This window comes from Myotis myotis, unplaced genomic scaffold, assembly GCF_014108235.1.
Source record: "Myotis myotis isolate mMyoMyo1 unplaced genomic scaffold, mMyoMyo1.p scaffold_m19_p_1, whole genome shotgun sequence".
Taxonomy (NCBI): domain Eukaryota; kingdom Metazoa; phylum Chordata; class Mammalia; order Chiroptera; family Vespertilionidae; genus Myotis; species Myotis myotis.
Genome location: NW_023416313.1, coordinates 107,812,410 through 108,965,842, shown reverse-complemented (window position 1 = coordinate 108,965,842; position 1,153,433 = coordinate 107,812,410). Strand labels below are relative to the sequence as shown.

The window sequence follows — 1,153,433 nt, the reverse complement described above, 5'->3', positions numbered from 1 at the left end:
TTGTAACCTTGGGTGGAGGGGTCATAGTTTTCTTTGACAGACCACAAATATCACTAATAACTAAGAAAAATTCCACAGTACATAGAGAATTCTTGCAGTTCACTAATAAAAAAGCAAATCCAATTAAAATAAATGGCCAAAGCTTCAAGTGGACAAGTCAAAAAGAATATACTTAAAAAGGCCTGTAAGAATATGAAATATAATCAACATTATTAGTAATCAGGGAAATCAGTTAAAACTACAAAGAGATTCTACTATGGATCCAGTAGAATGGATAAAATTAAAAAGACTAATAACAACAACTGTTGGCAAGGATTTGGAGCAACCAGATTCTGAAATTGCTATTAGCCATGCAATTTAAAACCACTTTGTAAAATTCTTTGGTAGCTAGACACCTATCATTGTATCACTAGATATTTATGAAAAGGAAATGAAAGCATATGTCAAAAGAAGACTTCAAAAAAATATTAATAGTGGCTTTATTGACATTTCCTCAAACTAAAAGTAGTCCAAATATCTATCAACAGAAAAATGGATAAGCAAGTTGTTGTATATCTATGTCATAAAAATTATTCAGTATTAAATGAACAAATTACTAGCAAAAATATAGATTATTCTAAAAAATAAAAAGACATACAATAAAGAACATACTGTGTAATATCTCTTTTTTGTTACTGAATCAAATGGCAGCAACTTCAGACAAGGCAGGGGCAACTTTATCAGACAAGAAAGGGCTGTAAGAAAGGCTCAGTGGAATTTAGATTTAAGGTACTAAGAAGTATCTGACTCTACCAAAGAACCGCCTTTTAATATTTAGAGTCCCATTCTTTTCTAATAAATTCCTAAATTTAAATAAGATATTTAGGGAGGCTATGAATTCAACTTACTTTGTAATTCAGCAACCCATCAGATCAGATTCTGTTTCTCATTTTTGTATGCTAAAATTATGCCTTCAAAAAGTAGGAAGCACAAGGAGATCTCTCATCTTCTGATTATTCAATGAGCAATAATTTTAAAGCTCTAAGCTTATCTTTTTTCTTCAAGTCCTCAAACGAAGCTAAAAATATCCATCTCAACACATAGTCTTTATATTACTTAACCAGCACTCTATTCTAGGTGATTTCAGGCAATAATATTAGTAGATTATTCACAATGACATACCATGACTAACATTGCATCATTCTTTGATCTTAAGTTCTAAAATCTAGAAGGATATTTACTATTTTTAAACCCTACCAGATCAGTTTAGCAAGCTCAACCTTCTCTTTTCTTGAGAGGTTCTGACTTTCAGTATAATATTTATGTACTGGTCTGTATTCAATATGTTTAAAAACTACATTCTAGCTAATTAAACAGAAAGGAACTTATGGTATGGTATTAAGTGGCTTAGAATTTTCAGAATGGCTGATGAGACAGACTAGCCTGAGCTGGTAGAAGTGGGCCTAAAGCAACCACAAAGAATTAGGTATCCATTTGCTACACTAGCCATGATCAGGTGGCTGCCTGTCAAACTGGGAAGCGCCACCAAAGTATCCTCTGCTATCATGAGTGTTTTCATTACATGATTTTAGCTTGTATATGAGAAGTGCAATAAGAAGGGTATTGCATAAAAATGCATTGGTTTATAATCCCCCTCCAGTTTGCTATATTTTTTTTTCTTTTTTTAAAATATATTTTATTGGTTTTTTACAGAGAGGAAGGGAGAGGGATAGAGAGTCAGAAACATCGATGAGAGCGAAACATCAATCAGCTGCCTCCTGCACATCCCCCACTGAGGATGTTTTCCCCTCAACCAAGGTACATGCCCTTGACTGGAATCAAACCCGGGACCCTTCAGTCTGCAGGGCCGACGCTCTATCCTCTGAGCCAAACCGGCTATGGCAAGTTTGCTATATTTTTATACCAAATAACATCTGAAGGCAAAGTACACTAGTACGGTCTAATGCAGCAAGCACCAATAGGTGGCACTCTCTTCCTGAACATAATACCATGTCCTGCCCCCACATCCCCCAGCAATGGTCTTTCTCTTGGGCTCAGTTTACCTGGTATTCTTGGAAGGACTTAATGTGTAGTTTTGCCTATCTTTGTATATGTCACCCTTACCTCAATAACAACATTAGGCAAGGATTTTGAGGCACACATAGATCACCTTATGTCAGAAAATTCTATTCAACAGCCTCTGTTAGAAAATGCATTATTAAAATGGATGTCACTAGACCTACCATTCGATTCATGTTTTGCATGATATGCTTCTGATTGCTTGACCTAAATCATATCCAGAGCATCAGAAGCAAGACAGCTGGGCTGAAGTAGTTTCAGCTTTTTCTAGTTTTCTTTTGTTCATATAGGAAAGCCCTGGGAATAGTTGTTGAGTCACCTAATCTAAAATATCTATCAAAGAAGATGCTCTTGGCAGCTGGAACCAAAGAATTATAGAGAAAGTCTTAAAGAGGGAACTCTCCAAACCAAACACTAAATGCTTTACAATAAAAAAGAGCAGGAAATTCTGTATTTTCCTCACAAAGAATCCAATGCCATATTACTACTCTACTGGTCATTTAAGATGGTTTCTGGCCATTTTTATCCTTTATTACTTTCTTCAATCCTGAAAGAGCACCCCCATCCCCCACCCCCACCCCCCAAAAAAAGCAGTTAATAGGTAAGAGAGCAAATGGGGAAAGAAAGAGAAAAAAAAAGTCAAACATTAATTCCTCTCTTTATTACACATCTAAGTCCAAAAGAGGCTTTCCTCTGGAAAGAAGGAGAAAGCTTTGAATTACATGAAGGTTTAAGTTTCTCATATTATTATCTCAGGTTGACCAAAAACGTATGATATATGTGCAATATTTTATCCAACAAGGTTTCCACATGGGGAAATCACAAGAGTTGAAGTGAGAAAAAAAATTCTCTTTTGCTGGAATCCTGCTGTGTATACTCATTCAACAAACCACTTAGCTTACTTAGATGATACTTATCTTAGATGATAGACTGTTTCCAAATCTTCACGTTTCTGTGATATTATTATACAACTATGGCCATGGCAGAGCTTCATTATGAGTAAAGTATACTTACCCTAATCTTCACAAAGGACCTGGGCATGAAATTTCTTTGGCCAATGGGATATTAGTGGAATGTGGTTATGGAGTTTGACTTGCCTTCTTTAGTCTTGATGATTCTCCATGAGAAGAAAATGCCTTTAACAAAGTCACTGCCTTTCAAGCTGGATCAAGCAGAATAAGATATGCAGAGAGGGCCACATGCACCGGGCAATTGCTGGACCCAGAGATTGAGCATCATAGGAGCAGACCTACACCCATCTGCAGTCTAGAGTTGGGAGGTCGGAGCCTAGTTCCTGGAGTGTAGCCTAGAACAGCCACGATGAAGTTGCTCCATGACTCATGAGTATGAAAATTATTTTTTTAAAAATTAAACCACTGTATTTGCAAATATTTTTATACAGCATTATTGCAGCATTATTTTATTGACTGATACACATCAGTGTTTCAATTATGTATTTTTATTCCAAACAATAGTACATTGTTCTGACTTATCTAACTTAGCCAAATTAACATAAATATTTTGGGTGAGGAGTGGCCAAAAGCTACTATAAGAGAAATAACTAGAAAGTGACAATTTTTCATAGTTAAAATAAAATATGGAGTAAGATTTTAGCATACCTGACAATACATTTCTAACCTTGCACAAATATTTCTTCCTTTTGAAGAGTATTTTCCTTTTCGGTTAATTTAAAGACTTAGTGAAAATGTCTTCATGGTTGAAAACTTAAACTAATAGCAGTAAGTTTATAGGGGGTTTCATTATTTTGTGGGATGAATATTATCAAAAAAGTTTTAATTATATCTATCATTGGAAATATTTATGAAATAAAAATATGTGTAAATTTCATGTACACAAACTAAATTCTACATATTATCTCATTTGATTCTTATTACAAGGCTGTGAAATTCCTATTTTAAGAATTATTCCTTTTATACAGATAAAAAGATAGGTTCAGTTCCTTGGTAAAAATGTAATAAAATTTATTTTTTTATTATTTAAAATAAAATGGCTTTAATATGTTTAATAGATGTAATTGAAAATGTGTAAAAATTGCAGAATTGCTAATACCATTTTCTCTCACCATTTTATAACCAGCTATTTCAGCCACTTTCCTAAAAGTCAGTACTCTACATGTATCAAGGTGATAATGAGTAAAATGTCCCCTAAAGTGTACATCAAACAATTCCTTAGAAAAATCCTTCAAAGTAAGAGTATCATTCCTATCCTTTAAAAAAAGAGAACAAGAAAAGCAGCCTGTTAAATTGGTCCCCTCAAAAGCATGAGTGCCCCCTAATGTACAGAAAGCATATTTTAAGGAAAAAAAATTTGCTGACATCTTTACTTCTCTCAATGCAAACTGAACCAAGCGATCTATAGGGGGGAAATTAACCTTAGACGTTCAGGAGCAGGTTGTAAGACCTAACAGGCAAAGGATTCCATATCCTGAGAGCAAAGCAACAGCAAAGTGAAACAAGGGCAAGTTATGTAGGACCAGTGTCTGCAGTGTGTGTGATCTGAGAATAGCGAAGTCCTTTGCCTTTGAAATGTAACTGCAGCCCTGTCATGCTCGGATACTCCACAAGGCAGCAGAATGATTGGAGCCAATATTAACTCGGACAGTTCTGGGGAGTCTATTTAGCAACAGTTATATGACTAACACAAACCTAATATTGTAGAACAGGACAGATAGCGAAACAGCACATAATATTTTGGTCATGGGACACGCTTACATAAATGCATCTGTGCTGTTCATTTGAGGACTGCGAGCAATGGTTTATTAGATTAAAACAAAAGGACTGAAGTAAAAACTACACAACCTGCAATTGTATTAATCTTCCCTTGCACGCTATACAGTTGTGTCCTTATGAAGCATCCATCCATTTGGTAATAGCCTGTATCTACTGTATTTCCTTATGAGCAGTGTATCACACCACTTAGGATCAAAGAATAGGGTAATGAAGTTCTTAATGCGATTATCAGCTCCACTGCTTAGTACTTATCGGACCTAAGGCAAATACAACTTCCTCAATTGTAAAAGAAAGAAACAATTGTACATTCTTCAAAGAGCGCATTGAGATATGTCAACTAATATATGTTAAGCTCTTAAGACAGTAACTGAGACATGGTAAATACTTGAATATATTTTGCCTTATTTTTTTATTAGTATTATAATTAATCCATTTTCTTTTTTTAATTTTTTTATTGATTAAGTTATTACATATGTGTCCTTATCCCCACATTACCCCCCATCTCCCCCACTCATGCCCTCACCCCCCTATTGTCTGTGTCCATTGGTTAGGTCTATATGCTAGCATATAAGTCCTTTGGTTCATCTCTCCCCCTTACCCCCACCCTCCCCTGCCTTCTCTCTGAGGTTTGACAGTTTGATTGATGATTCTCTGTCTCTGGGTCTGTTTTTGTTCATCAGTTTATGTTGTGCATTATATTCAACAAATGAGTGAGATCATGTGATGTTTATCTTTCTCTGACTGGCTTATTTCACTTAGCATAATGCTTTCCAGTTCCATCCATGCTGTTGCAAATGGTAAGAACTCCTTCATTTTTACCACAGCATAGTATTCCATTGTGTAGCTGTACCACAGTTTTCTAATCCACTCATCTGCTGATGGGCACTTAGGCTGTTTCCAAATCTTAGCTATGGTGAATTGTGCTGCTAAGAACATAAGGGTGCATATATCCTTTCTAACTGGTGTTTCTAGTTTCTTGGGATATATTCCTAGAAGTGGGATCACTGGGTCAAATGTGAGTTCCATTTTTAACTTTTTGAGGAAACTCCATACTGTCTTCCATAGTGGCTGCACCAGTCTGCATTCCCACCAGCAGTGCATGAGTGTTCCTTTTTCTCCACATCCTTGCCAGCACTTTTCATTTGTTGATTTGTTGATGATAACCATTCTCACCAGTGTGAGATGATACCGCATTGTCGTTTTGATTTGCATCTCTCAGATAATTAGTGGCTTTGAGCATGTTTTCATGTGTCTCTTGGCCTTCCTTATGTCTTCTTTCGAAAAGTATCTATTTAGGTATGTAGCCCATTTTTTGATTGGGTTGTTTATCTTCCTTTTGTTAAGTTGTATGAGTTCCCGGTAAATGCTGGAGATTAAACCCTTATCAGTGATAACATTTGCAAATATGTTCTCCCATGCAGTGGGCTTTCTTGTTTTGTTGATGGTTTCCTTTGCTGTGCAAAAGCTTTTTATTTTGACGCAGTCCCATTTGTTTATTTTCTCTTTAGTTTCCATTGCCCTAGGAGCAGTATCAGTGAAGAAATTGCTTTGGCATATGTCTGAGATTTTGCTTCCTGTGGATTCCTCTAGTATTTTTATGGTTTCCCATCTTATGTATAAGTCCTTAATCCATTTTGAGTTTATTTTTGTGTATGGTGTAAGTTGGTGGTCTAGTTTCATTTTTTTGCATGTGTCTGTCCAATTTTCCCAACACCATTTATTGAAGAGACTGTCTTGACTCCATTGTATGTTCTTGCCTCCTTTGTCAAATATTAATTGAGCATAGTGGTTTGGGTAGATTTCTGGATTCTCTAATCTATTCCATTGGTCTATCTGTCTTTTCTTGTGCCAATACCAGGCAATTTTAGAACAGTGGCTTTGTAATATAGTTTGATATCTGGTATTAAAATCCCTCCTACTTTGTTCTTCTTTCTCAGGATTGCTGCAGCTATTCAAGGTCATTTTTTATTCCAGTTGAATATTTGGAGAGTTCACTCTAGGTCTGTGAAATATGCTGTTGTTATTTTAATGAGGAGTGCATTGAATCTATAGATTGCCTTGGGTACTATGGACATTTTAATGATGTTGATTCTACCAATCCATGAACATGGTATGTTCTTCCATCTATTTATTTGTTCCTCTATCTCTTTTTTCAGTGTCCTGTAGTTTTCTGAGTATAGGTCTTTTACCGCCTTAGTTAAGTTTATTCCTAGTTATCTTACTTTTTTGGTGCAATGGTAAATGGGATTTTTTTTTTTTTTAAATCTCTCTTTCTAAGTTCATTTTTGGTGTATAAAAATACCATAGATTTCTTGGCATTAATTTTTTATTCAGCTACTTTGCTGAATTCATTTATTAAGTCTAATAATTTTTTATGGAGTCTTTAGGGTTTTCTATGTACAGTTTCATGTCTTCTGTGAATAATGACTTTCTTACTTCATCTTTTCCTATTTTGCATACTTATTATTTCTTCTTCTTGTCTAACTGGTATGGCTAACATTTCCAGAACTATGTAAAACAGGAGTGGTGAAATTAGGCATCCCTATCTCCTTCCTGATCGTAGGTGAAATGGTTTTAGTTTTTGCCCATTGAGTATGATGGTGGCTGTAGGCTTGTCATATAAGGCTTTTATTATGATGAGGTATGATCCCTCTATTCCCATTTTGCTGAGGGTTTTTATCAAGAATCGTTGTTGGATTTTTGTCAAAAGCTTTTTCTACACCAATTGTTATGAGTATGTGATTTTTATCTCTCAGTTTGTTTATGTGATGTATCATGTTTATTGATTTGCGGATATTGTACCAGCCTTGCATCCCTGGGATAAATCTTACTTGGTCATGGTGTATGATCTTTCTGATGTAATGCTGGATCCGATTTGCTAGCATTGTGTTGAGGATTTTGGCATCTATGTTCATGAGGGATATTGGTCTGTAATTCTCTTTCATACTGTTGTTTTTATCTGGTTTTGATATTAGGGCAATGATGGCGAACCTTTTGAGCTCGGTGTGTCAGCATTTTGAAAAACCCTAACTTAACTCTGGTGCCGTGTCACATATAGAAATTTTTTGATATTTGCAACCATATTAAAACAAAGATTTATATTTTTGATATTTATTTTACATATTTAAATGCCATTTAACAAAGAAAAATCAACCAAAAAAATGAGTTCCCGTGTCGCCTCTGACACGCGTGTCATAGGTTCGCCATCACTGTATTAGGGTAATGCTGGCTTGATAGAATGAGCTTGGAAGTATTTCTTCCTCTTGAATTTTTTGGGATAGTCTGAGGAGGATAGGTTTTAGATCTTTTTTGAATATTTGGTAAAACTCCTCTGTGAAGGTGTCGGGCCCCAGGAATTTGTTTGCTGGAAACTTTTTGATGACTGCTTCAAATTCCTCCATAGTGAATAGCCTATTGAGATTTTTAGATTCTTCCTGATTGAGTTTTGGGAGGTTTTATTTTTCTAGGAATATGTCTATTTCCTCTAGGTTGTCTAGTTTGTTGGAATACAGTTGTTCATAGTATTTTTTTTTTTAACAATCCTTTGTATTTCTGTGGGATCTATTGTTATTTCTCCTCTTTCATTTCTGATTTTGTTTATTTGGGTCCTCTCTCTTTACTTCTTGGTAAGCCTGGCTGAAGGTTAATCAACCTTGTTTATCCTTTCAAAAAACCAGCTCTTGGTTTCATTGATCTTTTGTATTGTTTTTGTTTTGTTTTGTTTTGTTGTGTTTTGTTTTGTTTTGTCTTGATGTCATTTATTTCTGCTCTGATCTTTATTATCTCCTTCCTTCTGCTCACTCTGGGATTTTCTTATTTCTCTCTTCTAATTCTTTAATTTGCAAGGTTAGATGAGGGCTGGTTTAAGATCCCACTCTTCTGTACTGTCTGCCGCTTCTCAGTTTCCTATTGCTGGGACTGAAATCCTCTCTCTAGGCCAGTTCCTGTGGACTCTCAGGGACTATTCAGATTTTTTTTGTATCCTTTGTGCCACTCAGGGTGTAGTCTGGGTGTGGCTGTATTGGTTGCCTGCATGGAGAGGCTATCTCTTCAGGACAAAATGGCTGTGTAGGTCCTGCACATTAGGTATGACTCAACATCAGACTCGTGGCCACCTCTTCCTTACCCTCTCCTCTCCCCAGCCTCTCCCCAGACTCCACAAGTCTGCACCTCCACCTGCACCTCAGCCAAGGGTAAGTGTCTGTATTTGAAAGGTCCTATAAACTAGGTTCAGTGAACAAAAGCAAAGACCAAAAAGAGGGGAAAGAGCTGCGCCACTGTGAGCCCCTCTCCCCCCCGACACAGCGTGGCCTGGGCAGCCATCAGGGCTGCTCCCTCTGGGCTCAGTCTCTCTTGGCTGTGGACCCAGATCTAGAATCCCCTGCCACCAGCAGTCCTGCAGACCTCCTTTCCAGTCAGAGCTGTGCCTTCCCAAGCAACGCAGCCTCTGTGCCGTGCAGTTTCCCTCTGACCTCTGGGCTCGGAGGTCATGCAGCTCTCTCCAGCCCAGATCCCCAATTTTATCATTCTCCAGGCGTTCTCTGCCCCTCCAGGCTGAAAATTGTCTCACCAGCTGTGTCTACTTCATCAATTTGCCAATTCGGGGTGGATATTATTCGATTTAGTTGCTCTTTCTATCTGCTCCAGGACAAGGCTCAGGACACATCCGTCTATTCCCCTGCCATTTTGTCTCCCTTTTAATTATTTTGAATAATAAGATGTTTAAACTGTCCATTGAAAATTCACATTACTTCCAATTTCAAACTCTTTTTATTACCACTACATAGTTTCCTCTTATTTTTATTAGCAATACCAGATATAACATGTATTGATTTTGTAGTATTTTTTAACATACCTGGTGTCAGTAAATAATATAATGAATTTTGAAAGCACATGCCCCGCAGGGGGGAATTTGATTTTTAGGGGAGGCTATTTGAGAATGAGGTATTAACAGTGAATTTTTTGAATTTCTTATGGTTCTAGAGGCCTCATATATAATACATAAATATATATTGTGACATATTTATGCATTTCAATTCTCTATTATCTGTTTTGAAAATTTATTTGCTATTTTTTCATATCACTTCATATTATTGTTATTTTTTAAACAATTTCTTCGTGAATTGTTCTTCAGTACTTCAACTGTCCTTTCATTCTTTTACTTTTCTCTTTCATGGATGCCATGTTCTTTGGAAGCTTGTTTAGATCAAGTTAATGGCCTTTTAGGCTTCCTCCATGTGCATAGGCATTCACTTTTTGAATAAAACAATTATATGTCACAGAATAGGCATCAGGACTTTAGAGATGCTTAGGTGGGGCGTGGCCCAAAAAAGGTTGGGAGCCATTGACCTAGAGCTACTAATGTGAGCTCTAAACTCCCTTTGTAGAGCCATCATAGTTGTTATAAAAGCCCTGATGTTTGGGAAGTGATTATATTTTTACATGAGGTATTTTAAGGTCTTTGTGAATCTCTTTGTATCCAGTCTCAGCAATTTTGAAAGTAACATTCCGTTCATGATTTCTAAAATCTTTATGAAACTTACGTATATATGAGCATTAATGTTGCTTTTTAAAATGGATTGCTATCAACTTTGCAGGAAAATGTGCTTGACAGAAGTTCATTACAAAGCTAATCTTCAACATTTTTTCATGATCTCATCAAGCTTCTCTCTCTCTTTTTTTTTTTTAAGAAAACCCTTTATATTTAAAACATGTTGTTATTTATTTCAGAGAGAGGAAGGAAGAGGGATAGCTAGAAACATCAATGATGAGAGAGAATCATCAGTCAACTGCCTCTTGCATGGCCCTCCTGGAGATTGATCCCACAACCCAGGCATGTGCCCTGACTGGGAATTGAACTGTGACCTCCTGGTGTACGTGGTTCATGGGTCAATGCTCAACCACTGCAGAACACTGGCCAACCCATCAAGCTTTCTTGATACAATATCGTTGCTCAGTGAAACACAAGAATATATATTTTTTTAATTTGAACTTTCTATAAATGAAAATAACCTCTCAAACAGCTAGAAAGATTGATTTTCTTTAATATTTTTTGGTCTTAAACATCTTGTATTACATTGTGCTATTCTGTAAGAAATAATGGGACCTTTATTCTTCTGATTAGGATATATTTGAAACAGTCCAGTGAAAGTAATCCTATAAATTTCGGAAATCTGCTATGTCCTCGTTAATTTAATCAACGTGTTTGTAAAATTTGCACTAAATTTCTCTAGTTTTTGTTCATTCTAAAATGTGAAGACAGAATAGGAATATACAAATTGTTCAATTGTTGAACAAATTATAAAATGCAATGTTATATAGCCAGCTGAATACCATATATTTTCTTCATATTTGATTTTTTAAAATCAAAGACCATCCTTTATTACACTGTTAGCTTATGGTAATTGCATGGATATTCATTCCAGCTTAAAGAACTCAGACCTTTGCCCAATATAACAAATGCAATTTTAAAATGTACAGAATCTCCTATTGAGCAACGGACAATACTAGAAAACTCATGAATTTAATGACACCAAAATACTTGTCCTTCAAAAAGTTTGCCAAATCCATTTATTGGCTCTATCACTAGTAAGAATGGCCTCTCTGATCCTTAGCACAAGGTGAAAATGTTTCTACACCAAATGTTGGAGCCTAGGTTTTCTGAGTCCAAATTGACGATGGCTAGCGGTCCTTGGGACTTCAAATTCTGCCTCTGCTGCAGCATGACTGACCATCTTCCGGAAAAATAACCTCTTCCCTGAGTGAGCTGCTGCCACTGCTGCTGCCACCACCAGCTTTAAAACTGCGCAGCTGATCGCCACTCTTCAGCACTCCAAACCTCAGGGTGGGCCATGCACCTGGCTCCAATACGCAGCTCTTACTCTCCCCTCATTCATTTGCCACCTCAGGGTGGGATGTGCTCCTTCCTGTCACCCAGACCTCTCAGATATGCCCACTCCCAATTGGGAGCCTATGGTCAGCAGTCTCAGCCTTCGGGGACCTCAGGCTCTTGGGATGGTGGCGGGCCTCAATAACAGCTACAGTGAAAAACTATATTTGATATTTTAAACAAAGATTTTCAAAATATATTTATATAATTTTCATGAATGTAATAATTATAAATACAAACGGACACAAGTATGTTACATTGGTGATTAAACTATCACAAGCAACATTACCAACTGTAACCTAATTTTCCCAAATAGAGTGACTTTTGGCAAAATTTGAAAAACAGTGGACAATGTCCCTTTGATTTATAGATAAATTCCAAGAAAATTTGGTGCATATTACAACCATGAAAAATATTTTGTATATACATAAAACTGAATTAGTTTCTAGGCTTAGATCATTTAAATGGCAATGAGGGAAATTCAAAATATGCCTTAAGGTAGAGAGATTTGCTCTGCCAGTGTGGCTCAGTGGTTGAACATCAACCTATGAAGTAGGAGGTCAAAGCTTGATTCCCAGTCAGGACACATTCAATCAGTGATTCTCTCTCATCATTGATGTTTCTATCTCTCCCTCTCCCTTCCTCTCTGAAATCTATAAAACATGTTTTTTTTTTAAAAAAAAGATAGTTTTTTGTTTTGTTTTTTTTTAATATACAGGACTTCGCCATGCTTTACAACGTATATAGTATTCTTGGTCTCTACCCAGTAATGCAGCAGTACCTCCTAATAATTTAGCAATAGAAGAAATGCCTCCTATAAATTTTCAGAATGACTAGAGGGAGTGTGCTCTGTCCCCAAGGAGTGCACTGACTAGGCTATAAAACAGCGAATCCAGCTACGCACGTGAAAGCTATTGCAGATCATGCCACTTCGGCCTCTCATCTGATACGCAGTGTCCTTTTTACATTCAATGAATAATTTTGCTATAGCTCAATCCCTTTCTTAAAAGCAGGTGTTACTAAAAATTTGGCCTTTGAAAGAGACTTTTGGGTTTATCACAAAAAGATGGTGTTGGGGAACGTTTTAGCAAGTTCATGAGAATAAATTGTTTTTCTTAGATTTATTACATGAAATCTCTATAATGCCAGCTTCATATTTTGTTCTATAAAACATAATATATAGAGTCATCTTTACATATATATAATACAGACTATAAATTTTAGCAAATGTTACAATGTCCACTATACTGTATATTTTAGCATGAAAAATCAACAGAGCCTTCTCTAGGACATACCAGTACATGTAAAAAGAAATCATTGCCTTGCTTCTGCAGCCAATATTTGTGTCCTTGCTTCAAATGGAAGTAGGAAGCTAACATTTAATATATACCTAATATTAGCAACATATTAAAATACCCATAGATCATCTACGTCATTCACAGTAGTCTCACTGAAAGGCAGCATTTATGATGGGGTCATTTGGAAAGCTATGTATGATCTTCCTGTGTCCACTCAGGCTTTCCCCCTCTCTTACTTGAAGTCACATTCTTCTCACCTTTAAAGAGAGTTCCAGCCCAACCAGACTACTCTTTGACATAAACAGGTTTTTAAGTACTTGCTCCTGTGAAGATTTGTACAGCTTTCTTGCAGTTTTAGTTTGCTAATTGGTCCAGTCAGTGTTTTTCACACAGCTTCTTTGCCAATTATCTTCCCTTAAATTTCCCACCACAGAGCAGGTTTCCAGTACTGAAGAATAAGCAAATCACCCTGATTCTGCTGTGGGCTCCCTAGTACATAAAATACTCCATATTATATTACTGGGAAAAGTTCTTATCCTTCAAAACAATAGGGGACATCTGTAATAGCGTTAACAATAAAAATAAACTTAAGAAAAACAGTTGAGGAAGTTGGAGGTTAAAGAAAAGCCCATGGACACAGACAATAGTGCAATGAAGGCTTCGGGAGGAGGAGAGAGTGGGGAAGAGGGTAGCCAGTGGGGAAAAAAAATAAAAGGGGACATCTGTAATACTGTCACAATAAAGATAAATTTTAAAATTAAGTATTAAAATGTATTACAGATTTTTAAAATAAACAAACAAATGGAGAAAAAAAACCACAGTAGACCTAGGTCCATTTATGGAGAAGAAAAGAAAAAAGGTAAAATAAATATCCCTGGCTGGGCATGTTGTGGCAAATACTGGCTGTAGGTAAGAGTTTCCTAGTAAGAGTGTCTTCAAGACAGCTGGTTACCTTCATCATCATGTTCTCTGATTTCTCATTTCCCTTTCCTCCACAAACTCAACATTTCACCGCTCTCTCAAAGCCACTGTACAATTAAAGGCTTCTAATATTGAGGTGGGAAAAACCACATAAAATTATAATATTCTTCATTCTTTATATTGATGTCTTTTAACTTTCTATTTGAGTATGTGAACATCGTGAGGCCAGATATTGACTTTGTAGACTCTTGATTTCTGTAAAATTCTTTCACTCACTGGATACTTCATAAATGTTTTTTTTATTAATAATTAATTTGAAAAACTTGAAAAAAACTGCTATTATTTTCCACCTTGAAATACATAAGTACTTATAAATTGGATGTTGTATGTATATTTTGGTTTATGTGATGCTGACAGTGATGAGAGGTGAGGTAGAAATTATAGGAAATGAAAGGGCGAGGGCTATGCCCTCCATCTTGCCCCGTACCGTCCATGTTGGGGCAGCCGCCATGTGCTCAGGAGAGTACCTTCTTCCCGGAAGCCCAGGCCCCTGCTGGCCACACCCGGGATTTCTTTAAACTAACCAATGACAATCAAGGGACGTGCGCGCCATAGAGATGACCACATCCTGTGTAAGAAGGCACGACTGGCGCCTGGCCAATCGGCAGGTCCCACAGTCAGTTCCCCTCCCCTCACTCCACCCCTTATTAAAATCCTGTTTCTCTCACAGTGGGGGCACTCTGCTTCCGGTCGCTGCATCGGCCAGGAGGCAGGGTCGAGTTAGCTAGCTCAATAAAGGACCCTCTGCTTTTGCATCAAACTGGCTAGTTCCCTGGTGTGGTTTCCTTGGGGATCTTGAAATCTGGGCATAACATTTGGGGAGCTCGTCCAGGATCCCCAACACCATCGAGGGACCCCCAGTCTGGAGGGCCTGACTGACCGTGGTAGGTGTTGTTTGTGTCGTTGTGTGTTTTGTATCTGTCCTGTGTGAGCTCACTTCTGAAATCTGTAATCGTAATTTGCCCGCATGATCTAACGTGGACGCACAGGGGGATCAAGGGCAGGAGGAGTCGGGGGAACGCCTCGATCCTCCATCTGGAGGGGTATAGCTTTGCTTCCGCGGAGTCGGAAGGTCTGTAGAAACCCCCTCAATCTGAGACAGGCGGGAGGAGTCGGGGGACGTCTCGATCCTCCATCTGAAGAGGGGAAATTTTGCTTCCGCGGAGTCGGAAGGTCTGTAGGAACACCCCAGTCTGAGAAAAGGCGGGTCGCTCCCGCTGGTTGGCGCTCAGCCATCGTCTAGCTTTCGGTTTTTGCTTCCATGGAGTTGGAAGGCTGTACTTTTTGGGCCCTTTAGTTGTTTGTGCTTCCGTTTTATTTTGTGGACTTGCTGGATGGACATTATGATGGACTCAGACTGCTCCTTTGGGTATTGTGATGGATCATTTCAAGAAGCTTGGGAGAGGCTGTAGAGCTCCCTCAGGAGTTGGAAAGTTGTTAGAAATTGAATGGATTGTTTAAACTCTGAATGAATGTCTGGTGAAAGTGTATGAATGTGGAGGGAGGGGGCCTGCCTTCTCCCCTCCTTTGTGTGGCTATCTGAATATGCCTAGTATGAAGTCTAGATGATAGAAGTTAATCTATTAATTGAAAATGCCTTATATTTTATTTGAAATGTATCCTTAAATGTAAAAGTATTAATTTGAAAAATGCTAAGTATTTAATTTGCTACCTAAGATTTAAAGCTCTGAAAGTTTAAGGTCTTTTTTCTTGCCGTTAAAAAGTTTAAAGCTACACCTTTTTAGTGGAGGGAGGGGTAGACACACCCTTCCCCTAGCAGGAAGGTAATTCAATTCCCACCAGTAGTCATCTTTTGGAATGTTAGTTTGCATTTCAATGGCTACACCTTTTGCTAGCCGACCTTCTCAGAAAAGGTCAAGCGGCCAAAAGGTGGCTCCTTTGAAATCAGCTTTCCACCAATAGTCCCTAGACAGAAAAAACATGGTTTAAAGTTCTGCAATATAATGTTGGCCATCTATCTTTTAGGGATTTTGGTTTGCTCTTCCCTTGTTTATTGTGAGAATGAGGAAATCATCTTTTCTGTTAGAGAACAGTTTAGACGGCCACAATGTTGAGCTGCCTGACTTGGCAGCCGCCATGTTGGCCGCATGGCATGCCGTGCCCCTGGGGGCCGCCATCTTGGAACAACAAAGGCCCCTCCCTCTGTCTTAGTTAATCACAAAAGGAATGTCTGCTCACTGAGGCAGGATGGGATTTCAGGGGTGGAGTTTTAAGGTGGAGTTTTACTAAGGAAATGCAGATGGGGCAGAAAGTGTGCCTGCCTCTCAGATTTATTTAGTACTATTTTTAAGAAGATATCTTTAATGCTTAATAAATTAGCAATCACAGTCTTAATAAAAAAGAGTGCCATGGTCACCTCAATGTGGTTTCTTGTTCAAATTAATATAAGAAATGAAATCCCACTGCCGAATCCGCCTCTGGTGTGGAGAGATTCAAAGGTGGCAGGAGAGGGCAGAGCTATAAGCTCTCCCACAATGAGATTACTTAATGTTTTGTTTAAAAATTACCGGAGAACATGTTTGGAACATCAAACTTTGGCTAAGATAACCTTGGGTGCTAGCCATTGCTTTAAAAAGCGAAATAGGGAAAACCTTAAAATGTCTTTTTCTATTAAGCATGACTTCGGGATAAATACCCCATCTGAGTCATTTGCTGAAACTTCCCCCAAAAGCAGGATGTGGGGAAGGGAAGAAGGAGCTCGTGGCGATCCAGTGTGGATGCCCCCTCCCCAAGTATTCTAAAATTAAAGTCCTTCTTGTAATTGAAAAGCTTTTACAAATTCATAAATGCATCCGGGATTTCTGTGCACATGTGAAGGGAAAAGGCCAGTTTAAAGATGAGTGCGCATAGTTTTGAGCTGAACTTGACCTTTTGCTGTGTACAGAATAAAAACCAGAGACTGTTTTGGCCTTAAAAATGGTGGAGATGAACCTGACAAAGAAATACAGGCTGGTTTCCCAAGGCGATTTAAAGTAGCTCTTTTGAAATTTCCCGCCCTGAGGCAAGTACCACCAGGAAGTTGATAGTCAAGTTTACATGTGAATAGCTATGGATTGCTTCAGGTCGCTGCGTCAGCCAGGAGGCAGGGTCGAGTTAGCTAGCTCAATAAAGGACCCTCTGCTTTTGCATCGGACTGGCTAGTTCCCTGGTGTGGTTTCCTTGGGGATCTTGAAATCTGGGCATAACAGGAAATAAGGCAATATCTATGATTTTTAGATATAAGAGGAGAAACTAATTGAAAAGAAAATTGATACTGCCTAGTTTTTCCATATTGCAAAATAATTAGCTTAATTAAAAAGTTAAAAATGCAAAGTTAAAAGTAAGAAGTAAATAAGATTACTGAACTTATAAATTACCTTATAATTAATTTGATACAAATATCAAGTTATTTAATAGGAACAAGGAGTTTCATGCAGTTATGTATAGCAGAAAGCAGTTATAACATTCTGAAAATTAAACTCACATTTATAATTATAATGTAAGGGAATTAAAAGCAAGAATCTGGGAAATAAGTTATCTATCCATATTCTACAGAGTAAAAAATTCTTAAAAGAAAAAAATCTTAAATGTTAATTCACTTTACTTTGCAAATGAAACAGGAATTTTATGGGTGAGATATTACATTTTTAGGAAATATTATAAATTTTGGAAATTAGGGGGACCATGAAGGAAGCGCAGGGCTGCAGAGCAGCAGAAGGTATATTTCCATAGAATAGGGGAGTTGAAAAGCTGCAATAGGTACATTTCCATAGGATGAGGGATCTGGAAACAGCAAAAGGTCAATATTTACAAAATAAAGGGAAGGAAGCCCTTCATCCAGAAGGAGAGGAAGAAAGCCCGAAAGGAAGAGAAAAACAATAAGGAAGGAGCGAGAGCAGGGAGAACCTCACCTGTCCCATGTGAGGTTCACCTTTGAGCCCAGGAGTTACTACAGTAACCAGCTTAATGGAATAGTGACCAATCAGAGGGGATATCAAGACACCAGGATCTGCAGCCATTATAAGCCATAGGGAAAAGAAACTCAGTGGGACCCTTTCCCCCTCACTACTTGGGAGTCCATTCTGTGGGACTCTTTCCCTCTCCCTACGTGAGAGTCTGTACTTGTTCTTCAACAAATCTCCACCTTTGCTATACCACTTTCTGTCCGTGGATTCATTCTTCGATTCTGGTGGACAAAGAACCCAGGTGCCAGTCCAAAAATTTCGTATCACAAATATGTACATTGACACACTTGCTTTTATATAATTAAAAATAATGACTGAGCCTGGCCGGTGTTCAGCTCAGTGCTTGAACCTGGCCAGAGCACAAACCTGGGTTCTGGGCTTGATTCCTAGTGTGGGGTATGCAATCAATGATTCTTATCATTGATGTTTCTATCTCTCTCTCTCTCCCTCTCCCTACCTCTCTGGAATCAATAAAAATGTATTTTAAAAATAATAATGATAGAGCAATTTTAATCATTTTATAGTGCAAACAAAGGGCTGCTCATTAAAAGTGATACAAAGGGACACAAACATTCCAGAAAAAACCTTCCACAAACATAAATTTTAATAAATCACTCCAACCCTTGCATTCACTTCCTGCAGTTTTGTTGATTATGGAACAGAGAAACCACGTATCTGTCTGTTAAGGTACAACTTCTTACAATGACTTCTGGAAAGTAATGTGTCTGAACAACTCGGGGAGAAGAGGGCTAATTCGAATCCAACACTGGTCTGGTGAGAGAAGGAAACATAAAGCCTTTCCTGGTGATAATATAAACAAAGGATAATTGAAATTCCCAGTGGAATATAAGTAAATATGTATATTTTTCATTCCCAGGAGTCAAAAGCAGGTAGGAAAGCTGGAAGATGGAAACAATAGACTAAAAACAGAAACATATATATCTCCAGCTATCCTGCAGCTAAGGCCTATTGCAATCAAGGCCCTTCTTAAAAATGACTGCCCACGGAGAGCGAAGTGGGCTATGGGGGCATGTGGAGAGCTGGCTCCTCAGTCACACAATGCAGAAGTGATTGTTTTCCCAGGATGTTTCCGATCTAACTCTCACCACAGCATAACCCAGGGTGGTGCCAGATGCTGTGACAAAATCGTTTGACATTAAACTCCTGGAACATGGAGCAGACTTTTAAGAGACAACACACTGACATCTAGAACTGCACACTTTTATAATGAAAAGGAAGAAAAAAAAACAGCAAAAATTGTGACTTTTGTGATTCTCCCTTTAAGGGATCCCATTTGAAATCTGAGGAGTGTTTTGTAGAAGTGAAATCAGACCAGTTAGAATAATGTGAGAATTTAAATGACTTAGTAGGAAAAGGGAGCATTAGTTTGTCACATACAGACTACATGACATGGATTATTGAAAATTCAGTCAAAAATGGGAAAAGTGTGAGAGAAAGAGCAAAGTAGTTTGGATACTTTGAGTTTGTTATAAAGCAACTGTCCAGTGGATTGAGACTTCTATAGAGTGAGCTCAATGGCAAGCAATTTGTTAGGAAAGCGTTTATTAGGAAAAACTGAAAAATGTTTAGAGATTATAAATGGACCAATTAGAATTTCTTCAACTACCTTTCATTTCTCACAAAGCACTCCTGCTGGCTCACCCCTGAGGTCCAGAAGGTTATTGTTTAGTTTCATTGAGATTTTGAAGTCATGCTAAATGATGAAAGAGAATTGGTTTCATTTTATCCAGTAATGTGTTAAAATTGCATGCCAAGTAAAACATTGATTTGTTACAATAATTACAAAGCTGCCCCTTTTCAAATACAGGCAGTATTTTAAGCATTATATAGTAACCCTTTGTGATACTCAGTTTATTTTTCTAAAAGATAGAAAATTACTAAATAATGCTTCCTTTTTGCAAAAACCTCTGGTCAAATAACTAATTACAAATATGTTCTAATCTGGTAAAAGTATAGATTAGAATTACATTAAAAAGTATTGTTCTGTCCATTCTCTCAGACTTTTGAGGAGAAGAAAATAGACAAAGGCAGGGATAAAACAATGATTCTTCACAACATATAAACTATGAGTTATAGAACAATATCATTGTGTAAGAATCAAGGCCATGTTAATAATTTCTACTTATTGAGAACTTAGTAAGCATATGAAAGCTGCTAGTTCTTATTATATACCAAATGCTGTGGTTAATGCTTTCAAATTGTATTTCATTCAATCCCAGTGACAACTCTAGGGCAGTGGTCGGCAAACTCATTAGTCAACAGAGCCAAATATCAACAGTACAAAGATGGAAATTTCTTTTGAGAGCCAAATTTTTTAAACTTAAACTGTATAGGTAGGTACATTGTTATTAACTTAATTAGGGTACTCCTAAGCTGGCCTTTGCTAGAAACGTCCTCAATCTGACTGAGGTACGTTCGCTGAGGTTGACCCCTTCCAACTCTCCCATCCACACTCGTCTTGTATACTTGTCTCGTCTATCTCCTTTCGTTCATCCTCTCTATATGTCCAAACCATCTCAACATACCTTTCTCAATCCGCGACATTACATCTTCTTTTTTTTTTATTGCTTAAAGTATTTCAAAGAGTATTACATATTTCTCCTTTTTTCCCCCCCTTGACATTCCCCCGGCCCGCCTACCCGCCAGTGTCTTGTGTCCATTGGTTATGCTTATATGCATGCATACAAGTCCTAATAAACTTTACAAAGTTTTAAGTCAACTTCGCACTGTACGTGCCCGCCTGCACGTGGTATTTTGTGGAGGAGCCACACTCAAGGGGCCAAAGAGCCGCATGTGGCTTGCAAGCCGCGGTTTGCCAACCACTGCTCTAGGGGAACAAATATGCTTATCCCCATTTTTCAGATGAGTAAACTGGGGCTGCAAACATTTAATAAGTGGTTCAGGTTTACACAGCCAGTAAATGGTGAGAAAAGTATTCGAGTTTAGATTTGCTTGACTCCAAAATTCATTCTCCCATCTACTCAGCTATACTTTTTTTCATTATACTAATACTCATTTTCTTCAGGCTCAGAGAAGGATGTAGTTCTTAGGTTGTTTCTTCCTATGGGCCTATTAAGTAGTGGGAACCTGAAACCAAGATTTAATCAAACACCTAAAATTGTGTCTATCTGTAACTCTTTGGAACTATGAATGAACAAAATAAGAGATGAATTTCTACATGAATAAAGTACCAGTGAAGCAAAACAATGACATATTCTGGTTTCATTATTCAAATTAAGAATGAAAAAAATTATTGAAATCATTTGGTAGCTGGGGAGAATTATCAGTGGAAAAAATAGGTGATATGATTTCAAAAACTTTATCAGGACACACATGATAAGAAAATAACAATATTTCTAAAGTTGGTAGCATTTTCAAATGTTGAGTGGGTTATGTCAAGCCCAATAAATCAAATAAATATTAAACCTGGAAGTATTTCAAAATCTCCTGTGTAACAGCTTTGTCTTGGTGTGCTATGAATGGTAAAGGAGATAAAACATTGTTTCTATCAGAAAGCTCATATTGCAACTGAAAAGGTGAAAGACATGAAAATAAAGGCTTTGCAAGCAGCACATGCTCAATACTCCCAGATGTGTATGAATATGCTACTGGAGATAATAGAAATCAGTATTTTGAATAAAGGTGTTTGGTATTTCATTAGTTAGAAATAAGTAGAATACTTATATGAAGATAAGAGTTTGTAGACTTATTTCTTTTCCTTCTCTAAGTTTAGAAGCAAAGCTTACCATAATGGCATTATTGATTTGTTACCAGTCCCAGGTAAGTCTGAGACTGCCAAACTGTAGCCCTGAAACAAATCCACAGAGCAGCATATGTGTCCATATATTTAGTCGCAACCATGGCAATGAACTGAGATCCTGAGATCTATTCCAGCAGAGTACTCCAGGAGTCAGCATGCCAGCAAGCCAAAATTTGTCTCATCACACAAAGATATTTTTCTTAGAGATTTTAATGGAAATGCAGGCTTTGTTTACCATAGACATAGCTTATACATTTTTATTATGGGCTTATTTTACTTCAATTTGCAATAGACTTGTGGAAAATGCACTAGAATAGAAGAGAGGACTGAATTATAATGTTAGCTCTTTCATTGACTAGTTGTTTGAATTTCTAAAAGTCATTTAACCTCTGTGAGACTCAGTTTATTTTCCTAAAAGATAGAAAGTTTCTCAGGGTGTAATGATAAACATGTGAAAGCAACCATATGTTCAGAATGCTCAGCATACCTCAAAAATATCTATTTTAAAAATATTTTTGTTGATTTCAAGAGGAAAAAAGAGCGAGAGATAGAAACATCAATGAGAGAAAGTTATTGATTAGTTGCCTCCTGCATACCCCGCACTGGGGATCCAGCCCACAACCCAGGCAGGTGCCCTTGACTGGAATTGCACCCGGAACCACTCAGTCCACAGACCGACGCTCTGTCCACTGAGACAAACCATCCAGGACATCAAAAATATTTCTTGATTGCAATTTAATTTAGGCCATTGAGAGGTTACCTCAAGGATGCATTATAATCTTGTTTGCTGTGTCATCTGTAAAGCAAGCAAAATTAAGCACAGCATTTCATGTATAATGAGAGCTAGCAGCTTTAATGTGCCTACTAAGCTCTCAATGAACAGAATTTTTTAACATCGCCTTGATTCTTACACAGTGATATTGTTCTATAACTCATAGCTAATATGTTGTAAAGAATTATTATTTTATTCCTTCAAACATACAAATTTAAAAAATAAGTATATATTTCTTTTCATATAAAAGTTCACATAAAAAATCTGAAGCAAATTTCACAAAAATTGAAAACACAGAAAAATGGGTGATGAAATTCATTTCATTATTCAGTCCAGTACTGTCTATGCATGTAAAATCAGAGCTGAATTTTCTTAGTTTGAAAAACCCCATCACCAATTTTCACACATCACACTAAGCCACCATAAGTCAAAACCTGCATCTGCATGTCCAATACTGTTTTATTCTTTAGTCGAGTGCCTATTTATTATTTTTTCCCCAAATCCCATGGAACAAGTTAATATGTAAATAAGTCATTTGCCAAAGGGAAAGGGATATAAAAATTCCCCAGACTTGGCACTAATAAAATCTTTCACAGGCTCCTAGTAATAAGCATATGAAAATGATAGATATATTTCCTACTTCCTCAGGGAGCTTCTCTCTGACCTAGTTGCAGTGCCACATTGTTGAGTGTGTTTTCTACACACAAGTCTTATAAAAATGTTAAGGGAGATTTGAGAAGTTTTGTGATTTCTAAGTCTAGTAAAAGAGAAACGAACAACCAACATGTACAATATATTCAAAATTTTAATGTCACTAAAAATAATGAAAAAAGATTTATTATCACTAAATATAAAAATAAAAATTTAAATGTTACAGGACAAACAAATATATGCATACTAGAGGCCCGGTGCACAAAAATTTGTGCACTCGGGGGCGGGGGGGTCCCTCAGCCCAGCCTGTGCCCTCTCACAGTCTGGGACCCCTCGGGAGAAAATGACCTGTTGGCTTAGGCCTGCTCCCGGGTGGCAGAGGGCAGGCCCAATCCCTAGGTGCAGCCCCTGGTCGGGCTCAGAGCAGGGCTGATTGGGGAGTTGGGGTGCTGCCCCCTGTCATGCACAGAGCAGGGCCCATCAGGGGGGTTGGGGCTCCATACCCTGTCACGCACAGAGCAGGGTCGATCAGGGGGTTGGGGAACTCCGCCCTGTCACGCACAGAGCAGGGCCGATCAGGGGGTTGAGGAGCTCCCCCCGTCACTCACAGAGTAGGGCCAATAGGGGAGTTAGGGCACTGCCCCCTGTCACACACAGAGCAGTGCGGATCAGGGGGTTGGGGCGCAACACCCTGTCACACTCAGGGCAGGGCCGATGGGGAGGTTTATGGTTCTACCCCGTCACACACAGAGCAGGGCCCGTGGGGGGTGGTTGGGGCACTGTCCTCTATCACCCACAGAGCAGGGCAGATCAGGGAGTTGAGGTGCCACCACTGTCACACTCAGGGCAGGGCCGATGGGGAGGTTATGGCTCTACCCCATCACACACAGAGCAGAGCCTGTGGGGGGGGGGGTTGTTGGGGCGCTTCACCCTGTCACACACAGAGCAGGGCTGATCAGGGGGTTGGGTAGCTCCCCCCTATCAGGCGCAGAGCAGGGCTGATCAGGGGGTTGGGGTGTCTTCCCCTGTCACGAACAGAGCAGGGTGGATAGGAAGGGTGTCCAGGATCAGGGTTGGAGTCCCGCTGGGGTGCTGGCCAGCCTGGGTGAGGGGCTGAGGGCCGTTTTCAGACTGACCACACCTCCTTCAGGGTGAGGGTCCCCGCTGGAGTGCCTGGCCAGTCTGGGTGAGGAGCTGAGGGCCGTTTTCAGGTTGGCCACACCCCCTTCAGGGTTGGGGTTCCTGCTGGGGTTCCTGGCCAGTCTGGGTGAGGTGCTGATGGCTGTTTTCAAGCTGGCCAAGCCCCTCAGTGGGAACCCTCACCCCATGAGGGTGTGGCCATCCTGGGTGAGGTGCTGATGGCTGTTTACAGGCTGGCCATGGCCCCCAGACATCCAAGCTCCCAGTGGAGGCTGGCTGGAAGCAGGTATTTGGGATTTATTTATCTTCTATAATTGAAAATTTGTTGCTTTGAGCGGAGGCCACAGCCGGCAAGGGCAGGCGGGAAGCTTGGCTTCCTCCATCACCGGGGAAACCAAGCCTTTTGCTTGCTCCAGCTCCGTGGCTGCCAGCCGCCATCTTGGTGGGTTAATTTACATATAGTTGCTCTGATTGGCTGGTGGGCGTGGCTTGGGGTGTAGTGGAGGTGCAGTCAATTTGCATGTTTCTCTTTTATTAGATTAGATGAATGGCATCATAAGATTATCTCATCTGACCCTAATTATCTCCCAAAGGCCCCACCCCTGAATACCATCACACTGGGATATTTGGATCTTCAACATGAATTTTAGAAACACAAATATTCAGTCCATGATAATGAGGGTGATGCTGAGTATCAGTTGAAACTTCAAGCTCTGCTGCAAAATTGATGACTATGCTTCCTTCCTCTCAAGAGTTACCAACAGGAATAAAAAAGCCCATCGGCTCTCTGCTCCTCCTGTTCGTCAGACAGCCTTTCCTCCTGCGGTGTGCCAGCCACAACCCTGAGATACAATGGTGAAGGTCAGAGTGAACCAATTTGGCCGCATTGGGCACCTGATTGCCAGAGCTGCTTTTAACTCTGGCAAAGTTGATATTGTTGCCATCAGTGACCCCTTCATTGACCTCAACTACATGGCCTACATGTTCCAGTAAGATTCTACTCATGGCAAGTTCAAAGGCACATTCAAGGCTGAGAACAGGAAGCTTGTCATCAATGGAAAGTCCATCTCCATCTTCCAGGAGTGAGATCCCGCCAACATCAAATGGGGTGATGCTGTGCTGAGTATGTTGTGGAGCCCACCGGTGTCTTCACTACCAGGGAGAAGGCAGGGGCTCATTTGAAGGGTGGAGCCAAGAAGGTCATCATTTCTACCCCTTCTACAGATGCCCACATGTTTGTGATGGGTGTGAACCATGACAAGAATGACAACTCCCTCGAGATTGTCAACAATGCCTCCTGTATCACCAACTGCTTGGCCCCCCTGGCCAAGGTCATCCATGACAACTTTGGCATCGTGGAGGGACTCATGACCACAGTCCATGCCATCACTGCCACCCAGAAGACCGTGGATGGCCCCTCTGGGAAGCTGTGGTGTGATGGCCGAGGGGCTGCCCAGAACATCATCCCTGCTTCTACTGGCACTGCCAAGGCTGTGGGCAAGGTCATCCCTGAGCTGAATGGGAAGCTCACTGGCATGGCCTTCCATGTCCCCACCCCCAATGTGTCGATTGTGGATCTAACCTGCCGCCTGGAGAAAGCTGCCAAATACGATGATATCAAGAAGGTAGTGAAGCAGGCATCAGAAGGCCCCCTCAAGTGTATCCTGGGCTATACTGAGGACCAGGTGGTCTCCTGCGACTTTAACATGACACCCACTCCTCCGCCTTTGATGTTGGGGCTGGCATTGCCCTCAATGACCACTCTGTCAAGCTTGTTTCCTGGTATGACAATGAATTCAGCTACAGCAACAGGGTGGTGGACCTCATGGTCCACATGGCCTCCAAGGAGTAAGAGTCCCCTGAACCACCAGCCCCAGCAAGAGGAAGAGAGGCCCTCTGCTGCTGAGGAGTCCCTGCCCCAGATCGATCCCCTGACACACGGAGACTCTCCTGACCACCGTTTCTATCCCAGACCCCCTGGAGAAGGGGAGGGGCCTAGGGAGCCGTTTTGTCGTGCACCATCAATAAAGTTCACTGTACCCAGCCAAGAAAAGAAAAAAGAAAGCCCATCAGAATCATAAAGAAGCTGCTGCTTTCAACACATATGTGGAGGTTGACTCAAGTAGAATGAATCTTAAAAGCAGATATTCTAAGTTCTAAATTGGATGTTGTGTTTCACCCCTTTATTAAACTAATCATTCTGTGAGCTGCTGGAGTGCTGCTGGGTGGTAGAACAGTCTCACTAGAGGTCTCCCTCCACCCTTCCCTGAAGCATCCAACAATGTGGATCCAGGGCTATGAAGTCCTGGCCCAATCACATCAACTCATAACTCTGAAAAGCCATCCCAGTTTCAGAGCTCTGTGGGACTGATTGAAGCCTTTGTCGTGAAAGAACCAGAACCCAATTTCTTTGTCTCCCAATCCTTTCCCTGTAGGTGTTAATTCCAAGAACACTACCTAATCAACCTAAGGTGCCAAATTCACTTGGAGTCTACTTCCCAGGGAGCATGATCTGCAACATCAAAAACTTGAAAACAAACAAAAGAGAAGTAACAAAGCAAAAATTCTTTCTTTGAAATGATGAACCAAAGTGATAGACTAGAAAAACTAATCAACAAATGCAGAAAGCACAATCTTTAAATATCAGGGATGAAAAATGGACATCTTATAGATCCTAAAAGTTAAAATTATAGTAAGAGGATATTATGGACAACTTTATCCCAATAAAATCATAAATTTTGCTAAGGACTTTTTTTTTAAAGAGTACAACTTAACAAAAACAGTCAGAAGAAATAGAATCATGAAAAACATTACTAAAAAATTCAAAACAGAAAAAAAATGAACAAATACATAAATAAACACAACTAACCAAAATTTACAAAGAATTCAAATATATAAGTCATAGAGCCAGAATTTAAAGATCTGCCCAGTAAAAAAAAACACAAGAGGTTCAATGGTTTTACAGTGAAGTCTACCAAAATTTTAAGGAATAAATCACTTAAGTTCTATACAAAATTCTTGAGGGTGGAAAATGAAAGAATGCTTTCCAAGTCCTTTTGAATCTAGTATAACATTTGAATAAATATTACATGATAATATAAGAAAAAAATAACAAGTGATTAGAAGGAAAAATCCTGAGTAAAATAAAGGAAAATGTAATCAGCAGTAATCCAAAAAAAAATAAGTGTTGCTTGTGGAATTGGGGTCCTTGAGGTGTCTTGATAAAAGCATTTTGTTGACCATGCATGGGAGCATAAGGTCTGGTGGTAAGATTTATTGAAGCTGAAGCAAACAAAAAGAACTGTCCTGGGTTCAGCTCTGTCCCATTATGGAAGAAGTCCAGTCTTGTCTTCAATACCAGAAGAAAGACCAGGAAGCAGAAATTCTGTGCCATTGAGTCAGTCTAGTTCAGACTCTGTCCCCATCTGGCTAGCTTGGTCTTGTTCCCTGAAGCACTACGGTTGGCACTGTGTTGCTCTACCCAGGCTTGCACTTGGAGCTTCTGCTTGGGGCCCACCTGGCTACTAGGCCCACATGGCTTCTATGGAGAAAGAATGCGTGAAACGATGGACAAACCAATATGTCTTACCAGGAGAGAAAGAGAGAGAGAGAGAGAGAGAGAGAGAGAGAGAGAGAGAGAGAGAGAGAGAGACTTTGATATCTTGGGCTTGGGATGGAACAGGTACTCTTTCAAACAAATCAATCAATTTCCCAATCCTTCATGAGCTTGTGCTGGGCCCTCCCCTAACCAATGAATCTCCTAGATCTTCTGGGTTCTGGGTCCCTTTACTAATCTGATATTTTTCCCAGGATAGACACTTTTCCCTTATGGTTGGCATCTTGGCTTCTATTGCACATGGCTCAACAGGAATTTCTTCTGCTGTTTTTATTCCTCCCTGAGTAATCCCAGCTAATTACCTGTGACATCCTTCCTGGCCACTTCAGGGATTAGGTCCTGAGGGTGGAGGCTGCAGTGGTCTCCTGAGAAGCCTATGAATGCTTCAACTTCCTAGGGAAGCAGACTTATTCTTCAATTCAGCTACCTAGTTTATTATACTTAATGTCTGATTCCTTTTGTTCCCTCTCTTTATTAACACTAACTAGATACTGTTAACATAAAAAAACCATTGGAACCTGTAAAGAATTTTTGTGAGTTTATTTGAGCCAAACTGTTCACATATGCCAGGAAGCAGAACCTTAACAAATTGAGATAATGCTCCAGAGAATGGCAGGGTTACATCTGTATTTATACATTGCAATCAAAGGAGGGTCGTAGGTAGGTTACATGAAATTCATTGGTGATAGATTAAGGAGAAGGGATAGAGCAAAGCAGGGCAAACCCCTGAGATTGGATAAAAAGTAAAATGATGGACACACACTTAGGTGGGTGCAGGATCAATTAGCATGATAATGAAGGAATTTGTTGTATCTGTCCTGGTGCCCAGCACATTTGGTTGTGCCCTAGGGGCTCCAGAAAAAGGGAAGTTACAAGTTACCCAGACATTTCAAGGGTATGTTATCATAGATGCAAAAAGACAGATAGGCTCAGTTAAGGTAAAGGTTGACCTTGTCAGTGAAGATACTGGCCAAGGATGTAACTGCCCATCATAAATGCTTTTAAAGTTTAATTTCAGACCATCCTTTGGGTTACTTTAAGTCTCTGAGTTTGCAAGACTGCCATGCAGGCCTCCCCTGAGCTTGTCAGATCAGCATGTGGCCCCTTTCATCCACAATACCTATGCTAAAAATAGGATATTCGAACATAACAAAATCAATTCATGTAATTTATCTATATAATAAAAGCCTAAGTGACCATTACGGCTTTTAGCTCAACTAAAATACTAAATATTAAACCTCAAGTATTAGCCAGTAGGTGAACAAATGAAGCCTTACTACTACCCTTTAAAATTTTGTAACAGTTACCTCTTCTTGAACTAGAAATAAAGCCAGTTTTAGAATATAACACCCTAAAAAACATAACTTTTTCCCAAAAGGCTGTAGAAGAGAAAAATTATTTTCCCTTTTAGCCTTCTAGGTTTTCTAACTGGGATCCTGTATTTGGATTAAAGACATAGAAACCAGAGAAAAATGAACAACTTATTAGCATGTGTGTCATGCATACATGTGATAATACCCAGAGATGAATAACTCTAAGAGGTGATTTGAATCGGGGTTTAATAGTGAAACAGGAATTTTTAGGGGTGGAAAAGACAGGTTTTAGAAAATTTTAGAAATAAAGGGGACCATGGAAGAAGCACAGGGCTACAGAAAAGCAGAAGGTACATTTCCATAGAATAGGGAAGCCTAAAAGCTGTAACAGGTACATTTCCATAGAATGAGGGAGCTGTGAACAGCAAAAGGTTTATATTTACAAAATAAAGAGAAGGAAGCCCTTCATCCAGAAGGAGAAGAAGAAAACTCAAAGGGAATAGGAGAACAATAAGGAAGGAGGGAGGGGGAGAACCTCATATGTCCCATGTGAGGTTTGAACCTTTGAGTCCAGGTGTTACTATTAGTAACCAGGCTAAGGGACTAGTGACCAATCAGAGGGGATATCAAGGCACAAGGATCTGTAGTCTTATAAGTACCGCGCGCTAACCGATTGCGCCACTGGAGCTCCGGCCGGATCTGTAGTCTTTATAAACCATAAGGAAAAGGAACTCAGTGGGACCCTTTCCCCTCACTACGTGAGAGTCCATTCTGTGGGACTCTTTCCCTCTCTCCATGTGGGAATCTGTACTTATTCTTCAATAAATTTTCACCTTTGCTATACCACCTTTGTTACAGAATTTACCAGGAGACAAAAAATACACAGGAGTACTTGGAGGTTCAGGATAGACCCATTTATTTTCAGATGCTTCACATGTTCTAGTACAGTGACTCAGGGGGTCAGTTCTCCAAATCCTGAGTCAGCCAATATGGGGAAGCTTTCTCTTTATACCCTTCAGTTTCGTTGTTTTCTATCCGTTTCCTAACTACCAGGCTTTTGTGGTGGGCTTCCACAGCCCCTCCTGAGTCAGTTAGAATGGAAAAGTTAGATTGTATCTGTTATAAGGAGAAAGTACCCGCGAGACAGGAAACTACGGCAAACCAAGAATTTGGTGAAACAGATCCTCTCCCTTGCCAATCTGGAGAGGGAGTTTCTTTATTAACAGATTCGAATCCGGGCTGCCGCCGCGGCAGGACGCGCACAGGAAGCAGCCGAGAGCGGTTACAGTTACAGCTTTTTATACACAACTCAAAATAGGGGTGGGGGTAACGAGGACAAAGAGGGTTCACGCATCGGGCAGGGGCTTCCTGGGACATTTGTTATTACCTGACAAGACATCCTGCTCGTTAGGTCAGTTTGACCTGCCAGCCAAGACCCCGGGCCAGATGGCCAGACTATAAATTTTCTCACTCAGGAGGGAGTAAAAGGGGAACAAAGAAATTCCAAAGGGGTCTGTGCTGTGTCCTAACGGCATGGGAGTTTATCACTCCTGCCTGGTACTCTCACATCCAGCTTATCCTAACAATTAATCAGAGCCTAACTCCCTCATCCGGTTCTCAGCGTCCGGGGCTATAAATCCCTGGTGAATGCTTCGAGGTCTGCACTTCCCCGTGCAGGGCTGGTAATTTTCTACTGCCCTACAGTATCTAAATGCCTGTCTGGGTGATGTCAGTTACTCCCCTGTAGCTAAGCTGTTACATTCTTCATTTATGGCCCCTCTGTAAATTGGAAGTAATTAGGTAAGCAGGTCTTGCTAGACCAGATTGTGGAGAAAGGGACAGTGACTTAATTATAGGCCACCAAGAATGTACATTAGATTACTGGCAAGGATTCAGATTGCTAGGCCCCCCAAAATGTCTTATTTTCCCCATCACATTCTGTCCATGGATTCATTCTTTGACTCTGGTGGACAAAGAATCCGGGTTCCAGTCCAAAAATTCCTTATCAATAGCACCTTACCAAAAGAATAGTGAATTTCTAGAGAAGTGAGAAGATAAAGAAAAGGCTTTGAATTTCTTAGGTGGTGAATTGTGGAAAGGAAAATATAGGAAAAAGGAAAATTAGTGATAGATAAGGGCTAGTTTTAGCAAGGTTTGTTATGGAAATTCCCCTGGTGCAGCTGAGACAGAGGGAAGCTAGGTAGGCAAGAATCAGGACTTTGGGAGCAAGGAAATAAAACCTGAGATCCCAGTGAGGTGAAGTTACTCAGGCACCCAACTGGGTGGAAAAGGAAGTGTGTGCACATGAACTTTAAAATGTATTGATATTGCTAAGACAGGCAATGTGCAGATAATCAATAACAAGGCAGTAAGGCATATAAACCAATCCCAAGGATGTTGCTAAGGCAGAATTCTTTGAAAAGGCCAATCAGGACCTAGCAAGGCTGTATCTACCCCCTATATTAAAAAGGGTATGCTTTCTCCCCATCTCCTCCCCAGCAAACTTGCGGCTCCTATGGCTGTCCAGAGAATGGGGGAACTCGGGATCCCCTGTGCCCACATGGCTTCTGTCCATGTAGGGCTCTACACAAGGACTAGTAGACTTTTTTAAAAAATATATTTTTTTATTGATTTTTTACAGAGAGGAAGGGAGAGGGATAGAGAATTAGAAACATCGATGAGAGAGAAACATTGATCAGCTGCCTCCTGCACACCCCCTACTGGGGATGCGCCCGCAGAAAAGGTACATGCTCTTGCCTGGAATCAAACCCAGGACCCTTCAGCTTGCAGGCTGATGCTCTATCCACTGAGCCAAACCGGTTATGGCAAGACTAGTAGACTTTAAAACCTGACTATAACATGAAAAGGAAGCTCTGGACACTGGGCTGCTCCTGGAACCCCAGCTGCACCTTTTCCAGTGAAATGGGAATTTTTAGGGGTGAAATAGGCAGATTTAGGGAATTTATTAAATTAAGAGGGTCCATGGAAAAAAATAGAGGGCTACAGAGTTGGAAAAGGTTACAATTCCATAAGACAGAGAAGTTGGGAGAGGCAGCAGTTACATTTCCATAAGACAAGGGAACTGGAAGTAACAAAAGGTCTGTATTTACAAAATAAAGGAGGAAGAAAGCCCAGAGGGAATGGGGGAACAATTAGGGAGGAGGGCCTCACACATCCCAAGTGAGCTTTGACCTTTGAGCTCAGGAGTTGCTACAGTGGCCAGATCAAAGGGAATATTGACCAATCAGAGAGTATATCAGGCACAAAGATCTGCAGCCTTTATAAATCATGAAAAAAGGAACTTGGTGGGAACTCTTTCCCCCTCCGCACGTGGGAGTCTGTACTTATCCTATCTAATAATAGACAAACATGGTAATTAACCATACCTCCGACACGCTTACCATGCACATTAACTGCCAACCAAGATAGGGGCTGGCAGCAAGGCAGCTGAAGCAAACATGAGGCTTGCTTGCTCCAGTGATGGAGGAAGCCAAGGTTCCCCACCTGCCGCTGCCTGCCTCTGAGCATTACTCTAAGAAACAATGTTGGAATTATAGAAGCTAAACAAACCCCATAAACCTGCTTTCAGCCAGCCGGCCACAGAGCTGGAGCTGCAAAAGTATTTCAATCATAGAAGTCAAACAAACCCAGATACCTGCTTTCAGCAGCTGAGGTCTCGGAGCTGGGGCCGAGCCTCAGAGCTAAATCCGGCTCTCAGTACCAGTGACAGCCATACAAGGTAAATAAATCCCAGAATAAAAAAAAAAAAAGGAAAAAAGGAGAGGTTGAGAGCTTCAGTTGCAGGCTTGGCCTGCCTGAAAATGGCCCTTAGTCCCTCACCCAGACTGGCCAGGCACCCCAGTGGGGACCCCCAACCTGAGGGGGTGTGACCAGCTGAAAACAACCATCAGCCCCTCACCCAGGCTGGCCAGGAACCCAAGTGGGACCCCCACCCTGATCTGAGACACCCTTCAGGGCAAACCAGCTGGCCCCCACCCATGCACCAGGCCTCTATCCTATATAGTAAAAGGGTTATATGTAAACTGACCCTAACAGCAGAATGACTGGGAATGACTGGTCACTATGACACACACTGACCACCAGGGGGCAGACGCTCAATGCAGGAGGTGCCCTCTGGTGGTCAGGGCGCTCTCACATGGGAAGGGCTCTGCTCAGCCACAAGCCAGGCTGATGGCTGCCAGTACAGTGGTGGTGGTGGGAGCCTCTCCTACCTCCTCAGCAGCGCTAAGGATGTCCGACTGCAGTTTAGGCCTGCTCCCCGCTGGCAAGAGGACATCCCCCAAGGGCTGCCGGGCTGCCAGAGGGATGTCTGATTGCCATCTTAGGCCCAATCCCCCGGGGAGCGGGTCTAAGCCAACAGGTGATCATCCCCTGAGGGGTCCCAGACTGCAAGAGGGCACAGGCTGGGCTGAGGGACCCCCATCCCCCCCCCCTGAGTGCACAAATTTTTGTGCCCCGGGCCTCTAGTCCTATCTAATAATAGACAAACATGGTAATTAACCATACCTCCGCTATGCTTCCCATTGGCTAATCAGGGTGATATGCAAATTAACTGCCAACCAAGATGGCGGCCGGCAGCCAAGCAGCTGAAGCGAACATGAGGCTTGCTTGCTCCAGTGATGGAGGAAGCCAAGGTTCCCCTCCTGCCGCAGCCCAGCTCTGAGCTCCAGTCTAAGCAACAATGTTGCAATTATAGAAGCTAAACAAACCCCAGATACCTGCTTTCAGCCAGCAATGGCCTCAGAGCTGGACCCGGCTCTCAGCTCCAGTGACAGCTATAGAAGGTAAATCAATCCCAGAATAATAATAAAAAAAAGAGGCTGGGACCTTCGGTTGCCTGCCAGCCTGAAAACGGCCCTCAGTCCCTCACCCAGACTGGCCAGGCACCCAAGCGGGACCCCACCCTGATCTGAGATACCCTTCAGGGCAAACCAGTCGGCCCCTACCCATGCACTAGGCCTCTATCCTATATAGTAAAAAGGTTATGTGCAAACTGACCCTAACAGCAGAAAGACTGGGAATGACTGGTCACTATGACACACACTGACCACCAGGGGGCAGACGCTCAATGCAGTAGCTGCCCCCTGGTGGTCAGGGCGCTCTCACAGGGGGGAGCTCTGCTCAGCCATAAGCCAGGCTGACGGCTTCCAGTATAGCAGTGGTGGTGGGAGCCTCTCCTGCCTCCTCAGCAGTGCAAGGATGTCTGACTGCAGCTTAGGTCTGCTCCCCGCTGGCAAATGGACATCCCCCAAGGGCTGCTGGGCTGCCAGAAGGATGTCTGATTACCATCTTAGACCCAATCCCCCGGGGAGCAGGCCTAAGCCAGCAAGTGGTCACCCCTGAGGGGTCCCAGACTGCGAGAAGGCACAGGCCAGGCTGAGGGACCTCCTTCCCCCGAGTGCACAAACTTTTGTGCACCAGGCCTCTAGTTCTTCAATAAATTTCCACCTTTGCTATACCATCTTCCATTTGTCGTGTCATTCTTTGACTCCTATATACAAAGAATCTAGGGAAGCCAGTCATCCTGCCCAGGAGAACACCGCGTGTTCCAGTCCAAAAATCCCTGATCACCAGGACTGACTTCTCTCAATAAACTTTGGTCCCACTAACCGTTTTTTGTCCATGACTTCATTCTTTGATTTTAGGAGACAATGAGAACTCAGACTCAAACCCCACATTTTGGTTTCACAGTCTCCAGGTTGATAAAATATAAAGTTCTCTTATAATTAACTCCTGTCCTCCCTGGTAAAGAGGGCAGAGGGGATCCCTTTGCAAACTTTTTCCTGCTTTTATGCATTTAGGGGTAGGCAGTTTTTCTTTTATCTGCTTCTTTTCAATTGCATTCAGCTCAAAATACTCTTAATGGTAAAGTGGCATATTTTTGGAATGGCATATTCTGCTACCCTACAAGGCCACTAATTTTATTTATAAACATAATGTATCTGGATGTGGACACTAAGAAGACTACTTCTAAGGAAATTAAATATTTAAATTCTTAATTAAATCTAAAATAGAAAATGTCTGCCAACACTACAAAAGACTTCAAAAGTCTCTTCATCTGCCAAATGTTTCCTAATTTGAGCAGGAAATTTATTTCTCTCATGAATAGTATTTTATGCTCCCTTGAAACCTGCAAGATTGTCATTAAGGAGCTCTAGCTGGTTCGGCTCAGTGGATACAGTTTCTGCCTGTGGACTGAAGGGTCCCGGATTCAATTCTGTTCAGTGGCATGTACCTTGGTTGCAGGCTTGATTAAGGGCATGTGTGGGAGGCAACCAAACCATGTGTATCTCTCACATCTATGTGAAGTATGGTAGCAATCATCTCAGGTAGAAACTATAGTTTAACTTTAACCCTGCTGTTTGGCTTCTGTACTTATTTGTTTTGTTTAATAATAGAAAAGTTATTTTGATTTTCTGAATTATATAAATCATCCCATTCGATTAAATACCCTATTGATTGTAATGCGAATATCCCATTGGTTGTTGTCATACTGGTCTTAGAAAGCACATTCTTCTGTACCTGGGAAGGACAGCACAATTATCCCAAGGTCAGAGGGCTCCAGATAATGTGTCCTTATTGACTCAGTGGTCCCAAGACCCAAGGGCTCTAGATAATGTGTTTTTGTCAACTCAGTGATCCAGAGACCCAAAACTATAATTTAGATAACATGCTAATTCTGCTTCTGTAAACTGCTTTTTGAAAACCAGGTTCCTCATTCCAAACCCTGGGATGTAATCAATACCTTTGTGACCTTTGCCTATATAAGTCTGGTGTTGGGGCTCGGGAGGACACTATGAGATCTGGGAGAGGGAAATGCCCCCTCAGAGTCCCAGATTTGCAATAAATATGACTCTTTAATAAAACTTCTTGAGGCATCCTTGTGTGATTCGAGGGGTACATTACAACAAATGTTTCTCTCTGTCTCTTCCCTCCCTTCCAATCTCTCTAAAAATCAATGGAAAAATATCCTTGAGTAAGAATTAAAAAAAAAAAAAAATAGAAGGAAATAGGCTGCCTGGTAATATATGCAAATATATGAACATCACAACAAAAAGATTTTATTGAACATAATGGACATTTTCTAGTGACTAAATCTCTAGAATGAAGGTGACTAGATTTATAATTTGGATAAGTTAGTAGTTTTTAGTGACTGGGAGTCATACATTCATATGAATTGGCCAAGTTCACACAGCTCTACATGGAAAGAATCCAGTCACATATACATACCCACCTGGGGAAAAGGCTTGACATATCACATTCCTAGCATATTCTTTTAAATCCTTGACTCACCATCACCAAGCCATAGTTTACAATTATTTCTATTTCATTAACTCATCACTTTTTCATGACTTGGAAAGCAGAACTCTTATGTCACACTAGAGGCCCGGTGCATGAAATTTGTGCACTGGGGGGCAGGTGTCCCTCAGCCCAGCCTGCACCCTCTCCAATCTGGGACCCCTCGGGGGATGTCTGACTGCTGGTTTAGGCCCAATCTTACAGGGCAGTCAGACATCCCTCTCACAATCCGAGACTGCTGGCTCCCAACTGCTCACCTGCTTGCCTGCCTGCCTGCCTTATCACCTCCTAACCACTCCCCTGTCAGCCCGGTCTCCTCCAGCTGCCCTCCCCTGCTGGCCATCTTGTGGTGGCCATCTTTGTCCACATAGGGGTGGTCAATTTGCATATTACCTCTTTATTATATAGGATAATATCAATCTGCATTTCTTTTTTTAAAAAAATATATTTCATTTATTTTTTACAGAGAGGAGGGGAGCGGGATAGAGAGCTAGAAACATCGCTGAGAGAGAAACATCAGTTCAGCTGCCTCCTGCACATCCCCTACTGAGGATGTGCCCGCAACCAAGGTACATGCCCTTGACCGGAATCAAACCTGGGACTCTTGAGTCTGCAAGCCCTTGCTCTGTCCACTGAGCCAAACTGGTTAGGGCTCAATCTGCATTTCTTAAAAAAGTATTGAATATATTGATATGTCACATAAACCTCAGTAAAATGAGTACCTAAATGAATTATACAGATCTCTGATCAATCTCAAGGGATTCTTCTTTTCTACCTGTTATAACTTGGATGCTTTATCAGCCTACTTAAACGTGAAGAAAAAACTCTTGCTCCTCTTTTCCACTAAGCAGAGCAAACAGCAGGCAAAAAACAAAAACAGCTGCCGAAACCGGTTTGGCTCAGTGGATAGAGCGTCGGCTTGCGGACTGAAGGGTCCCAGGTTCGATTCCGGTCAAGGGCATGTACCTGGGTTGCGGGCACATCCCCAGTGGGGGATGTGCAGGAGGCAGCTGATCGATGTTTCTCTCTAATCGATGTTTCTAACTCTCTATCTCTCTCCCTTCCTCTCTGTAAAAAATCAATAAAATATATTTAAAAAAAAGTATTAAAAAACAAAACAAAAACAGATCATTAAAGTAACAATTGCAACTGAACAATTTAAAACAATTCTTTGAAAGTTCTTTTTTTTCCTTTTTTACTATTTACAACAATGTTCACCCAAACATCATGCTTACACAGAGCAAATTTTGTTAAATACAATACATTAAGTAACACAAGCGTTGTCCACTATGATAAAATGAAACAAAGCATCAAAAGCATAATATTCATAAAACACTTGGAACCTACTGCCCACTAAAATTCAGACTATCAGCCAAATACTACAACAGCTTCAAACATCAGGTAACTGAAGCATATGATTTGAAACTGATAATGCTTTCCAAGAGATCTAGCTAGGTAAACAGTGATGATGCAATGAGCTATTTGTGCCATTTCTTTGCTATTTGTGCCATTTGTGCCTATCATTGCTCCAACTCCCCAGAGGTTAGGAGTCTATCACCTGAGCTGTTTCTCAACTGCTAAGATCAGAGACTATACACAGATGGAGTGCCTATGTTCTCAGGGCTGCTGCTTCACAGAGATAAGGCTGCTTGGAGAAGTGCTCAGAGTTGCCTCCCTGGGAAAGAGCTGGAACAGCAATCAATAATAAAGTTACTTCTCCACTGTTATGTTAAACAACACTGTCAAGCATACACAGGGGAAGTTTGATGAAAAGAGCTATTTAAATCACTTGAAATGCCTATAGCTTTATTATTTTTGGTCTCTGTGTTCTCTGATTTTTTCTTCTCCTCTCCCTCCCATCCCCATCCTCCACCACCACAATCTACTGACAAAATGCAATGATTTAAGAACCTTTTGGAAATATTGGATCATATTTCTTCACCCATTGGTTGCTTTGAATGTTTTTGGTGAGCTATTTTTTAGCCATCCTTGTCATTCTACAGTCATTCATAGTATTATATCTCTAAGCATGAGAACATTGCAAAAATCTACCCTGTCCATTCAGAGATATGTTTTATGCCAGGTTATGACCTTGAAATTCAAATAAGCCAACTTCAAGAGGTCACAGAAAGGTAGCTGCAATCTCCAACAACATTGGAATTTACACAACTCTTAATGTATCAAAGACAAAGATAATTTTTCTTGGAAGCTCCTAAATATGCAAATACAAACTCTTCTCCCCACCCTCTTCCTGCCATTGGAGAGTGATAGAAAAAGTCAGATTATACCACTAAATAGTGCTTCATAGTCAAGTATAATTGACAACAGCTTTCTTTTTCTGTGAAGTAGCAAATGGAATGTGTTAGTGAAATGGAATATTTGGACTGGAACCCAGATTCTTGTCCACCAGAGTTGAAGAATAAATCCACCGACAGAAGATGGTATAGCAAAGGTGGAGATTTATTTAAGAACAAGTACAGACTCCCACATGGGAAGGGGGAAAGAGTTCCACCAACTTCCTGTTTCTATGGTTTATAAAGGCTGCAGTTCCTGTGTCCTGATATCCCCTCTGATTGGTCGATATTTCCTTTTGAATTGGTTACTATAGTAACTCCTGAGGCCCGCCTCCCTCATCATCCTCCTATTCCCTCTGGGCTTTCTTCCTCCTTCTGTATTCTGTAATAGACCTCTTGGCTACTCCCAGTTCCCTTATGTTGTGGAAATGTAGCTGTAGCCTCTCCCTCATGTTATGAAGATGTACCTATTGCTGCTCCTCTGTCTTATGGAAATGTACCTTCTCCCAATCTGTAGCCTTGTGTTTTTTCCATGGATCCCAATTCTAAAAATTCCCTAAGCCTGCCTGTATCCCCCTAAAATTCCTGTTTCAGTCCCTTCTCTGATTAGAAAACACCAACTGTCATTGGGGACAGGGGTCACCCCAACTTTCTGGCTGCTTCCTACTGGCAAAGGGGCCATAGTTTGGGGTGGCAGTCAGGGTCCCATCAGAAGTGGGTGGTCTAAGGGTCCATGGAAGATAAATGTAATGGCCTCCATTTGCTGTTCCATGTGGAGGACCAGCTAGAGCTTTAGGGCTTCTAAATGGGAGGATATGATAATAGGGATGGCATTATATCTTTAATTGGTACCCACACTTCTGGGGTGAGAGGCCTTCTTTTTAGCTAAGCTGCTTGCAGCAAGAACTGTTATTCATGGCACAGACTTTGCCCTGCTCAATCAAGGGCTTCTCTGTGAATAAAAATCTGTAGATGCTCGAAAAGTGGTTCTGGTCTGGTTGGTGGTCGTGGTAGTGGTAGTGGTAGTGGTTGTAAGGTCTGGGGCTGGGAAAATAGGGACTTTCCTGATCCCACCCGCTGAGTTGCACAAACAACCCAGAATGACCAAGCACAGTTGTGCTAACATCCTGTTGTGCTAACATTCTGCTGGACAATAGCGGCCACCCTGGGACCCACCAGAGCAACCAAGTCACAGTTGTGCTGTGAAGGAAAACCCCTATTCTGTAAAACTACTGTTTGGAATTCTCTGCTATTCTTTGGATGGCCTCTTATTCTGAAAAAGTAACTTTGCTTTCTAGCCTGCTTGAATAGTGGGGGAGATAAACTTAGCTCTCTGACCTTGTAGGCCAGAGACTACATACGCCCAATGCCATGCCAGGTGCATTTTTTTAATTGGATAGAATTGTATAGTTTTCAAGGCTGCCGCCAGCAAGCACACAAAGGGCTGGCTCTTCTATAAAAAGGTAAGTTCTGCTTGTAGCTTTGCTTAGATTTTGGATTCACTTCCCTAAGTCCGCCGTGGTGAATAAAGTGTAACTCCAAACTCTCAGAGCGCTGTTTGCATCTGGTCTGGTTTTCCTGTAACATAATTGGTTCCCTTCCATTTCAGGAAGACTGAGGAACCACCCATTGTGGCCTCTTGGCCTCCGGTGTGGACTGGGTTTGGGGACCGGGGGAGCCGGATAGGCCCCCGGGAAGCCTCGCTCTACTGATTTAGCAGAATTGAACCAGGGGACTCCGGGCGCTCCCGGACCTCAACCCAGGACCCGGCTGGCATCTGGAGAGCATGGATGGACACACCCTGGGACCTGTCGACAGAATTGATAACGTAGGGCCCCAATCCCCTACCATTTGGCCCACTCGGAATGAGTGGAAGGGGAGCTTGATCACCTTCCGGGAAGCCACAGAGCTCCCTTAGGAATTGGGGATTTGTTTGGAATTTGTAATTTGTTTGGAATTTGGAATTTGTTTTTTGTTTGGAATTTGGAATTTGTTTTGGAATTTGGAATTTGTTTTGGAATTTGGAATTTGTTAGAATTTGGAATTTGTTTGGAATTTGGAATTTATTTGAATTTGGATTTGGATTTGTTTAGAATTTGGGAATTTGTTTAAACTCTGAGTGAACAGCTGATTGTTTGTGTGGGACTAGCCAATTTGCTACCGAGAAGGGGGACTGGACGCAGTCTTAACTCCTCCGGTAGGTTCTCACCAAGATATTGGTCGAGAATTCTGTTCTGGGACATGGGTGCCAGGAGTGCTCCCACACCCATTTGGGGAGTTGGGCATTGTTTTGTTTATCTGCTCAGCTCCAGTCTGGGCTAGTCTACTGAGAAAGTGTGAATACAAGTGTTTGTCTATTTTGGCTGCTCATTAACTGGTCTGTGTAAAGTGAAAGCTACTTTAATTTATTTTGCATTTCTGTTAATTCATCTGGCTGAACGTTTGGACTGGACCCGCAATGGGCTGTAAGAGTTTCTATCAGTTCTCAGAGTCTTTTGCTCGCCATTACAGAAGGAATCAGCCTACTTCGCTAATAAAAATTTCTGTCTATCAGTTGCTCTTACCTGGGTTGTAAATTCACTGTATTAAATTGAAATTTTGAAGTGCTAGGGGAGATTTAAAGGCTAAAATAAAGGCTGGCTAGGTACCAAGATTGCTTAGTTCTGAAATTGCTTATAAAAAAAAAGCACGAGAGAAGTCTTTTCAAGTTAACTATTTGCTTAGCAAATTAACAAAGTAATAAATTTCAAAGAACTTGTTATTTATGGTTTTCTTATCTCTTTGGTAGACACAAAGGGCTTACAGCTCTGCAGGGTGGAGAGATTTACTGTCCCTGAGCTTGCCTGTGACATCATAGTCCAACATGAGCCACCTAAGGCTGAAGTTATTATTAACTGTCTATAGACCCCGTTACCCCTGATTGTGAGTCTCGTGTGGTCTGTTGTCTTTGTCTTTGTGGTTATATGTTTTATTTGACTTGCTGTTTTCAGTTATTTATTAGAAACCTCATAGAGGACATAACCTGGTCTTTCCCTTCCTCCCTCATCCTGATTCTGAAAGCATCTGTAACTGGATTTCAGGTTGCCTCCAGGCTTTCTGTCTGCAAGAAATCTCCCTATGCACCTGTTATCTTTCCAGGCTGACTAGGAGTCATGCTTCCCCACAGGTCAGACCCCAGCCTCAGGGAGGGAGGACTCTATAGGAGCAGTCTATAGTTTTCTTCGAAATTCCCACTGTTTAAAGGGAGACAAACAACTGGACTGGGGGACAGCGGAATTGGTCGGAGAGATCAAAAGTAAAAAGAGGGAAAGAAACGGGCTTGGGCTGGGACAAAGAGGGGGAGTATTGCCAGTTATGTTGCTGGCTGCAGACTGCTAGCAGGTGCATTATCAACTAACTTCAAGGTCACAACAAGTTTTCTGTAAGCACAGTCTTTCTCTGCCCTGGTTTATTCTTTTAACACTTCCAATGATAAATTAAACCGATACCTGTTCTTAGTTTTATCACAAAAGGTTTAGATAAATCTTAAGAGTAAAAGTACTTTAAAATGTGTTCATAAATATTAATCTAAAATTGCTGACTGTTCACTTTTGGTAATCATTAAAAGATTAAGGTTTCTAAGAATAAAAGAATTCTAATACATTAAAAACAACTAAACTCCCAGGAGAAAAGTGGAGGAGAAACAGAGCTGAAGTCTGCAGCTGCCCTGGTGATTTAGAACTGTTTGCCAGGCAGATGCAGTCCCTGAGAACCAGGTCAAAAAGGGGGGTTGGATGCCTGAGCTGCCCGCTGCGGCCCTGAGGGAAGGAGCAGCAGCAAGAGAAGTGGGGAAAGCAGAAATTTACCTACCACTAAAGCTGCCTCTCTGTTACCCAGAGAGTAAGGAGTACTTACAACAAGCAATACAAGTCTTAGGCCTTTGGCTTGCTGGCTACAGCAGTTAAAAAAGAAGCTAGTGACTGCCCAGGATCTATAAAAGCTGCAGATAGAGCTAACGAAGGCTCCCTTTTTGCAAATGTACTGAAAGGGTTTAGTAACTGTTGCTGCTGGGAGAGGAGGGGCTGATATCCCCTTCCATTGCACTCCCTTGGAAGAGGCCTGGTTACTGCTCTACCACAAAGGGGACTGGTGGGAAGTCAAGGGTAGCAGGGCCCTGTAACTAATAAACAGGGTTAACAAAAGGGCAAAGAAAAGAGCACGCTCCCTGAACCTGGGAGTCATCAGGACTTTGAAATTCTCCAAGAGAGGAGGAGTCTGACTCAGAGACTGGCCGAAACCTCGTCGGGTTAGGAGAACCAGAGGCTGCATATTGAACTTATAGACTGCAGTTTGCTAGGCAAAGGTCCAAGCCCAGTTGTATAGGGGTTAAGCTACCTGTATAGAGCAAAACAACCTTCTCCTGTGCCAGAATACATTTTAAGAAAATTGGACAGACTGTGTTTATAGCTAAAAAGAACTGGCCACAATGCACAACTCTGACAGTGGCCTGCAGAAAATTGTATAATAAACTTAGATGATGCCTGCATCTTCATGGACATGGCTCCAAAGAGACAAGGACAATTTTGCCTTATATAGGAAGGTCAAGAGTAGACTTTAATCACCTCCCTAAGATGTTTATATAGCCCTACCATATCTCATGTGTAGTAACAGAAGATTTACCTGCCTGAAGCGGCCATGGTGCCAATATTATGTTTCATTGTATTAATATGTTATATTAACCTTTGATTCTCTTACAGGTTTGAATGTAGCTGTAGCTGCCGAGAGGGCAGGTGCCCAACTGGGCAAAGAAGAATACCCATCAGATTTTGGTCTCTATTGAGAGACAATTGACAGTTGGCAGCCTGTATACCGTCTTGCAGGCCTGTGTGACCATGCCCATGTCAGGGGTGGTACAAACCTCAACTGTAGAAAACTGGGGAAGGCCTGTTTGGAACAGAAGGAAGTAGTAAAGGGGTAAATAGTAGCCCTCTATTACAGGAATTACAGACCCTGTGAGGTCCTATGACATGTGAGACCCTGTAAGGAAATAAAGCTCCTTTAGTCTGTTCTTAGAGAACAAGTCAAGTAAGGGGAGCCTTACTACAGGGACAGCTGTAACTGTCTATTTATATATAAACATATTGTAAATTTCTTCTGGCCATTTGAAGACAGTTATATTACTCTGAAGAGTCCATGAAAAGAGACTGGCAAGGAAAATCAGGAAATCTTGGAGCAGGTCAGGTCAATATGTTTTTATCCTTATATAATTCTTCTGAAATTTGGCAATGCTTAATAAATCATGGCAATACATTTCTTTGCATATATTCAATAAAACTAGTTCCTAATAGTGGTTTTATTAACAGAAAGCTTTGACTGGAGTATCATGTTTTAAAGAGACCTGTCTGGACTCTGAAGACTTTAAGCCAATAAGAGTTCCACGGGAAAAGCCTGGTATCCTGCTTGGGATCCCTGAAGATGGCTGGTGCTGGAGCGTCAGGCCCATGCCCTACCATCACTGGGAGTTGGTCAGAGTAAAGGGGAGCAATAAGGATACCTCTGCATCCCCGCAGAACCCCCACTCACTCTGGGCTGCAACAAGTAGGAGGGCTACTGAGATTGGCCTTAAAGTCTAGAGCGTGGGCCCAGGTAGAGTTGCTACAGGTGACGGATTCACATAACTCAGCAGATACTGCAGGCAGGCCTGATGGCAGCTGGATGGCTTGGCTTCCTGGCCGTACGGGGCACATTAAGATTCAATCATGAAATTCCGGCAAAGGTAGTCAGTTACCATTCTTCTTGTGTTTATGAAATCATCAGGCCAAATTGAATACAGTAGATAAATTAGTCTTGATTTGGCTTTTTGATAACCATAGAGGAATTTTAAGGAGAAAAATCCTATTTCAATAGAGGTTGTTGAAACTGAAATGTTTTCTTTCCCTTCCAGCGAACCATTTGTTATAGTTTGTCTCTGCCAGGTCACAAGCCCAACTCCTTCTGTGCCCAGGACAGCAAGGGGCCTAACTGGAAGGTAACCTCTGACCAGACACACCTGCTGCAGATCACCGTCAAGAAGACAACGGACCTGGCCAATCAACCTGCTCCAAAGGATTCAGAGAACACCCTGCTGAATTCTTCCTAACACTTTGTTTCTTATTTTCTCTTAAAGGCAAAATGTTCTGGTATTTCTGGATAATCATTGTTTTTATCTTTCTAGTAATTCTCATTTTGTCTTTCTATGAGTGCTGCAGGAACCCGAGGCTAGTCCCAGAAGGAGAACTCTTCTGCCCTTCCTGGAATACAGAAGCACCATAAAATTACTGCTTCCTACATAAAAAAGAAACAAGATGAATAAAACAGGAGTTATCTGAGACCTCGGCTGCATGGGGGGGGGGGGAGAATCTGGACATAGCTCCTTCCATTGACAGGACAACTGTTAATGTTACTCATGGCCATAATCCTAGGACCATGTCTTCTAATTCTGTTAACTCATTTTATCTCATCCCATTTAGATGCCTTTAAACTTCAAATGGTCCTACAAGCCAGAAGAATTCCCTACAAACCTCTCTAAGAGGAAGAAACAGGATGTTAACCCCTTGGACGTCACCCTTTTTCAGCAGCAAGTAGTAAAAGATTGGTCAAAGCCCCTGTTCACCTTAACATCCTGTGGTTGTTGTACCACAAGGCTGGAAAGCTTGTGGGACGAGGGGGAGGAATGTGAAGGAAAACCCCTATTCTGTAAAACTACTGTTTGGAATTCTCTGCTGTTCTCTGGATGGCCTCTTATTCTGAAAAAAATAACTTTGCTTTCTAGCCTGCTTGAATAGTGGGGGAGATGAACTTAGCTATCCAACCTTATAGGCCAGAGACTACATGCGCCCAATGCCATGCCAGGTGCATTTTTTAATTGGATAGAACTGTATAGTTTTCAAGGCTGCTGCCAGCAAGCACACAAAGGGCTGGCTCTTCTATAAAAAGGTAAGTTCTGCTTGTAATTTTTCTTAGATTTTGGATCCATTTCCCTAAGCCCCCCACAGTGAATAAAGTGTAACTCCAAACTCTCAGAGCGCTGTTTGCATCTGGTCCAGTTTTCCTATAATAGTGCTAACATCCTGCTGTGCTAACATCCTGATGGACAATAAATGATCACCCGAGACTTCTCAGGATGGCCGGGATGCAGCTGTACAAACTTCCCGCTCATAAATCACCCACCACAAGCTACCTCAGATAAACCTGATTGGTCCAACAGCAGCATAAAGAAGCTCTATCAGGCATAGGTGGGTGTGACTCCCCAGGCCTGTGCTCCCGGACCATGGGACCTCACCCGAGAGCTTTCAATAAACGCGATCTTTCACTCTTACCCTGCTTGTCTTGGTCAATTTATTGGTTTCGGTCAGATTAAATCTTACATCTCAGATTAACATTACAGTGGTAGTATAAGTTGTCCTATAGACTAAATTTGGCACATTTTAGTCTTAGAGAGATGTTGGAGATATATATCTAATTGAGATTATTTGACCCTGAATTAGGCTGCTTATAACATACTTAGTAGTTAGGGATTTGGGAAGCCAGTATAGCTGAAAAATTTACTACATCAGGAATACAACAAGGAGCTATAAGTAGGAGCATCTTATGGTGTTTCTGGATCCCAGCAAGGGCAGAGAAGGGCTCCTCCAGGTACCAGCCTAGGCTTCAGATGACACTTACAAAAAGACAGAATAAGAATTGTTAACAAGAGGACGGAAGATGGCGGTGGTATAGGCAGACGCGTCCCAGGTCCTGTCCCTGAGCAAATGGAGTGAGCAGCTGAAACTAGTAACATCCACCCCGAATTGGCGAAACTGCTCAGCTGGTGAGACGGTTTGCAGCCAGGAAGAGCAGAACTCCCCTGGAAAGGTAAAAAAACCAGGGATTTGGGCAGGAAAGTTTGCCAGACCTCTGAGCCCAGAGAGTCGGAGGGAGACCGCGTGGCAGACAGCCGCTTCCCTTGGGACAGGCACAGCCTCTGACAGGGGAAAGGAGAACCGCGGGATTCCTGGAGCCACCAGGGGAATTAAGAGCTGGGTTCTGTGATCACGGAGGACTGAGCCTAAAGGGGGCAGCCTGAAGAGCTGACCAGACCATGTAGTCCCGGTAAGAGAAGAAGCTTACAGAAACCAAGCCTTTCCCGTTTCCGCGGCCGGCGTTTGTTTGTTTGTTTTCACTGAATCCTGTTCATGGGACATTTCGGATATAGACACTCACCTGTGCTGAAGAGAGGGAGAGGGTGCGGAGGAGTGGAATCTGGGGAGAGACTGAGGAGATAAGGGGGGCTGGGAGAGGTGGCAGCAAATTGAGTGCTGAGACACCCCTGAGCCCAGGACTGGGGCAGCCATTCTCTCTGGAGAGTGAGACTCCTCCCCCCAGCCCCCAGGCAAGGAGCACAGCCACACTCAGATTCCACCCTGTAGGAGATCAAGGATTAAAATAACCTGATCAGTCCCTGGGAGTTAACAGGGTCTGGCCTATAGAGTTAACAGGGTCTGGCCAATAGAGGGATTTTCAATCCCAGCAACAACACAGCGCCAGTAACTATTACGCAGCCAGCTCTGGGCAGTGAACTTCCATTGGACAGAGAGGCCCTATAGCCTCAGAGGCCAACCCCAGAACACTGCAATCCAGAGGCTGACCCACAAACTGACTCTTTGCTAAACACAAAATAAGGCAGTCTGGGAAACAAATGCGGCTTGCTTTAAAATAAGGACTGTGGTTTACACACAGAGGAACAGTGTATCGCAGGGAAACTCAACACTCTCCTGAATACCTGGCAAGTCTAAGGCGAGCCACACTGAAAAATAGAAGAACCGAAGCACCTTCACTACTGCAATTTTTTTTTTCTTTTTTCACCTTTTAACTAAGAAACCAATTTTTTTTTCTTTTTTTTTTTCTTCTTTTTCCATCACCTGATTTTACCCTTTTAATTACTACCTTCTTATTTTTAACCAGTATTATTACTGCTACCATTTTACCATTTTTTTTAAAGTGCCATTTTATTTTCTCTTTATTTTATTTTGGGATTAGTGTTCTCCATTCTATTTTCATCATTATATTATTGGTTGTTTCTAGTTTGCATTCATCTCCAGGGAGCTGTTGCTGGAATTTGTTGGGATTAATGGCTGTTCTATAGGAGTATTCTCCTCATATAAAAAAGTCTCTTCCCCTCTTCCACTTCAATCTCTCTTTTCGCTCTTTTTTTTTCTTTTCTTTTCTTTTCTCGCTTTTATTTTCCCCCCTCCTTTTTCCCAATTTCGTTTTTGCACTCCTTTTTTTGGTCCCTACTTTTCTTTTCTTTTTTCTCTTTTATCTTTTTCCCTTCCTTCCTCCTTATCCCCTAATTCTCTTAATTCAGGTGGTCACCTTTATTTGGGGTTATTAATATCGTGAATATATTGTGTATAGTGCCTGGTACGTGGTGCCTTGTTGTGTTGTATTTTGTGCCTTTAAATCAACGCAGCAGATCCAAGCAACAGCAACCTCCCGAGCACCACACCCTCTGCTGAGGAACAGCAGCTGTACGTGAAACCTCGCCCCACCAGCCAGAAGCGCCACCACAGCTGTGAACAGCACCCACCAGAGGAGCTGCTGCCAACTGAAGAGCAGATGCTACCGCAACCGCCTGAAGAGCAACCACAGACCAAGGAGTCACTGCCACCAAGGGAGCAACCACTGAATGACTCAACGTCTAGATATGTCAGTGAGATCAAACATGGGTAGACAAAGAAACCCCCAAAGTAAAGAGAAGGAGGACTCTCTGGAAAAGCAGCTAAGTAATAAAGAGGCATGCAACATGACAGAAAAAGAATTCAGAATAAGGGTCCTAGAGTGCATAAACCAGATGGAGGAAAAAATCGACAACCTCTGCAAGAAGCAAGAAGAAACAGATGAAAAAATCGATAACATATGGAAGAAGCTAGAAGAAACAGATGAAAAAATCAACAACTTAAGTAAGACCCAAGAAGAAATGAAGAGTGATATAGCTGCAATGAAAAACTCCATTGAAAGTATCAACAGTAGACTAGGAGAAGCGGAGGACTGAATTAGTGAATTAGAAGACAAGGAAGCAAAACACACCCAAAATGTACTGCAATTGGAGAAAAAAATTAAAAGACAGGAGGAGAGCCTAAGAGAGCTTTGGGACAACATGAAACGAAACAACATAAGAATAATAGGGGTACCAGAACAACAGAAGGATGAACAAGGATTAGAAAACCTATTAGAAGAAATAATATCAGAAAACTTCCCTGAGGTGGGGAAGAAAAAAGTCACACAAGCCCAGAGAGTCCCAAACAAGGTGAACCCAAAAAGACCCACACCAAGACACATCATAATTACCATGGCAAATGTTCAGGACAAAGAGAGAATCTTACAGGCTGCAAGAGAGAGACGGAAAGTTACATACAAGGGATCTCCCAATAGATTGTCAAATGATTTCTCAACAGAAACACATCAGGCCAGAAAAGAATGGACAGAAATTTACAAAGTGATGCAAAGCAAAGGACTGAAGCCAAGAATACTCTATCCAGCAAGGCTATCATTCAAACTTGAAGGGGAAATAAGAAGCTTCACAGACAAAAAAAGGCTAAGGGAGTTTATCACCACCAAGCCAGCAATGCAAGGAATGCTAAAGGGACTGGTATAAAAATAAGAAATAAAAAGCTCAGAAAGAAAACAGCCACACAAAAACAAAAATGGCTACAAACAAGTACCTTTCAATAATAACTTTAAACGTAAACGGACTAAATGCTCCAACCAAAAGACATCGAGTGGCTGAATGGATAAAAAAAACATGACCCATACATCTGCTGTCTACAAGAAACCCACCTCATTAGAAGGGACTCACACAGATTGAAAGTGAAGGGATGGAAAAATATCTTTAAGGCAAATGGAAAGGAAAAGAAAGCTGGGGTAGCAATACTTATATCGGACAAAATAGACCTCAAAGTGAAGGCCATAACAAAAGATAAGGAAGGCCACTTCATAATACTAAAGGGATCAATACAACAAGAGGATATAACTCTGGTAAACATATATGCACCCAATGCAGGAGCACCCAAATTCATAAAAAAACTCCTGGAAGATATCAAAGGAGAGATCGACAACAATACAATCATAGTAGGGGACTTTAATACACCACTGACAACACTGGATAAGCCCTCTAGACAAACAATCAGCAAAGATACAGCAATCCTAAATGACTCACTAGATCAGATGGACTTAATAGACATCTTCAGAACACTTCACCCCAAAGCCAGGGAATATACATTCTACTCAAATGCTCATAAGACATATTCAAAAATAGACCATATATTGGGTCACAAGCAAAGTATCCCCAAATTCAAGAAGATTGAAATCATAAAAAGCGTCTTCGCAGACCACGATGGCATAATATTAGAAATAAACTACAATAAAAACAACCCAAAATACTCAAACACCTGGAAGCTGAATAGCATGCTATTAAATATTGATTGGGTTACCAATGAAATCAAAGAAGAAATTCGAAACATCCTGGAAACTAATGACAATGAAAACACAACAATCCAAAACCTTTGGGACACAATGAAAGCAGTCCTGAGAGGGAAGTTTATAGCTCTACAGGCCTATCTCAACAAACAAGAAAAAATGGTAGTAAATCATCTAACTCTACAACTCAAAGAATTAGAAAGAGAGCAACAAGAAAACCCCAGAGTGAGCAGAAGGAAGGAGATAATAAAGATTAGAGCAGAAATAAATGACATAGAGACCGAAAAAACAATACAGAAAATCAATGAAACCAAGAGCTGGTTCTTTGAAAGGATAAACAAGATTGACAAGCCTCTAGCCAGACTCACCAAGAAGCAAAGAGAGAGGACCCAAATAAACAAAATCAGAAACGATAGAGGCGAAATAACAACAGACCCCACAGAAATACAAATGATTGTTAAAAAATACTATGGACAGCTCTACTCCAACAAACTAGACAACCTGGAGGAAATGGACAAATTCCTAGAAAAATACAACATTCCAAAACTCAATCAGGAAGAATCTAATAACCTCAACAGGCCAATAACTATGGAAGAAATTGAAGCAGTCATCAAAAAGCTTCCAGCAAACAAAAGCCCAGGACCAGACGGCTTCACAGGGGAGTTTTACCAAACATTCAAGGAAGAACTAAAACCTATCCTCCTCAGACTACTACAAAAAATTCAAGAGGAAGGAACACTTCCAAGCTCATTCTATGAAGCCAGCATCACCCTAATACCAAAACCAGGCAAAGACAACACAATGAAAGAGAATTACAGGCCAATATCCCTCATGAACATAGATGCCAAAATCCTCAACAAAATCTTAGCAAATCGGATCCAGCAGTACATCAGAAAGATCATACACCATGACCAAGTAGGATTTATCCAAGGGATGCAAGGATGGTACAATATCCGCAAATCAATAAACGTGATACATCACATAAACAAATTGAAAGAAAAAAACCACATGGTCATATAAATTGATGCAGAAAAAGCATTTGACAAAATCCAACACCCATTTTTGATAAAAGCTCTCAGCAAGGTGGGAGTAGAAGGATCATACCTCAACATAATAAAAGCCATATATGACAGGCCCACAGCCAACATCATACTCAATGGACAAAAACTAACACCATTTCCCCTAAGAACAGGAACAAGACAGGGATGCCCCCTCTCACCACTCCTGTTCAACATAGTACGGGAAGTGTTAGCCATCGCAATTAGGCAAGAAGAAGAAATAAAAGGCATCCAAATTGGAAAAGAGGAAGTAAAACTGTCCTTATTTGCAGACAACATGATATTATACATACAAAACCCTAGAGACTCCATCAAAAAGCTACTAGACTTAATACATGAATTTGGCAATGTAGCAGGATACAAAATTAACCCCAAGAAATCTGAGGCATTTCTATACACCAATAGTGAACTTTCAGAAAGAGAGATTATAAAAACAATCCCGTTTACCATCGCACCAAAAAAATTAAGCTACCTAGGAATAAACTTTACTAAAGAGGTAAAAGACCTCTACCCAGAAAACTACAGGATGTTGAAAAAAGGTATAGAGGAAGACATAAACAGATGGAAGAACATACCGTGTTCATGGATTGGTAGAATCAACATCATTAAAATGTCCATACTACCCAAAGCAATCTATAAATTCAACGCACTTCCCATTAAAATACCAACGGCATACTTCAGAGATCTAGAACGAACTCTCCAAAAATTCATTTGGAATAAAAAAAGACCCCGAATAGCTGCAGCAATCCTGAAAAAGACCAAAGTAGGTGGGATCTCAATACCAGATATCAAGTTGTATTACAAAGCCACTGTTCTCAAAACTGCCTGGTACTGGCACAAGAATAGGCATATAGATCAATGGAATAGAATAGAGAGCCCAGAAATCGGCCCGAACCAATATGCTCAATTAATATTTGACAAAGGAGGCAAGAACATACAATGGAGCCAACATAGTCTCTTCAATAAATGGTGCTGGGAAAATTGGACAGATATATGCAAGAAAATGAAACTAGACCACCAACTTACACCATACACAAAAATAAACTCAGAATGGATAAAGGACTTAAATGTACGACAGGAAACCATAAAAATTCTAGAAGAATCCAAAGGCAACAAAATCTCAGACATATGCCGAAGCAATTTCTTCACTGAAACAGCTCCTAGGGCACTTGAAACTAAAGAGAAAATGAATACATGGGACTACATCAAAATAAAAAGCTTCTGCACAGCAAAAGAAACCATCAACAAAACAATGAGAAAACCCACTGTGTGGGAAAACATATTTGCCAATGTCATATCTGATAAGGGCCTAATCTCCAAAATTTATAGGGAACTCATACAACTTAACAAAAAGAAGATAAACAATCCAATCAAAAAATGGGCAAAGGACCTAAATAGACACCTTTCAAAAGAGGACATTCAGAAAGCCAAGAGACATATGAAAACATGCTCAAAGTCACTAATCATCCGAGAGATGCAAATCAAAACAACAATGAGGTACCATCTCACACCTGTCAGACTGGCTATCATCAACAAATCAACAAACGACAAGTGCTGGAGAGGATGTGGAGAGAAAGGAACACTTGTGCACTGCTGGTGGGAATGCAGACTGGTGCAGCCACTATGGAAGACAGTATGGAGTTTCCTTAAAAAACTGGAAATGGAACTCCCATTTGACCCTGTGATCACACTTCTAAGAATATATCCCAAGAAACCAGAAACACCAATCAGAAAGGATATATGCACCCCTATGTTCATAGCAGCACAATTCACCATAGCTAAGATCTGGAAACAGCCTAAGTGCCCATCAGTAGATGAATGGATTAGAAAACTGTGGTACATCTACACGATGGAATACTATGCTGCTCTAAAAAGGAAGGAACTCTTACCATTTGCAACGTCATGGATGGAACTGGAGAGCATTATGCTAAGTGAAATAAGCCAGTCAGTGAAGGAAAAATACCACATGATCTCACTCATTCATGGATAATAGAGACCATTATAAACTTTTGAACAATAATAGATACAGAGGCAGAGCTGCCTCAAACAGATTGTCAAACTGCAGCTGGAAGGCCGGGGAGGGTTGGGGGGCAGGAGGTAGGGGGGTAAGAGATCAACTAAAGGACTTGTATGCATGCATATAAGCATAACCAATGGACATAAGACACTGGGGGATAGGGGAGGCTAGGGGACTGTCATGTTGGGGGGATAAAATGGACACATATGTAATACCCTTTGTAATACTTTAAGCAATAAATTAAAAATAAAATAAAATAAAATAAAATATTTATAAAGCACCAGGAAATAAATAAAAAAAAAAAGAATTGTTAACAAATGAAAACACTGTTTATCTAGGAATACCAGAGTATGTTACTTATCTGGCACTCACTAACTCTTCAGGATCCCTTCAAAAGAGCAATTTCATGTCCTCTAGAACACTGGTTCTCAACCTTGGCTGCACATTAGAATCACCTGGGAATTCTTTTTTTTTTCTTTCTTTTTTTATTGTTTTATTGCTTAAAGTATTACAAAGAGTATTATATATGTCTCTTTTTTTTTTCTCCCCTTGACCTTCCCCTAGCCTCCCATAGACTCCAGTGTCTTGTGTACATTGCTTATGCTTATACGCATGCATACAACTCTTTGGTTGATCTCTTACCCACACCCCAATCCTCCCCAGCCTTCCCGCTGTAGTTTGACAGTCTGTTTGATGTTGCTCTGCCTCTGCTCTGTATCTCTTTTTGTTCATCAGTTTATAATGTTCTTTATTATCCATAAATGAGTGAGATCATGAGGTATTTTTCTTTCACTTACTGGATTATTTTACTTAGCATAATGCTCTCCAGTTCCATCCATGCCGTTGCAAATGGTAAGAATTCCTTCTTTTTTACAGCAGCATAGTATTCCATCGTGTAGATGTACCACAGTTTTCTAATCCACTCATCTGCACTGGGCACTTAGGCTGTTTCCAGATCTTACCTATGATGAATTGTGCTGCTTGGGAATCTTTTTAAAATCCTGATTTCAAGGCCTCATCCTCCAGAAATTCTGTTTCTTTGTTATGGGGTGGGGCCACTACATTAGTAACCAAGAAACAGAATTTCCAGAAGATGAGGCCCAGAAATCAGGAGTTTAAAAAGATTCCCAGGGCGACCAGCAGGAAGGTGAAAGGGCGAGTCGTTGCGGGGCCTGACCACGCTGCTGGCGGCCTTGGGCACCGACTCCCCAGCCCATGGTGGGAGCCCGGCGCAGGCTGCCACACGCCTGCCGCCCCCGGACCGGACCCACGCGGCAGTAGCGGCAGCAGGGCGGGGCGCGTGCCCTCGCCAGAGGAGATGGAGGATGAGGCGATCGCCAGTGCCCCCGGAACGAGATGGAGGACGTAGACTTCCTGTCTGGGCTGGAACTGGTCGATCTGCTGGACCCCCAGCAACCGGACTGGCCCCTGGAGCCTGGGCTCAGCTCCCCCTGGGGGGGTGCTAGGACTGCGCCCTCCATCTTGCCCTGGGTCCTCCAGTTTTGGGGCGGCCGCCATGTGACAATCAAGGGACGTGCGCGCCATAGAGATGACCACATCCTGTGTAAGAAGACCTGACTGGCGCCTGGCCAATCGGCGGGGCCCACGGTCCCCTCCCCTGCCCTTACTATAAAACCCACAATCCCATCAGGCCTCGCTCTCTCGGCCACTGGGCTACTGTTGCATCGGTGAGTGTGGTCAGGGAGCCGAACTAGTTCGAAATGAATGACTCTTTGCTTTTGCATCGGACTGAAGGGCTCCCTGGGGGTCCTGGGAACCTTGAAATCTGGGCACAACAGAAGGGAGGGAGGGAGAGAGTATGAGAGCGCAAGGAAGTGATAGAGGAGTGTGTGGATGCGTGTGGTGTGTGTGTACGAGCTAGGGACAGTTAGATTCTGCAGGTCTTCTAAGGGGCTGCTAAACCGGGCAGTCTTAGGCAGCGGAGTCCCGCTCCCTGAGCGGACACTCCTGGGCGGCCAGCACAGGCATGGCGACCACGCCATCTTGGGAAACGGAGCTGCTTGAGACTAGGATCCTGGCCTCAGCACCACCCAGTCTGATCTCAGACACATACCAGGACCCTGCAGCCACTGGGGACAGAGACCTGTGACCACAGCTACAGACCTGCGACATCAAAAGTTCAGAAATCCCCACGGCATATCCGTGAGTAACAGAGCCCATCCCCCATTCCGGCAGGCTTGCCGGCAGCACCAGAGTAACTAACTGATAGACCCACCCCTTGCCGGGGCCTCAGCGCTCCAGGAACTTTAACTTGGAAGTGCGGGAGCACCTTGGAACTGATCCTACGTGCACTGCCAGCTTCTGAGCCCTGGGCTGGAAGTAAACGCGCGAACCCCAGGAACTGAGCCTACACGCACTGCCGGCTTCTGAACCCTGGGCTGGGAGCAATCGCACGAACACCGGGAATTGGTCCCACGCATCACAGGCCCAGGGACCCCGATTCTCTGGGCAGGTGGCAGCACCAAGCACCAGTGACTTGACTGTGTTTCTTTTCACCTGCGCCTGAGATCCTGATTTCCTGTGCATTCATACTAAGAGCAAGTGACTCCAATTCCTGGTGGAAGAGCACACAGGGACCCTGATTCTCAAGGCAAGGTCACACGAAGCAACAGAGACTCTGATACTGGATTCTTGGGGAACTCTGACTCCTGGCGCATGCTAGGGGGCTCTGGTTTTCAACACGCTTCAGGGGGGTCTCTGTTTCAGCACGGTGCAGGCAGGGTACCTGATTCTAAGGGCGCGCACGAGGCCACATTGAGCGCTGACAACACTGACTCTGAGTGAGCCTGGTTCCCACCAACCCACAACAACCACACATCTTAGTGTCAGAGCTCTTCAATGACACTAGGGTAGTGGGAGGCTCCCACTGCACACGGCCCAGGCCCATGCAATTCGACGTTTGAACCATCGGGAGATAATCAGAATGAAGAGACAAAACAACACCCAGAGGAAAGACAATGAGGAGTCACCAATAAAGGACATTAATGAAGTTGAAGCATGCAACATGACAGAAAAAGAATTCAGAATAATGGTTGTACAATTCATTCACCGGATGGATGAGAAAATCAACAACCTATGCAAGAATCAGGAAGAAATGAAAAGTGATATAGCTACAATCAAAAACACCATGGAAAGTTTCAACAGCAGACTAGAAGAAGCAGAGGACCGAATTAGGGAATTAGAAGATAAGGAGAGAAACAAGCTCAATCTGAACAGCAACTGGAGAAAAAAATTAAAAAGCAGGAGGAGAGCCTAAGGGAGCTTCGGGACAACATGAAACGAAGTAACATACGCATAATAAGGCTGCAAGAAGGACAAGAAGAGCAGCAAGGATTAGAAAATCTAGTTGAAGAAATAATGTTAGAAAACTTCCCAGATATGGGGAAGAAAAAAGTTACACAAGTACAGAGAGTCCCAGGCAAGATGAACCCCAAAAGACCCAAAACCAAGACACGTCATAATAACAATCGCAAATGTACAAGACAAAGACAGAATCTTAAAGGCTGCAAGAGAGAAACAGAGAGTTACCTACAAATGATCCCCCATCAGATTATCAAATGATTTCTCAACAGAAACACATCAGGCCAGAAAAGAATGGATGGAAATTTACAAAGAGATGCAAAGCAAAGGACTGAAGCCAAGAATACTCTATCCGGCAAGGCTATCATTCAGAATTGAAGGGGAAATAAGAAGCTTCACAGACAAAAAAAGGCTAAGGGAGTTTATCACCACCAAGCCAGCAATGCAAGAAATGCTAAAGGGACTGGTGTAAAAAGAAGATATAAAAAGCTCAGAAAGAAAAAAAGCCACACAAAAAAAGAAATGGCTACAAACAAGTACCTTTCAATAATAACTTTAAACGTAAATGGACTAAATGCTCCAACCAAAAGACATTGAGTGGCTGAATGGATAAAAAAAACATGACCCATACATCTGCTGTCTACAAGAGACCCATCTCATTAGAAGGGACTCACACAGATTGAAAGTGAAGGGATGGAAAAATATCTTTCAGGCAAATGGAAAGGAAAAGAAAGCTGGGGTAGCAATACTTTTATCGGACAAAGTAGACCTCAAAGTGAAGGCCATAACAAGAGATAAGGAAGGCCACTTCATAATACTAAAGGGATCGATACAACAAGAAGATATAACTCTGGTAAACATATATGCACCCAATGCAGGAGCACCCAAATTCATAAAAAAAACTCCTGGAAGATATCAAAGGAGAGATCGACAACAATACAATCATAGTAGGGGACTTTAATACACCACTGACATCACTGGATAAGTCCTCTAGAAAAACAATCAGCAAAGAAACAGCAATCCTAAATGACTCACTAGATCAGATGGACTTAATAGACATCTTCAGAACACTACACCCCAAAGCCACGGAATATACATTCCACTCTGATGCTCATGGGACATATTCAAAAATAGACCACATATTGGGTCACAAGCAAAATCTCCCCAAAATCAAGAAGATTGAAATCATAAAAAGCATCTTCTCAGACCACGATGGCATAATATTAGTAATAAACTACAATAAAAACAACCCCAAATACTCAAACACTTGGTAGCTGAATAGCATGCTATTAAATATTGATTGGGTTAAGAATGAGATCAAAGAAGAAATCAAAAACATCCTGGAAACTAATGACAATGAAAACACAACAATCCAAAACCTATGGGACACAATGAAAGCAGTCCTGAGAGGGAAGGACCTACAGGCCTATCTCAAAAAATAAGAAAAAATGGTGGTAAATCATCTAACTCTACAACTCAAAGAATTAGACAGACAGCAACAAGAAAACCCCAGAGTGAGCAGAAGGAAGGAGATAATAAAGATTAGAGCAGAAATAAATGACATAGAGACCGAAAAAACAATACAGAAAATCAATGAAACCAAGAGCTGGTTCTTTGAAAGGATAAACAATATTGACAAACCTCTAGCCAGACTCACCAAGAAGCAAAGAGAGAGGACCCAAATAAACAAAATCAGAAACGATAGAGGCGAAATAACAACAGACCCCACAGAAATACAAATGATTATTAAAAAATACTATGGACAGCTCTACTCCAACAAACTAGACAACCTGGAGGAAATGGACAAATTCCTAGAAAAATACAACATTCCAAAACTCAATCAGGAAGAATCTAATAACCTCAACAGGCCAATAACTATGGAAGAAATTGAAGCAGTCATCAAAAAGCTTCCAGCAAACAAAAGCCCAGGACCAGATGGCTTCACAGGGGAGTTTTACCAAACATTCAAGGAAGAACTAAAACCTATCCTCCTCAGACTACTACAAAAAATTCAAGAGGAAGGAACACTTCCAAGCTCATTCTATGAAGCCAGCATCACCCTAATACCAAAACCAGGCAAAGACAACACAATGAAAGAGAATTACAGGCCAATATCCCTCATGAACATAGATGCCAAAATCCTCAACAAAATCTTAGCAAATCGGATCCAGCAGTACATCAGAAAGATCATACACCATGACCAAGTAGGATTTATCCCAGGGATGCAAGGATGGTACAATATCCGCAAATCAATAAACGTGATACATCACATAAACAAATTGAAAGAAAAAAACCACATGGTCATATAAATTGATGCAGAAAAAGCATTTGACAAAATCCAACACCCATTTTTGATAAAAACTCTCAGCAAGGCGGGAGAAGAAGGATCAACCTCAACATAATAAAAGCCATATATGACGGGCCCACAGCCAACATCATACTCAATGGACAAAAACTAACACCATTTCCCCTAAGAACAGGAACAAGACAGGGATGCCCCCTCTCACCACTCCTGTTCAACATAGTACTGGAAGTGTTAGCCATTGCAATTAGGCAAGAAGAAATAAAAGGCATCCAAATTGGAAAAGAGGAAGAACAATAATAGATACAGAGGCAGAGCTGCCTCAAACAGATTGTTAAACTGCAGCGGGAAGGCCGGGGAGGGGTGGGGGGTAGGAGGGAGGGGGGTAAGAGATCAACCAAAGGACTTGTATGCATGCATATAAGCCTAACCAATGGACATAAGACACTGGGGGGTAGGGGAGGCCAGGGGATTGTCAAGGGCGGGGGGAAAAAAGGGACACATATGTAATACCCTTTGTAATACTGTAAGCAATAAAAAAAAATAAAATTAAAAAATAAAAATAAAAAAGAATAAAAAGATTCTCAGGTGATTCTAATGTGCAGCCAAGGTTGAGAACCACTGCTCTAGAAGCTCACACAGATAGGAATCCGGTGATTCCATTGATGGTATTGATGGTGAATACAGTTGATTCATCCTTCTCCTGTATTGGCATTTAAGAATTACTCGAGACAGATGGATCTAGGAGTCAATGCTGTTGACCTGTTGGGAGACTTAAAGCTGGTGCCTGCAAAAAGGGCTTTATGAGCTGCTTAAAGGCTCTCCCAAATAAATGAGGGCTATTCCTGAATATTCTGGGGCAGCACTGTCCATGTTAGCTTACTCCTTTAATTATTGGGAACTTTTAAAGGCAAATAGGGACTGTGAGTTAGGAGACAGGAGTATACAGAAAAGGCATCCTTTAGATCTAGTGTTATAAACCACTCTCTGTCCTCTGGAATGTGGTCAAGTAAAGCATAAGGATTAGGGACAGTTGGTTGGACAGGAATCATTGCTTTATTTACTAGTTATAAGTCCTGAACTAGTCCTCCCCTTCTTTTTTTTTTTTTTAATGTTCTTCATGACCTACCCCTGCTTCTTTTATTTATTTATTTTTTAAATTAAATCTTTATTGTTCATATTATTACAGTTGTTCCTCTCCCCCCCACCATAGCTCCTCTCCACCTGGTTCCCACCACCCCCCTGCCCTTACCCCCTCCCCCAACACTGTCCTCATCCATAGGTGTACAATTTTTGTCCAGTCTCTTCCCTCACCCCCCACACCCTTTTCCCCCTGAGAAGTGTCAGTCCACTCCCTTTCTATGCCCCTGATTATATTATATTCACTAGTTTATTCCGTTCATCAGATTTTTTATTCACTTGATTTTTAGATTCACTTGTAGATAGATATCTATTTGTTGTTCATATTTTTTATCTTTACCTTTTTCTTCTTCTTCCTCTTCTTAAAGAATACCTTTCAACTTTTCATATAATACTGGTTTGGTGGTGATGAACTCTTTTACCTTTTTTTTAAATCTGTGAAGCTCTTTATTTGACCTTTAATTCTGAATGATAGCTTTGCTGGGTAAAGTAATCTTGGTTGTAGGTTCTTGCTATTCATCACTTTGAATATTTCTTGCCAGTCCCTTCTGGCCTGCATAGTTTCTGTTGAGAAATCAGCTGACAATCATATGGGTACTCCCTGTTTTTCTCTTGCTGCCTTTAAGATTCTTTCTTTGTCTTTTGTGCTTGGCATTTTAATTATGATGTGTCTTGGTGTGGTCCTCTTTGGATTCCTTTTGTTTGGGGTTCTCTGTGCTCCCTGGACTTGTAAGACTATTTTTTTTTCACTAGGTAGGGGAAGTTTTTTGTTATTATTTCTCTAAATAGGTTTTCAATATCTTGCTCTCTCTCTCTTCTTCTGGCACCCCCATAATTTGGATGTTGGTACGCTTGAGGTTGTCCCAGAGGCTCCTTACACTATCTTCATATTTTTGGATTCTTTTTTCTTTTTGCTTTTCCAGTTGGGTGTTTTTTGCTTCTTTGTATTTCAAATCTTTGACTTGATTCTTGGGATCCTCTAGTCTGCTGTTGGATCTCTGTATAATATTCTTTATTTCAGTCAGTGTATGCTTAACACATTTTGCACAGCCCAGGAGTTTTCTCGTGTTTCGCGTGCCATCTGTTAAGGACCGTTCACAAGTGTTCTCGTTTTTCACGCCCATGGAAAAAGAAGCGAATATAGATACTTATGTAAATTTTGTTTGGTCCCTCTTCATAAAGGAAAATGTTTTACACAGTACCATACGTTAAAAAAGTACTAGGAACTTTAATTGTTTAATTGTTTAATTTTTTTTGTAAATAAAAATGTTATAATTATTGAAAAACAACACCTAAAGTGCATTATGATGATTTAAATAACGTACAGTTTTCCCCAAAACGTGCAGTCCCTGGCGTATGTCTTAGAAATTTCTATGTGGTACGCAATGTGTTAATTTCTAGTTGGTCCTTTTTCATATCCTCGAGGGTCTCACTAGATTTATTGAGGGTCTCACTAAATTTATTGGCAGTTTCTAGAAAATTCTTGAAAAACCTTATAAATGTGGTTTTGAACTTTATATCCAGTAGTTTGCTTTCCTCCATTTCTGTCATTTGTGATCTGTTTCTTTGTCTCCACATTTTTTACGCTTCCCTGTGTTGATAGAGTGGCTTTCTGTGCTAGGTGTCCTAGAGGACCCATTAGCTCAGCCTCCCCAATTTCCTGAGGTGGACACTCTTGGTGCACCCCTTTGTGGGCTTTGTGCACAGTCTTGTTGTACTTAAACCTTGATTGTTGTTGGTATCTGTGGGAGGAATTCACCTTCAGGCCAATTGGCTGTGAGATTCAGCTGTGTCTATGGTGGGAGAACTTCTGTGCTGGAGACACCCTTCTGGGGCAAGACTTGCTTCAGTGGGGCTTTGGTGATCACTGAGTCTGCCCCCTGTGTGTGTCCCTTATGGATCTGAGGAGTTGTAATCTGGATGGTCCCACTCTGACCACTGAGCACACTGGCTCTTGGATCTCTAAGGAGGTGCTAATTTAGCCTCTGCCTGAGGCTACCCAGCAGGAGCTATGGAGAGATCTGCAGATTCCTCTTCTTTGTTTGGGGTTTGGAGGTGCCCAGATGAGGCCCAGCTGTGAAGCAATGCAAGCTGCTGTGGGGCCTTAGGCCTTCTTTTGGAAGTTCTGGGTCTCTCTGATCCAGCTGCAGTTTGTTAGGTAATTTTAGATTACAAAAGGCCAGGCCATTCTTATGCAAAAGCCTCTGAACACAGCTTGGGTGGGGCAGGTCTCAGGGAATCAACAGGGCAGAGCAAACAGCTATGGCTGATCCTCAGCCCTGCCCTAAGAGGCCCTGGGTCTCAGTGTGTCACGGTAATCCCTGCAAGCACCTGACAGAAAGCTGCCCTCAAGTTTCGCCTGATGCCAGATAGTCTAATTTCTCCCTGTATGAGTCTGGGTCCCCAGAGACTCGCCTGGAACTGGACTTCAGAGCATTTGGGAGCTTGTGATTCCCTCCTGATTGAAAAAGACAACCGCGTCCTCAGTTGCCAACGCTTTCCATGTGTGCCTCCGTACCTCTTCACTTTACTTCGTACCTCCTCTGAGTCTCAGTGTGCTTTTCTCTTTCCTTGTATTTGTAGAATCTCCACTCAGCCAGCCTTCCTGTGGTTCTGGATGATATCTGTTTTGACTTTTAGTTGTATTTTTGAAGTGGTTGTGTGAGGCAGCAGTTTCAGGTGTTTAGTTATGCTGCCATCTTGGTTTCTCTCTCTAGTTCTCCCCTTCTATTAGGCTCTTATACCCGTAAGATGGGGGTATTGTAAGGACTATGACAAGGTTTCAATAAACCTTGGGCTCGAAAATAGATGGCCTATTAGAATATTGAGTCCTTCTGGAGCCTCAGGGTTGAGAGGATACTTTCTGATGTGTATGAGGCTTTTTTCAGGATCAGGAAGGCATGGGAAAGGAACAACTTACCCCAGCTATGCCCTAAAGGCTGAGAAAAAGATTTCTTTCTTGTCTTCCCAGACATGCCTGTAATGGCTACATCCTCTGAGGATGATTTTCCAGGCTTTGGGAGAAGTACAGAGAAGTTGGCTCCAGCATCAGGGAGGAAATTCATTTCCTTGCCCCCCACTGTCAGGCTTACCTGCGGCTCCTGGGTGGAGGTGGCAGTCCTCTGAGGAGCCAGGTTGAGAGACCCTTGAACCCATCAGTCTTATTCGGCCTGCTGGGTCGCCAGCCCTGTCCCCAGGGACCTCCGACTCCGGGGGCAGTCCAACTTCCAGTGGTTTCCTTGGCAGACAGGACAAGGATTCGGTGGTCTAATATGTCTCTTGCGGCAATTCCTACCTGTCTACAATTGTACCAGTGACTGGGACTGACCGTTTGCCTCCAGGCTCTGACTGGGGGCTTCTGTTTTCCTGAAGCGCAGCTACTATGATTTTCTCTATTTCTGTTGCCTTAGCCTGGTCTCTCTTGTTTCTGCTTTTTCCTTCTCCTGGTCTCTATTATGAACACAGAGGTGGCAATCTTCAGGAGATTTTCTAAAGTATTCTCGGAACTAATAGCCAATTTCTGCAATTTTCTCCCGATGTCTGGGACAGCCCGAGTGATAAATTTGTTCTTTAAAATTATTTGAATCTGGAGTAATGTTGGCATGCTTATCCAACACCTCCCTGAGCCTTTCTACAAAAGCCAAGGGGTTTTCGTCAGCCCCTTGATTAAGGGTGCTTAATTTAGAGTAGTTGACAGGCTTTATTTTACTACGTCTGAGGCCTTCTATACTACAAAACTGACTTTATTTTCCACCACTCAGTTTCAGGATTCCATTGAGGGTCCATGGGAGGAACTGCCTCTTGTCCTGTTAAGAAATCCCTGTTTCTTTCCTCAGAGTCCTCTATTCCTCCAGCATAAGTAAGAAAATGGTCATCCACAAATTCTCTTGCTTTTTCTAGTATATTTTTCTTTCCAGTGACTGAGAGGGTCAGGTTAATATGAGCATGATATCTCTATGTGAGAGATCAAATACTTGAATGAGGTTTTGGAAGGCCTCAATATATTTGTCAAGGTCTTCTGAGAACTTTCTTAGGTCACTTTTAACTTGTTTCTTGTCCCAGGGTAAGGAGGGGATCTGTGCTAAAGAATGGCCAGATCCTTCATCTATCTTGGGGCAAGCTAAGGTTGGCTCAGCCCTGAGCGGGGGGGGGGGGGGGGGGGGGTCCCTCAGTAGACTTTGGGTTGTTATTGCCAGGATCGAGGGATTTACTTTACATTTCTTATATAAATCTGGCCTGTCCCTTAAGGTAAAGAAAGTTTGGACATATGGGACTTATGACCATTTCCTATTTTTTCTACAAAAAAGATCTAACTGTAGGATGGTGTTATACTTGAGGCTTCCTGAGGGCCAAATCTCCCCATTCAATAGTTGGTATTGAGGCCAAACCTGAGTGCAGAAAAAATCAGGTGCTTTTTCTTTAAGGTCTGTGGGTCAAACTTATCTCAATTCTTGAGTATACATCCTAATGGACTGTCTTTATGTAGTGTAGAGAACACGCTTCCCATCTGAAAGAAAGAAGAAAAAAGAAAAAGAAGCACACAGGATTGTTTCCCATATTCATTGTGCTTAAAAAGACATCCTTGCTAGTGGGGCGTCCCCCACCTGGCCAAGGCTGAAGAGAGTCCCCACACTCAAACTAGGAGTGAGGGGTTCCTGGCCCACGTATGATGGCAAACAAGGTTGCCGGGTGGACTAACTGCACTGACCACCATGGTTTCAACCCGAGTTCACACAGAGGCCGTCGCTTGCCTCCCTATCTCACAGGGTAAGCGTGCAGACCCCGTGTCTTGCTCTCAGGTTCCTCGCCTGTGATTGAAAAGGGCCCGAGTGGCTGTAATGTTTTGAAGTACCCACTGAACTGGATGGGTTGGAGTGCCTGCTGAACTGAATTTCTGAGGGGTTTACTCTAGGATGAGGACTTAAGAGAGTTTACACAGTGCCCTGAACCCTGGTTTGGCCAATATCCAGGGATCCGAGGAAAAGTATAAACAGCTCTTGTCCTACCCTTTGTATGCCCTCGTCATTAAAGGATTTATCCTCTGCCTGATTTTTGGAAAAAGGATGGAATCTATTTCTGGCCTGTATTATACTTTAAGCTTCCTGTTCATTGGCTTCACTTTTAGTTTTACTGACCCTTAATTTCTGTTGTTTTATTTCCAAACCATAAAAAAATGCCATTTAAAGATTTGTCTTCTTTAAACCAACTTGGTTGCTCCCCTGAAAAATACCTGGGAAAGGGACATGCTAGTTGACTCTGTAGAAAACAGCTTAGATAAAAGGCACACCTTCTTATTTTTTATTAATAATGGTTATTGGTGGAAGATATTTTCATTTCCCCCATTTTTTAAGCTTAAAGTTACCCCTGAATATCTAGTGCTCATCTGTATATTTCACTCAGGTATGCTGGAAGGGGGTACCACCTTCTATATATACGTTAAAATTCCCTGAAGTTCTACAAACCCCTTTTAGTTCAAAGATATCACCTGCTTATTAGCCTGCAATTTAGAGTAAGTCAGAGTCCTTTCCATGGGTTTTTCTAAAGACTTAAATGCACCAAAGTAAGGCAATGGCTGTCCAATGACAAAATTCCAATGTGGCATGGTTATAGATTTGTTTAAAATGTAATTGGTAAAACCTTTACTTTATAATATCCCGAGACAACAATCTTCTAGTACAACAAACAATTTGTATATAAAGGGGGACATGTGGCATATGGCTTATTGCAGACAGTGTATTAAGCATTGAAAATAATTTATAAATCCCAATAAATGAAATATAAACCCCCCAGAGTGTCGCTGGCAGACACAGAATTATCATGCTTGCCCTTTTTCCCTGACTGAAAGTTTCCTGTTTGAACTTGGCTTTGAATTTGTGTAAGTTTTTTCCTGAAGCAGACTGAAATTTCTATAACTTCAGAGTATATGCATTTTAAATAGAATACTGCTATTAATTTTTTATTTGGCAGAATTTCCTTATGCAATTTCAAGTATATTTAATTAATCTAATCTATTTCAAAAATATTTCTTTTTAGGGAGAGAGAGTAAATCTTTACATCTCCTCGGGGCCCTTGAGATGTCACAAAGTTATCTCTCAATTAAATCCTTGAAATATTACACTCAGAAAAAGCTGCCAAATATACCCAATTTAAAGATTATCAAAGCTTAAACAGGTTTTAACATGAAAAATTTGGTCTTGACCACAGAATTAATCCTTTTCAACCTGGCAAATAAATTGGCATATTCTAGTAATGCCACAGAAGTACAGAATATACTTTGAATGTTTTAGAGAAAACGCTGGGAGGACATGCCTACCGCTTGCTCATTCCCTTGCTGCCTTGCCCCCAAGGGGACAGAAGCAGCAAAGCTGTGGCTGCCCATTAGCCAGCCTTGGCTCCAATTCAGCAGCTTACGCAGGTTTGTCATGTTACAGGCACCAACCACCCTGTCTTGTTTGACAGGAGCGCTTCGGGGCAGGGCTCTGCAAATTTCTCCACCCTGCCCCTTCCAGAGTGCCTGTGCAAGCTTGGCAAGTGCTGCCTCTTGAATTCTGCGGCTTTAAATTCCTTTCCCCTCCTGCTTTTCCTCAGGGAGGGAAGGTAATGGTTTGTGAATTACAGGCAGCCTTGAAATTAGCTATTGTTCTGGCCTTTGTTTAAACTTCCCTGGGTTAACATATATATAACCTTTACAAATTTTACACTTTCTAATTAGTCTTAGAATCTTAAAATCTTAACCCAGCACAACAAAATAAGCTTTGGTTCTGAGTGACACAAAGCCTACACAGAGGGTTCCCTATGTTCATAAAAACAGCAAAGAGCAAACTAAGCTAGCAAAGAATATCAGTAACCAAGGAACATTACAGACAAAAAGTCTCTCCAAATTCAAACCCTGCCACATATTCAGCCTGTCCACAAGCAGCTGGGCCCCCAGGAAATTGGGATGTGCCCTATCTTTAAACAGACTGATTCAAACAGCAACAGAAAACATCAATAGAAACACTTTCATGCACAATATGTACAAGTGCGCACAACCCACAGACACTACAGAAAGTGTTATGGGTTAGCTCAGCGAGATAGACCACCGACTCAGAATTTAAATTTTAAGAGCCTTTATTAAGCTGACCAGCTGACTGCTAGCCGTGTCCTTCCCGTAAGAGCCCACAGCTTGCAGTCCAGACCAAGAGTACAGCAAGACCTTTTATCTGCAACACTACAAAGTATTTTTTTTTTTTTAAAGAAAAAAACTGCAAAGTGGGTCATTAGCCGTTCCTGGTAGTGGCAGGGTAAAAAGTTTACATAAAATTTACGAGCAGGGTCGCACCTGGCTGGGTTCAATCATAACACATTGCTTTTCTAGCGAGATAATTAGCCATTTTTCTCTCCCATGGTCCCTGCCCCTCAGCCTACTTAGTAATTCTTTTTTGTCAGGCCCCTGCCCCTAGCACAAAAGTACTCCATTAAAAAAAGCAATGTCTCTTGTCCCTGGTTTGGGGACTGACCCTCCCCAGAACCTCAGCCTTCTTCCAATGGACCATTTTGGCCATGTGGCTTGCCTGGTTGCTTCGCATTCCCCTTGTGTCATTTTTGCTATCTTCCAAAGAAAAACAGTTTTGGGCTATTCTATAGCATCCGTGAAGAGATGGGGCTCAGGCCAAGAGGCCACCTAAAATCGGGTGGGGCACCTCCCCTTAAACCAGTGTTTCCCTCTACAAGGGTATAGAATCCTGGAAACGTCCCAAATTGTGAGAAATGGCTCACCTATCCAAATTTCAAGTGACAGACTATGAAATAAAAACATGGCTAAAATGAGACTTTTAAGAACACTCCCAAGAGCGGGTGCCCATTTTACAGAATCACAATACAGGTAAGAGGCAAGTGACCTAGTAATTAATGGGCTAACTTAACAGCTATGTCTGGCTGTACTGCTGAATTCTCTGAAAGGCTAAAACTTCCATAGGGGTGGTGGCAGAAGTAACTAAGGACTGTGATTAACTCCTGTTACTCCTGATGGGAAGATCTAGGGCCATGCTCATATGCTAGGAGTGGAAAACAGTTATCTGCCCCCACTCCCTTTCTTAACTCTTGCCTAGAAGTTTTTCCTTAGGACCCTTACTAGAAAGGTCTGTACAAATGGAGGCTGAGGAGTTAAGCTTAGTTGGATCTGGACCATGGAGGCAGTGGTCTTGGCTGGCTACTATTTGACCTGACAGATAGAGAGCAGAAGAAAAAGGCAGATGATTCTCCAATTAAAACCTGCTTGGGACCTGGGCCAGGGGAGTCGACATATGTAGTGGGTCAGAAATGTGCTGTGCGTTTTTTTAACTGTGTCTCAGTTTCTCTCCCAGCTGTCTAAGACAGCTGGGCTCAAAATGCTGGGTGACCAACCCTTATTTGCATCTCCTGGACAGGTCAGAATTTAATTACATGTGTTGTTAAAACCCTGTGAGGCAGTCTTCACACACAGATTCTCTCCTAGCACCCCCGCTGTGGCTCTTACTCACATAAGAATGTCTGAAAGTCCCGGACTGGGGGCAAGAATTGCCTCTTTGATCTTCAGAGTTGGGCAGAGACCCAAGCACTCATTTAGTCAATGGCTGGGCTTTGATTTGTGACTGGCAGAAGACTAACACTCTAACCCAGGGGTCCTCAAACTTTTTAAACAGGGGGCCAGTTCACTGTCCCTCAGACCGCTGGAGGGCCGGACTATAGTTTAAAAAAAAACTATGAACAAATTCCTATGCACACTGCACATATCTTATTTTGAAGTAAAAAAACAAAATGGGAACAAGTACAATATTTGTATTTACATGTGGCCTATGGGCCGTAGTTTGAGGACCCCTGCTCTAACCTGACCTGGCACCAGTTTATCTTTCCATGGGAGACTTCTTTTTCTTCTAGTGGTACTCGCCCTGGAGGCCTTTACTTAACTGACCCATGCTCGCCCTGGAGAATACATCCAGAAAGGAACATTAAGAGAGAGAGCGAGAGAGAGAGAGAGAGAGAGGGAGAGAGCTGGTTTTTAGACAGGAACCAATTTTAAGTGGCTGGTGGGCATCCATCAGCCTCCGAAATCATACAGGAGACAGAAAAGGGACAGAGGACAGACTCCGTGGCTACTCACCATTCGATGTGAAGAGGGTTTACTGACTTATGAAGAAATTCTCAGCCAAAGCACCAATTTAAAATGGAATTTTTGGACTAGAACCCAGATTCTTTGTCCGCCAGAGTCGAAGAATGAATCCACAGACCAAAGATGGTATAGCAAAGGTGGAGATTTATTGAAGAACAAGTACAGACTCCCATGTAGGGCGAGGGAAAGAGTCCCAGAGAAAGATGCCCCCTTAAGGAGGGGGAAAAGGTCCCCCCAACTTCCTGTTTCTATGGTTTATAAAGGCTGCAGTTCCTGTGTCCTGATATTTCCTCTGATTGGTCAATATTCCCTTTCAATTTGGTTACTATAGTAACTGCTGAAGCCCTCCTTCCTCATTGTCCTCCTAGTGCAGTGATGGCGAACCTTTTGATCTTGGCGTGTCAAAATTTTGAAAAACCCTAACTTAACTCTGGTGCCATGTCACATATAGAAATATTCATATATATATATATATATATATATATATATATATATATATATATATAATATTTGCAACCATAGTAAAAAAGGATTTATATTTTTGATATTTATTTTATATATTTAAATGCCACTTAACAAAGAAAAATCAACCAAAAATATGTATAAAATGAACAAAAACAGAAAAACAATGTACATTTAGGAAAAAATAATAATAAAACAATGATAATCAAATGGTATGAAAACTAGAAATTAGTGACTTTTTTGGTGCTGAAGTTTGTCTGCTAATTCTTCGATTGCAGGTTCACACTTGGTGCACTTCAAGGCCAAGCAAGCACCACTAACTTCATCTGTTAGCCGGTTTCTTTTGTTCATTTTAATACTATTTAATGCTGAGAACAAAGTCTCACAAAAATATGTTGATGAAAAAATTGTTAGCAAAGCCATCGCTAGATTTTTTTATGTCGCTAAAAGTGTCAGGTACTCTGTTCCAAGCACTCAAAATTTCTTGTTTGTAGTTGCACTCTTCTTCATTATTCAAACGATTTCGTTCCAGATTTTCAAGTTTCGACCTTAAGTCAACAAACACGTGAGTCCAAATGCTACCTTGAAAATCTGCAAGTTGCATCTCTAAATCGTCAATTTGCATCCATTGGAAATTCTTTAATTCCAAAGTACTGTAAACAACTACATCCAGATACTTAATTATTTTAATAGTCTGTTCTAGGTTTCTAAATTGGTCGAATCTTTTCGCTGAACTGTTCAAATAACAAGTTTACTATATTCTGGTACATAAGTATGGACTCCATGACACTCGTTGTAGTGGCCTTCTCAAAATACTTTTTTATCTGAGGAAAATACTTAAAAGTTTTAGTTTCAATATCTCGCTTGAAAATTTTAAGTTTACTTTCAAAAGATTTGATGTATCCAAACATAATGTCAATACTTTTGCCAAAACCTTGTAATTTTAAGTTGAGTTCATTCATATGAACAGAGAGATCTGTAAAAAACATCAAATTGCTGACCCACTTATGATCATTGATCTGAGGAAAGTTTGCCAGATCCTTCTTCTCAATAAATACCGTAATTTCTTCAAAGCTCTCCACAAATCGCTCAAGTACTTTACCTCGACTCAGCCATCTCACATTATTGAACACCAGTAGTCCACTGTAGGTTGAATCAACTTCCTGTAAAAGTGCAGAAAATTCTCGCTTGTGAAGGGGTCGAGAAGCTATAAAATTCACAATTTTTGTTACAACTGACATTAAATCATTCAATTCTGAGAATCCCGATTTGGCACACATACCTCCTGATGGATAATGCAATGAAAAGGTACAAGTGGATGTCTAATAGCTTCCATAAACAATTTCAGGAATCCCACATTTTTCCCCACCATATTTGGTGCCCCATCTGTCATGACTGACACAACTTTAGAGATATCAATGTTTAGGTCACTGAATATTTTTATAACAACCTTACATATTTCGTTTCCTGATGTACTTATCGGCACTGATTCTAACTTTATCAACTCTTCTCTCATTGTGAGACTATCAGAATATCTAGCAATAATGGCCAACCGAGCATTTGATGTGACATCAGTAGTTTCATCAAGAGAAATCAAAAAATATTTACAACTATTTAAGTCTTTTTTTAATTGATGTTGTACGTTTTTGTTACGATCTATTATTCTGTCTTTGATAGTAGTTCTACTGAGTGGTAACGCAGAAATTCTTTTAATAATATCATCTTTATTTTTTCATATCATGAAATAGAGCTGGTGCACATCTTAGAAATGTTTCCTTAATAAATTCTCCGTCATTGAGGGCTTTCCCATGCTGAGCTATGGAGTGAGCAATACAGTAACTTGCTGATATTAAATTTGTAGAGCATCTTACAAATTTAATGATGGAATTTGATTGACTTTTATAGAGGTGTAGCTGCCTAGATGTATTCCTTCCTTTCATCGATAATTTTTTTTAAGAGCTGACAATGATTAGTTTCAAAATGCCTCTTTACATTCCACGTTCTGCTTACTACCATTTCATTACACAGTATGCACAATGATCTATTGTTTCTGTCGACAATCCCGTACATCTCGGTCCATATGTCTTGAAAGGGTCGGCTACTGCTTCTTCCACTTCCTTTATCATTCAATCTTGCTTTTTTATTTTTTTGATTCTCCATCACAAGGCTGCAAAAATAAATAAATATAAATCATGGCGTTTTTTATAAAAGGTTGATAGGTTTCTTACCTATTAACTTTTTGCAGTGTTGTTGCACTGACTCCTGGTGCAAAACAATTCGAAGATAGTATGTATAAGCAACAAATATATGGTGCTGTAATCAATTATCTGACACGCAGAATGTCTCGTAGAGCACTGTTGCACTGTATATCTTTTTCTTCTAACCCTCCCACTCTTGTCTCCTAACGAACATGGTGATCAAGTGCGTCCGTTTGTCGAATGCACCCGAACGCACGGGAAGCTTACCCGAGGCACATGTTGACAATAATGAGGCCGTTTCCAGAACTGGGCATTTTGTCACTCGAGTAAAAATAAAATGTCATGAGTAAAGATTAGTCTATTTATAGTGAAATTCTTAACCTTTTCATATTAATGTCAATATTGGAACAGTGTATCTTGGATGTTTTCACTATGTATCTTTGCCACACAACACCGATATACATGTTTACATCCGGTTTTAGAATTGCATTATTGATCATGAGTAACGTGAGTAATAATATTACTCGAGTGATGCCCAACTCTGGCCTTTGCGAGAGACAAATATTTGAATTATGCAATTTTTTGTCTCTTTTGATGCGTGTCACCCAAAATGAGTTCTCGTGTCACCTCTGATATGCGTGTCATAGGTTTGCCATCACTGTCCTAGTCCCTCTGGGCTTTCTTCCTCCTTTTTTAGTTTGTAAACATAGACATCTTGGCTACTCCCAGTTCCCTTATCTTATGTAAATGTAGCTGTTGCCTCTACCTTGTGTTATGGAGATGTACCTGTTGCTGCTTCCTTATGTTATGGAAACATAACTGCCCCTGTATTCCTCCTGTTATGGAAATGTACCTTCTCCCAGTCTGTAGCCCTGTGTTTTTTCCATGGATCCCAATTCTAAAAATTCCCTAAGCCTGCCTATATTCCCGTAAACTTCCTCTTTCATTAGGGTTTTGGCTGGTGATATGGGCTGTGAAAGATTCACAACTAAAAGAAGAGATACAGAGAGGAAGTTTATTGTGCTTTTCCTGAAGGGAAAGGGCCTGTGAATTGCTAATCAATACAAGGGCAAGAAATAAACAGCAGCCTGCTCTTTGAAAGGGTAAGGGGCTACTGTTGCTAGGTGACAAGGAAGGGAGAAGGATTTGGGGACCGAAATTGAGCAGACATCAGTAGAGTTGTCTTTGAAAAGTTTATTTGCTTTTTTTTAGGAGATAGTCTAGGCAGATGTCCCAGGGAGGTGTCTTATCATTATGTTTTTACCAAGTCTGTAAAACATTTCTAGAGTAAAAGTTATCAAGAGTTCAAAAGAGGCTTCTTTGAAGAGGAGGGGGGAAGGAAACTTTCTACTAACTAGAGACTTCTTGATGCAAATTATCCCTGAGTTGTAAAAATAGCAGGGAGAAGGGGTATTCAAGAATGTGGTCTTGAGAGTAACTTACCTTGTATTGCAGTTTGAACAGAGGGGCTGGTGAATCAGAGGAGCTAACAATCTTGGAGCTTAATTAGCACGTGCTTCTCATAAATTGTGGAAGGCTACTGCAAAGACAAAGAAAGGCTTTGTTTCCATCCCAGAATGTATTTAGCTTACAATCAGAGGTTAATTATGGCTCAATGGTACCAATGTCTAACAGGTCCTTGGGTACCATGTTCAGTGGCTAATATTATTCCTTCAGCCCAGGTACTCTGGGGATTCCTGGGTAATAACCTAAGATAAGACTTTCTTCTGTATGCCTACACACTTTATCAAGGACACTGGGTACCAATGTTCCCTATTATATACAAACAATGATCAGAAATTCACTGTCACAGGATTTTCAAACAGTAAAATGATTAAATGTGCATTGACTAAATTAATATTACATATTTAAAATTCACATATTTCAATAAATATTTCTCCCATTATTTCCTTAACTTCTCTTACCGTGCTAAAGCCCTATCCTTTATTGTTGATACAGCATTTTGATTCTCCTTTAAGCCCAAAGTAAACTTCTTACTGAAAACCAATATCATTGTATATACAGTAAACATGACTCACTGAAGATAGTGCTGTGTGTTCACATTTTTCATGCAAGCATTGTTAGGTCGGAGAGAGCCCAGGATCGGATACATGCAGACATGTGACGAGATAATGGACTACCCCTGGCATTTCTAACAGATCAGCATGCCAGACACAGATACAGGCTTCTCCACGACCCCACACAGATACTGACTCATTCCTGAATACCTTGCTGAGCCCCTGCAGCTGAAACTTCCTCAACTGAATACCTCAGCTCATGTTCCTGCTCCTCACCCAACCGCAGTATAAAGGGAGCGCACCCCTCCCTGTTGGCGTGAATCCACGTGCCCTGTCTTTTGGGGGACTTGGGTCTCTTGGGAACGCAGAAATAAACCTTTCCTTTCTTTTTTTTCTGATTCACTCGACTCTTTATTTCTTATGCCGCCTCCTGAGCCACCTAACCTAACAAGCATGCCTATTTAAATAAAATTTAGTTTTGTTTCTTTTCTTTTATTTTTTATTTTTTGGTAAGCTTATGTTGATTTACCTAGATTTTTAAACCACTTTGCCAAATGTAAATTACTGTTCGTATTTTAAATTAAATATCATTATTAATTTATTACAATTATTTCCAAACATTTGTGTATTCATATGTGTATATATAAATGTTGAACTTTAACTTAATTATAAGGTGTTAAGTGCTTTTTACTTCTTAAGAGGAAATTATTTTCCAGATGAACACATTTATAATTTTATATAAAATCCAATTAGAAAATAGCATTACAGGGCTCTTTTAGCAGACTATAGCTTCTATTGAAAACACAAATTCTAGGCTACAACCTCATGTTTCTGTGATTTTCTACAATACTTCCAAGCCCATTGGGCTTATGGAGGGTCAATCAGGTTTTCCTCTGTGAAGCAACATTTTAAAGCCTAAGCATTTTCACCCTTTTTTTCAGATATTAATTGTTTTACACCAGTCTTCTCCAGCCTATAATGCCTCTTCAGTGTGACATCTTCCCAGTGGATGCCTCAGTCTCTAACAGCACTGGTAATAGCAAGAATTGCCAGTAGTGCCCTAGCTGGTTTGGCTCAGTGGATAGAGCATCTGTAAGGCCGCTGAGAAACGCCCCCTTCCCCCTGGACCAGCTTTTCCAGTAAGCTCTGGTTAATGTAAAGATTAAAGAGAACTTCCCCCTCCTGACCTTTCCCGTAAAGCTCTGGCGCCCTGATCTGGTCATAGCATAGTTATCTTATCACTCCTCGGGATCGGCCTGCGCATACCAGACCACCCTGGCCCCTTGGGAAATGAGTCAACTAATAACAAAGACCTGTCCCTGTAAAAGATGAGTTATGAGTTAACTGGTAACCCAGTTCCCTGTTTTCCGGCCACCTGCGTGTGGTTTTTGCCTTTATAAACCCGTGTTCTGCAATTGCTCGGGGCTCCAGTCAGCAGCACTTCCTTTGTGTTGTTGCCTGCCTGCCTGAGAGCCCCTGCGCTGCGCTTGTAATAAAAATCCTCTTGCTCTTGCATCAAGCCTCGGTCTCTGCGTTTGACTTGGGGTCGTCGCCTCCTCTGCTGGACTCTCCGGGGGTCTTAGGGCCCAACATTTGGGGGCTCGTCCGGGATTAGGCGACCCCCTTCAAGCGCTGGGATCGGTCTTGGAGGTAAGCAGACTCCGGAGTCATTCAGTGTTTGTCTTGTCCTTTGTTCGTTCTTAGTTTCGGTTTTTCAGGAAGACAGGGTGTCGGCTCCGTAAGGAGTCGGCTCCTCTGGTCGTAGGGGCTTCGGCCAGAAAAACTGTCACCCTGGGGGACGCCCCAGGATCGGGCGGTGACCAAGAGGTCTTGGTCACTTCAGGTTCTGGCTGTCCGGCAACGGGCACTCGCGTGTCCGGCCGGACTAGCATTAGGGAGGGATATCATCCCTCAGCGGCCGTTCTGTATCTGGGTAAATTCTTGTGGATCCGGTGTCTTGTCGCGTCATTGTTTGTTCTTTGTTTTTGTCTTTTACTCCTCTTCTCCCATCCAGGTAACATGGGCCACGGAAGCAGCACCCCTCTTTCTCTTACAGTAGCACACTGGACGGACGTCCGGAGTCGGGGACTCAATCTTTCCGTCAGTGTCAAGAAGGGTCCTTGGCAGACTTTCTGTTCATCCGACTGGCCAGCCCTAGGCGTGGGATGGCCAGCGGACGGGACTTTTGACCTGTCTATTATTTTTGCAGTAAAGAATAAGGTGTTCCAATCAGGCCCGGCGGGCCATCCAGACCAGCAGCCGTATATTGTCGTCTGGCAGGACCTGGTCCAGAACCCTCCCTCTTGGCTGAAACCCTGGCTGCCATCCGGAACCTCCCGGGTTCTCGTGGCCCAGGCCCCTCCCGCCGCAGATCAGACGAAACGTCCCCTGGCAGATTCTCAAACCGATCTTCTCCTCTTGGACTCTCCACCCCCTTACCCCTCTCCTCTCCAGCCAGAGCCGCCGGGGAGACCGGAGCCTTCAGCACCTCCTCCCGCCCCTCCAACAGAGGGACCGGCCCAGGGAACCCGGAGTCAGAGGAGACATCCCGCGTCTCCAGATTCGACCGTAGCCTGCCCTCTCCGACCATACGGGCCTCCACCCCCCCGCGGAGACGATAATGAAACGGCTCCGCTTCAGCCACTCCAATACTGGCCCTTCTCCTCGGCAGACCTCTATAACTGGAAAACTAACCACCCTCCCTTTTCAGAGGATCCCCAGCGTCTAACGGGGCTGGTTGAGTCCCTTATGTTCTCTCACCAGCCCACTTGGGACGATTGTCAACAGCTTCTTCAGACTCTCTTTACTACAGAGGAAAGGGAGCGGATCCTCTTGGAGGCCCGGAAGAACGCCCCTGGCCCCGACGGCCGGCCGACTCTACTCCCTCATTTGGTGGATGCGGCCTTTCCTCTGGCCAGGCCGGACTGGGACTTCAACACGGCAGAAGGTAGGGAGCACCTGAAGGTCTACCGCCAGACACTAGTGGCCGGCCTCAGAGGGGCAGCTCGGCGCCCCACGAATTTGGCTAAGGTAAGAGAGGTCATACAGGGGCCCACTGAACCGCCTTCTGTTTTTCTCGAGCGATTAATGGAGGCGTTCAGACGGTACACCCCGTTTGACCCCACCTCGGAGGGGCAGAGGGCCTCAGTAGCTATGGCTTTCATAGGGCAGTCAGCATTAGATATTAAGAAAAAGCTGCAGAGACTTGAGGGATTGCAGGACTTTACCCTCCAAGATTTAGTTAAGGAAGCAGAGAAAGTGTACCATAAGAGGGAGACCGAGGAGGAAAAGGAGCAGCGGAAGGAGAGAGAGAGAGAGGAGAAGGAGGAGAAAAAGGAAAAAAGGGAAGAGCAGAGACTAACCCGTATCTTGGCCGCAGCAATAGAAGGGAGTAAGCCACAGGAGAGAGGAAAAGGAAGACAGGCAGGGGCCCTGGGCAACAGGCCACCGTTAAGGAAGAATCAATGTGCTTATTGCAAGGAAGAAGGACATTGGAAGCGGGAGTGCCCAAAGAGACTAGCAAAGAAGGCGCTGGCACTCCAGGAAGATAGTGATTGAAGAAGTCGGGGCTCGGATCCCCTCCCCGAGCCTAGGGTAACTCTTAAGGTGGAGGGGAAGCCTGTTAACTTTCTGGTAGACACAGGGGCCCAATATTCAGTTCTTAAGAAACCACTAGGACCAGTCTCCCAGAAGACCTCCTGGGTGATAGGGGCAACGGGAAATGAGCAATATTCCTGGACCACCACCCGGACAGTTGATCTAGGCACGGGAAGAGTGACTCATTCCTTCTTAGTAATACCCGAGTGTCCAGCCCCCCTTCTGGGAAGAGACTTGCTAACTAAAATGGGGGCTCAGATCACTTTCACCCCACGGGGGCCGACCCTGACCCAACATGGAGAGCCAATTACTCTCTTGACACTCCAGCTCGAAGACGAGCATCGGCTGTTTGAGAGTAATGTCCGAAAGGACGAGAGGATAGCGGGATGGTTACAGCAATACCCCAAAGCTTGGGCTGAAACCGCAGGGATGGGCTTAGCTACCGAACGGCCCCCCGTGATAGTAGAGCTTAAGTCCACTGCAACCCCGATTGCAGTACGACAGTACCCCATGGCAAAAGAAGCCTGGAGGGGGATCAAGGTTCATGTCCAACGCCTCCTACACCTTGGAGTCCTCGTTAAGTGCCACTCCCCGTGGAACACCCCACTCCTCCCGGTAAAAAAGCCCGGAACTGATGACTACCGACCGGTGCAGGATTTAAGAGAAGTCAACAAGAGGGTACAGGATATTCATCCCACGGTCCCCAATCCTTACAATCTCTTAAGCTCTATCCCTCCGTCCCATGTGTGGTATTCAGTCCTAGACTTAAAAGATGCCTTCTTCTGCTTGAGACTGCATCCTGCCAGCCAGAATATTTTCGCCTTCGAGTGGAGAGACCCAGATTCGGGAATAACGGGGCAGCTGACTTGGACCCGACTTCCGCAAGGATTCAAAAATTCCCCCACTATCTTCGATGAGGCTCTTCATCAAGACCTGGCTGCTTTCCGTGCTGACCACCCGCAAGTCACCCTTCTCCAGTACGTGGATGACCTTCTCCTCGCCGGAGCTACTAAGGAGGACTGTGAAACAGGTACCGGGGCCTTGCTTTTAGAGCTCTCCCGCCTAGGATACCGGGTCTCGGCCAAGAAGGCCCAGATATGTCAGCGGAGAGTGACCTATTTAGGATACGCACTAGAAGGGGGAAAGAGGTGGCTCACTGAAGCCCGAAAAAGCACAGTCACCCAGATTCCCAGACCACAGACCCCCCGGCAGGTACGCGAGTTCCTGGGAACAGCTGGATTCTGCCGCCTCTGGATTCCAGGTTTTGCAACCCTAGCGGAGCCCCTATACCCGCTGACAAAACAAGGGAACCCCTTCGAGTGGGGGGAGACTCATCAGAAAGCCTTTGACGACATTAAAAAGGCTCTTCTCTCGGCACCAGCATTGGCCTTACCAGATGTGGCCAAGCCCTTCACTCTGTTCATAGATGAAAGAAAGGGAGTAGCCAGGGGGGTCCTAACTCAAACCTTAGGCCCCTGGAAGAGGCCGGTAGCCTATTTATCCAAGAGACTAGACCCAGTGGCTAGGGGGTGGCCAGGCTGTCTAAGAGCAATTGCAGCTACTGCCCTGCTTGTAAGAGATGCGGACAAACTTACCTTGGGGCAGAAACTAACTGTGGTGGCCCCACACACTCTCGAGAGTGTTATCCGGCAGCCACCGGACCGGTGGCTATCCAACGCCCGGATGACTCACTACCAGAGTCTCCTGCTAAGTGAAGATCGAATCCGCTTCGGGGCTCCGGTAGCTCTCAACCCAGCAACCTTACTACCGGAAGTAAATCCTGAGAGCAAAGAAGTCCTACACTCATGCCGTGACATTCTGGCAGAGGAAACAGGGCCGAGGAGAGACCTCAAAGATTCCCCCTTGCCAGAGCCTCAACTCACCTGGTACACGGATGGAAGCAGCTACCTCTATGAAGGTAAGAGGGTGGCGGGAGCGGCTGTGGTCAGCAAGGACCGGACTATCTGGGCTAGTAGCTTGCCCGAAGGGACTTCGGCCCAGAAGGCTGAATTAATTGCTCTGACACGGGCTCTCAGGCTGGCAGAGAACAGCCGGGCTAATATTTATACTGACAGTCGTTATGCTTTTGCCACTGCTCATGTGCACGGGGCTATATACCGTCAGAGAGGTCTCCTCACCTCAGCAGGAAAGGAAATTAAAAATAAAAAGGAAATCCTCGACCTCCTAGAAGCCATTCATGCCCCCCAGGAGGTAGCTATCATCCATTGTCCCGGCCACCAGAAAGGGACCTCGGAAACAGCTATAGGAAACAGGAAAGCGGATGCCGAGGCAAGGCAGGCCGCTCTAGGGCCCCGGCTACTCGCCCTCGCTGTTGGCCCCGCAGCACCACAGCCAGAGACCCTCCACTACACCCTAGAGGAGGAAAAAGACCTGCTTAAAAGGCCAGAAAAATACCATAAGGACAAACTAGGAGTGTGGAGAACTGCAGGGGAAAAAATGGTAGTACCAAGGGCGGCAGCCACTGCCTACCTCCAACAACTGCATCGCCTTACCCACCTGGGGGCCAAACACCTCAGCTCCACCAGCCGGGCAACGGGACACTATGTCAAAGGACTCGATCGCCTTTCAGAAGAAGTAGTTAAGCAATGCAAGGCGTGTCAGCTGGTAAATGTACATTCATCCCAGGTCGGGACCGGACACAGGCTCAGGGGAGACCGGCCCGGGAGTTACTGGGAGGTGGATTTTACAGAAGTGAAGCCCGCCCGATACGGTTATAAATATCTTTTAGTTTTCATAGATACCTTCTCAGGTTGGGTAGAAGCCTTCCCTACCAAAAGAGAAACTGCAACTGTGGTCGCCAAGAAGATCTTAGAAGACATCTTTCCACGGTTTGGAATTCCTAAGGTAATTGGATCAGACAACGGTCCAGCTTTTGTTGCCCAGGTAAGTCAGGGAATGGCCAAGATACTAGGGGCGGATTGGAAATTGCATTGTGCTTACAGGCCCCAGAGTTCAGGTCAGGTAGAAAGAATGAATAGAACATTAAAAGAGGCTATGACTAAATTGTCCTTAGAGACTGGCGTGGCAGACTGGACGGTCCTCCTTCCCTTTGCCCTTTTCCGCGCGCGAAACACCCCAGGCCCCTTGGGGGTGACACCGTTCGAGGTTTTGTTTGGGGCCCCTCCGCCCCTAGCCGCTGACCCTTGGTCCGTGCCCACAGACACTCACACCCCTCAATCCCTGCTTGCCAGGCTGAAGGCCCTCGAGACTGTCCAGAAGGAGGTGTGGACTCCCCTGGCCGCCCTCTACCAACCAGGAGAACTGCAAGTCCCCCACCAGTTCCAGGTCGGAGACTTTGTGTACATCAGACGCCATCGGGCCGCTAATCTCGAGCCGAGGTGGAAGGGACCCCACCTGGTATTGCTGACAACCCCAACAGCGGTCAAGGTAGATGGTGTAGCTGCTTGGATCCACGCCTCCCACGTCAAGCGGGCACCCCCATCAGACGACACCGATCATGGATGGACTATGGAGAAGACAGACAACCCTCTCAAGCTACGGATTTGCCGCCGCCCTCTTCCTGCTGAGCCTGCCGCTGATAAGTAGCAACCCCCATGCCCCAAAGAGACTAACTTGGAGGGTAATGTCCCCCCACACCGGACAGACGGCCTGGTCGGTCACCAATATAGCACCTAAAGGGACATGGTGGCCAGACTTAACGCCAGACCTCTGCGCTATGGCAGCAGGATACAGACTATGGGACCTCCCTGAGAGAACAGTAGAAGAGACTAAAGCAGGTATAGAGACCCGAGCTTACATAGGAAAAGGAAGAGATTTGCAATTTGGAGTTCACTGTAGTTATCTGGGGGCCCGTGAGCGTCTTACGATGACCCAATTCTATGTGTGCCCCAAAGACAGGCAGGGACATAGAAAGAATTGTGGATCTGAACGAGAGTATTTCTGTGCAGAATGGGGATGTGAGACAACTGGTACTGGATATTGGATCAGAGGGCCCCCCGAGTGGGACCTCATCCAGGTTCGGAGAAATGAGAGCCAAACCTCCGGACATAGGGGTTGGGTTAACGCCCTGAATATCTCCTTCACCTCAGCTGGGCGGTCATACGACCTAAACAAGTGGCGCTGGGGAGTGACATGGGGGATCCGGCTGTATAAGGACCAACATGATGATGGCCTCCTTTTTAAGATAAGATTAGATGTACAGGATTACAGGCCACCAGTTGCAGTAGGACCCAACACCGTCTTGTCCAGCCGGCAGCTCCCCACGAAAGAAAGGCCTCTTGCCACCACCACCGTGGCAGGAACTAGCCCAGCCTCCAGGGAGGAACAGGCCAACCCCATAGAACTAGAGACAAACTCAGGTCAGAGGCTATTAGGCTTGGTAGAGGGGGCCTTTAGTTCTTTAAACATGTCCAAGTCTAACCTAACTGAGTCTTGCTGGCTCTGCCTAACTACAGGGCCCCCCTACTATGAGGGCATAGCCTTCCAGGGAAACTATACCAACACCACCAGCCATGACCACTGTTCGTGGGGACAGCAGGGGAAGTTGACCCTTACTGAGGTCTCAGGGCAAGGCACATGTATAGGACAAGTGCCAAAGGACCGCCAGCATCTCTGCAAGGAGAACCTGGCATATCCCTCCTCTGCAAGCTATTACTTAGTGCCCCCAACAGGGGGATGGTGGGCCTGTAGTACGGGACTTACTCCATGTTTAGCAGCCCAGGCCTTTAACCGTTCTCAAGATTATTGTATCCTTGTCCAACTAGTCCCCAGGATCATGTATTATCAAGCTAATGCATTTGAAAAAGAATTTGACTCCTATTCTCCTTCCCATCGGGATAAACGGGAACTTGTTTCACTGACCTTGGCTGCTCTCCTAGGTCTAGGGGTCGCGGCAGGAGTAGGAACCGGGACAACAGCCCTCATTAAAGGCCCCACCTATACTGAGGAGCTCAGAGCTGCTATAGATGAAGACCTCAAACATATAGAGCACTCCATAACTAAACTTGAGGAGTCTCTAACCTCTTTGTCTGAAGTAGTCCTACAAAATAGGAGAGGACTAGATCTCCTATTCTTAAAGGAGGGAGGGCTGTGTGCAGCTCTCAGGGAACAATGCTGTTTCTACGCTGATCATTCAGGGGTGATAAAGGATTCCATGTCAAAACTTAGGGAGAGATTAGAAACTCGCAAAAGAGAGCGAGAGGCCAAGCAAGGCTGGTTTGAAAGTTGGTTTAACAGCTCACCGTGGTTCACAACCCTGATATCCTCTCTCGTGGGACCCCTGATCATTTTACTCCTCCTTTTGACATTCGGGCCATGCATAGTAAACCGCTTAATCGCCTTCATCCAGGACCGGATTAGTGCAGTTCAGGTAATGGTCCTCCAACAGCGGTATCAGCCTGTACCCTCAAACATTAGCCTGTAGTTCCATGATTGGAACTTCCCACAAGAAAAGGGGGGAATGTAAGGCCGCTGAGAAACCCCCCCTTCCCCCTGGACCAGCTTTTCCAGTAAGCTCTGGTTAATGTAAAGATTAAAGAGAACTTCCCCCTCCTGACCTTTCCCGTAAAGCTCTGGCGCCCTGATCTGGTCATAGCATAGTTATCTTATCACTCCTCGGGATCGGCCTGCGCATACCAGACCACCCTGGCCCCTTGGGAAATGAGTCAACTAATAACAAAGACCTGTCCCTGTAAAAGATGAGTTATGAGTTAACTGGTAACCCAGTTCCCTGTTTTCCGGCCACCTGCGTGTGGTTTTTGCCTTTATAAACCCGTGTTCTGCAATTGCTCGGGGCTCCAGTCAGCAGCACTTCCTTTGTGTTGTTGCCTGCCTGCCTGAGAGCCCCTGCGCTGCGCTTGTAATAAAAATCCTCTTGCTCTTGCATCAAGCCTCGGTCTCTGCGTTTGACTTGGGGTCGTCGCCTCCTCTGCTGGACTCTCCGGGGGTCTTAGGGCCCAACACATCAATCTGTGATCTGAAGGGTCCCTGGTTCGATTCCAGTCTAGGGCACCTGCCTGGGTTGTGGAATCCATCCCCATTAGGGAACGTGCAGAAGGCAGCCACTCAGTGATTCTCTCTCATCATTGATTGTTTATATTTCTCTCTCCCTCTCCCTTCCTCTCTGAAATCAATAATAATAAAAAAAAAGAATTGCCAGCAGTATCCTCTCTGACCCAGTGTTTCCTCTTTTCTCCAGTAACTAGTATCATTGGGAACAATAGCTCTAAGAAAAATCTCCTTATGTCCTGTGGTCTCTCAGTAGCTTGACAGCTCATTATTACTCTCTTAACTTCATGTTAAGGATCCACGTTAGGCATGATTTTACATGCATTTAATGTCCTGTATGTGGTACAATGTCTCTGAAGGGAGTGCCTCTAAGGGAAAATATGTGAGATATTTCTGTGAAGTTAGGAAGCACAGTCTACACACTGTCCTTATTTCTAATATCAATTGAAAGTTAGGGGTTTCCCAAGACCACCTCAGGTTTGATAAATCACTAGAAGGCCCCACAGCACTTACTGAAAGCTGTCATACTCACAGCATCGTTTATTACTGGTGAAGAATACAGATTAAAATCAGCCAAGGAAAAAGACATATCTGGAAGTTAGGTAGGGTTCCAAACATAAAGTTGTCATTCTCTTTAGGATACATTACCCTCCTGGCATTGATATGTGATTTTAGACTGGAAAATGAGGTGTTCCCCTGGACAGGATAGTTCCCTGGATTCTTTTTTTTTTTTTTAATATATTTTATTGATTTTTTACAGAGAGGAAGGGAGAGGGATAAAGAGTTAGAAACATCGATGAGAGAGAAACATCGATCAGCTGCCTCCTGCACACCTACCACTGAGGATGTGCCCGCAACCAAGGTACATGCCCTTGACCGGAATCAAACCTGGGACCTTTCAGTTTGCAGGCCGACGCTCTATCCACTGAGCCAAACCAGTTAGGGCTCCCCGGATTCTTTGTACGCTGGAGTTGAAGAATGAATCCACAGGATGAAGATGGTATAGCAAATGGGAGATTTATTGAAAAACAAGTACAGACTCCCACATGGGGAAGGGGAAATAATCTCACAGCACAGGCTCCCAAGTGGGGAGGGGTAAGGAGTCCCACTGACTTCCTGGTTCCAAGGTTTATAAAGGCTGCAAGTCCTTGTGTCCTGATAGCCCTTCTAACTAGGCAATATTCCCTTTTGAATTGGTTACTATAGTGACTCCCAACCTCAAAAGTCAAACATGGAGAAGAAAATGGCGGAGGTATAGATGGACGTGTCCCATGCCTTGTCCTGGAGCAGATAAGGGTGAGCAGCTGAAACAGGTTACATACAGCCTGAATAAGCAGAAGATATTCAGCTGAGAGACAGTTTGCAGCCAGGAAAGACAGAGGACTCCCAGAGAAAGGGGATGGTTGGAGATTGTGGCTGAAATCTCTCCCGGAGCGCCAGCTCAGCTGCAGTGAATGCTCCATCATGAGTGACTGTTATTGGAAGCGTATACATCCAAAGACCCGGCATCCAGAGATCGGTTACTAACCCAGAAGTAATGGATCTCAAACAGTGCGACTATGTGAACTCAGACGAGCCCTGCTTCTCCTCACGGAAAGGTAAGATTTCACCTAACAGTGCGGTTTGCAATTCAGGTTGGAGAGAGGAATGCATGGGGGAAATCTGCGCCCCACAAACTGGGCGGCCGTTGGGGCCAGCGTGATCTGCGAGTGTGGAAGGGCTGCTGGCAGAGGTGAACGCTAAAAATAAGCCCATAGCTGGACTGGATGCAAAAAAACAGCATCGGATTTTGCCAGTGTGCCAGCTGCTTGGTGCCAGGGTAGAGAGGACGCACGGAAGAGACTCTGCACAGAGCTGGAAGGTGGAGGGTTGTGAATTTGGGCAACTTCTCAGGCTCTTTTTTTTTCTCTTCCCCTTAAATCTTTGAGTTTGATTATTAAACCCAGTGCATGGGATTGCCCAGTTGGGGTCACTCCCAGAGACTGCAGGGGAAAGTTGTTTTTGTGGAACCTTGGAAACAGAGTGGGAGTAACGATTAGAGAATGGACTCTAGGGCAGTCGACTCTCCCAAACCAGTTTTAAGTGTGATAGGGAAAATAAACCCTAACTGCTGGATAGAGAGGACTTATAGCCTCAGAGGTCAATCCAGAAACACTGTCACCCAGGTGCTGATCCATGAACTGACTCTTCTATAAATACAAATAAAGGCAGTCTGGGAAACAAATACGGCCTGCCTTAAAATCAGGACTGTGGTTTACAACATGGAGGAACAGTGTATCACAGGGAAATTCCACACTCTCCTGAATACCTGACAGGACTAAGGCGTGCCAGAAAGAAGAGTAGAGGACCTAAAGCACCTTCACTACTGCACATTTTTATTTTTATTTTTAATTCTTTTTTCATCTATTAATTAAGAAACTATTTTTTTTTCTTTTTTCATCACCTGATTTTACCTTTTTAATTACTACATTTTTATTTTTAACCAGTATTATTACTACTACCATTTTACCATTTTTTAAAGTGTCATTTTATTTTCTCTTTATTTTATTTTGGGATTAGTGTTCTACATTCTATTTTCATCGTTCCTTTAGCATCATTTTTCTCTACCTCAACTTTACCTTTATGCCAAAACCCTCTCCCTCACTTTTCCCCTTTGGTTGTCCTGTTTCTCTTACCCATTCCTGCTTTAGATTTTCCCTATTCCTTCTTTTTACACCCTGTCTAAATTTCACCCTACTTATATGTCTAATTTCAAATCCCCTGCTCTAAATCCATATACACCTCTCTCATCTTTCTTCACTATCCAATTTTTTTTTCCTGTCATTTTGTTATTATTTGCTTGATTGTTGAATATATTGGGTTTTTTAATGCTTGTTTATGAGATTGTTTTGCTTTTTCTTTTTATTTTTTTGTTGGTTTTTTTTTTCCTATGGTTATTTTTGTGCTTCTGTTTTCCCTCGCCTCGCTTGATATTAGTGGTTGTTTATAGTTTGCATTCATTTCCAGGAATCTGTTGCTGGAATTGGTTGGGATTAGTAGCAGTTATATTGGAGTTTTCTCCCCATATAAATAGTCTCTGCCCCTCTTCTATTTCATTCTCTCTCTTTTCTCTCTTACTTTTTTTTTCTCCCTTTTTACAATTTCATTTTTGCACTCCTTCTTGTTTCTTTTTCTCTTTTACCTTTTTCTCTTCTTTCTTCCTTATCCCCTAATTCTCTTTGCTCGAGTGGTCACCTTTATTTGGGGTTATTAATATCGTAAATACATTTGTGTTCAGTGCCTTGTACATTTTTCCTTGTTGTGTTTTATTTTGTGCCTTTAAATCAACACAACAGAGAGAGAACTACATAACCAAACACCTGGAGAAGAGAGAGCATGGTGAAACAAAGAGCCACCCCGTGTATGAAAGAAAAACAGGCATCACCAAAAAGGAAGTAAACAAAATGGAGGCAACCTGTAAGAAAGAATTCAGAGAAATGGCTATAAGGTGGATGAAAAGAATAGAAGACAAATTCAACAATATGTGTAAGAACCAAGAGGAAATGAAGAAAAACCAAGATGAAATGAAAAATGACATCACTGCTATAAAGAACTCAATAGATTGCATCAACAGTAAACTAGAAGAAGCAGAGGACCGCATCAGTGAGCTAGAAGACAAGGTAGGAAAAAATACCCAAGCAGAGCAGCTTCTAGAAAAAAAAAATTAAAAAGCAGGAGAGCCTAAGAGAACTCTGGGACAACACAAAAAGAAACAACATCCGAATAATAGGGGTGCCAGAAGGAAAGGAAACTGAGCAAGCAATAGAAAACCTGTTTGAAAAAATAATGACAGAAAACTTCCTTGATATAGGGAAGAAAAAATTCACACAAATTCAAGAAGCTCACAGAGTCCCAAACAAAATGAACCCCAAAAGACCGACGCCAAGGCACATTATAATTAAATTGGCAAACACCAATGACAAAGCAAGAATCTTAAAAGCAGCCAGAGAGAGACAGAAAGTTACCTACAAAGGATCCCCCATCAGACTAGTGACTGATTTCTCAACAGAAACACATCAGGCAAGAAGGGAATGGAATGAAATATACAAAGTCATGCAAAAGAAGGGTCTGAATCCGAGAATACTGTACCCAGCAAGGCTATCAATTAAAATTGAGGGTGAAATCAGGAGCTTCACAGACAAAAAAGGACTACAGAAGTTTTTTTTTTTTTTTTTTACCACCAAATCAGCAATGCAAGAAATGCTAAAGGGTCTGATGTAAAAAGAAAAATTAGGAAACAAAGAAGGAACACAGGGGTAAAGAATAAAAATGGTGACAAACAAGTATCTATCAATAATAACTTTAAACGTAAATGGACTAAATGCCCCAATCAAAAGACATATGGTAATTGAATGGATAAGAAAACATGACCCATATATCTGCTGTCTACAGTAAACCCACCTCAGGAAAAAAGACGCACACAGACTGATGGTGAAGGGATGGAAATAGATTTTTCAGGTGAATGGAAGTGAAAAAAAAGCTGGGGTAGCAATACTTATATCTGACAAATTAAATCTCAAAGTGAAGGACATAAAAAGAGATAAGGAAAGTCACTTCATAATACTAAAGGGAACAATCCAACAAGAAGAAATAACTCTGGTAAACATATACACACCCAATATAGGAGCAACCAAATACAAAATAATCTTCTGGAGGAGATCAAGGGAGAGATTGAGAGCAACACAATCACAGTAGGGGACTTTAAAACCCCACTATCACCATTGGACAAATTCTCTAAACAAAAAATCAGCAAAGAAACATCAATCCTAAATGACTCACTAGATCAGATGGAATTAATTGACATTTTCATAACATTTCACCCCGAAGCCACAGAATATACATTCTTCTCAAGTGCACATGGGTCATTTTCAAGGATAGACCATATATTGGGTCACAGGCAAAGTCTCTTCAAATTCAAGAAGATTGAAATCATATCAAGCATCTTCTCAGACCACAATGGCATAAAACTGGAAATCAACTACAATAAAAACAATCCAAAAAAGTCAAACACATGGAGACTAAATAGCATGCTATTAAACAATAACTGGGTTACCAGAGAGATCAAAGAAGAAATAAAAAACATCATGACAGCAAACAAAAATGAAAACACAACAATCCAAAACCTATGGGACACAGTGAAAGCAGTCTTGAGAGGGAAGTTCATAGCTCTACAAGCCTCCTGCAAGAAACAAGAAACAATGAGAATAAATTACCTAACCCTACAACTCAAAGAGTTAGAAAGAGAGCAACAAGAAAAGCCCAGTGTAAGCAGAAGGAAGGAAATAATAAAGATTAGAACGGAGATAAACAACATAGAGACCAAAAAAATAATACAAAAGATCAACAAAACCAAGAGCTGGTTCTTTGAAAGGATAAACCAGACTGATGAACCTCTAGCCAGGCTCACCAAGAAACAAAGAGAGAGAACCCAAATAAACAAAATCAGAAATGAAAGAGGAGAAATAACAACAGACCCCACAGAAATACAAAGGATTGTTAGAAAATACTATGAACAACTCTATTCCAACAAACTAGACAACCTGGAGGAAATGGACATATTCCTAGAAAAATGCAACCTTCCAAAACTTAATTAGGAAGAAGCTAAAAATCTCAATAGGCCAATAACTATGTTGGAAATTGAAGCAGTCATCAAAAAGCTTACAGCAAACAAAAGCCTGGGGCCAGACAGCTTCACAGGGGAGTTTTACCAAACATTCAAGGAAGTACAAATCCTATCCTCCTCAGACTATCCAAAAAATTCAAGAGGAAGGAACACTTCCAAGCTCATTCTATGAAGCCAGCACCACCCTAATACCAAAACCAGATAAAGACAACACAATAAAAGAGAATTACAGGCCAATATCCCTCATGAACATAGATGCCAAAATCCTCAACAAAATCCTAGCAAATCTGATCCAGCAGTACATCAGAAAGATCATACACCATGACCAAGTAGGATTTATCCCAAGGATGCAAGGATGGTACAATATCCGCAAATCAATAAACGTGATACATCACATAAACAAATTGAGAGAAAAAAACACATAATCATATAAATTGATGCAGAAAAAGCATTTGACAAAATTCAACACCTTTTCTTGATAAAATCTTTCAGCAAGGTAGGAATAGAAGGATCAACCTCAACATAATAAAATCCATATATGACAAACCCACAGCCAACATCATAATCAATGGGTGAAAACTAAAACCATTCCCCCTAAGAACAGGAAGGAGACAGGGATGCCCACTTTCACCACTCCTGTTCAACATTGTACTAGAAGTACAGTGGGGCCTTTACTAACGAGTGTCCCAACTAACGAGTTTTTTGAGATATGAGCCATCTCTCAGCCGATTTTTTGCTTTGAGTTGCAAGCTAAAATTCAGGTTATGAGCCAGCTTCAGATACCCCACTTCTAGTTAGCGCAGCGAACGTCACAGTGAACACCACAACATCAGCTCGGCATCACATGTCTCACTCGTTCACTTTTTGATTTGACATACGAGTAATTTGAGTTACGAGTTCCATCACGGAACAAATTGAACTCGTAAGTCAAGGCCCCTGTGTACTAGCCAATGTGATCAGACAAGTAGAAGAAATAAAAGGCATCCAAATTGGAAAAGAAGAAGTAAAACTGTCCTTATTTGCAGATGACATGATATTGTACATAGAGAACCCTAAAGACTCCATCAAAAAATTATTAGTCTTAATAAATGAATTTGGCAATGTAGCAGGATACAAAATTAATGCTAAGAAATCCATGGTATTTCTTTACACCAATAGTGAACTTACAGAAAGTGAGATTAAAAAAGCAATCTTATTTACCATCACACAAAAATAATTAAGATACCTACGAATAAACTTAACTAAGGAGATAAAAGACTTATATGCGAAAAACTACAGGACACTGAAAAAAGAGATAGAGCAAGACATAAACAGATGGAAGAATATACTGTGTTCATGGATTGGTAGAATCAACATCATAAAAATGTCCATACTACCCAAAGCAATCTATAGATTCAATGCAATCCCTATTAAATTACCAATGGCATATTTCATAGATCTAGAACAAACGTTCCAAAAATTCATCTGGAATAAAAAAAGACCTCGAATAGCTGCAGCAATCCTGAGAAAGAAGAACAAAGTAGGTGGGATCTCAATACCGTATATCAAACTGTATTACAACGCCACTGTTCTCAAAACAGCTTGGTACTGGCACAAGAACAGACATATAGATCAGTGGAATAGAATAGAGACCACAGAAATCTACCCAAACCACTATGCCCAATTAATATTCGACAAAGGAGGAAAGAACATATAATGGAGTCAAGACAGTCTCTTCAATAAATGGTGTTGGGAAAATTGGACAGATACATGCAAAAATATGAAACTAGACCACCAACTCACACCATACACAAAAATAAACTCAAAATGGATAAAAGACTTAAATGTAAGATGGGAAACCATAAAAATACTAGAGGAATCCATAGGCAGTGAAATCGCAAACACATGCCAAAGGAATTTCTTCTCTGATAATACTCCTAGGGCAATGGAAACTAAAGAGAAAATAAACAAATGGGACTACATCAAAATAAAAAGCTTTTGCACAGCAAAGGAAACCATCAACAAAACAACAAGAAAACCCACTACATGGGAGAACATATTTGCCAAAGATATCACCGATAAGGGTTTAATCTCCAACATTTATAGGGAACTCATGAAACTTAACAATAGGAAGATAAACAATCCAATTAAAAAATGGGCAATGGACCTAGATAGACACTTGTCGAAAGAGGACATACAGAAGGCCGAAAGACATATGAAAACATGCTCAAAGTCACTAATTATATGAGAGATGCAAATCAAAACGACAATGCGGTATCATCTCACACCTGTCAGAATGGCTATCATCAACAAATCAACAAACAACAAGTGTTGGAGAGGATGTGGAGAAAAAGGAACCCTCATGCACTGCTGGTAGGAATGCAGACTGGTGCAGCCACTGTGGAGAACAGTATGGAGCTTTCTCAAAAAAACTAAAAATGGAACTCCCATTTGACCCAGTGTTCCCACTTCTAGGAATATATCTCAAGAAACCAGAAACACCAATCAGAAAGGATATATGCACCCCTATGTCCATAGCAGCACAATTCACCATAGCTAAGATTTGGAAACAGCCTAAGTGCCCATCAGCAGATGAGTGGATTAGAAAACTGTGGTACAGCTACACAATTGAATACTATGCTGCGGTAAAAAAGACGGAACTCTTGCCTTTTGCAACAGCATGGATGGAACTGGAGACCATTATGCTAAGTGAAATAAGCCAGTCAGAGAAGGATAAATACCACATGATCTCACTCATTTGTGGATTATAGCGAACAACATAGACTGATGAACAGGGACAGATCCAAAGACAGAGAAATAGCGATCAGACTACCAATTCCCAGAAGGAAAGTAGGGGAGGGAGGGGGTAAGGGGAAGAGATCAACCAAAGGACTTGTATGCATGCATATAAGCCAAACCAATGGACATGGACAATAGGGGGATGAGAGCATGAGTGTGTGTGTGTGTGTGGTGGTGGGGGCAGGGGGTGGGGGTTAATGGGGGGGGGTAAGGACACATTTGTAATACCTTAACTAATAAAGAATTTTAAAAAAAGTCAAACATTACATGGGACATATGAGGCCCTCCTCTCTCATTGTCCTCCTATTCCTTCTGGTCTTTCTTCCTCCTTTATTTTGTAAATATAGACCTCTTGGCTACTCCCAGTTCCCATGTCTTATGGAAATGTAACTTCTCCCAGTCTGTAGCCCTGTGTTTTTTTTCATGGACCCTAATTCTAAAAATTCCCTAAACCTGCCTATATTCCCCTAAAATTCCCATTTCAGCATCAACATGCAACAGTATATGCAGAATATTACCAACCAGGCAATCTCTTCTGAACTTTTGTATCCAGAGTTGACTTCCCACATGGCTTACTTTTGTCTCTAGCTTATTGCAGGTAGAGTGGATATCATGTGTCCCAAAGTACTCATCACCATTAACATTATAGACATCCAGTGGCAAAGACCTCCAGTAATTAAAGACACTCTCATCTGGGAGGACATTCTAAGGGCTGGAGATCACCTCCCATCGCCCAGTAGCTGAGGGCAGAAGGCAGACCTCTCCTTGGTTAAGGTTAAATCTTTATTGCACACTTTTCAAATGTGATCTGGCAAGATGGTTTTAAGAAAATGAACTTTTAGATCTTTGAGGTATTTTAACCATAAAAATGTGTTATTTATTACCTTGAGAATATCAAACCAAAGCAACTTTTTAATGATTTAATTAATGTACCCTAAATCCATAAGGCTTACTGTCTGCTTCTATCAAAAATATGCCTTTTAATAATGAAGTATATGAAGCATACAAAACATCCTCATTGAAAGGAGACATTTGACTTCTGACATAATATAATGAATCTGATATATGGCAGCGGGGGTGGGTAGGATGATAAATTGCCTTTCATGATATCACCTCCTCTAGCCCCTGGCTACTAGTAAGATATACATCACACTTGTGAGAGAGTTCCAGGAGCTAAAGAAAAAGCATAAAGAAATTATTGAATGCTAACAACATCTTCCATCTCTCTGACTCTAAGAAAATATGATCATCCTACCTAATAAAAGAGAAACATGGAAATTGGCATACGACTGCTACCCTTCCCATTGGCTAATCAGGGCAATATGCAAATTAACTGCCAGCCAAGATGGCGGCCGGCAGCCAGGAAGCTTGAAACTAACATGAGGCTTGCTTGCTTCAGTGACAGAGGACTCCAACATTCCCCGACTGCCGCTGCAGGCCTCTGAGCTGCAACTCTAAGCAACTATGTAACAAATATAGAAGCTAAACAAAACCCCAGAAACCTGCTTTAGTCGCCAGGCTTCAGCCAGCAGGATCGCAACATTGTAAGCAAAGGCCAGAAACCTACTTTCAGCAGGGGAGGCCTAAGAGCTGGAGCCAAGCCTCAAAGCTAAAGCTGGCCCAGCATAAAAAAAAAATAAAGGAAAAAAGGAGCGGTTGGGAGCTTCAGTCACCCCCAGCCTGAAAACAGCCCTCAGCCCCTCACCCAGACTGGCCAGGCACCCCAGTGGGGACCCCCACCTTGAAGGGTGTGTGACCAGCTGCAAACAGCCATCATCCCCTCACCCAGGCTGGCCAGGCACCCCAGTGGGGACCCCCACCCTGATCCAGGACACCCTTCAGGGAAAACCAGCCGGCACCCACCCATGCACCAGGCCTCTACCCTATATAGTAAAAGGATAATATGCCTCCCAGGACCGGGATCAGCGGAGCCGAGAGGCCTCCTGGCACCGGGATCAGCATGACAGGGGGCAGCACCCAAACCCCTTGATCGGCCCTGCCGCTCTGTGTGTGACAGGGGGCGGGGCCACAACCTCCCTATCCACCCTGCTCTGTTTGTGACAGGGTGCGGCGCCCCAACCCCCTGATGGGCCCTGCTCTGTGTGTGACTGGGGGGAGCTCCCCAACCCCCTGATGGGCCCTGCTCTGTGTGTGACAGGGGGGAGCTCCCCAACCCCCTGATTGGCCCTGCTCTGTGTGTGACAGGGTGCGCCCCCCCCCCCCCCGCCACGGGCCCTGCTCTGTGTGTGATGGGGTAGAGCCATAACCTCCCCATCGGCCCTGCCCTGAGTGTGAGAGTGGCAGCGCCCCAACCCCCTGATGGGCCCTGCTCTGTGCGTGACAGGGGGTGGCGCCGCAACCTCCCCATCGACCCTGCCTTAAGTGTGACAGGGGACAGTGCCCCAACCCTCCAATCGGCCCTACCCTCAGCATGCCTGAGGGTGGTGTCACAACCTCCCGATCCCCCTGCTCTGTGCATGACAGGGGACAGTGCCCCAACTCCCTAATCGGCCCTGCTCTGAGCCCGACCAGGGGCTGCACCTAGGGATTGGGCCTGCCCTCTGCCACCGGGAGCAGGCCTAAGCCAGCAGGTCATTATCTCCCGAGGGGTCCCAGACTGCGAGAGGGCACAGGCCCAGCTGAGGGGACCCCCTCCCTCCTGAGTGCACAAATTTTTGTGCACCGGGCCTCTAGTAATTTATATAAAACAAATAAAAGGATTTATTTCTGACTTTTAAAAAAATATATTTTTATCGATTTCATAGAGGAAGGGAGAGGGAGAGAGAGAAACATCAATGATGAAAGAGAATCATTGATAGGCTGCCTCCTGCACACCCGCTACTGGGGATAGAACTGGGAACCTGGGTTTGTGCCCTTACTGGGAATGGACCCGTGACATCCTGGTTCATAGATTTATGTTCAAGCACTGAGCCATGCTGGCTGGTACATTTATTTCTTGTTTTTATTTTTGATTGTTATTTAATCATTTTGAAAGGCAAAAATGCATGCACTCATCATACAAGCTTATCAAAAGAACATTATGTATTTAATCATTAGTTTTCATAAATGATAAATTTTAACTACACACAATGCATGGTTTATTATAAGAAAAATGAAACATAACATATTGATATATTATCTAATTCTTATAACTTAATATGGATAAACTCATTATGTCAGATGTATAACACTTCAATCTTGGGTGCACTGCACTTATTAACCTATCTTTAAGATATGTTCCAGTATTTTTTCTCAATCTTTTTAAAATATTCTCTGAAACATAAAGCACTTTTATGGAAAGTGGTAAATGAAATGAACTTTATGTGACAAAGAAAAAAAACTGAATGTTTGGCTTGTAAATGAGAATTAACTTTGCTAATCGGGTTGTATGCAGATATTTTTTATAAATCAAAATTTCATAAATCATTAATTTATAGTTCAAAAATCTCTAACAAAAATATCTTTGAAGTTCAAGATAAAAATATTTAAAATATTAAATCAATAAAATTTTAACTATTAAAATATATTCATTATTGAAACTCTGTATAAGTCAAGATTCAACAGATAACATACTAAAATTAGGATTCTTGAGGATGATTTATTTACAAAGGGACTAATTAAAGGGGAATGGTGATGTTATAGAGCAGTGATTCTCAACCTTCCTAATGCCACGACCCTTTAATACGGTTCCTCATGTTGTGGTGACCCCCAACCATAAAATTATTTTCGTTGCTACTTCATAACTGTAATTTTGCTACTGTTATGAATCGTAATGTAAATATCTGATATGCAGGATGTATTTTCATTGTTACAAATTGAACATAATTAAAGCATAGTGATTAATCACTAAAACAATATGTAATTATATATGTATTTTCCGATGGTCTTAGGCAACCCCTGTGAAAGGGTCGTTCGACCCCCAAAAGGGTCGCGACCCACAGGTTGAGAACCGCTGTTATAGAGGAACCACAAGGGCTAAAATGAAAACTTTGCATGCCCCCTTCTGGGAATCAAGCCCCCAACCTGGGCATGTACCCTGATTGAGAATGGAACCAGCAACCTTTCAGTACATGGGGCAATACCCAACCAACTGAGCCACACTGGGCAGCACTCTCTTTCTCTTTCTTATTCCATTAATACCACTTTCCAAAACTCATCATATGTGCTAAATATTCTTATTTTTGTCTGTATTATATTATATAATTTTAACAGAACATCCAAAACTTTGTTATAATGGCAAACAGTGTTGCTTCCAATCTTGCTTTACTAACAAAATCCTATCTTTGTTTTGATCCCAGTGTTCCCAGTCCTGATCATTAAAGTCAATCTCATTCTTTTGGAAAAACCTGGTATTCACAACTGTACTTGTGCATATGTGATCTAGTTTTGTCCAAAAAGTTGTAACTTTAGATCTCCTGAGGAAGCACTAGGAAAGGAATTTCCTCTTAGATAATAGGGAGATAGGCATGTGAAGGTAACTCTTGGCTCTCCTGCCATCTGCAATTGAATACAATCTTCTGTATATGTGACTACTGCAGCCGTGGCAATCATTTGATATTTCATGGAATACCAAGGAAATAGCAGGAATATTGTAGGAGCATTAGGTATTACACACTTTTTTTTTTATAATAGGCTTTCTGAATTTTAGCTGTGCTTATGGTTGCTGGAATAAAGCCAATACGTACCAACTTTTCTTGATGTTAATTGCTGTCAGGGTATTAAGTTCTGATCATGGACATAAAACTTCTGATTGTTTCTTTCTCTACCTGTTCTCATATTGTTGTCTAGAATGAATATAACATGACTCTAACAATCATTTTATACTATAAAGTGAGTTGGGAATGGAAGCCATAAAAAAGATGGAAGGAGGCTAGATCTCCAATTCTATGGAGAACGTTTAAGGCCATGACCATGTACCTGATCTTTTATATAATAAAGAATTAAATTTCTATGTTTTAAACTTCATTTTAATTTTGGACTCTTTGTTCTTTAATTCCAAAACTAATCTAAACTAATACTGATTCTGATTCCTGATTTTTGAGTTACATATGGAAAGATTAACTACTCTAATTTTAGGTTATCATTAAATGAAATAAAAATATTTCCCTTATTCTTGTTTGGTTTCTCTGTTACTTGCAGAGAAAACATTCAACAGGATTAAAAAATAAAAACTTCATAGATATATTAATAGACTTTTATAATTAGTATTATGTGTACTAACAAGTTTTTATGTGAGATAAAAAAATGAGCCAATAATTTATTAGATCTAATTTTGCTAGGGTACATTTTTGAAGCAACATTATACTTGAAAACACACTTACTGACCTCTATTGCTAATTTTCATAGGCAAAGCTTTTAAAAAGAATAATCTTTCTTATAAGATAGTATTTAAACTTCTATATTTCATAGTTATATTACAAATATTTCAGCATCATGGAACAATTTCCATTTAATATTATACTTTATTTCACATATGTATTCGTATGTTTATATGTATAGATAAATATGTTTGAGTTCTAATATTAAAAATTGTATTTCCAATCAGTTATCTTTTGTCATATGATATAGTCCAGATTAAAAAGCTCTTGATTTTTCTCATTCAAACAACTATGTTTAAATGGCATAAGTAAAGCTGTTTTTCAAATGTAGAGCTTCTTTTTATCCACTATGTATTATGAATATTATGACTAATGGACTGAGTTTAGAAAGTTAACATTCATAAAGTTAATTCTTATTTAATTTCATAAAGAATGTTCAGGGTCAATAAGTAGCATGAAGAAGACAATTATTCAGAAAAGTAGAAGGTAATTTCCTTCTGCAGCTGACTTGTATTTCAGGGTTATTCTATGTCTTTACATTGCCAGCCTTCCTACTTCTTGAATATTTTGGAGACGTCAGGATAGTCAAGATATGAACACAGTCAACTCCCTCATTGCCTTGAGCATTGCTAAAGGATAGTCAAGCTATTTACTGATCTCTAGCTATATTTTAACCAAACTGTATTTTATAAAGAGTCCCTAGGCTCAACCATGAGACATTGTTATGCCTCATTTGATTGATGCTTCCAACCATAGCCATCAGTGATTTGGTAATATTTTAAATCCCTGCCCAAGTTTTTTCTCTACTAGATAACCAGTGGGTAGAGCTGCCAGAATATTTGTATTCCTTTCTTTGTGGCCAAGAACTGACTTAATGGTTCCTGGGAGAGTGTTATTATTTGATCGCTCTCCCCATTCTACTGTCTACTTTGTGTAGTTTCACAGAAAACTATTACCTTTGAAATTAGGCCTCCCCTGCTTTTCCTTCTGATCCTATCATCTCCATGTTTTCCCCTCAGAATATGGAGTTAAAAGTCAACCACAACTGCTTCTGAAACTAAGCCCTACTAGTGTTTGACTTAGGCCAGGATACTGACCTCGGAGTCATCAGTTCTGTAAAATACACACTGAGATGAGCAAATAAAGTTGTAATATAACAGCGACAAGCACATAGTAAATACTTTAAGTAAAATTCAGTTTCTCTACTTCCCTTTTATCCTTATTACAGTTATAACTAGCCCTTTTGTATTGAAGAACTAACTCATCAGGGACTTTTAATTCAAATGTAGTTTTCAGTAAACATTTATTGTATATCTATACCTACATTTAATCAAGTATTTGTTTCTCTTCCCTTTGTTTATAAATTACATGGTTGTTAATTTGTACATCAGAACTTTAATTGGACAATTATGTATTTTTTAAACTAGAAATATTTCATTGAAATACAATAATATCAATTTGTTATTATATTGGGAAGATTCCGTGCATTTTGGAATTTACTGAATAATATCTATTTTGATATTACTACCATTTACTAGTAATTTTATCAATTTGAAGTTTTCAAGCTTACTGGTTTTTTCAAGGTGATTATATCTCCAAATGCAGATAATACTTTATATCCAGGTTATGTCAAGCATACTTTTTGCTCCCTTCAAAAGTATAAGAAAGTACAAGAAATGGACTCTTTATTATTTCAATGAATGGCACTAATTTTCTATTATCCTGTCTAATAATAGAGAAACATGGTAATTAACCGTAACTTCGCTACTCTTCCCATAGGCTAATCAGCGAGATATGCAAATTAACTGCCAGCCAAGATGGTGGCCGGCAGCCAGGCAGCTGAAGCGAACAGGAGGCTTGCTTGCTCCAGTGATGGAGGAAGCCAAGGTTCCCCGCCTGTCGCAGCCCAGCTCTGACCTCCAGATGCAACAATGTTGCAATTATAGAAGCTAAACAAACTCCAGGTGCCTGCTTTCAGCCAGTGCGACCTTAGAGCGGCCAGTGATGGCAACAGAGTTTCAATTATAGAATCTAAACAAACCCAGATACCTGCTTTCAGCCAGCACCGGCCTTAGATCTAGAGCCGGCTCTCAGCTCCAGTGACAGCTATAGAAGGTAAATAAATCCCAGAATAAAAAAAAAAGAAAAAAGGAGAGGCTGGGAGCTTCAGTTGCCCACCAGCCTGAAAACTGCCCTCAGCTCCTCACCCAGACTGGCCAGGCATCCCAGTGGGGACCCCCACCCTGAAGGAGGTGTGACCAGCTGCAAACAGCCATCATCCCCTCATCCAGGCTGGCCAGTCACCCCAGTGGGGACCCCCACCCTGAAGGGAGTATGACCAGCTGCAAACAGCCATCATCCCCTCATCCAGGCTGGCCAGGTATCCAAGCGGGACTCCCACCTTGATCCCGGACACCCTTCAGGGCAAACCAGCTGGCCCCCGCCCATGCACCAGGCCTCTATCCTATATAGTAAATGGGTAATATGCAAACTTGACCCTAACAACAGAAGGACTGGGAATGACTGATCACTATGACACACACTGACCACCAGGGGGCAGACTCTCAATGCAGGAGCTGCCCCCTGGTGGTCAGGTCGCTCTCACATGGGAGGAACTCTGCTCAGCCACAAGCCAGGCTGATGGCTGCCAGTACAGCCTTGGTGGTGAGAGCCTCTCCTGCCTACTCAGCAGCGCTAAGGATGTCTGACTGCAGTTTAGGCCTGCTCCCCGCTGGCAAGTGGACATCCCCCAAGGGCTGCAGGGCTGCCAGAGAGATGTTTGATTGCCATCTTAGGCCCAATCCCCTGGGGAGCAGGCCTAAGCCAGCAGGTGATCATCCCCTGAGGGGTCCCAGACTGCGAGAGGGCACAGGCCAGGCTGAGGGACCCCCTCTCCCCCACCGAGTGCACAATTTTTTGTGCACCAGGCCTCTAGTTATAAATATTAGACTTAAGCAATGAATCTTTGTATTGAACAATATATTTTATATTTCCACAATTACCTTAATCTCATGTGGACTTTTGTACTTCCTTTTCAGAATTTATAATTTTCTCTTAGTTCCTTACAAATATTGTTCTAGTTTTACATGTAGGGAAATATCCCATGTAATTCTAATGGGAAACCAGAATATTTTCTTAGTGGTTGTATTCTTGATTCATGACTTGAGGCTTAATACACCCAGGACCTAGAAATTGTCTATTGTTTTGAGAAATCCCAATGATGGGCATTGAAATATTCTCTCTCTCTCTCTCCCTCTCCCTTCCTCTCCGAAATCAATTTTAAAAATTTAATAAAAAAGACCCTTAAGGACATCATTTCTTAAGCTCATCAGAGATATGAGCATGCAAAGAAACCTACTGAATTATAGCCTACAAAATGATTAGCCAGTCCTAGAAGAGAAGTGATCCACGGCTACTTTTATATCTCACAGATATAAAAGCAGACAGAGGAAGAAGCCATCATAGCTGTGACTAAGGAGAAAACAGGTATACTTTTAATAAGTTGTTAAAGAATATTAATGGGTTGATATGACATTTTAGAATCCTAGGGAGGAAGAAAATCTGAAACTACCTGCCAACTCTTTTCCACAAGCTTTATTGAGCATTCATGAGAAAAATTGTGAGCAGCACAGGAGAGCTGAGACAGATTCCACATAAGATTCAGGTGTGCACGGGCTGCTGCAGTCTGAGGGCAAGGCAGTAGAACTGAGAGAAACCCCTGGTCACTTCAGGTACTCATGTGGTGGTGGTATGATGGGTCTGCTAAAATGTGAAAGCTTTCTGTTCCTGCTTTCACGTTTTTGTTTTTTGTTTTTGTTTTTTTTTTCTCACTTGAGGATATTTTTTTCATTGATATTTTTAGAGAGAGACACATTGATTGGTGATTGGTTTTCTCCCATACCTACCCTGACCAGGGCCAGGATTGAGCCTGAAACCGAGGTACCTGCCCTTGTCCAGGAACTGAACCCATAACCTCTGACTCCGAGGACCAAAGTTTTAACTGCTGAGACAAATCATCCAGGGCTAAAGAACATATTTTTTAAAAGATTTCTAAATATCTACATTGATGTTCATGTCTTAATATCATTATCTATCTATCTATCTATCTATCTATCTATCTATCTATCTATCTATCTATCATCTATCTCTTTAAACATCTTTAAGACACTACTGACTTTAAATTAAAATAACAACAATGGATTGGGAGATTTATAGCCTATGTACAATTAAATATATAATGAGGGCAAAAAGGATAGGCCTGTGGTAATTTGAAATATAATTTTGTAAGATTCTTGCTTTGTTTATAAAATAGTAGATCATTTTTAAGGTAGACTTGATAAATTAAAAATGCATAAGAGAAACCTCAAAATAAATAACACAAAGAGATATAACTAAGGAGTCAACAGGAAATAAAATGGAATACTACAAAAATATCAGTTCACTCTAGAGATGGGAGAAGATGAACAGAGTAAGAAAGAGCAGACAGGCAAGTAAAAACCAATACCATTTTAGTAGCCTTAAACACAAATATATCAGTTATTACATTCAATGTAAATACTATTTGGTTCTTCCAGAAAATTTACCCACGACAAAGTGAGAAGCTCAAATAGCTACACATGGTAACACCTGTGACTAATAAAAAGGAGAACCATTAAGAGTAAGTGAGCGAAGCCTTCATGTTGCCAATGTAGATTTAATACTAATAACACTAGGGATAAAAGAAAAATGGATTGTGCAAAAATAACTTCAGATTGTGAAGTACCATTTTCTCCACATTGTAACAAGGGCACATGCACCACGACTTATAGTTGATAATGTTGACTTTAATCAACTGACCAAGGTAGTGTTTGACAATGAAGGCTCTCCTCTCTCTCCGATACTCTACTTACTTTACAGCAAGTCACCATTTGGAGGAGTGAAGCTCTATCTCCTGAAGGACAAACATCTACACAAATTATTTGAAAATTTTAGGTAAAGCGAAGTTGTCTCTTTTCCCTCCTTCATTCATTCAATTATATGTTTATCTTACTATGAACTAATCAGAGTATGTTCTATGAGCACATGGAAATTAAAATAGAAATTAATAACAGAAAGATATTTTGAAAAACCCCAAATGAGGAAGAATTAGTCAAAGCACTCTAAATGACCCATAAAATCTATAATAATGAAAGCATAATATGCAAATCAACCAAACAGCTGAACAGTGGAACAACTGTCCGGACATCCTTCTGGACAACCTTCTGGACAAAGCCAGGGCTGTGAGGGCTGAGGTAGCCAGGGCTGTGAAGGCCTACTTTTGCACGAATTTCATGCATAGGGCCTCTAGTCTATAATAAAAGAAAAATTGCAAGGGAAATTAGAAAATATTTACATATGAATAATAGTAAAATCATAAAATATCAAAATTTTGGGGACACAGTTATTCATCATAAAGATAATTTCAAACTTAATTATGTTTAAAAATTAAAAACATAACATTTATAAATTATGCTTCTAACTTAAAAACTATAAAAATTAAGGTAAGAGTGGAAGTCATTAAAACTAAAAATGAACACACAGAAGAGAATATAAACAAGGTGAGAACAAGATTATTGAGCAATTTAATAAAATTTATAATATCTTGGACATAAATTATCCAAGATAAGGAATGAAACTATGGCTATAAACAGACTAAACATACTAACAAAATAGTAAGAAAATGTAATAAACTGTGAATAAACTCAACAATATGAATGAAGTGGAATAATTCTTGAAAGACAATTAGCATAACAAAAATGAATATTTTACATATATTACATATATTAAAGTATTTGAATTTTTACTTATGAAAGCTTGTCACATAGATAACTACAGACCCATTTTGTTTCATTAGTAAATTCCAAACATTTAAGGAAGTGAAAATAATAATGTACAAATAATTTTAGAAAATGAAGGAAGGATGGTATTTTTAATACATTTTATTAGGTAAGTATAGCTTTGATTCCCAAACTAGACAAAGATATACAAGAAACGAAAATTAAACACAAAATCTCTCCTGAATAAGGTGCAAACATTCTTTAAAAAGTTAGCAAATTATATGCAATTTATAAAATTACTAGAAAATGTGGTTTAGCTCAAGAATGTAAGAATAATCTAATATACAAAAGAATTCAAAGATTAAGTTAATATAATGTGTTCATTTTTTTAAAATGACAAAATTCAATATCTGCTCATGGAAAAACCATTCATCAAATAATATAAGAAATTATCTTAAATACATAAAATGACTTAAAGATTATGTGGCTAATATCATACTTAATGTAAAATAGTGAATGCTTTCTTCCTGAAGCTAGGAACATAACAAATAACTTTTCCCTCACATTATAAGTAGGTACTGAATATTATAAGGCAAGGAAAAGAAATAAGTGACATGGAAATTAGAGAGACAATATAAACTGTCTTACATGACCTATTGTATATGTAGGAAATCCTGAAAAAAATTACCAGAAGAATACCTATAGAATTAAAAGTGAATTTACTAATGTTTTAGGACACAATATTAATACACAAACAATTACACTACTCTTAATGCTATCAGTTAATTGGAAAATAAAATAATAAGTCCTATAAAACAGTTAAGAATATTAAATAAATCCACAAAAATCTGGTCAATGAGTTAATATTCAAAAATAAATTGAATTTCCTATACTAGTAAGTGATTCATTTGGCAAAAAAATTTAAAGTACCATTTACAGTATCATTCAAGAATATAAAATACTTCCTGGTAATTTAATAAAATATATGCAAGACTTCTCTGAAAACTTATTGTTTAGATTCTAATAAGAGTATTTTAGGGATGGGGAAAAGTGAAAGAGGACCTAATAAAATAAAAGTTATACTTTGTAAATGGTTGAGAGGACTTTATATTATTAACATTTCAAATTTTCCCCAAATTGATATATAGATTTAATATAATTTTAATAAATATCCAGGCAAGCATTTTTAAAGAAGTTGATTTGCTATTTCTAAAACTTATAAAAAGAGGCCAAATAATTTTGAGAAAGACTTACTCTAATTGACCTTAAAATTAATTATAGGACCTCCATCCAGTCAAGAAGGTGGTATAGGTAATCTCGGTATTCACATCTCCCACAACCACATCAAAATGACAACTAGACTATAGAAAAACCATAATTGAGGACCCCTTGAAATCTAGCTGAACAGAAGTTCTGAAACAGGATATAAAGAAGGAGCCATTCAAGATTGTTAGGAGGGGCAGAGACACAGTACTGACTGGTCCCACATCCACTTGTAGCTGTTAAGGAAAGAAGTTGAGAAATGCTTTTCCTAGCTTGAATCTTTCATTGATTGAGGATTGTCCAACAGGTGCTATGGGCTTCAGAGAGAAGCTGAGGGTAGGATAGGCAGTTACTTTGGTCTAGATAGAGCTGAAATTGATGGTTTACCTGGAGCATGTACTATAAAGCCTCAGTAGCATCTACTACACATGGTTTCAAATTCTAAGAGGGGCATTTTTTTACTTATCACTCAGAGTTCAAGCCACAATAAAAAAAAAAAAAAAAAAGTGTTTGGCTCGTCTTTCTGTGCCAGTGGAAAGATTGTGTTGGTTTTTAAAATTTAATTTAATTTAAATTTTTTCTATTTAAATTCTTTGTTGTTGAAAGTATTACATATGTCTGCTTTTTCCCCCATTGACCTCTCTCTGCCTGCTCCCATTCCCCAACACATGCCCTCACCCCCTTACTCTCTGTGTCCATTGGTTATGCTCATGTGCATGTACACAAGTCTTTTGGTTGATCTCTTACCTTCCCCCCCCCCACTCCCCTGCCTTCCCCCTGAGGTTTGATGGTCTGTTCAATGCTTCTATGTCTCTGGAGCTATTTTTGCTCATCAGTTTATGTTTTCGTTATATTCCATAAATGAGTGAGATGATGTGATATTTATCTTTCTCAGACTGGCTTATTTCTCTTAGCATAATGCTCTCCAGGTCCATCCATGCTGTTGCAAATGGTAAGGGTTCTTTCTTTTTTACAACAACATAGTACATGGTAGATGTACCAAAGTTGTTTTAATCTACTCATCTGCTGATGGGCATTTAGGCTGTTCCCAAATCATAGCTATTGTGAATTGCACTGCTATGAACATAGGAGTGCATATGTCCTTTCTAACTGATATTTATGATTTCTTGGGATATATTCCTAGAAGTGGGATCACTGGGTCAAATGGGAGTTCCATTTTTAATTTTTTGAGGAAACTCCATACTGTCTTCCATAGTGGCTGCACCAGTCTGCATTCCCACCAGCAGTGCAGGAGGGTTCCTTTTTCTCCACATCCTCTCCAGCACTTATCTGTTTGTTGATTTGTTGATGATAGCCATTCTGACAGGTGTGAGATGGTACCTCATTTTCATTTAGATTTGCATCTCTTGGATGATTAGTGACTTTGAGCATGTTTTCATATGTCTCTTGGCTTTCTGTATGTCAACTTTCAAAAAGTGTATGTTTAGGTCCTTTGATCATTTTTTGATCGGATTGTTTATTTCCCTTTTGTTAAATTGAATGAGTTCCCTATAAATTTTGGAGATTAATCCCTTATCAGATGTAACACTGGCAAATATGTTCTGCCATGCAGTGGGCTCTCTTGTTGTTTTGTTGATGGTTTCTTTTGTGGTGCAGAAGCTTTTTATAATCCATAGGCAGCAAAATATCAAACATATTTCTTAGCAATATCTTTACTGACACATGTCCAGGGACAATAGAAATTAAGGAGGAAATAAACAAATGGAAAGATTGCTTTTCAAAGGTTTAGCACTTTGCAGATCTCAACTTTACAAGGAAGACAGTTAAACTCACTAAGGCCATCCCTGCTTATCTTCTGTGCTGATGTGGACACGGGAACCAAGCTACTAAGTGCAGTTCCCTTCTGCCCTGGCAGGAAAGCTCTAGCAGCAGGTTATAAATTCACCACTCTAACATTCCATCCTATCGTCATTCCGAACCATACATATGTTCTTTACTGAATGGTCTACTAACATTTATATATATTTGTTTTTTATTTGCTTTTCTGTGTTTTTCTATTCAGTATTCCTAGTATCACCCTAGGAAGATATTCAGCATGTCTAGTCAAAACCCATGGTCTTCTCACTTGATTGTAGTATGGAAGTTGAGGAAAGGAATGCCAGCCTGTCTGTCATTAAATTCTATCTGTCTCAATGTTGGGGAAGGCATTTTGGATATTTTAGATATAAAGATCCTAATGCATCCCTAAAATATAATTTTAGAAGTAATGAGTCAGGAGGTGGGAGGGAAGTGGAGAGGATATACAGGATAAAGCTGTTTGTTTTGGCTGCAAAAGTAATTTCTTAATGTTTAGCCTAATATTGAAACCATACGTAATTTCAAGCTAACTGAAGTAGAGCATTTCAGTGATTGTCTAAATAATTCAGGTGAAAATAAGACATAAACATGTTTTGCATATATTACGCAGCTATTTCAGGATGCTATTTATTTTTAAGAAGTAAAGGCACAGGGGTAAAAGTGTCATATCACCTTAAATTTATACAATTATAGTCTAAATATATTTATTTATTTATATTTTTATTGATTTCAGAGAGGAAGGGAAAGGAAGAGAGAGATAGAAACATCAATGATGAGAGGGAATCATTGATCAGCTGCCTCCTGCACACCCCCTGCTGGGGATCGAGCCCCCCACCCGGGCATGTGCTCTTGACCGGAATCGAACCCGGGACCCTTGAGTCCACAGGTCGATGCTCTATCCACTGAGCCAAACCAGCCAGGGCTTGATTTATTTTTTATGTTACTATCAGAATATAAGCTAAAGAAGCATTTACTCTTCCCTTCATTTTATACCTTCAGGGTTCTTAGTAAGTCTCCAGCTTCCCTTTTTTCTTCAGTAGCTAAGTAAGCTTAGGTCTCTCTACCATATTGAGAAGTTATCTCATCTCAATTGTTAATCACAGCAGAGGCTCTCCTTTGTGGAAATGTATACATATCATCTTGATGCTATAAGTTAATGAACATCCACTTATCAAGATTTTTCTACTTTTTTAAAATATATTTTTTAAATTGATTTCAGAGAACTAGGGAGAGGGAGAAAGAGATAGAAACATCAATGATGAGAGGATATTGAGCAGCTGTCTCCTACACACCCCCTACTAGGAATCTAGCTGGCAACCCTGGCATATGCCTTGCCCAGGAATCGAACCTCTACTTCCTGGTTCATGGATCTATGCTCAACCACCAAGCCACACTGTCTGGGCAAGATTTTTCTGCTTCTTACTGCTTCTAAAGTAGTACTAATGTTTTATAATGGTCAGTGGTTCTTAAGACTGGCCATGCATTAAATATCAGCTCAGGAGGGCTTTAAAAAAATAAAAATTCCACACCCCTGACAGGAATTAGCATTTACAAGGCTGTGCATCAAATACTGATAATTTTAACAAACCTTTCCAAATGGTACATATAAATTTAGCTTAGTCCTAAACCTCAGATTAACTGTGAGAATCACTGAATTAGAACAGGTGACCTATTGCCCTGGATGATTTAGATAAAATCAGGTAGGCATTCTAAAATTAGAGAACTTCCATGGACTTAATGCATTCTGGTATAATGTATTCTTGAATGAATATGTGAACTATGACTTAGAGGAAAGGAATAAAAATTACTACTGTCAAAAAAGGGCCCCATAACTAAAGAAAAGTAAATCATTCAAAAGAGAAAAATTAAGGGCATTTTTAGACAGAAGAGCTAATTAACTGTTATATTTATCTCTATAGTGGTGAGACTTTAAAAAAACTTATTTTAATTAAACAAAAACATAAGGAAATACTTGCCCAGAGTAAGAGTTTTGGGTTAATGTTCAATCATTTTTATATGATCAAACTGGATTTATGTATGTGCACAACATATGCATTTTATTTTCTAATTAAATGTCATCATATTTATCTTCATTTTTAATTGAGATATAATAGAAATATACCAACTGCACATATTTAGTTAGCATTTTCTAATTTTTTATCAGCAGCATGTGCAGTTTCCAGATCCTACACATTCTCACTCTTTACATAGTTAATCTTTAATTTTAGATATCTAATCTTTAATTTTAGATATCTAATAGGAACAACATGTGGCTTTCATTTGTATTCCACTAATGACTAATGATATTGATTGTCTTTTCATGTGTCATCTATGTATCTTCTTTGATAAAGGGTCTATTCAAATCCTTTGCTTTTTATTTTTTACTAGAGGCCCGATGTATGAAATTGGTGCATGGGTAGGGCCCCTAGGCCTGGCTGGCGATCAGGGCCAGTTGGGGCCTTCCTTCTCCCAGCTGCCAGTTGCCGGCTGGGGCCTTCCTTTGTTCCGCACCACCCGCTGGTGGTCAGTGTACATCATAGCGAGTGGTAGAACTCCTGAGGGAACAATTTGCATGTTAGCCTCTTATTATATAAGATTGTTTTCTTTGGTAAAGGGTATGTTCAAATCCTTTGCTTTTTATTGTTTACTTTTATTGTTTTCTTATTGATATTTATTGTTTGATTTTCACTTTTGTATTGTTTTCTTATTATTGAATTTTTAAGAGTTCTTTATATTTTCTTATATATTCTGAATACAAGTACTTTACAGCTTTGCTATTCATTCTCTAAATAGTGACCTTCAAAGTACATAAGATTTAATTTAGAATTCAAATGTATCAATTTTTTTGTGGATTATTCTTTTGATATTATATATAACCAGAAGTCACAAAAATTATTTTATGCTTTCTTTTAGAAGTTTTATATTTTACCTGTAAATGTGACATATACTTTGTGTCAATTTTGTATGGCGCCACATGTAGATAGAAATTCTTTTGGGTACGGGTGGGGATTGTGTAGAATTCCAATTTTTCCAACACTAGTTGTTGAAGTAACTACATTTTTCTTCACTGATAAAAAGTCTTTCAACATTTGTCTCAAAAATTGGTTGTTTATTTCTGGACTCTGATCTGATCTGGTCTATCTTTATGCAAACATCACATTTCTTAAATAGTTTAGCTTTATGTTTTGAAATAAAGTAGTGTGAGTGCTTCTACTTTGTTCCTTTTCATATTTGTTTTGATTATTCTAGGTTCTTTACATTTCCATGTGAATCTTAGAAATAACTTATTAACTTCTACTAAAAAGATTGGGATAATTTAAAAATCTATAGATCTATTTTTGGGAAACATATAATGATATTAACTAACCAAGTAAATTAAATATCCTGACCCATTAGCAAAATATGTTACTCCATTTATTAAGGTCTTCTTTAATTTCTCTCAGCAATATTTGGGGGTTTTGTTGTTTAGTTTTCAGTATCAAGTTATTGTACAGTTTTTGTTAGATTTACTCCTAAGCATTCAGTATTTTGGTACATTTAATGCTGTTGAAAATTGTATTTTTAAACATTTCACTTTCCTATTTTCACTATAGGAATATAGTAACATTCTTGATATATATTAAATCAGTCATTTATCCTGCAACCTTGCTTTACTTACTTATTTTTAGATTTATTGTACATTTCATCAGATTTACTAGTTGGTGATCAAGTATCTGCTAATAAAGATAGATTAACATCATTATTTTCCATTGGATGCCTTTAATTTCATTTTTTTATTGTTACTGTACTGGCCAGAATGTTTAGTACAATGTTAAAAAAAAAAAAAGTGGTGAGGCTGAACATTCTTGTCTTTCTCCTGATAATAGAGGGAAATCATTCAGTCTTTAATAATTATTATTTTAGCTGTAGGTTTTTTATAGATTCCCTTTATGAGGTTGAGAAAGTTCCTTTCAATTCCTATTTTGCTGAGAGTTTTTATCAGGAATGATATTAGATTTTTTCCCCAATTTTTTCCATATATATTGAGATGAACATATAATTTTTCTTTTTCTTTTGGAAATATGGTAGGTTTCAATAACTGATTTTCAATGTTAAAACAACCATGCAAATATGGATAAACCTTACTTGCTCATGATGTAGCCCACTTTTTTATGTATTGTTTGGTGTGATTTGCTGAAATATTATTTAAAATTTTTGCAACTATGTTTATAATGGATATATGCTTACATGACTATAAGTCTGTGGGTTTTAAAAAAAAATGTTTGTCACTTTTGGTTAGGATAATGTTGACCTACAGAATGAGTTGAGAACTATTCCCTCCTCTGCAATTTTATGAAATATTTTGTATAGAATTAGTATTATTTCTTCCTTAAATGTTTGGTAGAATTCACTAGTGAAAGCATCAAGGCCTAGAATTTTATCTGTGTTAAGCTTTTCAACAGCAAATTTAAATTTAATTTTTTTAGTAGATAAAGGGCTATTCAGGGTATTTATTTCTTGTTCACTGACCTTTGGCAGTTTGTGGCTATGAAGGAATTTTCTCATGTCATTGAAATTATTGAATTTATTGATAGAAAGTTGTTCTTAATAGTCCCTTATTATCCTTTAATATATAGAGAATTAATAATCATGCCACATCTCAATTACTCATCTTGTTAATTTGTACCCCCCCCCCATTACTCTGGGTGGAGCTTAGTCTGACTAATATCCAATCAATGTGATATGATTGAATTATCAAACTGGTTTTACATGTGAGTACAACATAAGTATTATATTTTAGAATTAAAAAATTTCAGACCCGAGTCTGTGGCAGAATGGCCACTATGCTTCCTCACTAATGGAATATCTGAGGCTTGGTATGAAGTAGCTTATTAATGCTGGTCTCTCATCTTTCTGTCCTATCTAGTTTTCAGGCCTTCCTCAGTTGTGTGCTAAAGGGTATTCAGTTTTTGGAAATTAGAGATGGACTGGTTCCTCATCTGGGATTCAGGGCAGCAGTGTCTAAGCTTAAGTCTGGGGCCATGATTCACTTCCATGAGTAAGATTAATCAAATATAGATAGAGTTTAGTATAGATAAGTATTGAGATATTTGTATAAAAAGGAGTGTCAGAATTTACAAGTATGTCCCGAAGCAAAAACCTAGTGCTTAGGAACAATTCAAGTAGTAATACAATGGGGAAAGATATATTTATTACTAGAAACTAACAAGCAATTTGGAGGGTAGGGCTGAGGTATTAAAAGAAGAAGGTGGTGAGAAACAGGTCTGAGATTGACTGGCAGGAGAGTAAAGTCAAGAAAAAAGATGAAGCTCTAGTAAGTGGGGTTTAGACCCCTAGAGACCAGGAAATCTCACTTAACATGTGCCTTAATATGTTTAAAAGGGAAACAGTAAAGGCTAACAGTATTAGACTATTACTGCTTTGGCAATTATCTACACTAATAAAAGAGAAACATGCAGCCGAAACCGGTTTGGCTCAGTGGATAGAGCGTTGGCCTGCGGACTGAAGGGTCCCAGGTTTGATTCCGGTCAAGGGCATGTACCTGGGTTGCGGGCACATCCCCAGTGGGAGATGTGCAGGAGGCAGCTGATCGGTGTACCTCTCACATCGATGTTTCTAACTCTCTATCTCTCTCCCTTCCTCTCTGTAAAAAATCAATAAAATATATTTAAAAAAAAAAAAAAGAGAAACATGCAAATTGGTGTCACCCCCTACACCCACAAGCCACCCCCACCAGCCAATCAGGAGTGAGTATGCAAATTAACCCAACCAAGATGGTGGCGGCCACAGAGCTGGAGAGAGCAGGAGGCTTAGGTTGCCCCCAGCGATGGAGGAAGCCAAGCTTCCCGCCCACCCTGGCCAGACCTCGACTTTGCTCAAGGCTACAAAGTTTCAATTATAGAAGATAAATAAATCCCAGATACCTGCTTCCCTATGCTCAAGGAGGTGCTGAAAAAAAAAAAAAAACAAAGGAGTGGCTGGGAGCTTAGGTCACTGGGGGCCATGGCCAGCCTGCAAACAGCCTTCAGCCCCTCACCCAGGCTGGCCACACACCCTCAGCGGGGACCCTCACCCCATGGGGGCATGGCTGGCCAGCAAACCACAACAGGCCCCTCGCCCAGGGTGCCCCACACCCCAAGGGAGCCCCCACCCTGATCCGGGACACCCTTCAGGGAAAACCAGTTGGCCCCCACCTGTGCACCAGGCCTCTATTTATACTAATAAAAGGGTAATATGCTAATTAGACTCGGAGACCTTCCAGGAGACCTTCTGGACGTTCTTCTGGATAAAGCCATGGTGGCAGAGCCGAGGTAGAGGTGGTTAGAGGCCAAGAGGGGAGGGCAGTTGTGGGTGATCAGGCTGGTGGGGGACAGGGCTGTTGAGGGTAAGCAGATCAGCAGGGGGGCCAGTTGGGAGCAAGCAGGCCATCAGTGGGGGTCAGTTGGAGGTGATCAGGACAGTGGAGGGGGGGGAACTTTGGAGTGAGCAGGCCAACAGGGAGGCAGTTGGGGGCGACCAGGCCAGTGGGGAGGGAAGGTGACGGTGAGCAGACCAGCAGGGGGGACAGTTTGGGGTGAGAAGGCTGGCAGGGGAGGCAGTTGGGGATGAGCACATGGCATGGGGGGCAGTTGGGGGTGATCAGGCTGGCGGGGGTCATTTGGGGGCGAGCAGACTGGCAGGCAGAGTGGTTAGGGGCAATCAGGCAGGCAGGTGAGCAGTTAGGAGCCAGCAGTCCCGGATTGCGAGAGGGATGTCCTACAGTCGGTTTGGGCACGATCCCTGTAAACTGGCAGTAGGACATCCTTCGAGGGGTCCCAGATTGGAGAGGGTGCAGGCCAGGCTGAGGAACACCGCCTCCCCTGTGCATGAATTGTGTGCATTGGGTCACTAGTTGCTTTAATAACTGGATAAGAATTTAGGAGCATCCATATAAAATTAAGCCACAAGAAAACTCTGGGAAAGCAAGGCAGGGAAATGTGGAAGGGCTGACAGAAGTGAATTTTTAAAGATTTGAAAGAACATTATAGTATTTTAAAAGGGTTGTTACCGTTTTTGGTACTGTCCTTTCCTAGTAAAGTGTGAGGAGAAAAATTGGGTGATCCTCAGATGACCCTCATAGTCAAATTATCCAAACAGTGTTATTTACAAAACTGCACAGACATGTCCAACTCCATGAGTAATTTACAAAATATTAAATCATAACCTTACTTTCTGTTAGGCATCACAAGATTATTTTGATCTGGGGATATTCAAAACTATGAATATCTCATTAATTATAGATTCCCATATCTACCTGATATTATGTTTCAACCCTACACAGACACATTTTATTATTAGTATTTTTAAAAGTTTAAAGCAGCTATATAATCATGAAACTAAGATAAAAATGAACATTATTTTTTAAAATTTAATTTAATTTTTCATCACCATTTACCCCTCTATGCCTTCTTCCACCTGTACCCACCCCCCTCAATCACCAAACTACACAGATACATTTTAGAAATAGAATATTGTTTTTATTTAAACAAATTCTGAGCTGATTGAATCAAAAGGAAAAAAATGTCTTCATTGGCTTAATTATTTGATCTACAATTATCTCCCATTAAGTGAAAAAGAGGCTGTATAATATGATTGAGCCACTCTAACTAAACTTTTTATATAGCATATAATCACTATCTTCATTCCATTAAATATATTCATTGTCTTTAATTTTTCCTTGTCTTTTATTCCATATATTTACTTTAAAAATGATTTTTCCTTTTTTTCTTTATTGTTGAAAGTATTAAATATGCCCCCTTTGTTGCCCATTGACTTCCTCCACTCAATATTTTTCTCATTTTTCAATATTTTCAATATTTTTCTCACTAAAAATGTAATCGTATAGAAATGCAAACAGTACTGAGAATATAAGGAAGAATATTAAATAAAAAAATGAAGAATAATGTTAAACCACCTCCAATCTCACAAAGCAAAAGAGTAGGTTTTAAATAATCATATATATATATATATATATATATATATATATATATCCCACGTTCAAAGGCTGTTAAATCACGTTGTTTACCCATATCTTCAGAAAAAAATCACTTCTACTGTCGTGGTAAAGAACCTGTTTCCCTATTTATAATGGTCTGGCCCTCTAGCAACTTCAGCGCAAAATTATAGCTAATTTGCCTACAAACTTTGGGTGGTCATAATAATCTGGCCACTCCGTGTGTGTGTGTGTGTGTGTGTGTGTGTGTGTGTGTGTGTGTGTGTACAACTTGGCTTTACTAGTAGTACAAGTCTAGTTAAAAATGCAGATGTCTTCCTTTATAGTATTTTCTTCTTAGGGGCCTCTATTGAGTTTCTCTGTAATCAAGAATATGTCAATAGAACTCTAAATATCAAACCTCATTTGATATATTTGAACTTCTTTTGAGATACAATGGAATGTCAATTTCTTAGTACAGAAGTCTTTTGGCCTTCACAGATGCAGAGAGACTGAGAAGAACACTGACATCATACTTCACTTAGCAGACCAAAGTCACCTAATCCCACCTATTAGAGCACGTCCAAACCGTGAGTTGCCAGCGGTGGGGAGTGGGCTAGCGGGGAGAGGCGGACACTGGAATCATTATCCTTTCCTCCCTAATCCAACACAAGTAAAAATCTCTGAATTTAATTTTCTTGAGCATCTTTAATGACTTTGAAAGTCAAATACATTCACAGTTTGCAAGTTTGAATTTTACATTTGAACAGGCATTTTCCTGAAAGACATCACAGTGTGACAATCTTCACTTTCTTGGACTATTTTTGAATGGTATTTTTGAACACCAAAACAAATAAGTTTTCTGTTTTGTTCTCTAATTATAACCTCAAGGTCTGGCCAATTTTCCCTAAAGCTGTTTATTTTCTTGGGAAAATAAAATGAAGGGGTCTTTCTCTTTAGCTATACACATAAAATCTGTTATTTAAGTTGAAGGTAATGAGGAATTAGCCAATGTGTTATAACATAGTCCTCTTTTAATAGGGAATGACAATTCTGTTTAATGACTATTAAATAGCTTTATTGCCAAAATGCATCATTAATACACATTGGCATGCAATCTGAAACACAAACAGCATTAATAGTTTTCCTTTCATCTTCCCCATATTTTCCCTCTGCCCCATTGCACACAAGGGACACCTACAGGGAGCTGGTTGCAAAGTCACTAACTTCTTGAAGCAAACATCCACCACAGCTTGGTGAACACAGCATCACTCAGTTTTCCTCACTTTTGAGATTCCAGAAATTAATCACAGAGGATGAGAAAGCTGATTATATGGCTTGTTTTTTCCTCCCTGGAAATTTTAAGTTCAAAAGAGAGCCAATGCCAAAATTGTGCCCCATCCTCCCAAACTAAGAGGGAAAGCTAATAACTAAATAGATTTTTTAAAGTGAGTTGATTCTGCCCTGCAGCAAACTACTACCAACTTGCAGGAAACGATTTCCAAAATATGAAAGTCAGAACAAAATGAGGTTGAAATACTAATTTATTTCTTCTTCCTATTGCATTATGGGTGCTCTGCTAGATTTCTCAGTATTTTTCCCAGGGCTGTCATACTTCTGTAAAATGAAAGCAACTATGATTCAATCACAATAGAAAAAGCACACTACAGAAGCTAGCTAAAATGATGTATCAAGAGTGACATGGAGATGTGATATAAGAAAAAAAATAACTTTCTTGCTTTTAAGCTATCATTGCAGAATGTATTAGCAAATAATAACAGCTTTCTAATCCTTTTCATGACTCCCATTTAAACTTTATCTGAGCTCACCAATGTTCTTAGTAGTTCTTCCCAGTTATTGTTACTCAATGTATTTCCATATAAAGGGACAGAGGTTTGAATATAGATCAGTCCTTTTTTACAGATATAAAGTTCAATTATAAAGTTATTTTATAATTCCTTTAAAGAAAATAATATATATATAAAAGTTTAGAAACATTTTTTTTTTTTTTTTTTTTAGGATATGGACTTGAAATCTAGGCAGGACTAAAAAATCACGCTAAAACTTTCATTGCCAGATAATGATAAATTATGAGATACTTCTGTGTATGCAATGTATAATATTGTTTATAACTCTGCTTTCTTTTCATTTCCATATTTCCATTAAAATGAAGTTCTATTTTCCCAGAAGATGCTGTAGTTTGCTAGGAACTCATAAAATTAGAGGGTAGAAAAACTGAAAAAGAAATGAAGAGAAGCAAATTTAGTTCCTCTTTATTGCCTATAACAGCATCACATAATAGCATTGATGAAACAGCAGCTCTCATTTTAATCTTTTGGAGTGCTATATTTGTACTGTATCTCAGTTTTAGTAATCATAGGTCTGTTGGCTAAAGTGCATTATGTTATTTTGATGAAATAAATACTATAATTTTACCAAAAATATTATTTTATTATTTTCAGTGATATTCTATACCCAAAATGGAAAGCATATCTCTAGGTCAACTGATGCTGAAATAATAGTATAAAATGTATTAGGCTCATTTGGACATGAGGTATAGCTCAGTGATTATTATTGATCTCAGATTACATTACACTGTTATGTACATAAGGCAACTTATAACTTATCAATTTGAGTACTATTATTTTTATACTGAGGTAGCTTAACCAATTGCCATTTTAGACTATGGATACACAGGGACACATTTCTATCAAAAAAACTAAAATTTGTCTGCTGAATAACAATTTGCTACCATAAAATAATAGACAAAAATGAAAATGTTCCTTATGATTAATATGATAGATAAATTATATATATATATATATATATATATATATATATATATATATATATATATATATATATACTAGAGGGGGGTCTATATATATACTATATATATATATACTGGGGGTCCCTCAGCCCAGCCTGTGCCCTCTCACAGTCTGGGAACCCTCAGGAGATGTCCACCTGCTGGCTTAGGCCCATTCCCCAGGGGACTGGGCCTAAGCTGGCAGTCAGATATCCCTCTGGAAACCCAGGAGCCCTCGGAGGATGTCCACTTGCCAGCGGAAAGCAGGCCTAAGCTGCAGTCGAACATTCTTAGCTCTGCTGAAGAGGCGGGAGAGGCTCCCACCACCACCGCTGTACTGGCAGCCATCAGCCTGGCTTGTGGCTGAACAGAACTCCCCTTGTGGGAGAGCACTGACCACCAGGAGGCAGCTCCTGAAATGAGCATCTGCCCCTGGTGGTCAGTGTGTGTCATAGTGACCAGTCACTCCCAGTCTTTCTGCTGTTAGGGTCAGTTTGCATATTACCCTTTTATTATATAGGACAGAGGCCTGGTGAATGGGTGGGGGCCGGCTGGTTTGCCCTGAAGGGTGTCCTGGACAGGGTGGGGGTCCCATTGGGGTGCCTGGCCACCCTGGGTGAGTGGCTGATGGCTGTTTTCAGACTGGCCACACCCCCTTTAGGGTGGGGGTCCCCCCTGGGGTGCCAGGCCAGCCTGGGTGAGGGGCTGATGTCTGTTTGCAGGCTAGCCACAGCCCCCAGCCACTCAAGCTCCCAATGGAGGCTGGCTAGAAGCAGGTATCTGGGATTTATTTATCTTCTATAATTGAAACTTTGTTGCCTTGAGTGGAGGACACAGCCAGCCAGGGCAGGCGGGAAGCTTGGCTTCCTCCATCACCTGGGCAACCAAGCCTCCTGCTTGCTCCAGCTCCATGGCTGCCAGCCGCCATCTTGGTTGTATTAATTTGCATATAGTCACTCTGATTGGCTGGTGGGCGTGGCTTGGGGCGTAGCAGAGGTGTGGTCAATTTGCATGTTTCTCTTTTATTAGATGAGATATATTTTTAATTCATTCTCTCAGTTTGGTCACTCTAGAGTTGCTTTATAACCTTCTACCTGAATTTAAGTAATTGAGCACTATACTGAGATGAATTGCAATCCAGTAACCAGATACCTCTTATTTGCAACCTCAGCTTTGTTTCTTCCTGGTACCCATAGAGTGTGATCTTGCCTTGGCCCCAAGTACTAAATACTGTCTTGAAAGCATAATATCCATAAATGAGTATCCCAGAGCTTAGTGCAAAATCTCTCCTGTTTAACAAGTGTTTTTCTGTTGTCAGGTTCTGCTATTCTTTTCTTATTTTAGGAACACGTTATTGTCTATTGATTGCTTTGGCTAACACTGATAGCTGAGATTCCACTAGGAGCTTATGTCTTTCTTACCTCAGAGACATGCTCTACACTCCTATGTGATTCATATCACCTTTCCTAATTAACTGCCCTAGAGGTGATGAGCATTCTGTTCAGACTGCGTTTCAGTGATTTTTAGTCTATACCTTTTACTCAGTTGTCAGTTGAGCCTCACTTCTGAAAGCATGTTTGTTTGTTGAGCTGTGCCTATGTTTATCATTATAATCTCTTATATTACAAAGATGTTTCCCTGAACAGAAAAAATGATAATGAGTATTCCTGTTAGTAATTTTGTTTTAAGATATAATCTATTGTGGAAAGAATGCTTTTTTTAAGGTATAATCCCATTGCAGAAACGCTTATAATTTTGTTATGCTTTGTCTCCAAGCAGTATTTACTCAATTTAAATATATACACCTTGAAAGAAGAGAGCATCGCAGATAAACATGGAAAAGTGCATAGGTCTTGAGTTGAGTCATATGGAAATGCAGATTTCAACTCACATAAGGAGGCAATTGTAATAGAGCTACTCCAAATAAAATAACTCAAGAACAAGGAGTGAGTTTGAAAATATTAAAATAATAATTAGCGAACCACTGGATGTGAGTCTTCAAATATCAGCACTAGAATGGCTTAGGATATAATGTCTATGATAAAATTGCCTACTCTATGATTGTATAATATCATATAACGGTAAAAGTATAACAAGGTAAGAAATTCAGCTTTTTCTACATGTCATTGACTCTTCCCCAATCTGCTAAACTTTTGTGGGCTTCACTTCTCTCATGTGGAACAATAATAATGCTTCTTTTTGGCGGGAGGGAGATGGAGGGTGGGGCTGTGTGAGTATTAAAGATAGAGTTTATAAACTTCTTGAAGAGTTTACTTGTAGGCAATGTAATAAACCTATCTAATAAAAGAGAAACATGGTAATTGGTGTACGACCGCTACCCTTCCCATTGTCTAATCAGGGTGATATGCAAATTAGCTGCCAGCCAAGATGGTGGACAGCAGCCAGGCAGCTGGAAGCGAACATGAGGCTTGCTTGCTTCCGTGATGGAGGAGTCCAACGTTCCCCGCCTGCGCTGCCAGCCTCTGAGCCTGCAGTTTAAGAAACATTATAACAAATATAGAAGCTAAACAAAACCCCAGAAACCTGCTTTCAGCCAGCCGGGATCTCAGAGCTGGAGTTATACAGTGTTTCGATTATAGAACCAAAACAAACCAGATACCTGCTTTCAGGAGCGGAGGCCTAAGAGCTGGAGCCTCAGAGCTAAAGCTGGCCCAGAATAAAAAAAGAAAAAAGAAAAAAAGGAGCGGTTGGGAGCTTCAGTCACCCGCCAGCCTGAAAACAGCCCTCAGCCCCTCACCCAGATTGGCCAGGCACCCCAGTGGGGACCCCCACCCTGAACCAGGACACCCTTCAGGGCAAACCAGCTGGCCCCGACCCGTACACCAGGCCTCTACCCTATATAGTAAAAGGGTAATATGCCTCCCAGTATCGGGATCAGCGGAGCCGCAAGGCCTCCTGGCACCGGGATCAGCGTTACAGGGGGCAGCGCCCCAACCCCCCCCCCCCATGGGCCCTGATCTGTGTGTGACGGGGTGTGGCGCCCCAACCCCCCCCCCATGGGCCCTGCTCTGTGTGTGACGGGGTAGAGCCATAACCTCCCCATTGGCCCTGCCCTGAGTGTGACAGTGGCTTCGCCCCAACCCCCTGATCGGCCCTGCTCTGTTGGTGATAGAGGGAAGCACCCCAACCCCCTGATCTGCCCTGCTCTTTGCGTGACAGGGGGCGGCCCCCCCAACTCCCCAATCGGCCCTGCTCTGAGCCCGACCAGGGTCTGCACCTAGGGGTTGGGCCTGCCCTCTGCCACCCGGAAGCAGGCCTAAGCCAGCAGGGCATTATCTCCCAAGGGGTCCCAGACTGCGAGAGGGCACAGGCCGGGCTGAGGGATCCCCCCTTCCCCCCAAGTGCACAAATTTTTGTGCACCGGGCCTCTAGTTTCATTATAAGTGTTCTTAAAACAGTGTTTGATTAGACTTCAAAGGCCACCTCATTAAACACTCCTCCAAGTGCTTACATTTTCTTTACAGAGCTACTGCCAGATGGTTATGTAATTCGGTGGTAGTGCAGTTTTAAAACACTTTACAGTAAAAAACAAAATAAAAGTTTTTTTTCTTTCAATTTTACAAAAGCTGGATAGAAGTGGGGTATTTATTTTATTAAGAGGTGGAGGTCCCTTATTCTACCAATTTGCCTCCTTAGCCCTGGAACATCCTCTGAGCTTGAGAATCACAGATTATTAATATATTTTCACAGTAGCATAAATATCACCATTTTTCAAGATAGTTATCAGTATTAGAAAGCTCTTTCTTATGGTGAAAAAAAAATCTGCCTCTCTGATGGTTCAACAATTCATGGCCAGACATGCAACAAGTCTGCATGTTCCACCAATAAGCATTCTCAAGCATTTGAAAAGTCAGTTTTCCCCAAAGGCTATATTTCAAAGGTAAAATTTCCCAATCCTAAGGAACATATTTAATGTACATTTTCAAATGTCCCTAAATCTCTTATTTCCTTTTTTAAATGTTAATACTAGAGGCCCAGTGAATGAAATTCATGCACTGAGGGGTATCCCTCAGCACAGCCTGCACCTTCTTCCAATCCAGTATCCCTCTTGCAGTCCGGGACCCCGTGGTCTTTACTGCCTGCCTGCTCGCTGCTCCTTAGCACTGCCACGGAGGTGGGAGAGGCTCCTGCCATGGCCTCTATGCTCGCCAGCCATGAGCCCTACTGCTGGTTGAGAGTGCATGCATTGAGTGTCTGCACCCTGGTGGTCAGTGCACATCATAGCAACCAGTTGTTCCACTGGTTGTTCTGCTATTCGGTCAATTTGCATATTAGGGTTTTATTATATAGGACTAGAGACTCGGTGCACAAAAATTTGTGCACTCGGGGTGGAAGGGGGTTCTCTCAGCCTGGCCTGTGCCTTCTCACAGTCTGGGACCCCTCAGGAGATAACACCCTGCTGGCTTAGGCCTGCTCCCGGGTGGCAGAAGGCAGGCCCAATCCCTAGGTGCAGCTCTTGGTCGGGCTCAGAGCAGGGCCGATTGGGGAGTTGGGGTGCCACCCCCTGTCATGCACAGAGCAGGGCGGATTGGGAGGTTGCGATGCCACCCTCAGTCATGCTCAGGGTAGGGCCGATTGGGGGGTTGGGGCACCTCCCCCTGTCACACTCAAAGCAGGGTCGATGGGGAGGTTGCGGCGCCACCCCCTGTCATGCACAGAGCAGGGCCAATCAGGGGGTTGGGGCGCTGCCCCCTGTCACGCACAGAGCAGGGCCGATAGGGGAGTTGGGGCACCCCCCCCGTCACACATAGCAGGGCGGTTCAGGGGGTTGGGGTGCTGCACCCTGTCATACTCAGGGCAGGGCTGATGGGGAGGTTATGGCTCTACCCTGTCACACACAGACCAGGGCCCGTGGGGGGGGGGGGGTTGGGGCGCTGCACCCTGTCACACACAGAGCAGGGCTGATCAGGGGGTTGGGGCGCCGCACCCTGTCACACACAGAGCCGCAGGGCGATCAGGGGGTTTGGGCGCTGCCCCCTGTAATGCTGATCCCGGTGCCGGGAGGCCTCGCAGACCCGCTGTTTCCGGTGCTGGGAGGCATATTACCCTTTTACTATATAGGGTAGAGGCCTGGTGCATGGGTGGGGCCGGCTGGTTTGCTCTGAAGGGTGTCCTGGATCAGGGTGGGGGTCCCCACTGAGGTGCCTGGCCAGCCTGGGTGAGGGGATGATGGTTGTTTCCAGCTGGGCACACACCCTCCAGGGTGGGGGACCCCACTGGGGTGCCTGGCCCTCTGGGTGAGGGGCTGAGGGCTGTTTTCAGGCTGGCGGGTGACTGAAGCTCCCAACCGCTCCTTTTTTTCTTTTTTTTTTTTTTTATTCTGGGCCAGCTTTAGCTCTGAGGCTCCAGCTCTTAGGCCTCCGCTCCTGAAAGCAGGTATCTGGTTTGTTTCGGTTCGAAACAATGTATAACTCCAGCTCTGAGATCCCGGCTGGTGAAAGCAGGTTTCTGGGGTTTTGTTTAGCTTCTATATTTGTTACAATGTTTCTTAAACTGCAGGCTCAGAGGCCGGCAAGGTAGGCGGGGAATGGGGAACGTTGGTTTCCTCCGTCACTGAAGCAAGCAAGCCTCATGTTAGTTTCAAGCTGCCTGGCTGCCGGCTGCCATGTTGGCTGACAGTTAATTTACATATCATTCTGATTAGCCAATGGGAAGGGTAGCAGTTGTATGCTAATTACCATATTTCTCTTTTATTAGATAGGATTGTCACTCTAAATAACATACCATGTTATTATGAAACAAAGTATAAGACTATATCCTCCCTTATTCTAAAAAATGTGTATTTTTTTATCAACCAATTATCACTATTGACTAATTTTGAGATTTCCACCATGTAAAAGTTCTAAGAATTTTGTAATACACTATGCTGCTAAAATCCAGCTGTTTCATCCTAAATAGGCAGGTTATTTTTTTTTCCTTTTGACCCAAACTCATTTGATTTTTGCTTAGTAAATCTGTAACTAGTGTAATAAATATGAAAAATTATTAATCAACATTGTTTCTTAAAAGTATTGAACAAAATAGCTATAATACAAGTGGTGGCAACCTTTCTTCTGGTTGACAATAAATGATTCATAAAATGTCTTTGAAAACTGTTATTTCAGCCAGTCCAAATCTATTATGAGCATTCAAATTCTATTTCTTTATCTTATGCACAAAGCTAACATAGATAACAAAGCTAACATGTTCACAAGTTGATAAAAAATGTTCATGCATTAAATTTTTTTGGGGGGGGCTGGCCGGGCAGCCTATACTACTGTTGAAATGTTTCCCAGGGTGGCAGGCTCTGCCACAGAGAACATGCAATTTTTAAAGGGAGAGCGGGTGTGATTGGAAGCCCAGCCTTACCGACCCCTGGGGAGACCTCGGACACTACTGGGACCCTACAACCACATCACCCAGGGACCAGTTGTCTCAGCTACGAATTTAGGAACACCAAGACTCCAGCCTCCCTGGCCACTGGTGCCAAAAATGTTTGTCCAGGGGAGACAAAATTGTGGCCAAATAGGCGGACGGGTCCTGCGCCTTCTCACAGAGCAGATAGAAGAAACAACTAAATCAAATAATATCCACCCGGAATTGGAGAATTAAACACAGCTGGTGAAGCAATCCATAGCCAGAAAGGACAGGGAATACCTGGAGAACAGTAGGATCAGGGATCTGGGCTGGAGAAAGAGATGCGCCCAAAAGGGACACAGTGGTTCTCAACCTTCTGGCCCTTTAAAAACAGTTCCTCATGTTGTGACCCAACCATAAAATTATTTTCACTGCTACTTCATAGCTGTAATGTTGCTACTGTTATGAATCGTAATGTAAATATCTGATATGCAGGATGGTCTTAGGCGACCCCTGTGAACGGGGTCGTTCGACCGCCAAAGAGGTCGCGACAAACAGGTTGAGAACCGCTGGACTAGAGGGTCAGAAGGAAACTGCACTGCACCAAGCCTGCATCCCGTGGGGACACATGTAGCACTCGACTGTGGCACAGTCCAGTCGCTACAGGGCTGCTGGCAGTGGGGGACTCTAGATCTAAGCCCACAGCCGTTGAAGGCTGCGCCCAGAAAGGCAGCCTGAAGTTTTGCACCGACCGTGCAGTGCCAGTGGGAGAGAGACGCGGAGTGGAGTGGTTGCTGTGTCTTTATAATCTCCTTGCTTTTACTCACTAAACCAAGTGCATAGGCTGTTTCAATTACAAACACTCACCAATGCTGGGGTGCAGGTAGAGGTGGTTTTGTGGAGGCTGGGGAGCAAAATAGGGAGAAAGACCAGGAAGCCAACTCTGGGACAGTCTGGTCCCTCCAACACTAAATAGACATTTTTCTCCTGAAGACCGGATTCCTCTTAGCAGCACAGTCACACTCAGCCTTGATCTCAGCAGGGAAACAAGGTTTCTAAATACCCCCAGGGAGTCCTCAGGGACTGGATTAAGGGGCCATTTGCTCCAGAAACTAATACAGCAACACCACCACCTAGAGCCCATGTCAGAAATAGATGCTTGTGTAAATACAACTGAAAGCAGGCAGACAAACAAAGCAGGCAGATTGATCCCACCTGCCTAAAACCAAGGCAGTGGAGTCTGACACAGAGGAGCAGTGGATCACTGGGAACTTCAACATGGTGCTGGCTGCCTAACAGGAAACTGAGACGTGGCAGACAGAACAGTAGAGAGGGGTCTTAAGCCAGCCCCCATGGGACATTAAAACTCAGCTGAAGTGAATGACACTTCACTACTTAACTTTTTTAGTTTTTAACTTTTACTTAAGAAATTAAATGTTTTTCTACTTTCTTTATTGTATTTTATTATTTTATTTATTATTTATTATTATTTTTAACCTTTTATTTCTTTGGACTAGTGCTCTACATTCTATTTTTATTTTTTATCATCTTACTTTTCCTCGTTTTTTTCTTTTTGTCAACCTTTTCTTTCTCACTTCTACCTTTTCCATTCTGTTTCTTCTCTTCTCATGTTCCTCCTTTAGTTTTTCTCTTCCGTTTCTTTCTACTCCTTGTTAAAAATTGATCTTCTTTATCTGCTTTATTGAGGCATTACTGTTATAGTAGTCTCTGTTGGCTTAGTACTCATATATATAATTTCCTCTCCACTGCTCCAAGTTCATTCACCCTTCTCTTTTCTCTTTCTACGCCAGCCAATTTTTTTCTTCTTGTATATTGTTTGTTTTTGTTTTTAATTTATGCTTTTGTTTTTTTCCTCCTAGCTTGCTTTCTTCTACTAATAGCTTAATTAGTTTCACTCACCAAACTCAAGACTATCTGCTCTCTAGTCTCTTTTTACAAAAATAGAGGAATAGATAGATAGATAAAGAAAGGAAACATTATACATATATATATATATAATATATATCAATTTTAATTTTTTAATTATGTTTTTAAAATTTATTTATTTTATTGACTATTTTGGTTTTTTTTTACTTTTCTTCTTATACACTCATTCTCTTTCTACTTCCTCTATTGAATCGTGGCCATTCCCCCATTTATCAATTCCTTTATCTTACTTTCTGGAAAAAAGCTCTGCCTCTTCAAATTCAGCCCCCTGCCCCCTTTTATCTGGGTGTTTGTTGTTCGCATTTTTTGGTTCATTTGTTGGTTTTGTGGAGTTTTCTCCCCATAAAGGTATTTTTTTCTTCCCATTATTTTCTTCTTTTCCTTTTCTCTCTTTTTTTCCCCCTTTTCTCAATATCATTTTTGCACTCTTTTCTCTCCCCTAATTCTCTTTGGTGGTCACCTTTATTTGGGATTATTGGTGTCATGACTACATCCATGTTTTTTTTTCCTCTGTGTTGTGTCTTGTCAAGTTGTATTTTGCACCTTTTGGTCAACATGGTAAAGAGTGAACCACATAACCAGACACACTGAGAAGAGCAAAAATGGGGAGAAAAAGAAACAGCCCCCATAAAAAAGGAAAAGGAAGAATCACCAGAAAAATAAGTAAATGAAATGGAGGCAAGCAATTTGCCAGAGAAAGATTTCAAAGCAATGATCATAAGGATGCTGAAAAGAATGGAAGACAAATTCAACAACAGGTGTAAGAAATAAGAGGAAATTAATAAGAACCAAGAAGAAATGAAAAATGATATAGCTACAGTAAAGAACACAATAGAAAGCATCAATAGTAGACTAGAAGAAGATGAGGACCACATCAGTGAGCCAGAAGACAAGGTAGGAAAAAAACTCAAGCAGAGCCGAAACTGGAAAACAACTTAAAAAGCAGGAGGAGCACTGTAACCGGTTTGGCTCAGTGGATAGAGTGTCGGCCTGCGAACTGAAAGGTCTCAGGTTCGATTCCGGTCAAGGGCATGTACCTTGGTTGCAGGCACATCCCCAGTGGGGAGTGTGCAGGAGGCAGCTGGTTGATGTTTCTCTCTCATCGATGTTTCTGACTCTCTATCCCTATCCCTTCCTCTCTGTAAAAAATCAAAAAATCAAAAAAAAAAATAATAATAATAAAAAAGCAGGAGAGCCAAAAAACAAAGAGAGAGGACCTAAATAAATAAAATGAGAAATGAAAGAGGTGAAGTAACAACCAACCACACAGAAATGCAAAGGACTATGAAAAAATACTATGAACAACTCTATTCCCACAAACTGGACAACCTAGATGAAATGAACATATTCTTAGAAAAATACAAGCTCCCAAAATATCAGAAAGAATAAAAAAACCTGAATAGCCCAATAACTACCATAGACATTGAAGCAGTAATCAAAAATTTTCCAACAAACAAAAACTCTGGTATGGATGGCTTTAAAGGGGAGTTCTATGAAGCATTCAAAGAAGAACTAAAACTTATCCTCCCCAGACTATTCCAAAAATTTCAAGAGGAAGACACACTTCCAAGCTCTTTCTATGAAGCCAGCATTACCCTAATCCCAAAACCAGATAAAGACACCACAAAGAAAGAGAACTACAGGCCAATATCCTGGATGAACATCGATGCTAAAATCCTCAACAGAATTCTAACAAACTGGTTCCAGCAATACATTGGAAAGATCATACACCATGACCAAGTGGGATTTATTCCAGGGATGCAAGGATGGTATAATATCTGCAAATCAATAAACATGATACATCACATAAACAAATTGAGAGAAAAAAAATCACATAATCATATCAATTGATGCAGAAAAGGCATTTGACAAAGTCCAACATCCTTTTCTGATAAACACTCTCAGCAAAGTAGGAACAGAGGGATCATACCTCAACATAATAAGAGCCCTATATGACAAACCTACAGCCAACATCATACTCAATGGGCAAAATCTAAAACCATTTCCCCTAAGAACAGGAACAAAACAGTGATGCCCACTTTCACCACTCCTATTCAAAATAGTACTGGAAGTGCTAGCCGCAGCGAACAGACAAGAAGAAGAAATAAAAAAAAACATCCAAATTGGAAAAGAAGAAGTAAAATTGTCATTATTCACAAATGACATGATACTGTACATAGAAAACCCTAAAGACTCCATCAAAAAAGTACTAGACTTAATAAATAAATTCGGTAATGTAGTAGTATACAAAATTAACACCCACAAATCTATGGATTTTTTATACATCAATAATGAACTCACAGAAAGAGAAACTAAAAAAAAAAAATCCCATTTACCATTGCAACAAAAATTAAGATACCTAGGAATAAACTTAACCAAGGAAGTAAAGGACCTATACTCAGAAAATTACAGGACACTGAAAAAGAGATAGAGAAAGACATAAACAAATGGTAGAATATACTGTGCTCATGGATTGGTAGAATCAACATTATTATTTTTTTAAATATATATTTTATTGATTTTTTACAGAGAGGAAGGGAGAGGGACAGAGAGTTAGAAACATCGATGAGAGAGAAACATCGATCAGCTGCCTCCTGCACTCCCCCTACTGGGGATGTGCCCACAACCAAGGTACATGCCCTTGACTGGAATCGAACCTGGGACCCTTGAGCCCGATGCTCTATCCACTGAGCCAAACTGGTTAGGGCGAATCAACATTATTAAAATGTCCATACTACCCTAAGCAATCTATAGATTCAATGCAGTCCCCATTAAAATACCAATGGCATATTTCAAAGGCCTAGAACAGGGGTGGGCAAACTTTTTGACTCGAGGACCACAATGGGTTCTTAAACTGGACCGGAGGGCCGGAACAAAAGCATGGATGGAGTGTTTGTGTGAACTAATATAAATTCAAAGTAAACATCATTACATAAAAGGGTACGGTCTTTTTTTTTCAATAGTTTTACTCATTTCAAACTGGCTGGATCCAGCCCGCGGGTCATAGTTTGCCCACGACTGGCCTAGTACAAACCTCTCCAAAAGTTCATATGGAATAAAAAGAGACTCTGATTAGCTGCAACAATCTTGAGTAAGAAGAACAAAGTAGGAGAGATCACAATACCAGATATCAAGCTATACTACAAAGCCACTGTTCTCAAAACTGCCTGGCACTGACACAAGAAGAGACATACTAATATAGACCAATGGATCCAAACAGAGAACCCAGAAATCGACCCAAGCCTTTACGCTCAATTAATATTTGACAAAAGAAGCAAGATCATACTAGTACAATAAAGTCAAGACAGTATCTTCAACAAATGGTGTTGGGAAAATTGGACAGATACATGCAAAAAAATGAAACTAGTCCACCAACTTACACCATACACAAAAATAAACTCAAAATGGATAAAGGACTTAAATGTAAGATGGGAAACCATAAAAATCTTAGAAGAATCCATAGGCAGCAAAATAGCAGACATTTGTCCTAATATCTTTACCGATACAGCTCCTAGGGCAATGGAAACTAAGGAGAAAATAAACAAATGGGACTACATCAAAATAAAAAGCTTCTGCACAGCAAAAGAAACAATCAACAAAATAATAAGAAAGCCCACTGCATGGGAGAACATATTTGCCAGTGTTATCTCCGATAAGAATTTAATCTCCAAAATTTATAGGGAACTCATACAATTCAACAAAAGAAAAACAATCCAATCAAAAAAATGGGCAAAGGACCTAAATAGACACTTTTCAAAAAAGAACATACAGAAGGCCAAGAGACATATGAATACATGCTCAAAGTCACTAATCATCTGAGAGATGCAAATCAAAATGGCAATGTGGTACCATCTCACACCTGTCAGAATGGCAATCATCAACAAATCATCAAACAAGTGCTGGCGAGGATGTGGAGAAAAAGGTGCATTGCTGGTGGGAATGCAGACTGGTGCAGCCACTGTGGAAAACAGTATGGAGTTTTCTCAAAAATTAAAAATAGAACTCCCATTTGACCCAGTAATCCCATTTCTAGGACTATATCCCAAGAAAACAGAAACACCAATAAGAAAGGTTATAGCACCTCTATGTTCATAGCAGCACAATTTACAATCGATATGATTTGGAAACAGCTTAAGTGCCCATCAGTAGATGAGTGGATTGGAAAAACTGTGGTACATCTACACAATGGAATACTATGCTGCTATGAAAAAGAAGGAATTCTTACCATTTGCAACAGCATGGATGGAACTGGAGAGCATTATGCTAAGCAAAATAAGCCAGTCAGAGAAAGATAAATATCACATGATCTCACTCATTTCTTGAATATAATGAACAACATAAACTGATGAACAAAAATAGAAACAGAGACATAGAAGGATCAAACAGACTGTCCAACCCATGAGGGAAGGCGAGGGGTCGGGGTAAGGGATCAACCAAAGGACTTGTATGCATGCATATAAGCATAGTCAATGGCACCAACAGTAGGGGTGTGAGGGAAAGTGCTGGGGGGGTGCGGGTGGGAGCCACCAGGGAGAAGTCAGTGAGGGAAAAAAGACCCATGTAATACTTTACCAGGGGTCCTCAAACTACAGTCCGCGGGCCACATGCGGCCCGCCGAAAACATTTATCCGACCCGCCGGGTGTTTTTGCCGCCACTGCCTATTGCTGAATTTGTTCATAGTTTTTTTTAAACTATAGTCGGGCCTTCCAACGGTCTGAGGGACAATGACCTGGCCCCCTGTTTAAAAAGTTTGAGGACCCCTGCTTTAAACAATAAAGACTTTAAATTAAAAAATAATAAAAAAACAACCTTCAAGTTAACTCTAGTAGTGTTGAAAATATTAGAACTGACAGATCTTCATTCTTGAGTAATCTAATCATCTGTGAGTACAATGGTCAGACCACTTCTGAAAACATCATGAACATGTAGGCTATTTCTACAGAACATCACGCTTTACATTTTGAATAATATACATACATTTTCTTCTTCTAAGGGAAATAAAGTGAAGCATTTCTAAGGAAAATAATTATCGAGATGAAAATATTGGTGTCTAGATTTATGCAAAAATGTATGTAAAAAAAAATTGAAGACGTCTGATGTCTGAAAAGATGTATTCTTTAAAATCACTGGCGAAACCAATGGAATTTATTTCCTCTGCATTAATGATCATTTTTATGCATAATTCATTCCAAAATGTCAATCAAGCGTAGTATGTAGAAACACTCCATTAATTCTAAAATTCTTTACTATCTTTGAATCTGTTTTTGAAAAAAAATATGTCACAGGTTCTGAATATAATTTTAAGGAAAACATTTAAAATGGTGATACAAACATCATTCCAAAAATGTGTTCATGTATAAATACATATATTTTATTCTTGTTTCCTTTTCCAAAAAGGCTTTGTATGCCAAAGCAGCATATTTTGAAATGAATAAACTCTCAAAGTGACTGATACCTTGGAAAATAGTCATTTTTTTTTTTTTTATGGTACAAGCTCAGGAAAGCTTATTTAAAAAAATAATTGCCATTTAATGAAAGTATATGAATTACTTTAAATGCAATTTTAAAATAATAAACATAATAATAAGAGAAAAATTTTATGGCTGAAATACTAAAGAGCCATTATTTTGTCATATTATATGCATCAATTTAAATTATCAGTAATTTTACTTGCTCTTATATTATTATGAAATTTTAAAAATAGTTTATAACATTTTAAAATTATAGGATTTTCATAACTGTTTATATTTATTTAAAAGTTCTATAATTGAATTAATTAACTCTCTTAATAAAAAGCTGTAAAATTCACTTTTCGTTATCTAATTTTTAGTTATAACTAGAAAGGTTTTATTTTTCATTTTATTTTTTAACAATCCACAAAACAAAGTTTCAAATAGTAATTACTCATCTGGCATTTCACTATAAAATCAATTTTATAAGAACCGATCATTTAATTTTTATTAACTATTAACATTAGGTCAGATAAATTGAGTGTTACTAATAAATGTATATATTTTCAGAAAATAAGGTGAATGAAGGAAAAAATGTTATGACATGAATATTTGATATTTGTATGGAATAGTTCCAAGTAAACTATTTTACAGGCAAAACGTTTTAAACTGCTCCATTTTCTGGTTTGTCTTTTATTAACCCTATAATTATGATATAGTATAATGGGACATAGAAAAATATTTAAATACCAGATTTCACTTGTCTTGAAATCATATTGTGCTAATTGTTTAATTTTAATAATCAACAAAATTAGAGTTTTATTTTATTCAACAAATCATATTACTATCTTCTATATTGCAGACAATGTTTTACGATCTGGAGATATCTTAGTGAAGAGAACATATAAAAACATTTCAGTCCTCAATCTTGCGTTCTAGTGTGTATGTTTGAATAAATAGGCAGGAAGTGGATGTCAACTTCCTGTGCACAGTAAATGTTTTCATACAATTGATAACTCTGCCTTCGTGGCTCTACTTCTTTGCCAAACTCCTGGTTCTTCTTTTGTACTTACTCCATATCAGTCTCCTTTGCTAGCCCTACTTTCAGCACTTTAATTATTGATGTTTCTAAAATGATGTGTCTGGTTCTCTGCCCCTTTATACTGTTGCCCTGAATATCTTCACTTACTGCCAAAGATTCATATTTATGTGATATCCAATGCTAATATCTGCCCTTGCTCATGCCTTTGAATCTATGATCACTTTTTTTTTTTTAATCCTCCGCCAAGGATATGTTTTCATTGACTTTAGAGAGAGAGGAAGAGAGAGAATAAGAAAGAGAGAAACATCAATCAGTTGCCTCCTGGAAGCATCCCAACCAGGGATCTAACCCACATCCCAGGTAGGTCCCCTAACCTGGAATCCAACTGCAACCTTTTTTGGTATACAGGAGGACACTCAGACAACTGAACCACCAGGCCAAGGCTCAAGATCATTATTTTAACGGCTTCCTGATCATATTCCCCTAAGTACTACAAAGTAAAATTCAAGGCAAAAACATATGAAGCAGATAGGATAATTTTATTTGATGAACATTAAAAATAATAAAACATTAGGTACCAAATAACATAGTTTCAAATGTAAAATTTAAGAATAGTTAGCACTACATACATATATTTATAAGCAGCAGTACAGATAGCATTTATCACACCCCTCAATCTGTTTTAGAGGAGGTTGATAAATTATCAATACAATTATAAAGTATAAGAATACATTGATTATTGAAAATATACATTTATCAGATAGTTAATCAAAAAAGTCTAGATTTTTTCAATAATCCAGTGTTATTAGAAAATTTTAAATGTAAAAAGTGCATTCAGGTATAAATTTCTAACTACAACACCAGAACAAATTATAATGGAAATTAATTTAAATATTCTTTTATTTAGAAAGTTCTACATATTCTCCTAAGTGACATCAAAATCATGATTAAGAAATCAAAACCATTAATAACTATTAATATACAGTTAAAATTAAATGCTAGTGAATTTTACTCAATAATAACTTAAAATATTAAGATAACATTACTAATTAGAGTTCATTACTGAAGTCAGGCAAGTATATTATTAATCATTTATGGTGAAAGAATATAGGGTGTCCTAAAAAATGTAAACACACACTTTGAAGAATTATAGAGGCAGTGTTTATTAAAATACATTTCATTTTCAAAAAAGAGCTATCACATATTAAAATGTGTATACATTTGTGGGGCATATTCTGTATATAGTGAAATTAGAATAATTATATATTTTTTTTCTAATTCTAAAAATATTTGATCAAATTTATCTTTTATTGCTGATAATACTCTTGATCAACTTAGAGTGGAAGGATACTTTCATAACATAATAATGAATAACATTTAAGACAAATTATTAACATAATATATAATAGCAAAAACTTTAAATTATTTTCATTAAAATTAAGAGAAAATAGAACTACTAAAGTTCTATTTAAAATGTAAGGCATACAACTAATACAATTAGAAATAGAAATAAAGATAGCTTTCTCTTTTCTCTCTTTTTTTCTCCTTTTTGTTTTTCTCTCTCTCCTTTCCTTTTTTCCGTCCTTCCTTCCTTCCTTCCTTCCTTTTCTTCCTTTCTTTCGTTTTTTCTTTATTTCTTCATTATTCTGAAGAGGACAGTGAATTATCTCCTATATCTTTACTCCGCTTCTGTACAAAAGAGCTTCAAATTAATACAGGGTTTTGGGACTTGGCTCTTTCAAAATTTCACACAGTGCTTTATCCCCACAGCATATATCTGCTTTCAGAAAGTCTAGGTCAGTGGCCGGCAAACCGCGGCTCTCAAGCCACATGCGGCTTTTTGGCCCCTTGAGTGTGGCTCTCCCACAAAATACCACGTGCGGGTGCGCACATACAGTGCGATTGAAACTTCATGGCCCATGCGCAGAAGTCAGTTTTCGGCCTGGGAGAGTCTATTTTGAAGAAGTGGCGTTAGAAGAAGTGGGGGGTGGACATATAGAGAGGATGAACGAAAGGAGATAGACGAAACAAGTATACAAGACGGGTGGATGGAAGAGTTGGAAGGGGTCGACCTCAGCGAACGTACCTCAATCAGATTGAGGATGTTTCTAGCAAAGGCCAGCTTAGGAGTACCCTAATTAAGTTAATAACAATGTACCTACCTATATAGTTTAAGTTTAAAAAATTTGGCTCTCAAAAGAAATTTCCATCGTTCTACTATTGATATTTGGCTCTGTTGACTAATGAGTTTGCCGACCACTGGTCTAGGTCAAGGTTACCATACAGTACCAGGAACCTCGGGCCTGTTGTTAAGGCACCTTCGTGCCATGCATCACAATTTTCAAGGTAGGTTTTTTCTGAAAACTCAATCTCTCCAACTATCATCATTCTCATATTCATTTCTATTTCAACTTCCATGTAAATCAGAAGATACACATGAACTAGGTATCAGGGGTATAGGGAAGAGAAGGCATTACCTATTTCTATAAGCCATGTTTAACATTCAGCTACACCAGATATAAAAATACTTATTTGCTACACTGTAAAGATAATTACAAATAAATAAGTGACATCAACTTGACCAAGTCTAAGTTTTTATATATACAATTTTATAATATCTAATGAAAAAATATATTTATGTTTATCAAAAGTTAACCTGAAGCTCTGGCCAGATGGCTCAGTTGGTTGGAATGTTGTTCCTACATCAAAAGGTTGTGGGTTTGATTCCCAGACAAGGCACATACCTAGTCTGCTGGTTCAATCCTAGTGGGGGCACCTTTGGGAGACAACTGATGAATTTCCACTCTCACATCTCTCTCTCTCTCTCTCTCTCTCCCTCCCTCCCTCCTTCCCTCTCTCTTTCTAAACATACTTGAGTGAGGAATTTAAAAAATTAACCTAAAAAATAAATTAATTAATCTGGATATGATTTTTGTGGTTCATTGATTTTGATCTTTCTTTCCAACAACAGCATCAATAAGAATTTTAAAAAGCTCTCAGTTGTTCCTTCTACCCTGTTTGTTTCCTCGATGTACTAACATTTCACATGTATTTCATAGTTGCCAGGATGCTCTGCTGTATTCAACATTACAGCTTCAGGTGCTAGGAACATATCTGGAGTAGAGTGGATATTTGTTGTAAATATGTGTTAAATAAATAAATAAATAAATAAATAAATAAATAAATAAACCCCATTAGTGTACTAGGGCTGCCATAACAGCAGAAATATACACTAAGTGGCCAGATTATTATGAGCACCCCATCAGTACTTCGTTGGGCCACCGCTAGCTCCTAACCACTCGCCTGTCTGCCTGATCGCTCCTAACCATTCTGGCTGCCTGCCTTATCCCCCTTAATCACTTGCCTGCCTGCCTGGTCACCCCTAACTGCCTCTGCCTGCCTGCCTGATTACCCCTAACCACTCGCCTGCCTTCCTGATTGCCCCTAATGACTTTGCCTGCCTGCTTGCCTGATCTCCCCTAACCACTCGCCTGCCTGCCTGATCACCCCTAACTGCTCTCCTGCCTGCCTTATCACCCCTAACTGCCTCTGCCTCAGCCCCCGCCTCTGCAGCTTCATCCAAGAGGATGTCTGGAATAACATCTGGAAGGTCATTTGGCTGTTCGTTCTAATTAGCATATTATGCTTTTCAGGACCCCCGTGTGCCACCTAAGCCCCGTGCGCCTAAGCCCTGCTCCCAGTCGGGACACCCTGTATGCCACCTGAGCCCCACACCGCTTAAGCCCCACCCCCAGCCGGGACCCCCGTGGGCAGCCTAAGCCCCGCTGCCAGCTGGGACCCCATGGCAATCCCAGAGCCCGCAAGTGCGGAGGGCGGGCGGCCCCCATGGTGATCCCAGAGCAGGAAAGTTCCCCACAGGCAGCACCAGCAGGGCCTGCCCCTGGTCTCTGCAGTGATCCAGTGATCCATGAGCAGGAAAGAGCAGCCTGCAGGCAGCACCCCACCCCGGCCACAGCTCAAGGGAGACAAAAACATGCAGTGGAGGCCAGGAGCCAGAGAGATCAACACAGAGGGGCGCCTGCTCCAAGCCTCCACGGTGCGGCTGGGGGCAGGCCCCCAGCAGACACACACACACACACACACACACACACACAGGATGCCTACTCTGAGCCTCTGCTACCAGGCTGTGGCTGTCAGTAAGACATCCACTGATGACTCCCAGACTGTGAGAGGGGCAGGCTGGGCTGAGGGAACTCCACCCCCCAGTGCACGAATTTTGTGCACTGGGCCTCTAGTAGATTTTATAAAGAAGACATAACTGCCAAGTAGAGAAACTGACGTTGGATATCTACTAAGGAAGGTAACTAATCTATAGGTCCCTTCACTTAATTGGTGTGGACCGTGGGATGATCCTTCCAAAGTAATTGCTTTGCTGTTACCCTTGAAAAGAACCTTTGCACTGATAGAGTTCACTGAAGGGAACCTCTGCCCTTTCTTCTTGCCTTTGTCACTGATGTGGAAAGACAGGGCGCCCGGAGCTGCATGATTGATCTTGTCACTGTAACACTAAAGCCAAGAGACTCTTAGTGATGTTGAATTTAACAACTCTGGAGCCACAGAAAGTAAAGCTTCTTGTTATAATTCTTGAATTTATTGTTCTTATTATTTAAGCCACATTTATTTGAGCTTTCTCTTACAGAGAGCTGACAGCCTCTCTAAATGATCTAAGCTTGCTTCTCTGTGCAAAAATCTTGAAAAATCAAATATTAATTTACTGGGATAACTCTCTATATTCATTGATTTCTCCAGTCCACATACAAGCTTACTATATTCCTTCCTGATGAAAAGAATAGATCATAATTTTAGAATAGAGAATATGAAAAGTTGTTCTTACACAAAAATATTTTTATGTATGATTAAATTAACAAAAAGGCCCTAGGCAAAAAATGAAAATTTCCAGCTAAAAATAATTTCACGGATGATGTGAAAATTTTCCATGCAGCTCTAATTATGATTATATTGCCCATAAAACAATTGTAATTTTCCATTTTCAGATCAATATTATGCTAAAAATATACAAAACAAAGAATGCTTCTAACCATAATTTAAAAGAAATTCATTTGCATTTTGTGTATTCTCTTTCATAAATAATATAAGCACTCACTCTATGTTTCTGCAATAAATTGTCACACAATAAATTTTCAATGTAGACTATTCAAAATTTGGAAACTTGGTTGCCTGTGCACCATATGTAATTCTGTTGCTGATATTCTCCCTGGTACTTTTTATCCCTGAAGCAGTTTCTGAAGTTTTCAAGCTAACATCACAAGAATCACTCATCACTATGGCTTACAGTCATTTGTACCATCATTGATATTTCCTTTAAGGGCAATAAAAAGAACAAGAAATAACATTCAGAAGACAAAAAAGACAGTCCTTTTCTCCTAAGAGGTTTGTATCACAAGATAATCAAGCAAAACTGGGCAGATACACAAATACTTAAGCTCTGAAATGCATCACAGATCTGATGTTACCTGCACCACAAACTAAGTAAATAATTAGTATTTAATGTAAGCAATTAACATAGACTAGACATCCATGAGAATATGCATGATTTATCACTTTTTAAAATGGTAGACTTCCTTCTTTCCTCTCAAACCCTTCATAAAACATACCATGGTATATTGTAATGTCCTTGAAGGTAGGTAATGTGTGTAATATAAAATAAAATATCATGTGTTAACCAGTATACATAGCTGTTTTAAGCATTTAGGAAATATATTTTTTAATATATTTTATTGATTTTTTACAGAGAGGAAGGGAGAGGGATAGAGAGTTAAAAACATTGATGAGAAACATTGATCAGCTGCCTCCTGCACACCCCCTACTGGGGATGTGCCCGCAAACCAAGGTACATGCCCTTGACCGGAATCGAACCTGGGACCCTTTAGTCTGCAGGCTGACGCTCTATCCACTGAGCCAAACCGGTTAGGGCAGAAAATATATTTTTATATGTCTTTAAATTTCACAACTTAATTAGGAGGAATTTTTCTTTAGTCTATTATTATATTTTTTCTACTATGTATTCAAACATAATCTCTTTTATGTTAACAATGGCAATGCTAAATGGTAATTTGAGTGAACCTGAAAGCTGATCCATCAGCCCTAGTCAAGCCTTGAGATGACTGCTGATCCAGCTGACAGCTTCACTACTGAGAGACCCTGAGCTGGAGTCACTTGGCTACATTGCTCGAGCACCCTGGAACTTTAAAATCTGTGTAAGAAAATAAATACATTCAACCTGCTACGTTTTGAGGAATTTGTTGCACAGCAGTAAGTAACTTAAACAGATACAGAATGAACAAGAACTATTTCATTGGACATACTAGTTAAGGGTAAAATAAAAAAAAAAGGACTTGAAGACTGTAAGCAGATTGTAGCATTTGCTATTCATGGTCCATGGGTATTGGCAAAAAGTGCTTATCTCATACTTTAGGTTTTATCATTATCAATATGTGTGTTTTTTTTTACTTTTGTGCAAGATTTTCCAAGTTAATGAAGCCTTATCTGTTGGCTTATCCATCTAATTAATTGTTTGTCTATTTAGCTACCAATCTATCCATCCAGAATATATATATATATATATATATATATATATATATATATATATATATATCCATTCATTGACTTATTTTTCTATCTAGGTATTTAGACCAAGCACACTCCACCTGAATATGAGCAGTCAAGATTATTGGGTCTAGAGGGTGCAAAATCTTTTTGCATGACTGATTTTATCTTCAAGAGTTTAATTTCTTTCTTAATGTACTATTCATTGTATAATGTTACCTTATGGTGTTAAGTGGTAAAATCATAGCATAGAATCTTAGGCAGAGAAAATGAAAAAAATACAGTCAAAAGCAGAAAAAAAATCTAAGAATAAAAGCATGGCAATACAATTTAATCAATCTCTATTGAGATAGGTATAGTGGGAAACTTTTTGCTAAATCAGGAGGTGTTACTTTATCCAAATCATATATTATTAAAACTTTTCCTGTTTGGACAATGTAAAATGATAATTTTAGATTTATTAACATTAGAAGTGAAAAAAATTCTGAAATTTTTTTTTATTATTAACATATTAACTCTTTCTGTTAGATATTGTTGCACAGTAAACCAACCCAAAACTTAATAACAATGCATATATTGTTTCTCATGGTTCTGAAACTAAGTCTGGACACATCTGGGTGTTTTGATTAGTTAGTTTACTAGTTAGTTAGCTTGGCTTTGGTCCATATAGTCTTCAATGATGGCTTTATCATTTATGATGGGAGGAAAAACAGAGAATTGATGGGTGTCTCTCTTTTATTTTTTTTTTTAAGTTTTCAGAGAGAGGAAGAGGAGGAATAGAAGCATCAAAGATATGAGAGAATCATCAATCGACTGCCTTCTGCATGCCCTCTACTGGAGATTGAGCCGCAGCATGGGCATGTGCCCTGATAAGGAACCAAACCACAACCTCCTGGTTCGTGGGTCGACACTGAGTCACACCAGCCAGTGTTTAGTGTCTTTGAATACTGTAATATTTCTTCTTAATTTCATCTTTCTCCTGCAATATGTTATTATAGGCTGCTAAACACAACTAAATTTAGTTGTCAAATTCTGCCTGGAAACATATGTGTCCAGATTCACAGTTTCATTAGGTCCAATTTTTGTTTTCCATGTCACTGAAAGTGACAGTCTCACCAACTGTTTCAAAAAGATATAGCACAGGTGACCTGTGCTTCATTCATTTATCCCCTCCCACTCCCCACAGACAGTCTCCTTTGCTGCTTTTCAGGTCTCAGTCTGGTTCCAAAACATATATTTTAGGGTTGTTTTTTTTTTTGTCATGGCAGTATCTTACTTCTAGGTACGAATTTCTATTCCAATTATTTATTACTAGAGAAATGACCCAAAATGTGAGATGTACATGTGAGAAACAAGCCCAAAACTTATTTTTTTTAAAGCAAAAGTTATTATTTTTCATGATTCTGCAATCTGAGATAGGCTCAGTGTGCAGTTGGTCTGTTCTACATGATACCGTCTGGGGCTGGATCAACAAGATGGCTTCTTTGTTCCCAAGTACAGTGACTCAACTAGAAAAGATGATACAGTTTGTGGTTGATCAGTCATCTTTTTCTCTCCACCTGAGCTCTTCAATGGCTAGCTTAGTCTTCCTTACAGTATGGTGGGATCAGACTTCTCATATGGTGGTTGACTTCAAATATTGCAGAAATTGAAGCAGCCAGTATTTTTAAAGAGTCAGCCCGGAACTGGCACAGTGTCACTTTCATTTCATTTGATTTCTCAAAAGAGTCAAAGGGCAACTTAGATTCAAGGAGAAGGAAAGTAGACTCAATCATTATTTGTTTTGAGGTCCAACATGCACATATGGGGGAAGGAAAGAATTTATGATTGCCATCTTTGGAAACTAGCATATCCATTTACATTTTGCCTGTTAGCTCTGTAATTTCATAATGGAAAATACTTAAAATCATCACAACTTCATAACATGGCAATAATTTTATAGACTTTATTGGGTTTATTTTTTATTGATTTAGAGAGAGAGAGAGAGAGAGAGAGAGAGAGAGAGAGAGAAACATCAATGGGAGAGAGAAACATGAATCAGCTGTCTCCTGCATGCCTCCTATTGGGGATCAAGTCCACAACACCTGCATGTGCCCTGACAGGTAATGCAACCAGCAAACTTTCAGTGCATGGGAAACCATCCAACCAACTGAGCCACACCAGCCAGGGCTATAGGCTTAATTTTTTAGAGCAATTTTAGATTTAGAGAAATAGTGAGCAGAAAGTACAATGATTTCCCATATATTCCCTGTCCCCATACATGCATAACCTCTCCCATTATCAACATCTAGAGTGGTACAGTTCTTACAAATTATGAACATACACAGATACATCTTAATTACTCAAAATCCATAGTGTGCATTAGGGTTCACTTTCAGTGTTATATATTCTGTGGATTTGGATAAATTCTTAATGATATATATCCACCATTTTAGTATCATACTGAGTATTTTTACTATCCTAAATATTCTTTCTGCTCAATAGGAGTAATTTTTTCAGTGTTCAAAACCTTGAGGTTATAATTTACATCTAAAAAATATTTGACTATAAAAAGCTTCTTTGGGTTAGTTGTTAGATTCTGAAATTGTAATAAACCATATAAAATCAAATTATACAAAATATATTTTAAATTATTACTTTAGTAAATAATCTTTATTTTATCTGGACCTAGAATATGTGATCCTCTAGTTTCCATAGCTTCTAACTTCCTCACACTTTATTTAAGAGAAATATATATGCTATGTGACCAAAACCAGAGAACTAACCATAAAATCCAATCCACTAACGGTGACAAAGTTGTTTTAAGGAAAGTAACATTTGTCATCATGCTCTCTGTTTCACATAATTGATTAAGAGGATCACTTTAATAGCTGCCAGGTGGCATTTTTTTAAATCTAGCTAGAGTCCTGGAGTGCATAGGGCACAGATGTTGAAAACAAAGCTGAGAGATTGTATTTCTCTATAATGTGAATTTTATTTTTTTTTAAAGTTAAGCAACATTTGGACAGTCACCTATTTTGGGTGAGTTTTCATGAGAAATGGGGACTATGACCAATCAGAAGTTTCTATCTGGGAGTTTGAGTCTTGAAATTGTAAACCATAATCTCAGAAATGGTAAGGATAAAGTCTCCAGTGGTGGCCATTATGATGTTAATTCAAGGACAGCATGATGGGTTTAATGGTTATCAGTGCAGGAGCAATGTTTTAACCAAATTATTTCTGTGACAAGGCATTAAGCATGACCTCTGCTGTGAGTAGTATTCTTTGGTCTTGACTTTCTGAACTTAACTCGTGTGGACCCTCAGAAAGAGCATACCTACTAGGAAGGGCTCCTTGTGGCAAAGTGGGCCCAAATTTGTATAAAAACAGTGCTTAGCAGCTATTCTGGCAGAGAGCGCTATCACGCAGGCCAGAGTTAAGGGAGAAGTCTTCTCTCAACTGCCTGCCTCCTGCTCTGAACTGCCTGCATGCACTGTATTCCAGCCATCTAAGCCAGCCCTTATAAAGGAGTTTCTGGAATCTTACTTCAACCAAGAAGACTGAGATTTTCCCCATCCAATTGAAGCTGCACAGCTATAACCCCATCAGCAACTTCACTGACCAATCAAAATGGCCAAGTTCTGACTGATCAGAACAGTGATTTTGGGACCAATTGAACTGCAAAGACTTGGAGTCTTCATTTGCATGAGGATGGACCAATAAGGGATGGGGTTGGGTTCATCTCTATATATGTCAGATCCCTTCTCATCCGGAGAGCACATTTCCCTTTCCGCTGAACACTGTGTCTCCTTGCTGAATCACCTAAGATGTCTAGCTGGTGCAGGGTCACACTTGGGTGAACCAGAGCGGGTGGAGCAGAACTGCGCAGATGGAACAGAATAGAGCCGTCTAGCTAGAGAAGTGCCTCGCAGGAGTGCTATGCCACAGTTAAGTATTTCATAATTGAGCCATAGCACTATTGAGCTATTTCACAACGTTGCTGCATCTCAATTGAGCTATTTGCACTGAATAAAGTTTCCTTCTTCACTGTACCCCAAATTGGGGCTTTCAATTGGCATTGAATTGGCATCAATGAACATTGGTTGACATTCTTCAAGTATTTTTTTTTTCAATTTTGCTAAAATAGCCAATATTCTTTCAATAAAAAAATTTTCTCCTTCAGTTAGAAAAGATCAGACTTTTTAGCTTGCAACCAAGAAGCCTGACTAAGAAACATGGTTAATCACAACATAACCAATTTTTTTGTATAAATACATAACCCGAGTACACCCAAGATATTATGTTCATACACATCATTCTCCAAATATTGTTAATATGATCTTCAACAGGGCATATTGCGTCAGCAGAATCATTGCTAAACTCAGATAAAGTTTTTTTTTAAGATCTTAATGATATTTATTTTACAATGTTCTTAAATGAAAAAACCTCAATTATTTGAATAAACTAGTGATCAAGAACCAGATTCAAAGTAGAAGCTATCCTTTGGCAAGTCATATATATTCAAAAACAATTTTTTAAAAACTTCGTTTATTTAAATATTTAGGAAATTGTTCAAATTAGTAGTGATTTCTACAAAGCTGTGTACTCATCCTTTCAAAAGCAAAAAATATTATTTCATTATTATTACTAGTGGTCCAGTGCATGAAATTTGTGCACATTGAAAGGGAATTAATTAGAGGAAATATTTTAATATTGCTATTTGCCCTTTCTCTATAATAAAAGTGTGAGAAATAAAAGGAAATGAGTACAATGTATATGAAAATAATATGTAATTTTATTAATAAATTAAAATAATAAAATGATATAACAACAATAAACTCATGATATAAAAACAACACTGATGCAAATAATGACTGATAAAATGATTAAACTTATTCTAATATCTCCCTGTACACCACATTAAGAGTAAAAACACTTTCAGAGTGCTTGACTAATTTCTCTTGGGATTAAGTATTTACAACTTTAACTTTAATGTCACACACTCTTTGAACTTGAGAGAAAGCAACATATAACTGACCATGTGCGAAAACGGGTTCAGGTAGGAGTATTCCTACTCTGTCTAGAGTTTGTCCTTGTGATTTATTAATAGTCATTGCAAATGCTGGCATCACAGGAAACTGTCTTTGAATTAATTTAAATGGGAGGCCAGTGTCAGATGGGGACAAATCAATTCTTGGAATCAGAACAACCTCTCCCTCTGCAGATCCAGTTAATACTTCAGCTTCAATTATGTTAGGTCGTAATCTTTTGATAACAAATCTGGTACCATTACAAAGACCCCCATTACTATTAAGATTTCTCAATAGCATGATGATTTCACCTACTTTCAATTTTAATTTATGACATGGCATTCCTGAAGGAGTAATACTATTAAGAAATTCGATGGGAAAATTTTCCTTTTCAGCATCATCTGTTGAGTCAACTCAAATATGTGTGAAAATCTCCATCAAGTATATCCAAAATTTCCTCATTTAATTTTTGAACATGCTCATTTTTTGGACAAAAAATTGCACGTTTAGATGTATTTTTAATATTATCTATAGATATAGTATTTCCAAAGGTGGCTTCAATAATAGATCCATTACAAATCATTTCATGGGGGATTTCAATAATATCCATTCCTAAATGAAAACTGTTATCAAGTTTGCCATCTCCAAGTTTGACTAACCATTCACTATAAGCAGAATCCTCTGATCTCATATGTGTTTTAAGAGACAACTTTCTGAAACATCCCAAACATCATAGTACTTTAAACTTGTGTGTCCTATGGCTGATAGCATAGCATGTGGTACAATACTGAGACATTGTCAAAAATCCCCTCCAAGAAGGAGAACTTTCCCACCAAATGCAACATTCAAATTCATAATTTCTCTAATAATCTGTCTATGGCATTTATAGCATGACTGGATGCCATGGTGCATTCATCAATAATAAGAAGTTGAGCCTTTTTAATGATTTTTGCAACTTCGCTCTTTATATCGACTCTAGAAATTGAAGTTTAATTTAATGGAATTGGTAATTTATATTGGGAATGAAAGGTTCTTCCACCGAGAAGTAAATTTGCAGCAATTCCTGTAGACGCTGTGGGTAAAACAGTACCACCACGACCTCTAATATAATGTGTTAAAACTTTATACATATATATTTTTCCACTACCACCTGGACCATCCAAGAAAAAGCATTTGTGGTGTAAAGTTTGATCTTCGATGGCTGAAGTTATAGTCTGAAAGGCTGCCAACTGTTCATCATTCAGAGAATTTATCAAAACCTCTGCCCGTAGTTGCTCGTACAATTGATCACATGTATTTGCATTTGTTAATAAAGGATAGTCCGGAAGTTTAAAATGTGAACATTTCATTCCATGCAATGTGAATACCTCCTGAATTTCATTAAGGGCATGCATTTCACAGTTTACACAGGCACCTTCTCTTTGGTGTAATTTCCAATAGAAATCTTCAATAAAATGAGATTTATTCTCATCCCATAATTTGTCTGCAGCAGAACATCCAAACACACACATATATATGCAAAAAGTTGCTGTAGTTGTTTGGGCATATTAAGGATGATTGCATCATCAATCGTATCTTTCCAGATAGTGTTGTCAAGTAATAATCCTCAGTGTTTAGCAGCTTCATGAAATGTATCATAAGTTACACCTCCTACAGTTCGCAGATCCTCAAAACTTATCGCACATTTTACATGTGGAAGCAAAAGTCTAAGGTAATATCGTTCTGGTTCTCTAAAGCTCACAGTGAACAGCCTACCTAATACTTTATTCCCACCCTTTCGGCGTTTTGTTCACAAAGAATGATTAAACACATATTGCTGTAGAATCTCCCAATAATAATAATTACGTGCATCAGAGTCTTCTCTATTCAATAAGAACCAAGCCATCAAAGTCGAGTTATGCCTTTTAGCCCTATATAAAACTTCAGCAAAATCATTTGCATGAAAATATAAATTCTGATCATTTGGCAAATGAATAGCTCATCTTGTGATTGCATGAGATTGGTCATGCATTCACATTCCAAAATGTCTCCAAACAGCCTCAGGAGCGCTCACATACCTGGAGTCAATGAAGTCCTGTACTTCGTCATGATTGATAATATTTTCTTCAGAAATTTGAATATTTCACAATCGTGCCCTTTATAGATGTATTTAAACAAATATTTGACACTTTTAATTGATGCACAAACTTCAGCATTTATATGACAGTTATATTTAAGGCACAAATACGGGTTATAAGGGACAATCCAAGTATTATTGACAATTTTATTTCCAATAGAAATGGTGCTACCAGATCTTCGTTTGTATTTGGGATATCCATCAATATTTCCAATGGTCGCATTTTGAAATTCTTTTGGATATCCCTTTGAACATGTTCCATACATGGACTATTTGGATTTTGCATTCCACATGGTCCATGTACCATATTTGATTTTACAATTTGAAAAAGTCGAGGACACTGGTCCTCATCTGGAATTTCTGCTTTAACTATACAGTCAGTGTCATCTTCTGAACGTAATTTGGACTCACTATCGAATATCAATAATATGTGAGCGTGAGGCAGTCCGCATTTCTGAAATTCAATGACATGAATCTTAGCTATTACTTTGCCAAATAAATGGAATTTACAGATATCATTTAAAAGAGCATTCAGCTTAATATTAAAAACTCTGGCTACCAAGTCAGGTCTGTTTTCAACATTTTGCCAGTATTGTATATTGTTTGTAATATCTGCCTATTTGGGGTTGCATGTCATAGCTATAAACAAATCGAGCTTGCCATACTTCGTTACAATTGCCATAGCATCCTGATATCGCTGCTGCATATTTCTGGGCCTACCCTCAAAAGATGATGGAAGTATTATCATTTTACCAATCGGCACATTGTCATTTTCAGATCTAGATTTGAGATAATCCATCAAACCACTATATTTTTCAACTCTCAACTTAGATTGGTTTGCTTTGATGAAATTTATCCAATTGGCCTCCATTTTTTAATATGAACCCACAATAAACTGTTGAGTTAATTTTCCTGCATTTAAAATAGGATTGAACGTGTCCCGCACAGAGAGATGAAATCCATAATACTGCATTTGTGTGACTTGTGTCCTTACACTTTGTCTAGTATTATTGTCTATTACACTGTTGTTTCTGAGTCTTAATGCAATATCTGTTCCCCAGCCTTTTTCAACATGTGGAAAAAGAATAGGATATGTCATTACATCTAATGTAGAAAACAGGATACTGATTTGTTTCATTTTAGTGGCACTTGGATTATTAGGATCTGGTTTACAATGAATGAGCAAGTCCCTTTCAAAAGGAGGTTCTCCATCTTCGTTTCTGAATATGACAGCAACTTCGGTTACACGGGGAGAATTATATCTACCTGGGTCACTGTTACGATCGTATTTAATTGCCATTGTAACCTCTGTGGGAGCAATACATTTGCTGCTGCTTTAGATTGGACTTCCTTTTCTACCTCATGTAGCATCTTGTACGATTTTGTTAATTCATTTATTTCATGCATGAGGTTGTTGATGTTGATCATGAGTCTTTCTGAGCAGCCCTGGTTTTCTGGCATTGCTAATCTTTTACTTGTAGCTTCGGCTGTATCCAAAATATAGAGTTGAGCAAACTTCTGAGAAATACCATCCGAAGGGTGTAAAGTTCCAGTACGGTGATAAACTTGTCCATGTATTCTAAAACAGTATGGCCCATACCCTGATGGCGATGCAATATTAGCACCCATGGAAGCAAAAGCAAAAGAACTATTTATGGATTGAATATTTTCCATGAAATTGTTACTGTCAGAATCTTCGTTTGTCATTAATCTTTTTAAATATGCCGGGTAATCTGGAAAATGCATATCATTTGGACAGACTTTCGCTTTGCTACAACATCGAGTAAATTTCCCATCGGATGGTTTTTCATCAGAGAAATTTAGAGATAGGCAAAATTCACATCGAATAGTCATTCCACCACAATTATGTTGGAGGATTGTATCCTCATGTATTCAATTTTCACTGAGAAGGCAGTTCCTACCAGTATTGGTAGGACTTGTTGATGACTGTTCTCTAGACATATTCTGTCGTCGTCACCGCCTTCTTTCAACTTCAAAGGCACGTTGGTCTTTAGACATTTTCTGTCGATGACGCTGCTGTTTTTCGGCTTCAGAGCAATGTTTTTCCAGTAGCTGCTCTTCAGATACATTCTGTTGCAGGCGCTGCCTTCTTTCAAGATCAGACTCACATTGCTCTGCAGACATTTTCTGTTGATAACACTGGCATCTTTTGGCTGCAGAGCTACGTTGTATCAACAGTTGTTCTTTAGACATAGTCCCATCTCTCTACTGTCACGGTCTGAGATGCAGGTGAATGAGAGTCCTGGCTGTCAGGCCACTGAGAGCTGTGTGACCAACAGCTGATTCTCGATTCTGTGGGGGTGGGACTTCCTCCTCTCTGCCTTCAGTTTCCACAGCTGCCATGAGGAAGCTGGGGTGACAGAGGAACCATGCCCTCCAAGCCACCAGCTTTCTTGCTCTGCTGGACCCCACAGCAGCATCTGGAGCTGCCTGCCTCCCCCATCCCCAATCTGTTGCCTGGACCTTGCCCGGAGCGTCGCGCGCTGCCGGCCCTGCCTCACCGGGTCACGGATCAGAGGCCCGGATCCCGGGGCAGCGTCTGGTACTGCCTGCCCCACCTGCAGTATGCAAATTTAACAGCCATCTTTGTTGGGTTAATTTGCATGCTCTTCTGATTGGCTGATGGGCGTAGCGAAGGTACGGTAAATTAGCATCTTTGTCTTTTATTAGTGTAGATTTGTTTGCAAGTTTTTACTTAAAATGAATGTCTAGGTGAGTAAATTTTCACAAAATGATTCAATCTGTGTAATCAGCATTAAAAAAAATAATATTACACCATATAGTACCTTCATGTAATCCTTATTTACCTCCATGTGTGTAGTTTTATTTCTGTGGTCACATATTGAATTTGTATTGTTTTCTTTCCTGCTTAGTTTTAATATATGTGAGAAAAGTGACATTTTGCTTCATCAATGTTTTTTTTTCAGATTGTCAAATAGGAAATCTATATATATAAAACCCTAATATGCAAATAGACCAAACAGCAGAACAACTGAACAACCAAACAACTAAACAACTGGTTGTTATGACATGCGCTGACCACCAGGGGGGCATGCGGAACATGTCAAGGGTAGGCAGCAGGCCGCAGAGTGCGTAACATGGCAGGCATCAGCTACAGCAGGATTGTGGAGGAGGTGAGCAGGGGTGCCAGACCAAGATGGGGTGCCAGTCGCTGTCATGGGGGCCAGCCTCTGGTGATTACTGAAATTTTTTTGCTTCCACGCACTCCAGTCCTGCCCAGCGCTCGCACCTGCTGCTAGCACCTGGCTCCAGCCTCTATCACTCGGTGTCATCAGCTAGTTCGAACGGCAGCTGTGGGCCCCAATTGCCCCTGAGGGCTTCTCTACCTGCTCCTGAGGGGCAATCAGGGCAGCAGTTGCCACTTGCACCCACTGACGGTGCTGACCCTGCCTGCATCCTCTGCTGGTGCCAACCCCAATCGCTCTGCACTGTCAGTGGGTGCAAGTGGGGCTGGTTCTGTCAGTTCATGGGAGTGGTGGCAGTGGGAGTGGGGCTGCCAGCAGACAGGGGACCCAGGGGCTGCGGTGAAAGGGGCTGAGCCTTGGCATGGGTGATGGACCGAGACATGCCCCTGTGCCCACCGCAGCCTCGCAGCCCACAGTTCCTTTCAAAGTGCACAAATTCGTGCACTGGGCACCTAGTGTTTAATAAAAGATTAACAACTCAGTAAAATAATAGATAAATTAATGAATGGATGGAAATTTTAAGAACATTATAAAAACTATTACTGTTCAAAGAATATTGATTCCAAATTTTTACCTGAGTACCTAATATCTAATTGCTATTTCAGTGTTTTATATATTGGTAACCATATTTCTCTAGTCAGTTTATAATATCAGTTGTTTTCTGTAGACAGGTTTACATGGTGTATGAACCTATTCTCTCTTGGCCTATTGAGATAATTTTCTTTTTCTCCAGCCATTCACAGTAGGTATATTTCAAGTAGAGTTTTTAACCTTCCCCCAGAAAGTCAACATTTTCTTCAACTTTTAAGAAGTAGCTATTTTCTCCAAAGATTTTTTAAATCCCTAAACTTTAAGTTGAGGAAAATAGAATGTAAGTTAGAAAACATGCTTTATAGGAAACTCTCATTGTAATTAATAGCTAAATAACAAAACCTGTTATCACTATTGTGATGTATTTTATATTATCCGATTTTATCTCTTCTGAATTTTTCCAACACAAATATATTTCATATTGGTAACAGCAGATATATATATATATATATATATATATATATATATATATATATATATATGTATGTGTATATATATGTATGTATATATATGTATATATACATATGTATATATACATATGTATATATAATCAGTCATAATTTTACATTGTACACAAAAAATCAATTGATTTCCCTGAGAAAAAATTATTATAACGTATCACCCTAAATAATTTAGAATTATGTTATGTGATTAATTGTTTATCTATTCTCTTTGGTAACTGAAACAGGCAATTGAAACTGAAATAATATTATGTAGTGGGTAAGCTACACTCGTGTGAATAACTGTGTCTAACAGTTGTTTCATACTTTGTTATTTGCCTAATAAGCCCATTTCTTAGAGAATTGAATAGAATTTGTTCAATATTTCTGCAAAAATTTTCCAAGACAAATACAGGGTGGGACAAAAGTAGGTTTACAGTTTCGAGTACATGAAACAAAGAGTTTAATCTTGTATAATTATTTATTAATTATTGTATTATTTTTAATACGAACAACTATAAACCTACTTTGCCCTACCCTGTATATTATGTGCACAGCAGACATTTCAGTATTTGGAGAGCTGCTTTGTATCTGAATCCTCTTTCTACGTTTGGAGAATTCTCCACTTTATGAATCTTGACTGGAAGTAAATTCTTACTCCAATTTTATGGATGTTGAATGTATTCAACTTACACATTTCTTCTGACAGCTTGGATTCAGGACTATGATCTATATTTGGCCAAGTTTATGAAGCTCCTTAGTGTATGAGTTTTGAACTAATAACACAAGGACATGAGCCTACGGGAGAATTCTTTATAACGCAGGCAGCTGATCTAAGTTACTAAGGGCCACAGTGTTCAATGTTTCTCTCATAAAAACATGAATTGTAGACTGGTGTTATTAACCAGTAAAAGTTGTAATTTTGTTAGGAAAGAATTTAGAGTGTGGGTGTTGCTTCTCTTCTTTCCTACATATTTTAGGAGTATAGGCCACCCCTTTCCTGGTATTCTGTAAGCAAATTGATATCAATAAATTTATTTTCATTTAAAATGCCAATATCAGACTATGATAGTTCTACATAGGGAAACTAACTATTAAATTAGTACCTAAATTGGCAACAGAACTCCCGGAAAATGAGAGCTTATGGAAATAATTATTTGGCTGGACTGTAGTAAAATATGATAGAAGTAACTGTTTTTAGGCATAGCTCTTAAATAACTGACTTGGTATCTTTATTTAATTTCCTCTGGAACTTTTGCTTTTAGGATATTTCTGCTAGGAACCCGCCTTCCATGCTGGGACAAACTGAAGACCCATAAGATGGTCATAATTAGATGCTGCATTTGAGAGCCCTATGTATCAACTATTAGCCATGGGATGAATGTTCAGCCACAGTAAAGCCTTCACATAACTGCAGCCCCACCTGACATATTGCTACCACATCCAGCTGATCTCTTCAAACAACTGAACCATCACAGATAGTTACACATTTTTGTTTTAAGGTACTAAGTTTTAGAGTGACATCAGAGGAATGATGACATAAGAGAGGCCCTTGGCCTCTCCTCCTGAAACTTCAGTAAGTTAACCAACTATAATTCAACAAAGAATTCCCTGCTCAATTCTGAGGCACACCTGAGAGACACACACATTGGAACATCTAAAGGTAGGCAATTAGGCATAAACACGGAGACAAGAATGGAGGAAAGAGTAGATGGGCCTGCCGATGCAGCCCTGCAGCCAGGAGAACTTGGTTTGGTCTGAAAGGGGAGGAAGCCCGCAGTAATAGGCAGTTCCTTCATCCAGGAATAACAGAAAACTGTTGGGGGCAGACTATCAAGGCCAGCTAAGTGAACAGTGTCTGAGCCAGCACATGTCTGGCAGAGCATGGGATTCTGCCATGTGACTCTCCACTGCTGGGATGAGTGGCAGTGTTTTAGACAAAGATACAGAACCACCGAGCCCTGCTGCTTCTTGGTCTCCCATTGCCCTCGGAGTCAGGTCAAGGAACATGGTATCTGTAAACCAAGAGCTATTGTAGCAGATCCACTGACTCTATGTGGGGTGCTTATGGCAGGACCCACAAGGAGGGCAGGAGTCACCATTACTTTGAGAGCAAACAAATCTCACCCTCAAGCAGCACAGCTATACTGTCTTGTGGAAGCCTTGGAGGTTAAGACTGAGAGATCACAGAGCTAAAAAATCTTGCGATTCAGTGATATCTACAAGAAAATAGTATAAAGATCTCCATAGGAAGCTTCTATTTAGAAGGCCATTAATATAGACAAGTATACATGCCTAGGCAAAAGACAACAGCAAATACCATGAATAACCATGAAATGAAGATGATCAGAGAGAAAATAAAAAAGCCATAGAAAGCAAACACATGGAAATATGTGATATAATTGACAGAGGTTTTTAAGATTGCAGTCCTGCAAAGACTCACTGAAATGTGAGAAAATACAGACAGGCAATTCAATGCACTCAGAAGACAAATTAATGAACAAAATGACTACTTTACCAAAGAGACTGAACTTTAAAGAAACAACCAATCAGAAATCCTGAAAATGAAGCATGAAATTAAGAGTGAACTCAGGGAGAAACCAAGATGGCGGCATAGGTAAACACTGGAAATTGCTGTCTTGCACAACCACTTCAAACATACAACTAAAAGACAAAACTGACACCATCCAGAACCACAGGAAAGCTGGCTGAGTGGAAATTCTACAACTAGAAGGAAAGAGAAAAGCACACTGAGACTCAGAGGAGGTGTGGAAGTAAAGTGCAGACGTGGGGGGGCGCACGTGGAAAGGGTTGGCAACTGAGGACATGTTTGTCGTTTTCAATCAGGAGGGAGTCTCAAGCACCCGACTGCTCTGAACTCCCGTTCTGGGCAAGTCTCTGGGGACCCAGACACATACGGGGAGAAAGTAGACTGTCTGGCAGCGGATGGAACTCGCGGGCAACTTTCTCTCAGGGGTGCTTGCAGCGATTACCAGGACACCTCTTACGGTAGGACTGAGGATCAGCCATAGCTGTTTGCTCTGCCCTGTCGATTCCCTGAGACTCCGCCCTACCCAAGCTGTGAGCAAAGGCTTTTGCATATGAAAGGCCTGGCCTTTTGCAATCTGAAATTTACCTAACAAACTGCAGCTAGGTCAGAGAGACCCAGAACTTCCAAAAGAAGGCCCAAGGCCCACAGCACCTTGCATTGTTTCACAGCTGGGCCTCATCTAGGCACCTCCAAACCCCAAACAAAGAAGAGAAATCTGCAGATCTCTCCATAGCTCCTGCTGGGTAGCCTTAGGAAGAGGCTAACTTAGCACCTCCTTAGAGATCCAAGAGCCAGTGTACCCCATGGTCAGAGTGGGACCAACCAGATTACAACTCCTCAGATCCATAAGGGAAACACTCAGGGTGCAGACTCAGTGAGCACCAAAGCCCCACTGAAGCAAGTCTTGTCCCAATAGGGTGTCTCCAACACAGAAGTTCTCCCACAGTAGACATAGCTGATTCTCACAGCCAATTGGCCTGGAGGTCAATTCCTCGCAGTGATACCTACAACAATCAAAGCTTAACTACAACAAGACTGTGCACAAAGCCCACAAAGGGGTGCACCAAGAGTGTCCACCTCAGGTAATTGGGGAGGCTGAGCTGCTGGGCCCTATAGGACACCTAGCACAGAAAGCCACTCTATCAACACAGGGAAGCATAAAAAATGAGGAGACAAAGAAACAGGTCACAAATGACAGAAATGGAGGAAAGCAAACTACAGGATCTAGAGTTCAAAACCATGGTTATAAGGTTTTTCAAGAATTTTCTAGAAACTGCCAATAAATTTAGTGAGGCCCTCAAGAAATCTAGTGAGACCCTCGAGGATATGAAAAAGGACCAACTAGAAATTAAGCATACACTTACTGAAATTAGGAATATTACACAGAGTTCCAACAGCAGACTAGAGGATCACAAGAATCAAGTCAAAGATTTGAAATACGAAGAAGCAAAAAACACCGAACTGGAAAAACAAAAAGAAAAAAGAATCCAAAAATATGAAGATAGTGTAAGGAGCCTCTGGGAAAACTTCAAGCATACCAACATCCGAATTATGGGGGTGCCAGAAGAAGAGAGAGAACAAGATATTGAAAACCTATTTGAAGAAATAATGACAGAAAACTTCCCCTACCTGGTGAAAGAAATAGACTTACAAGTTCAGGAAGCACAGAGAACCCCAAACAAAAGGAATCCAACACTGGGGGGTAGGGGATTGTCAAGGGCGGGGGAAAAAAAGGACACATATGTAATACCCTTTGTAATACTTTAAGCAATAAAAAAAAAAAAGGAATCCAAAGAGGACGACACCAAGACACATTATAATTAAAATGCCAAGAGCAAAAGACAAAGAGAGAATCTTAAAAGCAGCAAGAGAAAAAGTCAGTTACCTACAAGGGAGTACCCATATGACTGTCAGCTGATTTCTCAACAGAAACTATGCAGGCCAGAAGGGAGTGGCAAGAAATATTCAAAGTGATGAATAGCAAGAACGTACAACCAAGATTACTTTATCCAGCAAAGCTATCATTCAGAATTGAAGGTCAGATAAAGAGCTTCACAGAAAAGAAAAAGCTAAAGGAGTTCATCACCACCAAACCAGTATTATATGAAATGCTGAAAGGTATTCTTTAAGAAGAGGAAGAGGAAAAAGGTAAAGATACAAATTATGAACGACAAATACACGTCTATCAACAAGTGAATCTAAAAATCAAGTGAATAAATAATCTGATAACAGAATAAACTGGTGAATATAATAGAATCAGGGGCATAGAAAGGGAACGGACTGCCTATTCTCTGGGGGAAAGGGGTGTGGGGGTGCAGGAAGAGACTGGACAAAAATCGTACACCTATGGATGAGGACAGTGGGGGGCGGTAAGGGCAGAGGGTGGGGTGCGAACCGGGTGGAGGGGAGCTATGGGGGGAAAAAGGAGGAACAACGGTAATAATCCGAACAATAAAGATTTAATTAAAAAAAAAAAGAGTGAACTCAGGAGCACAGAAAACAGACAACCAGATGGAGGAAAAAAAATTAGTGATATTGAACATAGGAATCTAGAAATGACACAGAAAGAGGAAGAGAGAGACCTGAGCATAAAGGAAAACAAAAGAGCTCTATGAGAACTACCTGACTCCCTCAGAAAAAGCTACTTAGAATACTAGGCATTCCAGAGGAGAATAAAGGGAGAAAGGAACAAAAGTCTATTCAAACAAATAGTAGGTGAAAACTTCCCAAATCTATGGAAAGAAGAAGATCCTCAAATCCAAGAAGCAAACAGAACACTTAGTTACCTCAGTCCAAAGACATATATTGTATTAAAACTGTCAAAAATTAATGGCAAAGAAAAAATTCTCAAAACATTCAGGGAAAAGAAGGAAGTGACCTACAAGGAAAACCCATAAGAATTTCATCCAACTTCTCAGCAGAAACTCTACAAGCCAAAAGAGGGTGAAAGCAAATATTCAAACATCTGTAAGAGAGAAATTACCAGCTATAAATAATACATCCAGCAAAATTATCCTTTAAATATGAAGGAGAAATAAAAATGTTCCTGAAATACAGAAGCTGGGGAATTTTATTACCAGAAAACCTCCATTGCATAAAATACTCAAGGGAGTTATTCTACCTGAAACAAAGAACATAAGGTTACAACACTATGAGTAAGATCACCAAAAAGCTTACAGCACAAACAGGGATAATTTGTGACAACACCAAACAATGCAATCAAAAAGTGGGCAGAGGGGCTGAAAATACACCTCTCCCAGAAAGACATGCAACAGCCAATAGATATATGAAAAGATGTTCAATCTCACTAGCAATTAGGGAAATGCAAGTCAAAACTACAATGAAATATCACCTCACATCTGTTAGAGTGCCCATTATCAACAAAACAAACAATAACAAGTGCTGGAGAGGTAGTAGAACAAAGGAAACCCTCATTCGCTGCTGGAGGGAATGTAGACTGGTACTACCACCTTGGAAAGCAATCTGGCGATTCTTCAAAAAATTAAGAATACAGCTACCATACAACCCAGCAATCTTTATTTGGGGCAAACCATTTATTTGCAAAGATACATGCACCCCATATTCATTGCAGCATTATTTATGGTGGCCAAGACATGAAAATGATCAAAGTGATCTACAATAGAGGGCTGATAAAGAAGATGTGGTGCATATACACAATGGAATACTACTCAGCCATAAGAAAGGATGAAATACTGCCGTTTGCAACAACACGGACCTTGAGAATATTATGCTAAGTGAAATAAGTCAGTCAGAAAAAGCTAAGAACCATATGACTTCACTCATATGTGGGATATAAAACTGAAACTCATGAACACAAACAGCAGCGTGGTGCTTGCCAGAGGAAAAGGGGTGGAAGGTGAAGGGTGTCCTAATATATGGTGACAGGAGAAGATTTGACTTCAGGTGGTGGGCACACTGTACAATATATAGATCTTGTAATATAGAAATCCAATCCTGAAAGCTATATGATATCAACCAATGTCACCCTAATAAATTTAATTAAAAATAAACAAATATGTACAAGTAAACCCTGAAAGAAAATGTGTAAATGTCCAACAAAGCATATAATTTTTAAAATAGGCAAACTCTTCAATAACTTTATAAATGCAATTTAAAAAGGTATTACATTTTGAGATGTATTGTTATAGAGTAATATTTACTTGAAAGAAATGTTGTATTAATCAGGGTGCAGTAGGAGATGGAAATCACAACAGCAAGTCGAACAGGGAAAAAATACAATGTAAAGATCTGTTAACTACTAAAAAGTGGTTAATTGCCAAAAATTAACCATGAACTCAAAGAACTACAGAAAGTTTGTCCCTATGCTAGGACTGAGGAAGGGTGAATAAAATAACACTATATTTCCACTAACAAGATGCAGCCAGACTTTGTGCAAGTCAAAAAGCTCTCACTCTCTCTTCTCAAAATGAGGAGACATCCAGTCCCAACAGTCCTTGTATCTATTGTTGGTTATATAAATTAATTCTCAGATTCATTCACAGTCCCATTGGATTTACCTTAAATATTTATGTATGTATGTATATGTATATACATATACACATATTATCTTTCCTTATATATGTATGCATGTTTATATATACATATTATCTTTATGCATCATATATATGTATGTATATGTATGTACATCTATACATATTATCTTTATATATATAAAATATCCTTATATATATAAAATATTTTTCATTATATTCCTTGTTGGTCTATACAATTTTGTTGGAGATTAACTTTACTAATTTTTTTTTTTTTTTTTTATTGCTTAAAGTATTACAAAGGGTATTACATATGTGTCCATTTTATAACTTTACTAATTTTTAAGGTACACATATTATATATTATTATTTCTGTAACTGGTCATGAAGAAATATTCATAATTTCTTTCTCTGATATTATTTTATATTTTAAATTTTCTTTGTAAGCTCAGGTGGTTGTGGTACTTTACATAGTAGGGCAAATCAAATGATCATTTTTGAAGGGTCTGAGTCCTTACCTTAATGGTTTGACTTTTGTCATTGTCATTTTCCAGAGGTCATGGAAGCTCTTAAAGCAACCTTAGTGAATTTCCTGAGTTCCAGATATGATCCTCTTTGCCCTATTGTGTAGCAGCAAATCAATTTCTCCTTAATAGTTAGCATCAATTGAATCACTTCTCTCAGTGACCCCAAAATAACATTCTTCTCTTCAAAGTGAATAGAAGCATTATTGTGTTCGCTAGTGGAAACATTTTCTCCTTGGGAACTAAGACTCTAGACCATAAGTCCTAAAGGTTTTCAGGATGCAAAGCAAACATCCTGTGATTGGGTTAACAGGTAAAATAGTGAGAGAAGGCCCTGCCTACCCTTGATTCTTGGACCCATGTATTCTGACTAGAGGGGAAACACAGCCATCTATCTATAATAATAAAAGAGTAATATGCTAATTAGACCAGATGAACTTCCAGACAAAGCTGGTCCCAGGTGTCTGCCGGCTGCCAGAGGGAAGCCCAGGTCCCAGGTGCCAGAGGGAAGCTGGTGCTAGCAGCAAGGGGAAGGAGTTCCTACTCTTGCACAAATTTCGTGCATCGGGCCTCTAGTATAATATAATTTCCAATTCAAAGTACATACTACATCTTGTGAGAGCACATCATTTCAGTGTGGTCTTCACAACTGCCACCATAAATGACTCTTCAGTAAGGCATCCCATCTTTGTGTTCGGCCAACTGCTTCTGGGTAAGAGAGTAAGTAGTAAGACCAATGAACTCCATAACACCATTGCAGCTCATGCTGAGAAAGTAGTTTCTTGATCAGAATCAATGCTGTGTAAAATCACATGAGAGTGATTGAAGTACTCTGTGTGTCTACAGATGATGGTGCTAGAAAAGAAGCATCATGGGTCTTGAAGACAAATTCATATTCTGAATATATTTCTATTTCAGTGAAGTTGTATCTCTAACTGCTTCCTCATGGCAAAGGTTCAATGCACTCAATCTGCTTCCAAATGGCAGGCTCCCCATAAGGAATGGTGCCATATAGAAAACTCAGGGTTGCCCTATGCTATTGGCAGATTGGGCACTCAGCAGTAGCATTATCAGCGTGAATCTTCGTAAAAGGAGGTCCATATTGTTGTAATTCATATATCATGCCCATAGTATATGTAATCAGTTCCTATTTATGTATATGTTTGTTGTATTCTACTCTTCTGCTACTACAAACAGCACTGCTATAGATTTTGTTGTTTTATATCTTTTTATATATTTTGTCAGTATGTATTTAAGATAAATTCCTAGAAGAATTGCTGGATAAAAGAGGAAATGAATATGTAATTTTTCCAAATTTTCCAATTTCTCTCCATAGTTTTTGAGTAATTTTTGTAGTATATGAGAGCTTATTTCCTAAGTCTTGCTAACATAAAATTTTCAAACTTCAGTGTTTGCCACTCTGATCAATGAAAAATGACATTTTAATGCAGTTTTATTTTGCAGTTTTTGTAAGAGTAAACATTTTTCCTTATTGTCAAGACTTTTTCATTTCATTTTAGAAGAATATTTTCTCTGGGTATAGTGTTTAACTCCCTTTAATAACTTGAAGGTATTATTCCATTGTCATATGGCTTCAAATTTGTTTTTCTATTTTAGGAATCAGGCCTCAATCTTCCCAGGACTTCTTTATAAGAAATTCTTCCTTTTTCCCTAGATGCTTTTGTTATATCTCTTTGTCATTCCTTTACTTGCTTCCAGCACATTTATCTTGTTATGTTTAGATATATTTCCTTCATTTGCTTCTTAGTCTGAGGTTTTATATCATCATCAGTTTTTAAAATTGTCAGCTATTTATATATTTAAATCTTTAATATTTTTCTCTTTTCCTCCTTGTAAGTCCAAATATTTGCATAGACTTTTTTAAAGTCTCTTGTCTCATATGCTCTTTCTTGTGTTTTCCATCCTTTTGAATTTTCACACTTCAATTGTGACAATTTTCTTCGGACTTTTCATCCAGTTCAATATGTTCAATATTCTTTCTTCATCTCCATCAAATATAGTATTTTTAAATTTAATTTTAAATTATAGTTTACATTTAATATGATTTTGTATTAGTTTCAGGTGTATTGCACAGTGGTAGACAGTCTATAAAATATATTATTAAAGCCATCTTTGACATTTTTATTTCAGTTCTGAATTTTTTAGTTGTAGAAATTCCATTTAGTTTATTATAATACTTTTTATTTCTGTGTCAATTCTATCTTTTATTTCCTTGCACATATTAACCATAAGCTTTTTTATTTATTTGTTTGTTTAGGTCAGTTGTTGACACCTCTACTTTCTGGATTCCCTGTAGATGTTTCTATTTTACGTTGTTTCTCTCAGACTGTGATCACTGTATTAGTGTGCTAGGTCTGCCATCACAAAGTATCACAGACTGGGTGGCTTAAAGTACAGAAATTTATCATTTCATAGTCTTGGAGGCTAGAAGTCCAAGATCAAGGTGTTGACAGGTTTGGTTTATTTTAAAGCATTTCTTCTTGTTTTGTCAATGGCCATCTTTTACTGGTGTTTTCACATGGTCTTCCCTCTGTATATGTCTTTGTCCTAATCTCCTCTTCTTGTAAGGACATTACTCATATTGGATTAGGGCCAATCCATATGACCTCATTTTACCTTAATTACCTCTTTATAAATCCTATCCCCAAACACAGTTACATACTGAAGTACTGATATTAAGACTTCAACGTATAAATTTGTGGAGGACACAGTTCAGTCCATAGCAATCACTTTGTCTTATTTTTCATATCTTTGGGTTGTTTGGATTGAGTGATCAATGATGTTTATAATAACTGTAGGACTTATTGGAAACCTAAGATTACATTGCCTTTCTCTAGAGAGGATTTACAGTTGCTTCTGGCATGGGGCCTGTGCATTAGCAATTCTAGATCTCTTTAATCCAATATGTGCTGGAGCTGATTCAAAGCTGTAATTCAGAGCCACTGAGGGCTGGTCTATTTGAATTTCATCCTTATTCCTAATTTGCATTCCTTTTGGATTCCAGCTGAAACTTGCTACTTTACCAGATTCTATTTTTGTGGGGCCCTATATCACAAATTCTGCCCCTCTAAGTCCTTGAATATGTCGAAAGTTTTGTTTTTCAAATCCTCAGCCACTTCGACAGGAATATGCTAATTCTTCTTGAGGAAAAGTGGCTACAAATGCTGGGCCTGCTACAGTGAGTTGCCATCTTCTCTGAGAACTTGACCCAGAAATTATCACTGCTCTATTATTTCTGTTGTCTGAAAGACAACAGTATAGATATGCCTAAATTCATATTTGAACTTCCTGATTGTGTTTTCAATGGACGTGATGATCAAAATTACCTACACTGCTATTACCAGGAACAAATCTCCACAACATTCTTGTTTCTTAACAGCCTCAAACTGGCCATGCCAACAATGATATCTGAGTAAAAAGAATTTTTTCTCAGTTTTAATTTTTCATTGATTTGTAATTCAATGAAATGATTACTTGAGAGCTAGAAGATTAATTCAATAAACTTTTACTATATTACCCCTTTTTGTAACATCCCTGGAAATGTCTGCAATTTAAATATTTTCTTCAAAGATAGATTTTGGCAGTATTTTTAAGAAATAAGCAAAAATTTTAAACACATATATTTTAAATGCTTGATAAGTTAGAAAAATAAGTGACAAGTATATGCTATCTGCATAATAAACAAAGTAGACAAAAGAATTTTCAATTCTGCATGCTCAAAGTCAGTGTTTCTGAAAATAGTCTTTTGGTAGCTTGAAATTTAATGATAAACACTATCAATTATTTTCAATAACTTAAAACAACTTTAAGGTTCTTGTCTGTAATTTTTTTTTGACTTACTATTTTTTTTTAACAATTGGTGAGAAATCAATATTACTTGATTACTTGAATATTTTATTAAACAAATGTGATTAGGTTATTATTTGAACTGTCAAAGTATATACTTGCTTCATATCATTAAAGGAGGAAAAACATGAAAATTTTATTATGGACCTCAAATTTATTAAAGAGTGACGATTAACAAGATAAATTTTATTAATTTTCTATTTCCTATTTAATTTTTTAAAAATATTAACTCAAGATGGAGAATGAACATAAAAGCCAGGCATTATTCTGAAATGCAAATAAGTAGCTTGATGAAGTTCACTATCAGCTCTTTATTTCCGTTTTAACAAGAAGAGGGCTGCATTTTAGCTGAATAGATAGTACACTGCCTCAGACACTGCAATAATTGTTCCTTCAGGCATTTGTCTGTCATATAAGGAAGTATCTAATGAATATGGAATTGCTCTGTATTGTAGGCAAAGACTGTTCCAGAAATACATTACATTATGTCACCTTAAAATTACTTTGAGCACTTTGTGAATTCAAAACTAGTTTTTTTTAATCAAAAGATGTACCTAATAAAAAGAATTATTATTCTGAAATATATCTATTCATCTGAAAATAAAACTTTCAACATAGATTATGACTTAAATAGAAATAAAACAATTACTTGTAAACTTAGGTTAAATAGAATGTAATATTTTAATATTATTAATGGAATTACAGTGTTTTTTTTTAGCAAAATAAACCAGTTAATGGTAGGAAGGGGTAGTGACTAAAAAATTCAATATGCTTCTTATGTGATCTTTGAACATAGGATACTATTTTTCCACTTAGTTTTAAACCAGTATCGTGAAAAATATGCCTTTTACTCCTTTGTTATATACATTCTGTTCAATTGACTAATCCATGTTTTAGTTCATATTTACTTGAGGAAAGAATTTTCTAACAAAAAAATTTGGAAAATGTTTTTTGTATTTGTATGTAAAATATGGTGAGATTAAGAAATGGTTTTGTCTTTAGATTAGACTTAATAATGTTCAATAAAAGAGGATATATGTAGGAATGAAATGATAGGGATGTGTGTCATTTGTTTAAAAGACTCATGCAAGCTAGAATGGTGTTAGATATGGTAGTGTGAGCGGTAGCGGAAAAGGCCTGTCTGTGGCAGGAGGACTTAGGAGAGCTGGTCATGTTCTATTTGTTTTGCCTTGGTGCTGGTTACAGTGTGTTCAGCTTGAGAAAATTCATTTTGCTATATACTTACAATATGTGCACTCTTCTGTATGTACAATTCCATGAAGATTTAAAAATAAATAGAATATGTAAAATAAGTACAATAAATACGGATATTTATTGAAATTTTATGATAATTACAGCTTTATTCACAATAGCCAAGATATGGAAACAACCTAAGTGTCAGTCAACAGATGAATGGATAAAAATATTATGGTACACATATATTATAATATTATAAAATAATAAAATATTATTCAGTCTTTAAAAAAATGGAGATTCTAACTTCTGTGATGTCCACTGGGGATCAGACTTGCTGACTATTTGCTGAAGACATTTTCCCATCAAGGGGTGTGGAAACTGAAATATTCCTCTACCAACAAATGTTTGAAGGTTGCTTTTGTGGACATTAACTCCCCCACATATCTGACCTCCTCCTTTAGTAGACTTAATGTTTTTCTGCAACTAGAGAAAGCCCCTAAGCTGAGGTGTTTGAGGAAGGAAGCCATTCATTCATTTGATAAATTCTTCATTAAAACTACAAGTGACCTCCAGGGTGGACCAAGAAGTTTAAGGTCAGAGCCTTATACAAATGTGACACTTTCTTGTACAGGGATTTAACAAATGTTTGAAATAAATTAATATTACAATCCATTAATAGCTTTTCATTCACACTTTGTGGTTTTGATTTCTTTCATATGAAGTTGATAATAAATGAAATAGGAGTACATAATATCTTGGGTACAGGGATTCTGTATTCTCTTATGATTCTGAATATTTTCTCCAAAGTTTGAAACAAGAATTATCCTACTTTAAAATTTTTACAATGTGTTGAATTCATCTCAGTTTCATTTCTGTTGCTCTAGGCTGAAAATTATATCATAAAATATTTTATTTGTGATTCCATTATTCTCTTTACAGGTCTCTTGTAAGCAATAAGGACAGCTTAACTAACAGAATTCAAAATAACCGAAAGAATACAGCCAAGAAAAATTTTTCTGACTACCAGCTAACATGCTACTCATTTGTGTAGCTTACAAAATAGAAGTAGAAAGATAATTTAAACTGAAATAAGTTTAGAATATAAAATGTGATAATCCCTATTTAAAATGCATGTGACTAATAGGTCATTAAGACAACATTAAGAATGCAACCACTAATAATTCACTAATACAACATTAAGAAATACATGACTCACTATGATATAGATTGAATAGGCTAGCAGGATTGCCCTTTAAAAAACATGCAGATCCAGATAACTATCAAGTGAACTCTTTTGAACTTTTGTGTAATAATTTCTGTGATACTCTGGAGCTTACAAAAGTTACAAGCTTTCCTGTTAACCTAATGATTATGGCACAAAAAATAAAATTCAGACTAATTTTAAATAAGAATGTAAATACAAGAAAATTCTAAATAAATTTATTATTATTATTATTATTTTAAATATATTTTTATTGATTTTTTACAGAGAGGAAGGGAGAGAGATAGAGAGTCAGAAACATCGATGAGAGAGAAACATCGACCAGCCGCCTCCTGCACATCCCCCACCGGGTATGTGCCCGCAACCCAGGTACATGCCCTTGACCGGAATGGAACCTGGGACCTTTCAGTCCGCAGGCCGACGCTCTATCCACTGAGCCAAACCGGTTTTGGCAATAAATTTATTATTAAATTGAGTACTTATTAAAGCCATAACACAGTATTAAAGGTGTGTTTTTGTGAAATACAAAGATATTTCACCATAATAAGGCCTCTGGGACTCAGTTTCCTCATCTATAAAATGAATATTGGTAGGTTTCACCTCACATGATTATTTCAAAGGTTGAATGTGTTAATAAATTTCAATGGCTTAGATATTTTGTTATATAATTTCTCAACAAACATCAGCTATCCATACTAATAGTAATAGCAATTAAATGACTAAATATATTAAAATCCATCAAAGTAGTTTTGGTTAGGATAGATTTATATTTAGAAATCTGTGGTCAGTCTGCTCCGCACTCGGAACCGCCACCATGGCTGCCTACAAGCTGGTGCTGATCAGGCATGGCGAGAGCGCGTGGAACCCGGAGAACTGCTTCAGCGGCTGGTACGATGCGGACCCGAGCCCGACTGGGCACGAGGAGGTGAAGCGCGGCGGGCAGGCGCTGCGAGATGCCGGCTATGAGTTTGACATCTGCTTCACCTCAGTGCAGAAGAGAGCAATTCGGACGCTCTGGACTGTGCTGGATGCCATTGACCAGATGTGGCTGCCTGTAGTGAGGACCTGGCGTCTCAATGAGCGGCACGATGGGGGTGTGACTGGTCTTAACAAAGCAGAAACTGCTGCCAAGCATGGCGAGGCCCAGGTAAAGATCTGGAGGCGCTCTTACCATATCCCACCACCACCGATGGAGCCCGACCATCCCTTCTACAGCAACATCAGTAAGGATCTCAGGTATGCAGACCTCACTGAAGATCAGCTACCCTCCTGTGAGAGTCTGAAGGACACTATTGCCAGAGCTCTGCCCTTTTGGAATGAAGAAATAGTGCCCCAGATTAAGGAGGGGAAACGGGTATCAATTGCAGCCCATGGCAACAGCCTTCGGGGCCTTGTCAAACATCTGGAAGGTCCTTCTGAAGAGGCTAGCCTGGAGCTGAACCTGCCGACTGGTATTCCCATTGTCTATGAATTAGACAAGAACTTGAAGCCCATCAAGCCCATGCAGTTCCTGGGGGATGAAGAGACCGTGCGCAAAGCCATGGAGGCTGTGGCTGCCCAGGGCAAGGCCAAGAAGTGAAAGCCAGCAGGCAGACGACTTTCCCAAGGATACCCTCCCTCCCATCCCATTCCTCTGCATCTCTCCTGTGCACATGTCACACTGACCACATCTGTGGGCATCTTAGGTTGTAGCTGCGGATGGGGACTGGTGGTTCCCACTTTTGTGTTAGCCATTTTGTCTCCCACACCCACTCCCTTCATGCAGTCTAGTCAGAATGGCCCTTCTGGGTCACGGGTCCTCAGTCTAAGCCAAGGGAGACTCTTATCTAAGAGTCCAGAGGCAATAACTCTTGTTTTTTTTTTTGCTATTGTTTTGTTTATTACTAAGGACCTGCTTGAAAGTAGGGGAGTAAGGAGGAGCCATGTTAAGGCGTGACCAATGAGAGGCAAGAGAACCTCTGTGTTCCTGAGAGCAGTGCTGTGCTATTCTGCAGTCAGATGAACTGACTGGGGGCTCCAGTCATTCTAGTGGAAGATGAATGCCTGGTGATTCAAACAAACATTTCCTCCTTGACCCCAGAAAAGCTGGCTCTAGAAGATCGGGATCAATCCTGAATGTTTACATGTTGCATTTACTTTAAAAAAAAAAAAAAGCCTATCTATATAAAATAATACAAAACAAAAACCCTTCTGGGGTTTTCAGTGGCGGTTGAACTATTCCCACATGTGGCCATCACAAAATAAGCCATTCCTCACACCAAGGTGGGATGAGCTCCTTGACTTGTAGGAGTTATCCTGCTGTGTTTTAGAATCCCTCCCCGGCATTGGCATTATTGTCTCTTGGCAGTGAAATGTCTCTTGATCATGTCCAGGTGTGTCTTTTACTGTGTGAGTTCTGAATCATGTTCCAGTTGCTTGGCCCTGCCACATGGGCCCATTTTGAGCATAACTACTAAGTCTTTTTCAGATCAGTATAATAAAGGAGTGATGTGCAATTAAAAAAAAAAAAAGAAAGAAAGAAATCTGTGTCTACCAATGAGCTTAACCTCTATAGATCTCAGCTTTTTCCAAATGCAAGGCATAATGATATCTTTCTCCTAGCTTTAGTGAGATGATTAAATGACATAATACTTAGCATGTTGCCTAGTACATTATATGTTTTCATGGTTATTGTCATTGTCATTTGTAATTTTATGTGTCAATTCAACTGGGCTATGATATTCATTTCTGAGTGTGTCCGTGAGGGTGCTTGTGGAAGAGATTAGTATTGAACCTGCAACTGAGTAAAGAAGATGCCCTCACCAATGTAGGCGGGCATCATCCAATCCACTGAGGATCTAGACAGAACAGAGGTAGAGGAAGGGTGCATTTGCTTTCTTTCTTTGAGCTGGTACATCCATCTTCTCCTGTCCTTGGACACTAGAGCTCCTGCTTCTGGAGCCTTAGAACTTGAACTGAGACTTACACCATCAAATTCCCTGGTTCTTAGGTCTTCAGACTTGGACTGAAGTATACCACTGTCATTCCTGGTTCTCCAGCTTATAGTTATTAGATTGTGAGACTTCTTGATCTGCATAATCATATGAACCAATGCCTAAAATAGTCATCTTCTCAAGTATACCCATATATATCTTAGTGGTTCTGTTTCTCTGGAGAACCTTAATATAAAAACTAAACTAATTTTAAAAATAATTATAAAATTAGTATAATTTATGCCCTAAAGGCATTTTGCTAAACTCATTAGTCATGCAGAATTTGTGAATTAGGGGGGAGAAAAACCAAGAAAAACATCAAAAATAAGAAACAACACAAACAAACCTTTTATTAAAATAGGAATTGAATATTCACTTGTAAACAACACACAATGGCATTTGGAACTGTGAAATACTAAAAACTTTTCAATTTAAATCTTCCAATTATAATGGAAGTTTCAGCCATTGAAATCTCACAAATAGGGAGAAGTGGAGACTCATAGCACTGGAAAGAAGCAATCAAAATTATCATCACTAGCAGATTATATGATTGCTCACTCACTGATAATCTCAAGACAATCAAACAAAGAGAAAAACAGACCTATTATGCAATTTCTTCTGCTTATGAAATGAGTACACCAAAATTAAATCACTTTCCTACATACCAACAAAAATCAATTAAAAAATATAATTTTTCAAAATGTCTCATTCTAGTAATGAGGTATAATTTTACAAAAGTGTACCTGATATACACAACTATGAAATGAACTTGAAAAAAAAAACCTAAATAAATTCAGAAACAATCCATGTTCCTTAGTGTATGTAAATTGTTTTCTTAACTGAATTCATTGCCATACCCAATAGATCTCCTGACTATAGCCTCTTCTCCCCTGGGATAGTCATTCTCTCTCTCTCTCTCCCTCTTCCTCTAATATTTCTCTATTACTCTGAGTTTTCTAGGGTTTTCCCCTTGCACTGAGAATAAAATACTGGCCTACATAGGGTTTTCTCATGAGTTGGTCTCTAACTACTTCTCATAATTCCTTCTTCTTGTTCCTTTAATGCATTATATTTCAAGAACCCCTGTTTTTCCCTTTGCCTGTAGTTCTCTCCTCACCTCTTTACCTGGTGGACCTTTTATCCTTCAAGTCTATCTGAAAATCAATTTCCTGATGATATTATCTAATCTAATTACCAAGCCTTTTATATTCTATCACATCACTTTTTTAAGGAACTTATTGAAATCTGAAAGTATCCTTATTGTTTGCTTATGTGTTTATTGTTCATTATTCTGTCTCCTGTCATTAAAATGTAAACTTTTGAAATAAAGCCAGTGCCCCCAAAAGGGAGCTTGGTTAAATGATTACATTGCATCAACACTGGGGTGCTATTCAATTATTTTAAAATGTTGTTGAAGATGATCACTCAATACCATGGAAAGATGGCACACTATATTGAATGAAGTAAAGGAGGATACAAAACAGGTAAAGAAACATGCCATTCAAAATGTCTTTAATAGTTATCTCTAGGCCTAACTAAGAGATTTATTGTCTCAAGGCAAGAGAGTTAGGGTACATGCTTGCTTTAGGCTTTTTAGATAGAGAAAATATTTGCTTATTATTTTTAGCAATACTTCTGCATGTCAAAAGCCAGGCTTTTGCATTTAATATGATGCTTGGCCCATTAAAGAGTTATGGAATAAACTTACTATGGTCAGACCATAATTTTTGCAAATAAAATAATATGAAAGAGCCCAGCTAGGCATGGCTCAATGGTTGAGCATCAACCTATGAACCAGGAGGTCAGGGTTTGATTCCTGGTCAGGGCACCAGTCAGGCTCCATCCCCAGTGTGGGGCAAGCAAGAGGCAGCTGGTTGATGCTTCTCTCTCATCATTGGTGTTTCTACTTTTCTCTCCTTTTTTCTTCCTCTCTGAAATCAATAAAAATATATCTATAAAAATAATAATATGGAAAATAATGGACTGGAATAGAAAAGAACACATTAAAAATTTATGTGTGTAAAGATCTTTATTTATAAAAAAAGTGTTCTGAAAATAAAGTTTGAAAACTGTTGCTCTACTTAAAGGGGGCATGCAGGAAAAAGAGGCAAATTCCCCTCTTCTGATCATAGGAGAGTTTAAAATAAAGAAGAAGAAAGAAAGAAAGGCAAGAGGAAAAGTGAGACGTTGCCTGTTTTCCTTTTTTAGGCTTGTGCTAAATAAAGGCCTGTTCATCAGATACAGGCAGGAGAACACTGAGAACAGAAAACTTCTTTGATTCTTCTCTTGGACATCCCAGGCTTCCCATGTCTACATGAGCATGAGGATTCGCTGCATCAAGTCTAGTTTTCCTGATTCTTTCTGGTTTCCTGAGAAAGGGCACCATCACCTATATTTTAACAAACAATATTCCATTTAACTTGCACAATATTCTGCTGAGTAAGTAGTATATTGCACAGATGTGGAAAGTCACACACTACTGAGGTTATTTGATTTATCCAAGCTCTCGGGAAGTGTGATTCCATATATTGAGAAAACTTCCTAAAGGCTAATGGATAGGGGTTTCATAGGCCTCAGTTAAATGGCCTTTGTATAGACTTTTGTCCAAGGGACAAGTGTGAGTTCTTCCACTTGCTTCTTAGGACTGCTGTAACAAAGTACCACAACTGGGTGGCTTATAACAAGATACATTTATTCTCTTACACTTACGGAAACTGGAAGTCCGAAAGGAAGTTGTCAGCAGGGCCGTGCTCCCTCTGAAGGCATTAGGAGAGAATCTGTCCCTTGCCTTTCTCTTGGCCCTTGGTATTGGCAGCAATCCCTGGTGTTCTTTAACTTGTAGAGGAGTGTTTCCAGTCTCTGCCTGTTGGCACAGGGTGCCTTCTCCTTTTCTTCTAAGGACATCAGTCATATTGAATTAAGGGCCCACCTTACTCCAATATAATCTCTTCTTAACTAATAACATCTGCTATTTCCAAACAAAGCCAAGTTCTGAGACTCACAGAAGGACATGAATTGGGAAGGGGTTGAGAGACATTACCCAACCCAGTACAGCTCCCTGTATTTCTCTCCTCTTAGCTCGTCTGTCACGTTATAATAATTTTGCTTGTTAACCCACATCAGATGACTCAGCCCCACAGTATATTTTTGTATGGCTGCTCTTATTTTACTTGCCAGTTTGATGACACACTAGGATACTTGCCTCTTCATAATTTCCTGCCTACAATATATTTTCTCTCTCTTTTAAGGTGTTTCTCATTTATTCCCTCTGAACCCCCATCCCACACAACTGCGCCCCATCCCCACCAAACCAAGCATTCCTTTGGATCTTCTCTGGAGCTTTCAATATCTGTAGAATGTTTTGCTCTCTGGGTAACCCCCAAAAAGGCAGAACCTGGTCCTTCCCTCTTACTAACTTATTTATAGAGGGTTGGGCTATGCAGCTCTAACTTATATTTGAAATATGATCTTATTCAGTGTTCCTGATTTCCTGTAATTCTTGCTGCTCTGGGGTTCTACACATACGAAAGTTGAACATCTCTTCTGGGAAAGGGCGTAAGATGGGAAAAAAGAGGCGTCAGGCATTTGAGAAAATAAAGGTTTCTGGGGAATTCCCAGACGCAGGCTTTAAATTATCAAGCTTTAGCTTGGAGGATTCAAACCACAGCAGTCTTTCTAAATCCAGAGAGAGGGAGAATGCAAATTGAAGTGAATTTCATTTTTTTTTTTAGAAGTAAGGTGACACCACCCCCCCCCCCCCCCCCCCCCACCACACACACACACCTCTGGCCTGGTAGGGGATTTGTTGTAGAGGAGACAGGTGGGACCTACAGAGAGAGAGTGGAGAAGGAAAAAGAGACAACAGAGTTGGAAGATAGTGTTATGCATGTCCTGAAGGGGGACTCCCCTGTCCTATCTGTGGTTGCATGGGGAATAGCAACCGTCTTAAACTTTAAGAATTCTGTGGTACAGAAAGTTTGTTTTTGAATCTTGACTTAAGTCATGGATAAAAATACCTCTTTGAGTGTGGATCAGGGATTCTAAAAAGGAGTAGAAATATCAACACATGGTAGATTCAGATAAAGGTAGAATGAAAAATATTGCTATTTGGTTTTCCAAGTACATGGTGTGCAGGAGATTCAGGCTTTCCTGGTGGTCCCAGAGGATAGTGGAAAAGTGTTTCAATGGCTAAAAGTCTGGGAAAAGCCCATGTTTGGAATGGGGTGGGATCTGAATCCTTATTACTTGAAGCCAATGATTAAAGATGTGAGCAATGGGTTCAGCAGGGTATATGGCAGACACCAAAAATCAAGTGGTGGATAGCAATGCTGGATGGAAGAAGAGGATACCTCTCTCCCTATTATCAGGATAAAACATGAACCAAACACAAATGGGGTGAGGACAAAGAAAACATATGAGAGAAACCCTGAAAAACTGGGTAATTGCATAAAGAAGACTAAGTATTAAAACAAAAAGAGACTGCTTCCTTGAGTTTTCCCACACACTAGCTGATATGACTAGCTTATTAGTAGGCTGAGTTTAATGACAGAGAATGTAAAAAGTTCCTTTTGTATTGCATTATGTTTTGTTTATATTATATTACATTTATTATATACTAGAGGCCCGGTGCACAAAAATTTGTGCACTCAGGGGGAAAGGGGGGTCCCTCAGCCTGGCCTGTGCCCTCTCACAGTCTGGGACCCCTCAGGAGATAACGACCTGCTGGCTTAGGCCTGCTCCTGGGTGGCAGAGGGCAGGCCCAATCCCTAGGTGCAGCCCCTGGTCGGGCTCAGAGCAGGGCTAATTGGGGAGTTGGGGTGCCGCCCCTGTCATGCACAGAGCAGGGCGGATTGGGAGGTTGTGATGCCACCCTCAGTCACGCTCAGGGTAGGGCTGATTGGGGGGTTGGGGCACCACCCCCTGTCACACTCAAGGCAGGGTCCATGGGGAGGTTGTGGCGCCACCCCCTGTCACGCGCAGAGCAGGGCGGATCAGGGGGTTGGGGCGCCGCCCTCTATCATCCACAGAGCAGGGCCGATCAGGGGGTTGGGGCGACGCCACTGTCACACTCAGGGCAGGGCCGATGGGGAGGTTATGGCTCTACCCCGTCACACACAGAGCAGGGCCGATCAGGGGGTTGGGGCGCTGCACCCTGTCACACACAGAGCCGCAGGGCGATCAGGGGGTTGGGGAGCTCCCCCCTATCACGCACAGAGCAGGGCCCATCAGGGGGTTGGGGAGCTCCCCCCTGTCACTCACAGAGTAGGGCCAATAGGGGAGTTGGGGCACTGCCCCCTGTCACACACAGAGCAGGGCGGATCAGGGGGTTGGGGTGCCACACCCTGTCACACTCAGGGCAGGGCCGATGGGGAGGTTATGGCTCTATCCTGTCACACACAGAGCAGGGCCCATGGGGGGGTGGGGGGGTTGGGGCGCCGCACCCTGTCACACACAGATCCACAGGGCAATCAGGGGGTTGGGGAGCTCCCCCCTATCAGGCACAGAGCTGGGCTGATCAGGGGGTTGGGGCGCCTTCCCCTGTCACGAACAGAGCAGGGCCGATAGGGAGGTTGTGGCCCCGCCCCCTGTCACACACAGAGCCCACAGAGCCACAGGGTGATCAGGGGGTTTGGGCGCTGCCCCCTGTCACGCTGATCCCGGTGCTGGGAGGCATATTACCCTTTTACTATATAGAGGCCTGGTGCACGGTTGGGGGCCGGCTGGTTTGCCCTGAAGGGTGTCCTGGATCAAGGTGGGGGTCCCCACTGGGGTGCCTGGGCAGCCTGGGTGAGGGGCTGAGGGCTGTTTTCAGGCTGGCGGGTGACGGAAGCTCCCAACCGCTCCTTTTTTTTTCTTTTTCTTTTTTTTCTGGGCCAGCTTTAGCTCTTAGGCCTCCACTGCTGAAAGCAGGTTTCTGGCATTTGTTTACCTTCTGTATTTGAAACAATGTTGCGATCCTGCTGGCTGAAGCCCAACAGGCTAAAGCAGGTTTCTGGGGTTTTGTTTAGCTTCTATATTTGTAACATAGTTGCTTAGAGTTGCAGCTCAGAGGCCGACAGCGGCAGGCAGGGAACGTTGGAGTCCTCTGTCACTGAAGCAAGCAAGCTTCATGTTAGTTTCAAGCTGCCTGGCTGCCGGCCGCCATCTTGGCTGGCAGTTAATTTGCATATCGCCCTGATTAACCAATGGGAAGGGTGGCAGTCGTACGCTAATTACCATGTTTCTCTTTTATTAGATAGGATTATATTATATTATATTATATTATATTATATTATATTATATTATACTAGAGGCCCGGTGCACGGAATTCATGCTTGGGGTGGGGGGTCCCTCAGCTAATCCAGTACCCTCTCCAATCCAGTACCCCTTGGGGGATGTCCAACAGTCAGACATCCCTCTTGCAATCTGGGACTGCTGGCTTCTAACTGTTCACCTGCCTGCCAGCCTGAGCTCCCTAACTGCTCTGCCCTGCCAGTCTGATCCCCCTAACTGCTCTCCCCTGCCGGCTTGATCACCCCTAACTGCCTCTGCCTTGGCCCTGCCACCATGGTTTTGTCCGAAAGGACATCCAGAAGGTTGTCCAGAAGATGTTTGGTCTAATTAGCATATTACCCTTTTATTAGTATAGATTGACTTCAGAGAGGGAGGGAGATAGAAAAGTCAATGATGAGAGAGAATCTTTGATTGCCTGTCTCCTGCATGCCCCACACTTGGGATCAAGCCCAGGCATGTGCCCTGACCAGGAATTGAACTCCGGGGCCTTCAGTCCTCAGGCGGAGGCTGTATTCACTGAGCAACACCAGCCAGGGCTACACTTTCCCTTTATGCTGGGACGTGTTCTGTCTGCTGGAGCTGAAACACTGAAGCTGTCTCACTGGGGCAGAGTGGGGTGCACTGGGCAGCTCAGGGCAGAGTGGGGTGCATTGGGTTGGAGCAGGTGGAACCCCCTGAAAGCTAAAGAGGGGCCTTGTTTAACAGCCGCACTGTTTCATGGCTGTGCTGCCTCGCAGTTGAGCAGCCAGATTGTTGGGCTGTGCCACAGTTAGCAGGAGTGTACATAACTGAGCTGTCTGCATGGATAGCTTCCTCCTCACCACACCCCCAAGCTGGGTTGAAGTGACACCGACCACCCTTGGTTGGTAGCTCAATTGACCACCTTGGAAAGAGAAGTGGGGAATCCTGATTTTACATGAACGCTCCAATTTCTTAAGTTGGCAACTAATGTGAACTTCCGACGTGTGGCAGTCAGACCTCGTGTCCAGGCCACTGGGTGGCACTGGGCTCTTCTGCAACAGCTTGGTGGCGGGGCCAACCAAGACTCTCCACCTCCTGGCTGTGGCCTCCACCCAGGGCACAGGCCACAGCCCCCACCACCATCCAAGCTGCCATCCAGGGGCACCCGTGCTGGACCAAATCATTGCCTAGCATGGGGCGGGGGCATGCCGCTGTTGGACGGAGCCATCGCTGAGTGAGCGGGGAAGCTCTTGGCACAAGCACCCCTCCCCATGGAGCCATCCGTTGCCTTGGAGCTGCCGCTCCAAACCATGCTACGGGCTTCAGGGAAAGCCACACAGGGGGAGCCAGTGCTGCACTGCCGTGGAGGAGGGACTGGAGGGGAGAACCCCGTCGTGAGGTGCCGCCATTGGGGTGTCTCTGCACAGAGCCCATGACACCTGGACCCCAGGCTGGTCGGCGGAGAGGTGGGTCTGTTTACCTGGAGCCTGGGGCTGGGCACTGGGGTGGGACCGACGCCTTTGTGGGTGGTTTGTGGGAGCCCGGGCTTAGCGCAGAGATGTGTGTTGTCACTGCATATTTTTGAGCAGAGCTCAGCCCAGCTGTAAGGGGACCCTAGGCGTCTGAGCAGGTGAAGGGGGTGGGGGCCTGCTTGGGTAATTCCAACGTCATCCCACTTGGTTTTTAACGCAAACCCGCCTTGGGGCGTGGACAGGCCTTGAAGGTCTTGTTTTCTTCTATCTGCTCACATTCAAGTGCCTAGCACTATGTAAGTGGACACAGTGCGCGTGGTGTTCGGTCATCCCTCTGGTCGCTTGGTCATCGGTTTTTATTTTTTTTACTACATTCCTTCCATGTGCAGTGACCACACTTCATCTGAAGCGGGGTGGGCTTGAGTGACCTGGAGGAAGCACAGGGAGAGCAGTCACCGCTGGTCACCCCTGGTGCAGCTGGCAGTATTCTTTCTTCCTTGTGGAGTGTCTAGGGAGGGGAAGCGGTCACAGTGCCTGAGGCCAAGATCCAGGAGGCTGGAAGCACTGTCGGGTTCATGCCGGCAGTGCTGGTCCATTAGTGCCTGGCCTGTCGTCTTCAGATTTAACGTGCAGGACTACTAAGGGAGCCAGTCTCCAGTTCCGCCCCACCTCTGCCACCAATTGATTGGAGTCTGAGGGCTGGGAGGAGGAACCAAGAGGTTTGCCTTCCAGCTGCTCGCCAGGCATCGCTGCCACCTATTGATCAGCTCCCGCTCCCTCAGCTCCCTAGCCTGGTGTTCAGACATCTCTCTGGTTGTTTAGGACATGACAGACCCTGGGTTTTTATATATTAGGGTTATATTATTATATTATATTATATATTATATTATATTATATTATATTATATTATATTATATTATATTATACTAGAGGCCCAGTGCACAAAAATTTGTGCACTCAGGAGGGTCCCTAGCCTGGCCTGTGCCCTCTGGCAGCCCGGGAGCCCTTGGGGGATGTCCACTTGCCAGTGGGGAGCAGGCCTAAGATGCAGTCGGACATCCTTAGTGCTGCTAAGGAGGCGGGAGAGTCTCCTGCCACCACTGCTGTGCTGGCAGCTGGAAGCCTGGCTTGTGGCTGAGCAGAGCTCTCCAAACACTAGCTGTGGGAGCGCACTGACCACCAGGGGGCAGCTCCTGAATTGAGCGTCTGCCCCCTGGTGGTCAGTGTGTGTCATAGTGACCAGTCATTCCCAGTCGTTCTGCTATTAGGGTCAATTTGCATATTGCCCTTTTATTATATAGGATAGAGGCCTGGTGCACGGGTGGGGGCCAGCTGGTTTGCCCTGAAGGGTGTCCAGGATCAGGGTGTGCCTGGCCGCTGGAGTGCCTGGCCAGCCTGGGTGAGGGGCTGATGGCTGTTTGTAGGCTGGTCAAGCCTCACAGTGGGCCCTCTCACCCCATGGGGGTGTGGCCAGCCTGGGTGAGGGGCTGAGGGCTGTTTGAAGGCTGGCCACAGCCCCTTCAGGGTGGGGGGGTCCTGCTGGGGTGCCTGGCCAGCCTGGGTGAGGAGCTGATAACCATTTGCAGGCTGGCCACAGCCCCTTCAGGGTGGGGGGCCCTACTGGCCGTTTTCAGGATGGCCAGGCCTGCGGGCTGGAAGCAGGTACCTGGGATTTATTTATCTTCTATAATTGAAACTTTGTAGCCCTGAGCAGAGCTCAGGGCTGGCCAGGGCAGGTGGGAAGCTTGGCTTCCTCCATCGCCAGGGGCAGTGCAAGCCTCCTACTCACTCCAGTTCCGTGGCCACAGCCATCTTTGTGATGGACTGATGTAGTGAGGAGTGATGGTTAATTTGCATATTACTCTTTTATTAGATAGGATTACATTATATTATACTAGAGGCCTGATACACAAAAATTAGTACAAGAGTAGGCCTTCCAGGAGAGGAAGATGGCGGCTGGCAGGATGGAGGTGAGGTATAGGGTGTGAGTGAGTGAGGGGGTGAAAGGAGAGCATGTGGATGTATGTGGTGTGTGTGAGTGAGTGAGGGACAGTTAAATTTGGCAGGAGTAGCAGCTGCTGGCAGACCAGGCTCTCCTGGACAGAGAGCACCTACCACTGCTATGGGCACTGCCTGGACTGTGGGTCTTGGGCATGGAGCCCACACCATCTTGAAGAGGAGAGTGGCCTCTTCTAGAAACTCATCAGCACCACCACCCAGACTGGCCTTGGACACTGCCTGTGACCCTGCAGCCACTTCAGCCAAAATCCTGCTGCCCCACCCGCAGAACTGCAGACCCTAGGACCTCCACCTCCAAGGGTGCATGACTCTGCAATAATAAGTGTGACTTCCCCCTCCCCAGCTGCAGACATCCTGACACTGTAGTCGCGCTTTTCCAGCGTGCAGGCCTCCTGAGCCCACTGCTCCACAGGGCACTCTTGGGTGCCACTGTGGGTCCCTGCTGGGTATACTACACTGGCAGTAGAAATTCTGAATTCCCCCTTCCTGGATACTTGCCCACAGACACCTCAGTCACACAGCTTCAATACAAGGGCCTCTCTGAGTGTACCGCCCTGGCAAACGGCCCCAGGGTACTTCTGTGAGCTGCCACTGGGCATGCGCAAAGCCAACCAAGGACACAGCAGCAAAACCTGAGTCTTTCCACACCACAGGTGCTGACCTCTGGACACCATAGTCGTGCTTTTCCAGTGCACAGGCCTCCTGAGCCTAAGGCCGCAAAGGTGGCTCTTGGGTGCCTACATGAGGCGCTGCTGGGTGCACTCTTATCTAAACAAGGATGCATTGCCCTGACAATAGAAATTCAGACTTCCCCCACTCCTGGGTGCCTGCCCACAGACACCACGGTTCCGTGGTTTCAGCACACAGGCCCCTTGAGGCCACTGCCACATCAGGCGAATCCTGGGTCCTCTGTGAGCTGCCACTAGGCACACTCGAATCCAACCAAGGGCTCAAGGCCCCACAGAAGAAACTTGGACTTTCCTCTCCTCAGCTACCAACCTCTGGTCACTGCAGTTGCACCAACCCAGTGTGCAAGCCCCCTGAGCCTGCTACCCTGGTAGGCGGGATCTGGGTGCTTCTCTGAGCCACCGCAAGGCACAACCCTGGCTGCTGGTATCCAGTCCCCATGGTAGCACTGCTCCAGGACAAGGGTCCCCTGAGCCCACTGCCCCAGCAGACGGCTCCTGGGTGCCTCTGTAAGCAGTCATTGGGCATGCATATCCAACCAAGGTCGCACAACCTCCGAAGCAGAAACTTGGAATTCCCCCTCCACAGCGCTGGTGGCACACCAAAATCGTTCTGATCCAGCTTGGGGGACCCCACAAGCACACACCCCTTGCAGACGGCTCCTGGGCCCCTCTCTGTGCTGCCACTAGGCATGTGCCTCTCCAACCAAGGGCACATGGCTCCCTCAGTAGGAGTCACGACATCCCCCTCCCAGCTACCTACCTTGGGACAGGTTGGTGAATTACTGACGAATTTCCTCCCTGGACAAGGTCACATTGTTTTAGCCACAGACCCTGAGATTCCCACATCTCCAGCTGCTAGATCCTGAACCCTTCGTGATTCAGAAAGGGAAATAACTTTGGCCAGAGTCCCACTGCCTCAACCACAGACTATGAGACACCCGCCCACCACTGTCACAGTCTCCAGGCCCCTCATAGTGAGTTTCAGAGTGACATTAATCCAGCAAGAGTCACACCACACCAGCCAAGGTCACAGTACCTGAGCCTCAGGCCCGCCCCAAGACTCCTTCCTCCCAGGCCATGGACTCTGGGAACGCACAGTGAGCACATACCAGTGAGACCTCAGACAACCTTTTCCATGAGAACCGGAACCAAAATCACATCCAAAACAGCTTGCACAATGAAGCCGGGGGTGAGTCACATTGTCAACCTGTGATGAGACTTCATCCATGAATAAGAAACTAACATTTAAGACCCAACTACAACAAGAGAACCCAAATAGCTCAAGTAGGGAGCTCTACTAGATCACCAAGCCCAGGATACATGAGAGACCACACTTCTAGCACTACCCCCAAAAGAACCTGGGTAGCAAAGCAGTTGGATCTAAGACACAGAAAGAATTAAAATGTTACAGCAAAAAATGGGGAGACAAAAAAAAAAATCCCCAAAGGAAAGAAAAAAAGAAATCACCAGAAAGGGAATTAAGTGAAATGGAGGCAAGCAACATGTCAGAGAAAGAATTCAGAGCAATGCTCAAACAGCTGTATGACAAACACACAACTCAGTGAGAATTATAAGGAGCTATATGAGAATGTCACCAACATGAAAAGGAACCAAGAGGAAATGAAGAATGACATAGCTGCAATAAAGAACACAATGGAAGGCTTAAACAGCAGACTAGAAGAGGCTGAGGACTGCATCAGTGAATTAGAAGATAAGGTAGGAAAAAACGCACAAACATAGGAGCAACTGGAAAAAAAACTTAAAACGCAAGAGGAGAGCCTAAGGGAGCTTTGGGACAACGCAAAATGAAACAACATTCGCTTAATAGGGGTACCAGAAGGAGAGGAGGAGAAGCAAGGAATAGAAAACCTGTTTGAAGAAATAATGACAGAAAACTTCCCTGATACTGGCAAGAAAAGAACCATGCAAGTCCAAGAAGCACATAGAGTCCCAAATGAGATGAACCTCAAAAGACCAACACCAAGACACATCATAATTAAATTGGCAAACACCAACGACAAAGTAAGAATCTTAAAGGCTGCCAGAGACAGACAGAAAGTTACCTACAAGGGATCTCCCATTAGAATATCAACTGATTTCACAACAGAAACACACCAGGCCAGAAGGGAATGGAATGAAATATACAAAGTGATGCAAAGCAAGGGAATGAATCCAAGAATACTATACCTAGCAAGGCTATCATTCAAAATTGAAGGTGGAATCATGAGCTTCACAGACAAAAATGGGCTAAGAGAGTTATTACCACCAAGCCAGCAATGCAAGAAATGCTAAAGGGACTGCTGTAAAAAGAAGAAACAGAAAGGCAAGAAGGAACACAAACATTAAGAATAAAAATGATGACAAACAAGTACTTATCAATAATAACATTAAATATAAATGGATTAAAAGCTCCAGTCAAAAGACATAGGGTAGCTAAGTGGATAAGAAAACATGACACATATATTTGCTGTCTGAAAGAGAACCACTTCAGAACAAAGGATTTACACAGACTGATAGTGAAAGAATAGAAATTTTTTTTTCTGGCAAATAGAAATGAGAAGAAAGCTGGGGTAGCAATACTTATATTTGACAAAATAGACCTCAAAGTAAAGGCCATACAAGAGATAAGGAAGGCCACTTCATAATACTAAAGGGAGCAATTCAACAAGGGGATATAACTCTGGTAAACATATATGCAACCAATACAGGAGCACCCAAATACATAAAACAACTTCTGGAAGATATAAAGGGAGAGATCAATAGTGATAGAATCATAGTAGGGAACTTTAAAACCTCACTGATACCACTGGATAAATCCTCTAAACAAAAATTCAGCAAAGAAACAGCAATCCTAAATGACTCACAGGATCAGATGGACTTAATTGACATCTTCAGAACATTTCATCCCAAAGCTATAGAATATACATTCTTCTCAAGTGCACATGGGATATTTTCAAAGATAGACCACATATTAGGACACAGGCAAAGTCTCTTCAAATTCAAGAAGATAGAAATCATAACAAGCGTCTTCTCAGATCACAATGGCATAAAAGTGGAAATCAACTACAATAAAAACAATAAAAAATCAAATACTTGGAGGCTAAATAGCATGTTATTAAACAATGATTGGGTTACCAAAAGAGATCAAAGAAGAAATAAAAAGCATCCTGGAAACAAATGACAATGAAAACACAACAATCCAAAATCTATGGGACACAATGAAAGCAGTCCTGAGAGGGAAGTTCATAGCTCTACAGGCCTACCTCAAAAAACAAGAAAACAATGGTAATAAATTATCTAACCTTGCAACTTAAAGAATTAGAAGGAGAGAAACAAGAAAAGCCCACAGTAACCAGAAGGAAGAAAATAATAAAGATCAGAGCAGAAATAAATGACATAGAGACCTCCACAAAAAAAAAAAAACCCAAAAACAAAACACAAACAAACAAACAAAAATACAAAAGATCAATGAAACCAAGAGCTGGTTCTTTGAAAGGATAAACAAGATTGATGAACCTCTAGCCAGGCTCACCAGAAACAAAGAGAGAGAACCCCAAATAAACAAAATCAGAAATGAAAGAGATGAAGTAACAACTGACCCCACAGATATACAAAGGATTGTAAAAAAAAAAAAATACTATGAACAATTCTACTCCAATAAACTGGACAACCTCTATGAAATGGACACATTCCTAGAAAAATATAAGCTTCCAAAACTCAATCAGGAAATTTAAAAAACCTGAATAGGCCGATAACTACTGATGAAATTGAAACAGGAATCAAAAAGCTTCCAGCAAACAAAAGCCCTAGACCACATGGCTTCACAGGGGAGTTTTACCAAACATTCAAAGAAGAACTAAAACCAATCCTTCTCAGACTATTCCAAAAAATTCAAGAGGAAGGAACAATTCCCAGCTCTTTCTATGAAGCCAGCATTACCCTAATCCCAAAACCAGATACAGACACCACAAAGAAAGAGAATTACAAGCCAATATCCCTGATGAACATAGATGCTAAGATCCTCAACAAAATTCTATCAAAGCGGATCTAGCAATACATTAGAAAGATCATACACCATGACCAAGTGGGATTTATTCCGGGGATGCAAGGATGGTATAATAGCTGCAAATCGATAAACATGATATATCACATAAACAAATTGAGAGGAAAAAATAACATAATCATTTGACAAAGTCCAACACTCTTTTCTGATAAACACTCTCAGCAAAGTAAGAATAGAGGTATCATACCTCAACATAATAAAAGCCCTATATGACAAACCTACAGCCAGCATCATACTCAATGGGCAAAATCTAAAACCATTTCCCCTAAGAACAGGAATAAGACAGTAATGCCCGCTTTCACCACTCCTATTCAACATAGTGCTAGAAGTCGTAGCCACAGCGAACAGACAAGAAAAAGAAATAAAAGGCATCCAAATTGGAAAAGAAGAAGTAAAATTGTCATTATTCACAGATGACATGATACTGTACATAGAAAACCCTAAAGACTCCATAAATAATTATTAGTCTTAATAAATGAATTTGGCAATGTAGCAGGGTACAAAATTAATGCCAAGAAATCTATGGCATTTTTATATACCAATAGTGAACTTACAGAAAGAGAGATTAAAAAACAATTCCATTTACCATTGCACCCCCCAAAATTAAGATATCTAGGAATAAACTTAACTAAGGAGGTAAAAGACCTCTACTCAGAAAACTTCAGGACGTTGAAAAAAGAGAGAGAGGAAGATATAAACAGATGGAAGATCATACCATGTTTATGGATTGGTAGAATCAACATTATTAAAATGTCCATACTACCCAAAGTAATCTATAGATTCATTGCACTCCCCATTAAAATACCAATGGCATATTTCACAGACCTAGAACCAACTCTCCAAAAATTCATCTGAAATTAAAAAGACCCCGAATAGCTGCAGCAATCCTGAGAAAGAAGAACAAAGTTGGAGGGATCTCAATACCAGATATCAAGCTGTATTATAAAGGCACTGTTCTCAAAACTGCCTGGTACTGGCACAAGAACAGACATAGACCAATGGGATAGAATAGAGTACCCAGAAATTGACCCAAATCACTATGCTCAATTAATATTTGACAAAGGAAGCAAGAGCATACAATGGAGTCAAGAAAGTCTCTTCAATAAATGGTGTTGGGAAAATTGGACAGATACATGCAAAAAAATGAAACTAGACCACCAACTTACACCATACACAAAAATAAGCTCAAAATGGATAAAGGACTTAAACGTAAGACAGGAAGCCATAAAAATATTAGAGGAATCCACAGGCAACAAAATCTCAGACATATGCCAAAGCAATTTCTTCACTGATACTGCTCCTAGGGCAATGGAAACTAAAGAGAAAATAAAAAAAAATGGGGCTACATCAAAATAAAAAGCTTCTGTACAGCAAAAGAAACCATCAACAAAACAACAGGAAAACCCACTGCATGGGAGAACATATTTTCCAATGTTATCACCAATAAGGGTCTAATCTCCAACATTTACAGAGAACTCATGCAACTTAACAAAAGGAAGATAAACAACCCAATTTAAAAAAAAATGGGCAAAGGACCTAAATAGATACTTTTTGAAAGAGGACATAAGGAAGGCCAAGAGACATATGAAAACATGTTCAAAGCCACTGATCATTCAAGAGATGCAAATCAAAACAACAATGAGGTACCATCTCACACCTTTCAGAATGGCTATCATCAACAAATCAACAAATGAAAAGTGCTGGTGAGGATGTGGAGAAAAAGGAACCCTCACCCTCGTGCACTGCTGGAGGGAATGCAGACTGGTGCAGTCACTCTGGAGAATAGTATGGAGTTTCCTCAAAAAACTAAAAATGGAACTCCCATTTGACCCAGTGATCCCACTTCTAGGAATGTAACCCAAAAAAGTAGAAACACTAATCAGAAAGGACATATGCACCCTATGTTTATAGCAGCACAATTTACAATAGCTAAGTTTGGAAACAGCCTATGTGCCCATCAGCAGATGGGTGGATTAAAAAACTTTTGTATAACTACACAATGGAATACTATGCTGCTGTAAAAGGGAATTCCTACCATTTGCAACAGCATGGATGGAGCTGAAGAGCATTATGCTAAGTGAAATAAGTCAGTCAGAGAAAGATAAATATCACATGATCTCACTCATTTGTGGATTATAATGAACAACATAAACTGATGAACAAAAACAGATCCAGAGACAGAGCAACATTGATCAGATGCTCAAACCTCAGAGGGAAGGTAAGGGAGGGAGAGGGTAAGGGGGAGATATGAACCAAAAGACTTGTATGCCTGCATATAAGCATAACCAATGAACACGGACACCAGGGGGGGTGAGGGCATGAATGGGAGTAGGGTGGGGGGATAAAGACACATATGTAATACCTTAATCAATAAAGGAAAAAAACAGAGTAGGCCTTCCTTCCCCTGGCTGCTGGCCCAGCTTCCCTCCGGCACCCGGGACCTAGGCTTCCCTACTCCAGCCTCCAGCAGGCATCCAGGACCTGGGCTGGCTTCCCTCCAGCCGCCCTCAGGCACCCGGTACCCTGGCTGGCTTCCCCTGGGCCTCCTGCAGGCACCAGGGACCCAGCTGGTTTCCCTCTGGCCCCAGCTTCATCAGGAAGGATGTCCGGAATGACGTCCGGTCTAATTACCCTTTTTTTATTAGAGATTATATTATATTACATTAATTATATTATGTTTAGTGTTATAATGATAGATTTTTGCACCCACTGCATGATTATGACCAAAATTTTCTTTCTTTTATTTCCTATAATAGGAATAATAACTACATGCACAGCTGTAATTGGTCCAAAAAAAATCTGGAGGAAAATTTTTGTTCAACTCTCTTCTGGTCCTTCATATGTTATCTGTGGCTTAATCAAATCACTTCTTTGTCAGAAACAGAGTTTCTTTGTATTTCCACCACAAGATTTCTATTCCAACTTTGAGGTGGATCTTTTTAATCTGTTCTGTGGATGACCTTAGAAGTGTAAGGATCCCTTCATACTCATCTGGTTTTAAAAGATAGTAAATCAGCATAGTGATAAGCAGAAACTTCTCTGTTAATAGTTAAGCTCTGGCTTTGTCCAAGGATACACCCGGGGATGTACCACCTTCAAAAATAATCTTGCAGCAGATCTATACTCTCACTCATATTTTCAAGTTTTTAGAAGATATTAAGCTATTCCTAAGTACTGAAATGCCAAACCATCTCAGATAAACTGAAGAACTCAGAATTCAATGTGACTGGACAGAAATGGGGCAGATGAACTTCCATTGAAAGCAAGTGCAGTAACGAGTCCAGAGAAAAACACTTCATCATACTTATAAAACTAAAGGTTCTGAGCTGTCAGCTAACCTCAAAATGGAAATCATTCAAGCTTAGCCCCATAAACTAATGCTCTCCAACAACTAACAAGAAAAACATTGAATAAAAATAATTATTGAGCACTATGCACCAGGTGCTGAGCTACATATCTTATGTGTATTACTTTATATAAAGCTGCCAGTAACTTCTTGCTCTTTTCATTTTATGGGATAAGGGAAACATCAAGGTCACATTGACATCAGCAATTCAAGCTCAAGGCAGTTTGTGGTCAAAGCTCAGACATTCACCTACTGTGTTACACTGTCCTGCACTGAACATCTTCTATTCTCTAACAAATCAGCATTGGGCTTGTTCCTGAATCAGTGTCAGAATTATAATAAGAGTTCAAGGGAGACATGCAAAATAAGAATAAATCTAGGGCAGACCTACTAAAATTACCAAAGCTATAGCATATGAGCATAGCCTTTTTAAAATTATTATGTGTTCGAGATACAAAGTGTATAGAGAACATGAGTGGTTCACGAAATCCTGGAAGTCCAGAACTACAGAATAGCATGCCTGTCTTGAAAGGAGAAACTATGAGAGGAAGAATTCTTTATCACAGAGGAAAAACTCAGAAATTTGCTGTTTTTAAGCTGAAGATAGAGTATCAAGAATAACAAAGCCTGTGTCTCAGTTTTTTGCCTCCATCTCTACTTTTCTTGGTTTTTCAGATACTCCTCACTGGCAGCCACATTATGTCTGAGACCTTAGCCCCATCATCTGGTAACAAATTATCTTGCCTTCCTTTCATGCATATCCATATATGAAGCCTCTAGTCAGTAGTGAGACCCTCCTTCATTATTTGGAGGTAGCTGGATTTGCTACCTCCAGGCATTATTCTTTGGGTATTTTGTTGCTTCCTCAAGTCTTGTGTCTCTTCTTGACATCCCTCAGTCCATGCAATGGGGATTTGATGTGCTTCCTTATTTATATTATTAGCAGTTGCCTTTCTCATTGTCCTTTTTCTTCCTCCCCAAAGCCCTGTTGAGGGAAAATCCTGTTTCCCAAAACCTATGTCTCCTACTTACCAGTGTCTGAGTTCTGCTGCCTCCGAGCAATTGCCCATTGCCCACCTGCATCCTAAAAATGACCAGCACCTGGAATTCCGTAGTGCTCTGCTCTGTTTCTCTGATTGGAAGTTATGTCTCTTTATCCTCCGAAACAGCCGGTTCTGTGTGATCCTGCTTAGACTTCTAAGCTTGCATGCTGGAAGCTATTACTAAGAAGTAGGAAATAAAACTAGGTGACAGGCATTTGGCTAGAGAAAATTTACCAGGACAGGAGATTGTGTACCCAATAGGAATGGTTCCATTTAGAGTTTAATCAAACCATATTATAATCTTGGTAAGCTTTAAAGAGATCTGGTCCTTTGGGCAGAGGTTAAGGGAGTAATAGTTTGGGGTCTCAGGTGCATGTCTGAGCCATAGAATAATGAAGCTTGCCTTAACAGATTTTGGAAATATTAGAAGTAGATTTATCCTGAGGATAAACGAGGTAGGCTGGGGGTCCAGATATGCAGCCAGCTAAGCATTCAGGGTGGGCCATATATAGTCCCAGTAAGCTATGATGTGAGCCAGAAATCTAAGACCAAGAATAGAGCAAGCAAAGGAAGTATGTGGCAACCATTAGGGTGTACAATTCCTGAGACATCTCTTGTTCACCACTGATGATTTTTACATTCTTGTTTGGCTTTATAAACTGGAAAGTGAGTAGTGTGTATGAGAGTCAGTGTGATTTAAAGGGCCAGCAGGGGAACAGGTAGTAGCCATAAGTAATATATAAGACCCGGTATTGCTTTGTGGGAAGAGGCTAGATTGGAAAGAAAGGACAGATCTGCCACCTATATTCTGATTTTGCCTACTCAATTTTATCTCCAGAGTTACTATCTTATCACCTTGGGGGAATCTTGCACTAGCCGTGATTCCCTCCATGATATTGTCTCTCGCATGCTACCTAGGGTGGAACATCATGCTCCTACTGAAAGATAGAGATAGAAATTTAAAGTGAAACCGTAGTCAATATAACTATCACAGATTATTAAGGTAATTAGGGCTGTCAGAGGAGAGCCCCTACATTTTCACAATCCTAGTGTAAAATGCCCATTGCTGCTCTCATCAGAGACAGAAGAATACTCTTGAGTGGACCCTGACAGTAATGGAATGCAGAGTTCCTTTGGATTCCATGCAACATCCATATTCACTATACAAAATCCAAGAAGCTGGTGATCCTTACAGTTATTTACACTGCTCCTGTGGGAAACTGCTCTAATTGGGCCACACAGAATGTCCTGGGTCTGATTTCATTACAGCATTTGGACCTGCTTTCTAGAGCTCCTCCCCTTCTCTCTACTAAAGCATCTCTCTGCCTGTCCTTAAGCTTTAGCTCAGGCTCACCACCTGGAGGCCTTCACTAGCTAGTGCTAAGGTGTGGCTGTATATATCATGGTTTTTGGTCAGGACAGCCTTAAAAATGTTGAATTTCAAGGCAAACCAAATAAAAGAAAAACATTGGGTAGACTGAACTGGCCAATTGTTTCTGTAAGTAATCTACCCAATATTTTTATAGGAAGAAAAAAAAAGATATTAAATGCAATGCAATTTTTATCCTTACTGCCCTATAACCCAATTAACGATTGCATGAAAATGTTGCCTTCTTGTGCCTGGGACTTAATTTATATAGCAATTATAGTGTCAATAGATGCAGTGGTGCATGTGTTGACCAACATCCCCTAGATTGTGTGTTTCCTAAAAGAAGGGATTCTATCCTATATATGTCTTTAAATGTCCAATATCTAGGCTAAGGTCTGATCCAGAGTAGATACACCTGGCTGTTTTATCACTGAAATAAATTGTAAAATGATTGGGTTGTCTAAGTTCTATACAGCTCTAGATTGCTCACTCAGGAACTGCTGAGGGCTTCATGGGTGTATGGTCTTTTCCAGGACAGGAATGTGCATTACATGGAAAAGAAAGGCCCTGCGTTCCTAAAGCTTATGTCCTAATGTTGAAGGTTAAGAAAAGCAATCACCATTATGGACTCTCATTTAGTCTGGGTTCCTCTGTCAAAGTAATGCACTGCTTTTTTAAAATAATAAAAGACTTTAATTTAGAGTCCTGAAGTCACTGAAACACACACACACACACACACACACACACACACACCCCTGATTCCATCTATAAAATGAAAAGAAAAATAAAAGACAGTACACACATGGAGGTGAAGTGTTATTTCAGAACATGAACAGCTAAAATCTGCACGTAAGGGCCTGGTGGACAAGATTCATTCTGAGCCATGAGCTGAGAGCGAAGTTGCAGTTTACTGCCCCTTGAAGCTGCTGCGCTGCAGCATTCAGGAATGATCTGCTTTTAAAAGACAGATTTCCAGAAACATGACAATTCCCTCCCCCCTCCCCCAACAGAGGTGCCAATGAGTGAGCTTCACTCACTCACCTTCAGAAAAGCCATGCATTGGGTTTTGCTCCTAGAGTGACACTTAATTCCATCTACTTGAAAGTGGCATTTCATAAAGAAGGGGATGGGGTCTCAACACTATGTGACGCGTCCTTCGGGACCCTCACCATGCTTCGCTCCTCTTATCTTGTAAACGCAGAGGGTAAACACTAGATCATACCCAATAACTGTAATATGCTTAAGTGGGGGAAAAGGCCCTTAGAGGGGACCGTGGGGGCTATTCATTTTCTAGTGCTTGGAGACCCCTCCCCCCAGCAAAAGTAGGAGGAGAGGGACCTGCAGTGTTGTCAATATGGAAGCAGATAAATGAATATTATACGCCAGGTTTTCCATAGCAACTATTTTAGTAACACATGTATAAATACACGTTTGTAGCTATTTTAATCACCTCCCTATCCAGTTCTGTCTGAATTAGTAAGGAATAGAGTATATTCAACAAAGTGGATTGCGCACAGGTAGCACTAATTACTGTGGCTACAGAAACAAATCACAAACCACTACTCTATTTCCAGTTTTTCCCTGTTAATTTTTGGTGAAGTATTTCTACATTAGTTCCTTTTAAAATTAAAGATGCGTTACATTTTCTAATCCCTTTGTAACTATGAGTTTCTTAAGCTCCTCTGCCCCAATGAGACTGTTTTTCACAAGAGAGAAAAGATTTTCAAAGCAGTTAACTTTAGTACGAGACGGTGCATATTAAACCAAGCTCAGCATTCCCATGTTTTCTGCCCTGGAGCTTTCAACGCTGTGATGACCGTATTTTCATTTAGAAATGACAGAAATGGGAAAGAAACCAAGCCGCTACCTAGTGCTGTGGCCTGTTCTGCTCTCTAGTCCAGCAGAACGGGCCCGGGAAGACCTTGGGCGGCGGGGAAGCGACAGTGTGCCCCGTAATGACCCGGGACCTGGGTGGTCGCCGGCCCGCCGCGAGCAAACGCCCACAGAGGCTCAGAAATCAGCTCGGGCGTCCCCGCCGCGAAGCTCGCGGGGAGCCGGGGGAGGGCCCGGCGGGGACGGCTGGAGGCCGGACGCCGCCGCCCGCGGAGCCTCTCGGCGCTGTCCACACTGACGAGCGCCCGGCGGACACCGGGAGGCAGAGCGAAGGGGGAGCAGAGCCGCGGGGACGGCGACCGAGCCGCGCGCCCCGGCTTTGACGTCGCCCGGCTGCGGCGAGCAGCTCGCGCTCCCAGCACGTAGCGCACAACGTGACCGCACACAGCCTTCCCCTCCGGCGCCCGGCCGCCGGCTCCCGGCGTCACCCTCCTCCTGCCCTCGCCTCCGAGGCGCTCAGCCCCGCGTCCACCCAGGGATCCCAGCCGGCGTCGAGCCCAGGGCGCTCCGCCGCCCGGCCCGGAGCCTCTGCCGCAGCGGGGGCCCGAGCAGCGGCCGCGAAGCCGGGTGTCCTCCTCGGGGGCCGCTCCCGCGTTCACCTCCGGGCGCCAGCTCTACGCCAGCCCAGGCGGGGAACCCCTTCTGCGGCTCCCTCCTCTAAACTCCCGCGGGTCCCGGCCGCCCCCACCCTCCACCTGGCGGGGGCGGCGCGGCAGCGGAGAGGACGCGCGCGGTGCGGGTGAGCACGCGTGGACGTGTGTGCGGATCCGGTCTCTGCTTCTCCCTCTCGCAAGTGGCGGCGGCTGGACTCTGCTCGCGGCTCCCGGAATTGGCGCGGCCGGCGGAGGCCCCTCTTCGCGGGCGGGTGCTGAAGGCTATTTTGGAGATCGGTGGCGGCGGCGGCGGCTGAGGCTGAGGCTGGTGCCCAAGAGAGCTCCAGACGCACACTCTGCTCCATCGGTCCCTCTCTGCCTCCCCCTCCTCCTTCCCCTTCTTCCCCACCCCAGCCCCCCTAGTCCCACTCCTCCTCCTCCTCCTCCTCCTCCTCCTCCTCCTCCTCCTCCTCCTCCTCCTCCTCCTCCTCCTCCTCCTCCTCCTCTTCCTCCTCCTCCTCCTCTTCCTCCTCTCCCAGCTCAGCGATGCGAGCCTGTATCGTGTAAGCGGATTGGCGTTGCAATGGCAACTGATGGAATGGGGGAAGGCAAGACAGCAGGGCTGGGGGCTCCGGACTGCGGGCGGGCGGGCCGCTGCCGCTGCTTGATGCTCCTCCGGGGACCTTCGCGACTTACTTTGTAAAGACGAACCCAGGCGACGAAACCTCTGCTCGGTGCCCCGAGTCAGAAGCCACTTCCTGTTCCTTGGCCGCCCGCGCCAGGCTCGCAGCGCTCCGCACCCGGCCCCTGGCCCGCGCCCGCCGCCCGCCGCCCGCCCAGCGCGCCGCCGCGGCTGCGGAGACCGAGCCCGCTCCGCCGGAGAACACTTCGCCTCTGGCTCCCCTTCCCTGCACGCCCCCCGCTCCTCCTCGGCGCCTGCGATTTTCCCAGGCGCCCCGCGTGAGAGAGGCGTGCATGTGAGTGTGTGTCAGGTTATTGTGCTGTGGGAGTGTGTGTCTCTGTGTCTGTGCGTGCATGAGTGTGGGGTGTGTGGGGCTGCTGCGCTCCGCTCACGGCCGCCGCCGGGGAAGGACAGACGGACGGCGCTGCCTTGGGCGACCGGTCCCCGGGCACGTCGGCGCAGCCCGGGAGCGAAAGGAGCGCACTCGCCTGGCCGCCGGCCTCCGGAGGGTCCCGCTGCTTCCCCCCTGGGCTGGATATGTCCATGTTCACGTGAAGATGGATTTAGTGTACGGTCTCGTGTGGCTGCTGACAGTCCTCCTGGAGGGGATCTCCGGCCAAGGAGTGTACGGTGAGTGAAATCGCGACGTTATCGTGACCTTGTGGTTCTTAGGCAAGAGAGGCTGGTGAGCGAAAATGCACGACTCGCGCGCTCCGCGGCCCCTCCCGGCGTGGCATTTGATTTACACTTCATCACGGTATCGGGAGCGACGAGGAGGCGGCGAGCGCGCTGCGGATTGGGCTGCGAGCCGCGGCCACGGCACCTCGGCTCCTGTTCCGAGTTGAGTGGAGCCCGCAGCATCGCACTTCTGCGAACCAGGGGCTGTGCGCTTGATTTATGCCTGCTGGGGACCCGCGCTCTAGCAGTCTCTGATTTAATAAAGATTGGACCTCGCTTGCCGCCTCGGCAGTGCCGCGATTTCCCCCAAATGGAGGCTCCGAATGTGACCCCAGTGAGCTCCCCATCCCTTTCCGCTCCCCTTCTCCTCCCCGTGTGTGTGTGTGTGTGTGTGTGTGTGTGTGTGTGTGAGAGTGAGAGTGTGTGAGTGAGAGTGAGTGTGAGAGAGAGAGAGAGAGAGAGAGAGAGAGAGTGAGAGAGAGAGAGAGAGAGAGAGAGAGAGAGAGAGAGAGAGAGAATATGCCTACAAGACTTGATTTTCCAGTTTAGGAAGTGGGGTGACTGTTGAGTTGCATTATGCACCAGCCATTGCCTGGAGCACTGACTTGGGGAGGAGGAAATAGCAGGCAAGATTCTCGGTGCCAGACACAATTAAGGGACATGTTTGTGTGAATGGATGAGCAAATGCATGAATGAACGGACCGCCAAGTCCGCGCGTCTGGGTTCCGGGGCAGGACACCAGCTCACTGCAACTAGAACACAGTCTCAGTTCTCTGAACAGCCCAGGTCTGGGCGGATAAGGACTGGGGAGAAGGGCGAGCTTGTTGATGAGGAGGTTTTTAAGTCCTCAAGAGCAAATCCAGGTTCCCTTGCCTGTCAGCAGTTGGCACCCTTGGCTTTCAGGACAGAAAGATACACTCACAGCCCCTCGCTCTGGCAGAAGTGGGCATCTCCTGGGACAAGCAGGCAGTGCCACAAAGGAAAAATAACTTCTGTGATCTCCAGGTATGGGGGGTGCGGGGAGGAGGTTGGGAGAACAGCCCCTGAGGGACAGCAGGCCAAACCTCACCCACGGTTCCCCTCCCGCCAATATCCAGAGACTGCGTGTTGGAAATCCAGCCCAGTACCCACTGTCTCACTCTGGGGTTTGGATTTTTGCACTGCAGTGCTAGGTCAATGAATGCGCCCCCCCCCCCCCTACACACACTCCCCCCCCCCCAACCCACAAAGGGCATAAGTGTTTGAGCTGACTGAGGACTGAGGAGTGGGTGTGGGTACAAGAGGACGTTGGGTCCTCAAACTCTCTGAGAAACCACTGAGTGTGCCATGGGTAGGTGTTTGCGAAAGTATGAGGGCGATCAGACCTTTACCATCTTCATTGTGTATTGCCCAGGGCTGAGCAGTGCTGGGAGGTGGCCAGAACAGCCCTCCCCAACTCTAAGCCTCTTAAATTTCCCTTCTTTTCCCACTCCCTCTTTCCTAAATGGAAGAGAGCTTGCTTGATGGTGATTATGATGGTGGTGGTGTGTGTGTATGTATGAAAGAGATGCTGAGACTACAGGCACATATTACCTCTTGGCTTATGTAGGAGGTGTGGCCTCAAGCAGAGCAGCAGTTCATTTAGTGCTCTTTTGCCTTCAGCCACACTCTGGTGTTTGGAGCAGCTGAGAGTGTCCAAGATTCTAGGGATGGAGGAATGCTGGAGTTAGAGCCTTCTCAAGGAGCTGTTCCTTAGTGTGGGAGAATTTGAATTCCTTTCATCCCATGTCCAAGTCTTCATTTCTCTTCCACTGGCTCAGATCATCCCAACAAAAGGAGTTTTTATTTTTTTATTGTGTGTGTATAGGGAATAATAGTAAATGAGAAAGATTGGGGCTGGCGGGGGCGGGGAGGAGTAATAGGGCTGGAACTGTCTGGATTAGAAAGACATAGTTCCAATTTCCTGTTACTTTTTGTAATTCAGATTATTTGTCCTGGAAGGTCTCATGTTGGGTAGTGGAAAAGGGTAAGATATAGGAATGAAGACAATAAGAAAATTGCATTTGAGTATTCTTATGCCCATGTTGCTTAACAATAAGGAAGGAGGTAGTTCTGCTACTGAACTGGTCCTTGTGATGGATGCGGTGGTGTTTTTTTGGTTTGTTTTATTTTAATATTGATGTGGTTATTAGTAACTTAGGTAAGAATAGAATCAGCTTTGTGTGAAAAGTAATCAGCATCCCTGGTTATAAATGTCACAGCTATGAGGTGGGCGAAAAAATATACTTATATATAACTTTTCAAATATGTCTTATGTATCACAGAAATTAGGTTCTCAAAGTGGAAACCCCTAACCCTCAGCATCATCCTCACCTGGGAAATCTCAGTGTCCTGGACTTTCTAAATCAGAAATGCAGAGGGTGTGACCCAGCATTTGTTACTCAGGTCCTGATTTCAATGCCGGCTGAAATCCGAGAACCACAAGTGTATACTTCAAATTTCATTGCTTTGACTTTGTAAACCATGACCTTTCTTAGCCTAAAGTAGTTTTATTTTTATTTGTAGAAGAATTTATGGGGAAAAGAACACTTTATTTTTGTTTAGTTATAAAACATTGATAAGTTGTAAAAGAGATAGACATAAGAGTTAGTGTAAGATTATAAAGTGTGTTTTGAACATTTTACATGAAGAGAATTGGAAATGATATGTACATATTTTAAAGCAGGGCAATTATAAGTGGAGACTTCAAAGACCAAATGGGAACTTGGCTAGCATAAAAGTCTATATCCCTTTATTTGCTTATATTTCCAGAGGTAAAACCATTCATACTGCACACAAATTAGTATTCTTTATTAATACTGTTTTCTTAGCTAAGTTCAAGAGGAAATAAAAATTGTGTTATAGGCAACTCAGGAAATCACTTCATTGCAACCTAATATTTACATGATTTAGACATATGTCATTGTAACCTTTCTTTTTTGAAGTATTTAGTCAACCCCTTCACTCTTCTACTTCTTGGCTGGAAAACTGAGTATGAAATTCAGATTTTTTTTGTAATTGAGAATATTTGTTTTAATGTATGGATTATGTTGTCTAGAGTTACTATAATCTCCTTCCTTTTGTGCTCAATCAGCTTGGCACTCGTGTGCAGTACTTAAGTGTAAAAGTTTCTGCTATAGACCTAGGAACTAATTGCCATTTATCTTGGGGTATTGCTCAGCAAACTAACTCCATAATTGCTAAAATTTGTGTATGTGGGGGAGTTGAGTAAGGGAGATTATCCTTTAATTTATATCTGCTTGTCTACCCTCTGTCAGTAATTCTAATGTTATTAAAATATTTTAAAAATGAAAATTTCCCTGTATGTTTCTTACATATTCCATATCAGAGATGGCATTACAGTAATGTAAATTATTTGAAAACACTTCTGAAAGAATGACTGAAAAATTTTTTTCATAATACAGCAGCATCAAAAAATAAAAAAATGTGTACTTCCTTAGGCAACTATGTCACCTATTTTGATGGATAATATACATTTGGAGATATCTATATTTTTGAAGTTTTAAAATCCATTTTATTAATGAGTTTTAAAAAGTTATCTATATTCACACTTTTTCTTCAAAATACTCTTTGAATTTTAAAATTTTATCTTACATTTATTTTTACTCAATTAAGCATCACTGAAAACCAAAAGTCAGTAGATGAACATCAACTGGTATCCATTTGTGGCATTATTAATTTTGTTGCACTCCTATCCCATAAGGTTTAGGGTAACTGATTAAACATAGCATCAAGGATCACAATGAAAACCCTAGATAATGTGTATACTTATGGAAATACCTAGAGCTGAGTGATCCAAAGCATTTTTCTAGTTTGGGGAATTTTATTTGTGAGTCATTCTGTGATAGCAAATTGTTTGGGCTGTTTAACTGTGTTTTCTAGAGATACTGTTGGTAATGACAACATTGAGAATCGTATCTACTATAAACTTCTCAGTTGTCTTGTTAAAACAGAAAACATTGCCCCATTGCAACAAACTGTATTTTTACATTTGGCCCATCATAACCTTAGTTTCCAAGGAGGCTAATAAAAATATTATAACTGTATTAACACAGGACAAATCCCGACTGCAAATGAAAAAAAAAATAAAGTTTATGTCTGAATAATTTTGATTTTTAAAAAAAATCCTCACTAGAGAATATATTTATTGATTTTTAGAGAGAAAGGAAGAGTGACGGGAGAGAGAAAGAGAGAGAAGAGAGAGAAAGAGAAAGAAAGAAACATAGATCGGTTGCCTTCTGTTTGCTCCCTGACCAGGCATTGAACCCACAACATAGGTATGTGTGCTGACTGGGAATTGAACTCTCTACCTTTTGGTGTATGGGATGATGCTACAACCAACTGAGCCACCCGGCCAGGACAAATATCTTAATAGTTTTTATGGGAGCCAAATAAACCTATGATGTGGTGTCTTGAAATAGTTAATGCACTCACTAAATAACTTCCAGGATGCATTGGAAGCAATAAATAAATTTATCAAATACATGTGTTTGACAAATTAGCAAACTATATTCACTCAATTCAAGTTATATCGATATCATACAACTGACACCCAGGCAGTAGCTGGTTAGAAAAGGCTTAGTGGAATTGATAACCAGAGATAAGTTGGAAAAGGGAAGTATCTGGAAGATATTTCAGACTGTCAGTTGACTGAATGTAGACGGACAGATTGACCTAAAAAGATAAGAATACTCTGGAAGGTCAGTTGAATATTACATCAGTCTCAGGATGTTGCCACCCTCACAGCAGTGGTATCCCAAGTGCACTGAGTTGTGATTTTTGCCCAGTTTGAGTTTGGAGAGACCCTGTGGTCAGATATTGCTTTTGATTGAACACATATTTAGGGTGTCAGCCTGTGGAAGGAGAGGAGGAGATGACTTTAATAAATGTTGCTGAAAAAAAATCAATCTGAATCTTTACCAAATACAATCATTTCTAATCTTCTCTCTTCCCACTCCTCATCCAACTGTTCCTACATGCACAAGCTCCCTCCCCCACCATCACACACACACACACACACAAACACACAAACTCTTATATCATTGCCACCTTAGCTACCATCACAAGGAACAATGGGCAGTCCTTTGTATCTTAGGATTCTTTTTATCCATTCAGGGTTGTCCTTGCTGGTCATATGACTGAGAATTCACATGCCAAATGGGAAGATTATTTCATACATTATGACTTGCTCATGTCCTGTATGTCTTACATGGGGAAAGCTATTAGGTATTTTATTATATTTTTAATTTATTTTATTTTTGTTAATCCTCACCCAAGTATATTTTTTCCCCATTGATTTACAGAGAAAGTGGAAGGGAGTGAGGAGAAACATGATGTGAGAGAGATGTATCCATTGGTTGCCTCCCACATGCGCCCAGACTAGGGGTAGGGGTCAACCCTGCAACCCAAATAAGCGCCTTTGACTGGGAATGAAACTCTTGACCAGGGATCAAACCCACAACCAGATACATGCCCTTACCAGGAATCAAACTGGTGATCTTTTAGTGATAGTATGACACTCAACCAATAGAGCCACACCAGCCAGGGAAAATTATTTTAGTGTTTATTTTATAAGGTGAATCACCTTAAGCCTTTTGAGGAAGCAGGGTATGTGCAAACTTTTCTGAAAAAAATGTGATCTGTATTCTTTTAAATCTTACTATTTTAATGTGATTGGGATAGGGCTCATGGGCATGTGATTAACAGCATGAACATTATGGGGTCATTTTACATGATTAAGACAGTGTTAGAAACTGTCTTGGTTTGCTTTCCAGCTGTAGAGGTGATTCATCACTCACGTTGTCTGCCCTGGTCCTCATGCTCTGGGAAGAGTCTTGAAAGAGTTGGGCTTTGCAGCCTTGCAACCCTCATAGGCAAACAGCTAGATAGACATATCTGCCTAGTCCTGGAACTGAGCTGTAGAGCTGGTGCTCTTCGCGGCTACAATAAACTAAAGGAATATGCTGTCAGTTCCCAGTTAAATTGAGGAGGACCTTACTCTTCTTTCTGGCTATTTTGGAAGGACAAGCAAAGTGTTATATTTGATGTACTTTAAGTATGAATAGGTGAACATTTTTAGCTTCATTGTAATTGCTACTAGTAACTGGGGTCCCACAAAAATGAAATTTCATTTTTTTGCTTCAGTGACTGTCAATATAAATATATTACTTAGAGCAGACTGAATAAATGATTTAATTCATAGAAAACTGTATCCTATTTTTATTTCCAAATTCAGTTAATAAACGTTTGGCCCTGTAAAACCATGAAGTTATAAATGAGAAGAGACTTTAAAGTGTCAGTAAATCATCCCACTAATTTAAGACATAATGGTTTTATATTATGCCAGTCAGGTGGTGGGCCTATGCTGTTTGTGAGATTTCTTTACAGAAAAAAATGTCACACCTTTTCCCAGAGTCTAGGCACTTTCATTGGGTGGATATGTTTTTGCCAACTTACTAAATTCCTTCATGCTGCATTATTGGGGTATGTACTAAGTTACTGCCTATTTTATACCAGTACGATTTTATTTTCTTTCTTAACTATACTACCTTGTATTGATCCCAGTTAAGCTCTTTGGTTTCCTACTACTTGTCCAAGATATTATGACATTTCTAATCTTAGTTTAAATAACACTTTAAAGATGATTTAGATTTTATAATCCAAATCATACAGTTTACAGGAATTTACAGACATAGAAGAGGATTTAAATATTAGGAACAATTTTTTATCTATTGGACACTTACAATAAATTTGTCAGTTAAAAATATTTTGGTAGGAGCAAAGGTAGGACTTTATGCTTTATGATATAACATCTTTTTTAGTGGCTATTTCTACAACCTCTTATAAAATAGGAGACACAAGTTTCTTGCCATCCGTAGTCAAAACTATACTAAGGACTGTTTTGTGGTTGACAGATGGGGTCAAGTATGTGACATGTTACTATAGCTGCAAGTAGCATATTTCATTACTTATTTTGTTTTAATGAGAATGGGAGGAATGAAAGTAATTGAGTGATTCTGTGGAAAGAGATACATGACTGTCTGAAAGAGGCAGGGTTGGTTCATAGCTAGGCCTCCCAGATTCTGTAAGGACAGCACAGAAGGTAGCTGATCTCTCATAGAGGTGAGTTAGAAAGATGCTAGCCTGAAAATGCTACTGGAGATACATATCTTCCCTTTAAATAATGCCAAAGCTGCAATTTATTTTTCTGAAGTAATTAGAACTTTTCTCATGTGCCTCAAACTGAGGAAGAAAGAAAAATGCTGTTTGACTGAAGGCCGTCTTCAGGGGGATTTTTTCTGGTCTCTTAGAAAGGAAAGATGAGGGGATATAGGAACTCTCTTAAGTAGAGCATGTGATCCCTGTGGACCAGCTGATCCTTCGTGCTAGTTAATTGTGTGGCTTAGGCACATTAGGAGGGATCTCACGGAATAAGCTTCGGGGCATTCTCTCTGTTATTTCTGAGTGGAGCTGAGAATTGGGTCCCTGCCTCACCTCAGGTAGACTTGCTACTAAGGAAGCAGAGGTTCTCATACGATCCTGAGACAGATAGGAAGATCTGTAAAAGGTATGCTACTTTTCAGGAATTATGGCCTGTGAGAATACTATACAGATTCTGGGCAGTTAGGTTGAATTCTGGTAACTCAGTCAACATATTAATGGATAGCTGTTATGGATAACACCTGTGATAGCTATGTAGTAAGGTGATGAACTCAAGAGTTTTACAACTTAATTGAGGAGATAAAGCCAAATGTAAAAACAAAATAAATAAGGCTCTGAGAAATCTACAGATGTTTGTGCCTAAACAAAAGAGAACAATTATATTTGGTGTCATTGTTGGAGGACACTTGAAAAAACTGGTACATCACGAGTTGAGCCTTGAGAGAGGGTTGGCATAACATAGGTAAAGAAGGAGGAAAGGATATTGCTACCTACCGAATGGATCCCAGCTGTGGGCGTGGTGCCACAGAAAGAACAATAATGCTGGAATGTGTGTTTAATTGTCTTAGCAGTTTTTCCAAAGTTTACCATAACTAGAAAGGTGTATCTGTCCTTTAACCTATGCAAACCCCCCCCACAAAAAAGTCTGTAAGTCTGAAAAATAGATATCACGGTGTGATATCTGGAAGTTGCCCAAATATTTATGTCCACCAAAGTTCTGGGTTTGTGTGTATTCAATTTGAAGCCAACTGACCTGCTCACCAGAAGATAAGACTGTTGTCTGTAACGTTTCTAGGGATTATTGAGCCCTCCCCAATTCTTGGCAAAGTTGGGAAACTTTGAACCTTCATAGCAGCTGCTTTTGGAGTTAAAGTCAGACACTTCATAGCATTTTTAGAGTGCCTATGACTTCAAAGCAGTGGACTATGGGTCTAGAATAACTTAAAACATCATGTTGCTTTTTGCAAATGTACAAATAGTGGGATGAATGAACTGCTTGTGTGAAAAGAGAGTTACGTGCTTTCATTATTTCATTGTTATCATTTTTAATTCTCACCCGAGGATATGTTTCCTGATTTTAGAGAGAGAGGAAGGGAGAAAGAGAGAAACATCAATGTGAGAGAGAAACATTGATCGGTTGCTTCCTGTAGGCTCCCAGACTGAGGATCGAACCACAAACTGAGTATGTGCCCTGACCAGGAATACAACCTGCAACCTTCGGTTTATCGGCTGACACTTCAACCAACTTAGCCATCCACTTAGGGCTGTGCTTTTATTATTGTTTTTTTATTCTTGTGCAAGGCAGCGTGATATGGTTGAAAACTGTTGGGAAAGTTGGGGTTTTCTTCTTGTTCTGCTGTGACCACAGGCAGAAATGTTAACCTCTCTCTCCCTTTATATCTACATCTAATAAACCCTTAGAAAAGTGGGCTGTTACATAGAGGAAATGTAAGTAACATCAAGAATGAAAAAATATGATTGCATTTTTATACCTGGAGTAGAGGGAGAGTTCATGGAGAGTTTCCTTTATCTTCTTAAAAATGTCTAGCTTTTTTGCAATTGTAGCTCATAATAAAACTGGCATTAAGTCTTAGAACAGAGTAAGGGGCTAGAAAGTAAAAGAGAGCAAGTAATTTTTTTTTTCTAGAACAAATATTCCAGTGTGTCAGTGTAGCAGAAAATAACTCCAGTGGTGTATTTTTGAACAGTATTTGTAATATTAATATGTGCATGAAAATGTTATTTGATACTGCATCTTGTATGCACATGTAACTGTTCTTGTCTCAGGCTAGCCTCCTCTCAATCCACCTAATCCTGGAGTTTCTCCTTTTGCTCCTTAATGATGAGGCTAGTGATGGGGAGCTGGAACACCCTCATTTAAGAGCTCCAAAAGAATATTAGGGTACACTAAACAGAATGGTCATTAGTATATTTACATATGTGTGTGTTCAAATATATGTATACATCTTATTTTTTTTAAATATATTTTATTGATTTTTTTTACAGAGAGGAAGGGAGAGGGGTAGAGAGTTAGAAACATCAATGAGAGGGAAACATCGATCAGCTGCCTCTTGCACACCCCCTACTGGGGATGTGCCTGCAACCAAGGTACATGCCCTTGACCGGAATCGAATCTGGGACCTTTCAGTCCGCAGGCCGACGCTCTATCCATTTACATCTTATTTTTGTATCAAGAAGCAAGAGTAGTCTCAATACCCTGCCATTTTGAGACTAATTGAAAAATAGCTGCATGTAAAACATCCATCCAAATGAAATAACTTAGAGATACATTTGTAAGAATACTTATATAATATTGACTTTGCTAAGCAAGTCTCCTTGAGCATATACACACAGTAAACTGGGAAAGGACTTAAATGATATGTGGTTTTGGAGTTATCGGTCTTACCTCAGTATCTCAGAATTGGTGAAGTTATTATCAAGATTATGAATTTTTAAAAATATTTATCCTGATTCTGAACTTGTTTCTTGTTTTTCATGGTTTATTCTACTACTATACCATTATTATAATTCTCCCTTGTCCTATTATTCACTTTTATTTAAAATATATATTTTTATTGATTTTAAGGAAGAAGGGATAGGAAGGGAAATATCAATGATGAGAGAGAACCATTAATCGGCTGCCTCCTGCATGCCTCCCTACTGGGTATCAAGCCCACTACCTGGACATGTGCCCTGATCTGGAATTGAACCGTGACCTCCTTATTCATAGAACGATTAAGGAAGAAAGTGGAGAAGTGGTTAGAAATAAAGAATTTTGTATAAGCTTAGAGAGTTAAGGGATCAACAAGTGAGTTGTCAATTATGTTAAAAAATGAACAATTTAAATGTGGTGTTTTGTTTGTTTGTTTGTTTTTACATTAGCCCGGCCTGCATGGCTCAGTGGTTGAGGTAGATCTATAAACCAGGAGGTCAGGGCTCAATTTCCCATCAGGCCACATGCCCAGGTTTCAGATTCCATCCCCAGTGAGGGGCATGCAGGAGGCAGCCGATCAATGATTCTTTCTCATCATTGATGTCTCTCTCCCTCTCTCTCTCCCTCTTTTCCTCCCTCCTTCCCTCCATCACTCCCTCCCTCTCCCTCTCCCTTCCTCTCTGAAATCAATAAAAAATCCTATATAATAAAGAGCTAATATGCAAATGGTCATCATACCCTCATGCCATCACGTCGTAACGGCTCAGACACTCAACACTGGGGAGAGAGGAATGGGGACCAGCCAGACACAAATGAGCTTGTGAGAGAGGAATGGGGACCAGCCAGGCTGTGGCCCAGGAGAGGGACAAGCCATCTGCCCCGCGGTCCTGGGCGCCTGCGGCTGTGGCCCAGGCGAAGCTGCCCACCCACAGTCCCCTGCGGCTCTGGCCGGCCCGGGTGAAGCCGGCTTGGGTCCTGGGTGCCTGCAACTGGCCGGAGGAGGGAATCCTGTGTCCCGGGTGTGGGTGGGGCAGAGGCGGTTGGGGGAATCAGGCCAGCAGGGAAGCAGTTAGGGGCGATTAGGCCAGTAGGGGAGCAGTTAGGGGCGATCAGACAGGCAGGCAGAGGTGGTTAGGGGTGATCAGGCAGGCAGGCAGGTGAGTGGTTAGGAGCCAGTGGTCCTGGATTGCGAAAGGCAGTTGGACATCCCCCTAGGGGTCCCGGATTGGAGAGGGTGCAGGATGGGTTGAGGGACCCCCCCCCCACCATCCATGAATTTTGTGCACCAGGCTTCTAGTGTATATATATATTTTAAAAAGACACATTAGACCAGATGGATTTAATTGATATCTTCAGATCACTTTCCTCAAAGAACCATAATATACATTCTTTTCAAGTGCACATAGAACACTTTCTAGAATAGACCACGTTAGGACACAAAATAAGTCTCAATAAATTTGAGAAGATGGAAAGCATATCAAGCATATTTTCCATCCACAATGGTATGAAACTAGAAATCAATCACAAAACTGAAAAAAAAAAAAAAAAAAGAATGGGAATTTTCTAAACCCTAGTCTTCAGAGAGATGATGTTATTATGTAACTTATGAAAGACCTCCTTAGGCAATCCTATATAATAAAAGCCTAATATGCTAAGTGTCCAGTCATTCGGTCATCTGTTCAACCAATCAAAGCTAATGGTATGCTAAGGCCGCTCAACCACTTGTGACCCTCCCCGGGCCCGATCGTGCACCGGTGGGGGTCCTTGGCCTGGCCTATGCCCTCTTGCAACCCAGGACCCCTCAGGGGATGTTGGAGATCCGGTTTCAGCCCAATCCTGCAGGCCAGGCCAAGGGACCCCACTGGTTCATGAATTTGTGCACTGGGCCTCTAGTTATATATACACAAACATGCACATATACACATGCTTAAATAGAGTCAATAGATATATGAATATATATTTTAGAGTATATACATATTCTCTATATACAAGTCAGCATTTATGTATGTACACTCATAGAGTGGATCTCATGGGCAGTAGCTGAACTTTAGGGTAAACTCCAGGAATTGGATGGCTTTCCCCCTTCCCTTAAAGCTGACTGATTTAGTGTTGACAGCAGGACATGTGATCTCTCACCTAACATTCATTTTGTTTTTATTTTTTTATCATTTTATTATTTTTTTAAAATATATTTTATTGATTTTTTACAGAGAGGGAGAGGGATAGAGAGTTAGAAACATCGATGAGAGAGAAGCATTGATCAGCTGCCTCCTGCACACCCCCTACTGGGGATGTGCCCTCAACCAAGGTACATGCCCTTGACTGGAATCGAACCCAGGACTCTTCAGTCCCCAGGCCGACGCTCTATCCACTGAACCAAACCGGCTAGGGCTCATTTTGTTTTTAAATATCTCTTGTGATACCTTCATGCTTATATTCACCAGTTTACATTACCTTTAGAAACTCACGTAACTTCTGTTTTCTTCTATTATTTTCTTAGTTGAAAGAAGAGAAATGTTTCTAGCTGCATAATAGTGATACCTGTGCAGTTTATTTTACCTGCACTACAGTGATGTGGACACTTGAAGCCTGGAATATACACTTGTATTTTCCAAAGAACATCCCTCCTCCCTCCTGCTCTATTAGTTAGGCCTTTTCTCCTTTGTAAAAGTGAGCTTTCAGTGAATCAAAAATACCTATATTCAAGGGTGGATAATAAAATATGTCCACAAACCAAATTCAAGTAACTTGGATCTTCTACCTTTTTAATTACTGAAAAATAAACAAAGGTATAGTATTTTTTCATAAAATAATTGCTGTATATCATGTGCTTAGTATATGCCACACCTTGTATTAGGAGTTTTATTTATTTATTTTTGTTAATCTTCACCCAAGGATATATTCCCATTGATTTTTATTTTTTATTTTATTTATTTGTTTTAATAATTCTTTATTGTTGAAAGTATTACATATGTTCCTCCTCCCTCCTCCGCCCTGCCATTAACCCCTTCCAGACCCTCTCCCCCGCCCTGCCCCTTGCCCCAGGCCGTCAGCACCCCATTGTCTGTGTTCATGGGTTATGAATATATGCATACATGGTCTTTGGTTGATCACCTTCCACCCACCCCCGCCTTTCCTCTGAGTTTCTGCTTCCATGTCTCTGGATCCATTCGGTTCATCATTTTACTTTTTTACTTAGATTCCACATATGAGTGCGATTTTTCCCATTGATTTTTAGAGAGAGTGGAAAGAAGGGGAGAGACAGAGAGAAAGAAACATTGATGTGAGAGAAACATCGATTGTTTGCCTCCTGGATGTGCCCCAACCAGGGCTGGGATTGAGCCTAGGTACATGCCCTTGACTAGAATCAAATCTGGGACCCTTCAGTCCACGGGCTGATCCTCTATCCACTGAGCCAAACTGGTTAGGGTATAATAGGAGTTTTAAATACATTATACCATAGTCTAATCTTTGAATGAGGTAGATGAGAAATCTGAAACTTATGAAGTTTAAATAACTCCCATATAGTTACTGGTGGCTGACTTTGGAATCAAATGTGAAATGGATGTAAAAATAAATATTTGTATATATTCCTATTTGTATTATTAATTATATTCATATATTTGTGTGTTTGTACTTAATGTGATTAAAACATGCAAGTTAGCTAGCTCACATAATGCCATCAATGAAACTTATCTCAAATAGTGTATATTTGAAGTGCAAATTGGGTGATAAATTTCAGTAAAAAAATTTAGGCTTTTATTATATAAGATTTTCTTTCTTAGGAAAAAAGTTATGGTTTATAATTTGTTGTTGTTTTTTAATTGAAATGCCCATACTGAGGGTTCTCTCTGGTATAATTTATTTTTGGACTGATAGGCTATTTTAAGCTTGTTCATAATTAGTGACCTGTAAAAAATGAAGACATGGCTCTTCTAGATATTCTGCAAAGTAGTTATATTCCTCCATTTAAAATAGTAGGCTGTGCTTATAAAAAATCACCACTATCATGTGTACTACTGATTTCCCCCAGGCTGATTAACAATCACTGGCCTTGGTAAGATTGATAGTTAAATGTCATATTTGGCCTGATTTTTGCCTTTGGTTCCCTCAGGGCATTGCTTGGGCATTTCTCGCACAGAGTTAATTGAAGAGACTATTTCTGCGGGTTTCTTTTCTTGAAAATCTTGTGCTCAAGAGGACAGTTGATTGCAAGCTCTGCTCTTAGCTGACAGTGAGTTCCTCAAAATGCAAAGCTTACAAATGAGTGTAGTTTAGTGATTTGTTTTAAACTTTTAGTTAGAGCATTCTCTACTGTAAAAGTCATTTTTTCTATGCTTTTTGAATGCAGTTACTGTATTATAAAGTATAAGCCTGTACCATTCTGGCTATTATGTGATTGATGCAGAAACTGCTTCGATAGGAAACCATTTCAAGAGAGAACAGGAAAGGTATTATTTTCAGCTGTGGTGCCCTGCATTTCTAAGCAGCTGATGTTTCCCCTCCCCGCCAGCCCCTCAAGTGTCAGAGGCAATCTAGCCTTTTGAAATTTAACTCTTGATTTTGCCTGGCTGAAAAATCAGTGCCCTGAAATTCATTACACATTCACATTTCAAAATTGAGAATTCATTAATTTTTTAGTGTAACTGTGTTGTTATTGTTGTATTTTAAAGTCAGACTTTTTATTCTAAGAACATGGAGAAACATCTGTTTTGTGAATTTTTCTCTAAACAGGGACTTCTTCATACCCAAGCCAGTTACTTGAAATTAGTGGGATATGAATTTTTGCATACTGAAAATTGTGATAATATTGTCAAGTGAAGTGGGTCATAATATATTTTGTAATTTTAGAATTTCAAATTGCAAGGCTTTGTAAAGGAATAGGGAAAAGATGAATCAAATCAAAATTTAAAAGTGTTTAATCATAGATTTTATGTTTTTACTACCTCATACACTGAAAGCTATATTTGGGAGTACTTACAGAATATAGTAAACCTGGGTTTTGTTTTTCTCCACTTTCAACTTTTGTATTTTATGATACCTTAGATGCATACTCTTATTTTGGATGAAGTTGGATAATGTTTTAATAATCAAGGAATAACTATAATTATATACTTAAGATTTTTGTGCATATGTATCTTATGGTTTATCATTTAACTGAATATTGTATAATCCTATATAATAAAAACCTAATATGCAAATTGTCCCCTTAGCGGAGAGTTTGACTGGGAGTTCAACTGCTTGCTAAGATGTGCACTGACAACCAGGGGGCGGTGGGCATCGGCGACCAAGTGCTAAGGTGCTGGCAGCGGGCAACAGTGGAGGTGCTGCGGCCCCAATGGGCCCCGACGAGAGCAGGACCACAGCGGGATGGTGGAGCAGGTGAGCGGGCAGCACCAGGCCACCTGGCAGGCTACCCCGAAGGATCCCACCTGTGCATGAATTCATGCACCAGGCCTCTAGTATTAACAATAATAATTCAATGGAATGACTAAAAAAGCTGGAATAGAGATCTTAAGCAAAATAAAGGGTGTAATGTCTTAGGAATCTGAAAATACCATTTAAATATCTTTAGTTGTGACAAAAAGTTAAAGTGCATATTTTTAAAGACTATTCAAAAATAGCTCTAAGTATATTTTCTGGTGGCTTAACTATTGACTGCTTCTCACTCATTGTATATAACTGTCATCTTCCAAATAATTATTATGACATTACAGAGTTTTCCTGTCATTAATGAAAAACTCAGCATTTTTACAGATGGGAAGTTATTAATAAAGCAAATAAGTAAACATCAGAAAAGCAAGTTTTCAACATGCTCTGCTCTGGAGGACTGGATTTGCAGTTTCTTGGGAAGGAGCAGGTGAGTTAGCCTGGTCATAGCATTGGGTTAGAATAGCGGTTCTCAACCTGTGGGTCGCGACCCCTTTGGGGGTCAAACGACCCTTTCACAGGGGTCGCCTAAGACCATCGGAAAACACATATATAATTACATATTGTTTTTGTGATTAATCACTATGCTTTAATTATGTTCAATTTGTAACAATGAAATTGGGGGTCACCACAACATGAGGAACTGTATTAAAGGGTCGTGGCATTAGGAAGGTTGAGAACCACTGGGTTAGAATGCAGAATCAGCTGGAATAGATTTATTATTACAGGCAGACAGTTGGGTCACATCGTGGGAATTAGGCTGGATCGAGGCAGGACGAAGTACCTGCATGTCAGAGATTGGCTTCAGGAAACTGACACAGGGAAGATTTACATGCAAGTGGTTGTTGGGGAGTGCTCTTGGGAATAACACCTGGACGGGAGGAAGGGAGCTGGATTGAGCAGAGGGAGAAGTTGAACTGTGATTCAGTTGTGACAGAGTTTCACACTGAGGCTGGGCTACTGGGAAGCTGGGGTGGACCTTCAGAGACGCCAGGCAGTCTGGTGAGCCCTGTTTTCCAGAGAGCCCAGATGTAATGAAGCAGTATTTACACCCTGTCTTTCCCTCCTCCAAGTAACCAGTTGTTTTGGTAAAATTTTAAAATCCCTCATTATCTTACACTATATTTATACATTTGACCAATCGTATATTTGGTTTCAAGGAGTTATAGACTAAATTGTGTCCCCAGAATTCATATGTTGAGGTGCTGAACCTTAGTGTAACTGTATTGTAAGGTAGGCCTTTAAGGAGGTAAAGTTACATGAGGTTATCAGGGTGGGACTCTAGTCCAAAAGGGTTGATATCCTTATGAGAAGAGGAAGAGACACTAGGAGAAAAGGCACACAAAAGTGACAACACAGCAAGAAGGTGGCTATTGCAGGCCAAGGAGAGAGGCCTCTGGAGAAACCAGTCCTCCAGCACCTTGATCATGGACTTCCAGCTCCCATAAGTGCGAGAAAATAGATTTGGTTGTTTGAGCTGCCCAGTCTGAGGAATTTTGTTATGGCAGCTCTAGCCAACTAACACAGGTGTCCGTGAAAGAAAATGAACACAAAAGCACAAATCTGCCCTTCTTCCCCTTTACTAGGCATACAACACAGCTGTTCTTTTACCCTTTTCTATTATATTTCTGGCAGCTCTATATCATCTAGTAAGGGGTGCTATAGGCATGACAAGTTTGCAAGTTGGTCCAAGCAGTACTATTTCATCTTTCCTGGGTGATAATAACTCCTTTATCACAAAGGGTGCACCCATATAAAAAAAACCCTCCCTTATGCAACTTTATATCCTTGGCCATCCTAATCCAGTACCCTTGGAATCTATTCCCCTACATCAGCGGTCCTCAAACTGTGGGTCACGACCCCTTTCACAGGGGTCGCCTAAGACCATCGGAAAACACATATATAATTACATATTGTTTTTGTGATTAATCACTATGCTTTAATTATGTTCAATTTGTAACAATGAAAATACATCCTGCATATCAGATATTTACATTACGATCCATAACTAGCAAATTTACAGTTATGAAGTACCAATGAAAATAATTTTATGGCTGGGGGCCACCACAACATGAGGAACTATATTAAAGGGTCGCGGCATTAGGAAGGTTGAGAAGCACTGCCCTACATGCTCTTCCAACTCTTGCTAGTATTATTGGCTAAGTCGACTTCCTTCAGTGAGTAGTGTCTTTTTTTTTCTTGGTAATTTTAACACCTCCATGTCTGGATCATTAACTTAACCCTGATTATTGGATTGGCTATCAGTAAGGGGTTTAGGGGTAGATTTTAAGGGAGAAAAGTGATATCTTGCCACACAGAGGTCTCTGTGTCATTGTGTCAATGAACTCTCAGTTACCTAACTTTATGTCCCATTCCCTGTTGACCCAGAAGCCTTAGACTCAGTTCCAAAGCTACTGTACTGACCCTGCTGGCAATGTTAGTATGTCCTATGGGCCACTGTGCCTTTCCTCTCTTGTCAGGCTCAGCAGCTCCCCAGCCAGTTATTACTTATACCTAGTTATTGGTCTCTTAGGCAAGAGAGGATATGGTGGCAAATCCTGAGTGGGCCTCTTGTCCTCTTGCAAAGAATTGTCATCTGAATTGTCCTCAAGCAAGGAGGAAGCAGGAAGCACCAATCTCTAATGGATCGTGTGCCACTTGTGTAGGTCTATAGAGTCCAGGGGAACCTGATGATCAACATTGTTGAGTGACCCGATGTTCATTTCCCAAATCTCCAGAGCTCCCCATTTTCCCAAACGAGACCCTTACTTTTATGTAGGAAACTTTTTGGATGAATTCAATTGTCCCCAGAACTCCTAACCTTGTAATTAAGCTCTGGACCTGACCCTCAGGATTTTTTTACCTTCTTTTTTCTAGGAGATGAAATTGTTTTAAGTTACTGACAAGAAGGCTTTCTGGATTTCACACTTCACCTTAAATTTGGTAAATGTATTAGTTTTTATTGCTATTGTAATGAATCACTACAATCAGTGGTTTAAAGCAATAAAAATTATCTTATAGAAGTGGGATCACCAGGCCAAATGGCAGTTCCATTTTTAATTTTGTAAGGAAACTTCATACTGTTTTCCACAGTGGCTGCACCAGTCTACCTCCCCACTAGCAGTGTACTAGGGTTCCCTTTTCTCCACATTCTAACCAACACTTGTTGTTTGTTGATTTGTTGATGATAGCCATACTCATAGGTGTATGGTCATAGATACCTCATTGTCATTTTTGATTTGCATCTGTCTAATGATTAGTGAGTTTGAGCACTTTTTCTTTTGTCTCTTGGCCTTCCATATGTCCGCTTTGGAGAAGTGTCTATTTAGTTCCTTTGCCCATACAAATATATTTTTATTGATTTCAGAGAAAAAGGGAGAGGGGGAGAGATAGAAACATCAATGATGTGAGAGAATCATTAGTGAGCTGCCTCCTGCATACCCCACACCGGGGATCCAGCCCTCAATCTGGGCATGTGCCCTGACTGGGAATCAAACCATGTCCTCCTGGTTCATAGGTTGATGCTCAACCACTAAGCCGTGCCTGCTGGGCCTTTGCCCATTTTTTAATTTGATTGTTTGTCTTCCTTTTATTAAGTTATATGGGTTCTCCTACCATTTGAAACAGCCTGGAGGGTCCTGGAGAGTATTATGCTAAGTGAAATAAGCCAGTCAGAGAAAGACAAGTATCACATGATCTCACTCATATGTGGAATCTAATGAACAAAATAAATTTATGAACAAAATAGACCCAGAGACATAGAAGCGTGGAACAGACAGAGGAATTTCAGAAGGCAGGTAGGGGTTGTGGAGTGGGTGGGGAGAGATTAACCAAATAATTTAAATGCATATATGTGTAGCCCATAGACAGAGACAATAGTGGGGTGAAGGCCTGGGAGAGGCGGGTGTGAGATAGATGGGGGTCAATGGCAAGACAAGGGGACATCTGTAATACTTTCAATAAAGAAGATACATTAAAACAATTCTTTTATAGCACTGTAGTTCAGAAGCTTGACATGGGTCTCACTAGGCTACAATCAGGGGTCAGCAGGGCTGTGTTAATTTCTGCAGGCTCTCAGGGAGAATCCATTTCCTTGTTCTTAGTTACTAGAGGCTCCCCACATATATTGACTCATGGCCCATTTTTTTCATCTCCAAAGCTAGCAAGGTTGCATTCCTCTGTGCCTTCTGCACTCACATCTCCCTCTGACTCTCCTCCACTGCTGCCCTCTTCCACTGTCAAGGACCTTATGAATACAGCAGACCCATCCTGATAATCCAGGATATTCTCTTCTTTAAGGTCAGCTAATTAGCAACCTTGGAACATCTGCAAACTTAGTTCCTCTTTGCCATGCAACCTATTATATTCACAGTTTCTGGGGACTAGGATGTGGGCATCTGTGGGGGGAGGTTGATATTCTGCCAACTACAGTAATAAATTGATGTTAACCTTCCACTTTCTTTCTCAAGTGCATGGATAGTCCCCAGTAATAATCATCTAATTCTATACTACTTGTAATCATTATTTAACCCAAGTTCTCAAGCACTTGAGGCCTTGCATACAGCTTCCTCTGGTATATCATTTCAGTTCATCTGGGGAAGACAGATAAAATTATGTGAAGCTCAAGCAATATCAGGCACTCATCTCAGCAAATCTAAGCAAAGAACTGTTGCCTCCAGAGTATTTCTTTGATAAAGTCTATTCTCTTTGGAAATATGTTGCTACTGTCTTGCTTGTATTTATTGTATTACTCATGTTCTATAGAAAATGATTTTTTTTTTGAAGGAACTTAACTGTGGCAATTTCAATCTCCTAAAGGTGAAAGGTTTTTTGTTTGTTTGTCTGTTTTTGTCCATCTAAGATTCTTGCTAGATATTGAAGATCTGCCAGGATCTGGCTCGTACCCACCAGTGGCTCCATGAATTGGTTATTGAAAGAAAATGGGGAGAAGATGATTTGTGAGGCAGTACCTCCTGCAGGCTAAATCTGGCTCAGACTTCCAATTACTCCATGTGGTATGATAAGATTTTTTTGCCACACATGCCATATCTTTGGGGATTTGGAGATCCTGATTTCTGAGTCTGAGTTATAGTCCTTATTCATTTCTCCTTTTTTGAAAAAAAAATTAAAGATGTTATCTTTCTACTATCAGTGGTCAATTACTGGAGAATTGCAGTTTACATTCAATATTATTTTGTAATAGTTTCAGGTGTATATAAGGTACTATTTTCTAACTCATCCTCCATTAGCCTAGTTTGCTGATGTTTTATAGGACTTGTTTTCCCCCAAGAAATAATTACATAATCTAAAAACAATTTTAATGTAATTTTATAAGTTTATTACACATGAATACAATTATAATTATTTTTTAAATATTTCAAATATTAAATAAATATTTGCAGATAAAGCAAAATTACTTTGTGAGTTTTCCACCATTGGAATGCATCTTGTTTATATAAAATTTAAAAACATTTATGTGTCATCTGATACTTTTATTAGTTTATATATATATTATTAAAGTTCAGGTTTTCTGTGAATAATTTATTATGTTTATATAGAACTTTTGTTCTTAGAAATAATATATGAGAAAAATATTGGCCATATTTAAGTTTTCAGTTTATGATCTTCCTTATTCCAGAAGAAATTGAGATGCTCCAATAGTACCTTATTGTAAAGGAAAAAAAAACAAAGAAATTTATTTCATAGATAACACTTCTCTGTATCTTTTGCTAGTTCTCCATTTTCTCCTTAATCACCAGATAGTTGAGATTCTCAGGTTCTATCCTTGTCCCTCTTTTTTTTTTTTTTTTTTTTTTTTTGCTTACTCTGAACCCTCTGGCCTTAGGCAGTTTGAGCTTCATCTCTATATGATGACTTTGAAACTTGTGCTCCTTACCAGATCTTTGTTCTGAGCTCCAAAATAATATATATATGTAATCTGTCTCTTTCACGTTTCCCCTTAGATTGCTCAAAGATATCAAAATTAATATGTCAAAAGCTGGACTTGTTCATTGCCTAAATCTTTCTCTTTGCCGTCCCCTTCTCATTAAGGGTCACAGCTGTTCCTATCATCCACCTGGAAGCCATATGTGACCCGGCTTTCTCTTTTATGCCCGTATAGCCTGTGTATTGTGTTTATTGTGGACCAGTCCTGAAAAGCATGTCTCCGATGTACTACTGCCACCACCTGGTCCATGCCATTTTTATATTTTGTCTATAAGTTGCAGTAGTTGCTTAACTAGTTGCTTAACTAGTTTCCCCACTTCCTCTCTGACAAAGTCCTTCACCTGCTTCATATCCCTCCATACACACATCCATACATCAAGCCTGCATAACTTTTTAAATATACTTTTTATTGTTGATAGTATTACAGATATCTCCCTTCTCCCCTTTACTCCAATCCTCCAAACCCCTACAGCCCTCCTCCTTTTCTTCATTATGCTGTTGCCCATGTCCATGGGCTGTGCCTATCCTCTATAATAAAAGCCTAATATACTAAGTGTCTGGTCGTCCAGTTGGCCATTCAACCAATCAAAGTGTAATATGCTAATGATATGCTAAGGCCATTCAACTGCTCGCTATGATGTGCACTGACCATCAGGGGATAGACAGTCGACCGGTCGACCAGTCACTATGATGTGCACTGACCACCAAGGGGCAGATGCTTCTACTGGTAGGTTGGCTTGCTGCTGGAATCCAGCTGATTGGGAGTGAGTGAGATGGGCTGGACACACTCTGGAACACTCCCACAGCCCCTCCCCACTGGCCAGCCTCCCACATCCCTCCCTGACCCTGATCGTGCACCAGTGGGGTCCCTTGGCCTGGCCTGTGCCCTCTCTCAATCTGAGACCCCTCAGGGGATGTCAGAGAGCTGGTTTCAGCCTGATGGTGGAATGATTGGTCACTATGACGTGCACTAACCACCAGGGGGCAGACGCTCAACATAAAATCTGCCCCCTGGTAGTCAGTGTGCTCCCACAGGGAGAGCGCTGCTCACCAGAAGCCGGGCACATGCTGGCAAGCGCAGCAGCGGTTGTGGGAGCCTCTCCTGCCTCCACAGTAGTTCTAAGGATGTCCAGCTGACGGGCCTAAGCCATCAGTCAGACATGCCCGAGGGCTCCCGGAATGTGAGAGGGTGCAGGTCAGGCTGAGGCTCCCCCGCCCCCCTGAGTGCACAAATTTCGTGCACCGGGCCTCTAGTAAGTATATAAGTTCTTTGGTTTATCCCTTCTCATCCCCCCAACCCCACATTGAGGTATGTCAGTCTGTTCCATGTATCCATGCTTCGGGTCTTATTTTATTGGTCAATTTATTCTGCTCATTAAATTCCACAAATAAATGAGATCATGTGATATTTGTCTTTCTCAGATTAAGTCTGCATAATTTTATTTATTTTTTTAATATATTTTTATTGATTTCAGAGAGGAAAGGAGAGGGAGAGAGAGATAGAAACATCACTGATGAAAGAGAATCATTGATTGGTTGCCTCCTACATGCCCCCCACTGAGGATAAATCCTGCAACCCGGGCCTGTGCCCTGACCTGGGATTGATCCCGATCTCTTAGTTCATCGGTCCATGCTCCACCACTGAGTCACACCTGCCAGGCAAGCCTGCATGGTTTTTAAAAGCATAAATTGGATTATATTACTTATCCTAATTAAAAAATATATTTTTATTGATTTCAGAGTAGAAGGGAGAGGGAGAAAGAGAATCATTGATCGGCTGCCTCCTGCATGCTCCACACTGGGGATCAAGCCTCAAAATCAATGGGCTAAAATCAATTTAAGTATCTATAGGCTGAATTCTTTCTGGAGCCTGTAGGGGAGAATCTGTTGCCTTGCTTTTCCAGCTTCTAGAGGCCACCTATATTTTTTGGCTCATGGTCCCTTTCACCACCTTTGAAATCAGGATAGTATATCTTCAAGTCATCTTCTACTCTGACAGTCTCCTGCTTCCATCTTATCAGAGCCCTTATGATTTCATGGGATCCCTCCAATGGAAAATAATCTAGGATATTCTTTATATCTCAAGATATTTCAATTAATTATATGGTCAAAAGTTCCTTTTGTTATGTATAGTAAGATTCACAAGTTTTAGGGATTAGAATGTGGACATCTTTGGGGAGAGACATTATGCGCCCACTGCAGCCAGATTCTATAGTCTAGAGACTAAAATGATTGTTTTCATATTCAAACACCACTATAATTTTTATTGAATGTGTATAGATGCTCTAATAAAGTAATTTAAAATTGGCTATGAGAAAACTGGCCTGCTTTATACTATGATCCACTGAATAACCTTTTAATGGCTCATTTTCTCTTTTTCACTACAGAAATTACGCCCAACAAGGACAGTGCCTGGTAATGAACTTTAGCAATTACTCTATTTAAAAAAAAGACTCTTTAATCAGTTTCCCTCACAACTTCTTTTTTTCCACTTAAATAATGAAAAGTAGAGAATCTAACCATTTCATTTTCATTTTAGCACTGCTTTTCCTCAAGTTTATCTTTGTGGGTAAAACAGAAAGTAAAAACATTTTTGTTATCCTAATAAAAAAAGATTATTCTTTTATAAAGAAACTGCCAGTCAAATTGTGAATTCCTGATTTTTTATGTACACGGCAGAGCTTTTAAAGAGAGATTAAGAGCTTCCATCAGGTATGCTAACAGTTGGTACCTGTTTGCTTTCCCATATTTTGAATGGCTGCTGATAAAGAGATGCAAGGTTTTATTTCAATAACTATGATTCTAATCCCTTGCATAATAAACTACTTCTAAGAGGTGAGTATTGTGGAATTATTGGGAAGAAATTGCTATTTCATATTTACATCATCAGTCTCCCTACAGCATAGCTAAATCAGTGGTTTGCATATGCATATCTAAAAGTGGTGAATGTTAGTGATTTCCGCGTCATTTTTATAATGATTGACAAGAAGTACCCGAGATGCTAAAATAGTCTGCTCATTAAATATCTTTTCAACTTTTGATAGACATATGATTAAAATGGTATAATGTAGTACTTTAAAATATTTTCCTTTTTTTTCTTCATGAACAGAATTTAAAATAAAAGAACATGCAGAGAATTCACTATATATTTGGTTATTTCTTTAAGAATAGAGTATGATTTCTCATCAGCAAAGGGAAGGAATATAGTCATTGTGCTTCATCTGAATATAGTGAAAGTTCACATAGTGCTTACTATTTGCCAGGAAAATTCCAAGGAACATATTGTTATCCTTGTTTTATATATGAGGAAATGAGGGAAAGACAGGTTAAGTCCAAGTTCCATAACTAGTAAATAATAGCTGGGCTTTGAAACCAGACAGTCTGTCTCAACAGTCTGAACTCATAACAAAATAAACCATTATTGTATTTTTAAATATATTATTAAGAAGTAATCTGATGAATATGCAAATAATTGACCCCAAATAGAAGTCTTCTGGAGGTTAAATTTACAAAGCTATTTTAGTTAACAAAATTGGGAGTATGTAATACAATGTCTATGATATAATGTAGATATTTAGGAATTGTGTATGATGTGGGCTTAGGAACACCATTTTTTGGAAAGAAGGCTATGAAGCTGTGTTTGCCTGGCAATGTGTGGGAGGTTGAGAATATGTTGATTTTTACTCAGATATGTGTGGTGGTGAAAAAATGAGAGCTAACGCTCTCTCCAAGCCTTCCTTTGGAATGGCTGCTAGATGTAGGTTCTCAACTATTTCTCATCTGTTGGAAAGTTGTGCTTTTGTGCTCATATCCTATATAATAAAGAGCTAATATGCAAATTAACCCTCACGCCCTCAAAAGATGGCAGCCTACAACCAGGCCGGCAGGGGGGTTAGTGAGAGACGACCAAATGACTGAACAAGCAGGCTGTGTGGGGCAACCAGGCCAGCAGGGGGTTTAGTGAGGGACGACCAAATGACTGAACAAACAGGCTCTGTGGGGTGACCAGGCTGGCAGGGGTTTAGTGAAGGACGACCACATGACTGAACAGCAGGCTGTGTGGGGTGACCAGGCAGGCAGGGGGTAGGCTGTGAGGGGTGACCAGGCTAGAAAGAGGGGCAGTTGGGGGTGACCAGGCCAGCAGGCGGAGAAAGTTAGAGGTGACCAGGCTGGCAGAGGGGGGCAGTTGGGGGTGACCAGGCTGGCAGGGGGGCAGTTAGGGACAACCAGGCCAGCAGGGGGGTGCAGTTGGGGGCAACCAGGCCGGCAGGGGGGACAGTTGGGGGCGATTAGGCTGGCAGGGGAGGCAGTAAAGGGTGACCAAGCTGGTGGTGGTGGTGGTGGGGGGAAGTTAAGAGCTACCAGTCAGGCAGGCAGGTGAGCAATTAGGAGCCAGCGGTCCAGGATTGTGAGAGGGATGTCCGTCTGCTGGTTTAGGCCCGTTCCCCAGGATCAGTTTAGACCTGGCAGTCAGACATCCCCCAATGGTTCCTGGATTGGAGAGGGTGCAGGCTGGGCTAAGGGGACCCCCCATGCACGAATTTCATGCACCAGGCCTCTATTCTATATATATAAAAGCCTAAGCGACCATAACGACGGAATGACCAGTTGCTATGATGCACACTGACCACCAGGGGACAGATGATCAATGCAGGAATGATGGTCAGTGAGCTCCCACAGCCAACTTCCCCTGTCTGGCCAACCTCTTGTGATCCCTCCCTCCAGCCGGTAGGCCCTGATCGCCTGACTGGGGCTGGACCCCAGGCTGGGATGGGAAACTGGGAGTGGGTGGCGGCAGACACAGCCTCTTTCCCAGGGGGGCCGAGGGCTGGCTCCCTCCTTGGGGTCACTGGCCAACCTCCTGTGTCCTGTCCCTCCCCCTAGCCAGCAGGCCCCAATCAGCCTGCTGCCCACTGATGCGGTGTTGGCGTGGCGAGGGAAGGAGGAGGTGGGGAGGCAGGGAACCGGCGTCTGTTCCTTCTGTGCCCAGCCCAGTCCTGATCGGCCTGGCTCCAATTGGCCCTGATTGCCGGTAAGCCTAGAGACCCCACCCATGCATGAATTTTGGGCACCGGGCCTCTAGTTCTTATATAAAAATGCATACATGTTTATTTAACACATGTAGTTATACTGTACTTACTGATTTATTTAATTCTCAGGGTATTCTAATAATATAAGTGCCACAATATCCCCACTTCACTGGTGAGGGAACTGAGTAGGGAGAAATGAACAAACTGTCTAAGGTCCCTGAGATATTTAAGTGGCAGACCCAAGGTTCTGTCTCCAGAGTCCATTCTCTGTTCATAAAACAGTTCAAATCTGTGAGAACAAGTTCCTCTTAGGAGAGGAGCTGGGGGCCTCTTGATTTTCTCCCAGTTCACACTTTTTCCTACTTTCCAGTAATGGTTGGAATAAGAATTAAATGTGTGACACCCTACCTCCATTCTTTACCCTTTGGGCTCTAGCTTGTTCTCAACCACAATTTGTACTGATTGTTTTCTCTCTCTTCTCTCTTCCCTCTTGTCCTTGCTTCTCCTTTCTTTCAAATAAGTTGGGTAGACTAATGGATTGGTAAATGAATTTATATACTTCTGAAATGGTATTTTGTGTATAAAACATTTGTGAGCCTTAGCTAAAGTTGTTACATGGGAATGAAATATTACACTAAAGCTTTATAATTAATTCATATCAGTTTATAGGGTTATCACAATGTTCAGCTTAGATTGTTTTGCAAGAAGTTTAAATCCTTATGATGACAAATAACAACTCATTAGAGGATAGTTACTGCTTATCAATCTTTTTATTGATCTATTGTTATCTTTGGTCGGGACCTCTGAACTCTTAGTCATCATTCAGCTCTATATTCAAATAATACTTTATTTTGGAACTGCTTTCCTCCACTCAAGTTTCTCTTCCCCTTTTCTCTAATACTTGGCCCCTCATTATATTATTTTCATTAGACTACTTTTCATATTCATAATTGCATTTAGAATCAAGTAAGTAGAAATGGTGACACATCTTTAGAAGCATTCATTGAAACAGAGATTTCAAACCCCCAGAGTTGTCTGAGTTGATAATATAAGTAAAGAAGTAATTGATCGTGCTTTGGAATCAGACTTGGCATATATTTGGTGAAGGGACCTGTTTTATTCTTTAGACCAGGTAATGATTTATATTTCTGATTAAACTATGGACTTCTTGGCTAGACTCCGAGTATTTCAAGATTAGACATACTTAATTTGCATTGGATACATACATATGTATAGGTGCTAAATATATTTGTAATTTTTTGTTGAATTAAAACCAAAAAAAAAATGAATGCCTGCTATGCTTCATTCCTCAGGAATCATAAGATGCCTTGAATAAGAGAAACAGAAAAGTAAATAAATAATTGCAAAGTTGTTTATTTAATAAGTATGTGATATGTACTTTCTAGATGCAGGTTATATTCAGTTCTGTATATGTACCTGTAAACCAGAGAAGTGGTGCTCCTGCCACTGTTGGGTGTATGCTGTGATCTTATGTGATATGTGCAGTGGAAGAAATGCACAGAAAGGCTTCTTAGAAGAAATGATGTTTGAGCAAGTCTTCATAAAAGCATCAGGAATACTGAGGGGGGAGAGTATATGTCAGGCAGAGGGATGAGCATGTGCACTAAGTCAGCCCTTAGAGAACTATAAGTGGAATAACTACTGGAGAGTAGATAGACCAGTGATGGCAAACTCATTTTTTGGTTGATTTTTCTTTGTTAAATGGCATTTAAATATATAAAATAAATATCAAAAATTTAAGTCTTTGTTTTACTATGGTTGCAAATATCAAAAAGTTTCTATATGTGACATGGCACCAGAGTTAAGTTAGGGTTTTTCTTTTTTTTTTTTCTTTTTTTTTTTATTGCTTAAAGTATTACAAAGGGTATTACATATGTGTCCATTTTATCCCCCCGCCCTAGACAGTCCCCTAGCCTCCCAAGTTAGGGTTTTTCAAAATGCTGACACGCTGAGCTCAAAAGGTTCGCCATCACTGAGATAGATGTAGGTGGGTAAGAGAGCAGGCAAGGGGTATAAAATTAGGGTGGGGACTTTATGATGTGGGGCTTTATATGATATTAGAGGCCTGGTGCACAAAAATTTGTGCACTTGCGGGGGTCCCTCAGCCCAGCCTGTGCCCTCTCGCAGTCTGGGACCCCTCGGGGGATGACCACCTGCTGGCTTAGGCCTGCTCCCTGGGGGATTGGGCCTAAGCTGGCAGTCAGACATCCCTCTGGCAGCCTGGGAGCCCTTGGGAGATGTCCACTTGCCAGTGGGGAGCAGGCCTAAACTGCAGTCGGATATCCTTAGCACTGCTGAGGAGGTGGGAGAGGCTCCCACCACCACCGCTGTGCTGGCAGCCGTCAGCCTGGCTTGTGGCTGAGCAGAGCTCCCCCTGTGGGAGTTCACTGACCACCAGGGGGCAGTTCCTGCACTGAGCTTCTGCTCCCTGGTGGTCAGTGTGTGTCTAATGTTCAGTCACTCCCAGTCGTTCTGCTGTTAGGATCAATTTTCATATTACCCTTTTATTATATAGGATAGAGGCCTGGTGCATGGGTGGGGGCCAGCTGGTTTGCCCTGAAGGATGTCCCGGATCATGGTTGGGGTCCCGCTGGGGTGCCTGGCCATCCTGGGTGAGGGGCTGACAGTGGTTTTCAGATTGGCCCCACCTCCTTCAGGGTGGGGGTTCCCGCTGGAGTGCCTGGCCAGCCTGGGTGAGGGGCTGATGGCTGTTTGCAGGCTGGCCACACACCCTTCAGGGTGGGGGGTCCTGCTGGGGTGCCTGGCCAGTCTGGGTGAGGGGCTGATGGCTGTTTGCAGGCTGGCCACAGCCCCCAGCCACCCAAGCTCCCAGTGGAGGCTGGCTGGAAGCAGGTATCTGGGATTTATTTATCTTTTATAATTGAAACTTTGTAGCCTTGAGCAGAGCCCAGGGCCGGCCAGAGCAGGTGGGAAGCTTGGCTTCCTCCATTGCTGGGGCAACCAAGCCTCCTGCTTGCTCCAGCTCTGTGGCTGCTGGTCGCCATCTTGGTTGGGTTAATTTGCATGTAGTCACTCTGATTGGCTGGTGGGCATGCATGGCTTGGGGTGTAGCAGAGGTGAGGTCAATATGCATGTTTCTCTTTTATTAGATTAGATGCTAAAAATTGATCTACAAGCATTCTGGAAGGGCATAGGAAGTCTTTTTCAGATTTTTAGCAAGTAATATGACAGAGTTAGTTTTATCTTAACACGATAGCAGCTACAATAACATAAAAGGCAGCCATATGGAAGACTATTAGGGTATAACTGGAGACAAGAAGGACACAAATTTAAATAAACCTGGTAAGAAATAATAAGGACATGAATGTTCATATTTGTGCCAATGTTAAATTAGGGAGGACTCATTGAAGAGGCAATTAGAAGAAATGACCTATAGCAGTTAAAAACTAGATATGCATGGTTAGGAAGAAGTGACTCCCAAGTGGTTGGCTTCTAGGGGTTTCACTTCTCAAGGAGTCAGAATAGAAGAGTCAATTAAGGGTGTTTGGGAGTCAAAGCTATGTAGGTATCAGATTGTGTAGGCACAGTGTTTCTACTGAGAAAAAAAGTTACATGGAGTCTTAATGGATTGGTGATGGTGGAGGGGTCCTTGAATGGGACAGAGAAACAGCAGTGACAATGGTAGGAGTTGAACTGGAAAAGGCACAAGAAAACAAAACAGTAAGCAATGCAAAATACCATAAAAGTTTTAAATAGAAGAACAAAAAATGAAATTTTAATTCAAAATTAAAGAGGTTATGTATGACCCTAATGAGAGGAGGCACAATATAGTTGAGTAGGATTCAAATTTGCAGTGGTTTGAGGTGAAAAATACAAAATAGGCTGGAGACCATGAATAATTTTAAAAGGAAATCTTCAAGCAATTTTTGTTATTCTGTTAAAGTTATAAAATGCATTTACATAAACCTAGATGGTAAAGTCTGTTACACATCGAGGCTACATGGTATAAACTACTGCTCATAGGCTCCAATCTTTATAGCATGTTACTGTGCCGAATACTGTGGTCAAGTGTTCTACAATGGTCAGCATTTGTGTCTAAACATTTCCACAGAAAGGAAAGATACAGTAAAAATACAGTATTAAAGATAAAAAAGACCCCTGGCCAGTGGGACTCAGTGGGTTGGAACATTGTCCCGTACATGAAAAGGTGGTAGGTTCAATCCCTGGTCAGGGTACATACTTAGGTTGTGGGTTCAATCCCTGGTTGGGGCTTGTTTGGGGGAGGAAGAGAAACTGATCAATGTTTCTCTCTTGCATCGATGTTTCTCCCTCTAAAAAAAGAAAAAGATAAAAAAGGATATATCTGTGTAGGAATTGGAAGTTGCTCTGGATGAGTGGTGAGTGAATGTGAAGGCCTAGGACATTCCTGTACACTACTGTAGACTTTATAAACACTTAGGCTACACCAAATTTATAAAACAGCCCAGATTAAATCAAGCACAAGAGAAGTGATGCAATCAAGACACATAGGCTAAGTAGACAAAAGGCTAATGAGGCTGCAGCCTGCATAGCGTGATACATTGTTTTGCAGCAAATTGTCACAATGGCTAGGATGTCACAGGCAGTAAGAATTTTTCATCTCCATAAACTTATGGGAACACCAAGTTTTATGCAGTCTGTTGTTGACTGAAGAGGCATATGACTGTATGTATTATATTTGGTGGTAACAGTGCTACAAAGAATATAAATTAAGATTTGAAGATAAAGTACAATGGCATGGGGATACTATCTAAAGTACAATAACCAGAGAAGACTTTCCTATCCTGACATTTCATCCGAATCCTTAATTATGTCAGGAAGCTAAGACATAGCATTCCAGGCTGAAGGAACTCTGAGTGCCATGACCCTGATACGGAATTGTCCCTAGTATGTTAAAGGAATACCAAGAAACTCCAAGTAATAGAGAAAGTAATAGAAGGTAAGAACAGAGAGTTAACCAGGCACTGATCATGTAAGCACTGGAGATTATTAAATGCACTAAAGACATACTAAAGAGTCTTTAGTAAACACCATTAAATATATTTGAATATATTCTGACTGAATGTAGTGGGGACCAGAGGGTCTGAATAAAGATGTGAGATCATCTGTCATAGACTTTATTTATTTGTTTATTTATTTTTGTTAATCTTTACCGGATGATGTTTTTCCATGGACTTTTAGAGAAAGTGGAAGGGAGGGGGAGAGACAGAGAGAGAAACATCAATGTGAGAGAGAGACATTGGTTGGTTGCCTCCCACATATACTCCATCCGGCACCAGAGATCAAGCCTGCAACCAAGGTCTGTGCCCTTGACTGAAATCGACCCTTCTGTCTGTGGGCTGACACTCTAACCACTGAGAAAAACCGGCTATGGCATCTGTCATAGGTTTTAAAAGGATCAGTCTACTTGCTGGGTGTAGAGTAGACTAGAAAGGATTGAAGTTGGCTGACAGAGGCTCATTGGAAGGCATTTGCCACAGTTTAAAAGAGAAAGATGGTGTGTTTTGGACTAGAATAAAGATGATGAGAATATTCATGATTCTATTATCTGTTTTGAAAGTATGGGGTAACAGGATTGGTTATTCAGCTGGTTTTAGTTGTGAGAGAAAAAATGGAGACCAAGCCTACCTTACTAATTTTAGCCTGAGTGATTTTGCAGTATTAGGCTAAATAAATCTGAGGGTAAAATAGTTCGGCAGATCTTTTATTCCTACACCTTTATCTAGCATTGGGGATGCAGGTACCCAAGAGCTTCACACGTGGTAGGCATTTGATAAATGTTTGTTTTAGACTCAATTCCATCTTCAAGAAAGCACAGAAAGTTTCGTTTAAGGTGCTAAGAATCATTTTAGGTACTTTTTGTTACTAAGCTCTCTCAGACCACAATTGGATTTTTAATTATCTTCCTATGAATCTTCTCTGCTCCTCACTCCTATTGCTCAATATAAATGTATTGTGAATTATTTTATCTGCAAAATGGATTCTACTTTAATGTCTGTAAATTATGTGTCTGCACACACATCCATAAGCAGAGGCGTACTTTGTGGATACAAACAGATCTATTGGCACTAACACTACTGAATATTTCTGTCTCTGGATGCCAGGGCTTCATTTGAATTCTTTGTGCTAGGCATCATTAGGCCAGGTTCTTTAACTGTGTTACAACAGTTTCAAGACCATAATCACATGTTCAAAGCCTGGCAAGATTTGATTGAGAATAATGATGACAAAAGAGATAGTAAGCAAAAGAATCAGTTGTGTCATTCCATCTCCGTGGGTAACCACATGGACATTTAATCTGAGCACGTTGCTGTTTGCCTCGCCAAAGGCAGTGAGGGAACAGAGCTTTGCAATTAGCATGATATTTCACTCAGGAAGAACGATGAAATGAGAACAGCTAGTATTTATTATATATATATCACATCAGAACTCTGACATTCTGCCCTATCCAAAACTCCCAGTCAAATTTGGATAACATTTTTTGTGATGACTTCACACGGGTTTATATTTCACATAGTATACTACAGGAGAAAATTTTTGTGCAGTGCTACAGACATTTAAAATATACAGAATTTTTCTTTCTTAGAGGTAAGAGTGGTGTGATCATTCTTGGGAATTCTTAACCTTCAAAAATTCTTCTTTTAAGGTCTTTACAGGGATATTAATATTGTTTAAAATTAAGCTTTATACTAGTTATTTTAGGTGACCATTTGTCTGAATTATTCCAGAGGTACTTTTCTCTCTCTCTCTCTCTCTCTCTCTCTCTCTCTCTCTCTCTCTCTCTCTCCCCCCCCCTCCTGTTCCCTCTTCCTCCCTCCATTCCACTCTCTCTAAAAGTCAATGACAACGTAATCTTGAGTTGAGGATTAACAAAAAAAATATTTTGATATTTCAAATTCCTTTTATTTACATTTATGAGAGCTAGTTATTTTAAATAATTTATTGCCAAATTTAAATTGTGTATTCATAAAATTAAAATGCTGTATACCAAATTTTAAACTATAGGCATCTTAATCACAGACAGAACTGGATGGAGTTAGAAGTTTTAGATTAATTTTACTTGGATTTGAATCCAGTTTGTACCCCTACCCAGCTGGGTGATCTTGGGCAAGTCATTCAACTCTGCACAGTAAGTCCTCATTTAATGTCATCTATACATTCTTTGAAACCAAGACTTTAAACAAAGAAACGTATAATGAAAACCAATTTTACTGTAGGTTAATTGATAATTGGCCTATAAAGTAAAGGGTTAAGTTCCTATGATATATTTCCAGTCACAAAAACATCACCAAACTTAGAAGACCGCAAAGACTTCTCATACTAAACATTAAAATGAAGTGAACAATACATACATTTGGGAAATATTGATAAAAACTAGAAAGATTATTTTTCAACTCCCTTATTCCAATTCAGGGTCTTGGGTGGCCTGAGCCTGTCCCAGCAGCTCAGGCTCAAGGTGAGAACTCACCCTGGACAGGATGCCCTTCCATCACAGGGACACATGCCAATTCACCTCGAGTGCACATCTTTGCGATGTGGGAGGAAGCTGGATTCCCTGGAAAAAACCCACACATGGGAGAGCATGCATTTCACAGACAGTTGGCATCTGCTGGGAATCAATACTTTTTTTCCTCAGAAAGGATGTGAAATCAAATGGTGTTATTCAAGGACTTGCTTTATACACATTTATATGTATAGGTAGGTTTAATGAGGCACTGTTCACTTAAGTATAAAGTGCAGATATAATACTAGATTCCATAAAGTTGTTTTGTAGATTGAAATAAGAAAATGCATGTGCAACACATAGGATGCTTTATACCTTGTAAATACTTAAACTTATAAAAATTGTTTGTAGTTGTGGGTTTCCACATGTATATATTTATTTATTAATGTTTATTCCTGGACATTAGATTTCTTCAATTGATGTAGCTATCTCTAGCTTTGTAACAGGTTTAGCAGATTTTGCTCTGATGATTGATACAAACCCTGAAACCCACACAAGCTATCTTCTTTATTTGTATTCAGTGAGGTCAAATTAGACTGCTTTGTGGTTTCATATATTTTCTTTCCAGTTATGCTTATATATTGCTGCTTTTAATAATATGTTTAATGTTTCATTATCTTTTTGCTAAAATTCAAGTTATATCATTAGGAGGATATTTTTGTTTCAGGAGTTTTTGAGTCTGGGAGGAACAAAGTACTTGAAAATACGATATTACCATGAAAAGATCAGATGTAGTAATAAGACACCATGTTGTAAGAAATTATCCTCCTTTACTGGCAATCCTTATTCCCTCAGCAGCTTGAAAATGCTCCCATTTATCCTGCTTCCTCTTACTTGCTCAGTGAGAATTTAAAAATAGGCAATTTTTTAAATGAAGATTTGCTATCATCTGTATTTTTTGTCAGTAGGTTTGGTGTTGGCACTTTATTCTCTTAGGTTATGTCTTGAATAAGGTGCCTATTTATCCTTTTAAAATGAGTACTTTCCATGGTATTGGATATTACCCATACTACATTAGATAAAACCTACCTCTGGAAGGTAATAAAAGACATGGCTATTTTCTTGACAGAAAATCAGCACTTATGGGCATTTTTGTTTCTGAAATTTTGAGTTGCAGGATTATAAAAATTAACACTTCTGATTTCAAGGACCATTATTTTTGGGAGTTAGTTGTTTTCTGTGAAGACAGATTTTAGTTAATGACCACAGTGCTCTCTAGGATATTTTTTTATATTCTTGTAGAAAGGAGTTTGCACTCTGGCATCAGAATAGATTTAATATGTAAACGACTAGAGGCCTGGTGCACAGATTCATGAACATTGAAAGGAAATTAATTAGAAGAAATATTTTAGAGGCTGGGGAGGGACTGCAAGAAATTGTCCGGTCTGGGAGGAACCGTGGGAGGATAATGACAACTCATGAAATTTGGTCTGTTGAGGTTATTTTTAGAAATTAAATTCATGTCCCCTTCAGAAACTATTTTTGCATAATTAGACCTGCTTTAAAATTTTTTTATTATCTGTAAACTATCTGTTCTGTGTTAGATACTGTGCCAAGTCATATAAAATTTAGGTGAGATCTTAGCTATTGTAAATCATGCTACTATGAACATAGGGGTGCATATATTACTTATGATTGGTATTTCAGGCTTCTTAGAATATATTCTTAGAAGTGGGATCACTGGGTTAAATGTAAGTTCCATTTTTAATTTTTTGAGGATACTCAATACTATTTTCTACAGTGGCTACACCAGTCTGCATTCCCACCAGCAGTGCACAAGGGTTCCCTTTTTTCCACATCCTCGCCAGCACTTGTCATTTGTTGATGGTAGCCATTCTGACAGGTGTGAGATGGTACCTCATTTTCATTTTGATTTGCATCTCTCTGCTGATTAGTAACATTGAGCATTTTTTCATATGTTTCTTGGCCTTCTGTATGCCTGCTTTGGACAAGTGTCTGTTTAGGTCCCTTGCCTATTCATTAATTAGATTATTTGTCTTCCTTTTGTTAAGTTGTATGAGTTCCTTATATATTTTGCATGTTATTCCCTTATCAGATGTATTATTGGAAGCCCAAGTGCCCATAAGTAGGTGAGTGGATAAAAACACTGTGGTTTTTTTACACCATGGAATGCTATGCAGCTGAGAGAGCATAGAGGGACCTGGAGAGTATTATGCTAAGTGAAATAAGCCAGTCAAAGAAAGACAAGTATCACATGATCTCACTTATGTGTGGAATCTAATGAACAAAATAAACTCATGAACAAAATAGATCCAGAGATACAGAAGCATGGAGCAGACTGATGAATCTCAGAAGGAAGGCAGGGTGGGGAAGTGATTAACGAGGGAACGTATATGCATACTAGAGGCCCGATGTACAAAAATTTGTGCAAGAGTAGGCCTTCCTTCCCCCGGCTGCTGGCACTGGCTTCCCTCCGGCAACCGGGACCCTGGCTGACTTCCTTCCAGCCCCGGCTTCATCAGAAAGGACATCCAGAATGATGTCCGGATACATTTGGTCTAATTAGCATATTACCCTTTTATTATTATAGATCTGCATAGCCCATGGACACAGACAATAGTGTGGTGAAGGCCTGGAGGGGAAATACAGGGGGACATCTGGAATACTTTTAACAATAAAGATAAATTTAAAAATGTGTAAAATAAACTTTAGGCGATAATAAATTTATCATATTGCATTGAATTCTGTTATGTGTATCATTTAGTTCTATCTAAAATTTATCATGTAGGTATCCATCCCATTTTTAAAAAAATCCTCCTCCAAGGATTTGTTTATTGATTTTACAGAGAGGAAGGGAAAGAGAGTCAGGCACATCTATGTGAGAGAGAGCCATCGAGAGGCTGCCTCCTGGATGCACCCCGACTGGGGATGGAACCAGCAGTCAGGGTATGTGCCCAGACCAGGAATTGAACATGTAACCTTTTTGTTCTATGGGACTACACTCCTACCAACTGAGCCACACAGCCAGTGCCCCATCTCATTTTTTAAATTACATTTACTGGGGTGACATTGGTTAATAAGATTGTAGTATATAGGTTTCAAGTATATAATTTTATGATACATTATCTGTATATTTCATTGTGTGCCCAGCACCCAAAGTTAAATCTTCTTCCATCACCACATACTTAACTGTCCCCTGCGCCTTTTCCTTCTGGTAACCACCATTCTGTAGTCTGTGTCTATGAGTTTTAGGTTTTCTTGTTTGTTCATTTGTTGCTATGGTTTCACATATTAGTGAAATCATATAGTTCTTAACTTTTTCTGTCTGACTTATTTGGCTTAGTATGATATTCTGAAGATCCATCCATGTTGTTGCAAAGGACCATATTTTATCTTTTCTCATGGCTAAGTAGTATTTCATTGTATATATGTACCACATCTTCTTTATCCAATCATCTATTGAAGGTCACTTTGTTTTGACACCATGATAAATTTTATGCTGTTTTCATAAAAAAAAAAGGCCTAGAATACTTGGTCATGGTGTATGATCTTTCTGATGTACTGCTGGATCCGATTTGCTAAGATTTTGTTGAGGATTTTGGCATCTATGTTCATGAGGGATATTGGCCTGTAATTCTCTTTCATTGTGTTGTCTTTACCTGGATTTGGTATTAGGGTGATGCTGGCTTCATAGAATGAGCTTGGAAGTGTTCCTTCCTCTTGAATTTTTTGTAGTAGTCTGAGGAGGATAGGTTTTAGTTCTTCCTTGAATGTTTGGTAAAACTCCCCTGTGAAGCCGTCTGGTCCTGGGCTTTTGTTTGCTGGAAGCTTTTTGATGACTGCTTCAATTTCTTCCATAGTTATTGGCCTGTTGAGATTTTTAGATTCTTCCTGATTGAGTTTTGGAATGTTGTATTTTTCTAGGAATTTGTCCATTTCCTCCAGGTTGTCTAGTTTGTTGGAGTAGAGCTGTCCATAGTATTTTTTAACAATCATTTGTATTTCTGTGGGGTCTGTTGTTATTTCGCCTCTATTGTTTCTGATTTTGTTTATTTGGGTCCTCTCTCTTTGCTTCTTGATGAGCCTGGCTAGAGGTTTGTCAATCTTGTTTATCCTTTCAAAGAACCAGTTCTTGGTTTCATTGATTTTCTGTATTGTTTTTTTGGTCTCTATGTCATTTATTTCTGCTCTAATCTTTATTATCTCCTTCCTTCTGCTCACTCTGGGGTTTTTCTTGTTGCTCTCTTTCTAATTCTTTGAGTTGTAGAGTTAGATGATTTACTACCATTTTTTCTTGTTTTTTGAGATAGGCCTGTAGAGCTATAAACTTCCCTCTCAGGACTGCTTTCATTGTGTCCCATAGGTTTTGGATTGTTGTGTTTTCATTGTCATTAGTTTCCAGGATCTTTCGAATTTCTTCTTTGATTTCATTGGTAACCCAATCAATATTTAATAGCATGCTATTCAGCTTCCAGGTGTTTGAGTATTTTGGGTTGTTTTTATTGTAGTTTATTTCTAATATTATGCCATCGTGGTCTGCGAAGACGCTTTTTATGATTTCAATTTTCTTGAATTTGGGGATACTTTGCTTGTGACCCAATATATGGTCTATTTTTGAATATGTCCTATGAGCATTTGAGTAGAATGTATATTCCCTGGCTTTCGGGTGAAGTGTTCTGAAGATGTCTATTAAGTCCATCTGATCTAGTGAGTCATTTAGGATTGCTGTATCTTTGCTGATTATTTGTCTAGAGGACTTATCCAGTGCGGTCAGTGGTGTATTAAAGTCCCCTACTATGATTGTATTGTTGTCGATCTCTCCTTTGATATCTTCCAGGAGTTTTTTTATGAATTTGGGTGCTCCTGCATTGGGTGCATATATGTTTACCAGGGTTATATCTTCTTGTTGTATTGATCCCTTTAGTATTATGAAGTGGCCTTCAGCTTTATTCTAGGACTTTTTATTAAGAAAGCAGCATAGAATTGATCTCTTTTTATGTATGTTGTTTTATATATATACTTGAGGCCCGATGCACGAAATTCATGCAAGAGTAGGCCTTCCTTCCTCCAGCTGTTGGCACCGGCTTCTTTCTGGCACCCAGGGCTTCCCTTGCAGCCCGGCTTTGTCCAGAAGGTCACCCAGAAGGACATCTGGTCTAATTAGCATATTATGCTTTTAATATATATATATATATATATGTGTGTGTGTGTGTGTGTGTGTGTGTGTGTGTGTGTGTATTTCAAAGAAAGAGGGAGAAGGAGAGAGAAATAGAAACATCAATGAGAAGAGAGAATCTTTGATTGATCAGCTACCTCCTGTACTCCCCACACTGGAGATTGAGCCCGCAACCCAGGCTTGTGCCCTGACTGGGAATCAAACCTTGACCTCCTGGTTCACAGGTCAATGCTCAACCACTGAGCCATGCTGGCCGGGCTGTTGTAATATTTTGAATAAGAAAAAGGTTTGTGTAAATCCAGGTTGTGATTAAATTTGAGTGATAATAATAATATATTTATGTTATTTACTCTGTGTCTGTTACTGTTCTAAATGCTTTTCATCTCTAAACACATTTAATGCTTACAACCACTCTCTTAAGTAGACATTATTATAACCCATAATAATAATCCAGAAGAGCAATTTTGAGCACAGAGAAGTTAAATAACTTGCCCAGGGTCACATGGTTTAGTAAATGAAGAGCTGTGATATGGCTTCAGAGTCTGTCTTTAAATTCAAGCTTCATTCATATTAATGGCCTCTTTTAAAAATGATTCCATTAGGAGAAACCAAGATGGCGGCATAGGTAAACACTGGAAATTGCTGCCTCCCACAACAACTTCAAAAATACAACTAAATGACAAAACGGACATCATCCAGAACCACAGGAAGGCTGGCTGAGTGGAAATTCTACAACTAGAAGGAAAGAGAAAAGCACACTGAGACTCAGAAGAGGTGCGGAAGTAAAGTACAGAGGTACGGAGGTGCACTCGGCAAGGGCTGGCAACTGAGGATGTGTCTGTCTTTTTGAATCAGGAGGGAGTCACAAGCCCCCGACTGCTCTGAATTCCAGTTCCAGGAAGTCTCTGGGGACCCAGACTCATACGAGGAGAAACCGGACTGTCTGGCAGCGGGCAGAACTCGGAACTCGAGGGCGGCTTTCTATCAGAGGTGCTTGCAGCGATTACTGGGACACTGAGATTCAGGGCCTCTTAGGGCAGGGCCGAGGATCAGCCATAGTTGCTTGCTCCGCCCTGTTGATTCCCTGAGGCCCCTCCCCACCCAGGCTGCAGCAGAGGTTTTTGCATATGAATGCCCTGGCCCTTTGCAATCTGAAAATTATCTAATAAACTGCAGCTGGGCCAGACAGACCCAAGATTTCCAAGAGAAGGCCCAAGGCCCCACAGCAGCTTGCATTGCTTCATAGCTGGGCCTCATCTGGGCACCTCCAAACCCCAAACAAAGAAGAGGAATCTGCAGATCTCTCCATAGCTCCTGCTGGGTAGCCTCAGGCAGAGGCTAAATTAGCACCTCCTTAGATACAAGACCCAGTATACCCAGTGGTCAGAGTGGGACCATCCAGATTACAACTCCTCAGATCCATAAGGGACACACTCAGGGCGCAGACTCAGTGAGCACCAAAGCCCCACTGAAGCAAGTCTTGCTCCATAAGGGTGTCTTCAGCACGGAAGTTCTCCCACCATAGACACAGCTGATTCTCACAGCCAATTGGCCTGGAGGTCAATTCCTCCCAGTGATACCTACAACAATCAAGGCTTAACTACAACAAGACTGTGCACAAAGCCCACAAAGGGGTGCACCAAGAGTGTCCACCTCAGGTAACTGGGGAGGCTGAGCCACTGGGCCCTATAGGACACCTAGCACACAAAGCCACTCTACCAACACAGAGAAGTATAAAAAATGCGGAGACAAAGAAACAGATCACAAATGACAGAAATGGAGGAAAGCAAACGACTGGATATAGAGTTCAAAACCACGGTTATAAGGTTTTTCAAGAATTTTCTAGAAACCGCTAATAAATTTAGTGAGACCTTGGAGGATATGAAAAAAGACCAACTTGAAATTAAGCATACACTGACTGAAATAAAGAATAATATACAGAGATCCAACAGCAGACAAGAGGATCCCAAGAATCAAGTCAAAGATTTGAAATACAAAGAAACAAAAAATACCCAACCAAAAAAGAAAAAAGAAAAAAGAATCCAAAAATATGAAGATAGTGTAAGGAGCCTCTGGGACAACTTCAAGCGCACCAACATCTGAATTATAGGGGTGCCAAAAGAAGAGAGAGAGTGAGATATTGAAAACCTATTTGAAGAAATAATGACAGAAAACTTCCCCTACCTGGTGAAAGAAATAGACTTACAAGTCTAGGATGCACAGAGAACCCCAAACAAAAGGAATCCAAAGAGGACCACACCAAGACACATCATAATTAAAATGCCAAGAGCAAAAGACAAAGAGAGAATCTTAAAAGCAGCAAGAGAAAAACAGTCAGTTACCTACAAGGGAGTACCCATACGACTGTCAGCTGATTTCTCAACAGAAACTATGCAGGCCAGAAGAGAGTGGCAAGAAATATTCAAAGTGATGAATAGCAAGAACCTACAACCAAGATTACTTTATCCAGCAAAGCTATCATTCAGAATTGAAGGTCAGATAAAGAGCTTCACAGATAAGGAAAAGCTAAAGGAGTTCATCACCACCAAACCAGTATTATATGAAATGCTGAAAGGTATTCTTTAAGAAGAGGAAGAAGAAAAAGGTAAAGATAAAAATTTTGAACAGCAAATACATATCTATCAACAAGTGAATCTAAAAGTCAAGTGAATAAAAAATCTGATGAACAGAGTAAACTGGTGAATAAAATAGAACCAGGGGCATAGAAAGGGAGTGGACTGACAATTCTTGGGGAAGGGGGTGTGGGGGTGCAGGAAGAGACTGGACAAAAATTGTACACCTATGGATGAGGACAGTGGGAGGGGTAAGGGCAGAGGGTGGGGTGGGAACTGGGTGGAGGAGAGCTATGGGGGTTAAAAAAGAGGAAAAGGTGTAATAATCTGAACAATAAAAATTTAATTTAAAAAATAAATAAAAAATAAAAAAATAAAAATGATTCCATTAAATGAACTGTGTATAATAATGACTGAGATGGAAGAAACTAAGAACACTGTGCCTTTTACCTACTGTCCTACAGATTCTTCCTTTTTCACAAAATCAGAAAACAAAAATAGTTCTCAAGCCCTATAAAAACCTGTGGCTGAATAATTCACAAGGTAAAGTGAACTGGAATTGAAATCAGTCTTTCTAACTAAAGTCTATGGTTTAAACATGAGATGCAGAGATGATTATTTGATTTAAAAATAGTTCAAAATGTGGTTTATAAAACCCCCCAAAACTTCTTTTTTTTTCTACTGGACACCAGGTTTACAAGCAATTTTTTTCAAGGACACAAAACTTGTAAGAATGAATTTTTTATACTTGGGGAACTTAAAAAAATGGATGTATAAAATGTGTATAACAAAAATGTGTATTTCACAGAATTTATTAAAAAGTGACTATTTAATAACATGGATGGACCTGGAGAGCATTATGCTAAGTGAAATAAGTCAGTCAGAGAAAGATAAATATCATATGCTCTCACCATTTGTGGATTATAATGAACAACATAAACGGATGAACAAAAACAGATGTAGAGACAGAGAAGCATCGATCAGATGCTCAAAACTCAGAGGGAAGATAGGGGAGGGGAGGGTTGACGGGGAGAGATCAACCAAAGGACTTGTATGCATGCAGATAAGCATAAGCGATTGATGTGGACAACAGGGGGTGAGGGTGAGGGCAGGATTGGGTGGATGAGGGGACATTGGGGGATTAAGGATACATCTGTAATATCTTAATAAAGGGAAAAATAAAAAAGTGACTATTTATAATTATGCGACTAATAAATTATTGCTTATCCACATTCTCATCTATTCCTTAATATGAATTTATTGCTTCCACATAATTGAAATCAGTATATCTAAAATATGCTTTTTATTTGATATTTTTAGCAACATAAAATGCTTATATAGGCATAATGTTAATTTTAAGGGCTATGCATGATCTGTGATAATACACTCAACTGCTTTTTCATTTTGAATGCACTTTCTAGTTTTTTCCCCCTCTATTTTTCCTTCTATTTTCAGACGTACTTCAGTGAATATCTTGATTTGTTTGACTTTTTTCCTTTTTGAGAATATTTCTTAAAGTGAATTCTCAGAGGTATGAATACAAGGTCAAACTATACAAACATTTTCCAAATTACAATCCAAAAGACATGCAGCTTATTTATTTGTTATAGGGTCCATTGACTGTTTAGGTACACAGTGCTCTATACTTCATCTGAGAAAAGGGCAATCTGTTTTTCAAACCTTTAACCTTCACAGTATTTCAAGATACAGACATTCTTATTTAAGCAACTTTTACCCTGTTAATACAGTTGGCATCAGCCCTCAGATTACAAAAAGCTTCCTGATGATCTTGTAGTCAACCAACAGGTTGCACTTTAGAAAGTGATTTGGTTAAGAGATAGATGTAAGATACTTATATGTGGAATGTAAAGAACAAAACAAATGAACAAACAAAACAAAACAGACTCATAGATACAGAGAATAGACTGGTGGTTGACAGAGGGGAAGGGGGTTGGGGGACTGGGTGAAAGAGGTGAAGGGATTAAGAAGTTCAAATTGGAAGTTACCTAATAGTTACAAGGAAATAAAGTACAGCATAGGGAATATAGTCAATAATATTGTAATAACTATGTATGGTGCCAGATGGGCACTAGACTTATCAGGGGAAATCACTTTGTAAACCACTATGCTGTACACCTGAAACTAATAAAATAACTAGAAGCCTGGTGCACAAATTCATGCATGGGTGGGATCCCTCAATCTGGCCGATGATCTAGGCCTATCGAGAACCAGCCAGCCAGGGGGAGGGACCCCAGGAGGTTGGCCAGCTGGCAGGAAGGGCCACAAGAAGTTGGCTGCGGGAGTGCACTGACCACCAGGGGTCAGCTCCTGCATTGAGCATCTGCCCAGTGGTGATCAGTGTGCATCACAGCGATTGGTCAACCGGTCATTTGGTTGTAACGGTCACTTAAGCTTTTATATATATATATATATGTATATATATAGATATTTAATGTCAACTGTAATTGAAAAAGTAAAGTAAAGATGAAAAGACCCCCCCCCCCCAAATAGATTTAAGTAAAAGGATCTGTGTTATATTTAAGGTGGATTGCAAACCAAAATTTGTGATGACTTTATAGCTGGATCAGTAAGCTTCTGCAATTTTCACAAAGCAAAGTGGGCAGTATAGATCACTGTTGAAATTATTGATATGAGACCAATATTTGAGAATATATCAGAATTCTTCAAATAAAAATATTTAGTGTTCCAAATATTTATCTATGGAATTATTTATCCTTCACATTTTCTAAAATGCTCATGATATACACTAGCATCTCAAATTAAAAAAAAAAATTAAAATTAATTTTAAAGATTATTCCTGAGTGGTTAATTCACACTCACACATAATGGTTTTCATTTTTGCAGGAAGTAGCATGGTGCTTTGGAAAGCACACAGCTCATGCAGTTGGGAGGCTTTCTTCCTAATTCTGATGACCTTGCTCCTTTATTGAACTATCTGGTGCTATTAAGAGGCTCATCTCAGTGCCAGATGTCAGAAATTCAATATTAAACAAAATGGACATGGTTCTGACCCTCATTGAACTTCCATATAGTGGAGGATACAGAAAAAAATAAAAAACTCAGTCATTCCATGCAATGGGGACAATGACAGGGGCAGTAGAGGGCATGTTGAGAGCCCTTTGAATACTGAACAAAAACATTTCTGGGGTTAGTGAAGGCTTCTAGGAGCATGTGAATAATGCTATTATGATTAATACTAGGGGCCCAGTGCACGAATTCATGTACCTTGAAAAGAACTGTGGGCCACGAGGCTGCGGTGGGCACAAGGGCAGGCCTTGGCCCATGCTCCATTCTCCCACCCGGCCCCTCCCACCGTGGTCCCCAGTCCCCTGTCTGCCAGCAGCCGGGCTCTTGCTGCCACCACTCCCACATGCTGACAGCATCGACCCCGCTTGCACTTGCTGATGGTGCGGAGCAATTGAGGCTGCCGTCAGCAGCGAGTACAAGCAGGGCCAGTGCCATCAGCGGGTGTGAGGGGTGGCTGCTGTCCCAATTGTCCCTCAGGAGCAAGGGAAGGTGGAGAAGCTCTCAGGGCAATCGAGGCCAGCAGCCACCACTTGCATCCACTGATGGTGCCGAGTGATCGGGACCGGCACTGGGTGCTGGCAGCAGTGCGAGCAGTGGCTCAGGTGCCAGCTGCAGGTGTGAGCAGGGCCGGCACCGGCAGTGGGTGCAAGTGGCAGCTCTGATGCCAGCAATGGGTGCGAACAAGGCCGTCACTGGCAGCAGGTGCGAGAGTCAGCTGCAGGCCCTGATCACCCCTCAGGAGCAGGGGGGAGGTGGAGAAGCTCTGAGGGGCAATTGGGTCTGGAAGCTGCCGCTTGCACCTCCTGACAATGTTGAGTGATCAGGGCTGGTGTTGAGCGCCGGCAGCGGGTGTGAGCACTGGGCAGGACTGCAGCATATGGGATCAAAGAATTTTCAGTAACCACCAGATGCTTGCCCCGATGACAGTGACTGGTGCTTCTCCTTGGTCTGGCGCCCCCGCTCATCTGCTCAACCATCCTGCTGTGGCCGACACCTGCCATGTTCCACACTCCTTCACCTGCTGCCGATGCTCGCCATGTTCCGCGGGCACCTAGTGGTCAGCGCATGTCATAGTGACCGGTTGTTCGGTTGTTTGGTTGTTCGGTTGTTCCGCCGTTCAGCCTTTTATTATATAGGATGTGCCAGGCAGTGTGCCAACCACTTTACAGGAATTATTTTATTTTATGTTTAGATAGTTTATGAGATGAATATTTCTGTTTTGAATATGAGGTGAATTAGCGAGGTTTAACTGTATTAGGTTTACACTAAGAAATGATGGAGACCTGATTCAAACAGGGGATGAGTCCAAAGTCTGAGACCTGCTGTTGCACTGTCACCTGAAAGATGAGTGTTGTCTATATGGGGAAAGAGTTTGGGGAAGGGAGGAAAGAGAGAGCATTCTAGGCAGAGAAAAGATCCCGGGTCAAGCTATATAAGCTAGAAAAAGAAAAAAAAAGCATGATAAGTTCAAGGAACTTTAAGAAGTTTATTATGGAAGTTTCTTTGAATGTGAAGAAAAAAATTACACAAAATGATTCTAGAAGGGGGTAATCAGTCCATGAAAAGACCTTCTAAGCTAAATAGGTAACATTGAACTTTATTCTGAGGCAGAGTGGAGTTATTGGAGGATTTTATTAAGGAAACCTGCCATGACTGCCATATGTAAACTCTTGTAGAGGGAACAAAATCAGAAACAGAGGGAACAGTTAGGAGTGGTAATCTAGATACTAGATAATGGTAGCCAGACTAGAGGCGTGACAGTGAGGACGATGCCGGGAGAATTAAGAGGATTTAATATTTGGTTTATTTTCTTAAAGGGGTAGAGAGGCTTCACGAATGTAGTTATATTTCTGATATGGAGCTAAAGGATGACACCTTTCATTGCCATGGGGAACAATGGATGATAAGAAAGTTCATGAGGAAGACTGTGAGTTCATTTTTGGACATAAGTTTAGATAGCTTTGGAAATATGTAATACAGTGGGGCCTTGACTTATGAGTGTCCCGACTAACGAGTTTTTTGAGATACGAGCCGTCTCTCGGCCAATTTTTTGCTTTGAGTTGCGAGCTAAAATTCGGGTTATGAGCCAGCTTCAGATACCCCACCATAGTTGGAGCAGCGAACGTCACAGTGAACGCCACAACATCAGCCCAGCATCACGTGTCTCACTCATTCACTTTTTGATTTGACATATGGGTAATTTGAGTTACAAGCTCCGTCATGGAACGAATTAAACTCGTAAGTCAAGGCCCCACTGTATATGATAGGATATATAAATCCACAGTTCAGAGAAATTAAAACAGGGCATTATGTGGTAGGAAAATTATTTGCCCTCTACCCTTCTAGATTCTTGGCTGAGACATCCCTATAATAAAAAGACAGACTAACAGGAGAACAACATACAAGTTTAATAACATGTATACCTCCTGTATACATGGGAGATACCCAATAAAACTGAGTAACTCCCCCAAATAAGTGAAGCCATCACCTTAAATACCATCTTTTCCTTCAGTATCATCTTTAGCTAAAGACAAAAGAAGATGTTGGGGGTGGGGAGTCCATTATGGGAGGTAACCAGAAAAAGCACAGTACAAGGGTAAAGTTGCTATATAGCCTTAAGTCACTGCTTCCTCCACTGATAAACGTTTCTAGAAACTTAGAGTCATCATTCTCTTCCTGGTATAGACAGGAAGGCACACTCTCAAATGATGAAGCATCCTATAAAAGTAAAAGGGTGACTTCTACTGGTTTTCAGAGCTTCTAATGTGTGTGCAGTTTCTTCAAAACAAACAGCTCAAGATAATCCTTATACCAAGAGATATTTTGGGATGGCAAGATTCTTTCCCCCTCAGCACCAAAATTTGTGATTTACTTCCCATAATGGTGTGGATGTGGGATTCAGGTCCATGTAATACACAGAGTGAGAGAAGCACAAGGCCCTGCACAGCACCAGAGGAACAGCAATGTGTGAGACCGGAAGCCTGCAATGTGAGTGAAAAGGACCCTGCGATTAGAGGAGGAAATCCCACAAAAGTGCAGTGTTGCAGAGAAGGAAAGAAATCAATTGAAAAAAAATATTAAGGGTCAAATGCTGGTAAGAGATGTGAGGCATCGAATGAAAAGTGACATTTATGATTTGAGTGAGAGTAGCTTTTATTGAGTGTTGGGGTAGAAATCAGACTAAGACATGAATGGGAGAAAATGTTACCATTCATTATGGTTAACTTGGTGAAGAAGTTTGGCTGTGATGGGTATAGATAGAATAGCCTAAAGGCATATGTGGATCAAAGAAAAGGTCTTTTGATTTTGTTTTAAAAGATAGGAGAAATCTGAGCATTAAATGTGTTAATGGGAATGAGTTGACAGGGAGGGGACAGGTGGAAATAGGGAATAAAGAGATGATGATATCCTATATAATAAAAGGCTAATATGCAAATTGACCAAATGGTGGAACAACCGGTCACTATGATGCATACTGACCACCGGAGGCAGATGCTCAATGCAGGAGCTGCCCCTTGGTGGTCAGTGCGCTCCCACAGTGGGAGCACTGCTCACCCAAAAGCCGGGTTCATGGCTGGCAAGTGCAGTGGTGGTGGTGGGAGCCTCTCCCGCCTCCGCAGCAATGCTAAGGACCCTTCAGGGGATGTTCACCTGCCGGCTTAGGCCTGCTTCCTGGGCTTAGGCTGGCTTAGGCCCACTACCTCCTTATGTCTCCTCCTTTGATTCTAATGTGTAAAATAAGCTGCAAGACTGTCATCCTCCAAGAGCAAAACCTTAATCCGTTGAGATTTTGCTTCCTGGCAGTTGTCATCAGTTTGGCTCAAATAAACTCACAAAAATTCTCTACCTTTCTTAAGTCGTTGACAATGGACATATGGATAAAGCTAAGTATCTAGGTCTTCTTGGTGACAGGTTCAGGAAGTGCCTATTTGATGGCTTCTACTTTCCTTGTGAAATGAGAAAGCTCATCTGCTCTGACTGAGGGGGAGTGTGTGAGAACAGCTACTGAGATGCTCCAGAACAGTCACACATTAGAATCACCTACAGAAAGAACTTTTAAACTCTATATATGAAGATCCAACACTATTTAAGTTAGAGTCTTTAAGAGGTGAGGTCCAATAGTTATCATTTTTAAAAGATCTTGAGGTCATTCTATTGTATACTCTTGGTTGGGAGCTATTAAAAGGATTTTTACCTATTTTGACAAAAGACAATAAGAGTTGTCTTGCTCTGTGACCAGAAACAGTTACTTAATATTTCTGTTTCATTTGTCAAATGGGGATAATAGAACCTACCTGGCAAGTTGCTCTGTGGAATAGACAAACAAAGGGATAAATCAACTAGCTTAGTCCCTAGAACATGGTAAATTCTGAGTAAATATTGGTTTTGTCCTTTGCATCCAAATAGAAAATAATATTAGAAATGTGTTTTATTTCTAATACTGGGCTGTCCCATGTACTTAGGACATGAAGATAGCCACATTGACTTCGCTGCAATAAAGGGGACAGATGTTCTGGATGTCCCCAATTTCTTTAGTGCTATCACAGTAATTTATTTTCAGACTTATACAGAGCAGAGGTGCATATGGCTTGTTTTGATGTTTGGCTCTCTTTTTAATATTCAGACATCTGACAGTATAGATTTCTTTCCAGAAAGTATATGTATTTTATCTATAATTCCATTTCATCTTGCTTTTTACCTACCCTTCCTTATTCTGAAACTAGTTACATCTTGATCCTACAACATTTACTGTCTGAAGCAATGACTTTATAAGGATGACCTTCCATTTTTTGGAAAGGTAAACACAAATCACTTTGGTTTGGCACAAATATGGCATATTTACTCTCTATCATTTCCTCCCTTGTCATAAAACCATTTTCAACAAAGTATTTGTTCTCCAAGAAAATACAGACCTATGCTCAATCTATCTACCTATCTGTATAAAAGGCTAATATGCAAAGTTTCCCCTGGGGAGTTCGACCAGGAGACTGGGAGTTCAATCGCTCGCTATAACATGCACTGACCACCACAGGGCAGCATGGAATGAAGGAAGGCCTTGGCTGGCAGCTGGTAGTGGGGAAGGAAGGCACCAATCAGCCCTGATCGCCTGCCAGGCCAGGGACCCTACCAGTGCACAAATTTTGTGTATTGGACCTCTAGTATTAAATAAAAAGAAACCTGGACAATAATACCAATATATCTGTTAACATTCACTCAGCTCAAACTAATCAAGAATGGTATTAATATAATGCTATTGAAAGAATCACCTGGTACTCTTCTAATATTCTTTAATAATAATATTATATATACGTTTCCATAATAATGATGTGCCACATGTTCTTTATCTACCACTTTTATCCACAGAGATTGCTAATGTTTTTTCTTGTCTCAGATGGGTTTACTGTGAAGCAGACTCTGAGATGGAGTTCAGCATGTAGGGTATTTGTTAGAGATGACTCTTGAGATCAGTGCCTATAGAAGTGAAGGATTGGGTAGAGGGAGAAGTTAAGTGATTATCCAGACTCTGTGGACCCTATGGAGCGCTCTGGAAGTAGGATGGGTCTTCAATGTTGTCCCAAGCTGGGGTGAAGGGCATGAACCTTTAGACAAATGAATGCTAACTGTGTGTGGAAAGAGGTGAGCCCTGAACACAGTGGTTTTCTTCAGCTGAGGCAATCCCCAAAGGGAGCTCACAAGGTTGGTCATCTTGCAACACTGTCACCAGTAGGGGAATGAGTCTTCATTCCTGAAGGGAATATGACAGCATGATCATATATCTCCTTACAATGTAAGTCTAAAGACATACAAGGTCCTTCAGGATGCCTAGGTAATCAAAGAAAGGTAATGCTGTTCATCATAATTTAATACTATGGTTTTTGATTCATCTTTAAAAATTGCCCCATTCTTTGATATAATATTTAGTGAGAAACCACTTTCAACAGTTCTGAACTATACAATTCTTTGGTGTTACAAAGTCAGATAAAATCTTGATTTCTCAAGATTAGTGATGCTTAGTAAAAGAGGCTTTAAACTCAACAATTATTTCTGAACCCCGCTCTCTATCATTCACTGTGCAAGTCTAGAGTATTGGACAAAACCAACATAGCCTCGGATCCTATGGAGTTTATGGAGCACGTAGAGACAGGCATTAAACAAATAGTCATGTAAATAAGTACATGATTATAAATTGTGATAAATGCTATGAAAGAAAAGCAAAATATGCTGTGAGAGGGAATCAGAGGTGAAATTTCTTAAAAATAGGTGAGGGGAATGACTCTCTGAAGAAGTGTCATATAAGATGAGACCTGGAGGTGAACCAGGTGGGGACAAGGGCACTTGAGACAGAAGGGAGAGAATATGTTAAAGCTGAGAAAGAGCTCAGGTTTTCTGTCCTTGCCCCCAAATTATGGCAGGCGTCATCGTGGGCAGGAAGAAGAATGTTGCCAGGTAGATAAGGCTGGAGACTTGGTCTGGGCAAGCTCAGGTCGAGTCTAGAACTCGGGGGCAAGCATGGACTGTTTTTATATGCCAGGTGCCATGCAGAATATGGATTTCAGCATAGATAATGATTGATAGAATGTGACTAGTCTGTGGATGTAGAGAGAACACACAGGACAGCATCTAATCAGATGAGGGACGGAGTAACGCTTGAGCAAAGCTTTGAGTATGAGTGTGCTCAGTTGTACCAGTAAGGGGCAGGAGGGGTTCCTAAGGCGAGCCAGTCCTGGGGTCCTATAATTAGTTTTATAAATATAGCAGAGGAACCTGGGGTTATAGAAAGTACAGAGGCTTAGAAGTTGAGGCTGAGGGGCTTTTTCTTTATTTAGAAAACTGTGAACACTAGTAAAGGCTATAAAGCAGAAAAATGACAGTCTAATGAGAGCATGTGGAGTAAAGATTTGAGAGTGATAAGGTTAGTGATACAGATAATAAGTGAAGACGGCTTATTTTAAGGCATTGGAGCTGAAGAGTAAGGAACACAACCTAGAAATATTAAGTATGAATATATATATATATATATATATATGTTTTCAATTACCATTTTGATTTAATATTAGAAATCATTGAGCAATTTTGATAGTTGGAAATGACAGTTACCCTCTTTGAGTTCTGAAAAGACAATATAAATTTTGCATAACATTTCTCTTAGGGGCATAATATGAATATTGACACTGGTATGTGATTAGGAGGTATAATGTAACCTAAGTTTTAATAAAAGACCAAGCTGATATATGTTTTAGTAAGAGACTAAGTAAAACATTATAATACAAGTCTTTTCATGGAGCAGAGAATTTTGTACTCTGAAGTTAAATTATTGTTAAACACTTATACATTGTTTAGGATCACCTGTGTTCTTTGTGTCTACTGTAGCTGCTGATATAAAAAGTTTGACCTTTCTATTTCCTTAATCCTCAGCCAAGGATATGTTTAGAGAGAGGAACGAAGATGAAAGAAAGAAACAGAGAGAGAAAGATATTGATGTGAGAAGCACATCCATCAGTTGCCTCCTGTACACACCCCAAGTGGGATCAAACCCACATGCTAGGTATGTGTCCTGACTAGGAATCAAACCTGCAACCTTTTGGTGTATGGATGCCACTCCAATAAACTAAGCCACACAGCCAGGGCTTGACCAAGTATTAATAGAGACTATTCTTGTGCTCCAGAATAAATCATTCCAACGTGAACAAAAAATGGTTGCAGAAACAACTATACTGTAAACCTCTACTGTTTTTGTAATAGGAGCCATGGATTTCAAGAGATATGGGTTAAAGTTTTTATCTGTCACTTACTAGCAACAAAATCTTGGGTAAATTACTTAATTTTAGGACTTATCAGTTGGACAGAACAAGGAAATTACACTTACTTTACATATATTTGACCCAGGTCTAAATGAAGGTTCTATTTAATTATGACTCTAATTGAAATGCCTATCTGGGCAAAGGAAAAGTAAATCTACACAAAGTCAACTTAGAGCTGCATTTAAAAAGTTTCATATGGTGCCTGCCATACTATCCCCCTAATTTCTATGAGGTATAGACTTTGTTTTATCTGAAAAGCACTTATCTATACTAATAAAAGGGTAATATGATAATTAGACCAGGAGACCTTCCAGACAACCTTCTGGGGATTAATGGCGGAGCGCACACAGGCCGGCTGGGAAACACCTGCCTCTGCTCTGCCACTGATCCCAGCAGGGTCAGCAGGGCCTCTGTGTGGGTGGGGATCAATGGTGAGCCCAGGCCTGGTGGGAAGGGCCTCCTTGTGGGTGGGGATTAAGGGCGAGCCCAGGCCGGGTGGGAAATGCCTGCCTCTGCTCTGCCATTGATCCCAGAGCCCCAGCCAGATGGCCAGGGCCTTCCTCTGCCCAGCAGGGTGGGCAGGGCTTCCATGTGGGCGGGGATCAATGGTGAGCCCAGGCCTGGTGGGAAAGCTTGCCTCTGTTCTGCCATTGATCCCAGAGTCCCAGGTGGGTGGCCAGGGCCTCCCTGTGGGCGGGGATTAATAGCAGAGTCCAGGCCAGATGGGAAACGCCTGCCTTTGCTCTGCCATTGATCCCAGAGCCCCAGCTGGGTGGCCAGGGCCTCCCTTTGTGCAGCATTGATCACAGAGCCCTGGCAGGGTGGGAAGGAAGGCAGGGGAGGCAGTTGGGGACGAGCAGGCTGGCAGGGTGTGGACATTTGGGGGTGATCAGGTCAGCGGAGGGGGTGGGGGCAGTTGGGGGCGTGCAGGCTGGTGGGGGGCAGTTGGGGGTGATCAGGTTGGCGGGGGGGGTGGGGGCAGTTGGGAATGAGCAGGCCAGCGGGGCAGGGGGACAGAGACGAGCAGGCTGGCAGGGTGGGGGCAGTTGGGGGCAATCAGGTTGGTGGGGGGGGCAGTTGGGGGCAAGCAGGCTGGCAAGGGGTGGCAGTTGGGGGTACAGGCAAGCAGGGGTGGCATTTGGTGGTGAGCAGGCTGGCAAGGAGGGGCAGTTGGGGGTGAGAAGGCTGGTGGGGGGTGGCAGTTGGGGGAGAGCAGGCTGGCAGGCAGAGTGGTTAGGGTCAATCAGGCAGGCAGGCAGGTGAGCACTTAGGAGCCAGTGGTCCTGGATTGCAAGAGGAATGCCCTAAACTGGCATTCAGACATCCCCCAAGGGGTCCCAGATAGGAGAGGTGCAGACCAGGCTGAGGGACACCACCTCCCCGTGCACGAATTTCATACACCGGGCCACTAGTCCTATATAATAAAACCCTAATATGCAAATCAATCAAACTGTGGAATGACCGGTCATTATGACGCACACTGACCACTAGAGGGCAGCTGCCCCCAGCCTGCAGACCCCTGGCCAGCCAAGGCAGGTGCCAGTAGACCCCCCCCTCTATTGCCCTGCCATTTGTCCGGCAGATCGGCCCTGATTGCCTGCCAAGCCTAGGGACCCTACCCATGTACAAATTTCATGCACTGGGCCTCTAGTCTTATCTAATAAAGTGGGAATATGCACATTGACTGTCACTCCGTAACAGTCAAGATGGCTGCACCCACAGCAGAGGCAGGGGTTCCATAACACAAGATGGCTGCGCCCACAGTTGAGGGCCAAGTTCTCATAATGAGCCTTCATGAGCAATCAGCAGAGTCCTGAGGCTGCACCCCCCTACCTGGTGGGGCTTGACAGGGGACCTCAGACCATGTCCCCTACCCTGGCACCAGTCTGGGGGACCTCAGGCCATGCCCCCCACCTGAGGCCATGCCCTCCACCCCATGCCAGGCCGGGGAACTCAGGCCATACCCCCTGCCCTGGCATCAGGCCGTGGGACCTGAGGCCGCAACCCCTGTCCAACGAGGCTTGACAGGGGACCTCAGGCCACGCCCTCCACCTGCAGGCTTGATGGAGGACCTCAAGGCACGCCCCCGCCTGGCCGGGCTGGGCGACCTGAGGCTATGTCTCCCGCCCTGGTGCTGGGCCGGAGGACCTAAGGCTGCACCTTCCCTACCTGGCAGGGCTTGACAGGGGACCTCAGTCTCTGGCCCAGGCATGCCCCCCTGGCCTAGGCCAGGGGACCTCAGACTGCGCCACCTGCCCCGGCGCTGGGCCAGGGGACCTGAGTGTGCACTGGGGGACCTGAGGCTGTGCCCCCTGCCCAGTGGGGCTTGACAAGGGCTTTGCCAGCCAGGTCTGGATCTCGCCCAATGGGAGTGGGGCCAGTTGGGTCTGGGTCTCACGTGATTTTGAGTTGCCGCGGGTGTGCGGGGACTTGACTCTGGGTCCCACAGTGCACCCTAGACTCTGACAGGAGGAAAATTTTCATACACATTTTACTAATTTTCTTTCATCTCTGACACTTTTATTATAGAGAAAGGGCAAATAGCAATATTAAAATATTTTTTCTAATTAATCCCCTTTTAATGTGCACAGATTTTGGTGCACCAGGTCACTAGTTTAGTATAAAGAAGATGAGCATAACTTTACATTTCCCAGTTTGAGATCAATAGAACTGAATTGGTTTTGACTTCCACCAGTTCAGGGTGACCTTGGTTTTAATTAAAAATTAGAAGCATATAGAAAAATTGCTTACCATCTATATCATAATCTGGAACCTTTTCAACTGATTGGACATAAGAATATTCATTTATTTTCAAGTCCTGGGACCAACCCATTGGTTCTATTTATATCCTTATAATATGATGAAATGTATAGATTTTTTTCTTAAGGGTGATGAAAAAGATTTTCCAAACAAAAGGAATAAGGAATGTCAACCTTACCAGGTTATAGACCAGTGATGGTGAACCTATGACACGCGTGTCAGAGGGGACATGTGAACTCATTTTTTTGGTTGATTTTTCTTTGTTAAAAATGGCATTTAAATATATAAAATAAATATCAAAAATATAAATCATTGTTTTACTATGGTTGCAAAGATTAAAAAATTTCTATATGTGACATGACACCAGAGTTAAGTTAGGGTTTTTCAAAATGCTGACATGCCAAGCTCAAAAGGTTCACCATCACTGTTATAGACACATCCTTTGAAATTTACAATGATAGCCTGGCCAGAGAGGCTCAGTGGTTGAGCATAGACCTATGATCCAAGAAGTCATGGTTCAGTGCCTCAGTAGAAGGCTTGATCCCCAGTAGGGAGCGTGCAGGAAGCAGCCCATCAATGAATTTCTCTCTTCATTAATGTTTCTATCTCTCTTTCTCTCTCCCTTCCTCTCTGAAGTCAATAAAAAATATATTAAAAAAGGTTTACAATGATAAAATTAAGGCAATATATCATAACAGTAGATATTAAAGCAAAATCAATACCTCAAAAAGGGGGAAGTAAGGCTGACATAGATTAATAACTTTCTGAAAATATAATGTGAATAGAACACATTTCTCCCTGGAATGACCAGCATAGACTAACTTTGGCCAATGGGTTTGGGAATCACACAAATGAATTTGTTTGGGGAGATAGGAAATTTCAATGTATACTAGGGTTTTGCCATGTGGATAATTTACTTTTACTTCTGGGTTTTCTACATAGATTGCCTATGAGGCACGTACAAAGGAGTAATAAGCTGGGTTCTATTTTATTCCATTAGAGTACTTGCTTTAGGACAACAGGCAAGTTCCAAAGTTTGCTCAAACCTCAACTTTTTTCCCAATAATAAATATGAATACTGATTTTTCATTATCTACAACATTGTAATGGCAGTCAAGTGGGATGTTTTTAATGAATGTAAAAACACTTGAAACTAAGGGAAGTGCTTGCAAAATTAATAATAGTCTTAGATCACTTAGGTCATGCCTGTATTTGGTGGTTCACATAGAGAAGTGTTTAACGTATACTCTGACACTGGTAAACAGCAATGCCATCAGATATTGTATGGAACCCAAAATAACAACAACAAAAACACCACACCACCAAACCCATGCTTTAATGTCACTGGGACTCCAGTGAGTGCCTTGAAACTTCTGCTTTTGTCATATTTATCAGTAGAAGCTCCTACTACCATGCTTTTATTTTCCCAACGTAAACATCAGAGTCCACAGCAGCTGCATCCCAGCCATAGTCACAGTTCCAGTTCCTGGTTGGCTTTAGTGCAGCCATCTGGCATCAGAAGCTACTCTGTCTCAAGCACCTGCCCACTTCCCTGTGACTATAACCAGTCTGAGTGCCAATGTAGCAAAGCAGCCTGTCCTGAAGGTTGATGCCACCCTGCGGCTATGCTTTCCAGTAAGCCAGCACCAATGCCTAGAAAACTGTCTCCATCTCCAGGCAGCTTCCTGACTGGTCTGTAATGGGACAGCAGATCTTACCTAACTTCCTAAAGAACAGTTTTACTTCCTCCCTTTCAGTGACAACAGATAGCGTGTGTGTTTTCCCTGAGAAATAACCATTAGCTCTTTGCTCTGTCTAAAGCATTCTTTCCATCTCCACATTTCCTTTCCTGAAGATTCCTGCCATCCATTTATTTTTTTATTTAAATTACATTTTATTTTTATTTTTGACATTGTTAGAGATGTCCCCCTCACATTTATACTTGAGGCCACAACCTATAGAAAACTTCCTTGACCCCTTCTTTGTGTTTTTAAGTCACTGTGCTTTTCCACTTGGGAGGACAAATATCACTGTTGCTTACTTTTAATTATTTCTCCATTTCAATACAGGCAGAATTGCCTCATTAACAGTTGTCTGCTTAAGGCTTATCACTGTGTCTGACTCATAGTTAAGTGTTCAATAAGTATTGAATAAAAAGTGATGTCATCATTCTTTCTTTCCTTCTCCTTCCAAACCTTTATTCTTTTCCCTACTCTGGCTCTCTTCAGGTTACCTTTTCCTTTGACTTTATTTAATACATATTTATTAGCTACCTGTCACTCTTCTAGGCATATCAGGAATTACAAGTTAGAAAACACATAGTTCTGTTCTTTGAAGAATCCAAGAAGTAAAAGAGATATCTGTGAAATGATGCTGACTAGATAATAGCTTACATGTATTCAATAATTCCTTTTTCACCACATTATCTTATTTAGTTATCACTATAAACCTATAAAAAATGTACTAGTTTTCTCTAGGTTATGCTGTGGTAACAGATAATCCCAGAGTTTCAGTGGTTTACAACAATACTAGCTTATTTCTCATAATACATGTTGACTATGGTTCAGTTGTGTCCTCCTCTTTTTTTTTTTTTTTTTTTTTTTTTTTTTTTTTTACAATCCTCACTTGAGGATGTTTACCCATTGATTTTTTTTTTTTTTTTTTTTTGAGAATGAGGGGTGGGGGGGAAGGGAAGAGAGAGAAACACTGATGTGTCTGGTTGCCTCCTGTTTGCATCCAGGGCCGAGGATCCAGCCTGCAACCAAGGTACATGCCCTGGACTGGGAGTCGAAACCTCGACCCTTCAGTTTGAGGGCCAGTGCTCTAATCACTGAACAACTGGCCAGGGTCGGACACACTAATTCTTGAACTTACATTTTACTAGTCAGTGCAAGTCACATAGCCAAGCCTGATGGCCAGGTTTTGATGTGTTCTATATATAAATAAATGCTGTTGGCTAAGGTTACACAATCAAGAAAATAATGTGTAAAGAGGCAAAAACTTGTGATTAGTTAGGGATGGGCAGGAGCTCTGCTTAGTGTTTGAGTATTGAGAAAATCAAGATGGAAGGAAGAAGGGAGAAAAATAATTCTTAAGAACTAGATTTTTAATTTATTAATGAAGAGTTGAAGGATCAGTGAACACTGTCATTAGGGACTGTGAAAAAAAAGGAAAATAAAATTCTAATAACGTGAGGGTATGAATAGCAGGAGAATGGGTTGTGTGTTAGAGTGGTTGGTTATGCTCTGTAACAGGTGAGTGAGACCATTTTTGGTAGTGGACACATGTGAGTCCTCATATCCAGAAGGAGTATATGAATCCCTCAGTTTGAGCCCAAGCTTGTAGAGAGTTGGCCATGCCTCTCCACATTGGCCTAGGGCCTGCACTCATACCCAACAAGAGTGATTGTAGGGGTTATTAGCTAGTAACTTGACAGCAGCCTGAAGGTTTTTAATAAAATGTGAGGTATTGGTTGTGGGTTTAAGACAGCGTCACAGGGAGAAGATAGTTCATGGAATTATCTTGTTGAGAAGTCCTGTCATTATTCAGATTATGTAATCAAGGTTTACAAAAGAAATACTTCCACCCAGAAGAAAGTGAACAAGTCCTCATGCATAGGCCTAGTATTATAAAGAAAATCCAAAGGAGGATAATAAGATAATTTTAAGACACTGTTACCAATTATTACTTATCTAGAGTTCTTAAAGAGAAGCCAGAGGTTTTTTATGGGTTTGCAGATCCAGTTGTTGTCCCTTGTTCAGTTGGATCATAATGTTTCACACTAGAACAGCAGTTCTCAACCTGTGGGTCGCGACACCTCCGGGGGTCGAACGACCCTTTCACAGGGGTCACCTAAGACCATCGGAAAACACATATACAATTACATATTGTTTTTGTGATTAATCACTATGCTTTAATTATGTTCAATTTGTAACAATGATAATACATCCTGCATGTCATATATTTACATTAAGATTCATAACAGTAGCAAAATTACAGTTATGAAGTAGCAACGAAAATAATTTTATGATTGGGGGTCACCACAACATGAGGCACTGTATTAAAGGGTCACGGCATTAGGAAGTTTGAGAACCACTGAACTAGAATAATGAATCCAACTGACTATTCCTGTTACTTAACTGCCATGGGGGTGGGGAAGAAAACTAGATAGGATCCTTTCCAGACAGGGGTGAGCTGGGCTACAGGGGATCCCTCTTTCCAGTTTTTATCAGAATTGGGGTTCCTGGTATAAAGGGGTTGTGATGGTTGGAGGTACCGATTCTAATCCACATTTTTGAATAGCTGTTTGGAAATTAGCCAAGGAGGTGACAAATTTTACATCCAGATTCAGTTCTACATCTAATAAGAGATCTGCACTAAGAAAGGGCCTTCCATATAGGGTCTTGTATGGACTTATTCCTAAAAGTGGAGATGGACTTATGCTCATTCTCAGTAGTGCGATTGGGAGCATTTGAAGCCAGTTTTGATGGGTCTTCTGGCACAGTTTTTTTTCTTTTTCTTTTTCCTGGCACAGTTTTGCTGTTGCTCTCTTTAGAGTCTGCTTTACGCTTTTAACCTTGCTGATGACTGAGACCTCCAGATGGAGTAGAAATGCCAGGTGATGCCTAGAGACTCACTGACCCTTTGGCTTATAAACCAAGTGAAAGCTGGACCATTGTCACTTTGCAAAGATCAAGGAAGCCCAAATCATGGCAAAAGCTCTTTAACAATATTTTAGCTTCTTCCTGTGCCTTTTCTGACCTAGTGGCAAACTCATCAACCCACCCTGTAAAGGTGCCTATAAAGACCAAGAGATATTTGAATTCTTGACATAAAGGCATTTGAGAGAAGTCCAGCTGCCAGTCCTCCCCTGGGTAAGCCCTTCTCCTTTGTATGAATTCAACTAAGGGAGGAGGTTGTCTTGACTCCTGAGGATTTTTTTATAGCACAAAGAGGACAGCCTCCACTTATATGTCTGACAGTTTTCTGTATCCCTTTCCCAGTAAATAGGTATGAACATAATTGCATTATTTGTTTTTACCGAAATGGCAGGAGTCATGTAAGTCACAATTTTCCATCAAATATTTTGGGGCAGGTGTATGAGGTCCTCCTTCTGATACCACCCCCTTTTGTCTTTAGTATATTCATGTTGTCAGCCCAGTCTATCTCCTCCTTTGTGTATTGAGGGAGAAGGTTGTACAAGTTTCTTGAGGTTATCTAGACTCCCAATATGGGGATTTTCATTGTGGCTGCAGTCTTAGCAGTGCGATTGGCAAAGTTATTTCCTATGGTAATCTCATCTGTGCCCTTTTGAAGCCCCCGACAGTGTATTACTGCTATTTCCTTCCTTCAAGGAGCTGCAAGATACATCTCCCATATTTTATGTGGCTTTGTTTGGCATTTAAATATCCCTTTTCCTTCCAAATAGCTGCATGGGCATGCAGTACAAAGGATGCCTATTTAGAGTTAGTATATATGTCCAGTCTTTTTTATTTCCCTAATTCTAAGGCTCTTGTGAGAGCTATTAATTCTGCCAGTTGTGCTGAGGTTACAGGTGGTAAAGCTTGGACCTCTATTATTTTATGTGAGGAGACAATGGCATATCCAGCATAGCATATCTCTCCTCTCATAAAACTACCTCCATCCAAAAACCCAACCTCATCCCGATTGAGAAGAGGTTGGTCTTTGAGGTCTGATCTGCTTACATAGACTTGATCTATGACTTCACAGCAGTTATATTCTATTTTTGAATTGGATGCAGGCATTAGGGTAGCTGGATTCAGGACAGTGCAATTCTCTATTTTCACTTGAGGATTTTCAATCTGGATGACCTAATATAACATGTGATTGTTAGTAAGCCAGTGGGGCCATTTGGTATTTAAAAAGGGTTCTATTTGATGAGAGGTATATAGAGTAATTTCTTGTAATACGGGTATTTTAAAAGCTTCCTCTAAGAGCAGAGCAGCTGCTGTGACCACCCTGAGACAGTGAGGCTAGACCTTGGGCTACTGTATCCAATTCTTTTGAGGAATAGCCAATTGGTCTCTTGGTTGGAGAGGTGCAGACCGGGCTGAGGGACACCACCTCCCTGTGCACGAATTTCATGCACCGGGCCACTAGTCCTATATAATAAAACCCTAATATGCAAATCAATCAAACTGTGGATCAAACTTTGTTAAAACCCCTAATATAATCCCCTGTAATTTAGTGACATATAATTGGAAGGGTCTTTCAAAGTCTGGCAAACTCATAGCAGGAGCTTGAGTCAAGACCTTCAAAAGCCTTCCGAGGCCCTTTGTTCATCTTTTTGCCATTGTAAATTAGCTGTTTCCTGCCCATTGCTTTCTTTTAAGGTCTCATAAAGGGATCTGGATTTTTCTCCATATCTTGGGATCCATAGTCTAAAGTATCCTATTAGCCCTAGAAAGGCCTATAACTATCTTTGGGTGGTAGGTTCCGGAATATGCAGGATAGCCTGGATTCATTCTGAAAACCGCATTCTTTTCCCAGGAGTTAGCACAAGGCCCAGATATTCTACTCTTTGTTGAAGGATTTGAGCTTGAGCTTTATTTTTAGAAACCTTATATAATCTCTCAGCGTGAAACTTAGGGCTTATATTACATGTTTGTATCTCAATTCTTCAGTAGGAGAACAGATTAGTAAGTCATTTACATATTGGATGACTTGTCTGCCCCCCACAAGTGATAGGTCTCTTAAATCCTCTGCCAATGCCTGTCCAAATAAGTGTGGGCCATCTCTGAATGCTTGGAGAAGAACTGTCCATGTAAGCTGTTGTTTGTGTCCTGGGCTTCTGTCCATTCAAAGTCAAGCAAGAATTGGTAATTTGGTTCTAATGGGATACAAAAGAAAGTCTCTTTTAAGTCCAATATTGAGAAGCATTGAGTTTGAGAGGGAAATTTTCCCAAAATTGTATATGGATTTGGTACTACAGGGTATATAGGAATTAGAGCCCCATTGATAACTTGTAAATCTTGGACCAGCTTATATGTTCCTAACAGGTAGGATAGGGGTGTTGCCAGGGGAAATACAAGGAACCAGCGGCTCGTGACCAAGGAATATTGTAATAAGCTTTTGTAGGTCTTCCCTTGCTTTGGGATTTATAGGCTATTGCCCTCTATTTGGAAATTTGTTAGAATCCTTCAGCCTTATCATGGCAGCTTTGACCTATGGGCTCAGCCTGGCATTCCATGGCCCAGACATGGTGGTTAAGCTCCTGTTCTATGTCTGTTTATTTCATCTGCTCTTCATTTAACAAGTAAGGTCATAATTGGAATGGGACTCTTGGTGTCTGTTGAAAAAAATCACTAAGGTTTTAACTTTGCTTAAAATATCTTTCCCTGACAATGGAGTGGGATATTCTGTCGTTACTGGGAACTGGTGCACAAAGTAGTCACTCCCCATTGGCAATTTAAAGATAGTGTAAATTATTTCCCTTGGGTTTTCTTTCTACCACTGCTCGTATAATGCTGCCTACAGAAGAGAGAGGTCCCTGATAGGAGGTCTGCACAGAGAAGCCAGCTTCTGTGTCCAAAAGGAGCCTTCTTGCCACTTTAAGGGTTACTCTTGGCTCTGTCCCTTTAATCATGATGTTCTCAGTGAGAGTCGACTGGAGCATAGGGCCCCTTCAGTGCAAGGCTATTGTGTGAGTAAATTCTGGTCCAGGGACCCTCCAGCCTCAGGGACAATCCCTTTTCCAGTGGCCAACCATGCAGCAGAGGGCGCATGGATTTTGAGGAAGCCCTTTCCTAGGGCACATCTTTTCTAACATCTGGGCTGCCCGCATTTATGGCATTTGCCAAAGGAGCACTTTTGGGCTTCTCTTTCTGTGGAATTATTGGCCTCTGCCCTTGTTGGGTGGCAAGAAGCTGGGCATACCTTTTCTTTTTGCATTCTTCCTTTTCTAAAAGCCTCTCTCCTCTTGATCCCTTGTAAAATATCGAAGATGTTACTTTCAACATCTCTTCCATGGGGGTAGCTGGTCCCATTCCTAATTTTGCAGTTCTTCCTAATATCTGGGGCCAATCAGGTCATGAATTTGTCTTTCAGCACGTTTGCTTCAGTTGTATCATTAGAATCCAGATTAGTCTATTTAATTAAAGCTTCCCTTAGCCTTCCTATGAAGGAGGTGGGATTTTGGGGGGAACCTTGGTCAATGGCTGCCAGTTTGTTATAATTAACAGGTTTCTTTTGAAAGGCTTTCATTCCCTGCAAGAGGTAAAAGAGCATGTGATCTCTGGCCCATCTCACACCATTAGGATTAGAATAGGGGATGACCTCTGTTCCTGGTGGATAGTTATTATTTTGCATACGGACCTCATTTGCATAGGCAATTGCCTTTCCCTTAATGCTATAATTTTCTGTCCTGGTCAGGGCTTCTTGGAGGATTAGATTAACATTCCTCTAAGATAAATCATGCTTTAAGGTAAGCTTTTTCCATTCTTGGATAATTTTGCCAGGGTCATCTGTAGAACTCTCCCACCTGTCCTTTATGCCCATTAGTTAAGTCTTGTATGATAAATAAAACCTGAATTGTTCTTACCACCCCCCTGTCCTGGGGCTTCCCTTAAAGGGAACAGTTGAGGTGGCATTCTTTGTTTTTCTTTGGTATTTATTGTTTTATTGCCCGCCCCACCCCCCCCACCCCCCGCCCCCCCACACACTGTTTGATTTTGTATAAGGTTTTGCTAGTTTTGGGACAGTGGTTGTTGAGGTGCCATCAGTGGAAATAGGCATTCACCTTCAAGATTTAGTTCTTTCTTTGCTATAGCTGCTACTAGTAAAAATGCATGATTTATCTTATAGTTTTAGCACATTTTGGAGTTATTCCTCAGGGCCATGAAGACCTGCGTATATGATATTTTAGTCCATTTTCCCTGTCTTCAACAAAATAAGTCTAAGCCATGCAAGATTGTATTATAATTTAGGCTTCCATTTCCAGGCCAAACTTCCTCATCTCCTAATTTATATTGGGTCTTAGCTGTATTACAAAAGAAAACAAATATTTTTCTTTTTAAGGTCTAAGGTTCAAAAATTTTCCAATTCTTTAGGATACATCCCAGAGGTGAATCTTGTGCTATTGAATTTTGGTTTCCCATCTGAAGGGAAATAGAGGAAATCATAGGAGAGAATGGATGTCCCCAATCCTTCTCCTATGTTGCTTTCCACTGCCTAGAGAAGACTCCCTTCTTAGGCATGGGCTTCTAGAATTTACTAGTTTTACTGTGTAATCCAATTCCTGGCTCAGTTACCCATGTATTTCTTTACCCCATGCCCTGAGGGTGGCCTTACCAGTGACCAGGGCACTAGCCAGATACCCTGGGGATGGATTTTACCCCACTCAGACAGGGGACTCAACTCCATACTTGTCTCCTGAGACTCTCCTTACATCTCTTCTCATTTAACTTAAAACCTCCTTTGCCTCTGACCCCTTTTTCCCTGTACTATGGAGAGAGGTCTTATACCTTTGGGGTGCACTCCTATTCTATTTAAGTGACAATGCCACCAGTTACTGGCCTGTTTTTCCTGCCAAAGACTGTACTAGAACAAGATTGTAGTATTTCTAGTCCCACCAGCCATTGTAAAGATGAGATCCTTCTAGGTTCTTGCAATATTCTCATTCCCTCAAAAAATTTGCTATCCAATGTATTTGTCCACTGAATTCCTGCCATTCTGCCTACTGACCCAGTCTCGTGGGTCCTATGGGACCATGTATAACAGATACCTCAATAGAGTGGGTAACCCTTTCTTTGGCCTTATCCAAGTAGGTAAATTACTGTTATTCCCTAAATTTTGGTTATGTTCAGTAGGACAAAGCCAACATTCCCTGCTGTGCCTGTCAGTCTTCTCAAGCTATTTAACAAATTGTCTTTGGGTCTTAAAGTTAAGTATTAGAACCCAGAGTATGTACATGAAGAAGGTCCCTTATCCTATTTATTCTATATTTGGCACAGAACCAGTCTCCCAGTTAATGAGGGCCCTTATCATTCTGGCAAATAACCTTAAGAGCTTAGCTTCAATTTGTTCAACTGGTGTGTCTTGCCTGTGCCTCTGTTCACACAGTAATAGTTGTCAGTTAATAGCTTCTGGCCAGTCTTCCCTTACAATGTTCATATACACAATCATGTAAGGGACCTCCTCCTCCAACCTAGGGCAATATCTTGCAAATTGTGGGACCCCAGTTAAGTCTATACTGTGCAGCCCTGCAAACAGAGCAGGTTTATCCCCTGCAAGCCCTATAAAGAGAGTATAAATTCAGATACAGAGGCCAAAACTCTGATGGAGCAGAGAGGTGCAGCAGGTTAGCGGCCACACAGTGGCTTAAACTTATTTTTTTAGTAGTCATGTTCTCAAACAGATGGGATGGTGATTAGATATAGTGGGTATCTGTGTGCTTTGTGAAGTGGGCTCCCAGAAGCTGTTACACTTCTGGTCATCCCACACTCTCTTATGTTCCTCAGTTTCTTTCCCCAGAAATCTAAAACAACTGGGAGGGTTTAGAGTGCTGGGTGACCAACCTTTATGTGTGCATCCCCGGACCAGTAAGTCAGTTAATTACAAGTGAAATGGAAGTCCCTATGAGGCCCCTGCACATTTTAGCATTCAATCCCAGACACCTCCACAGGCCCTTACTTGCATAAAGATATTCAAGACTCAAACTGGAGGAAGGAATTGCCTTTTTCCTTTGAACCCTAGGCAAGCCTAGGGACTTATCTTTCTCCTTTACATCTATCAATAGACATAACTTTATTCCAATTGCCTAATTCCTTATGCCACTGCTCCCCCACTTTCCCCAAGAAAACTAATACTCATACATAATCAGTTCCCTGGCTAGGGACACAACTTACTGCATTCCCACATCACCATCAAAGTGAAAGCAGGCAACTCAGCAATCTGCGTCACAGTACCAGAAAGGTTACTGGAGAGCACCTGAGTTGGAGGGGATTTTCCTCTCCTTGGCTCTTGTCACTGTCATGAGAAAGAATTCAGGTGAGTGACAGAAAGCAGTGTTGAAGCAAAGCAAGCAAATTTATTAAGAATAGGCATAAAGCACAAGCAGGTAACTCAGCTAGTGTGAGCACCCCTCCTGATGGAGGTTCAAGAGTTTTATACTTTGCCCCTATAGGTTTTAAGGTTCCCCTGCCAGATATCTTGAGCAACAGATTAGATTTTAAGGTCCCCCCTTTATATTTTTATGGCTTTTCCCAGAATTTATAAGAACATCTAGTGATTTTTATCTTGGCAAGTCCCAAGACTGCTGACTACTTTGTTCATTGGAGGAGATAAACTACCCTATTCTCTCCTTCCCCTTCTCCTATACTAGCAGCTATCTATCCTGCCTAACACAGTGTCTTGATTAGAATGAAGATTCACCTCAGCCAGCCTGACTCAGTCATGTATTCTGGGAGAAGTTCACAGTTGCTGTTCTAAAAGATTGAAAGCCACTGCCTTTAATGGTTTTATTCTCCCCTCAAAGATTTTTACTGCATGCAAATCATAACATGGCAGTCAGATTCTTATTTTCTTATCAGATTTTCTTTGACATTCTGAAGAGTCAAGTGTGTATACTAATATAAGAATATACAAAATTGTTGTGAAAGTTTATGGCACATTTGGGCAGGAAACATTTATATTCTGCCCTCTCATTATTATTTGAAGGAGAAAAAACACTTATAAGCACATACCTGTGTTTAAATGTAATGTACTTACATGTAATTGGATCTTTATGATTTAAGAATTTAGAAGTCAATTGAAGAGATTTAAAGTTTTAAATAGAATGTGGAATCTATTCGTGTAGAATCTGTTTCTTTGGGGAAAGAAATATACCATGTTGATTTATTATGATACTAGAGGCCCAGTGCATGGATTCATGTACCGGTGGGGCCCCTCAGCCTGGCCTGTGCCCTCTCGCAATCCAGGACCACTTGGGGGATGTTGGGCTGCCAGTTTCAGCCCAATCAGGCCAAAGCTGGCAGTCCGACATCCCCCAAGAGATGTAGTAGTGCGCAAAACTGCTGGGGAGGAGCCCGAGCCTGGGCCAGGCGCTGCGGTGCTCTCTCTCATCCCAGCCCTGCTGCACCTACTGCTGCAGCCCAGTAGCACTGCCGCAGAGGTGGGAGAGGTCGCCGCAGCCGCATTCGCCAGCCATGAGCCCGGCATCTGGCGCCCTTTGATCAGCTGAGTGGCGCTCCCACTGTGGGAGCGCACTGACCACCAGGGGGCAGCTCCTGTGTTGAGCGTTTGCCCCCTGGTGGTCAGTGCATGTCATAGTGACCGGTCGACCGGTCATTAGGTAGTTCAGTCGTTCGGTCATTCAGTTGCTTAGGCTTTTAGATATTGGGAAAATAAGAACTAAATGTGTTAATTTTAAAATTTAGAGACATTAACTTCATAGAATAATTTAAGTTGCATTTGCCAAACATTTTCCTGAAATAAATGGTTTTTCTTTTGGGATTTTTATATGTGTTAACAACATCACAGTGCAGTCTACCAAACATGTATCTCCTGCTTTTCAAAAGTTTTAGTTATGTCACTTTGCTTTTATAAAAGATCTGCATCAGTACCTGTGCTTGCTAACTGAAAGAAATACAAAGGGAATTTTTGCTTTTATTCAAAAAGGGAAAATAAGGTTGAGTTGTTCCCCCCCCAAACTGTTAAAGAATCAACATGCACCTGAGCAGTGAGTGGCACCTCCAAGCTCCTACCCCAGCAACTACACTCAGAATCTCTGCATCAAGCCTCCAGAGCTTTTGAGGTGTCTGGGAGTATCTGTACTTTATCAATTTGCTCTGTGCATCTCTTAGCAATATGTGTCTTCAGGTATCAGCAAGGCCTAAGAGAGCTCATAAGTGTGTTATGCTTAGTGTAATTAAGAGTTGTGATCATGGTGAATACAATAAAGTCACTGTGCTTAAGCTGAATTTTGGGTCTGGGATCACTCAAAAAATTTTCCATATAAATTAGTAATTGCCCTTTCTTCTTTATGCCATTTCTGTTGACAAAAGGTTTCATAGGCATGTTCTACTTTATGATAGCCGGGAAAACCTGCATATTATTTTGTTTCACTTGCTCTTGAATAGATCACAGTATCTTGACTGCTAGTTATTGTTCTAACTTTAAAATTCAGTTTTGTTAATATTTATCTATTGAATCAGAAATAATAATAATTTTATAAGCAGTTTATTTCTAAAATTGACATCTATTTGGTGGTTTCATTTTCTGTTAGATCTAGCTGCATTGTGTTCTTCAATATTTAACTATAAATCGCAAATCAGCAGTAAGCCAGTTGTTGTATGTGATTCCAGTCTGGGCTTTCTGTGAGTCATTCATAGTCAAGATATGAAGGAAGGTTTGCTCCAGCAGCACCAAGTAGATGGCTGTGATTGTGCTGAGGACAGCAATGAATCAATCTCTGGGTCAATCGTGTTCCACTGTTGAGAGTGGAACAGCTGTGGCTAAAAAAAAGTAATAATTTAAATTGCAGTCACATTTATGAGCATTGTGGAAAACCGGTTCACATATTGACTATGAGGGGAAAAGTGTCCCATCAGATGACTAAACTTGTCAAAGGAAACAAAACATAAAATCGACAGCATTTTTAAATGTCAGTACCGGGCTTGAAAAAGGCAGTATTACTTCTTATGCTTGACCTGTGAGCACAGGAAAGTACCTACTGGCCTGTGAATTGTGCTATGTGGTCTCTTGAGACCCTTCCCAGCTCTGTCATTCTGAGATTCCAGCTCTGCTAGCTGAAAGCTAGAATGGTGTTTCACTGTGCTCTTTACCCACCTCGTCCTATATGGTCTGACTGAATACATAGTCCTGACTCATGCTACTTCCACCCTTCACTTGATGTGTGGTTTTAGGAAAGCCTTCAGAATTACCTCTGAAATTATTAGTACAGTATTAGCAGCAATGCATTTAAAGCTCTTTGGTTACTCATTCAAAAAATATCGATTAGCTAGTCCTCTACTAGCAGCTTATGTCATAGCAATGATGTTGTACCTGATCACTGTTCTATGAAGAGTACAGTTTTTATTCATTTGACATATTTTGATTGTTACTATTAGTCACTAGAATTACTAGGTACTATTTATGAGTGTCTACTAGTGTCTAACCCAATGCTAGCTAGGTATTTTGCTTACATTGTTTCCAATCATCTCAGTAGGTTAGCAGAAAAAGTATTGATTATATATATATATATATATATATATATATATATATATATATATATAATTTATTGGAGTGGCATTGGTTAATAAAATTATACAGATTTTAGGTATACAATTCTACAATACATCATCTGTATATTGTATCGTGTGTTTATCAACCCAAGTCACGTCTTCTTATATCACCATTTATTCCCCCCTTTACCTTCTTTTATCTCCCCCTAACCCCCTTTCACTCTGACAGTCACCATACTGTTGTCTGCTACATATATTTAAAAAATAAGAAACAGGCTTAAAGATGCTATTATTTCAATGTATCAAAAGTAATATAACCCAGAGATTTTCTCTGTAGAATTGTGTGCCAAGATCTTGATGCTTTGAGCCTTTGGCCATGCAAAGAGGAACCTAGAGCAGCTAGAGCCCCTGGATGGGTCTCATCAGACCACCATGAAAGCAAATTTTGTTCCTTCTAGTGTGCTTTACAGATGTATTCCTTTTATTAGTGCCATCAATAGAAAGGTCGGAAAGCCCCAAAGCCTACTAAATTGTGCTACTTGCAATTTCAACACAAGCCTGCCTGAATTGTATTATTTTACCTCGTGATGGCTGACTTTGTATTTTAAATCAAGCTAACTTTGTTCATGCTCTGAATTTAAGGCTCTTTCTTTCTTTTATTTTTTGTTAATCCTCAACTGAAGATTTTTTCCCATTGATTTTTATAGAGAGTGGAAGGGAGGGGGGAGGGGAGACAGATTGATGTTAGAAATACACATTGATTGATTGCCTCCTACATGCACCCCCCACCAGAGCCAGGAATGAGGCTGCAACTGAGATAAATGCCCTTGACTGGAATTGAACCCGAGATCCTTCAGTCCATGGGCCAATGCTCTATCCACTGAGCCAAACCAGCTAGGGCAAGGCTCTTTTTAGTTGTATGGCTGGTTAAAAGTACTGGAGAGCAGATAGCAATTGTATCAAAGCAAATGAAAAGAGGAAACCCCAAGTAAATAAAATAGAATACTGTTCTAGGCATTTAGAGAGGTTCCAAAAAGGAACAAGCTAGTGTACTTACTAGCAACAAACAGACTCTGAGTCTTTAATATAGCAGATATCACAGCAAGAAAGGTAAAAAATGAGATTTTTTAGAGTCTTGAGAAAGGATGCATCACTTCCAGGGAGAAGGTTATTGATGGAAACGTCCTGATAGATATCTATACATGAATGGATGAATGGGTAGGCTATTGATAGAGGGGGGATTCATATGGACAGTTGGAAAAGCATTGGGGTAGCACAAATAGAGGCACAGAGCTGGGAGTGCCTATTAACTTTGGTGGAATCCACTTATCTTGCATTTTGAATTGTGTCTGCAAAAGAACACACAAAATGGTCCTTACTGTTTTATAGGCATCATGATGATATTTAAGAATTACTGTGATAATGTTTATGAATGGAGCATTTTCATTGATTTGAAGAAACATATGGTACTTTTATATGTGTTTATCCTTGTCTTCTTTTGGCTACAACATTAATAATTAGTTTATGTTTTTTTTTAATTACTCATGGTTTTGCCATTTTCACACTTATTGAAGATTGATTGGATTTAGCAAAAAAAAAAAAAAATTAAAAACGTATGAATATTCTAAGTTGAATTAAATATAAGATTGTCTTATATTAGAAACTTTTTATATTTAATGCCATTGGCCTCTCCAAATGCTGGCATTGTTTTTATTTAAATCTTGTGCTATCTGCTCATTTGTGTGCAATGACTATAAAATTACCTGCTGCCCTCTAATTATATTGTTCCTCTTTATGCTGTCCACACAATCTTCATGTTTGTCTATGTTTAGTATTTGGTGTGCGCATAATATGTTGAATGAAAATATAGAAATAGTATACACTTGACCTAAGAAAAAAATAATTACAAGTTACTTTGCACCAAGAAATTCAGTAATATTTACATGTTTACAAGTTACCTATAAGAAATCGTTTTAGGAGAGAGTCAACAAATAAACTAAATATATGTATGGTCTTTATTTTTTATAAGATCTAAGAACTGTAGCGAGTCTGTAAATTTAGTGCAGAAATCCAATTTTAAGACTTTAGTGATTATTGATAGCAACATGGAAATTCACCATTTCCTTGTTTATAAAACACTGATATTTAATTTTAGAAGTGCTATATTATTGCTCTAGCTGGTTTAGCTCAGTGGATACAGCATCACCTGTGGACTGAATTGTGGGTACATTTTCGGTCAAGGGCACATGCTGGGGTTGCAGACTCACTTGATCCCCAGTATGGGGCATGTGGGAGGCAGCCAATCAATGATTCTTTCTCATCATTGATGTTTTTATCTCTCTCTCTCTCTCTCTCTCTCTCTCTCTCTCTCTCTCTCGCTGCCTCTCTGAAATCAATAAAAATCAATTTAAAAAGTGTTATATTATTCACCTAGATTACCAGATTATATCTACTCTTCACTATATATAAGAATCTTAGATCATTTGGAAGTATATGAGTTGAGCTCCTTCAAGTCTGTCATTTAACAATGAGGTTATTCCAACTCTGACTTTGATGATGGATATGTTCTCATCTATGCTATCCAGTGGGGTAGTAGCTAACCACATTTGGCTTTTGGGCACTTAAAATGAGGCTAGAGGTCAGTGGGAGGAAAAAGAGGACATCTGTAATACTTTCAATAATAAAGATAAATGAGGCTACTGCAGCTGATGAAGTAACTTTTAATTTTGTTTAATTTTCATTAACTTAAATTATCACATGTACTTGGTGACTACCTAGTGGATAGCACAGCTTTATATGAGAGATCCGGTCATATTTCTGATGTTTTAGGACAATTGTGTTACATGTACATTCCATATATGAGCTCATATAAATATGGACACAAACTTACATTGGCAGCCTATTTGATCTCTTTAAAAGTTGCTGTTTTAGCCAGATGGTATGGCTCAGTCATTGAGCATCAACCCATGAACCAAGAAATCAGGGTTCAATTCTCTGTCAGGGCACATGCCTGTGTTGCGGGTTCGATCCCCTATAGGGGGCATGCAGGAGACAACTGATCAATGATTCTCTCTCATCATTGATGTTTCTATTTCTCTCCCCTTCTCCATTCATCTCTCTGAAATCAATAGAAATATATTTTAAAAATGAAAAAAATAAAAGTTTTTATATTATGGTTACTTAGGTACATATTTCAGAAATCAATGTGTTTGTGTGACCGCCTCCAAAGTAACAGAAGTCACTGGTTGGCCCATTACATTATGCTTAAAGAAGACCCAGTAATTAGCAGGAGAAATATTTTGGAAACTCAAATATGCCTCAAGCAAAAGTTTCTGAGCTAAAGAAGTACTTGCCTCAAAACTGCAAGTGTAGTTTTGCTTAGTGTAGACTTGCACAGGCTACTACTATACATTGGTAGGTGAAGAATGGGTAAGCAAGAGTTAACCTCATCATAAAACTTAGATTTTTTTTTGGTCAGGTTAGCCCCAAATCTAGAGCAATAATAATTCACCTGTTTTCTCACAAATTATATGAATGGTATAAATGCATAAGCACACACTTTTAAAATAAGCTCTCTGGCTAATTCAGAGTTTACTGCCAAGAACAAAGTAATCTGGGAATTTTAGCAGTACATCAAAGGAGAATCAGGCAATGTACAGACATTCGCTTAGATTCTTCTGTTATAATTGACAGTAATGCCCCATCATATTTTACTGTCTGCTTCAAGTCAGAGTCAAATGTATTTTATTTATAACATTTAAACTCATAGTCCTTATTGGTTTTATGCTAGGTTTTAGAGGTCCTGATCACTCCTCTTCACTTCCTGTCACTCCTCCCTGGGGAGGCAGAGTAGCTTTACTGCTTGATGAGACTGGAAAGAGAAAAAAGGGTAACTCTTTAGTGTTTTTAGCCCCAGTGATGGTAGAGCCAAAAACCCCTCACAAGGCAGAGCTCAGATGGTTCCAGTGCTTTCATTTCAGAGATGGTCAGTGCATTCAGTTCTGGGGTCAGTAGCAGGAAGCCTAGCTGGTCACAGATACCAGCCACATTACACTTTTAGTTTAATCAATTGTAAAGGTGAGTTTGGTCTTTTTCACCAGGTCAGAACTCAGGTGAGGAAGAGAGGTGATATTTATTAGACTCCTTTGAAATGGAAGGGAGAAATGAGGTTGATGGTTTGAGATTGTCCATTAGAATCACTGAAGTAGCTTTTTCCAAATGCATTTGTCCTTTTCTTCTCTCCAACTGACCTCACTCCACCTAAACTCCTGTTAATCTCCCCCACTGAGACCTGGCCTGATATTAGAAAGACCCAGAAATGATTTTGCTTAGTGTAGACTTGCACAGGCTACCATACCATGAAATGTTGTCCTATCTGTTGGCTTAGGCTAGTGTCATACACTTTACGGTTATCTTGGGAAGTCCTTCAATGTTTAATGTAGCCATTGATCCTAATAACTGGAATTATTCTTAAAATGTTCATGAATTTAAAATGCTATATTAATTTTTAATAAAAGTACATTATTACAAAATGGTTACAATAGTTATTTTAGTAGGAATTAAAACCACCAGTAAGTCAAAAGTTATTTTTTAATATACTGAATCCTTTTTTATAGTAATTCAGCATCTATTCTTAAAGAGATCAAGACAAATACAATAAAAGTGCTTGTTTTTTTAATGGTCATGCATCTATGAAAGAGAATTTAAAAAAATAAAAGGTAACAGAAACATCCAACAATGAACCAGGAAGATGGATCAGCCTCACTGGAGGGATCGAGCAAAAAATAATAAAAAAGAGAAAAAACTCATGGACAGGACCAACAGTGTGATGATTACTGGAGGTAGACGGGGGAGGGAGGTAGGTGGAGGAGGGTATAGGGAGGATAAAGGTTATGGACAGAGACTTGACTTGAGGTGGTGAACACACAATACAGTGTACTGATAATGTGTTGTACAGTTGTGTACCTGAAACCTGTATAATTTTGTCAATCATTGTCACCTCACTAAATTCAATAAAAAGGAAATAAAAAATGCAAATGTCATTTTTCCTAAGGTAAATGTTAATCAGCCCACCAATTGGAGAAGCTAGTTTATGACTGCTAAATAATAATAGTAATGATAATAATAATAATGCTAAACTTATAAAACACCTACTATGTACCAGATGTAGACCTAAACCCTTAATAGATATGTTTTTAAAATCCAAACCCCAGTTGATGGGCACTATTATTGGCACTAATTTATGGAAGAGGGACAGAAGAACTATGTTACTACTAAGTCATAGAGACATAGATCTTAGCATCTGTTTAATGTTCTGGATGAATTAGTTGATATTTGAGATACATTTTGAAAAATTATCTTTTCTTATTTTACCCAGTTAAAACTATGAACTAGTAGAGGTTTGAAATAATCAAGTAATATTTTTATTTATTTTTTTGTTTATTATTTTTTAAAATACAATTTATTGATTTCTTGCAATCAAATAGTACCAATTAACATTACTTCCACTTCTGCATCATTAAAAACAAAATGATTATATCCTTGGTATTTTCAAATGATGCATTATCTATAATAATAAAAGCATAATATGCTAATTAGACCGGACAGCTGAACAACTTTCTAGACATCATTCTGGATGTCCTTCTGTATGAAGCCGCCGCCGCAGTGGGGGCTGAGGCAGAGGTGGTTAGGGGCAATCAGGCAGGCAGAGTGGTTAGGGGCAATCGGCAGGCAGGCGAGTGGTTAGGGGTGATCAGGCAGGCAGGCAGAGGGGTTAGGGGCAATCAGGCACGCAGGCAGGGTGATTCGGAGCGATTAGGCAGGCGGGCAGGTGAGCGGTTAGGAGCCAGCGGACCTGGATTGTGAGGGGGATGTCCTGAGTTGTGAGAGGGTGCAGGCCTGGCTGAGGGATCTCTCCCCCACCCCCCACACACAAACTTCGTGCACTGGGCCTCTAGTACAATAAATAAAAAAGTTAGAACTTAAAATGCACCCTGATTATGTAAACTGGTAACTTTTTTAAAAAGCAGACTTTAGTTTGTCATAAAATGAAAATTTAACTGTTTCTCCTTATAGTCTTGAGGTTATCATTATGTTATGAGTAGTGCAAAATAAAGGTGTCTTGTGCACCTTAATAAACAAATGAAATGTGCATGACAAAATGCATATAGTCAATGCATGAAAGAAAGCATGTTTCACATACAGGGCACTACTCAGGCTACCATATTATTTAGATTTTGCATGATTATTTATGGCATTATAGATTAGAGGCCAGGTGCATGAAATTCATGCACTCAGGGGAGGGGTCCCTCAGCCCGGCCTGCACCCTCTCACAGTCTGGGAGCCCTCAGGGGCTGTCCAACTGAGGGCTTAGGCCTGCTTCCCACAGGAGCCGACAGTCGGACATCCTCAGCACTGCTGCAGAGGCAGGAGAGGCTCCTGCCACTGCCACTGCACTTGCTAGCCATCAGCCTGGCTTCTGGCTGAGTGGTGCTCCCCTTGTGGGAGTGCACTGCATTGAGCGTCTGCCCCTGGTGGTTAGTGCATGTCATAGGGACCAGTTGTTCTGCCATTAAGTAGATTTGCATATTAGCCTTTTATTATATCGGATTACACATAACATATTTTATACATTTTATCCTTGAATATAAGAAAAATAATTGTTGCTTGAAAAATTATCCCAAATAGCCATTTGGTTTGTAACAGGAGAAAGTGAAGCTCCGAGAGTTTAGTGTCTACCAAGTCTGGAATCTTTAGCTCAAGTCAGTAAATCAGAGGCGACATAGTTCAGAGTGGCCGTTTCCCGAGTCCTGGCAATGCCTCCTCCCCTGCAGTGGGCCAGAGCAGGAAGTACCTTGTGCTTTCCCCTCTATTTTGTTTATTTTGGATTAACTGAATTATTTTCTCTTCTCACCTCTTCTATGGCCTTCCATTTAATCACTAAAGTCCTCTCACAGTATCTTCAGAGAGTTCTGTAAGGGGAAGTTCTGGAGATGGAAAACCCAAGGGAGGAAGACTGGGTGTTGGAGTATAGTTGGCTTCCCCAGTTTTGCTGCAAACTTCTGCCAGGTTGAAGAGGCTGTAGGAGTTTCCGAATGTGGCGGCAAGCTCCGTAACTCTGACTTTTCTACCAAATCAGGATCTAAATTTAGCTCCTTTTCTATTGGGCCTTTTAGAAGTCTTGCCTTTTCAGCCTTTAGTCGTTTATTTTCTTTCTTTAATCTTTCATTCTCATTTTAGACCTTTGCTCTACTGGAGTGCTTTTTCACCTGTAGCCATTGCTGAGGATTCACTTAATAGTGAACTCTTCTAATTAATTTGGATTCATGAAATAATATTACATTAGAACTAATCTGTGATTACTCTTTTGGTTAGCACAATAAGTATTGATCAAAGTTTATCAAAACTTTCGGGTAAGTAAAGGAATGGAGAAACAAGGACTTACTTCCCATTGTTCTTCATGTAGGGACATTCATTTACCCACTTCACAGCCTTTGTATTTGTTCTTCACTTTGTTTGGAATGTTCTTTTTTAGCAGTCCCACTGCTTATGTACTCATCTCTTCAAGTCTGTATGTCAAGGTCTTTCCTGACACTTTAGAAGTGCAAGCCCCTCTATACCCACCAATGTAACCAACATTCCCTTCACTTCGTACCTTGTCATATTTACTGACATCGGATGTATTATATTAGCCCATTTATGTTTCTTAGCAGATATTTTTCTATGTTCTGTTCACTGTCTACATTGCCTGTCATTTTATTGGAATATTATATGTTCTCTGTTAATTACTTTTGCAAGAATGCATGGATTTGGTGGGATCGACTAGTAAACAAACATTGTCGTAACCTGTCATGCTGCCATGTGAGGATAATGCTATGTAATTAAGAAGATTAATTTATCAGAGCTTTGTATAGGAGAGGGGGAGAGGTCTTATTAAATGAACTATGCTCTGATTCACTGGGCACTACTAGTATCTATAAGCTATTCCTGAGGCAGTTTCTATGAAGAGTGATATATTCTGTGCCTTCCAAACCACAGGGTATAGATATTACTAGATGGACATAAAATGTTTATTTTATTGGGTTCACATTGAATCTCTCAAATCATCATCAGTGTCCTGACATCATGGGACTATAAAAAATTCGGTAATTTTTGGCATGTCTTTTAGATTTTTGTATTTTTTCACATTGGGGAAAAGCAATCAGTGCAGTAAGTGTCAGACAACAAACAAACAAACAAACAAACACATTGTAGTGTCCAATCCAAAGTCTTTCTTCAATACTTGATCTTATCACATTATAAACAGTTTTCCCATAGGATCAGGTTATACCCCAGACCATTAACCTGTTTTAAGTAATTGAATAACTATTGGCTACTTATTGGAAATACTGAATTAAGTTGGGTTATTAACCAATCTTTTAAAATACAATTCCCAAATACCTTCTGGCCTAAATGATGAAGTAAAAATCATTGAGTTTGAATATAAGGCCCTCTTTCTGTGTCTGCTGGTCCTGATGACCTTGCTAGCCTGTAACTTGGAAGGAACCCCAACATCCAGACCCTTTTCATTTGGTTCCTAGATTTACATGTTACCACAACTATTGCAACTGACCTTTGCTACCCCACCATAAAGTAACTCCAACCATTTCCTGGCTAAAAATGTTTGCCTTAAAATAAGGGCATAGAAGATTGTATATAAAGCTTTATTTTGCTTGAGCACTAGTTCTGTTTATGTTTAGCAACTAAAATTACATTACTTTTCCCTCTTAATTACAGTAAAATTTGAGAAAGATGAAAAATAAGTGGTGAATAAGGTTCACATATCATTAATTGTACTGTCCCCTTATTTCATAAAGAACACTGAAATACAGATTTCCTCCATTATCCAAGGGGGATACATTCCAAGACCCTCAGTGGTGGCCTGAAATCTCGGATAGTACAGAACCCTCCATGGGCTATGTTTTTTTTTCTGTACATACATACCTATGATTAAGTTCAATTTACAAATTAGGCACAGTAAGAGATTAACAACAATAACTAGTAATAAAATAGAACGTTATAAAAATTTACTGTAATAAAAGTTATGTGTATATGGTTTCTCTCTCTGATAATCAAGAAGGCTACTAATTGACTATCTGGCTTATACAGCATGGATACAGTGGACAAAGGGGCCCACAATTTAAAACTTGTAAATTATTCATTTTTGAAAATTTCCATTTAATATTTTCACACTGTGTTTGACCTCAGGTAACTGAAACTTTGGAAAGTGAAATCACGGATTATAGGGGATAATTATAACTACCCTCCGAAAAATAAAGATGAAGATAAAATACCTATTTAGCCCTGGCTGGTTTGGCTCAGTGGATAAAGAGTCGGCCTAATTCAGGTCGGGGTACATACTGGAGGCAACCAATTGATTTATCTCTCTCACATCCATATTTTTTTTTCTCTCTCTCCCTTCCACTGTCTCTAAAAATCAATGGAAAAATATCCTCAGGTGAAGATTATCAACAACAAAATGTACCTATTTATATGTGCTTTATTTTCCCCAATCTCATCTCTATTATAGGATAGTAAAGAAGCTACCCAAATTTAGAGGCAACATATATCTGGAGACAAATGTCCAGCAATTTGTTTTCTACTGAAATATGCATTAAGTAGAGATGTACTAGTATATATTACTTCTCTTGGGCATGTATTCTTATAGGAAACCTTAGATTTAAAAATAATTTCATTCTTGCTAGTCATTACCCAAATAATATTTAGCAAACAATAAGAAAAAAAATGAAAATTATTCTATTCTTCCTATGCCAATTAAAATTTAAGACAATTTGGGTATGCTAGTGCATATATATTTTTTCTTTATTCAGGCTTCCTAGTGTTACAACTTTTCCCAATACATGATATTATTTTTATTCATTAAACTCTTACAAAAACTCTGAAGTTTAAGCAGTAGGGAAATTGATGAATTATTAATAAACTCAAAACAAAATAAAATAAAAACCAATTCCCTGTGGTTCATGAAGTGAAGCATTTCTGTTTTGCAAAAGATTCATGCTTAATGATTCACTCACAGCAGCTCTTTTTGTCCTATAAATCATTTCTTCTCAGTGAGAAACAAATATCCATCTTTATAAGTGTACTGTGTGCTGTAGGGAAGGATGGTGCATTTTCAAAGTGGTGTGAGTGGATCTGCTGACACAAGGCAAACAGTACAGTTAGTACTTAGTCTCAGAGATAAGGTTTGAGGTGGAAGCCAGGATTCCAACATTGCTATACACATTTAGATCAATTTAGGTGTCCCCTTGCTCTGACATGCTCATTACTAAACTACATTTTAAATATATAGAATAAGCTTGTCCAAGGAGCATCAGCCCCGTGAGCAGCCTGCCTCGAGCCTAAGAGCAGTAGCCTCATGTGGCCTGCCCCTGCAGAAGGAGCAGCAGCTGTGTGAGCAGCCCGCTTCTCCATCTGAAGAGCAGCAACCACACGAGCAGTCCAACCTGTCCGAGGAGCAGCAGACACACGAGCAGTCTTCCTACATCTGAGGAGAGGCAGCCCTGCGCATCCCGCCCCCATCTGAGGAGCTGCAGCTGCGCACAGCCAGCACCCTGCACTAGTCCGAGGAGCAGCAGCTGCACAAGCATCTTGCCCTCACCCAAGCAGCAGCAGCCGCATGAGCAGCCTGCCCAATCCGAGGAACTGCAGCTGTGTGAGCATCCCGCCCCCATCCAAGGAGCAGCAGTAATGCGAGCTGCCCGGCCCCATTCGAGGAGCAGTGGCAGCCCACCCCGGTCTGAGAAACAGCAACCACACAAGCAGACCACCCACATCCGAGGAGTGGCAGCTCTATGCAGCACGCACCGGTCGGAGGAACAGAGCCACAACAGCCTGCACCTGTCCGATGAGCAGCAGCCAGTCCTAGGAGCAGTAGCCCCACAAGCAGCCCACCACATCAGAGGAACAACAGCAGCATGCAGCCAGCCCCCATTCAAGGATCAGCAGCCACGTGAGCAGTCCACCCCAGTTCAAGGAGTAGCAGCTGCGTGTGTAGCCCGCCCCATCCAAGGAACAGCGGCCTTGTGATCAGCACATCCTCTGTCTGAGGAACAGCAGTTGTGTGTGAAGCCTCCGCCCACCAGCCAGAGGAGCCACCACAGCGGTGAACAGCACCCACCACAGGAGCTCCTGCCAACTGAGGAGCAGCTGCTACAACAACCGCCAGAGGAGCAACCACAGCCCGAGGAGCCACTGCCACCCAAGGAGCAGCCTTTGAATGACTCAACATCTAGATATGTCGGTGAGATCAAACATGGGTAGACAAAGAAACCCCAAAGGAAAGAAAAGGAGGACTCGCCAGAAAAGCAGCTAAGTGAAACCGAGGCATGCAGCATGACAGATAAAGAATTCAGATTAAGGGTCCTAGAGTGCATAAACCAGATGGAGGAAAAAATCGACAACCTCTGCAAGAAGCAAGAAGAAACAGATGAAAAAATCGATAACATATGGAAGAAGCAAGAAGAAACAGATGAAAAAATCAATAAATTATGTAAGAACCAAGAAGAAATGAAGAGTGATATAGCTGTAATAAAAAACACCATTGAAAGTTTCAACAGTAGACTAGGAGAAGTGGAGGACCAAATTAGAGAATTAGAAGACAGGGAAACAAAACACACCCAAACTGAACTGCAACTGGAGAAAAAATTAAAAGACAGGAGGAGAGCCTAAAGAAGCTATGGGACAACATGAAACGAAACAACATACGAATAATAGGGGTGCCAGAACAACAGAAAGAGGAACAAGACTTAGAAAACCTATTTGAAGAAATAATATCAGAAAACTTCCCTGAGGTGGGGAAGAAAAAAGTCACACAAGCACAGAGAGTCCCAAACAAGGTGAACCTGAAAAGACCCACACCAAGACACATCACAATTACCATGGCAAATGTTCAGGACAAAGAGAGAATCTTAAAGGCTGCAAGAGAGAGACAGAAAGTTACAGTCTGGGATCTCCCATTAGATTATCAAATGATTTCTCAACAGAAACACATCAGGCCAGAAAAGAATGGACAGAAATTTACAAAGTGATGCAAAGCAAAGGACTGAATCCAAGAATACTTTATCCAGCAAGGCTATCATTCAAAATTGAAGGGGAAATAAGAAGCTTCACAGACAAAAAAATGGCTAAGGGAGTTTATCACCACCAAGCCAGCAATGCAAGAAATGCTAAAGGGACTATGTAAAAAGAAGAAATAAAAAGCTCAGAAAGAAAACAGCCACAAAAAATAGAAATGGCTACAAACAAGTACCTTTCAATAATAACTCTAAATGTAAATTGACTAAATGCTCCAATCAAAAGACATCGAGTGGCTGAATGGATAAAAAAACATGACCCATACATTTGCTGTCTACAAGAGACCCACCTCAGAAGAAGGGACTCACACAGACTGAAAGTGAAGGGATGGAAAGATATCTTTCAGGCAAATGGAAATGAAAAAAAAAAAAGCTGGGGTAGCAATACTTATATCAGACAAAGTAGACCTCAAAGTGAAGGCCATAACAAGAGATAAGGGAGGCCACTTCATAATACTAAAGGGATCAATACAACAAGAGAATATAACCCTGATAAACATATATGCACCCAATGCAGGAGCACCCAAATACATAAAAAAACTCCTGGAAGATATCAAGGAAGAGATCAACAACAGTACAATCATAGTAAGGGACTTTAGTACAGCACTGACATCACTGGATAAATCCTCTAGACAAAAAATCGGCAAAGAAACAGCAATCCTAAATGACTCACTAGATCAGATGGACCGAATTGACATCTTCAGAACATTTCACCCCAAAGCCACGAAATATACATTCTTCTCAAATGCTCATGGGACATATTAAAAAATAAATATATAGAATGTGTATTTAGGTTCTGGATTAAATTATGTTTCTTTCATAGATACTATTTAAAAATAATTTTATGGTCATATCAAAATTTAGCTTTCTTTTCTGGGTACTGGTTTCATAGAAAAGGGAAATGATTCCGAATTGGGTTTGTGGCAGGAAGAAACTACATGAGATCAATTTTAGCCTGGCTGGGCAGTTAACTGTATTTTCTACCTAATTAATTTGTCCATTCATTCAATAAATTCATTTATTCTGTGTGCTAAGAACATAGTAACAAGCAAGAATTTCATAGACTGCATACCTTATTTGGGTAAATAAATAAAATAACAAAATATAAAATAATTTTAGTTAGTTGTGCTATGTAAAATTTTATAACCAGATTAATACATAGAATGAACTGGGGAAGGGGCACCATTAGATGAGAGATAGGCTCTCTGAGACAGCCACATGAAGGAAGAGACTTGGATGTGAGTAGGAAGCAGTCTTGTGAGTGGGCTGGGCATATCTGAGAAAAACCAAGGCCTCATAAATGGGAAAGTTGAAGGAGATGAGGAGAGATGGGGAGCTAGATTACTTAGGGTGTTACATTACAAAATACACATATACCATATAATCAAAGAACAATAGGGGTATGGGAACCTACTGTAAAATCAATTTTTCCTTTTGTGGGGGCTAGTTAATCCTCAATCTGTGAGAAGGAACTTCACAAACCTCACTCAGAACTCATGTTTAAGTTATTTTGGGGAAATCTGAGATTCATTTCTTTCATTGTAATCATTGCAAAGCTTACCTGTAGGAGTATGGGAACATTGAGTAGTATCTTAATTTTGTTCCCTTGAGTATTTATTGGGCCGATTTGAGAGAGTTTCCCCCATTTTTGTAAATTATGTTGTTCTATCTGTAATGTCTTATAGAAATATATGAAGGATACAGAAGTTTCTCATTTCCTCCCTGTCTACCATCTGAGTTATCCATCTCTGTGGGTCCATGTGCCCCTCCTATAATTAAATTTTCTATATTTTAGTACATAAAATCCCTGTAACTGTAATCAAAAGTGTGCGTGTGTGTACACAGACCAAACATGCATGTATTGCCTTCAACTATTTTGCTTTTTATCTGCAACTGGAAAAATAATGGTTGACTTCATTTTGTCTCAGTAAATTTAAATAAATTATTGGGTTTATGGTTGAAAGCTGTTTTAATAATTAAAAATGATTTCTCAAATACAAAGAAATAAACCAAAGGAAACTCTTATTACTAGACTAATGGCAATCGCAATAACATTGGTAGCATAAGATATTTTAAATTGTAGGGGAAAAATAGGAAGAGTGAAAGAAAATGAGAGACTAAAATCAGAGTGTTATCAGTTGTATGTTTCTCCATTACAAACCACCCACCAATAAAAAAAAAAATCTGTTATCACTAGTGAAATTTGTGGATAGTGTGATGGTTCTACTGCTGGTCTTGCCTGCACTCTGTCATGTAGATTCTGCACTAGTGGGTCCCTTGAGATGGCTGGGGCTCTCTGCTTGTGGTCTTTCAGCCTCAAGGAAGCCAGACAAGGATCTCAAGGTTGTAAGAGTGTGCGATTAAGGCTTTCTGGGAAATTGCAGGATATTATTTTCAGGAAAAATCACAAGACTGGCCCAAATTCAAGGGTTAGGGGAATAGACTCCACTGCTTGATGGAAGGAGCTACAAATAATGTGTGGCCATTTTTAAATTCTGAGAGAGCTAGCATGAGATCAAGATTAAAGAAGGAGCAGGGGTGAGAGTGGTGGAGGTGAGATGGAAAAGGGAAGAAGAAAGTGAGAAAAAAGTGAGAAAAGTGACATCTGAAATACCAAAGGGAAAGTTACATGTATTCCTTCCATGTTTTATCCTGATGTGCTCAGGGACTGTCAATCAATACAATATGTTCATCACAGTTTTCCAAAGTTTTGGAGACAATGGGTTGAAGCAGAGAGAAGGGAAGAGAGGGAGAATACAGGGAGACAGAGTGACTGTGAGAGATGAGTGGTGGTACTGGAAATAAACCCACATCTATTTTAGCTCAGTCATTTAAAGAAAATAAAGTTTTTGCTGACCAGCATATTGCAAATATAGGCTTCTTGTGAATTCAGAGGAACAACCTTGTTAATACATGGGGGCATTTTTCAGTGTGACATCAAATAGTGCCTTTTTGAAGCACTATTTCTTTGAGCAGTGATGATATGTCTTTCCACATAATTTGAGGATGTACAGTATTTATCAGGGATATGTCCTAAGACCCCTAGTATATGTCTGAAACTGCAGCTAGTACTAAACCTACATATACTATACTTTTTTCCTATCCTTTCATACCTGTGCTAAAATCTAATTTATAAATTAGGCACAGTAAAATGTAACAACAATCTTATATAATAAACGCCTAATATGCTAAGTGTCTGGTTGACTGGTCGGCCATTCAACCAATCAAAGTGTAATATGATAATGACATTCTAAGGCCGCTCAACCACTCACTATGATGTGCACTGACCACCAAGGGGCAGACGCTCAGACCTGTAGGTTAGCTTACTGTTGGGGTCTGGTCGATTGGAGAGTGAGACAGGACAGACATGCCCTGGAGCCTTCCCACAGTCCCTCCCCGACTGGCTAACTTCCTGTGTCTCTCCTTGGCCCTGATTGTACACCAGTGGGGTCCTCAGCCTGGCCTGCACCCTCTCACAATCCAGGAACCCTCGGGGGATGTCAGAGAGCCAGTTTTGGCCTGTTCCCACAGGGGAGGGCACCAATCAGCCAGAAGCTGGACTCACGGCTGGCAAATGCAGTGGCAGTGGTGGGAGCCTCTCCTTGCCTCTGCTGCAGTTGGACATCCCCTTAAAGCTCCCAGACTGCAAGAGGGCATAGGCTGGGCTGAGGGCCCCCCCCCCCCACCGAGTGCATGAATTTTGTGCACCGGGTGTCTAGTATCTAATAATAAGTAGAACAATTATAACAATCCACTACAATAAAAGTCATGTGAATGTGGTCTCTCTCTTTCTCTGTCCAGTAATTTTTGTATTTTTCAGTCTAAATCTATTTCTGAATCTGCGTACCACCCCTTACTTGTAGTAAATGGTTTGGTGTCACTCTTTTTAGGGGATCCCTTGCTGAAGTCTTTATATAGACTCAGTGCTTTCTGCTGTAATTAATGGCCATCAATGGGAACAGGTTTTCTTTTTCTATCTTCTACCCACAAATTTTGCTTTACCAACTTTTTTTTTAGATTTTTCTAAAATTGATTTTTAGAGAGAAAGAAAGGGAAGGGGAGAGAGAAAAACATTGATGTGAGAATGAAACATTGATCAGCTGCCTCCTGAACCCAGGGATCAAGCATGTAACCTTGTCATGTGTCCTGACTAGAATATAACTGTCAACCTTTTGGTGCACTGGCCAGGGCCTTTAAAAATTTTTTTTTTTATTTTGCTTTTTCCATGTTAACTAAGCACTTATCATGCACTGTGGCTGTAACTTTTGCAGTTTAAGGCGCCACAACAGAACTAACACAATGTTATTTTTCTTCCTTCAGAGTTTTAAAGATTTGTTCTTCCCATAGATCTTAGCAAATTTAGCATATGATTTTTTTTCTTTCCTGATTGAGTCAAGAACTTCCATTTTTCACTTAAAGGAAGCACTTTAGAACTTCTGTTTGGCATTTCTGAATTACCACCATCACTACTCTTGAACTTAGGGGCCATTATTAAGTAAAATAAGGGTTATTTGAACACAAGCCCTGAGATAGCTCAACAGTCAACCTGATAATGGGGACAGCTTCTGAGTGACTAAATGGTGGCTAGGGTACACAGGGTTGGTAAGCTGGACAAGGGACAGTTTATGTCCCTTGCTCAGGACTAAGCAAGATGGCGTAAGATTTTATCACGCTACCCAGAATAATATGCAATTTAAAACTTGTGAAATGTTTATTTCTGGAATTATCCATTTAAAAATTTTGGACCATGGGTGACCACAGGTAACTGAAACTGAGGAAAGTAAAACTGCATATAAGGGGACTATTATACTCGGATGCTTTGGACTAATACATCACTGTGGGTCTGGTACAGAGTGATTTATTAGTTTAATAAAGCATTCAAATTAAATCTGATAGTTTCCTTAATGGCTGGGAAAGGATTGTAAAAGCAAAATCAATTAGTAGTGAGACAGAGGAAAAAGTAGGAACTCTTTATTTAAATCATTGAAGGTGGAAAGAGTAAAATTATTGCTTGTCTCTGCATCTGGCAGACAGACTATGTTGTTGCTTAGAGAGCGATGGTCCTAATTTTTGTTGGGGTAGATTATATATACTAGTAGACTCATTAATCTAAACCACTAACTTGACCAGATGAACTTGTAAGGATAAGCAGGCTCCTGTGGGTTTTCTGTGGGCATAATTGGGTGAAAGGTCTATCTGGGCTCTATTTAATTATGACTGTGGCCCATGTTTTTCTTTCTCATTGATAACTTTAAGCTTTCAGACTTACTAAGTATCTCACTTGGACTCCAGTGATATATTTAATCAGAACAAAGTTCAAAAGTGTTATGCAATATTCAACCTAACCTTCTGTGCTCTGGGACCACTTCTCTCCAGTACAACATATTTCACAGTCCCTGAGCCCAGCAGAAGGGAGGCGTGGGTGTTGGGCTAGTTTCTTTTTCTCCAAGCTCTATCTTTCATCAAGTTTGCATGCTACAGACAAACTAATGGGACATTATCCCACCATTGGAAACCTTCAGAGGAAAGAGTCCAAGGGCTTCATCTATCACTTTTATCCTCAAAGGAGGAAAAAGGAAATTCCTATTTAAAATCTTCTTTACTGGAAATAGTTTCCATAGAGACAAGGAAGGACACCAAACATATGCAGAATAGCAACCTAGTAAGAGATGAAACATAGGTGGTCTTTTTCCTGCCGCTTTTAGAAGAATTGTAATTGTATTCTATAGTGCTTTGGAGCTCTGTAAACACCCTTGAAAAATAAACTGGAATTATTCTGTGGTTTTAATGAGTGATTCATCTGATAAAAGTAATGCTGCTCATCCCTTTTGGTACTGTCTGATCTGAAAGCAGGGACTAATAATGCTGTTACTGCCCTTACTCTGTGCTCAGCCTCTCGGTCTCGACTATATTTTTGGATTAAGAATAACTGGTATCCTCAGGATACTTCTGTGATTGGGCCTGTTAGTTGGTTAGTTGTTTAACTTGGTAATTTCATAAAAACAGTAAGTTGCTGGAATAAGATAGAAATAAAGCATGTGCCACTTATTAAAAAAATTACCTTCTATTTAGATTTAAAATAGTTGTAGTCCTGAGAGGAGCGTTTGTAGATTAAATATGGAGCATAGGCTGTAGCATTTCTAGCCTTTCTAAATGAGTGAAGTTCCTCTAGTGGTATACCTAAACAGTGCAGAGTGACTCCAGGAAAATAAACCTAAACCAAAACTCCAAAGGTAGGGGAGAGAATATAATTGTTCTGCTTGCATGGATTCAAGAGACTTCCTTGAAGTTAATCAAATTCAACTTTTAATAAAGAATATCCATTAGTATGTGTCCAGAAATACACATCTTGCTTTCTTTCCCAGAGCTACATATGCACTGGGCTAACACATCTAAGCACTTGTCACTGATGTGGCTGGATCATGACCTTTGACCTTGTCTCAGGTGCCACTGAAACCAGAACAAAAATACTTATCTAATATTTCTTAAGAACAAAATTTGAGTTTTATCTCAACTATGCTTGTAACATTGACATAGTAGTCTTTTTATGTTTAAAAGAATTTTTTATAAAATAATTTAGTTTCAATGTTAAATAATGAAAAAGAAAATGAAAATTTTTATCCTAGGCTGGTAGGCTAGTAATAGAAAATATATTACATGTAAGCATTTTTTATAGTTTAAGGGCTATGCTCTCTAACTTTTAATAATCTCCCAGAAAAATAGCTGCCCTGGGTCAAAACTTGTGTTGTTTTTTTCTTCTTCTATATTCAGGCTGCAGAGGAGTGTTGGAGAAAGTCTCTAGTGCCATAGACACATGGCCTGTCACCATGATGGGTCCCTGATCTTGCTCTGTAACCAAAGCTTTTCCAAAAGCCCCTCCTGATTACTTTTTGCAGGCATGAGAGCCCTTCACTGCTTTCTTTATGCCTCTGTCAGACTCCTCAGATCTAGCTGATGGCATTGGCTAGTGATTATTCTGCAGAGTAAGGATAGGTCAACAGTATACAAAATGGTTGGGGCTCAAAAATACTTGTTGAATTAAATGCTTAGTATTCCTGTTTGAGTTGACATCAAATATTCTGTCAAACTGTACTCTCTCTGAAAATCTTGTGAAGACAGACTTGTACTGTTACTCTAAAGGGTAGATATTTTGTGGCACATCTGTCTGCATGTTGTGAGAAAGTGCTAGTAATAACAGCATATAATTTGGGTATCACTAATTTAAAATTTCATATTAAAGTTGCCCATCAAGTCACAGAAAACTTACTGGCTAATATGACTTTTGTCAATGTTTGTAAATGGCTTTTATTCAGCCATCAGGAAGACACTCAATTTAAAGCTGCCTTTTTGCAGCAGTAATGGATTTACACCAATGTAAGTGCACTCTTTCCTGCTCCCTTTTGTGATCTGACACAGACATACATCTCTAATGTAGTTTACAAGGATAAGGATGACCAAGGCTGTGGCTGTGGACCATAAGCATCCCCACCTACAGGTTTTAGTGTATTTCTTTAGTCTCAACAGCCTGAGCCTCTAATGAATCAATACTACTGAAAGCCCTAAGGAAGATGTAGACAAATTCCTCTTACATTCCACAGCTGCCATGTAGTCATTAATTCAAGAAAAGTTAAACTATTATACTATCCTCTTGGGACACCTAAATACAGTATTAAAGAGGAGAAATCTCATCTCACTAAAGCCATGTAGCCTATAGGGCTACAAACCAAATATATCTCATTTCCTTGTAAATTTCAATTACAGTTCTTTATACTCTATGATATGAACTAAAAACTAAATCAGTTTTTACTTTCCCTCTCTTGTAGTGATATTACTAAGGATATATAGAACATACAATGGCTTATCCCACTAAATCTATAGCAAATCTTTACTTTCATTTATTTGTATATATCTTATATATACATTTCAAAAAGCTTTCATCTTTATTTGAAAACACAGTCATTGTAGGGCTACAATGCCACAACAACTCTGGTGGCTGTGCTGTTTAGACCTGGCTCTGTCCTGAACCAGCTAGGCCATTTTTCAGAATGTAGTTAACCCTCTCCTGGCTTCATTTATCTGTGAAAGAAGGGGTTGAGAGAAAGCTTATTCATAAAAAATTGTTGGAATCATAAATTAATATAATTTTAGAACATAAGCTTTCAAAGTGGAGGCATTTATTGTACTCTCCAGATAGGAAAATTGAGGCAAACAAAATCAGATACCCCTATTCTGTTGTATGGTGTTGAAGACATTGATGGAGCCAAATGACTCCTTTTTCCAAGCACTTGCCACTTTCCACTACTTCAAAGAAATATTGAAAGCAGCTATGTCTAAGTGTTTGCATTTCATACATTGCCTTTACTTTTCATGCCTACATATACATCAGTAATTACTTTAATTGGATTTGTTGTCATTTGAATAAAATGTCTTAATTTCCAGATTCATTTTTTTTTTTCTGTTAGCAGATTCTTTGTTGACTTGTGTTTCAGGTGGAATGACTTGACAGATTCTTTTTAAGTTAAAATCATTGATTCGGTTATGGAGTGTTTTCCTCATGCATGATGATATTGTGAAGCATCCTAGAGGACAGACATGATGTCTTTTCAAAATGATCTTATTATCTAGTTTAGGAGAGTAAATCAACTGATGGGAAACAAGTAGAAAATGTCACACTATTGATGTAGTGCCTGTTTTGTCATTTGAACTTAGATTCCTTCTACTAAACTGTATTCTGTCTAGATACTTAAAGTAACCCTTATTATGTATCTGACATGTAATTCTCCTAGTTAACTGGCTCCATGGAGAATGGCCCTGAACCACATTTGAGTGGAGAAGAGTCTAGAGATGATTGCAGCATTTTTTTAAATTATTGTTGTAAAATATACATAACATTCTATTTGTCATTTTAACCATTTGTAAATGTACAAATTCAATGGCATTAAATACACTCAGAATGGTGCATTACCATCACCACTATGCATAATCAAAACTTTTTATCATTCCCAACATAATCTCTGTACCTTTTAATCAGTAACTTCCCCTTCACCTCTCCCCCCAGCCTCTGGTAACTTCAATTCTACTTTCTGTCTCTGAATTTGTCTCTTCTAGGTACCATATTTTTTTCTCTTTGCCTGATTTATTTCACTAAGTATGTTTTAATATCTACCCATGCTGTAGAATACTGTATATCAAAATTTGGTTAATTCACTCATCTGTATGCTGATGCTTGGGTTGTTTCCACCTTTTGGCTATTGTAAATAATGCTGTTATGAACATCGGTGTACAAATATCTGCTTGAGTTTCTCCTTTCAATTATTTTGGATATATACCAAGGAGTAGATTTTCTGTGTCATTTAGTTTTTTATGTTTAACCTTTAGAGGAACTACCAAACTGTTTTCTAGAGGGACAGCACCACTGTACATCCCCACCGGAAATGTGTGAGCATTGAGGTTTCTTAATATCCTTGCCAATACTGTTATTTTCAGATTGTATTTATTTATTGTTATTATTTTTATATCCTTCCTAGAGGATGTAAAGTAGTATCTCATTGTGGTTTAGATAAAGTACATTTTTCTAATGACTAGTGATGTTGAGAGCTTTTTCATATGCTTATTAAAACTTCTTTTGCTTCATGTATACTAAAACATACTTTGTGTCTTTATCTTATAGATACATTATCTGATAAGCTTTTGTGTTCACCCATGATTCCCTAACCAATCTATCTCTGCCTTTCCTGGGTTTGGACAATTATATCTGGAGGTAACAAGTCCAGACTTTATATATTTTTCTTTTTAAGGAAGATTCCATATATTTAACTTTCTCTTTGACTGTAGTCTACATTTTATTTTTAAAAAAAGAAGGCATTGTAGTAGCTGTTGAACCCAGCCAAAGATATGTGAAAATGTTCTGAAGTTGTTATAGATGATTCGGGAGGAGGGTGTTGAGCAAAAGTTGAACTTTTTACATATATGCTTATAAAAAATCTATTTGAAAGGGAAATTATAAAGTTATATTGTAAATTTTTCAGTGTCTGAGATGTAAAAATTTAAAGTTATGGGACATAATGAATTAGAAGAAATCCCTAAGAGTAGTCATATTATACTTGGAATATTTAATCAACATTATTATTTTTAATTTATTGTTGGAAAAGAGTGTTGGTGAATTTTCTAGAAAAACAGAATGTGGGAAAGTGTCATCTAGGATTTTTTTTTTCTATTAATTTGGGTTTTACTGAAGAGAAAAATATTTTATTTAATTAAAATATTTAGTTTCTTTAAAAATATGACAGACTGTTGATACTACTACTATACTTCTTGATGTGGAAACAGACAATCTTGGTAAATCTGTAAAAAATAGTCTTAGTGAATATATAATGCCGGACATTGGGTGACATTTAATGCCGGTGGGTCTTGGTCCGGCATCTAGAAGGGTTCTGGAATCTGGAGAAGGCTGTGCATAGATTAAATAGGAGTCCAAAGATGAAATATAATTTGGAAAGGCATTTGGGGGTCAGAGGAGCCTAGTTTAAAAGAAACTAAGATCTCCTAGTCTCAGGACCCCATGCTTTTTATTAACACAAATTGTCCTGAGGCGAGACAGAGATATATACTTCAAAGGGTCAGGGTTTCATATACAGAGTCCATTGTCAGAATGGGGGAATTACCCTCCAGCTGTTCAGGGGTTTGGCCAATAGGAGGCAATTACATGTAGATTAAGATGCCCTGAGCTGCCTGGCAGCCAGCAATCCATCCCTTTTCAGGTTTGGGGAAATGTCCTCAGCCATTCCCAGATTCAGCCTTGCTGTCATGCTGGAACTGGCTTCTGGCAAATATATTTTGATGATTCCTTTAGATTTTTCTTAACTGCCTACCTAGAAAATTTCCATGATCTCAATTTCCATGATCTTAATTTAGTAATGAAAATGTCTCTTTATTACTTGAGCACACCCATCTTCCACAGATAATTTCAGTCTTCTATAGGAAGAAAACCTGATGGGATTTTAAATGTGTCTCGAAACTGCGTCTCGCAAGCCACATGCAGCTCTTTGGCCCCTTGAGTGTGGCTCTTCCACAAAATACCACGTGCGGATGCAGGTGCAGTGTGATTGAAACTTTGTGGCACATGCGCAGAAGTTGGTTTTCGGCCTGGGCGAGTCTATTTTGAAGTACTGTTGATATTTGGCTCTGTTGACTAATGAGTTTGCCAACCACTGGCCTGGACCAGTGATGGCGAACCTTTTGAGCTTGGCGTGTCAGCATTTTGAAAAACCCTAACTTAACTCTGGTGCCGTGCCACATATATAAATTTTTTGATATTTGCAACCATAATAAAACAAAGACTTATATTTTTGATATTTATTTTATATATTTAAATGCAATTTAACAAAGAAAAATCAACCAAAAAAATGAGTTCACGTGGCACCTCTGACACGCGTGTCATAGGTTTGTCATCACTGGCCTAGACCATCGGAAAACACATATATAATTACATATTGTTGTTGTGATTAATCACTATGCTTTAATTATGTTCAATTTGTAACAATGAAATTGGGGGTCACCACAACATGAGGAACTATATTAAAGGGTCGCGGCATTAGGAAGGTTGAGAACCACTGCTCTAGCATATTAGTGTGAATGCTTTATTTGATGTAAATACCATTTAATGCAGAGCAGGGCTCTTGGACTTAGGCACAAGAACATATTGGATTTCAATCAAGGTTCCACGATTTTCGAAGGAAGTTCGGGAAGTTGCATAATCTTATGGAACTAGTTTCTTCATCTGTAAAAATGGGTATAACAAAATACTAGTTTCAGAGGAATATTCTGAATATGGAATAATGAATCCAAGTAGCAGAATGCCTGGAAAATATTATGTGTTAAGGGAGTATTAGCTGTTAATAATGTAAATAATTTTGGTAGGAGAATAAGGAGAAGAAAAAAGAAAAAAGTGCAATTTCTAGGCATTTGCTATTCCTTCATTCCAGATGCAGCCTGCAAGCCAGCCAGAGGACAGAATTGGCCTCCTGGGAGGAGACAGAGTGGGAAAGTTGAGCTGGATAGTGGCCAGAAGCAGACTTCACCAGCTTAATAATTTTATTATGGACCTGAACATATGAAACATCAACAAAAAGATAAATAAAGAAAAAAGCCACAAAATGACTTCCAAGAATGAGTCAGAAATACTTTTGAAGATCATGAATAGTTGAGTCCATGTGTTTTTAGATTTCAGTTCTTGGGGTGAATCAATTACATTAATTTAATTCTTATCAAGCCTTACTTACTGACTCAAGAATTACTAGTACAAAACTGGAGGCCTTTTGGATTTCTTTTTTAAAACTTTAATTTTTTTAAAAAAATATATTTTATTGATTTTTTACAGAGAGGAAGGGAGAGAGATAGAGAGTTAGAAACATCGATGAGAGAGAAACATCGATCAGCTGCCTCCTGCACATCTCCTACTGGGGATATGCCCGCAACCCAGGTACATGCCCTTGACCGGAATCGAACCTGGGACCTTTCAGTCCGCAGGCCGACGCTCTATCCACTGAGCCAAACCGGTTACGGCTAAATTTTATTAAGGTATAATTAACATAAAATGTACTCACCTTAAGTATACATCTCAATGCATATTATATATACATGTGCAACCACTGCTAAAATGAAGATGTGGAATACCTCCATTACTCCCTTCCCAAATTGTCTGACTTTCTTTTCAGCTATTTCTCCGCTATAGTTTCAAACAGCAACTGATGTACTTTTTTGAATTCCAGATTAGGATGGTTTTTTGTTGTCGTTCTAGAATTTTATGTACATTTGGAGTCAAATAGAATATACTCATATATTTGGCTTATTTCATTCAGCATATGGGCCCTTTAAAGTCAGATTTGTTTCTATAGAAAAGGCTTTATACCTTATGCAGACGGTCAATTTCTTTAGTTAGGACTTTGGGAACTACCAAACCATATAGGAAAATAGAATTAAGCGATAGAGATCACTATATGCCTATGTGCTCCTGCCTAGCTTGGGCACAGCCTTGGTGACTCATTCCAGATGATGAGCATTTAAGATGCATGGCTGAGGGTGGCTCTGTCAGAGAGTGTAAGTAATGCCTCTCACTCCATTAAGCTGTAATGTCCTTGAGTGAATTCTTCACTTGGATTCAACTCAAAGCATAGTAGGATGTGTTTTTTGTGGGTTGCTTCTTTTTGTTTTTATTTCGTAGAGTATATCCATTTTAAAATTTTCCTTCAGTGTTGGGGATCAGCAAAGATCCATAATCTCTAATGGATCTTCTTTTGAACTTCCCAATTACTATATTGGGTTATGTCTAAAATTAGGGATTTAGTTAGACCTTGAAAATGGGTAATGTTTTAATTATGAGGAGGAAAAATATCATAAATGCCAAAAGTTTGGAAGGACACAGAGGTAACTGTTGAGACAGGTAATATAATATACCATATAATCTCTTGTATTCATTGTACCAGAAGCCACTTGAGAACAGAGATGCTGCCTTGAACCACTCTATTCTTAACATCAAGCACAGTGCTAGGTGTGCAGTAGATGATGAATATGGATTGCACAATGAAGGGTGCATGGACCTTCATGGTGAGCCCTGGGCCAGTGGTGAGTGGCTCTGTCTCTGCTGTACCTACACAGTGAAGAACCAACGCCGAGTACTCATTTAAGGAAGGAGCACAACTGTGTCTGACTCTGGAGAATACAAAGGCCACTTAAGAAGCAGTACTTCCCCCTCTAAGCTCCTGGAAACGCTGAACCTAAAAAGCTTATTTGAAAAAAATTGACAGAGATTCACTTTTGCTCAATTTGAAATTTAATGTTTCTATTAATTTGTACTTTTCAATTAAAACAACTTTATGGGTCCTTCAGAGGAATCTCTGGATCAATTTATCCTCTTATGGGAAAGATGAATTTACTTACAAGCTCTCAAAACATTTTACTTTCTAACATTTTAAGGTAAAAATCAGAATATTATAAGTCATCAAAACCAGTAAGCTATTGTAGAGATACGGGAGGAAATAAGGTAAAATAGAGAAAGATATCTATATGTGTGTTCTCAGCATGCCCCAACAAACTGGCTCTTTAAAAATATGACCTCTTAATGTAATATTGATCTTAGTCAAAACCATGAATTCCTTGAAAGGGAGCAAACCTTAATTTAGGAGTTAATTATATTATTATTCAAGGATTATTGTTCCCTGTCCACACTAATTCTGAATTCCTTACTGAGGGAGAGAAGTGCAGTGATTGATATACTTTGAAAAATTCGTGAGTTTTATTAAAAAAAAACTCTTGGCATTTTTATAATTTCACTATTGTTCTTAATTACATTTTAAATGTCATTTAAAATGTGCATGTCACTAATAAAATTTCTTCCTAATAAACTATTTGGAATAACTAAACACAAATAATCAAGCAGGGTCTTAACTGAATGGCTGCTTTTTACATGGCACTGAGCTTTTCAAATTGTCTGAATTGGAGCCAAACTTTAACAAATAACTGAGCGAGTGAATGGCAGATGTCCAATCCCAGCAGTCATATCTGTGAATTTTCACATCAGAGGTTAGCAGTTTTTCTTTGCCATAAGTTGAGCAGAGACAGAATTTTTCTTTTGTAAAACTGACCTAAAATTTAATAAGATTCCATAGAAAGGAGTAATTTCTTATGACATATCAGAGTTCTGTCTATTGCCAGTATAAAGATGAAATGTCCTGTCCTATTCCAAAATTAGGCTGAAATTGGGTTAAATTGACATTTTCACACAGTTTATCATCATTTGTTGATTAATCATTACATTAAAAAATATTACTTTGTAAAGTCAATGGAGAATGTCCCTGTTCTACCTATGAACATTTTGTAAAATATCAATCAATGCAGTCTATATAATAAAAAGCCAGGGTCATAAGGAAGGAAGGCTCAACCAGACCAGAAGTCAGACCTGGGTTGCCGTGGCTGGGACCGCTAAGGGCGCCCCGACCCAGCACTGACTGCCTAGGCAGCGGTTCTCAACCTATGGGTCGCGACCATCAGAAAACACATATAGCATATCAGATATTTACATTATGATTCATAACAGTAGCAAAATTACAGTTATGAAGTAGCAACAACAATAATTTTATGTTTGGGGGTCACCACAACATGAGGAACTGTATTAAAGGGTCGCGGCATTAGGAAGGTTGAGAACCACTGAGAGGACAACAAGTCCCGGAGAGAGGCCTGCAGAGAGAGAGGCAGGTTCTGATCCGTAGTCTCTGTGGCAGCCATTGATCAGAACTTGCCTCTCTTTCTCTCCTGGCCTGGCCAACAGCCATGCCTCCATTTCTCTCCAGGCCTCCCCCGGAGCTGCTAATCAGCCCCACCTTTCTGATTAGGCCCCGTTGATAGGCCCAGAGATGCTGACTGGCATAGAAAGTGACCAATCAGAACCAAATCTGGGTGAATGTAAGGAGCCAATGGCTGCCTAGGAGGCAGAGCTTTTGATGCTGACTAGCATAGAAACTGACCAATCAGAACCAAATTGGCCAGCAGAGGAGGGCTATTGGGGGCAACATCAGGCCTGCAGGGGAGGACAGTTGGGAATGAGATCAGGCCGGCAGGAGAGGGCAGTTAGGGGCAATCAGGCAGGCAGAGGCAGTTAAGGGCGATCACACAGGCAGGCAGAGAGATTAGGGGCAATCAGGCAGGCAGGCAGAGGGGTTAGTGGCAATCAAACAGGCATGCAGGTGAGTATTTAGGAGCCAGCAGTCCCAGATTGTGAGAGGGTTGTCTGATTAGAGTGGGTGAAGGCTGGGCTGAGGGAACACCCCCCCCTCTGTGCACAAATTTTGTGCACCGGGCCTCTAGCATTAGTATAATTGTCCTAAGATACTAAATATGAAAATTTCTTGGGTGAGCTGATCTGTATTATCTCTTGGTATTTTAATAACTAAATTTACAATAATGAGGATTGAGCTTCATTTTCTGTGTTCTGTAAAAATTCAGTCATATCTACTGCTCATAATCATACCCCATGCCTTTTTCTCTCTCTGTCTTTGTTCACATTTTTTCCTCTGCCTAGAATATATCTTACCTTCTTAAAATATAACTCCTCCTTCAAGATCAAGTCCATATTCCTTCATTTCTACTAAAAATGAAAACTACATCTTATGAAACTTATATTTTTATTTAAAAGTAGAGGCCCAGTGCACGAATTCATGCACCAGTGGGGCCCCTCAGTCTGACCTGTGGGATTGGGCTGAAACTGGCTCTTCTACATCCTCCAAAGGGTTCTGGATGCGAGAGGGCCCAGGTCAGCCCGAGGGACCACACTAGTGCATGATTGGGGCTTGGGAGTGATGCAGGAAGTTGGCCAGTTAGGGAGGGACTGCAGTAGGGATCCAGGGCATGTCTAGCACATCTCACTCAGTCCCCATCGTCTGGACCCCAGCGGCAAGCTAACCTACCAATCAGAGCATCTGCCCCCTGGTGGTCAGTGCACATCAGTGACTGGTGACCAGTCCACTGCCTGCTCCCTGGTGGTCAATGCATGTCATAGTGAGTGGTTGAGCAGCCTTAGCATATCATTAACATACTAGAGACCTGGTGCATGAAAATTTATGCACTGGAGGAGGGGTCCCTCAGCACAGCCTGCCCCCTCTCAGAGTTCGGGAGCCCTCAGGGGTGGGAGGTGACCCGAAGATCAGGGGAAGGAGGTGATGCCCGCATCACACCTCTGCTGCTGCCACTGCTGGCAGCACAAGCCTTGGCCAGCCCTGGTTACCTGAGCCTTGGGCAGCCCTGGGCGGCTGGGCAGTCGCCATCTGAGCTTGTCTGTGCCCAAGCCACCATCCTAGGCTTGCCTGTGTCTCGGGCCAGCCCTGGGCAGCTGGGCAGCTGATGTCCAAGGCTTGCATACGCCATCCAAGACTTGCCTTGCCATGAGCCTGCTGCCCTGACTGGGCTGAGGGGCCTGGGTGCCACCATCTTGTGGCTGGGGCGCCGCCATCTTTGAGGGCGTGGCAGTCATTAACATATTCCCTCCTTTTTGGCTATGGGCGCAACCATCTTTGTGACGGTGTGAGGGTTAATTAGCATATTCCTTCTTTATTGATCAGGATTACACTTTGATTGATTGAACGGACAACTGGATGACCGGGCACTTAGCATAGTAGGCTTTTATTATATAGGATATTTGTATTGAACATCAACTACATACTGTACTATGAACCTGGCACTGCCGAGCTTCTATTATGATAGGGAAGAAAGATAATTAAGCATACTATTAAAATAAAAGATGATATCTGCTCTCACCAGTTCTTTTCAACAGTATGATCTAGTCTAGCCAAAGCAATTAGGCAGAGAAAGAAATAAAAGGCATCCAGATTGGAAATGAAAGAGTAAAACTATCTCTATTTGCAAATGATTTGATTTTGTTTATAGGAAACTCTAAGGAATTCATACATAAAACCTATTAAAATTGAATTCACCAATGTTCAAGATACAAGATTTACATACAAAATTCAATTGCATTTCTATGCACTGGCAATAAATAGTCTGAAAATGAAATTAGGAAAGCAATTCCATTTACATACCATCAAAAAGAGTAAAATACTAACTGAAGAAGCATAAGACTAGTACATTGAAAATGACAAAATATTATGTAAATACTAGAGGCCCAGTGCACAAAAATTTGTGCACTCCGGGGGGGGGGCTCCGGGGGGGGGGATCCCTCAGCCCAGCCTATGCCCTCTTGCAGTCTGGGACCCCTCAGAGGATGTCCACCTGCTGGCTTAGGCCTGCTCCCTGGGGTATTGGGCCCAAGCTGGCAGTCAGACATCCCTCTGGGAGCATGGCAGCCCTTGGGAGATGTCTACTTGCCAGCGGGGAGCAGGCCTAAGCTGCAGTTGGACATCCTTAGCAGTGCTGAGGAGGCGGGAGAGGCTCCCACCATCACCACTGTACTGGCGGCCATCAGCCTGACTTGTGGCTGAGCAGGGCTACCCCTGTGGGAGCGCACTGACCACCAGGGGGCAGTTCCTGCATTGAGAATCTGCCCCCTGGTGGTCAGTGTGTGTCATAGTGACCAGTCATTCCCAGTCATTCTGCTGTTAGGATCAATTTGCATATTACCCTTTTATTGTATAGAATAGAGGCCTGGTGCACAGGTGGGCGCTGACTGGTTTGCCCTGAAGGGTGTCCTGGATGAAGGTATGGGTCTCGCTGGGGTGCCCAGCCAGCCTGGTTGAGGGGCTGATGGCTGTTTGCAGGCTGGTCAAGTCCCCCAGTGGGGACCCTCATCCCATGTGGGTTTGTCCAGCTTGGGTGAGGGGCTGATGGCTGTTTGCAGCTGGTCACACTCCCTTCAGGGTGGGGGTCCCCACTGGGGTGCCTGGCCAGCCTGGGTGAGGGGCTGATGGCTGTTTTCAGACTGACCACGCCCCCTGGCGACTGAAGTTCCCAGCCTTTCCTATTTTTGTTTTTTGTTTTGTTTTATTCGCTCCAGCTCCGTGGCCATAGCGACTGGAAGCAGGTATCTGGGGTTTTTTCACCTTCTATAATTGAAACTTTGTTGCCTTGAGAGGAGGCAGCAGCCGCCGGGAAGCTTGGCTTCTTGTATCGCAGGGGCAAGCAAGCCTCCTGATCGCTCCAGCTCCATGGCCACAGCTGGACTGCTGAAAGCAGGTATCTGGCGTTTATTTACCTTCTATAATTGAAACTTTGTTGCTGTCAGTGGAGCCGCAGGAGGCGGGGAACCTTGGCTTCCTCCATCACTGGAGCAAGCAAGCCTCCTGCTCACTCCAGCTCCATGGCTGCTGGCCGCCATCTTGGTTGGGTTAATTTGCATATAGTCGCTCTGATTGGCTGGTGGGTGTGGCTTAAGGCATAGCAAAAATATGGTCAATTTGCATGTTTGTCTTTTATTAGTATAGTATTAAAGAAGACCTAAATAGATGGGAAAATGTCTCATATTCTTGGACTAGAAGATTTACTGTTGTTAATGTGAAAATAATTGTCAAAATGATTTACATATTCATCACAATCCATATCAAAATTCACAATGTTTTTTAGAAATTGATAAGCCAATTCAAACCTCATTTAGATAGCCAAAGGACCCAGAATAGCCAAAACAATCCTAAAATTGGAGAACAAAGTTGAAGGACTCAAACTACCTGATATCAAAACTCACTATTAAATTATAGTAATCAAGACAGTGTGGTATGATTTACTGCCATAGATCATGGAATAGTGTCTGCAATAAATCCTTGTGTTTTTGGTAAATTGATTTTCTACACAGGTTTAAAGGCAATTCTATGAGAAAAGAATAGTCTTTTGAAATAATGGTGCTGGAACATCGGTATATCTGCATGCAAAAGAATGATATTGAAACTCTTCTTCATTCCAAATTAATATAGAAAAATTGGTGTTAATTTAGAAAATTTGGTGTTAACACCAAATGAATTATATATTTAAAGGTAAGATTTTCAACTATAAATATCTTAGGAGAAAACGTAAGCCTAAATCTTCATGACCTTGTGTTGGGCAATGATTTCTCACAAATTACACCAAAAGCACAAGTGACAAAAGAAAATAAATTGTGGTAGACAGAATAAAAGCTCCACAGAGACGTCCACATTCAAATCTTGTAACCTATGTTACCTTATATGCAAAAGAGATTCTGCACATGTGATTAAGTTAAGGATCTCAACATGGGAAAGTTATGCTGAATTATCTGGGTGGCCCAGATGTTTTACAAGGGTCCTGGTAAGTGAAAAAAGGTCCTAGGAAAGTCAGTCAGAGGAGGAAATGTGACAGAAGCTAAGTTCAGAGTGAGGTGGGACCATGATGCAATAAGCGCATGCATCATGTAGAAGCTGGGGTAGGGAAGCAAACAGATTCTCTCCTAGAACTTCCAGAAGCAATACAGCCCTGCCAACACCTTGATTTTTTTCCAGTGAGACCCATTTTGGTCTTTTGATGTCTAGAACTTCAATATTATGATTTTATGTTGGGTTAAGGTATTAAGTTTGTGGTAATTTGTTAGAGCAGCAGTAGAAACCTAATACATAGATAAAGGTACTTAGCTATGTATTAGGACTTCCTTAAAATTAAATCTTTTGTGCTTCAAAGGACAATATCAAATAAGTGAAAAGATAACTTCTAAAATGGGAGAAAGTATTTGCATATCATATATTTGACAAATTGTATCCAGGAAATATGAACAACTTCACATTTAATAGTAATGTCAAAAAGACAACCAAAATGAGAAAAGAATTTGAATGCACATTTCTCCAAGGAAAATATAAAAATGGGTGATAACCACATGAAAGGCTTCTCATCATTATAATTAAGGAAATGCAAAGGCAAACCACAATGAGCTACAGTAACACTTCACAACCACTATGATACCTGTGTTAAAAAAAGATGGACAGTAATAAGTGTTGAGAAGGATGTAAGATATTAGAACTCTCATACATTGTTGGTGGAAATGACAAATGAGTCAGCTATTTTGGAAAACAGTTTTTGGTTACTCAATATGTTAAACACAAAATTACTTTATATTCCACCAATTCCATTATTTGGTATATACTCAAGAACATTTGAAAGATTTGTACACATCATTTGTGCATGAATGTTAGCATTATTCACAATACCATCCTATCTAATAAAGAGGGAATATGCTAATTGACTGCCATGCCCTCAAATATGGCAGCACCCACAGCCCCAAGATGATGGCGCCCAGTCCCCTTAGCCCCTCTGGGGCGGCAGGCGTGTGGAGTCCCCCAAGTCCCCTCAGTCTCCCAGACACCCAGGGCTGGCCGGAGGCTCAGGTAACCAGGGCCAGCAGAGGCTTGCACTGCCGGCAGTGGCAGCAGCAGAGGTGTGATGGGACATCACCTTCCCCTGATCGCCGTGTTGCCTCCCACCCCTGAGGGCTCCCAGACTGTGAGGAGGGGGCAGGCTGGGCTGAGTGATCCCAGGCCTCTAATCATTTATAATACTACAAAAGTGGAAACAACCCACATGTTTATCAACTTGTGAATGGATAAAAAAAAGTGGAATAACTATTAATATATTATTCAATAATAAAAAGAAATGAAGTAATGATACATGCTACAACATGGATGAACCTAAGTGAAAGAAGCCAGGCACAAAAGGCCACATACTTTATGATTCCATTTATAAGAAATGTCCTGACCAGATGAATCCAAAGAAAGAGAAAGCAGATTAGGAATACCAGCTCTAGGGAGTGTGTGGTAGGGAATAGGGAGTGAGTGTTACTAAGCATGGGCTTTCTTTTGGAAATAATGAAAATGTTCTAGAATTAGTGGTTATGGATGCAGAATTCTATGAATATACTGAAAACTACTGAATTGTGCACAATAAAAAGATGAAGTTTATGGTGTGTGAATTATATCTCAATAAAGCTGTTACTAAATTATGAAAAATAAAGTGCAATAAGTGCTCTGAGAAATAAAGTGCAGGGTGCTGCAAGAACCTAGGAGTGCCATTCCAGCATGACTCATAGTGTTATGGAAGGCTTCTTTATAGAGGAGATGTGAAAGTTGGAAAATACAGTAATTTGCTTACTCATCTTTTATTGTAGTGTAGACATTGATTACCAAGGAAGCTGGAACATGATTAGGGATCAGGGACAAGGCACATTCAGAAGGTGTTATTGGACAGAGCAAATCAGGTTGCAGTCCTATAAAGTATATGAAAGGCCAGTTATAGAATACTCTGTGCGATGCTCAGCCCAGGTCCCTTCAGCACTCACCATCCTCATATTGATATCCTTCTTCAAGCCTCTGTGACTTTTGCATTAAAGAACTTTTTTTCAGCCCTCATGGGGGGGATGTCAGGAAATGCCTGAGGATAGACATACCCTGGAGCTGACCTCAGCTGCTAACAAATGGATATTGGAAGATAAATATTCTAAATCCCTCATTCCTTGGGAGAAAGAACTCTGAGAAGCATGAGAAGTATCTCAGACTATCTTCCAGAGGTACTCAGTGGAGCTAAATTTTTGATCTCTGCAGGAATAACCTGTTCATTAATGCATATACTGTACTTACTTGCTTCAGTTCTTTGCCTTTGTTTCTTATTTCATACTGATGCCTCCTAGGGTCATCTTACAGAAAACTTAGTTATACTCAAATCTGTATATTTTGTCACCTGGATAAACCATTTCAGATGCCACTAAAGCAGGGACTATGAGTTAAGACATTAGAGAATAGGGAGAATGGTACATTCAATCTTGTTGATTAACATAGGTGGCTAGGGTAGAGTATGGAGACATTTTGTTTTTCATCAGAGTTGTGGCAAAAAGTGGTAAGTATAGTCTGATGCCACTTCTTTAGGAAGTAGTCAATTAAAAGGGAAAATTAAAACAGGCTTAATTTTTTGAATTAGTGTTTTAGATTTCTTTGGAAAAATATCCAGAGTGAAATTACTGGATAATATGGTAGTTCTATTTTTAATTTTTTGAGAAACTTCCACACTGTTTTCCATAGTAGCTGCACCAATTTTCAATTCCACCAGCAGTGAACTAGTGTTCCCTTTTCTCTACATCTTGAACATCATTTGTTGTTTGTTGATTTATTGATGATAGCCATTCTGACAGGTGTGAGGTAACATCTCATAATGGTTTTAATTTTCATTTCTCTGATGATTAGTGATGTTGAGAATATTTTCATATGTCTATTAACCATCTGCATGTCTTCTTTGGAGAAATATCTATTCAGGTCCTCTGCCCATTTTTTAATCTACTGTTTGTTTTTGTTTTTGGTGTTAAATTGAATGAGTTCCTCATATATTTTGGGTATTATCCTTTATTAGATGTATCATTGGAAAATATATTTTCCCTTGTAGTGGACTGTCTTTTCATTTTGCTCCTGTGTACATTGCAGCATTATTTACATAGCCAAGATATGGAAGCAACATCAATGTCTATTGATAGACAAAGGAATAAAAAAGATGTGGTACATACATACAATGGGATATTCCTCAGTCATACAAAAGAATGAAATCTTGCCATTTGAGACAACATGGATGGACCTGGAGGATATTATGCTAAATGAAATAAGTCAGACAGAGAAAGACAAATATTATATGATTTCCCTTATGTATAGAATCTAAAAAACAAAATATAGAAATAAGCAGAACAGAAACAGAATCATCAATACAGAGAATACACTGATAGTTTTCAGATGGGAGGTGAGCTGGAGAAATGGGTGAAAAGGTGAAGGGATTAAGAAGTACAATTTGCCAGTTATAAAAACAGTCATGGGAATCTGAAGTACAGCATAGGGAATATAGTCAATAATAACTATGCATGGTGTCAGATGGATCACTTATTGGTGCGATCACTTCATAAAATGCATATATTTCTAATCACTGTGTTGTATACCTGACACTAATATAAAATTTTATATCAACTACTAGAGGCCCGATGCACGAAATTCATGCATGGGTTGAGTCCCTAGACCTGGCCGGTGATCAGGGCTGATCTGTGAGGTGACTTGCAGGACAATCGGGGTCCCCGCTGGTACCCGCCTGGGCTGGCCTGGTGCCACCTACTCTCTGGCCTTGCCCTCCTCCCCCCCCCCCCCCCCCCCCCACCCCGCTGCCAGTCACTTCCCTCTCAGGAGGCAGACACTCAATGCAGGAGCTGCCCCAACTACATTGAGTGTCTGCCCCCTGGTGGTCAGTGCACATCATAGCAACCGGTAGTTCTGTGGTCGTTTCACCATTTGGTCGATTTGCATATTAGGGTTTTATTATATAGGATAATTAAAAAGATCTAAACTCAACAGAAAAAAGTTTAATTTTTATAAGATCAACTAGAAGATGGAACTATTATTAAAAGAGTTAATATAATAGCTATGGTTTTCATCTGTTAATCTACCCCTTCCACATTTTCATACAAAGAACTTTCCTCCCCCCCCCCCCCCCAACTGAGCTTAGGAGTAAACATGTAGAATAGGCTGGAACAGATCTAATAATTTCCCTCCACCTTCAGCAGTTGGTTCTAAGCTGACTATCTTAGTCTGTTCAGGCTGCGATAACAAAATACCGTAAACTAAGGTGGCCTATAAACCACCAACATCTGGAAGATGGGAAGTCCAAGATGGCAGATTTGGTGTCTGATGAGAGCTCCCTTACTGGCTCAAGGACGGCCATCTTTTCACTGTGTCCTCACATGGCAGAGATGGCAAAGGAGATTTCTGGGAGCTCTAATTAAGGATGCTAATATCATTCAAAGAGTCCTGTTCTCATGAACAGCGAGAACACAGCCTATTGCATTGATTAATGGAAGCCTCCCAGGAATTGTATAAACTGCAGTTAAGAAAAAGAATGTTTCTTGCCTCTTACTTTGCTGATTGGTTGCCAAAATTGAATGATGCAAGCCTGGAGCTAGGATGGACAAAGGTCATATATAGTGGAAAAGAATTAGAACAACATACATAAGGATATAATAAAGAATAAAGGGTAGTTTGAGGTGGGAGAGGGAAACTGAATCTGAAAAGGAAAAGGAATTAATGAATTATGAAAACCTATTAGGTACTCTGTACTTCTTAGTTATGGAAAATCATGATCAATCACCTTTGAGGGCTTCAGTTGGCTTGCATTGGGTCTATCAGAGAGCTATCTTTCCTGAGCACTTAGTGTGCTCCAGACTCTGTTCTAAGTGCTGTATCTATATTCTCATTTAATCCTTAAAACAACTGTGTGTGTGATATGTTTATTATCATTTCACGTTTGTGCCCTCAGTGCCAGCATCTTCTCTGGAAAATATAAGCTGCACAATAAATGTTTGTTCAATGAATGAGAGATGAACAAATTTCATGGAATTGCTGTATTAGAAAAATGTGAAAACTTTTATTTAAAAAGAATGATTTTATCATTTAAATAAATATCTGTAGGTTCCTCAAATGTCCAAGCTCTTGACATCAGGAAGATAACTAGCTAAGACTGTTCCTTTTTATCCAGATACTTTGAATCCTGAAAATATAGACTATAGAATAATCAAGAATAAGTAACTTAATTGGCAAGTGCCTCAGTTTACTCATTAGCATAGTTGTTTTCCCTCTACATTACTAAAATGTGTTGAGGATTATGTGGGATTAAAGTAATTAAAAGTAAATCTGAATGGAACAGGAAGCTTTTCAGAGAATATGCTATTTATACACAAGATAATCATTTCAACTTTTAAAGGTGGCTAAGAAAGAATTTGTCTTGGAAAGTAATCACATGTTATCTAGGGATTATATTTTGGCTTGAAGACAGATGCTATTTTATATTATTTTAATCCAAGTTCCAAATACAGGGATTTAAATAAAGAACAGGTAATGATTAATAAACAGGTATATTTATTCTCTTCTCCTCCTAAGCATTAAAGGCAGATGTTTTAGTTGCTGAGACCTAAAATTTCTATCAATTTTTCAAGGTAAAGAGAACTCAATATATGTATTTGAAATATAAATACATTTTCAAAATCTTAATCATTCAACACCCCAAAGTCTGGTACCCTAAAGTTTCTGAAAATGAATTAGAAATCAATTACATAGTTTTAAAGAGAACTGTCAAGATAAATCAAAGGCTCTAATTCACATTAAACGAAGAGTTGCAAAGCTCTCTGTTCCCACTGGAAAGCTGCTTCTTGTCATTCAGAGCTCAGTGTAACTCTCACCTCCTGAGAGAGATGTTTCCACTGGCCATCAATCTAATCTAACTTCCTGCTCTCACAGCTCTCAGTCCTTGTTCTTTCTAAGGTCTCTGCATTACACCACATTTATTCATTTATTTACTTGCACATTATCTGTTTCCCCTCAGGCTCTGAGACTGGAGATCTTGTCTGTCTTCCTTACCTCTCCCTCTCTCTCCAGTACTCACCACAACACATTATGGGTTCTCACTGAAGGTTTATTGAACTAATGAGTTATGAATGAAAACCACAATTTGGATTTTTTCTTTAAAATAAAGATCTTAAGTTTTCACAAGATGGTGTTATTTACCCATCAAAGGGGGTGATGTGAACACAATATTTGCTCACTCACCAGAGTTAGAAGATTATGAGAGTGAGATACCTAATTGAACATGACAAAGAGGGTTGAACTGGTAACTAATCCTGAATTAAGATAAAATGTTTTGAACAATGTTATAACATCAAAGGGTACTGATAACCAAAATATGATCTTATTAAGAATATAGAAGAACTTCAAAGAAGAAGTTATTATTTTTTTCATCATTTGATTTACTACTTTGTTTGGGTGGAGCACTGGTCATGTAGCACAAGCCTAGCAACTATACATTCTAACTTAAACAAAACAAAGGAAAATATGACATATATATATATATTACCTTTAGGTTGTAGTGTTTGTCCTGTAATTGGTACTGATACCTGATACCTCCAATTTATATTAAAAATACAGAGTATTATAATTACTAAAAATCAATAAGAAACCAAACAGAGTCATGGAAAATGATTAAAAACTCAGAACCCACTTACAGAGGAGGGAGGTTTAGTATACAATTTAAAAACATTTCCACCAAAAGGATTTAAAATAATTTCAATGTGAATGATTTTATATTTGGTCACATGTAAAGGTAATCAACATCCCATTTCTAAAACACAGATTTTTAAAGATTTCCCTTTTACTGCTGCATTTTTTAATGGAAAATTTTAAATGTATTGGGGTTTATTTTCCCTACACTAACATGGAAGACTGGCCATTGGAAGAATGTCCTATCTCTTTCTTCCTCCTACTTTCACAAGCATTTTCTACCTAGGTCTTCAATTGCAGCCTGTGGCATTGTTGCCATGTAACTAGCTAGTTATTAATATTTTTAAAAATATTTTTATCGATTTCAGAGAGGAAGGGAGAGGGAGAAAGAGATAGAAACATCAATGATAAGAAAGAATCATTGATCGGCTGCCTCTTGTGTGCTCCCTACTGGGGACTGAGCCCGCAACCCAGGCATGTGCCCTTGACTGAATCAAACCCTGGACTCGTCAGTCTGCAGGTGGATGTTCTTCCCACTGAGCTAAACCAGCTAGGGCATGTTATTAATATTAATAGTAGGAAGAAAGCAAAGGGAAGGCCAGACATTGTAAGCATGGTCATCTGGGAAGCTTCACCAGGAAGCTGCAACTAACTTTACACTCTCCAGGGAACCACTATTTCCCACCGATCCGGGTGTGAGGGGTGGGGGGTCCAACAAAGGGAACATGGGTGCATGCCCACTGAAGTCAGGGTGATGTAGGGAAGGTGCTTACTGTCAATTTAACCTGGCTAGGGGGTGGAACCAAGGCAAGTGCCTGAAATCTTGGAAGGGTAAAACTCTAAGACAAATAATTCTCTCTCCCTTGTTCCCCTCACTTTGCTCCTGTTTTCTTGCAGCCAAGCTAACCTGACATGTGGCTCTAGAAGCCACATGGTCCAGGGCCATGCAGACCCCACATGCAATGGACTACAGCTGAGAACACTAGCTAACCTAGCCAGGACTGTGCAAATATAGAGCAGAAACTCTGAGTAATGCCTTCGATCTTAGCTCTGCTGAAGACAAAATGGGACTTTTTTCAAGGCAGGATGGAAGAAGATGGGACCTTGGAAACCTAGGGGTTTAATTCCACAGAAATAAAAGTCTCCATGATACCTCATCCTCCCAGGTGGGGCCTCAGGAACTTCTACTTTCTGTGCCACACCAAGAGCTCCACTTCCGTTAGCAACAGGTGGGGACCCTGTTGCTGATGGAAGTGAATAAAAAGAAAGCACCCCACCGATAACAGCATGACATTGTATCAATAATTAAGACATAAATAATGAAAATATAATAATACTATAGCTTAGTGGATGCTTACTGTACACAAGCCCTGTTACTAGGACTTCACATCTATTATCTTTTTTAGTCTTCAGAATAACAATATGAGATAATACTATTATTATGGCAATTTTATAATTGAATAACTAGTTTGATGAAGTTAGCTTAGTGAATGAAGGTCCATCTTATTTCAGAGCTTACATGCTTAACTGCCATTATTTTGCCTACAGCAATGAATACACCTGTAGGGGAGGGGAATCAATATGAAAAATAATTTTTTTTAATATATTTTATTGATTTTTTACAGAGAGGAAGGGAGAGAGATAGAGAGTTAGAAACATCGATGAGAGAGAAACATCGATCAGCTGCCTCCTGCACACTCCATACTGGGGATGTGCCCGCAACCCAGGTACATGCCCTTGGCCGGAATCGAACCTGGGACGTTTTAGTCCGCAGGCCGACGCTCTATCCATTGAGCCAAACCGGTTTTGGCGAAAAATAATTTTTGAAATGCAATGTGTTTGTCAAGTTTATATATTAATGGGCCCTAACTAACAATTTCACAATTTCAGGGACTTATAATAGCAAACATTTATTTTCCCTCTTAGGTTCAGGTCACTCCCTATTTTCATTTTGGGACCAGTGGCTCCTAGGGCATACTCTTCACATGGAAAAGTAAAAGAGCAGAAGAATTTTATACCAACTACTAGAGGCCCAGTGTGTGAAATTTGTGCATGGGGGGTGGGGGGGGGCTCAGCCCAGCCTGCACCTTCTCCAATCTGGGACCTCCCAAGGGATCTCCAACTGCCGGTTTAGGCCCGATTCCGGGGATTGGACCTAAGCCGGCAGTTGGACATCTCTCTCACAATCCTGGACTGCTGGCTCCTAATGGTTCACCTGCCTGCCTGCCTGGTTGTCCCTAACTGCCCATCCTGCTGGCCTGATCACCCCTCATTGCCTCTGTGTGCCGGCCTGATCACCCTTAACTGCCCCCCGCTGCCAGCCAGGTTGCCCACAATTACCCCCTCCCTGCCAGCCTGGTCGCTCCTAACTGTCCCCCCTCCACTGGCCTGATCACCCCTTACTGCTCCCCTGCCGGCTGGATTGTCCCACGTAGCCTGCTTGTTCACTCGTTTGGTTGTCCCTCACTAACTTCCCTGCTGGCCTGGTCACCCACGCAGCCTGCTTGTTCAGTCATTTGGTCGTTTCTCAATAACCCCCCTGCTGACCTAGTTGTAAGCAGCCATCTTGTGAGGGCATGATGGTCAATTTGCATATTACCTCTTTATTATATAGGATAAGCCTAGATAAACTGTCACTTCTGCTCATGTTCCAGTGATCAATACAAGTCATGTGATCAAGCATAAAGATCACTGAGAGAAGAAAGTGCTCGCCCCCTACAGAGTGAGATGTGGGAGTGTATGTGCTACATATGGTGGAACATATGTAATACACTGTGCTCTTCCCTCATTACTCACCTAAGCTAAGTGGATCCCATAGAGTTGATGATTCTTTTGAAAAGACTCTATTTGAACATACTACCATAGAAACTTGATTTTTCACAATCCTCAATTCTCATATCCTCAAATAATCAAAACAGTGGTCCTCACTTACTGGAAACTTGAGGTTTGGGTAAAATTAGGAGGCAGACATCATGTGGAAATGCCGCCTCCACATCCTACTCCCAACCCCAAATGCTGCTGAGAGCTACAGGTGAATATTTCTAAAAATGTCTTCCTGCCAGGAAGTTGGCCTCAGTGAAGAAAGTAACATAGAGAGAATTCCCTTTCCTAGGATGTTTGTGAAGATACATGTTTTAGGGCTTTCATTAGCTTAAAAGCTGATTTAAGGGACAATGGCTTTTAAACGCAAATTGCTGACAAAAGGTAAGATATTGTGATAACTTAAAAAAAAAAAAAGATATTGTGATAACTTGTAAGTGCTTCCTGATTTCAGATTATTAAAATCTTGTTTTACCCAGTGATGGCTTTAAATTTATTAGGAATAATATTTTTTTTCTTTTCTAAAACAAGACAAGTTAGAGAAGTCTGCTAAGCTAAGCAACCACTGCTGATGTGCCTCTTTGATGTGTGAGAGCCATTGTCACCAAGTCGGCTGACAGGCAACAGACAGACTGCCTATTATGTGGCAGAAGCATTATCTATAATAATAAAAGTGCAATATGCTAATTAGACCAGACAGCCAAACAACCTTCTGGACCTCATTCTGACATCCTTCTGGATGAAGCCGTGGTGGCAGGGGCTGAGGCAGAGGCAGTTAGGGGTGATCAGGCAGGCAGGTGAGTGGTTAGGGGAGATCAGGCAGGCAAGCAGGCCAGCAATTAGGAGCCAGCAGTCCCGGATTGCGAGAGGGATGTCCAACTGCCGGTCAGTGATGTCCGACCCCAAGGGGTCCCGGATTGCAAGAGGGTGCAGGCCAGGCTGAGAGACCCCCCCACCCCCACCCCCGTGCACGAATTTTGTGCACCAGGCCTTTAGTTTCACATAATTTCAAAACATGGAGTAGGAAAACCAGTGCTTTCTCCTGAGGTAAAATCACAGGGACATATAAGTCCATATTGTTTCAAAGAAAAATAATTACTTCCAAGAGACATGCTGGCATTTTTTGTTGTTGAGCTTTTATATATGTCTAAACCCCATATATTCTTCTCTTTTTAGGCATCCTTGGCAGGTGAATATTTCCTCTACATACCTTTCCACAATTTTTTATTATCTCCCGATATGTTTTATAGCAGTAAATTGAGTGGAATTCTATTTATATAATTACATTTTGTGAAGACTCACATGGGGAGGCTTGAGCTTTGCAGAATAAAATAAAATATATAAAATAAATAAATGTGAATACAAATAAGATGGAGTAACAAAATAAACATAAATGAAAATAAAATAAATAAAAATAAAATAGAGTTGCATTTAAATACTTGCTCTACCATTTAATTGTGATGTTAATTTAACAGAGAAAAGCAGTCTCTTTGGAACTGCTTTCTCATTTGTATTATGGGAATTATTGTTCCTCCCTCTTGGATCTACCTTATAAATTAAATAATAGTGTAATGGCTTATATGTAGTAACATGCCCAGTATTTTTCAGTGATTTCTGTTCCTTTTAAAAAAAACTGTTTTAACTAGAAAGTGGGCATGTAGAAAAAGTACTCCTCTCTTTGTATCACCAGGGTCATTGGATCCAATTTTAGATTTTAGTGTCTTTTGAGAGCAATTCTAACTCTTTATAAAGAATAATATATCATAAATTTCATTGTTTCTTAGAGGTCTTCCAAAGAACAAAGAGAAGATTTACTTTTAAAAAAATCTGATTATTATTCATCCTATCTTGTAATTATATGGGCCCAGTGGGCCCTTTTATAAATCTAAGTTATGTTGTGGGGCTTTGTGATATTATTTTCCCATATCTTGAAATGTTTTTCTATTTCATCATCCTAGGAATTAATTTCTTTTTCATCTTTTTCTGCAGCTATCTAAAAAAAGACAAAAAAATAATTCAAATGAAAAGGGAAGATGTTTCACAATTATTAAATGAATCAGACAATGGATGAAAAGAGATAGCAGTGCTCTAAATTTTAATGATGTTGCTGAAATTTATTATGTAAGTGAAATCTCAGACCATGAGTGTTCAGGTTAAATTATTCTAGATGAATATTACCAAAATCAAGATAAGTAGATGAATAATACATTTTTAAGGACAAAAAGAAATATCACATTCTCACCCCATTTGTCATTCAACTAGAAGGACTTAATCATATAATACTTTATTACAAAAACCTGATTTTTCCCATTTTGAAAAAGTTGATCTTTTATATTTGTAGCCAAAATTCATTCAAAAAAGAGGTTAATATATTTAAATTCTTATTACAACTAATAAAGTTTTTATTAGCTCTTACACTGCAGTAAATTATTCATAAAATATATGTATATTAAAATATTTATATTTTTTTAAAATTTGACACAGTTGGTAAATGGTGATCATTACTTTTTGTGGTATCGTGAGTTTAAATTTTCATATACTTTGACCTAATATTGTACTCCCAGAAATCTGTCTGAAAATATTTCAGCCCACACCAAAAGAAATTCATTGTAGCACAAAAGTGAAACAAGCTACATGAATAAAATATAGAGGGTGGGGCAAAAGTAGGTTAACAGCTATGAGGATGTTAAATACAATTTATTCTAGTAGTGTTATTTATTATTTTATTATTTTTCATTCAAATAACTGGAAACCTGTTTTTGTGCCACCTTGTAAAATGCTTTAATAAATTATGGTGTATCAACAGGGTGGCGTATCATGTAGCGTCTAACAATGACAGTTATGAAACCACAGATATGTAGAATTTATTACAAAGAATTTATTAATGTGCTGAATTAAAACAACAGCATATTAATGAATACATGATTATAGATAAATTTAAAAAATTATTAACTGTACTTTCCTTCAATTATAAGAAAGAAAGCAAATTATCAAAATTAGCTAAGCTTAATTTTGCCCCACCTTTGTCATGTCTTATCATTGCTTGGTTGGAGAATTACACTCAGATTTTAATAATTTCCACAGAGTAAGGTGGAAATTCACCAGGTTTTGGGGTTTTTATGAAGCTACTTTGTTTGAACTTATTATTTCTACTCTCCATTTTTGTCTTGTTTCATTTAACTTTCTCTTTTCCAGAAATATGTTAATAGCATGAGTAACTAACCATACAGTCTTTCTTTAATAATAATCTGGGTAAGTGGGAAAGTGGACTTTTAAAAGAAGGCCAAAATATTAGTTCTAAATTTGAGAACCCCACCTGGCCAGTGTGACTCAGTTGGTTGAGCTCAGTCCCATGCACCAGGAGGTCACATGTTTAATTCCAAGTCAGGGCACATGCCTGGGTTGCAGGTTCAATCCCCAATACAGCCAATCGATGTCTCAATGATGTTTCTATTTTTCTCTCCCTTCCTCTTTCTAAAATAAATAAAAAACATATTTAAAATTAAGTAAATAAAATAAAGTATAGTGAGTTATATCTTGTTTTAAAATAAGTAAATTTGAGAACCCCCAAAATTTCATTTGAAGGTTGATTTTATATTCTGGCCTATTTTTCCCCTTCCTAACTAGGTTATAAGCTTTCTGAAGGCAGGGATGAGTTTTCTGTTTATATATGACCTATGGTAAAAACATGGAAAATCTTTCTTAGATTAAATGAATTTAAATGCCTCTGAAAACAAACCAAGTACAGTGAGAACTATACATCTTGAGAAAGGGGAAGTGATTGAAGAAAACAGATTTCTTGAGTAACTGAAATGTTAAAATTTCCCATCTCTTCTTATTGCAATTTCAGCTAAAACTTGTAAAATATTTATTATTTTGATATTTTTAATAGATGATAAAATTAGTCTCAAAAATGGTGTAAGTTCAAGATCATAGTGTTGGTAAGTTTCTGAGACAAAATTCTAATAGTTGTTTACATGCTCCACACAAAGTGTGCATTCTATTCACTACTCCATACTGTGAAGAGAGAAACAGAAAAATATCCCCTACTAAAAAAGCCTTCCTCAAAGAATGGGAACACATGTAATTATCTGTTTAGTTGGCTGCCATTTTTTACTAATGATAAAATCTAAAAAAATATGCAATTATTTGACTAGTCCAATATTGTGCAACAGGCCATTGGGTAAAGAGGAATGAGCCCTGAGCAGAGTTTAATCTCCAGTTTGGGCCTATGAAATAGTCTGTCTGTTTGTCCTGGTTGGTTTGGCTCAGTTGTTAGAGTGTCAGCCTGTGGACCAAAGCGTCACAGGTTCTATTCCTAGTCAAGGGCATGTACCTCAGTTGCAATTTCCATCCTGGTCCTGGTTGGGCGCATGCAGGAGGCAGCCAATCACCAATCCATGTGTTCTCTCTCTCTCTCTCTCTCTCTCTCTCTCTCTCTCTCTCTCCCTCCCTCCCCTCACTCCTTCTCTCCCCTCCTCCCTTCCTTCCACACTCTCTCTAAATATCAATGGAAAAAATATCCACAGTTGAGGATTTAAAAAATAGTCTATTTGGCTTTATTAAACACACACACACACACACACACACACACACACACACACACACACACACCTATGATGTCTTAACAGTGAACCACCTTGTTATTACTTGAAGCTGTTTGCTCTGTGATAAAGTTCAAGTAAGTGGAATGAAAATAAAGTTGTAACTAGATTACTATGACAAATATTTCAGGGCTTTATTTATTTTTTCTTCTTCTATTTTTATTTGAAAAAGGTATAGCAGGTCATGGGGCTGTGTTAGTATTTTTACAATCTGCACTCCCAAGAAACCAATCACAAGTTTACAATAAAACTGACCTTGCAATGGGGGGTTGGGAATATATTTGTGGAATTTCACTTATAAGAAAAGGAAAAGTATTTATGACTTGAAACAACTGAAGATTGGGAAATATAATTCTCAAATTAGTGTGCTATCCTTATTAGGGTGCATTATAACAGCAGTTTTTAAAATACCGATCTATACTGTGGAAAGATAAACTATTTTAGGGTAAGCTGCTTTTTGCATTTACTATTTGTGTATATAGCATTAACTGTTTTATGAAAGCTTTGGGACTGATTTATAAAGATAGGGGTCAGTCATGAAGTAGTAAAAAAGAGAAGTTGCATTAGAAAATCTGTTTCAAATATAAAAATGCCCAATTATAAGCATATAGATAAACAGACTGTGATTGACACTCCAATTTGGTGCTCAGTTCCAGAAAACTGGAATTGAGGTTCTGGAAAAAGCAAATATGCTATTACTATATAGTTCATAATACTGAACAGACATACATATACCAGTTTTTAGAGGAAATACAGATTTCTTTAGCCCTAAGTTCTAAAATGTATCATGTGGGTTTTTACATATTGGGTATTAATTTATATGCTAGAAAGAGTCCTAAATTACAATTTTCACATACTATACAGTATTAAATTCCGTAAGTATTTTTATATGAAATTCAAACCCCCTGATAGGGGCACAATATTAAAATGTCTTTCAGCAAAGTTGATTCTGTGAGAGGCAAAATGATTGCAATTCAAATGCATATGCTTATAGTAGCTGACTTTGATCTCTAATAAAAGGCAAAGTACTGAGAACATGATGACATATACATGTTTTCCCTAAACACACTTCTTGTCTTTGACCAGTAAGATGGCAGAACATCCACATTTTTCTTTTCTGATGACCTGTGGTGATGGCATGACAGAAGTAATTTGTACCTGGAAATATTGAAAGGCCTAATTAATAGTCACCATCTTCAGCCAGTTGATCAGTGGTTCCAAGTGACAGGGTGGACTTTCTCTGGGAGTCTATGTGGTGTTTAACATAGACAAATGATTTTAATTATTTACCTAAAATAATGTTTTTGTTTTTCATGGAATTAATGTTGAGCTCTTATTTTTTCAACTATTTAGATATTAAGACCATGTTGGTTTCCCCTCTTATTTTATTTGAAATCTATCCATTATGATAGTAAAAATCATATTATCAGTATTTAAAAGTATAACTTTTGATTTTTATTATCTTTTTCAGTTTCCTATTAAAATGTTCTCTCCATCCTTTTATATATTAAAGTGGTGTCCTGTACAAAGTTAGTATACTGGTTGCATTTTGCACAATGGATATGATGATTAATACTTATCTTACTCTATTTACTCATAAAGATACTTGGAATGGTAAACTCTGAAGCCACTCTTACTGAACTAAATAGCTATGGTGTTCTAACAATAGAAGACTTTTAGCCTTACACACAGACACACATATACACCCACTCACCTGTGCCTATAGTGAAGTGACATACCCCCAGCTGCAGTATTGGCAAAGAGGGTGTGGGTAGCCCAGTGCACATAGCAGCTGGAAGGGCATGGTGAAAAGCACAGAATCGAGAGCCAGACTTGTGATGTTCAAATTCATCTCTACCTTTTGGTTGTGTGACTTCGGCAGATTTTTTTACTCTTCAGTGCTTCTGTTTCCTCATCTGTAAAAGGCAATATAAATAGCAGCTACCGTAAGAATGAATGTCCAGATTAAATATTCAGTGTATGTAAACTACTTAAAAATGTTTGATCCATAGTGAACACTAATCAAATGTTAGCAATTATTTATGGTGGTAGTAGCAGTAATAGCAGTAGTACTAGAAATGAAGGAAAAGATCATCCCTATTTTAAGGGAAGAATTTAGATATTACAGTGGAAGTTGTCATTGTTAGATTAACTGAGGTTGGATTACAATTCAAGGTTAATAAAATAAAATAAATTATTTAATAAAAAATAATTGTAAATTGTCCTCAGGTAATCAAATTGGAGTCAGAAATACAGAGTTGGGATTTGGGGTGGATGAAGTAGGCAGAGCGGTCAGACACAAAACAGATACAAGTCCTATTACTGAGCTAAGGACCGGACCCCAGGGAGTGAAGAGGCACTTACAAAGCTAGTTTATGTATGGGATGCAGGCATAGGGATCATAGCAAGGAACCTGGGAAGTGAGAGTATGAAGCAATAGGGAAGCATCTTTAGGCTCTGGGTATTTGTAAGGCCACAGATACTGATCTTCAGTATGAACAACAGTCCCTGAGCCCCCTAATATCTGCTAATATTTAATCCACTTTCTTCCTCAGTCTGACTCTAACTTGCTCAAAAACCACAGTGCATAGAACCATTTCCTAAAATCTTGCTACTGATAAGCCAGTGTTTTTGCTTGTATGTGTGTAGGTCATCTGAGTTTTATTATCAGCAGAACAAAGAGAAAGGAGAATGGTGAAAAAAAGGCGAACAATGTCAATTTGGGTTCATAAACCCTTTTGGAGCAGTCCATAAAATTCAAAGTATTTTCATCCTGTTCATTTAAAAGCTTTACTATCTACAGTTACACCTTTCTGGGTTTTTTAAAAGACAGCAACATCCTAAAATGAAACCACTTCCTAATTTTTAAAACACTTTAACAAATTCATAAGTCATAAACTGTCCTTCCATGTCATTTCTTCCATTCAGCTCTCCATACACCTTCAGCTGATTTTATACTGCTTATTAAGAGCAGCTGTGTAAGCAGCTGGAGCACAAGTTGGCTAGTGAATGCATGCCATACAGATATTTAATCCCCCCCAGTGCTTTATCAGGCTTTACAACCTCTCATTGGTTAAACCACAGAGCACCCAAGCACATTCGATAATTATTACTTTCCCCCCCATTTCACAGAAAAGGAAACTGAGCATGAGAATGATTTTCTACTGGATTCTAATGGTGAAATGAAGATGTGTATAAGCTGGACATTGGGTTTGTGGAAAATGTGCTATCTGGTGAGATGGTAACTCCTGAGGGCTCTGGCAATAAGAAGTATGATAACATATCTGCCTGTATTAGCCAAGGATTATAATATGACCAACAACATGCTACTTTTTTCAGGGTTAGAAACAGTCTGTGTCTATTATGTACAGGATTCTCTCTACCCAACAGTTCCTGCTCAACTGCTTGGAAAACACTCCCCAAAAGAATAATGATCAGTTAGTTGTTCAGTGTCATTATCTTAATCAAGTCTCATTGTACTTCATATTTTCATTGAAAATTTGATGGAATTTATGTCTATTAGTGTTTCCAGAGATGTAAAATAGGCAGAGAAGCAAATTCCTTAATGAATATATTTCATTACAGAATTATGTGTTAAATTAGAGAAATAATCAGTTGCAGAGGGATTGGTCATTGATCACTGTTTCAGGGGACCTGTTCAAGTAATCAAAAGACCATGGTAAATACGTTAATATTTGATCCTTAGCATAATTTCTGCCCTTAATTATAGCTTTGCAAGGAAAAACTATGGAAATAATCAGAAGAGAAAGAGCATTTGTATCAAAATACTTATCAAAGTAGAGTAAACTTGTTTCTTATATGAAATTTAAAGGAACCTGCTGGTCTGGTTGATTTAAACTCTTGAATGGTGTTGCTAAAGCCACAATTTCATGTTCCATTTATATATGGGCTGGTTAATTTCCCCTGGGGAAAAATCCAACACACTTTTCTGCTTATGTAGTCTGTATCTCCAATCCCAGTTAGTCCTCTTCCCAGGAGTTAGGCTGGCAATCTTGTATGGAGGTGGTGAGATCTCCCTACTAAGAGATATAAAGAGATGATATGGTTCCTGTTAGAGGTATTGGTGGAATTTCTACCTGAAGGATTTGATATTGGGTCATTTCTAAGCCAATTCAACAAAAATCTAAGCATTAACTGAGGAATACTACAGGTTCATTAGGTGGACATCTTTAGTGACTGAGTCCAATGTCTTAATCAGGTCAGATTTTTTTAAAAAGTCATTGTTATGATTAATAACATGGTCACAAATATTTCTAATTCTAGCAAGATATTAAATGGTTAGGGATTATGAGGATTTCAATGCATAAAATATGACATAGGATTTATAAAGTTCATATGGGGATGTTTATATATATATATGATTTTTGTAAAGTAATAAGAGTAGCATACAGAGGTCAGAACTATTATTCAAGTGATTTCTGCTCATACACATGCCTTGTATTTAGTAAAGAAGAAAATGAGCTAATCAATAAGTCATAAATATTAGAGGCAGTGCCAAGAGTTTGGAGGAGCAAGTTTGGATTGGCTAACGGAGGATTCTAGTGAAAACTTTCGAAAGTAGGATAAAAGTGAAAGATGTGTTATGCAGAGAGAATGTGGCTAATACATGGTGGAAGTTAAAAACCAGATTCTGTATTATTGTTCCATTTACTTTTTAAATTTGGCACATAAGAAAAGTGTGTATGCATGTGCAGAGAACGTGCTGTGTGGCTGTGTATGTGCTGATGCATGCTGTACATTTTGGAGAGATCTGCCTTCATTTGGAAGTTTGAAATAGAAATGCAGAAAAATACACTTTGTCCCTTACAGTGTGATATGTGATTTAATCTTCTAAAAGCTCCATAAAAGAGATATTATTATTCAGAAGATGTAGTGTGTGCCAGTATCCCTTGTTTTCTTAACATAAAAAAACATTCCCCTTTTTAAAAAGGGATAAAACAAACTTTTCCTTTTTTTTTTTACTAAATTCCATCAGCTTACAGAGTTAAACTTAATTCCATTTTAAACATTCTCCATCTTTATCAATAATGTGATTTGTTTTACCCAAGCAGTTTATTTAACACTTTATTAAAGTTCTTGCTTTGTGGATATAACCATAAATTTTTGAAATCCACCTGTAGTTTCCCCTGCTTACGATAAACCTTTTCTTTAAAATTATCTTTTTGAAATTAAGACATCAGGAGGCATTACTTGTACATCAGTGGGATAGTAGGCCACAAGGGCGAGATTGGTATCTGAAATATACTTAAGTTTGAATTCTCACCTGGATTATTCTTAAAGTATATTGAATCAGTTAGGCTGCTGTAAACTGTTAGTAATGTAAATTCTGATAAAAACGACAGAAGCAGTTAGAGTATGTCTTATCTCAAAAAATTTTCACTGCTCAAAAATTGATTGTTAAATAACACTGTATTGAACACAGGGGTGCATATATGTTTTCAGATTAGTGTTTTGGGTTACTTCAGATATATTCCCGGAAGTGGAATCGCTGCTGTTATCTACAATAGCCAAGATCTGGAAGCATCCCAAGTGCACATCAGCAGAGGAGTGGATAAAAAAGTGTGGTACAGACCTGACCGGTTTGGCTCAGTGGATGGAGCGTCGGCCTGCGGACTGAGTGGTCCCAGGTTCAATTCCAGTCAAGGGCATGTACCTTGGTTGGGGGCACATCCCCAGTGGGAGGTGTGCAGGAGGTGGCTGATCGATGTTTCTCTCTCATCGATGTTTCTAACTCTCTATCCCTCTCCCTTCCTCTCTGTAAAAAATCAATAAAATATATTTTAAAAAAAGTGTGAAAAAAAAGGAAAAAAAAAGAAAACGTAAAATCTAGACAAAAAACAAAAAACTGAACAGTAAAAAAAAACAAAACCCAATTTAAGAATTGACGGGGAAAAAAAAAAAAAAAGTGTGGTACATTTACACAATGGAATACTAATCGGCCATACAAAAGAAGGAAATCTTAACTTTTGGGACAGCACGGAGGGACCTGGAAAATATTATACTAATTGAAATAAACTAGTCAGAGAAATTCAAGTACTGTATCACATGTTTTCATTTATATGTGGAATTTAAAGAACAAAATAAACCACACATACACACAAAAGGAAACAGAATCCTCGATACATAGAATAGATTGACAGCTGCCAGAGGGGTGGGGAGTTGGGAGGTTGGGTGGAAAAGTTGAAGGGATTAAAAACACACATACAGACAAGACAACAGCATGGGGAGTAGGGAAGGTATAAGAGGGCAAAGGGGGGATAAATTGGGCCAGAAGGAGACTTGACTTTAGGGGGTGAGCAGACAGTGCAGTGTGCCGATGATGTGTTATTGAGTTGTACACTTGAAACCTGTATGGCTGTATTAATGTCACCCCAGTAAACTAAATTATAAAAAAGAGAACAAAAACATTATGCAACTAACAAACGATTGTTGATGGAACCATATCCCTGATGCCTTTCTACCTCTGCTCTGCCATCTTTGGTGTATTAGCTTTTCCCTCAGGTGGTTTTCCATCATGGTTGCAGGAAGGCCGACAGTGTGACCTAAAGCTATGTGTTTTGTTTTGTTTTGCACATATCCAATGACAGATAGATAGACCTATTCCTAATGATGAAATATAAACCCTGTCTGTTATTGGACTGGGCCAGATTAATAGCAGTTGTTAATGCCATACACTGGATAGATCAGAGTAATCAAGATCTGTTCTCTGGAAGGAGTGATGGGAAAGATATGTGAACAAGTTGTGTGTTGAAAAGAGGAAAAAATTATTTGATTTTGTCTGTAAACATATATGCATTTTTAAAAAATCAAGTATCAGTGTTACTGTGATATCAATTCTAGGTTTCCTATAAGATCTTTGAGTATGAGAGGAAGTTATATTAAAAGGCAAATAAAGGCATTAACAATGAAAGGAATATAGGTGAGGTTTTTATTTTATTTTTATTGTTTTCAGAGAGGAAAGGAGAGAGAGAGTTAGAAACATCAATGACAAGAAAAAATCATTGATCAGCTGCCTCCTGCAGGCCCTCCTCCTTCCCCTCCCCACTGGGCCTGCAACTCAGACATGTGCCCTGACCTGGAATTGAACTGTGATCTCCTGGTTCATCGGTCGACTCTGAACTGCTGAGCCATGCCAATCAGGCATTTATTTTATTTTTTTCTTGTGAAAGGAAACAAGCAGTTGAAAGCCTCAGTCCTAGCTGTGAAAAATTTCAGTCATCAGCCACATTTATATTAATGATAGTAGCTGTATGTTCTAGTTAAGTGTTAAAGAAACTTATGTACCAAAGAAAGTAATAATCTCCAAATAGTTACTTAGTTAATGAACATCAGTTATAACTTTTTTAAAAAACTAAAAGAACATATTTTAAAAGTGATCACATCTAAAATTGATCACACAAAAATTCTGCATTTAAAACAAATAATTTCAATTCTAGCAACAATTTAAAATATTTCCTGTACCCATTGATAGAAAGATAATTTTACCAGTCTATAAAGATTTCTTAACAGCAGTTATCTAAACCTTCATCTTTATTCTCCCCAGAGAAAATAAGTTGAATAGATTTCCATAACATAGAAATTGGAATAAGTGATCATATAAATAGACTTTCAGTGGTCTGAGTAATCTATGCTACCTTCTCCAAATACATATTTTGGAGGTTTTTTGAAATGTGAAGAAACTGTTTTTTTTGTTGTTGTTGTTTATTTGTTTTTAGTGGTGACTTGCTTTTGCTAAAATTTATTATTAATCCATATCCCGTAATGTCATATTCAGTATTTACATGTGGTTGTTGCAAAAATAATCCACAAATAACTGCATATTTTTAATTGAAATTGGTTTCAGTTTTACGTTTAATTTAAAATTAAAAAAAAAAATGATGGATGGCGAATGCTTTCAGTGGTTCTCAACCTTCTGGCCCTTTAAATACAGTTCCTCATATTGTGACCCAACCATAAAATTATTTTCGTTGCTACTTCATAACTGTAATGTTGCTACTGTTATGAATCGTAATGTAAATATCTGATAAGCAGGATGGTCTTACGCGACCCCTGTGAAAGGGTCTTTCGACCACCAAAGGGGTCGCGACCCACAGGTTGAGAACCACTGCTTTAAGTGGATGGAAATAAAGAAAGCTGAATAGCCTTGACACCCTGATTTGCAGTACAGGAGTACAATTCCCGGAACAGCAGTTGGTTGATAACTTTAGTCTATATAGACAGCATGAAGTCCATAAAATCCACATGTGATTTTAAAACTTTTAACTTTAATGACCTTCCTGTGTCATAACTCAGGCAGGCTGGAACATAATCTGTACCATTAAGGACCCAGCAGTACTGATGGGTAAAGAAAACAAGGAAGGTAGGATACTGTGGAAGCAAGGGAGCAAGCCCAGGGAAACTGTAAGGCTGGCTCCTTATTGGGGAGCTAGTATGGGGTTACCCAGGAGAGTACAAAACGAGTAGCCAGGTATTTGGAACATGCCAGCAAGCAGAGGGACAGGAGGTTTTAGAGAATCTGACAATTTATAACAGAATTTTAGCCAGGCCTGGGAGTAAAACAAAAAATATTCTTCACCAACAAAAGAGACAAGATTTTATTTGTGCATGCATATAACACACACACACACACACACACACACACACACACACACCACAGTGTTAAGTGGACTGCACTCAAATCAAGCCTCATGGATGCAAGGTGTTAGGATGTGAAATCAGAAGCCTAGGCAACCTCTAGATCAAGCAAATGAAGATGGTAGCTGCTGCCTTAAGGGCATGTCCCGACCATCCACTAATGCAAATGCTTAGGGCACTGGATCTCATAAAGAAAACTCTTAACCTCACCTTACCCACCAGTGTTTTGTCCATAAAGATACTCCCTGCAGTGTTTGGGATGAGGTAAAAATGATGAGATTGAGCTTCTAGATGAGGAGTATTGCTGCTTGGACAAGTAAATGTTGAGGGGCTGTTAAAGTTTATGTCACACCATTTGGCATCTCTATGATAATGTATGATATGTGTTTGACCTTCAGTTGGTATGGACCTCATTTTAGCTGGTCGTAAAAGAATGGTAAAGCTCTCTATCTCATTCAATTACAGACACTTGTTTGGAACAGGTTCTCTAATACGAATCCTTTGCAAATACTTGTAAGTGATGGATGTCTAAAATTTTTTAAAAATATATTAAAATCATATTTTATTTTAAACTTTCATTATCTTATTAACATTTAAAGTACTTATTACTTGAGAAATCTGCATAGAAATTTGAATAATTTTATGGAAAGCTCTTTTGCAAAACCATATGTGTGTCTGTGTGTGTGTGTGTGTGTGTATTTTTAAAGGAAATCAAGTAAAATTTACAGATTATAATGCCTATTTTACTCTCTTGAAAAGGATAATATCTCTTACAGGAAATTTTCTAATTAGGGTTCTTTGAGAAGTTCTCTTTTTTAAAATAACCATTTATCAGCATAAATTACCCCTATGTTTTATTATAACAGTTATACAATGTACATTTACTATCTGCTCTTAGGGAAAGAGTTAAATTTATATGCCCTTATAAAAGTGCAAGCATATTATTATTGACTGGCAGGCAGCACTTACTGTAACAGAGGCAGGAAACTCATCAAAATGGACAAAGAGGGTGTGCATGTATATGTTCTCCCTGAAGACCGAGACTAATTATAAAATTCACTACTTAGTGCCTGCTTTCTTTTGTTAATTCACATAATTTATTCCTGAAATCCAGAAATATTTATTCATTATTTTTGGAATCTTGGCAGTTGTTCTTCATTTGGTTTAGGTACCAATAATGTACTCCCCCAGAAAACTGCTTGATGAGTCAGTCATTTTCAGTAAACATTACTTCTCAATTGAAAATATAACTTCCTGCAGATGCTTGGTTCAAATAAAAACTGGCATCATACTAGTCTAGGCGTACATTTTGAGGATATCAAAGTGGACTTATTGGAAGTCCTTTGATGAATAATGTTATTTTTAGCAAGCTTTACACTTTTAAACTCAGGCATGGATGGGAATAGTCCGACTCTTCACCCAACCATACATCTTGTTTGCTAGGGGTGCAGAAAGGTATGACTGGTAACATACAAGATTGGGAAGACATGGTCCTCCCTTCCCAAGGAAGCTGTGCCCTTGTGCAGTTTGTTGAGCCTGGTGTCAGAGCATGTGGCATTTACTGGGCATATGTGTCTTTGGATCAACCACTTGATCTCTCAGTCTTAGTTTTTCTTGTTGGTGAAATGGAGATAATTTTGAGATCAAAGTTATTATGTGCATAAAACGTTTTTATATGGAAATGTTAAAAACTATAAAACACCACATAAAGATATTAAATGTTCCAGAAAATCTTAGAAAAGGAAAGAAGTTATTATATACTCATAAAGTGCTTTAGTTTTTGTTATTGTTAAAGTATCTTAGAGATGCAGTTATTACCAATAGCAACTATTTATTGGGCATGTATTATATGCCAGGCGCTTTTCATTTTCAATTTAGATAACAACTTCAAAACTCTGTAAAGTTGGGATTGTGATTATCTGTACCCTGAAAATTAGGACCAGAGACTGCAAAAACTTAACGAAGGGATTCAGGCTGAAGTGCTGGTGGAGAAGTGAGGATTCAAACCTAGGCAGTCTAGTTTCACTGCTGTTTTGTTCAAGGTGACAGGATTTTGGAATATGAGAGTACATCTGGCTGTACTCTGGAAATGTGGCCTTTTAAAATCCAGCCTTGGAAAATGTGTAGAATTCTAACAGGGGAGATGGAATTCTGACAAGGGCTTTTCTGACTCTGGGAATTATGTGAAGGAAGCTTCAGAGGTGGGAAAGCTTTGGGCAGGGTTTGAAATGACTGGTGCAGTTGTCTGGTGAGAAGTGAAAAGGGAATGAATTATAGGTTCTGATAGTTGGATTAGATCAGATTGTAGAGTCTTAAATAACAGTGAATGGAGTTCGTGTTTGATTTAGTGGGCAACAGAGTCCTATAATCTGTGCTATATGTCACTTGCAATGAGAGAACCAACTTCAAAGCCAGAGATAGGGCACAACCTAAGGACCAATGCTGGCAGACATGTGTGAGTCTGCTCATCTGAGTGCAGTCAGAGGGAAAGCAGAGCTGGGAGTTAGGGAGCAGGTATCTGCAAGGAAATCACCCAACAAGAGTAATTGTAAGAACCTGAGCCCCAGAGAGGCTCTAAATTCAGAAATATCAAGATGCCAAGCAAAGGAAAACATCAAGCTCAAACCTTCAACATTTGCAGTCTGTAGAATTACTGCTTGCTCTCAGGAAGGGAGGGGTACTGGAATTTACAAATGGTGCTGACATGGAAGGGGAGCAAATGATAGAGTTGTGTGTGTAGAAAAATTAATGTGAACATAGGATGTGAGATGGACAGAAGACATTGGAGTTAGAAGGAGTAGTTTAAGAAGAAATCTAGCCATGTTTTGGCAACTGAGTTATTTCATCTTGAGAGGTGGAGATAGTGACTCACATTCTAACTGGCTCACTATTCTATTTTCTTTTTAGAAAAAAGTCTCTTATAATGGAGAAATAATAATTAAAAATTTTCTTAAAACATTCTTATGATAGATTATTACTTACCCTCTGACTTTCAAGTCTTTTTTTTCTGAGGACAATAGCATCAGTGTCAAATGTCTGACATATTGGTCAGAATAAAAATGCTATGTCTTTCCCATGTGTAACGGTATATAATCTAGCTTCATTTCCTGCCCAGTTCCATCAATTTCTTACATACAACTCACAAACTCTCCACAACCCTACACCCCCAGTTTTCATGAGCCTGAGACTTCAGTGACAATGTTGCAGCACTGATGAGTGAAAGGTATTGGGAAGTCAATGTTTTTGGGTTCCAATTTGGGGGCTAGTGCTAGGTAGCGCTATGGCTTTGGTTAAAAATATAAGGGAGAAAAAAATATATAAGGGAGGTATTTGCCTTCAATTCTCCAATTTAAGCCAGGGAAAGCATTGCCCATCCTTTCTTTTAAGTCAGTGAGAGCATACACAACATTGAGTCTATCTCCTATTGCCAGCCTGTACTTTAACAAAGGCAACAGTTCTGTTGCAATAATCTGCCGCCTATAATATTCTTAGGACATAACTCTGAATTCAGAATGTTGAGCTTATTTGTGTAGATTTGGCCCTTTTCAAAAATTTTAGTGGAGGAAATTAGAAAAGAGAAATATGAGAACAAAGAAAAGAGAGTTAAAATAGATACTGCCATAGCAGCTGGTGGCAGATAAGTTTTGGCCTCAGTTTCTACATCAATAAAAGGAAGGAACTGAAGTAAGTGATTGCCAATGCCACTTCTAAATGTAAACTTCTAAAATTATGTATTTGACTACAATCAAAGTGTCCTGAGGTAGTGGATTAGGATAGAAAGATTCCAATTTTAACCAATAACTTGTAGGTGAAATGAAGAAAATTTTAAACTTTAATATTGGAAGATTGAATGAGCTCTTTATTAACACAGCCACTGTATAAGAGAATACATTTGTCAGTGATACATTTCATAAGTATTTAATTTCCAAAATATGTAAGGTATTCATACAACTCAACACCAGGAAGACAAACAATCCAATTAAAAAATTGGCAAAGGACCTGAAAAGACGCTCCTCCAAAGAGGACATACAGATGGCCAAGAGACATATGAAAAAATGTCTAATATCAGTAATCATTGGAGAGATGCAAATTAACACTGCATGTGATATCACCTCACACCTGTCATAATGGCTATCATCAATAAATCAAGAAACAAGTGCTGGTGAAGATGTGGAGAAAAGGCAACCCTTGTGCACTGTTGATGGGAATGCAAACTGGTGCGGCCACTATGGAAAACAGCATTCAGTTACCTCAAAAAATTAAAAATGGAACTGCCTTTTGACCCAGTGAGGCCCTTCTGAGAATATATTCTTAGAATCCCAAAACATCAATCAGAAATAATATGTGCACCCTTGTGTTCATAGCAGCATTGTTTACAATAGCCAATATCTGGAGGCAGCCCAAGTGCCAATCAGTAGATGAATGGATGAAAAAGCTGTGGTACATTTATACAATGAAATACTACAGGGCCATAAAAAAGAAGGGCCTCTTACTTTTTTGTGAGAGCATGAATGGACGTGGAGATTATTATGCTAAATGAAGTAAAAACAGTCTGAGAAAGACATATACTATATGATCTCACTTATATATGTAATCTAATGAACAAAAGAATCTGAGGAGCAAAATAGGACCAGAGGCATGAATACATGGAACAGACTGACAACTGTCAGAGGGGAGAGGAGAGAGGGGACTGGATGAAAGAAGATGAAAATATTAGCCAAAGAACATATATGCATAACCCATGGACACAGACAACAGTGAGGTGATGGCCAGAGGGAAGGTGAGGCAGAGGCTGGGTGGAGGTGGACAAACAGGGAGGAAAGGGGAGTGCCTGTAATAGTGGCAACAATAAAAATAAAATAAAGTTAGAAAAAATCTATCATGAATACAGTTAGAGAAACAAAGATCTATCTTAAAAAATACTACTAACAGAATTTACCTGTTCCTTGGAAAATTTTCTACAGCATCATTATTAACCCCACAACCATCTGGTACACCTACCTGTGTATGCACATCTGCATTCATCTGAGGTAGTTTAGTTTTCATGTTGCTAAGGTGGTCCATGAAGACAATGAGTTTTCAAGGTTTTCCCCTATTCCTTTGAAGGGTATGTTTGTGTCCTTCACTAACATAGGGTAAAAAACATACAAACATACATTTCAAAAAATAGTCTTCAAAGTTATTTTTTCCTAGCAGCAAAATTTCCATCTATATCTCTGTTTTCCTGTGAAATAAAACACAAACTACTAGGTGTGCAATATACTCATCATCAGTCAGATGGCAAATGTAGAGAGCAGCTCAGAGAAAGGAACTTGGCCCAAATCAATACCACCTGTAATGGAACTCCCACGCCGAAACCAGGACACAGGCATCCAGGAATCAAATGCTCTTCTATAATGGAGAGTGATTTCAGCAACTGAACACTCATCAAAAGTAAATGGGTTTCTTGAGTGGTAACAGAAAATAAAGAAAAAACAATAGAAGGAAGGGTTAAAATAGCAAGACCCAAACTAAAGTATATACAACTGCCACATCCCCACATGAAAATGAACAGAATGCTTGACTTCACCTCATCTGTGCTTTGCTATTAGGAAAGTACAGAGTATTTGTGTATTATCTTTACTATTAATAAATATTTATCTAACACCTCATGTAGAAAACATTGGAAAGCTTTATAAATGCAATAAAGTATAAGAAAACATGTATCCTCGTATGCCATGAAGAAGTAAATGACAATCTGGGAATCTTTAATGAATAATCCTGGGTAAGTGCATATCAGTGTGGAGTGGGATAGTTAGCAAAATTATGTGGAAGATATTGGACTTGAAATGGTTCTTCAGATAACTGAAATTCCAGTAATAGTAAATTGCCAAAATAGATTAATTAATACATATTCAATGGACTATAAAGATACAATTAATTATTGAATTATAATTATTGAGTTAATAAAATTATTGAATCCCTAGCAGGAGTTCCAAGTGGCTGACCATAATATTAGACTTTCAGACATTTCTATCAGTCATCACCATAGTTAAAAAATATTTATTAGACATATCTTCTGTCAACCACTTTTCTTGTTACAAGGGAGCATTGGACAAAATAGAAAAAAAACCTGTAGCCATCTGAGAATTCACATTCTAATAGGAAGAGTTAGGTAATGATAATAAAAACCACACACACAAAAGTATGTGAGATGATAGTATATAGACAAACTAAAGCAATGAAGTGGCATAAAGAGTGCCAGGGAAGATTTTAGCACTGCATTTTAAAATAAGATGATAAGGGAAGATCTCAGTGAGAGGGTAGTATTTGAGCAAAGATGTGACTTGGTGAGAGAGCCAACCAGCACATATCTAGGGGGAGAGAAATCAACAGGGAAGGAAATTAAGAGCAAGGAACTGAGTTGAGTTTGAGATATAGAAAGCAGTAACATCCAAAGTGAAAAAGTCAGGATTGAGAGTGGTTAAGAAACTCTATAGGTTTGTTTTATAGGTCATTATAAAGAATTTGACTGTTTTCTGAGTGAAAAAAGAAGGCATTGGTGTATTTTGACCAAACTAGTATCTGACTTCTTTTTTCTCATTTTTTAAAGGGGCAGGATGAAGGCAGCATAGACCCATGCAGATGCAATCAAAATTATGAGATGTGCTTAGTTTCTTAATATATTTTGTAATAGCGCATATAATTGCTGAAGGTTTGGATGCTGTGGTATGAGAGGAAATGTGGAATTGGCATTATCCCAATATATTTGATTTGAACAGAAAGGATGTAGTTGCAATTTACTTAGGCAGTTGAGACTATGGAAGAGTGCTTTAAAAATTTTTTTGAGGGATATATCATGAACCCAGTTTTAGAAATACTGATTTGGAAGTTCCTTTCACTATCCAGGTGGAGTGGTTTAGTAGATAGTTGGATAGTCAAGTCTATAATTGAAGGGAGAGGTCCAGGCTAGAGAAATACATTTAGGAGCAATCAGTCAGAGATGGTATTTAAGGCTATGGATCTAGATAAGGTCTCTGGTAGAGTGGGTGCTTCTCCAGTGGAAAAAGTCAAGGGCTGATCCTGGAAGCACTAACCATATATAGGGTCACTGAAATGAGACAAAAGCAAAGGTGACTAAGATGGAATGACCAGGTAGGAAGGAAGACAGCTAGGAGAATTAAAGTCTTGAAATATTATTTTTAGTATAATTTAAAAATATAATCCAAACTACCATAAATCTTATAAAAACAGAGTATGCTTTCTTGTAATAGTAAAAATAGACTATAGTGGTCAACTGTGAATGGAAGTTAATGTGTGCATTATAAGCTTTCCATAAAAGTGTAGAAACTTTTAGAAATTTGCTTCCAACTTCTTTTGAGCTTTTTGTTTTGTTTTTCAATATGTCAAGGAGTACATATAAACATGTGATGTTAAGGTTTTAGGAAACTTTGATTTGATTCTATTTCTATTGCTTCTATTTTATGTCTCAATTCTGTGTCTCAATATTTTGATAACTATAGAAAACATCTAATATCAGAAGCCTCTTCATTGTAGATTAATAAGAGATCAGATTGGCGGAAGGATTAGAACTATTATAATAGGATGCCAAGAACTCTCTTTGTGTAAATACAATGCCCTCAAGGTGTTTCATGAAAACGCCAAGGAGCAGTTTGTATGTATTTGAGTGGGTGTGACCAAGTGAAAAAGAATATCACTTCATTTAGCTTGAGCTGCAGTTCCCTGCAATAGAAATGTTTTGAGAGAAACAGAAAAGCATAGAAAGCAAAAATGTTTATCCCTGGGCAAAGAGCAGGCTCGGTGATTTCTGAGCTAGCAATCAGAAAACAGTGTAATAAATTGAAGGCTGATCTGTGATAAAATACAAAAGGTAAAACCGCCTACCTAAGCTGTCTGGAGGCAGAATTGAGAGCTATGTATGTTTTGAAAGAGTTTTTAAATCGAAACCAAACATTTGCCTCTGAAGTATATTAAATAATTATCAATCATATAGTTTTAGTTCAGTTTCAAAAAATGTTATAGTGTGCCTAATTTCTTTATAAACTGGTTTTGATTTTTATCTTTACTTAAAATTTTATGTTTTAATAAGTTAATACTTAACATGCATGTTTCTCATTTCATCATGACTCCAAGAGCAAATATGAATGAGACTCTTATCTGTGCTTTAATAAAACAGGGTTGGTTTGCCGCTTTGATACTCCATAGGGAACCATTCAGCAGAGTGGCCAAGACTTGGCTTGAAAAGGGTAAGGATGCTGAGAGAGAATCTACCCCTCTCAGTGTGCACCTTGGGTCAATCTCTGGGATTTAAATTCATTGAGGGAGTGTTTTCTTCATATGTTATCTGGATATCAAAAATGAGATCATCCTAGGCAAAATTGGATATAACTTATAACAGAGAAAAACCATTGCCCCTTCTGGTTATGCTCACATAATTCCATGGATTCTGCTTCACTCCTAAATGCAGGGCCAGTGTCTGTTTACAAAAATACAGTCTCATGAAGAGTAAGGTGAGGCAGGAATTTGGTCATATTTGTTTGTTTTCAAAAGAAAATTAGTGAATGAATCATATATTTATTTATGTGACATCTGAGAATTGCTGTGATTTTATTTTTTCTTCACCAAATTGTGACTTTCACTTGTGGTCTCTTTGGAGGTGCTATATCACAGATTACTGCCAAGTCCCCATTCCCTGAAATATCAGTGGCTGTGATAGCAGTTTTTCTATTTATAGCACATGACCTTTGTATGTTTGATGCTCTTGATTCTGAAGTGATGGAAATATCAACATATTGAGGTGGTTTGCCCAGTACAATGTAGCATATTTTATAGCCACCAATATGGGGAAAGTATAATCATTTTCTTTATTAAGAAGTCACAAATTCCATGTAGCCTTTAATTCCTTGTTTATAAATGATCACTAAATAGATTTGAAAACATTTAATAAATACAACTCGGAGAAACCAAGATGGCGGCATAGGTAAATACCGGAAATTGCTGCCTCGCACAACTACTACAAAAATACAACTAAAAGACAAAACTGACATCATCCAGAACCACAGGAAGGCTGGCTGAGTGGAAATTCTACAACTAGAAGGAAAGAGAACAGCACACTGAGACCCAGAGAAGCTGCGGAAGTAAAGTGCACAGGTATGGAGGAGTGAGCGCAAGTGAGCGTGCGGGGAAAGGGGCTGGCACCTGAGGATGCGGCTGTCTTTTTGAATTGGGAGGGAGTCGCAAGCTCCCGACTGCTCTGAACTCCATTTCCGGAAAGTCTCTGGGGACCCAGGACTCATACGGGGAGAAACTGGACTGTCTGGCAGCAGGCAGAACTCAGAACTTGAGGGCGGCTTTCCCGCAGAGGTGTTTGCAGTAATTACCGGGACACTGAGACACGGGGCCCCTTAGGGCAGGGCTGACAATCAGCCATAGCTGCTTGCTCCGCCTTGTTGATTCCCTGAGACCCTGCCCCACCCAGGCTGCAACAGAGGCTTTTGCATATGAATGCCCTGGCCCTTTGCAATCTGAAAATTATCTAACAAACTGCAGCTGGGCCAGACAGACCCAGGATTTCCAAGAGAAGGCCCAAGGCCCCACAGCAGCTTGCATTGCTTTATAGCTGGGCCTCATCTGGGCACCTCCAAACCTCAAACAAAGAAGAGGAATCTGCAGATCTCTCCATAGCTCCTGCTGGCTAGCCTCAGGCAGAGGCTAAATAAGCACCTCCTTAGATCCAAGAGCCAGTATACCCAGTGGTCAGAGTGGGACCATCCAGATTACAACTCCTCAGATCCATAAGGGACACACTCAGGGTGCAGACTCAGTGAGCACCAAAGCCCCACTGAAGCAAGTCTTGCCCCATAAGGGTGTCTTCAGCACAGAAGTTCTCCCACTGCAGACACAGCTGATTCTCACTGCCAATTGGCCTGGAGGTCAATTCCTCCCAGTGATACCTACAACAATCAAGGTTTAACTACAACAAGACTGTGCACAAAGCCCACAAGGCGGTGCACCAAGAGTGTCCACCTCAGGTAACTGGGGAGGCTGAGCCACTGGGCCCTATAGGACACCTAGCACACAAAGCCACTCTACCAACATAGGGAAGCATAAAAAATGCGGAGACAAAGAAACAGGTCACAAATGACAGAAGTGGAGGAATGCAAACGACTGGATATAGAGTTCAAAACCACGGTTATAAGGTTTTTCAAGAATTTCATGGAAACCACCAATAAATTTAGTGAGACCCTGGAGGATATGAAAAAAGACCAACTAGAAATTAAGCATACACTGACTGAAATAAAGAATAATATACAGAGATCCAACAGCAGACAAGAGGATCCCAAGAATCAAGTCAAAGATTTGAAATACGGAGAAACAAAAAATACCCAACCGAAAAAGAAAAACGAAAAAAGATTCCAAAAATATGAAGATAGTGTAAGGAGCCTCTGGGACAACTTCAAGCGTACCAACATCAGAATTATAGGGGTACCAGAAGAAGAGAGAGGGCAAGATATTGAAAACCTATTTGAAGAAATAATGACAGAAAACTTCCCCTACCTGGTGAAAGAAATAGACTTACAAGTCCAGGAAGCGCAGAGAACCCCAAACAAAAGGAACCCAAAGAGGACCACACCAAGACACATCATAATTAAAATGCCAAGAGCAAAAGACAAAGAGAGAATCTTAAAAGCAGCAAGAGAAAGATAGTCAGTTACCTACAAGGGAGTACCCATACGACTGTCAGCTGATTTCTCAACAGAAACCATGCAGGCCAGAAGTTTGTGGCAAGAAATATTCAAAGTGATGAATAGCAAGAACCTACAACCAAGATTACTTTATCCAGCAAAGCTATCATTCAGAATAGAAAGTCAGATAAAGACCTTCACAGATAAGAAAAAGCTAAAGGAGTTCATCACCACCAAGCCAGCATTATATGAAATGCTGAAAGGTATTCTTTAAGAAGAGGAAGAAGAAAAAGGAACTCTTACCATTTGCCACAGCATGGATGGAACTGGAGAGCATTATGCTAAGTGAAATAAGCCAGTCAGAGAAGGATACATACCACATGATCTCACTCATTTGTGGAATATAATGCACAACATAAACTGATGAACAAGGACTGATCCAGAGATGGAGAGGTATTGATTGGACTGTCGGGCCTTGGAGGGAAGGTAGGGGAGGGTAGAGGTAAGGGGGAAAGATCAACCAAAGGACTTATATGCAAGCATATAGGCCTAACCAATTGACATGGACAGTGAGGGTAGGGGGGTGAGGGCATGAGTGGGGGGGTGGGTAGGGGGTAACGTGGGGATAAGGACACATATGTAATATCTTAATCAATAAAAAATATATTTTAAAAAAATAAATAAATAAATACAACTCTACTATACTATGAGTCTGGGCAGCTGGGAATGGGAAACAGTCAAATTAGGAAGGCAGGAAGAGTTTCTGATTTACACTTATTGGTTCTAATTAGAATATCTTGAGATTATGAGGCTGGAAAGAAATCAATGAAATGATACCCAGCAAGAAGTTAAAAATATATGCTGATAATTTACAAGGGAGTTTAGGAGTTGAGAAATAGATTGGGAGATGGCAGTTATATTCATCAGGTAGGACTGCCATAACAAAATACCACAGACTGGGTCCGCAGATTGGGTGACTTATTTTATCACTGTTCTGGAGTTTGGAGTTCTGAGACCAAGGTGTCAGGATTGTCTGTTTCTGGGTGAGCTCTTTTCCTAGTTTGTAGATGGCTGCCTTCTCACTGTGTGCTCACATGGTATTTCCTCAATACTTAACGTGTGGAGAGAAAGAGCTCTCTGGTGTCCCTTCCTATAAGGGCACTATTGGATCAGAGCTCCCCCCGTATGTCCTCATCTTAACTACATCTGGCTAGGCCCTATCTCCAAAGACAGTCACACTGGGAGTTAGGGTTCCAACATAAGAATTTGTTAGGATACAATTCAGTTTATAACAGTAGCCAAAGCCAAGGAGTAGGTGGAATCACTGACACTTTAAAGAAAGAGAATGAATAGAGCACAGAGGATTTTTAGGGAAGCGAATATGTTCTGTATGAAAATGTAATGATAAATACATGGCATTATACATGTGTGCAAACCTATTCAAAGGCTTCACAGCCTGAAGTTAAGGCAGGCAGCAATTGTTGACTGCAGTTCTGTTTCTGTTAGAGATGACTGTTGTTGCACCCCTGCACCTCTTCTTCCCTAACTTGCCTAGAGTATACTGAAACCAACTTCCCTCTAATGGCTGTGTTAATTTATTTTCTATTGTACAAAGTCCCACTGTAAGAATTTGTGTATTATTTAGCTTTCACTATCTTATCAATAAAGAAAAAAATAAGTTAGGAATAAAATGGAGCTGCTTTGTGCTAGATTTCCTGTTTGTAATTCATTAAAATCTTAAGGGCCTAAGTATATAGTTCAGGAAAATATAACTTGGGGATAATTTGCAAAATCAATCAATGCAGTTCCTTGTGAGTCATGGAGGATAAATAATCTTATTTGAGATGAAGTTTGAAATAAAACTGAGGACTGTATCATTAATCTATTCAATGTACTTTATGTCTAGAATAAATTAGGTACTGTTCTAGGCACTAGGCCTTAAAGTGAACAAGGTTAAAGGCCCTGATGTAAAGTAACAGTATAGGGAATATAGTCAATAATCTATAATGATAAAAGTATACTATGCTAATTATACCAGACGTCCTTCCGTCCTTCTGAATGAAGCCGGGGTTGTGAGGGAAGCCTGGGTCCGGGGTGCTAGAGAAAGCCGGTGCCAGCATCTGGGGTAAGGAAGGCCTACTCTTGCACTCTTGAATTTCGTGCATCGGACCTCTAGTAATGTATTAGTAATAACCATGTATGGTGTCCTATGGGTACTAGACTTATTAGGGGGATCACTTCATAAGTTATATAAATGTCTAATGATTGAATCATTATGTGGTACACCTGAAACTCATGTAACATGACATGTCAAATGTATTGAGATCTCAAAATAAATAAAAATAAAAGATGAAAGGCCCTGATTACATAGAGGCCCACTGGAGAAACAAAAGAGGATAACCCAGGAACTGCAGGAACCAAGGAATACTTTTTAGGTTGTAAAGGAATGTGAACCCAGACACTCAGCCCCAGTCCTGGAGCTCTCCCCGCTCCCATCTTCTCTTCTGGGATGTCCAGATCCTTTGTCCAAACTCAAGATGTTTCATATGTGGTTTCCTTTCCCATTTCTAATGTTCTTAGGTGGAATTGCAGACAAAGGAAATGTTATTCATTTGTATGGAATAAACTCTTGATGGTCTAACTAAGGGTCTTGAATTTGTTTTCCCATAGAAATATGATGGTTCTCTTCTTATTCAATATTCAATGAATATTTCAATCTGCTTCAATAGTAACTGCAGATTAAGTAGATTCTGTGAGTAAACTGATATCTGTGTATCTAAGATCATCTCTTCAGAAACAAATATTACATAAAAGAGTCCACATCACTGATTGCTGAATAATCCCATTTTCCAAGCCTTCACCATTGTGACCACCTGACACCCTTGCTTTCTTCCAGGACTCTTTGCAGCTTACCCAGTTACCTGCTGCTCTCAGACTGTACCTTGTTAGTTTCCATTTCTTGTTTTTTTCAGACTGTTCTCACTGTTAAGTTCTTATCATTTTGTATAAACCATGTTTTCCAAGTTCATATTAAAAGGAACTTTCTACACAAGTGTTTCCTCCCAATATCTGTCATCTCTCTTTTTTAAGAATAATTATAAAATTCTGTTGTATTCATGTCAGGACTCTAATATACCATTTGGAGTGATAGTTTAATTGTTTCCTGAACCCAGTATCTTCTCCATTTAACCATCATACTGATCATTTAAAAAGCAGGGATTATGTTTGGAACATCTAAATATCCTCCCAAAGTGCCTTGCACAGCGCTGCAAATTTAGGCGAACACTGGGTTACATTAATTCCAGAAAAACATCTCAGTGAACTCACACAGATTTTTAAATCATTCACAGTTTACTTGATAGACATGGTTTTCAAGCCCTCCCTCTCTCCTTTTCTTTATTTTCCTTTGTAGTTCACTGCTGTACCTGGGACTACTTCTGTTTCTTTGTTATAATTATTAGATAGTCAATGTAAGAATTCAAGCAGGTTTTCTTTTTATCTTTGACCATGAAAGAGTTGTTAAATGTCATTGATTGACACCACATATTTGAAATGCATTTTAGGGAAGAAATCCTTGTTGGCAGAAAGTTGCCTGTGTAAATAATGCATCATAAGAAGCACCCTACATAGTTTTGGTTGGGTTTAGCTGTACACAAACCTTTAATCTATGACTTTCATTCTTGTTTATGATGTATACCAATTGCAAACATATTCATTTTTGAAAGATAAAACATACCCAGCACATGGTCTTTGCCCCTTTCTCTAATCTTTTCTAAGCTATAAAAACATGAGATGTTTTCAAACCAAATATTGAGCCTATCTGACCACAAAATGGAGATCCCCCTTTAAATAAAAGTGTGTTGATGGATTTTATGGTGTGCTGTTTAAACTGCTTTTCAACCATTAAATGTAGACACTTAAATACACTTAGAACTTAAAAATCAGTTTTTGTGGCATCAACTGTTCTATTTTGTTCTTTTATTTGCACAAGTATTATTAAACAGAGCCAAAGATAACTTAGACTTAATTAATGGATAAGAAACTCATTTGTCAGTGACAGATTTTTACAACACCAGTACAAAGCCAAAATTTTTCATTTAAAAAATGAACCTTATTTTCTGAAAATAAAGTGAAAATATATTTTAGTTTGCACAGACCAGACAGATAACTATTTTATATGCACCTCTCTTAGTACCATTGTGTTTGTAAAGCATATTAAATTTAGAAAAGGATGCTTTACCTTTAAAAATAAACCCGGCTGGAAAGCTTCTGCACAGCAGAAGAAATCATCAACAAAATAAAAAAGGAGATCCCTATATAAGAGAACATATTTGCCAATGATACATGTGATAGGGGGTTTATATCCAAAATATATAGGGAATTCACAACTTAACTAAAGGAAGACAAAGAATCCAATTTAAAAATGGGCAAAGGCCCTAATAGACACTTCTCCAAAGTGGACATACAGATGACCAAAAGACATATGAAAAAATGCTCAAAGTCACTAATCATCAGAGAGATCCAAATTAAAATGACAATGAGGAACCACCTCACACCTGTCAAGGCTACCACCAACAAATGAACAAACGACAAGTGCTGCTGAGGATGTGGAGAAAAGGGAACCCTAGTACACTGCTGGTGGGGATGCAGACTGGTGTAGCCACTGTGGAAAGCAGTATGAAGTTTCCTAAAAAAATTAAAAATCAAATTGCCAATTGACCCAGTGACCCCACTTCTAGGAATATATCCTAAGAAACTTTCAGAGAGAATTCACAACAGCACATTTTACAATAACTAAGACCTGGAAATAACCCAAATGCCCATTAATAAGTGAATGGATAAAAAAAGCTGTGGTATATTTGCATAATGGAATAGTATGCAGCTATGAAAAATAAGGACCTCTTACCTTTGAGACAGCATGGTTGGACTGGACAGCATTATACTAAGTGAAATAAGTCAGTTAGAGAAATATAAGTTTTACATCATTTCACTCATAAATGGAATCTAATGAACAAAATAAACTGATGAACAAAATAGATCCAGAGACATAGAAGCATCAAACAGGATGTGAAGGTGGGGGTCAGTGTGTGAGTGGGAAGAGATTAACCAAAGAATTTATATGTCCATGCATGCATAACCCATAGACACAGACGATAAGGTGGTGAAGGCCTGGAGTGGGGAATGGGTGCAGGCAAAGGGGTCAGTAGGGGAAAAAAGGGGACATCTCTAATATTTTAAACAATAAAGATTAAATAAATAAATAAATAAATAAATAAATAAATAAATAGATAGATAAATAGATAGATAAATCCAGCCTGAACCTGTAGATCGCTGGTGAGCTAAAGTAGTTATAGGAACCAGTTTTTTCACACTGGCCTTGTGATGTCACTCTCATGGTATCTTTATTTCTCTGTACATGTTTGATCCCATTAGATAAACTTTATATTCTTTAGTACAGATTTGGTGGGAGAACTGTTCCGATTGGCTGATTTAGGATTACTGTGTACACCTCTGGACCAATCAGTGACCACCTCTCTGTACAACAGACAAACCAATAGCATGAACAACAAAGCAAACACAAAGAAAACAAATAGCTTAGCACTAGATGTACAAGTAGGCATCTTAGCTCCAGAGATATTACTCGACAGGCATGATTGGCATATCCTGTGATCGATTCATTCATAATTAAATTTGAAAGTTGAAGCAATTATTTCTCATTGATCTTTTGGACAATTAAAAACATGCCATTTATGAAGCATATTTTTATTACAGTAGTTAGCCCATGACTACACATTTGAAATATGCAAATTATACATTTTAATCTGGATAGAAAGTCAGTAAAGGCCACTCTAAACTGCTAATAGTTTTGAAAAAATTGAAGGTGCTTAAACTCATAGTCTTACAACTAGTTTTCTCACTGGTGGTATTAACCCCATCCAGCATTTAGTCCATGCCATGCTTTCTATAATTTTATATTTCAAATGTGTGGACATTATCTTTAGTTCTTTTGAATGTATTTGGTATTATACCTTTACATAACCTGATCTCAAACTTCAAGCTATTCCTGAGGAGCAGTGAAGAAGTTTGGCTAAATGTTTCATGGTAAATATAATTAAAAGACTCTGGATTCAACAAAGTTAATTAATTGGTTTGTTTACCACAAGTCTTCTCAGAATCTTATATGTTAATGTAATTTGAGACTTGAAGAGAGGGTTAACCAACTGCCCTCCCCCTTTTTCTCTGAGAAAATCTCACTGGATTAGTGCTATGGAGTATTCACTTTGCCAAATGATATTTTTGTGCTTAATACCTTACATCTTTCAAACACATCTCCCTTGATGATTATAGATTTTTATGGAGTCTGGTGGCTAGATTAGATGATTTATGACTATAACTGGCAGAGCACATGAGTGAACTCAAGATATTTTTTGAATTATCTGAGTAAATTCATATGAGGTGGCAAGGATAAGGGTCATTAACTTATTAACCAGGGGGGAAAATTGGAAAATTGATGGTGTCACTTGCTCAGGAGTTACAGTCCATTCACTGTTTTGGGCCATGCTTATGTCCTTAACTCTTTTAAATCAGAGTATTAACACTTTAACCAACTTTCTTCTTATAGTGTAAGGCTTAGTGATACTCTCTACCTGACCATCAAAAGGCATATTAAGAGTTAATTATAATCATCCATGAAATAGTAAGTTTTGTGTCTGAGGTGATTTGTTATAGTTTCATAATTAAAATTATCAAGTATATAATTTTCTGCATCTTTTTATATATTTGAACATGATTTTAAAAAGTATGTATGCATTACCTTTTTAATCTGAAAAATAAAATAATTTTATCTATTTTCTGATTCAGGGCAAAGCATACCACATCTTTGCATTAGCTAGTTATCAATATTCAGGAATTAGTTGGTAATACGAACTATAAGGAAAAAAATAGCAATTTTATAACAGCATTTCAGAAATTTTGTCTCAAAATTATTTTTAATCTAATTTAATTAATTTATTTTTATTCCAGGTGATATGTGGATAAATAACATTTTTTCTTAAACTTTTTTCATCAACACAAATTTACTGTTTTAAAAGCTAAATGATTTTATTATGTCTACTTAAAGATAATTTTAAATGTTGTTCCTCTTTAAACTATTTTATAGTCTAAAAGCTAAAATAAGTGTGGACTCTGCATTTACCAGTGTTTCTGAACTAAAGGGGTTCATTTGCATGCAAACATCAAAGCCCAATCAAATGTGAACAGAAATTTGCAGCCAAGAATGTAAAGGTTTATTAATTAAGAAATGGCATCATGTGGGGTGTCACATGTGAGCTTGTGATCAAAGACCTGGCTCTCTGATGGTTTCTGGGGGATGCTTTATATAGGAGACTAGGGGAGTTAGAGTCATGGTTAGGGTTTTGGTCTCTACTGGCTTGGTCAGAGCCAGGTTAGCCAGCAGTTGATCAGTGCATCTGGTCTTGGTGTCAGTCTTGGCATACTTCTGTCAGGTTTCCCAAGCGTGTGATTGGTGGGGTCATTCTACTTTTCTGGGTCTGGAGATGGAACACAACTGAGGCCTAAATGCTATCTTTACTTTGACCAAAACTATGTTTTTTCTTGTTCCTAAGATTATTTGATGCTGACAAGAGCCTCATTACCTTGAGAACTTAATTATTAAGACATGGACCTGTAAGGAAGGAGGAGGCGGGTTAGTCGGGGTGCTGGATGAGGCCAGTTTGAATCAAAAAGAAAGAAAAGATAAAAGGTCATATTAAAGAAATGAAGTTTCTTTGTGGCTTTACCAGAAAGAACATGAAATATCACCAAGGTTAAAGGAATGATTAAAGAATGTCAACTAGACCAGTTGTAATCAAACTCTGACTTCCCTTGTGTGCTAGGGACTAATCAAATTTCCTTCCAAGAAGTTTTTACAAATGCCATGGAAACATTGCTACCTGCACATTGTTTTAGAAATAAACATGAGTTTTTAAATATGTAAAGGCCTAGTATGAAGAGATTTTTATTAAGTTTTAAGGAGAAGTAACTATTTTGTTGAAAATAAATATATTAGATCTGTAAAATACTCTTTCCTCTCAATTATTTAGACCATGTAATCACATAAGCATATAACTCAAGTAGTGCCGTAAGACCATCAAATCCATTCTTTGACAGATACCTTGTAACAAAATAATTACCTGGTCCTTAGTTCTTCTCCTCCTTCACCCTCCCTTCCTTTCTCCCTTCCTCTAGCTCCCTCCCTTCTCTCTCTTCACCCCCCACTCCTTAGACAGAGGAATGTGGATGATAATGATATAATAGCTCAATAATAGTATGAAGTAAAATGAAGTTAAACTATGCGTTATTTTACTTTTTTAGGAAGACAAGCCTTGTGTTACTCTCCCTGTTATCCAGAGATGTTTTCAGGCTCCTCAGGCAAAGAGCTGCCAGAGCCTGGGGAATAACTCAGGGAAAGTATTAAGAAGTGATGGAAAGCTTGAGAACAAAATAGTGTGGTTGCCAAGGGAACTCAAACACTATAAGAAAATTAGAGATTGGAGATGTAGAAATTTTTTCAAGTTCTAATACCAAACAATAGGTAGAACTATAATTCAACTTAAAAAAAAATCCATAGCAGATGTTCCTTCTGAAATTTTACTATATGTGGGCTATTGGCAGAAAAGACTGAAAAAACACAAGATAGAAAGAGGACAAAGATCAGAGAAAATTAAGACTTTATGGGTTCAAAGCTTATTTGATACAAGGTTTGAAACATTAAGAGTTTGAGCATTGCCGACACCGGTTTGGCTCAGTGGATAGAGCGTTGGCCTGCGGACTGGAGGGTCCCAGGTTCGATTCCGGTCAAGGGCATGTACCTGGGTTGCGGGCATATCCCCAGTAGGAGATGTGCAGGAGGCAGCTGATCGATGTTTCTCTCTCATCAATGTTTCTAACTCTCTATCTCTCTCCCTTCCTCTCTGTAAAAAATCAATAAAATATATTTTTAAAAAAAAGAGTTTGAGCATTAAGTACAGGAAGCACAAATTTAGAAATCAAACATGGAATTTCTATTTTATACCAGTGAGGGAATGTCATGTGGCCTCCTGGCTACTGTAGCCACATTCTGTTTCCAGAATATTTTATTTGTTTTGCAAAGTGTTTTGGTTTCTTATAGTTCTTAAATTGAATTAGTTTTTACATTTACAAACTAGAAGATTATAACCAAAAGTTTTTTTCCTACCTCTTTTGAAGTCTGAAAATAGCAAGGTTTGGTTCTTACTCCTCGGTGTAGCTCCAGTTTTCCACAGATAATGACTAGCCACTACCTGCAACAGGACAAGCATTCTTCACTGTACCTGGGGCCTCCCCTCACTTACTGCAGTCATTTACACCGGCGTGGCACATGTAGGCTTTTGAGGTTTCAACTTCTAAAGAGTAACAAACAATCAGACCTTAGATTATGGAATAAAAGTCACTCCACGTATATTTGTTGATAATCAAACATGTGCCAGGTACTGGTCACAGACCCAAAATATCCTGCAGTGAAGAAACCAGAAAAGTTCCTTCATGGAGATTACACTCTAATATGGTTGGCAGGCAAAACACACAGTGCCTTGGTGATAAATGCTAAGGAGAAAAATAAAGCAGGGAAGGGGACAGGAAGTACCACTGGACTGCTATTTTAAATAGGATAGCTAGAGTTTTATTGAGAAGGTGGTGTTTACATAACAACGTGAAGAAAATGATCGGACAATCCTATGGCTCTTTGCGGAAAGAGTATTCCAGGCAGAGGGGAAAATCAGGGCAGATGCCCTAAATGGATGGACTTGCTGATGGGTTAAAGGATCCTTAAAGAGGCGGGAGGTGGGGGGTTTGAGGCACATGGAGTGGGACCTAAGGGAAAGATAACAAGGGTTTGAATCTGAAATGCCTTGTACATTGTTAGCACCCCAACGTTCACTCTGAGTATTAACTGTATGACCATACATATTAGGCCTTAAAAGTAGTGCTCTCAGCTTCACCATGAAGCTGGATGTGATTTACCTTATTCAAATATGTCCCAATTCTCTGAAGTACAAGTGCCCTTTAAATAAACTAGATATTCCATCGCAATAGATTGGTTAGAAGAAAGGGTGCAGCTAGGACCAAAAGTTAAACAAATCAGAATGATCAGATGTTATTAGGAGGTCCTTGTAGATAATAATTCCTCTTTAGATTGTTGAGTTATGCTCTGGTTATTGGTTCATTGCTTCTTGACTCCAAATGTACCTTTCATTGCCTGCTCTGCCACAGTGAAGTTAGACCCTTTAAGCCAGTGGTTCTCAACCCGTGGCTCGCGACCCCTTTGGGGGTTGAACAACCCTTTCACAGGGGTCGCCTAAGACCATCGGAAAACGCATATATAATTACATATTGTTTTTGTGATTAATCACTATGCTTTAATTATGTTCAATTTGTAACAGTGAAATTGGGGGTCACCACAACATGAGGAACTGTATTAAAGGGTGGCTGGCATTAGGAAGGTTGAGAACCACTGCTTTAAGCACTTTCCCCTTGCAGTAAGCTCAAAACTAAGCTTTGTCAGTAGAGGGCTCTAAAGTAACATTGCCAGAGGAAGAGTATTTCCCTTACTGGTTCCAGTGTGAATCTGCTTTGCTTCTATTACAAGAATGTCGGTGGGCCCTAACCGGTTTGGCTCAGTGGATAGAGCATCGGTCTGCGGACTGAAAGGTCCCAGGTTCGATTCCGGCCAAGGGCATGTACCTAGGTTGCAGGCACATCTCTAATAGGAGGTGTGCAGGAGGCAGCTGATTGATGTTTCTCTCTCATCTATGTTTCTAACTCTCTATCCCTCTCCTTTCCTCTCTGTGAAAAATCAATAAAACATATTAAAAAAAAAGAATGTTGGTGGGTGTGTGGGAATATCCAGTGGTACCCTGCTTCAACCACATACCCAGACCATGCAGTCTGATGAGCCACCTTGCTGCTGCTCTCCCAGTGGGTTACCCTGTACAGCAGGTTTCCTGCTGCAATGCTGGTAAGAAGGCTCCAATGCCTTGACTCCATTGTGTGCTTATCTGCCAGCCTTGATATGCCCACAACCCAAATCATATTTCTTGCTTGCCTAGCAGCTGTGGACCAGCTCTGGTCTGGACAACTTAATGGACTTTTCCAATGAGACCGGAGTTCCAGACTTGGAGAGGTCTTCTTACCTAAGTTGTGCCTTCCTTGGGTACTCTTTTGTCAGTTATAGAGTTTGCTCTAGCGTTCTTGCTATATTTTTGCAGTTAATTTATATTTTATAATTCTTTTTTATTTAATAATTTAAATATTATTTATTTTTTTATTTGCTCTGCATAATAATTATTGGTCTTCAACTTTGCCTGTTCAAATTATGGTGTTGTTTTGGGTTCCTGGTTGTATCCTGAGTTCTATAGGAAGTAAGAGCAAAAAAATTCATTTTGAAACTCATAAGCACATGGTTATTTTTTTTTTTCAATATTCTCGAGGACACATCAGTTTGAAGAACGCAGCCAAAGCATTGAGTTGCAGTTTTTAGAGAACTCAAGAGTGGACTAAGATGATAGGTAGAGTAAGAGAGGTAACTGACATAAATGCAAAGTACTCTTGACTAACAAAAGTGGACTTAATAAGGAATAGAAAGATATGATTTCATTTAGGGCCATGCATATTTATTGAGCAATTTTTGCATGCATGCAAAGCAACTGTGTCACTTGCTCTGAAATTTATGCTCATCCATTTCATAAATTAAGTACTGGCACCAGATAAAAAATGGGTAATTTCTGTAATAATCACATAGAGTAGACAGGGAATTTTTAACCTTTTAAATACTTTAGAGTTCTAGGGCCAGGGGATGGAGGCGATAGAGAAAGAGAGAAAGAGAGAGAGAGAGGAAAAGAAACATACACACAATCATATCATGATGGGATAAGACCTATGATGGAGATGACAGAGTAGAAATGTAATAGAAAGGTCAAGTACTAGTATGCCTGCCATGGAGAGGCGGCTATGTTCTGAGTGTGAGCAACCCTTTCATTAAAGATCCTGGTCTAAAGATACTGAATTGTTATCTTTATGTATAACACTAACCTCAATAAGAAAGGTAGTTTCTGAGATCACTTAGTCTTTTTACAATACTTAGACACTTTGACCTACCATTACTGCTCTAGAAAAATAATGTACTGAATTACTTAGTAATTGAATGATAAAGTCATCTTCTTAGATACTACTAAATGTTCATGGAACAACTTACTGACCAGATTCTTCTAATTGGGAAAAAGTTTAAATCACAAATTTGAAATTCCATGCCAATCAATAAGTCCCATTTTAATAAAAGCTCTGAATAATTCTATTTCATTAATAAACCATACATACCCAGGGCATACACTTTGATATGGTTAAAATATGCTAACACAGATTCAAAATACCACACTTTTATTTAACTGCTGTCTTGGAAAAATAATTAAGACTTAAAACACACTAACAGAATCTAAATGGCAAGTAGAAAAACACAGAGGACCTATTTATCTGAATCTATGTTGTCTTAAAATTAGTAGTGGTAACAGGGCTTCTTATTTAACATTATTTTTCCTTTCATAAATAATACATGAGGATATAAAACTGTCCACCTGTGCTGTACATGGTTATTATTCATTATGTTGTCCTTGGGAAGTCTGGTTCTACAGTATTTATTAGTATGAACTCATAGAGTTGTTTTCATCTTTGAGGAGTATGTTGAAATCTTTTGTTTTTTACATTTTATTGTTGACAGTATTACAGATGACTTCCTTTTTCTCCCTTTTTGCCTCCCTCCACCCACCTCAGGCCTTCCCTATGCTATTGTCTGTGTTCATGGTTTATGCATATATGCATCTACATTCTTTGGTTAATCTCTTGGAGTTTTAATCCTGTTCTTTGGAGATTTAGTGAACTCTGTAGCAGCTGAAATAGGGGGAAGTAGAAACCATAATTCTTTGGCACAGGACGAGTGGATTTGTTCCATTGTAAACAAAGGTTGGTTTAGTCAAATTAGCCATCTGTCTGTGATAATTTAAATAGTAATGTGACACATTTTACTACTGTAACAGCTTTTGCTTCTTTTTAAGATTTTTACAGAAAGGAGGTATCAGTGAATAAGAGCAGGTCTCAGGTTTCCTCTTCAGATTAATTTTGAATTGCATAGTAGCATCTCTCTTCCATGTCAACAGCTGGTGCAATTTGCTATGGTTACCGTTTGAGGAAACTTCCATTTCTGGATCCCATAGTCTTTAAATTCTTTCACAGTCACTTGACCTCTGTTCAAAGTCTTTTTCTTCGTGGATTAACCAATTAAGCCTGCCATTCTTTCAGGAGTGGTCTGTGAGCTTTAGTTATAGGCTTAGAGTTAGTCCCATATTTAACATTCGAATAGACAGCAAGAAGGTGTGTACTTCTTTCATGTGATTAACTTTGGGGCAAGATCACATATTTAGGGAATTTAGACCATTGATCTTGAAGACCAAGCTATATGGACTATATATGCTAATTTATATGTGCTAGTCAATATTGGTGATTTAAAGAAAAGCCTTTTACTATTTGCTTTGTTTGTTGATTGGTTTTTAAATTTGTTTATTTAATTACAGTTGAACATTCAATATTATTTCTATTAGTTTCATAGCAAGCTTTTTACTAACTGCAAAGAAGTTATTGGTAGTTCTAGATTGTCTTGCTGGAGAATTTTTACTTTATTCTAAACTCAAATATGTCCCACAGTGGATATGGATATATTCTGGTATTTATTCTTCTCCTCTCTTTCAACTGGTATGGTTATTGACTAGTATGATTAACTAATAAAGAGTAGTTGTGAACTCTCACTCTGAGTAATAGGAAACTCCCTTCTGCTCTAGCAATTAAGGCTCACAAGAACCTTCACAATTCATACCACACATAATGTAGGACAATTATTCCTTTTTGTGTGGGCTAATGTTTATATCACTTTTGTACACAAAATGTCTAAGGTTCTGGCTAACTTAGCTTGTGTTCCTAGCTGCAGTCTAGACTGCTCAATAAATATTGGACCCCCAGTTGGAGGGGAAATATTTTTTAGTCCATTTGGGCTGCTATAACAAAATACCATATGTTGGATTAATTATAAACAATAGAAATTTATTTCTCACAGTATTGGAGGCTGGAAAGTCCAAGCTCAAGGGACAAGCCTATGTCCTGATACACAGCCATCTTTTACTGTGCCCTCATAGGGCAGAAGCGGCAAGGTTGCTCTCTGGGGTCTTTATTGTAAGAGCACCAATAACATTTATGAGAACTCTATACTCATTTATTTCCTAGTCACCTCCCAAAGACCCTGCCTCCAAACACCATGCTACTGGGGATTAATTTTTAACATGACATTTTCAGGGTATACAAACTTTTAAGTTGTGTGTGTGTGTGTGTGTGTGTGTGTGTGTGTGTGTGTGTGTGTGTGTTGTTGCTGTTTTAATAATGCATTTGTACATATTGGTTTTGGTAATTTTCATTTGCTTGACTGTGTCTTTGTGGTAGGTTAAATTACTGGCTCTAATTCTTAACCCTGTCATATGTCCATGCCCTTTGTCTTGTATATTTTAATTCTTCGGACTAGACGGGGAAATCCCATTTCTTGATTTGGGTTTAGACATATTTCTTACTTGGATCAATGGGGTGTTAATGGACGTGGCAGTATCTTGCAGGGTATAGTGGGGCTTCCCTTCTTGTCCTTTGCCACTGCAATTAGAAGAGAGCCCAGTTGCCTCATACTCAAGAAGCCAGAGGGACATGTGGGATCAGCTTTCAAGTCAAGCCCCACTGAGAGTAGTTTAGACCAGCCCACCCTGCAGCCAGTCCTCAGACATGGAGTGAAAATAAATTGTTGTTTTAAACCCCCAAGTTGGTGGGAGGGAGGGGGGTAAGGAGTGTTATTATGCATTATTGTTTTGTGGCTAAAATTTTGACTGATACAGTAGCTTTTATAGGTATACATGTTGACTTTAGAACTATTGTCCTGAAAGTTAAAAAAGAAAAAAAAAATTACTCTGGATTTATTTCATGTTTATTTTGTGCTGTCTTTATTTTGTCTATAACTTATTTATATAGGACATCACCATTTCTAAGACCCATTATCTGCCTCTGTTATTCAGCCTGTCACTATGTTATCTATGGGCTACCCTCTGTGTCCCCACCTATTGCCATTGGGAGTGGAGTTCTTGGGGTGCCTCTGGAACAAGAATTTCCTGAGGCTCTGATGGGAGGATGGACTTTCATGGAAACCTTTATTGATGATGTAAAATTAAGGGAGTTTTCCTCCAAGGTCCCATCTCCCTCCGTCTCACCATGGAAGAAGTCCAGCCTTGTCTTCAATAGAACTAGAATTAAAGCCACTGCCCAGAGTTTGTACTCCATATCAAAGCGCAGTCCAGTCCAGCATCTGGCTAACTTAGCTTGTGTTCCCAGCTGCAGTCTATTTCGTGTGGGGTCTGCAGGGCCATAGGCCAGTGATGGCGAACCTTTTGAGCTCGGCATGTCAGCATTTTGAAAAACCCTCACTTAACTCTGGTGCCGTTAGACACCAGAAAAAATATAGACATTTTTTTGATATTTGCAACCATAGTAAAACAAAGACTTATATTTTTGATATTTATTTTATATATTTAAATGCTATTCAACAAAGAAAAATCAACCAAAAAAATGAGTTTGCGTGTCACCTCTGACACGCGTGTCATAGGTTCGCCATCACTGCCATAGGCCATGCAGCTGCAAAGGCCACGTGGTTATGGAGGGAGGATGGGCGAGTGCAGGTCAAGGAGAAAAAGAAGTGCAAGAGAAAGAGGAATGTGGGATAGCAAACAAGCAAGAGAGAGAGAACTCCTTTGTGGATTATAACTAAGAGCTTAGCCAATTAACACTTCAGGATCTCATGCACGTGCAGTGGCTCTGTCCCTCTAGCCAATTATCTTTTCCCAGGTTGGACTGACAGACAAGAACTTTTCCAATGTCACCACCCTCTCTTCCCAGTGATCTGTAAGGAATGGACTGGTGTCCTGGGGAGAGTGAAACTGCAGCTTCATAGTGAAGCTGCCCAGATCACCATGCTTATAATCTCTGGCCTCCCCTTTGCTCCTTTTCTATTATTAATATTAACTAGCTAATTGTGATAGTAACAACTACTTTACTGAAATCCATTCCTCTCCATCTCAGAGCTACTTCTTTCACATTCTTCCTAACACAGGGCTGACTAGACCTTGCGCTATAGTCTCAAGGATAACTGCAAACTCCTCACAATGACGGCCAATCCCCTCACTTCAGAACAGTCCTTTCCCCCTGCCTGCTGAGGTAAAATGGCATCATTTCCATTTCAGTTAAACTATTTGTGTTCGACTTAAATTAACAAAGTTAGGAGTTAACCTAGAGAAACTCATAAGTAGAAGATTTACATTAGCATACCCAAGGGAGGTGGGGGAAAGACTCCTTCCAGAACCAAGAATCTGCCCTGCAAGGGAAATTCTGTTTCTACTACTAGAACCACCAAAAGCAAATAACTATCAGTTTTTGACATAGAAGGTTTATCTTCGTGTCTAGTTGTTGGGTACTGTATTCTTTTATGGGTTGGTCCATCATGTGTTGCCACTAAAAGAGACAGAGGAGAGGCTCTGAAAAAAATAAAAGTTTGTTATACTCACAGGTCCTGCAGAAAGGCTGCCATGCAATGCCTTGTGAGCAAACACCCGGGTGGTCAGAGGTGAGAAGACAGCACTGAGAGTTCTGTGGCCACAGCCATTAATGGGGTTTCTGCAGAGAAAGGTGGGGCAGGGTGAACAGTTTAGAACTGGGCTAGTTTGAGTGTTTGGGTGCCTTGGCATTGTAAGAGTGGTTTCTAGTTGATTGGTAGCAGCCCTGGGACGATTGAGGCAGAGGAGTCTTGCCTCAAAGGCTAGCTACTGGACAGATGGACCTGGGTTGCTTAGCTTGCATATTCAAAGACATGCTCCTGGCTGGGCCCTTTGCTAGTGTTTAAGAATTGGCTATTTCAGGGAGGAGCTTTCTCTCCCCAGCCAGAAAGCTTTTAAAAGATGTTAAAATATCACAATATACAGAAAATTTTAAAAATCTACACACATTATACTAGTTGTCAAGTCTTTAGGGGAATAAGAACTGTCTTTCATGTATTCTATTACAAGAAAGAATTGTGAACGTGATATAAATAGAAATTATGTGACTGCTTTTTAATTGTTTCATTTTGCTAGACAGGAACTAAAATATAACCTGAATCAATACTCAACACCTGGTAATCCTAATGAGGACTAATAGATTCTGAAGAAACAAAAATGAAAACCATGTTGGCATATCAATATGGTTATCTGGCAGATAACTTTTCACAACTCCATTTCTAATTTTGAGACACAATCTGTTTCCCTAGGCCTAACCTGAGTGGCATTCACAAAGGGCTGCAGCAAGAGTAGCAATGTTGTGTTCCTTGAGCTCTGTCCAGATTGGTTGGTGAGACCAAACATTCAGGGGGTTTCTTTCCAGATAGCCTGGGAGCTCCGGGGGAGATTTGTGTACTTCAATGTACTCCTCTAATCTATCACAGTTGTCTGACATTTTCTACCTTTCCTGCTGGTGGTGCCAATACATTGTCCAGAAGTCCCCACACCTGCTTGAGAGAGCCAATGTTCTCATCAGGACAGCCTGTGCTTACGAAGCTGCTCTATTTGTTGGTGTCAAAACTGTAAAATTCAAAGGCAGCCCTTGTTTGTTGTTGTTGTGTTATTGTTTTTGGGGTGGTTTTTTTTTTGTTGTTATTGGCTTTTTTATTGAAGCCACCAGCCTCCCACTCACCCTCACCTCCATTCTGGGATTTATGTTTGAATTCATGAAGATTGGACTATAGATCAACCAGAGTGACAGATGTTCTCCCCGCTCTAAAGCACTCTTACCTCTTTAGCACGAGCACGCTGCCCTTTACAACTCTGTTGAGCCTCACATCTTATCCATAAGATTGACCCCAGAAGTTTTCTCAGTTATATACAGGGATGAGCAAAATTAAGTTTACAGTTGTAAGTTCGTGAAACACAGACTTTATTATTTTATTATGATCTATTAATTATTGTATCTATTTGTATTATAATTGTAAACCTACTTGTGTGTGTAGCTACCCACCCACTACCCTCTTTCCTTTTAAAAGCTTTTAAAGGTAGTATCACTGAAAAGCACAAATTAACTTTAATGGGAGGTGTGTGATGGATACATACTAGAATAAATATGCTCTGTCAGTCTCTGTAAATATAGAACTGGCGTGGGGTAATGGCAGGGCCAGAAATTAGCATGCTGCTTAAATTCATTAGAAATGAGCTCATAGAAAATAAACATAGTAATATTCAGTGTACTTAGAGAGGAAACTTCACTGCTAAGGCAAAATTGGAGGATGAGAAGACCATGAAGAAAGAAGGAAATAAGAAGGTCCAGAACTGTCAAGGTTATCCTGTATAATCCTATATAATAAAAGCTTAATATGCAAATTGACCAAACAGCAGAACCACAGGTTGGCGGGTGGTGGGGCTAGCAAGCGGGTGGTTCAAGGCCAGCCAAGGCAGGTGCCCGTGGGCAGAGGGAGGGGGTGGCAATCAGGGGGTTGCGGCAACCGGTGATGGTGGAGGAGTGATCAGGGGGCGTGGCTGGGCACTCGCTGGCCAGCGCCATCCCCCAATCAGCCCACTGGTTGCCTCCCACAGGGCTCCCAGACTGCGAGAAGGCACAGGCTGGGCTGAGGGACTCCCCTTATTGCACAAATGTTCATGCACTGGGCCTCTAGTAAAATACAAGGAAGTAGGTATTCATTTCATGGTAAAATCACACACCTATAATGCCAATTAAAAGGAATAGCCTAATTCATTTCTTTATTATTAATTATAATAGTATTAACTTGTGGGTTAAAATCTGGAGATTTTTCTCTCCTTTTAAATTAGCACGAAAGGCTTGGCAATTAATCATAAGTTCATAGGTGTCAAAGACTATTGCCTGATGCACAGTTATATGCTCCTGGAGCTCTTCTCAAAACTCTGTGCACAGTCATCCTCAAACTACCTGGAAGGCTCTGCAGCCTTGCAGCCACCAGCCCCACTCCTCTCCAACCCCCTATGCTAGAGACTCCTGAAATGGTGATCTGTATTAAATAACCCATAAAATGCTAAATTTCTACATTTTTAATGCATTTGTTGGCCTTTTCTTCTTTAAATAATTTTTAGGACATATCCTGCTTTATTTTGCAGACTTCTGAATATATATGCATACAAGTTCCCTGAACCCGCTAGAATACTTAATTTCAAGCTTTGATAGCTTTTATTTGGACAGTGGTAAGTGCCACAAATAGGAAAGCTTAATTTCAAAGGGTAAATATATGTTGCTATCAACATTTAACAAGTATTTGACAGCCTGCTTTATGTTTAAGGAAGAGCTTTCCCCAAACCCAACAAGCTTAGTTTAATGCTTTGGAATAATAATAGTCATACTATTATTATAGTATAATAGTACTCAGTACTATTATAAATACTTTCTATGAATTAATTTACCAATTATATGAAATGGTATTATAATTTACAATTAATTGATAAGCAGGAGACCTTGAGGCTGCAATAGGGTGTGACACAACCTAATATCGTATTCACCTAGTGGCTGCCCAAAACTACTTCCCTTTCCCTTTTAATATTGGTCTTTGTTAGTACTGCCTTTTTATTTGTATCTTTTTTTTCAATCACAGTTGACATTCAATTTTATAGAGTTTCAGGTATACAGACAGTGGTTAGTCATTTATATAATTTACAAAATGATCCCCTCAATAAATCTTGTATCCACATCACACTATATATAGTTCACTTGGGGGGAGGGGAGTTCCTCAGCCCAGATTGTGAGAGGGTGCAGACCAAGCTGAGGGACCCTACCTGTGCACAATCAGGGCCTGTGAGGATCGCAGGAGTTTGACCAGCCAGGGAGGAACCATGGGAGGGCTCCAGGGAGTGTCCTGTTCGTCTCACTCAGTCCCGATCTGCCAGACCCCAGCAGCAAGCTAACCTACTGGTCAGAACATCTGCACCTGGTGGTCAGTGCACGTCATAGCAACTTGTCGAACAGTTGACTGTCTGCCCCATGGTGGTCAGTGCACATTTTAGCGAGTGGTTGAGCTGCCTTAGCATATCATTAGCATATTATGTTTTGATTGGTTGAACGGATGACCAGACAACCAGACACTTAGCATATTAGGCTTTTATTATATAGGATTATTGACTACATTCCATAAACTGTAGTTTACATCCCAATGACTATTTTGAAATTGCTAATTTGTGCTTCTTAATCCCTTTACCACTTTTACCCAGCCTCCCAATCCTCCCCTCTGGCAACCATCAGGTTCATTTATTTATTTTTTAATTACACATATAAAGGAAGTCATATGTATTTATCTTTCTCTGACTGAATTATTTCACTTAGCATAATATTCTCTAAGTCCATCCATGTTGTTGTATTAGGTAAGATTTCATTCTTATTTATAAATGAGTAATAGTCTATCTAATAAAGAGGGAATATGCTAATTGACCCTCACACCGTCGCAGCCAATAAGGAGAGAATACACTAATTGATTGCTCTGCCATCAAAGATGGTAGCCCCCAAAGCCAATAAGGAGGGAATATGCTAATTGATTGCCAAACCCTCAAAGATGGCAGTGCCAACAGCCACAAGACGGTGGTGCCCAGTCCCCTCAGCCCCACCAGGACACCTGCCTCTGGAGTCCCCCAGTCCCCTCAGCCCCCAGCTGCCCAGGGCCAGCTCCAGGCAAGACAAACCTCGGATGGTGGCTTCCCAGCTGCCCAGGCCAGCCTGAGGTTTAGCCAAGCCTCAGATGGCGGCCGCCCTGCAGGTAACCAGGGCTGGCTGAGGCTTGAGCTGCCGGCAGTGGCAGCAGCAGAGGTGTGAGGGGGCATCACCTTCCCCTGATTGCCGGGTTGCTTTCTGTCCCTGAGGGCTCTCGAACTGTGAGAGGGGCAGACCAGGTTGAGGGAACATTTGGGCCTGGTGTGTGAATTGGGTGGGGCCAGTATCAGAGAATCACCAGTGTGGGGTAAGAACTATGGAAGCCAGGTTAACGGAAAGCTCAGATTAGGCATCTGCAGTCTTGCGTGTGGGAGCAGTAAGGACATGGATGCCTGCCAGCACTTTCAGGTGTGTTTGTGAGTGAATGAGTCTATACCCTGTCCCTTTAAGAGGATTGCTAGGGCTATAGAAGTCCTCATCTCAGCCAGCTGTTGTATAGACTCCTCTCCCAGCGCTGCACAGCCTGGTATGGGGCTGGGACCCTTCACTCCTCAGGGGGGACGTCTGCAGCTGAGATATCCCTCCTGATTTTTAACTGCTGAAAGTGGGTGTGAGCTAGCCCATTTTGCCTCTCTGCTCCCCTTCCACTCTCTATGTGACTTTTTCTTTATATCCTTATTCATGGGAATTCTATTCAGCTAGTCCTCAGTTGGTTCTCAGTGTGGCTGTTCTATAATTTAGTTGTGATTTTGATATGGTTGAGGGAGGAGGCGAGCACAGTGTTTACCTACTCTGTTATCTTGACTGAAAGTCTCTTAGTATTGGCTTTTGAAGGACAAAACAACACATGCATTGAAAGTGATCATATTTGAAGTTTGCTGAAAGAGAGGCACCAAATCCCTAATTGTTGCATCTTTTACCCCTGACTGAATTTAATGTTAATCAAATTTCCTGGGCATTTTTTAACCACCTTTGGAAAATTAATTTTAGCTTGGCAACTTAATGGAATCTGGATTATATGGCCTTAATTAAGTTATAATTTGGAAACTTTTAAGGGGCATGCCAGAAGAAAATTATTTTCATTTTATTTTACCTATCACTTTGACTACTGCTCCCTCATGTTTCCACATAACAAAAATTCAAACCAAGGAAAATACGATTCGTGTAACATCTATAGAAAATGCTTGGAATTATATAAATGTCAGCCTTACATACCCTGCAACCTATTCTGTGCAATTGTACTATTGCTTTGAATGACAAGATTTCCAAGCTAGAAAAGTCTCCAGCTGTGACATGCATAATTACATTATTCAAACAGATGACATTCTACCCACCAAAACAGACTGTCCTTCCAAGTACAGTTCTACTTTGCCATTCACTGTATTTTTTCATGAAAGAATAGAATTCAGAGATTCAGGTAAGGAGTTCAGAATGATGGAATAGCAATCTCTGTTAAAGGTCAGTAAGAGTGGAGAAATTATTTAAAAAGAGAGAATTTTCCATTTAAAGTTTACAAAAATATTTCTTTTTTATTAATGAAATTTCTATAAAGTGCAAATAATAAGCCGCTATGGTAAATTTCCTAAAAAGCATAAGGTTAATATATTGTAGAAGTTTTTCCAGGATGGTTATCCAGAAAGGGACTCGCAAAGGCCATACATATTGTATATGTAGCTTATAAAAAAGTTAAAATATTTTTCATTGATATTTGCCTCTTGCCCAGAACACTTTCTGAAACTGTTTCATAGAATCTATATTGTTTGTATCCAAGACTAGATGTGTAGGTCGATTATTTTCTGTGTAGTAAATGGATTTTATTTTTAAAAAGTAAAAAGTAATAACCCTTACTCAGGAGTTTCCCAATTAAATGCAAAAAGAGCACTTATTTCAGGCTGGGTAAAAATATAGGATAATTATTTTATTTGGTCAATTTTAAAATTTAATGCATTGGAGAGAAAATAAATATTAATCAAACTGATTATTTCTAATACATAGATTATTTAAAAACTTGGTTAAATGTAACATTTAAAGCATTTGTTTTAATGATTTTTTTTTTACCATAATGTAGCTATGATTTTAGTAAATGTTTACTTTCTAATCTTATCTGAAAATCTGCTGGAAACCTACTCTTCAGAAGTAACAGAAGAGACATGACTTCTGTCTTTAATTGGAAGATGAGGTTCCCTAGTTACTGACCAAAGAACTGCCATATTTTGGACCTTTATCAATATGGTTGCTGGATGTGACCATACATCATCCTGTAAACAGCTAGAGTGTAAGCTCCAGGTGGACGGGGGCAGTGTCTTTTTGTTCACTACTATAGTCTGCATGCTAAGCATCATGTGTAAGCACTCATAAAATATTTATTGAATGAAAGCATTGGAAGGCAGAGATGGAATTTAGCAGTGCTATGCCTGGGTATAGCCCACTTGGGCACAAGCATAAGAATATGGCTGACTTAGCAGCCAAACTTGTGAGATAGATATGGTGGGTTATTTTGGCCTGAAATTTAATGTGCATCTGCTGTGTCTGAAATGTGGATACCAAAACAAAGAAGGAGGAGAAGGAGATGAATAAAGTAAGAAATGAAGATAAAAGAGAAGAGAAAATGAAAAGTTCATGGATAATCTTATTCTATATTAGAACATCCAAGAACAGGGCATTGTTTTGTTAGCTACATATTTTCTCTAGCCTGCATTTTTAATTTCTACCCTCTGATTGTTCCTTGTCTTTAGTCTCTAAAGTTTGTTAAATCTCCCCAGAGTTAAATCTAAAGAGCTGCTTTGGCTCTTACCCATTTTTATTTGTTTCCTTTCTCTCATGCCCAAATTATTAAGGGGAATAATTGATAGTTGATGTCTGCCACTTCTCTTGCCTCATTTCTTCTTACCGCTTTCTACAATCTGGCTTTGCCGCCACTACTCTGCTCAAAATATTTTCATTTAAACCACTTACTCGTATTTTTAGGGTCAAATGCAGAGTGTATTGGTAAGAAATCTTTGCTATGCTTCAGTCTTTTGCTCATGTCTTTCTTCTTGAAATCCTGCTCTCTTGCTCATGGGGGGTCCTCACAGTTTTTATTTTCCTATTTACCACAACCTCATTTCTCCACAGTTTTATACTTTACCTTTCTCCAAGGCTCTTCCCTCAGTCTTTAGTCTGCTGCTTTTCTCATGCTACATCTTCACAGATCACCCTTTTAACTGTGGGCATTTTTAACACACCCTGTTTGCTGTAGACTGCCCTTTTCTTTCTTTTCTGCCTCCTACCCTTCCTTTCTCTCTTTCTTCCATTCTTCTTTCTTTTCTTCCTTCCACTCATTCTATATAATTAAAGGCTAATAATATGTTCAACCAGGAGTTTGACTGGGAATTCAACCAGGGGGTGGGGATGGCTGGCCAACTGCCCATGGCCAACTCCCCCTGATGGGCCCAGCCGGCCAGACCCCACCCATGCATGAATTCGTCCACCAGGCCTTAGTTCATCCATAATTGTCTTGATGGGTAGACAATAGAACATTAGCTATCTCTTTGTGGGAATCAAGAGGTAGTTTCTAGTTTCTTCTTCATAGTTCTGTTCATTTTCTGATTTATTACAATGAATGTGAATACTGTTTCAATCAAAAGTAAAAAAGAATTCCAATTAGTAACAAACAAAACAGTGAATCTATTCAAGAATAAATGCTTTCCTCAACTCATCCACTATCACCTCACACACTTAACCTTACTCTCTGTGTTAAACAAAGGGTGCAAATCATATTTTAATCATCTTTATAGGTTGTTTACTGCATTGCTTAAGAATCAGTATATATTCAATAAACATTTTTGAACTATGATACTTTCACTGCACTCTGCAGAATTAAAATCACATGTTAAAATCTTGAAGCCATAGGTGAAAACCCACAGCAGACAGGTCTTGGGCCAGCATTCTAAAGAAAAGAAATAACCGCAATGATCTCAAGAATTGTTCTACTTTTCCCCCTCAGAACCTGTCAATTTTTAGCAAAGGTAAGAGTGACTGAGGGAAAGTATCTGCCAGAGGCTTGGAACAGAGTTGCTGGACTGGAGAGAGAGAATTTATCATTCGGGGCTTCCAAGTTGTAGATCAGGATGTGAGAGTGAGGAAGCAATGTCCAAGAACTGAACCAGAAATGGTACATGTCATTCCCTCTGAAAGTATCTGCCAGTTTTTAAGCTACACATGTGCAGGATGAAACTCCTAAAAATCAAGTAGAAAGCTATTCCCAGGATACCAAAGAGATTAGCAAATATATCAACAGTCTGGTGATTAAATGGAGAGAGAAGTTAGAATTTATAGTCCATGAAGTGGAGTGGTTCTCATATATTTCAGTCTTTCAGTCTTGATTCCAGAAGCTCTATGATCTAGGAATTAAGGAAAACTGGAAAAAAGACCAGCCCTAAAGAAATACAAATTCCAAACTTAATTGAATATGCCAGTATTCTACCTGCCTTCCAGAATAAAATATAATGTTGTTTGAAAGTAACATCAAAAGAGCCTTTGCAATATTTTATATATAACTAGAGGCCCAGTGCATGAAATTCGTGCATTGAGGGGGGGTGTTCCTCAGCCCAGCCTACACCCTCCCAATCTGGGACATTCCTCTCACAATCCGGGACTGCTGGCTCCCAACCGCTTGCCTGCTTGCCTGCCTTATTGACGCCTAACTGCTCCCCTGCCAGCCTGATCGCCCACAACTGCCCTCCTCTGCTGGCCTGTTTGCCCCCAACTGCCCTCTCCTGCCGGCCATCTTGTGACGGCCATCTTGTGATGACATGGGGGCAGCCATCTTGTGACCACATGGGGGCAGCTGTCTTGCGTGAGGGCATGATGGTCAATTTGCATATTACCTCTTTATCATATAGGATATCTAGTAGTCATTTAAAATTACCTAGCATGCACAAAACAATTCAAATGACTAAAAATTAAAACAAAATTCTATACAGAGACTCACGGGATTATATAGATATTGGAGTTAAAAGTCTGTGATTAATATTTTCAAGACAATAGAGAGGAAAATGGAGAATTGTTCCAGAGAAATGGAATCTGAAAAATGCAGTGACTGAAAAATAAAGACTCAATGGATAGATTAATCACAGACTTGACATGCCAGAAGAGAGGATTAGTGAAATGGAAGATAAATCACTAGAAATATCTAGAGCAAGTGATTTTCAGCCTGCGTGCCACAAGAAGTTTAAAACATGCAATACCTGACTACTTAGTCTGGTGCACTGACCTCTTTTCCCTTAGATTGTCAAATAAAAAGTGACAACAGCCAACACAACAGTAGCCATTTGGTGTGAATGCCCTGTCTTGAACTATAAATATATAGGTTATATAATAGAGTTGCATCTTGTTTGTCATGTGTCATAATTAGGTTGTGTCTGATTGGCTAATATTTGGTACCAGAAATCCTTATATACAAGTATAGGCACCTGCTTTTTAAAAAAAGTCACACTGGAACATAGGCAATTATTTTTTTAAATCAATCAAAATTATAACCATTTTTTGTCAAATTGGAAAAAATATAATATAGTTTTTGGTGTGCCACAGAATTTTAATAATTAGTTTATGTGAACCATGAGATGAAAAAGGTTGAAAATTGCTGATGTAGGCTAAAGATCAGTGAGGGGAAAGGCTGGGAAATGAAGAAGAGTATAAAAAATGTGAAACAAGCCTGACATAGATATAATTTAATGTTCTATAAAGTGAGGAGCAAAAAATATAGGACAGAATGAATGAAAAAATTTAAAAACTGGCAATTAAGCCATAGATCCCAAAATCTTTAGATGCCAGGGAAGTAAATACAATGAAAAACCACACCTGGGTGCATACCATAAAAATGCTGCAAGCACAAGTTGAAGAGAAAATCTCAGATACAGTGAAACTGCATTTTAACTGTTTATTTTTGAGTTCCATATTTATAGAAGGTGATTGGAAAACTAGAGCCTATCCGGTGGAAAGGGTTCAGAGATCATAAAAGACCTAGTGACCAGAAATATTAAAAGGTGAGCTAAGTTGAAATATTAAGCTAGAAAAGAGGGATTATTATAATAATCTTAAAAATTTTGAATTGTTGTCAGGATGAAAAGGCAATTTAGTTGTTCTTGTTAGCCAGGAGACAGTGCTAGGATGCAAATAGAAAGGAAGCAATTTGTAAGTCAACATAGGAAAGCTTAACAAATGAACCTAAATAAAATGGAAGAGTGAACTCCCAATTACTGCGATTTCTAAACTGGGATTTAGATGACTAAGCTGCAGATAGGTAGAAGGTATTCTTAAATTGAATATGACTTTAATGAGCTCTCTTTTAAGACTCTTTGTAACTCTAAGGTTAGATAATTCTATAATGTGCATTCGAGTGAATGATTGTTGTCTTTGCATGACCACAACTGACTTGAGAAGTCATTCATTTGATGAATAACTCAGCAAATGGTATTGAGTACCCAATTCAGGGAAGGCCCCCACACAGGCAGGAGGACTACTAGAAGACATAAGACACAGTCCCTGACATCATCTGGATGATGCACATGAGAAAAGCCTGTTCTGGAGAATCTGTAACTTATTTGGGTCACTATAACTTAGTACAAGGAGAACCAGGGCATATATTATCAAAATGAGCTGAATAATGTAGAAGAATAATTCATCTCCACTATATGGGTATTTTATTCCTTTTCACAGTAGAGATTGCACACTGTTGTCAAATTGAACATAACTGCTATAAATATAACCCTTTTCAGGACAAACATGATCTTAGCATGCTATTGCTTCAGTGCTCTAGAAGGTATGCCTGGAGCCTCAGTGTTTTAGTTAAGTTATCTATGTTTCTTCAACAATCTCTATTTTCTGTATTCTTTTTATTTAATGTAATGATTACAATTCTATATCAGGAAATGGTCAAATGAATTTTTATATAGCTGCAGAAGAAGGTGTTACTAATGGTAATTTTTAAATGCCTTTTTTATGCCATTAAATAAAATTCCTCTAATTATTTCCTACACAAACATTTTCTCTGAGTTTTAGATCCCATTATTTTAATAACCCACACTGAGGGGTTGACCCACACTAACCTGAAATGATAATCACACATATCTTCAAAAATGACATACTTTTCATACCAAATTCTATTTTTAAAAACTATCTTAATAGTAGAAAAGATGTTTTACAGTTTTGAAACATCCTTTTAACTGAAGGAGGGGAAAAGAAATACTACAGATTTCACTTTTTTTTTCTGTCCTTGATTTGGCCTCAAACATTACTGAAAAATTGTGTCAATTCCACTGCTTGAAGGTTATTTTCCTGGGAAAATAAATGTTTCAACTGTGACTTGTGTTCCCATTTGATACACCTTTCAGCTTGTAAGCTGCTGAAGAAAGAATAGGGGTATTTTGTTTCAGTTGCACACTAAGGCAAAGCAGCTTCTAACATGATGAACAGCAACATAAGGAGATGCCCTTTGTTGGGACCATATACTGGAGGCTTAATGAACTCGGGCATAGTCAAGCTACAAGTCTGGAACCGCCGTGGGACAGAGTCCCACTGACGGGGCACCTGGAGATCAGAGCAGAGCTCAGGAGCCCATGTCTTTCCCCCTTCCCTGACGTGGTGCTTCCCTGTAGACATCCCTCCAACTTCATGTGTGAAAAGTCAGACAGAGGCCGAAAACCAGGACTACAGGCTTCATTAGAGGAGAAGCACCTGCCGGGCTGTCTCGCAAGGGGAGGACAGCAGCACTTGCAGGAGTGGGCACGCCTTTTGAGGGGCGGAATGGGAAGGGGCGGGGGCTTAGTGTACTCGGCGCACACTGATTGGTGGCTTACTGCATTGTCCATATAGGACAAGGGCTTAGGGTGTTTGGCAGGTGTGGATTGGTGGTCCAATGTATAGTCCATATAAGGTACCTGGTTAGTCACTTGGGTATTTCTGGGCTGCAGGTTATGTCATACTCCACCCACCAGTTGGGGGAAGGGAGGATCTATCAATGTGAACTTAGGTCCAGGGAATCTGCAGATTCCATGGGCCCATTACAGATGTAACCTCCACGTATTCCACATTTCAGTCTTTGTCGCTCCCCTCGCCCCCCTCAAACAACAGATGATGCTAAAAGTGTCCTGATCTAAGGGCTTTCCCTAATTGCTTTAATTTTTAAAAACTTAAATGAAAGCCAATAATTTTGGTTCAGTATGAATTAAATTATATTCACCCCCTATTGTTTCTGTTACACTGGTATTGTATATCCAAAACGATCTTGTTGCTTTTGATTAATGTAGGTTTTAAGTTAATACAATACTGTACTATGGAGTGCTTTGTCATTTGAAAAATGAATGAGCAAGATAAATGGACCCGATTGTATTTTCATTATTTTCTTTTGTCCTTCTTGGCCTTTGCTTAATTGGCATGCCCAGATAGGAGGACAGGCTGTTTCCTATTTCAGGAGCATGTTGTTAGTGTTTGATAACTATATAAATGTACACAACAATACTGATGAGCCAATGAAGTTAAGTTTTACAAAGGGCAGCTTTAATTTGTACATTCAGAGCTTGAAAAATGTAGGTTATTTTGTGATTGAGTAACATTCTTGAATATTTAATGCAGGGCTCCATTTACCTTGATTAGCTCAGCAATTCACTACACATTATTTCCAAAGATACTAATCAATTTTAAATCAAAATAGATTGAATTGCCACTGAAATTGTGAAGATTGCCTGAAAGTGTCAATCTCTTTGGGAAATTGAAATTCTGGCATCTTAATGAATACAACCTAGTTATGGCAGTACTGTTTAGAAATAATGGGATTTGGAAATACTATAAGCTAGCTATGAATTTATGAACATAATAGTTATTTTTAAATTAATTTAACACCATAACTATTGTATCAATTTCATTCCATTTGGAAGAAATCCCTGTGGAATTATTGTAGACCCTATTCTATCTAATTGATAACTTTTGAAATTTAGAAATGCCACCTCACTGGTTTTTTGTTACCTCATTCACTTCTTCTGGACTGTTTAAACTTGACACTTTGAAATATGCTCCCTGATCAAATGGCAATGACACTGTTCAAAACTAAAAGTATACAATTTAAAGCAGAAAGAGAAGACAATATCTTTATTGAAAATATCCAACTGAATATAGCATTTCTAGTTATCTTTAATTAAGTATATCTATTTTATCTACCTATTTATCTACCTATGTAAACAAATACATTAACATATTTTAGAAATTCAAATGTGGGAAGACAACATTACACTGTTTTTTATTAAAGGCAGACATTTATACTGAGAGAGAAAATGATTGGCTTGCTTATAGAAAGAAACTGAAATAAATGCAAAGGATTCTAACCAGTTCCTGTGTTTACTATATTTAGTTCAGTGGAGTTTTTAAAGAAAAGGGGAATAAGAAGTGAAAGTGTATCCCCACTAAAGATTCATTCTGGTGCTAAGATATTAAGAAGTGGAAGATGTTTACTTATCCAAAGGGAATATAAACATGCATAGGGAGATAAAGTCCCAATTTTTGTTGTTGTTGTTGTTGTTAATCCTCACTGGAGGACATTTTTTTCACCATTAATATTTACAGAGAGAGTGGAAGGGAGTGAGAAAGGGAGGGAGAGGGGAGAGAGAGACAGAGAGGGAAAGAAAGAGAGAAACATCCCTATGAGACAGACACATCAAATGTTTGCCTCCTGAAGGCCCTCAACCTGCAACCAAAGTGTGTTCCGTTGACCAGGATTTGAACCTGAGATCCTTCCATGTGTGGGCCAATGTTTTAACCATTGAGAAACACAGGGCAAAGTCCTAATTTTTTAAAACATTGAGATATTCTGAAGAATGGTTATAGCATTTGGAAGGGCCTAGCTAGGTCCAGCCGTGGGCAAACTACGCCCGCAGGCCGGATCCGGCCCATTTGAAATGAATAAAACTAAAAAAAAAAAAAAAAAAAAAGACCTTACCCTTTTATGTAATGATGTTTACTTTGAATTTATATTAGTTCACACAAACACTCCCTCGAGTCAAAAAGTTTGCCCACCCCTGGCCTAGGATCTCATTTCAAACTTGAGCTTGCCTCATCTGTAAAACAAGACCAATTACAGCTTCTGTTTAGTCTTTTATTTTTTTTTTGAGTTTTTTCTTTTTAAGAGAAGGGTAGTGGCAAGATCAGGACTTAATACAATCTATTCAAAAAATTTAGCATGGCCAGACCTGTTTGGCTTAGTGGATAGAGCATCAGCCTGCGGACTGAAGGGTCCCAGGTTCGATTCTGGTCAAGGGCATGTACCTTGGTTGCGGGCACATCCGCAGTAGGAGGTGTGCAGGAGGCGGCTGGTCAATGTTTCTCTCTCATCGATGTTTCTGATTCTATGTCCCTCTCCCTTCCTCTCTGTAAAAAATCAATAAAATATATTTTAAAAAAATTAGCATGGTACTTTTTCTAGATATTCTTTTATACCTGCCCTTAATGCATGAGTAATGTCAGGGAACTTTGCAAAGTGTACTGAATAAGGTTGAAAAGAGGACATGTGAGAGGATGCAAAAAATGATTCTTCCAATCCAGTTTCTATTGCTTTACTCAACAATTGCATATTAAGAATGACAATTATTGACCCAATGATTAAGATGCCCTGGAAGGAGCAAGCAAGTGATTTCATGAAAAGGTTGAGACTAGATTTGAGGGAGGTGAGACATCAATTTTAGTTTTTGCATATGTATGTGCCTGCAAGGTGGAAGTTGTTTTTGTTAATTATTATACTCATGACAGGTTTTGTTATCCTTGAATTTAAATCAATGACAAAGCATCAATGTTAGTCAATAAATATTAGAAAAGAAGTGAAGCTCTAATGTTGAAATTTATTTTGTATTAAGCCTGTTTTACAAATTATTTTCCCTTAATTCTGGATGACACCATTCCTATACTTCAGTAGTGGCCAATATTAATTTTAATTTGGTTTCATTTTAACTTGAAAGAAAAGTATTGGACTTGTCATATAATGAATTCAATAGTTCTGAATCATATTTCAAGGAATGGCCACTGATTCTTTCCGTGTTCTGAAGTATACATTTGATACCAAAGTTTTGGACTGGAACCAGGATCCTTTGTCCGCCGGAATCGAAGAATGAATCCAGGGACAGAAAGTGGTATAGCAAAGCTGGAAATTTATTGAAGAATAGATACAGACTCCCACATGGGGAGAGGGAAGAGTCCCACAGAATGAACTCCCACATAGGGAGGGGAAAGGGTCCCACAGAATGAATCCCATGTAGGGAGGGGGAAGAGTTCCACTGGGTTCCTTTTCCCTATGGTTTATAAAGGCTGCAGTTCCTGTGTCCTGATATCCCCTCTGTTTGGTCAGTATTCCCCTTCAAAGTGGTTACTATAGTGATTCTTAAGGCCCTCCTTCCTTATAGTCCTTCCATTCCTCTTGGCTTTCTTCTTTTCTATCTGAATGAAGATCTTTCTTCTCTTTATTTTGTAAATCTAGACCTTTCCTGGCTACTTCCAGTTTCCTTGTCTTATATAAATGCAACTGTTGCTGCTCCCTTGTCTTATGGAGATGCCACTGCCCCTGGCTTCCTGGTGTTATGGGAATGTACCTTCTCCCAGTCTGCAGCCCCGTGCTTTTCCATGGACCTCAATTCTAAAAAATCCCTAAGCCTGCCTATGTTCCCCCAAATTCCTGCTTCACATTCATTTTGAACATGTCAAATACTTAATTTAAAACACTTACTGATTTTTGATTTTTTTTCTTGGTTGTGAGCTCATTTATTTTAATGTAGTTGTTAATAAAATGTCAACTTTCTCCTGTGTTCTGTTTCTATTTTCTGACTACACTTATTTAATCTGTCATGAAAAAAATCACTGATATAATTTATTGGGTCTTGCAAACTACTTACACTTTAATGCCCATCTTATGGATTTTTACATTACAAAATTCGCATGGATTTATAATATGCAGCTTTACTTATCATTGACATCAGCCTCTTCTGGGAAATTAATCCCATGAGTTGAGTCTAGTGTGCTAATAACCACAATGCTTTTAAACAATCATTTTCAGTGTTTTAAGATTTTAGGCAATGTGTTTATTTTTGTTTGTGCAGATACCTTTGAGTGCCTATGTTTATCTGGTTTCTGAAAGGTTAAATTCATTTATCTGAAACATGTGGTAACTTAGAAAAGAAAGGAAAGTATCATAAAATAGTCCACAGTGAATGCAAACCTTTAGGGAGCTCTTAGTTACTGCCAAGAGTAAGTGAAATAGGGTGATTTAATGGGGTGGTGCCTCATAGAGAGCCTGACTTAGAGGTCTACACTTCATGGTATCTGAGATCCTGAAAGAGTATAGCTACCAAGCCAAGTACATAGACATGGAGATAGCATTTTCCAAATCAGAAATGAATTAAAAATATAAATGAGTTGCCCTAGCCAGTTTGGCTCAGTGGATAGAGCATCAGCCTGGGGATCAAAAGGTCCTGGGTTTGATTCCAGTCAAGGGCACGTACCTTGGGTGCAGACCCTCGTTGGGTGCGTGCAGGAGGCAACCAATAGATGTGTTTTTCTCACATTGATGTTTCTCTCTGTTTTTCCCTTCTCTTCCACTCTCCCTAAAAATAAATGGAAAAATATCCATGGGGAGGGTCAACAAACTAACAAAAAAACCCCAAAATATATATATATATATGTGTGTGTTAGTTCCAGTATAGTTTTAATTGTTCTTAAGCAGTAAGCTTAACTGATTTATTAGTAACTGACTTCATGGAGAGAGGGTTTATTATCAAAATGACTAATGATCTTCAAACTCAATGTACTGATTTACCTGGGGGTGGGGGAATTGGAGATTAAGGGGACCAATTGTACTCTTGTTTCTCTTTTAATTCCAGAAAACAGGGGGAAATGGTTCCTATTGAGTTGGAAATCATTATCTCACAAAGTATAGCTGATTAGATTCAGAAGGTAAGAATATCAGTATATTGTGTAAACTCCTCATTTGTATCCAGCTGACTGGATGACTCTGGAAGAAGATTGAGACAAAGGGATATGTAAAGTTATTAGGAAGAGTAATGAGGGTAGAATGTATCCACTCCTCTTCTCAGAAAAACATCCAATTATATCTTAGCAGAACATAACCATTGCCATTTCTTGTAATTTCTTTTACCCCTAATTTTTCAAAGAAAACAAAGCATAAAGGCAGATGTAAAATAACAATGTGCTCTCTTGGCAATTGCACCATTACAAATTATGTACATACTAGAGGCCCGGTGCACAAAAAGTTTTGCACTTTGGGGGTCCCTCAGCCCAGCCTATGTGATCTTGCGGTGTGGGACCCCTTGGAGGATGTCCACCCCAGTGGGGACCCTCACCCCATGGAGGTTTGGCCGGCCTGGGTGAGGGGCTGATGGCTGTTTTCAGGCTGACCACACACCCTTTAGGGTGGGAGGTCCCCACTGGGGTGCCTGGCCAGTCTGGGTGAGGGGCTGAGGTCCATTTTCAGGCTGGCCAAGCACCCTGGTGACATAAGCTCCCAGCCTCTCCTTTTTTTCTTTTTCTTTTTATTCTGGGCTTTATTTACCTTCTATAATTGCAACTTTTTTTGCCTTTAGCGGAGGCCTGCAGAAAGCTTGGCTTCCTCCATCGCCAGGGGTAACCCACTCCTGCTCGCTCCAGCTCTGTGGCCACAGCAGCTGAAAGCAGGTATCTGGGGTTTGTTTACCTTCTATAATTGAAACTTTGTTGCTTTCAGTGGAGCTCAGAGCTGGGCCGCTGCAGGTGGGGAACCTTGGCTTCCTCCATCACTGCAGCAAGCAAGCCTCCTGCTCGCTCCAGCTTAGTGGCTGCCGGCTGCCATCTTGGTTGGGCTAATTTGCATATAGTTGCTCTGATTGGCTGGTGGGCGTGGCTTACTGCGTAGCCAAGGTACGGTAAATTTGCATGTTTGTCTTTTATTAGTATAGGATTGTTATCTGTTTTAATGTGTGATGAGCAGATCAATAATAGAAAACCTAAATAGTGTTTGTTTTTTAACAATTAGCATAATGTACTTTTTACCAGTTTTTATACATACATAAACTTATCTGTGCATATATCTAATTTTTAAAATATTTTTTATTGATTTCAGAGAGGAAGGGAGAGGGAAAGAGAGACAGAAATGTCAACAATGATGAGAGAGAATCATTGATGAGCTGCCTCCTCCACGCCTCCCACTGGTGATCGAGCCCACAATCCTGGCCTGTGCCCTGACCAGAAATCGAACCATAACCTCCTGGTTCATAGGTCAGCACTCAAACACTGAGCCACGCTGGCCAGGCTGGAATGGGCTAATTTTATACTGACTCATCTAACATATAGTTTGGATATAATATAAATTTACATAATTTTTATTCTCTATCATAGGCATACTGCATTTTAAAATTAAGAGTTAATAAAAGTTCATATTTTTGCTCTAAATATCCTGTTTTCTAAATATTTTTCTCTAAATATTCTGTTTTCTTTTCTCTTTTGTACTTTCAGAATGAGTGTACATATTTTGACACTAATATCCCTGCATTAACTTTTGCTGAAGGATATGTTTTGACATCATAATTTCCATACAAAGCTCAAGGTGTTTTAAGCTTGACTACCTTGATTTTAGTTCTTGAAAGTCTCCCACTTATAGTCAGAGTTAAACTAAAAGAGTCAGGTATAGGCATTGGAGGCAAGCATAATTTTTTCTCCATATGCTTGTGGGGGGAAAAAATAAATCTAAGATACCTTTTATCTCACTGGCATTTTCTTTTTAAAAAAAAAAATATTTATTGATTTTTTACAGAGAGGAAGTGAGAGGGATAGAGAGTTAGAAACATCGATGAGAGAGAAACATAGATTCAGTTGCCTCCTGCACGCTCCCCACTGGGGATGTGCCCGCAACCGGAATCGAATCTGGAACCCTTTAGTCTGCAGGCCGATGCTCTATCCACTGAGCCAAACGGGTTAGGGCTCACTGGCATTTTCAATCTGAAAGGAAGATAAGTAATCATATATGAAAATATTTGTTGATATTTATAAACTATTTGTTAATATCACCAGTACTGAGTCTCTGCAATCCTTTGTGATTCAAATTCTGATTGTGTCTCTAATGAATGTATTATACTAGGCATTTTTTATTAATAAAATGCCTTTTTATTGTTCTTATGTGAAAAAATGTATTTTCTAATCATGTTCTAGTTTGCTTTTGAATTAAGAATCTTTTGGAGGCATATGGTAGAAAACCCAACCCAAATTGGCTTAAGAATACAAAATAATTTGAATTATGTACCTATAAAATGAGAAATTTTACTGATTTCAGGCACAGTTTGATCTACATGTTAATGATAGATTTTGGTTTTGTTTATCTGTAATTCTCTAGCTGTGGGTAGGCATAAGTCTCAGGTCAGCTTCCCACAGGGTGACCATGGAGGGTAAAACCTTATAACTTCACATCATGATGTCCAAAGGAAGAGAAGGCATCTATTCCTGAACTGCAGTCTGCAGCTCAAAGTGTGGAATTTACTATCCGGTTTAAGGCATGTAGGTTCCTGAGACTGGAAAGGCTGGGAATAAGATCAAGGGAATTGGCCAAAGGAAAATCGGTATTGTTGGTGAGAGAAGTAGGCATGAGATATTGAGGGGGCAACCAACAAATGTCAGTTACAAATCTATATATAAAGACCATTTTTCAACACTCGATTTGTTCTTAATTTCCTGTATGCTCTTGATTTTACTTGGTAATGTGTAACACTGAGGGATGATATGATTTTGGTGTAGGCATTATAAAGAATTGGTGACTATGCAAATGGGGATCCACTACAGACATAGCATTACCTGCAGGACAGGGCTCATTGCCAGAAAAGTCTGCATAAATGCAGTCAATGGGTAAGAAAATGTACTGAATGTTTTGAATTGGGGTTAATTGATTGACCTATGCTTATATTCCATTAACTCTAAAAATGAAGGGTCTCTGTCTGCATGTCAGAGAATTATCTTTAAGTTCCTAACATTGGGATTCATACAGTCTTCAACTTAGTAACTGGCTATCATTCCAAAATTTATTTGATGGTTCAAACTTGGAACAAACACATGGATATTGATAATGTACTATTTTCAGATGATAAGACTGAAGTGCAGAAAACTTTGTGAATTTGTCCAGGGCCACACAGCCAACAAGTGGCAGAACGGGTTTTAACAGCTCTGCAGTCTGTGCTTTTAATCCCTGCAGTCACTGGCCTTACACTTGGTGCACTTTACTCCTAAAACATGCATGGCACTCGATGATGCATGTTTCCAGACTAGCCCACCGTGGCTTATTTACCTCTCTATCTGCCGAAGCATAATATTCTAAGATTTGGAATTAACCTTTCAAAAGTAGATGTCTTTCTCTGTCTGAAGTCCTTGCTGATGTTTGGCATCCAGCTACAGAATACTCATTCTAACCTTTCTCAGTGCACGGGGATTCCAACAGCATCAGGAAACAATGCCCCACTGACCTCTATGCAAATAAAGACAGCAGATATTCCATCTCCCTGTTCTTCGTCTGCAGAGGTGTCCTATGGTGCACACTTGGCCCATCAGATGTGAACCTTACATCTCAATGTATGCAGGGTATTCGCAGGTTACCCACAGTAGTGCTAACCAAATTGGGAGTCTAGAAGTTCTGCTGAAAACTACTGGTGATGGCAGGGGCAACACAATAGATATCTGTTCTTATGGCATCATCTTTCTGTATGTAATCATCTACCTAGCCCCTCATTCTGGTCTCATTCTTTAGCCTTGTACACACATCTATGAGCCACCCTAAATCCTAAATTAATTTTCTCTTTAAGCTCTACACCATTACTTTCTTTTTTAAAATTAAAATTTATTGGGCTGATATTTGATAATAGAATCATATAGGATTCAAGTGTAAATTTCTATGCTACAAGATCTGTAGTTTGCACTGTGTTTCTACCAATCAAAGTCAAATCACCTTCTGTCGCCATATATAAGGCCCTCTTCATGCCCTGCTCCTCACCCCCTTCCCTTTGGCACTATTCCTTTCTGACGGGCAAAACCACTTTTTCTACTCCCTGTTCTTCAACTAAACTATTTACTCAATACATTTTGTAAGGAAATAGAAAATGAACCCAGGTACAAAGGTAGAACTTGGCAAATGTGAAGAGATAAAATATAGGTAATATATATTTCAGAGAATATCTAGAGGAGATCATAATAGGAGGTGGCCTCAGAATAACTAGAGAGGTGGGAAAAAAGAAAGAACTGGGAGAAAATTTATAACATTGCTGTGATCTCTTGTAATTAAGAGTTTTCATTGAGAAAGGGTATCTGAGAGGAGCAGAGAAAGAAATGGGGAGGAGAGACTAGCTAAGAGAAGGGAGAGAAAGATTCCTTAGTTAGTTAGTACTCTTACCCATAGGTGGTCATTCAATTACAAGGGGAAATTTATCTCACACAAGTATACATTAAGTACTGCCTGTATTAAATGTACTACAAGAAATGAGATATAATGGAATTACACTGAGGATAAAATTACAATGTATTGTTTAAGATTCAGGCCTAACTGCCCTGGCCAGGTGCCTCAGTTGATTGGAGTGTCATCCTGAACACCAAAAGTTCAAGGACAACAAACTGGTCAGGGCACATATCCAGGTTGCAGGTTTGATCCCTGGTCCTGGTGCATATGGGAGGCAGCTGATCATGTTTCTCATTGATATTTCTCTCTCTCCCCCTTCCTTTCTCTCTCAAATCAATAGAAATATATTGGTTGAGGCTTTAAAAAAAAGATACAGGACTGGTATTAATAGGCTAGTGATCTTAAGGAAACACCTCAATAGTTTTCCATGTTCTCATTTGTAAAACAAAGAGTAGAGGCCCCCAAAGATCCCTCCTCTCCAATCATCCTGGAAAGCCCAGCAGGAAGACAGAATTCCAGAAGATAAGTTTAGCCGAGTTAGGCTTTTTGATCTAATTGTACTTCTTTCCTGAGGCCACTAGTAGCTCTTAAATGAAGGATGGTTTGTATGTATCACATTCTTTCAGGGGTGGGCAAACTTTTTGACTCAAGGGCCACAATGGGTTCTTAAACTGGACCGGAGGGCCGGAACAAAAGCATGGATGGAGTGTTTGTGTGAACTAATATAAATTCAAAGTAAACATCATTACATAAAAGGGTACAGTCTTTTTTTTTTTTTTTTTTTTTTTTTTAGTTTTATTCATTTCAAACGGGCTGGCCGTGGGCCATAGTTTGCCCATGGCTGGAAGTCTGAACAAGGAGGCTCCACATTTAAAGGTGGGGGAGGGGCTGTGTCAGGTGGAATTTTCTGTTAACCCAGGGTTAGTAATTGTAACAAGTAGCCCCCAGCCTTTCTGAAATACCAAACAAACAAAATGAAAAATGGGTAAAAGTCTTTTAAGGTGTCTGATTGAAATCAGAACTGCTTACCTGTGGTTGGTGCTTTGTAGAACTCCCCACTGCAGTGTCAATATATTTTGCATGGTGTTCTAGCCCAGTAAGTAGGCTGTTCCTAGAAATCGACAAGATTTGTTGAGCATTTACTATATTTCACATATTGCACATTGTTTCAGTACTCCCCTTAGCATCTCAGAATGCTTCAAAAGAAGAGGGAAGGTGCATAACGAATGCATGGAAATTGATTTATGGGTTACTGCCTTAATTTGGACAAATCATTAAACACAAAGGTCAATTAATTTGTAAATTAGAACATAGAGAATACTAACTTAATGTTCTTTTTACTTCTTTGAATTTCAAAGATTCTGAAGCTATCACATGTTTGGTTATTAGCCTTAGGGACAATATGTATCATAATTTACATGCTAGGAAGTGATTATGTTGTAATTGATTCTATTCTATATTACTGATGAAATGCTCATTTTCCCATTCATATTTTTGACCCAAAATTATTTCTCAATGTGGGAAGAAAAAGGATCCCTGAAAATACTATGTAGGAAAGGGTATAATGATACATTTTCATATCAGGAACTCTATCACTAAAATATTAAATTATCCCATAAGTTTATAATAATAATTGTTTTAGGCTATTTCCTTCATTGTAATTTCCATTTAGGACATAAGCTATACTATAACTGTTTTGTTCACTGCTCTTTGGGGCACTTAGAAGCTTCTCAATAAATATTTGAAGAATTTGAGCAAATACTTTTCATATTATGTTATGTTTTCTATTTTCAACTAGCTAGCATATTCTCTCATCACACACTTTACTTCAGTAACACCGCTATTTAAGCAATATTGTTTTTGTAAAATTCTTACATTTTAATAGATTTGTATACAAGAAATGCATAAACTATAAATATTAAGTGCCTGGACACAATTAGACAAGATAACACAGTTCTTATAAAATGTACATGAAATAAATTATATAATAATTTTGGAGGAATGTACAATATTTTAAAATTTTTCCTTGAATGCCATTGAGACATTTATTTTTATTGCATTATACAGAAGTATAGCAGCATTGCAAAGTTCAGCTCTGAATTGTGGTGAAATTTAGAAAAGAAGATATGTTAAATGAATATAATAACATGAATCATATTTTCTTCCCATTCTTTCATCCAACTCAAAAATGGCTGCCCCTCACAGCAAGAGAAAGCCAGGGAATCTGCTGTGTAAGAGACTGACATCAATAATTTCAACATTATGCTGTCATCTCTTAACAAAATCATTGTACTGTGGATTTAAATTAGCATTTCACAGTTGAAGTGCAGTTAAGTATGGACCTTGGCATAGATCCGACAGATTTATGATGTCTGTAGAACAAGGCATCTCTTCATAAGTCATTCAAATATTTGGCACTTGAAAGGTTGATGCCATTTCAGTAAGTAAGTAGAGAATTTGATTTAAGATTTTATAGTCCTCCAATTTGGGGATCTATTTGAATCTTTATGAGTGATTTTGAACTATAGTTAGATTGAGATCATATTAGATGTTCTTTGAATTACTATACACACCAAAATTTTTAGTGACTTTCTTATGCAGGAAAATCAGAAGAAAAAAATTACAATGGTTAAATGGTTACAATGGTCTACTTTTTTTTTAATCTGAATTTTATTTGTTGTTGGAGGTCAAAGTCATTTATAAAAAGAAAATCTTTTACAACTTAATATTTTTATGTATATAAGTATGTAACCTGAACTTAGAAAGAAAACCAAATATTAAATCAATCAGCCTGCCTGTGTTCATGGGGAAATTTTCAGTAGCTCTCATGATGTCCCATGAAACAGTAGCACATACCAGCTCTACAAATCTTGTCAAAGACTTCATTTTACTGAGCCAAAGTTTTATTATTTGTGAATTGTTGTTCTTATTATGTATTCAAGATGCTATAACAATTTGGGGCAAGTGTTCATCATAAAATAAAAAAGAGACTGTTTCTTTGAGGGGTAGGCTTGATTATGTGTAGTCATAACTTGCTTAGCTGCAGAGTTGTTCTTCATTCCTTTTTTACTACTTTCATGCTCTTCCTACATATGCAATATAATGAAGATAGACTTCATGCTTAAACTGGCTGCTTTATCAGTAGCATTGATATTTCCAGTTTAAAAGCATGTTTGTGTGTCTGTGGTCTGTGTTTACTTCCTCTATCTCTTACATATGTGTAGTACTCAACAATTTTATATAATAAGTTGGTGGAAATATTTTTATTCTTAAGAAAATACATGCCATGTTTAGGTCTATTAGAACTGAAACAATAAAAAATGACAAAAACAAAAACATTTTACCTATTAACTGCACATAATCATATTTTTAAAAATATTTAATAACTAGAGGCCCGATGCCCGAAATTCGTGCAAGGAGCTCGGCCCTCACAGCTGTGGCTTCACCTGGAAGGTCGTCTGGAAGGATGCCTGGAAGTTGGTCGTTCAGCTGTCTGGTCTAATTAGCATATTATGCTTTTATTCTTATAGATTTCTATATTGTAAATAGTTATATTTTTTTCTATAAACATATTTGACACTCATTTTATAGTACAGTTTTTCAAAATTCACTCATTAATTTGTTTAATGAGATTTGTTTACTGACGGTCTTCTTCCTGCTTGGTCAAGATCTAAAGATGCACTGAGTGACACATGGTCTTTGCCTTCAAGGAGTTAATGTGTATAGGTGGATTGGTAGAGACAAAGCAAACCAATAAAAATAAGAAAACTATAGATAATGATATCTGTCATAAAGATACTCAGACTGGGCAGTGGAATAGACAGTGATAACTTGTAGGGGGCTGGCTGTTTACTTTAGCTAAGATAGGGGTGTCTGTACCAAGAAAAGAACATTTGAGCTGAAGTGCAAATCCCTCAGGTAGGAATGTGTTGGAGGATGTTAGAGATGAAGGAAACCATACCTAATGGACGGTAAAATGTGATGAGGTCAGAGAGGCAGGAGCCAGATCAGGTAAACATGGAGTATTTTGCCTCGTCTGTCTTTATCACTATCTGCCGCTCACTCCCATGTTTCACTGCCTCCAGCTCTGGAAATACAGGTGCTCCCTGAATTTCCCTTCTCTGGGTGAAACACAGCTCTCTTTGAGTGATCTTATCCACTCTCAGGAGTCACCACTGTGTTTATGATCCCCAAACTGATATCTGTAACTCATTCTCCTTGGTTCTAGATTAAATATTCTAAGGGTTTTACTGGGTATATTCACACCCAGTCCCACCCTGCCCAGCAGAGCCTCCTCTATCTTTTCTGTATGATAGTTTACCCAGTTATTCAAAGTAGACTAAATTTTTTCTCATCTATACATTTCTGTTTTTCTCTGCCCTTTTGTACAAGCGGCAACCACTCTCTTACTTTCTCTCTCTCTCTCTTTGTCTTGCCCTCAATAACTCAGCTTCTGTTACAGAAACTTATCTAAGTATGCAATCATCTTAACTGCTTCCCCAAAGTCCTGAAGGAAGCTGTGTTCCTTGAAGCTAAAGATTACTATTTGTATATATCTGTATTTATCTTATTTCCCCCTCTATTGTGCCATCACATCTAAGTTACCCACCAGAACTCAAAAATTCAAATAAAAATTATCACCAAAAACAATGAAACAACAACAAATTAACCTTCCTTAACTCACTCATACCTTGAGACTTTGTTTTTATACAAAAACACATAAAGGATTAGTGTCTTTCCTTTTTCTTTTTTCCATTCTATTCCTAATTCATATTAAAAAAATCAGAAAATTTATTGGTAAAAAAGAAAATTGAGGTAACTGATAAATTAGGATATACTTAGCTGGCACTAATTAACTTTACATTACTGAGGTATTTTTAAGGACGTTACTAAACCATTGGAGATGCACTAGATAATTTTGTATTTGTATTAAAAAACAACAACAACAAAAAGTGTAGTCCAACAATAATGATACTTACGTTAGATACCATCACTGATATTAGAGTTGCTATTATTGCTTAAGAATTGATTTATTTATTGTACTTTAAGAGATTCAACACCTGGAACAGCATATATGCACTAAGAATAAGTCATGCATCAATACCTCAATTTCTTATGTTGTTATTGTTTTATTTTGTTTCTTTGTATTTTTATTTTAACTAGACTTGAAATTCTGAAGATTTCCCCCCCCCAATAATGTTATATGTGATATATTTCTATATAAGAACATTATGTAACAAAATGACTTTTTAAATAATTTTGACTAATGTGGTGAAATAATGTCAAAATATATAAGTTAATCTTATAAATAGGTTAAATGACTGTACATGAGATGTTATTAATTGATACAGATCACTCTTGAGGGAGGTCTGTACTAGCATTCTTCTGGTTTAAATTTCAATTTTGTCTTTTTATAAATTCTTGTTTATTATTTTAAAGGGAGATTGGCAGCATAAATAAAATTTACAGATAAAGCAGTGATGAATAATCTTGGTATAGGAGTGGGATGCACTTATTTCCTCAGATTGGAATAATAGAATGAATCAATCAAGGTGAAATTGAATAAAAATTAATATGAAATATTTTGCTTAGATAAAAATTTAACGGCATACATACCAACTAGTAGCATTATGTTGTTAAAGACCTTATAATTTTAAATTACTAATTTTCTTGTGTTGTCATTGTGCTTTGTTATAAAGGAAGGGTCCATAGTAAGATTTGAGGACATCAAAATATTGAACTAGTTTTAACATAGTGATTTGATAATAAAGTGACAGTTCCTAACTCTTCTGTACTGATCAAACTCTCTTTGAACTTTGTAAACCTCAGCGTGTGCAAAACATGAGCATACAGATGAATGCTTCATAATGAATGATAAAAGTATGACAGACAGACAGTTATACAAGAGATGGTTTAAGGATGGAAATGTTTAGTCTGAAAAGAAGACTTATACAAGACACAGCTGAGTATTTGTAGTCATATTGTAAAGGAATTATCTTTATATTGGGAGCCTTCCCAATGATTATATGAACATATCAGGAAGACTTCCCCATAGAGCCATTCAAAAATAGGAATCTGTTTCACTGATATCAAGAAGTACCTGGTGTTATTTAGACAAAGGCAAGTCTTATCAAGAGAGGTGTAGAAGCATTCAAGCATGATGATGAGTTGGATTACCCTAGACTTACAATCACTGTTTCAGTCCTCTGATTCTGTGTTGTAATGGAGCAAAGAGCAACCTAGGCCATAAACTTAGAGAGCTTAAGCCTAAATTTAATTGTATTCAGTTACTGATGGAATTTCGGCAGCAACAAAATTTTGGTATGAATTATTTACACAGTTCTGACACTGAAGATAAGACTAATGTGAGTTTTATCTGGGAAAAAAATCCTTTGGGAATAAAGAAAAACACTAAGAGAATAACTTATCACTAGGGAAAAGTTGAAGTCACTATTCAAACCTTTCTTCTAGTGTCTGATAATCTATAGCTAACATGTTATAGAAACTTGAAAGAAACTTCAAGTGAGAGGTATATCAGCTCTTTTTTATTTAGGATATCAAACATGGATATGTGAAATTCTCTCCTCTTCCCTTGCTGATCTAGCCTGTTTTGCACACTCTTTACAATTGGTGTCACACTGAGCTTATTTTTCTCAATGTATTTTTATGCAAATTCTTTCTAAATTGAAGTTTCATTCCTGCTTTCTTGCTCGGTCCTCTTCTAAAATTTTAACTCATTATTGAATATATTTTTTCACAAACTGTTTTCATAATTTTCTCTCTAGATTCTTTTCTTTATTCTGTGTTATCTAATTCAAAAGTAGCCCAATATCCATTTTTTCCCTAGGCTAATATTACAAATACATAATCTATTATAACCATAATTCCGCATTCTTTACAGTTTCCCTTTCTGTTTCCTTTTTTACATTCTCAGTTATGATTTGATCTTGTTATCATCCCTTACTTAATTCACTAAATACATGACTGTCAACAAATTACTCTCCTCAATTACAATGAAATAACTTAGAAGAGCACAGTTTTGGCACAGGGTAAGTGTGACCCCCCCCCCCAAAAAAAAATAATAATTAACTACTTTATCTTTTCTCTAACTACTGAAGACTGCAAAAACAAGCAAACAAAATCTCTAAACTCAGCTGGGCATCCAAGGTGGTAGCCTAAAATCTGGACATTAGAGGCTTGAACTGGTTCTGCTCCAGGAAATCATCCAAGGACTTGTGTTCCATCCTTCTCATGGCTCCATATTTTAGAGCATTTTCTTCATATGTGTTATTGAGGCCTATTCAAATGTCATAACTTCCAGCACATGGAAAATATAAATGGAGAAAAACAAAGAAAATCAATCAGGGCAAGAATTTCATTTAAAGCATCAAAGAGGGATTTGCACATAGCATCTGTATTTATGTGTCATGGAAAGAAATTGGACACATGGCAACATTTAGCTGCAAAGGAGTTTGGGAAATACAGTTTCTAGATGGGTGGCCAAGAGTAAAATAAATTTTTGAGCGAACAATTAGCTGTGTCCTTCATCAATTTTCCATATTTCTTTTATTCTATATCTTATGCATCAGCCCCACCCCTATGCCTTTGCTCATGCTGGTCAGCCTATTTGGATGTCTTCTCTGACATCCGAACTCCAGTTGCCCAATCACTTAATGCAGAAATTCTATTTATCAGAGAATAATGTTGATTATTCCAGGTAATCATAATCTACTGAACTCCCATTACTAAAAATTCTCATCACTAAAACTTTATACATTTTATTAGTTATTTAAGTGCATGTCTTATCTCTCCTATAAGCCATTTGGTCAATGATAACAGAACATTTGACTTAATAATTTTGTCCCACTCCACTGAGAACAGTTTGCTTTGTGTAGCATTTCTGTTCAGTAGTCATTCAATAATTATATGAGTAAAGGGATTGTTATTTTTCTAAACTTAGGTTCAACAAAAATAAAATCAGTAGACAGGACACATAATGGAAATACAGAGAATAAGTGAAGGCCTTGTTAGGAATTAAGAATTAGTCCATTGTAAATGACTGGATTTGAATTCAAATTACATTCCTCCATTAATTGTTTTATTGTCATAAGAGACTGTAACATAGGTTGAAATGTGGAGTTTATTTTTAAATAAGGGTGTGATTATTCTGCATATTTAAAATAAAGGTACTTAGTACTTTTACTTTACTAGAATGACTTTTAATAACCTAAATAATTAACTTACACATTAATTTATTCACTCAAGAAACATTTATTGAGTGCTGAGGCAACAGTCATTATTCTAGGTCTTCAGATATAGCATGACCAAGACAAATGCCATTCTTTTTTAAAAAATATATTTTATTGATTTTTTACAGAGAGGAAGGGAGAGGGACAGAGGGACAGAGAGTTAGAAACATCGACGAGAGAGAAACATCGATCAGCTGCCTCCTGCACACCCCCCACTGGGGATGTGCCCTCAGCCAAGGTACATGCCCTTGACCAGAATCGAACCTGGGACCCTTCAGTCTGCAGGCCGATGCTCTATCCACTGAGCCAAACCGGTTAGGATGACAAATGTCATTCTTACATTTCACCACATTATATTATAAGAGGCCCGGTGCATTAAATTTGTGCATGGGGCCGGGGGCCCCCTCAGCCCAGCCTGCACCCTCTCCAATCCAGGACCCCTCAGGGCAGTGGTTCTCAACCTTCCTAATGCCGCGACCTTTTAATACAGTTCCTCATGTTGTGGTGACCCGCAGCCATGAAATTATTTTCGTTGCTACTTCATAACTGTAATTTTGCTACTGTTATGAATCGTAATGTAAATATCTGATATGCAGGATGTATTTTCATTGTTACAAATTGAACATAATTAAAGCATAGTGACTAATCACAAAAACAATATGTAATTATGTATGTGTTTTCCGATGGTCTTAGGCGACCCCTGTGAAAGGGTCGTTCCACCCCCAAAGGGGTCGCGACCCACAGATTGAGAACTGCTGCCTCAGGGGATGTCCGACTACCAGTTTAAGCCCGATCCTTGGGTCTAAACTGGTAGTCAGACATCCCTCTCACAATCCGGGACTGCTGGCTCCTAACTGCTCACCTGCCTGCCTGATCCCCTGTAACTTCCCCCCCTGCCAGCCTGATCTCCCCCAACTGCCCCCCACCCCCACCAGCCTGGTCGCTCCCTACTGCCCCCTTGCCAGCCTGGTTGCCCCCAACTGCCCCCCCTGCCAGCCTGGTCGCCCCATGCAGCCTGCTGTTCAGTCATTTGGTCATCCCTCACTAACCCCCCTGCCGGCCTGGTCACCCCATGCACCCTGCTCTTTGTTCGTCCTTCCGGTTGTTTCTGTCGTGATGGCCCCTGGCTTTTTATATATTAGGATGTGATATATGTGGTATTATATGGTATAATATGATGGAGGATGAAGATGTGCATTGGATATATATATATATAACAGGAGAATGGATCAAAAGTAAGTTTATAGTTGTGAGTATGTGAAACAGTTTATTCTTATATTATTTACTATTTATTAATCATTGTATTATATTCCATATGAATAACTGTAAACCTACTTTTGCCCCACCCTGTATATTTCACTACCTTATGTTGTGAATGTTATCAGAACCAGTGAGCTTTAGCAGTTTCCTAATCAAGAATTCAGTACTCAAAAACAATTTATATGTCCAAAGAATAATTTTGGGACTACTTATTTCAAAAATAAATTTCAGGTAGAGATTGCAAAATAATGAATCACTAACCACTTAACACACCAAACTCTTGAAAGAGGTTGTTTAGTTTTTTTTTTTGTTTGTTTTTTGTTTTTGTTTTTTGTTTTTTTTCAGAGTAATTTGATCCTTGATCTCTTAATTTTTAACCTCAGATATGTTAGTTTTATTATAGAATAATCATTAAACATTGTGTCACTCATACATTTTCCATGTACATTAACATATTAAGAAGATCTTAGGGTTCCACATTTTATGCTTCTCTTTTTAGTGCTAGGCTCTATAAGAGGGTAGGAAGCCTTACTTGGAGACAAAACCTGAAACTAAGTATTCACAAACTGGGTACAAGCTGAGTGCATTCTAAGATGGAGTCAGGGTGAGTAGTGGAAAAGGAGGTAAATAGAGCATCGAATAGCAGTATTACTCAGCCATGTTCCAGAGAACAGGTATTAGTTAGTATTGGCAGGCAGAGACAAAATGACGGAATAAGAATTTAGCATCAGGTTGAGATAGTATAGTAGGAAGTGATGACGATTTTATTAATAATATTCCTTTTATAGGACTATTTTTAATAAGTTCCCTAAATGTGGCTTTAAAAAAAAGAAGTATCGAAGGATTATCTTTCTCTTTGACCCATTGTTTTTTCCTGAAACTAATTTTGGATATGGAACCTACCTATCTACTGTGTTGATTATCAATAAATTTTAAAACAACTTTATATTTCACATATAAAGAAAGAAGGATTGGTCTACCTGTTCTCTTTGTAGCCCTTTATTATAATGTGGAGAAATAGCTAAGTGTTACTTTGGAGGATGAATTAGAATCTCTATATTTTAAAGGGGGCTTATGTTTCCTTTTTCCCCTGAAGCACTCAGGAATGCTTTTAATAAAATAACATGTATATACAAGTGTCTTTTATATTTAATATTTTATAATGGATTTATAATATATTTAATTTTTTATGGGTCATGGATTTTTAAATAGGAAAAAATAACCAAGCTTAATTATATATGTATATATTAGGGTTCCATAAGAATATGGGGCCTAAAATCAGGCAGCTGAGGCTTCTCTGCCATCTTTTTAAATTTTTAAAAATTACACTTTGCACAACTCAACCACAATAAGCAGTAATCCATTTAACACCATTATTACACTGTATTATTTTGTATTAGTTTCAGTTACACAGCACAGTGGTCAGACACTCATATATTCAGAGGAGATAAATAAAGAGGTTGTGGGGAGGTGCTGGCTGAAAACGTTGAAGGGATTAAGAAGTACAAATTGATAATTACAGAATAGTCACATGGGTGAAAGTACAGCATAGAGGATATAGTCTATAATATTGTAATAGCTATGTAGGTGTTGGTTGGGAGCTTGAAATATCGGAGGAACATTTTGTAAAGTATATGAGTGTTTAAATTTTTACACTGTTTTTGTACAAATTTTCAAAAATTATTATTAAATGAAGCTTATCAACATTATAAAAGGCATGGATTTGGATATAAGTTGCCATTATTTTTTCAGGCTAGAGTCTTTGGTTTTGCTCTTTGAGGCTATATACACGAGTTCAAATGGAGTTCTGGGAAGCAGCCTTAATTTCAACTCTATGTTCATGTGTAATCTTAACATTGACTTTATACTTTTTCCCTCCTTTTAAAATCTTTCTTCTGGACTTTTAAATCAAACCAAATAAAGAAATATAGAATGATTAACTCTATGTATCCTTAGCATCCTTTAATAGTTAAGAAATTGTCTAATCTTATTTCCTGAGTAGTTTTCTCTAAACACACATTTTTTGGAAATTTTAATAAAAATCTCACACATCATGCCATCTCGTGTATATGTTTCATAATGAATTTCCAACTAATAAAGAAATTTACATGGTATATTACTTTTTTAGAGCTGCCATAACAAAGTATAACAAATTGGGTGACTTAACAGAAATTTATTGTCTCATAATTCTGGAGATTGGATATTTGCAATCAAGGTTCCAGCAGGGCCATGTGCCTAATGAAGGCAGTAAGGAAGTAACTGTTCCATGTCTCTCCTGGCTTATAAATGACCAACTTCTCCTTGTGTCTTTTACATCACTTTTCTCTATGTCTGTCAGTCTCTGTGTCCAAATTCCCCCTTTTTATTGGATTAAGGCCCACATACTAATCTTATTTTAACTTGAGTTTCTCTATAAATACTCTCTCAAAATAAGATGACATTATGAGTATTTGGATTAGGACTCCAATTTATCATTTGAGAGCTGAGAGGACACAAATCAACCATAATAAGCAGTAATCCATTAAACACCATTATTACACTAACAAAATACTTAATAATGTCTAATACCAGTTTCCTATTCAGGTTCTCCTATTTAAATCTCAAATATCTTTTTAGAGTTGATTTGTTCAAATCAGGAGCCAATGTACACACATTTTTATTTATGTTGTCTTTTTTATTCTGTAATTGACCATATCCACCGTGTGTGTGCCTGTGTGTGTGTGTGTGTGTGTGTGTGTGTGTGTGTGTGTGTAAATGTCATTGATTTGTCAAGTGATTCATTTGTTCTGTAGAATGTTGCACATCTTGGATGACTGAGTCATTTCTCCTGGTGTCATGTAACTTATTCTGCTGTTACTTATTATGCATACACTGACAATTATATCCAGAGGATCGATCATATTCAAGTTCAGATTTTTTATTCTGGATCATATCAGGAAGTCACTTTTAATGATGCTCAAATTCACCCTTATTTCTGCATTATAAATTTCCCATCAATATTTAATCCAGTAAAATTCACTGATAATCATTACCTAAATCTCTAAATCTATAATTTTATAAGGATTACAAAACAGCAATATTCTAATTTTATTTCTTCTTTCATATTTTTAGCAGGAATCCTTACTAAAGAACTCTGCCTCATTATCCAGAATAGCATGATATGTTTCCTGTATTTACTAACTTTCAATATAAAAAGTTGGTTCTAAGTAACTTAAATTTTAGTTGGTTCTAGTAACTTATGTTAACATCATTGTGAATATATGGATTTTAAAATATTTATTGTATTTTGATCAATAGTAGCCATGATTCCTTTTGATGCTAAAATTACCCCACCTTGGACCAGATGCAGCCCTATCTGCCTGGTTCTGGCAACTTACATGCTTGCTAGCATATGTCCCAGGCTCATCTTTTATGTATGTATGTTTTCCTAATCCAGACAGAAATAGACTATTTCTCATTTCATGCTTTCTAGCTCAAATAGCTAAATCAGTATATATTTTCAGTTACCAGTTTTGATCTATTTTCTTTTGTAGTCTTAATTTTCTTATCTCAATGAATAGCAAAGACTCCTAGTTAAAATTGTAATATCCAACAAAATCTACATAGGGAAGGAATTCCTATTACTAATTTAGGCCTTTAAATAGTCCTTCAATTACAGGATTAATTTAACTTTTGATAGAACTTTCAGAATAACTAAGGAGATAACTCACTATGAGGGAATTTGTACAACATAGTTTTTGCCCTAAATTCAAAACGGTTTGAGCCTCAGACTTACGTGTGATTTCATGTTTTCATATATATTTTCTCATGCTGTTTAATGAACATCTGCAAATGACTTTTCAGTGGAAGTAGACTCATAGATTTTAAAAAAACACACAAAACTTTAAACACTTCAAGTGTTGGTATACTTTTCAACAATATCTGCCAATAAATTTTACATTTTCTTTCATTTTTGAGTTCAATATAGTCACATATGTCCTGTGGGTATCAAGGAAAAGATAAGTGCCAGGATACAAAACCAGAGAATGCACAGTTTTACGAGACTAAATTAGATCTGGTTAAAGAAGAACATCTACTTATAAATTCTCAAGCATGGCATTGCAGTGCATGTGAACTTGCTTTTTCAAAAGGCAGATTCTGGATGTCCTGATTTAGTAAGTACAAAACCTCATCAGATGACGAGTATGTTTTCTGCTTCTGTTATGCCTTTTATTCCTCTCATTATCTTTTGGACTTAGCCAATCTATGCTCTTCTCTGCTGCCGGAAGCTATCGGTGTAGAGGCTGACAGTTGTAGGGAGCTGCAGTTCAACTGCACTGTTAAGATTCTAGCAATGCACATTTAAATAAGTTAGTTACCTGCCCTAGATGGCTTGGCTCAGTGGATAGAGTGGATGGACTGAGGGATCCAGGGTTTGATTCCAGTCAAGAGCATATGTCTTAGTTGTGGGCTCAATCCCAGCCATGGTTGAGGTATGTGGGAAGCAACCAATGTTTCTTTCTCTCTGTCTCTCCTCATCCCTTCCACTTTCTCTAAAAATCAATGGAAAAATATCCCTGGGTGAGGATTAACAACAACAACAAAATAATAATTACCCGCTTAACGTTTGTAAAATACTTTCTTGGTCTAAAATAAGAATGGAATTTATGTATCTAGTGGCTTTAAGTAGAAGGGCATTAATCTGATTGAATGGTTATGATTCTGCATAAATAGGAGACAAAACTATATTTGCATATTGGACCAGAAATGTAAAATATTTTAATTATTTTCCAGGAATATAAATAGATATGCAAGATGCCTATATTACAGACTGAGCTCCCCTTGATATTGCCAATACTCCAGGAGTTTCTGTAAACCTCAGGTATCGCAATCTAGCAAAGACCAGTCCATAGGAGGAGAGCCAGTCACATTTTATGCAACTTTGTTGTTCCATTACATTATGGACCAGCTCCAGCTGGAATGATTAGGGAGAAATATGCCTAATTAATGAACATACACTATTAGTTTTAAAAATGGATTAGGATTAGTTGTCCTGGAGAAATATGAACATATTAGCACATGTTACAGTGAAAAAAAAATCCTACAAAAGGGGAATAATGCCAAACTGTTATAAATTAAAACTAGAGGCCTATGCACTGGTGGGGTCGGGCTGGCCCACCCCAACCGGGATTGTGGGGGGTAATCAGGGGTGGGGCTGGCTAGAGGGTGGGCCAGAGGAATTGGCTGGCTGGCCTCGCCCCCTGGTCGAACTCCTGGTTGAGGGGACAATTTGCATATTGGCCTTTTATTATATAGGATTCTGGATGGCTACTTCCCTGTTGCATGATTCATAAACTATGGTTTTATAAATTGTTAATGGTTGTGTCATGACAATGAATAAGTAAACTTTATTTTATTTTTAAGTTTCAAATTATGTAATGATACACAGGATATTTATATGCTGAAAACTATCACTATATTTTTCTATAGTGAATGTGTTGACATGTTTGTTTCTTATTATTTTTATTTTGCTAAGTGAAGGGCACCTTTATTTCATATATTTCACTACTGTGGTAATACTAGTTCCAGTGCAGTTAATAATAATTTAAATAATTCCATTGTGTTTTCCTGACTTTAAGAGTGTATCGTAAACAGATGCTTTATTGGTGGGCTCTTGAAGGCAAGTTTTCTTGTGTTCCCTTTATGAAACACCATTTATCTTACATCTATTGTGGTGAAAGACATCCTGAGCACACATATTTACTAACGCTAGATTATAAGGATGAAGATTCTTCATCATAGCAGAAGTGTGACTTGATTTAAGAAATCAAAGTCTTTTATGTCTGTATTGTTCCAGTAACAACTGCATGATAAAAATATATGTTTGCCTTCTCTGCTCAGCATTTATAGTGGGACATTAGCTCAGTTAACAAGTTAGTAACACATGTAATTAGAATTGATAAAAATGAAACACTGCTGCAGAATATTTCATGGAAATGAAGAGCATGACATACAACAAAGGAAAGTACATGTAGGAGATGCTGGCAGCTGGTTGTTGATAGAAAAGTCAGTGGTGCCCAAGCCATTTTGGCTCAGTGGATGGGGCGTCGGCCTGCGGACTGAAGGGTCCCAGGTTCGATTCGGGTCAACAGCATGTGCTTGGTTGTGGGCACATCCCCAGTGGGGGGTGTGCAGGAGGCAGCTGATCTCTCATCGATGTTTCTAACTTTCTATCTCTCTCCCTTCCTCTCTGTAAAAAGTCAATAAAATATATTAAAAAAAAGAAAGAAAAGTCAGTGGTTAATAATTACTCTATCAGGTTGTGGTCGGATTCCCAGTGGTTAGAGCATCGTCCCAATATGCTATGGTTGTGGGTTTGTTCCCTGGTCAGGTACATTCAAGATGCAACAGTAAATCCATAAATAAGTGGAACAACAAATCGATGCTTCACTCTCTCTCTAAAAATCAAACAAAGACACAAACAAAAACATTGAAAAAAAAAGTCCTGTCAGGTGTGTCTCAGCTGGTTGAGCATAGTCCTCAGGTACACCAAAAGGTCTTCAGTTTGATTCCCGGTCAGGACTCATCCCGGGTTGAGGGTTTGGTCCCTGGTCGGGGTGCATACAGGAAAAAACTGATGAATGTTTCTCTCTCTCTTCCTTCTTCTCTCTCTAAAATCAACAAAAGCATATTAAGCAGCAAACAAACACATAATTACTCTGTCAGGTTTCCTGGTCCTTGGTTGTTTTCATCTGTGCTCCTTCTGTTTGTTTGTTCTGTCTCCCAAGGGGAGCTTGTTGAATAATTACTTAACTTTTGCAAATAGCACTCAAAAGAATATTATAGTGGATTCTTCCTTAAAGGAATATTTACTATAAAAATAACACACAAAATTAATCATTGTGTATTACCTTGTTTTTTTTTTCCTATTGATATATACCATCAGATTAAACATACTTGTCAGTATTTTTGGTTTATCTTGTTTCAATGCTCCTGATTCTGTAACATTTATAGGTATCCCAAAATTGCATACATCAGAATTAACGATAAAAGGATACCTCTTAGTTTATAAATAAATCACAATTTAAATTGTAAATGTTTTGATAAAGTAATTACAAAAGGAAAAGCACTCTAATAAACACTAGTAATTTTGCACTAATATCTTTGTTTTTACTTGTAATTTGAATTTTAATATCCTGTTGTTTTAACTGGAGTATATCTTATTTGTAGAACATAAAGTTAATTTTTAACTCTCTATTAAACAGAAGCATAGGCAGATTCAATGAATAATCCAAAATTCCTCACCAACCCAATGAGCCATAATGAGTGACTTGGTTTATAACTGAATTTGTGTATTTGAAAGACTTGATATTTTAAATCTCACAATTAGTCAAATTTCATTCTCAATGAACAGTTTTTAGGGTTGCTGAATTTGTAAGACAAAAATGACCTATGGAAAATTTTTTGATGTGAACTTCAAGCCCTTCATGTTACTGAAATTATTATAATCAATGTATTTAATTTTAAATGCAAATCAAATGTCCTTTTAAAATGTGTTACATAACTTTTCTATCTTTATGTTTTAGAACTAAATTTTAAAATTTTGTAAAAAATAAATATGTAATATAGATAGGTTTTGTTTGACCTTTTGTGATGTTAAATATTCATTTATTCATTTAGTTGTTTCAAAACTTTTGACCCAATTATAAAAAATTGACAAACAAGTTATTAATATATTGAATGCACAAATATAAAAATGTATTACAATTAGTAAATATACCAAATATGTGAAGAAATAATTTACTCCAAATAATACTTAATGAGCTTTTGAAAAATTATGTTATCTCACTAATTTTGAAAGAAAAATTTTAACCACCAAATCAACAAATGCTTTTTAAATAATATTTTTATTGATTTTAGAGAAGAAAAGAAAGGGGGAGAGAGCGTAACATCAATGATGAGAGATAATTATGGATCTGCTGCCTCCTGCACATCCACTACTGGGGATGTGCCCTGACGAATCAGACTGATGCCTAACCACTGAACAATTGCCCAGGCAACAAATGTTTTGAAAATTATGTAGCTCAATGATTTGAAAATGGACACAATAAAATGGACATTTATATATACTGCCACTGAGAATGCAAATTTGTCTATTCTTTGAAAAGTGACCTGGAAATATGGATCTGAAGCAATGATAATTTCTATTTCTCCTAGTGAATGATCACCATCCTCATTACATGTACTTAAGTACTACTCAAATGGTTATTCTCCTACATTAAACATAAAAATAACATTTAATCATTACAAATACCATTACATGACAATCGAGATAGTAGTTCTATTCCATTTTAGAGATAGAAAATGAAGGCCATGAAGAAAAATAAAATTACTCAAAACCATGAAGATGGTAAACAGGGGTCTTGAAAATAGGGCTGTCTGGTTTCAACCTTTCACCAGGCAATTATCTGTGGAGGATATTTAAAGTCAAATATCCATTTTACCATAGCTATATTGCCAAATGTCTTTCTCAAAACTTTGTCCTGGATCTTCTGAGGGAATATAGCATTGGTCATTAACTACAGTTTTAAAATAGTAGGGTAATCACCCAACTATGGTCATTATGGAATAAGTTACAAAAAAAATCTAAATTTATTATAACACACTTACACAGAATTCTAGGAAATTGAATTACATATCTTACACAGTGATCTATGTCTTTCTCATAAGTGGCTGCTTGGTGTCTTCTTTCCAGAGGCTTGTAGATTATATTAAAAATGTTTAAATTGTAAGTGCCATTGTATATATCATATGTATTTATAATGACAAAAAACAAAGTACTTTAAGAGTTATCATTAATTATCTATGGGATAGGAAAATATTCCCAGGTAGAATTTTAAAAACATTTGTGAGTTACTTGGTTAGATATAATATTAAACAACTAAATACTTAAAATCTATTTTAGATTATTTTAATATATCAGAGTTCAAGATGCATTTTAATGTAAAAATATTATACTCAGAGAAACATTTTATTAAAAACTTTCTGAGAGGGAGAAATAATGGGTAAGTCATAAGTATTCTATATTTGGCTTTCCATTAGAAATCCTACCTGAAAATATTGAGGCAATTATATTAAACTAGAGGCCCAGTGCATAAATTCATGCCTGGGTGGGGTCCCTCGGCCTGGCCAGCAATCGGGGCTGGCTGGCCGGGGGAGGGACCATGGGAGGTTGGCTGTGGGAGTGCACTGACCACCACGGGGCAGCTCCTGCATTAAGCGTCTGCCCCCTGGTGGTCAGTGCGTGTCATAGCTACTGGTCAGCTGTCTGGTCGTAATAGTCGCTTAGGCTTTTATATATATGGATACCTCATAGAAAGTTTAAAATGTTCAATTAACAAACGCTAGTAAGCCATATTTATGAGACCTATCACCGTATTATATTTGTCTGGTAATAAAATATTATTAAAGCTATAGTGTTTTCAAAATTGTCTTAAGAGTGTAAAAAAACAGTTTTGGAGAAAATGAGGAGGTTAAACAAAATTCTCTATATTCATGTAAAATAAGTATTCAGGTTTTTTATTTGATTCTTTTAGGTAGCTGACTCATGATTTATGAACTAAAAGATTATATATGTTACAATCTTTTATTATATATATATAATCTGTTACTCTATTATATATGTAAGATAAATTTAATATCATGACAATTATTGTTCATATAATTTAGTAGGGCCTTGAGTGGGGTTTGATAACATGTTTTAAAAGTTTCCCATATATAAAAAAAGTGTCCCATATGTTTTTGACCATGTTACTTATAGAAGGAGTTATATTCAATATTAAAAATAAGCTCAGGCAATGTGGTCTGAAGTTGACTATATTTTAACTTACTTATTGTGATAAAAAAAATCATTTATAAGGCAACCTTTACTGAATTAAATGAATGAATCCAACCAGCCATAAATGATCTTCCCTTCCACTGAAGTACCAAATATTTTCTCTATATTTCTTTTTAAAATTTTCTGTACCGCATCATATTTTTGGACATAAATATTGTGATGACTCATATTGTAAGCTCATTGAGAACATGATTTCTGTCTAGTTAATTAATGCTTATATTGTCTGAAGAACCAAGCTTGAACATTGTGCTAAAATGTGACTAGGGGGTTCTAGTACCCTTTTCCAATATGTGGAAGAGTGTAGGGTTTCTATAACAACAAGCAAGCACTTCTAGACCAGCTGTGAGTCCTATGCAGTTATAAAAAAGAAGGATCTCTTATCCTTTGAGGCAGTATGGAAGGACCTGGAGAGTATTATGCTAAGAAAAATAAGCCAGTCAGAGAAAGATATGTATCACTCATGTGTGGAATCTAATGAACAAAATAAAACTGATGCACAAAATAGATCCAGAAACAGAAGCATGGAACAGACTGATGAAATTCAGGGGGAAGGTGGTGGAGAGGTTGGCGGGGAGAGATTATCCTGGGAACTTATGTGCATATACGCAGAGCCCATGGACACAGAGAATAGTGTGGTGAAGGCCTGGGAGGGGGAGGTGTGGGATGGAGGGGGTCAATGGGAATAAAAGGGCACATCTGTAATACTTTCAACAATAAATATAAATTTTAAAAAATGATATTTCTCTTTAAATCAGATGACTACCATAACAATTATAACACATAAAATAATAATTGCCCAAAGTTATTATTTATTGATAATAGACATTTATCAACCTGGTAGTATTCCTGGGAAGAAAATACATCTTTTTTTTTTTTTTTTAACCAAGTCACCAGTTCAACTTAAAAAAACAAAACAACTACACCTTTTTAGGACCCGATTTGAACTCCATGTTGGTCATGGCTAACTCTGTTTATTTAGGCTAATCAGCAAGTCTTGCAGAGATTCTGGGTGCTGAGCAGTAGCCTCTTCTTCCTGTTGGCACCTTTAATCTTCATGATGGATTAATTGGTGACCTTTCATCATGTAAGGGAAAGGTCATCTATCTCTTACTTCCCTGAGAGAAAAGAGATTCCTTCTCACTGTGAAATCTGCATTTCTCAGAAGACCTTTGTGGAACCCAGGAAGAAAGATTCATTTGATGTGCACCCTGAGAAGAAATGCATCTGCTGAGATAGACTCCCCATGGCCAACTGAAGGCTCAAGTTTTATAAATAATAAGAATCTAGCGACCATTTACTTACAAAAGCTTCTCCTGTGCTCTGTAGACCAGGAAAAACCTCACACTGAACCCTCAGCTTCTCTCACATGCCCCACGTATTTATGCTGTTGGAGTCAACCACTGCAGGAAAACTCTGCTTTTGTCTTTCTAACAACAGAATGAGACCAGCCCCACCCAATCAGAACGGTACAGCTTGGACACCGTGCTTACACGAAGTGGGCCTAATTGAGAAATTCTGGGGAGGAGTTAGGTATTGATATTAGGTGGCAGTGGGGCCAGCTGTGCCCTACTTACTAAATATTGGTCCTGACTCTTTGAATTCTTGCACCTCTTTAGAATGTAGGCTAGTATGTGAATTTTATTTTCAGCTATGGACCTTAGTCATAATTCTAGGATAACAGAAAAAAAATTCACTTAACATCCTGTTATAATTATTTCCTAAAAAAATATTTATCTTTAGAAAGTGATTGGATTTGTTTATTTAGCTATTGTAGAGATAAAAAAAAAATCCTGCTTTTCTTCTAGGTTCTTTGGCTGCTTAATAATTAAATTGATACAAGAAAGATTAACAGGAGAAAAACAAATTTAATTTTGTACATATGGCAGCCCAAAGATGCAAGGGCAAGTTGGGCAATTGAAGCTTATATGCCATCCTGAACTAAGGAATGGGATTGTGATCGGGGCTTAAAAGGGCAGGGGAGGGTAATTCACCAGATAACAAAAGGAACAGATGTTTGGTAATTAGAAGTTTCTCCTGCCATGTAGATAGGTCTTTCATATAAAAAAAGTTATCACTGGTCATAGCTCTTTCTGGCACAGGCCCCTGTCTAAATTATTTAAGGAAGTTCAGGGCGAGATAAACGTTCTTCTAGAGTCTGTTGGGTCTTATCTGCCTTAAGTTCACAATAACCCACATGCCAGGGTGGCACATCTCAGGGAGGCATATTCTCTCTTCTTCACTATCCATCTATCTCAGTGGTTCTCAACCTTCCTAATGCTGCGACCCTTTAATACAGTTCCTCATGTTGTGGTGACCCCCAACCCTAAAATTATTTTCATTGCTACTTCATAACTGTAATTTTGCTACTGTTATGAATCGTAATGTAAATATCTGATATGCAGGATGTATTTTCATTGCTACAAATTGAACATAATTAAAGCATAGTGATTAATCACAAAAACAATATGTAATTATATATGTGTTTACCGATGGTCTTAGGCACCCCTGTGAAAGGGTCGTTCAACCCCCAAAGGGGTCGCGACCCACAGGTTGAGAACCGCTGATCTATCTATACATCTACTTGCTACCAGAATATCAAGGGCCAATTATCCCAGTTCTTTAATGGACAAATAAGGCAGGTAATGAATAATTCCTAAACAAGGTCTTTTAACAGGAATCTTGTTACAGTTCCTGTGAAATGTTCTTCTTCCATACTGCACATGTGTAGCAGAGCTCTGAAGAAACGCCTGCCCTACGCCTAACCACCTGATTCCCGAAAGAAGGGGCTATAAGAATAGCAATGAATCATGGGACCCTTGGACAGAATTCTCCAGAGTTCCCAGTAACAAGGTGATGTTTACTCATTACATCTAATCTAATATTCTTCATTATCACTTAACTCATGTTTTTAGATTTTCAAAGTTTTCTCCTTTATAAATTATTCCAGATTTCCTTTCACTTAGAATTTTACAATTTAACATTTCCAATGTTGCTTCTATTACAGCCTTTTAGTACCTCTTTTTATCCCACAAATACATGTAATGTGAAAGTGATATTTGACAATTTTTGAGTTAATGTATAGAGGAGACTACAACATCTGAGTTGGGTTTCAAAATAAAGCTTCATTTAGTCCTCAAAGAGGCATTGCATGATGCTGTCAGTCACTAGTTAGTGAACAGCAGCTTTTTTTCTTGAAATGTATTCAGAATAGTATTCATTTCTGCATCTCTTCCATTTTTTTAGCTTCCCTGATGGTGTTTGCTACAAATCAAATGTTTAACAGTACTGCCTCCTCTCTGCATGCACATTATTGTTAGGACAGTCAGTAAAGTTCAAGTTTTCTATAAAAGTGATTTTATAGAACAATCACTAAGAAAATAATTTTGTATAAATAACAGTAACAAGCATCAAAAACTAAATTCAAAAACATTTCATACTAGCTAACCCCAAGAGTTACAATTTCTACATAGTTGGTGAGCAAAAGGACGCACTATTCTCATTGTAGGCATTCATTTGGGAATAGATTTTATCCTGCTGTTAACAATGTTATCTCTCATTAAAGCAGCCTGCAGTGGCTCGTTTTTATTTTCTAAATAGGTGCATATAATCATTCGTTGTTAGAATCCCTGTAGAAAAAAAAACAAACAAAAAACTTTTCACAAAAGTGTATGGGTGTGAAAACTGCTAAGCAATTTCTGAGCTTAAAAAAAGTGTAGTTTTCAGAAAGTAACCCACTAAATTGCCAAGGAATGCTGATGATTAGCTTATGTAAGAAAGAAAAACCTATCACAGGGAGAAAAAGAGAGCTGAAGATATATTGAAACTTGACAAGATGTGGACAGAACCAGTGCTGCCCAGATCCTTCATTGAATGACTTTATTTGCTGCCTCTGTTTTTTCTTTATAAGATGGAGACGGTAGCTGTTGGAATGCTTACATAATTTTTATTAGATAAATAACATTAACAAAGCTTTAACAATTAATATTACATTATGCAGATGTTATATATGGAAAATGCTGTTTGGATTAAGAGTGATTTTGTCTTTCTTCTTCCACCTGTTTGGGCATTTCACTGACAATTCTTATTAATTTGGTTAGCCATCAGTTTTGGGGATAAGATGTTCAGGGATAAAGGCAAACCTAAAAGGCTTGTTCAATTTAGTAAATATGCCAAGAAAAAATAATTATGAAGAGAGTATAAAATTATTATTTTATGAACTCCATTTATAATTTGGAGAGAAAAACATTTAACATGTGTTAAGGTTTCTAAATGCTAGTTCTTGTTAAAGTTTTCATCCTAAGTTTGTTTGTTTTTAGCATTACAGTACTAGTTCCTCTTAAACCATTTATATTGTTAAATTCTATCAGTTCTCAAAATCATTATAACACAACAAGAAACTTCAGTTGTCCACACCTCTAGATATAATTTTAGCTAAACCTACATCAGAATAAGTACCAGGACTGGGGAGCATAACAGAGAGTATTCAGAATGATGCACGAGAAGAAACGTATGTCCTAATTGTATTGTTTGGTCAATTATCAGACCATAGCTTTGTCCTACCCTTTATATGAAGGACACCTCTTATTAGCTAAGAGGAAACACTCCTGTCATTTGTTTATTGTAGCTAGTTATGAAATTTGTTTCTCATGTCACATTTTTTCTTTATTTTTATCAGTCAACCCATGCAACTCTGTCAATTTTGTTTTATAATTTTGTTTCATGGTGAGGAAACTATGCCTCAGAAATATTTAGTAACCTACTCAAGGGGTAAGTTTTGATAATACATTGCCCATATTCTTCATTATTGAAAAATACTAAATCTCCTGAAAGTCTTACCTAGATGGTCTAGCCTTGTTACTGATTGAATACAATCTACTAGATCTCTCTTGGAACCACCCAGAGTAGTTGCCATGTCTGAACATCTCTCATGAGAATTTGGATGAAGCGGTGTTACATACGGCACCTCTATCCCTTGTATTGAACAACACACTGTGACGCTGTTTGCCTTCTCAAGGTTTGCTTTAGGAAGAGATGATTGAGATGAAATCAGCAGTCATTCAAAGTAGGCAATGATATTACTTGGTGGATTGTAAACACAGAGAGTTTTGTGTTTTTAATGTGAATTGGTGAATGCATAAGCCTTCTCAAACACTTTTACACAAAGTGATAAAGGAAAAAAATAACCTTCAGTGTTCAGTTGATATCCCCATGTCAACTACATGTTCAACTACAGAAATCTCCATGAATTTAATACAAGCAGAAGAGAAAAATTAACAAATAATATTGCATCCATTGGCAATATGAGGAAAACTTTGTTATTAAACCTTCCTTAAAAATATCTCTGCAACTTTTTGAAGACTCTCTCCTTTGTTCATTGCACCTTAATTTATGAATTATTCTTTTTTATTAACCAGTTGCCATCAAAAGCTGCTCTACTGGATGGACTAAAATATTGTACTTTGTTTTGCAAGTATATGAAATATACTCCTCAGTGCATGAAAACTGAAAACCAGCATGAATTGTTCACATCTAATTGTGTTTTTGAATGTAGATTTTTTGTATTTTTAATTCCTGGTCTATATTTTTGTATTAAATTATGCTATGGTTTGATATGATAAAGGTGAAACTTTGTTAAACAATAGTTAACTCAAAAAATATTGTTGGAACTGGAGAGCATTATGCTAAGCACAATAAGCCAATCGGAGAAAGATAAATATCACATGATCTCACTCTTATGTGGGATATAATGAGCAACATAATTTGATGAACAAGAATAGATCCAGAGACAAAGGCAGGGGAGGGAGGTTAGAGAGCAACTAAAGAATTTGTATACATGCATATTAGCATAACCAATGGATACAGGCTTGCCCAGGGTAGGAATGGCTGGGGGGGGGGGGGCAGGGGGGGGGGAGCGGGGGGTGGTCAAGTGGAGAAAAAAGAGAAATATGTAAAACTTTAGACAATAAAAAAATAAAAAATATTGTAGAGTGATGCATATATGTATCCTTACACACTTCATTTTTATTTTTCCCCATTTATCTATCCTTGAATGTATTTCGTTAAAATAATTAGACAAAAATTATTTTTTAAACTATGAAAACAAGGATAATATAGCTGCTGTTAGAGAAAATTTGTATCTCAAGAGTTTTGACACCAACAGACACTTGTCACCAATATGAGCAGTTAAACTAAAAATTGCTGAAGGTGGGAAGACTCAAAAGCTTCTTGGGGGCTAGAATCTGCCCTTGGCAATTGTCTTTGTAATGTCATGCTGTTTAGAAAATGGAGACTCAAGAGCTACTACAAGATGAAAATGGATGCCAACCACTCACGCCTGCTGAGATTTGCCAGTGTGAGTGGAAAGTAAAGAGAAGCACTTGTGGGAAAATGAGGTAAATACGAACATGTTAACAGATGGGAAGCCACAGTTATTTTGGCTCCCATGATGTACTCACAAGCTTTCAGCTTTGTCTGTCACCATCCGTACGTCTCTGTGCATTCACCCTGGGCTTGGTGCTCTGTGAGATAAGTTTTAGAGCACCTCTGTTGTGAATGTTGAAATGTGGGGGTCTCAGATAATTAGGAAAATTCTTCAAATTGAAGCCTCTGAAAGCTGAAGGTCAGCTTTGGAGATGAGAATGATGGGATAGGAAGAGTGAAAAGAAATGAAAAAAGCGGTTCTCATCATAATTATGATGATTGTGTGTGTCTGTGTGAGGCAGGCTCTTACTCACCAAGGTTTCTGATTGAAAGTTTGACACAGGCAGGACAATGGGTGTAAAGGAAGGAGGAAAACAACATGGAATATATAGAATATGTGGTCACTGACAGTAAATGTAACATGGAATAGCAGCAACACAAGTTACCAAGTTTAAAAAGACTTGACATGTTTAAAATTGAGAGAGAAAGATGGAATCAATTAAAGGCACATAAAATCATGTTCATCGTTAGGAATGCCATGATCAAAAATTATATAAGGGAAAACCTTGTTTTAAAAAAAAATGTAACCTGAAAGTATGCTATGGAACATCAGTTTAATATTATAAAAGAAAAAAAAAGAAAAGAAAAGAAAGAAAGAAAAAGAAAAAAAAAAAAACAAGACAAACTGTCATTATATTGTAACCCTGAAAAGGAAAAATAAATATATATTAAGATGGAGGAGGGCTGGGGTTGTAGAAAGGGAAATTATACTAATATTCTTTTCTTTCCTCTTCCTTCTTTCCTTCCTTCCCTCCTTCTTTCCTCTCCCTCCCTTTTTTTCCTTCCACCTTTCCTTCTTCTTTTCTTCCTTCTTTCCTGTTTTTCTTTCTTATTACACCACATTCAATCCTTCAGTCCATCTTCGTGGCTGTATCTTAGAATTGATCTAGAATCTGACCACTTTACACCACCTCTATTACCAACATCCCGGTATAAGCCAAGAGGATAGCTACAGCCTCCTGTTGGTCTCTCTGATTCCACTTTGCATCCTATAGTTTATCAACACAGAAATTAGAATGATCATTAACAGGTGGTCAATAATATTGAATGAATGAATAAATGAAAAGAGAATGAAGGGAGATATGATATAATATGTTTCTCAACCTAAAAACTTAGATTCAAATTAAAGTTTATAAAACAAATGAGCATTAGTTTACATTTAAAAATTAGAGATATGTTGATTTTTTTTTTTTAAGTTGGAATGAACTCTAAACCAATGTACTCTGTGTCAAATGAGGAAGGTAGGCCCAGTGAAAGATATAGGTAATATGCTCTGTGTCATAATTTTATTTATACCTGGGACTATTTTCCAGCCCAGTATTCCTTCTAATATACCATACCACTCTCAATATAAAAATGAAAACTGTTGGTAAAAAAATTGATGTCATGTGTCATGCAAATGCTGTTCCATGAACTGTTCTATGGCCAAAACCTGGTAGTTCTGTGTAGCCTTTACTCTCTTAGGGAAACTTCCCTCTCTTCCCCTTATCCTAAACTTCTGTCATTCCTGAGACCCTATAATGGTCCTACCTATCTGGTTCAAAACTTCCAGAGCTAAAGGCTTCTTTTGTGGGGTTTTTTTTCCACCTAGAAATTATAATGTCTTTAAGAACTAACTGTGGAACTACACTTCACTCACTATTATAAACTGAAAATGAATTGTAGCTAGAAAATCTAGGTTCAACCTACAGAATTTGATAATTAATTATAGTATATTACTGAAATTATGCCATAGAAGGCCCACTTCTATATTATAGTTTCTGTATATCTTTAAAATTATGAAAATGTGTGGTAACAATATCATCTTTATAATTTTAAATGGTTCATTTCTAATAATTTATATTATCTCTCAAATGGAGTACACATTGGATAGTGTTTCTTTTTCTTTTTCAGAAATAATTTATGGTGCTTCTCACAAAAGCTCTATACTTTTTGTGCAATTTTAATTTTCACCAATGGAAAAGTAAGCCTGGTGTATTATGTTTGTTGCAGAATTTCCAAGTTAAAATAAATCATTTTCTGAAACATAAACATTTCTCTATCTTTGAAGACATTCTACTTAGGATGGAGAAACTCAACAAGGCATAATTTCTCTCATGTACTTTAATTTATCTGATAATCAAAAGGACTTAGCCATTTGGTCTCTAATAAGTGATTATATGACTTTCGGATAGTTTGTTTACGTTTGTCTGTAGGTAGAGACTGGGTAATTTTGAAGAAGAGCTATTATTCATACACTCTGTATCAACTCACAGTGGAAACACTATACTGGCATTTCAGGATATTAGTGTCTGTTAGAACCTACTCGTTTGCTATTAATATGTTGGATGAAATACCTTACATCTGTGAATCTTATTTTGTGTTATGGGCAGCCACGTCATTAGCAAATTTCATTTCCTATAAACTGGTGCATCACATAAACGTTGTCAAACAAAACTCTGATAGTCTACTCAATTGGATAGAGTTTTTAAAGTTTCTAAATTAAAACTATTTTTCTGCATCCTGGAAATTATACTGGTTCTTTGCCAAGTCAGATCCCTTTCTCCACTTATCACTTTATATGTCACAAAGTATCATTTCATATGCAAATAATGACAGTTTTACTTCTTTCTTTCCAGTTTGGGTTCCTTTTATATCTTCTTCTTGTCTGATCACTGTGGCTAGAACTTCCAGTACTATATTGAATAAGAGTGGTGAAAGCAAACAACCTGTCTTGTTACTGATCTTAAGAGAAATGCTTATAGTTTTTGCCCATTGTGTATGATGTTGTCTGTGTGTTTGTTATATATTGGTTTTATTATATTGAGGTATGTTCCCTCTATTCCTACTTTGCTGAGTTTTTTTTTTAAATCATAAATGGGTTTTATTAAATGCCTTTTCTGCATCTATTGATTTGATCATGTGATTTTTATCCTTCATTTTGGTTATGTGATGTATCATGTTTATTGATTTGCAGATATTATGCCAATCTTGTATGCCTGGAATAAAGCCCACTTGATTATGGTGTATGATATTTTTAGTGTATTGCTAGCTCTGGTTTGTTAATATTTTGTTGATAATTTTAGCATTAATTGAAGATATTGGCCTATAATTTTATTTATTTGTACTGTTCTTATCTGGTTTTGAAATTAGGATAATACTGGCTTCATAAAAAAGATTGGGAGTGTTCTCTCTTCTCAAATATTTTGGAATAGCTTGAGAAGGATAGGTGTTAGTTCTTTTTTAAATGTTTGGAAATGTTTGCCTATGAGCCATTGGTCCAGAATTTCTGTTTTTGGGGGAGTTTTTATTATTATTATCACTGCTTCAATTTCATTGGCTATACAGTAGGGCCTTGACTTACGAGTTTAATTCGTTCCATGACGGGAGCTCGTAACTCAAATTACTCATATGTCAAATCAACAATGAACGAGTGAGACACTGATCCTGGGCTGATGTTGTGGCATTCACTGTGACGTTCACTGCACCAACTAGCGGTGGGGTATCTGAAGCTGGCTCGTAACCAGAATTTTAGCTCGCAACTCAAAGCAAAAAATCGGCCGAGAGACTGCTCGTATCTCGAAAAACTCGTTAGTCGGGACACTCGTAATTCAAAGCCCCACTGTAATTGGTTTATTCAGATTTTCTGTTTCTTCCTGATTCAGTTTTGGAAGATTGTATATTTCTAGGAATTTGTCCATTTTGTCCAGATTCTACAATCTGTTGGCATAGAGTTATTCGTAACATTTTTATATAATACCTTGTATTTCTATAGAGTCCATTTTTACTTCTCTTTCATTTTCTTTCTTATTTTTTTTTTAATTTAGCTCCTATCTCTTTTTTTAAAGTTAAAAGTTTGTCAATCTTGTTTATCTTTTCAAAGATCCAGCTATTGGTTTTACTGGTCTTCTGTATTATTTTTAATCTCTATGTCATTTATTTCTGCTCTGATCTTTATTATTTATTCTTATACTCATTTAGGACATTGTTTGTTATTGTTTTCCTAGTTCTTTTAAGTGCAAAGTTGGATTGTTTTTTTGAGATTTGTCTTGTTTTTAAAGGTAAGTCAGTAATGCTATATACAGGGTGTCCCCCAAAGATGTATACATACTTTGAATGATTATAAAGTCAGTGTTTATTAACATACAGTTGATTTTTAAAACTAAGTGAATTACCAGCTGTTAAAGTGTATATACAGGGTGTCCCCAAAAAGATAGACACACTTTAACAGCTGATAACTCACTTAATTTTCACTCCTTTTCAGGTTTAACTGATTTGAAATAATGAGTGAAGCCAGACTAAAATTAAGCTTTGAACAAAGAAAATTTATCCTAACGTGACACTAGACATTTTTATGGGGATACATAAAAGATACATTTTACTCTACAAAACCAGCAACAGTCAATGAATTTGGGGGGCTCAAATAGCAAATGAAATGTTTTTTGATGTTTGTGATTCCATTGCCTTGAGTTGTTAGCAGTGCTTGGACCAGAACGGCCATCAGTTTGAAAATGGGCATTGACAAAAATGTATTCATTTCTGTAGATTTTTTTAAGTTTTGAAAATGAACTGTATGTTAATGAACATTGACTTTATAATCATTCAATGTGTGTATATATTTTGGGACACCTTGTATTTCCCTCTTAGGACTGCTTTTGCTGAATGCCATACATTTTGGGTTTTGGTGTTCCCATATTAATTTGTTTCAAGGTGTCTTTTTTTTCAATATATTTTTATTGATATCAAAGAGGAAGGGAGAGGGAGAGAGAGAGATAGAAACATCAATGATAAGAGAAGATCATTGATTGGTTGCCCCCTGCACACCCCACACTGGGGATCAAGCCCACAACACAGGCATTTGCCCTTGACTGGGAATCGAACTTGGGACCTTTCGGTCCACAGGCCCACACTCTATCCACTGAGCCAAGCCAGCTAGGGCTCAAGGTACCTTTTGATTTCTTTCTTGATCTCATTTTTAACCCATTCACTGTTGAGTAACATGTTATTTAGCCTCCATGTCTTTGTGTGTTTTTCAGATTTTTTTATTGTAATTAATTTCTGGTTTTATACCATTATGATCAGAGAAGTTAGTTGATATGATTTCAATCTTCTCGAATTTATTGAAACTTGTTTTGTGTCATTGCATGTTGTTTTTCCTAGAAAATGTTCCACATACACTTGAAAAGAATATATATTCTGCTACTTTGGAGTGAAATGCTCTGAAGCTATCAATTACATCTGATCTAATGTGTAATTTAAGGCCATTGTTTTCTTATTAATTTTCTTTCTGGAATATCTACCCTTTGATATCAATGGGGTGCTAAAATCCCCTACAATGACTGTATTACTGTTGATCTCTTTATTTATGTTTATCAAGATTTGCTATTTATATTTAGATGTTCTTATGTTGGGTGCATAAATGATTACAAGGGTTATATCCTCCAATGTTTATGAGGGTTATATCCTCTTGCTGGATTACTCCCTTTATCAATTTTAAATGCTAGTCTTTCTGGGTAAAATAGTCTTGGTTACATGCCCTTACTTTTCATCACTTTAAATATTTCATGCCAATCCTTACTGGCCTGAAATGCTCCTGTTGAGAAATCAGCTGACAGTCTTATGGGAGCTCCCTTTTAGGTAACTGTCTTTCTCTTGCTGCTTTTAAAACTCTCTCTTTGTCTTTAACCTTTACCATTTTAATTATGATGTGTCTTGATGTGGGTCTTTTTGGGTTCGTCTTGCTTGGGATTCTCTATGCTTCCTGGACTTGTGTGTCTTTTTCCTTCTCTAAATTAGGGAATTTTTGGTCATTATTTCAAATAAGTTCTTGATCCCTTGGTCTCTTTCATCTACTTCTGGTATACCTGTGTTGGGAATGTTGTTATCCTTTATGTCAGTGGTTCTCAACCTTCCTAATGCCGTGACCCTTTAATACAGTTCCTCACGTTGTGGTGACCCCCAACCCTAAAATTATTTTCATTGCTACTTCATAACTGTAATTTTGCTACTGTTATGAATCATAATGTAAATATCTGAGATGCAGGATGTATTTTTGTTGTTACAAATTGAACATAATTAAAGCATAGTGATTAATCACAAAAACAATATGTAATTATATGTTCTTTTTAATGCTTGTTATCTCTTTGTTGAAGTTCTTACTAAGTTCCTTGAACATCCTATAATTATTTATTTGAACTCAGTATATGCTAAATTGCTTGCCTACATTTCATTTAGCTCTTTCTCTGCAGATTTGTTGGATACATGGGGTCATGTATCTTTTTCTTCCCACTTTTTCTGCCTCTCTGTATTAGTTTCTATGCATTGGGTAGATCTTCTATGACTCCTAGTCTCAATAGGTTGACCTTATGTAATAGGGATTCTGTGGGACCCATTGGATCTACTCTTCGTGATTATCTTATCTGTGTGCTCCAGGAATGTCCCTGTGTGGGTTATGTGAGCCCTCTTGTTGTAATTGAGCCTTGATTGCTATTGGCCTGTTTGAACTTGGGGTTGACCATCAGGCTGGTTGACTGTGAGGATCAATCCCTACCACAGTGTATGAATTGTTATATAGGTGCTGAATTTGCCTAAACATGATCTGGTGCCTGCCACAATTTCCCTTTTAATATGCCACCTTTTAAAAGCTAATTGGATGATGCTTTGTTGTTATTCAAATTGGCCACTGGATATGTTGCTTCTGGGTCCTCTTGAGAGGGAACCTGGTGTAGGCCAATTTCCTGAGAAAACTGCTTGGAACTACAAAGTGATCCACAGTTTGTGGCTCCCTCTGATAGGCCTTAGTTTGGCTAAATTTTAAAGAGCTGTTCATCAGAAATTTTAAAATAAATATTAAGAATGGAAATACATGAGGCATGAAATAGTTTCTAAATAAGTAAAATATTTAAGCCCCTTTCTTTCTGTAAGGAAACCACATTACTTAGAATTTTTATGTCTATTTTACCATTATCAACTTGAAAGGGATGAACCTAGAGGGAGAGCAAACAGAAAGGATGTTATTGTGTAACCTTTGGAAGATAAGATGTGAACCTGAACATTGGAAAGGACAGTAGAAATGAATCAGACGTGATTTGATTTAAGAGATTTTGTAGGAACTAGAAGCTATAAACTGGTAGTGTAAGAATGACTCTGAGATTTTTGTATGGCTAGCTTGTGGTGTGACACAATCACTGAGGTAAGGAATATAGGACATGTTACATATATACTCTCTGGAATAATTTTGTTTTTATACTATATGAATATGTTTCCTTACTTGTGAGATAGTGAATTTTAGTTAGAAAAACATTTTATGAAAGGTAATGTTTATATCATTAAATTGTTATGTCGGGTATAGCATATTAATTGCTTATAATTGAAATTACATGCCAAGATGAGGCAGGGTATTCTTCAATAGATTGCACAGTGTGCAGCTTTGGGTTTATAGTCTATAGCGTTAAAAGTGTTGTCAATGTGCTCCTTATTATAAAACATAGCTTTTGAGTTGATTAAAATCTCATTTGCAAATAAAAGAATTATGTTCTGCATTAAATATTATCATTTGAAATGACATCATTCTACTATATATGTCAACATGGAAGATGTTATTGATTTCAAGATATTCCTGAATTTATCTTAAGATCTAGTGTTCATCTATTTGACTTATAATTCAGATAGATAATTATTATGACTATATATAGTGCTCCTTGAAAACTCAGTTTAATTGAGAAAAAATATTGTCATGTTTATAGGATTGTTACCATAAAAAAAGCCTTTACTTTTATTCTCAGAAATAATGGTTTAAAGTGAGCATTGTGTTTTGCTCTGGCTGGTGTTTCTCAGTGGTTAGTGTCAGCCCAAGTACTAAAGGGCTATGGGTTAGATTCCTGGTCAAGGGCAGGTACCTGGGTTGCAGGTTTGCTCCCTGGAGCCCCAGTTGGGGCATATGCAGGAGGCAGCCATTCAATGAATCTCTCTCATGTCAATATTTCTCTCTCCCCCTCCCTCCCTCCTTTTCACTCTCTCTGAAAAAGCAATGCAAAAAATAACCTCAGATGAGGATTGACAAAAATAAGTAAATAAATAAATAATGAAATTGAGCATTGTGGATATTTTCTTTTGATGGAGCAGAGTATAGTAAACTCTTGTCAAATTTGACTTGCCTATAAAGAGCCAAAGAGGAAGCTCTATAAGAATTAGCTGCCATTTCAAATGCATCAAGACATAAGAAGATCTCCAACACTTCAAAGTCATGTCATTTCCTCATATATTCAACATGATCTGTCATTCACTGGTGAAATATTCTCTACTGAATTTCTAACTCGTAAGAGGTTTTTCCCCCCAATATATTCTTCTCTGTCGGAGAGGGGTCATTTGAGCTCATTGTTGCTGGAGACATACTGCTTTTGGATATGAACACATATATAAAATAATATTTGTAAATATAATTGGATTTCAATAAATGTATCACTGAGATGGCATAATTATCTTTGTTTTGAACATCAATGTGTCCATCTAGAATACATGCATTTTATCTGTGTTTGAAAGATATGCTTCCCACAAGAAGTTCAGCACTGAAATTTGGTTGATTTAGCATATGGAAGACAACATTTTTACCCAGTCAACTGCAAGTTTTTAAAGCTGAACTACATTTTATTTTCTTCAGAAGAAATATGTAGGGTTGAATTTTGCCTTAGGCATTATGATCTGGAATACCAGAAGTCTTGTTTTTAAAAATCAATGATGTTTCAGCATCATTGAATCTATTTTTAAGTTCCTCAAAAGCAGCAAGATATTGTGAGAAGGGCAATGACTTGGGAATAAGAAGGTTTGAGCTCAGTTCTCTTACTAATTAACTATTTAATCAAGGAGAGATAGATGCCTTCACTTTCAGGGGCAATGTTTCATCCTCTGTGAAAGAAAGAGGTTGTGCTGGACGGTGTGTCAGGTTCCTGGTGCTGCGTGTGTGCATGGCTACCTGTGGGCTGTCATGGATTTTTATTTTGATTAGTGTTAGGTAGGAAGGATCCTTCTGACACAGAGTCTATTAGTATTTCTCTCTCTTATGAATGAATACATTTTATTCTCATATCTCTGACAGAAAAACAAAAGTTGTAGTAATGGAAGGACATTAGTCAAATATAATTTGACAAAAAACAAAGTCCAAGGTAGAAATCAAAGTTGAGAGCCAATAATTACTTGAATCAGATAAAGACAAAAACACCATGGAGCAAAAAGTAAGAGTTAGAGTCATAAACGAAAACTTGGATAAGGGCCTGCAAAACCAAAGGATCTGCATATGGACTCTTTGTAAGATGTTAAATTAACAAGAGCATACTTTTCATATCATGCATTCATGCTTCCTTCAATTTCATAATCAATTACTCTGTACTTGATACTACTTTAGGTTCCAGGAATATGAAGATTAAAAACATGTTTCCTAATATTCAGAAGTTTAAAGCTCTTACAAATCAAATGTCTACAAAGTCAACCATCAAATATTTATTGAATACTAGAGGCCTGGTGCATGACATTTGTGCATGGGGTGAGGGGGAGGAGGGTGTCCCTCAACCTGGCCTTCACCCTCTCCAATATGGGACCCCTGCAGGGATCGGGCCTAAACCAGCAATCGGACATCCCTTTCATAATCCGGGACTGCTGGCTCCTAACTGTTCACCTGCCTGACTGCCTGATTGCCCCTAATCATTTCTGCCTGCCAGCCTGGTCACCCCCTAACTGCTTCCATACCGGCCTGATTGACACCTAACTGCTCCCCTGCTGGCCCGGTTGCCCCCAACTGCCCTCCCCTGCTGTGACCCATCTCCTCCGCCGGGACCTGCCTCCTCCACGCGAGGTGCGGAGATGCCAAGACCGGCCTCCTTCGTGCTATGCGGAGCTGCATGACCCCAGGCCTCACTGCACAGAGCGGCCACCGGGTCCCACCTCCACTGTGCGTGTGGCCATCTTGTGGCAGCCATCTGTGGTGGCCATCTTGTGATGACATCGCGAGAGGGAGTGACGCCACCTAGGCTTTTATTACATAGGATTCACCATGTGCCAATCATTGTCTCAAGGACTTTACATGCATTATCTCATTTGATATATATGATTCTATAATGTGAATGCTATTAGATATATTAAAACACTGAGAATTAAAGAGATTAAGAAGTTTCATAATGGTAGAATTAGTTCTCAATACCTGATTTTACTGTGCCCAAATGTAATGCTATTGCACCTTAATTATATTCCCTCTCTCTCTCTCTCTCTCTCTCTCTCTCTCTATATATATATATATATATATATATATATACACACATCTTTGTCATTGAGAACAAAATGTGAATTAAGTAAAAGGTTAACTTTAAAATCTATAATCTCATGCTAAATTATGTCTTTCAGATTTTTCTAGGCACTCATTTACACAGAATTTATCCATAAAAAACAAGTCTTACTTTCTTGGGTCTTCAATTTTTTTTCTTCACTTGAAAATATTTTTATATCTTTATATGTCAATAAATACTTATAAGATCAAATCTAATGACTATATATACTATTTTTTTAATTAATCCATTTTCAGTAAGCATTTACATCTTTACATTTTTCCAGTGTGAAAAATTCTGAGATTACCTTTGCACTTAAATCTTCCTGAATATCCTTATTTATTGTTTAATATATTATAGATTATATTTTATAGATATTTTAAGAGCTTTGTTACATTTTTATCAAATTGTGCTCCAGAATATTATTTAATATTTTACTCTCCTAGCAAGTATTACTGTTCCTTTCCCCATGTCCAACACTAGATTTTATATACACGTGCATATTTCTATACTTTTGATAATTTGAAAGTCTTTATATTCATGGGTCTTTGACAATTGCTCAGGTTGAACAATTTTGTCTATGCTTTTTAGCCATTCAAATTTTTAAAAAATTAATTTTGTCCTTGAAGTTTATCCATTTTTTATTGGGTTATTTATTTTAGAAATCTTTTTTGTAAGTCTTTTTACATATGATATTAACCCTTTAACCCTTTATATTACAATGCCCTCCCCCAGTTTGTCCTTTGTCTTTTATATTTTTCATGATGTTTTCCCATATTTAAAAAAGATTAATATTAATGTAGTCAAGTCTGTTTATACCTTTCTTTTTTATTTCTGCCTTTGGCTTCAAAGAGTTTTGTGTGTTTTTTTAATATGAAAGGTCTTGCTCTCAAAAGTTTTTATAGAGTATGTATATATTTTGTGTAGGGACCAATAAGGCTATTATAAATCCAAAGATTTATTTTAAACATTAGTGTTTACAAAACAAGAGAGACTTGTTACAGACATGGTGTATTGTTAGAACTGTCCCACTCCATGATTTGGAGAGTGTCTCTGGTGCCTTATCTCAAAATGAGCAGATTCGGAAGCACAGAGCATGGCTGCCAGCTGGCAGAACTGGTTGGGCCTCTGCCCCTGTGACCTGTTCCTCGCTCTCCTACTTGTTACTGCTTTGTCAGCACACCTTGCTTCCTCTATTATGAGTGGCCTTTTCTCTCTTGGGGCATGCCTATGCTTCTCCTCACATGTCCTTCAAAGGACCTGCTGGTTTCTGATGGTCAGTGTACAACCCCAGACTTGGCTCTTGAATTGCCTAAAGAAAACGATCAGCATTAATAACAATGAACATTTTGACATGTTTTTTATAATAAGTTAGAGACTCCAGTAAGCACCCTTCATGTGTAAAATCATTGAATCTAGTAACCATGAAGTGAAGTAGCTATTATTAAAAAGATTTCCAGCTGAGAAAATGGAGTCATAGTCTTTTAAAGTTGCCCAGCTGGTAGATAAGGCACCTTCTCTCCAGCTTCTTGCCCTGAACATCCTCAACTCCTTTCTTTTACTTCTCCGTGATGATCAAGCTCCCTGAACCATGTCTTGTCCTTTGCTTCTACCATTTCTAGGCATGGCCTACTAATGCACTAACTACTCTAACCACCCCATCCTCAACCTGAACTTAGCCTGACTCATCATAGCTGCAGAACTAATGGTCCACTCCCTTACTTTTGTAGAATAAATTACTTATATATAATGAGCAGAGTTTTTGTTTTACAAATAATTTTGTTATCCAGTGAATAGCACACCAAGTCTCCATGTTCTAAAATTTAGCTCTACCTCTTATTTCCTGGACCATATAAGAAATAATTTAAGCTCTGTGCTTTTATTATCCCTAAAATCAAGTATATGCATTATATATATATATATCAGGATAAAAGGATGGAAATCTGAGCAAATAACAGCCACAAGAATGTGAATGATACCATATTGTGATATATAGTTAGAAATTTCAAGGAACTGCAGTTGCATACATACTATTATAAATCATCATTCCACTTTTTAAAAATCTAAAAAATTATAGACTAGTTTTTGATAGATAGGATGCAGTCATTACTAATGGCATTAGAACATAGAAAGCAGGTGAGATAAATAGTAGGTGAAAAAGAATGCAAATCTAAATTGTATATATACTGCTATTATGACTACATATTTTACAGTTAAAATATACATATAGGCACAGTTCAAAACTGAGAAAGCAACAATAAATTCATTGTGCTGGGATAATGGGAGTATAGGCTTTTTTTCTCCTGTTTTCTGTATTACTATTAGTGTTGATATATTTAACAATTTAAAAGAAAAAATTTATCACATTTTTAACCTATTTTCTGTTTTTCAATATAATTTATTGCATTACCTTGAATAAAAAGCATATTCGATATTCACTGATAATATTTAGGAATGTCATATATTTAGAATCATACATTACATCTAACCTTTTCAGATGGGATTCTTTCACGTAATGATATGCATTTCAGGTTCCTCCATGTTTTTTTCATGGCTTGATAGCTCATTTCTTAGTAGTGCTGAACAATATTCCATTGTATGATGTTCCACAGTTTATCTATTTGCTTATTAAAAGACAACTTGGTTGCTTCCAGTTTTGAAATTATGAATAAAGCTGCTATAAATTTCAAAAAGAAAGAAGAAAGAAGAAAGAAAGAAAGAGAGAAAGAAAGAAAGAAAGAAAGAAAGAAAGAAAGAAAGAAAGAAAGAAAGAAAATATTTTATTTCTGGAAGTCTGATCTTGTGACAAGCTAAAAGTTTTTTGAAGAAAAGTATGAATAACTTTTTAGGTAAAATCTTCCAATTTAGTAAATTATTGTTCTAATACAGTTGGTTGGGCATGGTCCTGTGCACCTGGGAGTTAATTGTTGGGGATTTCTGGTCAGGGCACATGCCAGGGTTGTAAACTCGATCACTGGGAGGGAGGTGTGCAGGAGGCAGCTGGTCAATATTAAATTTTCACTCTCACATGGAAGTTTCTCTCTCTCTCCATTCTCTAAAAGAACAACAACAAAACAATCAATAAAAAAACAAAGTTAGAACACTTATGTAATAACTAGAGGCCCAGTGCATGAAATTGGTGCATGGGGGTAGGGGGTCCCTCAGCCCTGCCTGCACCTTCTCCAATCTGGGACCTCTTGGGGGATCAGGCCTAAACCGGCAGTTGGACATTCCTCTTGCAATCCAGGACCGCTGGCTCCTAACCGCTCACCTGCTTACCTGCCTGATCGCCCCTAACTGTGCTCCCCTGTCCACGTGGTTGTCCCTAACCACCTCCCCTGCCAGCTTGATCGTCCCTAACTGCTCTCCTGCCAGCCTGATTGCCCCTAACCACCTCTGCCTCGGCCCCCGCCACCATGGCTTTGTCCAGAAGGAGAACTGGATGACTGGAAAATGTCTGGTCCACCCAGTCTAATTAGTATATTACCCTTTTATTAGTATAGATATAATTATTGTACTTGCCAAGCTTTTTATGTTTTCTGCATTTATACAATTTATTACTAAGTTTGTTCCCAAGGAGTAAATGTGCCACTAAAATGATTGAGGCAACTTAAAAACTTGGAATTATGTGAAAATTAACTGAGCAAAATTACCTATTACTAGTTATTTTATTTGACTTGAATAGAACAATTTAATCAAGATTAGGTGTTTCTAAATGAAAAACAGAAAGCATTTTGCCAGAGAAGATTAATTCTAAAAAGAAGAACAAATCTGCCATGATATAATTGTGTTTTAAATAAATAAGCATTTTGCTAAATTATACTCTTTAGGCTTGCTCATATAATAATTTTTCCTCCTTATTTTGTTTTAGTTGATTTTAAGATTATTTAACTATTTTAATCTGAAGCTGAAATAAGGTGTTACATTTTTTAATGACAAGATAATTTTACACCTTTTTCACTACTAAGTGATATAGCAAAGACTTTGTTAAAATGGTAATGTGACAACATGTAGAATCTGTTACTAAAAAGAACAAAAACAAAAAACCCACCATCAGTGTCATTAGTTGCAGAAAATAGAAGAACGATCAAGAATATTTCTCCTTCCCCTCTAGTTGTATTCTCAGAGTCATCTGCCTTTTACCTGGCAAGATATAAAAGAAGAAAAAATTCTCTTGTTTCTTGTACCGCCAATCTATAATATTTTGGGATACTAATACAATGACAAGAGTGATTTAGAACCTGCTCCCTAATACCACTCCAGTTAGAGAAGCACAACCATCTTCCTTCACTCACTCAGCTTACCAACCTTGATATAAGACTTATTTAGACAAACCCACTATTGCTGGTAAGTGAAATTTATGAATTGACTCCTTGAAAATTCCCAGTATAAACTATAGGGAAAAAATGCTATCTTCTTAACTAAGTATAAAATCAACCTCATTTCCATGTTTTCATTGAGTGATGCCAATTTGGCCACTAGCGAAAGCTACTCCTGGGCGAAATTTTTATTCTTAATCTTCACAGACCTGGGGGGTGATTCTTTAGTAAAAGTCCCATTAAACTGGAGAAAACAATCCCTTGGTAAGCTTTATAATACCTGGCGCCGAACCTTCACAGTGAGCCTGGCTGAGGTGTCACTGGCTGTTTTAATTTCCTTCTCACATAGGAGAGACAATGGGAGTAGGAGGGAAGACCTACTTTATATACCTTTATAGACATTGGCTTTCAAGTTGCCCTTCTTATATAATAAGTTTCCAATTTCTTTTAAATCTAATCCAAATAAAGCTAAATAAGTCTGCTGAGGAAGCAGTTTTTAAGTGTTTATATCATGTTATCAAATAGGTCATTATATGTGAATTTCATATTTTTCTGGGGTATTTTATATAGGAATAGCAATCAAATAGAATGCAATCATATTTATTTCCAGTGCCTTCTTATGGATGTAAAACCTGGTTTCTTTTTCAAATTTCCAGTCCTCAGTGCAAAGCAGATTTGACATTTCCAAGGCAATTTTAAGTGATTATTATTTGTGTAGTAAATTCTCAAGATTCCTTCTTTGCTCACACACTTTGCAATGAGCTGAAGCATTTGGAAAGAAATGCACCTGACCTGTATATCTGAAGCAGGCGTCAAAGTCAACTAAAATATACTTTAAAAATTTCTCTATTGGTTTAAGCTAGGTTTTAATGCTATTTTAACTCTTTAGTTAAGGGGAAACTAATTCTGAGTAATTACATTTTTATGTCAGGAGAAACTCTGCTGGGCACAGCCAAGGATTCCAGTCCACCTTTGTTTTAGCTGATATATTAAGTATCATTTAGAATTGGATTAATTTTGGCCTTAGCTGCCAACCCTCACACAATCAGAGTTGCTATCCACATAAGCCTTTCCTTGAATTAGCTTCAGAAAGAAAAACTACTTATTCCACTCAGTTCTGATTAAAAGTTTTCTAGTGTATAGTGACAAATAATTGGTGTCAAGCTTTTCAGCTTAGATATAAAATGAAGGGCAAAAAAATCAACATGAGTGTCCATCTGCTTTGAAGCTGCAATAATTATATTCAGTTTGTAATTCCTATAAAGAACAAATTCTCCTCATCTCTTCTGCCTTCCTTCTTTGAGACATCTTTGAAAGATTACGGAGAGGCAGTATTTCAGAAAATTGAACTCATGAGGTTAGTTTGAGACCATCAGAAGACTGCTTTTGTCACTGTCACCCACCTAGAAATGCTTGGATTTGAGAGCTTTTGCAATGCTCTCTCCCAATTGCCCTCACTCCTCAGCTATTTTTCTCTCCTGTTCTTACCTGATCACAATACAAAACCAACACTGCTTTCTCTGTCACTGCTGTAAGTTACCACCCTTCATGGCTCTGCATTATTGTAGGAACTGCTCCAGTTTCCTTAGCCTATCCTCCAGTGTTTCCCACTATACAAAGATTTTATTACATGAGAGACACTGCTTTAATACAGTTAATTTTACTAATGTTTTAAGTATGGAGTTAAAGTTTATTTTATCTGTGTTGTATATAAAACAATTTAACCAGATTAAAATAATAATAGTAATACTAAATGATAGATGGCATTTAATATGTGTTAGCATCTGTTCTACACACACACAGACACACACACACACACACACACACACACACACACACATGCATGCCCCCACAAACATTTAAGTATCAAAACCTCACTATCTCCCTTTTCTCAGATGAGAAAACTGAGACACAAGGGCTAAATGCCTGGTCCAAGGTCAAAGAGCAGGTAAGCAGGAGAGTGAGGTATATACGCAGGCGGTGTGGCTCTGAGACTATCCTTTTGCCCATACACTGTGCTGCTCTTCACTACTTCCCAATATTCACAATGATTTCAAGCTACCAAAACCCTCGTTCCTGCCATCGGAAGGCGTCTTCATGGAGGGAGGAGAATGAAAGTTGCCAGTTTCCTTCCCCAGAGCCCTTCTCCAGATCCTTATGCATCTCACACTGGAAGATTCATGTCTCTCCACGTCCAGATTTCCTATTGCTTGAAACACTATTGTGTTGCTTTTGCATTCCTGCAACACATGCACTTTGTATGTCATTGTTTCAATCAGTTAGCCATTGATATACACTAATGCTTAGTCTTTGAGAAAAGTAAAGGAAACCTTTCTCACATACTAAGAAGCTCCTTTTTTCCCTCTCTAACTGCCAGCCCTATTTTGGCTTCTCTTTTTTACCATGTTGGCAGGCATTTATCATAAATCTTTACAGCTTTTTGTTGAGAAAGTAGTAACTTATGATCTTTGTGTCATTTTAAAGAATAGAGTTAGTTCCTTAGTGGCACCTCCACTATCCCTTTTCAGTTATAATTGCTCCTTTTCACACTTTGAGATGCTGGTGTGTCTCAGAAAGTTGGCCTTGTTCCTTCTAGAAGTGATTCAGTTGCCCTCCTTCCACGCAGTCTCCCTATGACTTATGTTGTGCACAGTAGAACACAAGCTCCAAAAGCAAACTGAAGACACCTAGGAAATGAAGGGATAAACACACACACACATACACACACACACACACACACACACACACACAGTTCACAGGAGAGTTTTGAAGACTTCACTTTGAAGTAACAGTCATCTTGAAAAGGTATCCCTGTTCTCCAAAGAGCAGGAACTTACTCACTCTAACATAAGTTGAAAGGTGACAGCAAGCTATTTCATGGACATCCAAGTCCTGTAAATGAGGCACAGCCTTTTCACAGAGATACTGAAACTGGAAAATTAGAAAAGTGGACTCATCTCTACCGCACAAGGATAATATTCTCTCTCTCTCTCTCTCTCTCTCTCTCTCTCTCTCTCTCTCTCCTCTCTCTCTCTCTCTCTCTCTCTCTCTCTCTCTCTCTCCCTCTCCCTCTCCCATCTGTCTTATCTCTCTCCATCCTTCAATCTCTGCTTCCTCATAATCTCAAATGACTATGTAAATCTAAGTCAGTATCTAACAAGAATTACTGTCAGTTTATTAAAATATTTGCAAGAAAGAGAACTGGATTGTTTTTCCTAGCCTATGGATTGTTTTCTCTTGGATCTCATATCCACCTCTTGTCCATCTGCAGTCCAATCGGCTGTGTTTTGGCCATTAAATTGAACTATCAAGTGCACTATTGTACTTTAATTAAACCCATTATCCTATCTAATAATAGACAAACATGGTAATTAAACTGTAACTTCACTACCCTTCCCATTGGTTAATCAGGGCGATATGCAAATTAACTGCCAACTAAGATGGCGGCTAACTTGCATACTGCAGGCAGATCCCGCTGCGCCGCCCAAGGCGAGATCCTGCCCTGCCGAGTCTTGAGCAGGATGGGCAGGGCGGGCAGCAGCAGATCTGAGCTGGGCGGGATCTGGGCCTGCCGTGTCTTGGGTGGGGCAGGCAGGGTGTTTGGCAGTATGTCCCAGCTGCTGTCCACCCCAGCGTGGATCCAGGCCTGCCGTGTCTTGGGCGGGGAGGGCAGGGCGGGCCGCAGTAGGATCTGAGTTGCCACTCACCCCAGCGCGGGATCCAGGCCTGCTGTGTCTTGGGTGGGGTGGGAGGGGAGGAACGGCAGCGTGCTCAGAGCTGCTGTCGGCCCCAGCACAGGATCCAGGCCTGCCATGTCTTGAGCTGGGTGGGTGGCAGCAGATCTGAGCAGCCGCTCCCCCCAGCGTGGGATCCAGGCCTGTGGTTTCTTGGGCAGGGTGGGTGGGGCTGGCAAGGAGGGCAGGGCGAGCGGCAGTGTGATCCGTGAGAGGGCACAGGTTGGGCTGAGGGACACCCCTTCCCTGCCAGTGCACAAATTTTTGTGCACAGGCCTTCTAGTCCTATATAATAAAAGGGTAATATGCAAATTGACCCTAACAGCAGAAGGACTGGTCACTATGACATACACTGACCACCATGGGACAGATGCTCAATGCAGGAGCTTACCCCTGGTGGTCAGTGCGCTCCCACAGGGGGAGCTCTGCTCAGCCACAAGCCAGGCTGGTGGCTTCCAGCACAGCAGTGGTGGTGGGAGCCTCTCCCTCCCCCTCAGCAGCGCTAAGGATGTCTGACTGCAGCTTAGGCCTGCTCCCCTGCTGGCAAGTGGACATCTCCTAAGGGCTCCCAGGCTTCCAGAGGGATGTCTGACTGCCAGCTTTGGCCCAATCCCCTGGGGAGCAGGCCTAAGCCAGCAGGTGGTCATACCCCGAGGGGTTCTAGACTGTGAGAAGGCACAGGCCGGGCTGAGGGACCCCCCAAGTGCACAAATTTTTGTGTACTGGGCCTCTAGTAGACTAAATAAATGTCATTAAATGAGGAGCAATATCATTAAATAAGGATATATATCTATACATATATCTATATATCTATATATCTATACATCTATATATATATATATATATATATATATATATATATATATATATACACACACACACTAGAGGCCTGAGGCTTGAATTCGTGCACTGGTGGAGTCCCTCAGCCTGGCCTGTGCCCTCTCACAATCCAGCCTGAGAGGGACTGCTGGAGGTAGGCCAGCCAGGGAGGGACTGAGGGAGGGCTCCAGGGCAGGTCTGGCCCACCTTGCCCAGTCCAAATCAGCTGGACCCCAGTAGCAAACTAACCTACTGGTAGGATCATCTGCCCCTGGTAGTCAGTGCGCATCATAGCGACTGGTGGAAAGGTTGAGGGAACAGTCGCATGAACAGACACTTAGTATATTACACTTTTATTTTATAGAATTCCCCAGAAGTTTGTTTGGAATTAAGAACTTTTACTTCCAGAGACCCCCTATTCATCTCTTTATCTCTTTGTCTATATTAATTTCTCTATTTTCAAAGTGCACCTCAGTCTTTACTTCCAATGTGAAGACTTTGCTAATCAATTAGGCTCACATACATGAAACCCTAAATACTTTATTTTTCATTAGGTGCCTCATTTGGATGATACACAATATTTGTATGTTGGATCATGGACAATTATTGGACTCCTACATTGTTGACTGTTACTGTTATTCAGTTTTGGTATATCTGTGACCCTTTTTTTCTTCACATCAATTATGAACATTCTGAAAAGCTAAGACATATAATCCATACAATATCTACCATTAATTGCACTGCATGCTTGGGACAAGCATTCATATGATTTCTGTTAAGAATTTATGCATAAATAATCCTCAAAGAAATGTTTTTTTTCAGTTAAATGAGACAATAAAATATGAAAATAATTTTAATAGAAGTTCAGATTAAGATGTAAACTTCCTGAAAATTAATACTTAGGACATAATGATATTTTACCTTGGTTCTATATTTAGTTTCTTAGAAATTGTGGGATTACTGAATATTCCTGTTCTTTCCTATGTCTTAGAGTTTAATTTCTCTCTCTCTCTCTCTCTCTCACACACACACACACACACACACACACACACACACACACACGTAGAGATTTACTTTCTGAAACTATCATTAACTCCTCTAAAAGAGAAATAACTTGTGGACAGGGACAACAGTATGGTGATGTGGCAGTGAGGAGGGGGATGGAGGTAGAAGAGGGTATAGGAGAGATAAATGGTGATGGAAATAATTTGCATTTAATAAAAAAAAATGACTATCATTAACGTCTCTAGAATTCTTTTGTAGCAAACCAGAACTATACAGAAATACTTTTGCTAGTAAAGTCCAGGTTAGAAATTTTGCTCTGTGAACTAATAAATTTAGTATTGAAACCTTCAAGGCAAAGTTATAACTTATTTCAGTCAAATATGTCCATTTTATAAATGCTCCATATTGGTTTAAGGTAAGTATTTCCAAAGCTTACACATTGAGAATAATTGCTTGAGGCACTGAACATGCAGCTTCTTGTCCCTTCTTGGGGAACTCTGAGTTAGTATCTCATAAGTAGAAGTTGAATTTTCACAGAAATTTGTATTTTTAACCATAATGTCTATTCGGGCAGAATTTTTTTTTTAAAATATATTTTATTGATTTTTTACAGAGAGGAAGGGAGAGAGATAGAGAGTTAGAAACATCGATGAGAGAGAAACATCGATCAGCTGCCCCCTGCACATCTCCCACTAGGGATGTGCCAGCAACCAAGGTACATGCCCCTGACCGGAATCGAACCTGGGACCCTTTAGTCCGCAGGCCGACGCTCTATCCACTGAGCCAAACCGGTTTCGGCTATTCTGGCAGAATTTTATGTTTTTAAAAAATTACCTCAGGCAATTCTTAACATCCAGAAGTTTGGAAAACATCTGTATGAAAAAGCTAGTCTACTTGTCTGCTCCCCTCATTCCTATTTACAAATATTTGGGATATAACCTACCACAATCACTTGTTTTATTGGGAACCTCTCCTGTGAATTGGATTTAAGGATGGCAAAGTGATTAGAGTTTAGTAAGCTTCTTTTAAGGACAAAGACCTACAAATGCCTTTAGCAGGTGATCTTTATCACTTATAAGATATTTTTAATTAGAGCAATTTGCTGTCCTTAGTTAAATAGGTAGGGGTCCCACAGACTTGAATTTGGAGACTGTTACTAAAAGCACATTACTCACCTATGAATTTCTGTGTTTTCTTTTCAATCTTCACCTGAGAATAACATTATTTGAGAGAGGGAGCGAGAGAAACATCTACATGAGAGAGAAACATTGATAGAGTGCCTCCCATTCATGCCCTTATTAGGGGGCGGTGGGTTGGGGGGGACTGAACCCCAAACCTAGGTATGTGACTTGACCGGGAATCAAACTAGAAACCTTTTCATGTACGGGACACAACACTCCAACCAACTGAGCCACCTGGCCAAGGTAAATTTCTGTTGTTCTTGTTGGTGTTTCTGGCCTTTCAAAGTGTCTCTTTGAAATAACTTGAAATTGGGTTTCCAGGGAAAGTGAATAGCTTTAAATTTCACTAATATCATTCACTTCAAATGTAAATAAGGAAACTAGAATCATATGTTATTCAAATCTTTTTCATTATGCATCTATCTTTGGTCTTTTTTTTTTTTTTTTTTTTTTTTTTTTTTTTTTTTTTTTTTTTTTTTTTACGTCTTATTGTGGTTTAGTCTGTAGTCTGCAATAATTATCCGTTTTTCTGGGGCTTGAATATATCTGAGCCGCTGACCACAGTCTGTGAAGGAGCGAATGCTCTCAGTGGGAAGCCACTTTCCTGAAAAATAAATATACCACAGAAAATTTAAATCACTTCTTTTTTTTTTTTTTACAGTACTATTCTGTTTATAAATTAAAACATGCTCTGCATTGTTATTTCCGGGTCTGAATTTCCTCTGTTCTAAGAGCTTCAGAATTCTCTTTCTTATTCCTCTTTGAGTAAAAGCTTTGACCAAATGTTCTTCCTGGACCCTGCTGGTTTAGTGCTTCCATCTCACAGTGTATACATATATTTTTATCTTTAACTGCATGGAAATATAGATGTACTTAATGTTGACTCTTTCATGAAAGAATTCGGAAACTCTGGGGGATGCTGAGCAGAATCTGTAGTCAGCCCCTCCTGCCTTCCTCATAGTTGGAAACTGGCAGCCACGGCCCTCTCTGCAGGGAGAGTGCCTAACACAGAGTTGAAACTGATCAGCAGCTTTGCATTTGCATGGCTTAACTTTATTCCCTAGGATTTGGAAAACAGGATCCCAAGGTTTTCCTTTTCTTTTAAAAACTCAAAAGTTAGAATCAGTTCCCTTGTACAATGTGAAGCTGTGAAAAGAGTAACATTCTTTCTTACTTAAATGTTTATAACTAATGTTTACGTAACTACATATAATGATTGCATGCTCTTACTAATATATTTCTGGGCTGCCTACATTTCTAATGATGGGACTTGGGGACCCCTACACTTAGCTTGAAAGATGTTTGAAGGCTAGATATATGGACCAGGAATACTTACATTACCCTTTGTTCCGGTCTGTTTTACAGTCCCCCAGGGAGGATCAGGAGCCTCCTGGGTGGAGTCTTCTGTGCCCTGTGGTGTTCTATTATGTAACATCTCATCTTCTGAGGTGGGCATCCTTGGATGAGCTGCATGATGAGTCCCGGGTTGCCAAAATGTTATTGCTGTATAAAATTTTATTTATCATCCATTACCAATACATAATTTTCTTTTCTGTCTTTTATTATGAAATTTTCAGGGTGGGTAGCTCTTTCCTCTTGTATAGTAATTCTTTCCTGTCTTTTCTCTCTGTATCTCATCTTGAAAACTGTAATCTATTTGTTCCTAAAAATAGAAAAGTATAGTAAAATGTAAACTTTGTAATGTAGTGTTTATTCAGTTATATATCTCCTTTTCATTTTTAGTATATTTCTGTTATTCCTCTTTCATTTTCAAAGTATTTAAATATCATTTCCAATCTTTCAATTACTCTTTGTATTTTTCTAGGCACATTTTCAGGCAAAGCAAGAAAATATATGTATTGCATATGATTTATGATCACTTAAAATATCAAAGGTTATAACATTGAAAATGGGAGTAACACACTTTTAGAACATGTTCTGCATTAGTATTAAATATCTTAGAATCCATTTTAATACTGACTGTGGGTGAGAATGAAGGAAATGGTATTACCTTATTTTTTCATAAAAGATCAGAATTGGATCATGTGAAAATATTTTATTTCGTGCCTTTGAAGTTCAAAATAAGATATTAAATTTAATGTACACAGCCACTACCATAATTAAAACTCCACTCTAAATCATACAATAATAAATTACCAGGTTTGTAAATTATGAACATACTCTTCTCCTTTATCACTATTAAAATAATTGTGCTTTAGCATCTTTAACAGAACTTGGCTGAAGTACCTACCATAACACTTAAATTATTAATTTTGGTATTATCTCATCAAATGTTGGTAAGAGCAATAATGTTTGAGACATACAAAATTATGAAATGATAGAGGCCCAGTGCATGAAATTTGTGCACAGGAGTGTGGAGGGGGTCCCCTCAGCCCAGCCTGCACCCTCTCCAATCTGGGACCCCTCAGGGGATGTATGACTGCCGGTTTAGGCCCAATCCCGGGGATAGGGCCTTAAACTGGCAGTCGGACATCCTTCTCACAATCCAGGGCCGCTGGCTCCTAACTGCTCACCTGCCTGCCTGATCACTCCTAACAGCCTCTGCCTGCTGGCCTGATTGGCCCTAACTACCCCCTCACCCCCGCCAGCCTGGTCACCCCTAACTGCCTCCCCCCACCAGCCTGTTTGCCCCATGCTCTCCCCCCGCCAGCCTGGGTGCTCCCAACTGCCTCCCTCTGCCAGCCTGGTCACCCCCAACTGCCCCCACCCCCCCGCCGTGCCAGCCTGGTCACCCCACACAGCCTGCTGTTTGGTGTTAGTGTTACTGTGATGGTGTCCTGGACAATTTGCATATCCCTCTATTATTAGTATAAATATAGATTTAAATTTCTTGGAATTTTAAAAAAATACATCTTTTCACTTTTTAGGTTTGATGTTCATTTTCTAACAACTTTCTTCTGTTGAAACAAACACACCTACACACACTGAAAAAGAAAGAAAAGAGGAAAATAAATGAAAAGAAGTGGTAGGTAGGTAGGTAATTAGATACATAGACATCATGATTTTTTTTTTATGAGGTCACAGAGTTTTTAATAAATAATTTTTAAATAAGAAAAAGGCAATTAATTACTCCTTGAGTATGGCAAGAAATCCAACCATAATAGCATGATGTGGTTTTCAAATAATCTAGATTTATAGTTGGGCTCAGAAAACAGAAAGACAGACCAGTGATGCGGGCCTTAACTTGCCTCTCCTTAAAATAAATGTTATATCCTAGCTGAAAGCCAAGTCACACAAAGACACAGACAGACATCAAAATATCAAGGAGTTGGACTTTAGAGGAATGGCTCACACACAACTTCCCGTTGAGTCCACAGAAAGAACATTTCTTTGCCTCGAGCAATTATTTTTAAAATTTGTGCTCATTATTCTTTTTTTTAATTGTTAAAATATTACATATGTCTCCTTTTTCCTCCATTGACCCAACCTAGCCACTCCCACCCCCCAGGACAAGCCCCCACTGCCCCAATGTCCATGTCCATTGGTTATGCTAATATGCATGCATACAAGTCCTTTGGTTGATCTCTTACACCTCCCCCTACCCCCACTCCCACCCTCCCCTGCCTTCCCTCAGGTTTGACAGTCGTTCAGTGTTTCTCTGTCTCTGGATCTATTTTTGTTCATCAGTTTATGTTGTTCATTATATTCCACAAATGAGTGAGATCATGTGATATTTATCTTCTCTGACTGGCTTATTTTGCTTAGCATAATGCTCTCCAGGTCCATCCAAGCAGTTGCAAATGGTAAAAGTTTCTTTTTTTATGGCAGTGTAGTATTCCATTCAGCGGTTCTCAACCTGTGGGTCGCGACCCCTTTGGCGGTTGAACGACCCTTTTACAGGGGTCGCCTAAGACCTTCCTGCATATCAGATATTTACATTACGATTCATAACAGTAGCAACATTACAGTTATGAAGTAGCAACGAAAATAATTTTATGGTTGGGTCACAACATGAGGAACTGTATTTAAAGGGCCAGAAGGTTGAGAACCACTGGTAGATGTACCTCAGTTTTTTAATCCCATCAATCTGCTGATGGGCACTTAGGCTGTTTCCAACTCTTAGTTATTGTAAACTGTGCTGCTATGAACACAGGGGTGCATATGTCCTTTCTGATTGGTGTCTCTGATTTCTTGGGGTATATTCCTAGAAGTGTGATTACTGGGTCCAATGGGAGTTCTATTTTTAACTTTTTGAGGAAAATCCATAGTTTTCCACAGTGACTTCACCAGTCTGCATTCCCACCAGCAGTGAATGAGGGTTCCTTTTTCTCCACATCTTTCTATGAAGACATCATGACTCTTTAAAAAATATGAAATTAACCATTAAACAATAGCACACTTTAAAGGGAGCTATCACCTTTCTGAATGATCCAGCCCTGCCACATTTATTCTTGAGGATGCATGACCTGTGCTATGGCGTAAACCAGGCCACTGTGTAGCATCCCTAACTCCCAACATCTGCAATTCTTCTTGGAAAAGCCAGAGTCACTTCCCTTATACCCCCTCAGCAGTCAGTCAATAATTCAATGATATCAAGGAGAATAATAGAAGGGGGGATTGATGGCATCACATTGCCATTTGGGGGTATATTTCCAGCACACAATATTCTGCAGAACATTGGAAGTAGCCTGAGCTATGATGATTTAGAGATTTTTCTGGTAAAATAATATAGAGTGCTTCACATTCACTAGGACATAAATACTTCTCCTCTTAGATAAAGAACCATTGTAGGGAAGAATAAAATATACTTTCCTCTTACAAAACCATACTAGATAAATTTCGGGCCATTACTGGAAATTGAACTGGAAGCTCTGCATATCAACCCTGCCAAAGAGTGGAATATTCTTTCAGACATGGAGGACAATGGGAGTGCAAAGATTAATTCACACATCCTCTCCTTCTGTTAGAAAGCTTTCCTGAATATGTCATTAACCCTGGGTCTCAGAGCAGGATAACAAAAGTGCAGGGTTGAGGGAAGGTCTTATGGAAAAGATAAGAAATTTAAAAACGTAACTGAATAAAAATTGGTAATATCTTCTTAACCATTTAGAAGATATAATTTACTTGTAAAAATAATTTACTATGGTAACAGTGGATTAATTTAGAAAATATCTACAATTGTTATTTAGATAAAAAATGAAAATTAAAGAAAAAACAAATAAAACAATAAAAATGACAATATCTCCTGAAACTAGGAAGCCACAATAAAAGATCAAAATTATGCTTAAAAAATGTAGACTGACTCAAACTAAGATGAAAAAGGGAAATAAATTAACTTTTTTTTTAAGTAGCAGAAAAATAAAATAGGATAACTAACTACAAATATGAAGTGATGAACAGCAGAGTTAACAGTATAGAAAATCAAATAAGAAATATAGAGGCATATTGTTAGACACTATCTCAGTTTTCCTTAGACAAAATTCTCTCCTCTCTTTGAATTTTTTTCTCAGTTATTATTTATACCATTATGAAACCACTTATCACATGGCAACTGGAGTTGCTTGTCTTCATGTATTAATTCTCAATTGTATTTTAACCCTACCAGACCACTGTACTGATTTTTTGGTAATTTCCAAATCTGCCGCTATACCGCTGTACCTAATTTTCGGTACTTTGCCTAGACCTATTTTCTACAATGTCTCCAAGTTCCATCTTATTCTAACCACTTGTTTGCATGTAACTAACATTTTCCTATATCATGCTGGCTTTTTCTCTTTAATGCTCAGGAGCCCAGGTGTAGGGGACAGTTAGGTTCAGGGCCTCAGGTCTGGTAGGGTTAATTTATTGGAGATAATGAGTTTTCATTATTGTAGTTCTCATTGCATTTATCAAATATTTGCAGAAAACATACCTTCTAAAATGCATGCTGATTGCTCATGTCTGATTGATATTTCCTCCTCAGGGAAACCACATGTCAACAACAAATACAAAACAAAATCACTCCAAACTGGTAATATATATGTTAAAACATTTACAATCAGTACAATTCATCTAACTCCACTAAGTAATCCAGTCCCTTTGACTGTACACCCCTTATTAATTCACATGTGCTTTATCAGAATATTCCTTAATTCATCCCTCCAACCATTGTATTCAACCCATCATTGCTGTATGTCAGCTTTGGTCTTAAATATCTCATTATACTCACTAATCTAGAACATCTGTATGCTGAAGTTTTGTAATCCAGAGTCTACATATTGCATGACATTTAAAAATACTAGTATGATTTAAGTACTTTCCTTAGCTATACTTCTCAGTAAAGCCTAGTGCTGCTTTTAGCCAGAACACAGTCACAAAATGAGAGTCACTATATTTTTATTCCTCCTTCATAAAACATTAGTGAAAGAACGCCCTTGAACTTTCCAGACATCATATTTCTTTCTTAAAAGAGGTTACTCCATTTAATTATTTGAATGTATTTATCTCTTACAGAGGACATTCTGACTTGTATTTGTCTTCTGATTCATCCCTCACCCTATGGTTTCACATCTGTCTCTTTTAAAATGTACACAACTTTCTTGCTAGCACTGATTCAGTTATCTATTTTAGTATACTTCATAATCTGTTCTTGAAAACTTTTCTATGATCTCTTAATATTCTAAAATGTCATATCTTTTAAAGCCTTATAAAAAGTCTCCTTTCCTCCTCACCTTCCTTTCAGTTACAACATCTAATACAAATTCATTCAAGCAATTTAACATTTCATTTTCAACAGCCCATTCTCATTTATATTCTAATATTTGACCAGCAATTCAATTTCACCTTTAAATTTTAAAAGCAAAACAAAACAGAAACTATTATGTTTCTGTGGCTTATATTCAAGATTTTGAGCATCAAAGTTCTTCAGTAAGTCACTTTATATTATATTATTTAATGTTTCCGCAGACCTTTTTTTTCCCTAATCATAACCTGAGGATATGTGTGTGTGTTTTTTAATTGATTTTTAGAGAGAGGGGGAAGGGGGCAGAGAAAGAGAGAGACAGAGACAGAGAGAGAGAGAGAGAGAGAGAGAGAGAGAGAATCATCAACCGGTTGCCTCCCCTATGTGCCCAACCAGGAACTGAACCCCCAACCTAAGCATGTGCCCTGTGGATTGAACCTGCAACCTTTTGGTGTATGGGATAACTATTCAATCAACTGGGCAACCCAGCCAGGACCCTCACAACTTTCTAGATAAATCTATCTGTTTACCCTTCTTTAACATACTTCTATTTTTATGTATTCTCAAAAGAATATATATTTATAAACATCTTAATACATATTCTTTTTTGGTTCAGTATTTTATATAACAGACTTGAGGCCCAGTGCACGAACTCGTGCACCGGTGGGGTCCCTTGGCCTGGTCTGCAGCTCTCCAACATCCCCCGAGGGTTCCCAGATTGTAAGAGGGTGCAGGTCAGGCTAAGGGACCCCACTAGTGCACAATCGGGGCCAGGGAGGGACCACGGGAGGGCTCCAGGGCATGTCTGGCCCATCTCACCCAGTCCTGATAGGCTGGACCCCAGCAGCAAGGTAACCTACCAGTTGGAGCATCTGCCCCTGGTGCTCAGTGTGTGTCATAGCTACCAGTCAAAAGGTCAAATGGTTGCTTAGGCTTTTATATATAACTAGTGCCCTGGTGCACAGATTTATGCACATTGAAAGAAAATTAATTAGAAGGTGGCTGGTGGGGTAGGATTGGGCGAGACAGGCCAGACACCCCCTAGAGCCAACCTCCCATTGTCCTTCCCTGGCCAGCAGCACCTGGGGTGGTTCCGTGGCTTGAAGGGTGTCTGCAGAGTGAGTGGGGTCCCTCTTGCAGATGGGGTCCCTCGGCCTGGCCTGTGGGAATCGGGCCGGCTCTCTGACAACCCCTGAGGGGTCGCTGATTGCGAGAGGGCAGTTCTCGAGTGATGCACCTCAGAATCAGGCTCCCTCTTCTCTGGTTCTGGGTGTGTCACCCAAGAACTGCAGCTGCCAAGTCACCACAGCTTGGCAGCTCCTGCATTGTGCATCTGCCCCCTGGTGGTCAGTGTGCATCATAGCTACCAGTCGGACAGTCAAATGGTCTGCCTGTTGGCTGGTTGATTAGGTTTTTATATATATAGACCAGAGACATGGTGCACAAATTCATGCACAGGTGGGGTCCCTTGGCCTGGCAGTCATGGGCCTGATTGGGGCTGTCTCTCTCGCCCAGTCCCAATCAGGCAGCTGGCTGGGGGAAGGGACCGGGGTAGGTTGGCTGTGGGAGTGCACTGACCACCAGGGGGCAGCTCCTGTGTTGTGTGTCTGCCCCCTGGTGGTCAGTGCACATCATAGCAACTGGTCGTAATGGTTGCTTAGGTTTTTATATATATAGAATACAGATAGATATGTTACAACTTGCTTTATCGTTCTTGTACATGCTGTATATAATCTAATGTTTATATTTTTGAAAAGGTGTTACAATATATTAGTTTGTTCATCTTTTTAGATTATTGAACATAGCTGAAAGAAATGTTATATGTATGTCTTTTCAATCACATTATTATATCCACTTGTCTACTGTCATTATTAGTGTTCATTTGTCAGTACTATCTTCCCGACAGTCTCCATTTTCAGTTGTTAATATTTTCTGATTCCTCACATTTTATTTTTTCTCAAAATCATCTTTGCTTGGAGAGTGCAAAATTATCTTACTCAGAAGAGTGAATTCTGGATCTGAGGAGATCTTGAAAAATAAACCTTTTTATCATTCATTCCTTCAGGCAGTCATTCAACACACTTCCAGACCCTCTAATTCCAGGCATCATAATAGTTGCTCACTAGCCTCTCAGTTGGAATATTTATATATAGATACCACTATGGAGACTGGGAAATTATTGTAGCGCTCAGAGAACCAGCTACATAAGTAAAAACTTATTCTTACTGAGTGTGAAGGTTATACAGAAAGTATTAAAAATGGGAAAATGATAATAATTTTCAATGATCTCTTAAGGAATTTAAATATTTTAGAGTTACCTTTTATATTATTTTGGTCCCACATTGTATGTATTTTATGTACCAAAGAAATACTGGGGTTATAAATATTCCACAGACGGGGCATTCCTCTTTCTAAAAAGCAGAATATAAAATTTCATGATTTATGGTAATCAATACTGCCTTTTTTCACCCAAACTCCCCTTCATCATAAATAAATGTTGATGCAATTAGGAGTAGAAAAAAGTCTGTCACAAGAATTTTATTTGTTCTGTCAGACATCAACATTTACAGAGTGCTGCCTATGACATTCCCTGACTTCCCTGGGTGAAACAGAAGCTTCCACCAAGCACATGAATCAGCAATCTGAGGAACAAAGCAGCCTCATTTATTAAGCAAAACCCCCTATTGGGGCCAATTTCAGAATTCTAGTAGCAAAGGGAGTACATAGGCTATAACAGGACAAATCAAATATTTCCGTTTACTGTATGCTATAAATTTAGCATGACATTTAGCATCTGTTACTTCATCTTTGTAAATGTCTGTCTGTGTGGCTTGAATTTTCCGTGGGATTAGAAGACTCGCAGAAGCAGAGACTCACCTTTATCATCAGCCAGTATCACAAGTTTCTGGAACTCACTGCCCCTGACCTACATCAACTCTCAACTGAGTCAGATCATGACAGATACTTCCAACTTTTGTAAGCTGTTTGGCTTCTTTCATAAATTGGCATTAGCCAATTATTTAGTGTCTACTACAGTATTTCAAATATACTATAATTCTATGAATAAAAGCATTCATCAGAATTGCTGTTTTAAAACTTAGTTAACTAATATTCTGAAGATCTTTACTTTTTTGGCTACTTGAAATTGTATGGGATTTCAAAAATACTATAATTCTATGAATAAAACATCTCTTATCAGAATTGCTGTTTTAAAATTTAGTTAACTAATATTCTGAAGATCTTTACTTTTTTTGGCTACTGAAATTGTATAGGATTTCAAATATAATTCTATGAATAAAACATCTCTTATCAGAATTGCTGTTTTAAAATTTAGTTAACTAATATTCTGAAGATCTTTACTTTTTTTGGCTACTTGAAATTGTATGGGATTTCAAACCCTGTGCTTTTTTTTTATTTGGCCCATAGGGGAACCTGATGGGCCCTGATTGCCGGCCAGGCCTAGGGACCCTACCTGTGCAATAATAACCAGTCCTCTAGTGTCATAATAAATGCTGAAAGATAAAATAAGTATAATAAAAAAGGACAGGAGATATAAAAAACAGGTAGTATAATTTAACGTTATTATTCTTTTAAATTTTACCCTGACTTTTGTTCTGTAGATTCTCTTCAGTTGCTTTAATGGGAGTAAACATGTCAGTGTAGAAATAGTCCAGTTGGGAAGTTACTTCCCAGTCTTTGACCAGCAGCTGCCCTATGCAATTTACTTTAGGCTGTAAATAGATGATGGCCCTTAAGTCTGATCTGTGAGATAAACCTTTTCTCCAACTGCCTTGGGTTAGGAAAAGTTAGTGTGTGTGTTAAAGACCTTTGCTCAGCAAAGGTAAAATGAGAAAACTGATAGATTCACAAAGCTGTGTTTGAACACATTGGGAATCTAATATTTGCTACCAGATATTAAGAAGTTCATATTTAAATAAGGTGTGAGTAAACCTAAAAAAAAGCTATTTATTCTCAGATCTTCAAAGGAAGATATGAATTAACATACAGATTGTCTGTCATGAGGACTGAAAAATAATATGAGACAATTTGAATTTATGAAATCCTGTTTAGGCTAGGTAATTTTTCACATTTTAGATATTCCTTTGTTGTTTTCTTCATAAGAAAAACAAAAGCAAAAATTCTGACTTCAATCTTCACAAAAAAAATAAAGGAGTCGGTGTCAGTATTGGCCTTGGTAGCTTTGCTCCTTCTGTTCTGCATACTCATGTGTATTTAGAAATTCTGAAACCATAAAAATACTTTCTTCCATATTTCTTTTGCCTGTGTGATTATTAATTACAAAGTAATGTTGGTGACCTTTCAAGTATGTTTAATTCTCTCAGCTAAATCTAAATTACTAAAGAAGATTAACCAGATGATTTCTAAATTCCCTTTTATTTCTAAAAAAAAGTTTGCTCCTTTAAGATAGCATACCCACCATGGGTCTCCACTAATTTGTTTCTACTTTATGAAAAGACTGCTAGGCACAAAAAATTAGTTAAGAGCCTGTCATAAAGTATTTCCTAATAAGGATAAGTCTAACTGTGTCTTTATAGCAAAGGTCTCATCTGTTTCTGCTTGAGACCATATATAGCCTGCATTTAAAATAAGAAATACTCTTTTGTGGGTCTAATAGAGTATTTAAATGGAAATTGACTATTTTGTCACAGATAAGGCTGGGTTTTCCAATTAAAGAACAAAATGAGTGCCAAGTGCCTCCACATTTTTAGGAACAGTGCTGGACTACTGTTTCAGGGCAGGCAAGTCGATGGCAAAATGCCATTTTAGTGTGTCTCAGCTGCTCATCCAGTTCCAGGGATAAAAATCAGAGTTAAGTATTAGCTGGTTTGCTCAGTGGATAGTGTCGGCCTGCAGACTGAAAGGTCCCAGGTTTGATTCCAGTCAGGGGCACATGTCCAGATTGCAGCTCCATCCCCAGTAGGGGGTGTGCAGAAGGCAGCCAATCAATGAGTCTCATCATTGATGTTTCTAATTATCTCTCCCCCTTCCTCTCTGAAATCAATAAAAAAAATATTTCTAAAAAATCAGAGTTAAGATTTCTCTAGGAAAACTGGGGCAATGCTTTCTTTTTACTCAAGTCCAATGAGAAGATTTTAAAGATCCACAGTTCTTGTCTTAGTCACCTCGAGTTTAGAAGAGCCAAAGCTCTGACATTCTGTTTCTGCCTGAGCAATTTATGGGCAATAGATTTTGACTGGAGCTGTTGGCTTGACTGTCTACCAGAGAGGTTAGTTACTGCATTGGAAATAAAATCACTGCTCCTGTTGGTGGGAGGAAACCTCATTTCACTTGAACCATAATGTAACATTGCAGAGGGAGCCCAACCAGGTGAATTTGAAGAGAATCTTTCTAGGAGCTCTAGCTGGAGGCACAGAGACGGTGGAGCAGACTGCTGTATGCCCTGGCAGAGTGGTGACTGACATCACAAATGGCGAACTGGAGCAGCGCATTGCCATATCTCCGTCCCTGTGGGGGATTTCCTGTAACTCAGTGGGGAACTAGTTTCTCACTACCTTAGCAGGAGCCCCATTGCCAGATGGTATCTAAGGCAATCAAAGAAGGCCTCTCCTCTCACTTCCCTTGTGCCCATCCTTCCTCTGATCTAACTCCCCAAATGGATTTAGAAACTGACCAGGGAGCAGAGGCAGGTAGTGGGGGTAGGTACAAGATAACATTCTGGCTTTTCCTTTGTCCTCAACAAAAAAAAAACGTTCCCAAGCTGTGCAGTAGCAAGCTGAGGCAAGGTATGGGGAAAGTTTAAATTCTTAAAAGTTAGGAGTTCCCTGGAATGGACACTTTTATCACTAACCATTAATACAGGAGTAAGGAAGCTTGAGTCTGTGGGTCAGGTTTAGGAGACCAATGTGAAAAAATAAATTGTTTTCTGATTTCATGCCATGGAGTCTACCTCATACACTATAATTTCTAAAGTCACTACAAAGATCCCTGAAATTCATTTGCAGTATATGAATAGAATTCTGGCCAGTCACTCTTCTGTTTAGAATAGAGAGTAAACATGATGGATATTAACATCACCTATTTAAATTTGACTTTGGAAAATGGCTACCCTCCAATCTGTCACCCAAATCTTCTTTTACTTTTTTCTTTTGTACACCCAAATACCTGGCGTAGGCTTTTTAATTTAACTTTTTAGTGTGGCAGATGAGATACAAAAGCAGAGAGCGGGTGATCATATTAACAAGTGGGGACAAACTATTTTTGAATGTTATATTAACTTCATTCACTTCAGTCTTTGAAGTATCCCCGAAGCTAGAATATTCTCTTTCTTTTTTCCAATCCCCAACCGCACTCCCTATTTTTTGTTTTACAAAGAATTATCATATAGAAAAAAAAATCAACCAAAACACTTCTAATTCTATATCTTTCACAAGGAGCCACATCTGAAAGGGACGGGAGATAGGTAATTTCTGCTTCAGCCACAGCTTTCTTTATGTGTTTTAAGACATATAGAACCAGCATAAATTCCTGATCACAGACATGTTATCATGTTTGCTAATAGCCACCGACTGCACCATATTTCACTCAGATTTCTTGTATAACCTGCTCACACATATTTACCTAGGTCTTTTTGCTTTGTTACAACAAACCAAGTGTCCATACATATCTTCATGTAATATGTCTATTGGCAAACTGTTTCTCTTAAAAATTCCACATTGGGCTGACTCTGGTGTAAGTTCTTTTTTTCCTCTCTCTCTCTCAAGGCAATATGTATAAAATTGTGGACAATTATTTTTATATGTTACTAATAAAATTTTTTAAAAACTACTTATGATAAGTAATTATTTCCCCTTTTGTTAGCACATAGAGACAACTTCTAAGGTGGGTAGGCTTGTGAGCATTTCTTGAAAAAAATTGCTAAATGATTTTCAGGCTAACGCTACAAAGATATTCACTTTTCAGATGAACAAAGTATTGACCCAGATTGCTTTCTGTGTCCTTACAAGAGTTATGGAAATAAATTATATTTCATTCCATTGTGTTCCTTGCTTTTCTATTTTTCAGTCACCATACCCTCTACTATTGTGGTATCAAGAAATTGAATTCCATTTCTGACTCATTATTTTGCTTTTCCTATTTGTGCTTATCATTGTCCCAGACCATTTACAAAGGAATCATGTGGCATCCAATAAAGCTGGTGTGCAGTGATTTTGCTCTTTTCCCCTCCCCCAATATTTTCTTAGTTTTTCTATTTCTTAGTGCCATCTCCCTCTAGATTTTTTTGCTTATGTTTTGTGATATCTGAGGTTGGGAATGAATGGCTAAGAATTCAGGCTGAGAAATTAAGTTCTTTATTATTAGTATTATTGTCTAAAGTTTTACTTATGTCTCCTTTTTCCTCAATTGCCCTCCCACCCTGCTTCAGCCATTCCCACCCCAGGCAAGCCCTTACCACTCCAGTGTCTGTGTCCATTGCTTATGCTAATATGCATGCATACAAGTCCTTTGGTTGCTCTCTAACCCTCCACCTCCCCTGCCATTTGTCTCTGACTGGAGAGCATTATGCTAAACGAAATAAGCCAGTCAGAGAAAGATAAATATCACATGATCTCACTCATATGTGGGATATAATGATCAACATAAACTGATGAACAAAAATAGACCCAGAGATAAAGTTCCTTTTTAAATAATATTTTTCCATGATGTCTTTCCTTACCATCTAATAAGTAAAAAATAAATAAAGTTGGTGAAAATGAACTCCGATAATTAAAAATAAAACCCCTGGTGTTATAATTTTAATATAATTAGAATATGCTAGGTGCAATTTCCAACTTTAATAGTTACACTTGCTGTTCTTTCAAATTTTGGTGGACATATGAGAGAAAAAAATATTTTCAGGAAACATGGATGTTTATGCTCTGAACAACATGTGTAAACATAAAAGGTAGCTACAGTTCAGTGATGGAGGTAACCAAAGACAACTATTATTACAAGACCTTGCTGCTGTTTCAAACATTTTATTCCTTCTTTTTCTTTCCCTGCCCTTCTTATCATCAATACTGATATTGGATGGGTACTAAATACCCCAGTCCTGAACTTCACCTAACCTCTAAAGGGAGAAAGCATAGCAGTAGGGTGAAGAGGTAACCAGCTCTTTGCCTGTTCCCTTTAATTTCGTCCATCTGTACCCCAGATCCAGTATTTACCATCGTTCCCACTTTCTTTCTCCATGCCCAGCCCATAGAGACCTCACTGTTATGGAGGCTATTTTTATTTTTGAAGTATTCATCTTCTGGTAGGCAAAAGAGGCATTATAACAATGTTCAATATAAATTATAATATATAGTAATTTCAGTGTGTGACTCATACTTTAAATATAAGAAAACTGAGGTTTAGCTAATAGGTCTAGTTTCATTGACCCCTTATGCAATGCATGATTGCACTGCTGTTTCAAGCTAAGATTATGGAGGCTGAGTGTCCTGTGTATCTAAACACCTGTCGCACCAAATTTGCCCTCCCTTCCCCTAACCAGTCTGGTAAATAACCCAGGCTCCACAAGATGATGTTTTAGAAAACTCAGGAAATCTTACATGCATGCTTACATGAGCAGTAGCTAATAAGTTTTCATCTTCAGCAGGGAGCCTGCAGGAAGAGAAATCATCATCAGAAGCAAGATAATCTGTCATTTAGCAGGTGTCCTATGTGCTGGAGCTTGTGGTATGGGCGGAAAACAAGACCAGCCCTCACTGAGGTTGTAATCTAGTTAATATGTAATATAAACTGAGCACAAAGGGTAACCCCAGAACAGAGTTATGGCATAAATAAAAGTAAGACTGCCAGGCACGGCCTGGGATTGAAGAATATTCTCAGGAGCTTCCACAGCAGCAGGTCTCGGACTTTCTCCTTCCATGTGGATACCAAACCTCCAATACTGGGATCTTCCTTGGAGACCTTCACTGGGGGAATCCTTCATCAGTTTGCAGGTGAAAGATGTCTTCCCTTGCTGGGGGTAGTTTCCTGGTATCTCATTTTTTATCCTGGATTTATTCTTCATTGTTGAAGAAGTTGATAATTTCTATATAGTTGCAAAACCATGAAATAGTGAAATTCAGAATAATGAATATTATATATAATATATTAAATATTATCTATATATATAAAACCCTAATATGCAAATATACTAAACGGTGGAACAACAAACCGATCAACCAAATCACTGGTTGCTATGATGTGCACTGAACGCTAGGGGGCATGTGCAGAACATGGCAGGCATCGGTCATGGTGGGATGGTGGAGCATGTGAGCGGGGGTGCCAGACCAAGGTGGGGCGCCAGTCGTTGTCATCGGGGCAAGCCTCTGGTGGTTACTGAAAATTCTTTGCTCCTGCATGCCACAGTCCCACCTGGCGCTTGGACCTGCTGCCAGCACCAGCCCCGCTCGAACCCGCTGCCCGCGCCCGGAGCCAGCCCTGATTGCTCAGCACTTTCAATGGGTGCAAGCAGTGGCTGCCAGACCTGATTGCCCCTGAGGGCTTTTCTACCTCCCCCTGCTCCTGAGGGATGATCGGGGAAACAGCCACCTCTTGCACCCACTGATGGCACCAGCCCCACTGGCACCTGCTCCTGGTGCCGGACCCAATTGCTCCACACCATAAGCAGATGCGAGCGGGGCCGGCGCTGTCAGCACATGGGAGAAGTAATGGCTGGAGTGGGGCTGCCGGTAGAGTGAACTGGGACTATAGCTGGAGGGGCCTAGCGTCGGCACAAAGGATGGGCCAAGACCTGCCCCTGTGCCCACCACAGCTTCGCGGCCTACAGTTCCTTTCAAGGTGCATGGATTCATGCACCACCAGGCCCCTATTATATATATAATGTATATGTTACACTTTATACATTATGTATATAATAGGGGCCCGGTGCATGAAATTTCATTGCACTCGAGGGGGGAGTCCCTCAGCCCAGCCTGCCCCCTCTCACAGTCTGGGAGCCCTCAGGGTGGGAGGTGACCCGGTGATCAGGGGAAGACGATGCCTCCATCACACCTCTGCTGCTGCCACTACCAGCAGTGCAAACCTTGACCAGCCCTGGTTACCTGAGCCTCAGGAGGCCCTGGGCGGCTGGGCAGCTAACATCTGAGGCTTGCCTGCACTTTGGGCCAGCCCTGGGTGGCTGGGGGCTGAGGGCAGGTCTGGCTGCACTGTGAACCTGCTGCCTCCCTCCACCACCACCCCCCTGGAGGGCCAAAAGGACTGGGGGACTCCGGCAGGGCTGGGGGGACTGCGTGCTGCCATCTTGTGGCTATGGGCACCATCATCTTTGTGATGGTGTGATGGTCAGTTTGCATATTCTCTCTTTATTAGATAGGCTATTGAGAGAGAGAGATGCAATTTCATGAGCCTCCTAATCTATTTGGAGACTAGAGATCTCCTAATACTTTATACGCATACAAAAGGCCCAGTGCACAAAATTCATGCACTGGGGATGGTCCCTCAGCCTAGCCTGCCCCCTCTCACAATCCAGGAGCCCTCCACGGGATGTCCTACTGACAGCTTAGACCCGCTTCCCGAAGGGAGTGGGCCTAAGCCGCAGTTTGGCCTCCCTCTGTGGGAAGCAACCAGGCTGATCAGGGGAAGGTGCCACCCCCATCACCCTGCTGCTACTGCCACTGCTGGCAACTGCAGCTGCCAAGGTGTTTTCATCAACACAGACTCCACTCCCTTCACCACAAAAAAAAAGAATGACAACTTTCTTTAGGCATTTTCAAGATGTCTCTTTCATAGGATATGACATTTCTTTCTTTTTTTTTTTTTTAATCCTCACCTGAGGACATTTTTCCATTGATTTTTAGAGAGCATGGAAGAGAGAGGGAAAGACATAGAGAAACACCAATGTGAGAGGGACACTTTGATTGGTTGCCTCCTGCATGAGTCCTAACCTGGGCCCCAGCCAGGGAGGAGCTTGCAACCTAGGTACATGCCCTTGGTCAGAAATGAACTCAGACCCTGCCATCGGCAGGCCAAGGCATTATCCACTGAGCCAAACCGGCTAGGGAAGGATATGACATTTCTTAGCCCCTCCAGCAGCAGACCTTTGTTTTTCCCACCAGGAGTGAGGTGGAAAAACCCTAGATCACCTTCTTGGATTCTTATTACCCAAGTTACCGAGAACACTGAGAGTGGTGTACCCGGGACTTAGCCAATGAGTGGTCATAAAAGGTGTTTCTTCTGCAGCTCACGCACAGCAGTAGGACTGCTGGTGCGAGGAGGTTGGCAGGCCCTCCTGTCTGTGTTCCTGGCCTGCTCAAGCTGCCGCGGCATCCGTAGCTTGCCTCATATCCCACACAATCCCCTCCCATCCACCTGCATGCGCAGCCTCCTCCTGAGTGGTCATGACGTTACGGTGTACTAGACAATTTGCATATTACCTCTTTATATATATAGATGTGGTATCTGCAGGGAGATGGTAAGTGTGGAGTTAGGGCCCATGTTCCGCATGCCATTTACTATCTCAATCACTTAATGCCTTTAAGTTTTTATTTGCCCAAGTGGAAAATGAAGGATATAATATAATAATACCTACTATGTGGAATCATTGTGTGGATAAATATATTAGATTCTCAGTTCCCACCTTAACTTCTTGCTCACACCACCCCTGTACGCTGGCCTTTATGGGGTCTCTGCCAGGTCAAGTGTGCCTCTTATTCCAGGCTCACCTCTTCCTGTTCTTGCTGCCACAAACTCTGAGCCTCCAGAGCTGCCTCTCTCTTCTCTCATTCTGGTATCGCCTCATATCATCGGAGGGGCTTTTCTTGACCAGCTTGGCTAACTGTTGACTCATTCTCCTCTTAATCCTGCTTGCTACTACTGTTAGTGCTTATGAATCCCTCAACAGACAGCTTTCTTATAATAAGACCTCAAATTATGTTACCCATTGCTTTTACTATCAGTGTGATTGTTGCAAATTGATTCCAACCTATGATAAATCATAAAATGATAGTGTGTGATTGATTCTCAGCTACTTCTATACCATAGTTCTGCACTAGGTTTTTGTTTTTGATTTTTTTTTTTTCTAAATAGAATCTTGAAGCAATGTATTTGACTGGTTTATCTATTTTCTGAAATCAAATAGGAAAAAATTTGTTCTGTTGAACAGAATGTGCATCTGACAGTTATTTTCTCCCAGGATATGTTGTGGCAGTGGTTTTTTGGTCATTCTCAGCTTCACACCCATGACATTGTTTCTAATTAACAAGCTTCATTTAAACTTCAGGTACTCAATTATATTTTGTTAACATTATGCAACCTATTGGCATAATAACCTATGTCCATTTATATAGTTTATCCACCAATGATTTCTTTAGCTGCTGTGCTAATTGTTCTGTGTTGTACCCATCATTAACCTGATTTTCACAAAACTGTAATTTCCATGATAAAAGAGAGTCTATCTGTTTCAACACTGCCAACCTAGTGCTTACAGATGTTTGATATATGTTTATGTTTTTTTAAAATACATATTTTAATAATTTCAGAGAGAGGAAGGGAGAGGGAGATAGAAACATCATTGATAAGAGAGAATCATTGATTGGTTGCTTCCTGCATACCCCCCCGTGGGGATCAAACCTGTAACCTGGGCATGTGCCCTGACCAGAAATTGAACCATGACCTCCTAGTTCATAGGTCATCATTCAACCACTGAGACACACTGGCCAGGCTGATATATGTTTGTTGGCAAAATATTTATATACTTACTTTGGTAGTTAAAATTAGATTACCCCTTAATTTTTCTAACAGGTCCTTCAATATGACCTCAGAAAGTGCCTTTCTTCAGTCACTTATTTGAATTTTTAAAAAATTTACATTATCAAATGATATTGTGAGATTTATGCAACTTTATTTTTCTCATATCTAGATTAGCTATTAAACTATTAGAGCATTGTTTCGAATTATAATTTCTCATCAAGTTCATTGTTTAAAATTGCCATAATTCATAACTGATAAATTATTTTATTATACCCAAGGGTTTTTCAGTCTGAGAATTATTAACATAAGTTTTTAATATTTGTCATTCATATGTTTTGTTTTGCTATTCAATTACAGTTTGTGACTATTACAACTGCTTGGATAATACTTTCAAAGTTTTAAGTGGGCAAAAATTGTTTTAGATTTTTCTTACTCTGTTGGTTGCCTCCCCTGGCCTAAGGAAGCAGTGACTTCATTCTACCTTTTCTTTATGAAAACAGCTGTGAATGAAAATATTTCAGAAATATTTTTTTAAATTAAATCTTTATTGTTCAGATTATTACATTTGTTCCTCTTTTTTTCCCCCCATAACTCCCCTCCTCCCAGTTCCCGCCCCACCCTCCGCCCTCACTCCCCACCCACTGTCCTCATCCATAGGTGTACGATTTTTGTCCAGTCTCTTCCAGCATCTCCCACACCCCTTTCCCCCCCAAGAATAGTCAGTCCATTCCCTTTCTATGTCCCTGATTCTATTATGATCACCAGATTATTTGTTCACTTGATTCTTAGATTCACTTGTTGATAGATACATGTTTGTTGTTCATAATTTGTATCTTAACCTTTTTCTTCTTCTTCCTCTTCTTAAAGGATACCTTTCAGCATTTCATATAATACTGGTTTGGTGGTGATGAATTCCTTTAGCTTTTCCTTATCTGTGAAGCTCTTTATCTGACCTTCAGTTCTGAATGATAGCTTTGCTGGATAAAGTAATCTTGGTTGTAGGTTCTTGGTATTCATCACTTTGATTATTTCTTGCCACTCCCTTCCGGCCTGCAAAGTTTCTGTTGAGAAATCAGCTGACAGTCGTATGGGTATTCCCTTGTAGGTAACTGAGTTTCTTTCTCTTGCTGCTTTTAAGATTCTCTCTTTGTCTTTTGCTCTTGGCATTTTAATTATGATGTGTCTTGGTGCGGTCCTCTTTGGATTCCTTTTGTTTGGGGTTCTCTGTGCTTCTTGGACCTGTAAGTCTATTTCTTTCATCAGGTGGGGAAAGTTTTCTGTCATTATTTCTTCAAATAGGTTTTCAATATCTTGCTCTCTCTCATCTCTGGCACCCCTATAATTCGGATGTTGGTACGCTTGAAGCTGTCCCAGAGGCTCCTTACACTACCTTCGTATTTTCGGATTCTTTTTTCATTTTGCTTTTCCCGTTGGGTGTTTTTTGCTTCTTCGCATTTCAAATCTTTGACTTGATTCTTGCACTCCTCTGGTCTGCTATTGGGCGTCTGTATAATATTCTTTATTTCAGTCACTGTATGCTTAATTTCTAGTTGGTTCTTTATCACAACATCGAGGGTCTCATTAGATTTCTTGAGGATCTCACTACATTTATCGGCAGTTTCTAGAAAATTATTGAAAGACCTTAAAAGTGTGGTTTTGAGCTCTATATCTTCCATTTCTGACATTTGCGTCCTGTTTCTTTGTCTCCGCATTTTTTTATGTTTTCTTGGTGCACCCCCTAGTGGTCTTTGTGCGCGGTCTTGTTGTAGTTAAGCCTTGATTATTGTAGGTAATACTAGGGGGGATTTGACTTCCAGGCCAAGTGGCTGTGAGAATCAGCTGTGTCTGCAGTGAGAAAACTTCTGTCCTCTAAGGAGGTGCTAATCTAGCCTTTGCCTGAGGCTATCCGGCAAATGCCTCTGTCCAGGGCTTGGGTGGGGCGGGTCCCAGGGGATCCGGAGTGAGCAGTTATGACTGCTCTCAGTCCCATCCCCAGAGGCTCTGTCTCTCAGAGTCCCAGCAACTGCTGCAAACCTCGGAGAGAAAGCTGCCCTCGTGTTCCGACCAATGCCAGACAGTCCTGCTTCTCCAGTTTGAGTCTGGGTCCCCAGAGACTCGCCCAGAACTGGAGCTCAGAGCCTGAGCCTCCCTCCCGATTGAAAACGACAACCCCGCCCTCAGCCACCAGCCCACTCCACGCGCACCTCCGCACCTTTGTATTTTTCGCACTGCTCCTCCTCGGAGTCTCAGTATGCTATTCTCTTTCCTCCTAGTTGTAGAACTTCCACCCAGCCAGCCTTCCTGTGGTTCTGGATGATGGCCGTTTCATCTTTTAGTTGTATTTTTGAAGTGGTTGTTCGAGGCAGCAAACTCCAGCGTTAACCTATGCCGCCATCTTGGTTTCTCTTTAGAAATATTTTACTCCAAGGTAAAAAAGACAGCAATGCTAAAATTATATGTCTTTGCAAATTTGCATTTTTTTAAAAAAATATATTTCATTGATTTTTTTACAGAGAGGAAGGGAGAGGGATAGAGAGTTAGAAACATCAATGAGCGAGAAACATCGATCAGCTGCCTCCTGCACGCCCCCTACTGGGGATGTGCCCGCAGCCAACGTACATGCCCTTGACCTGAATCGAACCTGGGACCCTTGAGTCTGCAGGCCGACACTCTATCCATTGAGCCAAACCGGTTAGGGCGCAAATTTGCATTTTTAACAACCTAAGGTCAGTGGCATTTCAATCACAGTGAAATTCAGCCATCGATGCTTCATTGCATTCCCCAAGGGTTAGTATGCTTCCTGCCCTACTCCAGTGTTGCTTAAACATGATCAGCTAATGCCACCCACATGTGTGCCTATTCTGTCTGCTCTGGGATTTGCCTTTCTGACTGACCCTAGTCTGGGGGCATCACAGGATCATGGTGTTGTCAACTTGAAAGGCCTGCTTTTGGCTCCACTTGAGCAAATCCCTCCCATTAAAGGATCTTATCAACAGCACCTCCCATGCTGCTTTGCCTGACCACCCAGCTCAGAGTTCACCACTCCCTTTCAGCTCCCTTAAGCCTTATTTATGGCTTTCTCTGAGGCATACACTTTCTTCCTGGCTTTATGGTTGCTATGTGCAGATCTGTTTGTCCTATCATGCTGCAATGCTGAAGGTAGGGGATGTTTTAGGATGTGAATATCCAGTCCCCAAGCGGAATCAGGGCTTGCCTTATATCCCGTCATTAACTGGGACTTTGAATTTAATTCTGCCTTTGGAAGGGATAAGGGCCTGAATGAAACAAGAGAAGTGAAAATTTTCTTTATAACTAGAGAACTGGTTCAAGGAATATGTGCATTGGGGCGGGAAGGGGGGCGGGGGTCCCTCAGCCAGGCCTGCATCCTCTCGCAGTCTGGGATCCCTCTCACAGTCAGGGGTTCTCACAATCCTGGACCCTTCACTCCTTATTGCTCACCTGCAGTGGATGTGGGAGAGGCTCCTGCCACTGCTGCTGCACTCACCAGCCATGAGCCAGGCTTCTGCCTGAGAGGCATTCCCCCTGTGGTCATTCTTCTGTTGGGTCGATTTGCATATTAGCGTTTTATTATATAGGACTAGTGGCCCAGTGCACGAAATTCAAGCAAGGGGGAGGAGGTGTTCCTCAGCCTGGCCTGCACCCTCTCCAATCTGGGACCCCTCAAAGGATGTCCTACTGCCAGTTTACAGGAATTGGGCCTAAACTGGCAGTTGGACGTCCCTCTCACAATCCGGGACTGCTGGCTCCTAACCACTCACCTGCCTGCCTGCCTGCCTGCCTGATTGCCCCTAACCCCTCTGCCTGCTTGCCTGCTCTCCCCCACCTTCCTTCCCCACTGGCTTGCTCGACCCCCTGCTGGCTTGCTCACTCCAAACTGCTCCCCCCCATCCTGATCACCTCCAACTGACCCCCACTGATGGGCTTCTCACTCCCAACTGGCCCCCTGTTGATCTGCTTACCCCCAACGGCCTGCTCCCCACCAGCCTGATCACCCACAATTGCCTCCGCTCTTGGCCTCTAACCGCCTCTACCTTGGCCCACCACCATGGCTTTGTCCAGAAGAATGTCCAGAAGGTCTCCTGGAAGGTCTCCCAGTCTAATTAGCATGTTACCCTTTTATTAGTATAGATAGAAGCCTGGTACACAGGTGGGGGCCGGCTGGTTTGCCCTAAAGGGTGTCCCAGATCAGGGTGGGGATTCCCGTGGGGTGTGAGGCGGCCTGGGCGAGGGGCCTATGGTGGTTTGCAGGCCAGCCACGCCCCCATGAGGTGAGGGACCTTGCTGGGGGGTCATGGCCAGCCTGGGTGAGGGGCTGAGGGCTGTTTTCAAGCTGACCATACCCCCTTCAGGGTGGGGGTCCTACTGGGATGCCTGGCCAGCCTGGGTGAGGGGTTGATGGCTGTTTGCAGGCTGGCCACACCCTGTTCAGAGTGGGGTCCACGCTGAGGTGCCTGGCCAGCCTGGGTGAGGGGCTGAGGGCTGTTTGCAGGCTGGCCACATGCCCTTCAGGGTGGGGGTCCCCACTGGGGTGCCTGGCCAGCCTGGGTGAGGGGCTGATGGCTTTTTTGTAGGCTGGCCATGACCCTGGGCAACCTAGGCTCCCAGACCCTCTTTAAGCGGAGGCCACAGCTGCTGGAAGCAGGTATCTAGGAGTTATTTATCTTCTATAATTGAAACTTTGTAGCCTTAAGCGGAGCCCACAGCTGGCCAGGGCAGGCAGGAAGCTTGGCTTCCTCCATCGCCAGGAGCAACCCAAGCTTCCTGTTTGCTCCAGCTCCATGGCTGCCACCACCTTGGTTGGGTTTATTTGCATACTCGCTCCTGATGGGCTGATGGGCGTGGCTTGTGGGCGTGGCTTGTGGGTGTAGTGGAGGTACCATCAATTTGCATGTTTCTCTTTTATTAGATAAGTTAATATCTTTAATCCAGAGAAAGCAATCACATATTTACCTCATCAATGCATAAATATGGAGACAAAGGGCAACCTTACAGTACAAGGAAAGTCTTTTTGTTTTTTTGACATTTATTTTCCCAGGGAATCTCTGAAAACTTACAGAAAGGGTAGAATCATGTTGAATTAGATTAGATGGGGTTTATATTAGCTCAAATTTTATGAATTTGGAGCTACCAAGATACAAACTAGAATAATCTTTTTTTTTATTCTTCTCTAGAAGAGTGGGGGTACAAAAATGCCAGTGATTTTCAGTTCTCCCAATTCTAGGCTTAGCAATCACTTGTGTCAAAGGTTTCCCTCACTCTCCCCAGAAGCAGACCCCAAGAAAAAATTCCTGAGAATGTGATTCATTAGAACGTGTCCTCAGGAGTGAGGAAATGGCGCAGGGAAGGGAAGGATAAGAAATAAGGATGTGAGATCAGAATCCCATGGAAAGTACCTTGAGCTCAGTCCCTCAGAGGGCTCTGGAGATAGAGAAGGTCACCTTCAGAGTTGCCCCATCAGGACATGGTATTTATAGTCCTCACTAAGGTCTGCCCCCAAGTGAGCATTTCTTCCTGGGAACTGAGGTGCTGTTTTTTGGGAGTGAGAACCCCTAGGAGCCAGTGCACAGATGGGGAAGGAATTAGTAGGGGTGTTGGGAAGCAGTGGCATTGTCGGTGATGCCTGGCCCACACTCCTGCCATAGGCTTCTGCTGAAAGGCCTGGCCCAGCAGTGCACTCCAAGTGCAAGCAATAGGGAGAAGCATTGTCTGTTAAGAATTTGCAAACAAAAATAAAATAAAACTGGCTAAAAGTCAGTCTACTCTTTATTATCACCATGCACCAGTGATTCTTAATACTGTCACTCATAAAATACTCCAGATCTACTCTCTTCTCCATCCTACCCTGATTCTCTTTGTGTGCCACTGTCTTGGCCCAGGCCGAGGTAGTCAAGTAAATAACATTTATTCTCTGCCATGCATAAAAATAATACTATTGGACAAGATAGATCTTTTTAAAAATGCCAAACATTATCCCTATAGTTACAAATTATTTGGTGTTTTTTTTAAACCACATTTTTACTCCCCCCCCAAAAAAAAACAACACACAAGAAAATACATTACTGTATCTATGAAGTATGTATGTGTCTTCCCACTACTGAACCATCACAGACATTCAGGAGGTGCAGCAGCAGAGTGGGAGGACATGGGACAAAAGGGGAATGTTCAACTAGCATTTCAACTCATCCATTTCGCAAATGTTACCTGCAGAAGTGCTGAGGGCACATTTTATTATAAAGGGTTATGTAAGCCTAATCTATTGTATCAATAGGTGTAGAATGCCCATTTATATGCACACACTGACTATGCACATACCTATCGGAACTGTACTTCATATCCTTGTTTGAGGGAAGTCACTGCCGTGCCTCTCAATATAGACTGCTATATTTATCTCCTTCATACTGAACTCTGCTAAAGAAAGACTATTCTTGCCTTTGGAACAACTTTTCTTCCTTTTTTATTAACCAGAGCACTACTGCAGTTCATTTCAGCATCCTGATCAAGACAAAGGGACCTAATTCACTACAGAAGCCTAATGCATAGTTAAATTCTGCAGATTATTTGCTAGTGAGTCAGCCTATTTACCAAGATAATTCAACTTGCAAATTAGTCATGTAGAAAGATTTAGTTGGCAAAGATAGAGTAGGCACATTTGCCCTAAAAATAGACACACTATGCTTGTTCCTAAGCAGTACAGTAGCACCACACATTAGAGACACAGTGAGGCAGAGAGAGACTTTTTTTCTCTTCTCCAAATGATCAGTTCCTTTCCCTGATAGAGCTTGGAGCACATTGCCAAGCATTTTTGCCAGCTTTTTTCTTCACTGGAAAATAAACTGTGGCCCATGCTAATGAATCAGGCACCAGCAGCACCAATTGGCCCGGTTCTTCCTTTGCTTTTTGCATTGCTGACATTTCCTCCTTCCAGCTTGGGAGTTGCAGCTGCAGGGATAGAGCCCCGGCATATTTTTGGCTCCTGTCTCTTGAAAACAGTATCATGGAGCTAGAAGAGTGAAGTAGCCATACCGGCTTGCATGTATGAGGAGTGGAAGCAGTTTAGAGTCTGATTAGAAATACTTGAAATATTTTGTAAAAATGTAATGCGTTGGACTATAAGGTTGGAACACAGTGTCCCCTTTTTGGGCATATGCAATGCCATTTTTTCAGGGTTGTGGGGTGAATCTGAAACTTGATGGACATATTTGCTAACCTTTCTGGAGAGAGACATGTGCTCTTATGCTCTTAGCTATCCTCCCACTGTATCACTGCAAAAACCTTACCTTTCTCTCTCTTGGAAATGAGCTAAAGTGTTTGCAATGTAGTAGGAAGTTAAATTAATGCACAAATAGCTAATAACAGAATGCAATTTATAAATGGATAGGTTATAACTGACTCATCTACTGGTGATTCCCAAGCACATCCTAAGGTAGAATAAAATGTAACAATTCATTCTAGCATGCGTCAGGATGATGAGTTGAGAAATATATGGCCCCGTGTGTACATGACAAACCCTCTACAGTAAGAGAAGGTTCTTGACTAAAATACTGCTATTTTTTTGAGAAAGGTACCATACTTAAGACATGACCTTGTGTAATACTCAGAAAAATGTTGCCTTTATTAGAGCACTACATAGCTGCTCAGAATAAATCAGTGCTAGGTCTCATTAATGAGGCTTCTTCATCAAATTACTCCTACTGTGGATATGCTTGATATTGTTGGACTGAAATGCCAAACTATGCATGTGTTTTTCCAGCTGTGCTTGTTTGTTTTATTTAAAAGATCAGCTGCAAAAGAAATTCTGATCATATTCTTAAATTATGTGAATGGACCCAGTTCGCTGATAACATTTGAAGGCTGATTTGTTTCACACAGTAGCTTTCTGTTATTTGTTGTCTCCAGTTTGCCCAGTCTCCAGTTTGAAATTTGGTGAACCCATTCTATGTACAAACTGTGGGTGAATTTAAGTACATGGCATAAGGAAATACAATAGGCACTAAAGAAATGGAAGCATAGTCATGTCCTTTTTCCCCCATTGTCTTTAAGAAACTTGCAATTTTTCTAGAGTGGCAACATATAATATGTATAATATGGTTTGAAAAGTTGAAAGCATATCATAACTATGAAATAGAATACAAATAATAGCTAATGTTTGCATTACCATATGTTCAAAATAGGCTATGGTTAAGTGCATTATCACATATAATCATCTACACCAGTGATTTTCAACCTGTGTGCCACAGGAATTTTTAAAACATGCAGTACCTGACTAGTTAGGGGCACTGACCTCTTTTCCCTTAGACTGTCAAATTAAAAAAAATGACAGTAACTAACATAGCAATGGCCATCCAGTGTGAATCAAAATTAAATATATTTTTATCAGATTTTTTAGTAATTACTTTATGTGTGCCATGAAATGGAAAGGGTTGAAAATCACTGTTCTAACCCAGTTGAGATATTTGAAGCACAAAGGGACTAAAAATGTTGCTTTAAGATTCCAATGTTGGTGGTCCATATACTTATCCACTCTCCAGTGAGGTTATGTCCCTATTTAACTGCTTTGGAATAGAGAGAAATTAATCTGAGGCTATTGATCATACAGGTAAGGTTAGAGGAACTGGGAAAAGGCATACTTCTAGGCACTAAAAATAGCAAAATGATTCAGTGATGAGTGGCCTCTGTGAGCAGTCTTCCATGTGGTGGGGCATACACACAAATCATCCGTCATTGCACCCTGTAACTCACATTGGAGAATGAGAAGGGCTGTGGGAGGGGTCTGTGTGCATGACCACAGTGAACACACAGATAGCACACAAAATCCAGGGCAGGTGCTGCTCTTCTGCCAGCAGGCACAGAGGCAGTGATATCGGATCAAGGACTCAGATCCCAAGCCAGAGTTTTCTTCAATAAATGAGGAAACTTTCTATTGAGATATCATAAGAAAATATGTTTGACCCTGAAATTCTGGTGCACTGTAGCAGGTGAATGTGTGCATTTCCCTGACTTTCTCCTTTCCACTCTACCTATGAACTCAACTTGCGGTCCCCTCTTTATAGATACATATAGATAATTATATATAGAACTAGAGGCCTGGTGCATGGATTCATGCACCAGTGTGGTCCCTCGGTGTGGCCTGCAGGAATCTGGCCAAAACCAGCAGTCTAACGCTGCCTGCCATTCCTGCCTGCCACTCCTGCTCATCCTGGCCCTGCTGTGCCTGCCGCCTTTGCTCGGTAGGCTCGCTGCCACTCCGCTGCAGTCTCTGGGCAGCGGTGGCCAACCGTGAGCCCTGCGTCTGGCGCCTGTCACTCAGTTAGCAGCACTCCTGCTGTGGGAGCACACTGACCACCGGGGCAGGGGACGGGGTGCAGCTCCTGTGTTGAGCATCTGCCTCCTAGTGGTCAGTGCTCATCATAGTGACCAGTCGACAGGTTGTTCTGTAGTTTGGTCATGTAGGCTTTTATATATATATAGATTATATATATTTATAGAATTAGTTTATATAGTATTATATATAGGATGGAGCAAAAATAAGTTTACAATTGTTCATATAGAAATACTGTAATTAATAAATAATCATACAAGAATAAACTGTTTCACATATAACTGTGATCTTACTTTTTACACACCTTTTATATAATATATAGTATACTGCAACATATAGTATATTATAAATAGTATTATATATACTTTATATAAAAAGAAAATTCCACCTGCTGCTCCACATGTCTGGACTGCTAGAAATGGGCTGTGACATGTATGTGTGGTGGAGGGGAGATTTCTCCCTCTTTTCCTTTTAATTTTTCTGGCTGGTCTAATAATCAAATTGACATGAGACAAAGTAACAGGAGAAAATAAAGGAGCTTAATTGCATATGCATATATGGGGGTTCCATAAGAATGCAGGGCCCTAGGAATCCTGAGGTGAAGCATATATGCCGCTTTGAGGGGACTGGGGGAGGGTTGTGGTTTGGGACTGCAAAGGGGAGGAAGACAGTTCACATGGAGATGGAAAAGAAAATGTTCCGTTAACAAATGTTTGCTGGGCCATTTTGTCAATGGGACACAGAGAGGACTTTGATCAAAAGGGCTTTGCTCGCTGCTCCCTATCACCCTGGTTCCTATTACACTCTAGTTACCTATGAGGAACACTCCCGTCCTGGAGCAGGTCCTCTATCTAATTTTATTGCACAGGTAGAAAGAAGGTCAAAGAGTCTTTTGGACTCTTTTATTTCTTATAACTAATCAGCTTAAGATAATATCCCGAAGAGGCCTATTTTGGGGGTGACAAACTTCTCCATCGCATATGAAGTTTACACACAAGGGTGAAACACATAAGAGCTTAACAGTAAACCTATTCCTAACCCCTATTCCTCTGCCTGAAGGATTTATTCATGACTAAAAACTTCTGCCATTTTTAAAAACTATGCCTCTTACCAGTTTCCATTTATCTCTCTCAGAAGAGCAACCTCTGAAGTAGAGAAAGGAGAAGGTTGGAGTGTATCAGAGATGTATTCGTGGAACCATGCATGAGTTTTCTAAGACATGTCCCCGTTTGAAGAACATCTTGATCTTTATCCTAACTGTGGGAGAATGCAGATTCAAGCTTGGGGAGGGCTTTTCTGACAAGGATGAGCTTTCCTGGAAACTCCTTTCTCCAAAAAAGGGAGAAGAGTCCTAGAAACGGCTGAAGGTTTTAGATACGTCAGGTGGGAACACTGTAGGTTTTCTAGAAGATGCAAACTGAATGATGCAAATAATGTCTGATGGGCCATGTTCTTCCAAATTCATAAGGAATGGACTTGAGAAGAGTGAATCCAAAGCAGAAACTCCAGGAGGTTTTTAAAGTAATTTTGTCGTGAGGGAATGTGGTCCTCCATCACCGCATTGGTGGCAGGGACATAAAGTCATTCACTCCTCAGTACAAGAAAGTCTTGGAGGACAAGTGTTTTTCCATAAATCTTTAATACTTTCCAGTTGTTGCAATGAAAGAAAAGAACAATTCATGCTTACCTTACAAAGTTTTACAAAACAAGTTAAAGGCTGTTAGGAAGGCAACAGCAGCTGCACTTTATAGGTCAGAAAATGCAAAGCCAGGTTGTTAAGCTGTGAGTAAAGGGTTTTGTGAGTGAAAACAACTTGATTCTCAAGAAAGCTGATTTCCACATTTTGTGAAAATATGCTGCTCTGATGCACACTCGAGAGTGCAAACTTTCACTAAAATGTGGGTCCAATGAGGTAAAAATATGCATAATTCCACATTCAGAAAAGGATGGAAAATCTGGGAAAGATATACAGCAGCCAAAAATACTTCATTGCAGAAATGCATTCAAGAAATGTCTTGCAAAACTCAAAGAAAATTTGCCTTATCTAAAAATTAAGAGAATCTGATATTTTTAGGAAAAAGGTGCGGCCACTTTTCCTCACGAGTGGCTCTTTCATTAGAGTTATGCATAATAACTGACTGTACTGATCACATAGAGTACAGTTTTATTTTGTGGGATTGGTTTTAATTAAAGCATTGCATCCCCACCCTGGCTCTTGAAGTATTGGGGTCCAGGGTAACCATACCAAAATTTATGTGCTCCCCACTCAGATGTTACTCTTCAAACACATATATATCTATGTACATGCCAGAGATAAGTAGATGGGTAGATAGATTGATGGATGATAGATTTTTAATTATAATTAAAACTTGGTGATTACCTTGTCTTCTTTTTACTACTCATAATTAAATAGCTAGTTATCTCTTTTATGTATGGGAAGTATATTTTTTATGATTGGGCAATTTTTATTTCAGTATTTAGATACGTAAGATCCTTGTGTTCTCTACTTTTTTCCTTCAATTGAATTACACATATATTTGTCTGTACTTATATATTAATACAATTTATCCCCTTCAATAAGCCATGAACTGTATTTGACAATAATCACTTTTACTTGTTACCGTGCAGTGTAGAGCTACTGACTCTTACACAGGAGTAATACATATCTCTGTGACTTGGGTAACTGTGTCTCTGTTTTTATAACTTCATTTCATTCATTTCATGATTTCATAGACTAATATGTAAACTACCATCTTCCACCTGTCTTCCCATCACCCAGTTAACAATAATTCAAAGCAAACAGCAACTATGAGCCTAATAATTTTAGTTTTTGTAACTTTAAAAGAAACAGATGAGAAAAGGCATCTTATGTTGGTAAATTCCAGGATAAGTCAACCCAGAATGTGGAGAGAGAGATCGGCTATATGGATAAAGACAGTTCGGAGCATCCAGCAAAGAAATAGCCTGACTGGGATGGGAGTTACAGCAGTTTCCCAAGCCAGGCCTTCAAACAGAAATGCTCATTTAGAGTTTCCAGGCAACTTAAATTTAGCTTTCCTGATAAATCTTTTAATCCCTTGTGTATTTTCATTTTGCAAAAACCTTGTCCTTGAAATATATGGTTCAATACTAATGCCTAAAATTGCAGCGATTTTCAATCGTTGTGCCATGGCACACTGGTGTGCCACAGAATTTCTAAAACATGCAATACTTGACCCTTTAGTCAGGGACACTGACCTCTTTCCCCTTAGACTGTTAAAAAAAAATGACAGCAGCCAACACAACAATAGCAGTTCAGTGTGAATGAATCAGAATTATATTTTTTTGTCAGATCAACAAAAATGTAATGTTTTTGGTGTGTCACCGAATTTTAGTTAGTAGTTTATATGTGCCATAAAATGAAACACGTTGAGAATTGCTGCCTTATTGGGCAGAGGGTGCACCAACATTGACATTCACATTGCAAACTTCAGATCTGGAAATATCAGTTTTTAGTACAACTGGAAAAACTGATTACAAATAGCAATGCACAAATCCATCTAGACAATAAAATAAAACCAGATAAATAAACCCTCATTTAATATTACTAGGACATAAATGTAGGAAAACTCACCTAAATGTACAAAATAATATACATTACTGTAAAACCTTAAGAAGACTTTCTAATGGGAACCCTTCAGAATTAGTCAATATTATGTCAATGAAATATCTAGGAATATGGCAAACGAGAGAGAGAGAGAGAGAGAGAGAGAGAGAGAGAGAGACCCTATATAGGCTAGAAACCTCTATGAATAGGAAGTAAAAACTATTTTCTATTGAGGGTTGTTTAAACATTTTCACTAATGTGTAATTTAAAAAGTCCACTTTTTCTGGGAGTTTAAGAAAAAAATGTTCATTTTAGTGCAATTTTTATATGCTATTTTGAGTCACTATATATATGCATGTGTGTGTGAATATGTGTGTGTGTGTGTGTGTGTGTGTGTGTGTATGTTTTGACATAATGTTTGACTTAGAGAAGTCATATCCCCTCCACCCAGCTTCCCCATATGCCAACATCTTACAGTCACAAAATAGTTATCAAAACGAAGACACTAACTATTGTGCAACACTAAATTAACAAAAGTATAGAAGTTTTAAAGATGTCACCATTAAAAAAAAAAGATCTTTTTCTGCTCTAGGATTCCATCCAGGATCCCACACTGGTTTTATACTGTGTCATCACAGGTTACCACGGTCATTTACAAACAATGCCGTGGCCCCAGCTGTCACCCTTTGTCAGTGGATGATGGAAAAGTGGGACCTCTCTCTTCAATCACTTGGCTTTGCAATTGCTAAAATATTGGAGAGCATTTGTACTTGGATTTCATGTCCAATTAAAAAAAATATTTACATATGAAAATAAAAGGAATTTAAACCAAATCAAAGCATTGCAAATTTTATCTTGCAGATAATCTTTCACTTTACTAGCTTTTACTTATATACTTAATCCTTGGACTTTTTTTTTTTTTTTTTTTTTGCACTTGTGTGAATCTTTAAACATTACAAGCTTGTAAACTGTGTTTTATTAGTTCTCACATTTTAATTTTTCTGAAATTGAGATGCATCTCACCAATACTGTCAACCAGGCAAATAGTTGATGTAATTATCCTAGCCTGTGCGTGTGAGCTCACAGCTTGTATTAACGTCATCACTGTGTCATTGCTATCAAATGTTTCAGATTTAATTGACATTTAAAAATGTCTCCTAAGGATTACACTATGATTCAGCACTGAAGCTAAGTTGTTGTGCATGCAGAAAAGCATGAACAGAGCAGTGGGGAGGAAATACATCTGATATCAGCGAAGCAAATATCCGTCACTGGAGGAATGACCATAATTCTATATTTTCTTGTAAAGCAACACCAAAAAGTTTTACAGGCCCTGAGAAGGGAAGATACCCACAAGCAGATAAAACTGTACATGTGTCACTGAGACACATGCAAAAGAACTGCCTGTCACAATTTAAGCGATGCAGGGAAGGAGGGAGAAATTGCCAAAACCTTGGAATAGATGAAACACGACTCAAAGCAATGAGACTGGTGCGATCGATTCTTGTGCCCAGCAGGACTGCAGTTAAGGTATCAAACATGTTTGTCCAAAGCTTCCTGCTGATATTAAGCAGAAGACAGTGATAGAGCACTCTTTCTAGAAATGCTCTTGATGACAGCAAGGGTGTCATTGTGTAGAGAATGCAGGTATTGCTGAACTGATGTTAGAAGTGATTCAGAGGAGCTGCACTGGGAATGTGAAGTTATAGTTATAACTTAACCAGTTATTTCATAGCAGTTTTGCATGCACAAGACTGTGATAAAAATCTGTCAACTTGAAAAGCTCCATTTCAGTAAATTTAAAATCAACATTCTGCCTGATATGGAAAAATAAAACAATACATTTATTTACATTTAATACATTTATTATCCTACAGTCTGTATTATCAGACACAAGATTCAAATAAAATCAAGATGTCAGTAGGACTAATTCATTTTTTGTAGGCTGCCGGAGACACTGATTGCTTGCCTTCTATAGGTTCTATAAGTCTCTCTCATTCCATGGCTCATGGTCCCTTCTTTTATCTTCAAAGTTGACAATGGTGGATCAAGTCTTTTCACGTTGCATCACTCTAACCTCTTCTTCAATTTTTAAGGACCTTTGTGACTACATTGGAGCCTACCCAGAGAGTCCAAGATAATTTCCCTATTTTAAGGTCAGCTGATTAGCAACTTTTATTTCATCTGCATTCTAATTCTCTTTGCCATGTAAAATAACAGATTCACAGGTATTGTGGATTAGGACTTGGACAATTTTGGTAGGACATTATTCCGCCTATTACATAAAAATTTTTTAAGATATCCTATTTCTGCTATTAATTCTACACACTAAAGTTTTGCTCACTAATTTAACTTCCATCAAAGATCCTGGCTTATGGTGATGAAATGCTGATTTTAAATGATCTCATGTCTTCTACATTTTACAAATTGATCTTTTAATTTAAGAAGTGTTATTTCTCCCCACTTATTTATTTATTCACATATGTATATAATCATGGATATTAATTAAACTCTTTTGGTTATAATCTAAAACTATTATTATTTATTTTGTTGATAAAAATGGTATAAATTTGGTCCTTGAGGTTTATTTCAGGTGGCTACTATGACCTTTGGATATGACCCCACTTTTTCTTTTGAGCATGTTTTTGTTTTGTTTTTATTGACCACTTTCTTACTTTCTGGATACCACAAAATGATCTAATAATGATGTCCTTTTAACAGAATTATAATGGCCCTTGAATTATGCAATATAAACATTTTTACAATTAAAATATATAACCTAAAATTATTTTCTATAAAAGCAGTAAATTTATATTTTGGAAAAAAATAATTCTTTGAAAAGCATCCAATAATAGTAGACAATGGCTGGTGAATTTCAGGTGTCTTTAAAGCCCTATAATATTTCAATAAAAAACACTAAATTTGATTTTTTTCTAGATTGGAAGTATTTAAATAAATTTGCTCAACTTTAACAAACATAAACTTTCCATAGTTGCCATCATGCCACCTTTGACAACATAATAAACTGGTCTAAAAGGCCACTCCTTTTTTTGCACTTTAAAAAATGACTTCAGCCCTAACCGGTTTGGCTCAGTGGATAGAGCATTGGTCTGCGGACTGAAGGATCTAGGTTCGATTCAAGTCAAGGGCATGTACCTTGGTTGTGGGCACATCCCCCATAGGGGGTGTGCAGGAGGCAGCTGATGGATGTTTCTCTCTCATCGATGTTTCCAACTCTCTACCCTCTCTCCTCCTCTCTGTAAAAAATCAATAAAATATATAAAAAATATTTTTTAAAAAATGCCTTGAATGTATTCTTGAATATAAGAAGAAAATATTTACTATTTCCCCCCTCCCCCAACCTGAAACTAATTAGACTACAGAGAAGGATTTCATGAAAATGATTTTTGTGTTTTTGTTTATTTAATATATTTTTATTGATTTCAGAGAGGAAGGGAGAGGGAAGGAGAGATAGACACATCAGTGATGAGAGAGAATCATTGATTGGCTGCCTCCTGCATGCGCCACACTGGGGACTGAGCCGTAGCCCAGGCATGTGCCCCGCCTGACCGGAATCAAACCATGACCTCCTCGTTTATAGGTCAATGCTTAACCACTCTACCATGCCAGCCTGGCGATATGATTTTTTATTATAAAATAGCAAGAGAGAAATGAGAGATGGTAGGTAAAGGGAAGTGAGGGATAACCATAATTTTCAGATGTTAGAGTTTGCAAATACTATTCTAAAAAATCCTAGCACTCACCAATTTGTTCAGGTATTAAGGAAAAAAAGATCCTTGAACCAGGTTCTTCTTGTCATTTTAGTATTATTCATCCAAATATAAATACAAACACAGAATCTCATTCTCGGATGTCCTCTTTTTGCAACATTCACAGTGGAAGTAAGAGTTAACTTCACCTGAGTATTTGTCACTAGGCAAGGTGGTGAGAGCCAAGAGACAGGGTCAGAAAGGCAGAACTATTTTTCTCTTTCCTGGGACTTTATGTGATGCCAGATACTTCCTCAAGTGGTGAATTTGTTTCAATTGTCTAGTAATTCTTTCTCTCGTAGAAAGTGCCGATGGGCAGTGAGTTAGGAGAAGCTTCACAAGGTCCTGCTAAACATTTGATTCAGTGCAGATTGTATGAGAGATGTGCTTCTCATTATTAAGAGATCTATTGCTGGAACATCCCAAGATTAAAATTTATCATGCAGTTAGCCTAGATCTATGGATTAGCTGCACCTACAAAAGAAATAAACTGGTGCTAAACTCCTAAGAAAGATAAATTATTCCTTGATTTCCCACTAAAGTACTTTTATTGATCTTGCCATATTTTCTTTCCTTTTTTTTTTTTGAATCGTTATTTTAATTTGATGAGTAATTCACTGAGAAGCTTTCCCAGGGACACACTACATAGAAAATATATCATTCTTTTTGTATGCCTATTCAAACTCAATGCATAACTGAAAACTGAGGAGGAGAATTTAAAGAAAATTTTTTTTTCTCACTTTGTTGTCTGTATTATTATGAGTAAAGAATATTAATTTGGAGAATTTCATAGCAGTATCATTCAATCATTCTCACAGTTAAAAAGATTAATGTGCAACTCAACGGTTTAATTGCATTTCACTGAGATTGTTGTTATGGATTGTTTCAAGGTTTCAATGTGCTATTTTCTAGATTAGCAAAGCACAGACCTTTTCATGATGAGTTATCATTCAGTCTCACCAGAAAATAAGGGCAGACTGGTTAGTCTATGTAAAGATTAATTTTCAGAATCAAGTTTGTATTTGGTTCTTAATATTTGGAATGCTCTGCTATTTCAAACTGAAAATTTTTCACTTTAAAAAGAATATAGTTTCAAGAATCTTGGTCCAAAACTCTCATACGTACATGTTTGTATTCTGATCCCCAGTCAAACCCAAATAATAGATCCTGCTGGGACAGCTTTCCTAAGTTTTCCCCTATTCTCTCTCTCTCTCTCTCTCTCTCTCTCTCTCTCTCTCTCTCTCTATATATATATATATATATATATATATATATGTATATACTAAATTCTACAACTTAATAACATTTTTGGAATGAATATTTATACAAAATAATAAAAGATTTTTAAGTAATATTAAAATCACAAACTTAAATAGAACCATCCATATATTATTGTACAAGAAAATAGAGGAAACCATATAAACATAAAATATAAGGATAGCTGTATGTGTATGTGTATATATATATATATACATATATATATATACATACACTAGTACACATATATTTACATATATATCTATACATAATATATATATACTAGTACACATATATTTACATATATATTTATACATAGCTGTATGTGTATGTATATATATACACTAGTACACATATATTTACATATATATCTATACATAATATATATACTAGTACACATATATTTACATATATATCTATACATAAACAAACACACACATACGTATGATACTAAAGGGTTTTGATATTCACTTCTAGTTCTTTCTCACTAAGAAAATTATAAGCATTCCTTGCAACTATGGTCTTACATCGTCTAGATTCTCTTTTATTTTGTCATGTTCATCATAGTCTCTGCTCTGGCGTTTTTATCCTTTAGCATTCTGCTTTAGGATAATCTTGCTCTTGTTATAAAGTATGAGCCATCATCTGCATTTCTACATTGTGCATTATCAAATGCTCAAAATTATCTTTTGGTATAATCTCTTAAATTAGTTTATGCATACTTGCTTTTCCATCCAAAATGCTTAATGCTAATTTCCTTTATTACTCACAACATGGTATATTTATTCATTCATTGTTAAGGATTTTTATTGGTTTCTACCATGTCCCAGGCAATATTCTTGATACTTAGGATAAATCAATAAATAAAATAAATAATATTTATTCCCTGGTCGGTGTGGCTCCATTGGTGGGGTGTCATACTGTGCACCAAAAAGTTGCTGGTTTGATTCCTGGTCAGGGCACATGCCCAGGTTGCAGCCTCAACACTCTCATGGCATGCACGAGGCAACCGATCCATGTTTTACTCTCACATTGATCTTTCTCTCTCTCTCTTCCTTACTCTCTAAAATTCAATAAAAATATATTTTAAAAATATATAATATTTACATCTAATGGTAAAATGGATCATTAACAAGTAATTTCATGTAGTGATGAATTCTAGGAAGAAAGTGAAATAATGAGATAGAATGATTATGCAATGGGAAAACAAAAGGTGGGAATACAACAGCACTATATAGCCTGAGACCTGAAGATTAAAAGGACAATGACAATGACAAGAAAGAACATTCTAGGGGAAAAGCAAGCACAAGTCCCCGAGATGGGAAAGCAACATGATAGTGTTTCTAGAGTGCAGTGAATGGAGTCGAACCAGAGGGGTGGGCAGAGTATTGACTCTGTAGTGCCTTGTTGACTCTACTAAAAACTAGGGATTTAATTCTAAAAATATTGGGAAGAGTTTTAAGGGAGGCAATGGAATTTTCTGTGATATATTTGTAAAAGACCATTTTATAGTGAGAAGCAATTAGTATACTGTTGCAGAAGTTTGGTAGAAAATTCAGAAATATAGAATGATACAGAATATATTTGGAAGTAAAGTTAAAACACATTGATTCACTGATCAATAACCATAAACTAAGAAAGGAGTTGAAGATAATTTCTAATACCTTTTCTTTTTGTCTGAGCAAATGAGATTGCAGTGCCACTTACTATGACGGTGAAGGCAAAGTATCAAGCTTACAGCTTTGTCCTTAGCCAAGTAGCTTTCTGTGACTAGTTTTGTCTTCTTATTACTTAAAACCTTTCTTCCATCATGTGTGTTTTTATGTTATACTGAAGAAAGTGCATATTTAATTAATTTTTATGAAAATAAATATTTTATTGGGGTTAGAAATTTAAAATATATAAATAAAAATATTTGCTCCGTGGAGAAGAAGAAAAAAAAGAGGGTATCATTATTTTATGGAATCAGGATTAAGATTCCTGTTCCAATCTACTCACTTCTACAAATATATCCTAAGAAGCCAGAGGCACCAATCAGAAAGAATGTATGCACCCCTATGTTCTTAGGGGTACATTTACACAATGAAATACTATGCAGCAGTAAAAAAAAAAAAAAGGAGCTCTTACCCTTTGAGACAGCATGGAGAATCTAGGGAGTATTATGCTAAGCAAAATAAGCAAGTCAGAGAGACAAGTATCACATGATATCACTCATATGTGGAATCTAATGAACAAAATAAACTGGTGAACAAATAAGATCCAGAGACATTGAAACATGCAACAGACTGACATATTTCAGAGGGAAGTGGGAGAAGGGGGAGAAGAAGAAATTAACCAATAAAGTTATATACATATATGCATGCATAGCCTATGGACAAAAAAATTGTTCTTAGAAGGCCTGAAGAGGGGACAGGAGCAGGGTGGAGGGGGTCAGTAGGGAAAAAGGGGACATCTGTAATACTTTCAACATATAAGATCCTATATCACATAAGCACTGTGAATTGCATTCCTCATTAAAGTTGAAAATCATATTAAAATGATTTCATCCCATTTATTTAAGTGATGGCAGCACACAAAGTAATCAAGTGTAAGGTTATCTAAGTTCAAAAGCTAGTAGTACAATTCTCACTGTTTGACCTTGGACAAGTTAATTCTTTTTCATTTTAATCACCTGTAAAGTGATGTTTAACTCATTGGGTAGTTTTGTTAATAGAATGAGTGTATAAATGTGAAGAACTTACAGTTGTTGATAGAGTAGGAACTCATCAAGTATTTGCTGTTACTATTGTTTTTTATGTTATCTGCTTTGATTTGGAACTCTGTATAATATATACAGTCATGTGCTGCCTAACAGAGGGAGATATGTTCTGAGAAAATGTGTCATTAGGTGATTTTGTCATTATGCAAAACAGTATAGGGCAGTGATGGCGAACCTATGACACGCGTGTCAGAGGTGACATGCAAACTCATTTTTTTTGGTTGATTTTTCTTTCTTAAATGGCATTTAAATATATAAAATAAATATAAAAAAATATAAGTCTTTGTTTTACTATGGTTGCAAATAAAAAATTTCTATATGTGGCACTACACCAGAGTTATGTTAGGGTTTTTCAAAATACTGACACACCCAGCTCAAAAGGTTCGCCAACACTGGTATAAGGTGTACCAACACAAACCTAGATGGTATAGCTTACTATTTTTTTTTAATATATTTTTTATTGATTAAGATATTACATATGTGTCCTTGTCCCCACGTTACCCTCTACCCCCCCCCCCCGCTCATGCCCTCACCCCCCCGTTGTCCATGTCCATTGATTAGGCCTATATGCTTGCATATAAGTCCTTTGGTTGATCTTTCCCCCTTACCCCCCACCCTCCCCTACCTTCCCTCCAAGTCCCGACAGTCTAATCAATGCCTCTCCGTCTCTGGATCAGTCCTTGTTCATCAGCTTATGTTGTTCATTATATTCCACAAATGAGTGAGATCATCTGGTATTTATCCGCTCTCCAGTTCCATCCATGCTGTGGCAAATGGTAAGAGTTCCTTTTTCTTCTTCCTCTTCTTAAAGAATACCTTTCAGCATTTCATATAATGCTGGTTTGGTGGTGATGAACTCCTTTAGCTTTTTCTTATCCGTGAAGCTCTTTATCTGACCTTCTATTCTGAATGATAGCTTTGCTGGATAAAGTAATCTTGGTTGCAGGTTCTTGCTATTCATCACTTTGAATATTTCTTGCCACTCTCTTCTGGCCTGCATGGTTTCTGTTGAGAAATCAGCTGACAGTCGTATGGGTACTCCCTTGTAGGTAACTGACTGTCTTTCTCTTGCTGCTTTTAAGATTCTCTCTTTATCTTTTGCTCTTGACATTTTAATTATGATGTGTCTTGGTGTGGTCCTCTTTGGATTCCTTTTGTTTGGAGTTCTCTGCGCTTCCTGGACTTGTAAGTCCATTTCTTTCACCAGGTAGGGGAAGTTTTCTGTCATTATATCTTCAAAAAGGTTTTCAATATCTTGCCCTCTCTCTCCTTCTAGTACCCCTATAATTCTGATGTTGGTACGCTTGAAGTTGTCCCAGAGGTTCCTTACACTATCTTCATATTTTTGGAATCTCTTTTCTTTTTTCTTTTTCGGTTGGGTATTTTTTGTTTCTTTGTATTTCAAATCTTTGACTTGATTCTTGGGATCCTCTTGTCTGCTGCTGGATCTCTGTAAATTATTCTTTATTTCAGTCAGTGTATGCTTAATTTCTAGTTGGTCCTTTTTCATGTCCTCCATGGTCTCACTATACTTATTGAGGGATTCATTAAATTTATCGGCGGTTTCCATAAAATTCTTTAAAAACCTTATAAACGTGGCCTTGAACTCTATATCCAATCGTTTGCTTTCCTCCATTTCTGCCATTTGTGACCTGTTTCTTTGTCTCCGCATTTTGGCAGCTTCCCTGTGTTGATAGAGTGGCCCTGTGCGCCAGGTGTCCTGTAGGGCCCAGTAGCTCAGCCTCCCCAGTTACCTGGGGTGGACACTCTTGGTGCACTCTTGGTGCCTTGGTTGTTGTAGAATCACTGGGAGGAATTGACCTCCAGGCCAATTGGCTGTGAGAATCAGCTGTGTCTAAAGTGGGAGAACTTCTGTGCTGAAGACATCCTTCTGGGGCAAGACTTGCTTCAGTGGGGCTTTGGTGCTCACTGAGTCTGCTCCCTGAGTGTGTCCCTTATGGATCTGAGGAGTTGCAGTCTGGATGGTCCCCCTCTGACCACTGGGTACAGTGGCTCCTGGATCTAAGGAGGTGCTAATTCAGCTTCTGCCTGAGGCCACACAGCAGGAGCCACGAAGAGGCTCAGCTGTGAAGCAATGCAAGACGCTGCGGGGCCTTGGGCCTTCTCTTGGAAGTTCCGGGTCTGCCTGGTTCGGCTGCAGTTAGGTACATTCACATGCAAAAGCCTCTGCCACAGCCTGGGTGGGGCGGGGTCTCAGGGAGTCAAAGGGCGGAGAAAGCAGCTATGGCCGATTCTCCGCCCGGAGTCGCGCGTCTCAGTGTCCCGGTAACGGCTGCAAGCACCTCTGAGGGAAAGCCGCCCTCAAGTTTGCCCGCTGCCGGACAGACCAGCCTCTCCCCGTATGAGTCCTGGGTCCCCAGAGACTTCCCGGAACCGGAGTTCAGAGCAGTCGGGAGCTTGTGATTCAAAAAGACAGCCGCGTCCTCAGGCGCCACCCCCTTTCCTCGTGCGCGCGAGCCGCCGTACCTCTGCACTTCACCTCCGCAGCGCCTCTGGCTCTCAGCGTGCTTTTCTTTCCTTCTAGTTGTAGAATTTACACTCAGCCAGCCTTCCTGTTGTTCTGGATGATGTTTGCTCAGTCCTTTGCGGTAATTTTCAATTGTTGTGTGAGGCGACAATTTCCCGGTGTTTACCTATGTCGCCATCTTAGTTGCCTCTGGTATAGCTTACTATTGCAATTATTTGCACTCTCCTATATAATAAAGCCTAATATGCTAAGTGTCCAGTCATCCGGTTGTCCATTCAACCAAAGTGTAATATGCTAATGATATGCTAAGGCCCCTCAACCACTTGCTATGATGTGCACTGACCACCAAAGGGCAGATAGTTGACCGGTTGACTAGTTGCTATGACGTGCACTGACCACCAGAGGGCAGACGCTCCACCTGGTAGGTTAGCTTGCTGCTGGGGTCTAACTGATCGGGACTGAGCAAGATGGGCCAGGCATGCCCCCCTGCATTCCTCCCTGGCCCCAATCATGCACTCTTGGGGTCCCTCAGCCTGGTCTGAGTGCTCTTGCAATCTGGGACCCCACAGGGATGGTGGAGAGCCAATTTCAGCCTGATCACGCTCAATACAGGAGCTTCCCCCTGGTGGTCAGTGCGCTCCCACAGGGGGAGCACCGTTCAGCCAGAAGGCAGGTTCATGGCTGGCAAGCACAGCAGTGGTGGCAGGAGCAGGCCTAAGCCATCACTCGGACATCCCCCGAGGGCTCCCAGACTGCAACAGGGTGCAGGCCGGGCTGAGGGACACCCTCCCTGAATGCATGGATTTCATGCACTGGTTCTCTAGTATATTTATAAAACTGGTAGCACAATAGGATTGTTTACACCAGTATCACAACAAACACATGAGTAATGTGTTACACTTTGATGTTAGGACAACTGCAATGTCACTCAGGGATAGGATAGTTTCAGCTCCATTATAATTTTATGGAACCACCTTTATATATGTGCTCCATCATTCACCAGAACTTTATGCTGCACTTGGCTGTACATACATATGTAATACACACACTGAGAATCTCTAGTAAGAATAATCATTAAATAATGAATTAGAGATTTCAAATACCAATGTAGGGAATTGCAACTCCCTCAGACTTGGGTAACTGATTCACAATGTTAAGTTGTTGTTTTAAATAAACATTCTTTTTTTATAGAAAATGTAATGAAAGGCAACAAAATGGAAGTTTTAATATCAGGTTTAAGGCAGTGGGGGGTATATCATGTAAAATTTTCTAAATGTAGTGATAAAAATTGCTTAAAAGTCATTTATATTTGCTCAAAAGTTCTGTGTAGAAATAGAGTTGTAGTATCAATACATAGGAATATTGTAATAAATTAACAAAATAAATATTAATCTTGTTGCCCTTTATGTAGAAATAACTCTATATGTTATGTTTTTGTTATTGTTATTATGGAACTTATCAGAGGTAAATTCAAGTGCTGGTTTTACCACTAATTATCTTTTGAATACATTTGATCATGTTTCAAATGTTTCTTGGTGCTGTTTTATTCTCTGCTCAATTGAGGATTTCTCGAGTAATAATATCATATCATTAAAAATGAGTTATCTTTTACTGTGTAAATTTTTGAAATTTCATGGTGAAAAGTAAACTAAGAAAGATAAAAATAAGCAGAGAATTAGTAAAAAGAAATTCAGATTTGTCTATATTCCACTTTTTATGGCAATTTATGATACACATCAGTAAACTAAAGGCTCTGAAAGTCCTGCAGAAAATAAACCCCTTTAAAGTTACCTAATGCGGTTTTTAAAACACATTTGACTCAACTCCTCTGTTTCAAATAGCCTTCTTAACTTTCTGAAGCATTACTACTTCAAGGAACAAAGTTAAGGAGATATGAATGTAGGTAGTACACTCTTTATATCAACTTTTTTATCCAATGAAGATTAACATAAACAATCAACTCTTTTTTAAAAAATACATTTTATTGATTTTTTACAGAGAGGAAGGGAGAGAGATAGAGAGTTAGAAACATCGATGAGAGAGAAACATCGATCAGCTGCCTCCTGCACATCCCCCACTGAGGAAGTGCCTGCAACCCAGGTACATGCCCTTGACCGGAATCGAACCCGGGACCCTTCAGTCCGCAGGCCGACACTCTATCCGCTGAGCCAAACCGGCTTTGGCAACAATCAACTCTTGATAAAGAATGCCCATTTAGGTTTAAACACTAAATAACTTGGTCAAATTACTCCTAATAATTTTGTCAAGCTATATGTGCTAGTGCATGTGTCTATATTGGACTATTTAAACTAAGATTTTATGGGATAATTGAGATTTGTATGGTAATTTTTACTTCATGGTTTTGTGTTAAAAAAATAAATAAAAATCTATTACACATGGTTTTGTGGTAAAAAAATTAAAAATCTATTATACAAGATAAAAATTTAATCTTCAGATTTAAACAGATATTATTTTTTAATTTTTCAATCACAGTTTACTTTCAATATTATTTTGTATTGGTTTCAGGTGTATAGCATACTGGTTAGACAATCACATAATTTACAAAATGTTCCCCCAATATTTACAAGTACCCAGCTGGCACCATATATAGTAATTAAAATATTAATGACTATACTAGAGGCCTGGTGCACAAATTCGTGCATGGGTGGGGTCCCTTGGCCTGGCTGGCAATCAGGGCCAATCAGGACTGTCTCAGCAAGTCCCAATTGGGGCTGATTGTGGCTGGCCAGCTGTGGGGAGGGACTGCGGGATGTTGGCCAGGCACAGGAGGTTGGCTGTAGGAGCACACTGGCCACGATGGGGGCAGCTCCTGCATTGAGCATCTGCCTTTTGGTAGTCAGTGCACATCATAGCGACTTGTGGACCGGTCCTTTGGTCGACCAGTCTTAACAGTCGCTTAGGCTTTTATATATATACAGATTCCCCATACTGTATTAGACATTCCCATGACTTTTGTAACTGCCAATTTGTAATTCATAATCCCTTCACCTTCTTTATCCAGTCCCTGAACCCCCTTACCTCTGACAACCATCAGTCATTTCTCTGTTTGTGAGTCTTAAGCAGATATTCTGGAATTAACTTCAGTTTGTGATGATTGAGGAAATTTCACATGTACACATAAGGTCACAGGTCTGCTCACATGTTGTCCAGCAGCTGAAATTCTCATATTGTGTTGTCATATATGTATCTGCTAAATTAGATTTATACATCTTTAGAATCTATAAAGATTTATACATCTTTAGAATGTAGAATAAGAATCTCTACAATCAAGTTTTTAAATATGTATTTTCTGGTTTCTATTCTATCTTTATCACAGATGGAAGGGATCTATCCATGGTTAATTGAACTGAAAATACATGCTAAAAGAATGATGGGATCTCAGTCTACAATGTACTTATGTGTTCGTTTATATGCACAAAGGCCTTATGAGATACCTGACTCTGTGTTATCTTGAAAAAAAGAAAAAAAAAAGAATGCTGTCTCAAATAAGGAACTTGAAAAGAAAGTATAAGTATGAAAATTTTGAAAATAGTCCTCTAAGTCTCAATATCACTAATAAATTCAACATAGTTTTTAAAAAAATTGTCAATGATGAATTTTTGAAGAAAGACATTTTAGAAACTCTATCTTAAAATTATTATCCTTATTTTATTTTATTGTATTACCTAAGTAGATGCAAATATGAATATTGAAGATTAATGAGTATTGTGGAGGTTGTGTGCAGATCAGGACCCATGGATTAATATAATTTTATTCACTCATTTCTTCCATATTTATTGGGGACCTACAGCATTCCAGGTGCTGGGCCAGGTCCTATGATACAGAGATGAAGAGGAATGACCTATTTTCCATTTTCTCAGGGAGCTGCCCTCATGGTCACATGAAGAAGGCATGTACTAAACTAGTAAATCTATATAATAATAGACAAACATGGTAATTAACCATAGCTCTGACATGCTTCCCATTGGCTAATCAGGGCGATATGCAAATTAACTGCCAACCAAGATGGCGGCTGGGAGCCAGGCAGCTGAAGCGAACAGGAGGCTTGCTTGCTCCAGTGATGGAGGAAGCCAAGGTTCCCCGTCTGCCTCTGAGCTGCACTCTAAGTTGCAATTATAGAAGCTAAAAAAAAACCAGAAACCTGCTTTCAGCCAGCCAGGCCTCAGAACTGGAGCAGAAACAGTGTTTCAATTATAGAAGCCAAACAAACCCAGATACCTGCTTTCAGCAACTGAGGTCCAGAGCTGGAGCCTAGAGGCAGAGCTAAAGCCGGCTCTCAGTTCCAGTGACAACCATAGAAGGTAAATAAATCCCAGAATTAAAAAAAAAAAAAAGAAAAAAAGGAGAGGTTGGGAGCTTCAGTCACCCGCCAGCCTGAAAACGGCCCTCAGCCCCTCACCCAGAATGGCCAGTCACCCCAGTGGGGATGCCCACCCTGAAGGGGGTGTGACCAGCTGCAAACAGCCATCATCCCCTCATCCAGGCTGGCAAGGCACCAAAGTGGGACCCCCACCCTGATCTGGGACACCCTTCAGGGCAAACCAGCCGGCCCCCACCGGTGCACCAGGCCTCTACCCTATATAATAAAAGGGTAATATGCAAACTGACCCTAACAGCAGAAAGACTGGGAATTACTGGTCACTATGACACACACTGACCACCAGGGGGCAGACGCTCAATGCAGGAGCTGCCCTCTGGTGGTCAGGGAGCTCTCACATGGGAGGAGCTCTGCTCAGCCACAAGCCAGGCTGATGGCTGCCAGTACAGCAGTGGTGGTGGGAGCCTCTCCTGCCTCCTCAGCAGTGCTAAGGATGTCCTACTGCAGTTTAGACCTGCTCCCCGCTGGCAAGTGAATATCCCCCGAGGGCTGCCAGGCTGCCAGAGGGATGTCTGATTGCCATCTTAGGCCCAATCCCCCAGGGAGCGGGCCTAAACCAGCAGGTGATCATCCCCTGAGGGGTCCGAGACTGCGAGAGGGCACAGGCTGGGCTGAGCAACCCCCCTTCCCCTCCGAGTGCACAAATTTTTGTGCACCGGGACTCGAGTCCTATATAATAAAAGCCTAATATGCTAACTTCCGGTCATCCAATCGGCCACTCAACCAATCAAAGCGTAATATGCTAATTATATGCTAAGGCTACTCAATCACTTGCTATGATGTACACTAACCATCAGGGGGCAGACAGTTGACCAGTTAACCAGTCACTATGATGTTCACTGACCAACAGTAGGTTAGCTTGCTGCTGGGGTCTGGCCCATTGGGATTGAGTGAGATGGGCTTGACATGCCCTGTAGCCCTCCCGTGGTCCCTCCCCAGCTGGCCAACCTCCTGCATCCCTTCTTGGCCCCCATCATGCACCAGTGAGTTCCCTCGGCCTGGCCTGCACCCTCTCACAATCTGGGACTCGTTGGAGGATGTTGGAGAGGTGGTTTCGGCTCGACAGTAGAATGACCGGTTGCTATGATGCACACAGACCACCAGGGGGCAGACGCTCAATGCAGGAGCTGCCCCGTTGGTCAGTGTAGCTCCCACAGCAGGCGCGAAGCTCAGCCAGAAGCCAGGCTCATGGCTGGTGAGCACAGCTGCAGTGGCAGGAGCCTCTCCCACTTCAGTGGCAGTGCTAAAGATGTCCAAATGCCCGCTTAGGCTCACTCTAAGTCGTCAGTTGGACATCCTACAAGGGCTTTCAGACTGCAAGAGGGTGCAGGCCATGCTTAGAGACCTCGCCCCCACCCCTGAGTGCATGAATTTTGTGTACCGGACCTCTAGTTATAAAATAATCAACTTGACTATTATCAGTTTTGAAGTAAGGAACCTGATGTGTTAATCTTAATTCCCTAAAGCTTTATAAAACCTAACTCGGGACTGAAGAGACATTTGGAGTTATTCACTAGACAAAATTAGAAATTCTGAATTGAGGACACCAGGGAATTGAAGTGTTATGGGGCTGGTGCTGCCATTTACATTGTTATTCCATGAAAATGGAGTAAAGCTGTAGACTTGAATTGTAAGCGCAGTGAGAAAAATGAATTTATCTTTTTGTTATTCAAAGCAGACAGAGCATTCTCTGCTCTTTAACTAGCTCATCTAGTTGCCCAGAGAACAAATGCATGTGCTAATTCAGGAATGTGTTGAAGCCTTACACAACATAGCCTGAGATGTGGTCAATCAAATAGTTATCAGGGACTGCTGAAATTTTCCGTGTGTTTGAGAATTGTGGTGGGCATATCTGATATTAGTGTACATACCCATGATTATTATTTTCAAATTAATGTTGTACCTTTGCTAAATAAAAAACACCATAAGGTAAAATATCTCTTAAAGGATTAAAAAAAAAAAGCCTTTCACATCTGAAGAGGAATCATGACATTAAAAAGCCACTTTGCTGGCAAAATAAATGAGACCTTTGGAAATAATCATTTAATAACAACCTATTAATTATTAAATAGATAACCTTTGGTATTCTTTCTAAAGGACTCCAGTTTTTTGTGATATTTTAAAATTTGACCAAAGTTCAACTGTCATAATAATACTCAGAAACAGGCTGTCTTGAAATTGATTTGTTGGTTGTAGATGTTTTATGCCACTGGTACTACCATTGTTACCCTTTAATTTGTTCAAAAATAGACTACACACACTACATTTTATAAAACTGAGAATATTTGTAGGTTTATGAAACTGTCTTTTGAGTTCAGAACTTACCAATTGACTTTTCAGTTGCAAAATTAATGTATGCCTTGGTCAAATGGTTTTACTAATTCTATACGATATCTGTGAAGTTAAAGAAGGTAGAATGTATTCTCAGTGTTCCCATCCGCATTTTTATATTCATTGCTTAAAACAATGGATTTCACAGGTAATGAAAGGATGGCCTAAGGATCACAGGGATTTTTAACACACCACAAAAATATACAAGGAATGGAAACACAGCTACTGTGTTGAATGTGCGGATGCTGTTTCTACCTTCTTGGTCTTTTTCTCACATCTATTCAAACGCACTCCTATAAATAACCTACATACAGAATAGATGTGCACTGTGGCTTTCATGTTGGTGGATCTTGGAAAACAAATCAAACTTATTTTTTATGTAAAAGTTTAGCTGTGTGTGTGTGTGTGTGTGTGTGTGTGTTAATTTTGTGTTGTGACCAGCTGAATGGATACCTAGCAATATGAAAGGAATAGAGACAGAGAGAGATGAAAAAAATCCTATATAATAAAAGAGAAACATGATAATTAACCGTACCTCCGACCCGCTTCCCATTGGCTAATCAGGGCGATATGCAAATTAACTGCCAACCAAGATGGCGGCCGGGAGCCAGGCAGCTGAAGCGAACAGGAGGCTTGCTTGCTCCAGTGATGGAGGAAGCCAAGGTTCCCCGCCTGCCGCTACGGGCCTCTGAGCTTGCACTCAAAGAAAAAATGTTGCAAATATAGAAGCTAAACAATCCCCAGAAACCTACTTTCAGCCAGCCAGGCCTTGGTGCTGGAGCTGAAACAGTGTTTCAGTTATAGAATCCAAACAAACCCAGATCAGAAGCCAAGGTCTCAGAGCTGGAGCCGAGCCTCAGAGCTAAAGCCAGCTCTCACTTCCAGTGACAACCAAAGAAGGTAAATAAATCCCAGAATAAAAAAAAAAAAAAAAAGAAGAAGAAAAGGAGAGGTTGGGAGCTTCAGTCACCTGCCAGCCTGAAAATGGCCCTCAGCCCCTCACCCAGACTGGCCAGGCACCCAAGTGGGGACGCCCACCCTGAAGGGGGTGTGACCAGCTGCAAACAGCCATCATCCCCTTATCCAGGCTGACCAGGCCCCGAAGCGGGACCCCCACCCTGATCCGGGACACCCTTCAGGGCAAACCAGCCTGCCCCCACCCATGCACCAGGCCTTTATCCTATATAGTAAAAGGCTAATATGCCTCCCAGCACCAGGATCAGTGGAGCCGCGAGGCCTCATGCCCCAGGATCAGTGGAGCTGCGAGGCCTCCTGGCCCCTGGAGCAGCATGACAGGAGGCAGCGCCCAAACCCCCTGATCGCCCTGAGGCTCTGTGTGTGACATGGGGCGGGGCCACAACCTCCCTATCCGCCCTGCTCTGTTCGTGACAGGGGAAGGCGCCCCAACCCCCTGATCGGCCCTGCTCTGTGTGTGACAGGGTGCAGTGCCCCAACCCTCCCATGGGCCCTGCTCTGTGTGTGACTGGGTAGAGCCACAACCTCCCCATCGGCCCTGCCCTGAGTGTGACGGGGGGAGTGCCCCAAACCCCTTATAGGCCCTGCTCTGTGCATGACAGGGAGCAGCACCCTAAACCCCTGATCGGCAATGCTCTGTGTGTGACAGGGGGTGGCGCCCCAACCTTCCCATCAACCCTGCCTTGAGTGTGCCAGGGTGTGGTGCCCCAACCCCCCAATCGGCCCTACCCTGAGCGTGACTGAGGGTGGTATTGCAACCTCCCGATCCGCCCTGCTCTGTGCATGACAGGGGGTGGTGCCCCAACTCCCCAGTTGGCCCTGCTCTGAGCCCGACCAGGGGCTGCACCTAGGGATTGGGCCTGCCCTCTGCCACCCGGGAGCAGGCCTAAGCCAGCAGGTCATTATCTCGTGAGGGGTCCCAGACTGTGAGAGTGCACAGGCCGGGCTGAGGGACACCCCTCCCGCCAGTGCACAGATTTTTGTGCACCGGGCCTCTAGTGTATATAATAAAAGCCTAAGCGACTGTTATGGCAGAATGACCAGAACGACCCTTCACTATGATGGGCCCTGACCACCAGGGGGCAGACGCAGGAGCTGCCCTCTGGTGGTCAGTGCACTCCCACAGGGGAAGCACTGCTCAGCCAGAGTCGAGCATCGCGGCAGTGGTGGGAGCCTTTCCCACCTCTGGGGTAGCACTAAGGAGAAGCGAGCCAAGCAATAAGGAGCAGTGAGCAGGTTGGTGGTACAGAGTGAGGGGTCCTGGAGTGTGAGAGGGTGCAGGGCGAGCTTAGGGACCGCCCCCCCAGTACACCAATTCTGTGCACTGGGCCTCTAGTACGTATTAATAGAGGTTATTATGTGAAAGTCAAAATGAACTTCAGAAATATCCCAGCAGTTCTCTCATTCTTGGGAGACATGTTTTGTTAAATCATATTACTTTTTTAAATTGGAGTCTGGAGAAGGGAGGTGGGGGTGGCTGGGAAACAGAAAAGGTCATTTGCCTTGCTAATCAAAACCAACAAAAAACTCAGGCTTTAAACTAATTGGAAGGTCAGTGTTCATATTTCCTTTTTATCTGTAGAAATTTTGCTCATGAGTAAACTCAGATATGTGCTTTATTCTTTTTCAAAATGCTGAAAATGCTTTACTGAGGGATAGAGTAGAAAATTTACAAGTTTAGAGATAAAAATCAGAAAATGCAAGTCTGGCAATTTGGTAAACAGAAGAGAGGGTGAACATCTGTGCCATAGCTTATGGACGGCAACTTCTAGGTTTCATGAAGAGATGGATATTCTGCTTAGCGACACTAAAACTATAAAGGGTAATGTAAAAGTTATAAAATACTTTATTAGAGTCATCATACCTCCAAAATTGTCAATTACATGATTTCTTCAACTTTGAAAAAAATAAATTTAGAAATGAATACAATTAGCAGAAAATTGAACACCAAAGCAAACACAAAACAAAACAACATGTACAATTAAATTTTTTAAAAATTTAGGACATTTAGGAAACATAAAATCTGGTTATTGCAATAAGAGCATTGTGTAATTCTATTTAGATTTGCCAGTTAATAACTAAACAGTTTTAGCCATTATCAGAGAGAGGCTTCTCTTAAAATTTGGTATTTTTCCTCACAAACTTCAGTTAGTATATATTTGATATCCACTAGTAGTTCAATGATGTATCAGGGGTACTACTTACCGCTCTACTTATATGCAATTATATAAAATATATATTTTCTGTAAATATCAATACGATATGATTATACACATTCCATCCTTTAAAAAAAAAAAAAGATACAAACAAAGAATTTGCTGCCCAGTGTGGTTTTGTTTTCTTACTTTGCAGCTTGGCCACATAGTAATGGATAAAAGTTAATGAAATACGCTGTCCATCTTTTTCTGAAAACACAAGTCATAGTGTTCAAAGTTGTTTGCTTTATTTGACTATCCTTTTTTTTAAATATATTTTATTGATTTTTTACAGAGAGGAAGGGAGAGAGATAGAGAGTTAGAAACATCGATGAGAGAGAAACATCAATCAGCTGCCTCCTGCACATCTCCTACTGGGGATGTGCCCGCAACCCAGGTACATGCCCTTGACCGGAATCGAACCTGGACCCTCAGTCCGCAGGCCAATGCTCTATCCACTGAGCCAAACCGGTTTCGGCATATTTGACTATCCTTTAAGCCAACCAGAAAAGGAAGAATTCTTCCACTCAGTTTGCAGTTTTGATCTATTTTCTGACTCTTTAACCTAATTTAAAATGCCTCAGAAGACTCAGTTTTTAATCCTCTAATCCCTTTGAATAACAGAATTTGTGAATGTAAATATTACAGAAACACAAGAATACAGATTTTAAGAATAAAGTTCTCCAGATCTGTAGCATAACACTAATACAGAATATAGGTGTTCTGATTGCACAAGGGGTTATTGGCTATCTGGGTGTAATGTAACGTTTTGATATAATGCGAGTTCTCTGGAAAGAACAAAGGATCTTTCTATCTTGTTCTCAGCCCTGCAATCTTCACTTTGCTTCACTCCATTTCTCAATTAGGTTTTATTTATTTAATTGGTATGTTTCCTTTGCACATAGGTGCATATAAAACAACAGTAACCAAAATGGTCTCCAGAAAGGGAGCGCCACACATATTTCATTTTAAAAATTAATTAATTAAATATACATTTCACATTAAAGAAAAATGGAAATTTTTATAAAATTAGCACCTGATATTAAAAGTAAGGGTCCTTTTAACCTCTCAAAGCCTATGATATCTATGGTTTCAAACAAATGGCCATGAAAAAAACTATTCTTGCTATGATGTTCAGAGTTTTACATGTAATTGAACCCATCTGGTTAAATGTTTACCTTTTCATCTGCTTTAAAATTTAGTGTGGCATGGCCAGGGTTGCTCAGTTGGTTGTGCATCATCCCAGGCACCTAAAGGTCACTGGTTCGATTCCCAGGGTATGGGTATGTGTGTGTATATATATATATATATATATATATATATATATATATATATATATAAATTTAGTGTATGTGTTTGACATCACTAAGAAGAAAATGTTGATATAAATTTAGATAACTCTTCTCCAGTCCTCTCCCTTCCCATATCGTCTCCCCTTTTTTTCTCACTTCTACTACCCTTACTTAAGGTTAAAAGACCTAAAGCACCCTTCATACTGCTAGGAGCTGTCTTAGACTTAGTTTGTTTCTTTGCTTTTACACTTGAACTCTTTATCATTCATCTTTATCTTGTTCTATGGGCATATTACTTTAACAGAATTATTTTTGAAAAGATTCATGTGAATTAATGACTTATCAGTTATCAAACTTAAATTATTTATGTGATTTCTAATTTAAAATAATTATTCTGAAAGTAAATTTTAAATATTGTTACTAGTTTTGTTGCATGCAAGTGTGATATCCATATCTGGTACCTTTTTATTTTTCTTTCTTCCATGCATACCTCACACAATAATTTTCCCAGTAATATTTCTTATAATCAGAGTCGTCATCCTTTTCATATTTGGATCATTCCTTATTACTAGCTTTTATTCACACTAGAAGGCTATGTCTTATGAGCTTTGTATAATTTTGGATTATCCTTCTTCACATTTCGATAGTCCATTCTCTCCTTTAAAGCAGTCTAAGCTTCTGGAGAGTATACCTAACCCAATAGGAAAGGCCCCTGAACCCCTCAAAAATGGTCCTTATGGAAAATATTTCTTATCCCTGTTGAATTATCAACCCAAAGCTGTACTTATCAATTTAAATTTAAATATTCATATATTTTGCTGAATAATAGACTTGATCTTTTGTGCATATTTAAAGATATGTCATACTTTCTTTATATAATTTCAAAAATTGAATTTAAACAAATTAATAATAATACTAAGCATATGTTAATGAGTAGCAAACTTGTGTAAGGAATGTATAAGAAAAAGCCATGACTGGTGAGTACAAGAATATAAGAGTATTGAATCCAAGTAATGAAATTCATTCTTCTGTGCCCAGGCTTGCTACTTAGAAGAACGCTTCTTTAAAGAAAGATCTTACATATATTTTGATGATTACTAGAAACATGTAAGGACCTTGACTATCTTACATTCATTGGGTCATGCATGGCCTTTGACTTCTTAGTTTTGGTATTTTAATATCTAAATCTTTTATAGAACCAAGGGAAAGCTTTCTTTTGCTAAGTTCTTTTCTCAAGTGAGCAGTATTGATAACATGGGGCAATGCATTTATGTCCCTGTGCCTCTGTATTTAATACCAGCTCAGCCTCGAATCCTCTTTCTCTTACTAATACCCTTTTGCCAAACCCCAAAGTCTTTCATAACATGTGAGTACCATCATAAAAACCAATTTCAATACTGGGGGATAGGTAATTGCTATACCTGTAGGAAGTGAATGACTTGTTCAAATTATACTTCTTAAAAATTAATTGGAACTATTTAGTTATATGTCTTTTTAATATTTTTATCTACAATCTATAGAGCAGGAAGTGCATATTATTCAACTTTTGTCACCAGAATATATAGACTATAGTAGCATAATGTTTATTGGACAAATAAATCCTCCTCAGGGAGCTTATTTCCTTTACAGCACTTTCCTTTACAGCTCTAATGTCCTTCCTGTTCCCACAGACTTAGGTTTCATTCCTCTCATATCAATAGATATAATGTGTGGAAAGCAAGATAAGAAAGTAAACATGTTAATAAGTGATGTCTGAATATGTGCGTGTGTGTATTTTTATTAAAACCATGTTGGCTTGTTTTACTTTTAATGAGTCAGATAGAAACTGGGTTTTATAATTACATGGAAGTAAATCTTTGCTGGTGAAATTTAAGATAGTCTGATAAACTCGCCTAGAAGATATTTTAATTAAATGAGTCTTTCAACCTGGAACCCTTTCATTCCATCAAATTCAACCATGGCAGGAACTGCTTACTTCTTTGGACACAGTAGTTTTTGGACCTTATAATTTATGAAGGAAGTTCAAGTTGTACAATGCCTTGATTGCATTATATTAAGATTTATACAATAATTCTATAGGATTAGCAGGATTGGCACATATGCAATGAAAGAGGAGGCTTACTGGATTGGAATAAAAGTTGAAAATGAATCTTGAATAATGAAATATTTAAATTTACTCTATCTGTTGAGTATTCATATATGTACATATGTAGATATTAAAATTATATAAATATGTATATTAAATACATTTTAAATAAGGGATGATGATTAAATTGTTTAAATTATAGAATAATTTCATTTTTTTTTACTATCTGTGACTATGAGGCAAACATATATATTATTGAGTTTGTCACTCAGAAAGCAACTATATTGATTAATCCAGGTTTCTGCTTAATATGTTAATAACAAAATTATATATCCTCCAAAAGTGTTTTTGATGTGGAGCTTGCTTAGCACTTGGGTTCACTTAGGTTTATCCATCAAGATTTTCCAAAATAGGCCTTCATCTGTCAGAATAGTCACATTAGTTCACTGGTTTTAAATGTCATCCTAAAGAAAATAAATACATTTATATGTAAATAAATACAAACATTTAGCCAAAGATTCTTTGAACAAAAGCAAATTCCTATGCTTTTTTTAAATTTGCCAGTAGAATTAAATCTGAATTCTTACAATGTTAGTAAAAATGACAATAGTGTTAATCTTAGTAATTATTCTTTCTACTTGCTATTATCACTTTTTCAACATCTGTTTTGTTGTGTTTAAATTTTTGTTGAGTCCTTGGTTACATGATGTGAATTTAAATCAGGACAGAACGTGCTAAATCTTAATAATGGTCAAATGTTCAACATAATAGTGATATACACAATGAAATATGAATCAAATAAAGTAATTTTGAAAACCCCAAGCTTGGCAGGTTTTATATCCACAAGCACAATGTGCATTAGCATTTTTGTAGAGTTCTAGCAACTCAATGCCATTTTTTAGTTTTTACTTAAATTAATGAATCAGCAAGTATTTATTCTGAATCTATCTAGTTCCATTTTCTTGTGTATGTGAATATAGCAATACTTTCTTCCTAAGCACTTATTTGTAATTTAACAAACAACGTTCTTGCCATTTAGCCAGGCTGGTGTGGCTCAGTGGTTGAGCATGGACCCTACAACCAAGAGGTCACCTGTTCAATTCCTGGTGAGGTCACATGCCTGGGTTGAGGGCTCGATCCCCAGTGGGGGACATGCAGGAGGCAGCCAATGAATGAGGTTTCTCTCTCATAGATGTATCTATCTCTTTATCCCTCCTCCTTCTTCTCTCTCTCTAAAAATCAATAAAAACATGTTAAAAAAAGAATATTCTTGCCATTAGTAGCTAAAATTTATTAAGTACATTGGTGTATGCTAGGGACTTTTAATGAATATATATATATACACACACACACATACACATAAGCCTAAGTGACCATTATGGCGGAACAACTCGAATGACCTGAATGACTGGTTGCTATGATGCGCACTGAACAGGCAGGCAGATGAGAGGTTAGGGGCAAGCAGTCCCAGATTGTGAGAGACATGTCCGGCTGCTGGTTTAGGTCCGATCCCTAATTGTGAGAGGGCGCAGGCTGGGCTGAGCCCCCACCCCACGCATGAATTTTGTGTACTGGGCCTCTAGTTTAACTGTAAAAACTAACCTATAAAGTATATATTTCATTATTCTCATACTGTGTGGGAGATACTTAGTCTTAGAATAGTTAACTTATATGATCAAGGACACATGACTCATAAAAAAATGGATCTTGGGTTATACAACCAGTTACTGTTTGTTTCTAGTCAATGTTTTGATTACTGTGTTCATGGAGTTTATGGAGATGAAGAAATTTGATTCAGGATAAGCAACTGAATAATACCATACGACTCTAACTCCATTTCACAGAAGTCTTTTCACACTACTTTATTCCACTGGGATTTCACTCTTCTCTTTATTCTTGTAGGGCAGTTTATCATTTTTATTCTTTTGGCCTTTAATAAATGCTCCTTATCTTCTTATAAACACTCTTTCCTGGATAGCCTAACTAGCTGCATATATTATTCTTCTCTTCTTAGAACTTAAGTGAGTCTGGAACTATGCAGTATTAATGACATGGATGAGAGAACTAAAGCTTAATTTCTCTCTTTTCCCCAAATTTTAATATATGTCTAAACTTTATGTTGCCACAACCAATTCACTCATTTCCACTCTTTCCCTTGTTTGCTTCATGTCCTTTTGCAGCATATGTATCTTTTCATATAGAACAGGTCATTTTGTTTTTATTCCAATCCCTATAAGTTAATAAGATTTTTTGCTTTCTCAATTTTTGTTTATTTTTGACTATTGCTTGTATTGAATATACCAGCAAGCAGGCTGGTCAATCTATATTACCTTGTGTTTGGTTTCCTTGGAAGAGTTTAATTTCTTCCAATTAGTTTGTAGACTTTTGTAGTCTTCCTCTCATAGAATCATTGAGTACATAGACAATGCCTTTAGTTATTTTTTTCATTCCCCCCTTTCATGTAACTTCTATTGTTCAAAGTACTGCCCCCCTTCAAAGGAGAAATGAAGTACTTTCCATCTTTAGAAGCTTAAACACCTAGTGCAATGCATGTTACACAGTAAGGGCTTAATAATAAGCCCCTGAGGTTAGTTTTGTTAAAGGACATATGTACAACCTCAGAAATCAGGCACCAGTTCTAGCCTATGTATCAGGGATTTAAGAAGGTGCTTTCCTTGATGTCTAATGTATTGCAATCTAGTGAAAACTTACAGATGTTTAATATTGATAGGCAGGTTTAATATCAGCTTGCAATACTGAAATATTGCCCAAATGTTTATTGAACCTGTTGGAATGATATGATTCACCTAGAATAAAAAGGTTTTGACATTATACTATTTTCTGGACTAATGCTAAAATAGTTCTGAAGAATATTAAATGAAATTATAATTAAATCTTGATAGTTTATAGAAGCACATTAATGAGTCTCCGAGAGACATCAGTTTCCTTTATTTTTACTCATCCTTCAAAAATCACATGGATTAAAATATTTGACTGGTGATTAAGGATGAATGCAAAACTGCTTAGCTCAAAAGGCCTTTTCCCAAAATCTCACCTTGGAATTGCATGGGCAATATGTGGTTTATTTATGGGTGCATATCAGTAGCATCTAAAAACCTTAGGGCTTCTTTGCTAGGGAAATTTAGAAATCTGATGTGATAGCCTAGAGCACTACATTCATACCAACCTATCTCTACTGTCAAAATATTTCAGTTTACTGCATAATTTATACATTATCAGCAATGTATAACATTTCAAAAATATTTTTACAACTTGAGCTATTTCCATTTTTATTTTGTTATTCTTCTAAATAATTGTCTTTAGAGTTTCCCATCTCATGCTTTTCCCTGCCTCACATTATTTATCATTCACCTTTCTTGCAAAAATTGACAGATACTTTCAAGCAGACAAACCAGAGATAGTTGTGAGGACTTTGAGGGTTGTATTTTCCTTCTTCCTTCCAGAAAACATTACCAAACAAAATGAGAACTAGACTGCATTGGGTTACTAGCTGTGGGACTTTAAGTAAGTTGATTAATTTAGCTTTGAGTTTCAGTCCCTTAATAGGTAAAATGGTAATAATAAGAGTACCTACTTCTTAGTGTTATTGTGAGGAAAAGTTAATGCATGCAGAAGCTGACACATGGCACTCCACAGCAACCTGCCAGGCCTTGGGAGTTTTATCAAATGCCTGAATATGATCAGGGCTCTGGTTCAAAGATGCTCTATGATCTATCCTAGAGTATGAATTAATAAGCAAAATGCATGAAATAGACAGAGCAATAGAGCAGATGGCTGTGCTCTTGTTGCTTTCCAAATAGACTACTACACACATTTTTTTTTTTTTTTTTTAGATAACGACTAGGAAATCTATCTTAAATTTTATTTAATTTTTTTTTTAAAAATTATTGTTTAAAGTATTACAAATGGTAGTACATATGTCTCCTTTTCCCCCCAATGACCTCCCCCTGGCCTTCCCTACTCTCCCGCACATGCTTTCCCTCCACCCCCCATGTCGGTATCCATTGGTTATCCTTATATGCATGCATACAAGTCCTTCAGTTGATCTCTTACTCCCCCCAACCCTCCCCTGCCTTCCCACTGTAGTTTGAAAGTCTGTTCCATTCTTGTTTGTCTCTATCTATTTCTGTTCATCAGTTTATTTGCCCCTTCATTGGCCTACTGTCAGTTAACATTTTTCATTTCCATACGCGTTATTTTCCTATCTCCTGGCCTTACATAAGTTTTTCAATTTATACTTGCTTTTTAGTTCCCAAGACCAACTCTTACAGTCCTGGAAATGTTATTAAATTTAAATGATGGATATCAAAACTTTAAATAAACTTGTACTTAATCATTTTGGGGCATGCAAGATTTGGCCACCATCTCCCATCCAGCCTTAGAAGTAAATAATCTTAATTCTATCCATGATGATTTCGTCCAAAGTTTCAGGATATTCTGGAATGTTTCAAACCCACCACACAAGCCACATTTATATTTAACTTAGCTTTCCCAACACCATTGCATCTGTAGTGTACTTTCACGGCTCCAGAGTGGTTTTTTTTGACTGTCTGACAACCACTCTTCCCTCATTAGGGAGGGAGGAAAGAGACTTTTATAGTATTTTTATTATAATTACTAGAGGCCCGGTGCACAAAAATTTGTGCACTCGGGGGGGTAGGGGGGTCCCTCAGCCCGGCCTGTGCCCTCTCGCAGTCTGGGACCCCTCAGGAGATAACGACCTGCTGGCTTAGGCCTGCTCCCGGGTGGCAGAGGGCAGGCCCAATCCCTAGGTGCAGCCCCTGGTTGGGCTCAGAGCAGGGCCGATTGGGGAGTTGGGGCGCCACCCCCTGTCATGCACAGAGCAGGGCGGATTGGGAGGCTGTGATGCCACCCTCAATCACGCTCAGGGTAGGGCCAATTGGGGGGTTGGGGCACTGTCCCCTGTCACACTCAAGGCAGGGTCGATGGGGAGGTTGAGGCGCCACCCCCTGTCACGCACAGAGCAGGGCCAATCAGGGGGTTGGGGCACCTCCCTCTATCACCCACAGAGCAGGGCCGATCAGGGGGTTGGGGCGCTGCCACTCTCACACTCAGGGCAGGGCCGATGGGGAGGTTATGGCTCTACCCCATCACACACAGAGCAGGGCCCGTGTGGGGGGGTAGGGGAGCTCCCCCCTATCAGGCACAGAGCAGGGCTGCTCAGAGGGTTGGGGCCCCACCCCCTGTCACACACAGAGCTGCAGGGAGATCAGGGGGTTTGGGTGCTGCCCCCTGTCACGCTGATCCCGGTGCCAGGAGGCATATTACCCTTTTACTATATAGGGTAGAGGTCTGGTGCATGGGTGGGGCCGGCTGGTTTGCCCTGAAGGATGTCCTGGATCAGGGTGGGGGTCCCCACTGTGGTGCCTGGCCAGTCTGGGTGAGGGGCTGAGGGCTGTTTTCAGGCTGGGAGTGACTGAAGTTCCCAACCGCTCCTTTTTTCTTTTTTTTTTTTCTTTTTATTCTGGGCCAGCTTTACCTTGAGGCTTGGCTCCAGCTCTTAGGCCTCCGCAGCTGAAAGTAGGTTTCTGGCCTTTGCTTACAATGTTGCGATCCTGCTGGCTGAAGTCCGGCAGTATATGTTACAATGTTTCTTAAACTGCCTGCTCAGAGGCCTGCAGTAGCAGGCGGGGAACGTTGGTTTCCTCCAACGATACTCCGTCACTGAGGCAAGCAAGCCTCATGTTAGTTTCAAGCTGCCTGGCTGCAGGCCGCCATCTTGGCTGACAGTTAATTTGCATATCTCGCTGATTAGCCAATGAAAAGGGCAGCGGTCGTACACCAATTACCATGTTTCTCTTTTATTAGTGTAGATATAGAGATCATTCACATTATCTTACCTTTCTCTTTGCAACTAACAAATGTCCCTTTTCTGATTACCTCATCCTAAAAGAGATTCACCTTATCTCCCTCAGAAACTGTGCTATGTCTCTCTCCAGGAAACACATTGATTCCCCACACACGAAAGAGCCCTACACTGAGTTAGTCAATGGTCAGCAAAATGCAATATAATAAACTTCAAGCCCCCAAAACATGGTTTCACCCAGAGTTGAAAGCCTATTCAATTATTAAAATTAGAACTGTTTATGATATCTGATCCTCAAAGGCAAGACCTGTGTCTTAAACATCTTTTACTTATAATAACTGGCATTATGCTAGGGGAATGGTAGCCATTGCATACTTATTGGTTCAATGAAAATAAAATAAGTAATTCATCATTTGATTAATTTTGTACAGCATACAATACTATCAGTTTTACTTCTGAGAGAATTTCTGTTTTTTTTACATAGATAGAAAAGTTAGGAATGGAGACATTACAATTATTTTTAGAATAATATGGTCTTGAAAGTTGTTGTAGTTGGTATGTCATTTTTTGCCTGAAATTACTTCTTATAAGCTGGTTACAAAGATAAACTTTAAGAAGATTGAGGATGTGAACCACAAATATATAAAAACAAAAAAAAAAGGGTAAATTCCAGTATCAAATTAGTACAACAAGAATGAAAGGAAAGGAACTAAATGAAGTTTAATGAACTTGAACGAGCCTTAATATTCTTGTTTATAAAATTTCCAAAGAATAAAAAGTAGTGATAATTTTCTCATAATTTTTCTTTATTTCATATTTTATCTTTTTCTTTAGTAGGCTTAAAAAAACAAAAGCTCACTTCAAATTAATTATGTTTATCTGTGATGGTTAAAGCTGTTAGAGATTAATTTATAGGTGTGGGTCTTCTAACCAGTGATTAGAATGCAAAGTGGCTCTGGCTCCCGGAGTAGCCCTGTTTAAAGACTGCAACTATTAATTGGCCCTGTTATTGTTGGAATGTATTTTAAACAGCATGAAACACATAGCCTGTAATGACTATGCTGCTTACTATTGAACAGAAATCAGTTGTTACCCATACTAAACAAGATTTGGAAGGTTTTTGTACCATACTCCTCAGTGATATGTAAACATTGTGCCACTGACCACTTTTTGTATTGGTTTGTTCTGGCTTTTTTTCTGTAGAATACTCCAATCTAAGGGAGTGGGTGGAAACAAACAGTGAATTAAAATCCGAGAAACTATATTCTGTGTGGACTTTCTACTGATGATTATACTATTTCTTTCTACTAAAGAGCAAATAAAAATAATATGAACCTAATTTTCACATCTAGGTGTCATCTAAGTTGTTTGTAATTGTATAGCTTCTGAGAGAAGTGGCCTGGAGGACTCTGGTGTGTCATAAGAGGTAACTTTCTAGGAGATTACACCGTTCTTGTAGCACGGCTTAGAAATTGGGATGGCAGCATGTGCCTTTTTATTAGGCTTACCTGAAAATATACATTTACATTTCTAAAGCTCCAAATTGAAGTTTAGGAGAGAAAGAAGAAACAGTGCATTTCAGCCCAGTGTGATAAGTGCTATGATAATAGTGGGATGGGCTATGATGTGAATTACAGCTGTCTAGGAGGGTCATGAAGGTTTTCCTGGAAAAAGAGTCCCTTAAATTTTATGTGTAAATTTAAAATATTATTTCTTGAACAGGATCCCATCTCATCCTCTCCATTTTTGATACCTTAGTTTAAGACATTATTAACTTTTGTGTAGATTAGTGAAGTGACATCTGAGCAAATCTCTTGGTTTCTAATCCTGTTTCCCTAAAAGCTTTTTTTCAAAGCAGCAACCAAATTGGTCTAGAAACATTTAAATCAGATCAGATCACTCACCCACTCAAAATGTTTCAGTGGTTTCATATTTCACTCAGAGTAAAATCTAAAGTTTCCAAGGCTGAGATGGTGTATTTTCTGGGTCCTCATACTTCTCCTATCTCATCTCCACCTCCCCTGTCCAGCCTTGACTCACTGACTCCATCACAAAAGACCCTTTGCTGCTCCTCGGAGACTGCAGGTGTGGGTTAGAGTCTTTCCTCTACCTGGTTCCTTTGCCTGGAGAGACCACCCTCAGATCTCTCTTGGCATACATTCTTTCCATCTCTTCTCAAATCTTACCTTCCTGATGAGACCCAACCTGGTCATCTGTTTGATGCTTCATCTGCCCGGTTTCCTCACACAAGCATTCCTGAACCCTCTGATCTTGCTTTTGTTTTAATTGTTCTTAGAACATTTCATAACATCCAATATATTACCTAATATATGACTTATTTATTATATATTTTGTGTTAATTTCCTATTGCTATCAGGAAAAATGACCACAGATGTACTGGTGGTTTCCAACAATACAAAGTGATTATATCACTATTTTATAGGTCAGAAGTATAGGTTGGCATTGGCTTATCTGTTCTGGGTTTCACAAGGCTGAAATCAAAGTGTTCATGACCTGAGTTTTTCTCAGAAGGCTCTGGGAAAAGCAGGCTTCTTACCTCATTCAATGTCTTGGCAGAATCCATTCCATGTGTTGATGAATGAGTTTCTTTGACATCACTGGCTGTTACCTGGGGACCACCTTAGCTCCTAAAGCCCATTCTCCAGTTCTTGCATATCATTTTCTACATCTCAGAGCCAGCAATAGCTCATCAAATTCTTCTAAGGTGTGGGATATCTCTGACTATCCTTTCTGACTAAACTCTCTTCCACTTCCATCCAACAGCAATACTCTCTTAAAGGCTCATCTGATTAGGTAGGTCCTCCAAACAAATCAAGGTAAACTTCCTATTTTAGCCTTAATTATATCTGCATAGTCCCTTTGTCATGTAAAATAACATTTTCATAGGTTCTGGGAATTAGAGTATAGACATCTCTGAGGAGCCATTATTCTGCCTACCACATGTGTTTTTTGTTTTCTATATCTCCCTACTAGAATTAAGCAAAAATTCATGCAGGCAAGAATCTCTATCTGTTTTGTTTACTGATGTATTCAAAATACCTGGAAGGAAGCCTTTTGGCTAGTAAAGTTCAATAAATATTATTCAATTCTTGCATAAATAAATTAGCAACTCTCATTTTAACTCTAATTCTAACTTATTATTCAGTTTATTAATGGCGAATCGATTAATGGTTAAAAAGAAATTTCTTTTATTTATTTATTTTATTTTATTTTTTAAAATATATTTTATTGATTTTCCACAGAGAGGAAGGGAGAGGGACAGAGTCAGAAACATCGATGAGAGAGAAGCACTGATCAGCCGCCTCCTGCACACCCCCTACTGGGGATGTGCCCGCAACCAAGGTACATGCCCTTGATCGGAATCGAACCTGGGACCCTTCAGTCCCCAGGCCAACGCTCTATCCACTGAGCCAAACAAGTTAGGGCAGAAATTTCAATCAGCATATAGAACATCTAACCTTACCTTGTATATACGTACATCCTCAGTTAAAATGTGGTTACATAAATGCACTCCCATAATTTCCTTTAAGAATATACTGTATAGGAAAATATAGTAAAAGCCAAAAAGGAAACTAGATTTTTAAAGGTAAAATTTCTATTTTTGTAACATTTAGATATATCTGGTAATAGATAAAGAACTCACAAACATTTCAGTTGAAAAACACAGCAACATATATGAATACATAATCACAGAATAAAAAGTAAGCTATTTAATAGCAAAATCATTACCTGCATTATTAATCAAATGATTGAAAGTAAAATTTAACAGTCCATTTTAAGTGCCAAAGTACTAAAGAGCTTTTAAATAATTAAACTTAATGTTGGTTAGAGTGCAATGAAATGGACATACATATATACAACACAAGTAGAAGTATAAATTGCTGCATTCTGAAAAGAAAAAGAAGGAGGTGGGGGTAAGGAGGGTAGAGCTGGGGTGGAAATGAATACATTGTGAACCTTTAAAGAGCTCCTAAATTTTAACCTGTAATGCACAATGGAGAAATCATGCCTGATGGGACTGTAACTTGGGCCATAATTAATATGCAGACCTCTTCACTGCAATGTTACAAAAAATTAAAAACAACTTATATAATGTTCTAATAAGTAAAATGCATGGCATATTGCAAATAATACAGTAATTTTAAGTTATTTTAGAAAATTTTCACAATATAATGTTAATTAAAAATAAAATTAAAAGTCTCTCTATCTATCCATCTATCTATTTATATAATATAGCATATGTTCCCACATTTGAACATCTTATAGAACTAAGGGAAAACATCAAAATGTTGAACGTTATGTGAAAAAGATTGTGAATGATTCTTATATTTTTATACCTTTATAGTTCTCTTCAGTCAATAAGTATTACCTTAGTAATCATGGGGAAATTATTTAAAATATTACAAAAGAGTACATCTTACGTTCAACAAAGGATGAAAAGTTCATTCATTCAACCAAACCTGTTTGATCAGCATCCACTAAGTGCAAAAAATGAAGAGGAAACAACCTAATTATTAAACTGAAATATTTCATAAATATTTTAACCTATTCTCTTTGACTGATATGTGGAAGAGGAGAAAATGGAAATGTTCCCAGATAAGATTAGAATATGTCATGTTTTACCTTTCTTTCAACCTTTCCCAGGTAAATTCTGTTCCTCAGGCCTTTAATTTTCTATGTTTCTATACTTACATCTATTTTAGTGGTCACTTAATAAACCACCCCAAGTTTGTGCCACAATTATTTAAACACTTACCATTAGTATGTTAATTATTTGTAACATATATCGTAAACACTGTCATAATTTCAGAACTTTGTATTGTGTTCATAATTTTGCTATTTTAATGAATGCAGCAATGAACTACATAATTTTAACATAAGTTTTTAACATTTCCTGAGGGCCTATTTCTGACTTAATGGTAACATTTATTTAGGTTTACTGAAAATTATTTCTAAATTTGAAACACTAGTTTGCTCTCTTCCCAGCAGTGGGGAAAATATAACTTTTTAAAATATATGTTAATTCTTATAACTGGGATCAACTTCCTCTTGCTCTTTTCCTTGTCTTATATTAAACCATCTGCATAGAATTTCCACAAAAAGAGATCAATGGATTTCTGTTTCTGTGCATCATTACCCAAGCTTGAAAATTTATACTCAATAGGAAAATGTTAGTTGTACTAAAAACTACTGAAAAGCTTATACCCAAGTTTGACGTTCTTAATTGCTTCTTTTTTATTTAACTATTGATTCTACAGATGCCGGTAATAATGTTGAATCATGCATGAACATAGATACTTTTTCCGAAAGATTCTTTGTGGAGGTAAAGCTGTTGATTGAGTTTATGTGATTGTTTCATGTGCCATTTATAGTCTACAATTCAGGCAAGTTAAATCTCCCTCTTATTCTCTTCATGCTTCAACTGCTTATAAAATTATGCAAAATTCTGTGACAAAAGGCACAGATGTCAAAAATAGAATCTGTAACTGTCAAAGTGATTTTTCAGTTCATAATTCAAGAAAGGTGTTTGGAAGAAACTCTGAAATTGGGAAAATTATTGCACTTCCAAAGTCAAGTGTGTAGCTTTGTTTGGGGATTGATAGTTGCGTTTTCTTCCACTGCTGAGGACAGTAATGTTGCTTAACGCTACTACTCCCTTATCTTTGAAAAACATGCAAAGCATAAAAGACATGTGGGGAAAGGGAAATAAAATGATTAATTCTCAGACATTTTTAAAAAACAGCATGTAACCATCTTTTTCATGGCTTACGAGTTTGTGGAATTTACAGATATGACAGAATATTATACTCTAGCAGTAATGTGTTATATTTCATATTCATCAGGAGAGAGTCAAGTGGAAAACACAAGATGAGGATATGACTTAAATTTTATTTAGGAATTCAGTTAAGAATCACAAAATAAAGAACATATTACAGTTCCCTGATTTAAAAGGCAGTTTAATGAATTATTTTGTACTTGTGATAAAGCTGAGTTAAGGTACAGTTGCTGTTAATCATTTTGATGTATGCATAATGCATGTATCCATCAGAGAAAAAATATATAAAAGAAAATGTTTTTTGAGATATTGATTAGGAAGCACTGGTTAATTAATAATTGCTACAAATATTCATTGCTTCGGATTCCAAAGCTTAGAAATTACTTTTAATGTGTACAGAAACTGAGTTGCAGTGTTTTGCTTTTTTTCCCATTATTGCTGTCTTGAGTAAAGGCTTTATTATATAAACAGATAGCTTATAATTAATTCATTTTGGGCTAAGATAAGATGTTTGTTTAATATTTTAAAAAGATATATGACATAATTGCTTTCATTACAATTTGTAGGGAACCAACAATCACATAATAGCTTAAAAATGCCAAGTATGGAAGAAAGCTAAAGGACCCGAACCAAAATTCAATTTAGAAAGTGTTGTGAAGGCTTTGATAAGAAAATGAATGTTAAGCATAGGTCCTTGAAGACAAGCAGTGGAGAGAGCTTTTCTAGGGAGAAGAAATTATGTCTCCGCAGGATTGAAGATGAGTGAGCAGCACAACCACACATTTGTCTGGGCTGGAGCTAAGAACCATGTTGAAGACTCACACTAGATTAAACTCATAAGGAAGGCGGGATAATACCTTACAAAATGTGCCTGCAGTTTTGAAGAACTGTACGTTGATTGCCAAGTAAAGTTGGGAAGTGATCATTTTATTTGGATCTGTATAGAGAATGAGTGACTGGTTGTGGTGGTGGTTGGTGATGTTCCTGGTGATAGAGATGGTTGAGAAAAATTAGGAAGAACTGTTAGCAAAATACATAGTGGTTCAAGTGATAGAGGGTGTGGAACTGAGTGAAGGTTATGGCAGTGGAAATGGAAAGGAAAAATTAGAATTTCAAGTGATCAGTTGGTTGCAGTGGGCAATATTGCCCATGAATGTGATCAACTAACATTCACATGTCACAGCAGAGAACAGGGAATTCGCAAAAGAGACTGATGAGGAATGGCCAGAACGGAAAGGGAAGAGAGTGCTTTCCAGATTCCAGAATGGCAAATGGAGAAGAGCTTTAAGGAGGAAGAGGACAATGTTACATGAAGAATAGATATCAACTTGGATAAGTAACGACAATGCCCAATTGAATTAGCAGTTAGGGAACCCTCATTCAGGACGTAGCGAGCTTGCTCTTATATAGTTGGGGAGAATTAAACTATGTTGGCGGCAAATGTGTTAGTCACTGGAGATTAATTTCAAAAAGTTACGAAAAGAAGAATGGAGCATAGAGTGGTAGCTAGAAAGAGACAATGCTGAGAAAATAGCTGTTATATTTTAACATGGGAAAGAGCTTATGGGTGATTTTTTATAGAAGGGCAAAAGCTAGACAAGAGGAAAAAATATATAGGGAAGAGAGTTAAATGATGCTGCCGAATACCTAAAGAAATAAAAAGGTGAAGAATATTCACCCACAGAATTAGAAATTACATGTGAATGGAACAGAAGAAACGACCTTTAAAATTAGCTATCATTCTTAATGGACACATATTCAAATTTCTTTGTGTTCTAATCTTATTTGTAATTTTCTTATTACGTACAGTTTTTAAGGCAAAGTGAAACATGTGTACATAATATTTTATAAACTACATAATGCTGTACAAATGCAAAGGACTATTTTAAAGGGAAATGATTCATACTTTTTTCTCCTTCTGTTTTTTCCTTTCTTTTTTTACATTCTCCTTTGCTACTTTCTTTTCCCATATTGTTCCAGCAATATTACAGAGTAAACATACTTAGTAAGCTAGAAAGAGAACTTTTGTACCAATTATAGAATTGCACTGGCAGGGTAATGTACCTGTTGGTGAGACAGAAATGTGGTCACTCATTTGTGGATTATAGAGAACAACATAGACTGATGAAAAGGGACAGACCCAAAGACTGAGAAACAGCGATCAGGCTATCAATCCCCAGAAGGAAAGTAGGGGAGGGCGGGGGTAAGGGGAAGAGATCAACCGAAGGACTTGTGTACATGTATATAAGCCAAACCAATGGACATGGACAACAGGGGGATGGGAGCATGAGTGTGCGGGGCGGGGGGGGGGGGGGGGGGGGAGGGGGGGGTTGGGGGTTAATGGGGGGGATGAGGACACATTTGTAATACCTTAACTAATAATAAAAAATAAATAAATAAATAAATAAATAAATAAAAAACAAACAAACAAACAAAAAATATTCTCGGGTGAGGGTTAAAAAATATATTTTTAAAGGGTGAAGTAAAAAAAAAAAAAGAAAAGAAATGTGGCACCTAAGGACACCTTTAAGCCTCTGCTTGTAACAAAAAGGTTAGGATAGCCGGAACGGGTTTGGCTCAGTGGATAGAGCGTCGGCCTGCGGACTGGAGGGTCCCAGGTTCGATTCCGGTCGGGGGCATGTACCTGGGTTGCGGGCACATCCCCAGTAGGAGATGTGCGGGAGGCAGCTGATCGATGTTTCTCTCTATCTCTCTCCCTTCCTCTCTGTAAAAAATCAATAAAATATATTTAACAACAACAAAAAAAAAAGGTTAGGATAGTCTGCCTGTTTTTGTTTGTTGCGTTGTGTTGTTTGTTTGCTTGGTTGTTTTTCTGTAGGGTGTGTATCCTAGTATAAACCAGTCATCTATTTTTGGGTTTGTGGAAACCTAAATCTGGTTTGTGGAAACCTAGTGGCAACAACACCACTTAGTTTGTGAATTAATTTTCTCCTTGCCTTCCAAATATACTGGAAGCTCCCTGATGTCTGGAAATCTGTCTTGAATGCCGTTTAAAGATGCACTGATGCTGCCTGTGGCAGATCTAGAAACATGGGCATAGAATAAATTTTATTTGCTGAATGAGAAACCGTGAAAAAGTCTTTCACACGTCTGCTAACTCATATAAGGTAGACAGTCATTACCCTGTCACTCCTTGGAGAGCCATTGCATTACGTTTGCTTCACAATAAAGGCAACTTGCTTTTCACAGACTTCATAATTTATCACTTAATGAAGTTACCAAAAGGTATGCAATCAGAGGCCCAGCCAGACCTGATATTGGCTGTCATGGGTTTCCAGGAACAGTCTCAGATGACGGTGCCTAGCTCCTGGCTGGGGAAGATGAACCTGAGTTCCGAGTGAAGGATCTGATAATAGGGATAGAGGGATACACAGAGCTGTGGATCATGGCCTGGCCAATCATTTGCTATCAAATAGCCTGGTACCAACACGATCATGACTCAAACTCATAAGTTTGATTCCGTTTCATCAATAAATGTTGACATATAAACATAGCCAAACTATATGGGAATTTGTTGGTAAAAATTCAAGCAATTTAGTGAGCAGCTAACACTGAGGTTAATCAGGCTGGTTGTACATAACTAGATTATGTTATCAGCTTCCCCTGGTAAGCAGAAGAAAGTGTGGTTTGGTCTCCATCTCTGCTTAATTCCCATCAGTTCATTGCACTGAGTCTTATTTTACAGCACCCCAAACTTCCAATGTTAGTTTTAATCATAAATATTCCTTCCATCTTTCCTAATAGACTGTTACTGCTTCTAAGGGTGGCATTTCATTCTTTTTATCCTCATAGTGTCTTTTGAATTAAATGGATAAAAGAATTAATGGCTAATTTGATAGGTAAAACACAAAAATAAGCAATTGTTTTGTTATTGTATTTGGTAGTGTATTCATTTATTTGGCATGTTTTTGTTGAGGTTCTACTACTATTAATTAGTCTAAGAAAGTACCTGAAACAGTACTGGGAACATAGAGGGAAACATTGTCTCGCCATCAAAGATTTTAAAAGTGATGTGTTGTTTTCCTTCCAATTTTGTTTTTTGTTTTGTTCATTGTTGGTGTCACCAATATAAACTCTACAAAGTACATTTTATTGTTGGCTAAACAAATTTTACTTTCAAATTCCAGTCAGAGCCAGATATAAATGTACAAATACAGAGGGATAGAGAAGGCAACCTGAAAGTCTATTCTGCAGAAATGGCAATTGGAAAAAGTTAAGTTGCAGAAAGTAATTTTTAAATAATGATAATCTTGAGAACAGAATTAAACAATGAATATAAAGTTGGGTGAGTTTGGAGATGATTCAGATTACATGGTGCCTCTGGTAGCTTGCAACCAGGAGGATACAGGATGGGGCAAGAGTAGGGTTACAGTTGTTTGTATGGAAAATAATACAACAACTAATTAATAATAACACAAGAATAAATTGTGTTTTGTGTACTCACAGCTGTAAACCTACTTTTGCCTTGCCCTGTATATGCTGGAAAATAAGGATATTAACTTTAAATTGTAAAGGAAACAAAAATATAACATAGTATAGAAATATGAGTGTTTTAATAGATTTCATTCATGATAAAGAGACATTTAAAAGTGTTCTAGACTGAATTATTTTCTCTATATGATTGTTCTGTGAACAAGATTATTTTTACCAGAACGTTATGTATTCAAAGTGGCAGAACACTGTCAGGAAAAAAAGGAAGTAAATTGGAGATACATGCTTTTCTTGTGCCGAGGGTCAGCCTTTTAGGTGTCACTTCTTAATTATATTGCTCTGCACCACACTAAGAGAATTGGGTGGTGATCAGACCTAATTCTTTATGTGTGCTTTCTTTGACCACATAACTGACCCATGGTGATTTTCCTTTCCTCTGAAATCCTAAAGCTTTCTATTTTTGCACTCCAAATTTTATAGTTAGTATTTATTGTCATATAACATTGGTTTTATTTTAAATCAGACATCATTTGTCTCCTGAATTTTTTTTGTATACTCTTCATGGAAGTAAACATTTATTTAACATCTATTCTTTGCTGAGCACTTCTTTATTTGTTACATGCTTCATCAATCTGCTGTAGCACCTATTAGTGTGTTATGTATGCCCAGTGGGGGAGAAAGCTATTTCCCTAGAGCTGGACACTCTAGTCTGCCATGGTGTTTTAAAGTGTTCTAGAATCTGATTCAATCATATAAAGAATTTTCTAAGGTGTTAAAACAGATGAAAATAAATCTATTTCTAAGATAATGGAGTAGTGGCTACTTATTTTGAGAACAAAGAATCAGAGATTGGACTGTTTATTATTCCTGATCTCCCCTGTTCCTGCTATGCAAATAGACATTCCAATTTCAAGTCTCTTCAGCTGCTTTTCTCATTTTGCAATCTCTGTTGGCTCTTTATCATTTTATTCCCACATGGTTGTGTTCAATAAAACTCTGTCAGTTCCATCTCTCCTCCTCCTCCTCCTTTTGTTTTGGTCTTTCTTTATGCCACTCCTTTTAAAAAAAATATGTTTTTATTGATTTTAGAGAGAGAGGAAGGGAGAGGGATAGAGAGATAAAAAAACATTGGTGGGCTGCCTCCTTCATGCCCCCTACTGGGGTTTGAGTCTGCAACCCAGACCTGTGCCTTGAAAGGGAATTGAACCAATGACCTCTTGATTCATGGGTGGAAGCTCAACCACGGAGCCACATCGCCCAGGCTTTATGCCACTCTTAAAGATGGATACTTCCTTTTTTCTTTTGTCTTATCTTTAAATTTTTCTTCTGCATATTTGATGGTAATTTTTTCTTCTGCAAATTTCCTTATGTGTTACTCCTGAGCTCTGAAATTACTTTAAATAACAAGATTTATAACATTACCATCAAATAAATTAATGTAGAGCCTAACTATTTGTTGGAAGAGTAAACTTTTTTCTATAATAAAATACAGTAAGATTACTTGTTTAGTACACAGGTGCAGATAGATGCAGATGTGTATAGATGTCAGTTATTTTCCCTCAGGGAAATTGTAGTTTTCTTGTAGAAGTGACAATATACAAAGCTAGATAATAAAATACTCAATTGTATCTTACAAACTGTGTACCACATAAGGATCCCAAATCAAGAAAAAGTGACATGGAATTATGTAACTAGAAAGACAATGGGAAAGATGAAATTTGTGTTGCACACAGAGGGATATTTTGAGGCAATGTGATGCCATGCAAATTGCATGGAATATAACATCAGAGAACCTGAGTCCAGGACACACTTCTACTATTTAAGACCTCTGTGCTCTTAGGGAAATGCCTTATACTCTGACCCTCAATTTTCTTAGCTGCAAATAGGAAAAATACTGATAGTTGAACAATTGCTAATTTATAAAGTACTTATGTGCCATAAAAAATATATAGTTTCTATAATCTCCATTACAAGCTCCTAAGGATACACTTTTTTCACATAGTATAAATTACTGAAACAAGGCTGAAGAAGGTTAGAACACTTACCTAAGTTCTTACAAACGAGAGTTAGTAGAGTTGGACCAGTACCCAGATCTGTCTGACCAATGTGTGTGAACTCATTCTCAGCTCTTATACTTTACCAAGAAAAATCTACTAAATGGGCATTGGCCACCCCATGATATATAAGTGAATTATTAATAGGTAAATTTTTCATAATTAGGTCATGTTTTTTATACTGAGATCATATACATTTTCAAATTGTTTTCTAGTTTTCCTTGTCATTCCCAAGAATCATGTTTATATGGAATAGTACCATCCTCTAAGAACTTCTTATTACTTTATGCTAAGACATCAAAAATTCTTTCTTTCTAGCACATTTGATGTTATGTTTTATACTTGCCATACAATCAGAAATGTAAATGCGTTATGGACAAAATATTATATGTAGATACATATTGTCATGTGATCGAATATTTTTTATTTGGTACAGAACACTATGGAGAAATAGTCACTAAAAGGTTGGGCTATAGCTATACTTTGGGCAGTCATTTTCAAAACTGCTATAAATCATTTAAAATATTTTTAGAAATTCAGCACTGTTTATTTGGTTAGGAGTTTTACTTGTATAAGTCCAAGATTTATGTTGAAATATACTAGTATCTAAGCATATCAGAAATCATTTTTTTAATTCATTAGTAGATGACTTTACATTTGCAGTAAGTACTATTTCATTTTAAAAATTTTTATCAATTATGGTTGTTAGTAGAATTCATAATGATATTGTTGTTCTAATTGGTCACTTTATATTTTAACCATGTGAATATATGCAAACATTTTAATAATTACGTGGTTATCAAATTTTCAAATATAAGAGAACCACTAACTACAAATAAAAATGCAAACATATTAGAATATGTTGTATATTCTTTCCATTCTATGCCAGATGTATTCTACTCAAATTATAATATGACTAGAAGCCCTGTGCACAAAAATCTGTGCACTCGGAGGGGAGGAGAGGGTCCCTCAGCCCGGCCTGTGCCCTCTTGCAGTCAGGGACCCCTTGGGAGATAATGACCTGCTGGCTTAGGCCTGCTCCCGGGTGGCAGAGGGCAGGCCCAATCCCTAGGTGCAGCCCCTGGTCGGGCTCAGAGCGGGGTCGATTGGGGAGTTGGGGCGCAGCCCCTTGTCATGCACAGAGCAGGCCTGATTGGGAGGTTGCGATGCCACCCTCAGTGATGCTCAGGGTAGGGTCGATTGGGAGGTTTGGGTACAGACCCCTGTCACACTCAAGGCAGGGTCGATGGGGAGGTTGCGGCGCCACCCCCTGTCATGCACAGAGAGGGCCAATCAGGGGGTTGGGGCTCTGCCCCCTGTCACTCACAGAACAGGGCCCATCAGGGGGTTGGGGAGCTCCCCCCTGTCATGCACAGAGCAGGGCCGATCAGGGGTTGAGGAGCTCCCCCCGTCACTCACAGAGTAGGGCCGATAGGGGAGTTGGGGCACCGCCCCCTGTCACACACAGAGCAGGGCCGATCAGGGGGTTGGGGCACCGCACCCTGTCACACACAGAGCCGCAGGGCGATCAGGGGGTTGGGGAGCTCCCCCCTATCAGGCACAGAGCAGGGCTGATCAGGGGGTTGGGGTGCCTTCCCCTGTCACAAACAGAGCAGGGTGGATAGGGAGATTGTGGCCCCACCCCCTGTCACACACAGAGCCGCAGGGCGATCAAGGGCTTTGGTCGCTGCCCCCTGTCACGCTGATCCCGGTGCCGGGAGGATATTACCCTTTTACTATATAGGATAGAGGCCTGGTGCACCGGTAGGGGCCAGCTGGTTTGCCCTGAAGGGTGTCCTGGATCAGGGTGGGGGTCCCCACTGGGGTGCCTGGCCAGACTGGATGAGGGGATGATGGCTTTTTGCAGCTGGTCACACACCCTTCAGGGTGGGCATCCCCAATGGGGTGCCTGGCCAGTCTGGGTGAGGGGCTGAGGGCCGTTTTCACGCTGGCTGGTGACTGAAGCTCCCAACCGCTCCTTTTTTTCTTTTTCTTTTTTAAATTCTGGGCCAGCTTTAGCTCTGAGGCTTGGCTCCAGCTCTTAGGCCTCCGCTGCTAAAAGCAGGTATCTAGTTTGTTTGGGTTCTATAATCGAAACACTGTTTCAACTCCAGCTCTGAGATCCCGGCGGGCTGAAAGCAGGTTTCTGGGGTTTTGTTTAGCTTCTATATTTGTATCAATGTTTCAAACTGCAAGCTCAGAGGTCAGCAGTGGCAGGCGGGGAACGTTGGAGTCCTCCATCACTGAAGCAAGCAAGCCTCATGGTCACTTCAAGCTGCCTGGCTGCCAGCTGCCATCTTGGCTGGCAGTTAATTTGCATATCGCCCTGATTACCCATGGGAAGGGTAGCAGAAGTATGGCTAATTACCATGTTTCTCTTTTATTAGATAGGATAGCTTCTCTGATTATGGATTAAGATTTTTTCCAGTTATAATCAATCACTCAGATGTGATATACTTTCTGATTTTGTTAAACGGTTAGCACAATTGATATTAACCTCAAAGATGGTTTCTGATCAGTGAATATATGGAGTTGGGACATTTTCAAAGATGTTTCAGTTATAGCCTCCTCCTGATCTGGTCCAGGCTATAACAAACTACTATCCTTTAGTTGGTTATTATAAACCTCGTAGCTTAGTTGCCTTAAAAATAAATGTAAAATATTTTTTTCCTACCATGAGGAATTGTTTAAAGCTCAAATAAATGAACAGATGTGAAAGAAAAAATAAAGCAATTAGATAAGTAATTTAAGATACTACCAAATATATAGCATTTTTTTCAAATTTTATTTATTTATTTTTCTTTATTGATTAAGGTATTACATATGTGTCCTTATACCCCCATTGCCCCCCACCCTCCACTCATGTCCTCACCCCCCTGGTGTCTGTGGCCATTGGTTAGGCTTATATGCATGCATAAAAGTCCTTTGGTTGATCTTTCCTTCTTACCCCTGCCCTCCCCTACCTTCCCTCTGAGGTTTGATGGTCTGATCCATGCTTCTCTGTCTCTGGATCTATTTTCGTTCATCAATTTATGTTGTTCATTATATTCCACAAATGAGTGAGATCATGTGATATTTATCTTTCACTGACTGGCTTATTTCGTTTAGCACAGTGGTCAGCAAACTGCGGCTCGCAAGCCTCATGCGGCTCTTTGGCCCCTTGAGCGTGGCTTTTCCACAAAATACCACTAAGCCAAGCCACCAGGCATGGTTGCTGTCCTCTGCTCTCAGGAGCCTCACAGATCTTTGCTCTGGCCCTTCCTCTTCCCAGTACCAAGAGGCACCATGTGCTATGTCCAGCTCAGTAAGGCCTTTTGCCTGGACATTTTGCCTGACAAATCCTCGGGCTTCTTGAGGCAGGGTATGTATTTATTTTCTTTCACTCAAAGATCTTTGCTGAATGATCAAAGCTTTTGCTGAAATTTGGCCAGTATTCAAAGACATAGATTTGTGTATCTCTATTGTGATAAACATTCGGATGTGAATCAGCATGGGATAGCAGCAAAAATTAAGTCTTGTATTATGGTGCGTGATGGCTACAAATTTCCATCACTTTACTGTTGGATCACTTGCTTCATGAAATGGTACAAATTTTTTCTAAATGTTTCTTCATCTTTGGTTTAATAATTAACTATGCAATTTTTTCTTCCCTCAACCTAAACCTCGACAAATTATGTATGTATGTATGTATGTATGTATGTATGTATGTATGTAGTATTTACTTTTTAATCTATTTATTTATATTTTACTTATTTATCTATGCTTCATTCATTCATTTATTCATTCACTCACTCATTTACACACACCTTCTATCTGATTCATTCCTCAAAAGATCTCAGGACTAAAAGACTGATATTCTGTGGGTTTGATAAGACTGAGAGGAACTTAGCTTAAGGTCACCCTGTTGCAGTGATGTGCAAAGCTTTGTCCTAAAATCATGCTACAAGCAGACTTGTTAAACCTTCCAGTCTTTTGGGCGATGCATATGAAAATAAGAAAGAAAAAGAGAAGGGATATCAATAGAAAAATAAGGCAATAAATAAATTTAATTCTTTTAATTATGAAAATAGATCCAGAAACTTTGCTTGGGAAAAAATAATTTAATATTCCTCAGCTGTCTATATCAAGGGTGTGAGATACGTATGTGGAAGGGGTTTATGGTCACAGCTGCTCACAAAGAAAGAAATTGAATGTCTGACACTATACTTGGGGGTTCTTGGTACTTGCTGATGTTGACACTGCAAATTAGGATAACATTTTCAGATTCATGTCTTTTATTGTGGGAATGCCTTTTAGAGATAATTAAGGTCAAACCTGAAATTTTATAATTGACAAAACCAAGATCAGAGAAATGACTTGTGTGATTAGTGTGTAACAGTTATATGCATACCCGTGGCTAGAACAAGTGCATTGTGCATAGATGTTCAAAGGGAAGTGAGGTTGGCATATAACCAGGGAAGTCCAACTAGATGGCATCCCCAAAGTCCCAAAAGATGTTATTATCTTAGGTTTGGCTTTCACAGCCTCCGAAATTTAGAATTAACTCTGAATGGATCATTCCTCTTCTTAGAAACAGTTTCATACTCACCTACTCACAGAAATTGATTTATAAAAACCGGCAAAATAATGCCAGCCAATTTTATAATGAGAAATCAATGTCATGTGAACAGGAATTCTGGAGCTGACAGGTGCATTTTCAACCTCCAGCAAATCTACACTATATGCAGTTACAATGAGAACTTTGCACCATAAGTTCAGAGCAGAGTTGGCAGTGAAGGGAATGATTAACTGTTTCCAGAGTCTGGTCAGGAAAAGCTTAACAGAGGAGATCATACCAGAGGAGAAGATGACTCCAACCAGAAAACAAACAAATAAACAAACAAACAAAACAACATTTTAAAGGCAAAGCATCAAAACTAGCATTTTGGTTCTAGTAACATGTTAGATTGCGAAGTTTGCAAGGGTTGGCTTGAGGGGGTGGGGATGTGTAAAGCTAGAAATGGCAAAGACTAGATTTGGAAAGTTGGATAGGGACCAGACCTTGAAATATCTAGTCCATTCTAAGGTAGGAAAGAGAATTCAACCAATGAGATAAGAAGGAACTGGCAGAGAAGTAGGAGAAAATCCAGAAGAAATTGGTGTTCCAAAGCCAAGAGCTGGTGTTGGGGAAATGTAATTAAAAACAAAAGCTTTTCCATACCCAGAAAAAATGTTACAAGAAAAACTGAAATACATTAAAATTTTCAGGAGTTTATTTTAGCATACCTCCCTTCAAATCAGGCAGTGCCAATCTAAAAATGTGGAGGAGCACTCCACCAAAAGGAGTTAGGGGACAGGTTTTTATAGAGAAGACTAGAGGCCCAGTGCACAAAATTAGTGCAGTGGTAGGGTCTCTAGCAGCTACCTGCTGGGTATTCCCTCCCTCCCTCTGGCTTCCTGTCCCCTTGCTGCTGCTGCTGGTCACTGCCTGAGGGGGCTGATTGCCCCTCCAATTGCCCCAGCGCTGCCCAGCTACCAGGCCCTGAGGGAGCCGAACAGCGGCCCCGCCCACCACCTCTGCCACTGGTTGCCCTGAGATTGGATCAGTAGGATGATCAGCCCTCGCCTGGCGACTAGTGACTCACACCTGACTTGGCCTGGGTCTGCCCACTAACATGCTCCACCATCCCACCCCAGTCCTGCAGAGCCTCCACTGCCACCAACTGCCAGTGCTGCATCGCCAACTCCTGCCATGTTCCACACTGCCCCCTGGTGGTCAGCGCACGTTATAGCAAGTGGTCAAACTCCCGGCAGAACTCCATAGTCAAGGGGACAATTTGCATAGTAGGCTTTTATTATATAGGATATGGAAGCAAGCAAGGAAAGTATCTCATTGACTATAGCTTTATTTGGTGAAGTCTAGTTGGCTGTGATCGATTCCTCTCAAGTTTCATTTTCTAGGTTTAGGTTTCTGTTGCTATCAAGGCATTAGAGCCATCTCAGTCTAATGATTTCCTTGTTTAATTAATTTAACATCACATAGGTGGAAGGGAAAGAAAACAGCATTATTGCTGAATAAGCATTAATCCAGAAAATGATCTGCATAACAGGCAATGTGCCAAGTGATTGCAAAGAGAAACCAATCTCCCACTTTATACATAACCATAAGATGAACAACTAATCCTTAAGTAGGAGGGCTTGATAATACTATTTCTCTCACATAGTTCTTCCTATATTCATTTGGTAATTGGGGTGACCATTTGTATTCGTTAGTTGGCTTATCCAAAGGCAAATAAATGTGTCTTTATGACAGAAGGTGGTTTTGGTACTAGGAACCCACTGATGTTTGGCTCTTACCCATCCACAGAAACTAGGAGATGGAGGTACCATTTCCTTGATTACATTTCAAATAATTGATCCCCCCAATTCTTGAGAAAGACTTTGCTGGTTGTAAAACTGGCAAGAGGTTTATTTAGCATTTTAAAAGAGTACATACATTTCAAAGAGACAGAATCAACTTAAAATACAAGTTTTTTAAAGAAAATGCTCTAAGAAAAGGAATTGAGAAGTTTCTTTCCCTATTTGCAATAAGGAGAATCAAGTCTCTCATTTTTCACTTGTTATTGCTATTACAGACAGTTTTAAGTTGAGAGTAATTAGGTGATCAACTACCTCAAAGGTTGAAGTTTAAGGAATAAAAAAAGGGAAGGGGAAGGACAAAAGAGAAGGTCTAGAGAAAGTTCTATTTCCAGCTCAAAGAGACCAACCCTCCAAATCTGTGGGTGACTTTTCTATTGTATGAGCTTATTGGGTCCTTGCTTTTCTGTCTGAGTGAGGAAATTTACTTCTACATAGTTTAATGGCTTTTTTCTTATTATCTTTCTAGAGTCCATTGGCTTAATGCTTAAATTGTTGTTTGTATTTGATGGAATTATGTTGAAATCCTCTATTTTTGCACATTTTGAGGTATTTGACTGTGGTTACAGTTTCTATTCACAGCTCTCTGGGAAATCCTCCCACCTTCTTTTCTTTACCCTGAGACCCAAGGACTGATAAGTAGGGCAGAGCTTTGCCTTCTCATTTTTACAGCTGTAGGGGGTGGGTAGGGTAGCTTTGCTCTCAAAGCTTTTTTCTCCCAAAGGAAATTTGTTAAGTTCTTTGTCATTATTCGCACAGTATTTTTTTTTTTTTTTTAATATTTTATTGATTTTTTACAGAGAGGAAGGGAGAGTGATAGAGAGCCAGAAACATCAATGAGAGAGGAACATCGAACAGCTGCCTCCTGCATGACTCCCACTGGGGATGTGCTCGCAACCAAGGTACATGCCCTTGACCGGAATCAAACCTGGGACCCTTGAGTCTGCAGGCCGATGCTCTATCCACTGAGCCAAACCGGTTCTGGCGTGTGTTTTTTTTTGTTTGTTTGTTTGTTTGTTTGTTTGTTTTTAATTTATTTCATTGTCTGAACACATTCCTAGGCAGCAGTTTTGTAAAGACACATTGCAGTCTGACAAAATATAATCTCTATTGGTTAAAATAATATTCTATATGCTATATTAAATCATAAAAATTAGGAAGGTTATCTTAAGAAACATAAACTGTATTTTTTTCTTTTAAAAATATCTTTTATTGATTTCATAGAGGAAGGGAGAGGGAGAGAGAGATAGGAACATCAATGCTGAGAGAGAATCATTGATCAGCTGCCTCCTGCATGATCTGGGATCAAACCCACAATCCGGGCCTATGCCCAGACCAGGAATCGAGCTGTGACCTCCTGGTTCATAGGTCGACACTCAACCGCTGAGCTGCTGCAGCCAGGCAACAGTGCATTTTTAAGTATATTTGTAGTCATTATATGTTTGGGGACATTAAAAATTTATTTGCACAATACCTCCCTTATGTTAGGGGTCAACGAGGTTATATGCATATATATATGTTTCTCTATGCAAAATTTATATAAAACTTATGTTGCCATCTCATAGATCAAAATAGCATAGTGCTAATTAAAAGCTTTTATGAAAAACCAATTATTTGAGGCTGATTATAAGAGCTTACAATCTTGATGGTGAAATGTTACATGCATAAGTCTATGTCATTAATACAGACCATTGTGATTCAAAGCCTCTTTGCAATGGGAATCCTGAGACTCAGGAATCAATAAGGGATAATCCAGAAGACTTCATACACAAAGTAAAATGTGACCTTCAGTCGGTGTCTTGGTTAGGACCCAAATGCTCTTGGTGAGGAGAATTCATCGTCTGCACCTGTTGCTAGTGGGAGTAGGCTTCTTTTGATATCCTCAGGAAAGGAATTTTCTGAGACTTGGATGGGAGGATGAGATATTGTAGAAAGTTTTATTTCTGTGGAATTACACCCCTGAGTTCCCAATGTCCCATTTCCCTCAGTCTTGCCATAGAAGAAGCCCCATTTTGCTTTCAGCAGATTTAAAATCAAAGTCAGTGTCCAGAGTTTTAACTCCATGTTAGGGCACAGTCTAATTCAGCATCAGGCTCACTCATTGCATACGGAGCCTGAAGGGACTGGAGGGGACTCAGCAGGAGCAAACAAAGGAGCCAGAGAGCCAAGAACTGAGAGCCAGGAACCAAAAGAGCGAGCTCCCTTAAGGATTATGTATTTCCAGATTTGTGTGGACTTGCAGCGGCTCTGCCCACTCTGCTCCCAGTTTTAACTGACAGGCACCTTCAATGTCTGTCCTCCTGATCTCTGTCCAGCCCCTTCCCCCAATGCTCTGTAGGGAATGGACTGGTGGTTCCCTGGGAGTGTAAAGCTGCCCAAATGATATTCTTATAATAGCTGGCCTTCCATTTGCTCCTTCCTATCCTATTTAATAAAAGAGAAACATGGTAATTAGTGTACGGCCGCTACCCTTCCCATTGGCTAATCAGGGCCATATGCAAATTAACTGCCAGCCAAGATGGCAGCCAGCAGCCAGGCAGCTTGAAACTAACATGAGGCTTGCTTGCTTCAGTGACGGAGGACTCCAACGTTACCCGCCTGCCTTGCCGGCCTCTGAACTTGCAGTTTGAAACATAGTTACAAATATAGAAGCTAAACAAAACCCCAGAAACCTGCTTTCAGCCTGCCGGGATCCCAGAGCTGGAGTTGATACAGAGTTTTGATTATAGAACCCAAACAAACCAGATACCTGCTTTCAGCAGCAGGGGCCTCAGAGCTGGAGCCAGAGCTAAAGCTGGCCCAGAATAAAAAAGAAAAAAAGGAGCAGTTGGGAACTTCAGTCACCTGCCAGCCTGAAAACAGCCCTCAGCCCCTCACCCAGACTGGCCCGGCACCCCAGTGGGGACCCCCACCCTGATCCAGGACACCCTTCAGGGCAAACCAGCCGGTCCCCACCCGTGCACCAGGCCTCTATGCTATATAGTAAAAGGGTAATATGCCTCCCAGCATCGGGATCAGCAGAGCCGCGAGGCCTCCCGGCACTGGGATCAGTGTGATGGAGGGCAGCACCCAAACCCCCTGATCACCCTGTGGCTCTGTGTGTGACAGGGGTGGGGCCACAACCTCCCTATCCGCCCTGCTCTGTTCCTGACAGGGGAAGGCGCCCAACCCCCTGATCAGCCCTGCTCTGTGCCTGATAGGGGGGAGCTCCCCAACCCTCTGATCGCCCTGCGGCTATGTGTGTGACAGGGTGCAGCGCCCCAACCCCCCCCCCCACGGGCCCTGCTCTGTGTGTGATGGGGTAGAGCCATAACCTCCCCATCAGCCCTGCCCTGAGTGTGACAGTGGCGGCGCCCCAACTCCCTGATTGGCCCTGCTCTGTGGGTGATAGAGGGCAGCGCCCCAACCCCCTGATCCTCCCTGCTCTGTGTGTGACAGGGGGGAGCTCCCCAAACCCCTGATGGGCCCTGCTCTGTGCATCACAGGGTATGGAGCCCCAACCCCCCTGATGGGCCCTTCTCTGTGCATGACAGGGGGTGGCGCTGCAACCTCCCCATCGACCCTGCCTTGAGTGTGACAGGGGGCAGTGCCCCAAACCCCAATCGGCCCTACCCTGAGTGTGACTGAGGGTGGCATCGCAACCTCCTGATCTGCCCTGCTCTGTGCATGATGGGGGCGGCACCCCAACGCCCCAATCAGCCCTGCTTTGAGTCCGACCAGGGGCTACACCTAGGGATTGGGCCTGCACTCTGCCACCCAGGAGCAGGCCTAAGCCAACAGGTCGTTATCTCCCGAGGGGTCCCAGACTGTGAAAGGGGACAGACTGGGCTGAGGGACCCCTCCTCCTCCCCCCCCCCCCGAGTGCACAAATTTTTGTGCACCGGGCCTCTAGTTATTAATAACTAGCTAATTCAATGGTATCACATGGAAGCAACTAACAGAAATTCACTTGGCCAGCTTCAGCAGAGAGGAGCCTGTATTGAGAGGAGGCAGACTAGCCATAATATTATCAAAAGTTATATTTAGGCATCAAGGTCTAAGACCAAAAGCAGTCTTGCTCTGACTTGCTCTTTTTCTCTGGGCCCACTGATTCCCCCATCTGGACTCTTCCGTGAGCACCTGGGCCACTCTCTTTCTTCCTGGGATCAGCTGTGTTTACTTTATTGCACACGATGGAAGATTATAACTGACATCCAAACTCCTAAAATTTTGTATCATTTTATGGGCCTTCTGAATGCTAACTGCCATCTCAGAATTCTGATTTCAGTATCCTAAGAAAAAGGGTCTGACTTGATCATGGAATTTCAAAAGGTTGGATGGATACAAGAATGTCTTAATAAAGGAGTAAGGTAGGCAGGATGCAGAGTGTTCAGGTGGAGATGGAATTGTGGGAATGTACACAAGCAGAAGGGAAAAGAACATTGTAAAATTGGGTGTGCCTTTCTATGAAGGGTAAGTTTCATTTACAGAAGAATATCTTATTAAAAGACCGTTGAATCTGACAATATTCCAAGTTGGAGAGACAAGTATCAAAAGTCATTACGGAACAAGGGGAACAAATCCTTGCTTTATTTTATCTCTCCTGAGGGCCTCTTAACACTGTCCCCATGTTCTATCCACTACAGAGGATATTGGATTGTGTTGAGCCCAAGTCCACAGACCAGAGGTCTGTGAATAGGTCTCTCCTGAGTATCAAAACAAAACAGGGTCTAAGTCAGTGTTCCAAGACAAAAAAAGAAAAAAAAAAAGGCTTGAAAGAATTGTATTGGATGAATCCAATCAGTCAGTGTGCAAAAATAATGGATATAAGGATGCTGCAATCAGAAACCCACATGTAGAGCTTTTTCCATAAGGGAAAGAATCCAGATCAGGATTAAGCAGCCTCGTAAGGGGTCTCTGTCAAGAAGAGCAAGAGACAATCTCTATGCCATGAATAAATATCGGTTCATGGTTTTCTTGGCTAGAGAAGGAAAAATGAAAGGATGACAAGCAAAATATTTCTTATTGTTACTGAACTAAAGGGGGTTTATTCACCTGTGTGCATCAAAACCCAATAAAACAGGAATTTTCAGCAAAGAAAATAAAGGTTTATGCACCATGCCCAGAGACACAGGTGCACTGACACTCTAGTTTCTGGCTCCCCCATGGCTTTTAGGAAATGGGTTATATAGGGGGAAACATAGTAATCATGGTGACTAATGGAGCTGGGGTTGTGAGCTCTACTGATTGGTTGGCCAGGGTAGGGAGGAGTTGATCATTCTATCAAGTCCTGATGTCAGTCATGGTCTCCCATGATGTTGTGAGAGTGTGGTAGGATCGTTCTGCTTTTATGGATGTGGGCTGAAACACAGCCGACATCAAGATGTTATCTTTAGCTTTATCTAAACCCAGTTCCCGTGATCAACAGAGTCAAGTCTTTATTCCTATGACAATTTGATGCTGACTAGAACCTGATGTGCTAAGGACTTAATGATTAAGGAAGCAGAGGTGGCTGGCTGTATCTGGTTGAAAAGAGGCAAATGACCCCTAGCCGGTTTGGTTCATTGGATAGAGCATCAGCATGGAAACTGAAAGGTCCCAGGTTTGATTCTGGTCAAGGACACATGCCCGGGTTGTGGACCCAAGTTGGGGACTCGCAGGAGGCAGCCAATCCATAATTCTCTCTCATCATGGATGTTTCTATTTCTCTCTCCCTCTTCCTTCCTCTCTGAAATCAATAAAAATATATTTATAAAAAAGAAAAGAGGTAAATGAGTCATGGACAAGACTAGTTTCCATTAAGGAAAAAGTCATATTTAAGAGATGAAGTTCCTATAAGGTGACACTGACAGTTGACATCCCAAATTGTGCCTCAGTGGTTTGCAGATGGTTTTGAACTAAAGGCAGCTTTAGCCACAGGCTCAAAAAGAAACTTCTGCCCCTCCATTTAACTACCAAGAAGAACCCGGGCCTAGCCCATGATGAGAGATTACAGAGATAACCTCTTTTGCCTTATCTATAGGGCAGGACAAACTTTTATTCACTAAATGTCTATTCTTTGAAGCTCCCCAGGTGCATTCCTTCATCTCTATCTCAGGATGTCTTCTATACCTTAATCCATCTGTCAATCTCTGAAGCTCTCATGTCTGTGGGGTCTCTGACTCTCTCATGTATGTGGGGTTCCCATATATCAGTGATGGCGAACCTATGACATGCGTATCAGAGGTGACACGTGAACTCATTTTTTTGGTTGATTTTTCTTTGTTAAATGGCATTTAAATATATAAAATAAATATCAAAAATATAAGTCTTTGTTTTACTATGGTTGCAAATATCAAAAAATTTCTATTATGTGACACAGCACCAGGGTTAAGTTAGGGTTTTTCAAAATGCTGACCCGCCGAGCTCAAAAGGTTCACCATCACTGCCATATATATTAAATTTTGTTATTTTTTATTGCTAATCTGTCTCATGTCTATTTGATTATTTAGACAAGCCAAAGAACCTCGAGTGTAGAGGAATGCTTGTTATTCCTACACAGTAGATTTGGGAGTCAGCAGCATAAGAAGAGGATTGAAATCATTAAGGTAAATAAAATATGCAGTATGAGAGAGGACGTATAGAACAAGAGGAATAAAGGATCTAGGACTGACTTGAGGAATGTGAATAGTTATATGAAAAATAAGATACAAATCTTATAACAAAGTCAATGAAGAATCAGAATTTGTAATGCTACCAAAACAAACAAATACACTGGGACTGGCGTAGGGGGAGGAAAGCCATTCTAGGATGAAGAAAATATGTGTCAAATTCATCAGAAAGATGAAGAAAAATAAGATTGGAGGAAATGCCATTGCATTTGGCAATAAGGAGGCTATTAGTGACCTGTGAGTGAATAGAACAAGGAGATTGATTTCGTCAGAAACCAGGTTTCATGAGGCTAAAATATTGAATGGGTGTGAAAAATGAAGGAGTAAATTATAAATCAATGGTTTCAGATGTTTGTCAGTGAAAGAAAAGAAATAGGGAGTAAGAGATATTTTTATAAGTTAGAATATATATATCTACACTAATAAAAGACAACAATGCTAATGGACCATACCTTCGCTATACCCAAGCCATGCCCACCAGCCAATCAGAGCAACTATATGCAAATTAACCCAATAAAGATGGTGGCTGGCAGCCATGGAGCTGGAGCAAGCCGAAGGCTTGGTTGCCCAGGTGATGGAGGAAGCCAAGCTTCCCGCCTGCCCTGGCCGGCTGTGGCCTCTGCAAAAGGCAACAAAGTTTCAATTATAGAAGCTAAGTAAATCCCAGATACCTGTTTCTAGCCAGCCTCCACTGGGAGCTTGGGTGGCTGCAAGCTGTGGCCAGCCTGCAAACAGCCATCAGCCCCTCACCCAGACTGGCCAGGGACCCCAGCAGGAACCTCCACCCTGAAGGGGGTGTGGCCAGCCTGAAAACCGCCCTCAGCCCCTCACCCAGGATGGCCAGGTACTCCAGCAGGATCCCCACCCTGATCCAGGACACCATTTAGGGCAAACCAGCCGGCCTCCACCCATGCACCAGGCCTCTATCTTATGTAATAAAAGTGTAATATGCAAATTGACCCTAACAGCAGAGCAACTGGGAATCACTGGTCGCTATGACACACACTGACCACCAGGGGGAAGACACTCAATGCAGGAGCTTCCCCCTGGTGGTCAGTGCACTCCCACAGTGGGAGCTGTGCTCAGCCACAAGCCAGGCTGACGGCTGCCAGTACAGAGGTGGTGGTGGTGGGAGCCTCTCCCACCTCCTTAGCAGTGCTAAGGATGTCCAACTGCAGCTTAGGCCTGCTCTCCACTGGTAAGTGGACATCCCCCAAGGGCTCCTGGGCTGCCAGAAGGATGTCTGACTGCCAGCTTAGGCCCAATCCCCCAGGGAGTGGGCCTAAGCCAGTAGGTGGTCATACCCCGAGGGGTTCTAGACTGTGAGAGGGCACAGGTCGGGCTGAGGGACCCTCTTGAGTGAACAAATTTTTGTTCACTGGGCCTCTAGTATATTTATATAAAAGTCTAAGTGACTGGTTGGTAGCTATGATGTGCACTGACCACCAGGGGGAAGACACTCAACACAGGAGCAGAAACCACAAGCATGGAAACAAGGAACAGTCTGATGAATCTCAGAGGGAAGGAGGGAGGGGGGAAGGTGGGAAGAGATTAACCAAAGATCCTATATGCATATTAGAGGCCTGGTGCATGGATTTGTGCACCAGTGGGGTCCCTCGGCCTGGCCTGTGGGGATTAAATGGAAATAGGCTCTCCAACATCCCCCGAGGTGTCCCAGATTGCGAGAGGGTGCAGGCCAGGCCAAAGGACTCCACCAGTGCACAAATCCGTGCACAGGGCCTCATATATATATTCCTCACCCAATGTTTGTCAATGTTTTTTGTTTTTTATTTATTTTTAGAGAGGAAGGGAGGGAGAGTGAAAGAGGGAGAGAGAGAGAGAGACAGAGAGAGAGAGACAGAGAGAGAAAGAGAAACATTAATCAGTTGCCTCCCACACATGCCCTGACCAAGGATCAAACTCACAATCTAGGAATATGCCCTTTTTATTGGTGGAAGTGGAATATCCACTGGTGGAACTGAGGGACCCTTTTCCACACTGGGTCCTGGGGTGAGGTCCTTAGGATATCTTGAGACCAAGAATTTACTAAGATTTGCATTGGAGGATGAGTAATTTTTATTTGTGTGGAATTACATCTGTGGGTTTATAAATTCCCATTTCCCTTAGTTCAGTCCTGGAAGAAGCACAGCTGGGGATTCACTAGAGCTGAAAGCAATGCCAGTGTCCAGAGTTTCTGTTGTCTGGGTCTGGTGCAGCATCAGGTTAGTTGCAGTCCATTAGTTCATTGTATGTAGTCCACATAGCTGTGTCCAATGTGGGCAAAGGCAGGAGAGCCCCCACAAGCCAGGAGCACAAACCAAGAGGTAAGAGCAAGCAAGAAAACCCTTTGTTTAGTTTATGTATCTCAAATCTTCCCTCATAGTGGCCATGCCTACTCTAGTCAATGACCTGCTCCCAGGTGTGAACAGGTCATTGACTAGAATAGGGAAAAGCACCTTCCCTAAGTCACTCAGAATTTACTGGACATTCATTTAATATTTGACCTTCCCTTTGCTCCTTTCCAGTTATTTATAACTAAGTTATTACAATGGTATAACCCTGACCAGGAATTAAACTTGCAACCTTTGGTATATTGAATGACACTCCCACCAGCTGAACCATCTAGTCAGAGCAAGGAGGAGAAGGCACATATTTTAAAGTTATGTCCACCTTCCATAGTTTTCATTCTCATGTTTATCTTGGATTTCTCTAATAAACTATTAGTATATTGGGTTTCATATTCCTTTTGTAATATTTATTTGTTTGCTGGCTTGTATGCCCTCCATTTTTCTTTTATTGATACAGACTTCAAACACAGGAGTCAAAATCACAAACCTGTACATTTTTAGGAGAATTTGGAACAGAGTTTTAAACAGTTGATTTAGTGCCAGGAAGGAATTTTTGAGGGTTCAATTTGCTTTACTACTCATAGCATGAAAATGGTGGACAGTATTAATTTCAGACTAGATTTAGGGAAGTAATTCTAAGGAACCAATTGTACCACTGCTTCATATTATTTGTGACTCCATATCCAGAATAATTTCAACAAATATTTTGGAAATACCAAAGGGAAGAATAGTAACAAACAACAAAACAAAAACAGACTCCTGAAAGCATCTAGGGATGAGTTCTAAGGATGAGAGGAAAAGGGAAATATGAAAATAAGATTTGCTATCATTTATTCTCTAGTTTGTGGTCTCTCACTAACCAAACATTGAGAATAGTGGAGACAAGCAGAGTAGAATTGTAGAATGTTCAAAAGTGTGACTTACTGACCAAAAGGGCTTTTCCCAACTACATATTATTTTTCCTGACATCAGAGGATATTCTGTGTCTGTATCAGTCCTAAATACAGACTGGTTTGGAAATAGACAAGGGACTTGTTTATATATAAACACACCCACCGTATAGAAAGATAGTGAGATCTATACATACTTTTAAAAGTTATCATATCTATTCTACAGAGGGCCTAAAGTGTGCCTGGTAAGAGTACAGGATGTGTTTAACTGGTCACTATCATTGGTGGAAGAGGAATTCTTGGGGTGACATTGGGAAAATAAGTTCCTGAGGTGCCCAGGGGAGGATGAGGTTTCCTAGAAAGCTTTACTGATAAAGCAAAATTAAAGGAGTTCCTCTCCAAAGCCCCATTTCCATTCAGCCAGCCATGGAAACGTTCAATCTGGTCTTCAGCGGGGCCAGGTGAAGGGCACTGCCCAGAGTTTCTATTCCATATTGATATATAGTCCAGTCCAGCCTATGCCTAGTTTAGCTTGTATTCCCAGCAGCATTCCATTGTATGTGGGCTTCTTCAGGCCACATGGTGGGCGAGTGTGGGTCACAGAGCAAGAGGTAATCAGGGGGAATCAGAAGGCAAGAGAAAAGGAACTCTTTGTCTGGAGAGTTTACCTTTCCAAGATTTCTCATGCTTGCAGTGGTTCCATTCTCCTAGTCAATGTCTTTTTTCCCAGGCTAGATTGATAGACAAGCCCTTTACTTATGTCACCACAACTTTGCTGCTCATCGCCCATCACCCCCTTTGCTTGATCTCTTCTCCCAATGATCTGCAGGGAATGGACTGGTGGTTTCCTGGGGAGCAGGAAGCTGTAGCTTCCTGGTGAAACTTTTCAGATGGCCAGGCTTATAATGTCTGGCCTCCCCTTTGCTCTTGTCCTATTATTAATATTAATAAAGTAATTGTGACAATAACATCACAATGATATTTAAATTATATATTAATCAAAATTCTCACATGATGACCTTTGAACAAAAAAGTATTTTCTGCTGCAGAAGTTTTTAAGACAATTAAATACCTTGATTGATTTTACTACATAGCACAATTTAGAGCAACTTCTAATATTTTTCTCCACCAAAATATAAGAGAGAGGACTAGAGAGCAGTTCTGTGAACATAAGAGGTGCCTGTTCTACAATGAAAGACAGAGAGAAAGAGTGACCACTCTGGAGTATTGGCTACAGAGATCCCAAGGCATAATAGAGTCAAACATCCTTAGCTTCTACCTCTACCTTCCTATTTTCTCTCCAAACAGTAGCACGGGTGGAAAAAATAACAGTGGGACCAAGGCAGTCCACTTCACTCTGTCTTGGTCTCAAAAGAAAGTACATTGACTCCAGAATTAATTTGGCCTATAGAAGTTTGAAATAATTGTTAATAAACCATCAATGTTTCCTGAGGTCTTACAGTAACCAACTTCTATAAAGGGCTTCTAAAAATACTGCTAGAAGTGACAGTAATGTCTTCTGAAGATTACTTTAAAGAATAGCACTCATGGGGATGTATAGTCTAGTCATATTTGTGTTGTTATTTTGAGTTCATTATATATTAAAATATAACATTTGCTGAGTGCTTACTATATGTCATAGGTACTATCTTTTATTTAATCCTCATAGTGAAGGAGGTATTGGTGGAGTAAATGGTGGAGCAGGATTGGAATCCAGCATGCCTTTCTTGTGAGTTCATGCTCACAACAACTCCTTCACATTGAGTCATTCCATAGCTCATATATAAATCCAGAGTAATACGGACACCATAATTATGGGAATGTTATTATTTATTTATTTATTTACTTACTTATTTATTTATTTATTTTTGAAAAATTGTCAGAGGCTAAGATCAATAGGTATTGATAATGTTGGTACTTCTTTTCTCTACTTTCTATTTTTCTCTTTGTGTTTTCCCTCTATTTTTGAAACTAATCACTACCTCTCAACAAGGCTCACCTTTGATATTGTCACTTCCTAAGGTTTCTTTCACTCTGTAATTGTCATTTTGTTGCTATTTTTTTCTGAAATGATTACCATATTCATCTTTGAGAATTGGTGACATTTTATTGTAAAAATAATGGCAATGAATATCGCTTTCTTAACTACATATTATCAATCAATGCTTGCATTTTTCCTTTGTTATATAACCCACCATAATCAGTTCCTGTGAAATCAGAATCATTGAAAAGATTATAAAGGAAATCTATACTTTTTTAAATAAAAAAGGCTCTGATGGATATAATAATATGGGTACCCTTATTATACTGTTCTGAATGATATCTGCATTTATTACTTTTCCTCTGTCATGCATGTAATGGTTACAGCCATGGGATTTATTTATATTACAAAGGTGAGTAAGCAGATGCCTCAGTGGCTATCATACCTGACTTCTTTGCAAGCACTGCTGTATAAGTACCGCGCGCTAACCGATTGCGCCACTGGAGCTCCATACCTGACTTCTTTAGAACATCTTAGGGATAATTGTTCATTGTGATCACATAAAGTTATCCTTTCCTTTCTTCAACAGAAAGTAAATGTATTTTATCTCTTATTAGGACCTTTAGAGAGAGACTATCAGGGCTTTACTAGATAGTGAGGAGGGCGGTGGAAGGAGGAGTCATTTATGGTCACTTGCTTTGTTTTTTTAATTATCTAAAACAATGAAAGGAAAATTGGCTTTTTAATTAACAGTATACATCTCTGAAATAACAATATTATCACTCCATCTTTGAAACAATGGCCTATGTCCCATTCTTATCTGATAAATACTTTCATATGCAAAATGTATGTTGGCTAATGTTACTAGTAATATATCACACATCACTTATTTAAAAATCCTTTTTCAATTTTTACTGCAAGTATTTTACTGTGTCTGAGGGAATGAATGTCAATTTGTTTGGATCCAGAAATTACCGGGGACACTTGTAGATATTTATATCTATATAGTTAAAATATTTAGGCTTTAATATACCATTTATTAAAAACACATATAAAAACTCAGAAATGAAGAGTATAATTTTATAATTCTGGTTGATTCACATATATTATTCCATGAGATAGATGATAGATAGATAGATAGATAGATAGATAGATAGATAGATAGATATATAATAGATGATAGATAGATATTAAAGTGGGGCAGTATTATCCTCTACGAGGACTCTAGAGACTCTTCTGTTGCTTTGTCCAAGGTTACATAAGCAGCTAATAACACAGTTGGGCTTTAAATCATGTCTGCTCACATCAAGAACAGTATTTTTTCCTTTTAGGAAACCCTGGCAGGACTTCAACATTTGAAATAGCTGAAGGCTTCAGAAGAATTCACTGTACAGTTCCTCTCTCACTCTAGGCTCAACTATCGTTGTGTTTCCAGGTTGTGTAGTTTCCTGATTAGCTCTGCAGTATTCTTTCTGTTCCTCTGCTCCATCCCACTGTGCTTAACACCCTCATTTGTTTGGTGACTTTTAATACTTTTGCAATGTTTTCTTCTCCACTAGGGAGTTTCTAAGTGGGTATTTCAGTGGGATGGCACCACTGGGAGCTGTGTGGAAGTTCTGTGGCACCCACCCCGGCAATCAGGAGCAGTGATTTGATGGCAATATGTACTTAATTTGGCTTCTTGGCCATGCTGCAGAACATAAAAATAGGAAATATTATACATTAGAGAGGATGGATGCAAATAATGATATACCTGCGTAGTAGGTCCAGGGGTAGTCAATACAATACCAAAGAGAAAGCAGAAGGAATAAAGAATGGAAGGAAGAGTGATACAGTGTAACAATTCTATGGCAAATGACCCTAGATGGTTAATTTTGAAGAAACATAAAATGATTTGTACATTTGATTTTGCCAGGTTTCAAGATTATTATCATGTTTAAGATCATATTAGCTTGCATTAACCTACTAAGACAGTACAGGGAACTGCCTCAGCCTTGTAACAGCCTTGCTTCAGCAGAACCCTGGAGTGTGTGGGTATCAGAGCCCCTCTCAAGGGCAACTCCCCTAATGATTCAGTCCCTCTGCCTCCCTTTATCAATACTACCAAGCATGGAATGTCTACTTTCTTCGCTGCCTCTGGGACTTTTGTTTTGTCTACGGTGATTATCAACTTCTGTTTTACAATACTTTGGAAACCTCTAGATATGTTTACATATTCAAATATCTGAGACATCTGATGTGATTAACTGGTCACTAACCAGTATAGAATACCATTAGGTTGTATCTATCTGTCTTTGGAACACCAAACTAGAGACTTTCTGCCAGGCTTCCTTTAAGCACTTGGCACTCTATATAGATAGCAACTTTTTGTCTCAGGCACAGTCACAATCAGCTGAGCACATATTCCCAATTAGAGTGACTCATACATAATTTTTTTTTTATAAATCTGTGTTCAAAAGAATGATGTGATGTGTCAATTACTTTCCACAAAGAATTTTGTTTTCTTAAGAAATCACAAATAGCATTCAATGAATGCTGAGATAATACATGGAAACTTTGTAGTTTCTATTACATTTTGAAAATGAAATGTATTTTAATAAACATTGTCTTTATAATTATTCAAAGTATGTATTCATTGTGGGGGGACATCCTGTATACTTTTTTACAACTTGAAAAAGAGAACAAACCTAGGTCTGAGTTTGATCAATAACCCAACTCCAATTAGGTTACACAATTGTAATTTTTATTTTGGTTATCTATATTGACCTTTATGTATAGTTGGAATATAGACATGTAAATACAGATGATAATAATGTGAAAACAAGTGCGGAATAAGCATGTGTAAAATATTTGGCTCATTCACAAGAGGTGAGTTTCAGCATAATTTGTACTTTTTATATAATAACTCTTGCACTATGCACAAGGTTTTCAAAAACAGATGCTCAAAACCCCCAAAATAATTAAAATGCCATTGAAATAAAACAAAATAGATGAGTATGCTTTGAGATTAAGGCATTGGAATACATTGCTTTTCCTGTTTAAGTGAAATACTGTAAATTGCCTTTTCATTAATTATTTATTTTTTTAATATATTTTTATTGATTCAGGGAGGAAGGGAGAGGGGGAGAATCTTTGATCAGCTACCTCCTGCACGCCCCACACTGGGGATCAAGCCTGCAAGCCAGGCATGTGCCCTGACCGGGAATGAAACCATGACCTCCTGGTTCATAGGTCGATGCTCAACCACTGCGACACACCTGCCGGGCTCCCTTTTCATTGTTTTGAAGATATTTAACAAAAATATTTCTGTTTTATAAAGTGAATACAGTGGAATTTTCTTTTCCTGATGATTCAGAAACATGCATTACCTGAACAGTCTTGTAAATATAGGTAGAACTCCATTGGCTGGTTGAACTGAAAGGAAACTGACTAAAGAAGAGCAATCAAGCTTTCCAAACGGTCATAGAGAACAGAGGGTGCCCTTTGCAGGTGTGAACCACACATCGGACACAAAAATGAAGATAAATCATAGCAGATGCTTCCGAACATTTAATAAAAAACAAAGTTAATTACCATATACATTCTAAAAACTATCATTGTAGAAATTAGAGAAAGGGAGATATGGTTTCTAGTTAGAAGAGGAAAGGTATTACAAAGTAGGATAAAATTGAGATCTCGATAATTGTGAGGATTGGAACAAGGAAAATGTTATTATATTGCTTACTGGAAAAGAAAATTGTAAAATACATATAATCGTGGAATCAGAGAAAAACAAATTTTAAAATATTCTTGTTTTTTATTTAAAAGAGACTGAGATTAGGAAAATGGCAAATTTAAGGATAACAAGTAATTTCAAATATACATAAATTTTACTGAAGTAGAAGGAAAATGATGCTAGCTTAAGAAAGAACTTAAAAGGTCAAGCTAAAACATTTTGAATTTATTTGGCAAATGAATCCCATAACCAGGCATTGAAACTTTTTGAGCAGTGAAGACATAGGTATTTTAGAAAAAGTGGCAATAGTAATATGTGGCGTGGAGTACAGACCAAACAAAGTGAAGAGGGCTTTGATTAAGATGGATGTTGTGGGGTCTGGCCAGCATGGCTCAGTGGTTGAGCATTGACTTATGAACATGGAGGTCATGGTTTGATTCCAGGTCAGGGCACATGCCAGTGTGGGGTGTGCAGGAGGCAGCCCATCAGTGATTCTCTCTCATCATTGATGTTTCTATCTCTCTCTTCCTTTCCCTTCTTTTATGAAATGAATAATAATAAAAAAAGATGGAAATTGTGGGTCAAGTAAAAGAGAATTAACTATTATTGAGTGATCTTTTTTGTAATAGGCACCATATTGAACTTTAAAAAAATTAATGATGACTAATTTAACCCCTTTGTACAACTGCAAAGTAAATATTATCTTTCCCATTTTGAAAGTAAAGAAATAGGTTTGAAAAGGTTAAGTAAGTAATCAAGTAAATGTTCAATAAAGTTGAGCCAGAACTCAAGAAAAGGTCTATTTGACTTCAAAATTCAAGCTCTTATCATTATAACACACTAAAAAATAGTCTTTGTAAAATTATTAAATGATTAGAGGCCTGGTGCACAAATTGGTACATGGATGGGGTCCCTAGGCCTGGCCGGTGATCAGGGCTAATCAGGGCTAGGCCGATCAGGGTCAGGTCAGAGAGGAAGCTATGGTCCCGGGCTGAGAGTGGAAGGAACAGATGCTGGACACTGACACTGCCATTGTTGGCGCCCCACTTCTGCTCGGTTCCCCGCCTGTCCCCACCCTCCACCCCCGTCCTCCTTCCCTTGCTGCCACGCAGCCACTGTGGCAGGCAGGCGGCAGGCTGATCAGGCCTGCTGGCCAGGGGGAGTGGTGGGGCATGGGAGGTTGACTGCCTGCCGCAAGGAAGGATCCAGCCTTTGGAGGTGCCATGTCTACCGCCACCCAACCCCGGTTTCCCTTCCCAGCCTGGGGGTTAGGGGAAGGGACCATAGGAGTTTGGCTGGCAGCGGGAAAGGGACAGCGGGAGGTTGGCCAGTCAGGGGAGGTTGGCTGTGGCAGCGCACTGAACACCAGGGAGCAGCTCTTGAGTCAAGCGTCTGCACCTTGCTGGTCAGTGCACGTCACAGCTACTGGTTGTGTCATCGCTTAGGCATAGATAGATATAGATGATATAGATATAGATGATATAGATATAGATATAGATATAGATATAGATATAGATATAGATATAGATATAGATATAGATATAGATATAGATATAGATTAGTTACAGGGATGAAGTCTTGTTTAAAGAAAATTGAGTTGAAAACAACTGTGCCTTGGAGGGTCACACTTGGACAAGTAATAGGTTTTTTATTTATTGCATATAACATAATAATATATAAGTATGGTATACGTTTTGGAAGTCATACCATTCTAAACACAAGGTTGGAGAGAAAGGATCGCATATTTCTAATACTAAATAATAACTTTTATCAGGTTGGGGAAGGAATGTGAATAAAACCATAAAAGAAAATCCAGTCTGCATTTTCCTCTACCACCTGCATCTTTTTCTTAATCTTGTATAATACTCCTAAATTGATCTATTATAGATTTTGAAACCATTTTGATTTTTAGTTTGAAAATATTAGTGGCTGAATTTGTTGCCAAAAAGCATTCTTGGAAAACCATAGCCTAAAAATAGATATTCATGTTTTTTATTGAATTTATTGGGGTGACACTGGTTAACCATATACAGGTTCCAGGTGCACAATTCCACAACACATTACATGCACACTGTATTGTATGTTCATCACCCCAAGTAGAGTCTCCTTCCATCATAATTTATCCTCCCTATACTCCCTTCCATCTCCTCCCCATCCTCATCCCCCCAGCAATCACCATACTGTTGTCCTTATCCATGAGTTTTTTTCTCTTTTATGCTCAATCTCTCTCTCCCCTAGCTCTTAACCTGTCCTCGCTGTGACAATTGTCAACCTTCATGCAGTAATATTAATCCCCCAAGGAATAGAAACAGATATGAAAATTTTAATAATTTCAATATCAGAGAATATCAGCAGCCCTGCCCAGATTGAAAATTAAGGTATTATATCACATTTTCCATACTTATACAAAATAGACAAAACAACTCAAACTTGAGGGAAAAGACATCTGAATAGTCAAAACTGATCTCACAATATGTAAGCATTTAAGGTCAGATAGATTATTCATGAGATCTTAGGTTTTCTCTTAAATAAAATTTATTATTTTACTCTTATTTAGATGCATAATTAATGAGTTTTACTCTAAGAGAATATTTGTGGGAAATCTTTAGGAGAGCTTCTCTTATAACCCTTATTTACATTGATATCACATTTAAAGTATATTATATAATTAGAGGCCTGGTGCCCGAAATTCATGCACTTATGGGATTGTGGGGGTTGGGGGGAGGGTGTTCTCAGCCTGGCCTGTGCCCTCTTGGAGTCCGGGAGCCCTCAGGGGATGTCTGTAGGGAGTGGGCCTAAGCCAGTGGTCAGCAAACTCATTAGTCAACAGAGCCAAATATCAACAGTACAGTGATTGAAATTTTTTTGAGAGCCAAATTTTTTAAACTTAAACTATATAGGTAGGTACATCATTATTAACTTAATTAGGGTACTCCTAAGGCTTAGGAAAAGCCACACTCAAGGGGTCAAAGAACCGCATGTGGCTGGCAAGCCGCAGTTTGTCGACCACAGGCCTAAGCCATCAGTTGGACATCCTTAGCGCTGCCTGCAGAGGCAGAAGAGGCTTCTGCCACCACCGCTGTGCTCACCAGCGTGAGCCCGGCTTCTGGCTGAGTGGTGCTCCCCCTGTGGGAGTGCACTGACCACCAGGGGCAGCTCCTGCATTTAGCGTCTGCCCCCTGGTGGTCAGTGTGCATCCCAGAGACCAGTGGATTTGCATATTAGCCTTTTATTATATAGGATAATATTCAAGATGATGTCCATATTATTGACTACAATGTTCAGGAAAAGTATGACATAATTTTATTAAACATTAAAAAAAGATGAATAAATTTATGACAAAGTTTAGACATTTTTCTAACCAAAATATCTAAAATTGAAGAGAAAATATTGACACTTTAAATAGAAATTATTAATCCACAGGAAATATTACTTATACAGAATACTTTATTTTTGTGAATGCCAGATTGTATTTAGTTTAAGGAACATAACATTTAAAAATTAATATAGAGAACAGGCAGACAGTTGGGGGTGGGAGGGATGGAGGTTGGAGAGGTTGAGCAAAAAAGAAGAGAGAGAGTAAACTCATGGACACGGACGGCAGCGTGGTGAGAGCCGGGGTACAAGGGGTGGGTATAAGTGGAAGGGGGCACAAAGGGAATAAATGGTAATGGAAAAAATAAAATAAATTTTAAAAATTAATTTATTAAGAGATATTTTACATGTTCCAAAATAGGTCACAGTTCTTTTTCAGATTTACTGAGCTATCATTCATTTACCATAAAATTCACCCATATAAAGTGTACATTTGAATGTTTCTTTTGTTTAGTATAGTCACAATGTAGTGCAATCCTCACCACAATTAAATTTTATAACACTTTTGTCCCCATCAAAAGAAATTTTCCTATTAGTGATCCCCAGCTTCCTCTTGCCAGCTCACTTCACCCTAGCCGACCACTAGTCAATCTACTTCCTGTCTCTATACACATGCCTTTTCTGGGCAATTTATATAAATGGGGTGATACACTATGTGGTTTTAAAGGTTCATCCATGTTGTAGCACGTGTCAGTACTTCATTCCTTTTTCCATTGTATTGGTATGCCATATTTTATTTGTCCATTCATCAAGTTGATGGATGTTTAGTTGTTTGCACCTTTTGGCTGTTATAAATAGCAATGCTATGAATGTTTGTTTACATTTTGGGGGAGGATGTATACTTTTATTTCTCTTGGACATATACCTAGAATCATAGGTATTTTTTAACTGATATGCTGCTGTTTATATACTTTTATCTCTTAGCAGTCTTACTTTTAAAAAGTATCACCATTTTTTCCAAATTAATTAAATGAATTATTGTTGATATATATAAAACAAAAACAATTTTGATCTCCTCCACCCTTTCTTATTTTCTTCAGACCCTTCAAAAAACCAAAGCCAGTAGCTACTGTATGTCATTCTATACCCATTTTGTTCTTACATGCTTACCAACATATAAAATATATATACAAATTTACACAAATACAAAATTACATGCATATGAGGGTTTGTTGTATGACTTTTTAGAATATAGTGATAAAGGTATTTTTACTTATCTGCAATGCAAATTGCTTTTCTCATTTAAAAACATACCATGAATATTCCTCTAGGCCAGTGGTCGGCAAACTGCAGCTCACGAGCCACATGCAGCTCTTTGGCCCTTGAGTGTGGCTCTTCCACAAAATTCCGACTTCTGCGCATGGGCCATGAAGTTTCAATCGCACTGTACATGCGCGCCTGCATGTGGTATTTTGTGGAAGAGCCACACTCAAGGGGCCAAAGAGCCACATGTGGCTCGCGAGCCGCAGTTTGCCGACCACTGCTCTAGGCCAAAAGATGTAGCTCTATCTAATTCAGGGGTCCTCAAACTACGGCCTGCAGGCCACATGCAAATACAAATATTGTATTTGTTCCCATTTTGTTTTTTTACTTCAAAATAAGATATGTGCAGTGTGCATAGGAATTTGTTCATAGTTTTTTTTTAAACTATAGTCCGGCCCTCCAGGTTCTGAGGGACAGTGAACTGGCCCCCTGTTTAAAAAGTTTGAGGACCCCTGATCTAATTCTTCTGTATAATGACACATGGTTACATAAAACTGGTATAATAAAATTTATATAAACTAGAAGCCCAGTGCACAAATTTGTGCATGGGGGAGATTGGGAGAGGAACCACGGGAGAATGGCTGGCAGGGATGGGAGGGGACCGTAGGAGGTTGGCTGCTGGCCTCAAGGAGAGAGCCGGCCCTCGGCCCCCATGGGAAAGGGGCCATGTTCGCTGCCACCCACCCCCGGTTCCCTGTCCCAGCCCGGTCCCAAAAGCCCCGGTGGGGTCGGTAGCAGAGGCTACAGTCGCCAGGCTGGGCGTGGAAGGAATGGATGCCGATGCCACCGTTAGTGCCCCACCACCGCACAATTCCCCACCCGCCCTCTCTCTTCCCTCATTGCCAAGCCGACACCACAGCGGGCCGGCAGCTCCTGGGGAAGGGAGAGGATGGGAGCGAGACAAACCCTTGTGTTGAGGGCTGACTTTCAATAGATCACAACGGGGTAGCTGCTCTGCTACGTACTAAACCCCGACCCAGAAGCAGGTCTCTGTGAATGGGTTAGCACCAGGGGCTGATGGGGGCAGGCCATCCCGGGAGAGGGGCTGCGGGAGGTTGGCTGTGGGAGCGCACTGACCACCAGGGGGCAGCTCCTGCATTAAGCATCTGCCCCCTGGTGGTCAGTGCATATCATAGCAACTGGTCAACCGGTTGTTCTGGTTATTCCAGTCCACCAGTTGTAACAGTCGCTTAGGATGTTTTATATATATATATATATATATATATATATATATATATATATATATATATATATACCAATATATATACATACATATATATATATATATGCCTCTTATTGCATATTCAAATTTAGTTATTTTACCTCTTACTTGTTGCACCTAAAAGCCAAGCTACAATAATCATCCTATACATATGTTCTTTATCAGTAATGACTGATGACTGATGTGATTTATTTTATTTATAACACTGTAAGATGCAGTTGTCTTATACATTGCATATTATACATTTAAGCACCCGCTTTCAAAAAAAATCACTCAGTCATCCTGAAGCAGGAGCAGGATGACTGAGTCAGTAGTCATACTTAATTTTAACATATATTGTTAAATTGATTTTCAAAAAAGTACGCAGTGCCCTGGCCGATTGGTTGGAGCATCAGCCTGTGCTCCCGAAAGGATCACAGGTTGGATTCCGAGTTGGGGCACATACTCAGTTTGCAGGTTCAGTATCCATGCAAGGCACACATCCAGGCTGCGCGTTCGATCCCCAGTCGGAGCATGTGCTATTTCTCTCTCCCATCAATGTTTCTCTCTCTTTCCATCTCCCTTTCTCTCTCTCTCTCGAATCAATAAAAAACATTTTTTAAAAAATACATAGCAATGCATACTCCCAGCCAACAGTTCATAGTAGTAACTGTTTCACAGACTCTACACCAACACTGAATATAATAAAATTTTTAAAATTTTCCAATTTTATGTGTATTTCATTTTGACTTAATTGGCATTTCTCTGACTGCAAATGAGAGGGAACAACTTTTCATATGTTGATTAGCAACTTAAATTCTCTCTTCTGTGAATTGTTCATTTTTTCTATTGTCTTTTTTTTTCTATCAACTTTATTTGCTTTCTTCTTACAATTCATTGGAGTTTTTATATATTAGGGATATTAACATTGGCTTATTATTTCTGTGGCAAATATATTTCTTTTACTTTGATTTTGTTGTCGTTTGCCCTATGTCTTTTCAATGAACTCAAATATATTTATTCTTTTTTATTTTATTCATCGTAGTTTGCTCAGGAAGGTTTCTTGTACCCACCAGACATCGAAACATTTTCATGCATTTTTTAGTGCATTTCAACTAATATTATCTTTAAGCAAAAATATAATATTTCTAAACCGTTCAATAATCAACTACAGTTAATGTAATGCCTGTCATTTTCTTCAATGTTTTCTTTTAAATATCAAATGCCTTATAAAATCTCAGAATATTTTATAGAATGGAATTATATATATTATGTCTATATTGTTACAAATTAGTAATGAAAAATAGCAGTATAAAATGTTCAATTCAAAAACTTAAAATATTCTCAGACATACAATGAAAAATGATACTAGTGGATATGTTTATCCACAAAGGACAAATACTGACTCATATGATGCTATAATGTAAAATATTGTTATAGACATAGAAATTTTCTTGGTTTATATTTTTCTATGGTAATCTTTCAATGTAAATGAAAATCCATTATTCTTACACTTGGAAAACTATTTAGGCTATGGAAAATTTTATATTCATATGAGATCTCCTGATTAGTACATTTGGGAGGTGGAGGAATTAGTTTCAGGAATAGTACCATTGAAATAACAACTTTTTGCATTATAACCTCAAGCTATTTATCTGGTTCTGTGCTGCTGTTGCTTGAATTCAGAATATAAAAATGTGCCTGGGGTTAACATGATTAATTACTATAATGTTAATATTTTATGAGAAAATATATTAAATCTTGTCTTGAATACAATTCATGGCTGGAGAGAGTCAGTACATTAATTTTGATGACTAAGAGAGATTGATGTATCCAAATGGGGAACTTGGATATTTATTTGAGATATTATGAAGTAACTTTAGAATTTATAAATTGATACTAAAATTTAGTAATTCTTTTTGTCATTGAATTAGAAAGATCAGTATTTGAAAACGATTCATGCATAATTTTCAAAAGGTCACAATTGTTACTCTAATAATAAAATCTCTTTACTAAACTTTTTATAACAATCCCATCATACCAATAAATTTCGGCTTATAATTTTGAGAGAAACTTAAATGTCTTACTTTCCAAGTTTACTTCAAATAGTAAGGTTATTTTATTTTATATAACTCCCTTTTCATTCCTTATTTTATTTTGGTTTCCTTAGGAACTTTTTTCAAGTCAAAAGGTATTTTTAAGTTACTTTTGTTCTGTTTATTAGATATAGGATATATCCCCAATTTGTGTGAATTTATTATAACATTGTAGATATAACATTGTTGTGCCCAGATTTCAAGGTTCCCAAGACCCCCAGGGAGCCAGTCAGTCTGATGCAAAAGCAAAGAGTCCTTTTAATGCAAGCCGGCTTGCGCTCCCTGTTCACCAGACCCACCGACACAACGGAAAGTCCAGTGGCCGAGAGAGGGAGGCCTGATGGGACAGGGGGTTTTATAGGGGCGTGGAGTGAGGGCAGGAGAGGGGACTGTGGGCCCCGCCGATTGGCCAGGCGTGAGTCGGTACAGGATGTGGTCATAGTGATGGCATCCACTTCCCTTGATTATTATTGGTTAGTCCAGAGAAATCCTGGGTGTGGCTAGCAGCAGCGGGTTCTTCCGGGAAGAAGCACATGGCTCTGTCCCAAAATGGAGGACCCAAGGCAAGATGGAGGGCGCAATCCTTGCCCGGCTCCCGCTGCCGCCGCTCAAACACACCGCAAGGCAGGATGGCCCTCCCGCACAGCACCTGCAGCCGGCCTGCGGGTGGACCGGGACTCCCGCAGCTGCGCATCTGGGCGGCACAGGTCCAGCACATGGGGTGCGGCCGGTGGAGCGGCCCAGCTCCGGAAGAGCAGCATCCGCTCGGAGCAGGCCCAGCCCGTGGCCTGTGCACTGCAGCACGGCGGCCTCCCCCGGCTAGGGCACCCGCCCCACTCCGCTGCTGCCGCTGCCGCTGCCGCTGCCGCACCGGGGCCGGGGGTCCACGTGGCCCGCGTGGGCCCGGTCCGGGGGGGCAGCGGGCACGTGGCAACCCACGCTGGGCTCCCGCTGTGGGCCGGGGAGTCGATGCCCGAGGCTGCCAGCAGCACGGCCAGGCCGTGCTTCATGGGGCCCGGCGGCCGGCCCACGCAGGCCCCCCTGACAGGGCCCCGAGGGCCGCATGGACCCCCTGCCCCAGTGCGGGCAATGGGGGAGCTGACCACAGGGGAAGGGAAGAAAGAGCCAGGCAGTGAGGCCTTCCACTCCCACGACCTCCGCCGTGGTCGGTCGCCGCCTGGCCCCACCTCTCGGCCCGTCGCTGGCCGCGCAGCCAGTCCAGACACTCAGACCCGCTCCAGAGAGGCCAGACCCTACGGCGGGCGCATAGGGATTCCAGAGCCCAGTGGCTGGACTCCTCCTCCCACACCGCCTGGAGAGGCGGGCGGCGCGCCTTTCAACATGCACACTCAGGAAGATTTTAACGAGAAAAACTGGAGACAAAATTCTGTAAATGTTTATTTAGGTAGTTTAAAATCAACTGAGTTTATTTACACCATGGGGATTGATAGAGCACAGGAGAATTGCAGAAATTAGTGGGTACTATGTTTGGAAGAATTTTGGATAGAATATTTTACACTGATTAATTTTCAAAGTACTGAAAGACTATGAATTTAGCAACATAGTGAATATTTCAATGGTTTTAATTAGTTTGAATAATACACAATATAAGTAAAACTAGGTGAATAACATATTCTTTATATTAGTTTGAGGAGAATCCTATATCTATCTACACTAATAAAAGAGAAACATGGTAATTGGCGTACCGCTACCCTTTTCATTGGCTAATCAGCGAGATATGCAAATTAACTGTAATCCAAGATGGCGGCTGGCAGCCAGGCAGCTTGAAAGTAACATGAGGCTTGCTTGCCTCAGTGACGGAGGAAACCAACATTCCCCGCCTGCCGCTGCAGGCCTCTGAGCCAGCAGTTTAAGAAACTCTGTAACAAATGCCGCCGGACTTCAGCCAGCAGATTCGCAACATTGTATGCAAAGGCCAGAAACCTACTTTCAGGAGCTGCAGCCTAAGAGCTGGAGCCAAGCCTCAAGCTAAAGCTGGCCCAGAATAAAAAAAAAAAAAAAAGGAAAAAAGGAGCGGTTGGGAACTTCAGTCACTCCCAGCCTGAAAACAGCCCTCAGCCCCTCACCCAGACTGGCCAGGCACCCCAGTGGGGACCCCCACCCTGATCCAGGACACCCTTCACGGCAAACCAGCCAGCCCCACCCATGTACCAGGCCTCTACCCTATATAGTAAAAGGGTAATATGCCTCCCAGCACCAGGATCAGCATGACAGGGGGCAGCGCCCAAACAACCTGATAGGCCCTGCTCTGTGTGTGACGGGGTAGAGCCATAACCTCCCCATCGGCCCTGCCCTGAGTGTGAGAGTGGCGGCGCCCCAACTCCCTGATCGGCCCTGCTCTGTGGGTGACAGGGGACGGTGCCCCAACTCCCCTATCGGGACCTACTCTGTGAGTGACAAGGGGGAGCTCCTCAACCCCCTGATGGGCCCTGCTCTGTGTATGACAGGGGGGAGCTCCTCAACCCCCTGATGGGCCCTGCTCTGTTCCTGACAGGGGGCAGTGCCCCAACTCCTGGATTGGCCCTGCTCTGTGCGTGACAGGGGGTCACGCCGCAACCTCCCCATCGACCCTGCCTTGAGTGTGACAGGGGGCGGTGCCCCAACCCCCCAATCGGCCCTGCTCTGAGCCCGACCAGGGGCTGCACCTAGGGATTGGGCCTGCCCTCTGCCACCCGGGAGCAGGCCTAAGCCAGCAGGTTGTTATCTCCAGAGGGGTCCCAGACTGCTAGAGGGCACAGGCCGGACTGAGGGACCCCCCCTTCCCCCCGAGTGCACAAATTTTTGTGTACTGGGCCTCTAGTATATATATAAAAGCTATGCGACCAGAATAACTGGTTGTTATGATGTGCACTGCGATGGCCAACTGGCATGATTGGGACCCCAATTTCCCCCCCAACTGCCCCCATTCCCTTCCTCCCCCCACCAGCCTGCCCCAATTGGCCCCCATCAGGGCAGGCTGGCTGGACCCCACCTGTGCATGAATTTGTGCACTGGGTCTCTAGTACTAGTAATAATGCTAATGTTCAAATTGAGCGAACAGTGGAACGACCAGTTGCTATGACACACACTGACCCCCAGGGGGCAGATTCTCAATGCAGGAGCTGCCCTCTGGTGGTCAGTGTAGAGTGAGAGTCAGTGTACAGCGGGTGCGTGTACAGTGAGATTGAAACTTCGTGGCCCATGTGCAGAAGTCAGTTTTCGGCCTGGGCGAGTCTACTTTGAAGAAGTGCTGTTGATATTTGGCTCTGTTAACTAATGAGTTTGCCAACCACTGGCCTAAGCTATCAGTGGACATCCCCTGAGGGCTCCCAGACTGTGAGAGGGTGCAGGGTGGGCTGAGGAACCCCGCCCCACTGCCCCAGTGCATGAATTTCATGCATCAGGCCTCTAGTATTTCATATACTAGAATATTACAACTTTACAGAGCTTCTTTATAAATGTCCAAACAAAAATCTTAAAATCAATAAATAGATTTACAAAAATATTCATTCAAACACAGATCAGTGATCAACTATTTTTTTCATAAAAGAGGCATTTTGTTACCTCTTTTTAAATATCATCCTTGCATACAAACATGTTCAGCCTTCTCTATTCTTTTACTCACTTTTGCTTTTCTGCAAAACATTTGTCAACACATGCCATTATATTATATAATTTTTTGTTATTTTTTCTTCCCTAAAATGTAAATCCCTTGAAAGCAAAGACTTTGCTTCACCACTGAATCCCAATTACTACAATGTTACTAAGCTTATAGTATCTCAATAAATAAGTGTTGAATACATTATTGAATTATGGATTCATTATTTATTGAATGATGTTGAGAAGTATGTTTACCATTGGGGAAAAGATAACAACAAAAAGGAATAAGCCTCATATTTCAGAGTAAATGTCAGAATGATTAAATGATTATTTTTTAAAATATGACCACAAAATGGAATAAGGAATAATCAATCTCTTAAGTATTAAAAAAAGAAACATCACAAAGAAAAATTTTCATTTATGTGATTACCTATATGTCTAAAAGCCTGTATACACAAAAAATATTAAAAACCAATAAAAACTAAGTGGCTAGTTGGTTGAAGCATTTGCTATATATATATAAATGAGATAATACTCTTAATATATAATATTTACACAAATAATGATGAAAAATAGTCAGCCTACTTGAATGATTCATCTAAAAGCTAAAGAGAATCATTAAAATTCCTAAGAAATACAAATAACCACTATATTTTTGAAGAAAATACCATATCTTATTTTCAGTTAGGTAAAAAGCAAAACAAAACCTTAGTAAGCCCATTTTTTATCCATCCTGTGACAACTGAGCAATTCAGAAATGGTGTCAATCTTAAAAAAAAAAAAAAAAGAGAGAGAGAAAATTCTTACCCTTTGACCATGTGCTCCAACTTTCAGAATCTATTTAAATAAATTATCAGAATTGGATTGACATTTATGTACAAAGTTCTTCTTCACAGCAAATTTTTTTTGTTTGTAAGGTTATAAAATAAGTACAAAATTAGGAAGGAATTAAATAATTGATGGCATAAGTAAATATGCAGTTGATTAAAATAAAGTGGTCAGGGAAATTTTACTGTCATTAGAAATATTTCATGCCCTGGGCAGGTAGCTCAGTTGGTTAGAGCATTGTCCCAATATGCCTAGATTGCGGGTTTCATCCTGTTCAAAGCACATATAAGAATCAACCAATAAATGCACAAATAATTTTGTTTTAGGGAACAAAAACTCAATGTTTCTTACCCTTTTTTTCTCTTTCACACTCTTACTCTTTTTCTCCCCTTCCTATCTCTCTCTAAAATCAATAAATAAAAATTTAAAAAAGAACTATTTCATGATTACCTTTGTGACAAATAAAGCCTGTAATGTCAAACTATACTCCCAGCAGGTTATCTATCTATCTATCTATCTATCTATCTATCTATCTATCTATCTACCTATCATCTATCTATCTAATCATCACCTATTATATATTTTATAATATAAAACACTGTGTTGTATAGTAGTGATTATCTCTGAATAATGCTTTTATAAATTTATTTTTATAATTTTTGTAGTTTAAAATGTTCTATATTATGTATGTCATGTTTATAATCTAGAAAATATGTAATAAATGCTACATAAAATTTATATAACATGTTTGAAGGCTCATCCTATATAATAAAGAGGTAATATATAAATTGACCATCACACCCTCGCACAAGATGGCTGTCCCCATGTGGTCACAAGATGGCCCCCACAAGATGGCCAGCAGGGGAGGGCAGTTGGGGGTGACCAGGCCTGCAGGGAAGGGAGGGCAGTTAGGGGTGATCAGACTGGCAGGGAAGGGCAATTGAGGGTGATCGGGCCAGCAGGGGAGCAGTTAGGCATCGATCAGGCCGGCAGGGGAGTGGTTAGGGGGTGATCAGACTGGCAGGAAGAAGCAGTTAAGGCAATCATGCAGAGAGGTAAGTGGTTGGGAGCCAGCAGTCCCAGATTGTGAGAGGGATCCCAGATTGGAGAGGGTACAAGATGGGCTGAGGGACACCCCCCCCGCCCCCGCCCAGTGCACAAATTTCATGCACTGGGCCTCTAGTACTGAATATATTACTGGCTTGAAGACAGACATTTTGAGACATTTACATCTCTAGAAATGATTTAAATGATTCTGAAAACTCTAGACATTTATCATATTCTGAAATAAAGATGATGGACGCTATTGCAAAGACACAAAACACAAATTTCTGTGAAATTACTCATAAGAGTTAATGGGTGAATTAATCCAGAAGTAATTTAACTACTTACTGTAAAATAAAGAACAATTAAGATAGCTGGATAGTATTTGTATTCCTCTGTGCATGTTAACAGTAATTAGCTAATAAACTCCAACTGATTTCTTATTCACAACTGTCAGTCTTTTATTTGATGACAGATGATTAGACTATAGAACACATTTATTTGTAGCAATTCTTGCTGTAGAGATTAAGGTTTCTGTTCATAAATTCTTTTACACACAAATTTCATTTTTTTCTTTTGTTAGAAGAAAAACTAGTGCACCAAAGTCAAACTGAAATGATTGTATTACGTCTTAATTTTAGAAAAACATAGTATCACACAATCTTTAAGGAGTTCAAATATGCTTTGATACAAGTACTATTATATAGATTGAAGTATAGATATTATTTTAAAAGCTTCTTATGAAGTAGCATGCTCACTTGAAGAAAGGCTAATAATTAATAATAATAATAATAATAATAATAATAATAATAATAATAAAACTGAAGAACTCAATCAGTACTTATTAATGATAAATGAACCAGAAGGAAATTTGTAAGTAATACACTATATTTTAAAAATATATTACAGATTGTTTTTAACAGGTGAACATGTTACACTGATCATTTTGTTGGCTGATAAATATAACACTTACCACAATATAACTTCCTGGTAAAAGTAACCAGATGAAGGATGAAGAGAAAAATTAGGAAGGACTTCCTATTTGGCTAGCATTATTATTTTTATTTTTGTTAATCCTCACCTGAGGATACTTTTTCCATCGACTTTTTTAGAGAGTGGAAGAGACACGGAGAGAGAAACATCAATGTGAGAGAGACATATCGATTGATTGCTTCCCTGTAACCAAGGTATAGGCCCGTGACTGGAATCAAACTCTGGACCCTTCAGTCCACAGGCTGATGCTCTATCTACTGAGAAAAACAGACCAGGGCTATTTGGCTATTATAATTAGCCTTTGCTAAGAGAGCCTACAGGGAACAGGTTCACCTTGGATAATGCTGGAAGGATTAGAATGAACTACTCTCTAGGGCAACTCTTTTTCTTGATTTTTTTGCAGACTAATAAATCAGACAGATATCCTTGGGCACTCACATTTAAAAATCGCTATACCTTTTCTTCAGAAAAGACACTCATATAAGAGGGATTGGTGCTTTTGCCTCTCCAATCCATCTCCAGGTTATGTGAGAAACCGTGAATGCTCCTGTGGTGTAGCAATAATAGGTCCTGTTGCAAGAATTGCAGTTGCTGGAAGTGTGACTTATAAAACTGGTTTGGAGCTGCTGCCCTCATCCCCACACCTTTTTCTTTTCCCCTTCATTCATGGCTATTGAAATTGTCCTTGTGATTTGGCACCTAAGCTCTAAAACAATTTAGATAAATTAAAAGAGCTTCTCAGAAAAAAACCCACAAAAATGATGAAAGAGTTGGAAGTATTGATTTATAAGGAAAGATTAAAAGAATGAAATGATTGGTTTGGCATCATATTAGAATGTGCTAGGATGCCATAGCTATAAATATTTGTAAACAGAAGGAGGAGGAAACCTTTTTTTTTTTTTTTTTTTTTTTTTTTTTTAACAGTGGTCCAGTGAAGCAATGTTATCCAAGAAAGAGGTTAGACTATGTTTATAATGTTCTTCCTTCCAGGTCTCCTCACTACATATTCTGGCCATATGTCTACTTGGAAACAGATTAAATTAACATTCACTTTCCAGAACAACCACCTTATACTGCTTGATGTGTGTGTGGGAGAGAGAGAGGGAGAGAGAGAGAGAGAGAATGAGAGAATAAAATAAGGAAATTATTATTTTAGTAGAAATGCTGTGTGGTGTTTCTGAGCTTTCTTGGCCTTTCCCAAGTTTTTGTCTGCCAGTGTTGGTCAGGGCACCAAGCAGTTTCAGAAGGGCAAATGTTTGTGTTGTCAGCAGCATAGCTGTGGTGATTTTGCCCAATCCAGCACAATTAGCTCTTCTTGTTCCATGCGTGAAGAGCTTCACTCATTTATTGTAGGCAAACTTATCTCCGCCTCAGCAGCTGTGTGAACTGCTAGTTGTAGCTTCCATGGGTGAACCTGAACAGACGAGAAAGGCAGGGGTGGGACACCAAGAGGCACATTTTCCAGCTGTGCTCAGAAAGGCGTGTCTTCCTTCTAATCCAGAAGGAAAAAAAAACCCACAAAATCTCTGTCTAAACTCTTTCAGAAATAATATACTTTTGAGAAATGAATGGAGATTATGAAATTGAATTTTATTTGATTACTATGATAATATACTTAAGCAACTATTTAGCTGATATCTCATTGAATTGTATAGAAAACAAACTACAAATTTCTCCAAAGGAATTTTATAGTATTTACTGATGGTTGTTTTTTTTTTTTAAATTTTGTTAATCATTTCTTGGAATTCTTGCATATTATGTCATCAAAGCAGTGTTACACCTGTTGATTCAATTTTAGATGAGACCATGAAATCTTATTTAACCCACGAACTATTAAAACTCCATTCTGACTCTACCAAGTAACTCTTCTCACACTATTTACATAGGAAAATGAACCCTAAGACTCAACATAGGCTACCCAGAAGACATTTCTTTAGTGGGCCACTTCACTCTGTGAAGATTTGTGCAGCTCAGATTAGCATCAATCACATTTGCTTTAAGGAAGGACCTCATTTGATTGTCATTCAAAAGAACTGAACTCTATCATCTAATATACCACAGGATTAGGAGATTAGTGGATTCAGTGTTGGAGAATCACATATATACCACTTTTTAGAGATGATACATCTGTATTGTCAAAGTAGAATTGATAAAATTCAGAGAAAACCATCTGAAATAAAGATGACAAAGTCAAACACTTGGGAATGCCCAGATTCTGTTTAAGTTTCATCTATCATGATGTGATTTGGTATGGTGATTTCTCATTTTTTCCTTTTATGAAGAGTTTTCAAGAAATTCATTTTTATTCAAGCAGCTATTATTTTGAAATGTATGACCTTTTAGGTATACAGTCTAAATTTAAAAGAAGTGCTAAGCAAATAAAACATACATTGTAGACATACATTAAATATTACATTATATACTCTCATGCTAAATTGGATTTGTTGCAATCTAGAAATACTCTTTGTAACTCATCTATTTTGACTTCAGATCTCTTCCTCTCTCTCTTCCTTCTTCCCTTCCTTCTGTCTTCCTTCCTTCCTTCCTTCCTTCCTTCCTTCCTTCCTTCCTTCCTTCCTTCTCTTCTTGCTCCTCCTTCTTTATCCCTTTCTTCTTCTGACCCTTGTATATAAAATATTTTAAATGTTTATCAATTCATTTACCATGCCATGTGACTTTCTGTTATAATTTAGTGAGCAGGAGCTGTTTGAAAATTGAATTTGTAGATAGTATTTGATGAGCATACAAATTCAATACAACCCAGATATTCAAGCATTTTTAATAAACTTGAAAATCTGAAAGACTATATAAAATATATGAAAATAAGGGATACACTTGGAAGACAACATTCTCACTTAGTTTGTCATATTAACAAGATGATGAACAAAGACTAATTAATATCTTCAGCTCTGCAGAGCTTTACCTAATAGAGAAAAAAGAGGCTGTTTCTGTGAGCACATAAACTTATGCTAGTATGACCAAATTATTAGCTATTTTCAAAAGCTTTACTAACGGCTTTAGCATCAGGAATGCATATACTTGAATTTCAAAATTAAAACTGTCTAGCAAAAATAAAAACTGTCAAGTGCTCCTGCAGAATGAGATTTTGACAGTGCTCGGTTCATTAGTACTGTAATCTTTGATGCATTTGTTTTTAAGTAATTCTAGATAAGTAAAGTAAAATAATACCTATTGTCAAAACCATTGAGAAAGCTTTCATTTTGAGTATCATAATAACAAACACAATGTCAGACTGACAGGAGATAGCAAAGTATGAAAAGCATTTTTGTTAAATATGATGACATATTTCTTTGAAATTATTGGGTAGACCTAGCAGTTGAGATTTTTAGTTTCATTTAATAATTTATAACCTTATACATTCAGAGAAATCTTCTTAGAAAAAAATTACAATGGAGGGAAAATCTATGTAAAGAAGAACAAGAAACAAAAGTAAAAAGTAAATGCAATCAATGCAATGAACAGTTTGATTATATTAAGCATATTAAAATATCAATAGCCAATTTTTTCTTATACTGTACTTCATATTATCTGATGTACGAATTGTAAAGATAATAAACACTACTTAACCCATAATTAGATTAATTGGAAATTGAATGAATTAATGTGGTACTGTATATGCAGACCTTCAACATTCAAAATTATTTGATTTTAAAAGTCTGGTTATTTATAACTTCACTCTAACACATATGTGGAAAGGAGTTCTGTTTGAAGAAAAGGGAAAATAAATTAAGGCTGTTTAAAAATCCACAGAGAGTCAGTACCCCCTTTATGAGATTCAATTAGTGATGCAAATGTATTTGAATGAGAATTCATTAAATCTAAGGCTACTTGGGATAGAAGGCCAAGCCAGGTGTCCGTTTCAAGTTTAAGGATTGTTGAATTTAATGGTAGAGTGACATATAAGCAGATATATATATTCTGTCTGATGTTAGGTTGCAAATTTTTAATTGTGCTAAACATGATATTAAAACAAAACACCACTACCATAAATTTTTTAAAAAAAAAGATAAAAACTAAAACCAAACCAAACAAAAACCAACCCAATACAATCTCCTTTCAAAGAAAGGACACATTTCATCATCAACAACAACAAAAGCATAAAATTAAAGGAAGGGTAGTATCTCAGAAGAGTGCTTCAAATTGTGTAACTAGAATTTGAAAACCACATTTTAATGTCATTTATTTTGTCAAATTTCCCTGCACTATGGTGAAAATATTCTCATAAATTGACTAGATATGCAGATCAGTGATACAGAACAAGTCTTTATTTAAAAAAAAAAACAAGTTATTCTAAGAATGGGAGCTGTGTAAACCGTCTAAGATACCCAGTTGGTACAATGTTTTATTTTTCATTTATTTTAATATATCTTTATTGATTTTTCTTTCTTTTTTCTTTTTTTTTTTAGAAAGAGAGGAAAGGTGAGGGATAGAGAGATAGAAATGTTGATGTGGGAAGAAGTCATCTATTGGCTCCTCCTGCAGGGCCCCCACTTGGCATTGAGCCCACAACTTGGGCATGTGTCCTGACCAGGAATCAAATCAGCGACCTCTTCGGTCCCGGGTGGATGCTCAACCGCTTGAGCCATGCCAGCTGTGCAGGACAATGTTTTATTTTTAAGAGTGAGGAAACCCATATTCTGAAGCTCATTAGAAGGCATTGAATAATAGTCATGCTTTCAATCTGCAAGTGATGAGTTAGAGGTCTGAGGGCTCAGCAGGATCAGTTATTTTTGAGTAAAGTTAATATGCCTTTTCTTACCATAAATTATAGGCGACACTAAGAATTTTAAATGACCCCACAGTTTTCTCTGCATTTAGACATGGTGTGTTAGTTTTCTAGGGCTGCCATAATAAAATACCACAAACTGGGGGACTTAGAAAACAGAAATTTATTTTCTTACAATTTTGGAGCCTGGAAGTCCAAGATCAAGGTGCTGGCAAGTTGACTTCGTCTGAGGCTCTTTTCTTGGCTTGCAGATGGCTGCCTGCTTGCTGCCTCCTTACATGGTGGTATCTCTGTGTGCATCAGTCCCTGGTATCTCTTTGTGTTGTAACTTTATTTTCTTACCAGGGTACTAGTCAGATTGGATAAGGACCTACCATAATCCATAATGGCCTCATTCTAACTTCTTCATTTTTATTTTTTAAAACACTTTTTATTGATTTTAGAGAGAGGAAGGGAGGGGGAGAGGGCGGGAGGGAGAGAGAGAGAGGGAGAGAGAGAGAGAGAGAGAGAGAGAGAGAGAGAGAGAGAGAGAGAGAGAGAGAGAGATTGGTTGCCTCCTGTATGCACTTGGAAAGGAATCAAGCCCAAAACCTGGACATGTGCCTTGATCAGAAATCTACCAGTACTTTTCCATGCACAGAACCAACTGAGCCGCACCTGCCAGGGATTAATTATCTCTTTAAAGACCTATCTCCAGATATGATTATAGCTTCAGGCACTTAGGGATAGGACTTCAACATATAAATCTGGGGGCGGGGGGAGCTCTGACTGGGTAGCTAAGTTGGTTAGAGCATCATTTCCATATGCCAATATTGTGTGTTCCCTCTCTGGTCAGGGCACATACAAGAATCAACCAATGCATGTACAAATGAGTGAACCAATGCCTCTCTCTCTCTCTCTCTCTCTCTCTCTCTCTCTCTCTCTCTCTCTCTCTCTTTCTCTCTCTTCTCTTCCCCTCTCTCTTCCTCTCTAAAATCAATCAATTAAAAAAATTTAAAACAAAAAGATTTTGGGGGAAAACAGTTCAGCACATAATGCATGGTTTATGTGACTATTTGCTAAAACATTAAGCATTGTAAAAGAAAGCATTTCTCCAAAGGGGCTTTTAACTATTCATAAAAATATTAAAATTTAATGAAAAATAAGTGATATTAAAATGTAAGGAATAATATAGTTACTTTATTAAAAATGCTCATTAACACATACTTAATCATTTATAACTTACAAAGACCTTTTATATATATTACCTCATCTCGCACAATAATTCTGTGGGATAGGTAAGCCAAGTTAAAATAAATATAAGAGCATATAACATTTATTTTTTGAAACCAACATGTGTTAATCATGTTAGGTATTTTATAAATATTATTTTAATTAACTCTTATAACATCTTCACTTCACATAAGAAGAAACCAAGATGTGGAGAGGATAAGAAACAATTTATTTCCTATAATGTTATATAGGGAATTACGATTCTTATACAATTATATATTTATTGCAGGAGCACAAAATATCAATTAAGGGAAAAAGAATAAAAGTACAGCTGTAATGATAGATTATTCTTTGGCACCTGCTGGCTTGGTGTAGATTATGAAATTCAAATATACCTGGTCATGTAATAGAAATCCACATGCACAGGAAACCATTGTTCTTCCCCTGACTTCCTTTTTCCCACATCACATTCTATTGAAACCTTCTATTTAAATCTCTTTCTGTTCCCTGGACCCAGTGATTGAAACCAGTGAGGTACTTGGGAGTTATTGAAATGGAAATTCATTAAAATGATAGGGTTATGTGTCTCTTTCTCAAAGACACATTCTCCCAGTGGGATTACAGAATTCAGAAAGTATTTCAAATTTTTTTGAATGATGGCTTTATACTAGTATACATAACTAATATACATAAAATATAATATATATATAAATAATATATATAAGATATATATAGGTACCTTATGAAAATGACCAATGCATTTTGAAGTAATGCTGCATTTTATATGTTTAAATTTTAATATATGACAGATACATTTAAATATGAAACTTAACATGATTAAAATATTCCATCAATGTTCTGGCTCCCAAATAGGGTCCTAATCTTTTAACCTATTTTCAAATCTCTGCTTATGCTTCAGCCCGACTGGACAATTCTAATTTCTTGAAAATGCCCTGTAATCTTTATCTTTAATGTTGCTCTTATCAGAAAAGGAGGGCCAGTAGATAGAAATTCTATTTCTTATTCTAGGTTAGAAAGCACACTAATGCCCTGGGGTGTATTTACATGCAAAGGGGGTTGCAATTCCAGACTAGAAGGGCTTTGACAAGTCACTGTCTAAAGAGAGACAGATTCTGTCATAGGGTAGTAACAAAGCTAACAGAAATGTTTCCAGAGTGATATCAGAGCACACATGGTGAGCCTGAATGTAAATAAAAGTGCAGGGATCCAAATAGACATGTAGGCAGCTCTGTGCTGACTTTAGGATATTAAGATCCAGTTCCATTTCCTATAAAGAAACTTAAATAAACACAGGTCCTATCTTTGAGAAACTGATATCCTATATAATAAAAGGGTAATATGCAAATGGCAGAACGACCAGTCACTATGACATGCACTGACCACCAGGGGGCAGACACTCAATGCAGGAGCTGCCCCCTGGTGGTCAGTGAACTCCCACAGGGAAAGTGCCACTCAGCCAGAAGCTGGGTGAATGCAGTGGTGGTGGCAGGAGCCTCTCCCACCTCTGCCTCTGAGGCCGTGCTAAGGAGCAGTGAGCAGGCAGGAAGTAAGGAGGGGAGTGAGGGCTCCTGGACTGCAAGAGGGATGTCTGACTGCTGGCTTAGGCCCACTCCCCGTGGGGACCGGGCCTAAGCCGGCAGTCAGACATCCCTCAAGGGGTCCTGGACTGTGAGAGGGAGCAGGCCAAGCTGAGGGACCTCCCCGAGTTCATGAATTTTTGTGCACCAGGCTTCTAGTATCTGTGATATCAAAGCAGCAAGCAAACCACAGTGCATACAAAACCATAATTCAACATTAATCCCAGTATTATGACTCTTAAAGGTATTTTAAAATATATTAAATTGTGATTAAACAACAATGGCAAAACAAAATAAAAAATAGTCTTAACAAGATAAAGAAGCTAGAAGTCTGTTGAGAGTTATCATGGCTTTTCACCATTTCAGAAACCAAGGCTTAGTCCTTCCATTCTCAAAGCCATTTATGGTCCAAAGTGCTGTGGGAACTCTCACCATTATTGCCTATTTTTCAATCACCAGGTTACAATAAATCACGAAGGGCTTCTTTCCTCCTTTTAGAGACATTTTTTGATGTTTTACATATGTATCACTGTTACTTATATCCCATTGGACAAAGCTTAGTTGTATGATTACAATTAGCTAGCAGGGAGACAGAAAGATGCACGATTTTTTTTTTTTAAATTAAGATAGTCTTTTTTATAATTTATTTATTTGTCTATCTCAGAGAAAAGAAGGGAGAGAGAGAAAGAGAAACATCAATGTGAGAAAAGAACATCAATCGGTTGCCTCCTGCACACCCCCCAAAAGGGGATAGAATACAACCTGGGTATGTGTCCTGATGGGAAATTGAATCTATCACCTGCTGGTGTACAGGACAATGCTCCAAACAACTGAGCCACACCAGCCAAGGAAAATAAGTATTTTAAAGTCTTTAGTCAAGCATCTCTGTGCCAAGTTTAAAAAATAAAAATAAAAACTTAGGGAAAAAGGATAGAAAACATGAGGTAAAAGTCACCTTTCTAGAATTAAAACAAGGCTAACCTAAGTCTGAGTCATTTCTGAGGTAGGTTTCTAAAATTTCTCCAAGTAGGTAAAGACTAGTCTCAGAGCTTGAAACATACTGAATTTATAATCAGAGGTCAGATATCTGTAACTGGACAGTAGAGTTTTGTGAAAGAAAGAAGTCAAGTAAATCACTTTCAAGATCTTTCTCTGGGTATGGGATCATCAGAAACAGGAAAAGCTCTTGGAAGAGGAATACTTAAGAACCTTATAAATGGGCATCTTAGGCAAATAAATCTTAATGAACTGGACACTCTACCCATATCTGTTGAATAGAAGTTCTCATTAAATTCTATTTTTTTTTCATCAAAAATATTAAGAATAGGCTTTCTGCTAGAAAACCTACCATATGGTCTAGTTAAAAGGTCAACATATTTCACATATTTTCAGATGTGACCTAATAAATTCCCTGAATCAGAATGGGTAAAGCCACCCCTAGGCAACATAGGGTTACAGCAAAGTTTATTCTCTAGCGCCAGTCCCATCTTTCAGTGCTCTTACAATGTTCTGACAGTCTGGATTCCTCAGATCATAGCTAATAACTAGCTATCCCATAAATACACAGAACGAGAACATATTGATAAGAATCCCAGCAGAAAACAGATGGAGCACTCATATAGGGTATTTTTAAAAACCTTTGATAAAAATATTAAAAATATAAGAGATTGAAAGAGAGCTGCCACCAATACTGACCCTGAATGGGCAAAGGAAGAAGTGGTTCCTGTAACTCCGAGCACCACAGCTAGAGGGGATGCTGCCTAACAGGGGTTCTGGGTTGTGGTAAAGAAATACAGCTACTACCAAGCCTTAGCCTGGTAGAGAGGAAGCCAGAGACTCTATACCCATGTTTGTCTCTTCTGCCCTCTCCGTTCCATCAGTGCTTTTCATTGGCTAAGCCCAAATGGAAGGCAGAGGACAAGGGATCTAGGGCTGGGTTGATACATGACCTTAAAGATCATTCATGGCAAGGTCAATAGCTCATTTGAAGGTCAGGGAAAAGCACAAAGAACTGATTCTATTATTGGTTGTTTTCATCTCTAAACATTTCAGAATTGATCTTTAGAAAATGACATGTTTTCTTTTTTTCCAAAATACCAATAGTGACCTAAAATTTAATGATTACTCAATATCATTAAAGTTAGTGATCAAATGTCCTTGATTCTCTCTCTCTCTCTCTCTCTCTCTCTCTCTCTCTCTCTCTCTCTCTCTCTCTCTCTCTCTCTCTCTCTCCTCTCTCTCCTGGTTTATTAGAATCAGAATGCAAACAAAGCCCCATGCATTGTGTGCAGTTGATAAATTGATATTTTGCTAAGTTACCTATGATCCATAAAAGTCCCTCTCTCTGTTTTTGAAGAAAAAAAAAAGTACTTGTTGGAGACCTTGAGTAATTTAGCCTTTAATTCCCCATTCTAGTCTTTGTTGATTACATCTATGTGAAAAAGCATTCCTCCGTTCTCTGTTTTTGTAAACAGTTGGATCACAGCCATGAAGAGATTTAGGTTTGTAATTTGCTGAGAACAGTTCACAGAGAGCACTGTGCACCAGTGATTCCAGCCCGTTACAGAGAGATGATGGCTGATTAGGATGAGCCTTTAATAGTCAGATTACATACACTGTCACTCCAGGAAGTGGGAAATGTCTGGAGATGGTGACATTCTTAGATCTCCTTTAATTGCACCACATTGGTTACTTGTAAAGTTTTGCCTGATTCCTACCTAAGAACTGGGCTACTTAAATAAATGTTGTTTGTAAAAATTACTTCTTTCTCAGTGAATAAAATGTGAAAGGCCAAACTTGTGCCTTTTCCTGGAGTTAACATATACATTTGTTTAGACAAGTTTTTCTTGCCAAAATTCATTCCTAGAGATCATGTGCTTTTAACAAGGAACAGATAGGGTGGCAGAGTTGGGTGTGCTTTTGATACTAATGAGCTTTAATCTACAGATCCTCTCACTTGCTTGAGCCACTTTCAATGCCGTGTCCCAGATACGATATTTGTATTTTTTATATATTTTCATAAAGAAAGGTCTTCCATGTATAAGCCTTCAGCATCACAGAACCTGGACTAGCTATTGTGGATATGATCAAAGCTAAGCATGCTTCATTACTTTTCGTGATTCACTGAAAGTGAAAAGAAGTCCTCATTACCTTAAGGTTCCCTAGGTCGGGAAAATGTCCTTCTGCAACTGTTAGAATATGTTATTGAGAGAACTCTCCTTATATCTGAAGAAAAACCTAATATTTCTCATCGCCACAGCTATTTCCAAAAGAGGGCTACCCTCCAAAATTACCTCATTCTGGCATCCAAACCAGGTGCTATGATCCTGATTAACTGGCTTTGTTTTTGTAGCTTCATTTTCACAAGTGCAATGAAAAATGTCAACTGTTTTCTTCCCCCAAATGGGATTGCTTTTGTAATTGTTAGGTTGACAATTCAGTCCATGAGAACATGCTCAAGCTGGAATTTCCCCTCCTTCATCCCCTCTAGCGCAGAGAATGATGAGAATGTGGCTTCAGTGTTGTTGTTGTTTTTTCCTTTCCCTCAGAGTTTAAGACATTGCAATTTTATACTTTCATGAGCCTTGTTCCCTCACCACCGCCAACTGGCTAAAGTCAGTATATTATATTCCACAATTCATGTAGTTAAAATAATTATTTAAATCTTTATTGTTGAAAGTATTACATACGTCCCCTTTTTTCTCCCATTGACCCCCTCCAGCCTGCCCCTGCCCTCCACCCCAGGCCTTCACCGTCCTATTGTCTGTGTCCATGGGTTATGCATATATACATACAAGTTCTTTGGTTGATCACTTCCCATCCACCCACCCTCTCCTACCTTCACTCTGAGATTCTGCACTCTATATGTAACTTTTTAAAAAGTTAAAAGACCAACAACAACAAAGTCACAACATTCTTCTGAAGTAACATTTGAGCCAAGCAAGGAAAGTTTATTATTTTGAGGAGAAAGCAAAATTGTTTTGTTTGATTACATATGTTTTTGTTAGGCAGGAAACTTATTTTTATGTAACTAGCTAACATTTGAATATATTTATGAATTGGTTTCTAGTAAACACTTCTGCCTAGCTACAAAATTTGTGATGGTATTGACTTCAACAATAGCAATAATGATATTTATCATTTAAGTGTCTATTATTTGACATACAAATGACTCACAGTCCATGTTGCAAAGCATTAGGGCCATTTTCCCAATTGATTAAATATATTATCTCATTTAATCTTATAAAACATATTAGATAGGAATGATTAGCCCCATTTTTCAAATCTGTGAATTTAAAGAAGTCACTCAGCCCAGTTCAAATAATTGATAAGTGAGGAGGCTTTAAAAAATTCTTCAATTATATCTGACATTTTTTATTAATTTATATTAGTTTCAGGTAAACCACATAGTGGTTAGATAATTATATAATTTAGGAAGTGACTCCCCATGTAATGGGCACCCTACATAGTTATTATAATATTGACTGTATCCCCTATGCTGTAGTTTACATCCCCGTGACTATTCTGTGACTTCCAATTTGTACTTCTTAATCCCTTCCTTTTCTTCACCCATATCCTAATCCCCCTGCCATTTAGTAACCCTCACTTTGTTCTCTGTATCTATGAATCTGTTTCTATTTTTTTCTCTTTATTTGTTTATTTATTTATTTTAATATATTTTTATTGATTTCAGAGCAGAAGGGAGAGGGAGGCAGAGATAGAAACATCAATAATGAGAAAGAATCATTGATCTACTGCCTCCTGCATGCCCCACACTGAGGATTGAGCCTGCAACCCGGGCATGTGCCCTGACCTGGAATCGAATGGTGATCTAGTTCATAGGTCGATGCTCAACCACTGAGCTATTTTGCTCTTTAGATTCCACACATAAGTGAAATCACTTGGTATTTGTATTTCTCCAACTCAGTTCATTTAGTATATTACCTTCTAGGTCCTCTATGTTGGCAAATGGTAAGATTTTATTCTTATTTTTATGGCTGAGTAGTGATACATTGTACATATGTTCCACTGCTTTTTCATGCACTGGTTTATTGATGGGCACTTGGGTGGCTTCCATATGTTGACTATTATAAATAATGACTAGAGGCCTGGTGCACAAAAAATTGTGCACTCTGGGGGGGGGGGGTGCTCAGCCTGGCCTGTGCCCTCTCGCAGTCTGGGACCCCTCGGGAGATAACGCCCTGCTGGCTTAGGCCTGCTCCCGGGTGGCAGGGGTTGGCCCAATCCCTAGGTGCAGCCCCTGGTCAGGCTCAGAGCAGGGCTGATTGGGGAATTGTGGCCCTGCCCCCTGTCATGCACAGAGCAGGGTGGATTGGGAGGTTGCGATGCCATCCTCAGTCATGCTCAGGGTAGGGCCAATTGGGGGGTTGGGGCACCGCCCCCTGTCACACTCAAGGCAGGGTAGATGGGGAGGTTGCGGCGCCACCCCCTGTCACGCACAGAGCAGGGCCAATCAGGGGGTTGCGGCGCCACCCCCTGTCACTCACAGAGCAGGGCTAATCAGGGCGTTGGGGAGCTCCCCCCATCACTCACAGAGTAGGGCCGATAGGGGAGTTGGGGCACTGCCCCCTATCACACACAGCAGGGCAGATCAGGGGGTTGGGGCGCCGCACCCTGTCACACTCAGGGCAGGTTCGATAGGGAGGTTATGTCTCTACCACGTCACACACAGAGCAGGGCCCGTGGGGGGGGGGGGAGGCGGTTGGGGCACCGCACCCTGTCACACACAGAGCCGCAGGGCGATCAGGGGGTTGGGGAGCTCCCCCCTATCAGGCACAGAACAGGACTGATCAGCGGGTTGGGGCGCCTTCCCCTGTCACGAACAGAGCAGAGCAGATAGGGAGGTTGTGGCCCCGCCCCCTGTCACACACAGAGCCGGAGGGCAATCAGGGGGTTTGGGCGCTGCCCCCTGTCACACTGATCCCGGTGCCGGGAGGCCTCATGGCTCCGTTGATCCCGGTGCTGGGAGGCATATCACCCTTTTACTATATAGGATAGAGGCCTGGTGCACGGGTGGGTGCCGGCTGGTTTGCCCTGAAGGGTGTCTTGGATCAGGGTGGGGGTCCCCACTGGGGTGCCTGGCCAGCCTGGGTGAGAGGATGATGGCTGTTTGCGGCTGGTCACACACCCTTCAGGGTGGGGGTCCCCACTGGGGAGCCTGGCCAGTCTGGGTGAGGGGCTGAGGGCTGTTTTCAGGCTGGTGGGTGACTGAAGCTCCCAACCGCTCTTTTTTTTCTTTTTTCTTTTTTATTCTGGGCCAGCTTTAGCTCTGAGGCTTGGCTCCAGCTCTGAGGCCTCAGCTGCCGAAAGCAGGTATCTGGTTTGTTTGGGTTCTATAATCGAAACACTGTTTCAACTCCAGCTCTGAGATCCCGGCTGGCTGAAAGCAGATTTCTGGGGTTTTGTTTAGCTTCTATATTTGCAACAATGTTTCAAACTGCAAGCTCAGAGGCCAGCAGCGGCAGGCGGGGGACGTTGGAGTCTTCCGTCACTGAAGCAAGCAAGCCTCATGTTCGCTTCAAGCTGCCTGGCTGCCGGATGCCATCTTGGCTGGCAGTTAATTTGCATATCGCCCTGATTAGCCAATGGGACGGGCAGCGGAGGTACATCTAATTACCATGTTTCTCTTTTATTAGATAAGATTCTGTGAACATAAGGATGCATATATCTTTTCAAATTAGTATATATCTGGATTTCTTCAGATATATTTACCCAGAAGTGGAATCGCTGGATCATATAGTAGATATACGTTTAGTTTTTTTAAGGAACTTCCATACTCTTCTATAGTGGCTGCACCAACTTGCAATCCCACCAACAGTATATGAGGGTTCCCTTTTCTGCACATCATATCCAACATTTGTTGTTATTGATTTATTGATGACAGCCATTCTAACAGGTGTGAGGTGGTATCTTATTGTGGTTTTAATTTGCATTTCTCTAATGATTTGTGACAATAGCATCTTTTTATATGTCTCTTAACCATCTGTATGTCCTCTTTGGAAAAGTATCTATGTAGGTCCTCTGCCCATTTTTTAATTGGATTGTGTGGGTTTTTTTTATCCAGTTGTCTGAGTATTTTTTTTTAAATAAATTTTGGATAATAACTCCTTATCAGATCTATCTTTAGTAAATATCATCTCCTATTCCATAGGTTGTCTTTCATTTCGTTATTTTTTTTTTTGCTGTGCAAAATCTTTATATATATATATATATATATATATATATATATATATATATATATATATATTCCTTGATTTCAGAGAGGAAGGGAGAGGGAGAAAGAAATAGAAACTTCAATGATGAGAGAATCATTGATTGGCTTCTTCCTGCATGCCCCCTACTTGAGATGTAGCCCTTTTGCCTTGACCAGGAATAAAACTGTGGCCTCCTGGTTCAATATGTCTCAACCACTGAGCAATATTGGCTGGGCTGTGCAAAACCATTTTAGTTTGATGTAGTTTAATTTTTTGTTTGTTTTCTTTGAAAGAGGAAATATAGAAGAAAAAAATTATTAACAGGAGAAATGTCAGAGTTTACTGCCTATGTTTTAACTCTTTCATTCATTTTGAGTTTATTCTTGAATATGATATAACTTGGTGGTCTACTTTCATTTTTTTGCAGGTATCTGTGTAATATTCCCAATACAACTTATTGAATAGACTGTCTTTACCCTACTGTATGGTTTTATCTCTCATCGAAGGCTTCTGGAGTCATGTCTTGGTCAGTCCAGTGCCAGTATAATTTAGTGTCCTCTTACTGCTCTCTCCTATTACTACTTCTCTCTATATCACATTTAGATTTATTGGTCCATCACTGCAAGTAGGCTCTTAGGAATACTTTCAACTCCATTTTTCTCTAGAAATATTTAAACATGGTTAAGGATTCCTCTGTCACAGCAGCTTATCAATCCCTGAGCCCTATATAAATTTACTTTCTTTACTCAAACACCAGGAATCATTACACTACTAGAGAAGGCCAAATAAACATAAATGATTAATTTTATTGTAAGTTTATTGTTTCCACTCTTTAGTTCTCAACTAGATTCTTTATTTAAAAAAAAAATTATTGATTAAGTTATTACATATGTGTCCTTATCCTCACATTTCTCCTATCCCCCCATTCATGCCCTCACCCCCCTGTTGTCTGTGTCCATTGGTTAGGCCTATATGCTTGCATATAAGTCCTTTGGTTTATCTAGATTCTTAATACATAGAAATCCTTCTATATTTCTGTTATTTTCTTTCTTCTTAGGAACTATTTCAAACTCCTTAACTTTTCTCTACCTGCAAACTAGTTTCCTCTTCTGCTAATAAATCAAGCAGATTAATTTGGATCTTACTTTCAGATAAATAGCAAACTAGCTTCCTCTTCTGCTAATAAATCTAGCAGATTACTTTGGATCTTACTTTCATATAAATAAAAGCTACACATTTAAATTTCCTTAAGTTCTTGACACCATATCTGTAAACAATTTTCTTCTGTACTCATTTTTACTTCCCCACCCTTGTTACAATTGAAGAAGTGTTTTATTATTTTCTAAACTAGAGGCCCGGTGCACAAATTTGTGCACGGGTGGGATCCCTTGGCCTGGCCAGCGATCAGGGCCTATTTGGGGTCGGCTGGCGGGGGGGAGGGACTGCAGGAGATTGGCTATGGGAGCGCACTGACCACCAGGGGTCACCTCCTGCATTGAGCATCTGCTCCCTGGTGGTCAGTACCTGTCATAGTAACTGGTTGATGGGTCGTTCAGTCTTTTGGTTATTTAGGCATATATATATATATATATATATATATATATATATATATATATATATATATATTTTATCCTTTCACTGTGCTATGGATTTAATCCTTTCTTGGCTTTTCCATGGAATCCCCTCAAGTAATTCTTTGACAACTTATTCACCTTACTTTCTAAATAATCTTATAAACATGTTAAGGATATTGTCATCTTAGAAGCACACAAATAATGAATTAACTTTCTTCATTTCCAAATATTCTTATAACTACTGCAACTGTACTTTTCTCTCCCTTACAGTCAGGCTTGTTGAGAAGATGCTTACACTGTATTTCTAAATTTATTTTCTCACCTCTGAGTCACTACTGAACCCTCATCAGTCTGCCTTCTCCACCTAAAACTCCACTCTTGCCTTCTTCCTAGGTGCTTTTCTCAATTTTTATTTTACTTGCCCTTATCCTATGATGTGATGCTGTTGAAAATTTCATTATATCTTGGATTCTATAACATTGCATATTCCCCATTACATACCATTCCTTCTCAATCATTTTTGTGGGTTCTGTACTCTAGCTATTCTTTACATGTTGATGTAATTCATAATTACATCCTTCACACTGTTCTCCACTGCTTCACATTCCTTATTTTTAAAAATATATTTTATTAATTTTAGAGAGACAGAAAGAGAGAATGAGATAGAAACATGGATGAAAGAGAAAAATCAATCAGCTGCCTCCTACATGGCCCCTACTGGGGACTGAGCCTGCAACCTGGGAATGTGCCTTGATCAGGAATCCAACTGGTGACCTTTTGGTGCATGGGACAATGATGCCCAACCAACTAAGCCACACCAGTTGGGCTGCTTCATGTTTTTTCAATGAACTATCAGTATCCCATCACTAATTCCAGCTGTATGGCAATGACTCCCAAATATTTATATTCAGTCAAAATCATTATCCTGTGCTTCATGTTGAGCTAATATAAGCCTCTTAAATGCAATCTGACTACATAATCTTCCAAAACCTACATTTTCTCTTGTGTCACAAAACTCAGTGATTGACAACACCACCCACCAGGGGCCTAAATCAGACATCTTGGAATCATGTGTACATTTGACTCATAACCAATTCTTCCCATTCCCTTATGCCTGTTCCCATACATCTATAATAATAAAAGTGACTCATAACCAATTCTTCACATTCCCTTATGCCTGTTCCCATACATTTATAATAATAAAAGTGTAATATGCTAATTAGACCAGGTGTCCTTCTAGATGTCCTTCTGGATGCCCTTCTGACAAAGGCTGAGCTGTAAAGGAAGCTCGGGTCCCAGGTGCCTGCTGGCAGCCGGAGGGAAGCCCGGGTCTGTGTGCCAGAGGGAAGCCGGTGCCAGCAGCTGGGAGAAGGAAGGTCTATGCTTGCACAAATTTCATGCATCAAGCCTCTAGTAAGCCAATAAAATGCCATGTTCTTTAATTTTACCATTCTTATTGCTACTTTTTCTCTATTTTTTCAGAATATATTACCCTCATTTCTTATTGGTAACCCCTTAATTATTTAATAACATGCTATTTAGACTACATGTTTTTGAATATTTTTGAGTTTTATTATCATGGTTGATTTCTCACTTCATGCTGTTGTGATCAGAAAAGATGCTTGATTTGATTTCAATATTCTTAAATTTATTGAGACTTCTTTTGTGTCCTAACATGGGATCTATCTTTGAGAATGTTCCATGTGCAATTGAGAAGAATGTGAACTCTGCTGCTTTGGGATGAAATGTTCTGTATCTACAGATTAAATCCATCTGTTGTTTTTGTTTTTGTAAGGTCACTGTTTCCTGGTTGATATTTTGTCTGCTAGATCTATCCATTGATGACAGTAGGGTGTTAAAGTATCCTACTACGACTTTATTGTTGTTGATCTCTTCCTTAACATCCACCATTTTTTAAATATATTACTAGAGGCCCATTGTACAAATTCATGCACAGGTGGGGCCCAGCTGGCCCACCCCAATGGGGACTGATTGGGCTGGGCCAGCTGGGGAAGAAAGGACAAGGGAGGTTGGCCACTGGACCCACACCGGATCAGGGCCCAATTGTGGCCTGGCTGGCCAGGGGGGCTCGGGAGGTTGGCCGGCCATGCCCCTGATGGGGAGGTGATCAGAGATGGGGCCAGCCAGGCAGGGCTACGGGAGATTGGCCTGCTCTGTCCCCGATCGAGGTGGGGGGCCAATTGGGGGCAAGACCAACAGGGGTGTCGCAGGAGGTTGGCTAACTGGACCCACCCCCAGTTGGCATGGGGAGCTGATAAGGGGCCAGGCCAGCTGGGGGAGGGGCCACACGAATTGAGGGGCTGATCGGGGCCTCAATCAGGTCGGTTGGCCACAGCAGTGCGCGTCATTGTGACCGGTCAGTCTGGTCATTCTGGTCATTCCATTGTTCAGATCGCTTGGCTTTTATATATACAGATGTGCTCCTATTTTAGGTGCCTATATGTTTATAAATGTTGTATTCTATTATGGGATCAATCCCTTTATTATTATGTAGTGACCTTCTTTGTTTCTATTATGGCCTTTATTTTGAAGTCTATTTTGTCAGATATAAGTATTCTTATCTCAGCTTTTTTTTTTTTTCCATTTCCATGTGCATGGAACATTTGTTCCATTCCTTCACTTTTAGCCTGTGTGTAACTCTCATTTCTTACTGGAATTATCATCATAAACAGTGTCCTGATCTATTGTATACTCTTACCTGCCTTTATTCTATACTCATTTACCCACAATTGCTCTTAGAATGATTTTTTAAAATGAAAATCTGTCCATGCCACTTATAGGCTTAAAAATCAAAGCCAACACTCCTTAATGTGGCTACAAAACTTTGTTTAAATAGCCCCTACTTCTGTGTAATCATTCACTATTCCATTACCCACATACACTTTCCAGCCAGCCACACAGGCGTTTTGGTTCTTAAAGAAGACACTCTTGCTCTGACTCTGTGCCTGTTCATGAATTGCTCTTTCTGCTTGAAGTGTAGTCCCCAACCAATTTTTCCTCTATCCAGTCATCCTCCCATTCTCAGATTAGCCACAATTCCTTCTCAGCCTTCCTTGAATGTTAAGACCTATAGAACTGCTTCTATTCTGTATACTTCACCACCTAAACGCTTATTGCTTTATAATATATGGATTATATATCTTTATCATATATGAATTATATTATTTATGTGTTATAAGCTTTGTGATTGTAGAAAATATGTTTGCTCATCATTCAATCCCAAACTCTTAGAACTGTGTCAGGGCCAATACATGCTTAATAAATATTTTTAATGAATTAATAAAAATAAACTATGTGCCATAATAAAATTATAATTCATAGCAACATTTACTCGAGTTAGAAGGAGTACTAATACCTGTTATGTAAGGTATTTTACACACATTATAACATGCAATCTTAAAAACAGCTCTCTGATTAGGAGGGAATGCTGTTTTACACATGAGAGGATTGAGACCTAAAAAAGTTCAGTGACTTTCCTAAGGTAAAAAGGAAGGGATTTTAAAAAATAGAATTAGAACCCCTGCCTTCTGGTTTAATGTTGCTTGTGCTATAACTGCTTTGGCTGAAATTCAGAAGTGCTAAAAGTATAAACTTTGAATACATTGTTCCATTAGACAAAATTTTATGATGGGAAAAAAACTAGTATGTAAACTATTACTACTAATAGTAAAACAAGTTCTTCTTTCATTGATGTTAGCTCGACTCTTTGAACAGAAGTACTTTTGACTGAATTCACTAAGATATCATACACAAATGTATTTGTGTTTATAATGAGAAGAAAACACAACACCCTTCACTTCCGCAGAATCCAAAACATCTAGTATTTGGGTTAGCTAATTTATAACTATTCTTTGAGCCTCATTGTAATTCATCTGCAGTCTTACAGTAGATGAATCCTCATGCTGTGAAAATGGCCAGATCTCTATGGTTTTATTGTTTAACCAAATAACGTTATTTGAGAGTTGGGGGGCGGGGAATTTAAATGTTCGAATAGTAAAAGTATAATTCAGAGTGTCACCCAGAAACTACTAGATGTAGGAATTCAAACCCATCTTTGAGATTTTTTTTCCCATCTTTTATTCTTTTGATATTCTACTTGTAACTGATATGTAAACTGTTGTTTGGGGAGAAATTTAATTGCATAATGAATATTGGTGAAGTCATTAAACTCATTGTTTTATAAAGCTGGTAATTCTTACCTTCCTATTCATAGCACATGTATGTGGGAAGTATATTTTAACAGAACAGGGATGGTCTGAAGACCATCTTTGTTTCCTCTTCGGGCATTTCCAGATTGGATGAAATCTAAGGAGAGCCATCTGTTGAATATTTAGTATTCAGAGCAATAAAACTACTTCTGACATCTGGTTTTGACAAAGTCCTAGCTAAAAATAAATATTAAATGGAAATTGATTTTTTTTTCATTGGTTTTGAATTTTCCTAAAAGAAAGTTGTAAATTCCCAAGGGAAATAAATATGGAAAAAACAAATGTATGCATTTCATTTTCATTCTCAAAATATTAGATTTAATTTTAAGATTAACTGTGCCAAGACACTTTTATTTCCTCTCTCTCTTATGAGTTTTTTCTAAGTTGTTATGAAATAATTATATCCAATTTATTGATTTTTTTGTCTATCACACCCTTTCCCCAGAAAGGCATTTGCATTTGCACATTTTCCACAGTCCTATATTAATTTGCAATTTAGTGGTTAGGTAATAAAAATTTCAAATCATATTATTCATTTTGCTGGCTCTTGGAAAAGTACTTTTCATATTTAACTCATGATCATTGGTGGAGAAAGCACAGTGTGTTAGCTGTCATCTAGCTGGGACAGATACCCTCAGACATTAAACAGTGCTCTATTATTAAAAGTATCCCACTAGAACCCTAGCTAGTTTGGCTCAGTGAATAGAGTGCCAGCCCTTGGACTGAAGGGTCCCCAGGTTCTTACTTCAGTTGCAGGCTCAATCTCCAGGTCAGGAGCATATTCAATGTTTCTCACTCTGTCTCTTTCCCTCCCTTCCACTCTCTCTAAAAACCAATGGATAAATATCCCCAGATGAGGATTAACAACTTAAAAGTATCCCACATAAAAAAGAGGCAAACAAAATAAAGACATTTTTATCTAGGTTAATAAATATTAATTAAATTTCTTCTCTACAGGGTTTAATCTTAAGTGATGAATAAAATATTAAGAAGTTTTATAGAAATTATCTGCCCTTAAGGACCCCAGGGGTCAATTTGTTAAAAAATGGTGAAGAACCATAAAATATTTCTATTTTTCTATTTTAGAATCTACTCAAATACCAGACTTTATATGTAGTTTATTATTATTACACTCATACACCTTGTAAAAAGTCCTCTGATATTGACTAGGGTTTTGAAGACACAAAATAGAAAACAATGGCTCAATTTCTGCCTTCATCTTTCTTTTTTAAAAATATGTTTCATTGATTTTTAGAGAGGAAGGAAAAGGGAGAGAGAGATAGAAACATCAATGAGAGCGAACCATCCATTGGCTGCCTCCTGCACTGCCCACACTGGGGATTGAGCCTGCAACCCTGGCATGTGCCCTGACAGGGAATTGAACCCAGGACCCCTTGATACATGGGTCAATGTTCAACCACTGAGCCACAGTGGCTCAGTTCAATCATCTTTCTGGAACAGCAAGCTAGTGTTTAAGGGAAGAATAAACTAGTTTCATAATTGGCTCTGGTTTTGCCTGGGAAAACATTGCATCCATACTGTTTGTTCTTGTAATATTGAGGGGAGGGTCTTCACACAAAGGAATGCCAATAGGCCACACATTGGACAATCTTTAACAACAAGGTGAGAGGCAAAACATTTGTTCTGACAATATAGCATTGTGAAAAATACTTGGCTTATGCACCTGCTGAAGCTGAAAATACTTTCCTCTTTATGAAATAAAGGAATCGCTCAGAACAAATGTTTTTGATAAATGCCAAGGATAAAGAAGGCAGAAGGAAATGGGAAGAAATGAAAGAAACAATTATAGTTAACCACTATTGTGTGGTAAACAATGATCATCTATTTGCACTCAGGAGGGGTGACAATGACAGTTCAGTTAATTCTTGATGTGCAGAGGTGTACACTCTTTTCTGATTTTTCTGAGAGTCTGGGTAAATGAAAAAACTGTAAAGAGGTGATTTCCATTGTTGTATTGAATACTGAATAACTTTGGGATTTTAGATACACATGGCTGTTTTATTCTGAATTATTGCATATTAATTGTTTTCTTTTTAAATGTATTTTAAAATGCAAATAGGCCATATAATTGTTCAATACTTTAATACGCAGTAAAAATAAAACGAAGACATAGAGCACTATGGAAAGTTTTAACAAACTAATTGACATAGTGATATGAAATTATTATAACCTAAATGTAAAACATTTTTTTAAGAGCGAAAGCAATTTTCCTGTTGTGCTTATATGCCATTATATTTCTATAATGAGTGAAAATAGCATCTTTGTTCCTTGAGTCTGCCTCTTTGTTTAGAGAAAATATTTTCAATCTGTGGCAGTTAATAATGCTGTATCAATTCAAAGTAAAGGTTAAAAAAAGCCTCTTGAAAACATTAAGGGGAAGTGACAAAAAGAAGGGAAAAAGGGAATAGCAGTATATAGATGGAACTGAAAAAGGGAATAGCAGTATATAGATGGAACTGATCATTGAAATTTAGTGATGTTGATAGAACTAATGCATTTGTTTTGGGTTCAAAATCAGGCTTTTCCATTCTAGGTTATGCCTTCCTTTGAGCTGTGAGAGTATTTAGTTCATCTCACATTCTCCACATCTTGTTACCACTTATATCTTAGGTGATAGTGTCTTCTTGATGTAATGCAATGCTCAGGATTCAATAATCTGTTTCTTAAAAATTAGACCATATTTCCTTTTAATGGCTTCAGAACTTAGCAAAAGGATTATCTCAAAGTAACCTCAGCCATTTCATTAATCCATCAACAATGTCTTGAGCATGTGTCCGCCAAGGTTTGGTCTCCTTGTCTAGGTAGGAAGTCCTTAGGATCTTTCCCTGGTTTCTGGTCATGCTGCCAGCTTTTCCTTTCTGTGGCTGGCTCCCTTAACTGGTGTTCTGCCAAGCCAAGCTGCCTTGCCTTGTCCCACTATTCTAATTCCAGAGGAAAGATTATGGTTTTCACTGGTCTGTTCCAAGTATGAAATAAGCCACTCTATTTTTCCTTCACAGTGGAACCTAGCCTTTAAGTCTTTAAGTAAGGTTTCTTATGGATGACAGAAGAGAATTACAATATAGAGAACTTACTACTGCTATTGTGAGTGGCTCCTCTCTGGCCACTCAAATCCAGACCCCTTTTCATGAAGTCTCTTATAGGAATCCACTCATAGGCTCCTTCATGACTAGGCCTTGGACAATCTACCTGCTCTAAGGAGAGTATCCTCAATCACAACTGTACCTTCTTCAAACTGTAGGTCCACCTGAAAACATTTCTCCCTTTTCTCAGGTCTGCACTTCACAAGACTCCACATTATCTGTCCCATGGTAGACTTCTTCCTAGTAAAATATTTAACTGTATTACTTACTTTCTTCAGAGAAAATGCATCACCAACTTCATCTATGGATATAGAGAACAATAGTCGGAAGGAGAATTTTTCTTCAGTTCTGGATTATTCACTGGGAGGCAGTAGAGAATATAAGAACTTGGGCTGTGAAGGAAGAGATATAAAGGTTAGAATCTCGGCTCCATTGCTCACTAGCTACAAGCCTCTGTTTCCTTGTCTGTAGAACATGAATAATTATTATCTATTTCATACAGAAGCAAATACAGTTATATAAACATATAACATTTTGTCCAAACTGGGCATAAATTTTCATTAACTGCTAGAACATTTAAACAAACAAAATCTCTATGTAGAAACTCACAGACCAGTTTATGAATCTTCAGATGAACCAGGTCCAGGTCAGAGTCACAGCCTCTCCCACAGGGTTTCATAGCCTTTTTCTCCATCTTGGCTCTCCATCTTTTACAAATAGCTGCCCCCTAGGAAAAGGGAAGCAAATAATACTTTTCCCCAAAGAAGCAGTGAAACTTGTCCAGATAAAATTTTAAAACTCTTAAGGTAAGGCTGATTAGTCAGCTATATCTATAATAATAAAAGCATAATATGCTAATTAGACTGGACGTCCTTCTGGATGTCCTTCTGGACAACCTTCCAGATGAAGCTGGGGCTGGGAGGGAAGCCCGGGTCCTGGGTGCCAGAGTGAAGTTGGTGCCGTCAGCCCAAGGAAGGCCTACTCTTGCATGAATTTCATGCATTGGGCCTCTAGTCCTTAGATAATGGAAAAAATATCAAACCTAACTTTATTTTTATTGAGGTAACTTTTCTATTTTCAAACTTTCTTGAAGAACTAAGGGCATTTGTTTTTGTATTACATAAAAAAAAATCCAAAAAGAAATGACTGAAAAAAAAAGGAACCTCCTACTAATGAACAGATATTTCTTTAATATGATTTATTTTCTATTTTATAATCATCAGTGTTGAAAAAAATAAGCTAGCCTTAGTCATTTCACTCTATGACATTTATCAAAGAGGTTTATTTGGCCATATACCATTTCATCTAAAAGCCCAGTATTATTGGACTTTTATTATGGTAGATACTATTAATTTCACTTGTATTTTCTAAAAAATTGTTCCCCAATCCAGCCTATTTTATGAAATACAATTGTTCCTGTGCATAATATTAAACTGCAATGGTCCTTAAAGGAAATTTTAGAATAATATCAATGTGGGGAAAGTGCAAAATTATGTGAAAGCAAATGATGCTAAGTAGAGTTAGTACATCAAAAGCAATAGTAAGCTTCCCCCAAATTTGAAGATAAGACATTCACTGAAAATGAAATTATAGAGTATTAGATATAAAAGGTGAGATCAACCATCTGTATAAGCAACCCACTTGAATCAATGTTCTGTAAATAATTCATTTGAAATCACAGAAACAACATATCACAACCAGGGAGAATCCCCGAATGACATGCCTGAAACTTAATTCTAACTCTGGGATAGCAAAGAAAGTTCATATAAAATGACAATTATAATCAACCAATGGTGACTGCCAGGGCTGCTTGCTGCTCTGAGAAAGAGTCTAAGACTCAGCCCAGATTTATCAGAAAAGGGGGCCGTATTGATATCTGCCATGCTATAATGTCAAACAAATCATTTGCTGATCCTCTTGGTACTCTGTCTTATAAAAGGCTTTATTCAAAAACACTAGGGGATCACTAAGATTTTACTAAGGCGATTTTAAAATTAATTGTTGCGTTGGTTCTAGTGCTAAAAAAGGAAAGTGAGAGTACCATGACAGTCAGAAATCCCTCTGGAAGATGCACCTCTTTCATTGAGAAGGACTCTGTAGGGTGGCAAAACTAGACCTTAGTAGCTATCAATGTCATCTAATTACCTTGAATCCTGAAATAATGATTAAAATCAGTATTATGGATATTTTTTATTTCCCTTATTGGTTTATTCATTGGGAAAGAGCACACTGATCAAGCATATATAAGTACTTTGTTTGGCACTCATATTTCTCATTATAAATTAACTAAGCAATCTATAAGCTGGTTTATACATTGGTGTCTGGAGTGCAGTTAGCCAGACTCTTTCCAGTTGAGTATACCTGCTGTGATCTCTGGTTGTGCTGACAAAATTAAATGATTGCCTATGGACCTAAGGCCTTTATACTCCGCTTATGCAATCAAAACAGTCTCTGGAGGCTTTCCCCTGGTGGCCAGATAGCATCACTGCAATGGTATCTTTCTTTTCTACTTCAATAAAATTCTAAAATCAAAGTATTTCATTACCTGTATATGCTTTTTAGAAGGCACATATTTTATAAATGTTATTATTATTTTTCAAATAATAAAATTATTTTTCATGGTATTTGTTGAAAATTCACAATATTGTTAACAGTAGGGGAAGCACCAATGCGTATACAAACTCATTATTATATATGTATATGTACATATGCTTATGTAAGTGCAAATTACACTCAGAAATCTTGCTTTCTTAGTTATAAAAGTCTTAAGGTGTGCTATAAAGTGTACTGTTTTCAAAGTTTTATTGTGTCCCCTTTTCATGAGAAACATGAAATCTCCTTTAATAATACTAAATTATTTAATATCTAGTTAAAAATACTAAAATTAAAGTATCAAAAATAGTGTTTTATTTTATAACTTTTCCTGTGAGGTCTTTTACTCTGTCATACACCCTGCCGTGATACACAGACCTGTGAACTCTGAAACCTGGCCGGTGACAAAAGAGAACATTATGGCCCATTTTAAACGGACTGTCCCCAGCAAAGGGTGTGAGCTTAGTACCAGTGATTAATTTCAGCCAGAATGAAATAGACATATTATTTTTCTCCCTAAATGTTTAATAGACTCATACAAATTCTGAAACTATGTAACTCCTAGTGAAGGTAATGGTTAATTGCACTCTGCTAATTAAATTAGAATTTTGGGAAATAGTGATCATATAAATAATAATACATGCCCTTCATCTTGCTTCATAGCAGTTTTAGGAACAAAACTACTCACTATTAAATTTCATACATTTGTAAGTAATTCATACTATCTTGTAGATAAAAACCCTGTGTGTTTTGAATTATAATGCTTCTGCCAAATATCTTTATTTGAATCTAAAAATCCCTTTTAGTTCTAAACAAAGGAACTGCTATGTTGTAGATAGAATTTTGAGGTATGTGTGAACTTACAACTATACCACCACATAGCTTTTGACAGATTGACTAAAATGGCCACTCCTGTTCGTCAACTGGTTTGAGCAACTATTTTCTAGATGCGATTGTTTACATATTATGTGAACATTGCCTTAGGTTATAACTCCAAGCATACCACTGGGTTAGTAATGTGTCTTTTTAAAGACACAGGCTGAAATTAATGGCTCTCAGAAACAATGAACTGGGACATTGGTATCACATTACTGTGGGGCAAAGCTTTGGGTAATGCTAAGAGGACACAGTTTGCTTCTCTGCTTTGAGCAAAGAGTCAGTGGACTTCTGAGCATAAGCCAACACTAATATCAGAGCCTATAGATTTACAAAAGCCATTTAGGATGTATTCAAGATTTTTACTGTTGTCTTTTAAAACCAAAATCTAGTATATATATATATATACCTCAAATTCATCTCTCTTGCAGTGCTTGAAAGCCTTACAAACTATGAAACATTTAATAAAACTTATTCTTATTTAATTGCACTGTAAATTTGCAGTGAGGGTGTGATCCTTCTTTAATGCTTAGGGCTAATATCTGGAACAAACACGTGAAGACTTTATAACTTACTTATAAGTTACTAGCAAGCAAGATAGTCTATTCAGATACACCTTATGTCTTTTAGCAACACCTTCCTTCCTCTGATATCATCTAGCTAGCTCTTAACAGAGTTCTTCAGAAGCTACATATTTAATATGTCCTATACAGCAAAATGATTTCTATAAACTTACACAAACTGTTTAAAGCAGACCCTATCAAATACAACGAAATCTCATTCACTGTAGCCTTCATGATCTAGTTTTATGGCATGATAATTAAAAAGAACAAATACACAACTAGGGTGCAACAGCCATGATAGCCCATGGACACAGACAGGTAGCAGTGTAGTGAAGTTGGAGGACTGGGTGGAGGTGGCAAAGTGAGTTAGGAATGAGGGACATCTGTAATAGTGTAAAAAATAAAAATTAAGTAAAAAGTGAAGTAAGCATAACAGGTTATTTTAAGATAGTTCCAGAACAAACTTTTTCTGTTGCACTGTACAATTATTTAACAAACTCTCAAAGGAAAAATCAGATTGTGTAACCGAAACTATGTGCAGTATTCTGGTGTGTGTGTGTGTGTGTGTGTGTGTGTGTGTGTGTTTAAATAATTAATCACATAAAGGGCGTCTGAGATCTTTTAAAAATGAGTATTTATAGAGTAGTTTATTCCAAAATAAAGTAGAGAATGTATTGGCATACAGTTTTTTACACCTTACTATAATGTAATCATACAATAATAAAGATACAGTAATTTGATCATGTGCTTTTGAATAGTGTGTACTAATCTAGATTATTTAAAATCATAAACAATGGCTACCATCTGAATGACTTATTTTTTCCTCTTTTAAAACATTTTTTTCTTGCCCTAACCAGTTTGGCTCAGTGAATAGAGCGTCGGCCTGTGGACTGAAGGGTACAAGGTTCGATTCCGGTAAAGGGCATGTACGTTAATTGCGGGCATATTCACAGTGCGGGTGTGCAGGAGGCAGCTGATCAATGTTCCTCTCTCATCGATGTTTCTAATTCTCTATCCTTCTCCCTTTCTCTCTGTAAAAAAAATCAATAAAACATATTAAAAAAATTTTCTTTTATTTCACCAAAGTTCTTCCTGACTTATCTCAATTTTATGTTTGCTGCTTCTTTCACAATAAATAGTTCTATATTATCAGTTGCCAGTATTCATATTTTGAGAAATTCCAAAATATTTCGTCTCTCTCCCATTCTTTACTATTTTCTCTCTTAAATCAATTGGCATGATGGTTTGTTATTCATGCCGAATTAGCCAGATAGACTGGAACTCTGATCTATAAGCAGATTTGTGTCAACATTGATCACAAAGTAAAATGGCCACTAGGGCAAGCCGGTGCCAACTTTTCTCCATTTTCTTCTGAGATGAACCTGAGTTTTTCAGCCTACTAGTGGCACCCAAACCACCTCTCAGCTTCTGTGTTGTGACTGAAGGCTCTCCAGGTAGCAAATACCATAGGAGGAGAATGCTACTCTGGGTAAGAGATGCTAAACAGCAAAGGGATGCTTGGAATTAACGAGATTCTTCAAGCAGATGCTTCAAGAGTAATACTTTTTATGGCTATGTCTGTAGTACACTTTCCACTGTGGTCATTACTGAAGTTCTAGAAGACTCATTAGTTTGAACATGTGGACTTCCTAATTTAACATACTTTCTATTGACATTTCAAGCATTTTACCTTTCCTTAATTTTTTACTGTTATTTTGTTGTTTATTTTTATGAGTGAATGAGTGAATACTATAATTTATCTAAAAACATTTTCACTATAATTTAATGTCACATTAATAACTGTTATTAGGGTTTTAAAATGTGAATAGAATCAGATTTTAAAAGACAATGCATATTTATTTATTTATTTATTTTTCCTGTTTGATTCAGAACATCTTTTTTTTTTTTTTTTTATTGCTTAAAGTATTACAAAGGGTATTACATATGTGTCCATTTTATCCCCCCGCCCTAGACAGTCCCCTAGCCTCCCCTATCCCCCAATGTCTTATGTCCACTGGTTATGCTTATATGCATGCATACAAGTCCTTTAGTTGATCTCTTACCCCCCTACCTCCTGCCCCGCAACCCTCCCCGGCCTTCCTGCTGCAGTTTGACAATCTGTTTGAGGCAGCTCTGCCTCTGTATCTATTATTGTTCAAAAGTTTATAATGGTCTCTATTATCCATGAATGAGTGAGATCATGTGGTATTTTTCCTTCATTGACTGGCTTATTTCACTTAGCATAATGCTCTCCAGTTCCATCCATGACGTTGCAAATGGTAAGAGTTCCTTCCTTTTTAGAGCAGCATAGTATTCCATCGTGTAGATGTACCACAGTTTTCTGATCCATTAAAGACTATGTTGAAGTCCTTGACACTCCCCTCCTTAAGTCTCATTCCTTCCCCTCACAAGAGGACAGTATATATTCAGTCCACAATGCCACCCTTTGTCATGAATATATTCTATTGAGCTGTTTGTGCCAACATTTCATTTTATTATTAAATTTATCTTTATTGTTGCAAGTAAGATACTTCAGAATAAACTTAACCAAGAATGTAAAAGACCTATACTCAGAAAACTACAGGAGGTTGAAAAAAGAGATAGAGGATGATATAAACAAGTGGAAGAATATACTATGTTCATGGATTGATAGAATGAACATCATTAAAATGCCTATACTACCCAAATAAATCTATAAATTCAATGCAATTCCTGTTAAAATAACAATGGCATATTTCACAGGTCTAGAACAAACACTCCAAATATTCATATTGAACTAAAAAGACCCCAAATTGCCACAACAATCTTGGGAAAGAAGAACAAAATTGGAGGAATCACAATACCAGATATCAAGTTGTAATACAAAGCCATTGTCCTCAAAACAGCCTGGGTACTAGCACAAGAGGAGGCAGATAGATCAATGTGATAGAACAGAGACCCCAGAAATTGACACAGCCATTATGCTCAATTAATATTTGACAAAGGAGGAAAGAGCATACAATGGACTAAAGACAGTCTCTTCAATAAATGGTATTGAGAAAATTGGACAGGTACATACAAAAAAATGAAACTAGACCACCAATTTACACAATACACAAGAATAAACTCAAAATGGATAAAAGACTTAAATGTAAGTTGTGAAACCATAAAAATCTTAGAAGAAACCATAGGAAGCAAAATCTCAGATATCTCTAGTAGCAATATGTTTATCGATCTGCATCAAAACAAAAAGCTTCTGCACAGCAAAAGAAACCACCAGCAAAATGAAAAGAGCTCGCTGCATGGGAAAACATATTTGCCAATAATACATACAATAAGGTGTTAATTTCTAAAATACATAAGGGACTTATACAACTTAACAAAAGAATTGGACAAAGGATCTAAATATACATTTCTCTAAAGTGGACATACAGAAGGCCAAGAGACATATGAAAAAATGCTCAGTTTTTAATAATCAGAGAGATGCAAATTAAAATGACAATGAGGTACCACCTCACACCTGTCGGAATGGCTATCATCAACAAATTAGCAAATGACAAGTGTTGGAGAGGATGTGTAAAAAAGGGAACCCTCTTCCACTGCTGGTGGGAATGTATACTGGTGCATCCACTGTGGAACCCAGTATGGCATTTCCTCAAAAAATTAAAAATGGAACTTCTAATTGACCCAGTGATCCCACTTCTAGGAATATATCCTAAGAAAACCAAAACACCAATCAGAAAGAATATATGTATGCTCAGAGCCAACACAATTTACAATAGCTAAGATTTGGAAACAGCTCAAGTGCCCATCAACAGATGAGTGGATAAATAAGTAGTGGTACATTTACACAATGGAATACTACCCAGCTGTAAAAAAGAAAGAACTCTTAGCATTTGCAACATGGAGAGTATTATGCTGAGAGAAATAAGAGAAATAAGCCAGTCAGAGAAAGATAAGAATTTCATGACCTCACTCATATGTGGAATCTAATGAACAAATAAACTAATGAACAAAATAAATTGATGAACAAAATAGATCTAAAGACATAGAAACATGGAACAGACTGACAAATTTCAGAGGAAGGTAAGATCTGGGGCAGTGTGATTAACTGGAGAACTTACATGCATATATGCATTGCTCATGGACACAGGCAATAGACTGTTGAGAATGAATATTTATAGTTTTGCTTCTGATGAAAAGGAAGAATATCCAAGAAAATAGATATACAGGGTATGGTAAAAGTAAGTTTACAGTTGTTAGAATGTAAAATAATGCAGTAATTAATAAATAATATGCCTGGCTGGCGTGACTCAGTGGTTGAGTATTGACCTATGAACCAGGATGTCATGGTTCAATTCCTAGTCAGGGCACATGCCTGAGTTATGGGCTTGGTCCCCATTGTGGGGCATGCAGGAGGCAGCCGGTCAATGATTCTTTCTCATCATTGATGTTTCTATCTCTGTCTCCCTCTCCTTTCCTCTCTGAAATCCATAATAAAAATATATTTAAAATAATAATATTACAAGAATAAACTCTGTGTTTTGCATAATCATAATTGTAAACTTACTTTTCCCCCACGCTGTATAATTCTTTTCTCTATATTGACATGACTGTGAAAGGGACTAATGAAAGAAAAATAATCATTTATTCAACAAATATTTATTGAGCATATATTAGTGAGTACTGTGCTGGGTACTGTGGAAAAAGTAGTGAGTGAGTCTGAAAATATTCTCAAATTTTTTTATACTTAGGGAACATAAAACAAATAAGTAAATAATAAAAAATATATGCAATAACTACATTATTAATAACTACATCAAAGAAGCATACTCTATAATGTGGTGGAGATCTTGAGGGTGCCTACTCTTCTTTGAGGCAATCATATTTAAGCTGAGATCTTAAGCACCTACCATTTTTAAATCATTGTAGTAAGACAAAAGCTCTTTCCTCAAATCCTAGATGCTAAGACACTAAAATATTGTTCTAAGGCAATGATTCAAAGTGGTACTTTAATTAATTAATTTTTAATTTATTGTTTTAGAGAGAGGAAAGGACGGAGAAAGAGAAACAGCAGTTTGTTCTCCCACTTAGTTATGCATTTATTGGTTGATTCTTATATGTACCCTGAATCGGGATCGAGTCCTCAACCTTGGTGTATCAGGATGCTGCTCTAACCAACTGAGCTACCCTGCCAGCCACACTTTATTTGCTATAAGTTGGGATAATGCATAAATCTTATTTATAAATCTTATTCTGTTTGACTTCTATTATAACTGTAATAAGGATTTTGATAGGTAGGAGCAGAGTAGGAATAATGGGCCAGGTACAAAGGGTCACCACTGACAAAACTACAAGCCCTTGCACCACCACTTCCTTAAGATGAACCCTTGGAGATGAAATGGAGGCTTCCACTATGTTTCAGCTCCAGGCCCAGAGTAGCAGCACAATGAGATGGAGTAAGGCTGTGGCTGACATCAGGACCAGCTGCAGGGACTAATGACCTGACCTCTGGCACCAAACAATCAATGGAGACCTTCAGGGGGCACACCTGGAAAGTTGATAAATGTTTTATTGAGATCCTCCCCTGAGACCTCACATAAACGCCCTCTGGAGGACCTAACACTGCTCTCTCTAGGGAGCATGCCCATGCCTTTCTCCAGGCTTTCTTTCCTCAGGTGCCCCCTCCCACCAGGTATCTCTGTCTCTCTCTTTCTCTCTCTGCCTCTTCATCCCCTCAACCCCCTAAGCTCCAAGGGCCCTTCTTTTACTGTAACATGTTTCCTGAGCCCATGTCTTCGATCTCTATGACTTTCTAAGTAAATTTTTGCTTATAATTTGAATCTTGGCTCTAAATTCTTCTCTTAGCCAGAACTCAAGAACTAAGCTTGCGGAACCGAGGTTACCACCTGGTGCCATCTTTTAGCTGCTAGCATTGGCTGCGTATTAAAGTGTAACTGAATTCAAAATTTTGGGGAAAAATTAATTTTTTACTGTTGTCATACTGTGTGATCCATTTAAGATATAACCTACTTATAGGTTATATAAGTAGGTTGGATGATATCACCTACTAGACATCCAGGTTATATGGTACACTGTACCATATCTTACCTTGTTAAATTGGTTATTCATTTTAATTTTGAATTTTAAATATAAAACTAGCAATGTTTGTTGAAAATATTTTACAATAATATTGAACTGGTTTTATGCTCAGTCTTGAATTATTTTAAAGGACTTTACACCCTTTTGCTTTGATACAGGGGTGGGCAAACTTTTTGACTGGAGGGCCACAATGGGTTCTTAAACTGGACCGGAGGGCCGGAACAAAAGCATGGATGGAGTGTTTGTGTGAACTAATATAAATTCAAAGTAAACATCATTACATAAAAGGGTGCGGTCTTTTTTTTTTTTTTTTTTTTTAGTTTTATTCATTTCAAATGGGCCGGATCCAGCCCGCAGGCCGTAGTTTGCCCACGGCTGGATTAGGACTTGGTGATGACCAAATTTTCTTCTTAGTTGTGTTAGAAGACATGTGCTGTCCTTTTTCCTGACAGGGTTATAGTTTGGTGTATTAACTCAAATTGGCTATTGAAATTCTTTTGTTATTGTTTTAATGTTGTTTGGACTCAATAGCATGTCTGAGTTTTGCTAATGCAGTGTGACATGCTGTTACCAACACTGGCTGGGGCCTCTAGGCAAATTTCTGAATGCAATCAGTTAATTCTCTGATTAACTGAATTTGAGAGCTTAAGAGAGACTTCAGATTTGCCTATGCTTCAATTTTCCAGATGAGAAAACTGAAGCTTAGTGAATATGACCAGCCTGCACAGGATGATGTACTAGTAAAGAGTTAATGGAGGGGTTTGACTGGACTCCAGAATTTATGGGATGGACATGCAGTCAAACTTAATATGATTATTTAATGTATGTATGCATGGTCCAAATCACTTTGAAGATTGTTATTATGGCCAGACATGAGAATAACTAGATTTTATTTTCCCTTATTCCATTATTTGTGTCTTCTTAGTTCAGCTGTTTGACTTCTTTATGCTGAAATATTCCTATGTACTAAATGAAGGTCCATTTCTTTGATTTTCTTTTAGAAACAATTGCCTGTGGTCAATTGTAATGAAGAAAAGACTGTTCTCAAAATATTTTAGATTTAAAAATGAAATTTCACTTTTAGACAAATTTAATCACCAATGGCAAAGGTGTAGCTAATGTAAATTACTAAGCATATACAAAATAAGTCAACCAGTGTCCATTAATCTCATTATTGCATAATCCTATTAGCTTTTCCCTTCTATAGTCCTAATAGGTTAATCAAGCAGCATAAAGTAGATTTCTAGACAAGTATTAAAATAACCCAGAATAATGTCAAGTGATTTAAAAAAAGAAAAGAAAAAGGAAGCATGTTTACATGAGGTAAGGTATAGAGAGTAGGAGAATTTGTAAGGCATTTGTGTTGAGCATTTTGAGAAAGAGAACTTTTTTTTAGCTGTCTATGTTTATAAACTAAACAGAGTATGAAGAGGTTAAAATGCTATTTTCTACATTATAAATTTTATTTTAGCACTTTTCATTACTTGCAGAAATGACATGTATAGTAATTTTTCTGCTGATTTTTCTTTCATGCTTCATATCAAACTGCTCAGGGCTAAATACAGAAGATAACATTTTCTTTCTAATGTGAACATTTGATTGAAGAATTGTGCCATCATCTAAGAAGAGTATTTTTTCATAAAAATATCTTTCTCTAATATTGAAAGGAACGATGTCTTGAATTTTTTTAGAAAGTATATATGTTTATGCAGCTATATATGTTCTTTTTATTAATATGCCAATTTTAATTGATCTTTAATGAAATTATTTATGTACTATTACTATAATTCACAAAACTTTCATTGTAAAAAAACTTCCTGATTAGGAAACCTATCTTGTATTAAGAAGAACTAAATTTTTAAACACTAATAAAAAACAATTCTGGCCCCTTTTCTCACATACCAGCCCATGAACCAGTATTGTATTCTCTGCTTCTGTAAATTTGACTGTTTTAAATACCTCAGATGAGTGAAATCACATAGCATCTGCCCTGGTATGACTGGCTTATTTTAGCAAGTCCTCCAGGTTAATTCATGTTGCAAATGGCAGGATTACCTTATTTTATTTATTTATTTATTTATTTATTTATACTTTTTTTTTCCTTTATTGATTAGAGTGTTACATATGTGTCCTTATCCTTCTGTTGCCTCCCCACCGCCCCCTGCCTCATGCCCTCACCCCCCTGGTGTCTATATAATCCCCAGAGGTGGGAATGCTGGAGCATTAGGTACTGTTACTGTGGGGAAATAAAGAATTGTTATTCAGTGTCAGTTCCACTATATGAATAAGTTCTAGTGTTTTGATGTACAACATAGTTACTGTATTTAATAATGCAATATTGCACACTGCAAAATTTGTTACAAGGGAAGATCAAATATTAAGCGATCTTACTCATACACACACAAAAAACAAAGGGACACAAAGAAATTCTGGGAGGTACTGAGTATATTTATTCTCTTGATGGTATCACAGGTGTTAGCATATCAAACTTATCAATTGTACACATTTAATATGTACAGTTATTTGTATATCAATTATACATCAATAAAAGTGCTGAAAATAATAAAATAAATATTTTTTTAAAAAGCACAGCAAAGTCAGCCCAATCTGAAGCTAATTAATCGTGGATAAGACCTATTATTGTAGACCTCATACAAACACACAGAGATATTACAGAGTTCAGAAATAGGTAGTTATTGTATAGAAACTGTCTTTCTTTACTTTTCAGAAGTATGTGAAGTTAGTCAAGGAATCTGAAATATGGTGTCCAGTACAAATGTTTAGATTTCTTCCTTATTTTAGTCATAAATATTTTTAATGTCAGAAAGGAAATGTTCTGTATGTGATTTTTTGAGAAATCATTTACATGGGTTTTGGGATCCAAGTATCACATACCTTTAACTATTTTTTTTTTCTTTTTTGCTGGTGGCTGTAGAGAAGGATGGTGAATCATTATGATATAGCAGTATTCACTGTGGTTTACTACCTAATTTCATGATTAAAATTTACTTGGGAATACAAGTTATTCCAGTTGTACCTTGTCATAGATGAAGAAAGATAAACTGTATGTGTAATCCTATCTTTTTTATAGGTATAACAGAGTTCTGTTTTTCCAACTTAAAATTTACCACCTGTTTATACATTATTCCCTTTAAGGTTGTGTTGAATTATGAGACATGTCATGTATATACTGTTTGAAAACTATGCCTTTCTTTTGCTGTATTTCTTTGTATATCTCAGTTGTTCAAAGCACAGATACATACCTCAAATTATGGCAGTGGAAATTGTATTATAGAATAATAATTACAAATGTATAGAGGAATAATAATAATTTCCACTGTGTATATCAGTTTTACATCTAGGTATATAAATATAAATCAAATTGACATATAACATTTTTAATAAAAGTTAAAATTTTTATTAGATAACCTTAACCCACTCATAAACATGAGAAAAATGGAACCTATTTAAAATTGCTGTTTATGAAATATACATATAGGTGTAGATACATTGATTTTACTATTCTTCCTTTTAAATTTCTATGCCTTAATATTTCTATCCCAAGTGGTTTTCCTGAAGCTATTTCAAGAAAATAAAATAGAGAAATGCCACTGTAAATATTATCGCAACACTTGATTTGTATATTGAAATTATTTGCTCTCTTTTCCTCCTTTTAAATATAGAGGATTTTTCCCCCTCCCAATATAGTGTTTTGGAATAAATTTTAAAGTCTTACTTTGAAGTGCAAAGGATTAACCATGAGTAAATCTCTTAATTTTCATTTGCTTAAATTTATTATTGTAAAATGATTGCTAGGTTGCCTAGAGTTCTCTGATTCTTGATTTTATATTTATTTCTGACTATCATTTATATACACATTTTACACATTCACTAGCAACCATTAGTTCATATCAACACTTGGTATTTTACTGTGTGAATTTGAGATTTACAACCCATATTTATAATTTACAAAGTGTTTTAGAGGTTAGAAGATGAAGGATAAAAGGACCTATTAAGTGATCATAGACACCTCTACCTTTTTGTATGTGGAAAGAAAGAAACTGCACTTGAGTCTTTTACAAAAGTGCTATGATAACTAGTAGGAAGCTTTGGGAGCCTTACCAACCTTGAGAAACTCAGGCAGAAGCACTTATTCTCTATGCCAGGAACCATGAAGGTTGCTTGAGTCCTCCTCTAGCCAACTGACACCCTTCTGTTCTGTGCTGTTCTGTTCTTCCCTCCCCTCCCCTCCCCTCCCCTCCCCTCCCCTCCCCTCCCCTCCCCTCCCCTCCCCTCCCCTCCCCTCCCCTCTCCTCTCCTCTCCTCTCCTCTCCTCTCCTCTTCTCTCCTCTCCTCTCCTCTCCTCTCCTCTCCTCTCCTCTCCTCTCCTCTCCTCTCTCTCTCTTGTCTTCTCTGTTCTCTTCCTGCCTTCCTTCAGTTTTTCTCTTTCTTTCTTTCTTTCTTTCTTTCTTTCTTTCTTTCTTTCTTTCTTTCTTTCTTTCTTTCTGTCTTTCCTTCTTTCTTTCTTCTTTCTTCCTTCTTTCTCTCTTCTTCTTCTTCTTCTTCTTCTTCTTCTTCTTCTTCTTCTTCTTCTTCTTCTTCTTCTTCTTCTTCTTCTTCCTCTCTCTCTCTCTCTCTCTCTCTCTCTCTCTCTCTCTCTCTCTCTCTCTCTTCTTCCCTCCTCCCCTCCCTCCCTCTTTTCCTTACTTTTTTATTACCTATTTTTTAATAAGACCCATTTAAGAAAATAAACCTGTGTGACATAAAAATGCTGGTTTAACAAACTAAACTAACTATATACTTTGGCTTTAAATAGAACAGAGTACAAGAAATAATTATAACTAAGTGACTTCAGTGACAATAACAAAATCTTGCCTTGCTTAGACTATAAATATATGTGAAAATGAATAAACCCAGTAAGCAATGTGTCAATTCAGAGTAAAAGAAAAACAAAAACAAAACCGATTGTTGAGGTTTGTGGCTGGATGGTTATTTGAAACCTAGAATGTTACCTTACAATTCAACAAAACAAAATAATGCCAGAATAAATGATGATAGAGAAAACAGTTGAAATATAAGATTAATGCCCTTTACCTATAATTGCAGGAACAGTTGCTGGCATGTGTACTGCTGTCCACCTGCAGATGTGTGTGGCTGGAGTACATAATGCATGCACGAGTACTTTTGCATTAGTCACCAACACTAAAATGGGAAGGTTTCACTATATATAGTTCCCCTTTTCTTTTCTTTTTTAAAATATATATTATTGATTTTTACAAAAAAAGGAAGGGAGAGGGATAGAGAGTTAGAAACATCGATGAGAGAGAAACATGGATCAGCTGTCTCCTGCACACCCCCTACTGGGGATGTGCCCGCAACCAAGGTACATGCCCTTGACCGGAATCGAACCTGGACCCTCAGTCCGCAGGCCAACGCTCTATACATTGAGCCAAACCAGTTAGGGCAGTTCCCCTATTCTTAATAAAAAGGTGTGTGTGTATGTGTGTGCTGTATTAACAATGAGATCACATTCTCATCTGGCAACTATCAGCTGGAATGGACAAAGGGCACACCCCTCTCCCTGAATCCATACTTCCCTAGGCCAATCCTTTCTGATTCTGAGCAGAACCAACCTTCTTTCCCTATTGTTTCTAACCCTTTGTCTGACCCATATGATACCTGATGTCCTTCCTTTTCGGCATGTGAATTTCCCACCTAGTTTATAACGTACCATTGCAAAATATGGATTAGTTTAATGAGCTATCACATACATTGTGTTTATCAAGTAAGCTATTAAGATAAAAATAATCAGTTACAATTTTTGTAACACCTGCCTTGTATAGTTTATCCAAAGCATGAGAGTTACCAAATGTTGTCATGATTCTCATCTTGCATGGAGCACTCTCTGAATCACATTCTCCACAGTCCTAGCTGGCTAGTTAGACAGCTGATTCTAACAATAATCCACAGTTTATATTTCAAAAACACTGGGGTCATTTGCTTGTATATTTTTGTGTCATTTTTTTTAAATATATTTTTTTATTGATTTCAGAGAGGAAGGGAGAGGGAGAGAGAGATAGAAACATCAATGATGAGAGAGAATCATTGATCAGCTGCCTCCTGCACACCCCTACCTGGGATCGAGTCCTCAAGCTGGGCATATGCCCTTGGCCATAATTGAACCCAGGACTCTTGAGTCCACAGGCTGACACTCTATCCACTGAGCCAAACCAGCTAGGGTTGTGTCAAGTTTTTAATGTGAACTTACTTCAGGAAAATATTTTGTGCAAAGGTTTTCTTTAACAGTTGCTTATCACCTATCCCATCCAGTACCTGAAATAGTAAAAACAGAAGTAAATAAATAAAAATCAAACCCAGCTAGATATATACATATCAGGGACATAGTTCCTTCAGACAGACCTACGAATGCACACTTGCTAATTTTTTCCAGGAGTACATGCAGTGGGAATACACAGTGTGCACGGGGCTCTTCCAATAAAGCATAAAATATGCACCTTGTAAAAGGAGCCTTACATTATTTAAAATCTTTAAAATGCAGCATGCTATTAGCATAAATTTTTGTTTTATGAGCTGAAAGAAGAACAATAGATCCTCTAATATGTAGTTTTCTCCTCTGCACACTACTTTTTTGTACTGCCCCCAGCTGATTGTTAGTGTTTCCCTGGGTTGGTAGAAATCTAGGATTTCACAGTGGATAACCACCACTCTTTGGAAAAAAATATTTCCCTTTATATTTCTTCAGGAAATTGTGTCTGAATCCATATTGTCTTCCAGTGAGTAATTTAGTCCTGCACAGTGGACTAAATTACTGTGGAGTGCTCAGACCAACAATTATGCACATTTAACATGGGAGTGAGGGGCACCAACCCTGTGCAGTCGAAATTCTATATATAACTATTTAAAATTTTTATTTATCAATTTATTTATTTATTTTTCAATGTTGACAGTCTTTGAGATGTCTCCCAATTCCCTCCCCTTTCCCCCCTCCTCCCAGGTCCTGCCCTACCCCAGGCCTTCCCCACACTATTGTCTGTGTCCCTGGGTTATGCATATATGCATACAAGTTCTTTGGTTAATCTCTTCCCATCCCTCCAACCCCCTTCCCTCTGAGATCTGTCAGTCTGTTCCATGCAACCATGTCTCTGGACCTATTTTATTCATCAATTTATTTTATTCACTGGATTCCACATATAAGTGAGATCACCTGGAGACTATTATGCTAAGTGAAATAAGCCAGTCAGAGAAAGGCAAATATCACATGATCTCCATATATAACTTTTAACTCTACAATGGGCACTTCACATATACAAATTAAACCACCTGGATCCACAGTTGGCAATGTGAAAATACTATTTTTAATTGTTGAATCTTCAGACAGGAAATGCATGAATCTGAAGGGCTGGTTGTATTTATTGAAAAATAGCATGTAATTGGACCCATGTAGTTCAAACCTGGGTTGTTCAAGGGTCAACTGTATATGTAAAGTGATGTTTAAATAATCAGCTCAATTCTTTGATCAAGAAAGAGCTTCAAGAAGCAGCTGGATTTGTAAGTAGTATTTTTGCTTGTTTGTTTTCCAGAAACAAATGTATAATAATGCATTATTCTATGTGTTTCAGCAATTGTAGGCAGTAACCCTAGCTTCCACCTTTTCCTTAATATATGAACTTTTGCTATTTGCTCACTCTTTTTAAGCTTCGGGATTCTTCTGTGCTTAATGAGATGATATACACTAGCCAGGTTACATAAACTTTAAATGAGTAATTTTATGATATTACTAGTAGCCCGGTGCACAAAAATTTGTGCACTCGGAGGTGAGGGTGAGGGGTGGGGCCAGACCCCTCAGCCTGACCTGCACCCTCTGTCATGTTCCGAGACCCCAGCCACTCCTGGCCTAGGCACAGGCCTACAGGCTTGGGGCGGCCTGGCTCCCGAGGCCCCATTTTATCAAGAGAACAAAGTCGGCGTTAGTTACAGCCCTCACCAAACCCAGTACAGTGCATCTGTGCATACAACTGCCTCGTTCATGTGCCTGCTTCGCCCTACTGAATTACTAACATCTTGAGGACATAGCTCTGTCTTATCCTGCTTCACCTTCAGTGCCTGGCCTGGTGCCAGGGACCTGAGAGGGTTTACTGAGTGAGTGAATAATGAGTGAATGAATGAGTGAATGAATGAGCGAGTAAGTAGCTAAGGGGCGGGAACTTCTGCCCCGTTGCCATGGCAACACGGCAGAAGTTCCGGCCCCACTCCCAGGTGTCTGAAGCCCACCCCGGGAAAGTTTCCGCCGGCCTGGCGCCCCTCTCCTGGCTGCATACTGAATTACTAACATCTTGAGGACATAGCTCTGTCTTATCCTGCTTCAACTTCAGTGCCTGGCCTGATGCCAGGGACCTGAGAGGGTTTGCTGAGTGAGTGAATGAGTGAATGAGCGAGCAGCTACCGGTTGGGATAGTTCGCACTCCGCTCTGGGCTACCTTATGCAAATCCCAGGCAGTTCCCCCCCTGTCCCAGCGGCCCCACTCCCGTCTCCCAGCTGCATAGTTTGTGCAGGGCAAAGGCGGCCAGGGTGTGCGTGTTGGCAGATTGGTGCATTAGTACCTGTCAGTCTCGAATCCCCAGGGGAGGGCCGTTTGTGGGCATGGCCGGTGGTGGATCTGTGCTTAGCACCTGCCAGCCTGGGATCCCCACAAGAGGGCTGTTTGTGGGTGTGGTCAGTGGCAGATTGGTGCATTAGCACCCGCCAACCCAGGATCCCAGTGGGAGGGCTGTTTGTGGGTGTGGCCGGTGGCGGATCGCTGTGGTCCCTCTTGCCAGCCCTGGGTTGGGTCCCATACGAGCTACCTGCCAACTGGGTGGCAGATAGCAGGCCTGGATGGCTCTGTCCCGCCTTGCCTGCAGTATGCAAATTAGCCGCCATCTTTGTTGGCGGTTAGCCGCCATCTTGGTTGGAAGTTAATTTGCATATCATCCTGATTAGCCAATGGGAAGCGTATCAGAAGTACGGTTAATTACCTATTTGTCTTTTATTAGATAGGATAGCACAGAAGCAGCTATATTGAAAACATTAAAATATTGTGTAACATAGATATATATGTGTATATATGTGTATGTTATATTTATTTATATTTTGTGTAGTAATTTAATTCATGCTTTGAAAATAAATGATAACGATCAGCAATTCTAAGAGCCATGAGGAGTATAAAAATTGATATTTCTGGAAAATGAATATACTAATCTGGTCTTGCTCTGCATTAGGATTTTGTTCAGCAATAAGCATTTATACATGTATCTACCTGCCAAAATTCTTGATTTTTTGGTAGGTGAGAGGCAAAAGTGTTCCAGCAATAAGATAGTGGGAAATGGAAGCCCAGCAAACCTTCCTATTGATGAATGTCAGATGATACCCTTGTTTCTTACATTCAGATAGACTTTAATTTAAATAATTTTATGTCAAAAACAAGTTCTATATATAAAGAAAACAAATGTGCTGGATATTCCCTACGTATATTTCCATATTTACTTTCTAGCCATGTCTACCTCGCTCTTTTCCCTGACAGGCTGACATGTATAGATGGACTCAGCTGGGCTCTCTTATCTTCCAGCTCCTGATTATATTAGGCCAGTGGGACCAAGGGGAAGAGATTGCTTTGAGAAAGGAGGCTGAGGGGTCTATTTCCCTAGCTTTCCCTTTTAGGGGGCCACAGTTTGTCAACAGCTGTGTTTCTCTGACTAAGCAGTGGCTTCGGTCTGGTGGTCCTCTCTGTCATAGTTTCTGGACAGATCCATACTTCTTGTCCCTTCAGGCCAAGGTGGGGTGTATCTTCCAGCTGTCACTAGTCCTAGGGTCTTTCACAGCCCTTGCTGTTTTCCTTAATTCCACTTGCTTCTTGATAAGCAGTCCTTTCATTAATATCTCTTCAATCAGAGTTTTTAAATATGACATCTGATTCCTGACAGGACCTTGACTGGTAAAAATGTTTTCAGTAAAACAAAATTAATGATTTCTCTGTAGAGATGAGGGAATAATGGATTATTCAATTCCAGGGATCAATAACATTTAATATATCTATAAAACTAAGACAAGCTATAACTGATTTTCCTTAATTTTTATTTCTCTCTGTGATTAAGAATTTATAAAAATCTGTGTTTGTGTGTGTGTGTGTGTGTGTGTGTTTGTGTGTAGAGAGAGAGTATTTTATCAACTAAGAATGGGATAATGCCATGGCTTTTATTTTAGAACAAATGATGTGACACTGTAACAGAGAACGGATAATACTGAAGGCAGACACATTCATTCAGACACTGGTGTGTAGTTTAGGAAAGACATAAATATGACTTTGACTAGATCAGTGGGAGGAATATGTTGGGAAGGAATAATTTAGAAGTTATTTAGGGGGTGCTTTAGCATAATCATTAGCTTCCAACTGGCTCAGTGAATCTGGATCTGTTATTTTACCTTTCTGAGTCTCAATTTCTTCTTCATCTGAAAAATGAGAAGAGTAGCACCTACCTCAGAGAATTGTAAGGATTAATTGGTATGTGTAAGAACATAGAATAGTTCCTGGCACATAGTAAGCATTGTATAATGTATGCTTTAAACATTATTAGTAGTATCTTTATGGATGTGGAAGGATATGGCTGTGAGAACATGTCTGGAATGACTTACAGATATATGATTTGGTGGAATATGTGATTTTCTTTGGTGCCATTCACTGAAATAGATAAGTTAGCAGAAAGTTCAGATCTTCTAGTTTTCCTCTTCCACATAGATTTCTTTTTTCAAATTTACATTGCTACCATCTCAGATTAATGTCTGATGCTGTTATTATCATGCTTAAATATAATCAAGTAAAACCCACATTCTTCAGCCTGGAATTCCATGTGTATTCTAGGTACCTTCCTCCACCATGCCTGTGTCTTAAAATGATCCCATTATACCATGAAGTCATCGGTAGTGGCCTAGAGCATCTTTCTTTCAGTTCATCTCACCTAAATTGGCCTCTCTCTTGCTTTATCTGAGGAGTCTCATGTCTCCTCAGAAACATTCTGTGACTGTCTGTTTTTTCTAGAGTGTATTGTCTTAACTCCTTAATCTAGAATACTAGTTTGGCTTGGCTCACCTGTTATATTGCTTTATTTTCTCACTGTATTCCATTATTTGAAACTTGAATACCCTGAAGAATTTTTATTTATTTTGCCTCTGAGCCTTTGTGATAGCCGTCCTTTATGCCTGGCATGTATCCCTCTTCCTATATGTACACAAACAAACTCCAGCCATCCTCCAAAGCTTCTGAAAGGAAAGGTTTTATGTACTTTTGTGTCATTCACAAATGTTAATACAAAATTTTTGTATAGAATATCAACTCAATGAAATATTTACTCAATTGAGTTGAATGGAATTATTCAAGATTAGGGTTTTCTCATGCCTATTTCTCGCTTTTTTCTGATCGCAATCCTTTCTAGTTTACTTTAAGTTCTTCTTCATTCTTGTGCTTTTTCCAGCCTTCACTTCTGAAGTTATGTTACAAACTAATTCTAATTGAGGATGTCATTGCAGTTGAGAATCTTTACTAACTCTTTTATAGTTATAGACAGCTTTATTTTCTTTCTTTTTAATTTTTCTCCTATGTAGGAAATGAATCATTTATTTTTATCACATCTATTAATCAAGTTTGGCCAATAGTATTCTATTTAAAGAATAATTGTGTTTGAGGCCTTTATTTTGAATCCTTAGGTATAGTAACTCAAGAGTGTCATCTGGAACTCTACACCATATATATACATGCCAATTTTCCTGTGGGGATAGTTATCTAACATGTGGCAAAACTCATCCCAGGATAGTGGATAAAGTTAGTCTTTAAAGAGGTGGGAGATTTTTCTACCACCCTAGAATTTGTCTCTCTGCTTCTATGATACATATGTGTGTCCCTCTCTCTTTTATTGTTTATGGCAACTGCAAGTTACTAACACTATGCAGCTTCCGTAAGTGGGAGGTGCAGGTGTTTGTGAGAGGGTTTGATAGTTAGCAGGGTATATGGCTATACCTAGCTGAAATATCCAATGATGATAAAATGTGTTTTTTATTTTTATTTTTTTTAATATCCGCATCATGGTTCATGGTTCTAAAAAACTGTTCAGACTTTAGGTAAATAAAAACTTTTAAAAATAATAATTGTCTACTCCGTATAGAGCCTAGAATTATTTTGCTATCTCAGTCCAAAGTGGTAATTTGAGTATCCACAGGTGATAAATACAATCTGAGATGTGGATATGCCATAGCTATTTCTTTAGGTGCAGCCCATGTTTTGTTGCATTAAAGTCCATGGTAGTCCATGGGTAGTGTTGCATTAAAGTCCTGCCTCCTCTGCTTCAGCATTGTTCCCAAAGAATAAAATCAGATTGAAGTCTATTATCCATGAGCTGGATCTGCTTGTTATATTGTTTGACTTCATTAAATTTAAGCAGAAAACTTCATTTTTTAGTCTGTTATTTTTCTTGCTAGAGAGCACTAATTTAAAATATTATTACATATTTTATAATAGATAAATTATAAAGAACTAAACAAAGTATATAATAAACCTATTTGCCAATTGCCGTCAGAGGGTAACCTAATTTTGACACTTCAAAACTTGTCAGCAGAATACCTATTAAGGAAGGGAAAACATTACTGTATATGTACAAACCCTTAGTTCCCTGCTTACAACTGGTTACTCTGCTGTTTATGGTAATTCCTGCTGTGTAAGTTTTAAAAACATATGCTCTGTGACATATGGCTCATGTCTGGAGTCTGTTTCCAATGACAGGGAATGAATCCAAATAGAATGCTATGGATGGGAAAATCTTGGAATCTCTCTGTTTTTCACTTCAGTTTGTTAACTTTGAAATTCAGTATTTTTATTTTTTTAGCATTTTAATAACAAATAACAGGATATTTTTTATCTAAATATGCTGCAAGTAGTTGTAAAAGTATGCCTTCCAGAACTGAAGGGAGCCTTGTTAAAATAAATTAATACAGAATGAATTATTCAAAAATTGCTATCCCCTTTTTGAATATATGTGATCAATAATTATTAATGGTAGGGAAGATAAAGTAAAGGCATATCAATTTTCCAGACAAAAAAAAGATTGTGGAAGTTTTTTTGGTAATCAGTGTGAGTACATCCTTATAAAGATGATTATATCTCATCTTGTAATGTTAACGTAAAAAAACCATTGAAACCTGTAAAGAATTTTTGTGAGTTTATTTGAGTCAAACTGTCGACATATACCCGGAAGCAGAACCTCAAGGAATTGAGATAATGCTCTGGAGAATGGTGGGTTACATCTGTATTTATACATTGCAATCAAAGGAAAGGGACATAGGTGGTTTACATGAAATCCATTGGTGCTAGATTAAGGAGACGGGAGAAAGCAAAGCGGGGAAACCTCTGGGATAGGATAAAAAGTGAAATGATGGACATGTGCTCTTTTACATAGATGGGTACAGGATAGCTTAACATAATTAACAGTTGATAACAATAACAATGAGGGAATGTGCTAGTGCCATTTGTTGTGCCCTGAAGGGTCCAGGAAAAAAGGAAATTACAATTTACCCTGACATCTCACAGATAGGTTATCTTAGAGGCAAAATGACAAATGGGCTCAGTAAAGATCTAAGTTGATCTTTGTCAGGCCTAGGACATGACTACTGGCCTAGGACATGACTACCCACTATAACCTGTTTGTAGTTAAATATTTAATTTTCAGACCATCTTTTATGGTTATTTTAGGTCTCTGAGTTTGCAAGACTGCCATGCAGGCCTCCCCTTAGCTTGTCAGGTTAGCACGTGGCCCCTTCCGCCCACTGTAAGCATCTTTAACTTGTATATATTAACTGTCACTTATGGAGGAAAATGGCGGCCCCGTAGGCAGACAGGCTGTGCACCTTGTCCCTGAGCCAGACTGGAAAGCACTAAATCAGAGAACATCCACCCAGAATTAATGAATTAGACACAGCTGAGAAGACAATTCACAACAAGGAAGGGCAGAGAATGCCTGGAGAAGGTAGGAATGGGGATCTGGGCTGGAGAAGAACAGTGACCATCAGACCAAAAGAGTGAGGAGGAAGCTGCACTGCACCAAAGCCGTCCCTTGGGGACAATGAAAAATCCAGCTGTGGAAAGGAAAAGCCAGAAGGCTGCTGGCGGCTGGGGAATCTAGATTCAAGACCACAGGCAGGGAAAGGCGGCATCCAGAAAGGTGACCTGAAAAGTGGCCAGAGTAGTTTGGTGCCTGGAGGAGAGAAACTGACAGTTTCATGGTTGTTTTTCCTTTGTTTTGTCTTTGCTTTTATTCACTAAACCCAGTTAATGGGACCTTTCAATTGTAAACACTCACCTGAGGCTGCAGTGCAGGTAGAGGCACAGATGAAGCCTGAGGAGAGGCTGTGGGAGGGAAGCAGGGAAGGAAGATCTGACCAGGAATCTGGCATAGGGACATTCCTAAACTCCCAAACCTAAGAGGCCATTTCTCTCCTGAACAGCCAGGCCCGTCCAGTGGGCTCAAGGCAGGCATTACAGCCTGCCACACCCTGCCTGCAGTTTGAGCGATACAAAGGAAACAAATGGTCTGAATAGCCCCAAAGAACCCTCAGTGACTGGGTTGGAAGAGGGGCATGTCTGCCTCACTATTCTGGGAACCAGACTGATAAAGACTCCAGCTTGCCAGGCAACCCACTGGTTTCCACATAAGGATCTCTGACCAACTAAGGACAGAGTAATATTTTGGGCCATTTGTGGAGGAGTGGCTCTGGGTCAGAAAAGACACATCTATCTGATTCCCAGACAGCAGACACTTGAGTGATTAAGATTGATAACTAGTAAGGCCTATGGCGACAGACACAAACAGGGGAGTGGTTGATCACTAGGAGCTTCAACACAGAGCTTCAACACAGAGATTAAACACCAAAGACAGTGCCTGACAGTAGTTAGCACCTGACTACCTAACAGGAAGCCCAGAATTAGGCTTTTAGTTTTTCTCTTTCCTTTCTTCTTGCCCCTTGTTAAAAATTGACCTTCTTTATCTGCTCTATTGATGTGTTATTATTAATGTAGTCTCTGATAGCTTATTCATATATCTAATTTCCTTTTGCCTGCTCCTACTCCATGCTCCCTTCTATTTTCTCTTTCAATTGTTTTTTTTCTTTTTCTCACCTCTCTTGCTCTTTCCTTCTCCTAATTTTTAAACTAGTTTTATTTCCCAAATTCAAGCCTATCTGTCCTCTATTCTATTTTTCAAAAAAAATAAATAAATAATTTTTAAAATTTTATTTTCTCTTCTTATCCAATAATTCTCTTTCTACATCCTCTATACTAAATTGTGGTCCTTCCCCTATTCATCCAATTCTGTAATCTTATTTTTTGTATTTAAGCTCTGTCCCTATAGATTCTGACCCCAATTTTTCTGTTTTTTTTTGTTTATTTTGTTTTGCATTTTTTGGTTTATTTATTTGTTTTGTGGTGTTTTCTCCCCACATTCTTTTTTATTTTTATTTCCTTTTTTTTCTTTTCTCTATAACTTTTTTGCTCTCTTTTCTCTCTCCTAATTCTATTTTCTCTGGTGATCACTTTTATTGGGGTTATAGGTGACTTGTATACACTCCTGTTCTGTTCCTTTTGTGTCATGTCTTGTCACATTGTATTTTGTGCTGTTCAGTCAGCACCTTCACAATAGTTGGCCTGTTGTAGTAGAGAGTGAGCCACATAACCAGACACTCTGAGAGGAGACTCTATCCATGAATGGGACAATGACATTCAAGACCCAACAACATCAAGAGAACCCAAATACCTCAAGTAAGGGGCATCCCTAGAATATCCAGGATAGAAGACCTGAGAGACTGCACCACTGGTCCCACAAAACATCCACTACATAAGACAAATTAAAAAAAATCTGGGTGGCATAACAGTTTGATCTAATACATAGAAACAATCACAAAGGAACAGCAAAAATGGGTAGACAAAGAAACAATCCCCATATGAAAGAAAAGAAGGAATCATCAGAAAAAACGATAAATGAAATGAAATGGAGGCAAGTAATTTTTCAGAGAAAGAATTCAGAGTAATGGCTATAAGGATGCTTAAACGACTAGATAAGTTCATAGTACTACAGGCCTACCTCAAGAAACAAGAAAAACTGGTAATAAGTTATCTAACCCTACAACATAAAAAACTAGAAAGAGAGCAAAAGAAAAGCCTAGAATAAGTAGAAGGCAGGAAATAATAAAGATCAGAGTGGAAATAAATGGCATAGAGACCAAAGAAATTATTCAGAAGGTCAATAGAACCAAATGCTGGTTCTTTGAAAGGAAAAACAAGATTGATGAACCTCTAGCCAGGCTCACCAGAAACAAAGAGAGAGAACCCAAATAAACAAAATCAGAAATGAAAGAAATGAAGTAACATCTGAACCCACAGAAATACAAAGGATTGTAAAAACAATACTATCAACAACTCTACTCCAACAAACTGAATAACCTAGATGAAATGGACATATTCCTAGAAAAATACAATCTTCCGAAACTCAATCAGGAAAAATCAGAAAACCTAAATATGCCCATAACTACCAACAAAATTGAAGCACAAAACAAAACAAAACAAAAACAACTTCCAGCAAACAAAAGCCCTGGTTTATATGGCTTCACAGGGGAGTTTTACTAAACATTCAAAGAAGAACTAACACTGACCCTCTTCAGACTATTCCAAAAAATTCAAGATGAAGGAACACTTCCCAGCTCTTTCTATGAGGCCATCATTACCTTAATCCCAAAGTCAGATAAAGACAGTACAAAGAAATAGAATTATAGATCAATATCCATGATGAACATAGATGGTAAAATCCTCAACAAAATATTAGCAATTTGATCCAGCAATACTTTAAAAAGATCATACTCCATGACTAAGTAGGATTTTTTCCCAGGGATTCAAGGCTGGTATAACATCCCAAATCAATAAATCTGATACATCACATAACAAATTGAAAGACAAAAACCTCGTGATCATATCAATTCATGCAGAAAAAGCATTTTATAAATACAACACCCTTTTTTGATAAAAACTCTCAGCAAAGTGGGAATAGAGTTATCATACCTCAACATAATAAAAACTTTATATGACAAACCTTCAGCCAGCATCATACTCAATGGGCAAAAACTAAAACCATTTCCCCATTAGGAACAATGCAGGGATGCCCACTCTCACTACTCCTATTTGACATAGTACTGGAAGTGCTATCCACAGTGATCAGACAAGAAGAAGAAATTAAAGGTATCTAAATTGGAAAAGAAGAAGTAAGACTGTCATTATTCAAAGATTACATGATATTGTACATAGAAAACCCTAAAGACTCCATCAAAAAACTACTAGATTTAATAAAAGAATTTGGCAACATAGCAGGATACAAAATTACAAACCAGAAATCTATGGTATTTTTATACACCAATAATGAACTTACAGAAAGAGAAACTAAAAAAAAAAGTCCCATTTACCATTGCAACAAAAAAATTAAGATACCTAGGTATAAACTTAACTAAGGAGGCAAAAGACCTGTACTCAGAAAACTGCAGGACATTGAAAAAGGAGATTGAGGAAGATAAAAACAAAAGAAAGAATATACCATGTTCATGGATTGGTAGAATCAACATCATTAAAATGTCCACAGTACCCAAAGCAATCTATAGATTCAATGCAATCCCCATTAAAATACCAACAGCATATTTCACAGATCTAGAACAAATGCTTCAAAAATTTATATGGAACAACAATAAGAAAAACCCACCCCAAATAACCACAACAAGGGTGGAAATATCACAATGCCAGATATCAAGCTCTATTACAAAGCTATATTACACTTTTCTCAAAATTGCCTGGTACTAGCACAAGAACAGACATATAAACTAATAGAACAGAACACAGAACACAGAAATTGACTCAAGCCATTATGCTCAATAAATATTTGACAAAGGAGGAAAGAGCATACAATGGAGTCAAGACAGTAACTTCAATAAATTGTGTTGGGAAAATTGGATAGATACATGCAAAAAAATGAAACTAGATCATGAACTTAAACCGTACACAAAAAATAAACTCAAAATGGAAAGAGGACTTAAACGTAAGATCGGAAACCATAAAAATCTTTGAAGAATCCATAGGGAGCAAAATATCAGATGTATCTCATTGCAATACCTTTACCCATACATCTCCTAGGACAATGTAAACTAAGGGGAAAATAAACAAATAGGACTACATCAAAATAAAAAGCTTCTGCACAGCAAAAGAAACCATCAACAAAACAATAAGAGAGCCCACTGCATGGGAGAACGTATTTGCTAATGTTACATCTGATAAGGGCTTAATCTGAAAAATTTGTAGGGAACTCTTACAACTTAACAAAAGGAAGATAAACAATCCAATAAAAAATGGGTAAAGGACCTAAATAGATACTTTTTGAAAGTGGACAAACTGAAGGCCAAGTGACATATGAAAAAATGCTCAAAGTCACTAATCATCTGAGAGATGCAAATCAAAATGACAATGTGACCATCTCACACCTGTCAGAATGGCTATCATCAACAAATCAACAAATGACAAGTGCTGGAGAGGATGCGGAGAAAAAGGAACCCTCATGCACTGCTGGTGGGAATGCAGACTGGTGCAGCCACTGTGGAGAACAGTATGGGATTTCCTCAAAAAATTAAAAATGGAACTTCCATTTGACCCAGTAATCCCACTTCTAGGAATATATCCCAAGAAATCAGAAACACCAATCAGAAAGGATATATGCACCCCTATGTTTATAGAAGCACAATTTACAATAATTAAGATTTGGAAACAGCCTAAGTGCCAATTAGTAGATGAGTGAATTAAAAAACTGTGGTACACTTACACAATGGAATACTATGCTGTAGTACTTCTATAAATAAGAAAGAACTCTTACCATTTGCAACAGCATGGGTGGACCTGGCAAGCATTATGCTAAGCGAAATAAGTAAGTCAGAGAAAGATAAATATCACATGATCTTACTCATTTGTGGAATATAATGAACAACATAAACTGATGAACAAAAAATAGATGCAGAGACATAGAAGCGTTGAACAGACTGTCAAGCTTCAGAGGGAAGGCATGCAGGGGTGTGTGTTTTCACTCTCAAGTTAAGAAAAGAGCAGCCAGCTAATCACTCAGAAACAATGGTCTACTCTGTCTGCCTTTTTTCACCTTCAAATATATTATTTCCAGTCACATGTATGTTTTATATATTTCCTGAGAAGGTCCCATCCTTAACATAGTATTCCATAGGATATCCTGTGAGTTCTTCAGCCAATGAAGTCCTTGCCTGTTTCCCCTTTGACCATCTTATAAGTTTTGGTTCAGCTTTATATGGGTTATAGTATTTCGTGGGTAAATGGCAGAGTTTGATAGCTCTTGCCAAACTTTAGTGCAAATACAGATACTCAAGATAGTCTTAAATCTGTTTAATCCAAGATATTCCCCTCTAGGAAAAAGAAAGGGTGATATAAGTTTTTAATAACAATTTCAGATTTTATATCCATCTGTCCTCTTCTCTTGCCATATTTAAGTACAAAATAATGGACTTATTCATTGAGAAAACTCAAGTTTATTTTTAATAGTATTCTTGGTGGTTGGGACCATGAATTATTCATCATATTATCCAAAGGAAGGAATAAAAAAAGGGAGGGAAAGAGGGAGCAAATGAAAAAAAAATGACAAAGAAGTATGGATAGGAAAAGAGAGAGAAAAAAGGAAAGGTCCAGGAAGGAAGGAAAGATAGGTAGACGTGTTACTATTATTTCTACTCAAATATTAGTTTTGGTGACTATATTATAATATCATTAGTGGGAAGTGCAAAGCTGTAAGAATTTCATCTCTCTTAATAATTGTTTAATAGTGTATTGGTTTCATAGGGCTGCCATAACAAAGTAGCACAAACTGAGTGGCTTGAAAAACAGAAATGTATTGTCTCACAGTTCTAGAGGCTAGAAATTTAAGAACAAGGTACTTGACAGAACTGGTCCCTCCTGAAGGCTATGAAGAACAGTTTGTTCTATGCTTTACTCCTAGTTTCTGGTTTGCTGGCAATCTTTGGTGGCTGAACCCATCACTCATCTTTGCCTTCATACATTCTCCTTGTGTGCATGCCAGTGTCTAAATTCCCCTTTTAATAAGAACATCAGTCATATGAATTAGGGCCCACTCTAATGACTTTGTTTCAACTTGATTACTTCTGTAAAGATCCTATCTGAAATAACATCACAGTCTGAGATATTGGGGGTTAATACTACAACATATTTTGGAGGGAGATACATATTTAATCTATAACAAATAGCATGCTATTTTGGTGACAATATAAAAATGTGAAAGTATCCTATATAATAAAAAGCCTAATATGCTAAGTGCCTGGTCGTCTGGTTGGCTGTTCAACCAATCAAAGTGTAATATGCTAATGATATGCTAAGGTAGCTCAACCACTCGCTATGACATGCACTGACCACCAGGGTGCAGACAGTTGGCTGGTCAACCAGTTGCTATGATGTGCACTGACCACCAAGGGGGCAGATGCTCTAACCAGTAGGTTAGCTTGCTGCTGGTGTCCAGCCAATCAGGACTGAGTGAGATGGGCCAAACATGCCCTGAAGCCCTCCTGGGGTCCCGCCCTGGCTGGCCAACCTCCCATGTCCCTCCCTGGCCCTGACCATGCACTGATGGGGTCCATCATCCTGGCCTGCACCCTCTTACAATCTGGGACCCCTTGGGGGGTAGCAGAGAGCCGGATTTGGCTTGACAGCAGAATGACCGGTTGCTGTGACACACACTGACCACCAGGGGGCAGACGCTCAACAGCTGGTGAGCACACGGCAGTGGTGGGAGCCTCTCCCACCTCAATGGCAGCACTAAGGATATCCGACTGCCAACTTAAGCTGGCAGTTGGACACCCCCTGAGGGCTCCCAGACTGACAGAGGTCACAGGCCAGGCTGAGGGACCCCTTCCAAGTACATGAATTTTGTGCACCGAGCCTCTAGTATGAAATATGTTTCTCTTACTGCTATCATAAACCAAACTAATTGAAGGTAGTAGGGTATAATTCTGTTGCTCTCCCATCCCACCCCCTGCAAATTAGTAAATAAGACATTTCTCTAGCAGTGGGTATCTCTATTATTGAAAATAATCCTCTGCTACTTTTTAGCAGGTCTACAGAAAATACAGAGATGTGTCTGAAGAGGTAGAATATCCTTGACACCTTTTAAACACAGATTGTAATTTAGTAGAATGTGTTGGCTAAATAATGGAGTGTGCTTTTATTATTTTTAATACTCATCAGAGGATGTTTTTTAGGGATTTGAAAAAGAGAGAGAGAGAGGTGAGAAACATTGATTGCCTCCTATATACACTCCAACCAGGGATAGAACCTGCACCCTAGGCATGTGCCCTGACTGGGAATCGAAAAACTTTTGGTGTAAGGGATGACACTCCAGCCAACTGAGCCACTGGGGCATGGCTGGAGTGTGCTTTTAATCTTTTAGTTTATAAGGTATTGGTGTGGTAGAAGCAGGAAAATAACTTTGATAGACCAAGGTAAATAAAGATCTAAACATGGGTAGAAACAATTTCATTATTTGAAAGACAAACAGAATTTTTCAGAGTATAATGGCTATTTTACAGTTTGTCTGCAAGTCAGAAACATACTATCACAAAAACTGTTTGAGAAGAGATGGTTTGTTTGAATTTTGTTGAACCCAAGGACATCATTTTCGAATGTCAGTAATTTGCTTACATAAATCAAATAATCTATTGTTCTAGTCCAGAGTCATAGGAGGTGACTGGAGGTCCACCAACCAGTAAAAAGAGTATTATAATATAACACTTAGGGAAAATATTGTAACATAAATCACAATATACCTTTTTGAGCAGCATGCTTTTAGACATTTTATATGTAGAAATTGCCACATAATAAACAGACTAGGGGAAAGACAAGCTAAATGCTACCTCCTCAGGCTACAGGAAATTATGGTTTAAACTATCTTACCTTAAGAGATATGCACCTAGATTAGTCCCATTTTATGGAATGACAATCAGAAAAAAGGGTATAACATTTGGAAATAGACAATCTGTAAAATTACATTTCAAGTGGAATGTTTAGCCTCTGTTTTCCTATGTCCACTGTCATCCTTCTTTTCTTCTTTCCTTCCTTCCTTTTCTCCTTTTTTTCCCTACTATATATCTAGCTAGGTTATTGTTTTCTACTGGATTCATGTATTCTTCAGTAGACATTCCATGAAATACATTAGATACTGGACACAATGCTTGGTACCTACGATATCATGCTGAATAAAATCAGGCACAGTCACTGTCCTTATGAAGTTTACTTCCTAATCGGAGAAGTGCATGTAAAAGTGTATCTATGACCCTAGCCAGTTTTGCTCAGTGGGTAGAGTGTCAGCCCACAGAACTGCAGGATCCAGGGTTCTATTCTGGTCAAGGGCACATCCCTCAATAGGAAGCTTGATTCCAACCCCTGAATGGGGCATGTGAGAAGGCAACTAATCAATGTGTCTCTCTCTCATTGATATTTCTCTTTGTCTCTCCCTTCCTTTCTACTCTCTCTAAAAATAAATAGGAAACATATCCTTAGGTGAAGATTAACAACAACAAAAAAAGTTGTATGTATGATAAACTAGAGGCCCAGTGCATGAAAATTCATGCACTGGAGGGGGGTTCCTCAGCCTGACCTGCCCCCCTTACAGTCCGGGAGCCCTCAGGGGACTCAGCCATCAGGGGAAGGAGAAGCCCCATCACACCTCCGCTGCTGCCACTTCCGGCAGCACAAGCCTTGGCCGGCCTTGGTTACCTGAGCCTCGGGTGGCCCTGGGTGGCTGGGCAGCTGCCATCTGAGGCTTGCCTGTGCCTCGGGCCAGCCCTGGGAATCTGGGGGGGGGGGGGCTGAGGAGACTAGGGGACTCTAGAGGCAGGCTCCCCAGTGGGGCTGAGGGGACTGGGAGCTGCCATCTTGTGGCTATGGTGCCGCCATCTTTGAGGGTGGGGCATCCATTAGCATATTCCCTCCTTATTGGCTGTGGGAGCTGCCATCTTTGTGATGGCATGAGGGTCAATTAGCATATTCCCTCTTTATTAGATAGGATGGTGTAAAGAATAGGCCCATGTTGCTCCGAGTGCCCAGAAATGCCATAAATGAATGATTTGATTTATGTAGAGGGACCAGGGCATATGGCCCTGTGGAGGGCACACTGGAGTTGACCTCTGAGTGAGTAATAACCAGGTTAAGATGAGATGAAAGGACTTTGTTGAACCAGGAAGAACATGTGCAAAGGCTTTGGGCCATGATGAATCCAAGCAAATTAAGGCTGAAAGAGAGAATGACAAGAGTTTGAACGCCATGTAGAAGAAGAGGAAGAACCTTCAGGGTTTTCAAAATCTTGATAATATTAATTTTATTTTAAAAGCATTAGGGATCCACTGAATATCCTTAAGTAAGGGATTGCATGGCCATTTCAAAATATCACAAGTGTGCTATTTACAGGCACACTTAGAAAGGGGTCAACAAGTTAAGGACTCTGATTGTGGCTTGGGATGGCATGATTGTAATGAAGATGGAGGGAATGGCCAAATTAAGGGGAAAAAGAATAGCATTTTGTAATTATGCAAGGGTGAGTTCTAGGTGTATGGTATAAGCAATTTTTTGGTGGTATTGTCATTCAATGACATAGAAAAAGCTGAAAGAAGACATCTTTTATTAAGAACAGAGAGGTATTGAGTCATGAATTCAATTTTGGATATATTGGTTTTGTTAAGACTTTTAGCAGAAACTGTCAAGTAGACAGCTGGATACAGGAGGTCTGGAGGGCTGGGCCAAGATCTGTGATGATGATACTAGTGTGTGAGTCATCAGAGAGATGGCATCTGCACCATTCTACAACATAATGCATGTGTCCTCTAGAATGAGAATGGATGGGAAGAGGCTGGAGTAGCTCTGGCCACAGCTTTACTGTGTTTAACTCTTTTTCCCAGATAACTAATTGGGGTTGGGATGAGCCATAGGTCCTTCCCCATATAAATGGTATATGGGAAAATGTGATCATCTCGGGGAAGGCTGCTTCAGTGTGGAAAAGCACTAGAGGAAGCTTTATTTGAGAAAGTATGAGTGGGAGTTTTAAGCAAACTCTCCCAAAATGTATAAAAGCCCTGCACACTGCAGCATACTGTTAGCAGTCCCTACTGCAAGAATGATAGAAAATCACATATTTTAACCTGTTACTTATACGAAGAAAAAAATTAGAACAAATATTATGTTAACATGAGGTAAATGTTTTTAGTTTGAGGTTTTCATAAATGTATACATATATATATCATGTCAAGGACTTTACCTTTAAATTTATCAAAATTAATTATTTCTTGTCTGATTTATTTAAGAACAAAGTTTGTTTTCAGAATTGAATTATGTAATATCTGTAATAAATCCTAACTAAGAAAGATTTTGAGGACCTGGAAACCCATTTATCATTATGTTCAACTTTTTAGAGTCTTTATCAAATAAGCAGAAACAGATATTCATGTTTCATTTCTATTAAGGAACTCTTCTAAATATTTGGTTTGAGACCATCATCTGAGTTATTGGGAGCAGCAATTAATTTGCTGTCATAATTGATATTCTAATGTAGGTCAGTGACAAAGCACCACCTACAGGTACCAGTGGCTAATAAGAACATATCAATATCAATATGGAAACTTGTCAAAAAGGCCTTTCATTGGAAATTAAGGAACATTTGATATATGTCAAAATAGCTCTGGAATTAGACACTCAGGTCTCTCATTCTCAGACCTTAATTAAATTAAAGGATTCACATGCATAATGACATTTTTGACTTATTTCCAAAGTGAATATGTCCACTGTACATTTCAGGTATTGAAATGTCAATATTGAAAATGTCATTTTCTAATAGTTTGTTTAGATACATATTTAGAATTTCTACTATTATTTGGCTCCTTTTGCGATTATGGCAGGGGAACAATACATGCTTTGCATTCTGAGTATTAAAATGCTGTTTCTAGAAATGCTGATTATAGTGATTAATTAGACAAAAGCCTCTGAATACTCTGTTGAAGCAATAAACCTACTTTTTCTTCATTAGGCATTTCCTTATTTTTATTTATTTGAAAATAGTTTGTAAATAGTTAAGTAAATAAAATAGTATTTACCTTGTTAAGGAGTTATTTTCCATGTATATTTTTGAAAAGTCCTAATTTCAGTAGAAATTTTAAGAAATAACTTTTATTTATTTACTTGATCAACTGGCATAAAAAGGAGAAGTTTAGATTTGTTAACAAATTTTACTCCTTTCATTATGTGGAAAATTTACACAAAGTTGATGTCATTTTTGCAAATGTTGTTTCTAGTGGGTTTTTTGTATAAATTATTAGGAAGAAAATGTAATGACTTTATTTATCAACAATAGTATTATTAATCAGCTATAATATTATGGCTCAAATGTTTTCTCCCATACGTAATGATTTAAGACAGCTAGTAAAATTATAATTAGATGTTTGTTCATTATTTACCAATAACATTAAACAGATATGGGAGAAAATTACTTGTGGCAGAAAATTATTATTGAAAAAAGAAATTCCATTTTTCCTTGCTTAACATTTTGACTGTTTTAGTTGTTGCTATAGATTACATCAATGATGTAAACTGGTAATGTTGGTGTTTGTGGGATAGATCTCTGGGAGAGTTGGTCAGTAAATGCGGGGGTGGGTAAGGTGATACATGAGTGATGATTCATTGCAGGGGGCTTGGGGAAGTGAACAGAGCAGGTGATCTGAACCATTATGAGCTTGATTATTTACTGGATTTTTATGTACTGTCTTATTTTCTATACAAATAAATTGGAAACAATAAAAATTAAAATTAGGGTGGGAGAATGTCAGAGGCTGTTGAGTTTCAAGGAACTCAGGAGCAAGAAGAGCAGAAATCTACATTAACATCTTGGAGATGAAAAGAGTGAAATAAGCCAGTCAATGAAGGAAAAATACTACATGACCTCACTCATTTATGGATAATAAAGACCATTATAAACTTATGAACAAAAATAGATACAGAGGCAGAGCTGCCTCGAACAAACTGTCAAACTACAGCTAGAAGGCCGGGAAGGGTTGGGGGGCAGGAGGGAGGCGGGGTAAGAGATCAACCGAAGGACTTGTATGCATGCATATAAGCATAACCAATGGACATAAGACACTGGGGGGTAGGGGAGGCCAGGGGATTGTCAAGGGCAGGGGGAAAAAGGAGACATATGTAATACTCTTTGTAATACTTTAAGCAATAAAACAATACAAAAAAAGAAAAGAAAAGAAATACTTGTCACTCTCCAAGGATGCTACCAGATTTCAATACCTCAGGTTGCTTACTGAGACTTTGATAAAACAGTTACTTAGAGATTTAGAGTTACACAATAAGTGAAAACTTCTTAAAAGTTACAAACAGAGGTGATGGTTATACTTCAGAAAATCTTGGCAGGGCAAAGAAAAAGGTAGGGTTTTTGAAGTCCAGAAACATAGTTTAAGAAAAGTCAGAAGGTGCTAAAATATATTTTTTTAAAAGTCTGAAATACATGGGGAAAAACATGGTGGGTCCAGCTAGACAAGTGTTTCCTTTATCCATTAAAAGTAAGAGAATTAGTACAACCATGAAGTAGAAGTAGAGAACTGTTATAGTCAGAGAGGGAGAGCATGGCTCAAAAACAGTAAGATCATTTTGTTACTTGTGGGGGAAAAGTATTTACTGTAAAAAAAATTTTGGAAAATACAGACCATAATAAGAAAAAAAGCAAAGATATACAGAAATTTACTGCCCCAAGGTATCACCATTGCTAACATTCTAGTCAACATTCTACTAGACATGTCCCTATGCACAAACTGCGCAATAGTACATGAACAGGGCCATACCATACATATTATTTTTAGCAACATATTATGATTTTCTCCCATGTCAATAAGCATAGATTTGCATCATTTTCTATTGATAATAATCTATTTATGGATGTTTCACCATTTATTAATCTAGTACTTTATTGCTTGATGCTTAGGTTGTTTTATAATTTTATCAGTTATTTTAAAATTTAAGATTGTTTTAATGGTTATACTTGATCATACTTTTTCCCTCTTCTGTGATTATCTTTAAAGTTATCTTTTAGAAAAAATTTCAGAGAACATCTGTGTATTTTACATTTGAATCTTCATTGGGAAACTGCTTCCCTAAAAAAATTGTAGATTCCCATCTAAAAAATATTGCCTCACGTTTACTACATTAGGTTTCATTGATTTATTTTTTTGTTATTTTTACACACATCTTAGGCAAAACTAGATACTTTGGCTGTTCAAATTTCTTTAAAAAGTATTTAGGTTGAAAACCATCAAATATGTGTATGGGCCACTTGTTTTTGGAAATAGATTTTGAAAAGTACTACCCAACTGTGGTTTAACCAGGAACAGTTAAAGTCTGAATAACTTATTTGGTTTATCATCTAATGGATATGATTTCATCAATTCTTCAGGGTAAAATTAGAAGAATTTCCAACATAACATTTGAAATTAAAGTTGGGTGAGTGGTGCTTTGAGAATTTAAGCATACCAATTTCACATATAACACTAAGGGCTATGGCTACAAAAAAAATTTGTTATGTATTTCTTTGCTCAAAAAATTTAGGGAAATGCCATTGTCAGAGATAGGTAGAGCTCTGCCAGAGCACTGTTGCTTTGAGTGCCTGATGCAGTCAGAGCCCAGCCAGAGATCTGGGACTCTGAGTTGCTCTGAGTCCATATAGTCTTCTAAATTCTTCCCGACTATGCCAGAGTAGGTTCCTTCTCGAACCCTACCCACTGTACTAACTGTCGGGTCCAAGCCCCTCTGCCTAGGGCCTGGACCTCCTTGAATGCCGAATCTTAGACGGAGAAGCCATGAGAAGTTGTGGGAATATAAGAATGAGTCTTTAGTGCAGAAACCAGTGGCCATAAGCCATTAGACAAAACAGTTCTTCGCAGCAAAGTCCATACAAGTAGCTGCACACCAGCTGGTAAATACATATTTTTCCCACATAGTAGCATTGATCTCTGTACCCACAGCTATTATCTGAGCAGCTGCACGCTGCCTCTAGAAGACCTATAGCTTTACATAGTAGCAGCATCTGAGCTCTCCCTTAGAGCTACAGCTTCAGTACCTTCTCCAGGTTCTCTGGCTCAGCAGCTTCTCCTGTCTCCCCTGCCCAGCACACTGGCTGGTCTCTGTAGCTTCACAGAGTAACTACCTCTGAGCTTCTCCCAGCACACTGGCTGGATAACATGGCAGCTATATCTGAGCTCTCTATGAGCTCTTAGCCTTACATCATAGCAGTTCCCACTCTCAGCTCTACCTCTGCTCTCTAGCCTTTTCCCTAGCCTACCGGCTGGTTAACCACCATGCATATTACTCCTTAGACAAAAAAGGCCTCTAGCCAACAATGACATCAATCATTTGACTATAGAAGGGCACGGTGTACCATGAGATCACTATGACCTTGCAGCTGTATTCAGAGTGGCCTTGGACATTCCAGCATATTCTCAACAAGGCCTCCACATTCTAATTAGCTTTGACTATCTGGGGACTCTGGTGTGGTTCCCACAATCATTATTTAGAAGTTTGTAATGGAGAATATAGGTTAAAGATATATAATTAAATAGAAAAATCTTGTGTACTTGTTAAGTGTTAGAGGTCACCCATTTGACTTGCTACTACCCTTAAGATTTTTGTTACATTGCAAATTTCCTATATTTTTTGTTTATTAACAAACAGTAACATTAATAACAATCATCATCATGACAATACTTAGAAAGGATATTTATGAAATTATTTAGGAAAATGTTTAAAGTTGAGAGCAGAATCTTGCTCGATGGCAAGCCAAAAGAACACAGGTGACTGAGGAGGAGCAAAGTGGGAAGAACAGTCCCTGGGGCTTCAATTAATACATGACCTGGAATATGACAGATCTAAGAATTTTCCTGAGGGATGCCATGCCACATTGCCGGAGAGCTGAACCACTGAAACACTTATAGGGCCATTCTCAAAACCTCATCCTCAAATGAATGGAAATTGAATTGTTTGAGCAGAAATTTTGAACAATTTCTCAGCTCCTGTATCTATTCCTTAAAATTATCAGAGCTTCATATCTAAAAAATTAGAAGTTGAATGATAATATTTACTAATACCTACTTATGTTTCACATTGCATGATTCAGACAAATATTTTTAATTTGAACTCTTAGGGCACCAAGTAATTGAATATTTTTGTTAACTAACAGAATATAAATTAATAGCAATTCTCTTTCTGTATTCTATTCTTTTCCCCTAAATGCTAAAGGAATGTCTGGCCCTAAAATAATGGGGATACAGGATAGAAAAAGAAAAAAAGTATTTTTATTTATGTATAATAAATGCATTTAACAAACTATATTAATGTATTTAACATAATATATACATATTTAATATAATATGTAATATATACAACAAAATTTGTTTCTAGTATAAGGTAGAACTACAGTTAAAACTGAACTTTGACAATGTACTACTAACTGTTGCTGGTATCTCATTTTTTCAAATTTAAATTAAAAATATATTTTTAGGATGTTAGGGAGAACTAGAGATTGTCAAAATAACATGCATTGCATAGGTTCCCAGCATTTGCTAAATTCTTAGTCCATGAGAATTTTGCCCTGGAAGAGTCAGAGTCATTTTTGCTTTGTGCTCATTGTTCGTCTGCGCAGTTTAGAAGCAGACTTCTGCGCAGTTTAGAAGCAGACTTAAGGTTTGTTGTCACCATCACCATTGATTCCTCTATCCTTGGATCCGAAAGGCGTTTTTGTGATATGCTGAAGAACTTGTCTTTGATGGGGCTAGTCACAGGCAGAGGCAATGATTCTCAATGGAGAAAAACAATGGGGAAATTGGCAGTTCAGATCCTCTAAATTCTCTGCCTGCCATTGCTACTCTTAGAGTAGCAAATTGAAGTTTTCATTTTTGTCATATTCTGTAGTAAATCTCATTTGTTTTCTTCATGAGCTAGACTAGAAAAAATAATGGCTATCTCTAAATACCCAATTTGTGATTAAGTTTGGAGCACAATCATGAGACTAATTTGTTTTTAGTATTTTCTAGGGCTTTATAAATCTTTCCCAAAAAAAAAAACACCTCAAAAGCTGTTAATTTTAGAGAAGGATAAGTCTATTTAAGTATACATTCAGTCTAGAGGGGTTAAAATGATGTAATTAGTACTTACAGCTTCAGGAGTCCTGATCTTGTGAAATACTGTGATAATTCATAAGAAACTATTAAGATTTGGTTTAAAGAATCTTATCAGGATTCAATGACCACATTATACGTGGCTTCTGACATTAGTTTGATTTTAGAGGGGAAGAAGACCTAATCAAAGAGTTTAAGAATTAAATGCTGTCCCCTTTGGTAGCATTAGAGTAGTCTCTCTCTCTCCTTCACTCTGCCCCCTTCCTGACTCAAAGTACATAAAGAATGGCATCATAAAAGCAAGATTGTGAAGTATGTCTATCTTAGCTTTTTTTTTTTTTTTTAATAGTCTATGACCTAGCCTCCAAAATTTCTGGAGTAGTTCTTTTTTTCTAAAATTTACTGATTAGATAGAGACATGATTCATTCTTCAGTTGGAGGCAGTTCAGGACATGGTATAGGATCCAGTAGGAAACCAGTAGCTTCTATATGGGATGTCACATCCCTATCTAAGAAGGGGTAAGTGCAGCTCCCGATATTCACTAAGTTGGGGTACCCGGATTAATTCACAAAAGTGTTTTGTGAACAAAATATGAGATTATTAAAATATTTTATTGACTGTCAAATATTTTCCAGGTATAGGTCAAATACTTGTCTTGAAAAATACTGTGTAGAACATAGTGAGGGCTTCAGTTAGGAACATACATGGGGAGACAGGACATAGATGTCTAATGGCCTTGGATGGCTATTTTAAACGTGGTGGCCCATGGATCCTCTCTGGCACACATGTCAGAAGTTGTCAAATGCTTTCTTTGAAAACAGTGTTGAGAACTTTAGATTCAGTGAAACATGTTTTATTTTTTTTCCATCAACAGTCTTTGAAGTTTTAGCCTTAGATATTAATAGATTATGTTCCTAGATGAAAACAATGAAAGGTATTTTAATGAAATATGAAGATAGAAATGTGGAAACTTTCATGCATAAAATGACAAAAATATATATATTGTTTCACTTAAGAAAATTAGTAAGAAAGTCAGATTAGTATTTTGCTGTTATGTATTCAATTTTCTGTGAAGTTAGCACCTTGATTTGAAAATGATAGAGAAAATGACATTAAAGGTAGTTATTTTGCAAAAAGAATTGCTTTTACCTTTGTTTTAACATTAAAATTTAAATTGCATTATCACTTTATTTGTTTAACTTTAAATTCTTATGAACATAATTACATTGTTAGTAAATGTCATTTTCTTTTGATGACAAACTTTCTCCCATCTTAGATAGTATTTATCACATATAAACAGATAACTTGAGTTTAAATTAAAAAATAAACTCTTTGCTTTAACTTGTTTACTAACATCTAAAAATCATGTCAATTCCTGTTATTTAGGAAATAATAATAGCTGCTTTCTAAAGCCAGCAACTGTAGGATTTAAAGTCTTACCTTACTTTTGGCTTTGGAGTGTCTTTGGGTGACTCAATAAAATTATAACAATGTGACTCAACATGTGCTAAAAAATAATAAAAAATATTCAAAACCTTTTATATTCAGAGCTCTTCATCAAAGTTCATATGAGGTAGATATGATTTTCTTTTGATTAAATCCAGAGTCATCAATAGAATGTTAGTACGTTCATCTTACAGCTCATCAAATTGTTTAAATCTCTGGATGTGAAACTACAGATATGAAGGACCAACTATATTTCTTCAAAAAAATATAAATGGACTTGCACTGTTCAAACCTGTGTTGTTCAAGGGTCAGCTGTAGTAGCCTGTATTGTTTTGAAGTGTAAAATAAGTCTATAATTTTAAAAGATCCTTATAGTTGCATGGAAGCGAGCTATGACAGGTCAAAATCATTACAAAAAATTAGTATCTTACCAAAATGATCTACTTTTTTGCCTTATTATTTTCTTAACATATACACAATAGAGCAGAAATCAGACTCCTGTGGAATGAGGATTATGAAGCAGGTGCAGAAGTGTGGCTCAGAGTGTGTATCATTATTTTTATTCACCAGAGTGTAAAGGAAAGATAGGAAGATAATTGTTGTTGTTCTGTCTCCATTTTTTAATATGGGAGAGATTAAGCATATTTATATGCTGTGGGGATTAACCTTGATTGACTTTGTTTACAGAAGAGATTAGATAGTTTTGAGAAACTTTTGCATATGTGGTACAGAAATTGGCAAAATTAAACTTGTAAATTGTGAACTAACAAAGAAAAAGGGGAAGAATAGAAAGTGAGAGATTTTAGGGAAGTCAATTTTATACAAAATGATTCAGGATACTAGGAAAATAGTATAGTATTGTATTGGCAAAAAGAGTTAGGATGGGAATACTATCTGTGTGTGTGTGTGTGTGTGTGTTTTTATTGATTTTAGAGAGGGGAAGAGAGAGAGAGAGAGAGAGAGAGAGAGAGAAACATCAATGTGAGATGGAAACATCCATTGGTTGCCCCCAGAACACACCCTAACTAAGGACCATACCCATAACCCGGGCATGTGCCCTGACTGTGAATTGAACTGGTGACCTTTTGCTGCACTGCTGACACTCAACCAAGTGAGCCACAGTGCCCAGAGCTTATTTCAAAATTTTTGATATAACACATATGTATAGTACTTCTAAAAGATGATGTCTTCCATTCTTTTTATTTTCTCTTTCCTACCTGAGTTCATAGTTTAAGATGCTGTGTCTATCTTCTCTTCCCTTCCTTTTTCAGAATTATCCCCCAGTTTGACTGTTAAATTACATATTGTATCTAAAGGCCTCATCCATAATTATTCCTCTTGTTGTTGACAAAATATTATTTGTTTTTTATAATGTAAGTAATTATTATTTTTTTTATAATGTAAGTAATTATTCTTTGCAGTCCTGAGATGGTGGTATAATATTGCTAAAATGTTCAATTTTATACTTACTATTGCTTTTTACTTTTTGCCCTAATCTTGGTTTGACATACTGAGACCTTTTTCCTCCCTTTCAGTCAAATCTCACCTCATTCATTTTTTGACCCCACTGCTCTATAGCCGTATCTCATTCAGAATTCACCAATGGCATCCTGACTATCAAAGATAATGACCTTTTGTCTACGTTCTTTATCAGCTCTGTAGTAACTGACACTGTTAGACATTTTACCATGACCATTTCTTTATAAAAATTTTTAAAGCACCACATTTTCTTTGTTTTCCTTCTAGTTATCAGAATTATAATCATACTAGTACCATTCTTTGGCCTCCCTCTCTGTATTGGTAATTTATATTCTTCAGGTTCTATTATCCTCTTAGCTTCTCACTCTATGCTCTAATAGCTCTATTTTGAGATTTTTGTCTCTTCTACTGCTATCAATCGTAAACTGCCATTTAAATATTCTAAATTTTTATGCCCAGGATCAGCTTGCCAATTGTTGGTCCAATCATAATTAGCATTGAAAGCTGGATTCTTTATCTTGTCTCTCAAATCTTCATATTATTATATGTAATGTAATGACTATAAAGACAGAGGTATTAGGCAGAGGAGTTATCAACAACTACACGATTAATTATGGATGAGGCCTTTAGATACAATATGTAATTTAACTGTCAAATTGGGGGATCATTCTGGAAAATGAAGGGAGGAGAAGATTTACATAGTATCTTAAACTACTAACTCAGGTAGGAAAGAGAAAAAGTAAAAAGAATGGAAGACATCATCTTTTAGAAGTACTATACACCTGTATTATATTAAAATTTTTGAAATAAGCTCTGGGCACTGTGGCTCACTTGGTTGAGTGTCAGCAGTGCAGCAAAAGGTCACCAGTTCAATTCACAGTCAGGGCACATGCGCGGGTTATGGATATGACCCCTGGTCAGGATGGGTGCTGGAGCAACCGATGGATGTTTCCCTCTCACACTGATGTCTCTCTCTCTCTCTCTCTCTCTCTCTCTCTCTCTCTCTCTCTCTCTCTCTCTCTCTCATCAACAAAAAAAACACCCATATTAAAAAAATGAAATAAGCAGAAGAGACTAAAAAAAAAAAAAGCAGAAGAGACTAATTATTGCCAATGTTCATTAGCTAAATGTAGGATGTAGAAAAGTGAGAAGTGTTCTATGAAAGCATATAATCTCTTAGACAATAGAACAATGGAAGAAAATGTAATCCTATATAATAAAGAGCTAATATGCAAATGGTTGTCATGCCCTCTTGCCCTCCTGCCCTCATGCCCTTGTGCCCTTGTGCCCTTGAGCTCTTGCATTGGGGCCAGGGGACCTGAGGCTGTACCCCCTGCCCCAGCACCAGGGGCTTGACAGGGGACCTGAGGCTGTGTCCCCTGCCCTGTGGGGCTTTACGGGGGTGGGGCCAGCTGGGTCTGGGTCACCCACAATTTTGAGGGATGCGTGGCTGGGTGGAGACTTGACTCTGGGTCCCATGGAGCTCCCTAATCTCTGACAGGAGGGTGATTTTCATATACATTTTACTAATTTTCTTTCATCTATGACACTTCTATTATAGAGAAAGGGCAAATAGCAATATTAAAATATTTCCTCTAATTAATTCCCTTTTAATGTGCATGAATTTCGTGCACCAGGCCACTAGTTATTGTTATGTTTGTTTACAAACAAAACTGGAAAAAAAAAAAACCTAAAAAAAACTGCGTGACTGCTAAGAGAATATTATTAAGCAGCAATGCCAACTCTATTATCTGTATCTGGCAATGGTAGAGAAATAAAATGTGAGATGTCTTCTAACTCTTTGTCTCTGTCTGTCTCTCTATCACTGTCTATCTCGCTACAGAATCTAGAGCAATGGTTCTCAACCTTCCTAATGCCACGGCCCTTTAATACAGTTCCTCATGTTGTGGTGACCCCCAACCATAAAATTATTTTTGTTGCTACTTCATAACTGTAATTTTGCTACTGTTATGAATCATAATGTAAATATCTGATATACAGGATGTATTTAGGAGACCCCTGTGAAAGGGTCTTTCGACCTCCAAAGGGGTCGCGACCCACAGGTTGAGAACCGCTGATCTACAGCATGTAAGATATGCTGGTGCAGGGTGGTTTACTGATCCCTCACCAGGGCTTCTAGAAAGGATCTGGTGAGAATCCCTCTCTCTATGCTACCTATCCCAGAAGATCTGTGACCTGCACTAAGAACATAAGTTACCATGAACTACTGTAGAAGAGTGACAAAATTTGCCTGGTAATTTGAATTCCCAGAGAATAGTTGGAGCAGATATTTGAGGAATTCACCAAAGTACAAAACTCTAATTTATGACTAGAGGCCCAGTGCATGAAATTCATGCATGGGTGTGGTCCCTAGGCCTGGCTAGCGATCAACACCTGAGTGTCTGGTGTGGAAGGACAGGTACCAGCTGACTTCTGGGCCCTGGGAAGCACCTGGGCCTATGGGCCCCTGTGGGCCCCCCTCCGCCTGAATCATTGGGCTCTTGCCTGGCTCCCTTGCTGCCAATGCCCATCATGTTCCACACCACCCCCTGGTGGTCAGCACATGTCATAGTGAGCGGTCCAACTCCCAGTCGAACTCCCAGCTGAGGGAACAATTTGCATATTAAGCTTTTATTATATAGGACTAGTGGCCCGTTGCCTGAAGATTCGCGCAATAGGCCTTCCTTCCCCTGGCTGCCGGCACCGGTTTCCCTCTGGCACCCGGGACCCAGGCCTTTGGTCCGGCTGCAGCAGCGAGGCTTGGCTTCTCTGCTCCAGCTGCTCCCAGCCCCTCCTTTTTTTTTTTTTTTTCCAGTTCCTCAAGCGGAGCCCAGGGCGGGCTGAAAGCCAATTAATCGCCATCTTTGTTGGGTTAATTTGCATAGTCACTCTGATTGGCTGGTGGTTGTAGCAGAGTGGCAGAGTGATGGAGTGATAGTTAATTTGCACGTTTCTCTTTTATTAGTGTAGATTCTTAGAGGAAAGAAATCTCCTACTACTAAACTTATTACTTGCAAATAACAGTGTGTCCTTTGGGAACAGTGCCTATTACTGGAAAAAGCTTCTTCCTCAAAAACATTTTGCTTCTAAGTCCTCACTCTCACAAAGCCCTCCATTATTTGGTCTCAGAGTCCCTCATCTCAACCCTCTCCCACCTGCAAGTAATGTAGGGTTTGTGGAGGTTAAGAGAGTATCTTCTATTTAAAAATAACTGTCTTTCACCTAGTTAACTGAAGTATAAACTTCAGTGCATCTTAAGATTTTCTCCCTCACCTTCACATTCAATTAATCTCTAAATATCTCTAGCAAGATCTCTAACATAGGTCTCTCTCCTCATTTCCATTCTCAGGACTATGCCCCGTTTCCATTCTCAGGACAGTGTCTCTTCTATGTCTGGAGACATAATGGAAAGGTGAGAGAGTGGTACCAGTGTCAAGGTTCAGAATAAACTATAAACTGCATGGACCCCATTTTACTGTAGTTATTTCCTAAATGCTGCAGGCAGCCTTTTACAGACATGCCTTTGAACACACTGTTTCCTCTCTCTGTAATGTTCTTTCCCTTTAGTTACTACCACATGCATCTTTCCAAGCTACATTAAACGTCACTGACTTTGTGAAATGTATTGGAATCCCCCAGGCAGATTTAGTTATGCTCTGCTTTGTCCTTTTACAATACTTCTGACTTTCTTCTGTTAGTGTACCTATCCTGTTCAACTATAATTGCTTTTTTTAAATAGATTGGACAGACCAAATAGGCTGTAAGCTAGAAGACACAGTTCATACCACTAATCTTCATGTCCCCAGAACACAGCCTTACATCTGATCTATAGCAGTCGCTCAATAAATATGTTTGAAAGTCTGTGTATGAGATGAAAGGCTGAAAATACTCCTGGTTCTTGTCATTAGAGAATAATTTATTTGTGTTCCTTCTCCAACAGAATACAGACAGAATTTGGTTTAAATTTCAAAAGTATATTTTAACAAGATAAAAGAATGTCTCTCTTTTGCCCTTTTAGGCTGAACTCTTGAACCCAAAGCCAGCTTATTCAAATTAACAGAGTTGATGTGATTAGTGTTAGGAAAGATTTTATGTAATGGGATTTGGTTTACTGCACGAAAATTTGGATGAATAAGAGTCTCATGCAATATTTTAACATTTTAATTTATTGCTGACTCTATAGGGCAAAAAGGGTCATAGCCCTTAGTCCAATTTTAGGATGATGAATTGAGGATTTTTCCAAAACGGCAGAAGATAAAATACATTGCTTCAGATATAGTGTTGCAGATTGCATTTATATTTAAAGGGAGTAAATTCAGTGCCACAATAATTGATATTGTGCTAAAATAGAAGGCTGATGTTATTATAGTGATATTTGTTAAAACAAATTATAAATTAGTGACTAAATACCTACTCTGTGCTCCAAATTATGTCATATGGGGCAGATGCCAAAAACATGCTCCTCCTGGCAAGGTACTAATTTAATGTCAGGTTAGAATGTTAAGAGGAAAGAGAATAACTAGGAAGTACGTATCTTCTGGAAAAAAGTAAAAGAAATCATTGCTAAGTAATTCAATAAGGTATCATGAATATTGGCCCATATATCAGTCTGGTAATTATAGCTGAGGGAACATCACGAACAAAGATTGTTAAAAATGTAAGTACCCCTAGCCCAGGGGTGGGCAACCTTTTTGTGAGTGCGTGCCAAAACCAGCAAAATCTTTGACTCGAAATTCTTCTGCGTGCCAACCCTAATTTTTTGAGAACATGTTATGCCTACTTGATATCTCTTAAGGTGTACGTATGTGAAGAACCTTGAAGAAGTAATAAAATTCATTTGAGTGACAAAAACCCAGTGTATGATGATGAAAAATACATTTATTTTTTAATGTATACATGTACACTGATAGTCCGACAGAAAACTTTATGATTCCGTTTGATATTATCAGTGGGACTTTTGCTGCTGCATCACTGATGACAGAGATTTTACATCAGGTTTATATTTTGTGACCTTCAGAGATATGCACGAGCTACTACTTTCATCTGTCAGGCTACTCCTATTACGAGACCTAACAAAATTCATCACTGAGAACAAAGATTCACAAGCGTATGTGGATGAAAACATGGAGAGCAATGCTGTTGCAAAGTGTTTTAAACAGGAAAAATTTTCTGGAATGGCATTCCAAGTCCTCAATAGTTCGTTTTCGACCTTCTCTCTGGTACTCCTGTCTCTAATCGCCTTTTTTCAATGTTTTCCAAGTCAACTCTAAGGTCAATAAATTTCTGCTTCCAAATTGAGCTATTCTGAAATTCATTCAACTGCATTTCAAAGTCAGCCATGTCTATGGTCTTTAAGATAACTTGTTATGTAAAATTATTTATTTATCTAAGATGCACCTACACTGAATTTATCTGAAAAATAAAAAAGTCGACATTAAGAAAAAAATTGTAAATGGAAGATTGTAAGAGAGGGTTTCGCGTGCCAGCAAAAGTTACTGGTGTGCCATGTTTGGCACGCGTGCCAGGGGTTGCCCACCCCTGCCCTAGCTCATTCTTCACAGATCACTGGGAAGAGGAGTCCAACCAAAAGAAGATGGGCACATGTGCAGTAAAGTCAGGTTGATGTAGGGAAGGTGCCTGTTAGTAATTAACAGAGATCATTGACTAAAGAGTTTGGAGCTATTACTAGCCTGTGAAAATTTGGGGGTACATAATTCCCCAAACAAAGAAGTTCTCTCTCTTAGCTCTTGCCTCTTGGCTCTTGTGTCTCTCTTGCATTCACCCATGTTCCCTCCATAGTATCCATGTGGACCTGCAGACTCCCACGCAATGGACCGATGGACTGCAGTGGGGAGCACAAGCGAAGCCAGCTTGATGCTGGATTGGACTGTGCAGACATGTTTAATCACAGCCCTGCTAAAGGCACATCTGGACTTCTTCCTTGGCAGGACCAAGGGAAATGGGAACTTGGAAACTCAGGGGTATAATTCCACAGAAATAGAGCTTTCTACAATATCTCATCCTCCTGTACAAGTATCAAAAAATTATTTTTCTCATGACATCCCAAGAAGCCCACTTCCACAGGCAACTGGTGAGGATAAGGAGAGCTCCCCACTGAGAATATAATGACCTTTTTTCAGAGCACCTAAATGCCAAGTAGAGGGATAGGGACTCTGTGAAATGTCAGCAGAGACATTATAGATTCTAAGGCAGGAAAAAGACATGAAGAGAATAAAAAATTCAAAATATTTTGTCAGTTGTAAGATTTCATGAATTTGGCAGGAATTGGAGGCAAGATGGTGAATGGGGACAACATTATATTGATTAAGTTTAGAGCAATTACACTGATTATATTGTTGATCTAGTTGTGGTATAACTTTTTCGTGAACAGTTTCTCAATCTTTTTTTATTGCCATAGTCTAGTTTAAGTCTAGTGTGGGAGTTATTTGGAACCCTAATTTAATTATAATCAGGCTAGATTTTTAACAACATGAAGTAGTGAAAAGATCAAATGACCACTGATTCTTGTCTCATTTAGGACACAACTAGCTGCAGGCCTGTAGCCAGGTCACTAGTTGTGAGGACAAAATATTTATTTTCCTTCTACCATTCTAAGTTCTCAGGCTGTATTAGTAATCAAATTATCCTAAAACCGATTAACAAGAAAACGTAACCAAATTTATTAAGTATGTACACACAAGGGTTCCATAAGAATGTGAGACCCTAGGACAGATAAGGAGTTAACTAAGGAGAAGGGATTGTTGTGGTTTGGGACTTCGAAGGGGAGGAAGGCACTTCACACAGAGGTTGAAAAGCAAAAGCTTGGTTAACAATTGTTTTCTGGGCCATCTTTAACAATGGGACACAGAGGTCTTTGGTCAGATAGGTCTTGCTAGCTCCTCCCTGTCTATCACACACTAGTTTATATTACACTACGTTATCTAGATGGTAGTCCCCTCCCTGAGCAGGTACTCTATCTAAATCCTTTTAGGCAGTTAGGGAGATGAAAAAGTTTTTTTCCTGTGTCTTTGTTTCTTAAAAATAACCAGCTTACAATGATCAATAGCCCAAAGGCATATTTTGGGATAGCAAGCCCTGCTTTCTCTCAATGTTCTCAGACTTTACTTCTAATTTGAAAATAAGAGCATGGACCTGGATGAGCTCTAAGACCTGTTTAAGTTGATTTTTCTGAAGAACAAAGTAGTTAATGGAAGCTTCCAAAATGTTCATCTTATCATTGAGCAGTTGAAGTAGTGAACATTTTGAACATTTTGAGTAAGCATTTTGTTTATTTATTTTTTTTCATAAACATAGTCTATTGCTTTATTTACTGAGGTATACTTTAATCAATTTCAACAATGTTTTATAGTTTTTATAGAAATTTGAATAATTTTATTAATTTTTTCAATATCTCAGATATTTTTGATGCTATTATAAAATACCAGTTTTTATTTTACTTTCTAATTGTTTCTAGTATAGAGAAAAATAATTATTGTTTTGTATATTGAATTTATATTTTTTTCTTGAGTCAGATACAAAATTGCTTAATGGCCTACAGGACAAATTGTGTCATTTAGGATCATCTTTCAACTGGACCAAAATTGGTTATATTCTCTCTCAGACAAAAATAATACAAGTTACCATGTAACTTCACTGCCAGAAGCCGGACCATCCTTGCATATGTTTCAAGGGACCTGGAGTATATAGCATATTGTTCTTAATATGTTTGCTCCCCTTAGCGCTATGTGTTTTAACCAAGGTCACCTCTCCGAGAAGCATTTTGTTTATTTACAGTTACAGTTAACATGAAATATTGTATTAGTTTGAGGTGTACAACATAGTGATTAGACACTTATGTACCTTATGAAGTGATCACCTTGATGATTCTAAGTACCCATCTGGCACCATATATAGTTATTACAATACTAGAGTCCTGGTGCATGAAATTCATGCATGAGTAGGGTCCCTAGGCCTGGCCAGTTATCAGGAACGATTCCTGGCAGGTTCTTCACCTCCCAGCCTCCCGCCTCCTCCTTCCTTTGCCACCTGCACACCACCACTGCATGGTCCCCCCCCCCTCCACACCTTCCCTCCTCCCCACCTCCCCATCTCCTCCTTTCTTCGATCCCTCAGCTGTGACTAGTCACCCGCCATGTTCCATGCTACCCCGTGGTGGTCAGCGCACGTCATAGCAAGCGATCGAACTCCAGGTCTCCCAGTCAAACTCCCGAGAGGACACTTTGCATATTAGCCATATATATATATGTAATTATCGACTATATTCCCTATGCTTTCCTTTATATTCCTTTTACTATTTTTAAAGCTGGCAATTTTTTCTTCTTAATCCCTTTCATTTTTTAACCCATCCCCCAGCAGGAGTTACTTAGCACACATTTTAATGCATAGGAGCAAAAATACATGTTTGACACTTCCAGTATGGGAGAGTATTTCATCCTCATATAAAACAGGCAATAGCTGCAATATCACTACACTATATAACAATTACCTTTCCCAAGAATGTGTTAAAATATAGAAGAAAGTAGCAGAAAATTAACCCTTGTAAATGAACACAATGTGCAGACTATATAATTTAAATGTTTTAAATAAGCTACTTATTTGCATAATGGTATTTTGGAAAGATATATCTTAAAATAGCAATACTATTCATTGACTTGAAATTAAAACAAAAATAACAAGTATAAATTTGTCTGGAAAGGATGTCATGTTCCTGTATAATTAGATCTATTAATAAACGTGGGCTATCACTTATTAAGCTGAATTTGGCACTGATATATATTTCAAGGTAATGGACCTATATTTTCTATTTAACAATTTTCTATTTATATTTTGCAAGTGTTTATTTACTGTCATCAGTTCGCTAACCTCTATAATGAGTATACAGTGGTATAAGACAGATCTTTTAAAATAAGTAACTCTTTAATGTCACTTGTCTAAATTGAAGTTTAAAAGTGATCACTAGGGAGTAAGTTGTAGGAAACATTGTATGACATATATGAGAACACCTAGAGAAACACTACAGATAAGGATTTCTAATGTTATAAAACTAAAGAAATGTATAGACAACATCCAAAGACATGGTAGAGAATTTTTGATAAATTGGTTCCATAGACCAAAAAAGCATTTGATTTAAGCATCATTTAGTTTTTTAAACCAGTGAAATGATGCTTAGCATGAAGTTCAGTTATTTGAAAAAATTAAAAAGAAAAGTCTATTTTATTCCTTCAAGTATTTTTCTTTAGTCCACAAATATTTAAAAGACCCAGGAAATTATTTCTGAGAATCTGATCTAAGTAGCACTGTCCTGTCATTATCTCAGATGTTTGGTAAAAATGCAGATTCCTGAGGTTTTATGCATACATGACACCAGGTTTCTGTGTATTCCTCTGAGTCTGTATTTTAAACAAGTTCCTGGGAGTTTATTATGCATACGGAATGTAAGAACTACTCTTCTAAACATACTCTGCATTTTTATCCTACTGTTGGAAATGTTTACATGTCATTTGATGCTGGGTATTGAAGAGTGGAATCCTAAATTTGAAGGCTGAAGAACAGGACTCTACTTGGGTATTCATAAAGAAATTGAAATAACCACTTGTTTTATTTTCCATAAGTAGCTATCTATCTTTCAATTTCTGTTTGAAATTGAGAAGAATAATAAAAAGGCCATTTTCTATTATTGAAATCTGTGAGTGTTCTATACATTGTGTCACATAAAACAAAGTTTAACATAGTGAAAACTTTTTTATTATTATGTTTTTATAGATTTCAGAGTTGAAGGGAGAGGGAGAGAGAAATAGAAACATCAATGATGAGACAGAATCATTGATTGGCTGCCTCCTGCATGCCCCATATGGGGGACTGAGCCTATAATCTGGTCATGTGCTCTGACCAGAATTGAACCATGACCTCCTGGTTCATAGGACAATGCTCAACCACTGAGCATATGGGCTGGGGGAAACTTTTTATTTTCAGGACACGAATTTTTTCCAGAAGGATTTTTTTTTCCTTAAATTGAACTTATAATCATTTTATGTCTTTCATAAAATCAGTTTATTATCAAATTCTGTAGGATTCATTATACTTTTAAAGTTAAAAAATAAGAATTCCAAATATGCTGCATTCAAGTGTAAGCAATCACAGCCTCTACTAATACTGCTGTTTAGATTGGGATTACTATCAGGACATTCTTGAGATTACTACTGTTCTTTACCTGTAGGTATATATAGCCTTTTCTCTTGCCTTTAATTAAGATAACTCTTTCTCCCTCACTCCCAACTATATTATAAACTAAAATACTGCATTCACAAATGGTGATGATCTCCAATTTGAAGGTAGCAAATGATGGTAATCTCTTTGATGACAGGAAACATTTATCTAAGTTTGTCATGACATGAAGTACAAGGTTTTACATATGGTGGGTTTCCAGTGATATGTGAACCAATGGGTGATCATCAAGTTTTATTGGCTTGTGGGACACTGAAATAGGAGAAAATTATTTATATTGGTCAGCTTCATGAGAACTACATCTCTTTTGAATCAGAATTTTATATTTAGGCATCAATGATTTATTGACTTCTTCAGTGGCTTAATTCAATGATCATCTTTTGATCATATTGGTATAGTAATCTATAAATATTGAAAACTAAATGGTGTGCAATTCCTGATATTTAAATCTTCTCATTCTTTAGCTTCCAGAGGGCTTATAAAATTGATAGAAAAATGACAGTGTCTGCACTTCAAATTCCTTTTTCCTTACCAATAGTCTTCATTTACACTAACTAGTATTTGGACAACATCCTTTACTATATTAAAATTTGCATTTCAGAAAGGAAAGGACTCCTTAAATTTTAACAATCAAATTTTATTATGTGGTTTTGTAATGATGGTGATTTTCTGAGTTACCAGTTTTCTTTCACGACCCTGTTCCCCCTTGACACATTAAAAATGTATTGATGACTTTTAGATAAATTCCAAAGTTTTTGTCCAGCAAAATTTTTAAACTCTTGGGGATTCTAAGAGTGGTAAGCTTGATAAATTCTACTCTGGTAAAATCTAATAAGAATTGCTTTTATAATGAGGATGATTCATGGGAAGATGGTATACTTATCTTTTTATGTATCTTGTCTCTCTTCCTGACTCAACAGCTCCCCCTACGGTTCGTATTGTGCATTCAGGTTTGGCCTGTAATATTGAGGAGGAGCGCTACTCTGAAAGAGTCTACACTATTCGTGAAGGAGAAACCCTAGAATTGACCTGTTTGGTCACTGGACACCCACGTCCACAGGTGAGTCCTGAACCGTGATATTTAGGAAAACTATTTAAGTTTGTGTGTGTTTTAGATTCAAGCATGGGGGTTTAATATGCTGATTGCTGAACATTCAAGCTTGAGGTATTCTTGTGGATTAAATAAAAAATTGAAATTTTTGTTTTTTCCATTGTGAAAAATTTGGAAGACACTTTTAAGGAAGCTATTTAAAACAAAACTACAAAATTATCTCAGTAATATAACTGAGTAATATAATTGATATGGCGATTAGTTTATGTTAGAATGTGGAACATGATTTCATGATGATATAATTGCTGCTGAGGAAGCACTTGTTCTAAAACCTGTGATGTATGAGGTCATGTTTACTGTCCTTAGTTGTTATATTCATAGAAACCTTGGAAAACAAGTGCTGGTAGGTGCTTTATGCATTCAGATTTTCAGAGTCATCACCTACAGCTTTTGTAAGCTATTTAATAGCAGGAACAGATACTGGGACTTTCAAAGGGCACTACAGTTAGAAACAATGAGCAAAGGAAAGCCTTTTAGAAGTGAGAGACAGGGTTAGCTATAAGAGAATATAGTAGGTTATGCATCTATAATGTAAAAATTTACCTCGGATACAGAATATTCAGGATGTTTTACTCATTAATTGACCATTTTTATTGTGATATATTTAACCTGACTAGTACAAAATGAACATTGGTAATCAACACAAACACTATGATATAACGTCTTATTTGGTAGAAAAAGTTACATGTTTTAAGTTTATGTGTTACAGAGAAAAAAAAACCAGCTAATACAACTATATAGGGGAAAGTAAAGAGCAATGTGAAAGGGGGGATAAATGGTGATGGAAGGAGATTTGAACTTGGGGTGATGGGCATAGATACAATATGTTGTATCCCAACACAGATGATGTATTGTAGAATTGCAACTCTGAAAACTATAGTTTTATTGGCCACTGTTACTCCAAATAAATTCAATTAAAAAAGAGCAATGTGGAGATTTCATGACCCATCATTTTAAGCTTGTCTTTTGCTCCTGCCTTCCTTAATGCTTAATGCTCAAGGATGTTATGATGCTATCATTTTGACCCTGAAGAAAAAATAAAAATTAGCATATGAACTTCTAAGAATGAATAGATTGATAGAGATAACTATACTTAAAACTAAAATGGTAAAATATGTCTTGTAAAACTCATATTGTTAATAATATGGAAAACCATAAAAGTAATCCTATATAATAAAGAGGTAATATGCAAATTGACCATCACTCCAACACAAGATGGCCACCCCCATGTGGACACAAGATAGCCGGCAGTTGTGGGCAATCAGGCCAGCAGGGGAGGGCAGTTGGGAAGGACCAGGCCTGCAAGGAAGGGCAGTTAGGGGTGACCAGGCCAGAAGGGGAGGACAGTTGGGGGCGATCAGGCCAGCAAGGGAGCAGTTAGATGTCAATCAGGCTAGCAGGGGAGTGGTTAGGGGGTGATCAGGCAGGCTGGCAGGGGAGTGGTTAGGAGGTGATCAGGCTGGCAGGCAGGTGAGCAGTTGGGAGCCAGCAGTCCTGGATTGTGAGAGGGATGTCTGACTACCTGGTGGGATCGGGCCTAAACACACAGTTGGACATTCCTCGGGGGGTCCCAGATCGAAGAGAGTGCAGGCTGGGCTGAGGAACAAACCCCCCATGCATGAATTTTGTGCACCGGGCCTCTAGTCTGGGAAATAACAAAAAATATTAAAAATATTGTGACTCATTATGGCTAAAATTGAAATTTACTATTAACTGAAAATTGATTAAAGAATGAAATTGACTTAATAAAATTGATTTCTACAAATTTGACCCATTATAATCAGACTTGGTAGAAAAAAATTGCCAACCTGGACACATAAGGACTGAAGTGATAATTGTTAAAACTTGATATAGACAAAGAACTGATATGTAAAGCATTCTTATTTTTAAATGAATAGAGAAAACAATGGAAGCCAGTGAAAAGTTTTTATTAAAATTTAGGGAGCAGAGTGAAGGAGGTCAATTGGGAAAAAAAAGGGCATCTATAATACTTTCAACAATAGAGTTAAATTTTAAAAATAATAAAAATACATCTTTTCACTAAAAACAAATTCATAATATGTATAAGCATTTAAGACATAAATTTGTATTTCTCAATGAAGCTTTTCTACATGTTTTTGTTTGAACATTTTATAACTTAATATGAGCAAAGTTCATGAAATTTCTCAATAAAATTGGTAGCATTATATGTGTAAAATAATTCATTTATATACATATTTCAAATGTAACATATCAAATATTATACATTAAAAAAACCACCAGCCTTACTCACATATTTATTGAGTATTCTATATTGTAAGTGGTAATGGTGCATTGTACAAAGTAGATCTGCCCAATGTCCAGAAAAGATATATTTATTAAATATAGCTACTTGCATGATTATTCTTTTAATATTCTTAATATTCTTATAGTTTTATACATTAGAGTATGAAAAAATGATATTTAAAATAGCAATAAATGAACTGATGCAAATTTAAAAAGCAAACGAAAACATAGAATTAACTAAAGAATATTATCTCAAAGAAAATTTAGTGTACTTATAATTTGATTATAATTTTTGTGCTTATATACATAGAACAAAAATTTTAGAATAAAAAATTTGGGATTAAAGTCAGCTTCTCTTGCAACTTATGGCAAGAGAAGATTCATTATGCTCCATTATTCCTTATGCTCCATTATTTACTGAAATTCTGTACCTTCTAAACTCCAAATTTTACATAAAAATGCAACTTCTTATCTGTTTTTAAGTCATCCCAGCTGTTCTGCTCTTTCTATCTCCATCCTTATCTTCCCTTAATATTAGAAATTTGTTATTTTATTCATACAGCTTCCATTTCATGATGAAGTGCATTCTTTGATCTCTAGCCAACCCAAAATAAGTTCTGATGCAAAGGACTAATGTTGCCTTATTTTTCCAAAGCAATTCCATTTTTGGAAACATTTCATTGTGCTCTGATCTTAACAAAAATTTATTGTTTCAGTATTATCATTTCTGCATTCCTAGAAGTAATTCATGTGTTTGCAGGTGAATCAGTTTCAGCTCACATATCTGGTTTGAAAAATTAACTGGGCCTCTTCTTTGTCAACAAACTGTATAAGGAAGGCTGACAGAACAGCTGGGCCTTGGCAGCCTGGCCAAACACTGAAGGGCATGCTGCTGGCAGCTGGTCCTGAGGATGATTTTCCTTGGCTGATATTGTGAGGCTGGAATGGTTTTCTTGCTGCTTTGTCTAATCTGGATATGATAAGAGTTGGAAATGCAGTAGAAGGGAGAATTTCCTCATTCATTCTCCAGGAAAGTTCTCAGTCTGTTGCATATTCCTATGGCAATGAGAGTCACAATGATTTCCATTTTCAGAGATATCCAAAGACAGCATTCCCCCCGCCCCCAATTTTAAAAATTTTCTTTAAAAACATATTAGTTGGCAGTGTGTATGATCTTGGAATGTTGATGAATCCAAGGGAAATACTATAAGGTCAATGCAGTAGTTAACAGCATGATTGGTACCAGACTGCCTGGGTAGTTGACCTTGGGGAAGTTCCTAAACTTCTCTGCTCTCTGCACCTCAGTTTTCTTATCTACATAGTAGAGATGATGGGATGATGGTATTAATAATACCTTTATCATAGACTCTTTTTGAGAGTTAAATATGTATTCTAACTATATATGTACATACATTGGTATGTATATATATTTAGCACATAAGCAATATATTGTCACATAATAAAACATATGTTGGCTTTTTATTATTATTATTTTTTAAATATATTTTTTATTGATTAAGATATTACATATGTGTCCTTATCCCCACATTGACCCCTACCCCCCCTCCCCCCGCTCATGCCCTCACCTTCCCCATTGTCCGTGTCCATTGGTTAGGCCTATATGCTTGCATATAAGTCCTTTGGTTGATCTTTCCCCCTTCCCCCTACCCTCCCCTACCTACCCTCCAAGGCCCAACAGTCCAATCAATGTCTCTCTGTCTTTGGATCAGTCCTTGTTCATCAGTTTATGTTGTTCATTATATTCCACAAATGAGTGAGATCATGTGGTATTTATCCGCTCTCCAGTTCCATCCATGCTGTGGCAAATGGTAAGAGTTCCTTTTTCTTCTTCCTCTTCTTAAAGAATACCTTTCAGCATTTCATATAATGCTGGTTTGGTGGTGATGAACTCCTTTAGCTTTTTCTAATCTGTGAAGGTCTTTATCTGACCTTCAGTTCTGAATGATAGCTTTGCTGGATAAAGTAATCTTGGTTGTAGGTTCTTGCTATTCATCACTTTGAATATTTCTTGCCACTCTCTTCTGGCCTGCATGGTTTCTGTTGAGAAATCTGCTGACAGTCGTATGGGTATTCCCTTGTAGGTAACTGAGTTTCTTTCTCTTGCTGCTTTTAAGATTCTCTCTTTGTCTTTTGCTCTTGGCATTTTAATTATGATGTGTCCTGGTGTGGTCCTCTTTGGGTTCCTTTTGTTTGGGGTTCTCTGCGCTTCCTGGACTTGTAATTCTATTTCTTTCACCAGGTAGGGGAAGTTTTCGGTCATTATTTCTTCAGATAGGTTTTCAATATCTTGCCCTCTCTCTTCTTCTGGTACCCCCATAATTCTGATGTTGGTACGCTTGAAGTTGTCCCAGAGGCTCCTTACACTATCTTCATATTTTTGGATTCTTTTTTCTTTTTCGGTTGGGTATTTTTTGTTTCTTCGTATTTCAACTCTTTGACTTGATTCTTGGGATCCTCTTGTCTGCTGTTGGATCTCTGTATATTATTCTTTATTTCAGTCAGTATATGCTTAATTTCTAGTTGGTCTTTTTTCATATCCTCCAGGGTCTCACTAAATTTATCGGCGGTTTCCATAAAATTCTTGAAAAACCTTATAAACGTGGTTTTGAACTCTATATCCAGTCCTTTGCTTTCCTCCATTTCTGTCATTTGTGACCTGTTTCTTTGTCTCTGCATTTTTTATGCTTCCCTGTGTTGGTAGAGTGGTTTTGTGTGCTAGGTGTCCTATAGGGCCCATTGGCTCAGCCTCCCCAGTTACCTGAGGTGGACACTCTTGGTGCACCCCCTTGTGGGCTTTGTGCACAGTCTTGTTGTAGTTATGCCTTGATTGTTGTAGGATCACTGGGAGGAATTGACCTCCAGGCCAGTTGGCAGTGAGAATCAGCTGTGTCTGCAGTGGGAAAACTTCTGTGCTGAAGACACCCTTCTGGGGCAAGACTTGCTTCAGTGGGGCTTTGGTGCTCACTGAATCTGCGCCCTGAATGTGTCCCTTATGGATCTGAGGAGTTGTAATCTGGATGGTCCCCCTCTCACCACTTGGTACACTGGCTCTTGGATCTAAGGAGGTATTAATTTAGCCTCTGCCTGAGGTTATCCAGCAGGAGCTACAAAGAGAACTGCAGATTCCCCTTCCTTTTTTGGAGTTTGGAGGTGCCCTGGTGAGGCCCAGCTGTGAAGCAATGCAAGCTGCTGTGCGGCCTTGGGCCTTCTCTTGGAAGTTCTGGGTCTGTCTGGCCCAGCTGCAATTTGTTAGGTAATTTTCAGGTTGCAAAGGGCGGGGGCATTCATATGCAAAAGCCTCTGCTGCAGCCTGGGTGGGGCGGGGTCTCAGTGAATCAAAGGGCGGAGCAAGCAGCTATGGCTGGTCCTCAGCCCTGCCCTAAGGGGCCGCGCGTCTCAGTGTCCCGATAATTGCTGCAAGCACCTCTGAGGGAAAGCCGCCCTCAAGTTCAGAGTTCTGCCTGCTGCCTGACAGTCCAGCTTCTCCCCATATGAGTCCTGGGTCCCCAGAGACTTCCCGGAACCAGAGTTCAGAGCAGTCGGGAGGTTGTGACTCCCTCCTGATTCAAAAAGACAGCCGCGTCCTCAGGTACCAGCCCCTTTCCGCGTGTGCGCTCGAGCCTCCGTACCTTTGCACTTTACTTCCGCAGCTCCTCTGCGTCTCAGAGTGCTTTTCCCTTTTCTTCTAGTTGTATAATTTACACTCAGCCAGCCTTCCTTTAGTTCTGGATGATGTCCATTTTGTCTTTTCGTTGTATTTTTGAAGTTGTTGTGGGAGGCAGCAATTTCCCCGGTGTTTACCTATGCCGCCATCTTAGTTTCTCCGCTTTTTATTATTTTAAAGTAATTTATCATTAGGCTCTAAGTCTTAGAATTGAACATAGGTATTAAAATAAGATTTAAAAAATGTTTCTTAACATTCTTATAGTCTACTTTAAATTAGATTAATTTAAATACATTTTAATATTTTGTGTTTTAATGCTCTGGAAAACTTTTATATTTCTGTTTATTAGCTTTTTTTAGCTTGCAAGGACTAGAACTATGTTCAGATTACCTTGTTTAATGAGGGTTTATTATAAAGTTGTATGGAGGTTTAAGAAAGAAAGGAGGAATTTGCCAGTAAATCTACCAATCTAATATTACCTCTAGACTTCCATAATTTCAGGATTCATCTACTCACTTCCTTTTCATTTCCTTCCTTCCTTCCTTCCTTCCTTCCTTCCTTCCTTCCTTCCTTCCTTCCTTCCTTCCTTCCTTCCTTCTTTCCTTCTTCTCTCCTTCTTTCTCTCTCTCTCTTCTCTCTCTCTCTCTCTCTCTCTCTCTCTCTCTCTTTCTCTCTCTCTCTTAATATTATCATACCAATAATAAATTAATTATGGGTATAGTAAAGGATTTTAACAATAGGATGTTTAACATGAATGTTCCTCTCACTTTCCCACACATTTCTAGTGATAAATATTAAATAGTTTGGTATATACCTTCCCAACCTGTTCAGTGCATCTGCATAAATATAATTATATATGTTCATTCATTTTTTAAATTAGATAATGAAAAGTATTATTCCATGAGTAGAATTTTTCAGTTGTCCATGTGTTCAAAGGAGCAAGTATAGATCCAGCCTACTTATTTTCAATGTGTGCTGCCTTGGAAAGAACTTGTTAACAGTGAAAATTCTCAGGCCCATCACATCAGAAACTCCTACTTTGGGGCCAGCAATAGGCTTGTGTCTTAGCAGGCCTTTAGGTAATTCTGATGTCCACTAAAGTTTAAGAACCATTGACTTAGTGCATTATCTTCAAAAAGGCTGAATTGTACTTTGTAAGGGTACATTACATTCTACTGTGTGGGTGCATTACACATTGTAATTATGGCCATTTTATTCAACATCAAACTACTTACCTATTTTCACTATCACGAACAATAATTGAATGGACACTTCTATGATGTATACGTTTGCCTACATCTTTGTTACATGTATGCCAACATTTCTACAGGATACTTTTCCTTTGTTAAAATGGAATTATTTGGCCAAACTTGAAAGCGAATTTTAGTTACTTCCTCACCATTAATGAATTATTTAAAAATTTGCCAATTTGATCTGTGAAAGTAAATTACACTCTATGAAGTTTAAATTTGCATTTTCTTAATCACTAGTCAGTTTGAACATTTTCCTACACAGCTCCGAATATATCAATCATTTGTACATCTTCTTTGTCTATTGATAGTTCTTATCTACTTCTATTTTCTTACCTGTTTGCCTCCTGTCTTCTTGTAAGCCTGTGGGGACTTCTTATATACTACATCATTAAGTTTAATATCTGATACATTTGCTGTAAATTTCACCTTCCAGTGTGTTGTCTTTTAATATTGTGTATGTTATTTTTATTCAGAGGTTTTTGTTTTTAAAAGATGAACTATTTTATCTTTTTATTTTGGGCCCTGTAATTTTGTAACTACTTTTGCAAGTTTCCTCATGTTAATACATCTTACATTGTGTGTGTTTTTCTAACAGCTTATACTTATTTATATATTTGATGACTGAATCATCAGGAAATAGTTTTTTCCATAGTATGAAATATGAGTGTTCTCTCTTTTCTTGGTCTCTCACTCTGCCCTTATCCATACAGGAGAGTCAACATTATACCCAACAACCTTAAAATGCTATTTTCTCTTCCTTTTTTAAAAACTGAGTTATACTTGACATATAATATTACATTAGTTTCAGTGTACAACATAATGATTCTATATTTTTTCTTGCAATGGTAAATTTAAAAACATTTTTACACTGTGTAATGTTTAAGATTAAACATGAAAACATCCAAAAGATATTAAAAATGCTATTGCTATCATTTAAAAAGTTGCATCATTCTATTTTAATACTCTAATTATCCTTTTTTTTTTTGCCATGACATGGTATTTCAATTTCCAAACTTTTACAATATATTTTGATGTATAAGAAAGCAAGTCTCTTCTTCGTCACTGTTTTTCAATATTTCCTTGATTGGCCTCTAACAGTTTTCTCTTCTCTATGAATTTGAAAATGATACTTTCATATCTCCCACCCAAATAAATGTTGGGATTTTTTTAAAAAAAATATTTTTGTATTGATTTCAGAGAGGAAAGGAGAGGGAGAGAGAGATAGAAACATCAGTGATGAGAGAGAATCATTGATTGGCTGCCCTTGCAGGCCTCCCACTGGGGATTGAACCCACAATGTTGAACCATGACCTCCTCCTTCATAGGTTGATGCTCAACCATGAGCCATGCTTGCTGGTCATTGTTGGGATTATAATTATATTGCATCGTTCTTGCAGTGAGACCATGTGGTAGAAAGCATGACAAACTTTACTACAAAGAACCTCTCAGTAGGATACTGAATATTTTAGACTTCTCAGGCATAACAACAGTTTATTGTAATCAATATAATGTGAGGATCTTTGAATTTGTTTTAATAAGAAACATGGGTATGCATATCTGGAAGGGTGGAAGATATTGACCTTTCATTTTAAAAAATAAAACAAAGGAAACAATTGACCCCCTCCTCCCCATTCCTGCCACCTCAACAATAAAGATAAAATTTAAAAACAACCTATAGCACTGACTATAAGGACTTCCATATTTAGACCAAAACAAATTTGACTTGAAAAACTAAAAAGAAAAATGTCCATCAATTGAAACAGCTCTACTTTCATGAGTTCTGGATAAGATTTTATCTGAGTAATATTTTATCACTAAAATATTTTTGAAAACCACTCATTAAAAATATTTACATATGTCCAAAGACTAATATAAGAAGCATTAAAACTGTCTACTAGGTTATTACAATTCATCCCTAGGGAGTTTTTGCTTTGTGGATAAAAACAAAACAAAACAAAAATAAATAGGTCAAGACCATTTTTCAGTTTTATAAAGGATCACATTCAGTCATTTGTTTGCTATAAAAATACATTCTTGATGTTAAGACTGTTGCAGTGTTATTGATGTTTTTATTCTTATTTTCTATGTAGATTCTAAAGTGATAATCTTAAAATGAAATTCTTAGCAAATCTTGGTAACAGGTTCTTCAGTTTGAAATGATTGCTGGTACCTGTGTGTTGTCTTTTGCAAACATTTTCTATATTTTGGTTCATATTTCCATATTTTTTTCTAATTCAGCTATTAAATTTCTTAAAATAATGTTACTGCTTGCACATGGAAAACATACATTAGATTTTGGACTCATGTCCAATTAAGTGGGCAGAATTGAGATCTGCTATCTAATCAGAGATCATATAATATATTTATTCCTTCATATGGGTTAAATAATTTATTTTTTAACCTGTCTGATACATTAAGTAAGAGGCTTTTCAACTAAAAAAAACTAATATTTTTTTTTCAATGAATCCTTGGAAGGATATGTGAAAGGGTTTTAACCAAGCATTACAAATTTTATTAGTCACAAATTCTATATCCATAGCTACATTTACAGTCTCTCTCTTTCATGCACATACACATACACATCTTTTTTCATTCCCTGGCAATATACAATTTTATTAAGTTCACTAGAGGCCTGGTGCACAAAAATTTGTGCACTTGGGGGGGTCCCTCAGCCTGGCCTGTGCCCTCTCACAGTCTGGGACCCCTCAGGGGATGACTACCTGCTGGCTTAGGCCCACTCCCCGGGGGATTGGACCTAAGCTGGCAGTCAGACATCCCTCTGGCAGGTCAGGAGCCCTCGGGGGATATCCACTTGCCTGTGGGGAGCAGGCCTAAGCTGCAGTTGGACATCCTTAGCACTGCTGAGGAGGTGGGAGAGGTTACCCCACCATTGCTGTACTGGCAGCCATCAGCTTGGCTTGTGGCTGAGCAGAGCTCCCCTGTGGGAGCGCACTGACCACCAGAGCACATTGTCCCCGCTGGGATGCCTGGCCAGCCTGGGTGAGGGGCTGCTGGCTGTTTGCAGGGTGGCCACAGCCCCTTCAGGGTGGGGGTTCCCCCGGGGTATCTGGCCAGCCTGGGTGAGGGGCTGATGGCTGTTTGCAGGCTGGCCAAGCTACCCAGCGGGGACCCTCACCCCATGAGGGTGTGGCCATCCTGGATGAGGGCTGATGGCTGTTTGCAGGCTGGCCATGGCCCCCAGTGACCCAAGCTCCCAGCGAGGCTGGCTGGAAGCAGGTATCTAGGATTTATTTATCTTCTATAATTGAAACTTTGTTGCCTTGAGCGGAGGCCACAGCCGGCCAGGGCAGGCGGGAAGCTTGGCTTCCTCCATCGCCGGGGCAACCAAGCCTCCTGCTTGCTCCAGCTCCATGGCTGCCGGCCGCCATCTTGGTTGGGTTAATTTGCATATAGTCGCTCTGAATGGCTGGTGGGCATGGCTTGGGGCGTAGTGGCGGTATGGTCAATTTGCATGTTTCTCGTTTATTAGATTAGAATTTTACATGGGTAAATATATTCACCACAGCTTATTTAGGCAGAAGCTCATTTGACATGAAAAACTGGAAAAATAAAGTGCATCAATCAAAACAGTTCCACATTTAAATAGTTTTGTTTTCATTGAATTTTATATATCATATAGGAAGCCTTTTTTGGTTCAAAACTTTAATGTACTTTCAAATTGCTGCTTTTTACTCCCAGTCCATCAGCATATCCAAAGATTTTTTTTTTAATTTAATGAAAATCCTCGTAAATTTAGAGAGTCATTTTTGCTCCTTGGAAGATCTGAATTAATTTATAGCTTTCTCAGAATTTATCTTTTATTTAATTCCATGGAAAGTCATATATTTAGAAAAAACATTTAATACCCACATCAGTCACTTGCTCAAAAAATATTAATGTACTGAATGAGATAATACAAGTAGATAATTTAGTAGAGTGCCTAGCAAAAAGTGATTGAATTGTTGATAAATAATAATATTTTATCAAATTAATAGATGTAAGCTATTATTTTCATCACTACACAATTGCAGGTAACTCAATACAGTAGGTAGAGTATTCCTGCCTCTCCCATTGAAGTCGGTCTTGGTCATATGCCTGGCTTTAGCTAATGGGTTTTGAGCTAGCTCAAACAAGTATGAGTCTGGATTTTGACAGTAGGGGGAATTTGAGGTGGAAGCACTTTTCCATGACTTGGGTTTGATTATCTGGAAGAATGCCTGGAGGCAGCCCTAGTACATTGTTATGATGGCTCTCTGAAATTTAGACACCTACCATGATGTCTTGCAGTAAATTAGAGATATTGGAACTATCTTTGCAAAATAATAAAGAAGGTCTCAGAAGACACTAAGGGGTGGGAATGTTAGCATCGATTTATTGGATCAGACTTCTTTTTAAAGATTTCCCAGGACAATCCTGTAGATGTACTGGTCAGATGGACACTGGCACCTTTGAGAAGCTCAGGGGTGCATGCCCTCTGTGTACTGGGGTTGAAGTCGAGGATGCTGCCATGAACTGGGATCTCTAAACTCAACAGGTTGGTAGGATTCTGAAATGGCAGGGATTGGGTGGGGACACTTCATCAGCAGATACAGTGTAGATATAAGTAGTGTAATGAGCAGCAATGTCAGAATAACAACCAGGTTGCTTTTATGTGTAGGGCTATGTGGTAATGAATAATAGATTATTGTGTCTTTAGGGATAAAAAATAGGGGTAACTGTCTAGAGTGGTACTTGACTACTAAAAATGACACCTGGTGAAGAGGTTGACATTTTATACTGTAATACAAAATCATAATCATTCATCCAGTTTAAAAATCTAAACTAGTCCACAGAGCCAGCGCTCATTGTTTGAAAGAGAAACCAGGTTTCTTTGAGGAAAGACCTAGTAATATTATTAGAAGCTTACACAAAAAATACAATCTGAATCTTTTTCCAAAGGGATTTGTGGCCATTTGTCACAGTAATTTGCAATGGAGAAAGAGACATACGAAGATTTTTTGAGGGTCATTGAAGGTACTGAGTTTGAGATGGCACTGAAATCAATGGACTTGTAATGCTAACACCGAGTTGGGGATAATGGATGTCAGGTGACAAATGGAGCCCTGGCCCAGATGAGTGGGCAATGGTTATTTCTCCAGACTCCCAAGTAAATAATTGGAATGGATATATTTGCAGCTGGCAGGATCCTCACATTGATTACCTGACTTTTGAAGTCAGTCAGAGTCTTTATGATAGGAAGGACCCAGTGGAATCCTATTAAATGGTTCCTCTCAATTCAAATATTAGATCAGAGGTAATACTGAATCCCAGGAGAAATTTTGAGATTAGGTAATACCATTAAAAACTTGACAATGAAGAAGTAGTAGTCTCCATTATGTCTCTCTCTCTCTCTCTCTCTCTCTCTCTCTCTCTCTCTCTCTCTCTCTTTTTTTTTTTCCACAAAAAGCCAGGTAGATTATGGCAGATGATGATAGACTATGGAAAAAAATCTAGCCAGATTGTTGTTGCTGGGCCAGATGTGGTGTCTTCACTGGAACAAATCAACACACCTCTGACACTAATTGGTAGGCAGTTAGTCATTTGACAAATAAATGTTTTTCAATTCTCATCAAAAAGAATAATTTAGTTTGCTTTTATATGGGGGTGGACAGCAATCCATATGTACTGCTCCATTTTGGGTCGAGATTGACTCTCTTACTCTATGTAACAGGGACCCAGATCGTCTTGGTAATCAACAGTCCATTATATTGATTACATCATATCATTTTGATCTTTTGAACTAGCAGTAACAAGTACTGTGGATGCTATAGTGAGATAAACACTTTCCAGAGTTGAGAAATAAAATACCCCAAATTGTAGAGGTCTGTCAAATTGGTGAAGATTTTCTGGAGTCCAATGGTCTGGGCATACTAGGATATCCCATCTAAGATTATAAAAAAAAAAATTGCTCTTTATAATCCCTACCACTGAGAAAGAGGGCCAGCGTATGGTAGGCTGTTTTGAATTTTAGGGGCTCCATGTACCACATTTGGAAATATTGTTCCAAGTTACTTTATCAGGTAACTATAAAAGCTATAAGTTTCAAGTAGATCTTAGAGCAAGAGAGGGCTCTGCAGTAACCCCAGGTTTTAGTTCAAACTACTTTCCTGCTTAGGCAGTAGCATCTGGCATGTTTGGGGTTGGATATAAATCCTGTGTGAATTCTTTGTTAAGTGCTAAGAAGAGACTATAGATTTAGAGAATCTGAAGGAAGAGTAAACTTTTTACTGCAGAGTATTAAAAGCAGCTCTTTGGTCAATAGGAAATAGGACTTTATGGTACATGCCCCCTTGGTTGGGCAATTATGTGAAACATTCTACAACATGACTCTTCGGAGGGTCTCAGTGGAATGGGGCCACAGTCACTCTCAGCAGTGACTAGCACAATAAAATTTGCTGTTTTGGTTTTTCCTCCTTTTCTGTGTCACATTTCACAGTCCCCTACTCTGTGTCTCTGGGGTTATCTACTTGTAATCTCTTGTCTCACACTTTTTTTTTTCTGGGGAAATTCCAGGATAAGACAATACCAGTCTCCTGGACTCAGATCTAATGAGGAGTACATTCATACCTGCCCTAGTTTCCTCTTCCTAACTGTTAACCTTACGTTGTTTAATTGTGATTCGGAATTATTCTACTTCTACTTTTTCAGAAGATTCATAAAGGAAAACCACAAATCATTAGTTAAGGTCTGATGTTCAATCACATTTTGCTTTTATTTCTTAAAACTTTGATGTAATTTACTAGCAGAGGTATAGATTATATTTTCCTAATGTATTCTCCCTATCTCTTTAAAAAATGTATTTTACTTGAGTTAAATCTAAGTAAAAAAGGTTGCAAGTCCATGTACAAGAAATTTTGTGTGATGAAGTTTTATGATATAAATACAGACTGAGCATTTGTTTGGTTTACCACTTTGCCTCTCATGCTCAAAACTGGATCTTCAGAGAGATCAGAAAGCAGGTCTCAAAACAGAGTCAAAATAATTAGGTGTATAAATCACATGGAATTTTGAAATTAGATGTCCTTTTTTGAAATTACATAATTTAATGAAAAATATAGGTAGGAGTACTAAGATTATAACCATCATTGTATTATAGCAGTTAACATGAAATAATATTTTAAAATTATCAGGACATTTAAAAAGGAGAGAATGAAATCATTACTACATATCAACATACAATTGAGAATTTATTGGTTGTATTGTTCATAATTAAGTATATCATTTTAAGAAAACAGTTTCAGTTATTTTAATGTACAGGTCCTACAGAGTGACATAGACATTGATGCATTGGATTTTGGATTTTGATTATTAGAATACTTCCATAGTTTTACTTATGTATTATTTAACTTGGGAGATATTCTACTATGTAGTTTTTTTTCCTCAGCTTTTCAATCTTTTTTCCTAGTAGTTATTGAACTGTCAATAAAATCTAAATGCACATACCTTAACATTGTTTTAAATGAAATTTTTCATTATGGGTTGATAACCAAATTAATTTATGTTTTTGAACATATCTTAAATATATATTGTGTGTGTATATGCATATATGTATACATGTATATATTCACTTACATAGACATACTTAAATATATATACATATAAAGATAAAACCATAAAGAATGAGTCATTTAGCCATATTGACATCTCATAAATGATCATTTGTAGTTAAATTAATCTCTACTACATATTACCGTATCCATGGGGGATATGTCCCCAGAACCCTAGTGGATCTCTGAAACCACAGATAGCACAAATCCCTATATATATCATAGGTATTTTCTTCTATACAAGTATACTTATGATATAATTTAATTTTTAAATTAGGCACAATAAGGGATTAATAGTAATAATTAATAATAAAAAGAACAATTATAATAATATATCATAATGACAGTTATGTGAATGTGTACTCCTCTCTCTCTCTCTCTCTCTCTCTCTCTCTCTCTCTCTCTCTCTCTCTCTCTCTCTTTCAGCTGAGATGGGTACTAAGTGGCCAGGGCAGGCAGTGTAGTACAGTGTGGATATGCTGTATAAAAGGATGATTCATGTCCCAGTTGAAACAGAGCAGAAGGGCACAGAATTTCATCACACTACTCAGAAAGTGTGTCATTTAAAATTTATGAATTGTTTATTTCTGGATTATTTTATTTAATAATTTCAGTCCATGGTTGACTATGTTTAACTGAAATTATGGAAAGTGAAACATGGAAACAACTACAGTAATGATCTACTTGTGATTCTATTGATTCAGATTTATCTTCTTCACTTATGGCCAGTACATTAAAGATGCCAATTAAGTTGTGTGTTCAAACTTAAATCTAATGGTATATTCCTTAGATTGACTTTAAAATATTGAAGTTTGCAATTTAAATTTAATAATTTCAGTTATAATGATAGAAAATACTACATATCCACTTCTATGTTAAATGTATTCTGTCAGTGATAATTCATAATCTATACCAGTACTGCTTTAAACACGACCTATTTGTTTCAAATTAGTCTCATCACAGCCTTTCCCTGAAATGCTCAGAGATGCTTCAAACAAAATCAATAAGAAATAAAAATCATTCTAGGATCTGAAAAAGTTGACTTTTGCTACACAAAGAAAATGCATGTAAAATGGACTGAAAAAAAACAACACAGTTATTGAGAATGACTCAATCAATTCATTTTTAGGAATTGTTAATATTTTATTTTGATTTTTCACTTAGTGCCATAGTATTAACAAAAACTCAAATAAACATTTATTTCCCTGACAGTTTTATCTTCTTTCATCAGCAAACATTGATTTTCTGCTTCTCCTGGTACATGAGGAAGCATCATTCCATACAAACTGGCCCCTTCTTATTACTTACTTGCCTTTGGCAGAAATCATTACATGATGTGGAGAAGCTTGAGCAGAACAAAATCCTTAGTTAATTAGTGCCTTCTCTGTTGGGTGTTATAGAAATTTTGTATTTTCAAGATGAACTGACAGGCATCCAGCTTTGCAGGATGGTACCAAATCTAAGTGATCTTTTGCATTGAAAATATGAATAACCAGTCCTAGTTGATTTGGCTCAGTGGCTAGAGTGCTGACCTGTGGACTGAAGGGTCTTGGGTTCGATTCAGGTCAAAGGCACATGCCCAGATTGCAGGCTCAACCCCCAATAGGGGGCATACAGGTGGCAGCCGATCAATGATTCTCTCTCATCATTGATGGTTCTATCTCTCCCTTCCTCTCTGAAATAAATTAAAAAAAAATTTAAAAAAAGAAAATATGAATAATCAGATTAACTGGCTATTTTTGAATAACTTTTCACATTGTCATCGAGAAGATGGACTATAATTTTGGAGTTTTCTGTAATTGCATAGAAGTATCATGTGTTGTATAAAATGCTTATAATGATATTTTATGAGATGCAAAAATTCTTTATCAACTAATGTCTAATGTTAGCCTAAAGGTTCCCTAACTCCACAATTGTACAAATGCCTGAATTGTATGTTGCACTAATTTCCAAGGGCTGCTGAAATAAAGTACCACAAACTAAATGGCTAATATAACCAAGATTTATTTTCTCATAGTTCTGAAGGATTCTGAAATCAAGGTGTCATGATGGCTATGTTTCCTCTGCGATTTTGGTTAGAATCCTTCCTTGCCTCTTCCTAGCTTAAGGAGGCAGCCAGCAATCCTTGATGTTCCTTGACTTTTAGCTGACCATTCCAAATTGTGTCTCAATCATAATGTGTGTGTGTGTGTAGGTGTGTGTGTGTGTGTGTGTGTGTGCGTCCTAGAAAGGCAGTTACCTATTATTATAAGGACACTAGTTATATTGGATTGTAGGCCCACTCTACACCAGTATGAACTCATCTTAACTAATTAAATCTACAATGTCCCTTTTTACAAATAAGGTCACATTCTGATGTATGGCAAATTAGGACTTCAACTTATCTTTTGGGGACACACACTCCAACTAATAACATATATTATCTTTCTTTTAAAATAGGTAGTATCCAAAGAAACTAGAAACACCAATCAGAAAAGATATATGCACCCCTATGTTCATAGCAGCACAATTTACAATAGCTAAGATTTGGAAACAGCCTAAGTGCCCATCAGCAGATGAGTGGATTAAAAAACTGTGCTACATCTACACAATGGAATACTATGCTGCTGTAAAAAGGAAGGAACTCCTACCATTTGCAACAGCATGGATGGACCTGGAGAGCATTGTGCTAAGCGAAATAAGTCAGTTAAAGAAAGATAAATATCACATGATCTCACTGATTTGTGGAATATAATGAACAACATAAACTGATGAACAAAAAACAGATCCAGAGACTGAGAAGCATTGATCAGATCATCAAATCTCAGAGGAAAGGTAGGGGAAGGGAGGGATAAGGGGGAGAGATCAACCAAAGGACTTGTATACATGCATATAAGCCTAACCAATGGACACAGACACCAGGGGGGTGAGGGCATGAGCAGGGTGGGGGGTGGGATTGGGAGGATCAGGACACATATGTAACATCTTGATCAATAAAGAAAATTAAAAATAAATAAATAAAATAAGTAGTTAATATCTTCACTGGGGCTTCATTGAAAGGGCATTTTATACTAGGGACCTGGTGCACAGATTTATGTACTGGTGAGGTCCCTCAGCCTGGTGTGTGCCCTCTTGCAATCCAGAACCCCTCAGGGGATGTCAGAGGCCCATGCATGGATTCAGCCCAATCCCCGCAGACCAGGCTGAAGGACCCCATTGGTGCATGAATCTAGTATGGGCCTCTAGTATGCATATTAGATCTTTGGTTAATCTCGTCCCACCCTCCCCCCTCCCCCCTTCCCTCTGAGATTCATCAGTCTGTTCCATGTTTCCATGCCTGTGCAGTGAGTGTCTTCCCCCTGGTGGTCAGTGCACATCATAGCTAACTGTCGAATGGTAGAACAGTCGAAAGGTTGAAAGGTTACTTAGGCTTTTGTATATATATAGATATGCATCATTAATCTTTAAGGAAGTTACAGTGCTTTGCCTACTGATTTTATATTTGTTGTTCCTTCCACTTGTCCATACCTTTTCTCTGTGGCTGAGTTTGTTACCTCTTCCTGAGAGTTTGCTTGGTCAAAAAGCCTGCTTATGTGCCTGTCTATGTGATCCCAGAATACCTGTCCAATTCTTACCGTAATAGATCATAGGATCCTACTTTGGGGAGTGAGTGATATTTTAGGCTTCAGAGTCAAATTGCATGGTTTCAGATTCAACCTCCTCCACTTTCTAGCCCTGTGAGTATGGATAATTTATTTAATCTCCTTTTCATTTGTTTTCCTCATGAATAAAATGGTAATAGTTGTAATTATATGATAAGGTTCTTTCATGATCAAATAAAATAATACAAGTGAAGAAAAATCTGGAATAATGTTAATGATGTAGAAATAATAAAGCAGAATAATCTCTTTTTTTTCTTCTTTTTTTTTTTGCATTTCTCTCTCTCAGTGCATTGGGAACTCATAGAAAACAAAGGACTGGGTCTTGCATTCTCATTTTCTATCACATTAGAGTGAACATATGTCATGCTCTGCCTGGGACAGTCCTGGCTTATGGCTATTGTCCTGGTATACTTATAAATGTCTTATCTCAATTCCCAACAGTGTCCTACTTTGGAGGATACAATGTATGAGACCATAAATACAAAAACTTTACACATATAGGATATCAGTTATTTATTAAAGGGGTGAATGAGACAGCCATTATCACTTTATGCTAATTGTTCAAAATTTTAATGAATTTTGTTTCTATTTAAAAATACTAACTAAACATTTTTTCCTGTGCCCATCTCACATCTTAAAATTAAGCATTTAAGGAAACCTTCAAATTCTCTTATGTAGGCACTGTTGGGAGCAGTATACCTCAATGCCTGCAGGAATGTTCCCTTGGCTGTCTCAAAGACTTAATGTGTCTTCTTATTTTATTAATCAGCAAGGATTTAAAGAAATGGGACTCAATAATATGAAGTTATTAAAGTCCTTCAGTCAGAGAAGATTCAATTCTAAACCCTCCATGCCACTTTTGACAATGGTACACATTTTTAATTATAAATGTAACAGTGCAACAAGGGGATTTTTAAGTGACTGGGGCATATTAATAAAGAATCAGACAAAAACCTGGTAACTCATTGCTTAAAATTTGTTGCTGAATATCAAACTACAACGTCATAATACTAAGTCTAAATAATATAGATGATAAAAACCTGGTTTTCTCCTGAAAAGGTAAAAAGAAAAAATCACTATCAATCAGAAATAGAAGAGAGTTTGAAAAAGTGAATGCTAAGACACATTCAACTTTATATAGAAAACTATCTCTAGTTAATTTTGGTAGAAGCTTCTGGTTTTTATATGGTGCCAAACAGAAATCCCAGAAGTAGAGTTAGTTCTTTTACAAGCACAGGAGATTTGAATGCATGAAACAGGACGGGTGATCCATTGGTGTTTTTTCTCAAATATCTTTGGATCCAGGCATACTATGTTGACCAATATGTTAGTAAAAAAATTGGTAAATGCTCCAATATTGTGATGACATCTTGTAACATCATGTGTATAAGTCTGAATACTGCTAAACATTCTAGAGTAGCTTGCTAGTGATTTCATGTGTTCATAGATTAAACTAATAAACTATCTAATAAACTATCTACTTAGTTTATTAGATAGACACACAACCTAAGTCTACAACTGCCCTCACAACCATTTGTCTACTTGAGATTTTGATTCCCTCTGACTATTCTTTGTTTGTTTTTTAATGTGAGAATTTTATTTTACTTTTTTATCATTTTTTATTTTAAATTACAGTTAACATGCAGTATTATTTTAGTTTTAGATGTACACCCAGTGATTAGACATTACATAACTTATTGAGTGATTATTCTGATAAATCCTGCACCCATCTGACACCATCCATAGTCATTAGATTATTATTGACTATATTTTCTATGCTGTATTTTCTATCCTCATAACTATTCTGTAATAACCAATTTGTATTTCTTAATCCCTTCACTTTTTCACCCATCTCCCCAAACTCCCTCCCACTTGGCAACTGTCAAGATGGTTTTTATATCTCTGATTCTGTTTCTCTTCTGCTTGCTCATTTATTTTGTTTATTAGACTCAATTGTTAGAGATATATTTATTCCCATTTTATATTTACTGCTTCTATGTTTTAGGTAAAGCTGCTACATCTCTTAGGCATGGTGGCATGGCCTAATGTAGTAGGTGTCCAGTAGGGTCCAGTAGCACAGCCTCCCCTATCACCCAAGCTGGGTACTCAAGGTGTGCCCCTTATATGAGCTGTACAGCCACCTCTTGTAGTAGAGCCTTGATGGCTATTGGCATGTCAACAGGAGGGATTTACAAAGACCAATCAGCTATAAGAACTTTCTGGGACACTGACTACCTACTACCTTGGAGGTTCAGCTGTGCAGGGGCCCACCCCACAGATCAGGATTTACTTCAATGGGGTCTGCTGAGTGTGCCCCTTGATTGTGTCACTTGTGGAGGTGATTGGGTGGTGGCACTTCAATGTGGTCTGAAGCTGTCCACTGGGTGTGTTGACTCCGGGGCCTCCTGGGAGGTGCGGCTAAGGTCAGCAACCACCTGTGTTCTGCCCTGGTGCCACCCAGAATAAGTTACAAAATGATTTACAGAAGGCTGCCACTTGTGCTGGGCTTGGAGTTACCCATGTTAGGTCAAGAAGTGAATGAAGGCTGGATGCTACTAGTGCTGGGCCTAGGACCACTTAATGAGAGGCATGGAGCTCGCTGAGGCCAGATTTTTCTTGTTTGAGAGAATTTAGGAAAATCTGAAGCATAAGCCAAGAGAGGACATTTGTATGGAAAAACCACTGGAATTTAACATGGGTGGGCCCAGAAGTTGGGTGGGGCGGGACTTCAGGGAATTACCAGGGTGGGGAAAACAGTATCATCCAGGTTGACGGAACCTCAGATATGGTGCCCACCTAATTGCTCTGTGTGGGGAGGGCTCAGAAAAGGAATAGTGGCCTCTGCCAACACCTCTGGGAGAAAACTGTCCCTCTAGTTTTTGCCTTGATGCCAAACAATTAAGTTTCTCCCTGTATGACGCTGGTGCCTTTCAAGCTGCTGCCCCAGCACTTGAGCTCAGAGGCAGTGAGTCCGAGTAAGTCCATGCCCTTTAAGAGGAACTGCCTGGGACTCCAGCAGTCTCTGTATCACTCAGCCACAATCTGACCTGGTTTTTACAACCAGGGGTTATGGAAACTTCTCTTCCTGGCACTGGAACTCTGGGCTGTGGAGGGGGAGAGGCTGGTGAGAGGCTTGGAGCCCTCACTCCTCATGGGGGACCTCCACAGCTGAGATATCCCCCCAATTTTTATTCATTACATGTGAGTGTGGGACCAGCTTATTCTGCATCTCTGCACCTCCTCCAGTCTCGATGTGGCTTCTTCTTTAATTTCTTAGTTGTAGGACTTCCATTGAGCCAGTTAGCTCAATTTCCTTTTGGTTTTGAATGATGGTTGTTTTGTAGTTTAGTTTAGTTGTAATTTTGATGTGGTTTTTTGAGGATTCAAGTATTGCATTTACCTATGCAGCCATATTGCCCAAAAGTCCCCTCTGACTATTATTGAAATTCATAATAAATCATGCACTTGGCTTTTCACACTTAATGTGGTTTCCTGGTATCATTTACAAAAAAAAAAAAAAAAAAAAGTACAACCCAAAATTTTATTGGCTTATATGTGGGATGTCGAACTGCCAGTTTTGGCCCAGTTCCTATAGGTCAGGCCAAGGGACCTCACTAGTGCACAAATCCATGTACCGGGGCTCTAATGCATATAAAAATTTTTGTTAATCTCTTCTTGCCCTCCTCCTCCCCCTTCCCTCTGAGATTCATCAATTTGTTCCATGTTTCCATTGCCTGTGCATTGAGCATCTTCCCCATGGTGGTCAGTGCACGTCATAGCTACCAGTCGAACAGATGCTTAGGCATATATATATATATATATATATATATATATATATATATATATATTAGAGTCCTGGGGTACAAAAATTTGTGCACTCGGGTGGGGCGGGTCCCTCAGCCTGGACTGTGCCCTCTCACAGTCTGGGACCCCTCAGGGGATGTCCACCTGCTGGCTTAGGCCCCTCCCCGGGGTATCGGGCCTAAGCAGGCAGTCAGACATCCCTCTGGCAGCCCAGGAGCCCTCAGGGAATGTCCACTTGCCAGCATGGACCAGGCCTAAGCTGCAGTCAGACATCCTTAGAGCTGCTGAGGAGGCGGGAGAGGCTCCCACAATCACTGCTGTGCTGGCAGCCGTCAGCCTGGCTTGTGGTTGAACAGAGCTCCACTTGTGGGAGCACAATGGCCACCAGGGGGTAGTTCCTGCACTGAGCATCTGCCCCCTGGTGGTCAGTGTGTGACATAGTGACCAGCCATTCCCAGTCATTCTGCTGTTAGGGTCAATTTGCATATTACCCTTTTATTATATAGGATAGAGGCCTGATGCATGGGTGGGGGCTGGCTGGTTTGCCGTGAAGGGTGTCCCAGATCAGGGTGGGGTTCCCTCTGGGGTGCCTGGCCAGCCTGGGTGAGTGGCTGCTGGCTGTATACAAGCTGGCCATAGCCCACAGCCACCCAAGCTCCCAGTGGAGGCTGACTGGAAACAGGTACCTGGGATTTATTTTATCTTCTATAATTGAAACTTTGTTGCCTTTAGCAGAGGCCACAGCCATCCAGGGCAGGTGGGAAGTTTGGCTTCCTCCATTGTCGGGGCAACCAAGCCTCCTGCTTGCTCCAGCTTCGTGGCTGCCGGCCGCCATCTTGGTTGGGTTAATTTGCATATAGTTGCTCTGATTAGCTGGTGGGAGTGGCTTGGGGCATAGCAAAGTTATGGTCTATTTGCATGTTCCTCTTTTATTAGATTAGATAGATGGCAATCAGGTTTGGAAAAGAAAGATAAACATCATTTTGATTATTTAAAACTATGAGTTTAAAGCTGAAGAAATTTAATGTAGGAAATGAGTTAAAGAAGAGGCAAAGAAGAGGGAGAAATACTTGGCTTTTCCTTTCTTTTGCCTTTCAGTCTCATGTCAGCACCAATCCATTGGTTGAAACTAATAAGAGTCTTGGAAATACAGTCAGCAAGTGTTTGGTCCCTCCCAGTGATAAAGAACAGAGCAGAAGAAGGTTTAAAAATATATTTATAGGCAAACTGGTCACAACTGGACCTCATAGTAAGGAGAGAGGTACCACCTGGGGAATGCTGGCTCTCATTTTCTAGTCAGTCATCCACAAAGGGACATTTACCTTGATAAATAAGGCCACTTCAGGTTCTAATACGCATCTTTCAGGTTCATAAACCAGTTTTGTTAGTATAATGAAAGCAGATAAGGAATTATTTTTCATTTCTCATAAAGACCAATACACCTACAATGCAAAAATCAGGTTAGGTATTTATAATGAGAAATGTTATTTAGATTACAGCAGATCATTCATTCTACTTCTGTATCAGTGTAGGTAAGCTACAGATAAAGGAAAATTATGATCAAAATAGTCATTTTTTTAAAACTTGTAATAGCAAATTACTCTTGTCTAATTGGACCATTCTCCCAGAAGGCAAGCCAATTGAGAAGCCAAACAAAAGTCATATTGGTGAACAAGGACTTTTAACTGAGGTAGCTGAAGGCATTCTCATCCGTTATGGGGTGGGAAACCATAATGCTGGAGACTGATAGTAAAGATTTTCTCTGTCTTGGACAGTTCCTAAATAGGTAAAACTTGCCAATTTGTCTTCCTGAGAGCTTTATTTTTCCATTTCTAAGTCTGACGAATTCTGGTTTTGATTGGCACATTGTTTCTTTATATATATTAATATTGATGCATGTAATCACATTATAGTCAAGTCCCTGAGCTGTATTAACAACTTGCTTTCATTGTGCTGACTTTGCATATCTCTACTCTGAATTGTTGTGCATAATTATACTTCCCTCTTTGGGGATAATCTTAGTTCCTATATATCACATTTCTTTAGGATGTGTGCATCTTATTACATTTTATTAAACTCCTAAAACTCTGATGAAACTTTGAATATATCTTATATCCTTTCTTCTGTAGTTCACACATGTGCAAACTGAGGCTGGAGAAGTTAAGTGATTAAGCCAAGACTATCCAGATTATTGGGAACTAAGACTAGATTGCTAGGTGACCTCTAACCTCATATTCCTTTCAGTCTACAACTCTGTTTCCAAACCTGTGTACCCATTCTCTCTCCTTTCTTAGGAATTCTAAAATTTTCAACCTGGAAGCCTGAAAAGCATCTTACTTTATCATTACTTTAATCAGATTTTATTTTTGCCACCTATTTCAGACATAGCCCTTTTGTGTTAAATTGTGGTCTCTTATACAACAGCATCAATATCACCTGGGAACTTGTTAGAAACACAGATTCTGGGTCCCAATCCAGACTTACTCAATTAGAAACTCTAGAGGCAGACTCAGCAATATATGTTTTAATAAGTCTTCCAAATGATTCTGATGCATTTTAAAGTTTGAGGGTCATTCATTTAATTGATTTATATAATGATGCATTCCAGATCATCCTCAGAGATTCTCTTATTTGTTACCAGAATATCCCTTAGACTCAGGCTACATGAGTCCTAGATATTTACTTACTGTATGAGCCATAGGACAGTCATTGCCAGTATTTTTTCATTTGCACAGACTCGCCTTTCTCCTGCAGCCAGGACAGCCCTTGGGCTGCTGAGGACCACCACTTTCACAGAAGTCCTCCTACTGAGTACACTCATTGGTCCTTTGAAGGCAGTTTTCTTTCTTTCTTCCTTTCTCTCTTTCTTTCTTTCTTTCTTTCTTTCTTTCTTTCTTTCTTTCTTTCTTTCTTTCTTTCTTCTTCTTTCTTCTTTCTTCTTCTTCTCTTTCTTTCTTCTTTCTTTCTTTCTTTCTTTCTTTCTTTCTTTCTTTCTTTCTTTCTTTCTTTTTTCTTTCAGGGGGGTATGTAGCTTAATTACATGAGATATTTTTAATTTTTATATTTTTTGTTGTCTATCCTTTTAATTTCTTTTTTAAAAAAATTCTTTATTGATTAAGTTATTACATATGTGTCCTTATCCCCACATTACCCCTCCATCCCCCCAAATTATGCCCTCACCCCCCTAGTGTCTGTGTCCATTGGTTAGGTTTATATGCATGCATAAAAGTCCTTTGGTTAATCTCTCCCTCTTACCCCCTCCCTCCCCTACCTTCCCTCTGAGGTTTGACAGTCTGATCGATGTTTCTCTGTCTGGATCTGTTTTTGTTCATCAGTTTATGTTGTTCATTATATTCCATAAATGAGTGAGATATAATGTGATATTTATCTTTCTCTGACTGGCTTACTTCACTTAGCATAATGCTCTCCAGTTCCATCCATGCTGTTGCAAATGGTAAAAACTCCTTTTTTACTGCAGCGTAGTATTCCATTGTGTACATGTAGCACAGTTTTTTAATCCACTCATCTACTAATGGGTACTTAGGCTGTTTCCAAATCTTAGCCATGGTGAATTATGCTGCTATGAACAAAGGGGTGCATATATACTTTCTGATTAGTGTTTCTAGTTTCTTGGGATATATTCCTAGAAGTAGAAATCACTGGGTCAAATGTAGTTTCATTTTTAGTTTTTTGAGGAAACTCCATACTGTTCTCCACAGTGGCTGCACCAGTCTGCATTCCCACCAACAGTGCAGGAGGGTTCCTTTTTCTCCGCATCCTTGCCAGCTCTTGTTGTTTGTTCATGATAGCCATTCTGACAGGTGTGAGGTGGTACCTCATTGTTGTTTTGATTTGCATCTCTCTTATGATTAGTGACTTTGAGCATGTTTTCATATGTCTCTTGGCCTTGTTTCTGTCTTCTTTCAAAAAGTATCTATTTAGGTCCATTGCCCATTTTTTGATTGGGTTGTTTATCTTCCTTTTGTTAAGTTGTATGAGTTCCCTGTAAATGTTGAAGATTAAACCCTTATCGGTGATAACATTGGCAAATATGTTCTCCCATGAAGTGGGCTTTCATGTTGTTTTGTTGATGGTGTCTTTTGCTGTGCAAAAGCTTTTTATTTTGATGTAGTCCCATTTGTTTATTTTCTCTTTAGTTTCCACTGCCCTAGGAGCAGTATCAGTGAAGAAATTAGTTTGGCATATGTCTGAGATTTTGCTGCCTGTGGATTTCTCTAGTATTTTTATGGTTTCCCTTCTTATGATAAACAATACAAAAGATCAATGAAACCAAGAGCTGGTTGTTTGAAAGGATAAACAAGATTGATGAACCTCTAGCCAGGCTCACCAAGAAGCAAAGAGAGGACCCAAATGAACAAAATCAGAAATGAAAGAAGCAAAATAACAACAGACCCCCAGAGAAATACGAAGGATTGTTAAAAAATATTATGGACAACTCTATTCTAACAAACTAGACAACCTGGAGGAAATGGACATATTCCTAGAAAAATACAACCTTCAAAAACTCAATCAGGAAGATTCTAAAAATCTCAATAGACTGATAACTCTGGAAGAAATTGAAGCAGTCATCAAAAAGCTTCCAGCAAACAAAAGCCCCGGGCCAGAGAGCGTCACAGGGGAGTTTTAGCAAACATTCAAGGAAGAACTAAAACCTATCATGCTCAGACTATTCCAAAAATTTCAAGAGGAAGGAACACTTCCAAGCTCATTCTGTGAAGCCAGCATCACCCTAATACCAAAACCAGATAAAGACAACACAATGAAAGAGAATTACAGGCCAATATCCCTTATGAACATAGAAGCCAAAATACTCAACAAAATTCTAGCAAATCGGATCCAGCAATACATCAGAAAGATCATACACCATGACCAAGTAGGATTTATCCTGGGGATGCAAGGATGGTAGAATATCTGAAAATCAATAAATGTGATACATCACATAAACAAATTGAGAGATAAAAATCACATAATCATATCAGTTGAGGCAGAAAAGGCATTTGACAAAATCCAACACCCTTTCTTGATAAAAACTCTCAGCAAGGTGGGAATAAAGGGATCATACCTCATCATAATAAAAAGCCATATATGACAGGCTCACAGCCAACATCATACTGAATGGGCAAAAACTAAAACCATTTCCCTTAAGAACAGGAACAAGACAGGGGTGCCCACTCTCACCACTCCTTGTCGACATAATACTGGAAGTACTAACCATTGCGATCAGACAAGAAGAAGAAATAAAAGGCATCCAAATTGGAAAAGAAGAAGTAAAACTGTCCTTATTTGCAGATGACATGATACTGTACATAGAAAACCCTAAATATTCCATCAAAAAATTATTAGATTTAATAAATGAATGCGACAATGTAGCAGGATACAAAATTAATGCCAAGAAATCTATGGTATTCCTATACACTAATAATGAACTTACAGAAAGAGATATTAAAAAAGCAATCCCATTTACCATAGTACCAAAAAAATTAAGATACCTAGGAATAAACTTAACTAAGGAGGTAAAAGACTTATATGCAGAAAAACTATAGGACACTGAAAAAAGAGATAGAGGAAGACATAAATAGATGGAAGAACATACCGTATTCGTGGATTGGTAGAATCAACATCATCAAAATGTCCATACTACCCAAAGCAATCTATAGATTCAATGCACTCCCCATTAAAATACCAACTGCATATTTCACAGACCTAGAACGAACTTTCCAAAAATTCATCTAGAATAAAAAAAGACCCCGAATAGCTGCAGCAATCCTGAGAAAGAAGAACAAAGTAGGTGGGATCTCAATATCAGATATCAAGCTGTATTACAAACCCACTCTTCTCAAAACAGCCTGGTACTGGCACAAGAACAGACAAATAGATCAATGGAATAGAATAGAGAACCCAGAAATTGACCCAGACCACTATACTCAATTAATATTTGACAAAGGAGATATGGACATACAATGGAGTCAAGACAGCCTCTTCAATAAATGGTGTTGGGAAAATTGGACAGATACATGCAAAAAAATGAAACTAGACCACCAACTTACACCATACACAAAAATAAACTCAAAGTGGATAGAGGCAGTTTTCTTTCAGAGCACAGTTGATTCAGGATGATATTTAATAGATAGATTGCTCTACCAGTGGTTCTCAACCTTCCTAATGCCTCAACCCTTTAATACAGTTCCTCATGTTGTGGTGACTCTCCATTTTATTGTTACAAATTGAACATAATTAAAGCATAGTGATTAATCACAAAAACAATATGTAATTATATGTGTTTTCCGATGGTCTTAGGCGACCCCTTTGAAAGGGTTGTTCGACCCCCAAAGAGGTCGCAACCCACAGGTTGAGAACCGCTGCTCGATGTAATTCCTTCTATATAGTGGAATACAGTGGTCCTCTGGAGGGTTTAGGTAAAGGTAGATTTAGGCTCTTGTTTTGACTCTATCATTTAAAATGCTTTCATGAAGATTAAATTAAATAAGACATGTAAGAAATTTGAGCACAATGCCAGCCAAATTTCAGGCAGTAATGTAGGTGCTAATATTACTATTGATGTTAGCCAGTATTACTAATACCACACAAAGTGCATACATGCACACTGCTACCTGAAACAACTGCTGAGTTGACACCTACAGCTGCCTTCCTGTCTGAATCACAGAGATAATTCCTTTTTTTCCCCTCATAGCTCCTGAAGATGCTCTCTCAAGAGCCTATTCTCTTGTACACTTATTATGATCTCAATAAAACATCAAGAGGACTTTTTAAAAAATTAAACAGGCCAATTCTAAAATTTACATTAAAATATTTAAGAAAGAAAAATAGCTAAACATTTCTAAAAAGGAAAATTAACTTGGGAGGATTAAGATACCATGTTTCAAAACATATAAAAAATGATAATTAAAATAGCATGGTATTGTTTCATGAATAGACAGGGCAATAAGCAGATTATAAAGCCCGTCAAAAGAACCATATATGTAAATAAGGAATGTAAAAGAAAGTCAATATTCAAATTATTAAAGAAAATATTTTTTGTTTAAAGTAGTTTGGTACAAAATGTTGTCTTTCTAAAAGAAAATGCATTTGAATTTTTAACATGAATTTCATGCTATTGGATAAAATATATATCCATTCAATGGAACTCTAAGCATCTCTGAAAGAAATGAGGAAGATTTAAATATACTACAACCGAATGACCTCAATGGTTGAGATCTACTTGTCTATTTATTTATTTATTTCTATCATCTGTCTCTGTATATACTTATTTATGTCATACATATTTTTGATATTTTTGGAAATAAATAATAGAAGGGAAAAAAACTAATAAAAACAGTTAACTTTAGGGAATGGAAGGCAACAGGGATAAAAGGACAAAGATTAAGCTAGACATCTTTGAATTTTTCTCATTTTGTATTTTTGATGTATTTTTATGTCTCCAAAACAAAACATATTCTTTGTAAATTCCTAAAAATTGAAAACAAATGGAAACAAATTAATCAAAGTCATTATCAAGCTGAAAGAAGCAGTGAAAAAAGAATTATCTCAAGCGATTTTAAAAGACAGTCTTTTGGTTATAATCCAGTGAAATATATTTGGAGGCAGGGTTGAGAGAACTTAAAAAAAAAAAAAAAAGACTAAATTGCATTCAACAGTTGTTTTAAAATTATATTGTTGTTATCTTTGTTGTTGCTTTGAAGCTAATTATATACATAATAGGTGTGATAGGCTGAATAATGGTCTCCAAAGATGTCTAAATTCTATCCCTGGAACCTGTAAATGTTACCTTACATAGCAAAAGTAACCTTGCAGATCTAATTAAATTAAGGTTCTTGAGATAGAAGATTAACCTGGATTATCTGAATGGGCTCTCTGTAATCACAGGGTCTTTACAAGAGGGGAGTAAGAGTTCAGAAAACAGAGATGATATGCTGCTTTGAAGACAGAGAAAGGTGGCCAGAATCCAGAGATGTAAGATGATAAATATGAATGGTTTTTAGCCTCTAAGCTTACTCCATTGTGTTATATCAGCAATAAGAAATTAATACAAAAAGTTAAATAAGAGATGTTAAGTATACACTAAGACAATTTAAATGAAAACTTTGCCATTTTTATTTTAACTGGAAATATCAATATAAATGTATAAATTATTTTATCTTTATAAAGTATATGCAGTTCCTTGCTCAGTCTAATGAAAAATTGTATAAACAATGTAGCAAAGGGCACACATAAAACACCTGGATTGTATCTCTAAATATAGTTTCCCCATAAATGGGATCAGGTCTCCTGGGAAGAATTGCTGATTCCTGTCTTGGGGCAGGAAACATAAAAGGTGAGCCTAGATTTTCATTTGGTCCAAGGAAATGATCAAAGGTGACTTAGGATCATTTTCAAGGGCACAAAAGCCAACTGGAAAGGGTTTCCACTGGTCAAAGAAGAAACTATTTGAATCTCAAAATGACAAATTAATGTCAAGTATATCAAAATCTATGAATATGTAATGATACTACCATGCCAAAACAACAGCAAAATGAAACAACTAAACCAACACAACTTGACTGCTAAAATCATTAGATGAAATATGTGGAGAAAATTTAAATTGGATGAGTCAATATGACAAAACCTGGACACTCTGATCAGTGTTATCTTAATTTGGGACAATCTGATAGTATTTGCTTCTTTTTTTTTTTTAATGTATTTTATTGATTTTTTACAGAGAGGAAGGGAGAGGGATAGAGAGTCAGAAACATCAATGAGAGAGAACCATCGATCAGCTGCCTCCTGCACACCCCCCACTGGGGATGTGCCTGCAACCAAGGTACATGCCCTTGACCAGAATCGAACCTGGGACCCTTCAGTCCGCAGGCCGATGCTCTATCCACTGAGCCAAACCAGTTATGGCAGTATTTGCTTCTTGATGAGAAGCACTGGGAAGTACTCAGTGCTTGAATTATTCTGACACTGTCCCCAAACAAATTTTAAAAATGATCCTAAGAACAATGAAGTTTCTGGAACTAACTAGCAATTTCCAGAAAATATGTAGTTAGAGAACAATGTCAAATGACACCAGGATGCAATCATCTACATATACAATGTAACAAACAAACAACAACAAAAAAGTACCATCCTTGCAGGCTATTTGATCCTGTCAAAAATGTCTATGAGACATTTAGACAATGCCAAAAGGTCCTGGAATTTCAGTCTTATAAAAAAGTCCATGGCTCAGCCATGGCTCAGTGGTTGAGCATCTACCTATGAACCAGAAGGTCATGGTTCAATTCTTGGTCAGGGCACATGCCTGGGTTGTGGGCTCAGTCCCCAGTGGGGGCCATGCAGTAGGTAGCCGATCAATGATTCTCTGTGTCATCATTGATATTTCTCTCTCTCTTTTTCTCTCTCCCTTCCTCTATGAAATCAATAAAAAAATTAGAAGGCAGGGGTGGATAGATGGGAAGAGAATAACCAAAGAACTTATATGCATATATGCATAACCTGTGGACAAAGAAAATAGACTAGTGAAGGCCTGGGGCAGGTTGGGCGAGAGGAGGTCAATGGAGAAAAAAGGGGGCATATGTAATACTTTCAAAAATAAAGATTTTAAAAAATATTAAAAAAAAAAAAAACAGACAACAACCACCGCCTTGTGTTTAGGTCCTGTCCAAAATGTTCACATAGAAAGCATTTGTGGGTTCAAATCATCTATAACATGTATTTATACTAAGAAAACAAAGATAAGTGAGTTTTGTGGTTTGTTTTTTAAGATGAGAGAAAGGATGGGGTAACTATGAATGGCAAACTGTTGTTTTTTGAAGCTGTATGATGGGTACATATAGATTTTTAAACCATTCTTTTTACTTTTGTGTAGATGTAATATTTTGCAGGAAATTATGATAAACATCGAAAGTAAATGAGATTGACTCTAGCACACAGATGATGACTGAGTCTGCAGAGTCCTGTGATTCAGAGATTGGCAGTCATAGTTTTATACTGGGAAATATTAAAGCAGACCAAACTCAAGATTTAGAATAATGCTTTTTTTAAAAATGTGACATAATCCTGTATAATAAAAGAGTAATATGCTAATTGACCCTAATGGCAAAACGACTGGTTGCTATGACGCTCAACACAGGAGCTGCCCCCCTGGTGGTCATTGTGCGCTCCCACAAGGGGAGCGCCACTCAGCCAGAAGCTGGCTCATGGCTGGCCAGCCCAGTGGCAGTGGCAGTAGCCTCTCCCACCTCTGCTGCAGCCCTAAGAATGTCCAACTAACAGCTTAGGGGGGAGAAGGCCTAAGCTGTTAGTCAGACATCCCCTGAGGGCTCCCGGGCTGCCAGAGGGATGTCTGACTGCCAGCTTAGGCCCAATCCCCCAGGGAGCGGGCTTAACCCATCAGTTGGACATCCCCCAAGGGGTCCTGGACTGCAAGAGTGCGCAGGCCAGGCTAAGGGACTCTCCTCCCCGGGTGCATGAATTTTCGTGTACGGGCCTCTAGTTGACATACAACACTGTAAATTTAAAGTGTACAGCCTGTTGATTTGACACATTTATATATTACAAATGAATGCATCCATAGCATGAATTAACACCTTCATCAGGTCAAATAATTATCATTTCTTTTTTTCTTTGGTGAGAACATTTAATATTTAGTCACTTAGCAAATTTGAAATACATAATTCAAGCACTGTGCTGTGCACCAGATCTCCAGAACTTATTTGTGTAGTTGCAAATTTGTACCTTTTAATTACATCTCTAAAATTCCCCCACTCCCATCCCCTGGTAACCACATTCTATTATCTTGTTTCTATGAATTCAGCTATTTTATATTTCACATATTAGTGATATCATACAATATTTATCTTTATCTACCTTATCTCACTTAGCATAATGCCCTCAAGGCCCATCTATGATGTAGCAAATGGCAGGATTTTTTTTCTTTCTCATCACTAAATGATATATATTTGCCTCATCTTCTATATCTGCTCATCCTTTGTTAGACACTTAGGATGTTTCAATACATTGGCTACTGTGAATAATGCTTCAATAAACATGGGAGTTCAGATATAATTGTGTTATCCTGTTTAGAAAATATTATTTTTAATCTCAGTTAAATACTAACAAAATGTTTACCCTTAAACAAAATAACTTTGTTATATCCATCATAAAATGTGTTATATAGTATGTAATGAATTATGCACAAGAATTAACTTGCTTTTTTGTTTTTGTAGCTAGATAGTTAAACATATAAACATATGTTTAAGAAAAATACTAGAATTTAGAATTTAGAAATATTATTCTCTAGTCCATTTTATTGCTAGTAATTCAATACCAGGAGCAGTTATCTGTTAAAGCTATTTCTATGGCACAACATAAACCATATTACCTGAATTTTTAAAAGTGAAGAAGAAAAAGTGTGTGTATGCATGTGTGGAGTTAAACATAAAAAAAGAAACAAAAATACTAGAGGAAAATGTGTTGGTGTGTTTTAAAAAAAACTCATATTAAGAATGCTAGGAAATGCTGACACTATAAAAAATACTAGTATGTTTGAGTACATTAAGGATAATAATAATAACAATAATACAAAATAAGTCTTGGGGAAAATCCTAGCAAATGTTAAGCTGGAAAAGAATATTAAAATTTTACAATTTATTTCTAAAATGGAGATAATGTTTTAAACAAAAGGAAAGCACAGTATACATAAGAAAAAGCACCACAACTCAAAAGAATGATCAAAGAGTGTGAGTGGGCAAAATAAGAAACACAAAATTATCTTAGTCTGTCACATATAGCTATTTTGATGTTGGAGACATAAAAAATCTGTTAAGTCGGCAAAAATGAAAAGCGATTGAGTTTATTGGGAATTCATTATCGGTATATAAAATGTCATTGATTTCTGGGTGTTAATTTTGTATCCTGCTACATTGCCAAATTGATTTATTAAATCTAGTAGTTTTTTGGTGGAGCCTTTAGACAATAGATGACAATATTATGTCATCTGCGAATAATGACAATTAATTCCTCCTTTCCAATTTAAATGCCTTTTTTGCTTTCTTCTTATTTGATTTCATAGGACTTCCAGTACTATGTTGAATAAAAGTGGTGAAAGCAGACATCCCTATCATGTTCCTGCTCTTAGGACAAATGCTTTTAGGTTTTGCTCATTGAGTATGATGTCAGTTGTAAGTTTGTAATATATGGCCTTTATTATGTTGAGGTATGATCCCTCTATTCCCACTTTGATGAAAGTTTTTATCAAAAATGGATATTGGATTTTGTTGAAAACTTTTTCTGTGTCTATTTATATGAACATGTGATTTTTGTCTTTCAATTTGTTTATTGAGTGAAGTACACTGTATTGGGCATCACCATCTCTCACTGTAGAACATTTACAGAAAGCCAACGGCACCTCAAGCATAAGATAAACTCTGAGTTCTCTTATTTGATATTTCAGCACCGTAATACCCACTGGAACACTGAAGGGCACAGTCCTGCCATTAGACATCAGGCATGAGCAGTGAAGACTAATGGCCAATTTTTGATCAATCCTCCCCACCCCCCAGACCTGTCTTTCTGCTCTCTATCTATGAGTATGTCTCTATTTTGCTTGTAGTTCAGAGCAAAAGGAAAAAAATTAAAAGAGAAATTAAGAGAACTCATGGACTTGGATAACAGTGTGGTGCTTATGTGGGTTTAGAGTGAAGGTGGAAGAGGATTGTCTATGTGAAGGAACAGACAATCTCATGTATCACTGATGGGAGCATAAAACTATTAAATTTGTTGTCAATTTGAAACTGTAATTAAAAATAATGCACCTAGATTCTGACAGAAATTTTATTTTAATGTATTCATTATACAGATATACTCATATATCTATCTATCTACCATCTATCTATCTATCTATCTATCTATCTATCTATCTATCTATCTATCTATCTATCATCTATCTATCATCTATCTATATCTATCTATCATCTATCTATCTATATAAAAGCCTAAGCAACCGGCTGACCATTCAACCATCTGACCATCCAACTGGTAGCTATGATGCGCACTGACCACCAGGGGGCAGATGCTCAACACAGGAGCGGAAACCGCAGGCATGGAAACATGGAACAGACTCATGAATCTCAGAGGGAAGGGTGAAGGCAGGAAGAGATTAACCAAAGATCTTATATGCCTACTAGAGGCCTGGTGCATGGATTCTTGCACCAGTAGGGTCCCTTGAACTGGCCTGCAGAGATCGGGCCAAAACAGGTTCTCCAACATCCCTCAAGGGGGTCCCAGATTGCGAGAGGGCACAGGCCAGGCCGAGGGACCCCACCAGTGCACGAATCCCTGCACCGTCCTCTAGTGTCTCTAATATTATATATTACAAATATCTATGTATATCAAAGATTTTCACTGAAACATTTTTATAATAGAAAAAAGATGGAAACAATCTAAGTGTAGAATAGTAGAGAACTAGGTAAAAAAAAGAAAAATAAGCAGCATTGACTGGTATAACTCAGTTGGTTGAGCATCTTCCAGATTGGATTTCATATCAGTGCATATGCCTAGGTTGTGGACTTGATCCCCAGTAGGAGGCATGTAGAAGTCAGCTGATGGATGGTTGTCTCTCTTCCATGTTTCTATTTTCCTTCCTCTCTCTCTAAAAAAAAAAAATCAATAAAAATATATTAAAACAAAAAACAAAAAGAAGCCCAACAACCATGCAATGGAATGCTATGCATTTATTAAAAAGATTAAGGTCTTCATAGATGTTGATTTCAAACATTCCCAAAGGTATGTTGTTAAATGTGTGTACAAGTATGTGTGTGTGTGGAGGGGAGTGGGGTTGGGGGGTGATAAGTGGAAATAGAGTGCTAGCATTTGAATAGCCCTGAAAAAGCATACAAAAAACTGCTAGTAATGGGTACTACCTTAAGCAGGATAGCTGGGATAGAGGACAGGAGGAAGATACCGATTTTTAACTGTATACGTTTGTTTATTTTGAATTGTGCGCATATGCATGTATTTAACTCTTTCATAACTTAAAAACCAAACTATTTCTAAGGAACTGGTGAGGATTAGAAAAAGAAAAGAAAATCCCATTCAATATTAACTCTTTCAGTAATCTCACTACTTAGCACCGGCTTTAGGTGACTGGACCAGGGTTTGGGCCCAGTGTAAGATTTCACTGGGCATCCTGGCCCTTGGCCAAACTGAGCCTCGTGCTGGGCTCCTGACGGAAGCTATTATCTCTGAGTACACAAAGGCCCTCTGGGGGCAGTGTACCCTAAGGCCGCTGTTAGCCATCAGTTATGACCTTATCAAAATACCCTGTAATAGTAATATTTTTACTATTGCTACCATTACTTTTCATTTTAAATTCATTCCTTATTGTTGAAGCTAGTTCTCTGGTTTTCTGTGCACATTCTTCTAGTCATGTAGATTTTAAACCTGAGAGTTTTTCTGTACCCTTCTCTATCCTTTACCAATCTCTACAGCTACTAGAGCTTTCCCTCCCTAATTCTTTCTGCTTGACCCCTCTGGTGGCAGCTGGCTGGAACCCTCCTGCCTGTCCTTCCTTTCATCTTCATTTCATCACCTGGGCCAGTCCTGGGCAATTTCTGCTCACTTTAGTACACAGCAGCATGTATAAAGGAAATGCTTACTTAGGTGAGGTTCATAGTGATCAGCATATCCAGGAAAAGTGAGGGGATAGGATTGTCAAGGCTATCTAATTTTTGTTGCCGGGACATTCAGAAATGATATGTGAACAATTTAGCCCACTTGAGCTTTTAATTTGTCTTAGTCCAGTTCTTGCTGTGTTTCTTGCTTCTCCCATTTCTGTTGGAGAAACATTTTATAGTTCTGGCAGAATAGGTCCAGGTGACCTATATACTTTATCCAATTTTCTACGGCATAATAGTAACCCTATTATCTGCATTTATGTAGATTTCTTCTCAAAATTTCTCTGTGATTAATATTGCCCAATCAAAGGCCTAGGAATTAGTTAACGGGTATATCTATACTAATAAAAGAGAAACATGGTAATTGGCATATGACCGCTACCCTTTTCATTGGCTAATCAGCGAGATATGCAAATTAACTGTCAGCCAAGATGGCGGCCGGCAGGCAGGCAGCTTGAAACTAACATGAGGCTTGCTTGCCTCAGTGACGGAGGATCGTTGGAGGAAACCAACGTCCCCCGCCTGCTGCTGCAGGCCTCTGAGCGGGCAGTTTAAGAAACATTGTAACAAATACCGCTGGAATTCAGCCAGCAGATTCGCAACATTGTAAGCAAAGGCCAGAAACCTACTTTCAGCCACGGAGGCCTAAGAGCTGGAGCCAAGCCTCAAGGTAAAGCTGGCCCAGAATAAAAAAAGAAAAAAAAAAGAAAAAAAGGAGCCGTTGGGAACTTCAGTCACTCCCAGCCTGAAAACAGCCCTCAGCCCCTCACTGAGACTGTCCAGGCACCCCAGTGGGGACCCCCACCCTGATCCAGGACACCCTTCAGGGCAAACCAGCCAGCCTCACCCATGCACCAGGCCTCTACCCTATATAGTAAAAGGGTAATATGCCTCCCGGCACCTTGATCAGCGTGACAGGGGGCAGCGCCCAAACCCCCTGATTGCCCTGCGGCTCTGTGTGTGACAGGGGGCGGGGCCCCAACCCCCTGAGCAGCCCTGCTCTGTGCCTGATAGGGGGGAGCTCCCCAACCCCCCCCCCACGGGCCCTGCTCTGTGTGTGATGGGGTAGAGCCATAACCTCCCCATCGGCCCTGCCCTGAGTGTGACAGTGGTGGCGCCCCAACCCCCTGATTGGCCCTGCTCTGTGGGTGATAGAGGGCAGTGCCCCAACCCCCTGATGGGCCCTGCTCTGTGTGTGCCGGGGGCAGCGCCCCAACCCCCTGATTGGCCCTGCTCTGTGTGTGACAGGAGGTGGCGCCGCAACCTCCCCATCGACCCTGCCTTGAGTGTGACAGGGGATGGTGCTCCAACCCCCAATTGGCCCTACCCTGAGCGTGACTGAGGGTGGCATCACAACCTCCCAATCTGGCCTGCTCTGTGCATGAGAGGGGGCGGTGCCCCAACTCCCCAATCAGCCCTGCTCTGAGCCCGACCAGGGGCTGCACCTAGGGATTGGGCCTGCCCTCTGCCACCTGGGAGCAGGCCTAAGCCAGCAGGTCGTTATCTCCCGAGGGGTTCCAGACTGCGAGAGGGCACAGGCCGGGCTGAGGGACCCCCCCTTCCCCCCGAGTGCACAAATTTTTGTGCACCGGGCCTCTAGTGTGTTCTATATTTGTCACTTAATTTAGCTATTAATAGTTTTTCATTGAACACATATTTATGGGGCAACTGCTAAGGTGGCGCTAGTCAAACCAAGATCTAAATCTGCAATTGGTTAAGTCTGACTTCCTTGATAGATGTAAGTCCTTGTTCATTCTCATTGTATATCATTTCTGTTGTTTATCTTCTTCCATTGCATCCAGATCAAGTTCCCTGAAAGCAGTTCCTGAGAGGAAGATTGCTGAGTAAGGGATTTGTTAAGGAAGTGCTCTTAGGAGAGTCTGAGAAAGGAGTGAGAGAAGCAGAGCAGAGCAGGGAAGGAAGAACTAAGGATATGATATCAGGCAAAGACCCTGAAGGAGAGCTCTGCAGTGTTTTAACTCAGAGTGTTCATGGCCCCTTGGCTTTCGGTCTGACCTTGTACCCTACACAGAATGAGCTAAACCTGATAAATAGATATTTGTTAAATAAATGAATGGCGAAAAACATGGTAGGGGAAATCACAGAGCTTAGACTCTAATCACAGGTTAAGATAAGGAGTGTGATCAAAGCTTTAAGAACTGTAACAATGAAATGCTATTGAGTTTAGAGAAAGAATAGATTTTTCTATCTTTTTTTTCATAGAATTATAATAGCACTAGAAAGAAAGCTCTTGAGATGTACTTGACAATCTTGTAGATATAGTTTAGAGTCTAGAATAATAAAAAACTAGATATGTCAACTGGACTTTGCCTCGGGGCCTCTAAATTAGAGGACACAGATATTTTAATCATTTAAAGGATTACATCATGTGGACCTTCTTTTAGCACTTACACTTCTTTAACTGAGCTTAACCTACAGCTAGCAATATGATAGTGTCAATAATACCTTTTAGGCATTACATTGTGCATTAAAAACTGGAATGCTGGTGTGCCAAAGTTACTAGGATGTCTCTGTGGGACTCTCCCCTGTTCTAAACAAACAGAAGAGGATTTCACAGAGTAGCACACCTCCATGCTATTACATGTTATATTACCGCTGCCTGGAATGAGCTTCTTCTGTTCTTAATTTGGTTCTACCTTACTCATCTTCCAAGGTCTACCCTCAGGAGTTTTCTTCCATATCACACCAAAAGCCACACAATAGCAGCAACAACAAAATTGATAAATTGGACTACAACAAAATTAGAAACATTTATGCAACAGGTTTTTATAACTTTAGATGGAATGTCTTAACATGAATCAGACCATTGGACTCCAAAAATCTGCACCAATTTGCAAACCATTAAATTTGGGGTATTTCATTTCTCACCCACTGGACAAAGTGTTTATCTGATGAAGAACATATATAAAAAGTATATAAGTAATTCTTATAGTCAATAATAAAAAGACAAAAAATGCAATTTAAAAATGTCTAAAGGGTCTGAATAGACACTTCTCCAACTAAGATATACAAATAGCCAATAAGCACATGAAATAGATGCTCAACATTGTTAGTCATTAGGGCGATGCAAATCAAAACTATAGCTTCACAACCACTAAGTTGACTATAAAAAAAGAGGACAATAGTAATTTTTGATGAGGAGGTGGAAAAATTGGAACCGTCCAACATTGCCATTGGGGATGTGAAATGGTGCAGCCACCTTGGAAAACAATTTATCAATTCCTCAAAAATTAAACATAGAGTTACCATAAGATCCATCAATTTCATACTTAGGTATATACTTACTAAATAAAAACATGTTTACACAAAAACCACTACATGGAAATGTTTTCAAAGCATTAGGTAAAATAGCTACAAAATGGAAACAATCCAAATATCTATTAACTGATGAATAGACAGATAATATAGAGCATCTCTTTACAATGGAAAGTGGAAAGTTATTCAGCAATAAAAATAAATAGTACATGTTATACCAGGATGAGCCTTCAAAACACTATGCTAAGAAGATAAGTCAGTCATAAAAGACAACATAGTGTGTACTTCCATTTTCATGGAATTTCTGCATTGGCAAATCTGCAGAGATAGAAAGTAGATTAGTGGGTGCTTGGTATGGTGGTGGAATGGAAGGTGGTCAGAAGAGGTGATGACTGACAAACAATGGCAATGGGTTTCTTTTAGAGGAGACCAAAATATTTTAAAATTTGATTTTAATGGTTGGTCATAGAGTCATGCAAATTTATTAAGCATTAAATTGTGAACTTCAGCCCAGCCAGCAGGGCTCAATAGTTTAGTGTCAACCTATGAACCAGGAGGTCACAGTTCAATTCCCATTTGGGGCATATGCCTGGGTTGAGGGCTTGATCCCCAGTAGGATCTCTCATTGATTTTTCTATCTCCCCATCCCCCTTCCTTTCTGAAATCAATAAAAATATATTTTAAAAATTTGTGAACTTTAAATGGGTAGATTGTATGGTATGTCAATTATACCTCAATGATGTCTCAATAAAGTTGTCTTATAAAAAGCCCTACACTTAAATGTGGACTCTAGAAAAGTTTTTCTGAAACCTTAATTTGAGCTCATTACCTTTTCTTGAGGTTGCTGATGCATATATTTGTGTTATCAGTCATATTCATATTGTATTAGAGTTCCTCATATGGCTGTTTTTACCAGTAAACCTAAAGTTCCTCAAAATCAGAGATGACTCCCCTCTCTTCTTCCTCCTCATCTTCCTCCTTCTCCTCCCTCCTCCTCCTTCTTTTCCTCTTCTATCTTCTCCTTTTCCTCTTCCTCCTTCTCCTTCTTCTTTTTCTCTTTCTGCTATTATTATTTGCCAGACTCTAGCATAGTTTCTCATGCATAGGAAGCAAAACTTAACAACAGAGTGGGGCAAAAATAGGTTTATGATTGTTTGTATGGAAAATAATATAATAATCTATAATAATAAAAGCATAATATGCTAATCATACCAGACAACCGAATGACCTTCTGGACAAAGTTGGGGCTGTGAGGGCCAAGGCAAGCCGCTGCAGCTGCGAGGGTTGAGCCCCTTGCACAAATTTTGTGCATCGGGCCTCTAGTCTATATAAAAGCTTAAGCAACCATTACGACCGGTCGACCGAACGACTGGTCAACCAGTCACTATGATGCACAGTGACCACCAGGGGGCAGATGCTCAATGCAAGAGCTGCCCCCTGGTGGTCAGTGCACTCCCACAACCAACCTCTTGCAGCCAGCCAACATCCTGCAGTCCTTCCGCCGCACCAGCTGGCCACACCTCAATCAGGACTGGGTGAGATGGCTCTGATCAGCCCTGATTGCCCGCCAGGCTGAGGGACCCTGCTGTGCACAACGTCATGCACCAGGCCTCTAGTTCATAAATGATAATACAAAAATGAACTCTGGTTTGCATATTTATAGCTATAAACCTACTTTTGACCCACTCTGTATATTATTCCTTAAATTCATACAGCCTTTTGAGGGACTTTCAAAATTTTATAGTATTAATACCAATTTTGAAATACTTATGGGAAAAAAAATCCTCCCAAAATATAATTAAATTCCATGTGTAAGAGCTTTTGTAGAAAGAGTGGAAGGGAGGGAGGGGAAGAGGGGGAGAGAGAGAGAGAGAGAGAGAGAGAGAGAGAGAGAGAGAGAGAGAGAGAGACTGGAGACTGATGTGAGAGACACCCATTGATTGGTTACCTCTCTCATGTGCCTGACCTGAGCCAGAGATCAAATATGCCCTTCACCTGAAATCAAACCCCAGCCCTTTGGTCCTAGGGCCAACACTCTAACCACTGAGAAGCACTGCACAGGGCAACACTTTGTTTGTTTAATGGAGGAAAGTTTTTGCCTTGGATGATAACTATAAGTTATAAGAGCAGATAATCAATATTCGCATATACAAAGCAACAGAACATACTGAACCATTAGTAAGGTTTTATGAAGGGAAAATCAAAACAGACTCATTTTACTTTCTTCTCATAATATAGACCTTATAAATTAAAAGAAAACACCTTATGATTATTTTATATTTTTAAAGTACCATTAAATGTTTTAAACATTTCAAATTTGCTCTGAATTTTTCTTACATCAGTATAATTGAGTGAAAGAAGTGGATGAAACCATTAAAACTTTGTTACTCAAGTAGTATTATATGGTTTTATTAAAGGGTTTCACTGTCATTCTATTTTCATTAGTAACACCAGACTATAATTTGATATGAGTTTTGAAAACAGATTTAAGTAGCAATTATAAATTGGTTTTTTATTCAAAATCATATTTGAAGAAAATAGGAATTCCCTTACCTCAACCATTTTCAATATATTTTGAACTGAACTCTTTTTCTTAACCAAAATCTTATTCAAAATCCAGTATATAAATTATATAAGAATAGAGTAGCTCTGCTTATAAGGGATTGAAAAAGAGGGTCAAGAGGCCCAACCTCTAGTCACAGTAGTCCCCTGGGGCACATCCAAAGATTGCTTAAGGCTCCTTAGAGTAGCAATCACTGCTTTAGTTGGGTGGAAAGTAGGTCTATGCCTCTCTCTGCACCTGGGAATTACATTTTTTATAGTAACCAATTACCTTAAACTCAGCTAAGTTAATGGCATTTTGCTAACTTATTAGCAAACACCTCATATACATAATGTTTTATATAGACTACTTTTTATTCTTCTTTTAATCCTCACCTAAGGATATTTATTGATGAGAGAGAGAGAGAGAGAGAGAGAGAGAGAGAGAGAGAGAGAGAGAGAGAGACATCATTGTGAGAGAGAAACATAGATTAGTTGCCTTCCATATGCACCCTGACCACAGGGATCAAACTGGAAACCTTTTGATGCATAGTATGATGCTCCAAGCAACTGAGCCATCTGGCTGGGGCTAGACTACTTTTTAGGTTAACTCAGTGATATACTGGCATGAGACAAACATTATGAAATGAGTCGCAAAAAATTTTTGACTAGTAATATTTAAAGTGCCAATTTTTGCAAATATTTCACTTGAAAAAAAAAAAAGAACAGTAAAAGGAGTGGAGTCACAGCTGACATGGGGATTGCTTATAACCTAAATATGACTTTGGGAGTGGATAAAGGAAATGAACAGTGCCCATCAACTTGTTCTTATCTTCATTTCAATCTCTATCTGTATCTTACTATCTCTCTTTTTTTCTTCTGGATTATATGCCGATGAATCTGTCATAGCTGTCCTATTCACCCGCAATGAACTCTTCAACAAGATCTTTAGCTTCAACTTCAGTTTTCTCATGTAAGCAAAAAAGTTAGCCATGCCTCCTTCCTCACGGGGTCATGTGATCACTAAATGATACAGCCCATGTAAAACACTTATCAGAGTGTCTGGCTAGTAGTTAGGGTTCAATGAACATTAATGATTGGCCTTTTAATTAGCTATCTTATTTTTATTTTTACTTCCTGCCTCAAGCTTCATTTTAATATTTACTGTGTTTCTTATTTTTACTTATTGAAGAAAAAAATGTTAAGGATTTTTGACTTTTCAACATATTGGTTTGGGCGTGCTTTAATGAAATAATAGTCTATAAAGGAAAACAAAGCACTATAACTCATAAGTCTCTATATTATAAAAACGTGGCTGCACAAAATAGTGAAATGTCAGCACAAATTAACTATGATTTTCAGTACACTATGACTTTACATTTTAGAGTCTTTAGAGTTAAGCAGTTTTTGTAGGAGTCAGTTACCTTAGTGGAGAAAACAACTATTTTAGAAATCAGGGGAAAATATGGAACTAAAATTTGCTTTGGAGTAATCATGTGTAAATAAAATTATATTAATAATCAAAAGTTAGAATTTGGATAAGTTTTTAAGAATTGTGTCCTAACATTATTGGTGTTGCTATATATCCAAAGGGAAAAAGTAAAGGTCTCTTCAGCCGAAGTAATTTATCAAAATCAGAAGGTGCTGAGCCAGATACAGGGCTGAGATGGGAACTTTTACATTATCAGTCCTGCTACCCTGGATGCCTCTTTCCAGGGCAGTGTTTTCAGGGCATTTTTTAATCACAGTCTCTGTATTCTCCAGGTTTTACTTATACTCGTGGCTCATTCTCTTCCATACAGCAATCCTTTGCAAAAGGGCCTAGAGCCACATTATAGACCTTTGAGTTTCATCAATATTTATATCATTTTACATAAAAAAACTACACAAGTCTTTAGATAGTAAGCCAACAAGCTTAATCACATAATTTCCTGCACTTTTTTGTTGGTATTTTCTAAAAATAACCTTTTCAAAATTGATAGATGGGAGCAGACTTACATTAGAGATTTTTAAGTGTATTTAAAAGATGTGAAATGAAGGAAAGAATTAAGAGGTGACACTATTGCTAATATTAGTGGAATGATTGATGGGGGCCGGCGGAGGGAGAGCCCAGTCTTTGGGGCAAAGAGAAGGTTAGTGGTGCAGATATTGAGGTTTGGAACAATTTTTAAGTTCATCTCTCTGGTAGTGAGGATGCCAACACTTGCACTGGCTACTGTCAGAGGGTGTGCCTTCATATCTAAAGGGAGGAACACTACAGGAAAGAAAATGACCAAATAGAACAGAGGAGGATGAATAATTTCCTATTTACCTCAAGAAAGCTTGAAGGGACAGCTTTAATCCTGCTGTATATAGATTTTCCCCACAAGATTATTGTAGAGGAAATCACATAAGTAAACAAATCTCTATGGTTGTGAAAATTAAATCAAGTATTATATCTTTCCTAGATATTTCTGTTACTTTGGGTGTATATTCCCATACACACACAACACACACATACACACACACATGCACACACACATGCAATCTGTCCTAAACACAATTATATGATAATTTATAGTTTATAGTACTATAAACTACTATAAACTATAGTTTATAGTAGTTTATAGAAAACTACTATAGGTTTGTAGTTTTCTTGCAGAGATGATCATTCTTTTGTGAAATGCTGAAGTAATTAACTACTATTTTCTCCTTCACTAGATTTTGCCCTAAAAGCAATGAGAGGACTTTGTCATACTTCACTTCTCATCCCGGGCCACCTTGTCATTAGGGTGACATATAAACCAAGAATACGTGTAGAATGGTATCATAAGTCCCTTTCTTCATTAACATTAATCTATATGTTTTAAGTGTACCTGACTATTTTCTGGGGATGTTAAGTTATAGAAACTAAAACCCTTTTCTCTCTGATTTTCTAAGTGGCACATGCCTATGTTGCCAGCAGGAATATGCTTCTCTCCTAGTTAGAGCACTTCAGCAGGCCCGGTGTTCTCTAGTTTATGTAACCACTTAGCTTGTTCTATTAGACAAAGTCAGGATTGAATATATATGTGATAGAAAATCCTGGTACTCTGCAAAGAGAGTAGAAAAAATAATATTGCCTTTTTTTAGAGCATGAGTAATCTCAACAGTGTTAAGTGTCTAATATTACTTAATGGAAAAATCCACGGTACAGTGCCAACGAAATGAAATCATGATGTAAGTTAGGGTGCCCCTTCAAAACAGCATCTCAAGTACATACTTATGCTCTTCTGAGTTCAACCCACAGCAGCCACGCAGCCTCCGAGCTTGTTATGGAATTTCGTATTCCTTTAATGGAAATGGCCCCATGCTGCGCTTTCACTTTGCCAACGGTGGCAGTAATAGCTAGTAATCAAGTCATAATGTAATAATCACGACTACAGGGAAATGCTGGCTGATGTAATAGGTTGCAAGGGGGAAAATATCAGTGATTTTCCAGACTTCATTCCATCAATCTTTTTTTTGTTTGTTTTATGTTGAAATAATGTAAGTTTATAGGTAAAAACAGACCCTCAAAAGTGCCTACACTGGTAAGGGTATGTCACTTGCTTAATCCTGTTGAATTTTCCTCATTTGGGTACTCACAAAGAGTCACAAACTTGGGGATGTCTATGTTGAAATCTGAGAAAAGCATTACACTCTGGGCAAGAGCCCAGAGCATTACTAATGTTAGAGTCCCTCCCATATTTAGCTGATATTGTATAAATCAGGCATTAATGAAACATTTCTATTCTATATCTTTCAATGATCTGACTTCTTTCAAAAACTGATTTTTTATAATATTTAAGGAATTTATATAAAAATTACTTCTTGCTGCTTAGAAAGGGTTGTTACTACTGCTTCTTATATTGTTCCTTGAATTGTCTCAAGGAAGGTACAAAGTCTTCTCATTTAGAAATGTCAATTATACACTCAGTCTTTACATTTTTTGGATATGAGAACTTGTCCCTGGGAAGTTACTTACTTTCTCCAAGTTTTTACTTGCAGAGTGATACAAATGAATATGGTTACTGATGAAAATGGATCATATATAGCTTCTTTCTTACAATGACATAGCCTAGCTAAAGAAAATGGTTGTGCAAGGGCCAATGAAATCCTACTAGTATTTATAGTACTAGGCAGATCTTAAGGATTAGAGCATCATTTACTTAATTATGTCATTCAGCCAACTCCAAGTACTTAATTGCAGGAAATTGTCCTCCCATTGGATGTTTCCTTGATCTCTAAGGAAATCTATCTCCCTCAGTTTTGCGTAGGTGTTATTAAGGAAGAGGTCTTTGCTCACATAGGTGAACCTTGCTTCAAAGACCTCTCTGAAAACTATATAATCTCAAAAGTGTTAAGAACATCTAAAAAAAAAAACAAAAACACCTCATTAATTTAAATCAGATTTTTCTATTATTTCTATTGGCTATGCTGATTCCCACTAACTGCCAATAGTTTGTCTGCTCCTAGAGTTTATGCTTCATGAGTGCTGAGCATGTTCCAAATGTAGCTTGAAGAAGAGTTATAGTAGTAATAGTCTCATATCATCCCTGTTTCTAAAGAATAAATAATTATTAAGTTTTGCATTGAAAAGATCAGAATTGCAACAAGACTTCGACAATTAAACAGTTTATGTTTTAATGATGAAGTTATTTGGAAGTATTTGCCATTTTGCCTTCTCATTGGTTGCTAGGTTTCAGGATGAAATGTCTCTGATTTCTACTTTTGAGTATTGCTATAGTACTTTCTTATTGTTCATTAAATATCTCAAATATCCCAGCCATTGTTCTTTTAATTTTGTTATTTTTATATAAAAATTTCTCTCATGATGAGTTGCTTATATGTAAAAAGGAAATAAAATGTGTTTGAGGACACATGGATAGGAGAAGCCTTAATCATATTGTACTAAGTACTTAATCACATAAATAAAATAGTGTTTAAAATTTCAGGAATATTGGGGAAAAAAGTTGTTCAATCATCCAATAAATATTTGTAAACCATACCACAACATTTTTTTAAAAATGTATTTTATTGTTTTTTTACAGAGAGGAAGGGTGGGGGGATAGAGAGTTAGAAAGATCGATGAGAGCGAAACATGGATCAGCTGCCTCCTGCACACTCCCTACTGGGGATGTGCCCACAACCAAGGTACATGCCCTTGACCGGAATCGAACCTGGGACCCTTGAGTCCACAGGCTGACGCTCTATCCACTGAGCCAAACCGGTTAGAGCTAGACCACAATATTTTGATCTTAATACTGAACACCCAGAAAGTGTGCCTTTGACCTACTAAAGGGCTCTAAATTATTTTAAGAGCTTTAAATTTTGCTTCAATAAATAAACTCTCTAAAATCACTGAAGATATATTTAAAAATAAATAAATAAACTAAATTATTTATCATCCATATATACCATTCATAATAAATAGTACTGTTTTATAAAGAATAAAATAAAGCCAAAAATGGATAAAATGAAACAGTTTAAAATTTGTAAAAGAAAAAATAATGAAAAAATCATGTTATTTATGTTGTCTTAAAAAATGTGTGCATGTGTTAGAAATAACCAATGAAACACTGACATCAGTCAAATATGCAAATAGTAAAAACATTACCTACAGAAAATAATGGAAAAATAAAATTGTCCTGACAAAATTTCTGTTTGCCAAATTTGACCTCAGGAATTTGGAATCAATAGACACAATAATCTCAAACCAAGTGACAGAAATCACAATTAAAATTTGATATGCGATATGGCAAGGTTGTGGGTTTGATTCCCACGGCACATACAAGAATCAACCAATGAATGCATCAATAAGTGGAGTAAGAAATCTCTCTCTCTCTCTCTCTCTCTCTCTCTCTCTCTCTCTCTCTCTCTCTCACCAATCAATCAATAAATTTTTATTTGATATGGACAGAATCAAATTACTGAATCAAATCTTTTTCATGTAATTAACATTAGAAATAATGGATCCAAATGAAAGTATTCAACCAAATGAATGGTAATGGAATTTAAAAGTATTTAATTTCCTTTACAATTAAATTGCCTTTGTGATTTTAATTTTAAGAAATATTTTCTCACTTAAAATATATCCACATTGGCAGTATAGTTATGATTTAAATATTTGTATTCATCAAAAAGGATAAACCCTGAGGCTCAAAGTCGAGAGGTTAAAATATCCTGTAGTTTTTGTCATCTTACCCTCACATTTGTCTTTATACTTGCATGTTTAGGTTCCTGTAAAGGACATTGTGACCAAGTACTTTATAACATTATCCCTTTTTAATCCTCAGAACAAACTCATCAATTCATTCAACAAATGTTTATTGATTGTCTTTACTATTTAAGCCACTGTATTCAGGTTTGGGTTTATAGAGATAAATTAGACAGACATAGTTTCTGACCTCAAATATTTAACTGGACTATTATGATATAGTGTGGTAAGTGTTTGAATAGGGAAGTTGTGAATAGCAGAAAGGTAGGACATCTTTCCTGGACTTTGAGAGAGAGAAAAAAAAAGGCTTTCAAGAGAAAGTGATTTTGAAGTTGAGAGTTGATAATTAACCAGAGCAAAACAGAAGTTTTGGAGAAGGATAGGAACAGAATATAAGCACATCAGGCAGAAGAAAGTACTTGTTCAAAGCCTACTTTCAACAATAAAGATTTAAAAAAAAAAAAAACCAGCTGGTGAGAGCTTGGTTCCTGCAATGCCAGATCCTGAAGAGATTACAGGGAGCAGATCATAAAGAGCTCAGGAAATCCTTTTCAGGACTTTGGCCTTGCCTTGAGCCCTCATTTAAATATTTTAGTTAAGATACTAACGGAATCAGAATTTAATTTTATAAAGATTATTTTAGCTGCCTGCTAAAGAAAGATTGAGCACAGGGAAGGAGGGCATAGTGGCAAGGTGGAAGAAAAGGATGCCAAGTGAAAGACTTGTGGTCACCTCCCCCGAGGTGATGGTTGCCTGGAGTACAACCTGTCGGTTTTTATTGATTAAGTAAGTGAAGGACTATGCAACATTGAAGAAATATTTAGAAAGACATGAGTTTTTAGTGAGTCCAATAGAGATGAAGCTCAGAAATACAAATATATAGTATTTAGAAATAAGACATCTCTGCTCCTTGAAAACAACTACATTTATTATATTATTCTCCAAGGACATCTTAACTTAAAGAACTTGCTTCTTGATTTTCTTCATGGGCTCAAGGAATAGTAATAATAGTAAATTCCATGAAATAAAAAGTGGGTGAGTATTACCGTTTTAGATGTATCTATTACAAAATGGAACATGGCATTGAGAGCTTATGCTACTCCACCGAGGTAGGCAGACTGGCATGAGTTAGTGCTTCTTGGGGATTTTGAACTCAAGGTTGAATTGTTATTTTTCTTTCTGAAGTAGAAAAAAAAGACATATGGCAATGGCAAATCGTGAAAATTGGGATGAGTTAATTTATTGTTGATGATAAAGTAAGAGGTGGCTAACATCGTTGGTTTGTAAGTGGATATTTGTCATGGCAAATCACCTTCACAACCGCAAGGCAAATGTGAATGTTTTTGCTGTGTAGATGTGATCATTGCAATGACGCAACATTTGAGAGTTGGCCTCATAGAGTGAGTGTAATATGGATCCTGTAAACCGGTTGAAGCTTTCTAGCTCTTTGGCCTGTGATGACAATCACAGCGATAGTAAAAAAAAAAAAAAAAAAAAAAAGAGCATCATCAGTCATCCTATCTTATATGTTTTTCAGTAAGGACATCACTGAAATACTAAAAACTGGTAGCAGATCAGAGATCCTTCTGATACAATAATAACCTCTCACAAGAAAATATAAATCAATTATTTTTGAGAGAGGCTTGAAAATATTGCTCCATGCCACTACTTAGCTGTGCCTGAGTACTTTCTTCAGCAATTCCCCATTGAGATCATAAGACTGCGTGTATGGCGGGGGGGGGGGGGGGGGGGGAGGGGGGGGGGGGAGGGTTGGTGATTTGAATCTACATACTTAAGTAAATTTAGGTTCTTCAGATTACAATCCAATATTTAATACAATGCAGTGTCAGTTACCTATGATTCAACTTAGATAAATGTAAAGCAATAATATCCGAGTAGCTGGGATATCACCAGGAGGATGCATCTGGCTGGCAGGAAAAGGCCATGCAGAGAGGAACGGTCCTGGTCTACTCGCCTTCATCTAGGGTCTGTCCCCAGTCTAGTAGGCCTAAAAACTCAAACTTTTCACTGAAGTCAGAGAGCTGCCCCATGTTAACAAAACCCACAATAACTTTAACTTCACAAATAGAATGGTCATTTTTTAAATATATATTATGTGAAATTTAACTACTAAGGAGGTTTTATTTTTAGTCTAAAATATTTCTTTCTTGTTAGAAGGCTGTAAAGAAAGTCAATTTTTAAAAAAATATATTTTTATTGCCCAGTTTGTGTGGCTTAGTGGTTGAGCCACTATGAACCAGGATGTTGCTGGCTGTGGCTCAATACCCAGTATGGGGCGTGCAGGAGGCAGCCAATCAATCATTCTCTCTCTCTTTTTTTTTTTCAAAATATATTTTATTGATTTTTTTACAGAGAGGAAGGGAGAGGGATAGAGAGTTAGAAACATCGATGGGAGAGAAACATCGACCAGCTACCTCCTGCACACCCCCCACTGGGGATATGCCCACAACCAAGGTACATGCCCTTGACTGGAATCAAACCCGGGACCCTTCAGTCCGCAGGCCGATGCTCTGTCCACTGAGCCAAACTGGTCAGGACTCATTCTCTCTTATCATTGATGTTTATATCTCTCCTTATCTCTCTCATAAGGCTAACTGTCTTGATTAAAATTTGACTTTTTTGCCCAGTGGGTGTGGTTTAGTAGTTGAACATCAACCTATAAACCAAGAAGTCCCATTCCATTCCAGGTTAGGGCACATGACTGGGTTTCGGGCTCAATCCCCAGTAGGGGGCATGCAGGAGGCCGCCATTGTCTTTTGATTCTACCTTGTTCCAAATTTTCCCTATTGAACTTTTGTGCTTCAAATCGATGGTCTAAGTGGGTTGTGCAAGCAAATTCATGGAGCAAAGGGGAGTAATATTAAAAGTTCAATTTTTGCTTATCTGATTTTTCAATTTTTATGTGAATTTTATAATGTATTTAATATATAATGAGAATATAAGACAGTATATATTGCAAATTTTGTGTTGGTCATTGTTCTAAGGGCTTTAAATATATTGGCTCATTTGATGTTTAGAGTAGCCTTGTGAGAAAGAAATAGAGGAAGCCCAGATTAGTCACATAATTTGTCCAGAGAAGAGGAGCTAAGAGTCAACCCAGGTTGCTGTCTCTAGATGTTATGCTCTTAACCACTACAACATGCTGCTTTCCGAAGGTGGTCCCTAAGTATAAGTTACAGATGGGTGAACCCACCTACATCAGTAAATGGTTTTAATGATAAGGCCATACAGGCAAGTGCTTCTGCAAATCTCAGCCTGTTCTTTCCACTTTGGGAGAGTCTTTCAAATATCTGAACACAGTGCTCTGATCTGTTGGTTTGGCAGTTGACATGTCTGTGGGTAATCACAGCTCACAGACATCCACCACCAGATGTGCACACATTCTTGAAGCAATTTTCTGACATCACCTTTACAAATTATAAGGTCACTCTGGCAACATTTACTGTCCCCAAAGTTGACGAGTGCCCCTTTCTTCATAACTAACTAAAAGATGAGAGAATCCTCCAGTCAGTTTGCTTAATGTGCAAAAAAGTTCCCTGCAAGATTATGCAGTGTGACACTGTCCTCCTAAGTTTCTTGTTCAGTTTTCTCTCCTTTATCTCCATCACATGTGGGCTCATAAGGCAAGGAGGCCTCATGCAAGGAGAGAGGTTAATTTCTCTCCCCTGAGCATGGCAAGCACCTGGATGCTTAAACATATGCAACAGACCAAGAGTAATTCAGAAAATACCACCAACTGTAAGGAGGAAAAACATTTTTTTTGAAGTAAGATTCTTCCTAAAGGTGCTTTTGCTACTGTACTTGGCTTCTTGTTAATGGAAATATTACTTGGGCTATTTTAGTTCTAGTCTCCATACTTATGTGATACAGTGACACAAGCCATCTGTTTGCACATCTTATGAGATATCATTCTTTGCTGCTTTTAGCAGTTGAATCTTTTAAACAGCAGTTCATGAAACTTGATCCTTTCTTCCTTATTGCATTACCTTTATCCTCATTAAAATCTTCTGGATATCTCAGAGTTAACTTTATATTCCATTCTTGATTGTGTACGTGAGATGAAACAAGGAATAGTTAGTAAGATGGAGACTACGTAGTTATAAAAGATTTTGGCTAAAGATCAACCTGTCTATTCCAATTTGACTTAATTGTTTTGTTTAAATCCTGCACTTAGAATTTTAGAAAGCTTGAAGAACATGACAGGTAAGAGACGCGATATTGTGCTACAAATTCTTAGAACTGCTGATTGATTTGTCCTGTAAACTGTGTTTCTCCAAACCTTCTGAACCTTCTTAAACTTGCACAGCTTTCACTGTCATTGCTATGTGATGTGACATTAAAGCAATTTGCTTTTGCTCAACTTTTATGTTATTCCTGTCTATATTATTAACTCAGTGGGCTAGAATGCTAATAACTTTAAATAGCCCATTGGTTGCCATAGTAACTGATATTAAAGTTAAACATAAGTCTGTCTCTTGGATTCACATTTAAGTCATTTCTGGCATTTGCATTCTTTAGGAACTCCATGGGCTGACCCTAGGACTTTGTTCAAAAGGGGCCTTGAAAAGTTAAGTTTGAATGAGGAGTTGATTCAGTGGGGTTTATTGTCAATCCTCAGTTGATGATTTGTTCAGGCTCAGTCCAGTTTTGTCAAATATTTGTTCAGAGAACCCCAAGAAGGATGCTCATCTAAACAGGGGTTAAATAGATAATGTTTTACTTTTTTATATAGTATATATTTTATTAATTTGTACTAATGCATTCTCATATTACAAAGGCAATTTAGTACAAGAATCTTATGATATTTGAATCATCTGTAATAACACAGAACTGTACATTAAAAAAATTTCATTTAAGTAACCAAAAAGACAAGTTAAAGAACAAAACTTTCTTTCTTAAAAGTGAACATTGAAACAGACCAAATTCTTGTGTGTGTGTGTGTGTGTGTGTGTGTGTGTGTGTTTGCTTTTTTCAAAGCCTCCAAAGACAAAAGCAGCTGAAAATCTAATTCAAATGAAGAAAAAATGTTTTCAGTAAACTACTGGTCTCCGACACCATTATCTGTTTTCTGCTGTTTTGTCTGTTTCTTCTGCACCATTTTCATTATGTTCATCATCACTATTAACTTTTGTTTTCTTGCCCTGAAACTGTACTTTTCCTTTAGCAGATCCAGTTTGGGCAGCTTTCTTTCCCTTTCCTTTTCCTTTAAATCTGTGACCTTTTGTCTTCCATTTGTTTAGGGATTCTTGTTGATTCTTTATGATATGTTCCTATGATTCTTTTTCACACCTTTATCTAGTACTTCTCATGTCATTTCTTTGTTCTTTAATTGTAGGTTACCATTGCTTGCATTTTCAGTACCCCGTGCTTCCTTAGCTTTTTCTGTAAGTAGAATTATTTCCTCTTTTGCTCCTTTGACAAAATCTTCCATTATATTTCACCATGTGAAATATCTGTGTGTCTTCTCTTCAGGTCTGATCATCTAGGTTCCCCCCTCCCCCACCCCCCACCCCCCACCCCCCCGCCAATTTCAGCAAGCAGCCAACCTTTTCTTTTAGCTATTTCATTTCAGCATTTTCTGCTAACTTTTATTTTTCTCATTGCTCTTGGGTAGTTTACAATTTAGCTTTCACTTTATTTTGCTATTTTTCTTATTTATTATTATTATTAATTATCATTATTGCAAAGTAATCTTCCTCGAAAAATATTAGCAGATCTGTGTGTTTGTACTTTTGTCCAGGGGTTCCCACAAACTTTTTAGCAGATTCAGTACAATAGGACACAGCAAACACTGATCCCTTAAGTCAAGCATGCCAAACTCCCAGCTCGCTGGCCACATGCAGCCCAGCCAATATAACAGTATGTAAGAAACGTTTTAATCAGAATTTTGTAACTTAATTTTTACAATATCTTGTTATACATAATTATTAATAACAAACTACAATGTTCGCTAATGACTGATTACTATAATCGTGTTGCATTCATTTCCCTTATGCGCCTTATGTGCAGGCGCACCATTTCTCTCCTGTAATACCAGCAGAGAGTATTTTAGCAGCCGATTGCCACATCATTAGTCTTGTGCTGACTTGTTTGGTGTGTGCAACAGGAAATATTTCGCTTTTGGAGAACAAGGAAAATAGGTTTATTTGTATTACACCTATTCATTTGTGCAGTTATTCAGTGTCTGGTAAGTTAATGTTCAAGAAAAAAATTAATTTTTATTAAAATGTTCTATTATTTTATGTTGAATATTACTCATTTATTTCAGCCCTTTGTTTTCAGCATATCTCTATTGAAATAAACCTATGTTTCTATGAAAATTGAAGCTTTTGTTTTTTTGCGGCCCACATAAACTTAAACTTTGCTTATTTGGCCCATGTTAACCTTTGAGTTTGACATCCTTGCCTTAAATGCTTTGTGCAATGTTCTTCTCATCTGAATATTTAGTACTTGACCTTTATTTTATGACCATTCTTTTTTGTTGTTGTTTTTATTGGTTTTAGAGAAAGAGGAAGGGAAGATAGCTAGATAGAAACATCCACGAGAGAGAAACATTTATTGGCTGCCTCCATCACGCCCCCTACTGGGGCTCACAACCTGTGCATATGCCCTCACCAGAAATCTAACAGGCAACCTCTTGGTTCATAGGTCAATGCTCAAGCACTGAGCCACACCAGTCAGGCCTAACCATTCTTTTATGTCATCAAGGGTTGCATCAGCAGAGAAGTCTTTAACATAAACAGATCTGTTTTTTACATGATTTTTATACTCTTCAGTCACTTCAGAGGGAGTTTGTTTGGAAACTTTCTGATTTTAGTCACATCTTCACTCATTCCCACGAGTTCTGCCTTTGATTTGCTCAATGTTTTATGTTAAAGTCTGTTGTTAGATGGTTTAACCTATTGAATTTTATCATTAGCTCCAAAGGTACCCAGCTTTCATCCAGTTTGATTTATTCCTTTAAAAATCTGTCCTGTGGCAAATTGAAATCACCAAAATGATGTTTAATTTTATGACAGATGTTGGCCTCTGGAGCAGTTGAGTTTTCGTCCATGTGGCTATCTTTAAGGTGCCCGTGCCACAGAGCAGGCCGCAGGATCACCAGGCGACTGCAGCATCTCATCTTCCCTGTGCCTCTGACTGGCCTGACAAGTTTTAGTTTTTTCACTTGTATTTATTCACTCTAGGTATTTTCTATGTTGTTTTTCTCTTTTACTTATCTTTGCGATGATTTCTATAATGTTTCTAAACTGTTTTTAAAACTACACTCTGAGTATTGAGAAGAAAGAAATATTCAAGGAAGCTTTTTATGAGATGGTTCCTAGATACATCCTATGCCCTATGTCTTGGGTGACTTCTGTTTCTGCTACCTAGGGTCTCAGTAAGGATATCACCTTCTGCTTAAAGCCCGACTGTCCTCTTTTACATCTCTTGTGTGAGTCTTTCCAAAAAATATGTGCACTGCATTGAACACACAAAATTTAATTATAGTTCTACGCAATCTCTGAGAGAAAGCTGACGTGATTATATATATATAAAATTTTCCCTCATCTTAGATATGAATTCATCTGTCCACATCCTATATAATAAAGAGCTAATATGCAAATGGAAGTCACACCCTCACGCCATCACATCATAATGGCTCAAACACTCAACACTGGGGAGAAAGGAATGGGGACCAGCCAGGTTGCGGCCGGGAGAGGGACAAGCTGATGCCTCACGGTCCCGGGTGACAGTGCCTGCAGCTGTGGCCCAGGCAAAGCCTCACGTCTACCATCCCCTGTGGCTGCAGCTGAACTGGGCAAAGCCGGCCTAGGTCCTGGGTGCCTGTGGCCAGCCAGAGGGAGGGAAGCCTGGGTCTGGGTCCAGGCAACTGGCCAGAGAAGGGAATCCTGGGTCCCGGGTGCAGGGCAAGGCAGAGGCAGTTAGGGGAGATCAGGGAAGCAGTTAGGGGTGATCAGGCCAGTAGGGGAGCAGTTAGGAGCGATTAGGCAGGCAGGCAGAGGTGGTTAGGGGCGATCAGGCAGGCAGGCAGAGGGGTTAGGGGAGATCAGACAGGCAGGCAGGCAGGCGAGCAGTTAGGAGGCAGCAGTCCCAGATTGTGAGAGTCAGTCAGACATCCCCCGAGGGGTCCTGGATTGGAGAGGGTGTAGGCCAGGCCAAGGCCCCCCCCCCCCCAACAGTGCACAAATTTTGTACACCGGGACTCTAGTAGGATTATATTTGGGGCCATGGAATTCTTTTCTCCCCAAGTTATCTTTTTCCACCTCGCACCAGTTGAGGCTGAAAGAATTTTCTCCCTTTATCTCTGGAGATGCAGAGTTATTTTCTGTCTAGGCTCCCACCCCCACTTTCCAGAAGAAAGAACACTCTATTATCAGCAGCAGCTTATCTGTTGAATATGTATGAGTGTCCTAGAATTTAGAAAATCTTGTCATTCACTTATATAACTTGGTGGTGACATTGAGTCCTCTCCCTTCCCCCATATTTCTTGAACTAGGCCCTTTTCTGTTGTGAAAATGCAGTATCCTTCTCAGCTCCTGTGCCCTTGTGTACTCTCTCAGATTCTGTAGTTGTCAGAATTCACTTTCTTATGCCAGAGGCTTATTTCTAATGTCATTTTTTTCCCCTCAAACTTCCTACTTGGTAAATATATGTCTTTCAGTAGCAACATTTAGCATACTATTAAACATTACCACCAGATTATTAATTCTGTGACTTGTCAAATATTACTACAAGGGAATAGGGTTCTTTGTTCAAATGTGACTTAGAAAGCCTGACTTTAAGAAAAGCAAACAGGTTTCCTTACCAGAGAACTATTAATATTGTAAATCTCTTACAAGTGGAAGGAAAAAGCAACATTGTGAAATATGTCTACCTTGTTAAATATTTTAAGACCCTCATTTATGAGCCACCCCTGTTTTTATAAGGGACAACCTTCAAATGAAGGCCTGTGAGTAGAAGGATAGAGTGAAATTAACCTTAATATTTTAATCTCTATGTGTATACTTTCCTAAAGTTGATATGCTTGAGGAAAGGTTGGTGGGATTTAAGCTATTTCCCCCGACCCATGATAATCACTGTTACCCTTTTTTACAAAAGAGAAAAAACACATGATATAGTTAACTACTTTAATCTTTATTGATGCATTACCTCAAGGTGAAAAAGACTTCCAGGGCACCGAACAAATGGAAATCATTCTGTTATTGAAAAAGTGAATGACTTATATTTGGGCAGCAAATTCTTTTGCAACTAGGGTGGTTTTCAATTCTTTTTGCTTTCAATAAAATTGAAGAGGGACCTAATAGAGTTGTCAGTGCACAGGCTACTGGAAATAATTTGTGATGATGTAGCATAGCACTATAAGATAGTCTTCCCAAAGCTTGGAAGAATTTCAAAGAATTATACTTCCCAAATTCTTATTTATGTGAGCAAGTTTCTCAGTTTTTAATTAGGAAAATGAAAAATAGAAATGAGTAATGTGAAATCTTAGTTTTATTCTAACAATGTCATGATCATTCAGTATACATGAGTTAATTGGGGGAAAAATAGTCCCACTCATCTGATTAAAAGATGAATTTCCAATAAGTACTTTTCAAAAAAACGTGACATATTTATATTGTTTATATCAATTATGTACTAACATACTTTTAGTGATGACTCAAAGAATAACTTCAATCTCAGCTTCAAATATACTCACATAGATATTATAAAATATTAATCAGTAAATGACTTTCAAGAATTTAAACATAATACCTCAAGATAAAATTCTGTGGAGAAAAGTAGAGTGAAACATGATTTAAGGACAAAAAGAAATGATGTAAAATTTGACTATTAAAGATGAGCATGTTTTTAAATTTTTACTAGATTGTATTGAGTATCAAATTGTTGTATATTCTATAGATCAAATTTTTTAAATGCTGCAACCTTTTAATAATAAAAAAGTTACAAAACTTTTTCCATCTCATCTAAAAGAATAGGTCTTATTAATGGTACAATAACAAAGATGTTATTGTTAAAAGTAGTTATTAGAAAGGGGGAAATTTTAACTTTAGAGAAAAGGCCAATATACCTGCTTTCTTTTCTTTTTCTTTTTTCATGTCAAACATTTTGAAATAAGATATAATTCATATGTCATAAAACTCACCTTTTAACATGTACACTTTTAATTCTTCACAATCGATGGATATTTCATGCATCAGGCCTCTAGTCTATATATATAAAAGCCTAAGTGACCGAACGACTCGACTGGTTGACCCATCGCTATGACGCACACTGACCTCCAGGGGGCAAACACTTAAAGCAGGAGCTGCCCACAGTGTACTCCCACAGTAGAAGCACTGCTCAGCTGACCTACAGGCACCAGAGGCAGGACTCTCGGAGTGACCTTCTCCCTATCAGGACTGACTGGGTGTGAGTCTGTGGCAGGCGCAGCAGGGCCGGGATGAGCGGGAATGGCAGACAGGAGTGGCAGGGGACATTAGACTGACTGTTTCGGCCCAATTACTGCAGGCAAAGCTGACGGACCCCACCAGTGCACAAATCCGTGCACCGGGCCTCTAGTAAGTATATAAGTTCTTTGGTTTATCTCTTCTTGTCCACCCAACCCCTCATTGAGTTATGTCAGTCTGTTCCATGCCTCCATGCTTCAGGTCTTGTTTTGTTGGTCAATTCATTTTGTTCATTAGATTACACAAATAAGTGAGGTTATGTGATATTTGTCTTTCTCAGATTGGCTTATTTCACTTAGCATAATATTTTCCAGGTCCATCCATGCTGTCCCAAAGGATAAGAGATCCCTCTTCTTTACAGCTGCACAGTAACCCTTTGTGTAAATGTCCCATAGCTTTTTTAATCTATTCATCTACTGATGGGCATTTGGGCTGTTTCCAAATCTTAACTATTGTAGTAATGTTGCTATGAACATAGGGGTGCATATATTCCTTCTGATTGGTATTTTGGGGTTTTTAGGTTATATTCCCAAAGTGGGAACACTGGATCAAATGGAAGTTCCATTTTTAACATTTTGAGGAAACTCCACACTGTTTTCCAAGTGGCTGTACCAATCTGCATTCCCACCAGCAGTGAACTAGTGTTCCCTTTTCTCCACATTCTCATCAGCACTTGTTGTTTGTTGATTTTTTGATGAGAGCCATTCTGATAGAACTGAGGTGATATCTCACTGTGGTTTTAATTAGCATTTCCCTGATGATTAATGACTTTGAGCATTTTTTTCATATTTGACTTGGCCATTTGCAAGATCACACTAATAATTAATGAGGAAAGGTCAGTGGGGTTGGACTGGTGTGAGCTGTTAAGAATGTGAGAGATGATATCTGAGAGGTCTGAAAGGAATATAAAATGATATAGCTGCTATGAAAAACAGTATGAAGATTCTTCAAAAATTAAAAAAGAATTACTATGTAATCCAGAAATTCCACATCTGGGTGTATATCCAAAATAATTTTAAAGCCAGTTCTCAACGAGATATTTGCACACCCATGTTCATAATAGCATTATTTATAAGAAGTGAAAGAACTCATGTCCATCAACAGATGAATGGATAAACAAAATGAAATATTATTTAATCCTAAAAAATAAGGAAATCTTGTCACATGCTACAATATGAATGACATATATATATATATATATATATATATATATATATATATATATTATGGGAAATAAGACACAACACAATCAAATCACTTGGAATTACACAGGCATCATATTTCTTAGGCAGTAGGGTTCTCCTGTGCCAATAAGAGTTTTTTAATCCCTTAATTGTTTTGTAAATAGAAGACATTTATCTTTAATTTTCATGAACATTATTTACAGGTGGCTGAGATTGAATAGCAAGTTATTTTCTCAATTTCATAAGGTAAAGCTGCCAAAGAAGTATTGAGTGAAATATTGACTGTATGTTAGATTTTTCCTATTTCAGACATTTCTGTTTTTCATAAGATATTCTTGTTAGAAGTGTTTTCTTGCAAAATTAATATGAATGTTATTTTCTTCCTTTATCGAGATGTCACTCTCACCTTGTCCTTCTTACCCTTTTGCTAATCTAAGCATATCTGTATCCTAACAGATACGTTTAGCATTTGATATCCATTTAGCTTTGGATTCATTTGTCACTTCCAAACTGTGCTCCTGTTAACACTGATGTTTTATCACTAAAGTGGAATAATGATGTTATGTCTCAATTTGGAGGAAAAGCACAGTGGGTTAACAGATTAAATTTTCTTTCTTTACTTTTATTTTTTTGAAAGAAAGTAGTATGACTTTACTGAAATGTTTTAGTACAGTGTTGGAAGACCTTAAAATCTTATATACTAAACCAATACAAGCACTGCAAATTGTATATTCCTGAATCCAGTTGACATCGTATCTAATTAAGGACAGTTATCATATGAATACCTGTAAATTGATTAATATAAGTTAAGTTGGAGGCTCAGTGATTTGGGTATGTTCACATTTTTCTGGCTCCCCTTTTTGGTTAGATATACACTAAGACTGCCAGGTTAAACTTTCTTCATTCTACATATTTTGTCCATAGATAATTTTAGTCTGTTAGTGCTAACACTAGCTCACTAGATTATGAAAGAATGAGTAGCTAACCCACATTAATAAAAATGTGCACAGCCCAGACAGTGTGGCTCCGTGGTTGAGTGTCAACCTATGAACCAGGAGGTTAGGGTTCAATTCCCAGTCAGGGCACATGCCTGGGTTGTGGGTTCGATACCCAGTAGGTGTGTGCAGGAGGCAGCCAATCAATGATTCTCTCTCATCATTGATGTTTCTATCTCTCTCTTTCTCCCTTCCTCTCTGAAATAAAAACGTGCACAATTGTGATTAAATGTTTTATGGTTATTTTTTGAGACAGGACCTGCGTATGTATATTGTCATTCTATTTTATGTGAAAATATTGATACTTTCCACAATGAAATATTTTACAACTCTATTCCATTCTGAAAGTGGTCTGCCTCAATAAACTTGAAAATTTGTTATTTATTATAAGAATATCATATTTTAACAATGTTTCTATATCATGAACCTCTTATATTTAGGATTCTAAATTTTCTAATATTTGTCTTTACTTTTCGTCAAAGTACTCTCTCTCCTCTTTCTCTTTATGTGTAATAGGGTCTGATCAAGTAAGGCATGGTGCTATCTGACTGTTTTATAAATCGGGATTGACAGTGACAGTGCTGAAGCATGGCTCTGGGTACTATAATCACTTCTCTTATTTCTAATAACCTATTTCCTCCCAATTACCAATGAAATAAAATAATATTAACAATAATGAAATTAATAATAGTAATTACAAGGAAAACCTCCCTGATCTATGAGTTAGGTACTAAGTGGAACTAACTTAAAAGTTAAAATACTTGTTAAGATACCCTACTAATACATGGATGTAGATAAAAATTGAACCCAGGTATTCTGCTTTAAATCTTGTGGTTTTTAGCCTGAACTATTTTTTTTTTAAATAAGTATATGCTGTCTTATCTTGAGTGATATTGTTTTATTTCCAAACAACTGCAAAGTGGTTTCTATGCAAGTATGGAAGTCTTAATGGTTCATTGGAACTGAAATATCTTGGTGCAATTTGTGTGGAAACAATGAACAAGTGATGTTCACTCATGGTAGCCATTACTTTACTGATAGAAAATAGCCATGACTTGTATGATACTTTCTTCATGTGTAACAATACCCAAGATATAGCATATATACTACATGGCCAGTGAGTCATAATAGGCAAAGCCCAATATTTCTTTCATTCATGAACAGAAAAACAAATATATATGAAAACAAAATGTGCTGTAGGCACTTTAAAGCTTAATAAATAGGTAGGAGTTATGGGAAATCTTCTAAGCCAGATTATAATTAATATATTTTTATTGTGTTTAATAATATTATTATTTTTCTTTTAAGAAAAATGGACCACATTAGGAAAAAATATTAGAACAAAGCAACATTTAAGAGGCTATTGATGCATTTCAGGTGAGATGATAATAGTGGTCTAGATTGGGATGGTACCAATTGAGATGTTGCAAAATAGTTAGATTAGGATATGTTTTAGAAGTTGATAAACAGAATTGCTGAGAGATTCAGAGAAGGATAAAAAAGGACTCCTATAATTGTGTAACTTACTGGATATTTGGGTTATAAAATAAAATAGCAAGCATGACTGGACACTCTTTGGAAGGTCTTAGTTTTCATCCCAGCTTTTCCCATTTAGTTTATTGTGATTTTGAAAAAGTCACTTACTCTTCTTTACATGTGTTTCTTCAGGTACAAAGTGAGGGAAAAATAGTACAAAGAATTTTAATAATGATGAAATGAGCTATTGTATATGAAAATATTTAGCACAGTTCATGACCTGTAGTTTGTACTCAATAAATTTTTAATGTTCATGAAACTTTGTATCCTTTAACACAGTGAATCCTCTCTGTACACTAAAGATTAAATGTTAAAAATGTTATTATTATTTATATTATCACTAGAGGCCTGGTGTACAAAATTCGTGCATGGGTAGGGTCCCTAGGCCTGGCCAGTGATCAGGGCTGACTGGGGCCTTTGGCTGCTTGCTGGGGCCTTCCTTCATTCCACGCTGACCTCTGGTGGTCAGCACATGTCATAATGAGTGATAGGACTCCCGGTTTCCTGGTCCAACTCCCGGGAGGGTCACTTTGCATATTATCCTTTTATATATATATAGATTATTGTTGCTGTTATCACTGTGTATTGCATGGCAATACAATGATAAACTGCACAGTGGAAATCAATAAGCATCATAATCAACATTAATCAACATTAATAATCAACAAATAAATTGATGAAATATAATAAAAATGATCAAAATATTTGAAAGGGAATAAGGGAATAATTTATTTTCTACAAATTATTTTGGATGCAGTTCCCAATGAAAAAGTTTGTAATTATATCCAACTAAGGCCAATCGGATAACTCTTGTTGAAAATATAAATTCTTTTTTATCCTGGTGTTCATGTTTAAATATCTTACAGGGGATCCTCAAAGTAATTTATAATAATTTGCATAATTGGAGTAGAATTAGGGGGATTTAATCACTCACTCATTTGGGCATTAAAACAAATTCAGAACTTTTCTGAGGTGAATCATAACCCTACACATAGATATGCTTTACTTTCTGGTAGAGGTGGTTTGTTCTCTCTTTCTGTGCTCCATAGTTTTCCTTAAAGAATGTCAAAAAATATGTTGTCTCATGTTTAAATCTTACATGTTAAAGGATATACGTTAAAGCATTTAGGACCATATTTAGTTTGCAACAATAATTAGGTGTATGCTTCGCCTTTAGCAGAAAAAAAAAAAATGAACAAAACAAACAAAGAACACATACAACAATGAAAAAAAACCCTCACAGACATCATCTTTCAACTGGGGGCTGGGGGCTCAGGACAAGGAGGAGCAAGGAATTTATTTTTTGAGGAGGAACCAAGAAGGCAGCTAGGTAAACGCCTGTACCTGCTACCTCCCACAACCACATCAAAATTATAACACAAATATAGAAAAACTATCATCCAGAACCACAGGACAGCTGGCTGAGTGGAAGCACTTCCAAATTTGATACAAAGAGGAGGTAAAGAGGTAAAGAAGAAAGGTAAACTAGAGAAGTAAAGAAGAAAGCACACTGAGACTGGTAGGAGGTGTGAAGGCACGGAACAGGCTGGTCTGGCACCTGGGTGTGCCACGTTTTTAATTGGGAGGGAGATCGCCTCTTTGGAGGCCGCCTGGAGGAGCAAGGAGTCCCAGCTCTACACCAGACCCTCAGCCCAGGCTCCCAGAGCTGGGGAAAGAAGTCACTGCAGGCAGTAAGTACTACAGACTGTAAAAACAAGTGTGGATTGAGGCTGAGTGACACACAGGCTGCTAGAGACCCAACTGCTCCTCTTAAAAGGCGGGCACCATGAACTGAGTTTACAAGCTCTGGCTTTCTCTGAGCTCCAGTGCCGAGCGAGGCTCTGGGGGACCCAGACAGATTTGGGGAGAAACTGGACTGTCTGGCATCAGGGCAGGAACATGGTGTCGGCTTTCTTCCAGACAGAGGTACTTTCAGAGGCCATTGTTTCTGTTTTGGGACCTGCCAGGTGCAGGGCTGACTGGCAGACATTTCTGTTCTCTCTACCCTGGTGATTCCCTGAGACCCCACCCCACCCAATTTACAACCCCACCCATGCTGCATGCAGCTGGTTTTGCATATGAATGGCCTGTCCTTTCTGAGCTTAAAACCTGTCAAACAAGCTGCAGCTGGGTCAGGGAGCCCCAAAGCTATCAATAAAAGACCCAAGGCTGGCACCAGCACCAGCCTGCCTTGCTTCACAACTAGGCCTCGTCTGGGCACTTCCAAATCTGATACAAAGAGGAAGAATCTGCAGATCTCTCTGTAGCTCCTGCTAGGTAGCCCCAGGCAGTGGCTGACTTCCCACCTCCTTGGAGATCTAAGAGCCAGTGTACACAGTGTACTCAGTGTGAGACCATACCAGATTACAACTCTACACATCCATAAGTGACACACTCAAGGGGCAGACTCATTGAGCACCAAAGCCCCACTGAAGCAAGTCCTGCCCCATAAGGGTGTCTCCTGCAAAGCAGCTTTCCCACTGTAGTCGCAGCTGGTCCCCACAGCCAATTGACATGGAAGTCAATTCCTCCCAATGATACCAACAGCAATCAAGGCTCAACTACAATAAGACTGTGCATAGCCCACAAAGGGGTGCACCAAGAGTGTCCACCTCAGGTGATTAGAGAGGCTGAGCCACTGGGCCCTAGAGGACACCTACTATGCAGGGCCACTCTATCAACTCAATTTACAGCTACCCAATACATAGAAACAAACAGGGAAGCAGCAAAAATGTAGAGAAAAAGAAACATGTTACAAATGAAAGAAATGGGAGAAAGAAAACTACTGGATATAGAGTTTAAAACCACAGTTATAAGGTTACTCAAGAATCTTCTAAAAACCTCCAAGCAACTTAGTATGACCTTCAAGGATCTTAGTGAGAATGCCAAAAAAATGGAAAAGGACCAGTCAGAAATTAAGCATACACTGACTGAAATAATGAATAATGTACAGGGATTCAACAGGAGACTAGAGGATGCCAAGAATCAAATCAATGATTCAAAATACAAGGAAGCAAAAAACACCCAAAAAGAAGAGCAAAAAGAAAAAGGAATCCAAAAATATGAAGATAGTGTAAGGAGCCTCTGGGACAACTTCAAGCATACAAACATTTGCATTATAGAGGTGCCAGAAGGAGAAAAGAGAGAGCAAGATATTGAAAACCTATTTGAAGAAATAATGACAGAAAACTTTCCCTACCTGGTGAAAGAAATAGACTTATACGTCCAGGAAGCATATAGAACCCCAAACAAGAGGAATTCAAAGAGGACCACATCAAGACACATCATAATTAAAATGCTAAGGGCTAAAGATAAAGAGAAAATCTTAAAAGTAGCAAGAGAAAAACAGTTAGTTACCTACAAGGGAGTACCCATACGACTGTCAGCTGATTTCTCAAAAGAAGCTATGCAAGCCAGAAGGGAGTGGCAAGAAATATTCAAAGTGATGAATAGCAAGAACCTACAACCAAGAATACTCTACCCAGCAAAGCTATCATTTATTATTGAAGGTCAGATAAAGTGCTTCACAGACAAGAAAAAACTAAAGGAGTTCATCACCACCAAACCAGTATTATATGAAATGCTGAAGGGTATTCTTTAAGAAGAGGAAGAAGAAGAAAAAGGTAAAGATAAAAAATTATGAACAACAAAGTGATAACAATTACATACCTATCAACAAGTGAATCTAAAAATCAAATGAATAAAAAATCTGGTGAACAGAATAAATTGGTAGATGGAGTAGAATCAGGGGCATGGAAATGGAACAGACTGATGATTCTCAGAGGGAATGGGGTGTGGGGGATGTGGGAGGAGATTAGACCAAGATCTTATATGCATGTGTGCAGTACCTATAGACACAAACAGTAGGGTGGCAAAGGCCTAGGGTGGGGTGGGAACTGAGTCAAGGGGAGCTACAGGGAGAAAAAAGAGGGACATCTGTAATAATCGCAACAATAAAGATTTAAAAAACCCAATGCTTTAAAATTATGACAGTATCTTAAGTCCTAATTTTTTTTTTATAATACACAAATATTTGCTTGGAAGGATGCATTAATTTATTAAATGGTGTATAAATATGTAAATAAATAATAAAACTTAAAATCACTGCCATACGAAGTTTATCAATTGTAGCCCTGCTCCCTGAACACAGCTTTATCTGTTGCAAATATTGAGTATTCTGCTCTCTAAAAGTCCAGATAATTGTTCTGACTTTAGCAATGAAGTATTCCCATGCAAAGGTCCAGAGTGAAGTTGCATTCTTTGTAGCAGTCTAAGGGTAGGGATGCTCTGGCTCAGTGTCTAAGCTAATGTAAAGTATGGTGACAGACTGATACCACAGGGACTGAGACATTTCCCCTTCTGTTCCAGAATTTCCCTTGAAAATCTTTTATCTTTGACACATCCTCCTGAGACTTTTCAAGGCATTTCTGAAGACCCCTGGATAGTTTTTCCTACAGCGTCCATGTTTCCCTGCTCTAGAAGAGCCAAGTTGTTTCCCATTACCTTCTCTAGTTATCAGTTCTTCGAGAACAGTATTTACAAAACAAAGGGAAATAAAAGGAACTGACTTTAGAATTATATATATTTTTTCTTCAGTGAGTGTCTTACCCCTCCGTCCTTGAATTCATTCCTGTCCTACTTTTTATAGGAATATATAAATCTGTTCTTAAAAAAGACATAAGGTAGTCTATGATTAATTTAACAACAAACTTAAGAATGTAGAGTGAGCATAAGAATTTTGGTAGAAAAGATGAATCAAAACATAAATTTAACTTTTGGATTTCAAATATACTAATTTTGTCTAAGTCCTTATAGCAGGGTCAATTGAATTTACTTTACCTGTGTTAATTGAATTTATTTACTAGGTATTAGAGAAAATAAACCAAGAGATTTTTATTACTTCGACAACCCTAACAGTATGTTGCTCTTAAGCAAACTATTTTGCCTTTCAATCACTAAGATTTTCAGCTATTCTGATGCTCAAGAATTGTATATTTTATAAAAGCAAAGAAAAACTAACAAAAATAAATAAAACTGAGATACTATAATTTGCCTGATGCCACCCATCTGCCAATTTTTACTCATTTTATTACTATAAAACTATTTAACTTCATTAAGACATTAAGGTTTGTTATATATCTTTTAAAATATAATTTTATGTTTGGCTCTAAGAACTATCCTATCTGAATCACTTCCTTGTGGACACTGTCTAGCAATGATTTTTTGTAAATTCACAGAGAAAATTATTTTTTTCATTTTTTAAAATTTTCTAAAATGACATTATCTCTATCTCTTTGGTAAAACTTACATAAGATGCAGAAAGAAATATGCTTTTTGTTATGTTTTATTCTTGCTATCATCCATCTCATGATTATATTTTTTAAGATGAATTCGTCAGTGTATTCTCTTCTACTCCTTGCATTATATATGTTTATTCTTTCATATATTTGTTTATGCTTTCACCTACCTAACAGATATACTGGTATATTGACTATATCAATTTTACACTACAAGGCACTCTGAAATATACACACATGTTTACTTCTATCCCCCTCGCCCTGGTGGATTTCCTCATCGGGCTTCTTTGCTTAAATGCTACCCCTCTTCCTCGGCTCAAAGTTGTAAAGACTCAGTGCCTCTTGTCCACAAGGATTTTATTTTCTTTGTGACCAAAATGGTTCTGGAACCAACAACCCAGTTCAGATACAGCCTGAAGAAAAGTCTCAACATTAGAAAAATAAAGTAATTTTAATCAATAAAAATATATCAACAACAAAAAATCTGCACTATGTATCTGTTAACTATAGATCCCACAAAGTAGCAGCAATAACCTCTACTAGTTTTGCCTATAGGCAAGAGTGGAAGATTGGGAATCTTCTTGTCCCCTAAACCCAAGACTAGGGATCTGCCTTCTACCAGGTTTTGTACTCTCAGAGGTCCTCTAGCTTTTCATTGATACATTGGAGTGTTGTTTTGTTTTGTTTTCATCGTCTATTGCTAATTCACCGGTTTCTGGTTCTTTACTGTTGCCTTTCTTTTTGTTTCTCTTGGAAATCCTTCTACAACTTGAAATAAAAAAAGGGGATCCTACCCATGCATTTTGCTGACCATATTATGAGACTTCATTTCTGGGGAAAGTATTATTTAATGGCCAGAGAGATATTGTAATGGGCTCATTCCACAATCACATAAATGAACTTCAGAAGTTATTAGCTCAGCCTTCCATATCTATCAGCAATTCTTTTTTTTAACATAGTTATATTTTTTATTTATTGTTATTTTTTAGGTTGTTAATTCACTTTAATTGAATTTATTGGGGTTACAGTGGTTAAAAAATTATATAGGTTTCAGATGTACAATTCTATAATACATCATCTGTATATTGTATTTTGTGTTCACCACCCTAAGTCATGTATCTTTCCATCACCATTTATCCATCCTCTACCCCCTCGTATCTTCCCACTCCCCCCTTTTCCTCTGGTAATGACCATACTGTTATCAGCAATTCCTCTAACACTTCACTATAGATATGTGTACAGTACTGTTCTGACACATGGACATTTGGGGCTGCCTAAAGGGAGTTTGGGAAATTGTGGCTTCCTGGAATGTATTGAATGTGTTTCTACATGTCTTAGAGAAGCCTGTGAATGCCTCTACTTTTCTACCAACAGTGGTGATTTAGAAATAGGTGTGATATGATTGGATCAGGACTTTAAGGAAGACTGATAACTTTTGGGTTGGTTGTTAAGGGGAGCAAACTGAAAAGCTGAACAAGACTATAAGCAATGCTATGCGCATACTTGTTCAGTGTATATTGTAAAGTAAATGGGCAGAAAGTAAACATAAAATCAAATTGCCAGTCAGCACGAGCATAAAGTAACATTCTGATGGGCAGTAGATTGAAGAGCATTGAGCCGCTCAGCGTAGTGAGGGAGCCTCAGGTTAAAGCCAAACTCCACTCATCATTAGCTCTACGTGAATATGAACAAGACACTTGATCTCACCTGACCTCAATTTCCTCATCTGCAAATTAGGAGTAGTAATGGTAATACTGCAGAGTGTTGTTAGGAGTGTTAAATGATTTAATGTTTATAAAACTCTTTTAAAATGCTCTCGTAGCAGTAGAGTTATATACAAATTGCTATTATTATTCTATTTAAACAAATGGTTGCAAACAAGAGTAGGATAGCCTTGGCCAGTGTTCCTGGTTGAGCGTCATCCCTGCACTAAAAGGTCATCAGTTCAATTTCTGGGCAGGGCACATGCCCAGATTGCAACTGATCCATGTTTCTCTCTCTCTCTTCCATCCTCTCTCTCTCTAAAAAGTCAATAATTTTTTAAGGGAGTAGTATAATATTTAATGGTACTGTTAACAAGGTATGAACTATTTTAATGTACTATAGAAGTATTTTTTATATTGGGGATAAGAATAAATTAAACATTTTATATATTTACAAAACTATGACTACTCTGTACCTACAGTTTTACAATTTTCTTTTATTCACTTAAATTATTTGGGCATTTTTCCATGTCAGGACATAAAGTTTTTACCATTTTGATGGTTGTTTAGAGTTAGGAGTGGAGTTTGAAATAGTTTAATCCACCATTTTCCCTCCATATCATGGATTGACAGTACTTAGAAGAACTACAGTTCTTTAGATTCCTTGTTGCAATGTGATATTTGCAGCCCTATACAATGAGTCATAGTCAATATCTGGTTCTTTTGTTGTTTAGAGTGACTTTTTCCTTTCCAAAGAGAAAATAGCTCTTGCTACTCATAATAACCTGGATTCTTTATAGTGGAGAAAACCTAAATCTGTGTAATCACCTGAAATATAGAAGTGGCAAAAGTAAATGTGGAGAAATAAATCTTTTAAAACTCAGCTAAAAATAATGGATTGAACACATGTATTAAGACTTTTGTTATAAAGTTTTAAAAATGACAGTCATAATGGGGAAGGAGACTTCAACAAACAAATCATTGGAATATAAACAGCATCTGGTCAGCTGAAAGGGAAAAATAAAGCTGAATTCTGAGCCAACATTGTTAAAACATAGAAGAAACGTGATTTATATAACAGAATCCTCTAATCCAGTGGTTCTCAACCTTTTGGCCCTTTAAATACAGTTCCTCATGTTGTGACCCAACCATAAAATTATTTTCATTGCTACTTCATAACTGTAATGTTGCTACTGTTATGAATCATAATGTAAATATCTGATATGCAGGATGGTCTTAGGCGACCCCTGTGAAAGGGTCGTTGGACCGCCAAAGGGGTCACGACCCACAGGTTGAGAACTGCTGCTCTAACCCCTCTTCCCAACACCAAGGCTTAAGACATTACTGTATCCACTGTCTGTGGATATAGAGGGGAAGGCAAAACTAAAACACTGGGAGAATTGGCTAAAAAGCAATTAGACCCCAATTCTCTCTCCTTGACTCTGCATAGTTGAGTGGTAGCCCCTCTCACACTCCAAAGAAAAAGAAAGTGTTGTATTCTGAAAAGAGTAAATGATAGGGTCTCTGCTCAGGTAAATGAGAATAGTAATTTAAAACAGGGTGAGCACTGTAAATGACCATTGATTTGATAAAGTTGAAACATCCAGTACCCAGCCCTACTCTCCTGCCACCACAGCTCCAGGATGCTGGAAACACAGCGCACATCCAGGATGAAAATGGAAGATAATTTTCCAGGGAATATGGGGTGGATGGGGAGAGAATCCTGAAACTAATTACATCAGAGGTCCCCAAACTAATGGCCCAGGAGAGCATCATATAATCAAGACCGCAATTAACAATTCCCATCTATGGGCATGGAATTTCCAAACAGTATTTTAGTGTTCTACTCTTAATATGAGTAAACAGCTATGAACCAGTACATATTTATGAAAGGCATTTTAGATGAAAGAAGGAGGGGAAGAAAAAGAAAATCATATGGAAAGAGAGATGATAAAGAAGGAGTAAACTTATCTTTGAAACTGTTTATTAATCTCAGAGTGTTAAACATACTCTTGCATCCAGGAATAGTTTGCTGTTAAAAATAATTAACAAGTATAAATGAGCTTTTGGCAATTAAAGATCAGATAGTTGTGAGGAAAACTCAATAGGAGGTTTGGAAATTAAAGAAATCTCTCAAGAAGTAGAGCAAACAGATAATGAAATTGAAATTATAAGAAAAAATAGAAAATTATTCCAGGAGGCTTGTAATTTGAATAATATAGGGTGGCATCACAACCTCCCAATCGGCCTTGCTCTGAGCCCGACCTGGGGCTGCACCTAGGGATTGGGCCTGCCCTCTGCCACCCGGGAGCAGGCCTAAGCCAGCAGGTCATTATCTCCCGAGGGGTCCCAGACTGCGAGAGGGCACAAGCCAGGCTGAGGGACCCCTCTTCCCCCCCGAGTGCACAAATTTTTGTGCACCAGGCCTCTAGTCTATACTAATAAAAGGGTATTATGCTAATTAGACTGGATCTACTGGATATCTTCCGGACTTCCGACTTCCTTCCGGACAAAACCACAGTGGCAGGGACTGAGGCAGAAGTGGTTAGGGGCGATCAGGCTGGCAGGGGAGCAAGCAGTTAGGGGCAATCAGGCTGGTTGGGGAAGGCAGTTGGGGGTGATCAGGCTGGCAGGGAGGGCAGTTGGGAGTGATCAGGCCAGCAGGGGAGCAGTTAGGTAGCTATCAGGCCAGCAGGGGAGCAATTAGGGGTGATCAGACTGGCAGGCAGAGGCAGTTGGGGGCAATCAAGCAGGCAGGCAGGCAGTCAGGCGAGCGGTTAGGAGGTAGCAGTCCTGGATTGTGAGAGGGATGTCCGACTGCCGGTTTAGGCCCAATAAGGCCTAAATCGGCAGTCGGACATCCCCCGAGGGGTCCCAGATTGAAGAGGGTGCAGGCTGGGCTGAGGGACAACCTCTCCCTTCTGTGCACAAATTTCGTGCACTGGACCTCTAGTAACTATATAAAATAGTATCAAAGAAAAATCACTGTTCTTTAAGGAAAACCAAAAGTGTTGCAAAAAAGGAAAAATTAGCTAGCATTCTATTGGCTCAGCAGTGAATATCATTCATGGGGTAATAATAGAAAAAATGCTAAGTAGTGATTAAACTGAAATGAGGATATGACTGTATTTGGGAACTTCGGGGGATAAGAAGTGTGTCCTATATCTGTGCATTTGTGTGCTTTTGTGGTGGAGGTGAGTGACACTGGGCAATGCAGGAGACCTAAATCCCCATATTCCATTTAATGGGAAGCCAAAACAGAATGCCTCAAACAAAGAAACAGAAGAAAATGTATAAACATGTTATTTGGATTTATGACAGTAATAAAATATGCTAAAATGGTTGAAAACTATTCCATTAAATGAGTTTAAAGGGCTTTGGGTGGTATTTGTATTTTAAAAACAAATATCTTAAAAACATTTGATGCTAAATTATACATATAATTTTTATAAAACAAAATTATAAGGGAAAAGTGGATGGTTTTCTATAACTTGCAGATTACTAAAAACTAAACTGAATTTTAAGAACTAAATCATGGGATGGGGAGTTCCTTTAAAAACCCCTGTTACTTCTAAAAATGAATTTTGTGTTTTGTTGTCTTATTCAGGAATTTGGAGAAATACCACAAGAAAAGATTACAAGAACTCTACATTGTTGCTTTTAGCACTATTTGTCCCAGAATTAGCTTATTTAGGAGGTAAGGGTGAGAAACACGAATATCACTTTTTAATGGGTAGAAGGTCTGGCACCAGTGTGGCAATAGTTCACCTGCCAACCTAACTTAACTTTAAAATGCAAATACACAAAGGGACATGTGGAGAGAAAAATATGTACATTAATATTACTTTTTGTTTAAATAAGCAAAATGAACTCATATATTAAATATATCTTTAAATCTGTGACTGTCAACAGCAAATTTTTATATAAAAGTTAGTTACAGAATATCAACTCATATTTCTCACTCAGTTTCCCTCTGTTCTTTATCCTTACCTTAATGGTGAGGAGACCATTTGTGCTTATTCTGTTTTCTTCATAACACAATATTATTTGTAAGAGACCAGAAGAACTAAACACTGTTTGGATAAATGTACATAAAAATATAAAGACACAGAACGTACATTTTCAATGACCTTTTCACAAGATACCATCTTCTACACCTATAATCAATGCATCATGTCAATGAGAACTGCTAGGTGATCTGTGTGCTCCAAACTAGACAATACATTTTCCATGAAGTTTTGTCTCAACTTATAAGAGACTCTGAAAATCAGTATTGACATTGATACAAAAATCAAATTGAAGAGATAGAAGAAAAATTCTAAAATATTCAGGCAAGTATATTTGTAAAGATGTAAATAAGATCCTTTTAATGGACATTTATTTACTATTATATAAAACCAAAAATATGTTAGATACTGGAGGCCAGAGATAGGACTTCAGAGCTAAGAAAGAATAGTAGAAAACATTAATATGTAAATAAAAAATACCAAGAGTATAAAATTGCATATGTAGAATCTTATTTATTAATTTCCAGAAGGTGTAGAACTTCTACTGAAAATACATTGTTTTAAGGCAAATAAGAAATTTAAATTATTAGAATTGTATTATTTTCTCTACTTCAATATACTGGGCATGTGTTTATTCATTAAACTAATTGCTATAATTCCATAGGTAGTTTTTGTTGTTGTTAATCCTCACCTGAGGATATTTTTCTATTGATTTTTAAAGAGAGTAGAAGGGAGAAGGAGAAACACACAGAGAGAAACATCAATGTGAGAGAAACACATCAATTAGTTGTCTCCCACAAGCCTTCAACCAAGGTACCTGCCTTTGATCAGAATTTAACCAGGGACCCTCCAGTCTGCAGGCTGACATTCTATCCACTGAGTCAAAGTTGGTAGACCTCCACAGGTAGTTTTTAAAAGCCTACTCTGTGTCAGCAATTATGCTAGCTGCTTAGGAAAAATAACTAAGGAGAGACATTTTTCTGCTCTCAAAGGCAGAATCTCAGGCCAGATACAGATAAATGGAGAATCACTTATTAGAGGATGGTAAATGCCATCAAGGGAAAGTCATCAGGACAGGAACAGAATCTTAATAGACCCTACATTTTAGAATTATGCAACTGCAAAGGTTGAAAGAACTGCTGTGGTCATCTATTTTTCTATAGACCAGTAAACTGAAACATAGAGAGAGTATATACTATGTTCATAGATTAGGAAAATTAACATAATTAAAATGTCCATGTTACTCAAAGCAATCTACACATTCAATGCAATCCCTATTAAAATACCAATAGCATATTTCACAGATCTAGAACAAATACCCCAAAATCTATATGAAATCATAAAAGACCCCGAAAAGCAGCAGCAATCTTGAGAAAGACAAAGTTGGAGGGATCAGAATACAAACACAAGAACAGGCATATAGATCAATTGAACAGAACAGAGAACCCAAGCCATTATACTCAATTAATATTTGGCAAAGGAGGCAAGAGCATACATTGGAGCAGAGACAGTCTGTTCAATAAATGGTATTGGGAAAATTTGACAGGTACGTGCAAAAAAAAACCTGAAACTAGACCACCAAATTACATAATACACAAGAAAAAACTCAAAATGTATAAAATATTTAAATGTAAGTCCTGCAAACATAAAAATCCTAGAAGAATGTAGTTAGCAAAACCTCAGACATCTCATATAGCAGAATTTTTACTGATATATCTCCTACAAGATAACATAGGCAGCAAAATATCAGATATTTCACATAAAATTTTCTCTGATACAATACCTAGGGCAAGAGAGACAAAAGAAAAAATAGACAAATGGGACTACGCCAAACTGAAAAGCTTCTGCACAGCAAAATAAACCAGCATCAAAATGAAAAGGGAACTCACTGTATGGGCGAACATATTTGCTAATGATACATCTGATAAGGGGTTAATTTCCAAAATATATAAAGTACTCATACAACTCAATGAAAGGAATACAAACAATCTAACTGTTAAAAATGGGCAAAGGATCTGAATAGACACTTCTCCACAGAGGACATAAACATGGCCAAGTGACATGAGAAAATGCTCAATGTCACTAATCACCAGAGATATGCAAATTAAAAGGACAATGAGGTATCACCTCACACCTGTCAGAATGGCTAACACCCATAAATCAACAACTAACAAGTGCCGGCAAGGATGTGGAGAAAAAGGAATCCCAATACACTGCTAGTGGGAATGCAGACTGGTGCAGCCACAATGGAAAACAGTGCAGAATTTCCTCAAAATATTAAAAATAAAACTGAGAATATATCCTAAGAATCCCAAAACACTATTCAGAAAGAATATATGCACCCCTATGCACATAGCAGTGCTGTTTGCAATAGCTAATATCTGGAATAGTTCAAGTGCCCATCAGTAGATTAGCAGACAAAAGTGTGGTGCATTTAAACAATGGGATACTATGAAGCTGTAAAAAAAAGCTCTCATCCTTCTGTCATCATGGATGACCTGGAGATTATTATGCTAAGGAAAATAAGCCAGTCAGAGAAAGACAAATATCACATGATCTCATTCATTTATGGAATCTAAAGAACAAAATAAACTGTCAAGCAAAATAGGTCCAGAACATGGAACATGGAACAAACTGACAGCTCCTAGAGGGGAGTGGGGAGGTAGGGAAGGAAGAGATTAATCAAAAACTTATATGCATATATGCATAACCCATGGACACAGACAATAGTGAGGTAAAGGCCTGGAATAGGGTGGGAGCAAGGTGGAGGGGGGAGGAAGCATCTGTAGGGTAACTTAAACCACAAACATTTTAATTATTAATGTTTATTTTTATTGCTGAATGGGTAACCTGTTTTTTTCTAAGCATATAAGAGGTTGAGTTTCTTAAACAGAGTGCAGATTTCTCTCAGAATGACATGGGTGTTAATGAGGCTGTTTATATGTTCTAATGATTACCCAGGGAGCTGTAAAAAAAGGCGGCTGGATGCCATATGAAAGGACAGGAGCATTTAGTTAGCACTTACTAAGAGTGAGGCACCATTTTGGTTCTGAGATAGATAATAAAAAGCCTACCAAATCCTAGGCCTCCTTGAAGTTATATTTTTTAGGGAAAAACAGTCACTAAGCAAATTAGTCTATATTCAGATTTCTTGTATTGACTAAGTGTCCTGAAGGAACTGTACTAGATAAGGTGATTGAGAATAGCAGAAACCATTATGTTAGATGGGGGTGGGGCGTGGGGGCTCAGGGAAGGCTACAAAGATGAAACCGCCTTTAAGCAGAGCCATGAGTGAAGTTAAGAAGAAAGAGAACAGGGAAGACAAAGGTGCTGAAGCAAGAGGAACATTGGTGTATTTGAGGAAGGAGGTTCCTATGGCTAGAGTGCAGTGACTGCAGGGTGATTAATGGGAGGTGAAGGAGATGGGGCCTGATGTGTAGGAGCTGGGTTCCATCTTACTTGCAATAGAAAGTCAAAGGATGGTTTTAAGGGAAGGCACAGGATGTACCTTGTGTTTTAACAGGATCACTTTGCCTGCACCTGGGAAATAAATGAGAGGGATTGAGAGTGGAAGCTGGGTGCTCTGTTCAGGGAGAGATGATAGGGGCATTTGCTAGGGGAATGAGGTTTGGAGGTGGGAAGAGAATAGATCACATATATTTTGAGTGAAAATTTTGTTGGTGGATTAGACATGAGGGTGAGAGAATGAATGAGCATAGTCAAAAATAATTCAGAATTTGGTCTGAGGAACTGGGTGAATAGAGAGTACCATATACACAGAAAAGGAGTTTTGCTTTACTAATTTTTGGACAGTAAACTTCAGTGATGTCTATACCTATTATCAATAGAGACATTTCCATGACAAATCTTTGGTTTCTAATAACTGTGTGGTGTAAAGTGATAATCTGTGACTCATTTTAGAAATATTATCTTGATTCTTATTTTCATTTCACCCCAAGTTTTAATGAGTGAAGAGAAACATATCCTATAAAATCATGTTTATAAGCCATTCTCTTCCTTCAGAGTAATATGTACTACATTGCTTCAGGTGAATTTTGGGGTATAAAGAAAAATTTGTGTTGAAGTAAGGCCTGGAAGACCTGTATGAGAAATGTGGGTGATAAATGTTACAAATAAGTTGATTATGTCAGAAGTTAGTCTTCAATTTGCTTAATTTAACTTTCTTTTAATCAGAAAACCAAGATGCTTTATAATTAGAATGTACTTTCTTGGACCAGGCCAAAAAGTGTGACTTTTCCTTAGCAAAGCTCTCCTTTTTATGCACCAGATTCTCTAACATTCTGAATTAATAATAAGTCTGTCTAAATTAGATTTAGGTTGTAGGAAAGGGAAAGCTAGCCTTACTCTAGGGGAGGCAATTGCAATTTTTATAAGAACCTGAATATTGTAACTACTGCATATTTAGGGTGTTTGTACTAGTAAGTTATATTAAGAGATAACTTGATAAGAAATTTCTAAGAGCTGGGTCAGAGGGAAATATTAAACTGGTCCCTCGCAAGTTCTGCAGGCAGAGTTAAAGAGTGCATTTTCATGGAGGCTCTCCTTTATACTTTAAGGCCTGGCTCAGGAAAAAGTTTCTTGAAATATTAGCTTCCCCCCCCCCTTAAAATATAGCATATTAACTTGTTTTTAATATTTTTAAACAAGTTGATTATTGGTTATTTTAATACTTTGTTAATGTGGGCAAAGTAACCTACCCTGCCATTCTCCTCTGTGAAAGCACTGACGAGGCTATTCATTCATATAACCATCATCCATGGGGTGCTATAATGTGCCAGCAACCACTGCATCATAAATCCTCACCCAACAGCTAGCAGGGCATTTGGGAAGACATCATTACCCAAGTCAGTATTCATTATTTTTACAAATCCATGGGAAAAAACATCCTTCTTATTTAACTATCCCAGAAATAGCATATGACTCTCAATCTTCATCGATATTATCCACTTATGACTTTTCTCAAACACTAATTACTTCTAAACATTTCCTACTGAAGTTAATTGTATCCTTCAGCTTTGTTCCTTCGAATGCCTATGTTGTAAGAACACCACTTTCTCCCAATAATAGATTTTTGTTTTATGACCCCATTTTCACTGACTGCACAATTGATTGTTCACTTTCTTTTTCTTGACTCTTGGACCTACGCATCAGTAAAGTCCTTGATATCTAAAGCCATTTCTAGGCCTTAAGAACTGGCTTGAGACCAGGGATGAAGTTCAGAACTGTTAGTTCTTCTTGGCATTAATCAAGACAAATAGGAAGCAGGAGATAGGAGGGAATAAGGCAGATAAATTGGTCTTTATTTCTCCCTTCAGTGAACTGCAATGAAAGTCTGTTTCCTCTTAGCAAAGCTTCCAGACAATCCTGCCATACAGAAAAAAGGCACATCACAAGCAACATATCCTTTGCATTGCCTCACATCTTTTCTGGCCTCAGTTACCCCTTCCCATCGTATTACCTCATCTTCATCTCCCTGGGTTTGCACCTCCCAAAGAAATTGTCAACCTTCTAATCCTTACCCCAAGCTCTGCTCTTTTCAAAAGATCTGGTCTAACTAAGATAGCTGGTATTATTAATCTATTCATTTAGAAAGATTGTGGGGAATAGAAAGATTTATATGATCTCCTTCTGCCTACATTCTTTGGGTTGCTATTAGTTGTTCACAGTATTTTTTCTATGATTAGTTCTAAAGAACAGAACAAAAAGTCCTTTTCTCAGAAGGCATACAAACCCTTTCTTATAAATGAATACATTAAGTGCGTGTCAAATAAATGAATCATAAATGAGTACATTAAGTGAGTGTCAAGTAATGGTGCGATTGCACTAATAGGCATTTTGGCATGTCATAGAATGTAATAAAGCAAAAGTTATTCTGTGGCCTGATAGTATACATAAAGATTTATGTTATTATCTTCTCCCTATTTTCCTCTCAAATCTTGTTAACTTTGGAAAGTAAGCAATATGAAAGATGGGATTCTAAGTGATACTTGAACCTTTTCTTTTTCGGCACTCGTTTGAAATCACTAAGATAATGAGGATTTTAATCATTTTAATATAGCCTATATTTATATAATTAGGTATCAAAATTACATGTTCAAATGATTATACAAATGAACACTCATTTCCTAGTTAGAGACAATTAAGCTAACTATGTAAATATATAGTAACTAGAGGACCGATGCATGAAATTCGTGCAAGAGTAGGACTTTGCAGCCCCGGCTGCCTCGCCCCTCACAGCCCCAGCTTCATCTGGAAGGTCATCTGGACAGTCGTTCCACTGTTCAGCCATTTGGTCAATTTGCATATTACACTTTTATTATTATAGATGGAATGAAGTCACAAAATAAAATTACTTTCATGAAATGAATGTTAGAGAAAAATAAAAATACATATCGGTTTAAAATACTATCTGATCAAACTTAGTATTTTCTGTTTATTAGAAATTTGATGTGAATTGTATTTACTTTTCAGTGAGACTTGTAATAAGATTACATTTTTACCTGACATAATGACTGAATAAATTTATTAGAAGAAACATTTTGTTTTTCTTGAAGTGTCCTGGTAGCATCATGGATTGTATGTCATATTCTATTACTTGATGAATTCAACATATATTTATCCCTCTTTTTTTTTTTTTAAACTGTGTAGTTATTGATTTTAGAGAGAAACATAAATCTGTTGCCTCCTGTTACCAGGGACCAAACCTGCAACCTGGGCATATGCTCTTTCCGGGAATTGAAAGGCAATCCTTCCATACATGGGAGAATGCTCAAACTACTGAGCAACACTGGCCAGGGCACACTTATCTCTTTTTTGGTTTTGTATTCTCAACATGTGCTGTAACCAGAAGTTATTGAATCTTTGAATATTCTGGATATCTTGGGGCTTCTTAGTGTTATGCATAGAGGTAGTGCTGATGGATATACATTTGGAGTAATGAGCTCACAAGTCTTTATTATTTTCTTTACTTAAGGAATACAATATATGGAAACCGCTGATGATAAAACTAAAGTTTCAGATGTGTTAAAACATTAATTGATAGTATCTATAATTTACCTAAGGCTAGTTAATGTTTTTACTATTATAATACAGGACTGATGAATATAGTTTTGTATATATGCACATATATATAACATAAAATATAAAATTATATATTGAAGCTATATATCAGATAATCATATATATATATACATATATATACATATATACATATATATACATATATATACATATATATACATATATATACATATATATACATATATATACATATATATAAATATATATATATATATATATATATATATATATATATATATATATATATATGCTAGAGGGGCCCGGTGCACAAAAATTTGTGCACTGGCGGGGGGGGGGTGTCCCTCAGCCCCACTTGTGCCCTCTCACAGTCTGGGACCCCTCGGGAGATAACGACCTGCTGTCTTGGGCCTGCTGCCTGCTGGGCAGGCCCAATCCCTAGGTGCAGCCCCTGGTCGGGCTCAGAGCAGGGCTGATTGGGGAGTTGGGGCACCATCCCCTGTCACACTCAAGGCAGGTTGGATGGGGAGGTTGGGAGGCCACCCTCTGTCACACAAAGAGCAGGGCCAATCAGGGGGTTGGGGAGCTCCCCCCTGTCACACAGGGAGCAGGGCCGATCAGTGGGCTGGGGAACTCCCCCCTATCAGGCACAGAGCAGGGCCAATCGGGGGGTTGGGGCACCTTCCCCTGTCATGAACAGAGTAGGGCAGATAGGGAGGTTGTGGCCCCTCCCCCTGTCACACACAGAGCCTCAGGGTGATCAGGGGGTTTGGGCGCTGCCCCCTGTCATGCTGCTCCAAGGGCCAGGAGGCTTCGCGGCTCTGCTGACCCCGTTGCTGGGAGGCCTCACGGCTCTGCTGATCCCAGTGCTGGGAGGCATATTATCCTTTTACTATATAGGATAGAGGCCTGGTGCACTGGTGGGGGCCGGCCGATTTGCCCTGAAGGGTGTCCTGGATCAGGTTGGGGGTCCCATTTGGGTGCCTGGCCAGCCTGGATGAGGGGATAATGGCTGTTTGCAGCTGGTCACACCCTCTTCAGGGTGTGGGTGCTTACTGCGGTGCCTGGCCAGTCTGGGTGAGGGGCTGAGGGCCATTTTCAGGCTGACATGTGACTGAAGCTCCCAACCTCTCCTTATTTTCTTTTTTTTTTAATTCTGGGATTTATTTACCTTCTATGGCTGTCATTGGAACTGAGAGCCAGCTTTAGCTCTGAGGCTCGGCTCCAGCTCTGAGACCTCGGCTGCTGAAAGCAGGTATCTGGTTTGTTTGGGTTCTATAATTGAAACACTTTTGCAACTCCAGCTTGGCCGGCCGGCTGGCTGAAATCATGGGGTTTGTTTAACTTCTATACTTGCAACATTGTTTCTTAGAGTGTAAGCTCAGAGCCCAGCAGCGGCAGGTGGGGAGCCTTGGCTTCTTCCTTCACTGGAGTAAGAAAGCCTCCTGTTTGCTTCAGCTGCCTGGCTGCTGGCCGCCATCTTGGTTGGCAGTTAATTTGCATATCACCTTGATTAGCCAATGGGAAGCGTGTCGGAGGTACAGTTAATTACCATGTTTGTCTATTATTAGATAGGATATATATTGGTTTTAATTTGAAATGAAGAGCTAGACCAAAACATTTTGGGCCTTACCTTTAATAGCTTATGGGACAACAGGCTAATCTGGTCTTATCTGTTTCACCTATTTTCCTAAAGGACCCAAATTCCAAGTATGGGGTACTGGTGAGGGACACTGGTAAAGGCCCTACTTCATAATTTAAAAAAAGTTTGAATTCCCCAAACCCTATGATAGGAGTGAAATGTTCTCAGAAATTTCTCACTTTGAGTGTCAGTTAAAAGTCACATATGCTGTTAGGTTAATATTCCACCTTTTAGATAAGGAACATTAGATGGTTCCTTTTATAAAACTAAAGAAAGGTACTTTCCCGGTGCTTCATATCACACTCTCTAGAGCAGCCTCTTGTTTGTATTTAAGATTGGCAATCTCTCATTTGCTTTCTTTACTTAATGCTTCACCTCACATCCAACACCCCAGATGCCCTCATGTCAGGTATCACGTGAAGAACATTCAAACTATGAGACAGATTTAACAAAGTGGCAACTGAGGCCTAAAACTGAAAAGTCTGACTTTTTTTCCTTTAAAATTAAGGACAATACACTGATACAAGTTGGTGGGGGGGATAAAAAAAATATGGTAAGCATTGAATTTTTGACATACATTGTGATATAACAATTTTGTAATAAGTATTTCATTTACATTTCTCCTGATATATAGTTTAGCTTTTCATATGTAATTGATCCTAAATATTGGGAAATAAATCTTTGTTTATGTCTAGATGAAACTAAGTTTTATGTAGATCTTGATGTTTAGACAAATAAACAAGCTCGTAATATACTTTACCATCAAAGAGCCAACATTTAGCTTTATATTTCAGAAAATAAATTATTGAAATTAAATATGCTGATGCCTTAAATACTGAGTGTGAATCTCTTTTATAATAGAGCTTGCTTACCTTTAATCGAAGACACATTGAAGTCTTTGTGCATCATCAAGACCAGCTTCTGCACATTTCATGCACTCCAGAAATGTTTCTATGTAGCAGAATATGACTTCTGATTGTTTGCATTCTCTTAATGGTGCCACTTCTCTCTTCATTTACCAGTAAAGACATATTCACCATCATCCCTCTTCCTCTCATTAAAATTATAGGATTGGAAAACATCATTTAAACTTGAGAACTAATAATACTTAGGCTACCAAGAGTTTGTGTCAATATATTAATTCCAGTGGTCAGTTTATTTTATGATGGTCATTTCTACTTGTGGAATAAATATTGTAGTCTCCAGCAAATACTGACACAATAATTCCAAGGAGAGGAGCACGCATTTGGAGGATGCAGGCTTCTAGAGGAACTTCTATTTACTCTGCGGGGCCTGGCTTTGAAGGTGAAGCTTATGAAGGGCAGATGAGAATGAGGAGAAAGGGGTTTATCAGTCAGGGTTCATTTGCAGATAACAAAATCTATTCTAGCTAGTTTAAGCGTAAAAAGATTAATCTAGGTAATTAATTCCTTACAAAACTAATTGTAAGAGTTTCATGAGGCCCTAGGGCTGGGCTTACAGGAACAGTCCCAAAATAACATCACAGCCTTTGCTGTGATTTTGGAATTTTTTTTTTTTTCTGTTAGAATTACAAAGTAACTCTTCCAACCAGCAGCTTCAAGAAAAAATGTATCTTACTTGTGAGTCAGGGACTGAGAAGTCCACTCCAGAACTGTTGGTTCTGCTTCATAACCACACTGACTATAATTCTTACCTATAAAAATGTATTCCTCACAAAATACCTCTCTTCCCACTTAATATGTTTCTGAATTGTTCTTGATAAAACCCAAATTCTGTCTGCAATCTTAGTACAAAGGAATCTGGTGAATATAGTTTTTAATCTTTCTGTTCTCTGAATTATAAGAAGGTATTTTAGTCAAAAATTGGAAGAGATGATCAGTGACCAATGAACTGTATCCCATGTTCATATGGGGGCAATTTCCATATTATCCTTATAATCCATTTGACTTTTACTATATTTAGACAAAAATTAAAATCTGTAACGCTTATTGAAAACATGTCTTTAAGCTGCTAAAGTGTTGAAGATATATCCTACTAATTCCCTGTTGTTTGTGGAAACCACTGTCATAGCACAAGCTGCTTTGTAGACCTCCTCTTTCAACTATAAATTCCTCATCTTCTCCCTTCTTTGCCCAGAATACAAATTCAAATTCTTTTTCTTATTTCTTTTCTTGTCTCAGGAACATTCAGTCCTAAGAATCCCAGGTGATGCTATCTATACAGGATAAGTTTGTGCTTTATTTTTCATCTCTCCATTTCAATTAGGTAGAAATATAAATATGGTAGAAAATGTTACAATGGGTCAGTAAAATTGAATAATGTGTGCCTTCTTTACCAAGAGTTAAAGAAACCATCCATTTTCTTTGTTCTCAGAAAAAGTTTCTTTGAAATAACTGGAATTAAAGCCACCAGTTTGCTTCTGTTAATGGTACAAGAGTGAGACTAAAAACAGTCTGTGATTTCAAATAGAATGATATCTCAGTTCTAGCTCTTGAATCTACTAGTTGTGGAAAATCATTTTAATGTCTTCAGCATCAGTTTCTTATCTGTAAAATGGAGATATAGTATCTAATTGATATGATTGCTATGAGGATTAAATGAGATACCTTAATGAAGCATTTGCCAGAGTAAGCCATTAACAAATACTGGCTACTTTTAGAAGAAACACAGATGCTTGTTAAATCCTGGAACCACATAGTGGCTCTTAATTGCAGTAAGAAAGTCTCCTCCTCAGTTTACTTTTTTTGGACTAATAAAATATTCTCCTATTGGATGGCTTGCATCATGATTGCCTTTATCAGGATTGCTCCATTCAACTTCTAAACAGAGCCCGACTTTTTCCAGTTTATTATAAAGGATATACATAAACAATTAGATGGAGAGGGACAGAAGGCCATGTCCAGAAGGATCTTCATCTGTGAAGTGTAGTGCAGGAGCCTGTCTCTACTGAATGTGGGATGCAGCACCTTCTCTCAGCATGTGGCTATGTTCACCAACTTGAACACTGTCCAATTCCAGTGTAGGAATTTCCACGAGACTCCATCGTGTAGATGTGATTGATTATTAACTTAATCTCTAGTCCCACTTCCCGTCCCCAAGAACAGGTAATCTCTTTTTCTGATATTTTAGATGAATTACTAGAAAACACAAAGTAGAATTGCATTGAGTAATTTATTTGGCACAACCTGGTTAAATTTATCTCCTAGAACAGTAGACTACTATAATTACAAACATCATTGTCAGGCCTAAAGCTAAAAAGCATTCTCATTTTTCTATAAACGTGCTGGTGTTTTTGTTTTGTTTTGTTTTTTGTTTTTTTACCTTAAATGATAAAAGTTTATTTGGTCATCTTACAAATATATTTAAATATGGTTATGGTCTTGGAGTGAGAGCAATTTAGTTTTTTTTTATTACATTCCCAATACTCTGTGGTGTCTGCAATAACAGTTAATTTAAATTATATTTATTACTAGATTCATGTACTGGGCAGGTGGGGGTGTTCTTCAGCCTGGCCTGCACCCTCTCACAGTCCAGGACCCCTTGGGGGATGTCTGCCTGCCAGGGGTATTGGGCCTAAGCTGGAAGTCAGACATCCCTCTCGCAGTACGAGACCTCTTGCTCCTTACTGCCTGCCTGCTGCAGAGGCAGGAGAGGTTCCCGCCACTGCCACTGCACTCGCTAGCCGTGAACCCAGCTTCTGGCTGAGAGGCGCTCCCCCTGTGGGAGCACACTGAACACCAGGGGGCAGCTCCTGCGTTGAGCATCTGCCCCCTGGTGGTCAGTGTGCATCATAGTGATCGGTCGTTCTGCTGTTCAGTTGATTTGCATATTAGGGCTTTCTTATATAGGATAAATAGCATTAAAGAGATTACTGCTTTATTTTTAATGAGACTGAGAATGATAGTGAAAAAAATTCCAAAGGAAACACATAAGGAAGAAGATGAAAGTTGTTCAGAAGCAAAACTTAAAAAAAAAAATCCTTGCTTGGCCAGTGTGTTTCAGTGGTTGAGCATCAACCTATACTAGTAAACCAGAAGGTCATGGTTCAATTCCTGGTCAGGGTACATGCCTGAGTTGCTGGTTTGATCCCTAGTGTGGAGTGTGCAGGAGGCAGCCAATCAGTGATTCTCTCTTATTGATATTTCTATCTTTCTCTCACTCTCCCCTCCGAAATCAATAAAAATATTTTTTTAAAAAAATCATTAACTTATAAAATTTGTGGTAAAATAAATATTGATTATAAAGTATAAAAGTGCTAAATTTAGGTCATGGAAACCTCTTAGAGTCCTAGAAGAAACATTATGGTGAAACTTAACTGCCCTCCTGTATTTATTCACTCTAAGTACAAAAAAAGTGTTTAGAATACACTGTATGCAATTTCAGCACCTTTTCCTTCATAAAAAATGACATATTGATAAATAAGTTGTGACACCTCAGTTTAATAATTCTTTTAAAACTAATAATTTATTCTTTCTCTCGTGAGCTGGCACTCTATCTTTTAGATGCTTTAAATAGAGCACTTCCAGAGCATACAATTTATTTCTTGAGGTATTTCTAGTTGTTTCTTCAAGGGTATTACTTTCATTATTTTTCATTTGGAAAAACATTGATTTTTTTTCTTTTAATCTTTATTGTTGAAAGCATTATATAGGTCCTCCTTTTTCCCCAATTATCCTCTTCCAGCCCTCTTCAATCCTCCCCGACCCCCAGACCCTTACCACCCCATTGGCTGTGTTCACAGGTTATGCGTATATGCATACAAATTCATTGGTTGATATCTTCCCACCCACTGTCCCCCGCCTTCCCTTTGCGGTTCAACAGTCTATTCATGCTTCTGTGATTCTGGGTCTATTTCTGATCATCAGTATATTTGGTTCATTAGATTCCACATATGAGTGAGATCATGTGATACTTATCTTTCTCTGACTGGCTTGTTTTGCTCAGCAGAATAATCTCCAGGTTCATCCACGCTGTTGCAAATGGTAAGAGTTCTTTCTTCTTTATTGCCGCGTAGTATTCCATTGTGTACCATAGTTTTTGTTTGTTTGTTTGTTTGTTTGTTTGTTTTTACCCACTCATCTGCTGATGGGCACTTAGGCTGTTTCCAAGTCTTAGCTATAGTAAATTGTACTGCTATGAACATATGGGTGCATATATTTTTTCTGACGAGTGTTTCAGGTTTCTTAGAATATACTAGTAATCTAGAAGTGGAATGGCTGGGTCAAATGGGAGTTCCATTTTTAATTTTTTGAGGAAACTCCATACTTTTTTCCACAGTGGCTGCACCAGTCTGCATTCCCACCAGCAGTGCACGAGGATTCCTTTTTTATTTATAGGGTCTTTAAATGTTGAAAGTGGATGTCATATTTTGCTTAATTTATTTTTTTTCATGAAATGTTGTGTTTTCCTGTTAAGTACTGAATATCAAAATGATAGTAGATTAAACAAAATAAGCACCAAATTCTGTCTAGAAAATAAATCTATATATGGAAAATTTTGAGATGATATGTTGGCTTCATTTCATAAAGTACCCATCTATAGCATATGGCTTTTTCCTTGGAGTTGGCCCACAGTCTGAGATGGATCTGAGAGCACCAGTTATCTCATTTGCATTTCAGAAGCTTCTATAAAATACCCACAGAACTTCTGCGGCAAGGTATACATGTGTGTAGAAAGAGTTAACTTAGCAGGCCTGGTAACACGTGGCTCAGAAAGGCCTGCTTGCAAGGTTGGCCCTTCCTTGTTTGGCACCTGAGAATCTGGATTTCAGGAAGGGTCTTATCACTCTCTATCAACTAGGCAGTGGGTGCCTATGTGACAGGCTCCCAGTAAAGCTGAGTTTCTAATGAGCTTCCCTGGGAGACAACATTTCACACATGCTGTTATAATTTAATACAGAGGGAATAAAGTGTCTCTTGTGTGATGCCATGGAGAGGGGGCTCTTGGAAACTTGTACCTCTTTTCCTCTGAACTTCCCCCCATACACCTTTTCCTCTGCAAATGTTGCTCTGTATCCTTTCAGTGCAATATATCTTAGTCACGAATATGGCTATGTAAGGAGTCTTGTAAGTCCTCTGTGATTATTCAAACTCATTGCTAGATACTGCACTGCCTTGTGGAATGGTGGGGTGAATTTTATCTAATTTATGTTTTCATTGTCAAGGGTCTTAAGGACCTCTGACAAAACATGGAAATTAATTAAATGACTGTGCTACCACTCCTCAAATTATACTACTAACTAGAGGCCTGGTGCATGAAATTTGTGCATGGGTGGGGTCCCTCTGCCTTGCCAGTGATCAGGACCAATCAGGGCCATCTCACCCAGTCCTGATTGGCTGGACCCCAGCAGCAAGCTAACCTACCAGTCAGAGCATCTGTCCCCTGGTGGTCAATGCAGGTCATAGCAACTGGTTGAGCAGCTGAACTCCCAGTGGAACTCAGGACGAGGGGATAATTTGCATATTAGGCTTTTATTACATAGGATTTTAAAGATTTTAAAGTTCATCATAGATCTCGTATGTTTTTATGGAATTAAGATTAACAATATGATTTTTCATTTTTATTAACATTCTCTTTTCAAGGTGACTGCATAGTTTTGGGTCTGAATCACTAGAAGGATGGCATTGTCATGAGAAAGACTGGGAGCTGGTATGGAGGGGAGATCAAGAGTTTATTTTGGATGCTACATTGGAAATGGAGGGTAGATATTGTTGCCAGATGACTAGGATTCAAGGAAAAGGCCTGAACTACAAATACTATCTTAAGAGCTAGCATCACAAAAATATTTTTAAAGTACTGGAGGGTGACTGAGGAAGTGAGTGTAGCTAGAGAAGAACCAAGCTCTAAGACACAGCCATTCTGCAGTCAGAGGGAGGAGTAGGAACTGCCAAATGAGACCAAGTGGAGTGGCCAGTGAGGAAGAAGCGAAACAAATCTCTTTCCATTTGCTTGTGGAAAAATTTGAGAATATCTTTTACATTTTTTCTAATTTTTAACAGCTTATATGAAATATAATTCTTAAAAAATAGGTTATGATGAAAACTGAAGTCAAACTTTACATTTCAATCATATTGGAATATATTTAGCACAGTGTTTGATATTTTTTTTTTTTTTTTTTTTTTTTTTAAATATATTTTATTGATTTTTTACAGAGAGGAAGGGAGAGAGATAGAGAGTTAGAAACATCGATGAGAGAGAGACATCGATCAGCTGCCTCCTGCACATCTCCTACTGGGGATGTGCCCGCAACCCAGGTACATGCCCCTGACCGGAATCGAACCCGGGACCCCTCAGTCCGCAGGCCGACGCTCTATCCACTGAGCCAAACCGGTCTCGGCAGATATTTTTATACCAGCCATATTATTGTACTGCTGATTCATTTAGTCTATGTCTATTCTAAAACTTGGGTGGTTTTATGATAAACTGATTCATAACTCACATCACCTATTCTTCTATTTTTATGTTATTTTCTCTAGTATTGCCAGTTCTCTTGGATGAATTTATCTTTATAAATTTACTTTTTCCATTTGTCAAAGTTTACTTTTGTCATGCTAATTTAATATTTTACACTAGAAAGGTATCATTTAATATTTTTCTCTAATTTCAACAACCCATGCTCACAATATAATACTATGCTTATACAAAGTAATGGGGAAAATATTTAAATGGATTAATATATATTATTAAAAGTTGTAGAATTTAAACAAAAATATCTCTGTATATGTTTCAAAATGAATGCAGATGAATAAAGCAAACTTTCATTTAAAGAAATATGTATTACTAGATCAATAGCTCAATTAACTGAAACTCATTGCTGAATGTTATAGGTGTCCTGTGGAGTGTGATTTCATCTAATTTATGTTTTCATTGTCAGCAGAATTATAGTGCTAGGAATCCATTCAAGCAACAATGATTTTGTTCATTACCATTATGTCCCAGGCTCAGTGCTTTGGGCTGGAGATCCCAAGATCAAGAACAGTCTTTGCTATAATGGCTTTAGGGTTTATTAAAGGCAAAAGAGTTATGTTTTAATTCTGGTTCTTTAAAAATAGAGCTTGAGATGAAGACTCATGTGCAAGTTATTTGCTAAGTAAGTGCTCTCAGGAGAAACTGCTAATGGATCAAGAAAGCAGGATGCCATAGCTGGTGTGCTCAGTGGTTAGAGCATCAGCCCTGGGGACTGAAAGGTTGTAGGTTCGATTCTGGTCAAGGGCACATACCTCGGTTGCAGGCTCAATCCCAGGCCCCGGTCTGGCACATGTGGGAGGAAACCAATCTATGCTTCTCTCTTACATCCCTGTTTATCTCTCTGTCTCCTCTCTTCCACTCTCTCTAAAAAGAAGCGAAAAAATATCCTCAGGTGAGGATTAACAACAACAAAAAGAATGCAAGTTAAGGAAAGGGAAAAGCCAGGCAAGTGTGTGATTTTAGGACATTAGCTTCAGCCTGATACTGCAAAGAAACAGTGGAGTGTAAACTACGCTTCAGAATCTGTCCTAATTGGAGGCAAGGGAGCCAGGCACACTAACCATTCATTGGCTGAGAGCCACTGGTAGGGCTCAAAGTCACAAGCATTCCCAAGACTCTGAGAGCAAGGTGGCTGCACAGCCCAAAGACCTTCTCCCATGAGAAATGGAATCCTAGTGAGCTAAATGTAAGAAAGATAAAGGGACTCCGAGAGAATCAGGGACAACACCAGTTATTTGGAACCATATATAAATAGCTAATTTATATAACGTGATGAGTATACTCCCAGGGAGGAAATTTCAGGGACTGATGACAACAAAGAGGACATAATGTAACAGAGTATTTATGGGAGAGGGTAAGCTTTCTAATAAAGTGATTTCTGGAGGATCAGAGGGAATTAACTAGAATAATAAGTGAAGGAGAAAGGAGAGCATTTAGGTGAGAAGGAGGCCTGTGTACAAGGTCTCAGAGTCACAGGGTCATGGAAGAACTGGAGCTGTGAAATAGGGAGAAAAATGTATCCTGCTTTTTAAGCCTGTCATGGGATTGAAATCAGATAATGAAATAGAAAAAGCACTTTGTAAACTATTAAAGAAGCAAAATCCTGTTACAGGTTGTTTGGAGACCATGGTTAATATCTTGGTTATGCTACAATATAAGACTCTCCCACAAGGCAATCTGCATCAATTTCCAACATTTTGTATTTATAAGCATTTGCACCAAGGTGTGCCCTCTTCTTCCACCTTTGATTTGAATGAATGCCAGCAGGCCCTGCTGTAGCGTTCTGTATACACATAGAAAGCCCCACATTGTTAAAGATAAACACTGATTTTATTTAGTTTCTCACACTGTTTAGTCCCAGAAGAGATGAAGGAGTTCTTTAAAGTTCAAGTCCAAAGAAAAGCGACATGCAAGAGAAGATCAGAAAAACATAAATTTTCTCTGCTTTTAGGTATCACTAGTTTCAGAACTACCCATTCTCACCCCACGGGTTTCCTTTCATTTCCAATGCCTTTACATGATGGTTCCATCTCTTTCACTGTACTAGCCACTGGGTGGTGAGAATACCCTTTTTGATGTTCAGACTCTTTTCTTTATGGCTTCCCTGAGCTGCTTATTTGATCTACACACACTGAGAAATCCTTCTCTTTTTTTAAATTAATTAAATCTTTATTGTTCAGATTATTACATTTGTTCCTCTTTTTTCCCCCCATAAGTCCCCTCCACCCAGTTCCCACCCCACCCTCTGCCCTCACTCCCCACCCACTGTCCTCATCCATAGGTGCACAATTTTTGTCCAATCTCGTCCCTCATCCCCCACACCCCTTTCCCCGCCCATGAATAGTCAGTCCACTCTCTTTCTATGCCCCTGATTCTATTATAATCACCAGTTCATTCTGTTCATCAGATTATTTATTCACTTGATTTTCAGGTTCACTTGTTGATAGATGTGTATTTGTTGTTCATAATTTGTATCTTTACCTTTTTCTTCTTCTTCTTCTTAAAGGATACCTTTCAGCATTTCATATAATACTGGTTTGGTGGTGATGAACTCCTTTAGCTTTTTCTTATCTGTGAAGCTCTTTAACTGACCTTCAATTCTGAATGATAGCTTTGCTGGATAAAGTAATCTTGGTTGTAGGTTCTTGGCATTCATCACTTCGAATATTTCTTGCCACTCCCTTCTGGTCTGCATAGTTTCTGTTGAGAAATCAGCTGACAGTTGTATGGGTACTCCCTTGTAGGTAACTGAGTTTCTTTCTCTTGCTGCTTTTAAGATTCTCTCTTTGTCTTTTGCTCTTAGCATTTTAATTATGATGTGTCTTAGTGTGGTCTTCTTTGGATTCCTTTTGTTTGGGTTCTCTGCGCTTCCTGGACTTGTAATTCTATTTCTTTCACCAGGTGGGGGAAGTTTTCTGTCATTATTTCTTCAAATAGGTTTTCAATATCTTGCTCTCTCTCTTCTTCTGGCACCCCTATAATTTGCATGTTGGTGTGCTTGAAGCTGTCCCAGAGGCTCCTTACACTATCTTTGTATTTTTGGATTCTTTTTTCATTTTGCTTTTCTGGTTGGGTGTTTTTTGCTTCTTCTTCGTATTTCAAATTGTTGACTTGATTCTTGCAATCCTCTAGTCTGCTGTTGGGATTCTGTATAATATTCGTTATTTCAGTCCGTGTATGCTTAATTTCTAGTTGGTCCTTTATCACAGCCTCGAGGTTCTCATTAGATTTCTTGTAGGTCTCATTAAGTTTATCGGCAGTTTCTAGAAAATTCTTGGAAAACCTTAAAAGTTTGGTTTTGAACTCTATATCCAGTAGTTTGCTTTCCTCCATTTCTGTCATTTGTGTCCTTTTTCTTTGTCTCCACATTTTTTATGCTTCCCTGTGTTGATATAGTGGTTTTCTGTGCTAAGTGTCCTCTAGGGCCCAGTGGTTCAGCCTCCCCAATTACCTGAGGAGGATACTCTTGGTGCACCCCCTTGTGGTCTTTGTGCACAGTCTTGTTGTAGTTAAGCCTTGATTGTTGTAGGTATCACTGGGAGCTATTGACCTCCAGGCCAATTGGCTGTGAGAATCAGCTGTGTCTGCAGTGGGAGAACTTCTGTGCTAGAGACACCCCTCCAGGGCAAGACTTGCTTCAATGGGGCTTTGGTTCTCACAGAGTCTGCCCCGAGTGTGTCCTTTATGGTTCCTCAGAGCTGCAAACTAGATGGTCCCACTCTGACCTCTGGATACACTGGCTCTAGGGAGGTGCTAATCTAGCCTCTGCCTGAGGCTATCCAGCAAAAGCCTCCCTACAGGGCTTGGGCGGGGTGGGTTCCAGGGGATCAACAGGGCAGGGCTAGCAGTTATGGCTGCTCTCAGAGGCTCCGCTTCTGCAAGCCCCTCTGAGAGAAAGCTGCCCTCGAGTTTCGATCAATGCCAGACAGTCCTGCTTCTCCCGTATGAGTCTGGGTCCCCAGAGACTTGCCCGGAACTGGAGCTCAGAGCCTGAGACTCCCTCCCGATTGAAAACAACAACCACGCCCTCAGCCGCCAGCCCACTCTGCGTGCGCTTCTGTACCTTAGTATTTTACTTCCGCACTGCGCCTCCTCTGAGCCTTGGTATGCTTTTCTCTTTCCTTCTAGTTGTAGAATTTCCACTCAGCCAGCCTTCCTGTGGTTCTGGATGATGTCCCTTCCGTCTTTTAGTTGTAATTTTGAAGTGGTTGTTCGAGGCAGCAAACTCCAGTGTTTACCTATGCCGCCACCTTGGTTTCTCTATGTAGAAGTTTGGTCAAGAAATCCTTCTTTATCACACTGTGGTCATACCAGGTAATAACTCTAGTAGGTAGATATCATTTAAGTCTGTAAGTTATATTGTTCTCATTATCCATAGTATTAGTACTGTTAGTAGTAGTGACTAGAAAAGTATGGTGTTGTTTGCATGAAGTATAAAAGTTTTCAGGTTAAAATTTTGCTGCTTTCCCTGACAATTGTGATTCATTTTATAAATTAGATTTAGAAGCAAGTGTGACATTTTGCTATAATTTATGATAGACTAACACAATTGATTAAAAATCGAACCTATATGAATTGGGGTCCAGTGCCACTCAGAATTCTATTTATTGTATTAAATAATTCAAAGAAAACAAAATTCCTCTGTAATTTTCTCTGATATTAGTGCAGGATAAAAGGATACACTTTTTTCCCCCCAAAAGCGAAATATGCACTACTTATAATCACCTACTATAGGTATTCCTTTCAACTCTCAGGCTGACACTCTGGGACACTCTTTGTTTAGAGCCCAAAGGCTCTGGTGACAAACCACCCCGACAATTACAGCAGATCAAACAAGAAGATGCTTATCTTATATTTTTCTGGATTTCTTTTACTGATGTTGGATCTTCATTCAAAGTAGAAACAAGGTTGGAACAAAGCTCAGATTTGTCTCTATAGGTTGATCTGAGTGTATATAGCCTAACTCCTTGGCAACTGATAGAAAGTGGCTTCAATTCACAAATCCCCATTCACTAGACATTAATTAAAGGGAGGGACCTAGAAGTCTGAGCACTGTAGCCTCCATGTAATATAGTTTTTTTTTTTGTTTCAGCCAGCTATATCTTTAATTGGTGCTTCAGGTTTTTAATATTTTCTTAAGTTATCTCAGTAAACAATGATTTTATTTAAGGCTAGATAAAAGCAATGATGTTTCAGAAACATTATTATATCAAAACACAAAGTAGAAAATTTTATGGTGGGAGTTGGATAACCCTAAGCTAAGTGTTATCTATCCTATCTAATAAAAGAGAAACATGGTAATTAGCCTTGCGTCCGCTACCCTTCCCATTGGCTAATCAGGGCGATATGCAAATTAACTGCCAGCCAAGATGGCGGCCCGCAGCCAGGCAGCTTGAAGCTAACATGAAGCTTGCTTGCTTCAATGATGGAGGACTCCAACGTTCCCCGCCTGCCGCTGCCGGCCTCTGAACTTTCAGTTTGAAACATTCTTACAAATATAGAAGCTAAACAAAACCCCAGAAACCTGCTTTCAGCCAGCCACGATCTCAGAGCTGGAGTTGATACAGTGTTTCGATTATAGAACCCAAACAAACCAGATACCTGCTTTCAGCATTTGAGGCCTCAGAGTTGGAGCCAGAGCTAAAGCTGGCCCAGAATAAAAAAGAAAGAAAAAAAGGAGCAGTTGGGAGCTTCAGTCCCCGACAGCCTGAAAACAGCCCTCAGCCCCTCACCCAGACTGGCCAGGCACCCCAGTGGGGACCCCCACCCTGAAGGGTGTGTGACCAGCTGCAAACAGCCATCATCCCCTCACCCAGGCTGGCCAGGCATCCCAGTGGGGACCCCCACCCTGATCCAGGACACCCTTCAGGGCAAACCAGCAGGCCCCCACCCGTGCAACAGGCCTCTATCCTATATAGTAAAAGGGTAATATGCCTCCCAGCACTGGGATCAGCGGAGCCGCGAGGCCTCCCGGCACCGGGATGAGCGTGACGGGGGCAGCGCTCAAACCCCCTGATCGCCCTGCGGCTCTGTGTGTGACAGGAGGCGGGGCCACAACCTCTCTATCCGCCCTGCTCTGTTCATGACAGGGTGTGGTGCCCCAACCCCCTGATCAGCCTTGCTCTGTGCCTGATAGGGGGGAGCTCCCCAACCCCCTGATCGCCCTGCGTCTCTGTGTGTGACAGGGTGCGGCGCCCCACACCCTGATCAGCCCTGCTCTGTGTGTGACAGGGTGAGGCGCCCCAACCCGCCCCCCCCCCCCACCACCAAACGGGCCCTGCTCTGTGTGTGACGGGGTAGAGCCATAACCTCCCCACCGGCCCTGCCCTGAGTGTGAGAGTGGAGGCGCCTCAACCCCCTGATCGTCGCTGCTCTGTGGGTGATAGAGGGCGGCGCCCCCACCCCACCCCCCATGGGCCCTGCTTTGTGTGTGACAGGGTAGAGCCATAACCTCCCCATAGGCCCTGCCCTGAGTGTGACAGGGGGCAGCGCCCCAACCCCCTGATCTGCCCTGCTATGTGTGTGATAGGGGGCAGTGCCCCAACCCTCCCCTCCCCCAATGGGCCCTGCTCTGTGCGTGACAGGGGGTGGCGCTGCAACTGCCTTGAGTGTAACAGGGGGCGGTTCCAGAACCCCCCAATTGGCCCTACCCTGAGCGTGACTGAGAGTGGCATCATAACCTCCCGATCCGCCCTGCTCTGTGCATGACAGGGGGCGGCGCCCCAACCCCCCAATCGGCCCTGCTCTGAGCCTGACCAGGGGCTGCACCTAGGGATTGGGCCTGCCCTCTGCCACCCGGGAGCAGGCCTAAGCCAGCAGGTCGTTATCTCCCGAGGGGTCCCAGACCGTGAGAGGGCACAGGCCGGGCTGAGGGACCCCCCCACCCCCCCAAGTGCACAAATTTTTGTGCACCGGGCCTCTAGTATAATATAAAAGCCCAGCAACCAAATGGCAGAACAACCGGAACCACCGGTAGTTATGACGTGCACTGTAGCAGCCAACCAGCCTGATCCAGGCCCTGATCTGCACTCCCTACCTCCTGTGGCCCCGCCCCCAGCCAACCCTGCCCCCATCACACCCCTCACCTCCTGGTGACAGACATAGGGAGCACAGGACTGACCTGTTGGCACCCCTTCTGAGGGGAGACACCCACCAGGTATACAGAAGGTATACAGAAGGCACTCAGCAAGGAGTCCACACAGGTTGTGTTCGCGCCTTCATGTGGTCTTCCCCCTACCACCACAATGCTGCAGAAGGAAGCCTGATTCAGGAACCCATACTGACCATGCACATGGAGAAATAGCATGTGATAAATGTCATGTCCCACAGACACAAAAGTTCTGGTAAAAGCAGGCCATGGATGGCTGTGTTCTGCATTTGCTGCCCGATCCTGCTCCCAGGTCCCTGTGAGCAAAGCACCTGCATCGCTGCCCTTGGACGGAGGCCTGTGAGTGAGTGAAGAACTGTGGCTGCGCTCGGCCTCCTACCCTCGTGGATAAGCAGGAAACATATTTAAGTGCCAGAATCTAAAACCCTCTTTATCGGTAATAGCACAAATAATGCAAGACCCACACGTGTTTCTAAACAGGACTCTGGCTGCGTGTGAACCCAGATCGGAGGCCTATTCTCCGCTGAGGAGGCTGCAAAGGCTCTCCTCTCCCAAATGCAGGCACCCTGGAGAGGTTTAAAGGGAAAAGGAGATAAAAATAAAACAAAATAGCAACAAACTCTGAAGCCACTGCCAATGCCCTGAAATCCTCCAAGTGGTGTGATGTCAGAGCCCGTCTCTCCGCGCCTGGGGCTCAGACAGACGACCGCTGACACTGGCCAGGTCGCCTGGCACCGGCCTCATCTACCCATGGCCACTTTCAACCTCCCGCCGGCTCCTGGAGGCGGGTGGGCTTGCAGATGGAGGCTTCCGTGTTAAAGCAACCCTGTTGGTGCAGCACAGACACTCATGGGCTTTTTGATGAGAGAGAACCCATAACAGCCCTTCAACGACTGTGTTTTTAACTGTTCCGAGATCACCTCCCAGCCTTGGTGACTCTCAAATAGGCCTCAGCGATTCCACTCACCTGATGCAAAGACTGACCTGAGTTTCACGAGATGGAAGCCTGGTCTCACGGAGCCGCCACATCCTTCCAAAAGGAAGGGCACCCTGGCTGCAGGTCCTTGCTCTTTGTCACTTTGAATATTTCTTGCCATGCCCTTCTCTACCCAGCAAAGCTCATTTAGAATCGAAGGCCAGATAAATAGCTTCACAGACAAGAAAAAGCTAAAGGAATTCATCACCCCCATCGGGAGTGGGGCCCTCCTCCCATCAACCCCCACCCTGACTGGAGACTTGGTCCGCCAACTGCCCTGCAGCACCCCCCCTCGCTGGACCCCACTCATGCACAAATCCGTGCACCAGGCTTCTAGTTTTCTATAACCTAAGAGCATCTTCCTGTTGTTTCTTCCAATTAGGTAGGAAATTACAGTAAAATGGTGTTTCCTAAATTTTAGTATCTTTATTTTTCGTTGATGTTATTTTTATGGAAATTGTTAGTTAATGTCACTGTAATAGGATTTAAACACAATCATATTTAATAATGCAGCATATCAGAAATTGTATATATTTTATTCCCACCATGGGACCAGTAGTTGTTCTAAATATCCCTTCTCCCTTTTGTTGAGAGTTATGGAACCATCAGTTTTCAGCAATGGGTGGGAGGGAGGTGCCATGTGTGGCAAGGAGTATACCCCCCGGCCTTTCTTATAGCTAGGGACTGGGTATAACTACGTGATGTAAGCAGAAGTGTCATGAGGCAGCATCCTAGAATTTTCTGTAAAAGACAACCAGCAGGCATTTTTTGTCTTTTCCTCCTTCCTTCTGCTAGGAATGGATGTGACAGCTAGATCTGTAGCTGATATTTGGGAGCTTGAACTCAAGCAACACATGATGGGGGAAGCCACCTCTAATGAGTCTGAGTCTCTGAGCAAAGCCATTAAGTACACATTAACCTGCCTCACTCGAGATTTTTTTTTTTTTTTAAGTACAGGACTGGTTCTAACTTTCATCTTGTATAAATCGCTGTTCACTGTTTATCTTACCACTAAATCCACCACCCCAAATTTCAGTTTAAGTGCTATATATTCATTCAACACACATATGCGGATAATCTGCCAAATTAATTGCTGGAATCCAGAGTTGAATTATCCATGAAGTCTTCCAGTGGTACTCCCTGTGTATTTTGTTGCCTCTCCAATGACATTCTGTGTACCCAATGCAGGCTAGCTCATAGGACACTTCAGGGGAAGAAATTAAAATAATGATGAATTAGTTCTTCAGTTCTTGCATAACAAATACTAGTTTAGTTTACTAGCAACCTACAATAAATTAAAATAAATAAGATGAATGCCTTTTTTTATTATTCACTTATTTATACATTTCTCATTATAGGAGATATTTAAGGCTTATGTTTTCCTCTATGCCAGCGGTTCTCAACCTGTGGGTCACGACCCCTTTGGGGGTTGAACGACCCTTTCACAGGGGTCGCCTAAGACCATTGGAAAACACATATATAATTACATATTGTTTTTGTGATTAATCACTATGCTTTAATTATGTTCAATTTGTAACAATGAAAATACATCCTGCATATCAGATATTTACATTACGATTCATAACAGTAGCAAAATTACAGTTATGGAGTAGCAATGAAAATAATTTTATGGTTGGGGTCACCACAACATGAGGAACTATATTAAAGGGTCGCGGCATTAGGAAGGTTGAGAACCACTGCTCTATGCACTCCTTTTACTGGATTCATAGACGTTAGCTTGAAATGCTTCCTATTCATTAACATCTAGATATTCAGCAACTTTTTAATTTTCTCTTTGAATTATATGTTGATTATATTTTTCAATTTCTCTATGTTACGTATTTTTAAGCTGAATAGTAAAAACTGTATCATCTAGAACTGTCTACTTCTCACATAAGTATTGGAATTTCCCACTGCAGCTATATGTTTCTCAAATTCTATTGTTTTTAATTTATCTTATAACTTTAGTTACTATGTACTTTATTGCATACAAGTTAATAAAAATGTTTCTGCTCTCAGTTGTGACTTTTAACATTACATAAAGTAATGACCTTTTTTCCCTGTTAATGTTTTTAATTGCAAATTTCTTATTAATTTAATCTTATTGTATATATTATCACTGCTGACTGATTGATTATAATTTACATATTTCTGTTACCACTTTGTCCACATCTTTTTTCCAATTTTGTCTTCCAATCTTTTATTGCCACCTTATTTTAATATATATTAAATTATATATATATTTGGTAAACAGCATAAAAACTTGTTTTTACTTTTAAGTCCAGTTATCATATAATATACAAATTATGTGTATACATTATACTAGTATGTTTTCTAAGCATTTAAATTATATAAGTATATTATAATTTATGTAATTACATTTATATAGAGACATATATATTTGGTAAATAACATATACTAGTAAACTTGCTACTTTTAAATCCAGTTTAATAGACTCTTGTAATGTGCAAATCAATCTGTTCACATTTAAACTATGACTGATGCAACTGTTTCCATCTTACTCATACTCTATGGTTCTTATGTATTTAAAACTAGAGGCCCAGTGCATGAATTTCATGCATGGGTAGGGTCCCTAGGCCTGGCCAGCAATCAGGGCCAATCTGCTGGACAACTGGGGGGCCCCGCTAGCACCCGACTTGGCTGGCCTGGTGCCGCGCACTCGCAGGCCCTGCCCCCTGCTGCTGCCACCAGTCTTCTCCCTCTGGGGGGCAACCAGCAGGGAGATTGGGGTCCCCTACTGGCACCCACCTTGGCTTGCCTGGGGCCTGTGAGATTTGGATAGTTCCTGTGTTGAGCATCTGCCCCCTGGTCAAATAGCAACCGGTTGTTCTGCCTGGTCATTCTGCCGTTTGGTCAATTTGCATATTAGGCTTTTATTATATAGGATTATATAATTTCTCTTTTTCCTTTGCTTTAATTTTGGTCATTTTATCAAATTTCTATTCTTTTCACTTTTATCTCATTTTCCCTCCCATTGCTGTAATTATGCATTTTAAAAATTATTTTAATTAGACATTTATGATTCTATTGGTATTTCTAAACAAATTACCTACTGTTTCTCCCATAAGAAACACTCTTTCCTCTTTTAACTCTCTTGGAGTTTAAGATTTTAGATAAGTTACTTCTCTCTTTCCTTTTCCTTCCCACAAGGCATTAAGAGTTTTACCTCTTTTTTGTGTCCTCCACTGGTTCCAAACCCCAAAGTTTTGCTAGGATATTACAAATCCTCTCATTCTCTCTTTTTGATTTTAAGAAACTTTATTCAGTACTTAAATTGTAAGTTGTATATTATCCAAGTGAACCATACTTATCTATCAAATGATGATGTATTAATGTTAAATACTTTAAAAAATTTTTTTCAAAATAAAAGGTTTCAGATCAGTTTATTTATTTGCCTTTGAGTAATAGAAAATCCTCAGAAAGTGTATATAACATAAAGTTTAATTTGACTTATTTTTCATGTAGAAGTACAGTGCTATAAATAGTTCATGGCAGTTAGGTACAATTCTGTGATGTCAGGAATTCAGATTTTTATTTCATTGCTTCTCTGTGCTTGATTTTTATTCCAAATAAGCTCATGGTCCAATATGTGAGCCAGTGAAAATGTGTTGAAATGAGCAAAATTTTAAGTCCTGCTTTTCTGTAAGGACATTTCTGCTTGAAACACACAGGCAAAAACCTAGTCTAATGGGTAAACTGGAAAATGTTTTCTCTGTCCTGGGCAGCCATGAGCTCAATGAATAATTTGGGTCTCTAACACAAAAGAAGGGGATAGTCAACTTTAGGGAAGGAACAAGATCAGACATTCTTTCTGCCTGGAAGCCCATAAAATTTTCTTCATAGACTTTGAAGTCACAATTTTTATCATAATATGTCTGGGGTGTCTTTTCTCACCAATTAGACATGTAAATTGTTAAGCCCTCTCAATAAGTAGACATGTCTTTCTATGACTCACGAATATTTCCTTTTAGTACTTATTTTTTATAAGTAGAGGAAAAAATGTTTGATATCTTGAAATTTGACTACTGTATTTTTAATATTCTGAGTGGCAAAATGGAAAATTCCTATAAAACATTTCTGCTACTTACTAAAATACAGTGTTGTCTTAAGTAAGGACTAGTGTGTTTAAGTTTTGCAGTGAATTAGCCACTTTTTCATAGAATAGTGTTTTTAACTTAAAAGAATGATTGTTATACAAGGTATAGTTATTTAATAATGGGTATTTGGCAAATATTCTATCAAATATGAATGAAGTAAACCTGCCATTCCAAAGAAAACACCAAATCAATATTTTGTACTAATGATAAAATTTGGAAAAGCACGACAGCTTCTCAATGCATTAAATACTATTCTAAAGAGACTCATGATGATATTAATAAACATGACTTCTAATACATAATGAAATATGTCAATATTTGAAAGATCTGCATAACTCAATAAATTTATATTATCCAAATGACTACTGCACAATGATATGAAATCATGTATGAATGAAAAATGTATACAAAGTTCAGGAGTCGACCAATGGATTTTAATGTAACAGAGTGTCAAAAGGTCATTGATATGGTTACGGATTCCACTTTGCATGCAAATGTTAGGAAACTATCACTTACAGAGTTTTAATGTGATACTAAAGAAGACTATTCACTATTACCTGAAAAGGCTATTGAAATATTTTTTTTTCCTTTAACAGCCAACTAAAGATCAGATTTTCTTCAAATGTTTCAAACAAAGCAACATGTTGTAACAGGTTGCATACAGAAGTTGATATGATTATTCAGCTGAATATTTTCCATTAAACTCAATATTATTGAGATTTGAAGACTTATAAAACAATTTAATTGTTTTTACTCAATTATTTTTTGTTTTGGAAAATATGGTTTTCTGATTTAAAATGTTACTTATATTAACATTTTATTAATTTATTAATATAATTTTAAATGAATTAATGTACATTTTAACATGGTCTCAGTTTTAATTTCTAATATAATTATGAATGGATTATTCAAATAACCAAAAGCTATTTGGAGTCCTTAATAATTTTTAAGACCAAAAAGTTTGATAGGTGCTTGTCTGTCTCTTCTCCCTTTCTCTCACCTTTCTCCTCCTCCTCTTCTTCTTCTTCTTCTTCCTTCTTCCTTCTTCCTTCTTCCTTCTTCCTTCTTCCTTCTTCCTCCTTCCTCCTTTCTCCCTTCTTCTTCTTCTTCTTCTTCTTCTTCTTCTTCTTCTTCTTCTTCTTCTTCTTCTTCTCCCTCCTCCTCCTCCTCCTCCTCCTCCTCCTCCTCCTCCTCCTCCTCCTCCTCCTCCTCCTTCTTCTTCTTCTTCTTCTTCTTCTTCTTCTTCTTCTTCTTCTTCTTCTTCTTCTTCTTTTCTCTCTCTCTCTCTCTCTCTCTCTCTCTCTCTCTCTCTCTCTCTCTCTTTCTCTCTCTCATACACATACACACACACACACCCCAACACACACAAGTGCACTCATGGTCTTGGTCTCTCCCCTATTCCCAAACAATTTCTAGTATTGTACCAGTAATATACAACTTAATCATTGTATCTTAATAACACATTTACATATTTTTAATATCTGAAAGTGCTAGGTTGTTTCCCTAACTTTTAATCCAGAACTTTTTGTTTAATGAAATATTTATTTTTCAAATCAATTTTGCTTATTATGCTACTCAAAGGACATTCACTATTTTAATTGAAATTATGTTTTATTTCTATCTTAGAAATATATATTATCGTAGAATTGGCATGTTTCTATACAAGAAAAATATATAATTTGTTTATTTAAATCTTTCTTACTTGGTTGCCTTCAGATTTTGAAATTTAAATAAAAACAGAATTCTAGATTTCACCATAGAAATGCTAGTTATCAAACCAGGGTCCTAGTTATATCTGTGTTTTTATGAGCATATTAGTAATCAGCATATAAACTACAAGAAGTCAGAAATCATGTCTTTTACTTCTGTGTATACTCCATGCATAGAGGTGTTGAATAAACGTTTGATATTTAATTTTGTGAATTACTGAGTTTTCATCATCTCTAAGTAATATTTTCATTTTACTCACAAATAAGGGCAAGTATGATTATATTCATATTGATATTTTAATTATTTAGATAACTTTTTAAAGATGCTTTTAATATTACTAGATCATAATTTTAATATTACATGAAAATAGCTTGAATAATGGTAGTATTACAGGATTTCAATTTTGAAGACTGTTTTTAGTGGTATTTTTTTCCATGGTTCTGCATGTGTGTTTTCAGAGGATTTCTATCTGCCATTTCTCAACATAAAAATAAAAACAAGAAAATATATATTGTACATCAGGGACAAAGAGAGAAAAAATTATTCTTACTTCTTATTTTGTATCATTTACAGTACCATCATGCGGCTTTTGTTCAGGTTTTATAAATTAAAATAACATGAAACTTGAGTTAAATGTGTCTTTATTCCTAGTACAAACTAAGTCTGCTGTACACAGCTGTGTTTAAAAGAAGGGTATTGTTTATAATTGAATGTTTTATATATTCAAAATGCTTTGGCAGTGTAATAGAGGTGTTCTCTTTGGGAAAATTTGCACATTTTTTGGAAATAATTATTGATGTAAAGTGCATTCTAATGATCAAAACTGACAAGTCATTTGTGGTCTTATTAAAGAAAAGCCATAAAAAAAAAGGATTTTCAACAACCAGGTGTGTAAAATTACATATCTATAATAATAAAGGCATAATATTCTGATTAGACCGGACAGCTGAATGACCTTCTAGAAGTCATTCTGGATGCCTTCCAGAGAAGCCACCACAGTGAGGGACGAGGCAGAGGTGGTTAGGGGCAAACAGGCAGGCTGACAGAGTGGTTAGGGGCAATCAGGCAGGCAGGCAGAGTGGTTAGGGGTGATGAGGCAGGCAGATGAGTAGTTAGGGCAGATCAGGCAGGCAGGCAGGTGAACAGTTAGGAGCCAGAGGTCCCAGATTGTGAGAGGGTGCAGGCCGGGCTGAGAGACCCCCTCCCCATGCTCGAATTTTGTGCACCAAGTCTCTAGTACTCTCAATAAGTCATTACAGCAATATTCTTAAACTAGGGGCCTAGTGCATGAATTCATGCACCTTGAAAGGAACTGTGGGCTGCGAGGCTGCAATGGGCACAGGGGCAGGTTTCGGCCCATCCTTCACGCCCCCAACCTGCCCCTTCTGCTATGGTCCCTGGTCCCCTCTCTGCTGGTAGCCCCACTTCCACCATCACTGCTCCCACGTGCTGACGACACCAGCCCTGCTTGCACCCACTGGTGCACAGAGATTGGGGCCCACACCATCAGCAGGTGCGAGCAGTGGCTGCTTCCCTGATCACCCCTCAGGAGCAGGGAGAGGTGGTGAAGACCCCAGGGGCAATCGGGGCTGGCAGCTGCCTCTCGCACCCTCTGATGGCACTGAGCAATTGGGACAGGCGCAGGGCACTGGCAGTGGGTGTGAGTGGCAGCTCCGGCACCAGCTGTGGGTGCGAGTGGGACTGGCGTTGGCAGTGGGTGCTAGCGGCGGCTCCAGCACTGGCAGTAGGTGTGAGCAGGGCTGTTGCTGGCAGCGTGTGCAAGAGGCAGCTCCGGGGCCGGTAGTGGGTGCGAGTGGGGTCGGCACCAGCTGCAGGTATGAGTGCTGGGCGGGACCGAGGCACACGGGAGCAAAGAATTTTCAGTCATTGCCAGAGGCTCGCCCTTATGACAGCAACCAGCACCTCACTTTGGTCTGGCGCCCTCATTCACCTGCTCCACCATCCCACTGTGGCCTACGCCCACCATGTTCCACACTCTGCCGCCTGCTGCTGATGCTCGCTATGTTCTGCATGCGCTCCCTGGTGGTCAGCACATGTCATAGCGACAGGTTGTTTGGTTGTTTGGTTGTTCCACTGTTCAGTCTATTTGCATATTAGCAGTTTATTATATAGGATTATCCAAATCAAACAGAAAAATTAAAATAAAATAATGAAGCTTGTCCAAAAAGATATTGAGAGCCTACCTCTAGTACCTGTGTTAATAAATTAAAAGTACTTTACAGGGTTTGGAAAATATTAAAAAAAAATTTTAAGTGCCCAACAAGAAAGAGAAACTAATTAGTATTTACAACTTACTTTAGTAGATCCCCACTTGCGCTCAGATGTACTTATAAGACGCTCGGTGGATACCTGAAACTGTGGATATTAAGGAACCCTATATACTAATATACTGTTTTTTCTTATACATGCATTCCTTCATTTATAAATTAAGCAAAGTAAGAGATTAACAATAATAACTAATAATAAAAATAGGACAATTATACCAATATACTGTAATAAAAGTTATGTGAATGGGCTAGGAACCATTATTAAATAAAGTAAGGGTTATTTAAGCCCAAGCACTGTGATATCATTAACAGTAGATGTGATAACTGAAGGCTACTAAGTGATAAAGGGTTGATTCACATCCTAGGCAGGATAGAGTGGGATGGTGTGAGATTGCATTATGTAGCTCAGAACAGCAGCATTCAACTTAACCATATGAATAATTTATTTCTGGAATTTTCCATGTAATGTTTTAGACTGGGGTTGACCACAGGTAACTGAAATGGCAGAAAGTGGAACTATAGATTAGGGGTGACTACTCTACATATCTTTAACTTATTTTATATTATACTAGAACCCCAGTGCATGACATTAGTGCACTGGGGAGGGGTGTCTCTCAGCCCAGCCTACAACCTCTCCAATCTGGGACCCCTCAGGGGACGGCCAATTGCCAGTCAGTCGGACATCCCTTTCACAATCCAGGACTGTTGACTCCCAACCGCTCACCTTCCTGCCTTCCTGATTGCCCCTAACTGCTTCTGCCTGCCAGCCAGATCACCCCTAACCATTCCCCTGCCAGCCTGATTGATGCCTGCTCCCCTGTCTGGGGAGGGCAGGGGAGGGCTGGCCCAATCACCCCAACTGCCCTCCCCTGCCGGCCTGGTTCCTCCCAACTACCCTCCATCCCCTACAGGCCTGGTCACCCCCAGCTGCCCTCTCCTGCTTGCCTGGTTGCCCCCAACTGTCCCCACTGCTGGCCTGATCACCCACAACTGCCCTTTCCTGCCAGCCATCTTTTGGTGGCCATCTTGTGACCACAGGGGGGTAGCCATCTTGTGTGAGGGCACGATGATCAATTTGCATATTACCTCTTTATTATATAGGATTTATTTGTCCTCTACACTGATTAAGCTATTGATAAACTCTATGCAATTGAATTAAAATTACAAACAGTATATGATGACAACATTGCAGTTAAAATTTTATAAGTTAGTTATATGTATAAATGTTTCTTTTTAATTTTTATTAACTGGCCAGGGATGGCAGTATAGTAGTTCTGAAAGAAAATTCTTCAAATGATTTGATTTTTGATATTTCTTTGAGAAAACCAACCTAAAGTAACAATCTTTGTTGATGCTTGCTCAGATCAGGTGGACCAAAACAGCAGGAAGTGCCTCTGACAGATTCCAAGACTCCAGTGTCTTCAATGAGACTTTAAGGATTACAAATATTCAGCGAAACCAAGGAGGCCGGTATTACTGTAAAGCAGAGAATGGCTTGGGGTCCCCAGCGATAAAATCAATCAGAGTGGATGTGTACTGTAAGTAAACTTTCCAGAAAACTGATTAAGCACTATTTAGTTGAGGATGAGAGGTATATAAGATAATGATACCTCATTTAATATATTTCCCAAAGAAAAAAAATCCTATAGAAAATTTCATAATTTTATGATAAAATATACATATTATTTAAAGAATATTTAAGAATCAAATGAATAAAACAATAAATATAATTGAATATTTCACCAATGAATTAGTAGTGTTGAATGTATGTTTCTTATCTTTACATGTTAGCATATAAATCTACATTTATATTTGTTTAAAGGAACATGCTCTACATACTATAATTTGTTTTGTTCATTTTACACATGTGTGATTTTAGCTATTCTTATTTTTTAAATGCTTATCATATGTATAGAGCTATTTGATAGTAAAATTCCAAAATCTCTGTGTAGACTGGTTTTGATCCAACTCTGTTGAAAATAATCAGAACCTTGAAAAATGTGCCATGTGGAAAGTGTTGATTGATTTTTTTTTTTAGTTCTTAGTCTCATTTTTCCAATTTTTGCTGTTAACAAATACACTTAAAATCCTTTTCTTCTCTTTACTTTCTTCCCCCCCAAAACAAATTAAAGACCTGCAATCATTTTGATATTTTGAACAGGTTTATTCACCATTCCATTGTCTCTTTAAAGTGGTTCTCAACCTTCCTAATGCTACGACCCTTTAATACAGTTCCTCATGTTGTGGTGACCCCCAATTTCATTGTTACAAATTGAACATAATTAAAGCATGGTGATTAATCACAAAAACAATATGTAATTATATATGTGTTTTCCGATGGTCTTAGGCGACCCCTGTGAAAGGGTCGTTCAACCCCCAAAGGGGTCGCGACCCACAGGTTGAGAACCGCTGCTTTAGAAGAACTTAAATTTTATTTAATAACTTCTTAGCGTTAGAATAAAAGGATTTTTTTCTTGCCTTAAAGTAATTCAGGAATAAGTAACAAGTAAAGAATTCTAGGTTTACTACCTATATTTCATTCTGTTCTATCTCCTTTTCTTTCAATACATGACAGGTGTTGCATAGTTAGGAAAGTGATTGGAACTACACAAGATTATCAGATCCAATGTTGAATATCATTAATTATTCAGGTGACTGAGCATTGGGTGACAGGGCTTTATTTGTGATGAACCTTCCACATTCAGGTGCTTTCTGCCTTTCTGGAAGGGATGAGAGAGAAGAAATCCATTTTTCTAGCCCCCTAAGCATTCCTTGGAGTAACTTGGGCATCTGCATGTCATCTTCCTGTCCCCACTGGCACACAGCTTGGCCTCACCCATACACTTCCCAGCCTCAGTATAGCACCTTCTCCTGATCAAATATTTCCAGTTACATATACTTTTAAAAATATTTTTAGTATTTCTATTCATATATAATTTTAAACTAAATTTACTTTAAATGAATTAAATGCTTCTATAATATAACCACTTAGAAGTTATATTATAGAAGCATTTTATTATTGTAATTTGGTCATAAATTTTTAAAATACACAACTTTAATACTTTAATTACAATTCTAAAATCTAAAAAGTTCTGAAAACTGAATGGGTATATGTTGTTTTGGTTTTTTTTGTTAGGTTTGTTGTTAACTTCTTTTAGCAAAATTTGATGTGATCTAGTTAGATGGCAACATCTGACCTGAAATAACTGTAATAGAAAAAAAAATAGAAGATACTTTATACAGTTTATTTACCCTACTTTGTATGAATACTCACATGTTTTACTCAGGAAAAAAATGTCTTTGATTACATAGCTTTGCCCCATACCCAACTGAGTGTGTCATATAATACGTGGTAAATGTACCATATTATCTTTCTTAAATCTGAAATATTACGAAAAACACTCCCCAAAGGTTATGAATAAGAGTTTGTGACTTGTATTGCCACAATAGGTTTAATAATAACAATTTTAAAATATATTTTGGTTAACAATCTAATACAAAGAGGGAACTGACATTTTTAAGGACTCTTAAAAACATTTTCTTCTCCCCTTCTTCCTACAAAGCCTTTTCAGTACTATTCTGCATCGCACCCACTCTTCTATCTGTTCATATCTCTGGCTGTCTAGACTCAGCAGTGCCTCAGTGACTTAGTTCCTATTGCACAGTTTGGTGGGAATGATAGCAATGGTCTTCCAGTTTTGTCAATCCTAATAGTGTGGGGCTGTGTCACGTTCCTGAAGGCACTAGCTCTGTTCCCTACTTCTCTGACTTCCTCTAGGATGTTTCCCACTAACCTGAACTACCATTTTGTTCTATGTTGTTTAAGTGAAATGTCACTGTGATGCAAACCATGATGAAGCACTATTTTCAGTATTTTTTGGTGGCCAGGATTTATTAGAAAGCTGTCTAAAATTATATTATATAGGACAATAAAATGTATTCAATTATGGGCTCTATGGATGTAAATTTTCCAAGGAATGCCAGAGATCTTTCTTATGGGACCAAGACATGTGTTTTTAAGAGTTATGCCTTTCTTGAAGGTTTGGATAAATAAACTCCTTCAGATAATAATTTTGCAAAAATTTCTGACTGATAAGAACACAATAGAGACAATTAGGCCTATCTGATGAGTTCACCTGTTCCAAATATGACCTACTTGAAGACGACAGTTTTTAGGTTTAAGTATGTTTTCCTGTACTTGAAACTTCTCAAGTTTAAATAAGTTCTATCACTGTTAATAAGAAGGGGGTTAACTTATTAATGCTATGTTAAATTTGGCAACTTGGTGCCTAAAATGAGATTACAGTGTTACATATAATGGTGCGTGGATTTTTATTTGATGTGGGACTGCTTGATTGGATAGTCATTTTTATAAATCATAAACAAGTGAGCTACTTTATTTCAGGCCCTTTGCTTTAAGTATTTTAGGAAATGCTAAAACAATAGGACCTATTTTCCTGTTGGAGTCATGGTTTTAGAATAATCACCTGTACTGGATGCATTTATATTTCATTTTCTAAATTGGTTCTATAAGTGGAACTTTCATCAATATCAAGAGAACTTAAAACACAAGATGGGCATAAAATTAAATTTAAAAATATCTGCTGGTAAGGATTATATTTACAATAACAAATTGAGGCAACTATGGCATGGATATAACAATCTTTAAAATAAATAATATTATAATTTAGCCTTTAATTTCTTGTGATAGGTTGCCTATAAAAAGTGCCTCACAAAATATTAATTTTCTGGCCACCACTAGTCCTGGAGTATTTTCCTAATTGTGAAAATATATATCTCATTAAATTGAATGTTCTGATCATTACTTTCTAGACTTGACAGCTAATACATATCTAAAGTTATAAGCCCTTATTATTTTGATGAAAAAATTTACTTTCAGGAAAGAGGAATCTGCTACAATTCATTGATATAAAATGAGGTTATTTTTATTAGACAGATATTTTGAAATATTTGTGACACTATATCAATATTTTAATGAATTTGAGGAAATTAAATAATGTAAATTAGTAATTCTCCCCACTTTATTTTCTAAAATTTCTTGTGGTTCCCTTTGATTTTATAAAGCAATTGCAAATTTATTTTTTGTTTACTATTTTAATCAAGAATATGATTGTTTCTGTATTATTATTTTGAAAAAATATTATAATTATGTTCCTCAATTTAATATAACCTATCTTATTTCCCTAAAAATTATAAAAGCATTATAAGAATTATCTGAAGTGTAATCCTTTAATAATAGTATATTTATAAAGAGGCAGATTTCATAATCACATAATGAGTTAAAATTTTTTTCATAATATCTGACCTAGTCAAGTATACAAATATTTTTTATCAAAAGCCAATCAATTACACTAGGCTCTGAGCATCCAGTTGTCAGACCCTGAGAAGCTACTTTCTTATGAGATTCTGAAAAATAACAGCTATATGTTTAAGAGAAACATGTAGAATTAGTTTTATTTAAACCTGCTGCTTTTATTTGTTTGTTTAAATATATTTTTTATTGATTTTAGGGTGGAAGGGAGAGAGAGAGAGAGAGAGAGAGAGAGAGAGAGAGAAACATCAATGATGACAGAGAATCATTGATCAGCTGGCTCCTGCATGCCCCCCACTGGGATTGAGTGCACAACTTGGGCATGTGCCCTTGACCGGAATCGAACACAGGACACTTCAATCCACAGGCCAACACTCTATCCACTGAGCCGAATGGCTAGGGCTAAACCTGTTGTTTTAATCATATGCATTCTTTATGTCTTCTCCCTGCGCAGCCATACTAAAACAATAGTAAAAGGATAAAACATCAGTCACAACAACAAATCACATATCAACAAGGGTAGAGAGAATGAGAAAGGAGATGGCAGAAAAACAATTATGAAGGAAAAGAATTGGGTCAAGAAATGGCCACTGCTTAGCATACCAGAGAAAGCTTAAATCAAAGCTGTCAGTATGGATAGAACTAGGTATGCTTATGCGACCGATCTTTAAAAAGCTCAAGAATTGGAGACACCATTTAGTTCTTAGAGTGAGAGTATAATTGAGTCTAAAATCAAAAGAATTGGTTGAAAGTCTATATAAGCAGAGTTATACACCCAAATCTCCTTCCACATACATACAGTTCAATGTCAAACCACCTCCCATCTTCTGCCAACTCCTCAGTGAATCCCTACAAAAGAGTAGTTTTTTGTTTGTTTGGTGAGACATTGAACCAAAGGAACTTTGTAAAAAGGGAAAGACCTATCAGCTCTGAAGAAAACAATAGAGTACAGAGAAACTTTGAATTAAAAAATCTGGAATCAACCCAGACAGTGTGGTTCAGTGGTTGAGGTCACCCATTAGATTCCTCTTCAGGGCACATGCCGAGTTGCAGGCTCAATACCCAATAGGCGTCATGCAGGAGGCAACTGATCTGTTTCATTGATATTTGTATCTCTGCATTCCTCTCTTTTCCTCTCTCTCTCAAATCAATATAAACATATTTTATTTTTTCTGGAATCATCAAAAATAAGAGGCAACATACTGTAATTATTAAGGGTTATTAAGTGAAAGTTTACATATTCATCACAGTCTCTTCTCACTATTGGTCAGAGAATGCCTTCTAGTCAAAAAATTAGATAATTCTTGTCTAGGAAAACTGATGAACTCTGAAGCAAAGACTATCTTTTTCTGAAAAGTAGGGGCCCTGTTGAAACAGCTAAGCAAATATACTCACAATTAAGACTATTATTGATCAACAGAGCTACCAATAAGCTTTTTTAAAACTGATTATTAGATGTGAATATACCAGAAGATAACTAGACATTTGAGACAATCTTCTGAGAAAAAAAGAGAGAGAGAGGGAGAGTGAGAGTGAGAGCGAATGAGAGAGACCACGGCAAAGAAATGGGTAAAGAATCCAGGAAACCAGGATAATACAGGCGGCTAACATATAAGACAAAACAAAATTATTGATTTTTTAATTAGTATTCTTCGAACAGAAGAGAAAAATTGCATTCACATAACAGGAGGAAAGTACAAACTAGGATTTTTTTAGAGAATATCAAAGAACACTTAGAATATTAAAAATGACAATAAAAATTATTAGAAGGGATGAAAGATAAATTGGAAAAACTCTTACAGAGAGTAAAACAAAATTTAACAATCAAAGGGTTGGAACAAGAGAGACAAGATAAGAATTGCAGAATTAGTGCAGCTGAACTAACATTTGAATAAATATTCCAAACAGAGAAAAGAGAGACAAAGAAACTATGCTTTAAGAAAATTTCCCATCTTAGTATTTGGGCGTTTTTGTTCCAGTAGAAGGGGCCCACTGCGTGCCTGGAATGACAGCATAAACACGGTTCACATCAAAACACATCAGCCTGCACCTCAAACAGTGACAGCGAAAGGAAGATCTTAAAAGTTTCCAAAGTTTTAGTTTTTTTCTAAAATGGTTGCATATAAAAAATTAAAATCAAAATGGCACAGTTCTCAATAGAAATCAGGAAGCTAGAAGACAATTGAGTAAAGCTTTTAGACTTCTGTAGAAAAATATTTCTCAAATAGAATTTTACATGCAGCCAGACTTTTTTTTTTTTAATATCAAAGAAGATGGAAGACATTTTTAGATCTATAAGATTTCTAATTTTTTTCTGCAGTGTTTTCTTTCTCGGGATGCTACTTTTGTATATGTTTCACCAAAACTAGAAATTAAAACAAGAAAGAGAAGGAGTTATAATTTTTTAGAAGGAGATTATGTATAAGAAAATATAGACGGGAATTCCAGGACGATAAGGAAGCAACACACCAAGATGATAGCTGTGCGTGGGAACTCAAAAGCAACCAAGACAGTCTGAAGCTGGGATAAAGAGGCTCTTTGCAGGATGTCTTCAGGAAAAGATGCAGCTGGTGGGTTACCCAATGTGTTAGGGAGGAATTTTACACTTCTCATGGAAAGCTTAATAATATGGTTGGATAGGTACATATAAAATTGAGGAAACAAAATGTTGACATTTTAAAAGAAGACAAAGAAAAAGTTTTATGAAATAAAATGTAATTTAAATATACTACTAGGTTCAACTGTGAAGAATAAGTGGTCAATAATATCAACAGTACTTGCCATAAAAAATATGATAGGAGAGGGTTAGTATGGGAAAGCTAAAGTCTTCAACAAGAAGAAATCAGTAAGACACTGTGAAAATGAAAAAATCTATATACTAGTATATCAATTAAACATTCAGGATTATAAAGGCAAAACCAAGAACATCTAAATATGCATTGAAAAGATAGTCTCTAGGTCTCAGAAATACTCGAGGTTGTGTTTTTTATAATTATTTGACTTTCTAAACTATATGCATATATTATAATTTGATTTTTTAAATTCATAAAATATAGATTTAAAGATCTTTCCTCCAAAGCCTTTTCTATTAATATTAAGTTCCTAAAAGTAAAAACTAATTTCATTCCAAATTTTATGAGATTGTTGTCAATTCAAAAATTTAATTCTAGATTTACCTTTCTTGAATTCTTCATTAGAATTGATATTTCTTGATATTTTACACCAAATAAACAAAAATATATTTTATAAGTGAAGAAGAGTCAATAGCATAGGAAAGTGGCTGCCATTTTCTAAGTCATTATTTCCCCCAAATTTGGTAGAATAAAACCATTTCAGATTAATCTCTACTAGCATTTTTTACACATTGTTTAGGATGAATCATTTAAGAAATAAGTGTTTACTGTTTTTTATTCATTTAAAAAACATTTGAGTGGCTACTTAAAATATAGTTTCATTCAATTTTGTGAAGCCAGCAGGAATCCTATATAGTAAAAGCCTAATATACTAAATGTCTGATCATTCGACTGTTTGACCTGTTGCTATGATGCACACTGACCACCAGGGGGCGAATGCTCTGACAGGTAGATTAGCTTGCTGCTGGGGTCCAGCCAATGGGGACTGGATAAGATGGGCCGGACATGCCCTGGAGCCCTCTCACAATCCCTCCCAGGCCCTGATCGTGCACCAGTGGGGTACCTAAGCCTGGCCTGCACCCTCTCGCAATCTGGGACCCTTTGGGGGATGTCAGAGAGCCAGTTTTGGCCCAATCTCCACAGTCCAGGCCGAGGGACCCCCAGTGCACGAATCTGTGCACCAGGCCTATAATTTATTATATTATTTACACATCCATGGAGTTTAAACTGCTTAAAGAGACAAAGAATATATAATATATTGCCCCGACCCGCGGGGCATGCAACATGGGTACCGTGACGACTCCTGTAAGGGAATGAGAGGATAGGAGACTCGAAGAAATGGAGGCAAGACAAGATCCTGATCAAGCCTCAAACTTTATTCTCACAGCGGCAGGATATATACTGTTTTAGGGACGGGGGGTGGGTAAAGGGGTCTATTAGCTTATCAGCAGGGTTGTAGCAGGCTCCGATGTGGCGGTAGTTGCTTCAGGGAATAGGATGGTTATCTTTAGCTGCTGGCCAAATCGCAGGACACACGTAGTTTCTGGTAATTAGGAGTTTCTGGGAGAACCAGAAACTTATAATTCTTAAGATGGCTTTGTCTAAGCCAATATCCCTAATGGCTCCCAACAATATATATAAATGAAATACAAATATTAAGCAATAAAATAAATAATATAAATAATGTCACACAACATGAATGACTTGTCAAGTGGCACAGACATAGTGCCAGCATAGTGCCAGGAGAAAGAGGGTATTGTGTTCTCTTATCATGAAGAAGTAAGTTTACTTTGTAGTTTGAAGAATGACATTTGAAAGACAATTCTTTGTTGCATTTCGACATGTCTTTTGTCAGTTTTTGTCCTGAACTTACGTTTTTTTCAAGATTGTTTGAGTAGCAAGCACCCTGGGTTATTAGAGATAGTGTTTGCCTCCAGGGCAGAAGGCAGATTTGTTTCCTGATCAGGATATTAAAGATAATGTCTCCCTGAGGGGCAAAGATTGATCAGATAAGCCAGCAGAATATTTTTAAGGTCATACAAGTTTCCTAGGCCTAGGATTCCTTAGCTAAATCAGAAATAGTGTGTACAATATTTACTTGGGCTTCCCTCACATTGCCCTCTTAGAAATTGAGGGAGAATGAGAACTTAGGAAAACATGAGGCTCATACTTATGAGACATCTTATATAATAAAAGGCTAATATGCAAATTGTCCTCTCAACCAGGATTTCGACAGGGACTTTGACCAGGGGGTGGAGCCAGCTGGTCAATGGCCAATGCCCCTCCCCCAGCTGGCCCCGCCTCAGATCACCCCCCACCCCAATCTGGGATGGGGCCAGCTCACCAACGACCTACAGCCCATCCCCCAGGCCAGCCCCGCCCCCAATTAGCACCCCCCCATCCCGATTGGGGCCTTGGCCGGCCAGCCAATCACCCACGGCCCCTCCCCACGCTGGCCCCACTCCGGATCGGCCCCCTCCACCCAGACCTTGGGCGGGGCCAGCCCAGCCCAATTGGCCCCAATCAGGACCCCACCCATGTACCAGGTCTCTAGTGAGTAATAAAATCATTTTGTTTCTGACCCAGGAGTCTCTTGTTTTCTCTCAGCATCCATGAAACTGTGGCAAGGGAACGTGTTAGCCAGCAAATAGGGAAAATATGAGACCTTTCAGGGTTCGTGACACAGTGGGGTGTAAATAAATGGGTGCAGGGTATAAATAAAGGGGAGGTCAAGTATACTCTACAATGAGTGAGCAGTTTGATTAAAGGCGCAGAAAAGAGATTAAGTGATCTGTGTTTGGTGTAATAGTGGGTAAGATGGTGGTTTTAGAGGAGGAATGCAAACTTAATTTGAAATATGGAGTGTAAAGTTGTGTTGAAATGTCTGCCAATGTTTTCAGGTCATATGAATAATTATCTGCCACTTATGTAAGATGTCAAATAAAGCAAATAAAGAAATTATAATTTTAAGATTTGAGAATTATTGTTTAGAGTCAATAATACTAATACTAATACTGCTTCATTTGTCTTCTCTAAGAAGTAATTACCACTCACCAAAGGACCCCAATATTCATCTTTGGAGGAAGATTATATATTCTCTGTTTGTGTTTTTTTTTTTTTTTAAAGAAGTGGATTTACAGAATGTTGAAGTTCTCAAACTCATATATATTTGTTACCTTGAGATTCTTGAGGACATTTAAAACAAATTTCTGAGCATGTGTTCACCTAATTCTTTCACTTATTCTCAGCCATGACTGTATTGCTTGCAGAGTAATAGAGGTCATACAACTTTAAAGGTTAGGGTTTGATTAAAACTTATTTTTAATTTAGAAAGAAATTAGATCCAGAGACATTATCCTAATAAGTTTTCATGTGTGTAGACACTATTCACACATGAGACAAATCTTTTCCAATATCCATTAAATATTTTGTAAGCCTTCTTTTTTCTGAAACATATTCCCCACTTTGATTTTACTTAGGTAGATTGCTGCATTTCATTTTGAGAACAAGTGGTGACTTTTTTTTTTGATGTTTTTTGGTCCTTGTCTGTTAGATTTATTTATTACATTTTTACCTGAGAAATTAAGGAGATCAGATTTTCAATGTTATCAATTTATTTGCTAAATGCAATTTACACATGTTAGAAAGAATTATAAACTGCACAGTTTAAAAATATTGACAAGTAGATTGAGTTATTTTTGTTGGACCCATCAACATAATGTCTGAATAAGAAAGTTTAGGAAAATAACTAGTATGCTAATGGGAATTTGGTAGTATGGCAATCCCTGGAAGAAAACTAATGCCTCAAATCAATCTTATTAAGCATACTTTTCTCACCCACAGTCCATCCTCCCAAAACATTAGCCTTGGATTTGGGAAGTCTTAGGAACATTTGATGTGGTAATTACACTGCTTATTAAAAATGAGTTTGCTAATTTTCATGGTAATTACCCTATTAATAAATTTCAAGACAGAATTTTATAATTTGTGTATGCTTCAGGTGAACAATGCTTGCTTATCAGTTACTTATTCATGGGGTAACATGACCAATCTAATTTCCAATTAGTTTTAGAATCCCTTATAAAAGAACTTTGTAAAAAATAAAAGAAGAAGAAAAAGAAGAAAGAAAAGAAATCCTTAGGTCAGACCTGGCCCAGTGGCTCAGTTGGTTGGAGTGTCATCCCATGAATAATTATCTGCCACTTATGGTCAGATTTTGGGTTCGATTCCTGGTCAGCCCACATAACTATGTAGCTGATAAGTTTCTCTCTCTCTCTCTCTCTCTCTCTCTCTCTCTCTCTCTCTCTCTCTCTCTCAAAATCTATAAAAAAATATCTTTGGTTGAGGATTAAAAAATGTTTTGTAATGCTAAATTAAAACTATATTAAGCATATAGAGACTTCTACTGAGTCAAAGACCAGGTCAGTATCCTGCTGAGTGCTCAAATTCCCGTCATCTTTTATATGAGCAGGTAGATAAAGATAAATATTATATTCTATTATATTATATTTTAATATATTCTTTAATATATATAATATATTCTATTATATTATATTCTAATCTCCTCTGCTGAAATCTTACATAAAAGTATGTTATCTTCTGCTAATACTCTTCCAATGGTAAGCCCTTTGCTATCTGTAAGTGCTTGTTCAATTTTTGTGCATTTGTTGGTAGTTTTTTTTAAATTGTGAAGGCATTGGCTTTCCTATAGTTTTCAGTATGCAAACATGTCTGCTATTTCTTTCATTTTGAATGTTTGAAGAGTCACTGTGATACCCTAAGCCTTGTTTTCACACATCCATTTTTTCCACATAATTTATTATTCTTCATATGAGGTATTTTCCAAACACTTCACCTTCTATATCTCTTACCATGCCTGCTTTTAATAGTATTCCTTTAAAACTTTAGTAAACCTGATCCACAGCTTTACTGTGGATATGAGCTGTTCCATACAGTCTAAATTGGAAGTATTATCCTTATAATCAAGAAATCTGAATATAAGTAATAATATTTTACTTTGTTGACTTATATTTAGTTTATGGTAAAAATCTTTAACTAGATTTAAAATTGACATCCTATTAATATTTTTATCCAGTTAATCATATTATAAAACCTACCTGCAGAATTTTTTATGTTGATCCTGTATAATATTATTTAATTTTTATCTCTGCATAAGTATTTTTAGATTTTGAAATATGTTTTTATAGAATTTTATTTCATATTCATTCATTTTAGTTTTTATATATTTTATATTTTAAAATATTACTGTTTCCTATATTTCATCTAATTGATTTTATGCACAAGATGGATAAAGTAAGAAACTTACTAATTTTACAGATTCCAATTTTATCATTTCTTTCCCCGGTGTAGAAGGTGCTCCTGGTCTGAGATTTCTCCCTTCTGGAACTCTATGTTAAGGTCTTCTGAGTCTGAACTATTTTCTAGTTTCTTAGTTCGTCCATTCTTTCATGAAACAAGATGGGCAAGACTGTATCTCATAGAATACTAGAGGCCCAATGCACGAAATTCGTGCAAGAGTAGGCCTTCCTTCCCCCAGCTGCCGGCACAGGCTTCTCTCTAGCACCTGGGACCCCTGCTTCCCTTGCAGAGGGAGGCCCCACCCACCTTCCATAGCCTGCTAGTCAGTGGCCTGCGCCTCCCTCTTTGGGGTGATTGTGGAGCCCCCCAATTGATCACCCAACCAGCCAGTGACCTGGGCCTCCCACTGCAGGGTGATCATGGGGTGATGGCTGGCTCTGGACCAATCGCATTGCACCCACCTTGGCTGGCCTGATGCCAGTGGGTGTCATAGTATGGTCCAGGATGGTCATCCAGATGGTCATCCAGATGGTCATCCGGATGGTCGCCCTGTTGTTCAGCCATTCAGTCGATTTGCATATTATGCTTTTATTATATAGGATAATGCCCATATACTAACCTCATTCTGTGATTATTTCTCTGAGTTTTTAGAGTTTCTCTCTTAAATTCTATCCATCAGAAAATAATCCAATATTTATTTGTCTAAATTTGCTACAACTGAAATATGAGGAGGTGTTTGTTATTTATTTAAGGAAGACAGTTTAGTAAACTGACTCACTCCAGTTTTGATTTACAATATGTTTTAGACAGATCAGATTTGATTTCTAAAACTAAATATCAGTGTATTTTTTTTTTTTATTGAGAAAACAGTATTCATCTGTGAAGGATGGTTTCTATAAAAACACTGAAATATTATTTCCTTTTTTTATTCTAACTTCAAGATAGTATTTTTAAAACAGTTTCTTTATCTGTAAAATGGAGAATGTAAAAGATCTCACTCCGTCAAGATGCACCAAAACAACAATTTCCTTGATCGACAATCACAGACGTTTGTGACTTTCTAATTTCTTCTTTTCACTATATTTTGTGCACACTGGAGTGCCTTCTAAATGAATACACTTGAAATTCTTTTTCTGGAGGTATTTTTTGGTTTCTAGAGTCTACTCTGTCCATATTCTCAGGAGGCAGAAGTTCTAGGAAATTAATGCCCACCCCCATAGCCTTCCAAAAATGATTAGTGGGAGATGGTATATAAATACCCAGCTCCCTGCCCTAGCTGGTTTGGCTCAGTGGATAGAGCGTCAGCCTGTGGACTGCAGGGTCTCAGGTTTGATTCCAGTCAAGGGTACATACCTGGGTTGTGGGCTTGGTCCCCAGTAGGGGTGTACGGGAGCAGCCCTATCAATGATTCTTTCTCATCATTGATGTTTCTCTCTCTCTCTCCCTCTCCCTTCCTCTCTGAAATCAATAAAAATATATTTTAAAAATAAATACACAATTCCCATCCTATCCCTTTGATAGGATGACTCATAGAGACTGTTTCCTTGTCTCCCAGAGTTCCTCAGGAAAATTAAATTTCTCACAGTGGTCACTAGCTTAATAATACAGCTTTCATAAACTTTTCCCTTCGCTTTCCCAATACCCTATGGGTGTTTCTGGGAAGACTTTCAAACGCATTGCATACATTTGAAACTTTGTAACAGGGTTTGCTTCTGGGAAAACTCAAGAAGACTCATGTCAATAAAGGAAAGTATAGTTAACTTGGTAGGATGATATGTTATTATAGATTGTTAATTGATGGTTTTTAGCTTTAAGAGTAAGCCATACATCTGACTTATTTGCATTATTATAACCTTTATCAAGAGTTATTTTGTACATAGTAACTATTAAAATATTGCTTAATACATATGTCGATTTCACCGAATTTACAGTATAACTTTTAGAATCACAAAGCATATATTTTAAAGTTCAGGCTTTTGTCCAACATCAATTTTAAGGTATAATTTTTATTTCATCTAAAAGAAGAGGAAGTCTTGAATTCATTTTTTATTCTCTTCTACCAGAGAGCCCCACTTTCTTTTACGCTTTAATGGAATGTCAAATTTAATGGAGCAGAGGCTGTGTAGCGTGTCTTTAGGTCTATAGAAGACTTAGCTTTTTGCTCCCCAGAAACATTGCCTATTTTATAGCTGTTCACTGCTTCTTATTTAGAGGACATAAGGGAAGAACTGCTTTTAAATTAATTTAGCCCTATATATTTTTTAATGGTTGAGACTATTACAGATGTCCTCCATTACCCCGCCCCCCACCTCTGGCCATCACCACACTGTCTGTGTCCATGGGTTAGGCATATATGTGCTTTAGCTAATGCCTTCACCTTCTTTCATCTAATCCTCTCCAACGCCTCCCCTCTGACCTCTGTCAGTCTGTTCCATGTATCCATGCCTCTGGTTCTATTTTATACATTTGTTTATTTTCTTCATTAGATATTGCATATAAATGAGGTCACATGATATTTATCTTTCTCTATCTGTCTTATTTTGCTTAGCATAATAATCTCCAGATCTAACTATGCTATTGCAAAGAGTAAGAGTTCCTTCTATTTTACAGCCATGTAGTAGTATTCCATTGTGCAAATATACCCCAGCACTTTTATCCACTCATCTACTGATGGGCACTTAGGAAGTTTCCATCTCTTGGCTGCTGTAAATAACACTGCTATGAACATAGGGGTTTACATATTCTTTTGAATTATTGTTTCAGAATTCTTAGGATATATTCCCAGAAGTAGGATCTCTGAGTTAAAAAGAAGTTCTATTTTTAATTTGTTGAAGAGACTCCATACTGTTTTACACAGTGGCTTCACCAGACTGCATTCCCAACGGTGCACTATGGTTCCTTTTTGTCCACATCCTTGCCAGCACTTGTTTGTTGATTTATTGATGGTAGCATTTCTGGCCGGTGTGAGGTGACATATAATTGTGGTTTTAATTTGCATCTCTCTGATGATTAGTGATATTGAGCATCTTTTCATATGTCTATTGACCATCCATATGACCTATTTGGAGAAGAGTCTATCAAGATCCTTTGCCCATTTTTTAATGGGGTTTCTTGTCTTTCTGATGTTGAGTTGTATAAGTTCTTTATATATTTTGGAAATTAACACCGTATGAAATTTATCATTGGCAAATATGGTCTCCCATATACTGAGTTCCTTTTTCATTTTGTTGTTGTTTTCCTTTGCTGTGCAGAAGCTTTTTAGTTTGATGTAGTTTCATTTGTTTATTTTTTTTTCCTTTGTTTCCATTGCCCTAGGAGATATATCAGCAAAATATTACTATGGGACATGTCTGAGATTTTACTGCCTATGTTTTCCTCTAAGATTTTTATGGTTTCAAAATGAAAGATAAAAATCCCACAATCTTATCAATAGATGCGGAAAAGGCATTTGATAAGTTCTAGCACCGATTTATGATAAAAACTCTCAGTAAAGTGGGAATAGAGGGATCATACCTCAACATAATAAAGGCCATCTGTAAAAAACCTACAGGCAACTTCATGCTCAATGGGCAAAAACTTTCCCTTAAGACCAGGAACAAGACAGGGATGTCTCTTGCACCCTACTGTTGGAAGTCCTAGCCACAGACTTAAAACAAGAAGAAGAAATAAAAGGTAATCACATTGGAAAGGAGGCAGTAAAACAGTCAGCATTCCCAGATGACATGATATTGAACTTAGAAAACCCTAAAATATCAATATACATTTAATTTGTATGTTGTTAGTTAGGTACAAACTATAAATTCTTGAGCAACCTTATTAACTGAAAAATAGCAATCTTTTTTACAAACATATTGATTAATATTTTAATGTGCAACTATGTTATTTTTGTGCTTACTGTTAATAACAAATAGAAAAATTGCATCACATTCAGTAAGATTCACCCTCATATATAAAAATTATTTATAAATGTTGTCATTTTAAATCCACTCAGTTTAAATGGTAAATGAAGTGGTAAACCCGTTGATTAGAGCAAGTAAAAGGCCCTTAGAAAACAGACCATTGGCTATGTAGGATTCCTTAGTTCAGCGATTCTCAACTGGTATGCCACAAGAATTTTTAAAACATACAATACCTGATTATTTAGTCAAGGGCCCTGACCTCTTTTTCCTTAGATTATCAAATAAAAATGTGACAACAGTCAACACAATAATAGCTTTCCAGTGTGAATGAATAAAAATTATAATTTTTGTCAGATCAGCAAAAAATATATTATTTGGTGTGCCACAGAGTTTTAGGAATTCATTTATGTATGCCATGAGATGAAAGAGGTTGCATAGCTTTGCCTTAACCTAAAGTTAAATGGCAGGCAGATGGTCATGCCGAGTCAGCCAGAGAATGGGGATTGGCATTCAGTGTCCTGATTTCCAGTCAGTTCATGAACCCTCTGAATATAGCTTCTTCGTGACGGTAAAGCCTGCTTCTGCCAACGCTATATTGCCAATATATTTCATTTTAAAAAATAGAAAAAAAAGTTAGAGTAATATAATTTGTACAAATAAAATGAGCTAATAAAATTGTTTACATATTAAAATATATATAGAGGGATGTTTAATTAGAATTATTCAACACATCTTATTATTTTTAATTAATTTATTTACTGATATTTTTGGTCTTCATTTTTTTTTGGTCTAATATCTTAAAAGGAGATGTTGTTATCTGCTTAGTAATGGATTTTATAAAGTACATGTTTCCAACAACAGATCATAGTGCATTGTCTAGACTTACTAAATACTCATACCTCTATAATTGGAGCTAGCAGGTCAAGATTTTAAAGTGTTTTGCTTTCAACCAGGTTGCAGCTTTTGACTTATCATTGTGTGTGTGTGTTTTTTTGTGTGTGTACTTTATGATTTCTTTTTAATTTTTATCTTTTATTTAGTTTTACACTTCATTTTTATTGTTGACACTATTATAGGTGTCCCCATCCCTCGCCCCTGCCCCCCCAGCCCACAACCCTTTGCCCACCTCCTCCCAGCCCCTGCCCCACCCCCTTTCCTCTGGCCATCACCACACTGTTGCCTCTGTCTATGGGTTATGAATACAGGAGGCATGGATATATGGAACAGACTGACAGCAGTCAGAGTGGGGAGAGGGGTGGAACCAGATGAAAGAAGGTGAAGAAGGGATTAAATTCATCCCACATATTTTTAAATCTAGCAAATTATGAGTCTCACTGGTAGGATAAAGTAACATTTTGAATAATTGCTCTCTATTCTATCACTGGAAATATTTTTTCCAGCCTGGCTGGAATATAGAAAGTAGAGAGAGGCAAGAGGAGGTAGGATATCAGATAAAACATCTGACCTTGCCTCCATATGTCATATTTTGAGAAACTTAGCTCTATTGTCTCTTAATAGAGGGAGAAATTTAATTAACACTTTTAGCATCTGAACCATACTGGTGTGAGGGGACACCAAATATTGTACCTGAAAAATAACGTGCTTTCACGCTCTTAAGTTGAAAGTGAAATGGAAGCATCTAAGCCCAGGGAGAGAACAGTGCAGTGTTGTTGTTTTGTTGTTGTTGTTTTATTCCTGGTCACTTGAGTTAGCCACCAGGCTTAGAACATAAAAATCTGTGGGTCATGAGGCAACAATGCAGCGGCTATGCTTTCAAGACACCCAGATGGCTCTGGTAAAGTAAATGAAAGAGTTTCATTTCAAACGTTTTTCAGGTGTGCATCCCTAAGAGTTCTTTCAAAATGTGGAATGAATACATTTAGAAATCTTTCTCAATTTTTAGGATGAACTAAATTGAGACAGAGTAATAGATGCCCTTTGTAATCCCAACTCCACTCCCTTATTCCAGTTCCCCATCCCCTCATCCCTGGTCCATGCAGAAGGCCTCCTGCAGACTCCCCTGCAGTAACATTGCTCCCTTGAAGGCATTCACCCATCACTGCCAGATCAATCGCGCTTACATCCAGGGCTCACCACAGTACTTGTCACTAAAAATTCTACATCATGTGTACTTTTCACTAATAAAAATTCAATTTCCTGTGCTTCTGGGGTTTTTTTCCGTTTTGTAGAAATGTAATCCCTTTTTATCCCAAACCAACATCCTCCTCATCTCACCTCTGAGCTCACCTCTCCCCTCACAACCTTGCCTCTTGCCTCTACCCCGCCCCATATTCTAGCTGGCCTTTCCACCTCTGCAGCCCAAAGAGTCTGCCTTATCTGCCTCCACATTGGGGTCACCTTGTGGCTTCTATGGCTTGCATGGCTCCTCTGTTCCATCCAGCTTCCCAGCCTTGTCTAACCGTCAAGACTCCATGCCCACTCTTTGAGCTCTTTCTTCATTTTCTCTCCTGGGAATTATAACTTTGATTCTTGAGTTTCATGCTTCAAAATTTAGTGTGACTGTCTCTCTCTCTCTCTCCCTATCTCTGAATTCTTTATTATTTAAAGTATTACATATGTCTCTCTTTTCCCCCCATTGACCTCCCCTAGCCATTCCCACCCACCCTAGCACATGCCCTCACCCCCCTACTTTCTGTGTCCATGGGTTATGTTTATATTCATGCATACAAGTCCTTTGGTTGATCTCTCAATGCCTGCCTCCCGCCTTCCCTCTGAGACTGGATTATGCCTGTCCCTTTTTGTATCTTGTCCACAATATAATTTGTGAAACCTCGAGGCCCATTCAGGGTTTTTCAGATTTTAGAAAGGTCATGGTGAACAGACAATATTTTTTTGTATTATCACTAGTGAGATCTAGGGCACCAGCCCATAATGAAAAATATTAAGGGTCCTGTAGTTCTATCTATGCTGAGTCATGTCAAACATGAACTTTAAAAGTAGCCATGTTTATCATCAGAAGAGCTCTGGTCATATCAAATTTTCTAAATGAATTATGGAAAACCTTCCTATTTTGAAATCTTTTATACTTAAGAATCATGTAGAAGGAATTGTGAAATTTTATGTACTATTAAGGCACTGTAGACCTGTATTAACAGTTAATGTGTATGTTGGCAAGTGTTATATAATGGTTCATACCCATAAATTTGTTTTTCTAAAGGTCTCGTAAACTCCTAGAGAGCAGAGATCACCTTATGTCATTATTTAATACTAGAGGCCCAGTGCACGAAATTCGTGCACAGGGGCAGGGGGGACAGTCCCCTAGCCCAGCCTGCACCCTCTCCAATCCAGGACCCCTCGGGGGATGTCCAACTGCTGGTTTAGGCCCAATCCTGGGGTCATCCCTCTCACAATCCAGGACCTCTGGCTCTTAACTGCTCACCTGCCTGCCAAACTGATTGTCCCCAACTGCCCCCCTCTGCCAGCCTGGTCGTCCCTAAATGCCCCTACCCCCCGCTGGCCTGGTTGCCACCAACTGCGCCCCCTGCCTGCCTGGTTGCCCCTCACTAACCCCTCTGCCGGCCTGATCGCCCCATGCAGCCTGCTGCTCAGTCATTTGATCATCCCTCACTAACCCCCCTGCTGGCCTTGTTACCCCAGTCAGCCTGTTCAGTCATCTGTTCAGTTGTTTCGGATGTGACGTCCCCTGACTCTTTATATATATATAGATTACTACTACACTGCTTATTACTTCTCGAATGCTAAGGTATTCTGGTTCAATCTTCCCTGAAAAGTTATTAACAAAAAGGAAAAAACACAGTTTTTATGAATGTAATATTTTTAGAAATTAAATAGTTAAAAATATTATATGATGATCTTATTTTGAAAGCCTCTTATAAGCAAAATATTCAACTTGTTATATATATAGTTAGAAATTAAATATATGAACTATATATAAAACTGTTTTAACTATATATAGCTATATGTAATTACAACTAAATAACTATGTATAACTTTTTATATATAGTTATAGTTATAAAGTCTAAATGCGAGCAATGTCCCAATATAGGATACATAGGACTGATATTGGTCTTGATATTAGAATGCTAAAAAAAGCATCATTTACTGATGTTCAAGTTGTGTAGATTTTAACTTTCTTTTAAATGCAGATTTTACTAGTAATTCATTATTTTCCTTCACCAGGCATAGCCTCTGGATGACTGTCTATAGCTATTTGCTGTAGATCTCAGACACCTAAGGCACCATCCACAGAGAATATGCAATTTACTTTTTTTTTTTATAGCTATCTTCCTGAATTCCAATTGCCAGTTACAGACTGAAGGAACCTTTGAATCCTTGTTGCAATAGCATTTTAAATTCCTATCCAAGATACTTAATGAAAGCCAATAAACTCTTTGAACTTATCTATCTGTATGCTTTTTTATTTTTTAATCAACAGTTTATTTTCTGATCTGAATATCAAGTGAAACCTTAACAGAGGATGGTTAAACTTTGTAGATGTAAGTCTGTATTAATTATTTTTTATCATTTTCATGTGGCCCAATAAAACCGGCTAATCAAGAACACCCTGCTGGGAGATATAGTACAGATTCTGGGCCTTAATGTCTTCACATTTAAATAATAAGTATTTCAAAGACAGAGTTTTAAATTAATTTAAGGATTTCAAAGTGTTCCTAGGGGACACAATATTTTCTCTATTTCCTAGTTAAATTGAGATATTATCATCTTTGGACTGTTAAGACATAATTTTGTTGAAAAGAGGATGCTTTTCATGGTAGTTCAATAAATGTAAAAGCTATTGCCAACATTGATGGGAACTGAAATAATTAAATGGAAGCACTAAAACTCAAAATATAAATAATGTGTGCATGAAAATATTGCAGTTTAAAGTTGAAAGAATGAAAATTTTCACACCATTGGTTTTAAATAGAATATATGCCATCTTTAACCTATATATCAATTGGTTTGTGCTGAAATGCAGGGTTTGTATTTTAATGCAGAGAAAAAGTGAGAGTTTGTGTCTTATATCAAAAAAACTGATATTACAATTATTCCAGAATACATAAAATTACTAAGTGATATGTTCTAATAGAAAGCACTGGCTATGCCTTTCTTTTTTTTTCTCTAAATGTTTAGTAGGTAAATGGCTGTGGGAAAGCCATGAAGTATTTTTTGACTCAGGTTCTTTATTATTAAAAAAAGAGTGGTAGTAATGTTGTTGGGAGGAGAGAGAGAAAGAAACACACAGAGAGAGAAACCAAGAGAGATCCATCTTACTAGCTAATTACAATTTTGTAGCTTAAACATCTTTATGTGTGAGCTATCCCTTTATCTGAATTTTCAGTTCAATACTGTAGTGTTGCTTGCTTTTCTTCCTTCTTCCTTTCTCTCTCTCTCTCTCTCTCTCTCTCTCTCTCTCTCTCTCTCTTTCTCTCTCTCTCTCTCTTCTTTTCTTTTCTTTCTGTTTGTTTGCTTATGGACTGATTGCTTTACTTTATCAGACCCAAGTGCTTATCTTGAAACTGTGCTTCCTGGAGAGGGCCTGTGGGACCAGTTAACCTAGTTGAATAAGAACTCTACCTCCCTCTTCAGCAAAGGAATCATCCCAGGATAAGTATTTTTTTTAAAGGCCAGACAACTTTCATGCTCAAATACCGTAAAAAGGCAAAAACATACCATTTAACTAAATATATTATTAAAATGCTGTTTCCCAGCCACAAAGAAACATCCCAAGAAATGCATGTAGTTTTATCGTTCTCTGAAGGGTAGGTTTGCTGTGAATACAGATCTGAGCACATTAAATCATCTGTCATTCATTGTTTCATCAGCACTTATAAGTGGCTTTCTGTACCTGTCACCAAATTCGGTGAATTAACTAAAATTCCTAATAAAAAAGCAACTGATAGTTAAATTTTATATTTTATATATGTGTGCATATAAATATATTAAGGTACTTTGAACATTTTTGTAGAAGTCTTTACTATTGGTTATTCAGCCAAAGAAAAATGGAAAACTAATGACCTACCTTCTCCTGAATGAACTTGCCTGTACCGTCTGAATCTGTTACTGTTTTATTAAATCAACCTAACACCTCAAAATTTTTAAAAACATTGTTGCTATGTCTAGCTTTTCTCTTTCAGTTAAATTTTAGTTCTATTAGAAGAATGCAAGTTTCCTTTCTAGGATACATATTAAAATGTAAATACAATTATGATAAATATCTGGAAAAGTCTATGTCCCTTTGAGGTACAGTTTGCTAGGCAAGTGATTGTTGGTTTACATATTCTGAAGAGATTTTAAGAAATGTATTCTGTCCTTCATGTTAGTGGCTAATGAGCAAAGTATTGCCTCTAAATGAATCTAATTAAAATGACCATTTGATAAATATGCCCTAAAACTAACTTAAAGAAAGCCTAGTTTAGAAACCTATTTTCTCACTGTCTCCTAGTTTTATGTTTAATGCAATTTTATATACAAAATTTATGTGCTAAACTATTAAAATGCTGTTTCCAGGCCACAAAGAAACATCCAAAGAAAGGCATGTAGTTTTATCATTCTCTGGAGTGTAGGTTTACTGTGAATACAGACTTAGGCACATTAAACTATCTGTCATTCATTGTTTTTCAGCACTTATAAGTGGCTTTCTGTGCCTGCCACCACTTTCTCATTTTACCCTACATATTGACAGATCAAAGGTTAACAGGAAGACATATTCTACATCCTCTAATGAAAAGAAATTAGAATAATGAAGAACTATATATAGTCACAGGGTTAAAATCTCTTACCCTGGGATAGATGGGTCCAAGTCACAATTTTTGTTCAACTGAACATTTAATAGCTAACTGTGAATGATTGAACACATCCTATGAAATAGTAATAGTTTACAATTGGTTGTAACAGCTAAATTCAACATTCTGTAATTTTAGACAATGAATTCTGAGTAATACATACTGGAGATCTACTATTATTAATGCCTGGCACTGGTATTATCTTTTTTTTTTTGCTTTACTATTAACTAATTGCTGAAAGTTATCAATGTCTGTATTTGTGCACACTTCAGATTGTAAATGAAGAGACCTTATTAATTGCATAGCTAACGTGGTTGCTATCTTCGATATGCACATTAAGATGCAGGCACTCATTATCTGGGTGGCTTTTTTAAGTATCTGACCCTACTATTCTGCATCTTTGATTAGCATCTAATCACTCTGCCTTTCTGACCACGCACTTTGTGCTCCACAGGTGGGTTCATTTCACTGTGCTCGGATTTTGAGAAGGAAAGCTAAAAGGGAATTGTGATAATACTAAGTATTTTCTGACTGCAGTGCATAAGATTCACCATTTAGCCATGGCATGGTCACTCATCACAAAGTTGACAAGCAGATGAAAAAAGAGGTAGACAAGTAGAAACTCATTATTGCTGGAAAAATTCAGAAAGCATTTACTATTCTTAGTTTGGTAACCTGTTGTTTTGGGTGAAATAGGAGCAATTAATAGACACCTTAATCAAATGAATACACAGTATGTTAAACTATGGATGTGACAACTGAAACTTTTGAAAAGATAAAGATATCTCTAAGATAGCCTTTTCTATTAATGGATACTATAATTAAGAATTGGTGATAAAATTTTTAGTTTTTTCTCAATCTTACTACTTTAGAATTCAGAAATTAATGCTTTCTATAGAAAGCAACTTTGTTCTCGAAATAAATTCAGCTTACTTTTAGGAGGTCTATAAAGATTACTTTGTGAAACTTTCATAAAAAATATAAGAAAGAACATTATGGTTGTTTTCTAGGGTCTTCATATTGTTTTTGAATTTCTGAAGTGCTAACATACATAGAATTTTAGTCCTAAAGGGAGACATACATATATACACAAACAGATACAGATAGATTAGAGTCTATATGCATGAGTACCTATATACATTTATATATATATATCATTAGCTAAATTCAGATACTACAAATAATTTTTAATCTCAAAAAAATAACAATTCTGTTGAAAACTATCCACCTTCCATAAAGCTAATATAACAGTTTGTAGGGCAAGTCTCAAACTAAGGCATTTTGAAACAGTTGTGTGAATGAGTACCTCCTGAAACACTAAGGTTATAAAGGGGAGAAAACTACATGAACTGATTCTTAACTATATTGTTTCAAACAAAGCTGTGCAGGAAGATTGAAAACTCCAGTTCACTTACCAGTCTCCTACACTGGATTTTCCATTGAGTACTCCAGCCAAGTCACAGATGCGTTCTACTGGGTAGGGGGAGGAGAAATTGAAAGATGTCCCGTTGATAAAGTTATTTTTATTAAGGGAACAGGAAAGAAAAGTGCTCAGTAGTTTATATGCCATCATGATCTTCTGAACATTATGAAACTGTTACATAATGTCATACAGATACGGCAATCTTGTAGAGATACATTTATTTTCACATAGATAATATTTTAAGGATTTTGTCCTTTCTGAGAACTTTGACCTTATATTCAAGTAGATCTGTGAAGCAATTTATTGAATTTGCTGATATTTATACATTTCCACCAGAGATTATGAGAAAAAATCTCAAAGGATGTACGCTTTGAAACGGATGCATTAATGCAGTGCATGTCTTGATTGCCCAATATTTTAGCCCAGAGGACAGGCAGGTTTCCCACCCACACAATTGATTTCAAATTGGCCTGCTGTCCTGGGAGGCTGTGTACTTTGCTTTCAGTGAGACTCGCTACACATCCACATTCATGCTGTTTTACCACAGCAATGTTGCAAAGAGTCATTAGGTTCCAGCTCCTACCTCAGCAAAGTGGCCATTTCCAGACACTACATGGAAACAAAAGGACGATGCTATGCATTTCAATTAGCACAAGATCAACTCTATCCTCATTCTGGATGTTGTGACAGGTCAAGCTGGTTTGAGTTTATCGTGGCCTGTTTTCTGAGTAAATATGAAAACCACAACCTTGGGCACGTCTGTAAGATGCTGCCACTACCCTACAGCAAGAATGACAGATAAGGGAGGGAAACAGTGGAGCTCGGCAGGCAGTGAAATTCTGGGGAAGTGACGGAAACAGTGACGTTTTACTAGGGCGCCAGAGCACAGACTCACTATTTCTTTTTATTGCTACACCGAGGCGCTTTCTAGGTGTTCACTATCACCACATCAGTGAGAAAGACCACCAGGAATGATTTCAGACTTAAGCTCAACTCCTACCTGACATGGTGATTGGATGCTGAAGTTCATACTCTGCAAAAACCATTTATCTGAGCTCTGCCTCTCACATTATAGGTTTACATATAAGTAGAAATCCAGTAGCTATATTTTTTTAGGATTCAGGAAACAATTCTGGCCTTAAAATTAAATGTCTGTTTGCCTAATAACACAGGCATGTTGTCAGTCATCATAAAACCTGCATATCAATGATGGTATGTTTGTTTACTAGGTGACTGGGAGGAGGAAAAGTGTATGGATGCAGACTATCTTCATGCTATACTTACTAGGAAGAATAAAAATGATAGCTGACGCAATGTCAACGCAGTGATTGCCAGAAATAATATCTGCTGCCTATATCTTGTGGTCCTGATGAGTCTTCAGGAGAAGTAGCTGAGCCAGCCCTACTGCATGGCTCTGGGGCAATAACTTTCATGTTTTCTGGTCAAGTCACTCCAAGACACATTCTCACAAAGGAGCAACGTGATCACTTTAAACTACTACTGTTCCTGGAGGCGTTACAGGAGCAGCAACTGTTAATCAATGGTTGATAACATTTAATGTGTGCTTGTGAGTGAGTGAGTGAGTGAGTGAGTGAGTGAGTGAGTGAGTGAGTGGAGAGAGAGAGAGAGAGAGAGAGAGAGAGAGAGAGAGAGAGAAAGAGAGAGAGAGAGAGAGAGAATGTGTTATAGAAGGATAGAGTGAGATCAGAGTTGCAAACTCTGGAAACCAGGGCTGCTGCCCCTCCTGTTTGCTTGTCATCAACTGAAAACACCTCCATCAAGCAAACTCTCTCTAGCAGTAGCAGCAAAATTTGTTTCTACAGCACTACCATGAACACAAAGCCTGGTTGTGCTATGGTAGGGGAGTAGCTGCAAGCATCAACACCACAGATTTGTGCTGCTCTTACCTGAAGTTCAGTCATGTTTGTGCATAAGTGTTTCCCAGTTGTATGTCATAGGTCAAAGGCCCGTGTTGGAATGCTTGTTGCCTTCTGGAAATTTGAAGATGTTTTGATCTCCTTTCTCTGTCATGCTAGAAATTAATCTTCTCAAATCATCTTTTTAAATGTATTAAAATATTTCTTTTTATTCTTTATTAAAATGTATTTTTATTGTAGAAAGTATTACATATGTCCTCTTTTTTTAACTTTACTGCTAGAAATATTTTTATATTCCCATAGTCCAGTTTATATTCTTTTGCTAAGAATAGAGTGCTATTTATTACTATATAAGAAATTACTCTACCACTTAGTGACTTAAAATAACAAATTTTTATTATCTCATGGTTTATGTGTGTCAGGAATCCCTGATGACTTAGCTAAGTCTTTGTTTTCAGGGTCTCTTACAAGACTGTGTGCGAGTTGTCAGCCAGGACTGCAGTCTTTCAAGGCATGAGTGGGGAAGAAGATTCATTTCCAAGCTTACTCATGTGAATGTTGGCAGCCTTCATGTCCTCATTGGCTGTTCCCCGAAAAATAAGTTCCCTGACACATGGCAGCTCACAACATGAAAACCAGCTTCCCTTAGATCAGCGGTTCTCAACCTGTGGGTCGCGACCCCTTTGGGGGTCAAACGACCCTTTCACAGGGGTCGCCTAAGACCATCGGAAAACACATATATAATTACATATTGTTTTTGTGGTTAATCACTATGTTTTAATTATGTTCAATTTGTAACAATGAAATCAGGGGTCACCACAACATGAGGAACTGTATTAAAGGGTCATGGCACTAGGAAGGTTGAGAACCACTGCCTTAGACCAAGCAAACAAGAGAACAAAAGGGAGCACTCCCCCCACCTGAAAAAAAGCCACAAATCTTTGTGACATAACCTTTGAGGTGAAATGCCATGATTTTTGTTATATTCTGTTTGTTAGCAGTGTGTCATGAGGTCCAGTCCACAGACAAAGGGAGAAGCTTGCACAAGGACATACATACCTAAAGGGGTCATTTTTGAAGGTCCTTACCACAAAGGGTGACATGTAACCAATGGCTTTAGTGGAAAAAAAAAAAAAGTAGTTTACTATGTCATTGTTATAAAATCTCAAATGGGAAAATCTATTTTTTCTTTTTGATTATTTTTACCTAAAGCGCTCACCTTTTTGTATTTTGATGAAGTGTTTGGGAATATGAAAAATGTAGAGCTAATAGGAGAACAAACACACATATATGAACATCCTATTTTAGTAATAAAGTAAGGCCGGTGTAGTTAAAATCCCCTATATACCCATTCTTTCCTAGGCATAATTGCTCTTCTGACTTTGGTAGTTTTTCCCAATATGCTTATTTATAATTTTACTATATATGTGCATTTAATTAATAATATATTATTATTTTGCTTGTTTAAAATTTCATGTAAAAGGTACCTCTATTATATGTATCCATATGCTCAGAAGAATGTTGGAAAGATAATTATTTATAACAACAAAATAAGAAAAGGAAGCAATTATATATTGACTAGTGGCCCAGTGCATGAAATTCATGCACTGGTGGGAGGTGTCCCTCATCCCAGCCTGCACCTACTCCAAGTTGGGACCCCTCTCCAACCTGGGACCCCTCGGGGGATATCCGACTGCCGGTTTAGGCCCAATCCCTAGGCCTGGCAGTCGGACATCCCTCTCACAACCTGGGACTGCTGGCTCCCAACCACTTGCCTGACTGCCAGCCAGATCACCCCTTAATCACTCCCCTGCCAGCCTGATCACCCCCTAACCACTCCCCTGTCAGCCTGATCGATGCTTAACTGCTCCCCTGCAGGCCCAATCACCCCCAACTGCCCTCCCCTGTAGGCCTGGTCACCTCTAACTGCCCTCCCCTGCTGGCTATCTTCTGGCTATGGGCATCGCCATATTTGAGGGCGGGACAGTCAATTAGCATATTCCCCCCTTATTGGCTTAGGGCGCCACCAATTTTGGGATGATGTGAGGGTCAATTAGCATATTCCCTCTTTATTAGATAGGATTACTAGTAAAATAGATATATAAATTGTGGTACATTCATAAAATTCAACATTATACACAAGTAAAAATTAATGAACTAGCATTACATATTAACATGGATTCATCTCACAAGCCTGAAATTGAAGATAGAAGTTTCTTTTACTTTTTGTTTTTCAGTTACAGTTGACATACAATATATTAGTTTCAGTTGTAAAACCCAATGATTTGGCATTATATAGCTTACTAAGTGATCATCCCAATAAATCTCAAACCCATTTGACACATTCAGTTATTAGATTAATATTGACTGTATTCCTTATACTGGTACTTTATATCCAATTTGTACTACTTAATCCCTTTGCCTTTTTCACCCAAGCCCCCAAGCCCTTCACACCTGGCAATCATAAAATGTTCTTTGTATCTATAAATGTGTTTCTGTTCTGCTTGTTTCATTATTTATTGATTTTTAATTCAATTGTTTATGGATATATATCTATATATCCATATATATATCTATATATATATGTATCTACATATATATATATATGGCCCTTTAATTATTTGTGTTTCTGATCTTTTTTTTCCTTTTTCTTCTTAAAGAAGACCTTTTAACATTTCATATAACACTGGTTTAGTGGTAATTAACTCCTTTAGCTTTTTCCTGTTTAGGAAGATCTTTATAAGTCCTTCTAGCTTTGCTGAGAAGAATAAAACTTTCCATCACTGAATATTTATTGACACTCCCTTCTGGCCTACAAAGTTTCTGTGGAGAAAACAGCTGACACTGTTATGGAAGTTCCTTGTAGATAACTGCTTCCTCTTGCTTCTTTTAAGATTCTCTCTTGCCCTGACCAGTTTGGCTCAGTGGATAGAGCATCGCCCTGCGGGCTGAAGGGTCCCAGGTTCGATTCCGGCCAGGGGCGTGTACCTTGGTTGCGGGCATATCCCCAGTCGGGGGTGTGCAAGAGGCGGCTGATCGATGTTTCTCTCTCATCGATGTTTCTAACTCTCTATCCCTCTCCCTTCCTCTCTGTGAAAAATCAATAAAATATATTAAAAAAAAAAAAAAGATTCTCTCTTCATCTTTATCTTTTGCCATTTTAATTATGGTGTGCCTTGGTGTGGGCCTCTCTGGTTCATCTTGTTTGTGATTCCACACTTCCTGGACTTATATGTCTATATTCTTCACCAGGTTAGGGTAGTTTTTCACCATTATTTCTTCAAATAGTTTTTCAATTCCTTGCTCACATTCTTCTCCTTTTGGTGTTCCATGATGCAAATGTTGATCTGCTTGAAGTTATCCCAGATAATCTTTATTCTGTCCTCAAGTTTTTGGTTTCTTTTTTCTTTTTGTTGCACTGATTGGGTGTTCCCTGCTTCCTTATCTTCTAAATCACTGATTTGATCCTCTGCTTCATCTACTCTACTGTTGATCCCCTGTAATGTATTATTTATTTCAGTTATTGTATTCTTCATTTCTGATTGGTTCTTTTTTATGTTTTCTATCTCTGTTTTTATTTTCCTATCTTTTTGTGGAATTTCTCACTAAGTTTATCTACATGTCTTCTGAGTTCATGGAGCATCTTTATAACCTTGTGCTTGCTTCTCTTTGCTAGGTAGAGCTGCTAATTTTCCTGAGCTTGTAGAGTGGCCTTATGTTGTAGGTATCCTGTAGGGCCCAGTGTTACAGTTCCCTTTTCATGTAAGCTGGGCACCTCATTTCTCACTCCCATCTGTGTACATCTTCCTGTTTTAGTTGATCCCTGATTGCTGTTGGCATGTCAATAATAGGGATTTACACACAGGCCAATCAGCTGCAAGGATTGGCACGATCACTGTGGGGAATCAGCTGCCTAGGGGCCTACCCCACTGAGCAAACCTTACTTCAGTGGCGCTCTAGCCCTCTGAGACCACCCCTTCGGTATGTTGCTTGTGGATAAAATTGGATGGTGCTTTGATATGGTCTGAAGCTATTCACTAGGAGTTCTAGCTCTGGGGCCTCTCAGGAGATACAGCCCAGGGTCACTTACACCCGTGCCTTTCCTGGGACTACCAACATGAGCTACAAAGCAATCTGAAGATGGCTGCTACTTGTGTTGGGCTTAGAGGTGCCCAGGAGAGGCCAAGCTCCAAACTAAGGACAGCTGTTGTTATATCTGGGCCTGGGACTTTATTGAAAAGTATGGGGAATGCTGAGGCCAAATGGTTAGAAAAGCCACTAGAAACAGCTTGGGTTGGCCTCCAAGTCAGGGTCCCTGGAATTGCCAGAGCACACTAACAGTGATAGCCAGGTTGATGAAGACTTAGATATAGCCCTGCCTATCAGCTCTGTGGAGGGTGGGCTTAGAGAAGGTATTATGACCTCTGCCAGCACCTCTCTCTAGGACAGTGATAGAGAATCTTTTGAGCCCAGCGTGTCAGCATTTTGAAAAACCCTAACTTAACTCTGGTGCCTTGTCACATATAGAAATTTTTTGATATTTGCAACCATGGTAAAACAAAGATTTATATTTTTGATATTTATTTTATATATTTAAATGGCATTTAACAAAGAAAAATCAACCAAAAAAATGAGTTCGTGTGTCACCTCTGACACACGTGTCATAGGTTTGCCATCACTACTCTAGGATAAAGCTGCCTCTCCAACTCTCGCCCCCATGACAGACAATTTAGTCCTTTCCCATATGCCCCTAGTACTTTTCCAGCTGCTACTCCAGTGCTGGAGCTCAGAATGTGTGAGTCTGAGTAAGTCCATAGATGGGCCCTTTAAGAGGAAGTGCCTGGGGCTCCAGCAGTCTCACTGTCACTCAGCCACAATCCCCACTAGTTTTCACAGCCAGATGTTTTGAGGACTTCTCTTCCTGGGGCTTGAACCCTGGGTTGGGAGGTTTGGTGTGGGGCTTGGAACCCTTAGGGGAGATCTCCACAGTAAAGATATCCTTCCCAATTTTTATCCATCAAACATGGGTGTGGATCCAAACCATTCCAAATTTCTTTCCCTCCTACCAGTCTGGATGTGAATTCTTCTTTATATCCTTAGTTGTAGGATTTCAGGTGGTGGTTGTTATGTAATTTTAATTTTGATGTGCTTTTAGGACAATGTGAGTATCATGTTTACCTACACTGCCATCTTGACTGAAAGCCCCAAGAATATTTTTAATAGTATATATTTTCACTCAACTAATATTTATGTGATTCAATGCTATTCTAAGTCACTTATTGGAAATGTGTGTAAAAACATTTTATTAGATAACAAAAAATGAAATTATCTATTGTTCTTCAGTTTAACAATGGGTTATGTGAGATAAATAAACAAAACATTTCTGAAAAATTCTATGCAAGTGTAAACTGTTTGATTACTAATTTCAAATCTGTCTTGTGATTATGTCCATTGTATATGTTAGGTGTTGATAGAATTTATATAAGCCTATTCAATTTGAAGTTTGGTGACCTGAAAGCAAATTATTTCTTTTCTTTTTTCATATTTCATTCTGAATGCCTAGAGAGTTGATAGATGTATTTGTACTCTCATCTCCCCACCTAATTTTTCTGTCATACAATTGGGATAATTGAAGCAGCTGTGGCTAACTATTTACATTGAAAATAATAACATGGGTAAATAGGATCCTTCCAATTCTTCATTATTATTAACAGAAATTAGTGGGAATATTGGCCTAGCCTCATTACAAAAACAGAGCCTTGTCCAGAATGAGATGAAACAAATAATTATAAACTCATAGCAAAACAAGAGAACACATTTACAAAAGAAAGTGGTAATAATTATAATCCACAATACATAATAGATACAGAAAATTGAAGTGATCCAAAATATACGTATATTTTAGAGAGGATTGGCTTCCATCTGTTGATTTACAAATTCTGAGTAATTTGAGAAGATTGAGTGACTAGAGGTCTCAATGATAATTGAAAGTCAACTCATGTTTAAGACACATTGAGACTCATCAGAGTATATGATCAATAGCATGAGCTAGCCTGTCTGGATTTGAAAGCAACTCAATCACTTAGTTATGCAACCTTGAGAAGTTTTCTAAATACCCCAGATTGGTTTCCTCACTTGTAATTCTCATATGTCTCATAGGATTTGTCCCAGTATTAAGTGAGTTAATACTCATAAAACTTGTAGAAAAGTAACTAGCCTGTAGTAAGTATCCTATAAATGTTAGTTTTTATTATTAGTTAGAAGTCAAGAATGTGTAATTTTTTAATTATTTGAAAATAGTTGATATATTGCCTTTAATAAAAATAGTTATATTTCTGTAATAATACTTGTTCCACCCATATTGAATAGTAATAGATATCTACAATATCTGTTAATATGAAACTGAATTTCTAATTAGTAATATACTAAACAATTTCATCAAAATGTATTGCATTGTTACAACAGAGCATTAGAGTATCAATGAGACAAAAATTTAGTTTTTCTTAGGCATATTTTGATGTATTTGTTACATGTTTTTGTATGCACTAATCATGTATAGTATTTTTGTATTTCAATAGTTATAGAAATATAAAACTATATGGATTATTTTGCAACTTTATTTACTTTTTTCTGCATAAATTTTTGGGATTATACCAATTAATACATGAAGATTTAGCTCATTTGTTATACTGCAAAAAAATATTCTACTGAAGAGTGACGCTGAAATTTTTCTGGAATTTTCTACTAGGAAAGAATTGAATAAATGCATACCTGTCTCTGTGTGCACATCTGTAATATTTTCTCAATGCATGTATCAAGAAGTGGAATTAGTTGTTCTCAGAGTGCATCTTCAATTTGACTCAATATTGCTAAAGTGTTTTTTAAAGTGGTTGAGTCAAATTTCACTCAAGAAACCTATTAGAGTTCTTATATCCATGTATTTCTCAACATGTAGTTGTTATTTTAGCGAATCAAATTTTGCCAATCAAAAGGATCTAAAATTGTATTTCATAATTTTTACTTGATATTTTTAATTACTACTAAGGATACACATCTTTTTCATATTTATTAGCATTCAGGCCTTTTTTTTCTATAAATTGGCTTTCCATACAACTTATTTATTTTACAGACTTTATTTTGTTCCTGTTTTTTTTTTTTCTTTTAAAGAAACACCTAATATTCTCTTGACATTAATCATTTTATATGTGTCACAAGTATTTTTTCTTAGCCTGTGATCTTTATGTCTTTGGATTCAAAGACTTAAAATGTTTTTCATATAGTTAACTTGATCAATCTTTTTTAATGGTTTGTGAATTGTGAATTTTGTGCTCAGTTTAAATATATTTTTATTCACTTTGAGCTCATAAAATATTAGTCTCTAAAAATGTTTTCCAGAGACATTACATTTTTTATTATTTTGGGGACTTTGAAATAAGAATCTATATATTTGTGTGTGCTTGTTTTCACTTTTTTATTTTATTTATTTATTTATTTAAAATAAACTTGTTATTGTTGATAGTATTACAGATAGCTCCCCTTTCCCCTCTTTCCCCCCATCCTCCCAGCCCCTACCCACCCCCCATGTCTTCACTACTTTAAAAAAATAAATCTATATTTTCTATGATGTCCGATAAACACTTGCATTGATTATCTGGGATCTCAATCACAAGATTCTAGTGCATATTCACTTAAAATTTTAATAAGAGTAAATTATTTATATATATATATATATATATATATATATATATATATATATATATATATATTTTGCAGGATAAAGAAGGCACAGGCAACCATTCAGAGATTGACAAACATCCAAGTGCAGCCTTCCAGGATTATTACTTGGTTGCATAGGTTATACTTTTTTTCAGATTATGAACCAGTTAAAATATGTGCATTGTGTCTTAGTCAAGTTGTATGATCAGTTAAACCAGATGCAAACCATATCTCTACATAAGAATGTAGACAAGCTCATACATAGTGCTTTAAGGGGAATCTCAAACTTATTTTTATTTTATTGTGGTAAGAACACTTAACATGAGATCTACTCTCTTAATTTTAAGTGTAGAATACAGTATTGTTAATGTAGGATAATGTTGTATAGCAGTTCCCTAAAATGAATTAATCTTAAATAATTGAGATTTTTATGCCCTTTATTGACAGTTCCCTAACACCTTTACCTCAGACCCCGACAACCATTATTCTACTGTTAGATTCTATGATTTAACTACTTCAAGATATATAAGTAAAATCATGCAATATTTGTCTTTCTGTGAGTGGCTTGTTTTACTTAGCATAATGTCCTCCAAGTTCATCCACATTGTGGCATATTGCAGGATTTCCCTCTTTTTAAAAATCAAATAATATCCCATTATATGCATACTAGTAGCCCTGTGCACTAATCCATGCACCAGTAGCTCTTTGCAGGGCCTGGCCACTCCATGCCTGCTGCTCAGAGGCTTTCCACGGCCCAGAGGCCCATCTGCAGCCAGGCGCGGAATGCTTGTCTCGTCACCGGGGCAACGATGCAAGTGTTCTGTGCCCTGGCCTGGCCAGAGGCCCATCTGCGGCCGGGCGCAGAACGCTTGCCTCATTGCTGTGGTGACGAAGCAAGCATTCCACCAGGCCGCTCATGCTGCCTGCTTTCAGCAGCCGCCCCTCTGGGCCTGGGGGACTCCACAGGGCTGAGAGGACTGGGTGCTGCGATCTTGTAGCTATGGGTGCCACCATCTTTGTGATGGAGTGATGGTCAATTTTCATATTACCATTTTATTAGGTAGGATATAACATTTTCTTTATTCATTTTTCTGTTGATGGAAATTTAAGTTGTAGCTTTATCTTGGCTATCCTATATAATAAAAGCCTAATATGCTAAGTGTCTGGTCATCCAGTCGTCTGTTCAACCAATCAAAGCATAATATGCTAAGGATATGCTATGGCCACTCAACTGCTCACCATGACATGCACTGACCACCAGAGGGCAGACGCTCCGATAAGTAGGTTAGCTTGCTGCTGGGGTCCAGCTAATCGGGACTGAGGGAGACAGACCAACCACACCCTGGAGCCCTCCCGCAGTCCCTCCCCAGCTGGCCAACCTCCTGCATTCCTTCCTGGTCCTGATCTTGCACCAGTGGGGTCCCTGCCCTCTCGCAATCCGGGACCCCTTGGGGGATTTTGGAGAGCCAGTTTCAGCCCAATCCTGCAGGCTAGTCCCAGGGACCTCACTGGTACATGAAGTTATGCCCCGAGCCTCTAGTTGTGAAAAATGCTGTAATGAACATTGGAGTGCTGTTCCTTTTTTGAGTTATGGATTTAAATTTTTTTAGATAAATTCCCAGAATTGGGCTTCCAGTATCATGTGATAGTTGTATTTTTAATTTTTTTTTGAGGAATTTCCATGCTGTTTTCCATAGGAGAAGCCCTACTTGGCATTCCCATTAACAATGTACAAAGGTAGAAATTTCTATACATCCTAAGCAACACTTGTTACCTTTTTTTTTTTTTAAATGTTGGCTTTATTTTATTTTTTTTAATATATTTTATTGATTTTTTACAGAGAGGAAGGGAGAGAGATAGAGAGTTAGAAACATCGACGAGAGAGAATCATCGATCAGCTGCCTCCTGCACATCTCCTACTGGGGATATGCCCGCAACCCAGGTACATGCCCTTGACCGGAATCGAACCTGGGACCTCTCAGTCCGCAGGCCGACGCTCTATCCACTGAGCCAAACCGGTTTCGGCATTACCTTTTTTTATAATAACCATGCTAACAGGGCAAGGTGATATTTCATTGTGGTTTTGTTTTGCATTTCCCTGGTTATTACTTATGTTGAGCATCTATTAATGGTATGTTTGTCATTTGTATTTCTTCTTCAGGGAGAATGTCTATTCAAGTCATTTACCTATTTTTAATTGAGTTATAGTTTTGTGTTTTTTGCTATTGAGTTGTATGAGTTTCTTATATATTTTAGAAAATGACTCCTTATCTATGGTTTGCAAATACTTTCTTCCATTTATACTCTGTTGTTTCCTCTGCTGAGAGAGAAGAACAAAGAGAGGGAAGGAAGGAGAGAAAGAGAGAGACAGAGAGAGAGAGAGAGAGAGAGAGAGAATGGAGAGCTGCATCTGGACCACATGGCTATTTAATAAAGCAATCCAAACTTATAATAACTGTATTAATTTATAAAATTTTCATTATAGGGGTGGAATTCTAATTAACTACATGGACAAAAAAATGTTCTAAAATATCCTAGTAGAGATCTAATTTGCAGCTATTTGCTGTTTTTAACTATTATCTGCAAAGTAATTATACATGAATAAAGACTTTTTGACCAGCTTTCAAGAAAATACTCACCACTAATACATTTTAATTAAGAAATATTGAAGCTGAAGAATTTAAATCAACAAAATATACAGTGTTAAAATAGGTTGAAATTTCAACAGTAAGCAATTTTAAAACCTTTGAATTAATGCATCTGTTTCACATATATACATACCCCTATATATTTACATAATTTAAATTTTGTTTTTATAAGAAATCTGTTTATCACATATATATAACAAATACAGTGTCTTTGTTTTACACCAAATTATAGGGAATTTAAGTAATTATTTATTGGGAAGGAATATTATCATGGATGCATTGTTAATGTAATAGATGTCTGAGGCCTTAAAAATTAAATAAGAGTTAAGGATGCAAGAGGGACAGCGATTTCTAGGTAGAAGGAACCATGATAATACAGAGGCAAGAGAATGCATGGGAGCCCATATAAATTCACACATTTGTGTTCCCCAAATATTTGGATTTGAATTCTGATGCTGAACTATTTTATAGAGTTCATTTAATTTCTAAGACTCTGATAAATTCCAATTATAATATATACATAAAAATTATGTATTGGAGATTTGATATGCTTGTGTACTTAAGTATTTATGAAGTTACTAGCAAAATATAAGTTGTCATTAAATATGCTATCAGTTATAATTATTACTAGAGGCCCAATGCATGAAATTTGTGTACTTGGGGGGGGGGGGTGGCAGGCCTCTCAGCCCGACCTGTGCCCTCTCGCAATCCAAGAGCCCTCGGGGAATGTCTGACTGACGGCTTACGCCTGCTCCCTAGAGGGAGCATGCCTGAGCAAGCTGTCAGACATCCTTAGTGCTATTGCAGAGGTGGAAGAGGCTCTGCCACTGCCACTGCGCTCGCCAGCAGTGAGCTCAGCTTCTGGCTGAGTGGCACCACCCCTGTGGGATGGGGCCAAAACCAGCTTTCCAACATCCCCCAGGGGTCCCATATTCTGAGAGGGCACAGGCCAGGCTGAGGGACCCCACAAGTGTACGATCCATAATTCAGGTAGGGGAGAGATGCAGGAGGTTGGCCAGCCAGGAAGGGACCGTGGGATGGCTTGAGGGTGTGTCCAGCCCATCTCACTCAGTCCGATCAGCCAGAACCCAGCAGCAAGCTAACCTATCAGTTGGAGCTTCTGTCTCCTGGTAGTCAGTGCACATCATAGAGACTGGTCGACCAGTCAACTGTCTGCCCCCTGGTGGACAGTGTATATCAGAGCGAGCGGTTAAGCAGCCTTAGCATATCCTTAGCATATTATGCTTTGATTGGTTGAAAGGATGACCGGTCAACTGAACACTTAGCATATTAGGCTTTTATTATATAGAATAATACATTGTTCTGTAATTATTACTATTGCCTATTTGAGACACTTAAATTTTTCAACATAAATCAAATCACCTATTTTGCTTTGTATCAATAATGAACCTTAGAAGAAAATTTGAGAAAAGTAGTAAATTGTCCTTTGCCTCAAGCCAAGAACATAAAATAACTGCTTAATTTTTCTTCCAATTAAACCCAAAGAATTCCTCAGTTATTTCAATGAAGCAGTATAATGTTACTTGATATAATATTATTAGTTTTATTTCTTTTCTCTAATACATGAAATTAAAAGGATTTATAACATAGTTATTATATTTTGGGCCATAGTATTATTAAAGTAAAGAAAATTTAGCTTGGTACTCTTAGAGTTCTTTTATTGTATACTAGAGGCCCGGTACATGAATTCATGCACCAGTGGGGTCCCTTGGCCTGGCCTGTGGAATTGGGTTGAAACTGGCTCTCTGACATATACCAAGGGGTCCAAGATTGTGAGAGGGTGCAGGCCAGGCCAAGGGACCCCACCAATGCATGATCGGGGCTGGGGAGGGACAAGGGAGGTTGGCCAGCCAGGTAGAGACCGCAGGAGGGCTCCGGGGCATGTCTGGCCCATCTAGCTCAGTCCCAATCAGCAAGACCCCAGCAGCAAGCTCACCTACTGGTCAGAGAGTCTGAGCCCTAGTGTCCAGTGCACGTCATAGAGAGCAGTTGAGCGGCCTTAGAACATCATTAACATATTATGCTTTGTTTGGTTGAATGGCCGACCAGACGACCAGACACTTGGCATATTAGGCTTTTATTATATAGGATTCTGTATTTAAAACTTTAGTAATTTTCCACAATCTCTTCAGAGACAATGATATTCAAGATTATGAAAACATCTGTTTTTACAAAAATGAGAAATTCTCAGTTATGAATTTTTATTCTTTCTTTTTTTCTTTCTCTCTCTCTTTCTCTCTCTCTCTCTCTTTCTTTCTTTCTTATCTATCTTTATTGTTGAGAATAATACAGATATCCCCCATTTTTTTCCCATTACCCCTCTCCAACCAGTTTCTGCCTCACCATGCTATTGTCTGTGTCCATGGATTATGCATATGTGCATATAAATTTTTTGGTTAATTTCTGCCCTCCTTCCTCACTGCTTCCCTCTGAGATCCTTCAGTCTGTGACTTCATGCCTTTGGACCTATTTTTTTTTTTGTCTGTTTATATTATATATTAGATTCCACATATACGTGAGATCATGTGATACTTGTCTTTCTCTGACTTGCTTATTTCACATAGCATGATACTCTCCAGGTCCCTCCACACTGTTTCAAAGGATAAGAGGTCTTTCTCTTTAACAGCTGCATAGTATTCCATGGTATAAATATACCACAGCTTTTTTATCCACTCATCTGCTGATGCGCACTTGGACTATTTCTAGATCATAGCTATTGGAAATAACACTGCTATAAACATAGGGGTGAATATATACTTTTAATTGGCATTTCAGATTCTTAAGATATATTCCTAGAAGTGGGATAATTGGGTCAAATGGAAGTTTAATTTTAATTTTTTGAGGAAACTCTGTACTATTTTCTATAACGGCTGCACCAGTCTGCATTCCCACCAGCAGTGTACTATTGTGGAGAGTGGCTACAGTGTTTCAACAGGTTCAAGCTATGGAATAATGAGATGGCACAGTCCTCTAATGTCAAAGCCATATGCAAGTCCTAGCTTGGAGGACAAAACCTTCCCAGCACAATTATAGCCAAAGGCTATAGTTGTAAGCTTGACCTTATGATCCAAACCCGTAGTCCCATGTGACTAAGTGATATAGGCTGCAGGAGGTGCAGCAATTAAACAAAGCTTGATCAGGTGCGTGTAATTGAGTAGATTCAAAACCTGCAGTAACATTGTAACCATGCCCTTACTTTGCCTCGTAGAATCTGGCTAAAAATAAAGACTCGGTTTGCAGACTGTTGAACTGCCTCTCCATCAGAGAGAGCAACATCCCACCTAGCCCCAGCTTAATCCTCTTCTCTGTTTTCTAAATCCTTCACCCCCACCCCTCCCTCTCCCCCCCAACCCCCGCAGCCCAGGTTCACCCATGGCTGTGTGGGCTAGGCACAGTGTGCACTTGAGAAAAACGTATATTCTGCACCTTTGGGGTGAGATATTCTTCAAATGTCCATTGCATCCATCTGATCTAGTGTGTCATTTAATGTTGACTTTCCTTTTTTTTTTTTTTCTCTTAGGTCTGGAATATCTATCCAGTGATTTCACTGGGGTTTTAAAGTTTCCTACTATGACTGTGTTGCTGACAATCTCTCCCTTAAAGTACTCTAAGAGCTTTTTTATATGTTTAGGTGCTCCTATATTAGGTGCATATATCTTTACCAGGGTTAGATCCTTCTTTTTTACTGACTCCTTTACTATTATGTAGTTGCCTTATTTACCTCTTTTATGGCCTTTGCTTTGAAGTCTATTTTTTCCAGATATGAATATTGCTACCCCAGCTCTTTTTTCATTTCCATTTCCCATGATTTTTTTTTTCTATCCCTTCACATTCATCTTATTTGTGATTAGTGTCTTGTATACAGCATATATTGGCTCTGTTTTCTTATCCATTAAGCTGCCCTATGTCTTTTGATTGGAACATTTAATCCTTTTATATTTGAGGTTATTATTAACAGTTATTTATTCAAGCCATTTTTATTCTTTATGTCTGTTACTCTCTTTATCTATTTTTTTCCTTCCAGCTGCCCTTTTAACATTTCTTTTCTTTTCTTTTTTTAAAATATATTTTATTGATTTTTTACAGAGAGGAAGGAAGATGGATAGAGAGTTAGAAACATCGATGAGAGATAAACATTGATTAGCTGCCTCCTGTACACCCCTTACTGGGGATGTGCCCACAACCAACGTACATGCCCTTGACAGGAATCGAACCTGGAACCCTTCAGTCTGCAGGCCGATGCTCTATCCACTGAGCCAAACTGGTTATGTCCCTTTAACATTTCTTGCATTGCAGGTTTGATGGTGATAAACTCCTTTAGTCTTTTTTGTCTGGGAAGCTCTTTGTTGTTGTTGTTGTTGTTAATCCTCACCCAAGGATATTTTTCTATTGCTATTTAGAGAGTGGAAGAGAGGGGGAAAGACAGAGAAAGAGTAACATCAATGTGAGAGAGACACATTGATTGGTTGCCTCCCATACACGCCCGGGCTAGGGATTGGGATCAAGCCTGTAACCAGGTAGATGTCCTTGACTGAAATTGATCCTGGGACCCTCCAGTATGCAAGCTGACACTCTATGAACCAAACCGGCTAGGGCTGGGAAGGTCTTTATTTCACGTTTGATTTTGATTGATAACCTTGCTGGATACAGTATTCTTGCTTTTAGATATTTGATTTTCATTATTTTTAATACTTTCTGCCATTCCCTTCTTGTCTGGAGTGTTTCTGTTGAGAAATCAGCTGGCAGATTTATGGGAGCTTCCTTATAGGTAACTGACTGTCTCCTACTACTCTTAGGATTAGCTCTTTATCTTTAACATTTGTCAATTTAATTATGATGTGTCTTGGAATCAGTCTTGTTGGCTTCTTCTTGATGGGTGCCATCTGTGCTTCCTGAACATGTGTAGCTTTTTCCTTCACCAGCATAGGGGATTTTCTGTCATTATTTCTTCAAAGAGGTTCTCTATTTCTTGCTCACTTTCATCTCCCTCTGGTACCCCTATGATATTGTTCCATTTTATGTTGTCCCAAGTTCCCTTAACTGTCCTCATTATTTTAAGTTTCTTTTTCATTTATTTCAGCTTTGCTATAGTGGGGTTTTTTTCTACCTTGTCTTCTAATTCACTTAGTCGATCTTCTACTTCATCGAGTCTGCTTTTATTACTTCCAGCATTTTCTTAATGTCAGACACAGCATTCTTCATTTCTGTCTGCTTCTTATTCATAATTTCTATGTCTTTTTTTCATGCTGATGTAGCTCCTATTAAGTTCTTTGTAGCATCTACTTAGTACTTCAAAGTTTCCATTAGTTATCCATAAGTACCTTGTGCTACTTTACAAGCATTAATTTGAACTCTGTCTGATAATTTGCTTACCTGCATCTCATTTAGGTCTTTTTCTAGTATTTCCCTCTTTTCTTTAATTTGGAGGTTGTCTCTTTGTCTCCCCATTTTAGTCATCTTTGTGTTTGTATCTATGTATTAGATATACTTGCTGTGACTCCCAATCTTCATGGGGTGGGCTTTTCTAGTAAATGTCCTGTGGGATCTGTTGGTGTGGTTTCCTTGTAATACGGAGGTCTATGCTTTAGGAGTGACTCTCTTGTGGGTCATTTGGGTTATTATCTCCTGTTATAATTGGGTCTTGATTTTTGTTGTCTTGTTCATAGTTGGACTCACTTCTTAGGATGGCTAACTGTAAGGCTCAGCCACAACCACATCATGTGGGCTGTTGTACAGGTGCTAACAGAGAAAAACAAAATAAAACCAACAAAGGGGAATATACAACAGGTTCCAACAACAACAGCAAAAACAATCACAAAAGAAAAAATAATTATGAAAGAGAAAAGAGAACATGAATAATAAATTAAAAAGAAATAGAAAAATAAAATTGTTAATACTAAGCCCGAGCTGATTTGGCTCAGTGGATAGAGTGTTGACCCAAAGACTAAAGGGTCCTGGGTTTAGTCAAGGGCAGGTACCTTGGTTGTAGGCACAATCCCCATGTGGGAGGCAACCAATTGATGTGTCTCTCTTACATTGATGTTTCTCTCTCTCTGTCTCTCCCCTTCCACTCTCTTAAAAAAAAAAAAGTCAATGGAAAAATATCCTCGGGTCAGTATTAATAACAAAAAATAATTCTAATACTAAAATTAAAAAAAAATAAAGGGGATACTGGAAGAGAAAAGGGACATAAAAAAGATTCAGAAAGAAAAGAAGGGAGGGTCAAAAATAAGAGTAGAAAGTAATGAAAGAAAAATTGTAAAAAAAATTACAAGAATAAGGAGGAAGAAAAAATGTTATATGAAGGCAAAAAGAAGAGAAAGGAAAACAGAAAGAATGGAAAAGAAAAAAAGAAAAGAAAAGAAAAGAATAATAAAAGGAAGGAGGGCCCTAGCTGGTTTGGCTCACTGGATAGAGCATTGGCCTGGGGACTGAGGGTCCTAGGTTTGATTCAGGTCAAGGGCATGTACCTTGGTTGCTGGCACATCTCCATTAGGGGGTGTCCAGAAGGCAGCTGATTGATGCTTCTCTCTTATCAATGTTTCTAACTCTCTATCCCTCTCCCTTCCTCTCTGTAAAAAATCAATAAAATATATTTTAAAAAAAAAGAAAAGAAAAGGAAGGAGGCCAATTAGAGAGGAAGAAACAAGAAAGAAAAGAGCAAAAATCTTAACATCAATAAAATGAATACCAAAGAAATAAAGCAGAGAAAATAAAGAAAATATTTTTTAAAAAGAACAAACAAATAAAAATAAAAGGAAAAGTCAGCCAAGTGAAGTTCATCCAGGCATATCATGTTGTATGAGGCTCGCTACTTTGTATGGTGATTTCAAACTTCCCAGGGGGTACTTCTGTGTTAGCCAATGTCAAGATCGGTCCAAGTTTGGCTCTCTGTGTCCTGTTGTAGCTGTGGTCTGATGCTCTCTGTGAACCACCTCCACCTGTCAGCTACTCTACCTCCCCACAGAGATTGCCTAGTCTTCCTCCAGTGTCTTCTAAAGAAAGTCTTTAGGGTGAAACCAGGCTAGGGTAGCTGGGGATAGTGGGACCCATGCTTAGAAATTTCACCATCAGATACTCAGTGAGGGAAGATTAATTTCTGCTTCAAAGCCAAACATCCCAGTCTCTACCATATCCTCCAACTCTAGTTCTCCTTAATGTAGCCTGGTGCAGGTTCAGGTTTGATACAGCCTGCCGCCTTTTCTGCAAGAGAAATTTCAGCTGCCCTGGGCTCAGTGGCATTACTCACAAGAGTCTCTGGTTGAGCATGTTGCCTGCCCAGTCTACAGGAAGCGGGTAAGCATTTCTTCCTAGTCCTAGACTATAGTGTCTGAGGCTATTGGAATGAACTGCTCTGAGCGGTTCTCCCGACCCTTACCAAACTGCACCCAGCATGAGTATCTGGGGCTTCAGAGAGTTGACCCAAACCCTTTCCTGTTGGGGGTAGTGTTCCCAGCCTGCAGGAGGTATAGACGTTCTCTACGTTCCTTCTGGGAACTGGCTGGCTGAATTCACAGGGCATTCAGATCAGCTACCCCACAATGCAATTACAAAGCCCAGCTCTTACTCTTCTATCTCCAAAATATAAGCTTTCTTGTGGAATGCCATGGGAAGCAATAAACAAATAAACAAACACCCTGCTTTGTAAGGACCCATGCCCTGTACCACAGGTCCAAGCAGAAGTGGTTACAGTCTTTCCTGCCTAGGACTCCAATCTCTCTGCATAGCTGCTCTGAGTAAAGCTGGGGCCCAGAATCCCAACTTCTCTCACTCCCAGCTCTTCCCAGTGCAGGTCAAAACCCCCATCTTCCCTGCCACCAGCTGCACAGGATGGAGCGGCCCCTGTGCTCCGCAAGTAGGAGGAGGAATGGCTCCAACCCCAGATTTCAGGTGGGAGAGTCCTCTACCCCTTCCCCACTCCACACAGTTTTGTTGCTTATCTGGGGCTCTGCCAATGCCTTTCAGGAAATCAGAGGGTTCCTCTAAGCCAGTGGTTCTCAACCTTGGCTGCACATTAGAATCACCTGGGAATCTTTTTAAAATCCTGATTTCTGGGCCTCATCGTCCGGAAATTCTGTTTCTTTGTTATGGGGTGAGGCCATAACATTAGTAACAAAGAAACAGAATTTCCGGAGGATGAGGCTCAGAAATCAGGATTTTAAAAAGATTCCCAGGTGATTCTAATGTGCAGCCAAGGTTGAGAACCACTGCTCTAAGTCAATGCTGGTTGCAGCCCTTGGGACCTTTTCTATTCTGTAGGCACACACCACAGTGCAGCCTTCCCAGCAGTCAGAGCCAGGGTGGATCCCTCCTGCTGTGACTGCTGACATTAGGTGTGCTCTTTCACTGGGGAGGTAAGGAGCCAGCCTCCCAGGGAGACAGAGTTCCAATGGATCCCTCTGCCTGATCCTAAGTGGGCTCTCCTTCCAGTCTCTGCTGCTCTGGGCTTGCTATCCCCGCATGGGGATGTGAGCCCACACTCCCAAGGGGAGGGAGCTTGGGCCTCTCAGCTGAGCAACAGCTCCGGGGAGGCTTCCCCTTTCCATGACATGGCACCTCTTACCAGTCTCTACTGTTTCTTCAGCGCTCCGTAGGCAAAATATGTCCCATCAGCTACTTTTCTCTTATTTTTTCAAGCTGACCGTGCAGTATGTGAACTGTAAATCCAGTCCATGGCTGGAACAAGGGCACTCAACCTCCTGTTACATCACAGCCATCTAGCCCTGACTCTAACGATTTTTAAAAATTGCTTTAATTAACTATATAAGGGGTCATAAGCCAATGACTTATGAGAAGCATATGGCTAGATTTTCATGCATAGATTAAAATTAAGCTACATATATTGAGGCAGTATGTAATAGGTCAAGCATTACATCTTGTTTTTTGTTGTTGTTGTTTTGTTTGTGTGTGTGTGTATGTGTGTTTCAATTTAGATATATATGAAGAATCTCATTGAACCATATAGCAAAAAGTATGTAGGTTCATGACAGTTAAAAGACCATAAACTTTTGTTCACCTTTCATCTAGAAAGATGAAAATCAGTAGCACAAAATTTTATTTTGAAAACTACTCTATAGAAATATTTATCTTATATACACTTGTCAGAAAATTTTATAGGATTTCATAGAATGCTTTATCCATTTGCCATCTTAAACAATGTGATAACTGTATTCAACTGTAATGTACAAAGTAATAATATTGCTTTAATGTTCTAATGAAGTATGAATTATGTAGGGCTATTTTTCCATAAACAAGGTACCCATAGTTTTAAATTCTTGCAGAAAGAGCTTTGGTTTTAATAGACTTGTTCTTGAATCAATTTCTATCATCTTTGTCATTATTCAACATCTCTGAACCTATAAGTGAATAGTTTCTCACATATAAAATGGCAATGATCCCGCTTACTTGTCTGGCACATAGTAGGTTTTCATTAATTATAGTAAATAATTTAATGCTATTTGTTTTGGTTTATTATTTTTTTTCTTACTGTCAATCATTTTATATATCACTAGAGGCCCAGTGCACGGATTCATGCATGGGTGGGGTCCCTCAGCCTGGCCTGCGCCCTCTCACAATCCGGGACCTCTCGGACGATGTTGGACTGCCGGTTTCCACCTGATCCCGGCGGCTGGATTGGGTCGAAACCGGCAGTCCTACACTGCCTGATGGATGTAGCAGTGCCGAAGCAGCAGATACCCTGCCGCTCCCACTCATCCTGGCCCTGCTGTGCCTGCCGCCTATCGGTAGTGCTGCCACAGAGGTGGGAGAGGCTGCTGCCGCCACAGTTGCGCTCACCAGCCAGCCATGAGCCCAGCTTCTGACTGAGTGGCGCTCCTGCTGTGGGAGCGCACTGGTCAGTGTGCATCATAGCGACCGGCTGACAGGTCGTTTGGATCAATTCGTCGTCATGGTTGCTTAGGCTTTTATATATATATATATATAGACTTGTTACTGCTGTTGCAGCCATTTTTTCTCTTACAATTTACTCTTAATTAACTTAGGGGCTTGCAATTAAACCAAGAAGAATATGATTATTGTATCTAAAAGCAGGGAGTTGGATTCGGGGCCAAAGGAAAGGCACTGGGGCCTGTAAATAAAGAGCATGAAACTGTTGTTTGGTCAGAAGCCCTTTGTTTTTATGTATAAATGATAGGATTTATTCTGGTGGTTGACAACCTAAAGCAGGATAATTGAAGAGCTATATTTATCTACCATTTGTTACTCGTTTAATAATACACTGTATTGCCTTGGCCTGGCTGAAACATTGTGAATATAGAAAAGAGGGGAGAAAAGTTCTGTATCAACATTCATGATTTATTATTTTCAATTTCTGGATGACATTTTATTTAATATATTTAATTTATAATTATTAGTTTATGGAAATAATCATTTTAAGGTCCTTTAATCAAAAATGAAATCTATTTAAGTTGAGAAGCAAAACTGCAGAAATATTTGGTTTCAATAAACTACAGAAAAACTTGCCTATTATAATTATGTCATTTCATCATAACTGTCAAGTATAAAGAGTCATTACAGTAAATATTAAATATGTCAGTTATTAAAATAATATTGTTTACTTTATTCCTAATTAGGTTCTTAAGTTCAAATCTGAGTAATATAATGTTTGTTCATGTATTTAAATATAATTTATTTCCATGTTCATAATATTTGAAAGTCCTTATCAAAAATTATAGGTTGCTGATAAGTATAAATTTTTATTAGTATTTATGGGTAGATGAAGGCAATAGAATAAGTTTTAATATTATAGATGCATTGTGAATATATATTTAAATATCTGTGGGTGTTTTAAGAACAAATGATATGAAACTATTCTGAAAGGACACTAGTTGTTAAATAAAAGTTGTCATATGTATTCTTCGTCATATCGTTGAACTCACAAGCTGAGTCTCAATACACTCAGTATGCCTGTATTGAAATATGTAAATGAAGTAAGGTAGCTTTTAAGTTGTTTCCTATCACCTTACTTCACCTACTTCGAAGGGGAATTTTAATGTCCTTAATCCCTTAAATTAATTAGGTAATTAATTAATTAACTTTCCTTTAATATTTCTCTGAATGAGCCAAAGTCAGATCAATTAATTTTATAACTAATAAGAGAGGAATAGAAGTGCTTAAGTCTCATCTTATTTTAGTTACATCCATAAACACAATCAGGTCTAAATGTTGCTAAGGTTTAACTGACTGAAATACTTTAGGTGAATCATTTCTCAGTCAAAGGGAAATTCTTCTGAAATATATATAACTTGCACTTAATTTTGTCTTGAAGGCAGAATTTCTTCCATTAGCTTTATTAGTATTTTATTACATTGCTGTAAAATCCCAGCTTCTTAAATTTAATGTATAAATATAATTTAAAATGAATCACTTTGAGTTTAAGGCAATAATTTAACAGTGAACTTCACTGATAGCTTAATGTCAAACTATAAAATTTAACAAGCACATTTAATATTGTATGTCAACCATAATAAAAAAATTTAGCAAACACATTTATTAAACTTATCTCCTTTTCTAAAACTCAGTTGCATTATATTCTGAACTATAGGATATAATTTTATTTTAAATTCCTTTTCAGTAATAGCTTTTTTTTTTTTTAAATATATTTTATTGATTTTTCACAGAGAGGAAGGGAGAGAGAGATAGAGAGTCAGAAACATCGATGGGAGAGAAACATCGATCAGCCGCCTCCTGCATATCTCCCACCGGGGATATGCCCGCAACCCAGGTACATGCCCTTGACCGGAATCGAACCCGGGACCCCTCAGTCCGCAGGCCGACGCTCCATCCACTGAGCCAAACCGGTTTCGGCTCAGTAATAGCTTTAATTAATAATTACTTATCAATTACCTGATGAGAAGACATTTAGATTGAGGAATAGAGGTCAAGGAGAAGAAAAACAATTTCTTAGAGCAATTGAGTGGAATATCCAATTTAAAATAATCTAAATAATTGTGTATTAATTTGGTATTATTTTACTCAAATTATGCAAAGGAAAGGATGAAAAATTATATGGAGTAGAAAAGTTATTGAAAATTAATTGGAAATTTAATTATAGTCAAATGTTAAGCTTTACCATTGGATTTTACCCCAACATATATCTATATGTAACCAGTGATCTATAAGTCTTCTTTACCATGCCTGGAATATCCCAGATGCACATGAATACATACGCAAGCTTGACAATCTCATTCCTAGAATCTAAAACCACATGTCCACCTGGCCTTTGTAAGCAGAATCATGTCCTTGACTTCTAGTCCACAGCAATGTTGTGGAATAGCCATTAAAAGGAAAAAAAAATGTGTTATTTTCCTTTGATAAAACAAACACATGAAAAAGAAAACCCTCTGTGTTTTGGTAAGGTAGGAAAGGTCTTACCTTCTATATCTGATGATGTCACTCAATATTGGTAATGAATGTTAAATTTCAGATTTTTTTTTCTGTTGCCTGAAGTCCTGCCAATAGCTGACTGTATTATTGATTTCTTGCTAGAAATTATATGTATAAACTAGTATGGAGAGATTCCAGCCCATTTTGATGAATTCATAAATAAGTGACCATGAATCATTTTAATTTATTGTTTCTCATTATGTAGAAACTATAAATCTGACCAAAATCAATTATTTGAGCCCTCCTGATCACAAATCTTAGATTTTATTACTATCAACAACAGAACACCAGTTCCTTGCTTCCTTTTCTTACGTTTTTGAAATTTGAATGGGATGCATAGACAACTACACAGCAGATAAAATAAGGAAAGGGTATGAAGCAATAAATTGACATAGTGAAGTCTCTCCTAAACCAACAATATTTCTGTGATGCTTATGATATTCTTGCTCAAATTCCCATTATTTTGATAGATATTACTATATCTCTCTTTTTTAAAACTTCCTCAAAATTCCATCAGAGGAAAAGCATACTGAGATGGCAGAGAAGAAAGACAACATTTAAAAAGCTGTAGACCTAATCCCATAGCATCAGGCAAGTTACAGATTTCCAAATCCTACTGGATGTGTAGTATATTGAGAATGGTCAGTTGAGAATGGAGAAATAGTTGACATATTTATTTGTAAACAATGAACATGGCTAAATGCAGTAGAGATGTTTATTTTGACTAAAATATTGAATAAAACTAGGTACAGTTGTGATGGAAATTCAATTAAGTTACTCACTTGGGACATTAGAGAGGCAACCCATCATTCCAAGCTGCTCTACCAAGATTCTCAGGTTTTATGGGATTTTTAATATAAATAAAAACAATTTAATTTATAGTAAAATCGCATTGTGTTCATATATACTACTTATTTTTGAAGGAGGAAGTCTAAAATAGTTTTCTAGATTGACCATCCTAAGATTTCCAATAACTCCCTGTGATGGTTAGATGTTGTGGCCTCCTGAATGGAATGTCCCAGAGGGAATGACTTAATCAGAGCACTCACTGCAACTTGGAGATCCCTCGGTTTGGCTACTCTTACCTCTGGCCTTACTGCTCCTACTGGCCTCTGCTGCTTTGTCTCTTGAGTGCACAATGCTCACTGCTACTGATTTTGTCTTCCTGGCGAACCCCCAGTGCTCTTCTCCCACTCTACTCAGTCAGAAAATCCGTTCTGGGTTTCATGAAAAGTTGGCTCAGAGAGGCTTCCCCCATCAGAGCCTTTATAAAAGGAAGACACAGGTGCAGAGAAAGGTTGACGTTAAGTAACTTGCCTTAAATTGTAATATTAGTAAAAACCAGAGCACAAATCTTAGCTATTACCCAGTTCTCCTTGTAACCAGCAAGTTTCATCTATTATTATTCAACTTTAATTAGAACTAGTTTTGTCCAATTACTTGTTAAATATCAACGTCAGAAATAACAGGTGGATTCTCATAAGTGGAGCATGCAAGTAATGACTGGTCAGAGCCTACATTTGAGAGCATTGCTAATTTCCCCCAATTCAGAGAGCTAAATTCAGACCATTAGGAGATTGCAGCTGAGAGCAGAATCCTGAGTGTGGCTACTTGGCTAGATTGCCTTGTGTGTTCTAGCCGACGCAAATTGTCTTGTCTGCCCCCTGTAGATTAGTTTTTAAATTAATAATTTAAATGAGGAGCATTTGGCAATCAGAGGGAGGTACCAAGCCAGTTATTTCCTTTGTACCATCAAACCTGCACTGGAATTGTGAATAACACATTCTCTTTGATTCAGGTGAGGTTTTTGTTGAGCTGGTTCATATTTTTGCTAGTGCTTTTGTATTATTTTTATTTTAATAACTAGAGGCCTGGTGCATGAAATTCATGCAAAGGCGTAGGTGGGAGAGGGGTCCCTCAGCCCGGGCTGCACCCTCTCCAACCTGGGATCCCCTCGGGGGATGTCCAACTACTGGTTTAGGCAGGGATCGGGCCTAAACCAGCAGTCAGACATCCCTCTCACAATCTGGGACCTCTGGCTCCTAACCACTCGCCTTCCTGCCTGCCTGATCACCCCTAACTGCCCTCCCCTGCTGGCCTGATTGCCCCTAACGGCCTCTGCCTTGGCCCCCGCCACCATGGCTTTGTCCAGAAGGATGTCCAGAAGATGTCTGGTCTAATTAGCATATTACCCTTTTATTAGTATAGATTATTGCTTTTACGTTTTGTTCCTTTAGGTTTTGTAGTCTAAAATGGGAGGTAGGTTCCCTTCCTTCTGTCTCATCTTAGGTATCTTTATTCTATTCAAATACAATGTGTTACTAAAAATTGGTATCTTGCCCAATACAGAAAGTTGTTGATGCTTGTATTTTGTGTGAGATAACCAATGTTGTTAAAAGAAGAAAATGCATGTCCCATTCCTTTGAGAAGACTGAAAAAATGAGTAATTAGATATAAAGAAGTCGTCTACGGCCACACCACCCTGAACGCGCCCGATCTCGTCTGATCTCGGAAGAAGTATATATATTATGGGCTGATGAAATAAGTACTATATTTGTTTTTATTATTATTAAATCTTATTTTTTAAGTTTCTGAGGATGAATTAAAGATTAAAATTGTAAATAGGGCTGCTTATAGAATAAGAAATTGAGACTTGGAGCAGAAAGTGTATATTGACTTACAAAAATGAAACTATGTTGTAATTTAACCACTGATGCTATTCTTAGTAGGACAAAAATGTGAGCTTTTATCCTGCCTATCAGTAAATAAAGGGATAGGTTTAGAACAAAGAAATATTAAAAGGCAAAAAAAAGAAACCACACAAAAAATACAAAAAACTTTAAGTGTCAGGGCTCATAGTTGCAAAAGTAACAATACGCTACTTTATATATCAATTTTGGCAGGGACCTGAAGGCTGAGATCAATATTTACGGTGAAGTGGCTGTTAGATCATCTGTGACAGCCTTGGAGACCCCCAACATCAGTGTTATAAGCAAATGGGCTTGGGGTCTGGGGATGGAAGTCAAGGTTTCCTTTGTTGAGAGGCCTTGATTGTTTCTACAGGAGGACAGAGGATAATCTTTCTTTCCTCCAGTCAAGAGAGGAGAATTTCAAGAGTTTGGACTTAAGATCTGAGGACATTTTCATCTACAAAAGACAAGGTTCCATTTTTCCTTACCTGTCCTCCTTCAGTCATCAGCCCTACACTCCTGAAGGGGTTAGCCCCTCTGGCTAGTGAGAGTAGAAAAGGGGAATCAAAGAACAAAGTTGGCAAAAAGAGAAAAGGGACTAATTAAACCCCCCACTCTCCAGCTGTTTCCCTCAGAGTTTCAGGATTTCAAGTCTGAACTAGTACACAGCTGAAGGGAATGGAGAATGTCTAAATTAGAGAGTTCACAAGTTGTTTTGTTTTGGTTTTGATTATTGAACTGGGCATTTTAATTGCAGAAATGGGACTGTTTTTGTTACTGACCACAGGGAATTAAAAAACCTGTAAAATGTGCCCCAAATTTCATCTAATAACAGGAAAAAAAATAGCCTATCACATAGGCTTTAGGTGCCAGTTGGAGAAGGAATACAGTTGATTTATAGCAACCTCCTATAAGTCTGATCATTCAACAAACCATTGCATAAAGCAGGAGACGACTTCAACTCTGGTGGATTTAAACTAACAAATTTATTAATTAGCCGATTAATTAATTAAAATTCTAATAGACTTGCTTTCAGGCTGCAGAATGAAGTGTAGAAAACAGTCAGAGACAAATGAGGCGAAATGGCATGTCCTTCCAGAGACCAGTGAGGTCAGTGTTGCATGTCAGCAGCCATGGCACACTGAATTTCCCACACTGCTGTTGCTCATGTAAAGCACAAGGCTCTCTCACTCGCCCAGTTGCCCCTGCAAAACTCAGTATAGTTGCTGCTACTTCCACTACATGCCATTAGAATGGATCCTCCATGGTCTCTACTTCTTGATATCAATAGCTCCCAATTCAAAGGTCAGAGTTGATGCATTTAATTGGATGAATTTGTGTCATATGTCCATACTCTGGCTACAAGAGAGGCTAGGAGATAAAGTACCTAGCATTTCTATCTTTTTTTGGTGGAAAGTGGGATATATAAAAAATATCAGGCCGAAACTGGTTTGGCTCAGTGGATAGAGCGTCGGCCTGCGGACTGAAAGGTCCCAGGTTCGATTCCGGTCAAGGGCATGTACCTGGGTTGCGGGCATATCCCCAGTAGGGAGTGTGCAGGAGGCAGCTGATCGATGTTTCTCTCTCATCAATGTTTCTAACTCTCTATCTCTCTCCCTTCCTCTCTGTAAAAAAATCAATAAAATATAAAAAATATATATATCAGGATGGAGTTCAAATATTAGCTCCCATACTTGATGGAGCAAGCCATTACATATTTTTCAAGTTTTTACAGATCCCAAATCAGAGAACCATAATATAAGAAGTCCAATTTCTGAGGTCGTCTTTGACTCCTTAAAACTGTGCCCTCTTGTTTTTTAGTTAGCCCCATCTCAGCTCTTTTGGCTGGCACGATATACATGTTTGTTATTAGTAGAGCCTCTGCATATTGGCCAGGACAATCAAACTTTATGAGGGCAAATGGTTAAATCACCAAACTGTCTATTGTTTTGATGATTTATATTATGAAATCAACTTCAAATTGTTATTTATACAAAATGAATTCAATTTAATTTCCTTTGTAAGCTTTTTTATTTATTTGACAATTTTATTGTGTCTATAATAGTATCATGGGTCATTACACAGCCATTTAAGCACAATTACTCCCCTTCATTTCTATTGGCACCATGCTAGCCACCATGACACCTGTAAGAGTCATTTAACTTATCTCCCCACATTAACTATTGTTGCTTTTCAATATATTCTGGGCATTGCAGCAGGAGAAATTTTTATAAAGTCAAATATCTATACTAATAAAAGGGTAATATGCTAATTAGACTGGGAGACCTTCCAGGAGACCTTCCAGACAAAACCATGGTGGCGGGGCTGAGGCAGAGGCAGGTTTGGGGTGAACAGGCTGGCGGGGGGGCAATTGGGGGTGAGCAGGGCAATGGGGGGCAGTAGGGGTGAGCAGACCAGCAGGGGGGACAGTTGGGGGCGATCAGGCAGAGTAGTTAGGAGAGATCAGGCAAGCAGGCAGGTAAGCAGTTAGGAGCCAGCGGTCCTGGATTGCAAGAGGGATGTCCGACTGCAGGTTTAGACCCTGTCCTAAACTGGCAGTCAGACATCCTCTGAGGGGTCCCAGATTGGAGAGGGTGCAGGCTGGGCTGAGGAACATGCCTCCCCCACCCCAGTGCATGAATTTTGTGCACTGGGACACTAGTACTTATATAACACCCTACTTAAAATACTTATGTTAGGCTTCTCACATCCTAATATGCTACAAGGCCCTTTTCCACAGAGCCTTAGAATCGGAAAAGTCATACAATACAAAATATAAACCAGTAGACCCTATACCTGTGAGAATTAAATATATCATAAAGTTGGTGTGCAGTTCATTGTGATAGAATGCAATATTGAATAGTGTTGCTATTACTGTATCTCCATCAGAAATAAATTATACCTTCTACATGATATTCAAAATTCAGCCCTTGATGAAGTAAAGACTTTATATACAATAGAGGAAAAATAGGCCTACTTTGCTATATTTTACCAACCAAAGCTTCACGCAAAAAGGTAATTATATTCCATAACATAAAATTATTTTGGCCCTGGTTAGATGGCTCAATTGGTTGGAATGTCATCCCTTACACCAAGTTGTGGGTTCGATTCCTGGTCAGGGAACATACCTAGGTTGTGGGTTTGATCCCTCTTTGGGCACCTATGGGAGACAACCCAGAGATGTTTATAACTCTCACATCAATGTTTCTCCTTTTCTCTCTTCCATCCTCTCTCTCTCTCTCTCTCTCTCAAATTAATAAAAACCATATACTTTGGTGAGGACAAAAATTATTTTGTCTAAGAAAAAAATAACTTAAGCAAATTAATAGAAGAATAATCATCAAAAGGTTATAATCTATACTATAGATATATATTTTTAATGTTTTTAAAGGAAAAGACAACTAACCTGAGAAAAATAAACAAAGAATGTGAGTTGGCAGTTCTAGGAAGCAAAAGTCTAGGTGACCATTTAGCAAAAGAAGACACTCAAATTTATTACTTGTCATGCAAGTACAATCAAAACTGACAATGAGCTGCAACTTTACACAATCCAAGTGTACAAAAAAAATCTATCATGCCTGAGATGTAGAAAAAATGATGATATACTTGTGGTGAAATGTACTTCTTTTATAAAAAAAACATCAGGCAAAATCAGTTACAACCACTTGCAAGCCTGCTTCCACTTATACAAATTTATCCCATCAAATTAAAGCCATCAGTTTAAAAGTACCTGTTCAGAGACCATTAATTAATATGGTGTTATTCCCACAAGCATAAGCCTGAAAATAAAGTCAGTGTACACAATACAATATATAGATGGCATATTATAGAATTGTACATTTGCAACTTATATAATTGTATTAGCCAATGTTGTCCCAATAAATTCAATAGAAATTTTAAAGAAATAAAAATATGGATGATGAATTAAAAATAATAAAGTCAGCACCCATAATAAGGGAATGGTTGAATAAATTATATACATTTATGACAAGGAATATGGTACAACTATAAAAGAAAGGATTAGAGCTTGACCTTGGGGGCATTTCCATGAACTATTTTGTGTGAGGAAAGCAAAATTTTATAAAACTGTGTTATATGATTAATTTTTAAGGAAAGATAAATTTATTATGCATGCACTCATGCACACACACACACACACACACACACACACTTTGTGTTAGTATCTTCATAAATATGAATCTGTGTCCTTGAAGAAAAACATAGAAGAATATTATGATGTTAACATGCAGAGATAAGATTTTGGAATCAGAGGTGAGTATTAAGAAAAAAACACTGAAATTAATAAAATATATGCATGTATAATGTACATATTTACATACACATTATCATATATGTTTACACGTATATAATGTATAAATTATATGATGTAATAATGTTATAGACAGTGTGTATATAAATATATACATAATGTATACACATAAATTACCATTGTGTGTGTCTATATATTTACAAAGAAATTTTAAAAATGCAGGTTCTTTGTTATCCTCATTTTCAAAATTTTCATAGAAAATTAGTTAATAGGAAGAAAAAGGAAAATCCTGAGAGTGTTTCTGGCCATCTGAAAGTTTAAAAACTATTTTCCCAGAATTATATGAGAATTATCAAGATAATATTGGCTTAAGAGTTATAAAAATGTGGTTATATATTTTTAAAAATTATAGAAGATACAATGCATTCTATTTTGTGAGAGTAAATAAGTAAGAATAAAATTTCAAATGACAATGTGTCTAAATCTTACAGATAACTTCATTCTTATAAATGTCCCCTTTTGAGAATTTGGCTGTAAGTACTAATTTTGGCTCTTCTTTTATGGATTATCAGATCAAATTAATCATCGCTCAAAAATCGCTGTGCAGAGACAGATACAAAACGCTCTTGTCATCCATACTTGCACAAAATTTTTCATTGATTTATCTCAGAAAACTGTGCTCTTGTATCCTTATTATCAGGAAGTGCTACAAAGCATTGACATTGATGCTTTGTTTACAATGAAGTGCCTTGTTCTTGATTATTGATACGTCTATGACTTCATTAGTTTTTCTTTTGTAGAACTTCAAGGTAACTTAATTGTAGTCACGCTAGTTTGCATTATCTATTGTTATTTACATTCACCCCATAGTTATAATAGTAACATAAATTTTTACCCATAAAGTAAAAAAATAATAGACTTGACTAGCTTTAGTGCCTCCAGTGTACTGAGTTGTTATTTTCCTTAAGAAAGCAAATTTGGAGTTTTCTTTGCATAGGAACTTTAAGATTTCTGGAACTGCCCAGTAGGAAAGACGACATCCAGTGCAGCATTTAGTGTATCTTTGCCATCTGTGTTTTCAGATTCATTTGGTTTAATTCAAAGATTAAAGACAGAAAAATTGGACCAAATTTTTAACCCTGTGGAATAAACCCCTGTGGAAAACATGCGTCTGCTGTGATTATCTTTGAGATTAATTGATTCTTTAGCTTGTAACTACTACCCATGACTTCAGTTGTAGTTAATAACTAATAAGCCATATAGACATAGATTAATTGTTCCAGTGAGTGCTGGATATTGGTTAACTCTTTCATGTCACTAGAGTAACCCAGTTTAAATGGAGAATAGGCTAATGCTTCCATGAGTTAGTGAAACTTATCTCAAACAGGTAGATCCTAGGCATGAGGATAGCTTATATCATTGTTACTTTTTCATTTTCTTAAAATAACTTTAATTTGTCATTTCCTGGCATATTTAATAAGCCAAGCAAAGCGTTAGAGAGAGTAGTTGCATTTGTAAGGAAAAAGTAATTTTCCTTAGGTTATCATAACGGTATGTATGAGTAACCTTGCTGAAATTTAACATCAATCATATTTGTTACAGATTAGTCTTTAATTAATTAATTAGATAATTATTTAGTTCTTATGTCCTTTATGTTGGGTTCTAGGGATACAAACATGATTAAATAGGGGTATTAAGTATATAGGAGTATAATTTATAGAAAACCATATTATTTATTTATTAAAATATATTTAAAACAATTATTCAAATATCAAATAATATATTAAACTAGAGGCCTGGTGCACAATATTCTTGCACTGGGGGGAGTCCCTCAGCCCGGCCTGCACCCTCTCGCAGTCTGGGAATCCTTGGGGGATGTCCGCTGCGCTCACCAGCTGTGAGCCCGGCGTCAGGCTGAGTGGCACTACCCCTGTGGGAGTGCACTGACCACCAGGGGCCAGTTCCTGCACTGAGCATCTGCACCCTTGTGGTCAGTGTAGGTCATAGTGAGCAGTCATCCTGCCATTCAGTCAATTTGCATATTAGGATTTTATTATATAGGATGATTTATGTTAATTTATAAATCTAAAGAATTGTGATGTGTATTAAATAATTAAGATTATATGCTTTATTTCAAAGAACATTTTGCATTCCTTTATATCATCTCTTAATATTTTAATTTCTTAACCTATAAAATTAAAAGAAATTTATTTTAAAGAGAAAATAAATGCAGATATATATCAGCAATAACAGAAAATAGTCTAATATGGTTTTGTAATATTACCAAAGCCAAAGCTATTAATTATGAAAATTTTCTATTGAATAAACAGAGAAACTATGCTCCCTGAACTGTATATAAAGACTATAGAAAATTAGTAATAATGCCTTGACCAGTGTGACTAAGTAGTTAGTCTTGTCCTGTGCACCAAAGGATCATGGGTTCAATTCTTGGTCAAGGGCAGTACCTGGTTACAGGTTTGGGCCCCACCCTGGTTGGGGCATGTGCAGGAAGCAATCAATGGATGTATTTCTCTCACATCAATGTTTCCCTTGAGGTCCTTGGGTAAAACTGTATAACAGGTACTCTTTCTAAATCCTGGGAGTGTTGGAAGATGGTGACATTCAAGTAAATCCCTCTTATAAAAATTGGCCTTTGCTGGAAAGAGCCACCTAACTCAAGGTCAATCTGCTCTTCAGCAAAGCCCTAATCCAGGAACTGATTGGTGTTCTTTGTAGAGCAACTCTGCAGGACAATTCTGAAAGACGATCTCAACTGGAGAGCACCTTCAGAATCATCTGAACATTGTGTAGTGATGCATCAGAGTTTAACTCCTCCCACTGCCTAATCCTACATTTTTTTCCCACACCACCACAAAAATTGATCCTGAAGGCATTACCCAATAAATTTCCTACATGCATTATCTTTATCAAAGAATCATATTTCCAAGGAATTACTCTAGATGGTCTGAGTAACTAGACTTTATAATAGAACTAGAGGTCCAGTGCATGAGATTCATGCATTTGGCGGGGAGGTCCCTCAGCCTGGCCTGTGCTCTCTCAGTCTGGGAGTCCTCGGGCGTTATCTGACTGACAGCAGGCAGACATCCTTAGTGTTGCTGCAAAAGGCAGGAGAGGCTCCCGCCATCACCTCTGTGCTCACCAGCCATGAGCCCAGCTTCTGGCTGAGTGGCGCTCCCCCTGTGGGAGCCCACTGACCACCAGGGGATGACTCCTGCATTAAGCGTCTACCCCCTGGTTGTCAGTGCACAACATAGCTACAGGTCATTCTACCATCTGGCCGAAACTGGCTCTCCAACATTCCCCAAGAGGTCCCAGATGGCCAGAGGGTGCAGGCCAGGCCAAGGGACCCCACTGGTGCATGATCACGCCGGGGAGGGATGCAGGAGGTCACACACAGTGCCGAAAGGTGATCAGGGGGTTTGGTCACTGCCCCCTGTCACCCTGATCCCGGTGCTGGGAGGCATATTACTCTTAATATATAAGATAGAGGCCTGGTGCACGGTGGGGGCCGGCTGGTTTGCCCTGAAGGGTGTCCTGGATCAGGGTGAGGGTCCCCACTGGGGTGCCTGGCCAACCTGGGTGAGGAGCTGAGGGCTGTTTTCAGGCTGGCGGGTGACTGAAGCTCCCAACCGCTCCATTTCTTCTTTTTTTTAAAATTCTGGGCCAGCTTTAGCTCAGAAGCTTGGCTCCAGCTCTCAGGCCTCGGCTGCTGAAAGCTGGTATCTGGTTTGTTTGGGTTCTATAATTGAAACACTGTTTCAACTCCAGCTCTGAGATCCCGGCTGGCTGAAAGCAGGTTTCTGGGGTTTTGTTTAGCTTCTATATTTGTAACAATGTTTCAAACTGCAAGCTCAGAGGCTGGCAGCGGCAGGCAGGGAACGTTGAAGTCCTCCATCACTGAAGCAAGCAAGCCTCATGTTCACGTCAAGCTGCCTGGCTGCCGGCCACCATCTTGGCTGGCAGTTAATTTGCATATCGCCCTGATTAGCCAATGGGAAGGGTAGCGGAGTGACACCAATTTGCATGTTTCTCTTTTATTAGTGTAGACTAGAGGCCCGGTGCACAAAATTTTGTGCACTCGGGGGGCGTTGGGGGTCCCTCAGCCTGGCCTGTGCTCTCTCACAGTCTGGGACCCCTTGGGAGATAACGACCTGCTGGCTTAGGCCTGCTCCCGGATGGCAGAGGGCAGGCCCAATCCCTAGGTGCAGCCCCTGGTCGGGCTCAGAGCAGGGCTGATTGGGGAGTTGGGGCGCTGCCCCCTGTCATGCACAGAGCAGGGCGGATCGGGAGGTTGCGATGTCACCCTCAGTCACGCTCAGGGTAGGGCCGATTGGGGGGTTGGAGCATTGCTCCCTGTCACATTCAAGGCAGGGTTGATGGGGAGGTTGTGGCACCACCCCCTGTCACGCACAGAGCAGGGCCAGTCAGAGGGCTGGGGCGCTTCCCCCTGTCAATCACAGAGCAGGGCCCATCAGGGGGGTTGGGGCACTGTACCCTGTCACGCACAGACCAGGGTCGATCAAGGGGTTGGGGAGCTCCCCCGTGTCACGCACAGAGCAGGGCTGATCAGGGGATTGAGGAGCTCCCCCCTGTCACTCACAGGGTAGGGCCGATAGGGGAGTTGGAGCACCGCCCCCTGTCACATGCAGAGCGGAGCCGATCAGGGGGTTGTGGCGCCGCACCCTGTCACACTGATCCCGGTGCTGGGAGGCATATTACCCTTTTACTATATAGGATAAAGGCCTGGTGCACTGGTGGGGGCCGGCTGGTTTGCCCTGGATCAGGGTGGGGGTCTCACTTGGGTGCCTGGCCAGCCTGGGTGAGGGGATTATGGCTGTTTGCAGCTGGCCACACACCCTTCAGGGTGGAGGTGCCCAGCCAGTCTGGGTGAGGGGCAGAGGGCTGTTTTCAGGCTGGCCGGTGACTGAAGCTCCCAACCGCTCCTTTATTTTCTTTTTTTTTTTTTATTCTGGGCCAGCTTTAGCTCTGAGGCTTGGCTCCAGCTCTCAGGCCTCGGCTGCTGAAAGCTGGTATCTGGTTTGTTTGGGTTTTATAATAGAAACACTGTTTCAACTCCAGCTCTGAGATCCTGGCTGGCTGAAAGCAGGTGTTTGGGTTTTTGTTTAGCTTCTATATTTGTAACAATGTTTCAAACTGCAAGCTCAGAGGCCGGCAGCGGCAGGTGGGGAACGTTGGTTTCCTCCGTCACTGAAGCAAGCAAGCCTCATGTTCACTTCAAGCTGCCTGGCTGCCGGTCACCATCTTGGCTGGCAGTTAATTTGCATATCACCGTGATTAGCCAATGGGAAGGGTAGCGGAGGTATGGCTAATTACCATGTTTCTCTTTTATTAGATAGGCACAGCCCACTAACTGACAGGAAATGAACACCCATTGCTGGCAATGGCTAGACCAATGATATCTCTTGAATGTGATAGTAAATTGTTAACATTTTCACTGATAGGTACCAATAGAAAATAATGCATTTTGAATTCAATATCTCAGGCTTTTCAGGAATTCAAAGGAAAGTAATAATTATAAGGATAATGGAATCAATTTCTGTTGGGTTCTGTTCATGCAGTGGAGAAACTGAATGAAAGGCCGAGTGTGATTAATCATGAATTAAAGTAATGGTGTGAGAATAAGAAGGTTTCTTTCTTTTTTTAAAAAAAATTCCTCACCCGAGGATATTTTTTCCATTGATTTTGAGAGAGAGTAGAAGGGAGAGGGAGAGACAGAGAGAAACATCGATGTGAGAGAGACACATCAATTGGTTGCCTCCTGCATGCCCCTGCCAGGGCCAGGAGCCTGCAACCAAGGTACGTGCCCTTAACCAGAATCGAACCCTGGACACTTCAATCCACAGGCCAATGCTCTATCCCATAAGCCAAACGGGCTAGGCAATAAGAAGGCCTCTTTAGCAGGCTACAAAGAAACATTGATCTCATTTCTTTTCTTTTTTTAATTTTTGTTAACAGTCTTACAGATGTTCCCAATTTCCACCAATTTTCCCCATCAACCAGCCCCCAACCCACCCCAGGCCTTCACTACTTTATTGTCTGTATCAATTGGCTATGCATACATGCATATGTTCTTTGTTTAATTTCTCCTAGTCCCCTCCACACCTCCTCTCTTAGATTTGTCTGTCTGTTCCATGTATCCATGCTGCCGGTACTAATTTTTTCCTCAATTTATTTTATTAGATTCAAAATGTACATAAGATCATGTAATATTTATGTTTCTTCGGCTGGCTTATTTCACTTAGCATAATAATCTCCAGGTCCATCCATGCTGTTCAAATGGCAGTTCCATTTTTAATTTTTTTTAAGGAAACTCGATACCGTTTTCCACTGTGACTGCACCAGTCTGCATTTCCATCAACAGTGTACTAGGGCTCTCTTTTCCTCACATTTTCACCAGCACTTACTGTTTGTTGATTTATTGATGATACCCATTCTGGTAGTTGTGAAGTGATACCTTATTGTAGTTTTAATTTGCATCTATCAGATGATTAATAATGTTGAGCATTTTTTATGTGTCTGTTGATCATATGTATGTCCTCTTTGAAGAATTATCCAGGTCCTTTGCCCATTTTTTTATTAGATTGTTTGTCTTCTGGTATTGAAAGGTATACATTTTTTAAAATATATTTTGGAAATTAACCTATCAGATGTATTATTGGTGAATATATTCTGTCATGCAATGTGTTCCCTTTTTATTTTGTTGACAGTTTCTTTTGCTGTGCAGAATATTTTAGTTTGATGTGATCCCATTTGTTTACTTTTTCCTTTCTTTCCCTTGCTATAGTTGATGTTTCAGTGAAAATACTGCTACATGAGATGTCTGAGATTTTACTGCCATGTTTTCTGCCAGGATTTTTATGGCATTGAGTCTTACATTTAAGCATTTTATCCATTTTCAGTTTATTCTTATTTATGGTGTAAATTGGTAGTCTAGTTTCATTTTTTGCATGTATCTGTCCAATCTTCCTAACACCATTTATTGAAAAGACTGCCTTTACTCCATTGTATACTCTAGCCTCCTTTGTCCAATATTAATTGAGCCTAATGGCTTGGGTTGATTTCTGGGGTCTCTGTTCGCTTCCAATTATCTATATTCTTGAACTTGTGCCAGTACCAGATTGTTTTGATTACAATGGCTTTGTCATATAGTTTGATATCCAGTATTGTGATCCCTCCAACTTTGTTCTTCTTTTTCAAGATTGCTACAGCTATTCGAGGTCTTTTTTGGTTTCATATAATTTTTTTTAATATTTCTTATAGAACTGTGAAATATGCTGTTGGTATTTTATTAGGGATTGTATTGAATCTATAGATTGCTTTGAGTTGTATGGAAACTTTACTTTATCTATATTTTTAAATCTTTATTGTTGTATTACATATGTCTCCTTTATCCCCCCATTGCCCCATCTAGCCTACCCTGCCCTCTGCTTCAGGCCTTCACCATCCTATTGTCTGTGTCCATTGGTTATGCACAGATGCACACAAGTTCTTTGTTTGACCTCTTCCCACTCACCCACTCATCCCCACCTTCCTTCTGACCTTTATTGATGTTAATTCTTAGTATCCATGAACATGGTATATGCTTCTACTTGTTTATGTTTTCCTCTGTTTCTTTTTTTCAATGTCCTATAGTTTCTCAAGTATAGGTCTTTTATCTCCTTGGTTAAGTTCATTCCTAGGTATCTTATTTTTGTTAGTCTACATGTGTAAGAATGTTTTTATTTTTTTATTATAGGTGATATCTCTCCTTCATGACATTGTGATCCAAGAAGACGGTTGACATGATTTCAGTCTTCTTGAATTTGTCAAGACATAATTTTTGTCCTATTATGTGGTCTATCTTTCAGAATATTCCCTGTGCCCTTAAAAAGAATGTGTATTCTGCAGCTTTGGTATGAAATGTTCTATAAATATTAATTAAATCCATCTAATCTAGTGTCTCATTTAAGGTCACTGTTTCCTTGTTGATTTTTTGTCTCAAAAATCTATCCAATGATGTCAGTTTGTGTTAAAGTCCCCTACTATGACTGTATTGCTATCTATCCCTCTCTTTAAGTCCTCCAAGATTTTTTGTTGTTGTCGTCATTGTTTTGTTTGTTTTTATATTTAGGTGCATCTATATTGGGTACATGTATATTTACCAGGATTATATTTTCTTGTTGAATCGATACTTTTAGTAGTAGTGACCTTTTGTGTCTCTTATTATGCTTTTGTTTTATTTTGTCAGATATAAATTTTGCTTTTTTTTTTCCCTTTTGCCTGGAATATTTGTTTTCCATCCCTTCACTTTTATCCTATGTGAGTCTTTTGTTCTGAGGTGGGTCTCTTATAGACAGCATATAAATGGGCCCTGTTTTCTTATCCATTCAGCTACCCTATCAATTTTTATTGGAACATTTAATCCATTTATATTTAAGGTTATTATTGATAAGTTCTTATTTAATGCCATTTTTATTCTGTATGCCTAGATTTCTCTCTCTCTCTATTTCTTCTTCTTACAACAGTCCCTTTAACAATTCTTGCAGTGCTGGGTTGTTCTTTTCTGGGAAAATCTTCATTTCAACTTCAATTTTGAATGATAGCCTTGCTGAATAGAGTAGTCTTATTTTTAGATCCTTGCTTTTCATTACTTTGACTCTTTCATGCCGTTTTCTTCTGGTCTGTAATGTTTCTGTTGGTGAATCAGTTGACTGCATTATGGGAACTCTTTTATGTAAATGACTGTGTCTCTCTTCCTGCCTTTAGGATTCTCATTTTGTCTTTAACCTAGGCTAGGTGGCAGTGCTTAGTTGTCATAGCTAGGTGGGCGCAATTATCTTGATGAACTATTTCAAATCTATCCTGGGCTCTGGACTCACAAAGAGCTACTGAGATGGTTAATAGGATATATCTAGGGGGAAAAAAGGATAAGCATATTATCCAGTCTGCACAAATAAAGAAATCAAATGGACAGTCAAGAGGTTTAATGTAGTCACAAAATAAAAATTTTTGACTCCTTGTCCAATTTTTTTAATTAAATCTTTATTGTTCAGATTATTACATTTGTTCCTCTTTTTTCCCCCCATAACTCCCCTCCTCCCAGTTCCAGCCCCACCCTCCGCCCTCACTCCCCACCCACTGTCCTCATCCATAGGTGCACGATTTTTGTCCAGTCTCTTCCCGCATCTCCCACATCCCTTCCCCCTCCCAAGAATAGTCAGTCCATTCCCTTTCTATGTCCCTGATTCTATTATAATCACCAGTTCATTCTGTTCATTAGATTATTTATTCACTTGGTTCTTAGATTCACTTGTTGATAGATGCATATTTGTTGTTCATAATTTGTATCTTTACCTTTTTTTTTCTCTTCCTCTTCTTAAAGGATACCTTTCAGCATTTCATATAATCCTGGTTTGGTGGTGATGAACTCCTTTAGCTTTTCCTTATCTGTGAAGCTCTTTATCTGACCTTCAGTTCTGAATGATAGCTTTGCTGGATAAAGTAATCTTGGTTGTAGGTTCTTGGTATTCATCACTTTGAATATTTCTTGCCACTCCCTTCTGGCCTGCAAAGTTTCTGTTGAGAAATCAGCTGACAGTCATATGGGTACTCCCTTATAGGTAACTGAGTTTCTTTCTCTTGCTGCTTTTAAGATTCTCTCTTTGTCTTTTGCTCTTGGCATTTTAATTATGATGTGTCTTGGTGTGGTCCTCTTTGGATTCCTTTTGTTTGGGGTTCTCCGCAATTCTTGGACCTGTAAGTCCATTTCTTTCACCAGGTGGGGAAAGTTTTCTGTCATTATTTCTTCAAATAGGTTTTCAATATCTTGCTCTCTCTCATCTTCTGGCACCCCTATAATTCTGATGTTGGTACGCTTGAAGCTGTCCCAGAGGCTCCTTACACTATCCTCGCGTTTTTGGATTCTTTTTTCATTCCGCCCCTCCGGTTGGGTGTTTTTTGCTTCCTCGCATTTCAAATAATTGACTTGATTCTTGTGCTCCTCTGGTCTGCTGTCGGGAGTCTGTATAATATTCGTTATTTCAGTCTGTGTATGCTTAATTTCTAGTTGGTTCCCCATCATAACATCGAGGGTCTCATTAGTTTTCTTGTAGATCTCATTAAGTTTATCGGCGGCTTCTAAACAGTTCTTGAGAGACCTTAAAAGTGTGGTTCTGAACTCTATATCTTCCATTGACAATTTTGTCCTGTTTCTTTGTCTCCGCATTTTGTTATGCTTTCTTGGTGCACCCCCTAGTGGTCTTTGTGCGCAGTCTTGTAGTTAAGCCTTGATTGTTGTAGCTAATACCAGGGAGGGTTTGACCTCCAGGCCAAGTGGCTGTGAGAATCAGCTGTGTCTGCAGTGAGAGAACTTCTGTCCTCTAGGGAGGTGCTAATCTAGCCTTTGCCTGAGGCTATCCGGCAAATGCCTCTGTGCAGGGCTTGGGCGGGGCGGGTCGCACAGGATCAACAGGGTGGGCCGGAGAGAGCAGTTATGGCAGCTCTCAGTCCTGTCCCCAGGGGCTCTGCCTCTCTGAGTCTCATCAACTGCTGCAAACCTCGGAGAGAAAGCTGCACTCGCTCTGACCGAAGCCAGACAGTCCCGCTTCTCCCGTTTGAGTCTGGGTCCCTAAAGACTCGCCCGTATCTGGAGCTCAGAGTCTGCGACTCCCTCCCGATTGAAAACACCAACCGCGCCCTCCGCCGCCAGCCCACTACGCGCACTCTGCACCTCAGAATTTGACTTCAGCACTGCGCCTCCTCTGAGTGTCCGTATGCGTTTCTCTTTCCTCCTAGTTGTAGGACTTCCACTCAGCCAGCGTTCCTGTGGTTCTGGGTGATGTCCGTTCCATTTTTTAGTTTCACTTTTGAAGTAGTTGTTCAAGGCAGCAAACTCCGGTGTTAACCTATGCCGCCATCTTGGTTCTCCCAATTTTTTAATCTGTTGGAACTTTCAGACCTGAACTCTTTGACTGAATGGGAAACTTAATCACCAGAAAAAGCCCTGCAACACCACAGCAAGTAAAAAATGCTAATAATTTTCCCAATTACTTCTCCAAAGAATGTATATACTAGAAAAAGTGAACTTCTTGAGGACTATTGTACACAAGTTGACCTTGATATTTAAGATTCTACAGAATCATTCTGCCCTTATAATCATTAGATTTGGAATATGGGTGTTAGGTAATAAATGGGACTATAACCCACAACTGATCTTATTGAATCTACCAATCCACAAATCCACCCTGTTGTCATTTACCAAGTGCCATTTACTAAGTTTTTAATTGTGAAATTGGAATGTACATACTTACTACTTGTCAGAACTTCCGTCCATTCCTTGGCCAAGAGATGAAAGTTAGTCTAGTTAGAAGTCCAAGTAGAAGCCTCTGCAATGTTCCCACTTCCAACTGAGATGTGTAAAACATAACATCATACCCAAGAGTGAATAGTAGGTATTAATGCCACCCTTAAAATCTTAAAAGGTGTCCTGGGGTGTCCATATGCTATTCCACTTATTGACTATGTTGTCTCCTGCTGAAACCAGAGATCCTGGAGGATGATAGTGAGCTATCAAAAACTCATCCAAGGCCCTAACCGGTTTAGATCAGTGGATAGAGCCTCAGCTTGCGAACTGAAAGGTCCCAGGTTCGATTCCAGTCAAGGGCATGTACCTTGGTTGCAGGCACATCCCCAGTAGGGGGTGCACAGGAGGCAGCTGATTGATGTTTCTCTTTCATTGATGTTCCTAACTCTCTATCCCTCTCCCTTCCTCTCTGCAATAAGATCAATAAAATATATATTTTTAAAAACCTCATCTAAGGACTGTCCTTATTGCATCCTATGCCAGCTATGGTATTTTTGCTAGATTAGATTAACATGGTTTGATATATGGTATGTGTCCAGTGATTTAGTTAATGTGTTCTTTTTCATTTCTGTTAAGAAAGAAGATCAGAAGTAATTTGCATTAATTTTGGACAGACAGTAGTATACATTTTCAGTCTTGTCCTAAAGCTAAATTAACTTATACTTATTTTCATAATATAGTCCAAAGGGATATGGGCCACCTGGACATTTTACTAAATACAGTATTGGTTTACTATAATCAATGAGATTATGTTCCTCAGTTCAGATGAACAAAAAATGGCTGGTACATTGGATATCTTGGTAAGACACACATAATCCAGAGGGTTGGAATAAGCCTATGCAAATTCAGTGATCCACAATATTAGCAAACTTTTAGAGATTCAATGGTTTGAATTTTGCTAGAACATTCCCTCCAAAGTAAAGTACGAATTACTGCACCTCACAATTTCCATCTTTCAGATGGAAACACAGTGCCTACTAGGTCTCTTTCGGTTCTGGGTTACATTCCACCCTTGGAAATACTATTTCAACCCATTTATCAGGTGATTTGAAAGAGTATAAGCATCAACTCAATCTCAAATAGAAAGGCCCACACTGTGATGTAAGTGATCCTTAAGTCACACAACCCAGGAGAGACTGTGATATTAGATATATCAGTGCTAGAAAAGATGCTGTGTGGTTTACAGCAATCCCTGTAGGAGAATCATAAAGTAAATTTTTTAGGATTATAAGTAGGCCATGCCTTCTGTGGTCAAGAATTATACATCTTTCATAAAATAGCTCCTACTAGTACTGTGCTACTGGACATTGGTAAAAGTAGAATGCCTAAATATGTAACATCTAATGATGATGTGGCCTGAGCTTCCAATCAGAAGTTGGAGTTTATCATTTTACCAAAACCCAGTCACAAAATAGGATAGAATAGGATAGACTCATCAGTAGTTCATTATTAGATGGAAATAGTACAGCCTGGATGAGGACTGGCCAAGGATAAAGAGCCAAGTAAGCTGTACAAGCAGGTGCCTAGGCATGTATCAGTATTTTAGCAGTGCCTCTTCCTCAGTTCATACCTGCCCACATAGAGAGTCACTTATGAGCAGATAGTGGAGAAAAAAGGCTCAGCTACTTTCATGATTGGTCTACTCAATATATGTACACAAGTTATAAATTAGACTGCTACTTCACAAGAACCCACTCTAAGATGTTCCTATAGACAAGAATAAGGGGGAAATTCTAGTTTTGGTGTTATACCTGATCAAATACTTTTTGTGGAAAGAGCAGATCTGTTAACGTATTTTGGTGGATCTGTAGAAGTGTCACAATGTGTGATAATATTTGTATTGTATATAAATGAGCATCAAAAAGATACACAGCAGCCCTGGCCAGTTTTTCTCAGTGGATAGAGCATTGGCCTGCGGAGTCAAGGGTCCCAGGTTTGATTCTGGCCAAGGGCATGTACCTTGGTTGCAGGCACATACCCAGTAGGGAGTGTGCGGGAGGCAGCTGATCGATGTTTCTCTCTCATCGATGTTTCTAACTCTCTATCCCTCTCCCTTCTTCTCTATAAAAAAAATCAATAAAATATATTTTAAAAAAAACAGTTTGATGGGACTGGCCTGTAAAATTGTTCAATGATTCACAAATTACAAATTTTTTAAAAAAGATACACAGCAGAATAATCACAAAACAGGGAAGTAGAGTAATACAGATAGTTGATGTCAACCACCTTGTCATTGGTCATCCTTAGCTACACAGCAGGCTCATGAAAAAAAAAAAAAAAACAGTCATAATGATAAGGATAGAGGCTGAGTATAAGCTTGAAACAAGGGTTATCATTGTGAAGATTGATTTGTCCACTGCCACTATTGAATATTCTATCTTGCAGCAACAGAGACAAACACTTAGCTCTTGATAAAGCACTATCCCTCATGAATGCCAACTATGTCCTTGGTAGCATGTTGATTGCATTATAATCTTTTTTTAACTCTATAAGTGATATTGACTGAATTTGACATGTATTCTTGGTATGAATGTTTCTGCTGTCCTCTGTCAGCAGCAGTCCTATCAAAAGGCTTCTAGGATGCTTTAGCCTTCACACATGCTGTGAGAATGTAGCAGTGGAAACATTGTCCTGGCATTCTCTGGTCATATCATATTCTACAGCACCTAAATGTGCCAGCTTATTAGAGTCATAGAATGTACTTTGGATGGGGTAGCTGAGTCTTGGAGAGATAATATCCAGTAAGAAGGGTGTGTTGTTCTCCAAAATGCAGTATATATCCTAAATCAATGGCCATTATTATGTGAGGATTTTTTTTTTTTTATAGAATACATAGGTTCAAGAATCAAAGAATGACCCCACTTACTGCTATCAGATTCAATGATTCACTAGGGGAATCTATATTTCCCTTCCCGCATCTGTGGACTCTGCCAATTTAGAAGTCCTAATTCTCAGAAAAGGAAAAAGCTATTAATAAAAGCAAGAGTCCCATTAATCTTTAAACCATGACTATGACTCAGTTACTTCAGGCTTTCAGTGTCAGGAGACAGTAAATAAGAAGAGTCACCATCCCGGCACGAGTGACTGGCCCACATGGTCAGCTGGAGGTAGGACTGTTTTACACCATGAAGCAGTAAAGAATATATTTGATACCCAGTTGATCCAGAGTCATTTCTTATTATTCCATTGTCCAATGTTGGTGTTAAAGAGATAAGTACATCAGTAATAATTTGAGAAGGACATGGTGATCATGGAATCAAAATCCTCAGTTAAAAAGGTCCAGTAACCTCACCAGGTACTTACACCAAAAGGTGTACTAACTAAGGATAAGAGCAATCTAGAATGGTAATAGGAGAAGGAGATGATGACTATCATCTCAGCATAGTTTCTTTCGAAAATTTTTTCAGAAAAGTTGACTAAACAGAATCCTCCAGTAGCTTTTACAAGGTAGAGTGAATTATTATGTCTAACAAGTGATCTAAGTGGTTGCTACAGCACATCAGCCATATCTCTTCCTCAGGACTGAAGGACTCATTCCTCCAGCTGCTGAGAGTTATAGTAGCTGATGGCTATTAGCTAAATATTTCTCTAGAAATTGCCCTAAGCCAAACAGAGCTGTGTTCCTCCCAAGGTCATGCACCTTGGGTGGGAGAGCACACATACTGGGAATAGTTAATGGGGGAGGTTGTGGTTGTATAAAGGCTTAGCTCCATGGCTTTTAAGCCAGGACAGCTCGGAGGGAACATCACAGCTTTCAAACTTCTCTAGAGCTACTAAGACCTTTGTTGCAATTGCACTGTAGTTCAATTTTTCTCCCGAACAATCCTATTTCCTTCAGTCCCCCATAGATGTTGATCTGGAAGGTACATTCCAATACAGGCATACCTCATTTTATTGTGATCTGCTTTATTGTAATTATTTTGGGGTGCCATGAACCATGCCCCTATAATCAGTAAATGTGTGTGTGTGACTGCTCCACCAATTTGCCACCCCCCTCTCTTTCCCTCCACCATTAGCTGAGACAGAACAATATTGAAATTAAGCCAATTAATAACCCTACGGTGGCCTCTAAGTGTTCAAATGAAAGGAAGAGCCACACATCACTTTCAATTAAAAGCTAGAAATGATTACACTTAGTGAGGATGGCATATCAAAACCTGAGATAGGCCAAAAGCTAGGCCTCTTATGTCAAACAAACAAGTTCTGAATGTAAATGAAATATTCCTGAAATAAATTAAAATTGTTACTCTAGTTAACACATGAATAATAAAGAAAGCCTTATTGCTGATATGGAAAAAGTTGTAGTTGTCTGGATAGAAGACCAAATCAGCCACAATATTTTCTTAAACCAAAGCCTAATCCAGAGCAAGATACCAACCCTCCTCAAGTCTGTGAAGACTGAGAGAGGTAAAGAAGCTGCAGAAGAAAAGTTTGAATGTAACAGAAGTTTGGTCATGAAGTTTAAGGAAAGAAGTTGTCCCCTTAACATGAAAGTGCAAGATGAAGCAGCAAATACTGATGGAGAAGCTGCAGGAAGTTATCCAGGAAATCTAGCTAAGATAACTAATTAAGATGGCTATATTAAAGAAAAATATTTTTAATGTAGATAAAACAGCCTTATATTGGAAGAAGATGCTATCTGGGACTTTTATAGCCAGAGAGAAGAAGTTGATACCTGGCTTGAGAGCTTCAAAGGACAGGGTGACTCTCTTCTTATGGGCTAATACAGCTGGTAATGTTAAGTTGAATCCAACGCTCATTTAATAATCTGAATATCCTAGGGCTATTAAGAATTATGGTAAACCTATTCTTCCTATGTTCTATACATGGAACAACAAAGCCTGGATGATAGCACATCTATTTACAACATGCTTTAATGAATATTTTAAGCTGACTGTTGAGACCTACTATGAAAAAAGATTATTTTTAAAATAGTACTGCTCAATGACAGTGCACCTGGTCACCTAAGAGCTCTGATGGAGATATATGAGAATAATGTTTTTTTCATGCCTGATAGCAGCATCCATTCTGAAGCCCATAGGTCAAGGAGTAATTTTGATTTTCAAGCCTTATTTAATAAAAACATTTTGTAAAGCTCTAGTTGTGATAGATAGTGATTCATTTATGGATCTGGGCAAAGGAAAATTTTCTGCAGAAAAATCACCATTCTAAATGCCATTAAGAGCATTCCTGATTCATGGGAAGAGCTCAAATATGAACATTAACAAGAGTTTGGAAGAAATTGGTTCCTACCTTCATTGTGACTTTGAGGGGTTCAATATTTCAATGAAGGAAGTAAGTGCAGATGTGGTGTAAATAGCAAGAGAACTAGAATTAAAAGTGGAGCCTGAAAATGTGAGTTGCAGTTTCATATTAAAACTTGAATGGGTGAGGTATTGCTTCTTATGGATGAGCAGATAAAGTAGTTTCTTGTGAAGAAATCTACTCTTCTTGAAGATGCTGTGAAGGTTGCTGAAATGACAACAACGGATTTAGAATCCTATCTAATAATAGACAAACATGGTAATTGACAGTACCTTCACTATGCCTCCCATTGGCTAATCAGCGAGATATGCAAATTAACCATCAACAAAGATGGCGGTTAATTTGCATATGTAGGTGCAAAGCGGCGGAGCAAATACTGAAGGCAGCTCCGGCCGGAGCAGCGAAGGCTTGAAGGTGGTTCTGGCCAGAGCGAACGCCTGGGTCCTGGGTGCCGGAGGAAAACCAATGCCGGCAGCCAGGGGAGGGGAAGGCCTATTGCACTAATCTTTTTGTGCAATAGGCCTCTAGTATTACAATAAACTTAGTTGATACATCTGTGGCAGAGTTTGAGAGGAGTGACTCCAATTTTGAAAAAGTTCTACTAATGCAGCTGTTCTCAACCTGTGGGTCGTGACCCCTTTGAGGGTCAAATGACCCTTTCACAGGGGTTGCCTAAGACCATCGGAAAACACATATAATTACATATTGTTTTTGTGATTAAGCACTATGCTTTAATTATGTTCAATTTGTAACAATGAAAATACATCCTGCATATCAGATATTTACATTACGATTCATAACAGTAGCAAAATTACAGTTATGAAAAAAAAATTAGTTATGAAGTAGCAACGAAAATAATTTTATGGTTGGGGGTCACCACAACATGAGGAACTGTATTAAAGGGTCGTGGCATTAGGAAGGTTGAGCACCACTGCTCTAGTGGATAAAATGCTATCAAAGAGCATCGCATGCTACAAAGAAATTATTCATGAAAAGAAGAGTCAAGTAATGAGGCAAACTTCATTGTCCTATTTTAAGAAATTACCACAGCCACCCCAGTCTTCTGCAACTACCACCCTGATCAGTCAGCAGCCATCAACACTGAGGTAAGAACCTCTACCAGCAAAGAGATTATGACTCACTGAAGGCTCAGATGATGGTCAGCATTTTTTAGCAATAAAGTACTTTTAAGTATTTTACATTGGTTTTTAGACATAATGCTATTACACATGTAATAGATCAGGGGTGGGCAACCCCTGGCATGTGTGCCAAGTATGGCATGCCAGTAACTTTTGCTGGCACGTGACACCCTCTCTTATAATCTTCCATTTACAATTTTTTTCTTAATATCGACTTTTTTAATTTTCAGATAAATTCAGTGTAGGTGCATCTTAGATAAATAAATAATTTTACATAACAAGTTATCTTAAAGACCATAGACATGGATTGACGAGAGAGGGGAAGAGCAATTTCTATGCCTATGCCTTAACTCTCCCTGCCTTCCTAGATCCGACCAGTGTTTTGATTTCATCCACATACACTTGTGAATCTTTGTTCTCAGTGATGAATTTTGTTAAGTCTCATAATAGGAGTAGCCTGAAAGATGAAAGTAGTAGCTTGTGCATATTTCTGAAGGTCACGAAATATAAACCTGATGTAAAATCTCTGTCATCAGTGATGCAGCAGCAAAAGTCCCACTGATAATATCAAACGGAGTCATAAAGTTTTCTGTCAGATTATCAGTGTACATGTATACATTAAAAAATAAATGTCTTTTTCATCATCATATACTGTGTTTTTGTCGCTCGAATGAATTTTATTATTTCTTCAAGGTTCTTCACATACATACACCTTAAGAGATATCAAGTGGGCATAACATGTTTTCAAAAAATTAGGGTTGGCACGCAGGAGAATTTTGAGTCAGAGATTTTGCTGGTTTTGGCACGCACTCACAAAAAGTTTGCCCACCTCTGTAATAGACTATAGCAGCAATTTTTAAGTGGTGCCGCACAAATTTTAAAACTATTTAGTCAGAGGCACTGACCTCTTTCTCTTAGATTGTTAAAAAAAATGACAAAAGCCAATACAACAATAGCTGTCTGATGTGAATTAATCAAAATCATACCTATTTTTTGTCAGATCAGCAAAAAATATATTTTTGGTGTGCTGCTGGATTTTAGTAATTAGTTTGTGTTCCATGAAACAAAAAAGGTTGAAAATTACTCAATTACAGTATAGTGTAAACATAACTTTTATATGTCCTGGCAAGCCAAAAGATTAGTATAGTCATTTATCATGATACTTGCTCTATTGTGTTATCTAGATGAAGATGCAATATCTTTGAGGTATGTCTGTACACTTTCTGCACAGATATCTCTGTCTTAGGATCTCTTTTCCAACAAACCTGACTAAAGGCACTTACTCAGTATATATTCAATAATATGAAGAATATATGTTAAACATATATTTTAAATGAAAAAGGCATTGCTTAAACTATATATCATATGCATATATGTATATAAATAGCACATATATATACATACATATTTGGTGATGCCATTATTTTGACTTGTCTAAAATAAATCTTTTTAGCATAATTATTTTTAAATCTGAAAAAATGACTTAGGATATTTATGAAGCAGAAATTCCTAAACATAGGTGCATTCAACAGATAATTCTGCCAATACAATGTTCAGTAAGTTTGGTTGTCATAAGATCAGATTCTCTCATGGCCAGTGACTCAAATATCATCTAGGTCAGGGAAGAACATGTTTAAGTGGTTATTCAAGTTTTATCTATTTCTAACTGAACATTTTGACACCACCACCTAATAAGAAAAGAGCTAGAGATAAATCAATAAGTGAATGTTGGAAAGGACAATATTAAACTACTAGAGACCTGGTGCATGAAAATTCATGCACTGCGGTGGGGTGGGGGGGTCCCTCAGCCTGGCCTGCCCCCTGTCAGTCTGGGAGCCCTCAGGGGATGTCCTACTGACACCTCTGTGGGAGGCAACTGAGCGGATCAAGGGAAGGTGCTGCCCCTATCACGCTGCTGCCACTGCTGCCGCTGCCGGCCACTGGCTGCCTGCCCTTGGCCCTGGCAGCCGCTGTGGCTTTGTCCAGAAGGATGGCCAGAAAGATGTTCGGCTGACTGGTCTAATTAGCATATTATGCTTTTGTTATTATAGATGTGGAACCCAAGGAGACCCACTATTTTTATACTGTTTACTATCCAATATCATTATATGTTTTTAAACTTTCTGGCTTCAGAATTCATTTTTACAACATAACACATTTCATATTTTCTAAAAATGAGACTGTAACAGTAAAAAATCATTTGTACAAGGAAAAAAATAAAACCTCTCAATTGATCACAACGTAAGTTGTATACCCTATTCATCAAGTCACTAAGGCTGACTTCAGCTCATCAGTCTCCTGTAGGATTTGATGAAGTTTAAAGGCCTGTACATATTTCAGGATAATAATGCTGGATAGAATCCATACATACTCTGACTCACTTAAACCAAAAGCATATAACCCTGCACAGTTAATAGAGTGAATTTAAACAGAAAGTTCCTTAAAAATTTACTGAAAAGCAGCAGTTGTTCTGGAAAGTTAAACTGCCAAAATTAGAGGCCCTTGGGGTAGTTGTGAAAAGATTCTAATGTTGGGTGGGGAAAAAAAACAACAACAAAACCACCAAACCTCAGAATATTGCAAAACAAGAAATCAAAGTAGGACTGTCAAGCAATTCACATTTGAACCCTCCCCCCCTTTTTTAACTGGGAAAATTTGGGATTCTGTATTTACCAGTAATTTTGATACCTTAGGGCAATTATTACTTTACTACTTTTGCTGGCTTACAATTATTTTAATATATCAAAAAGAATAGCGTTAACTGGTTTGGCTCAGTGGATAGAACATTGGCCTGTGGACTCAAGGGTCCCAGGTTCGATTCCAGTCAAGAACATGTACCTTGGTTGCAGGCACATCCCCAGTAGGGAGTGTGCAGGAGGCAGCTGATCGATGTTTCTCTCTCATCAATGTTTCTAGCTCTTTATCCCTCTCTCTTCCTTTCTGTAAAAAATCAATAAAATATATATTTTTTTAAAAAAGGACTATTTTCTAGAGAAAAATGTCTTTTAAATATTCAGATAGCATATGCTCACAAACCTCACCATTATGTTTATATATATATATACTAGAGGCCCAGTGCACAAAAATTTGTGCACTTGGTGGGGGGGGGGGGGCCTTAGCCTGGCCTGTGGCCTCTCGCAGTCTGGGATACCTCAGGGGATGGCCACCTACTGGCTTAGGCCCTTGGCCCAGGGGATTGGGCCTAAGATGGCAATCAGACATCTCTCTGGCAGCCCGGCAGCCCTCGGGGGATGTCCACTTGCCAGCAGGGAGCAGGCCTAAACTGCAGTCGGACATCTTTAGCGCTGCTGAGGAGGCAGGAGAGGCTCCCACCACCACCGCTGTACTGGCAGCCATCAGCCTGGCTTGTGGCTGAGCAGAGCTCCTCCCATGTGAGAGCATCCTGACCACCAGAGGGCAGCTCCTGCATTGAGCGTCTGCCTCCTGGTGATCAGTGTGTGTCATAGTGACAAGTCATTCCCAGTCCTTCTGCTGTTAGGGTCAGTTTGCATATTACCCTTTTACTATATAGGATAGAGGCCTGGTGCACGGGTGGGGGCTGGCTTGTTTGCCCTGAAGGGTGTCCCGGATCAGGGTGGGGGTCCCGCTTGGGTGCCTGTCCAGCCTGGGTGAGGGGCTGATAGCTGTTTGCAGCTGGTCACACCCCCTTCAGTGTGGGGGTCCCCACTGGGGTGCCTGGCCAGTCTGGATGAGGGGCTGAGGGCCCTTTTCAGGCTGGCGGGCAACTGAAGCTCCCAACTTCTCCTTTTTTTCTTTTTTTTTTAATTCTGGGATTTATTTACTTTCTATGGCTGTCACTGGAACTTGGAGCCAGCTTTAGCTCTGAGGCTCGGCTCCAGCTCTGAGACCTCGGCTGCTGAAAGCAGGTATCTGGGTTTGTTTGGCTTCTATAATTAAAACACTGTTGCAGCTCCAGCTCTGAGGCCCGGCTGGCTGAAAGCAGGTTTCTGGGGTTTGTTTAGCTTCTATAATTGCAGCATTGTTTCTTAGAGTGCAGCTCAGAGGCCGGCAGCAGCAGGCAAGGAACCTTGGCTTCCTCCATCACCGGGGCAACCAAGCCTCCTGTTCGCTTCAGCTGCCTGGCTGCTGGCCGCCATCTTGGTTGGCAGTTAATTTGCATATTTCCCTCATTAGCCAATGGGAAGCATGTTGGAGGTATGGCTAATTACCATGTTTGTCTATCATTAGATAGGATGGTTGCTCCTTTTCAGATTTCATATAAAAATATGTGTTATGTAGAAACATTTGATAGCCGGAACAAATGGGAAAGTGACATCTTTACCTATTTAAAATAAAGGTATGAAAACAACATAGAATTAATGGGAATCTAAATAATAATAACAATAATAATAGCTAACTTTTATTGAGCATTTATCATGTGCCAAAGCATTATAGACTATCTCATTTACTCCTCCCACAGCCCTATTAATATGTACCATGATCAATTCCAGTTAATTGATAAGGAAATTTAAGACTACAAAAGTTACCTTTTAGAGTTATAAAGCTAAAGGACTAAAGCTCAGTGAAATTAATCTTTAAATATAACTAATGTTTTGCATCACTCTTAATAAGTATAGACTAAGTTTATATTAGCATATGGAACCTATGGTTCTTGTTTTATGTTTCCCCATTTTTTGATATATAATGGACATATAACATTATATTAATTTCAGATATATAGCATAATGATTCAATATTTGTATGTATTGTGAAATGATACCACAATAAGTCTAGTTAACATCCATTACCACATACAGTTACAATTTTATTTTTCTTGTGTTGAGAATTTTTAAGATTTACTCTCTTAGCAACTTTTAAATATGCAATACAGTTGTTTTAAAGCACATACACTTCTTAATTTCTTTTTCTCTTAAGAAAAGAACCTGGCCTATAGTATATCAGGGTGTGGCAGACAATTGCCCATTAGCCAAATCGGGCCAGGGCACTTGCAATTGCAAATAAATGTTATTGGTACTCAGCAATAGTCATCTCTTATTCATTTTACTTGTTGTCTTTGGCTGCTTTCACACTACATTGATAAAGCTGAGTTGAGACAGACTATATGACCCACCAAGACCAAGATATTTACATATTGTTTTGTGTGTTCCTTTTCTTCAGAAAATGTTTGCTAAGTCCTGTGGTATACATCCTTATTTGGGATGCATGTAAAATGTCAAACATTTGGTTCCTATATTCAGAAAAAGTATTAATACCTTTTAATAGTACATTCTGTTAACACATTTCGTATCAACAAATATGATCTGGGATATAAAATATGAAATGAAGGAAAAACTTTAACTCAGTACAAGATCACGTTTTCTTACTATAATTATTATAATTATTTATAAACACAATTTTTTTATCATTTTTAATATATCAGTTATATATAATTGGAAGAAGTATGTCAAGGGGAAGTGTCAGTTGTGCTGCTTGATATTTATTTCTCTGTCACTATGGTTCATTGTGTTAGCCAGGCTCTTGAAATTGAGTATTTTGAATTCTGATGTTTTACTTGGAGCTCTGTTTTATGCAGCTGTTGGCAAAGTGTTGTAAATGTGCTAGGCCATTTGTACTATCTCAACAAATAGAGATCTTAAAAAATAGCTATTACTTGTTTTTACTGTTCATCATTGGAAATTTCTCTGTAAATGAGTTTAGTAACTCAATGAAAAAAATGAATCTAGTGAGAAATAATAAAGTCAATTAAGAAATGCCTCTTTGGTTAGTTTTGACATGTACAATAATACTTCAAAAGCCATGTAACTCAACATTGTCATTTCTTGTTTTTATTTTCTTCTAGATTTGGATGATCCTATAGTAACTGTTCATCAAAGTATAGGTGAAGCTAAAGAACAGTTTTACTATGAGAGAACAGTATTCCTCAGGTGTGTTGCCAACTCCAACCCCCCTGTTCGGTACAGCTGGAGGCGTGGCCAAGAGGTGTTACTACAAGGATCTGATAAAGGAGTGGAGATTTATGAACCCTTCTTTACCCAGGTAGGAATTAAGGTATAGTATATCCACCCCACTCTGTTAGGATACTATCCTAATTCAAGCAGCATGAAATATATCTATTAAAAAAAGATAGTTTCTTCAAACCTGGCCTTTAAAAACATATAATCTTGATTGAATGATCAGAAGACTCAAATAATGAAGGAAAATTGGTTTAACTTTTACATGGCAATTCATTAAGTCTTACGTTAACTCTTGAAACAAATTAAATTAATTATTCTAATTACATATCTTTGTTCATAAGTTCACCTAGGTTTCATTATCCTATCTAATAAAGAGGGAATATGCTAATTGACTTCCCTGTCCTCAAAGATGGCAGCGCCCACAGCCAATAAGGAGGGGATATGCTAATTGACTGCCACACCCTCAAATATGGCGGTATCCACAGCCAATAAGGAGGGAATGTGCTAATTGCTGCCCCGCCCTAAAAGATGGTGGCACTCGCAGCCAATAAGGAGAGTATATGCTAATTGACTGCCCTGCCCTCAAGATGACAGTGACCACAGCCACAAGATGGTGGCCCCCAGTCCCTTCAGCCCCACCAGGGAAGCTCTGTGCACCTGCATCTGGAGTCCCCCAGTCCCCTCAGCCCCTCAACCACCCAGGGCCAGCCTGAGGCACAGGCAAGCCTTGTATGGTGGCTGTCCAGCCTCCCAGGGCCACCCGAGGCTCAGGTAACCAGGGCTGGCCAAGGCTTGCGCTGCTGGCAGTGGCAGCAGCAGAGGTGCGATGGAGTGTCGCCTTCCCCTGATCGCCAGGTCTCCTCCCACCCCTGAGGGCTCCTGGACTGTGAGAGGGGGCAGGCTGGGCTGAGGGACCCCCTTCCAGTGCATGAATTTTCATGCACCGGGCCTCTAGTAAAGTACATAATTATACATTTGCTGAATGCTTTTCTTTGTGGAAAATATTTCTTAAAAGACTTTGATTTCCCCATTTCAATGGTAAATAAGTTTTAAAGAAATGCAGAAATATACTTGACATTTATTTCACTTTGGTTTTAGAAAAAAAATCTGTCGAATTTCATTTGTTCATTTTTGGTTTTCAATTATTTATGAGTAGAGCCTTAATTATGTAAAAAGTAAAACATCTAATGAGTCATTAAAAACTTACTTTAGAAAAAGAAAAATTGAATTAATTTTTATAGAGTGAACTTAATATGAAATATGTTTTTGTAATATACTGAGAGTAGAGAATAATAATTATTAAAGAAGATATTGAAGTTTATAGGAATATATTTGAACGCTGTTTAATCAAAATGTTTTTTTGATGACTACAAAGGAGCACAAAACTATTTAACAGAAAAGATTTTAAATTAAAAAATATATTTGGAAACATGTTCAAAATAATTGTGGCTGAGGATAATAATTATAAAAGTAATAATAAAAATAACAATAATAAACAACCTGATATAGGCAATTAGATAAAAGGTGCTTGACCACATTTTTTAAGCTTTGAGACATTGCAAATCCATAATTAGGGAAATATACAACTAAACTTAAAATATTACAAATATTTCTTCAAAAGTTTAAAGATTATTACACGTTTCACATCTTAACTCTCTAATGACATGAGGTTTCCTCAGTTGGTATATGCACCCCATTTATACCACTAAATATATTTTCATGTATAGCAAACCATTTACTTTAATGTTCAAGAGCTGGTCAGTTTCACATTCATAGAATTTCCAGTATTTATATATTAACTGAAAGGATACAAAACATCTTCCTATATCAAAATATCTGCATAAATCATATTTTTGCAAAAAATAACATACATAAATATCATGAATATATAAGAATACATGTTTCTATATATTGCTACTTACAGGGATAGAACAGCTATTACTTGCCATAATATAAATCTCTGAAAAATCATTGTTCATATGTATTACCAATGACATAGTGTTGAAACCTGTTTTAATCTGACCCTCTCACTTATATATTTTTTTAATTGTTAACACTGTTACAGATGTTTTCCCATCGCCCCTCCCTTTTTGCATCAATCATTCTCTGCCAGCTGATGGGATCACAATTTCCATATATATATATTCTGCACTATGGATATATATTCTTCAATTTTTACTAAAATCAAAATTTTTAGGTAAAAATATTTATTAATTATAAATGCTTAGTATATTAATGCTTAGATGCCACTAGGATTTAGAAATTCAGATAAATGATCATGTCTGATTATACTTTTATCAATTTATTTTTAATATATGGGCATTTTTAAAATTTATGTAATTTAGAATTTAGAATTACCTCAGTGCCTACAAACATTATCAGCCCATCAAAAATTATCACATGAAGTATAATGTGATAATGTTTGTAGGCACTGACGTAATTCTAAACCCCTATTCACTACATGGCTATTTCTTATCTGCAGATGAGTCTGATCACTTGGAAATGAGTACATGGACCTTGTCCAAATTTGGGAAAACTTTATACTTTCAAAATAATTAGGAATTTATTTTAAAGTTATTAAACAAGCACAAAAAACTATTCACTCATTTCTTTGAATTTGTTACTATTAGCAACTCCAAAATACCACCTTATAAGAGCTCTCAAACTAGTAGCAATTGATTCTGCCTTTTAAAATAAGTCATTTCTCTCTTCATTTTTCCCTCTCATTCTTTTGAGAAAGAACATTTTAACTTGACCATTTCAGTACTTATATTTCCTTCTATATGAATACCACAGGCTTTCTCTAACTTTGCATGGGCTGGTACCTTTGTTGTTAGACTGTTTGCATTAATTCTCTTAAAAATATTTCACAACAAACAAGCTTTTCTTCCAGTTCTGTGATTCACCTGTTGCTAATTGCCAACAACACGCATTTATAGCTTTTATTTAAAAATATCTTTCCTGCCTTTGGTTACTTAATTATGTTGCTTATCTCTCTTTCTGAAATGCCTATGTATCTGTGTCTGCTCTAACAATCATTAGGAGCAATACACATGCCAATAATTTTACGTTATATATGTACTTAACTTGTTAATATTAAGCATAGTTTACAGGTCAAACTGATAGAAACATTCAAATATCATCACATGGAGAATTTAGCTCTTATAGCCAAAGAAAACACTGGCTTTTTCATAGATGAGAATTATCAATGATTTTTCTTAACATCACTTAGAAATGGCTGATAAACAAGCCCACCATACCACAGGACGTCACACCTCTCCATGGAATGTGGCTATCCATTCCTAACTGGCTTCATACTTTATTATGGAAAACTCAAACATCTGAGTGATCACTTAAAAATGTAAACCTTTTTTCTGATTTAATATCTCTAGTGATATGAATACTGAAAACTCCTTGTATGATTCATTGTATTGTAGCCTACAAGACCATATTTGGCATTGATCTCCCTCTTTAAAAATATATTTTTATTGATTTCAGAGAGGAAGGGAGAGGGAGAGAGAGAGAGATCTCAATGATGAAAGAGAATTATTGATTGGCTGCTTCCTTCACGCCACACACCAGGGATTGAGCCCACAACTTGGACATGTACCCTGACCCAGAATCAAACCATGACCTCCTGATTCATAGGTCAATGTTCAACCACTGAGCCACACTGGTTGGGATGTCTTGTTCTCTCTTACCTAATCTTTGATATCTCATATACTGTTCTAGTCACACCATACCTAAACATGCTGAGCATCCGCATGCTATTGATTCCTCCATGTAGAATGTAATTACTTAGATGTCATGGCTGGGTCTTCTTAATCCTGAGGACTCATCCCCTCCGCAAGGCCTTCCCTGCCAGGTCTATCTGAAGTGCATCCCTTTCTTTCGATAGTTACTCTTTTGTTGTTGTTTGTTTTTTCTTCTAGCACTGAAACTATCAAATTACCTTGTTAGAATATCACTCACTAATTTTAGAGGCATTGTCTTTTCAACAGCGAAAACATTGCCTTTCACATGGAAGGTCCTCAATAAATATATATTAAATATTGAGCCAATACTCCTATGGAGATGTCTGGATTACTAGCCCAATGATGGTTACAATTGACTCCAAGTTTCTAGTAATTCCTGAATCACTATATAACTCCTCCTCACCCTCTAAAGAAAACTTAATGAATTGTGAATTAGAATGATGTTATAACTGAACTTATTTTAATACATTTAATTTCCAGACTATGATAATTTTCTAGTTATAATTTTTTTCTATTAAAAATGTTTTCTTCTCGACTCTGGAATCTATTTCTTGACTTCAAGTTACCTTTCTCTGAAACCTATCTTTGTGTGTGTTTTTTCTTAAAATTTTTTAACATTGATGTTATTGCAAACTTCCCTCATCTCCTCCTCCCCCTTTGCCTACCTTCATCTACCAGTCTTCCCCTCTTTTGGCCTTCACCACACTATTGTCCAACTTATTTTTAATTAATTTCTAGTTCAATCCCACTGTGTCTAAAAGCATACCCTGAATAATCTTAATCTTTAAAAATTAATAGAGACTTACACTATACTAAACCTATGTTCCACTCTCATAAATGATCCATGTGCACCCATAAGAATGTGCATTCCAAAATTGTTGAATGCCAATTAGGTCATATTTGTTGTGTTATTCAGACCTTCTCTTTGTTTTCTTATTGTTGTGTCTGCTGTTCTAAGCTACTGAGAGAGTGTAGTTACTATCTAAGAATTTATATATTTAAAATTTCTTACTAGTACATACAGATTTAGAATAATTATATCTTCCTGGTGGACTAAGTATATTATCTTCCTCATATTATATCCTGTGGTAGGTTATCATTAAGAAATATCCTTCTTTACCTCTAGGAGTGCTTTTTGCCTTAAAGTTTTTTTTTGTCTGTCATTAATTAGTTACACAAGTTAGTGGTTTTTATGTTTTTTAGAGGCGGGAGTTGGGGAAAGGAATGGTAAATCATCTCTTTTACTTTCAAAAATTTCAATGGCTTTATATTTAAAAACATCACTGGCAACCAGTATATAGCTTTTTGTTGTTTAAACCCAATTGGATAATCTCAGTTTTTAGTGCATTTAATCCAATTGCTGATATTTTTTTTTATACGACCCACCTGTTTTATTTTATACCTCTCTTTTCTTGCCTTTTAGATTTATCAAAAACTTGTAATTATTTAATCTTCTCCTTTATTTAACTAAGAATTTTAAATTATTTTATTATCACTTTATTGGTTACTTAAAAATTACAGCCTGCACCCTTGACCACTTCCTCAATAAGGGCATAAACATGGAATACATTAAAAATATTTATACTTGTTATATTTTATTTGAGTCTAGTCTTTTAATTCTACATATATTTAAAAATCAATAGGACATTATTTTGTTTTTTAAACCATCATTATCCACTTATATTTACCAACTTATTTTCTTTTTCTATTTTGAATTAATTTTTGTTTATTGTGTGATGGAATGTTTGAGATTCATTTTTTTAAAATATATTTTTATTGATTTCAGAGAGGAAGTGAGAGAGAGAGAGAGAAACATCAATGATGAGAAAGAATCATTGATTAGCTGCCTCTTGCACGCCCTCCACTGGGATCGAGCCTACAACCTGGGCATATGCCCTTGACAAGAATCAAACCCAAGATCTTTCAATCCACAAACTGATGCTCTATCCACTGAGCCTAACCGGTTAGGATGAGGTTCTTTTTTTTTTTTTTGCAGAGGGATAGACATGTGTTCTAGTACCATTTATTGCAAAGATCATTCTTTCACAACTAAATTTTCTTGGCACCTAAATTGAAAATCAATTGGCCCTATATATTAAGGTCTATTTCTGAACTATTTATTCTGTTACATTGATTATATGTCTGTCTTTATGCCAATACCACACTGCCTTAATTACTGTAGTTTATAACAAGTCCTGAAATCAGGAAAAATAAGTCCTTCAAATGTGTTCATCTCTTTAAAAAATTGTTTTGAATATTTTAGCTTTTTTCTATTTCCGCTTAAATTATATGATCATCTTGTCAATTTCTACAAAAGTCTAGTGAGATTTTGAGTGAGGTTTTGTTGAATTTATAGATAGATTTGAGGAGACAGATTAAGGTTATTGAACTGAACATGATTGATATTGATAATGTGTTATAATCAAGCAATGAAAAACCCCATCTCCTCCATTTTGATTTTAATTATTTGTCACATGTAATATTTATTGCTCTATGAAAAATTTGAGAGCACATGTAAGATTTAACAAAACCAACTTTATTTAGATTGATCACCCTTTGAGATACTGCTTTGAGTCTTTGTGTATACTAGTATATATGTGTTTATCAGAGATGCATAGGAAGCTGGTCATTTACTTAAGAAATTCTGAAGTGTTACTTATAGAGAAATTACTTCTCAGGGGCCAAGCAGCATATATAGTTAGTATATAGCTTCCAGGAGACTCAAGGATTTCTTTTTCAATGGGCCATAGTAGGTATACTAGTGTGTAGGGATCACAAATGCAAATGCCTACTGAGACTAATCTGGTAACATAAATACGTGAATCTGCCTGTTGGTATGAAAATAAAAAATGCTGAGGCGTGCTGTACATGCGCACTTATCAGAGAAAATAAATCGCGTTGTCCCGAGTTCAACCTTTGGCCCTCCTGGGCTACCATTTTGAAACTCTGCTTGAATCCAGTTTCCTCATGGGAGATGGAGTAGTACTTGCAATTACATTTTTAGACTCATATGATTTCAAATAGAGAGAGACTAGAGGCCCGATACATGAAAATTTATGCAAGAGTAGGCCTTCCTTCCCTCGGCTGCCGGCACCGGCTTCCCTACGGGACCCGGGACTGGGGCTGCTTCCCTCCGCCGGAGGGTACCCAGGGCCTGGGCTGGCTTCTCTCCGGCCATCCGCAGGCATCCAGGACCCCGACTGGCTTCCCTCTGGCCCGGCTTCATCAGGAATGACGTCCAGAAGATGTCCAGTCTAATTAGCATATTATCCTTTTATTATTATAGATAATACAGAGTAAGCAGGGTTTCTATGAAAGTTCCATTGAATGAAATAATTAGAAAACTTCATGGCTGATTCCAGTTTCATGGACACATTTTTATAATAAAGATGAATATGACATAGAGAACATTTTTACCCAGAAATCTACTTGATAGAAAACAATGTTCATATTTGTAGCTTCTAACCACCTTAGAAATTTGGAAGAACTGTAAAGTATGATTGTACAAAGCAACAGAATGGACTTAGCCAGTGGTTCTGATTTTAACAATGATAAATTATAATTTCTATACAGATTCTAATTTATAAAGTTATCATATCCAGTTGTTTTTCCCTATATTAAAAAATAAACCCAAACATTTTTTAGTAAACCAGAATTGTATTATTGAATTAACGGCATCAGTTATTATGTCTACATGTCAATTTTGTTAAAGATTTAAAATTAATTTTGTGTTGTATCCTTGAAATATTTCCCAGAATTATAGGATTGACTTTTTTTTTTGGGGGGGGGGGTGGCTTAGTATAATGGCTTTGCTATTTGTAATAAAATATGAATGGTGTTGACTTTTCCTTTTGCTTAATGTGCTATCATATATAGATATAGATAAATATATTTTAATTCTTAGTAATTTTTTTGCACAGTTGTTTGCCACCAATTTCCATGTTTACTTTCATAATGAAAGAAATTTCCCTGTTAGCCTTGTTGGTATTGGAAGACTTAATATTTTCATTTATTTCTATAGATCCTATGGCCTTCATGTTTCCATAGTGTAACTAAGATCCAATTGACATAACTGAGTTCTTCTATGTGACAGATTGGCAACTTTCTGCCAGTGTTAGAGGTTATAGGCAAGGTTTCTTCTCTAACTTTATTGATATTTAAGGGAGAAGTTAAGGTAAACAGTGATTATAACACAAAGTAAAAATTATTGTCAAAATTGAGTCACACAATACTGCTATGGAGAGAGCATTAAAGATGGAAATCAACAGCACCTACAACAATACAGAAGAAAGATAATATCTCTAAAGATTGGCTATGTCTCTGGTTGACTGGAACAATAATTGATCCATGTGGGGAAAAGTGGACTACAAAGCTGGGAAGGTATACTGGGATTATATTGTGGAATATTTAAATGTCAGATCATAAGTCTGATTATTTATTAATGTTAGAAACTTAAATTTCTTTTAAAGTTAGGATTTTCTATTCAATAACAATGAATAAAATAAAATGAAATACAATTTCTAAGGTAAGATTTATCTATTCTACATGCCTATTCATACTAAACTAATAATTGTGTCAATTTGAATTGAATATTTATTTAACCATCTTGTTGAATGACAAAATCCTTTTTATACCTGTTTTTAGATAGTGTTTCTGAAATGAAATTGGTGTGTGTTTCCAAGGCTGATGTAAATTCAAAAGCATATCCTATCTAATAAAAGAGTAATATGCAAATTAACAGTCATACCCTCACTCCATTAGTCTGTCACAAAGATGGTGGCAGCCATGGAGCTGGAGTGAGCAGGAGGCTTAGGTTGCCCCCAGCGATGGAGGAAGCCACACTTCCCGCCTGCCCTGGCCGGCCCTGAGCTCCGCTCAATGCTACAAAGTTTCAATTATAGAAGATAAATAAATCCCAGATACCTGCTTCCAGCCAGCGGCCATGGCCAGCCTGAAAACGGCCATAAACCCCTCACCCAGGCTGGCCAGGGACCCCAGTAGGGCTCCCCACCCTGAAGGGTCTGTGGCCAGACTGCAAACAACCCTCAGCCCCTCACCCAGGCTGGCCACACTCCCATGGGGTGAGGGTCCCCACTGTGGGGCTTGACCAACCTTCAAACAGCCATCAGCCCCTCACCCAGGATGGCTAGGCACCCAAGCGGGACCCCCACTCTGATCTGGGACACCCTTCAGGGCAAACCAGCCAGCTCCCACCCGTGCACCAGGCCTCTATCCTTTATAATAAAAGGGTAATATGCAAACTGACCCTAACAGCAGAAAGACTGGGAATGACTGGTCACTATGACACACACTGACCACCAGGGGGCAGACGTTCAATGCAGGAGCTGCCCCCTGGTGGTCAGTGAGCTCCCACCAGGGGAGCTCTGCTCAGCCACAACCCAGGCTAACAGCTGCCAGCACAGCGGAGGTGGCGGGAGCCTCTCCCACCTCCTCAGCAGCACTAAGGATGCCTGACTGCAGCTTAGGCCTGCTCCCCACTGGCAAGTGGACATTCCCTGAGGGCTCCCGGGCTGCCAGAGGGATGTCTGACTGCCAGTTTAGGCCCAATCCCCTAGGGAGCGGGCCTAAGCCAGCAGGTGGTCATCCCCCGAGGGGTCCCAGACTGCAAGAGGCCACAGGCCGGGCTGAGGGACCCCCCCTGAGTTCACAAATTTTTGTGCACCAGGCCTCTAGTTATGTAATAAGTCTAAAGAGAATAATTATGCTTTTCATACTTCCACTCAATACTAAAGATGTAGTCTAGCATACATTGCTATCTATAAGTTTCTAATAAGTTACAATTGAAGTTGTAAAATATCAGTATGAGTTGGAAGTCTTTCTTTACTGATATCTTAAAATACATATATTTAAAAGTTCCATATTCATAATTAAATAGAAAAACTGCTTAAGGCTATGGTTATTATTTTATAGAAAATATCACCATTGGTAATGGCTACTGACAAATATAGAGAACTAGAGCCCCGGTGCACAAAAATTTGTGCACTCAGTGGGGGAAGGAGGGTCCCTCAGCCCGGCCGGTGCCCTCTCGCAGTCTGGGACCCCTTGGGAGATAACGACCTGCTGGCTTAGGCCTGCTCCCGGGTGGCAGAGGGCAGGTCCAATCCCTAGGTGCAGCTCTTGGTTGGGCTCAGAGCAGAGCCGATTGGGGAGTTGGGGCACCGCCCCCTGTCATGCACAGAGCAGGGCGGATTGGGAGGTTGCGATGCCACCCTCAGTCACGCTCAGGTTAGGGCTGATTGGGGGGTTGGGGCACCGCTCCCCTGTCACACACAGAGCTGCAGGGTGATCAGGGGGTTTGGGCACTGCCCCCTGTCATGCTGATCCAGGTGCCGGGAGGCCTCTCGGCTCTGCTGATCCCGGTGCTGGGAGGCATATTACCCTTTTACTATATAGGATAGAGGCCTGGTGCATGGGTGGGGGCCAGCTGGTTTGCCCTGAAGGGTGTCCTGGATCAGGGTGGGGGTCCCCACTGAGGTGCCTGGCCAGCCTGGGTGAGGGGATGATGGCTGTTTGCAGCTAGTCACACACCCTTCAGGGTAGAGGTCCCCACTGAGGTGCCTGGCCAGTCTGGGTGAGGGGCTGAGGGCTGTTTTCAGGCTGGCGGGTGACAGAAGCTCCCAACCGCTCCTTTTTTTCTTTTTTTTTTTTTTATTCTGGGCCAGCTTTAGCTCCTGCTCCAACTCTGAGGCCTCTGCTGCTGAAAGCAGGTATCTGGTTTGTTTGGGTTCTATAATCGAAACACTGTATCAACTCCAGCTCTGAGATCCCGACTGGCTGAAAGCAGGTTTCTGGGGTTTTGTTTAGCTTCTATATTTGTAACAATGTTTCAAACTGCAAGCTCAGAGTTCTCCATCACTGAAGCAAGCAAGCCTCATGTTAGCTTCAAGCTGCCTGGCTGCCGGCCTCCATCTTGGCTGGCAGTTAATTTGCATATCACCCTGATTAGCCGATGGGAAGAGTGGCGGATGTACGGCTAATTACCATGTTTCTCTTTTATTAGGTAGGATGCCTTTTCTTTATTTCTTTTATTTTAAAAAAAGTAGTTTTAAAAGTTTAAATATAGGTTTTGAAATTAATTTTTGTGAATGTTAAAGAAATATGTACTTAAATTTTACAAACTATACATACTGTTGCTATTTTCCTAGAACTTTTAAAAAGATGTTCATGACATCATATTGTGTATTGTAATTAAACATCTAATTATAACTGAACATATTTAAATCAATTACATAATTAGTTATAATTAGACTAATTAGACTACTTATACAATTAGACAATAATCAACTGAAAATTTCCTTTAGAAATCATGGAAATTCACATGCAAAAAGACTTCGAACATCACAGAATATTAAATGTATATGCTCACCAAAATAAAAATTGATGTTAAGTGATATAACAATTTTAAGTTATAAAGTCTAAATAGTAAATATATCTCTACATGAACACACACGCTATTTGGTAGCATAACTTTGGGAGCTGTTTATTGAGAGGAAGAGGGTCATCTTGAATGTCTTTATCATTATCTGAATGTGGTAAGTTAATTAAGTGCGTAAGGTTTAAATTCTTCCATAACTCTGTCTGTTTTCTACATTTCTTCAATATACTGTGGCTGTATTAGCCCCTCTGCCTCTTTGACATGCTACACAGATTAATCTTACAAATTAACCTAGCTGACTGTACTGTAGGGTCACACATTTTGGTATCTTTTTTTCTGAATACAAGATATAAATAATCTTAATTCATACAAAACAACTCTCCAATCCTATGTTAACTGAATCACTAGGAAATTGTGTATCTAGACTTCATAGGGCATGTGCGAGAAGCAACCAATTGATGTATCTCTCTCTCTCTCTCTCTCTCTCTCTCTCCCCCCCCCCTCTCTCTCTCTCTCTCCTCTCACCCTCCCTTTCACTCTCAAAAATCAATGGAAAAGCCCTGACCAGTTTCGCTCAGTGGATAGAGCGTCGGCCTGCGGACTCAAGGGTCCCAGGTTTGATTCCGGTCAAGGGCATGTACCTTGGTTGTGGGCACATCTCCAGTAGGGGGGTGTGCAGGAGGCAGCTGATAGATGTTTCTCTCTCATCGATGTTTCTAACTCTCTATCCCTCTCCCTTCCTCTCTGTAAAAAAAAATCAATAAAATATATATTAAAAAAAATTCAGTGGAAAAAATATCCTCCAGTGAGGATTAACAACAGCAACAACAAAAACGGTCAATAAAAGGATCTGAGAGGAAGATATTGACTACAAAGAAGTAGTAATCAAAAGTCTAAGATTTATGTTACTAAAAATATAACAGTAGATTTTGAGAAGTGGTCTTGGTTCAATTTGGAATATGTTGAGTTTTAGGTGTCTGTGAGACATCAGAATGAACCTGTTCAAGTAAAAAATTGGTATATGTATCTGAAACTATAGGGAGAACCCTGGAATAGGGATACAGACTTGATAGAATGGTTGGAGGAGTAAGGGCTTATAGTAGAAATTCATCAACAAGTCTAAGATCACCTAGAGGAATTTTATAGTGAGATTAACTATAAAATAAATAGAATGTCACAGAGGTAGGAGGAATAAGATACATCCACTCATTTGAAAATTACCTGAATCAACTAGTTCTCATATAACATTGTCTTTCAACTATGCTTTCTAACTAAGCATACATTTCTAGGCATTATATATAATTAGCATAAATTATAACTCTATAATACAGTGATAAATTGTTTTAAATGTAAATTCCAAAAACACACACTGACTGTGTATATTTGTGTGGAGTGTATATGTATTTGTGGAGAAAAAAAATATAATGCATTTTCTAAAGAAAAATTAAGAGAGAAGATTGTTGCTTATACTACAGATGAAAATGCTAAAGATGTGACTGAGTTAAGAGTGGGTTTTGACAGTGAATGACAGGAATCATGGCCACAAAGCTCATGCACACAGAAAGATATTCATTTGATACATTTGGAAACCTCTGTGCGCCTGCCTATGTGTGAGCAAGCTGGTGTTTTTGTTTTTGTTTTTGGGGGGATTTTTTGCAAATGAACAGGCACCGTCTTTATGTATCATCACTAAGTGTTCTGATCCTTTTGAGGATTGTATGCAAGAGCTGTAATTTTTTGGATTTAAATGATATTACTGAAGTAAAATAAAAGAAACATGGTTTCATACAGATGTCATCTAGAAAAAAATTAACATTTTAAAAATTGCTTTACCAAATCTGATGTCATTGAGATACTGTTTTATCATCTTCACAATTCAGTTACTTATGAGAGCAACTCTTTTGCTATTTTAAGAAGATGCATAGACTTTGGAAGGAAAATAATTCCCAAGAAACCTACTTGAATTGGGCAGGAGTTGTTTTTTGTTTTTTCTTTTTATCATTGTTCTTTGTGTAGTATTTTTGCTATTTGAACAATTTCAGTCTTCTTTCATGGTTTTCTTGCTAATCAATAGTTTATATGGTATTTCTGGTCACTTGCCTTAGTTGAGTCTATTTGCAATTTTGCAGATTTATCTGGGACTCCTAGACCTTGAACTCTTGAATGTAAATAACAACAACAATAATAATATAGCTACAGTCATGAATACTTATTTATTGTTTTAGATTTATATTCTGTCATTGCTCCATATTCACAAAATATTTATGTATATAAATTAATTATATATATTTAGGTTGACTTCATTATCTTTCAAAGTTATTCTACTTTCAAAGTTGGCATTTTCCTTTTAAAAACAAAATCTACAAAATTCTGCTAATAATATGATTTAGTACAATATAATGCCATGATTCATTCATTCATTCATCTTGATTACTATTGACTTTTTCTAATGCCCTTTTTCACATTTTCAGGGTGAAACAAAGATCTTAAAACTAAAGAATCTTCGACCTCAGGACTATGCTAATTATAGCTGCATTGCGTCAGTGAGGAATGTATGTAATATTCCTGATAAGATGGTATCATTTAGACTTTCCAATAAAACAGGTAAGGAAATATCTCTGAAAGTTTTATGTTTATTATTCAAAATGAATGTTTAATTGTCCCTTAACTTTCTTATAGTACAAATCATTTCTATAATATGTGTTTGAACAAAGCATCTTTTTTTTTTTATTTCTCAGAAAATTCTGTGATACCGGAAAATCTTTTGGTAAACGGACACCATACAATTTAATTGCATTGTGCTCCCATGTAATGTTTGTTTATATAGCATACACAATTATTTATCCTTATTATTGAATTTATAAATGTCACAAGAAAGCCTATATTCTGTTCAAAGACATTTCTGAGAAATACTAGATTCTTCATTTAAAAATGTGTGATCTATTTTTTTTGTATGTGTGTGATTCCAAAGTTAAGTATAAAAATCTCTGTTTTTACTCTATTTCACATCAACAAAGTTAATTGGTAACATTGAGTAGGTGCTTTTAAGAAAGTATTTTTCTAAAAAATGTCAAAACATTAGCAATACTGACACTTAAGTTAGTAAGAATGAATGCAAGCATCAAGAAATTGCCAAAGGAAAGAGCAAAGAAAGAGCATATGGATGAACAACTTTTATATGATTATGTATAAACAATCAACTTACTAAATTAGAATTTCAACTGGTTTGGAAAACTTTCCGTGCAATTAAGATAAAATTTTACTTTTAAATAATTATACTAAGATGAAAGTTAATTACTTTTTTCACTAACAAAAATTTTGAGAAGTATGGGCCCCGCTATGCCTGGCTTTAGTTCCTGGTTCTGCCACTTATTAGTTCTTGGATCTTGTTGAACAAGTCACTTCACCTTTTTTTCCCTCAGCTTCCTCATAAACTCATAAAGTTGTAAAAAGGAATAAATGAGTTGATATTTATAAGGCATGTGGGACACACTTTATTAGTTCTTCCAACACAGAGCTAGTCAGCAACTTTATTCGCCTAGAAAAGATTAAACCTAGGATTTTATTGAAAGATGAAAAAATGCATACTCATACATTGGTTCATCAATATATGTTCCAAATGAGTTAGTATTTTAAAAAATTCTTTCATTTATTCATGCACTTATAAATCAGGAACTTATTGGGTGTTTATTATGGGTCAGAATGATAGGCATAGAGATTGACTAAAATATAAATTGCCACCAAAGTAGAGAAATGCTCTATTAAACAACAGATAAAAGTCATTAGAAGAAAGCAAAAGGATGTGAGAGAGAAAATTAAACTGTATCATCATGGGTAAGAGACACTTGACAGAAACTATATTTCCGACAAAATAGAAATATAAAATCTTAGTGATCCTAAGATTTATAAGTTTTAAAAAATATCATTTTACTTGAAAAAGAATAAATAGGATATTCAGAAATAAAAATTAATGGTTAACATATAAAAACTTGGTGTTATTATATTTTTCTTTTGATATGCAATATTTTGTGAATTATGGTAAAAATTTGCAACATAACCAATTTTGTATCCTTGATGGGTTTGAGAATGAAAGAAATCAATGTATACAAAAATTATTTAAAGACTAAGAGGAACAATAAAATTATATTTAATATTTTTATGCTACAGAAATGTATAGTTTTATTGGTTCCCAATGCCCCATAGCTAATGAGTGGGAACAAGATTGATCTTAATATTTGAAGAGTAGTCTGGTAGCTCAAAAGCCAGAGCTTGCCTATCTGTCCAAGAGAGAGCACAGGGCACTCTTAGCTTTCTGTTTCATTATTTTTTAGGCTAAAGTATTTTATATGTAGGCTAAGCAAACAAAATAACCTATTACTGTCTTCTGTAAATTATCTCACGAAAAATTTAAGTTGACGTTCATGACAAAATGAGCATCAAAATGATGGTAAGTAAATGGATTTAAGGATATAAGCTAGTACCTTATTTGACTCTTTAGTACTCTAAGTAGGCATGTCATGTGTCTGGTGCTTTACATATTCAAATCAGATTTGCTTCAGCACTTTTCTTATCTGGCTGTGCTCAAAGTTGGGATAGTTCGTGCATTTCAAATAGGTAAAATCATTGAGGTAGCTCACAAAGTACACCAGTAATAAATTAAGCTTTCAGCATCTTCATGTAAACAAGTCTATGAACTGACAAATACGTACATACAGCCTAGTTCATTGCTTTTCTAACATTTGAAGGAGATCATAAGTCATCATTGCCATAATCCATGTGAGAGTCAAGTGCTCTTTACAGTTTTTATTCTTGTGAATCGCCAAATGACATGGATAAAATTTCCATGTTTTTAAATTTTGATGTGCAAAATGTCAGGAAAATGTATAACTTACTGAGGGGAGAATAGTTTATTATAAATTTTGTTTCATGAATCTGTTAATATGTTAATGAATGCACAACTTTGGAAATAATTTTTGTAGTGGAGGTCAGAGTATTAAATGTATTTTGGGTACAGAAAAAAATTCATTTTAACATATCTATAGTAAATTAACTTTTTAACTGCAATAACTTTATTACTGATATGCCCACTGCCCAATGACATGCATATAAAGATGGAAACAATGTCTGGTGTGGATAAGGATTTCTGAAAGTTTTGCAGCTGAACAATTACAAAATGGTGTGCAAAGCCCTTGGCCCATTGCACATCTACTGAGTTAGACTTCCTGGGGAATGACCTAGTTGTATATAGTTTAAACAAGTATACATAAATGCTTTAGAAAGCAAAATGCCTTTGTTACCAGGCAGTTTTTGTGGACCCATGCCATTTTTTGAATAAATCTTTCATTAATAATGATTAATTTTTTAGAACTATCTGAAGCGCACTAGCTGGGTGTCATTTTAAAGTCAGAATCATCTATAAGTTTACTAATAATGTGTTTTCTTAAATTTTCTTCTATGAATTGGCATTATAGTGAAACTTGTAATTTTATATCTGTCATGGAGTATCTAATCATTTGCTGGCCACTGTTGATTACTGGCATGCTATAAAAAAATCTCCCACCACAAAAATGCCATTATTTATCATACCTAATCCACCTGTTCTAGATCTTATTATAAAAATTCATAGAATTTTATCATAACGTATTTATCTTAAACATAAATTATTATGATAATTTATTTCTTGTCATGCACACTGCATGAATAATTGACATATGTTGTAGCAGTGTCCAAAGTTGGTTTAGTTGTTTTCCTATTCCTATTTGAGAGACAAAGAATTTTAGCTCTTGGTTGGTAAATTCTTAATGTAGCAGTATTTTGCCGGAAGCCGGTCCATCCTTGCTGCTTGACACAGTCGCTGCAGAGAAGAAACATCTGCACAGCATATGTTTCAAGGGACCTGGAGTATATGGCATGCTGTTCTTAATATGTTTGCTCCCCTTCTTAGTGCTATGTGTTTTAACCAAGGTCACCTCTCTGAGATAGGTTGTTTCCCCAGGTGGGGATTTTTCCCTGTAGTTAGGGATTAACAGGACTAAGGGAGGGAATAAATCAGTAAAACCCCTTAACTAAGTGCCAGGCAGGTAATTAATCACTTTAACTACAAACAATCAGGCTTAAGCTACATAATCTTTACTTAGGATAATCTCCTTCAGTTACTTCCTTGTAGCTTAACAGAACAATAGAGTAGTGACCTTGGAATAAAGATAACAAACGCCCTAACTTTTGGAATAGAATGGATAATATTAAAATCACCTGGTATAAGTACAGATGTAACAGGCGAATAAAGAGAGAACCTGGCTGGAGAATCTGGCAAGAGAACCTGGCTAGAGAATCTAGCTATGCTGATCAACTGAACGCTGTCTCCGTGTCATTCCTTCTTTGCCAACTCTGTCCACACCTTTGGGAACCCCTGGACCTGCTGGGGTTGGACCCCAACAGTATTTTCATAATTTATGAAAATAAACCTTTTAAATTTACACATTTAGAATATTAAATATATATTATAAAATTATTATAATCATGGTAATGTTGAATATAAACTGTTTTAAATTTCTCAAATTATGTGTATTTCTAACATGAGGAAACAGAAATTATGATAAAATAAATTTAATTTAAATAAACATACTTAAAGCACTTATATATTGATGTCTCATGTTTCAAAGGCAAATAAGAATTAAGTAGGTTACTTATATTAGGATGAAACACATATTTTGTACTTGCTTGACAGGTAGTAATGAATTCTATAAAGAAATGGGACAGGTGGGCTAATTTTAATAATTATATAGGTCCTTTGATTGAGTCTGCACAGACTTAACATTTATAAAACTTGATGTGTTTTCCTTACATTGCATTACATCTAGGAACCAAGATTGCAAAGGTATTCCTGGCTATAGAAATAGGGGAAACTTATACTCCCTCCTTCTTTTCCTTCCTTTCTCCCTTCCTTCTCTCTTTCTTCTTCTCCTCTTCTTTTTTTTCATCTCCAACTTATTTCAGTAAATTACCATGAAAAATGATAGAAGTTAAGGAAACATTTCCATTCCCCTGTTAGATAACTATTACCTGTGCTTATTGTTTTATATAACCCACTAGAAGCCCAGAGCATGAAATTTGTGCATGGGGGGTCCCCTCAGCCCAGCCTGCACCCTCTCCAATCCGGGACCCCTCGGGGGATGTCTGACTGCCAGTTTAGGCCCAACTGCCCCCCTCTGCTGTCCTGATCGCCTCACACAGCCTGCTGTTCAGTCGTTTGATTGTCCCTCACTAACCCCCTGCAGGACTGGTCACCTCACACAGTCTGCTGTTCGGTCGTCTGTCTGGTTGTTTCCGTCGTGACGGCCACTGGCTTTTTATATATTAGAATAGGGCAGTTGTAAAGAATACCTAGTAATAGCTGTGAGCCTCAATTTTATATGCTGTGTTCTATTTATGGTATAGAGGAATCTCATTTATGGTATAGTTCTCTTTTATGTATAGAGGAATCTCATCTAGTTATCTAATGTTATGACAAATAAAATAATACTTTAATTATAGAAATTTTAAGGGAATACCTGTGGATAATAGGACTACCTGGACATTGATACTTCCTCTTGTAAAATGGTATGCCCATTGTCAGAGATAGCACAGCAGAAATTCTGCTGTCATCTGCACCTCGGTACTAACCTCAAACATTTTTCTTACCCATTTGGGATATTTGAGCTGTTTTCAGCACATTGGAAATCAGTAGCTCCATTTATTAGAATCTAGATGTGTTTTTTGCACCAACAATCTCAGCTTTAAAGAAAGACTATGTTTTTTAAAAAGTCATAGTGCAAATATAATGACTTCCTGTATGTCTTCTTGGGCTGCCATGACGGAATACCACAAAATGGATCACTTAAACAACATGATTTTATTTTCTCACAGTCTGGAGGTTAGAAGTCCAGGATTAAAGCTCTGACAGGGTTGAGATATGGTGAGGCCTCTCTGTCCTGGTTTGTAGAACATGGCTTTTCACTGTGCCTTTCCTCTATGTTTCATGGAAGGAGAGATGAGCAAACTCTGGTGTTTTTCCCAACACTCATAAGGACACTAGCCATATAAGATTAAAGTTCCACTCTGAGGCACTCAATGAACCTTATTTATTTCCTAAAAGTGCTATCTTTGAATATAGTCACACTGGGGATTATGGCTTCAACATGTGAATTTGGAGAGGGCAAACATCAGTCCTTAAAACTTTCAAAAAACTGAAAAAGTGTTCTTTGTATTTAGGGTTTCTTTTAAAATTTTATATATAAGTTTATATTTATGTTAAATCAAAGCAAGCAAATGAGTCAGCCATTTAAAGAAAAGAGCCTATTATTCAGTAGACTCTCATCTTAAAGAGGGAACTCTGTTCAGAGTATTTGTGGCCCTTTATTCTTAGATTTGGGGAAATAGGAAGGAAGCAACTATAGAGGTAGAAGACAAGATGACACTGTAGTCAGAATCAAACATCACTTTTGTAATAATATAATCATACATTTTAAAAGCATGGAAAATTTTGAATATACAGACAAAATTATGTATCAATGAACTTGTACACTGTTTTTCTGATTTTATTTTTGATGATAGAGAAGTTAGAATGTGAAACAAAGAAAAAAACAGAAAAATAATCTCATTTTTATAGGCTAATGTGTGCTTAATATATGTTTTATTTTGTCATAGATAATTCAGGTTTACTAAGCAACATTATTTACTGCTGCAGGATCCAACAGAACACAACAAATGCACCTGGCCAGAATTGCTCAGTGGTTAAGCATTGACCTATGAACCAGGAAGCCATGGTTTGATTCCCAGTCAGGGAACATACCCTGTTTACAGGCTAAATCCTTGGTGTGGGGCATGCAGAAGGCAGACAATCAATGATTTTCTTTCATCATTGATGTTTCTATCTCTCTCTTCCTCTCCTTCCCTTTCTGAAATAAATAACAATATCTTCTTCTATATATATGTAAAAGGCTAAGTGGCCAGCCCACTGGCCAGTAGGTATGACACTCACTGACCATCAGGGGGCAGACGCTTAATGCAGAAGCTGCCGAGCTGCGGTGACTTGGCAGTGGCAGTTCTCGGGTGATGCACCCTGGAACCAGAGAGGAGGAAGCCCGATTACTGCGGGGCCATGTGATTCCACCTTTGTCTGTGGGTTATGTTGTTGCTGGGGCACTGTCAGCCCTGAATCTGGTTTACTGTACATTTGTGTTTGCTTTCCCCACCCTGTATGACAGCAACTTTGCAGAGTGCCCTCTCGCACTCTGGGAGCCCTCAGGGGATGTTGGAGAGCTGGTTTGGCTTGATCCAATCCCCAAAAAACAGGATGAGGGACCCCACCTGCCCAAGGGACCCTGCACACTCTGCAGATGCCCTTAGAGCCACGCTGCCACCCCAGGTGCGGCCAGCTGGGAAGGGACATCAGGAGGTTGGCTCCAGGGTATGTCCGGCCGCTCTTGCCCAGTCCCACCCTGCTGGCCACCTTCTAATAATTTCCATTCAATGTGCACAAATCCATGCACCGGGCCTCTAGTATTTTTTAAAAGGACATAACAAATACTATTAGAATATTGTTCAGATGCCATTGTTAGAGAATGAGATGTTTCCTGTAATTCTTTTGCATGAATTTTGAAGATGTTACTTAACGTCCTTGATGTTTTCCCATCTTCAAAATGGGGATAACACAAGATCCACATTACTTGCTTTTGTAGGCTGTAAGTTTGTAGGTTATTAAATAAAGAATTTTAAAAAAGTATTCGTGCACAATAAACACAATAAATAGTAGTTATAATTGGGTTGGATTGTTAACCTAGATAAAAAAAGAAGTGATAAAATTGGTATCATTAGTAATCATGATGAGAAAATGATAAGAATCTTAGGATTTTCGTAGGGCATGGTGTATAGTTTCAACCATTGATGAGTAATCTTGAAATAAATTCATAATCATTTTATGAATTATTTTTATCAGTGGTTAAATTAAATGTTAATATTTCCTAGAAAAATCTAAAGAAATGAATATGTATTCTGGCATATTTTTATGTATCCTATTATTTGCAGAAATATTAAACAATATACAGTATTACTTTGTGAAATTAATAATGGTATGTAAGGAAAACTAAGGAAAGCTGCACTTTTGTGATATACAACAAATCCTTCATCTGAATGCTCTGTCATTTCCTAAGGAAAGCAAACTTATATTTGTCCTATTCTCATTAATGTGGCTTTTAAAATGTGAAAATATACATGATGAGTGTACAGTCATCTGGGGACAGCAGCAATGGTCATTATGGGTTTCAACTTTGGTCTTCTTGAGACTGTTTCCAAAGCAACAAGGTGACCCAGATTTTTCAGAATCCTATTACCATAGTAACAGGAAGTTTGCATGTTGCTGGGATGTCCCTACACCTGTGCATTTTCTTGTCCTAGCAATGAATTTTTTAGGTTCTTTATATCAAAGGTTATTTTTGGACTATTACTTCTTATATAAAATAACCCTCATAATCTATTAACTCTCCCAGAAGAAATTATAACCCAGACAGAGTAAATAGTTAATACAGAAGAAAAAATAACATTGTTATATTTATTGAAATGAATATAAATTATTAAAATCCTATGCTATCTCACACTTAACACAAATATTTTAAAGCATATCAAATAGTTTGTGTTTTATATGTTATTATTAATATGCTATTAGAGTAATTATAATTAAAAATTTTTAAGTTTCATACAAATACAAAAATGCAAACTATTTGTTTTATATTTTCCCAGTGGGTTAAGTGAGGGTGTGTTAAAATAAAGTAATAAATTTTTTATGCACCTGATATTATTAGTTTTTAATTTTAATCTTCTAGATTATGGATTTGTAGACAATGACTTAGTACTTTTCAATGTTCTATTGTTCTGGTTAAACTGCTGAGAATTGTGTAGATTATTCAGTTGCTCAAAATGTATTTTAGACTTCTTTCATGGTTTTTAAGCTTGCTGTCATAATTAGTGATAGAGAATATCTCCATGATCACTCACTGATATATTTGATTTTATAGATTACTGGCTCTCATAATGAAGAAAAATTTACATAACTGCATATGACTATTACCATTGTTTATTCACCCCCAAATCATCAGATGGATTATATCAGCAGTCATCTTTAGGGTCACTAGCCATCCCAGGATGTCCTGAACTCTGTGAAAATCCCACATCCTGGGAAATCCTGTAATCTGAGGCAAGCCAGTACATTTGGTCATCCAATGATCTAACCCCCATTCAGCATAGTTGCATATAAGGTACTGGTATAAATGTCATTAGTTAATGTTAGCACATATACAGCCTTCAGCAGCTCTGCACAAAGAAGTATCTATGAGAAAGACCTGGGTGTGGATCTTGGTTCTCCCCACTGCAGTGGTGTGACCAATTCTTTCAACTCTGTGAAATTGCTATTCTGCTAAATCATGTTGATAATGTGCTCCAAAGTGTTTTCAGATTGATGGCAAGAGAACTCGCACTCTAAGATTTCATTTTATTTATCCAGATAATATCAACAAAACAATTTCAATGAAACTAGGTGACAACCAAGAAGTAGATGCAGCCTATACCTACATAGCTATTCTTGAACTCCAAGGTCCAAGCAAGCAAGGTTTCGGTTTACAGAATTTGAGATTAATACCTGGTTGTGCTTTTGTCCTTTTACACAAGGGACTTATATGAATATTCAAGAAAAATGGAGCCAAGTACTAGTAATCTCTGGGCCTAATGCACCTACTTGAGGGAAACTATAAATATTGTGCCCTCACTAATGGCTATGCACAAAGTCATGGGCAGGGAGACTTTTATCTCACTCAAGAGAAGATGCATCCCTGGCCAATGTTCTCCCCCAAGCTCTAAGGCATTTAAGAATATTAATTTTCCCAAAGAACCTTACCTCATTATACCTATTGTAAAGATTAAATGAAAGTATATTAAAAAGGGCATTAAAAATGGTAGACTCTTACTTTTATGGTAGCAGTTGTTGTTAGGTTAAGAAAAAATAACCTTTGTGAAGCAAGCAATGAGGATTTCCAAAATTTCATTCAGTTCTTTGATTTTCCTTTTTCATTTTTATTAAGTTGAAAGTATAAACGATAGACTCTGCTGGTCTGTACTTTTGAGCAGGAATATTAAAACACAGCTCTATTCCAAAATTTTCAATAGTTGAAGAAATAAGTGAATATCAATATTGTATATTCATTAAAAGAAAATTATCATATGAACTGATATATATACATAGTATGTATATCACACTAGTTCTGATGCATTTTATAAAGTTATTTTATATCTTACATTGACTTCCATAATGAATAAATGTAAACAATTTATGTTCTTATTTGTTTTTAAAGTCGTGCATACTAATCAGTACAAGGTAAATGTAAATTTAAAAATATTACTAGGAAAATAGAAATTTATTATTAGCTCATCAAATAACATTTGTTCAGTAGATTTTTCAAATTAAAATACAGCAAAATGTAAACAGCTTTCTTTTGGGTGTTCCATAAAGTATGTTTTCCCCCCTCATATTCTGATATGATAAAATAAACATATTACTGTTAAAACTTTATGCTAAAATATTACTGTTTTTAAGGCATCCTCTGGCCTTACCCACACCACTCATAGGATGTAATACCCTGTGGTGTGGCTAAGATACGTCTTGTGGTCACTGTAAATATCGCAGAGTTATGTGAGCTACCAGTAGCCATAATATAAAGAATCTACATTAGTTCATGATGGTTTTTAATTAAGACTGAAGAAAAGAAAGCCATTTGTGGTCCATATAGTGGGAGTAGGGTATCTAGTGTATTGTTACAGGGACTGGGAGGAGTGATCTAGTGTATTGTTACAGGGACTGGGAAGAGTGAAGAGTTTGGTAGGCTGTGAAATAATAGACTCAGTATCAGAAATGCAGCAACCATTTTAATGTAAATCCAGATGCAGCATGTAGTTTCAATTTGCTTTTGTCTCATCTGTTTCCAAAGCATCACAAATATTTCAGTTCCCTCAATTTCCATTTTATGGAAAGTCTGTTCTAAGAGCCCCCTTTTATTTCTGATAACAACATACTCTTCTTGATTTACTTGCTACTGTTCTATTACAATGGAAAGTAGAAATGTCCAATTGTTTTGTAATATGTTTCAGCTTATGTTTTGAACAGCATTTCTTTCTGCCATCTCCTTTGAGTCACTCTGCTATAGCTGTTTATTGTACTACTTGAGCATGTTATTGACTGCATCCTTTAATAACATACTATCCAGTAAATGGGCAGTGGTCAGCAGTATCGACTTCTGATAGATGCATTGTGTATTAGGAATGTAATGTTGGTTATGCTGTCCTTTGTTCTACTAATGGAAACTATTACTCTAATTTGACAAGAAAGGAAATTATCAAGGATCCAGCTATAACATTTTTGACATAGGTAGATATGACAGTTGTATTAAGCTACTCTTTAAGTTTTCACTTTGGAATGGCATTGCAATATTGTTCTCAAACAAACCAGGAATTTTAGTCAGATTAGCAAAGTACTAGAAGTAGGTAGTATTCTGCCTGTTTGTTTTGTTGTTGTTTGGATTTTTTATTTAGCAAAAGCCAGCAGTACCATTTTGCTTTATTTTGCTGAAAAGAATTTGTAGTTCTAAAATGGTAAATACAGGCAGTTTCTTATAGTTTGGCCTAATGAGGAACAATAGATAAGAAAAATTTTCAAAATGATTGCCACATGTTAAGTATAAATTAAAATATATGTTTCCAAAGTGAAGAAAGAAAACTTTAGGAAATAAATAAACAACACAGTTGGGAAAATAAGCAGCATAATATAGGTTCTTGTTGAATTTCTCCGGGATTGAATCTACTAAGACTATATCATAGATGGAACAAAAAGTAGCAACGATGGCTATATTCCTTCTATTCTTATACTTTCTTTTAAAAAATTTATTGTGGAAAGTATTACAGGTGCCTCCTTTTTTCCCCATTGACCCCTTCCACCCCACACCTATCACCCACCCCAGGCCTTCACTACACTAATGCCTGTGTCCATGGGTTATGTACTTATCTTGATCTTGATCAGGAATATTTAATAACTAAGGACCTGCCTCATTTCTTGTTGTCATTCATTTTTTTCGTTTTTTATTGAATTTATTGGGTTACACTGGGTAACAAAATGTTTCAGGTACACAAGTCCACAACACATCATCTGTATACTTTATTGTGTGTTCACTAAGCCAAGTCAAGTCTCCTACCATCACTATATATCTCCACTTTACCGTCTTACATCTCTCTCTGTCCCCCTCCCCCTGGCAATCACCACACTGTTGTCCTTGTCCATAATTTTTTCTCTTTTTTATCCTTTTCTGCTCAATCTCTTCACACCCCCTATCCAGCTGCCCAACACACCCCTTGACATCTGTTAGCCTGTTCTATCTATGAGTCTGCCTCTATTTTGCTTGTTAGTTTTGTTCATTAGATTCCACATAGGAGTAAAATCACATGGTACTTGTCTTTCTCTGACTGGCTTATTTCACTCAGTATAATGCTCTCCAGGGTCATTCATGCTGTCTCAAAGGGTAAGAGTTCCTTCTTTTTTTATGGCCAAGTAGTATTCCAATCTGTAAATGTATCACAGCTTATTTTTATCTACTCACCAACTAATGTACATTTGGACTGCTTCCATTACCATTTGCAACAGCACGAATGGACTTGGAGAGTATTATGCTAAGCGAAATAAACCAGTCAGAGAAAAATAAGTATCACATGACCTCACTCATATGGGGAATCTAAATAAAATAAACTGATGAACAAAATAGATCCAGAGACATAGAACCATGAAGAGACTGATGAATTACAGAGGGGAGATGGGGGAGGGAGGCAGGAGAGATTAACTGGGGAATTTATATGCATACTAGAGGCCTGGCCTGTTGGAATGGGGCTGAAACCTGCTCTCTGACATGCCCTGAGGGTTCCCGGATTGAGAGAGGGCAGGTCTCAGGTGACGCGCCCTGGAATCAAGCTCTCTCCCCTCTGGTTCCAGGTGCATCAGCCGAGAGCAGCTGCCAAATCACCACAGCTGGACAGCTCCTACACTGAACATATGCCTCCTGGTGGTCAGTGTGCATCATAGCTACCAGCTGGTTGGCTGGTCGGCTGGTCGCTTAGGCTTTTATAGATATAGGTGATATAAATATAGATATAGATATATAGATATATAGATATATAGATATGCATAGCCCATGGACACAGACAAAAGGCTTGGGAGGGACAGATGCAGGAAGGAGGGGGTCAATGGGAAAAAAAACAAAACAAAATAAAAGGGGACACCTGTAACACTTTCAGCAATGAAGTTAAATTAAAAAAAATTAAACAAAATTGTAATGTTAGAGATCATGCGAATTGGGGAATAAAAAGTATAAAAGGAATATAATTTGCTTTTCCTTTAAAAGAGAACAATTTTTTAAAGATTACTGGTCTTCTATTAATAAGAAATTGTAAACAAAGATTTTTCTTTACATTAAAAAAAAAACACTGCAATGAACATATGGTTGCAACTTGTCTTTCTAATTAGTGTTTCGGGTCTCTTAGGATACAGTCCCAGAAGTAGAATGGTTGGATCATAAGGCAGTTCCGTTTTTAACTTTTTGAGGTAGCTCCATACTGCTTTCCACAGGGACTGCACCAATCTGCATTCCCACCAACTGTACAGGATGGTTCCCTTTTCTCTAAATCCTAGCTAACACTTGTTTGTTGATTTATTGATGAGAGCCATTTCAACAGGCATGAGATATCTCATTGTGGTTTTAATTTGCATCTCTCTGATAATTAGTGAAACTGAACATATTTTCATATGTCTATTGACCGCCTGTATGTCTTCTTTGGAGAAATGTCTATTCAGGTCCTTTGCCTTTTTTTATAAATTCTTTATTGTTTAAAGTATTACATATAGTATTATATATGTCTCCTTTTTCACCCATTGACTTGGCCCCAGACACTCCCACTACCCAGAACATTGGTTATGCTTATATGCATGCATACCAGTCCTTTGGTTGATGTCTTACCCACCCCCCTTCCCCTGCTTTCCCTCTGAAGTTTGACGATCTGTTGGAAGCTTCTCTGTCTCTGGATCTATTTTTGCTTGTCAGCTTACGTTGTTCATTATATTCCAAAGTGAGTGAGATCATATGATGTTTATTTTTCTCCAACTGTCTTATTTCATTTAGCATAATGCTCTCCATGTCTATCCATGCTGTTGCCAATGGTAAGAGTTCTTTATTTTTTACAGCAGCATAGCATTCCATTGTGTAGATGTTCCACAGTTTTTAATCCACTCGTCTGCTGATGGGCACTTAGGCTGTTTCCAAATCTTAGCTATTGTAAATTGTGCTGCTACAAACATAAGGGTGCATATGTCCTTTCTGACTGGTGTTTCTGATTTCTTGGGATGTATTCCTACAAATGGGATCACTGGGTCAAATGGGAGTTTCTTTTTAGTTTTTTAAGGAAACTCCATATTCTTCTCCACAGTGGCTGCACCAGTCTGCATTCCCACCAGCAGTGCCCAAGGATTCCCTTTTATCCACATCCTAGCCAGCACTTGTCCTTTGTTGATTTGTTGATGATAGCCATTCTGACAGGTGCGAGACAGTTTCTCATTATCGTTTTTATTTGCATCTCTCCGGTAATTAGTGACTTTAAGCATGTTTTCATATGCCTCTTGGCCTTCTGTACTTCTATGTTCACTTATGAAAGTATCTATTTAGGTCCTTTTCCCAATTGATTGGATTGTTTATCTTCCTTTTGTTAAGCTGAATAAGTTCCCTATAAATTTTGGAGATTACACCCTTATTGACTATAACTTTGGCAAATATGTTCTCCCAGGAATAAACTTAACTAAGGATGTAAAATACCTGTACTCAGAAAATTACAGGACATTGGAAGAAGAGATAGAGGAAAACATAAACAAATGGAAGAATATACTGTGTTCATAGATTGGTAGAATCAACATAATTAAAATGGCCATACTACCCAAAGCAATCTATAGATTTAATGCAACCCCCATTAAAATACCAATGGCATATTTCACAGACCTAGAACAAACAGTCCAAAAATTAATATGGAATTTAAAAAAGACCCCCAATAACAACAGCAATCTTGAGAAAGAAGAGTAAAGTTGGAGGGATCACAATACCAGATATCAAGCTATATTACAAAGCAACTGTTCTCAAAACTGCCTGATACTGGCACAAGAACAGACACATAGACCAATGGAACAGAATAGAGAACCCAGAAATAGACCAAGATATTATGCTCAATTAATATTTGAAAAAGGAGGCAAGAGCATAAAATGGAGTCAAGGCAATCTCTTCAATAAGTGGTGCTAGGGATATTGGATGAAACTAGACCACCAACTTACACCATACATAAAAATAAACTCAAAATGGATAAAGGACTTAAATGTAAGATGCAAAACCATAAAAATCTTAGAAGAATTCATAGGCAGAAAAATATCAGACATATGTCGTAGCAATATCTTTACCGATACAAATCCTAGGGCAATGGAAACTAAGGAGAAAATAAACAGATGGGACTATATCAAAATAAAAAGCTTCTGTACAGCAAAAGAAACCATCAACAAAACAACAAGAAAGCCCTTGGCCTTTTTTTTAATGGGATTGTTTGTCTTCCTAGTGTTGAGTTGTATAAGTTCTTTATAAATTTTGGATATTAACCCTTTATCAGATATATCATTGGAAAATATGTTCTCCCATTTAGTAGGTAGTCTTTTCATTCTGTTGATCATTTCCTATTCTGTGCAAAAACTTTTCAGTTTGACGTAGCCACATTTTTCTTTTTACTTTTTCTTTTGTTCCCCTTGCCCAAGACAACATATCAGAAAAAATATTGCTAGAAAAAGTCCAATATTTCACTGCCCACGTGTTCTTCTATGATTCTTATTTGAGTCTAACATGTATTTGAGTCTAACATGTATTTAAACCATTTTGAGTATATTCTAGTGTATGGTATAATAAGGTGGTTCAAATTCTTTCTTTGTGTGTATCTGTTTAATTTCCTCAACATCATTTATTGAATAGATTATAATTACTTGATTGTATATTTTTGCCTCTTTGTCAAATATTAACTGACTATAAAGGCAAGGGTTTATTTCTGGGCTTTCTAACTATGATCCATTGACTATATATCTGTTTTTATGCCATTGCCATGCTGTTTTGATTAGTATGGTTTTTTATATAGTTTGATATCAGGTGGTGTGATTCTTCCAAATTTGTTCTTCTTTCTCAAGATAATTTTTTGGCTATGCAAGGTGTTCTGTGGTTCCATATAAATTTTTGGAATATTTGTTCTTTTTTTAAAATTTCTTTATTGATTAAGGTATTACATATGTGTCCTTATCCCCCCTTTACCCCTCCATGCCCCCGACTCATGCCCTCATCCCCCTGTTGTCTGTGTCCATTGGTTAGGCTTATATGCAAGCATACAAGTCCTTTGGTTGATCTCTCCCCCTTACCCCCATCCTCCCCTACCTTCCCTCTGAGCTTTGATGTTCTGATTGATGATTCTCTGTCTCTGGGTCTGTTTTTGTTCATCAGTTTATGTTGTTCATTATAGTCCATAAATGAGTGAGATCATGTGATATTTACCTTTCTCTGACTGGCTTATTTCACTTAGCATAATGTTCTCCAGTTCCATCCATGCTGTTGCACATGGTAAGAACTCCTTCTTTTTTGCCTCAGCGTAGTATTTCATTGTGTAGATGCACCACAGTTTTTTAATCCACTTGTCTGCTGATGGGCACTTAGGCTGTTTCCAAATCTTAGCTATTGTAGATTGTGCTGCTATAAACATAGGGATGCATATATTCTTTCCGATTGGTGTTTCTGGTTTCTTGGGATATATTCCTTGGGATCACTGGGTCAGATGGGAGTCCCTTTTTAGTTTTTTGAGGAAACTCCATACTGTTCTCCACAGTGGCTGCACCAGTCTGCATTCCCACCAGCAGTACACAAGGGTTCCTTTTTCTCCGCATCCTCACCAGCACTTGTTGCTTGTTGATTTGTTGATGATAGCCATTCTGACAGTTGTGAGATGGTACTTCATTATCATTTTGATTTGCATCTCTGAGATGATTAGTGACTTTGAGCATGTTTTCATATGTCTCTTAGACTTCCTTCTGTCTTCTTTCAAAAAGTGTCTATTTAGGTCCGTTGCCCATATTTTGATTGGGCTGTTTATCTTCCTTTTGTTAAGTTTTATGAGTTCTCTCTAAATGTTGGAGATTAAACCCTTATCGGTGATAACATTGGCAAATATGTTCTCCCATGCAGTGGGCTTTCTTGTTGTTTTGTTGATGGTTTCTTTTGCTATGCAAAAGCTTTTATTTTTATGTAGTCCCATTTGTTTATTTTCTCTTTAGTTTCCATTGCCCTAGGAGCAGTATCAGTGAAGAAATTGCTTTGGCATAGGTCTGAGATTTTGCTGCTTGTGGATTCCTCTAGTATTTGTATGGTTTCCCGTCTCATCTTTAAGGCCTTTATGGCATCCAAATTTGAAAAGAAGAAGTAAAACTGTCCTTATTCACAGATGACATGATGCTGTACATAGAAAACCCTAAAGACTCCATCAAAAATTATTAGACTTAATAAATGAATTCAGCAATGTAGCAGGATACAAAATTAATGCCAAGAAATCTATGGCATTTCTATACACCAATAATGAACTTACAGAAAGAGAGATTAAAAAAACAATCCCATTTACCATTGCACCAAAAAAAAAAGATACCTAGGAATAAACTTAACTAAGGAGGTAAAAGACCTGTACTCAGAAAACTACAGGACACTGAAAAAAGAGATAGAAGAAGACATAAACAGATGGAAGAACATACTGTGTTCATGGATTGGTAGAATCAACATCATCAAAATGTCCATACTACCCAAAGCAATCTATAGATTCAATGCACTCCTCATTAAAATACCAATGGCATATTTCACAGACCTAGAACGAACTTTCCAAAAATTCATCCAGAATAAAAAAAGATCCCAAATAGCTGCAGCAATCCTGAGAAAGAAGAACAAAGTAGATGGGATCTCAATACCAGATATCAAGCTCTATTATAAAGCCACTGTTCTCAAAATATCCTGGTACTGGCACAGAACAGGCATATAGATCAATGGAATAGAGAACCCAGAAATCGACCCGAACCACTATGCTCAATTAATATTTGACAAAGGAGGCAGGAATATACAATGGAGTCAAGACAGCCCCTTCAATAAATGGTGTTGGGAAAATTGGACAGATACATGCAAAAAAATGAAACTAGACTACCAACTTACACCAAACACAAAAATGGAACATTTGTTCTTGTTCTGTGAAATGCACCATTGATATCTTGATAGAAATTGCATTGAATCTGTAGATTGCTTTGGGTAGTATGGATATTTTAATGACGTTAATTTTTCCTATCTACGAATATGGTATATGCTTTCCCTTATTTGTATTTTCTTCTATTTCTTTCTTCAGTATCTTATAATTTTCTGAGTACAGGCTAAATTTATTCCTTGGTATTTTTTGAAGCAATTGTGAATAATACTTATTTCTTAGTTTCTCTTTCTGACACTTCATTATTGGTGTATAATTATGCAATTGATTTCTTGGTATTTATTTGTATCCTACTATTTTTACTAAACTCCTTTATAAGTACTGGTACAGTGGTCAGCAAACTGAGGCTCGCAAGCCATGTGCGGCTCTTTGGCCCCTTGAGTGTGGCTCTTCCACAAAATACCACGTGTGGGCGAGCATGTACAGTGCGATTGAAACTTCGTGGCCCATGCGCAGAAATCAGTATTTTGTGGAAGAGCCACACTCAAGGGGCCAAAGAGCCGCATGTGGCTCACGAGCTGCAGTTTGCCGACCACTGTACTAGTAGTTTGGGGTTTTTTTATGGAATCTTTATGGTTCTCTATATGCACAGTATCATGTCATCTGAATTAATGACAGTCTTATTTTCTCCTTTCCTATTTTGATGTCTTTTTTCTTCTTCTTGTCTGATCACTGTGGCTAAGACTTTCAGTCCTATGTTGCATACGAGTGGTGAAACTGGTCATCTCTGTCTTGATCTTAAGGGAAATGCTTGTAGTTTTTGCACTCTGAGTATGATGTTGTCTATGGGTTTGTAATATGTAGCCTTTATTATGTTGAGGTATGTTTTCTCGACTTCCACTTTTCTGCGAGTTTTTAGCATAAATGGGTGCTTGATTTTATCAAATGCTTTTTCTGCATTTGTTGTTATTTTTATGTAGTTTTTATTCTTCATTTTTATGTGGTGTATCACATTTATTGATCTGAAAATATTATACCAACTTACATCCCTGGAATAAATCTCATTTTATCATGGTGTATAATCTTTTTTAATGTAATGATGTGTGGGCAGAGCTCAAGAGATTTATCTCAGTGCTGTGGCCGATGCAATGCTGTGAGCACACTCCAGCAAACAAGCTTCCTTGGCACACCAGGAAGTGGCAACGCCTGCCTGACAAATCTCCAAGAGCCACCTACTCTTAGCCCCGACCCTCACGCCCATTGGATAACATAGCAAGCGTGTCCCTATTGTATTGGCTGCTTACCCCTTTATATATGGCTGTACTTCCTCAATAAACTTAGATCTGTGTCTCTGAACCTGGTCTCCGGAGTCGTGCATGCAAGTGCCCTAGAGCGTTGGGCTCCGTCATCCTCACTCCTGAGGGACCCCCTGTTCCAATGATGGATCCAGTTTGCTAATATTTTATTGAGTATTTTATTTATGTTTATCAGGAATATTGGCCTATAATTTTCTTTCTTTGTAGTGTCTTTATCTAGTTTTGGAATTAAGATAATGTTGTCCTTTTAAAATGAGCTTAGGACTCTTTCTTCCTCTTGTGGTTTTTGGAATAGTTTGAGGAGATAGGTGTTAGTTCTTCTTTGAATGTTTAGTAAAATTCACTTGTAAAGTCACCCAGTCCAGGAGTTTTGTTTGTTCAGTTTTGGGAAACTGATTCAGTTTTGGGAAAGTGTATGTTTTTATGAATTTAACCATATCTTCCAGATTGTTCAACTTGTTGGCATATAGTTGTTTGCAATATTTTCTTACAATCCTTTGGTTTTATTTGGTGACAATTGTTACTTCTCCTCTTTCCTTTCTTACTGTAATTATTTCGGCTTTCCCTCTTTTATTCTTGATGAGTCTGGTTAAAATTTCTCAATCTTGTTTATTTTTTCAAAGAGCCAGCTCTTGCTTTCATTGATTTTTTTAGACTCTACTTCATTTCTTTCCGATGTGATCTTTTTATTTCCTACCTTGTGCTCACTTTGGGCTTTTTCTCCCCTCATTTCCTTTAAGTGTCAAATTAGATAATTTATTTGATAATTTCCTTGTGTCCTCAAGTAGCCCTGTAATGCTATAAATTTCCCTTTCAGGACAGCTTTTACTCTGTCCCATAGATTTTGGGTTATTGTGTTCTCATTTTAACTCATTTAAAAGTATCATTTGATGTCTTTCTTGACCTAATTATTAACCCATTTATTGTTTGTGTACCATGTTATTTAGCCTCCATGACTTTGTGTGTTTTTTAGGTTTTTTTCTTGTCATTGATTTCTAGTTTCATATCATTATGGTCAGAGAAAATGCTTGATATGATTTCAAAGTTCCTAATACATTGAGACTTGTTTTGTGTCTTAATATGTGCTCTATCTTACAAAATGTTCTATGTGCACTTAAAAATATATATTTTGTTGCTTTGTTTTGAAATGCTCTGAAGATATCAATTAACTCCATCCAATCTAGTGTGTCATTTAAGGCCACTATTTCTTTGTTGGTTTTCTGTCTGGAATATCTATCCATTGATGTCAATGTGTTAAAAACCGACTATGACTGTGCTACTGTCATTCTTTCCCTTTGTCATTCAAATTTTAATGACATTTAGGTGCTGGTATGTTGGATGCATACATGTTTACAAAGGTTGTATTTTCTTGTTGGATTGTTATTTTTATCATTGCATAGTGCCTTTTTCTCTTACAATAGCCTATGTTTTAAAGTCCATTTTGTCAGATATAAGTATTGCTACCACAGCTCTTTTTTCCTTTCCATTTCCATGAAATATCTTTTTCCATCCTTTTACTTTTAGTCTGTGTGCATCTTTCATTCTGAGGTGGGTCTCTTATAAACTACATATAAATAGGTATTGCTTTCTTATCCATTCAGCTACCCTGTCTTTTGACTGAATCATTAAACCATTTATACTAAAAATTATTATTTATAGGTACATATTTATTACCCTTTTATTATTTTAAATATGTTCCTCTATTTTTTCTTCTTCTCCTTGTTCTTCTTTTCAAACAGGCCCTTTAATGTTCTTATAATACTAGTTTGGTAGTAAAAAAATCTTTTAGCTTTTTCTTGTCTGGGAGCTCTTTATTTTTCCTTCAATTTTAAATAATACCCTTTCTGGGTAAAGTACTCTTGGTTGCAGTTGACTCTTGGTCGTCTTTCATTTTCAAATTTAGCTCAATCTGATGAAAATTGCAATGTTATATCTTTTTTTTTCTTTTGGAACCATAAATTAAAAGCAACTCAATATTCATATCTATATTCAATATGACACTCTATCAACTGTATGAAAATATCACACTAGATTTCAAGGAACCTGAAAATTCAGTGAATATGCTGTGTTGTGTACTAAACAATGGTTTGTGTATTTTAGCAAAATATCACATATGAATACAGGTTTAGAAAAGCAGTATTATATGTATAGAGCTCCAAGTGAAAGAATATCTAATATGGATTTACTTCTTAAGTTGCCGGAAAGTTAAATAGGCAAATTAATTCTATCAATATTAAGAACTTTAAGAAAACAAAAATTGATTCATCATTGAAAACAAATAAGTATTTGTTTCCTCTGCAAAGATATTCAGTAGCTCGTATTAATTATGTAAATAAGGAAATGTGGATTTACCAAAATCTATGCTGAAAGTATCAGAACTAGAATGAAAAGCTTTATTTTCAGTAGCTTTGAGAAATAAAATATTGCCAAGACCCATTATACATGCAATTCTTATGTGTAGGGAGAAATTGAATTCAGAGGTGATACAGTCAGTGTTTTAAAATGTTTTATTGGCTTTTAATCTTTCCTTAACAACATTCCATTTTGTACAACTTATTTAGTTTCTCTACAGTTACAATGTTACATTGCAGTATTATCTTACTCAAAAAAAAGCTCACTTATTATGTAGAAACATTGTCCTAGAACATGGCAACAATATATTTAAATGTTCTCTGAATGTCTGAAATCCCAAGATAAGAAATGTAGCTAGTAGAATTGACTTTTTGTTAGAATTAGATATGTAATAATCATGTTAAGCAGTGTTAATATTCACAGTATGTCAACATGGTACTATAGAGATACGTACTACAAGTGACACCTACTACATTGTCATTTTCTCCAGGGTAAACCAAAGTTTTATGACTTTATAATTTAGTCCAGCAAAGTGGCTCTTAAGCACACACAATGCTTAGAATCAAATCCCTGTGCTGTGGCACATTTATTTTTAACAAATTATGCTCTAATTCTTTTTCTGCCTCCCCCCGCCCCACCTTTTTATTTAATTAGTCATAGGAAAGGAATATCAATATATAAACATAATTGTTAAAAGTACTTAATGTACTTGTACTTAAAAGGAAAACGTCTCCCCAAAACATACTTAGCCCTTTATAGAACAAAATTTATACATTTCTTGAGGTTACACAGGCAAGATTTAATTTATTCTAGAATTAGACTCCTCATTCTAACATCTCAAATGCTCATTTGTCCATTGGAGGTGAGAGCAGCAGTCCCAGCTATGAGATTGGAAACAGACACTTGGTAAGGGTTTGAGATACTCATGACACTGCCTCTATCTGGTTGTAACCCAGTTCAGGCAATCAGGATACGATACGTTTATAAAACTACTTCTAGAACTCAAAGTCAATAACCATCATGATGTTCAAATGTGTTAAGTATGAATCTATAATAATAAAAGTGTAATATGCTAATTAGACCAGACAGCCGAATGACCTTCCAGACAAAGCCCCAGTGGTGGGGGCTGAGGCAGAGGCAGTTAGGAGCAATCAGGCATGCAGGCAAGCAGTTAGGAGTGATCAGACAGGCAGGCAGGTGAGCAGGTAGGGGCGATCAGGCAGACAGTTAGAGTGGTTAGGGGTGATCAGGCAGGTAGGTGAGCAGTTGGGATGATCAGGCATTCAGTCAGAGGGGTTAGGGGTGATCAGACAGATCAGACAGACAGACAGAGTTGTTAGGGGCAATGAGGAAGGCAGGCAGAGTGGTTAGGGGCGATCAGACAGGCAGGCAGGTGAGTGGTTAGCAGTCCCAGATTGCAAGAGGGATGTCTGACTGCCAGTTTAGGCACGATTCTGTGAGACATCTCCTGAGGGGTCCCGGATTATGAGAGGTTTCAGGCCTGGCTGAGGGACTCCCCAACCCCTTGCACAAATTTCATGCACCAGGCCTCTAGTGTATGTATAATTTGAATGTTTGAATACTTTGATTACTTTCACCTGACCTTTGGTCCAGGACTGTATTCAGGAAAATATAACCACTTTTGTTTTCACATTGTGGTACTACTAGTAGTATTTTACAGCATGCTTTAGAACTATCAGCAAACAACCTTTCTCTCTCTCTCTCTCTCTCTCTCTCTCTCTCTCTCTCTCTCTCTCTCTTCCCTCATTGCTAATACCTAAAGTAAAAATGTATGAATACATTATTTCTTGTCTTGCCTTTAAGAATTGTACCTACCAAATCTGACATTTTTGGAATAGTTGAAATAGGTGGAGGCTTATTTAATAGTTTTTCTTTGAGATGACACTTACTAGTCCATGTAATGACACATTAGTTTCTCTTACACTTTCCTTCCTGGTAGACTAACTGCCACTGTCTGAAGAAGCCTTTCCATGTTTAAATCTTAACTCCTTAACTCCTGAAATCCGAAAATTTAAATAACTGAGCCTGTTATTGTTATGTACAATTGGCCCTCCATGCCCATGGGTTCTGTATCCACAGATTTAATCAAACACAGATTAAAAATATTTTAAATGTTACATTGTTGCTGACAATGTAACTGGGCCTTTGTGTATTGTGTTGCTAGGCCTACCATGGCTGTGTCTACACTGAACATGTACAGATATTTTTTCCTTGTCATTATTCCTTATACAATACAATAAAACAATTATGTACATAGCATTTACACTCTATTAAGTATTATAAAGAATCTAGAGATGACAAAGTATTTGGAGGATATACCTAGGTTATACTACAACACTTTATATGAAGGACTTTGGTGTCTGTTGGGGTCCTGGGACCAATCCCCTACAAATACCAAGGTATAGTCAGGAGTAAACATACCCTGATCATAAGCCTATAAACCTCTTCCAAAGGTACTTCAGAATTCAGGTTTTTAAATTATGACTTATGTGGTTCACAAGTCCATTTCACACTTCATTCCGAATCATAGAGATTTCTGAATGTCTGATTTTCCAACCATGTTTTTCCCTGCCAGATTTGTATAATATAGTAAGAGATGCTAATGTTTTCCTTCCCCTCTTTCTTTTAGAGAGGCAGCACTAATTTTTCCTCTGGCATAAAGATCATCAGGAATTCAATTAGGACTTGGAATGGTCTACTTTATTTATTTTCATTTTGGGGTGTATTGCAAATGTTTTATCTCAACCCAGGCTGCTTAAATTAGAAACCCAGCTTTATGATTCATGACCAATGCGATCTTTGACAATTATTTAAACAGTTTATCAGATTGGTAATAGAATAATAGGTAATAATAGTACCTATCTCATATAATTAAATGAGTCAATAGATGTGAAGCTTTTTGAAGAGTACCTGGCACATATTAAGGGCTGTAATTGCAAACAACTCAAGGATAGAGCTTTTCTATTATCTCTAATGCCTAGAACAGAGTCTGACACACAGTTATCTATACTAATAAAAGGGTAATATGCTAATTAGATCAAATAGTTTGGACCTCTTCTGGACATCATTCCAGACGTCCTTCCTGACAAAGCCAGGGATGTGGCTGGCCTGCAAACTGCCTGTGGCCCATTGCCCAGGTGGGCCCGGCCCCACAGCCAGGACTCCGATTGGGGACATGTGGCCAGTCTGCAAACGTCCCGGGGCCCCTCGCCCAGGCAGACCCCACCCCAAAGCAGGGCAACCCCCCCCCTTTCAGGTGTGTGGCCAGCCTGCAAACCCTCTGTGGCTCCCTTCAGGGCAGGCCAGCTGGCCCCCACCTGTGCACCAGGCCTCTATCCTATATAATAAAAGGGTAATATGAAAATTGATCTTAATGGCAGAATGACCAGAATGACTGCTGGACCAGTCACTATGAGGCACACTGACCACTTCTTGGACCTTTCCACTGAAAGTCAGGCACCGATCACCTGATGGTGAATGGGGAACTTGGGGTGGGTGGTGGCAGGGGGCAGGGCCGGCTTGGGAAGATAGTCTTGATCGCAGGCCAGGTCTAGGGACCGTACCCGTGCATGGATTTTGTGCACTGGGCCTCTAGTAATATAATAAATACATGCTGAATTGATAAATTTGTTTCTTAAAATAAGACCTAGGTATATTCTTCTGCTTGCACTCAATTTATTTTGTTGCTTTCAATGACCTGGCTAATTAATCTCCTGATGTGATTTCTAATCTTTGCTGTATCTTGGAATCAATTTAGACACTGGAATAACCTGAGTAAAGTATGTAATAAGGTTAGGAGGCTATATGCCCAGGTGTTTTCCCACTTAAATATAAATTTGGTGTGGATAATACTTTAAAAGTATAGAGGAAGACATAAACAAATGGAAGAATATTCCGTGTTCATGGATTGGTAGACATCATTAGAATGTCCATCCAAAGCATTCTGTAGATTCAATGCAATCCCTGTTAAAATACAATTGGCATACTTCAAAGATCTAGAACTAACTCTCCAAAAATTCATCTGGAATAAAAAAAGACCCCCGAATAGCTGCAGCTATTGCAATACCGGGTATCAAACAATATTACAAATCCACTGTTCTCAAAACTGCCTGGTACTGGCACAAGAACAAACATACAGACCAATGGAACAGGAAAGAGAACAGAGAACCCAGAAATAGGTAGGAAACCATAAAAATCTTAGAAGACATTGGCAGCAAAATAGCAGATATTTGTTGTAGTAGTATCTTTATTGATACAGCTCCAAGGCAATAGAGGCTAAGGAGAAAATAAACAAATGGGACTATATCCAAATAAAAAGCTTCTGCACAGTAAAAAAAAACCAAACTAAAAAAACAAACAAAAAAACAAAACACACACACACGCACAAAAAAAAAAAAACACACATCAATAATACAACAAAAAAGCCCAATGCATGGGAGAACATATTTGCCAATGTTATCTCCGATAAAGGTTTAATCTCAAAAATTTATAGGGAATTCCAACAACTTAACAAAAGGAAGATAAACTATCCAATCAAAAAATGGGCAAAGGACTTAAAAAAACACTTTTCGAAAGAGGACATTCAGAAAGCCAAGAGACATATGAAAACATGCTCAAAGTCACTAATCATCTGAGAGATGCAAATCAAAACAACAATTAGGTACCACCTCACACCTGTCAGTAGGGCTATAATCAACAAATCAACAATGACAAGTGCTGGAGAGGATGTGTAGGAAAAGGTACCCTCATGCACTGCTGGTGGGAATGCAGACTGGTGCAGCCACTGTGGAAAACAATATGGCGTTTCCTCAAAAAGTTAAAAATGGAACTCCCATTTGATCCAGTGATCCCACTTCTAGGACTATATCCCAAGAAAACAGAAACACCAATCAGAAAGGATATATATACCCCTATTTTCGTAGCAGCACAATTTATCATTGCTAAGATTTGGAAACAGCCTAAATGCCCATCAGTGGATGAGTGAATTAAAAAACTGGTACATCTACACAATGGAATACTACACTGCTATAAAAAAGAAGGAGTTCTTACCATTTGCAACAGCATGGAGAGCATTATGCTAAGTGAAATAAGCCAGTCAGAGAAAGGTAAATATCACATGATCTCACTCATTTGTGGAATATAATGAACAACATAAACTGATGAAAAAAAACAGAACTAGAGTCATAGAAACATTGAATAGACTGTCCAACCTATGAGGAAAGGCAGTGGGTGTGGGTGTAAGAGATCAACCAAAGGACTTGTAGTATGTATGCATATGAGCATAACCAATGGACACAGACAGAGGGTGGAGGGATTGAGGGCATGTGTTGGGGGTTGGGGGTGGCTGGGGATAGGTCAAAGGGGGGAAATGGAGAGTTATGCAATATATTAAACAATAAATAACTTTAATTTTTTAAAAAGTATTTAATGTAATTCCCTTAATGTTTAGAGGAGCAAACAGAGGTCTGCTGAGTTGAATCGTGCAACATTACTTGTTAAGATTAGCTATGAATCAATCTTAATCAAAGTTACTATAAAATGAAATTATAGATTCATAAAAGGAGTCACAATGTAACACTATAATAAAGTGTCCCCAGGATGTATAGTATAAAAAATAATAATCTTTATCAGACCAGTAAGAGAGTAACTGGTAAGAGAGTATTGTTTTACATGAATCCCTCTGTTACAATTCTGGTGATAGAAGTACCAGCTGCTTCATGTCAGCAGCTGTGGTGGCCAGATCAGAATTATTGCTTTATTTGCTTGGCTGCTCTGGTGAAGCTTTAAGAGGCATAGCTGCAAGATCAACAGCAGATGGTCTTAGAACTGATGTCTTCATCTGTTCTACTGCTGCACAATATCACACTTACAGAAGGGTCTTAAATATTGACTGATTTTTTAAGTCCATACTGAATTATATGCATACTAGTCCTCTTATAACAAAAGCCATGTGTTACTTATTTGGGTTTCAGGGTCATAATTTGGCTTAATTACGTGGTTTATTAGTAGTAATTTATGTGTTATACTAGTAACTGAGCAAAGAATTAAGTATAAAGAAGTATAAATGATATGCTACATTTAATGGTGTAATAAATGCCAACAGAGTAATTCTTTGTCATCACCTTGTTAGTAACATAAAGCATGGTTAAGTTTAGATGGGTTGAACAATGAGACAATTGTCAAATTGCCATAACTAGTATTTTTCAATGAATGGCTCATGAAATCCTGAGGCATATGTCTCATTCTTTCATGTTGGTTTTTGTTTGTTTGTTTGTTTGTTAAGTTTGTGATGAATTGTTAGGGTTTAGGTTGAGTTTCTGTTCTGTAATCTTTAAAGTCAGCATTCTTTTATTCAATAAGACATATTGAACTCCTAATTCTTTGCCAAATTATTTCCTGTGTGCTGTTGGTACAAATATGAAAAATATCCTTTCCACCCTGATGTCTGAGCCCTCAACAGTTCACATTGAAAGGGTAAATGCTCTCATGTGGGAGGTGGGTATTGTAAGTAACTGTGCCCATAAAAAGGAGGAAGCAACTCAATTTGCTTGGACAAAAATCTAAGAATCTGGTGATTAATTGATATTGACATTTGAGCATGGTAACGTACTTGACTACTAGTTTACCAGTTGGGCAAGCATTGGAAGATAATTTCAGGCAGCAAGAATAGGAAACTGATGCTCTGCTGATTTTATGAAGAGGACATCTTTGCATGCTGACACTATTTCTAAAATCTTAGTATCATCTAAAAAGAACAGGAAAATTTCATGGCCAACCAACTCTTTAGTTGTAAGTACTTAGCTTGGAAATTTTTTTCTCCATGAGTAATGACCCTCTGGGATTCTGCAGCAGTAGCACATTAATGCTTAATTTCTTGTAAACTTCAATGAGACCAAATTTTTCTAAGATTTCATCTGTTGGAAAAATAGTAAAGGGCTGTTTATCAAGGAAAGGAAATATACACTGAGTGGCCAGATGATTATGACTGCCAGATGATTATGGCCACCCCATCAGTACTTCGTTGGGCCACCTTTTGCATTCAATACTGCGGCGATTCTTCTTGGCATTGACTCCATGAGATGTTTAAAGGTGATGCGAGGAATCTGACACCATGCCTGATGAGTAGCACTGTCCATTTCTGTGAGATTTGATGGTTGTGGAACCAGCTGCCTGATGGCTCTTTTAACTTCGTCCCACAAATCCTCAATTGGATTGAGATCTGGTGATTGTGAGAGCCACCTAAGCTAGGTAAAGTCTCCCTCATGTTCTTGAAAGCATTCCTGCACAATAGGAGCACCGTGGCATGGCACATTATCTTGTTGGAAGAAGCCATCTCCATTGGGATACGCCATCAACATGATAGGATGAACTTGATCAGCAATGATACTTAGGTATGTTGTGCTATTCAGACATTTATAATGGTCTGGCCCTCTAGCAACTTCAGCGCAAAATTATAGCTAATTTGCCTAAAAATGTCAGGTGATCATAATAATCTGGCCACTCGGTGTATATGGTGTGAATGTTCTTCATCATGTTTTTCCAGTGTTTAAGAAGACTTTTCAGGCTGTTAAGTATTAATAACCCAACTACTGGCATAGTTTATTAACTGAAATAAAATTTTGAGTTTATTATCTTTTGCTCGACTTGGAATCTAAGTTCCATTTCTAGTTTTTATCTTTATCTTGCCCAATGACTATTTTAAAATATAAATGACACTTTTTCTATTTTTAAAGTCTTATTTCATTGAAGTATATTTTGGCAAACTTTTTGACTCACTGTGATCGAATGGCACAAACATCCTGGTCAGAGGTCATACTTGCACATGACTTCAGAGAGCAGGCAGATGATGGAAGTATGTGACGTTACCTAAGACAATGGGAGTTATGGGGAGAATGCTGGTTCTCTTCCTGCTAGTATGTAAGCTTCCGAGTGAAGGGGTTCCTAGGCTCTTTGTTTACTGATATATCCCGAGTGTCTATCAGAGGTCCTAGTAATACAGAGTATGTGCTCAACAAATGCTGGATGAATGAGTAAATGAATGTGTTGAAATGTGTTGTACTAAGGAGAATGAGCAATAGCCAATGACATTCATTCCTAACAACAGTGACAACAAAAGATACTGTGCCAACCAAACACAACCCATTTAGGGAACTCCTTGTTTGGAACCCACAGTGTTGTAAACAGGGTCACTTTCAGTAGACTTTTATGTAATTTTCCGTGAAAGAACACCTTTACTTTGCCTTCAAATTTTCAAGTTTAAACTTTCAAGTTTAAAAAATGTAGGACCATGAAACAGAAGCAGAAGGTATTCATACATATTTTTCTCCTCTCTTCTTAAACTCATGCTGTACTAATATTAATTTCATTTTGTGCCACTACCCTGATGAATAAAGGTGTCCCTAATCACCACTAACTTGTTCCTTGTTCTTCTTTGTTAATCCTTTTCACATTATCACCAAGTCACAACTACTGATCATTGAATTTACAGGGAAAGGATGTCCTAGGAGACACTGCAGGGTCCTGTCTTCTTATAGCATGTTCTGGAGGTTACTGCAGTTTCTTTTCACAGATTCCACATTCAATATCCTCTGTTTGGAGACTTTCTCTGGACTCTGCAATGTGTTCAGCCAAAGCATAAGGTTGGGAAGTTAAATACCATAAAATATTCCTCAACTAATGAGAGACAAGAGTTGGTAGGTACTAGCAAACACCCTGCTCAGCCTCCTTGCTCTTCATAAGGAGAGTTCTGAGCATGTTTTATGTAACTGTCTCTTACAGGTTTTCCAGCTCAGGGAGCCAGGTTTCACACAGTGACAACACATTCATAGGTGCTTTTTTACTGTTCTCCCAGTCCTGTCTCCCTTCTCTGTTCTGTGAATATGCATCCTGGAATCTCCACTCAAGCACTACTTGTATCAGGACCTGCTTTTGGGGGGGGGGGGGGGGGGAATTCAAAGTAAGAAAAATACTATTTTAGCTGAGGATTTTTTTAATTGGAGTATATTCTTTTTTTTATGTTTCTCATTACTCTTGATTTTCTCTATGACTTACTTTCTAATTACTTCTATTCAAAGAAATACATCTTATAATATCTCTAACTCAAGGCAACTGGCAGCTTATATCTAATAAAAAAGTCTGGGGTGGAAATCTACACTCCTATTTAAAAATTAAAAGTCCCAATCTGTGGGTGGCCAAAGTCTCTAAGATGATTAGCAATTTATTTTTTTCAATTTTTAAAAGAATCTTTATCTTAAATATTCAATTATGTTTGGTAGCAGTAAAAACAAAATACCCAAGAAGTCATTGATCTCAGCTAAAATTGTATTTTCTTCCTACAGAATATATTCATAATTAACCCCAAACTAAATATTTCCATCACACATCCAGAGGATCTTATGAGGAACTGACTCCCTAAAATTGTAGTGGGCATGAATCTCAGGTTACAAACTCAGGTTTGAATAAATATATATTTTCTTATTACTTTATACTTTAACTATATTTTATATCAACCACCTATTCTTCCATAATTTTAGAACTTTTGTTTCAATCAATGTGGAATTGTCATTTCCACTAGATTTTTTAATTAAAAAATTTAATGTTGACATTATTGCAGATGTAGCCCCCTTCCATTAGTTCCCCTTCACCCCTGCCAAGCTTCCCCCTCCCTTGGCCTTCACCAAATTATTGTCCATGTATATGGGGTATGCATATATGTGCTTTAGCTAATCCCTTCACCCCCACCTCCCTTCCCTGGGGCAACGACCAGTTCATTCCATGTATCTATGCTTCTGGTTCCATTTGTTCCTCAGTTTATTTTGTTCATTAGATTCCACATGTTAGTGAGATCATGTGATACTTGTACTTTCTCTGACTGGCTTGTTTCATTTAGCATAATACTTTCCAGGTCCCTCCACGTTGTCTCATTTGGTAAGAGAGTTCCTTCTTTTTTACAGCCTTGTAGCATTCCATTGTGTAAATGTACCATTTATACAACTAAAGACCAGGAAGATAAACAATCCAGTTAAAAAATAGGCAAAGGACTTGAATAGACACTTCTTCAGAGAGGACATACAGATGGTCAATAGACATATGAAAAGATGCTCAAGGTCACTAATCATCAGAGAAATACAAATATAAACTAAGATGAGGTATCACCTCACACCTGTCAGAATGGCTAATATCAATAAATCAACAAATAACAAGTGCTGGAGAGAATGCGGAGAAAAGGGAATCCTTGTGCATTGTTGGTAGAAATGTAGAGTAGAGCAGCCACTATGGAAAGCAGTATGGAGTTTCCTCAAAAAATTAAAAATTGTACTGCCTGTTGATTTCCACTTCTGGGAATATATCCTAAGAATACTGAAACACCAATCAGAAACAATATATGCATCCCTATATTGATAGCAGTATTATTTACAATAGCCAAGATATGGAAACAGTCCACCAGATTTTGTTTAAAATGGATACAGGGAACAGACTGACAGCTGCCAGAGGGGAGGAGAGAGGGTGGATTGGATGAAAGAATACGAAGGGATTAGCCAAAAACCATATATACCTAAGAGATAAACACAGATGAAAGTGTGGTGATAGTCAGAGGGAAAGGGAGTGGGGCGAGGTGGAGGTGGGGGGAGTGGGATGGTACAGAATGAGACTTTGTCTGGAGCAATGGGCACAGAATGCAGTGTGCAGATGATGTTTTATTGAGTTGTGTGCTTTAAATCTGTATGGTGTTGGGAACAGATGTCACCCCAATAAGTTGAATTAAAAGTAATAATTTCTAGGGGGTGCTATGTTGAATCTTTTGATAGGACTGACACCTCCCTCATTCCTATTATGTGGGGTCATTCAGCCTGGCCTGTCTCTCTCCTCATTCCATTCCACTTCGTAGGGCTAGTGGTTGTTCCTATCAAGTATGGAGCTGTTTCTATGAGACTTACTATGTCCTTGTATATCTAGCCAGTCACTCTCAGTGATCTGAAACCAAGAAAGGGCTCTTTGCTCTTAAATATCCAAATGTTTTGGATTGGATATGGAAATCAAGAGGCCAATTCTTTTTTTTTTTTTGTATTGGTTTTTTACAGAGAGAAAGGGAGAGGGAGAGAGAGTCAGAAACATCGATGAGAGAGAAACATCAATCAGCTTTCTCCTGCACACCCTCACTGGGGATGTGCCCGCAACCAAGGTACATGCCCCTGACCGAAATCGAACCTGGGACCTTTCAGTCCGTAGGCTGACACTCTATCCACTGAGCCAAACCGGTTAAGGCCCAATTCTATCTCTTTCTTGTTTCCTCTGAAGTGTCTGTGGCTTAGTCCACACAATTTTTTTTTTCAGGAGTGAAGGGAAGAATTCCCTTCTCAGAGATATTTCCTAAAAATATTTTTCATATTGTAGTTATTGGGTTTAGGATTTGGGAAAATAGAAACAATAGACTGGCATTTCTTCTTTCTTTTCTCTTTTCTTCTTCTTTTCCTCCCTCTTCTCCTATTTCTCTTCCCATCCCCTCATTCTCATCCTCATCATCAGCCTTATACTTATTTTTTAAATATATTTATATTGATTACAGAGAGGAAGGGAGAGTGAGAGAGAGATAGAAACATAATGATGAGAGTATCATTGATTGTCTGCATGCCCCCTACTGGGGATCAAACGGGGCATGTGCCCTTGACCAGAATCCAATCCAGGACCCTCCACAGGCCAACACTAACTCTATCCACTGAGCCAAGCCAGCTAGGGCTCAGCCTTCTCTCTCTCTCTCTCTCTCTCTCTCTCTCTCTCTCTCTCTCTCTCTCTCTCCCCACATTTCTCCCAGGACCAATTTATTCTATCTATCTATATATCTATCTATCTATCTATCTATCTATCTATCTATCTATCTATCTATCATCTATCATCTATCATCTATCTATCATCTTTCTATTCATCCACCATCTATTGTATTCCCATCAGCAAGCACATGGAGCAAGCTAAACTGTTGGGTAGTGATCTTGAACGTTAGAGACAACTGCTATGGTGACCCATGCCTTCCATCATTAAGTACAGGGAAGACGATCAATCTGAAAGTCTGACTGGAAGCACAATTAGTTACAAGCACTGTGAATGTACAGAAGGTTTACAGCTGAAGTATGTGTATCTATATATGTGCTATGTTAAAAGCAGACTGACTTGGAATTATTATTATGGGATTTGAGTCATGTTTCAGCAATAACTATAAAATGTTAAAAACACTCTGTGGCCCCGGCTGGTTTGGCTCACTGGATAGAGCGTCGGCCTGGGGACTGAAGGGTCCCAGGTTCGATTCCGGTCAAGGGCATGTATGTTGGTTGTGGGCACATCCCCAGTAGGGGGTGTGCAGGAGGCAGCTGATCGATGCTTCTCTCTCATCGATGTTTCTAACTCTCTATCCCTCTCCCTTTCTCTCTGTAAAAAATCAATAAAATATATTTTAAAAAATAATAAAACACTCTGTGATTTTCACTTAATTTGAAAATGTCCTGATTACTTTATGTATTTCACCTTTTTATACTTTTTACTTTGGTTGATGAACATCCCAAATAAAAATTGCATACTGTCCATTGAGTATTTCTCATGTCCCCTTTCAACCTTCAGGTTTAATTTCTTTCTTATTTAAAAATGAGCTTAAAGTAATAATCTCTCACATGTGGCTGTGAAGAATGAATCGATGTATAGACCTTGCAACATGTTTAAGAACAATGTACTTTTCTCATGGTAATAAGAGAAGTGATGACTTTTATTAGGTATTACATGTTTATACATGCATAGCAATGGGATACTTTGGCCAACACATGAAATAGACATTTACTGAACCCTCAGCTACACACTGATTGAATATAAGGAGATTTTTCTTAATTTCCTATATACCTACATAGGAAGAGGAAGCTGAAGAAGCTAATAATGCATAGACTCAGGGACTTTGGACAGTGTAAGAACACTGAATAGAGAGCATGCACTTGCAAAGCGGATGATGAAATAGATAATACCTTTTGCCTATGAGGTTTTAAAGGTTCTATGCTAAATTTTGAAAAACAATGGTTTTAGCATGAATAAAAACATTATAAAACAAAATTAATTTTTAAATTATTTCTTCAAAATATGTTGGTGTATTTAAATACACTTTATATGATATTGTATAGGATCTGTCAAATTCAAGATGATCTTAAAATATCTCTGCCATATATATATCAGAGTAAAATACCAAAATTAAATAATTGATTATCTTTACCATGAAAAATACGAGTAAATAGCTGCAGTATTTATACCTGGAATGACAAAAAATAAAATAAAAGTGGTCATTGTCAGCATTCAAAAGGAAAGGAATTTTTGTTTTGAAACTTTATCCCTCTTACTATTCTAGCTTGTAACAATAATCTAAGAATACATGCATTTTAATTCTCCTCTCTATGTGTAAAATTCTTAATATAGTTCAACAGGTTTAAACCACATAATTAAAATATATAATAATTGCATATGGTTTTAATTTAATAAATAGAATAAAATTTTGACTAAATAGAACCATACTTTATTTTAATTGTTTGAATAACTATAAAGTATGCTGTTGCATTCTTGATGTAGTAGATCTAAATAGGTACATGTTTTTTTGTTTGTGTCTTTTAGCATCTCCGTCAATTAAACTCTTGGTGGATGACCCTATAGTTGTAAATCCTGGAGAGGCCATAACATTAGTATGTGTTACAACAGGAGGACAGCCTGCACCGTCTCTCAGCTGGGCCAGGACCTTTGGGCCTCTGTCTGATAAGACTATTTTGCATGGAGGAACTTTGACCATACCTGCCATCACCTCAGAAGATGCTGGTACTTACAGCTGTGTTGCCAATAACAATGTGGGAAACCCTGCAAAGAAGTCCACTAACATCATTGTGAGAGGTAAGTTTAGAGATTATTATAACACAGATTTCTGGGTGAGCCAGGTTATCACAAAACAAATAATATTTGATACAAAAATATTTCCTCAAATTTGCATATATATATAATATAATATACAGAAAAATTGTTTATAAATAATGAATGATGCCTAGTTATAAATGAAACCTAAAATTCCTAAATCTTAATCACAATGCCTTATGTTTGTATTGAATAGTTTTCATGACATATTCTTAGTGGTGCCATTGAATAGTTTTGATCATATGTTCTTAGTAAAAAAAAAAAAAACAAGATTAAAATGCAATTATAGCATTGAACATTAATTATTGTTATACAGTTTGTGTGTTTACTTTAGGAGTTTCACATATTTATCAATTTAATGGTTAATAAACATTTATTAAATCCCTATTAGAAGCAGATCTTTAAATTGTGAGATTATATAGAGATCTATAAAACATTAATCTGTACTCAAGGATTCTATTGTCTGGTACTAAAAATAAAATGAATAAATTAATAGTCACATGATACAGTGTTTGGCAGGCATAAGCAAACACTATAGAAATATTAAAAATATATAGTTACTTCTGGCACAGGTTATTAGGGAATATCTAATGACATTTGCACTAGGAGACAATGGGTAGAGTTTAAACAGACTGAGATTAGAGAAAGACATGGAAAAGTCAGAGAGAGTAGAAGGCAAAGTGTAATTGAGGAATTGACTTAAAAGGTGGGCTACTAAGCCATGTTCTGGTGCGGGTGCCACCAGATGGTGTGGTGTGCTAGTGCTTCGTAAAGGTGGGTGCTTTCCCTCCATTCCGGAGTATTTATAGTCACTGCAGGAAGAGCATATGTGTCTTCATGTCCCGCAGGCATGGTCCTGGGGTGGGACAGAGGATGGACACTGTTGCTTCTAAAGTTAAACCAGACATCCACATGGCCAAGAGGACTTTTCTAGCAGACAAATGAAAATAAGGAAGGAAGCTAAGTATGCAAAGAAATAATATATAGAAATGAATAAGAATAAATCTACAAATGGAATGATCACGCCCTTTCTATTTTAAATATCAGTATTGGTGAAATGGGCCTCTTTCTAAGTCCTTATCTCATTGAGTAACTAGATTCTCTTCTCCCTCTATCCCAAATTTTTAAAAAAGTAAAAACTTTATAAATCACCAATGTTTATTAATTCTGCTTTTTGTTTGCTCTAAAACACTTGTTTTATCAAGTAGTCATGAAAAAATGCTACCAAATCTTGCTATAATAATTGCGAGATTAGTTAAAGCATTGCAGAATGATCCTTAAGAGTCATGAATGCAGTGTAGAGTCTTTTGTTCCATTATTTTATCAAGGACAGGAACTCACTAGAGAAAAACAATGCATTGAATCTAGTTTGACCGCAGGATCATCCTCAGCTACATTGAATCCATGTACAAACGGCAGCACGTCCAGCATAAAATGCCCGTGTTGCTCAGGCACCTTTTGTAAAGGATGAACTCCATCCACAGCAAATATATGCTCAGAAAATGATCTGCTCTTTCCCATCCTAGCAGTTTTTATTTGTGTTCTTACAAAGGACCTAAAGTTAATAAAGCCCTAGAATGTATTTCTCCAATTTATAATTTTTATCCCTTTAATTCATCTGAAATACATATTTTCATAGTCATATCATATTACCAGAAAGCTCTCAGCAGTGCCATTCACATAATGTATAAAATCAAGTTTGCCTATAACCTTACTGAATACAGAACCAACCTTGTCAAAGGGTCCTAGGTTACACTGCAGGGAGAAACGCTGCTACAACACTGTGAGGCATCTACTTTCTGCCACAAAGGCCAAGAAATTCAGTTAAAGAAGTATGGTTTTCTTCTTCTTATAGCAAATAAATTATTCTCAAGTGCTCTGATTTTGTGTATCTTTGTAGTGTCTTAGATTAATTGTGCCATGATACAGTAGAAGTAGAACTCTAGGTTTATTTTCTCCCCATTCTTTTTCTGTAATTAAATCAAGACCCACAGACCAGGTTTTCTGAGAAAGCACAAGGATATACTGTGCATAGGATTCTCATGGCCATTTGAGAATATCTCTGGACAAAATGAAAGTATAGGGTTCAGATGGGGAAAAAAAATTCCAGAAAGTTTCTGAGTTCATCATTTTCTATTTTTAAAGTATAAAACACTTCAAAATAAACAATATAGGTAACACTCCATGTAGATAACAAGCTCAGAACTGAAGGTAAATTTCATGTTTTAATATTTTCTTAGAACATTTATAAATATAGCAGTAATGCTTTTTCTTAGAATCTTTAAAAAATTGAAAGGTTGAGCTAAGTTTCTTCCAAGTCAAGATAGTAGTTGCTTAACAAATGTGATAAGAAAATTATGTTGATTTCCTAGTCACATGATAGGTAGCCTGAGCTCAGGGCTTTCCAAAGTCCTATTAGATAATATGCCATTCCACCTGAAGTTCCCTGTTGTTGTGATTCAGTGTATTTAGAAATGCCCACATTTCTTTCCTGTTGTGAATTGAACCTGTGCTGAATGAGCATGATTCATAACATGATCAAGACATTACTGTACTTTGGTGTCCTGTGGTCATTTCAACTTTTATGCAGTGTTTTCATATTTCCTGCTTCAGGAAGAAAAGTCAGGCAGACCCCATGACCCTTCTGCTCATTCTTACAAATAGAGACTCCTACAGTACCTTTAAATCACAAGCACACATTTATCAGTGTTTGGGATTCATGATCCAAAATAATATTAAAACTTCAAACCTGACAATTCAAAATGTTCTCCCCTGACCATCTTGGGTCCACTCGGGATGGAGACCTGGCCCCATGGGAAGCCCTTCAGTAGGATTGAAATGGTGAACGAGGTTCTCCCTCAGCCAACTTAAGCTTGGAAGAAGGTGCATTGCACAATTTTCTCCAAAGATATCCTTCTAATCAAATTTGGTCTCTAACCCTTTACTGGTCTATATAGTCCAAGAATCATAGAATCAGTGTTTTTCACTTACTTTGAAAATTCTACGTAAGAAAGTGTCTATTTTGCACTCACTGTAGAATTCTGTGGCTTCTATTCTCAGCAAAAGTGAGTCAGGAAAAGCCTATTCTATCATCTAATTTCACAAAAATATTTTAAAAATACTAGAATTTTCAAAAACTTTAGCTGATATTTTGAATTTTGATCCATAAATTTTGATCTTCAAACTGTACTCTAAATTTGACCATATCTTGCTCCATCCATAGTTACCAACCTGTGTAAACTAATGATATATCTCTCCTACTTGATTAAAATAGCCTTTTCATTATCTTTCCAGTCCAGCCTCTCTTATAACTGTTAGCCTAGAGGCAGACTAGGTTTTCTACATGAAAGAGTGCAAGGTTTTACCTAGTTGATAATGGTGGTGTTGTGTGCATGATTGGGGAGTGTATGTTGGGAGGTGAGTATAGGCGTAGAGAATCTATTTCATGCAGTCATTCAGGCACCTCGGCTGATGATGCCTCTGCCATCTTTACCCTTTGGTTACTAAGGTTGTTCTTAGTGTTACCAGCTTTCCTGTCAGCTGGAACGGGGGAGATTTTTATGGGCCAGGTATGTGTTAGATCCAATCACATTTTATTAGCTAGATATTAGGCACTCAGTTACATCCTATGATGTGAAGGCTGAGAAATGTATTCTTACTGTGTGCCTAGGAATAAGAGGACATGGGTTGCCGTCAGTAGCTAATCCTCTCTGTTATATTCATGCAAGAGAATGTGATTTAAATCATCTCCTTCTCCTGATCCTCCCATGGCTTCCCATCTCACCTAAAATGGAATTCAAATTTATCATCATCATTTCACATCTCCCTCCTCTTTGATCACTCTACTTTAGACATATTATCCTCATTGCTCTTTTTCATGGGTCAAGACAGGCACATTTGCTGTTCATCCTGGAATGTTAATTTTAAAATACCATCTTCTGAGAAATGACTTTTCTGATCACTCCATCTTAAATAGCACACCCCTAAATGCCTCGCATAATTTTTTGTTTCTTCTTATCACATAACTGCCTGGAATTATTTTATACATATTTCTTTATTTGATGTCTTTATCTCTTGAGACCATATGGACAAAGAATATATATTTTGTCTTATTCAGTGATATATTGCTAGAACATAAAAAACTGCTAAGCACACAGTAGATACTCAATAAATATATATTGAGTGAATGACATCTTTTTGTTTAAGTACACTGGCTTATATTAGACATTTCTTCTGAACACCTACCTCTCTTTCATAGCCTAAGTATGTACCAGATTATATGAAACAAAATTAGGAAAGACTATATATGTGTGAGATCATATTAAATATTTGTGTGATATGACTAGCTCATTTTAAAGCTGACCTTGTTCTGATTATTCAGTGCTGTGTAACAAGCCATCCCAAAGCAGTAGCATAAAACAATTTATCATGCTCACAAATCTGGAGGTGAGAAAGCCAGCTAAAATAATTAAAGGTATCACATACATTGCATTCAAGAGGTGGCTTGGACTAGAGCAGTGATGGCGAACCTTTTGAGCTCGGCGTGTCAGCATTTTGAAAAACCCTAACTTAACTCTGGTGCCGTGTCACATATAGAAATTTTTTGATATTTGCAACCATAGTAAAACAAAGACTTATATTTTTTATTTTGATTTTATATATTTAAATGCCATGTAACAAAGAAAAATCAACCAAAAAAAATGAGTTTGCGTGTCACCTCTGACACGCGTGTCATAGGTTTGCCATCACTGGGCTAGAGTCATCTTTATGGCTTTTTCACGTAAATATTTGGTGCTGGGACTAATTAGTCTAAACAACTGTGCTCCTCTCTCTCTCTCTATCTGTCTCTCTCTTTTCCTCCCTCCCCAACTCCTCCCCATTCCCTCTCTCAATAGTCTCTTTACATGGTTTCTCCATATGACTGCCTCAAGATTGCCAGATTATTGCAGATTCCTGGGTCCAGGGCCACAAGAGTTGTATGGGTTCTTCTAATCTAGCTTCTGAAAGTCATTCAGTCATCACTGCACTCTCTTCATTAAGATAGTGATAAAGGCTAGCCTGGTTCCTGGATGGAATCTAATACCTCCATCTCCTGAAGTAGAACTCTAAGACATGCTTTAAGCAAATCACATTATGCAGACAGAGCACTGCACAGACTGTATTATTCATGTCGTACTTCCATGCTGCCTCAGTTCTCATTCATGCACTGGAGGGGGCATCTCTCAGCCCTGCCTGCCCTCTCCCACAGTCCCAGAGCACTCAGGGGCAGGAGGTGAAACAGCGATCAGGGGAAGGCAATGCCCCCATCACACCTCTGCTGCTGGCAAGCCTTGGCCAGCCTTGGTTACCTGAGCCTTGGGCAGCCCTGGGCGGCTGGGCAGCCACCATCTTGTGGCTGTGGGTGCCAGCATCTTTGAGAATGTGGCAGTCAATTAGCATATTCCCTCCTTATTGGCTGTGTGCAACACCATCTTTGTGATGGTGTGAGGGTCAATTAGGATATTCCCTCTTTATTAGATAGGATTCCTCCCTTTTCTCCGTAATTTCATCAATCCATATCTTGTATCCATGACCCCTAAAAAGTTGCATTGTAAACAGGGTTATGATGTAAACAGGGTTAGTATGATTCCAACCTATATTTTGTTGGCTATGATCTGATTCCTAATATGGAGAAATAAAAAGATGTCAATATTGAAACAGATTTAACCTTTATAGAATAATTAAAAAGTATGTATTCAGTGGGGCATGAATTTACACCTTCCTAAATGCACACAAATATTCTATAACATCTAGATACATCATAACCCTCTGTTCTGAAAGTGCTGATTTACCTCACTCTATTAAAGTGGAAATATTGATTGACTTAAAATCTGAATTTTAATATCTATATTATAAAAGGCCTGTGGACCAAAGACCCGCACGGGTGGGTGGTGCTGTGTGCATGGGTGGGCAGTGCTGTGAGCGCTGCACACTGGGCTTCTAGTTAAACATATTTGTTTGGGACTAATTTAATATAAATATACCAAGTATTAGCATTCCCAACATTTCAAAATGATCTTTATTTAGGCTTTTACCAAAAGCCTTATAATTTAAAAATTCTTTGAGAAAAGACTTTGAACCTTTGTGCCAGCCTGTTTAGGTAAAGTAAGAGTTATATACTGACTGAGTGAACACTATGTACAAGGCTACCAGGAACACTATATATTTTAACTTTTTAATTATTTCAAAATATATAGGAGGTAAAAATATGATTATTCCCATTTTAAAGGAAAGTAAAGCTAAAGAAGGAATAGTTAAATAACTTCCCCTAAATAAGCCTTATTTTAGCCCCAGACCTGGGATTCAAAACCCAAACAATCTGGTTCCAGGGCCATTGTTTTCACCAAGGTACCATAGTGCTTTTCAAAAGTTAGCCTAGTTTTTAAAAATATATAGCCCACCTCTCATCCTGTCAAATTGAACTGACTAATGTTCTTTTCTATTTCCTCTATCTTTGTCTTGCCAGAGATTTACTAGGGATTCTTTCTGGGCTCTGAATCAAATACATTTTTATACTTATGGAAAAAATAACATCCCCAACACTACCCAGTCCTTCTAATTACATTGTTTCCCTCCAAAATATACAACCACTTTTGATTGAAGAAAATTATGTGTTTTGGTTAATCAACATTTTTTCTCCAGTTATGGTGGGCATGTTTTAATTTAAAATTCTAACCAACATAGTGTTTACAGTTTATGATTTTCTAAATAATACTGCAGTTAGAAGGCATGACTTTTAAACTTTTACTGGCTGTCCTACAAATTATTGTATACTAGAGGTCTAGTGCATGAGATTTGTGCAATAGGGGGATCCCTCAGCCAGGCCTGCACACTCTCACAGTCCAGGGTGCCTCGGGGGGTATGTCCGCCTGCTGAGCCGGCAGTCAGACATCCATCTCGCAGTTCAGGGCTCTCACAGTCTGGGACCCCTCACTCCATACCACCTTCCTGCAGTGGAGGTGGGAGAGGCTCCTGCCACTGCCACTGCACTAGCCAGCCATCAGCCTGGCTTCTGGCTGAGTGATGCTCCCCGTGTGGGAGCTCACTGACCACCTGGGCGCAGCTCCTGCAATGAATGTCTGCCCCCTGGTGGTCAGGGTGTGTCATGGCAACCGGTTGTTCAGCCATTTGGTCGATTTGCATATTACACTTTTATTATATAGGATTAATTACAAGAGACCAATAGACAAAGATACACACTAACTTCAGAAATAAAGGAAATTATAAAGGAACAAAATTAGTACTTATATTTATAAAAATATGTTCATTCAGATTGTCGAATCTCAGAGTGAAGGCAGGGGTGTGTGGGTATGTGGGAAGAGATCAACCAAAGAACTTGTATGCATATATGCATAAACCATGGACACAGACAATAGGGAGGTGAAGGCCTGGGGTGGGGGTCAGGGACTGGCTAGAAGGGGTCAATGGGGGAAAAAAAGGTACATATGTAATACTTTAAACAATAAAGATTTAAAAATAAATAAAATAAAAGTATGCTCATTGTTTTGGCTGAAACATATGTACCTTCAAGGTATTGATCAGAAAGTCAGTCCAAGTTCATTGGCAATTTTCCAGAAAGGCTCAAATTTAACTTACAGTGCATTTCTAAATGGAAATTATTTGTGAATTTCCAATTAGAGGATGAGTGCAATTCTTCCCAGGCATTTAGATTCATCAAATTAAGTATTTAGTGATCAGTAACTTTTTTCCATAATCTTTCATTAACAAAAACTATATTGATGATGGTTAAAATTGTAGAAAAACAATCCTTTAACATTCTCTAAAAGCAAAACAGTCTGCTGTGTGCAGGTGTCCCCATTATTCATGTAGATTAAGTGCTTTATTTCTGGTTTCCCAATTTAATATTCTGTAGTAATTATATCTCCCCAAACCACCAGGGAGAATTTTATTAGATTATATTTTGTAGCTATGAAATGTTTTCATTATTAACTTTTTAAAAATAAATCAGGAACTATTCAAAATCCAAAAACTATCAAATTCAATAACTCTCAGTTTCCTTTTATAAATGAGATAAATCTCACTTATCTTTGTTCATTGACATAACAGATAAGGAATTATCATAAAATTTCAAGTAAAAACTGTGTAGATATCACATAATCTTATAATCTCTTTTGCATAATGATATACAAACAGTTTAGTAATTTGTTTTTGTTTTATTAAAACTTAGATTGGGGATGGGGGCAAAGAGAGGTAGGCAAAGAGAGAGGAAGTAGGGATAGCTTTAATAGTACCAAAAATAAAAATAAAGTTATTAAAAATAAAAAATAAAATCCCTACTAAAGAACAAAGAAAAAAACCTTCATTGTTCTGTTTGGCAGATATATTTTTTGCCATGTTTACTTAAGCCAAAGGAGAAACACCAGTCAGCAGCAGTGCTTTCAAAGCCAATACCCATTCCAGAAAAGAAGAACCTTATTCAACTGACATTTTTAAACTTATTTTATCAGTCTCTTTGAAGGTATTCTATAATTGTTGTTTTTTGTTTGTTTGTTTGGTTTGGTTTCTTTGTGCCCCACAGTTGTAAAATAAGGCCAAAGTAATGATACTACTAATAACACTAAACAACAATAATAATAATACCTACTTCAAAACTTTTATCCTGTTGTTATTGCAGGTGCTTATTTCCTAGGGCGACTGCTCACCATGCTTAGTGTGGGAGGGTGAAGTGTTCTATGGGCTGTAAGGTGTAGGGACGGGGATTGTGATCTGCTCTGGCTTTCTCTTAAGCTGGCTCTCAGATCAGGAGTATGTAAATAGGCATCTGCTTACTCTTCTCTACAACCAAAAAATGGTAGCACATAAACTCTAAGATGCGTTTGCTCTAATCATGTTAGATTTTATGCTATCAAATCATCCCTTGATCTATGCCCACCTTTGAGTGTTTCTGGACATAATTACTCTCTTCTCTTGCTTACAAACTGATCCATACAAATCTATGAATACAAATGCATGGCTCTATAGATTTATACATATTAACATATAATTATTAGAGAACATTGAATTTTAAAACAGAAATCTATTCTTAAGAATTACCTATTATTTCCCTGTGGCCCGTGATTGTGAGCACCTGTCTCTGGGTTACAATGAACTCTGTCCATCAATCTCAGTTGCTCATCTGGTCAATGTCTTAGACTCTCCATTTACTAACACATCTCACCACATTTGTTCACGTTTTCCAGCATATTTCCTTATTTTGAAACCTAATTTTTTTCTACTATCATAGTAAGAACTCTTTTTAAGTCTTCCGTAATGTGCTCCTTCCCCCAGGTCATCCATTGAAACCCATGGAGCCGGAGGTCACAGTCAGATGTACACGATGTTGTTATTCATGCCCCTCCCTATCCTATAAAACCTCCTTATTTCCAGTAAGATATACTGTCTGGTTGTCCACGGTGTAAAACCAAGGTGATAAAAAAATGATATTTCTGATGGTCTTATCAATACCTTCCTAAACTTTCTCCTAATTATCCTGATTTTGTGTGTGTGTGTGTGGTCTACAGAGGGAATACAATGTCATATTATAGTTCTTCTTTACATTGCTAACTTGACAAAGACATTTTTAAAATACATTTTATTGATTTTTTACAGAGAGGAACGGAGAGAGATAGAGTTAGAAACATCGATCAGTTGCCTCCTGCACACCCCCTACTGGGGATGTGCCCGCAACTAAGGTACATGCCCTTGACCAGAATTGAACCTGGGACCCTTCAGTCCATAGGCCAACACTCTATCCACTGAGCCAAACAGGCTAGGACAGACAAAAACATTTTGAAGGACTATTTCTAGTGTGACACATTTTATTTCTTTTCACATTGACTATTAATTTCTTCTGACCAAAGTAAAAAAAAAACTTAAAAAGGGAGGCATGTAACAGACTGTAGATGGTCTATTTATTTCTAAGTATATTTGGTAGGAGTGCTCAGAGTAGTTTACAAATGATGTTCACAGGGAATGAAAGGTTGTTTCCTTTATTGGAAACCTACATTTAATGTCCTTGTGCTTCTGTTATAGTTTTAATAGATTATTGTCATACAGTGCCTGCTTGCTGATTACATATCTGAGCACTATATTAAAAAGACACGTTAATATATTACTTTATTTTAACATTAAAATGTAACAGAAATTATAAGAGTTGTATGGATAGCTTAATGAACTTTCCCAGAGTGAGCACAATGTCACCAGCACGCAAATGGGGAAGTAAAGAATTAACAGCCCTCTGGAAATTTCCTCTTGACCCCCTTTCATGACCTCACTGAAATGTAACCTCTATTTGAACTTTGGCCATCTTAGATTAGTTTTGCTCTTTTAAATTTTCTATACATGCAATTTGTGTTTAGATTATTGTCCCAATATTCTGTTTGTAAGGTTCATATGCTACACTTAGCAAGGGCCTGTTTATTTCCTTGTAGCATAATAATCCACTGTATGAATATAACAAAATTATTGAGTTATTTCCAATTTGAGACTATTGTGTGAAGGATCCTTCTCTGAATATTTTTTGTACCAATCTTTTGGTAAACATATGGATGCATTTTATTGAGTCACAGGATAAGAGAATATTAATATCTACTACCAAATAATTTTCCAATTTACACTTCTACAAGAATTACATGTTTCACATCATTGTTAATATTTTATACTGTCTGTATTTTTTATTTTAACCATTCTAGCTGATGTCATGAATCATACAGTGGTTTTAAGTTGCATTTATTTTATGATGGATGATTTGAGCAATTTTTCACATACTTTTGACCATTTCATTATTATTAATTTTTTTTACAATGGACTTTTTAGGTCTTGGCACATTTTTTTCCCATTTGGGTTGTATTTTTCTTTTTTTATTTGTACAATTCATTGACATGTCATTTAATTAATATATTTATTGAAAAATATTTTATTGTACTTCGTGGCTTGTCTTCTCAATATTAATGTAGTTTTATAATGAACAAAAGTTATTCATTTTGATGCAGCTTAAACTATTCAAAAAAGTCAAGGTTAGTGCTTTTTTTCTCCCTCCATTTAAGCAATAATTTCCTAATCTCAGATAATAAAAAGATACTCATGTATTTTGCTAAAAGTTTTATTGTGTTACCTACAATGGATCTTTAATTCATTTGAAACTGATTTTAATTGATTTGAAATTGATTTTTAATTCATATGAAATTTGTTTAAAGTATGACTAAAGGTAAATTTTTTCAATTTAAATTTCAGTTAACTCATTGCCACTTACAGAATTGACCAGCCCTTCCCATTACAGTAGTCTCTCCTTATCTTCAGGACATAGGTTCCCAGGCTCCCAGTGGATGTGTGAAACTGCAAGTGGAAACTGGGTGGTACTGAACCCTACACATACTATGTTTTTCCTATACATACAGAGCTATGATAAACTTGAATTTGTAAATTACACACAAGAGATTAACAAAATCTAATAATAAATGATAACAATTATAAAATTTACTGTAATAAAAGTTATGAGAATGTGGTCTCTTTCAAAATATCTTATTATACTCTACTCAACTTTTCGCTTAACAGAAGCATTTTATGGCTCCTCCTTGGCATATATGAATTGCCAGCCTCAGTACTCTTGTGCTTTAGGGGCATTATTAAGTGACACCATGACAGTCTATCTGATAGGGAGAGGGCTGCTCAGTGACTAGCAGGTGGGCAGCTTATGCAGCACAGAGATGCTGGACAAAGGAATGATTCCCATCTTGGGTAGGACAGTGTTCGGTGGTACAAGATTTCATCAAGCTACGCAGAATGATGCACAATTTATGAATTCTCTACTTCTGGAATTTTTAAAGCTTTCTAAAAATTGATTTGAGAGAGAGAGGAATGGAGAGGGAGAGAAAGATAGAGAAGCATCCATGTAAAAGAGAAACATCAGTTGGTTGCCTCCTGTACACACCCCAACTGGGAAAAGAACCCACAACCTGGGTATCAAACTGCGACAACTAACTCAGCCACACTGGCCAAGGCTCTGGAATTTTTTATTAGTTTTGGACTGCACGTGACCACAAGTATCTGAAAACTCAGAAAATGAAACTGCAGATAAGGGGGAACCACTGTAAATGTGTCAGAGATTGGGAGAAAATACTCTACTGTATAGGGTTGGGAAAAAGTAGGTTTACAGTTGGCCAAATGGAAAATAATGCACTAATTATTAATAATAATGAAGCAATAATGAATCATGAACTCTGTTTTGCATGCTTACAACTATAAACCTACTTTTGCCAACCCCATGTATAAATGAGAAATGGCTTATACCCTGGTTATATAAAGTACTTTTGCAACACGCTGATAAAACAACACACTAATCAATTCTTCTTGATGGGGAAAAGTTTTGTACCTACACTGATATATGAATGGCCAATAAGTACATGAATAAAATGCTAAACATCATTAGTAATCAGGGAAATGCAAGTTAAAAGCACAGTGAAATACACTGAGAACCCCACCAGCATGGATGCATGAAAATGACAGCTCTCATCAAAAGCTATAGGGGATGTGGGGCACCTGGAACTCTCATATACAGTATAATATCTTTAAGTATTAAAATTAAATTAAAAATGTTGGTGTGACATTGGTTAATAAAATTATATAGGTTGAAAGTGTACAATTCTATATTCATCGTTCATATATTGCATTTTGTGTTTGCCATCCAAAGTCAAATCTCCTTCCCTCACCCTATTTTTGACCCCACTTTACACTTTACTACCTCCTCCCACTGCCCTCCTCTAGTACTCACCATACTGGTACTGTTGTCTGTCTACTTATTTTTGTTTATTTATTTGTTTTCAGTTTTATATCCCACATGTGAGTGAAATCATATGATTCTTAATTTTTTTCTTCTGACTTACTTTGCCCAAGACGATAGTCTCCAGATTCATTTATGTTGTTGCAAGTGGCAGTTTTACATCTTTTATTCAGCCTGGTAGGTTTTTTTTAATATTGTTTAGCAGTTTTTAAAAAATTAAACATAAATCTGCCTTATCGTTTAGCAATCTCTTTCTTAGGTATTTATCAGAGAGAAATTAAAATTATGTACACAAAATCTCTGTCCAATAATGCATAAGTTCTTTTTCATAGTAGCTAAAACATGAAAACAAATGCCCCTCAATTTGAAAATAGATAGAAGGTGACCTGTGTAATATATTTATACTAGAAGCCAGGTGCACAAAAATTTGTGCACTCAGGGGGAGTCCCTCAGCCTGGCCTGTGCCCTCTAGCAGTCTGGGACCCCTTGGGGGATGACCACCTGCTGGTTTAGGCCCACTCCCTGAGGAATTGGGCCTAAGCTGGTAGTCAGACATCACTCTGGCAGCCCAGGAGCCCTCGGGGGATGTCCACTTGCCAGCAGGGAGCAGGCCTAAGCTGCAGTCGGACATCCTTAGCATTGCTGAGGAGGTGGGAGAGGCTCGTACCATCACCGCTGTACTGACAGCTGTCAGCCTGGCTTGTGGCTAGGCAGAGCTCCCCCTGTGGGAGCGCACTGACCACCACGGAGAAGCTCCTGCATTGAGCATCTGCCCCCCTGGTGTTCAGTGTGTGTCATAGTGACCAGTCATTCCCAGTCTTTCTGCGGTTAGGGTCAATTTGCATATTACCCTTTTATTATATAAGATAGAGGCCTGGTGCATGGGTGGGGGCCGGCTGATTTGCCCTGAAGGGTGCCCAGGATCAGGGTGGGGGTCCCACTGGGGTGCCTGACCAGCCTGGGTGAGGGGCTGATGACTGTTTGCAGCTGGTCACACCCCCTTCAGGGTGGGGTCTCCACTGGGGTGCCTGGCCAGCCTGAGTGAGGGACTGATGGCTGTTTGCAGGCTGGTCAAGCCCCCCCCGAGTGGGGACCCTCAGCCCATGGAGGTTTGGCCAGCCTGGGTGAGGGGCTGATGGCTGTTCTCAGGCTGGCCACACCCCATTTAGGGTTGGGGGTCCCCACTAGGGTGCCTGGCCAGTCTGGGTGAGGGGCTGAGGGCCATTTTAGGGCTGGCCAAGCCCCCCAGCGACAGACGCTCCCAACCTCTCCTTTTTTTCATTTTTTTTTTAAATTCTGGGATTTATTTACCTTCTATAATTTAAACTTTGTTGCCTTCAGTGGAGCTCAGAGCTGGCTCCTGCTCGCTCCAACTCCATGGCCATGGCTGCTGAAAGCAGGTATCTGAGGTTTATTTATCTTCTATAATTGAAACTTTGTTGCTTTGAGTGGAGCTCAGAGCCGGGCGGGCAGCTTGGCTTCCTCCATCACTGGAGCAACCAAGCCTCCTGCTCGCTTCAGCTCCATGGCTGCCGGCCACCATCTTGGTTGGGTTAATTTGCATATAGTCGCTCTGATTGGCTGGTGGGCATGGCTTAAGGCATAGGTAAGGTACAGTCAATTTGCATGTTTGTCTTTTATTAGATTAAATGGTGGAATACTATCCAGCAATAAAGTGGAGCAAACTAATAGTCCTTGAAACAATGGAGTGAATCACAACAGCTATATGCTAAGGTAAATCAGACATACAAAAGTGCATACTATGTGATTTCATTTCTATGAAATCTAGGGATAAAAATCATATTTGGTGATAGACATTGTGTCAGTGGTTGCTTCTTGGGGCAGGGATTATTCATAGGATGGGATTTGGAAGAACTTTATGCAATAATGGAAATTTCCTGAGTCATTCAGGAGTGGGTTTCACCATAGAATGGATCTGTTAAAATGGTCAAACTGTACAATTAAGATGTTATCATCTCACTTTATGCAAACTATACTTCAACTAGGGGCCCAGTCCATGAATTCCTGCACCTTGAAAGGAACTGTGGGCCACGAGGCTGCTGTACTAACAGGGGTGGGTCACGGCCCATCCTCTGTGCCCCTGCCTGGCCCCTCCCACTGAGTCCCAGGTCCCCTGTCTGCAAGCAGCTCTGCTTCCACTGCTGCTCCCATGTGCTGACGTCCCGCTCGAACCAGCTGACGGCACGAAGTGATTTGGGCCAGCAGTGCATACGAGAGGCAGCCACTGCCCCGATCACCCCTTACTAGCAGGGGGAAGTGGAGAAGCCCTCAGGGGTGATCAGGGCCAGCAGCCACTGCTCGCACCTGCTGATGGCGCCTAGTGATTGGAACCTGCGCAGAGCACCAGCAGTAGGTGGAAATGGCTGCTCTGGCACTAGCTGCAGGTGTGAGCACCAGGAGGTCTGCAGTGTGTGGGAGCCAAGAATTTTCAGTAACCATCAGAGACTCACCCTGATGACAGTGACCAGTGCCCCGCCATGGTCTGGCGCCCTCCGCTCACCTGCTCTACCATCCCGCCTCATCCGATGCCCGCAATGTTCCACACACGCTCCAATGGTCAGCACACATCATATAGCAACCAGTTCAATTGTTTGGTTGTTCCAATTGTTCCGTTGTTCCGGTTGTTCTACTTTTAGGTCTATTTGCATATTAGCCTTTTATTATATAGATACCAAAAAAAGGTAATAAAAGTCAGCAAATATTTCTTTTTCTGTTATCTTAAGTTTATATCAAATAAGTTTTACTTTCTTTTCAATTGTTTAGAAAAGAATTCTGAGGAGAAGCCATATGAGTTTAGGATTGCTTTGTACAAATATTTTCAAGTTGAATTTCTTTAATATATATAGGACTATTAAAATTTCTGTTTTTCTCAGCTTTTGTTTTTCTGGAATCTGAATATATTATTTAAATTTTCAAGCTTATTAGAATAAAATTGTTATAAGTACTGCAATTATTTTTTCTTTATTGATTAAGATATTACATATGTGTCCTTATCCCCCTATTGACCCCCCACCCCACACTCATGCTCTTACCCCCCTGGTGTCTCTGTCCATTGGTTAGGCTTATATGGATGCATACAAGTCCTTTGGTTGATCTCTCCCCCTTGCCCCCACCCTCCCCTACCTTTCCTCTTAAGTTTGATGGTCTGATCAATGCTTCTCTATCTCTGGATCTGTTTTTGTTAATCAGTTTATGTTGTTCATTATATTCCATAAATGAGTGAGATCATGTGATATTTATCTTTCTCTGACTGGCTTATTTCACTTAGCATAATGCTCTCCATTTTCATCCATGCTGTTGCAAATGGTAAGAATTCCTTCTTTTTAACCACAGTGTAGTATTCCATTGTGTAGATGTACCACCGTTTTTTAATCCACTCATCTGCTGATGGGTACTTAGGCTGTTTCCAAATCTTAGCTATGGTGAATTATGCTGCTATGAACATAGGGGTGCAAATATCCTTTCTGATTGGTGCTTCTAGTTTCTTGGGATATATTCCTAGAATTGGGATCACTGGGTCAAATGGGAGTTCCATTTTTAGTTTTTTGAGGAAATTTCATACTGTTCTCCACAGTGGCTGCACCAATCTGCATTCCCACCAGCAGTGCATGAGGGTTCCTTTTTCTCCGCATCCTCGCCAGCACTTTTCAATTGTTGATTTGTTGATGATAGCCATTCTGACAGGTGTGAGATTGTACCACATTGTTGTTTTGATGTGCATCTCTCGGATGATTAGTGACTTTGAGCATGTTTTCATATGTCTCTTGGCCTTCCTTATGTTCTTTTTGAAAAGTATCGATTTAGGTCCTTTGCCCATTTTTTGATTGGGTTGTTTATCTTCCTTTTGTCAAGTTGTATGAGTTCCCTGTAAATGTTGGAGATGAAACCCATATTGGTGATAACATTGGCAAATTGTTCTCTCATGCAGTGGGCTTTCTTGTTGTTTTGTCGATGGTTTCTTTTGCTGTGCAGAAACTTTTGATTTTGATGTAGCTGCAGCAATCCTGAGAAAGAAGGTCAAAGTAGGAGGTATCTCAATACCAGATATCAAGCTGTATTACAAAGCCACTGTTCTCAAAACTGCCTGGCACTAGCACAGGAACAGACATATAGACCAATGGAATAAGATATTGAACCCAGAAATCTACCCAAACCACTATGCTCATTAATATTCGACAAAGAACATACAGTGGAGTCAAAACAGTCTCTTCAGTAAATAGTGTTGGGATAATTGGACAGATACATGCAAAAAAATGAAGCTAGACCACCAAATTACACCATACACAAAAATAAACTCAAAATGGAGAAGGACTTAAATGTAAGACAGGAAACCATAAAAAAATATTAGAGTAATCCACAGGCAGCAAAATCTAAGACATATGCTGAAGCAATATCTTCACTGATATAGCTCCTAGGACAATGGAAACTAAAGAGAAAATAAACAAATGGGACTACATCAAAATAAAAAGCTTCTATACTGCAATTATCTTTTTAATATTTATTTTTGTCCATTTGTTATCTGATAAATCAGTTTTCTGAGAGGGAAAAAAATCTTGATTTATACTATTTTCCTGTTTCCATTCTGTTTGTAATAAGACCATAGACAGTTTGAAGTTATGCAGTTGGGAGGACATGTACACATTTGCTCTAATGAACAAATATGTGGTAGTTTTAATTTACCAGTGTTGTAACAGTAATTAAATTGTGCTATTGGTAAGCTATTGTCTTTGTTTTTTCTTGAGTAGATTTGGTTGGAGTCATTCAATGTAATTAGTTATTTTAGATAATAAAATTTAAAACTTTGTTTTTAATTTTTTCCTGTTATATAGGCGTTTTCTATTACAATAACTTCCCCTTAACAACTACCTTCTTTCTATCATATTTAAAATGATAATTATTCTCTAAATTTCTTAAAGTATTGATTGGATTATTGGTTTTAATTTTTTCCTTTTCTTTTTATATAAGTTTTAAAGGCTATAAATCTTCCTCTAAACATAGTATTGCTTCCCACAAGTTTTGATTTTTAATATTTTTATTATCATTCAGTTTGAAGTATTGTCTAATTTCATCTGGGTTTCTTGTTTCTTTTTGTTTTGTCTTTCGAGGATTACTTAGAATTATATTGCTCCACTACAAAACACATGCTATTTTTAAAATTATATTTTTAGCGTAATTTTATTATTATGACCAGAGTTTATTTTTCTCTCTTTTTAAAATTTTTTTGAGGTGGGAGCTTAGATAATTTACTTGAGACTTAAAACTTTCTATTATAGACTTTCAGTGGTATAATTGTTTTTCTCAGCACCTTAACTGTTTTTGACAATTTTGTTATGTTCTATTTTCCATTTCATTCAGTCTAATGGGACTTCCTTCTTGACCTATGGATTGTTGTGAAATATGTTAAGTTTATAAGGGTTGATTCTATTTTGGGTTGATTCTATTATGGTTTGAAAACTCACTCAGGATGACTTCAGTTCTTTAACATATATTAAGGTTTATTTTATAAGCAAGATATATCTACTTTGCTATGTTCTATGGGCATTTGAGAGGAGTGTGTATTCTGCTTATTGCTGTAATGTTTATAAATGTCAATTTAATGCATTTCTCTTATATTAATGTACCCTTTCTTGCTTCTCTTTCATTGAAGTTTGCATGATAAATATATATATGCATATATATACATATATATGCATATATACATTTACTTGTATATATTACATTTGAAATGAATTTCTTGTAGAAAATATAAAGTTTTTATATTTTATTCACTATCCAATCTATGTTTTAATTAATATATTGAATACATTTACATTGAATGCAATTATTGAAATGTTAAAGCTTAAATCTGCCCCTTATCTTTTATTTTCTATGATGTGTTTTTCATCTCTCTGTTTTCCTTTCTCCCCATGCCTCCTGTGGCTGATATGAATATGAGGAACATTGGATTTTTGGAATATGTAGTACTATACTGTTTCCTATTTCTCCCACTAAATATAACTAAATTTTCAGTTTCCATTTTTATTTATTTGTAATGTTTTTGCATATATCACTTTGTGCAGTTTAGAATCTATCTTTTTTGTAATGTTTTTATTTATTGATTTTTTTATAGAAAGAGGAAAAGAGAGAGAAAGAAGAGAGAAAGAGAAGAGAGAGAAATGAGAGAAACATCAGTCAGTTGCCTCCCACAAGCAACCTGACCAGGGATCAATCCTGCAACCTTGGTATGTGCCTTGACCAGGAATTTAACTGGCGACCTTTCAGTGCACCAGACAGCCTCAACCAAATGAGCACACTGGCCAGGGCCAGAGTTTCTTTTTATTTCTGGATGTTTTCCTAGTATGCTTAAGTGTGATTTTCTTTGTGTTTATCATAGTTGGATTTTTCTGAGCTTTTTTTGAATATGTAAGTTTTAGTCTATTTTCTTTGCCCATTCCTTTTTTCTTCTCCTTCATTGACTCCATTTATACTGTGTTAGACCTTTTACTGAGTTTCAAATATCTTTTATGCTTATTCCTGTCTTTTTCTCTTTTTTCTCCTCTATTTGTGCTACACTGTTTCTTATTGTCCTGTCTTCTAGAACACCAACTCTGTATTCTTTGCTTCTAATCTATTATTAAACAAATTGACTGTGTTCTTAATTTCATTTATTATAGTTTTTCATTATAAAATTTACATTTGATTTAGTTTTATAGATTGCAATTACCTGGTGACAATTTATAGGTTTTTTTTATTATTATTATTAAGGAAAATAAAGTAACTCAAAGTTCAGAAAGGTCTCTTCATGGTGCCAAATGCTGACCAAATATTAGTGACCATCTTTAAAACTTTTTCCTAAATGATTTTAATGTGTTATCCAGCCTGGATAGGTGTTTTACGATTAACGTATGTTAATGGCCACAGAAAAATGAAGAAGAATGCAAATGTCTCATATTTTCCATATTTTCATTTAGCTACTCCCAGTATTTTATCTTATTTTGTTGAGCTTTTAATTATAGCTATTTTAGCAATTCATTCAGAAGTCCACTGGTATACAATTCTACAATACATCATCTGTATATTGAGTTCTGTGTTTACCACCCGAAGTCAAGTCTCCTTCCATCACCGTTTATCCCCCCTTTACTGTCCTCTACCTCCCCTGTCTTCCCTCTGGCTATACCACACTGTTGTCTGTGTTCATGAGTTTATTTTGTCCTATCTCTTGACAAGTTTTTTTTTTAATTGATTATCACTGTATTTTATATTAAAAAATTGGCTGAGAATTATCTTTTAAAAAATATTTATTAATTTTCTTTATTTAAAAAAAATGCCCGGCAGATAGTCTCATTTTATCCAGGACTGAGCAGAGGCAAGGCTGGTTTGGTAAAGCTCTGTCTCCTACTTGCCCCACTCCCAGCATATCGCTCCTCAAAGCTTCCACCTGGATACTCTGGCTATTCACCGGCGCTCTCTACTTTGATCTTCAGCTTCCTGCTATAAGAAAATTACTTGATAGAAAAGTGGCTGTAATATGTTAGCTCACCCTTTTCCACCTTTTTTCTGGAATTTTGAACCCTCAGGTTGTTTGCCTGAGCTTGATACTTTCACAAAGACATATGAAATCTAAATTGAAAAAAAAACAAAAAAAAAACACGTTTTTTTCATGGGAGTGATGGTCAGCTTCAAGCAACTCAGTAAAAGTCAGAAATGGAAATCTGATTTAATAGACTTTTAACAGTAATGGATTTGTAGCTATTAGACTCAATTTATATTTGAGTCTTTGTATAATGATAACAGAACACAGAACACTCAAACATCACAAGCAATTAAAATAGAATAACTGAGTAGTTTATTTTTGTTAATTTTCCCACCATAAATTTGATGTTCTTTAAGTTCCTACAGTTAAAGGAAACTTTTATTACCTCTTCATTTTTGAGGAGCAAAAAATTTAATAGAATATGATAGGATTCCCAATCTGATATATTTATATGCTAAAGTTGTTAACAGAAGCATAATTTTGCATATAATGATCAAAAGCACGGGAACAATAATTTGCAAGTGGCTAAATCATGCAAATAATGAGAAGAATTAATGAGAGCAAATAATTAAAAATTTAAATTTAGCAATAAATTCATAGTTTTCTCTTTCCTAATTGGCTATGTCTTAATTGCAGGCACTGTGAAATGAAAATATGTTAATGGATTGTATCTTTCCAGTGATAATTTAGGAACTGTTCATAGTTACCAGATAATAGGATATAGCATTGTGGGTAACTCAATCATGTTATTTAAGGAAAACATCATTTACAAATATAAGCTCAAAATAGTAGTCCCTTACCTAATAAACTCTGGTATGTGTGAATGTTATAATTTTTTAAAAGCACTTTGTGTCCAAATTCTCTGCCTACTATCCCTGACCTTGTAGTAAAATAACACAAAACAGCAGTGTGAAAGCTTAGAGATTGCATTAATGCATGGGTAATATATCTTTACTAGAGGCCCGGTGCACAAAAATTTGTGCACTCGGGGGGGGGGGTACCTCAGCCCGGCCTGTGCCCTCTCACAGTCTGGGACCCCTCAGGAGATAACGACCTGCTGGCTTAGGCCTGCTCCCGGGTGGCAGAGGGCAGGCCCAATCCCTAGGTGCAGCCCCTGGTCGGGCTCAGAGCAGGGCCAATTGGGGAGTTGGGGCGCCACCCCCTGTCATGCACAGAGCAGGGCAGATAGGGAGGTTGCTATGCCACCCTCAGTCACGCTCAGGTTAGGGCCGATTGGGGGGGTTCGGGCACAGCCCCCTGTCATACTCAAGGCAGGGTTGATGGGGAGGTTGCGACGCCACCCCCTGTCACGCACAGAGCAGGGCCAATAAGGGGATTGGGGCGCTGCCCCCTGTCACGCACAGAGCAGGGCACATAAGGGGGTTGAGGAGCTCCCCCCTGTCACTCACAGAGTAGGGCCTATAGGGGAGTTGGCGCACCACCCCCTGTCACACACAGAGCAGGGAAGATCAGGGGGTTGGGGCGCCGCCCTCTATACCCACAGAGAAGGGCCTATCGGGGGTTGGAGCGCCGCCACGGTCACACTCAGGGCAGGGCTGATGGGGAGGTTATGGCTCTACCCCATCACACACAGAGCAGGGTCCGTGGAGTGGGGGCGTTGAGGCATCGCACACTATCACACACAGAGCCGCAGAGTGATCAGGGGGTTGGGGAGCTCCCCCCTATCAGGCACAGAGCAGGGCTGATCACGAGGTTGGGGCGCCTTCCCCTATCACGAACAGAGCAGGGCCGATAAGGAGGTTGAGGCCCCTACCCCTGTCACACACAGAGCCGCAGGGCGATTAGGGGGTTTGGGCGCTGCCCCCTGTCACGCTGTTCCCGGTGCCGGGAGGCCTCTCAGCTCCACTGATCCCGGTGCTGGGAGGGATATTACCCTTTTACTATATAGAATAGAGGCCTGGTGCATGGGTGGGGGCTGGCTGGTTTGCCCTGAAGGGTGTCCTGGATCAGGGTGGGGGTCCCCACTGGGGTGCCTGGCCAGCCTGGGTGAGGGGATGATGGCTGTTTGCAACTGGTCACACACCCTTCAGGGTGGGGGTCCCCACTGGGGCTCCTGGCCAGTCTGGGTGAGGGGCTGAGGGCTGTTTTCAGGCTGGGACTGAAGCTCCCAACTACTCCTTTTTTTCTTTTTCTTTTTTTATTCTGGGCCAGCTTTAGCTCTTGCTCCAGCTCTGAGGCCTCAGCTGCTGAAAACAGGTGTCTGGTTTGTTTCGGTTCTATAATCGAAACTCTGTATCAACTCCAGCTCTGAGATCCCAGCTCTCTGAAAGCTGGTTTCTGGGGTTTTGTTTAGCTTCTATATTTGTTACAATGTTTTTTAAACTGTAAGCTCAGAGGCCGGCAAGGCAGGCGGGGAACATTGCAGTCCTCCGTCGCTGAAGCAAGCAAGCCTCATGTTCAGTTTAAGCTGCCTGGCTGCCGGCCGCCATCTTGGCTGTCAGTTAATTTGCATATCGCCCTGATTAGCCAATGGGAAGGGTCACGGTCGTACTCTAATTACCATGTTTCTCTTTTATTAGATAGGATAAAATGTTTTTGTGGGACAATATTTAAAATATAACTTCACTTGAAAATGTTATAATTTTGAGTTTGATACATAGAGATATGTTTTCAGTAAGTGGTTATGTGCTTCTGTTTCATTGTCTATAGATTAAAGACAATCTTATATAATAAAGAGGTAATATGCACATTGACCCTCACTCTGTCATGCCATCACAAGATGGCTGTGCCCATAGCGGAGGCGGGGTTCCTGTAATGAGCCATAATGAGTGATCAGCAGGGATCTGAGGATGGGTGGAGCCAGGCCCTGGCAGAGGACTTGAGGCTGCACCCCCACACACACTTGGTGGGGCTTGATGGGGGACCTCAGGCCACACACCCCACCCTGGCACTGAGCCGGGGGACCTCATGTCATGCTCCCTGCCTCATTGCTGAGCCAAGGGACCTGAGGGTGTTCTGGGGAACCTGAGGCTGGGCCTCCTGCCTGGCACTTGGCTGGGGGACCAGAGGCTGCACTCCCCACCCAGCGGGGCTTGACAGGGGACTTGAGGCTGTGCCCCCAACCCGGTGGGGCCTAATGGGGGACCTGAGGCTGAGCCCCCCACATGGAGGGGCTTGACAGGGTGGGGCCAGCTGGGTCTGGGTCTTGCAAGATTTTGAGGTGCATGCGTGTAGGCAGACACTTGACTCTGTGTCCCACGGTGTGCCCCAGACTCTGAGAGGAGAAAGATTTTCATATACATTTTGCTAATTTTCTTTCATCTCTGACACTTCTATTATTTCCTCTAATTCCCTTTTAATGTACATGAATTTCATTCACCAGGCCACTAGACTATATAATAAAAGCCTAAGCGACCTTTACGGTGGAACGACCAGAATGACCGGTCACTATGATGTGCACTGACCACCAGGGAGCAGATGCTCAGTGAAGGAGCTTCCACCTGCTGGTCAGTGTGCTCCCACAGTGGGAGCGCCGCTCATCCAGAAGCTGGGTGCATGGCTGGCTAGTGCAGCGGCAGTGATGGGAGCCTCTCCCGCCTCCACAGCAGTGCTAAGAAGCAACGAGCAGGCGGATGATAAGGAGTGAGGGGCCTGGGACAGAGAGTGGGCACAGGCCAGGCTGAGGTATCACCCCCCAGTGAAAGAATTTTGTGCACCGGGCCTCTAGTATAGTATATAAGATCTGAAAATGAACCTTTGTGAATGTATATATTTAAGAGATACAACCATTTTCTCTTTGAAGTAAAACTCTTCCAAGGCCTGCTTAAAAAAAAAAAAAAAAAGTCTGATCTTGTGTCCCCAAAACACTGGTAGGTATCCTATCTAATAAAAGAGAAACATGGTAATTAGCCGTATGTCCGCTACCCTTCCCACTAGCTAATCAGGGCGATATGAAAATTAACTGCCAGCCAAGATGGCGGCCGGCAGCCAGGCAGCTTGAAGCTAACATGAGGCTTGCTTGCTTCAGTGATGGAGGGCTCCAACGTTCCCCGCCTGACTTTCCGGCCTCTGAGCTTGCAGTTTGAAACATTGTAACAAATATAGAAGCTAAACAAAACCCCAGAAACCTGCTTTCTGCCCGCTGGGATCTCAGAGCTGGAGTTGATACAGTGTTCGATTATAGAACCCAAACAAACCAGACACCTGCTTTCAGCAGCAGAGGCCTCAGAGCTGGAGCCAGAGCTAAAGCTGGCCCAGAATTAAAAAAAAAGAAAAAAAAGGAGCGGTTGGGAGCTTCAGTCACCCGCCAGTCTGAAAACAGCCCTCAGACCCTCCCCCACACTGGCCAGGCACCCCAGTGGGGACCCCCACCCTGATCCAGAACACCCTTCAGGGCAAACCAGCAGGCCCCCACCCATGCACCAGGCCTCTATCCTATATAGTAAAACGGTAATATGCCTCCTAGCACCAGGATCAGTGGAGCCGGGAGGCCTCCAGGCACCCAGATCAGCATGACAGAGGGCAGCGCCCAAACCCCCTGATCGCCCTGCGGCTCTGTGTGTGACAGCGTGTGGCGCCCCAACCCCCAACCCCCACGGGCCCTGCTCTGGGTGTGACGGGGTAGAGCCATAACTTCCCCATTGGCCCTGCCCTGAGTGTGAGAGTGGCGGCGCCCCAACCCCATGATCCGCCCTACTCTGTGTGTGACGGGGGCGGTGTGCCAACTCCCCTATTGGCCCTACTCTGTGAGTGACAGGGGGGAGCTCCTCAACCCCCTGATGGGCCCTGCTCTGTGAGTGACAAGGGGCAGCGCTCCAACCCCCTGATTGGCCCTGCTCTGTGCGTGACAGGGGGAGGCGCCGCAACCTCTCCATCGACCCTGCCTTGAGTGTGACAGGGGGCTGTGTCCCAACCCCAAAATTGGCCCTACCCTGAGCATGACTGAGGGTGGCATCGCAACCTCCTGACCCGCCCTGCTCTGTGCGTGACAGGGGGCGGCGCCCCAACTCCCCAATCAGCCATGCTCTGAGCCCAACCAAGGGCTGCACCTAGGGATTGGGCCTGCCCTCTGCCACCCAGGAGCAGGCCTAAGCCAGCAGGTCGTTATCTCCCGAGGGGTCCCAGACTGCGAGAGGGCACAGGCCGGGCTGAGGGACCCCTCCCCCCCCCCGAGTGCACAAATTTTTGTGCACCGGGCCTCTAGTATAAATATAATAGTTATCTCTTCAACTATAATCATTAAATTAAACTAAGTGCAATATAAATTATTGTTTCTACTCTTGGTCTCTAGCATGTCAGTTTTGTTTTGGAATTACATTTTCTTCCTTATGTGTGATACAAGACCAGGTTTCGTAATTCTAATTTATTGAATTCTAGGTAAACTGCAAATACAATTTAGAGAGAAACAACAGCTGACCCAAGTAACAGTATATTTGACAGCATTCATTTTAGGTTAGCATAACCTGAAACTACTTCTCAGCATTCTTACTGAAATTTAAATTCAGTGAATGTTTCCTGCAATAAAACTGCGTGCAAAGGGACAGATCATTTGGCTGGCCAAACTTTATTACCAACGTAAAAATAGTGCTATCAGAAATTATCTATTTTTCATATTTGATTTGTTTGCATTTTAATATTATTTGGTGCCACCTTCTCAAATAAAGTTCAGATGAAGGTATACTTTATATAAAGATATTTCCATGCTGACCTACTCTGTTATCTAAAAGGCAGAAGTAGTGTAATTTCATTAATGCTTGAATTCTTCTCAATTTAGCAAATAGGAATCAAGGTCAGACTTAAATGTGTTTCTTTCTCTTTTTTTATTAATTAAATCTTTATTGTTCAGATTATTACAGTTGTTCCTCTTTTTTTCCCCCATAACACCATAACACCCCTCCACCCAGTTCCCACCCCACCCTCCTCCCTCACTCCCCACCCACTGCCCTCATCCATAGGTGCACGATTTTTGTCCAGTCTCTTCCAGCATCCCGCTCACCCTCCCCCCCCAAGAATAGTCAGTCCACTCCCTTTCTATGCCCCTGATTCTATTTTAATCACCAGATCATTCTGTTCATCAGATTATTCACTTGATTTTCAGATTTACTTGTTGATAGATGTGTATTTGTTGTTCATAATTTGTATCTTTACCTTTTTCTTCTTCTTCCTCTTCTTAAAGGATACCTTTCAGCATTTCTTTTTTTTTTAATATATTTCATTGATTTTTTACAGAGAGGAAGGGAGAGAGATAGAGAGTTAGAAACATCGATGAGAGAGAAACATCGATCAGCTGCCTCCTGCACATCTCCCACTGGGGATGTGCCCGCAACCCAGGTACATGCCCTTGACCGAAATCGAACCTGGGACCTTTCAGTCTGCAGGCCGATGCTCTATCCACTGAACCAAACCAGTTTCGGCTCAGCATTTCATATAATACTGGTTTGGTGGTGATGAACTCCTTTAGCTTTTTCTTATCTGTAAAGCTCTTTATCTGACCTTCTATTCTGAATGATAGTTTTCCTGGATAAAGTAATCTTGGTTGTAGATTCTTGGCATTCATCACTTTGAATATTTCTTGCCACTCCCTTCTGGCCTGCAAAGTTTCTGTTGAGAAGTCAGCTGACAGTCGTATGGGTACTCCCTTGTAGGTAACTGAGTTTCTTTCTCTTGCTGCTTTTAAGATTCTCTCTTTGTCTTTTGCTCTTGGCATTTTAATTATGATATGTCTTGGTGTGGTCCTCTTTAGATTCCTTTTGTTTGGGGTTCTCTGTGCTTCCAGGACTTGTAAGTCTATTTCTTTCACCAGGTAGGGGAAGTTTTCTGTCATTATTTCTTCAAATAGGTTTTCAATCTCTTGCTCTCTCTCTTCTTCTGGCACCCCTATAATTCGGATGTTGGTACACTTGAAGCTGTCCCAGAGGCTCCTTACACTATCTTCGTATTTTTGGATTCTATTTTCATTTTGCTTTTCTGGTTGGGTGTTTTTTGCTTCTTCTTCGTATTTCAAATCATTGACTTGATTCTTTCGATCCTCTAGTCTGCTGTTGGGATTCTGTATAATATTCGTTATTTCAGTCCGTGTATGCTTAATTTCTAGTTGGTCCTTTATCACAGCCTCGAGGTTCTCATTAGATTTCTTGTAGGTCTCATTAAGTTTATCGGGAGTTTCTAGAAAATTCTTGAAAAACCTAAAAAGTGTGGTTTTGAACTCTATATCCAGTAGTTTGCTTTCCTACATTTCTGTCATTTGTGTCCTTTTTCTTTGTCTGCACAGTTTTTATGCCTCCCTGTGTTGGTAAAGTGGTTTTCTGTGCTAAGTGTCCTCTAGGGCCCAGTTGTTCAGCCTCCCCAATTACCTGAAGAGGACACTTTTGGTGCACCCCCTTGTAGTCTTTGTGCACAGTCTTGTTGTAGTTAAGCCTTGATTGTTGTAGGTATCACTGAGAGGAATTGACCTCCAGGCCAATTGGCTGTGAGAATCAGCTGTGTCTGCAGTGGGAGAACTTCTGTGCTGGAGACACCCCTCAGGGGCAAGACTTGCTTCAATGGGGATTTGGTGCTCACTGAGTCTGCCCCCTGAGTGTGTCCTTTATGGATCCGAGGAGCTGCAAACTGGATGGTCCCACTCTAACCTCTGCCTGAAACTATCCAGCAAAAGCCTCCCTGCAGGGCTTGGGCGGGGTGGGTCCCACGGGATCAACAGCGCGGAGCTAGCAGTTATGGCTGCTCTCAGAGGCACAGCTTCTCAGTGTGTCGGCAATCGCTGCAAGCCCCTCCAAGAGAAAGCTGCCCTCGAGTTCCAACCGATGCCAGACAATCCCACTTCTCCCGTATGAGTGTGGGTCCCCAGAGACTCGCCCGGAACTGGAGCTCAGAGCCTGAGACTCCCTCCCGATTGAAAACAACAACCGCGCCCTCAGCCACCAGCCTGCTCCGTGTGCGCCTCTGTACCTTAGTATTTTACTTCCCCACTGCGCCTCCTCTGAGTCTCGGTATGCTTTTCTCTTTCCTTCTAGTTGTAGAATTTCCACTCAGCCAGCCTTCCTGTGGTTCTGGATGATCTCCGTTCCGTCTTTTAGTTGTATTTTTGAAGTGTTTGTTTGAGGCGGCATAGGTAAACACCAAGATGGCAGCAAACTCTGGTGTTTACCTATGCCGCCATCTTGGTTTTCCCTAAATGTGTTTCTTAGTTCTTTGGAGTTGTTAGTAGGTTGTGCTTCTCTTAATCTATTAATGATACATTTTAATGCATTTTAAATATAATGTATTATCCTACTGTGTTCTGTTAAATTGACCCAAACAATTGATAAATTACAGAAGTTTTGTTTTTTTTAATTAAGAAAATATAAAGCAACTCTTAAAGTTCAGAAAGGTCTCTTCTTGGGTGCCAAATGCTGATCAAATATTAGTGACTGCCTTTAGAACTATTTTCTAAATGATTTTGAGGTGCTATCCAGGCTGGATAGTAGTGTTAGCATGAACATATGATAATAGCCATAGTTAAATGAATAAGTAAGAATGCAAATGTCTCATATTTGCCATGCTGGTGTCAACATTATTTTTCCCCAACACTTACTTTTAAAATGTTATTTTCATTCCCTCAGGGAAAAATATGTGAATGAAGTTATCTAAGGTTTTACCTCAATTTTCCTCAAAATTTGAGAGGGAATAAATAGATACATAGGTTGTGGGCTGTGCTATCCTAACATGTAAGTTGGATTTATATTTTAAATATTTGATATGGATGTCTTATTCTATATGTTGCCATCCTAAGGTACTTGCGTCATCAATGCCCTTAGCTAATGTAGGGTAAGCTAGTGTCAGCAAGGAGTTTAAAGCTCCACAGCTTTTATGGGAGGCTGTCTGCTTAGCTGACTGCTGAAGCATATTGCTTTGTAGTTAACTGTAGATATAGATTAGTTGTCCTGTGGTTACTTGTCAGGGATTATGATCTTGAAGTTTTTGCTGTTCAATACCTTTCAGAATCTTAATTCAGAATATCATATATATGGAGGAGTTTGTGTATGATGTGTTTTTCAACTATTCCTTTGGGTGTGCAGTTCTCATCCTGAGGCATGAATCAGAATCTTTGGTGTAGCTTGAAAATGCAGGTCCCCAACTCTACCATGAAGCACCTTGTTTGGAACCACTGGAGATGTGGCTAAGTCACTGTGCTTCTGGTGCTGACTTTTAGTTGAGAACCACTGGCCTCGGTGCTCTAAGCCCTGTCCCTAATTGGCATATCATCCCATATTGCCTCATGGCTCACATGTTAAAGTCTCTTCGCTGAATTCCCATTGGCCTGATGAGTTTAGCCTCTACTGAGCAACTTTTAAAAATAAATTAATGTTACCCCAATAAATTCCGTTAAAATGACATTATGCATGTAGTTTAACTAAGCAGGATCAAAGGAATTCAATAAAATTATAACACAAATAAATACACTTACCAACAATAAACAATAAATAAATAAATAAATAAATTGCCTTTCCAAAATTGTTTCCTGTTTGTTGTAAGAAAATATTCAAAGACATTGTCCACTGCTCTAAACTGTACCCTTTTTCTGAGGATCAGGGAAATGGCTGTTCTTCTTTTATACTCTTGAGATACTGTCAATTTTATCACCAGCCATGTTTTTTTTGTTATTTGGCTGCTAGAATATTTAATATGTAATCTCTGACTTGCTTTTATCAATTATATATATACGTGTTTATTGTATTTTTTGTTTACTTCAGGCTTTGTCTTATTTTCATGACTTATATTACTATTGTTTCTTTGGCCTTTTTTTGCAAGATGCAATATATGAATAATAAATGTTGAAAGTTCCTTAAATTATTAGAATATGGCAAGGTATAAATTAATGAGCAGCAGCCTCTGATTTATGTTAAGCCCTGTTGCATAGAATGTGCAAAGTAACGTCACATATATACAAAAGGACCCAACTAAGAATTGAGATAAAACAAAAGAAAATCAAAATACAAGAAAAATACAACATAAAAATAGAGACCACAACTGCATCTTATAAAGTTCATGTATATACTTTATAAAAGAGAAAGAGTAGCAAATTAGGAAAGGCATAAAGTTGTTGCCAGAAGTCTACAATGATTATTGGAAATAAGAGCCGATAGTAATAAACAAAGTAGAAGAAACCAAAAAGAAACTGACAAAGACTAAAAATGCATGACTGTCTGTAACCATTTAGTGGAGAAAGAAATAGTAGTTTTTAATAATCAGAAGATACCTAGTCACTAGCTATTTGGTAAATTGATGATGATTTTCAAATCAAATTTTCAAGAAAATACACAACCCTATTCCAATTCCACAGCCAGGTCACGGATAAAGAGAGAGAAAGAATGAGGATGGACCTGGGGTTCTTCCTTTATTGGACTTGAGGGTGGGGTGTCTGGGGTTTCATTGGTCCACTCTTTATCAATGAATTTAAAATATAAGAGTGAGAATTAAGGCAGGGGAAGGGAAAAGCAGTGAGTCAAAGGGTCAGAAGGTTAACCTGAGCTTTCCAAAAAGTACTCTATGGCAACCTGACTCTATCTAGCTGTGTAGATGGGAATGTGATTTTTCAAGGTGGATGCTTTTGAAGTGGCAATTAAAAGGTTAATATCGGGTACTTGCTAGTACACTATAGACACGCACTTATAATAAAAGCTAGTTGCCAAGCACACACTTACACTCTATAGACACGCATATATACATGTATGCACACACATGCACATATACATATGTTGAAATCTATTCCACTCTGATAAAACATGGCATGCTACTTCCAGAAGCCCCTCATGTATACATCTTCATGTGACATGAGAGCGGTTTCACGGTTATATGGGGCCACATATATGAGGAAAAATGGAAGTAAACTGTATCGTGAGAAATAATTTTTATTTTAAATTATAAATAATTTTACATATCGATGGACAATACTACATGTGACACATATTATATGGCTACATACTTAGGATTTTTAAAAAATTCAAAATATCTAAAGAATTACCATTACAGAGTATTAATGGTTTTTATTTCCTTCCTGTACTATGTTTCAGAATGACAGATTATTTACAATAAATCAATATTCTACAACAAAATGTTATAAGACTTGAGTAGTTCAGAAAGGGCCTGTGGTATTTGTCAGGCAACATCCCTAATTGGTGTCCACTTGTGAAAGAAAGATCCATCTATTTGCTTGGCAAATATTATATTGAGTAAAGTCAGTTTTCCTGTTTAGTTTCACTTGCAAAGTAATTTTTTGTATTTTATATTAGTATTTGATAATAATTTTTCTATCATTGATGATTTTAATAGGGCCATGATAATTCAGTTTAGTTTAATATAAAGAGAATGATATAGAAATTTCAATCCTAAACTCCATCATTATCTTGGGGATACTCTGGTATTTAAATCTATGGTTGTAAAAAACAATAAACCAATTACTTTTAAAATTAATATATTAAACAACTAATTGAAATAAGAAAATATAATTGACAAAATTGACTACATTTGTTTTGAGTGACGATTAAATGGCAACAATTAATATGATAACTACTTGGAAATAGCTTCAGATATGTTCCCAATGAATGACAAATTTTGTTTGTCATCTTATTTGTTCTTTCATATCACCAACCTAAGTGTATTAACTGATATCAGGTGGAAGACAGTATGCTAAGGAAAAGAGCAATATGAAGAACCTCTATGTTTATGATGCTGTAAGGTCAGAGAATAAAAAATGCTTATCCTGGCCAGTGTTGCTCAGTGGTTGCAACCTATGAATCAGGAGATCATGGTTCAATTCCCAATCGGGGCACATGCCAGGGTTGCAGGCTCGATCCCCAGTGTGGGGTGTGCAAGAGGCAGCCCATCAATGAGTCTCTCTCATCATTGATGTTTCTATCTCTCTCTCCCTTTCTCTTCCTCTCTGAAATCAATATATATATATTGATTTGAGATCAAGAGCACATTTTAAGAGTTTAGCCCTGACAAAAAGACAGGAGGAGAGTAGAGATGAATAAGTAAAAGCACAGAGAAGTACATTGTGTGGAATCATGAAGGGATTTGCTAGAGTTAGTGAAAGCTGAAGTAGGACCTATTATTGATACAGTAAAAATCTATGTTCCACATCCTTTGATGCTACCACTCTCTGGAGTGACCTTTCCCATCTCCAACCTTCTGTCTTTCCTTTTTTCCCTCGTTTTCAGGCTTTTCCTGCCCCTAGTCTTTTGTGTTTTTACTGTTTGTTTTATTGTTTTTAAAGTATTCTATTTCATAATACCTAGTACACTTAATTCTTTATTGTAATTATTTATCTCTATGCTTTTCTGCACCACTAGGCTTTTCATTCTGGTAGCTTTGGTAACACATAGTGGTGGATATGCTGTCAGTGCTCAGGGAAACATTGCATAGGAAACAGCTGACATTTACTGTGTGTTTGCACTCTGTGGGCATCAGCATACTCAGAGATTCATAGATCAACTTTATTATCATCTTCATTTTGCAGACTTGGGAGACTGATTAAATTGCACAAGGTCACACAGCTAATAAATGGTCAAATCATATTACAATGCAGACAATCTGACTTTAGAAAACTTATGCTTCATTGTTGTCTATAGTGACTCTCCAAGAAGTCATTGGCACTCAGAAGAAAGTTGATGGGCTATGATTCTCTCAATCAAAATTATGAACTTTTTTTTTAGACTTTTCCCTAAATGGTGGTTGGTTATATTTTAATACTTTGAGAGTTAGCATTTCATAGGTAAATAGGGTTACATTAAGGCACTTAATGTTGACCATTCTTAACATCTTTATTATTTTGTGAATAAATCTAGAAATAAGTGTTTTGTGGAACTTCCTTCAGGCTCTGTCTATATTTAAGGTTAAGCTGTGTTAGGTCAATTTATACTATTTTATAATTGATACTTGTGAACTGTTTATTAATAATATTTCAAGTGTTATAATCAGGACAAAAAAAAATCTCCCGAGGGCCTTGTAAAGTAAAAAGATATCCCGTGGACACTGTTCCACATGTTCTTTAAGAACTGAGCAGTCCTTCTGGGTGAGCTAATGGTCAGCCTCGCTCCCTCTGCCTCTTTTCCAGAGGATGAAAGGTTCGCCATGTAGCCTCAAGTTTGAGACAGTGGCTCTCGAACTTAAGGCTACATCAGAATCACCTACGGGACTTGTTAAAAAGAAGATGGCTAAGACCTACCCCAAGAATTGTAGATTTAGTTTGAAATGGTACCAAGAACTTGCACTTTTCACATGTTCCCAGGCTATGCTGTTGTTGTTGCTCCAGTGTTCACACTTGGAAAACTACTGCTCTAAATCATAAATGTTATATTTTCCATTTAAATTTTTGTTTTGTGTAAATTTCTCTTTGTTGTTGAAAGTACTACAGATGTCCCTTTTTTCCTTACATTGACCCTCACAATCCTGCTCCCTGCCTGAGGCCTTCACTGCACTATTGTCAGTGTCCATGGTTAAGTCTTTGGTTAATCTCTTCCTTTGCCTCCCTCCTGACTCCTTCCCTCTGAGATCCTTCAGTCTGTTCCATGCTTCCATGTCTCTGGATCTATATCAATTACTGACCTTATCATCTAATCATTTCCTTTACGAAGAAGTTCAGATCACCTCTTGCAAAGCAAAAGTCATTGTTTCCTTCAAATGTGTCCTAACACTGAATTGGCTCATATCCAACAACTCTCTAAGTAATCTGATCAGTTAATTTAGCATTAGATATATTGTGGAACCATTTTTTTTCTTAACGTATACAAAAGTAGTGTTTTCACAAATGTTGGTACAATGTAGATCTCCTACCTTATCTCTGTCCACAGGTATTTTTCTCTCTTCTTCTTTATATAGTGTGTGTTCTGCTTTGGTTTTCTCCTTCCTAAGAGTACTTGATTCTTTTTTTTGTGTCAGTTAACACTTAGAGTATACATTTACACACAACCTTGAACACATTGCACACCCCACCAACAGGATCTTCCTGAGTCATTCTCATAGAATATACACTCATTTTTTTCTCCTGCTAAATACTTACCAACACACTATCTTTGGATTTATCTTTGAATTGAGCCTGAATACCTGTGCACTGGGATCATACCCCTTTGGTTCCTATATAAAATTGCTGTAATTAACTCACTTTGAGGAACAGATCAACAACTAGTCTTGTGAATTACATTGTTATGATCACCATAAGGATGTGGCTAAAAAAATGCTATTCATTGTATGTCTCATTTATGCAAGTTCAGAAGATAAATTCCATTCAGATCTTTGAACCAGGAATATTTATTTTGTTTTGTTTGAGGATTGGAGTATTTTTAACTCACATATGACATATGAAATTAGTTCTCTTTTTGCCTGTGTTGCTGTAAAAATCAGAGTCAATTTATGGCCTGACTACCAATTGTACAGGATGTGAAAACATTTCTGTACCAGCATCATTTGACCTTATCTCATTTGATTTTTCTGCCACAATTTTCTCACTTAAAAAAAAGGTGGGAAAGCTATAATATGTACTTCTAAAATGTCTTTTAAAGTATCCTAGAGTGAGGTAGGGATTTACTTTTATAAATGGAAATGTTATATTTGTTTTTATAATGCATTAACTTAATTTAGTTTTAGAGTCAGTCTTTTTCATGCCTCATTTAGCTGTACTGTCATCTGTTTGGTAACCCACAAATCCAGATCCTTGTCCTGTGGTCTATTATCAGAAACTCTAGAGCTAGTAGGCATTAAATATTAAATAGGCTTTACCATTTTGGAGAAAGCATAGTTTTAAAAAGGGTTTAAATTAATCTTTTTAACTCAAATACTCATGTGACATTTCATCTTTAAGCAGCATAATATTGTGTGTGTGTGTGTGTGTGCGTGTGTGTGTGTGTGTCTAGGTATGTGTGTGTCCTGTGCTGTAATCATAAGCATTATTTCCTTTGGTGTTTGAAACTGTAGCAGCAGATTTCCTAGATTGATCCTACTTTTGCTTATTTCAATAATGCACAATACAAAATGCAACTGTGTGAAAGGAAATTTGCACCAGACATTACAAAACAGCAAGGAAGACTCTATTCAAGACTTGAAATAGGGTTCAAGATCATTGCAATCAAGGAGGAAGATTAACTGAAATTCCACTGAATCAAGAGGCAGAAGGATTTTTAAATGCTGGGTAAAGTAATGAAAACATACTGGAACATGTTTGTGGGGGAGGTTAGTCAATATGATGAAGACAACTGTGCTTGCTAAGTAATCTTTTCACATTTCAAAGTTAGGCTCTTTCTCTCTTATAGAGGCTGAGAGATGGGTCCACTATCTCCTTCAATTATTACTTTCTAAAGTAATGGCTCACAGGTTCTCAGAAAGACATTTATCACAGTATTCTGGCTTCAGAATATTTACATCTCAAAGGGACTGAGACAGCTGGTGATCAGAGAAGCTGGGTGGGGCAGGGAAGAGGCAGCCGCCAGCAGCCACCTCTTCCCTGCCCCTCCCACCCTACCAACTGGTGTTCGGAGAAGTACCTGTATTTTTTTTTTCAAAGTACCTGTATTTTTAATAATTTCTTGACATGGTAAAAGAATTTTACATTACGATCCAAGGGTGGTGGGATGAGGAGAAGGAGCAGCAGAAAAATCCAACAAACAAAAAGGGAAACAGAAATGCATGGTGGAAGGGATTTGAAGGATGGGTAGGGGCATTGCCTAACTAAAATGCAATTGGTTTGTTACTGAGTACTATTCATGGGAAGACAGCATCCTGACTCCTTCTCTATACAGCATATTGGGAGTAAAAATGATGCATCCAGGAGGAAATATGATTAGGGGTTGGAAGACAGACAGGGAAAGAAGAAGTCAGAAATAGACACTGAGAGAATCACTGGCTGGCTGGCTGCAAATACTGACTCTCCAGTAGTGATAGAATAAAAAAGTGGGGGATATCTCTGGAAGATTCAAGAGATAGGGGGCAACTTTTCTATGGTTTTGACTTGTCCAGCAGATTTCCACATACACACATGTACACAGCTATGTTTGCATGCACACACATATACACATAACCGACTGCCCTCCCTGGAAGCACAGAAGAAGAAGAAGCCGCCAGAAGAAGAAGCCACCCACCTTTGGTCCAGGCGCCAGAGCCTGCAGCTGGCTGCAGCCCAGGAGACAGACAAGCCATCCACCCAAGGTCTCAGGCTGCAGCCACCCGGAGAATCTGCCAGCGCCTGTGGTCCAGGGTGCCAGCGCCTGTGGCCAGGGAAATAGGTTCCCTCTTCTCCTACTGCAGTCATTACTCCAATATTCCCCTTCTGAATTTCTTTCCTCTGCCGCAACCCAACTCCACTTTTCATCGGAAGGTTTCGGAACAGAAGGAGCAGTGTTAAAAGCTTACATTTTTAAGCCGGTAAGGTTGGTACTTAAACATATAAATGGAAAACTAGAGTCCTTAAGGTAACAAAGGCTACAAAGGACAGGGACATCGCATGACCTATTATATTCAGCAATCCATATGGGGACTGAAAACTTTGCAATGATGACAATTAGTGAAGACATGAATCAACTAAAATAGTTGACAGGGACAATTCTTCCATCTTTGAAAATATCTACATCAAATCTGTTTAAATAGATTTTCATCTGCATAATGTAACACATTCTGACAAGACCACCACCACCACCAATGTGGTCAGTGTTGTGCCAATAAATGTTTAATAACTGAGGGACCACCCCCACCCCCCGAGTGCACAAATTTTTGTGCACCGGGCTACTAGTAATATATATATATTAATGTTATTTATTTAAATTTAAATGTTCATGGATCTGGTCAGAATGCTTTGTGTTTTAAGAAACAAACAAACAGAAACAGATAAACAAACAAATCTCTCATTTTCCCAAACATAGGCAGCAAAATGGAAGGCAGATTAAGGAAAAACCCAATGGTCTGCAATTATGGCAAAGTAATTTATAAAAATATTTCCTTATCAACAAATACTGACTTTGCACTTTTTGAATGACAGAATCCAAATGAACTAGAGAACTAGAAAAAGTCATGACAACTGAAATGCAAATGAGCTAAGTCAACTAATTTATTTATTTTCTTAAATATTATCTCATATTTTACCAGTTATAAGAATCAGTATAAAAGAGATTTTCAAGAAGGAGTAAATCTATAAAGTGATATGAAATGCAGATTTTAAGTGATATAAAAATGGAGAAAAACTGGAAATACCATTGTGTTCATTGGTTAAGAAGTAATTGCTAACCTTTGAAACTTCAATGCGAGAATAGTACCAGTGAAAAACCAGTGTGTAAACTGTCCAAATGAATGAGTTCATGATACAACAGGGGAGGCAACTGGTGTTTCACTATATTTTTTTAAATAAATATATGCTACAAATAATTTGAAAGATTATTAAAATTAAGAAAAATGTTATAAGTTTAGATGCAACTTAATTTTCTACTCTGAAAGTAAATATTATTTAAAAGAGAAAATATTTAAATTTCAAAAGAATGCAGAGCATCAGTATATAGTGAGAGAGGCTGACAGATGGAAGAATAATTTTGGAAAGGAGAAAGTCCACAGCTTTTGAGACAGAATATAAGGAAAACAAGAAAAGCAAAAAAAGATTTTTTGTTTCAGTTAGTCTCATTACTAATATTTTCACTGCTACACGATCAATGCCATAAATATTAAGGATGTACTACTTTCAAAAAGACTTCAAAAGAACTATATTTAGCACAGGTCTGAAGCTGCAGGCCATGTTATAGCTATTTCTACTCCTAGGTATTTAAAAACTAATAAATAAATATAATTTACCCTGGACTCATTCTCATTTCTCATAGTGAATGGTATTATTAAATTTGATAGAAAAAAATGAGCTTAACATACCTATTAATTTTAATTTCATATAACCAGTAAAGGTACTGATTAATATTCTCCTATTTAAATAATTGGTGCTAAGATATTATGCTATGTCAAATACCATTTACATAGTAGCCACACTATGAAAATGCTTATTTTTATTTATGACATTATATAGACTCTTTAATAATTCATGAACAGAAAATATTTTCTCCTTACTTAAGATAGGGCTGAAATGATAATAATGGCAAAATAATAATGATGATGACAATGATATTTTAGTCCACTCTTCTCATTTTTCAAGGATGGACTTACATAAAAAGCAAAATTTGTGCCCATCTAAAAGATCCTTTCTTATTTTAGTTTCAACCCAAAATACTTATCTGTGGTTATTCTATTAAACAGGGACATTTAAGACAATTGGAATTCAATCATACCCTGCTTAGACAATTTGAATTGTTATAATTATCTTTGAGTATATTCACAAACTAAATAAAGCCTTGATACTTGTAGGGAGCGGCTCTAGAGTTAAGCCTCAAATTGACCTGTGGCAGAGCCACAAATAAGTCCCAGTTTAGAGGGCAGAGCCCTCTTAGCTTAATTAGGCTTAACTTTATAGCCCTCCCTAGTTCCTTCCTGGGTAGCTAAAGGGCTGTGGGAGGTGCAGCAAGTGCTGCCAAAACAAATGAAACTCACAAGAACATTGTAACTATGTTGACCACTACCTTGTTTTTCTCTGATTATAAAATAAAGCCTCAGCTTGCTGGCTGGATTCTTTTCTGTGGCCTCAACCAGGCACAGGAGATTCACTGAGCCCCAAATATTCTCTTTGTCTGTCTTTTCTTTAATCCTTCACTGGGCCCCCTCAGGATCACTGAACCCTTGGCCGTGCTGGCTCGGCACAGATACTTCATAATTAGATAGAACCCCAACTTCTTTTAAGCATCTAGTTCTGCATTCAGATTATCAGGGGCACCATTTTACATTAGTTTTCGGAAATGGGTGTAATGATGTTTTTGTTGTTGCTCTTGAATTTTTAACAAACTTTCATTCAGACTATAGATTGGCAATTGGAGTTGTTAGATAAAGGAAGTGAGTATAAGATAGCTAATAGTATATAAGGAAAAAAAAAGACCTCTACTCCTATCCATCCTGAAGCTTTAATACTTCTCATAAAAACACTTTAAGAGCTGTTATATAACATAAGGTATAAATAAACATTATTCTTATTTCTTCAAGCAACTAACAGCCTCTATCAATAATTGCAAATTACAGTGTATTTCTTTTCTATGCTATTTGCATATTTTAAAATGTGTGTTTCAAAGTGATAAATTAAATTTTACAAAATGCTGCTTGTCTGGGAAAGGAAACAGACACACTCTCCTTAGTGCAGAAAGGTGTATTAAATGCCTCTGAAATGTTTTATACATTCAGTGTGTTCTTAGGTGCATTTTAACTTAAATATCAAAATATTCCCCTGTTCAGTAGTTTCGAATCAAAAATTTTATTGTCATCGAAGAGTTGTATTTTGTCAATTATTTTGTAGTGCTCCTATGGAAATGTCTGAAATATCAAAAATGAAATTCAATATTAGAGTCTTTTCAATGATTCTCATCAACTGATACATTCTCTTACTTTATTCTGTGGGATTGTAGTACTGAAATATGTCCTACAAGTAAAGGGTTTTTGTAGATACTATCAGTCTCTGTAAGAGTATTGCAGTGTGCATGTCAGCATTTTCAAAACTCTGAAAAGTTCTGCAGAAAAGCAAATTTTCACTCATTTAGTAAATCCCCAACTTTCTTTAAACATGATACTCATAACCCTTTTCTGAAACAGGTTTTGGCAAATACTGTTTTAGATAGTTATGCTTAGATATGTTTTCTTCCTTGTGCATGAAATGCAGTCTTCTTTACAAAGCAGGACTGAGTAACAGTTACAGGACACATTTGAGAGCTGATGTCCCTGGCAAATCATATGACTAAGGCATTTAACAGCTGAGTTGTTTTTATTTTATTTTTGTCTTTACTTAATCCTCTTTTTCACATATATCCTCATATTAATACTTTGTTCAGCAAGTATCATTCTGCTCCCACACAACAAAGCCCATGAATCCTAGAGTATATCAAATCTCCTTTTCTTGCTATCCTATTTTCTATCATGGATCTCAGAACATAAGATGACCAAACCAAACAAAAAAGGAGGACATATCAGATTGAATGGTATCAACAGGAATCCATAGAGTTAATGCTTTGAAATGTCAAATTTTATTAAACTCAACCAAAACTATTGAATATCAACTATAACAAGGTACTGGGTTCAGGAGTTGGGATTATAAAGAAGACTGAGGCATGGCCTCACTCCCCAGGGGTCCACAATCTCTCTGAGAAGAAAGACAGGCATCTTATTATACCTGGACCATTTATATATACTATCCTTTACTATCTCTTAAGTTGCTTTACTGAAACAATGTATTTCCAAATGTTTATTCAATTGACATACAATTGGACTGGAAAATACTTCCACTCTAATATTTTTATTGTCATTAACAGAGAACTAATGAATAGAAAATCAATTTTTATTTATCTGATTGAGCTAACATATATATAATATTTCAGCAACATTTTGACAGTTTTCATGTCAACAAGAATCTTACTGAGATTGTAAGAAGTGGCATATTTGAATATTTCTAACTAATTTATCTACTTGGAATGGCGGTCAGCATTCACTCTGGGTCTCATCTTCTTTCTAAATAGGTTCTTGGCAGAGGTTCAAAAGCTGACACCTGATATGCCTGATCTCCAAAGAGAGGATTTCTCATTAAAATTTAGAAAATGTTAATGTCTTTTTTGTTCTATCTACACATTTTATTTTATTATGAAACTACTATGTGTTGTAGGGAGCATCTGACAATCAGTGAATTTTATACTCTTAAGTCTATAGCTACAGGCAACATACAATCTCACAGTCTCTTTTTTGCCTTTATCTGCACTGAGTTTGTATTCCTAGAAGCCATAAGCCTAGGCTTCTCCAGAGCTAATCGTCTCTCCTTCAGGCATAAACTGAAGAAGTAATCTCATTTTAAATAAAGAAATTTTTTATCCAAGTTGTAGACATTTACAGGCAAAAATCCACTTTTATCTCTAGGGTATGTTCAGCAGTAAACCCTACCTGGATCTTTGCAGTGGCCTTCCTTTTATACACAGGTTTCATTCTCCTCACACAGCACCTTTGTGGATCTCAAAGTAGAGGGACTTCAGTAAGTGCAATTTACAGTGTCCTCAAGAGTAACCTGTCTAAAGTGAATGTGGGCCAATTTGCTTTCAGTTTCCCATTATTAAAAAAAATGGGGCTATAGGTTATATTGCAATGTTTTCTAAATTGATTATCCAGAACAGAGGCTCAGTGTGATGCCAATTCTTTACATACTTTGCCAGACTAAACAAGTACCTTTGTGAGGTCCATCTATCACAATTTATGACACATTAAGCTAAATCTAATGTTCTCTCAGGCTGGTGTTAGGGGATTTTCAATATTCAAACTAAGAAATTGCATTTGGGGAAAGGGATTTCTCCTCTCTTTTCCATAGAATTTCTTTAATTCTGTAGTCTTGTTATGTACTATTGTACTTCTGTTATACTCTGGGATTAATCGCAGCTTGATTTTAAGCATTTGAAATCTTAACTGGTAGTAGGAAATGGCTTTAAATTAACATTGCATGAACTACTATAAATTGTTCACTGAAAAAGAGAATGTTTAATTATAAATGAAGGAACCTGCTTCCCAGTTGATTAACTATATTAAACACTTTATATTTTCAAAGCTCTACACTACTGCTAATAAGCTATTTCTCACAATGGTCACAGAGGGAGCCTAATACTATAACCCCCTATTTTTATAATTGGCGCACTTGACCCAAAAAAATAGATTGCCCATATTGGATCACATGGAAATGAAAAACTAGTATGAGGTTTCAAGTTCTTAATGTACCTGTGCCTAGTTTACAGAGTTATGCTCTTAGTTTTCTGAACAGCCAAAATAAATTAGAAAATGATTTTAACTGTCCTCTGTTACTATGGATAGGTACACACACACAAGCAGCACATGCCCCCCTCCCTTAGAATGTTACCATTCTGTGTACAAAACTGGATAGCTTATTATGGGATAGCACAAAACAAGCTGCACAAGATGGTTATCCAGCCAAAGGACCCGTGCTGCTTATTCTGAGCTTCCTTGATCACTTGCAGGACTCATTTGTCCCTCTTCCCCTTTAGAATCTGTCATTTGATAGACTAATATGATTGCCTTTGGCCGAATTATAAAATTATCTGACTCTGAGATCAACAAATGAGTTCATTCTTTAAAGCTCACTTGATTATATTGTTTTCTATAAAAATATAATTAAATCATACTTAATTTTATTCATTGATTGATTATTAGATTTGTAATTTTAATATTTTTACTTTGAATTTTCAGTTATTTTTATGAATAAGACAGTCCATAATATAAAATATTGATATTAATTTTATGTTTTTTATTAATTTTATGCTTTGAATTGTTTAATAGTTTAAACCTAATTCGTGTGATGAGTTTCCAGGTTTCTCAATGTCAGTATCACCTTAATATGTCACTATGCCTAAAATAGGGCTAGAAAGCATAACTGCCTAGTTAATCAATATTAGTCAACAATGGAAATTTCAGGGTTTTTTATTGTGTAGTTACATGGCAGCTGACACATAACTTTGAATTAAATTTATTCTAAATATGCTGGCAAATGAAGCAATTGTTAAAGTAGCATAGATTTTTTTTAACTTTAAAAATAATGAATTGCTTGTTTAAAATTTTTATTTAGGTCTATCACTTCTCTATAGAAACAGGATAGAAAAGTTTTTTACCAAATCAAAGGAATCTCTTCATTTAAATGTTATAATGCTAACCAAAGTAAATGCTCCTTGAAATACTGCTTTTAGATCTCTTTTTAAAAGAAGAAAGATAATCTGCCTGGCTGGATGGTTCCATTGGTTGGAGTGTCTCCCCTACACCAAAAGGTGATGGGTTTTGATTCCTGGTCAGGGCACATGTCCAGGTTTCAGGTTGAATCCCTAATGCCCTGACACATGTGGGAGGCAACTGATTGATGTTTCTCTCACATTTCTGTTTCTCTCTCTTTCTCACCCTTCTTCTCCCTAAAATCATTTTTTTAAAAAGGATGTTCTATGTGCTATAGAACTCCAATTACATTTGAATTATATATGCACAATATTATACACCAAATATAGTAGCCAGATATAGATATTTTAGCACATTTCCCTTTCTACTAAAAATCATATTTTAGTGCCTATTAAAATATAAATATATGACTGTAGATAATATAATGCAATAATTTCTCCTAATTTTATCCTAGAGCCATTTACTAATAAAGACATGATTAGGAACAACTAAGCTTCATAAATTGTATTTTATTGTGGAAACAAACAATATGACAATATGATTTAAATATTTGTCTTTTGGTGTTTTCATTAAGACTGAAGCTTTGTTCATTTTGTAAAGAATACTTTGGTGGATGCCTCTCTGAGATTCAAACTTATTCACACTTATAAAACATTTCACATCATGCAGTATGTAGTTTTTCTTGACATAAGTATCATAAATGTTAGGCAGATAAATTGGACTATAATCTGTGAGTACATAATTTGCAATATGTGAGGGACAGGATTATGTTTATTTCTTTATCGCATGTAGTAAGTGTCTTGCCTAATGTCTATTCTTAAACAGGAACTCTATAAATATCTTTTGAACAAAAAGAAAGCAAGCAAACAAGCAAGACAGAAAGGAAAGAAAGAAAGAAAGAAAGAAAGAAAGAAAGAAAGAAAGAAAGAAAGAAAGAAAGGAAGGAAGGAAGAAAGAAAGATTGTTTTTGATGTTTGTTTATTTCTCATTAAGATGTAAACAAGAAAGCAGATAAAATATTTGGGACTCTAGAGTAAATAATGTTAAAAGCAAATATTTCTAAGATTTAAAAAGTGTATTAATCTTCAGTGCATTCTTTCATGGTTTTATATATTTCCATGGTGTTTCCAGGCCTTTATTAGACCAAATGAGAAAAATCTAGTTAAATTCAGGAAAGATATCCCAAAATACAATTAGAAGGCCTCCATTATTTGCAGGTTCTCTTTTTTGTCATTGTTGTTGTTAATTCTCACCTAAGGATTTTTTTTTCACTGATTTTTAGAGAGTGGAAGGGAAATAGAGAGAAATATATATGTGAGAGAGACACATCGATTGGTCGCCTTCACACACATCCTGACCAGGGCTGGGGATAGACCTGCAGCCAAGGTACATGCCCTTGACAGGAATCAAACCCAGGATACTTCAGTTCACAGGGCGATGCCCTTCCCACTGAGCCAAAGCCACAGGTTCTCTAAATTCACATCATTTTTACCATTGTCATTATAGAGTTAGGTTTATTGGTTAAAGTAAATAAAAAATTATTATTCTGATAATCATGTTTCACTGCATGTGCTTCATATCATCATATATAGATGATGATGTTAAGAGAGAGGGAAATGGGCAGGATATTTGAAAAGAGAAAAGTGTGTGCAGAAGAGAACCACTGCCATAAAAAAGAGCAAACTGTATTCCTTATTGTGTCCCTAGTGTAACTCAAAGTTCAGAACTGGAGCCCTCAGGAAACCAATAGATCTCCTCCAGAAGCCCTTGGTAGTCATCACTACTGGCCCAGGCTGCGAGAACAGCACTGAAGTTGCCCCAGAAAGCACTGCTGTAGGGATACAAACACAGCGGGCCTTCCAAGCCCCCTGCCAAGGTTCTTTTGGTCACATGCACAAGAGACTCAGCAAACAGTTTCAACAAGAAAACATCTATGTAAGGTGGAAGAGAGCAGTGACAGCGATGTTTTGAAAAAAAATTCCTTTTTAACTCAGGTTATTTCAATATATGAAAATGCTTCATGTTGTGAACTGACTTAATTCTTACAAATCTAGTTTTGGTCAGCATGTAGACTCAACTTTAGAAAATTTTCTTTAATGTGACATTTGTGCAATATTTGAGTTGTTTACAAAGTTTCGTAATTGAGGGATGAGATAAGTAGTGAATTAGCTTATTAAATATTATTATTTTAAACTCTAATTCATCATGACTTTATCTAAACAGATTACATTGTTCAAAGTTCAATAGCAACGGTGTTTATGTATCATGTATAGATTTAAAGCATTTTCACATCAATGGAAAATATTATCCAATTGATGTTTGAGAGCCTTGTGATTCCAAGAACTGAAATCAGTCTGTATGTGGAGAATTCCAAAGTAGCTTTGCTTGTTTTGCCAGCCTGTTACCAGATTGAATGATTGAATGGTTTAAAGTCTCTAAGTGACTTAGGTCTTTAGATTACTTCTAGATTATATAAGTTTTATTGATATGTACATTAATTGGAAATAATCAAGGTATATATATATATATAATTTATTTATTTACTTTATTTCAGCCCAGAGATAATTAGCTAGAGTGAATGAAATCCCTAGCATTGTGAAAGTAACACTATTTATGGAATTTTTATGTTTTAGCATTAAAAAAGGGACGGTTTTGGATCACACCAGATCCTTATCACAAAGATGACAACATCCAGATTGGGCGTGAGGTGAAAATATCTTGCCAAGTAGAAGCTGTTCCTTCTGAGGAGTTAACATTTAGTTGGTTTAAAAATGGCCGTCCACTAAGAAGCTCTGAACGGATGGTTATTACACAGACTGACCCAGATGTGTCTCCAGGAACAACAAACTTGGACATCATTGATTTGAAATTCACGGATTTTGGGACATACACATGTGTAGCATCTCTGAAGGGAGGAGGAATAGCTGATATCAGTATCGACGTTAACATATCCAGCAGCACAGGTAAGCATATTTATGATACCAAAGGTGTTCATGTTGAGAATAATTTCCTTACCTTTAGCAGATGAAATAGCTTCAGTCAGCCTATGAACTATCTTATTTTTTAAAGCTTCCTAAAAACAAATTCTAACCTTCTGAATTACCAATAAATATCATGTTAATTTCATGTTAGATTTACATGAAATTTTATAGACATAATGCAAATAAAATTAATAGCACTGGCTTTGATAGATGTAGGCTTCTAGGTTAAATAGTAGCCATTTGTTTGTTTCATTTTATTTTTATTTCATTAATGAGAAACCTTTATTGCACTCTAAAAGCACATTAATAAATTTAAACAAGAAATGTCTAGAGTTAAGGCATTTTTTTTTATAAATTTTAAACTAATGGAAACTACTGGGTCCTAGGAAGAAAATACTGAGAGGAATTTGAGTATTCAAATACAAGATATGTAACAAATGTATTTTCCACCAACAAATACCAAAGATAAAGATGTTAAAGTTGTATCAGATGTGACTTTCCAAAGAACCTTATGATAGAATCTCTTCACAGTGAGAATGATTAAATATAAAATTATTCTGGAATGCAAGTCCTTCTTTTGGGGGTTAAAAATGAAAACATGTTATCAAATTTCTCTCAATTAAATGCACATCTGCACACGATGAAAATTAAATGGCTTTTGTATAGGAGGACACAGTAACTTAACTCTCTGGACGTTTGAAAGCCTTGTGATTCCATGAACTGCAGTCAGTATGTATGTGGAGAATTCCAAAGTAGCTTTGCTTGTTTTGCCAACCTGTTACCAGATTGAATTGTAAGATTTTTATATGATCTTAGGGTGAATGATATGTGTTGTAAAGAGAACACAAGTGTAGTTAGCAGACATAGTCTGTCTTGAGGAAATTTAAATAGTCTTCTTTTCTAGTCAGGAAGCTTTTTGACTCTTGTATGGGATCAGATTGACCTGTGTGGGTTTTTGTTTTGTTTTGTTTTTCTCAGGTTCCAAATTGCAGTTTATACTGGATTGATTTTACTCCCTGAGGAATATACATCCAACTTTAGACTGACCAAATGTTCTTACTTTTCACCACTCTGCATTATTTCTAAGGGATATTTGATTTTTATCAGCCTCAATTAATATAAATGGTAGTCAGAGTGATGGGACAAATTTGGGGGAGGCAAGTGTCCTTTTCTATATAAACAATAACAATAACTATTTTTTTTAATATTTCAAAGTTGGTGCTAGCACTAGGGGATGGACTCAATTTAGGATATCTAATGGAAAGCTGTTGATACGTTCAGTCAGTCATTATTTGTATGTAGTCATTAAATCAGCAAAGAGCCTACTTGCCTACATCATTGCCCTAGGGCAGTGATGGCGAACCTATGACAAGCATGTCAGAGATGACACACGAACTCATTTTTTTGGTTGATTTTTCTTTGTTAAATGGCATTTAAATATATAAAATAAATATTAAAAATATAAGTCTTTGTTTTATTATGGTTGCAAATATCAAACAATTTCTAAATGTGACACAGCACCAGAGTTAAGTTAGGGTTTTTCAAAATGCTGTCACGCCAAGCTCAAAAGGTTTGCCATCACTGCCCTAGGGCCTAGGTGATATCTCACATATGATTTTTCCCATAAAGTAAGAATAATTTTGTAAGATCCAAGATCATTGTCCTTGTTTGTAAGGGTCAGTTTTACAGAATTTATGTACATTTAATTATAAGCATTGCTTTGTGTTGTTGGTTGTTTGTCTTGTTTTATTGCTTTTTTAAAATCAGTGACACAAACCTAGCTCCTATTTAACAAGACTCGTCAGGTGGAAAACAGTTCTTATACAGTTAAACATATACACAAGAGGGAGCACAGGATGGAGAAAAGAAAGGAGCATTATATAGTTATTCACAAAAATGAGCCCTAACATTCATTTCTAAATATATGTAATATTTTCTGTTTGAAACTGTATATTGTAAATTACAAAGTGGTGAAGATAACCAGCAGTGATTCAGGAAATTTTCAAAAATCCTAAAAGGAAAATGACACAAGATAATCATAAAAGCAGAAAATACTCAAGAATTGCCTCTTGATAATAATAAAAAATTACTTGTTATAGTTAAAGTTTCTTAACTGTTATCATTTGGTCTGATTACCAAAGGTTTAGAATATTGGAGATCAAGTAGCTATATTAAGTCCCCCTCCAACACACTGCCCTTTGCTGTCCCCACCACCACAGACAGACCTGGTTATTATCTGTCTCCTTTCTAGAGTAAAGTCCTCCATCAATGTAGGGACTTAACAGCATTGTTCACTGTAATCTCAGCATCTGGTACAATGCATGGTATTTAGTAGATACTCAGTAAATAATTATTAACTGAAGAGTTGAGCTAATCTGTAAATATAACTTTCCTTTTATATTTTCTTTCCTCCTCCTATTACCCCAGCAAGAGAGGCATTTGATATCTCTTTTCATGCTCTTGCTGAAATTTCCTACTGATTTTAAGAAATTATTCACTTGACCAATTAATATTATGGTTTCATGTAATCTCACTCTCATCAGCAGGTGTGGCTCCCTTATTTGTGGTGTCCAGTAAAATAAAAATTGGGTCCCTTGTTCAGAACTTGTTAAGAATTTCATGATGGCAACATGAGAGCATTAAAGCAAGCACAGGGCCCTTCTAAGAGTGACTGCACAGTGACATGCTCATGGGACTGGCCGGCACATGGGATTGTAGTTTGATAGAGGAGTCCTGAAAAAGTTGATGTTTAACCTAAAGGATGAGTCATTGAAGATGGTGACATATTCTGTCTTCATGCTGAAACTGGCTTTGGTGTTCCATTTTGCTTACGGTACAGTGGAATACCACAGTATAGTATAAAGATCTGTACATCTGAGATTGATTGATTTAATTGATATCAATAAAAATTATTTTATACCCACATAATAGAAGACGACACTTAAAGTAGTACTTTAATATAACATATAGAGATGTTCCTGGAGATAGAGCTTGCATGAACAAGCTATATAGCATATTGAGAAAATCTTGGATGATATCAATTCTATGAACCATATAGGATTCAGAAGAAATTACCACAAATTGGTGAGTGAAGTCAAAGAGAAGAATGTGTACTACTGTTAAGACATAAGTAAATATGTGGGGGCTTCTTAAATCTCAGATGTTTTGGTTTTACTATTATTATTTTAGGGAATTTAGAATTGATAAAATCTTCAGAGGTTTTCTTATGTGTTAAACATTTTCTTTATGGTAAATGTAAGCTACTCTTGGGTGATGTTTTAAATATTAAAAAAAATTATCAACTGTTTTCCATACAAAATCTTACATTGAAGAGACATATATGAAACTTATGAAGATAAGGATCAGATAGCAGAAGGACTTCTGCCTAATACAGTTTGAAAACCATTTTCTTAAATGATGAGCCACAGCTCTAGATATGTTTTTGAGGACTCTTAAAATTGAAATATGAAATATATCAGGAAGGTAAATTCTAATTTACATAATTACTAGAATATTTAAGAAACTATGATTTGATTTTAGAAAAACTTTGTAGAAAGAGCCTAGATGGGAGTTTGCCTCATGCATTTGATTGAATAATAAAAACTATGATATATGTAATGATAAATTATGTCTTATTTTCACACTAATTCAACAATAGAAGCATTTTCCTCCTAATTCTTTACTCATTCAAATTGTTTATTGTGATCATTTATTGTCTTGTCATTTTAAAATTTGTTTCTTGTAATTATTTTATTGCGTTACTGCTCTGTACCTGGCTCTGTGTCATATGGTGACAGAAAAAGAGGCCTTGTCCTTAAAGAGCATATGATCTAAGTTATCAAATTATTTAGTGGTCAGATGACTTAGAAATAAAGCACAGTATATAGTGGGATAGAAGCTGTTATTAAAGTTTCGTCAGACTTTTGTAGGAATTGTGAATGCTTTTGTCAATGTGGTCACAGGAAAGTTTCACAGAAAAATGACACTTGAGTCAAATCTTCATAGAAATAGCACTATGATAGTGACAGTGAAGAGAGGGCCCATTAGGCAAAACATAGTATGAGGAAACTTTCCAGAATGTTACATGATTCTTTATTTCTTGCTTTTACTGTAGGGTTAATATTAATTAATATCAATATAAGCAAAGTATATTGATTTACTTCAATGTTTTCATTATCATTTCTTAAGCTAGATTTTTATCTAGCTAGACAGCAAATAACTAAAAACACATTTGTTGTAAATTTATCAGTTAAAATTATGCATAATTGTTACAATTCAATTTTGTAACATGAAAATTCTCCACATACTTGCTGAAACAGGCATGTGAATTTTAGCCTAAAATTTTGACAAAAGTGAAAATCAATCCTTAAAATAGTGTCACTCAGTTGTTATCATTTACATAAATATAAACGTTATAGCAGACTTTTAACATTCAGAAGGCTTGCTGAAAAATACTCCACTGCTTCTTCCAGTGTCTTTTTATGGCCAAGTCCAGGCGTGCTTGTTCGCTTGCGTGTGCTGCTTTGCGTGACCTGACAGGCTTGTAGGTTTATGGTAAACTCAGAAGCATCTACATTATATCTAAGACATGTAAACAGTGAGAATGGAGATCTGTGGAATTCCTGTGGTAAAATATCTGGTGGGCAGCTATACCAGAGGGCTCAATACCAATGTGATAACATCTTCCTACCTTGTTAGAGTATACAAGCATTTTATATAACAGAAAATTAAGCTGGATTTAGAGGATTAAACCAGAGGTCAAACCATAAGGATATGTGCATGGAGGTGACCGATGGAGAGAATTAGCTTGAAATTTGAGCTTTGCTGCTGACTACCTGGCTGGTTACTACATTTATGATAGTAAATGTCTGTACAAGTATTCACATCTGTGAAATGAAAGTTCTTGATAACATGGGCCTGTGGCACACAATTAATAAGAACATGTGATGAACAGAGGGCAAAAGAAAAATTATTATGTCCATGCCATTGGATTTACATTTTACCCTTTTTTAGTTAAGGAAGAATAGAAACTAATGAAATTCTGCTAAAAGTTAAGCCAGTAGATGACTATGGAGAATGATAGGTCATTTTATGTAAGGAGAAGTCATAAGTGAGACTAAAACATGTACTGGTAAGACCTGACAATGCTTTGATCAGAGGAAGCTTCTATGTAGAAAAAGTCATGTAATTGAATTCCCGAGTAACTAGACACAAAAAACTTTTCTCCCTTGACTCCAAAAACGTGAGGTTAAATCCATGACCTCCAATTTAATGGAGAACAGAGGTCAGCAATCTATGAAGGGCCAGATAGTAAATATTTTTGCATCATAGTTTATGTAGTTTCTGTCAAAACTATTCTGCTTTGTTATTATAGTAGGAAAGTTACCACAGACCATAAAATTAATAGGAATTGCTGTGTCCAATAAAACTTTAATTACTGAAACAGGTGATAGGCCATATTTTGCCCACAGGCCATAGTGAAACCCTATTAAGAAATAAATTAATGACAAATCTGAACTCTATGGACTTCCTGGGAAATTAAGGTAAAGCCACATATAACTGTTATATGTCTATTAATATATTTTCTATAAATAGAGGCAAAATTCTAAAGTTTTCCTTATTCTATATTTATTTATGACTTTGGGGGAACCTTGTATTTTTGCTGACCATTGTCTGCAAGGGTGATTATGCTGCAAGGATTCCTGTGATTACTTTGCAATTGCTAAAGTCTCATTCCTAACATACAAGATTTTCTTGCTGCTCTCTCTATTCTGCTTTGAACACTTTCAGCTATCTTTTGCCTCTGTTTCTATATAATGGGGTGGGTAAAGTAAGTTTTTAGTTGTAATACAAATAAATAGTACAATAATTAATAAATGATACAAGAATAAACTGTTTCACGTATTCACAACTGTAAGCCTACTTTTGCCCACCCCATATATATTTAAATTTAATATCTGAGGAGACAATGAAAAGTACAACTTTAAAAAATTGAGATACACTCTGAACTTGAGAGTCTCCTCGTTATCGAGTAACTTTCCTCTTGCCCGAATGGCTACTTTTGTGCACTGGCCTCAGGCAGGACTAGTTTATACAGATTGGGTTTCCTCTAAGTGCTGAGACTTCTCAGTTGAGTTTGGAGCTTATTGGAAGGGGTGCAATAATTGTCCTTGATTTGGGCCAGGAAGAAGCTTAATGGTTTTCGCAGTGTGTCAGAGGGAGACCGTCACCCTAAAACACAGTGAGTTATTTCTTCTACAGCTTTTCCCACTTTCTGTTCATAGGCTTCCCTCTTCACCTACAGCTCTGGGACCTGAACTAAATGTGTTGACAGGTACCTTCACCTTGGTCCTTAGAGACTTTAATAGCTACTGTGCTTAGTAAATTTCCCTGAGAGACACTGAACTGAAAATACTATTTTTATTGACCATGTACAGAGCATTCCTTAATAATTATTGGGCTAGGCATATTTATAGAGCTACTTAATTCATTTTATTTGTGCTTTCAGTAAAGGAGGGTGTCAATGTTAGCCTATATGGTAGGCATGGTTATATAAAGTCATAGTTATATAAAAGCGTACCAGGAATATTTCATGCTTAACATTGCCTGTTTGAAAATAGGTTTAGTACATAAATTATGTTTTTATTTTTATAATTATTTAATAATTCACAATTATTTCTTCTGCTCATTTGTGTTACTTTTGCAATGCTCAGTGATCGAAGGAGATTTTCTACAAAGGAGACGTGTAAATGCAACCATCTGGAAATGTTGGGAGTGGATAAGTGACTTGTATGGAATCTGTGTTTGAATAAGTAATGTAGTTTTTATTCAGATTATTTAAAGTCATGAAAGAAAAATAGCAGAAATAGCAAAGTTTTCTAAAGGTGTTTTTCCTCATACTTGAGTAGGTTTGAGAAAATGTCAGTTGTTCATGCCAAGTATCATTCTTGTATTATTGCCATCATTTAGCTTCAGGTAGTGTTGATGGAGGTTGTGGTGTTTGGAGCTTGTTCTGTCCCCTGTTGTCTTTAATAGCAACCATTAAAATAGTAAAAAAAAATCCATGCTTGAATATTTTTAGGGTAGATATACTTTCAGAAGGCTTATCAAGTGCCATATTAGAAGGTGCTAAATAACTAAGAGAGAACTTGCTAAAGTTACACAAAATAAAGGTGTGATGGATCAGATGGGAACAGTTTAAAAAGACCTGAAATTTCTGAAGTTTTCTTAATGAAGACAGAAAATCCACCACAAGAAATAAAGATAGTATTTGCAGCACACATCATTGGTATTATTTGTATTTTATTATTTGGTAGATCTGATTTTTATTTCACAAGCTCTCAGCCCTAATTTAAATTTAAATTTGGATTTAAATCTGGAAATTTAGATTTGAGAAGCAAGGTTAACTGATAGTGCAAGTAAGAATAATGCCAAGAGTTCTTATATAGCAAAGAGAAATTAGTAGAACTGTCACCCAAAACTTTGGGATTAATTCATTAAATATAGTACACATTCAATTCACAGAAAATATTTATTCAACAACTACTACATGAAAGGGGATATAGAAAGAAATAAAAATGCATAGTGCCCAATTCATAATGGATTTTATATTCCATTTGAAATATACTTGAAAAACTAATAGTAGATAGTTTGCATTATAAATTGTCAGTGTGATACGGAAGCATATAGGATGAAATTATTGAATCTGGTCAGCATGTGTCCCCATAGAGCTGGTGGCATCTGACTAGGATTTGAAGTGAGAATTATATGTCACTAGATTTTAGAAAAAAAATAATGTAGTTACATCTCATTCATATAATCAATAATGACCAATTAATTTTACCAAGGGAGCAATATGATCAGATTGGTGTATTGGGGAGGGGGGCTATTTATTGGATGAATCTTCAGAGTTCCAAAAAGAAATTAGGGGGAAAATGGTGGAGAAATAAAAGAGAGCTTCAAAATGCATTCCAGAGTCTTCACAGTCAATCAACTGGGCAAAGAAAACTTTTCCTCTGTGTTCCCAACTATGCAGATTACCTTTGTTTGCATTGTCAGGAGGTGTTCAGTGAGTCATTTAGCGATAATATGAGAGAGAAAGCTCAAAAGTTGTATTGAGTAGTAATAAGGCCATGAGGATAAGCCATCTTTTATGGATGTGTCATGTGAGAGAGTAAAAGATGCAGAAGGCTCAATGAATAAGTAAAACATGAGGCCCAGTCTGCGTGGCTCAGTGGTTGAGCCTTAACCTGTGAACCATGAGGTCACTGTTCAATTCCTGTCAGGGCACTTGCCCGGGTTGTGGGCTCCATCCCCAGTAGGGGACATGCAGGAGGCAGCTGATCAAAGATTCTCTCTCATCATTGATGTTTCTATCTCTCTCTCCCTTTCCCTTCCTCTCTGAAATCAATAAAAATATATATTTTTTAAAAAGTAAAGAAAAACATGAGACTCACTCATGAACTTCATATAAGAAGTTGGTTCACCTCTTTACATCTTAGATTCCTTATCTCTCCACTATAGCTTTGGAATATTTTTAAGGAAGAGTCTGTGGAAATAGAATGTGAAAAAAGCAACCTAAGCAAAAAAGAGTCTGCAGATTGGAGTGTGTGTTTGGGATGGAAACAATTTATTCAGCTGAAGATTGATAGGAATCAGATGAGGGGCTGAAGCACTCTCACAGCCTCTCCCATTAAGGGGCAGTGAAGTCAGTGGCCAATGTTCTCAGGTAAATTTAAGAGAGTGCCTCACTGACACCAGGCAGCTTAATGTGGTGCAGAGCCCTGCACTTGGGTCCAGGCCCAAATTTGCCCCTTAGAAGCTTTAAGTCCTTGGGTCTGGTTGGACCTCACAACTTTTAATCTATGGAAAAAAAGGATCAGCTTGGTAACTGATTTCCAAATACTATTTCAATGATAACTAGTGATTTATTTATTTATTTTTATTTATTTATTTATTTGTGTGTGTGTGTGTGTGTGTGTGTGTGTGTGTGTGTGTGTGTGTTTTAAATATTCTTAAGGGCCTTTGAACTGCTGGGGAAAGATAAAAAAATAGTTGAGATTTTTACCCTCTTTTCCCACTTCCAACTTCAATCAGAGGATATATATATATATATATGTATATATATATATATAGACTTATACCTAAGTTATATTTGGACAAAAGATTCTGACTCCAATTCACAAACATATACATGTGCACACTGTATTAAACTGCACAGTTAAAAACTATTTGCTTAGATAAATTCTTCAATCTCTTTCAAAATATGCTGTGCTTTTATCATTCCAAAATGTTTTACCTCTGTTGTCTAGACTATGGTGATGCAACATTCTGAGTGAGAGATTTTAGGTTGTGGAAGAGGTTTGAGAGGATAAATTGATTTGGCATTAGTTATAGGTGAGGGCTTGTAAGACATTTTTTTATTTTTGGTGACTAATTAGAAAATTGGTTTTGATGAATGGAAGAAAGGCCAAAAGTAAAACATGGACTTTACAACTAACTGTGGTAATTAGATGTGTATGAGCTTATTCAAGAAAAGAATATGAAACAAAAAAATACATATCTAATTAGATGGTGGAAAAAAGATGATACCATAGAGAAAATGGTAAAAGAGTGCTCAATGAATTTTTTTTTTTTTTAAAAAAAGAGCTCCTCAATTTTGTGGAAAAGAGGGATATTCAGTACTTTTCCATCAGCATGAAGAGGAATATATTTATCCTAAATATTTTAATATTGATGCATGGATTTTGATAATGGACATGAGCTCTTCATTTCCTTCAAGTGATAGGATTGACAATTGAAGGAGATTGGGAGGGAGGGTGGGAGAGAAGGAGAAAGAACAAAAAAAAATAAGAGAGAGATTTACAGAAAGAACCAATCATACTAATTTATTTTCAAATTGATTATTTAAAGGAGCGAGAGGGAATATTTGGAACATGTTTAGATGTTCTTGTCAGTAAGTTATGCTGTTTTGAAAAGCAGAATGATATAAATATTTTCACCACTTATTTTGGAAGAAAGCATAAATGCAAAGTTTGGCTGCATTACATTAATTCCTTATTTCTATTAATATTTCAAATATTAATCATATTTAAATATTAGAATTTTCTCACATAAAACTGAATCAATGTAGTTATGGAAATAACATTGGATTTTCAATTTTCCTTTAATTGTCATCTTTAATAACCTTTTCCCCAAAAAATATCTGAACAAAGTTTCCCCCTTACAAGTTATAGTTTAACAGTGGTTAATAAGCTATTCATGTGTTGAGAATTTTCTTCACTTGGCAGTTAAACACTTTTTGAAATTCCCAGATAAAATTAAGATTAGGGAATGCAGACTGGTGCAGACCCTATGGAAGACAGTATGGAGTTTCCTCAAAAAATTAAAAATGGAACTCCCATTTGACCCCGTGACCCCACTTCTAGGAATATATCCCAAGAAACCAGAAACACCAATCAGAAAGGATATATGCACCCCTATGTTCATAGCAGCACAATTCACCATAGCTAAGATCTGGAAACAGCCTAAGTGCCCATCAGTAGATGAATAGATTAGAAAACTGTGGTACATCTACACGATGGAATACTATGCTGCTGTAAAAAAGAAGGGATTCTTACCATTTGCAACAGCATGGATGGAACTGGAGAGCATTATGCTAAGTGAAATAAGCCAGTCAATGAAGGAAAAATACCACATGATCTCACTCATTTATGGATAATAAATACCATTATAAATTTATGAACAAAAATAGATACAGAGTCAGAGCAGCCTCCAACAGACTGTCAAACTACAGTGGGAAGACCGGGGAGGGTTGGGGGGTGGGAGAGGGGGTAAGAGATCAACCGAAGGACTTGTATGCATGCATATAAGCATAACCAATGGACATAAGACACTGGGGGATAAGGGAGGCCAGGGGATTGCCAAGGGCAGGGAAAAAAAGGAGACATATGTAATACTCTTTGTAATACTTTAAGCAATAAAACAATTTAAAAAATTTAAGATTAGAACAGATCAATAAGAAATAAGAAAGGATGCCCAATTCATATTCCCTATACCTTTTATCCTTTTATAAATGCAGACAATGAGGATATGGAAACTATTTGAATATAAATGACTTGATATAGATTTCTCTAGTGTAAAAATTGTTTCCATAATTTGCATTTAAAATTATAAACACTAGCAATAGTTTACTAGAATTAAAGAAAGACTCATAGAAATATATTCATTAAATGAAGGATAAATGTCTCCCATCATATTTATAGTTAAGAATGGACTATAAATTAGGATTTATTATTTAACACTATAATACCAAAACTTATTCTGGATTTGTTGGCTAGAGGAGAAGACAAAGGTTTGGTAGGTGCTATTACATTTACTACTTAAGTAATTATGATAATACTTCAGATTTTTATTTTCACAGATGAAACTACCAGTCTACCGCTTCAGTTGAGGATCTAGCCATGAAGACTAGATCCATAGACTGACAGTTTGAACACCATTTTGCTCTATGTAGTAGCCAAATCTCAGTCTTAGATTTTCTGGCATTAAATAGGATGATTGTTATAGGAATTTAATTTATTTGTAATATATAAGTTTAATCTTACATTTTGGAATGTCTTAAAGCAAAGCAATTTCTTTCAAGAGCTCTAAAATATAAATTAAAAGCACCATTACAGTACAAATTTTGCTTTCAAATGAATAGATCTTAATATAAAAAGGGCCATATTAATTTTCATAGACAATTTTCATCCTTCATTTTGGGATTTCAATGAGGTTAAGAAAGAGATTAAGTATACTTAGAAAATCATTACAGTTAGAATTATTCTCTCATAGTTTGGGATATTTATGAATTCCGAATATCTAGTTTTAAATAAAAGATTATTTGACAAATCCCCAAATTCCTACTCTGTAAGATATTTTAAAATGATTTATAAATGCCTCAAGTATTGACATAGTTTTTAAGTATTGGAGATACTTTATAGATTACCTTTTCTATTATTTTATAGAAAAGGAAGTGGGCCCAAAAGCTTAGATACTTGTTTATTTCCTACTCGGGGCCCAATGCACAAAAATTCATGCAGGAGTAGGCCTTCCTTCCCCTGGCTGCTGGCACCGGCTTCCCTCCAGCACCTGGGACCCAGGCTTCCCTCCTCCGGCCACGAGCAGGCACCTGGAACCCAGCTGGCTTCACTCCGGCCCCAGCTTCATCAGGAAGGATGTCTGGAATGACTTCTAGTCTAATTAGCATATTACCCTTTTATTATTAATATAGCTACATCCTGATTTAAGCTTAGAATCTCAGATTTCAAATCCAATATGAGATTTTGCAGAATGCTGTAAAATGCTATACCATCATATATTAAATGGATATTTCCCTTTACTATCTCAGGTGATTCTGATATTCAGTTATACCTTTCGACAATGGCCTTAAATGAAAAAAAATCACTATAAGCAGGTGTTAAAATACTCTAAAAAGGATTCAGGTAACATTATGGCTGAATCATGTGACCACATTCTCTTTTGATGTCAGGCACAACACTCTCTCCTAGTCCAAGAGCAGCACTTCAAAGAGCTTTAGTAGGTTCAGACCCTTTTGCCAGTCACAAACCCCATTCATGAAAGTGAGCAAGGCCTTATTTACCCTAATCTCATAAAGGCACATAACTTGAAAAGCATTCATTTCATCAAAGTTAAGCTAGATTAAAAATCCTTTAGTGCAGCTCAATATAACAATACTTGTTTTGTCCTAGCTTCCTAAGCAGAGTGGACCCACGGTTTGAGTCTTTAAAATGCTACCTGACCAGTGAAGCCTGGGTGGCAGTTGGTTGGCGTGTCACCTGTACACTGGCAGGTGGCTGGTTCAATTCCAGGTCAGGGTCCTTACCTAAATTGCAGATACGATTCGGTCTGGGGGGGCCTATGGGTCTCTGCTCTCTCTCTCTCTCTCTCTCTCTCTCTCTCTCTCTCTCTCTCTCTCTCTCTCTCTCTCTCCTCTCTTTCCCTCCCTCTCTAAAATCAATGAAAATCATGTCCTCAGGTGAGGATTTAAAAAAATGCTGCCTAACCACATCCGAGGGGTGTAGAGGGATACTCCTGTTATATATTAAAACTTACAGCACAGAAATGTAGATCACATTGTCTCTGGTGAAGTTTTTTAAAAAAATACTTTTATAGTAGCATGCCCAAAACATAGAAATGCACATGAATTGTAAGCCCACAGCTTACAGAATACACACATATAACCACACCCAGTTTAAGAAACAAAGCATTACCATATGGTGAAGCATTTCAAGGTAAATTGCACACCATATAAAGTAGAATTCCTATTTACACAAAAGCATAATCGAGATTTTTTATTGTTTATTATATTCCAGTTGCTAGGCTAAACACTTTACAATTAGTACTTCATTGAATCCTTAGGACACCATTTGAAGTAGGTACATTTGTGATAATACCCATTTTACAGATGAGAAACTTGAGCTTTAGAAAGCATAAGTAACTTTCCTAGGCCTCCCAGTTTCTAAGTAGTGAAATGGTGTTGTACATAGGTCAATTCTGGCTGCAGAACCCATGTCCTTTATATAAACACAACCTCTCAATGGAATGAGTTCAAGTAATGAGATTTCAGGTTCCCGATATATACTGTGAGAAATGTAATTTGACGAGTAAACCCATTTCAGAAACACAAATCATATTGTGGCTGCCTTCTTACCTCTTTGACTACGGAATTGGAGCCTGGGAAGTTTTGTTGGGTAAAAGTCAGTAAGAGGCAGCTTAGGATCAGTGAAACCTTTAGATGAGGGGACATGACAATGATTTGCAGGGAAACAATGAACTGGTACTCCTCTCAAGTACATTACAGCTATAAATATCAGAATTTCCCAAATTTTAGAGATGATATACCAGTAAAAATGACTAGATTACAAAGCTGTGAAAGGAGAAGCATATCATTGCACTTTAAAAGGAGGTTATATGCACAATATGAAATAGACTGGGAATTTACATATGTGAAGTAGCAATGACAAAATGACAAGCAGTTCAAATGTCTGCATCTGAAATGCATTTAATATGAATTACCGTCCACTATAAATGAAAGATAAGGTCACTTTTGCCAAGTCTGTATAAATAATATTTGTAAACAAAATATATTTAGTTGACATTTAAACAGATATATCATTGCTTAGGAATAAAATGCAATGTAAAACCATATTAATAAAATGGTACCAAACTCCAGTCACAGTAACACATTAGCTCAGAATGAGTGATGTATCATTCTGATCAATGGCATTATGTGAGTTTTTATGTGGTTTTAAAATTAGGCCCATATTTTTATTATAACATTCTCTACTTCTGCAGACTGGCGGATTGGATTATGAAATGCAGTCACACATTGGTAGAATATTTGTTAAATAAGCCCTATGTATTAGAAGAAAACCCTCCTCTTATTTTTTTAATTGACCAGTTATCTACTAACAAATCTGTTAATTGAAACTCATTTGCTCTAAAGAACATGTGCCCCTGACTTGCCGATGGAACAATGTGTTCACTGGTTGTTTCATTTTGCTCTTGACAAAGCATGAAAGAGCCAGCTTCATTTTATGTCCGAATGTTTATTAAAATGGTGGTGGTGTCAGTTCCCACAGGCTAAGGCATATCCAGTGATACATAATCAGTGGTGTAATTAGGGAATTTGTAAACCACAGACATTGTCCAGTGATCATTTATAAGAAGCCTAACAATGTCACATAGATTGTACAAGGAGACAAATGGCCTTTTTATTATAGAAGTAAATTGATTTCTCTAGCCATTCTGCATTGAAGAGTTTACCACTGTGACCACAGTTGCTCTAGAAAGTAAAATAATTTGTGCATTTCTTTAAAGCACTTTTCATTGGCTATGCTTTCATAATGCATTTGATATATAATTTATAACTTATCCTCCTTTTAATTTAGAATCCCTTCATCTACAAGAAAGCAATCACATAATTAACATGATCCCACAGCTCCTTTTAACTTACTGATCCATGGTTTTCCTGGCAATGCCTGACCTTTGTGAAAATGAATAGCATTGACATTCGCCATCCTCACACAGGAAGAATAAATGTATTTAGGAATGCCTAAGCCTTACTACTTCATAGAAATAGCACGAGAGCTGGGATACCTGTATTATGTGCCATTTTATGATAATATCCAAAATCACCAGCCCAATTATTATTTCTATGGCAGAAATCTGCAGCCTCTTTCCTTTCATGGCACTGGGGGATACCTCGGACTATTCAGATTAAAAAGGTTCATTCCTATCCTTTCTAAAATATTATATTCTTTGAATAGTTTCCTCATCTGAAATGCATATGTGTCTCTAAGACAACAGACAATGGCAATGAAATTTATTTATATATGTAAATATATATTTATGTGATTTATAAAATATTTCTTTGGCTTATACATATCCATGCTCAGTACTTGAGACATCACAGGTATGAATAGAACAAAATATTTGCCCTCATATAGAAATATATGTAAAACAAAAAAATACAGTTCTTGATATACTGATAAAAAGCATTGATAATAAAGAAAACATAAGCCCTCACCAGTTTGGCTCAGTAGATAGAGCCTTGGCCTTCGGACTCAAGTGTCCCAGGTTCGATTCTGGTCAAGGGCATGTACCTTGGTTGTGAGCACATCCCCAGTAGGGAGTGTGCAGGAGGCAGCTGATTGATGTTTCCCTCTCATCAATGTTTCTAACTCTCTATCCCTCTCCCGTCCTCTCTGTAAAAAAATCAATAAAAAATATATTAAGAAAAAGAAAGAAAACATAATAAGTAACATATAACTACATGCTAGACCTTATGCTCAAGATGTTATGTATATTATTCTATTTAACCCTAAAAATATCTGAGGTAGTTACAATTATACTCACTTAAAGTGAGAGATATAGGAAGGTCACACAGCCAGTAGGTGGTGGAGCTATGATCTGAATCTAAACTACCTGACCTGAGCCTTGCTTTTTACAAGAGTAATACGCAACTCAAAATATTATACAATATACAGTACATTCTAATGTATATTGTACCATTTTGTCTTTAAATTCTCATTCTTTATTATTGGCAGATGAGAAACCAGATTAAGATAATCCAAGATTGCACAGTTAGTAAGTAGGTTGGGCTCTCAGTCCATGTCAAACTTCTAATCTTGTACACCTACAACCTTTCCAAATTCTTCATATCTATTTTTTTTAAAGAAAGGCCTCTGATTTAACAATGATCATGATCATTTACTGAGAATTGTCCCTATTTATCCATTTTCATAATGTATAATATAATATTTGAAGGTAGTAAATGCCCTAATTTATCTCTCTTGTCCCTAATTTTAAACATATTTTCCTATTGAAGGGGCTCAAAAAAATGTGTTAAAATAAATAGATATTAGTTGTAGCATAGGAGTAAGTTTTCATATATGTGGTCCTCTGGTTTTTACTTTCAGAGTGTTTCCTATTACTTCAAGGGATAATGCATTGATAACACATAAAAATGTATTTAGATCAATCATGGCACCATTTTTTAGAGTGAGTAGTCAAGGACACAAATATGTAATAGACTATAAGAATTGCAGGAATTTGGGAATCTTTGAACTAGCTTTTAAGTTATGGGACTATTTCCTGCTTATAATTTTTATTTTATATAATACTAGAGGCCCAGAGCATGAAATTCATGCATGGGGGGGAGGGAGGGTTCCCTCAGCCCAGCCTGCACCCTCCCCAATCTGGGACCCTTGGGGGATGTCTGACTGCAGTTGGACATCCCTCTCACCATCCTGGACCGCTGGCTCCTAACCACTCACCTGCCTGCCTGCCTATTCACCCCGAACTGCCCCCTCCCTGTCGGCCTGGTCACTCCTAACTGCCTGCCCACTGGCCTGGTCACCCATTACTGCCCCCCCCCACCAACCTGGTCACCCGCAACTGCCCCCCTCTGCCGGCCTGGTTGCCCCCCACACAGCCTGCTGTTCAGTCATTTGGTCATCCCTCACTAACTCCCCTGCCAGCCTGGTCGCCCCACGCAGCCTGCTTGTTCAGTTGTTTGGTCGTTCCTCAATAACCCTCCTGCTGGCCTGGTCACCCCATGCAGCTGCTTGTCCAGTTGTTTGGTTGTCCCTCACTAACCCCACTGTGGGCCTGGTCATAGGCAGCCATCTTGTGAGAGCATGAGGGTCAATTTGCATATTACCTCTTTATTATATAGGATGCTGTTTAGGAAGCAGTATTTAGCTTTAAAGGTAAAATTCTTAATCAATTGCTTATACTCAAATAACCATTGTTTTCCAGCTTAACTCTGCATTATCTAAAAAAAATACCAAACGTGAAATGGAACTTGATTAACCTCAAAGTTGAGGAATTGATACCCTATTTTTCAAAAATGGTTATATATTATCCCTTCATCAAATGACCTACTAATATCTTAGTAATTAAATAGCTTATCATCTTATTTAAAATTTTAACTATTGTAATACTTCCATTATTATTATAGAAAATAAAAGCAAGTGCTTGTTTTGCAATTTATATTTCTTCCAGAAATCTCAGTCCAGTTCAGATTCCTAGCTTGCTAAAATTTTAATATAATTTGAATCACTAGCAAGCTAAACTACTTGCTCATGTTTTTTGTTTCTTTGTTTTTTAATTTAATTGTTTAAAAATAAGTTTCCACATATAAGTAAGCTTTATATGCTTAATCGGTGACCATCATTCATTTATGCATTTCAGTGCATGAGAGACATATACAATAAGTCAGCTTAAAAACAGAAAAATGCATGCTTTCATATCTTTTCCCAAAAAGGTTCGTAGAAAATTCCCTTGTTAATACAAATTTATTTTAATCATTTAAAAAACATCTTATTATAAGCTTCAGTTAGAAAACTAACTAATGTAAAGATCATAACAATTCAAGATACTTGAAAAATAAACTTAACCAAATGCTACACAAACAGCCTTAGCCTAAGGTCCATTCACTGATCTGCTTATGAGGCAGCAAGCTCCGACCCATGTTTATTTGCAGCTGGCTTCGTCGCTTGTGTAGCAGGGAAAATATGAATGCCACTCAGAGAATGAGTTTCTATTTTGTCCTGTCATTTTACACTTTGTGTTGTGTTGAAACCCTCAGAGACTATTCTTGTACCATAGCAACACCTGCTGGGAGAGGGCAGTTGAAGCAGCAGCAACTGTTGCCTGCCAAACCTGTTCTCCTGACTGAATGGCACTGCATGTCCTCCATCTTCCAATACTGAACCCTCCAGACTTCTTACTCGCCAGGATTCTGTCTCTCCCCATATGTTTCAAATAACTAACAATGCCGTTGTAATAAGATTTTCCAGAACTCTTTAAAAAATAAGCATTGTGTATGTATGCATACTTGCATGTACATTTCCACTGAGAATTTCCAAAGGCAAATGCCATGATATTTTAAACACATCTTTGTTTTTAAACATGCTTTCTTTCTGCTCTATTGCTAGATTTATAAAACATTGTCGACCCTGTTTTATTAGCCCCTCTTGGTTTATTGTAGGTGAAGCAGTAAAAAACAATAATAAAAGTATTTCAGTGCAAAAAAAAGAGCACTTTTTATTTACAGAATGTAATGGGATCTTTTAATGCTTGTTCATATCATGGACAGAAATATCAGGTTTACCATCTGGTGTGAAGAGGGTTTAAAATAAGTGCTTGTTTCCTCTATAATTTAGCCACAAGACTGTAGGTAATATAAGCCATAGAATATGGGTCCACGTGGACATTCTGTTGTAGAGATTTTTCTTTACTGAAAATAAAGGAAAGCTATAGCATGAAAAAATTACTCAGGACTACTAAATATTTCATAATATTTTAACTCTTTGTATCATTCCTATGACTAAATTAAAATCTAGTAGAAATACTAACTTATAAAAATTTATTTTGGGTGCGTTTTTGTTTGTTTGTTTAAGCTTGATTTTAAAGGGTGTTGATCTTTTTTTTGCCTTTTATTTGACTTTTAATTTCTTTATTAAGGTATTACATATGTGTCCTTATACCCCCTCTAACCCCGTCCTCATGTCCTCAACCCCTGTTGTCTGTGTTCATTGGTTAGGCTTATATGCATGCATACAAGTCCTTTGGTTGATCTCTCCCCCTTACCCACACCCTCCCCTAACCGTTCCTCTGAGGTCTGACATTCTGATCGATGAGTCTCTGTCTCTGGATCTGTTTTTGTTCATCAGTTTATGTTGTTCATTATATTCCATAAATGAGTGAGATCATGTGATATTTATCTTTCTCCAACTGGCTTATTTCACTTAGCATAATGCTCTCCAGTTCCATCCATGCTGTTGCAAATGGTGAGAACTCCTTTTCACTGCAGTATAGTATTCCATTGTGTAGATGTACAGCAGTTTTTTAATCCACTCATCTGCTGATGGGCACTTAGGCTGTTTCCAAATCTTAGCTATGGTGAAATGTGCTGCTATGATCACAGGGGTGCATATATCCTTTCTGATTGGTGTTTCTATTTCATGGGATATATTCCTAGTAGTGAGATCACTGGGTCAAATGGGAGTTCCATTTTTAGTTTTTTGAGGAAACGCCATACTGTTCTCCACAGTGGCTGCACCAATCTGCATTCCCACCAGCAGTGCCCAAGGGTTCCTTTTTCTCCTCATCCTTGCCAGCACTTGTCGTTTGTTGATTTGTTGATGTTAGCCATTCTGACAGGAGTGAGATGGTACCTCATTGTTGTTTTGACTTGCATCTCTCAGATGATTAGTAACTTTGAGCATGTTTTCATATCTCCCTTTGCCTTCCGTCTTCTTTCTAAAAGTATCTATTTAGGTCCGTTGCCCATTTTTTGATTGGGTTGTTTGTTTATCTTCCTTTTGTTAAGTTGTATGAGCTCCCTGTAAATGTTGGAATTAAATCCTTATTGGTGATAACAATGGCAAATATGTTCTCCCATGCAGTGGGTTTTCTTGTTGTTTTGCTGATGGTTTCTTTTGCTGTGCAAAAGCTTTTTATTTTGATGTAGTCCCATTTGTTTATTTTCTCTTTAGTTTCCATTGCCTTAGGAGCAGTATCAGTGAAGAAATTGCTTTGTCATATGCCTGAGATTTTGCTACCTGTGTATTCCTCTAGTAATTTTATGTTTTCCCGTCTTATGTTTAAGTCCTTTATCCATTTTGAGTTTATTTTTGTGTATGGTGTAAGTTGGTGGTCTAGTTTCATTTTTTTGCATGTATCTGTCCAATTTTCCCAACACCATTTGTTGAAGAGGCTGCCTTGACTCCATTGTATGTTCATGCCTCCTTTGTCGAATATTAATTGAGCATAGTGGTTTGGGTTGATTTCTGGGTCTCTATTCTATTCCATTGGTCTATATGTCTGGTCTTGTGCCATTACCAGGCAGTTATGAGAACAGTGGCTTTATAATACAGACTGATACCTGGTATTGAGATCCCTCCTACTTTGTTCTTCTTTCTCATAATTGCTGCAGCTATTCGGGGTCTTTTTTTATTCCAGATGAATTTTTGGAAAGTTTGTTCTAGGTCTGTGAAATTGCCGTTGGTATTTTAATGGGGATTGCATTAAATCTCTAGATTGCTTTGGGTAGTATGGACATTTTGATGTGGTTTTTAAAAAAATTAAAAAGAAATAATTTGCATAAAAATTATTTTGAAGTTCATATAATTTATAATTAAGCCTTGAATAATCAAGAGGTGACTATTCATCAATAGTTTTCTTACTTTGGTTGTTTAGAAACCTTGATTGATGCTCCATAAATCAATCAAAAATTTATTGAGCACCTCTAAAATACTTAAGATGTTTCATGGTGTGGGACCTACTGAGGAAATAAATAAAACCTGATGCTGGCCTCGAGACATTTTAGTTACATATGTAAGAGTGCACATTTTATCTTGACATGTATAGAATAAATCAGATATGTTGTATCCAGAGACTTGAAAAATGAATAAAAAATACAGAAACCAGGAAAGACCTAAAACAACAAAAGACTTAAGTTGGGCCTTAAAAATGGGCAATTATTGGATGGGCATTGTGAGGACAAAGTTACTGCTGGACAGAAGTGAGGGAGGTGAGGAGTTGTGTATTAGCTAAGTGTGTTAAGTGGACTAAACGACCTGCCAAAATTAATAAAGAGCTTTTCTTGAAGCACTGTGTTTTAATAACAGTTGACAGCTAAGCTGGAAAACAGACACTGGGATTTAGACCATCCTGTAAAATGGGGAGCTACTGAAAATATTTGAATGTTAGTAAGACAGATTTTTAAAGAAAGAATAATTCAGAATGGTCAGATTCTTTAGAAGGAGAAAAAGACATTCATGAATTAAATTTCAGTAATCCACTTATAAGTAGGAAGAAAATGCAGAAGGAAATACAGCAATGCAATATATTATTATATTAACTCTGATTCAGGGAAGTTCTGCTTTTTATAAAGTAACAACATTGGGAACCTTTATTCTTTTAAGAGAAATGAGCTGTAGAGTGCTGTTGCCTTTTATCAAACATTGCTCATTACCAGTCATGGTTTCTAAAAGGATACAAATACCAGCAACTCAATTAATAAGTGAGGAGGCTTTAGCTAGTTGGATTTCATTGTCACCTTGAATTAAGGACACTTTATCATTATGTTTTAATAGACACATAACTATTAAAAGTGGATTAAGTTTACTGGTTCAAAATATTTAGGGAATTTGGATCGGAATTATTTTGAAACTAAAGATAATTATCAGATTTGTCTTATATTTGTCAAATTATCAGATGAATAATTCTCACTGGACACAGAGTATCACATTCTTGTAAGTTTCACGTATTAACACAATTATTCCCAATCTTAGTGATGTGTTCAAATCAGCTGTGAGGTACATGATGATTAGAATATTTCCAATATTGCATGGAAGAGAAATGAGTTATGTTACAACAAGCAAGTTGAGAATTTCACTTGACAAATGGTTTATCTTGCTTATCCCATAGTCCTTAATGAGAAGCCTACTCATGTGCCATTAGTAGTTGTTGCAATTACAAACTGTTAATTTCTTAACTTCCATGTAAAGTTTTGCAATTTTTCAAAACCTCAAACTCTGAATGTATTTAAGTGCATGTCTCATGCTTAGCAAAAGAGAGGTGAGAACCATTGCCTCAGACACAGAGGAAGCACTGAAGTATGATAGAACATCTTTCCTTTAATAATGTGTGATCTGAAATAAGCATGTTGCTAACCTTCAAGTTTCAAACAGCAAATCACCGGAAATAAAACTCACTTCACGTCTATAGGTCTTGTCAGAATGAGAATCCTTGAATCAGATCTCTAGGGAAATCTATCATAAACAGACCTTTTTATTGAAGTCTAATTAATTTATGCTTTAAGTACAGATTATACATTCCACTCTAGACCACCCATCCTATCTAATAAAAGAGAAACATGGTAATTAGCATATGACCGCTACCCTGCCCATTGGCTAATCAGGGCAATATGCAAATTAACTGCCAGCAAAGATGGCGGCTGGCAGCCAGGCAGCTTGAAACTAACATGAGGCTTGCTTGCTTCAGTGACAGAGGACTCCAACGTTCCCTGCCTGCCATTGCAGGCCTCTGAGCTGCAACTCTAAGCAACTATGTAACAAATGTAGAAGCTAAACAAAAACCCAGAAACCTACTTTAGTCCGCCGGGCTTAGCCAGCAGGATCGCAACACTGTAAGCAAAGGCAAGAAACCTACTTTCAGCAGCGGAGGCCTAAGAGCTGGAGCCAAGCCTCAAAGCTAAAGCTGGCCCAGAATAAAAAAAAAAAAAAAAGAAAAAAAGGAGCGGTTGGGAGCTTCAGTCACCCCCAGCCTGAAAACAGCCCTCAGCCCCTCACCCAGACTGGCCAGGCACCCCAGTGGGGACCCCCACCCTGAAAGATGTGTGACCAGCTGCAAACAGCCATCATCCCCTCACCCAGGCTGGCCAGGCACCCCAGTGGGGACCCCCACCCTGATCCAGGACACCCTTCAGGGCAAACCAGCCAGCCCCCACCTGTGCACCAGGCCTCTATGCTATATAGTAAAAGAGTAATATGCCTCCCAGCACCGTAATCAGCAGAGCCGCGAGGCCTACCTGCACCAGGATCAGCGTGACAGGGGGCAGCGCCCAAACCCCCTGATCACCCTGCGGCTCTGTGTGTGACAGGGGGCGGGGCCACAACCTCCCTATCGGTCCTGCTCTGTTCGTGACAGGGGAAGGCGCCCCAACCCTGTGATTAGCCGTGCTCTGTGCCTGATAAGGGGGATCTCCCCAACCCCCTGATCGCCCCGCAGCTCTGTGTGTGACAGGGTACAGTGCCCCAACCCCCTGATCGGCCTTGCTCTGTGTGTGACAGGGTGCGGCGCCCCAACCCCCCCACCCCCCACTGCCCTGCTCTGTGTGTGACGGGGTAGAGCCATAACCTCCCCATCGGCCCTGCCCTGAGTGTGAGAGTGGCGGTGCCCCAACCCCCTAATCGGCCCTGCTCTGTGGGTGACAGGGTGCAGCACCCAACCCCCTGATTGGCCCTGCTCTGTGCATGACAGGGTACAGAGCCCCAACCCCCCTGATGGGCCCTGCTCTGTGAGTGACAGGGGGCAGTGCCCCAATCCCCTGATTGGCCCTGCTCTGTGCATGACAGGGGGTGGCACTGCAACCTCCCCATCGACCCTGCCTTGAGTGTGACAGGGGGCAGCGCCCCAACCCCTCAATCAGCCCTACCCTGAGCGTGACTGAGGGTGGCATTGCAACCTCCCGATCCGCCCTGCTCTGTGCATGACAGGGGCGGCGCCCCAACTCCCCAATCGGCCCTGCTCTGAGCCTGACCAGGGGCTGTACCTAGGGATTGGACCTGCCCTCTGCCACCCGGGAGCAGGCCTAAGCCAGCAGGTCGTTATCTCCCGAGGGGTCCCAGACTGCGAGAGGGCACAGGCCGGGCTGAGGGACCCCCCTTTCTCCCAAGTGCACAAATATTTGTGCACCGGGCCTCCAGTATGTATTATAAACTTCTAGAGGCCCGATGCATGAAATTCATGCAAGACTAGGCCTTCCTTCTCCCAGCAGCCAGACACCGGCTTCCCTCTGGCACCCAGGACACGGGCTTCCCTCGCAGCCCCAGCTTAGTCCAGAAGCTCGTTGGGAAGGACGTCTGGTCTACTTAGCATATTATGCTTTTGTTATTATAGATTTCTCAAAAATAAAGTGTAATTAATTCAGTGTTATACTTATTTGGGGATTCTAGAAAATGTATGTCTAGTTGTCCTTGAAGAGACAACTCTACTTATTTCTTATTTTATTATGATTTTATAATAAAATAATATATACTTTGTTTAAACTATAGTACACTATAAATATTTACATATTTTAAATCAATAAGTCATTAGTAAGCATACTCTGATGTCTTTGCTTCAGACAACATGATATTTTCCCATAGAGTTCAGGATAGTTAGCCTTCCCCTTCATTCTTTTGAGTAAGAAAAATAATCCAGTCATTTTCTTAGTCAAGACTAAAGATTAAATTTCCTCAATTTCCTTCTCAATGAAGAAATAAAAACATTTTAATTTTCTATATTTGCTTTATTTTATGTGATACAATGGGACAGTTGATAGAAAATAGTTTGTCCAAATTATCTGTCTATTTCTTTATGTTTGGAATAATAAACTTTGATGTCATATGTTTTTGAAGTTTCTCTGATTATAACTTCTCCAACAGTAGCATTGCAGAAAAGAAAAAACAAAGTAAGGGTAGTCTTATTATATACCAGAAGTTGTATCCTTGTGTTTTTATCAGGAGGAATTTTTTTCTAGACAATACATTATGAATAAATGTGGATCCCAAAAGGTGCAGACATTTCAAATTGTTCTACTTAATTTGATGTTTTTATTGTGAGATTCAATATTAAAAAATGCATTAATTAGAGAAAGGGCATAGTAAACATATCAAAAGGAACGGCATGTTCTTGAATTGGCTCTTTTCTCTGACTTTTCTTTTTTTTATTGCAGCTTATCTATCCAAATCTTTAAATGAAAAGATAAAGTAAAGGAAAACTTCAAGATCCTTTTTTTGATTCTCTTAGCTCTCACATACAACCTCACATATCTCAAGATCTACTTCATCCATAATCTCTACTAACAATATATTTTGCAGAAGATTCTGTTATATGTATGGGCTAATAATTATATAATTTCTACATTTTATTCTTATTTATCACATTTGTTCTAAAATGTTTATGATTTTTACCTAGTATGTTTATTTCTATTATATTTATAGTTGTTTATCTTCTTACCTCCTTACCTTTCTCTCTGTTCCTACCCTGCTTCCTTCATCAATTATTTTGTGGCTTCCTGGACTGTGCCAAGTAGGAAAGCAGGCAGCAGATTTTAGAGACAGAGTAAAACACTCTGTGCTTTCAGAGATATAAACATGGGAGAAAATATAGAACAAAGCCACAAGTACAGGTTAAATGGGTCTACAATGTAATAAGTGGTCAAGCAGAGTGACAAACCACCTCAGCCTAGGGATAAGCAAACTTATCATTGAAAGTAGTGACATTGGAACTGAATCTCAACACCTGGGGCAGGCAGGGAGTGCTAGAATATATGCTGAACAGAGGAAAAACTGCTTATTGAAGAGCACTGAGGTTCACTGGCTGGTAAAACCACACATGTGAATGAGTGTTATAGGAGTGAGCAATTCTAGAGAAGCATTTCTCAGACATGTTGCCTAGAACACCATGTTCAGAGTGATACATTTGTGTTATTAAAAAGTGGAGTTTTCATCAGATGAGTGCTGAAAAACAGGTTGTATTAACATTTTAATGCAAATATATTATATGTTTTGTACATATTATAAAAGAATGAAAATATAGGAAATATTCAGAGAAAATTAAATTATCAATAATCTCACACTCAGAGAGAGCCACTGTTAGTATTTTGCAGTATTTCTTTTTGGGCTTCCTTTTCCTCTAGATTTTTCCACTTCTCTGAATCTGGGCACAATTTCTTGCTGTCTTAATTTGTACATTTGCTGTGAAAATTTTTGCTAAGTTCCTTTTATGTGCAAAATAGAGTGCTGGATGCTGACAATATAAAGAAGAACTAGAGGCCCGGTGCACAAAAATTTGTGCACTCGGCGGGGGAGGGGGGTCCCTCAGCCTGACCTGTGCCCTCTTGCAGTCTGGGACCCCTCAGGAGATAATGACCTGCTAGCTTAGGCCTGCTCCTGGGTGGCAGAGGGCAGGTCCAATCCCTAGGTGCAGCCCATGGTCGGGCTCAGAGCAGGGCCGATTGGGGAGTTGGGGCGCCGCCCCTGTCATGCACAGAGCAGGGCGATCAGGAGTTTGTGATGCCACCCTCAGTCAAGCTCAGGGTAGGGCTGATTGGGGGGTTCGGGCACCACCCCCTGTCATGCACAGAGCAGGACCAATAAGGGGGTTGGGGCACTTCCCCCTGTCACGCACAGAGCAGGGCCCATCAGGGGGGTTGGGGCTCTGTACCCTGTTACGCACAGAGCAGGGCCAATCAGGGAGTTGGGGCGCCGCCACTCTCACACTCAGGGCAGGGCTGATGGGGAGGTTATGGCTCTACCCCGTCACACACAGAGCAGGGCCGTGGGGGGGTGGGGGGGTTGGGGCGCCGCACCCTGTCACACACAGAGCAGGGCCGATCAGGGGGTTGGGGCACTGGACCCTGTCACACACAGAGCTGCAGGGCGATCAGGGGGTTGGGGAGCTCCCCCCTATCAGGCACAGAGCAGGGCTGATCACAGGGTTGGGGCGCCTTCCCCTATCATGAACAGAACAGGGTGGATAGGGAGGTTGTGGCCTCGCCCCCTGTCACACACAGAGCTGCAGGGTGATCAGGGGGTTTGGGCGCTTCCCCCTGTCACGCTGATCCTGGTACAGGTAGGCCTCGCGGCTCCACCGATACCGGTGCTGGGAGGCATATTACCCTTTTACTATATAGGGTAGAGGCCTGGTGCACGGGTGTGGGCCGGCTGGTTTGCCCTGAAGGGTGTCCTGGATCAGGGTGGGGGTCCCCACTGGGGTGCCTGGCCAGCCTGGGTGAGGGGATGATGGCTGTTTGCAGCTGGTCACACACCCTTCAGGGTGGGGGTCCCCACTGGGGTGCCTGGCCAGTCTGGGTGAGGGGCTGAGGGCTGTTTTCAGGCTGGGGGTGACTGAAGCTCCCAACCGTTCCTTTTTTTCTTTCTTTTTTCTTTTTTTATTCTGGGCCAGCTTTAGCTTTGAGGCTTGGCTCCAGCTCTTAGGCCTCCGCTGCTGAAAGTAGGTTTCTTGCCTTTGCTTACAATGTTGCGATCCTGCTGGCTGAAGCTTGGACTAAAGCAGGTTTCTGGGGTTTTGTTTAGCTTCTATATTTGTTACATAGTTGCTTAGAGTTGCAGCTCAGAGGCCTGCAGCGGCAGGCGGGGAACATTGGAGTCCTCCGTCACTGAAGCAAGCAAGCCTCATGTTAGTTTCAAGCTGCCTGGCTGCCAGCCGCCATCTTTGCTGGCAGTTAATTTGCATATTGCCCTGATTAGCCCATGGGAAGGGTAGCTGTCGTACGTTAATTACCATGTTTCCTTTTTATTAGATAGGATGATACTAGTATATACACTCGCCTTTAAGAAGCTCCCTATTAACATTCATTAGCATGAGACGTTTTATATAAAAACTAGATGCCTGGTGCATGAAATTTGTGCATGAGGGGGTGGGTCCCTCAGTCCGACATGCACCCTTTCCAGTTTGGGAGCCCTGATGGCTTAGGCCCACTCCCCGTGGTTCTCTGCACTCTGTGGTGCCTGGCCGCTCTGTGCCCACTGCCCAGAGGCTCTCTGCAGCCCAGAAACTCTCCACAGCCAGGGCGAGACACTTGCCTTGTCGCCACAGCGATGACGCAAGCATCCTTCCCTCTTTGTTCTGTGTGCACACGTGCTGCCCAGAGGCCCTCTAGGGCTGGTTTGAGACGCTTGCCTTGTTGCTGCAGCGACGAAGCAAGTGTCCCGCCCTGGCCGCTCTGCACCCACTGCCTACAGGCCCTCTGCAGCCAGGGTGGAACACTGGGCTTGTTGCCGCAGCAACAAAGCAAGCGTACCACCAGGCCGCTCACACTGCCCACTCTCAGTGGCCACACCCCCAGGACTGGGGGACTCCAGCGGGGCTGAGGGGACTGGGTGCCACCATCTTGTGGCTATAGGTTCTGCCACCTTTGTGACAGAGAGATGGTTAATTTGCATATTGCCCTTTTATTAGATAGGATGTGACACTACTGTTTACACTGTTCAGTAACATGTTTTACTCATTTATTAATAGTTCTTATAGCTGTTCATAGTATTTACTAGCTTGTTGTTTAAAAATATAAATATCTTTCTTGATAAATGTAGGTCTATTATGTCTTCATGAAAAAGATTGCATCATTTTTATTGTATGATTGTACCACTATTTATTTAACACATCCATCAGGCTCTTCTCAATGTTTTTAGTAAGCCAGGATTAGTATTAACACTCTCATTGAGGTTTGTAGTTTTCATAGTGACATGAACAAAATAGCATTTATCATAATAAAATTTATGACTGAATAACAGGAGGCCTGGAAGAATTAGACTGGTGACAGAGAGGTCAATTAGAACACTGCCACAAGAAGAGACAATGATGACTTCTACCAAGAAATCTACCTGCCAGCCATGAAAAGAAATAGGCAGACATGGGACATATTTTTGACAGAGAAAGGATAGTGGCTGATAGGAAGGGGTGAGCAAAAAGAAATGGTAAAACAAAGAAAATGTTATGGTCTTTAATTATCAGATTATGTATGTTGATAATTACCTATCAACTAAGTCAAGCAATAAATGGTGCTTAAGTTTGGAGATTTGAAAGGCTTTTAAAGTATTAAAATACTATGCTGTAGTCATAAATTAGAAGGGTCTAGGGCTAAAGTTGGGATTCATATTATTAACATATAAAATATATAAGTTTTATATGTTAACAAATGAGATCTAGTGATAACAAACTAGATCGCATAACAGAAAAATATATAGTAACTAGAGGCCCAGTGCACTAATTTGTGTACAGGTGGGGTCCCTTGGTCTGACCAGCGATCAAGGCCTATCGGGGGGTGGGGGGTGGTGGCCAGCTGGGAGGAGGGACCATGGGAGGATGGCCAGCTGGCCCCCTGATCCAGGCCAATGGGAGAGCCGGCTGGTCAGCTGGGTGTAGGGGCCACAGAAGGTTGGCTGGCTGGGCAGAGGAACCATGGGAAATTGGCTGTGGGAGCACAACCACCAGGGGGCAGCTCCTGCATTGAGCGTCTATTCCCTGGTGGTCAGTGTGCATCATAGCAACTGGTCGACCGGTAGTTCCAGTCTTGGTCATTTGGTCGTAACAGTTGCTTAGGCTTTTATATGTATAGATAATTAAGAGGGGTTAGTATAGAATTGTAGAGAATGGAATACTTAATGTGGATATTGAGAGAAAATCATTATAAGAACTTTAGAAGTCATAAACTTTCTTGGTCAAGAGAGTTGTGGAGAAAAAATTAACTCCAATTTCAAGATTTAAAAAGCCTCATGGAATAGATAGAGAATATACTATATTTTAATTAGATTTTTCTATTTAGCAAAAACTGGGCTAATTTATGTAAAATTTGTGTTCAAGTTACCTAGATTAAAACTGAGGTTTACATTTCTGTAATTTTGATTACATAAGAAGGAAAGTTTATCTAAATAAATGAATAACAAACAAATGTTTAAAAGAAGTTTCTTAACTATTTAGCCTGATAAATTTATAAAACATACCTAGTCAAAGGTTTGTGTATTTTAGAATGGCCTAGTGTAATAAGATCTTTGAATTAAGGCAGAAAGTGAATACTTTCATTTAGCAGCACTTCTATATTTAAGTTTTTATTGTTTGTTTTTACAGTCAACCATTAATAACCTTGGAGCTAATAAAGTGCAAATTCTTAGTTTCAAAAGTGAAGAAATTAATACTCAGACTGGTTAAATTTGGCCTATGTCATTTGGCTTGTTTTGGAAGAAATGAGACTCCATTAAATAATCTTTTATTTTATCAGTTATTTTCATTTATTTCACATAGATTTATCAAAAGTTATATATTGACTTGGTTTGGTAGATCTAAAAAGCAGTTTGTCTTTCTATTTGGGAAATATTCTATTATAGATAGATATAAAAATACTAGAGGCTCGGTGCATGAAATCCGTGCATGCGGGGGGTGGGGGGGTGGGGGGGGAGGACCCTCAGTCCAGCCTGTACTCTCTCTAATCTGGGACCCCTAGGGGGTTGTCTGACAGCCGGTTTAGGCCTGATCCCCAGGACAGTTGGACATCCCTCTCACAATCCTGGACCACTAGCACCTAATCGCTCACCTGCCTGCCTGCCTGATCACCCCTTACTGCCCCCTCTGCCAACCTGGTCACCCCCAATTTCCCCCCTCTGCCAGCCTGGTCGCCCCTAACTGGCCCCCTCTGCTGGCCTAGTCACCCCTAACTGCTCCCCCTCCGGCTTAGTTGCCCCTCATTTCCCCCCTTGCCAGCCTAATCACCCACAACTGCCCCCCCTGCCAGACTGGTCTCTCCCAACTGCACACCCCCGCCGGCCTGGTTGCCTCTTACTACCCCCCTTGCTGGCCTGGTCACCCCCAACTGGCCCCCTCTGCCTGCCTGGTCACCCCTAACTGCCTCCCATTCCAGCCTGGTTGCCCCTCATGGTTCCCCCCGCCAGCCTGGTTGCCCCACGCAGCCTGCTGTTCAGTTGTTTGGTCGTCCCTCACTCAACCCTTGCCGGCCTGGTTGTAGGCAGCCTTCTTGTGAGGGCATGAGGGTTAATTTGTATATTACCCCTTTATTATAGAGGATAAGGTAGAAATAGATATCCTATATAATAGAAGCCTAATATGCTAAGTGTCTGGTCATCCAGTCAGCCGTTCAACTAATCAAAGTATAATATGCTAATAATATGCTAAGACTGCTCAACAACTCGCTATGATGTGCCCTGACCATCAGGGGGCAGTTGACCCGTCAATCAACAACTATGACATGCACAGATAACAAGGGGGCAGATGCTCCAACCGGTAGGTTAGCTTGTTGCTGGGGTCTGGTCGATCAGGACTGAGTACGATGGGCCAGACATGCCCTGGAGCCCTTCTGTGGCCCCTCCCTGGTTGGCCAACCTCCTGCATCCTTCCCTGGCCCCTATTGTGCACCAGTGGGGTCTCTTGGCCTGGCCTGCGCCCTCTCGCAATCTGGGACCCCTCTGGGGATGTTGGAGAGCCAATTTCGCCCGATCTTTCTGGCCAGGCCAAGGGACCCCACTGTGCATGAATTTGTGCACTGGGCCTCTAGTATAATATAAAATAGATAAGTTAATTTGCAAAATATGTGTCAAGTTCATTCTCACATTTCCACCTTCTCATTTTTTATTGATCCTGGACTAGTGAACAAGAGATGGGCAGGGAAAATTAGTCCAATTTGTCCATAGGAGCAGAGCAGTTGTGAACAGGAGTCCAGTGCTAACCCAAATTATTCATTTCAAACACCATAGCTTACTGGAACCTGCTTCAAGTGTCAGTTGTCTACACTGTTCATTTGTCATAAGTTGGCCTCAGCTTGAATTTTATTCAAACAAAGTACTCATCTTCTCTTATATTCAGTGTTTTTATTTGTTAAATGTTCATATGAAATATTTGATTCTTAGAATTATCAAAGGAATTAACTGAAAATGTAAAATCCCTAATGTGTCTATTACAAAGCAGGAACATCATTAATGTTAAATGTTGATGATATTGTTATTATCCTTTGTGGTTTCTCATGTAGGGTGAGTAAACATTGAGGCTTATTTTTGATCCTATTGTTAAAAGATGCTGCTTAGAATTGCATCATTCCCTTTTGGTTTACTTCTAAAGGAATAAGTTAACAAAATCACTTAATTGTTTATATTAAATTTATTAGATTAATTTATTAAATTAAATTATTTAATCAGCTATTATTTTAAATGCAACCATATTTAAACATATGCTTTGTTAATGGCAATTCTTAGACTGTATATATCTATTATAAGAAGGTCATGGTTAATGTTTTAATGTTCCATATTTTCTGATTTCCATTATTTAACTACTTTTTTCTTTTACTACATTTTTAAGATAAGAAGTAAATGAAGGAATTAAATGAAAAATTATACACAAAGATACTTAAATAGCAAGATAATTAATTCTCATATCACTTTTGACTTGAATTTATTTTTTTTCTGTGTGAGAAAAACATTTCCATATTAGTCGAAAGATAATTTTAAAATTATGCTTGGTTTTGTTCCTGGGCATTGGAGCACAGTGATGCTAGAAGGGAGAATAAAACCTTTGCCTTTTTACCCAAATGCAATTCTCTCCAAAGGAAGCATATTACATTTATCAGAAAGATAGAATTATTCATATATTTCTGTTTATTTTTATTCTGGCAGTTAATTTAGCCCGTGCTTTTTGATAGATGTTCTATTGCATGAATAGATTTGAATGCATATACATTGTAAAAGTCTTCCAATGGAACAGGTGATTTTATTTGTGAGAAAACTTCTTAGGTAATATTTGCCTCTTGTTGTTCATGTTGTGTCCTAAATCATAACATATTTATCCTAGTGCAGTAAAGTTAAGTTTCAGTGAAATCAACCTAATTTTCTCAGAAATATCTTCAATAAAATCAGAAATTAGCTTAACTTCAAAAAATTACAATTCTTATATTATTGAAATATACTTTTGAAAATATACTTAAAATTAATATTACAGAAATAGTGGCAACAGTGTGACAAACTACAGTGATCTCGAAATGTCTTAAAGTGAAAGTATATGGGAAAATTCAAATCTCAAAAATATTAGAAATTCAACAGAGAAAAATACAGTGGATTCTCAGTGTGGTATTGTAGTGAGTAGTTCCTCTCATGTCCTTAAGGGGAAAAGCAAACCTTAAACCTTAGCAATTTGGCAAGGTTTTCTAAACCAGTCAAAACTTCTAATTGTATGACAAAGGTGCTTCTTTTCCCTTTCCTACTACTTGTATTTACTGTGCCTGCTAAATCTACAATATCACATACCCTTTCTTATACCATCCTTGGATAAGAGATAACAGCATAGGAAGCAGAAAACTGAAAAAGCTGAACCCTCAGAAGGCAGGATCATTCTTTTGTGAAATGCAAATATTAAATGCCCAATTAATGGCTGATAATGACAAATCATTGAATAAATGTTTCTCATGTTGACCATTTTAAGCCTAACTTAATGCTTTATTTATTTTACTAATGTTGGAAGACCTCACTCAAGAAAGTTCTATAAAAACAAATCAGAATAATTTCAACTGATGGTATTTACCACCTATCCCAAAGGTTTCTATAATCTTTTTCATCTGAATTGTCACACATCTTCAACCAGCAGAAATTGTTTTCTTATGATTTTCTGTGTTTGAATATGCTTTACCAGTTTATACTAACCTTGAAAAATTTTCTTTTTCCCATTTCAAGTTCCACCCAATCTGACTGTTCCACAGGAAAAATCACCTTTGGTCACCAGAGAAGGAGACACAATAGAACTACAGTGTCAAGTAACTGGAAAACCTAAACCCATCATCCTTTGGTCTAGAGCGGATAAAGAAGTTGCAATGCCCGATGGGTCAATGCAAATGGAGAGTTATGATGGAACACTGAGGATTGTGAATGTATCTAGGGAAATGTCAGGAATGTACAGATGTCAGACCAGCCAATACAATGGATTTAATGTGAAACCAAGAGAAGCTTTGGTGCAGCTCATTGTTCAGTGTAAGTACATTTTTTTCTATGTGTTTCTATTGGGAGGCAAGGGAACAACTGTTACTATCTTCTACTAGTAAAAATGTGGTGATTTTTGGAATTGGTTCAAGATAAAATATTTATACATTATTGCTACCTAATTTAAACTATAATTTTTGTTAAATCTGCCTATTACCTGAGCTACTACACACTAGTACTAGTAGATGAGAATTGTATTAGTGTGTATGTGTTTGTGTGGTGATTATAATGATTTTATGTGGTTGGTTAATGCCAAAAAAATCAACAAACCTAATAGTTAAAAACTGGCCATGTTTAATGAAATGAAGACTGGAAGTAATTGCTAATTCAAATTATAATACTCTTTTGTTTTCTCAGTTTATGTTTCTACTTCAGGCAATTGTGTGCTCTTTGCCCAAATTATTCACTTATTTCAAGGCATCCGTTTGTTTAAATTGTGCAGACCTCATCACTGAAATGCTATGTTTGCATATCTGAAGTCGTAAGAGTAGATTGCATAATTATCTAGTAATATTGAGATAATTCAGGCAGATATTTTGTGGGGAATTTTTATTTGCCTTTCTTTACAGGTATTTAACTGTGTGATTTGAATGATAGATTTTTAACTATTTTTTTATTGAAATCACTCTAACAGTTCTAACAAAAATATTATAGACTTTATGTGCTTTGTATTTGCTTTCAGTATTAAAATTCCTAAATTCATAAATTTTATAAGTTTAATGATGTCCAACTGGTGTTGGATTATTAGAGGATGCCCTGATAATTTTGATGGCAAGTGGTGTGGATAATGCTGAAAGGGAAAAAGCCAATTGAACACAGTCTGTTCAAACTCCAGTAGTGCTGCTGTAAATTTTAATTGATGAACTATTTGTTAAGTACATGGTGGCAAAGTCCTCAAGAAAATAACGAATCAGATGAAATTGCACACTTCAATAAATAACAATGTTGGGTTCTTTCTGTGGTTCTTCTGTAACTCAGGAATTGAAAAGAAAAAAAGAAATTAGTCCAAATATGTCAATTTTTATATTAGACTTAAGGGCATTGACAAATTGAATGAACTGAGTTTAAATTTAAAAGAATAATTGAAATATGTTTTGGACTGATAGCAGTAAGTGCATTTATGTATGAGGTAGGTGAGTGGCATATGAGGAGCAAGGTTCTAAAGCTGCCTAAACATTCCAATTGATTACTATTTTTTTCTCCAAATATTGCAGCTTTTAAATGGCAGGTTTCATTTAGCAAATCACTACTCCTTTTTACTGGCTGGCCTTTATACTCATGCAATAAGTTCATGGATAGGAGAAAAAGAATTATAAAAAACTGTGGTACATCTTCACAATGGAATACTATGCAGCTATTAAAAAGAAAGAACTTTTACCACTTGCAACAGTATGGATGGAACTGGAGAGCATATGCTAAGTGAAATAAGCCAGTTGGAGAAAGATAAATATCACATGATCTCACTCATATGTGGGATATAATGAGCAACATAATTTGATGAACAAGAATAGATCAATCTAGAGACAAATCATCGGGGGGGCGGGGGGGCAACCAAAGGACTTGTATGCATGCATATTAGCATAACCAATGGACACAGACACTGGGGCAGTGGGGGCTTGCCCGGGCTGGGAAAGGATGGGGGAGTGGGTCAATTGGGATAAAAGGAAACATATGTAAAACTTTAGACAAAAAAAAAAGAGAGAGAAAGAAACCTTGCCTTAGTTATCCAAAAATAAGTCACCCCCTCAAGTGACCATAGAGAAATGGATAGAATTTGGGAAACTTTATTCTTCTTGGTAATCACAGGATTCTGTGCTCCCTCCAGAGTTATGCAGAACACTTCAATGTTCCTAAAGCTATTAGGGCAATTAGTTTTCACTCTGCTCACACCTCTCTGGGAAAGCACTGACAGAAATAAAAGCTGTGGAACCCAGTGGCTCTGGGGAATTTTGAATTAAAGGTTCAAGAACCAGGATCTCTAATCTCCATAGAATATACAAATGCCCCAAATTATATTCGTGAGTTAAATTTCCTTTTTCTTCTTCTTCCTCTTAGTAAGTTCCATGGAAAATGTTAAGTTAAGCTCAAGATTTTAAAGTTCAATAGAGGAAGACAATATATACTGGCACAATTGTCTCTAGTGTCACAGGGATGTAATTGACTGAAAGACATCAATAGACAAAGTCTATTTCATTTAATGTAAGTAATAGGATCTGTATCCTAATAGATAGGTAGATATAGATAGATGATAGATAGATAGGTAGATAGATAGATAGATAGATAGATAGATACATACATACATACATACATACATACATACATACATAGATATAGTTATAGATATAGATAGCTATGCATCCTAATAGATGATAGATAGATATTATATAAATAATGTAATAGTCCATTTAGTTTTGTGTTCAAAATCTCCTAATGAGACTTGTTCTTAGCTAATGTTGTATTAAAATTATAAAGCAATCATTTCATTAAAACTGTAAAAGTTATTTTTTATCTTCATTCTCTTCTTAAAATGTATAGAGTATGAAGCAAATGAAATATGCTTAGAGGTATTTTATACCATTTTATATCCTCTTCAGAAAGCTTAATCATCAAAATGAAATAATATAAATTATTAAATTCTTGTTCACATTGCTCATTCCTAGAAAGCAGATTTACTTTATAATATTTTAACTTACGTAATTACCACTTACCACACATGTTATGGACCAAAATAAGAAGTTGCAAGTACAATATTTTGAAAAGTGTTTTAAAATTGATTTACTAAGAAAAATAAAACAAATTAATTGCTAAATAAAACTGGAAAGTACATTGCAATTTTATTTAAAATTTTTAGCCATTAATTTTATTCATGTCTTTGGAACTATATAACAATTATTTTGTTAACTTGTTGGCTCATTTTTATTTGAAGCATTAGAATAAATAATTAAAAATACACATATGTAGGAGAAACTAAGATGGCGGCATAGGTAAACACCGGGAAATTGCTGCCTCCCACAACAACTTCAAAAATACAACAAAAAGACAAAACGGACATCATCCAGAACTACAGGAAGGCTGGCTGAGTGTAAATTCTGCAACTAGAAGAAAAGAGAAAAGCACACTGAGACTCAGAGGAGCTGCGGAAGTAAAGTGCAAAGGTACGGAGGCTCGAGCGCATGCACGGAAAGGGGCTGGTACCTGAGGACGCAGCTGTCTTTTTGAATTGGGCGGGAGTCACAAGCTCCCGACTGCTCTGAACTCCAGTTCTGGGAAGTCTCTGGGGACCCAGGACTCATACGTGGAGAAACTGGACTGTCTGGCAGCAGGCAGAACTCTGAACTTGAGGGCGGCTTTCCCGCAGAGGTGCTTGCAACAATTATCCGGACACTGAGACGCGCGGCCCCTTAGGGCAGGGCTGAGGACCAGCCATAGCTGCTTGCTCCGCCCTTTGATTCCCTGAGACCCCGCCCCACCCAGGCTGCAGCAGAGGCTTTTGCATATGAATGCCCTGGCCCTTTGCAACCTGAAAATTACCTAACAAATTGCAGCTGGGCCAGACAGACCCAGAACTTCCAAGAGAAGGCCCAAGGCCCCACAACAGCTTGCATTGCTTCACAGTTGGGCCTCATCAGGGCACCTCCAAACTCCAAAAAAGGAAGGGGAATCTGCAGAACTCTTCGTAGCTCCTGCTGGGTAACCTCAGGCAGAGGCTAAATTAGCACCTCCTTAGATCCAAGAGCCAGTGTACCCAGTGGTCAGAGGGGGACCATCCAGATTACAACTCCTCAGATCCATAAGGGACACACTCAGGGGGCAGACTCAGTGAGCACCAAAGCCCCACTGAAGCAAGTCTTGCCCCAGAAGGGTGTCTTCAGCACAGAAGTTCTCCCACTGCAGACACAGCTGATTCTCACTGCCAATTGGCCTGGAGGTCAATTCCTCCCAGTGATCCTACAACAATCAAGGCATAACTACAACAAGACTGTGCACAAAGCCCACAGGGTGGTGCACCAAGAGTGTCCACCTCAGGTAACTGGGGAGGCTGAGCCACTGGGCCCTACAGGACACCTAGCACACAAAACCACTCTACCAACACAGGGAAGCATAAAAAATGTGGAGACAAAGAAACAGGTCACAAATGACAGAAATGGAGGAAAGCAAAGGACTGGATATAGAGTTCAAAACCACGTTTATAAGGTTTTTCAAGAATTTTATGGAAACCGCCAATAAATTTAGTGATATAAATTTATTGGAGGATATAAAAAAAAGACCAACTAGAAATTAAGCATACACTGACTGAAATAAAAAATAATATACAGAGATCCAACAGCAGACAAGAGGATCCCAAGAATCAAGTCAAAGATTTGAAATACGAAGAAACAAAAAATACCCAACCGAAAAAGAAAAAAGAAAAAAGATTCCAAAAATATGAAGATAGTGTAAGGAGCCTCTGGGACAACTTCAAGCGTACCAACATCAGAATTATAGGGGTACCAGAAGAAGAGAGAGGGCAAGATATTGAAAACTTATTTGAAGAAATAATGACAGAAAACTTCCCCTACCTGGTCAAAGAGATAGACTTACAAGTCCAGGAAGCACAGAGAACCCCAAACAAAAGGAACCCAAAGAGGACCACACGAAGACACATCATAAGTAAAATGCCAAGAGCAAAAGACAAAGAGAGAATCTTAAAAGCAGCAAGAGAAAGACAGTCAGTTACCTACAAGGGAGCACCCATACAAATGTCACCTGATTTCTCAACAGAAACCATGCAGGCCAGAAGAGTGTGGCAAGAAATATTCAAAGTGATGAATAGCAAGAACCTACAACCAAGATTACTTTATCCAGCAAAGCTATCATTCAGAATAGAAGGTCAGATAAAGAGCTTCACAGATAAGAAAAAGCTAAAGGAGTTCATCACCACCAAACCAGCATTATATGAAATGCTGAAAGGTATTCTTTAAGAAGAAGAAATAGGAACTCTTACCATTTGCCACAGCATGGATGGAACTGGAGAGCGGATAAATACCACATGATCTCACTCATTTGTGGAATATAATGAACAACATAAACTGATGAACAAGGACTGATCCAGAGACGGAGAGGCATTTATTGGACTGTAGGGCCTTGGAGGGAAGGTAGGGGAGGGTGGGGGTAAGGGGGAAAGATCAACCAAAGGACTTATATGCAAGCATATAGGCCTAACCAATGGACATGGACAACTGGGGGGGGGGGGGCGGATGAGGGCATGAGCGGGGGGTGGGGGTAGGGGGCAATGTGGGGATAAGGACACATATGTAATATCTTAATCAATAAAAAATATATTAAAAAAATACACATATGTATATGTTAACTGATTCATAATATTGTAATGTACCCCGCGAATCACAGAAGGACGCCTCAAGAAGTTGAATTAAAGAGTCATGTTTATTGCAATCTGGGACTATGAAGGGTCATTCCCAAATCTCATAGTAATAAAATGGTAGAAAAACCAGACTTATATAGGCAAAAATCACAAAGGTATTGATTACATCCCAGGGTTTGGAATGAGGAACCTGGTTCGCAAAAAAAGCAGTTTACAGAAGCAGAAGTAAGCTTGTTAATTACAGTTTTGGGTCTCAGGATCACTGAGTTAACAGAAACACATAATCTGGGACCACTGGGTTGACAGGAACACATTATCTAGAGCCTCAGGTCTCGAGACCACTGGGTTGCCAAAAATTCATTATCTAGAGGCAATTTAGATTAATTGTGCTGTCCTGGTCTTGGGACCACTGAGTCAACTAGAGCGCATTATCTGTGGCCACTAAGACAATTTAGGATAATTGTGCTGTCCTGGTTCCCAGGTACAGAAGAATGTGCTCTCTAAAACCAGTAAGATAACAATCAATGGGATAGTCATTCAATCGAATGGGATGATTTATGAAATTCAGAAAATCAAAATAACTTTTCTATTGTTAAGCCAAACAACCAGGGTTAGAGTTAAACTATAGTTTCTACATGAGATGGTTACTACCATACTTCAATAATATTGTGGAGGAAAAATTTTTATTTTACTCTTCGAGGGGCTTTTAGCTGGTTTAATAGTTAAATTCACATAAGATAGATTAATATGAGTGAAACAATTTTTTAATTTTAGATTTACAGGAGTTTCATAAAAATATGAGACCCAATGACAAGTAGGCAGTTGAGGCTTATAGGCTATCCTGAGCTACTGTTGGGCCCTAAGACCCCCGGAGAGTCCAGCAGAGGAGGCGACGACCCCAAGTCAAACGCAGAGACCGAGGCTTGATGCAAGAGCAAGAGGATTTTTATTACAAGCGCAGCGCAGGGGCTCTCAGGCAGGCAGGCAACAACACAAAGGAAGTGCTGCTGACTGGAGCCCCGAGCAATTGCAGAACACGGGTTTATAAAGGCAAAAACCACACGCAGGTGGCCGGAAAAACAGGGAACTGGGTTACCAGTTAACTCATAACTCATCTTTTACAGGGACAGGTCTTTGTTATTAGTTGACTCATTTCCTAAGGGGCCAGGGTGGTCTGGTATGCGCAGGCCGATCCCGAGGAGTGATAAGATAACTATGCTATGACCAGATCAGGGCGCCAGAGCTTTACGGGAAAGGTCAGGAGGGGGAAGTTCTCTTTAATCTTTACATTAACCAGAGCTTACTGGAAAAGCTGGTCCAGGGGGAAGGGGGGGGTTTTCAGCGGCCTTACATTCCCCCCTTTTCTTGTGGGAAGTTCCAATCATGGAACTACAGGCTAATGTTTGAGGGTACAGGCTGATACCGCTGTTGGAGGACCATTACCTGAACTGCACTAATCCGGTCCTGGATGAAGGCGATTAAGCGGTTTACTATGCATGGCCCGAATGTCAAAAGGAGGAGTAAAATGATCAGGGGTCCCACGAGAGAGGATATCAGGGTTGTGAACCACGGTGAGCTGTTAAACCAACTTTCAAACCAGCCTTGCTTGGCCTCTCGCTCTCTTTTGCGAGTTTCCAATCTCTCCCTAAGTTTTGACATGGAATCCTTTATCACCCCTGAATGATCAGCGTAGAAACAGCATTGTTCCCTGAGAGCTGCACACAGCCCTCCCTCCTTTAAGAATAGGAGATCTAGTCCTCTCCTATTTTGTAGGACTACTTCAGACAAAGAGGTTAGAGACTCCTCAAGTTTAGTTATGGAGTGCTCTATATGTTTGAGGTCTTCATCTATAGCAGCTCTGAGCTCCTCAGTATAGGTGGGGCCTTTAATGAGGGCTGTTGTCCCTGTTCCTACTCCTGCCGCGACCCCTAGACCTAGGAGAGCAGCCAAGGTCAGTGAAACAAGTTCCCGTTTATCCCGATGGGAAGGAGAATAGGAGTCAAATTCTTTTTCAAATGCATTAGCTTGATAATACATGATCCTGGGGACTAGTTGGACAAGGATACAATAATCTTGAGAACGGTTAAAGGCCTGGGCTGCTAAACATGGAGTAAGTCCCGTACTACAGGCCCACCATCCCCCTGTTGGGGGCACTAAGTAATAGCTTGCAGAGGAGGGATATGCCAGGTTCTCCTTGCAGAGATGCTGGCGGTCCTTTGGCACTTGTCCTATACATGTGCCTTGCCCTGAGACCTCAGTAAGGGTCAACTTCCCCTGCTGTCCCCACGAACAGTGGTCATGGCTGGTGGTGTTGGTATAGTTTCCCTGGAAGGCTATGCCCTCATAGTAGGGGGGCCCTGTAGTTAGGCAGAGCCAGCAAGACTCAGTTAGGTTAGACTTGGACATGTTTAAAGAACTAAAGGCCCCCTCTACCAGGCCTAATAGCCTCTGACCTGAGTTTGTCTCTAGTTCTATGGGGTTGGCCTGTTCCTCCCTGGAGGCTGGGCTAGTTCCTGCCACGGTGGTGGTGGCAAGAGGCCTTTCTTTCGTGGGGAGCTGCCGGCTGGACAAGACGGTGTTGGGTCCTACTGCAACTGGTGGCCTGTAATCCTGTACATCTAATCTTATCTTAAAAAGGAGGCCATCATCATGTTGGTCCTTATACAGCCGGATCCCCCATGTCACTCCCCAGCGCCACTTGTTTAGGTCGTATGACCGCCCAGCTGAGGTGAAGGAGATATTCAGGGCGTTAACCCAACCCCTATGTCCGGAGGTTTGGCTCTCATTTCTCCGAACCTGGATGAGGTCCCACTCGGGGGGCCCTCTGATCCAATATCCAGTACCAGTTGTCTCACATCCCCATTCTGCACAGAAATACTCTCGTTCAGATCCACAATTCTTTCTATGTCCCTGCCTGTCTTTGGGGCACACATAGAATTGGGTCATCGTAAGACGCTCACGGGCCCCCAGATAACTACAGTGAACTCCAAATTGCAAATCTCTTCCTTTTCCTATGTAAGCTCGGGTCTCTATACCTGCTTTAGTCTCTTCTACTGTTCTCTCAGGGAGGTCCCATAGTCTGTATCCTGCTGCCATAGCGCAGAGGTCTGGCGTTAAGTCTGGCCACCATGTCCCTTTAGGTGCTATATTGGTGACCGACCAGGCCGTCTGTCCGGTGTGGGGGGACATTACCCTCCAAGTTAGTCTCTTTGGGGCATGGGGGTTGCTACTTATCAGCGGCAGGCTCAGCAGGAAGAGGGCGGCGGCAAATCCGTAGCTTGAGAGGGTTGTCTGTCTTCTCCACAGTCCATCCATGATCGGTGTCGTCTGATGGGGGTGCCCGCTTGACGTGGGAGGCGTGGATCCAAGCAGCTACACCGTCTACCTTGACCGCTGTTGGGGTTGTCAGCAATACCAGGTGGGGTCCCTTCCACCTCGGCTCGAGATTAGCGGCCCGATGGCGTCTGATGTACACAAAGTCTCCGACCTGGAACTGGTGGGGGACTTGCAGTTCTCCTGGTTGGTAGAGGGCGGCCAGGGGAGTCCACACCTCCTTCTGGACAGTCTCGAGGGCCTTCAGCCTGGCAAGCAGGGATTGAGGGGTGTGAGTGTCTGTGGGCACGGACCAAGGGTCAGCGGCTAGGGGCGGAGGGGCCCCAAACAAAACCTCGAACGGTGTCACCCCCAAGGGGCCTGGGGTGTTTCGCGCGCGGAAAAGGGCAAAGGGAAGGAGGACCGTCCAGTCTGCCACGCCAGTCTCTAAGGACAATTTAGTCATAGCCTCTTTTAATGTTCTATTCATTCTTTCTACCTGACCTGAACTCTGGGGCCTGTAAGCACAATGCAATTTCCAATCCGCCCCTAGTATCTTGGCCATTCCCTGACTTACCTGGGCAACAAAAGCTGGACCGTTGTCTGATCCAATTACCTTAGGAATTCCAAACCGTGGAAAGATGTCTTCTAAGATCTTCTTGGCGACCACAGTTGCAGTTTCTCTTTTGGTAGGGAAGGCTTCTACCCAACCTGAGAAGGTATCTATGAAAACTAAAAGATATTTATAACCGTATCGGGCGGGCTTCACTTCTGTAAAATCCACCTCCCAGTAACTCCCGGGCCGGTCTCCCCTGAGCCTGTGTCCGGTCCCGACCTGGGATGAATGTACATTTACCAGCTGACACGCCTTGCATTGCTTAACTACTTCTTCTGAAAGGCGATCGAGTCCTTTGACATAGTGTCCCGTTGCCCGGCTGGTGGAGCTGAGGTGTTTGGCCCCCAGGTGGGTAAGGCGGTGCAGTTGTTGGAGGTAGGCAGTGGCTGCCGCCCTTGGTACTACCATTTTTTCCCCTGCAGTTCTCCACACTCCTAGTTTGTCCTTATGGTATTTTTCTGGCCTTTTAAGCAGGTCTTTTTCCTCCTCTAGGGTGTAGTGGAGGGTCTCTGGCTGTGGTGCTGCGGGGCCAACAGCGAGGGCGAGTAGCCGGGGCCCTAGAGCGGCCTGCCTTGCCTCGGCATCCGCTTTCCTGTTTCCTATAGCTGTTTCCGAGGTCCCTTTCTGGTGGCCGGGACAATGGATAATAGCTACCTCTTGGGGGGCATGAATGGCTTCTAGGAGGTCGAGGATTTCCTTTTTATTTTTAATTTCCTTTCCTGCTGAGGTGAGGAGACCTCTCTGACGGTATATAGCCCCGTGCACATGAGCAGTGGCAAAAGCATAACGACTGTCAGTATAAATATTAGCCCGGCTGTTCTCTGCCAGCCTGAGAGCCCGTGTCAGAGCAATTAATTCAGCCTTCTGGGCCGAAGTCCCTTCGGGCAAGCTACTAGCCCAGATAGTCCGGTCCTTGCTGACCACAGCCGCTCCCGCCACCCTCTTACCTTCATAGAGGTAGCTGCTTCCATCCGTGTACCAGGTGAGTTGAGGCTCTGGCAAGGGGGAATCTTTGAGGTCTCTCCTCGGCCCTGTTTCCTCTGCCAGAATGTCACGGCATGAGTGTAGGACTTCTTTGCTCTCAGGATTTACTTCCGGTAGTAAGGTTGCTGGGTTGAGAGCTACCGGAGCCCCGAAGCGGATTCGATCTTCACTTAGCAGGAGACTCTGGTAGTGAGTCATCCGGGCGTTGGATAGCCACCGGTCCGGTGGCTGCCGGATAACACTCTCGAGAGTGTGTGGGGCCACCACAGTTAGTTTCTGCCCCAAGGTAAGTTTGTCCGCATCTCTTACAAGCAGGGCAGTAGCTGCAATTGCTCTTAGACAGCCTGGCCACCCCCTAGCCACTGGGTCTAGTCTCTTGGATAAATAGGCTACCGGCCTCTTCCAGGGGCCTAAGGTTTGAGTTAGGACCCCCCTGGCTACTCCCTTTCTTTCATCTATGAACAGAGTGAAGGGCTTGGCCACATCTGGTAAGGCCAATGCTGGCGCCGAGAGAAGAGCCTTTTTAATGTCGTCAAAGGCTTTCTGATGAGTCTCCCCCCACTCGAAGGGGTTCCCTTGTTTTGTCAGCGGGTATAGGGGCTCCGCTAGGGTTGCAAAACCTGGAATCCAGAGGCGGCAGAATCCAGCTGTTCCCAGGAACTCGCGTACCTGCCGGGGGGTCTGTGGTCTGGGAATCTGGGTGACTGTGCTTTTTCGGGCTTCAGTGAGCCACCTCTTTCCCCCTTCTAGTGCGTATCCTAAATAGGTCACTCTCCGCTGACATATCTGGGCCTTCTTGGCCGAGACCCGGTATCCTAGGCGGGAGAGCTCTAAAAGCAAGGCCCCGGTACCTGTTTCACAGTCCTCCTTAGTAGCTCCGGCGAGGAGAAGGTCATCCACGTACTGGAGAAGGGTGACTTGCGGGTGGTCAGCACGGAAAGCAGCCAGGTCTTGATGAAGAGCCTCATCGAAGATAGTGGGGGAATTTTTGAATCCTTGCGGAAGTCGGGTCCAAGTCAGCTGCCCCGTTATTCCCGAATCTGGGTCTCTCCACTCGAAGGCGAAAATATTCTGGCTGGCAGGATGCAGTCTCAAGCAGAAGAAGGCATCTTTTAAGTCTAGGACTGAATACCACACATGGGACGGAGGGATAGAGCTTAAGAGATTGTAAGGATTGGGGACCGTGGGATGAATATCCTGTACCCTCTTGTTGACTTCTCTTAAATCCTGCACCGGTCGGTAGTCATCAGTTCCGGGCTTTTTTACCGGGAGGAGTGGGGTGTTCCACGGGGAGTGGCACTTAACGAGGACTCCAAGGCGTAGGAGGCGTTGGACATGAACCTTGATCCCCCTCCAGGCTTCTTTTGCCATGGGGTACTGTCGTACTGCAATCGGGGTTGCAGTGGACTTAAGCTCTACTATCACGGGGGGCCGTTCGGTAGCTAAGCCCATCCCTGCGGTTTCAGCCCAAGCTTTGGGGTATTGCTGTAACCATCCCGCTATCCTCTCGTCCTTTCGGACATTACTCTCAAACAGCCGATGCTCGTCTTCGAGCTGGAGTGTCAAGAGAGTAATTGGCTCTCCATGTTGGGTCAGGGTCGGCCCCCGTGGGGTGAAAGTGATCTGAGCCCCCATTTTAGTTAGCAAGTCTCTTCCCAGAAGGGGGGCTGGACACTCGGGTATTACTAAGAAGGAATGAGTCACTCTTCCCGTGCCTAGATCAACTGTCCGGGTGGTGGTCCAGGAATATTGCTCATTTCCCGTTGCCCCTATCACCCAGGAGGTCTTCTGGGAGACTGGTCCTAGTGGTTTCTTAAGAACTGAATATTGGGCCCCTGTGTCTACCAGAAAGTTAACAGGCTTCCCCTCCACCTTAAGAGTTACCCTAGGCTCGGGGAGGGGATCCGAGCCCCGACTTCTTCAATCACTATCTTCCTGGAGTGCCAGCGCCTTCTTTGCTAGTCTCTTTGGGCACTCCCGCTTCCAATGTCCTTCTTCCTTGCAATAAGCACATTGATTCTTCCTTAACGGTGGCCTGTTGCCCAGGGCCCCTGCCTGTCTTCCTTTTCCTCTCTCCTGTGGCTTACTCCCTTCTATTGCTGCGGCCAAGATACGGGTTAGTCTCTGCTCTTCCCTTTTTTCCTTTTTCTCCTCCTTCTCCTCTCTCTCTCTCTCCTTCCGCTGCTCCTTTTCCTCCTCGGTCTCCCTCTTATGGTACACTTTCTCTGCTTCCTTAACTAAATCTTGGAGGGTAAAGTCCTGCAATCCCTCAAGTCTCTGCAGCTTTTTCTTAATATCTAATGCTGACTGCCCTATGAAAGCCATAGCTACTGAGGCCCTCTGCCCCTCCGAGGTGGGGTCAAACGGGGTGTACCGTCTGAACGCCTCCATTAATCGCTCGAGAAAAACAGAAGGCGGTTCAGTGGGCCCCTGTATGACCTCTCTTACCTTAGCCAAATTCGTGGGGCGCCGAGCTGCCCCTCTGAGGCCGGCCACTAGTGTCTGGCGGTAGACCTTCAGGTGCTCCCTACCTTCTGCCGTGTTGAAGTCCCAGTCCGGCCTGGCCAGAGGAAAGGCCGCATCCACCAAATGAGGGAGTAGAGTCGGCCGGCCGTCGGGGCCAGGGGCGTTCTTCCGGGCCTCCAAGAGGATCCGCTCCCTTTCCTCTGTAGTAAAGAGAGTCTGAAGAAGCTGTTGACAATCGTCCCAAGTGGGCTGGTGAGAGAACATAAGGGACTCAACCAGCCCTGTTAGACGCTGGGGATCCTCTGAAAAGGGAGGGTGGTTAGTTTTCCAGTTATAGAGGTCTGCCGAGGAGAAGGGCCAGTATTGGAGTGGCTGGAGCGGAGCCGTTTCATTATCGTCTCCGCGGGGGGGTGGAGGCCCGTATGGTCGGAGAGGGCAGGCTACGGTCGAATCTGGAGACGCGGGATGTCTCCTCTGACTCCGGGTTCCCTGGGCCGGTCCCTCTGTTGGAGGGGCGGGAGGAGGTGCTGAAGGCTCCGGTCTCCCCGGCGGCTCTGGCTGGAGAGGAGAGGGGTAAGGGGGTGGAGAGTCCAAGAGGAGAAGATCGGTTTGAGAATCTGCCAGGGGACGTTTCGTCTGATCTGCGGCGGGAGGGGCCTGGGCCACGAGAACCCGGGAGGTTCCGGATGGCAGCCAGGGTTTCAGCCAAGAGGGAGGGTTCTGGACCAGGTCCTGCCAGACGACAATATACGGCTGCTGGTCTGGATGGCCCGCCGTGCCTGATTGGAACACCTTATTCTTTACTGCAAAAATAATAGACAGGTCAAAAGTCCCGTCCGCTGGCCATCCCACGCCTAGGGCTGGCCAGTCGGATGAACAGAAAGTCTGCCAAGGACCCTTCTTGACACTGACGGAAAGATTGAGTCCCCGACTCCGGACGTCCGTCCAGTGTGCTACTGTAAGAGAAAGAGGGGTGCTGCTTCCGTGGCCCATGTTACCTGGATGGGAGAAGAGGAGTAAAAGACAAAAACAAAGAACAAACAATGACGCGACAAGACACCGGATCCACAAGAATTTACCCAGATACAGAACGGCCGCTGAGGGATGATATCCCTCCCTAATGCTAGTCCGGCCGGACACGCGAGTGCCCGTTGCCGGACAGCCAGAACCTGAAGTGACCAAGACCTCTTGGTCACCGCCCGATCCTGGGGCGTCCCCCAGGGTGACAGTTTTTCTGGCCGAAGCCCCTACGACCAGAGGAGCCGACTCCTTACGGAGCCGACACCCTGTCTTCCTGAAAAACCGAAACTAAGAACGAACAAAGGACAAGACAAACACTGAATGACTCCGGAGTCTGCTTACCTCCAAGACCGATCCCAGCGCTTGAAGGGGGTCGCCTAATCCCGGACGAGCCCCCAAATGTTGGGCCCTAAGACCCCCGGAGAGTCCAGCAGAGGAGGCGACGACCCCAAGTCAAACGCAGAGACCGAGGCTTGATGCAAGAGCAAGAGGATTTTTATTACAAGCGCAGCGCAGGGGCTCTCAGGCAGGCAGGCAACAACACAAAGGAAGTGCTGCTGACTGGAGCCCCGAGCAATTGCAGAACACGGGTTTATAAAGGCAAAAACCACACGCAGGTGGCCGGAAAAACAGGGAACTGGGTTACCAGTTAACTCATAACTCATCTTTTACAGGGACAGGTCTTTGTTATTAGTTGACTCATTTCCTAAGGGGCCAGGGTGGTCTGGTATGCGCAGGCCGATCCCGAGGAGTGATAAGATAACTATGCTATGACCAGATCAGGGCGCCAGAGCTTTACGGGAAAGGTCAGGAGGGGGAAGTTCTCTTTAATCTTTACATTAACCAGAGCTTACTGGAAAAGCTGGTCCAGGGGGAAGGGGGGGGGTTTTCAGCGGCCTTACACTACGGACTGGATTAGGCCCTGGGGCTTCAAAGCAGCGTAAGAGAAAAGTTACCTGCCAGAGAAAAGTTATCTTTTATAATGACTCTCTCTCTCTCTCTGAGCCAGGCCCCTGACTAAATTCTTTTAGGTAGGTAAGCCGAAGCAAAAGTTTTTTCTTGAGTTGACTGGTCTTGATTGACTTCAGCTCAAAATAATCCACATGCATAAGATGCACATTTTGGGATGGCATATTCTGCTCTCCTTCAATATAATTTAAAAGTTATAGTATGTGTAGAGCTTACTGAACAAAACTAGAACAATTTCCTCAAAAAATCACAGTAGTAAAGTTATTTTTTTAATTTGTTAATTAGAGTACTGACCACTTAAATATTGATTAAATAAAAATGATAGCAAGTGAATATATTCAAATAACTATATTAAATTATAAAACCAAGATATGCTTATTGTCCTAAAATTTATTTTTTACATTTATATTTGTATTATATACGTATACTTGTAGTCGTGCATACTATAATTTTAATTTCATAAACTATATTATTTTATTTTTAATAAAAGCTATCCTTTACAGGATTTTACCTTAAAGCACTGGTAAAATGTTTTAATAAAGAGAGTATAATTTAAAGTACATTTCTTTGAAAATCAGCTGGAAAAGATATATATATATATATATATATATATAAATACATATGTGTATATATATATATATATATATATATAGCATAATGCCACTTTTATTATTAAAGCTTTATTATATATATGAACATTTTTGTCACCTACAATTAAAGATGAAATATTTCTGCTATGAGATATAAAATACAGACTAAAAACCAAAGAGTGATTATAGTGTTAAATTGTATTAAGTAACAGACTTTCATCCATCTCCAAATGAGATTTCATGCCCCACTTACAACTTTTATTTTCCAAATGAACACTTATGAAAGAACTAATCAAGGCTATTGATAAGCCCATATTCTTTACCTTTTTCTAAAGCAAGACCAAATTGGATGAAGAGTAGGGAGCCACACATCAGGGTTTTATTGGTAACTCTTTCTCTAGAAATCTAGTGATGAATGCACACTAATTTATTTCAATCAAAATGAATGTTCAACCAAGGTAGAATATCATGGGCTTTATTTTTAAAAAGTATTAAAATCAGATTTGGATATATGATAATATACATGCTCATTATTTTTAGACAAATTACTGAATAATTTTCTGTAGTATCCAGATATACAGAATGATTGTATTGAACAAATATAATTACTTTTTGGATTTTTAAAAAAGAAAATTGCTCTAAAAATATCAGTGTAACTAGAGATTAATCAACAGTTAAAAACGAGACAAGGTAGCTATTGAGAAAAAAGGGAACAATTTGTCATATTCACACAAAAATACATTAAAGGCTATCCAAATGAATTTATAAGTGAATGGACAAGAATTTTCACTTACTAGCAGAACAATAAAATGACTTTCATGTCAGTAGCCTGGAATGCCCTACTTATGCATAAGTACTTCCTATTCTCCATCCTTTCTCAGCCTCACAATCAGAGTAATTGGGTTTTACCCTGGTACCTCTTAAGGCAAGTTCCTCTTAAATTGTGGTTAAGTTCCACCTCTTCAGAAACCTCCTGGTGACTGACAAGGGCCCTTCTTGATAGTTCTATCAACATTGGTGTTTAGTCTGCACTACACATTGTAGAACTTCAAAGTAGACTTCATTTTGAATATTCATGGTAGGTGATACACTTCTGATACCGAATATTTGAACTGGAACCTGGATTCTTTGTCTGCCGGAAGCAAAGAATGAATCCACAGACAGAAAGTGGTATAGCAAACAGGGAGATTTATTGAAGAACAAGTACAGACTCCCACCTAGGGAGGGGGAAGAGTCCCACTGAGTTCTTTTTCCCCATGTAGTTTATAAAGGCTACAGTTCCTGTGTCCTGATATCCCCTCAGATTGGTCAATATTCCCCTTCGAATTGGTTACTATAGTGATTCCTAAGGCCCTCCTCCCTTATAGTCCTTTCATTCCTCTGGGCTTTCTTCTTTTCCATCTGAATGAAGGGCTCCCTTCTCTTTATTTTGTAAATATAGACCTTTCCTGGCTACTTCCAGTTTCCTTGTCTTATGGAAATGCAACTGTTGCTGCTCCCTTATCTTATGGAGATGTAACTGCACCTGGCTTCCTTGTGTTATGGAAATGTACCTTCTCCCAGTCTGCAGCCCCGTGCTTTTCCATGGACCCCAATTCTAAAAAAATTTCTAAGCCTGCCTATGTTCCCCTGAAATCCCTGCTTCACTTCTTTCAAAATCATTGGTTATTATTTCACTGTTGCCTTCCTCAAAATTATCTTGTAATACTTCCTGTGAAGTTCTTTAAGTAGTACAAATACTTCTAATGATTGTATAGTTTCTACACCAAGCTTTTACCTAATTGGATTTACTTTTTGCTCCAAAATGATCTGAATCTGACAGATTTTTGTTTACACCCATAACATAAATTCATCTTCAAAATTAGAAAACTTATATTTGAGGTTATTCAAAAGACTAATTCAGAAACATAAATGGTAAGCTCAAGATTATTTTCAACATAAAAAGTTAATGACTGCATTATGAGTATTTAGTCAATGTTTTTATCAGGATGATAATTTTGAAGAGAGCATTTATTTAAAGGATATTGTTTAACCCAGAGAATCCTAGCTTTTGTTATTCATTACTATTGTTAAAAGATAAACTAGGTATATTAAAAGTTTTAAGAGAAAAAAATCCTTTCTAATGGGGAGCACCAAATTGTAAGTGTACCCATAGGAGCTCTGGGAGAGATTTTTATAGAGAAAAGGGAGTAGCAAAGGAAAGAGATTATGAATCGGCTATAGTTTAAAGTCTAGGTAGCGATTTATGATTGGTTGTCCTTGGGTTTTAATTTTATAGCCTTGAGGCATTTGCATGTCTAGAATTTGGTTTGCTTAGATAGTCTGCAACAGTATTAGAGCCATATTAGCTTAATGGCCTCCTTGTTTAATTAATTTAACACTCTGTATGTAGTCCTTGGCAAATATCTTAATATCTCTAAGCTTTAGTTTTCTTGTTTCCAAAAGAAAATCTTTTCCTATTTTCAAGTAGTATTTATTTGAAATAAATTTGTACCAAACCTGCATTGTTGCAGAAAGACCCCAGAAAAACCAAGAGACACTTTGAAGAAGTGGAGGAACACTGTTTTAATTACACCGGCGGACTCCGGGAATAATTTCCAAATCAGAGTACTGAAACGTGTAGGGCCCCTCATTTTATATCTCCCTGTGGCCTTTGTCCCTCAAATATGGATTATGCTTCTGGTCCTTTTCGTGGGCTTGCAAGAAGGCCCTCAGGTGTTGGGGGTCTCCAGGCCATATCTGATGGCCTGGCCTGGTGCCAGCTCTAACAACCCTCCCTCCGGGCAGTGCACTGTTCACAGGTTTATGGCCTCTGTAACAGGTTCTGCAAGACCAGTTTCTGGGAAGGAGGTAATGACTTAATTATAGGCTAGCTTGCTGGCATGGATTTCAATTACTAGCCCCCCAAATATCAGGATTACATTTGAATTAGCCCTTTTTAGCCTTCTCATTACCCCCACCCCCCTTGTCCCACAAACTTCTCTTAACCTTGTGGTACAACGACTAGGGATGTTATGGTGAACAGGGGTGACGATCGCTCTTAGCTACTTCCGGCTGGAAAGGGGCAATGACAAAGGGGTTAGCATCGTTTTTTCCTCTCGGAGGGGTTTGTAGGGAATTCTTCTGGTTTGTAGGACCATCTGAAGTTTAAAGGCATTCCAGTCCAGTTTGCAGGCAGGCAGAGGTAAGCCACGGTCCCACATATATAGAATGTTCCTGCAGGGGGTCACGAGGGGTAAGTGGTGTTTTCAGCCTTGAGGGTAGAGTTGCATAGTTCATCTGGGAGGCGACCTGCTGGACGTTGGCCCTGGGTGCTGCTGAAACAAATAGGAGCAACATTAGTTAGCTGCACATTGTGTGACAGGTCCTATTATTTTTTCCGTCCAATACAATTCCAACCCCTCCCCCCCCCCCATGTCCATTTGGTAGTGGAGTCATAACATGCCGCAGGCTGGTAAGTATAGCTAACAAAAATCTGGCTTGATTGGACTTTTCCATATACTACCAGGTCTAGCATATTTGGGTAGTGAGTTTCTAAGCAAGGACATGTGGCAGTGGCCCCTATGGGAGGCAAGTGTGTGCTAGCTAATATTATTATCGGGAGAATGTTATTTCCTCTATTTCTGTTCAGTGGGGGTCTACAACAGTGAACCGCTAGGAGAAAGAGTAGTGCTATGACTATTTCTGCCAGGCAAATGTAGCCAAGGATGGCATGACAAGGTGTAGTCCAACAATTCATGATGAGGCCTTTGTTCCTTGCTGTGTGGGAAACAGTAATTTTATGGTGCTTCTGTGTCCCAGCAAGAGCAGATGAATTCTCCTCCTGGTACTAGCCTCAGGTTCCAAAGGCACTCATAAAAAGACAAAATGAGAATTATTAGAAAGATAAAACCAATGATACCAGAGCATATTACCTTTAGGAGGAGATAAGAAAGAAAGATTAGTTTTAGGGAGAATTCAGCAGGGTGTTATCTGAATTCTTTGGAGCAGGTTGATCAGCCAGGTCTGCTGTCTTCTTGAGGGTGATCAGCAGGGGATGTTTCTGGTCAGAGGTCACCTTCCATTCAGGCTGGGCGTCACTTGACTGGTGGGCTGCCTTCATCCGAAAGTGGTGGATCCAGGTGTTCAGTCCTGCAACCTAGCTGTGGGGGTGGTTAATATGACTGGATACGGTCCCTTCCAGGTAGGCTTGAGGGGCTCCTTTTTCCAATGCTTTACCCAAACCTGGTCTCCAGGTTTATAAGGATGTACAGTTGTTCCTAGAGAGATGGGTAGTCAATCAGTAACCCACCTGTGGACCTCAAAGACAGTTTTTCCAAGTCCTTGTAGCTGTTTCTGGATTTCTAAGTTTCCTATTTCCCTCAAATCTCCCTTTGGCTGAATCAAGGGAGGGGGTCTACCATAGAGAATTTCAAAGGGAGAGAAACTTACCCTGGCCCTTGGGGCACAGTATACCCACAAGAGTATAAGAGGCAAGATATCTGTCCAGTGTAAGGCTGTCTCTTGGCATAGCTTAGCCATAGTCTGCTTTATAGTCCTATTCATGCATTCTACTTTCCCTGAACTCTGAGGCCTGTAGGCTGTATGTAGGTTCCATTTAATTTCTAAAGCCTTAACTACCTGTTGTACTATTTCTGCTACAAAGGATGGGCCACTATCAGACCCTGTGGTCAGAGGCATTCCATACCGTGGAATTATATCCTTCAGCAATGCCTTAGTGATTTCTCTCGCCTTTTCTGTGCAAGTGGGATATGCCTCAACCCAAACTGAAAAGGTGCAAACAAAGACCAGCAGGTATATATTTCCTTTTCTAGGCCCTATTTCTGTAAAATCTACTTTAAGTCCTCAAAAGGAGCTTGCCCACAGTGCTGGACTTTTATCGGTCCCACAGGACCCTGTTTGGCATTGTTCTGAGCACAGAGGAGGGAACGCTGAGAGGCTGAGGCGCACAAGGAGGGAAGACAGGCAATTAGGTAGTATCTGCCTAACAAAGCTTCTAGGGCAGTCTTCCATAAATGAGTAAATTCATGCTGCTGGAGGACTACCTTATGGGCTAACTGTTCTGGGACATAGACCCTATGATCTGGGAGTATCCACCTGCCTTCCTTTGTTCTCTGGCCCCCTTCTTGCTGGGCCCATTCCTCCTCCTGAGGAGTGTATTTCGGAGGTTCAGGTAATTCAGGGGCCAACATGGTCCGTGACGGTGCCACTTGTTCTTTAGCAGCCAGCTTGGCTGCGGAGTCAGCACGCTGCTTTCCTTCTGATACTGAGTCTTTCCCCTGCTGGTGACCTTCGCATGGATGACAGCTATTTCCTTGGGCTCCCAGACTGCTTTTAGTAACTTTAAAATCTCATTCTGATTTTTGATTCCTTTTCCTCCGGCCTTTATGAGCCCCCTTTCCTTATATGTGGCCCCATGGATATGCAGGGTAGCAAAGGCATAGCGCGAGTCAGTGAAGATGTTGGCACGCTTATTCTTACTGAGTTCTAGGGCTCTTACGAGGGCCCAAAGTTCTGCCCTCTGCGCTGACCTCCCTTCAGGCAGGGCCCGTGCCTCGATTGTCTCAACGTTTGATACCACTGCACATCCGGCTCATCTTTTTCCTTCATCTAGGAAGCTGCTGCCGTCTGTGAACAATACCAAGTCGGGGTTTGGCAGGGGCCTATCCCTTAGGTCTGGCCGGCTGGAATAAACCTCCTCTAGGACTTCCAGGCACTCATGCTCAGGAGCCCCCTCAGCAATGGGTAGAAAGGTGGCAGGAGTAAGAGTTCTCACTGCTTCTAATCCTACCCTCGGATTCTCACATAACAATCCTTGGTATTGAGTCATTTGAGCATGAGTCAGCCAGTGCTGCCCCCTTGCTTCCATCAGGGTGACAACAGCATGAGGTACTTTTACATTTAAGTTTTGTCCTAAGGTAAGCTTATCCGCTTCCTTGACTAACAATGCTGTGGCTGAAAGGGCCCTGAGGCACAGGGGCCACCCAGAGGCAACTGGGTCAATCTGCTTGGAGAGATAGGCTACTGGTCTTTGCCAGGGTCCAAACTCCTGGGTTAGAACTCCTAGGGCTACCCCACTGTTCTAGTAAACAAAAAGATTAAAGTCTCGTGTCACATCTGGTAGCCCTAGTGCCGGGGCCTCAGTGAGCTTTGCCTTTATGGTGGTGAAGGCTTTCTCCTGTTCAGGACCCCAGTCGATGGGTGCCTTCTCTTCTCCTTTTAAAGCTTCATAGAGAGGCTTGGCCAGGTCTGAAAACCCTGGAATCCAAATTCAACAGACTCCTGCCTCTCCCAGGAATTCCCAAATCTGCCTCTGGGTGCAAGGGACTGGGATGGCACATACTGCCTGCTTTCTTTCAATCCCTAGCCTTCGTTTCCCTTGGGTAATTCAGAAGCCTAGATACTTGACTTCTTTCTGACAAATCTGGTTTTTTTCTTGGACACTCTGTAACCTGTTTCAGTTAACAGTCTCAGAAGGGCTCGTGCTCCCTCCTAGCACTGAGCTCCTGTGGAGCCAGCCAGTAGGAGGTCATCTACATATTGGAGTAGAACACATCCCAGGTCCTGTCCTGGGAACTTAGACCAGTTTCTGAGGGGAGGTAATGACTTAATTATAGGTTAGCTTGCTGGCATGGATTCTAATTGCTAGCCCCCAAAATATCAGGATTACATTTGAACTAGCCTTTTTTAGCCTTCTCAGCATAGCTCAGTAGTTGAGCATCAACCTATGAACCAGGAAGTCACTGTTCGATTTCCAGGCAAGGTTTATGCCTGGAATGCAGGCCGAATCCCTAGTGTGGAGCTTGCAGGAGGCAGCTGATCAATGATTCTCTCTCATCATTGATGTTTCTATCTCTCTCTCCCTCTCCCTTCCTCTAAAATCAATAAAAATATATAAATAAATCTAATAAAAGACAAACATGCAAATTGACCGTACCTTTGCTATGCCTTAAGCCACACCCACCAGCCAATCAGAGCAACTATATGCAAATTAACCCAATCAAGATGGTGGCTGGCAGCCACGGAGCTGGAGCGAGCAGGAGGCTTGGTTACTCCAGTGATGGAGGAAGCCAAGCTTCCTACCCATCCTGGCCATCTCTGAGCTCCACTGAAGGCAAAAAAGTTTCAATTATAGAAGGTAAATAAATCTCAGGATTAAAAAAAAAAAAAAAAAAAAAAAAACGAGAGGCTGGGAGCTTCCATCGCTGGGGGGCTTGGCCAGCCTAAAAACGGCCCTCAGCCCCTCACCCAGACTGGCCAGGCAACCCAGTGGGGACCCCCCACCCTAAAGGGGGTGTGGCCAGCCTGAAAACAGCCATAAGCCCCTCACACAGGCTGGCCAAACCTCCATGGGCTGAGGGTGTCCACTGGAAGGGTGTTGACCAGCCTGCAAACAGCCATCAGCTCTCCATCCAGGCTGGCCAGGCACCCCAGTGGGGTCCCCACCCTGAAGGGGGTGTGACCAGCTGCAAACAGCTATCAGCCCCTCACCCAGGCTGGCCAGGCACCCCAGCGGGACCCACACCCTGATCCAGGACACCCTTCAGGGCAAACCAGCCAGCCCCCACCCATGCACCAGGCCTCTATCCTATATAATAAAAGGGTAATATGCAAACTGACCCTAACAGCAGAATGACTGGGAATGACTGGTCACTATGACACACACTGACCACCAGGGGGCCGACGTTCAATGCAGGAGCTGCCCCCTGGTGGTCAGTGTGCTCCCACAGGGGGAGCTCTGCTGTGTCACAAGCTAGGCTGACAGCTGCCAGTACCGCGGTGGTGGTGGGAGCCTCTCCCGCCGACTCAGCAGCACTAAGGATGACTGACTGCTACTTAGGCCTGCTCCCCGCTGGCAAGTGCACATCCCCCGAGGGCTTCCAGGCTGCCAGAGGGATGTCTGACTGCCAGTTTAGGCCCATTCTCCTGGAAAGCAGGCCTAAGCCAGCAGGTGGCCATCCCCTGAGGGGTCCCAGACTGCGAGAGGGCACAGACCGGGCTGAGGGCCCCCCCCTCCCCGAGTGCACAAATTTTTGTGCATGGACTTCTAGTAAATAAATAAAATTTGAAAAGTCACTAGACTTTATGTTTATCATATTGAACAACATGGAAATTATTATGATTATTTTTTTACTTATATAAGTTCTGCTATATTCTAATGTAAAGAATCCAACTTCTTACTTGTTAATCATTACTCCTATACCTTCTTTACTGTTTTTTTTTTTAAGTATTGCTGATCCATCCCTACTATAATTTAATATCTTTATGAGCCATAGCTACTGTTACATTTCTAGCACTATAACATTTGTCAGATTGATAGATTGTCAGTTAACTGACCCATTTTCAGGGTCTCAGCATTGAGGAGAAACTTAAAGTTAAAACTTCACTTGGTAAGAAATTAGTAATTTTATTTTCTCGTTGCAAAACTTTGTCATATACTTTACTAGAATGTAGGTTGTTGAAAGCTGTTAAGTTTACTCACAAAATAATAATTTAAGCATTCATAGTTCATATATTAACATTAATGAATATTAACTAGAACTCAGCATTTATTGCACAGTGTTTCTTTATTTAAATTAAATGGCCCGGTTCCATTCTTTTGTTATTTGCAGAAGTTATTAGAACATTAATCAACTGAACCCTGAGGCAGTGTTAATATTTTGAAAATATTAATATTTATATTATTTTCTCCCATCTGACCCCCCTTCCTCCAGATAGTTAATATATTCTCTTTAAAAAGGAAATAATATTCTTATAAGATGTTGTATTATGAACTTTATAAAATAAACTCTGGAATTTTTATTTCAAGTCAATCCAACATATAAATATGTCTTACCTCATTTTCTAGCAATTAAATGAGGAAGCATAATGGAGCTGCTTGAAAGCAGATCTGTTTAAACATTTAACTTTTATATTACTTCTGGAATATTTGAAAATTGAACTTCCCAAGTAGATTTGCCATTTTATAGAACATCTTTGGGATGAATTTATGATAGTTAAAATGTTCCTGCCACCCTAGGCAATGTCCTTGCTCCCTGATTTCTCACTCTCCTAGAGAATATAGCAGGGTAGAGAACCATCTAAGAAAATTGTCAAAGGAAATAGAAAGTTTCTATTTCTAAAGACCTTCCTGGTGTAGAACACAGACAGGAAATCATTTTTTAATATATATTTAAGGCTGAATATTTTTAGAATTTCTTTATTGATGAAGTTATTGCATATGTGTCCTTATCCCCATTTTACCCCCTAACCTCCCCACTCATGCCCTCACCCCCCCATTGTCTGTGTCCATTGGTTAGGCCTATATGCTTGCATATAAGTCCTTTGGTTGTTCCGTTCCCCTTACCCCCACCTTCCCTTACCTTCCCTCTGAGGTTTGATGGTCTGATCAATGCTTCTCTATCTCTGGATCTGTTTTTGTTAATCAGTTTATGTTGTTCATTATATTCCATAAGTGAGTGAGATCATGTGATATTTATCTTTCTCTGACTGGCTTATTTCACTTAGCATAATGCTCTCCAGTTCCATCCAGTTGCAAATGGTAAGAATTCCTTCTTTTTTACAGCAGCATAGTATTCCATTGTGTAGATATACCACAGTTTTCTAATCCATTCATCTACTGATGGGCACTTAGGCTGTTTCCAAATCTTACCTATGGTGAATTGTGCTGCTATGAACATAGGGGTGCAAATATCCTTTCTGATTGGTGTTTCTAGTTTCTTGGGATATATTCCTAGAAGTAGAATCACTGGGTCAAATGGGAGTTCCATTTTTAGTTTTTTGAGGAAACTCCATAATGTTCTCCAGAGTGGTTGCACCAGTGTGCATTCCTGCTAGCAGTGCACGAGGCTTCCATTTTCTCCACATCCTTGCCAGCACTTGCTGTTTGTTGATTTGTTGATGATAGCCATTCTGACAGGTGTGAGATGGTACCACATTGTCATTGCCACGGAAGATATCAATATTGAGCAAATGAGCACAGATTGACTGGAAAGAAGATCTTTTAATCAAGTATATGGATCATGTTAAGAAAATGAATGTACTTTTTCCCTGGTTCTATCTCTGTTGCTGTCGTAATGCAGATGCAACCATAGTTTAATGTTTAGAAAAAACTTATTCATTGAAAGTTTTATTTTTAGCATCTATGCAGAGAAGTGGGAGAGGGCCAGCTGCTTTTAACAAAATGACTAAAAGAGTTGAAAACTTTACCCAGCCAATCCTGTGTTTATTGATGTTGTCATCTAAGTACTTCTTCCCAGCTCTCTTGTACAGAAATAAATTCAAATGCATGATTATATCATTTCCATAATATTAAAAACAACATTTCCCCTTGAAACCTTTAGATATATAATTAAATTAAATGTATTTTGAATGAAGAAAGCTTATGCAGCCTCTTTCCCTAAGGCCTTTTTCTTTCCTCCTTCCTTTCTCACTTTATGGAAACATATTATTTAAAAGAGGTGAACATAAACATATAAATATGAAAATTATTTTTGAAAACATAAAAATTCTGTGCTTTGTTAATCTTTCTTAGTTAAAGAGGGATTTATCTCTCAATCAAAACTAAATGCATTCTTCTCAAATATGGAATTGAATCATTTCCTGAATACTGTGATCTTTTCCCATCAAAAAATAATAACCATTAAAATTAATAGTTTTAACCACATATAGAGGTTTATAGTAATACTAGTAGCCTGGTGCACAAAAATTTGTGCACTCGGGGGTGAGGGTGAAGAGTGGGGCCAGACCACTCAACCCAACCTGCACCCTCTGTCATGTTCCGGGACCCCAGCCACTCCTTGCCTTAGCACAGGCCTACAGGCTTGGGGCTGCCTGGCTCCCTAGGCCCCATTTTATCAAGAGAACAAAGTCGGCATTAGTTACAGCCCTCACTGAACCCAGTACACTGCATCTGTGCATACAACTGCCTCATTCATGTGCCTGCTTCGCCCTACTGAATTACTAACATCTTGAGGACATAGCTCTGTCTTATCCTGCTTCACCTTCAGTGCCTGGCCTGGTGCCAGGAACCTGAGAGGGTTTGCTGAGTGAGTGAATAATGAGTGAGTGAATGAGTGAATGAATGAGCAAGTAAGTGAATGAGCAAACAGCTACCGGTTGGGATAGTTCACACTCCGCTCTGGGCTGCCTGATTCAAATCCCGGGCAGTTCCCACCCTGCTCCCAGCGGCCCCACTCCCCTCTCCCAGCTGCATAGTTTGTGCAGGGGAAAGGCGGCCTGGGTGTTCGTGTTGGCAGATTGGTGCATTAGCACCCGCCAGCCCGGGATCCCCATAGGAGGGCCATTTGTGGGCGTGGTCGGTGGCAGATCCGTGCATTAGTACCTGCCAGCCTCAGATCCCCATGGGAGGGCCATTTGTGGGTGTGGACGGTGGCGGATCGGTGAATTAGCAACCGCCAACCCGGGATCCCCGTAGGAGGGCTGTTTGTGGGCGTGGCCAGTGGCGGATCAGTGTGGTCCTGCCCGCCAACCCTGGGTCAGGTCCCATACGGGCCGCCTGCTGCCCAGGTCCCAGATAACAGGCCCGGATGGCAGCAGGGCAGGCGGGATGGCACTGTCCCACCCTGCCTGCAGTATGCAAATTACCCGCCATCTTTGTTGGCGGTTAACCACCATCTTGGTTGGCAGTTAATTTGCATATCGTCCTGATTAGCCAATGGGAAGTGTATTGGAGATACGGTTAATTATTACCCTATTTGTCTTTTATTAGATAGGACTAGAGGTTTGGTGCACAAAATTCATGCACAGGTGTGGTCCTTAGGCCTGGCTGGTGATCGAAGCACAAGCATCTGGCATACAAGGGCAGGTCTGAGCTGACCTCTGGGCCCTGGGCAGCACCTGGGCCACCGGGCCCACATGTACCCTCCTCTGCCTGAGTCATAGTGCCTGAGTCCCCACGCAGAGATGCAGTGAGTCCTACTGAATGCCACGGGGCCAGGGTGCAGCATGGGCCTCTGGGCTACCCAGCAGCATAGCACGGAAGCCAGGTGGGCAGCATGATCTCTCCTGGCTGGCCTCACAGACTGGCTCTTGTGTGAACCCACAGGGAGCTTGACCAGCCCCTGCAGTCCTGGCGACTGCGGCCAGGCTCACCCAGAAAAGGCTGTGCGGATGTGGGGCGGGCTCCTCAGGGGCACCTGGCACCTGCGCATGGGGGTTTCTCCAGCACGCGAGCCCTGGTGTCCTGGAGGAGGGTAGCAGGGGGAGTGAAATCGAGTTTGGCGGACACCCTGCATTCTCATTGCACCTTGGTCCCCATCACCCCTACCCCCAGGTAACCGGCGAGAGGTTGCAACCCCCACTCAGGTGCCGCAAGAGATTGGTCACCACCACCCACACCTAGTTCCCCACCCCAGCCCAGGACCTGGCCCTGATTGGGCAATCAGGGCCTGCTGGCTAGGGGTAGAGACCCGGGCTTTTGGTCACTGGCCCTGGGGAAGGAGCTGGCCCTCGTACCCCCAGGGAAAGGGGCCGCATCTGCCACGACTCAGCCCTGGTTCCCTGTCCCAGTCCGGAGCCTGGCCCCAATTGGGCAGTAGGGGCCTGGAGTGACGGAGAAGTTGGCCAGCAGGCCCCATCCGGTGATTGGGGCCTGCAGGCTGGGGGCAACTCCTGCATTGAGCATCTGCCCCCTGGTGGTCAATGTATGTCATAGTGACCAGTCATTCAGGTCATTCTGTCATAATGGTCGCTTAGCCTTTTATATATACAGATATCCCATGAATATGCCTATGATTTTATCAATTTATGTTAAATATGCCACTGATACAATGCTTAGTACAGAAGAAAATATAAAATATGCAGAAGAGTAGGTCTCCGGTTAGGAAAAAAATGCGGTTCAGAAGTTAGATAGCAATTGAACATCATAAAGGAACTTCAGTCAGTGTCTGAGAAAATAAAATCAGGAAGTGAGAAATCAAAGACCATTGTTGGGAAAAAAACACTTGACTTCCTTTCTTTCAGGCTATATATACACATCTACCAGTGTCTAATTTCCCTGCAAGAATAGATTATATAAAATTCTGTCTTATTGTTAGCAATTACATCTTTATTGATTTTGTTTTATATTTAATACAAGCCATAGATTTTTATTTTTCCTATATTATTATACATTTTATTATATTATAGTGTGTTAATATATTTTAACTTGGTAGTAAACTCCTCTCTAACTTACTGGAGGGTCTTCCTAAGTTTAACTACATTCAAACTCATGGGCCTACAATAGGCACATGTGGCATCAAATTTATTTACAGATAAGAGACAGGAACCACAGCTTGACAGCTTGCCTCCCACTCCCCACTCCTGGGGACACTTGAAAATTCTGAAAACATTTTTGATTGTCCTGATGGGAGGAGGAGGGATGTTACTTGTTTCCAGTGCGTAGAGGCCAGGGATGCTGCAAAATATCACAAATGCATAGGACAAACTCCCAACAAAAAATTATTCTGCCAAAAATGTAATTATATGTTGTGTGTGTGTGTGTGTGTGTGTGTGTGTGTGTGTGTGTGTTTGTGTGTGTAGGGGAGAGGGGTTTTGACCTGCTAATTTTAGGGTATTAGAGGCATCCTTGGTCTTTAATTTTGAGACATCAATATTGATGACTCTACTCTCATTTCATAACAATAAAAAATGTATCCAGATACTGCCAAATGTCCCCCAATAGGCAAAATTGTACCAGATTAAGAACCACTGCCTAGATAATGGTTTAGAATATCTACATAACTTGGGGATGGGAACTTCTGCCCCAGAGGAGCCAGTGATTCTTGCAATCAACATATAGGTATAACTTTCAGAATCATTAAAGTTAAAGAGTCACTATACTAAGCTCAAAGCTATGGCTTCCTATCACATATTAACATTCCTCTCAATCCAGAAGCAATTTAATATGGAAAAGTTGTCTAAAATAAGAGTTGACATTCTTCCCTTGTCAACTTACCAGGAGAGCAGGGCCAGAACTTTAAAAGAAGGTTGAATTCTCATGCAGGAGGGAAAAAACAGATGTAATCATCTTTTCAATGCATCTGCTCTCTTTGTCTGTCCTTTTAAATTCTCTTAGTAATTCTTTTGCTGTAATATTTTCTTCATTTGATCATAATCATTACAGTGTGTGTTAACTAAGTATATTTTTTAACTTTTTACCTTGCTTTTTGACTTATGTGAACTGCTATGCCCATATTTTATTTTTTATATTATCATTTTAAAATTTAATCTATTTTATTGGAAATTTTAATGTTGATATAATTGCAGGTGTCTCCCCCCTCCCCCCCTTGCTTTTCTACTTCCACCAACCCCCGCCTCCCCCTTCCTTGGTATTTACCAAACTATTGTCCCTGTCCATGGGGTATACATATATGTTCTTTAGCTAATCCCTTCACCTTCTTTATCCAGAACCCCCACCTCCCTCCCTTCTGGCACCTGCCAGTCTGTTCCATGTATCTATGCTTTCAGTTCCATTTTGTCCATCAGTTGTTGTTGTTTTTTATTAGATTCCACATATTAGTGAGATCATATTTGTTTTTCTCTGACTGGCTTTGTATCTGGGTTTTATGGGGGGGGGGGGGGCGAGTAACCATATTTCATGCTATTCCATTCGATTACTTTTATTAGCCTTTTGAATTCCTTTCTTCTGGCAAACAAGTATTTCCTTGAAGCCTTAACGATTCTAGTGGGCAAAAGCAAAGACTTCCAAAAGAAAACTTCAAGACAAACTGACCAGGTATTGAGAAACTGAAAGAAATTTTCCCTTTATTTCACTTATTAGAGGTATTTTAAAATTTGGAAATTACTTTCGCCTTAGTTGATTACAAACTATTTTCAAAGAGAAAGATGTCAAATACTCTTGAAAATTAGTCAATGTGTGCATTTTGTTCTTTTAATATTATTTCCCAGTGAATTAAATGAAATATTTTCCTTGAGAAAGATTATGAAACTTGAAGAACAATTGTTTTTTGTTTGTTTTTAATTTAAGAGTGGCATAATTATACAAAAATTAATAGAGGAAGGAAAATATTAAAAACTAAGCAGGTCATTGAAAAATATTTTTTTTTAAATGAGGATTTTTTTGCATTGAAATATATGGATGAAATGACAGATATAATCTGATGTGCCTTTAGTTATTCTTAGTTTCTTTGTGTCCATCTGTGTCAACATTTTCTTTGGTCATTTCACTGGTTGAAAATATAGGCTCTTAAACAAAAGCTAACTGCTTCATGTATAATGTAAAATTATAAATAAAATTCTTTGTTGTTCAGTTAAAGGAACAAGTTATGTAAGTATCGGAAGTTTTCACTCTAAGTGCTGTCTTTAAACCCTCAGGAACAAATTATCAATCAATCAATCACACACATTCTTAGATAGACATACAAAGGATGCAAGTATTTAGAGAAATATAAATGAGTGCCATGCATATCTATGTATCTACTTATTTACATGTTTATGTGTCTATCTAATCTATCCATTTGTCTGTCTTTCTCAATGTTGGCTCCATGCAGAGGACATGTTTATTGAGTAAACAATCATTCTTCTTAATTCATGTTTCTTTTTTGTTATTTATGATGCCATGCATATTAGTTCTGTTTTAATCCTCCAATCATGTCTTTATTACTATTTATTCTTCCTTTCTCCAAATCATATTTTGGTCCTTTTCTCTTACTCAGTATTCTCAATGCTTGCCAACATAGTGACTTAAACTATCACTGCTGTGCCGATCTTCCTCACACTTGTATCTGAGACATTTAACTGGCTTCTGTGAGTTTCCACTTATTTTCCTGTTGAATTCTAAAATCTAATACAACTAAAATTGAACGTAGAGCAATTGTCCTTAACATTTTTCTCATTATTTTTTCTCTTTTTAAGTTTTCTGTCCCACCTAAAAATATTTTTATCCCCTCTCTTACCAAGATTAGAGTAATCATTCTATCTTTCCCCTTTTCCCAAATGCATTTAAAATTAGAATATTGGAAAAAAATAAAAAAAAACTTGGCTTATTTTGAAGATGGCATAGTAGGTAAATGTGATACCCACATTCTCCCACAACCACATGAAAATTACAACTAAATTATAGAACAACCATCATTCAGACATGCCTTAAACCTAGCTGAACATAACTGTTAAAACTAAGGATATAAAGAAGCCACATCACGACTAGAAGGAAGAGCGGAGACATAGAACAGCTGGGTCTTAATGTGCAAAAACTAAAAATGTTTCCCTTAAGATGGGGAAAAAGACAGCAATGTCTGCTTTTGCCACTCTTATTGAACAAAAAACTAGAAGTCTTATTCATAGCAATTAGTCAAAAAAGGAAAATAAATGCCATTCAAATTGGAAGGGAAGAAGTAAAATTGTCATTATTTGCAGATGACATGATACTATATATAGAGAACCCTAAAGAACCTACAAAAATATGTGAGAATGGATAAACGAATTCAGTACTGTATCAGGATACAAAGTAATAAGTATCCATAAGTAATTTGCATTTTTGTGCCACAATAATGAACTATCAGAAAGGGAAACTAAGAAAGCAATCCCATTCACAATTACTTCAAAAAAAAATTAACTACTCAGGAATCAATTTAACCAAGAATATTAAAGGCATGTAGACTGAAAATTATAAGACACTGAAGAAAGAAAATGAAGAGAATACAAATAGGTGGAAACATATACCTTATTCATGGAGAGAAAAAATTAACATTGTTAAAATTTCCATACTACACAAAGGTATCTATAGATTCAATGCAATTCCTTTTGAGATACCAATCATGTATTTCACAGAACTAAATAAAATATTCCATATTTTTATATGGAACCCCAAATAGCCATAGCAATCTTGAGAAAGAAGAAAAAAGTTGGAGGGATCATGCTACTCGACTTCAAACTATACTACAAGGCCATAGTAATAAAAACAGCATGTTACTGGCATAAAAACAGACATATAGATCAATGAAAAAAGAATAGAGCTCAGAAATAATCCCACACCTTTATAGTCAATTTATATTTGATAAAGGAGGCAAAAACATACAATGAGCTAAAGATAATCTATTCAATAAATTATGTTGAGGAGAAATTGGACAGATATATACAAAAACTGAGAGTAGACCACCTTCTTACACCATGTACAGGAATAAATTCAAAATAGATTAAAGATTTAAATGTTAGACTCAAAACCATAAACATTCTTGAAGAAAAAACAGTCAATGAAATCTTGACATTTCTCATAGCAATATTCTTTTTCTGCTGTATCACCTAGGGCAAGGGAAACAAAGCAAAAAAAAGTAAACAAATGGGACAATATCAAACTAAATAGCTTTTGCACATCAAGGGAAACAACCACCAAAATGAAAAGACAGCCCACTAAATGAGAGAAAACATTCCCTGATACATCTAATAAGAGCTTAATATCCAAAATGTATAAGCAACTCACAAAACTCAACACCAAAAAACCCCCAAACAATCTAATTAAGAAAAGGACAAAGGACCTGAATAGACACTTCTCCACAGAGGACATAAAGATGGCCAGTAGATACATGAAAAGATGCAAAGATCACTAATCATTAGAAAAATGCAAATTAAAACCACAATGAGATACCATCTCACACCTGTCAGAATGTCTATCATCAATAAATAAACAAACAACAAGTGTTGGTGAGGATATGGAGGAAAGGATCCCTCATACCCTGTGGTGAGAATGAAGACTGGTGCAGTCACTGTGGAAACCAGTATGAAATTACATCAAAAAATTCAAAATAGAAATGCCTATTGACCCAGAAATTCCACTTCTAGGAACATATCCAAAGAAACCCAAAACACTAATTCAAAAGACTATATGCACCCCTATGTTCATTGCAGTTTATTTACAACTAGGGGCCCAGTGCACAAATTCGTACACCTTGAAAGGAACTGTGGATTCAGGGGTCGGGTGAGGGTGCAAAGGATGGGCTGAGACCCTTGAGGCTGCTGTGGGCACATGGCGGGTCTCGGCCCATTCTCCGCAACCCTGCCCTGCCCCTGCCATCAAGGCTGCCAGTTCCTTGTCTGCCGACAGCCCCGCTTCCACTGCCACCACTTGCACCCACTGATGGCGCAGAACGATTGGGGCTGGCACCGGGTGAGTGGGGCCAGTGCTTTCAGTGGGTGTGAGCAGTGGCTGCTGGCCCCAATCACCCCTCAGGAGCAGGGGGATGTGGAAAAGCTCTGAGGGGCAATTGGGGCCGGCAGCCTCCACTCACACCCACTGAGGTGCCCAGCGATCGGGGCCAGTGCCAGGTGCTGGGCACCGGGCAGCAGCAGAGGGTGCAAGTGATGGCTCCAGCGCTGGCAGCAGGTGTGAGCACCAGGCAGGACTGTAGTGTGCAGGAGCAAAGAATTTGCAGTCAACACCAGAGGCTCGCCCTGATGACAACAACCAGCACCCTGCCTTGGTCTGGCACCCCTGCTCACCTGCTCCACTATCCCACCATGGCCGATGCCTGCCATGTTCTGCACACACTCCCTGGTGGTTAGCACACGTCATAGTGACTAGTTGTTCTGTTGTTCGGCTGTACCGCCATTCTGTCTATTTGCATATTAGAGTTTTACATATATATAGATAGCCAAGATTTGGAAGCAACCCAAGTACCCATCATTAGATGAGTGGATAAAAAAGCTGTGGTGCATTTACATAATGGAATACTTCTCAGCTGTAAAAAAGGAAGGAAATCTTTTGTGACAACATGGATGGACCTGTAGATTATTATGCTAAGTGAAATAAGCCAATCAGAGAAAGACAAGTACCGCGTGGTTTCACTTACGGAATCTAATGAACAAAATAAACTAACAAACAAAGTGGAGACAGACTCATGGATAGAGAATAGACTGACAGCTGTCAGAGCAGAAAGTGTTGGGGGCTGGGTGAGAACAGTTAAGAAATTAAAGAAGGAAAAAAGAAAGACTCATGGACACAGACAACAGTATGATAATTGTCAGAGGGAGAGAGGGGTGGGGAAAGGTAGAAGTGGGTGAAGGGGGATTAAGTGATAATAGAAGGAGACTTGACTTGTGGTGGTAAATACATAATATAATAGAAAGCTGATGCTTTGTGGAATTGTATATCTGAAACCTACATAATTTTATTAACCAGTGTCATCCAAATAAATCCAATACAAATAAATAAATAAATAAATAGGTTAAAAGTTCAGACTCCTAAATTGGTACATAGTAGCTTCCACCTTTCTTTCAGATTATATCTTATATCCCAATCAAGGTGAACAATTCATTATGCTGTCCATTTTTGAATCTGGTGCTTTTTGTAATTTCCTTTGTCACAAATACACTTAAAGTTACCTTTATAAACTCTCTCTGTATGACAACAATCAAATGCCATTTCTCTCATGGTATCCTTTGAAACTTTCAGCTATATCTAATCTTTTCATCGTCTAAATCTGTACCTTTTTCTAGGCTTAACAATTTCAATCTTCTACTCCTATCTACACTAAATAGAAAAATATGTAAATTGACCATACCTCCACACCACCTCACAGCCAATCAGGAGGGAATATGCAAATTAGCAGAACAAAGATGGCGGAGGCCACAGAGCCAGCCGGAGCAGGTGGGAGGCTTGCGTTGCTGGGCCAGCCGCCTAGAGAGGGGCCTGCAAATGGCCCTCACCCCCTCACCCAGGCTGGCCACACCACCATGGGGTGAGGATCTCCACTGGGGGTGTGTGGCCAGCCTGAAAATAGCCCTCAGCCCCTTCCCCAGGCTGGCCATGCCCCCATGGGGTGAGGGGTCCCCACTTGGGGGTGTGGCCAGCCTGAAAACAGCCATCAGCTCCTCATCCAGGTTGGCCAAGCCTCCCCAGCGGGGACCCTCACCCCATGGTGGCATAGCTGGCCTGAAAACTTCCCAAGCCCTCACCCAGGCCGGCACTGTCCCCAGTGGAGACCCCTACCCTAGTGGGGGTGTGGTTGGCCTGAAAACCACCACAGACCCCTCACCCAGGCTGCCCTATCCCCAAGGGGACTCCCACCTTGAATCCGGGACACCCTTCAGGGCAACCCAGTGGGCCTCCACCCATGTACCAGGCCTCTATAATAATAAAAGGGAAATATGCTAATTAGACTGGGAGACCTTCCAGGAAACCTTCCAGACGTTCTTCTGAACAAAGCCATGTGGCGGGGCCGAGGTAGAGGTGGTTGGGATCAAGAGGGGAGGGCAGTTGTGGGTGGTCAGGCCAGGATGGCATGGCAGTTATGGGTGATCAGGCCATTGAGGGGGGGCCGTTGGGAGTGATCAGGCTGGTGGGGGGGGCAGTTGGGGGTGAGCAGGCTGATGGGGGGGGGCTGTTGGGGTAAGGAGGCCAGCGGGGGCGGGTGGGCAGCTGGGGGTGAGCAGGCCAGCAGGCAGAGTAGTTAGGGGCAAGAAGGCAGGTGAGAGGTTAAGAGCCAGCAGTCCCAGATTGGAGAGGGTGCAGGCCAGGCTGAGAGACACTTCCCCCGCCCGCATGAATTTTGTGCACCGGGCCGCTAGCATTATTTATAATCTTAAGAGAGTGGTCATGATTTTGTGCTGCCGTTTTGTTAAAGAGGATATAATATTACACACAAAGGCTTTACTATGACTATGAATGTGGCTACACTCTGGAATAGGGGAGGAATAGGAACTCTAAATTGTAGAACATATCCTAATTCTGGACTGGGTTCTGTCTTTGTCCCTACTGCCAACTTCCTTATGCAAAAGAATAATTTAGTAAGATGATCTTTAATCAATATTCAATTTGAAATTGTTACCAACAAAAGTGTTTGATTTATATTTAATGCACATATCACACAAAACACATATTCTAGTAATCATTTCAGCAATCACCTAGCAACTGCTTACTTGAATTAAAGAGAAGATACATGGATGACAACATTTTGTTGCAACAAATTTCCATTTTTAAAATAGCTCAAATGTCTGTTAAAAGCAAAAGACCAGAGGAAAAAAAAATAACTTAAAAACAAGAAGCACATACAGTTGCTATTGATGTTTACAGATGTTATATATGTTTTGCATGCTGTTACATCTAGGGAAAGTACAATGCATTTGAAATTTAATGGAAAAGGCATTGGTAGTATAGATAATATCAATTCATTGTCTGACAAATATAAATGGTAAAAGTTTATTAAAGGTGTTTTCTTGTGAGGTTTATGTGAAGCTTTCCCTTTGTTTGGTTTATGAATAACTTGAGTTAAAATAGCAATGATCACTAAGTATACTCGTCCCAATATCATGCATACAAATATGTGTTATTTTGCAAATACTTATTCTTTAAGACTGTAGATCTACAATCTTATTAAGGATATTGCTGTCTGGTTCTTCCTTGAAAAAAAATCAAAATACTTGCTTAAAAACAACTCAAATTATTTCTTTTTTTCCATATGTCTGTTTTTATGCAGATATCCGTTGCAGCTTACCTATAAAGAAGATATATTTTACAAAGCTATATAAAGTTGTGGTAGCTTGAAAATTAGTACTTCTCTCTCAATAGCTATTTTATCTCAAATGTCTAACTTAAAAATTAGATTTCTCATTTGCTTTAGCAAGTGCCTTTTTTGAAAAGTTTCTGAATCATGTTTTCCTCAGAGCAATCTGTTTAAAAGGAGTTCTGATTCCAGTGTTTCAAATATATTAGTTAATTTGGGTAAGAAAAGCTAATTTCTTCAGCATACACATTAGTACTTTCTGGAGTTGAAAAATATTTAAATATAAATGGCCATTTTGACCTTGGGCAACATCCAAAATAACATTTAATAAATCACGTGACAATCCTACAATAGATGTTTTAGGTTACCTACTGTAGTCTTGGGATAATATAATTATCGTCTTAGGGTGGCTTTTCAAGAATCTTACTTCAGAAATTTTCTGTCTTTTCCTTTTATCTCTCTCTCGCTGCACACACACAAACACACACACACACACACACACACACACACACACACACACACACCACACATACTTTTAGGTTATTATAATGTGGATTTAATGCTTCTTGTTTGAAGGCGGAAGATACCTTGTTTCTTGTCTGTTTTAAAAAATCAAACTGGTTTTCTCTGGAATCTACATGAGATATTATTGCTCATCTTTCTTCCCCATACTCCTGAAGATTAGCATAGGCCACCTCATGTTATGGAATACACGGGTCCCTATTTGTTTCTTGGCAATGGTTCTTGGGTTTTGACATTGATGGCTAAGTAAACCAGTGTTTCTTAAAAATCATATCTGACCTCACACCCCCAACTCTAGACTCCAATAATTTAATACTTTTATATTTTAATTAGTTAAGCAACATAATTACTTAACACTGATGTGTTTATTCTTATCATTGTTAGATAGATTTCCATAAATGAAAAAAATAGATTTGATAAGCTGCATTCTTTGTTGACAGTTCATCAACCAACACCTTAAATTTTCAGCTTTAATGTTGAGTGGGGTCCTCTAAAGTTTGGATGAATCTGTCCATAAAATTCAAATAAGAGTTTTTCACTCACTCAAATATACTAAAACTAATAGGAATAGAAATGCATACTATCTCCCTTTTAGCAACAGTAATGCTATATAAATTCAGTTTCGATATGATGCTTGTTTTCTAAAGGATTTCATATTCTTTACCAGGCAAAGAATAGTTTGACTTCATTTTTTCAAGTAAAATGTGGATTGTTCCAAATCTTTTACACATTGTTAAAAGAACAATGAAACACAGCATACAATGAACTAACTTTAAAAAATACAGCCATATTACAAAGGAACATCTACTTGGAGTGTATTTTCTTTATGTCTCAAAATGATTGTTTTGTACACTTCTGTATTTCTTCTAAGTTGGTCAAAACAATGACTATTTTTCTACATTTTAATTTCAAAACATTGGCATTGTTTTGATTCTTGGCTTAGTTATATTTAGTTTATTGCTAAATGCTTTTATTCTTTTCTAAAGTAATGAAATTATTTTCCCCACTTTAATCAGCATTCAAACAGAAACATTTTAAGTAATTCAGTCAAGTATTTACTGATAGCCGACCAATTTTTGTGCTAGAATAAAGAAACTTTAAATAAAGAAAAAGGGAGTTTATATTCCAGATAAGATTATAATATAAAGTGGAAGTAGACAAAAACGTTTAATATAAACAACATAACAGGCATTATGTAAGCACAGAAGAAAGGCTGATGGTAGCTAATTATGCTTTGTCTTGAGGGCCATATGTATATGGTAAGTATTTTTACATTTGCATTTACCATACCAATATATAGATATATACAGATGATAGAGAGATAGAGTGATAGACAGATAGATATGTGTAAAATGATTCCTCCCAATCCTCACACTTTGTTTTGATTCTGTAAACTTACACTTCTTTATAAAATGACATGAGCCCTACAATTAACTATAGGAAGTTTCTTAACCAGCCTCATAATATTTTTGAGACATGAATTCTTCCTGCATTCTCAATATCTACCTTCACCACAATTCCTCCCTTAGGAAATTATAATTTTCCACATACATAATTTTATTTATTGGATATAATCTCTTTTTATACTTTCCTCCAAAGCAGTATTAATCTAAGGTAGAGAGACCATCGAAGTTTTCCAGATACTGGGAGAGGGGCTAGAGAAGAGAAAATACTACAAATTAATTATCAGTGGCTCTAGGTAGTGATGATTAGCATTTCTCTATAAGCAGAAGCACTGGTAGGTCTTTCCTTAATTTTCATAAAGGTGAGATCTAAACCCTGAGCCACTTATAAGAAGGCACAACTCCTATATCTTACTTATTATGGATAGTCATTTAGTTCTTTTCATAGTAATTGTCTATTTAGACTTCCTGTCACAATAAAAAGTGTTTCTTTAAAAAGGAAACCAGTCACTCTGGCCTGTGTTGCTCAGTGGTTAGAGTGTTGGCCCGCACACCAAAGGGTTGGTTGCTGGTTTGATTCCCAGTCAAGGACATGTATCTGGTTTGCAGGTTTGATCCCTGGTCCCAGTAGGGGCACATGCAGGAGGCAACCAATCAATGTGTCTCTCTCATCTCTCTCTCTCTCTCTCTCTCTCTCTCTCTCCTCTCCTCTCCTCTCCTCTCCTCTCCTCTCCTCTCCTCTCCTCTCCTCTCCTCTCCTCTCCTCTCCTCTCCTCTCCTCTCCTCTCCTCTCCCTCTCTCTTTCTCTTTCTCTCCCTCTCTCCTCCTTCCCTGCCTTTCACTCTCTCAAAAAACCAAGGGAAAAATATCCTCAGGTGAGGATTAAAAAAAATATTTATATATACAAAGAAAGAAAGCAAAAATTAGTCCAGCAAAATAATTAAGACATTTCCACAGATTATAATTAATCTGGTTTTCAAACGGGAGATTTTTTTTCACTCTCCTTCTCTGTGTGGTATGTGAATTTTTGTTTCTGTGTGTATTGGTGTGCCTTTGTCTATATCTGTGCATGTGTGCCTGTGTCGTTAGGATCCCATATCAAAGCTAAAGCAGGCAGAGTGCAGTGGGAAAAGAACAGAGATTAATAAGTACCATAGGTATTGAGTCTAAAATTCAACACAGTGACAAAAAGATTATACCATAGCAAATGTAGCCATTTTGCTAGGGGGTCCTCATTAACAGCTTGAAGTCATATAGGTCCTATTTTGTGCAATATCTATTAAAGTTCATTAGAAGCACTATTCAAATGTAAATAAACACAAGATGGTAGTGTTAATCCATGTATGTATAATATTTCCCTTAAAATTTTAGAGCCTATATTTATAATTCTCATATATCAAAACAAGAAAGTTGGGCTTGTCTCTAATAAATGAGAACAAAAGAAACTTTATATGGAATTTTAAAATTATTCTGAAGAAATTATGTTAATATTTTCTTGTCTTTTCCCCCCTGAATTTTGAAGATTGCAAGTATGTATATAAATGTTTGAGCTCTGATTTTAGGGTTCACTGAAATTCTGAGACTGTCATGTTTCTCTGTTCCCTTCAGTTCTCTCTGTACATAATATAGAATTAGAAGGTAGTTTACTTATTATTATATATCTTTCCTACTTGATTTAAATATTGATTATTGACTCTTTTTGAGCCTTTGGGTAGAGGTCTTTAATGGAACTAGGTTCCCCTAGCTGGATGTAAAATAAAATTTGTCTCTATGAGTAGCAATGGAGCTTGAAGGCAGGAAAATGTTTTCCTTTGATAAGCTTGAAAAGTCAGTTTCAAGGATAAAGTGAATCAGTCTAGATAGACACAAATGGAAACATAGATATGTGAGAAATGGAGACATAGATATGTGATATCTTCTAATTTTTCTAGATAAGAAAGGCAGTTATACCTAAAATACAGGGATTTTTCAAGATGAAAAGAGATGAACAAAAAAGAGAGAAAGTGGAAAACAAAACAATAAAAACTACTATAAGGGAGAATATAAAAATAATTTAAACAAGAGTTTTAGAGGCATTTGCCTGAGTCATGTACAATTTTAATGATTTGCTATTATTTTAAACATATTCTAGGTATATTAACAAAAATATCAGAAGTTTATATTCTCTTTTATTTCTCTAATTTTTCAATTAGAAGCATATATACAAAAAGTTAATTATGATAAAGCTTCATTTAGAAAAAATACATATTAGCTATATTCATCTGAGTTTGTTTGGTAAGACATTTTTTACAGCTCCAAAAGCCCCATCAAGTTGCATTGTTGCAAACTCCAAATTAATAGACTAATAATGAGTTTTAGGCTTTTTTTCTTTCTCCCCCCAAAATTTAAAAATATATTCAGGATAAGTCATTGAAATGCATATAATCACAGCATCTCCAGTGCATTTATTTTCTAATTTAACATTTATAATTTTTATGTAAAATGATACATACAAAGTAAAATGTAAAGAATAAATTTTGAGTGATAAAGAAATCAACTCATCTAATGTGCTAGGGAAACCATGAAAATGTAACAGATTTCAGGATGTTACAGGACAATGGATTCATATTATTTAAGAAAATAGTATTTTAGGTATCTACACTAATAAAAGACAAACATGCAAATTTACTGTACCTTCACTACTCCTTACACCATGCCCACCAGCCAATCAGTGTGACTATATGCAAATTAACCCAACCAAGATGGCGGCCTGCAGCCATGGAGCTGGAGCAAGCAGGAGGCTTGGTTGCCCCAATGATGGAGGAAGCCAAGCTTCCCATCTGCCACCTGGCTCTGAGCTCCACTCAAAGCAACAAAGTTTCAATTATAGAAGGTAAATAAGCCCCAGATACCTGCTTTCAGCAGGCCATGGCCATGGAGCTGGAGCAAGCAGGAGACTTCCCTCCCACCCACCCTGTCCGGCTCTGAGCTCCTCTCAAGGCAACAAAGTTTCAATTATAGAAGATAAATAAACCCCAGATATCTTCTTTCAGCCGGCTGTGGCCACGGAGCTGGAGCGAGCAGGAGGCTTCCCTCCTGACCGCCCTGGCTGGCTCTGAGCTCCTCTCAAGGCTATAAAGTTTCAATTATAGAGGGTAAATAAATCCTAGAATAAAAAAGAAAAAAAGGAGAGGCTGGGAGCTTCCATCGCCGTTGGGGGGGGGGGTGGTTTGGCCAGCCTGAAAACAGCCATCAGCCCCTCATCCAGGCTGGCCAGGCACCCCAGTGGGTACACCCACCCTGAAGGGGGTGTGACCAGCCTGCAAACACCCATCAACCCCTCATCCAGGCTGGCCAGGCACCCCAGCAGGACCCCCACCCTGATCTGGGACACACTTCAGGGCAAACCAGCTGGCTCCCACCCATGCACCACGCCTCTATCCTATATATAGTAAAAGGATAATATGCAAACTGACCCTAACGGCAGAATGACTGGGAATGACTGGTCACTATGACACACACTGTCTACCAGGGGGCAGATGCTCAATGCAGGAGTTGCCCCCCGGTAGTCAGTGAGCTCCCACAAGGGGAGCTATGCTCAGTCACAAGCTAGGCTGATGATTGCCAGTACAGCAGTGGTGGTGGGAGCCTCTCCCACCTCCTCAGCAGCACTAAGGATGTCCTACTGCAGCTTAGGCCTGCTCCCCACTGGCAAGTGGACATCCCCCGAGGGCTGCCGCGCTGCCCGAGGAATGTCTGACTGCCATCTTGGGCCCAATCCCCCAGGGAGCAGGCCTAAGCCAGCAGGTGGACATCCTCTGAGGGGTCCCAGACTGCAAGAGGGCATAGTCTGGGCTGAGGGAAACCCCCACCCCCCACAAGTGCACAAATTTTTGTGCACCAGGCCTCTAGTAATTAACATAACTTAAGATAATATAATTTAGACTGCCTTTTTATACAAGACTTTCTATTATGCTTCAGCACAATCCTGTACAGAATATTCACACCACGTTGTTGTTTTTTTCCCTGAGGGAATGAAAAAACAAAGAAAGGAGTTTTTTAACTAAATTAGCATATGTAGCAATTGAGAGATGGATCCAAAACACAATTTTCAGACTATTTCCACTATATCTCTTTCTATCTAGGTACTTTAAACATATAAATAAAGTAATAATGTTAAAAAATTTTAAATGGATTTCTTCCTTAGTTACGTTTCTACCAACATCCTACTAGCAAAGTTGTGTCTCCACCAAATAAACAGTCAGGGCCATTTAATACTTTACTGGTACCACCTGTTAGTCTAGGAGACTTCTCCTCCCAAGTTGCTGATTTTTTCCTTCTTGGTCATCTTATTTATCCTGGCTCCTTCGATTCTGTAATCCTACATTTTGGCAGTTCATTCTTTCCCTCTCTAATTCTATCATTATCTTCCTCAGTCTCCTGATATCTAACATGTATGTTATATTCTTGTTTTCACTTCCAAAGTCTTATTTCAGATACTCCTCCTCTTGCCCTCCCTTTCTTGAGTCTTGCTGTCAGTTTTTGGCATTTCAGTTGCCTGGGGTCCAGTTTCTCACCAACTCATAAATTAATTCCATACCTGTTAGCCTGGGATTTTTTGGCCCCACATATTTGTCTTAAATCTTCTCAACTATTCCTTTTCTACTTCCCATTGCAATCATAGTGAACAACTCAATTTTCATGCTTCCACTCATTTATCTTTTAGTCCTTGTTTGATTTATTTCTCTCCCTTGCTCTTCTACCTAAAAAAAATACATGCCACCTCCTTCAAGACGTCTGTACTGATTTCCCCAATGAAATATAATCTCCTACCTTAAACCCAATTTAACAATGACAACACAATACCAGTAACAATAAAAACCACCATTTGTGGAGCACTCATTTTATGTTAAACACTGTTGTAAATACTTTTTTTGGCATTATTTATTTTCATCTTTAAGTCACTCTCCAACTGTACATCTTGTATTTTTGTTTGATTGTGTGTTTGTTTCAGTCCACGATGATCTTTTTCTAACCTAGAAAAAAGTTTATTAAAGCTTATTAAAGGTAAAGGTATGATTAATTTATCTTTATATGATTTATTATAGACCATTTAGTATTAGAACTGAATCGATATTTTATATATATATATATATATATATATATATATATATATATATATGGATTAAATTATGTGTTAAATCAATGGAAAATATTCATTCTGAGAATTTAGACTCTGAAGTGTATGCTTGAACTGATTTATTATTTGCATCATGAATGTTAACTCAATTGATCATTTTACTGACAAATCAATTTATTTGATGTAGTTCCCTGTTCTCACAAAGAGTTGTATTCAGTTTATAAAGAATAGATGTTGAGGAGATATTTCAATGAATCTCTAGTCTTTATATGAACATTAGAGGCCTGGTGCATGAATTTGTGCACATGCGGGGTCCAGCCAGCTTGCCCTGATGGGGGTTGATTGGGGCCGGGCCAACAGGGGGGAGGGAACGTGGGAGGTTAGCTGGCTGGTCACACCCCCAATTGGGGTGGGGGGGCCGGTTGGGGGTGCGTCGGCCGGGGAGAGGGGCTTCAGGTGGTTGGGGGGCCGATCGGGGCCCCAGCTGGGCCAGTTGACCACCACAGTGCACATCATAGCAACTGGTCGTTCTGGTCATTCCATCATTCCGGTCACTTGGCTTTTATATTTATAGATTTGATTTGTCACTATTTCACATTAGTATTTTTTCTTTGACCTTATCATATATACCATTAATTGAATGCAGTGATGTACACATGGAGATTAAAGAAAAACAAAGGTATCTTAATGTTAAAAAGATAACCAACACAAAAATGGCTAAAAAGCTAATGCTTAGGACATAATTCAGGAAAGTACTGATGAAAACAGCATATAGTCAACTTAGTAACTTGGCATTATTTCTTTATTGAAGAAAGCTAAAATTGAGTTCAGTTGTGTAGTTTTACTGAACCTAAAAATTATTTCTTCCCCATAGAATATTCCAACAAAACATGTTTCAAAACAGTGTGTTGTGAGTTCCAGAGATGAATTTTTCCCAATATCTACTAACTATATATGTAGGGTTTATTTTCCAATACCTGCTAGATACATATGTAGGGTCCACATAAAGATTATTAAGGTCTGATACCTATACTTAAGAATTAGCAAACTGGCTGGGTAGTCAGAAATAGTCATGAATCATTTCCACACTAATCAGTAAGAACAAAGATTCTACAGGGGCTTGGTAATTACTGAAGAACATTCATGAAGGGAGATTCAGTCTTCCCTAGTAGAAGGAAGGAATGAGAAATCATCCTTAGGGTGAGGTCTAAGCTGAGTTTTGAAAGACTTAGTTTGTTGGGAAAGGCATAGGGGTTAGAGTAACCAGCATTATTAAAGGCTCCGGAGCCAGAAATGGCATGCTGTATATAGGTAACAAGAGGCCAACTCAATATTGCTAGAGTGAAAATTGAAGACAGAAAAGGCACACCTGTGGCTACAGAGATATGTGGGGATCAAGTTACAGTATGTTCCCTCTGTGGCTTAGCTGAAGAGTGGACTGACTGCCTCTTACTAATGCTGTCCTCTTCCCTGAGAGACTGAGTTCAAAATTCTATTCATGGCTAACTAGACTCAGCAAGTATATCCAACAGGGAAAACTGAATGCACTGCCTTAGAAGAAAAAAATGGAATTTAATGTTACACAATTAGTACTCATTGTATCACATCAATCATAGCAAAATAATTCTGAAGTCTAGTCAGCATGTTAGATTTTTTTCCTTAAATTTGCATTACTGATAGAACTTAAAATGTTTGCTCATATATGTTTAGCTAGAGAAATGTATATACTGATTAAATATTAAAGATTGGGAATCTGAGGGCCAAAGAGATCAGTTAATATGTTAAAAAACTTCATAATTACCAAAGGAAGTAGAAAAGGTTCAGGTAAACTAATTCATAAGACACATCCAATATAATAAAAGGCTAATATGCAAAGCGACCGAACGGCAGAACAACTGGTAGCTATGATGTGCACTAACCATCAGGGGCAGACACTCAATGCAGGAGCTGCCCCCTGGTGGTCAGTGTGCTCCCACAGAGGAAGCACCTCTCAGCCAGAAGCCGGGCTCACAGCTGGTGAGCACAGCGGCAGTGGTGGAAGCCTCTCCTGCCTCCGCAGCAGCACTAAGGATGTCCAACTGCTGGCTTAGGCCCCCTCCACATGAGGAGCGGGCCTAAGCCAGCAGTCAGACATCCCTCAAGGGCTCCCAGACTGAGAGAGGGTGCAGGCTGGGCTGAGGGACCCCCGCCCAAGTGCACAAAGTTTGTGCACCAGGCCTCTAGTATGTAAATAATGGTTAAATTAAAATCAACTGTATTTATGTCTGTTTTTCATGATAGTGACCTTAGAAAAACCATAGCATATTACAACAGCAAAATTTATTAAGATATCTAATCATTTTATTTGTACATTTCTAAAATATAATATTGCTTTACTGCTTATTCCAGAGAAGAGAATAATCTTATGTATAAGTTAAAACAAAATGGTTGTAGTGCCAACTTGATTTATGTGGATAATGTGAACTGATTTGTAGGACTACTAAAATGCTCTCTACTATTCTATTTTATTTATCTATTAAATGAAGGTTAAATTAAATTGAATACCTGATTAAGCAATGTTAACCTGATGATATCTGCTAGAAAATTTTATTTATGACTTGAATAATGGAAAATTTTTTAGTAGATCCATGTTACAAGATTAAAAACAGAAAGAAATGGATAGTAGTTTATTTTGCTTAATAATATGTGCACAGGGAGAAATACATGCTTAAATAAATGTAATAAGATCTTAAATATTTTTAAATAGCAAATATTATTGGAAAAATAATAAAGGGAATTTTTAAATTTTTATTGGAAGACTGTGAGCTCTGATAGAATTATTATAATTATAGTTGTGGAGTATAATAATTTTTAAAAACTCCTTCAAGTACATTATTTTACTTCACCGTTACTTCCAAAGAAGATTTTTATAGAGAATGATATTGCAGTTTTGAGAGGTGAAACACTTAACTAAATCACATACCTGGTTGGTGGCAGAACTGGGCCTAGAATTTCTAGTTTAGTGTCAATTTTCACTTTGGGAGTTTACATATTTAAGTCTGTAATGAGAAGATTGTAAAATAAACCATGCTTTTTAATTGCAGAGCCCAATGGATATGATAGGATGAGTGCACTCAATCAAACTTAGAAATTAGAGATTGATTATCAAGGTGGCCCAGGGAATATTTAGTTTCAAAGACTTTCATCTTCATGCCACATATACCGGAGAGCTCTTGTTTAACTGCTGGCATGAGCTCACTACAAGAACAAGGACAACTAGGCACTGCTACTTTCTCCAACGGTACCTATTAGAAATATTTTCATCTATCTTTAACTTTGAAATTTTTATTTACAGTTTTCCTTTTTCTCATAATCTCTCTGATCTCCATATTTATCTATCTCTGAATTTTGTTTCACAAGAATGCAGATGTCTAAAACATAGGTCCCTGCCCTTGTAAGTATGTATAGAATAAAATCTCAGTACTTTTATCTATTATAATCAAAGATGGTTATACAGTAGATACAGGAGTTGTTTAAGATTTGCCAATTTATGCTAAATAAACTTGAAATTTGAATTGTACACACAAATAAAGATCCCAAATAAAACACATAGTTGGAAATTGAATGCTTTCCAAACTAATTTCCATCATATTACAATTCACCCTGTACTTATTTTATTTCCTTAGATCATAATTCGAAATGAATATAATTAAATATTTTTAGAATTTGCTTAACCTAAACTTAATATAACATAATTCTAGCAGAGAAAACCCACAGAGTTAAAATGAGCATCATTTACATAATAAACAAAACAACCTGGTACATATTTATATGAGTAAAATTTGTGTCCAATCAACAAGATAATGGAGGAGCAAGAGAAAAGATCTGGAGATTATTGGAAAGGATCAGTGTTTTTGTAGTGTATTCCATTTCCATACCTGTTTTTCTTCATTTTCTAATCTTAGAGAAGAAACAAATAGACTTTCTACAGTCATGATGGTACCAACTACCATTCTCATTCTTATCACCTTCACTCACCAGACGTATCAAATCCTACGGCAAATAACATGGCGGGAACACAATATAAAATCTGAACTTTCAATTAAATAGAATTGATCTGAAAAAAATTTCAGGGCAGCAATAATTTTTGACTGGATGTTTAGGTGGAGGAACATGTGGGTAATGCACATGTTCTCTACCCTGGTTCTGGTGATGATTTCACCAGGCTTGTCAAAATAGTATTAAAACTTATCAAATATACACTTCAAATACATGCAGTTTATTTTTGTTAGTTATACCTCCATAGAGCTGGTAAGATAAAACAATACATATTTTAACCTCAAAAAAGATCATATTACACATGCCATTCCAAATATATTAAATTAAAATTTAAGTAAATTTAATTTTTTAATGTAAACATAAAATAACTCATTGAACTTTTTAGTTTTTATAATTATTTTTAACTATAATAGGTTTTATCTCATAACATATTTATCTAGGTTAAAATAATTAATTAATGCAATTAATTATGAGAAAAATTAAAAAGCTAGAAACATGTTTAACAATATACAAAAATTTCTAATATATTCATGAACTTAAGACTTCTTATTTTTCCTTCAGTCCCCTTTCATTAACCTCCTTATTTTTGTAAGTTTTATTATCGCTTTTATATTGTAAAAGTTTATCTAATTTACATTCTGATTTATAATCATTATTTTAAAATTTAGTATTAATCTAATGTCTATGTCACATCAATTTGGTGCTCACCAGCAATCTTTTCTACTTAGCTTCTCTATTCCCAATCTCTTTTTGATTCATCCCTAATTGACTGGGTTTTATTATAATTTGCTACCACCCCACAATATGGAGATAAAATGTATAATAATTCTAATTTTAAATATTATGTACATTTGAGAATCCTTTATTCCCACTTTTGTAGTTTAGTGACATTTTGACCAGATATATTGCTCCATATGTAAATATTGCATCATTGATTGTTACTGTGAAAATGTTTAGAATGGATTTATCTGTATTGTTGTTGCCAACACTTACTCTAGGGAATGTATTGTCTCCCTGGTTTGCTGAAGAACTACATCATTATCCTTGAAGTGCAATAACCTAACCATAATATGCACCAGTGTTTGAACATTCCATGTAATTTCTTTTCTTGGAATATGGTATATTCTTTATTTTAAGAAAAAAAGTTATTATAATTTAAGTAATTTCTATTTCATTTGTTCAGACTACTGCCTCAGGAATGCTTTATTTTTATGTTGGACAGTGTTTAACATCCCTATTTATTAGTTTCTTTCTAATTTGTAGTCACCTTTTTCCCTATGTACATGTACCCTGGTCCTATTTTCTTTTCACTTAATATGTTAGTTACTCAACTTCAGCCACATGTATTTTTCCTCTCTTGTTTCTAATTTGTTTATTTTATTATAGGTTGTTTTGTGTATGATTTTGTTTCCATAGAGTTCAATTTCTCTTTGTATCCTGTTTTGTTGTTTTAACTGCTTATCTATAAACACTTATTTGACAGAATTCAATTTCCTAGTAAGCTATCTTATTTCATAGAACACATATAAGTGTTCCTTTATTTCTGGATTATGCATTTTACTCAGCTGAGTGTGTTGTCAATGTTTGCCCATCACATTCATTTCCTTTTTAAACTTTGTTTATATTTTGTACTCCTACAATAGTTCTATAACTAGCTTGATTCTTTTCCAATATTGTTCTGGATTTAGCAATTCCCAATAGGCAATTTATGTCTTTTGCTATGAAGTGATTGGCTTCCAGATTATATATCCTCAGCCTCCTCTCTGCCTCTAGTGTTTGAAGTTCTGTCCACGTTACAATCAGTGGGGCTGATGCAATGATACTTCATTCTCACTTAAAGTACTTTGAAAAATGAGCTTATTTTTCCTTTAGATGTCACAGTGAAATAATATGTAGTGCGCTTAGTTTTAGAATCAAACTATGTTTACCTTAATAATCAAGGGATTGCTTAGGATTTGAATGTTATTCTTTTCCATCTGTCGATAATTGATGGAAGATTATCCATGTAAAGTCAGATATTCAAAGTGCAGCTTCCTTTGGGATCTAGAAAACATAAATTTAGGACTTTAAGAAATTCAATTCTCATCCCAAATGCACAGTTGCCTACTGCATGCTGTTAGGCAATTCATTTTACTACCTGTGTCTCATTTTAGAACTTAAAGAATACAGAGGCCTAATTGGTCTTGATAGCTTTGTTTCATTTCTGATTCTAAAATTCTATAATCCTTCTATACTATTTATTCATGATTGAGGGATTAGAACAACTCCTCTTTGTTTGAATAGTTTATATCTGAATACAATACTATAACAACTAATACTTCACAGTTAGCAATTTAATTTGCAAAGATCCTGCACACATTTTTATAATATATACAAAACTACCTAGAACCCTGGCAAAAAAAGGTATTATCCTTAATAGCAGTTATGTGCTTGGAAGTTAGGCTTTTACTATTCAGCTTCCTTGTGTATTAAATAGGTTTCATAATGTCTAACTCAGTGTTGATGCAAGGATTTAATCTGCCTGATATATGGTAAATATCAAATCAATGGCAGCCATTAATATTAGTACATCATTTTAGCTAAAATATTTTTTGCTATTCTTATTGCATTGCAGTTATGTTTAAGCAGAAAACCTAAAAGTAGTAAAGGATAAATAACTCATAAAATTTTTGCAACTAACAAAGGGCAATGCTAGAATTCCAACCCAGGTGTCTCACTTTTGACTTTATCATAATTAAATGCTATTTATTAAATTTAATGAGCATATAGCATTCTTATGTAACCCAACTAGACATATGTGTACATAGACAGAATAGATGAGCTTGCATGTCTTAATTTGTGAGATATTTGTGTCCTTCTGGGCTCTCTTCATTAATTTAAATATTTGTCTTGGTGATTCAAAATTTCAGAAGTGGGGTTTGACACCCGTCAATAATTCAGATATCTGTTTCACTTTATTATTTTACTGACAGGTGATTTATTAAATTTATTAAACATTTAATAGACTGTTTTCTACTAAGACTGTTTCCTACTAGGAGGGTTAGGTTCCTGAAATCTCCCATGGTAGAACAATTTATAGTACACCAACTTAAATTTTTATGGGACAGACAGAACAAGGGAGATCGAGATTATAAATTAGGGTATTAAACCCTTTGTACATTTTATAAAACTTGAAATAAAATATTATAAAATCAACTAACTAATTAAAATCATGTAAATGATATTGTACACATATTCAATTCATAATGATGGGTAGTAGGTAATTAGTGTCTATTATTTATAATTGAAAAAAAATTTCAAACTCTTTTTGGGGAAGCTTAAAAACTATTTGAATTGTTTTTATTTTGCAAAGAATATATTTGCTGAAAGGGATTTTGTGTCAGTGTCTGACCTTCAAAAAGTCTTTCTCAATACATGACTTCCACCTTCTCATTCTCTTATTGGAGTCAGAAATGCAGAAGAGGTTGATCTTGCAGTTTTAAGGTTTATGTAACCTTTATTCAACCTTATCAGCATTATTAAACTTTTTGGGCAATATATCTCTAAATCTATCTCCAATGTATATATTCCTATAACTCCAGATCTCCCCAAATAGCTTCACCTTTCTTACAAGTAGCTTGGTTTCCTTACTCCTCATGTACAGAGAAATTATTTTCTAAACCTCATGATATTTCACTTCATTTTTCTATTTTTATTGAGGGCCCTTTTAAAATAACTCTATTTTCCTCCTCTGTCATCCACTGTCTAAATTTCTCACTCTTAATTTTCATTTATTTGGGTAATATTTAATAGGGATTATTCATAATCTTCAAGTAATAAAAACATTTTCCTGATAAAGAAGAGATATACACAATGTACTTGCATTCATAGATCTTTAAATTTGAGTATTCATAGCTAGAATTATTTTTAGATGATATTGGTATTTTCACACTTAGAATTTATCCTCTATATTCTTTTCTATTATAATATAATTTCACAAGTAATATTCATGAGTACAGCAAATATTTTAAATTTCTTTGCATTTTAAATATGAATACTATTAAGTCCAAAGATTTAAAACAATAATTCTATCATGTAATAATTTAATTTTCTTTAAACAAAAAGTTGGTGTTCTTTGAAAATAATGGCAGGACTCAGAGAATAAAAAGCTTTTCCTAGAATCTTTAAAAAGAATATAACTATCTCATCACTCTCAGGATACCACATCTGGACTTTACAAAATCATGCTGTTTTTCTAACCCTATAACCACTGGCACATATGGTTAAGACACTAACCACTGGCTTAGAAGTGAGTAGATACTGGCCATAAAACAGATTTTTAATGTGAAAAAATAAAATGGCATTACCATATTTTTCCTGTCAACTGAATCAAACACTTCACTTTTATAAGAAATATGTTAAAATTCAAGGACCTAGCTCTAATTCCAATTCTTATTATATTATTGTAACAATGATGTAAGGGATAGTTTTATATTAATAAAACAAATATAAACATTCATTGTTACATTAAAATATTTTATGGCAGTTTTCTTACACTTATTCCTTTCTTATTTTAAAATATGTAAAAACTAAATTTTCACAATCATAAAAATTATATCAAAGAAGATTCTGCTTAAAAAACTCTAATTTAAATATTGTCAAATGAAACATTAAAACATTCAGGGAAAACTAACAAGGGTTCATTTCTGATAATAAATTCAGAAAAACATTCTGTCAAAAGTGATTGTCATAGAAATAAGCTAATACACATGTTACTTGACAAAAATCACAAAATTTAATCATAGTCAATTAAGTTTGCAATGTTGAAAATTATAATTCTTAGATTATAATTCCACAATATTTATTGAGTGTAAAATAGTGTACTGGGTCCAGTGCTCTAAAAAAATTTTAACTTAGTAGTTTTTAAACTTTGCTATGCAATAGAGTCATTTAGAGAGCTTGTGAAAATGCAGAAACCCAGAATCCTACTCACTCTGCCTACTATGGGCACTGTAAAACCCTGGTTGTTTCTAATGGACACTGGTTTGATCAAAGGCATTGTTGCAGATGATGTAGCAGAATATAAATGCATGCAGAGTAATAGAATTCATCTATCTTAATTCTCCCTCAAATTCTTTTCACAAAGTGATCTTCACCATATAATAGTGAACATACTATTTGACTCTGATCAAATTTTAGAAATTTGGTTTTGCTCGATACTAAACAAGCTAAATTTATAATTAGGAATTCCAAATACTGCATTTTAATAATGGTGTTGAAAAATGTGAATGGCATTCATAGGAATAATCCTATCTAATAATAGACAAACATGGTAATTGACCGTACCTTTGCTACACCTCCCATGGGCTATTCAGCACAATATGCAAATTAACCACCAACAAAGATGGCAGCTAATTTGCATACTGCAGGCAGGGCGGGACAGCACCAACCGCCAGTGAGTCGCCATCCAGTGCAGGCCAGCCACCTGGGACCCGAGATGGGCGGGTCCCAGGGTGGCAAGGCACGCCCGCCCCAGAAGCCCCAGCAGCCTACCGATATGGCAGTAACTCTATCAGTAAGCACTCTGAAAATCAGTGGCATAAATGCAACAATTAAAAGACAGACTATGAGGGTGAATCAAAAACAAAACCCACTTTAAATATAAAGACACATATAGATTAAAAGTAAATGAATTAAGCTGCAGCCTGTTTTGCTCAGTGGATAGAGCATTAGCCCGTGGACTGAAGGGTCCCAGGTTCGATTCCAGTCAAGGGCATGTACCTCAGTTGCTGGCTTGATCCCCAGTCCCTATCAAAGCATGTGCAGGAGGCAACCAATCAATGTGTCTCTTCCTTTCCTTTCACTCTCTAAAATTCAATGGAAAAATATCCTTGGGTGAAGATTAACAAAAACAAAGTAAATGGATTAAGTAACATTAAAGAGATTATAAGAAAAATATATTCCAAATTTTGTTAGTTGTATAATGGTTATGTTTAAATTATTAACACCTAAGAAATTGGGTGAAGGGTACATATAATATGCGGTAGTATTTTATAGTTTTTTTTACATGTATGAGATTATTTCAAATTAAAATATTAAAAAATTAAAAATTAATAAAATGTTAATTGAAATTATCTGCATTACATGAAAAATCTCCTAATTGCTCATAGCATAATTTATTAAATTGTGCTAAAATTTACAAGGGTTCAATTAAAAAATATCTTAATTCTAAATGATATAATAGAAAATATATAATAGTGCAGTTATAAGCACTTATCTGAAACTACAAATTTATAGAAGTGAATTTAAAGAAGGCATTAGCCAAAGGAAATATATGCACAACCCATGGACACAGACAACAGTATGGTGATGGCCAGAGAGAAGTGGGGGGCAAGAGCTGGGTAGAGGGGGCAAAAAGGGGGAAATAAGGACATCCTATATAATAATAATAAAAGGCTAATATGCACATTGACTGAACAGCAGAATGACCGGTTGCTATGATGTGCACTGGCCACCAGGGGGCAGACGCTCAATTCAGGAGCTGCCCCCTGGTGGTCAGTGCACTTCCATATGGGGAGTACCACTCAGCCAGAAGCTGGCTCATGGCTGGCCAGCGCAGTGGTGGTGGCAGGAGCCTCTCCCACCTCCGTGGCAGCATTAAGAATGTCCAACTAACGATTTAGACCCAACCCCTTGGGGGCCTAAGCCTTTAGTCGGACATCCCCAGAGGGCTCCCTGGCTGCCAGAAGGATGTCTGACTGCAAACTTAGGCCTGATCCCCCGGGGAGTGGGCCTAAGTCGACAGGTGGACATCCCCAAAGGGGTCCTGGACTGTGAATGGGCACAGGCCAGGCTGAGGGACCCCCCCTCCCCGCCCCCCCAGTGCATAAATTTTTGTGCACAGGGCCTCTAGTATTGTAATAAGGTAAGAGAACTGATGAAAGGAACCACCCTTTGTGGTTTCAAAAAATGAAAAGATTACAGAAAGCTATATTTAAGAGCATTTTTTATGCTTTGCTTTTAAATTTCCTTTGCATCAAGACATAAAAATGCATGCCTTAATACTTTCAGTTCTAGAGGCTTTATATTTAAGGATGTTTTGATCTTGTATTTACAATTGTTTTGCACCAGAACTTGAATTAACTATTAAAATCCATTTGTAGTGAAAGAGTATGAGAGGAAGTATACATGGCACTGACAGTAAGTTATTGAAACATATTTGTTGATTTATAATTTGGTCTGTTTATGTTCTTTTTTATGTTTTGACTGAGTTTCTGTGCTATGTATTTGAGTGTTTTGCATATGTGTGTATGTGTGTGTTTGCGTGTGTGTGTTTATGTATTTGCCTTTTCATTACAGTGTCATTTGAGCACTTCTGCCTGGAAGTTACTCAATCAGCAGTTTGAAGACCCAGTTCTCTGTAGATTGCCTTTATTTTCTTTTAATTTAGTTTTGACAGTATTTACAGATGTCCTCCCAGATGCTGACAGGGAAGGACAGACCTGTCTTTGGGCAAGACTAAGTTCTCTACTTTTACTATACAGCTTTTTAAAAGAGGAAGATAAAAACTAGAATGAACTAAATAGTCAACATCACCACATTATTGTCTATGTCCATAAACTGTGTGTATATGCATACATGTTCTTTGCATAATCTCTTCCAGTCTGCCTAGCTCTCCTTCTCTCTGAGATCTGTCAGTTTGTTCCATATTTCCATGCCTCTGGTCCTATGTGGGATCTAATGAATAAAATAAGTGGACTACCTTCACTTTGATACCAACTGCAAGGGTTGGTTCAAGGGGTCCTCAAAACTACCCTTAGGTTCAGTAATTCACTAGCACTTTTAGAGCAACTGAAAGCTACTATAGTCAAAGTTACTGTTAAGTACAGGGAAAATAGAGGAGGAGACACAGAGGGACCCAAATATGAAGCTCCCATTGTCTTACCCAAGGAATTGGTATGCGTTACCCTCCCAGACTGATGGGGGACAATATGCATGGAGTATTGTCAACCAGAGAAACTTATCCAGGCTTTAATGGTTTGAGGTTTTATTGAAGCTTCATTATATAAGCATGATGGACTGAGTGATTACTCACATATTTGAACTCAGTCTCCAGGACAAATAACACCGTGGGAACTAAAGACCCCACTCTAAATCACATGGTTTGTCTCTTTGGTGTATCCAACCTGACCAAGACTGTCAGGCTTGGCCAGCTCTCAACCTGGACAAAACCCTTTCTATCAGGCATGACACAGATTGCCTCCCAGATGCTGACAAGAAAGGCCAGACTTGTCTTTGATCAAGGCTAAGTTCTCTACTTTTACTATACAGCTTCTTAAAGTAGGAATATACAAACTAGAATGAACGAAATAGTCAACAAGGACCAACATGGGCCCTAGAATATGAGAACAAATTAGGAAAAAAGTTATAGTTGTGAAAAATTCATTATACATATTATTTATTAACTGTGATTTAAGTGCATAAAATATGGAACTGATTATTCAATATGAAGTATTTTAGGATGAGAACCTAAGTAGGTAATGAGGGGACCTTCTAGAAGTAAAAGTTCATAAAGTGGATAAATAGTTGTCAGGTGTTTTTGAGTAATTTATATCCATTTATAGATAACTTGGATAAAATTTGAAAAATATGCTTCATAATGCATATTTTTAAAAGAATATATCATATCATACCACTAGGGAAATACAAAATATGTTTAATAAGATGTTAACATATTTTCATCGGAGGTAACTTTCCTAGTGTATAAGGGCAAAAAAAATATATATATATGTATATAATATATATCCACAATGAATAACTAAAGGGACAAATAAAATTCAAGTGGAGTAATTCAGTTACTGGTAAAAGAGGTATGCAATTTTAGGACATCATTCATTTTTCTATGCCAATATTAAATATGTAAGTGATTACAATAGTCAAGGCATATTGCCATGTCATTAATCACTTCATGCATGGCTCAGAATCATCAGAACAATTCTGGAAGCTATTTTTATCTCACAACTCATTTCTTAGAGTTGAGCTAAAAATTTAATTTCTCTGACATATCAAAAATGACACAATTGATATAGCTATGCTCATTACATGGCATCTTTTAGCATAGTACAAATAAGTATATGATTGCTGGAGAACTCAGGTCTCTAGCAACTATGAAAAATGAACCAATAAATTATGAGAATATTATGACAGAATATTCTCTTCCAGAGTGAAAATTATTTTACAAATGAAACTCACTACACAGCACTGTTGTAATGTGTAATAAATTCAAGCATAAATTATTGCTACCAGCTATGATAGTATATACCAGTAAATAATTAGTAAGTTGTTTGTCAACTTTGTTTTAATAAACATGGGGCTTTAAGTAATTATTCACTCATAGGAGGAAGAAACTGTGATATTTTTTAAATTATCTTTAAAACTCTGACTAAATAGTTAAACAGAAAATTGCCATGGATTTCCTCTGGTAATTTTGGTAGATTTTCATCCATCTGTTATCTATTTCTTTTGAATAAAAATAAAGATTTAATTTCACAGTGGACATTTTAACAACTTTAGTCACCTCCTAATATCAAACTCCTAGTGATTGCCATGGGTATTAATCCCCTTTCTCTTCTTTGCTTATGAGCACACCAGGGATTTGAGCTGTGTAATTTTTTTTAATCATGGTCGCTAGAAGCAGTTTTGCTATAACGGTGTATACCTCAATTGCTGTAGCAACTCTTAGTTTTGCTGCTGACAGAACGATTATATTTAAGACTAACTTCCTCTTTTATACATCACACAATTACACATTTTCTGAGTCCATGATGAAAAGCCCATATATAACAAATCTCATTTTGTATTTCAAACTTTGGATGGGATCCAAGAGTCGAATACTGAACTCTATGGTAAGATGCGCAGTGATTTAGCGAAGTCCCAGTGTATAAAACGAACAAAGACATTTGAAAGTTCACTTTTTATTTTAAGAGTTTATTATAAAACTGAGTTAAATTAACTATGTTGTTCTTGTTGCAGAAAAAGGAAACATAAATACCTTTTAGTTTTAGCTGATAAAGGAATTTCACTTTTTTTTCCTTATAAATATTCAGAGGAAAAAATTATTAACTATTATTGTAAGTTATATGTTTGGAAATGCTCTCACAGATATCATTTATTTTTCTCATAAAAAATGTCATTTTTATCTGCAGCATTTACAGGATGTAAAATTGCCAAATAATTTAAAATAATTTAAACATTAAAGCCATAGATGACTAAGCTTTACTGCTTTCAATCTTAGCACATAAATCAAAAAAGAAAGGAGGTTTAGGGACTATTAAGGTAAATTATCAAGCTGATGTTGACATTTGATAAGTATTCTGTTTGATAAATAGTCTGGACAAGATAGTACTTAAAAATATTGTTGTCTATGCCCTAACTGGTTTGGCTCAGTGGATAGAGCATTGGCCTGCGGACTGAAGGGTCCCAGGTTCGATTCTGGTCAAGGGCATATACCTTGGTTGTGGGGAACATCCCCAGTGGGGAGTGTGCAGGAGGCAGCTTTCGATTCTGGTCAAGGGCATATACCTTGGTTGTGGGGAACATCCCCAGTGGGGAGTGTGCAGGAGGCAGCTTTCGATTCTGGTCAAGGGCATATACCTTGGTTGTGGGGAACATCCCCAGTGGGGAGTGTGCAGGAGGCAGCTGAATTGATGTTTCTCTCTCATCAATGTTTCTAACTCTCTATCCCTCTCCCTTTCTCTCTGTAAAAAAATCAATAAAATATATTAAAAAATATTGTTGCCTAAGTACCAACATGAAAATACTGTTTCTTTTCTTTCAAAAAACGGTAAGATCTTTATATTTCATGAAGGATTTAAGTAATCCCCAAGAGACGACCTTTCTAAAGAAGAGTATACCTTCTCTATTATTATTCTATAGCCTGAAATTTCTACTGAAGTATGTGACATTTCCAAATTACTTTAAATAGATATATTAAAGAACAGAACAGAAAGTACATTCATTATAATAAAAAATTCCTGGTTATATGACCCCAATAAAAAAGTTAAATATATTAACACTACCTATTTCATACTGTAAGACCAGATGGTAGCTGAAAAAACATATTGATGATAAAGCCTAATTCATTGTGTGGTCTTATACTTGTATTCGTATTCCCATAATCCTTCACAGAAATGACTAAGAATCTCTTGCTCCTGTATTCTCTAGCTGTGTGTGTGTATATGTGTGTGTGTTTGATTCTATATATGGAATAAGTCAATACTAGAAGTTTGATTTTTTTAGTACTTTATCTAACACTTAATTGAATTATTAACCATATTACTCTACATAACAAAGTACAATTTGATGTATCTTACAAATAAAATTTGTAGGTTAATATCTATCTGTATCTAGTATGCTTACTATAAATTATTTTAAATCTTTGATCTTTTTATTTATGTTTAAATTGAACTTATTGTGGTTAATAAAATGACATGGGTTTCAGGTGTACAATCCTATAATGCATCATCTATATATTGTATTGTGTGCTCACCATCCCAAGTCATGTCACTGTCCATCACCGTTTAAAATATGAATTATATAATATAATTTCAAAGAGATCATTTTTTCAGTGTGTGCTGTACACAGTTCTTGACATTAGCAGAAACTCAAAAATATAAGTAGTTACAATTTTTGGAAAATGCTTAACAAATGTCAACAGGCTTTGTTGCCTGTACTGTTTATAGTACTTCTTAGCACCGTTTGCTCGTCGAAGCATAGCATGGATTCCCAGGAGGAGAACAGAACCTGCAGCATGTTCCAAACAAATTTTGCTATGAAACTGTTTTTATATAATTTAATTTATTCAAGATATATTTAATGAATTAATGAATTATCATAGTAGACAAACATGAACAAGTACCTGTTCTCATGGAGTTTATGTTCCAGTAAATTAGTCTCTCAGGACTAGTGCTCTACAGAGTTTACAGTGGCTAACAAATGAAAGCAAGGGACTTCATTAAGTGCTTTATATATGTCATCTCACTTATTTTCAAAGCAAACTAATGAGTTAAGCACTATTATTATCCTCATTGTACAGGTATGAAAAGTGAAGCTTAATAGAAGTTAAGTTCACATATTTCATAGTCATATGTCTAGCAAGTGATGAAGCCTGGATTCAATCCTGAGGGCTCTTAATTACACTATATTACAAAAAAAACAAAACACCTGATCCTTTATAATAGTGTACTTTACATAAGACATAGCAAGGTAAATATTTTGTCATAGATATGAAATTTGGAGCTATAATTTTAGTTTTATGATACAGAAAAAACTGAATGTTAGGAAATAGTAGCAGGAATGTGGGCACACATGGGGTTGTTGAACTGCTGATATTTAATGTTTCTTCCAACTCTGAGAATTCTGTGATTTTATGAAATATTCATGATCCACTCGGAGAGTCACTGTTTGAGGTCTCTGCCACCTGGTGTGGTCCTATGTAGCTAATCATATAGATAATGTGTTAGTGCCTGTATGTAGTCCTATCTCTGATAAAATGCAATATACATGGAAGCTATTTTGAAAGAAGTAATCCGTTATTCACATTATCTGTATCTTTCCCATTGGAACAACTACTCAGGAGTTAACAGGATGTGTTTTGAATAGCTATTGCCAGCAGACTAACATAATGTTATATTTAGTCTCTCCAATCATAGTGCTAACACTATGCAATTCTAGCCATGTTGAAAACACATTAGTCACATTTTGTCTATTGTCAAGGTTAAAAAGCATGTATGCTTTCCACCTTATGTTTTTATTTGCCTTTAGTTTATTCACCAGTAAGAATTTTCCCTAGGCACATTGATGTTATTGTCTTTGCAAGTGTATTTTTATTTCACTGCAACTATCCTGTCCTGATATTTCAGGAAAGTTCCATTATTTCCATTACTTTCCTGTACGTATTCCTAAGCCATATAGATGGAACAAGCAACTGAAAGCTGCTGGTGGAATTAGAGAAAACTATGTGAACATACAACCTAAAGATTTGTAATGACATTGGAAGTCAGAGAGTTATATGGACAGTTACAAAGAAAAGTTAAAACCAGGCAGAGAATTACAGGTACATGTGATGAGTAATGTCCTATTATTATAAAGTAGAAACATTTTGAATTTTTTAAAAAATATAAATTTGAAGAAATAAGAGAAAAATTGAAGTTTTGCCTTGGATATATTTTCTTTAAAATGGGGGGCGGGGGCGGTGGGTGGAGTTAATGCTATCAGCCCAGGACCCACATGCAGCATGAAATGTTTTATAACCCTAATTAGAGACTACATGGGATTGTGTTGTGCATGAGAGTATTATCCAAATGTCATGGTAGAGAAACTATTGAAAATCATTATTCTAAAGTGATCTGTTCTGAAATGCATCTCATTTTTATTAGCAAAATCATTATACAACATAAATTTCAATTCTGAGGGGAGAGACAGATATATCCCCTCTTTCTGAAGTGTCTTAAAACTCTGCTCCATCTATTCCTCTTTCCAGCTAACATATGGCATTCAAGCTAGCATATATAAAGTGTGTATATGCTATGTAATAATCATTCTCTTCATTAATATTTAGTTTTCTGTGGATCCTTCTGCTATGTTAGCTTCTTCCTATCTGTAACATGCCTACCTTGGTGTCAAACTGCTACACGGGATCATGTGAGAGCTGACACACTGCTGTCACCACAGGCAGCACCAGCAGGCTTTCTATCAGCCAACATGTCACAGTCTAACCTTTGCTGCCCTGGCGTCTTGGTTTCTATTAAGTTGCTTATGTTCCAATTAAACTTTAAAGCAGCAGCTGAGTTGTGGTGTCATAATTATGCTACTTTACTTGATTTTTTCCCATCAGCTCTTTTTTCTTATCCATTTCATAAGGTAAACATAAATCCTCAAATATTCTGCTTCCTTTTATAGTATTTGACCCTAACTTTGCATTCTTATTCTTTATCACTCTCTACAATTTTCCATTCTGAATCTGAGGACACAATAATACACCCTATGGAAAGAGGACAAAAGACAACCTGTCCTCCATATTCCTAAATGGCTTTGAGGCTAGTACCATGCAAAAAAAAAGTCATCTATACAATGACAATAGTGAGAATATTTCAAAAAAATTGAAATGAGCTCTATCTTGAAGAGAGATAGTACTACTTAGGACCAACATTCATTGTAACTACAGTAAATCAGTATACATAATTTATAATGGAATTGCAACTTTCTATAATTTTATGCTTAATTGGAACTATCCTCCATATTTCCTCCTTTTTCTTATGCTAATATTGTCTTCATGCTAAAATTATAAGTTTCACTGAGAAATTGGGAGGTGGGACTTATGAGTAAAATAATAAGAGTAAAGAAGAGAAAACTCATAGAATATTAGTAAAAAAGAGTGGCATGAGTAGGTGTGAAAAAAATTCAAAGTTGTGAACAAAAAGAGGGGTGTAAGTTGACATGGATGAGGAGTGTGTGGTGACCAGGTTGGGGAGCGGGATCCCTTACTGTCCTCCCTCATATCCTTCCCTGTCATTCTGTTTTCATGAATACTGTCAGGGGAAAGGAAGTGAGAGAGAAAACAAGTGTTTAGTAAGTGATGAAAAGACATGAGACTGGGAGTGTTTGAATGAATGAATTTATTGATTTGAGCTTATTGATTCTCAACTTTCATCCTTTGAATGTTTGGTAGCCCTTTTTTATAATTCTTTTTTTATTTACTGTTGTCAGTATTATAGTTGTGCCCATCCCCCCACCTTTGCTTCCCTCCACTGAACCACTGCCCCTCTCCAGGCCTTCCCCACACTATTGTCTGTGTCTAGAGGTTATGCATTAATGCATATATGTGCTTTGATTAATCTCTTCCCATCCCCTCAACACCCATCCCCTCTAAGATCTGTCATTCTATTCCATGCATCCATGCCTCTGGACCTATTTTGTTTTGTCAGTTTATTATGCTCATTACATTCCACAGATAAGTGAGATAATGTGATATTTGTCTTTCTCTAATTGTCTTATTTCACTTAGCATAATACTCTCCAGATCCACCCATGATGTCACAAAGGGTAAGAGCTCCTTTTTTTACAGTTGCGTACGGTAGTATTCCTTTGTGTAAATGTACCACAGCTTTTTTATCCACCCTACTGATGGGCACTTGGGCTGTTTCCAAATCTTAGCTATTGTAGATATGTTATAATTCTTGTTTTGAAACTTTTTATATTCTGTTTTTCCTTTCAAAATTAGTATTGGACAAATATGACTTGTCTTTTATTTTTGGTTATTATAACCTCTTCACTTTTGTTTTAAATTCTTGATAATTATTTTCTCATTGGCAATAATGCTGTGTTGATAGTATTTTGCTTTTTTTTTGGAAGGACTATGAAGTGTATTCTTAGACTAATTTTTCCAGAGAGTTGGTTGGAATTTTGTGAGCACCTGCAAGAAATCCAATAGGTAGTTTATTGAACATATTAAGTCTGATTTCTACTTTTCAAGTGAAGACCTTCATCTCAGGCTTCTTCTCTTATCCATGGCTATTTCCATGACTTACCCTCAGTTCCCACATAAGATCAGAATTTAAAATTTCCAGTTTCTTGCTACACAGGTCTCTACTTTTTTTTTCTTTTCAATGATATTATCTACTGTCTATTACTATATTTTATAATATAGCATGATATTATGTTAATGATATTAATTTAAGCACCATTATTCATCATTCCTCTTATCATCACATACTACCATCTCTTCCCTAAATAACTAGTATACTTCTATAATAAGTTATAATACATGCACACCCACATACATACCGCAGAGTATTCTGTCTCAATACACTTTGAGTCCTAGAGACGTATCTTACCTTAAATACATAATAATTTATCAGTTAGGAGTAGTTCAATTTCAGGCCCTAGTATTATATTACTGTATTTTGACTTCAATCAATCCAATTTAAAATTCCTAGAACATATTAGAAATTTAGTAAATGTCACTGGCATTAATTTCCCTTAAATATCTAGGGGGTATTATTCTGTTTTTGTGAATCTTATTGAGGAGACTAATTAAACAAAAGCAGTCACATACATGAATGTTGCACCTTAAAATGATTTTATGTTTACAAATAGATTCCTTCTCAATCTATCAATAGGGTGAGTGTCATGTTGTTGCATCTGGAACACTCAGAGCATGGGTTTTGGCCCAAATGCATAGAGGACAGGTCTCTTAAACTGCTCTATAGTTCCTGGTCTTTTAGATATTGTGAACACATTGTAGATAATAACATATTTACCTTAGACATTTTTATGTTCTTAATTACATCTTGACATAACAGATCACAAAAATATTTTGTGACATTGTCCCACTAGTAATAAGGGGAATGACTCTTCACATGGACTAACAGCTTATCAGTGAGAAATTGAGAGCTCTGTTCTTTTCCCAAAAATTCACCTTAAGCATACCATACTTTAATGATTTACTTGAGAGAAATGTTAATTGAGAATGATAGTTCAGATAAGCTTTCTGTGAGTAAATTTTTAAAATTACGTTGGGATGAATGCAGATTGTGTATCAACTATCTTAGTATTTCACTATCATTAACCTACTACAGATAAATAGGTAAGCAGATGATAGATAGATAGATGACAGGTTGACAAGTAGAAGATAGATTAGATGATAGATGATGATAGATAGATAGATAGATAGATAGATGATAGATAGATAGATAGATAGATAGATAGATAGATAGATAGATAGACAGATGATAGATAAACTGGGACAGAGTTGTGAGCATCACTGTAATAGCTTGAAATCAAACAAAGGCCACTTGAGTAAATGTGAGAAGCTACTTTAAGAGACATATAGTTCTCCCAGATGGTCCGGAAAATCAATGGGCATTTTTAAACATGACTTCTAAGTGGTCTTTGATAGAAAATCAGACACTCTTGACAGGTTATGCTAAAAGTGCAAAATAAATCACTCAGTTCTAGCAATTTTAATAATTAAATTCATCAAAGGCAATCAGATACAGCTTAAACTTATGCTTTGGGATAACAACTCGCCACTGTGTAAGAAAACTAAAATAGCATGCTAAACACATAGTTGTGTCTTTTGGGTAGGTGACTCTGTTGAACCTTTAATTTTCTTAAGAAGATTCTCTTTGGAAGTTGCCTCAATAGCCTGTTTAACACTACTTAATATCCAATAAAGTTAATCATAATTTAATAATTCTTTAGATCAGAATCAGAAAGAAAATCTTAAACCAATATTTTCAGGGAATGTGTTTGGATTATTCTGGGTTCAGTACTGGCATGTGTTCAGCCTCCAATATTGTTCTTTTATTTTATGTGGTTATTAGTGTATGGTGACTTGATAAGGTAGCTAACAGCAGTATTAATTCAGTAGAGTAAGTTGATGATGAGATATGTGACGTTTGCGTCAGATGTCTCTATTTTTACTTGAATACCTTATTATTGAAATAATATAAGGTTCCTGAAAGTGTTCCTTGACTTCATCCTGCATTATTTCATGGTCGGTTTGTGTTATTACCACCAAAAAAAATTGAAGACAGGTTCAATGATGCCCATCCCTTTATCAGTTCTGGGGTAAACCATTCAAATAAAAATTTTCTTAATTGTCAGGTGGCATGCCACATTCCATTGCTTAAAACTGAGAGTGGATTTTTCCAATATGGCATGGTTTTCTTTATAAGTGCCTGGCATTCTTATTGCCGGCACATGTTATTTTGGGAAGCAGTATGACAGGGAAGGGCTAAGTGAACTATCAAGAAAATTTTCTCCAAAAAATTATCTGGCCTAACCATACAATAAGTCTCCAATGTTACTTTGGAGGATTTTTTTTAATTGAATTTACTAGGGTGACATTGGTTAATAAAATTATACAGATTTCAGGTATTTAATTCTATAGTACATTGTTGGTATATTGTATTGTGTATTTACAACCTCAATTCAAGTCTCCTTCAATCATCATTTATTCTCCATTTATCCTCTTCTACCTCCTCCCACGCCTTACCTCTAATAATCACCATACTGTTGACTGTGTCCATGGGTCTTTCTTTTTTTTCTTTGCTTAATCCCTTTACCCTACTCACTCAGCCCCCAAACCCCTCCCCTCTGGCAGCTGTCAGTCTATTCTCTGTATCCAGGAGTCTTTCTCCTCTTTGCTTGTTACCTGGTAGTTTATTTTGTTCATTAGATTCCAGATATAAGTGAAATCATATGTTACTTGTCTTTTGTTGACTGGCTTATTTCACTTAACATAATAATCCCCAGGTCCATTCATGCTGTAGCAAAAAAAAAAGGGGGGGGCATAGTTCATTTTTAGAGCTGAGTAATATTCCATTGTGTAAATGTACTACATGTATTTTGTTTTGTTTTGTTTTTTAAAAAGAATAGTTTATTGAATTTTTGAGAGGAAAGGAAAGCGGAGAGGGAGAGAGAGAGAGAGAGAGACATCATTGTGAGAGAGTGCAACATAGATCTGCTGCTTCCTGCATGCCCCCTACTGGGGACTGAGCCTAAAGCCCAGGCATATATCCATGCCCAGGAATAGAAATCAGCTGAGCCAAACTTGCCAGGGCTGTACCATGGCTTTTTATCTGCTCATCTATTGTTGGACACTTGGGCTGCTTCTAAATTTTGGCTATTGTAAATAACACTGCAATAAATATAGGGGTGCATATATTCCTTTGAATTAGTGTTTCAGGTTTCTTTGGGTATATTCCCAGAAGTGGAGTCCCTGGGTCATAACTCAGTTCCATTTTTAATTTTTTGAAGTAACTCCACACCGCTTTCCACAATGACTGCACAAATCTGCATTCCCACCACCGTGCACAGGGTTTCCTTTTCTCCACATCCTCAGCAACATTTGATGTTTGTTGATTTATTGATGATAGCAATCCTGACAGGTGTAAGATGATACCTCATTGTGGTTTTAATTTGCATTTCCCTAGTGATCAGTGAAGTTTAGCATCCTTTCATATGTCTATTGGCCATTTGTGTATCCTCTTTGGAGAAGAGTCTATTCAGGTCCTTTAACCATTTCTTTTTGGATTGTTTGGGGGTTTTTTGGTGTTGAGTTTTATAAATTGCTAATAAATTTAGGATATTAAAGCCCTTATAAGATCTACTGGTAAAAAGATCTTCTCCCATTCAGTGGCTTGTCTTTTGTCTTTTTATTTTGTTTATGGTTTATTTTGGTCTGCAAAAATTATTTAGTTTGATGTAGTCTCATTTGTTTATTTTTTCCTTTGTTTCCCGTGTAAGAAACAATATTTCAGAAAAAAAAATATTGCTGAGAATTGTCTGAGATTTTGCTGCCTGTGTTTCCTTCAAGGATTTTTATAAAGGTTCGAGTCTAATATTTACATCTTTAATCCATTTTGAGTTATTATTCTGTATGGTGTAAGAAGTTGGTCTCGTTTCATTTTTTTACAGTAGCTGTTCAATTTTTCTAATACTATTTATTGAATGGACTATATTCCATTGTATGTTTTTTCCTCCTTTTTCCAATATTAGTTGACCATAAAGACATGGCTTTATTTTGGGGCTCTCTATTAGGTTACATTTTTTCTATATATCTGTTTATATGCTAATACCATGCTGTTTGATTACTATGGCCTTGTAATATAGTTTAATATCAGGTAGCATGATTCTCCAAATTTGTTCTTCTTCCTCAAGATTGCTGTGGTTATTCTGTAGTTTCATACAAATTTTTGGAATATTTGTTCTCATTCTCAGAAATATGCTATTGTTGTATTGATAGGAATTGCATTGAATCTATAGATTGCTTTGAGTTGTATAGACATTTTAATGATATTAATTCTTCCTACCCATGAACATGTATATGCTTCCACTTATTTTTATCTTCTTCAATTTCTTCAGTGTCTTATAATTTGCTGCATACAGGTCTTTTACATTATTGATTGCATTGATTCCTAGGTATTATTTTTGAAGCAATTTTGCTTGCTTTCTTAAATTCCTTTACTGATAGTTTATTACTGGTGTATAAAAATGCAACTGATTTTTGAATATTTATTTTATATTCTGCTACTTTACTTAATTCATTTATCAGTTCTAATATTTTTTTGTAGATTTTTTGGGGGGTTTCTATATACAGTATCATTTCATCTGCAAATAATGACAGTTTTACTTATTTCTTTCCAATTTGAAACACTTATTTCTTCTGTTTCTCTGATTGCTGTGGCTAAGACTTCCAGTACTTTGTTGAATAAGAGTGGTGAAAGTGACATCCCTGTCTTGTTCCCAATCTTAAGGTAAACACTTTTAGTTTTTGTTCATTGAATATGATGTTGGTTATGGGTTCATTATATATGACCTTTATTATGTTGAGGTACATTCCATCTATTTCCACTTTGCCAAGAGTTTTTGTCATAAATGGATGCTAGATTTTATCAACTTATTTTTCTGCATCTATTGATATGATTGTGTGGTTTTATCCTTCATTTTTTAATGTGGTGTGTCATGTTTATTGATTTGAGCATATTGTACCAACCCCGTATCCCCAGAATAAATCTCACTTGATCATGTTGTATGGTCTTTTTAGTGTATTGCTGAATCTGGCTTCTTAATATTTTGATGAAGATTATAGTATCTATGTTCATCAGAGATATTAGCCTATGAGTTTCATTCTTTGTAGTGTATTAATTTGCCTTTGAAATTAGGATAATGATGGCTTCATAAAATGAGCTTGAGAGTCATCTCTCCTTTTTATTATTTTAGAATAGTTTGAGAAGAACAGGTGTTACTTCTTCTTTGAATATTTTGTAAAATCCCCCTGTGAAGCCACTACATCCATGACTTTTATTTACTGAAGTTTTGTGGTGCGTGTTTTTTTTTGTTGTTGTTGTTTTTTTTAATATTAGTGCTTTAATTTCTTTGGTTGTCATCTATCTTTTCAGATTCTCTAATTCTACCTGATTCAAATTTAGAAGATTATATGTCTTTAGGAATGTATCCATTTCTTCCATACTGTAAAATTTGTTGACATAGAGTTGTTCATAATAGTTTGGTGTTTTGTGTGTGTGTGTGTGTGTGTGTGTGTGTGTGTTTACAATCATTTCTATTTCTTTGGTGTCAGTTGTTACTTCTCCACTCTTACTTCTGATTTTACTTCTATGTATTCTCTCTCATTTTAGTTATTGTTGTTGAGTCTGGTAAAAGTTTTTCAATCTTATTTATCTTTTTAAAGAACCTGCTCTTGGTTTCATTAATCTTTTCAATTGATTTTTTAGACTCTATACGTTTATTTGTGTTCTTTATTATTTTCTTCCTTCTACTCACTTTGTGTTTGTTGTTGCTTTTTCCCCAGTTCCTTTAAGTGTAAAGTTAGATTGTTTATTTGAGATTTTTCTTGTTTCTTGAGGTAGGCCTGTAATGCTATGAATTCTACTCGTAGGACTCCTTTCACTATGTCCCAAAGATTTTGGTTTGTTGTGTTCTCATTTTCATTTATTTCAAAGTATTCTTTTTTTTGTTTGTTTTTTCATTGATCTTATTGTTAGACCATTTATTGTTTATGAACAAGGTATTTAAATTCCATGATATCCATGTGTTTTAGTTTTGTGATAGATTTCTAGTTTTATGTTATTATGATCAGAGAATATGCTTGATATGATTTAAATCTTCTTAAATTTATTGAGACTTGTTTTGTGTCCTAACATGGGTCTATACTAGAAAATGTTCTATGTGCACTTGAAACAATGTATATTCTACCACTTGGGGTGCAATGCTCTGAAGATGCCAATTAAATATTGTAAGGTAAATGTTTCCTTGTTGATTTTCTGTCTGGAAGATCTATCTATTGATGCCAATGAGTGTTAAAACCCGCTTCTATGACTGTGTTACTGTTAATTTCTCCCTTTATGTGCATCAAGATTTGCTTTATTTTTTTAGGTGCTCTTATGTTGGGTGCATAATTGTTTACAAAAGTTATATCCTCTTCTGAGATTGTTTCCTATATCATTATGTAGTATACTTCTTTGTGTCCGACTATAGTATAGACGTTGTATTAAAGTCTATATTGTCAGACGGTATATATATATATATATATATAATTAGAGGCCCTGTGTATGAAATTCGTGCATGGAGTGTGTGGGGGGGAGGTCCCCTCAGCCCAGCCTGCACCCTCTCCAATCTGGGACCCCTTGGGGGATGTCCGACTGCCAGTTTAGGACCGATCCCCAGAATTGGGCCTAAACTGGCAGTCGGACATCCTTCTCACAATCCGGGACCGCTGGCTCCTAACTGCTCACCTGCCTGTCTAATCGCCCCTAACTGCCCCACCCTGCCAGCCTGATCACCCTTAACCACCTCTGCCTGCCAACCTGATGGCCCCTAACTGCTGCTGCTTGCCAGCCTGATCACTCCTAACCACTCCCCTGCCAACCTGATCAACGCCTAACTCAGAGGTCCTCAAACTTTTTAAACAGGGGACCAGTTCACTGTCCCTCAGACATTCCACTCATGCGCACTGCGGGCCCAGGACAAGTTGGCTGCTAAGCAGGACAGGCAGGGGCAGCAAAAACATCTGGCGGGCAGGATAAATGTTTTCGGCGAGCTGCATGTGGCCCGCGGGCTGTAGTTTGAGGACCTCTGGGCTAACTGCTCCCCTGTCGGTCCAATTACCCCTAACTGCCTTCCCCTGCAGGCCTGGTTCCCCCCAACTGCCTTCCCCTGCAGGCCTGGTTCCCCAAAACTGCCCTCCCCTGCTGGCCTGATCTCCCCCAACTGCCCTCCCTTCCAGGCCTGGTCCCTCCCAACTGCCCTCTCCTGCTGGCCTGATCACCCACAACTGCCCTCCCCTGCCAGCCATCTTGTGATGGCCACCTTGTGTCACATGGGGATGGCCTACTTGTGTGTTGGAGTGATGGTCAATTTGCATATCACTCTTTTATTAGATAGGATTATTACTAATGAACTAACATTCGCTAATGACTGATCACTATAATCATGTTGCATTCATTTCCCTTACGCGCCTTACGTGCCTTATGCAGGTGCACCATTTCTCTCCACTAACTGAATAACTGAAAAAATTAATAAGCATAATGCAAATAAACCTATTTTTCTGTGTATTTTTCTTTACCTTGTCTTCCAAATTGCTGATTTGATTCTGTGTTTCTTACGACTTACTTTTTATTTCTTTCAGTTTGTTTTTGATGTTAGATATGGTATTCTTCATTTCCAACTGGTTTTTATTTTATGGTTTCTATATCTTTTTTTCATGCTGTTGTAGTACTCACTAAGTATCATGAGCATCCTTACAACCATTGCTTTGAACTCTGTATTTGATAAATTGCTTACCTCAATTTCATACATCTTTTTTTTCTGGAGAGTTCTTCTGTTCTTTCCCTTGAGGCCTGTTTCTTTGTCTCCTCAATATGTCTGCCTCTTTGCATTTGCTTCTGTGTATTAAATAGATCTGCTATGACTCCCCATCTTTGTGGGGTTGCCTTAGGTAGTAGGTGCCCTGTAGGACCCAATGGTGCAGTCTCCTTGATATCCTTGGGTGCTCTAGGCATTTCCCTTATGTGGGTAATGTGGGCCCTCTTGTTGTAATTGAGTCTTGATTGCTGTTGGCCTGTTCATGCCTGGGATCAAACTTGACCACAGCATGTAAGCTGCTGTGCAGGTGCTGACTTTAAAAAAAGAAAAAAGAAAGAAAGGAAGGAAAAAGTGGAATTTGCCTCAGCAGAGTTTAGTGCCTGCTGTAATCTCCCTTTGAATGTGCTGTTTGTGAAGGTTATTGGAACCTGCCCTTATGTTGTTTAAAGCTGGCCACTTGGTGTTTGGTTCTGGGCCTCTTGGAGGGACTCTGGTGCAGACCAATGTCAGACACTGTCTGTGCCTGGCCATCAGTAACCTGTTTGGATCTACAAATAATCCAGAGTTTGTGGCTGCCTCTGCTGCACTTGGGTGCTCATGAGAAGGACCAGGCTGTACTCCAAGGCTGGCTTTTACCAGCCCCAGGCCCAGGGGCGAGTCAGCAAAAGACCCAACACACCCAGAGATCACCTCCACCTGTCTCCACCTGCCAGCTGCCTGTTCAGTTCAGTTACTGAAAGATACTCTGGTGGAGTTGAGAGGATCGGGTTAGTGGATCTCCTGTGAGGGGTAGTGGCATTCAGACTTCAGAGAAATTGGTAGCTGTGTTCCCCACCTCAGAGCCAAGCAACTCAGTTTGTCCTGGATTTTTCCCTGACCAGATCAAGGCAGAGCCACTAGCAATCACATGAGTGTGGCCTTTGAAGCCAGACGTTGGGTCTGCTGGAAGCCAGGAGAGTGATTAGACAGACACCTCAGTCATTGACATCCTCTGAATCCATTCATAAATCTACACTCTTGCTTAGGCATTTGACTCCTCAGCAGGGTCTAAGCTCTGCAAGGTGGGGCAGCAGGGAATTCAGAGGTTGAGACAGTTACTTTCCCCCAGGCAAATGCTTCTCAGAGGGAAGTGCTCCAACCAAGAAAAATAGCAATTTCGGAATTGAAGAATGACTGAAAACAGGGATTCTGGCAGCTGTTATTAAAATGGGCAGAAGAGATACCCACGTCTAACACAGCCTCCTGCAGATGTAAATTTCTACCATTTTGTGATTTTATGAGATGCAAAAGAAGACCTTTGTTGAACAGGTTCCGAGTCACATACTTAAAGTTGACCTGGATATCATTGATCTGCAACTCCAGGTTACTTCATTTTATCTAAAGCACTATCAAAGTTTAGGCTAAGGCTTTCTGTCCACTGCCTTATCCCTCAAACAGTGTCAATTTGCAATGGGGAAATGCTGGGGATAAGGCTTGTCAATTCCAAGATATGCCATGGCAGGATGTCTATTCCATGTTCCACAATTGGAACATGAGTGGGCTGGACCTGAATACCAACAAGCTGAAGAAACTCAGCTATGAGCTGAGAAATCCAAGATACAAACTCTAAAACTTTATGTGCAAATCAATAACACCTGTGAAGATTCTAAAGGAGCTTGGCCTACTCCTTCATGGTAACAACCAGCTGACCCATCTGAACTTGGGTTGTTTTGCCCATGATAACTTTTAGGACCTTGAGGCACTCAGCATGCAACCTCAAGAATCTGTGATTGCATCATATGGCCTCACCTCCATGGTTTGTCACTGTGTCTTTCTTGAACTCAGCAAGTACTCCAGTCTGTGTTTCCTCAGCCTGTGGGACAATGATCTCTCTTACACTCTTATATCGAGGTGAGAACCTTCTGATGGATGCATGTGCCCTGAAGGAGCTCCCCCTGGAGAAATGCAACCTGTCAGGGGCCAGCTCAAAGCAGCCTGTCTTGATTTTCACCAGCACCCAGAGAACAGCTCTCCTGTGCCTGGGATTTAATCAGCTCCAGGACAACAGTTTTAAGGAGGCTTTATGCTTCCCTGAGTCAGCCTAACTGCCATAGAGAGATCGTTTATCTGCTTCTGCCTTCTCAGTGCACCCAGTTGCAGGTACCTGTCAGTCACTCTCTTCCAGAACAAGAGCCTGACTCACCTGAATCTGTGGAACAACCACCTGGGCGATGAGGGGTGACATTTTTTAGGGTGGCCCTGTGTCATTCAGACTGCAGCCTGCAGAGCCTGGATTTGTCGCAATGCTCATTCACAGCAGATTGCTATTGGGTGCTGGCAGCTGGCGATGCCCTCGAGGACAATCCCAGTGTGAAAGTTTTGGACTTTGGGAGAAACCATGTTCAGGATGACAGAGGGAAATGGATGTGCGAGGTTCTGAAATGTTGGAATTGTTCACTGAACACACGGGTTGGAGAAATGCAGTTTGACTTCTGCTTGCCGCCAGCATCTTTCCTCAGGTCTCAGAAGTAGTAAAAGCCTGGCTAAGCTGAACCTCCTAGGAAATTACTTGGGGCCTGAGGGCATCAACACACTGTGGAAGTCCTTGCAAAAATCAGCATGCAAACTACAGAAACTTAGGCTGGAAAACGGACTTATACCATCTAGTAAAATGGAAGTTGAAGGAATTACAGGAGAAGGCATGTTTTCTGAGAATCTTGTATAAGTGGGATTTTCATTACCATGAAGATAAATGGTAGTGGTGATCCGAGGATGAGATGCTGCCGCTTTCTTGGTGCATAACCAGCAGGAGGTCCTCACTGACATGTTTTTCAAGTGTCACTGTTCATGGGACCAATGGGATGCCACCTCTATTGTTTTTCCACAGTGTGTGATAGATAGTATATCAAATATCCAATCTCCAGAATCCTAATAAAATGTGGCATTTGGCCCTGAAAGCATAAATTGGCTTTAAGTATTTTTGGTCTTTCTTGGTGTAATGTTTTTAATTAGGGGGTATATTACGAAGATTCAATAAAGCAAAGGGTATAAAAATAGTGCCTTAGCTCTTTAAGGGGGTACTCCTTGGCAGAGAGAACTCTGCTGCTTTTCATACCCAGGTTTTATGTGGAGGTTCCTTCCAGTATCTTGTGCCCTAGGCTTTGTACTGGGATTCCTAACACAGAGGTCACACAGGAAAAAAAAAAAGGCATTCAAATTAGAAAGGAAGAAGTAAAACTGTCATTATTTGCAGACATGATACTGTATATAGCAGTGGTTCTCAACCTTCCTAATGCCACGACCCTTTAATACAGTTCTTCATGTTGTGGTGACCCCCAACCATAAAATTATTTTCATTGCTACTTCATAACTGTAAATTTGCTGCTGTTATGAATCATAATGTAAATAACTGATATGCAGGATGTATTTTCATTGTTACATATTGAACATACTTAAAGCATAGTGATTAATCACAAAAACAATATGTAATTATATATGTGTTTTCCAATGGTCTGAGGCGACCCCTGTGAAAGGGTCGTTCGACCCCCAAAGGGGTAGCGACCCACAGGTTGAGAACTGCTGGTATATAGAGAACTCGAAAGATTCCAACAAAAAGCCATTAGAACTGAAAAATGAATTCAGTAAAGTAGCAGGATACAAGATAAATATCCAGAAATCAGTTGTATTTTCATACATCAATAGTAAACTTTCAGAAAGGGAAACTAAGAAAACAATTTAATTTACAATTGCATCACAAAAAATAAAACATCTATGAATATATTTAACCAAGGATGTAAAATACCTGTACTTGGAGAATTATAAGACACTGAACTGAAAAATAGAAGATAAACCTTAGTTGAAAAATGTACTGTGTTCATGGATAGGAAGAGAACATCATTAAAATGTCCGTTCTCCCCAAGGAAATCTATAAATTCAAGGAACTCCTACCAATGGTGTATTTTAAAGAACTAGAAAAAATACTTGAAAAATTTATATGGAATCACAACAGACCACAAATAGCCACAGCAATCTTGATAAAGAACAAAGTTGAAGGAATCCTGCTACCTGACATTAAACTATGCTACAAGGTAATCAAAACAGCATGTCACTGGAAAACAGACATATGGATCAATGAAACAGAATAGAGAGCCAAGAAATAAACCCATACCTCTATGGTCAATTAATTTTAGACAAAAGAGATAAGAACTTACAATGGGTAAACAGAGCCTATTCAAGAAATGGTGTTGGGAGAATTGGACACATATATGCAAAAAAAGGAAACTAGACCACCTTCATACATCATACACAAGAATATATTAAAAATGGACTAAAGAACTAAATATAAGATTCAAAGCCATAAAAATACTAGAAGAAAACATAGGTAATAAAATCTCTGTTGTTTCTCACGGCAATATTTTTTCTGATATATCTCCTTGGGCAAGAGAAAAAAAAGAAACAATAAGCCAGGGGGACTACATAAAACTAAAAAGATTTTGCCCAGCAAAAAAACCATCATCAAAATGAAAAGACAACCCATTGATGCCCTGGCTGGAATGGCTCAATGGTTGGAGTGTCAGCCTGTGCATTGAAGGGCATGTACCTGGGTTGCAGATTCCCTGCTCTGCTTGGGGGCAGTATGGAAGGCAACCAATTTATGTGGCTTTCTCAGGTCAATGTTTCTCTCTCTCTCCCTTCTCTCTTTTTCTCCTTTTCTCCCCTGCATTCCATTCTCTCTGGAATCAATAGAAAAAATATCCTCTAGTGGGAATTGAAAAAAACAAAAAACAAACAAATAAAAAACAATGCACTGAATTGGAGAATATATTTGCCAATGGTACAGCTGATAAAGGGTTAATGCCCAAAATTTATAAATAACTTACACAAAGCAGCAACCCCAAAAAACAATCCAATTAAAAAATTGGCAAAGGACTTGAACAGACACTCCTTTAAAGAGTACATGCAGATGGCCAATAGACATATGAAAAGATGTGCAATGTCATTAATCATCAAAGAAATGCAAATTAAAACCAGGAGCTATCACCTCACACCTTTACAGCTTTTATCTGTAAATCAGCAGACAACAAATGTTGAGGAGGATGTGAAGAAAAGGGAACCCAGTTTGTGGGAATGGAAATTGGTGCAGCCACTGTGGAAAGCAGTATGGAGTTATCTCAAAAAGTCAAAAATAGAACTGACTTATGACTCAGTGATTCTACTTCTGGGTATATAACTGAGAAACCCAAACATACAGTTACCAATATAATCCTAACATCTGTGAATGGCGATGTGAATATTATCTTACATCTCTGAATCATTCTTCAGGAAAATTTCAGCACTTTTAAATAAGGCTTCTATAATATTTTCCAATGTTTGCAAATGAAGCCATGACTGGACATGGCATGATTGGAAGAATGAAAACATTTCTTTCTCTATTACTATCAATTCTCAGATTACAGTTACTTGACATACAAATATTTACAACAAATTAAAAAGTGTTTTGCTTCTGTCATTACCACTATATGAAATATAATGACACACTATGTGTTTTTTAAGATAGTTGTTGGCTGTTTTGAAGTATATTCTTTTTTTTTTCCTTTTTTTTTTTTATTATTAGTTAAGGTATTACAAATGTGTCCTCATCCCCCCCATTAACCCCCAACCTCCCCCCACACACAAACTCATGCTCCCATCCCCCTGTTGTCCATGTCCATTGGTTTGGCTTATATACATGTATACAAGTCCTTCGGTTGATCTCTTCCCCTTACCCCCGCCCTCCCCTACTTTCCTTCTGGGGATTGATAGCCTGATCGCTGTTTCTCAGTCTTTGGGTCTGTCCCTTTTCATCAGTCTATGTTGTTCTCTATAATCCACAAATGAGTGAGATCATGTGGTATTTATCTTTCTCTGACTGGCTTATTTCACTTAGCATAATGCTCTCCAGTTCCATCCATGCTGTTGCAAAAGGCAAGAGTTCCTTTTTTTTTCACCGCAGCATAGTATTCCATTGTGTATATGTACCACAGTTTTGTAATCCACTCATCTGCTGATGGGCACTTAGGCTGTTTCCAGATCTTAGCTATGGTGAATTGTGCTGCTATGAACATAGGGGTGCATATATCCTTTCTGATTGGCGTTTCTGGTTTCTTGGGATATATTCCTAGTAGTGGGATCACTGGGTCAAATGGGAGTTCCATTTTTAGTTTTTTGAGGAAACTCCATACTGTTCTCCACAGTGGCTGCACCAGTCTGCATTCCCACCAGCAGTGCAGAAGGGTTCCTTTTTCTCCACATCCTCTCCAACACTTGTTGTTTGTTGATTTGTTGATGATAGCCATTCTGACAGGTGTGAGATGATACCGCATTGTCATTTTGATTTGCATCTCTCGTATAATTAGTGACTTTGAGCAGGTTTTCATATGTCTTTCGGCCTTCTGTATGTCCTCTTTCGAAAAGTGTCTATCTAGGTCCGTTGCCCATTTTTTTATTGGATTGTTTATCTTCCTTTTGTTAAGTTTCATGAGGTCCCTGTAAATGTGGGAAATTAAACCCTTATCGGTGGTATCATTGGCAAATATGTTCTCCCATGTAGTGGGTCTTCTTGTTGTTTTGTTGATGGTTTCCTTTGCTGTGCAAAAGCTTTTTATTTTGATGTAGTCCCATTTGTTTATTTTCTCTTTAGTTTCCATTGCCCTAGGAGCATTATCAGAGAAGAAATTTCTTCGGCACATGTTTGCGATTTCGCTGCCTGTGGATTCTTCTAGTATTTTTATGGTTTCCCATCTTACGTTTAAGTCTTTTATCCATTTTGAGTTTATTTTTGTGTATGGTGTGAGTTGGTGATCTAGTTTCATCCTTTTGTATGTATCTGTCCAATTTTCCCAACACCATTTATTGAAAAGACTGTCTTGACTCCATTGTATGCTCTTGCCTCCTTTGTCGAATATTAATTGGGCATAGTGGTTTGGGTCGATTTCTGGGGTCTCTATTCTATTCCATTGATCTATATGTCTGTTCTTGTGCCAGTACCAAGCTGTTTTAAGAACAGTGGCTTTGTAATACAGTTTGATATCTGATATTGAGATCCCACCTACTTTGTTCTTTCTCAGGATTGCTGCAGTTATTCGGGGTCTTTTTTTATTCCAGATGAATTTTTGGAACGTCCGTTCTAGATTTGTGAAATATGCCGTTGGTAATTTAATGGGGATTGCATTGAATCTATAAATTGCTTTGGGTAGTATGGACAGTTTGATGATGTTGTTGAAGTATATTCTGAAACCATCCACTAAAGCAGTGGTTGGCAAACTGCGGCTTGCGAGCCACATGCGGCTCTTTGGCCCCTTGAGTGTGGCTCTTCCACAAAATACCACGTGCGGGCACGCATGCACAGTGCGATTGAAACTTCACGGCCCCCCCAAAAAAAAAAGAAAAGAAACTTTGTGGCCCATGCGCAGAAGTCGGTTTAGGAGTACCCTAATTAAGTTAATAGCAATGTGCCTACCTATATAGTTTAATTTTTAAAAAGTTGGCTCTCAAAAGAAATTTCAATCGTTGTATTGTTGATATTTGGCTCAGTTGACTAATGAGTTTGCTGACCACTGCACTAAAGGGTCCTGTTATTATTTTCAGTAGCATAGTACTTGGGTGTGTAAATCACTACCTATATCCCCTCTATCTATATAAACATACTAGAGGTCCAGTGCACGAAACTCGTGCTGGGGGCGGGGGGGGGGGGTGTCTCTCAGCCCAGCCTGCATCTGGGACTCCTTGAGGGATGTCCGAAAATCTGGGACTGGTGGCTCTCAACCGCTCACCTGACTGCCCCCTAACCACTCCCCTGACAGCCTGCTCACCCCCTAACCACTCCCCTGCCAGCCTGATCAACGCCTAACTGCTCCCCTGCAGGCCCGGTCCCCCCAACTGCCCTCCCTTGCTGGCCTGGTCACCCCTAACTGCCCTCCCAAACAGGCCTGGTCACCCCTAACTGCCCTCCCCTGCTGGGCTCGATTTTCCCCAACTGCCCTCCCCTGCCAGCCTGGTCACACCTAACTGCCCTCCCCTACAGGCCTGGTCACCCCTAACTGCCCTCCCCTATAGGCCTGGTTGCCCCCCAACTGCCCTCTCCTGCTGGCCTGGTAGCCCCCAAATGCCCTCCCCTGCAGGCCTTGTCCCTCTCAACTGCCCTCCCCTGCTGGCCATCTTGTGGCAGCCATCTTTTGCAAGGGTGTGATGGTCCATTTGCATATTACCTCTTTATTATATAAGATTTGTAGTATTTCTTGACTATTGGCATGTGTGTTAAATGTTTTCCTTAAATTACAGTAGAGAGCCATTTGTTGCCTAAATTAGAGTGATATATTAATTTTAACATTTTCTGTATATGAGTGGTTCCTAACATTATCTTTCATCAGAGTGTTTATCTTTTTATAAGGCAAACAAGTAAAATAGAACATATGATCACTATATTTGATGGTACAATTTTGCAGCCACTGAAATTACAATTATTTTGGTTTTGTTTTCTTGCTTAGTTTGGTTTGCTGTTTTAGTTTAAAATATTTCATGTATACATACATAGTATATAAAGAATGCCTTCAACCTTCAAAGAAAATAAGATAACTAAAATAGCTATTAAATATAAAAACACTTTTCAAAAACATTTATCTTTATTGTTGAAAGTATTTACAGATGTCCCCTGTTTCCCCCTTTGACTCCCTCCACCTGTAACCCTCTCTCTAGGACTACCACACTATTGTCTGTGTCCATGGGTTTTGCATACATGTATATGCATATAAATTCTTTGGTTAATCTCTTCCCCACCACCACCCCCTTCCCGCTGAGATCTGTCACTCTGTTCCATGCTTCCATGTCTCTGGATCTATTTTGTTAATCAGTTTATTTTATTCATTAGATTCCACATACAAGTGATGCCTTGTGATACTTCTGTTTAAAACACTTTTGGGAGTAAATAATAAGCCAAGAGCAAAAACTGAAAATTAAACAACTTCCCTTTTATGTTTTTGGAGATGATGTTCATTTTTTTCTGTCTGTATTATTTTTTGTTGTTTTGAAATTTGTTTTCTTCATTTTCTTTTTCAATTATAGCTGACATTCAATATCATTTTATATCAGTTTCAGGTGTACAGCAGAGTAGTTAGACACTTACGTAATTCATAATTGATAAGACTAGTACCCACCAGGCACCATACATAGTTATTACAGTATTATTGACTATGTTCCCTAAGCTGTAGTTTACATCTCTGTGACTACTGTGAAACTTTCAAGTTGTTATTCTAAATCCCTTCACCTTTTTCACTCAGCCCAGCAACCCCTCCCATCTGACAAACAAGAGTTTGTTCTCTGTATCAGAGTCTATTTCTGTTATGTTTGTTTGTTTATTTTGTTCTTTGGATTCCTTTTTTTTCTTTTTTATTGTTTAAAATATTATAAATAGTAGTACATATATCTCTTTTTTCCCCCATTGACCTCCCCCCAACCTCTCCCATCCCCTGGCACATGCCCTCACCCCCCCTAGTGTCTGTGTCTATTGGTTATGCATATATGCATGCATACAAGTCCTTTGGTTGATCTCTTACTCCCCTTCAAACCCTCCCATGTCTTCCTGCTAAAGTTTGACAGTCTGATGCTTCTTTGTCTCTGTATCTATTTTTGTTCACCAGTTTAGGCTGTTTCAAAATCTTAGCTATTGTAAGTTGTTGGGGGTTTTTTCTTTATTGTTTAAGGTATTACATATGTGTCCTTATACCCTCATTGCCCCCCACTCCCTACTCATGCTCTTACGCCCCTGGTGTCTGTGTCCATTGGTTATGCTTATATGCATGCATACAAGTCTTTTGGTTGATCTCTCCCCCTTACCCACACCTTCCCCTGCCTTCCCTCTGAGGTTTGACAGTCTGATCAATGCTTCTCTATCTCTGGATTTGTTTTTGCTTTTCAGTTTATGTTGTTAATTATATTCCACAAAGTGAGATCATGTGATATTTATCTTTCTCTGACTGGCTTATTTCACTTAGCATAATGCTCTCCAGGTCCATCCATGCTGTTGCAAATGGTAAAAATTCCTTCTTTTTACAGCAGCGTAGTATTTCATTGTGTAGATGTACCACAGATTTTTAATCCACTCATCTGCTGATGGGCACTTAGACTGTTTGCTCTGAACATAGGGGTGCATATACAGTGGGGCCTTGACTTACGAGTGTCCTGACTAACGAGTTTTTTGAGATACCAGCTGTCTCTCGGCAAATTTTTTGCATTGAGTTGACAGAATAATTTGAGTTAACGAGCTCCTTAACGAGCTCCTTAACAAGCTCGGTCTCAGAACGAATTAAACTCGTAAACCAAGGCCCCACTGTATCCTTTTGATTGGTGTTTCTGTTTTCTTGGGATATAATCCTAGAAGTGGGATTACTGGGTCAAATGGGCCATTTTGATTACTATAGCCTTATAGTATTCTTTGATATCAGATAACATGACACTTCCATCTTTGATCTTCTTTTCAATTTTTCTGTGGCTATTGGGATCTTTTGTGGTTTTGTGTGCATTTTATACTTATTATGTATTCTAGTTTTGTGAAAAAAAAATTGTATTTTGATTAGGATAGAATTAAAATTTAAGATTGCTTTGGGCAGTGTAGACATTTTAAAGATGCTAATCCTTCCTATCAATGAGCATGGTATATGCTTCCATTTACTTGTATCTCTAATTAGTTTCTACAATGTCATATAATTTTCTGACGCTGATTACCTTCTTGATTAAATTTGTTCTTATGTATTTTTGATGCAATTGTAAATGGGATTGTTTTCTTAATTTATTTTCTGATGATTTTTATTGGTGTATAAAAATGAAACTGATTTCTGAATATTGTGTACCCTGCTACTTTACTAAATTCATTTATCAGTTTTAATACTTTTTGGTGGACTTTTTAGGTTCTCTACATGTAGTATCATGTCATCTGTAAATAATGACAGTTTTACTTCTTCCCTTCCAATTTGGATTCCTTTTATTACTTTATTTATTTATTTTATCTGAGTGTTGTGGGTAGGTCTTCTGATGGGGTTTATTTTTAATCTCCTTACTACAAGACTACATCATCATCCACTTCTTTTTGGCCAAAGATTGGGTTTTCCATTTTCATAGCAAGATTTCAAGGATAATGTTTTTGCTTAGTATCCTCTTTGTGAAAATTTCTACGTCTACCAAGTTAGCTACTTGTGATTATTTGTATAATAGATTTATACAAGATTAATGCATTCATATTATATTTGTAAAAGCAGACACATGTTTTCTTAAGTAAAATCCTGTGACTTATTTAGAGCAATAAACATATAAAATGGCAATGTAGAATGGACTTCTAGATAAAAATACAACATATAAAATATGTTTTTGGTAAACCAATATAGCTTCATATTTTACCTAGTTGGGACTTTATCAAATAACCATTTATATTTGGATGTAGAAATATTGGCAGAAATAAACTTAATGGATTTTCTAGTTATAATCTATAATAATAAAAGCCTAATATGCTAATTAGACCGGACAGCCGAACGACCTTCTGGACATCATTCCGGATGAAGCCGCAGTAGCAGGGGCCAAGGCAGAGGACCAAGCAGGCAGAGGAGTTAGGGACAATCAGGCAGGTAGAAGTGGTTACGGGTGATCAGGAAGGCAGGTGAGTGGTTAGGGGCAATCAGGCAGGCAGAAGTGGTTACGGGTGATCAGGCAGGCAGTTAAGAGCCAGCAATTTCGGATTGCAAAAGGGATATCCGACTGCCTTTTTAGGCCCAATCCCGCAGGGATTCCTGGGAGATTAGGCCTTCCCTGCAGGATCGGGCCTAAACCGGCAATCAGACATCCCCTGAGGGGTCCCAGATTACAAGAAAGTGTAAGCCGGGCTGAGGAACCCCCCAATCCGTTCCACGAATTTCGTGTACTAGGCCTCTAGTCACTTATAATAAAAATCGAAAATGAGCAGTTTCTCTGTGTTTCTGGTTTTCTTTATTAGTCGGTATCTATTCTTGTGAAAGGAAGAAATACTAGAAGTTAACTCATTCTAATTTTAACCCCTTCCATTTAACATTTTCAAAGACACTTGACATTATCCTTCAAGGAAAATCTGAGGTTCTTGGACTCTACTACTTTCTGAGGACAGAACTTGAAAATGGACATTTTTTTTCTAATATAAAAGTTCTAGAGATAATTCTTACTTTTTCAAAGCTGGATAATAAATATGGCATGTGGTCATGTTAATCTTAATAATTTTTTTATTAAATGAAAGTTATAAAGAGTTGAGAATTTGGTCCCAGAATTTGAATAGAAACTATATGTATAAAAGGCTAATATGTTAAGTGTCTGACCGTCTGGGTAATGACGTCACATAGCAATGTCCAACTTCCTCTTTCTAGCAACTAGCCTCCTTGCACTTTCTTCAGCCCAGGAACACAACTTGCTTTATAGTCAGGTGGAAACATTTCCCACTGTAACCAAATGTCTGTGAAGTGTTTTCCTGTGCCTCATCTCATTTGATCCTCACAGAAGTCCTGAAGTAGGTAGGTAGGACACTCGGTGGAATCCTATTTTCTTTTCATTAGCTTGGAAATAGAGATTTAGAAAGCTTAGAAACTTGATCTGACTGAAAAGAAGTAAGAAATGAAATGGTGGACCTTGGAAATGACTTCAGGTTTTCTCACTGCACAGAATATAGTCAAACACTGCTACAGGTAAAATATTTTACCCTTTGTTCTCCCTGTGTGATCTACAATAATAATCTGCTTCATGTTGATATTTACTGCTGTGTTGCTGACAATTACCTGAAAGACAAGTTGGGGTGCTTCACTGGGCTGGAAAAAGTTTAGCTAAATGAGAAAGCAGGTATAATTAAGCAAGTTTATCCTATCTAATAATAGACAAACATGGTAATTGATCGTACCTTCGCTACGCCTCCCATTGGCTAACCAGCGTGATATGCAAATTAACCACCAACAAAGATGGTGGCTAATTTGCATACTGCAGGCAGGGCAGGCCAGGGTGAGCCGCCATCTGGGCCCCCATGTGCTGCCTAAACCGGTCCCCAGCCAGGACCTCCGTGTGCTGCCCTGGGCGGCTGGGACCTCTGTGTGCGACCCTGGGCGGGCGGGACTCCTGTGTGTGGCCCTGGGTTATCGGAACCCCAGTGTGGTACCCTGGGCGGGCAGGACCCCCGTGTGCAGTCCTGGGGGCCGGGGCTTGGTGGCACGATCGGCCCAAGGAAGCCCTATTCTTGCAGGGGCTGCTGGGGGCCCAATTAGAGACACAAACATGCAGGCCCGGCACCCAGCAGCCCCAAGGCAACACCACCTTGGTGCTGGGGCCTGATGGAAGACACAGATCCGCAGCCCCAGGACCCAGAAGCCCCAAGCCCTGCCATCACGGTCCTGGGGCGCTGGGGGGATCAGAGACACAAACCTGCAGGCCCGGCACCCGGCAGACCCAGGCCAGCCACTGCGGTGCTGGGGCTGCTGTGGGCCGGATCAGAAGCACAAACCCACAGGGGGGCCCTGAACCCAGCAGCACCAAACCCCGCCACCACAGTCCTGGGGCTGCTGGGGGCAGGATCAGAGACACAAACCCTGCGAGCCCTGCACAGGACGGGTGCACTGCTCCAGGAGAAGTGCTTTTCCTCCAACCCAACTCTCCCTGGGAGTCCGGCGTGGAGGGCGTTCTCCCTGGGAACCCGGAAATCCACCTCTGGGGCGACTGTGCAGCAGCCACGCCTGGTGAGCCATGGAGAGGGTGACCTACCCATGCAGATGTGTACACTGGCAGAGGCCACGCAGCTGCCATAGTTGAAGTCATCCTTGATGTAGGAGCGGGGGTAGTGGGGATCAGAGTGGGCCAGGTTGGCAATGGAACCCCAGCTCCCCACCGAATGACTAGAGCACACGGTCCTCAGTCACTTCCTGAGCAGCAGTCAGCCCCGACCGGGGATCAACCCGAAACCTAAGTAGGTGCCATGGCAGAATGGAACCCAAACCTTTGTTGTAACAGAGGAGCTCCGACCCACAGCAGGGGCCAGGGCAGCTGGCGAGTGCAGCGGCGGTGGCGGGAACCTTCGCGGCAGCACTAAGGAGCAGAAAGCCGAGCAGTAGGAAGCAGCAAGCAGGTGGGCGGTAAGGAGGGAGGGGTCCCAGACTGCGAGAGGGCACATGCCTGGCTAAGGGACCCCACCCCCATCCCGAGTGCATGAATTTCGTGCACCGGGCCTCTAGTTCTATTTCAAAAAAGGCTAAGTTGACTTGCACATCCATAATACATATAAAGCTCTCACTGGCACTCATTGCATGCATGTGTTTCCATCTGTCATTGTCGATCATGAATTTGGTTGACACTTCTATTATAGAGATAGGGCAAATAGCGATATTAAAATATTACTTCTAGCCCTAGTCGGTTTGGCTCAGTGGATAGAGTGTCAACCTGCAAACTGAAAGGTCCCAGGTTTGATTCCGGTCAAGGACACATGCCCGGGTTGTGGGCTCAATCCCCAGTGGGGGACTTGCCGGAGGCAGCCAATTAATGATTCTCTCTCATCATGGATGTTTCTATTTCTCTCTCCCTCCCTCTTCCTTCCTCTCTGAAATCAATAAAAATATATTTAAAAAATAAAAATAAATAAATAAATAAAATATTTCTTCCAATTGATTTCCTTTCAATGTGCCCAAATTTGTGCACCAGGCCACTAGTATTTCTATAATTTTCTATCTTAAATCTCAACAAAATTAGAAGTCAGAAAGATATAAAGCAATAGACTGTGCATATTATAAATCCAACATTTATTAAAATTAGAATCAATCTCCAACTATATACATATTAGTTTTAATAATGGCATATATAATTTTAAAGAGCAGATGAGTAAGAACAGCATAATTCCTTACTACCTATAAAGTAATGTCCCTAAAATTTTCATTCTAGAACAGGGGTGGGCAAACTTTTTGACTCGAGGGCCACAATGGGTTCTTAAACTGGACCGGAGGGCCGGAACAAAAGCATGGATGGAGTGTTTGTGTGAACTAATATAAATTCAAAGTACACATCATTACATAAAAGGGTATGGTCTTTTTTTTTTTTTTTTTAGTTTTATTCATTTCAAATGGGCTGGATCCGGCCCGCGGGCCGTAGTTTGCCCACGGCTGTTCTAGAATAATTATTTTGAGTAAAATATAAGAAGAGACATTATATTAGGCAGCTGAGAATATTAGTGGATGAATGAAAGATCACAGTAACTTTTAAAAAACAATAAAGATAACATTAAATACAATATACTAAATCAGTAGCATTGTATTTACAAACTGATTTGATACTTTTTATTATCAACCTTGCTTATATTTTTAATGAATTAATTATAAATTTGTTTTCATGTATTTCAGATTATGTACATAAAAATAAAATTTCTGCCTTGAAATCTATTCAATTGCTAAAGTATTCTTTAAATTTTCTGTCTCAAATGATAAAGTCACATCAAATACTATCATTGATTTTAGCCCTAGACAGTGGTGTTCTGTGGTTAGAGCACTGGCCCACACACTAAAACATTTACTCCTAATTACAAAGGTTTGTCCTCAATGTGTATTCCAAAAAATGAAATGCTAAGAGACATATAAAACAGAATAAAGAAGACCCACAAATGATGATAGAAAGAAATGAACACAGGTATTCTTTGAAGACTGATTATAAGTTTTCAAAAATCACTTAGATGAAAGACTACAAACTTAAATCAACAGACTTAAGAAGCCAAGAAAACCTCAAACTAAAAGTGAAAGCAAAACCCATACCTGAAAACATTATATTGAAGCTGTGGAGTATCAAAGACAAAGAGATTTTAAAAATAGCTGGTAGAAAAAAGAAATGCACTTTAAAGTGTGAGACTTTGAGCTTACTTCTCTGCAGAAACAAAATGGTGATCTGAAGACAGTGGAATAATATCCTTACGTGTTGAAAGAAAATACTGCTAACCTACAGTCCTATGTACAAAGAAGTATTCTTTAAGAATGAGCTTAAAATATTTTTATAAAATCATATTAGAACGTTCACTAAAGATATTTTTAAATGATATACTTCAGGCAAAAGGAAAGTGATCACAAATTTGGAAAGTCTATGATGAAAGAAGGAAGTACTCTAAGGGCAAATAAGCTAGCATATACCTGAATAATTCTAAATAAAAATGCAGGTATAAAATTACTATAATTTCCAATAATTTTAATAAAAAGAGAGAATTAAAATTCATGGCTTGGTAGCAAATATTAGAATGGGAATAAATAAGCAAACTCTTATAAGATTCTTATTTTTCCCAGGAGGATGATAAAAGTATTAATGTTTTTAGCTAACTTAAGATGCATGTTGCATGCTCTTGGATAATCAATAAAATAATAGAAACAGAGTAATTAAATTCACAACTAGTAGCAGGAAAAACTTTGAAATAACGAAGTAATCCATCAATCTAAAATAAGACAATCAAAGAAAAAAACAAAACAAATAAAAAGTACAAAATAAGAAGGTTCATTTGTATTCAAATATACCAGTAGTTATAGTAAACGTAAATGAATAAAGTGCCACGAGTTCTGAGTGAAATAGAAAGATCATCAGACTTTTTGGGAAAAATAGAATATAATCACATGCTAACTCATCTACATTTCTCTGAATACTTCCCCATCTCTATGTCTCTATATTAGTTGCATGAACTAATCCCCCTACCTGGAATGTCTGCTCATGCTTACTAACCTGATCGTTTTCTTTATATCCGGAAATCACAGCTCAAGTATCACCTTCTCCGAGACGCCTTGCTGAAACACTTGGGAAGTCAGTCTTCCTAAGTGTTATTCAGTTCTTTACTTTCTACCCTAGAATAGTTTATTTTACTTCAGTTTTATAAATTAGCTATTTATATGTCTGCCTATTTTATTAGACCATAAACTTATAGGCAGACAGGATGTTTTTCTAATCATTCATTTTTTTTTAATTCTTAGCAGTTATATAGGAAGAACTAAAAACATTAAATTCAAGCTCAGCCAGTGTGGCTCAGTTTGCTGAGCATCGTCCCATACACCAGGAGGTTGCCCTGGTTGCAGGCTAGAGTCCCAGTAGAAGATGCGCAGGAGGCATCCCATCAATGTTTCTCATTGATGTTTCTCTCTTCCTCTCCCTTCCTCTCTCTGAAATCAAAACATTTTTAAAGGAAAAAAAACACATTAAATTTATGAATAAAACTAGAATTAGAAGGACAGTTTAAAGATATTTGTTGAAAGAAGCTTTCAACAAATAATAGATTGGCAGTGAAAAGAGCAATAGTATAAAAAGTATATGGAATAACAGGAAAAGAATATGAGACAGGGAACATTTGGTGTGGTAGTCCTAAAATCTTTTAGTATCTTGCTGGAAGGGATAACAGGTAGAGCTGTACAGTTTTGTATTGTACAGCTCAAGAGGTTGCTATAACTATCTAATCAAGGACTTGATTGTGTTGTGCAGTGCAATCCTGAGTGGTCACATACAATTTCTTTAATTAAATAAAGCCCATTGTTAGCACCCAGAAATAATTGTCATTAATTATGACCATTTGGAGTCATTAAGAAAAGGACTATATTTTGACTACTCTAAATAAGGAGAGAAGTGTGTAACACCTTTTAGAAATCTTCCTATCAAAAACAAATATATTAGGTACGAATGTAGCAAGTTTTAATTACATCGAAAAAAATCACAGTTAAGCCAGATAAATGAACATGTTGCCATGGGTTGAAAACCACATTCACTTGTAGTACAATGTGTAAAGTTTGCTTAAGGTTTATACTTGATATTATGACTGGCAGTCAAATAAATTCAGGACAAATAATTTATAAAATAAATGTGTATACTTGTGTTAACTAATTTATTAAAAATGGGTATCCAAAGCTTGGGGACTGAGTCTCACATGGAAATAATTATAATTCACCAATATCTTTATCTGCTTCAAGGTTTCATACTAGTTTGGAGACTCTGAATTTTATATTCATAAGAACATCATTTGGTTTCTGACAGTATAATCCAAGCACAGTCATGATAATCTTTTCTGGGAGGCAGCTAGAAAAACAACAAAAATTAAACAACTAAACTCTGTTAGTTTTACCAGCTTATGCTTTTTTATCATCTCTTTTAAAAAAAATATTTATTTTTGAGAGTATCACAACTGTCTCCCCTTATGTAGTATGTGTCCTATAGGGGCAAGTGGTCAGTTTATTTTCTTCATTAGATTCCTTATTTGTTTATTTAGACTTTTAGATTCAGTTGTTGATATATATGTATTTATTGCCTTCTTCTTCTTCTTCTTCTTCTTCTTCTTCTTCTTCTTCTTCTTCTTCTTCTTCTTCTTCTTCTTCTTCTTCTTCTTTTTCTTCAAGAATATCATTCAACATTTTATGTAATACTGGTTTAGTCATGATGAACTCCTTTAGCTTTTTCTTATTTGTGAAGCTTTTTATCTGAACTTCAATTCTAAATGATAGCTTTGCTGGGTAGAGTAATCTTGGTAGGAGGTCCTTGCTCTTCATCAATTCAAATATTTCCTGTCAATCCCTTCTGGCCTGCAAAATTTCTGCTGAGAAATCAACTGATAGTCTTATGTGCACTCCCTGCTTTTCTCTTGCTGTTTTTAAGGTTCTCTCTTTGTCTTTAACCTTTGGCATTTTAATTATTATGTGTCTTGGTGTTAGCCTCTTTGGTGTTAGTCTCTTGTTTGGGACTCTGTGCTTCCTGGACGTGTAAGTATATTTCTTTCACCAGATAGGGGAAGTTTTCTGTCATTATTTCTTTTTGTTTTAACATTTTATTGATTTCAAAGAGGAAGAAAGTTGGAGAAAGAGATAGAAGCATCAATGATGAGAGATAATCATTGATTGACTGACTCCTGCATGCCCTACACTGGAGATAGAGCCCAGAGCCCAGGCATGTGCCCTGACCAGGAATTGAACTATAATCTCCTGGTTCATAGGTCAATGCTCAACCACTAAGCCACATCGACCAGGCTATTTCTTCAAATAGATTTCCAATTTCTTGCTCCCTCTCTTCTCCTTCAGGCACTGCCATGATGAGAATATTGGTACACTTGAATATCTCCCAGAGGCTCCTTATACAATCTTCATATTTTGGATTCTTTTTTTCTTTTACTCTTCTGATTTGGGTGTTTTATGCTTCTTCATATTCCAAATTGCTGATTTGATTCTTGGTGTCCTCTACTCTACTGTTGATTCCCTGTAAATTATTCTTTATTTCAGTTATATATCCTTCATTTATGACTGGTTCTTTTTATGTTGTTCATGTTCTCATTAATTTCCTTGAAAATCTCACTAAGTTCCTTGACCATTGTTTTGAACTTTGTATATAGTAGTTTGCTTGCTTCCACTTCAGTTAGTGCTTTTTCTGGATATTTCGACTGTTTTTTTTATTTGTGACATGTTTCTTTGTCTCTGTATTTTGGCTGCTTCCCTGTCTTTATTTCTATGTGTTATATAGAATTGCTATGTCTCCTGGAATTTTATAGAGTGGCCTTGTGTAATATGTGTCCTGTAGGACCCAGTGGCTCAGCCTCCCCAGTCACCTGAGCTGGGCACTCTAGGTGCACTCCTGTGTGGACTGTGCATTTCCTGTTTTTGTTGAACCTTGATTTCTGTTAGCATCACTTGGAGGGATTGACCCCCAGGCCATCAGCTACGTGGACCAGCTGCACTACAGTGGAAGAGCTGCTGCGAAGGAGACATTCCTATGGAGCAGGACTTGCTTCAAGTGGGGATTTGGTGCTCACTGAGTCTGCTGCTTGAGTGTGTTTCTCATGGATGTGGTAGAGTTGTAATCTTGCATTGTTTGAAGCTGTCCACTGGGTGCACTGGCCCTGGGGCCTCCCAGGAAATATAAAGTCAGCCACTGCCTATGCCCTGCCTGGGGCCACGCATCATGAGTTACAGAGTGATCTGCAGATGGTTGCTACTAGTGTTGGGCTTAGAATTGCCTAGGAGAGGCCAAACTGTGAACCATGACAAGCTGCTGCTAGTGCCAAGCCTGGGATCACCTATTGAGAAGTATGGGGCATACTGAGTACAGCTACTACTTGTTTTAGAGATTATAGGAAAGTATGAAGCCTGAGCCAATACAGGCCATTCATATGGAAAAACCACTCCAAACAGCGTGATTGGGGCTGCAAATTGGATGGGGAAGGATCTCATGGAATCATCAGGGCCTGACAGACAGTGTGGGCCAGGTTGATGGGACTCAGCTATGGTTCCTGCCAGTCAGCTTTGGGTGGGCGGAGATCTCAACAGAGGAAGGATGACCTGTGTGAGCACCTTCCTCTAGGACAGCGGTTCTCAACCTGTGGGTCAAGACCTCTTTGGGGGTCGAATGACCCTTTCACAGGGGTCGCCTAAGACCATCAGAAAACACATATTGAACATACAATTACATATTGTTTGTGTAATTAGTCACTATACTTTAATTATGTTCAATTTATAACAATGAAAATACATCCTGCATATCAGATATTTACATTTTGATTCATAACAGTAGCAAAATTACAGTTATGAAGTAGCAATGAAAATAATTTTATGGTTGGGGGTCACCACAACATGAGGAACTGTATTAAAGGGTCGCGGCATTAGGAAGGTTGAGAACCACTGCTCTAGGAGAAAGCTGCTCCCAGTTCCTGCCCTGATGCCTGACAGTTTAGTTCCTCCCCATATGGCCCTGGATCCCTTCAATCTGCTGCCCTAGCACTGGAGTTCAGAGGGAGTTAGTCCAAGTAAGTTTGTGCACAGGCCCTTTAAGAGGAACTGCCTAGGAATCTTACCAACCCTCCTATCTCCCTCAGCCTCATTCCCCTCTGGTTTTTACAGACCAAAATTACAGGGACTTTCCTTTCCAGCAAGGAACCCTTGATGAAGGGCTGGGGCTCCTTGCTCCTAACTGGGACCTCCACAGCCAAGATATCCCTCCCAATTAAAAAATAAATAAATAAAAATGCCACATGTGGGTGTTGGACCAGCCCATTCTGTCCTTTCCCAGCTGAAAATCCTGTGCCTAAATATGACTCTATCCACCTCTTATACTCCTTCCCTATTGTTGGATATATTTTAAAATAACTTTTCACAATAAGAATAGCTATTGCCTTACCCTGGCTGGTGTAGCTCAGTTGGCTGAGCATCCTGCCATGCACTGAGAAGTATCTGGTTCGATTCCTGGTCAGGGCACATGCCCAGGTCATGAGCTAGATCCCCAGTTGAGGGTGTGCTAGAGGAAGTCAGTAGATGTATCTCTCTCATCAATGTTTCTTTCTCCTTATCCCTTTCTCTCTCTCTCTCTCTCTCTCTCTCTCTCTCTCTCTCTCTCTCTCTCATCAATAAAAACATATTCTTTTTAAAAAAGAATAACCATTGCAACATATTTTACCTGTTTTAACATTTCTTTCCTACAGATCCTCCTGCTGTGGAACCAGCATTTTTGGAAATCCGGCAAGGACAAGAGCGAAGTGTCACTATGAGCTGCCGGGTTCTGAGAGCTTATCCCATACGGGTACTGACTTATGAGTGGCGCTTGGGCAACAAATTATTACGGACAGGTCAGTTTGACTCTCAAGAGTACACAGAATACCCGGTGAAGAGTCTTTCCAATGAAAACTATGGGGTTTATAACTGTAGCATCATAAATGAAGCTGGAGCGGGGAGATGCAGCTTTCTTGTTACAGGTAAGATTCCAAATATTTTGCATATATATATATATATATATATATGATTTTCAAGAAATCTTAAGCTTATGCCAATATAAGAATGAAAGCATTTTGAAAATTTATGGAGCATACTATGAGCAGCTCAACTGTTCTGGTTAGAACTCTATTTATTTGTTTTGATGAAAAGTCTATTTTACTAAGTAGTTAAGATAGTTTATGTGTCTATAAATTAGACAGAAGTTTATGTGAATTCAAGTAGAGTTGGTGATAAAGTTAGTTTGCTAGCTTTATTTAGATAAAATTGCAGATGTTAATGAATACATATTTTATTCTGCAATTCTAAAATCCCTTGGGAACCAATACCTGTTTGATTTCTTAATAGCAGAAGAGTTCTTTCTTTATAATTTGTTCTTAATTATTTATTACTCTTAATTTGTGGTGAATTTCTATTTTGTCCTTGGCTTACTGTAAATTTACAAACATTCAAAGGGAAAGCAGTAAAGTTGTATTGCGTAAAATGAATTAGAAGTATCAACATTTTTATGTTATTATTTTTTAATGTATTAAAAGAAATGTCAAGCCTGTGTTAAACCTCGGTTATCTATTTAAATTATTTTTATTATCTATATACTAAAATAAATTTGAGTGTGTGTTTTTTTTGTTTGTTAATTTTTTTAATTCTCATCTGAGAATATGCTTTTATTCATTTTAAAGAGAGAGGAAGGGAGAGAGAGCGTGAAATATCAATGTGTGAGAGAGACATTGATTGGTTGCCTCCAGAACAGGCCCCAACTAGAGATGGAAATAACAACCTAGGTATGTACCCTGACTGGAATCAAATACACAACATTTTTTTGATGTATGGGATAATGCTCCAACCAATTGAGCCATCCAGCCCGGACCCATTTGTGTTATTTTTTAGGTAGGGTTGAGGAGTGTAGTAAAAAAGAATATAATCATTTTTATTATTATTTTGTCTTAGTTAATATTTTTACAATAGTTGGAGTGTTTATGTTTGTAAAAGAAAAACCAGACATTGTATGTAATCTAAAAAGCAATTGTAAAAATTATGATTAAAGTTTTTTAGACTTCATTACAACTTCTTCATTGGTAATATAAATTTTTATTTAAGAAGATCTTATAAGAAAAATCTCTAACTATTAATTATTTAGACATTTTTGCTTCCTGAAATGGAATATTAGGTAGATAAAAAATAATTAATTGACCAAAGATGTCCTATCTGCTGGATCTTATTACTTCTTGGTTTCCCAACTCTTTTTATTAACATTCAGTTGAACTTAAAGCTTTTCTACATTGATTCTTAAAATAAACTATTACAATAAAACCTAAAGTTCCTAGGACAATATTATTTACATGGTGATGCTAATTTTTATCCCTAGGAATATTTAAAAGGGAAAATGAATGTAGTCAATTATTCTATAGGATAATTTTTAAGTGACATAATGTAATTTCTTTCATTCTATGTTTATGGATTATTTTCTCAAAGCAATAAGAATCACAAAGATAATTGTTTTTTACATATTGATGCAAATAGAGCATCAGCCTTTCTTTAATCTGCCAAACAAAACTGACCTATAAAATTAACTACATCCCTTTCTCAACCTGTGGAGCATATACACATTCTAATTTTCTTCTATGACACTTGTTTTCTAACTTCAGTCTAGTTTGCCTATGCTGACTGCAAGATTTTCACTTGCTCTCTATTATGTGATACAAATTCTATTTTTTGAACTAGAAGACATGCTGAGACCAGAAGGAAAACTAGCTCCATTTTCCCATTTCAGATCCATAGGGTGCAATAAGTAGATTTTGAAAGATACAGAAAGGAATAAATCTGTTATGGGTTGCCCTACAGAGGGAGAGGAAATGGCCCCATGTAGTAATATGTTTCCAGTGTACATTTTTACTTTTCAGTCTTCAGACCAACCTCATTGTTTCCATATATTCACATACAATCTAAAATAGTTTTGAAGAAAGAAAGGAAAATGATTGAATTCTAAATACAGTATAATCCAGGGAAATACATTTAAAAACAATTTTATAAAAACAGAGACTAGAAGAAACTTTGAAAGGCCATTACTTCTTCTAAAACATATCAGAATTAATCATTATGGATTTCCTACAATGCAAAACCCTTTGAAACTATAAGGAAGAGTGTGAATATAAACTGTGCAAGGATACATATATTTTGTGCATATACTTTTATCCACAAAACAGATATTTTAAAACAGTTCTGTTTACTTCCTGAGAACTAAATTAACTATGAAAATTTCAAACTTTTATTGTTATAACTTTTTTACTAAGTTCAAGAGGACTCTCCAACTTGTCATGAATGTTATATAGTCCACTCAAAGTGGACTTGCTCTCACTACACATAAAAATGTATAGAATTGAACTAAAAGGCAATAGAAGCCCTCACATTTATTTTAGCTCTCAGAAAATGCTCAAAAGTTCAGATGTGTTTTCTCTATTTATATCAGGTGCGGGTGAGAGTATGGAGGCGGGAGAGTGGGGTTGTGTTCACTGAGAACTCATACAGGAGTTGAGAATATTTTCCTGTAAAGGAACAAAAAGAATTCATGCAAAGATATTTTGGGAATAGTGATCAACTCAGCTAATAATTCACTGTCCATCTTAGAAAAATATTAATTACAGTACTACAAAATACTACAAAATGTATTTTCATTTATCTTATTCACTGATATTGTTAGGGAGAAGTTAAGCATAGTTCTTTGTGGCTTAAGTAAACTTTGTGAACTATGGTAGGAACCCAAACACCATTTATCATATTTTTATATGGGAAAAAATTTCCAAGTTCCAGAATGTATGTATACATAGTTAAATGTACTTATATTTGTAAATCATTAAGAATTTGATCAATAGAGACACCCAAGGTTCTGGGGGATGGTTTAAAATGATATAAAATTAGTGTAATTGGAGTTTAAGAAAAGAATTAGAATGGGACAAAAAATGTCAAACCCATGGATCCAAACATATTTTGGTACACAAAGCAAGAAAAATAAAAAGAAATCTATACCTAGGAAAACTATAATTCAATTGTGGATAACCAAAGACGGAAATTTTCATGCCAGAATCAAAATGATATTCTGATGACATGCATGACAATTATCCACTCTTTTAGCAACAATATTGGCTAGAAACTACTGGAACCACATCTTTAAATCTTTAAACATCTTTAAAGTAATGCCAGTTTGTAATTTTATATCCAATGAAAGTATACATTAAAACCTATTTTAATATATTTTTTTCTGGAAAATGAAACTAGAGAATTAGTAGTCAGCAAAAGTATACCACAAATTATGGCTAAGAGTATCCTTCATATTAAAAGGAAGGGTTATCAGTGGAAACCAGGGTTTATAGGTGGAAGTATAGGATACTTTCCTCCTGTTTTCTTATAGGAATTTGTGGTTTCAGATCTTATGTTCAAATCTTAATTCATTTGCATGAATTTTTGTGTATAGTGAAAGATAAGGGTCCGATGTTATCCATTAGCATGTCATTGTCCAGTTTTCTCCAAACCATTTATTGAAGAGACTTCCTTCTTCCTTGTGTATTCATGGCAACCCTGATAAAGATCAGTTGACTCAGAAACAAAACTTACTGTTTATTTCTGGGCTCTTAACACATACACACAAACACAAGAGAACTTTTGGAGGCAATGGGTATGTTTTTTACCTGGATTATGGCAATGGTAATGGGAGGTATCCATATATCCAACCTTACCAAATTGTATATATTAATTATGTGCAGTTTTTTGTATACTGATTATCTTCTATAAGGCTGGGTGATAAATGAAATCAAGCTGATAAGATCCAGAAAATAAGTGGGTAAAGATAAGTCTATGTTTCTATTTTTCTTGTAATTTCCCTAATAAATAGCCAAACAAACAATGGTCAGCAAATTCCAACTTGGGGACCAACCAACTGTTTTCCTCAATAAAGGTTAATTGGAATATAGTCTTCCCCATTTGTTTATATATGTCTATGGCTGCTTTCATACTACAACATGAAAGGTGAGTAGTTTTAACAATAACCATATAGCTCATAAAACATATACTAACTAGCCCTTAAAAAAAAGTCAGTCAATCTTTGGATTTTAGCAAAAACAATAACACTGTAAGTTAGGGTTTATAACATATTATGAACTAAAATGTAACAATATTATCACAAATAATGGGATTCATTTGAACTATACTGTTGTGGGAAGTGAATAGAGACCACAGAGAATCATGAAGTGTGAAGTGAAATATGTTAAATGGTACAATACTGCCTCTAATAATGACTCTAAATAGAATCAATAAGTTAAAGTTGCATGGTTTCAGATCTACAGAAACTTATAAAAAGTTTTTTAAAAAGTGGTGCATCAAAGGAACTAAATATATTTGAATTTACTCAAAATGACACAGGAAAAGAGCGCTAGATTAACAACAACAACAACAACAACAAAACATTGAAAGGAAAAGGAAAAAAAAAGCATAATGGTAGACTTTCACCCAATTATATCAATAATTATGTGAAAAGTAAATGAAATTAAATAGGACAGGATTTAAAAAGCAAGATATCGCCCTGACTGGTTTGGCTTAGTGGATAGAGTGTCAGCCTGCAGACTAAAGGGTCCCAGGTTTGAGTCCGTTCAAGGGCATGTACCTTGGTTGCAGGCACATCCCCAGTTGGGGGTGTGCAGGAGGCAGCTGATCAATGTCTCTCTCTCATTGATGTTTCTAACTCTCTATCTCTCTCCCTTCCTCTCTGTAAAAAATCAATAAAATATATTTAAAAAATAAAAAGCAAGCTATCTACAAGATACACACTGCTGTCTACAAAAAACACACATTACACTAAAAGCAAAGACACAAAGAGGAAGAAAGGAAAGCGATGGAGGAATATAAAAACTTTTAAACAACAGACATAAGAAACCTGAGATCCCTATATTATTATCAAACAAAGTGCACGCCAAGCCCTAGCTCATTTTGGTCAGTGGATAGAGTGTCGTTCTGCGGATTGAAGGACCCCAGGTTCTATTCCAGTCAAGGGCACATGACTGGGTTGAGGCCTGGATCCCCAGTAGGGGATGTGCAGGAGGCAGCCAATCAATGGTTCTCTCTCATCATTGATGTTTCTATCTCTCCCTCTCCCTTCTGCTCTGAAATCAATAAAGATACATTTAAAAAAAATTCTTTTAAAAAAGTGTGCTTCAACACATAAAAAAATTTAAGTGCTAAAGAGGGACTTCTTATATAATAAAAGGCTAATATGGAAATTGTCCTCTTGACTGGAAGTTTGACCAGGGAGCAGGGCCAGCCAACCACCCACGGCCCACCAACTGCCCATGGCCCCTTTCCCCGGCTGGCCAGGGAGGGCTGAGCAGACCCCACCTGTGCACGAATTGGTGCACCAGGCCTCTAGTTTAATAATAATAAAAGAAGAATTTATAGAAAATACCTAAGAGTTATAAATATGTGTCTCTAATAATAGAGCTTCAAAATTTAAAAATAAAAGGGTGTCAAGAAAAATAGGCTATTCCATAAATATAGCTAAAAGGTTTTTTGTTGTTTGTTTTTTAATTGATTTTTAGAGAGAGAGAGGAAGAGAGAAGAGGGAAAGAGAAAGAAAAAAAATAAATCAATATGAGAAACATCAATCGGTTGGCTTCCATTCAAAAACCTAACCTGGAATTTAACACACAACCTAGACATGTGATATGTGCCCTGACCAGGAATTAAACCCACAACCTTTTTTTTTTTTTTTTTTTTATGTGGGGTATGGGATGACTCTCCAATTAACTGAGTCACCCAGACAGGGCACTAACGGCTTTAACATCTATGAGTATTCAAGAGAATATGTACACAGAAAATTACAAATTTTAGAAAACCTGGATTATACTATCAAGCTACTAAGCAAAATGATATTTATAGATCATTATACTCAAAGTTGTAAACTATACATTATTTCATGTGCACATAAAATGTTCACCAAGTTAGATAATATGCTAGTCAAACATTTTTATTCAAAGACTAGAGGCTCGGTGCATGAAATTCATGCACAGTGGGGGGGGGGGAGTGTTCCTCAGCCCGGCCTGCAACCTCTCCCAATCCTGGAACCTTCAGGAGATGTCCAACTGCCAGTTTAGGCCCGATCCCAGTGGATCAGCAGTCAGACATCCGTCTCGCAATCCTGGACCACTGACTCCTAACCACTCGCCTGCCTGATAACCCACTCTGCCTGCCTTCCTGAGCACCTCTAACTGTTCACCTGCCTGCCTGATCACCCTTAGCTGCTTCTGCCTCAGCCCCCTGCTGCTGTGGCTTCATCCAGATGGTGTCTGGAATGACATCCAGAAGGTCTTTCGGCTGTCCAGTCTAACTAGCATATTATGCTTTTATTATTATAGATTATTATAGATTGGGAGCAAGACAAAAATACTCTCACCAATCATGAATATTGTACTGCAGGTTCTTACCACTGCAATAACAAAAGAAAAGTAAATAAAGAGTATAGTGGTTACCAGAGGGGAAGAGGTGGGAGATGAGGTGCTTAAAAGGGCCAAGTATCTAGTGATGGAAGATGATTTAACTTCTGGGTGGTGGACACAGAATCCAATATATAGATCATGTATCACAGAAATGTATACTTGAAACCTATTAACCAATGTCACCCCAATAAAATTAATAAAAAGGTAAATAAAATGTATAAGAATCAGAAAGAAGTAAAGCTACTTCTATTTGCAGATCATATGGTTACTTTTGTAGAAAATCCTAAACAATTTATAGGAAAATTGGCTTGAATTAATAATATAATTTAGCAGTAACGTGGGATGCAAAATAGTATCTAAAATCTATCACTTTTCTGTATAATAGCTAAAAAATTGAAATTGAAATGTAAAGATATTTTTCCAATTATATCAAAATGTGAATAAATGTAATAAAGTATGTACAAGACAAAATGAAAAATACAAAATAAAATATTGAGGGAAATGAATCATGACCTAAATAAATGGAGAAATATACCTTGCTCATGAATTGGAAGAATGAATATTGTATTGATGCTTGTTGTCTCCAAATTTATTTATAAATTTAATGCAAAACTCTCATTATGTTTGGTTATTTTTAAATATATTTTTATTGATTTCAGAGAGGAAGGGAAAGGGAGAAGGAGATTGAAGCATCAATGATGAGAGAGACAAAAAATTAAAAATGGAACTTCCAATTGATCCAGTAATCCCACTGCTAGGAATATATCCCAAGAAAACAGAAACACCAATCAGAAAGGATATAAGAACCCCTATGTTCATAGAAGCACAATTTACGATAGCTAAGATTTGGAAACAGCCTAATTGCCCATCAGCAGATGAGTGGATTAAAAAACAGTGGTACATCTACACAATGGAATACTACGCTGCTATAAAAAGAAGGAATTATTACCATTTGCAACAGCATGGATGTACCTGGAGGGCATTATGCTAAACGAAATAGCCAGTCAGGGAAAGATAAATATCACATGATCTCACTCATTTGTGGAATATAATGAATAACATAAACTGAGGAACAAAAATAGAGCCAGAATCATAGAAGCATTGAACAGACTGTCCAACCTATGAGGGAAGGCAGTGGGTGAGGGGGTAAGAGATCAACCAAAGGACTTGTAAGCATGCCTATGAGCATAACCAATGGACACAAATGGGGGAGAGATGGGGAGGGAATGTGCTGGGGGTGGGGGCGGCCAGGGAGAGGTCAATGGGGAAAAATGGAGACTTATGTAATACTTTAAAGCAATAAAGAATTTAAAAATAAAAAATAAATAAATAAAAAGTAAACCCTCAAAAAAAATGGGTAAAGGACCTAAAAAATAAAAAAAAATATGAAAGAAAATCATTGATTGGCTACCTCCAGCACACCCCCTACTGGGGGTCAAGCCCACAATCAGGGCATGTGCCCTTGACTGGAATTGAACCCGGTACCCTTCAGTCTGCAGGCTGATGCTCTATCCATTGAGCCAAACCGGTTAGGGCTGTTTTTGTGTTTGTTTGTTTGTTTTTATTTGAAAAGCATACTCTAGATTTTGTTTTGAAAACTAAGTTCCAACAATAGTTAGGGTAGGGGAGACTTCATACCACTTATTATAAAGCCAAGCAATCAAGTCATGTGGTTTTGTATAAAGATAAATATGTGGATCAATGAAACAGGATAGAGAATCCAGAAATAGACCTCTATGGTCACATATATGGTCAGTTGAGTTTTTAAAAATCGCCAGTATTATCCATTGTGGAAATGATAGTCTTCTGAATAAATTGTGCTAGACCAATTGGATATCCATATTAAAAAAAAACAAAACTCAAAAACATCTTGAACAGTACCTCACACTACCCACAAGATTAATTTAAAATTAATTGTAGATATAAATATAAGAAGATAAAACTAAAAATTTACAAAAAATAGAAGAAAATCTATGCAAATTTGGAATATGCAAAGATTTCTTAGAAAGTAAACAAGATGAAAGCACTAATCACTGGAAGAAAATGTTTGAAATGCATGTGTGTGATAAAGGTCTTATATACAGAACATATAAATAATTATTAAAATTCAAAAATAAGGTAGTCTAATGAAGTATTGGCAAAAAACTTGAATAGACACTGCAGAAAAGAACATACAATTGATCAGTAATTGCATAAAAACTGGTTGCCAGAGAAATAAAATTTAAGCCACAACACTACACACACATTATAATGGCTGAAGTTGAAAAGACTGATAATGCCAAGTGTTGATAAGCATATAGAATAACTGCAGTTATCACACACTGCTTCTGGGAATGTAAAATGGGGTTACTTTTTTGAAAATAGCCATTAGTCTCTCATAATCTTAAATGTGCACTTACTAACATGCCATTTCACTGGTAGATGATTATACAAAATAATTTAAATCTTATGTCTACACAAAGACTTATGCACATTGGGTGGTGGACACACAATTCAATATATAGAAGCTTTATTTGTAATAACCATTTCCATTATTATCATCCATTAGTCATCTCTTCAGGATGATAGACAGAGGCAAAAAATATCCATCAGTAGCTGAATGGATAAACATCTTGTGATCTACTCAATCATAAAAGTGGATAGATGAATTTCAAAAACAACATGTTAAGTGAACAGAACCTGACACTGAAATGCATACTTTCTATTCCATTTCTATTAATTTCTTGAGCAGGCAAGAGGAATATTTAGTAATAGGAATTAGATTCTCATTTGGCTATAGTTAATTGATTACAAAGGAGCAAGAGGTAACTTTCTGCACTGATGGAAATCTCCTATATATGGATTGGTGGGAGTGATTACACAGTTAAATATATTTTTCTAAACATATCAAAATCTGGTCTTAACATGTGTAGATTTTATTATATTTAAATTATACTTCAGTAAAGTATCTATACTAATAAAAGGGTAATATGCTAATTAAACTGGACATCTTCCAATGACCTTCTGGACGTCCTCCCAGACAAGCCACAGTAGTGGGGCCAAGGCAGAGGCAGTTAGGGGTGATCAGGCCAGCAGGGGAGGGCAGTTAGGGGCAACCAGGCTGGCAGGGGAGGGCAGTTAGTGGGACAGGCTGGCAGGGGAGAGGCAGTTAGGGGCAATCAGGTAGGCAGGCAGAGAGGTTAGGGGTGATCAGGCAGGCAGGCAGAGGCAGTTAGGGGTGGTCAGGCAGGCAGGGGAGCAGTTAGGGGCATCAGACAGGCAAGCAAAGTGGTTAGGGGAGATCAGGCAGGCAAGCAGGTGAGCAGTTAGGAGTCAGCAGTCTGGGATTGCGAGAGGGATGTCCCGAATTGGAGAGGGTGCAGGCTGGGCTGAGGGACCCCATCCAACCATGCACGAATTTCATGCACTGGGCCTCTAGTTACTTAATAAATGGGTGATATTTTATAACTAAAGTAAAGTTGGGATTTGGAGGTATTTCATAATATTAATGGCATTTGTTTATTTAATGCTATAATGTATATCATTTTTCTAATCCATATTGTGTTAATATATTCAAGGTAATTATTACAAATGTTCCTCAAGAATCCTTTGTTCCTTTTTCTTCCAACTTCTAAATTACTTTCCGTTAGACAAAGACACTAACCTGTTTATCTAAACAATATTTCCCCTCCCAAGGAAAACTATCATCTTTTCTCAATTATATCCTGTAGTTTAATAGATAGTGACTGTTACATTAAGAATATAGAATGATATAATATGTTGGTAACAATGACCAGGTACACAAGTTAAATCAGAAGGATATGAATCATGTTTTGTAGGGTTAAAGCTGTAAGCAAGACTGCCATTGCTGGGTAGAATAAAGGGAGACAGAGATATCAGCATAATAAAGTAGCCACAGGATTCCAAAACTATTTCTCACAGCTTCCTCATATTATTTTGGTCAGGAATTGGATCCAGTTAGTAGAGAATAAGAAGATAACAGACTGAAGTCATAAATAGTTTCCCCTGAAAGAAAACAAACCTTCATAATATTTACTAACACCAAGAAAGAATAAAACAAAGAAATGAATACAGAAATGAATATGTATATATGAATATTATGTATTTAGTATTTCTATTCCTTTTTAAGGGTTTGTTTAGCACTTTCAGTAGAGTTGGATTTTTCACTAGATGTTGGGTGGTAATAAAACCAATCTAGGGAAGAATCAGAGAAACTTTTAGTTCCATGGAATCAAAGCCATCTCCCCAACCTCCAAGTATGTATTTAAGCATCTGGCCTCTGTCCATCATTCTGAAGAGATGACTAATGGATGATAATAATGCAAAACTTGTTCCAAAGACATGCCAGAAACCTGATAAAATGGTCAGTAGAGAGATTCCACAGATGGTTATCCACAAACTGATCTATCCCCTTTCCTCAAGGGAGATTTCGTGATGAAGCCACAAGTTGAGAAAGTCCACAGAGGTTTCCTTTTTATAAATTCTTTTTGGGTTTCAGACCAGAGGATATAACCAAAGTCTGATACTTTCACATTACTTAAGAAATCTCCTTCTTTCATCATTCTAATGAGCTTTTATCTATTTCTAAAGAACTCATCAAAACGGCAGTTACTAGCAGACAGGATATGACTGCAGGCAGATACCTGCTTTGCAGTCAGATCCAGGCCGGTGCTTCTTAGCAATATGATAAGAACTGTTATTTATGCTCTAATCTTTTTCTTATGCTAGGAGTCTTATTCATAGATCTTTTGGTTACTCTTAGAGAGTCACAGTGATTCAGTTTCAATAACTAGTTTCCTTTATTCACATCTAAATCCACTTTATTAATTCAAGTTATATGTTTGGGAAAAAATAAATGTTCCTAGAAGATAAACAACATACCTTCTGGGCTCCTTTCCAACTCACTTGAACAACTCTTGCTCCATGCCTAAATTATATTCAGCACATTCATATTCAGCAATGGACCACCCACGAGTGCAGCAACAGCACTTGCCAAGAAGTTAATGTGGCCTATAAGTACACCATTGAACACTGAGTTCTCTCAGCCTGAGAGCTACTGGGTCAGTTCATCCATCTTTTCCCCTCCATGCACACATCACAACCAATGCTTCTTAGAATGAACACAAGGTTTTTAGATATTTTGTAACTTTTAAGATTTTAGAAAATATATAGCTTTAAAGAATATACTTATTTGCAGCTTATTATATACTAGAGGCCCGGTGCACAAAAATTTGTGCACTCTGGGGGAGGGGGGTGCCTCAGCCCGGCCTGTGCCCTCTCGCAGTCTGGGACCCCTCAGGAGATAACGCCCTGCTGACTTAGGCCTGCTCCTGGGTGGCAGAGGGCAGGCCCAATCCCTAGGTGCAGCCCCTGGTCGTGCTCAGAGCAGGGCCGATTGGGGAGTTGGGGTGCCGCCCCCATCATGCACAGAGCAGGGTGGATCGGGAGGTTGCGATGCCACCCTCAGTCACGCTCAGGGTAGGGCCAATTGGGGGGTTGGGGCACCGCCCCCTGTCACACTCAAAGGAGGGTCGATGGGGAGGTTGCGGCACCACCCCCTGTCACGCACAGAGCAGGGCCCATCAGGGGGTTGGGTCTCCGTACCCTGTCATGCACAGAGCAGGGCCCATCAGGGGGTGGGGGAGCTCCCCCCTGTCACGCACAGAGCAGGGCCCATCAGGGGGTTGAGGGGCTCCCCCTTGTCACTCACAGAGTAGGGCTGATAGGGGAGTTGGGGCACCGCCCCCTGTCACACACAGAGCAGGGCGGATCAGGGGGTTGGGGCGCTATCACTCTCACACTCAGGGCAGGGCCAATGGGGAGGTTATGGCTCTACCCCGTCACACACAGAGCAGGGACCCTGGCGGGGGGGAGTTGGGGCGCCGCACCCTGTCATACACAGAGAGTGCCGATCAGGGGGTTTGGGTGCTGACCCCTGTCACGCTGACCCCAGTGCCAGGAGGACTCACGGCTCCGCTGATCCCGGTGCTGGGAGGCATATTACCCTTTTACTATATAGCATAGGGGCCTGGTGCACGGGTGGGGGCCTGCTGGTTTGCCCTGAATGGTGTCCTGGATCAGGGTGGGGGTCCCCATTGGGGTGCCTGGCCAGCCTGGGTGAGGGGCTGAGGGCTGTTTTCAGGCTGGCGGGTGACTGAAGTTCCCAACCGCTCCTTTTTTTCTTTTTTTCTTTTTTTATTCTGGGCCAGCTTTAGCTCTGGCTCCAGCTCTAAGGCCTCTGCTGCTGAAAGCAGGTATCTGGTTTGTTTGTATTCTATAATCGAAACTCTGTATCAACTCCAGCTCTGAGATCCCGGCTCTCTGAAAGCAGGTTTCTGGGGTTTTGTTTAACTTCTATATTTGTTACAATGTTTCAAACTGCCAGCTCAGAGGCTGTCAAGGCAGGCGGGGAACGTTGGAGTCCACCGTCACTGAAGCAAGCAAGCCTCATTCATGTTCGCTTTAAGCTGCCTGGCTGCCGGCCACCATCTTGGCTGGCAGTTAATTTGCATATCTCGCTGAGTAGCCAATGGGAAGGGTAGTGGTCATACGCCAATTACCATGTTTCTTTTTATTAGATAGGATTCATTGTATCTAAGTTAAATAAGATACATGTAGTACTCGTTCTATACATTTAGTCAGTCCTTACCTTCATTAACTCCTGGGTTGATGATACTTTTAGATAATAATATAATGAGGCAATTCTGGTTGAGTCCAGGGGTAAATTTTAATTTACGTTTCTGTACTCCCAATGGCGAGAGTGGGGATTTTCTTTAGATTAGTGGAAGTAGCATTTTACTAGGAAATGCACCTGCTTGTACAGTATCCGTGTGTGAATTCGGAGAACAGTGTCCCTTTCCTGAAGCAGATGTAGCTCCTGTACCAGGGAACACATGGCTGTAAGCAGAATAGAGCCTGGATTCCAGTCATACTTACCCAAGCACACTTTGTAGTGAGCAACCATATCCAAAGATGTCAGATGTGAGAATAAAAAGGGCTTTGACAGCACGGATTCAGAATGAAGCTTTGTTACTCACTAGTTGCTTACTATACAATGCAAATTGTTTAAGATCACTAGTCCTCACTTTCATCTTTTGTAAAAGGAAACTGATAAGAGTAGTCTCATTCTGCAGGGATTGTGAATATTACAAAACATAATGTATGCAAGTTGATTAGCATAGTGCCTGACAAATCGTAAACACTAGCAACAAAAGTGCGTTTAAAAAGTAGGGACATTCTTGGCATCTCAGAGCCTAGGTCAGCCTGTCCCGTCTCTAGCCATCTGCAGAGCCTCACAGAGACAGGCTGTGAGGTGTTCTGAGAAGGTACCCGCCTCAGAGGTTCTACCCAGGCAGATGGTGCTGCTCAGGAGGCCAGGAGGGTGTGCTGGCGGGAAAGATTAGACATCCATTCTTTTCCTTTTGTCTACACAGAACTGCTTTATCTCTAGATTAACCTTTCTCTTAATGCTTTAGACACTGCAATTAGTATATTTTCTGTGACCGGTGAGAACATGGGAAGCAGGCTTACAAAGCCATGAATAGAAAGACATCAATACAAAGCATTTCATGATAATTTCATGATAACTTTTCCATCTACACAGACATATTTGTAGTATAAGAAAAGAAAAATTCAGTATCTGAAGGATTTTACAAGACTGAACAAAAGTTAATTGAACCTCTAAAATTGGAATATTGCATTGTCTGTGGGATTTTGTCCTTTGTTACAACACACTCTATTTGAAATTTTCCTGTATTGGTATTTTTCACACAATTTTTCAGTTACATAATTCTGATTTACATAGAATTTCTCCACACTATAAACAACCTCAAGGGAAAAGTATATTGCCTATTCTTTGACTGCCCTTGTGATGGAAGCTAGATAAGAAAAGAAGGATAGGAAAACAAGGTCACTGGCTTTGGATTACATGTGAGAAGAAGTTTGTAGATTCCCAGGAGAAACAAGGGAACAGTTTTGGAGGTTTATAGACCCTAATAAATAGGTAGAAATTTTGGTTATTCCATACATTGGCTCATAAATATTCTTGGATATTTAAGGGGGATCCAGACACTATTTCTGCTTCCTTTCTAGTCCATATAAGAATTAGCAACTGGTTTTCTAAATTGCTAGATACTTCAGGGATTTGATTCTCCAGCAGTATTTTTTAGGTATGAGATGCATAGAATGAGCTGTGTTTAATTTTGTTTTCTTTATTGATTAAGGTATTACATATGTGTCCTTATCCTTCCATTACCCCCCTACCCTCCTACTCATGCCCTCACCCCACTGGTATCTGTGTCCATTGGTTAGGCTTATATGAATTCATACAAGTCCTTTGGTTGATCTCTCAATCAAAACGACAATGCGGTATCATCTCACACCTGTCAGAATGGCTATCATCAGCAAATTAACAAATGACAAGTGCTGGCAAGGATGCGGAGACTGGTGTAGCCACTGTGGAGAACAGTATGGAGTTTCCTCAAAAAACTAAAAATGGAACTTCCATTTGACCCAGTGATCCCATTTCTAAGAATATAGCCCCAGAAACTAGAAACACCAATCAGAAAGGATATACGCACCCCTATGTTCATAGCAGCACAATTTACCTTGGCTAAGATTTGGGGGGGAAATTTATTCTTGAAAGTATTGCATATGTCCCCTTTTTTCTCTCATTGGCCCCTTAGAGTCTGCCCACAGCCTCTACCCCAGGGTGCAGTCCTCCACCACCCTATTGTCTGTGCACCTGGGTTATGCATATATACATACAAGTTTTTTGGTTGATCTCTTAACACCCACCCACCCTGGCCTTCCCACTGAAATTTGACAGACTGTTCAATACTTCTATGTCTCTGAATCTATTTTGTTCAACAAATTATTTTATTCATTAGATTCTACATATGCGTGAGATCATGTGATACCGGTGTTTTGCTGTCTTATTTTGCTTAGCATAACACTCTCCAGGTCTCTCCATGCTGTCTCAAAGGGTCAGAGATCCTTTTTTACTGATGCATAGTATTCCAGGGTGTAAATGTACCACAGCTTTCTTACCCACTCATCTACCGGTGGGCATTTGGACTGTTTCCAGATCTTAGCCATTGTAAATTATGTTGCTATGAACATAGTGTGCATACATTCTTTCTGATTGGCATATCAGGTTTCTTAGGATATATTCCATGAATTAGGATCACTGGGTCAAATGGCATTTCCATGTTTAATTTTTGAGGAAACTCTATACTGTTTCCCATAATGGTTGCTCTAGTCTGCATTCCTAGGTGTACTAGGGTAGCCTTTCTCCACCTCCTTGCCAACACTTGTCATTTGTTGATTAGTTGATGACAGTCACCTGACACGTGTGAGGTGGTATCTCATTGTTGTTTTAATTTGCATCTCTCTGATTATCAGTGACATTGAGCATTTTTTCATATGTCTTTTGGCCATCTGTATGTCCATTTTGGACAAGTGTCTATTTAGGATCTTTGCCCATTTTTTAGTTTGTCTCCCTTTTGTTAATTTGTATGAGTTCCTTATATATTTTGGATATTAACCCTTAATCAGATATGCATCATTGTCAAGTATGTTCTCCCGTGCAGTGACCTTTCTTGTTGTTTTGTTGATGGTTTCTTTTGCTGTGCAGAAGCTTTTTATTTTGTTGTAGTCCCACTTGTTTATTCTCTCCTTAGTTTCCTTTACCCTAGGAGATGTATCCCTAAACATATTACTATGAGAGACGTCTGAAATTTTGTTGCCTATGGTTTCTTCTAGGATTTTTATAGTTTCACATCTTACATTTGAATCTTTCATCCATTTTGAGTTTATTCTTGTGTATGCTGTAAGTTGATGGCCTAGTTTCATTTTTTTTTGCATGTATCTGTCCAATTTTCCCAACACCATTTATTGAAGAGACTGTCTTGACTCTTTTGTATGCTCTTGCCTCCTTTGTCAAATATTAATTGAGCATAGTAGGTTGGGTTGATTTCTGGATTCTCTGTTTTGTTCCAATGATCTATATGCCTGTTCTTGTGCCAGTACCAGGCTGTTTTGATTACAATGGCTTTGTAGTATAACTTGTTATCTGGTATTATGATCCCTCCATCTTTGTTCTTTGTGCTATGGCTATTCAGGGTCTTTTTTAGTTCCATATATATTTTTAAGCATTTTTTTCTAGATTTGTGAAATATGCCTTTTGTAATTTAATATGGGTTGCATTGAATCTATAGATTGCTTTGGTTAGTATGGACATTTTAATAATTTTACTTCTACCAATCTATGAACACAGTATATTCTTCCACTTGTTTATATCTTCCTTTATTTCTTTTTTCAATGTCCTAGAGTTTTCTGAGTACCTCCTTAAGTTTATTTGTATCTTATTTTTTTTGTTGCTATGGTAAATAGGTTTGTTTAGTTTAGTTTCTCTTTCGGAGAATTCATTATTGGTGTATAAAAATGTCATCAATTTCTGAGTGTTAATTTTGTATCCTGCTACATTGCCAAATTAATTTAGTAAATCTAGTAGATTTTTTGGTGGAGTCTTTAGGGTTTTCTATGTACAATATCATGTCTTCTGCAAATAATGAGAGTTTTACTTCTTCCTTTCTAGTTTGGATGCCTTTTACCACTTCTTCTTGTCTGATCACTGTGGCTAGGACATCCAGTACTATCCATATATATAAAAGCCTAAGCAACCGAATGATCAAATGACTGAATGACCAAACAACCAGTCATTATGACGCGCACTGACCACCACGGGGCAGATGCTCAATGCAGGAGCTGCCCGCTGGTGGTCAGTGCGCTACCACAGCCAACCTCCCACAACTGGCCAACCTCCCACGGCCCCTCCCCCTGGCACTGGCCAAACTCCTGCGGCTCCAATTGGCCCCAATAGCCTGCCAGGCCGAGGGACCCCACCCATGTACAAATTCGTGCACCAGGCTTCTAGTGTTGAAAAAGAGTAGTAAAAGCAGACCTCCCTGTCTTTTTCCTGATCTTAAAAGAAAATGTTTTTGATTTTTGCCAGTTGAGTGTGATGGTGGCTGTAGTCATATGTGGCCTTTATTATGTTGAGATATGCTACCTCTACTCCCACTTTGCTGAGAGTTTTTATCAAAAAAAATTGGTATTGGGTTTTGTCTAATGGTTTTTCTGCATCTATTGATATGATCATAAATCTTGTCTTTCAGTTCATTTATGTGAAGCATTACATTTGTTGATTGCAAATATTGTATCAGCCTTGAATTCATGAAATAAACCCCACTTAGACATAGTCTATGATCTTTTAAATATATTGCTGGATACAATTTGCTAATATTTTGTGGAGGATTTTAGCATCTATATTCATCAGGGATATTGGCCTGAAATTCTCTTTCTTTGTAGTGTCTTTATCTGGTTTTCAAATTAGGAGAAAAAGACCTTGGAAGTGTTCCTTCCTCTTGCATTTTTTGAAATAGTTTGAGGAGGATAGGTGGTAGTTCTTTGAATATTGGTAAAACTCCCCTCTGAAGCTGTCTGGACCAGGGCTTTTGTTTTTTTTCTTTTATCTGCTTCAATTTCCTCAATTGTTATTGGCCTATTCAGGTTTTCTGATTCTTCTTGATTCAGTTTTAGAAGATTGTATTTTCTAGGAATTTGTACATTTCATCCACATTGTCTAGCTTGTTGGCATATTTTTTCTTACAATCCCTTCTATTTCTGTGATGTCAGTTATTTCGTCACTGCTTTTGTTTCTGATTTTAATTATTTGGGTCCTTGCTCTTTTTTTCTTGATTAGCCTGGCTAAAATTTCATTAATTTTGTTTATGTCTTCAAAGAGCAGTTCTTGGTTTCATTGATCTTTTGTGTTGTTTTTATAGTCTCTATGTCATTTATTTCTGCTCTAATCTTTATTATTTCCTTCCTTCTACTTACTCTGGGTTTTTCTTGCTCTCTTTCTAATTCATCAAGCTGTATGGTTAAATAGTTTATAATTAATTTTTCCTTTTTTGAGGTAGGACTGTAGTGCTGTGAACTTCCCTTTCAGGAAGGTTCTTGCTGTCCCCATATATTTTTGGTTATCATGTTTGTTTTCATTTTTTTCCATGAATTTTTTTATTTCTCTCTTGATCTCATTGGTAACACATTCATTGTTTAATAACATTCTATTTAGCTTCCATGTGTTTTAATATTTTTGAGTATTTTTACTGTAGTTGAGTTCTAATGTCATTCCATTATGATCTAAGAAGATGCTTGATATGATTTCAATCTTCCTTTATTTGTAAATACTTGTTTTGTGTCCTAACATGTGGTCTATCTTTTAGAAGCACACACATGCACTTGAGAAGAGTGTATATTCTGCAGCTCTGGAGTGAAATGTTCAATAAATGTCAATTGAATCTATCTCATCCAGTGTGTCATTTACAGGTTCTATTTACTTGTTAATTTTTTGTCTGGTAGATCTATCTAGAGAAATCAGTAGGGAGTTAAAGTCCTCTACTATGACTGTGTTGCTGTGCATCTCTCCCTTAAAGTCCTCCAGAAGTTTTATATACATTTATATGCTCTAAATTGGATGTATATATGTTTACCAGGGTTATATCTCCTTATTGGATCAATCCCTTCATTATTACGTAGTAACCTTTATTGTCTCTTGTGGTGGCCTTCATTTTGAAGTCTACTTTGTCAGATATGAGTATTGCTACCCCAGCTTTTTTTTTTTTTTATTTCCATTTGCATGGGAACTTTTTTCAATTCTTTCACTTTCACCCTGTGTGAATATTTGGTTCTGAGGTGAGTCTCCGGTAGACAGCATATACTGGGGTTCTATTTTTGCATCAGCTCAGCTACCCTATGTCTCTTGATTGGAGCATTTAATCCATTTACACTTAAGGTTATCATTGACAGCTACTTATTTATTGCCATTTTACTTCTTTATGCTTATGTTTCTCTCTCTATATAATTATCCTTCTCATTACTGCAGTCATTTTAGTATTTTTTAAAAAAATTTTTATTGGTTTTTTTACAGAGAGGAAGGGAGAGGGAATAGAGACTTAGAAACATCGATGAGAGAGAAACATCGATCAGCTGCCTCGTGCACACCCCCTACTGGGGATGTGTCTGCAACCAAGGTACATGCCCTTGACTGGAATCGAACCTGGGACCCTTCAGTCTGCAGGCCGACGCTCTATCCACTGAGCCAAACCAGTTAGGGCGTATTTTTTTTATTAATTAAATCTTTATTGTTCAGATTATTACATTTGTTCCTCTTTTTACCCCCCATAACTCCCCTCCACCCAGTTCCCACCCCACTCTCCTCCTCACTGACCTAATCCATAGGTGCACGATTTTTGTCCAGTCTCTTCCCGCATCCCCCTCACCCCTTTCCCCCCAAAAAATAGCCAGTCCACTACCTTTCTATGCCCCTGATTCTATTTTAATCACCAGTTCATTCTGTTCATCAGATTATTCACTTGATTTTCAGATTCACTTGTTGATAGCTGTGTATTTGTTGTTCATAATTTGCATCTTTACCTTTTTCTTCTTCTTCCTCTTCTTAAAGGATACCTTTCAGCATTTCATATAATACTGGTTTGGTGGTGATGAACTCCTTTAGCTTTTTCTTATATGTGAAGCTCTTTTTCTGACCTTCAATTTTGAATGATAGCTTTGCTGGATAAAGTAATCTTGGTTGTAGGTTCTTGGCATTCATCACTTTGAATATTTCTTGCCACAAACTTCTGGCCTGCAAAGTTTCTGTTGAGAAATCAGCTGACAGTCATATGGGTACTCCCTTGTAGGTAACTGACTGTTTTTCTCTTGCTGCTTTTAAGATTCTCTCTTTGTCTTTTGCTCTTGGCACTTTATTTATGATGTGTCTTGGTGTGGTCCTCTTTGGATTCCTTTTGTTTGGTGTTCTCTGTGCTTCCTGGACTTGTAAGTCTATTTCTTTAACCAGGTAGGGGAAGTTTTCTGTCATTATTTCTTCAAATAGGTTTTCAATATCTTGCTCTCTCTCTTCTTCTGGCACCCCTATAATTCGGATGTTGGTACACTTGAAGCTGTCCCAGAGGCTCCTTACACTATCTTTGTATTTTTGGATTCTTTTTTCATTTTGCTTTTCTGGTTGGGTGTTTTTTGCTTCTTCGTATTTCAAATTGTTGGCTTGATTCTTGCGATCCTCTAGTCTGCTGTTGGGAGTCTGTATAAAATTCTTTATTTCAGTCAGTGTATGCTTAATTTCTAGTTGGTCCTTTATCACAACATCAAGAGTCTCATTAGATTTCTTGTAGATCTCATTAAGTTTATGGGCAGTTTCTAGAAAATTCTTGAAAAACCTTAAAAGTGTGGTTTTGAACTCTATATCCAGTAGTTTGCTTTCCTCCATTTCTGTCATTTGTGTCCTTTTTCTTTGTCTATGCATTTTTTATGCTTCCCTGTGTTGATAAAGTGGTTTTCTGTCCTAAGTGTCCTCTAGGACCCAGTGGTTTAGCCTCCCCAATTACCTGAGGAGGACACTTTTGGTGCACCCCCTTGTAGTCTTTGTGCACAGTCTTGTTATAGTGAAACCTTGATTGTTGTAGGTATCACTGGGAGGAATTGACCTCCAGGCCAATTGGCTGTGAGCATCCACTGTGTCTGCAGTGGGGGAACTTCTGTGCTGGAGACACCCCTCTGGGGCAAGACTTGCATCAATGGGCTTTGGTGCTCACTGAGTCTGCCCTCTGAGTGTGTCCTTTATGGTTCCACGGAGCTGCAAACTGGATGGTCCCACTCTGACCTCTGGGTACATTGGCTCCTGGATCTCTAGGGAGGTGCTAATGTAGCCTCTGCCTTAGGCTATCCAGCAAAAGCCTCCCTGCAGGGCTTGGGTGGGGCGGGTCCCATGGGATCAACAGGGCGGGGCTAGCAGTTATGGCTGCTCTCAGAGGCCCCACTTCTCAGTGTCCCGGTAATTGCTGCAAGCCCCTCCAAGAAAAAGCTGCCCTCAAGTTCTGACTGATTCCAGACAGTCCCGCTTCTCCCGTATTAGTCTGGGTCCCCAGAGACTCGCCCAGAACTGGAGCTCAGAGCCTGAGATTCCCTCCCGATTGAAAACAACAACCGCGCCCTCAGCCACCAGCCTGCTCTGTGTGCGCCTCTGTACCTTAGTATTTTACTTCCCCACTCGGCCTCCTCTGAGTCTCGGTATGCTTTTCTCTTTCCTTCTAGTTGTAGAGTTTCCACTCAGCCAGCCTTCCTGTGGTTCTGGATGATGTCCGTTCCGGCTTTTAGTTGTATTTTTGAAGTGGTTGTTAGAGGCAGCAAACTCCAGTGTTTACCTATGCCGCCATCTTGGTTTCTCCAGGGCTGTGAATTCTAAGGAAGGTCTTGAGTGCTAAAGTGAGTCACTGGGCAGTCTGCTTCAGTGTGGTTTTCACAGTCCTGACTCCAGCAGAATAAAATGGATCCACATCAGGGATGAATAAAAGCAGTTATGCTGCAATTTTAAAATAATGTAACAACAATTACTAGTAATTTTAAAACATATTGGCTGTCTCTAAATGGGAAAAGAACATTTAGATAACCACTACTCCATCTCATGTACAGAGGCATTTAAACTAAAGGATTTAGTTGGGCTCTAAATAGTTACAAGTCTTGCTCTTTTTTTTGTAAACTCTAAACAATCATTAACTGAGAGATGTTGTCATTGATTTCACAGCTGTATAATTTAGTTGTTGTGCTTTTGTTTTCTGCACACATATTGACAAGTTATTCCTGTTGAACAAACTCTTTACGACATTCAGTTTTATTGCTACTATGACATTCATCTTAACTCTAGGACAAATTGTTCTTTATCAGGTGCAATAGTTTCTTCTGTTAAGTATATCTTACATGTTTTCCCTTTTTTTCATTTCTTTTTGATATTAGCTTCCTACCTTTCCACTCAAATGAGAATAGGCAGAATTCAACAATTCAGTAATTATTTCTTTATTGCTCTTAATGAGATAAGGACTAATTTTAAATATCACCTAACTAAATACCAAAGATAGGTAAAACATACATACATTGATTCTTTTTAAAAAGTTTCCTTTGACTTCAAAAAATTAAACCTTTTTGTCATCAAAGTATTCTTTATGCTCACTTTCATAACATTTTTAAATGCCTTTAAATCAAAACAAGAGGCTTCCAGAAGAATAGGAAGCAAGAGGTAATATAATTCTTCACTCTTTTGCCAGGATGAGATGCATACAGTTCTTTACCATCTCATTTAAAAGCTCTAGTGCCCATCCAGTCTCTGCAGATGGGAAAGTTAGGAATCTACCTACATTGTCCACTCAGAGGAGCAGTGCTCATTACTTGTTTTTATGCAATGCTTTTTAAATTTATCAATCTTTATTTCCAAAATCATGCCTTTTACTTTAAAGACAGTATCTTCTTATTGTCTTCCAGCCATTATTTTTTTAACTTCTCTAATCTTTTCTCCTCTTACTCCCAGATGCAGTTGTAAAATACAAAGTGGATTTATATCATATTCCTGATTAAAAACTCAGGAAAATCCCAATTTATGTAGAACCATTTCTTTCATTTTTAGTATTATTCAAGATTCATTAATTTCTAGAAAAGGTAATTATGGTTCCAACAATTGCATGTTCTCACTTCAGTCCAATGAAGGAATGAGAGAGCTACATAGATTTTTGTGTATATTATATCTATTAAGTTGTAATGACTAATTCATTGCTTTAGTCTATGTGTCTAAACACAATATGATTCTGACTCCAAAAGCACCTGACTAGCGTTGGTTAGTTTCTATTGAAAATGCATACAGAGAGTTCTGATTCATATGATTTTTAGAAGTTTTTTTTTTTCTTAAATCAGCACATCATCAGTGTTTCAGGTTGCCATGAATTTCTGTAGCTACTTTCCTTATACCAATAAATTCACCTTTGAAAAGTTTTAAATTGTTATATTATGCTTGATATTTTGCAACTGTGTTTTTTAATTTTTTCAGTTACCATTTTTAATATTGACTCATTTCTCACTTAATTATTTGATGTCAATGAGTTATTTCACACTGGGAAAAATAAGTCAATAGATTCACTATAAATTTTTTTCTTCCACTGAAGTGAGCACTGGCTAAAATAATTTGAGAATAATGCAACTATAGGGTAAATATAAAATGTCTTATATCTAACGAGACACTTCTTAAATTAGCACTGACCTGACTTTCTATCTTATTTAAATACATGCATTGTGTCAGCCATTGTAGTATAAGAACATTTCTATGCTTCAAAAGGGCACAATTTGGTAGGAAAGATGGGTACAACATGTTACAGCCATGGCAGATCCTGTGGTTGTTCTAAAATATTGTCTATCATATATTCATTTTTCTCCACCTAAGTCCATACCTTACTTTCCTTCTCTTATTTTTCCATGAGCCAACCAACACCTTCTTCTTTAAGATCAATAAAGATGTTGTTAGACGTGTCCCCTGTGAAGCCCACCTTTGATCTCAATAGACAATATTATTATTTTATAGAAGGTTCCATAGTGTGTGTGTTCTTTTTTGTTGTTGTTATTTGTTTGTTTTAACATTTTATATTGTATTTCTTTTTTTGATTAATCTTCACCTAAGGATATTTTCCCATTGATTTTCAGAGAGAGTGGGAATTGGAGGGGCGCAGGGAGGGGAGAGGGATGAGAGAGAAACAATTTGAGGAAGACACATCAATGAGTTGCCTCTTGTGCACACCTTGACTTGGGCTGGGGATTGAACCTGCAATCCAGGTACATGCCCTTGGCGGGGAATTGAACCCATGACCCTTCAGTGCCTGAGCCATTGCTCTAACCACTGGGTCATGCCTGCCAGGGCAATTGTATTTCTTTAATTGTTTCGTGCATACTTATTTATAAATTCCATTTCATGGTTCCATTATCTGTAGTCTAATCCTGCTGTTAATTGTCCTTCTTAGTCACACATTTTCTTGTGTGCTATTAATGTTGTATTTTTAATTCATAATCATTGAGGTTTTAGTTGAAGAAATCTCTGCAGTCTCAGTTGAAAGCATGTTCTTTAAGAACATAATTTGGATATACTGAAGGACTCCAGTGGTATTACTAGCCAAGGATGATTTTTTTCTTAATGTAGTATTTTTGTCATTTTCTTATGCTGGTGAAGAGCAGCTTTATTCTAGGATACCCTATGACTGAGACTGCTGTTTTTACTGATCTTGATTGAATGTGGTAACCTAATTTCTAACTTTTCATCTGAGACTTGCCCATTAACCTCATCCCTTATGGGTCTAAAATTCAGCTCCCACGGGTACAAAGCAACAACACTTCTTTTTTCCCTAAGCTTTTTTTCATTGCTTGGTTTTCAGGTTTTTGTTCTTTGATCTCTGAGGAATAATTCTCTCACTTGCTTATAAGCCTATGTATGCACCTAAAACATAGTTTTGTTATATATTAAGATTGCATTTTTGTACCAGGAGAGTGACATGTAATAGCTTCTTATCTTTTACTTTGCGCTTTACCCATAAAAGCATTTTTGAAGCCTTAATTTAATTACTTTTCGAAAGCTATTTGCAAAATAGAATAAATGTACTTTTGCACAAATTCTATATAAAACTTTGAATGACAATTTTCCCTATGTATATTTTAAGAATATTTTAAAATCCATCATCTTTATATAATCATACATAATATATCTAAAAATTTTTGGCTAGTTTAGGTAATGAATGTAATTCTAGGTCAGTTAGTCTAAAAACATTTAAAGTAGAACAGTGTTGGTTAAAAATAAGATGAATATAAAAGAGAAATAATATTTCCTTGACATGCTTGCTGGAAGGAAAAAAAGGAAAACATAGGCCTGGAGGAATAAAAAGAAAAAGAAATATTACAAATTCTTTCCCTGTTCAACCATGCCTGGTTGTAAGAGTCTAGGATTATTATAAAGATATTTTCTTAGTACTACTTTGTGCTTCCTACAAAATGAATATGAAAACATTTAATATGACTGTCTGAAAAACCAGAGAATAAATTTATGTGTATGTGTGATTTTTTATTTTAAAACCTGAATGGATATTTCTCCAAATTGAATGGTTATTTTTAATAAAAACCCCTAGCTCTTTATTTAGACTAGTACTAAATACACCTCTTTAAGAACATTTTGAGAAATTTGGTCACAAATACAAGTTGTCAATGATATTTTGGTATTCACTTCTTCATTCAGTATATTATTTTTCTTTCATCTGGATTTTGCTCGTAATCTTGTGAACATGAATATGTCCTCCCATTTATTAAGTGAAAATATCATACAAGATAAAAGGAGTGATAAAATGAATGTGATGGCTCTTTTCTAGAGATCTCCTTCTTTGCAAGGTTCTTTGTATGAAGTTGATAATTGTTTTTCAATTCAACTGAATAGATATTTATAGAACATTTTTTAATGCACACAATGTTGATGTAGAAGATTTTTAAAAATTGTTGCTAAAATTCATACATTTAATTCAATTTATTTAATTTTACTAGTAAACTTGTAAAAAATTAAATTTATTTCATTTTACATTATGTTTTTCCTGGTAATCCTCTTCAGGATAACAGAGATCATCACTTCCATTCTTAGTGTTCAAAATCCATTCTTTGTCTGTGATAAATTTTTATGATTCAACCTTTTTGTAACCCCTAGATGACAAATAATGAAGAAATATAAAAAACTAGGCAAGAAAAGTTTCTGAACATAAGAATATAGGAAGAAAAACCCAAGAGGGCACTTAATATTTAATTTTAATAAAATAAAACAGGACAGATGTGGAATGAGGGATGATAAGTGTACAACTTATTAGCTCATCATCAGTTAATAATTACAAAGCTATTTGGAAAGTATGAGAAAATGTAAGCAATTTCTATGAAGACAGGTCAGATCTCCTCATTTATTGTATCCTTGATGCCTAGTATACTACTTGGCATTTAAAAGGGTCTCACTAGCCGAAACCGGTTTGGTTCAGTGGATAGAGCGTCGGCCTGCGGACTGAAGGGTCCCAGGTTCGATTCCGGTCAAGGGCATGTACCTGGGTTGCAGGCACTCCTCCAGTAGGAGATGTGCAGGAGGCAGCTGATCCATGTTTCTTTCTCATCGATGTTTCTAACTCTCTGTCTCTCTCCCTTCCTCTCTGTAAAAAATCAATAAAATATATAAAAATAAATAAATAAAATAAAAGGGTCTCACTAAATATTGTTTATTTATTAAATAAATGCAGTATTAGTAAAAAAAATAGAATGTGAGAAAAATCTATGTTTCAGAACGTTTGTAATTTGGACCTATAATTACAAATTACAAATGGTCTGTGCACAATTCAGTATAAAAATACACACAGACACACACACAAAAGTAACAATACACAGATGTTTTATACATATCATATATGCTATATGCACTTCACATATTCTTAAATAAAAACTTTATTATTGCCATAACCGGTTTGGCTCAGTGGGTAGAGCGTCGGCCTGCGGACTGAAAGGTTCCAGGTTCGATTCTGGTCAAGGGCATGTACCTTGGTTGCGGGCACGTCCCCAGTAGGGGGTGTGCAGGAGGCAGCTGATCGATGTTTCTCTCTCATCGATGTTTCTTGCTCTTTGTCCTTCTCCCTTCCTCTCTGTAAAAAAATCAATAAAATATATTTAAAAAACAAAAACAAAAAACTTTATTATTGACCAAAGTTCTGTGTTATTGTTGAGTTCTGTTTGAATGATTTTGAGTTTATTGACTAAAAACAATGAAAAAATAAACAAGATTTTTTATTTTCACTAATTTTTTTTACAGAGTTGGTCATTCAGTGCTGATATACTTCTTGTGGCTTCTTGGATGCCACAGTTTTAAACTTTTCTCTTATTCACCAGTTGTCCGTGCCAGGCCTCTGTGGGTGTTCACTGCCCCCACATTTCTTAACCTTGGACTGCGCCGGTGGTCAGGCCAGTTTTCTTCCCTATCTTCTCACACTCTCCTGATGATGCTGAGTCTCAGGGCTTTAAATTTAAAATCTATATACATGCCTGTGGTTAGCAAGATATATCGCCAATCCAGGTTTTTCCTGAATTCTAGACTAGTATATTCCACTTCATGTCTGCATTTAGAGCATTCAAACTTTTCAAAATTAACTCCCTGATTTTTGTCCTGGCTGGTGTGGGTCAGTTGTTTGGAGCATCATTCCATACATTGGAAGGTAGCAGGTCTGATTCCTGGTCACATATCTGGATTTCAGGTTTGATCTCTTGATCAGGGGGCATACTGGAGGTGAGCAATCTATGATTCTCTCTCGCTCTCCTTCTCTCTTTTCCCCCTTTCCCTCTCCCTAAATATTAATGAACATCTTCTTTAATTTTGCATGAATTTCTAAATATATTTTCCTATATCAAAGATAAAATTACTATATACATAACTTTCTAATTATTTACAAATCTTGGGAATTAATTTATGCATATTCTGCTATGACAGCAGACATATTAAAATGATGTCTTTTTTAAAAAATATATATTTTATTGATTTCTTACAGAGAAGAAGGGAGAAGGATAGAGAGCCAGAAACACCGATGAGAGAGATCGATCAGCTGCCTCCTGCAGGTCCCCCAGCGGGGATGTGCCCGCAACCAAGGAACATGCCCTTGACTGGAATCGAACCTGGGACCCCTGAGTCCGCAGGCCGACACTCTATCCACTGAGCCAAACCGGTTCAGCTAAAATGATGTCTTTTGAAGTGAGGACTAAAAAAATAATAATAACTCCCTGATTTTCTCCTCCTCCCAAATGTGTCCCTCACAAAGCTTTTTATCTCAGTTGATGGAAATTTTAATCTTCCAGGTTTTAGGCCAAAACTTGTAATCATCCTTGATTCTTCTTTCTCTCTGAGCCTGCTCATCCAATCAACCAGGAAATCTTCTGGCATCTATACTCAAAATTCTCCAGAAAATTGAATAGATTTTAATAATAAGACTTTTCAGATACAAGAGTTACATATAGAACTCCTAGCAGAATGTGGTAAAAGGGCCAAAAAGAACAAATATGTTTAATTGGAATATGTCATCACTTAAATGTATTCCTTCTGTTTTCAGGAAAGGCCTATGCTCCAGAATTCTATTACGATACCTACAATCCTGTTTGGCAAAACAGACACCGTGTTTATTCCTATAGTCTACAGTGGACACAAATGAATCCTGATGCGGTGGATCGGATTGTGGCATACCGGCTGGGTATTAGGCAGGTGAGAAATTTAACTGTTGGCTTTTTTTTTCTTCGCGATTCTTTGTGAAGACATTGTTACTATTGTTAGCTGCCATAAAGTATTAATTATTTTGCATAAATTTCTAAATATATGTCCCTATATAAAAGATAAAATTACTCTACACATAATAGTTTCTAATTATTTACAAATCTTGGAAATTAATTTATGCATATTCTACTATGATAGCAGATATATTAAAGTGACATCTTTTGAGCCTTCAAATCCTTCATCACTAGATATGTTATAGAAATGACATGTTATAATTGTTATGAAATAAACATGCAAGGTGTTCTAACACTTTCTTATACTGTATAATTCTTTGTATTATTTTGTAAGAAGCTAGAAAACTTACATTTTATACTCAAGATATATATATATATATATATATACAAAATATATGATGTTTTAAAGTTAATGTAATATGTATGAAGGATAGAATTATTTTAGTAAAATTAGAAGAAACAATCAAGTGTGATTGATTTCCTCAGTAGTTGAAGATTATAGCTTATGTGAAAATATTATATTTTTTCAAATGTTAAATTCAATTATCCTTTGTTGGTATAAATAATGTTTTTGAAATTTAAATGTAGGTCTTTACAGTGTTTTCTGTTTAGTGTATTTAGGGTTACTTTCATCACAGCAAAACATTTTTGAAGATTTATCTATTAGTTGTATCTCACAACTTTACATTATCCATAGATTTATAAGGTAGGTTTTCTACTTTATTAAGGAAATAACAAAATAGCCTTTTGAGTTTGGACAGTAGAAAGAAAAAATGTTGTTTTGAAAAAGACTGATCAACCATCAGTAATCCACTCAGGCATACTGTCATCAAAGCAATGTTTTCCTGTCTGTTTCACAGTTATAATAAAAGATAGTTTAAATATGTACTTTATTCCAATTAAGCAACATATTATGTTGAATATTTTTATTATACATGTCTGACAATCAAAAGCTATATCTTTTCCTGTAGAATACATCTGTCATTTGATCAACACTGCTTCCTTGTCTAAGTATTCCCAGGTCACTGATAGCAGAGAGCAGTGGGTCTTCAGAAACTTTCTGTTAGTCCTCATTTACTTCACCCTCTAAGTAAATCTGAGTAAATCCCAAATCCATATCAAAAGTGTTTTAATTTGTTGATAATTTTCCTTGATAGAGAAGATGATAGAGTCATAATTTCATTTTTAGCTTATCACTCTCATCCTCACTTACATTTATTGGAATATCTGGTAACTGCCCATGGCACCCTGTATGCTGAAGGGCTGCCTGTTGTAAGTATTCATACTTTACACAACTCTGCATCAATCCCTTCTTTTAACATCCCTCAGAACCTTTGTTCCCCAGTGTCTCCATTGTGTATGCCCATTACCTTCTCTGTGATTCAATTTTAACAGAAAAGTAGTTACCATTGGAGTTTCCCCATCAAATAGACAGATATTAGCAGAATTAGACTTCTCCAAAGAGGAATTAAACTAATTAAATCTCTTCCTTCTCATCCATCTCTTGTATTCATTATTAATAAACTACCTTCTGTAATGTTTGCTGCTAGTATTGCTGTTATTTTTCATTGACAGTTTCTCTCTTTGATTTTCCTTCCCTACAATAAGCATCTCCTCTAACTTTTGGTCTTTATGTGTCTGATCATAAATGTATGCACATAAATGTATGCAGTGACACAAATTCTCCAGACACTGTGTTCTTCCTGGTGAACTAATTAGATTATTTCCCCTTCCTCTATTATTTTAGAATAAATTATATATGTGTGCACACGTGTAAACAAATTCCTCTTTCTTATGTTTGTTAAAATTATAAATTCCAGACACATCTGGTCTCCAATTCTAGCTAATCTAGCCTTAGCATTTATAAGCTATATAATCTTGAGCAGATTTCCAAACATGCCTACACCTAGTTTCCTACCTGGTAAATTGAAGATAAAAATAGTACCTATTGGGCAATGGGGGAGTAGAGTAGAATACACTCATTACTATTCCCACAGGCCAGGGTCCCTTGTACATGGCAATTTGCATAAACATCTGTTACAAGCCTTGTACTCACCTGCCAGGGTTGTGTAAGGATTAAAGAAAAGAATGCACTTTAAGAACTTAACATGTCTACAATTTTCATTTTAGTTTTATTTAGTACAATATATATTCTAGGCCTAAGTATTGTTCCAAGCTATGATTTAAAAAACATAATTTGTAGATATTTTTCACTGTCTTATTTTTACTTCAAGCCAATTGTCCTTCATAATATCCATTTTACTGATTCACATTTTTCTTTTCTACTTTGAGACTTAGTTTAAAGCCATATTAATTGTATCAGTATATCTGCTGCTAATACTGCTCTTTCCAAGTTTGTGAGATTTATGTATCCACCAAAGGAAAAAAAAATTCTGGTGTTTAAACCAGTCCAGAAAATTCCTTTTTCTTACACAATTTTTGAAGTTAATTCTTTACTTGACATAGATAGCATTCATTTCTCGGCTTCTTTGTTCTTAGAATTTTCATTTATATTTAGAAATAAGGATTATATTTTTCTAGAGTGATTTTTTAAATTTTTTATTGATTAAGTTGTTACATATGTGTCCCTATTCCCACATTACCCCCCATCCCCCACACTCATGCCCTCACCCCCCTGGTGTCCGTGTCCATTGGTTAGGCCTATATGCATATAAGTCCTTTGGTTGATCTCTCCCCCCTCCCCCCACCCTCCCCTGCCTTCCCTCTGAGGTTTGATCGTCTAATTGATACTTCTCTGTCTCTGGATCTGTTTTTGTTCATCAGTTTGTGTTGATCATTATATCCCATAAATGAATGAGGTCATGTGATATTTATTTTTCTCCAGCTGGCTTATTTCACTTAGCATAATGCTCTCCAGTTCCATCCATACTGTTGCAAATGGTAAAAGTTCCTTCTTTTTTCTTTCTTTCTTTTTTTCTTTTTACCACAGCGTAATATTTCATTGTATAGATGTAACACAATTTTTTAATCCACTCATCAGCTGATAGGCACTTAGGCTGTTTCCAGATTCTAGCTATGGTGAATTGTGCTGCTATGAACATAGGAGTACATATATCCTTTCTGATTTGTATTTTCAGTTTCTTGGGATATATTCCAAGAAATGGGATCACTGGGTCAAATGGAAGTTCCATTTTTAGTTTTTTGAGGAAACTCCATACTGTTCCCCACAGTGGCTACACCAGTCTGCATTCCCACCAGCAGTGCACAAGGTTCCTTTTCTCTGCATCCTCACCTGCACTTGGCGCTTGTTGATTTGTTGATGATAGCCATTCTGACAGGGGTGAGATGGTACCTCATTGTCTAAGGTTTTTAATAATGTCCTATTTTAATGGGTAATGTCATTCAGGTACCATGTTTTGCCATGGGAGAGAAACGTTGATACATCTTTTGGGGATGTCTCAGTACAGTGCTGTCCTGCAACATGGACAGGAAGGTGATGTTTGTGGATGCAGCATAAGAACAGAAAGAGCATTGCACACTTCTCTTTCCCCCTCTACCATATTCTTTACACTTAATCCTCACGTGAAAAATCTGTATATGCAAAATAGCTTCAGTACAAAACATTTCTTTTGAAGATCCCCCTATATACCAGTTAGTGATAATAGGGCAAAAACATTCTAGACAATGAAACTGATATAGTTCTTTAAAAATATTTCATGTAATAATAAGTGGGAAAGGGTATTCATGTAAAATAGGTTATTTTTCTATATTATCTTAAGAAATTTAGATTCCTTTTTTCTAAGGTATGTACATTTAGATATCAACATTGTTTTAAGACACAGTCACTTTTGAATTCTGATCTGATGTTCATTGTAATAATGATTTTATATTATATGCATATGGCTTTTATAATCTCCCAAGCTATCTCAGAATCTTGAATCAATGAGTTTTTGCATGTAATCAACATATTTTGGATGATGTTTAAGTAAACAATGTTTGGAAGGTTACCTAAGCAACATGTTTTAAAAATGGGTATTTTCCCTAATAATATAAGATCTTTGGTTATGAAATCAAGTTTTCTTCAAGGGATTATTAATAATTTATGTTACATATTTTATTATTTTAAAGTCTTGTTTTAGCCTATATTTTTATTTTGAGCCTATATGTCTAAATAATGTTTTTCTATCAATAAAATATTTAGGTTATCTAGTGAAAAGTATCTTTCCTTTTAATTAAAATATGGCCTTGATTATACATTTTTGTATTACACAATTTCTGAAAAAAAAAAAAATTGACCCTTGAAGACTAATGGGTGAGTTCTAAACAGACTGACACCCCTTGATATGAGGTTTGGGGGGATGAGAAGAGATAAACTAAAAAACTTATGTACTTTATGCATAGCCCATGGACATGAGCAACAGGGTGGTGAAGAAGGGCCTGGGGGCGGAGGGGGGTGGAGAGATGGAGGGTGAATGGGAGATATCTGTAATATTATCAACAATAAAAATATATTAAAATAAATAAATAACCCTGCTTTATTTTTAATCTAGAAACTGTAAGAACTTTATTACCTATTTTTAAAATCACTGCTGTGTTATTAAACCCACAGCTGGAGCTGTTGGTAAGCCGAACCTAGCATTTCTCGAGCTTTCTGGTAAACTTAGCTGACTCTTGGTTAAAACTTTATGTTCTATATTTAAATATGATGAGGAAAATTGTCTCAAAATTTGAGTATTGGCTTACACACTTTTCTTAAAAGTTGCTGCAGTGTCTGTAGGAAAAAGCATTAGAACTCTAGAATCACTGCTTTAAGAAACTTAAAAAGAACGAATATATCTTGTGAACTTAAAAAATTAATGTGTGGAAAAAGTTTTTTCAAAACCATAACGTCCTTAACTTATATTATTTTAGGCTAAGCTAAGCAATTGTTTAATCTCCTTAGACAACATTAGCCTCTCAATTATATGTGTCATTTGTTGCTTAACAGGAAAGAGCAAAAGGTTATTTGAATGTCTGCTTTCCTTGGTATCTAATGAATTAAGAAACCAGAGACACTGTTTCTAAATTATCTGAATATACCAAACAATGTAAACATAACTTGACTCCATTTGAAACATAAACAACTATAGTTTCTAATAATAAGTATTTTAGAGTTTTATACAGTTTTATTTTTATACTCTGCCATAGAGACACAGAATAGGTGTGATTTTTTGACTGTCATGTTTGGAAAGTAGGATATTTTATTGAATAAAATGCCTTAACTTCCCCTGTACCTGTGTTCTTAAGTCTGATATATTAAAATGCTTAGAATTATCATATTCATTTGCTCACCAACCAAACTTTGAGTAAATTAATTATACAGTAATTACCAGGATTTAAAAAAGAAATAGTGTCCTCAATGCTTCAGTGAAATAGAAAAATGTGCAAAATGCCATAGAAAGAGGTGTGGGAGCAGCTGATACTGCGAAGCAGTGCGGTAGGGTTAAGTGACATGATCGCCAAGGTGGAGACTGGTTTGTTTGCTAGTTTTTATAGGTTTATATTCAAATTTCCTTCATAAATAGCAGTCGCTAATAATTACTAATCAAAACATTACTACTCCCAAGTATACTTTTGGTGTAATTGATTATTGGGTTAATTTATTTCACATTTCATTTTGATCTTCATACATGTGACTTTAATGACTGAGCTATAGTTTATTTCTCCTTTCATTCAAAACATTTATTTGTATTTTATTAAATAATTAATCACATTGTTTATTAAAGGCTGAATATTATAGTAGATCATAGTAATTAAATTTTATATAAGACTGAATATTATAGTAGATCATAGTAATTAAATTTTATAAATTTATTATGTACATAAATATCCATATACATAAAACTGTGATTAATAATATTGCTAAGTACCTTGTTTAAGGTGTTGATAGAAGAAGTAAAAATATTGAAGAGCATACAGTGTAATTAGTTGGTCACAGGGGTGACTTTTTATGCTTTTAGCAACTTGCATGATGAAGTACTAGTTTCTATGTCACAGTATATAAATGCTAAGAAAAATTGTAGGGTAAAGTTGAAGTCAAATGAGAATAATGTACATGATACCAAGCCAATGGGACTAATTTTCTTGAGAGAAATGTTAAGAAGATTCACTTTAAATGGGGCATTTAATGTTAATCTAGGGAAACCTGTGGAGAATTGATAGATAACATGGATTCATTGTATAGTCTTAAATCATGAAACAAATGACATCTATAATCTGTTCATATTATGCATAGTATATTGTATGATATTACAAGAGAGGCAGAGACCTCTATTTGAAGTAAGATTTAGATGAGAATAGTGAAGGGAGAAAATGTAAAATAATAATTAGAATATTTCACTTTTTTGCCCCTGAATGTGGTGGAAAAATGAGCTGCCTAAAAGAGACTTGGAATGAGATAATTAAATTATTGACAGAAAATAAAACTGTTGAATCAAAGTTTTCAAGTATGCTCACATTTTCAAATTAGACTTGTTAAATTTGAGTAATAGAGGAACATAAAACAAATAATGGTACCATAGTTAGGAACATGCTACTAAGAATTTGAATGAATACTTCCCCCCCTTTTTTTTAATTAAATCTTTATTGTTCAGATTATTACATTTGTTCCTCTTTTTTCCCCCCATAACTCCCCTCCTCCCAGTTCCCGCCCCACCCTCCGCCCTCACTCCCCACCAACTGTCCTCATCCATAGGTGCACGATTTTTGTCCAGTCTCTTCCCGAATCTCCCACACCCCTTTCCCTCCCAAAAATAGTCAGTCCATTCCCTTTCTATGGCCCTGATTTTATTATGATCACCAGATTATTTATTCACTTGATTCTTAGATTCACTTGTTGATAGATGCATGTTTGTTGTTCATAATTTGTATCTTTTACCTTTTTCTTCTTCTTCCTCTTCTTAAAGGATACCTTTCAGCATTTCATATAATAATGGTTTGGTGGTGATGAACTCCTTTAGCTTTTCCTTATCTGTGAAGCTCTTTATCTGACCTTCAGTTCTGAATGATAGCTTCGCTGGATAAAGTAATCTTGGTTGTAGGTTCTTGGCATTCATCACTTTGAATATTTCTTGCCACAAACTTCTGGCCTGCAAAGTTTCTGTTGAGAAATCAGCTGACAGTCGTATGGGTATTCCCCTTGAATATTTAAGTTACAGGTTAGAAGCAGTAGACATGAGACCTGGAACTGGTAAAAATACAGAGACATTGCCCTGGTCACTGTTTCTCAGTGGTTAGATGTTGGCCCACACACCAAAGGATCTCAGGTTCGATTCCTGTCAAGGGCATGTATCTGGGTTGTAGGTTCGAAGCCTGACCTTGGTAGTGGCAAGTTCAGGAGGCAATCAATCAATGTGTGTGTCTCTCATTGATGTTTCTCTTCCTCTCCCTCTCTCTCTCTGTCTCTCCTCCCTCTCTCTTACTCCTTTCCACTCTCTCTAAATATATATATTCACTGGAAAAAAATATCGCGGGGTGAGGATTAGGAAGAGAGAGAAAGAGAGAATTTACTGCATGAAGACAGTAATGATAGAAGTTCCAGTAAAAAAGGAAGAACTAAGAGGGAGAAAAATCTGCCAATGTCATGGGAACTAAGTATGTGAATGTGTGTGTGTATGTGTGTGTGGGTGTATTTGTACTTTCAAACAAAAATTTTAAAGATTATAAAACCATAAATTTTAAAAATACCTGATGCTGACAAATCACTATTGTTGTTGTTTTGTTTGTTTGGTTTTTGTATGCTTTTAAATTTAAGATAAATAATTAAGTTAAAAAAGGAATAGGGAAAAAGTTACAGATATGTTTAACATTCCAAGGTCAACTGATTATAAATCTAATTACATTTCCCTGAGCTATCCTGGTTGTCCACTTGAATCAGAATTTTATGAAGAAGTGAAGGCTGATATATTTCCTTGAATGAAAGAATATTTCTTAATTGTTGAAATTGTATGTTTTACAGTCAGTGAATATATTTTACAGTATTATGGATTCTAAGACATAGATGCAAATCAAATAAACTTTCCAATAGACAGGTGTGTTGTGTGTGTGTGTATGTATGTGGTGTGTGTTCTTAAATGACTGGAAGTGTAGCATTCAATGAAAAACATTTATTCAACTGTTTTTAAGGGAAAACGAATGATCAAAACTTGAAATGGAGAATGGAGTTCAGATTATAGTCTTTTTCTAATTTTCATGTTTCAACACTAGCCAGTTTTTTGAATACAGATTTACTTATACAGTTTTAGTCTATATTTATATTTTCTGTATTTTATTTCTTAATGGTCTGAACACACTGTCTTCTTTGTGTTATAGCAGTCATTCCAATAGTTGATTATGAATCAGAATCATCTGGAGGGTTTGTTAAACAATTGGGCCCCACTCCCATAGTTTCTGGTTTGGTGGGTCTGGTTGTGGCCCAAGATTTTATATTTCTAATAACGTTCTGTGTGATTCCGCTAGAGCTGACTTGGGGCTACCCTTTGAGAACCAATGTTTTATATTGTCATACTATAATGAAGAGACTGTGATTAGATTCCATCTTAATCTTGTGGCTTTTCCTTATGCTAACATTTCTATATGATCTCAACACAAAAACAGTACTCTAAATACTGCTTTAAGAACAGTGCTTGCAATATGGTGCAATTTGTGGAACAAATGAATTTGAAATTTACCTATTATAATGGCTGATATTTGTGTCCTTCTCAAATGCATTCTCTTCTTATGCCCAGATTGAGGCATTTCCAAATAAGTGATTAATAAAATATTGTTCTGGATCAATTCAGGACTTACTGTGAGTTTCAGAATTTACTCAGTGTGAGAACTAACCTAAATGCAAATATTTTCTTTAGCTCTTCTGGGCAAGATATACACAGTTCCTTAGGCTTATAATTGTATATACTGGTATTTCTAACCATGTTTTACAAGAAACATATTAAAGAGGCATTAAAATTTACTTAATTGTGGTATGTGTAACAAAAATTTGTATTTGGTAGTTTTCTGATTACTAATTTGAGCTTTTGCAAAGGAGTGTGCGCACTTTAAAACACAACTCTTAAGTGAATTTTTCTTTGACTTTCAAGAATAAATGATTTTCAGATATGTCTTAAATTGATAATAATTTCTATTGCTTCTTTTTTAAATTATAAATTACTAATAGTTTAGCTTTATCATTTTTCAGTCGTATTTCTTAAAGTCTAAGTTGTCTTAAATGTGGAGTCATACATATTTTTAAATAATTTTTATACCAAAAACCTGACTAGTTTTTAGCAGTCAAAATAAAATATTTTAACTAAAATGGCTGGAACAATATAATTACATAAACTGAGTTACAGTTACTTGATAATGGCTTGCTAGGTTTTGAGTTTTGTGCTCTGTTTTGAAAAGTTGAAACAAGAAATGCAAAATATCAGAAACTATTTAAGTTGCTTTAATTTACATAAGTTATGGAAACCATTTCTGAAAAGATGGAAGCAAGAAGTTGAGTAGAAATTTGAAGGTGATACTATTAGTTTGAATATCACAGCCATTATTCTTACTAGCTATGCTTGAAGTTTTACTAGTATATTATAGTATGATCCTATGTTATGTGCTTTACATATGTTAACATAATTAAGCTTAAAACAATACAATGAGATAAATACTACTGTTGTTGCTATCTTAAGGACTGAGAGATCATGGAGTTCACTAACTCATCCAAGATTGCGGAGTTAAATCAAAGATGAAGCTGGGATTTGAACCCAAGTAATCTGGCATGAAGTCTGACAAGTGTAATTAAGCTGAATTCCATCTGAACCTTGTGTCTTTATCTTTTCCCTCCTCCTACTCCTCCTCCACTTACTTCTCCACTTCTTCCTACTCCTTTATTTTCTTCATCTTCTAATGGTAGACTTGACCTTGTTTTCAAATATCTCTTGCATTAATATTCTGTTTGAAATTTTCTTTTTATTAACTTTAATTGCTATTCATATATTAAGTTAAATACTTCTATATTTATGCTAATATAGTTGAATATTATGTTTTTATTTTTTAATCTCTTCTATATATGAGGATATATCTGTTTTTCCATCCACAATGTATACATGTCCTTAATTTGTTATTTTATAAATTACTCAATTATGATACAATATTAATATCTGTTTTTACTTTTAATTATAAATGAGGGAAAATTAAAACAATTCTTTGTTTTCAGAAGAACTAAATATATAAATTAGAAAAATATTACATTATAGTACTAAACACAAAAAATCCTGGGAAATTGGCATTATCACTGGTTATGTGGGATCTTTTGTGGTTTTATACAAACTGTTTAGGTGCAGAAAAGTATTAATGAAAATAAAGTTATGTACACATATGTTCTGCAGAGACATCATTGGGAAACTGGAATGTTAACCTTATTAGTCTAATTCTAAAAGCTCTTGTCTTAGCGTTTATATTTCACTGCTACAAAGGTCTATGTAATTCAATGAATTATTAGAATGTGAAATTATAGGGTTTGGTTGGAGATGAAATTACATAGTCAGCATGGTAGAGCTCTATCATGAAGAGCTATATATGTCTATTCACTTTTCCCTTCTACTCTATAGACAAAAAAAATGCTTATAAATTAAAAATACCAATACAAGAATAGGGATTTGCTTTGCCTTAAATAAATGAGGCTAGACAAAATGGAATTAGATTTATTTTTATTAAGTTTATTAGGGTGACATTAAATAATGAAATTAGATATCTTTCAAGTATACAGTTCTACAGTATATCATCTGTATTGTGTGCCCATTACCCAAAGTTAAATCTCCTTCTGTCACCATATATTTAACCCCCTTTAAACTTTAACTCCCCCCCCCCCCAGTAACTAACATACTGTTGTCTGTCTGAGTTTTTGTTTGTTTATTTGTTCATTTGTTGCTTTCAGTTTTATATCCCACATATGAGTGAAACTATATGGTTCTTGACTTTTTACTATTGGATTTATTTTGCTTAGCACAATATTCTCAATTTTTTTTCAATGGCAATGAAAAGAATTAGGTAACTATGAATAATGTAAAGGACCTATACACCGAAAAATACAAGACATTATTACAAGAAATTGAAGAAGACATAAGGAAGTGGAAAGACATTCCATGTTCATGGACTGGAAGAATCAGCACAGTTATAATGTCCATACCCAAAGCCATATACAGATTTAATGAAACCTCCATCAAATGCTCAAGGTATTTTTTAAAGAAATAGAACAAAAAAAAAATCATCAAATTTGTATAAAACCACAAAAGACCGCACATAACTAGAGAAAAAAAGAACAAACTTGAGGTACCACACATTCCCTGACTTCAAATTATACTACAAAGTGACAATCAAAACGTCATGGTATTAGAAGAAAAACAGACACAAAGACCAATGGAACAGAATTGAAAGCACAGAAATAAATCCACATGGACATGAGCAAATACTTTTTGCAAAGGAGCCAAAAAAACACATAATAAAAAAATAAAAACCTCTTCAATAAATGATCCTGGGAAAATTGGAAAGTCACATGCAAAAGAATGAAACTAGACTATTTGTCACCATACACAAAAATTACTTCAAAATGGCCAAAGTCCTAATATAAGAACTTCAACAATAAATTACAAAGAAGAAAACATAGGCACCCAACTTATGCCTCTGGTCTTAGAGAGTATTTTATAAATTTGACTTCAAAGTCAATGGAAGTAAAAGCAAAAATAAATGAGTAGGACTATATCAAACTGAAAAGTTTCCGCATAGTAAAATAAATAAATAAATAAATAAATAAATAAATAAATAAATATCAACAAAACAAAAGGACAACCAACCAAGTGGGAGAAGGTTTTTTCAAACAACTCCAAGGAGTTAATATCCAAAACACATACTCACACAACTCAAAAACAACAACAAACAAATCAATAAAAAAAAAAAAAATGGGCAGAGAACCGATCAGACAGTTCTTCCAAATAGATACACACATAGCCAAAATATATTTGAAAAGATTATCAACTTCAGTCGCTGTTAGGAAATGCAAATCAAAACTACAATAAGACACGACCTCACACCTCTTAGAATGACTGTTATCCACAAGACAAGTACCATATTCGAAAACGGATTCAGGTAAGAATATGCCTACTCTATCTAAAGTTTTTCCTTGTGATTTATTAATAGTCATCACAAATGCTGGCATAACAGAAAACTGTCTTCGAATTAATTTAAATGGGAGGCCAGTGTCAGACGGGGACAAATCAGTTCTTGGAATCAGAGCAACCTCTCCCTCTGCAGATCCTGTTAATAATTCAGCTTCAATTATGTTAGGTCACAATCTTTGTTAACAAGTCTAGTACCATTACAAAGACCCTATTTACTATTAAGATTTCTCAGTAGATGATGAGTGCAGCCACTTTCAATTTTAATTTATGACACAGCATTCCTGAAGGAGTAATACTATTAAGAAATTCGATGGGAAAATTTTCCTTTTTGGCATTATCTGTTGAGTCGATGGAATCATCATTCAAATATGTTTGAAAATCTCCATTGAGTATATCCAAAATGTCTTCATTTAATTTTTGAATGTGCTCATTTTTTTGGACAAAGAATTGCATGTTTAGATATATTTTTAATATTATCTATAGATATAGTATTTCCAAAGGTAGCTTCAATAAGAGATCTACTCCAAATCATTTCACAGGGGATTTCAATAATACCCATTCCTAAATGAAAACTGCTATCAAGTTTGCCATCTCCAAATTTTACTAACCATCCACTATAAGCAGAATCCTCTGATCTCATATTTAGGAGACACCTTTCTGAAACATCCCCAAACACTACAGTACTTTAAACTCATTTGTACTGTGGCTGATCACATAGCATGTGGCACAACACTAAGAAATTGTCGAAAATTCCCTCTGAGAAGAACCTTCCCACCAAATACAACATTCAAATTTGTAATTTCTCTTAGTAATCTATCTATGGCGTTTATAGCATGACTGGATGCCATGGTGTATTCATCAATAATGAGAAGTTGGGCCTTTTTAATGGTTTTAGCAACTTCATTCTTTATATTGAGTCTAGAAATTGAAGTTTCATTGAATGGAATTGGTAATTTATATTGGGAATGCGTTCTTCCACCAAGAAGTAAATTTGCAGCAATTCCTGTAGACGCTGTGGGTAAAACAGTACCACCACGATCTCTAATATAATGTATTAAAACTTTATAAATATATGTTTTCCACTACCACCTGGACCATCCAAGAAAAAGCATTTGAGGTGTACAGTTTGAACTTCAATGGCTGAAGTTATAGTCTGAAAGGCTGCCAACTATTCATCATTCAGAGAATGTATCAATACCTCTGCCTGTTGCTCGTACGATTCATCGCATGTATTTGCATTTGTTAATAAAGGATAGTCCGGAAGTTTGAAATGTGAACATTTCATTCCATGCAATGTGAATACCTCTTGAATTTCATTAAGGGCATGCATTTCACAGTCACACAGGCACCTTTCTTCAGTGTAATTTTAAACCAAAATCTTCAATAAAATGAGATTTATTCTCATCCCATAATTTGTTTGCATCAGAAGGACATCCAAACATGCATATATATGCAAAAAGTTGCCATAGCTGTCTGGGCATATTAAGGATGATTGCATCGTCAATCATATCTTTCCAGATAGTGTTGTCGATTAATAATCCTCGATGTTTAGCAGCTTCACGAAATGTATCATAAATTACACCTCTTACAGTTTGCAGATCAGCAAAAGTTATTACACCTTTACATGCAGAAGCAAAAGTCTAATATCGTTCTGGTTTTCTAAAGCTCACAGTGAACAGTCTACCTAATACTTTATTCCCATCCTTTTGGCATTTTGTCCAAAAAGAACTATTAAACACATAATGTTGTGGGGTCTCCCAATAATAATAACTACGCACGCAGGAATCTTCTCTAGTCAATAAGAACCAAGCCATCAAAGTCAAGTTATGCCTTTTAGCCCTATCTTTAATTTCAGCAAAATCATCGGTATGAAAATATAAATTCTGATCATTTGGCAAATGAATAGCTCACCTTGTGATTGCATGAGATTGATCATGCATTCACATTGCAAAAAGTCTCCAAAAAGCCTCATGAGCACTCACATACCTGGAGTCAATGAAGTCCTGTACTTCGTTACGATTGATAATATTTTTTTTCAGAAATTTTAATATTTGCACAATCATGCCCTTTATAGATGTATTTAAATAAATACTTGACACTTTTAATTGATGCACAGACTTCAACGTTTATATGACAGTTATACTTAAGGCACAAATACGGGTCATAAGGGACAATTCATGTGTTATTGACAACTTTATTTCCAATAGACATGGTGCTACCAGATCTTCGTTTGTATTTGGGATATCCATCAATATTTCCAATAGTCACATTTTGAAATTCTTTTGGATATCCCTTTGAACATTTTCCATACATAGACTATTTGGATATTGTATTCCACATAGTCCATGTACCATATTTGATTTTACAATTTGGAAAAGTCAAGGACACTGGTCTACATCCGGAATTTCTGCCTTAACTATACGGTCAATGTCATCTTCTGTTCGTAATTTGGATTCACTAACTAATATCAATAATATGTGAGCGTGAGGCAGTCTGCATTTCTGAAATTCAATGACATGAATTTTAGTTATTACTTTGCCAAATAAATCGAATTTACATATATCATTTGGTCTTCAGAGGTATTCTGTCACAGATGCTAGCCTGGAGGAATTGGGCTCCTTTTTCCCTCCTGTCAGGGTCCCTGGTGGGGCCGATCAGGGATGGGGCTGGCTGGGTTGAGGGGCCATGGGAGTTTGGGGGGCTGATTGGCTGCTGGTGAGTGCCTGGCAGGGTGGGCGGGGGGCTCGGAAGGAGTTGTGAGCTGAAGGCCACAGGGGTGCACTTCTGGTCTTTGTGGCTCACCACTTAGGTTGGTGGCCCGCTTGCTGGCCACTGCTGGCTTTGTGGTCAGGGACACAGGCCCCGAGGTGGAAGGAGGCAGGGAGGGAGTTTGGCCCCTTCGCGGCATGGGGAGGAAGAACCCGCTTCTTGGCCAGCCCATCCCTGAGCAGCATCTGCTGGTGACGTGGGAATGCACATGAGGCTGGCACTCAAGTCCCAGCCTCCAGCGGGAAGGGCACTTGCTCCCCACAGCTCAATCTTACAAATGCTGTGGTTGAACTGAAATATAAAAGTAAGAAGGCCAGTGTGGCCCAGCTGAATAAACCTCTACGGGAGGCAACCAGCAGGGCAATTGTGGACAGGGGGACCGGTGACGCCGGTGAGCAGCCGGCCCTGCACCCGGATCGCCCTGCTGGACACCGCCAACCCTCCCCGCATCACCCCGCCACCACTGCCGGTCCGCTGCTGCCCCCCAATTGCCCTGCTTCAGGTCACCTCCCTCTGCCCATTGGCACCCACGTTGGCTAGCCTGGTGCTGTCCTCTCGCTGCCCCTGCCCCTCGCTGACCAGTGGTTCTGTTGTTCAGTCGATTTACATATTAGGCTTTTAGTATATAGAAAGATGAATGCTTAAATCTATATTCTATATTTCATGTCAATTTATAAAGAAATCACTAGTTGGGGTTAATGGAGGGGATGAGGACACATTTGTAATACCTTAACTAATAATAAAAAAAAAAGGAAAGAAAAAAAAAAAGAAAGTAAACAACAAAAAAAGAAATCACTAATAAGAAAGACTTCTTTCATATAAACAAAAATATGTACTAAACTTAGATTATCTATGAAGGACTCTCCTAAGCATTTGGAGAATAATTCCTGTTCTCAGAGAGTTTAAAGCATATAAAGAGATAAATAGTCAAGCAGGCAATTACAATATACTTTGATTAGTATGATAATATGTGTAGTATAAGGAATTATGAGAGCACATTGGAGGGGTACCTAAGATAACTTTTGGAAGTGAGGAATGCTGACAGAAGGAATAATAGTAAACTGATGATACCAGAGGAGTAAATAGAAGTTACCTAGATAAAGGGATGAAATTAGGATGTGCCTGGATACATAGTCAGCATGATAAGTGTGGAGAACTGGAAACAGTGTAATATACCTGCAGCATGGTTCAGGAACAAAGGAAAGGTGTAGCTGGAGATATGAGGGACCAGGATCATGAAGGACCATATGAACTGTTCCAACAAAGTTGGACTTTACATTGAGATAGTTGAAAAGGCACAGAAAAAGCCAAAACAGAAGAGTCAAATAGTAACTATTGAGATACAAAATTAAGAGGGACAGCATGGAGTAAAAGCAGTTGTTTTATTTCAAACTAGAGGCCCAGTGCACAAATTATGCACCAGTGTGGTCGCTCGGCCTGGCCAGCAATCAGGGCCGATCGGGGCAGGCTGGCCAGGGGGTGGGACCTCTGGAGGTTGGCCGGCCATGGGAGGTTGCAGGTGGGAGCGCACTGACCACCAGGGGTCAGCTTCTGCATTGAGTGTCTCACCCCTGGTGGTCAGTGCATGTCATAGCTACCGGCTGGTCACCTGGTTGTCTGGTCATCTGGTCATAATGGTCGCTTAGGCTTTTATATATATACCAGAAGCCCGGTGCATGAAAATCCATGCACTGGAGGGGGGAGTCCCTCAGCCCCGCCTGCCCTCCTCACAGTTCGGAAGCCCTCAGGGGCAGGAGGTGACTGGCAATCAGGGGAAGGCGTCACCCTATCACACCTCTGCTGCTGCCACTGCCAGCAGCGCAAGCCTCAGCCAGCCCTGGTTACCTGAGCCTTAGGAGGCCCTGGGTGGCTGGGCAGCTGCCATCCAAGGCTTGCCTGCACCTTGGGTCAGCCCTGAGCAGCTGGAGGCCTGAGGAGACTGGGGGACTCTGGAGGCAGGAGCATGGAGTGGCTTGCCGTGTGCCTGCCGCCCTGGCAGGGCTGAAGGGACTGAGTGCTGCCATCTTGTGGCTGTGGGCGCTGCCATCTTTGAGGGTGGGGTAGTCAATTAGCATATTCCCTCCTTATTGGCTGTTGGTGCTACCATCTTTGAGGGCGGGGCAGTCAATTAGCATATTCCCTCCTTATTGGCTGTGGGTGCTGCCATCTTTTGCGATGGCATGAGGGTCAATTAGCATATTCCCTCTTTATTAGATAGGATTTGCTAATGAAAATTTGTAGTATAATTTCACTCATTGTCGCTTTCCCAAAATTGGAATTAGTTTTATCATATAGAAAATACATATATTTAACTAAACATCTATAGTTGATGCCATTTTCTTAGAAAAAGGTAGATTTGGGCTCCTAAAATTGTTTTCACTGGTGACATGTGATGAAGGAGTTTAAAAGTATGATCATATGACAGTATGATACATTTTAGTTTAAGTTCCAAGAACTGAAGTATTTTTATACTTTCCCTTTAATAAGAAAATTTGTCTGTTGGAAATGTGTGATACACTTAACGTTCTAATACATTTTGGAATATCTGGATATTGCTTATCTAAAATTTATTTTTTCCCAATCCTGGTCTTCTTGGAAAGAATACATCCTATGTCCACAGATGATAAGCTTGGTCATATGACTTGTTCTTGTCTTGAGGAATATATAGAAATGATAGGTGCTATTTCTGTATAGGTATTAAAAGACCTTGCATGGTTCAGCTCACTCTCTAGAACCACCTGACCTCATCAATGAGACAAACCTGTTTTAGGTAGCTTGGTCCCTCAAAAAGAATAAGAGATATTTGAAGCTGACCTGAGTTCAACACATGACTAGAAACAAGCTCAGTCCAGTTTACTTTAAATAAATGGAAACCCAACCAACCTACAGTTAAACAAGCAAGAAATAAATTTATTGTTTTGTTCCATTAAGATGGTCCTGTTATTTGTTACACAGAATTGTTGGATAATAGCTAAATGAAAAAAAAGTACTATTATTTTACCTTAATATATTTTATTTTTTAATTTATTTTTATTGTTCAGGGTATTACAGGTGGCCACACTTTCTCCCCCTTCGTCACCTTCTGCACACCTTCCACCCCACCCCAGGCCTTCACTGCACCATTATCTCTCTCCATGGGCTATAAGTTCTTTGGTTAATCTTTTCCCTGCACCCCATCCCCCCACTTCCATCTAAGATCTATCAGTCTATATTCCATGCTTCTATGTCTATGGACCTATTTGTTCATCAGTTTATTTTATTCATTAGATTCCACATGTAAGTGAGATCATGTGATATTTGTCTTTCTCTGATTGGCTTATTTTTGCTTAGCGTGATAATCTCCAGGTCCTTCCATGCTGTCTCAAAGGATAAGAGACCCTTCTCTTTTACAGCTGCATAGCATTCCATGATGTAAATGTACCACAGCTTTTTATCCACTCATCTACTGATGAGCACTTGGGCTGTTTCCAGATATTAGCTAATGTAAATAGTTCTGCTATGAATATATGTTCTTTCTGATTTGTGTTTCAGGATTCTAATGATATATTCCTAAAAGTGGAATCTGTGGGTCAAATGGCAGTTCCATTTTTTTATTTTTATTTTTAGAAACCTCCATACTGCTTTCCACAGTGGCTGCAGCAGTCTGCATTCCCACCAGCAGTGTACTAGGGTTCCCTTTTCTCCACATCCTCACCAGCACTTGTTGAGTTATTGATAGTAGCCATTCTGGAAGGTGTGAGGTGATACCTCATTGTCATTTTTATTTGCATGTCTCAGAGAACTAGTGAGTTTGAGCATTTTTTCATATGTCTCTTGGCCATTTACATGTACTCTTGGATAAGTGTCTATTCAGGTATTTTGCCCATTTGTTAATTGGATTGTCTTCCTTTTGTTGACTTGTATAAGTTCTTTATATATTTTGAAAGTTAACCCCTTATTAGATCTATCATCGGCAAATATGTTCCCTCATACAGTGGGCTCTCTTTATATTTTGAAGATGTTTTATTTTGCTGTGTAGAGCTTTTTAGTTTTATATACTTCCATTGTTTATTTTTCCCTTTGTTTCTCTTGCCCTTAAAATTGAATCAATGAAAATTCTGATGTCTGAAATTTTACTGCTTATGTTTTCTTCTTGAATTTTAATGGCTTCACAACTTACAATTTAGTATTTTATCCATTTTGAGTTTATTCTTGTGTATGGTGTAAGTTAGTGGTCTTGTTTCATGTTTTTGCATGTACCTGTCCAATTTTCACAACACCATTTATTGAAGAGTGTGTTTTCACTCCATTATATGCTCTTGCCTCCTTTTTCAAATATTAATTGACTATTTTAGTGTGGGTCAATTTCTGTGGTCTCTGTTCTGTTCCATTGACCTATAAACCTGTTCTTGTGCCAGTACCAGGCTGTTTTGCTTACAATGGCTTTGTAGTATAATTTAATATCTGATATTGTGATCCTTCCAACTATGTTCTTCTTTCTCAAGATTTCTTTGGCTATTTGGTGTCTTTTTTGGTTCCAAATAATTTTTTGTTCTATATCTGTGAAGTATGCTGATGGAATTTTAATAGGGATTGCATTAAATCTATAGATTGTTTTGGGTGGTGTATACATTCTAATGATGTTAATTCTTCCAATCCATGAACATGGCATATGCTTCCACTAGTTTGAATTTTCCTCTATTCTTTTTTCAATGTTCTATAATTTTTCCAGTACAAATCTTTTACCTCCTTGTTTAAGTTTATTCCTAGGTATCATTTTTTTTTCATTGCAATAGTAAATGGAATTTTTTTAGCTTCTTTCTGAGAATCATTATTGTTATATAAAATTGCCATCAATTTCTGGGCATTAATTTTGTAGCCTGCTACTTTGCCAAATTCATGTATTAAATTTAGCAGTTTTTTTGGTGGCATTTTTAGAGTTTTTTTATGTACAATATCATGTCATCTGCGAATGATGACAATTTTACTTCCTCATTTACAATTTGGATGCCTTTATCTTGACATAATTTATACTGAAATTTTGCAAAATGAGTCTGATAGAAATATTGACAAAATCATAACCTGATTTATTAAAATGTCTAGAATATGTACTTTACACTTTTGCATTGACTAAATCAACAGTGTTTTTTTTCTGTAAAGGTGTCTGAGAAAAAAATAAAATTGCTGGATGTATAAGGATTAAGATTATGTATGGCTGCATATAATTGAATATAGCAAAATAATAGGAGCTTAAATGAGATAGCTGTTTATTTTCCTCTCACAAAGAATCAGTTCAGACATCAGTAGTCCAGTGTGACATATGCTCCACAGTACCATAAGAGCACTAAAGTTAAACTTTTCCTGCTATTAGAAAGTATGACCTTCATGCTTGAGGTTCTCTGATGATGTAAGGTAGCTGATGGTTAAGCCTTCACAAATGAATCAGAGACCAGAATCAAGAGTAAAGACAAAGTATTTAAAAAAAAAAGTTTTGAAAAAAAATTAATAAGTACCCTTCCTAGCTGATTAGACTGTCTTCACTAGCCTCCATAGAAATGCCATGCAGCAAGTCTACTTGCATCTCATTGGCCAAGATTAGGTCACATGACCACATCTTTTTAAAGGGAGGCTCAGTAATGTAGCACAGCTAAATATTGGATTATTTTTTCCAAAGAGTAAGGGGACTGGGATGGGTTTGGAAGTAGCAGTTCCAGTGACCTTCCTCTAGTTTTTCACTAAGAAAATATATTTTATCTCATTAACCATAAAAATCAGAAAAGAATCATACTTTATATTTCAGGATATTTCACAATCTAAATTTTCTAAGATCAGAAAAAATGTACACAGAGTTTGAAATTCCATTTCAACCATGTTTGAATATGTTTTACATAATAGTCTCATGTTCTGTCCACTCTCCCTTCCACTCTCAATTTAACAATAATCCTATATAATAAAAGGGGTAATATGCAAATCGACTTAATGGCAGAATGAACAGTCGGCATGATGCACACTGACCACCAAGGGACAGACGATGAAAGCAGGAGCTGCACCCTGGTGGTCAGTGCACTCACACAGGGGGGAGCTCTGCTCAGCCAGAAGCCCATAAGCTGGGCTCATGGCTGGCAAGCACAGCCGCAGTGGTGTGAGCCTCTGCCGCCTCCGCAGCAGCTCTGAGGATGTCTGACTGACAGCTTAGGCCTGCTCCCCTGGGGAGAGCCGTCAGCAGGACATCTCCAGAGGGCTTCCAGACTGTGAGAGGACTCAGGCCAGGCTGAGGCTACCCCTCTCACCCCGAGTGTATGAATTTTGTGCACTGAGCCTCTAGTATCATATAAAAAGAGCTTGGTTCCTCATTATGTTTGTTTTCATGTGAACCTCGTTTGGTGTATTTGAATGAATGAATGAATGAATGAATGAATGAATGAAATGTATGATTCAATCCTCTTTTGAAATGTTTTCCATGAAAAGAATATATTATTTACATTTTTATCCAAAATGAAGAGATACTAAACCAGCTGCCACTTACTAGCTGAGTGACCTTGACTTAGTCGAGCCGTGGGCAAACTACGGCCCGCGGGCCAGATCCGGCTCGTTTGAAATGAATAAAACTAAAAAAAAAAAAGACTGTACTCTTTTATGTAATGATGCTTACTTTGAATTTATATTAGTTCACACAAACACTCCATCCATGCTTTTGTTCTGGCCCTCCGGTCCAGTTTAAGAACCCATTGTGGCCCTCGAGTCAAAAAGTTTGCCCACCCCTTTACTAAACTCTATTTACACATTTGTGTAAGCATTGCCTGTTTTTTTAATTGATTTTTCTTCTAACCCTATAATTTAAGAACACTTTGATGATTAGGACTTTTACTCTCATCAATGATTGAATTAAAACTATAGTATATCAATACATTTAAAATTTTATTACATTATTTTCTTTTTTTAATTTTTTTTTTCAACTAGATGCCCAGTGCATGAAATTTGTGCACGGAAGGGGGAGGGTGTCCCTCAGTCCACCTGCATCCTCTCCAATCTGGGACCCCTTGGGGGATGTCTGACTGCCAGCAGTCAGACATCCCTCTGGCAGTCAGACATCCCTCTCACAATCCAGGACCACTGGCTCGTAACCACTAACCTGCCTGCCTGCCTAATGCCCCCAACTGCCCTCCCCTGCCAGCCTGGTCACCCTCAACTGCCCTCCCTTGCCAGCCTGATCTCGCCCCCAACTGCACTCCCCTGACGGCCTGGTTGCACCCCCAACTGCCTTCCCCTGTAGGCCAGTTCACCCCCAACTGCCCTCCCCTGCCAGTCTGATCTTGCCCTGACTGCCTTTCCCTGCCAATCTGATTGCCCCTAACCCCCTGACCGCTGATCTGTCCCCTAACCTCCTGCCAGCCTGATCTCACCCCTAACTGCTCTCCCCTGCCAGCCTGATCTCGCCCCTAACTGCCTCTGCCTTGGGCCCTACCACCATAGCTTCGTCCAGAAAGAAGTTGGAAGTCTGGAAGATGGCCAGTTGACCCGGTCTAATTAGCATATTACCCTTTTATTAGTATAGATTACAGTTTACATTCAATATTATTTTGTATTAGTTTCAAATGTACAGTTTAGTGGTTAAGCAATACTATACAAAATTGACCCTCTTTTTATCCCCCCCCCCCCACCACCAAAATATTTCAAGTACCCACCTGGCACAGTACATAGTTATAACAATATTATTCACTATATTCACTATGGTGTGCTTTGCATTCCCATGACTATTTTGTAACTACCAGTTTTTACTTCTTAAACCCTTCACCTTTCTCACCTAGCCTCCAAACTCCTCCTCTCTGGTAACAATCAGTTTGTTCTCTGTATCTTTGATTCTGTTTCTATTTTGTTTGTTTGTTTATTTTGCTCTTTAGATTCCACGTATAAGTGAAACCTTATGATATTTGTGTTTCTCTGACTTATTTCACTTAGCATAATATCCTCTAGGTATGAGGTACTCTATCATTGTGGTTTTAATTTGCATTTATCTTATGACTAGTGACTTTTGTATTTCTATTAGACATCTGTATTTCCTCTTTGAAGAAGTATCTATGCAGGTCCTCTGCCTATTTATTATTTGGATTGTTTTGTGTTTTTCATGTTGGGTTGTAGACAATTATTTATAAATTTTTGATATTAATCCCTTATCGAATGCATCATTGGTGAATATGTTCTTCCATTCAGTGAGTTGTCTTTTCATTTTGTTGATGGTTTTCTTTGCTGTGCAAAAACATTTTAGTTTGATGTAGTCTCATTTTTTCTCTCTTTTGTTTCCCTTGCTGAAGGAATTATATCATTACTTTATAGTAAAGTTTACGAAAATATATTAACTTTAGGCTTCTCCCTATGAGTGTAAAATTGATGTCCCAAGTAGATATCTATTTAAGTAGTATCAGGCTAAAGTAGCCTAATGAAACTTTGAAAATATTCATGGTGACATTATGGATTTTAACTTAGTTACATTGAGTTAGTCAACAAAGTACATAATGAGAGTTCAATAATATTACAAAAGAGTAATTACTCAATTATTTGAGCAGGAGAATAAAATTAAATTATGGGCATAACTCAGAGAAGTTGTGGGTTTTGTTCCAAACCATCCCAATAAATTGAGTTGCAAGCATGCCTTAGAAATACTGTGGGTTTGGTTTCAGACCACCATAATAAAGTGAGAACTGCAATAAAGCAAGTTGTAGTCTTTTTGCGATGAAAGGTTTTACCTTCCATTTGAAAAAAAAAAAAGTAATACCTGTGAAACACAATAAAGTAAAACACAATAAAACAAGATATTTCTGTACTTTGGTGGCAAATGTAGGATGGTTGGAATCAGAATCCACTAGAAGTACGGAGTTTACAAGGCTGTTAGAAGAAATTGTTGATGAGAAGTAGGAGGGTCAGGTGGCATTTAAAGGATCACTTTGTAAAAGTGTTAGTAATTAATCCAGAACATAGCATTAGTAAAACACCTTTGGGATGTAAAGCAATAACTAGGTTATTCATACAAATAATTGAAGGAAGCAATTAAGATCCCCTTTTATCAGAAATAGCAAGATGAATTGCCAATGTAAAAACCCTGAATCGTGATCTATTTGCATATCCTGGAAAAGCTAACTATAAAGAAAGAAGCTTACTGAGTTGCTTACTTCCAATTTATTAGGCTTGAAATATATAATGATTAAATCTTTAGATCCAGGTATCCTTTCACCTGCTGATTCGAGCATACAAGAAACTAATTAGACTATGTTATTTCCAAACTTGATAGAAAACCAGTTTGTCTTCCATAGCAATTTATCATTACCTGCTAAAGAATGATTATTTTTTGTTATATATGGTCTCTTGGTTGGTTTTCAATGTTGTTGTTTTGTTTTAATAGATGAAAGTAATAAATGCATGGTTGAAAGGATATGCCAGTAATACACACAAATTCTTCCCTGAGGCAATATTGAAATTCGCTATCACTTAATGATTTATATAACAGTTATGAGCCCAGAACTCAACATAACCAGAACATACATTCACTTGAGTGCTGAAATAAAATTCAAAAACGGAATCTGAATTTTCTTTAATTGTCAGGACTCACAAAATCAAAAGCTTTTTGTAGGACTAACCCTCCTTCTAAAGATAGATTAATTGTCTTAATCTATCACCCATTGCTTTGTAATTCAATTCAACATAACCAGGCCTTCTTTAGTTTAAAAATCCTTTATCACTTCTTTAAGGGAATATGAATAAAGTACACATTTGTCAGAAAAAAAAATTGTGAAAGCAACGCAAGTATTATAGTAATAGGAAATGGAGGATAGTGGTTAAGAGTGAGAGGGTAGCCTTGATATTGGACAATATTTGGTTCTTTTATCATTTCTTTTGCTTCTTACCAGCCACATGACTTGAGAAATCTTATCAATTCTTTAAATGTCAGTTGCCTTAACTGAAGAAACAAGGATAATATTACCAACCTCATTGGAATTTTATAAGGATTGAATGAAAAGCAATGTGTAAAAGCTTTAGTACAATGTTTGGCAAAAAATTGGTAGATATATTTTTAATTTTTCATAGTAATAAAAATACTTTATTGAGTATTCCCTGCTATCATTCCAAACTGCAATTCTGCAAACTTTGGAAGATAAATTAAGTGTACTTTTAAAGGATTGTTCTTTCTGATGTCTGGTGAGTGAATAAAGGGACATACTATACAGAAGTCATCTTTTAGGCACCCTGCTAGCTGGGGTCACAATGAATTGGAGGGAGCTTGAGTTGGTATGGTTTGTGCTAAAATCACATCAGAGAATCCTAGTATGCAAATAGACCAAACGGTGAAACAACTGGTCACTATGACTTGTGCTGACCACCGAGGGGGGGAGGGATGTGGAACATGGCATGTGTTGGCTGTGGCGTGATGGTGGAGCAGGTGAGCGGGGGTGCCAGAGCAAGGCAGGGCACTGGTTGCTGTCATTGGGCCGAGACTCTGGTGGTTACTGAAAATTCTTTGTTCCCACATACCGCAGTGCCCCCCAGCATTTGCACTGCCAACACCTGCAGCCGGCCGGCACTGGAGCCACCTCTCACATCTGCTGCCTGTGCCCAGGGCCAGTCCCACTCACTTGGCGCCATCAGCAGGTGAAAGCAGCAGCTGCTGGCCCTGATTGCCCCTGAGGGCTTCTACATCTCCCCCTGCTCCTGTGGGGCAATCGGGGCAGCAGCCGCCACTTGCACCTACTGAGGGTGCCAGCCCCACTCACACTGCTGCTAGCACCAGCCCTAATTGCTCTGCACCATCAGCAGGTGCAAGTGGCCCAGTGCCCTCAGCGCGTGGGAGCAGTGGTGGCAGGAGAGGGCTGCAGGAAGAGAGGGGACCAGGAGCCGCAGCAAGAGGGGCCAGGCAGGGGAGTGAAGGATGGGCTGAGACCCGCCCCTGTGCCTACTGCAGCCTCATGGCCCACAGTTCCTTTCAAGGTACACAAATTTGTGTTCTGGGCCCCTAGTATTTATATAAGCTTAGTTTTTTTTGGTTGACTTCTTAATTCCCATGTAAAGAACAATGTAGTTGTCAAATTTGCTCCCATAAATTTAATTGTAGTATTGAAATATGAATGTACTGTAACTACATATTTATTTGTTTAAGTAAATGTTATATTATGTTTCTTAAAACAAGATTGTAATTCATTGTTAGCATAGTTGTCACTTGTTTCTTGAAAAATTATGTTTTCCATAATGATACCATTTCCCCACAGGTAGAGATATGTAATTCTAACTGTGACCAAAGTGACAATTTTTCTGAGCTAGAACCATCCATATACAGTGCTACCACACAATAACACATTGACTTGTGTAAGCTTAGATAAGAACTTTTTCAAATGTTCAAATTTGTTTCCTTTTCAAACTTTAAGATGTATTATTATAATTGCAGTGCAAAAGAAAGCAAGTCTCATTTAAAAAATGTCCAATAATCAGGGAATGCTTTGTGTGCTGAAATTGTTATAATTTTATGCATGTTCTATCCTTTAAATAAAAAGAAGCAAAATTTTATTAAGTGAAAAAGATCATTTAATTATTGCATCAAGATTTATCTAAACTTTCCCTCCATGTGCCTTATCAATTACACATCAAATCTTTTAAATTCTACCAAATCATGATTCTATAAAGTATTTTATTCAATATAGTTTATAAATTCATGGTTACAATTCATTGCAAAAGTTATTACTAAGTAATTCTATAAAATAGAACAAATATTTTATCTTATATACATATAATGTAAGTGGAAAGTTAAAAAATGTTTTCTGGAGCATTTCTGATACTAAGTTTTAGTAATTACCTTTGAAATTCCATGTATGTCACAAAAGATCTAAAGTGTTCATGCAGTGAGCAGGAAAAGAAGGTTAACAAGATGCATTTGAATATTCAATTTGTTCTGTATGTCTTCTGAGCTCCAAGATTTACCTTTGCTCTTCACTTTTATTAATTTACTTTTCCAGATATTTTTATTTTTAAAAAATAATAATCCTACCCATATTAATAAAATAGGTGAAAATATAATAATTTGGATAAAACTTAAAATTAATTATGTAACTACCTCATTAAATTGTTTGACAAATAAATAATGACAAAAATGCTAGAACAGGTCGTAGCATATAGTAGTTAATAAATGTTAGTTAATAAATGTAAATCTGAGAAAAAAAGATACCTACTAAGGAGGGCTCCTGGTGGGCTCAAATTGAAAAACAAAAAACCGAGCCTAGCAGCCATTTCTGCACAGAAACTGCACTTCATGAAGAAGCCTGTACTAAACTGCCTGCCTTCCTGCAGTGTTCCTGCCCGAACAAAGGGGTTCCTGGAATCCTGTTTCAACCAATAGGCCTTCCTCATCTGAGCTGCACAGCTGCAGCCATTGAGAGAGGCTCTATTCTGATCAATCAGGGCAGTGCTTTATTGGCTAATCAAACTGTGAGGATTTGGAGTTCTCATTTGCATGAGGACAGACCAATCAGGAACAGGGAGGGGACTTCTCTCTAATAAGCTCGCTCCCCTCTGGCCCTGAAACAGCACTTCCCCTTTTCACTGAGGATTGGATAGTCATCTCCCTGTCTGAGCTGAAAAATAGAATATGTCTCATCAGAGCAGATGAAGCAGGCTGGCACAGAGTGGAGAAAGCCAAGGGAACCGTTGTGGAGTGCAGCAGGCTAGAATGGTGCTGCGCAAAGCAGACCTCTGGCTAGACAGCTCTGCTCTGCTCCTCAGCTAAAATACAATTGGGCTGCTTTGCACTGAATTAAGTTTCCTTCTTTATTGCACTGCAAGTTGGAGATTCCTGTTTGGCCTTGAATTGGCACCAACAACCATTGGTTGACAATTATATTTTTAATATTCTCATGTACTAGTAACTCTTCTAATGTATTTTAAACAAATTGGAACTGTAAATGAAGTCACATTTAAAAAAAATATGTACTAAGTAGTTAAGATTAGGTGTAATGCTAGTTTTGTTTTTAACCCATTCCCTTAATGTTTAGCCACTGCATACACATTAAAATTTTTCAGGGTGCCAAAGGAGCTCCTCTTATACAAAGTTCTGTTCTAATATTTGTCTCAATTTTTTTAAAACTACCTTTTTTGTTGTTGCTGTTAACCCTCACCCAAGGATATTTTTTCCATTGATTCTTAGAGAAAGTGAAAGGGAGGGAGGAGGAGAGAGACAGAGAGAGAGAGCGAGGGAGAGAGAACAACACATCTATTGGTTGCCTCCTGCATGGGCCTTACTGGCGCCTGGGATCAAACCTGCAACACAGGTACTTGCCCTTGACCAGGAATGGAGACAGGTGCTCTAACCACTGAGGGACACTGGCTGGGGCTAGAACTACCTTTTTAATTTAAAATTATAGTACCTTAATATATTTAGACAGTTTCAGCCTCCACTTTTCTTTTTCTATTTTTTTTTTATTTCTATAATCACCAAACAAGAATATTTCATTTGGTTGTGATTCAAAACTTTGTTCTATGTTCCTGTTTAGTTCTCATTTTTAAAAATCATTCTTGAAATATATTTGCAAGGTGTTTCATTTTTACACCAATGTTATTTACCAGAGTCTCCACCTGCTTCTGGAGTTCACATTCCTCCAGACAGCAGGGCTGCTCACTAAGGCAGACAAGGAATAAAACGTCCAAACTGCGGGAAAAAACTGAGATATCCACTGAAGACATGGCCCACTCCATGCTGTCTTTACCTGAGGGGTGATACTTTGTTTTGTTTTGTAATCAAGTAACTGTTTTTAGGAATATAAATTAGAAAAACTATGGGGAGTAACATTCAAAGCTGAATACAGACTACTAGTATACTATGTAAATTAAAAACTTTATAAAGAGCAGTTGGGAATTTGAAATATGCATTTCTAACATTTTTTCCTAATTCTATTTTATCAGCTGCTCTATCATTATTTAAGATTATAGTAGAAGAGGCCGAGGTTTATGGTCAAAGAATGTGAAGACACACAAACACATACTAGCACAAAACTAAAAACACAGCAAATGAACCTTGAAACAATTTTATAGCATCTAAGCAAAAACAGTACCCTTGAGAGCCTAGGATTTAAATCAAATGGGAGTTTGTGGGATTAGGAGTGGGCAGGAGGCTGTTGAGAAAGAAAAAGTGTTGAATTACAAAAGCCTTTCTGTCAGGAATAAAAACACTGGGAGAAATTGTAATGCAAATACACAGAATCAGGAGGCATGGCGAATATTTTTGTAAAAGTGGGGGGATAGTAATAGAACAAGCCTAGAAGTTCCCTGAGAAAGGCACCTCAACCCACGGGAGTAGGAACAGTGTGGGCTCACGGGCTCACTTCCCACATGTAGCTCAGGAAGGCTGCACAGCTTTCCCAGAAGCCCAGTGCTGCCTGGGGAGTCCTTGACTAGCAAAGTAGCACAACTGAGGCTGATTTTCAGACCTGGAACCTGGCTGGTCTTTTACTTCACTGTGATGCAGGGGAAGCAGTCAGGATTCACCTCCCTACTCCCCCAAAATAATAATAATCAAGGGCAGAGGTGTTGCTGTTAGATTCAAAGAACCTGTGATTGTCTAAAAAAGATACAGGTATATTGACCAAGGGCCAAGGCAGTCCCAAAGTTATAAGCAAAAGATGTTAGCACAGGACTAGAAAGGCCAGATGAAATTAGTCTGAGAGAATGTCAGTAGGAAACAAACAATCCAAGCTCTTGGCATTGACAAGAATATTACGTTGGGAAATGGACTTCCTTTACCCCTGCCCCAGTTTAAGTACTTCCCCAGGTAGCACCCAATGCTTGAAGTGATTGACTTTAGCCCGAGTTTATCAAGTTCAAATCTTAAACGCGTTGAGTTTAACTTGATGAGTTTAACTCATCAGAAATGAGATAAATTGAATTCAGTTATAGAAAAATAAAGAATATTCTATTTTTAGGAGATGCAAATTAGTGGTTATGAAATTCACACTTTTTCTAATTGCTGCTTAATATAGCTGACACTCCTCAACTTCATGCTGTAATATTATTCTGAGCCTCACCTCTGAAATCAGAGTTTTCAGACATCATGTATGTTTCAAGCTATCTAAGTCAATGTTCAGGAAAAGTATGGTTCATTCCTTCTCCACTATTGGAAATAGTATTGAAATAGTTTCTTTTTCAAATATTGTTTAGAGGGAAAAAGAGTTCATTTTACTTTTGTCGGTACTTTATAACCCCAACTATTAACTCAGAACCCCATTAGGTAGCATTTAATATTATGTTTATGGATGTCTAAAATTGAAATATACATAAATACATATATCCTTTTACTTATGTTCAATAATGAGGATATATAATTTCAAGTCCAAAGATGTTAGTGACATTGTGGCTGTTACTAAATTTTACAAAATAAGGTTACAACAAAATAGCAGGTCATTTGTACTGAAAGATAGAACTGCTAGAATTCCTCAATGCCAGTACACCTTTTTTAATATCCCACATTTAGAATCCATTATATGCTAGTAATGCAAATGAACTTGCCAGCATATAGGCAATAGATTAAAGTTATTTAATGGATATATATTATTATCTCTGTATATATATCTATAGATATCTGTCAATCTAATTGTCACAGTTGCATTATTTGCATTATTTAAATTCTGATTTAAACATAGATCCCCAAATGCTTTCTATAAACCTTAATATTGCATTATGATTACACTGAGAGACAAAAGATACTCTGTACTTTACAATGGCCTACAATGCTTGTGAAAATGAAAATGCAATGAAAAACAGATGTTGCCCATATACCTCAGGAAATAGCACAACATTTTTAATGTTAGGAGATGTTGATATAATCTACGGAAAGATTAGTCATAAATCAATCTGTGGAAAGCTTCAAGATAGCTTTCAAGAAAAGCTATTTAACTTTACCTTAGACATAAAAATATAAGCCTCCTAAGAGGAATGGGAAACAAAAATATTAAATGTCTGTATATCTAAAAACTATGATGTCACTTCTAGCATTACTATATAAGCAAAGTATGAAAAACAAAATATTTCCAGGGGTTGAAAAAGTGACTCAAATTCAGTAAAATGTATACTGAATGTGAAGTAATTGAGACTCAAATTTGTGGCAATAATAGAAGAAAGGGTATGTAATTAAATGGATAAGTGCATGCTCTTACTACTTAGTGGGAAATATAAATATGGTACATTTAATGTCATGTTATTTATTATCTCTTTATTCCCTAATGTGTTATTAAAATAAAGGTGCATCTTAAAACCCATGTCACTTTTATCTGAGGTTATAAGGCAATTACATTCTAACCCATTAAAATGTTATCTTAGCTAGTTTATACTCTGTGGGATAATCATAACAGTATATATTAGGTCCTGTAGAAACTGGGTTTTTAAGATAGGCTTTTATTTTCCTAAGCAGTGTGGCTGATAAGCATGGATGGAAGTTTCCTCTGAGCATATCAATATGTATCTTATGGGGTCACTTCACAGCAAATGGAACACACATGTGTATATGTCTGCTATTCATTGGTGTACTCCCCCATCTCCTCCTCTAGGTTCTCACTTGCAGTCCTGAAAATGGTTTGCAACCCAGAAAGGAAGGAAAATATGGCATTTCTTTTTCTTTCACATTTTAGAATCTATTGCAGCCTTCTGCTTTATTGAGATAATTTTATTCCTTTTAAAATTAAAAAAATAAAAATATGATTTGTCCTTCTGAAACCTTTGCAACAATTGCCTTTTAAGTATCCTCAGTGGTAAAAACAGCAAACAGCAGCTTTTCGTAAAATGCCTCCTTGTAGTGTATTTTTAGATTTTGAAGTTACCCCCTAAATCATATGAAAGGAATATACCTCCTAGAAAAAGAAAAAGTTAATTGGAAATTTAAAAAAATATAAATGATAAAAAAGTGTTCAACACATTACTTTCAAATCAACATGATAACGGGGCTGATCTGGGACTATCATTCCATTATGTTTTCGGTCCTATGTTCTCTGAGGGTTTTGCCATATTACCTTCAAACAGTGGACTAATATTTCATTTTTCGGTGTTTGTGCAAACACTGCATTCAGTTTTTGCATTTTTACATTTGCACAGCTCACTGAGATATAATATGAACTATTTAATTGCTCATTCCTCAACTGCTGAAGTATATACTTTCATTAAAGCTTTAAATTAAAGATGGAATAAAAGTTATTGCTTTTTTAAAACACATATAAAGGTATGCACTTCAAAGCTTGTAATAAGTATAATGACATCAATGTGTCTGCCAACTGAAATCATTTGTGTAATGCATCTCCTTATACCCGCAGTCTCTCCTTGGGATGTACTGCACATATTCAGAAAGGTACACCTTGATTAAACCTGTGTGCCTGTAGGTAATAATAAGAAGTCAAATTATTCTGTATATGTTTTTTATATATCTTTTGAAATAACAGTACTTTGCCTTTGTTTAATGCATCTAATTTGAAAATCTAAAAACAGTGAAATTGCCATTTACATTATATTATTTTGTAGAATATTTAGGACCCAAGACTGATAGAAACTTTGTAGTATCCAGCATCAACTATGCATGAGTAAAGTACTTCCTGTGCAATTAGGTTTTATGTCAATTTTTACCAATATTTAAATTCAGTGATTGGATGCAGTTACTGTTAACTGAGTTGGATTTCATGCTGTACTCCTTGGGGGCCAGTTAAATATACACTATCCTGGAATTTAATCTCATCACAACTTTACCATGTTAATGGGCAGACACTGTAGGTATAAACATTAATAAGAAATTCTTTCTGCCTTATAATCTATATTCAAAAAAATTCTTTATCAGTATTTTAACTAAATTGGCTCTGGTTAAAAAAAAAAGGGAAAGACAAATTTTAAGGAAGCAAGGAGAAAGTGATGCCAGAAAGGGTAATTTTGGTTGTAAACAAACTTTACTTTTCAGATGCTACTCCCAATCTATACAGCATTAGGAGAGTCACATTAACCTCCCTCTGCTTCAGTTTCATCATTTATAAAATAGGGCTAGTAGTAGTTCTACCTACCTACTAGGAGTCATGGTAGATTTTCCTATGTAATAAAAGCCTAGGTGGCATCGTGCGACGTCGTCACAATATGGCCGCCACAAGGTGGCCACCCTCATGTCAATACAAGATGGCTACCACAAGATGACCACCACAAGATGGTCACCACAGGATGGCCAGCAGGGGAGGGCCGTTGTGGGCAATCAGGCCAGCAGGGAGGGCAGTTGGGGGTGAACAAGCCAGCAGGGAAGGGTAGTTGGGGACAAACAGGCCAGCAGGGGAGCACTGTTGGGAGTGATCAGGCCAGCAGGGGAGTATTTAGGCGTCAATCAGGCTGGCAGGGGAGTGATTAGTGGGTGATCAGGCTGGCAGGCAGAAGCAGTTAGGGGCAATCAGGCAGGCAGGCAGGTGAGCGGTTAGGAGCCAGCTGTCCCGGATTGTGAGAGGGATGTCCTACTGCTGGTTTAGGCCCAATCCCACAGGGGTCCCAGATTGGAGAGCGTGCAGGCCGGGCTGAGGAACACACACTCTTTGTGCACAAATTTCGTGCACCGGGCCTCTAGTTTATAATAATAAGTGTGATACAGTTAATATAGTGCTGGCACATAGTGAGGACTTATATATGGAGTGGGGTTTTCTTGTTTTCTTTGTTTGTTTGTTTTTAAATATATATTTTATTGATTTTTTACAGAGAGGAAGGAGAGGGATAGTTAGAAACATCGATGAGAGAGAAACATCGATCAGCTGCCTCCTGCACACCTCCTACTGGGGATGTGCCCGCAACCAAGGTACATGCCCTTGACCAGAATCAAACCTGGGACCTTTCAGTCCGCAGGCCGACGCTCTATCCACTGAGCCAAACCAGTTAGGGTGGTTTCCTTGTTTTTAACTATCTGACCAGAATATACAAGTGAAAGAGTAATCAATGTTGAGGTGTTAGAAGAAGCCATTAGTATTAATGAGGTGGTGTAGCAAGACTGAGCTATGCCTCACCAAATGTAGCCCTGGATCATCAGCATCCAATAGTCTTGTAAAGGAGAAGATGATTTTTTAAATTATATTTTTAAACAAATTGAAAAATTATATTTCTAGATCTCTTTGAAGCAGAAATGCTGGTGTTTAAGACTTAGAATTTGCCCCATGACTCTCATGCATGCCTAAATATGAGAACCACTACTACAGAGTATCTAAAACATCACATATAAAATCTCAAATACCATCCATATTTTGAACTCAGGAAAAGGAAAAGCACCTCTTTAAGAGAACGAGGTGCAGCCACAGATGGAGATGTAGGAAGTAATGCAAGAGGGCACTGTTTTAGAATTCAAGGAAGACAGAATTTAAGAAAATCCACTATTGCCTATTTCTTATGCTACAATTTTCTGAAAAATAAAGAGAAATATTACAGGCATTATGATCAGCCACCATTTGCACTCTACCTGCATCCTATCACCAGATAGGGTTAAGTCCTTTCTTTACCCCTCACAATTCTGTTTTCTCATCCTGATGTTCTCCTAACCCGTGTGACCAGTGTCTTGTACTCAGCATTTACTGCATTTACTATTTTCTGTATTTCTTTATACATACACACACACATTCATATATATAATACATTCATATATTCCTTTTCAAAATGTATGCTTTAAATTTAATAATATTTCTGCCTTAAAATTAATTTTAGCTATTACTTTTGTAAAATTTATTCATGATGATGTGTGTATCTTGGGTTCACTTTTAATGCTGCATTTTGTGTTACATTTTATGAAGGGTAAACAATCTAATTATTCTATCTCTTACTGATATTTACTGGTAGAATATTTTATGTTTTCTATGCCATGAATATTCCTGTCTCCTTGTGTACAAGAGTTTATCTGTTCTCATTATAATAATGTTTTTATTGCCAAATTGCTCTCCATACCTATTCCACTCTACATATTCATCAAGACTGTATTTTTAGACAACAGTTTTCTGTGGATCTCTTGATTTTTTTTTTCATATTATTGTGCAGAGACACTGTCTTTTTATTCCAGCCTCTCTTTTCAAGTTCATTTGCATAGCAAACATTTGCATAGTGTCTCCCTCTGAAGCACAAGGAAGGTCTGTTTAATCTCTGGTGTAATAAATGCTTCCGTTTTAGGTAATGCAGGAGCAGGTTTGGTTACTATCAGTTACAAAATACTAAGCTTTCTTAAGCTCAGGGATTCTCAAATGTGATACAAACCCAAGTCGGTGTAAAATCAACTGGGCTCTTGTGCATCACCCTGTAGGACTTGGGAGGCAAGGGGAGCCAATGCTAATGTGAAGCTTAGCTATCAGTTTATGCTGATGCCATAGACACCAGGTGTACAAAAATTAGATACATATTATAATGCAACTATACTTATAATAGCTACATAAATAAAAGAAAACTGAAAATGTATGCAAAGAACAGAAATTTATAAAAGTGGCACAACAAAATTTTTTAGACTTACATTTTTAGAACAGTTTTAGGTTCATAGCAATAATTGAGCAGAATGTACAATGATTTCCAACATACTCCCCTCCCCCAAAGCATGCATAGTCTTCCCTAATATCAACACCCTCTATTAGAGTGGTATATTTGTTATAATTGATGAACCTACATTGACCCATCCTTATCAGCCAAAGTCCATAGTTTACATTACGGTTCACTCTTGGTGTTTTACATTCTATAGGTTTGGGCAAAATTATAATTACATGTATCCCCCATTATATCATCATGCAGAGTAATTTTATTGTCCAAAAAATCCTCTGTGCTCAGCTTATTCACCTTTCCCTCTCCCCTAATCTCTGGTAAGCACTGTCTCCATGTTTGTGCCTGTCCCAGAATGTCATATAGCTGGAATCAGAGTCTGTAGCCTTTTCAGATTGGTGTATTTTACTTATTAATATGCGTTTACATTTCCTCCATGTTTTTCCATAGCTGATAGCTCATTTCTAGATAGATCTCAACAATATCCCACTGTCTGGTTGTAGCACTACTTATTTTTGCCCTTACTTGTTAAAGGACATCTTGATTGCTTCCAAGTTTTGGCAATTATAAATAAAGCTGCTATAAATGTCCAAGTGCAGATTTTTGGGTGAATATGTTTTCACCTCCTTTGGGGAAATACCAAGAAGCACAGTTGCTGGGTCATATGAAAAGACCGTGTTTCATTTTGTAAAAACCCACCACACTACCCTCCAAAGTGGCGGTCCTGTTTGACATTCCCACCGGCAGTGAACAAGAGTTCCTAGTTGTCTGCATCCTTGACAGCATTTGGTGTTGTAAGTATCCTGGATATTGAATCTTTTGATAGGTGTGTAGTGCATTCCTCTGATGACATATCATGGGAAGCATCTTTTTTTATTAAAATCTGTGGCCCTTTCTTTAAATGTTTTTGTTTGTTTTCTTATTATTGAATTTTAAGAGATCTCCATATATTTTTGGTAACAGTTCTTTATCAGCTTATCTTTTGCAAATATTTTCTCCCGGTCTGTGGCTTGTTTTTATTCTCATGATATTGTCTTTGATAGATGAGAAATTTTTAAATTAAAGAAGTCCAGCTTATCAGTTATTTATTTCATGGAGTGTGTTTTCAGTGTTGTATCCAAAAGTTATTGCAAAGCCCAATGTCTTAATTGTCTATGTTATCTTCTAGGAGTTTTGTAGTTTAATGTTTTCCTTGTAGGTCTGAGATTCATTCTGAGTTAAATGCTGTGAAGATTGCAATGTCTGTGTCTAGATTCAGTATTTTGCATAGGGTTGTCCAGTGTTCTAGAAAAATTGCTGAGAATACTGTCTTTGCTCCATTTCATTGTCTTCACCAGAGACCAGTTGACTATAAATATGTTAAGTAATAAGTAATCTTATATCTCTCCCAGTCCCCAGATGAGACTTCAATAGACTATTATTTTATATCTCTCTGACTCTTAAATTAGATGACTTTAAATCTGTTTATATGACAGGTTATTCTGTGATAATTTGGTGATTATCCACAAACATCTGCAAAATTTGTTGCTTATTATAGAACTTTAATAAAACACATTTATAATATTAGTACTTTCTTATTTAAATAAATTTTCAGAATGCCTGCCTTATTTGGTTACAACACAATTAAGTACCTCTGAAGAAAATACTGGGAACATTATTGCATAATTGTTTTGATTTCAGGCTGGACAACAGCGTTGGTGGGAACAAGAGATTAAAATAAATGGAAATATTCAAAAAGGAGAATTAATTACATATAATTTGACTGAGCTAATTAAACCAGAGGCTTATGAAGTCCGACTAACACCTCTCACCAAATTTGGCGAAGGAGATTCAACAATTCGTGTCATCAAATATAGTGGTAAGTAACCTTTTATTTAAAAGCATTTATTTTGATATTAATCTATCTGTAATATGTAGCTTGCAACTATCTACCAAATTTAGATATAAACTAAAATTTAGCATATCGATTTACTGGATCGTCAGCTAAGTGACCAAAAAACCCCACACTACGTAATCATAGGTGGTAATATTTGATTATGAATGTAGAGATATAGAATAATGTTTTAGTTAACATTAAATCTATTCAATAATGTCAGCAATGTTCTTTTTTTCTATCCCATAATTATGATGCAATATTTCTGCATTTTAGTTTTTTCAAGTTCTTGATGGCTTAAACATTTATATCATTAAAATAAAAGGTTAGCAAATGTGATCAAAAAGGTTTTTAAATTTTTTTAAACTAATGGACTTTATTTTCTTTTAGAATAACTTTAAGGTTAGATAAAATGGAGAAGAATGTCTAGACAGATCTTATATATGCCCTCTACCCCGACACAGTTTTCCCAGTTATTAACATCTAATATTAAGTGAACAACTGTTACAATTGGCTAACTGATATTGACATTTTATTATTAAAGTAAATAGTTTACATTAGGATTTATTATTTGTGTTTACAGTTCTATGGATTTTGAGAAGTGTGTGATGTTGTTTATCCACCATTACAAAACCACATAGAATAGTTTCACTTTCCTAAAAAGTCACTCTGCTCCATCTATCTGCCCCTCTCTTCTTCCAACCCTCAGAACCATTGATCTCATTCTTTATTATCTGCAATTTTGCTTTTACCAAAATGTTGAAATCATACAGCATGCAGCCTTTTCAAACTGGCTTATTTCACTGAGCAATACACATTTAAGTTTTTCCATGTTGTTTGTGGCTTGATAATTATTTCATTTTCTTGTTGAATAATGTCCCATGTATAGAGGTATTATAGTTTCTTTATCCATTCACCTATTGCTGAAGAGCATCTTAGTAGACTCTTTGGGGCATTATTTTCTTTATATTGCTAATGTTAAAAATATCTAAATGTCCATGTGAGTCTGTATGTGACAGTGTGTCTTCATAAACTACATGCATTTTATATTTCTTCACTATTTACATGTCCTACTTGAGAAAAAATTAAAACTTATATAAAACTGTAAAATAATTGATTAAAAACTTTATCTAAAGAGTATAAACAATAGCAATGGCTAGCTCCAGAACTGTCAAAGTATGTTCAGGCTTGAGTGAATCAGTGTCAATATATTTCATATTTATTTCATTAATGCAGGTAAATATTATTCTTTTTTTGTCATCAGAGTTTGATTTAAAAAGATAATACAATATATATTTTTGCAGTTGAAAGTTTCCATTCTGTTTAACATTAACTATATTTTTTATGTAAGAAAGAGTGAATGCTATCATAAATAAAAAGTAAAGTGAAATTAATAACTCATTAAAACTTATTTTTCATATTAAACCACTCTTTTTCTTCACTCTTTTCTCATTAGTCAGAGTATATTGGGTATGATGTTCAATTTTCATGAAAAGATTACGATATATATAGGATAGAACAAAAGTAGATTTACAGTAATTTATATGGAAAATAATTAATAAATAATAATACAAGAATAAACTGTGTTTCACATACAATTGTAAACCTACTTTTGTGTTACCTTGTGTAATGTAGAGCGGAATATTCATTAAAGATCAAAGAATGTAAAGGTATTAGAATCACTCCATTTTTTTTAAATGTGTCTTTTGAAAATATCTATACCCCCCAGCCATAGGCAAACTATGGCCCGCGGGCCGGATCCGGCCCGTTTGAAATGAATAAAACTAAAAAAAAAAACGACCGTACCCTTTTATGTACTGATGTTTACTTTGAATTTATATTAGTTCACACAAACACTCCATCCATGCTTTTGTTCCAGCCCTCCGGTCCAGTTTAAGAACCTATTGTGGCCCTTGAGTCAAAAAGTTTGCCCACCCCTGCTAGCCGGTTTGGCTCAGTAGATAGAGCATCGGCCTATGGACCGAAGGGTCCTAGGTTTGATTCCGGTCAGGGGCACGTACCTTGGTTGCAGGCTCCTCCCCGGCCCAGGCCCTGGTCAGGGCTTGTGCAGGAGGCAACCGATTGGTATGTTTCTCTCACATCGATGTCTCTCTCTTACTTTCCCTCTCTCTCTTCCACTCTCGCTAAAAATCAATGGAAAAATATCCTCAGATGAGGATTAATAAAAAAAAAAAAAGAAGAAAGAAAGGAAGAAAGAAAGAAAGAAAGAAAGAAAGAAAGAAAGAAAGAAAGAAAGAAAGAAAGAAAGAAAGAAAATATCTATATATATATAAAGGAATAATATGCAAAAGAGGTCGGGACTCCCTAATGGTCACAAGCAGCTCAGGAGGAGGGGCCGGATGTGGCCCCAGTCTGAGAGAATAATATGCATGTGCAGCTGGAGCCTGAGAGATCAACACAGAGGGGTGCCTGCTCCGAGCCTCCACAGCACACACACACATACACACACACACACACACACACACACACACACACACACACACACACAGGGCACCTGCTCCGAGCCTCCATGGCCTGACTGCTCCATGGGGAGTGGGCCTAAGCCATCAGTAGGACATCTCCTGAGGGCTCTGGGACTGTGAGAGGGTGCAGGCTGGGCTGAGGGACCCCTACCCCCCAGTGCACAAATTTCAGGCACCAGGCCTCTAGTACCTTTAATGTTAGTGATATTTATATATTATGCAGAATACAATTGATATTTTTTAATCACTACCATTATTTCATTGGGCAGACACTAGATAGCATCCCAATATATTTTTCTAAAGTTTTAGTTTTATATGTTTTTTAAAATATGAAATATTATCTCCTCTTCTCTTTTATTTTAGTTTTAATTAAATTTATTAGGGTGGTATTGGTTAATGAGATCATATAGGTTTTAAGTTTGCATTTCAATGACACATGATCTGTATATTGCATTGTGTGCCCACCACCCCAAGGGGGTGGGGAGTAGTAAAGGGTAAAGTTGCCAAGTATATGGTGACAGAAGATGGTTTCACTTTGGGTGGTGGGTACATAATACAATATCTCCTCTTATCTAATGTTTATTTTCCTTACCCCCAAGTTATAAAACTTGGACTGTTTAATATGGGGGGGTATTAGAAACTATGCATTAATTTTATTCTTTAAAAGTTGAAGATATCAGATTCAGGAAGTTTTAGTGTCTTATAAAGTTAAACAATTATGAAACTATAAACTCAGTAGAACCAGTTGTGAATTATTTCTTAGAATTAAATCATAATTCAGAGATGTTTACTCCTTTGAAAGATAATACATAGATATTATTATATTATTTTGATTATGAAATAATTTTGATCAGGGCCAGGGAGAGACCACGGGAGGGCTCCAGGGTGTGTCTGGCCCATCTCGCCCAGTACTGATTGGTCAGACCCCAGCAGCAAGCTAACCTATCAGTCAGAGCATCTGCCGCCTGGTGATCAGGGCACGTCATAGTGACTGATTAAATGGTAAAACGAATGATAAGATGCTTAGCATATTAGGCTTTTATTATATAGGATATGAGGCAACAAACTAAAATAAAAAATCTGGAGCTCCAGTTTGGCTCATTGGAGAGACATCAGCATGAAGAATGAAGAGTCCCAGGTTCAATTCAGTAAAGGACTTGTACCTTGATTGCAGGCTCAACCCCTGACCCCTGTCAGATGGGTGCAAGGAGGCAACCAATCAATGTGTCTTTCACATCAATGTTTCTCTCTGTGTGTCTCTCCCCCTCCCTTCCACTCTCTTTTAAAAATCAATGGAAAAATATCTTCAGGTGAGGAGTAACAAAAATAAAATAAAATAAATAAATAAATCTTGAAAATAAATATTATGCTTAGTTGTAATTTTCTTTAATTATCTTTACATTCTTAAGTATACATATTAAAATTGTAAACATTTCATTAAAATTACTAATTTAATATAGGTTGGAATAAAATATACTTTAACTGTATACCTGTATTTATATGAAATTAGACATCAAGTTTCATTGAAATAAGAAAATGAACTCATTTCATTATTCAGAACTTATAATGGCAAATTTTCACAAGGATAATTGTGTTATTTTTACTGAGCTTTGTGACTAAAAACGTCATATGTCATATGAGAGGACAATTAAAATTCAGTCTGGTCACTTAGACACAGAGATCGGAATATAGTCAATAATATTGCAATAACTATGTATGGTGCCAGGTGAGTGCTGGAAATATTGGGAGGAACACTTTTTAAAGTATATGATTGTGTAACCACTATGCTCTACACCTAAAACTAGTACAAAATAATATTGAAAGTGAACTATAATTGAAATTGAACTGTAGTTGTGAATTATTTCTTAGAATTAAATTATAATTCAGATGTTTACTCCTTTGAAAGATAATACATAGACAATATTATTTTAATTATGAAATAATTTTGATTTTTATAAGTTAACTTTCAATTAAAATACATTGATATTTTGAAAGAAAAACAATCATTTTTTCTCCATTTCAATGGAACTACTGAATGTATAGTTTCTTCTTTCATCATTTTTAATGGGGAATTATTTCATCATTTTTAATGGGGAATACAGAATAATAAAAACAACTAAAGTAATTGGAATGGTCTTTCTTCTCTATGTGGAAATAGCAAAAGTAAGTAATTGATAAGGAAACTAACTCACTTTGTTAAAATTGATCTCAATGTACTAATGTAACATTACATATGAACATGTTTTGTGCATGTTATACATTTATTGACTTTCATACTTCACTAGTAGAGTCCCAAGTTTAACATAAGTGGTTAATATCTAACATAGGAATTAACAGTAGAGTACATAAACTTTTGCAGGTTATAATAGTTGACCATTGTAATCTTGGGAGACTACAATAATGCTTTCCTTCATACAGAATGGAACTTTCTTTCCAAGTGATAAATAATTACTCAATATCTACAGATACCATTTGTCTTTTAGGGTAGATATATTTTTGTTGTTGTTTTAGTAAAATTTAAAGTGTTTAATACTCTTCAACTAGAAAGCAACTGGTGCTTTGGTAGGTGTGGCTCAGTTGATTGAGTGCATCAAAAGATTGCAGGTTCAATGACCTGTCAGGGCACAGGCTTAGACTGTGGGCTCCATCCAGGGTAGAGAGTGTGCAGAAGGCAGCTGATTGATGTTTCTCTCTCTCCTTCTCCCTTCCTCTGTTTAAAAAAGCAATAAAAGTACAGTCTTTTAAAAAATCAATTGTTACTTTTTTGCAAACACAATTAGCCTTTTTGAGATAAATATTTCTTCTGGTGCACAAAAATTCAAATGTGTTCCTTAAGATTTGAAAACTATTTGTGTGTGCACACCTGTGTGTGAATGTAATTAAACAAAGCACCACTGAAGTGGCGATTTGTTTTAGGACACATACATAATGTGATATGAAGATTGCTTTACTTTCATATATACCATTTTATTTTCACCAGAAGTAAATAGCAGCCAAAAAAACCTAAGGTATACTCTCTGTTGGATAATTGCTTTCATTATTAAAACATCTAGATTATATATTGTCCTATTGTCAGCCTCAGTTTCTATTTCTGCATTTTGCTTAGAACTGGTTAAGATATAAAAGGTCAGCAACTCCATTTTTTGGAAGATGACAAATTCCACATGCTATTAAACACTGATCTTTGGGTACTTTCAGGCTGTTATTGCTGAGCTCCAAAGTAGGATCTAGTCAATCCCCTTGAACAAAATGGATTGCAAATATAATTCTCCATGGTCACAGTGGGGAAGATCATTAAGCTGTGGTAAAGAACTATGAGACACTGATTAGACTTTTATTGCTAAAAGACATTCAAACCATTCTAACATTATTTTTTGCTTTTTTGTAGCTCCTGTTAATCCTCATTTGAGTAAGTATATTTTTACTTTAAGAATTACATTGTATTTTATACTTAGGAAAAATAGAAAATGCATAGACATACGAATACTATTTAGCAACTGTTCTTATTAGGTTTAAAATATCCTGGCTAAGAATCGATAAAACCAGCTTTAAGTGTAAATTTTAAGTTTCAAAGGATATGGGTATAAAGACAAATTATTTAATATTAATATTGATTTTAATAATTTTTTTCTAAATATGGAGTCATTTACCCCAACTTGCTTAATATTTGTTATTTGTGTAACTGTAGAATTTTTTTTTTCTATTGTGGCATTACATATCATTTTTATTGCTATTATTTTTCTTTAATTCTCATTTTTTATTTTTACATTCCACTCATAAAGACTATTGTTACTTAGAAAATTGGTATTTGAATGGTTTAAACAAGATTTTTCATGGAGCCCTGACTGATTGGCTCAGTTGGTTAGAGCATCATCCCATTCTATACACCAAAACACTGTGGGTTCAATTCCCAGTCAGAGCACATACCTAAGTTGCAGGTTTGATCCCTAGTCAGGGTGCTGACTGGAGGCAACTGATCAATGTTTCTCTCTCAAATCAATGTTTTTCTCTTTCTCTCTACCCCTTCCTCTTCTCTCCAAATTCAATAAAAAACATATCCTTTGGTGAGGATTGGGGGTAAAAAATAAAGATTTTTAATGGATCACTACTCTGTATACCAATCTTATATGGAAAAGAGATAATCTGGTCACCATTGTTTTAATAATATTTCACATTAAAATTAAGAATTGATTTTGTGTGTTAGAATATATTGTTCTTGGCTAATAAAAGAATGAAGAGCCCTTTTGCACTCTTACTCCCATCCATCCAAAATTCTCCATTTCCTATACTTACGGAAGAAAATGTCCAAGTCTTTATTCTCATTTTACTGTAGTTCCTTTTCTGCAATGGTCTTTCACTTCCTATATAACAAAGACAAAACTATGGAATCTCTGTTCTTGCTATATTTTCCACTAAAGATTCTCTCTGACTCCATTTTTCCATATTCAAATTTTAATATTGAATATTATATAGATTTCTATTGTTTAAATATTTCTTTCATATATAAAAGTTTATTTAATCATCACAAATGGCCCCTTGATGTGAGTACTATTATCAACCCTTTGATGTTCACTTTTATTATATAGTTTAGTACAAATGCATCTTGCTTCACTAAGCATTTCCTCTTTTTTGATTTCCCATAATAATTTATCTTCATCTGTGTGATGAGCTAATCCTCCAGTAAATTACAAAATATTTAAAAACGACATCTGTTTTCTAATTTCTCCTTATATCTCACTATCTATGTGTCTATCATAGCACCTGATATTTGTCCAAATGATCATTTGTTAAGAGAACAAATGAATGACAGTTTCAGGATGATTTAATCTACACTAATAAAAGAGAAACATGGTAATTGGCATACGACCGCTACCCTTTTCATTGGCTAATCAGCAAGACATGCAAATTGACTGTCAGCCAAGATGGCGGCCGGCAGCCAGACAGCTTGAAACTAACATGAGGCTTGCTTGCCTCAGTGACGGAGGATCGTTGGAGGAAACCAACGTTCCCCGCCTGCCACTGCAGGCCTCTGAGCGGGCAGTTTAAGAAACATTGTAACAAATACCGCCGGACTTCAGCCAGCAGATTCGCAACATTGTAAGCAAAGGCCAGAAACCTACTTTCAGCAGCGGAGGCCTAAGAGCTGGAGCCAAGCCTCAAGGTAAAGCTGGCCCAGAATAAAAAAGAAAAAAAGGAGCGGTTGGGAACTTCAGTCACTCCCAGCCTGAAAACAGCCCTCAGCCCCTCATCCACGCTGGCCAGGCACCCCAGTGGGGACCCCCACCCTGATCCAGGACACCCTTCAGGGCAAAACAGCCAGTCCCACCCATGCACCAGGCTTCTACCCTATATAGTAAAAGGGTGATATGCCTCCCGGCACCGGGATCAGCGTGACAGGGGGCAGCACCCAAACCCCCTGATCGCCCTGCGGCTCTGTGTGTGACAGGGGGTGGGGCCCCAACCCCCTGAGCAGCCCTGCTCTGTGCCTGACAAGGGGGAGCTCCCCAAACCCCCCGCCCCCCCAAGGGCCCTGCTCTGTGTGTGATGGGGTAGAGCCATAACCTCCCCATTGGCCCTGCCCTGAGTGTGAGAGTGGCGGTGCCCCAACCCCCTGATTGGCCCTGCTCTGTGCGTGATAGGGGGTGGCCCCGCAACCTCCCCATCGACCCTGCCTTGAGTGTGACAGGGGGCTGCGCCCCAACTCCCCAATCGACCCTGCTCTGAGCCCGACCAGGGGCTGCACCTAGGGATTGGGCCTGCCCTCTGCCACCCGGGAGCAGGCCTAAGCCAGCAGGTCGTTATCTCCCGAGGGGTCCCAGACTGTGAGAGGGCACAGGCTGGGCTGAGGGACCCCCCCTCCCCCCGAGTGCACAAATTTTTGTGCACCGGGCCTCTAGTTGTATAAATAAGAGTCTCTCTGGCTTCTCCCCATGGCAGTTAATTACTGTATTGATTATAATTCCTTTCAAAGTAAGTTCTCCGACTGCACACTAAGTAGAAATGTTTAAAAAGAGTTGTCATGGGAAAATTAAAACTAGATACAGGATAAATTTTACAAGTATTTCAACTCAAGTAAAAATTTTTAAACAGCTTCTACCTACTAAGCAATAGATATATGTAAATAACTAGTAGATGGAGTGTTTGCTCACAGACTATCTCAATACAAGTATTATTAATCACTTGGCAAAGGAGAAAATTTTACAGAAGAGATGATATTTGAGCTGGAGCCTGAGAGTTGAATAGAGGTTGCTTAAGAAAGGCATACCTGTCATTGAAAAGAAAGTCATATGCAGATAATAACTGAGTAAAAGCTCAGTATGTCTGGAGTATGCTGCTCAAAAGTTACAAAAGCCAGAAGTGTGTCTTAATGAGAGACAATTTAGAATTTGAAAGCTTCTTCTTCTTTTTTTTTTCTCATCAAATTTTTACTAATTTTATCCTAGTGGTAGAAAATATTTTGACTGTCATTTCACTAAGAAATATATACTAATTTCCTAGTTAGTAACTTTATGACATCAATTTACTCTTGTGTGAGCAGTAGACATGAGTTTCCATTCAAAGTAGTTACAAAAATATTAAGTTTTTAATAATAAAATTAATTTTAAAACAGAATTCTTATAGAGAAAAATATGTACATACATTTTAGTATGTGTGTAAAAAGTACAGAGTGGGGCAAAAGTAGGTTTATAGTCGTGACTATGGGAAACAGTTTATTCTTGTATTATTATTAATAAATTATTGTATTATTTTCCATACAAACAACTGTAAACCTACTTTTGCCCCACCCTGTATATGTATGCACATACACACGCACACGCACACACACACACACACACACCTGTTTGTGAATGCTTCTTTAAGAAGCTCAGAACTGTTAGGTCATAGTTACCAATATATTTTCCTCAGCAAGCATTTTACATGTAGTCAAAGATTGGATTTTCTATTTTTAAAACTATTTCCAGCATAACCTTCTATAGCAAAGCTTTCCATTAGCTGTGTACCTTTTGGTTTTTAATGAATAGTCAACATGATGGAAGCTGAGAGTTGTTTAAAATAAAGCTTTTTACTAAGCATTACACAATGATTCCTGTAAGTTATCAAGAATAATTATTTTTATGTTGTTGACAAGTTACATTTTTTTCTTATTAATTGATTTATTTAACCTTGGTATTGCCTTCAGGTCCTAAATACATATAATAAAAATGTTTTATCAAACAAAGCCATTTATAGATTCAGGTTCATAATCAAGCCAGACATTATTCAATAAGAGAAGTAAATAGGCCAACATGCAAAAGAAGGTAATGTTTTGTTTTAGATTTTTGCTATGGAAAGTTAATTTTCATTTCCCTGAGTTACATTACTTTTGCCTAAGATCTTATTTGTAAGTGCTCTAATATTTTTAATTTTTGTCATTTATTTTCAAGGTCTGATTTACATATGGTAAAAGCCACCCTATTAAAGACATTTAAGAACAGTTGACCAATGCATAGTCATGTAACCAGCACCACAAAGTTTCATCACCCCTAAAATTTCCTTCTGCCCCTTTGTAGTTAAATATCCTTGCACCAAGCTCCTAGCAAGCTTGTTTTCTGTTACTTTAATTTTACTATAATATTTTAGTTAGTTAAAATATACTTATTGTTTATCCTCCACATTTAATTAAAACACACCTTCCAGTAATTATATTGTTAATGAAGTTGAAGAGAAAGTGAAAATTAAATAGTTCAGGAAAACATCTAAATGAGAAAAATAAAGTTAAAAATATAAAGTACTTCTGTTTCTGAAAATGAAGAAAATGCTGCTAAATCTTATATGTTCTTAATAATTATTTTTAATGAATTCTTATAGTATCATTTAGCAATATTTCTTTCAAAACTGATTATTGTCTTGATAATAAAATTTTAAAATATTTAGAATATATGTTGGCTAAATTATAAATTATAGTATGGCTGAAACATCTTCTTAATAGTAAAAATTAATTATAGGACAATAATTAATAAGTGTTATGTTTAAATGATAATAAATGTGATATAAGGCTTTATATATTGGCAACAAATCATACTAATCCTAAATGTTCTTTTGTATTTTATCAACTTACATAATACTTAAGTGAATTTATCCAAAATACCCATTACCAAAATATATAATTTCATAACAATTTGTCACAGTCTGGTTCCTTATTAGACCTAAAAAAAATGCATTTGTCAAATTTAAAAGACAAGGGCCTTCTATTTCTTATAATTTTTTGATTGAAAATGTTAACTGACAGGAAAGATGATTAATGGTCAAGAGAACCATGTTCTACAGGTTCCAATACACACCAGCAGTGCTCCCTGGCCCTTCTAACACACTGCTCATTTCGTCAGGAAGGGTGCCTTCAGACCAAACCTGAACTTTAGCCTGTGGCTAGACTGTGGCAACCAAAAAGTATATGAAATCAAAGTGAAATGAGTTCTTGGGTCTCTCAAGTATGGAGTTGCAATTTTCTATTGTAAAGAGGTTTTTAATTTTTTGAAAAGTGTATTTGGTTTGATTTAGGTTCTGCAGTCTGTAAAATTGTTGAAATTTAAAAATTTGAGGAGATTATCTTTTAAACATTTTTGCTGTACATTAGATTATGAGTACAAGATAATATGTATGCATATGAAACATATGTGCATAATAATATAAGTGTATATATAAATATATTTGTAATATAAACATGTATGTAAAAATATATTTATACTAGAGGCCTGATGCACAAAATTCATGCAAGGGGCTCGGCCCTCGCAGCCTTGGCTTCGTCTGAAAAGTCGTCCAGAAGGACGTCTGGAAGGTCGTTTAGCTGTCTGGTCTAATTAGCATATTATGCTTTTATTATTATAGATTATTATAGGTAGTATAATTGAAAACCTGCCTATCTCTCAGAAACCACTTAAAACTAAAAAGAGGTTTTACTTTCATTACCTATGATATTAGTCCAAAGTTACTACTGATGAACAAATTTAGTAAAATGGTATAATACAAAATCAACATACAATAAACAATGGCTTTCTATACACTAATAATGAGCTATCTGAAAATGAAATTAAGAAAATCTCATTCACAATAACAACAAAAAAGAATAAAATACTTAGTAATAAACTTAGCCAAAGAAATCAAAAACTTGTTGAAGGAAACAAAACACACAACTAAATGGAAAGACATCCTGTGTTCATAGAATGGGATAATTAATATTATTAAAATATTCACATTAATCAAAATTATCTATGGATTCAATTCTATTCCTATAAAAAAATCAATGGCATTCTTTATAGAAATAGTAATACAAATCTAACATACATATGGAACCACAAGAGATCCTAAATTGTCAATGCAATCTTGAGCAACAAGAACAAAGTTGGAGGCATCATAATTCTGATTTTAAAATATATTGCAAAGCTATAGTAATCCAAGGAGCATGCTACTGGCATAAAAATTGGTATTTAGACCAATGGAACAGAATAGAGATCCCAGAAATAAATCCATAAATTTATGGTCAACTGATTTCTGATGAGGGTACCAAGAACACACAATGGAAAAAGGATAGTCTCTTCAATTCAGCATTGTGCACAGTTGGCAGCAATGTAATTTTAACAGCCATTAGAGAAAACAGTATGGAGATGCCTCCAGATATTAAAAAACAAACAAACATATGATCCAATAATCCTACTTCTTGTTATAAATACAAAGGAAATGAAATCTCAATCTTTAAGAGGTACCTATTATTCCAACTGTATTGCAGCAGTATTCAAAATAGCCAAGACATTAAACTATCTAAATATCCATGTAAAGATCGATGGATAAAGCGAATGCAGTATATGCATACAAGAGAACACTATTCAACTTAAAAAATAAAGTCATTCTGTCATTTGAAACTACATGGATAAACCTGGCTCCTTATGCTAATTGAAATACACCAGACAGAGAAGGACAAATACTGCATGATATCACTTATATGTAGAGTCTAAAATATTCAAAATCAGATTCAGGAAGCAGAATGGCTGTTGCCAAGAAGAGGGAAGGGGAATAGGAAGATATTGATCAAGGGTATGCACTTTCAGTTATGCAAAATGAGTCAGTTCTGCAGAGTTAATGTACAGCATGGTGACTATATTTAACAATACTGTATTGTATCATTGCAGTTTGCCAATAGGGTAGATCTTAAGCATTCTCACCACAAAAGAAAAAAAAAAGATTATGATAACTGTGATACTGTGGTATGTGAAGTGATGGCTATATTAATTCACTTAATAGTGGTGATCATTTCAAAATGTATATTCATATCCAAAATCAAGTTATACACCTTAAATATATACAATTTTTTATTTGTCAATTGTACCTCAGTAAAGCTGAAAAATAAAATAAAGAGTAAAAGAGAGGGTAGGTGGGGGAAAAGGGCCATTGGACTAGAGGACTGTTGGGCATCATGCCACTCATTCCTGAGTTTTCATTCTTCACCATATTGAAAATGATTCAGGGAAGTAAAATTTTGGATACCAGGTAATGGAGAACATCTTACCTAATAAAAGAGAAACATGCAAATTGACCGTACCTCTGCTACACTCACAAGACACACCCATAAGCCACACCCACAAGCCAATCAGGAGAGAGTATGCAAATAAAAACAACCAAGATGGCGGTGGCCACAGAGCTGAGCAAACAGGAGGCTTGGGTTGCAGCTGGCATGGAGGAAGCCAAGCTTCCCGCCTGCCTTTGCCAGCTGTGGGCTCTGCTCAAGGCAACAAAGTTTCAATTATAGATGATAAGTAAACCCCAGATACCTGCTTCCAGCCGATGTGGCCTCCGCTCAAAGAGGGCCTGGGATCCTGGGTTGCCCAGGGCTGTGGCCAGCTGGCAAACAGCCCTCAGCCTCTCACCCAGGCTGGCCCGGCACTCCAGCGGGGACCCCCACCCTGAAGGGGTTGTGGCCAGCCTGCAAACAGCCCTCAGCCTCTCACCCAGGCTGGCCACACCCTCATGGGGTGAGGTTCCCCACTGGGGGTCTTGGCCAGACTGAAAAAAGCACTCAGCCCCTCATCAAGGCTGGCCAGGCACCCCAGCGGGGACCCCCACCCTGAAGGGGGTGTGCCCAGCTTGAAAACAGCCCTCAGCCCCTCACCCAGGCTTGCCACGCCCCCCCAGCAGGGACCCTCAACCCATGGGAGTGTGGCCAGCCTGCAAACCACCACAGGCCCCCTCACCCAGGCCACCCCATGCCCCAAGGGAACCCCATCCTGATCCGGGACACCCTTTAGGGCAAACCAGCTGGCCCCCACCTGTGCACCAGGCCTCTATCTATATATATATAAGCCTAAGCGACCGTTATGACTGGTCAACCAAATATTTGTTGATTGGTCACTATTTCACCAGGATGCAGACACTCAACACAGGAGCTGACCCCTGTTGGTCAGTGCACTCCCACAGCCAACCTCCTGCGGCTGGTCAACCTCCTGTGGTCCCTCCCACCAGCTGGCTGGCCAACCTCCCATGGTCTCTCCCCCTGGCTGGTGGCCCCAGTTGACCCTGATTGGGACTGGGCAAGATGGCCCCGATCACCAGCCAGGCAGAGGGACCCCACCCGTACACAAATTCATGCACTCGGGCCTCTAGTCTATACTAATAAAAGGGTAATATGCTAATTAGAAGGGGAAACCTTCCAGGAGACTTTCTGTATGTTCTTCTGGACAAAGCCATGGTGGCGGGGACGAGGTAGAGGCGGTTAGTGGCCAAGAGGGGAGGGCAGTTGTGATCAGGCTGGTGGGGGGGCGGGGCCATTGGGGGTAAGCAAACCAGCAGGGGGGCCAGTTGGGGGCAAGCAGGCCATCACTGGGGGTCAGTTTGAAGTGATCTGGACAGTGTGGGGGAAGTTTGGAGTGAGCAGGCCAGCAGGGGGGCAGTTGGGGGCAAGCAGGCCAGTGAGGAGGGAAGGTGGGGAGAGCAGGCCAGCAGGGGGGGAAGCTGGGGGTGATCAGGCTGGCAGCAGGGGCATTTTTGGGCAAGCAGTCTGGCAGCAGGCAGGCAGAGTGGTTAGGGGCAATCAGGCAAGCAGGCAGGCAAGTGAGCGGTTAAGAGCCAGCAGTCCCAGATTGCAAGAGGGATGTCCAACTGCCGGTTTAGGCCCGATCCCTGTAAATCGGCAGTAGGACATCCTTTGAGGGGTCCCAGGTTGGAGAGGGTGCAGGCCGGGCTGAGGAACACCCCCTCCCCCATGCACGAATTTTGTGCACCGGGCCACTAGTTTTAAATATATTTATTTATGTCCATGTAGTCCCTAAAAACCTGCCAAAATCATGTTGTAATTAGAAAACTAGTGAACAATTCAAAACAAAGTCAATCTTCAATTCCACATTTTGTAGAAATCATGGACTTTATTACTTTTCTATTTTTTGAAATATTTTAATATTTTGCTGACATTGACTTTTGATAAGATTTTATAGATGAGTGAATTTTCATTATCTATGAAGATATTCCTTATTTCAATGAATATTTTTATGAATAGACTTTTTGCATACACCTATAATTACCTCATATAAATTAACAGGATAATCACAAAATTATAATGGTTCTATATAGTGTGGGTTTTTTTTTTTTTTCATTTTACCTGCCAACTTTTCAAAAAATCTCTGTAACAATAGGTTTTTCACTATAAAGATATATATCTACAGAAGCAATGAACTATTGAGATTACTTGTATATTTTTGTTCAATATAAATTATTATTTTTTATGTTTCCCTCAAATTTATTGTAAACAACTTAGATCATATGTAAAATAACCCTAATTATGAAAGTTTAGGCAGATATAAAGTTATAGGCAAGTCTTAAATTGTCATAAGCTGTGTTGTAGCTTAATCTTGCTATGAGAGACTTAAATACTCCATTTTTTTTTGTTTGTTTTTAAAGCCAAGCATATTTTTAAACAGGGCTAAATAAATTACACAAAATATATCTTAAAATTATTTGATTAAAAATCATTACCCATAATCTTTTATAATACCCAAAAAGAAAGTTTTGACGGAAGATCTATAAGCTGAAATCTTCAATCTTTACCTTTGTTTTAGGACATTTTGTTTGTGTATATAATTTGTAATTAAGAAAATAAACACATTTAAGTTTAAACATTTTCCTTATTATGACTCCAAAATAGCAACTAAAAAATTTCATATTTTACCTAAAAGATACCTACCCATGAATATAACTAAGTTTTGTCATCAACATTAGATCTTCAACTGGTAGCATCAGGTAGTCATGTCTTGTTTAGTGTAAGATTCGCGGCACAAATATGTGTTAGTAAATATTTTATGCGGCATATTGTTTATCCAGAAATGCTGAGTTTGAATCTCCAAAATGCTTATAGTCCCTGCGAATCTTCTTAATCAGAATATACAATCTAATCAAACACAAAGAGATTCAGTGATTCTTGAATCTGAACACAAAAACAAAAAATATTTCTTAAATTCAAAGGGAAAGCCCTCAGTTTTACTTCTATTTGTAAATGTCAATTGTGTCCTCATTTTATTATGATAAGAACAGTTAACATGATATCTACCTTCTTCACAAAATCTTACGTGTACGATGCAGCACTGCTAGCTACACGCACACTGTTGTACAGCAGACCTCCAGAACGTATCCTGCAGAACTGAAAGTTACTACCCTTTGTCCAACATCTCTCCCATTTCCATCTCCTCTGACCCCTGACAACCTTCATTCTACTCTTTGCTTCTATGTATTTGACTTTTATTAGATTCTACATGTAAATGGTATGATGCTTTTTTTTTTCTTTCTGTGTTGGGCTTTTTCACCTACTGTCCTCCAGTTTCACCCATTTTATTGCAAACTAGAGGCCTGCTGCACGGCTTCCCTCTGGCACTCGGGACATCCAGCCGCTGGCAGGCACCTAAGCCCTGGGCTTCCCTCTGCCTCAGCTTCATCCACAACGACGTCCGGAAGGACATCCAGCCTAATTAGCATATTACTCTTTTATTATTATATGGTGGGATAGCCTTATTTTTTTTAGGCTTAAAAATACCCCATGGAATATATCTGCCACAATTTTTTTATCTTTTCATTTATCAATGGACACTTAAGCTGTTTCTGTAACTTGGCTACTATGAATAATATTGCAATGAACATGGAATGCATATCTCTTTCAGGTACTGATTTAATTTCCTTTGAGTGTATACTCATACGACAGATTATTGGATCATATGCTAATTCTATATTTAATTTGGGGAGGGGGGCCTCCATATTATTTTCCATGATGCTTCAATTTACTTTCCCACCAATAGTGTGCAAGTACCATACTCTTTTGATTACTGTAACTTTATATTTTAAAATGCCTCCAGTTTTATTCATGTTCATAATTGTATTGGCAGCTTGGGATCTCATGTGTGGTTTCACATGAAGCTCACCAGTAGAAAAAATTTTTTGTATTTCTATATAAAAAAAAGCTATTGCTATTTTTGTAGGGACTGCGTTGTAACTATAGATCACTTTGGGTATTATGAATATTTTAATAATATTAATTTTTCTTAAATCCCTTTCATATAGTTCATTGTTAGTATAAAGAAACATAAAGATTAATTCAGGGGCATGATCCCAACTGCTAGGGTTCCACTCCCAATAATATCTGATAAGTCTACCCCATAGTAGAGAGGAGGGAACAAAACAAACAGGAATCTCCTGTTCTTTAGATGTTATATCTCTATGAATTCCAAGGAATCTGTACTGTTTTGACTTTATTTTTTACTCGTTGAAATAGGCCAAGGTTTCCTTTCTGTGAGCTTCAAAAAATGGTGTTATTTTATTGTGATTTCATAGAGTTGTGTTGAGTTTGAATGAAATAATATAAATTGCATTAAATTTTTCTAAATTAAGGATAATTTTAATTCTGTGTATAGTGGACATCATCTTCTTTATTTACTCCTATATATCAAACAGGGTGCACCTCAGTAAGTAACCCTCGTGATACCTAGAAATGTTACTACTACCCTCATTTCAGGGCAGTTGAAGAAAGCTCTCTCTGAACTTGGGTCTAAAGTCAGCGTGCAGTAGGCATACAAAATATCTCAGTCCTTCCACTGGCCTTCATCAAGTCTTTCCATTACTTCATTTCTAGTGAATTTCAAGCATCTGGCAAACCCATGTTCATATAAAGTATGAAACATAACTACCTTTTAAAAGAATTTGTCATTAGCTTCCCATAAGTAAACTTCCATTTGTGTAAATGGATATACATGAAAGCATCTCCAGACACAGTGTTATAATCTCAATGTATACAGCTTTAACATGCTTCCAGGTAAATTTAAAAGATGATTTTCTAATTGACAGTTTAGCTTGAATTGTTCCTATACTGAAAAACAAAGTTGGGGAAACTCTTTAGCTATAAATCAAGGGTGAATTATAGCCTTTTAGTTATCTGAATATTTCAGAAGAAAATGTTTTTGGTTTAAATTATTAAACAAGAGACTGATTCATATATTATTTTTCTTTTTCATTAAAATAAAATCATTTTATGTCTAATTGTAATCTTGTACACAATTATGGCTCTTATGGCTCTGATTTCATTACTGCAATTTTGCATTATTTTATTGCTGTATAATGATTTAAATTTCTCCTATAAGAATATTGCAATGTTTGTATTAATTTAATTAATAACAATCACTTTAATTAAAATTTGTTAACAGGAGAATTTCATTGTGGATTTGAAGATGGTAACATTTGTTTGTTCACACAAGATGATACAGATAATTTTGACTGGACAAAGCAAAGTACTGCAACAAGAAATACAAAATATACTCCAAATACAGGACCTAACGCTGATCGTAGTGGCTCCAAAGAAGGTATGAGGGTATGAAATGTGTTAATAACAAACATACCCCAACATTAGGATGTTAGAAATGCCATTAATATGAAAGGCAAAGGAACACTTAGCTATAGATTTAAAGATTGTGGAATAAAATATTAAAAATTTTTGCACAGTATCAATAATTCAGGTATTTCCAAGGTTTGTAGACATTAATTTTCTCTCAGAATTCAGACACATATAGTTGACAGACTAGGATATTGTTTTGAAATTAAGTGTAAAATTCTAATTTTGTCTTAAATTTTTATACATTTTAAAGTGTTTTTAAGTGTGTAAATCCTTTATTCTTTATATAATATCATACATTTACATATTTCATAAATGAGATGCCAATCCTTTTATCAGTCTGTACTTGTATAAAAATCCTAACACTTATCAACAATTTCAAATTTCGTGTTACCTAATAACAATATGTTTAAACATTTTATTTTGTCTTTTTAAAGGTTTTTATATGTACATTGAGACATCACGACCAAGATTGGAAGGTGAAAAGGCTCGACTTCTCAGCCCTGTCTTCAGCATTGCTCCCAAAAACCCTTATGGACCCACAAACACTGCATATTGTTTCAGCTTCTTTTATCACATGTATGGACAACATATAGGTGAGGTGGCATGAATTACTGTTTCTTCTTCTAAAGTATATCATCACTAAGAAGAAAAATGTTTATAAACACACAGCATCAATCAATTTATTTAAAAAAATGCCATCATTTACTGTTATATAACTTACTTATAAATTGCAAAATAAGATGCTAAAAATGTTCCCCCATTCTGTCCTAATTTCCCAAATTTAGATTAGAATTTGAAATTTTGGACCATTGCCTACCTTTTCTGGGATCCTAATTCAAGCAGACCATCAATAGGTTAAATTCTTTATGAGCTCATCTTGTGGAATTTAATACCAGTACAATTTAGACTGCTTTTTTTAAAAAAAATTACTTGAATTATCACTCAATGTATATTAATGGTCATGAAAAAAAGTATTGTCATATTTGGAAGATAGTACTTTTAGCACCAACTACAAATTCAGAATATTGTTGTGATTTTTTTCTTGTTTATAAAGTATACCTAACACACCTAGTGGGAGTTCAGAACATCCTCAGTCCCCGAAGAGCATACAAAGATGAAGATACTAGTACACCCTCTGCTCTTAGAGACCGTGCACAGTCATGGAGGATAACATGAGTAAATACACAATTGTGCTAGATAGAATCCACAGAAATTTGAGAAAGAACCTACAAATCCAGGGAGGGGAACCAAGGCAGTTATACAAGTCTATAATAATTTATGTGCAATCTTAAAATAGAAAACTTGAAATGTTTTAATGTAATTATTTGGCAGTGCATGCTAGCCTACTATTATACATGTGTTAGAATATGACCTGGACCGATATGAGCCTGTTTATATAGTCTTTATTTATCCTAATGAGTGTGAACATTTGTACACTTTGCAGCAAAAATATTGCTGTGTAATTACAGATACCGTTCCAGATTCTTCCTGGAGATGTCATGTAATATATACAAGATATGCACACTTAATAAGGAAAATTCTCAATGGTTTAGTATATCAAGTCCCACAGAACTTGGACAAGGGAGTAGGGATCTGCATCTAGTTAAAGAATAAGTCAATGCTTTGGAACAAAGGAAAACATTTCTCTACGAAGGATGGGCACATTTTCAAAAGACAGAGATGAGCACAGGGAAGATTAAGGCATGGAAACCAGGGTGTAAAGTGTGAGAAGTTAGGATAGCATGGAATTGTATCAATGTAAATTAATAAAACTAATAATAAATATGTATCTTTTATAAAATAATGCACATGGTATACACCACCTACTGTACTAAATGAAATAATCCTCTTAATAGTTTTATAAAATTAGCATCACTGCCCATCTTTTACAGTGGAGAAAAGTGAGCCTTAGAGAGTTTGTATGAATTGTAAGCAATAGGGATTCAAACTCATAGCCAGCACTACAAGCTGGTATTCCTCAGAGTGGAGCACTAGGTGACACCTGGAAGGGAAGCTCGTGTGCAGTAAAAAGTACCCTCCACATGAAGCCAGGAAACCTGGGCTGGAAGTTGCCTGTAGCACTCAGTCACTGTACAAATTTACAGACATTATTGAACATGTCTGGATCTTAGTCTCCTCATTTGTAAAAAAGGAATACTAATTCCTATTTTAGAAATTTGTTGTTCAAGTCAAATAGACAACATATATAAAACCACCTATCACATAGTAGACAATCTTCCATTACTTTGAATCTCAAATAGCAACAACAGCAATAATAAAGTAATAGCTCATTATTATCATGGAGTAAGACACTATTCCTAACATATCATGAAGTATTTTTCTTAATTTTCGCAATAAACCTTGTACTCATTAAAATCACTATTGTGTTTTTTAAATAAGAAAACCAAAGTACAGAGAATTTTAATTACCATGCCAATCAATCTTATAGCTGATAAGTATGGAAGCCATAAAACCAGTCTGGGAAGCTGGACACAGAGTCTGCCTGCTTCTGTTCTGCAGGAGACTTATTGGAGTATCATGGAAGCATAGCTGACTTAGTGGTCAGGGGAGATATTACAGGTTTTGTGCAGACAATAAGCATGATGAGAACTTTGATTTGGGAAGATAAATCTAATAGGAGTGGTAAAATCATTGAGAGACAGAATATGAGCTGGAAAAGCAGTTAGAAAGCCATGAGAATAGTCATGCATTCACTTCAGCCTAAACTATGATAGGGAATTAATCCTTACACAATTGCTAAGCCATTTTTATTTATTTTGAGATTTCTATCTTATTACAAAAGTAGGGTTGGCTTGGCTCTAATTTTTCCCTTTAGTTGATCATGTATATTTAACTTACTCTCTCCTATGAATATATTTCATGTACTTCTTTTCTTCCAACTTACCTTAAAATATGCATATTTTCAATTGCTGTTTAAATAAATAATTCAAAGATCAATATTTTGAATTACTTTAATGAGAAAATATGCATTTACTTTATTTATAAGCTCTCAAAATTTCTGCATATTTCTGCTGAGTCCCAATATAATTTTAATATACTTTTAATTTAATAATTGTTTTTCTTATCCTCTTTACTGTCAATGGATGTTCAGTTCACCTCTGCTAGCTTTCTTTTGGCTGTTTCAGGAAGAAGGCAGTTGTGTATTTTTCCCTTACTCTCAGACATTTGCCACTTTGTTACCTATGACATATCTGTGCTGCATCCGATGGTTGGCAGTCGCAGGTATCAGGTCACTTGGGTCCCTCTCAGCAGGACATAGTCATTCTCCTTACTGAAATCAGGCAAATGTATTTGTCCTAGATATTGACTAATCAATTGGGACTAGATGAGGGAGTTGCTGCCTGCAGTTGAAACCTTCTGTCTTTGCAAATATTGTGTTGAGACACTTATTCATCTGTAAGCCCAGGCGCATTTATAGTCACTGGTTTTACAAATAAAATTATCAGTTTTATTGATTCTTTGGGAAATTCATATTGAAAAACAATTTGTCCTGGATTTCTAATAGCCTGATCAAAGTTATTACTTCTTGCCAAAACCGGTTTGGCTCAGTGGATAGAGCGTCGGCCTGCGGACTGAAAGGTCCCAGGTTCGATTCCGGTCAAGGGCATGTACCTGGGTTGCGGGCACATCCCCAGTGGGGGATGTGCAGGAGGCGGCTGATCGATGTTTCTCTCTCATCGATGTTTCTGACTCTCTATCTCTCTCCCTTCCTCTCTGTCAAAAATCAATAAAATATATTAAAAAAAAAAAAAGTTATTACTTCTTGAGTAACCATAAATAATCCTTGCTTTTTAACTATAACTAATGGAGAGTATACCATCGAGAATAGTCTTAAATTTTTAATAATATAAAAATTGATGATCAGTTATACATTACTTAGAAAAGAGATTCCTCTTTGAAATAAAGTCAAGTATGTGTATTATTTATTGCTGCAGAACAAATTTCCCTCAAATTTTGTACCATAAAGCAATAAACATTTACTATCCCACAGTTAATGGGCATGGCTTAGCTGGATGCCTATAGCTCAAGGCCTCTCATAAGGTTGCAGATGAGCAAGGTGTAAGGCAGACTAATTTGAATATTTGACTTGGAGAAGATACATTTCTATGCCCACTCCCTTGTTTTTTGGGCAGGCTCACTCCCTCACAAGGGTTAGAATAAGGATATCAACTTATTGCTGCCTGTTGGTCAGAGGCCTCTCTCATCTCTTCGCCATATGGACATCCTCATAGGACTGTCTCATGGTATGGTGGCAGACTTCCTCCAAAGCAAGAAACCCAGGAGAGAGAAAAAAAACACATGCTCAAGACTTTATAATCTGATCTCTGACTTGACATCCCATAACTCTGCCTTGTTATCCTATATAATAAAACCCTAATATGCAAATCGACCAAACAGCAGAACCACCAGTCACTATGATGCGCACTGGGGGCAGATGCTCAACGCAGGAGCTGCCCCTTGGTGGTCAGTCACTCCCACAGGGGGAGTGCTGCTCAGCCAGAAGCTGGGCTCAGGGTTGGTGAGCGCAGTGGCAGTGGCGAGAGCTTCTCTTGCCTCAGCAGCAGTGCTAAGGACCCCTCAGGGGATGTCCTACTGCCAGCTTAGGCTCACTGTGAGCCCTCTAAGTCAGCAGTTAGACATCCTCTGAGGGGTTCTGGACTGGGAGAGGGCACAGGCCAGGTTGAGAAACCCACCACCCCCAGTGCACAAAAGTCATGCACCAGGCCTCTAGTATTTATTATAAGTTGATAATTCCAACCCACATTCAAGGGTAAGAAATTACACAAGAGTGTTAATGCTAGGAAGGTGAAATCATTATGCACCATTTAGAGGTTGTATGTCACGTTGTTATAATTTACTAGAGGTACAGTGCACAAATTCATGCACAGGTGAAGTCTGGCCTCCCTGCCCCAATTGGTGCCAATTGGGAGGGGCTGGCCAGGGGGAGGGGCCACAGGATATTGGCCAGCTGTCCCAGCCCCCCTGTTCAAACTCCTGGTTGAACTCCCAGTTGAACTTCCGGTCCAAGGGACAATTTGCATATTAGCCTTTTATTATATAGGATTGTTAAATATTTTATCAACATTGATTGAAGAAAAAGTAAATGAAAGCTATAATGTGTTATCCTTAAACTAACTGTTAATATATATGATATATGATATAATAGCTGGCTTTTGGCGAAAATATAAGATTATTTCAGCAATCCTGTAGGCATTTTGTTTCTTGATCAGTCAGTTGAATTTCTAATGTTCTTGCAAAGCACTTGGGCCACAAGATATGACAAAAGCTTATTAAAACTCAGTAAAACATGTACTTCATTTATTTCTTAAAAGAGTAATGTGAAATATAAGCACTATATCATACCAAGAAATTAAAAATAAAGATACAAAAGACACTTATGAATATATTCATTGAACTTGGTAAGAAAGTTTCAGTCAAGTTGTGGCTCCAGAAAGCTAATTTCAATTTGGAACAAAAGAGAGGCAAGGAAAAGGAGTTTGTTAATGAAGTCCACTGCCATGAATCTTGAGAGTGAGAAAGATATGATAAAGTAAAATATTGGGGGTTGTATTAGAGCCTAGTTTAAGAGGAATGAGTTAATGAAAAGGGTAAGTTTAGAGATACAAAAATCAGAGGGAAGCAATTTTTTTAAAGAGATGAGAATTATGAGTGTTCAGAAGGGAATTACCTGTGAAGAGGGAGCAAATGTCACTTCCATTAGGATTGGAAATAAGAATGTATCTTTTAATATATTCCTAAATGCAAGAACAGCAAACAGACGTGAAATTTGTCTTTCTAAGAGACTCTATTTTCTTTGTTAAGTAATGCAAAGGTTGCACTTTAAAAGAGTAGACTGTTTTAGTGGGCTGGCAAATGGAAGCAGAAACTAGTGAGCAATGATTTGGAAAGTTTGGAGATTGGGATATCCATCTTCAGCATTTTGAAATGTGTTTTACGATATAATGCTCAGTTTAACTCGCCATCACTTTGTGTACATATTATTGAATTACCGTGCTAATTGATGTCCTTACTCTCTCTTTGGCCCATTGTCTCTGGGGTAAAGATAATTCCCTAAAACCAGCAGCATAAAGACCTCAAGGATATTTGCCCCTCTGGCTCCATAATTTACCCCAGTCATACATGAAGTTCCTCAAATTGAGCAGTATTGTATCTGGGGTCTCTTCATAGGTTGTCATTGTCCTGCTGAACTGTATGCTGGGGCAGGGGGAACAGAAACAATGTATCTCCCCATCATACAGTGCCTTGCAAATGTAAATATTTATTTTCCCACCCTATAAATATTTATAAATTAAACAAATACCTTTTTAAATTGTGAGAGAGAATAAGTACTTTTTCTCCTCTTTAGTCATCTTGGTAATTCGCATAAGTTCCTTCAAAAGCCACGTCAAGGACATCCGATATTCTTCCCTATCCTCCTGCCTCATCTTTTCCCATAACACCTGGTGCACTCCATGATTATTATGTTTGTTACCATGATTCCTGCTAGACTGTAAGCTACTTGAAAGCAGCTTATTTCTGAGTGCTAAAAGAGTAAGAAAGTAAAGAATTAAAAGTATGACATTAAGATTGGAAACAGAGGTTGTCAACAAGAGCCAATAGATAGGTTTGGGGGGAAATAGAAGTGAATCATTGACTTAATTTGAATTTGAAGCTAAACGCTCTGGCAGCCAAAGCACAGAGGAAAGCAAAAGTGTCACATAAACAACGGGAAATTTATTTATTTATTTTTATTTTTTTAAATTAAATCTTTATTGTTCAGGTTATTACAGTTTTCCTTCTTTTTTCCCCCATAACTCCCCTCCACCCGGTTCCCAGCCCACCCTCTGCCCTTATCCCCCCACCCGACTGTCCTCAACCATAAATGTACGATTTTTTTCCAGTCTCTTCCCACATCCCAAACACTCTTTTCCCCCTGAGAGTTGTCAGTCCACTCCCTTTCTATGCTCCTGATTCTATTATATTCACCAGTTTATTCTGTTCATCAGATTATTTATTCACTTGATTTTTAGATTCACTTGTTGATAGATATGTATCTGTTATTCATAATTTTTATCTTTGCATTTTTCTTCTTCTTCCTCTTCTTAAAGAATACCTTTCAGCATTTCATATAATACTGGTTTGGTGGTGATGCACTCCTTTAGCTTTTTCTTATCTGTGAAGCTCTTTATCTGACCTTCACTTCTGAATGATAGCTCTGCTGGGTAAAGTAATCTTGGTTGTAGGTTCTTGCTATTCATCACTTCGAATATTTCTTGCCACTCCCTTCTGGTCTGCATAGTTTCTGTTGAGAAATCAGCTGACAGTCGTATGGGTATTCCCTTGTAGGTAACTGAGTTTCTTTCTCTTGCTGCTTTTAAGATTCTCTCTTTAACTTTTGCTCTTGGCATTTTAATTAGATGTGTCTTGGTGTGGTCCTCTTTTGGATTCCTTTTGTTTTGGGGTTCTCTGTGCTTCCTGGACTTGTAAGTCTATTTCTTTCACCAGGTAGGGGAAGTTTTCTGTCACTATTTCTTCAAATAGGTTTTCAATATCTTGCTCTCTCTCTTCTTCTGGCACCCCCATAATTCGGATGTTGGTACACTTGAAGTTGTCCCAGAGGCTCCTTACACTATCTTCGTATTTTTGGATTCTTTTTTCATTTTGCTTTTCCGGTTGGGTGTTTTTTGCTTCTTCGTATTTCAAATCATTGGCTTGATTCTTGCAATCCTCTAGTCTGCTGTTGGGAGTCTGTATAAAATTCTTTATTTCAGTCAGTGTATGCTTAATTTCTAGTTGGTCCTTTTTCATATCCTCGAGGGTCTCACTAGGTTTATTGAGGATCTCACTAAATTTATCAGCGGTTTCTAGAAAATTCTTGAAAAACCTTATAACCGTGGTTTTGAACTCTATATCCAGTAGTTTTCTTTCCTCCATTTCTGTCATTTGTTACCTGTTTCTTTGTCTCCGCATTTTGGCTGCTTTCCTATGTTGATAGAGTGGCTTTCTGTGCTAGGTGTCCTATAGGGCCCAGTGGCTCAGCCTCCCCAATTACCTGAGGTGGACACTCTTTGTGCACCCCTTTGTGGGCTTTGTGCACAGTCTTGTTCCAGTTAAGCCTTGATTGTTGTAGGTATCACTGGGAGGAATTGACCTCCAGGCCAATTGGCTGTGAGAATCAGCTGTGTCTGCAGTGAGAGAACTTCTGTGCTGGAGACACCTTTATGGGGCACGGCTTGATTCAGTGGGGCTTTGGTGCTTACTGAGTCTGCCCCCTGAGTGTTTTCCTTATGGATCTGAGGAGTTGTAATTTGGATGGTCCCACTCTGACCACTGGGTACACTGGCTCTTGGATCTCTAAGGAGGTGCTAATTTAGCCTCTGCCTGAGGCTACCCAGCAGGAGCTACGAAGAGATCTGCAGATTCCTCTTCTTTATTTGGAGTTTGGAGGTGCCCAGATGAGGCCCAGCTGTGAAGCAATGCAAGCTGCTGTGGGGCCTTGGGCCTTCTTTTGGATGTTCTGGGTCTGTCTGACCCAGCTGCAGTTTTTTAGGTAATTTTAGATTGCAAAGGGCCAGGCCATTCATATGCAAAAGCCTCTGCGCACAGCTTGGGCGGGGGGTGGGAGGTCTGAGGGAATCAACAGGACAGAGCAAACAGCTATGGCTGATCCTCAGCCCTGCCCTGAGAGGCCCCAGGTTTCAGTTTCCCACAGTAATCGCTGCAAGCACCTCTGAGAGAAAGCCGCCCTTGAGTTCCTCCCGATTCCAGACAGTCCAGTTTCTCCCTGCATGAGTCTAGGTCCCCAGAGACTCGCCTGGAACTGGAGTTTAGAGCAGTAGGGAGCTTGTGACTCCCTCCTGATTGAAAAAGAAAATCATGTCCTCAGTTGCCAGCCCTTTTTGCGTGTGCCTCTGTACCTCTGCACTTTACTTCCACACCTCCTCTGAGTCTCAGTGCGCTTTTCTCTTTCCTTCTAGTTGAGGAATTTCCACTCAGCCAGCCTTCCTATGGTTCTGGATGATGTCCATTTTGTCTTTTAGTTGTATTTTTGAAGTGGTTGTGCAAGGCAGCAATTTCAGGTGTTTACCTATGCTGCCATCTTGGTTTCTCTCTGGGAAATTTATTTTTATAAAAGTACTCTTGGTAATATAATGGGAGATATCTTTAGTTAGTACTTTTAGAAAAATATAAAACTTATTGAAATAAAAAATTTTATAAATTGACTGATCATAATACATTAGAGAACAAAATATATGTTTTGTGCTGAAATATTATTGTCCAAATGTAACCTTATTATGATCTAATTGAATGTAAAAATAAAATTTAATGAATCTGTAATTAACCTTTAACTTAATTTGTCTCAATAAGATATCGCAGATTACCCTTTGCATTGAAGCTTTCTCAGTGCTGGCATTCAAAGATTTTAAACTGAGGACTTAAATATTCTTATAGAAGATACAGAGAAGACAAAGGTGACAATATTTTTACATGGATTTAGGAGTCAGATTTTTATTCTTATTTTTATCAAAGGCTATATTTCTTCTGATTAGAGTTTAAAAATTGAGATCCTTGCTTACATCTCAAATATGTCTCTCAAATAAGAAATTTTCTCACATATTTTCCCTTGGGTTTAGACACCATATGAGACAATTTGAGCCTTAAAAAAATCTTAAGATAAGGGGTCATTATTTTAGAACCTTGACTACATTGACTATAGAAAGATATCAGCAGAATCAACATATTTAACAGCATCCAGCATAGCCAGTGATGAACCTGAGGAGGGGCAGTGAAGGATTAAAGAAGACAGACAAGAGAATACAGTTGGGGCAAGGTGGGACACTGTTCTTGGATAGAGAGACAGTGCCACAGCCTGTAAGCCCAGTCTTTATTTTATAGTCAGATCCAATAAGGCAAAGCAAGGGCGTGGTAAAGATGTTTACAATGTTCTCACGGGTTTTGAATCTACTCAATTACATGCACCTGAGAACTCTATTAAGCTTTGTTTTGGCAGCACTTGTTGCACCTCCCGCAGCCTACATCACTCAGCCACCTGGGACCACAGGTTCGGAACATAAGGTCAAGCTTACAACCATAGCCTTTGGCTATATTTGTGCTAGAACGGTTTTGCCCTCCAAGCTGGGACCTGCATGTGGCTTTGCCAGGAGAGGACCATGCCCTCTCATTAGTCCGAGGCTTGAACCTGTCCAAATGCTGTAGCTGCTCTCCACAATATATAATTTTGAGAGACTTACATTCTGATAAATTTTCAGAATTAAGTTTCTTGCAAAAGATAACCCCTAAGCGGTTGAGTGAATAGACAATGTTACTTAGTATTCCCCATTTAAAAATTAGAGAATAGCCCACAAATCATGGGCTCTTTGAGAATAATTGATATTAAGTCACTCTGTTTAGAATTAGTCAATACTTTCAGTGAAGTCCTATTTATATTTAATGTTGATAATGCCAGTGTCATTAGTTTAAAAATAATGTTTTAAGTAGAAGACATTCATAACAATTTATCATTAATTTGTTTAATTAACATATATTCTAATAGGGATAGAATCTAGCCATGATTTATTACCACTTATAAATATTAGATACCTGTCACAGACCCTGTAATACAATTATAAGTAATAACTAGTTCATTTACCTTTTAAGTGTCTGGTTTTAAACCACTGACTACCCCCAAATATGTTACCCTTATATTTAATTATTCATTGATGATGGGCCCTTAGACAATGAATAGTAGAAGCTAGGGTGTTTAAACCAAATTAATGCTATGAGTGAGAAATGTTGGTGTTTCAAAATATACATGTCTCATTTTAGTGTAATTAATAAAAATATTATTTTATCAATTGAATTAATGGTAAAGAAATGGGTTAATTGTTTGTTCCTTACCAAATGTACCAAACTTTTTAAACTAACATCATTGAAAATACATATTTAGTGTGATGTGTATTTTTACCCATAGGTCTTGAAGTTTACTCATTTTTGTTCAATAAGATGAAATGCAAATGCTATGTGCCTAGTGGTATTTAGAGTTCAATAAAGGATAAAAGAATTATAATTAAAGGTTCTTATTCATCTAACAGTTTATCATCCATTTGGGGTAATGAATTATGGAGTAAAATAAAAGTCAGAAAGTAACATACATCAAAGTGCATGATGGTCTCATGCTATAGTTAAACAAGGGAGAGAACGCTAAGAACAGAAAAGTTGAAGTTTTTCTAAAGGAGAAGAAATGTAAACCATCTTCTAAGAGAGGTAAATAATAAGCAGAAGATAGAGGTTAAACAGTGTGAGAAATAGAAGCTATGGTGTGAGAATGGGGAATACTGTTTTTTTGTTTGTTTTGTTTTGTTTTAATTTTTTTATTGATGACGTTATTACATATGTGTCCTTATCCCCACATTACCCCCTATTCCCCCCACTCATGCCCTCACCCCCCTGTTGTCTGTGTCCATTGGTTAGGCCTATATGCTTGCATATAAGTCCTTTGGTTGATCTTTCCCCCTTACCCCCACCCTCCCCTACCTTTCCTCTGAGGTTTGATGGTCTGATCGATGCTTCTCTATCTCTAGATCTGTTTTTGTTCATCAGTTTATGTTGTTCATTATATTCCACAAATGAGTGAGATCATGTGATATTTATCTTTCTCTGACTGGGTATTTCACTTAGCATAATGCTCTCCAGTTCCATCCATGCTGTTGCAAATGGTAAGAACTCCTTCTTTTTTACCGCAACGTAGTATTCCACTGTGTAGATGTATCACCATTTCTAATCCACTCATCTACTGATGGGCACTTATGCTGTTTCCAAATCTTAGCTATGGTGAAGTGTGCTGCTATGAACATAGGGGTGCATATATCCTTTCTGATTGGTGTTTCTGGTTTCTTGGGATATATTCCTAGAAGTGGGATCACTGGGTCAAATGGGAGTTCCATTTTTAGTTTTTTGAGAAAATTCCATACTGTTCTCCACATTGGGGGATTACTATTTTTATGGCAGAGTAGGGAGTATTGTAGAACCAGTGACATAAGGGATCTGAGTCATATCAGAGAAATAGCCTGAGAAAAGCTATGTTTTAGGAAAATTTATTAGACATTAATGTAGAGATTCAACTTGATGCCAGAAGGCATGCTATTGGCTGCAGAAAATTAAACAACATTTTAAAATTTTAGATATCATTGCAATTATATATTGAAAAAATGTATGTATTCAGCCCTTTCTATTCAAGCAGAAAATGATTTTATAACTTCCTCCTTTAGTCTGTGTGTACAAAACAAATGATGCTAACAATTATCTATCAATATGCATAGTTTTTGCCTGTGGCTAGATTATTATGGAATGTCCTCATCTTTCATTAAATGTGAAACTGAAATTAATGAGTTTGTATTACTGATTAAAATAAAAATGTGATTTATATGCAAGTGACCCCAAGGCTTTGGAGTAAAATAAATTACAGATTAATTTATATGAACTTGGTAATTTCACATATTTGTAGGAAACATATGCACATTTTAGGACACATTTAAATTATTCATCAAAAATATGTAAAATAAATATCTATGGTAAAATATTTAAAAGTAACATTATGTGAAGGACTTAATAAAAGCAGAACACTAGGTAACGTAATTATATGTAACTAGAGACTCAATGGACGAAATTCGTGCAAGAGTAGGCCTTCCTTCCCCAGGCTGCCCGCACCAGCTTCCCTCTGGCACTCAGGGCCCGAGCTTCCCTGGCAGCCCCAGCTTCGTCAGGAAGGTCATCTGGAAGGACATGCAGTCTAATTAGCACATTATGCTTTTATTATTATAGATATTTATGCACATTATGTTACAGTAACTTATATAAAACAATATTAAAATAAGAATCATACTATAGCACAATGCTCCTTTGCTCACTGCTCAAGAGATAATGCCACACTTAGATGATTTAATCTTTTTTATCATAATCCCTAAGCATGAGATGAGCAAAGTACTCTCTGGCTCTAGCACCTGACTCTTAAGGAATGGTGATCAAAAGATGAGGATTAGGAAACAAAGGTTAAGAAAAAGTTAAGTTTAGCTTAGCAACTTCAAAGTTGTGTCATGGAACTACATAGCATTTGAAAATCCTTGGGGATAATTAAATTCATACCTATTGATATCTGGTGCCTACTAAAACATAAACACAGTTCCTCTAAGGATTTAAAATTACTTTTAAAGGATATTAACACAATCCATCATATTCACTTTGGAATTTTTTTACTGTAGTAATGTGCTGAATCAACTTTGCTGAGTCTAACCTCTCTTGAATCACTTTATTCTGTTTCACAAGTTCTCATTTTGTTGACCAAGATGATCTGAGCATAAGTTGATATAACTTTTAGCACTGAATTCCCTTTTATAAAGTTAAAAACTGGAAACTTGCCTGGAAAAAGAATCTTCCAAAATCATTTGTCTATTGATATAGCTTTAGAAACCATCTCTACAACATATTGAATCAATAGTTTGTATTCATTGATTAGGATAATGGAATAACATTAATACTATATACATCAAAATAATAATTAAATTATAATGCATTTGGAAGAATTTATTTCAATCAGCTGTACTTCTATTGTCTTTTTCTTACAAAAAAACCCTGCCTTTTATTATTTTTTTCTTAGATAATTTTAAACATTTTTTTTTAGATAAACTTTAATTGATTTTCATAGGAATAAAGACTACTTTATTTTCATAGTTGTCACTATTTCAGTTTCAGAAAAACATAGTAATATACACAAAGTAAGAGGACCATGGTCTCAGAACTTTAAAATTGGCTAAGTTTTGTCCTTGGTTGTTACCATTCTATCTTCCCAGACCAGCCTGTTTCTGGGAAGCAGTCAAGGCTTTCAGCTCCTCGGACCCTCTTCTGGGAAGGACTCCCCTTTGACTGCACCATTGGAGGTTTCAGTAGGGTTATCAGTTAGAACCTGCATTCTTTGCCATGAAGTCAGCCAATAAGCTGATTTCTAGGTGGTGGAGCCAGGCTCCTTTTAGTGAGGAATGATATTAAAGACCAAAATCTGGGTGCCCCATGTACACATTGCCATTGGGGGTTTATTCTTGGCCTCCTCAGCAGATAAGCCAGAGTGTATATATAGGGAAATATCTACACTAATAAAAGAGAAACATGGCAATTGGCGTATGACCGCTACCCTTTTCATTGGCTAATCAGCGAGATATGCAAATTGACTGTCAGCCAAGATGGCAGCCGGCAGCCAGGCAGCTTGAAACTAACATGAGGCTTGCTTAACTCAGTGACTTAGGACTCCAACGTTCCCCGCCTGCCTTGCCGGCCTCTGAGCCTGCAGTTTAAGAAACATTGTAACGAATACTGCCGGACTTCAGCCAGCAGAATCGCAACATTGTAAGCAAAGGCCAGAAACCAACTTTCAGCAGCAGAGGCCTAAAAGCTGGAGCCAAGCCTCAAGCTAAAGCTGGCCCAGAATAAAAAAAAGGAAAAAAGGAGCAGTTGGGAGCTTCAGTCCCAGCCTGAAAACAGCCCTCAGCCCCTCACCCAGGCTGGCCAGGCACCCCAGTGGGGACCCCTACCCTGATCCAGGACACCCTTCAGGGCAAACCAGCCAGCACCCACCCGTGCACCAGGCCTCTATGCTATATAGTTAAAGGGTAATATGCCTCCCAGCACCAGGATCAGCCTAGCCACGAGGCCTCCCGGCACTGGGATCAGCCTAACCAGGGGCAGCACCCAAACCCCCTGATAGGCCCTGCTCTGTGTGTGACGGGGTAGAGCCATAACCTCCCCATCAGCCCTGCCCTGAGTGTGAGAGTGGTGGCGCCCCAACCCGCTGATCCGCCCTGCTCTGTGTGTGACGGGGGCGGCCCCCCAACTCCCCTATCAGACCTACTCTGTGAGTGACAGGGGGGAGCTGGTTCACAGGTGGGGGCCAGCTGGTTTGCCCTGAATGGTGTCCCGGATCAGGGTGGGGTCCTGCTTGGTTGCCTGGCCAGCCTGGATGAGGGGCTGATGGCTGTTTTCAGGCTGCCCGCACCCTCCAGGGTGGGGGTACCCACTGGGGTGCCTGGCCAGCCTGGATGAGGGGCTGAGGGCTGTTTTCAGGCTGCCTGCACCCCCTTCAGGGTGGGGGTCCACACTGGGGTGCCTGGCCAGCCTGGATGAGGGGCTGAGGGCTGTTTCCAGGCAGGCCAAGCCTGCAACTGAATCTCCCAGTCTCTCCTTTTTTTCTTTTTCTTTTTAATTCTGGGATTTATTTACCTTCTGTAATTGAAACTTTGTTGTGACTGCAGCTCTGAGGCCGGCTGGCTGAAAGCAGGTTTCTAGGTTTGTTTAGCTTCTATAATTGCAACATTGTTGCTTAGACTGGAGCTCAGAGCCTGGCCTCGCAAGCAGGGAACCTTGGCTTCCTCCATCACTGGAGCAAGCAAGCCTCATGTTCGCTTCAGCTGCCTGGCTGCCGGCTGCCATCTTGGTTGGCAGTTAATTTGCATATCACCCTGATTAGCCAATGGGAAGCATAGCGGAGGTATAGTTAATTACCATGTTTGTCTATTATTAGATAGGATATATAATGAGCCAGGAGCTGTCACATCCAAAACAACCTAACAGACGACCAAATAGGCTGAGTGGATCAACAAGGCCAGCAGGGGGGTTAGTGAGGAACAACCAAACGACTGAACAAGCAGGCTGCTTGGGGCAACCAGGCTGGCAGGGGGGTTAATGAGGGACAACCAAACAACTGAACAGCAGGCTGCAACAGGCGACCAGGCCTGCAGAGGGAGGCTGTTGGGAGTGACCAGGCCAGCAGGGGGGGCAGTAAGGGGCAACCATGCTGGTGGGGGGGGGGGCAGTTAGGGGCAACCAGGCCAGTGGGGGGGGGGGCAATTAGGGGCGACCAGGCCAGCAGGGGGGGCAGTTAGGGGTGATCAGGCAGGCAGGCAGGTGAGCAGTTAGGAGCCATCGGTCCTAGATTGTGAGAGAGATGTCTGACTGCTGGTTTAGGCCTGATTCCCAGGATGGGGCCTAAACCAGCAGTCAGACATCCCCCAAGAGGTTCCAGATTGTAGAGGGTGCAGGCTGGGCTGAGGGGATCCCCGCCCCCTGCAAAAATTTCATGCACTGGGCCTCTACTTATAGATAAAACAGTTTCTGAATTACTGTACCTATACCCACATTAATCAGCAGGCATAATAGAGTTCAGATTTATTTGTTTTTCCCTACCCCCATCGCATTTAAAACTGAAAATACATAATCAGGTACTATATTTATAAATTACTTGGATTATGTTCCCTTCCCATACTCCTTCCTTTCTTTTTTTTTCTTCTTCCTTTTCTTTCTTTTTTAAAACTTTTTCTTCCTCCCTCTCTTGCTCTTTCTTTCTCTCCAGTGTGATTATTAAATTCATGTGAAATATTATTTGTTTCCGTTTGGGTATTTTCTTTCCTTTCTTATTGATTTAATGTTATTTTTTTTATATGTAGAACATTGGTGTACTTTCCAAACTCAAAACTACATGAGAGACATACTCAGAGAAGTGGTACTCCTTCCCATCTTCCTTTAAAGCCAGCTTGATCTCTCACTTATCTGTCCTTTGTTTCTCTCTCTCTCTTTTTGTAATTGAGCTTATTGACATTGGTAAATAAAAGTATACAGGGTTCATGTATATAATTCTACAAAACTTCATCTGTATATTGTAGTGTGTATTTACCACCAAGTCATCCCCTTCCATTACCATTTATCTCCCCTCTCTTTTCTTCTTCCTCTCCCCATACCTCTTCCCATCTGGAAATCACCATACTGTTGCCTGTGTCTTTGAATCTATTTTTTTCTTTGCTTAATCCCTTCACCCTTCTCAACCAGCTCCCAATCCCCTCCCTTCTGACACCTGTCAGTCTGTTCTCTATATCCATGAGTCTCCACTTTGACAGTTTATTTTGTTCATTAGATCCCATATATAAGTGAAATAAAATGTACTTGTCTTTCTCCTTCTGGTTTATTTCACTTAACATACTACTCTCCAAGTCCATCCATGCTGTCACAAAAGGTAAGATTTCTGTCTTTTTCACAGCTGAGTAGTATTCCATTGTGTAAATGTACCACTTTGTTCTATCCATCTATCTACTGATGGACACTTGAGCTGCTTCTAAATAATCACTATCTATATCTATAATAATAAAAGCATAATATGCTAATTAGACTGAACATCCTTCCAGACAAAGCCACAATGGCAGGGGCCAAGGCAGAGGATCAGTCAGGAGGTGAGCAGTCAGGGGCAATCAGGCAGCCAGGCGAGTAATTAGGGGCAATGAGGCAGGCAGGTAGAGGCGGTTAGGTATGATCAGGCAGGCAGGCAGAGGGGTTAGGAGCAATCAGGCAGGTAGACAAGTGGTTAGGGGCGATCAGGCAGGCAGGTAGTGTGGTTGGGAGTGATCAGGCAGGCAGGTGAGTGGTTAGGAGCAGTTAGACATCCCCCAAGGGGTCCCAAATTGCAAGAGGGTGCAGGCCAGGCTGAGGGGAACCCCCTCCATGCATAAATTTTGTGGACTGGGCCTCTAATATATTTATAAAAGCCTCGGCAATCATTCAACTGTTCAACCGGTTGCTATGACTTACAGTGACCACCAGGGGGCAGACGCTCAACTCATGAGCTGCTCCCTGGTTGTCAGTGCACTTCCATAGCAGGTTTGTCGCTGAGCTGACTGATGGGTTCAAGGCACCAGGCTCACAGCTGGCAAGCCCAGCTGTTGCAGCGCAAGCCTCCCCTGAGGACACTCCCTCTGCATGCCCCTCCTCCATCCAGACCAGGACCAGGATCGGGACCTGCATTGGGATTGACTGGGCATGAGCCCACAGCCGCTTCTTGGTCATGGGCGCACTGGTATCACCCTAGGACAGGCACATGGAGACCGCAGCAGAGCAGCAGAGAGCCTACTGAGCGGTGGCGGCAGCAGGTGCAGCAGGCCAGGATGAGCGGGAGCAGCATAGTGCCTGGCCCAGGCTCAGGCTCCTCCCCAGATGCCTGCCACTTCACACACTACTATATCCTCAGGGGATGTTGGACTGTCAGTTTTGGCCCGATCCCCGCAGGCCATGCCAAAAGACCCCACCAGTGCACAAATCTGTGCACCGGGCATCTAGTTGTAAATAATGCTGCAATGAACATGGGGTGCATATATTCTTTCGAATTAGTGTTTTGGGTATTTTTAGATATAACTGGGTCATAAGGTAGTTCCATTTTTAATTTTTTGAGATAACTCCATACTGCTTTCAACAGTGGCTGCACCAATAATAAGGGGTCCTGTGTCGAGGTTTCCTTCCAAGTCCTGCATGGAGTAGGGTTCGGTATCTGAAAGAGGAGCCACACACAAATGAGAGAAAAATGACACGAGATAATTTTGAAATATTGGGGGACCAGACGGGCAAGTCCAGAAGGACTTCCACCGATGCTCAGGCCGCTCCAACCTTTTATTTGATCTGGGGTAGCCCTAGGGTAAGGAGGTTTGTCTGGGGTAGCCCTAGGGTAATTCCCTTTTCTCCACATCCTCACCAACACTTGATGTTTGTTGATTTAATGATAGCTATTCTGACAGAAGTGAGATGATACCTTATTATGGCTTTAATTTGCATTTCTCTGATTGATTAGTGAAGTTGAACATCATTTCATGTGTCCACTTTGGAGAAGTGTCTATTCGGGTCCTTTGCCCAATTCTTAATTGGATTGTCTGTTTGTTTTTGGTATTGAGTTTTATAAGTCCCTTATAAATTTTCAATATTAAGCCCTTATTAGATATGTCTGTGAATATGTTCTCCCATTCAGGTGTTGTCTTTTCATTTTGTTAAGGGTTTCCTTTGCTGTTAAAAAAGTTTTTAGTTTGATGTAGGCCCATTTGTTTATTTTTCTTTTGTTTCCCTTGGTCCAGGAAATAAATCAGAAAAAAAATATTGCTATAAGAAATATCTGAGATTTTACTGCCTATGTTTCCTATGTTTTCTTTTATAATTTTTATGGTTTTGAGTCTAACATTTAAGTTTTTAATGAATTTTGAGTTTATTCTTCTGTATGGGGTAAGAAGGTGTTCTTTTCATTTTTTGCACATATCTGTCCAATTTTTCCAGCACCAATTATTATCCCATTGCATGATTTTACCTTCTTTGTAAAATATTAATTGACTATAAAAGTATGGGTTTATTTCTCGGCTTTCTCTTCTGTTGCATTGATCTATATGTTTGTTTTTATGCCAGTACCATACTGTTTTGATTACTGTGGCCTTATAGTATAGTTTGACACCAGCTTATTCCAACTTTGTTCTTCTTTCTCCAGACTTCTGTGGATATACAGGGTCTTACGTGGTTTATATAAGTTTTTGGAATATTTGTTCTCATTCTGAGAAATACACCATTGGTATAATGATAGGAATTGTGTTGAACCTACAGATTTCTGTGTAGTATGGACATTTTAATGGCGCTAATTCATCATGCCCATGAACATAGTATAATGCTTCCACTTATTTATATCTTCTTCAATTTCTTTCTTCAGTGTCTTATAACTCTACAAACACAGGTCTTTTATATCCTTGGTTAAATGTATTCCTAGGTTTTTGTTGTTTTTTTGAAACAATTGTGAATGGGATTGTTTTCTTTTTTGATAGTTCATTATTCCTGTATAAAAATGCAACTGAGCCCTCACTGGTTTTGCTCAGTGGATAGAGCATTGGCCCGTGGACTAAAGGGTCCTGGATTTGATTCCGGTCATGGGTGCATGCCCAGGTTGTGGGCTTGATCGCCAGTAGAGGGCATGCAGGAGGCAGTCAATCAATTATTCTCTCTTATCATTGATGTTTCTGTCTCTCCCTCTCCCTTCCTCTCTAAAACTCAATAGAAATATATTAAAAAATAAAATCAAATTGCAACTGATTTTGGATATTTACTGCTACTTTACTGAATTCACTTACCAGTGCTAATATTTTAATTGGTGGAATACCTGCTTTTTAAAATAAAATCTGACCATAATTCAATATACTTAATTTAATATATGAAAAAACTAATTCAACATCTGGGATAATTCAGACCTGGCTTCTTTAGACATAGGACAAATATTTTTATGTAGCATATATTTAATAAACATAAATTGAAATAATTCAATTTTGAGTTCCATTACATATATAAAAATAAAATGTTAATTTAAAAATTTATACATGCTCACAGGAAAAGCATAGTTTTTCAGGAAAAACATATTCAATATTGATATAATAATCTACTATTTGGGGTATAATGGTAAATTATATGTTAATATGTTTCATTAAATCTTGTACTAAAAACATGTATTTATTTTTAAAGTAAATTCTGGAAGACATAATACATATTATATTTTTAATTTAATTACAACTAACAGGTCTAAACAATATTATTTTATTAACTAGAGGCCTGTTGCACGAAGAGATTCGGGCAATAGGCCTTCCCTTCCCTTGGCTGCTGGCACTAGTTTTCTTCTGGCACCCGGGACCCAGGTCTTCGCTCTGGCTGGGTTCCGGACAGAGCCCCCCACACTCCAGCCATCAGGCTTCACTGCTCCACTAATCTCAGGGCCATGAGGCCTCGTGGCTCTGCTAATCCCGGGCCATGAGGCCTCCGGGCTCCACTGATCCCGGAGCCGTGAGGCCTCGCTGCTCCGCGGCTTCGGGTATGTTTGGCTTCGCTCCACAGCTTGGAGCCTGGTATGCAAATTAACTGCCATCTTTGTTGGCAGTTAATTTGCATATCACCCTGATTAGCCAATGGGAAGCGTAGCGAAGGTATGGTCAATTACCCTTTTTGTCTTTTATTAGATAGGATACTAACAAAAATTTCCATGTGTTGATTTGATGACAGAATTTATTCCTGTCACTTCAATCAAAACAACAGTTCATTCTACTCAAGAGAAATAAGACTTCCATATAAAATTGTAATTCATTCACTGCCATCTATTTACATTAGCACCTCACATTTGTTGAAGTAGCTATTGGTGACTTTTATATGGAACAACTTGTATTGCATTGGTAATTTAGAGAGGTTATCCTTCATTCATTAAATGTAAGCTGTTGTATGACTTATACTAAGTAGAGAAGCTAAGGCATTACATTTAAGAAATAACCTGAAAAAGATAACTAATATGTCCCTTCTGGAGAAGCAGTAAAGTGTTAAGGAGAAACCAGTAGAGAATATCACAGTCCAAACCAGTCAGTTTCCATTAATCCAGCATAGGCTATAGGAGACACATGCCATAGAATAGAGGAAGAGTTCTCCTTTTTAATTCATAGACTATTTCTTCAAATAATTTCTGAAAGGAATATGCTAACACATTGTTAGTCCATGATAGCACATATGTTAAAAAAAGTATTATTTTATTTAGAGTTTAACACATTTTTTTATTTATTTGAGTTTGATTTCATTGTAATTCCCCCCTGTTATGGATTAATTTCCAAAAATAGAATGCAATTACATCACCCAGAAGTAAGTTCTGCAGTGGCTTTTCCTTTGGGCACATGGTTGACTTTTTAATGCACAAGGTACCAGCACCAACAAGCAAGAAAAACTGAACCACACCTAGTTCCTAAATAGGGGAAGAGGGATGGTGTCAGAAATCTGTTCCCTGCCACAATGGCTCACCCACACAGTGGGAAAATACCAGGAATTTCAACTATTAAATGGCCCAATGGCATAAATGCTTTTCTACTAGTCTCAGATTTTTGAATCAAAGTAATAGTAAAACCTCAGTTAACTTGCCCTACAGCTTTAGACCTTAGAGGAGGAGCTAACAAAATTTAACTTATTATGTGTATAAAAAAGAAGTTCCAATAGTAGTTTGAGAAAAAATGCCACAGGACGACTTAGCATTACTTAAGGACAAATAAAGCAAAAGAAAATGAGAGTGAGAGTAAAAGAGAGAGAATATAAAGCTCTAATGAAATTCCACAGTACAGCCCAGATCAATGTGGCTCAGTTGGTTGGAGTGTTGTCCCTTACACCAAAAGGTCATGGGTTCAATTTCAAGTCATGGCACATACGTATAGGTTGCGGGTTCAGTCCCCAGTCAGGGTGCAAACAAGAGTCAATAAATCAACATTTCTCTCTCATCTCTCTTTACTTTCCTCTCTCTAAAATCAATAAATATATCCTTGAATGAGGATTTTAAAAAATCCACAGTGCAAACCAAGCTAATATGCCTATAGTAAAGGAAGCAAACATGTTGAGAAAGGCATACTGAATTGATGTCACCCCAATAAATTTAATTTTAAAAAGGAAAAGAAAAAGGCATAATGATAGTTCAGGTGAAAGGAAAATTTGTATAGTACATGTTTTGTGTTTTCAATAAAATGCACATGAATATTAACTTTATGAAACAATAAAAGATAAGAATGATACAAAAATAGACTGAGGAAAAGAAGGAACTGGATAAATAACTAGAATAAAGGGGAGCTTGATGAGATCAGAAAAGAAGACAACATACAATAATACAATAACTAAATAAAGATGACATTAGAGACAAAAAAGCAGAATGCACACTGTGGGAAATAAAATTAGTACTGTGGAGGACAAGCCAAAATTATTTCTTACATTAAAGGGAAAAATAGATAGAAAATAATAGATTCTGAGGCAAAAAGTGAACATGCAACATAGAAAGATAAAACAAAAAGTAAACTAGAGAATATTATTTATAAACTCGAGGCCCGGTCCATGAATTCATGCATGGGTTGGGTACCTAGGCCTGGCCAGCGATCAAGGGAGGGACGGGGTGCAGGAGGTTGGCCACCAGCCCTGAGGAGGGAGCCAGCCCTTGACCCCCCCTGGGAAAGGGGCTGTGTCAGCCACCACCCACCCCCAGTTCCCCGTCTGAGCCTGGGGCCCAAAGGCCCCAAAGGGGTCGGGAGAGGAGGCAATGGTCGCCAGGCCGGGAGCAGAATGAACGGACAGCAGACACCAACACCACCGTTGGTGCCCCACCAACACGTGGTTTCCCGCCTACCCCCTCCTTCCCTTGCTGCTGTGCAGCTACTTCGGTGGGTGGGTGGTGGGCCAATCAGGGCCTGCTGTCCACGGGGAGGGACCACAGGAGGTTGGCTGTGGGAGTGCACTGACCACTAGGAGTCAGCTCCAACATTGAGCGTCTGCCCCCTGGTGGTCAGTGTGCATCAGAGTGATTGGTCAACCAGTTGTTCCAGTCATTCCTGTCGTTAGATCATAACGGTTGCTTAGGCTTTTATATATACCGACTAGAGGCCTGATGCACGAAATTCCTGTAAGGAGCTCGGCCCTCTCAGCTGTGGCAGCTTGTCACAGCCCTCACAGTCCCAGCTTTGTCTGGAAGGTCGTCCAGAAAGCTGTCTGGTCTAATTAGCATATTATGCTTTTATTATTATAGATGTGCATGCATCATTCCCAAATAGAATACTAGCAACTTGAATCAAGTATAGTAAGAGAGTGGCAGTTCATTACCAAGTGAAATGTATTCCTGTAATAGTCATAGTTCAACATTCATTAAGAAACGTACTAATATAATAAATTGCATCAATATAGAGAAATGTCATTTTAATATCTTGATAGCTAATAATAAGACATTGTGAAGACTATGAATGAGACATAATTGTTACATACTTTAACTCAGTTTAATTCTCACAAGAACCTTATACTAGTTATTATTATCATCATCACTTACCTGATAAGAAAACTGAGATGAAAGATTAAGAGACTAAGCCAGGGGTGGGCAAACTTTTTGACTCGAGGGCCACAATGGGTTCTTAAACTGGACCGGAGGGCCAGAACAAAAGCATGGATGGAGTGTTTGTGTGAACTAATATAAATTCAAAGTAAACATCATTACATAAAAGGGTACGGTCTCTTTTTTTTTTTAGTTTTATTCATTTCAAACGGGCCGTAGTTTGCCCACAGCTAGACTAAGCCAAGGTCACTCAGCTAGTAAGTGGCAGCTGTGATGTGAAGAATGCATTTTTGTTGTCATTTCAAAAGTGGGTATTTATATTTCTCTATATGTGTATAATATGTATGAATGTGTGATCTTATGTATAAACAATTAGTTAGACAAAATTGCATTTAAAATCTGAAAGATAAACTTCTGTATACCATATAACTGTACAGCAGTATATATACATTTTAAAAATACCTGAAGGAATATACATAAAAATATTAAGGAGGCTACCTACCACTGAATTGTCAATTTAATGGTGATTTTTATATTATATTTTCTGCTTTTCAGTGTTTATATGCAATATTTATATAAACAAATATATATACTAAGATGTCTGTAAACATATAAATAACTAGAGGCCCAGTGCATGAAATTCATGTACGGGTAGGATCCTTAGGCCTGGCTGGAGATCAGGACCAATCTGTGGGACAAACCAGTGGAGTGATCGGGGGACCCCCTGCCGGTACCCACCTTGGCCAGCCTGGCACCCTTGCTGGCTGACCCCACCCCCCACTGCCCACTCTCTGGTCAGCCCCGCCCCCGGAGCCACTGCTGGTTACTGCGGGCTACTGGCAGCAGGGTGATCAGAAGGCCCCGCTGGCACCTGCCTCTGCTGACCTGGGCCCTGCGGGCTGGAGGAAGCTCTTGCATTGAGCATCTGCCCCGTGGTGGTCAGTGTGTGTCATAGCGACCGGTCGTTCCACTGTTTGTTCTGCCATCCGGTCTATTTGCATGTTAGGCTTTTATTATATGGGATAATACAAAAGTTATCAAAATTAGGGCATATGGAGCCAATCAGTAGTAACTTTTTCCAGATACATTTTACTGTCATAAACAACTACTAAAATGGCAAAAATCTATTAACTGTTTTCAAAAAATATTTTCTTAAAAAAGAGGTAGGGCAAAACTGAGATGTATGAAATAATAGGAATGAAGAGATCTCTATAGGAGTCCAGTTCTCTGCCTGAGGACAATTTCCTGGGCCTGGCACAGGGCCCTGAAATTTGAGCAGAATGTGGAGATCCCACTGAGTTCAGGAGGCAGAGATCAGAGTGCTGGGCACCTGAAGTAGTTAGAATCCATGAGTCTGGTTAACAGAAAGAAGGGAGGAGCGCAGAGTTGACTCGAGAAGTTTATATGGGGTTCCTCATGAGTCTTTGCCTGAAGTCTAGTCTATTTTTGTATTAAGATTAGAAAAAAACCAATGCTTACATGATAGCAACAGAGCAGCTTATGGAGTTGACAGCAGAACAGAGATTGGGAGGTCAAAGAGTCCTGTAAGAAGAGCATTAGGGAATACTGAAGTTTAAGCCATATTAAAGAGACCTCATCTACGTATATTCCTGGCAACATGAAGAAAACCAAAAGGCTCTTTCACAGCAGTTAGGAGGATGCCCTGGAGTAGTGTTCTCTAATGGAGGTAATAGTAAGAACTTTAGAGGATTGTTGAGAGGAATAATTTTTTATCTGAAGTATTCAACACATATATCATTATCATTACTATTATTACTATGAGCAGGACATGACACTGTTGAAAGAAGTATATCAAATCATGGGGCAAAGCTATTTTTATTTTTATTTCAAATAACTTTTAGAAGAAAAATGAGACTTGGATAAAGTGAACTTAAAAAGAGTAGCTAACTAATAATATTAGGAACAATTAGAGTCAGACTTCAGGAAAGTTAGGCAAGTGAGTACATGACTACATGCTATCGTAGTTCCTATTGCTACTGAAACAAATACATTACCCCAAACTTTGTGGCTGAAAAGAACACAAATTTGTTATCTTACAGTTCCAGAGGACAGAAATCTAAAATGAGTATAATGGGGCTAAAATCAGAGTGTTCACAGGGCTGGTTCCTTCTAAAGGCTGCAGGGCAGAATCGGTTTCCTGGCCCTTTCTAACTTCTGGAGGCTGCTGTGCTTGGCTCTGGATCCTTCTCCATCTTCAGATGAAGCTGCAGAGCACCTTCTCTTCCTTTCATGTGACCTTCTCCCCTGCATCACATCTCCTCTGCCTCCATCTTATAATGATATATGTGATTACTGTTAGGACCCACAAGATGATCCAAAATAATCTTCCCATCCAAGGTCCTTAACTTAATCACACCTGCAAAACCTGCAATGTCAGATAAAGTAACATTCACAGGTTCTAGGGGTTTGGGGGCTGTCATTTTTGGAGGCCTGCCACACATGCCAATCAGAGCAAGATTGGCAATGAGAGGGGAAGAGTGGAGGAGGCAATAGATTTTCTGCAAAATTTCATTTTTAAAGTGGTCAAGAAGAAACACATTTGAAGCAAAAACAAATGTATAAAATAAAATTTCATTGTTATTTTTAGGTGTTTTAAATGTTTATCTACGTTTGAAAGGGCAGACAACAATGGAGAACCCACTGTGGTCTTCGAGTGGGAATAAAGGACAACGATGGAATGAGGCTCATGTTAACATATATCCAATTACTTCATTCCAGGTAAGAAAGCAATAATTTCTGCAGATAGATTGCTTGTGGCACATAAGCGTAGGGTTAAAGGCAGACATTGAACAAACATTAGAATATTAATATTCAGAAATTCTTTGATATTATTACCTCAAAAAATCAGATGATTAAGGTTATCTTTAGTTGTAAAAGCTGTTTTATAAAGAGAAAATGCCCTTTTCCTTTATTGATTAACATCTGTGAAGTAGTATGTTTGAATAATAGTCTATCAAACAATTTGCCTGGAGTAAATGTAATCCATTTTAAAAAAAAATCTCACTGTGTATTCTGTTCCCTGAAGACAAATAAAATAGGCTCTTATAATAGTAAAAGCTGGATAATCAATTCTCAATTAAGCTGCCTGAATCTTACATAATGCAATTGTATATACTTTAGCAAAATGTGTCTCTCTATGAAGTAGTCATTTCAGTTATTTATCACAAAGTCAGAGAAATTTAATGTTATTTTTACTTATTTTTATATAGAAAATAAATAAGGCTTAGATTGAGTTGAGAGTTAGCTACAAATATATAAAATTGTAATGACCATAGCAATGGTCATGATGGCTAGAAACAATATTTCAGGAAACCATTTCAGTGAAGAAAATGTAATTTCAATGATCTTATATAACTATACATGTATATTATATATACTCAGGTTAAGTTTTTTTCTACTGGTGATTTTTTGATGCACTCCATGGCATATATAGTAAGGATATGACAAATCTGACAGCTCCAATTATGCTTTTTGTGTGTGTGGAATGTCCTTTTCTTGTCATCTAATCTATAAAACACTAATGGCTTTTATTTAGAAATTGCACTTCTAAATCAAACCAGGATGATAAAAAATGCATACAGTTGTTCACGTTGATAAAGAATAATGGAGTAAGACTAGCTGATTATCTACAAACACATAATAGCTACTGAAATCATAGGCCCTGGGAATAATTTTGTTTCTATGAAAGAGAATACAATTGTGAAAATTGAATCTCTGGCAATATATCATTAAACCAAATTAAACTGGGGAGACAGAACTCCAAAACATTACTGATGATAAAAGTAACCTTAATATTAAAATGTACATACCTCTATAGGAATCAAAGATCCCTTCTTTCTAAAACGTTCATTTTTCTAGACATATTTTTGCTTCCTACATGACTGCCTTCCCAACATAAAATTATTAAATCAAATATGTATATAAAGTAATTTATTTAAGAGAATGGTTATATTAATGTGTGTGTTTTTTTCTTCAGGATAATCCTTTATTGCATAGGCATTAATATAATAAGCTTTATTGAGCATCATCAGGACAATCATTTTTTTATCATTGAAAACATTTCAATAAATATTTATTGCTCCACTACTGTGTGCCAAGGACATTGCTAGGCATGATGATTTAAAAATTGTTTACCTCAGAATCACAGAAATAAACATGCATCTAAACACATATATCACATGCTGTATAATTGAAGTAACAGAAATATGCAAAAGCTTCCATGAGCACACCTAACCAAAAAGATTATGAGGAAGAGTCAAGAAAAGCTGACAGTATGAGGTGAAACCTGAACTAAAGAGAGAAATTGCAAAGCAGAGAAAAGGTTAGCATTAAGATTGCAGCAGAGTTCAGACTAAAAAAAACAAGGTCATATACCACAGGATTTGCCAGAGAAACAGAGAAATGTTTATCTGGAGCTTGGTTCCCAAAAGTGAATCGAAGACTAGTGTGAGATGAGGTTAAGGAACCGAAGGAGCTTGGGCAATGGGGAGACATTGAATGATTTTACTCAGGGCATGACATGCTACAGTATATCACTCAGATTGTTAGAGGGAAGATTGATTCAAGGCTGTAAAATTAAGCTGACAAATCAGGTAGAACACCAAAAAAAGATGCTGAAGGGAAAAACTAGGGAAGTGGTTTAAAGAAAAGTGGATGACATTAAGATTATATCTAAGTGTAAAAAAAACCAGCAGAATGTTTTTAGGTTGGAAATTTGGGGAGTAGCCATGAATGACTAGGAACTTTCTAACAAGGGGGTCTTGAGTAATGCTTGCATTACACATTACCTTAAATAAGAAAAAGAGGAAAAGAGACACGCGTCAGAGAGAAACATGGTTCCTCCTATCTTGGACATGTTAATATAAAACGTTCATGGAAAATCCTTTTAAATGTGTGCAAAAGGTTGCTGGACATGTTTATCTGAAGCACTGGGGACATACATGTTTGTGAGTCACCAGGTTGTCTGTGCTACCTAAAGCTCTGGGAATGGTTGATATTCCCAAGGAGAAGTGGACATATGTGAACAGTGATTAAAGGTTGGGAACATGCCAACACTAACTAATAATTAACATAAACTATGGAAAAGGAGTTTGATCCTATAGTATTTTTTAGAGTTGAAAGGAAGGAAACCCAAAAAAGTTTGGTACCCACAGAGTTTAAAGACAATAGTATCAAAATAAGCAGGTTGAGTCCAATGGATTGATCATTAGAAAGAGTGTCCACTCAAGAAATTTGCATAGGTGGTAAAGAAATTAGGGAAGACTGCTATCTTAATTAAAATATTCATTATTCAGAAATAATAGAATGACCTACAGGCAGATTTTAAATTGTTATATGATTTGTGAAAATAATTGTTTTATTCTATCATTTTTCCCATTAAAAATGGTATGGCTCATCTTGTTGGTAATGGCCACCCTAACAGGTGTGAGGTGGTATCTCATTGTAATTTTGATTTGCATTTCCTTCATTGCCAGTGAGGTTGAACATCTTTTCATATGTCTATTGGCTGTTTGTATGTCTTCTTGGGAGAGGTGTATTTTCAGGCCCTCTGCCCACTTTTTGATTGGATTGTTTAATTGGTTGGTGTTAGGTTTAACACGTTTTTTATATTCTGGAAATTGAACCTTTGTCGGAGTTACTATTTGCAAATACCATCTCACATCTGGTTGGCTATCTGTCTGTTTTGCTGTCACCCCAATAGAATTTAATTTAAAAAATGATATAGGTTTTGTTTTGTTTTTGCAAGTGAATGAATTCTTTATTCAGGATGCTGCAGTAGGGAGAACACTAAATGGAATGCTTCCCTCAAAATAAGCAATGAGAGGGGTTTCATATGGGGAAGAGACAAGAACCACGGTGCCAGCTCCAAGTTTGAGATTGTAATCTTATAGAAAGAAATTGCTTTTCTTTGTGAATTGACCAATCTTAATTCATTGCATCCTGTTCCAGAATTATTGATTAAAAAGATTTCAAGATGTGAGTTAGCATATATGCATATTATTTGGTTAATCTCTTCCTGCCCACCCCACCCACCCACTCTTCTCTCCTAGATTCCTCAGTCTGTTTCATGTTCCCATCCCTCTGGTTTTATTTTATTCAGCAGCTTATTTTGTTCACTCAAGTCCACATATAGGTGAGATCAGGTGATATTTGTTTTTCTCTGACTGGCTTATTTTGTTTAGCATAATGCAGACAATAATGGTGAAGGCCTGGAGTGGGGTGGGGACCGGGTAGAGGGGGCAATGGGGAGAAAAAATGGGGGACATCTCTAATACTCTCAACAATAAAGATTTTTTTAAAAGACCAAGAAACGCTATGCCAACTCTTTGGCCACAATTAAATAAATAAATAATAAATGAGTTAGTCTGTTGTTACCAGGAAGTATGTGGTCAGTGTAAATTCAGAACAAAACATTTTTCTATTCACTAAAAATGACAAGTTTTCCACAGCCTCTGCAATTTACATATTAAATTCATAAAAAGAGATTAATAAGAATGTTCAAAGCAGATGTTCAAGAACGTTCAAATGAGTAAAGCTCTATTCACCATGATCAGACCTTGGAGAACTTTACCTAATTTGCTCTACTCATTCCAACTGAGAAATCAGACTGGGTGTGCATAGTCGGTGCCCAAAATAGTTATTATTTCTGGTGTTTTTTTGTCCTTTTTGTAGGTCCACATTTCCATCTGGTATCAAATTTATTTTGCCTGAAGGACTTCATTTAACATATATTGTAGTGTGGATTTGCTAAACGTGAAGTCTTTTTTTTAATTTTTTTTTTATTGCTTAGAGTATTACACTAAACATGAATTCTTTTCACCTTGTGTGCTTCTGACAATGTCTGTAGCACCTTTATTTGTTGAAAGACATTTCCTGTGAGTATAGCGTTCTAGTTTTTTTCTTTAGAAACTTCAAGGATACCATTCTGCAGCCTCTGTTTGCATTGCTTCCAACAACACGTTTGCTGACACTCTACGCACACTTCTATAGATAGTGATTTTCCTTTGGTTGCTTTTAAGATTTTCTTTTTATCCCTAGTTTTGAAAGATTGACTGTGATGTGCTTTTGCTTAGTTTTATTCATTTTTCATGTGCTTGGGCTCATGAACTTCTTGGATCTGTGAATTTATAGTTTTGATAAAATGTAAGGATTTTCTGGCTAATGTTTTTTAAATGTTTTTGCTCCTTTTCCTCTTCTTTGAAGACTCTTTGAAGACTATATAAGTGTAATTACACATATATAAGGGCCCCTTAAAGATGTCACACAGCTCATTAAGGCTTTTAAATTCTGAATTTTTTTCTCTTGTGTTCCATTTTGGATAGTTTTTATTGTCTTCACATTCACTAATTATTTCTTTTGAAATTTCTATTTGCCCTTAATACTACTCAGTGTATTTTTCATCTCAGCCATTGTACTTTTCATCTCTATAAATTCAATTTGAGTCTTTAAAAACTGTTTTCCATGTCTCTGGTTAATGTTTTGAACATATGAAATTATATTATAATAATAATTGTTCTAATGCCACTGTCTGCCAATGCTAACATCTGTGTCAGTGCTAGGTTGGTTTTGATTGATTGTTGTTGTTTTTTCGCCTCATTACAAATCATTATATTCCTGCTCCTTTGCATGCCTGATAGTGTGGCCGGATGTCAGACACTGTGCATTTTACCTTGATAGGTATTGGAAACTTTTTTCTTAAATATATGTTTTATTGGTGTTTTAGAGAGAGAGGGTGAGAAGATAGAAACATCAATTGGCTGCCTCCTGCACACCCTCTAGTGGGGGTCCAGCCAACAACCCAGGCATATGTCCTGACAGGGAATCCAAGCAGAACCTCTTGGTGCCAGGGACAACACTCAAACCTGAGCCACACTGGCCAGGCAGTATTCTTGAGCTTGTTTGGGGATGTAGTTCAGTTCCTTGGAAACAGTTTTATCATTGTTGGCCTTGCTTTTAAGATTTGTTAGGCAACACAGTGATTCTCCTTCTGAATGTATATACAAAGAAACTCAAACTCAAAAGAATGTGTGCACCCCCATAGTCATTACAGTGTTATTTACAGCAGCCAATATATAGAAGAAGCCCAAGTGCCCATTAATAGATGAATGAAAAAGAAGATGTGGTACATACATACAATGGAATATTGTTTGGCTATTTAAAAAAAAGGAAATCTTACAATTTATGACAGCATGGATGGACCTAGAGGGTAGCATCTATACTCTTAAAAGGGTAATGCTAATTAGACTGGGTTGACTGGACATCTTTTGGAAGTCCGATTTCCTTCCGGACAGTTAGGGGGCGGCCAGGCCTGCAGGGGGGCAGTTAGGGAGCGATAAAGCTGGCAAGCAGAGGCAGTTAGGGGCAATCAGGCAGGCAGGCAGGTGAGTGGTTAGGAGCCAGCAGTCCCAGATTGCAAGAGGGATGTCCAACTGCTGGTTTAGCCACCATCCCTAAACCGGCAGTCAGACATCACCTGAGGGGTCTTGGATTGGAGAGGGTGCAGGCTGGGCTGAGGGACCCGCAACCCCCCAGGCACGAATTTCATGCACCGGGCCTCTAGTACTAAATGAAATAAGTCAGTTGAGAAAGACAAATACCATATGATTTCACTCATATGTGGAATCTAAAGAACAATATGCATAAACTAACAAAACACGCTCATAGAAATAAAGTGGGGTGGGGTGTTGGGGGACCAAATAAAAAGGTGAAGGGATTGCTAATTACATATTAGAAGTTATAGAATAGACATAGGGAGGTAAAATACAGCATAGAAAATATAGTCAACAATTATGTATGACTATGTATGGTGTCAGGTGGGGACTGGAAATGTCAGGGTAATACTTTGTAAAGTATATGATTGTTTAACCACTATGATATACAAAATAATATGGGCTGTAAACTGTGATTGAAACAAAAGAAAACAAATAAAAACGATTTCTTAGGTGAGACCAGAGCAGTGTTTGGTTATAGGGCTAATAATTTTTCAAAATGAGTGAAGTCTTCTGAGTACTCTAGACAATGTCCCATGGATTATGTAGTTTTCCAAGTCCTGTGCGAGCTGGTACTGTTACCTTAGATGAGCTGGTACTGTTACCTTAAATGCATCCCTCTGGTTGTTTTCAAGGTCTGGGTACTTTCCTCACATTAATGTCCTGATCAGTACTTCTCTGAATATGTGAGGGAGCCCCTCTGCAGATCCCTCTTTCTGTGCAACACTTTCTTTGCTGGTATTCCACCTGCACACTCCAGGTGCCATAGACTCCTTGGACTCTGAGTTCCATCTTCGCAACTCGATTTTCTACCAGGTTTGTTCTCCTGCACCGTGGCCTACAGATTCTGTACAGTGCAGTGGTGAGGCCGTTTGATTTCCATCTCTCAGGAATCACTGTTCTTCATTACCTGATGCTTAGTGTCCCGAGCGTCATCATTTTACAAATCCTGTTCAGTTATTTGGTTGTTTCAGGTGGGAGGATACATCTGCCTCCTGGTACTCTATCTTGGCTGGAAGAAAATTAAAAAGTAAAGATTTTGAACCAATGTATTTCTAAGCTATTTAAATTACCAATGGAAGTAAAGATATATAAAATCATTTTTTAAATGCCTATGTTCTTTCATTTCCTAATATAGTCCTAGGTCCATCAGCTAAGGACTTTCTTTTATTTTATAAACCTTGATTGTTGAAGGAAACATGAAGCGCAAAGACATCATCCTGTCCTTTTTGTTTGTTTTTGTTTTACTTTGGGGTTTCTTGCTTCGAACATTTTTAGACATAGTATTTTTACTCAAAAATTCTTTATAACTTATCAAGCTTTTTCAAAAAATGCTTGTTTTAATATGTAATGCCTACCAGGAAAGCATGGTAACAATTGTATAGAATATATCACCATATAAATTATGTTTTGAGAAGTTTTAAAATTACCCAAATGCCTTGTGGCATACTAAGATGTCTTTAATTCAAGTGGAAAGGATGTCTCTTGCCTCTTAGAATTCTAAATGACGGGTAGGTGACTTTGAGCCTCTGACTCACTAACACTTGTCTTATTTTATTTGCTTGGAATTGCATGCCTTTAAATTAGTTTGGTCCATAAACCCTGTAAAAAAATAACCACTTACAAAGTCCTTTGAGTGTGTCCAATTAGTTTGCTTACCTGAAAATAAAATTTTTCTGCAGTCCATTTCAGGGCAAATAGATGTTTTGTCATAGTGAAATTTCTTTTGTGGCTCTTTTTCTAGAATTAATTTAACATGACCAAAGTGTGTAATGAAAATATATTTTGCTGGATTGGGAATAAGTAAGGCAAATTTTCCAATAAGAGTAAAATTAATATAGTATTAGTCTTAGAATGTCACATACACTAAGGAAAATATTTAACCATTATTTTAGTACCTTACTCATTTCATAATATATTTCAAATGTTTTCTAGAGACACCGTTAAACATAAAATACTGTCTTTTCATTTTCTTACTTATAAGTGAAAGTAATGCTGGAGATCTATTCTTATATCCTAATTTCAAGATTTGGAAATAGGTTTGAGACCATTTGTCTTAAACCACACTAATAATTAACATTAAGGATTTTAAAAAGAATATGGGACTCCTATTACATCATGCTGCCTTTATATTTATCTAACTAAACATAGTATTAATCTGGAAAATATTGTCCTCCTAAGTAGACATCACAAACTCATGTAGATACATATCTGGCATTCTATGCCAAATTCCATGGCAACGATCTGAACAGACACAACCACTGAAAACATTTTCCCATTGCAGTTCACAGTGCCATCTATTTCTTTGTCTTTGCCAACAACTAAACTCTCATGATACTATTTCAGATTAGAAGCTTTGGGGACTAGTTGACATTTATCTAGCGAGTTGGACTGGCAGAGCCTTCGGAAGTTAGTTACTTCCGCATCTGCAGAGCTTCCCCAGGAAAGGAGCGGAGGCTGCCCACTTGGTTCACAATGTTGCCTCTCTTCGATCTCCCTTGAAATGATTGAGGCTAGTTCGATTACTTGCTGACACAGTTAAAAACAGAAAGGAAAAGGTATTAATGTTAATTTACATTTAATTAATAATGTATTCTGCCAGTTTTCAAACTGCATTTTTAGACTTTGTATTTGCTTTAGCAACATTGACCAGAAGTCATTATCTCTCCTCAGGAAGAAATGATCTTGTGAACATTTGCAGAAGGCACTGTTAACGCTGAAGTCAGATTATCAGAGGTGCATTGTATTATTGGACTCCCCCTCGACTTCCACTCATTAGTGCTGCATGTAGCTCTTCTTCTCTTACTGAGAAATTACATTTGAATACATGCTTGACAGCATCATCTATATCTCTGTCTCTGTATTGACATCGATAGCTATGTGCATGTTTTAAAGCATTATATGTATGTAAGAAACTGTCAGGCCACAAATCAAAACTATTTTGTGGCCGAAATCGGTTTGGCTCAGTGGATAGAGCGTTGGCCTGCGGACTGAAAGGTTCCAGGTTCGATTCCGGTCAAGGGCATGTACCTTGGTTTCGGGCACATCCCCAGTGGGGGGGGGAGTGTGCAGGAGGCAGCTGATCGATGTTTCTCCCTCATCGATGTTTCTAACTCTCTATCTCTCTCCTTTCCTCTCTGTAAAAACTCAATAAAATTAAAAAAAAAATTGTTGTAAAAAAAAACACAAAAACAAAACTATTTTGTGTGGTATAATTCTAATACATAAATTCACATATATACTTTCCAATTTCCACTTGAATTTACAAAAAAAGTGTTAGCTTTCTGATTATGCAGTATTTCTTGCATACCGAGTTTGCTGAATTGCATACAGTGAAAACATTAAAATATTAAGCCTGTCATTTCAATGAGGAACTCATTTCAAGTATCAACCTTATTGTGTATGAGGTTTCCATAATCTGAACTCTGTTTTAGGAGACCTAAACTTCAACATTTGCTCCCCAAGTATCTAGATGTTGTTACTTCCTTCTTCATGGCAATTAAATAAAATGCTTTGGAATTATAGAAGAGGAAAGGTACATGGTTTTTGTTAGGTCACCAAAGGAGGAATGCACAAGGCCAGAATGGTAAGGGATTATGAATTTATTTGATCATCTGCACACCAGGTGGTTGAGTCTGGATGGCTCCAGCACCCAGTGAGGAGCTGAAATAAAACTGAGACCTAGATGTTATCTTTAGGGAGGAAAGATTAGGGGTCTTAGTTGCCTGACTGGTTATTTGCTAAGGGAGGATTTGTTACCCTGGTGGAGAAATTTTTTATTTTTCTAGTTTTGTCCCTTGCTATTAAAAGGTTTTTCTCCGGCCTGATTTTTCTGATTTGTTAACAATGTGAGAAAGAGTAGAATCTATTTCCAGCCAAATTTAGTACTTTAAATTTCCTGAGATTATAATCTCCCATTCACTGGCTTAACTTCTTTTTTTTACTGAACCTTAATCCTTGCTGTTTTACTTTTACACCTTAATATTGCTAGATTAAAGACTTTTATTTTCTATCAAGCAGAGCAACAAAGTTGGTTGCCTTCCAGAAAAACAGGTAGGAGAGAGACATGCTGGCCAATAATGCAGTGCATACATCTCAAGTAAAAGTAACTTTCTTTTACTTATGGTATCTCATTAATGGTGAGATCTAATGCTTGAATAATAGCTTTTAGTTTACTCTGTAAATAGTAGTGGAAGAAATTTTAAAATTTCTTCCTTTTAAATTTAAATTTACTTTTAAACAGCATTCTTTTGACTACTAATCATTTGCATATATATGCAAATTTTACTTTGGACTTTACTAGAACCAGTTGCTCATAAAATATTGGCTTCTCATATGAATGAGTTTATATGAGACCTTGATTATATTGTGAAAAGAGAACTTATCAAGTAATTTAAGTATTATCCTTTATTGAAAAAGCAAAGTAAGCAAACTTATACATTTGACCCATGAAGTACAGATGTCACCCCTCCCCACCACCACCCAGCCAATCTGAAGAGCAGGCTAGGTGTGGGTCTGAGGCATTGCATACACTTCTGTCTTAAAATTCCGCTGCTGCATATGCTGATTGAGCTTAAGAAGTGTCCAGCAACCTTATCCTGCCAGGCTTGGAGACTGAAACCTCAGGCTTTCTTGCTCAGAGGAAAATGGCCCTTGTCCTCCCCTCCCTTTTTTTTTTCTTTCTTTTCCCCTCTCCCCCTCCCTTTCTGTCCTTGTCAGGGGTAGGTAAGGGCTTTTTAGTTACAGGCAGGCTATAAATTAGCTAGTGGTCTGGCCTTTGTTTAAACTTTAAATAGTTAGCTTTAGAATTTATTTATTTATTTCAACATTTCTCTTTTCCTTCTCATCACATATGCAACCTTCACAAATTTCACACTTTCGAATTAGCCTTCAAACCTTCTTTGTATGTCCTTCAAAAATGCATAACCATGCCTCAGACCTTCCATTAAGTATTTCTACTCTAATATTCTTTCTTTCTGTCATACCTTCAGCAGCTTGTACAGACCTTTTCTTTCTTTTTTCTCTAAAATGTATTAGAATCCTTCACTCTTAGAAACCTTAATTTTCCAAAGATTACCAAAAAGTAAGAAGCCAGCATTTCTTAGATTAACATTTATGAACACACTTCAAATGCACTCTTACTTTCAAGAAAATATACCTTCAACAAAGTACAGGAGACCGTCTGTAATAAAAAACTAAGAGCAGACAAATTAAAACATGTCTAGCAATCAATGTTTCAGTATTGTATGCTATTTTAAAATATTTAGATGTTTATCATTTAACCCAACAATGCTCCAAAGCCTTTAACTTACCAAAGACTTTGGAAAATAATGTATAGGCATATGAGGCTGGAGAAAAGGAAGGGGGAGGAGGGAGCAGACCCAGCAGCCTGTTCCCAGGCCTCTAGCCGCTTGGATTCAAAACTGCCAGATTTTTCCTTAGAGCTAACTTGCTAAGGTTTGGGAGATAATGAGCTCAGCTTCTGATAATAGCCAGACTGTTAAATAAGCCTGTGAGGTAAAGAAAGTTGTTCTTTTGGAAAGGTAGGGTGGGGAGAAGTGACAAGGCACTGAGGTCAGAGCAGTTTTCAGAGCATTAAAGCGGGGAGAATGCTGGCTTTGGGATCTAAAGGCTCAGTGAGTGTTCCCTTTGCTCAGTGGGAGAAGACAAATTTGGCAAGCCCAAGAAAGGAGACCATTCTTGTTCAGAGGAGGGGACAGTCATGGAGGAGATAAGAAGATAAGGTGTTTACAGTCCAAGAGTGGCTCGGCCTTGTGGGGTGAGAGAGTGAAACTGAGGTAGGTGACTGTGATTTGGGACAACTGGGCTTTATGAGGGGATGCATGGTGGCCCTGGCCAGGCACTGAGGTAGAATGCGAAAAGAGTAAATGGGGGAATTTAGTAAGATGCAGTGTAGAGGTGAGGTGGCTAATGACTGTGAAACTAATCCGTCAACCCCCATAATAGAGACTGAGGAGAGGACAAGGGTCCCAGCGAATTCAGAGAGGGCAGAATAAGTGGCCTCAGTGTCAATTAAAAAGGAGATCTGCTTACCTGCCACATAGTCATTATCCAAGGCTCTGTCCTGGTGATGTAAGTCTGTGGGGCCCTGTCAGGGCCTGGGCAGCTTCTTCAGTGGCCAGTCCCAGGAGGTCTGGAGCTCCAAACCGGATCCAGAGGGCAGCCATGCTGGACTGGCTGAGATCCGACCTGGAGCAGCCAGACTACAGTCTGATTTCTAGGGGCCTTCCCTTCCACACCTTGGGCAGGGCCCAGGCGGGGGTCTCGGGTTTGAGCAGGACCTGGCCCGGTGTCCTTCCTTGTTGCATTTGAAGCTTGGGCCTGGAGGAGGCTTACCCCCGACTTACCCGCAGTGGGAGGACCCGCACTGCATTTGAGGCTCGTGAGAGCGGTGGCTGGGAGCTGGAAGCCTCCTACTGGGGCTCAGCCTTGGCCTGATCTCACCTTTGTTTTGGATTTGGGTCTTCTTGTCTCTATTATCAAAGACCTTAAAGGCCAGGTTAATGAGGTTTTTTTTGAGGGGTTTGTGAACCTCTGTTTATTTTTTGAAGTTTATGGTGTGTGTCGGGGGCTGTTTGGGATATAAATGGGTGCTCTGGGGAGGTAGGGTCTACAGTGGCCATTTTCTGTCAGGCCTCTATGAGGTGGGAGAGGAGGAGAGCTGGGTTTTCGTCAGGGCCTTGAGTGATTTCATTAAGTTTGTCATAATTAACCACAATACCCTCAATTCCTGCTGCCTCCCTCAGGGGTAGAATGGCCGCAGGAATAGAAGAGGCTGTTGAGGAGGGTAGTCTTTGGGTGGCCTGAGAATGAATGTTAGATGGGAAAGGCTGTTTTGGAGCTTACATTCCCAGGATTTGGGCTCTCAGGGACTGGGGAGAAGGTGGTTGCTGGTTAAGAGTGTCTGGGTTTTGGGAATCTACTACAGATGAGGGAAGGGATGATTAAGGGGGTGGAGGTCGGTGGTCTGCTGGGTCAAAAGTAGATTCAGAATCAGGAAATGTTAGGGATAAGATGTTTTGTGTGAAGGAGAAAGATATGAATGGTAGAGCAGGACTGAGAGAGAGGATTGGGACTGAAGAGTGAAAAAGGCCTGGACGTTAAGAATCTCTGATCATTTTCCATTGCAGTGACAGCAATTATCTAAATTGCTCAGTGTGTTAAAATTGAAAGTACTGTTTTCAGGCTATTGAGACTTATTATCTAGTTTATGTTGTGGCCAAACAGTGTTACAAAATAAAGTGAGATGATTGGACATGATTTCCCCCGTGAGTGTGCAGAGGGAGTGTGGCATGGCCCATGAGAGAGGAAGGGTGAGTGATAGACCACAAATCCAAAGGTGACTGTTTAGGGCAGGCGTCCCTGCTGCTAAAAAATTACCATGAGAAAGGAGAGATGACCCTCTGAACTGGGTGTCCCCAATCCAGAAGGACCCAAAGCCAAACGGCTGAGGAGTCTTCTGGCCTAGTGCTAGGACTTTTGAGACCAGAGACTTCTGAAAAGTCAGTGAGAGAGAGTGGGCAGAAGACTCAAGACGAGGGGAATTGTGGAACATCACTCACCTAGGGAAGATTGGCCGGTGTGGGATGGAACGTCAGCAATGGAGAAGGAGAGATTCTCGGTCTGGTGTCCTCCTTGGCTGGCTGGGATGGGGTTGGGGTCAACCCTGTAAGGGAGGGAGGCCTGATCGAGGCCTACAATTGGGTCACCTGAGTAGGATTCGGAGGTAAGCCCAGGACAAGCTGCCACTGCCTATTGCTCTCCAAGAAGCAAACTCAGGGTGACTGAAGCCAAGGCAATGGCTCCCCATTCTCGTGGAACCCTCCCCAGTTTCGACACCAAATGTTAGGTCGTCGAAGGAGAACCGCACAAGGCCAGAACGGTGAGGGATTACGAATTTATTTGATCATCCACACACCAGGTGGTTGATGGCCTGGATGGCTCCAGCACCCAGTAATGAGAGTCAGTGGCTTTTAAAGGACTTTTGGAGGGCTTTTTCTGGGGGAGACTTCTTTGTGCATACCCAGAGGGGAGATAATGGAATATGGTCGCTGCAAGTGAAATGTGGTCTCAGCAAAGGGAATGTCCATAGTGAAATGGCCTGAAAAGCCAGTTCCTAGAGGAGAGGTATCGATTCAATTGCTTAATCAGACCTAACAGTTTTATCTCTGTAATATAGTAGTAGTCAGAATCATAATGGTACTTCATAAAAGTATTACATAATCTTATCTATTCAATTAGAGAGCATTTTATATTATTTCCATTTCATACATGTCATTTCTGCCAAGTTGAGATACATCATATTATAATTAATTGCTAAAGTTTCTTATTTTTATGTTTGAGAAAAGTTAAGGGTTTATTTTTATAAACTCTTAAAAGTTTGGTCATGGTGCATTCTTAAATTTAATATCTATGTATTTTATTTCTGTTATCTACCTTATAGTCAAGACAATGTTTCTTTAAAAAGTAACTGTAAAGGGTTACTTAGTCTGCAAGCCTCTTATGAGTTTATTAGAATCTGCTAAATCTATAATAATAAAAGCATAATATGCTAATTAGACTGGACAGCCAAACAACCTTCTAGATGGCACTCCGGACATCTTTCTGGACTAAGCCACAGTGGTGGGGGTGAGGCAGAGGTGGTTAGGGTAAATCAGGCAGGCAGGTAAGCAGTTAGGGTTGATCAGGCAGGCAGGCAAAGGGGTTAGGGGTGATCAGGCAGACAGGCGAGTGGTTAGGGGTGATGAGGCAGGCAGGTAGAGGTGGTTGGGGCAATCAAGCAGGCAGGCAAGTGTTTAGGGGCGATCAGGCAGGCAGGCGAGTGGTTAGGGGTGATGAGGCAGGCAGGCAGAGTGATTAGAGGTGATCAGGCAGACAGGAAGGCAAGCAGTTAGGAGTTAGTTGTCCTGGATTGCAAGAGGGATGTCTGACTGCCAGTTATCCCCCAAGGGGTCCCAGATTGTGAGAGGGTGCAGGCCGGGCTGAGGGACCCCCTGCCCCATGCATGAATTTTGTGCACTGGGCCTCTAGTGTTATTATAATAATTCAAAGATATAATTGTAGTTGGGGTTCAGAGCATAAGCAAAACAATGCAATAAAAATTTCTTTGTAAGAATCAAGACAAGTGAAACACAATCTATAGCTTCTCAATAACAAAGCTGCCGTGGAAATTGACAAAAAACAAACATATTGCTCAAGACCTTTTCCTTCCTATTCAAATAGGACCCTGAGGCAGACTACAGTATTTCTCTGACCGACTGAATGAAATTTCCCATCATCACAAGATTACAAATAAATATTAAAAACACTGATTATAACTGAACCAAGAGTTTGATTGTCAGAAATTATTTTTATTATTCTAGTAATAGCTACTACTAATTCCATGACTTATTTCCACACAAGAAATGAAACACACACCATGCTTATATAGAAAGTAATCAACTGACTCTATACAGTGACAAACTATATTACCCATAGTTGTGCAGATAAATGAAATAATAAATTTTCAAATAAGCCAACTTTTATTACTGCAACAATTCATTCAGGATCACCAAAGGATGAAGTATTCATATGAGAGAATGTTCTAGACATAGGCAGTCCTCCGGACACATGACACTTTGACTTCTGCTGATTTGTATGTTTGCTTTTCAGCCAACTACACACTTAGAATCAACATATTGCCAGCAGGCAGGTAGCACACATATTAAATTACATCAGTCAATCAACTGATGTTTACCTTCAAAGGTTTCCCAGCACTCCCTCTCAATCTGACGATAAGAAAAGGGTGGCAGCTTCCTTCACACCCACTCTGTTTTGGGACTTGATCGGTAGCATAAGCTGACTAGTAGTTCCCATCTTGTGTTTGGATGAAACTGCACAGAGAGACAAAGGGAAAGGAAATTAGCAGGGAAAGTAGGAGTATTTAGCTTTTCATTTTAAGTTTTGAAATTAATTTCTCCAATAACATTCTGTGAAGTGGGCAGATGAGTTTTTAATGTTTTCTACTTTACAGATTTGGTAACTGAGAATCAAAGTGAATGTGCATTTTTCAGATTTCACTGCTAAAGCTCTATAAAGATGATTTAATACATGCTATTAAGGGATTTTCATTTAATATAAAATGTCAGGAGAATAATATTTAAGGAGACAAAGATAAGTTTGCCTGATTTTTTTTCTCTATTTTTGTGGATGTGCCTTCCCTGCTCCAAAGTGTTTAACATTTTAAAGTCAGTAAGGGAAGTTTTGAAGTGCTGTGAGCAATGACAAGGTCATTCCAGGGAAAGCAGTTTTGAAAGTACAGGAATGATTTTGATGACTTATATATTTTAGTTTTAAAATAACCTCATTATTTTTGTATAAATCTTTATTGGTGAAAGTATTACATATATCCCATTGCCTCCTCCCACCCAAGCCTTCACCATCCACTGTCTGTGTCTATGGATAACCCTGTTATTTTATCTTGACTCTTATCTCCAGGTAACAAGAACTTACTGAAAATTATTATGTACTTTAAATAAGAAACACTGTGGTGAATTTCACTATCTATTTACCTCTGCCTAGCTAAGATGGAGAATCTATGTACTCCCAAACCTGTTTCTCGAGCATCCCTTCCCGTAAAGAATTCTGACTTCAGCTTCTGTTTTAAATCTGTGTGAGCAGGTGCAGAACTTTCTAACCTACCCTTACTATCCTTTTCACCAGCATCTCACTTCACGCACAAAGCATGTCCCTTTATCTTTGCCACGACTACGTTGTAAACCCTGAATTTTACTCTGTGGGCAGTGTTCACTCCCCTTTTCCCTCTCAGTCTTTTAAAATGAAAAGTCTTAGTGGAAAGAATTTTCCTCTTTACCATACAAAATTTTCCTGAATAATGCATTCCTGTTCCTTCCAGAATTAAAATTTGAGTGTAAGTCAGAAATCTACACTTTATTCAGTTCAATCCCTTAAAATACTCACATAAAAGAAAAATCTGTGATGACATCACTTTACTCACATTCAATAAAGTATTAGTCTTATGGCCAAATGGAAGTGCTTGCTTTTATGAAATAAGACTCATATCAACATGAATCTAAGCTTTGACTTTCTCCAAGATAACATTCCATTTATGCTGTTATTTTCAGGAGAGAAGACTCAGCATCCCATAACTAAAACTATAAAGGGGATGAGAATAACCACTGATTTATTCTAACATTGATTCTCTACCAGATCAGTGGCATCACTCCAAAAGATTTAAAAACAAATGGTTACCTGGCTGGTTTGGCTCAGTGGATAGAGTGTAGGCCTGTAGACTGGAGGGTCCAGGTTTGATTCCTGGTCAAGGGCACATGCCGGGTTGCTGGCTCGATCCCCAGTAAGGGGCGTGCAGGAAGCAGCCAATCAATGATTCTCTCTCATCATTGATGTTTCTACCTCTCCCTCCCTCTCCTTTCCTCTCTGAAATCAATAAAAATATATTTAAAAATACATGGTTTGCAAAAGTGATGCCTTCTCACAGATAGAGTGCTATAGGGGCAGTTTTTAATGACTTTAAATGCCCATGTGGTCTAAATAAGCATGTATAAAAATGTTTTGGAATTTATTCACGTCAGTTTTAACAATTCTGAATTTATTCAGAATTGCTAAAAAATAAGTTTAATGTTTAGCAATTACAATAGGTACTGGTTAAATAAATATTTATAAGGTGGAATATTGTGCAGTCATTAAAATTACTTCTTTTCCATATTCAGTGTTCTTGAATGTTTATACTATGGGTATTTATTTATTTTTTTATTTGGTGACTCTATGTAGGATTTTATTTACACGGACACTCAATTACAGATAAGGCGATTTCTAGGATCCATATGCCTTCCTAGAGCTACTTGGTTTCGGGTTTCTTGTCTCCGGCTTCAAGCTTGAGACTCTCAGCGGCTGGGGACAGGCAGGGAAAGCCTCCCGAGGACTATTCAGGGCAAACTTGCGGAACTCTTGGGCCAACCCCACCGGCTCAGCCACCGCCCTTCACCTCATCATCTCACCTCATCATCATAGGGGAACTCAGTTAGCCAGACAGGGAGAGTCTTTCCGGAAAGGCTGTCCCTCAAAGCCACCGTCTGCCAGGATCCTTCTTAGGTCAGGATGGTTGGCAAAGAGGATCCAAACCTGCCCCAGCTCTTCCTCTCATGCTGCCTTGTACACAGAGCCCGCGGACTCGGGGTGTCAGCTCATCTGTAAGGTCTTCACAGGGACGGGGAGGGGAAGCAGAGACAGCGGGCTGTAAACAATCCCAACCATTTCTGCGGGGTTGGGGCGCCCACTGCCATCAGGGCAGCCAAAGGTTCCAATTGTGCTCCTGAGATCCCCGAGGAAAGCCAGCCCTGGAATGACTCCATCAGGCGGACACAGGCCGCTGACTCATCGGCAGGACACCCGCACTTGCTGGATATCCTTGGGCAGGATTTCAGCCTCCTACTCTCCAAAAGCTCAGAGCTGTTTGTGGGCCACACCATCCCTTGGTCCCACAGTGGGGGCTTGCCAGCTGCAGCGCTTTCCCTCCTCCCAGGCAGCAACAGCGTGAGGGGCGCCCCACCACCCCGACCCTGGGCAGCGCCTTGGCCTGCCCCACCAGGCCCTCTCGGTGGCCTCCCGTTCCCAGGAGCTGACCTTGGGGATTTTCTTTAATTTCACTTGTGATTTAAACAGTCATGTGAGGGTTGTTTGGCCTCTTCCCAGATACCTTCCAAAATACCACCCCAAGTCATATGTGAGCCATTATTTCCAGACAGCCAAGCATGCTTCTTTGACAGTGCTGGGGATGAGCATCAGTATACTGCCAACTGGTTCAGAAGAGCTTAGCGCTGGCCTGCAGTGTTGTTGTTTTGTGTTGTTTTGTTTTGGTTTTCTCTTATTGATTAAGGTATTATAACTGTGTGCTTATTCCCCCCCACCCCCCCTCAATTGGGCCTGCAGTTTTTTATGGCTTCAGTGATACAGGACGTTTTGGATGTTCTTCGAAGAAATGGCTTTGGGCACTCTTTATTGACATACCTCAACATAAGTGAGCAGGAAAACCTCTCTATAGAAATTAAATATGAATTAAAACTTCTCAATATTTTTCTCCTTCAAGTTATAAAGATTATTCTTATTTTTATGGATGATGTCTAAGTGGGGACAGGGACTCCATACTAAAGTTGCCTACAATTAGTTCAATCAATGAAATTATAAAGGTTGCTTCTCAAATAATTCCTAAATTCTCTGAAAATCACCACAAATTTGCCTTTAAGCAGCCATATTAAAATACCCCCAAAGATAAAATACTAAAACAAAAATTTTGGTATTCATATAAATAGACTTTCACCCTAAATTGTTGCAATGAAATAAGGCTAGAAATTGTATTAAAATGCACACATCAGCTTGATGTTAAAAAATTGCTCTTTATTAAGCTAATTATTCTCTGGAAAGACCAAAACAGACATTTTATTTTGACATGTAGAAATTTTTTCTGGGAATATAGTCACAAAATACATAGGTTGCTTTTTAGTATCAAACAGATTAAAAGGTTTAACTGGAAACAAAAAATAATTAATAGGTTACAGAGAAAATTCTGAGTTGTTTCTGTAAATAAAATAATTGCTATAATAATTTGCTGATTGTCCTTATATTGACATTGTATCCAGAATTTAACAATAAAGGAAGGTTATTTTACTCCTTATTCTTTCAACACCCGTAGTAAGCCTCAGTGCAAGCCACTGTTCTAGATTCTGGAAATTCAAAGATCGGCTCCTAGATATGATAAACCCTTGCTGTGGGCTTCAAAAAATATAATACTGTTGTAGCGAACCCAGAACGGATTCATTCTTGAAACATTTCTAAAAAAAAAACTGGTGTTATGTGTTAAGAGAAATTTGGAAGGAATCTTTTTCAGAGAAATACTGCTCAAACAAAATTTTTCCTTACCCCAGAAAATGAAAAGTAATAGGGGTTATAGTAGGTGTTTTATTATATCATTCAACTAAGTGTAGCATTGTTTTAAAACCAATGCAGAGATTTTTCTGTAAAAAAAAAAAACAAACTTATACTCTGCAAGGCATATCCCATTATCGTTTTTATTAAGATATTTTGGTTATTGTAAGTAAGAATTTTGAAGACTATTGAGTGTAAAAGATGTTTGGAATGTTGACAATTTTAAGTTTTGCTCATAAATTTCTCAATAGAAATTAAAGCTCTACATTTAGGTTTGTTTCATTCATATTTGTAGCTCATTTTTGAAGGTATTCGAGGTCCTGGCATAGAAGGTGACATTGCCATTGATGATGTATCAATTGCAGAAGGAGAATGTGCAAAACAAGACCTAACGACTAAGAGTAAGTGTCTCTTTTTTAATTGGTTTGATGAGATGTTAATGTAAATACTATCAAATTAATATATTCTAATTTAAAAATTTATTTTTAGTTTGTTTATTTAGAATTTCTTATATTTAAGAAGCTAAAATTTTGAGGATAACTTAAAAGAAAAGTATTAAATTTGGCTGTATGCTTGTTTAGCCTAAGAAAAAATATAATTTTGATTTAGGTTTATGATTTTTAATTGGGATTTTAAAATATTTTGGTTGATATTATTAATTTCAGAGGTTTTCAACTTTTCTTAAAATATTTAATTAATCTACATACTCAGCATATATTTGTACAAACATAGTGCTTTTTAATCCCCCAGTTTGTGAAAATATTTCTTAGGTTTTACGTTTGTTAAACATTTTAACCGGTTTAATATTTTAAACAGTCTTAACAGGGTTTTCCCAAAAAATGAATACACACTTTAACAGCTGATAGCTCAATTTTGAAAATGAAATGTATTTTAATAAGCACTTCCTTTATAATTATTCAAAGTGTGTATATATATTTTGGGGGGACACCCTATATTAAATAATGGATTAGCCCTATTTTTTAAAATATGTTTTTATTGATTTCCGAGAGGAAGTGAGAGGGCGAGAGAGAGAGAAACATCAATGATGAGAATCACTGATTGGCTCCTGCACAGCTCCCACTGGGGACCAAGCCCACAACCTGGGCACATGCCCCCAACCAGAACCGAACCCGGGACCCCTCAGTCCAAAGGCCAATGCTCTATCCACTGAGCCAAACTGGCTAGGGCTAGCCCTATTTATTTATTTTTTTCTGGTATAATTAATCTCCTTCTACCTGCACCACAATCAATTGCTTGGTAATTTGGTTCCACATTTATTTTGGTTTGAATATTATGGCTTGATGATGTCTTCAAATGTTATTTTTCATTACAAATCAATTTTTATATAAAAGAAGTATAAATAATGCAAAAACCATCAGAGTGTGTATTGAGCTGCTTCTTAAAAACTTCATCTTCATGTTGTTCATTTGAAGTTGAGAAACCTCAAATCATTCCTATTAAAAATTTTTCCAATTGAAAGATTTTCATAGGACCATCTGGAATCCTTACTTTTGTGATCACATAAAGAGGTATAAATGCAACTAAATTTATAAAAATAAATTCATCAATTATTCACATACAAAAAGAGCATGAAAGTCAATTTTGTATTAAGTCTAGAGCAAATCTGAGTCTTTGTTAATTGAGTATAATTAGTAAGAAATTACATCAGTCTAGTTGTTGAAAGTCATATTTGTACAGCTACCCAGTGATTGCTCTCTCATATGAACTGAATTGATTACATCTTTAATCATTGTAAAAAGACAGAAGCTAAAATTGTATATAACAATGAGCCATTTTGCTCATAGATTTACTTTCTTATCATTACACTTAGCATTTCATTTCAAGTAACACATTTGTAAATTTCACCCTGTGTCAGGCTAATTTCGCGTTAGAAAACTAATAGCTCAAATGAAATAGGTTTGTCAATGCACAGAAAAGCATGCTTTCTCCTCAGAGGGACTGGGATTTCCTCTGGATATTATAATATTTATCAGTGACAGTAACATATTAACCAAAGATAGTTACTATCTTACAAAGAAAATTTACATTTGATAACTTAATCACTGAAAAATATTATAGACTAAATTCAATAAGGTGAATTAAACTTTCCAAATGATGAAAGCAAGAGAACATAATTTACTTCTGAAATAAGAAAGCAGAAGTAAAAGTAGATACAGTGAAATGATAACGAAAACTTATAGGAACTTTATTATTACACAATAGAATGTTTCCTTAAAATACTAAATCCAGAGAAATGTGGGGCTGTCTTAGATAAAATACATCTGTAAGTATTAAAGTTAATTATTTTAGCCTCTGTTAATCAGAGGCAGCACATAACCCTAATTAAATAAAATATATTCTATTTGGTGTGAGGAAGTATTTTGTTAATTTGTACTATTCATCATTTATTAAATTCATTTGGATGAATAGTGTTCAATGAATATTAAAGTAATGTTAATTTCTAAGTACCAACCAGTTTGGCAGTCAAAAGCCTCTTCCTAACTGCTCTGACTCCCAATCCTTCTAGGGCAGCAAATGATCCTGTGGCCCACCCACACTGACAAAAGCTGAGATTGTGTGTCTCTTATTTTCAAAACTCAGTTCTCCCCTAGGTGAGAGCCATGTTGTAACTTAAGCCAAATTAATGAATTATTGGGTTTACCTGCTTTAGCATCCCTAGGTATACCCTAAGAGGTATGACCTGAATTTGAGGCGTTAGGTGAAATACCAATTGTAGAAGGAATCTCAAGGCAAAGTGCTGGAAGATATATTTTAGTTAGGATGGACTTCATAGTGCTTCTAAAAATTACACTAAAGAGATAATTATTTAACTAATTTATAAATATGTTGGACTGATCTGAATATATATAATTCAGTATTTGCAATAGCTAATTTCAGTACCCATAACAATTCCTTCCTAGTTTTCATCAAGTGTAGTTTTTCTCTCAGTCTTTAAGCTTAAACATTTCTGAAAGCTTGTGTGTGTGTCGAGGTGGGGGGGTGGGGGGGTGGGGGAAGCTGACGATTAGGTTTTCTGAGAATTTTCTATGTGTGCATGCTTTCATGTGGCTAGCAGAACTCAGGTTCTGTGCGGCCACAAACCTACACAAGTATCTTCTGAACAGTTTTTATAGCATTTTATATCAATTTAAATCTGCAAATATGTTTAGCAAGTGCCTAACCACATATTAAAATGATAATCCTTTCACTTGTCTTGGAAATGAAGCTGATAAATAAAACCAAAAAGAAAAAAAAAAGTTTTCCAAAATTGTTTTCATATACAAAAAATATTTCATTAGTTTACCAAAGTGGAGTTGGTTGTTGCATGGAATACTTATTTTTTGTTTGGTTGTTTCTTGGCATTTGTTTTCCTTGTCTTTAGATTCCGTTGATGGTGCTGTTGGAATTTTAGTACATATATGGCTTTTTCCAGTTATTGTCCTCATCTCTATCCTGAGTCCTCGAAGGTGACCTTATCCTGGCAGAGGCTATAAAAGATTCACCAGGCACTGGCATGAAGAGTCTTTGTAAATGGACATTGAAAAAACAAACTACCAAAGATTCCTCCACTGACTACTGACTCAAAAATAAAATAATAAAAACAAATTTTTTAAGCACTGGGGATAAAAAGATGTCATGGAAGTATAAGTTATTCCAAACTGCGTATACAAGATAGTCTTGACCTGAATAGAGAAGAGACCTTCAGGTGCTTTTGTGGCTAAAACGATCACAGTGTCATCTGGTCATCTGGTTGAACTCTGGGGGGAAAAAAAGAGCTATAGAAATTCTTGTCAAAGCACAAAGTCTTGGCTGGTTTTGTTTCAAATGAATAGTTTGCTTGTTACCATGGAAACCTAATGGCCTGCCAACAAAAACCTCACTGTAAACAGGGTACGTGAAGAGCTGGCATTTATTTTCCTTTGGAAAAGCTTTTACGTAGAGAATTCAATAAATGTAGGCCCTTTTACCTTTGGTTGTTACCCTTCCTTGGAAAGAACCTGAACTCAGAATTATTTACAACGTTCATCCTCCCCACCTCTCCCCACCCTACCTTTATAATTTGTACTTGTTTCCTCCCATGGCTAAGCTAGATAACTGTGTGCTGTCTCTTTTTGCATGCACTGCTATCCAGGATAGTCACCCTGGGCTTACATAACACACAGGCTTATCGGCGTTTGCTCGCGGCCACTTGAACACCCAAACTGTCATCTGTTCCAGTGAAGAAACCAAACCACCATCTTTTATAAATTGCCATGGAAACTAAGTGCCTTCAATGAAACAAGCCTGAATAATTTCCAGCTCAGAAGCTTGCACTGCTAAGAGTGGTTTGTGTAAAACTATTTTATAAACAAACTGCAGAGCCGAAACGTGCAAATTGCAGGCAAGACAACAAAGCCGCTTCTGAAGAAGAAAGGACCGAAGCTGCTGCGGAAGCCGATGCGGAGGAGATACTTGTTTGACCAGACAGCCATGGCCTCTCAGCTTATTGTCCATTAGAAAGTAACGTCCACTGAGACCAGACAAGGGAGCAACTTTTTTTCTTCCAGGTTACTGAATGGGTCAACCAGAGCAAAAGGTTAAGATAATACTCAGCTCAAGAGTGATTTTTCACTCTCACCTCCATTCGAAGTGAAATTGGCCCTAGCTTTAGAGGGAACAAGAAAATGTTTGTGATTTCAGTGCATACAAACTCTACAGCGGAACTGGGCCTGAAAAATCTGGCTTTATTCTAAACTCTGAGGGTAACATGCCTCTGCCCTTAAGTCAGACTCTGTGCAAATTGTGAAATATTATTTTATTATTTTACAAAGATTAAAAACACTTTTACAGAAAAAAAACAAAAACCTGTAAAAATGATTTTGAGCTACCTGAGGATAAATCATACCTTTAACCAGCCAGTTTTCCAATGCATTGTAAATTTCACTTAAACCTGTTGGTTATGAAAATTTGAAGATCTCTTTCCTTAAATTATCTCAGCTTTTAACTTCATTTAAGACTTTTGTCTAAAGAAGAATATTATTATTATTATGTTCTATCAACACCCCAGGATTTAAAAAAAAAAAAAAATGGTTATGCAAGTAATTGGGATATAAGTATTAAATTATAACATTTGCAAATATTAATATAAAAAGCACAACAAAATGTAGTGGGGAAATGACACAGCTTGATTTTTTTTTAAGTCTATAGAAATGTTTGTGCAAATTCAATAATTCACCTTAAAAGATAACTTTACACTATGTTCAATAAAGCCTCTTTCCAGGTAAGGTATGAAAAGCAGTATGTGTGTTTGTTGAGCAGTGTTCACTTACCACCAAAATGAGAATAGCTATACAATTTATCTGTTATGTCACCATGGGATAAACCTTCAGTGCTTCATGTACCTTAATGTCTACAGGAAGGAATTTTAACAGGAACTCCCTGATGCACTCTCCCACATTTGTAATACATATAAAAAAAGTCAAATCTTTGAAAGTAAAACATGAAACAGATATGAACTTGGAATTAAACGTGTATTTTCATACATAAAGAGGGGACTAGTTTGAATATCCTAAGTAGTGATAGAATTGAGCCAAGCCAAATCTTTTAAATTAAAATGGATAAACACATGAATTTCATGACTTATTTGAAAAAATCAGGCATATTGTTGTGTTTGTTTTTTATGTTGTTTTTTTCAAAATTACAGTCATGCCAAAGAGATAAACAATATTTGGGGCACTTAGCTTAATGCATACTAAATTTTCCTTCAGTTTGCCTTCCATTTTGTGTAGCAACTATCTTCTTTTCTCCATTATCTCGTATTAGTAGACCATCGTTTTTATTGATTTCCTGCACTCTCATTGCTGGTAACATCAATAAAAAGGTTTTAGATCTAAACAGAGGCTTAACTCATTCCTGCCTTCTTTTCTTAAACTTTGATTTGAGTCAGGATTTTACAAAAAACTAAAAAAACGTATATTCAAAATATTTGGATATACATATGTCATTTTCAGGAAAACAAGTCTCCATTTCTTCGAAGTAGCTCTACACAAAGAAACAGCTGTAACTGAAAGTTTCAATCCTACTATTAAACATTAATAAGGTATTAAGACATTATTACCTTTCACACTATAAAAATACACAAGGCTTCAGAAGTTCATGAGAACTGGCTGGTACTTCAAAATTAATTTTGATTAAATTTTTGAGAAATTGCTGATGAGTGCCAAGAACAAAGGGCAATCAGAATTGCAAAGCAATCATATTTATTGATATGGTAACAAAGTATATATCTCAAGTGGGTTCTGGATCATTTATGAAAACCAATAAACAGAATTAGAATCAATGTTTTTCACTCCAGGTCAAATGTTTCATTGTTTTAATTGAAAGTCAACGGATAAAATGCAGGAATTTTTTAATTGGGATAAGTGAAATAAATGTAAATTGTGTTAAGTAGTCTCTTCTTTAATATTAGTGATAATACAACAATTTACCTGTTTACCAACTGCCTTCCTTTTCCTAATACTTTTTGTGTTTATTATAAGTTGAACTCACTAAAATATCTCCCCTTTTCTTTTTTATAACATATGTTAAGCGTGATGGATGTCAATCTCTTTTCTTCTTTTATAGGAAGGCATCAGGCAGTGGAGATTTTAATTTCCAGGAGAAAGATTATACTACATAATCTCCTACTGCCAATAATTGATCCTTGATTAATTAGGAGCATTACTTGGTTTCATCATTTCAAAGACACTTGCTTCTCCACATTTTAACATCTCTGTAGTTGGCCTATTTGAATTTCTATTGGCAGCATTGCTATGTAGTGATATATAAAATTATACTGCATCCAAAAACTGATGACATTTAGATATCAAAAGTCACAAAAGTTTTCAGAAGTCACAAATCATGCCTAATATTATTACTTTTCATTAGTAACAGTGGCCCCATTTTTGTGGAATTTATATTAAATACTCATTGTGCATTATTTAAAAATAACATTTTTTATTTTGTGCTTTACAATCTGAGTCTATATATATATATATATATATATATATATATATATATATATATTCCTACTTTTTTTATGTTTCCTGCTACATATTTTTTAGTTCCATCACGAATTATAATATGCTATGTATCACTGGTTTAAAATGTTTTTTTCAGTTTCATGCGATTAAATTTTCTTTAAGACTTGAAAGATCCATGGTATTGGACAATGCCATGAAATAGGCTAAACTAATGGTACTTCATTTACATCACAGAATTGACTTTGCATGGCAATAAAGTATGATAATCAGAATCACAAAACAGCTAGTCACTTATATCATGTTATAGATAGTACAAATAATCTCATTCATTACTTTCATATTTTAAAATATGACAAAATATGAGTGACAACTGTACTAACTTTTCACCAAACATGCATTTTTATTTTAAAGACTATAATAAACTTATTTGTCAAAATGTGTAATTTGAGAACAGTTAATTTAGTTCAGTACTTGAAATTATATGAAACTGGCTGTGGTATTTTTCTTGCTCTATTTTTTTTTTTTTTTTTTTTTTTTTTTTTTTTTTAGTGATTTGAAAGATGGTGACAGGCTAATCTGATTTTAGTAAGTGATTTAAAAAGATTCTTTTGAATGAATGTTCTTTATCAAAAAATGTTTTTGTGTTTTGGTTTTTTTTTTTTTAATGTGCCTTTCGACTATCAGGGCCTTTCAAGAGACATGTAAACTGGAAAATATTTACTCTCACTTCATTTTTTTCTTGGTTGATGACTACTTCTTACTAATTGCTTCGTCTGTGTCTCAACAAAGCAGAAGGTATACTCTTCTTGCAACTGGGTAGTTGATGTCAATGAGGAGTTATTACATTTTCTGTGAAAACAATAAAATCATAGGGTTCAATCCCAAGCTATTTTTCTTCCTACAATGTTCCCTTTGTAGCTAACTAGTTTAATTAGTTTTCTTAGTGCTTATTTTTAAAAAGCAATGTCTCTGGCATTTTCTACTTTAACTTAGGAGAAAAGCTACCACAGACTGATCAGACCTTTTTTCAAATCTGATATAAAAAGTTCTTTCCTGAGTATACATAATATTTATAAATAAATATGTATGTTATTACATAGAAAATGTAAGACTTAAAGACTTGAAATTTTAATGTGAAATATGTCAATTCAGAATCAATCCTTTATATGTTTATGTCTGCTTAGAAACAGAAGTCAAAGTTAAGAAGAAATAAATATTCCATATATTTGTAAATGGACTACTTAATTGACATTATTAATATAAAACTGAATAAATTATGAGTGGTGATTACACTACCCTGAACCCACATTGAGTATATTAAAAATAAAGAATTGGAATTCAAAATTTTATATAGGGCAGAGGTTAAACTCTGGGTAGAAAATGAAATAGTTTTCTCAAGGGAATATTTATAAGTGATTGAATTTAATTTCAATTGTACTAATTTTCCATGAGTTGAGCTACAATGTATTCTTAGTTTTCAATGAAATGATGGCAAATTCTATGAACTAGAGATTAGTTCATTAGTTTCAGTTTGTTTTCCTATGGCTCTTAATTGTTGTCCTGGATTTCCAGGATATTTTTATTTCTTGAGTCTCATCAGTATATTTAAATGTATAAGTTTAATCAAATATACATTGTGTTAAATTTATATTGAATACTAGATACATTTCAGATCTCAAAATTTAGATTTAACTTACTTTTACTTTGGCTAAATAGTTTCAGATAGTTGTATGTTTTCTTTTTCCTTTGGATTTTCTTTCAATAAATAAAATTATGTTAACTACTCTATTAGTGTTTGGGGGAAATTTCTGCTGTCAATAAGAACTTAAGATAAAAATAGAAAGATATATAAATGGCAATTATATTTGCAAATTAATATGAATATTCATCATTTCTCTCACTATTAAAAAGCTTTTATAGACTCAACACTGCAGTGAAACACAATTAGCCCATTAAAGATATTTGTTGACTTTTACATTCTTTGTGAGGGATCATTTATAAGATTGTATTAAACAAGTCGGCATTATAATATTCCTGAATGAAGTGTGCTTTAAAAATGATGGCTTAATGTAATATATCTGGTCTTCTATATGATATGTGAAATAATTGACTGCAGGTTAAGAACTCCAATGTTATTGGGGATGATAATTTTAATCACATATTTCATGGGGGCACTAGGCTAAATGTGGGTTTTCTGAGGGAAACAAGTAATAATACTTGACAATGATTTGAGTGAACCAATGTATAAATGGAATCCTGAAAACTATCTTGCTTAGCATTGTTTTTCTACTGCCTATTTAGCTTAGTTTTCTCTTGATCTTTAGTATTATATCTCTAAACATATCACAAAATTGTGAAAATGCAAATACAATCAACATTAATAGACCTATTTACCATATTTAAAAGTCAGCTCAGCTGCTCCCTAAAGTACATGTTAAAGTACTACTTATTCTCCATAAGCTGTTTAGTTTGATAGTGAAATTAAAGACTTTACCAATATTTGATTTCCTGCAGTACTTATATTCCTTTAAAGTATTGTTGTTGCTTTTTAAAAAAAAATGATTTTAGAGAGAGAGGAAGAGGGAATGATAGAGAGATAGAAACATGGATGAGAGAGAATCATCCATTGGCTGCATCCTACATGCCCTCTACTGGGGATTGAGCCTGCAACCTGGGCATGTCTCTTGATGGTGAATCAAGCCAGAGACCTCTTGGTTCATTGGTCAATGCTCAACCACTAAGCCACATCACTAGCAGGGCAAGTATTCTTTAGTTGTCTGCTTATGTGCTTCCCAGATGAAACTATAGCCTTCTACATGGCAAGGTCTATGACCTTTTACAAGTTTAAGAACTTTCAATTTACCTAGATTCTACAGTGATTATTGAATTAATGACTGCTAAATTAATCCATGATTTAGAGCTATATTTAGAACAGACTTATTTAATGAACCTAGGCAATAAGCAGCAATGTCACCTTTCAGTTATAACGTCAATGAAATTTCATGGACAGAAGATACCTCCTACCGTATGTACTGAAAAAAAATGAGGAGTCAATGCAATTGAAACATCAGTTTAAGCATTTGCAATCCAACTTTCCAGCTTAACAGAAAATTATATTTCTTATTAAAGGGAAAATGTTGTTAATGTTTTTGCAAACAGTCCTTATATGGTTAAACTAAGGAAAACAAGACTAATTCTGCATGCTTTGTGTTAGATGGCATCATTATATATGAGTATAATACTACATAGAATATTATGTTTAATTTTACAATAGAGAGGTCATATGAGCTGTAGCTAAATTCAAAGACTTAACTCTTTTCTAGAGTTTGTTGTAGTAGATATTTATTGGGATCCTATCATTCACTATACATGAAGTATATTTAAACATGCAAATATTTTCAAGTTGTATAATAATTTGATTTACATACACCAAAATTGTAACAATGATTAACAAGGGAAAGTTCTATTTTTCTTCCCTTCCTTTGCTAAAGTTTTTGATAGAGAAAAAGTATTCTTGTAAAATAAATGCTATTAAAATAAAAATACATTATAAAAATAATAAGATACTTATGTAGTTCTGGGTAATATTTTAGATAGCAAATTGAATTCTTACACATAACAAAATGATGTAAAACAAATTAATTTTCAAAATTAGAAACAGTGTTGATCAGAAAGGACTATTTTTATTATTTTATTTTGTTTCTGCTTTGAATTTTATGTTTTAGCTTCCAAAATTAACACAATTCAACAGTCTAATGAGCCCAAAAGAAGAGATTGTATAGTGCTAGTATGTAGCAACCCCACAAAAATTAATTTTGAAGTAAATTAATATAAGTAATACAGTGTCTGTTATAATTTTTTAATAAAATAAGCATGCATCTTTCCTTTTCTATTGATCTAGTTTTCTACAATATCATGTACAAGCCTGGTATTTTGCATGTACGCAAATGGTCTTTCCAATGCAGGAGTATCTGAGGGCATTGGAAACAGACCCATTCTGAACCTACATCCCACATTAGGGCCTGCAGTTCCTCACTCGGCAGTTCAATCCTTCATGCTTATGTTGCTTTGTCCATTTAGTCTTCTTTTAAACTATAAATATGCCCATAAGGGAAACATATTAGTCTATAATATTTGGGGTCAACATTTTATCAGTTCACAGTCTTCCAACATCTAACAAAATAGACTGAGGAATCACTGGACTTATTGGAAGGGGCTTAGGAACAGGAAGGAGAGAATGCAAAGAGGAGATTTGTGTGGTATTTCAAGAACTACATTCATTTCACAATTTTCCTGAGGACAATTACAGAGTACATATCCAGTACATAAAGCATAGATAGGATAAGAGAATGTCAGGCTGCCAGATGCATGCAAAGGCTCAAAGAGAAAAATAATAGAGCTTCCTAAATAAAAACATAAACGACAATGAGGTCACTGGGGCGGGCGGGGGGGGGGCAGGGGGTGAGCAGGGGGGAGCATGAGATTAGATATGGATAATGCATTTAAAAATGAAAATAATCAAACTAGAGTGTTCACATTAGTAGAAAATGGAGAAAAAGAAAATTACATAACCAGATGTATTTTTTAGAGGCACATAACCTAAAAAATAAAAGTAAAATGTCCAGATCAAGTAAGTTGGCAGAACTGCAATGAACATTTATACATATACTCTAACATGTGTTCCTCTTGCTTTCTCTTCTTTCCTTCGCAGTGACCGTGGTTGCCTGGCTTCTCTGTCCACTTTCTCCTTCTGAGTTATGTAGATTCACTGATGTAGGTTAACCTAGAGCAGTGGTTCTCAACCTTCCTAATGCCGCGACCCTTTAATACAGTTCCTCATGTTGTGGTGAACCCCAATTTCATTGTTACAAATTGAACATAATTAAAGCATAGTGATTAATCACAAAAACAATATGTAATTATATATGTGTTTTCCGAGGTCTTAGGCGACCCCTGTGAAAGGGTCGTTCGACCCCCAAAGGGATCGCGACCCACAGGTTGAGAACCGCTGACCTAGAGCAAATGTTCTTTTGAGATATACTTCAGCACACAAGTTCCTGTTTCAGGCTGCCTCTGTTCACATGCTTTCTATACCATTTTCTCTTTAGATCAATTTAGTCAACTTCGTTAAGGTGCCTAACTCAGTTTCCCTTAAAACGGGGTTAACGGCAACAGTAAAAATAGGGCATTTCACAGAATTTCCAGGAGGCTCGAATGAAAAAGACTATGTAAAACACTCATTCTCCTAGGGCAGAGCAAGCATTAGTGCCACTAACTTCTTATTGATATGCTTGCTACTCTTTAAGAAAGAACAATAAAGTTGAGAATCTTAATGTCTAGTACACTGCACTGTGCCATGTTTGTAAATGAGCATTTTCAAATTATTTCCATTTTCTCTAATAAGCCGCTTCAAGCCCATGCATATGCACACATTCATACATGCCATTAGTAATGGCATAGATAATAACGATTTATTATATTCAAATTGCTTTCACACATATCACTTCAACTGTTCTAACCCATAATGATTAGTGACTTTCTCATGGCACATGTGAATCTAGGTGTCATTGGTGACATTGTGTCCTTTTCCGATCACCCTGCCTCTAACAGCATGTGGATGGGCACCTTTTCACGGTGTGACCCAGGACTGAAAAGAACAGTGCTTATAAGCAATGTCTTTTTATTTCATTATCCAGTGAACTTCCGTACTGTGTCAAATATAAAACAGCACTGTTTTACATACTACTAAAAAGAAAGAACATATTTTACTATAATTGCAAGATACCATCAGTTATAACAGGCAATACTATCCCAGAGATGTTAAATTGTGAAAAAACATGTATCTTAAAATTAATGAAATGTAGCGTCATTTAAAATTATAGTAAATATTCATGCACACTTCATAGGGAAGCTGCTTCATGTATTATGATGCAGTTGGACTTTGAGTCTAATGAACATTAAAATATTCTAGAGTGGTTGTTAAAAATACAGTTTCCTGAGGTTCTCAGTCAATAGAGCTGGGGGGAACCAAGAAGACATGTACTTTTAAATGAAACCCTTAAAAAATTCTACTTATAATAAACATTGGTGTAGTGGAAAGAATGTAAGTTCCAATCCTAATTTATACCACTAGTACCTGTGTGACCTTGAATTGATGATTTAAAATCTCTGTGTCCAGTGCTCCTGCAGACATCTCAGCGAGGTCTGGGGTCAGAGTTCCAGAGTTCTGTGCTACACAATCTCCCTCAGTTCCCTTATCTGTAAAAGAGGGTATTGTATTATTTAATTTCTAAGCTAACATATGCGAAACACTTAGAACATTATTGACATACTAGAGGCCCAGTGCACGAATTCATGCATGGGCAGGGTCCCTCGGCCTGGCCAGTGATCAGGGCTGGCTGGCTGGTGGGAGGAACCGTGGGAAGTTGGCCAGCCACAGGAGGTTGGCTGTGGGAGTGCACTGACCACCAGGGTGCAGTCCTGCATTAAGCATCTTCCCTCTGATAGTCAATGCACATCATAGCTACTGGCCAGTTGTTTAGTCGTAATGGTTGCTTACGCTTGTATATATATAGATAACAAGCATTGCATAAGTCTTTGCCCACCTATAAAAATGGATGGTAATAATACTACTCACCTTATAAAGCCATGATTATGGAGCAGTGCATATCTAGTATTTGGTAAAGAGAGAAGTTTTTGTTTGTTGTTTCTTTAATATTGACTTAATAAGGTAACATCTTTCACAATAAGTTCTTTAATAACTCATCTCAATGCTAAGTCATTTCCTTTTCCTTCTTTTGCCTTGAAGATAGACAAGAAAGAATTTTCTATAATTTTTAATGATTTTATTTATCTGACATGAAAAGCATTAGCCCCCAAATGAAGCAAACCCCCTGAAATGA

General features: G+C 38.6%; 2 protein-coding genes and 2 pseudogenes across 2 annotated transcripts; 3 read left to right on the top strand and 1 right to left on the bottom strand.

Annotated features, from left to right (window-relative positions):
• Positions 1–25,137: 25,137 nt before the first annotated feature.
• On the top strand, positions 25,138–26,137 carry LOC118674936 (annotated as a pseudogene).
• A 138,266-nt stretch (positions 26,138–164,403) lies between these two features.
• Positions 164,404–165,180, top strand: LOC118659183 (phosphoglycerate mutase 1-like). The gene has a single exon (XM_036315392.1). It carries the CDS (start codon positions 164,404–164,406, stop codon positions 165,166–165,168), a length of 765 nt encoding a protein of 254 aa, XP_036171285.1. The 3' UTR covers positions 165,169–165,180.
• Positions 165,181–189,852: 24,672 nt separating this feature from the next.
• MDGA2 (MAM domain containing glycosylphosphatidylinositol anchor 2) lies at positions 189,853–1,144,600 on the top strand. The gene is made up of 17 exons (XM_036347018.1): positions 189,853–190,594; positions 599,508–599,647; positions 707,567–707,741; positions 786,812–787,008; positions 800,549–800,681; positions 835,757–836,026; positions 881,790–882,119; positions 915,689–915,982; positions 1,008,674–1,008,943; positions 1,037,491–1,037,639; positions 1,074,766–1,074,943; positions 1,080,830–1,080,850; positions 1,093,146–1,093,301; positions 1,093,768–1,093,926; positions 1,119,667–1,119,797; positions 1,139,826–1,139,931; positions 1,142,913–1,144,600. Exons 1-17 carry the CDS (start codon positions 190,318–190,320, stop codon positions 1,142,999–1,143,001), a joined length of 3,075 nt encoding a protein of 1,024 aa, XP_036202911.1. The 5' UTR covers positions 189,853–190,317; the 3' UTR covers positions 1,143,002–1,144,600.
• On the bottom strand, positions 653,738–655,803 carry LOC118669717 (annotated as a pseudogene).
• Positions 1,144,601–1,153,433: the final 8,833 nt, after the last annotated feature.

What these genes read in the sequence shown, in the direction of transcription:
- MDGA2 (XM_036347018.1), top strand. Translation starts at nt 190,318, where the DNA reads ATGAGTGTGGGGTGTGTGGGGCTGCTGCGCTCCGCTCACGGCCGCCGC. An exon ending in CACTAACATCATTGTGAGAG is followed by an intron (nt 836,027 to 881,789) that starts GTAAGTTTAGAG and finishes TTTATGTTTTAG; the next exon opens with CATTAAAAAAGGGACGGTTT. An exon ending in CATGTATGGACAACATATAG is followed by an intron (nt 1,093,927 to 1,119,666) that starts GTGAGGTGGCAT and finishes TGTTATTTTTAG; the next exon opens with GTGTTTTAAATGTTTATCTA.
- LOC118659183 (XM_036315392.1), top strand. Translation starts at nt 164,404, where the DNA reads ATGGCTGCCTACAAGCTGGTGCTGATCAGGCATGGCGAGAGCGCGTGG.